At 42.1% G+C, this 997,135-nt stretch overlaps 9 protein-coding genes and 1 long non-coding RNA gene across 25 annotated transcripts; 4 read left to right on the plus strand and 6 right to left on the minus strand.

The window, feature by feature from the left end:
• Positions 1-152,840: 152,840 nt before the first annotated feature.
• Positions 152,841-157,616, minus strand: SMIM38 (small integral membrane protein 38). The gene is made up of 2 exons (XM_028728768.2): positions 156,149-157,616; positions 152,841-154,216 (listed from the first exon to the last, which is right to left on the minus strand). Exon 2 carries the CDS (start codon positions 153,588-153,590, stop codon positions 153,459-153,461), a length of 132 nt encoding a protein of 43 aa, XP_028584601.1. The 5' UTR covers positions 153,591-154,216; positions 156,149-157,616; the 3' UTR covers positions 152,841-153,458.
• Positions 157,617-193,352: 35,736 nt separating this feature from the next.
• TPCN2 (two pore segment channel 2) lies at positions 193,353-223,565 on the minus strand. Its single transcript, XM_077929487.1, has 25 exons — positions 223,353-223,565; positions 218,837-218,898; positions 218,331-218,407; positions 215,009-215,186; positions 214,558-214,674; positions 212,336-212,442; positions 211,257-211,329; positions 209,652-209,751; positions 208,895-208,960; positions 208,059-208,123; positions 207,288-207,385; positions 207,111-207,192; positions 206,922-207,008; positions 204,726-204,845; positions 203,926-203,985; positions 203,709-203,837; positions 203,239-203,288; positions 202,377-202,476; positions 202,187-202,258; positions 200,443-200,516; positions 200,210-200,294; positions 199,978-200,060; positions 198,876-198,957; positions 197,675-197,760; positions 193,353-196,823 (listed from the first exon to the last, which is right to left on the minus strand). Exons 1-25 carry the CDS (start codon positions 223,522-223,524, stop codon positions 196,745-196,747), a joined length of 2,304 nt encoding a protein of 767 aa, XP_077785613.1. The 5' UTR covers positions 223,525-223,565; the 3' UTR covers positions 193,353-196,744.
• A 10,599-nt stretch (positions 223,566-234,164) lies between these two features.
• Positions 234,165-267,232, minus strand: NADSYN1 (NAD synthetase 1). 2 transcript variants are annotated; one of them, XM_028728829.2, is made up of 21 exons: positions 266,990-267,218; positions 264,939-264,999; positions 263,902-264,018; positions 261,491-261,544; positions 261,114-261,203; positions 259,733-259,784; positions 254,449-254,537; positions 252,920-253,037; positions 250,944-251,075; positions 250,413-250,487; positions 250,096-250,220; positions 248,002-248,050; positions 246,186-246,288; positions 244,634-244,802; positions 243,811-243,946; positions 243,008-243,114; positions 242,074-242,205; positions 241,250-241,319; positions 240,238-240,366; positions 239,023-239,199; positions 234,165-235,219 (listed from the first exon to the last, which is right to left on the minus strand). In XM_028728829.2, exons 1-21 carry the CDS (start codon positions 267,072-267,074, stop codon positions 235,166-235,168), a joined length of 2,124 nt encoding a protein of 707 aa, XP_028584662.2. In that variant the 5' UTR covers positions 267,075-267,218; the 3' UTR covers positions 234,165-235,165. The 2 variants fall into 2 exon arrangements, with proteins under 2 accessions (XP_028584662.2, XP_028584668.2); XM_028728835.2 differs by lacking the exon at positions 263,902-264,018 and having other exon boundaries at positions 266,990-267,232.
• Positions 267,233-267,310: 78 nt separating this feature from the next.
• Positions 267,311-289,786, plus strand: DHCR7 (7-dehydrocholesterol reductase). 2 transcript variants are annotated; one of them, XM_028728886.2, is made up of 8 exons: positions 267,311-267,447; positions 281,433-281,536; positions 282,614-282,836; positions 283,527-283,614; positions 285,258-285,471; positions 286,338-286,542; positions 287,162-287,293; positions 287,835-289,786. In XM_028728886.2, the coding sequence occupies exons 2-8, from the start codon at positions 281,439-281,441 to the stop codon at positions 288,297-288,299; spliced, it is 1,425 nt and encodes a 474-aa protein (XP_028584719.2). In that variant the 5' UTR covers positions 267,311-267,447; positions 281,433-281,438; the 3' UTR covers positions 288,300-289,786. The 2 variants fall into 2 exon arrangements, with proteins under 2 accessions (XP_028584719.2, XP_028584710.2); XM_028728877.2 differs by lacking the exon at positions 267,311-267,447 and adding an exon at positions 269,896-270,019.
• Positions 289,787-291,708: 1,922 nt separating this feature from the next.
• Positions 291,709-314,554, plus strand: ZDHHC13 (zDHHC palmitoyltransferase 13). The gene is made up of 17 exons (XM_028728898.2): positions 291,709-291,857; positions 294,717-294,859; positions 295,249-295,371; positions 297,178-297,255; positions 298,793-298,937; positions 299,922-299,986; positions 300,823-300,985; positions 303,308-303,433; positions 304,707-304,840; positions 305,758-305,858; positions 307,293-307,417; positions 308,061-308,123; positions 309,489-309,582; positions 310,120-310,203; positions 310,758-310,915; positions 312,744-312,841; positions 313,917-314,554. Exons 1-17 carry the CDS (start codon positions 291,828-291,830, stop codon positions 314,053-314,055), a joined length of 1,869 nt encoding a protein of 622 aa, XP_028584731.2. The 5' UTR covers positions 291,709-291,827; the 3' UTR covers positions 314,056-314,554.
• A 1,398-nt stretch (positions 314,555-315,952) lies between these two features.
• CSRP3 (cysteine and glycine rich protein 3) lies at positions 315,953-334,599 on the minus strand. Its single transcript, XM_028728919.2, has 6 exons — positions 334,445-334,599; positions 327,420-327,563; positions 321,224-321,392; positions 319,596-319,728; positions 317,235-317,328; positions 315,953-316,406 (listed from the first exon to the last, which is right to left on the minus strand). Exons 2-6 carry the CDS (start codon positions 327,529-327,531, stop codon positions 316,336-316,338), a joined length of 579 nt encoding a protein of 192 aa, XP_028584752.2. The 5' UTR covers positions 327,532-327,563; positions 334,445-334,599; the 3' UTR covers positions 315,953-316,335.
• Positions 334,600-338,434: 3,835 nt separating this feature from the next.
• E2F8 (E2F transcription factor 8) lies at positions 338,435-357,603 on the minus strand. Of its 4 annotated transcripts, none has more exons than XM_077929510.1 (14): positions 357,459-357,603; positions 355,130-355,234; positions 353,734-353,994; positions 353,245-353,401; positions 351,739-352,044; positions 351,238-351,399; positions 349,566-349,703; positions 348,969-349,181; positions 348,295-348,373; positions 347,520-348,036; positions 344,011-344,229; positions 342,728-342,860; positions 341,489-341,877; positions 338,435-339,099 (listed from the first exon to the last, which is right to left on the minus strand). In XM_077929510.1, the coding sequence occupies exons 2-14, from the start codon at positions 355,175-355,177 to the stop codon at positions 338,932-338,934; spliced, it is 2,790 nt and encodes a 929-aa protein (XP_077785636.1). In that variant the 5' UTR covers positions 355,178-355,234; positions 357,459-357,603; the 3' UTR covers positions 338,435-338,931. The 4 variants fall into 4 exon arrangements, with proteins under 4 accessions (XP_077785636.1, XP_077785637.1, XP_077785632.1 ...); XM_077929511.1 differs by lacking the exon at positions 357,459-357,603 and adding an exon at positions 357,125-357,244 and having other exon boundaries at positions 351,238-351,315; XM_077929506.1 differs by lacking the exon at positions 357,459-357,603 and adding an exon at positions 357,125-357,244.
• A 48,254-nt stretch (positions 357,604-405,857) lies between these two features.
• On the plus strand, positions 405,858-931,746 carry NAV2 (neuron navigator 2). Of its 10 annotated transcripts, XM_077929540.1 has the most exons (39): positions 405,858-405,969; positions 412,553-413,175; positions 746,593-746,710; positions 756,192-756,244; positions 772,156-772,228; positions 775,904-776,213; positions 778,130-778,198; positions 783,208-783,362; positions 799,413-800,526; positions 803,494-803,612; positions 806,152-806,260; positions 808,653-809,042; positions 833,770-833,892; positions 867,433-867,571; positions 871,910-872,201; positions 873,889-874,591; positions 875,563-876,027; positions 878,212-878,277; positions 879,669-879,713; positions 882,397-882,557; positions 886,990-887,178; positions 891,260-891,312; positions 891,560-891,583; positions 893,055-893,129; positions 894,429-894,512; positions 895,395-895,506; positions 896,459-896,604; positions 900,282-900,454; positions 903,338-903,491; positions 905,408-905,567; positions 906,681-906,781; positions 908,790-908,885; positions 910,341-910,509; positions 917,137-917,372; positions 918,546-918,700; positions 919,658-919,926; positions 920,377-920,495; positions 924,276-924,479; positions 925,708-931,746. In XM_077929540.1, exons 2-39 carry the CDS (start codon positions 413,101-413,103, stop codon positions 925,831-925,833), a joined length of 7,224 nt encoding a protein of 2,407 aa, XP_077785666.1. In that variant the 5' UTR covers positions 405,858-405,969; positions 412,553-413,100; the 3' UTR covers positions 925,834-931,746. The 10 variants fall into 10 exon arrangements, with proteins under 10 accessions (XP_077785666.1, XP_077785661.1, XP_077785662.1 ...); XM_077929535.1 differs by lacking the exons at positions 405,858-405,969; positions 412,553-413,175 and adding an exon at positions 665,271-666,491; XM_077929543.1 differs by lacking the exons at positions 405,858-405,969; positions 412,553-413,175 and adding an exon at positions 709,992-710,198.
• Positions 931,747-939,171: 7,425 nt separating this feature from the next.
• Positions 939,172-945,598, minus strand: DBX1 (developing brain homeobox 1). The gene is made up of 4 exons (XM_028728969.2): positions 944,915-945,598; positions 944,150-944,251; positions 941,478-941,677; positions 939,172-939,801 (listed from the first exon to the last, which is right to left on the minus strand). Exons 1-4 carry the CDS (start codon positions 945,306-945,308, stop codon positions 939,427-939,429), a joined length of 1,071 nt encoding a protein of 356 aa, XP_028584802.2. The 5' UTR covers positions 945,309-945,598; the 3' UTR covers positions 939,172-939,426.
• Positions 944,402-974,546, plus strand: LOC114597006 (uncharacterized). Of its 2 annotated transcripts, none has more exons than XR_003706667.2 (5): positions 944,402-945,149; positions 957,737-957,889; positions 958,070-959,465; positions 970,196-970,260; positions 971,451-974,546. It is a non-coding gene; the product is annotated as an uncharacterized LOC114597006 (long non-coding RNA). The 2 variants fall into 2 exon arrangements; XR_003706668.2 differs by having other exon boundaries at positions 957,741-957,889.
• Positions 974,547-997,135: the final 22,589 nt, after the last annotated feature.

The following is a 997,135-nucleotide window of genomic DNA, read 5'->3' on the forward strand; positions in this document are numbered from 1 at the left end:
TACAATATTGGGACAGATAAATGTGAATTTCAAAGGCAAGCTGTGTTTTGGTTTGCACATTGTTTTGAAAAGTGTGGATTTTAATGATTCGGTCTTAGCTATACAGTGGTACCTCGGGTTACATATGCTTCAGGTTACATACGCTTCAGGTTACATACTCCACTAAGCCAGAAATAGTACCTGGGGTTAAGAACTTTGCTTCAGGATGAGAAAAGAAATCGTGCTCCAGCGGCGCGGCAGCAGTAGGAGGCCCCATTAGCTAAAGTGGTACCTCAGGTTAATAACAGTTTCAGGTTAAGAACAGACCTCCGGAACAAATTAAGTACTTAACCCGAGGTACCACTGTATACTCAATCAAATTGCTACTTGCTGCCCCGCCCCCCACTGGCAATAGCTACTGTTAAATGCACAGGAGCTAACAGAAAAGGTTGACAATACGAACAGGAACTGTTCTAAGATGCAGATATGATGAAGCAGACATACATAGCATGCTCAAGCTGCTGTGGGTCACAACAACAGTTCTGGTTCCTGCCCCTCTAAGGCAAGAAATACTTCTTTGCATCAAGTTCTGGAATCACTGCTTGCTCAAAAAGCAATCATTTGTGCACCACATCTTGTTAAGGCTGAACCAGAGAGAGGTCAAATTCTCCTTTCTTCCTGCAGTCCCCCACATCACCTTCCATGCTCTTATTAAGGGTCCTCCCAGCTTTCTGGTCCCCCAGATTTGGAGAGCACACAAGGGTCTGAATGGGAAAAGGGGAAATAAATTAAATAGGGAAAGGGAAATCAACAAAAACCACCTTCTTCCCCTTTCCACCAATGAAAGTCTTACTGGACCAAAGAGTCTTCCATCAGTGGAAGGGCACAGTTGAGGACAACCCACAAGTGCTTTAAAAGGGTGAGCACAAAAATAAACGTTATTTTTTTGGACAAGCCACTTAAGAGTATTGAAGGCAGATGTAAAGAGACCTTACAACAACAACAACAACAACAACAACAACAACAACAACAACAACAACAACAACAACAACAACTTGAACAGGGGAGTATCCAGGATCTCACTCAAGGGTTGTCTTTCTTACAAGTGCATTGTCAATGCTGAAATAGCAATAGAAGGTAGACAGGTAAGTGAATTATTCCAGTCAATGAAGACATCAAAGACATTGAAGAATACCATTGTGTATTCACCTTAGTGTGTGTCCATGAAGACACATCAACACTGATCTGTAGTAAATGTAAGTGGAACAGATCAGGGCAGACTTTGGCATGTGGACATGAGTTCATCTGATTGTTTGCCATACCCATAATTTCCATGCAACCATTCAAGCCACTTTTTGGCAGCCAGTGCTACCCTTAATACTGGTGGAGACGCATCCCACCAATTCATCAGGTGCTGAACTCTGAACTTTGGACTCACTCAAGCTGCATTCCTAAAATTGTTGTGCCAGTTGTACATACATGATTCCCCACTGCATATCCACGAAACAAAGTTAAGCTCCTCACTGTGATGTAGGTGTTAATCAAAACAAAAAATATTGTACAAACTGAGGTTCTTCGTGGGTTCATTCTTGTTTAACAGAGTCTGTGAGGGGGTTTCTAGGAGAACAGTAGCAACAGGTGCTTACTTGGACACTCAGAACGGTCTTCTTGAGCAACAAAAGAATCAGGACTAGCAAGTTACAGAACACTAATTATAGCCAAACACTTTTCTTGGAACTTCTGGCAATAGCTTCCTTCATTTCACAGTCTAATCCCATTACTTACAGATGACAGCAGTCCTCTCTCTCTCTCTCTCTCTCTCTCTCTCTCACACACACACACACACACACACACACACAGCAGATGCCAAAACCCTTAACAGCACTTCTCCTCTACTTCCTATACCAAAACGTCTAGCACTTTTCCCTAGGACCCCACACTAGGTAGACTAAATTAATTCCAAGGCAGAGCAAATCAATGCCTCCTCCTTATCAAGCCTCTTTCGGCTGTAGATCGATTTAGTCCACCACCACCATTCATAAGATGGAGTGTGTTTTCCCCCCTGGTGTTTTTAAAGAATCCGCTGATGAAATGTCTCACATCAGTGTAGGGGAAGCAAGTGATGTAATCGGGCGCAGAGCTTAAAAATAGATGTAGGGAAGCAGCAGCTTTGTTCCTCAAAGGGAAGGAAGATCATGTGTTATTGCTGAAATTCACATGACCTATTTGATAAAGCAGCAGTGTGTCCACATTCCTATAGCAGCAGCACTCTCTTACACATGGACGGAGGGGGGAGAGAAAAGGCACCAGACAAAACTGTCAGCCTGCACAAATTCCAGCTGTCGCTTGCACTCACTGCTTCCTCAAAAGGCTTTTGGTTCTTTCCCTCCTAACATAAACCTGTCAGTTTTCCTTCAAACAAGTTACATTTCCTAAAAGATCAATGAAAAATGTCTCTCTTTCTTGTTACAATTTATACTATAGAGGGACCCGATGGCTCCAGACGGGATTGGAATACTCTTTATGTGGGGTTTGCAGCAGGGTGTGTGTGTTACTGAATAATAATAATAATAATAATAATAATAATACATGAACATTTCAGTGCTGCTGCTCCCACCTCTTCCTGAAGTAAAAGTAAAATAGACCTGTAGAAATAAGCTGTTCTTAAACAGCTTTGTGCAGTGCACTTTATGATTATTCCCTAGCTGTTTAATCTTTCAAATCAACACAATAGCCCCTTGACTGAATCCAAATATCTAAGTGTTCAAATTCAAATAGGTGAGGTGCCCATTGCCTTGCTTGGAGAGCTTCTTACCCTTCAGTGTGTACTATTCCCAATCTTTCTGAAAGCTTCCCATATAGGTTTAGGCAAAAAAAGAAGCCACAGTTTAGGCAAAAAAAAGCCAAGAATAATCTCTTCAGCCTGCATACACCCTTTCCTTCAAGAGGGTTAGAATTCGTAGGCAATTTGAATTTTCTCCACTAGTTTCTGCTGCCTATTACACAAGTCACTTTGGAGGTGTTCAGTCATACCTGTATTCCACTCTACAAATGTTACACTCCTGGTGGTGTGGAAGGTCCATTGCAATTTCTCAATGCAGCAAAAGGCAATTACTGATCAGTGCTAGAAGGATCCCATCTGAAGGCACCCTTGGTATTCAAAATGGCACAGGAAAGTAATGGCGGAGTTTATGGAAACAAGACCATGTGGGAGGAATTCACAGCTATGCAATCCAGACTTCTTCTTCCTCCAACAAGAAAGAAACAACTCCCTCATTAATCTCAAGCCCCAAACTAGACAGGGCAGCTCTGTGGCCATCTTCAGAGCTGACTGGGAGACCTATAAATGTTTGGGTTTCTTACTGGGCAAGGTAAAGATGAAGATCAGATTCAGACAGGTCGCCCAAAAAGCAGGATGAAGTAGGGTGCTTCAGAGGGTTTTTCAGCTTGTTCCTGGTTGATGAGGAGGTGTGACTTGAAATAGGGACTTACAAAGCATTTTGTGGTGCACCCACAATCCAGACCTCAAAAAAAGAGTCAAGCATCTGCCAAAAGCAAATAATGTCTCTAAGCTTACTAGAACACCATAAAACCAAGATGGGGTAACGTGCAAAGGGAGAGCAAACACAAGAGTGGGGCGAGTGCAGAGGGAAATCTCTATTATGATGACAGCTCAAGCTTGTGAGAACACAGGATGGGTTTTACCTGGAAAGTTAATCTGCTTTAGCTCTTCCCAGCCTGAAATCAACTTTCAAGATCCTGGACCTATTTGGCTACAATTTGGCAGAGGTTTTTGGTTTTTTTGTTTTTACCCAGGGACACCTCTCTCTGGTCTGTAGTTTTCAGACAAATTGTGCAAAAAATACTAGAGAAGATTGAGTGATTCCCTCCGCCCCCAAAAAACCTACCTGCAGGGATCAATCTTGCCAGAAAATCACTGCAGTTCTCATTCTGATTCATGCCCTTGGGACTTTAAGTGATTCCCTTTTTATCCACCCCAAAACTGCAGCTTTCCTTCTGAAATTTGGTGGATGTATGCCAGGGGTCTGGAAGGACAGATCGTGAAGCTGAGGCTCCAGTACTTTGGCCACCTCATGAGAAGAGAAGACTCCCTGGAGAAGACACTGGTGGTGGGAAAGATGGAGGGCACAAGGAGAAGGGGACGACAGAGGACGAGATGGTTGGATAGTGTTCTCGAAGCTACCAGCATGAGTTTGACCGAACTGCGGGAGGCAGTGGAAGACAGAAGTGCCTGGCGTGCTCTGGTCCATGGGGTCACGAAGAGTCGGACACGACTAAACGACTAAACAACAACAAATGCCAGGGGTAGGCAACCTAAGGCCCGTGGGCCGGATGTGGCCCAATCACCTTCTCAATCTGGCCCACGGACAGTCCAGGAATCAGCATATTTTACATGAGTAGAATGTGTGCTTTTATTTAAAATGCATCTCTGGGTTATTTGTGGGGCATAGGAATTCATTCATCCCCCCCAAAAAAACATATAGTCCAGCCCACCACATGGTCTGAGGGACGGTGGACTGGCCCACGGCTGAGAAAGGTTGCTGACCCCTGACCTATGCCCACAGAAGGGGCATCATCGCCAGCAAATTCACAATTTTGCCCCCTCCCAAATTAAAAGTTATACATAGCTCCTTTTGGGGAGGGATTTATGTTCAACGAAAACAGTTGAAAATAATCCAAAGTTCCTATATCCAATTGTTTTTTACTACAGGTGTGTCCTTTTCTGGAAATCAGATCAATAAGCAACATTGACCAGTGTCAGCATAAGCCTGAGTGGAACTTTCCAGCTGGACTCCCAAGCATCAGTTGAAGGTAACTTCCACACAGAGGGTCTCAGTTTTGTGTGAGCAAATGAGACCAAGAACATAAGTAACCAGAACTGTAATTTATTTCAGACTGTAATTACTTGCATTTCCTTTTGTAATCTCACAAACCTAAGAAGTGTGCAACCCTGTTATTGGAGCAATTGGATAATTATTATAGTACAAACTGTTAAAAGTAAAAATGCCCTTCATTTTTCTTTGATGTCTAAGGAAGAATAATTAATTCAAAGACATGCAAAAATTAGGGGAATTTAAAGTACAAAACAAATGTAGTCTAGTCTTGTCGAGATACAGTGTGCCTTTTATAGGCATTTCCTAGCTTGCCTGACCACAATGGGGCCCCTGCAGCTTTTCAGATTTACTCTACAGGAGAGTCAGTTTATCCTGAAGTACAGCAGCATAATTGAACTACTCCAATTAAAACAGGTCTGACTTTAAAAGGGTTCGTTTCTGCAGACCTGTGCTCTCTCTGTGAACTGTTTCGCTTCCAGAATATGGAGCTTGAATGCAGTTTATAAAGCAGTTCTTGCGGAATAGGCTACAGGGCAATGCCTTGGATTAGCAGACAATTGAATAGTGCAGCCCCTACAAATAGACTCCACCATTTATTTATTGCATTTCTATCTAACCTTCTTCTCCCAAGAGCTCAAGGTGGCATACATGGTTCTCCTCCTTCCTCATTTAATTGCCGCAACAACCCTGTGAGGTAGGATAGGCTGAGTGTGAGTGACTAGACTAAGGTCACCCAGTGAGGTCCAGGGCTGAGTGGATTTGAACTATGGTCTCACAGATCTTAGTCCAACAGTCTAACCACAACACTACACTGGCTTATATCATGTTAAGGCTTCTATCACATGATTTACACACATGCAGATCTTGGGTTATGCTTTGCTATGAGCGAAAGAATAGCTGCATTTTGGTTTGTGAAGGGCAAATTACACAGGTTCACATTAAAATGAGTTTCTCGGCATCCTCACAGTCTTGACAGCAGAAGGAAGCTTCTTAGGTTCTTATGTTCCTGAGACCAACTTAGTTATCCATTCCGTGGGTATTCCAGAGAATTAGAAATGTAGTGTGAGCATCTGAAATTCCAAAGTGTCCTCATTCCACAGCCATATTTCTACACATAAAAAGCGGCTGTTGTTTTGTGGGTGTGGAAATACTCTTGTCTGAAGCCCTTGGTAGCTGCTGCCATTGCAGGCAATCCTGTGCTTGATGGGCCAATGGTCTGATTCAGCATAAGGCAGCTTCTTAAACTCCTGTTGCAGTTGTTTGTAATGAAATGATTCTTGAAATGAATTAAGCCAAATGCTAACAGATTATATCTCTATTGTATGAGTTATGGTGTGCCGTTTGAATTCTGACTGTGATGTTTGGCAAGTCCTTCCAGTTGTTTAGTCTAATGGTTGTTTCCCCTTGGCTCACTTTGGGTAAGAATCAATATACATATATCTCAAGTCTGGGCCCACATTTTGTCACACTCTATAATACACTCTATAACAATAGGTTATATGGCTTTTAGTAGGTTAATCTTGAAGTACTTTCTTACAAGGCTTACTAAGTCGATCCAAAGCAATTCTGCTATAGACTATGAATTTTCCTATCAAAGATTTACTCATGGTTTTAACTGCATGGATTCTTAGGAAAGTTTTCAATTTCACTTACTATGTGATACATAGTATATAAACACACACACACACACACACACACACACATGATGTAATTGGGGGTCTTTTCTTTTCTTTTTTAGGATCAAATAAGACTAAATTTCAAACTCAGCAGATTCACTTCAGCACACCATACATTTGGATATTCTTAAAACCACTAAACAATTATACAATTTATGACCCTTTTGTTTACACAATTTGTTCACACAGTCAGAAAAATAAGGTAAGAGTAGATCTCCCCCTGCCCCTACACACGTTATTCTATAACACGAACAAGTTAAAGCATGCATGTCCATCACTTGATGGCTGCAACATTATGTGGCGACTCATATATCTGAATGATCCACTACAGTTCAAATATCACAAAGTATTCAAGTTGCCTTACATTGCCGTGTGTGTGATGCTTTTCATTAGTCATTTGCACCTTCAGTATTGCATCAGCATGGTGTATGTGTGTTTATAAAATCCCAAAATAAATCCTGCTTTAAAATTGAAAATTTCAAAGCAGCTCACAAACATAACTATGGGTGGGTGAATTTTATGTTGTTGTTGTTTATTAAGAGCAGAATCCCACACACACAGATGTGCAGACACACATAGCAGTGGTGATTGGCAGTGTTGGATGACACATAGATTTCTCCACTGGTAGAGAGGAGTGCTTGTGGTGGTAGCAGGAATTTGTCATGATAGAGACTGAGCTATGGCCATGCAGCCGATAAGCTGTTGCCAGTGTTACAGCAACAACCGTAGAGTGATATTGACTTCAGCTAGAATCCCCTGGATCTATCTGTTAAAAAATGAAGTGTTTTTTTAAAAACAAATTATAACCTTTTAATTTCTGTGTTTGTACGAACTAAAACATGGTTGATATCTGCTAAGAGTAGACCATTTTGCTAGGGCCATGGGAATTGTATTGCACTTTCTTTCCTACTGAACGATAAATCTGTCAAAAATGCCACAATGTTTGAAATCAAAACGCTGCCCTAGTCTGTTAGCTTCACTACCCACTTCCGCCAGTCTGTAATATTTGGGTAAGAATGCTTGCTTGCTCTACAGGGTGCCTAGGATTATTGTAGTAGTGAACACAATTCCATAGGCCTGGAGCACGCAAGGACACTGGGCGCAATGTTGTCACAATTGTCTTTTAATTTCAAATGCTTAGCTTGTGCCAAACAAAAAACAGGTCTGGTAACATTAGCTGGAGGTTGGTGGGTGCTGAAGTAGGCAGAGAGGGAACAGTGTTTAAAGAATACCTGTTGTCTGTGAATGTCAAGAGGTTTGCTGTTGCTGCCCACCATTGTTCAAGTTGGCTGCTGCTCCTGGGAGGATTCCTCTTCTTAATATGAGGAGAGAAATTGCCAGAAGGGGAAGGGCTGAAAAACTCCAGTCATTTTCTAAGCCAACTAAAGGAATACATCCTATGATTTCTCACAAGTTACCATAATATGTGATAACTTGACCATTTGAGTTCAGCTTTTTAGGATCATTCTTTGACATGAAAAGCCTTTTTAAGGCGTTCAGCCTGACTGCACACACAGAGAGATAAAATAATGTGCAGAAAAGGGATAGGCAAATCTGTCAATTTCAGTTTCTCTCATTTTCCAAATCTTACATTCCTTTCTCTGCATTTCTGCATCGGTTCGCAATTTTTTTTAAAAGTCCTCATGAAAATCACCAGAAATTTCTCACAAGAGGTACATTTTCATTATATGACTTTGCCCAATATACACATGTTTGAAAAGCAGTTTCCCCCCTAACCGAATGCATTTTCAGTAATATATGCATTTCATGCACACTTTATATGCAATTCTAGACATAACTTGGCTTTTAGAGTTGAATTGCAGAATTCAGTGAAGTGTGAATTTCAAAGAATGGCTGTGTTTTGGTTTATGCAATGTTTCAGAAAGTGTGAATTAGGTAGAATTGCTTTAAAATGTGAACTGAATCCAATTTCTTCCCCATTCCTAGTGGTAGGCGAGTGTGGGGCTGTGTCTGCTGGTCCTGCCCTATCATCTGCATCGAGCCAGATTTAGGGTGGTGGGGTGGTTCCCCAGCACAGGTTGCCAAGCCGAGGGGGTACAAAATAATTCCTCCTCCTCCTGGTTTTGTAATAAAATGAAGTTTCAGTGAACCTATTGAGAAGATCCATTAAAGAGCGACTGTACCCAAAGGAATTATTGTGAAAAGTAATAAATATTTAGTAGGGAAGCGCCACATTTTGTCCTCACTCAGGGTGTCATATTACCAAAGTCCCCTCCTGTCCACATGTTGGGTGAAATGTCTGTATGCTTCTGTGCATCCATAAACTCTGCCCATGATTAGGAACTTTTGTGTGACTGACATTCCCCATCAAGGGCGGAATGTTCACCTGAGCACAAGGCTCCCCTTTACAGATGTTCTGTCCCATAGGTGAATGTCAATGGATAAGCTGGCAGGAACATGCCTGCTCTCCCCATCAGTGTCATTCCTATTCATGTTGTTAGAACTTCCTGAGCCAGAGGGAAGCAGTGGTTAGAGTGCTGGATTAGGAGACTAAAGTTCAAATACCCACTCGGCCATGAAGCCCATTGGGTGACTTCAGGCCAGTTACTGTCTCTCAACCTAACCTGCCTCACAGGTTTGTTGTGAGGATAACATGAAGAGGTGGAAAAGTTTGTACTCCATCTTGGGCTCCTTAGAGAAAAGTAGAGAAGGAAGGAAGGAAGGAAGGAAGGAAGGAAGGAAGGAAGGGCAAAACTGAGAAGGCAACGGGCTTTTCTATCTCAAAACTGATTATGTGACTCAGATCTGATTCATGCCCAAACTCCTTGCTTTTTGAGATGGCCTCTTTAATTGCTGTTTTAGACTCAATGGGAGTGATGATTTGGCTAAAATTGGAAGGTGTCTGGTGATGAGGCCTCTAAATTTCCTTAAGCGATCCCTCCCTTCATTCAGGCACTGTTGCCCTTGTGTCCAACACTTGGGGCCCCAGAGAACAATTGTTCTCCATCTCTTCTTTCACAACAAAGCAAAGACAATAAACATTCATATAACTCCATGCATACAGAAACAGGTTAGGGATAATATGCAAAATGTAAAGTGACTGTTAAATGTCAGTGTTCAGCTCCTTGAGTTCCACTGAAAGGAAATGGAGTGATGTCACTTAAAACAAAAAGGGAAATGGTATGTTGACATGGCTCTCCTCAAGCTGCTTACTCTGGGGTTAAATGCCCTACAAAAATAAATAAAGCATTCCCCACTGATTTCAATGGGGGCAATCCCAATGCAAGTAATTTGAGGCTTGCAGCTTGAGTATCATTTGAGTTCAACAAAATTTATTGCTGCGTCAAAGGGAACAGGAATGTGCTCCCCTTGGTTTTGTTGCTGCATTGATTTGCAATTAAGTTCTGTTGGCCTCCATAAATGAAACAGCGTGTCTATAATGGGGGTACATATGATGTATATTAGAAATACACAGAGCGCAGCGAATTTTGCTTCATCTGATGGTAACAAGTTGAGCATTTCAGTCATTTCACAGAGGAATTTGTAAGATTCTCTTTGCGGGGCTTTCTCATTTAAATTAAACATCAAATGACAATAAGTAATTTTCTGACGTTTATTGTTCTAGGGAAGCCTTACCCAACCCCTTTCCTCTCCAAATTTTGCTGGACTTCAGCTCCCATCATCCCCAGCTAGCATGGCTAATAGTCAGAGATAATAAGAGCTGCTGTCCAAAACATCTGAAGAGCACCAGGTTGGGTAAGGCTGGTCTACAAGATTGTTTATTGTCTTACTTGTTAGCACTAGAAGTATGCTGAAACCATCACTAGTAATTTTACTACATAAAGTTCTGTCCAGGTAAGCAGGATAATTTGCAGGAAGCTACACAAACTATTTTGCAAACAAGATAAGGCTCAATGGGATAGGAATATTCTCACTTAGACCTTATAGGTAGTTTAGTCAGTATCCTTAGATCATCAATATGTTTCTGCAAAACCTTAGCTTCAGATTAATTTTGTATCTTATTAATAGAATGGAATGGTATGCGGGCTAGAAGGCTCTATGTTGCTTACTATTCATTCATTTATTTAAGATACATGGAGAACTACTGGTCCAGGGTACAGCATTTACACAGAAAACTATCTCCACCTTGCCGGTCTAAATCATGAGCTGCATCCTAAAGCTAAAATGTTCATTGTTGTAATAGAACTCAATGGTGAACATTCCAGCAGCACAAGCCCTACAACTTGCCACACTGAATGATCCTTCCCTTGCACACTGTTCTGTCCCAACTCCCCCCAAGCCAATTTTGAGGGTACCAGGGAGCACTGGGGTAGGAGGGGAGAAGCCCCATTGTACAAGCTCAAGTCCTCATGAAGGACTTGCATTGATCGGACTCATTAGGTGAATCCAGCCCAGTAGGCAAGGTTAAATAGGCTACAATAGCAAAGATAGGTAATGACTTTGTGTGTTAAATAATAATCCTTCCTGTTGTCACATACCTCCGTGTTGGGATGTCCACAACCATCAACATGGACAGCCATCCAGAATGTCCTCCTAGCAAAAGTCAACTCACGCAGAAGATGAACCTGGTAAATTCCCTATTGCTCTTGCAGGGGGAAAAAGTAGGTGTGAGTTGGTTGGGAACCTCAATTAATGCCTCTTGGTAGCAGCATACCTTCACTACCATGGATAGAAGACCCATTTGTATGCTACAATGTAACAGGAGAAGACCTAGGCATTCCCCCAAAGAGGAAGCAGAGGGAGTGCAGTTGCTATTAGCCCATCAAGGGCTGTTGGGATACCAGAGATGGAAATACCTCTTGCCATCAACCAAACCTGTTCTTCCACAGTCTTCAGACTCACAATGACTTGTATTTTTCCCCTTAATTGTCTTGCAATCCTATGACATCCCCTAACTTTGATCTAGTTTTTTAGCTCTTCTCTCAGGGACCACCTTACGTCCCCACAAATACGGTAATATGGCAGAGATTCCATTCAAGGAATCTGTGTTCTATTGTGCTTACAGAGAACATCTGGTTCTGATTCAATCATTTTCATTGAGGAAAAAAATGTAGTCTGCAAGCAGTGCTGCAGCAAGAAATTTGGAGGCCCCCTGTGAGAGAATTTATGGGGCCCTTTTCAAGACATCAAACCAATTGAGCAATTTATTTGCAGTGATGTCTATATTTATAATTTAACAATTGTTATATATTATATAATAAACACACATTTCCCAACAGTATTAACTTATTACTGTCGTACATTATGCGTAACGAAATAGTTTTTGTTTGTTTTTTAAGAGGGCCAAGTGTCCTTAAAGTTGCATTCTCCTGTTGTATTGGCCTTCTGCTCCTTGGTTAATTAGCGATAGGCAAAGCCCATCCCTGTGAGACAGGACTCAGTAAATCTAAGAGATCAGAAAATTAGTTATAAAGGTTTAAACCTCATTATGGACTCTCGATGACATCCTCAGGATTACAATGCAATTTCTTCCCACCACCCTCTTCCCTCAACTAGCCTGGCCTGGTGGCAGCTACAGCAATGATACTGACAATGGAGAAGGAGCTTTGGAAGCCTGAGAGCCCATCACGCTGGTGCCTGGGATACTATCGTTTGAAGGACATGTGGGGAGAAGGTCTCCTCCACCACAGGGAGATCAGAAACTTTCAATTCTTTGCATCCATCTCTTTCATTTATAGAGCTAATTCCAGCTAGTTTCATGTTTGCAATTGCAATTTGGCTAACTACAGTTAGGCTAACCCAAAGACAGCAGACACATTTATAACCATGGTTGTGAGCGGTGGTTTGGCAATAACTATGGGTAGCGAAAGCACAGGTGCAGCCGTAATGCTAACCATTCATTAGCTGGTCAGCTGAAAGGAAGGGAGGGGGTGCCTGCATGGCAGGGGAGAAATGTGCCACCTGAAAGCTTGTTTTCCAAGCACAATTAGTCAAATGGGCAATTTGACCTGGACCCTGAATCTATCCGGAAAGTGGAGAGGAGCAGTTCCCCAACCCTTAGCTATAAAGAAGCCGCTTCAGTATTTATGTCAAGGAGATAGAACAGAAATGAATACAGTGGTACCTCAGGTTACAGACGCTTCAGGTTACAGACTCGGCTAACCCAGAAATAGTACCTCGGGTTAAGAACTTTGCTTCAGGATGAGAACAGAAATCATGCAGCGGCGGTGCAGCGGCAGCAGGAGGTCCCCATTAGCTAAAGTGGTACCTCAGGTTAAGAACAGTTTCCGGTTAAGAACGGACCTCCAGAATGAATTAAGTTCTTAACCCGAGGTACCACTGTATACTTTCTTCCAGCTGACATTGTACCCACAGATCACTTGAAAAGTGTGTAGATGGCAAACACCAAGTATTCCATAATGGCAGTAGTTGGCATCAGTCAAAACAATTGTTGAAGCAGGCACAGTGCTTGCAGGGTGGGACTGTTGCTACAACCATATCTGAAAACTGACAAAAACTACAAAGAAGCCTGATGGTGCAGCCTCTTTATTCCTAAGGTCCAGTCCTTCCACCAAGTTTCAGATTTGGTCCTTCTTGCTTTCTTAAGAAGAGCGAGGGCTGCTGCGTACTGTACTGAGGAAATATGCCTGATCAAAAGCACATTGATATGAGAGGGAGCCATTTAATCATGTTCACTGGGGTTTGGATCAAATTATCAGCAGCTCAGTGTAGACTTTTGAAGAGGCTTTTTGTCTGAACTAGTGAATGCTTGAAGAAACAAAAACTCCCAAATGCAGTATTGATGGAGCACAGTTTAAAATCAGCTATGACTCAAACAGGCAATCTAAGATTCGGTCCGACTTTAGCATGTTTGAATATTTGTGCTACAATGGCTGTACTCAGTCCTTTCACAGAAAGGCAGTTCATGCAGGGTATAGGGCAAAAAATGAAGGCTTGAGGCTCCAAATGGGGAAAGTTAGAGGGGGGGTAGAAAACCCCCAAATAAAAAATAAACCATATGGAATCCACACTCAGATGCCTTTAAAACAACCACAAACATTCTTGCTGCCTCAAGCTGCAAATGTCGTGAAACAATTACTGGGTTGGGGGACTTCAAAGGTTCACTGAGAGCAGCAGATTTATTTTTCAATCAAACACAGGAATGGCCTTTTTTCTCAATGAAACTACAGCCAGGCTTCCTGATTTCAAAAAACCCTGTTCCGCTTCGCTTGACCACTCCATAACCTTAAGAGAAGCTCAGAAACTTCAAAACAAAAACTGTGAGTCATTTGAAGAGAAAAAGAGACATTCATACATTTCATGAAAGTTTAGAAACTGCCGCATTCTCTGTTTGCGGATTTATAGGAAAGGTCTGCAGCTGCTTACTGCATTAAGAGCATTTCTGGTGCAATTCTAAATTTACAATTTTTAATGAATTGATGTGGCAATTCATTGATGAATAGCAGCATAGCTAGCATACTGGAAGAAGTTCTGCTAGAGATACCATTCATCGAAGCACTGTGATGCTCCTAGAGACCTACAATTGTGCTGTTTTATTTTTATTTTAAGGAAAATTGAACTTAGCTCTATTTTGGTACAAACCCAGGAAGGAGCTTTTGAGAATGAGGGGGCTAGCTTCAACCCCAAGCAGAAGTCAGTCTCTCCATGGGGACAGAAATTTGCTTGATGGGGAACCTGTCCTCTTTTAGGGAATCAAGTCTTCTTTCCTACTGATGTTGGTCATGCATCAGTCAGGAAAGCACAAGCTAGGAAGAAGGGATGGTCCACTCATTCCCAAGGGCCCCTTCTCTTCCCTATAATGAATACCTAAAAAGGGCTGCTTATTGTACATGCTGGTCACATTCCAGCTTTTGTTGTGGACAACTTGGTCATGTGCAAACAGCTAATGGTGACAGATATGGATGTGCAGTGAAAGACACATTGAGACACAGTTCACTAAGGCTTGGAAATCACTATGGATGGAGAAGGCTGCAGAGAGAATCATCTGAAGCATTTTGAAGGTTCTAGGTCTCCTTTGCTGGATTGAGGCAACTGTGTTCAGCATTATGGCCTTCAACTATTTCTTTGGAGGTTCTAAGGCAAACTCTTACAGGCTTCTTTTGCTGTATAGCTAAAATGTGGTTATGAATAATTTTCTATTGATGTTGCTGTTATCGTTGTTGTTGTTTGTTATTATTTACATTTTTACAATATCCTGCCCTTGCTCCAAGGAAGCCAGTGCGATGTACATGGTTCGCTAGCTTCACCCCCATTTTATCTTGGCAGCAATGATAGGCGACACCACAAAATAATCACTGGCTCAAGGTCATGCACCAAACTTCATGGAGCCTGAAACTCTAACCACTACACTGATCACTTTGGCTAAGCAAAGGCTTTAGAGAGAAACCGCAGCCTATGACTTTACGTGGGGAATGAAATAGGGTATGAAAATCAGAGCTGAAACCACAAAGAAAATTAATGTATGAAACTGCCATTGTACAGTATAAACAATTGTTAAAAATAAAATGAGATCTAGAATGAGTTCTAGATTTCCAACTTTAGCAGGAGGGAACCACATTTTCAGATCCTAAATTCTAACCTTCCTATTTCAAAAACATGAACGCTCTCAAAATCCGGCGTTCCTGCTAATCGCACACAAATATTCCCTGCAGATCAGACGGAACTCTTGAAAATGCAAGGCCATATTTGACATAGGCTTTGCAGATGCAGCTTTAAATAACTTTTTTTAAAGAAATGCTGCCATTTCTAGAAGACAGGGACTCCACAGCTGGCCATAGCCTTTTCTCTGGCTGGATCCCAAGGGGTTAACATTTGCTTTGACCCCTTTGTATAAAGTCAGGCATACAAGAATCATGCTGGAATAACATGCTTCCCCCTTCCCCTCCCCCCTCCTTTGAAGAGAACTGAGTCAGATTGTTAAAAATGAAACTGACTCATTGTACAAGAAGTGGTCACTGGAAAGGCATCCCCACAACTGCTGTTGTAAGAGAGGAAGCAGTCCGACCGCAACTGCCTTTGTGCTTGTTCTAGCTGTTTAGGTTCTAAAAGCCACAAAACCCCATTTGAAATTCCACCATTTAGCTGCATTTGTGTAATGAGGTTACGATTCATAATAGGATCATTGAAAACTGAAAACAGGAGGCATCAGTATATGTGGGCTGCCTTTCCAAAAGGGATAGCAGCAGCAGCAGCAGCAGCAGCTTGGTGATGATGTCATTTTTAATTAAAAGTCCACCCCTGCCCCATGCGCATTAATAAATAGGATACAAATTAAGGGACATGCACTGGTCACATCTCCTCCGCGGCTGTAGGAAAAACCTGCTGTCGAGCACTCGCCTATGTCCGCTGCCCCTAAGCCACAAGGCATATGGCATGGCTTTAGCGGAACTAATTCACAAGGATTCCACTTGTGTCATGCGTGTCAGAATTCTGTTCCCACGCTGAAAAGAAATTAGTCAGAAAAGAAGCTGAGGGATCATCCGGTGACATCTCCTTGATCATGCCTGGTGCAACAAAAAATGCAGGCCGCAAGAGGAACGAGGGCGGTTGTGCTCTGCAGTTTTCTGGGAGATGCAGTCTGGCACAGTTCCAATAGCTTAAGAGCGATGACACCTATTGAGACCACACACTGGTCTATGTTTGTTTATATGACTAATTAGGCTAATTTGGTTGTCGTTAATTTAACATTTATTTATTAAGAGATTTGCCCTCCCCCCCCCAAAAAATGTTCACAGGTCGGTTTACCCCATCTCCTCCCTCCCGCAAAAGATAATATACAAATCACAATCCAGAATAAATGAAAACATTAAAACAATTATATGCATAAACAGGATAATTAAAAACACCATCTCAAAAACAACTCATCCCACACTCTGAAGCCGTTCTTCTGATCCCTATCAGGCTGTGCCGCTCAACTTGGCAGGAGTGTTGGGGAGAGATGCATCACACTGCAGAGGTCATTCCACAGACATGGGGCCACTACAGAACAAGGTTCTTCCGCTGGCCCCCGTGCTCATCACAGTGACTTGTGGAAACCATTTTGTCAGAGAGAAAATGCAACAAACAAGCAAAAAAAAATTTACATTCTGAAACATAATTACATTGGGCACTTGGTTTTCCCCAATGTCTCTAATTAAAGATTGTCCATTTTCGGAGTTTTTTCTTGGCTCAGAATGTGTGTGTGTTATGAGCACCACGAGCTTAAAGACATTTCTCACCCCCACTACCCTAGAATTATAGTTTGGTTCTACCTTCCTCACCGGTGGTGGACTTGGGGCTCTCAAATTTCACTGGTGCCCTATGCAACGGTAAAATTTGGCATGCACACACGCACACCCTACCTCTCTCGCTCCATTCGACATCACTGGTGTGGCATCCCCTGTGATTTGGCGTCCAGCATGGCCCAACTGGTTGTGCTACTCTAAAACTACCTCTGTCCTCACTGAGAGCTAGCTTGCAAAGAATCACCATCCACAAATCATCCACTGCTCTTGGTTGTTGGGAAGGGGGGGGGATGCAATGTCTCCTTCCCCCATGCCCTTCCCACCCATATCCTTAAGTAGGTGGTTTTGTACCCTAATTAAACTTTAGGCCTGCCTCCACCCCCCCAAACTAATTCGGGACTAGATCTGAGGCAGGGCAGGTGGTCCCCAGCTTGGCCCCAGTTATTGCCAGGCAAAGTAGAAAGCAGTACCACCTGGACTGAGGCAGTTATTTATGTCCATTGGGAACACTGACCTCCAGTCTGGTTCAGATTTTGCATTCCTCTGTTTATCGATTGGGGTGTTCAGTTCTAGCCAACTTCCCTGACCTATAGATACTTGCTCTGCTACAGTGACCACAGTCCATACGGTGGCTTTAGTGGGACCGCTCTGGAACAGAGGCATTCGAGACTGCAATTTTCAGGTATTTGTTGCAGGGCTGGGGGCAATGCAATGAAGGCTTACAGCCTTCAGTGCCATGGGAGAAGAAAAACGAGACAGCAGAAGTGTGTGGTAACACAAAAAGAATGTTATCTTGAAGGAGGGGGAAATATTTTCAAATGTATAATTGCAAACACATACCTTCAGCAGCTAGTCCAAAGCCCTTTCAGATTGCAAAGTTAAGAGTCTGGAAAGCATCCAAAGTATCAGTTTTATACGACAGATCAAAGCACGAAAGAAAAGAGAACAAAATCAAATATGATTGATAAAAATGACTTCTCTGCTCAATTGGCTTCTCTTCTCCCTCTCCCCCCTGACCGCCAGTTCCTCCTTCCCAAGTCCCTAGAAGGAATGTCAGATCTGTGCTATGTCTACTAACACATACTTGGATCTTGAGATGTGCCTGTAGAAGAACACCTGTTTAGTGCACATACCTGCTGAAAGGCATCATAGGTATACAGCTTGCGCTCAGTGCAGGTTCTTGTGATGCAGGTCTCTCAATCCTCTTTGCAACATACCTTTCAGTTATGTTGTGCAATTCATCTTGGCAACTGTCACCTGTAATCACAGGCGAAAATAAGAGCCAGGTGATTTAACACACAACACAGTTTTTATTATTAGAACCCAAAGGCACACTTCCTGATCAGCATCTTATTATCGGGGATTCTAGAAATGGGCCAAGTGATCCTTAGGTAGGCAGTTCGTAAATTGCAGAAGGCATTCTAGGGAGCTGCTGCCACTGTCTCACCACAGCTTTGACTACCTGAAGAAGCCACCTCACTATGCCTAATGGTGGGACCAACTCTTTATAACAGCCTTCTCCAAATTAATGCCCTCCAGATGTTTGGGAGCTTCAGTCCTAGAGAAGCTGACTGAGGCTGATAGGAATGTAGTGCAAAACATCTGTAGGGCACCAGGCTGGCAAAAGCTGCTTTGTAGGATGTTGCCATGAGTGACATTTAATGAATTCCCACTGAAATGAATAAACCTAAACCCATCATGTCCATTAATTTGATGGACCTGCTTGGAGTAGGTCTAGCACTGAATACCACTCAAAGCGATTAACCACTTGGCTTTTAAGCCAATGAAATGCTTCCACTTCCAAGAATGCTTTAGACCAGCATTCCTCTGATCTCCTAATTTTTTGTTGTTTGTTGTTTAGTCATGTCCGACTTTTCATGACCCCATGGACCAGAGCACGCCAGGCACTCCTGTCTTCCACTGCCTCCCATAGTTTGGTCAAACTCATGTTAGTAGCTTCAAGAACACGATCCAACCATCTCGTCATCTGTCATCCCCTTCTCCTTGTGCCCTCAATCTTTCCCAACATCAGGGACTTTTCCAGGGAGTCTTCTCTTCTCATGAGGTGGCCAAAGTATTGGAACCTCAGCTTCAGGATCTGTCCTTCCAGTGAGCACTCAGGGCTGATTTCCTTAAGAATGGATAGGTTTGATCTTCTTGCAGTCCATGAGACTATCAAGAGTCTCCTCCAGCACCATAATTCAAAAGCATCAATTCTTCGGCAATCAGTCTTCTTTATGGTCCAGCTCTCACTTCCATACATCAGTACTGGTAAAACCATAGCTTTAACTATACAGACCTTTGTCGGCAAAGTGATGTCTCTGCTTTTTAAGATGCTGTCTAGGTTTGTCATTGCTTTTCTCCCAAGAAGCAGGCGTCTTTTAATTTCGTGACCGCTGTCACCATCTGCAGTGATCATGGAGCCCAAGAAAGTAAAATCTCTTACTGCCTCCATTTCTCTCCTGATTTTAACCTCATGTTTAATTGCTCTTTTAACTGTTTTAATGGTGTGTGTTTTTAATAGTACATTTTTAATTGTGGGCTTATTTCTAGGTTTTGATGAAATTGTTTTAATGTGTATTTTAATTATGAATTATTTTTATATAATTGGTTTTACGCTTATAAGCTGCTTAAAAGCCACCTTGGGAATTAAGTGGTTAATGATGAGGCTGAGGATGTAAGCACTTAGTCCAGCAGATGTCAAAGCGATAAACAACTACCTGACATTCAGAAGACATCTTAAGGCAGCCCTGTTCAGGGAAGTTTTTAACGTGTGATGTTTTACTGTATTTGTGGTTTTTATGGAAGCCGCCCAGAGTGGCTGGGGAGGCCCAGCCAGATGGGCAGGGTATAAATAAATTATTATTGTTGTTGTTATTATTATTATTATTATTATTATTATTATTATTATTATATATTATTACTACTGCTACAACTACCTGCGTGCCTTTCACCATTAGCTCCCAGGTCAGGTTATGACAATTAAAGATCCAGTATTAAAAACATTTAAAATAAATTACAGTCATAGGAATAGGGTGGGTCCTCCAAACTCATATCACAGGTGTGAGTGGGGTGCATCTTCAGCATTCGCCAAAATGGCACCTCTGCAGGGAGGGAATTCCCCAATGTAGAGGCTGCCATTGATGGTCCCCTCCACTGTTCTTAGCACTTGAGAGGGTCTGTAGGGAAGGAGGCAGTTTTTCAGATATTTGGAACCTAAATCATTCAGGGCTTTAAACACTAGTGTGAGCATCTTAAACTGACCCCAGAAATGAACTGACGTCCAGTTGAGCTGTGGCAATCATTTCCTCATTGGCATATGGAAGATGTTGGAAAGTCTCCGGTGGAGCTTACAGTTTGGCCCACCATGTTGTGTGTAAATGCATACAAAGGAAGATGACCTCTCCTCTTGCTGTTCTTTGCCCCTGATTTTCCCAAATGGAAGCGACTTTCCCTAATCCAAGGCTTTGGGGCTTCAGTTGCACATTTCTTTTAATGTATAGTTGGGCCTTAGAAGCTTATCTACAAATAGCATGTAAAATGTGGCAGGGAAACTCAAACCTGCTGGGATTGGAAGGAATAGACCCTAGACTTGCTCATGTAAGGAAGCAATTATCCAGTGACCTAGCACAAAGGATATTCTGTGATGAAAACCCAACCTAGAGGCAAAAAGAATGAGGAAAAATACTGTCAGGAGCTTAAACACACGGGAGGACACAAGGGCCCAAAGTCAGATGCATTGAAGTTCTGCAACTTGTTAGGTCTCCTGTAGTTGTTAACCGACTTACAGTGATGATGCACTAAGAAAAAGAAGAAGGAATTACAGTACAGTGGTACCTCGGGTTGCATACGCTTCAGGTTACATACGCTTCAGGTTACAGACTCCGCTAACCCAGAAATATTACCTTGGGTTAAGAACTTTGCTTCAGGGTGAGAACAGAAATCGCGCGGCGGTGGCGCGGCAGCAGCAGGAGTCCTCATTAGGTAAAGTGGTGCTTCAGGTTAAGAACAGTTTCAGGTTAAGAACGGACCTCCGGAACGAATTAAGTACTTAACCCGAGGTACCACTGTACTAGTTTATCACCAGAGAGATAAAACAGTAGCACCTGCAGAGCAAATTAATGCCTACTTATAGGATTTACAACATAGTTTAGTCAGAAATTAAATTGTACATTGTGGTAGCAATTGGAATAAGACAGATCAGAACTGTACCTGTAGTCACTGAATAAGAGTTAACACCTTAGTACAATTAGTAATTAATTCCAGGCACATATTCTATCATGTTTCACATAGCAAACTGCTTAAGAAAATGATCGTACGAAAAGATGGTGGCAACATTTTACTTCATTTATTTATTTATTTACATCCCACCTTTTCTCTGAAGAACTCGAGCTGGCATGTAAACTGTTGGAGTACGCCAAGTTGGCAAAAATGACAGAAGAACTGAGAGGTCACACTGATCAAACATTTATTAGGAAATGGGACAAGTACAAAAAATATCTCAAGGATTATTATAATAGCATGACGTCAATGGCAGGCCTTGAATGACTTCTGGGGTATGATAAATAATTATAAGAGAATATAATACTGATGGAAATGAACAAAAGAAAACGATAAATACTGTGCTAGGTAAACTAAGTGGTAGATGCAGGATGGGGTGGCAGGAAGCTGTTAGAAATCCAAGAAGAACACAATGTGATGTGATGTAAGAAACATTTTTATTTTATTTTTTCTTCTTCTGGTTAATCTCTTTGTTATTTCGTTTTAATCTCAATAAAGCTTTTAAAAAATCCCACCTTTTCTCTGAGGAACTCGAGCTGGCATATATACTTCTCTCCTCAGTTTTATCCTCACTGGCCCAAGGTCACTCAGTGGGCTTTATGGCTGAATGGGGATTTGAACCCTGGTCTCCCAAGTCCTAGTCAGACACTCTAATTACTACAGTATACTGGCTCTCTTTTAGAGTTGCACCACAATTCTGAGAGGAGGGGGAAACCTCTTTTGATGTAGTTCTCTCCAATATGGGCACGGATGCAAGCCAAGGAAAGGGTCAGGCTAGAACACAGAGCAGTAACTTAATGGACCTCAGTAACTTTTATGTACTGCCCTCAGATCTACGGCTGGAAGGCAGCATATAAATTACAAATAATATACAAATAATAATAATATTTGTACAACAACAACAACAGCTTGCAGGCTGGTACACTGGAGAGAGAAGCAGAAACTGGATGAGTGTAGTGAAATGGATGGTGACTTCCCAGGCTACTCAGTGGTCATTGGACTGCAGCACATACATGCCAAAGACCAGCCAGAGAGAGGAAAGGAGGCGTCTCCACTGAGCCACACACAGATTCTTCTTCACAGATTCAGGGGTCGAACATGACAAAGGCATCTTGATTTTATCAGTTGTTCAGCTTTGAGGAGCTTCATTGACAGCAGATGCATTCCAAGTGGAACAAGCCTGGGACCCACGTACCTACGGCACCGCCTCTCCTGGTATGCCCCACGGAGGACCTTAAGGTCCACAAATGACAATGCTTTGGAGGTCACAAGGTGGTTAGATTGGTCTCAACTAGGGCCAGGGCCTTTTCAGTACTGGCCCCGACTTGGTGGAATGCTCTGTCACAAGAGACAGGCCCTGCGGGACTTGACATCTTTTCGCAGGACCTGCAAGACAGAGCTGTTCCTCCTGGCCTTTGGTTTGGACTCAGTCTGACCCTTATGTTCCCCTCTCCTTATGGTTTTGATCTATGGGCTACTTTTAAAATGAGGCTGCATTTTAAATTGTATTTTAACCTGTTTTTAAATTGGTACCCCCCCTCCCCATTATGTTTTTATTGTAATTTTACTGGTTTTAGCCGCCCTGAGCCCGGCTCTGGCCGGGTAGGGCGGGGTATAAATAAAATTTATTATTATTTATTATTATTATTACATTGGAGTATTATTATTTAAAATTATTTCTATGCCACTTTTTCACATTAATTTCAAAAACAGTTCACAAGGACTTCCTGCAAAGACCAAATGCAATTTAATGAACTCCCGACCATAGCTGCATTCCCAGCAGTGTTTCTCAGTGCCTAAAGGCAAAAGAAGATCTTCTGAATTCATCTGAACCCTATTGAAGGCAGGAGGGTGGCATTTACAACTTAATCTCCCTCATTTAATGTGCAAATGGGCTGTAATTCTGCTGCCCCTAAAGGCTCCAGGGCTTCCTCTGTGGAGGTGGGGGGTGGGGAGCAAACAGCAGCATGATCTACCTCCCTCCCTCAAAGGAGACAGAAAAGGATTCCCCCCCCCCCCACACACACAATGAAAAACCATGGCAGGGCATATATTTTTAAAAATGTTAAAAATCAGTGGCCACACTACAGACAATGAGTAAGATGCAAGGAGAAAGAAAGAGAGCCTTCTAACATTTGTGCAGGCTCTCTGTTGCAAAATCCTTAGAGCTTGATGGACACTCTTGTCAGAACAATATAGAAATTATGGGCATTGGAGAGGAGACAACAAGGGGACCCCACAATTTCCACTGACTTCCTACATTTACTTCTATGAATTTGATCTTGAAAGGGCTTGTAACCACTGCTACTAACTCACCACCAAGGGAAGGAGGCCACCCTCATGCATTGATTGTAAAAGTCTACCAGTTCCTCACCAACGAAAGCATTCTCAGATGTGCAAGAGAGATGCTGTATGGGTAGAAGCTGGACGGATTGCTTCCCTTGCTATCACTTGCTTCCCTCTTTTCCTTATTGCTGTTTTAAAACCTCCCCTTTCATCCTTAGCTATTATAGGAAGCTGCCTTATACTGAGTCAGACCATTGGTCCATCGAGCTCAGTATTGTCTTCACCAACCGGCAGTGGTTCTCCAGGGTTCCAGGCAGGAGACGTTCCCAGCTGTCTATCTGGATATGCTGTGGATTGAACTTGAGACCTTCTTCATTCAGAGCAGATACTGTACCAAGGCTGTTGTCCATTCACAAAGATCTGACCTTGACAATGTTTAACAGACTGTGCTACTAAAATCTAACAGAATCTTATTTCTTCTGGGATGTGGAGGATGTCATGTGGTTTTCTATTTACCTTGCCTCCACCTCTGGTAATGGAGGCAGTGAGAGATTTTACTTTCTTGGGCTCCATGATCACTGCAGATGGTGACAGCAGCCACGAAATTAAAAGACACCTGCTCCTTGGGAGAAAGGCGATGGCAAACCTAGACAGCATCTTAAAAAGCAGAGACATCACCTTGCCAACAAAGGTCCGTATAGTTAAAGCTATGGTTTTCCCAGTAGTGATGTATGGAAGTGAGAGCTGGACCATAAAGAAGGCTGATTGCCGAAGAATTGATGCTTTTGAATTATGGTGCTGGAGGAGACTCTTGAGAGTCCCGTGGACTGCAAGAAGATCAAATGCATTCATTCTGAAGGAAATCAGCCCTGAGTGCTCACTGGAAGGACAGATCATGAAGCTGAGGCTCCAATACTTTGGCCACCTCATGAGAAGAGAAGACTCCCTGGAAAAGACCCTGATGTTGGGAAAGATTGAGGGCACAAGGAGAAGGGGACAACAGAGGACGAGATGGTTGGACAGTGTCCTCGAAGCTACAAACATGAGTCTGACCAAACTGCGGGAGGCAGTGGAAGACAGGAGTGCCTGGCGTGCTCTGGTTCATGGGGTCATGAACAGTCGGACACGACTAAACAACTAAACAACAACAACCTCTGGTAATGTTTATTATTTATTTGTTTAATAAATGTATATAAAACTGAGCCTTATTGGGCCCAATAGGTGAGGGATAGGGCTTCTCTCCCTATTCCACTCCATCATTACACTATTTTTTCCCCCTGAGAACATTGCTATGTCTACCTCTTTAATTTCCTGGAATGTTAACGGCCTGGGAGGTCCCAATAAACAGAGACAATAGTTATCTAATTAGTGTCGTCCTAATTCAAGAGACCCCTATCCCCAAGACAGACAAAAGACTTGAGTATGTGTTGCCTGGGTAGGCAAGGTTTATGCCTGTGACCATCTAAAAAGCCAAAGGGATAGCTGTCTTAATTCCCCCAGAATTATACTTCGTGAGGAAAGAAGAAAATTAAGGACCCTAAGGTTTCTTACATTATTTTTGTTGACTAGGAAGAGAGGTCTAATATTAGCTATCATAAATATTTATGGTTCCAATATAGACTCCCCATCATACCGTATTTTCATAACAGTTTTGATACCTCCAAAGTGGTTTCAATGTTATGCTAGATCCAGTTTTGGGTCATAACAACTATCCTCCTGAATCAACATCATAGGCTAGGGAATGCAGATCCTTCACACTTTAAAAACTCCTGTAGTGAAACAATAAGTATCTCTCTTCTGTACACTAAAATTACTTTTGGCTAGATTACATTTTCATATTCAAGTTACTTGGAAAATCTGCACTATCACCCTCTATATGTTTCTCTGAACATATAGTTTGGAATGTCTGTTCCTTCTATGCTCAGTTCATCATATTTGAACAGTTAGGGCTTCAGTACCCAAATGTATCCAAAACTGATAAGACTTTTTTTCAAACTAATCAAAGTTGATTAATGAAACCATGATACAGGGTGCTCCTGAGACCTATGTGAAGGGCAAGACTATTCCCTATGCTGCAAATAAAAAGAAGGGATTCAAGAGTGCCAAATGACTCTTAACAGTATGACTATACCCATTATTTAGCTAATAAAAATATTAATTAAATATGCACCATGCAACAGCAGCAAGATTGGCATTAACCTGCATGAAGCAAAGTTACTTGGAGTCTAGTGGAGCAGGGAGTCTAGTAAATTGTTCACCTTCTGCCTTCAACACAGAAAATATAGAAAATTAATCCCAGCAATTAAAACCACATGCAATCAGATTTGTATACCCCTAGAAGCAATTGATGAACTTAAAAACATTATTCCAAATTATATTTAAATGAGAGAGATCAAGCTATTCATTCATTCCTGGCACAAAACAACTTTCTCACAATTAGATCAATCTCAGGCAGACTTGAAGTTGAAAAAAGCAGAACTAGCAATAAAAGATATGAGTAGATGGCAAATCCCCAGGACCAGATGGTTTTCAAGCTGGTACAAGCAACACCTTGACCCACTTGCCTCTAAGCTACTTGAGTTATCTAATGAGGCCCTAGAGACAGGCGCCTTTCTACTGTCACTCAAGGAACTTACATTTCAGTGCTTCATAAAACTAGGAAGGAACCATTTTCATCTGTTAATTATTGGCCTATTTCTTTAATAAATGTAAATTTCAAAATATTGACAGTGAAGCTAGCCAAACAGCTTTATACACAAGTACTAAGGTGCTAAGGAGGATGGCGACCAAGATGATCAAGGGTCTGGAAACCAAGCCTTATAAGGAACAGTTGAAGGAGCAGGGTAAGTTTAGGATAGAAAAGAGGAGAGTGAGAGGAGATATGATAGACACCTGCAAATATCTGAAGGGCTCTCACATGAAAGAGGGAACAAGCTTGTTTTCTCCTGCTCTGGAGGGTAGGAACATGGAAGATGGAACAGACACCCTTTGAAGGCAGTGGACTCTCTTTTGTTGGAGGATTTTAAGCAGAAGTTGGATGTCCGCCTGTCCTTGATTATTTAGTTGAGATTCATGCATTCTAGCGGGTTGCACTAGATGACCCTTCCATCTCTACAATTCTGTGATTTTAAGTATGAAAATATTCATTCTGATGGGCATTTAATCAGAGTGAGTTATTTCCCTTGGGCACTCCCGTCACAGTGATTTGGGAGAGGGTTTAAAAATGTGGGTTGTATCCAGTGTTAGTCAAACTCTGTCTAAAGTTGCTGGCATCCATCTTGTCTCTGGAGAAAATGGAAGAGTGCACCTTTGGGGGTAAAGTCAAACAGCTGAAGAATCACAGCACCTGCTGTAGCCGTAGAGACAGATACGGGAGAGACATGCTTTATTGCAGGTGGGGCAGATGAAGGCATCCCGTTTTACTACTTCAGCTGTTTTTTTCTCTCTGTGCTCCTTCCTGTTCTGGTCACAGCTGTGGATACGCGACCTGTCTGTCTCGAGGCAAAGCAATCATCTGCAGGGTTAATATTGCCAGCCTTCATATCATGTTTGCAGACATCTTTGTGATGCAGAGTTGACCCCCTGAATTGAGTAGAAATAACTATATTAACTATATTAGGCCCATTAATTTCAGTGGGTAGCCTCTGTTGGCTACATCTCTGTTTTTGTTTTTCATGGGGACCTATACCTTCCCCCTATGCAAGCAATGAAGAAATATTCACTGTGCCCCCCAAAATTCAGAAGGAATCTTTTCCAGGATTTTTTCCAGGAGGTGAAATTTTCCCTACTCCTCTTTCCTTGGGACGTATGCTATATTTCCACCATCCCCTTCCTCTGTTGGATCTCTCTCTCCCAGAAAGAAAAGGCTACACCCCCCAAAATTTACCAATGGATCATGTGGCCGCTCTGAACAAATGGTGATTCAGCACTGGAAGGAGAAGTCTATTGCCTTCCATATGACAATGGATTACCAATGTGCGCTTCCTGTCCTTATTTGATCTGGCAATGTATTGACATGAGTACAAATAGAAGAAATTTAAGAACATTGGCAACACAATTATCAAGACATAATAACCTTTCTTTTTCTCTTCTTTTTTCTGTATGTTGCTTTCATTGTATTCTTTAAAAAAATGAAAAATCAGCAAAGAACAGAATAGCAATAATATTCATATAATGGACACAAAAGAAAGCAGCTAATTTTCAAAGGCTACCTGAATTTTTTTTAATTGCTCTTTTTCAGAAAATTAGCAAGGAAGACGTTCCATGACTCATACCATAACACTGGATCTGCTCCAAAGAAAGTCTGGCTTCTAGTAGTGGCTAACCCAGCACTCTCATTGGATAAAATCCGGAGTAACTCCGTTGAGTTTAGAACTACAAGGACTTAAAAGCATACATAAATTCCGAATCTGCATGCTGAAGTTATAATTCAGATGTTCAAATTTCAGATTAGCACTGGATGTCTAAAGATATTTCTCTATCAAACTCAGTGCTCGTGTTCATTTTGGGGGTGAAATGTTAGCTTTTTTGTGAACATCAATTCTCAAATTAAGATTTCACAGCAGTTCCATCTGAAAATAAATATATCCCAAAAGGCATGCCTTTCTTATTCACTCTTGGCCAACGAAACAATTTTCTGTTACTGTGCATTTTATTGGTAATATTGTTTGCTTGCCAGATTTCAAGCGGAGGACATGAGATGTATGAAATCATCAGGTACATACTGCTTTTTCATTCACGTATTAAGGAAAAGTGTAGAAGATATCTGACCAACTTTAACTTTAATAATCTGGCCCACAGTATGCTTGTTCTATAATGGACAGATTAGCCATTTCTTCAGTGGCAACTAGGAATTAATTGGTGGACCATAGAGATAGCCATTTTTAGTGGACGAAGATAGTATAACGGGAGTGTATTGTAGATTGTGATCTGCACACCATTCAAAGTTATTGGAATTTAGCCAGATGGATTGGAGGTGCACAATGAATTAAATGGATTGTGGATCATGGCAACTTCTTTACACGTTTTGAGACAGTAATTTCAAAACATTGTAATGAGTTACATAAATCTAATTGCTGAGGTTTTCAGAGGTTATTGGCAGAACGATTTAAGAAAAATGTACTCACACTATTTGCTGCTGTTAATAAAAGTTCCAGTTTATCAAAAGACTGATCCAAGTTTGCAGATCAAAGTATTCAGGCTTAACTGGTTTGTTCACTAGGGTACTAATAACTTCCAACAGTTTTTCTTCAATGTTCTGTGTCTTAAGTTTAAGTTAATCTTGCCTACACAATTGCAAATGCTAAATAATAATGATACTTGTTTTTAAAGTGTTTTTTGGTAATAATGCTATAATATCTTCCCTGTTAATCAGCATTTCTATGCTGAAGTTTAAGTTTTATGTCATTTTTTCAAAGAAAAATCTTGCTGAGTGCAAATAGGGTTGAATTACCTTGTCCCTCTTTCACTTTTGCTTTCTCAAATCTTTTTGTTTCTTGTTTGTTTACCTCTGTCAATGCCGTCTGTGAAACTACATCGCACTATATCCTGTACACTGATACCTTTATACCCTCAGATATTTCCGAGTCCCTAAGGATAAAAAGATCCACTGAATCCTTCTTCCTCCTTAATAATTATTTCTCCTGGCTGGACTGTTCAAGCTTGCTGTAAAAGACACAATGGCACCACCTAAAGGAAGTACTTTGTACAATTAATGGTACTTTTGTATCTTCCAGTGTTCTGTGGTGTTATAAAGATTTTTTAAAAAATAAATAAATGATGTGAACCTTGCTATATTTAGCAATATGCTTTTAAAAACGAGATCAAGCAGAGAGAACAATAATAATAATAATAATAATAATAATAATAATAATAATAATAATAATAATAATTTATTATTTATACCCCACCAATCTGGCTGGGTTTCCCCATAAAGACAATGAAGACAAATACTCTTATTACCAAGCTGGAAATGAAGACAGACAACTTCTGTGATATAAAAATAATGTGTCACTTAGTGGGGTGAGGGGAAGGGAATTATTAACCAATGAAACTGAACGAAAAGGGGATATTTTCACCATGCAGTCAGGTTGCTAAAACATAAATAAAGAAGAAAAGCTTTCAGCCAATCATGCCAGTTTGTATTTTACACATTTAGGACTCAATTCTAATGGTGCTAATTCAGAACCTTGTGCTGGTTTGTATGTAACTTCCCACTAAGAAAAAAGTCCCAAAGCAATTTACAAGTAAAAATAACACAATGAGAACATATTACTAACAGATTTAACAATACAATTTCATCTCATTTGATGCTGCTCAAGTGCCCAGAAAAAACGAAAAACATTTTGTTTGCTCCTTTAAGGAAAATGTAATCTCATTCAGAACAGGATGCATTCAACTCATCTGGTCAGAGGAACCACCCACTAACAGTGTCTTGGTTTTATCTAGATTGAGCTGAAGTTTGTTGGCTCTTATCCAGTCTGTTAGGCACTGAACCAGCACATTCACCGCCACACCTGCTTGAGCTGTAAAGGAAAAGCTGTACAGGACATGTGGAGTTGTGTGTCATCGGCATATTGATGTGAAAACACACTTCAAAACGCCAGGTGACCTCACACAGCAGTTTCATGTAGATGTTGAGCAATGTGGGGGATAACATCAAAATCTGTAGAACCCCTCATTGAAGCCCCCATGAGGCTGAAGAGCATCTCCCAAGCATCACCTTCTGCAAACCACCATCCAATTGGGAGTGGAAGCACTGAAATACAGTGCTGCTTGGAGAGTCTCCCAAGATGAGTGCCATAGTCAATAGTACTGAAAGCTACTAAAAGGTCAAGAAGGATCAACAGGGGCACACTCCCCCTGTCCGTCTCTGGACATATGACATCATCATACAGCACAACCAAGGTGGTCACAGTGCCAAAACCAGCCCTGAACCCTTGGATCTATAAAATCAGTTTAGCGTGCCTGGAGTTGGTGTTACATGTAAACTGTCAGTGACATTATATACTTATGTATCCTAAATTCATTAGAGCTCGTTCTATTATATGGTGACCATATGTTGTGGTTGGTTCACTTGGTGGAAAACATTCATGTGTTGTTGTTTACCAGGTGGATTGCCATCACCATGTATTCCATACCACAGCAAACAACTTAGAGGAATATGGAGAATAATATATAGCAGGAGAAGGGGATCATATTTTATCACTTGCCTGTAAGTTGTTTATTTTAAAATTATTGTATTGGGTCAGATTGTTATTATTAATGTTTGATATGTTTTTATATGTGTTGGAAACTGCCCACAGTAGCTGGGGCAAACAAGCCAGATGGGTGGGGCACAAATAATAAAATTATCATCATGATGATCATCATCCATCTCTGAAGACCCATTAGTTATGGTGGAAGTTCAAGGTGTGGTGCATTGCAACCTTAAGCTGTGTAAAGGTTCCATTGAATTGTTTGGAACTTGTACAGGAGTAACTGCCACAGGATTGCAGGCTAAATATATACTTGGAAGGAAGAACACACTGCAGAGCTTCCCAGAAATCTCAGCCCTAATAGCTTATCCATTTAGTTAAAAATAATTTTGGCATCGGCACATCCATGGTAAATGTATATTCGTTTGATTTGACCAAATGGTAGACTATCATGGCAAGCACACTATTTATGCTATATCTAATGGTAGATGACATGGAAGTTGCTATGAGTGTTCCACATCTATTAAAATCAATGGGCAGGGATGCCAATGGTGTGGATGAGAGAGGGATTCCATCCTGTGTTTTAGTATTAGAGCATTCATTGGCCTTGGTCATGTGAATCACTGAACGGGTGAATAGACCTATCTCATCTGATACTCTGAAGAAGCAACTGTACCAACTTATGTGCATCAGAAATGAAACAGATATATCTGTTTTAATTTAAGCTTTTTGACACAGCTTGCTCTGGATAAAAAACACATCTAGTATGTGAAGTATAAAGAACTAAGACTCACCACACTATGGAATATCAATGGATTACATTTCACACAAAAGCTGTAAGACTTGTCCAAATTATTAGCCTGTATTAGAGATGCAATAGAAGCCAGGCTTCTTGATGTCTGTCTCTGTGGTTTAACCACAAGAGTGCTAGCAATAGAAGACAATCAAAGAGACAATAATCTTTCTTCATATCAGTCTGAAGTTTTATAATCAAAGCCAGAATGAGAAATTAACATCCTATCTCTTCCTGCCCTGTGACTGAATAACCCTTGGGAATATTTTACAATACTGTTGACTGTTGGTTCCCAAATGCTGGGCTGAGGACAATTAAGAAATGATTGGACATTGACGTGCCCAAAGTTGAAACCAAGTGATTAAGGGTGAAAGTCATTTGGTGGAGATTGGGAATACATAGGGCCATGCATGAAAAACAGCTTGCCCTCCTTCTCAGATGCTAATAAAGACTGGAGAAGAAGACCAGCGTATTCCATAGAAGCATTTTCAACTGGGAACAAAAAGCACTCAGATATCTAGTACTTTGTTCATCAGAAACAAAGCAAGATATATTTGTTGATTTGACTCGAAATGTTCCTTTTCGTTATTCAAGAGGAATCAACTGAAGAAATAAACTTTCTGTCAAGAATGGCCATCATTTCAATTAACAATCTCTAGGCATATATTGTGATCCTATCAGATCTTTGTACAACATGTCATTGGTCAATAGCAAGCACGGTTCAAAGCAAAACTAAAATGATATTTGACTGGACGTGAGAGAAACTCAAGTGCCAGTAGGGCTAGAAAGGTTTATATGCATAGTCCACTTCTGCTAGAACTCAGTGGTGGTGCATTCATGGGTTGCATCCAATGGTGTCTTTGTTCTACTTGAAGATGCTTCCACTTTCCTAAGGGAGGGTGCCAGTTTTCACTGTCTCCACACCTGAAAAAACCACATTACAAGATGCCATGGCACTAGTGAGTGGGGAAGCATTGATGGAAACTGGTGTCTTTCCTTGAACAAGCAGAAGTCACCATTAGACATTGACCATTCTAACTGGAGCTGATGATATCTGGAGTCCAATAAAATCTGGAGGATTCCCTACCCCTGGTTTCTAGCCTAGTCTAGTCTAGTCTATGTTTTGGATGGGGTAGCACTCTGTCCAATGAGCAGTATGCAATTTAGAGTATTCCTTGATCCACAGTTGTCATTGGATTCCAAGAGGGCATTGATGGCAAGGAGTGCCTATTTCCAGCTACGTCTGGTTTGCCAGGTATGGCCCGCGATTGATACCCCTAGACCAGGATAGCCTGCTATTGGTAACCCATGCTCTAGTGACCTTGCATATGTATTATTGCAACATGATCTGCATGGGGCTGCCCTTTGAGAGCAGACCAAAGCTGCAGCTAGTAGAGAATACAGCTGCCAGTTTATTAACTGGGCCAATGAGATGGGATCAAGTAACACCTATCCTAAAAGCTCTGCACTGGCTTCCTGTGTGCTACTGGGCTCCATTTAAGATTATTGATGGTTTTAAAAAAACACCCTCTATATATCCCAAATATCTGCAAAAACAACTTCAATGCCTAAATACTTGATCCTTAAGATCAACCTACTCATACTCCCTGCCAGGGTTCAAGATGAGGACATAAGTAGAGTGGCTTTCTTCATAGCAGGGTCGTAATTCTGGAGGTGTATCTCTCTACCATACTGTTTCCCAATAAAATTGCAGACATCTTTCATTTGCCCAGCCGCGTATAGTTTGATAAATAAGAGATCAGCAATGTCTGTAATTCTGTTTTAATTGATTAGAGATAGAGATAGAGATAGAGATAGAGATAGAGATAGAGATAGATAGATAGAGATAGAGATAGAGATGATAGAGATAGAGATAGAGATAGAGATAGAGATAGAGATAGAGAGATATAGATATAGATGATATAGATATAGATATAGATGATATAGATAGATATAGATGATATAGATATAGATATAGATAATAATAATAATAATAATAATAATAATAATAATAATAATAATAATAATAATAATAATTTATTATTTATACCCCGCCCATCTGGCTGGGCCTCCCCAGCCACTCTGGGCGGCTTCCATAAAAACCAAAAATCCAATAAAATATCACATGTTAAAAACTTCCCTGAACAGGGCTGCCTTAAGATGTCTCTTGAATGTCAGGTAGTTATTTATCACTTTGACATCTGCTGGAAGGGCGTTCCACAGGGTGGGCGCCACTACCGAGAAGGCCCTCTGCCTGGTTCCCTGTAGCTTTGCTTCTCGCAATGAGGGAACCGCCAGAAGGCCCTCGGCGCTGGACCTCAGCATCCGGGCAGAATGATGGGGGTGGAGACGCTCCTTCAGGTATACTGGACCGAGGCCGTTTAGGGCTTTAAAGGTCAGCACCAACACTTTGAATTGTGCTCGGAAACGTACACTATAAAGATATAGTTTAGATAGATATAGATATAGATACAGATATAGATGATATAGATAGATAGAAATGTATTTTTTAAAATAATGTCGTTTTATTGTATTGTGTATATATGCTTGATGTGCAACACCCTGGGCTCTTTCTGAGGAATGGCAATTGGAAAGGAAAGGGAAGGGAAGGGAAAGGAAGGGAAGGGAAGGGAAGGGAAGGGAAGTCCTAACAATAGAAAAATCTTTACTAATCTACCAATAACATTTCGGTACAATGTCTAAAAGAGAAAATGCACTGAGTTTGTAAACATAAAACTGACGCATTCCTAATCATTATCTATATACACCTTCCCAGCAAGGAATGATTGATAGGATGGGAGATTTCAGAACTAATCGACTCCATGTGAATGTAAAACAAAATGGAATGACAGAGAGGCATGAGAATCACATATGAATAAAAGAGAAATATGGGTAGAGTATAAACTTATTCTGATGCTGGAAGGGGTCTTTAAAGCTTTATCTCTCCCCCCTAAAAAAAACCCAACAACCTCAAAACGCCAAGCAGTAAGCTTAGGATCGACTCTAATAAATGCATGGACTTCCTTTATGAGTGTCATGAATCCATTCACCATCAATTTCTGACAGCCAAGATAAGATACATCACAGTTTTGCCCCAGCTTTTTCACCTGCCATGTGCATTTTGAAGACCACTGGAGCAATATGTTCTTAATTCATTTGCTTGTTTGCCTGTACCAGCCTACAATAAGAATCTCAGACATAAATAATTACCTAGCACAGTGATCAACACAATGATCATGAAAGAAAATAGTGGTTTAGAGTTGCATTTCAGAGACGGATAAGGTTTCCTCTTTTGGTTCATTGGGCAAATCACTGTCGGGAAGCTGCTGGCTTCTGTTTCTTTCCTGAAAAGTGTCAATTGGGTCTTGTCCATTTCAAAAACAGTTCCTGCACAGCATCACAATATCAGGGCTAAGTGCTAGCTTGAGAAAACCAATGACACATATACTACATCTCTGAACAATATCAACAGTCTCTGCTTATCTGCCCTTGTTCTTTCTTCTACCACTGAACAAACCATTAAAGCACTCAAAGCACTTGGAAGGATAATAATGGAAAAGTACATGTGTACAACAGGGTATCTGATGCACTCTGTCAGCTGATGGTCAGAAGCCATTGATTAGAGAAGAGTTAACTCTAAGGAATGAGTTGGTTCCAATCCAATTATCAAAGGCACTATGTATTTTATGGGTATGCACTATTTATGTCTGCAGATCATATGTAATCACTGAGATAGTTTTATGCAACCTGTAGCGTATTTATTCATATTTGTCTCTTAGCTAAGGGACCACCTCGCCCTAGCAGCTGCAGTTTTCAGGTGAAGCACTGCTGAGAGTACCAGGTGCCCCAGAGATGTGCATAGTGTTTATTAGAAAAGGAGTTTTTAGTGTAGCAGCTCCAGTTCTCTGAAATTAATTGCCAGCTGAAACTACAGTAGGCAAATGCCTAGTATTCTGATGTTTAGGAACCTACTGAAGATGTTTTTCTTCAATAAGTCTTTCCCTTCTTAACCAGTAATTTATGGATTATTAATTGAAATAGTTCTATTGATTTAGTGTTTTCAGAATTTGTACATTTTGTATTTTATCCCCTTTCTATCTTGTTGTACATCACTTTGATGGACATTTAAGACAATGTAGTCGCTGTTCTACCTTGTGTTAAGCAGATATATACTCTTTTTGCAATGATGCATATTTCACGGATAGAGTGACCTGAATCTTACTGCCACGTCCAACATTTTAGGATCGCACCTTGAAGGTGTGGCACTCTGTTTTGTAGAATCCATACAGGCTAAAGTTTCTGCAGGATTAAAAGAAAAGAGGAAGGATAGGAGTAATAAACAAAGAGAGGGATTTCATTCATTTGCACCAGGGAGATCAGAAGAAAAGGAAGGAAAAATAAGAGCCTTGTACATGGTATATTCTTGTGCCACCATGAGACTGCTGAGATGGTCAGATTATGGTCCCTTCAATTGTCTGGCTTTGGAAAGACTATTGATTCCAAGCAAGGCTGGCTGGCCCACTGGGCTGTACTGCTGGGTAAGGGAAAGTGGAATTAATGGTTCCCACTGGCCCTAGTGAGGCATGGAACTGGAGCTGGAGCTCAAGAAAACTCATTACTACATGATATCAGAGAGCAGACTTTGTCACTCCAGGAGCAAATGACTTCAGTCCAGAAGAATACTACATGGAAAGTCCATAGTTCAATGGCAGAATATATATTTTGTATGCCAGTTCTTGAGAAAGGTTCTTAAGTGACTGCTCAGTCTGCTATCCAAGTGTTAACTGTTGATGGGCAGCTTGAAGGCACCTGCTCTCCCTTAGGGTTCTTTATCTCTGAGTTGGATATTCCTTTGAATGGAAGATTTCCTATGACAGCTCTTCAAATAGAGGTCTGTCCCCTGCAAAATAGGACACATGACCACCCTAGCCCCATTCTTGGACCCCTCTTACCAGTTGCCCGTTTCCTCTTCCCTGCCTCGCTACTCCCCTCCCAATCCTCTCAGGAGTCATACTATAGAGAACAAAAGGGTATTTTATTACAAAGAGGGAGGGGAGAAGAGAGATTAGGGCAAGTTATCAAATGCTTGATTTAACATATACAAAGTCAAAATTCCCACCTCATAATAGACCTGACTGCAGCTCAGGTAGCAAATGGAGATAATCTTTATCCCTTACCTGAGCAGGATGCGGCTGGCAACTTATATCTGGATGCTGTGGGGCACTTACTTCCAAATCTTGGATGGCCAAACAAGTCCACTCCTTTGAAGCTGCTGACCTATCCAGACTTCTCCTCTGAGCATGGAGGTCAGGTCTTAAAGGGGGTTTCTTCCTAATGGGCTCTTTTCCCTCAGCAGTGCTCCCACCTGTTCCCAGGAGTCTTTCTCCCAGATGACCCAACAGATGTCAGCCTTCCTTGGTTTACTATTCCCAAAGGATCATTCCCAGAGAGTCACATTGCCCCCCTTTCCCCCAGGAACTTGTGAGACATTAACCCTATTTGCCCTGTATATGCCACTCTTATCACCACCATCATCATCACCAATTGATTAATCGGCTTCTATACAATTGCCTTGAGATAGATTCAGTTATGAGGGAAGTTCTGTTACAAATAAAATGACCCTGCCCAGCTAATGTGTAATATTGGGATAATCAGGTTTCCTGCTGACATTGAGGGAGTTCTACATGCATACATCTGCACATCTGAGGGGCCACTTCAGATTAACACCGACTGCACATTGACCAGTTTCAGAATCCCCTTCAGTACTAGAATGCATGGTTTTTATACTGGTTATTATGATTATGAGCCAATGTGGTGTGGTGGTTAGAGTGTCGGACTAGGATCTGGGAGGCTGGGGTTCAAATCCCCACTCAGCTATGAAACCCACTGGGTAACCTTAGGTTAGTCACTCACCCTCAGTTGAACCTACTTCACAGGGTTGTTATGAGGATAAAATGGGGAGAAGGAGACCTGTGCATTTCACCTTGAAGTCCTTGGAGGAGAGGTGAGATGTAATGATAAATCAACAACGATTGGTTAATTCCAGTCCCTCATAGACCATTGCTTAGTGGCAGTGCGCAGGCTGTGCACAGAGACGTTCCCAGAAGTTCTATCCCATGGTGTCTCCAGGCAGGTCTGGAAATGATTCATGTGTGAAACCTTGGAGAGCCACTGCAAGTCAAGACAGTACGGGAAGACAATATTGAACTAGGTGGGTAAAGAGAGTTTCCTCTGTTCCTATTTCGTATAACTGGGAGGCCTTCATTGTGCTGACACTGACATCTTGTTTCACATGACAGCATAAATCACAAGCTTGTAATGTCAATTAAAACATATACCACATTCTTTTCACACACACACCCCATAACGTTTAATCCAGGTATGACAGGTTCGTTTCCTTTGAGGTCGGGGGTATCATCCATTCTCCACTTGCCAAGATCTAGCATGTCTGCATGCAACAATTGTGTTTTATGAGTTTAGCATTATAATTACTGAAGTATCTGCGAGGGTGACAATCGGTTTCTTTGTTTACCGATAGGGATGTCTTTTTTAATGATATAACACAGACATTTCAAAAGGATTTTAATAATCTGCTGGGTCTGGTGCTATATAATTTAACAAAACTGCCAATGGCATTATGTCAGCAAACTTACTCATGGTGAATCTATCTTTTTACTCTGACTCAAGCAATAGTTGCAACTCGTATTTTGCAACCCCTGGCTAAAAGAAGCTCAATTACTATTTTTTAATTACAACGTATGAGGGAAACAGTATGTATGTATATACATACAACACAGCCTACGGTACCAAACTGGACACATGGCATAAATTTCCTTAGAGCCCATTTGGTGTATTTTCTTGGTGGATGGAATCTGCTGCAGCACTTCTCAATCCTTCACTGCCTGATCCATGTAGGAAGAGGCCATGATGAGACTCCTTCTCCATCTGATACAATACTGCCACAACTGTAGTATAAGAATGTAGCCTTGCTTACTTATCAGTAGGGATTAATAGATCTGTCAGTTTCAGTTCTCTCTGTTTCTCATTCCCCCCCCCCCCCCAATCTTAAATTCCATTTTTTCTGCAGCAATTTCTGATATATATTTTTTAATCTTCATGAAAATTCATGAAGCATTTTGGTGCAAATGTTTCCTAATGAACACAGTTTCGCCTACTGTGCACTTTTTTTTTTTTGCAAAGCTGCTTCCCCTTATATTGCAGTTTTATGCTATTTTCCACTAATAATATGCCTTTGCATGCCTGTATTTTACCCTATTAATGTATTTTTGTAGACATTCCTTGGTTGGAGAACTTCATTACAAAATTCACAGAAGTCCGAATTGGAAAGAGTGGTTGTGTTTTGGTTTGTTTAAAGGCAAGTTTGCATTTAAATATTAACTGACTCAGATTCCCCCCACCTATACCTGCTTAGCAGCTATGCAGTTTCTTAAAAAGATTGTTTATTTGTTTATTATTTATTTATTTATTTATTTATTTATTTATTTATTTATTTATTTATTATTTCAGTTCTATCCCACCCTTCCTCCCAATGGAGCTCAGGGCAATAGCAAATCCGTCTCACCATTAGGAAGAAGAGCATGGTTTCTCCAATCTCGATAACTCTCCAACAAGCTGCATAGACAACAGGAACTCACCAAGTGGGAGTCTCACAAAGCAAAAAGGTACTAGACAGAATTCAACACAACCTTACCTTTAATGATAAAATGTTACAACATGGTTTGGTAATGTGGAGTCCTTGCATCCACTATGAATTAGAATGAATCACAGAATATAAGCATGTGAAGTCACCTTGTTCTGGGACCTTCTGTGTAGGTCAATATCACCTACTCTGATTGGCAGTGGGGTCTATGAGCTCTGGCAGATATCATTCTCATCCCCATTACCTGTGGTGCTTGGGGAGATAGAGCCTGTGGCTTTCTTCATGCACATCATATATTCTAGGGACATAAGAAGCTGTCTTCTACTATGCCTGTACTCAGATGGGCTCATCACGTTAGTTTTACTGATTTTAATGCTACTGCTTCTGTCTCCATTTCTGCCATTGCTTTTACACTGGTGTACCTTGTTGTGGTATGGATTTGTAGGGATTTTTTTCCACCAATATGCTGCCATGTTGTGCTAAATTTTAAAAGGTATTGTCAGCACTAAACTCCCACAATTTTTTGAGTTGCCATGGGTGCAAACAGATTTCTTCTGGAAACATTCAATGCAGAAATGAGCGCTAAATTTCTGCTGGATTCCACTAGATTTGCAGAAGTGGCCTTTGCATTGTGAGAAATATCACATAAAAAGTAAAAAAAAAAAAAAAAAAAAAAAGAACAAGTATGTAAAAAAAAAAAAGAACAAGTATGTAAGCATCATACATGAAATTAAATGATGTCTGAATACAGCCTGAGTCAGAGTACTAACCTATGTTTTTTAGTGACTCCCCGGGGTTTTAGACAGGGGAAATTTCCAGCCCTACCTAGAGATGCTTAGGTTTGGACTTTATGAGGCTAATGCCCTGCTTGTGAGCTACTGCTCTTTCTCTGTACATCAGGGGAAAAACCAAAGTGATATCAATCTTAATTATATGGTTGCCACCAAATTCTACCTACTGCAAAATTTGGGTAATTGATTATTGGCATTTAACATTCTTGCTGACAGTTTGCTTCCAGAAACCATCCAGAATGAACAAAGAAATAGGTCAAAGCACTCAACACTCCTTCAGCCTCATCCTTTGACATATAAACTGAGACTGAAGCTGCAAGCAATCTGTGTCCATCAAATAGGAAAGTGGCTTTTGGTTGTGCAAAGGTACCTATTAAGCTCCTCATACCTGCCTGTTTCCCTTGCAACGTCTTATCCACCCTTATGCAGAGGGAACATTGGGACCCAAGTTTCAACTGTAATCAAGTAGACAAGGTGGGCAGGGAGAATGCCAGGGCCTCCAAAATAGTGTGTGATACCATCAGCCCCACATCTTCAAAAAAGGAGACGTGTGGTGGGGGGAACTTGGGTGCGACAATAGAACAGCAAAAGAACAAGAACAAGGCTATATCCGACAGTGAGGAAGAACAAGCGGAGGAACCAAAAGGAATATCGCAGATGAATATAGAATTTAAGATACGCCTCTAAGCACCAAAGGAGGAGGAGGTGGAGTCCAATAAAGTAGTTTTCCACTGGAGAGCTCTTAAGAGTCTCTCAGACCTGTCTCTGGCTGCGCAGTCTGGGCGTGGAATGCAGCTGTAGGCGTCAGTCTCAGTCATTCTTTGGCTACAGAACTGCTGCTGGAGGAACACTGTGTGAGGGCAGAAGGCGGTGGCTACTCTCTGTCTCTTCTACTTGCTTCTCCGGGTGGCTCTTCCTACCTCCCCACCCCTCATGTAGCTTTCTCGGTCTCTCTTTCCTCCTTCAACTCTTCCCTTCCAAATGTCTGGGAGTGGGGACCCTCTGAACCTCCTCAGAACTCTTTCCCAGTCTCCTTAGGCAGAACACTTCCAGGTGCTCCTCAAAGAAACTTTTCCATCCCAAAAGTGCCCAAAAGGGCTGTGGTCCAGACATTCCCCAGAGGCTACTCTGCAAGGGGCTGAACTGCATAGAGCTACACCTCTCCTAGAAGGCTTAGAGGGTCACAACCTGATCCGAGGCGAGTTGCAGCAGCAGTACTACCACCATACAAATATTAGAAATAAATCAAGAAACTAGCCCCCAAATACATGTTCAGATTTGAAGTGGGTCCCAGGTCTGAAAAGGTTGAGGATTACTGACATAGAAACATCAGTCAAGAAGCTAGACAAGAACTTTATTGTCTCACTCCAACAGCAACAGAAAACTCCTAACAACACCCAAGTGCATCAAAGTCAGTGCCAAGCAGTGGTCAACTGGTGGGTAAACTACATATCTTTTATTTATTTCATAAAATTTATGCACTGCTTGATGATGATGATGATGATTAAAAAACACCCTTATAGTAAAGAGAGCAGGGCTTAGCAGAGAGCAGAGATGTCCTTCCCCCAGCAGGGGCACACCAAGCCATTGGCAAAGTTGGCTGCGGCCAAGGTGCAGGCCCGGGGGGCCCCACAAAAACCATGCCACTGATAAGTGTGTGAATCCACCCTCTTCCAGGTTCCACCCCAAACCTGGCTACAGATGGGGGCCATAGTCAAAGCTTCACTAGGGATCACTGCTCCCACCAGCACCACACCCCAGACAGCAGGAGGGGGGTGTGCTTATCTCCAGCATGACTGCAATTGCAGTAATAGCAGCTGCTGACACATTCCCCTATCTGTGTGTGTGCATGCGTGTGCGCCATGTAACACGGAGGCAGCTCTACTACATGCATTACGGTATCACCGGTGTGAGGGGAGGAGGAGGAGGAGAAAGACAGAACCTGGGAGGCACTGCTCTCCTCAGGATCTGGGGAACTTGACCCAGAGGGACCCTTGAAATGAGAGGGCATTAGAGCCATGAAGGGGAGGGTGGGGAAACTGGGTTCCTCTTTGCCACTAGCGGGGATGGACAGACTTGACTGGGCCCTCTTCACTGCTTGAAACACCTGGAAAAATTGAGCCTTTCCCTCCAACTGGCAATGTCCTCTTACTCTGTGTGTGTAAAGTAAAGTAAAAAGAAGAGAGACTCATTCATCATTCAGCCCATCTGTGGACGCCCTCTCTAAACAATTAAGTAAATATAGGGAGCTGTCTTAAAATGAGTTAGATCATCTAGCTAGCTAACTAGCTCATCTACACTGTCTGGCAGCAGCTCTCAAGGGTTTTGAGGCAGGCACAAGGAATGGCGGGGGCGGGGCGGCGGACCAATATAGGTCCTTGCCAAGGGCACAAGGGAGCCTCTCCCCCCCCCCCCCATTCTCATTTGTTTGCTTATGTATGAGATTGACACCTCAGTAGGACAACTATCATGTAACTTTTCCATGTACAAATAGACTTCAATATGGGGCACTTTAAAACAAGTATTCTTTCTGATGTCATTGTGAAATGGTTTGATTTCTTGGGACAGGGTACCGCAAGCAAGAATTTGTTTTGCACTCAGGATAATTAGGGGGGTACTAATTTTGAGCCTGGAATCTCCATCTCAGGAAGATTGTGACAGTGAACTAGTTTGTATTTGCAAAACCCTTTGATGTTGCCACCTCTGGGGGAGATTGCTTTCACTCTCATCAAATTTCACCAGAAGGTTTTGCAACAATGAGGAATTAGTGTCAGTACCTGGCAGGTACACACACTTCCCATACTACTTCTGAAGGCATTGAACAAAAAACATCCATCCCACTACTGACATTCAGAACAATAATTCAAAGCTAAAGTACATGAATTGGGGGGGGGTGCCTTTTTACTGCTTATAAAATCAAGTTAGGTTGCAATCCTAGACACACATGCTTTGGAGTAAGTTTCACTGAGTTCATTGGGACTTATTCCAGAGTATACATGTATTGGATTATTCAGTGAAATAGTCCTTGACCAAATATTAAGTTCTTCCCTTATGTCCTTGTTCTTCGGACCCTACTTCCTTCAGTGGCGAGACAATAGTGATCCAAGAAAGGACCTTTTCAATTATGATGCTCTGTATTTAAATACTCTCTGGAGTGACTTGCCTCAGCATCTTTCTCTATGCCTAGGTCTTCTAAGTATTCTTGTTTTAGGCTTCTGATTTTTTTCTTGGTGTGTCTCTGACATTTTCTTAACTTTCTTTTAACATGTTTTATGCTGCCCTGCAATTAATACAACATTTTAGTATGTTTGTTGTTCTCAGTGCTGTTTTTCTAGAAAAAGAGGTGCCAGAACTCACCACAAACACCTCCCTCATTCTCTTATGCAATGGCACCCAACTGAGAGGTTCCGGCACTGAGTTCCAGCAAGTTCTGGCAGGAAAAAAGCCCTGGTTATTCTTATTATTGATAGCTATTTTAGGAATTCCTAGGTTGAAGGGCAGGACACAAAGTTTTCTAAATGGATGGAAGGATGAAGAAGAGTTTGGATTTGATATCCCGCTTTATCACTACCTGAAGGAGTCTCAAAGCAGCTAACATTCTCCTTTCCCTTCCTCCCCCACAACAAACACTCTGTGAGGTGAGTGGGGCTGAGAGACTTCAGAGAAGTGTGACTAGCCCAAGGTCACACAGCAGCTGCATGTGGAGGAGTGGAGACGCGAACCCGGTTCACCAGATTACGAGTCTACCGCTCTTAACCACTACACCACACTGACTCTCGGATGTGCTCATAAAAGAATATAACAGGATCAGGCCAATAGTCCCTCTAGTCCAGCATCCTGTTCTCACAGTGGCCAACCAGTTGCCCACAGGAAGCCCAAAAGCAGGGCCTGGTCACAACAACACACTTCCCACTTGCGTTCCCCAGAAACTGTTATTCAGAGGGATGCTGCAGGCAGAGCCATAGCCATCATGGCTAGTTGAGTTTGTATAAGGAGGTAGGAGTGTTGAAATTTTTTAACAAATAAATTCATCTGGAACAAAAGTAATGTATTTGCTTGGTATTCTTAACCTAAAAAAACCACATTTGCTTATCCACTTGAGCGGAATCCTTGAAGAAACATGGTTATGTGCTTTGAAATTCAAATGTATCCCCAAAATGCATGTTTACCTATATTAATAGATAGTAGCAGCAGCCACAAAGGAGCCTCTCTAATCTACATAGTAATATAGATTCTAGGTATGCATGCCAGCAGGCATCCTGAGTTGCATAAATGCTGTACGCTTTCCAGATGCCAAAGTACATATTCAACACAAAGTATTACGTGGGCTACAAATCATGTACAGACTGAATGGCTTTGGCTTGGTGAAACAGGAGTACATTGGGGTGGGGTGAATATTTGGTTTATGCCATCAACTCCACTGTGAAATAAGCTGGCATTTCAAAAAGCAGATGTAGAATGGCATAGCTACTTATCAAGTACAGTATATACCACTTTACAGTTTTTATTGTATTCATAACAGAGCTTAGCTTAACATGTTTTTAACTGAAGCAATAAAAGGCAACAGGGCAAAAGAAATCAAGCTGTCCCATTATGTCACACACACTGTCTTTCCAGCTTTGACCCAACTCAAACACGTAGAAACTCATCAAGAAAGCTCTGCAATAACATATTCACATCTCTTAAGCTATTTGTGGCAAGGTGAATTTCCTTTAAGTTGCAGAGCATTCAGAGAACAGAAGGTAAACTAAGCTTTTATGGCAGCTTTTCTGCTCCTTGCAGTGTTTATGTTTCATATGGGAACTATTCCTAAGTAGGGTGTGGTCCTTCCTTTAATAAAATATTTGGTTAATCCCCCCCATTGTGCCTCTTGGGCTGCCATGAATCTGTCATTTAAACAACTCATTCTGCTGCAAGAAACTGGTGAGATTTCTATTTAGGATGTAAATTTGGTCAGTATAATGACCCATGTATAGATGCTCTCTATTTCTGTCTGTCGGCATGTAGATTCCTCTTCAAAACCAGTGTGAGAGAGAAAGGTAACAAAGCTGAGAAGATAGAAAGATCTTGGGCTGTGGCTTGGGGGAACTCACACCCTTTCACCTTGGAGACAGAACCAGATATCCCTGCCTCCAGTACCTTCCTCAGCAAGCTTGAGTGCCTTAGGGACATCAGTTGCCAATGTACCAAATCACCTCATTCATCAGTCTCTCCATCAACTGCCATGCAATATTACTGAGCCAGTTTAAACTGTGCATGACAACCACAGGCTCTATACCCAGGTGCTCAAGAACAGGCAATATCTGCTCAATGTAACAGCTCTGAATGACCAATGGTTGCTGTTTGTAACAGGATTGGAAAGTCATAATATGGCCAGTTGATGACTAACAAAACCAAGCCAAATCTGCCTATAAGCAGATGTGCTTATAAGCAGATTTGACAGGCAGGCGTGATGTTGACTTTGAAAAGTTCTTGTTTGCAAAGCTTTCATTTTCCTCTTTTTGTATTCTAACAGATAAGTCGTCTAACATTTGCAATTATGCCAACAACGAAACCACATAAAGGAAAAGAACACAACAAAATAGGACAAACTGAATACAATAAGCAACCTGTTATAATGATAAGCAAGTTATAATATGCTGTCTAACATTCCAATAAAGTGTATCATATTTTCACTCAGTTTCAAACCTATTTGAAGTGCCTACCCTTGGGTGAACCCAAATCGATCATTGTAATTTGTCTCTGAACACTAGAACTTGTGGACATTGGTCCCAGGAAAATGAAATAAAATGCTTCTTCACATAGTACATAGATAAACTGGAATTTGCCATGATGGACACCAACTTGAATGGCTTTAAAAGAGGATTGGTCAAATTCACGGAGGATAAGGCTGTCAGTGGTTACTAGCCATAATGGCTACTAGCGCTGCCTCCGTGGGTGGAAGAAGGAAGTTTCTGACTGCCAGCTGCTGGAAACCACAGGAGGGGAGAGTCACTGTTGTGGTCAGGTTCTGCTTAACGGCTTCCCATGGGCCTATGGGTTTGCTGCTGTGAGAACAAGATGCTGGATTAGATGGGTCCCTGGCCTGATCCAGCAGGGCTCTTCTTATATTCCTATGTATGTTATAGGGAGGCAGGTGGCACTGTGGTCTAAACCACTGAGCCTCTTGGGCTTGCTGATCAGAAAGTCGGAGGTTCGAATCCCCATGACGGGGTGAGCTCCTGTTGCTTGGTCCCTGCTCCTGCCAACCTAGCAGTTCGAAAGCATGCCAGTGCAAGTAGATAAATAGGTACCACTCCGGCGGGAAGGTAAACAGCGTTTCCGTGAGCTGCTTTGGTTTCAGTGTTCCGTTGCACCAAAAGCGGCTTAGTCATGCTGGCCACATGACCCGGAAAAACTGCAGACAAACGCCAGCTCCCTCAGCCTGTAAAGCGAGATGAGCGCCACAACCCCAGAGTCGTTTGCGACTGGACTGTCAGGGGTCCTTTACCTTTACCTTCTTATGATATAGGAATCAGGTCTTTGGTATAGTGCAGGCATAGGCAAACTCTGGCCCTCCAGATGTTTGGGACTACAATTCCCATCATCCCTGACCACTGCTCCTGTTAGCTAGGGATGATAGGAATTGTAGTCCCAAACATCTGGAGGGCCAGAGTTTGCCTATGCCTGGTATAGTGGCACCTACCCTTTGGAATTCCTGCCCAACACATAGGAGACAAGCACTGTCTCTGTTGCCCTTTTTATTGCCTACTGAAGACTTTCTTTCAACAAGTTTTTTAAGTGGAGATCTTTATCCCAGTCTGCATCTGCATCTCTACTGTATTTAACTGTTTGGTTTTGTGTGTGTGTGTGTGTGTGTGTGTGTGTGTGTGTGTGTGTGAGAGAGAGAGAGAGAGAGAGAGAGAGAGAGAGAGAGAGAGAAGTATTGTTTTTATATATGAAATTGTTCTTAAGAGATTTATATATGAACTGTTTTTTTTAATTGCTTTTGCACTTTTCTTGCTTTGTGGTTGAAACTGTTTTATTTGTTTTATACTTGTATAATTTGTTGTAGTAACCAGCCCTGAGACCTTATGGGAAAGGTTCTTAAGTTTTTATCTAATCTAAAGCTTTCATTTCCCATCTACTTCAAGGCTCAAGCTACCCTTTACATGCCATAGCTATAATGGTAAGAAGACAACACCTTTAAATGTTGTCAGCCCAGCGGGAGTGATCAGAAGAGGAGAGGGAGCTGGCAAAGATTATTAATCTTTTCTCCATCTGCAGTTACCTCATCTGGGAGGGTGGTAGCCGATTGGGAGCGATTGGGAGCAGGGAAAAAGCAGGTGCAGAAAGGGTTAAACACCCACTCCTCTGCCCCCTCCCTGATGCTCCCCCCCCCCTACAGAATTGGCTTCTTTTTGTCTGGTGGAGCTGCAGATCTTACTATTATATCTATGTGTGTGTAGTTTGGACCTAAGTTAATGCAACAAAAGACGATAGTGTTATAATGGGGAGGACTCCTTGGAATCCCTTTGAATATGTGTCCAAGTGAAATGACTAATAATAGAGCTAACATCTAATTCCTGAGGGTCAGCAAAGATCAGCATGAATAAACTTTAGCTACTGCAGTATAGGTGGAGCAATGAACGTGAACGTAAGACTGGAAACTATTACATCTAGGTTTCATTTAAACAGCTCCCTGATGGCAAGCAAGAGGCGGTTTCCATATGTGTAGCCTTCATTGGATGTAAGGCGGCTGAACTGACCATTTAATGCTCTCTGCCACTTATGACAAAGTACTTCCTCCTGGATACTGGGGAGAGAGGATGTTTGCCAGCTTGCTGCTGGCCCATAGCAGAATTACAAGCTTGTAGGAGACTCCGCTCCTCCCCAACACTACCATGCAACCAGGAATTCTCAGGCAGACTTAACATAAAACTTTTCATGCTTTCTTGGAAAGAAAATAAACAGGGCTGTGATGTCCACCTTGGGACATGATTGCCTGTATTTATGAGTTCTTTTGTTCGGCTCCCATGTGTCGGAGTTTGGTGGGAGGTAAGAAATGTAATCGCCTGGTACAGCCTTAGTTGTAAGCTTTGATTGACCCGCTTAGTTGTATCATGATATGCTATTTTTGTTAGGATGGTTTTAAATTAGGTCTGAAAACCACTTATATGGTTATAGGGACGAGTCAAAATATATTCATATGGATGGGTTGACAAGATAGTCAGTTGGCCCTTACACTTTCAGGCATATTTCTTTTATTTCACATTTATTTATTATTACATTTACATCTCATCTTTCCTCCAAGGTGGTGTACATAGTTCTCCCCTCTCCATTTTATTCTCAAAGCCCTGTGAGGTAGCTTTGGCTGAAAGACAGTGTCTAGCCCTAGGTCACCTGTGAGCTTCACAGTTAAGTGGGAACTGGAACCCTGGTCTCCCAAGTCCTTCCTCAGCACTCTAACCATCTGAACTGATGTGATTTAATTTGCAGTCACATTGTGCTGGCCCCACTTTTCACCATTATCTGCTAGAGCCAACCCCTTCAAGTCCTTTAACCTCAACCCTGGCCCTACATAGTAACTCCTATGTAGAGCTTCCTATTTTTCATCTTTGCCATGTGGGAGGCAACATTTGGCAACATTAAATGAGAGCATGCACAAATGAAAGTGACCTTCAGATAAACATGAAAAAGTCACCTTGTGGTGAGCTTTCGATAGTTCCATTGAAATTATTTGACCTCGCTAATAAGAAAATGTGTTTCAGAGCATCACACAAGTTTTCTTCATGTAAGGTAGCACATTCCCACCACACCTCTCCATGGAAATGATCTGTTCTTCCTGAAATCATTAATACAGAGACTTTGTGTTTTATGTACCAATACCACACCTTTATTGTATTTGCTGCTAGGACATATTTCTCCCCAGACCAACATTCCTGGTGATAAGGAAGTGCAGCAAGAGTGGCTTTATTATTAGCATGCAGCCTACACCCCATAATAATGCCCATGCCATCCAGAAGGGTTAACACTTGTCTATCCAGTGCTGCTTTGTATCGTTTTCCAGAAACTCACAAGGGATTATCAACAGTGGTTTCAAATGCACAATAACATCAACAACAATTTCAAAAGCACAATAAACAGAGATTGCTTAGTAATGTTCTAACAAGATAATATCTATTGCATATCTATTGCACCCACACAAGCATGCATTATGCTTAACAATATCATCTCCTGAGAAGACGCTTCTGTCCTTTTAAAAATATGCTAATACGGATAAAAACCTAGAAAAATATATATGAGCAACTGTTCCTTTACACCAGTGTATTCCCACCACTGTATTCAGCTGGGAGTAAGCGCCAATGAATTCAGTGGAACTTATTTTAGAATAGACATTTATAGGATTTTGATGTCCATTAGCTAGGTGCTATTCCTGTTCTGCTCAAAATTCTCTCCTTCCCCAGATTTGTTTTTTTATTTAAGAAAATACAGTAGCAGCCAGTGTGGTGGGGCCTTCCCAACACCAGCATAATTACAGGTTACTTGAAGAGGGGTGGAGCAGGGCAATAGCGAGGCAAGGGCACATAAACTGGTGGGACTCCCAGACTGGCTCCACATGTCCCCCCCCCCAATCTTGCCACCCCCCTGCCCCATCAGGGTAAGCTGTAGCGATGCAACTGTTGGGAGAGGAGTTCCACCCATTCTTGAGAAAACACTAGTCATGGCTTTGTTATACACAAAGAGCTTGGCTTGAAATTCCTCAATATGAGTAATGGCTATGATAGATCTTAAATATTCTCCTTTCAGAGAACATCTAGGCTGCCCTCTTTCAAGGAGGTAGTGGTCTACTTTGCAAATATTTTTCCAAATATTTCTTTGTTAGATTGTTACTCAACAGGAAACTTATGGATCCTTGGAATATAATCATAGTTTGTGGTTAGGGATGGGAGAGAAATTTGTTTCAGTTCACATTTAAAGGCAAACTTACGAAATTCTCACTTTCCAAAACAATATCCAGCTACACCTTGAAATTCACACTTCTCTGAATTTTCCAATTTACTTCTCTGGACAAGTACCTTGTACAAAAATTCACATGCTGCAGGAAAGTGCCCATAACAATGCATATATTGGTGAAAATAACATACAGAATAGCATTATATTAGCGGAAATTGATTTGCTAAAATATTTATTTTAAGAGAATTTCAACCTAAAAAGTTGGTGCATTTTGAGAACTTAAAAAAAAAGCGAACTGGAAAAATGAGAAACTGAGAGACACTGAAATTGTCAGATTTGCTATCCCTGTTTGTAGTATATTAATGACATGGATTTTTAGTACATTATGGCTCACATTCCTCAGTGTTTACACTTAAAGGAATAGAAGACACTTTAGAAACTGCAGCTTGCACCAATTGTGGCAACTCATTTTCCACACAGGAGAAAGGTGAAGGAACTATACAAGACCAATTCTTCAAGGAACTGCCAATTGTGGCAGTTCCTTGCCACAATTTAAGATGAGAAGAAGCCCATTCTTTTATTAACTCCTTTTTCTATTAAGACAAAGCCCTGTTCTTGAGTCAATTTCTCCAGGAAGTCTGGACTGTGAAGACATGGAACAGGGCCTTCTCAGCCATTTCATCTCAGCACTGGACCTCCTTTATAAAGAAAGCTCACATTCTCCTCCAGCCAAATTGTGGTGTCTGGTTTTGGAGCTGTTCCCCTGAGAACTACATGCTTGACAGCTCTCAGATTTGGCCTGGTCTTACATTGTTAGGCAAAGTATGATCTATAGAATTTGTAGGGAATTTCCTTTTTCAGGTAGGCAGTGTACCTTTTTTGTTTGTTTTGTTTTTTAATTCCTGTGTGCTGTGTTTTATATTTCTCCTGGCATAGATACTAATGGCAAATTTCTTGCTCAGCCTCCAAGCCATTCAGCAGCTGGCAGTTTTCCTAACCTGTCATGCCCCAACCATCATTGCTCTGAAGGTGCAAGCATTAACATTTACAAAAGGGAACAAGGAACTATTTCCTTAACCTTTGAAAAGCCACGGATATATATCTGCTTCATTGGGAACATGGCTTTGGCCTTCAGCTTAATTATATTGTCAAAAGCCACTGTCTTCAAACAGTGAATAGGCAAGTCCCATTGATTACTGGCTTACAGCAAGGTTGTCACAGTATATTAGAAGCCAAGAAATGTTACTGAAACCATGGTATACTCTCTGTTATCTGTGCTAATCTTGCCACTGGATCACATAATCTAGGTATCCCCAGGTTCGCAGCTGTCCCCCAACACTTTTCTCCATATCAAGCAGGAAGAGGGATGTTTCCAACTTGGCAGGTTCCTCTCTGCCCCCCTCCCCCAAACTTACAAAATAAGAAACCCACAGCATATTTGTGGCACACATGTCATGATACCTTGTAGCTTACAAATGGCTCAGAATGTGCATAGTGTTTATCTCCATGCAGCACCCCAAAGCATCTCCTTTCTGCCCCCACCCCCAATTGACAAAATGTCTAGGGTGAAAGTTGTCCTGAACGGGCTTCACATTTTAGAAAGGGAAAGACTCTCGTTATCACTATCCCATTATTAAGGATGGAACAGTGGCATGGATGAAGGGCATCAAAATAAATTGGTCCAAAGTAATAGCAGAAGGTGCAGAAGGGACGCGGGTGGCGCTGTGGGTAAAAGCCTCAGCGCCTAGGGCTTGCCGATCGAAAGGTCGGCGGTTTGAATCCCCGCGGCGGGGTGCGCTCCCGCAGCTCGGTCCCAGCGCCTGCCAACCTAGCAGTTCAAAAGCACCCCCGGGTGCAAGTAGATAAATAGGGACCGCTTACTGGCGGGAAGGTAAACGGCGTTTCCGTGTGCTGCGCTGGCTCGCCAGGTGCAGCTTTGTCACGCTGGCCACGTGACCCGGAAGTGTCTCCGGACAGCGCTGGCCCCCAGCCTCTTGAGTGAGATGGGCGCACAACCCCAGAGTCTGTCAAGAATGGCCCGTACGGGCAGGGGTACCTTTACCTTTAATAGCAGAAAGTGCTTTAACAGAAGGCTTTAACAGAAGACAAACAAAACCAGGGCCTCGTGCTTCAAGCCCAAAAGGGAAATGTTGGTCAGAGACAGCTGAAGGCAGGATACTTGGTGGAGTATCCCACATTCTGCATCAGCTCTTCATGCCATTTTCAGTGGCTGGTCAAGGGGAGATGAACTGGGGCAAACGTACACATTGGAAGAGAACATCATCTGAAAGAAGCAGCACTAATGGGTGAAGTTCAACTACCATGAAGTGCATGTTCCTGTCATCAGCTTCCGAGGGGATAAAGCTGAGCACATGCTTAATGACACTGAGAAGTGCTGAGATCTGGCTAAATGCACACCAGCCATCAGTTGCAATAAACTTTATGTTCCAACAGCTGAATCAAATGCACAATAACTTCAAAAAAACCTTTGACTTCAACAGAAATGGCTTTCAAGGTTGTGTGGTTAGGACATTGCTCCTTCACAGCCGTGCAACATCCCAATTCCTCTTCTTCCTCTTGTTTCCATTTCATTTCCATTCACTTGATCACAAACCTTAAATCCATTTTTATTTTATTTTAGTGCCTTTGAAATATTAAGAGCTTCAAACGGAATGTCTCCATTGTGAGCCGTCACATTGCGTAGTGGCATTTTTCCCAGCAGTGCGTGACTGTGCAAGTGTAGTCATGCTTCTTATTCTGCAGCCTGGGCAGACATTTTATAATGCATTAACTAAGGTGTGTCCCTGATATCCCATTTAAGGCCCTGCTTGAATCCATGGGGAAATAAAGAACACTGATATAGCAAATAAGGGAGCCAAACAATCGCCTGGATTGTCAAGAAATCAAGTCTCAGTCCACAGAAGAATGCATTAAAATCTCTGGGCTTTTGTATTAAAGAGATAAAGTGACTGCTAACTATTCTCCATAAACAAAGGTTTTGGCAAATGCTAGTCATGTCTTTACACTATGCTTTACATACCTTGCATTTATTGACTGGCTTCCAAAAACGAAGCTTTCCCATGGGAAGACAAAGAAACAATGGCAATTTCTTCTGAATGAAACACTCTTTACAGGTGAAGGGTAAACACACAGTGTGCAGCCTGAGAGTTTGCTTTTAGTTGCTGAAGTGGCCAATTACATAAATATTCAAAATAGCTTTGAAGTGAATTCCACGTGGGAAGGTGGGAGAGGAGAATACATCAAAAAGGGAAAGTGCCAGGTAGGCACATTGGCCCCTGTATAAAGAATCGCCTTTCAAAACTGAAAGTATATGGCACTGGAATCTATATGGATCGGCACATGTTTGCCAAATGTGCACATGAGCAACTTTCCAGCATAGGAAGGTAGTGGTGGTGATTTATACCCCACCTATCTAGCTGGGTTTCCCTAGCCACTCTGGGCGGCATCCAACAAAATATTAAAAATACCATAATGATCGCTCTCCCCATCAACTGGAGGGCACCCTTTGCATGGCCACGCGCAGCACCCCCGATCCTCCAAGGCTCCCGGCAGAATGTTCCTGGTCCACCTTCCCATGTCACATCCCTTGAGGTTCCTGCCAAACCTCAGTTCAGAATGAACCAATCATGACGGGTGGAGGTGGAGCCAGGAGAGTGGACCAAGAAGGGGTGATCTTCACTCCAGCAGTCTGCTTTTCGCATATGTAAGGGGGCAGAGCCTACTTGGGAGCCCAATCGGCTCCAGAGCTTCACCCGCCCTACCCTCTCTTTGTTTATGCTCTATATTGAAGGTTAACCTCTTTACAGGTATGTGGGCATTGCTGCAGTCTTTCAATGGTTGCTGTTAAAGGACCAGGAAGGAATTTTCCCTGTATTGGCAGGTTTCGCCTTCCCCATAGCAAAACGTCACAACTTTGATGGTTCTAGGCCTTGGGCAGAATCCTATAGTCTATCTTCCCTAAATGGGGGGGGGGGGTGAAGCGGTGATACACCCCCCCGTCCGTGATGGTGATCCCAGGGTTCCCGTTAAAGGGGCTATGTTGAAGAGGGTCACTGGCCATACGCTGAAAGGTTGTCAGTGCACTCCCCTGTGTTGTGGTGAAATGGGGTCAGCCTCTCTGCTTAAACATACGCATTCCAGAGCCAGCCCACACCCCAGACAGATCTGTTAACCCTGATGTGCCTCAGATTCCTGGCTGGGGACTGAGAGGGATAAATGCCCAATGCCTAAGCCAAGGTCTTCCTACATCTGAAAGTTTAAATAAAGTTGGGGCCAATTTTAATCCCATAACACACTGTCATGCGTCATTCATTTCACCCGGGTGGCTCCTGGGGTCAGGGGGTCTCCACCTGGCCACGCAAAACATCAGAGATTAAACACTTCTCTAAACAGGGCTGCCTTCAGATGTCTTCTAAAAGTCAGATAGTTGTTTATTTCCTTGTCATCTGATGGGAGGGTGTTCCACAGGGTGGGCGCCAATAGCGAGAAGGCCCTCTGCCTGGTTCCCTGTAACTTCGCTTCTCGCAGTGAGGGAACTGCCAGAAGGTCCTTGGAGCTGGACCTCAGTGTCCAGGCTGAACGATGGGGGTGGAGATGCTCCTTCAGGTATACTGGGCTGAGGCTGTTTAGGGCTTTAATGGTCAGCACCAACACTTTGAATTGTGCTCGGAAACATACTGGGAGCCAATGTAGGTCTTTCAAGACCGGTTTTATGTGATCTCAGCTGTTTGAAGATACTTTCAGTAGAGTCTTCTCTCAATCTGATCAATTGGGAAGTCTTGCAGTGCTTTGGTAGAGCCCTTGAGAACAAAGGGTTAATAATAATAATAATAATAATAATAATAATAATAATAATAAATTTTATTTATATCCCGCCCTCCCCAGCCGAAGCCAGGCTCAGGGCGGCTAACAACAATAAAACAGTACAAAAGTACAGCATAAACAACACTCTAAAATCATTCATTATAAAATTAATTAATTCAAGCCACTGGCAACCATTGGGCCAGAGCTCCGTGAAGATTGCCGAGGGAGGGAGTCAGACTGTGCCCTGGCCAAAGGCCTGGTGGAACAGCTCTGTCTTGCAGGCCCTGCGGAAAGATGTCAAGTCCCGCAGGGCCCTGGTCTCTTGTGACAGAGTGTTCCACCAGATCGGAGCCACAGCCGAAAAAGCCCTGGCTCTAGTTGAGGCCAGCCTAACTTCTCTGTGGCCTGGGACCTTCAAGATGTTTTTATTTGAAGACCGTAAGTTTCTCTGTGGGGCATACCAGGAGAGGCGGTCCCGTAGGTACGAGGGTCCTAAGCCGTATAGGGCTTTAAAGGTTAAAACCAGCACCTTAAACCTGATCCTGTACTCCACCGGGAGCCAGTGCAGCTGGTATAGCACCGGGTGAATGTGATCTCGTAGCGAAGACCTCGTAAGGAGTCTCGCTGCAGCATTCTGCACCCGCTGGAGTTTCTGGGTCAGTCTCAAGGGCAGCCCCACGTAGAGCGAGTTACAATAATCCAGTCTGGAGGTGACCGTCGCGTGGATCACAGTGGCTAGGTCAGGGCGAGAGAGGTAAGGAGCCAACTGTTTAGCTTGGCGGAGATGGGAAAATGCCGCCTTTGTTATAGCTGCAATCTGCGCCTCCATGGAAAGGGAGGTGTCGAAGATTACACCCAAACTCTTAACGGACGGTGCTAGCACTAATTGCGCCCCCGCAAGAGATGGGAGTTGCCCCCCCAATGCCATATCGCCCTGATAGGAAATATTTTAGGCCAGAACTTGGGCAAATGCTAGAGCATAGAAATGGGGCAAAAGAAGATGAACCAGAAGCTAACAGGACACTAAAGCACAACTAATATGTTCCTAATATGTTTCACTGTGCACTTTAAAATAAAGTTTTGAAATTATACAGGAATTTAAAAGAAACTCATTTCCAAGATTTAATATCAGTTGGGATTGAGTTCCATTACCTGTTTTCAAGGACAAAGTTCAGCCTTGGCATATATTAAATACTTGGAAAAGAAATTATTTTAAAATTAACCATTGTTCCTCTGTTGAATATGGCAGGGTGCTCTGTGCCTTTGGCTAAAAACAAGGTACAGTGCCTACTCTAAAGGAGAATCAAATCTCTGTTTAGCATGGAACATGATTGCAAAATGACCAAGACATTCTGGATCTCACTCAGCATAGTCCTCTGGCTCCAAAAGTACCCCGCCCCCCGACACACACACACCAGCCAACATTGGGAAACTCACCAACAAGGCCTCCTGAAGATAGATATCTTCTGTTGTTCTCCACCACAGCCCATTGCTTAATTATGTAGCAAAAGACTCAATACTGACAGTCATAGCTAAGAGCCTGCTTAATGCCTGACATTAAAATCCAGCCTTAACAAAAAAAGTAAAATTTTGCTCTACATCCAGAACATGATCGGGTTCAGGTTTTGGTCAGTTCTGAGTAAAGGAAGTTAATGCCAAGGTTATAGGCACCCTCTCTAGGTGTTTTCATGGTGCAAGGTTGGAACACAAATTTGGTCAATCAAGAAAATGTTCTCAATCTCGAATGCTGCAATGCAAGGTGAGCAGGAGGCAGGGAACAGAAGGTCCAAGAGTTTAGGATTCCCCTCATACATTTGCCTGGAGTGCTTTGTTAGTTTTTCTACAGGTTTAATAGAACAAAATCAATGCTTGAAGAATTGTGCCCATAAAGTGCTGGAATACATCCAAATTGCTAGAACATGGATATAACATGCTCGGTAGGTCATGGCACTATGCACCAGCTAAACTTTCCATATGCTTGGTAGCCTGCACTCATATTCAGTCACAATGGAGTGATTAACATTATCTTGCAAATGTATATTGACTTACAATCTAGCTATCAGGGATGGTGCATTTGAATGGGGCAAATGGCAGTGGTGTCTTCCTGGCAGTGGTGGTATCACCACCAGGACAGGGATGGGATGGGATGAGGAGAAGTGAGCCAGCACGAAGGTCAGGAGAGCTCTGAGTTAGTGGTGGTGTCCCACAGGTGCTCCACCAATGAACTCTTCCATCAACGTTGGCTTTAAAAAGCAATGTGATGAAAATTACACCATCCCTTTCTAGGCATAAGCAGATATCATTCTGACAAAAATAATGGAAGATATTTAAATTAAGCCGGTGTGTTTTCAACCTTGGTTCCACAGCTATTGTTGGACTACAACTCCCATCATCCCCAGCCAGTTTAGCCAATGGTTGTGGATGATGGGAGATGTAGTCTAACAACACTGGGGATCAAAGGTTGAAGAACACTGGAGTAAGCCTTCAGGTCACAGAATGTAGCTTGAAGAAAGGCTTGTTCCACACTTGCTCTCTTTTCGGAAATTAAATAATGATAGATAGACAGACAGACAACAATTATGAAAGGAAACTTTCTAAGGCCTTTTCCATCTTTTTTTCAATGGATAACTTTCATTTCCTTCTGACTTTTGCAAGACCCCTAGAAGTGTTAAAGTATTTCTCAAGGTCTTCCCAATAAAATCAGCTATGACAAGGTCTTTATTATTTCTCCCACATGCCATATATGCAAATCTCTGAACTGTAGGTTAACTACCAGACATTACATATATTAAGATATGCTAATTTCAGGCCCTGGTGGGTTTATTTTTAAAAAAATCTTTTGAGAGATAGATACAGTTGTCAGGCAACTTATAGCTCCAAATATGCAGAAGATCAGAGCTTTTGATAGATATTTGCTCTTTTTAGTAATGAAAGGACTTACTTATAGCATCTTGAAATGAACTGTCCTTGAAGACATCAAATTGAAGGAGGGGAGTGAAGGAAGGAGGAATGGATTAAAAAGCTGCTACACAGAATATACATATTACATCCAAGAACAACTTATAACACCTTATAATTAGGAACAATCATAACAAAATTAGCTTAATACAGGGTTGTTTTGCATACATTACAGAATTAATAAAATAAATACGCTTCAAATGCTCTGTTCAGACCAACAGAGAAAGATCACATATGTGTGAAGCTAAACAATCATAACAAAATTAGCTTAATGCAGGGTTGTTTTGCATACATTACAGGATTAATAAAATAAATACGCTTCAAATGCTCTCTTCAGACCAACAGAGAAAGATCACATATGTGTGAAGCTAAAGAAGTTCTTTGTGTTTTGTTGCTCTAAATCGCAATGGCAAAGAATCAATAACAAATATTCATTAAAATAAAATAAAAACTTCTTCAAATGTTAACTGTTTGGGAAGATTAAGTCACTATCAACTATTCTTAGGTTTTTCTTTTCCAAAAGCACTCTGTTCATATTTATAGACTGGTTGGTTCTTAAGTTCTTAGACACTGGCCAGAAATGGACTTATCCATACAATTACAGAGTGTAACTTCACATTAGTTGAAGTAAAGGACTTCATACAGATTGTCCTTTATACACTACCCTCTCCTTTCTTCTTCTAGCTTCAAAGGACATCGCCCTGACCAGTCCACTGCTCCTGGCACATGAGATGTTCACATGAGACACCCATTGAGGCACTGGGGCAGTTCTCGTGGTCCTGCCTAGCCTCCTTGTGTAGGGAACCTCCAACCAGGGCACCTGAGGTGAAATGTAATGTGCTGCCTCTTGGTGCTGTGGCTGCCCCACCACCACCATGCACAGGCACACCAGTAGCACTAGTGTCAGCAAACCTGCACCACAGCAAAGTGAGTTATGGGGGAAAGGGGTGGAATGGCTGCTCTCTGCAGCAGCTCCAGGCTGTGAAGTGCAAAAGCTCTTCCTTCCTCTTTGCCTTTGTTCCTGGCTTGTTCTGCTTAAGATTTCAGGCGGGGTATCTCATGGCTCTTTGGAAAAAGATCATTGCGTCTACATGGAAAATTAATATATCACTAAAAAGGCTAGACTATAATATTGTCAATGATATCTAGCTTTCTGTGTGCAAAGGAACATATACCCTTGAGGTAAAAGGTAAAGGTACCCCTGCCCGTACGGGCCAGTCTTGACAGACGATGGGGTTGTGCGCCCATCTCACTTAAGAGGCCAGGGGCCAGCGCTGTCCGGAGACACTTCCGGGTCACGTGGCCAGCGTGACAAAGCTGCATCTGGCGAGCCAGCGCAGCACACGGAAACGCCGTTTACCTTCCCGCTGGTAAGCGGTCCCTATTTATCTACTTGCACCCGGGGGTGCTTTCGAACTGCTAGGTTGGCAGGCGCTGGGACCGAGCAGTGAGAGCGCACCCCGCCGCGGGGATTTGAACCGCCGACCTTTCGATCAGCAAGCCCTAGGTGCTGAGGCTTTTACCCACAGCGCCACCCGCGTCCCTACCCTTGAGGTAGTCAATCCTTAAATGTTTGCCACCTCACCTATTTGTGAAAATGAGATGCTTTCAATCCACCCAGCTGTTAAATTGGGACCTATAATGAGTGCAAATGGGACGCGGGTGGCGCTGTGGGTTAAACCACAGAGCCTAGGACTTTTCGATCAGAAGGTCGGCGGTTCGAATCCCCGCGACAGGGTGAGCTCCCGTTGCTCGGTCCCTGCTCCTGCCAACCTAGCAGTTCAAAAGCACGTCAAAGTGCAAGTAGATAAATAGGTACCGCTCCGGCGGGAAGGTAAACGGTGTTTCCGCGTGCTGCTCTGGTTCGCCAGAAGCGGCTTAGTCATGCTGGCCACATGACCCGGAAGCTGTACGCCGGCTCCCTCGGCCAATAAAGCGAGATGAGCGCCGCAACCCCAGAGTCGGCCATGACTGGACCTAATGTTCAGGGGTCCCTTTACCTTTTACCTTTATAATGAGCGCAGGACTATTATCAGTGCTTTTTTTTTTTTAAGAGAAAGGTTTCAGTACTTACCATAAAGTTGTTACAGTAAGTGCCACACTTTTAACATGGGGGGGGGGGAGGTACCAGTACTGTGTACCCTTCAGTACCCCCAGAAAAGAAGCACTGACTATTATTTACATGACTATTGCCATATGTCTATTGACATTTGCGAGGCATTACTCAGGATTGGACAACAAAACAGGTGGTCAATGGGAACGATGCATCTTGTACAAATGCAATTAAGGGGGGGGGGAGCTAAGGAGACACAATGTGAACAACTACTAAAAGGCAAAAGGATAGAACAAGGGCAGGGATGGTTAGGCAAAGGAGACAAAGAGATATACCAGGAAATTTCCCCTGTGTTGGGTATTGTCCCAGTCTGCATTTGTTTGTTGCCACCTGAATAAACAGCTTTATCCCTCAATTCTTTTCGGTTTAGCCTAAAGCAGCCTCTGGATATGGCTATTAAGTACAGATCCTTTATTTGGCTGAGAAGTTCAGCCATGCCTATTCATACTGTGTGTCTCATAACCAAAGATTGTTCTGAGACAGGGTGTTGGGGCAACTTAATTCTTTACCCATCGCCGGCCCTGGACATTTTACCACTGCAAGCAAAATGGAAAATGCCACTCCTGCCAGCCTCCTCTGCTGCACACCTATGCACCCACTGCCAGGGTCACCAAGAGAGGGTTCAGGTCCTGATGAAAGTATTTTTTCCAACGCCCTCTTGTCAGCCCTGGAATTCGATGGTGCGGCCACTTAGCTATGACAGAAAGGCCATGCTTTGGGCAGGTACATGGGACCTCAAGCCCCACTTGCCTGGGTTTTAACAATACTCACTTAGCAGGAAGTGAAGCTCACTGATGAGTAAACATGCATAGGCACTTACACTTCGGAAGGAGGGGTGGATTTCCCCCTATGGATTCAGAATTTCTGTCATTTTGCACATCTACTGAAAAACAGAAATGAGCTATATGCCAAGCAACAGAGCGCAGCATATCATATTAATCATAATTTCCTCTACCTTTACTAACTCTGTGGTTCAAGAGACCCTCACAGACTTTGCCTTCATTATTATACGATAATAATATCATTACCTAAAACCTGTTTTAACCAACATGATATGTAAGTTAATTGTTAACTGATTTTATGTTACACTTTCAGAAAAGAAGGTTGAGAGAGGTTTTATTCCTTTCTGTCATGAACACAAGAGCCTTGCTAGATCTGGCCACAGGTCCATCTAGCCCAGCATCCTGCAGTTTCCAACAGGGGCTACTCATGTGCCTATGAGAAGTTGGATATGAAGTGAAGATGCTTCCCCATCGTTGCTACTCAACAACTGGTACTCCAAACCTCAAGGTCCATATTGCTGCTATCATGACTAGTCATCAGTGGTGTCTATTCGTTTTAGTAATCCTCCTCCAAAGCTATCTACAGTAATATTGTGGCAGCAAATGCTGCAATGTCCTCTGGACACACCTGCCCTTTCTACCTGGTTAAAACTAGCTGAGGTGGGGTGGTCTGGCGGTTCCAAGGCCTTGTGATGGCTTGATGCAGAGGTGCCACCTGCCCTTAAAGAGGTGGTGGGGCACAACCACTCCTTACAAAGCCCACCCTGGGCCAACAGTGTGTAACAGCTACCAGCTAGTTGCCAGTACCCTTTTCTTGGGGAAGACGCTGGAGAAAGTGGTGGCGACGCAACTGCAGGTGTTTTTGGATGGGCACAGGTTATCTGGATCATCTTCAATATGGGTTTGGGCTTGGTTTGGGCACTGAAACTTGAAGGCAACTTCTCTACTTTCTTGGTAACCTCAAGGTTAGATTACTGCAATGCATTATACGTAGGGCTGCCTCTGAAGACAGTTTGGAAACTTCAGCTGGTGCAGAATTCAGTGGCCAGGTAGCTCACCAGAGCAAGTCAGTTTGGACATATTATACCAATCCTGGTCCAACTGCAGTTTCCCAATTCAAAGTGCTGTTTTTTTACCTCAAGGACCGCCTCTTTCCATATGAACTTACCTGAGATCATCTTCTGAGGCCTTTCTTTGTATGCCTCGTCCTCGAGAGGTCCAGAGGGTGACAACACGAGAACGGGCCTTTCTGCAGTGGCTCCCTGTCAGTGGAATGCTCTCCCCAGGGAAGTTTGCCTGACTCCTTCATTATACACCTTTAGGCGCCAGGCAAAAATGTTCCTTTTTAACCAGGCCCAGGTTGATCTGATTGATATCCTATGCCCTTTTAAAATATGGCTCTTTGTGGGGAGGTGTTATTGGGTTGTTGTTTTTATTTTGATTATATATATTGTGGTTTTTAATGTTGATCTTTTCTTTTCTTTGAACCCCCCTGAGACCTCCGGGTATAGGGCGGTATATAAATTCAATAAAAAATAATTATTATAGACCTTTCTCTTTAAATCAGACTCGGATCGCTTTAAAGGAGGAAACATGGCGATTACAATCTAGTTATCTATATGCTTATTCCTATGATTTTCTTATCTAATTACTCCACACATTGGTATTGCCACATGAATAATGCTTGTAATCAAATTCAGTGCCCTTTCTTTTCCACAAAGCATTGTTCACCTTCCAGGTTGACTTACACACCATAATAGATCTACCCTCCCAGGCCTTAAGCCATCCTAACCAGAGTGATAGTGAATTAACAAAACAAGCTGATGAATCTACATGGGCAAATGGAATCTATAAATTACCCATGTGAATTACTGAAGCAAGATAAACAATTAAACATGTCCTCAAGAACTGTGTAATTTATTTTCCCAGTGTGTGCTGCAATCTCATGCAGAATTGGGATGCTTAAATTCCACTGTATGCAGTTGGACTTCAGAAGCCTATACATTGTTTTTATCTTTGAGAATGTTTTCTTCCTTCATTCCATCCTTTTTATCCCTTTGCCCTTTAGATTTTTTGAGCACTGGAGATGCTTGAATAAAGAATACTTTCTTTGCTAAAAGGAAATGTCCAGATGCATAATGCTAATGTTGTCCTTTTGTCGTAGATAATACATTCCAAGCATTTCTTTTTCTTTTAAGAAATGTCAAAATATCCTAGCATGACAGAATGACCAATTCTGTACAATGGTTTCTATGATAGTAATGGACACAGCAGCAAGCAGTAAAATGATAAAAAGAAAAATGCGAACCACAGTATATTCTTTTTCCAGCACTGCTGCTTAGCATCCTCATAACTGCTTTAAAAAGAAGTTGACATTCTTTGGGTTCAGCATATTTTCAGATATTGGTACAACTTTGAATGCACCTTAGGCAAGCTTAATTTTTGCTAGGTTCTGAACCAACAGAAAATAATAGAAAGATACAACAAAGGAAGATCTAACCACCTCACTCAACTGGAAATTAAAGAGTATAGGGAAGGGAAAGTTTTACTATGTGGAAGTTCTCAAATATTGTTATTGCTATGACTGCATGCAGAATCCGAATGCTTTGACTTAAAAAAAAGAGAGAGAGAAAGCAAGAAGACGACATTTCTGACCCTTGTGGGTCACATTGGAAAGCGAATAGCCAAAGACTGGTAAGATATAAACATCAGTGAAACCAGTGCTTTTTTTCTGAGGGGATGCAGGGGTACGTATACCCCTAAACATTTTGTCAATCCAAGTTTGACCTCGTTGAGGGGCAGTATTTCAATATAAGTAGGAAAATGAGAGTACCCCTAAACTTTTTTTTCCAGAAAAAAACACTGATTGTACCCCACCATAGGCTTGTTGTCAAGGAAGGATGGACTAAAAAGTATTCTCAAATAAATAATACTTGTATGAAGTCCTGTGATGTCATCACCTTATTTAATGTCTTCCAAATATCTCAAGTCTTTATCCATCCGCCACTGAGCAATTGTTTTGTATGTTTACTACTATAGTGGCTATATTAAGAAATGCAGAGTTTAAGAGAACAATGCACATTGGGGAATCTGTCCTTGCTGGATCAGACCAAAGCATTCTGTATGGGGAACCTACAAGCAAGGCCAGAGTGTAACCACACTTTCTCCAGTTGTGCTCGCCAGCAACTGGTATTCAGAGACATACCACCTTTGATACTGGACGCAGAACACAGCCATCATAGGTAGTAGCCAGTGAAAGCCATATCTTCCAGGAAAGGGTGTGCAATCACATTTGTAATGAAAGAAACATTTGAATGGGGCCCATTTGTTTCACTCCCTGGTATTAAAAACAACAACAGCATTTTAAGTTATCATTTGTTATGGTAGGGGGCAGAGTGTAAGTCATATAATTGTTCAGAACTGATGCTGAGCGATTTCAGCTGCTGTCTTCCACTAGCCATCAGAATAGGTCAAATGGACATTTTTTTAAAAAAGGTAAAGGACCCCTGGACGGGGTGCGGCACTCATCTTGCTTTCAGCGTTTGTCCACATACAGCTTTCCGGGTCATAATCACTTAATCACTTCTGGCGCAATGGGACACCATGATGGAAGCCAGAGTGCATGGAAACACCGTTTACCTTCCCCGCCACAACAGTACCTATTTATCTACTTGCACTGGCATGCTTTTGAACTGCTAGGTTGGCAGGAGCTGGGACAGAGGAATGGGAGCTCACCCCATCGCAGGGATTTGAACTGCTGACCTTCCGATCGGCAAGCCCAAGAGGCTCAGTGGTTTAGACCGCAGTGCAACCTGTGTCCAAATGGATGTTGCAGAGCAAAGAAAGAGAGTGAGACACTGCGTATTTAAGCCAAGCATGGGCAAACTCCAGATGGTGGGCCAAATTATTTCATTTTCCCCAAGCCATACCCCAATGAAATCTTGCGATGTCATATGTGTAAAGCAGATGCAGAAACAGCTGCAAAAGGAACAAACTTTAAAGTGCACTGCTGGTGGTTTCTTAACATTCAGCGCCTTTTCAATTTGCCTATGAAATCTATGGTAGCTTCCTAGATTAGAATTTAGCTTCAAATACTGAGTTCCTTGATTTATGCTGTGAAGTTCTTCCAGCAACACTGTTTGTGAAGTGCTGCTTGAGCTACCAGAATACAGATGCAAAATCATTTATTGACTGTCATAGCAGGATTTTTCAAGTGCAGCGAGAAGGCAGAAAATCTAGGAAGTCAGTCGGAGAAACCACATATGGATTACACATTGAATCCAGAGAACCATGCCATTTTCTAAATGAAGGCAACACGTAAAACGCCTGGATGTGTTCAAAGTTATCTCAAAATGTAGACCTCAAGGTGTTGGTTCTACAAAACATTGCATATACAGTGGTACCTCGGGTTAAGTACTTAATTCGTTCCGGAGGTCCATACTTAACCTGAAACTGTTCTTAACCTGAAGCACCATTTTAGCTAATGGGGCCTCCCGCTGCTGCCGCGCCGCTGGAGCACGATTTCTGTTCTCATCCTGAAGCAAAGTTCTTAACCTGAAGCACTATTTCTGGCTTAGCAGAGTCTGTAACCTGAAGCGTATGTAACCTGAAGCATATGTAACCCGAGGTACCACTGTACAGTGGAACCTCGGTTCCCGAACACCTCCGTTGCCATACGTTTTGGTTCTCGAACACCGAAACCCCGGAAGTAAATGCTTCCGTTTTCTAACGTTTTTTGGAACCCCAATGTGTGACACGGCTTCTGCTGGGTGCAAGAAGCTCTTGCAACCAATGGGAAGCTGTGCCTTGGTTTTTGAACGTTTTGGAAGCTGAACAGGCTTCCGGAATGGATTTTGTTTGAGAACCGAGGCAGGCTTGAACTGGTATGAGAAAGTGTCTTTTCATGTGTGGCAAGAGGCAAGGAAATCATCTGCTGTTTGGACTCTGCACACAGGCATATTTGCATAAGGAGGTACTAGGAGGATTTCAGTAGCACTGATGCAACCAATGAATACACCCCAGCTAGGTTGACTTTCCTTACATCTTCCTCCCTTTGTGTACCATTGTTGATTTTGTTCCTTGTTTTCTCTGTGTAACTTTGTCAAATGGGGGGAGGGAATGCTTAAAACCAAATTAAAAGTATTACTTTTTTTTAAAAAAAGAAATCTATTAAAAGCTGCAAAGCAATTGTGCTAGAATTGACTTGCTTTTTTAACTGGCGATTTTTTGTTTTATGGTGACTGCTTCAGGACACAGAAAACATCTACCAATGAGAAAGGGGGCTCAAATATCACGAGGCATTAAAACAAAACAAAACAAAAATGCCAGGGGAAAAAACCTTACAAACAAATTGATGTGCACAAGAGCATAGCCATGTTGCAAGGAGATTCTTATACACTTTTATCCAAGGATATTCTAGAAATTCTTTTATATGGCATTAAAAACCCTGGCACAGTCCTTTGTTTGCTTAAAGGCACCAGGTGTATGCATAAGCTGCTAAGAAGCAACATTAAATATTTGTATGTATCTACTGCTTCCTTTTGCTATCTTAATCTGCACACTGGTGACTCATCCATTCATAAACTTTTCTTCTTTGAAAAAGTAGGAGGTAATTGGTGCGTGTGCTACCGCAGAAAACAATGTTAACAGCAGTTTTATGAATTAAATGCCACATCATTTGATAGAGCCACCCAGGTGTTCAGGGTGTTAACTACAACAAACTCATTCACTGGGCCATAAAAGAAGGCAAACTAGTATGCACATAATGGAGGAATATGACTGAAGTCCACTGCTGAATAACCTGCACACGCACAAAAAAAATTAAATATGGATGACTAAACACATTTTTCCACGCAACTTTTAAAGACCAATTTAAATTCAAACAAAACATGGCAGATACTTTGAACTAAAGGAAGCAGATGCCTTTACTGCTGTGACATGCATTTCTACCCAGCAGTTACATGGGCTGAAATCCGGTTATATCGGGTCATTACTGAGACCAAGAGAAGCCAGCAATAATAAGACTTTCACATGGAAGTCACATGTTTCAGCTATTTCATCTTGTATTTCTCTTAAGATGTGCTGCTGAACATTACATTACTATCGGAATGCGTGCAGCCTTTTATTGTTAATTCATAAATACTGTGAATCATCACCATCTTAACATCTTTTCTGTTGAATACCATAGGTTCACACAGCAAAACCCCTAATAACTACCTCCACTGTTGGGATGCAGCATGTTTCTTGGGAATCACAACTGGGGAGAGTTTTGTTGTGTTCAGGTGCTGCCCATGGGCTTACCTTAGGCATCTGCTTGGTCCCTGTGAGAAAAGGATGCTTGATTAGATGGGGCCTTGATCTGATCCATCAGGCTCTTCTTATGTTTGTTTTGTCAGACCTAGATAAATTGCACAGTCAACCATTTCAGCCTGAGCCCCTGCGTCAGTTCCAAAAACCATATTTGTATTATAAGACATTAGCAAGGCCATAGCTCAGTGGCAGAGCATCTCCAGCATCTCTTGCTAGGACTGTGACTTTGTGGCTGTCCCCTGCCTGAAACCCTGGGGAGGAGCTGCCAGTCAGTGTGGGCATACTGAGCTACATGGACCAATGGACAGATTTAGCTTCATATGTTCCTAAGGGGGTTTTCAAAACTAATGTTGAACCCACAGGGATCCTAACAGAAGTTAAAGACATACATTTTTGGATTGTGGCTTAGGATTGTAATCAATGCATAACTATAAATATCTCCGTTCAAAGACCAAGGCTGCAATCCCATGCACATTTTCCTGAGCTCTGTTGAACTCAGTGGCACCTACTTCTGTTTAGGCAGGCACAGGATTGCACTATAAGCATGTACATTTTGTGAGGAAAAGATGGCCAGTATATTGAGGAACAGTTTTAATCATAGGCAAGGGACCTGGGCAAAAGTGACTTTTGTTGTTGTTTAGTCGTTTAGTCGTGTCTGACTTTTCGTGACCCCATGGACCAGAGCACGCCAGGCACCTCTGTCCTCCACTACCTCCCACAGTTTGATCAAACTCATGCTGGTAACCTCGAAAACACTATCCAACCATCTCGTCCTCTGTCGCCCCCTTCTCCTTGTGCCCTCCATCTTTCCCAGCATCAGGGTCTTTTCCAGGGAGTCTTCTCTTCTCATGAGGTGGCCAAAGTACTGGAGCCTCAGCTTCACGATCTGTCCTTCCAGTGAGCACTCAGGGCTGATTTCCTTAAGAATGGATGCATTTGATCTTCTTGCAGTCCATGGGACTCTCAAGAGTCTTCTCCAGCACCATAATTCAAAAGCATCAATTCTTCGGCGATCAGCCTTCTTTATGGTCCAGCTCTCACTTCCATACATCACTACTGGGAAAACCATGGCTTACTTGGCAGCAAAGAGCAGCAGCCCCACTCCTAGTAGAGACAGGATGCAGGGTCTAGCTGATATTTAAATGTTCACAGTGTAATATCATTCATGCCATTGTCACAAATTAAAATGACAATACCTAGTGGTCAGTGGTGGTGCGTGCCAGAATGCTGTGGTCTAGGCAGCTGCTCAAGGATGCTAGGTTTTGAGTAGCCCTGCTATCGCCACTGGTTTGCCAATGTTCACCCACTATTTTATCCACTGCTGTCTAAGGTAGTTGTGCACAATGTGAAACAGGACACGCTACTCATAAAGATGCTTAACTAAGATATGGAATTCACTGCCATGCAATGTGGTGGCGCCCATCAGTTTAGATTAGGCAAATTCCTGGAGGATAGGTCAACCAGCAGCTACAGGTAAAAGGAATTCCTTGAAAAGATGTGACACCATCCTTAAGTCATACAGTAGGTGAGAGACCTGTGGCCCAGCATGTGTTACTGAACGACAACTCCCATCATCCTTGACCACTGGCTGTCCTGGCTGAGACTACTGGGACAGCTGCAAGTCCACCCACCATGATTCAGGGATAGTCAACATGGCACCTTCCGGACATTGTTGGACTACAAGCACCATCATCTCAGACTATTGGCTGTGCTGATAGAGGTTGATGAGATTTGTAGTCCAACAACATTTGGAAGGCACCATCGGCTATGCCTATACTGGATACTAGGGACAAACAAAAGAGGGTTGCCATCTTAATCTCATGGCATGTGAGATCCTCAAGACATCTGACTTGCTACAATTGGAGACACAATGCTGGACATGATGTGATCCAGCAAGGCAATTCTTTTTTTCTTCTGTTTTTAATTGCAATGGCAAATACATTCTCCTGTTCCTTAATCTTGCAATAATCATATCTCACTGTTCTGAGCACTTACATTAGGACTGCAAACTGCAAAGTAAGGTTGGCTTTTGCTCTGTGGTGATATTCAGCAAACAGTAGTCCTTTATTAAGGAAACTTTAAGGGGGAAATGAAAGGCACATTCAATGAAATTTAATGTGATATAGAGAGAAGGGAGATTAAGAACACCACACATTGGAATCCCTTGTTACTTAATTTGCATGTAAGCTCTGGTTTCATAACCAAGGTCTAAAGGAAGGAAAAGCCCACTACATATTTTTATTTTTCTTAAGAACTGGATAGGTCAAGATAGTGAGCTAGGATTAATTAATATTTGCAAAGAGGCCTTAAACCAAAAGCCACAATAAATCAATCTCTCTGGATTTATAAATCTCTCAAATTATTCTGCCTCTATCCAAACATCTTCAGCAAATGGGTCCTCTAAAAGGACCTTTTCAGCCTTTTCTTGACTTTTACAATATACTCAGTGTTGCTGCAATCAATTAGGACTTAATTTATGAGCAAGAAGCCACATTTGTTGCTCCTGTGGATCTATCAAACCGGAAAGATTAAAGTTTATTAATGCAAACGCAGACACACAACAATGTCACAGGGGTTCATGGTCAGGGTTAAGACAACTGTGGGGTTGCCACTAATTCTGAGGCACAGAGCTAGCTGGAGCTAATGCACAAGGGCCTCTAGCCAAAAGGGAACAGAGCACATTAAGACTGAATTTCCATAAACAGGCCTACAGTCTCCTTCCTGAATCAAAATAAGGAAGGCCAACTCCAAGATGGAAAATACGTGGGATGGAGTGCCAAAAGGAGAAACATTTTAAAAATGTAAAACCCACCAGGATTTTGCAGGAGGTATCCATAAGCAGGGATGTAAGAATGCATCGATTTCCATCCCATCCCATCTTCTTGCACACAGCACTGTTTCCCTGCCACTGCAGCTTAGTTTCTGACAAAAACATTATTTGCCTCACTGTTCACAATGGTGAAATTTCACCTTACTAATTATGTTATTCCACATCACTCATCACAAAGCAAAGGAAACTCAACGCAAATTGGGAGGAGTCATCATTTATGTATTCTTACATATTATTTGCAGACTGAAAACAACAAGCTGCCCACTCTAGCAAGGTAGAGTTGGATTGGTCTGCCACTTGAGTAAACTTGTTTAGGGTTGCACAGTTATATACATTATAAAACGTATCCAATGTATCTGTTGCAAAGACTAGAGTTGGTAACAGGCAACTTTATACTGAGAGGAGATTTTTTTTAAAAAGTTTAGACGCTATCAAAGCAAGGACACTTCCACTTAACAATTCAATGAATGCTACTGCCTTACGATGTTTGCATTTTGGATAGAGTGAAGATTTTGAAAATCAAGAATAACAATCCTACCACCGTTCACAAAAATTGAATGTCTGAATTCCCATCTCACCCATCAGTTTTTAAAACTGCTCCTCCTCGCTTCCCTGCCCCCAAAAGTCACCCTGGCAACATATACATTGACCAATAAACATTAACAGCGTCTCATTTCCTATAACTATATTTGCACTCACATTTTAAACACGGAAGGGTGTATGCCTTTTTCCAACCTTATCAGTTAACTATACTGAAGTGAGAACCAGTTGGTAGGTGTATAAAAGAAATGACAAAGTAGTACATAATTGGAAATAGCTCTGCTTTGTTACCTAAAATGACTCCCCCTAAAAAAAAGAAATATGATAAAGAAAACTAAGCATCAATTGAAGATTGTTTTCTACTAATACGAAACAGATTCCACGAATGTGATTTTTACCAATTCAGTGGAGTCTATGCTTACATAATGTGTTGAGGATCAGGACTTCACTTCCGTAACACTGAGTGCAATGCAATCTAAGTAAAATGCACTTAAGTTCTATGAGGATTAATGGGAAACATGCAGGACTTTCGCTTGGCATTTTAAACACAGGCAGTGATCTTGCCCAAGTTCTTGAAGTTCTGTTCATTTCAATGAGAAAGATTTGAGCACATTTTAATTCTCCAAGGGCAGCAAACTCCTTGGAGGCAGAAGAAACATATAGAGCAAAGCACTAATGAGGAGGAACAGGCACGGGTAAAAAGAGAAATCTTGTCTATCCTTGTACAGTGGTACCTCAGGTTACATACGCTTCAGACTCTGCTAACCCAGAAATAGTGCTTCAGGTTAAGAACTTTGCTTCAGGATGAGAACAGAAATCGTGCAGTGGCGGCGCAGCGGCAGCAGGAGGCCCCATTAGCTAAAGTGGTGCTTCAGGTTAAGAACAGTTTCAGCTTAAGAACAGACCTCCGGAACGAATTAAGTACTTAACCCGAGGTACCACTGTACTTAAGGATAACTATGGTTGAGTTCAGAGAAGAGCCAGAGTACATACAGAGGAGCCACACTTCTCTTTAAAAACATTACCAGCATCCAGATGATGAAGGGTGCAGAAAATGCCAGTTATAATCACTAATAGCAGGCTGAGTTGTTTCTCCTTTGCCAGGCTGGCTCCCTTTCCCAACCTCACAATACAGTTGGTGGTGGGGCTTTGCCACCTCTTTTGAATTAGCCAATGAAGGGGGTTCAGTCTCCGCAGGACTATATAAGCCAAATCTGCTTCCTCTCCTACTTTCTGACTATGGACCCGCTATCCTTCCCTTGTAGTCCAGAAGGCTAATGCTGGTCACTGTTAGGGGACTGAGACGGATTCCAATACACACATATATTTTGGATATTAGAGGGGGGCTACTGTACACCGCATAATAATATTAATCGGCTGAAGTTAATTGTAAATGCCTTGGGGCCAGTTGCCCTACTCAGACCTTAAGATCATGTTCAGAGTCCCTCTCCAGTGGTGCAGTGGTGGCTACTAGGAAGAGAGGTTCCTGGCTTTGGAATATTCTCCCCAGTGAGGCTCACCTACCCTGAACTCTGGTATTTTCGGTACCATACAAATACTCCCCCCCCCCCCCACAACTAAGGTTTCTTAGCCTTTTCCGTGTTAACATATTTTATAACAAATTCTGGAAGTTTTTAGATCCACAAGAACTGCAGTGGGGCTGTCAATTTTCATTACATTGACTTGGTTTCCCCTAAAGAATAATGGAAACTGTAATTTGTTTAAAGGTGCCGAGAGTTGTTAAGAGACCCCTCGCAGAGCTGCAATTCCCAGCATCCTTAACAAATTACAGTTCCCAGGATTCTTTGGGGGAGGCCATGACAGTTAAATTGGTATAAGAATGCTATGAATGGATAGTGTGGATGTAACCACAGGCTGCAAAATCTCCCCACCCTGAATTCAGCCAGAAAAGTTGTGGCCCTCTGATTCCCCAATATCTGAGTTTCCTCTCCAAATTCTCCATGCACAATGACCAACATAATATTTGAATGAAGAGAAACAGTTCCAGTTTACTAGGTGTTTGCTTTACTCTGCATGCATTCCCTTCTTCTCTGAAACCAATCGTCTTAGTCTGGTATAAAAAGAGAGGAGCACATTGCATACTGGGAGTTGCCCATGAGTAAAGACGTCTTGAGGAAGAACTTGTATATTATATAACCTCCAGCAATGGAAAAATCCTTGCAGGAGTTTCGTCATGTTGAATGCCAGATATAAAAGAAAAGATATACTCATTAAACAATAGATAAAGTCAGCTCCTTACATCATCACAATTGAGCGGATGCCTTTGAAGCAGCCCTGCTTTGATCCAAACAGGTGATAAATGTATCCCGATTTAAATGGGTCATATACATCATGTTAAACTCCCTGACAGGTTTGAGCCAGTGAGGTCCCAGGGTGACAAACAGCAGTCAAGTGGAAGGTTCAGATTTATTCCATCCTGTGCAAAGGAGAACAAGACTGTCTGGAGATTTCTGTGTTAATAGCTGGAGAGAGAGAGAATGTGCCTAGCAAAGCTGACAGATTAGGCTTTTGAAAAAGCACCGTGAGCCTTCAGTCTTGTTGGGAATGAAATATGCAGTTCTAAAGTAAATATACTGAAGTAAAATCGCTGAAAATATGACCCAAATGTCAAGTTGTAGAAGGAAGTCTGGTATGTGGCAGACTCAAAATAGTCCCTGGAAGAAGGCAAGGGGAGATTTCCTGCATAGTGGATTATTAGAGATGAATGAATCTGTCAATGTTGGTTTCTCCCAAGTTCCTCAATTTTCCAATCTTAAATTCAGTTTACCCCATTTTTTGCAACAGTTTGCAAGAGAAGAAAACACACAAGCATTTTTATGACCATTTCTCCTTTTCACCATTTTTGTATGCAATTTCCCCTAATATTTGCATTTTACATGCTATTTTACTTAATATCATGCATTTTTGTATTCTGTTTTCACTAATATACATCATAATATACTTTCCCCCCCAATATACTATTTCTTTTCTTTTCTTTTCTTTTCTTTTCTTTTCTTTTCTTTTCTTTTCTTTTCTTTTCTTTTCTTTTCTTTTCTTTTCTTTTCTTTTCGGTATGCATCTTTGTTTGGAGAACTATATCACAAAAGGATAGCAGCATTTCAGTTCGTTTATTGGTTCAGAATGTTGAAATTAAGATGGGGGTGCAATAAAATGCGAACTAATCTAATTTCACAAGCCAGCCCTAGTGTTTTTGTGCTGTTATCTGCACTGGTCCTATAACAACATAGGAACAGAAAAAGCCTGTTGCATCTGACAAAAACATTATTTCCAACTAGTACAGAATTCTATTCTCACAGTGGCCAATCAGATGCCTGTGAGAAGCTAGAGTACAAGATCCCCCAGCAACTGGTATTCAGAAGCACATGGCTTTCAACCATCTATGGACCTATCTGTGCTATATATTAAAAGTGGGATTTTACCACTTTAACAGTCATAGCTTCCTAAGCCTGACCAGGGGAGTTTGCCCCATCACTGCTAGCCCCCTGCCTGACTCCCAACAGTGGAGATGCCAACAGCAGGACCTCAGCTGAAGATCTCTAGTTCTGAGTGGAAACTGAACCTGAGCCCCAAACTGTTCCCACAACAATGCAGGACGATCCACAAACCACTTCCCACCATCAACCCCGTCAGCCCTTTTAATTCCAGACAACAGTGTGCTATAGTCAGAGAGCTTGTGCCTTGGAGAAAGGTGCCAGCAAGACAAACGACCCAAGCGAGTTAGCTATGCATTGCAGGGGTGAAAAGGTCGCTCGAAAGGCGATTCATATACATCTTCAGGAAAATAGCATTGTAGTGGCATGACTGTGAGATTACAGTGTAAGTGAGTGAGTCAGTGTTTTTATCGGCCTTTGCAGACCATTGAAGAGTCCGGCTGCTTAACGGGCATGGTATTCTGATTTTGCTTCTCTTTGCAGGGAGAGAGAGTTTTCAGGCATGAAAAAGCAAATGCAAAATGATCGGTCTTTTTACTGTCTTCTTCACCGCAAAGTGGTACGTTGCTGAGAAACCACAATCTACAATCACAAGCTAATCTACTTTCAGTTTTGCGTTACTGCTTTTATATGGCACATTCTGGTCGCTTATGCCCTAGTAAATATGACTCTCCCCCCCCCCCCTCTTTTATCTCCTACACCTACCAATCAAAGGGCCGACTCTGTGAACTGTTTCATAGTGCAAGTACAATCTCAGTAACATTCTCCACACCCTACAAAGGGCAAGTAGGCTGTAAAGGAGTGAGAACGGACATTCCTGAATATGAAAAAGCTTCTTGCAGTTACAGTCTAAAGACACATGGGTGTTCCAAGAAGCATCCAAGAACAAAAGACGGGACATTGATTATTGATAGGCTAATGAACAACGTCATGTGCAGAGAACTATGGGAATGTGAACTTTGGTAATCTGATGCCGAAGTGCATGCCTAGACACTAAGGGTGTGTTCATACAAATGTAAGAAAACAGTATTAGGTATCTTTATTAAGATTTAGTAAGGAAGCAAAGGGAAGATAGTACAGAAGATTAAAGAAATTTGTCATTTAAAGGTAACTTACCAATGCCAGGATACCTGTACTATCAGCAACTGTTTTCTGTGAATGACCACTATTAATATAATTAACTATATTATATTAATATAATTAATTAAAATATAAAATATTCATTAGACATTTGATTTTAATATAATAAAATATAAAGCATTAATTATAACAATATAATTATATATTGATATTAAAATTAATTATAATTATATAAAATTATATATTAGTATTATAATAAATATTAATTATCCTTGCCTTCATTGTTTCTGCAGGTCATTTTCCACTGACCTCGCTGTTTATAATTCCCTTCCCAACCACATGTATATATGCCTGCATTTCAGGATAACACTTTCACATACCTGATGAAGTGAACACCTGGTGAGGTGAGGTGAGCATGCATCTCATGTAATCCAAAAATGTTTGTGCCATATTTTGTCCAGCTTTAACACACTGCAAGACTCTTTTGTTGTTTTTGCTGCAACAGACTAAGATGGCTACATAAGAAGAGCCTGCTGGATCAGGCCACCAGCCCATCTAGTCCCAGCATCTTGTGTTCGCAGGGCCCAACCAGATGCCCATAGGAAACCTGCAAGCAGGATTTGAATACAAGAGCTCTCTTCCCTCCTGCGGTTTCCAGCAATGGTTATTCAGAAGCATTCCTGCATCTGATCATCCAGGCAGAGAATAGCCATCATGGCGATTAACCATTGATAGCCTTATCCTCCATAAAGCTGTTTAATCCTCTTTGAAAGCCTTCCAAGTTCATGGCTCCTGTGGGAGTGAGTTCCACAGTTTAACTGTGTGCAGTGTGAAGAAGTGCTTTCTTTTCTCTGTCCTGAGTCTTCAGCTTCATCGGTTTTCCATGAGTTCTAGTGTTATAAAAGCGGGAGAAAAACTTTGCTCTATCCGTTTTCTCCAGAAATTATTACCTGGGTACTGTTCACCACACTTTTTAAGAACAATGAAACATGTTGTTTTCCTCTTAGGAAAAGCACATTCCCATCATACGCGGGCATCCTGGAATTCTTCTTGGCCTTGATTCCTTTAGCACAAGCAGCCATGCTATCTTTGGGGTACAGAGCTACCCCGAGAAGGCAGCGTGGGTCTTACAGCGCAATCATGCATTGCGTGGCAAGGTCTTGAACCCTCCCCCATTGTAGAATAAAGACACTTGACACCAGAATTTAGGTTAATGGGCTGAAAAAGGCCACAACTTTATTGATTACAGAATGTGAGTGGTATTGGCTTAGGCATTGGAACCAATGACTATATCTGACTTCTGCCCGCCTGCCGGGAGTCTAGTAAGGGTTAATCACCGATAGGGGGAGTCCTGTTGATGCACTTCAACTAGGAATTCCCCCAGGGTCACCGATAGGGGTCGTGCTATGGCCTTGGCCCCTGTCTGGGCTTTGGACACACACCCTAGATTCCTTTAACGGAATACCCTTGAAATAGAAGGGGTAGGTGATGGCTGCCACCTCCTCTCACCTCCAACCAAATACTCCCTATGCCTAACCGCCAAACCTTACAAAGTTGTGATGATTTGCTACGAGGTAGGCAAAAAACCAAGTGGCTGGTGCCAATTTGCCAAGTGGAAAAAAAATCCTACCAGGCCCCCTGGACAACCAAGGTGACCAACCGAAGTCCATAGCAAGGTCAAAGGATAAGGACCTAACGGGAGGGAGGGAGAACTGCGCAAGTGGGAGCGAGGTAAAAGAGGGCGCAAGCCTGGCCATGGCTTGTTTAAATGGGTTAAGCCACACCCCCTTTGGCCAATCAGACTGGCCGATATGAAAAGACACAGCCAGGGACTCCCTGTGACACGGAGCTACCTAAGCTCATGATCTGCCCCCAAGGCCGACTCCCTGTGAGGGAAATTGACTTCCTCAGACATCAACCACACTAAGTTCAGTGGGACTTACTGCATGTACAGGATTGCTTCTATAAGAGGTGCATGAACACATGCTTCAGGAATTAGGATCGTCTTTGAAAAAGGAACCCAGACACCATGAAAATTTAATTTTCTCCAGTGTTGCTTTTCTCAGTGTCTGGGAGTCAAACGGCTTTATAAGTGGAACCTGTTGGAAACTGAAAACCAAATTCAGCTGAAATGACTTGTCTTTTCTTTTCCCACAACAGATAGGCTTGGTAGACTGTGCCTAAACGGATCTATAAATATTACTTCTTATGGCGTTGTATTGCTGGATTGATTTCTTTCCAAGCTCTGAGGAGCTACTAAGAAAGGATAAAATAGAGTTCAATCATATTACAGCCACAGCTGTTCAAGCAAAGATGGTGAATCAAGTGCATCTCTGGGAAATGAGGAGGAAGCTGGAAAAGATTATATATTATATTAGTATGTAGCTATTTGTTGTTACAAACCATGGTCAGCTCTTTGATCTTCGGCAGCCAGAGGAACACAGTAATCACTGCGTGGTTCACGGCTTTAAGCCAATTAATGAAATATTCTCTTCTTGTGTATCCAGAATAGTATGTAAGAGATGAAACACAAAGTGATCTTCTTCCACTGTCATAAGGCATCTGTGTTTTGCTTGCAAGAGCTTTATTCCAAGCCTAAGGCAGCTCATATGGTTTCCTGATCGTATAATGCAATTATGACTACACTTGTAGCACATCTTTGTCCCCCTGCCCTGCACTGTAGTAAAGATGTTCTCCCTGGTCATCACCTGCCTAGCCTCAGAAGGCAGGGACACCTGGGCAAGGGCATCCAAAGAGGATCGTAATGGAGGTTCAGGGTTATACATAACCAATGTTCCTCAATGGGCCACAGGAGCAGTGCAAACTGGGGCTGTTACTGGTCGCCACTTAAAATAGACCCTTGCCTCCCTGTTCGCTGCTACATTGAGACTGCTCAATCCACAGCTAAAGGTAAAGGTAAAGGTACCCCTGCCCGTACAGGCCAGTCTTGACAGACTCTAGGGTTGTGCGCCCATCTCACTTAAGAGGCCGGGGGCCAGCGCTGTCCAGAGACACTTCCGGGTCATGTGGCCAGCGTGACAAGGCTGCATCTGGCAAGCCAGCGCAGCACACAGAAACGCCGCCAGTAAGCAGTCCCTATTTATCTACTTGCACCCGGGGGTGCTTTCGAACTGCTAGGTTGGCAGGCACTGGGACCGAGGAACGGGAGCGCACCCCGCCGCGGGGATTCGAACCGCCGACCTTTCGATCGGCAAGCCCTAGGTGCTGAGGCTTTTACCCACAGCACCACCCGCGTCCCACAATCCACAATCCACAGCTACTTACAGTAAAAAGAGATGCAGCTCACTGTGGTCAGATGAATTCACCTCCACACAAGTGTGCATAGGATTGCAGCAGCAGCCCCTAGTCATTTCTACCCTGCTGCAGTGAAAAAGACAAATGGAATACTAGGAATGATTAAGGAAAAGGATCTCAAATAAAACAGCAAGTGCCATTAGACTGGTCTTTGATGTGTCCACATCGCTGGCATAATGAGCTTAGTTCTATGCAGGCCACTTCAAAACACTGGGGAAGGTAAAAATAGTGGCAATTAAAGGGGTCCAGGGTGTATATCGCTTCAAGTAAAACACTGGACTTTGGTAGGTAGGTGGTATTTTTTTAATACCAAGAGTTGAAGAGATGGTTTTGAGTAGAATTGCACTCCCCTAAAAGAACAGGCTAATTGTTTCTTTAGCCTGTGGAAATCACTGATGATCTAATTTGCTGCTAGATTCTTTCTGAATTTATTTATTTATTTATTTTCTGTTTTATATATTTTGTTGGTTTCGTGATATTTGTGTTGTGGATATTATACTATTTTTATGCCCTGCCTTTGGAAACTTTGGCTCCAAGGGCAGGATACAAATTAATAATAAATAAATGGTTAAAGAACTAAGGCTGCAATCCTTGACACAATCTGGGAGCAAATAGTGAATTCAACAGAACTTACTTCTGAGTAGACATATGCAGGACTGCATTGTAAATTACATTTCAAAATACATCTTCTGAACTAGAATTTAAGAGATGAATGACCTCATGCTGGAGTGGTACCACAAGAGGAGCACTCCTTTCTTAACCCAAATTCAAAGAATACAAGAGGTTTTTTTTTTTTGTTTTTTTAAAAATTACAGTCAACAAAGTGTGTGACTGGACACATGAGAAGCTACTTTGTGAATGTGTTCTTTCAACTAAAAAAGAAGAAGAAGAAGAAGAAGAATGTCAAAAGGAAGAGAGAAAAATCTTGCACCAGCATAGGCTCCTATTTGGGGGTAGAAGTGCCTATGGGCATCCATGCGTATGCATAGAGGAGTGTTGAAGAATTGCAAAGGGAAAGGTATAGAGTGCAGAACAGAGCTAGCCCCCAGCCCAAAACTCAATCAATGAATTTGTGCAATCCATCCAGAATGCCTGAAATGGGCTCTAGTTGCAAAAACAAAGTGGTCAGGGCTGTTAAGGTGCTCCAAACAAGCTCAAAAGAAAGAGGCATTTGGGAACTCTTGAGAAACATGTTACCCCCCTTCCTTTCCCCTCCCAGCCCCTTTTTGTGATAATAATAATAAAAAAGTTTGGCTGAACATGCAGTACAGCCCCAGTTAGTACAAGCCGCTAAACACGTCCATTATTTAACATATAGACAATATAGGCAACAAAGTTTAAATTTTCCGGCTAGGGAAGGTGACAGGTTATACTAACAATTCCCTATTGAAAATAAGCAGAGAGCTTTGCAGAATCTCCTTGAAGACTCTAACCCACGACGGACATTCTTAAATCTTCCTTTCTTGGAAAGGTATTCACTAAAGTAGTTGTAGCGCTAGAATATACGCACTGTGGAGATAAATGAATTGGTTCCTGGGAACTTTGGTTCACATGGTCTCCGAATGGCTTATAGGGAGAAAATGCATCTGAGGCCTCTATATAACTATTTTAGATGACCCTCTGCTTATGCCAGGAACTGGGGACCAAATTCAACTCAGCTGTTGTGCTCGTAGAAGCTAATAGAATGAGTCCACCTAGTGGAATGGGACTTTCCCCCCACTCCCCCTGCGTTCTCTTCAGATCTGCTTGGAAGGGTCAGGAAAGCCCCCGAAACAGCAAGCAAGGGGAGTAGAGGTGAGATGGTTCTGTCTGTCAAAGATACCTGCGCTGATGGAACGATCCCCAGAGTCACGGTGGTTCATGGGTAGAGTACCAAAGAATCCAAAATTCAACACACCTTCAGAACTATCATAGGAACATAGGAAGCTGAGTCAGACCCTTGGTCCATGTCACTCAATATTGTCAACACCAGTGTTTCCCAAACTTGGGTCTCCAGCTGTTTTTGGATTACAGCTCCCACCATCCCTAGTTAGCAAGACCAGTGGTCAGGGATGATGGTAACTGTAGTCCAAAAACACCTGGAGACCCAAGTTTGGGAAACACTGGTCTATATGGTGTGGCAGTGCCTGGTTCTCCGGGGTTTCAGGCAGAAACTCTACCCTGAGATACCAGGGATTAAATGTAGGATCTTCTGCATGCAAGGCATATGCTCTCCTGCTGAAAGGAGCTTATACAAGGCCTCTGCACATCATTACATACTGAATAGCTTGCAGTGGCTCATCGCTATCATCACAAGAGAGGACTTCAACTGCTGGGGACAGGATTTCTATGAATACCTGTGACCTAAATCTGGACTCATTCAGGTTTCTGATGAATTTCTCCCAAGGGTTTCACCTCTGCTTACCTAGAAAGGAATTTAATAAAAACAGCTTTTAGTCACACTTGCAAGCAGTGCTGGAAATGGAGAGTTCTCTAGCATCCATAACCAGCTTCACACTGGGCAAAACCTTGAGCACCTTTAGAGCAGATGCCTGGCAGGGGGGAAAGGGAGCACCTAAGCAAAGTTCACTATCCTCCAACAAAAGACATAAAGGGTTTAGTGAATGCAGGAGCAGGCATGCTGACAAATGCTGCATTTGCTGACCTCAACCAGGACCAGAAGAACTACACAGAATTGTGGCTGCTACAGGCAGAGATTCTTCAATCGATCCAGTTGGTGTGTTTTGTTGATATTTCTGATGACTAGAGATATGGGCAGTGGGCAAATTAATACAAGAATGACACATGGGATCAGATGTAATGATTTCAGTCTGATAAAGCATGCTTTATTGGACTAATAAGGTGCATTGCAAATATATTCTGCTTCTTTCCCTTCTCTCCTGCCTTCCCTCTGTGCCTGAATTAAATTCTTCGGAGGTTTCTGAAACCACAGACTGCAACCCATGGTTCATCAGACCAAGGTCACGATGGCCTAGTTCGTACGTAACACTAAGCCAAGTTATGGTTCAGCATGTTGTCTCAAATCAGGCTCATGGTTTGTATTGCTCCAGACAAACCATGAACTGTAACCAAGGTTTGTTCCATGGTACTCATGGTTTGTCTGGAGGAGACAAACCTCAAGCCTGAATTCAGATGACACACTAAGAGAAACCACTCAGACTAGCTAACAGTGGCAGCTAGTCCAAAGAGGAGCCCAAACATTCACGTCAAGCCATGGTTTAGCATATTGTTACAAGTGAACTGGGCCAATGTTTGAACAATGCTATTGATTTCATTTAGCAAGTTTTACCACTGTGGCATTTAGTAAATTGTGCCTTTTGCAATGCATTTTTGTCAGACTCGCTTCAGAGGAGTGGAGCAAATTGGTTCAAAAATATTAGAAGAGGGGCGATGAGCAGACAGTAACCCACAGAAAATGATGTCAGAATGGGTAAAGATTGGACGGCGTCATTAATAATGGCCTCTCTCGGGAAAGAAGTGGGGAGGGAAAGGTTGTGCCCTCCTGCCTTCTAGCTGTGCTTGTATAACTCCGATATGCTCATTCAGCATGACCAAAGTAGCACTAACCTAGGCAGTTTTTTTTTTTTTTAAAGGAGAAGGAAATCCTGCTGGGCTTTTGAGTTGTGATTAATAGTAGATCTCCAGACACAGGCCAACTCGGCTGCTTGACAGCTTTCCCTTCGAAAACGCTGAAAAGTAATTGGCCATCTCACTTTGTGAAATTTGGGTTTAAACTCTGCAATAATCTCTCTTGCACACATGCTCACTCCCCTCACTTCCTGCCCCCCTCCCATCTCCTCAGGATGCCCTCCTAGTTCAAAACCACCAAGGAGGTTTTGTATGAAGATGCCATTATAGAACCTACATTCTTTTACTGTCTCTAGCAAATATTTGGGCTGCAATTACATAATTTGGACTAGTAAATCTCCTAGGTTTTGTACTGTGCTGACACAGTACACATTCCCCCCCACTACAGTAGCTGCTTGGTATAAATAAGGCAGACATTTGCTTGTTATTTTCCTTTTGGATTCCCCCTTTGCACGATGCTCACTAAATGGATTTACAGCCAACATTTATGTATGCTTACGCAAAAACACTATTCAGTTATTTTCATCCAAGAAAGTGTACATCGAATTAGACCCGTAATGTGTTTAGGTTTTCAGATCTGGCCTTGGAAGATTTGGCACAAATACATGATTCATTTCCGATCTTGAAGATTATGAAAAGATTAACACTTTCCCTATGACTCACACAGCACACAAAACAATAAAACAGAGCCCTTTTCTGAAGACGTTGTTTGACACAGATGAAGAGCCTATTAATAATATATATAGATCTATATTAATGTTGCTCTTTAACAATGTTATTCCTATTATTAGCTACAAAGAGTTGGTGTTTCCATCCTTTCGAAAGGAAATCAGTGACTAATTCAAAGGTTGCTGTTCCAATGAAGCAAACACCAAAAATAACGAGAACACTGTAGACTATATATAGGATGAGGAGCTGGCTCAGAACTATGAGAACATATGTGAATTATATGGCTAAATTGGAGCAGGGGAACAACTGACCCACCTTTTCGACACAAAGCAAGAACAGGCCTGTGGCGACTGTGATCTGTCAAGTCAAATACAATGCACCATCCCTGTATAGCAGACAAGGTTAGGCTGCCTAGTTCAGGGCAGAGATGGGAGAAGCACAGAGTCTCCAAAGATTGTAAGCTAAACCAGGCTAGCCTAAAGGCTCACCATTCTTGAGAAAGGTGCCTAGAAAGCTGAAAGCTGCATAGGGCATGGATTTCTGCATTTTGCTGCTAACATTAAACTCAGAGGTGGGGTAGCCAGAACCATGAGTGCCCTGTACCCTCTACCCTAGTCTGCTGTCCTCAAATGCAGTGAAAGACACTATATTTTCACCAGTGTTGCAGTAAGAATGAACTACCAGTCCAATTGGTTTATGTGCTTTGGGGCAGGACGCCATCTTGCCTTCTCCTCAGGCAGCAAAATGTATTGAGCCAGCCCTGCAAACACATTTGGTTCAGACCATCGATTACATTTTTAGTTATGTATTTAAATCATTGTATCTGTTTATATACAAAGGGATTGGGGCCAGAAATACTGAGTTGGGCCCTAATTTGGCCTTTGGTGGCTATGCCTGGTATGACTAGTATAAGTGAAATTTCATTCACTGAATGGCCAGGAAGGCACCGTTTGAGGTTTCTGATTCAGTGGGAAGCACCTACTGGTGGAATGAAATTTCATGTGCTGAAACTCCAGTTCTACCTTTCTCAAGTGATTCCCTAGCAAACATGATTCTGGTGGTTAACCTGGCAGGTTTTCAACATCAGTGTTTGTCAGTCCTTTGATAAAATGTCACGTGCAATTAAAACAACAACAGATTTTTATTCTGGATATAAAGTGAAAAAATAAATAAAAACAAAGATAGCTGGATTTTCATTTATTATTTACTCTTCTTCCTTTGAAGGTGTTTGTTGAGGCCTTGTCTAGGAATCATAAATTGGCCAGCAGTGGCGGTAGTGATGCTCAGTGGAAAGCTGAAGAACACCCCCCCCCCCTTGAATGCACGCAGGGCACTGAGCAGCCAGCCACCACATGGCATCAGCCGTGGCTGCCTCATACAGTAATGAAAAGATCCACGCCCCATTTATTCGTCCTCTCCAAATAGCCCAGCCTCTCCAAGCTGTTGCTTGTTTTCCAGCTTTTGTCCAGTGTTCAATGAATTTTGCAAGCAGTACATAATAGTGTTTCTCGTGACAGATGAAGGATTCTTAAGTGACTTTACCCAATTTCTGTGAATTGTTTCATAAGCCATCTGTTTTTAAATTGTGCCTATTTTTTTCTTTCTCCCAAGGAGAAAAGAGACTATGAGGCTTTGTCCTTATGCAAATAACGAGCTCAGCAGCCTGTTGGTATTTGCATCGCGGAGCTCGCTTTTCACTTTTATCGGTGTTTCTTAAAACTCAGCACGGAAAATTGAGCTGGTGCTGTCCGGCCAAGTTTTAGCACCCTTCTGTCAGAAAGAGTTGGAAAAGCCGGAAACGCTTCTCAGGGTGGAAATGTGAAGTTTGTTCTTTCTATTTAACATTGAACTTTGGTGCTCATAAAAATAAAAAAAAAGCACACGGCTGATAAGCAGCAGCTGAAGCTGGCCAGGTGTCATGGCAGCAGGTGCTGTTACCCAGGCTTTCCCCAGGCAGCTTTCGCAAGGTGGAAAAGGCAAGGCTTTTGGCATGACTTCGGGTTATCAGGTGCGGGGAAGGAAAGCAATGTAAGCACACTACAATGGCTATGGACACACCTAGGATGAACTCTGGCGAATCCATTTCCATTCATAAAAGAGCTAAAAATTAATGTAGTAATGCAGTTCTCCCTGTTTCCCATTCCATTTGGTCTATACGCTTCTCCTACTGAGCCCCTTCCCCAGCCAGTCCCTATCATGTACACATATGGACACCTTATGTCTTCAGCACCATATCTGTGCAAGAAAGGCAGCCTATATCATCACTCCCCTCTTCCCCCACCCTTTGCTGACTGTTCATGTCACTAGCAAGAAGCTCAGAAGGGACTCAAATGTTGAGTTGAGATTCCTGCATTGCAGGGGGTTGGACTAGTTGACCCCTGGGGTCCCTTCCAGGTCTACAATTCTATGATTCTATTACGGGTTTTGTTTTGTTGTTGTTTTATTGTACCCAGTGCTTTTTTCTGGGGGATGCAGGGATACGCATACCCCTAAACATTTTGTGAATCTAAGTTTGGCCTCATTGAGGGGCAGTATTTCAACATGAGTAGGATAATGAGAGTACCCCTAAACATTTTTTTAGGAAAGAAAAGCACTGATTGTACCGCACCATAGGCTTGTTGTCAAGGAGGGATGGACTAAAAAGTATTCTCAAATAGATAATACTTGCATGAAGTCCTGTGATGTCATCACTTTACTTAATGTCTTCCAAATATCTCAACTCTTTATCCATCCATCACTAAGCAATTGTTTTGTATGTTTACTACTATAGTGGCTATATTAAGAAATGCAGAGTTTAAGAGAACAATGCCCATTGGGGAATCTGTCCATTTTGGTTTCTCTCAGCTTCTCATTTCCTCAAATTTAATATTGTTTCTTCACATCGGTTTGTGATTTAAGTCCCTATGATAATTCACCTGCATTTCAGTGCAAATTTCTCCTTAAAAACACATTTATGAATGCATTTCTTCATATGCACATTTTTGCAAGCAAATTTCCCTATTATAACACATTTTTGTACATTATCAATACATGCATTTCTAATGCTCATTTTAGCCTAGGGACTACAGTTATGTACACATACGTGGCATGATAACTGCACTGCAAAATTCAGGAATCAATGAATTTTGAAGGACGGCTATGTTTCAGTTCACATCTTGTTCCAGGAAGGGCATATGGCATATGCTCACCTTTAAACCCCAAATGAACCAGATTTCTCCCCCAGTCCTACATCAATGGAATCAATGGTTTCACTATTTCCAAAATGAGTTTCTTCAAGATAAATTTACACAAAGGGTTTAAATTCACATCCCTGTGCAATCCTAAACGTTTGCATTTCAGTTTGCCTATCTAACCAGCTCTAGGTCTCCCCTACCATCAGCATGACCCTTGTGTTTCGTTTTTCTCCTGCGGGTTGCCTGACAAACCTGGATGCTGCAGTCACTGGCAACATGCCTCTCTCTGACTTGTTAAATGCGCACACCCTTTCTGGATACTTGAGTAACTAGACCCACATTCTCAATCCTTGCAGCTGGACCTCTTGCCCTCCCTTCCCTTTCTCTGCTCACTTTCTTCCTCATCCATCTTAGAAATCCACAGTTACACCTCTCCTCCCACACAGCTGCCAGGCCTTTGTCCATTTCTTCTGAGAAGCTAATGACTTTCATATGCCATGCTTTTGTTTTCTTTATGCAGACACTTTCCTTCTGGGCTCTTTATAGCTAGATTTACTGGATAGATTACGGGGATAGCCTACTGGACGTCGGTGGGTCCACTGTGGCAATTTTAGTCAGGGTGCTGTAAAGATCTTGGAAACGATCCAGTCAAAAAGTTTACATCTAAGGGTTGCATTCCACTAAATTTTACTCCGGGTAGATGCATTGAAGCTAATGGTCGTGACTAATTTAGGTTCATTAATTTCAGTGGGTCTACTCTGAGTAAGTTGTTGGAATGCAACCCTAAGTTTCACTGAAATCCACTGATTTCACTTGGGGAGATTTTAGCATGGCCTTATCTTTCCGTGGCATTATTTCTTTTGAAACAGTAGTCTAGCATCCTGTTCAAACATGGGCCAACCAGATGCATGTGGGAAGCCCACAAGCAGAATCTGAATGCAGCAGCACTTTCCCCTACTGGTGCTTCCAGCAATCGGCATTTGGAGGCATACTACTTGTGACAGCAGAGTCAGGACACAGCCAACAGGGTTAGAAGCCATTGCTGATCTTTTTTTTAAAGCCATCCAAGTTAGCGGCCATCACTGCCTCTTGAGGGAGCGAATTCCAAAGTTTAATCATCTTCCAACAGGTTTTTAATTGCTCTTGATAGCTAATGGAACACATATGTGTGTTTTAACTACCGTTGTGACTTTTACTGTACCTCATTGGACGAGTGCCTTATCCTTTTCACGTCTGTCTCCTTGTGAGGGCTTTGCTCTAAATGGCAACCTAGAAACAATAAATTAAACTGCTCACCGTCACAGAACCAAAGTGGTAAGCGAACTTGCACCTTGAAGTTTTCATTTAAAACGTAAGAATAAAAAACAACGGGATCATTAACACACAGTGGCTGGCTCCAAGCATGGTCATCCTTAGAGAACATTCGTTGACATCAATAGGAATTAAGGCGGTCATAATACCAAGATCCATTGATGTGAATGGGTCTACTCTAAGCATGATGGAAGTCTGGATCCACTTTCAACATCTGAGTTCTCTGGGCATCTTTGGCCTGCAAATATTTCTTCCCATCCAGAGATACTTTGCAAACAAAGAAAGGTGGAAACCATTCTGAAATGAGTTCCTAATTTGATTGTGTTGTCCAAGTGTGTTTGTTAATGTTCCGCAGTCTCTGCTTCTTGTCAGAGAAAGGGGAGGGGTGAAGAAAAGGAAAGGCAAATTTCCCTTGATTCCTGGATGTCTGTTGTACTTGAAGCAAGAAACAGGATAGCTGTAGCAGTGGAATGCAGGAAATGTTGTGATGTATTTTCACTGCAGCCACTTGAAAGCTGACTCAGTTGATTCAGTGGGGAGGGGGAAATGAGAAGCCAGAAATTCTCGGCCAACAGGGATACTAAGCTGCGTCTGCTCTCAGCACTGATGTAATGTAGAGTTGAGCCACATATTACTCCGAATATAAAGCACAAAAGTTCAATATAAGATAACCCCCTTTTGCTGAAATTTTGGATTGACTCAGTAAAGGGGGAGGCAGCCTCACCACTAGACAGAAGCTGATAGATGAACTACACATTGTTCTGCATGTTCTCAGAAGTGCATCACATTGGCTCAGGGCCTAAGTTCCTGTGGGCAGAAGTCTGCTCATGGGATACTCTCACTGGTGGAAGTGGGAGGAGGTGAACCCCCTGCAGCCCAGCCTTCTGAGAAAATTTTCTCTGGTGAGTTATGAAGGCCTCCAGAACAGTATTAAGTGACATTGGGGTCTGCAGAGTGAATGCGAAACTCTGTTTTCCCTCCTTTTTGACAGACAAAAGCTCCACTGGATCAGAGGAGTCCTTGTTCCTCACATTCACCAAAGAGGGCTACTCAGGATCCAAGCCACTGAGTTCAGTTGTGCTTACTGCCAGGTAACTGTGTATATACCATAGATACAGCCCAAGGACTGGGACCATGGAACCATGTAAATCCACAGGGTTTAGGTGACAAGGAGTCAGTTTTGAGTTCTCTCCATTCCACATTTTTCCAATCTTAAATTCAGATCTGCACAATTCCACATCAGATTTCCTCCTCCCCTAAAAGTCTCAATGAATATTCAACAACATTTTGGTGTGGATTTATCCTAATAGATACTGTTTTGCAAAGCAATTTTTCATAATATAGCACATTGTTGTATGTTATTTCCATACATTTGCAGACACACTTTACCCTAGTACTTCCTTTTTGTACAAATTACTTGGCTGGAGAACTGCAATGAAAAATTCAGAGAAGTGCAAATCTTGAAGGATGGCTTGTGTTTCTGTTCGTGAATTGTTTGGGAAAGGGTAAGTGACATAGGTTTGCCTTTAAATGTAAACTGAATTAAAAGTTTCCCTAATGCCTAGTAACAAAGAATACATCACTTCCCTTGCTGATAAAAAGTTGGTAGCAGGGACCATCTTGTTAGTTCAAGGTGAATATAATCCCTTAGTCCAGCAGTTTGCTTCCAGCTTTGGAAACAGCTCAGTTTACCTGGTCTCCGTTTGTTGCCCTTTCCTCTGTCCCCCCATATCACATTTTAGATTGTGATCTCCACAGGGCAGAGATCTGTTCTCTTGTACTTTGTAAAACACCATGCATGCTGATGGTGCAACATAAATAAATACGGTTACAGCTGTGCCCTGTTGTTTATCCACAGTGTCCAATACTCAGAGGTACACTGTAGTTGACATGGAGGTTCTGTTTAGATATTGTGGCAAAAAGCATAGAACAGGCCTATCTTCCATGTACAGGCTGCTAACGGAGAAGTCACCAATTTGCTGCAAAGATGAAAGGGGAGGACAGTAAAGCAGATTTCTAAAAGCCAAAAAATGTGAATGTGATGATTCCTTAACTTGAATCAGATTTCTATTTTCAAAATGGAAGATATAGCAGAGTGGTCATCTCTGGACCCCGTTTTAACAATTTCCTGGCTTGTTGAGAATGGAAAGAAAATGGTGACAAAGGCAAAGGAACAAAGACTTGTGATTAAATGCAGACTAGCCACACATATAAGAGTGAGGGAGCAGAAGAGTGAGAAACAAGTGAAGAAAGGGAAAAGTGTCTCAAGGCCAGATGGAATCAGTGTGACTTATTGGTATTTCTCCATCTGTAATTTCCATGATTCGATGGAAAACAGAAAAAACATGAATATATAGGGGCAAGCATTAACAGATGTAACTTTAAAATTAGGGAAATTGGGAACACAAAGTGAGTTTAGACAGAGCAGCTTGACACAGAGGATATCCAACATGTGGAGTAAGTTACTAAGAGGAAATACTGCAATAAAGAGTATCCGTGGGCTCAAGAGAAGAGAATATTGTGCATTTCTAATCTAAGAGAGGATCGGGGAGACACCACCCAAAAAAAAAATTAATGAAAACCAAATACCAAGAAGCGAAGGATAATGCTTCCAAGGTCTTACATTTTTCCTAGAGATTCCTGGTGATTCATGTGCTGCATCTGAAAAAGAAAGAAAAAAGGAGGGAGGCACTTTTCATAGTTGTAAATCTCTCTTCATTCCTTCGTCCTGCTGCTACCATTAACTCATATACAGTACTTACCCTCCAGTACAGAATAACGTATCCAAGACTGAAATCCTTCACCATAAGCCTACAGAAGTCCCACTGAAATCAATAGGATTTATGCAAACACAACAATGTGCTGGAATTGCAACCCTGATAATAAGACCTATGAAAAGAGCATGGGGCACTCTGGGCTTCTGCATATGATCAATTGGGCTCCGCTAAATAAATATCATAACTTGCATTCTTTGTTTGCACAACTGGCTAATTAATTGAAATCTCAAAATGGATGGAAGAAAAGAAATGAGTCCCTGAATAAATTGGGATTGTTTACACCTGTGCTTTTTTTCTGCAGGGGACTCAAAGGGACCCCTAAACATTTTGTGAATCTAAGTTTGGCCTCATTAAGGGGCAGTATTTTAATATGAGCAGGAAAATGAGAGTACCCCTAAACATTTCTTTTAGAAAGAAGCACTGGTTTACGCCAATTCTACATTAAATATATCAGTCATCGGTTTGTTGCCAGCCACAGTTTAAAGTGTAGATGTGAAGTCCAAAGTGACCTAGGACAAGGTCACCCAGGACCATTGCCCACATGAACTTGCCTGAGCCTTAAGATCATATCAGTGGCACTGGTTTTCTGCTCGTTGTAATAAAACATTCATAGGGAAGGGAGGGCGGTCCAGGAACATTGCCTTTTCAGTGGTGGCGCAATAGCTGCAGAAAAAGCTGAAAACTTTATCTTCTCTAATTTTTAAGATATGCAAGGAGTAAAAAAATTATTATGGAATCAATTTCTGCTTGTTGCTTGAATAAATTGCTTCTGGGTTGGAGTTGGACTAGATTACCCATTGGGTCCCTTCCAGCTCTACAATCCTATGACTTGATGTTGCTATGTTTTATATTATATATCTGGTAGCAATTTGAAAAGCAAGAACATTAATCTCCTTTTTGTATTTCTCTTGCATTTCTTCTGAAGAGGAAAAGTAGGTCTGGATTATATGGGGGATGTGCAAAGCGGCCCCAGTTTAGTTTGGGCCCCAATTTGGAGATCCTGATTGGGGCCCCATCCAGGCTGGATCACTCTGGACCCCCAACTGAATTGGGGGACTTGCACTGCCCTAGGGTCAGGCAGTAAAGAGAGGGGAAGAAGGAGATGATGCAAGGAAGAGAGTCTTGCCTGCATCATCTCCTTTTCTCTCCTCGCCCATCTCCTTGCCACCTGCATGTTTTAATATCTTCCTTCCTCCATTGACAGCCCCAGATCACTCTGGGTGGTCCTGACTTGAACCAGGGCAGCTTTTCCCAACCTGGTTTCCTCCAGATGTTGCTGGACTCCCGTCTCCCACCAACCTTAGACAGCACAGCCAATGGTCAGGATGATGGAAATTGTAGTCCCAAATACTTGGAGGGCATCAAGTCGGGAAAAGCTGCCAGTCTCTTTCTTCTCTAAGCAACTTTCCTTTAGCAGGAGAATCCCTGTTCATAGAAGCAGCTAGGATGGAAAAAAGTATGTAGGTTTTCCAGGCATTGAAACAAGAACTCCTTCTGGTGAGTATGGCTGATGATCTTAGTAGCATGCGCTCTGTCCTTTTGTAGGGCTTACCTTTGCTAAACTTTCTATAATTTCTATTTCCCATTTCAACAATGTGTAAAAACAATGGGGAAGATTTCAGTGTTTGACCAAAATGTGCTCCACTTTGTCTAGAGCAAACATTGACTCCAAACTTCACTCTGGGCACTGAAAACAGGCCATAATTCTTGAGCTGTCAGGCACAATTAATTCTGGGAATGCTTACGCACAATACCCATACCTGTAACCTTTCCCCAGCTCCTATGTGAATGAAAACCCACCTAATATTCTCCTTCACCTATAGTATTACTCATGGTTCAGGAACCATATTGGATAAGGGGGCAGGAAACCCTACACATTAACACTTTATGTTTCTATAAATGAATACATGTATGCTATATGGCCAGTTCCAGATTGAAATGGCAGAAAGGGAAAGTTGCATACTGTTTGCTAGTTGTTTGACAATGGCAATATTTTATTTGCACACATGCACAGTCTGTTAATTTCTGTTTTCTGTTAGCAGTTGTAGGACAGCCTTTGGACTAAGCAGAGAATTTTCGTTCCTTTCACATGATCATTCTTGAACCTTAAAGATGTAGAACATTGCAGAGAAATAAACTAAATTCTGTCCAACGACATCTATCTCCAAACACCATTTTTAATCAAACCATTTGTAATATAAAAATAAATACAAACTTACACTTTCTATATCCTAAAGACCTTATTTTTCTATTGCCTGCCCATTCCCGGAATCCCACTTTAGTAACCGTAGAAGCAATGTGCTTGCAAGAATCAAGTTTATTGGGGATATCCTTTGAAGCATTTTACAATGCCACCGTGCATATCCTTGAGTTGATTTCTTATCTGTGTGATAAACAGTTTACTGGGACCAAGTTCCGTAACTTCAAAGAAAAGCATGGCAAAAGTTTATGGAAAATCATTTTTTATAACAGTAGATATACATTTAATGGCCGAGATTTCAGAGCAAGGTTCTTCAGTATCTGCTATGGGTGGTTCATAAAAGAACAATCACTTATATACATGGTTAGTTTCTGACTTAAAAGTGGGCTGACTAAATATTGTGTGGGGTCAGGCTCTTCTTTGTTCCTGAAATGGGGTGCAAATTGTACACTCTGCTTTTCACATACCCCAAAATATTAAAAGCATAATTACAGAAGCCTGTAATATGGTGTTGTGAAGAAGCCTGGAGCTCATTCTCCTATGTTTCCAGAGTCTGTAATGGAGGTTAAAACCAAGATGGTGTAGCCTGTTTATGAGGGTCCAGAGCACAAATATAGTCTAGTCAAGAAGCTGCAAAGCTTACCCTGAGATATGTCAGATGCTGTATATCTGCTCAACTTGAGGTATGATGTCCAGGTGTTTGACTTCTATTTTGAATTGAATTTAGCAGGATATGCCCTGATGAATGGACCTAGGGTGTTGTGGCTTGTCCCAGGGATGATGCATGTCAATCTGTTTTCCAGAATGGTTCATCCTAAGTCCAGCTCACAAGAAGTCCTCAGAATGTTGGGCTATCCACAACAATAGGAAAAAATGCACAGCAAAAAAAATCACCTTCCTAATGACCTAACATATGACTGTGTGAATCCAACTTCAAAATAAATCGGACAGGTAGAATTTTCTTGACTCATACGACTATTAAAGCAAAGTTGGCTTATATCTGGAAATTGTACACATATCTGACATGCCGTTTAAAAAATGAGGTGATCTACCAAGAATAAAACAAGTCTGAATTTGTCTTTTTTCTATGTACTCTCTCCCTGTGTAGAGCACACGTGCAGGGATTTGAGGCCACAAACAGTGAGGTAACTGAGCAAAAAGGATACATGAGGGGCAAAGTACAGTAAGGCCACAATCCCCAAAACACTTATGCTGAAGTTGTTATTTGTATTACGTACGAAGAAAGAAGTGTGACTTGTCCATTGGTTATTACATAATTAGAACAAATGATCGTTGTTATGTTGGCACCCAAATCCCAGAAAAAAGAGGCTAGATATGTGTGATGGGTAAACTAAGGTCCACAACTTAAGAGCCTTTTCTGTGATGGCTCCTCCATTTTGGAATGCCCGTCCCCCGGGAGGCCTGCCTATCATTTAGGTGACAGGCAAAAACACTGCTGTTTCCCCAGACTTTTAAGAACTGTTTGATGACTATCTATATACATTGGTTTTCACTGTTTTAGTATACTGTTGTAATGGGTGCACGATTTGAACTCTTGTTGCTTACTACTCTATTTGCCACTCTGGCAACATAAATCTATGTCGAAATTGCAGGATAGAAACTGCAAATAAATACATTTATGTGCAGGCTACTGTGAACACAGGAGTAGCCTTGCTACTCTTTCCTTACCTGTGTCTTAAAGGTAAGCTTAACCCTGTACTGAGCTCAAGCAGGATATGGTCCTGGCCTGCCACCTCTTGGCTAAGGGAAACCCTTCTGACACGCAATTTCCTCAAGCCCCAACACCTTAGGTACATGCTCTGGGTGAGTCCCAGAGGAGATCCAATCCCCCATCCCTGAGCCCCCCATCCCTTTAGCATAAGGTTACCAGACGTCCCCATTTCCCGGGGACAGTCCCCGGATTTACAAATCAGTCCCCAAACAAAATCCATTGAAGTTGAAAAGTGTCCCTGGATTCACTGGAAAAAATCTGGTAACCTTACTTTAGCATAAAATACTAGGAATCCCTCTATCACCATAAAGGTGCTTCCTTTTTTTCTTTCCCCCAAATCAAATCACCGCCATGTGATCAACCTTTTTAACCTGGCTCCCTCTCAATCAAGCTCAGTCAGGCTAACTGGGGGAGGCAGGATTTCTACTCAGCCCCAGAGAGCCAAGGAACACCTACAATGCCTCTTCCAGAATGGGAGCCACAAAGACCTGGCAGAAGTCTGACATGAAGATCTGCCCTAAGACTAGCTGGTGCAGACACACAACTTCAGCCGAGCTCACTTCACTCTGGGAGTGACCCAATGATTCTTCCCCCACCCTCTTCCTTCACTCAGGCTTGGGGAATGGGAGCTCTCATAGTACTAAGCCTATACCAAAGAGATATTGGTGGACATTCCTTATTACCCCTAAACATGAGTGGTATTGGGTAAGTCATTGCGTGCTGGCCTCACTTAGAGTTTGGATTTGGATTTGATATCCCGCTTTATCACTACCCGAAGGAGTCTCAAAGCGGCTAACATTCTCCTTTCCCTTCCTCCCCCACAACAAACACTCTGTGAGGTGAGTGAGGCTGAGAGACTTCAGAGAAGTGTGGCTAGCCCAAGGTCACCCAGGAGCTGCATGTGGAGGAGAGGAGACGCGAACCCGGTTCACCAGATTATGAGTCCACCACTCTTAACCACTACACCACCATTTCACTGACTACAAGATGAGACTATTAGGGGTGTAACTACAGTTGAATCTGATGGTGTGTATGCTTTGTGTACAGAAGATCCCAGGTTCAAACCCTGACATCCTCAGATAGCGCTGGGAAGGATCCTGGTCTGAAACCCTATAGAGCCACTATCACTCAGTGCAGACAATACTGAGGGCTCATCCACACCTCCACATGTCTCGCTGCTTTCCCTCAGGGAGAAAGTGCTCTTTAGTGCTAAATGAGAGCAAACAGCAATTTGGGTTTTCTCCAGATTGCCATTTGCTTCGTTTTAGCACTTAAGGAGTGGGTTTTCTCTGGGAAAGGAATGGGGCAGGAGAAAAATCACTCAGACCTGTGCCAAGGAAGTGTGGGTCAAGCAGGAAACTGCTCAGACCCATGCTTTCTAGGTGCAGAACAAGCTCTGAACTAGATGATCTGACTCACCATAAGACACCATAAGAACAACTCTCCTGGATCAGGCCAGTGGCCCATCTAGTCTCGCGTCCTGTTCTCACCGTGGACAACCAGACGTCCATTGGAAACAGGACCTGGGCACAATAACACTCCTGTCCTGCAACTGTAATTCAGAAGCACATTGCCTTCATCCATGGAAACAGAGCAGAGCCATTGTGGCCAGTAGCTTCCTAATATGAAAAGCTTGGTGTGGTTTTGGACAACCTGCCCCTCTGTCTGCAGTCCTGTCCCATATCCAGCTCCATTCACAAAGACCTTCTGACTCCCATGAGTAAATTTGGAGGGAACATGAAAGGATGAAGGGGAAGAGAAGGAAAGCCCCATTCCATGAAAATGGAAGGAAAGCTGGGGTCCACACCACATTTCAGGGTTTGTTTGCTTGTTTGTTTGTTGTTTATTATTATTATTATTATTATTATTATTATTATTATTATATACCACCCTATACCCACAGGTCTCAGGGAGGTTCACGTGATAAAATTACAATATAAAAACACAAAATTCATAAGCAAATTAAAAACCCAATAACCCCCCCCCCCAATAATCAGAGAGCGGAAATAGAATTTAAAACACACAATATTTGTAATAAAACATTTGAAAATAAGCTCCCATCAGGTATTGTCAAAGAGTAGATTAAAAGGTCAATTTAACTGTCTTTCAAATCAAAACATGTTAGCCATTGGGTCCTGTTCCCCCCTCCTCTCCCCCCCCCCCCCCCCCCGCAATTGCAAACATTCATAGAAGCTCTTTGATCCAGTGGAGGCTTCCATGAAAGGACACTGGGAGGCATTTTTCTATTTATTCCCCCTTCCTTCTGCAGCCCTTGCCCCATCCCCAAATCTGGGGCAGCATCTGTTGGGAGCAAGGGAGGTAACATTGAGGGCTGCACCTTGTGCCCTGCTCTTTCCAGCAGAGGTCTGTGGTTTAATGCTCAGTGTTTGAGCGCTGTTGCTTTTTGCCCTGAGCTTTCCTTGTGGAAACCCGCTCTTTAAAGCTGAATCGGAGAAAACATCCATTTGGGTTTTCCATGGATTTATGTTTCCTCCAATTGAATTTTAAAGAGCGGGTTTTCACAGGAAAAGCTATGGAGCAAAAAAAGGGGGGCACTCAGGCTTGGAGCTATAAATCGGGGACCATGCCTGGATAAGCCCTCAGAGGGGATTTTTGTGAGAACTATTTACTATGATAAAGTTACTGTGTTATTATTGCTATAATATTTGTTAATGTGCAACATGTGCTGTAATGTACACGTTGTATATTAACAAGTATTATAGCAATAATAAGGCTTGATTGCTTTTATACACTTGTTATCTTAAGAGGGTGTAGGGCAATGGACCGTCTTGAGGAAGCCTGAATATAACTTCTACATTTCAGGTCCAGCACTATGCCTGGCTCTCGCATGGATTCTCAAGCCCAAATCTCTATGCAGTTTATGGAGTCCATACTTTTTTCCACTTCCATAAAGCTATTTCACATTAACAATAACAAGAAAATATAAAAATGCAGTTGAAAAAAGTGCTGAAAGGATCTGTCTGATATGTAATTGAAGGGAGTTTCAAAGGGTTGGTGTCACCAAACTAAAAAGTTGTTTCCTATGTCCAAAGAGCAGAGCTCCTGATGTGATAGTATCTGCAGGAGACCCTCTCTTTCAAAGTGCACTGACTGATTGGGTGTTTATTAGGTGAGACAATTCTATGTCAATGGCTGTCAGTGGCTACCAGTCATGGTGACTGTGTTCTGCCTCCACAGTTGGAGGCAGCAATGCTTCTGAATACCAGGTGCTGGAAACCACGGGAGCAGATATTGCTCTGGTGCTCAAATCCTGCTTGTGGGTTTCCCGCAGGCTGGCCACTGTGAGAATAGAATGCTGGACTTGATGGGCCATTGGCCAAATTGAGCAGGCTTTCCTTGTGCTCTTCAGTTTTGTTGCACCTTCATTGTTAGAGGCTATATGCCTTTGGACACCAGTTGCTAGAGATGGCAGGTGAGGAGAAGGCTTCTGCACTTAGGGCCTGCTTAGGAGATTCCTATGGGCATCTGCTTGACCACTGTGAGAACAGAATGCTGGACTAGGTGGCCCTTTGCAGAGATTTTCTTATGTTCTTAGGTATGCTGTCAACAAGCTGTGTAAGGCTTCATACACCTGTGGTTTCATACAAGCTGGTGGTTTACAACCCAGACAGTTACCTCCAAGGAGCTCAAGGCAACGAACTTGCTTCTCCAACCCTGGTGTCCTCACAGCATCCCTGTTGGGCTAAACCCAGGTTAGATGGAGAGTGTGTGTGACTGCCCGTGGTCACCCAGTGATCTTCAATGGTGGGAAGGGATTTCAGCTAGTCTTTCTAGGCCTACTCTGCCGTTCTAGTTGGCTCTGCACTGGTTCTTTCTAAAACCTGCTCTCCTTTCTAGGGGTGTTTTGGAGCTTCCTTAATGAATGTGGTTTAAGTGTGCTGTGAGATCATCTAGTGATCTGCAGAAATCCAAAGTCTGATTATTTTCCCAAAAGGAGTATTCTTAATTAGATGGGTGTGTGTGTGTGGTTCTTTGAATTGAATAACGGGCTGAAGTTTTCTGTGGAACAGATTATCTGTTCCTTGGTTATGAACAATGTGAAGTTAGGCCCCTTTCTTCCCACATTTCAAGTCATTGAATTTTCTTGAAAAGGGGGGGGGGAGGCGGGTTTGAAATCCCTACAATTGTAGGAACTCCCCATTTTGAAGGACCCACAGGCTAGAGAGGAATTTGCATTAAAACTTACTCCAGATGAAAACATACTGCACGAATTCATCAAACAAGAACTCTCCCCCTGAGAATAATGCCATGATTAGAGAATGAATAATGGGAGAGGCAGGCCTATAAGCCTTTCACGACAATGTACGTGACCCTGGAAGCAACTCTCAAACCATCCGCCCAGGGGCTGAAGTGATTATACAGTCATCCATATCTTTCATGAGCTTCACATGTATGGCATGCTCTGCATTTTTCTGAGGAGGCTCTAGGATGGGAGGGGGGGAGGCGGGCAAAGACCCACAAATGGTTTCTTCATTCAAAATTAAAAGCATTTCCTCGCCTACTTTAACAAGAGAGGAACCTCACAGCCCTTGGAAGTTCCATTTGGATAAGACTCTATGAACATCACATCTTCTAAGCAAAGACCACCTGGCTCTGGACAATTAGGATGGAAATCTCATGACAACGGGGAGCTGAGGGAAGGAGGGCATATCCAGGGATTTGCTATTCTAAAACCAGAATAATAAGCTTTTTCAGACTTAAAGTGTTAAATTAATGCTATAGAAACATATGAAAGAAATCAAGTATGTATTCACTTCTGTATTAAAGGAAATTATCAAACCCCAAAGCAGACTGCAGCTCTCCCCCCCCCCCCCAATTTCTTAGGGCTTTTCATATTTGTGTGATTATTGCTTGATTTCTCTATATTTGATTACTCAGCACTTGAGCCTGTGAAGGAAGTAGAAGGGGATTATACTTCCAACGCCATCAAACTGTAAAGGTTTGGAGAATCTTTATACACCCCACACAGCTCCCCAAATGTGTAAAGTCTGACTTGCCAATTTTTCTGCAAAATATACATAAATTCCGCAGCAAGAAAAGCTGAAGTCACGTACATTGGAGGCTATGTTCTTATAGGCAGAATGTAGCATTGTAAGGAGAAATGTAACTTATCACTTGAAATTCTCCTCTCTCTCACACACACAGACATTTGGAGAGATGGAAATTTGTACACTTTTAAAAATGAAAGCTGAGCTTCTCCAGATACTGAGTGCTGTGCCTAGCACCAAGTTTCTCAGCACTAAATCATGAAATCCAGGAACACCTTTGGACAATTTACAGGGCAAGATCAGCCCAGAGACTTGTGAGCAGTGTCATCCAAAATCTAGGGCATGGTCCATTATGACCTGCTGTGACTCCCTCCTGGGCCCCATCAGCCTTAGAAAACCCCACATATAACTGGGGTCAAGATACCGTATGACCCACAGGCCCTGCAGCAGCACCTGACACCACTGTGACCAATGGCAAAGGTCACCATATTGAATGGCCAAAAGCCTAAAGCTCCAGGTTGCTCCATACCTGACATGGAGCATTTGCTAATGGTCCAGCCAATCACATCAGTTCCGCCACTTGTTGCTAATTGCAGAGAGATGGGGCAAACGGAGGGATGGATCAACTGTTTTTGTGTGTAGCAGCAGTGCAGTGGCACCATTTAAGGATCCCACCCTTTGACGTCAGGAACCCACCCAGCCACCCACCCCAAGTATTTCAGAGTACTGACAAAAATGTTTGTGTGTGTGTGAAGAACGAAAATAAAAAAATATGTACATATAACTGAGCGCTTCTGTATAATCTTTCCAAAGGGCAAGTAGAGGGGTGGAGACTGCAATTGTACTCTGAACACCTGTCCCTAAGGATTTCAAAGATCTTTTAGCATATCTTCCATTGGGATTGAACCATAGCCCTCCAGATGGGGCCCAACCAATACCACATTGAGTAATAATATATCTTTCTTTTGGCTGTTATTCTATCCCTCTGCTTATGCCGTTTAAGTTGCTTCTTTGGGGCTTAGCCATTCACTAGACAGAAGGTTTGCAAAGATAAAAGACCCACGAAATGCCTTATACACATAAATATAGATTTACTTCATCACACATCTTTTCCAGTGGCGATGTTGTTTTAAAAAGCTGAGCAAAACTATCTAGGGACGGGGAGTAATACAAAACAAATTGAAGTTCAACAAGTGTGATTTTTTTTTATATCCCTTTAAAAAAAACCTTCCTACTTAAAAATTATGGCCTCAGATTTCAGCACAGCAGCAGAAAATAAGAGGTTTCAGGCTTTCAGCCTATGATATTAAATACCAAGCAATGCAGACGGCTGACAAAGCCTGTAAATGCATCTGTGAATCAGAGCCCTAATGGAAATGCACTAATGAATGATCTGTGTAACACAAGTAATTTGTAGGAAAGGTTGTGTAGGCTTCTGTTTTTTTCAAAGCAGAATATGATTTGCAAAATGAAATAAAAACTTTACCACTGATATACAGTGGTACCTCGGGTTAATTACTTAATTTGTTCCAGAGGTCCATTCTTAACCTGAAACTGTTATTAACCTGAAGCACCACTTTAGCTAATGGGGCCTCCTGCTGCTGCTGCGCCGCCGGAGCACGATTTCTGTTCTCATCCTGAAGCAAAGTTCAGGATTTCTGGGTTAGCAGAGTCTGTACCCTGAAGCGTTTGTAACCCGAGGTACCACTGTATGTTGTGTCTGATACATCAAGCTATTTCAATGGGTGAGAGTTGAATAGACACTTAATTTTCCCATTGGAAATCAATGGGACATCAGTTTGGCAGGATCTTGTCAGTCGTTGGCACTGTATTAAATACACATTTCCAACTTATTTCATTTGAGGGGAAAGTGTAGTATTTTATTTACTTACAGCACATGAACAACAATACCAGCAGAGCAACAAAAAGGATATACCGTATTTTTCGCCCTATAGGACACACCGTCCCATAAAGTGCACCTAGTTTTTGGGGGGGGAAATAAAGGGGGGAATTTATTTTTTTCCCCAGACGCGGGGCTGGGGTGGATGAAGCCTGAGCTTCCCCAGACCCCAGACCCCAGAACAGGCAACTCTCCGCAAGCTGTGGGAGCCCACCGCCTGCTCCCGCTGCCTGCTGAGAGCTGTGCGAAGCCTGGGCGCACTGAGCTCAGCGCACCCAGGCTTCAGCATGCAGGCAACTCTCCGCAAGCCGCGGGAGCCCAGCGCAGGGCTTCCGTGCCTTGCGGAGAACCGCGTGAAGCCTGGAGAGCGAGAGGGGTCGGTGCGCACCGACCCATCTCACTCTCCAGGCTTCAGCGAAAGCCTGCATTCGCCCCATAGGACGCACACACATTTCCCCTTCATTTTTGGAGGGGAAAAAGTGCGTCCTATGGGGCGAAAAATACGGTACATATTATGTTATGTATTGTGGAAAATCTGTTTTGCGTGCATTTCATCAAAACAAATTATCAAAGCTTTCCCCTCCATGATTATTACTGCAGCTACTATTGCTGTTTTCTGTGATCCAAAATGAATACACAGAAACAAAATTGGCAAAAATAAATCGAGGGGTTGTAAGCTTATTAGATTACATCCTAAAACTGAAATATCCTCACAGACATCAGGTTCCGCCATTAGGCTTTGTGAACACAAACTGGAGATTTCTTATTGTAACCACACAAAACGTGGGCTTGGGTTCACCATCATTTGAAAATGTTGGGTGATAACGCCGAGGCCGGTGCCTCCCCACCAACACAGCGTCGCCCGGGATTCATCACTCCAGTCTCCCATCACACTGATGTGACCCATATCCAAGGACATGAGCACACAGCTAGCAGAGTCCAAACAGACGCTTAGCCTTGAGGTGTAACATCCAAGCCTAATTTATTGCGAATTAAATGAAACATAACAGAACAAAGAAAAACATGGCTTCTCTCTCTGTCTTTCTTCCTCAGAGAGAGCACCGCAAAAGCAATAGCTATACAGAGCGGAAACAGCGTATCTCCCTTTCCGCTCACAAGACTCCAACAATCAATGCTGGAATGTAAACAGACATGTGGCATATAACAACCCCACACATCTGCAGCACGGGAGGGATAGAATTCCCAACAAAAAATTGGCCATTTGCACATACAAATTCACATGGACCTACCCTAATATTTGGGGGTTAAGGAGGAATGGAAATGAAATCTGTTTGAGCCACACATCTGACGCTGCACAGCAGCCTAAGATCAAATTGTCATTGTCAGCTTCTTAGTCTAACATCCTTTGAGTACAACTTGGCTCAATTAATTAATCAATTTGAGCCAATCAATTCATTGACAGATCTTTCTCTTTATATGTGTGTGTCTTCCTTTGGCTTTCTAATGCACTGCAATATGAGATGATAAATCAGAATATCTGATAATTATCACTAAATGGAATTCAGAAAGGAGGTGAGCAAACTTGCACCCACCTTCCCTTTCTGCATTTCACTGCTTGAAGGCATTTTCCCTCAGTTGCCTTACTTCCGGGATTGGAACTGGAGTAGAGGGGATGTACCAGTTTTGCCTTCATAACCAACCATGTTCTCCAGTTGGTGGTAACAGCAAAACCCTCCACCTCACCTTATAAACAAGAAATCATAGGATGATGGGAGATGTAGATCAGCAACATCAGGAGAGCTAAAGGTTTCCCACACCTGATGTAAAATAACCAAACACACACACCTGGTTTGGCCATTAGTCAGTCATTTAAGGCAACTTCTAATAATTAGTGCACATAATAAAATTTCCTTTTATTCTAATAATAACTTGTTAATAAAGTTTATATTAATTTGCAAACTTCAAAAGGGTAACTATATTAACAGAGTAATTGGTTGATTTTAAGAGGCAAACGTTTAATCAGCTGAAAATTCTTTTAGCAGTTGGCAAATTTTTACCAAAGTTTAGGTGAAACTATGGCCAAGATTGCCCAGGTTTTAAAGTAAGCTTTTACTCCTGAGACTGAAGAATTTTACCTAAAGTTTGTCATGATACTAAATGTGACCTTGCAATTGTTTCAAAGAAAAGTGAAACCAGCATCACAGGATATGAAGGAGATTAGGATCATATTGTGGTGAATAGAGCACCTTGAAATTCCAGCTATAATTAAGCATTATAAATTGATCACTGCCAGCATATCTCAGAGGGTTTGGGGATAGCTTTCTTATTGGCCGATATATTGCTTCAAGCTAGGCTTTATCCAAGTGATAATGAATGAATGGATATGAAAGTAAAAGTCAATGCTAAAATGCAGCCATATTTAAAAAAAAATAAAATAGAAATGAAGCAAAATGTTTCTGTTAGGATTTATTCTGAAATTAGTAGAAATAATCAGGATGTTTTGAATCTTGTTAACTACAGATTCATTTTGCTCCCAGACTCGGCTGCTACAATTCAACACACATTCCAGCAATCTTAAGCCTGCTGATTTCAATGGCAGCCAAAAATATTCCTCTCATGCACTATACACAGAAATCGTCCATGATTAATTTTTATTAATAGGATAATTTGGTCTTTTTAGATTGCCCGCACCTGCCTGATCCTTTACCTTAACCACCTCACAGCTCTGCTCCCCCTTTAGTGAAACTGACAAGATGACTATGGCGGGGGCATTTCACCATCTTCTTAAAAAAAAAAAATCATTACTTTGTGCTCCAACATTGATGTGCATGTATATTCTTGTGCACGAGAAAGAAAAGAACCTCATGGAGCAGCAGCAACAGTGGGCAGGGGAATGGTACAGACAGCTGCCAGGGCAGGGGGAAGGTAATGGCAAAAAGTGGACCACCTTTCTCCAAACTGGGTCATCGATAGATATCCCCCCCCCAGCACACCCTTCCCTAAAGTCATTCACTGCAGCAACTGTCCCAGCCACCACCTCTTACCCCATGCCACTCAGCAAAGGAGAACATAGAAGTAACTTGTCAAGCAAGCTATAAGAATAGTTAGAGCACTTGAGCATGACCATTCACTCTTTGATATATGGTGGAGAGAAAGACTTAATTCAGGTAAGTAGCCGTGTTGGTCTGACACAGTCTCTCTCTCTCTCTCTCTATATATATATATATACAGTAAAAAAATAAAATAAAATAAAATGTCCAGTAGCACTTTAGAAGCTGTGAAGCTGAGGCTCCAATACTTTGGCCACCTCATGAGAAGAGAAGACTCCCTGGAACAGACCCTGATGTTGGGAAAGATGGAGGGCACAAGGAGAAGGGGATGACAGAGGGGTCCATGGGGTCACGAAGAGTCGGACACGACTAAACGACTAAACAACAACAACAACAAAAAGCACCTTAGAGACCAACTAAGTTAGTTCTTGGTATAAGCTTTCATGTACATGCACAATTCTTCAGATACACTGAAACAGAAGTCACCAGACTCTTATATATAGTGGGAGGGTGGGGTTTTTTCTCAAAAGGGTAGAAGTCTCCCTTGAACCTGCTTTTAAGGCTTCTCTCCTGCCCTTCCATGAAGTGTTGCAGAACCTATAACCAAATGACAAGGAAGGAAGGAAGGAAGGAAGGAAGGAAGGAAGGAAGGAAGGAAGGAAGGAAGGAAGGAACTGCCGTTAAAGGTAAAGGTACCCCTGACCGTTAGGTCCAGTCGTGGACTACTCGGGGGTTGCGGCGCTCATCTCACTCTATAGGCCGAGGGAGCTGGCGTTTGTTCACAGACAGTTTTTCCGGGTCATGTGGCCAGCATGACTAAGCTGCTTCTGGCAAACCAGAGCAGTGCACGGAAACGCTGTTTACCTTCCCGCCGGAGAGGTACCTATTTATCTACTTGCACTTTGATGTGCTTTCAAACTGCTAGGTGCACAGGAGCTGGGACCAAGCAACGGGAGCTCACCCCGTCGCAGAGATTCAAACTGCCAATTTCTAATCGGCAAGCCCTAGGCTCTGTGGTTTAGACCACAGCGCCACCCGTGCCATTAGTATAGCACTAATACAAAGTTATGGAGGCGGGTGGCGCTGTGGTCTAAACCACTGAGCCTAGGGCTTGCCAATTGGAAGGTTGGCGGTTCAAATCCCCACAAAGAGATGAGCTCCCGTGGCTCAGTCCCAGCTCCTGCGAACCTAGCAGTTTGAAAGCATGTCAAAGTGCAAGTAGATAAATAGGTACTGTTCAGGCAGGAAAGTAAACAGCGTTTCTGTGTGCTGCTCTGGTTTCGCCAGAAGCGGCTTGGTCATGCTGGCCACATGACCTGGAAAAACTGTGGACAAACGTTGGCTCCCTCAGCCAGTAAAGCAAGATGAGTGCCACAACCCCAGAGTCGTTCACTTAACTGTCAGGGGTCCTTTACCTTTTTAATACAAAGTTAACCAAAATAATTATTCTTGTTGTTACTGGCTGAAAGCACCACCACCCCTCTCACACACACACCTCTCTCTCCCTCTCTCTCTCTCTCACACACACACACACATACACACACACAGAGAGAGAGAGAGAGAGAGAGAGAGAGAGAGAGAGAGAGAGAGAGAGAGAGAGAGAGTTCTAAAGACCTCCTATTGAAGGAAGGGTGTTCTAGGAACTACACAAATTAATAAATAAATATGCATGATTTTTACTAGTTCGGTTATGTTTGTTTGTTCTCTTGGGATTTGCATTTCCGATCCCACTCTTCCTCCCCGCTGTTTGTTGAAGGGGAACACATTGTAATGTTTTGTCTAAGTAAATAAATCTACATGAACTTTTAGTCCTCTGAATTGTCTTTTTAAAGGGGAGAGGTGGCTGGCTGGGTGCAGCATGCAAAGCTTATGCAAAGTTCTATATCCTTCGAATTCCTCTGTGGAGCATGAGTCATCACAAGGTTGATTGCAGAGAGCCTTTAAGGACTAGTTCATACTGCCATCTAGTTTCCAGTTCTTTGTTTCTAACCACCTAGATGGTGCCGTTTCCCCAACTCCAGGAAGATATATTGCTATAGCTAGGAGAAGCTAATTTTAGCCACATACCATATACATTCTGTAACATGTATAAACAGAACAAGCATGTGCCATCATAAGCCCTTTTAAAGGATAATGCTTGACATAATAAAGCAGCTATAGGACATAGCTAACTTGGGAGCCAACTGGGGGAAGCATAACTGAGTGCAGCTTTTACACAAAAGGGAGGCAAAATGAACATCAGAGATCTGGAAATGTTAACTATTTGGGACAATCCAGATCCAGCTTGTAAACTGGCAGATCTTCAGGACCTTTGCATTCTCATGTTTTGTTTCCACAGGCATGGCTGGTGGTCTGGGAGGCAAGCAGGTACTTCCCAGTAGGTAGCAACATTAGGAAACTGCATAGCTTTAAGCTGATCAGCAGGAAGACTGTGAGCATCTCGGGTCAAGGAGTTGCTCAGAGTCAAGAGCCATGGAGGACCAAGTGGAATATCATTGGCCTGTCCTATGGCTGGACCCCTGCAAAAATAGTGGCAATACCATCCTTTGCAGGGCCCAGTGGCGGTACTTAAACTGATAACATGCCAGCAGCTCCTTCCTCAGGTGAACCCTACAGTGGCTTGGTCATCATCCAAACTGGCTTCCATTACTGCATCTATCGACTTCCCTGTGCATGCTTTTGTAAGAGACGTCATCTGTCTTTCTTACGTGCTACTAACCTCCAAATGCTTCTCTACTGTTTGAGGGCATGAAGGAGCATGTTTTCATGGGGGCAGGAGTCCAAACCGCTTTCAGGATAACTGTGAGAAGGTGCCTTGGATCCCATCCCATCTGCAGGATATGCAGGCACAAGCAAGGGAGTGATGATGTGCCTGACCATGTGGAAGATTGCTGCCATGACTGAAACACCGCTGCTTGGCATTGTATTGGGTATTTTTAAATGCCTGATTGCATGGTTTCTTTCTGAACTGTGAGACACCACGGAAGCATGTAGCATGCTTAAAATGAATTAAGCAAGTTAATTAAATAAAAACGAACAACAAAGAAATCATTGTAGAACCATTAACATCTTCAAAAATAAGTGGGCCAGGTGTTTTGTTTTGTTTTGTTTTGTTTTGTTTTGTTTTGTTTTGTTTTGTAAGAGCTCATACTGTCTTGTAACTGTGATTTCCTAGTCAAGAGAAAGGTTTCCATGCTATACACAAATAAAAAGTCAAAGAGTGTAATAAACGCCATTTTGCAGATAACTTCAGTCTCCGAAGGAAAAGCTCTGAGGAGAATGGCAACAGAAACTCCTGCTGCACTTCGCTCTCTGAAACTGCACAGGTACGGTCCTCCACAATTCCTCACTTCAATGGCTATTACCAATACTGTGCTAAAATCCGCCCTTCAATTTTTCAAAAGGCTGCTTACTCCACCAAAATAGGTTTCCATTTTTCTGCCTCGTTCTGAGGGCACTTTTGAATTTCATTCAGTGTGTGATTCTGAGCTTAACTTTATTGTGAAGCAGCCTAAGGTGGTATGTGTCTTGCTTGTGACTATTTCTCTGCAGCCTGATCTTGGGGACAGGGACAGGGATCATGGGTGGAGTTAGTCACCACATGATATCTTCCTTTGGGCTTTAGCTGAAGCATGGGCTCCTGGGAAGGCTGCAGAGTGGAAGCCACTGTTAAGATGGTTTATAGAATGGAAGAAACAACACTTGCAAACATTCCTCATTCATTTCAAAAGCAAGGTCAAAGCAACAAAGGAATTGCACCCCAATGTAATTTCAGTGAAATTTTCTCTCTACTTTGATCATTTCCAGATGCAATTTCTTTTCTCATCTATTGATGGAGAATAATAATAATAATAATAATAATAATAATAATAATAATAATAATAATTTATTTATTATTTATACCCTGCCCATCTGGCTGGGTTTCCCCAGCAACTCTGGGCTGCTCCCAACAGAATAAAAAAGCATATACACACACTGTGTGTGGGGGGGGTGTGGGTGTGGGTGTAACTTCCCTAAACAGGGCTTCCTTCAGATGTCTTCTAAATGTCAGATAGTTGTTTATTTCTTTGACATCTGATGGGAGGGCGTTCCACAGGGTGGGCGCCACTACCAAGAAAGTCCTTTGCCTGGTTCCCTGTAACCTCACTTCTCGCAGTGAGGGAACTGCCAGAAGGCCCTCGGCGCTGGACCTCAGTGTCCGGGCTGAACTATGGGGGTGGAGACGCTCCTTCAGGTATACTGAGTAGAATGGTTAACACACACACAAGATAACTTTTCTGTCATGACAAGCTATGTGTGCAAAGCTCAGAATTCCTCAAAAGAAGGACGGGAGACAAGTGTTCTGCCTGCCAAAATGAATTGGTGGACAGGCTACAGGACCAAGCACTTGTTTTCAAAACACCTTTAGTAACAAACCTCAAAATGCTGACCAGTTATAATAACTGTTTTTAAAAAATAAAGCAAAATGATGGTGTGAGCTGGTCTTATGACTAGAAGCATGAGAAATGGAAATCAATGGAATTGCCCATCTCTGTTCTGAGCTGCTCAGGTGCTTCATGCAAAAAGTGAAAGCCAACCGCACTGTTGGGGAATTGGGGACAGTATGGCACGAAGGCAACTGGGGCTGATGGGCTTCAACCACCATTGACATCTTCACCAGCAGTCAGTCTACTGAGCAGGATTGCCGTAACCATCCCTGCAGTGTGTGTGTGTGTGTGTGTGTGTGTGTGTGTGTGTGTATGAGCTTTTGGGGAAAATGGGGAGGGAGAGGGGGAAGCTCATGAGCTAAAAAGGTCAATTGGGGCACAATCCAGAAATAAGTGGATAAATTAAACCCAAAATGAAACAGCCCGCATTGTGGCAGGTTGATGGGTCACAGATGGTCTGCAACATTTCTCCTCTCGACCCCCCCCCCCAGCCACCGCTTCCCCCTTGCTTTTGTTTTAATTGTTACTGAAAGACGAGATTCCATTTGAGCTCCAGCGCTAGGCCCCTGAGCTTAAAAAACATATTGTGCGCCCCCCACAGTGCCCAGGTTAAGTTCATTCAAACTGTGCTATGTTGCGACTGTAAGGATCAAAACTTTGCTCCCCCCCCCCCCGCCCCCATCCTCCCCAACAGGTTTGTTTCTGGTCATAAATTCTTAATCAGTGAGCAATCTAGGTTGTACAAGTTAGTAAATGGTGTACTTAAAACATGTTTGAAGCCAGAAGGAAAAAGGGCCTTACAATGGAGCGTTGTCGTTTTTTGCAGCTCTGAAGTGCACCTTCTTTGATTCCCCAACCTTGCTGCACTTTCGTATGAAATTGCCCCTTTTCTGTACACCGGGCCTGCATTTAAAGTGCTTCATTAGCATCTCTTGCAGTATCGGCAGCGATTCGGCAAACCCCAACATTCATTTTAGTCAAGCCACCGTGCTTTTCTCTCTGTGTTTAACATCTAAACCTTCTTGACAAAGTCCTTTCTCAAAATTTACTTCCTTTGTTTCGCCTCGGTTTCTCTAAAAAGCTCTTTAAACTTCGATGTACTCCAGGATGACTCCCGAACAAAAATCATGTCTGGCTCAGCTAGTAAATCTAGTCCCCATTCAATGGGATTAAATAAGTGCTTCACGTCTATTGTAAAAGGCTCTTAAAAGATCCTGCATCTTTAAGAGTTTCCTACAATAAATTAAATGCATCTCACCCATTGTGAAACAAAACAAAAATCTAGCATAGGAGAGCTGGTGTAGGTCTATAGAAGAAGCACTGTGCTTCTAATTCCATAAAGGACTCAATGATAAGGGAGCCTATGTTAATCACAATCAAAGGGCACAGGAATTTAATTCCGTGTGCATTTAATTCATGTCAAGAAAACAGCATTCCGTTCACTAAACCATCCACAAGGATTTGCATATGCTTTGACTGGCACTGATTGCAAGTCAACAGTTGGGTGTAGGTCAGCATTTCCTAATCTGCAATTTTTCCATCTTGAGATTTTTAAAATTTTATGTTTGCTTCCTTGTTTAACTGCTGAATTTAGATCCCATACCTACAGATCCTAGATCACTCAGGATAGAAAACTATATATACATGGTATTTTAACATACTAAAAAAAACCTAACCAAGGGAGAATGTCATCTCAGAAGTAAGTTCTATTAAGTCCAAGGGAGCTTACTCCTAAGTAAGTGTTAATGGGATTGCAGCAGTGCACAGTGCACTGCAATGGTTCGCATGCTTTTTCCAAAAATCAAATCAAATCTGAGGTTACTAAAAGATTCATTGACACTTCAACTAGACCTAAAAGTAGTGTTGAAGAGGGGTGCTTGTATCTCAAAATACAAAGAAAAAGAATAGTACCTTTCATAGTACCTCCTCTGCACACATTCCAGCTTGTCAATATCCCTCTTAAACTGTGGCACCCTGAACTGGATACAGTACTCCAGGCATTGTCTGACCAAGGCAGAACAGAGAAGTACTATTACTTCCCTTGTAAGCCCCTTACGCAGCCACACTGGTTTTCTTTATATGTCTCCCATGTTTTCTTCCTGTTGGAATTGTCTGCATTTGTCACCTTGAGGAGTCTCCCTTCCATCTTGGACTCTCTTCTTTTTAAGTACAGTGGTACCTCGGGTTAAAAACTTAATTCGTTCTGGAGGTTTTAATTCGTTCTGGATTTCTGTTCTCATCCTGAAGCAAAGTTCTTAACCCGAGGTACTATTTTGGGGTTAGCAGAGTCTGTAACCTGAAGCGTCTGTAACCTGAAGCATCTGTAACCTGAGGTACCACTGTATTTCTGACTATGGGATCTCACCCACTAGCTCCTTAAGCTTTCTGAAATCGGCCTTTCTTTAAGTCAAGAGTGCATGTCCAACTACACTCAGCTTTCCCTTGCCTCTGTATGATGAAACCCAAGAGGACATGATCACTTCCTCCCAAGGTCCCCAGTACTTCCTGTTCATCAATCAGTTCTACTTCTTGGTGAGGACCAGGTCTCAGATAGATCATCCCCTAGCTGAACAAATGGGCCTTTTAGCTATGAAATCATTTCAGATTCTTTAAGCCCTCCTCATGTATTGCTCGAGTGTGAAGGGGAAGTGTGTTGAAGGGGGCTTTGGCGCTGGGATTTAGTCCCACCTGCAAAGTCACATTTGGTCCTCCTAACTCTACTGCTGTGGAATAATTTCTGCAGTGGGGAACCTTCTTTATACATGAAGGCTCTCTCTATGATTAAAGCACAGGTTGCCCAGGATTCTAAATGGCTCATTTTGCGCCTCCCTGCATAAAAAGGCTCCCCACTGAATGTGTTATTCTCAGCCCAACAACCACAGTGGGGTCAAGAGGACCAGCACGGCTTTTGGGATAGGGCTAACTTGATTTGCCTCTACAGATCAGTAACATACAAAAAGGATTTGATGAGGTGTACAAGTACTTTTACTCTAGGCTATGACAACTGCAGTGGCAAGATTTTCTATTTCTGTAAATTTAGTAGTTGCTTCCAAGCAACAAACAACCTTTCCAAATTTCCAAATACGTAAGAACTCTAAAACGACAGGAAATAACTAGCCAGATGAGGAAGAATTGTGGAAATCTAAAAACTAAGGAGTGTTTTCCCCCAACACGCTTATTCTTGTTTTTAATCCACAGTGCATCTATGGATTTGAGACACAGCCGAGTACTGCACTTATAGCCTAATATTCTTCAGTGGTGTTTCCACCCTAGTGACTGCTTCCTGAGAGTGCCAAATGTAAATATAAACTCAGTCCCCCAGATACCTTTCGGATTTTCCATGGTGTCATTGTTTTGTTCTGCTCTGTTAAATGCATGGCCCAAAATTAGCAATTTATCATGCTGACCCGGGCGGGGGGGAGTGTTAATGTGACTATACAATGAGAGGGCTCCACTGCTCTTGCCAAATTGTTTATATCTGGAATAATGTTTTCAGTCTATGTATAGGTGTGCGTGTAGAGCTTTGCTGAATCTGAAAGCTACAAGGGAATATCAAAAGCTGATATCCAAATGCTTCTGTTTCTTGCTATGATTTTCACGGCTATTCATAGCTTGCTTTCTTTATTAAAACTATTTCTGTACCGCTAATTCATAAAGAAAATATCAATGCAGTTCACAACAACCATACATAAAATTATACAATTAAAATTTGCTAACTATTATGAAATGATAGGTTCTTAATTGCCTGCATGGGCCTGGTGAAATAGAAAAGTTTTAAGTCGACGTTTGAAAGTTGAAACAGAAGGAGACTGCTGGATCTCTATTGGTAAAGTATTCCACAGGATGAGGCCAATGAAACAAAATACTCAGGACTCAACTACATTCGTAAAGAAAAAGTGCTTTACAGTGGACCCTAGGGTTACATTACCTTTGGGTAACGTAACTTTTGGGTTGCGAATGCAGCAAACCCAGAAGTGTATACTTCCGGGTTTCACCGCACATATGCACAGAAGCGCTCTGTGCGCTGCGCGCATGCGCAGAAGCGCTCTATCACGCTGTGCACGTGTGCAGAAGTGGCACTTCATGTTGCAGACTTTTCAGGGTTCATATGGACCCCCAGAACGAATTAAGTTCGTATCCGGAGGGTCCACTGTGACACCAGATGGCGCTGTGGAGTCCCATCTTTTGCCAACATGATTTCCCTTTATAAAGTTTACAGTGTGTTTTCCTGAAACACTTTTTTGATGTGTCTAGAGCCAGCCTTGGTTTTTTGCTGTTGAGCCCTGCCAACTCGGGGAATGACCAACAACGCTCCTGTAGGTGATCTCAGTGATCGAGTTGTAATATATGGGTTCAGACAGTACCCAGGACCTAATTTGTTCAAAGCTTTGTAAATTAATACAAGGACTTTGAACCTGGCTCAGTGGTAGATGGGCAGCCGGTGCAGCTGCTTTAACAATGGTGTCACATGCCGCGAGCCAGATTCCCCCATCGGCAATCTGGCCACTGCATCTAGCACTTGCTGGAGCTTCTGAACCAGACCCAAGGGCAGCCCCACACAGAGCACATTACAGTAATCCAGCCTTGAGGTTACCAGTGCACAAACTACAGTGGCTTCCTGTTATACTATGTGACCCTCTCCAAGCTGTTTACTGTTAGTTCGGATTTCTGAGCTGGATTCTACCACAAGCGAACTTTCTGTTTTGGAAATTTATTTGTTCAATTATTTTTTCATATAATTTTTATGCTACATTCTCTGATGTGTGCACAGGCAGCACTCAGAGTAGTATACAACATAGTACAGTCGTACCTTGGAAGTTGAACACCTTGTGAGTCAAACATTTTGGCTCCTGAATGCCACAAACGTGGAAGTGAGTGTCCCAGTTTGCGAACGCTCTTTGGAACCTGAACGTCCGACGCGGGTTCCACGGATTCCAGTTGGTTGCAGGAGCTTCCTGAAGCCAATCGGAAGCCACGCCTTGGTTTCCAAACGTTTTGGAAGTCGAATGAACTTCCAGATCAGATTCCATTAAACTTCTGAGGTATGACTGTAGAAGCATAGAACCAACAGCAGAATATGACAAAAGTAGAGTAACTGGTGATCAAGGCGTTTTTGACCTGGGGCAGGGCCAATGCATTTTCCATCCAGTTGGGAACAGAAAGATCATCTCTAAGACTGCATTTTCCTGTTTCCTTACCTGATAATTGTCATGCTTTATGTGATCTTTTACACAACATAAAAAACGCTTTTGGAAATCTAGCAGGATATAGTGGACGTTTGGTGCTTATTTCCATGCTAATTGCTTCCAGGGGAAAAAAATCCATTTGCAACCCCTTTATCCCGTAAAATTATGGGATGAAATTTTGGGTAATGTGGCAGCATACTATTATTTCCCAAAGTTTTCAGGGGGAAATAATGGGAGAAGAGAAGCACACATGCACATGAGGAGTGGAGAGATGTCCGACGACATCTGCTGGTGTGTCACATCATTCCCACTGGTGTGAATGAAATTTAGTGTGACCTGGCAGTATATTGGTCAAAAAGCCACAGTTCCACAGTGCAACTAGTAATGCAGTATAAAAGAACGTTAGAAAGCAGGACAGAAGTATTAGCGTCATTATAGGAAATTATTACAGGAAACTAATGCAATAATCCTCATGTCTAAGTGCACCCTAAGTGTTGCCAGAAGATAACAGAGCACTTGCTCTAACCCACCATTGTGATGCTAAGATCACTCTGTACATAATGGGCTAGAGCAGAACCACTGAAATCAGTGAGCCTTAAGACACTCATGCTTTTCTGTAGGTCTACTCTAAGCACAACTAACTGTGGGTCCACTCCAAGTCTGGACCCAGCCCATCATTTGATGCTACCCAATTCTGTGATCAGTGAAATGTTCCACAGGCAATGTTTCAGGGTTTAGATGAGAAAGCCCCTGAGATGCTTGTTGTGAAGCAACAAGCTTCATCTTGTATCTGTAGTGTTTGAAAGCACCCCAATCTGTGACATTCTGTTCTGCATCATTCTGATTTGATTTGTTATTCAGGTCCAAATCTTTTCTGTTAAATCTGAAGCTCTGTTTTGCTCCTATTGTTTGTAATGGAGAGTTTAAACACTGCTATCATATTTGCCCCTCTTTTCACATAAGTGGATGTGAGGTGCCCCTTCCAGAGTGGACTAAAACTCCCAAAGGGGGGGATATTGTTTCGTTGTCTTGGCTTAATTATTTACTTGTGTTTTATCATGCATTTCATTCCATGAACCACCCTGAGATCTTTTGATGAAATTAAATATATAAATTAAATAAATAAACAAATAAATAAATGTCAGGCAGATTGATCCAATGGTTCAAAGTACATTTATTTGATTGTTTTTTTAAAAGAAAATGTCTCTAACATCTTTGTTTTCTGCCAGAACTGAGTGTAAATTGTGGGCATGGTTGACCCTTTCAGAAAGTAAATGGCCTGTGCTATTTTTCTAGAATAAGAGATGTCAGAACTCACCATGAAGACCTCGCTCATTTTCTTAGAATGGCAATGGCACCCAGCTGAGAGGTGCTAGAACTGAGTTCCAGTGTGTTCCCGCTGAAAAAAGGCCAGGATGGGACTTCCGGGTTAGCGCCATCGGCTAATGGCAGATTCCCTCCGAGCTCCGGAGGGAATCGGCTCCGTAGGATTTGGGTCTTGCCGCTGCGGCAACGCGGGGACCCTTAAAAATCACAGGCGGCGAAGCCTGTGCACCTGGTGACTCGGCGGGCACCATTAGCGCCCCCCGACCTGCGAAGGAGGCTTTTTAAAGGCTACGGAACGGGGGACAGGGTGAGCGGCGCGGTGCTGAGAGTCGACTGCTTCTCCTACGGAGTGAAGCCGCATGCCATGGTCGGAGAGCGCTGACTTCTTCTTGTGAACAATTGGACTCTAAAGCAACAACCTGTGAGTAATACGGAGATTGGACTAGTAAAGAAGAAAAAAAATTTGAATTTGGCACGATCGGGGAAGGCGCAAACAGGAAGTCCGTCTCCCCGTCTTATAAATAATCTAAAGCAAGGACCAACTAACTAAGGTCGAGAGAATTTTTTTCCTACATAATGGGTAAAAGACATTAATTTCACGATTTGGCAGTATAAGAAATCTGACTGGAGGATAAGAGCTAATTTTGGGAGCTGAAGTACCACCCCCCACCCCCCCGGACCCGGGAGTGATCCGTGAGAGAGCCTGTTGAAGAGGTAAGAGTTTGACAGCTGTCAAATTAGCTGTCAAGACGGAAAAGGAGAACTTTGTTTCTGTTGTTTCTGCTGGTTATATTTGCTACAATTTGGTTATATTTTGTTGAAAACAAGGAAGAACTGATACAAACTAACTTGACTTTTGGATTTGAACTGGAAGGAATACTAAGTACCGTATTTTTCGCACCATAGGACGCACTTTTTCCCTCCTAAAAAGCAAGGGAAAATGTGTGTGCGTCCTATGGAGCGAATGCAGGCTTTTACTGAAGCCTGGAGAGTGAGAGGGGTCGGTGCGCACTGACCCCTCTCGCTCTCCAGGCTTCAGGAAGCTATCCGCTAGCCGTGGGAGACCCAGCTCTCCCACGGCTAGCGGAGCGCTGCATTAATCCCGAAGCTTGGGGCGTGCGGAGCTCAGCGCGCCCCAAGCTTCTGGGTGCCGGCAAGGTCTCGCTAGCCCTGGGAGAGCCCCGCGACGTTGCGTGGCTCTCCCAGGGCTAGCAAAGCGCCGCGCTAATCCCGAAGCTTGGGGCGCGCGGAGCTCAGCGCGCCCCAAGCTTCTGGGTGCCGGCAAGGTCTCGCTAGCCCTGGGAGAGCCCCGCGACGTTGCGTGGCTCTCCCAGGGCTAGCAAAGCGCCGCGCTAATCCCGAAGCTTGGGGCGCGCGGAGCTCAGCGCGCCCCAAGCTTCTGGGTGCCGGCAAGGTCTCGCTAGCCCTGGGAGAGCCCCGTGACGTTGCGTGGCTCTCCCAGGGCTAGCAAAGCGCCGCGCTAATCCCAAAGCTTGGGGCGCGCGGAGCTCAGCGCGCCCCAAGCTTCTGGGTGCCGGCAAGGTCTCGCTAGCCCTGGGAGAGCCCCGCGACGTTGCGTGGCTCTCCCAGGGCTAGCGAAGCGCCGCGCTAATCCCGAAGCTTGGGGCACGCCGGCAAGGTCTCGCTAGCCCTGGGAGAGCCCCGCGACGTTGCGTGGCTCTCCCAGGGCTAGCGAAGCGCCGCGCTAATCCCGAAGCTTGGGGCGCGCGGAGCTCAGCGCGCCCCAAGCTTCTGGGTGCCGGCAAGGTCTCGCTAGCCCTGGGAGAGCCCCGCGACGTTGCGTGGCTCTCCCAGGGCTAGCGAAGCGCCGCGCTAATCCCGAAGCTTGGGGCTTCGGGATTAGCGCTCCGCTAGCCGTGTCTAGGCTGCGGATACCAGCCTGCTTCCCGGAGCGCCGGGCGCCCTGAAAGCAGAGCTCCAGGCGCTTCGGGAACACATCCGCAGCGTGGGGAGCCTTGCAGGAATTCCCCACAGGGCTCCCCACGCTGCGGATAGCAGCCTGCTGCCTGGCGGGTGGGGCGCCCTGAAGCAGAGCGCCCCTCGCGCCAGGCATACATCCGCAGAGTGGGGAGCCTTGCAGGAGTTCCCCACAGGGCTCCCCACGCTGCAGATAGCAGCCTGCTGCCTGGCGGGTGGGGCGCCCTGAAGCAGAGCTCCCCGCTCGCCGGACAGACATCGGCCAGCCCCACAAGCTTGGGGGACAGCAGGGAGGCGCAGCACCACTATCCCGCTGTTCCTCGACCTGGTTCGGTTTCCCTGACCTGCTTTTGGGGGGGAAATAAAGGGGAAAAATTTTTCCTTTATTTCCCCCCCAAAAAACTAGGTGCGTCCTATGGTCCGGTGCATCCAATCGTGCGAAAAATACGGTAACCAAAATCCCTCTAGAGGGGATTTTGGGACATTACAAGAATGGCTGAAGGAGGGGAAATTCAAGCTAAAATGGACAGAGTTTTTCTTCTCTTGGGAAAGTTACAAGGCCAAATTGATGTTTTGGCTACCAATGTTGCAACTCTGGACTTAACAGTAAACAAACTCATTGAATTTGATAAGGACTTGATTCAGGAAGTTCATGCAGCTGGACAAGAGGAGAAACTTGAGAGTTTTGAGAGTGTGGAGAAAGAGATATATGTTGTTTCTGAGGAAAAGGAAGGAGGAGATGTAATGTTGCAGATGACAAAAAAGAGCCAGAGGCCTGACATGATGGTTACAAAGGAAAATAAGAACTTGATGATGAAAATTTGGTCTGAATTGGAGACTGAAGAATGGAGAGATCTCCTTATGTGGAGATCTGAAGACCCAAGGATTACAATTTTGATTAAGTTGGAGCTTTTGGGACATTTGGATTTGAAAGGAGTAAGAAACAAGATTTGGGCTCCACTTTTAAGTATGGAGGTCTGGCTGGAAGAAACATGGACCCCATCAGGCCAGAGCTTCTCCGAAATCTGGTGCTTAATACTAAGGACTATCAAAAAAACCGGCAGAGAGGAATTGAGAGAGAATTAAGAGCCTCGGACGTGAGATCTCCAGGCTGATAGTAGACTAAGACTGATGGACACTTGTTGGGGATTGAAACCGGGAAAGGGGTGGGGGGGGAGTTTGGGAATTCAAAGGGTGCATAATTATAATCTGTCTTTTTTTCCCCCTTTTTTTGTATTGTTATTAGTATAAAAATTGGGGAATTCGTGGAAGAGAATTTGGGTCAACTTTAGAAAAAAGGCTTAAGAATGAGTACTGATGTACAAATACTGATGTTTATAAGGTAAAATTGGTTTCTTAAAATGAACTAAATATAAAAAGGTTAAAAATTGGGGACAAGAACTTGTTGAACTAACAATTTGAATTGGAATATAAGAAGGGGAGGTGTGGGGAAGTCAGGGAAATATGTTATAGAAAAATAAGGATTGTAAACTGTATGTGTTTTTAAATTTTTCTTTTTTTTTTTTTTGTTTTCTTTTTCTATTTTTAATGTACTAAAGTGGAAAATCTTAATAAATATCTTTTTAAAAAAAGAAAGAAAGAAAAAAGGCCAGGATGTAGCCAAAATTCAGAAATACAGATGCAGCAGTTCTCCCACAAGGGCAGACATTACTGTCTTCGTGGTGTGATTGAATTTGGTAATGTAAGATAATGACCCAAATCCCCCCTATTTCATAGAATCATTGCATTTTGGTGTTGGAAGGGCCCAACCCTATGCAATGCAGGAATCACAGCTACTTGTCTTGTTAGATGGGGTACACACCAAGCTGCAGGACACCCTTAATATATGCTTCTGTACAAACATACACAGCCTACAGGAAACTAAAGGGCATTCCTATATCACCTAAAAGCAATTTGTGCCACTGCTGAAACATCTGGTGAGCTGTGATGGGGAACAAAACTCTGGATTAGACAAACTTTGGTCTGATCCCACAAGAAAATCCTTCTGGATTGGACCTTAGGTTGCTCCTCCATTCAAATAAGGAGGGAGCAATTTCCTTCCATCTGTGGCCTCCCAAACACATTATATCCCACAATACTCACAAAGATCCCCCAGCCCCCAGGAGCAGCACATTTGGTGGGTGCAAGGCGTTGCAGAGGAAACGAGGAGGCAGGAAAGATGTCCAGAAATGCAAAGTCCATTTTTCTGGTCCTCTGCACATTTCCCTAGTTGCCCTCCACCAGCAGCTCAGTCGAACATTTATTTTAAAGCTTAAGGATAACAAGGTTGAAATAAAGGCTATTGGTCAGTTAAGCAAACGTGCATCAAGTTTGGTCCTTGCCTATTGTGGCTGCAACAAGATTTATTAAAGCCCAGCATGTGTTCACTTCTTCGCATCCAAAAACAGACAGAAAAACAGGTTACATATGTCCCAGCAAGAGAAAGAAAAGTTTGCTCATTTGGCAAACGCCTTTTAAAATCTGTTTCTTCCAAAAGTTTGTTTGCCACTGCCATTTGTTTGCTGTTTTGTTTGTTTGTCCTTTAGCTGTTCCCCAATTTCCCCATCTGTTGATTTCGCTTTATCACCTGATTCTCCATTTACTTTGCCAAAAATAAATAAATGTATACAGCTAGGGGGGTCTGCTCCAATTCATCTGTGACTTACAAAGTTCTCTTGTAATTCAGAAGGCGCTTCTGTTCCATTTGTTCATCCGTGTAGACTTTAAAGTAACTACTGTATTCTGAACTTAAAAATGGAAAACGCAATGCTGGTGGTCAACAAAAGAGGCTTATAGACTCTCTCAAGGCAAATCTTAAAAAATGTAGTATAAACACCAACAACTGGGAAACACTGGCCTGCAAGCGCTCCACTTGGAGAACAGTCTTCACCAAAGGTGTCATGGGTTTGGAAAATGCTCAAACTCAGGATGAAAGGGAGAAATGTGCTAAGAGAAAAGCATGCTTGGCAAACCCTCACCATGATCAACTCCCGCCTGGAAACCTACCGTATTTTTCGCTCTATAAGACGCACTTTTCTCCTCCTAAAAAGTAAGGGGAAATGTGTGTGTGTCTTATGGAGCGAATGCAGGCTCCATGGCTTCACATTGCTTTCGCTAAAGCCAGGAAAGTTAGAGGGGTCAGTGCGCACCGATCCCTCTTGCTCTCCTGGCTTCGCTTCGCTAGAGAGGCGCTTGTGCAGCTTTTCCTCTCTGCGCAGCACCCCTTCAACGAAGCGGGAGGAGAAATGGAAGGGGCTCCGTTTCTCCTGCCCCTTCGCTGAAGGGGGCCTGCGCAGAGAGGGAGAGAATATGATAGAGTAACGTTTTCCTTCTCATCTCAAAGGAAGACACAAGACCCCACAGCTGGCCCCACTGCGCTGAGACACATTTACCAGGACTCCAATGAGTGTACTGCAACCACTGTTGCAATTCCCACAATGCCCTATAGTGATGCTACATTGATCAAGACCACTTGGGCAATTACAATGACATCTGCCTTCTCCTCCCCCTCCTCCATTTGGCCCTGCCCACATACCCTCATGTCTAGTAACAATAAATAAGGGCAGTAGCAGCCAGCATGGCGGGGCAGCGATGCTCGCCTGACCTCAAGTCAGTCAATTGCACTGCTGCAGCTTACCAGAAGGTGGGGAATGAGGCACGGTGCAAACATGAGCAGAGCCAATCCAGTGTTCCCAGTGATGTGTTTGCACCACACTGACCTAGGCACCTCCTTGCCCCATCCATTCTATCTCCCATAAAGGTAAGGTAAAGGTAAATGACCCCTGGGCAGATTAAGTCCAGTCAAAGGTGTGTATGAGGTGCAGTGCTCATCTCGCTTCAGGCCAAGGGAGCCAGCATTTGTCCACAGACAGCTTTCTGGGTCATGTGACCAGCATGCCTAAACCGCTTCTGGCACAATAGAACACCATGATGGAAGCCAGAGCACATGGAAACACCGTTTGCCTTCCCAACACAGCGGTACCTATTTATCTACTTGCACTGGTGTGCTTTCGAATTGCTAAGTTGTCAGAAGCTCGGACAGAGCACTGGGAGCTCACCTTGTTGCATGGATTCGAACTGCCAACCTTCCGATCGGCAAACCCAAGAGGCTCAGTGGTTTAGACCACGGAGCCACCTGCTTCCCTACCTCCCATAAAGCAGCAGCATAACCAAACAAAGGTCAAGTGAGTGTCGCTGCCACGCTGTCATGCTATCTATGCTCTTAGGTAGACAAAACAGCACCACACACACACACACACACACACACACACGTCTGCAGGCTTGAGGTAACACCAAGGATTCTCAGAAGTACAAAATAAAACTTTACGGGGTGGGAATCCCAAGGAGAAAGAAAACCAGAACAGCTCAAGGAGAAATGAGAATACTCATTGGTCACAGAATGCTGATAGACTGAGGGCCAGGCAAGAAAAGATGGGGTGGACAAGAGAATGTTGCAACTGGAAACCTGAATGAGAGCACTCCATGCTGCAACATTTTGTTGCAGATCTCGTGTGTTAAACAAGGATCGGCTATATTATTTGCCCTTGTAAAAGTAGCAACACTGTTTTCAGTATATTAACATTAAATATGCTGGACAGTTACAAGCCCTTCTCCTACCACTGGACGAGAACATCCCTAGACTGTTTATAACCTGTTCTAGAAGTTAAGGATTAGGTTGTGCCAGCCTAATGAATAAATGATAATAAAATAATGGGCTGCCATGAATATAATGAGGTCACTGACGCAATCACCCAGGGTGAACCACCCCACAGGGAAGTTAAGACGCTTCACATTAGTGGCACCCAGAGAGTCGTTAAGGCAGTTGAGTGGATTGATGACCTTTTGTTATTCACTTATAGCTCTGAAACGCTTTTGTGTTGCAAAGATGGAGGAGGACCAAATGACAGGGGTGAACAGGTGGCCGCAGAGGAGTAGTCTTGGACTAGAGAAAAGGCACAAGGACAAAAAAAAAGCTGGCGAAAAGCTGTTCTGTGTTTAGCTGAGCGTTTGGTTTTGCATCAGGTATGATTGTTACAGGGAAGGAGAAAGTGAGGATTATCCAACTGCATTCTAGCCTTTTGGTCATAGCTCCACAGCCCCCAAATAGCATCATAGATACAGATCACATGCAATGGCTGGGGAGATGGGTTTCTTAGAGGTGTGTCAGCTATACAGGTTTTTGTCTCATTTGCGGGGAGTGAGCCGGTGTAGATGGGCTCTCCAGCACTACTGAGGGAAAGGGATTAACTTTCAAAGAAATAAATTAAATACAAACAAAGACAACGTTCATGAGAATGTGATGCACTATGAAAGGTGACAAAGTTTGTCACTATATGAGCATTCTCTCTCATTCTCTCTCTCTCCCTATGTTCATTTTGTTACTCCGTTAATCATTTCATTATTTTTGAAGACTTGTTCATTTCATCGCTCTTTCTTCAATTGCCATCTGTTTAATTCCTCATGTTCCTTTTTTCTTCTTCTTTTCTTTTGTAATGGGGGAATAGGAAAAAGAAAGGGGGGGCGATTAATGGCTTTTCCTCCCCTTGGAATGCCCCCAAACAATGCAATATTCAAGGCGCTATGGAAGAGGGGAGGAAATGAAAGCCACCATATCAGCTTACAAAGATGAATACTAAGAAGACATTCCCTGCCCTCAGGCTCTGAAAGACACAACACAAAAGGAAAAGGGGTTGGGAGGGAGGAGGAAAAGACCAACACAGGGAATAGTTCTTAGCTACCAAGTGTGGAAGCTAAGCAATGAATATAAATGTTGCCTTTGTTCATTCGGTTAGTTTTCAACACACACCCCTCTCTATCCTTCACCCAGGCAAGCAAGAGTCATTATCAGAGTTCAAGGGCCCATTCCAGCCAGGCAAGGACACTCAAGCAGGATGTGAAACAAGGCAACAAGAGATATGGCCCGGGCAAAGAGCATCTGACTGGAGATGGGGTGTGGCTTAGGGAGAGTCCCAAGCATCAGGCAAAAAGGTGTACATGGCAACATTTGGCCCCTAGGACTGACGTTCCCAACCTCTTGTTTTACTGGAAGGAAGGATGGGAGGAAAAAATGTATGCAGTTCTAAGAGGATTTGTCGCAGGTGGCGCTATGGGTTAAACCACAGAGCCTAGGGCTTGCCGATCAGAAGGCCGGCGGTTCGAATCCCCACATGGGGTGAGCTCCCGTTGCTCAGTCCCTGCTCCTGCCAACCTAGCCGTTCGAAAGCACGTCAAAGTCCAAGTAGATAAATAGGTACCTCTCTGGCGGGGAGGTCAACGGCGTTTCCGTGCGCTGCTCTGGTTCGCCAGAAGCAGCTTAATCATGCTGGCCGCATGACCCGGAAGCTGTACACCGGCTTCCTCGGCCAATAAAGCGAGATGAGCGCCGCAACCCCAGAGTCGGTCACGACTGGACCTAATGGTCAGGGGTCCCTTTACCTTTACCTTTACAATAGCAGCTCCAGGTTTGGGAGAGCCCTTAAGAACATAAGGTCCATGCAGCCCAGCACTCTGTTCTCATGCTAGACAACCAGAAACCCATGGGAAATTCACAAAAAGAATATGAGCACAACAGAACTTTCTCTTCCTGTGTTTCCCAGCCACTGCTTCTGACAGTGGAGTCAGCACCTATTTGTTGCTGCAAGCCGCCACGGATAGCCTTATTCTCCATGATTTTGCCTGACCCTCTTTTAAAGTCATCACCCAAGAGGGTGGCCATCGCTGCCTCTTGAGGGAGCCAGTTCCGTAGATCAGCTATGTGCTGTGTGAAGAAGTGCTTTATTTTGTCTGTCCTGAAACTTCCAACATTCAGCTTCATTGGACGTTCCCGAGTTTGTCTGTCATGAGCTCCTATTGTTGATCTGAAAAAAAGTAATTGTTCCCAGCTATTTCAAAAAGACATCAAACATGCTGAAAGCAACATCTGTGTTTTCTGATCTTATTAAATCGTTTTATCGTCGCTGCGCAGAAATCACAAAGGTGCCCGTCCCTTCCCATCAGCATTCATGAGCCTCCCTTTTTATACAAAACCCTCTGAAAGAAAAAATTCCCTTGGGGGAGGGAAAAAAATACTTTCTTCATAGATATTTAGAGAGATATATATATATATATATATAAAAGCAGATTGTGAGACAGATGATTGCATTGTTTCATCCAATTTCCATCTGAAAACTCTTCTCTCCGCTGTAGATTTGGCTCAGCCCCTGAGACACGAGCTCAGAAAGGCACGTGGAAGCCGAGAGCAGAAACCCCTCCATGTTATTATCTCCCCTGAGCTTTGCAATTGGCACATGAAAAAGAAACTGGGGGACAAAAGTACTGGACATAAATTAAGCCCCTGCTTTTTAAAAAGTTCAAACTGAATTTTCTTTATTTTTCTACAGCTGTCAGATCAGCAGAGGGGAGCCACCAATGCATGTTTAATGTGCAAAAACTCATAATGTTCAGTAGTACGACCTCCTTTGGAGATATTAGTTCAGGCCAGTGAACTCGGAGCAAGCCAAGTGTGGAAATGTGGAACTGGGCCAGTGACCCCCACCAGTGCCTGTCATATCTGCTGAAAGCAAACTTGTCAAATATAGATGGGGCAGAAGGAGGACAAGAGTATCCTTAAACTGGGGAGCAGCAACAAAGCAACGATGCCCACCATTTATTCACTTTTGTCTGTTGTTCAGTAATGGTCCCAGTTGTTTCAGGAACAAAAAGTCTGGTTATGGGCAACCTTTTCACCCTGTCCAGTCTGTGGTTCTTCTCGTTTATGAAATCCCTCTCCCATCCCCAAAATTAGCAAGCATCTAGTGTTTCTAAACCCAATTTGAAACTTTGCTTTCTGCATTGTGGATGATAACCTTCTCATATGCTCTTTTCTGTTTTCATTTCATGCCTTTGCACTGTCTAGAATATACTGTGTGTGTGTGTATCCCCAATGTGATAATGCGTCAAGACCAGAGCATTTAAAATATTGAGCATCGCCAGGATTATGTACCATATTTACTAGCCAATACTTAATATTCGTAGGTTTCACTATACTGCTGAAATGAACTGGCATGTTTCATCTGTTGGCAGCATGATCAATCCAGCCAAACCACTTATCAAGCTAGATTTTAGTGCCATTGGCTTCCCAGGCCAACTTCATGCATGCAGCCGCAGGCCACATGGGTGGGCACTGGGCATGGGTTCACAGATGCATCCCTTGATTTCTGCCCAGAGGGAATTTGTAGAAACCCAAAGATAATGTGTTTTAAACGGGCTGTGTGATTTGTTTGTTTCACATTTTGGTCTGGCATTTTGATTCAGAATTGTACCTCAGGAAACTTCTAGTGATGGAACCTCCAGAAGTAGTGAGTGCCCATGCCAAAATATCGATGAAGTCATGCCAAAGTCCCATTTAGATCTGCCATATTGAATTAAAATGGCGGCCAGTGTCCAAACATCAGCAATGACCCCAGCTCAGAAAACTGTATGCCAAGGTTGGTGATGATATCTCGAGAGGAGGCTAAACCTATGGAGAACAGAAAGACAAAATAGACAAACAAACCAACATATATAGTTGATTTTTATTGTACACAAACAGACATTTCAACAGTTTTATAGCTATTAAGCAGCACTAGAAGCCATGGATGCAGTGGGGATTTGAAAATGTTATTGACTGGACTTACAGAAATTGATAAGATGGCTTCTCTGTGCTCCAGATTTCTAAGAATCATCTAGTTTCCAGCATTTGAATAATCCTAAAGTGGAGAAAGTGAAATTCTCAAGATGAGATCCTACTGAAATATAACAATATGTCGAGAAGCTATTTAGATATTTAGCATATCTTTGGGAAATCCCTGTATTTCAGATGAAGAACATTTGCACTGCATGCAGATCTCCAGTCCTAGCTTTAGGTAGGCAAGATCTCTCTGAAACCTTGAAGAGTCACTGCCATTCAGTGTAGACCAGGGGTCAGCAAACTTTTCCAGCAGGGGGCCAATCCACTGTCCCTCAGACCTTGGGGACTATAATGAATGAATTCCTATGCCCCACCAATAACCCAGAGATACATTTTAAATAAAAGGACACATTCTACTCATGTAAAAACACGCTCATTCCTGGACCGTCCACAGGCTGGATTTAGAAGGCAATTGGGCCGGATCCAGCCCCCGGGCCTTAGTTTGCCTACCCATGGTGTAGACAGTGTTGAACTAGATGAATTGATTGTCTGGATCAGTATAAGGCAGCTGTACCTATATTCCGTCCTATGAAAACTATGATAGTACAGAATAAAAGCTACATCACCATTGTCATTTTAAAAAAGTGACTCAAAGTGACTTAAAACAAACAAGCACATACAATAAAACCAGCATAAAGCAAAACAGATAAAAATGTAAAAGACAATAATATTTTTTTAAAGACAAAATTAAAACATCCCACCCACAGATAATTAAAAGTCAATGGCCTGGCGGAAAATAAATGTTTTTAATGCTGCCTAAAGATACAGAAGGGACGCGGGTGGCGCTGTGAGTAAAACCTCAGCGCCTAGGGCTTGCCGATCGAAAGGTTGGCGGTTTGAATCCCCGCGGCAGGGTGCGCTCCCGCTGCTCGGTCCCAGCGCCTGTCAACCTAGCAGTTCGAAAGCACCCTCAGGTGCAAGTAGATAAATAGGGACCGCTTACCAGCGGGAAGGTAAACGGCGTTCCGTGTGCTGCGCTGGCTCGCCAGATGCAGCTTGTCACACTGGCCATGTGACCCGCAAGTGTCTGCGGACAGCACTGGCTCCCGGCCTATAGAGTGAGATGAGCGCACAACCCTAGAGTCTGGCAAGACTGGCCCGTACGGGCAGGGGTACCTTTACCTTTTACCTTTTACCTTTTACCTTTAAAGATACAGAATGACATATACAATTGTGATGTTGCTAATAAGCTAATATATATAGGCCAGGTTGGTCAACTGTCCTCATCATGAACATGTCCAGGAAAGAACTGGCATGGACTATCTAGCCACAGCACTCCCAGAAAGCAGTTACCCTCAACTTTCATTCCCTCAGCTTTCCATCCCAACTTTATTCCCCCTGTTCCTCTTGCCTCTTGATGTTCATCCACACTGGCTTTCAGCATAGGAGGTAATGGATCAATACAGCTTGCCTACCTTCCTTTCCTCCAGTATGTCAGATTCCTAGTGGACCCCATTAATCTGCTGAGAACTGGAACAACCAGATTAGCAGCATTTCATTCCCATATATAAAAAGAAGGTCATGGCTGGAAGTCTGCTCTTTGGATAAGGCCAGATGCCCACAATCACAGATGTTCAGATCCTGTAGCTCACAAAGAACCACCATGGCCTTTGCCTTTGTGGTTCATTTTGGACACTCTGGATGTCTCAGAGCCCTACCAGGTGCTCATAGACTTATTTCTGAAATTGAGCAATCCAAGCATATTTCCATGTGTATGGGATTAAAACAACCCTTAACCATGTACCTTAATTGTCCACTTATTGGGTGAGGGTGATTGCCATTGAATTTCTCTCTATTTTTTGATGTGACAGGTACTAATTACCCAAGTATAAATTATAATTAAATGCATTGGAAACATGGACTTTAAAAAAATCCACCCAAACTCTCTTTACAGTTCATTGGCTATGGCTAATACTTCTGTATCTCCAATTACAGATGATACCATTTTCGGCACTGATGTAAGAGCATTCTCCTATGCAATTATTGTAATTTTGGAGGAAAAGTAGAAGAAGAAGAAGAAAAACCTCCTCGGTTGCATTTGTCAAATCCAGCTGCATTTGGAAGACTTTAATAGTCATTAAACTATAATACCCCTTAATCAGTTTTCAGTCTCTCCTCTTCTTTAATCTTCTTATATGTTTCAGATATTTGGGGATTTTCCTCCCTTTTCTAAAGCCCAGTTCCCTCGATCCCCATAGCTGCAGCAACAGAAAAGTTGGCTTGCGCTATCACAGCTACAGTGGCAATTTATGTCTGCCAAGCAAGACAAAGCCAACTGACTGAACCTCCTGCCAATGCAAATACACACAACCTCCAAAACATTCTATCGGAAAAGCTGGGCACCAAATCACAACTGTTTAACCTGCCTTCGCTGTGCCTGACATGTCCTTCTATGAATGCGGCACAAAGAGACATGGTTGATGCTTCGAGATGTAGCGATGGCCACCGACTTGGATGGCTTTGAAAGAGGATTAGGCAAATTCACGGAGGAGAGAGCTATCAGCCACAACGCTATGTTCTGCCTCCTCCTCTGTCAGATGTGTACGTCTCTGAATAGCAATTGCTGGAAATCACAAGTGGTGGTAATGCTGTTATGTTCAAGTCCCACTTGCAGGCTTCCAGTGGTTGACCAGTTGCAGTGAAAACAGCTATGCATCTGATCCAGCACACAGCTTTAATGCTTTCACAACTCCAAAGACTGGGCCACAAGACTGCAGTTCTCAGCACACTGCAGGGGTCAGGGACTCCGGCACACAAGCAGTTTCCCCATCCACTTCTGCCAGGAGGGTTACATTGGCAGGAACTGTGATGTACGCATGGGAGTATGGCTTGAGCTGTGTCCCTATCATTAAGCTATTATAATCATTACATTGCTGCTGCCATGATAATGATCTGCATTTGGTCCCTGTGGTGCAACGCGTGAGTATGTCTGGCTATTAACCAGAAGGTTGGTGGTTCAGGCCGACCAAGGAATGGCTGTGGGCAGGATTCCTGCATTGCAGGGGGTTAGACCAGATGACCCGTAAGGTCTTTTCCAACTCTACAGTTCTATGATTCTATACTACCAATTTAACCTACTTTGATTAAAATTGTCATGGGTCCTGAACAAAGAATCCTGCAAACTGTTATACTATGATGGGACTAGGGAACCCTAATTTGCATACACACACACACACACACACACACACACACACACACTGCTTCCAACTAGTAATACAGATGTGCTCTAAGACACAACTTTCCTTGGAGAATTACAGTGGTACCTCGGTTTACATACCCTTCAGGTTACAGACGCTTCAGGTTACAGCCTCCACTAACCCAGAAATAGTACCTCAGGTTTAGAACTTTACCTCAGGATGAGAATAGAAATCATATGCTGGCGGCGTGATGGCAGCAGGAGGCCCCATTAGCTAAAGTGGTACCTCAGGTTAAGAACAGTTTCAGGTTAAGAACGGACCTCCCGAACAAATTAAGTTCTTAACCCGAGGTACCGCTGTACAGTTTAAATAGTAATCATCTTTCAATGCTTTTCATTTTCATTGGATTACATTCCCTTTCGTGCTGAAAATGGCCAGTGTCCATATGAAAGCGCAGTTTAAATTCCTCATGGTGTATTGACTGCACAAAACAAAATGATTGTTTACCAAAGAGGATTCTTGGTTTTGTTCAGAGGAAGGCAAGTGTCTACAGAATGAAAAGTGGAACAAAACAATGAGTAAAACAGAAGCAGATGTATTATGGCATGACCTTATTCGCTCCGATAACAGAAGCAGCACTGGGTAAAGCCAGTACATTAACAAATAGTGTTCACTGGGCTTGAATTGTTTTTTCAAACAAAATCTTTCATGTTATTTTGACAATACTGATTTTTATTTTTATTTTTTACAACAAAGGGCTGTAGCAAAACTTGTTGGAGTTGCTGCTTTCAGAAAGAGCTCTCTGTTCAAAAGCAGTAATCCCTAGTGTTGTTGTTTTTTTTAAAAAAAATGTTAGTGAAATTAATTAATAAGCATTCTATCAAGGAACTCAAGTGGGTTTTTGAATGGCATTTTAAAGGCGTAATGTCGGGATCACTGGCGGCTGTCAAGCCCATATTAGCAGAGTAAACATTAAGTTATTATGTTCCCTTCAGAAAGTATAAAAGTTACTTTAGCTTGGAGCCATATGGCTTAGCAGAACATTGACATATCTTAGTAATAGAGGCAGGGGGGTTATGTTACAGAAGAGGCTATGCTGCGGATATCGGAAAGGCTAGGCTGGACACTTGACCAGTGTCACATCACAGAACTTCCATGCAGAAAGAATCTGAATGAAACGACATCAACTCATCTGTGACCACTGTCTATGAGCGGGGGCGGATTTTAACAATGGGAGCACCTGCCAGAGCGCCGTCCTGTTCCTCAGTAAGAGCCACCAACAGCCCTCCCTGTCCTGTCATGTGTCTGGCACAAGGCCCCTATTGTTATGATCCACTCTCACTCCAATAATTTCTCCTCGAAATGACACTGCAACATCACAGGTCAATTCAAGGGGACTGGAAAAGAAAGATTGGTTTTTTGCACCAAAGAGAAGGAGGAGGAGGAGGGAGGAAAGGGGTGGGGTGGGGTGGGGGCTGGCAAAACCCTTGGGTAGCTGGCAAATGGTAACCACAAAACGTCTCTATTGTTTGCGCCTGAACAAACAGGCACCCTGCATGAGAGTTCGTATTGTCTTCAAGGCAATCTGCCACCAGTGCTCCTCTTCGCTCATATGCTACAAAGCAGGTGGAGTGGGGGGGGGGGGGCAGGCAACCTACCACAATGATGATAGTTAGGAAACATTAGTGGGAGTTTAATGACCTGCTACTCACTAATGGATGGCAAGGAGCATATGGCACCGCATGTGCCCTTCACATATCGATTAAAATCACCCGCAATGTAAAGGTAAGTTTGTTTTTTCAAAAGGTCGCTTTCAAAAAGCCTCTTTCTGGACTTGTGGGGGAGAGCCTTTAATTTTAAAAAAAAAATAATAATAATATTTTATTAGAGTTTCAAATGATACAAAAAACAAAAAGAAAAAAAAAGAAAAAAGAAAAAAGAATTCATCCTTTACAATCCCATTTTCAATAACTTTTTTCCGCAACTTCCCCTCACCTCCCCTTCTTGTATTCCATGTCCAAATATTTATCCAACAAGTTCTTATCCCTAAATTTTAACCTTAATTTGTTATTATATTTATTATATTATATTTTTAACCTTAATTTGTTATTATATTTAATTCAATTTATATATCAACTTTTAACTTATATACCTCAATCATTTATATTTGAAATCTTTTTCTAAGGTCGACCCAGTTTCCCTTCCATGAATTCCCCATTCTTATACTAATAACAACACAAAGTTAAAAACAGAGTAGAAAAAATCAAACACCCTTTGGATTTCCAAACCCCACCCTCCCTTCCCCGGTTTCGATCCCGGAACCATTGTCCATTAGTCCATCTACTATCAGCCTGGCAACCTCACATCCGAGGCCCTTAAGTCTCTCTCAATCCCTCTCTGCCGGTTTCTTTGAAAGTCCCTTATATTTAACACCAAGTCTCGGAGGGGCACTCTCTCTATAATATCCATGTTCCTTCCAGCCAGACCTCCATGTTTAAAGGTGGAGCTCAAATCTTGTTTCTTAATCCTTTTAAGTCCAAATGTCCCAAGAGCTCCAGCTTCCACCTTGATCAAATTTATAGTCCATAGATCTTCAGATCCCCACAAAAGAAGATCTTTCCATTCCTCATTTCTAAGTTCAAACCAAGTTTTCCTCTTCCAGTCCTTATTTTCTTTTATATCCATCTTGACAGGCCTCTGGCTTTCATTTACCTTCTGCAGCATTGCAGCCCCTCCTTTCTGCTCCTCCTGTTCAGCGTATATCTCTTCCTCCTCTTCCTCAGTTTTCTCTAGTTTCTTTTCTTGTTCAGCTGCCTGGGTTTTGTACATCAAGTCCTTTTCCAACTCAGTAGATACATTTGCTGTTGACTTCAAATTTGTGGCACTTGTAGACAAAACATGACCTTGCTCATACATCTTTCGCAACTTTCCCATGAGAAAAGCAACCTCGTCCAGGTCAGCCAGTATTTTCCGACCTATTTCCATTCTTGTAATGTCCCTGAACCCCCTCTAGAGGGATTCTGGTTATTTAGTATTCCTTTCACTTCCAATCCAAAAGTCAAGTTAATTTGTTTCAGTCCTTCTTTATTTTCAGCAACTTGTAGCTATATTGTATCTAATATAACCGGCAAAACCATCAGAAGTACTATTTTTTCCGACTTTGACAGCTAATTTGACAGCTGTCAAAATCTTCTGTGTCTCCTCAGCAGGCTCCTCTCGCGGATCACTCCCGGTCCCAGGAGGGGTGGCACTTTAATCAGAAAGTTAGCTCTTATCCTCCAGCACAGTAACTTATACTTTAAATCCGTGGAATTAATAACTTTTATCCAAAAAAAAAAAGACTCTTCTCTCGACCTTAGTTGTCAAATCCTTGCTTTAAAATGTTTACAATGGGGGGGAGACGGACTTCCTCTTTGCACCTCCCCCGCTCGTACCGAATCCAAAAAAGAAAAGTTTTTAGTCCAATTTCTAAATTACTCACGGGTTGTTGTTCTTGGTTTTTAGTCCAAATTTTCAGAAGAAGAAGTCAGCGCTCTCCGACAAATGGCATGCGGCTTCGCTCGGCAGGGGAAGCAGTAGACTCACAGCACCGCGCCACTCCCCGTCCCCCACTCCGTAGCCTTTAAAAAGGCTCCTTCGCGGGTCGGGAGGGCGGAAACGGTGCCCGCCAAGTCACCAGGTCCACGGGCGTCCGCGCCCGTGGTTTTTGAGGGTCCCCGCGTTGCCGGCGCGGCAGAACCCGACCCCTGTCGAGCAGATTCCCTCCGGAGCTCGGAGGGAATCTGCCATTCGGCGATGGCGCCAACCCGGAAGTCACTGGGGAGAGCCTTTAATTTAACACACACACAGGGGGAAAGGGATTCCAAAATCATTCTCATGTTATATTTGTTAGCCCGTGGCATCATTTCAAAATTAATGTATACCAATTTTGAAGCTACTTTCATAACGTGAGAAGTTTTATCTGCTACATGTAATTTTGGGGCACTTCCATATTTTATTTTATTTTTATTTTGATAAAGTAATAATAATAAACAAATAAAAATAAAAATGTGCACCCCACCACTGAGACCATCCCATTGTAACTATCCAACCTCCCAAAATTTCAACACCTCTTGCGATGATTTGACTTTATTATTGTTATTATTAACAACATAATAATAATAAACAAATAAGAATAAAAATGGCTTCCATATTTTAGATCATAACTACTGTAAATAATATTGGTGGCTCAACATCAATGAAACGTACAACAGAATAAGGATTTGCAAAATCATACTTGTATGATCCCAGAGGAACTTGTTCTTGGATCCATCGCCTTGAAAGAAATTCAGAGCAGTTTCCACTCTTTCTGATTTAGGTAAGTTGCTGGAGTGGGTCATGGTGTCACAAACAAAGGGGTTCTTGGATTATAATTATTTAGAGAGTTTTCAGTCTAGCTTCATATCTGGTTTGGGGGTGGAAAATGCTTTACCTGTTCTGGTAGATGACCCGATTCTGTCCTGAGCTGTCAACCAGGGCTACCTTCTAGAATCTAGACCACCTTGAAATTATTGGGTGTTGTTTTGTAGTGGTTCAAATTCACCACAGAGGGCAAATTCTGAAAGGCAGATCACGTTTGCAACCCGAGCGTCCACTGTATTCAACATGGCACTATGCTTATTATGATGAAATTAGTTCCCCTGTTGATTTCTTTTTTTAAAATCCAAATGGTGAAATATGAGCATTTTAATTAATCCATTCATAAGAGAGAAATCCCTTGGAAGGTAGCTGTTCTAGATCTTGATCTCTTTCAATAGTAGGAAAGGAAGATGATCAATTGATAGAGGTCAACGCAAACATGGAAAGCTCCACTGTCATTGCTGACCACTACTCCCCACAGTGTTCTGAGGTTGGTGGGGTCCAAAATGGAGCAATTCAGGGACATGTCAGGGGCAGCTTTATATCTGTCTAATCTAAAACCCTCCTGATTCCTTGGTCATGTTCCCAGAAGATGAAATCAATGGGAGAGGAAATGAAGAAATAGAAAAAGCTACAGGAAGGAAGGAAGGAAGGAAGGAAGGAAGGAAGGAAGGAAGGAAGGAAGGAGGCAGGCCACACACCTTCTGCCCTGATCAGAGCAAGCCCAGAAGGGCTTTGGAAATGGCAACTTCTCTGCCATGTTCTCTCTCTACCCCCACCCCCAAGCCAGGATTTCTCTGCCCAGGAAGCACCTAGTCTCCTCTCAACTTGCCAAAACCATCCCCTATTCTTAATGCATCCACTCTTAGCAGTTCAATTCATATTAGCCATTTGTGCAATTGAGACAATCCTTTTGATGGAATTGCTTTAGCTGAGTATAATTGAGTTATTTGTTTTCTCCTTTTAGCAACAACAAGCAGATCCACTGCAGGGGGCATCGTGGTGGTGGGGGTATAAAACAGCAGAGGCCCCGTGTCTGGGAAGACTTACATAGGCAGTGGCACAAGCCACACAAACCAATCATCGATATGTGATTTCTCCCACCTTCCCCCTGGTTCTTCTTCCTCTGAATGCAAAACTGAAGGGAGTCAAGACCACAATCTGAAAGTCTGGATCGAAAGTGAGATTTGGAATACAAAATGAGATGTGTGCCCTGGAAAGTCAGGAAGCTGGTGAGAGTATGTTGCGGCCTTTGTGGGCAAGACACTTCCCCTTAGAAGTCTCTCTTCTTCTCTAGTTTAGATGGCAAAGTATTTGGCTGTCCTCCAAGAACAGCCTTTCGTACACCAGAAACCAAAAAGAGACAAAGAATCCTGTACACTCAAATTAATGGGTGTGGCTAATTTAGGACTATTAATTCCAATGGTTCTACTCTGAACCATTCTATTTTTTAATTTATTTTTTATTTGTTAAATTTCTTCATCCAAGGATCACAGGGTGGTTTAAGTATAAAAACACAAAAAAATACTTAACATAGTAACAAACAGTTGCATACACCCCAACATTTATCCCATGAAAATAGGAATGTCCTGGTCAATAATAATAATAAATTATATTATTTATACCCAGCACATCTGACTGGGTTACCCCAACCTGGGCGGCTTCCAACATAGTTAAAAACATAATAAAACTATACAGGGCTGCCTTCAGATGTCTTCTAAAGGTTGTATAGTTGCTTATCTCCTTGGCTTGGGGGTCACATAACTCCATACCCTCCAACATTTCTCTGGTGGTAATAAGGATGTCCTAAGGAAAAGTGGGACATTCCAGGATCAAATCAGAAGCTGGGACGGAAAATAGGAACACTTGAGGGTCTGCAGTTGGATGCAACCCTCTACATTTGCATAGTAAGAAAAATCTCCTTGCACCTCTGCAGAATGTATGGGCACGTTCATATGAAGTCTGTGCTCTATAAGGTAAAGGTAAAGGTACCCCTGCCCGTTCGGGCCAGTCTTGCCAGACTTTAGGGTTGTGCGCTCATCTCACTCTATAGGCCGGGAGCCAGCGCTGTCCGCAGACACTTCCGGGTCACGTGGCCAATGTGACAAGCTGCATCTGGCGAGCCAGCGCAGCACACGGAACGCCGTTTACCTTCCCGCCAGTAAGCGGTCCCTATTTATCTACTTGCACCCGGGGGTGCTTTCGAACTGCTAGGTTGGCAGGCGCTGGGACCGAACGACGGGAGCGCACCCCGCCGCGGGGATTCGAACCGCTGACCATGTGATCAGCAAGTCCTAGGCGCTGAGGCTTTTACCCACAGCGCCACCCGCGTCCCACTCTGTGCTCTATACTAAGCCTAATTGCTTTTTCACATGCGTAGAACAATCAGTTCAGGGATATCACACATCAAAATGACGGGTGCTCATGCTTGAGCAATGTCTTTGCTCATAGGTTAGCGTCTCTGCAGCATCCTCTGCGACCCTTGCAACCTCCACTGAAGGCATCTGGGCACCACTTTGGGCCCAGATGGGCCACTTTGCAAAAACTGTGTAAGTCAGGAAAGAGTTACTTTCATCTTTCATCTCCAAAAAAATAAATAAATGTATGTGGACTGAAATCCCATGAATCAAACCTCACATTTGGCCCTTGGCCCTTCTCTGCAACTCTCCTGGGTCAGCCTCATCCCAGGAGAGGCCCAACACAACAATATTCATGGACATAAGGAAGGAAGAAAAAATGAGCAGAGGACAGGCAGTACAATTGAAATGGGCTCTTAGCAAAGCACTGTGTACCAAAAACGACACAAACCAGCCCAGGGATTTCCTGTAATGCAAATATGCCCTTGCTATAACCTCATTGCATCAGTGCATTTTATCTGAGAAAGAATTTCCACAAGAGAAACATTCCTGCAAAAGGCACAACCGCTTGGGAATACTTTGCTGCATTTGACTTCCATCTATCTTTTTCTCGATGCTCCCCTACTTTATTAGGCCTAGTCAGACAAATTAGCCTGGGAACAGAATATGCTTTTCAGAAATTTCCCACAGATGACAAGCAGGTGGCTCTTGCTCTCTCTCGGTCTCTCTCAGTCATTCCCTCGCTGTGGAAAGCTGATTTGTCGAGCTTACCATCATAGCAACCGTGCCAAGCACCATGGGAAATGCAGGCCTAGGCGAATAAATTGCAGCGGTGAATGACACTGTCTCACTGAAGCCTGGCATTCTCCCATTATGACAGGGGCTTTCTCACACAACATGTCATGGAATGTTTCGTTCTTCATGCATTGTGAGGAATAGAGATACCATATATGAAGCTGTAGACTCCAGAGTAGGGAGAGATAACCTCCAGGGGTCCTGATTTTCCAGCGACAGTCTCAGAATTACAAAAGCCATTCTGGCTTCTGATTTGATTCCAGAATGCCCTGTTTCCCCTGCCAGTGCTGCCACCACTGAGCTCGGATAAGAGAATGAGCTAGCATTTGTCCCTAGCAGTGGTGGCAGCAAAGAAGCATCCTGTTGCCTTTCCGGGGCTGCTGCCGCCAGCCTCCTCCCTTGGGCAGCTCTTAGCGGCTGCTGGAGAGTGGGCAATGAGGATCAGAGGCTGCCGCCGCTGAAGTCCAGCCCCACATGACGCACTGGCTCTGAGAAGCATGCAGAGGGCAGGGCCACCCTGGATGGGAAGAACGGGGGAGCAGAGCAGAGTGCAAGGTATCTTGGTTTCAAAAATAATAATACTTTGTGCGTCCACATCTAGTCTTGCCCCTTTCTAAAATTTATTTATTGGTGTGTGCTTTTCTTTTTATAAATCTACCAAAGAATAAAATAACGTCCCTATTTTCATCTGAGATATGTTGGAGGGTATGGGTACGGCATCCTCCCAGCTGCCACCACTAAATGGTACTGCTTTTTGTACTGTACCAGCCAAATGGCCATGAATTCAGACTGGCTTTCTCCCACCCCAGGGGCCAAAATGTATATCATTGTGAATGAGGAGCTTTCAGTGTCTTGCAGGACAGCCCTCGCTTGGCCCAGGGAGAGCTGATCATCTCACACAGCCCTCTGCCATATCTAAACGTTCTTCTTTCAGGGATCCCTTACGGTCATGAAAGGCCTTTTTCATCCTCCGCTTTTATGGGATGTCAAGTGGTGGGCTGTTGACCTGAACTTTGCTATCTCTCCTGGTGATCTGATTAACATATGGACACACTCTGCCTCGCTCAAAACAGGAAATCAATTTGAAAGGCAAGACAAATATTATTTGCTCCCTTCCCATCTGCTGTGATATGGGAACACGCCTGCTTTCAGCAGTGATAGAGCCTTATTGATTGAGGGTATTTATAGAGCAGTCACCACTATCAGCAGAGCTATCAGAGGACCAAAGGAAGCAGCGTTTGACCCTACGGGCTGTTTAAATGTGTCGCTGCTTCCAAAAATGTTGGCTTTTCTCATTCAAGGTGACAGCCGTACTATTTCATGTTGCGCCTAAAGATACATTTCCTGTTTGTCATCTACTTAGGGGCTGATTGCTGCTAAATTAAGTGTAATTCTAAGAGGTCTCTCCTGCCTGCGCAGTGACCCCGGTCTACTTCCGAGCTACTGCTTTGACCTTCCGTGTCCACAGGCAGCTTTTATCAATAACAGGGCCAGATCACAAGAGGGGATATTGCCTCTCTCAAGGCTTCTGCTCATTATGGGATTGTACCGCCTGGCCTTACTTTCTAAAAGCAAAAGGTGCAGGGGCTGAGCCCTTCCACGAGTGTCATGCCCTCTGCCCTGAAAGACTGCCCTCTAAGCAAAGATGTGGAGGGGGGTGAGCGTCACACAGAGAGGGTGAGGGAGCAGCCCTCCCTCGGGAGAGGCATCGATGAGTCACTGAAAGTGAGAAACCATACCATCCTAACAATGCCTACTCAGAAGTAAGTCCTATTGAATTCAGTGTCTTTTGCACCTAAGTATGTGGGCTCCACATTGCAGCCTGGCTCCAACAAATGATTCCCCCCCTCTCCTCCCAAAAATGTTGCTTCGTTCACCCAATTTAATCTTAAATATATCTCAAGGCTGGACTTCTCATTTCTTCCAATGACGCAAAGAGAAAAACTTTGTGCGTTCTTATCCACTCCTTTCCATGATAAGCCTCCCCATCTTCTCAGTAAATAAAATAAACAAGGTTCTCCCACCATTCGACCCTGAAATGGTGCTGCTGTTATCTTAAGGACAAGATGTTAGGGTGAGTCTAGGCAAGAGAGCTTGGAGATGCTCTCTGATAAGGACATAAGAAGAGCCTGCTGACTCCCATCTAGTCCAGCATCCTGTTCTCACAGTGGCCAACCAGATGCCCCAATGGGAAACCAGCAAGCAGGATTCGAGCACAAGACCCCTCTCCCCTCCTGTGGTTTCAGAAGCATTGCTGCCTCCAGCTGTGGAGGCAGAGCACAGCCATCATAGCCAATTGCCATTGATAGCCTTTACCTCCATGAATTTATCTAAACCTCTTTTAAAACCCTCCAAGTTGGTGGCCATCACTGCCCCTTGTGGGAGAAAATTCCATAGATTAACTATGCACTGCATGCAGAAGTACTTTCTTTCATCTGTCCTGACGATCAGGTCTCTGTCGCTATTTTAAAAGGATGACTTCAACCTGCAGGGAACTTTGATTGAGATGAAGGCAGCTGGGGCACCAGGTGAATAAAGTTGTTGTTTTCCCCAAATTCTCATGCACCTTTTAGGAAATGAGTTTTCATGCTTTCTAGACCTGCTGCATTGCTGTTTTCTCTGCCACTGGATTGTATGCTGTTTTACATTGTGCTATTTTGCTGTTTCAGAGTTCATGTGCATTTATTATCTTATAATCTTGGTTGGTTTGTTTTTATCACAACTTCAGTTTCATAGAAATGAAAGAAAAAGTGGTAAATAATTTCCCCGCATGCCAACTTTCCAATTCAAATTTCACACATAAACCCCCAAACAAAAAACACATAACCCACCTTTATGTGTCCCATAGAAAAATATCAATGGAATCTGGGCCAGTCACTGTCTTTCAGCCTAACCTACCTCCCAGTGGTGTTGTGATGATAAAATGGGGAGGGGAGAACCATGTAGATTGACTGGAGGAAAAGGTGATGTGTGTGTGTGTCTGTGTGTGTGTGTGTGTGTGTGTCTGTGTGTAAATAAATAAGTAATGTTGGGCGCACACACAATTTGAAACAGCGGGGCTAAAAGGGATGTGGCAGACTCAAGCAGACAACAGTGTTTGCTGTTGAATTCTTATGGGATGCAGGGGTTAGAGTGTTGGACCAGCATGGATGAGTCCTGGGTTCAGATCCCCAGTCAGTCAGACCAGTCACCAATTCTCTGCATAACTTACCTCAGAGAGTTATTGTGAAAATAAAATGGGGGAAGGACACTGTTAGCCACCGTGATCTCCTCAGAACAAAAGGCAGGATATAAATGTAACATAATAAATAAATTGGCAGGCAGGAGTAAGACACTGACCTCTCCCTTGTCCATAATTTCCTTCCTATAAACTTTTGAGGAAAGGGGGTGAGGGGTGCATAATGGTACCCAAAGGCCAAAAATCACCCTTGCCAAGAGACAAACTGCTTTTTAAGGCTGCTCAGGGTGGGAAAACACAGACCTATGAGTGTGGGAAGTATTATACCCCTCTGCCCTGTCGTGCTTTGCTTTAACTTCCACCCTTGCCCACTCACTTTATAGGCAATCCTGCTGCTGTCCTGTCTAGTTGCACCCTCATAAGACTTTGGATGGGTGCAGAGCAAAAGATCTAGGTGTTTCTTGGCTTCATTTTTAAAAGCATCCAGGGCTATGGGAAGCCTCTCTTTCCTTCCTCCTTCCCCCACATATACAGAGAACAGGAATTAGGCCGTAATTGGAAATCCTAACATCTGGAAGAGTGAGCATCTGGAAATCATCACTCTGGCTGAAATGCTTGCAAGTTGACTAAAGGTCCTTATCAGACTTCCGTTCTCCAGATTCCTTTCAACTGCCTCGTTTTATGACCCCCATCTTTACAAGGTGTGTCCACCTCTACTCTATTTTATACTCCGTAGCAACAGGCATTACAAGTCACTTTTGCCCAGTGAAATTTTACAGTCGTCTTTGGAAACAGTGTTGAAGCGAGCATGACTGACCGGGTTGTTGGTACACAACAGGGCCCTGTATCAGCAAGCTAAACCTGAAATCATAAATATATAAAGCTGGCTTATGCTGAGTCATATCATTGGCCTTTCATCCTGGTAATTGTCTACGTGGTTCCAGGTAACAGTCTGGACGCACATGAGGGCACCAACTTGCTGAAGCTACGCAGGTCTGGCTCTGCCTGGGATATGTATCTGCTTCCTAAAACCATTTTCAAGTTGCTCATAAAGTGATCAGCACTCTGTCACAAGACAGCAAGCAGCAATAATCAATAACCAAGTAAGTCTTCTGCAGGACCATTATTGAACATCTCCAGAGTTGATGAGGCTCATCCGTTACCACCAAAAAGCTGAGCCTTTGGTGTCGTTGGCCCAAGCACCTTCTGTTTTAACCCTTACATGTCCTCTGTAAACTTTTTGATACTGCCAAGTTTATGCAGGCAATTAAGAAAATATCAGTACAGTGGTATCTCAGGTTAAGAACTTAATTCGTTCTGGAGGTCTGTTCTTAACCTGAAACTGTTCTTAACCTGAAGCACCACTTTAGCTAATGGGGCCTCCTGCTGCTGCTGCGCCGCCACTGTACGATTTCTGTTCTCATCCTGAAGCAAAGTTCTTAACCCGAGGTAATATTTCTGGGTTAGCGGAGTCTGTAACCTGAAGCGTATGTAACCTGAAGCGTATGTAACCCGAGGTACCACTGTAATAGTGGATGACTTTAAATCTTATGTGGTTTTTATTGTATAGATGTATGGTTGTAAACCACTTTGATTTATTTATTTTTAGTAGAGGTATCAAAAACAATTAATAAACACATAAGAGTAACTTTTAAAGTCTTTCTCTTTTTGAACATCTCTCCCAGCGAGCGAGTAATTCCTTTCCTTCACTCCATCAAAGTATTTGCCATAGAGATGAGCAAAGGCCGTGGCTCAGTGATAGAGCATTTGCGTTGCATTTGAGAGGTTCCTGGTTCAATCCCCAGCATTTTCAGTTAGGGTTGGGGATGTTCCCAGTCTAAAATTCTGGATTGCTGCTGCCAGTCAGTGTAGAGAATATTAAGCTAGATAGACCAATGGCCTGGTTTGGTATGAGTCAGCTTCCTATATTCTTCTTCACTCTCATACTCTGAGGATTGTAAGCTGAGCAAGTTCAGAGAAAAGAAGGTATGGAATACAGAGGTGAACTGTGCGGGTTTCTTTTAAGCTTTTTGATCCACTGCTGCCAAAAGGATTGTAATAATGATCTCAGTATAATTATACAACATTGATTGGTGCAATCAGCCCTGGACTTGTGACTCTGTAATCCCATGTAATTCTCTCCACAAATTACCTTTTGAGCATCAGAGCCTTGAAGTTCCAAGAAATGCCAGGCATGCTTTCCTTAGCTCAATGTGTGTTCCTTGTTCAGACAGAGAGCATTTCACAGGAGTCAGTGGAACAGAAATATAAACAAACCTCTGTGCCCTGAGTAGGCCTCTGGAATGCCAAATACCTCCCCCTGCTCCCTGTCACTGATACCTGCAGCCCCATGGGCCACCACTGGTGGCTGCAGTTTTGAAAAATTGCACGCTGGGTTTCTCTCCGGTGATTTATCACCCTTTAATAGTTTTTCTGTTGAGGATTCCCAGTTAGCTGCTTAACCTTCCTAGTGAAATGCAGCCCTGGGAGAAAAGCAAAAGGGAAAATTTCAGCCATGTGGAAAGCAAAAAGAGGAATTAATGCCGTCTGAAGAAAAATATCTGTCATTGACAAGAGTTTTTCAGCAAATAATTAGTGGGACCATAAATGTCTGAAGGGATTATTAAAGGGTTGGAAAGTTCAAATATTTGAAGACCGGTCTAATATTCTAAACAGTGAACCCTTTTAGCTATCATTTTCTGCACAGGGCATTAAAAAAAACAACACAGAGTGACTCAGTACATTCTATCTTAAGAGTGCGTCCCACTAAGGTGCCATTTTGAGGGAAGCGTCAAGTTACTTCTGGGCAATGCAATGGATTTTCTTTCCAGTTAGTAGAGAGGAGCTCTTTTTCCAAGGGCAAGTTTGGTCTCCTTAAAACAACATGAAAGAACCCTTTGACAGTGATTTCAGTGGGGCCAGGATTTTACACATGATAAAGCAAACTTACTGAAGACACACACTTTCCTTCACCTTAACATTCTTCAGTAGTAAAAATTGTTATCCCTAATTTTTCCACAGGGAAATGTGGGGAATTATTTGCTTATTGCCACACTCTTAAGTATCAACTGTTGTTTCAGCGTATGTCCTGCAATTGCACCTAAAGCGAACATCAGATTGCTACAAAATGTGCACATTTTTGGACACTGTTTCCCAAGCTGGATGAAAATATGCACAGAGTTAGCCGGGGCTGGAGAATAATTTTTGCACTCACTGAATCCTGTTGTTATAAGTGCCTAGTGGTCAACGATACAGGACCATCCATAGGTGAAATGCTATGAAGGCAGCTCCTGTCCAAAGTGATTCTTGATACTAGGCTAATGTACATTCTACCACGATGAACCATTTGAACAAAAAGCCAACCTGGCTCTGAGCATTTCATTGAATTTTGTTTCCAGTTAGTGAAAAGGAGCTTTCACTTATCTTGCTCCCCACCGCTGTCTGCACAACAGAATAGTGTTTTTACCCAACCAGCTGTCTGCAGTTCATCACCCAACCAGAAAGCTATAATGGTGCCAGGTTTAGAATCAAGAGGCCTTGGCCCACATTTTAATGTTCAGAGCCATTTCTTTACATATATAATGCTTCTGTTTACAAACAACAAAGAGGAGATACATGTTGTGGTGGATGAGGGGTGCTTTTCTTGGCTGCTTTGCATCCTCACCCCACCGCTATCTGCTCAGTTTCTCTTGGCTAAAGAGGGAGAAGAGCTATCAGAATAACAACTAGTACTCAGTTCAAACTGATGCAGAAGACCATTTGTCTAAGTTTGCTTTTGCCTTCTCCATCAAATACTATAAAATCAGAGGTGGTCTTTAGAACAGCTTGCAGACCACATCAGTCCAAAATGTCAGTGGTAGAGATGACTGCATACAGAAAAACCAGGTGAACTATTGCTATCCTATGATGTGTGATAGGTTGTCTATTACGCATTTCTTTCATCTTTGTTAATGCTGAACAGCAGCTAGCAGGCTCAGCAGCAATTCTTGGTGAAGCTACTCTTTTACTAGATATTTTTTTAACTAGAAGAACAGACATGTAAGGCATGACAGATAATAATGATGAAATAATTATAATACTATCTACCCCTTCCTTCCAAAGGAACCCAGGAAGTTGCACCCATCAATGACAAAACAATAGGAGGAAAAATGAAAACATCTTAAAACATGCAATCCTATGCATATTGCTGCTGCTACTGCTACTACTACTACTGAATTTCAGCCAAAAAGAGTTGCAAGACCCAGAATGTATTCGGGAATAAATCCTATACAACTGAATAAGACTTGGACATGGGGTTTATTGCCTTAATGTTACTGTGTATAATGCTAATGCTTCTGTCCTGATTTCTAATCTTCCTTTTAGCCTGCAGTCCTGCTGCATCATGGAATGGTGGCTTTTTGACCGATATACCCGCCATGTCACACTACATTCTAAACAGCAGCAAAGAACTGCACACCAAGACATTACACCAGATTGTGTCAAGCGAGCAGCGGCAGCATGATCATGAAAACCATGTGGAAATCGCAACACAAAACTCCTGCGATTTTCTGAGTTCATGGTGTTGCAAGTGGATTTGTTTTCTGGGGAAATTTAGCATGGAAATGAGAGCTAAACTTCTTCTAGATTTCCAGAAGCAGCTTTTACATCATGTGAAAGATTGCATAAAATGTGGAAATGATCAGGTAAGGAAAAATCAGGAAGATGGAATAAAGTCTGAATGGAGCCTAAAAGTCAATGGGCTATTGTTTTTTTTATAAAAAAAAAGCCAAAGCAAATAAATGAAAATCCTCAACCGAAAGGAGTTGGGCCAATATATGATGGAATCTGTGGGCAAGGGACCCAGAGGGAAGAGAAATGAAGACCAAGTTGCCCATGGAACAGCATGATTCAGCTCTACCCAAAGATGCATGGGAAACCGTTTCAATATGGTATTTAGTCAAAGCTGTAAAGCTTTAACCAAGCCACAATTAGAATGCAGGAATTCTTGGTTCATAGCCTTATGTTCGGTGTTACTATTTCACACATGTAATCAATCAGCAAGTCTCCAAACGTAATAATCATGGCTTAGATGTGCATATATTATCAGCGATATTTCAGGGTTAAGGCCTCACGCAGTAACAGGTGCTGAATGAATGCAGCCTATGCATAAGGGTGCAGCCTGATCCTGACAAAGCAAATGGGCATATTCTTTGCAGATTTACTGCTCTCCCTAGGATGAGATGGAAGTGCTAAAAGCTTAAGCTGATACACAGGAGGCTTGTTTATTGCATTGTACAGACCAGAGAGGAATTTCCTGCACATAGTGCCAAAGACAGAGCGCACAAAAATGCCTCTGAAGTCTGTGGATAGCATTGAACAGGCTCCCTTCTGTATTAGCTTTACTCCTCATATATCTGGGTTTCAAATTTTAACACAGCTGTATAGGAGGGGCAACCCTAATGCCAGTCTACAGCCCGGCCAATTGCGAGCCGGAGTTTGAGAAAGAAGGGAATCGATTGGACAGCAAAATGGCTGGAGCGGGGGGAGCTTGTCTACTGCGGGTCTGTAATGACATCATTCCCTGCGCTGTCTCCATCACAATTTTCTAGAACAGGATTAAAGTGCTGACAGATTCCATTCCAAAACTCCCAGGCAGCTCTTTACATAGCTGTTAGCAGAACAAAAGCATTACACGAGATTTCCTCTCTCCCTCCAACAGCATTTGATGCTCTCTAATCCTCACCTTGGGAAAAAGCACGGGAGAGCCAACTGCACTTGCTGACATCACACAGGATGTGTTGTCTCTCCGCTGGAATAAATGGATTGGGGGAGCCATGGGGGGTGCAGAAAAGGGAGGCTGTGTCTTCCAATCAATCGCTTTGGGTCCAAGGGGGAAGGTCATGTCCACAATCCAAGAGCTAACGTCTGCAGTTAGTAGATTCTGTTTGGCAGACCACACATGCAACTTTTACAGGAGCTCTGCACAGAGCGAATAAAAATAATGGCCACATCATGTGTTTTCCCTCCAACAGCTGGACAAAGTGAAAGGAGCATGCTCATTAAAACAGCACCACTGCAATTAACACCAAATTGGGCATGATATAATTCTCTTTCTTTCCATACTTCCCCACTGCTGTTTCTTCTGCAGGCCGCAAGCCTGACCGTTGACGTTTTGAGTAGGCATCACTGAATGCAAGGGGATATCCTTCCAAGTCATCATGTATAGGATGTGGCATTAGTCCATCCGTGACACATTAAGGCATCTGTGACATGCTGGTGGCATATCTGGACTTGCTAAAAAGGAATCCCTGCATGTAGAAAAATTGTCCTGAAAATGAACAGAATTACACTGATGCTCTTCTCATTATTGAACAATTTAAAGTGTTGGTGCTGACCTTTAAAGCCCTAAACAGCCTCAGCTCTGTATACCTGAAGGAGTGTCTCCACCCCCATTGTTCAGCCTGGACACTGAGGTCCAGCACCGAGGGCCTTCTGGCAGCTCCCTCACTGCGAGATGTGAGGTTACAGCGAACCAGGCAGAGAGCCTACTCGGTAGTGGCGCCTGCCCTGTGGAATGCCCTCCCATCAGATGTCAAACAAATAAACAACTATATGACATTTAGAAGACATCTGAAGGCAGCCCTGGTTAGGCAAGTTTTTAACGACTGATGTTTTAATGAATTTCCAATCTTCTATTGGAAGCCACCCAGAGGTGGCTGGGGAAACCAAGCCAGATGGGCGGGGTACAAATAATAAATTATTATTATTATTATTATTATTATTATTATTATTATTATTATTAAGGATGCAACACTTTGGCATTAAAAAATTAGCCATTTTAAAAATGGCTTTAAAAAATAAATTACAAACTATCTGCCATGAATGATCGCATTCAAAATAAAGCTTTTGTGGACTCTTCCCTTGATGAACATTATGGCAACAAATGAACCTGTGGTTCCATTTCAGGCACCAAGGGAATAATGGACTGGAAGCGGCAAAGAAACAGAGGGAAGAATGGAGAGATCTAATGAATGTTTTCCCCTCTTTGAAAACTGATCTCTGTAGCTGAGATTTAGACTTGCCACACAGCTAATGGCTGTTACAAATGGTTGTAGATAAGATAGATAGCATCAAGATTGATGGTTTGCTGTTGTTGGGCCTAGCACTTTAAGCTGTGCTCTTGCTGGAATGCAGAGTTCCCAGCAACAACCCAATTATAAGAGGATATAAAGAAGAGAAAGAGAGAGAGAGCACTGCGGTATTTGCCTATTTTTCAGACATCCCAGGAAGGGAGGGCTTGCAGTCACATGGCAATTTGTGATCCCCTTACCCCATTTATTTATCGTTTAGATGCACAGTGTCTTGGAAGTAACATGTTTCCTCACCCTGAAGAGGATTCTCCAATACATTGTTTTCCTCTCTCATTGATCCTGTAGAGTTGGGGACTTCATTATTTTCAAGCACTCTACTCCCACTAGGTAGGAGAGAGGAATTCAATGCAGTTCGCATTCAAAGGCTCTCCAAATATGTGTATATGAGGCAAAATGGCATACAAAAGTGTGTACATTAGGAGAAAGTCACAGTAAAATGCTGATGGATTTTCATGAGGGCTTTTTAAAAAAAATTAAAAATGCAAATTATGTGGAAATGTGGAGAACTGAACGTAAAATTGGAAAAATTGTAAATGAGGGAGAAACCAAAACTGACAATGCATTGTACCACTCAAACACACAACAGTTGAATGTACAGGAGAGTTTATCTTCCCCACATAAGATAAACAGGAAGTCCAGCTGGTCTACAGAGGCCCAGCAGAACAATATATCTGCTTCATTACTTAGCTATATATAGAAATTTATATTCTTTAGCCTATTGCATCCTATTAAAACACAGCAAGAGCTGGGAAGGGGTTATTGGATTGTTTTGCTTTTGTTTTATTATGTATTTTGTGTTTTCATTTTGTATTTTTATGTTGTAAACCGCCCTGTGAACTTTGGATGAAGGACAGTATACAAATTTAATTAACAACAACAACAAAAACACCCAAACCTGTTTGTCTGTTACTAAGGTGATGACACTAGTAGTTTAGGATTCTGTGGTTATTGTGCATCCCTGTTTAATAACTTCACCCCTCTGTTGGTACTCCAGTTTCAGAAATTGGGTCTCTTGCATCACTGGAGAAAAAGCCTTCTTTATTAAACGTTTCTTTCATGTCTTTATAAATGAAATCGGGGATCATCCCGACATCCTTACATAAGGAAAACCCATTAGCAAATATAGAAGCAGTACTGAGAACTCTTCACGGTCCGTTGGATTTTACCACATTCCTCTGTAACCCCCTTCATCCATAGCTAGCCAGATGATAAACAGAGAGCTCTCTAAGAAGCTTTTGAGAAAAAATGAGGTTCAGAATGTTACACTAGTCCTAGCGATTCCACAGGTGATTGTTAAAGAAGACAGAGTTCGTGCTTTAAAAATTAAAAATTAAAAAGAGCCCATAGAAGAAGAAGAAAGAATATGTGAATGTAGGGCAGGCTACTAATTTTCAATTATTCAGACATTTTAATGATTATTTTGTGTCATTTTTGTAGTATTTTATGTATTCTTGTACCTGCATGGGAGGTAGAACCTAGTCACTTTGGCTAGTTGCCAGTGATACCCTCATCCTAGCAGTTTGTCTAATCCTCTTTTAATGCTATCGGAACTGGTGGTCACTACTACCTCTTGCGGAAGCAAATGTCATAGTTTATGCACTGTGTGAAGAAGTGCTTCATTTTGTCAGTCCTGAATCTTCCAACATTCGGTTTCATTTGATAACCCTGAGTTCTAGGTTTGCAGGAGAATAAAATATTTTCTCTATTGACTTTTTCCATGTGCAACCTAATGCACATGCTAATATCGTGTCCCTCCTTAGTAAGTCCTTGCTGACCTTTTCCTTCTAAACTAACAGTCTCCTGATGTTGTAACCTTTGCTTGGGGGAGTTGCTCAAGCCCCGTGATCATTTTGGTTACCATATTCTGAAACCTTTTCAGCTCTATCGTATCATTTTCGGAGTGAGGCAGCCAGAACTGGACACAGTGTTCCAAGTGCAGCCGCTCCACTGATTTGTGTAATAGACTTATGGTATTTGAGATTTTATGTTCAATCCTTTCCCTAATGATCCCTTATCTGGAATTCACCTTTTTGACTGCTTCTGCATGTCTTCCAGAGAGTGAGTTCATTCATTTATGTGCTTCCAAAGTTCACAATACGTTTGGTCATAATCCACAGTAATTTTTGTTGTTGTTACTTGCATTATAATTTGAGATTTTACTGGGGAAAGTGGCTACTGTGAACCATAAAACAATTGCCTCAGTCAAAAGCAATTTTGCACATTATGTGTAAGCATTGAAAGGATCGAATTGTTGCATTTACGCTTTTCACACATTACCTGCGATACCTGATTTGTAGTACCTCACCCAATGCTGTTGGACTACATATCCCATCATCCTTGCTAAATTGCCATGCTGACTGGGGCTAATGGGAGATGTAGTCCATCAACATATGGAGGTTACAGTCTTGGCTACATCTGCCTACATAAACCTATTGAAATCAATGCACTTAAGATGGAAAATAGCACTTTTAAATATTTTGAAAAAGAACAAATTGTATTCCCCACTAAGTGCATGTTACTAGATATTTTATCCCATAAGGAACTAATAACAAAGCCGCTTCAGAGAATGTGGATCTAGACTGGCCTCAGAGATGCCATACATCCAAAAAGAACCCAATGCCTTCACAACTGCTGGAGAATTGGAATAAAGTAAGAACACATTCCTTAAAATATAAAGTGTGTGCATGTGTGCGTGAGAGAGAGAGAACAATTTTATGTCTCTATATTAAAAGTATTAGATATAAAAAATATTAAAGAAGAAGAAACATTGCAGACAATGGTCTTTCATTGGTTGGGTAACAGCATCTACTTCTCTGCTCCAAGTTTCTGAGACAATATCCGAATTAAAAGCACTTCTCATATATGTTAGCAGCTCTTGTCAGTTACAGCATTTCCCCTTAAGCTCTCATTTGTGACGGGGAGTTTATTGTATGCAGTTGGCAGACAAGACACTAGGCCCCCAGCTGTTCAGATTCCTTCTATGAGTCAACATAATTGCACCCCCCACTCTAATATCTTCAGCCTCTCTTTGCTGTTGGTTGGCTGTAATGGACATACCTAAAGTAATTGAGCCACCTGTTGCATCGCCAGTTCTGTTTATGGAAGCCCCGCTGAACACTCAGTAACTTGGTTTGACACTAATTGTTTAAGAGCATGCCATTGTAATGGCATTGTAAATAAAGTTGTAGATTTCTTTTAATCAATAATAACAACTTGCTCACTAGAGTATACGTTTATGGCTTTGTTACCCTTTACCTTAGGCGCTTAATGCCAATTTTAAGCCCATTATAAAATCTGTACATTTGAAAATAAGTTTATTTTTACAATAATGTACTCTTCCAGCTCGCATTTTTCAGAGTCTTAGAGCAAATGTCAAAATAGAAATATCTACAATGAAATTCATATTTCTACATGATTTCATTAGGGGGTATATAGCAAGTTAAATGATATCAGCACAATCCTTAGTAGGGAAGAGTAAATGGTGAAGGGATGGGAGGAAACAAAAATTGTGTCTGGGTTCACCACGGCTGTCATTGGGCAGATGCACAATTCCATCTCATCCAGGGAAGGGAATGCTACCAGTTGATGGAAACCACAGGAGGGGGAAGTGCTCTTGTGCTCGAATCCTGCTAGCTGGTTTCTCATAGGCAACTGTTCAGCCATTGTGAGAACAGGATGCTGGACTAGATGGACCATTGGCCTGATCCAGCAGGCTCTTGTTATGCTCTTAAATAGTTATTTAGATTATGGTACGTCTGTACTAACGGCACAGGTAAATGACCTTACACCAACCATAACATACCATGGAAACAATGGTCCTATACTGTTTGCAAACACGCCATTTCCATTATCTTCTAGCCAGCCAGTCCATAAAAGCCCAAGCATCTAGAACTGTCACTGGATTCAAGGCATTCTTCCTAAATCAATGGAAGGGGCTGGTGTCATCTCCCAATGGTAAACTTTTGGAAGTTTTCACAGGACCTTTATTAGGCCTTTAAAGTGTTTGGGAAATGGATATACAGTGGTACCTCGGGTTAAAAACTTAATTCGTTCTGGAGGTCCGTTCTTAACCTGAAACTGTTCTTAATCTGAGGTACCACTTTAGCTAATGGGGCCTCCCGCTGCCGCCACGCCACCGCCACACAATTTCTGTTCTCATCCTGAAGCAAAGTTCTTAACCTGAGGTACTATTTCTGGGTTAGCGGAGTCTGTAACCTGAAGCATCTGTAACCTGAAGCGTCTGTAACCTGAGGTACCACTGTACAGACAAATGTAACTGAAAAGAGGTGGCATAAACTTTGGTTATATAGACTGTATTGGTCAGTTTCAGCATACAGAAGGGAGTGTACATTCAAAGTCACCCACAGGGGACACTGCACAGTGGTGCAACTTTCCCGAATGACATCAGGGACTCTCACCAAATTGCTGGTGCTGATGTAGAGGTAAAGGTACATTCCACCATTTATGGTGGGAATGCCCAAATGTTGGTCTGATGTCCATAAAGAAATATCTAATGTCTGTAACACTGATTGCTGTGTTGTATTTATGGGATGGGCTTGTAGGTACTCCATTCACGAAGGATTTAGTAACATAGATGCTGACTGAAACTCGTATTTCAATTGCATGAAAATGGAAAGACATAAAGGATTAGCAAATCACGCTCTGGCATAAGAATGTGTGGGCAACTGTAATTAAATATATATATATATATATATATATATATATATATATATATATATATACACAAATCATTTAAAAGTTTCCACTGGCACAGACAACCCAGAACACTTTTAACCCATTTGGTGGGACTTCATGCACAAACTGGACCCAGTGCACAAACTCACCTGTCTGCATCGATGGGAGAAATTTGGGTGTCTTAATCAATCTCCGTATCAATACCTTTGGAATATCAAAGGTTGTTATCTGTACTGCTCCTGTAATTGTTAGCTTTGTATATACAGTGTTAGTTTCTTATTAGTGTTAATGTGTCCAACTCAGTTCTGCTCAGAGCGGCTCCATTGAAATTAATGGATCCAAGTTAGTCATATCTATTTCAGTGGGTTTACTCTGGATGGAGCTAGCATTGGATACAATGGGACTTAGTTTAATTTTTATTTTTTTAAAAACCAGTAGATAACTAAATCCTAGGGCCATTTGTCACACAAACCGCATTCCATGAGATTTATGGCATATCAAATATTTGTTTTGCCAATGTGGGAATTTGCTGCCATGGCTCAGGATGAGTCCTGCATGCCTTGCTACTCTGTTATGTAACACCATAGTCTGCGATTAGGAAATTTCATGGAGCTCTATTGTTCATTTTCTTATCTGAATGGTATTTTTTAATGCAAGTACATTTGCTTCTCTGCCAGAAAATCAAGGTCAGACAGAGACAACAGCTACAAATCAGACAGAGTATCTTCTGTGCCAGACATTGGGAAAGGGATTCTAAGCAAGGTTTGGATATCAAACCATTCATGGATGACTATCGAAACCAAAATATGTGACATTATAAGTTTCTCAACCTGAACTGGCTTGCAATTCATTTCTGGGTCCAATTCATGGTCCTGGTCTTGACCTATAAAGTCCTATCTCAGTACCGAATGGTGCCTAACCATACCCCAAGATCATCATCAGAGACTATTCTCCAAGTGCCCCCTAAATCACTGTATTTTCAATGCCAAGCAAATACTTCTTCTTTTTTGTGCCTTTCAATATTTTTAAAATCATTTTAACATCTTTTTTGTCTCTGACAAATTGATGGAGCAAGGAAGATCTGCTGTTGCTGCTCTCTTTAATTGTTTGTTGCTTCTTTTAATTATTATATATAGTATTTTATTTTATTTTTTAAATTTTTTTGGTAGGGAGCCACCCTGAAGATATTTTTTGATGGGCACAACTCACTTGTGAGGCAGATGTGTGGTTGTCTCTTTTTTTTCTGAATCAAGGGGGAAATGATAGAACTCTCTAGGGTAAGTCTAACCTAGAGAAAGAAATGCCCATGGGGAATAAGGGAAGGAGAGTATCAGACAGCTCTGAGTGAGCCCTGAGAAACAAGCTAAGAAGGCAAAAGTAGGAGCCGCCTTGAGTCTCTGTCAGGGAAAAGGCAGAGAATAATAATAATAATAATAATAGTATGGCCAATTCAAAAACTGTAACTGGGGCAGAGAATCTTAGAAGATGAAGAACCATTTATCACAGCAGTTAAATCATCTGCTTTGCATGCAAAAGGTTGCAGGTTCAGTCTCCACCATCTGCAGGTAGGACTAAAATAGACCCTCACCTGAAACTCAGTACAGCCACTGCCAGCTGAGCTAGATGAACCTATGGTGTAACTCAGTATAAGGCAGCTTCCTATCTTTTCCTCTTAGGCCAGGCATGGGCAAACTTGGCCCTCCAGATGTTTTGAGACAATTCCCATCATCCCTAAACACTGGTCCTGTTAGCTAGGGATGATGGGAGTTGTAGTCCCAAAACATCTGGAGGGCCAAGTTTGCCTATGCCTGTCTTAGGCAGTCAATGACCAGAGCCTTATTCATGAGTTACTCATGCCTTGCTATGTTGACAGAGAAACAGGACTGCAATTTTAACACACCCACCCAAATATGTCACTACACCTTTCCGTAAGAAATGCATGTTGCTCTTGGTGGTCTGCAAAGAATATCCAGGAGGCTTTGCATGATGGCGGCATCCATGCAATGGACATTTGTGGATGCATACTGGCAACATCTATCAAATATATCTGTGATAAAGCTCTGCATGCAGAAAATCCCAGATCTTAGCACCGGCATATCAAAGTATATTACAGCACAATCCTAACCATGTCTACTCAGAAAGGAACCTTGTTGAATTCAATGTATTGGGTTTCCAGAGATTGATATTTTAGTTTTCGTTAGCAGAACTGGGCAAGACGTTTGCCCTGAAGACTTGGGGAGCCATTGCAGGTCAGAATAAGCAGTCCTGGGCTGGATGGGCCAATGGTCTAACTCAGACCAAGATCACTTCATTGGTATTGTACCACTTAGTCAACTTCTGAATCCCTGCAAATGAGGAAGGAAAAGAAGTATATACAGCAAGCCAAGCCATTTATTCACAGTCACTATTGAGGTTCATTTTAATTAAACAGTTTTCGAGTGGCATGTCTTCAAAGCCCAGATCCATTTAGAATGTTGAGATCTAAACAATCACTTCCAAACATGTCCATCTTGTTTTTTTTAGAAACAACTATTTACATCAGTGCTTCAGAGGGATGCTGATCTTCCTGATTCAAGTTGATATGGGTGAGTCTTTGCATATAGGCAGCTGTTGTAGACCCAGGCAGCAGGTCAGCAACTTGTGCAACAGGAAAGAAGTCATCTCACTTTGTCAAGACAGTGGAATTGTCCAATTGGCTGCCTGGATTCAATAAGATTGCATTCAGCCTATCCAAATACTTAGGTAGCAAATGGTTACAGGTCTGTTCCAGCAACAACTTCATGAACACCAGTTGACTGGACTACTTTGCAATTCGCTGCTTATTATAATCTAGGCCTATTTAAACAAATGGACCCTAAACTCAGTTGACCCTATGAAGAAAAGAATCATTAACTAGCCCCTTTGAAAAGTTTTTTTTAAAAAAGAGTGTCCTGTTCTATGACATTGTCCAGCAAGGCACCATTTGTTCATTGAAAATGCATATGAGCTCTTTCAAGAGTCCTTCCTCTTTTCAGGAAACCTACGGGACAGTTTGTAATCTAAATAAGCGCTGAAACAGGACCATAAAATGAATCGCGTTAATATAATTACAACCACTAAAATCATCAAAGGGCCTGATCCCATATTTAAGCTACAATAATGAGGTAACGGGGTAGGGGGGGGATACTAATCCTACTACTATCACTACTCTGGGAGATCTAATTATATAATGTCGTATTCAGGGCTGTGTGGCGGATGGAGCCATTCCTGTAACATTCCAATCAAAGTGATCTCACTAGCATGTGAAGGAAGAGTCCAGCTGACAGATTTGGGACATGTACTATTTAGTCAAGAGGCCCCGTGTACTATTCATAAAGAATTAACAACTCTTATATTGACAATGACATTATTGTCAGAAGATCTTTGGAAGGGGAAGAAGGGGGGGGGGACCTCCATAAACTCTCTCTCACACACCCTGTGAAGTTAGACTTTCTCTCTCTCTCTCTCTCTCTCTCTCTGTTTCCAGCCTCTTTTTTCCCAATGCTGATGTAATCTCCAAACATCTCCAACAGCAGCTGCTTAGCGAAACCGGGCACCTTCTCCCTAGTCCTTTTCAGAAGCACACGCGGCACTTTCCAGCCCCCTCAAGACAATTGGGGCCTTTCTTTTGCCAATTAGCTATCACTTCAAGAGCCCCCGCGCTGTCCAACGGGCTCTTAAGAACAGTCTTTGCAGGAAACAACACTGGAGGGGCTTTTTCTTTTCCTTTCCTAGACAAATTAAAAAGGAACAAGAAGGGAGGGAGAAGAAGGGGGAAAGCAAATCAGAGCACAGAAACTTCCCAAAATGCATTGCTCATCAATTAGTCCAGGGCCGCATGCAAAAGCACCCATGAGAGTCAATCTCATAGCGAGGAAGAAGGCGGTCGGTGGTGGTGGTGGTGGGGAGGGAAATGCTCACTTTCTCTTTGGGAGACTGTTTCGGTCAGTATGTTAAGCAGATGTGACAGAAAAGACTGTTTGTTATAGCAAAGCTCAGAGTTACAAAAACGGTACAAGAAAAGGAGTTCTTGGAAGGCTGGTCTTTGCTTCTCTGTGTTAGGGGCATTGTTATTTGTAGCAAAGTGAAATAGGAAAACGAAGCTTTGTGGGGCTTGATTTTGCTAACTATTGGTGGAGATAAATAAGAGGGGGGCTTTACTAAAAGCCTTACTGTAGACCAGTGCAAATGAGACTCGGCTACTGTGCTTTCAAGAAAATAAAACAGGTTGGGTTCATGGGAAACTAGATATTGAGGCAGAGGCAGACTGAACCTTAGTTATTGCCTCAGTTGGTCTGCCATGGTAGGGTATGATACAGCTACGTGGCCCATTGAAGTTTCAATTCCTTGAAAGCAATAGAGCTGAGGGATATGACTTTGGTTTATTGTAGTACTTTACTCCAAACAAGGTGCCTTTTGGTCCCTGTCAGGACCAAAGGTCACTAGTTACTGTTAGCAGACCCACTGTCAGACTGTTTCCTAACTCTGATTTATTATATATATATATATATATGTTGCAGGAGTGCAATTGCTGTCAACTTTGATCATTGGCCATGCTGACTGGAGACTCTGCTCACTGGGACTGATGGAAATCCAATGGCTTACCTTGAGGGATACAGGTTTTTCATCCCTGCATTAAAACATATGGTTGGAGTAAATGTTTTCTTCACATATTGACCAAACTCACAACCAGCTGAGGTCAAGTCAGCTGGGCCTGTTGTTTACACTGTCATTTTGATAGGTTCAGCTATCATCAGCTAAAGACTGAGCATTTTAACTGTAGCCCCAAGCCATGAAACCTCCCAGGCCCGTGTAGAGCTTGTCTGAGGACCAGTACAGGTGTCTTGTTTTAATAAAGTTATAAACACAAACAAAAAAGCAGAGGGTCTCTGATGGGACCCCCTGGCTAGCTTAGCCCTCCAAGGCCTGGGGCAAGTGTGCCCAGCTGCCCATCCCATCCCGTCCCCGCCCCCACCCCACCCCACACAGGCCTGGAGCTTCTCAAGAGGTAAGGAAGATTCATCTCCACTGCTCTTTCACATGGGTTGGAAATCCTCTCAGTTTCATCAAGGTTTCCAAAGAAGTTGTATTCATTTTGGTGTTTCATTTCATATGCAATATGTACTGGTTTCAAATAATGTTTTGGTCTTGGCAATTTTGGGTGGTTGTAACTGCTTTGAGTTTAAGAAGCATGGGATCAAATTATAAATAAATCATATTTATTTACATATACAATTTTATTACTCAGATTTCTACGATAAAGTTTCAGAATGATGTAACATACAAGAAAAAAAGTCAATGCATACTACAATTTTATGGAAGTACAGTAATCCATAGCCACCAGTCGTAGTACTAGTCACACTTTAGCAGTACTTAGAAAACTCATTTATAAAAGGTTCTAGTTAATCCTGTCCCAAAAGGAACTAGTTCAAGTTAAAGCTCGTACTTTTATAAAACAAACTAGTTTGGTTCAAGTTCATCCAAATGAACTTTCTAGTTCATGAAAGACTAATTCTTTGGAGGTGGGAAATCAGCATTTAGAATATGATAAGCTGAAGCATAGAGTCCAAAAGTAAATCAGGGGCTACACACAAGTAATAAGATGTCTAAAAGACAGAATTGTATTTCCCCATAATTCTATTTCTATCTTGGAAAAGGCTTACCTGTTTAATTTCTGCCTGCTACACAGCAGGCACAAGACAGCATTCACTTTGTTATTTTACCTGTACTTTACACTGCAAGCTCCACCTGTTGGAAGAAAATGAATCTCTTCAGCAGAGAAGATACTGGAAATGCCTCATATTCCTTCTTTCTTTGCTTAGCAACAGTGATTTTGGTGACTGAGTGACCATAGCAACAGCAATACCTCCATATCTGCCTAATAAGATACATAATGTTGCCTCCATGTTTTGTTTTCTAACTTTCAACTGACACTGTTAAAAAAAAATATGAAAGCTTCCAGGCCTTCTACTGGAGGCAAGGGGTAGAAAAGGGGAATGAACATGAAGATTAACTAGAAACCATTCAAAGTTCTACCCCAAAATAACCTTAATTCACCTTTAACTCATCCAGCAATAATGGGCAGTATTTTCAGGTGTAGTTCAGAGATTTTTGAACTAGTTCAGTGAACTTCATTAAACCAAACAGGTTTATTCCAACCACTGCACTTTAGTCTATATCTAACCCAGAATGAGGGTACTTAAGCCAACAGAGTTATGCAAACTTAATTCTGGGTTCGATTTAAGCCTCTGTTTTGTGTGGTTAGTGGCCCAGTTGAGGAGAAGGGGATCGCTAGATGCAATAAACACAACAAACACATCGTGCTTAATGGGGATCAGATGAGAATTGTATTAGTTCTCTATTTCTGTGTCAGGATAAATTCTTCTTATAACATATCAGTGTTGACCTCATTATTCACAATTATCCTGGGGGGTGGATTATAACAGGCATTGTTTTACAGTAATGGATCAAGTTACTTTTCTGGGGGGTATATTCTATGGCTTTTGCACCACAATCCCATGCATGTCTACTCAGAAGAAAATCTCATTAAGTACAATTGATTTCCTCCCAAGTGTATAGGGTTGCAACCTTAATGTCCAGCATTGACTTTTGCCTCACACCTCCCTCTTCTGGAATTGAAGATCCTTCCTCTGCTTCACCATAAGAAAGAAATATTCCCAATATACTATGGTAATTTTAGCTCCATGTATGAGATGGGAAATGCACACACTGGGAGATTCATGGGATGGGAAGCCCCATGCTGTACATCTTTGTCCAGATCCAGTAAGGCAGATCCGCGTGCACAGCTGATTTGAATGTGTATCTTCATCTGGATGGACTGTGAACATTATTATGCTTATCCTATCGAACTGGCTGAGTGCATCTTTTGATGCAAATGGGGCTGCATGTCGCCCCCATTCCAGACCACCAGTTGTTATGTATAACTAGATCTCCTTGACTACAATGGGACTGTGGTCAATGTATGTCGTATACACCTCTGTGAAAAATGGTGATATACTCATAACTAATATATTGTCATAGTGTCTCGATTATATGCCTTTTAAAAAAAACAACCAGATTCAGTATTTTTGATCTTCATGTGAATTAAAAACCTCACAATCAGGAGGAAGATACTTGAACAACTAATCAGAAAAATAATAATTACATTTTAGGTGACCTCCAATTTGCAAACAAAAATTACTGACATTCAATATCAACAGTAAACAAGGATTATGTTCTGTATCAACTGCAATGGGTTCTAGTCCATAAAATTGTGTGTGTGTGTGTGTGTGTGTGTGTGTGTGTGTGTTACAAATTTATTTTACTTCTTTGTATTGAAATATTTTCCGCCTCATTTAAATTACTTTCAAGGTGCTTACAGCTCATAAGAAAATGACAATTAAAACATCCTAACCATCACCACAAGCTAACCACTATAGGAAATGAATAACGTATGAAGCTGGTGAACATTATATCTTAACACAAAATTAAAAGAATAAGGAAATAGGATACTTAACTTACTCTTATTAGTCACATATTCAGAGAAGGTGGAAAAGGCAGCGACACAAACCTAGCAAGGGCCTTTTGACTAATACAGAGGTCTCGAAGTTTTCTTTTAAAGATTTTTTAAATTAAAAAAACCCAGAAATCACCAATGCTTATCCCTTAGCATCACAGGTTTCCTACATTTATCAGACTGGAAAGGTAAAGGCATCTCTTTTCAATGTATTTACCTAAGGTCCCACAATTCCCTGTACAATGAAGTGAAAACAATACAGCCTTTTAGAGGAGTCCTGTTAAAAGCCAAATCAAGGAGTTTTATCTTTAAAGGGCAAAATCTGAAATGTTGACAAAGTAAACAACTGTTTCAAGACCTTGTGATTATATGCATGCTCCAAGTTCTTTCAATGTTACATTGTGCCGAGAAGGACACAAACCACATGCCTCTTACTTACTCTTCGGCAACGAAAAATGTCACAAAAGTACTGAGAGAACAGGCAAGCATTGATAGAAACTAGAGGAGAAACTATGCAAGAGTAGCTTCCCCCTCAACCCCAGATTTAAAAAAAGAGTTCATTTTAATATCGTCCTTGCATTTTAATCAAATTTGCATCATATTGTGTGGGAGTGCTGATCAAACCTGTGACATTAATTCTGAGCTGGTGTGGTGGCAAGAACTGTTCAGTTGCTTCAGGAGTGCATCAGCCTTCATTCCATTTATTTCTGTGAGGGAAGGGAATGCTGTCAAGATGGCTGGGATTAAAGTCCCCCAGTGAGGGAGACTGAGGACTGAGAGGTGGCCCCAGGATGTAGCAAAGCTAAGGGACAGGAAACCTAGAATTAAGGAGGTCGAAGGGAGATTACAGAGCAGGCAAAGGATTTAGAGGGACATAAAGGAATAGTAGCTTGCTTGAGAGAAAAGACAGCAGGGATTGGAAATGAAAAATGGGACTAATCAGAGAAGGAGTAACAGCATTCAGTTTCAAAGCATTTAAGGTTGAGGGAGTTATATGCTTTGATGGGAAAAGAAAGGCATACTAGGAAGGCTGGTGAAGATATAGAGTGACTAATTGCTACGTCCAGACTATGCCAAGGGATTCTTCTCATTGTGGGTTGCCCAGTATAACTGTCAAAAAGCAGAGAGGTGGGGGAGGCAAATATAATTTGAACTAATCAGCCAATTATCTCACAGTAGATGTCTAGCACTTACTTGAGTAAGGAATAAAACATTTTAATAGAATGCCTAGGTGCCATGTACTAGAATTCCAAAAACTAATGGAACCACTTCTGAGTTTGAAGAGATATTACTAGGCCTCAGACCCAGAGTTGGTTTTCAACATGACAGGCACCAGAAGGTAGTCCACCTGGCTGTTGGCCCATAAAGGTAAGAGCGGTGACAGAGGAGACCTCAGATGCAGCTCTTTGCCCTCATACCTACAGGGTGAAAAGGGGAGTATTGAAAGGGGGAGGAGGAAGGGGAAACAATTTTGGGAAGAGAGCAATTTGGGAGTCAAAATGGGAAAGGGTTGCATTCTTCAGTAGCTGCAACTTCCAAAATCAATGTAAGGGGACCCCACATAGATCACATTGCAATGAGCCACGTTACAAGGTGACCTGGGCATGGGGCACCGTAGCAAAGTTATCTCTATCCAGCAACAGTCAGAGCTGGCATACCAGCCAAAGCCGATAAAAAACAATCCAGTGGCAATGATAGATGAAGAAATACTCCCAGCCTATATACCTGTTTCTTCAGAGGAGTGCAATCCCATCCAGCGTAGGAGATTATAGTCAAATCCAACAATGCATTTTCTTGCTTTTGAGTATGTTTCGGTGCTAATGACCACAGAGCTGTATTGCTGTTGGCAGAGACTCAGACCATAGAAATGTAATTGATAGAGAGGGTTCTATGTGATGTCATTTCCCCATGTCTCTTGAGTAGGAAGAATCAAAGAAGTATTTCCTGTTCCTTTTCTCTCTCTCTCTCTCTCTCTCCGACCAGAAATGGGGGCAGACATGCCCTCTGCTTGGTCCATCTCAGGCTCATGCCCGAGACTGTTTCGACTGTAAAGTAGATTTCAATTGATCCAAAATACAGCAGACAAATTACTGGCTGGAGTTCCATTTAGATCACATCTAACCCCCGTTTTAAAACAGCTGCGTTGGTTGACAGTTTGTTTCCAAGCCCAGTTCAAGGTATTTAAAGTCCTAAATACATGAAAGACAACCTATTGGGAGTTGAAATCAGTCGTGTTGGTAGTTCCACCACCCTCAGAAGTTTGGGGTGGGGTGGGAGAGGCTGTTCTCTGTGAAAACCCCTAAGTTGTATATTTTCCCTGTATATTTTCAGGACCTACCCTATTTCTTGTAATTGCTTTTTTCTGTAATTGTAAGTTTTTAAAAACTGCTTTTAATGTTGTGGTCTAAATTGTTGTAATCTACCCTGTGTGTGAAGGTTGGGGGTAATAATAATAATAATAATAATAATAATAATAATAATAATATCCTTTAGGGAATTAATGCACCACCTATTTCTGATCTTTTATTTAGTATTAATGATCTATCTAGATTATGTTTACGATCTCTTTGAACATGGAAAGGAGGGCAGAGAGGAAGGAAAGAAAGTCCATTTCAGCAAGCTCCACTGAAAACTGATATGTAACTTTGTTCTGGCTGATCAAGCTGTTAACCAGGAATGCTGTCAGGAAGCAGGAAGCATGTTCTGTTGCGTTTTTTGGAAAAACAGTATACCTGAATGATTTTTCCTCATTCCCTTTGAGAACATACAAAATCAGTCAAGGAGGTGAAAAGTAACTGTATCTTACAGACAAAAGCAACTTTCTGATTGCAGCTATTTCAGATACTTGGCAGTCTAAGGAAAGAAAGAAAGAAAGAAAGAAAGAAAGAAAGAAAGAAAGAAAGAAAGAAAGAAAGAACTCAAACTGCATTCACAGGTTTACATGGTGACAAACACACTTTTGTAAAAATTAAGAAGGCAAGGTTTGTACTAGCCATAGCCTATGAATAAGACTACCTTAAACTGATTAGAAGTCTGAAGAGAAGCGTTTACAGGAGGATGATGTATTTGGATTGTAAAGAGGCCAAAATAAGCATTTTGAAAATAATCTCTGACTATGGGACATTTTATTTTTCATAAGAAGGAAAGAGCTGTTGCTGCAAGAGGAAGAAAAGAATTACTCTTTTATTTAAGCATTTTCTTTTCTTTTTTTAAAAAAGACAATTTTGTAAAGGAAGGAAGTGATCAGGCCACAATCTTAACAAAAAATGCCCGCATGCTGAAACACCATACAAAACAAGGATTCTACAGAGAAAATGAGGAGATGACCTAATGATTCAGAGAGACAGAGAAAACACTGATCAAAGATATAACCAGCTCTCTGCAGTTCCTCCTCACTCTGTTTTAAGTGAGAGAAGTGAAGCAAGATTCAAGAGAAGGTATTATGGGGGGAGGAAAGGATGTGATCACACAGATCCAGTTACAAATACCCCACTCCTCCCTTAATTCAGTCTTTAGTATTGACAAGTTTAATATTATTGTGACAAGCCAATAAATAAATAAAGAAGACAATGCTGAAATTTTAAGTGTGTGTGTGTGTGTGTGTGTGTGTGTGTGTGTGCGCGCGCACACACACACACACACACACACACACACGATACCTGAAGGATATCCATTCTAGAGAAGCACAAAAATTCATCCACTTAACATTCCTCTCTATAGGGTTAAATATATTATGCACATTGCATGAATTTCACACTGCAAAAGAACAAGAGTCTCCTTATATTGCTTTCTATTACATGTCTAATTTTGAAACCAAACAGCCACATTCAACATTTTCTTCCACTTAATTATCAGAGCATTGCCCATAGCCGATTAGGTATTTAGGTCCAACTCTTCTGAAGATTCATTAGGGAAGACTTGCCTGTGGGGAGAATGAAATCATTTCCTTCCCCTTCCTCTGTTATCTCCCTTGTGCATATGTCTAGATTGTAAGCCCCTTGGGGCAGGGAGCAGTCTTTCACTCATGGAAAAGTGCCAGGTCATGTACATGGGGCTATATAAATAATAAATAATGACAATATGAAGGAAGTGAGGCTTGGCTACAACAGCAGTCAGGACTGTCAATGACCAAACCTCTGGATGGCCCAGGAAGTATCCAGCCTGATGTTGTAAGAACAGAGTAACAGAGGTGGCCAAAAATAACAAAGTTACTGCAGCATAGGTAAAGGTAAGCCTTTTTACTATTTACCTTGGAGTAAGAGCCACTGAAATCAATGGGACTTGTTTCTAAGTCAATGTACATAGGGTTGTGTTGTAATATGTCTCCTCGGAAGCAAACCCCATTGTGTTAAATGGGACTTACTCACAGGTAGGCGTGAACAGAATTGCAGCCTAATTGCAAAAACGGGATAGAGCTTTGAGGACTGTAGATGTATCCTGGTGGCCCAGCAGCCCACAACCATGGTGTCTTAGGTAGGTTGTAGCATCACAACTCACTGCTTTCCAGAAACACCTAGTTCTACTTTGAGGGCACTTGCAGCACAATCCTAACCATGTCATAAGTAGAACCTATTGAATCCTGTAGGGCTTATTCACAGAATCATAGAATTGTAGAAGGGACACCAAGGGTCATCTAGTCCAACCCCCTGCAATGCAGGAATCTCAGCTACAGCATGCATGACAGATGACCAAATTCCAGGTAACTGGGGTTGGGATTGCCACCTAATTCTCACTGAGTTCAGTACAGAATGCTCACAACAAATTTTGGTTGAACTAGAAAGAGGGGGGCAGTAATACAGTAATTAAAACTGCTTACAGCCTTAAGCAGGATGCGGGTGGCGCTGTGGGTTAAACCACAGAGCCTAGGGCTTGCCGATCAGAAGGACGGCGGTTGGAATCCCCGCAACGGGGTGAGCTCCTGTTGCTCGGTCCCAGCTCCTGCCAACCTAGCAGTTCAAAAGCATGTCAAAGTGCAAGTAGATAAATAGGTACCACTCCGGCGGGGAGGTAAACAGCGTTTCCGTGCACTGCTCTGGTTCGCCAGAAGCAGCTTGGTCATGCTGGCCACGTGACCCAGAAGCTGTACACCAGCTCCCTCTGCCTGTAAAGCAAGATGAGCGCCACAACCCCAGAGTCGTCCGCGACTGGACCTAATGGTCAGGGGTACCTTTACCTTTACAGCCTTAAGCATGCATATGTTGTAATACCACATGTCTGAACAGTCAGAGAAATGCTCATGAAAGTGACAAACACTATAAAGAAAACACTCTTCATGTCTGAAGCACTATAACACAGTGTGATTCTTGAGAGTTTCCCTCTACCCTGAAAGATAGAGCAAACAGAGTGGCCGAACCTCCAACATCCTAGAAAGAACATAAAGCCACAAATGCAATCAGCACTATATGGAGAAATTAGGTCCTCTGCATGTTTTGAGTTTTGCTCTGCATCAGCAATAAAATAGGCAAGGCTTATTGCATAATTTTCAATGAATTTTTTAAACAGACTTGAGAAATGGGTACTGTATAATTTACATTGTTTCTGTTACTAAATGTGGAGCACTTTCTTTGCATTTGGTCATTTTACAGATTTTACCCAGAATGTATTCCATGGGTTGGGTTTAGTCTAAGTTAGTCACAAGTTAGTCCCATGTGGATCACTGGATCCAGTTAGTAAAGTCGAACTGCAGTCCCATTGCTTTTAATGGAACCCCAATGTGACTAGTCTGGACCCAGCCCCAATGAATGCAATTTGGATTGTTTATGTTTTGCAAGTCTATGATTAGAACCAGAGAAGCAGTGTGATATAGTGGTTAGAGTGTTGGACTAGGAGCTGGGAGACCAGGGTTCAAATCCCTACTTGGCCATGAAGCTCACCCTGGGCCAGTCATGGCCTTTCAGCCCAACCTACCTGATGAGGTTGTTGTGGGGATTAAATAAGGAGGCGGAGAACCACGTACATCTCCTTTTATTCCTCCTGAAGAGCCTGCTGGATCAGGCCAATGGCCCATTTAGTCCAGCATTCTGTTATCCCAGTGGCCAAACAGGTGCCTGTGGGAAACCAGGGAGCAGAATTCAAGCACAATGGCACTCTCCTCTCCTGTCGTTTCCAGCAACTGCTATTCAGAAGCTTGACTGACTTTGACTGTGGAGGTAGCATTGTGGCTAGCAGCCATTGGTAGCCCTCTAAATCCATTCAACCGCCTCCTGTGGATGCAAGTTCCATAGTTTAACTACGTGCTACATGGAGAACTGTCTTTTATCTGTCCTGAATCTTCAAACGTTCAGCTTCATTGGATGTCCATGAATTCTGTGTTATGTGAGAGAGAAACTTTCATGCATCCTAGTAGCCTGTCCTGTGGAACACCCTCCCACCAGATGTCAAAGGAAAAAACAACTACCAGACTTTCAGGAGACATCTGAAGGCAGCGCTGTTTAGGGAAGCTTTTAATATCTGAAGGACTATTGTATTTTAATATTTTGTTGGAAGCTGCTCCAGAGTGGCTGGGGAAACCCAGCCAGATGGGCAGGGTAAAAATAATATACTATTATTATTATTATTATTATTATTATTATTATTATTATTATTTATAGGAGATATGCATATAACTGTGATAAATATATAATGTTACCTTAATTGTTAAGCCTATTCCGAAAGGTGTTCCAGGTTTCAAGCTTTTAAAGTGAGATTTTCGCAGCCTTTTTGAGACATAGGCTGCATCTCTAGACACAACAAAGAAACATTTCAGTTAAACACGTTAAACTTTGTATGAAAAATGGCGTTGGCAAAAATAGAACTCCACTGCGCCATCTGGTGTCACAGTGTTATAATGCATATACAACACATATAAAACACTGTTTCTTTACCAATCTAGCTGAGTCCCTAGTGGTACAACCCGGACAAACTGGGGTTTGAATATGGGAAATCAGGTTCAGCTTCAAATAATTATGCACCTATATGTTTACTGATCTCGGGCAGCCAAACCTACCTCATAGGGTTGTTGTGACAGGAAACTGCCTCTGTTAGCAAAAATGGAAGGAGAAAGGGATGCAGATGGGTGTTTTTGATGCTATGATGTCTATACAGTACACATCAACAATCCCCTTCCATCTTCATGTGGGGATGTGGCCATCACGTGAAAAGGACCACCACATTTTAAAGAGTCAAAAGTGACTGTTGCTGAGTAAAACTTCCTTAAAAATTAACACGCCGACTTCCCTACATCGGATGAAAAGAAATGTGTGAATCAAATACAAGTCACTTAAATTACGAACGATGCAGCCTGTTAATCAACTCGGACATGTGGTCCGATTAATGTTTGCGCCAGTTTCCTGTAGGGATGTCTTGCTGTTAGTTATTGCATCTGTCAGTACAGCTTATCTTCATCCTTGGCCCAAAAACTCCATAAAGTCCAGAGAACAGCAGCCTTCCTTGAGGGAAATGAAAAGACAATCACATAATTAACTTATATGGGTAAAATATGAAATAGGCAGAGGGAATCCTTTAGGAATGTTTATTTCCTTCCCTTGGAAGAGGGAGAAATTTGCTTCTACTACGTGCAAGCTGTGAGGAAGGGGCAGGGAGGTGGGGGGGGGCGGGGAGGGGGATAAAAAAACGAGAGAAGAATTTGGACTTCTCCAAGTTGTGGATCACAGCCCTGAGTTAGCAGCGAGTCTAAACAAGGCCGACGTTAGCATTCAGAGCACACGTTGCCGCAGAGTATGGGAAAAGGACAGAACAGCCCAAAGAGCTGGCGCCACTAACTGACGAGCAGAGCGCAAGTGATCAAGATTTACTGCAAGAGAGGAGGAAACAGTCCGCTGGCCCGATTAGAGCTGTGAATACCGAGTTGTTCAGGGAGGATTTTGCAGCTGACTGATCACAGGCTGGCGGAGCAGGCCTCGGACAACAGCTGCAAGGCTTGCTGGGCTGCGAAAACAAAGAGCGCCTAGCACAGCGCAAAGAAAGAGCTGACAGGTTGTTGTTAGCAGTGGCAAATGTGTGAGGTATGGCGCTGTGTGTGAGACACGGTGGGTTGCTGGGAAGGAAGGAAGGAAGGAAGGAAGGAAGGAAGGAAGGAAGGAAGGAAGGAAGGAAGGAATAGAGAGCAGGCAGACCTCAGGGAACAGGGACAGGAAGCAGAAGAAGGCAGGGAAAGGGAGAGAAGGTCAAACATGCTCCTAAAACCAGGCCAATGTTTATATGGGGGGCAATTGCAAGGCCCATTTGCTGCTGCTGCAGAGATGAATTAGCCCATCATCGTCTCATTGATAAGAAAAAAATCCAGTGGCACCCACTGCACAAGTATCTACTTAGTCATTTAAAGAGACCAATTACAGCCCATTTGAATTAAGGCACAGTTTTTCTCCTTTGGCAAGCAGAACAGTAGGGGCCTAGTTGCAGGCAGCTTTCCCTCTTCATTGCTGAGGGCAGAAGAATGAACTAACCTGTGCAAGTACTGCTCTTGCTGGCTGATTGCATTTAGGGGGTTGTTCTCCAACCTACGCCTGGTCCCACTTCTCCAGCATTAAAAGTGAGCTCTCCTTCCCTCCCTCCCTCTCATTTAGGTGTTTGCACACACACACAGTTTTTCCTGCAGACCAACAGATAATGCGCTAGGAAAAGCTTCATCTGCTTAATTGCTTCATGTAGCTTGCTTTAGTTTTTCTTTTTAAGTTGAACAGTTTAAGTTGAACTCCCTCCACACAGTTACTTACTTTAGCTACTTGAATTGCATCCCACAACAGACAGTCCTAAAGCAATTTGCAAAAACAACATACGACAACGGTAGAAAATATACAGGCATGTTCAAATCAGCATTGTATCCAACCAAGTCTTGTTCATGAAGTTGCACAATGGAACTTCCCCTCTCTATCCACAGACACACAAACCTATTCTGGGGGTTCCTCAACCCTCTGGAGCAGGTGGGGGGCACAAGGAGACAAGAGAGAGGGGGGTGCTATTGCATCCTGGAACAAAGAGGATGACTTCATTAGATACAACCCATAATCAGAGTAAAAACAGCCAAGCATTGGTGCTGCCCAAATGCCCGAGAAAACAAAAAACAGTGTTTGCCTAGTGTCAAAACTTTGACAAAGTTGGCATCAGGTGGCCTTCCCTGGGGAGAGCCTTTCATGGAAAAGGCCTGCTCTCTCTCTCGACCTCCCTCAGAGGTGACATGCAGAGAAGAGTTTCAAATGATGACATCGAGGTCCCTGTTTAGACAAAACACAACCACAGTGTTCTTGAAATGATAGAAACGACACGTTTAAATGAAGGTTGTGGTCCTTGTGCACTGCTCACTCAGTGGCTTTGCATGTTACACCTAAGTAGGAATCGTTTCAGCTAAAGTGTGTCGCCTATCTCTTCTGCTTCCGGCGTAACATCCAGAAAGGGTCCCTGAACATTTGACACCAAGGCGAGAAAACCATGAGCTACCTAAGCCTTTGAAACTGATGCAGAACACTGCGAGAGAGCTATCCTAGGCATGTGAAAAGCTGATGTGTAGAAGTGCACCTCAGTGTTCAGTGTCATGTTGCAATATAGCCAAGCTGAAAAGACATTCTCATGTCTTTCTGACTTCTTTCAACATGTTGTGGTGAGGAGCAGAGATGGAAAAGGGTCAAAGAAGCCTGTGTTAAGATTGCAGAGCAGCGATTTGGGAGGTTAGCAAGGGCTAGGATATGGGGAAGGAGGATGAAGCTAAAGTTCTTCATCACTTGACCATTCCATCTATCTATCTATGAGAATGAATAAGGGCTTGATTGTCTGGACTGCAATATGAAGTTTCCTATTTACTTCTCTATCTGACGATAAAGAAAACAGCTTCTAAAAAGTGACAGCCTCCCGCTGGAATGTAAATAAGAGATATTATGATGCAGTGGAATAACAAAATCCAGCTCTCTTCCATAAGGATTGTTTTAATTCAGAAATATCAGCATTATGCCACGTAAGCAATAAACAGCATTCATTTCATGGGGTATGTAGCTTGCCAAATAATGAAACTAGGTTGATCAACCAGTTCAGCTCAGATAAAAGCTGTACTTTCTTTTTTCCAAGTTGCTGAAGTTTTTTTTTTTTATGAATAATTCTAAAATAAGGGGAGTTTCAGACAAGAAACGTCACGAGGCTTCTAAACACATTGCTGTCTATGTTCTCCCAAAATGTCAAAAATTCCAATGTGCAGATTACTCCATCTAGGGGCAGAAATTTCATCTTCTTCCCCCTTCCCACCCCAAGCCTTGCTTTGAGTTGTGGCACAGTTTCAGGAAGCCAGACGAGACATCTCTAGGCTCACAATTTTCCTTGATATCAGCTAAGTTAAGGCAATATACAGTGTTACATCCCACCCCCAGCACTATGCTTTCTGTGTAAAAACTTGCTCTTCTTGGGTTCACTCGAACACCTAACCATGGATATGTTTCATTCATGTTAATTTTTCCAGAAGTGAATATCCATGCCTGGTACCTATGCTGCATCTTTCTCAGAAATTAACCCAGCTGTTTTTCTTAAAGGATTTTTTTCATCTCCATTTTTATTTCTCCTTTTTTTTATTTGGTCATCTTTACAAAAAATAATAATTCTGTATGGCAATGTTTTTTTTTTTCATTCATTCCATTTGTAAAATGCCCTGGAAACTGTTGTTGAAGAGCAATATAGAACTAAATAAATCTGAAAACTTTTTTTAAAATGATATACTACTTTTGGGGGGGGTGGCGAGAGGTTGGAATCCATGTTGTCATATGCTAAAAGAAAACCAACAATTGCACTTGACTGTCATCCCAAGCTGCTTTCCCAGAGACAACTGAGGGTTGGAGGGAGGGAAAGAGAAATGCAGGAAGACATCCGAAGAAATGATGCCTCTATCATGCCAACTTCAGGTGGCACAGTTCAGGTTGGGAGACGTTCGCAACCTTCGAGCCAACCACAACTTCAGTACCTTGGGCATAATTCCATGACATAATCATCTGCATATAATATTGGCATCTCATACCTATTTGCATTTTCTCCCTTTTGAGGAGGCGAATAGGCCAACGGCATTAAAGCCTCTCTCTCTCTCTCTCGTTATTTTTCTTCTTTTTTTAAAAAAAAGCTTGCCATGTTTGCATTGCTGGACCATGGCAGTGTGGAAGCCAGTTAATTCCTCATGCAAGCAGTAAGATCACAGCTTTCCGGCATACTGTATTTTGGTCCTTTGTCTCTCGCATCTGCCAGCATAGTCAAGTGGATTCAGAAGCGGCATTATAATATTCTGGAAGGCAACCAAATGACTTCTTTTAAAAATGCCCCTCTTCTCCATCCTCCTCCGAGGAGTCGGGCGTCGCGCACAGCTTATTTTCTGCCTACTCTGCCATTTCAACTGCAAAAACTTTTTTTTTTTTTTACACAAAACGCAAAAGGCTCCAGAGACCGTGTTAATTTTTCAAATAGCAATCCAATTACTGAGCAAATTGGCACAGGTGCCTAGTTACATAGTGACTTGGCACTGGCTTCGTTCTCTCTCTCCTGGCAGTGATGAATGAGCTCGCCTTCGCCCTCCTCCTCTGTCTGCTCTTGCCTCGGAGCCAACATCAGTGACCACATAAGGAGAGTGCCTGGCAGCTGCAAGTCCTGGGTGCCAAGAGGCAGATTGTATTCGGTGGCAGCAGGATCAGGCACTGCGACTGGCTTCCTGGCTAGCCTTTTGTCAAGGCCCTTTCTCCCCCGAGCCTCTTTGCTGGCTCCAAAGTATAAAATGCCTGAGCGGGGCCAGTACGGAAGCAGAGGATTTGCTTTCCAAAAATGAGAGGGGTTTTAAGTTGGCACACACACACACACCCTTCAACAACAACTACTGGGCTCAGGGTGCATGACAGCAATACCACCAAACACATCACTGTCCTTTGAGGCTAGAGTTGGGCGATCATTTTTGAGAGACCTGTGCGCTGCCCACAGTGTCCGCACGTGTTTCTTTTGTCCTTTGGGCGCCTCTGGTCCAACAGATTATGTAGGCTTTTGAAACACTACAAAACCCTGCAAAACCTAATTAACCCGTGGTGAAATTGGGCTAAGTGTGCTCACCAAAAGCAGCCAGCGTTCATTCAAACGGCTGTCAGCTCTCTGATTACCTGCCTCCAGCCTTTGCATCAGTCGCTCTCCACACGCTTGGGGGTACATTTCTGGTTCCTGAAGGGTACAGTAGAACTGAGGTGACAGAAAGAGCAGCTGCCCTTCAGTAAGGAATGTGTTAGAGTGGAATTACCTGCATTTCTTTGAGTTGCCTGCATATACAGCATTGCATGTTTGAAGCTGCTCAAGTTGTGCTGAGTACTGGCCTTAGGCATGCAGCTCCCATTGAAGCACAGGAGAAGAGAGCAGGGAAATGGGATTTTAGGATTGTCAAGAAGGGGGGGAAGGGACTTTCCAAGAATAAAACTGTCTGGACCATCATGAGCATAACAAGGATCACACAGGTGACTTCATTTGCCTCTTCATCCATTGATTTATTCATTTACACACCATTTTCTTTAGCTAGAAAAATTCCCAGAGTGACTTGCAAATCAATAAAAATATCACTCTCTCTGCTTCCAGGCTTACATTCTAAAAAGACATGATACCAAGGGATAAGGGGATGGGGGAAGAGGAAAACAAGTAAAATCAGGCCCCAAATGATTAACACTATGAAATTGTTGCTGTTGTTTTTTAAATAACCACCTTGGATGGAAATGATCCACTCACGTTTCACAAAGCAGGACTTGGTAGCTCCTAAAAAATATAGCCGAACAGACATATCTACACAGATATGCACTCTGTGACATCAAAATATATAAGATGTAATGTTAATTTTTAAGTCACTCTCATTTTTGGCTTAGAGATGTCTTTTGAGCCCGGCCTATTAAAAAAAAAAAAAGAGGGATGGACTGGGTCAGTCCTTTTTCAGAAACACGCTCCTGGCATACCTAGAAGCCACTGAAGAGAATCCTAGTCATCTGACTGGCTGCTCTCAGCTGTGGACGTCAATCTTGAAAACATCTGACTGGACTCTGAACTGCACATGCTAGGATATTAATGCACAAGTCACTTGCTTGGACTTTACCTGCAAATCCAGCTGTTACCAGCGGAATTTTGCATAAAGTTCTTGACCGATAAGGAGGTAGCTCACAAACAGGTGGGGGCGGGGGAAATTCTGATTGGAGCCATGGCAGCAGTAAAGGGTTAAAGCATCCCTCCCCACCACAACATTGTCTGAATCAGGCTCAATTCCTCCTTTTGCCAGCTATCTTTTCTTTTCTTTTTTTAATGAACAGTTCACAGTCCTTCCTTTCAGAATTTTTAGATTTTTTTTAGATAGGGTGCAATAGGACCTGTTGAAATCAATGAACTTAAGGCAGACATGACTGGTATCAATGTATTTTGAATAGTGGATGGATCTACTGTATTGCTTAAAGGTAAAGGTAAAGGGACCCCTGACCATTAGGTCCAGTCATGGCCAACTCTGGGGTTGCGGCGCTCATCTCGCTTTATTGGCCGAGGGAGCCAGCATACAGCTTCTGGGTCATGTGGCGAACCAGAGCAGCGCACGGAAACGCCATTTCCCTTCCCGCCGGAGCGGTACCTATTTATTTACTTGCACTTTCGAACTGCTAGGTTGGCAGGAGCAGGGACCGAGCAACGGGAGCTCACCCCGTCGCGGGGATTTGAACTGCCGATCTTCTGATTGGCAAGTCCTAGGCTCTGTGGTTTAACCCACAGTGCCACCCACGTCCCTACTGTATTGCTTAGTTGGATACAATCCTCTTCATTGGTGGTTTTTCTTTTTCTTTCTTTTTTTCTTACTTAAGGTGCATTCTAACTTCTACCCAGCTAAGAGTAATGAGGCCATCACTGCATTCGCAGCCCTACTGCTCACAGCAGCCCTGGTGGAAGAATCACCTGTCCCAATCTGGACCCAATCACTGCATCACCTCCAGGGTGGCGCAGTAATCAAGGCCAGATCGGGCATGGTGCTGTCATGCGATGGTTGTGAGATTGGCTCAGGATCCAGTGGATACTGGGCTGTCTCAGCCTGCTTTCCCTTCACTCTCTCACAGAACTGTAGAGTTGAAAGGGACCCCAAGGGCCATCTAGTGTAACCCCCTGCCAAGCAGGAATCCCAGCTTAAGAATCCCTGACAGGTGGCCATCCAACCTCTGTTTAAAACCTCCACTGAAGGACAGTCCACCACAGTTGTCTATTCCACTGTTGAACATCTCTTACCATCAGAAAGCTCTGTCTCATGTTTAGTCAGAATCTCCTTGCTTGTGATTTGAATCTATTGGTTTGGGTCCTACCCTCTGGAGCATTGGAAAACAAGCTTCCTCCATCATCCAGGTGACAGACCTTCCGATATCTAAACCTCATTTGGGGGAGCTTCCACTGGTTCCCACCAGTAAGAAACCTACTGCCAGCATGGTGTAGTGGTTAAGAGCGGTGGACTCGTAATCTGGTGAACCAGGTTCACTTCCCTGCTCCTCCACATGCAGCTGCTGGGTGACCTTGGGCCAGTCACACTACTCTGAAGTCTCTCAGCCTCACTCACCTCACAGAGTGTTTGTTGTGGGGGAGGAAGGGAAAGGAGAATGTTAGCCACTTTGACACTCCTTAACGGGAGTGAAAGGTGGGATATCAAGTCCAAACTACTACTACTACTACTACTACTACTACTACTACTATTCTTCTTCTTCTTCTTCCAGCTTTCCTCATCCACACCCACCCATTTGAGTGGCAGGAGGACTGCTGCTGAGCCAGGAAAGCTGAGTAGAAGGACACATCCTTTTAATCCAACCCCGACCCCAGCCCAGCTCTGCCCCTCATTTATTTTAAGTGAGCTTTTAAACATCTCTGTAATGCCTATTAAGCATCTCTTTAATTATCATCCATATTTGAGATTTGAAGTTATCTGGTGCTATTGTTGTTTCAGTTGGCAACTATAATTGTTCTGTTTAGGCAATGCAAACTAACTTAGTATGAGCACTGTGGTAGGTGGTATCTATTTCAATGAATTTCATAAGCAATTTGTGTCCTGTTTTAGGCTAAATGGCTATGCTCATTGTCCACTCAACCAAATTAACTCATGCACATGAAATGTTGGATAAAGAATGAAGACTGAAGTGCGTGATATACTGAGCCAAAAGATGGCTGACCTTTTTAAACAATGATGATATGGATTCCTTTTTTATGTAAGGTAACTTTTATTTTTTATGATGTATTGTCCTCTAATTAGCTGGTGCATGCAATATTTTGTCCCTTAGGTTATTTCAATCCTTAATTTTCAAAGCAACTCCATCAATTGACTATATAAAGTTTAATAAAAATCTGGCAGCAGCATTCGTCTTTATCATTAAATCTTGGGCTTGGTACCTTCACATGTTTTCTCTGGGTTTACATGTTCATGCTTAATGATATCTGTCAGAAACAATTTAATCAAGAACTTCTTTTCTCTTTGGGGATTGAATTGTTGCTAACAGGTATAATTGAATTGTTGCTAACAGGTATAATGAACAAACAAGTAACAAACATGAGAGCCTTGTAGAAATGCTTTGGAAGTTCTTGGTAGTCTTTTTCAATCTTGTGACAAACAGAAGAGTAGTAGATTACACAAGTAACTGAATTAGAGTTGACTCAAAATGGTAACAATCATTACAAAACCATTTCACTGACTATGAAATGGGTTATTCTAAATTAATTTTTTCATTGTTGATGGTCAAATGGTGAAATATTTTTTTTAGAACAGGTGTGCTGAACCTCCAGCCCACAGGTCATACTTGGCCTACCTGAGGGTTCAAAGTGGCCCATGAGGCCATTTTACTGGTAGAGGGCAGGGTTCAATTTGCTCTTCAATCATCATTCCACTGCAACTTCTCCTGCTCTCCCATCACACATCAGCATATGAATGCAGAATAAACTACAGGGCCTTTCAAGATTGCAAACAGCTTTCCTAGAGGGGAGAAGCCACAGGAAGGTTTTTGTTTTTTTAAGGCTTGCTGTGATTCTTTGCATTTGCTGAGACAACATCTTCCAAAAGATAGTAGGACCCACTAGGAGCTGCCCAGGGTCCTGATTTGTCTGGTCAACATCCTGGTTTTCATCACAGCCTCTGCTGCAGGTCTCTGCAGAACAGAATAGAGGCTAGGGAATTGCTGAGGGAGCAGGAGGCAGGCAGGCAGGCAGGCTGGTTCTTGCCTGCTCAGTTTCTAACTCACAAACAAATATGGCAATGCCAAAACTCATGAATTGCAATCCAGTTGTCATGGAAGATTTAGAGGCCACACCAGTCAGGAAGTGAGATAAGAACTGTATCCAAAAAGAACAGAACAGAAAACTTCTGACTACGCACAGATTCAACTAGGTCTAGTGATCTTGTAACATCACGAATCACTTGGAACCTCCCAGCCATACAGATAGAACTATCCTAGCACTGGCTTAATTTGAACCAGAGAGGACAGCTTTGGAATCTCTTCTGAGTGCCCCATAATAGGTGAATTCATTAAAGGTTGCATCTGAAAGACCACCTCAGGTGTTAAGATGGCAAAAGGTGTCCTCTTGGTAGTTCAACCACCCTAGGAAGTTTGGGGCAGTGGCCCAGAAGAGGGTAGTGTCTGTGGCAGCCTATAAACCGTGGAATTCCCATCCCACAGAGGTGTGTCTGGCAACTTCATTATGTAGTTTAAGAACATAAGAACAGAGAACATAAGAACTGCTGTAGAGGTAGAACATAGCCACCATCAGAGGCTAGTAGTCATTGATAGCCATATTCTCCATGAATTTGTATAACAACAACAACAACTGCAACAATAACAGCAACAACAACAGTAATAGAATTCCCGGAGTTCCCTGAGAAGAGAGATTTACTATTAAACCATTCTTGCAATCGAACTACAGGGAGCTGGGGAGGGGAATAGGGGTCTCCTAATAACTCTCAGCGCTCTTAAAAAACTACAACTCCCAGAATTCTTTGGAGGAAGCCACGACTGTTTAAAGTAGTATCATGCTTTAAAGGTATGGTGTGCATGTGGACTATATGCCTTCCCCCAAACAGGGCGCAAATTATGAAGGGAATTTTAGGGGACTTTAATAAAATTCACAGCCCCCAACTCTTCACTCTCCCAAATTTTGGCTAAATCATGGTCTTCTTATAGTCTTCTAAAACTAGAAGGGGGGTGGGCAGCACAAAACATAGGGGCCTAGTCCCCTCCCCAGCTCCCTGTAGTTCCAACGTTGGCTGTAAGCTGCGGAGGGGAAAGATTCGTTTGTATTTTTCACTTACAACAGCTTTGGTATAGTGGCATAGATTAGGGAACATCGGAAGCTGCCTTCGTCCATCTAGCTCAGAATTGTCTACACTGACTGGAAGCAGTTGTCCTGGTTTTCAGGAAGCGGTATCTCTCAGCCCTAACCTACTGGTGCCAGGAACTGAACCCAGGATCTTCTGAGCTACAACCCCGCCTCTAGAAAAACAACAAGCAGGTGCGGTTAAAGCCCGCTCCTTCAGCCGTGCTGTTCTGATCACATTCAGTGCTCCCTACAGCCAGGAGAAGAATGAAAGACACCAGGAGACCCAGTCACTGATCGCCTCTGGAAAATGCAGATTGGCCCTCAGGTTTCACAGTGCAGTCATGGGTTTAGCACCTCATCTGCTGTTTGTGAGGCCTAGGCCAGAGGCACATGAGCAGTTTACTGCAGTGGGGTGTCTCTCCCCAGCCCACAGCACAGCCACTGCAAATCCATTGCAAATGCCAACTTGCAAAATGCCTAACTTGGCGTTTTAAATTCCCCATGTAAATCATCATCTTGCTTGAGGAGACGCATTAAGGCAGCACGCTTGTTTTTCCATTCCTGCTAGCGTGTAAAAGCAGCCCTCTGCCAGGCAGCAATCACATGGCTTCGAGGTGCTAAGCTGGCAGAGAGGTTCACCTGGTATTTGGCATCTCACCTTCTTGGCAACCAGCTCTGCAGTTGTGCTGACAGCCTGTGGATCTGTCAGGCAGTCAGATTCCCTGATAGCCTATCAGACGCTGTGTCCTTGGGACACTGTTTTTACTGGAATTATCTTCCAAGGAGGAAAGGAGGAAAGGAAGAAGGTGATTGTTGCAAGAGCAGAATGTCCCACAAATGTTTAAAAAGTCAAAATATGTGTTCCATTCATTAACATGTGTTCCATTCATTAACATTGCATTAGGAGATGGCTTTGGAGAGCAAGCTCCATACCCAACCTTTAAAAGAAGAAAGAAAGAAAGAAAGAAAGAAAGAAAGAAAGAAAGAAAGAAAGAAAGAAAGAAAGAAAGAAAGAAACCACTACAGATTTCATCCATAAATTCAGTCGATTCATCCTGATCTAGGGAAAAGCCAAGGAGAGCAATAATCAGGTGAATTATTAGCTCTAGTCTAAGACATTCTTGTATTCTTGAAGAACATCTCAAGCTGTGTGACTCCCCAAACTAAAGCCAGCATGTTATTAAAGAAGGCAAGCAGTCCTGTCTTTTGCTTGCACAAAGAGCATTCTTTCATTCAGCTGCTTTGGGGAAACTTGCTAAAAATTATATTTCCATGAGATCTTTTGAGTGGGCAAAACTGATAAGCATTTGTGCCTTTCTGGTGTTATGGCATCTCTAGGAGAAATTCAGTGAAATGGTCCTTCCAATTCCTCTGTCTGCAAATAGAGTGGAAAATTTGGAGAAGCCATTTGCACAGAGCCCTAATGTGAGTGATACTGAGCTAGATGGACCAATCAGCATAAGACAGCTTCCCATTTTACATCTGTGCCAAATCATAAAAAGAGAGTTATACTACCAGAGCTTAATTTAAAAATGAGAGAAAATGTATTTAAGAACATATATATTTTTTAAAGCAACTATTTATGCTTTTGAATAGGAGTACTCTTCAACAGATTTAAAAGCCAGAAACTGACTTTTTTAATCCTGTGACATCACACTGCTTAAAACACTGTGTGTGTTTTGTACTGAGCTTAAGACTGAGAAGTTAATAGAGTCCCCAGCATTTTACATTGCCTATTTCAATATTCACACAGAGCAATGACAGGATAAGAGGTTGGGAAAGCTAATAAACATCCCCCATTAATTAGAAGTAAAAATAAATAAATAAACAGCAATTGTGGCATAATGCAGAACTAAAATGATGTTTTGGAAGGCAGCTACCTCTGGCCCATTTATATGTTGATTTATGAACTGCTTCTTCCTACATCAGGTAAGGAGCTGAGGAATGTTCCAAAGGTCTGGATCCAACTCATTATTAACAGATTGGTTAGATCTGCATTAGTACTAGCTACTGGTTTTAACACCATGTGACCTTTACTCCCTGTCATAATATATGTTAAGTTAGAGTCTCCCTTGAAATTTCCCATTCGGGGTTAAGCTACATCAGCTTGAGTAACCCTCAGGGCACTGTGTGTGACTTGGTGCATATGGCCTCCACACATTTTTGCACACTGCATGTGCCAGAAACTGAAATCTCAGGGTTTCAAGAATGTAAGCCATGTGATGTCTGTGACACATCTATTCCTTGATCTGAACCATCAGAATGTTCACATTGCCTTGGGTTAATCTGAGGTTGGTCAATTCCAGTACATATACATTCTTGGATGAACCAGATTATCTATCTGGGACCATTTCAAGCCATCTTCAAACAGATTCTCAGGATTGAGACAGCTTTGGCTTTCTTGGGAAATGATCTCCACAAGGAACTAGACATGGGGGTATGGCCTTGTTGGTTCTGCTGAACCTCTCAGCAATGTTCATTCCCATCAATGTCTGGACATTTTGACAGGAATAGTCTTGAGGGTTGGTTCCAGGAGGTGGTGTTGGAAGATTGACCATTGGTTTGTGGCACTCCACCACATTCAGTGTTGTCCCCCATGGAACTGCTGGGAGAGATCATCTGGGGATTGGGCACACTTTGCCACCAATGTATGGATGACATATATTTATCTTTTTCCATCTAATACCAAGGAAGCTTGGTGTTTTGAATTGGTTTCTGCAGAACACAATGGGTTTGTTGTGGGCTAGCAAATGGAGGCTTAATCCTAAGGAGCTCCTGGATGGGAAGGAGAGGGTCTTTGGAGTGGGGATTTGAGCTGTTGCGGATGGGTGGGTGCTTCCCTTGAAGTATCAGGTTTGCAGGACATGTTCAGTGGGGCCAAGCAATTGCCATTGTCACTTGCCATTGCCACTTTCTAGAGCTATCCATAGAGACTGCAGTGGAGCGGTGTTTCCAACACCCAGTCCTCAAAAGCACTCCTGGGGACACCATGGTCAATGCTATCAAATGCTGCTGAGAGGACAAAGAGAATTAACAGGGTTGCATTCCTCCTATCTCTTTCCCAGCAGAAGTCATCAATCAGGGAGATCAAGGCAGTTTGCATTTCCCAAACTAATACGCAGATGAAAATGCAGTTAGTCTACAGCTTTCACACTTCTATGAATTTTGTACTACAGTTCACAACTAAACAAAAAAATACTAAAATATGTATATAAATGCACATTCTTTGGGCTGGAGGCAAATTCATAAATAATGGAAATTTTCATGACATATAAGAAAGCAGGAAGGAAGGAAGGAAGGAAGGAAGGAAGGAAGGAAGGAAGGAAGGAAGGAAGGAAGGAAGGAAGGAAAGAAAGAAAGAAAGAAAGAAAGAAAGAAAGAAAGAAAGAAAGAAAGAAAGAAATCACACGTTGGTGTGGGAGAAGGACATAACAGACATCACAACAGACTTGTGGACTGAAGCAAAACTGACACAGACCAGAAATCATCCATCCATCCATCCCTATAGACTGGGATATTTATCAATACTCAACTGGGCCCAAAATATAAAGTTTGGTAAAATTAAGAAGGCTTACAACATCATTTACATGAACACATGCGTCTGGAGAAAATACAAACTAATGAAGGCTTACCAGGAAGGGTCTATGTGATGACCTTGGCTAATGATGAAGCAAAGTATGAGCTTTTGGCCTACATGTCGTTTATGGAGAAATGTTTCAGAATCCATATAGCCCCAAATCTAGTTGAAATAATGTAATACTTCTACTAGCTTTTCTCTGCAGGTACTTTTGTTACATGGGGTGTTTCTTGTGGGGATTACGTAATGAAAAGCAGAGGCAAGCATCTCCAAAGCTGTGACAGACACATTCTAGGGAACCCCAACCTTTGCTGTTTCCTGGGTGCATGCCTACTGTCTGTTCCCAAATGTTTATAGAGATACACAAGTGCCCTTTATGAGAAACACTGGTGTAAAGAGAGAGGTAGCAGCGGGTTGTATCTAATGTTAGTCACACTCAGTGTAGACCCATTGAAATTAATGGACATGGCCAGTTTAGATCAATTAATTTAATTGGTCTACTCTTGAGTAAACCTGGGTTGGCTGCAACTCAATGTGCATTACCTTATATTGTGTTGGACAAAGCAGCATTTGGCAGTAAGATCTGGGCAACAGCTAAAATCACAAGCGAGTCAGGAACACGCCTTCCTATGCGTTAGATACTTCAGTCAAATGAATCCTGATAATGATCTATGATGGTAAGTTGGCAGCCAGATGATGGAAAACCTCCAAACATTACCTCCACACTGCAGAAATGAAGAGGATATGTGCAAATGCAATGCTTGGCAAGGAAAGGCATATTGTTTTTAGTGCTGTGGGAAAAAATACTTAATGCTCAAACATTTCCTTAAAATGAGATTATAATGAAACATTAGAGGCAACGTTATTAAAGTTAATCAACTCTGCTGGCTAGATGAAAAAAAAGAACGTCATTCTAAGCCTATGTCCTGTCCTCAGCCTACAAAATAAATCCAGTGTTTCCTACCATAATGTTTTATCTGAATGCTAGACAGGAGACATTTACCTAGAGAATGAGCTCTTGTGTGCCTTGACTCTTGAAATTCAAGCATGTTCCTGAATTACCTGAGGTTTCCAAATGAATGAAGAAGTGATTAGCTAAACCGTGAAAGGGTCTGGCTATGTAACACCAGTAATCTAACCTTACTTTGGCTGAGCAGATCCTGTTTATAAAAATTTCTCCAGAAAATTTGCAGTTATAAACAGAAGAGCCCTGTCACCGCAGCTTCCTCACATGCACATGCACATACACCCCTGGGTTGAGGGCACCCTGTAGCTCAGTACCAGTGGAGTATCATTTCACAGTCCATATTTACTGCTGGCTTTTCAGCATCAATTACTGCAGGCAAGAAGTGAGTACTGAGTCAAGTAAATAGCATGTTGGCCAAATTCTAGGAGCTACCCATCCTTTTGAGGTCCATTATTTCAGCTGACCTGAAGGAGCGTCTCCACCCACATCATTTGGCCTAGACACTGAGGTCCAGCTCTGAGGGCCTTCTGGTGGTTCCCTCCCTGCAAGAAGTGAGGTTACAGGGAACCAGGCAGAAGGCCTTCTTGGTAGTGGCGCCAGCCCTGTGGAACGCCCTCCCAGCAGATGTCAAGGAAATAAACAACTTAGAAGACATCTGAAGGCAACCCTGTTTAGGGAAGTCTTTAATGCTTGGTGTTTTATCGTGTTTTTAATATTCTGTTGGGAGTCGCCCAGAGGGGCTGGGGAAACCCAGTCAGATGGGTGGGGTATAAATAAATAAATTATCATCATCATCATCATTATCATTATTATGTCAAACATCAGAAAATACCAGTCTACTTTAGAACTTTGGGTTATTTCGTGGCTGAAAGAGAGAAATCCATTAAAAAGGCCACTGATCAGTAAATAGTCTGAGCATATGATATTTTGCTCCTTGGGCGTCTGGCCAATTGGAATATGGGGAGAGAAAGATCACAATTTTATGCCATTTTATGCATGGAATAATCTTTCCCCACACACACTGCCAGGCTGTGCCTGAGTTAATACTACCCCTTCAATCAAAGAGCTGCCTAGAAAGAAGAACTTTCACAGATGAAGCTGTGGAAATTTCCGCCAGCTTCCCTTTGCCAAAGCCCAAACCAGGGGCATGCAGTGCCAAATTGCAATAACCAATTTGTTTTTCATAGCTTTCTCTGAGCAAGCAGGTAAGATTTTTAAGTTGCTAGATGGGTTGACACCCTCCTATGTGGCAGAATCAAGCTCTTATTGTTCATAGCATTTTGAATACCTATTTTAATTACAATAGTTGTCAGGGAATAGGCACATACTTGTTTGGGATTACGGCTTAAACATATACAGAAATGAAATAATGCTCATATCCTTCCTTATCTAAACTGTTCCATGTTTAATCTTGCTCTTTTTCATTTGTAAGCTCCTCAGGGCAGGGTTTGCCTGTGTCTCTGCTTGCAAGTAAATGCACAACATTATATAATGTTGAGAAATGGGCCTGTTAATATGCTGTGCTGTGTTTTTAGTCACCTGTAAAATCTTTTTCCTCTGAGAACTCTTCCTGTCCCATCTCTTTTTATGCCATTGGCGAACCTGCTCTGATGTCACAGCAAGCCAAGGCAAACAAAGGATTCGCTTCCTGCCTCTGACTCCTGTTGGATTTGATGTTTTTAATATCACACAAGTCCTGAGTGTACTAAAGCCAAACAGCAGAGACCTTAGAATTTAAATGCTACAGGGTCATGGAAAATTTTGGTAAATTAAAATTGCCCTTTTGCAGCATTTGCAATTGGGAACACCTTGTAGATTTCAATCATTTGAATAGTTTTAAAGCCTCTTGAAAAGCTCAATCAATGCTTGACATTTACAAGTATACAAGTGGTGTCTCATTTGTACACAGAATTGCAGGTGTGGTTTTGGGTTTCTCTGGCTATTCCTTTTATCTGTTGCCTGGCATGCCTGACTGGGAGAATAAGAGTGAGCATTGCCAACCACATTGTTCCTTACTAATCTACTTCAATTTATCCGTTGGCTAATTTATCTGGTGGGAGTCTTGTATGTGACACACAGAAATTCAACAGGCTGGGCAGCCCTGACAGCTACTGGAGGTACAGTAACCTTCTTTGGTGACGGAGGCAGCGACTTTCGGAGATAGAGGACCCTAAACAGTTGGCTAACAGAGGCTTATTATGACAATGTTTGAGAACGGCTCATTCAAAACTCTTTCTGTTGTATGTCAGAGTTTCGAGCCAGCTTAGGAGTTTGGGTCCACAGTCTCCAGCTCGCTGACTGACAGTCGCTGGAACGTCACCATGTGGTACTTGGATGTGCCAGGTGTTTATGTGTCAAATGCTTTGCTGCCATCCAATGGCGTTTCTTGGTATTGCCCCATCTCTGAAGCCTCCCACACACTGGTCAGGTGGAAATCTATCCAGTTTAATTAAAAGATAGCACTCACAGCTGGAAGGACTTTGCATACCTGGCAGTGGCTTGGACTACAGCCTTGCCTCACCTGTATGCAAATACTCTGTTCTTTTCATCCGCTTGCCAAGGGAAGCAGAGCTTTATCTGAATTCCTAAGTCACAAAAACAGCATTGTGCTCTGGCAGTTAATTTTTACCGGTTTACAATGTACTTTCCTTTGCAAAAAGAGATAATGCCAGGTAACCACCACAAACCTTCTCAACACAGCTGTTATTCTTTATAGATGATCAAAGCATTGATTTTTTTTTCACCCCCTTTTCTTTTTTTGCAGGCTGTGTCTATGCCAGACACAGATATTCCCTCAATGCTTTCATTTCAGAATGGTTCTGCTTTCTCACAAAGGCCAACCTGTTTGTGGTACCTCACTGAAGCTGGCAATGGTATATTTAAGTACAAGCAACATCTTGTAGGCTGAAATGACAAAAGGGCATTCCGAAAAGAAAGTGACAACAGGGGAAACAATTCCAGCTCTGAACCCACCAACCACAACAATAAAGTGGATGAGATGTTGCTGCTGGATCTGGTGTCTTGAGCTTCGGGATTTCAGACCCACTGGGGGCCAAAACTACCCATGACTTCAGAGATGTGGGGATGCATCCCCCCCCACTTGGTAGCTGGTGCTTGTGTGTGTGTGTGTTTACACACATGCACACAATTTGCATCATGCTGTGGCACATGAAAAGGAGTGGGCTATCCCTTCCGCAGCACATTGCCAAACTGCACATTGGAAACATACAGGCAGAATAATGTCAACTCCATGAGATGGGTGACATGGGTCACAGATGCAGCATGGGGAGAAAGGATCAACCTTCCATCATGCCACATCCTCAAATTGGAAGGAAGGCTAAAGAATTTGAAAGATGGGGAGCTGCCCTACACCAAATCAGTGCACAGGTCCAAAGTGCTAAGTATTATCCAAACTGGGTAGCACCAGCTGTCCAGAGTTTTAGATAGGAGACTTTCTGAACCCTACCTGGAAATGCTGGAGATTGAACTTGTGACCTTATGTATATAAAGTATGTCCTCTACTACTGCAGCCCTTCCACCAGCGGGAAGCTGTATTTCTACCACCACCTGGACCGGTGTTTTATCACAGGGGTGTTCTGCAACACATTCATGACATAATAATAGTGCATCAGTGGTGTATGGCATAGAATCATAGAATTGTAGAGTTGGAAGGGATATTGAGGATCATCTAGTCCAAACCCCTCCAATGCAGAAATCTCAGCTACAGCATCCATGACAGATGGCTCTGCTTAAAAGCCTCCAAGGATGGAGAGTCCACAACCTCCTGAAGGAGGCCATTCCACTGTCAAACAGCTCTTTCCGTCAGAAAGTTATTCCTGATTTTTAGTCAGAACCTCCTTTCTTGAATCCATTGGTTTGAGTCCTGCACTCCAGAGCAGGAGAAAACAAGCCTGCTCCATTTTCCATGTGACAGCCTTTAGATATTTGAAGATGTCTATCAGATCTCCTCGCACTCTCCTCTCATCCAGGGTAAACATGCCCACCTCCTTCAACTGTTCCTCAGAAGGCTTGGTTTCCAGACCTTTGATCATCTTGGTCGCCCTCCTCAACACACCTTTGAGCTTGTCAATATCCTTCTTAAATTGTGGTGCCCAGAACTGTTGACTCCTGTTAAGCTTGTGGTCTACTAAGACTCCTAGATCCTTTTCACATGTACTACTGGCAAGCCATCTTATATTTATGCAGCTGGTTGTTCCTGCCTAACTGTAGAACCTGGTATTTCTTCCTATTGAAATCCATTCTGTTTATTTGGGCCCACTTCTCCAATCAGTTAAGGCCATCCTGAATCCTAATTCTGTCTTCTGCAACATTAGCTACCCCTCCCAGTTTGGTGTAATCTGCAAATCTGATGAGCATCCCCTCAATTCCTTCGACCAAATCATATATAAAGATGTCAAACAACAATGGGCCCAGGACAGAACCCTGTGGCAGAACCCACACGTCACTTTTTTTCCACTCTTTGGGTTCAGTCAGTCAACCAGCTACAAATCCACCTAACAGTTACCTCATCCAGCCCACATTTCACCAGCTTCTTCACAAGAATATCATAGGGGACTTTGTGAAAAAGCCTTACTGAAATCAAGATGGACTGCATCCACAGCATTCCCCTACTGTTCTGTGATGCTTGCCCAATTCTACCAGATCACTGCTGTCCAGGGAGTCTATAGTGCAACGGACTAAAACAAAGCAGAACCTTACTGGGTTTCAGCAACAAATTTTGAGATGTCCACTGATCAGAAATGAATCCTTTTCTGACATCTGGGAACACCTGTGGCATATCAGTACAATCCATAAGTCCAAGAGAATGTCCAGGCAATTAGCTTTTCCAGGGGCAGTTCTCATGTCTGTACCTGCATGCTATAGTTTCCAACCAGAAGCACAGGTAAGTAACCAAACTGATTTTGCTTTCAGAAATAAGTAGAACATGCACAGAATCAATCAAGTGAGTGCACAATTGCATGATAGAATTTAAACTGCCATGCTTCCAAAATGGATGTGCCAACTCCGTGAAAATGTCCTAGATTAGAGGCCCAAAGGATTGCACCATGGAAAGTTCCAAGAAAACAATTTGTGTCAACAATTTCTAAATTCAAAACACATTTAAAGTCCATGGCATCTTCAACAAACCCTGGGAACTGTAGTTTGTTAAAGACACTGGTAATTGTAAACTGTGATTCCCAGGATTCTGTGGGGGGAGGGCAGGAGTAGTTTTTGCTGCCCATACATTTTCTCAGGGAGTGCAGGCTTGGAAGGTATGGACTCTGGAGGTTCCTATTCAGGGTTCTCTGCATCCAGCATCCCCCCCCCCCATCCCAATCTGCTGATCAACTTCAGATCTGGATCTCATGGTGATAAGTTCTGAGTCAAAGCCCAGACTGCTGCTCAGGTTGGGGGACCCAACAGACACAGGCAATTCCATATCTACACATCTTTGGTTATGCGGCCAGCCAACCCCCAAAATTGGTTTGGCACCAAATACAACTCCACCCTCTTTACTACTCAGTGAGCACTCAGGATAAGTGAAAATGCTTTGATGTAAAGAACAGCACAAGCCCTTCATGGCGGCAATGCAGAAAGCCAATTACATGAATCAAACCCACATTTCTCAATATTCTTTCTGGTAAATGCCCCGTGGGCAGAAATACTTGAGTTGCAAAGGCGTTTTTATTTTGTTGCATGGAAGCACCGCAATTACTTTTTGATTTGCACAGCACTTTAAATGTATTTAAAAGAGATAGTAATTAGGGATCTGTCTGTGCCAACAACATACTGGCATTCCGCAGAATCTTGGCTAAACACAGAACCAACTTTAAGGCAACATCTCCAAACTGCATGTGACCCTTTCACTGCAGTGACACTTTTGGACTACAGGAAGGCAGCACCTGCTGTGTCATATGATTGGCGATAAATAATATGAACTAGGTGACCCTAAGGAAATATTCAGGGTATCTTCTGTAACACGGAGCGCTTTCTGATAATTGTATTTGCACAGTAACATTATGGCAACCATTCAAAACAGAGGGAAAAATAATAACCCCATGCGGCAAAGTACAAAGCAAGTGGCAGGGAAAACTCTGGCTTCCAGAAACCTAACTCAGCAGAGCCTCAGGCCTACAAATCTAGACATATGATGTTCTTCCCTAGATATGAAGTACCTGACCTTAAAACCAGAATAAAGGTGGTAGTTAAGAGAGTGAGGTCTGAGCCAAGATATTCCCTGGTTCAACTGAGTTGAACCAATGGGTGGAGTTAAATAAACCACAGTATTTCCACCTTGCCCTGTTCCTTGCAGTGGCACCACAAGGACCAGTCTGTGAGACCTTGGTCTGGGGCCCTGCAGTCCAGAGGACCCCAAACTACAGGACCCCAATGGCAGCAGTAGCCACAACATCTTTCCTTTATTTTCTTTGTTTTGCTTTTTACAGAGGAAGCGCCTTGCTCCAGGCTGGGGGCCTATACAGTTGTGGCTGCCATCATCATTTTCCCAGAGGCACAGGTGCAACTGGGCCAGCTCATCCACTTCTGTAAAACATAGAAGAAAGAGAAGAAGATGTTCCACAGATTTCTGCCACTGCCCTGGTGGGGTGAGAAGGGATGGGCCAAGGGGCAGGAAGGTGGCAAGAGGGTCTCTTTCTTCAAAACTTTTTACAGAGGATGTCAAGCACACTAGAGTCAGCGCATTCACTGGACATCCTCTGTAAAAAGATTTGGAAAAGGGGACCAGATCCTTCTCTTCCTGCCTGGTATGCAAAAGACGGGAGAGGAAAGGAGCCCTTTTTCTATCTTTTTGAAAAAGGGAACCCTTTGTGTACATCCCCCTTATCAGGCAGTGGGGTGAAACAAATGGGTACTTTTTTCCTGTTGCCTGATAAGTGGGTTGTCACATAAGTGGTGCCCTCCATGCATGCCAGATTCCAGGGTGTGATCTCAAGGCCCATGAGGCCACCACTTTGTGGATGCTAAGCAGTTCTGGGTCTGGTCAGTTCCTCGGATGAGTGAGTGTGCCTAGAAACCACATTCATGCTAATTTGGGTGTGAAATGAATGTCGGAAAGATAAAATAAATGGCATCCAACGTGTGGAGAGGTGAGTGAGTTTCGTGGCGAGTCCCACTTCAAAATGTTTGAAAAACACAGGTCTAGGGCCTTCCTTCCTCCAACACCAATGTAAGCCTGAAGCCTTGCATGCCAGCATTCAGGAGCCTTCTTCATGTAATCCTTATGGCATGCAAGATCAACAAACTGCCCCAGCATCGAAACAAAACAAGGAGCAAAAGGCAGCTACCGTGAGCATGAGCCATCAAGTTGTTGTCCCATTCATGCAAAGACTTGTGCTTGCACAATCAAATTTCTCCTCCTTCTCCTCCCCCAGAATAGATTGGGGGAGTGCATGAGGAGAGGAAGTTCAACTGAACAAGCAGAAGTCCCTGCTCAAACAGGATGACTCTGCAGGATATAAGCATAAAGATTTATTTTTGTGCCTAGAGTTTCAGCAGATTAAAAGCCTCGGCAGATTTATTGTCACATAAGCTTCCATGGACTGAACTCCACTTCATCAGATGCAGGAAGTATTATCTTTGCTTGGCTATATATACACATCAGGGATACAGCAGTGTGTGTGTGTGAGAGAGAGAGGCTGCTGGGGGGGGGGGTACTAAATGGCAATGAAATGGGGGGGGGGGGAATAAGTATGTGAATATATCTATCTGCCAACCGACATAACACTTTATGCATCTAACAAAATGGACTCAAATCTGCTGCAATAAATTTGTTTGCCACAATATGTTTTGTTGTTTTTGCTTCAGCAGACTTACACAACAGTGTGCAAGTACCAGAAGGGTGGAATTGACATTTTATATAAAATAAATAAATATGCTGGTCTGCAAAGGAAGGCAGTTTATCTGTGTGTTCAGGAGACTGGAGAATAGTTAGAAAAGATGGGTGCACAGCTTCTGAGATTTCAGAAAGCATCAGCCATACCTTTAAAAATGCATTTGCATTTGTAAAAGATAGGTACCTGCTTCTTATTTAAAATGAAAACTTACCCATTACCACATTCTGAGTTATTTCTGTACTTCCCCTGCATTGCAGCATATGTATATGGCCTATAGAGGCACTTCCTTCTTGGTGGGACCTATGCTGGGTTAGGGAATAAATGAATAAGTCTCTTTCCAGTTGGATGTGTTCAGTCATTATCGATTCCATCCCTTTAAAAAAAAATTGCAGAAAATTTGCATTTTTATTGTAGTCACTTCCCCTAAACTTGACCAATAATATGCATTCTTGTATAATTTCCTCCTAAACCTATACGTTTCTTTGAGCTGAGAACTACATGACACAATCTGAAGAATAACTGTATTCCAGTCCGCATAATAGATCAGGATGTTTGAATTAGTTGGTTTGCTCTGAATGGGGGATTCCACTTTCCATATTTAGCAATGAGGTAGGAATTGTATCCAATAACTATTGATAAAGAAATGAGTCTGATAAAATATTCAGGCTTTCTCCAGCCAAGCTAAGAACATTTGCCTGGCCTCGAATCGCCCAAACCTCAGTAGCTGTAGTCCAGAAGGTCTTGTAGATAAAGCTGTGGCCTACAGAGCGGCTATAATGCTTGAAATACACTGAATAGGGACAGTGACAATTGCATAAATGACAGACCAACAGAAGCATTTATGGAAGCAAAAAGGATTTCCACCAGCAGTCTTTGTATGAGCCTATCAATGAAGTAAGAATAATGTGGGGGCGGGGCATTGTGTGTGCATTTTAAAATATCTGTTCTGTTTTCTTGCAGGCAGTCCTCAACTATCATTTTGCTGACCCGGGTCAAATGCCTGACAGGATCTGAACCAATAAGGGTAGTATTCGATTGTCAGCTGGGATAGCTCAGTCGATAGAGCATGAGACTCTTAATCGCAACGTCATAGGTTCGAGCCCCATGTTGGGCAAAAGATTCCTGCATTGCAGGGAGTTGGGCTAGATGGCCCTTGTGGTCCCTTCCAACAGTTCTATGATTCTATGAGTTAGGTCAATTAATTTCAATGGGTCTACTAGGAGTAAAATTGAGTTGACCGTCACCCGATGGTTGTGTGAGCATGGTTACAGGCTGTTCCCTCAGGCCCTGATTGTAGGAGGTAGAATCTGGCAACCAGGCCCAAAATAAAATGACACTTGTATTGGAGAATATTCTCCATCCATATGATACATCATGCCCAGAATAATTCCAGTTTGTGAACAGACATTTCAGCCTCCTATTTTCCCCCCATGTGACCAAGTTTATGGCCACACACAAAAAAAAGCCATTATCAACATTTATGGTCTTGTGCTGTTTGACTCTCCTGCAACCGACACAGCTGGAAGGATGAACATCCTTCACAGCATAGTTACAGAACCCAAAACCTGCCTAATATGAACTGGGTTAACAGCACACTTGGGCAACAGGTGTTGTCGCTGCTCCCGCAAGCTGGGGTAGTGGATTAGCCAACCCCCATCAGGCCAGGAGGGTCTGCAGCCCAAAATCTAAAGCAAACAAAGCAGGTGCTCTCCTTGTCGATCCAGCCAGCGGCCCGATTGAATTACCTTTCGAAAGAATGGCTTTGCCTCTTTCATGAAATTCAATTACGAAAAGAGAGAGGTGGCACCTTCTGTGATGTGATGGAGTCGAAAGGACAATCTGCTCTTCTTGTGGCCTCCTTCTGTTGGCTACTTTGATCTGAGTTTTATTGTCTGGGTTTAACACCTTCACCTTTAATTCCAAACAGAGAAGGTCTTTAGAGCCGTTTTTCTATAGCAAGGATTGTTCAGGCCTTTTTAATAGGAACCCTCAATTATCCAGGAAGCCAGAAACTAAATACACATAGGTTTGGTGAAATATAAGATTATTCTCACCAGTATTAAAACAGGTAGGAGAGGCCACATTAAAGACTCGGGTTTTACTTTCTAAGACCATTGCTTAATAAAAAGCGCACTGGCAACAGCTCAGCAGCACATTAGGGCTGGAACCGGTTCAACCCAAAATGCAGAAAGGAGATGTAACTGAGTAAAATAATACAGGTTAGACAGGCTCTCCTGCTCACCTCAATGAGATCTTTATTGTAAAGAGCTACCACCATATTGACATGACCCAAGGCCGTGGCAGTTCAACACTATAGTGTTACAGATTTGCATCACAAATCTCCGTGGAACAAAACCACACTCCTCTGCTGGATAGAAATGCAACCCAAGCTGCCAGGGCCCAATCCTGCACTACAGTTCTCACGTACATTTCAGGACCAGAAAGAGAACGGCCATCTAGCCAAGCTTCCACGCTGACAAAGGAAAAAAGAGGGGGCGATTCCATTTGTTTATTCTTTCACTAGACAAAATATGTCTCTTTTAGGAAGTCAACTTGTCTGTCTTCTAGACTGTAACAATTTAACATATTTCCTTTCTTTCTTATGCCAACTTTCAGCTGACGCTAGCCTCTTAAGGTTTCATGAATAAGATTGTCATCGTCCCCCATATGTTTTCTAGCCGTTTCTGTTTTAGCTGTAAGCAGCCATGAGTTCCTGTCAGGGGGAAAGGCAGGATATAAATAAATAAATAACATTCCTAGGTTCCTTTCTTTGGCCATACCTGATTGCTGGTTCGCTAGTTTCCTATTTTCTAGTAGTTCGGAGTCCAAGATGATGAACGAGAAAATGGAAATTGTGATTAACGGGTCTACCTTTGCAGAATTATAGATATCTGTCTTTTTTTTTTAAATAATATTTATTAGAAGTTTAATAGTTACAAAAAAAAGAAAAAAAGAAAGACAATAAAAAATTACAATACATCAAAAATAAAAAGAAAAACAGAAAACAATACAGCAAAACAATAAGAAAAACAAAAACACTTAAAAAACACATCCAATATTTCCGTATCTTTACCTTTCATTTACTTGTTTCATCGACCTCCTCACACCTCCCTTTTTTGTATTCTAGTTCAATTAGCTATTTCAGCAAATCCTTTCCATCTTTCTCAATTTTTGTTCTATAATTTACCTTAACCCAATCTGACCTTAAATTTTACACTTTGGCCCATTGACAATCTATTTTTACTTAGTTCTTTATAACATTTCTGCTAAAACCATGAAGCTTCATTCCAGCACCTTTCTAACATTCATTAATTTTACTGTATTTCTGTAAATATACTTTGAATTTTTTCCAATCTTCTTCCACCTGGTCTCGGATTCTGCCCAGAATTATAGATATCTGTCTTGCAGTCAATTTCAGATGTGGAGTCATCTTGGGAATTGCATGGATGCCTGCATGACTGCTATGAATTGGGACCTTTGGTATAATAAGAAAAACAGAAAATGCAGAAACACTACACACCACTGACATGTCAACCTGACATACACACCAGTTGGAGGGGTCATCTTTTGCACTAGATTCTATCCCCATGGATGAACTTGTTCTGTTCTACCAGATGACAATGGGGAAGACAGTGAAAAGAGCAATGTTGGTATAAGATGATACCTATGCACATTTACTTTGGAGTCAGCATAACTGAGCTTAATGACCCTTGTTTCTGAGTAGATGAGGAGTCAAATCAAATCAAATCTTTATTACGGTCATAGACCAGCATAAGTAGATGGGGAGATTATGGTAAAAATTGATAATGATTTTCAAGCTTTTTCTACAGGGCATGAGGATGGATCTGTTGGGAGATTCCATTCCACTTTTTGTTGCAGATATGTGGGATTGTTACATGTCACATGTCTGTTTACATTCCAGCACAGACTGCTGGGTCCCATGAGCAGAACTTCCGCTCTGTGTATTGCTTTTGTTTTTAGTCTCTCTCCAAGACAGCAAGGAGAGACGACATATTTCTTTGTTCTGATTTATGTAAAATAAATCCATGGTTTTAGTAGGTATCTACAGCCTCAAGCCTCTTCTGTTGTGCAGTTTACTCTGTTAAGTAAAGTGTGTTCAAGTCAGCAAGCCTGATTTACGCTGATTTACGTCAGAGCCAGAGGTTGATGAATCTCTGCAGCACGAAGGCTGAGAGGGATGCCGATAGAATCATGTTGAATAAACAAGGTGAGAAGTGTCTACGCTGGAGGGGCTCACAACATTAACACCCCAGAAGGCCTTGTTTCTCCCATAGCCACAGCCTTGGATTCAAACAGAAATCAAACATATCTCTCTCTCTCTCTCCGGCTTGCTGCTTTTCTTCATTCGTTTCAATGGGTCTACTTTATGACTACGACTTATAACACCTGCATGCAGATTGCATACAAAACTATTAAAACCATCTTGTTTCCTTAGGCAGCAATATTGTACCCATTACAACAAACCCATTACTTTCAAGTATACATGGCTGACAAAGGCAGGGGGTTCTCTTTGAATATGACATTTTGTTTTGCTATCTGCAAATCTAACATTAACATGAATCTTTTCAAGGCCTTGAACTGTCATTTCTTGTACGGTTCATCAGTTCCCTTCTGGTAAAAGTAACACAACACTTATCCTCGTTGGACTCTGTTGTGTTGAGTAGTTTTCTGTGCATTAGATATACAGTGATCAAACCTGCAACCTTGGCATCATCAGCACCACACTCTAACCAACTGAGCTATCTAGGAGACTGAGTGGTACCTTGGGTTAAGAATTTAATTTGTTCTGGAGGTCCGTTCTTAACCTGAAACTGTTCTTAACCTGAGGTACCACTTTAGCTAATGGGGCCTCCCGCTGCCGCTGCGCAATTTCTGTTCTCATCCTGAAGCAAAGTTCTTAACCTGAGGTACTATTTCTGGGTTAGCAGAGTCTGTAACACGAAGCGTCTGTAACCCAAGGTACCACTGTACACTAAATAACTGCACTGGTGTGACATTATCAGAGTCAATCCCCAATGAGAGCCCATGCGATGTAGACTAGGACACAGGAAGGTGCCTTATACTAAGTCAGCGTATTGGTCCATCTAGCTCAGTACTGTCTGTACTCATTGGCTATGGCTTTCCAGGGTTTCAGGTAGCATGCATTTTCAACTCTGACTAGAGGCATTGAACCTTGAACCTTTCAGATGCAACGCAGGGTCTCAGCCAGTGAGCTATGCCCTTCACCACACTGGGAAAGCTTTGCTTCCATTCCCTGATCAGCAATAAAACTCACTGAGTGACTCTCTCTCAGCCTAACTTACCTCAAAGGGTGTTTTAAGGATATAGTTGATTTGGCAAGCAGGGGAAGAGATGGTACCCTGACTTCCATGGAGGAAACACGGGATAAAAAATGAATGAGCAAATACTACTGTGTTGCCTGCTTGTGTAATCCGACTCATAAGGCAGGAATTTAAGCAAAAATGTGGCAACACCAATTGAGCTAAACAATGCACGAATAAGAGTTGACAGTAACCCACCTCAGACAAAACTGCCCCCAAAAATCTAGATGCTCAAAATGTTCAGAAAACCAGAGGACAGCTTAATATTTCAGACAGCCCAATATCAAACAAGCAGTCACACAAAATAAATGGGAGGATTCCAGTTGTTTCAAAAATATTTTACTATATTAATTAATTACATTCAAATTCTTGTGCTCTCAGCAATGGACTTGCATTGATACACTTAATTTTTAATGCATTTTTAAAAATCACAAAATACACAATCCTAGTGGTTTTTCTATAAAAGATCCCAGAGCATGAATAAAAGGCATGTTGCATTGATATATTGGGCATATTGTACTGGTCAAATGGCACTATTTTATTTTATTGAAAGTTGCATAAGAGGAACTTTTTGGGAGCCCCAACTGGTGTTACGAGTATAGAAAAATGCTCATTTTACTTGTAATTTGAAAAGGCGAAAAGTTACAGAGACATACTGTTCACAACTAAAGGTGAAACTAAATTAAGACATGCCCTAGCCATTATTAGATGGAGGAACATAAAAAAACAGTCCCAAAGTTCCCATGAGTTTATTATAAATGAAGAACCAGGTAAATTAATCTGGCATGTCACAGAGACAGCTATGGTATGTTCGTTATTCCCAATGCGCCAGCCTTGTACACACAGGCATATTTTTATTTTATTTTTGTATGAGGGGAGCATTCAGAACTGCAATCCTTTATGTGCAGTCTGAAGTGGTGCAGTGATGGAAGCAGTGCCAGATTTACGTATAAGCTAAACAAGCTATAGCTTGGGGTCCCACTCTCTTGGGGGCCCCCAAAAAATGTAAAGGGAAAATGTACTGGATGCACTGGAACAAAAACTTTGATAAAATATATTTCTTATGTGCAAATGACTTTAGATACCTATTAGGTCCATAAATTACCATATAGCATGTATTCAACTCAAAAAACAGTGGAAATTTGTTGTTGACAAAGGACAGCTGGACATATAATGGGCCCCATTACCTTCAGTAGCTTAGGGCCTCATCAAACCTAAATCCAGCCCTGGCTGGAAGTATTCTACCATATGACTGTACTGAACGTGTGTGTTGCCCTGAAAGAGCTCTACTGATGCTAAGACAGGAATAATTCCAGGGCTGGTATAATGGAGCATACATGTGAAATTGCTACAAAGGGATCACTACTCATTGCTTCTTTTTTACAATTCTATTTATCTTTGCTCGTCAACTGCAAAGATTGGAACTGTTTTCCTGAGGAATGAACGTGGTGTGCCAGTTTCCCTAATTTGTGCGGCAGGTTACTCAACACATTCTGATGTCCCTGTTCGATTCTCTGTACACTCCCCCCCTCCCCGTTGTCGTTTGGGGGACAAGTGGTACCTCTCAGGGGTCTGGTTACTTGGTTTAGAACTGCTTATGAATCTAGAATCTACTTGCTAGCCGAAGTTCACAAGGAGAATGGGGAAAAGGGGGCAGAGCATGCCTTATGATGAAAATAACAGAAAGGGGCTATTTAATAGCTCTTGCTGACTAAATGAATCACAGGAATGGATATCAGAAGCAATGTGTCACAACACAGAACTCCTTAACCGGCAGGGATAGTCTCCATAACATCTGCTGTCTATATCATGGTGTAATGAACTACTTTTACTTCTAAAACTGTATTTTTAGGACTCTTTCAAGGACTCGCATCCCAAGGTATTGCACACATGCTGTGATGGAACCACAGCTCATTCCTGCACAAGAGAATTTTGACTAAATGCCCAAGACAAATATTTAGACTACTACTACAATTAAAAGCACTGAGATTTTCCTACTGTAATTCTCTTTTTTGTTTTTTAAAATTTGATGGCACAACAGCCTCGAATTCTCATTTTACTAATATAAAATGGATATTGGTTTCACCTTTGTCTAATGGGATTCAACAGCAACGCAATAGTCCAAATACCAAAGGCTGTCTAGAAGTTTTATTTCACACTGCCAATAACTTCAGAGTCTACACTTGAAACATGGCTTTAAGCACCAGTCTTTGTAAGCATGGCAATGTACGGAAGTTACAGCTCCATGCAACCTCAAGATCCCATATGTAACGTTCTAGCAAAATACCAAAGCCCTCAGAAACAAAAGGATGATAATGGGAATAGCCAGAACTATGGCAGGGTAGTACAATTAGGAATGAAACATGTGCTCGACAGTCTAATAATTTTAAGAACGTATACAAGCAAAACCCCTAAGAGCAAAGGGGTGCTCCCTCTCATCTTCTACTTGCCATATAAAAACCATAGTGGTGCTAATCCAGAAGCAGTCATGTTCCACAAGGCATTGCGCATGATCAGATAGCGGCCTAAGATAGCAAATGAGGCTGTGCGTTCTCCTCCACGCTGCAAGAAAGAGGTGGCTCCTCCTAGAAATCTGGTGAACATCAAATTTGCCCACAGGTTTCCCAAACCAAGACATGGCATATGTGCACAGAAGCCTGCTTCAATGCACATGTCTCCCTTATTGCAACAAGGCATATAAATATAAATATCTGTATATCAACAACAACAAGGAGGCACAATCCATCACGCCCAACTATTGTGAAACTGCCAATCCATTTAATAAGGCATGTGTGGGAATTTAAAATAGGGAGAGCAGGTCTGCGGTTCTCAAACTGCTTCAGTGTAAACCCAGCAACAGGAACAACTGAGTGCAATTGCTATGAAGATGCTGTACTGGCACTGCATTATTCTTCATTCTAACCTAGGCTGCATATACACTTTACTGTTAAAGCACATTCAAAGCATATTTTCCTCTCAAAGAATTCTGGGCACTATAGTTCATTCATCGATGATAGGAAATGCAGTTCTCTAAGGGGTAAACTACAGCACCTAGAATTTTGGAGAAGACTGTGTTTTGGATGTGCGTATACAGTCATAGATTTACCACTTTGGAGCAGATGATATTGGAAAAGAATTCCCAGGATAATGGCATCTTGTTTCAATCCTCAAGCTTTTGCATTAAATATTTACTTTTTTAAAAGAAAAAAGATACTATTTTCCAAGAACTTTCCCCGTTATCAAGGCATTGTCCGTGGCACATCACACACACAAAAATAACAGAAAAAGTTTAAGTCCGACTATCTACAGGGTTTATGTTTTCAAATGCTAGCAGCAAGCCAGCATAGTAGTTCTACATCTTCCACAGTTTCCATTCTAAAGTGCAGTGTCATTAATGCATTTCCCTTCTTTAAAAGACTTAATTGCTCTGTCACATTATTTCCCAGATTTTTAAAGTTCTGTATTTTTAATGTGACAGTGCCATAAGCTTATAAAAGTCAACTTAAAATAAAGTCAAATTAGGATTTTTAAAAAAAAATAATGTTTTAAATGAACCGTTTAAAACAAACCTTTAAAGACTATGTACTCCAGGCACCATTCAAAAATAAAATCAAAGATATAGAGTACTTCTTTCAGAAAGATTCCCGATATCTTTCCTTCTGCTACAAAACCTGCATGCAGGCATGACTAGGAGAAACTGCTGCTTCCACCTGTGTCATCTACATAGATGCATGTGTGGGTGCTGGTGAAGTTTTTCAATTAGCTCTTCTTCTGTAGGTTCTTCCAAAACATCCCTAGAAGAACAAAACAGGAGCCATTAGAAGTCAACAGAGCTAATGTCTCAGCGCAGATTTTGCACACCTTTATGTACTCTAGATATGAGGGACGCGGGTGGCACTGTGGTCTAAACCACAGAGCCTAGGGCATGCCGATCAAAAGGTTGGCGGTTCGAATCCCCGCAACGGGGTGAGCTCCTGTTGCTCAGTCCCTGCTCCTGCCAACCTAGCAGTTCGAAAGCACCTCAAAGTGCAAGTAGATAAATAGGTACCACTCCTTTGGGAAGGTAAACGGCATTTCCATGCGCTGCTCTGGTTCGCCAGAAGCGGCTTAGTCATGCTGGCCACATGACCCGGAAGCTGTACGCTGGCTCCCTTGGCCTATAGAGTGAGATGAGCGCCGCAACCCCAGAGTCATCCACGACTGGACCTAACAGTCAGGGGTCCCTTTACCTTTACATACTCTAGATGCAACTTCTACAGTCACTTGAACATTAATAACCTCTGTGGTGGCACACACTTTCTAAGTTGGTCTTCAAGGTACAGTTCACCCACAAAATGTTTTACAGTTATCCCATATGCCCTTGCAGAGAATATAAAAGAATCCAACATCAAAAGGGGATTCACTCTCTTTCAATCAGGGAAAATAATACATCTTTCTAAAATCTGGTACCACACTGTGTCTTGACTATACTGTGTCTATAAGGTTAGTCCCTATTGAATATTCTGATCTTTAACAGTTAAAGAAACAATCACTTGTGCAACACAAACTTCGCAGCCCTTAGGGAAATTCTAGTGTCAACAGCCATTCAACTAGTCCTAAAAACGTGTTTTAAATCAGGAAATAAGATTAAGCACTCCATACTCACCGGAACATGAGTTCCATTGTCATCTGGTATTCAACTTCTGAGAGAGATGGTCGATGGCAGAGACGGTCCCATTTATGGATAAAATTCTGCCAGTCAAGAGAAAGAATGGGAAGAGGGCTATTTCAGGTGGTCTTTCTGAGAGGTTCTCATCTCCACACCCACCAGGCAAGCATGACTCTACTCATGGAAGCAACCATTCATGGAAGCCTAGCTGTATGCCTCATAAAAGTGAGGTGCACCAGGAGCAGTGGAAATCTGCTCTCCCAGATTTCATGGAAGTTGATGGTGAAACTTCCATGACTTACCTGCCCCTAATCACCACAGCAGCCTTTCTGTACTGAGTAAAAGACAGACAGTTTGAACCCACTCTAAGTCTCAGGATGTAAGGTGGCCCAGGCAAGGACAAGGCTTTTGAAATCAGTCTAAATATTGTTTGGGAGAGGTACTGTAGGGCTAGAGAGGTGTGTCTAAATGGCTATCAGAAAAATAAAATAAAAAAGATGTTTTCATTGTATTTGGGTGTCAAGTCATTTAAGGCTTTGTACACTGGTTCTAACACTTTGGGCCTAGTAGTTCATGTGCGGGCAATGCAGTTCCCTGAGGAAGCGGGTGGTATATCTCTTGCCATATCGTACAGCAAGTGGGCAGCAGTGTTCTGCACTAACTGCAGCTTCCGGGCCATCTTCAATAGTAGTCCCATGTAGAGGGAATGGCAGTAATCCATCCAGGAACATGGGTCACTGAGGCCCACTGAGGCCTCTTGGTCTAGGAATAAACACAGCCAGTGAACCAGCTTTATCTGGGTATATGTGACATCCCTTGCCTCCAACAACTGCTTAGAATTGAGGAGCAGCCCCAAGCTACATATCTGCTCTCTCAGGTGATTTGCTACCCTGTCCAGAACAGGCTGACAGCCCTGCGCCTGGACCTGAGCCCTAAGGACCAACAGGGCCTCCTTCTTGTCAGGCTCCAGTTTCAGTTTACTGACCCTCACCCGGTTCAGCAACTGAACAGCCCAGTCTGATTCAGATGGAATGGAGAGAAAGGGCTGGGCATCATCCGCATACTGACAACATTGTGTTCCAAATACTGCCTGTACAATAGCATAGCTTGCCTATTCCATTTATCCATCAGAGGGTTTGCTATTTCAAGAAGAACAAAAAGTGAATTCTCTTGTGATAATTAAGCCCATCGGCATTACCTCCAGAAGCAAAGCAATGAACAGATTGACCCAGATGACAGAGGAAATCAGCCACCAGGAGACAAAGTATAATTTTGACCATCTAGGGAGGGAAACAGATACATATATTTAAAGATAATCAAATAGCACCTATTATTCCAAATGAATGGGTTGGATCCAGACTTAATCATGCTTAGGCTAAGCCCATTGAAATAAATGGGATTTAAGTTAGTCAGGCATGGTCAACTCTAGATTCAACCCAATGTGTGCTGCTCATGCAGGTGGACCGGCAGCCCACACACACTGGCAGAACTTCAGAGGAGGTCATTCAAAAAACACCGCATTGCAAGTTCCACAATCAGGGCATATTCCAATCCCAGCTCTCCCCGGTTATGAAAGATGAAGCACAGAATTCCAATAATTCTTTCTTCCAATATGTATGCCTGTATGAACAGACATGAGCTTCAAAACATACAGACTAGCCCTGGTAAGTGACATAGAGCAGATTCGAGTTCTTTTTTGTCTAGCAGAATGGTCAACTTTAAGACTATCCCATTTCTCTTTATTTATGCTCTGGACTTCACAAGGGATCCATGTGTTCTACTGGGGATAGATCTCCTAGCTTACACATTTTCAAAAAATGAAATCATAAGCATGGTCCCCATAACCCTGGGTGCAGCCTGATCTCCATGAGGGGGTTATCCTACACTGTTTCTTAAAACTGCAGATTTTAGAGCTTTCCTATCATGCCCTGATATGTGCCTCTTTCTCCCACCCCATTCGCCCGCCCACCAAACAGTACAATTTGTCTCATTCTGCTGTTCTTATTGGTTTCATTTATCATCCATAAAAGTATTTATTTTTTAAAGAACAAAATGTTCTAGAGAACTTTAAGAAACCTCACTCACTTGGTTGGTCCTGATAAAGGGACTAACTGCTGGGTTGCTTTGGGGTTATTTCCAAAGGGACTACAAAATGATCTCTCTGTGCTGATTTTCTGAGGCAGCAGCACATGGCACTCTCCATACTGCAGAAGCAGACCAATTCTCTTCCCCCCAAAATGCAAAGATCTTTTCTACTTTGGAGACATCTGCCAAATGTACAGCTTCTGCCCATTACTTACGGAGATGAGTATCTGGAATATGCATCCAAGAAAACCTGCCAGTTGTTCACAACCATCACATCCCACAAAGTCACCAGGGATGCCTGAGGGACAAGAACGAAAAAAATGAGCCGTAATGGAGATTATTCTAATTTGAGATTTAGAAGCAACAGCAAAGAGAGGAAACTGGTAGGTCTCAAACTGGTAGGGTGAATGTTGAAAATGACAAGAAATCCTTAATGAAAACACTCACCGCAAAGTCATCAAAGTTGTTTGGCCAATATTGCAGCTGTTCAAAGGTGCCGCACTGCAAAGTGGCATTTGTTGCATTGACACCGCTATAAACGAAAAATAAGTGTAAAGTTGTTTCATTATTGTGCACAATGCATTGCAGGACCAGATGAGATGCTGCTCTGCAGCTGGCTATGTTTGCACATGGAAATTACAACAAATTCTGCCTTAAAGCCACATTTAAGTGAGACTTACCTGATGCTTCCCGTAGGAGTAATGGCACCCCTAAACAGCTCCATCCCTACTATTGCAAATGCATAGAAAACCACCTGGAGAAGAATGAATTGGGCATCAGTTATTTTCTATTGCTAAGCTACCAGTGCAAAATCACTGGCAAGACGGTAGTCATTTTATAGGTAAGCTCAACGTTTTCCAGAGCACGCTAATCTTTGTTCACTTTTGAATTTTAATATAAGCAGTTTGGAAAAGAAGCGAAGAGAGCAAAACCTCAAAGCACCTGCTCTGTAGTAATCTCACTGAAGCAAAATACAAGCCCTAGGAGCAGATTCATACACGGATGGGTGGCTCGCTCCAGGATCTTGGTGCATGCTCCTTCATGTGCCTTCTGGGCTTATTCATATGACAGCATCATGTGCCCTTTCTGAATGCCTGCCTTCCTTTTCTAATACAGAACAACAAACCCCTGTGTTGCAAACTTAACACAACAAACAACACAAGCAACAAGACCAGTATACTAGATAGCACTGTAGTTCTTATTGCATAATATACATGATTTAGTACAACAAAAACAAAATGTGTACACTTGTAAATTTTCTAATATATTCAAAAACAAATGAACACACGTCTGTCAATCTTTGAAAGTCCATAAAAGTATAATAAGTCTATGGTTGAAACAAAGTTATAGATGCTATCCTGTGGGGTGAGCGGTGTTGTTTATTGCCTTGCTTTTCTGGCTTTGAGGATTGTGGTCAAACTTTCTAAAAGCCCTAATTACACCCACTGGCACATATAGATACAGACACATAAAAAGGAAGCTTGTGCTTGTCTGCAGCACATAGCTTATGGTTCGTGGAACAATCATTGGCCACATTATGATTCTCAGTGTCCTGACACCCACGATTGCTTTGCTCAATTTTAAATAAATAAATAAATAAATCATAGGAACATTTCCAACAGCTATCTATGTTCAGATCAGAGATGACAGGCCCCTTTCTTAAGGGATTTGCCATCTAAAATATAGGCACATTGAAACAAGAGAGGAAGATAGGAAACAGAAGAACAGGCAGTTGGAGGAAAGTGGCTATTTAAAACAAAAACAACAAACTTTTGCTTCTGGCCTTATTGGGATTATCTGTTCCTACGCTTCCGTGATAGAAAACTCCCACTAATTGTCTGACAAGCTATTTGAGGGATTTATCTTCACCTTGCAATTCCTAAATATGTCAACAGATGGCACTTCACCCTTTAGGACAGAGCTTTCTAAACTGTGTGTAGCAACACATTCGTGTGTTGGCCGCAGTGTGTAAGGGCTCCTCCTGGGGCTGGAAAGGGGTTAGTTTAACCTCCGGTTTGCTAGTAAAACTGAATTGCTGTGTCATGAAATGATGCATGTCTAAAAAGTGTGCCACCAAGGTGAAAAGTTTGGGAAGCTCTGCTTTACGACAACTCTTATTTGTAGCCAATTAAGTTTTACTCTGATTACCCAATGGGTTTGATCAGTGGATTTACTATGAGTAAAAATTAGCTGACTACCACCCTTTACTTTTATATAAGCATCTTGTATATTAAAAAAAAAAAAAACCATAAATGATGCCACACATTATTATAGATAATGCTGTGATAATGGTGACCATACTGTTCCCACTAGGGTGGCCAGAGTTTGCTTACATATATTCCATTGCCAAATATTGTTTTATAAATCTATTTCATTAAGATGAAACATAGAAGGAGAAATGAATCTTTCTTGGCTTTCACTTACCACTAAGATCCCTGCGAAAGATCTTATGTTTTTCACAAGGTCCAACAGTGTACTGGCAACTAAGGACATGAACTGGAAAAAGAGATAGAATCATTAGGATTTTTTTAATTTTAAAAATAGTTCTTATACTTATGAGAACAGAGACTATAACCAAAATTCAGATAAAAGCAACACAGTGAAGCAGAAGTACCTTTATGTTAGGGATGATCCGCAGAAATCGGAACACAATCAGCATGTTTGCCAGGCGAACCATGTCCCACAGAGAGAGCAAGCCCAACATTTCAGGCCTCCTAGAATTAAGATACGAACAAAACAAAACAAAAACCTGGGAGAACGAACCAACACTATAAACTACAACTGCTTTTCTAAGCCAACTAAAAGTGTGATCTTACTCAAGCAAGATGTTCATGCCAGTATTGGAAAAAGGAACACAATGCCACACAGTCTTAAAATAACACATTTGCCTTAAGAGTTATAAGCTGATAATGGCACAGTCATTTACCCATCCTCAGATCACAGTGATGTGACTATTTCAAGTGTTAATATGGCAGTGGGGAGGGTGCAGCGAGCGAAATCAAGCCTATTTGCTATCCTTTCCAAGCTACAATGTTCCAACTGGCCTGCAACCCTCTTATCAAACTCCATTTTAAAGGGACTTGAGACTGAAGAGAAATACAACATTTTGGCTATGATCATACAAAGCCCCATGGCTGTAAGCCTGCTCTTTGCTCTAAAAGAATTTTCCACTGTCCACTGCAGATACTTTCAGATCCCCATGTAATACAGATTATAAACCACTATGTCCCTCCTTACAGTGCCACATCATCATAATCATCATCAATATATTCCTACAAATAAAGAGATACCAGAATCAACCACTATCAGACAAAGCAGTTGATTTTAGAGCTGGATGTGAGACAGTTCCTGGTCACAAGTTTCTAGCCCCACTTTCCTCCAGCAAGAATTCTAGCAAGAAGCAAAGTGGATGTTGGTTAAAGCATCAAAAGTTGCTGGTTTCTGGGAAGCTGAAATTGCTTACAAAGAGCACATACCAGCCTCGATGAGGAAATCCATAGACAGCAAATGTCGACACCTCCAAAACCTTTGAGAAGAAGGAACAGAGCAAAGCTATAGCAATTTCAATCGTTATTTAATAACTGGAATTTAAGTAGTATAAAATATCTATTAGAAACAAATGTCCTATTAACATGCTGGGGAGGGATCTTTATTACAAGCAAGGTCCTAAAAGTTTTCTTTCTTTCTTTTCTCTGAATCCAACAAAGTTGTTTTCACCCATGAAGGAAATATAACCAACACAGTCATACTTTTAAACTCTTACAAACAGGAAGTTATTTTCTGATTTGACTGTGCAAAACACACACACACAGCCTAGGTGAAGTCACATGTACATTCTCTTTACCTATCCTATCCTGCAGCCAGCGATTTGTGGTCAGTGGTCATCTTTACAGTAAAAAACAACAACAACAACAACCCAGAATGGAACTTGCGTAGCAATACTCACCATCAGAACTACAGTCAGAAGGCCATCAAATATGTTGCTTGGATAAGATATGTATCTTTTTAATCCCAGTGCTAGAATTTTCAATGACATTTCCAGGAGGTAGTAGAAAATGAAGACACAGTTTATAACCTTGAAAATTTAGAATTGAGATGCACATTAAGAATTGAGCATTTGGAAGAGCAACTCTTACAGAGAAAGACAGAGAAAGTGGCCTTACCCCTAAAAAAAAGTCATCCCGTGCAGCAGGTTGCTTATCTGCATCTAGTACCATGACCACCTTAAGGGGAAGAGAAACGGAAACTGGTCAGTTGGCACCAAACTTTTAAACTACAACATTATGAAGTGTCCAGAGCAAAGTTGTTCTGAACTGGCACCTAGCACATAAAGCAAGATAGAAAAAGGACCAGACTGTAACTATGTTATAAAGACTGCATTCTCGCCCACTGACCATGGCAGCAGTCAAATATTTCGAGAATCTTCAACAGTTAGGACATACCTAACAGTATATCCATGCATCTCTCATTCCCTTCCTGCAATAGATTCAGGCATCCCCCAATAGGAAGACAAGAAATCTCTAGCTGTGCAGTAAAAGCCACTGCACTTCAAGGGCCAGCAAGAATAGCAGCTATCTGAATTGCTTTGTTTTTGCTTTGTGTTGTTGTAATTGGCATGCAGATACTGTTGGACTCCCATCAACCTCAGCCAGCATGGACAATGGTCAAGGCTGCTGGAAGCTGCAGTGTGGCAACATCTGGAGGGCCACTGGTTCCCCACCACAACATTATCAGTTACTGGGGAGAAACAACAGGAAAGGGCTATCACTGTGCTTTCTAAGAATATCTGCCTGGCTGCAAGTGGAATCAGGATGCTTCCTGGAGTCTTGGTCTGATTCAGCAGGGCTTTTCTTATGAGAACAATTGCTTCACAGAAAACGATGAGGGAACTGGGCTACTAAACTGCCCTGCTAAAACTTGCCATAATGTAAAATCACTACTGTTTGACACATGTTATACTTACGCACACAGACAAAACGTTTGCTACAGCAACAGCATTCCCCAAATAGCCAAAGTAACGGTGACCAAAGACAATTTGGATTCTCTGTAGAAAAGGTGACTGATAATCTGGCCTGGGAGGACGCTGAAAGGAAAGGATATGAGTCTTGTCAACATGACCTGTTGTTTCTTCAATAACACATGGCCTTGAGGAGGCATCTCTTTGGCTTAGGATATGTATCCCTGAGGCCTGCTGCAACAGCACTGTGACAGCTCCACACCTGCATGCAGCCCCTCCTTAGAGACCAAGAAGAAAAGGGTGACAGGGAAGCTATCCCTACCCAGAAATCTCTGAGTGCAACAAGATTAATTCCCTGGCACAACACAATGCCCGCAGTTAATCATTTATTTGCTTAAAATGTCAAAAAAACCCAACAACCCAAAAATGGAACAAAAGGTCCAGTTATCAGCACTGATCATCAATCAAAGGGGTACAGTTAGTAGAAGATGATCTCGCTCAAATGACAGACTGTACAAATCTCTTGCATCGGTTGTGGCATATTTACGCCAATCAGTCAACAAAAAACCATTCTTACCACAATGAGCCAGCTCAACATTACTACTAATCAGAATCTTTAGAAGTCCTTCTCTGGGAACCTTATATAACTGGCAGAAAGGTATATTCTGAACAGTTTTCATATGCATAGGGCAGCGTTTCCCAAACATGGGTCTCCAGGTGTTTTTGGACTACACATCCCATCACCCCTGACCACTGATTCTGCTGGTTAGGGATGATGGGAGTTGTAGTCCAAAAGCAGCAGGGGACCCAAGTTTGGAAACCTCTGGCATAGGGGATCTTTGTCTTATATCTTAATTTTTAATTTTCTGCACATTTTTTGGAGCAGTCAGACCCTATTCAGAAAGCAGGGGTTCATATCTCACTGACCAGCTATAATATATTCTGTTCAGCTTTGCTTTCTTTTATTGGTAGGGGAGCAGCAATTTTCCAAATATGCTTTGAGATTTAGGAAACACAGGAGCCCTATGCATTCGTGAGCCATATATAGAACACTCCTGGGTAGCAGCAGGAGTGGGGCCACACATCTATTCCCATCACTGATGTTATGCCCTTGCCGTTAAACTGCCCTCAACCTTCACATATTGAGCACTGAGGTCTGAAAAGGGAATCCACTGCAGAAGAGCAGTCCACACACAGAGGCTCTACACAAACAGGACACCCATGCCATTTGGTGTCCCAGTTGCACAGAGCTTAGATGTGTGAGCAGCTGCTTGCCTGAAGGGCCCATTGAGGTAGAAACAGTGATGCACCATCAAAGGCAGGGCTTGAAGTGCAGCCCCACTCCTACTGAAGTATGGGAGTGCCCTACACTCAAGTAGACACATCATTAGAGCTAAGAGGAAACAGAAATTGAAAGGTTACTGTTCTGCAGAGAAGCAAATGCTCAAAAAACAAACAAATCCCTATTCGCAACTATTCACTTTAACTTTATCCAAGCAATTCTTTATTAGAACAACTCAGTATTAACTGCAGCTCCTTCAAGAGTACTCAGACTCAACAAAGCTAGAAAATGTGAATATGTAAATTCTACATTTTATGCCATAGGGACGCGGGTGGCGCTGTGGGTAAAACCTCAGTGCCTAGGACTTGCCGATCGTATGGTCGGCGGTTCGAATCCCCGCGGCGGGGTGAGCTCCCGTCTTTCGGTCCCAGCTCCTGCCCACCTAGCAGTTTGAAAGCACCCTTAAGTGCAAGTAGATAAATAGGTACCGCTTTATAGCTGGAAGGTAAACGGCGTTTCCGTGTGCTGCGCTGGTGCTGGCTCGCCAGAGCAGCTTCGTCACGCTGGCCACGTGACCCGGAAGTGTCTTCGGACAGCACTGGCCCCCGGCCTCTTAAGTGAGATGGGCGCACAACCCTAGAGTCGGACACGACTGGCCCGTACCGGCAGGGGTACCTTTACCTTTACTTACATTTTATGCCAGGTAAAGGGAGGAAAGTTACATGCATGATTCAGATGCAACTTTCATGACTAACACATAGCACGACTCTCAGTAAACTTGTACACCAGCCCCAAATGTATAATCAGCATTTGCCAGGCTGGTACCCTGCAGATGTTTTGGACCACAGCTCCTATCTGCCTCAGCCACCACACCTGGAGGGAAACTGAAAAGCTGGCATAAATGAAAGCCAGGTCCATACCTCTTTAACTTTGTGTTTGTCCAGTTCATCAAAGAGTAATTGAAACTGAGCAGAGGTCAGACCTCCTGGGGGACACAACTCAAGGTTCTGCATATACAAGAGAAACTGGAAGTTAACACACCAGTGTTGTTGTTCAAGAACATTTTTTGAATAAAATCCAACTTCTTAAGTAAAAAAGGTAATTCCTACCCTAATGATTGCTTCCTTGCAGTCAGGATCCATTTTTACTCTATGAAGAACTTGAGCTAGAGTCTCTGCCTGGACACGCAAGCTACATAAACAAAGTTACAATGTGTGAGAAGGAATCATTAACTTTCTGTTCCTTGTCACTACCCACCCTATGTGTGCTTGACGCCTTTCACTCACATGTTCTTATTGAGAGAAGTCTCCTTCAGAGAACAAAGAACTTCAAAGGCAGCCCGGATTCCTAAGCGCCTTCGGAAAAGTGAAGATTGAACCGATTTCTGAAACGGGAATAAAAAATATATCCGCCAACACATAGGAGAAAGTTACAGGCATGAAGAACACGAAGAACTAGAGAACAGTCGCTCTGTTTTGAAAGTGTCACATGGAGCAGAACACAAATCAAAGGTGCAAGTTCAAGACAAAAGTCACTGGGGGAAAATCCATCATGAGCTCCTGGCCTTCAGAACATCTTCATTGGCTGAACTGATTTTCTCACTCTTGCAGGTGAGGTGGCCAGATAAGCATCTCCTTGGGAAATGTTTGCTCACAATTTTGGTTTATGAAACGTTAAAGAATACGATTCCACCTCCATCACACAAGACAGCTGCAATGTGTACGTAAAAATCACAACCATGTATATGTGGAAGGGAGCGAATCGTGTGGATATTCCTCACTCTGCCATCTCCCTCCTAAGGTGGCAATCCCATGGGAAAGACCCTAACCACCCACTCATGTGCTTGCAGCAGCAGCCACACATACAACACAAGCACATGAGAGCCAACTGTGCCACAGCTGTATTCGTCCATGCCATAGCCAAAATCTTCTACCAAAGACTCCCTAAAGCCCAGATTCCTGAAGGCTGTTGAAATACCCCAACAGCAGGAACTTCCTGCGCAGAAGCCCATGCTAGGTTTCATCATTTCAACAATATGTCATTTAGGCTTTACTCACCAGAAGATAGCCACGAAACTGATTGTATATTATTGCTGTCAGCAAGTTCATCAGAAATAAGTTCCCTTAAGAAAAGAAAAGAAATATTTACTTTAAAAAAATATAGAAGCTGTGCTGTGTTTGTTCAACTGTAAACTGAACAGAGACCCATATGAATGCCCTAAGAATTTGCATCAAAACTGCAAAAATAAGCAGAATTCCCAAGGTAAGCTGGTAAAATGGGAATTTGCTAGAATCATTTTACCACAAGTATGAATGCCACATTTTAAAACCTGTTCGTTCTAGTACACTCTTTCCAAAGAAAGGAAGGAAGAAGGTACCTTGTTTTTTTAAAAGACTGGCTTAGATAACTTTACGATGTATGAAAGTATAATGAATTTTAATCAGGTGTATTTTAAGTGTCAATAGTGTATGGGAGGTAATTTCTTCTGTCCCTAAATGTTATTTTATTTTCCCAGAAAAAGCCACAACTTCGGTAGAATACAGGGGAGGATGGGGAGTATAGTTAGGGCGCTTCCAAACAGAGGCTTAATTTGCAAACTGGTTGGTTGTGTGTGTGTGTGTGTGTGTGTGTGTGTGAGAGAGAGAGAGAGAGAGAGAGAGAGAGAGAGAGAGAGATTCCTTCCCCACCGATCAAAAATGTAAATCTGAGTTAAAATGGGGAGAGGGATATTTTAATGCCAATGATGTCCTTGGATGCTGTGAGGGGAAAATGCATGAATGAGGAATACCAATCTCACAGAAGTCTGGAAACACCCTTATATAGAGACAAATAAAACAAAGGTCACACTGAATGACTTGCATAGGGATCTTATTCAAATGAAGTGGCAGCTTACCTATTACAGTGAAGAATATGAAGAAGATGGAATATGCTCTGTTCTTAGAGTAGGCAGGAATCATCACTGTACAACAATTTTTAAGAAGGTTAGAAAGTAATAATGAATATATAAAATGCTGAAAAAGAGAAGCACACACACTGCTTCTGTTGGGCCAATGAAGAAGTGCGCTCATTAAAACATATGTATACAATTATTTTTCAGATAAAGCTCAGGGTGAACCTCTACTTATGAGGGGGGGTTTTGCTAGAAGCCAGATTTGCACAATACTAAATGGCCAGCCCTTATGCCAGTCACAAAGCCAACTTCTTCTTCTCTCCAAACGATGTTTAAAAAATCAAGGCAAACACCAAGGGACACCTATCAGAGAAACACGCTAGGTGTTTGAAGAGACAAAAGAAGCAGTTAGTCGGCATGAAACATGGGGAAGACAGGCAAACTGAAAAAGGCAATCAGAATTCAATTCATACTGGGGTAGATAAGAGCTTACTCTACAGGTCAAAACCCATTATGAACTCCAATCCGTAAGTAAATAAGTTTAAAGAAAAACTGGAGGGGGGGGTCTTCTGTATTTCTATGGTAGTCAAATCAGGCCTGAGACACAGTGAAACTGAAGTAATTTGCGTTCACACTCCTAGCCATATGTCTCAAAGTTTGCACCACCATGAAAAACATGAATTTGCTCAAATCTTAATTCTCTTAACAGTAGAAAGTAAGAGGGGGGGGGGAGAGAATACATTTAGAAAGTTATGCTTACCATCTGGATTATTTGCAGTTGTCAGCAGTACCAGCAGGGAAGTTAATGAATCTGGCAAGTTGTGAAAATATCCTTGCCATTCCTTGTCCTGCTGGGCATCCTAGTCACAGAGAGCCAAGCAATTAGCAAAGCAATGCCAAGAGTCTGCCACAGCCATTTAAGAAGCATGCACAAATCCTGGGATCACACTGTCTGACCCAAGTGCATGATGTGATGCCACGCGCGCGCACACACACACACACACACACACACAAACACAAACACACACACACACACACACACACACACACACAACTAGCTTATCAGGCAGAATAGGACTGTGGAAGATTGGGGCCACACATCACAATGTTACAATCAAACCAGTTACTTCTGACTTCAGATAGACAGGTGAGTACTTCAGAAAAATATAATGTAAAACATGATATTCGTTAAATTTTCACAAGACATACAACTAGTCTCAGGTGGCACTTTTTCTACTCTACTTGCACATAACAACATCATATATGAGCATCTTCCCAAAGTGGTCTTGTCTGAACTGGTGTATGAATACTAAGATGACTAGAATTAAGCTAGAATCTCCAAAAAAAATAAATATTCTTGATATAATATTGCATTTTAATATCTATATAATTCTTCAACATTTTATCATTTTTGTATCATTATCATAAACTGGCAGATTTGCAAACTATAACCCAAGAAAACCAATGGACTTTTATTTTTCCCAATGTTGTATTTAGAAAGCAAAAACATTTTTAAAAACCTGAGGGAAGGAAGGCAGCTGGGGGGGGGGCACCTAGAATAGAAAATATTCAAGCAGCAAAATGGTTAAGTATCCGCTTCTGCTTGAGAACTGGAGCTGTGTTACAGAGATTTGTTCCTTACAAGCAGTCAGCTTGTAAGTGAATATGCTGGAAGAGAATTGGTACCAAATATATGTTGGTACTATATACATGGGCTTGTGTGTGTTCGCACATACACACACATATACACACAGGAATAAGACTTCTGTATTTAAATGCACAGCAAAGTTCAGCGTGCAAAGATTCAAGAAAGACACAGTGAAATGAAGACATCCGTCTTCTACACAGGCATTTATTTTGGAGTTTGTGGTGGTTTGCATGTGGTAACTATCACCTCAGTTTTTCTTAGAGGGAACAGTTTGTGGGGAAAGCTATCATGCTGGAGCGTTTCATATATGTAATTTCTCTTATATGATTGGTCATGATATGGCAAGGGGGATTACCACTTTCTCCCTTGGAAAGTGCAAAGAGCTGAGGGAGGGAACTCAAAAGGGGAAGCTGGAGGAGTGATACTCTTTCCCACTTTTTTCAGCTCTATCCGCTTTTCAGGCTAATTCTGCTGGATCCAACTTTTACAAAGATCCTCTGGGAAAGCAAAGTGTGTACACACAAGCTTTATTTCCTTCTGATAAAGGAGGGAAATAATCCAGACCTATCATAACACTATGTCTGAAACACAGAAAAGATAGCAGACATTTCAGAAAGGGGCAATACTTTCCCCCCAAAAAACTTATTACATTTGCCAACATTTCTGACAATGCTTTCAAGACAACCAAACCCTACATGAATCGTTCACGTTAGTTACCTTCGTTCGAGCAAACAGCAGCATGCCAAACATGGTAAAGAGAAACAGGTGAACAGCTAATAGCAGCATAACACTATTAGGGAGAAAGCACAAATGCCAAAATTAGTTCTTTCATTAATATATAAGAAGGATGCAAATGGAGAGATGTCAGACTACAACATTCAAATAAACCAGAATACAGCATTTTGGAGGAGGAGGAGGAGGAGGAGGAGGAGGAGGAGAAGAAGAAGAAGAAGAAGAAGAAGAAGAAGAAGAAGAAGAAGAAGAAGAAGAAGAAGAAGAAGTTGCTCTCTATTCAGGAAATAATTTCTTTGGCTGAGGCATTTAAGTTATAGCAAATTTAGTCAAAACCTGGGAAGAATGAGGATAAGAACATAGTACTTTCATACATCTTCCTATGGTAATGTAGAACTTTTCCTTGATAGATCCCTCTCAGCAAGTTTCCACTATACTCCAAAGACCCCAAAATTCACCCTCAACTTGCAAATGTGCCAGAAGATTATCATCAAGATGGTTTTCCTGGCTTCTCCCCACTTCCAACTGATTCCCAACCAGTCATTCCTTCAGGCATTTCCCAATTTCTACCCTTAGTTATGGTAGTGTGGTGACCCAAGTCATACTTTATGGTAAATCATAATTAACAGTTTACTGCCATCCAGATGTTGCATGGCCTATGGCCAAGGATGATGAGAGGTGTAGTCAAACAACATCTGGAGGGCCACAGGCTCCCCACCCCAGGTTTACCATGAACACAATAATCTGGGTTGTTTTCTCACTTCCCACTGGTTCATAGAAGACAAAACCATCTTCTGTCCCTGGCTTAGTGTTATGTCTGAAGTGGGGACCATGGTTTGTTTTGCTCATACAAACCATAATCATCATTCCAAAAACAAATCGAACATGAAACGTGGGTTGTTTTATCCACACACTACGGGCAGCAGCAAAACATCCCAGATTGACATGTCATGGTAAACAACTGTGGTGTGCAAACTGGGCCACTATGGGGAAGTAAAGCCTACAGTATTTCTTGATTTCTTATCTGCAGGCTGGAAGATAGTTGCTCTATTACTCCTTATTACCTTGTAATTTCTGGCAATGTCCTCTTGATGCTTTTTAGTGTCTTTTTCATCATTGAAGAGTTCTGAAGGAGGAAGAAAGGACGGAGGATTCGCCGTATTCTCAGACTCTAAGATTGAAGGGGATAAATTTTGCACTTGTTAATGACAAAAAAGCCAGCATCCAAACCAGAGAATTAATTTGCTTTTTAATGCAATGTCCACATGGGCTGCTCAAGCTGAACAGTAAAATTTAGTTTTGCAAAATATAATGCAAGCACAAAAGGGAATAATTTCTTTATTTTTTTAACTGGAAGGCTGGTAACGAGACAAACAGGCAACATTTGATCACCCACATGATGTAATGACTACCAGTGTATAAATGGATGACAAGAAAGAAAAACAAGGTTTGAACAAATTAACTGGAGGCGGGGAAAACATTAACGATTAACCAAGGTGAATGCTCATTTTGGGGCCATCTCAGTGATTGTGTTCCTTGTGGAATTCCCCCATCAGAGATATCCAACAGGCGGCAACAATGCTATCATTTAAGGGCCATGCAGAAAACTTTTGTGTTCTTTCAGGTGTTTTAATGTATTTCCTTTTTTTAACAGATTGCTGCAGAGAGTGGAATTGGTTTTGGGGTATCTTGGTTTTGGGGGGTTTTATGTAAACTGCCCTGGAAGTTCTGCTGAATTGTGGCTGAATTGTGGCATAAAAATGTTTTCAATAAATAAATAGACACTTTCCAACTTAAGACTTCATATGTTAGCTAAATGCCACTAGAAAACTCTTTGTTGCTGTTGTTGCTAGAACAGGTTAACCTGAGAATTCTTTAGAATGCTTTGAAGTCCGACAGAGGAAGGAAAAGATGGTTTGCTTCAGCTGCACCTGTTTTCACTGATATTGACAGTGGCATACTGAACCCTCACACAGCTAGCCAAGGAGAGAAGGACCTCAGGCCTTCTCCAAGCGATCAGCTCATCAGATGCAAAGTTTATATCTTTTGCAGTCATTGAAATAATAACCTTGGCATAAAATTCTGCAGATGGAGCAAAGCACAAAACTTTTCCTCTTTAGTTCTTCATTTGGTTATCTTCATTTCCAGTGTGGGAGTTATTTCTAGTCAGCATACGTTCCAGGAAGAAAGTACAGGTACCAGAAGGGATGTTTCCAAAATCATTTTAAAAAACCCAGCAAGTAGAAACACCACTGAAACAAACATACTTTCCAAAGAAAGCAAACTTCAAACATTTATACCTGGCTCAGCTGTTATAGAACTGGGTGTCAACCGCATATTAGGGATGCCTTGTTCCAGCCTAGAATCTTCTGCATGCAAAGCAGAAACTCTGTCACTGAGCTATGGCCTCTCCTTGTGGGGTTTACCGGCTAGTAATTCACAGCTTGGTTATAATGGATTATTGTTTACAGTGGTTTGAAGGACATTGTGTTGCTATTATGGGCATTTTGTTGTACTGTATTTATATATTGTGAACTGCTCCAGCATCGTGTCAATGAAAAGTAGTACAGAGGTACCTCGGGTTACATACGCTTCAGGTTACAGACTCCGCTAACCCAGAAATAGTGCTTCAGGTTAAGAACTTTGCTTCAGGATGAGAACAGAAATTGTGCTCCGGTGGCGCAGCAGCAGCAGGAGGCCCCATTAGCTAAAGTGGTGCTTCAGGTTAAGAAAGTTTCAGGTTAAGTACGGACCTCCGGAACGAATTAAGTACTTAACCCAAGGTACCACTGTATAGAGATATTTTAAATATAATAAAATTAAAAAGTTAAACACTACAAGGTTACCCAGTGTGCTGCAGGACTGAATGGAGATTTGAACTTTGAGTTGAGATGTCAATATGGTATGAAGGCTAGAGTGTTAAAATGAAATGAGGGAGACCCAGATTCAAGTTCCCACTTAGATAGGAAGTGCTCTGGGTGACTCTGGGCCTAACCTACCTCACAGGGTTGTCATGAGGATAACATGGTGGAGGAAGAGGTTAGGAGAAGGAAGACAGGATAAAAAGGCCAATGACAACAACTTCACAGCAGAGTGGGACTTTGAGCTGTGCTTGCTCCAAGTTGTAAGTATATAAGCAGAGGATGCTCTCGGATTACAAACTCAAAAGTTTTGCAAAAGTGAAAATGTTTTTGTTGCTTGCTCAACTGTGAAGTGCTACTTGCTCAATCTGACCCTCCTTCCCTGTAGCCCCTGCCTCAGTGACATACACACATATAATCCTTACCTCACCACAGGAAGAGCTCAGCGAAACAGTCCAGTCTGCAAGGGAGACTACTAGCACCACGATATATGCCATCAACCACTTGGTTTTCCGAAACTCTTCCCATCCTATTAAGTAACTCTGATGAAGCAATACAATACATGTTTAAACAGTCGTTAGATCATTGTAACATTTTCTTTTGCAGAAAGATTTACAAAACTAAAGTGCGACTAATTTTGATATACTCTTTCTAAAAACGGCTGGACCAGTCATCGTGAAAATGAAGCCTTCACCGATGGGGAGGCTTTTCAAAAGAACCATTTCCTAATTTTCCCACTTCTGAAGCATAGAGCCCAGAATCATGTTGGAATTCATTGGTTATTCCATATATTCCACATAGGGAAGTGTGGGCAATTCAAATGCACCTCATGAACTGGGAGATTTTCTAAGTGGCATTAAATGTGTCATCGCTCACCTTTACAGAGACATCTGCTATAAAGACAAGGAAGCAAAGCAGTTCAATGCTCTCCGTCAAGCCACAAGGAGGCTCCCAGGGTTTCAAGCGGTATCGTATGTCCGATGTGACAGTAAATGAAGAAGGCGTTTCGATGAAAGCAAGAGCCAGGATTAGTGTAATGGTGGCAATCAAAATCCTTTAAGAGCAAAGGAAGATCAATGTGATTACTGAATGAAAAACATATCCTCCTAAAAGCTACTTGGCCGAAAATAACTGTGCAAGATACAGCCATACAATCGCTTAATATCAGAAGCCTAACTGGACAACTGAAAGCCTTTTTATAGCACGATGATGTGCGATTGTTACCTCCCTGCAAAGTGATAGTACAGCAGAAAGAGATCAAGCCATTCATTCCAATCCATTTGGACCGAAAGCTGGCCAAGCCATTCAGGCATCACCTAGTACATTCAATGACATGCTTTTAGTTCAGAAATCCAAAAACAAATAAAAATAGCTTCAGCTCACAGGATTAGCTCAAACAGGCTTTTGCTCCACATCCAAGTAGTGCTAACTGTTCTCTAAACAAAGACCAGAGGGGCATACGAATGATGAGAGCAAAAAATTCAGCCAGCTGCAGCACCATTTCTTTTCCAGCTATTGCTGCCAGTTATTTCTGCAATTGCTTGGTTCACATGTTACACTGTTAGGCGAATGCATATCTTAGGTTGGTAAGGATAGCTTGCCCTTGGAAGAGGGTGAAAGTTTTGTGTGGACTGATACATGATGAAGTCACTGTATCTACAACAGTGTGAATAGCTGATACAATGACTATTAATAGTAAGACCATTTTTAAAAAATTAGTTTTTATTTGAGGTTTTTTCTGTTACAAAACAAACTAACAGGGGAAAGTACATATAGTGTCTCTACTTTAGAATCTTTTTCACAGCTCATTTACATTCAGTATGAGACACTGTGCGGCTGGGGGAAAGAGGGGAGAGAGGGAGGGAGAGGGTGGGATAATGAACTTTTATTCTATTGCATAGTGTTTGTGCAGGGTTTTTGGGTCAGCATCACCTGAGTAGGTGTTTTATTTATATATGGGTTCATTTTCATTGGCATTGTGAGAGATTGGGAGGGGGATGTTCCAGAACCTGGTTGGTTGTGTTTGGTTGGTTGCAGCATGGTTTGTTTACATGTGTTAGAGGGGCAAGTGTTGGGTCTTATTAGCCATATTGATTTGTATGCTGGGGGGGGGGTTAGGGGGGAGGAGATAGGCAACCACCCTACTAGAAAAGTTAACCAACAAACTTAAACTAGCACAGGGACAATCAAAGGAGGACACCTTCACCCCAGTGTGGCTCCCCTTTATCAAATATACAACGCAACAAGACAATGACCTAATGGTAGTACCATTGTTACTGCTGCAGTGCTCACAGAGAGGCCTTTAAAAATGTGGCTGATAAAACCAAGCCCTTTTTTTGCAATAGCGAACACTGCAGATCAGGCATGGGGAATCTCTGGCCCTCCAAATGTTGCTGAACCACAATTCCCATCAACACCAGCAAGCGCTGCCAATGGCAACAGTTGGTGGAAGTTGTAGTTCAGCAACATCTGGAGGACCAAAGATTTCCCACACCTGCTATAAATACCACACGTATTTCAGTGATATTCCTCACTTTCAAGCCATGAGGATTTAAATTATCACCAACACATTTTGGCATTCCTGCCATTTGCAACTAAGCTTGTGATAGTAAGAATCTGGAAATGTGACATTTTCCTAGCTTAGGAGATGAAGGCTGGCAAAGTCGGGAACTGGTGCTGAACTATGACAGGTTCTTTTCAGTAGCAACCCATGACCTATGGAACGCCCTTGGGGAGGGTGTCATTGGCCTACATTATTAATGTTTAGGCAGGATTTTAAAGCATTCCTGTTCGCTCACACATTTGGTGGCTGAAAAATACATTCTGGCAGCTTTCAAATGATTACTTGTGAGGATATTTGGCTTGTTTCTAAACAAGTAAATTTGTTTTGTTGTTTGGCACTCTGGGGAACTTTGGGAAGAAGGGCAGAAATAAAGGATGATTAATAACATGGAATGTATCACAACTTAAAACAGGGTAGAGGATATCTGCATTTATTTTTGTAATCCTGGGAATTTTTCTTAAGGATTTCTTTTTAAAAATGAATTGACAATATGACAACACTCGCAACCTGTGAACAGAATGCTTACAGATGCAGACTTTGCTTGGATAAATATGATAATATGCAAAATGTAGTAGGCTATTAACATTTACATACTGTAAGTATTAAGGATAATAACACAATATCAATTTATATAAGAATGTATGGAAATATATTTCATTTTTGCATATCTGTCTATCTATCTATTCTTTTCATATGTGTCTTTGTTGTTATTCCCCCCCTTACTTTCCTTTCTTTTTTTCTGTTTCACTTTATTTCTTTTAATTGAAATAACTTCCAAAAAAATATAAATAACCAAAAAAAGAAAAAGGAAGAAATAAGAAATGTAGGTGGTATTCACTTAAACAGGATTAACACCAGCACAATGGGTTTGCCCCCTCTTCCCCACGCTATCCCCAAAGCTACTCTGGAGGGTTGGGGGATCCCCCAGAACAGATGCAGGGGGGCACAGAGGAGGAGCACATTCTACTTAACATTATGTTGAATTCAACCCGTGGGTTGAAATCCTATGTATACTTTCCCAGGAGTAAGTTCTCTTGAACGCAGTGGGTTGTATTTCTGAGTAGACATGCATAGGATTGTGCTGTTGGGTCTTAACTATTCAACCATTTCTGGTTTCCCATACCTCTGCTTTCATCCAGTGGGGTGTTATGCTATCACAAGAGCAGGCAAAAGTGCAAATTCCGTTTCATCTTAAACGGAATTTTAAAATGTGGCTGAAACACTCTAATAAGGCCTCTGACTAAAGGTTGGTGGGGAACAGCCGCTGTGGAGTGCTGCTACACTCACATTCTGCCTGTGAGGTTTTCCACAGGCATCTGGTTGGACAGGGGCAACTTTATATCTGTGATGACCAGCAATATTTGTAGCAATGTCACATTGTTTGGCAAAAGGTCTCTTTCTCCAGCCTACCAACTTGGGAGTGCTGGAGAGAGGCATCTTGGTTATTGCTGCAAAATGAAAGTGGCCAACGTAGCTGCTGACTTGCAGAAGCCAGATAGGAAATCCCAAGAGGGATAGTTAGGAAAATATAAAAATGCCTTGGATTGACAGAGGAACCAAGGATTTGTGGAGTCAGAGAGTGACAGAGGCTCTAAGCATCAGAGATAAGCAAGAGAAAAGAGCCCAGTTTCTCACCATTGGCAAACTTCTGAGTAATACCGCCGATAAAGCCACAAGGAGTAAGAATCCACACGGTGATTTATGGAACGATACTAGAGAGATGAAAGGCAAGATTGATCACTCAGGCATCACAATTGCTCTGTTATTCTAAGTCAAGCCATATCAATTTATACAGGCATGCACTATTCAAGGCAACATCCACTAACCTTTAAACAAGCTGATTTCCCAACACGGAATGGCTCTTACAAGTGTCATGAGCAATAATTATGCAATCCCGGTTGTCCAAAGAGATGAAAACACAAATATGCAGAAATCAAGCTTCCCTAAAATTATTTAGGGCAGTCTCTTACTGCACAGCTGGTAAGACCGGACTGCTGAGCCTAACATTAATTTAACTGTGTGCCACAAACTGGCAGCTCACCAGGAAAACAGAATACTCAAGTCCTATGCAATAGTTTATTTTGCTGGGCACTAATCAGTTATCTCCACTTTGGCCATAGCCTGGCAGATGAGAAATTTACCTGAATTGCATCTTCAATGAACACTACTGCTTGGTTCAAGTAGGGATTTTGGTCATCGGCAACTGCAAAGATACAACAGTCATTTCTGTGATCCCAACAAAGCTAATAGCTAGTTTCATTAATCATGGAGATCCCACACAAACTGTTGGTATTGCTTAATTTAGCCTTTTGGCTGCTGAGGCTGTCAGACTATGTGTCATCACATCTCAAGCATCTTTTCAGTGAATACAATAGGAGAAGGAAGGAGGAAAGGAAGCTGAGAGCCTTTCTACCATCAGGATTAAGACAAGGCTCTGTGTATTAATACAAGCACTGGATTTTAGGTTATCTAAACCAATATCACAGCAGTAATGACGTGAACATTCATGTGTTAGCCTTATACCTATCTCTGCTGTGCTGAGCTTGCATATATTAGGAAGGACGACTGAAGATGCCACCAATGCCAAATTTGTGCTAAAACAAACAAACAAAAATCAATTGAGGAGAAATCTGTAATGTTCCCCTTAAAGCAGAGATGGAGAACCTTCAGCCTTTGGGCAAATCATGGTCCAGCAGGGGTTCCAATATGGCACATGAGACCATTTTTCTTAAACCATGGCCACCTGACAATTTGGTAACATCATCCTAATGGGTGGGTGAAATCGCCTTAATGGCAGGACACCATACTGCTTCGTTAGTTTCCTTTAGAAATGGTCCAGAGTTTATTGCTAATGTGCCCAAAAAGTCCTCTTTTTCTAAAGAGCCAGAATCCTATATAGTCATATTTCAGGAACTTTGGCATCAAGAAAAAAAGTATTTTTGAATTACTGGCTAATCCTCAGCTTTTTTGTGTGGTTGAACCTTCAAAAACTAATGTTGATTGAGTGGTCCGGAAGGAATATGAGGGGCCACTCACAATTACCCCTTTGATCATGATTTCAGTACTTTTGGACAGTTTCCTGGTTAACAGGATGCGACAAGAATGTTCTGGCTCCCACCTATTTCCTTTCTGATTTCCAGCTGCGATCACATCTACATGCTAAAGCATGTCCAGTGAGAAATTTCAAGTGCAGCGCAATGCTCTGCATATTTGCTCTGAAGTAATTCTCACTGTGCTCCTCAGAGCTTCCTCCCTAATATGTCTTCTTAGGCTTGCAACCTAAGACACTCTTGATTTACTTCAAAACTGCCTCATACATGAGGTAATTTTCACATTGTTTACCGCTTCCCTCTTGTTTAAGATGAAAGGGTTTAACTCAAGGAAACAGCAGCAATTGTAAATAGAGGGTTGCAGCAGATTACCCCTCGTTTAGTGCTGTCCTTACTTTCACTCTCCTCCACCAAGGGCATGCAGGCAAGTAAATTAGCAGAGGGAGTACTGACAAATCAGCATGGTGAAAGCAATTACAGGAAAGCAGCAACAAACCATTCCTGTAAAAAGCAAGTCTGAGACTTTTGGATACAAAGTTGCTCCCAAAATAGTCAGTGAGCCAACAAGCAAGATCACATATCAGGCTCTATGGGATAAGAAGCTCTAGAAGCAAACATGCATGTTAAGAGAAAAGCTGTGCTCTTGCATCACTCCCATCCATTGTAATGAAGCTTGTGAAGAAGTTCTTGGTGGACTGGGGTCCAAATCCTAAAAGTGGACACCAGGGAATGCAACAGATGCACTCAAGAGACAAGTGTATATTTATGCATTGCCCTTCTAAAGCCAGAATAGCTCAGGAGAAGGAACCTCCATCCCAGACATAGCCAACATGGTACCCTTCAGATGTTTTGGACTGCAAATTGCATCAATCAATGGTCAATGGTTAGGGATAATGGAAGTTGTGATCCACATCTGCAAGGCGCATTGACTTCCCATGTTCTAGCTCCTTGTCTGCAGGAGATAAAAATTTGGAACATACTGCAAAGCTCACAGCAGGCTGCCCAGCTCAGATACCCAGTGAGCTTCCCTTTCTTCCAGTTTTGCAACTGAAGTGACAGCTGTATATAGCAGGAAACAAATGCCAATGCTGCCATGATGGGTCTTGACCCTATGCTGCTTTGCACAGGCTGCCCAACATTTTAAAAAGCACCATTTGCAAGTTAATCTATTCAATTAATATTTTTTAAAGGAAACGTTTTAAAGTGCAAAATTGCCCTGAAGATGGAAAAAGAGGAAATTGGGGGCTAGACTATGGCCATCAGTCAATCAGTCTTGTGCAAACAAACTTCTGCTGCAAACTTGCAGAACTACTCCCACCACCACACAAAGTTCCACATTAGAAGGAATGGTGCATCTGAACTGAACACAGTGGTGTACCTTCAGTGTCGAAGGTGGTATGCTTCCAGTGTTAGAAACTGGGATAGAAAAGCTAGGAGCCAAATGACTCCTGGGACCTGAGTTGTGGGCGCCAAAACAGAATTTCTAGTCACCGGGGGGGGGGGGGAGTTGGCAACACTTTTTATTTATTACTTTGATAATATGCAATTCACATAAGTGACACATTGTTAATACTAGATTTTTAACATAAATTGTTAATACATGTTTAATTTGGTGTTTAAAATAAAAAAAAAATGGTACCATACTTCTGTTTTCAAAACACTCTACTCTTTATTGTTATACTCCTTAACATATTGTCTATCCTTAACATACACTACGAAGCTTCAAAGAACGTATATTTCAGTAATCCTTGAGTGTCAGCCAGGTGCAAAAAACGGCACCCAGGCTTTTGGAGGTGCTCGTAAATGGAGAATCTTTAGGTGCAAAATGCACCTGGCACCCTGCTAATTTTGAACCCTGTATGCCTCTGAATACTAATCACTGGGGGGTGTATATAGAGAGAGTGCTGCTGCACTCATGCCCTTCTAGCGGATTTCCTGTAGGCATTTCGTTGGCCACTGATGCTAGACTAGATGGACCTTTGGCATGATCCAGCAAGGGCTCTCTGTATGTTCTTAGCCACCCTGTTCTAAAAATGTTGTGCCCTTCTCTTAAGCCAAGTATTCACATTGTCCAGGAAAGTATGAACAAATGATTTCCAAATGTTATTGTGGGTGGAACTTGGGTGTGCCCTAGAGATTATAGGGAGAGTGACTTCTCAACTGAATGACTGAATGACTAATCACCAACACAGATGAATCGTCTGTTAAAAACTTGGATGTAAATGGTGCCAGTCACTACGCTGACATTTATCTTAGCACTGTGCATCTATAGTACTTAAAGAGTTCAAATAATTCAGGGAAAAGGCAGAAAAGTCTGAGCTAGACTTAGCTATGGCAAATGCAAATGACAGATGGGAGTGCATGGAATCCTTGCTGAAACAATATGTAAACATGTTCTATGAAAATTGATTGCTTTCCTACTGTTATGTGAACTGTGGAGTTACTGTTCTGTATTTATTGGGAGGGTATCACTTCACAGCCCAGTATCCCTGGGGATGTGGCACTGGACCTGCAACATTCTAGGCCATGGAATCGTTTGTACGATTTAATATGGATGGATTAGTAAATGGCTCTGTAATCCAGAAATGCAGACAGTCAATTAGCAGATCTGCTGTACCACTTCCATCACAGAAGTTGACACAAGGCACAAGAAGTATGCATCCAATGTTGATGTTTCATTGTACCATTCTAAAGTACAGGCTCTATAGGTATTGTCCTACATGCTGTAAATGTAATTTTCTCTCTCTCTGCTCTTTCTCGCAACTCCAGCCCACCCAGCAATATTTAAGCAGGCAAAGAAGTAAAACAGAAGGAATGCTGCCACACCTACCCAGCAGAGACCGTCATAAACAGGAGGCTAAGGTTACAGCACAGCAAACGGTGGGGCAAAAGCCTGTAACGGCGATTAATTTCTAATCCTGAGAAAGTTGCATTTGCTGCTCTGAAAATGCCTCACGATATCTCTGAGGTGCTGGTAGCGGACCTTGAGTCCTCCTGTCTGCACATGTTCAGGGGCACTTTAGAACCCATGCAGGCCTTATTGACCAAGGGCGCCCATTTTCAGTGCAAGGGCTCCCTGAGCAGGAACAAACTACTCTGTTGTGAAAGCTACGTGATCCCACACCTACTTACCAGGGAGAGGAAACCCTATTGAGAGAAAGCATGCAGAGATGGATGTAATAATGGAATGATGAATGGTTTAGTTTTTGTAAAAGATGCAGGGATTTACGATATGCAAAATGAGCCATGGAAAGAGAAGAAGGAAAGTCACTGGTATTTTAAGGGTGATTAAATGGGTATTTTAAATGGGAAAACAGAAAATTGAATAAAAATGAGAGAGAGAGAGCGCATGCGGAGGCTTGTGCTGCAGGAGCCTCACCCCCCCCCCCCCGTCCAATCAGCCCCCTGCAGGTGAGGATGAAGGGACAGCTCTCGGGCATCCCAGGATGCAACTTCGAGGTTGGCTCAAGCCCGGGCACCTCCAGGGTCAGAACTCGAGCCCTGCAGTGGACGCGCTCTTGCCCCACCAGCCCGGCCCGGCCCGCGTCCCTGGCTTCAGGATCCAGCAGTCGATTCCCCACCGACGTCGACGCCCCCCTGGGCTCACCGTTCCCGCCCGGGGGAGACCGGGAGGCCTCGGAGCCGCCGCCGTCTCCTCCGTCGCCCGGGGCGGCGCTGTCCCCGCCCGAGTAGAGGCGCCGTAGCCCTCGGGGGCCGCCGGGAGCCGCCGTCGGCGCCGCCAGCAGAGGCTCTCTTTCGGGGTTGCCTGCCTCCTCCATGGCGAGCGGAAGCGGCTCCCAAAGCTGGAGGAGGCGGAGGCAGCCGGGCCAGCCGAGGGGGCGGGACTCTGGCGCGGAGCCCGGGGCGCTCTGTCCGCGCCGCGCGGGGGGAGGAGCCGCTCCGGCTGTGGCGCCCAATAGTCAGGGGCGGGGCTTCTCCGCGGGGGGAGGGAGAGAAGGGGCAGTTCGCGCGTTTCGCCCGTTTCGCAGCGCTGCTGAGCCGCGGGCGCTCCTCTTCTGCCGTCGAACTCCCGTGCGATTCTGGTCTTGCTGAGAGGCGGGCTAAAGGGCCAGACCCGCGGGAGCTTCCTTGATCCGAAGAATCTTCGGTCGATAGAGCATGTGGATCTTAATCTCAGGGTTGCGGGTTCAAGCCCCACGTTGGGCAAATAAAGAGCCCTGCATTGCAGGGGGTTGGACTAGATGACCCTCGCGGTCCCTTCAAACTCTATCGTTCTATTCTGCGATTCAAAAAGAGGAGCTCCGGAGCTCAGGCCTGCGTTAAAAAGCGGGTGCAATTTCCCAGATGCTTCCAGGCGGGCTGTGCTGGGAGGTGCTTTCTGTTCATGCTCAGAGGAACTCTCATCGTGTGACCAAAGGCAGAAAGCAGATTCGCTTTGAAGTCCCGCACAGCTGTATACCCCCACCCAGTCAGTGGCGAATTCAACGGGGGGGGGGGTGTTAACCTCCGTATAAGTATCTGCTCCATCCTATAATGCAGGTACCCACCCACTCATCCGCCGCCCGACTTAACTCAATAGGGTAGATATCATTGCCGCAGCGATGTGCTGCCCCAGCCACGCATTAACAGCAGCGCCATCCCAAAACCTGTCTGCAGTAGTAAATCCCACTGTGTTCACTGGGACTTACCCCTTTGTGCATGTGTCTGGGATTGCAGTTCTAGGAGCGCTTTCTTGGGAGTAAGCAAGCCCCATTGAACACTCTGGACTTACTACTCTGAGCAAGCATGCATAGGACTGCGCTGCTAGAGGAGCAACTGTATACTAAATGGGAGTGAATAGGGACGAGTTATGTGCTCATTAGTTGTGTCTCTGAGCAGGTCTACACCATGCATGTCAAGCACATGACGACCCCCCCCCCGAAGACCCCTGAGAACTGGTTGGTTTAGGGGTGTTGGAAATGGTAGCCCTGGGAGGGTTCCTCAGGGGAAGATGCGCTCTAAACACACACTGGATGGAATTCATGTGTGTGTAACTGGAGAAGTTTGCTGCTGATTTATTACTGAAGGTCGTATCAGTTAGTAACTTTTCCATTAATTTAATTTTAGCAACAATGTATTTCATTTTCACACATGTCACCCTTTGTGGGCATTAAATTGTGGTGGTTTCCCAGAAGGAAATTTTACCAAAATCTCTAAGGCTATGGCAGAATGAATTACCGGTAGTTTAAATTCCACACATTATCCCTTTTACTGCTGTTTTCTTGAGAATGCCCAGTATATTTCTGTTGAAATTTCCTGTCAAAGGTATGGGAGCCCTGGCAATCCTTTCTCACTGATCACACTTGTCCTCGCATTCAAAGTGGTTTTGTTCAACATTATTATATAGGATTTTAATTAATTAGAAAGCTTCCTTCTTTCAAAATGGATCATTTTTGGCTGTCAGTGAATCAGTGAGTAGTTTTTCCATGTTCAGCTTTTCAGGTTTGTTCAGCTGCCAGCATTTTCGTTGCCTAAGCTTTTAGGATGATAAAAGCATTCCATTCACGAAGGTGAACTCATCCAAATAAAGATGATCTCATTCAGATTTTTATCCTATGTCCACAGATACAATTCTATATGCCAGCCTTTTTTTGTTGCTGTTGCTTATGCTGGGCAACATTGTAAAGCATTACTATGCAGTTACCTCCTACAAGGGTATCTAGCCAGCATAAGGAGAACAAATTCTCCAAGCCATAGAAGTCAGCAACAAAAAGATAAAAATTCGGTTTAATGCATAGATCAGGCAAAAGGTGTAAAAACACAAATGAAAGGAAAACAACAGCAAAATGTTATATGGCCACAGTAGAAAAAATAGAACAGATTTTTACTTAATTTTTACGTAACCAGCATCATGGTGCCCACAAACAAATGAGCATTAAACCACACAATCTGTCACACATTTCCATGTTTTTAGCACGTTAATAAAGGTGGTCAAACTAACTCAGGCAAAAGGGTCCAACCTGGAGTATCTTGATGATCTGTGTATGTTCCCACTATTGAAACTATATTTTTGAAGTGTCAGGAACCAATGATAATTATAATTTGCAAGCTAATATTTCTGAATGATATATGGCCATACTTTGAGAGCCAGTGTGGTGTAGTGGTTAAGAGCGGTAGTATCGTAATCTGGGGAACCGGGTTCGATTCCCCGCTCCTCCACATGCAGCTGCTGGGTGACCTTGGGCCAGTCACACTTCTTTGAAGTCTCTCAGCCCCACTCACCTCACAGAGTGCTTGTTGTGGGGAAGGAAGGGAAAGGAGAATGTTAGCCGCTTTGAGACTCCTTAAAGGGAGTGAAAGGCGGGATATCAAATCCAAACTCTTCTTCTTCTTCTTCTTTATTTTCAACTGGTTCAAACTCTACTATCCCATTTTTCTTTTCACCATACTGTTTCCCACTGTCTATCAATAAATTACCATGACAGAAAACCTGGCACACCTCTTTGACGCATAACTCAAAGTGAAAATGCTACTATGTCTATATCCATCACCCTTGCATAGAAAATGTTGACTCTGGGTTGTATCCAAATAAGCCCTACTCAGTGCAGACATAATGAAATTGAAATTAAGGGGCCTAATTTAGTCATATCAATTAATTTAATGAGTCGACTCAAAGTAAGGCTATTTGGATACAACCCTCTGTCTTAAACAGTTTATCCCTCATCTAAGTAGAATGCTGATTCCATAAGAAATGGAACTTTGAAAAGAATGGAACTGCAATATTAAATAATTTAAAAGGAATTGGAAAAACAACTTTTGCAATAAGAAAAATGAATAGCTTCATTATAAAATTAGCATTAAGCACCTGGTTGGAGCAGAGTGATGAGCTCTTTGCCTCTTATCCGTCTAGAAAATTGGAAACATTATCCATTTTGCAGGGGTCTTTTGAAAATTAGTGGAACAAATATGGTAAAGCACATGTTACCACAAATTTTAAATAATAATGCTCCCAAGAGGTAGGATTTTAAAAAATAATTGTGAGAGGCTAAACAATCTGGTAATATATCTTAATTCCTATATTGCCAAAGTAAAAAGAAAAAAAAACTTTGCCTTTCAGAACTTCACTGAGATCTTGTGTGGCCTTTAGCTAACAATATTTTAATATCAAACTAGGAAAGCCTCATTTTTCTTTCTAGACATCTGTTATCATTGAGATCCAAATTAGTTTAAGTATCTATAAATGATAAATGATATTTAAATCTGATCTAACAGAAAAGCAAAATGGACCCATTCACCGAAACAAATAAGGACCATTAATTTCAAATGTGTCAGGCTAGTATTTCTTACCACTGTAATAAAATTTGAGTAAGTTTAAGCCTGTACATGGTGAGAAACTCTTAGGTTTTCCTTTCTGGCATTTTAAATTCATTTTTTTCTTATATAATAGCCAAAATCCCATTAGTAATTAGGCCTATAGTGATTTTATTCCATGCAATAATCATAGTTTGGCTATTGGTTTATAAATGATGACATCATTGTTCCCATGATAACTTCCACAATAATTAGGAGTTTTAAAAAAAGTTTACTGCTGGACATGGGTTATATTGTGGGAGTTAGTACTGGAGTTTTCTTCGTTCATTATGAAATAAGTTATAATGAGAAGTTACTGAGGAAGAGTTCAGCTACAGGTCAGATTAGGTAATGATTTTTATTTTTTTTAACCCACACAAGAGTAAAAATACTCTTACACTGGTGGCCTGATAACCAGTCCAGATTTCATCAATGAGAAGTGGTTCTCTTGATAGTTGGGGATCTCTGCCCGGTGTTTAGAATGTAATCTGACTTTGAAAGGTAACAATGTTCAGTTACTGAGAGGGGACAGAGTACGGTTTTGAAGCAATCACAAGAGGTAAAGAGAGCTTGGAGTTTGGTGAAGTCAGAATCTGATGCAAGATTTAGCGGCTGTGCTGTCAGCTGCTAGAGTACCTGTTTGCTTCAAATATGCACAGCTTGTACATTTAAAAATGAATATTACAAAGACACTACCAAGTAGTGTCAACCCTGAAACTCTTGTAACTTTGGGGAACGCAGGTTATTTAATATTTAATTATTTGATATTTTAAGGAACAGCTTTTCTGATGTAAACTAGATCTTGGCTTTTTTTTTACATTTTGGTAACCAGATGATCTACAGGATGTTTGGTGTTTAACTCAAGTACGGCACCATTCTGAAAACACCATTTGTGGGGCTTTTCTCAGACACATTGTAGCCTAGTACCATTGTAGTCTAATGCCACACAACCACCCAATTTGTAACTCAGGAGATGTTATTGCATAGGGAAATGAAAGGAAGGGAGCAAAAGTCTCACTTGAGCTTTGTTTTGCACACACCATTACAGTGGTACCTTGGTTTTAGAACAGCTTAGTTTATGAACAACTTGGAAATAGAAGGCTGCAAACCCAGAAGTACCGTAGGTGTTCTGGTTTGTGAAGTTTGCCTTGGAAGCGGAACATGTTCCACTTCCTGTTGAGTGTGTTCCGTTTGTAAATTGAGTCCCCCACTGCTAATCAGAGGCTTCATGTTGAGTCTGTTGGCTGTTGAGTCCTGAGGACCCACACAACACAGAGGTGATATTTGGAGCTTTCGTTTTTACTATTATATATATATATATATTTTGCATTTCTGTTTGTGCGGCTTTTTCGTTTTTTTGACTGTGACTTGTTCTTCGTTTTATGGGACTGACTTGTGACTGTGGCTTGTGACTCCGTTTTTGTGACTTGTTTTTGTGACAGTGTGGAACCCAGTTCAGCTAATGATTGATTGATTGATTGATTGATTGTGCAACTGCGGAAATGGATAAAAGCTCTCCATCCAAACAATGACTATCATCAGTGCACGTAAGAAAATAAATAAATTTTAATTTCTACCATCTACAATACTGTCTTTTTTATAGTACAGTACATTGATTATTGCTTTAATTTTATGGATGAATGGTCTCATTAGGTAGTAAAATTCATGTTAAATTGCTGTTTCAGGGGTTGTTTTTAAAAGTGTGGAATGGAATAATCTGTTTTGCATTACTTCCTATGGGAAAGTGCGCCTTGGGTTTGGAACGCTTTGGTTTTGGAGCAGACTTCCGGAACGGATTAAGTTTGGGAATCAAGGTACCACTGAATAATTTGTGATGCTTGTATGAGAGCCATTATGTAAATTCAGCTTCTTCGCCTCCACCTTTTTTAAAGTCTACTATCTCAAGAAGAATAAATATATGTGTGTGCTAGAAACAGGCTAATATTAGCCTTGAAAGGAGGAGGAATAAAAGAAATGGGATGAGGCATTATTACATATGCATTTTTAAGTCAACATGGGCTTAAAGAGACCGACATTATAGTTGATAATTTGGCATGTGTAAGGTGACATTAATTTTCAGCAAAGGAAGAAACAGTGAGATTTCTAACACTGCTTGGGTGTGGTTGACAGAAGCAGGTGTTGGGAGGTTTGTGAAAAACCATGTCCTTTAAAAGTGATTGTGCGTCTCTCCCAGCAGGGCAGCCAAATTACGGTAATCTGCTGCAGCAAAGCCAACAAAGTTTTGTGGTATTTTAAAGACTTAACAGCTTTACATGTATCTTTATTGGGCCATCCTCATAAAATACATTTGTTGACTGAAAAAAAGCACCTTTGTTAAACAACTATTGCCTCATCTGAGACCAGGAGAACAGACCAGGTATCGCCTTAGCTGATAGGAAGGATAAACTGCTCTCTAGTACAAAAGCAGTAGCAAGCAACTAATTGGACTGCCCAAAAATAGATTATCAGGAGAACTTTATGTTCCTTCTTTATCTTGAAGACACACAGTGAGGACATTAACAAAACACTAAACTTCTGTCTCTGAATTCTTCTTCTTTGCAAGAGAACAAAAAAGGGAGACACACACAGAGAGAGACTATCTAAGTCAGGTGGGGAACCTGTGGCCCTGTGTTGTTGAACTCCAGTTCCCATCTCCTCCAGCCAGCATGGCCAGGGGTCAGGGATGATGGGAGTTGCAGTTTAGCAACTTCTGGAGGGCCACAGGTTTGCCAGCCCCAAGGCTGGCACAAGACTTCAGGTGGTCCTTGGTATGGCACTTCCCATAAAATGACTGGGCCATACTTCAGGGAAAGCCTTCTTTAGTAGCAGGTAACCTTAAGCCCCATGTTTTTTCACTTTTGCAAGCCTCTAGTTACACGAAGCAGCTCTCAAGCTGCAGGATCATTAAAAAAAAAGAGAGAGATCAGGTTCAGAGGCTGGTTCTTAATTGCTGACCCTTCAAAGGGGATAAGTAAAATCTTATTTACTCATTCCTAATCCTTTGTGTCTGAAAACAATTAGAATTAAAGTAAGAGCCAAGTGCACATAAGGACTCACCACATGGATATTGTTGCCCTCCTGCAGCTCAGCCACTCTTTCCACACAGCAGGCCATTCAGGGGACGGATTAGGCAGGAGATTTTGCCTACACCACCAAAAGAAACTCTCTTTCACTTATGGTCTGGGACAGAATCCTTCCATCAACTCTGCAAACTGCTGCCTGCAAATAGGCTGCTGCTGCTGCAAAGAACCAGACACTAGTGGGAGTGATTTAAAATGTATTGTGTGGCCCATACTGTACACACTTACCAGAGTCAAGTCTATGGCACTTTTGAGGAGAAACGCACAGGATTTCATTGATAGTGGTCATTTTGTGTGACCACTAGATCTGTGGGTAACAGTATCCCAGCTACGCGTACCTGCAAGATATAAATTCCGGTACGCATTGCTCTGGCCCTCATTAGACAATTCCTCACACAGCGCATAAACTATGGAACTCCCTCCCACAGGAGGCACTGGATGGCTTTAGAAGAGGATTATGCAAATTCATGGAGGTCAGGGCTATATAAATGGCTATCACCCATGATGGCTATGCAATGCTTCTGAATACCAGTTGCTGGAAACCACAATCTGGTTTCCCACAGGCATCTGGTCAACCGCTGTGAGGACAGAATGCCATACCCGCCAACATTTCTCTGATGAAAATAGGGACGTCCCATTCCAAAATGATAATTTTACTATATGTACCCGACACATCTTACTGGGTTGCCCCAGCCACTCTAGGCAGCTTCCAACACATATAAAAACATAACAAAACATTAAACATAAAAAAACCCCTTCCCGATACAGGATTGCCTTCAGACAGCTCAGGGGTCGGATAACTCCATACCCTCCAACATTTCTCCAATGAAAATAGGGACATCCTAAGGAAAAGTGGGATATTCCGAGTCAGAATCAGAAACCAGGACGGCTATTCTAAATTAGGGTCGTCCTTGGAAAATAGGGACACTTGGAGGGTCTGGAATGCTAAAATAGATGAGTCATTGGCCTGACCCAGCAAGCTCTTCTTATGTTCTTATCCTTTTCTTCTAGAAGGCATAAGATTATTCTTAAAATGTTTATCACAGAATACATTTTTTAAGCCTCTCAGGATCTCTCACGATTTCTGTTCAGCAACCATATCTCTCAAACACATTGCCCCCGCCCCCAAAAGTGTGGTTTGCCATTTCATGAGGGCTTTGAACTCTTATAATCTAGCACTGCAGGATACACCACCCTAATCTAAAATACGCAAATACTTGCAGTGAGACTGATCAGCTATTACATGAGGATGGAACAGTGCAGTGTTCACACCAGCTAGCACAGGTGCCACATTAAGGGAAAATGTGCTTGTTTCAGTGTTCACTAGCTGATAAATTAAGGCTTAGATCCAGCCTCTCTCCAAGTTCTCTCTCTCACCCTCTGCATAGCTCCTACCTAATCCCATGCCCCCATTATGTACACCAGCCACTTCCTCCTAAGCAGAGACAAAGGCAGAAGGCACTTATATCCTTTCTCCGACCACTACAGCAGCAGATAAAGGCATCTCTTTACCCAAAAGGCTATTTTTCCAGTCAACAAACCTATGAGATGAGCAAACCAAAACAGCCTTCTAAGTTGCCACAAGGCTTATTGTTTTTAGTTCAGCCAAAAACTCTTTTGTTCATGCCAAGACATAAGAAAATGGCAGTGAGGCACTGAAGTAAACGAAGTCAGTGCCTCTGTTTCTGTTCACAATGGGAGGGAAAGAGGGTTAATGAGCTTTTTGCCTATGTCTCAGCTCATACATATGGGCCAACATTGCTGGCTATTCTACCCTTATTCAGCTAAAAAATATAGCCCTCGTTAAAAATTAGCTGGCCTCCAGGCCCCTAAAAAAAATCAAGAGAGACTATTTCATTCCCCTTTTCCTATAATTTTGGCCACACACTTGCAAGACACAGATGACACTGTGAACCTTAGTGCAAGTAAGCTAAAAACAGTGAGGGAGAGCCAAGAGGAGAGACTTATGGAACTTTCAAAAGAATCTAGCTTTATATGAATCTTAAGTGTCTCAGAATGCAACGTATTTTTAAAAAATGTAATGAGGTCAATTCCAGGAAGACAGCATAGCCAAACAATGGTGTCACATGACCACCTTATGACTTACAGTCTGTGTAAGTGACTGTGGAAATATTGGTGGGAACACTTGGTCACAGTCTCCTGAAGCAAACATTTCACACATCTGGGCTATTCTTAAACATAAAAGACCCATTTCATTCCCCCCCCCCTTTCATAGTTCTGGCACATCACCTCTTAAACATTTTTGACAAGTTTTTTATTTGATGAAGAAATAAAGCAAAAAAAGCAAATGAATATGAATGACTGCTTCCATATCCCAGCTCTCTAGGCATTAAATATGGAAGAAGCAGAGACAAAAGTCCTTGCCAGGTATGTGTGCCAATTGCATGAGGTACCTGCAGGTCCCACATAAAAGGGTACCTGGCTGACTGCAGAGGTGTCGGTGTAAACGCAATCAACATGGGGATGTAGACATGTGGAGTAGGTGTGCAGGTGAAAAGCAAGGACCAATTTGAGCATTACAGACTGTGCACAGCGGTTGCTAAAATCTGCGCCTGGCATTTAAAGCCCTGTTACACCTCTGTAACATCAGTCCCCAAGAATTTGAAAATGCCCTTCTCATGTGTTGGCCTAATACACGCATGGACCAATTTCACTCACAACATTACGTATGACCCTGGGGAGAAGCTATTTGGAAGCCATCCCAATAAGGCCTGCAGCATTTCAATGGGCCAACTTATGAGTGTTCATATGTGGAGTTACTTGGGAGGGAGAGTATTATGGGTACAGGAACCGCAAAGCTTTTCAGACATTCCAAACCTGTCTCCTCCTGTCAAAGTAACTCCACTGTCTTTTTTTTTAAAAGTGTGGCAAGTAGGCAAGTATGGAGCGTGATGGTTTAGAAGCCACAGATTAGTTTCTACACAAATCTACAAGGGACAAGAAGACCATTCAGGCCGAGAATGGGCAACCCTGAAAAGACGGAGTTTAGTTTAAATGGGAGCTTTGTTATTCATCATCTCTTTCCTGTTTATGTACATATTATGAACAGACAGACATATTCTATACCATCATCTCTCAGTGGGTTTTGAAATGCTTTTCGAGTCTCCAAGCTCCCCACTCCTACTGTGAGAACTTGGCTCTTTTCTAAATTTTCAGTTGTTCCACACTCTTGCCCCGTTTCCTGTGTGTGGGGAGACTTGCACAACCATATTCTGCCAACACAGAAGTTTACTTAAGCACAAAAACTCTTACCGGATTCCGCCCCTGCCCCAAGCCTATTGGTAAGCAAAACCTACATAAATTCTCTGGAAAAGTCCAGTAACAAATTGTTTTTCTTCAGAATCTGGTTGTCCAGTCTACAGTCCCTGGTGTTCATACACAAATAAGGCCATGAACCGAATTCATACCCACTGTGGAGAGACTTTCCTTTTGTCTCCAAAGCATATGATGTTTTCTTGCACACTATATGGTGTTCTAAAGCCTAGTTCTTACAGAGGTGAGTCTGGGTTGAACCAATTTTTAGTGGAAATGAAAAGCTAAGGGACAGAATAGGGTAGGCAGATGGTTAGAGTAGGTGGGAAAGAGAGATGTGGCTGTGCTGGCAGCCAGAGATGAAGCACCTGGGGGCCAAATCGAGCCACCAGACCTGTCACTAAAAGGCAATAACTTATATGGTAGCCTCTAAGTACTACTTAAAATTCATCAGAGATAAGCACTGTAACATAAAAATGGAGGCAGATGGGAACTACCCTAGGTAGCAATGCAAAAATGCAATGCAAGGGCAAGCTCTCAAGGGTTTTAATGTTTAACTAAATTATTAAATATCAAAAGTGCCAAGCAAAGAACCCAGAAGTCCCTGTTTAGGCCATTCTGACGTCAGCAGGATTATATCCGTGTTTAAAGTTAATCACATACTCCACTACCAGGCTTAATCAGGGCCTCTATTTGCTGTCCTAGCCACCAGACCAGAGCAGTTAAACCTATGTAAATAACAAAAAATATGAAAAATAAAAACAGAGCCAATTAGATTCATTAAAATGTGAATTTATTGCACAGTAAAATGAAAAAAAAATCATTTTTCACGTCCACATGTGCCAGTGACTGTAAAATTTTATGATTTCAGTTCAACAAGTTAAAAGAGAAAAATCATATGCAGACTGTTCATTAGAGGAGCAAATATTTTCCCAAACTAAAGATTGAGTTGCTATGACTGGTGTTGGTCATATTAATTATTTCCATATATTCCAATGGTTTCCAAGTATTGAACATTTTATGTTTCATCCAAAACCTCAGACACAGCTACTACTCGTGTTCTAAAAGTTGCCACCCCAGCCAGAACACTGCAATAAATCCAGGCAACTTAAATGGCCAAATCATATTATATGACCCGTAAGTAACCAAAGTTTTGGAACAGTCATCCAAGATGTTGTTGATCCATCTTAAATCTTTAATGTATACAAAAAGTGCAACTGAATTATTACTTTGTTGGTCTTAATTCTGCACATGTTACTGATTATAGTGAAGAGTCTGACCGACTTTAGAATTCGTAAACTTGGCGCTTCTATAATCTCACAGGTTCATGATAGCAAGAACAATTTCTTAGAAAATAGACTGATTCAATTCAATTCTGCAATTTTATTCTGCGTCCGTGCTTATTCTTCTTTTCTGTTTAAACATTTAGTTTAATTTATTTTTGGTGATTGTTGATTTTTCTAAAAAAAAATAAAAGCTGTTGATTTTAAAAAACAGCTGAGACTGTCTCATGTCAAACTGTGGAGAGGGATGATTCAAAACAAGGACTAAAATGTCCTTCATAAAGAGACAATCAGAAACCAAGAAAACATACTAAACTGTGTAATTGGAACAATTTTATAATCATAATCATACTTTATGTGTTCAGTTTGAATAGTTTACTACTGTTGATATTACAGTAACATAAATCAGTAACATGATCAAAAATAATGATGAAAATAATTCAGGGAACCTGCAGAAATTCTGATCTTCAAGATATGATCAAGAGTGAGAGGAATCAAGCCACATCTTCAAGCTTGGAGTTCACTTCCTTGGATTCTACTTTTGAAACCTGTAAATCAGAAGTTCAAGCAACTATTTAACCTTTCATCAAGATCCAGGCAGGACAAAACTCCAATTAAGAGCTGAACTATACGTTATGCACAAATAACTGCATCAACTCCCCAACCCTTGTGGTCTTTTCTTCCAAGAAAAAGTGGAACAGAATCAGCAGGTGGGGTTCTTAGTCCTTCCAGCCCATGGCTTCTCTACATTGTCTCCTGAAAGCTTGTCACGTAACACACTTTGCTTGGAAGACAAACATACCTCAACCTTCAGTTTAAAGCAGGGAACCTGGAATATCTCCCAACAAACAGATCTGCTTGTGGATAAAATATCACAACAAGTATTCCAAGCAGCAGGGAAACAAATTGAGAAGCACAGAAATGATTTTGTGAGACAATGGACTCAATATGCAGTCTGGGGTGCTTCCTTGTGAGCAGAACTACTGGTAGAGAAGGCAAGCAAGCACCCCAGGCTGTTTGGCATAGCAGGCTGTGGCAATTCCTCTTGCATGAAAATAGCTTAACTCATATCGCACAAGCTCTGCCCTGTCTGTTCTCACCAAGGGACACTAAAAAACTATATAACAGTGGTCCTGAAAGACCTACATTGGCTCCCAGTATGTTTCTGAGCACAATTCAAAGTGTTGGTGCTGACCTTTAAAGCCCTAAACGGCCTTGGCCCTGTATACCTGAAGGAGCATCTCCACACCCATCGTTCAGCCCGGGCATTGAGGTCCAGTGCCGAGGGCCTTCTGGTGGTTCCCTCCCTGCAAGAAGTGAGGTTACAGGGAACCAGGCAGAAGGCCTTCTTGGTAGTGGCGCCCAACCTGTGGAACGCCCTCCCAGCAGATGTCGAGGCAATCTTAAAAGACATCTGAAGGCAGCCCTGTTTAGGGAAGTTTTAATGTTTGATATTTTATGCTGTCTTTAATATTCTATTGGGAGCCGCCCAGAGTGGCTGGGGAAAAGCAGCCAGGTGGACAGGGTATAAATTATTATTATTATTATTATTATTATTATTATTATTATTATTAGAAAACACCTTTCTCCTCTTCAGGTCCCATAATGGTCACTATACATGCCCCTTCGTCATGATGAGCATGTTCCCAATGAGCCACAGTTTCCACACTAAATGGGTACTTGCTTTCAACATTTCATAGGGCTGTAGTGGCGACACATAACTGGTGCTCATACACTAGTGGTAGGAAACGGACTAGCGTTCAGGATCTGAGCAGCTGCAATTGAAATTGCTGTATCAGGGTGTCTCCCTCTCTCCTGCCCAGCAGAGTTACATCCCTTAAAGTCACTCCATAGCTCTGATGGGAAGAGAGCAGAGCAGTCCTTCTACGGCATCCCAAGGACCATGAGAGAGGCCTAGAAATGGTTTGGTGTGAAAGCGTGCACCTCACTCACACCAACAATTCAACTCTGTGCCTGTTGTGGCCTTCAAAGGGACACTGGCAGGGAAGTAGCCGGGAGTGAAAAGGGAAATGCCAAGAGTTGCAGGGGTCTGCAAACGCATGGAAGGTGGCTTTAGCTTCAGCCCCAGAAACTAGCTGAGTGAGTGAGTGGGGCAGGGAATAGGAAGAGGGATCCTGGGCCTGCAACACAAATCATTCTGGTGTTCTGTCATGGATGCTTTAGCTGAGATTTCTGCATTGCGGGGGGCCGGACTAGATGACCCTTGGGATCCCTTCCTACTCTACAATTCTAGCCTCCTGAATACATGAGATATTAGGAATGTCATCCTTCCTGACAATTCAAACTGCTTAAGCTGAGCAATCCGGCTGCCAGCATAACACTTGTGCGCAGTCCAAGCTCCACATAAGGCTGCAAGACCTGGCAATATTGCCTAGGCATCTGGCAAAGGCTAATGACTACACCAATATACCGGGTAATTAGATACTTAAGCCCCGATTAATCATGCCCATAAATTATTACAGGCACAGAACGATTTTAAAAATATGACCCCGCAATAACATCTAAACGAGCTCTCACTGAAGCTAGTAAGGTCCCCCCCCCCCCAACCCTTTTGACTTCAATGAGACTGGGTCAGGTCTACGTTGTGGAAAAAATGATGGAAAAACAATACAAAGCTTAAAAGAAAGAAAGAAAAGAAGCAGGGACCACATGGCATCTTTTATCTTGCGTTTCCAGGAAGTCAGATACTATTACAGCATGTCTGGCATTTCAGGGAGGTGGGAATTAGCATTTTATTGCATGCATAAACATACTATTAAAGGCAACCAAGGTGTAAAAATCTTTGGCAGGGAAAATGTGAAGGTGTTAACATTCCTCTGTCCAGCAAAAGAAAATACATTAAAATAATGTTACGGCTGTGACTGAAGACCACAAGCAAGTCATAATTATGATGCCTGCTTGATCTTTTCCATACCTTCCAGTACCTTGCCTTGGAACAGAACCATATCCAGGTCTAAAACTCCACTGATCAGGCTGAATGCTGCAGCAAAGCAGGACTTCAGCTACGAACCTAATGAACCTTGCTTTGGGCAAGAAAGCCAGTTCAAGCCCCACAAAAGCTTATTATTATTATTATTATTATTATTATTATTATTATTATTATTTAAATCAAGGCCTTGGCTGGGGTAAGCTCACATTTATCCAGGTGTCAGAAATCGTATTGCAAAAGACAGAGGCAAAGACGGAGCATGGCCATGAATGCCCACATTCATTACAGGTAAATTCAGGAGGGAGCCTAAGCTTTGCAACATACATATCTTCTCCCCACTCATGTACCCCAAATTGAAGGCTACATAAAGCTATCCATTCTGCCTGTACTGGAGGGGATGGACAATGGCTCAGAAGCTTCCTCACCCAATGGTCCCCACAAAAGAAAAGCAAGTTAGGAAATGCACTTGGGACCCCTTAAAGGAGGTAGTTTTGACATCCACAGACATCAACCTTTGGTCCGAAAGCTAGATAGTTGTAAACAAATCCCATTACTAGTGTAGGCTTGAACAGTGAGGAATCTGGACTACAGACCCCCCCTTTTTTTTTTAATCCCTGGCCATGCTGTCTGGGGCTGATGGGAGCTAGAGGGCCACAGGTTTTCCACCTCTAGGCTAAACTGTTGTGCATGGACCCAAGAAACCCAGATTCCAATCCCTGCTTGGCTATGAAATTTGATGGTAACGTCTGCCATGCTAACCAACCTCAAGAGAAAAGGTGCCTATAGATGCACAAAAGAATAGCTCATACATTAAATGAACTTCTGCTTGCTTATAAGGGTCTCCATAACACTTAACTACTTCAATATTTTGACATCCATTTCTATAGAATATTTTAGCTCCTTGTAATGGACATTGCTTTCTCTCTACTGGAGATGTACACTACTAACCACACTTCCGTTATACATATAGAGTGGTACCTCAGGTTAAGTACTTAATTCGTTCCGGAGGTCCGTTCTTAACCTGAAACTGTTCTTAACCTGAAGCACCACTTTAGCTAATGGGGCCTCCTGCTGCTGCTGCACCACTGGAGCACGATTTCTGTTCTCATCCTGAAGCAAAGTTCTTAACCTGAGGTACTATTTCTGGGTTAGCGGAGTCTGTAACTTGAAGCGTATTTAACCCAAGGTACCATTGTACTGAGTATATTATGCATCACCATGATGTCAACAACTATGGAAAGCCTTTTGCCCTCCAGATGTTGTTGAGCTACAACTCCCATCTTCCTTAGCTATGGACTAGGCCTAGGGGGCGATGGAAGTTGCAGTTCAGCAACATCTGGAGGGTCAAATGTTCCCTGCACTTGGGCTCTGATGTTAAATAAAGAACAGGCTCCCACTTACCTGTTCATCTATGCACCTGAATTGCCAGGACCAGGCGGTATTATAAAGAAAGGGCCTCAGATCAAAACGGTTGTCATCAGGGCTATAGTCTGCAGCATGGTAGGATGGGGTGAGAATTGTCATTTTGTGTCGATTGATAGAATACATTCGGAAGAAATGCTTAACCTTGGACGCCACCTGGTGTACAACACACAAAATTTCAGAATAAAACAACCTGAAGGTGCTTCACAACCGCAATCAGAATCCCAGATGAGAAAAGGGCTCTTAAATGACAGATCTTTTTAGTATAGCATACTAGATGCAGCAAGAGAATGAGAATATACATCAGAATATGTATCAGAACGTACTGATTCCAAGCTTCCTCAATCCTGAATTATGTCTGAATTATGCCACTGCATCTCTCAGGGTTGAATTGATTTCACCTTATATATTCTTGGTCAAATTTTAACAATCTATAAAGTTCTTAAGCCTCAGTATCTGTGCTGAAGGACCTGCCAATGACATGTGCATAAAAAATGGACTCTGTCCAAAATGGTGGCCAAATTCTGTCTGACACACACAGAAAAAGAGAAAGTCTCCAACTCACTCCCAAATTCCCATAATGCATCAATCTTGGGCCAATTAATTGATAAAATTATCTTCTTCCAAATACTCATCAACCTCCTTTCTTCTGAATATATATAGCACTCAAATAGGGATGGACACATCAGTCTATTTCCAGCCTATGTCAATTTCACATATATATTTATAAATCAGTTCTATTCTGTTTCCATGATAATCTGCTATTTTAAAAATGTTTTACTAAGAATGTATTTAAATATGCAATAAAATGCAACTTTAAATATGTATTTTATCTTAACATACACATTTTAAAATACATTTCATCATAAAATATGCATTTTTAAATGAATTGTGAAAGATAATTATATTCTAATCAATGTATTAGTTTGGGAGGTGAGAATTAGGTCCTGCATTTGCTTAAAATTGCAGACCAAATGGAATTCTCTTCCTCCTCTACACTCAAAAGAAAACATAATGACAACCTCAAGTCCTTCTGCCATTAAGGTTTTTCTGCAGCTGACAATTTCATTGCTGCAGCCTTTGAACACCATGCCCAACATTAGCACCCTGCCTGCAAAATATCATGTCGCTCATCTCCACAGCATTCCAACTCCCAAATCTCACTTCCCAACATGGGACAAGGGTTCTCATTACCTCTCTTGGAGTACAAATATCTTTCCACATTGTGATTAGCTTGCAAAACATAGTGTACGGTCCAGACTTGGCTATTTTCCTTAGTTTGCCATATACAGAGAGTTCAGCATACGTCATCCCCATGTCTTCCTGAAATCACATAGATTAAGATAAAAACTGAATTCCTAAGGAGCCACCATCAACCAAATCAGACCCATGGTACATGTAGCCCAGTTATCATCTGTTCTGAGGCTGTCCGGGGACTTGGAAGAGACTTTTCTTTATATGTGGAAGAATAAAAAGCAATTTGAATGCTCTTTCACGTATAGACCCAACTCTTTTCAATTAAAAAAAACTAGCAAAGCAGAAAGAATGATTCCCATCCAGCCAACATTTGGCTTCACTGGATGTCGATGAGTTTCTGAGGGGGGAAAACATCTTCTTTATCCACTTTCTCCATAGCATGCCTAATTTTCTTATCACGTCACCTCTTGCTCACCTTTTCTCTAACTAAAAATTCCCCAATTCTGCAACTTTCCCTCATAGGGGAGTCGCTCCATCCCTTTGATCATTTTGGTTGCCCTTTTCCGAACCTTTTCCAACCTTACAATATCCTTTTTGAGGTGATGCGACCAGAATTGTACATTGTATTCCTGAAGTTGTGCTGTAAATTTGCATGATGACACTGTGATGTTGGCAGTTTTCTTTTCAACTCCAGAGCATGGAATTTCCCTTTTTCACAAACTAACCCAGAGCTGTCAGACAGACCAAGCCTTCTCGGCTGCGCAGAGGCTTCCCCCACTGACATCATGTCCAATACAAGATATTTTAATTGAGATGCCTTATTGGTTTGCTGGAGAAATAATTGAAGGAAAAGATGTGATGTTTGCACATTTGCATTGATTTGTTTGTGCTGCCTGAGTCACAAAACCAACACATAATGTAGAGTAATCAGGAACATTAAACAAACAAACAAGGAAAAAGCAGCTACACATCAGGCTTCCAAGGGGTTTTTGTAGTTGCTGTCCTTTACCTCATCTAATTGAGTGACCTCTCCTTTTTTCAGGGGCTCCAACTCTGCTGTTGGTGGTGCAGACACAACACTGGAAAAGAAAAAGAATCCAGCCGGATTAGTTTTTGGGTCTCCTTTAAAGAATTAGCTCTTCTTGCAAGGGGGAAGCTTATCTACACCAAGGACTCACTGTGTTCCCTTTTCCCCAGAACAATTATCAAGAGGCAGATATTACTTTCCAAGGACTGGTTTAAGTGTGAAGTTAAGGAAGATCTTAAATCTTCTGTAAAGACTGTTGATTTGAAACAAAGTGCTGTGCCTTTCAAAGGTAACCACTAAGCTATAACCCCCCTTCAAGTGTAAACAAATAAAGTTCTGGTTTTGTTGTAAAGGTGCCTCAATCTTACTTAGGTCCTCTGAGTTACATGAAAATGTCTGCTGTGGGAATACACAGAGGGATTTATCCAATAAAACATATTACCCAGCACCTATTTTAAGTGTGGGTGTCTGTCACATGCAGTTCCCACTATTATCTCCTTTGTGGTTTTGTTTCTACTGAATGGCAAGCATACATAAATTGTCAATCAATGTCAAGATGATGGAATACAGTTGGCCTCAGGAAACTACTTCCCATTGGTCAAGTAAGCTGTCAAATACAATCGTTCTTTAGGGTAAGCAATACTGTTTCTTGCTGGCATTCAAAAACGGATTGCAATTTAGTCAAAAGTCCTAATTGGGGTCAGACTTCAATCATACTAACATGCAACCATCAGAGGAGAGTTTGTGGTGTCAAGAGTGTAGTCCAGTTTAAAGGAAAGCCTAAGCTTCATCACTGCATGTCTTACCCTCTGAGCGACGTTAGGTGAAAATTATTGATGCAATACTGGATAAAGCTGATCAAGTCTGTCTTCCTAATTCCACCAATAGGGTTGATGTCAGCACTGGAACAGTCATACTTTGTGAAATATCCACGGAGGCTGACAGACAGAACACAAGTATTTTTACTCTGCATTTAATCCAGAAAGGAAATGAGAGAAAAAGGTCCAGATTCTTACACATTGTCATGCAACAGTATAAACATTTTAGTGGTTGTGTTCAACTAATGTTTATCCAGAGCAGACCAACTGAAATTCATGACCATGACTGTCTGAACAACTCCTTTCTTTGAAATTTCCACAGAAGGAGAATCTACTATTAGTTGCTTCAGACAAAACATGAGAAACCTTAGTATTCCTGGAATGACCCACTTCCCACTTTCGGTCAGCCCTGAACAGCTGGATGTTGTGCCATCATGGTGAGTAATAGTTGACAGATATTACATAACTGAATTACTGGACTCTACTTGTTCAGTACAGTTTGCCATCCATTTTTAATCAGACATATTAAGCAAACATATTGAGAAAGGAAAAGGTGTGTACTACACACACAACTTTCTCAATCTACTTTCTATATCCAATTAAATGGTTATGTATATGTTTTCAGTAACTGTTTAACCGATGTTAACGAACGTGGAACAAAGGATAATGAGAAAGCAGAAACAAAACCCACAAGCTGATTGTAGAAAACCAAAATGCTGAGCAGGTAAACTAAATGATCGCTGAGGCACCAAACTGGAATACAGAAGAAAACTGGACAAGTTTTTATTGTTGTTTTTTGAGATTAGCACTCTGTTTTGTAACAAAACCCAAACCCATCAATGATATTTTTGTCTCTACCAGCATTTTAGATATCTACTGAAGTTATTTAGAGAGCTTCATTCCTAACCCCTAAGATGCATACCTTTCATCCACATTAGATGTTCCAAGTACTAGCAGTCCACCTGGCATTCCGCGACTCCATAGGCTCAGCTGTGCAAACAGGTAGGCAAGTACCATTCTTATCCTGGCCTAGAAGTCAAATATAGAAAACCAGGTTTTAAGGAAGAAGGAATTCTCAAGTGGCAGGTTGTGGCAGGTCGATCAGTCTCAGCAAGAGGATATTAAGAACAGTATAAATTACATAAAGCCTGCAGGCCACATTTCCTTCTAGGGAACCTTCTGGGGGCCACATGGCTGTGGTGGGCAGAGGCCAAAGTGGGTGGGGCAATGAATATCAGTAGGCTGGTGCTTACGCAGAAATTCATGCTCCCCTTTCTATGCTCTATCCAAGCAAGCAAGAGGCACTATCAGAGTTCAAGGACACATTCCAGCCAGGCAAAAACTCACAAGGACATGCCTAAGAAGGATGTGTGGCCTGGGGAGAGTCTCAAGGGACAGACAGAGAGGCCTGAAAGGCCATATTCAGCTCCCAGGCTTGAGGTTCCTGACATAACAAAGCAAGTGGGAGCAAGGTCAGTTATTGGAAGGTTTAGTAAATTACTCTGTATTGTAAGAAGTGCAAAAGAGCCAACTCCTCTTCCTAAGGACAGTAGGCAATAGATGTTGCTAGCGAAGAAAGAGAACTAAAACTGCAAGAAGGAGAAATTATATGGTGTCGGTCTAAAGCGAGAGAAATCTGACTTCAACAGCTAAGTCTACCATAGTCAGAAGAATCACCAAGTCCCCAGTAAATCAGTAGGAAAAAATAAATATAGATAAAATTACCTGCACATTTTGTAGGGCCATATTTTCCGTGGCACTTCCTCCATGTACTTTATACTGGGGCAATCGTCCTGTTACGGCATTGAAAATGCTCCAAATAGCCTTCACAGCTCCATCTATGTTTATGTTTATATGATAACTGAGAGAAGAAACAAATACTTACCACCAAAGAAAAGCATTCTCTACCTCATCAAGATAAAATTCATAAGTTTGCTTTAACATACTTTACTGTCTAACAAGGATTAAAGGCTTGGAGCCAAATATAAGTTAACCTAAGGAAGTTCATAGAAGGAAAGCTTCCTGTCTCCTCATCTAACCTGCAGAGGCCCCTAAGAATCACAAAAAGCCTGGCAAACAATGTTCTTACTATTTACACTTACTAAGTATCTGAGGCAGTCTAGTAACCAACCTCAAAGTGACTTGAATTTCTAAAATACACCAACAAAATAAAATAAAATACTGAAAAACCAACAATACATAAAAAATACAAGCCAGAAGATGAAAATAAAAGCCAGAAATAATCTAGCAACATCTTTGACTTTACATCAACGATTTGCGGAGGTCTGAAGAAACAAATGCATCTTGACTGATGCCTGGAGACAGCTAACGTAGGAGCAACTATCTCCACGTGGAGAAAATCCCATACCCATACAAGGGCTGGCTCTTCCCTCCTGTGGTTTCCAGCAACTGTTGCATATGCAACATGGCTAGTAGCTACTGCAGATGCGTATCTGAACGTAATGCCCCTGTCTAATGGTACTGCTAGATCTGTATCAAGGTTTTTAATCACAACCTACAGTTTATCAAGCATTTATCATTCATATACCTGCCTATCTCTTCAGCCAAACATTTGGCTCTATTGCATGTTTCCTGAGAGGAGTTTTCACTAGCCATGTAGCAAGTTGTTAAGACACGTCCACAAAGTTCCCGAGGCTCCTTTGGTGTGTAGGCCTCATCATTTACTATTTTGCGCACATCATCCAGCACACTCTGATCTGAAAACAGTAAGAAAGGAGGGAGGCGGGAAATGAGAGATGAACGGAGTGTGTCAGAACTAAAAGCAGCTGCATCATTTCATAAAGTAACATAATTCTGTGTTGGTAAGTATTCTGAATACAGTTTATTGTTGCTGGTAAGCTTACTTTAAACTGAAGGGCAAATATTTAATTTAAAGATGAAAATGCATACTTTGGGGAAAGTTATTTGAAGTAAGCATTTCTCTCTTTTTTGGAAAAGTTTGGACTCTTTACCACTCCTTGGTAGCAGAATAGAACTTCTTAAATGTGATTACATTTGTTCCAAACAATGTAAGTGATATGAAATTAAACCTGAGGGTGACAAGGCTGAAAATCAGGTGGAGGTATTACTGTATATACAGCTAATTAAGATGTACAAAGAACTGTCATGGTATGCTGGGTGGAAAGTCCAAAAGAATTATTGAACAAGAATGTAAAATGATAAGAGCGTATAACTGAAAATCTATGAATAAAATAAAGAAATTAAACCTGAGAAAAATCTGGTAAACAGCCTTGGTTCAATAAAGGAGCTCAATTTGCTTTTGGTTCTAACACACCAACAACACAATCCTATGCATGTTTAGTTGGACATAAATCCCACTGTGTTCAACAAGACCTACTTCCTTAGTTGTGTATGTTTTAAGATTGCAGTCTTAAGCAATTTGGGAGTATGATTCTAAGCTGTGCTGATTACAGCATAACACACTGTGTGACTCAAAAGATCAAAAAGAATTGTTTCCATTATTTTGAACACTATAAAGGGGGCTAGGCCAAATTAAAAGTATTGACTCCCTCTTGTTCCAGAGTCTTGTAATCTAGTTCCCGCTCTGTAAAACAGATCCCACCTTTATCTAAAGCATAGACTCTAAGTGCAAGATATACTTTGAAAGACATTTTCAAAACTGTTTTGCTTAGAACACTGAGGTTTCTTGAAAGCTCCTCAGGAGGATCTCAGCAAGAAGGCCACTAATGCGGGACTACCTTCTCTGAAAGACAACATGCTTAGACTACTGAACTTCCTCTGCAACATACAACTTCAGGGGAATATACTACTACTGACCTAGACAGACGAGTGGTCTGACTCAGTCTAAGTCAGCTTCATACATTCAGCAAACTGATCGGAACTGGAAAGAGTTCCTGGAAAGTTTGAAAACAAATTCTTTGTAAAAACATCCCCAGCATCTACAGCAGGGATGGGGAAGCTGTGGCCCTCCAGATGTTGGTGGACTACAACTCCCATCATCCCTCACTAGCTATGCTGGCTAGGGCTCATGAATGCTGGAGTCTAACAACATCCAGAGGATCACATCTCTGATCTACATAGCTAACCTCCGGTCATCACAGCTATTCATGTGCACTTACTTCCATTCTGTACTGCATAACAAACCTGAAGACACATGGAGTACACAACGCAGGCTGCAGAAGAACTGTCCACGCCACCACTAAGTGGCAAAAGAAATCCTCCCTTAACGAATTGCAACAGAGTGGGGAAAGAAAGAAAGAAAACAGAACAGTGTTGGCAACCATGTATCTGACTATTCAGCCCACCGCTGCACAAACTATATATCCACCCTAATCTTATTCACTTCTGGCCAGCTGTGGTCCCAAGTCTCCCTTCTCACATCAGAATTAAAATGCATACCTTTTCTCATATGATTTTGGAAAGTGCAAGGGGAGAGGTGACAAAACAAGGCCTCTTCCGTCATTTGGCTGAGAACAACTCCCATTTGACTCTACCCTTCTCAGAATTTATTTCTGCTGTGCTCCTTCCGGATAATAATATTGTTACATAATGACTATCATCATCATAATCAATTTATCATTCACCTTCTAAGCAACCACCTCAAGGTGATGTACACAGAAGATAACAAAAATATCCAATACGTTTGTGAACGGCATGAAACAGTTGGTACCGGAATGCCTTCCTCATTCCTTTCCCCTTATGTATCACGTCTCTTATACTGTAAGGCTGCGATCCTAACCCTAATAAAATTTACTTCTAAATAGATATGGGTGGAATAGCACTGTAGGCATTTTGTTTTGTTTCCGGCTGATTTACTTGGAAGCAGCCATATTACCAGAAATGTAGTGAACATGGAGTGTACTGAACATGTGGTTCTGAAGTAGGGGTGGGAAACTGGCACAATGATTTAGCTGAATACCACCCATCGACTCCGTATTCATTATCAGGCAATTCAAGGTGCTAGTGCTTTCCTTTAAAAGGCCATACCGGCCCCAAGTATCAGAAGAGGCACCTCCTCCCACACCAAGTTGTCTATGCACTATGATAGTCCAAGGTGGTCCTTCTCTGCGTTCCATCTTTAGGAAAAGTACATCATTTATATGCAAGAGAGATGGTTTTGTCTATGGTGGCAACACAACTATATAACGCCCTCCTGAGGCAAATATGCATGGCATCAACAATGTATTCTTTCTGGCACTGGATTAAAACCTTTTTACTTACCCAGGCATTAAATTTTTTTATTTTTGTCCAGTTAAGTGGTTTTATTCCTCTTAAATTTTGTTGTTGGTTTGTATTTTTGTAATTGGGTGCTTTTTTAAAAAGTGTGCACTGCCCTGAAGTCCACTTTTTGGACAAAGGGCACTTCATTGATTTTTAAGATAGAGTAATTATATAATAAAGCTGCCTGCATATGAATATAATTTAAAAAAATAAAAGAAGTGTGTCAGCACAGCAAATCCCTATTCATGGCAAGCAAAACTGTGTCCTGCTTCCAAGGCAATTCACCAAGCTTATCTTTACTGATTTCCCCCAACTGTCTCCTTAACTTTAAGACATTAGGGGCTGTGGAATACTATGAACGGGGGGAAATCAAGCAGATCAAATTAAGTCAAAACATCTTTAAAGAGTAAAAAACACTCCATAAACACCAGTTTTGCTACCTATTTCAGAAAGAAACAAGAATGGGCAACCTGCAATTCTAAGCTAAAAGTATCTTCATCTCAAAATCCATGCAGACTCTCCATTAAACTTCTTTAAATAAAAAAATCAGCCTTCCCCAACCCGGTGCCCCCAAGATATTTTGAACTCTGAACTCTGATCAGTTCATGTCAGCACAGCTAATAGTCAGGGATGATGAGTTGTAGTCCAATTTTTTTGAAGGGCATAAGATTGGGGAAGGCTAATTTAGTTGAATGAGGGAGTAGAAGTCTTTACCTGTTTACTGCGCCGTAAATAGTCCCAAAGCCAACATGCAGGGCCAAGGCTGAAAGCAAAAGAGCACCTGTTTCAAAATGACTGAGGAAAGAAGGCATATTCTCACAAAATCATTGGAGCTTCTCCTGGGATTGCACCTTGGCAGCCCCTATATTTTATTATGAATTTCATCGTCTCTATTTACATTGCGCACGCACACGCACGCACACACACACACACACACAAAACTGACAGCACAATCCTGTGCATATTTACTCAGAAATAAGCTCCAATGAAATCAATGTGACTTATTTCAAGGTAGGTGTCACAGGGTTACAGAGCAAGTTACTTAAACTGGTCAATGCTATCGAGAACCATGAAGAGGACTAGGAGAATGAGCACGGTCACACTCCATCAACAAATGTCTTCAACCTGGGTGACCAAGGCAGTTTCAGTGTCGTGACAGGGACATGAACTCAGACTGAAATGGATCCAGGCATTTCATTTCAGTTATGAAGGGCACATTTAGATATAAACCACAGCTTTGCTCTTTCAACAGATATACCAACAGTTAGTGAGATGGGCTGGGGGAACTGTTCCTTTTTCAGAACTGAGCAATGATTGCATCCTATCCATACCCTAGTGCTAAAATCATGGAAAAAGAGGCCTGCAAGATGCTTATTTTATTTTTATTTTATTTGTATCCTACCAAAGGAGCTCAGGGAAACATACATGGTTCTCTCACACACATGTGTACACAAATAAACAATTTTGTCCTCACAGGGTAGATTATGCTGGGCCAAGGTCACCCACTGACCTCCACTGTTGAGTAGGGATTTGAACCTGGGCTTCCCAGTCTTAGTCTGATATTATTATTATTATTATTATTATTATTATTATTATTATTATTATTATTATCCCACCCAACTAGCTGGATTTTCCCAGCCACTCTGGGCAGCTTACAGCATATTAAAAATTGTAAAACATCAGACATTAAAAATTTCCTGATACAGGGATGCCTTCACATGTCTTCTAAAAGTCAGATAGTTGTTTATTTCCTTGACATCTGAAGGGAGGGTGTTCCACAGGGTGGGCGCCACTACTGAGAAGGCCCTATGCCTGGTTCCCTGTAACCTCACTTCTCGCAGTGAGGGAACTGCCAGAAGACCCTCAGAGGAGGACTTTAGTGTTCGGGTTTAATGATGGGGGTGGAGATGCTCCTTCAGGTATACCCGCTATATTCCCAATTATTCAACCAAATCCTTAATCTATCCTACAGAACGACCTTACACTGTTACATGTGCTCTTCAGAACTAGGTTCAGATCACAGTCCTACATATGCTTGCTTAGAATGAGCACAAATGAGCAGAAGCTTCTGGTAGCAAGGGTCTGAAATGTCCAAGCAACGGATACTTCACATGTGGCTTCTATCTGTATTTTATTTCAGGAAGTCAATTCCTCTGAAAAAAATTCCATTTAAATGTGTCTAGTATTGATGTGCCTATCCATTTTAATTTTCAGAACTTTTGAACACAATAGGAAAGGGTGAGGGAAGGCTATATTGTAGTACATAATTTTCACTTTCCATAAGAATACTTAAGGCATTAAAAATAATCATAGAAAAATGGAATTGGAAGGTAGACTGTACAAAAATGAAGGTTGGAAAAAAGTCTGTAAGAAGGATTCTGTCATTGTTCACCACATTTCACTACAATGTCCGCTTAGCAGAAGGCTGAGGCTCAACAGTGTTCAGTTATGGAGAATGGAAATGTTGCTTGCTATTAAGTTCCAAACTGCTCCAAAGCTATCAACCTTGGAGGGAAACTTGCAGAAATATCAGCCTTGAAAATGAGCACACTTTGTAGAACACTTTGTTCAGAAGTTCAATATCTCATTTTTAAATCTCCGATAAGGATAATTAATGATTTCTTTCCCTGCTCTAAAGACACATGGCTGATCTAGTAAAGGGGGTGGGGGAGTCCAGGGGTACAAACTAAGGCTTTTCGGACTGATCATGGAGGGGAAAAGTGGAGTGGTGCGGTCCAACTCTGCTCTGTTTGCATCAGACAGGGAGATGTTATACAAGGAGACAGGCTTCTTCCTAATTTTGCCTACCTGATCTCTTCCTCAGGACTATGATACCTCCACTGGATTGGCTCGCTCACAGGTGTACATACGTCATCAAAACATGACAGGGCAAAATTTACTTTTATTCTATGGTAAGGAGTCACTCTGCTTCCCTGTTCAATTAAAACGGAAAAAGAGAAGGTTCAGAAAACAAGAGGCATTTTACCTGTAGAAAAGCAGGCTGTTTTCTTAAATTCTGGAATACAGTATCTGTCTAGATGCTTTAGTTTTAGCTCAAATTGGCTGTAGTTTCTAACCTAACAAACACCTTGTGAGGAGGGGAATCACATATAAGAAATTCTTACTGCTAAGTTTCGAGAGGATATTTCCGCCCTGTAACTTCTGACATCTTCCAAGTCCAGTGTGGCAGTCAACACTTCCTAAAAAACGACAGCGATATCAACCTGTAATAAGGTACTGAGTTTACAGAACCTATTTTGATGTGTTTTCTCATTTAAACTAAAGGCACAAGAATTTCTAACATACTTTTACTTTGAATGTAGTAAATAAAGCTCCCATTATGCACTCACACTAACACACAGGAGTGTCCTTTTAAGAATATTTTGCAGCACTCTCAAGCACAATTCCTAGAAGTGAGCACCTTCTTCTGTGCCAGCATTTAAACACCAACTGAAAACTTTTGTAGTCCACCAGGCCTATGCAGGCAATTAAGAGTACAGTACGTCTTCCACAACTGATGTTTGTTATTAACTTGTTTCTTTATTATTTTACTGTTCTGTTCTGTTTTGTTTTGTTTTATACTGATGTAAACCACTGTGAGATATTTTTATGATACATTAGTATATTAAAATTTAATGAATAAATAAATGCATTACCACATCATCCAGAGAAAACTGAAGTCCTTGAGCAACAGTGTCTCCATTCATAGAGATCATAGCACAGCCGTCATAATACAGACGATCGCCATCACAGCCTTTCTGGTTAGCCATGACATATATCCCACCATTCTAAAAAAGCATGCACACACATATTATTAAAAAGACAATTCAGCCCATATGTCACTAACTGCCACAATAACATTAACCTTTTAAATAACATAGCAAAAAAATTCTTTCCATTCTACTTTTAGAGAGCTGCTGTGAGTAACTTATGGGAAGCCACATTTTTGTCCATCAACAGAATGCTTCATCAACAAGTGCCCTCAAAGTAAGTCCCATAACAGCAAACAAAGCCATATTATTACAAATTCACAGAACACAATTAAAACATCAACATTAAAGCATCGACAACAGGCATAGGCAAACTCTGGCCCTCCAGATGTTTGGGACTACAATTCTCATCATCCCTGACCACTGGTCCTGTTAGCTAGGGATGATGGGAATTGTAGTCCCAAACATCTGGAGGGCCAGAGTTTGCCTATGCCTGATCAATAACAAAGCCCCCCCCCACACACACCAGTGGTATAATACCAGGCAGATTCAAGGCATGCTCAAAACAATCTAACCACAGCTCCAGAAGCTAGAAAAAACAAGCAAGTCTTCACCAAGTGATGCAATCTCTATCAGTGTTGTGGCCACCTATGCCTCCAGGGCAGGGAGCTCTGCAGCTGGCGCGCCACTACAGAGAACGACCTACTCTAAGGTCCCTGCACAGCAAGCTAAATGTACTGGTGAGACCACAAGCAGGAGTCCCTGTCCCATATCTCGGAGCTTGGGCTGGCTGATATGGGGAGAAGTGCTCTGTCACATACCTAGGCCTGGAGTCATTCAGAACTCTATGCATTAAGAGTTATCACCCTGAACTGGGCCTGGTAACAGAGAGGCAGCCAGCGCATATTGCACAAAGTAGATGTTCTATGAAATTGCACAGAAGTGCCTGTCAGTACTCTGGTGGCTGCATTCTACACTAGCATCTCCAGACTGTCTTTAAGGGTAGTCCTGCCTTGTCTAGTAGTCTAGCTCCAATATGTTTAATAGGAGCATCAGCGTAAAGGCAAGGCAGTTCTCAACAAGTCCTTACAAACAACTGGGGCCGCCCATGCCAACCCAAGTTAACAAGCAGTGGGAAGTTCTTTCACAATACCAGCTCTGCAAATATGAAAGCGAAAAGGCCTAGTATTTTGCTTTCACCCACACAACTCAGCCACTTGCTTCTCCCCACACAATCTGCTCCTGGTTACAGAATTATGTAAAGAAGTCGGGGAGGTTGTGGGAGCCAGACATCAAATACAGATACTTTTCAAAGAACCATAGCTCATTTCCATGATCAAGAGGGAAACTTTGCCAAATTGCTGCGATCAGAAAAATAACTTCTGGCCACTGCAGAGTATCTCAGTTTACAAGAGAATCCATACTGAAGGAAGATATTAAGTAATCAGTTTTTTTGTGGAAATTTATCCTGTGTTTCCTTGTCAGGGTTCCAAAAACTGATCATCTGCTTAAAGCAGGGATGGCCAAACTTGGCCCTCCATCTGTTTTGGGACTACAATTCCCATCATCCCTGACCACTGGTCCTAGGGATGATGGGAGTTGTAGACCCAAAACAGCTGGAGGGCCAAGTTTGGCGATCGCTGGCTTAAAGGTAACTACCATGGCCAGGGTTTCTTTCTTTTCACAAGCACTAAAATCAAGTCCCAGGTTATAAAGGATAATTCAACATGACTACACTTTACAGATTATGATCTGAAGACAGATGATGAAGCAGCCTTGCTGGCCCCAAGGAAGTCTGACTCTGGGAACAGAGACTTTTGGGCAACACTACATTTGCCACCTTGAATTATATTGATTAGATATCAATGTCACACACACCATTTAATAAAAAATCAGGTAAAATGTGGGGATATTTGACCTACCTTAGCTGTTGCAAAATTTACCAATTCCACTCGGGTATTAGCTTTTTGCAATACATGGTGACTCGCTGAAGAATTTGTGAAGATCTCCACTCCATCAATTCCCATTTCAATGTGAGGACTATGAAATTGAGGAACCACAAATTAAGTGAAAAGTTTGCAGCTGTGTGCGATCCAAAATTTGCATTGTGCTACTGGATCAAAATTTAGCGCAGCAACAGCTTGCTGTTTGACTGCATGGAAAATGCAGTTTCGCTGCCACCAAAGTGCTCTTCTAGGGAACAGATGTTCAGGTACAACTAATATACCCATACAGAAAATGCCACTTACGCCATTACTGCATGAGTAGAGTACGCAGCAAGGCGGATGAAGTCTTCATTTGGAAACCCTCATCTATGTGAGTGTTGCCCACTCTTTGGTAAGAGTGCCTCTCATCAAGTCCAATGTATGAGATAGTGCCACCAATCTAAGCGCTGCAGCCAGTGTGCAACGTCCCACATGCCTTGTAGCTTTACACCAGGTTTAGGCAAACTCCGGCCCTCCAGATGTTTGGGACTACAATTCCCATCATCCCTAGCTAACAGGACCAGTGGTCAGCGATGATGAGAATTGTAGTCCCAAACTTCTGGAGGGCAGGAGTTTGCCTATGCCTGCTTTACACTGAATCAAATGTTTATGGATGACTGAGCTCCATATATTGACTTTAGAAAAGTCAATTTACGAATGCCAAGCCCATGCTTACCTTATAAAGTAATTAAGAAAAACTATTGTGCAAATATGAAATGTAAACTGAAGCTCTGGTAAAAACATGGGCATAGTCTATGAGCACCTCAAGCTACATGAATCATAGATACAGTACACTCTGATTTAATGATTTACTGATGCTTGTTATCAGATATATTTTTATGCATACAGAGTTATTGTTACTACCATCATTCTTTCTATTATTATGGTTTAAGTTTGGTATTTATGATCAGTGACTTTGGATATGAACATTTATTTCCTCAAATTAGAAAAGCTCAACCGCCCCCACCCCCACCCCCACATGAAATTACTAAATACAGTGGTACCTTGGTTTAAGAACAGCCCTGTTTACGAACTCCGCAAAACCAGAGGTAGTGTCCCAGTTTGCGAAGTTTACCTCAGTCTAAGAATGGAATCTGAACGATGGAAGGGCACCGGCGGTGGGAGGCCTCATTAGGGAAAGCGTGCCTCGGTTTAAGAACGGTTTCGGTTTAAGAATGGGCTTCTGGAACAGATTAAGTTCGAAAACCGAGGTACCACTGTATTCAGTGTATAAAACAAGCAATAAACAATTTAAGGACATTTGTGGATACAGAAATATCTACAATGAAAGCTTAAGTTCTCCATATTGCCATCTTATTGATTAACCTGACTTGTTCTCTAGAATGTTCCACATAGAGAGAGAGAGGGTGAAGGGGGTCTTCAATGTTAACTGCAAAATTGATTTGGATTTTATTTATTTTAGCAGCTTTGGGAATCCTCTCCAAACCTTAATTCACCTCTCTTACCTGACTGGTGTCCACAGTTCTTCACAGATTTCACTTCCTATGCAGGTATCTAAAGTTGCCAGAACTGCATCACCAAATGGGACACTTTCCTAAGACAAGCAAGGAGTGAGGATGGGCCATTGGAATAGGAAAAAATAATGTGATTGACCAACATACAAAATTATCCATCTAAAGCTGTGATAAAGGCATTTATTGTATGCAATTTGACTCACAATACCCTAATAAAAACACCTCTCAAAAAGGTTATGAAACTAGAGTTTACATCATTTATATTTTTTTAGTTGGAACATACTGTACCATAACACAGGGATGGCCAATTATAATCCAAGTCACAAGATGTAATATTGGGCACAGTAGCTCTCAGCTACAAAACATGTCAGGAAATTAAGCTCTGGAAACTGCGCTTCTGAAAGGCATGTTTCTGATCCCTTAACCAAGATAAAAGGTATCACAAGTGGACTATGGGGTTTCACAATTCCTCCTCACAGGGTCTCCTGCCCTTCTCTCCAATCAGTCTAGCGTTAACTTTTAATGTTAAGCAAGGTTTTAGTTTAAATCAGATAATTTAAACTTGCTTCAAACCCTGGTCTGAAAGTGAATCCAGATGAGCAACAGCTATGGTTAAGGGCTATGCTAACATAACCGTTGTTTTAAGGCTAATGGAATTAAATGAGAGTTGCCAACACGACAACCACAGAGGCCTTCACTATTACCCTCAGGGTCCCCTCTTCCTGCAGAATCTAGCCAGAAGAATAGGATATGGTGTGGCACCCACAACAATTCACCCGATTTGCAAATGTGCCCATGGTCTCCAAAAGCCCCTATGGCTTGTTTTACATGAGCTTTCATTTTAAATTTGTACACTGCAGAAACTGCCTTTTTGGCAAGAGAATACAGTGTAGAAATACTGAGGTAACATTTATTCAGGAAAATTTGAAGTGCAAGGCTATGCATGTCCCATTAACAGAAATGATACATGAGTTTTCAATCAACTTTAGTTTTTGAATTTATTTATATTCCAAATATAAGAACATAGAAAGGAGAACAAAAATCACCAGTTAGCACCTGTAACATCAAACCGCTAGTATCTAAACCTTGGGACTCGGCAACATTTGTAAAGATAAAGCGCTTTATATGCATTATAACACCAGATGGCGCTGTGGAGTCCCATTTTTCGCCACCAGAACTTCCCTGTACAGTGGTACCCCGCAAGACGAACGCCTCGCAAGACGGAAAACCCGCTAGACGAAAGGGTTTTCCGTTTTGGAGGCGCTTCGCAAAACGAATTTCCCTATGGGCTTGCTTCGCAAGACGACAGCCCATAGGGAAATCTCCGGGACAGCGGGGAAGCTTGTCTTCCCCACTGTCCTTGGACCTCCTCCCGTCGCCAGGCTTCGGAAGGCTGCTCCGAAGCCTGGCAGGGGGGCGGAGAGGTTTTTAAAAAACCCCGGGACAGCGGGGGACTTCTCCGCTGTCCGGGGCGATTTTAAAACGCTGCCGTCCCGGGGGAGCAAAGTCTTTCGCCCCCCGCCCGCCTTCAGAAGAGGTCCTGGACCTCTTCTGAAGGCGGGCGGGGGGCGAAAGACTTTGCTCCCGCCTGCCTGCCTTCCCGGGAGAGCGGAGAACGCTCCGCTCTCCCCGACGGCTTTTGAAGGCAGGCGGGGGGAGCAAAGACTTTCGCCCCCCGCCCGCCTTCAGAAGAGGTCCTGGACCTCTTCTGAAGGCGGGCGGGGGGCGAAAGACTTTGCTCCCGCCTGCCTGCCTTCCCGGGAGAGCGGAGAACGCTCCGCTCTCCCCGACGGCTTTTGAAGGCAGGCGGGGGGGGAGCAAAGACTTTCGCCCCCCGCCCGCCTTCAGAAGAGGTCCTGGACCTCTTCTAAAGGCGGGCGGGGGGCGAAAGACTTTGCTCCCGCCTGCCTGCCTTCCCGGGAGAGCGGAGAACGCTCAGCTCTCCCCGACGGCTTTTGAAGGCAGGCGGGGGGGGGGAGCAAAGACTTTTGCCCCCCGCCCGCCTTCAGAAGAGGTCCAGGACCTCTTCTGAAGGCGGGCGGGGGGCAAAAGTCTTTGTCCCCCCTGCCTTCCTTCCCAGGGGGGCGAAAGTCTTTGCTCCCCCGGGACGGCAGCATTTTAAAATCGCCCCGGACAGCGGAGGACTTCTCCGCTGTCCGGGGTGATTTAAAAGCCCCTGGGAAGGCAGACAGGGGGGACAAAGACTTTTGCCCCCCGCCAGCCTTCAGAAGAGGCTCTGCCGCAGACGAGCATAGCATAGTGCTGAAATGCTTCCACCATCATACGACTGATCTTACGTCCTTCTTCAGGCTACCACCCAAAACATTAAATCGAAATGAATATACTTACGGTGCCCCCTGGTATAATTCTCAGTGTAAACAAGCAAGACAGCGCCTCCGTGCTATATATAATGTATATAAGACCTCTGATGCAGTTACTCTGCCAGCTAGTTATGCACAAGCCAAGCTAGTTTACAAACGCACGCAGAAAATTGCCAAACGTGAGTGGCAACACAATCGATGGCAGGCTTTGATTACTGCTGCAAAATCACACAGATCCAGGGAATTCTGGTCTTTGATCAACAGAAGGGCGAGGAAATACCCAAGGGCAGTCATCCCTGCACCGACATGGGAACTGTTCCTGAAGAAATGCTTCTCACAGGCAGATGCTCCCTCCGACCACCTGACGCATCTGTTTACCCACCTACCTATTTGGCCCTCCACTGATCCTGACGAAATAGCCAAGCTAATAGCTCAGCTGAAACCGGGTAAAGCCCCAGGGCCCGATCTGATCCCTGCTGAAGCCATTAAACTACACCCAAAATGGTGGGCTGGCATCTTGGCCAAAACCTTCGATGCAATCAACGCTTCTGGCCTCATCCCCAAAATATGGAAGGAGGCCATTATAGTACCAATTCATAAAAAAGGTTCTCCAATGGAGCCGGAAAACTACCGTAACATCAGCCTCCTTTCGATCATAGGGAAAATTTATGCCAGCTTTTTGCTGACTAAACTACTGCGATGGGTAGATGAGACTAATCAGATTGGCCACGAACAAGCAGGGTTCAGAATTAAACGCTCTACAACCGATCATGCGATAGTTCTTTACCATCTGGCACGAAAGTACTCCTCTCCCCCCCGGGGCTACCTCTGCGCTGCCTTCTTAGACCTAAAGGCAGCCTTTGACAGCGTTCCTAGAAATATTCTATGGGAGAAACTTGCGAAACAGGGCATTGATAGAAGACTCCTATGGCTTATAAGTCAGCTCCACGAAGGTAACCTTGCTAGAGTGAGACTTACTCCTGCGGGCGACCTCACTAATTCGATACCAATAAACAAGGGAGTGCGCCAAGGATGTATATTGGCTCCCTGTCTATTCAACCTATTCATCAGCGACATGCGAGCATCCCTAGTTAACTCATCTCCAAGTACACACGCGCCTAGACTTGCGGACTACCGCTGCCCTCTCCTTTTATATGCGGACGACGCGGTAATTCTATCTTATACACGTGTTGGACTAACCAGAGCTTTGAAGATCTTTGCCACGTATTGTCAACTCAACCAATTAACCATCAACCATGCTAAATCCAAGATCCTGATTTTCTCCAGAAGCCGGAGATTATACGAATGGAAGCTTGGCGGAGCAAAAATTGAGCAAGTCCTAAAATTTCAATACCTAGGAGTTATTTTTCAACACAATTTGGGGTGGAAAGCTCAAATTCAACACCTACTTAACAAGGCTAAAACTCTGTCATATGCGCTCCTCCGATTCTTTTTTTCGGATGGAGCTTTGCATGTTCCCTCGGCCCTAAAGGTGTTCAAGGCAAAAGTGGTTGCCGTGCTGGCCTATGCTGCCCCGCTTTGGGCCGTGATGACAGACCTTGCTCCTCTTGAGACACTGCAAAATCAATTCCTGCGTCGGCTCCTAATGCTCCCCCTGTGCGTAAGTAACGCAGCCATGCGACTAGAACTGAAGATCGCATCCTTAGAAACCTGCCTGTGGAAGCAAGTCTTCAATTATTGGTTATCATTGTGGCATAGATTACCAAACCACTACCTTGTCCAATGCTTATGGCGAGATGAATTCTCTAGCCTTTGGACTAGTAGAATTCATGCCAAACTCCTGAGTTACGGAATCTCTCCTTCAGATTCCCTAAAACTAGACCAAATTACTGCTCAAAGACTGATCCGCCAAAGACTGGATGACATCGATCTACAGCGAAACTATATGCTGGGGGGAGGTGTTTGTTCGCCCCAGAACATTGGTATCACTTTAACTTACTGCGTTCCATCATACCTCTCCTCCCTTTCGACTGTTGCCCATAGACTGGCCTTCACCAAAGCGAGGTTCAACGTTTTTCCCTCCAACGTCCTGAGACATAGATTCTCAAAGGGCCAAGCTCCCGCCACGTGCGAATGCGATAAGGAGACGCCGGAGTCGCTCCAGCACATCATGTTCACTTGCCCCCTGTTCAATGTGCCACGGGCAAATTTGTTGGGATCAATCATACAGAAACTAGAGGGTACCCCACCAAAATTCCACCTTGCCCAAATCTTGCAGGATAAGGATACTCATACGACCCTGAAAGTGGCAAGGTTCCTGGTCGCTGTCCTTACCCAAAAGCGACGCCAAGGAGCACTACAAGCTAACTAAGGCGTAGTATGCCATTCTATTTTATAGTATTTTAGTGTTATTGTGGTGTTTTAGCGGCTGTTTTTTTTTTTTCTTCCCACGTACACAACCTGTTATTTATGTGTTGTTTTTACTTGTATGGGCCTATGGCCGTAATAAATATTATTGTTATTGTTATTGCTGGCGGGGGGCAAAAGTCTTTGTCCCCCCTGCCTGCCTTCCCAGGGGCTTTTTAATCGCCCCGGACAGCGGAGAAGTCCTCCGCTGTCCGGGGCGATTTTAAAATGCTGCCGTGGGGGGGGGGAGCAAAGACTTTCTCCCCCCCCCCAGCCTTCAGAAGAGGTCGGGGGACAGATTGTCCCCGGACCTGGTCTGAAGTCGGTTTCCATAGGAACGCATTAATTGATTTTCAATGCATTCCTATGGGAAACCGTGCATCGCAAGACGAAAAACTCGCAAGAAGAAAAAACTTGCGGAACGAATTAATTTCGTCTTGCGAGGCACCACTGTATTAAGTTTACAATGCGTTTAACTGAATCGCTTCTTTGACGTGACTAGATCCAGCCATGGTCAACAGTCAAAGGTGGTGGATTTTATTATTATTATTATACTGCTATCCCCCATATGTATCAAAGCATTGTACCTGAACTGTTATCTCTTGTATCATCCTGGGAGGAAAATACTCTTCCACATGCCTAAAGGAGGGGTATGGGGGGGAAATTATGCGACAAATAAGCACTTAAACACACTTTTCAATATACTAAATTTTAACACACTGCCAAACCTCTTCAGCTAAAACTCTTTGACCAAAGAGGGGTTTAAAAATAAAAAATAAAAATCAAGTTAAAGCAGAAGCTTTTCATAAACGAGGCCTGCACAACTTGCAACTTACCAAGCCTGAGATCTATGGGTATAGGGTGGTATGCAAATTCAACAAATAATAATAATTTTAAAAGTCAAATGTAACTTTAATAATAATTATATTATATTAATAATAAATTTTTATTTGTATCCCGCCCTCCCCAGCCGAGGCTGAGCTCAGAGTGGCTAACATCATATAAACAACACAATAAGCATAAAAACAGAAATCAATTAATTAAAATCCATCTTAAAATTAATTCAGACAAGTTAAAATCTGGGCAGGTGACAATTATCAGGTTGGAACTGAGAGTGATTAATACTTGCCAGGACCAACTGTTTCCACTGATCTTACAAGGACCTGTGAGTGGGTTGGGGGCCTCCTTCGGGCTTGTTTTATACAAAGGAAAGTAAGTCAAACTGCATCCTGCCCAAAAACCTGGCGGAACAGCTCTGTCTTGCAGGCCCTGTAGAAAGATGTCAAATCCTGCAGGGCCCTGGTCTCTTGTGGGAGAGCATTCCACCAGGCCGGGGCCACAGCCGAAAAGGCCCTGGCTCTAGTCAAGGCCAGTCTAATTTCCCTAGGGCCCAGGATCTTCAAGGTGTTGTTGTTAGCAGACCATAAGGTCCTCCATGGGGCATACCAGAAGAGACGGTCCCATAGGAATGCGGGCCCTAGGCCGTTTAGGGCTTTAAAGGTTAAAACCAGCACCTTAAACCTGATCCTGTACTCCCCTGGGAGCCAGTGCAGCTGGTATAGCACTGGGTGAATGTGATCCCACAGCGGGGACCCCATAAGGAGTCTCGCTGTGGCATTCTGCACCCGCTGGAGTTTCTGGGTCAGTTTCAGGGGCAGCCCCAAGGGCAGCTTTACAGCGTGAGAAGACAACCCTCCTGGCTTTGCAGTCCCATGCAAAGGACAAACACAGCCTTGGCGGGCTGCCATGCATGACTAGCATGCCACATGGTGCTCATGACAAAGTATTATACCAGGATGCAATGTCAGCATGGGTGCAATTCTGGCAATGATTTTAAAAAAAAATGTTTAAGACAAGCCACACAACAAAGCCTCCTGAAAGATCTTCTAACAGAGGTTTGGCATGATATACGTCAAGGAGCAACCCAATTCTCTAGAATGCCTATCACAATGAAGTATAGGAACTTGCCGTGATCTACTCCAAGGAGTGAACCATCGCATCTCCCGGTAGTTTCCTGTATTTGCCAGCGCCATCTTTGGTCGTATCAGAAGTATTTTCCTTGAATAAAACAAATAAAGCTACCATGAGGACATGCAGCGCAACAAAATGCAAACAAGGCCCTTGAGAAATGTTCTTTTACTGCAACCCAGCCAAAGTTAAGGTATTTTGAAATCTGCTTATTTCAACAGAGAACAATCAAACATATACTTAGGTCTAAGCATTAGTTTTTCCACTTTAAAAATGGGGATTAAATCTACACCTAAACACAAGCACACAGAGTATCCCAGAGAGGCACATTCTGAAAAAGAGAGGAAGAGTACTTTGATTGGAAAACAGTCACGTACTTGTTTAAGAAGATCACTCTGCAATTGTAGCGAACATTTCGGTGCATAACAGGCCTGCAGAAATAATAAAAATCAGTGTAATCAAGAGATGACATTCACATATATATGTATATGAGAGGACCTGAACAAAATAATGGAATTTTGAATATCTTTCACACACCTAGACTCTGATGCACTCAAAACGTCTCAGTTCTAGCACACACCAGAAATATTTCTCACTGTTGTCACTCTTCCTATTATCACCCCACCTTGCCAGAAACAGCCAATTCAGTGCTGCAGGCGTCCCCATTGCGTGCCCATCATCTAGGCAAGGCAAAACTAGATTCTAGCCTTCTGCAGATCCCACTTCATTTATATATGACTGAGCTTGTACAAATGTGCTCAGTTCTGGAGAAGAGGAATCTCTGTTAATCATTTCACCTTTTTTTTGAAAAAAAAACCTTTAAAAAACCCCAAATGGCTTCACCTTTCCTAATAGGGGAGTTGCTCCAGCCCCTTCATCATTTTGGCTATCCTGTTCTGCACCTTTTCCAGCTCAACAACATCTCTGCTGAAGTGTAGTGACCAGAAGTGTACACAATGGGCCATATTTAACTAACTGCACTAGGGGAAGCCAGCACAAGGATTCCTACCAACATGGTGGGAATTCCCCCTCATTCCCCCTCTCCATCCCTAAATCCGCTCTGAAGGGTTGGGGGAACCCCTGGAACAGATTTAGATGGTGTGCGACAGGAGGAGAGAAGGTTCAGCCACAAAAGGAAAATCCTTGCACTGACAGAACCATACCCTCAGCACAACATTGAATACAACCCAGTACTTCAAATGAGGGTCATACTGTTATGAAACAAACGTATAAAATAATGGTATGAAATACGGCACAGATGGGTGAACATGTATTTTTTTCCTTTTAACAAGGCTAAAGGGGTTAGAAGTCTAGTACTACCAAAAACTGCTGGAGTTGTCAAAAAACCAGCCGGAACAGGAAGACCAGGAGATAAGAACAGTGTGTACTTTGAAGGAAACAGCTGCAAAAAGAGAATGGAATGTGGAAACAAGGTCATGAAAAATAAAAAGTCGAAAGAGATATGAGAAGCCTGCATCCAGTGAAGAACAGAACCAAGTTAAAGAAGATGAAGTATATTGCCAGGACTCCCCGCTTTTAATCAAGACTAGTCGTGCAAGGGCTGCCCCCTCCATGTGCTTGCAAAAGTATGAATGAAATGAAAATAGCATCATGTACTGCTACGTTGTTAAGAGTTAATAATAACAAGTCAAAATTGTCCTTAGCTTCCTTCTTTACAAGACCCATACACTTTCAAGGCAATGATTTCATCACTCACTGGGATAAAATTGGCCACAATATCATACTTTCATATAAAAGCATAATCAAGTTGCTGGTTTCAGTCCCAATCCCTTTGCTAGTGATGCCTACCACATAATTTGTTTGTTTTTTCCCCCCACAGGGGCAGCAAACCAGGTCAACATTTTCACTGAGCTATCTCCCACAACCCCAATATTTTGCTGCTGCAATGTTACCAACCCGTCAGGGCATGTGTGAAGTCAGAACAATTGAGGGTTGTTGTTCTTTAGCCCCCACGTGCATCCTTTGCTTACAATGAACCACATTTGACATTTTAACACCCATTCACAGAGTTTGGAGAGATCTTTGTACAGCTCCACGCAACCCCTTTTTATTCTACCACCCTAAAGAATCTGGTATTATCAGCAAACCTGGTCACTGCACTGCTCACCCCTAACTCCAGACCAGTTATGAAGAAGTTCTGCTCCCAATACATTATTACTTCCTTTTCTGTTCACAGAACAGCATGGAGGAAATGAGGTCACAGAAAATAATTGAGAGGTTGTGCTGCATAGCAAAACAGGACATGCACGTGGCTAGGAATGCTACACATAGAGTACATATTTGTGACGAGCAGTGCATATGCTCAGCTTTGGCTGGGTCACTAGCTACAGTCATTCCTGGACCAGGGCAGCCTGATCTCAGTTGTCCACGCTCTAGTGTTCTGCTTGGACCACTGTAATGCATTGTATGTGGGGATGTATTTGAAGATGGTGCAGAGGCTGCAACTAGTACAAAATGTTTGGTAATTGAGGCAGCCCAATGGGAACATCTGTCACTGATCCTGAAAGCACTCCACTGGCTGTCAGCGAGCTACCAGGCCCAATTCAAAGGGTTAGTACTAGCATATTGTAACTGTTTTTAGGTATTTTTAACTGAAACTGTTGTTGGAATGTTTTTCCTGTTTTAGAATCCTTTTTTAAAAACAAAATGTGGATGTGTTTGCTACCCTGGGCTCCTTCCGGAGGAAGGATGAGGTATAAAGCCAATAAATAAACAAACCATGGATCTCAAGCTAATGTACGCACATTGTAATTACAAGGTAACTTACATTCCAACATCACAGATTATGTCTTGAGTAACAGGAGATTCCAAAAGTTTGGCCAGAACTTGAAATGAATGTAGAAGTGTATCAGACTCATAGTAATGATCAGAGCAGCCATATCCACTGCATGAAAACAAGAATCATATCGACAAACACATTATTTTCATACCAAGAAGGAAATTATGAGCTTTCGCAAGAGAAATTACCTAAAGCAGAACAACTTCATTATAGGCAATTGTACATTAATTGTACCAATTAACGTGAAGCAACCACTTGAACCAAGAATATATTATTAACTACATTTATATTACTCCAGTGGTAATTGACATTAAAGAAATAAGTATGTAGGATACAGAATTATTTCCTTTTTGTATTAAAATCTCTATTCCATCCTTCTGCTGTCCACGATCAAATCTGCTACTGGTTATGCTATTGGCATGAATGAGATGGCTCTCTTTCCCCTCCAACTACAACCCCCCCCCCTTTGCTCCACAAATGGACAGAAACAAGTTTGCACATTATTCCAGAAGGTAGAAGAGAAGTGTTGAGGACAATTAATCTCTTAAGGATAAATGTTTCAAACATTACATACCCCAACTCAAAAACCAGTAAGCATGGCAGTGTGTGTTAACACTGTCACCTTTAAAAGTGCTGATCACCTGTCTGAAGAGGTGAGCAGATGAAAACTGGCTTTCCCTTCTCCCATCTAAAGGCAGGAACAAGAGGGTGGAGTGTGATTCTGGTGACTAGTCGACTGCTCTGGATGCCACCCCTGCTAAGTTTGCACAGCACTGTATCTGAACAATTTTCAGAAGCAATGCAAAATAATATTTTACTTAAGTATGATTACAATAGCTATAGCTATGTACAGAAACATTTCAGTTACATTTACTTTGACATATTTCTAACATACTTGATATCCTTACTCCCCAAGGTTATGGAGGATTAGGAAAATCATATTTCTCTTTTTAACTGCAAAAGGACTACATGTCTTTTCAGCATGGAGGGTAATAAAAAATATGAAATGGTTAAGCAATTCTCACCAAATTTCAAGTTCTGGTCCAAGCCGGTATCCTGCTCCCTTCTGTTTAGCAATTTCAATACCTAGAATATCAAATTATAATTATTAATCTTTGGCAATCTCATGGAAGGGAAGAATCCTACATCTTCAAGTATAGCGACATGAATGATACGACTCAGTAGAGCACAAAAAATGGCAGCATGTGATGCCTCAATACAGCTTCCTCAGAATCTCGGGTTTTTTAAAGCAAATTCCCAGCTCTTATGGTTGTACAAAAAGTGCTTGAAAATACGTGAGCGCTCCATTTTGAAATCTCAAAAGCCAGAAACTATCAAGGCATTCAATAACTGAGAGGACGTGCTACATGCAAATTGTCATCAGCATCAGTTTTTCTTGGTACAGAATATTTTCTTTTTCCAGTGGGGTACTTACTGCCCTATGTACAACTCAGATTCACAGAACTGTTTTAACTGCAATCAGTGGAGAACACTGGTGCATGAAATGGCTATCACAGAGCAATAACTATGCACTGAGCTCTCTTACAGCTTACACAGAACATACAAGCTTTACAAATTATAAGAAATGTCCTTCTGGATCAGACCGAAGGATTAGCTAGTCCAGCATCCTGTTCCCCAGTCACCAACCAAATGCCTGCAAGAAGCCTACAAACAGAACTTGACCACAACAGCCTTTTCCTGCTGTTGCTTTCCAGCAACATTATCCTTGGAACCAGGGCTTTTTTCAGCCGGAACTCGCTGGAACTCAGTTCCAGTACCTCTCAGGTGGGTGCCATTGCTGTTATAAGAGAACAAGGGAGGCGTCCATGGTGAGTTCCGGCATCTCTTTTTCTGGAAAAATAGAACTGCTTAGAATTGCCACTTGAACCAGTCTGTGCTGGGCTAGCCAGCTGGAGATCACGGTAGTCCTGCCTCTGTGGTCCACCTGTCAGTCACCCTCCACCTTGTGGGGCAACAAACATTAACCAATTCTGCCATAACTGGAGTTTGCAAACAAAAAACAGCAGTGTATCAATTTTAAAAAATCCAGCTGAGCCAATCAAATATGCAGGGCCCAATTCGACAACATGATGAAGAATCATCACTAGGTATCCCATCTCTTTGACATTTAAAGAGACAGGAAATTGAATCACGGATCTTAATCTCAGCTACTGAAGACTCATACCAGCTTCATGCCTTACAGAGCCACTGTAAGAGGTGCAACAAAGAAGCCTGGTAAGTCTTGAGCAGGATTTGAGTTATGAACAACGGAAGTAATTCATTATAATATTGTGATTATGATTTAACAGATAGAAGATAGGGCCCAGCAGAAGGGGAGAAACAACAACTCCATGGAAAACGGGGTGGGAGAAAAGATGAAAATGTGTTTTGATTGTATATACTAAAAATGTTGAAACTTAATAAATATAATTGGAAAAAGAGAAAAGAAACAGAATCCTGGAAGGGGAAAATCTGCATGGCACCCTGAACAAGAGCACCTGTGCCTGAAACATCTCATTGCATAATTTATTATTTCATTGCATTTGTTATTTCATCTCATTGCATAATTTATTATAATTTATTACCACTTGCATAATTGTTGTGCTGCTGTGGGGCACAGGGCAAGCTAACTCCACCACAACCACAGAGTAAAGAGAAGTGCCGGCCTTTCATAGAGTTAGGTATTCATTGCAGAGTTGGAAGGTATTCATTGCAGAGTTACATCTTTGGTAAAGGCTGTTCTCCAATTGGAGCGCTCGCAGGCTAGTGTTTCCCAATTGTTGCTGTTTATACTACATTGTTTAAAATTTGCCTTGAGACAGTCTTTGAACCTCTTTTGTTGACCACCAGCATTACGCTTTCCATTTTTAAGTTTGGAATAGAGTTGCTTTGGAAGACGATAATCAGGCATCCGCACATGACCAGTCCAATGAAGTTGAAGAATCACTACATGCATATATATATATATATATATATATATATATATATATATATATATATGCACACACGCGCGCGCACACACACACGCCCCCCCCCCCGCACCCAAGAAACACCAGCGTTCTTTGCTTTGCCTTACTTCTCAATATCCTTTCCAGGTTGCCGTCAAAATCCAGCGCCCATTGATTCAAGGCGCAGGTGGCCACAGTCACCTTCCTGCCCATGGTGCTTCGGTGCCTGAGGCTTCGCTTCTCCCGGGAGCCCTTGGGCGACAGTAGGTCGGCTGTAAACAACACACAGCAACAGCCCCAGCCCAGAGCAAAAGCGGACCCTTTCGCTTCCGGTGGGGGGCCGGGCGAGAGAATCCACACATAAGCCCCGCGGGGCACTTCCGGGATAAATCATAGAGGTAGGAAGGGAGTCGAAAATGGAACTAAACCTCCCACTCTCGTTATCCCAGCGCCAAGGAGAGGGCTTTCACCACAGAGATGAGAGAGGGTAGCGCGGCGCGGCGCCATTAGTAACGCGTTCGCGCCCCCCCTGGCTTCCTTTGGTATTTCAGTTTTCTCCCGGCACGGCCAGAAATGGTTGAGAACGGTAATGTGGTTCCCGTGTAAATAAATGAACGGAGTCTTTATGTTCAGCTGAACTCGCGTCTGGATCCTGTAGGGCGCTAGATTGGTGGGTCGGGGTGGAGAGAAGGTTTACGGGGTTGGTGGAGGGGGCCACTGAAACCAGATTGGCATTTTTGCTGCGATTTCAGCAAAATTGTTTTGGCTCCCCCCCCCCCGGTCTCTTTCGGCATCTGTACTGTTTTAAGCATGCTTGTGCGAGATTTCGGTTCAATTAAATGCACTTAGAAAAAAGTGTGCTTGAAATATATGCATATCCTATGTAGTTGTTTCAGTAGTGTCTATGTTGCATCATGGTTGGTTGGCGTTCGTCTGTCTTGGTCTCGTAAAACAATTTCACCAATCAAGAGTGAGCAAGTCACAGTTACAAAGCCATTATTATAAAGTTGTAAGGCGTTTAACAACCACAGCCTGTATCTGAAATAAAGAAAACATAATATAACATAGCTGCATTCCCCTGGAGGGCTGTTATTATTCTAAATTACCTGCTCTTCATCCTAAGGTCCCAAGGCAAGTTTACAGCACTAAAACACAATATTAAAACAGTGCAATCCTACTTTTACATTGAAGTAATTACCACTGTGTCCACTGAGGCTTGCTCCCTGTGCAATTTTTTCTCCTGCATGGATGTTCCTTGGTAGTTCTTAAAAGGAGACAAATCTGACTAAAAGCAATGTTCTATAATTTATATGTTTGGGGGCTGCTGTGATAGTGCAAAAATAGTCAGATATGTTCTCCTTTACTAAGAATCCCCCATTTTATGTGGCCTTTTTTTCTTGTAACTGATAGCAGTTTTGGGATGACCATGACTCAAGTTAACCCTAGCCCAAATCCCCCAGACTGCTATGCTCATCTCCCCCATATTTTCTTCTATAGATGTAGAACAGCTGCTTCCAGAGCTGGCGTTATGCCGTCACACTGAAAGACAAGGAAAGAGCAAAAATTAACCTGTTGAATTTGTTTGTGATGTAGAAGTTATAACTATAGAGCCCATGTAAGGGGAAAAGACCCAGTTAACATGCAAGTCAAGACATGAGCTCAGCAGCCCAACTTGTGAATCACAGCAATTATACTGCCTCTCATGGGTGTAGCCAGGATTTTTGTTAGTGGGGTGTAGGCCTTTTGGGGGGAGGAAGAACCTCAGTTAGCTATGTATTTTTATTGACATTTATTGATTTGGGGAGGCAACTGCCCCTCCCTGTCCCCCATGGCTACACCCATGCTGCCTGTCATCTTGGAAGTACAGTGGTACCTCGGGTTACATACGCTTCAGGTTACAGATTCCGCTAACCCAGAAATAGTGCTTCAGGTTAAGAACTTTGCTTCAGGATGAGAACAGAAATCGTGCTTCAGCGGCGCGGCAGCAGCAGGAGGCCCCATTAGCTAAAGTGGTGCTTCAGGATAAGAACAGTTTCAGGTTAAGTACAGACCTCCGGAACGAATTAAGTACTTAACCCGAGGTACCACTGTAATATACAGCCATTGTTCTCCCCATAACTTACTTAGAAAGCCATTCGAGCTGATAGCCACCACATATTGTGGGAGAGAATTCTGAGGTTTAGCTGTGCATTGCATGAAGATGTGCTTTGTCTGGGAAGGAGGTTATTAGGTTGTTGGTGGGGGTGGTATGTACAGTAAGGTTACCAGATGTCCCCGTTTCCTGGGGACTGCCCTTGGATTTACAAATCAGTCCCCACACAAAATCCTATCATTCCTACTGAAGTTGAAAAGTGTCCCCGGATTCATTGAAAAAAATCTGATAACCTTAATGTACAGTAATTTGTGTCCTCATGTTGATCATTTATGTTGTGAACTGCCCTGTGATCTTCAAACAAATAATGCTTTATTTGGTCTTCCCTGAATCGTCCAACATTCAGCTTCATCAGACGTTCTCGTGTCCTAATAGTTTCAAAGAAGCCTGTTCACCTTTCGTGTCCTGTCTTATTTGTTTCCGGCGCCCTACTTTTCTTTCAAGCGCCAGATACTGCAACCTTTTTTTCCTCCTATAGGAATTTCTCCTGTCCCTTGACCATTTCAGCTGCCCCTTTCCTGAAACTTTTCGGGATTGCAAGCCTTTTTCTCATTCCTAGAAAATGCCACACCAAGAAGCATGTTTTTCTTAGTGATTTGCAACACGTGCAAGGAGGCTTCCGTTGGATTTCCCACATTCGTTTTTATGCACACCACCGCCAAGCCGCTTGCTCGCTCGTGCGCGCGCGCGCGCGCGCGCGCTCTTTATCAACAAAGCGTTTCTTCCTCCGCTTCGCAATATTCATCAGGCGGCTGCTGCCATGGTGACTGGCATCGGCTCAGCTGATGGCTTGAGGCAGATGCACCAATCCAGCGGTGAAGCACGGGATGATGCTGAACAAACCCGGCAGGTGATTGGGCGGTGGGTGCAGGGTGCTATTTTAAGGGGGCGTGGCAAAGATAGGAGGGTGAAGGAGGCGGGAGGGGAAGAGTGAGCCTCGAGCCCTCGGCGCTGGAGCGAACAAAAGCGTCCCTTGTTCGCGGGCGGCTGCACAGCAGCGGCGCAGGTAAGTGGGGGAATCGGTTTCTGGAACCCGAAGCGAAATGGGATATTGGAGTGAATCGAGGTCTCGGTAGCGAAGCAAGCAGAAAATAAATAGTTTTGCATGCTATTAATAAAGCGGCGCCCGCCTTGGGTGGTTTTCCGGCGATGAGAAGGTGCACGTCGCTGTTGTTGGGAGTTAAAAAGAGCGGACAACAGGTTTCATATGCTCTAGTTATAGAAAAAAGCGGAAATTGAATATGTTTCCTATAACGTCCCTTCGTTTTAACACTGGCACTAGGCATGAAGGGGGTCATTTTAGGCTCCTGTTAACGGTGGACAGTTTTATCTCTAGGCTGCAATGGCTTGAATTCCATTTTATTTTCTTAACTTTGCATCCTACCAATGTAGTGGGGGGGATTGTAGAGTTGAAGCATTTATGCCGTCTGCTCTTTAAAGAAAAGAAAGACCTTGTGTGTTTGCCAAACCAGAGTACATAACAGATTGGTATAACAGAGCCCCCCTTTTTTTCTACCTTCTTTGGAACGGAGTTCAAAGTGTTCAGCATCTGACTGGTTGACGACCTGTGCACCGAGATAAGCCTGCATATCGTGCAGATTGCTTAACGTCCTTGTGGATGAAACAGACCTCTAACATGTTCACTATTGTAGTCCTGGGAGGGGAGGCAGGGCGGCATTCTGCTTGAGGGGCAGCTTCTGAGGCAGGCGAAAAATGCTATTGTTATACTTGCATCTACATAGCTTTCACCCCCATGCGGTTTAAAATTACAGTATGAACAACTGTGGGGGTGAGGCTTACTCTCAAGCAAGTTTTGGACCATGACCCTGGTTCAAGAATCCACCCTGTACTTAAATTTCACCGAGCATCCTTGGGCTCGTCGTGCTCCTAGAGTTGTTGTACAGATAAAGGTGAATTCGGTAAATGTACTAAACTCTTTGGAAGAAGTGTGGGAATGAAATCCTCCCATTATGCAACAGTAATTCCCTCAAGGTGTATTGAAAGAAAACTAGCTAAATGGAAACTTACTCTCTTCTCCCCTCCCAATAAGTGAACAAGATTTCCTTGAGATAGGTAGAGTGTTTGGGGATATATATATTAGTGGGACTTTTCTCTGCGAGTCCCTGGTCTGCAACTTACTGGATTTGGGGCATGTTTTGAAGTAGAATGTCAGTAGCATTGACTCTTGCCTATTCATTTACATCAGTACCAGTAAATGTTCCCAAAGAGGAAGGTGTCTTTTGAACAGTTGCTCTTTCTTAATCTCGGATGCTCCTTGTGGAGGAGAAGGGGAGAGAATGGGTAATTTTAGGGCAGGGGTAGGCAACCTAAGACCCTGGGGCCGGATGCGGCCCAATCGCCTTCTCAGTCTGGCCTGCGGACGGTCTGGGAATCAGCGTGTTTTTACATGAGTGGAATGTGTGCTTTTATTTAAAATGCATCTCTGGGTTATTTGTGGGGCATGGGAATTTGTTCTTTTTTCTTTTCTTTTCAAAATCTAGTCCTGTCCACCACATGGTCTGAGGGACGGTGGACCGGCCCATGGCTGAAAAAGGTTTCTGACCCCTGTTTTAGGTACCATTTTTGTCTTGAGAGTGACCTAGGAGCATAACAGTAGGAAAGGTCACACTCGTGCTGCTCACTCTAAGGAGAAAGAATTGTAAAAGCCAATAAAAAGTACTTGTGTGTAATAAATGTGTGTCCTTGAGAAGATATCTGTGCTGGAAGCCCTGAGGCTCAGATAAAACTCCAAGGTTGGCATTCTCCACTGTATGTTAAAGATTGGACAAAAAGAAAATGAGATGTTCCTAACAATTGTACATTGGAGGTAGGCAATCTTATAATTTGTTTTTCAATGATGGCAGATCACTGGCCACTGTTCCTATATTATTCTATGTAATAATGCTACCTAGAGCTTAGCAATAAATTACTTTTTTACACTACTGGTGGTATTGTGTACTGTATTCATGCTTGGACAAGATTAGATTTCTTTAAAATATTTTTTGCCATGTGCATTAATACTTCCTCCATTAAGTAACAATACGGTTAAGTAACAGTGCTCCAGTTAAGTAACAATACATTGGTTTATGCAGTAGGGTGTTTCCTTTTCCTTACACTCAGGGCTGGTCTGAGCTCACCTTTTGAACTGTTCAAACCACACAAGTAAAAACATAATCTACGTCTGTAAAAACAACCTACTTTTGATATAGCTGTACTAAGTTGCCAGTTTCTTTCTTCTATGGTACCTGAGCTTTTAGGAATTAAGCAGTAGTCAAGCATTCAGCAGATACTCAGATCTAGAGAAGAAAATATTGTGCCTGTGGATTTTCTGCCTATCATAGACACAAGATTTTCTTGGTTTAATTCTGGTGCAAGTGAATTAGGTCAGATAGCAATATAAAAATCTAGTTTAGTTTTGTCCACACATGGTGTGTGTGCAGGGGCCCAGATGCTTGCTGATACAGCAGATGGAATTGGTTGCTGGACAGAAGTAGAGATGGGACATCAGTTTTCTTTTTTACTATCTATATTAGGATAAAGATGATTTGGGAGAGGAGCAACAGGTAATCTGCCTTATCCAGGGAGATTGCTTGTGTGTTGGATTGTACACTACAAATCAGGAGCATTGGTAGCTGCCACTTAGAAAGGTTTTGCCTCCTCCTGAGGCAAGCATTGGCTTAAGAGAGAGTACAGAAAGATGTTGAAATGGAAGTACGGTACTTCTTGTTGGGATTAGGAAAGCAGGAGGCTATTGATTGCTGCAGTATTGGTGACTCTGGCAACTTGTAGTTGTATCCATCTATCTACAGGTCACTTGGGCTAAGGACTAAGTAGTTCTCAATTTGAAGATTATAAGCCCTAAGCTTATCTTGGCACTTTTGTGCCCAGCTCTCTATCCTTAGTTGCTCTAACCAGCAGAGTTTAGTAAGGGTATGATCCTCGAAGGCATTTAGCCTATGCCAGCATCTCAGATAGGCTAGATCAATTCTGGCTGCTAGTGAGGGAAGGCCCAACTCATTTCTGTGGTGGGTCTCCCGATGTTCTGCCAGGAAGACCCAAAAATCAGCCTCATAAATTTATTTTGTAGGACCTCTATTTCAGATCTAACACCAATTCCCAAAATCTCAGCCCGGTAGAGCATTTGGGCAATGATTTTAGAGACAGTGATCTTAATAGCTAGGTTTATTAACTGGCCACCCTTTGAATGGAAGAACCTATATAGCTGCCCAGTAGTGACCAAATATTAGCTTAATTGCTTCCAGATGGTGTTTCCATTATGACTTTCCATCAATAAGTAATCCTAGATATTTAAATCTGGGTACTTGCTCAAGGGTGCAACAATCTAGAGTCCACCTGGACTTGGTAGTCCTCTTGCCAAATACAATGACCTTGGTTTTATCATAGTTAATTTTTAGATGTTCATTTTTACACAGCTGTCCAATTTAACCAGCACCCTCCTAAGTCCAATTTTATTCTGAGATAACAAAACTAAATCATTGGTGTAGAGCAGAATTGACAATTTACGATTTGCAAGGGTGGGGGCAGAAAAGGAGGAGGATTCCATATCAGGGATTAAATTATTTATATAGTAATTAAATAGGAAGGGTGCCAGTATACATCCTTGCTTGACACCTCTGTTAATTGTGATTCTTCTTCTTTGGCGATCACTTGTAGTTGAGTAAGATTGTCTTCCATAAACACAGTTTTAACAATGAGTCCTTAGGTGACTGTGGAGGCCAATTCTGGATCCACATGTCCTTCCACAGTGGGGACATAGGTTTCTGGGCAGGAGTTGATCATGGTAAGGGTTTGCCAAGTGTGCCTTCCTCTTAGCGCATTTCTCCCTTTCGTTCTGAGTTTGAGCATCTTCAAAGCCCATGACACCTTTGGTAAAGGCTGTTCTTCAATTGGAGCGCTCACAGGCCAGTGTTTCCCAATTGTCGGTGTTTATACTACATTTTTTTATATTTGCCTTGAGAGAGTCTTTAAGCCTCTTTTGTTGACCACCAGCATTATGCTTTCCATTTTTAAGTTTGGAATAGAGTAGTTGCTTTGGAAGACCATAATCAGGCATCTGCACAACATGACCAGTCCAATGAAGCTGATGTTGAAGAATCATTGCTTCGACACTGGTGATCTTTCCAGTACACGGGCATTAGTTTGCCTGTATTCCCAAGTGATATGTAAAAAATTTCAAAGACACCGTTGATGGAATCTTTCAAGGAGTTGGAGATGGCGTTTATAAATGGTCCACATTTCACAAGCATACAGTAAGGTTGGTAGTACAATAGCTTTGTAAAAAAGCATTTTGGTTTCCCTGCGAATGTCCTGGTCCTCAAACACTCTGCACATCGGGAGAAAGCTGCAGTCACAGAGCTCAGGCGATGCTGGATTTTGGCATCAGTGTTGACCCTTATGGAAAGATTACTGCCCAGGCAGGAAAAGTGATCAACATTTTCCAACGTTACACCATTGAGTTGGATTTGTGGTGCTGCAGAGGGGTTGTTTTGTGCTTTTTGGAGCAGCACTTTGGTTTTTTGGATGTTGAGTGATAGGCCAAACTTTTCGTAAGCTTCTGCGAACATATTTAGGATAGTTGGGAGGTCATCTTCTGAGTGTGCACACACTACGTTGTCATCAGCATACTAAAGCTCTAGGATGAAAGGTACAGTAACCTTACTCTTTGCTTTCAGCCTGCTCAGATAAAAGAGCTTTCCATCTGTTTAATATATGTTTTCTACTCCCGAGGGGAGTTTCCCTTTGACAAAGTGTAGGATCATGGCAATGAAAATAATGAATAGAGTTGGGGCAATAATGCAACCCTGTTTAACACCTGATCTCAATATGAATGGTTCATTTTGAGAGCCATTGTTATCTGCGATTGTGGCCATCATATTATCATGGAGGAGCCGAAGCATGTTCACAAATTTATCTGGGCAGCTGATTTTCAGAAGGTCATTCCACAGGGCATTACGATTTACAGTTTCGAAGGTCTTAGTCAGGTTAATAAAAGCCATATAAAAAGGCTGGTTTTGCTCTCTGCATTTTTCTTGAAGCTATTGAGAGGTGAAAATCATGTCCACTGTCCCCCTAGGGTCAAAAACCATTTTGGGATTTAGGAAGGGTCACCTCAGATATTGTTAAGAGATGGTTTGCTAAGATCCTTACAAAAATTTTGTCAGCCGCAGCTAATAAAGAGATGCCTTGACAGTTTGCGCAATCTGGTCTGTCACCTTTTTTTAAGAGATTGATTATTTTGGCGTCCCTTAAGTCTGCTGGGATCTCCTCTCCCAGATTTTTTTCATGAGCTTGTGAAGTTGTGCAAGTTCATTTCCACCCACTTTGAAGACTTCAGGCAGGTATCCCATCAGGTGCGGTGGCTTTGTTGTTTTTCATTTGATTAACAGCTGTACACAACTTACCCAGATTTGGAGATACTGCAAGCTCATCTCTAATTTGTTTTTGCGGAATTTGTGAGAGGACCTCAGCAGCTACGGGGGAGTTGCAGTTAAGGAGATGCTGGTAATGTTCTTTCCAGCACAGTGCAATAGCTTCTTTATCTTTACAGTGGTACCTCGGGTTAAGAACTTAATTCGTTCTGGACGTCCATTCTTAACCTGAAACTGTTCTTAACCTGAAGCACCACTTTAGCTAAGGGGGCCTCCCGCTGCCGCCGCGCCACTGCTGCGCGATTTCTGTTCTCATCCTGAAGCAAAGTTCTTAACCCGAGGTACTATTTCTGGGTTAGTGGAGTCTGTAACCTGAAACGTCTGTAACCTGAAGCATGTGTAACCCGAGGTACCGCTGTATTTATATAGTAATTAAATAGGAAGGGTGCCAGTATACATCCTTGCTTAACACCCTCTATTACAGAAGTACCTTGTTTTCAACCAGGATTCGCTCCGAAGCCCCGGTCTCTGGCAGAAAAAGACACTGGACAAAGCGCCGCGTCTGCGCACGCGTGCCAAACCCGGAAGTAACCCATTCCGGTACTTCTGGGTTTGCCACAGACATTTGATGGAATGGGCACTCGACGAGGCGGATGCTAGACGATTTGGAATTAGCAGGGAGTTCAATCCTGCTGCTTTGCCTTGTGCCCCTGGTGGGAAGATTGCAGGAATATGCGGCCAATGCAGGATTTCACTCCTGCCCACCAATCAGCATCAGGAGTGATGTCAGTGACTGAACATGGTTTGAAGGAAATTGCCTCACACCCAGATTGAACCCCCTCTGCTCTAGAGCATGGACAAGTACCTGTATCTGAAGTGATACAGAATTCAACCAGAATTCTAATACTTTATTCTGTAAAATGTGTAGAATGACTCCAGAGCAAGACTAGAGGAAGCTGACATTGAAAATGTGCGCAAATATTGTTGAAGCAGACCTCAAACTAGTAGCAGTCAGCTGTGAGCCAGAAAGTCCCTGTATTTGCTATAGCAATGAATTATTTGGGGTAGTTTCATGCAAGTCACTCTCTCTTGACTTCAAACACAGCTAAACACTATGTAGAGGCTAAATATTTATTAGTCATAAGTTTTTTATATTTCACAACTTCTTTGCTGACTAATAATTAGTTTGGCAGTTTACAAAACATAACTATCTGGACAGGGTTGTTTCTACTCTGTAAATAATGTACCAAGCGGAAACATGCATTTCCATGTTTGATCTTATATCATTTGTTTTGTAACCTTAAAAATTGGACAAAGAAAGAGGAAGTGAAGAGCATGCACTGTTGCTTATATTTTTAGACTTGTTTAAATGGGTCACACTAGATAGCTCAGTTGCTTAGGGTGTGGTGCTGCTAAACATCAAGGTTGCAGGTTCAGTCCAGCTGCATATTCTGCAATGCAGAAGGTTGGACTAGATGATTCTCAGGGTCCCTTTTAACTCTATGATTCTATGAAATGGAGAACTTTTTGTTTTTACAGTCAAGCAGTGTATAAATTTTATTAAATACATGCATAAGGCACCTGTTGCCCTTGCATTTCAGAACAGCTACTGCAGACAGAAAGAAACAAAGTACAATGGAACCTCCGTTGTCAAACATCTCGGCTGCCAAACATTTCGGAAGCTGAACGCCGAAAACCTGGAAGTGAATGCTTCTGTTTTCGAACACATTTCTCCATTTTCTCCATTCACCTTGCTGACAGCCCTTTGATCTTCAATTTTCGAACATTTCGGAAGTTGGAACGGACTTCCGGAACAGAAAACTGAGGTCCCACTGTACAGTGGTACCTCGGGTTACATACGCTTCAGGTTACATACGCTTCAGGTTACAGACTCCGCTAACCCAGAAATAGTACCTCGGGTTAAGAACTTTGCTTCAGGATGAGAACAGAAATCGTGCTCTGGCGGCGCAGCGGCAGCGGGTGGCCCCATTAGCTAAAGTGGTGCTTTAGGTTAAGAACAGTTTCAGGTTAAGAATGGACGTCCAGAACGAATTAAGTTCTTAACCCGAGGTACCACTGTACTGTACTGGAAACCACAGTAGGAGAGATGGTTCTTGTGCTCCAAACCTGCTTGCTGGTTTCCTATAGGCCACTGTTCAGCCACTGTAAGAACCGGATGCTAGACTAGATGGGATGTTGGCCTTCTCAAACAAAAATGGAGGGGAAATAATGTTAGTTAATTATCACACTGAAGTGTGATAATTAATAATTTCAATAATAATAATTTCAATAATGAAGTGTCCCATCCCTTTCAATAATGAAGTGTCCCATCCCTTTCAATAATGAGATTTTTTTGAGATAATTCATATATTTATTTAAGAATATTAGATTGGTTTTGTATTAAGATACAGTAGGAACCTTGAAAGGTTTCTATAACAGGATGTGTTACATTATATGACATTCTTTGCTGATATTTGTATTATCATTTGGAGTTCATATAGCACATGTAATGTTTATATTAATTGGATAATATATTTAATTAATAAATAAAAACAACCAGACACTTTTTGAGGGTGTTATGGAAGAGGGTCATTTTAAAAATTTTGCCTCACGTCCTTCCCTTGGGCTGGAACTTACATAACCCTGTATATAATATAACCTTATATATTGATCTTATATATCCCATTTATAATGAAGATTCCCTGACACTTTCTGGGGCAGCCCAGTCAGATGGGGAGCATGTAAATAATAAATTATTATTCTATTAGCTCTCACAACTGAAAGTTTTATAGTAGGCATGGGAACCTTTTTTAGCCTGAGGCTTGTGTCAGATGAATCCAGAGATGAAACAGGGCAAGAGCAACAGATGTGTCTCCTACTTTTTACAGTGACTCATTCCAGCCGTACAAAAACTGGCGCGCTTACACATTCACAAACAGGTATTTCTTCATCCAGGCAAGCAAGAGGGATTATTGTTGTTGAAGAGCACATTCTAGTCAGGCAAAATTACTCCGTGTTCCTGAGTAAGGTTTGGGAAGTGCTAGATGGACTTGGAGGTTTCCTACCTGTTGGACAGCTTTCAGAGCCAGGTTTTGACAGACCTTCGTGGGAAGAGCATACTGAATGCCTTGCTGTTCAAAACATGCAACATAGATGATATTAAGAACACACTCAGTTTATGATGGTGCTGGATGTTTCAGAATAAAGGGTGTGGTTTTAGAGGTGTGTTGATTCTTAATTATGAAGAGTTTTGTAGATTAAAACCCAATGCCTTAATCTTCCCTGTAAACAATTGGGAGCCAGTGCAGATTTTGGAGCCCTGGTTTAACACACTGTGTACCATCCCAGCAAGGTAATGTTGTGCCTGTGCTAACTGAAGCTTTGGAACCTGGGAAGACTAGCACCACATCACCTATCCTATATTATTTTAAAAATGACCAGGCTGGGTTCATTTTGCTCGGATCTCAAAACAGTAGTTTAGAGTGAAGCTGATCACCTCAATGACATCGCAAGTAATATATGCACAGGAGTCCAATCAATGAGATCCAATATAATTGTGAAAAGGTGGCCTTTGGGAGAGAAGCTCATTGTTCGCCAGTAAAGGGGGTAATAAAATTACCCTCTTGAAGTTAGCAGTCCTAGATAATTTAAGTTACTAAAGTCTAAACTCTTCATACACGAGGAAAAAAAATGAGAGAAGGTTGAATTCAGTATTTAAAAATTCACCTGAAAACAGTTTGTTATAAGATGGAGGTTTTAAATTGCTTTTTTTCATTTTTATTCACCTTTCAGGAAGCTTTTTTTGTACCACTCGTTATTAACTGCATTCAGTTTTGGCATTAAGACCTTTTTTTGTAAGGATGTTTTTGGTCAGTTGGGTCAACTTTTAATTCATAAGCTGTTGTCTTGCTTTGGCTTAAGAAATACGTAAAGAAAAGAAGAAGTAAAGACAAAGTGTCTACAAACCTGTCTGCACCATTATTTTATTTGAAATTTCCCTTCTTTAACTACTATCAGCTGTAGCCAACAAGCCACAGATAGAGGAAGACTGATTTGAAGATGGAAGACTGTTATGTGTGCATAATTCATTTTGGGTTGTAGCAATTGACCTAGTGGGAAACTGTAGGGTACTTTTATTTCCTTGGAGCTTGCTTGGGTAAATTTATTGTTATTATTTGCATTCTTATCCCATCTTTTTCTCCAAGATAGTCAAGGTGGTGTACATGGTTCCCCGCCCCCCTTTATTCACCACAATCCTGTGAGGCTGAGAGGCGGTGACTTGCTCAATATCACCCAATGTGTGTCTTGACTGAGTGGAGATTCGAACCCTGGTCTCCCAGGCCATATCCAATCACTGTACCACACTGGTGGAAACCTAGTATTTTCACTTTCATATGTGGAAGTCTTTTTTAAGAGCAAAGACTGCAGAATTGTTCATGGTGAGTTCCGGCATCTCTTTTTCTAGAAAAATAGCACTGTTCGGAACTATATTGTGTTGGGCAGGTTAAGGTTTGTTTAGCAATGACAGCCTCAATAAACCATTAAATGTCAGACTTGGAAATATGTAGTATACAATGGTACAGTGTAGTACAAGCTTGGGCTTGTTTATCTGTACTTTAGAGCTTTGTTTTCTGCATTTGTATGCGAGGACCTTTTTGTTAAAAGGTCACTGATTTTGTTAAAGGCAAAGGGAGCCTTGCATTTTGTAGCTGTCAAAACTGTGTGGTGCAGCAGTGAGCCAGAACAATGCAAACATAGTGGCCTAATCCTGAGTATTGTAAAAGCTGTTTGGAATGACAGCAGTGGATGTAGTCGTCTTCTTCTTTGGCGATCACTCGTAGCTGAGTAAGATTGTCTTCCATAAACACGGTTTTAACAATGAATCTGTAAGTGACTGTGGAGACCAATTCTGGATCCACACATTCTTCCCCAGTGGGGACATTGGTTTCCGGACGGGAGTAGATCACAGTGTGGATTTGCCAAGTGTGCCTTCCTCTTAGCACGTTTCTCCCTTGCATCCTGAGTTTGAGTATCTTCAAAACCTATGACATCTTTGGTAAAGGCTGTTCTCCAACTGGAGTAGATATAGCAGGCCTCTGCAAAACAGCTGTGGGCCTAGGCCCAGGGCTTCCAAAACGATTAGTGGCAGAAGTACTTCAGGGACTCTCCAGGCTGCTGCTTGGGTCTGATCCTATCCATTTTGGTTCCACGTTTATGATCTCTAGCACACATACAAATGCAGGAAGCTGTGCCTCGTCTGAGAGATCCGCTGCAGCTTGCTGCTGTGTTCTTCTGGTCTCTTTCATGTTGGCCAAATTTTGCCAATTCCTCTCCCCCACCCTCCACAGCTCTCCACATCCCCTCCTGCACAATGTTTGAGATTTTCAGGGAGTTCTGAGGGCTTCAGTATGTGAGGAAGGCCTGTCGTGCAAGCAGAACTCTACTCAGCCTTCTCTGAATCCTAAACATGGCAGTGTGTGTAGGATATTCTCATAGACGTGTCTCTTAAGAAATTCCATATGGGCATGAGGAGAGCCTAGCCCAGGGGTGCAGAACTTGTTAGGCTCCATGGACCAGATCCTGATCAGGGGGCCCCCCACCTGTCAAAATCCCTTTCACTCTGGAGTGAGATCCGGCTGAAGGGGGAGAGAAGTCTTAAGCCCAAACTTGCTGTGATTTTAAAGAAGGAGCAGGAGACTTGCAAAGGACTTTGCTAGCCTTTGGGAGACCCACCCCACCCCAGCTTTAAGATTGCCAGCACCTAATGTTGTGGGAAGTGCCAGGAAAAGGCCTGCAAAAAAATTCAATGCTTGGGAACTCTGGTGGCTTATTTATGTTGTATTGATATAACATGAAATTCATGCTTTGTAGACAAATGCTAACTATTATTTCCCCCTGCAAATAAGATAACAAACTCTGATTTGCCATAGTCAAGCGTAAGAAGTTGTGCAAGTCACAGAATTTCGGGCAGGGGTGTGTTATTGTATTGCACTAAACTGTTTATGAATTTCCTATCGTCTCTCCCTGTAGGTTCCAATGGCTGCCTGTCGGCAAACACAGTTTTCTGAAGGAGGAAAAAGTAAATCCGTAATGAATGGAGCTGGAACCTCTTATGGACAATGGGGGAGGGCCTGGTAAGAGAATCCTGCCCTAACATAGTTTTATTCTTTCTCCTCGTGCAGAAGGATTGTGGGGAGAGAAGCAGATTCCTCTTTCCAGAGGCCTGAACTCATTGCTTGCAGAGGGCTTTTGGACCTTACACTGAGGGCTGCATGTGGCCTTAGGTTACCTAGGCCCGTGTTAGAGGGGTTATCTATTATATGAGTTGGATCCCGAGCAGGAAGGTGAGGGAGGTGTCTTGTACTAAGTTAGGTTCATTGATTACATGGGTTAATTGTTGGGATGCAGCCAAGGAATTGGGGGCAATTGGCTGGCCCCAGCCCACCAGCCAGTGTGCCAGGCGATCTCCAGTCCTTGGATCAGCATGAAACTGTGACCCTAGCTTCAAAAGCCTTCAGAAGCTGGGCACACACACTCAGCAGAGTAAAACGCTGCACAACAGAAGTGGCATGGAGGCTGTGTTGAGCATATTTACAAGCAGTTTATCCAGCATACATCAGGACGAAAGGAAAACATGTCTTCTCCCCTTCATGTCCAAAGCAAGACAGCAAAACAAAAGCTATACACAAACGGAAGTTCCCAGCAAGCTGTGCTGGATTGTAAACAGACATGTGACACACAACAGTCTCATGCTTGTCCCTTAAGGTGGAACGGAATATTCTAACAGTAATATGCAGATGTTTATGAACAAGAAACAGAAAGGTACCCCTAGTAGGGTTATTTGGAGTCACAGATCTGAGATCAATGCCAAAATAAACATGGTGGCAGCAGGCCCATTTCTAGAAGTAAAGAGAAAATAGATGTGGGATGTTGAACCTTTCCCCAAATATGTCACTTACCTCCTTGAACTTTGTCCCTTGCTATGGCTTTTCAGAGGGTGCAAATGCTGGAAGTAAGCCTAGGTGAAATAAGTTGATATGGCAGGAAGAAGGGTGTGTGTAGGTTGGTTGGTTTTGCAAATTCTACTGTCATCCTTGAGACCCCGAGCATTGCACAATAAACAAATTATTTATCTCTGTGTCTAAATCAGGCCATAATCAAAGCAGCAGCATCTTGCAACTATTCGGTTTCTTGTTTCTCTTACGTTTCAGGAAAGTCGACTGGTTTTCCTTGGCGTGTGTCATCTTTCTACTCCTATTTGCACCCTTCATTGTATATTATTTCATAATGTCATGCGATCAGTACAGTTGTTCGCTAACTAAGCCAGCCATTGACTTGGTCACGGGGAAAGCCAGTCTCTTGGATATCTGGCACAAGACACCACCATTGACTTGGAAAGCTGCAACCCTCTATGCTTCTTGGGTAATCTTCCAGGTATGTGCCTTGAGGCTTCTCTGTTAGAATCCAATAGGGAATAAGTAAGGCAGTCTCAGGTATGTGATCAAAACTGAGCTTTTCTGATTACAAAACAGTTTTTTATTGGTAGAATCAAAGCTCACACATAAAACTAGGGAATATAGACTGTCCATTATTATCCTGTGAATGATATTGGCAACAACCCAAGACTCTGGGATTCAGCATTCTGTCACCACCCGATTTGCATCAGCTGTTAATACTTTCTGGACCCGTGTGTGATAATTCTACTGCTGACCCTTTTTCATTTGTATTGCTGTTTCCAGTACTGTGTCCTCCCACTCATGTTCTACATACATACACACACCAAATACAATGACTGAGTCATTAGAAAGACTGTAGGTACATAAGAATTTACACAGGGAGAAGAAATGTAGATAACGTAGAATAATGCCTGAAACTGCAGGGAGTAGAAATTATGAAGGCGGGATTTGGAAGGGGGGAAAAAACCTGTCAGAATTAAGAGCATTGAGAACACGAGCCAAAATTACCCATCCTTCATAACTACCTGACAGTTCAGAAATCATTTAACGTTTTTATAACAAAGATTCCTGCATTGTAGGGGGGTTGACTAGATGACCCTCAGGGTCCCTTCTGACTCTACAATTCTTTGATTCTAAGATGCTTCTGACAAATTAATTTTTGTTACAGGTATTTTTGTACATGCTTCCTGACCTTTGTCACAAATTTCTTCCTTATTTTCGAGGAGGAGTGCAAGAAGGGGCTGTCACACCCGCTGGTATGCTCATTTTTGCCAATACTTTTTCTTCACAAGGCTTTTTAGCATCACCAAGAAATATGGGTCAGGGAACAATGATGGCATGGGCTACTCTTGTCGTTCCATGTGCAGAGACCTAAAAAGGCAAACTCAACCCACTAAGTGTGTTGCTTTTGTGATGCAGGAGAAAAGACATTGTTTACAACTAAACCCCAAAGGAATTCTTAGAATGTGGGATCTGTGTCTTTCAGCTGCTTAGATTTTGCCCCTCGGAGGGTTGTATGAAGTCAGTATGGGGTAGTGGTTAGAGTTGTTGTGAGGATAAAGGGGGGGGCGGCGGCAAAGAACCATGTCTATCACCTTGAACTCCTTGCAGGAAAGTTGGGAAAGTTGCAATCAATCAATTTCTACAGTGAAGTGTATACATGCTTGGGCATGCTGCATTGTACTATAGAAACCCTTTTGACTCTGCAAAAGTGATTCACATGCAACAGGCCTCCAGCTCAATGCCAACTGATCCCAGAAAGCTTGACAGCAGAAAATCCAAGAAGTGCTAAAGCAGCGGCAGGGAGCCCAAGGTCTACATTACCTCAAGGGTAACCTTCAAAGAGGCCAAATGCCAGTGATGGGTAGGGCCAGAAGCAAAACGTGGGTGGGTTCCTAGGCAAAATGTGGTTGGAGCAATAGGTGTCGCTTACCTTTGTGAGGCAGGCTACATTCCAACCACACAAAAATGTGATGTTGCTACACAAACACACCCTCTGTTCGCATACATCCTACATCCAGCCAAGCAAGAGGCAGTATCATAGTTCAAAGGCATGCTCCAGACAGGAAGGATTGTGGTCTAGGGTGTCCCATGGGCCAGATGCAGAGACCAGAGGACCACATTCGGCCTGTGGGTTTGAGGTCTGTGTCAAAAGCTCAATTACAAGGTCCCCGATAAAAATGCAAGTAGCATTCCACAAAGCTAACAAGACATCCATCACTTGGGAAACGTTTTCTCTTCATCAAGGTCATCCTAATATTGGCTGAATTTCCGAGAGCATCCTAATGTCAAATTAAGGATTGAGAACTAAACCAATGCATATCACAGACAAGGAATGTAACCTAAGAACATCTCTGCTGGATATATCCAATCCAGCATCCTGTTTGCAAAAACAGCCAGGCACGTGCTTCCAGGAAGTTCACAAGCAGGATATGAGAAACACAGGATTCCTGTTTCTTTATGTGTTTGTTAAACATGGAGGTTCCATTTGGCTATCCTGGCTAATAGTAGTTGATACTCAATTTTACAGAAAATAGGTTTTATGGCTGATGCTTTGTTTAGCATTTTATTGTCAAGCGTTCACCATTCTGAGAACTCTTGCGAAAGGGCAGTCTACAAATACATCTGGGTACACAGTTGCCCATGTTGTACTATTGGAACAGGTTGGGATAGTGGGTGATTTTTAAAATGTTCCACTACATTCAAAGCAGATTCATAAAAATAGACTGGGTAGGATGAGCTGGTTCCTCCCCACTCCAAAACTCTATGCTATGAAGACTTGCATCACTTTATGAAAACAGGGTACAGAACTGCAAAGTTCACAACCGCTGGATATCACACTGACTTCTTTGTCAAGTGCCATCACTAAACTGGACCATGCAACTCTCTTCCCTTTCAGGCGCAGTACTCAAATATGAGGTCAATGGACTTCAAGCCTGGCTTATCACGCACATACTCTGGTTTGCAAATGCTTACCACTTCCACTGGTTCTCGCCCACCATCATTTTTGACAACTGGATTCCTCTCTTGTGGTGTGCAAATATCCTGGGCTATGCCGTTTCCATATTTGTAATGATAAAAGCCTACTATTTCCCAACTAATGCAGAAGATCGGTATGTTGGCATTGCATATATTACTACATCTATGGTGTTTGCGCATTTGATGAGCATTTTTCATTCTGATAAATAAAACAAATCAATCCAGTAGCACCCTACTTTTGCTTTCCCACTTGACATCCTAGATGCAGGAATCTAATATTTGTCCGTTATAGCATACAACCATGTAAACTCATTAGACTAGTCAGTAAGTACAGTGGTACCTCGGGTTACATACGCTTCAGGTTACAGACTCCGCTAACCCAGAAATAATACCTCGGGTTAAGAACTTTGCTTCAGGATGAGAACAGAAATCGTGCTCCGGCGGCAGCAGGAGGCCCCATTAGCTAAAGTAGTGCTTCAGGTTAAGAACAGTTTCAGGTTAAGAATGGACCTCCGGAACGATTTAAGTACTTAACGTGAGGTACCACTGTAATTAAGGGACGCAGGTGGCGCTGTGGGTTGAACCACAGAGCCTAGGACTTGCTGATCAGAAGGTCGCAGTTCGAATCCCTGTGATGGGGTGAGCTCCCGTTGCTCGGTCCCTGCTCCTGCCAACCTAGCAGTTCGAAAGCACATCAAAGTGCAAGTGGCGGGAAGGTATACGGCGTTTCCGTGCGCTGCTCTGGTTTGCCAGAAGCTGCTTAGTCATGCTGGCCATATGACTCAGAAGCTGTACGCCGGCTCCCTTGACCAATAAAGCGAGATGAGCGCCGCAACCCCAGAGTCAGTTATGACTGGACCTAATGGTCAGGAGCCCCTTTACCTTTACCTTTTACCACTGTAATTATGTGCCTTTTAAAAGAATTTTCTCTATATCATGTTTTGAAATTGATTTTAGATTAATCTTTTCAATTTTTTGTTTTTGTTTTAAACAATTTTAGCAAATTCACTGGTAACTTTTTCTACGACTTCATGATGGGGATTGAATTTAATCCTCGTTTAGGAAAGTGGTTTGATTTCAAACTGTTCTTCAATGGCCGCCCAGGCATTGTAGCATGGACTCTGATCAACCTCTCTTATGCAGCGAAACAACAAGAATTATACGGACAAGTAACTAACTCAATGATACTTGTCAATGTCCTGCAGGTAAGCCAAGACCTTGTAAAATGCCAAGTGAATGTTAATGCTCTGAATATATAAACTGATGGAATTTAGGATCTAATAGGTGCTCCATATATCTAGCTTCATCCCCTTGCTCCTGCTTACATTTATATCCCAACTTTCTTCCATCATGGTACTCAAGGTAGCGTAAATGTGATTCCCAGTCACTCATCCAGGTGCTGAACAGAACAAGATCTGCTTTACTTCAGCAAAGTGGTGACCTCATGTGCCTTCAGGCTAAAACTTGTAGCCCATAATCAGTATAAGTTAATGAGTTCTGATCTTAGTGTGGTAAAGGATTATGGCTCACATAAGTGTGCATGTGTGTGCCCATCAAGTTTAGGGGCTAGCTATACTTTCAAATATTGGAAGTTTGATTCTCTGAAGTGTAGAGTGCCTAGAACTGCATTTTTGTCAAAAACTTTTATCCCATCTCAAATAAGAGAAAATTTGTAAGATGAGGCTCAGCAGAAGCAATCAAAAGAAGCCTGATGTGACAATACTGCCAAAATCTAGCGATTTAAGCATTTAAATTTTCAAGGAAGGATTTCACAGTTGTCCATCTATGGCTAGCCCTAGTGATCTCTGTTGTGTTCTTTTTCAGGGTATATATGTTTTGGATTTTTTCTGGAATGAAGCCTGGTATTTGAAAACGATGGACATCTGTCACGATCATTTTGGATGGTACCTGGGCTGGGGAGACACTGTTTGGCTTCCTTATCTCTATACACTGCAGGTATTTTCATATGTTCATGATGTGAAATTCATTAATCCCTAGAAACAGTAGTAACAACAGTGGCATTATTAGCTGCTACAGTAAAGGTCCTGTTCACTTTTATTGACTGCTTTGGACACATGCTGTGGCTCCTGACATCCCAAACCAAATACATTTATATCCTGCCCCTTTTTCCACCCTAAGAAGCAGGATACAAGTGGTCTCCTTCCACCCCATTTTATCCTTGCAGCAACCCTGTGAGGAAGATTTTGCTGAGAGGTAGTGATTGATCCAAACTCACCCAGAGAGTTGATGACTGAGTGAAGATTTGAACCCAGATCTCCCCAAGCTGTCTGAACACTACACCATATTGGCTCTCATTATAACAAAGCGAGTGACTGCAGGGTCATCTGTGGCTTATCTATCTGTGTTATAGAGTATTCATCATAAGAGCAGGCCCCCTTGCTTCATTCTCTAGTATGGGCTCCTCTAACGAAAGCAATCGGGTACCAATTCTGTATAAACGTTTGCTTATGGGGTATGTTTCTCTCTCCTTCTTTAGGGATTATACTTGGTCTACCACCCTGTCCATCTGGCTACAAGCAGTGCAATTGGGATTCTACTATTTGGTTTAGTGGGCTACTATATCTTTAGAATGACCAATCATCAGAAAGATCTTTTTCGTCGTACAGATGGCAACTGTAAAATCTGGGGCAGGAAGCCCAAGTACATTGAATGCTCCTATACGTCAACGGATGGGATCAAACACCACAGCAAGTTATTGACATCCGGCTTCTGGGGAGTGGCACGCCATTTTAACTATACAGGCGACTTGATGGGCTCCCTGGCATACTGTCTATGTTGTGGTTTTGAACACATTCTGCCTTACTTCTACATAATTCATATGACCATTCTTCTGGTTCACCGTTGCATCCGGGATGAACACCGATGCTCCAGCAAGTATGGCAACGATTGGAAGAAGTATACTGACGCAGTACCTTACCGGCTAATTCCTGGGCTCTTTTAAATGCTCGATTTCTCGACTTCAAAAGGTTTATGAACAGTTATCTTTTCAGTGCAGCAAGTTTTGAGGATCTAAAAAGCAGCACCTTTTTAGCGCACCTGATGAGACACGATTCTAATATCTGTTAAGGTCATTGTGCCACTAAAATGATCTAACTTTTTTAAAGGTGTGGATTTTGTTATGTTTTTTAAAAGTTCCCTGTCCTTGACCAACAAAGCTTCAGATTAAAAAGTTGAATCTTGAGGTGCATTCAGATTGATACCTTGGACACACAGAGATTCCAAAGTGTGTACAGGGACAGGAATACACACACAAGCCCTGCCACCAGTGTCCTTATGGATCTTTCCCCTGCCTGTCCTACCTGTCCTCATGTTGTGTGAGGAAGGTCTTGCATCTGCTTGAAAGTGCCTAACTAACTGCACATGATGGAAGATGTTTCTTCTCAACTTCACATGTTCAACTTCACAGAAGTAGAAGCCACCTGCAGACTTCCATTGGGCAACACAAGGGAGGTCCAGAATGGGGTGGTGGGCAAGATGCTCATGAGAACTTTGGGGAAAAGGTTTGCTTGTGTGCTGGCCACAAGGATGCTAGGGGGAGGGATTGAATGCACACATGCGTCCATCTACACTTGGAACATTTGTGTGTGAACATGCCTCTGGTTGTAACTGAATCTACAATGTTACTTCACTCTGGGACACAACCCACAGGCAAATGACTGGCCCTTTAAAACTTCTATTCATTCCCCTGTGGTTTGAAGAGTGGTGATTCTTGATAGCTTTAATCGGAGTTTGATTGTTCAGGTCAGCTATAAATGAACAGAGATCCAGTTACAATATCATTTGATATCTGGTCTTCAGATAGGCTTATTGTAACTACATCAGAGATTCTGGAGCAGTAGTTAAGCTCTAAATGCATACTGGATAACAAAGGGACATGATTCTAAAACATGACAGCTGGGTTGGTAGAAGGTCTCTTATCAGTTCTGTTGTGATAAAAATCACATTCTAGAAATGTGTTGGAATACTGCCCTCACTAATTATCATAGATGTTTTCTGCATACAAGTTCACCCTCTTATGGGAATGCATATTTTTTAAGTGGGAATAGCAACACTTCTGCCTACCTTTTTCAAAATTGCATACTAGATGCAGATAGTTTACCACTTTGAGAACTAAGTTCCTGTTTGACAAGGAACCACCTAGCCTAAACTTCATATGCAGTCTTTCCAGTGACACCTCATGCGTATACAGCTTAATGTTAGGGTGAGGAAGACTAGCTGGTGATAGACATCAAGGCTTTACCCTATAGTTAAATGCAAAACTCCCTTGCCTGGCCCTAGATGGCTTTGATGCTTTCTGTTTACTGTGAAAACAGTGCTGGAATAGTGTCTTCACAAAATCAAATTCAAAGGAGAAGAAAGAAGGCAGAGTATTCTTCCCATTCATGCATTAAGTGACATAATGTAAAAATAAAGTGGAGTGTTTTCTTCTGTCCTGTCTTTTTAAATCTGCTCCCACCCAGATATAATGCCACGGAATTAAAGTTGCTTTATTTGCTTGCTTACCACATTTTTCACATGCAAGAATATATTTTTCGTAATTAGGAAAGCATAATTTTCACATATGTACATAGCATAATAACAACAGTGGCTCACCAAGTCCACGGACAGATGGGAAACTATCGGTCTGCTATGTAGAAATCAAGCATGTTTTTAATAAAAGGATCACCTTGATCTTCCAAAATGTTATCTTTTCCAGAACAGAATATCTTTATTGTTATAAATACAATAGACTTCCCTGTGAGTCATGAATAGTCTAAGCCCCAAGCACATTCAACTGATTTGTGTTGGGATATTGGGTTGGATTCCACAAGCATAAGGCCTCTTTCCTGTACGCATGGACTTTTCTGAATTTAGTGCCAGTAAGTTTATGTAAGCACAGAGAATGCAAATCCAATAGTTTGCTTGTATAGGTAGAAGCAAGGCATTGTGCAGTATCTTACACAAGGTCTTACATGGTGAATGATGTGGAAACCAGATTTTTCATGCCACATGCTTTGAAGCACACAAATGTACCATGCGTTATTCACAGTATTGCAGGTGCAGCTGGTGGCACTCACGAGATGTTGTCGTACTACAACACCCATCATCCATAACTGGTAGCTGGGGCTGCTGAGAGTTGTAGTCCATTAATTGGAGGGCATCAGGTTGGCTATTCCTACTATTGGTGGTGGTGCTAAGAAAATATCACCTTAAGAAATTGTAATGGAAAAATTATGGATCACCATAATTACTGGTTTATTTTACTTTTGTTTATCATGTATTTTATGTTTCCATTTGTATTTTTATGTTGTGACCTGCCCTATGATCTTTGGAGGGTGGTATACAAATTTAATAAATAATAATAATAATAATGTGATCAACTTAATTTTCTAAAACTACAATGCTACGAGGTGCATCTTCCCCACCTTTTGAATACTTGCTCTGTTTTATCATGATCTGAACAACATCTGCAAACATCTTTATAGCTCAGTTCCATACATAAAGAAGCCAGAGGGGCTTCAGCCATTAAGACTGTTGAATTTTGATCTGGAAGACCTGGGTTCTAATGCTCATTCAGTTTCTTTCTCAACTCATCAACCTCACCGGATTGTTGTTTAGAGAAAATCACGTATGCTGATCTGACCTTCTTATATACTGTACATGATTACTAAGAAGGCAGGGTATTCCCATTGCGCCCTGCAGGGTTAGGCACAGGATTGCAGCCATAGCAGCTAGGTTTTAAAATTTCCCTTTCAGCTCTACAGCCGAAATGAAAAGGAACAAATTACTGTAGTCAAAACGGAAGCCCCCCATTGCTTTCAGTGGAACTTTCAGACCAACTAGTTGCCTTGTTTTACTCAGGGAGTAAGAGCTGCCCCACGATAAGCTCTTGCTTCTCGGCTAACAGACAGACTCAGGCTGGGGAAACGCAGCCGGATGAGCGAGGTATAAGTAATATATTGTTATTTTCAGGCTGCTCCAGGGGGCTTTCTCCTCCCAAAGACGGCGTGCAGTGTTGCAGCCTTTGAGCTGCGTTAGCCAGGAGCAAATGAGAACAGGAATAAGAGGACATGTCACGGCATGAGCTCTGTCCTCCGTGTCTATATGTGCACACACCGACCCACCCACCCCTGGCCCCCTTACCCACACAACACAACCGTATGCACAGGATGAAGACCCGTGTACCATGGGGCCTCCTCTCAGGTAGGCGCGAGTGTAGGAGCGCAACGTGGCGGCTTTAACTCGCGTGCGATACAACTGGGGAGCGGAGGCAGAGGCGCTTTTTCCCCTCAGGAGCCTTGCAGACTGCCTCCCCGCCGCCAGGGGCCGGGGCAGCCAGGGAGGCCCGCCGCTCTTCCGTCTCCTGCAGCAGCAGCTCCTCCTCCTGGGCCAGAGCGGCGGGGAAGGTGCGCGTCGGTAACCAGGAAGCGGCGCCAAGAAGCGACTCTAGTCAGGCGAGCGGGGCTGGGCCTGGTCTCGGCGGCCTGGCATGGAGGGCGGAGGCTGCGGAGGGCGTGAGGTGAGCACCGGGGTCGCGGAAGGGAGGGGGCGGACAGAAATGGAGGCCGCTAGCGGGGGGGAGAGGCTGGAGGGGTTGCTAAGCGAGGGCCGGGAGGGAGAGGCCTAGAAGCGGAGCAGTAAGGCCGGAAGAAAGCGAGTTGGAGGAGGAGGAGGAGATGGCGTCCCTTGGCCCTACTTACCCCGCCGCCGCCTTGTGCCCTTCCAAAAAAGAAGAAAGGAAAGCACGGGGGTGGGGAGTTGTTTCCCGAGGGGGCGGATCCTGCTCCTTCCCACCGCTCAACGATCAGAAGCAAAACCCCAATGGGAAGGCATGGAGGATACTCCAACTGATCCCATGGCGAGGTTGGTCGGGGGCCAAGGCAGCAGCCGGTATAGGAGAGCCCGCGGCTGCTATCCTTTCACAGTGTGTGAAACTGCAGGTATCATCTAGGCTAGAGGTTATATATATATATATATATACACACACACACACACACACACACACACACACACGTGTGTGTGTAGGCCAGGAGGGTGCAGGTAAGCCCTACCCCACATGATCGATCACAATATGTGGCACTACTTGAATGGCAATGCCCATCAACTTTGGAGGGGCAGCCCCTCAAGTGTTTTATGGGGGGGGGGATGGGGGGGGGCTGGCTGAAAGGATCTTGGCTGGTATGGCAGTATTGGGCTGATGGGAAGAGGATCCCAGTTTCCTCACTCTCCTCCGCTCAACTATGGGCTGACCTGACTCAAGCCTCCTTTTGGTAACAAGAGCTGAAAGCACCCTGCTCGACGAAAGGTGTTGCATTTACAGACATTTTCCCCATCCTCAAATAAAGAGTGTTCAGCTTAACTGATCTCTGTGTGAACAATACAAAACTAGCAGCAGGGCTTACATGGATGTAAGATTCAGACAACAGAGAATGATGGAGAGAACTTGGATGAGGCATATAACCAGAAATGAATGTGAGATGCCATATAAAGGAAGATGATGATCTGTTGTTAAATGATCCTGATCAAAGATTCTTGCTGATATGGGGAGAGGTGCTCTGCTGAGACACACCAGCCCTACTCAGTAGAAAAGCTCATAAGTGGAAAAGGTGCATGAGCGGAGCTGCACCGATTAGCAGCTACCCTGACATCCTACACCCCTTGCAGGGTGCTCGCTTGGCAACTTCAGGGAGGAAGCTTTCACAAATACTGCTATTCTCCTTGGTGTATCCATGTTGTTCTAGGAACCTGTATGGCAATGCTCTAGATTGCTTGGATGTCTTTATGCGTTGACTAATTTTGGGAAAGTTCCCTCCAGCAAGCATCTTACACTGATGTCAATGTACTTTCCTTGGGAAACATCTCCATCTTTTCTGACCTGAATTCTGATTGGCCAGAGACTCTTTGTCATCTGCAAGTTTCTGGAGGGAAATTGTATTGTAATCCTTGCTTTTACTTCCTGTCATTAAATGGCTCATCCATCCATCTCTATCATCAATGAGATCACCCTTTATTTTAGAGCCTACGCCTTCCAGTGACTTTCCTATTACTTTTAAAAGAAGACTTTTAAGTGTGTGTGTACATATACATATAACATTCCTAAATATATTGTAGTGAAAGTACTAATATTTATATGTAATGATTAATATTCACATTCTATGAATCTGTCATTATGGTATGAAGTTAACATTCAAAATACCATCTGAAACTGATTATGATACATTCCTTCATTAATAGTGCAAGATTTCCATAAATATTGATACTAGGGAGCAATGTTTTTTCCAGCCTATCTAAATTCCTTATTGCCTCCTTTCCCCATCTTGGTTTTCAGTCATATTTGTTTCTTCAGCTTAATTAGGAAGCAGAAGCCAGTGCTAATCCAAAAGGAAGCTTTTAAAAAATACTAAGAAGGTGAATACTAAGAGGCTCTCTGCAAAGGCTTGCCTACCTTTGGTCACCCTGCCCCTGTTTTAATTGCTGTCAGAAATTGTTCTCAGCTGTGACTGTACACGTGTGACTGAACTTGTTTCTCTGTTGTCTTCCTTCCTTGGGACACTCATTAATAGTGTTTCATTCATCCAAGACAGAACGGATGCCAACCAACCAATTCCTATTTCATTTCCTTAGGCCCTTTTCAGTTCCTTAGTCCAGTTGTCTCTCACTCCTTGTGTTAGTTCAAACCTCAGTCATTTGCATTCAAGCTCCCCCCCCCCCCGCATTTTAAGCCTGCACTGCTTTCTGCCTGATTCACTAGTGACCACCTTCATTCCATATAAGACAAGCTCTGCTTAGCTCTGTGTAATAGGAAGAGACACAGGATAATAGGATAAGACACAGGTTCATGTGTACTTTTGTATACAGTAGTAGCTCGGGTTACATATGCTTAAGGTTACAGACTCCGCTAACCCAGAAATAGTACCTCGGGTTAAGAACTTTGCTTCAGGATGAGAACAGAAATCGTGCTCTGGCAGTGCAGCGGCACCGGAAGGCCCCATAAGCTAAAGTGGTGCTTCAGGTTAAGAACAATTTCAGGTTAAGAGCAGACCTCCGGAACGAATTAAGTACTTAACACAAGGTACCACTGTAGATGCATAAATTGATATGTTTGACCATGAACTGGGATGTGGGATTATGTGCTCCCTCATTGTTGTTTATTTATTTTTGCCCTAATTCCCATCACGTTCACACATGGGTAGGAATGCAAATTAATCAGAGGCTTGGATTAAATGCTTCCATTACTTTTTTTGTTTTTTTGTATATGGCAGATGGTTTATAACAGGAATACATATTGTAAATTGCAAGTAAGCAACAGCCTCTCTTAAGAATACAATGTTTTCGGGTAAAATATTTCTTATGAAATATGTTAATTGTTCATTAACAGTGTAAAAATCATAGCCACGGTCCCCTTGGCCATCATGGACATAGCTGGTCTAACATGTATGAAGAAAAAGATCTACCAAAAGAACAAGATATGCTTCCTTTTGCAGAGGACTACAGTAATTTTGATATTGTCAAAGCAACTCAGTAAGTTTCTTGAATAATTCACGTGTTATAAAGTAATGCATTGAATTTCAGCTACAGTATGTTGTATAAGTGAGCAAGGTACTAGTAACCAGCATTTAAATATGTAGTGTGTGTGTGTGTGTGTGTGTGTGTGTGTGTGTGTGTGTTAGCCTAGCTATTTCTCTCCTTGTTGCTCAAAAATGATTTGTTTCTCATAGGAAAGTCTTCCCCTCCCCTGCTAGATTGTGTTTTTTATGCTTTCCTGGAATAAAAGTTGCATTCCAGAGACTCTGTGTTGGTGCGTGTAATATATTGTATTGTCCACTCTTACTGTCAGATTTAGACATAATGATGACTTAGAGTAAAGCTATAACTCTTTGCCATTCAAATTTATCTTACTCTGATTTCAGATATGGCCTGTTGGATCGGTGTCAGGAATTGGTAGAAGCAGGGTATGATGTAAGACAGCCAGACAAAGAAAATGTTACTCTTCTTCACTGGGCAGCAATCAATAATCGGCTTGATCTTGTAAAGTAAGTTTTGTCAGTGATTGCATGTGTAAGGACTTTGGACTGTATATAAATGAAACAGATAAAAAAATTGTTTGGTTTTTTTCTTTGTAATGTGTTAAATTATCTAATTGAATATTATATTAGAATGCTAATAAATTCTAATGATTAAGTGGCCTACAAACACCTTAAATAAATAAAATATGTTGCTTAGTTTTAGAAATACCTGTCCATATTGTGCATTAGTTATGCCTGTGAAACTTCATTTTATTACTATTCACATTTGTTAGTGTGACCTTTGTGAGGCTTCTGAGTCTTAAGATCAAATATAATTGATATAATGGTTACAGATAATATAAAAAATGTTAGTTTTCAGTAACAGATAATATAAAAAATGTTAGTTTTCAGTAACTGGAGTTTTGTTATTTGCCTTACTTTGAATTGTGGGTGGAATCCAAATAGCCATTTGCATGAGTCAGATATTTAAGTTGCTAATCTGCACTGCTAGGAGATATTCTGACTGCTAGGAGAAACTTTCATAATCAAGACACTATTTCTTATACTGTAACACAACCCCTGATATAGTTTGACACTGCACTGCAGAAAGCCACCTGTAAACTCTTGTGTAAGGGCTAGTGCATTATTCAGTTATTTTTCTTCCACTGATTATTCTTGGATCAAGCCTATGTGTTCTGCCTTCCACTAAACTACTTCATAGAAAACATGGCTCTTTAAAATTTTCAAAACTTTTTGCAAAATGCTTTGTGATGGAGGTTATCAGTTAGCCTCATTTTGAACGTTCAGAGCAGTCAGGGTAAAGACAACATACTATTATATTTTAAGATCAGCTAACCAGTAAAAGCAGTGCTAAATCTTTTAGCCTGCCTGACTGGTGCTGCTTCTTCCAGATGCCGCCTTTGAGTACGCAGAATGCCAAACAATACCATGATATTTGTCAATTAGCCACGTGTCTTTTTACAAGCGTATGTTTTTGTTTTTATACGTTTGTAGTTTGCTGTGTCATATAATAATGGAAAACTAGGCATAAACTAACTCTAATAACAACCAACCAAAACAGATTAAGGACCAAAGGCTCAAAATACATCGACAAAAGGACCCAGAGGCCTATTGTAATAAAAATGCCTATCTAAAGATGAGCCCATGCTGACCTTTCTTGGGAGGCTATTTCTGACTCTTCCTGCCATTACAGGAAATCTCTCGACCCTTTTCCCTGTCTGCTGCATCCTTAAGGGTCAAAGTACATGGAACAGGGACTCTGATAGCAACTTAGTGTTTGTGCCGGTTCATTTGGGAGAACAACCTTGCAATTACGGCCAGGAAAGGATTTTGTCACTCCTTCCAAGTTTAAGGAGACCAGTGGCTTAATCTAGTCAAGCCTCCTGTTTCCCAGAATGTCCAGCCAGGTGCCTATGGGAAGCCCACAAGCAGGTCTTAAGGGCAATAGCGCTCTCTGCTGTTGTTCCCCAACAACAGCAGAGAGTGCCATTTATGTTAGTATCTCAGATGTGTATTAAAATATTTGCAAGAACTTGTTCCTTCTCAGACCCGAAGTGGTATACTTCTAGCTATTAAAACTGCCATGATAACCACTGAATGGTTATTTTTCAAAATGCATTTTGTGTGACTGAAGAAAAAGTCATCATTTTGACAGTGTTTAAATTTCTGTTTTTTATAAGACTGTATTGCTAAATTTATTAATAAATTTATTTCTAAAATCTACTGTGGGAAGATGTTCAGTGAACGATCCACTTTTAGAACAAGCATTCCGTTTTATTTATGCATTGTTGTTTTGTTTGTTTGTTACCACAGGTTCTTTATTTCCAAAGGTGCAGTGGTGGATCAACTAGGAGGTGATTTAAATTCCACTCCACTTCACTGGGCTGTTAGGTATGGAATTAATGAAGAGAGAATCATGCTTTAGACTTCTTGAGTATATGCATGTTACATGTGATGCAAGAGGGAAACATAGTTTTGATTTTGTGAAAATTATGTTGCTAGAAAGGTGTAGTTTTCACTCTCTTGTTATCTCCCCTGAGCCATACATAACTACTAATTTTATATAACTACTAATTTGTTTCTCTCTCATCTCATTCTTTTCTTTCACCTCAGTTGTTGGCAAAAAGTCAGCTGACCATAAAAATTAAGAAACACAAACAAAAGGCAAAGTTGTTGCCCAGGTTTAATGGTTCATTCAATTTCAGGATTTTAATACAGTTTTCTAAATGAGCACAATATTTATTTATTGCATTATTTATTTATTTTTAATGCCAGTCTTCATCTGAAGACCACAGGGCGGTTCACAACATAAAAATACACAATGAGAACACAAAATCTGTTAGAAGAAAACCACCAATAGCCCCTCCCCTGGAAAAAAAATATTAAAAGGCCATAGAAGGTTAATCACCAAAGGTCTGATTGAAGAGAAACATTTTCACCTGACACCTAAAGATATGTAATGAAGGCGCCAGGGAAGCCTTCCTGGGAAGAGTATTCCACAAACAAGGAGCCACCTCAGAAAAGGTCCGTTCTCATGTTGGCACCCTCTGAATCTCCAAGTTGGTTCATATGGGGAGAGGCAGTCCTTGAGGTATTGTGGTCCCGAGCCATTTAAGGTTTTATTAAGTCAAAAACAGCACTTTTCATAGGGCCTGGAAACTAATTGGCAGCCAGTGCAATTGGGCCCTATTAGGTTAGGATGTGAGCTGGTGACTGGCTCAAGGTAAACTACATGAATAAATGTGATTTTTCACCTGGTTTACTATGTACTAGTCAAACACTTCTACACCACTCTGGCTCCTCAATATATATACACCTAGAAAAAAAGGAAGATGGCCAAGCTCACAGAATTGACATTCTCATTTGAAACCAAATTATTGCTAATATGTCCATTCAAAAATTCCATAAATAAATAAAGTCTGTGGGTAGAATTCAACATAGCACAACCGTTCCATCTGGGAGCTGCAGTGCTTGCCAGATGAAACCATTCCTGCTCTCCTACCCCAGGGGCATGTTGTTCTGGGGACTCCTGACACCTCCAAGCCAGTTTCCGGGGGGCACAGGACAGGGTGAAAAAGTCACATTGTACAAGTGGAAATCCTTTTGCAGGGCTCCTGCTGATGGGGCTGGTTAGGTGAATCCAGCCCAATTTTCCATCTTTGTTTCTTATTCTAATCCGATCAGTGCTTTATCAGTTACTGTACCTCACACAGTCACTTAGCAATAGGATTATCTCTCTTCTTCCATTTGCTAGTGACTAATAGTGTGGCTGCTATCAATAGTTTTTGTGCTAATAATGTAATTCCAAATTACAGTTTTAAAGCCGACAGTTGGCAGTATCAGCGTTTCTCTTTTCCATAAGAAATAATGCATTATATTTTCTATATCAGGTAGTGTTCTAAAACTAAACACTTCTGTCTCTTTCCAGACAAGGGCATTTGTCTATGGTCATACTGTTGTTAAAATGTGGAGCAGACCCAACTCTAATTGATGGTGAAGGATATAGCAGCTTGCATTTAGCTGTGCTTTTTCAGCACATGCCCGTCATAGCTTACCTCATATCAAAGGGTCAGGTATGTTCTTAGTATGATAATATTACACCGGGCACTTCCTTTGTGTGGGTGCTATTATGAGATGAAACCTTACTGATGACTTGGATCCTAATAGTGGTACTGTTATGAAATCCCATTTCATAGCTGCACAAATAAAAGTAAATCACTACATCCTGCCACAGATGTTTACTTCCTTTTGCAACAGCCATTTGGATGAGTCTATTTAATTTTCCAGTTTCGTTTAGAGATCCAACTGCACAAACTGCTGTTATTCTAGCTTGATAACCAGAAGAGTCTGGTACTGCATCTCAACCTCTTAGCCTTTGTTTCAGTGCTCAACATGTCAATTTGAAGATTTCTTTATCTGTCAGCCCAATTCATACAGTCATACTTAGTCGGTTTAAAAAGTGAATTAAAATGCATGTTTTTTTCTCAGATCCCATACATATCAGTTTCTTCCCATTTTCATCACTGATAACATTGCAAAATGCAGCTGCTGAAGTAGGATCTTGAACCACTGATGAATTTGAAAAATCCTCCTAGTAATATTAGTGGTTTTTTTGATGCACCAAACCACTTCTGCCTAGCACATCTTATTTTCATTTAATATAATTTATTATTTAATACTTCATGCTGTAATACTTAATAGTCTAACAAAAAATGACAGTTGAAGGTAAGCCATTCAGATATATCGCCTTTTCCTATTAATGTCTCTGATTTGGTGTGTATATTTATAGAAAAGAAAGTTCCCAGAGTGTGCTGTGCTGCTTTTTAGTGGTACCAGTTCTAGAACTCCCAGTTCATGAGAACAATTGATACATGTCATATATACCAGAGTAAGAAAGGCAGGGCCTGTGGGCCATACAAAAATGTTATTTGGCTGTAAATGTTCAATGAAATAAGTAGCTTAATTTAATTTGATGCAGGATTGTCAATTTATGGCTCTGTTTGTACATCTGGCTTAGGCTTTCATTTCCTGAAATGGTAATATCTTTTCATTTTTAGAGTGTAGATACAACTGATCATAATGGACAAACACCTCTTATGCTGTCAGCACACAAAGTAATTGGGTAAGTAATGATTATAATTAAGGTGCTGTATAATCGTCAAATGTTTATTTTGAAGTGAGTTGCACTGATTTCACTGAGACCTCTCCTGAATAAGTATGCATAGGATTGCAGCATTTAACCTGTATTATTTCAAAACAGCTCAAATATTTCATGAAGAAATGCCAAGTGACATATTCATTACCAAAGCAATTGTTCAGAGTTTATTTTATAATGGAAAATATGATGAGTTCCCATAAGTGTAACTGTCATGAAATCAATACATCCATGTTGAACACTTATTTCTCTACTGCATTTTGACAGATAATATCATAATCCTAAGTATTTCTGTCTCTTCTCCTTTCTGTAGTTTTGCTATTTCTCGTAAGCTGCTTATAACTTTTTCTACCATGTACAAATTCTTCTTTAAATAGGAAAACATGTATATCTATTCACTATGCATCCTGTCCAGCTCAACGATACCCCTTCTCTGCTCTTGAAATGCTTTCCTCTGTCAAAAACACAGAAAAATGATTGCAGTCATGAATCTTCTATGTCCTGCCCTGAATATCTTACTTCAGATGTTTAGATGTCCTTATTCCAAAGTGACTCAAAAAAGAGTCCTGTGGTACTTTAAAGATGAACAGATTGATTATGCCAAATTTATTAAGACTTTTTAAATCTTAAATGTACCACATTCTTCTGTTTGCAGTAACAGGTTAACATGAGTACACCTCTAGAATTTATTCCTAGGTAACAGCATACCAGAGTTACTATTAATAAAATAAATTATTAAAATAGATACATTTTAAAGGTGATGTGTGTTTTCTCTTCGCTGACTTTTATATATTTTCATCTAGGACGGAACCTACTCGTTTTCTGTTAAAGTTTAATCCTTCCCTCAAAGCTGTAGACAACATAGAGAAAAACACTGCATTGCACTGGGCTGTTGTATCAGGAAATGTTAGTGCTGTAGACGTGCTGCTAGAAGCTGGGTCGAGTCTGGACATCAAAAATATCAAGGTATGAGTTTGTTTTCATCAATAAAGAGCCTCCTGGCTATTAAAATCACAATACAGTTTTCAAAGTACAGCTTCAGGGCTACAGTCTTTTTCCATCAAAAGCAAAAATATCTTTATTTCTGTTTCAAGGCAAAGAGCAATGCTAGCCACAAGAGTTTTGCTGTTCTGTTCTGCTCCATTGTGTTTCCTGAAATCACAGATAATATTACTCCCCATGGTGGTCAGAAGTTCTGTATATGTGCATCTAGATGCCTCACCTGTACATAAGCATGGTTAGCACTGTTGTAATAATAATAATAATAATAATAATTTATTTATATCCCACCCATCTGGCTGAGTTTCCCCAGCCACTCTGGGCGGCTTCCAGTCAAATATTAAAAAAAACGTTGTTGCTAACTATTTATATAAGCCATCCAACAACTGGTTACCTGGGCAGCTCACAAGAAATAAAAGAAAAAGAATCATATTGAACTGTTTGTTTGCTATAGTATAGTGGCTTGGAGTGTGAGTCAGGAAGTCCCTGGTTCATCTTAAACTCACAAAATAGCTTTATCTCCCTGCTTCAGTGTCCATCTACAGTATTGGGATAATAAAAACTTTACATTACAGGGTTGTAAAGATTACTGCAATTGTGTGTTGTAAAGTACTTTGTAGTGTTTGGAATGCAGAAGAAATGTTGGGTGAGATCCAAAGGATTCCATGACTGTGCAACCAAGAGGGCTTAGGGCTTGTGTTTCTTGGAACAGTGGCCACACTCTCCATGCCATGTGGATAACCACTTTTGAATCTGTTGGTGCCTTCAAAAGTAGGTTGTGATTTGACATGGCAGTCTGTGATATGGCATGGGAAATGTCATGGTAGTCTGTGATATGGCATGAAAACGTCAATTCCATGGATCATGCCCAAGTCCTTTGGCACATCTCTCTGGGTTGCATTCAACACTACACCAGCAGGATTCCATGGGCACAGTGGGACTTCCATTTCTTTTCCTTCTCCCATGCCCCCCCCCTCCTGCTCCAGAGTGTTCCCCAACCCTTAGGAGCTTATTTTGAGGGCATGTGGGAAACGAGTGGAAAGGAGAGGCAGAGGCAGTTCAGTGGCATGCAGGGAAGTTCCTTGCGTGAGTGGAGCTGCTGTGTTGGATATGGTCCTTTGGATACCAGCTGTTAATATTACAATTATTACTTTAAGAAATACTTGTAGAGGAAAACACCACATTCACCTGTATGGCTGTTCTGTTCGAAAAAATGAAGTAGTATAGCTTCATAATTATTTGTGAGGGAAATCAATTTGAGGAAATTTTTGTAAAGAGGATAAGTGGTCATCTTTTGTGGAGTGCGGGGAGAGAAATAGCTTATTATTAGAACAGGTAGAACACCTGGTCTCTGAAAACACCTGTTTTCTTTATGGCAGCCTTTGGCAACCTGGGGCCCTCCAGATGTTTTTGCACTACAACTCCCATTGCCCTAGCCAGCACAGTTGTATGTGAATTGTGGTTTTAAATAGGGTAGCTGAATAAATACGAGATTTTGACAGTAATTCAACCGTACACATAAACTGAAGTATAATATGGTAGATCTCAAGGCAATTGAGTGTAGCATTACAATACATGATAAGGCATTTAATCTGTGCTCCTGTTGTTTTGCAGAATACTTAAAAGCATTCTCCCATTTGAGTATCCTGGTATATCTCTCAGGATTTTAGCACTACTTAATTTTAACGTCATTTGGAGCTAGGACTGCATGACATATAGAGAGGGCTGCTATTAAAAAACCCATCTATTTGTAGTGCTGATGTTACAATAGTTCATTTATTTCTCATAATTGGATTCATTTGCACAAAGCTAATATATCTGTTAATCTCCTCACACCGTTTAACTTTTAAACATTTCCGTAAGTTTCTCTTCTTACAAGGTAAACTTAAGGGTTTGTTTTGTCAAGCTTCTTTAGAACTAAGGTTGCCAACATGGTGCCCACGAGCTCACATGTGGCCACAGAGGCATTCCCTGACACCTGCAGGGTTGCTGACATTAGGCCTGAAATAAGCATTCTGTTGTGATCAATAGAAGACGTTGTGCTATGTGCTTGCTTGCAGTGTGTGTGTGTGTGTGTGTGTGTGCTGCCCACAACAGTTTCTCCAGTTTGCAAATGGACCATGGGCGCAAAAAGGTTAACAAGCCCTTCTGTAGAATAGCCCCAGTCTAAATAGAACACTTAGGACTGTCAGGTAGTTGGAATTCTAAACTGAAGTAGCTACATAACCTTTTTGATCTTTTCTTCCTCTTACTTGGTTTTTAAAGAACTTTAAAACTTTTTATTTGAAGGGCGAGAGGCCGGTTGACCTTGCTCATCAAACTAAAAATCGCTTACTTGTTCATCTGCTTTGTGAAGAAGAAAAACTGAGAGCCAGAAAAAATTCCAGGTTTCTGAGGATTCTGGGAAAGTATGAGGTATTGTACAGTGATACACATCTTGGCATGCAGCAGTGCACTTTTAAAGAAAACCCATTTGAGTTAGGAATGCTTGCAGATTCCCACTTACTGCTTAGGCTGGAATTGAACCAGGACTTGATAGAATTTGCTGGTTGAGTCAACCTCAAAGAATGAATGGTGGAGGCAAAAAGTTTATGAAAGCAAGGAGAACGTGTAGCTGGGAGAGAAACCTCGTGATGGGTTTAGGAAAAGTAAGATCTTGTGTATTGTTGGTAGAAAGAAAGAGGACAATTAGCAGACTCAAGGAATGCAGGGTTGTTGGTTCAGACCATTGGATGCTTCCTTTAAATTTAAAGGAAGAGAAAATTGCTCCCGATATGCTTTCTCTGTGTTACTCTGTCATGGGGAAAGTCAAATAAGGCAAAGTCTCCCATTCTTTGACAGCCACAAGAGTCCTCTTAGGGTCTGAACCTTGCAACTGTAAGTGAGTATTAAGGTCAAAGAGACAAACAAGGTAGTGGGCGTACAATCACATACAGTGGTACCTCGGGTTACATAAGCTTCAGGTTACACACTCCGCTAACCCAGAAATAGTACCTCGGGTTAAGAACTTTGCTTCAGGATGAGAACAGAAATCGTGCTCTGGCAGTGCAGCGGCACCAGAAGGCCCCATAAGCTAAAGTGGTGCTTCAGGTTAAGAACAGTTTCAGGTTAAGTACAGACCTCCAGAACTAATTAAGTACTTAACCCAAGGTACCACTGTACTTATTTAAACACACCCGCAAATACTTGGCTATGGTTCTCTAATCATAAAGTTGTGGGGTGTTTTTTTTTAAAAAATGCATCTATTGAGCTTCAATATTTTGCACGATTTAAAAAAAACACTGTAAATGATTGTTATCTGGCTGGGGAAGAGGGAAATTGTACTTCTGGGATCTTGCTCCCCACCGACAGAGGCAGAAGTCAAGTGAAGAGATGTACACTGTGCTTTCCCCCCCTAGAAAAATAGGTGCTGGTACTCACCATGAAGTTGTTACAGCAAGTGCCACACTTGCAACAACATACAGAGGTGTTGGTACTGAGTACCCCCTGGGAAGCACTGGGTGTACCTGAGAGATGCCAGATAGGCTCTACTTCCTAGCTGATAAGTTTCTGAGTTGTGAAGATACGATTTTTCTCTCCCCTTCCTATTCTTCAGCATCAGCTTATTCTGATCTGTTTTCCAACTTTCACATGTTGTTCCCTCCATACCATGTTATTATGAAACTGATACTATTTTATTTTATTGTAGTTCTTACTCTTGCTAGTGTCATCGTTGGCGTTGATATGGGCTATAGGATATGTAGCGGACTTAAATTCAGATTCGTGGCTGTTGAAAGGAAGCTTGCTAGTCTTCATATTTGTTATCATGTCCCTGATTGCAAGGTAGGTGCCCCTAGCTTCCTTGTGGTTATTTCTACATTGCAAAGAGTTATGCTTTGTGTTCCTGGAAGATCAACAAGGAACTCGTTTTAAGTTAAAGGGAAAACACATGATTATACATGGCCTGGTTAAGATGATCACCTCGTAAACTGTGAGCTACAGCAAGCGTTGCCCTCTTTCATGAATAAGATGGTAGTCTTTCAATAATATTAATTGTGGCACTTGGAGTATTGGATGGAGAGATGGCATTGAATAGAATCCAAAGGAAAAAAGTTCTGCTGGACACATGATGGCTTTCTTGCACAGAAATTACTTCTATAGTGAAAAATGTGTCATTGATTGGCTACATGCAGCAGTAATTGACACATTGAGCTTCCCACAATGTGTGCACCAGGTGGATGAGCGAGGCATGTCATGTCTGTAGCACTGCTTACAAGTGATTACATATATATTGAAAGTTTCTATTGTATAGAAAAAATAGTACTGTGTGAAACAGCCTTGGAACATTATTCAAATCTACATCAGTGTAAACAGTGTATTTTAAGTCTCTCTCTCTCTCTCTCTCTCTCTCTCTCTCTCTCTCTCTCTCTGTTTGTTTTGGGGTGGGGGATGTAGGAAGGCTCAGTTGAGACATCACAGGAAACCGTGGTTTCCCATCTTGTAGATAAGCCTGCATGAGCTTTGGGACTCCTCTTCCCCTGCCTTCATGGAAGAGGGAAATAATGAAAGTTTCTAATTCATTTTAGAACAAACTGCAGTTCTGTGTTACATATAAACTCAGAACTGTCGTTTGAGTAACCTGAAAAATAAATTCACTGAAGTTTTTTAAATATTATTTTTAATGTTTGAATGTCAGGTGTTATTATGAATGTTTAAATATTGTATGCTTCATGGAAATATTTTTTAAATTTCCTTTTCAGGCAGTTTGTAGGAGTCTACAAACTACAATATTTCCCATTAGCATTCTTGCTTGGTTCTGTCTTCTGGATATCTTGGACCTGTTTCATCTTGTTCCTGCCTGATATCCTTTGTGTTTTATTGCATAGAAGAACACTGATCTTGTTCTTGCAGATCTTAAAATGCTTTCATTCTCTAGAAATCTTAAGAAATTCTGACTTTTAACATTTTATAGGAAGCTGCTATAAGAAATTTGTTGAGGTGGAAACATTAAATACAGTTTTCAGTGTACTGACAGCTTGGGGCAGTTGGTGGGCTTTTTCTTATCAAGGAAGAGTCATGTTTCTGCAACATGTACCACCACCCATCTGTCAGGGCTGTTGGCCTCTGACAACGCTGATGTCTTGCTATGCCGTCAAAGGAAAGGAAAGCAGATACCGCCAATGAATCCAGTAGCTTCCCCTTGTCTTTAACTGGAATACAGTCCGCATCGCCTCCTTCTCAACAGCATCCTTTCCCCCTATATGTAGGGTAGATAAAATACAGGTAATTTATTCCTACTGGGTTTGGGTGAATACTAGCAAAGCATTACCAACACTCAGTGAGAGAATGGTGTAAGCAGCCCGATGTGTTGATATACTGTGCAAAAGATTAGCCATGTTTTGGTAGACAACAGCTAGGTTGCAGCATAACAAACATCTCTGTCTCCACATTGCCTTTAAGTTTGTCCTAGTACAACAGTATGTTCTCGCTCGCAGCTGCTGTATTTCGCATAGAATTGCTAATTCACATGGCTGCATTATGTGAGTGACATGATTCTGATATTCATATATTGTATTTTCAGCCCTCTATTTTGCTTAGCTTCTGCACATGGGACTTTATTTTTTTATGAAAAGGGATAACAGAGATTCGGGAGCAACAATAATTACTGTTTTAAGCCATCTTTAATCTGTTCTAGTACTAGATAGCATTTCAATGCTAATTACTTCATCTCTCAAGTGGTATTTTCTTTTTGCATGGTTTCTAATGAGATCTCATTAATACAATTATCTGGATTAATTCCTGTGAACTGCTTGGGTACGTTCCACCTAAAATGCATGCATATATTTGCTTGGCTTCTAATAAAGATACTTTATAGCAGTGGCGCTACTGCTGCTTCAGTGTTATGATGTTGTGGTTTATTTACAACAATTTTGTAAATGTTGTTATTGTAGCATGCTTTGCAGGCATTAATGCATCCATTCAACTTTGAAGCGTAGCTTGGGCTGGATCTAGGCACATCAAAGAAGCATTTCAGTTTAAAGCGTTGTAAATTTAAATGGAAAACAAGTAGAGAAAAATGGAACTCCATATCACCATCTGGTGGCACAATGTTATATTGCTTATACAACGCATATAAATGGCTTTTTCTTTACCAATCTAGCTGAGTCCTTGGAGAGGGATGCTTAATATGCAGCAATACATGAATTTGGGAAGCATAAAAAGAGCCTTCCTGGCTCATAACAAAGGCTCATCTAATCCAGCACCTTCTTAGACATATTCCTTAACTGGAGCTTACATTTTTCAGGCACGATTTCTCGGCTTCCCTTCTTTCTTGGTATAGTGGGTCTTTTCTATTATTTATACAAAACAATCAGAACTGATCCTGGATTCATTAAGACTACAGAAGAAGAGAATAAAAAGGTATTTTTTGCTTACATCAAATGTATGCCATGATTTCCTATAATACATTGTATTTTTTATACATTTGTCACCTGAGAACAATGCATTTTGGAGATACTTTACTTAGCACTTTCCTCGTAATGTAAATATTCCCCACCAGTGATAGCAACTTGGGGCAAATTGTGAGAGCATAGCAAGGAAACATTTCCGTACTTCAAGAAAATAGGAACTTGTTTGCTTGTGTCAACTATACACGGACAAGTAAAAGGGCTTTCCAGGGCCATAATAATGTTGGGGATACTTCCCAGTTTCAGAAACACTGCTCCAGCATCACACTTCTTTGCCAGCAACATCTTTCCACTCTTTTGTTACACACACACACACAGCACTAAGGTACTGTAAACTTTTAAGGCTCTGGACATTTAAAGCTGAAAGGATCCAGGAAGGGATGGGGAGAAGCTTCTGATAATTAATCAGGCAGTGATAAACTGCTTTAGATTGGGATGTCATGGCTGCCTTGAAAGGAATGAAAATCCCACTCCCAGCACCCAAAATGGGGTTACAGAATTATATAAAGGTGAATGTAGGATCTGTCAGTGATGATGCCATTATGAGGATTCACAAAAACAATAGATAAAATGATTGCAAAATATCTGTCTTTCAGAATATTATTAATCTTGGAGAATCTGGCTCCTTGGATTTCAGAACCTTTTGCACATCGTGTCTTGTAAGTCATGCTTTGTTCTAGTATTGATTTTTTTTTTAATTCCACAGATATATCTTTAATTTGCTATACAGTGGTACCTCGGGTTAAGAATGTAATTCGTTCTGGAGGTCCGTTCTTAACCTGAAACTGTTCTTAACCTGAAGCACCACTTTAGCTAATGGGGCCTCCTGCTGCCACCAGAGCACGATTTCTGTTCTCATCCTGAAGCAAAGTTCTTAACCTGAAGCACTATTTCTGGGTTAGCGGAGTCTGTAACCTGAAGCGTATGTAACCCGAGGTACCACTGTATAAGAAATTGCACACACAGCTGTTTATGTGCTGGGATGAGAAAGGTGTTTCTTCACAGGTGTGCCTTTATGGCTATTCTAGAATGACACCAGAACCATGGGTGCTTCTCCTTCTATTCTTCAGCTGGTCAGCAAGCATCTAGGCACAAGGGCCAAGTGTTAGCAGAGGCCTTCTTGCACAATTCCTTCCAGCTTGCTCTTGAGACTAAAACCAAGGAGCCCAGTCCTGTGGCAGGAGTCCTAAGTGTTCTAAGAGCCCAGATGGATCAAATCAAATGTGCCCAACAGAAGTTTGCAAGCAACAGCACTTGCAGATCAGCAGTTTTGTTTTTGTGGAGTCTGATTTCAGGTTGACCACATCCCAGAGGATGTGTGGAATGTGCATGCATACCCCATTCAATATACAGTGGTACCTCGGGTTAAGTACTTAATTCGTTCCGGAGGTCTGTTCTTAACCTGAAACTGTTTTTAACCTGAAGCACCACTTTAGCTAATGGGGCCTCCTGCCGCCGCCACACCACCGGAGCACAATTTCTGTTCTCATCCTGAAGCAAAGTTCTTAACCCAAGGTACTGTTTCTGGGTTAGTGGAGTCTGTAACCTGAAGCGTCTGTAACCCGAGATTTTTTTTTGCAGCCCAATCCTGCAAGCTGCTCTGCTGTCTTAACAGCTTGTGAATTAGGGGTTACAAGACCTGATAGGAGTGCCAACAAAAGTGGTCCATCAGTGGCAACAAACAGCTCTTGCAGCCTGCTTGTTGGCCTTGGCCTGCATTCATATTTAAAACCCTTTCCCCAAAGGTAATAGGCGTCTTCAGAATGGTATCCTTTATGTTACATGAATGGGAACTTCCTTCCTTCCCGCCTCCCATTCATACGTGGAAGCACTTTGCATGTGCACACAGGCTTCTCTGAATCAAACCAAGCCATGATCTTGGCCGCCTAAAGTGGTGGCTCATATTGTTGGGTTTTGTGTGGTTTTGTAAGTAAACAAGGATGAAGATTTAAAGCTAAGCAGGACATCTGTGAATATATTGTCTGAATCATGAATTAATTACTTTCTCCTGCATTCTTCCCAAGGTGAAAAAACCGTTGAGATCCATGCACTGCCACACTTGCAACTCATGCGTAGCTAGATATGACCAACATTGCATTTGGATTGGACGATGCATAGGTGAGCTTATTTTAGCAGAACTAGAAGTCCGTTGTTAGTGCCAGGAATGTTTCTGGAGACTTCAAAGCAGAGCCCTTAATAGATCATGTAGAGAAACTTTAGTAGTTGAGTGCTATGTGATAGGATGTTGACAAGCTGCACAGGGAATCGCCACCAGTTAGAATGTAAGAGTAATTTCATATGCACATTGCACAGTTTGGGTATTGTTAAAAAGCTTGGCTTGAAGTACTTAAGATACATTTTATGTAGTTTTGGGCTGAAATCCTATACATATAAAAGTCAGCCTTACTGAGCTTTTCAGAGCAAACATGCACATTTATGTTCTGTTAACACTGCCATGATTTGGAGGGGATCTCAAATGGCCAGCTCCTGAATTCTTATAGCAGAAAACATGTAGAACTTTAGTTATTAATTTCCCTGAACTAGTTTTGTTTCCATGAATTACTTGGGTGCATTTTTTGATGACTGGGGTATGGTGTGGAAAAATTGCCTTGTGACTGTGGTATAAACAAATCCTTACCAACTTTTCTAATCTAGGTGTTGGCAACCATTCTTATTTTGTCCTGTTTCTCGCTTTCCTGACAATGGTGAATATCTGGGCACTATACGGAACAATTCTGTGTATGTATTCCCTACACTTATTTCACTAATTAGTTTGCCACAAACTGCTATATATTGATACCTAGCCTTGTATTGAGTAGCACTTTAGAAAATTCCACTATTCCATGTTCCAGCCTAAAAAAATTTTTAAAAAAACTCCGGAGTCCTAATCTGGAATATGGAAAGTTGAGATCAGGAGAAATTACCATGTGAACAATTCTACTTGCAAAATGCATAGCTTCTGGTATACACACACAAAATATTATGTAAATGGCAATGGAACAAATGGAGGTTACCTTTTGTTAGGGAAGCTTGTGCACGTTAAGCAATATCTCTCCGTAAAGCTTTTATTTTCAATTCATAGAGTTCCGCTAGAAATAGATCTTTGACCCTGGCCGCACTGAGAGAACCGCACTCCCTATTTATCTTTACATTCAGATATTCCTGTGGGTTGTTAAATATGTGAACAATACTTTTGTAGTAAATGTACAGATTGGATCTTCTGGGTAGATCACCCATCATCTGTTCTCAAGCAAGCTTTTTTAAAAACTGAAAATAAAAATTCCTTGTCCTAGATTGGTCAGAACACTGCACCACAACATACTGGGAAGATGGAGCATGGACTTCCTTCACGCAGATTGTGTCTTGTTCTCCATGGGTGTTGTACATTTTCACACTCATATCTTTTCACACGTCATGGGCTATGTTGTTGCTAATCCTTCAGCTCTATCAGGTACTGTTTGATTTTATCTAAGGTTTATTCCTAAAGGTTTTTCAGTTGTAATACTTCTTCAGCAACCTACCCTTGCATCCCTATAATTAATATCTCAATACTGAACCTCAGTTTTGTGTGTAGGTCTAACCATATCTCAAGCCAGTAGGTGCCAATCAAGAGTGTTTCTGTGAATCAGTACACCTGCAACAAAATGTTAGTGTGGAGTGCTTCTGTTCTGTTAGTCATCCACACCTCCCTTCATGATATTTCACTCTGGTTTCCCTCCCAAAACAATTCTGTGGCTACTGAAATTCTCATTGGGCTGTTTTGGAGGACTCCATTCCCTGTCCATTTCTTCCCCCAAAAAGACTTTTTGTACTTCTCCAGGCCTTGGAGTTCCTCCAGGCCTCCTGATACCCTTCTTCTTGTGTGTTTTGGCTACATAAAGATCCACACTCACCTCTGAAGTTTGGATATAGATGGAATGATGATCCAGTAATTATGGAAATGCAGCAGCTCAGTGGTTTGAATAGTAGCTTCAGCACTGGCATAAGGGACAAACTGGTGTCCCAGTGCCAGAGATGGGACTGGTTCCAACTCTAATGCCAGCACACCAGCAGCCAATATTGCACAAGTCCTCCACTTAATGTGACTGTACAACAGAGTTGCTCTCATTTTCAGTCTCCCTGGGCAGCTTATGAAAGGGTTGAAGCCTCACATCCCCTGCCCTGGTATGTAGCATGCCCAGTTTGCTCTTAATTGCCCTACTTCCAGATTTGGGATCTTGCTCTAGCTGCAGGATCGCAAATAGCAGCAAGTAAATTAGACCTTTAAAGTTGGGCTGTTAGTTTAAGGTACATGTGCAGCAAATCCTTGTTGAGAATGTTGTGTTCGGATGGAAGGACATGAGAGAAAAATAGTTCTGTTGCCAGTTTCTAAAAATATGGTATGAATAATTGATCCTGCCCAGTGGAGTGGCTAGTGCTGAACTGAAAACTGTCGGGCAGCTCAGCTGTGCATCATTGTTCCATACTAAACCCTTTATGACCTTTGAAGATAGCTGCCTGGGAGCATTAAGTCACCATTTCCTCTTCTTTATTTTTGTGTCATTACAAATCAAGGATGCCAGCTTGGCTGCATAAGTAGCCACTTGTGCGCTCATTTTCAGCCAAGGAACGAGCATGGAAAAGTGTATCAGCAACAAATACGTAAACTGGTAATCTTAGCTCATTTTCTTTAAGCTGTGATCAAGCGGAATGTGCTGAACATCATGAGCACATTCAACCTAAGGAGGAGGGGATTCTGTAGCCCCCCTCCCACTGGCAGTTATTTCTGGCATGAGTCTGAGATCTACCCTTCTCTTTTCCTGATTTTGACTATTTTGAACTGTGCATATGGGGCAATGATTGGAGATGTGTGTCTAGCTGAGCTATTAAAACTGCACAGGGGGGAAAATACATGATCTTAAGGAAGAATGCCTGCTTACAGAATTTAGTTAAGATTGATACTGTTCTTGACTTGGTATCTTGTGCCCAATAATAAGTTGCTGAATAATTAATTGCATTACACAGAAAGTGATTCAAGCACACAGTTCTAACAGCTTGATTGTCAATAGTTTAGGATGGTGAACCCAGCATTAATTGTTAGTGGTACCTCTCTCACAGTTTTTCCACTGTTAATATGCTTTTAACTGAAAGGGGCCCTGTTTTTTATGGCTTCATTAAAACGCAATAAAATACTATCTTTTGGGTACCTCTGACATTTCATGTAGAGCTTCATTTCTTTCCGTTTTCTTCCTGAATTGCATGTAATAGGCAATTTCCATTTTTTGTTTGTTTCTTTCAAGATTACCTTTCTTGGATTGACCTCACATGAGAGGAGTGCCCTCTGGAAGCAGAGTAAGCGTTCAAAGCATCCCGTTTCACTCAGGAAAACTCCATATAAGTAAGTAACTTTTGGCCCCATCATCCCAAGCCAATATGCCTTCAACTTCTAGAGACCACAAGATTAGGGAAGACTTGCTTGGAGCATCTCTGTTTCTTGTCTGCATCACTCGCATGATATAGAGGGGACCTCCACCTAACCTTGGTGCATAAGAACATGTTGCTTTGAAGCATCTGCAGTGACCTTGAGACACAAAGCTGTTATTCATTCCCTCCACCACCACCCCTCATACTGGGATGCTAAAGGATGTACAGCCTTTACCAAAGGTGTCATGGACTTTGAAGACACTAAAACTCAGGACCAAAGGGAGAAATGTGCTAAGAGGAAGGCATGTTTGGCAAACCCTCACCATGATCAACTCCTGCCTGGAAACCTATGTCCCTACTGTGGAAGGAAGTGTGGATCCAGAATTGGCCTCCACAGTCACTTATGGACTCACTGTTAAGACGTGTTTGTGGAAGCCAACATTACTCAGCTACGAGTGATCGCCAAAGAAGAATAAATATCAGTCTTGTGCTGGATCCCTTCATCCATGGCAAGGACTTGCAGACTGAAATAGACCACAAGCTTGCATTCCTTTCCTGGATACAGTTGATAGCTCTTCTAATATCTGTTTTCATAGATACCCACAAGAGTCCAATGCCTTTATTAGAACCAACCAATATGCCCCAAAATTTGTCAGAAACCTTTTACAGATGGGGGGGGCGCTGTTTAGTTTTCATGTTGCTTCTGTGTTGTAAAAGTTTGTCACATATAGCTAAATCTGATCGAGTTCTTTTAGCGTATAAATACATTACTTATGTCCATTTTGAGTACCTTGGAAGTATGTAAAGGCCTGTGTGGAAGTGCCATATATACAAACCAGTATCTCTATATGGGGCATATATGACTATAGCCGCATGTTGAGAAACTAGTTCTCACAAACAGCCCCATCGCAGGAGTGCCGCTCAGCAGTCCCCTTCTCCTCCCAGGACATTTCCCTGGGGCCATCATAAATGTTTCAAACACTTTGTTTATTAGCAAAACAAGGGAAAATATTTCCACTCTCATTGTGTTGTTCTCTTCCCCTTCCTAGCTATGGCTGCCTTCAGAACCTAGCAGACTTCTTCCAGTGTAGATGCTTTGGAATGTTCAAGCCCAACATCATTGACTGGACTAAGCAGTACACACTAACGTTTCATTCATTGAAGGATAGAAATGTTCACGCCGTGTGAAGATAACCTACATCCAGTCCTTGGGATTCAGCTGGAAGCTGAAATAAATATGGATATTTGGTATATATTTTACAGTTTGCAACTTATTTCGGAATTTCCTTTGCTATATTTGTATCGCTGTTATTTTGGGAAAGGTTGTTTTACGTGAACAAACTGCAGCAAAATGGATAATGCAGTGGGACAACTGTAGTTCATATGTGAAATCTTCCAATAGGTTGGAAGTAAGTACAACTGTGAAATGTCACTTATCACATTGTTTATGAAAGGCCTTTTTTATAAAGCAGCCTGGAAATCCTAGCCATTGTTGTTCTTATGTGTCCATTAAAATTTGCACTTGATAATTAAGGGTGGGGAGAGATGCTTTGAATTTCAAAATATTTTAGTATATGAAAACTGATTTGTAACTTGAACTGTCTCTTTGATCTGTAAATCTGTATATAAGGGCTGTTTAGATTTAATATATTCATGCTCACATTTATTAAATTAGAACATTTTTGTATTTACAAGTGTAATTACTGGCTTTTCAACTAATCAAGAGAAAACATTTATAAATGAAATAATAACCGTGGCTAAGGCCCTAATACACTGAATGATGATGAATAATGGCTGAAATACGTCTCTCGGTTGTGCTAATGCATTTAGAAGCAGGTAGCAGCAGCTTCAATACAAGTTCGCAAAATTCTCATGGCATTTGAAGGGCTTGTTTCAGACTACAAGTTTGTGGTTCACCTTTCTTAAAGTTTAAGAGGAGTGTGCAGCTCTTAAATACTACAAATCATACATCTCAGTGGACTCGACACACAGCAAGGGTCCTGTGTATCCTGAGTTTCATACTGTAGTAAAAAAAAGTCACACTGAAGAATAGCAGGTTAAAATTAATAATCAGTGAACATATATTGTTTAAGGTTATAGAATTAGTCCAAGCTTGTTGGTCTTGAAGTATGATTCTTGCTTTGGATATGAGGCTTAGTTCCCATACAAGCACAACATTTGAGGGCTGGGTGAAAAATAAGATATTGTATAGAGTAGCAGTTAAAATGTCAGAACTGATGTGACCTGTATTTACCTCTTACACTCAGTCACAATAGGTGACTTTTGGCCCTTCGCTGTCTCTGTCTTATCTACCTCCAGGGTTGTTGTTGTTGTTGTTAAAAAAAACAACCCTGATTTTTTTATTGAAAGTTTTCAAAACAATACAGTAAAAACCAATCTAATATACCTCCAGTGGTTGTTGAAGTTGAAATAGGGTAGGAAGAACCAGCTACACTTCCTTGAGCTTGGAGGAGAGGCATAATATAAATGTAATAGTAGAAATAATGAAATTACGGTGAGAGACTTGCTTGTACATAGTACAGTAATTGACTTATTTGCGCTAGTACACAATGTATCATTTTAGAAGACACCATGGCATTAAAAGCAGCATGTGGTGTATTACAACTTAAGGAAGCAGCACCATGATTTGATTTTAATACTGTTTTCACTCTTATTCCTGTCACGTTTTTTTCTTGATGAAAGACGGTGGTATCAAACTGGGCTTCTGTTGCTAAAATTACAAGTGCTGTCCATTTTTAGAAGGGTTATAGAGTTCAGAGTCAGGATTGTGGAATTACATTACAGGCTCTGTTAGACACTCAGAAGAATTTGAGAAATGACCAGTTGTAATCCAAGAGGTAAATATAACATACTTTTTTTTCAGCACCTGCACTTGTAAGGCATATTTTTATTTCAGATCAGGCTGCCAATATGCAAGTGGTTCTACATTCAGTGCTGTCCTTGTATTATCTGTTTGGAGATGAGATAATACCATCCCATGTTTTTCCCAAGGCGAGATGGCATGGTTTTGAACTTGCTAGTAACTGGAACAGTGCTTTTTAAAAAACATTATTATTGTGGCTGCTTACAGTCCAATATCTTTATTTCATGACATACCAACAACACATCTTCAAAAGTGCTATTTTGGCACTTACAAGCAACAGAATGTAAAATAGGAATCAGGTTCTGTTTATTTAACATTGATGTAAAAACAGTAATCTTTATAGTGGTATCCTATGTGCTCCTGTTATTTAAAATAGGTAGCAATTCTGAAATTATTTGTGAACAGTCCAGAAATTAAGATATTAAACAGTAGCTGTTAAGAAAGTAAATGTTTTCCTACACTACCTCTCACAACAAGCTTTCTTGCACCATTCTACAAAACTTGTGGATGAAAGGAGAGTACTTCTTCAGATGAAAAAAGTATTCTTAATACATTCTTGTTCATGTGTTACTATTTGGACAAGCCTAAGCCTGTTCAACTTGAGTGAGGCCACCAAATCCAATTCCTTTAGGACCAAAATTCTTTGCATAGCAAACTGGAAAAGAAAGAAAGGCATAATGTTTGAGCTGTTTTCATGTGGCACTCAACACAAAACATATCCCATACTTCCTTCAATGCCATCCCTGAAACTCAGCTTCTCCAAAAGAAGCCTTTGGAACAACCAATAACATACTGTAACTAAGCCAAAGTATGTGTAATTTAAATGGGATTGGGAGGAATTCAGTATAGCACTACAACAACTGTTCCATGAGTGGAAGCTTTTCCACTTGCCAGATGGAATGATCCCCCTTCGCTCTGCCTGTGTACTGTTTTGGGGGTTCTGAGCCTGAAGAGCCAATTGGGGTAGGGGCAAAACCCCATTATACTAACAGATCAATGGCCCTTTGCCTCATTTCACATGCGTGAGAAGGAGAGGAAAGGCACCAGGGGAAGAGGGTATCCTGCATTTCCTTGCCTCAGCATCACTGGTAGGTTGGGGTGGGAAGATTCAGAATAGTGTGGTGTCAAGACACGGGGGTATCTCATACTTGAGGGAGGAGCTCGATATGTTTTCTCAAATGTTTAGTTAGCCCAGCCCTGAGAAAACAATTTGATCCTGTGAAAATTTGCACCTAAAATTCATTCCCATCCTGACCCCCTCCCCTTTGGTTTAATAATATTTCCAGTTTCTGGTAGAAACTCAGTGCTATTGCAGCTCAAATGTGAGCAGTAGAGGCAGCTTCTTTCTTTAAGGACCTTTAAGAAAACCAAGTGGCAGCGGAGTTTCACTCTGAAAACAAGATTTTTTGGTAACTCCACAAGTCTTCAAGGGAGGCACCTTAATTTGTCTGAATTAGGTTTGAGGCACGACAACTACACTTGCCTTTACAGTAAATCTCTCCATCTTTATCTGTGACATTTGTAGACTCTAGACTCTTCCCACATAAAGCACATCGGAAGCATGTCTTGTGCCACGGCTGAAACGGAAAGCAAAAGGGTATTAAGGAAATCATAGACATTGCAGGTTTTCCTTTCCAAGGTGTTTGCATTGGTAAATAAAGAGATTAACTCCCTTTACACAGACACCCACACACCTCTCCCCAGATTTCACATTTTCAACAGCTCAGGTGGAAATCTATTAGCAGACTGACTGGAAGAGATGGAATCGATTATTCTCCTGTAGGGAGGGAATGTGATCCTTGATATGGGTTGTCTCTGCCTATCTCACCACTGGCAGGAAGTTAAAACTTTTGAGGGAGACATCAGGGGCAGGACCACCCCCTAACTCCAGATCTACTCCCTGCCTTTGCCACTTGAGGAAGGCTTCCTGCCCTGCTCTAGGCACAGCAAAAGAAAAAGGTGGGAACGCCATCTTGGAAAGGATTTCAAGAATATAGTGAATTGCTTTGCTATATTATTGGATGTCATCTTTATTTACAAGATGAGGTTGGTGGACACCCAAATAAATAATGCCCCATTCTCTGAAAGGGACTGTTACCTCAGTGCTCTACTGGGTTGCTTTCCTCTCTTGTACATTTGTCATGCAGCCACTTGGCAGTCCCAACACACATTCCAAGATTGACTCATCTTCCTCAGATGATCTGTCCTTTGGAAGGAAGGTTCTCCAGAGGGTAGCCTAGCTGTTTGTCAGACAAAGTCTTCCTGGATTTATATGGACACTGCTTTATTATATTCTACTCAAAAGAATGGCCTCCAACCCCATCTGGTAAAAATGGAAAGTGAATTTCTATTTACAGATAAGAGTTGGAGGACATTCTGCCCACCTCTCCTTCCTCTTGAGACCACCTCTGGTGTGGGCTGGGTTTTAGGGCTTTTGCCTGCATCATGCATATCATGTTTAGTGCTTGTGTTTGTTTTGTTCCATCCAATTGCTGATCTACTTTCTAAGTTTCCATGGTTTATATGGTTCCTGTGCTTTTTTGTTTTGTGGGGGCTGAGGAATAATAGGACTGGGGAGTTGTAAGGATCCCAAGAGACATCTGGTCCAACCCCCTGCAATGCTGGAATCTCAACACGTGAGTTGTTCCTCCTTTGACAGTTTGGACTGGAGGGCAAGGCAATTCCTCTCCCTGGAAGAAGAGGCAAAAGACTTGGAAGGGCCTGCCTATCCTGATTAGAGGGAGACATCATTTGACCCAGAGAATGTCCTCCAGTTCCATCTGTAAATAGAAATTCACACCAAGTACCAATTTCCATTTCCTGATATTGGAGAACACTATAAAGAACATAGAAGGAATTTGACATCACACTTTTACAAACATGCTGTTAGTACAGGCAGTTCTGCTTGCCTGACAGAATGATCTCGCCTCTCCTCCCCCCACTCACCATTCTGGGGGTTCTCGGAGAACCCCACCCCATAGCAAATAGGCATGTGGCAGGTGCAGGGAGACTGGAAAGCCCCATTGCACTGGTGTCCTTCCGTGGGGCAGCAGAGATATTGGAGAGAGGAATAAACATTAAGCTTTCTATTACATAAAGCTAATCGGTATTTGACTGGGAAGTTAGCCTCTTCTGCAATCAAGCCCTCCAGCCTCAGGAAAATACATTTAGAATCCATTTCCGGCAACTGGTAGAAATCTTGAGTTTTAAGGATATAAACTCAATTACCAGCTGAAATTAGACAAGAGCATTCGTGTCATGATGTTTGCATGCCTACTGAAGACATTTCTGTTTAATACGTTTTCCCCTGGGGTTTGACCCAGTCATTTGTGGAATATTAATTGTGTTTTTTAAATAGAATTTGTGAAGATGGCTATAGAGTTTGATGTTTTTAGAGCTGTGTTTTAGTCTATTTTTATCTTGTACCTCCCACCTTCAATGGCTTCAGCTTAGAATGGTTTTTACATTTGTTAAATAATATTTTTTAGTTGCCTTAATAAAAGCAAAGCTGTTGCAGTAAAATTAGTAAAATTATGTTGCATATGATTTTATGTGAAGTCTTAAAACATTTTATCTCTATGTGGAATTTAAATGCAGCTTATTTTGTTTTCTTTTAATCTGGTCTATGGGCTTACCTATTCCAACAGGGAAGTTGATTGTTTGAATTAAATGTAGAACAGAAGCATGCCTTTACAAGTCAACCCTAAATGTGTCTTTTCAGAAGCAACACCAAGCAGTTAGCACTCTCATGCGCTTTCCATTCTCTTTCATTAAAATTTCAATTTTGGCAGCTGCCCCTCTGCTATAATGCAATGGCACTTTACCTGCTTAGCGCGTTTCTTACCTTTCCTCCTCCCATTATCTTCTCTGCAGCATACACTGACTTCCCACAACGAGGGCATTTATCAACATCGCCAAATTTTTTGGCAAACTTTGAAGGGTTGGTAGGAGTGGAAGGACGAGCTGGCTTTGGTGAGCTGATGACAAGAATGTTCAGTGCACATTAAGCTTTCTATCTTGGAGCAGCTAAATTAAGCACTACAAGCAGAAGACGTGTCGTGGCATCCGTAACAAAACAATAATCACTTTTGGTTGAAGAATACAAATACTTTATACAAAAAGAGAGGGCATTCTGTGGAGGCAGAAAGTAGCCGCCATGCCTAAGGTAAAGGTAAAGGGAGCCCTGACCATTAGGTCCAGTCATGACCGACTCTGGGGTTGCAGCGCTCATCTCGCTTTACTGGCCGAGGGAGCCGGCGTACAGCTTCCGGATCATGTGGCCAGCATGACTAAGCCGCTTCTGGCGAACCAGAGCAACGCACGGAAACACCGTTTACCTTCCCGCCAGAGTGGTACCTATTTATCTACTTGCACTTTGACGTGCTTTCGAACTGCTAGGTTGGCAGGAGCAGGGACTGAGCAACGGGAGCTCACCCTGTCGCGGGGTTTCGAACTTCAGACCTTTTGATCGGCAAGTCCTAGGCTCTGTGGTTTAACCCACAGTGCCACCCGCATCCTGCCGCCATTCCTACTACCCTTCAATAACCCTCTCCTCCATGAGATGTAACGTGCAGTGGTACCTCGGTTTTCAAACGTAATCCATTCCCGAAGAGTTCTGAAACATTCGAAAACTGAAAACTCAAAAGCCGATAGCTAGGCCTCAGGATCTTGCACTCAGCGGAAGCTGCATGGCATGTTCGACTTCCGAGGCATGTTCAAAAACCAAAGCATTTACCGGTACTTCCAGGTTTACGGCATTCAAAAACCAAAATGTTCGTCAACCGATACATTAAAAAACCGAGGTACCACTGTACTTGGAAGTAAGTCCTATCAATTTTCAAATAAGTTTCCTTAAGGTTACAGCTTTGGGAAATAATAATAATATTATTCTACAAGTGATGAAAATCTTTATGGAATTAACATATTCATGCCACCACACATCTTGTAATGCTCCTTTTCTTATTCTTACTGTGTTGCAATTGTAACCTTTCATTCCATGTCTTTATGAACATAGAATTCTCCAAATGAAACAGTCCCCGCCCCCCAATATAAAATACCCACAGTCATTTTTCTGCCCGCCTTCCTTAGACAATACAGATTGCATTGTGGCTATTCAAGTATTAATAACATCTCAGTACAATGCAGAAAAATAATTTCATCGTTGTACTAAGAACCCATCCCTTTGATTGTACTGCACTTAATGAGTCAAAATTGCAGTGAATAGTAAAGACTGTGACAATATGTAAAGCAAGGGCTCTTTCTGTAGTGTAATTGCCCACTGGCATAGGAAATCTTTTTCAAGTAATATTCTGCAGGGACAGAACATCATTAAAATGGATAAAAATTATTAGATCTATTGAAGAAAAGTCTGCGCTACAGCTTCCCCTGCGTGTTGTTATGGAAACTAATGAAGTGACTTGATGCAACAGAGGCCATAATTATTATTTGTTAAAAACCGAGGATTCCACTCACTGCTGCAGATCCAGCCCAAGATGCTCTCCAGTGTCTGTGCTGAGGCAGCCTGCACCTTGTCCAAAGCCAATCCCTTTTGGGCCATATTTTCTCCCATAACAAGTTTTGCAGTAGATTTCAGATTCGTGGGCTGCTACTGTCGTACTGTCCAGAGCTTTTCGGCAGGCCACTAGAAAGGAAGCAAATGCACTGAAACATATGCACCTGCAGTTTGCTATAGATTTCAGGGAGTTGGACAGAAGAGGGTTCCTGGATCCAAAGGTCTACTAAAAGCTACTTAATAATCAGTGGCAAAGTATGCTACTCACATCTGGGGTGTTAGTAAAATTACAGGTAAATGGCCTGGAAAAGTTAGGAGAGCAAATACTAAATGGTAGAGGTCTTTGTTTCAAATCTCTCCTCAGCCACAAACTCTTTAAGTTGTTTCGGGCAAACCACATACAGTCCTGCCCTCTCCACAACAGGAGTAACAGGACTGGTCTACCTTACAGGGCTGTTGTAAAGATTACTAAGAAGATCAATGTGAAGTGCTTTGGAGATTCATAAATGCTGCATATATTTTTTAAGGTCTGGTCTTATTAAGCCTTGCTTGTGTCTCATAAATGTGTATTACATCTAAGCTACCATTTTGGGAAGTAATTGCTTTCTGATTCTAAAAGTGATTATTACCTCTACACATATTAACAGAACTTAGTAAAGCCATCACCAGAATTGTAACCTGCTTCAATTCTTATTCATACTTTGCTTCAGTTGTGGAAAATGCCATATTCTCTTCAGACATAAAACACCCTGATACAATGAGTGGTATAAAATGGAAGAAATGCCACTGGAGATATTTAATTTTCTATCACTGGATTTTGGATCCAGTCCTACATAGTGAAGAAATAGGAGAGTAGGGGAAAGAGAGAAACCAAAATTCCTACAGAGTTCAATGGGATTTACTCTTAGATGATGATGATGACGACGACGACGACGACAACAACAACAACAACAACAACAACAACAACAACAACAACAACAACAACAACAACAACAACAATTTATTATTTATACCCCACCCATCTGGCTGAGTTTCCCCAGCCACTCTGGGCAGCTCCCAATCGAGTGTTAAAAACAATACAGCATTAAATATTAAAAACTTCCCTAAACAGGGCTGCTTTCAGGTGTCTTTTAAAAATAGAATAGCTGCTTATTTCCTCAACATCTGACAGGAGGGTGTTCCACAGGGCAGGCACCACTACCAAGAAGGCCCTCTGTCTGGTTCCCTGTAACCCCACTTCTCGGAATGAGGGAACCGCCAGAAGGCCCTTGGCACTGAATCTCAGTGTCCTGGCTGAATGAAGGGGGTGGAGATGCTCCTTCAGGTATACAGGACCGAGGCCATTTAGGGCTTTAAAGGTCAGCACCAACACTTTGAATTGTGCTCAGAAACGTACTGGGAGCCAATGCAGATCTCTCAGGACTGGTGTTATGTGGTCCCGGCAGCCACTCCCAGTCACCAATCTAGCTGCCGCATTCTAGATTAATTGCAGTTTCCGGGTCACTTTCAAAGGTAGCCCCACGTAGAGCGTGTTGCAGTAGTCCAAGCGGGAGATAACTAGAGCATGCACCACTCTGGCGAGACAGTCCACTGACAGGTAGTGTAACAGCCTGCGTACCAGATTGAGCTGGTAGACAGCCGCCTTGGACACAGAATTGACCTGTGCCTACATGGACAGCTGTGAGTCCAGAACGACTCCCAGGCTGCGTACCTGGTCCTTCAGGGGCACAGTTACCCCATTCAGGACCAGGGAGTCCCACCCTACCCCCCCAAAACAGTACTTCTGTCTTGTCAGGATTCAGCTTCAATCTGTTAGCTACCATACATCCTCCAACCACCTCCAGGCACTCACACAGGACATTCACCACCTTCACTGGTTCTGATTTAAAAGAGAGGTAGAGCTGGGTGTCATCCGCATACTGATGAATACCCAGCCCAAACCCCCTGATGATCTCTCCCAGCGGCTTCATATAGATATTAAAAAGCATGGGGGAGAGGACAGAACCCTGAGTCACCCCACAAGTGAGAGCCCAGGAGTCTGAACACTCATCCCCCAACACCACTTTCTGGACACGGCCCAGGAGAAAGGAGCGGAACCACTGTATAACAGTGCCCCCAGCTCCCAGCCCCTCTAGACGGTCCAGTAGGATGTTATGGTTGATGGTGTCAAAGGCCGCTGAGAGATCCAGCAGAACTAGGAAACAGCTCTCACCTTTGTCCCTAGCCCACCGGAGATAATCGACCAGCGCGACCAAGGCAGTTTCAGTCCCATGGTGAGGCCTGAATCCCAATCGGAAGGGATCCAAATGGTCCGCATCCTCCAGGCGTGCTTGGAGTTGTTCAGCAACAACCCGCTCAATCACCTTGCCCAAGAATGGTAGATTTGAGACTGAATCAATAGTTGGCCATATTGGCTGGGTCTAAAGATGTTTTTTTAAGAAACAGTTTAATGATTGCCTCTTTCAGCGGGCCTGGGAAGGTTCCCTCACAGAGGGAAGCATTCACCACCCCACAGAGCCCATCGCCCAGCCCTTCCCAGCTCGCTTTTATTAGCCAGGAGGGGCAAGGATCAAGGAGGCAGGTGGTCAGTTTCACTCGTCCAAGCAGCCTGTCCACATCCTCAGAGGTAACAGATTGGAATTGATCCCATGTAACAGGACTCTAGCACTCTCTTGCCCCGGCCCTGCTCCCATGATGAAGTCTACCTCCTTCTGAATCTGAGCAACTTTATCTGCAAAAAACTTTGCAAAAGCATTGCAGGAGATCTTGGGGTCCCTACTAGGCCCCGGTGATGAAGGTGGTTCCGATAGATTGCGAACCACCTGAAAGAGTCTCCTGCTGCTGTTTTCTGCAGGTGCAATAGAGGCAATGAAGAAGGTCCTCTTCGCTGTCGCCATTGCCACTTGGCAGGCTCGACATTGAGCTCTAACCTGTGTCCGGTCCAATTCAGAGTGAGTTTTCCGCCACCAGCGTTCTAGCCACCTCAACGATTGTTTCATTGCCCTCAGCTCCGGGGATTACATTGTTGTCCTAAAATTAAGACCAGTAAAGCAAGACATTTCTGGCACTATATGAAGCTGATCTGTCCCTTTTCTGCATTCTTCTCTGTGAAAAAATGATTTTGTGTGTCTGTGTGTGTAAGGGGAGTGGTGTAGATAAAGTGCTTCTATTTTTGGCCCCTCTGGGACAGAGTATCTGTTTGCTGCAACAGATGGAGTCAAAGCCCTTGAAGTGCTATTGTTGAAACAGCTCCGAGATATTCGTCAATCTGCTGGCAGAGGCAGCACAGCCGCCATGAATTAGTTTTAGGCTTACAAATTGTGATCATGCCACATGTCCACCACAGATGTGCTGTAAGTAAAAGTCAGCTGGGAAGCAAAGTAAGTAAATAGCAAGCCACACATGAAAGAGTATCTTTCAAGTCAGTCACAGGGCTGCAGATAATAGGTGGGCATTTAATTTTTTTAAAAATGGAGGAAGGGTACTTTTCTGCCTGCATTATACTACAGAAATAGGAAGAGGATGGTGATATTGTGCATTTGATGGCACATTATGAGCTGCTTTTACCTCTCTAGTTTTTGATTATTTTTTTATTTAATCTCTGATTGAATCTTTGCTGTAGCTGATTTTGTTACTTTTATGGACTGGTGTGGTTTTAGTGTTTTACCAGGGGAATCGAGATTCTTGTTGCTTTGCTTTAAGTTATTATTATTGCTATCATAATCTATATATTAATTTATTAATTATGCCCCCGTATTTGAATAATGTAGCCAGCATATTGTACAGCATGAGCGTAAGATCATATACTATATACATATACAGTGGAATCTTGGTTTTCAAATGTAATCCATTCCAGAAGACTGAGAAAATCGAAAAGCAATGGGCGGTCAGCAAGTTCAATGGGGAAAATGGAAAAACATGCCACGGAAACCATTTGACTTCCAAGGCGTGTTCAGTAACAGAAGCAATTACTTCCAGGTTTTTGGCATTCGGGTTCCGAATTGTTCGGCCTCCGAGACGCTCGAAAACCGAGGTTCCTCTGTATATAAAACTAACAAAGTTTCAAAAAGCAATACAAAAGAATGTATAACCTAAACCATACCAACAGCAGCACAGCTAGAAGATATTACACATTCACAATGCAAGTAAAGGCATGTTCACTCAGAAATAAATCCTGCTCACTTCAATGGAACTAATTTCCAAGTAAGCACGTATGGGACTGCAGCCCACAACTGACAGCAATAAACCTAGATTTACATCAAAGTCTTCAAACAAAGGGTATCTGCAATTTCTGGCAATACTCACCTGCTGACTATGCCAGCAGGGCATGAAGCTCAAGATGGACAGAACTGGTGCACTTTATAACAGAAAACTTGTATCCAATAACATAAAAGGTGTATTGACATCTTCAGCCTGATAGAATGTCTTTAATGATAGTAGCATGTGCTTCACAAATGCTCCTGTTCATTCCAATAAATCAGGATTTTGATATCAGTTTATGTGGTTTACTGTTGGTAGAGGACATCTTTGGGCTTCCCCCCCTTTTTTATACTTTCAGGATGAGAAATGCCACCGCCTGCTGAGGCAGAGTGCTGCCTGCCTCCCTAGTAGAGGCAGAAACTATGTATAGAGAAACTGAATTGTGAATAGCCCACTTAAAGTGTGGGTAGACCTGCCCTGCACCATTCACTGTCAGTCTGTCATTCAGAGAGCCAGCAAGAAAAATAATTACTGATCAGGGTTGTAGAGGCAGGAAGTCCTTTCTAAAGTTTAACCAGAACTCAGCTTTCCTATACTTTAAAACCATCACTCTTTATCCTATCTTCAATGGATCTCACTTAAAATTACGGGAAAGTAAATGAGGGTTGAACATTAGAGGAGAATGTCTTACCAATCAGGGACAATCAGTAAGGAAAACAAGCTGCTGTCTGCCAGCCATCAATCCTTCTCGGTCCATGCCTTGCTAAGCAATTCCTTTTTTAAACCTTGTCCTCTCCCCCTTAACTTTATCTGATGCTCGTATTGTTTGATTTGAAACATCTGCTTTTATTGTTTTTTAATATTTTGTTGGGAGTCAGCCAGAGTAGTTGGAGCAGCCCTGTCAGATGTAAAAGGTAAAGGGTAAAGGGACCCCTGACCATTAGGTCCAGTCATGACCGACTCTGGGGTTGCGGCACTCATCTTGCTTTATTGGCCAAGGGAGCCGGCGTACAGCTTCCGGGTCATGTGGCCAGCATGACTAAGCCGCTTCTGGCGAACCAGAACAGCGCACGGAAACGCTGTTTACCTTTCTGCTGGAGCGGTACCTATTTATCTACTTGCACTTTGATGTGCCTTTGAACTGCTAGGTTGGCAGGAGCAGGGACCGAGCAACGGGAGCTCACCCCGTTGCGGAGATTCAAACCGCCGACCTTCTGATCGGCAAGTCCTAGGCTCTGTGGTTTAACCCACAGCACCACCCATATAAATAATAAAGGTGTTGTTGTTGAGTTAAACTGAGTGTAATTTCTTCCCTATTCTTCACTGAAGATCATAACTTGTCGGCATTCCTCTGTCCCAAGAGACAGTGGTGTGTGCCTCTAGTCAAACCACTGTGTTAGCAGCACCAGCATGACCTCCCCAGGGCACAAGCCTGGGCAGTGTGTATGGAGGTTCTGGGCTGCCCAGGCAACAAGACCCCATGCTCAACCTAGCTGATGTGGCCCCAAGGAAACAGAGCAATATGTTGGGCACAGCTTGGCTGCAGGTGTTGCTGGAAGGAAGCATGCAAGGTGTCATCCAACCATCTTTGGGGCTCCACCCTGAATTTGTGCAGCAGAGGGTTAGGATTAGAGTTTTCCTTCTCCTAGATGGGCTACCTTCCCAGGTTGACAACCTCCTCTACCCCTCAGATAATAACTATTCCACCATAAACCTCCATTTCCCACATATTCCTTTCAGTTTAGATGAGTAGGATTAGTGCCACAATCAACTGTAGTATAAGGTTACCAGATGTCCCCATTTCCCAGGGACAGTCCCTGGATTTACAAATCAGTCCCCATACAAAATCCATTGAAGTTGAAAAGTGTTCCCGGATTCATTGAAAAAAAATCTGGTAACCTTACTGTAGTACATTGTGGATTCGCTGGTGAAATAAAATAGCAGAGATCCACTTACTGCAATGGAAGCACGTCTTATGAAAACTACGGCCATTACACTGGATTTCTTCAGCATGGTAGACAGTCTTGTCACACGCACCACATTTGGCTCCACCTCCCCAGTTTGGCATCCTTGAAACTTTCAACTGGTTTGCAATGACACCTTTAAACCAAAATACAAATGAGTCAGAATGAGAACATATTAGTAACCTAGTTTGCTCTCTCATACCTCTCTCTTTAGTAGTGGTCAGCGTTCCGGCAGCCCTTCAGAATGTCCCCTAGAAGGAAGCTACGTCATGATGTGGCATTATTCTAGAGCATTCTGGGGGAAGCAATGGTGGGCTCCTAGAGGGTGACCACTCAGAGGAGCTCCACCGCCTCTAGTGGCAGTGGCAGAAAAGAAAGGCAAGCAGAGGTTGCTACCGCTACTGTGAAACTGATATGCCTTCCTGAGACTTTGGGGACTTCCAGATGGGTGTTTATTCAGTGCTCCTCTTGCATCAAATCTCCGTCTGGCATCAAAAGGCCAGACCATATCCCCCACCCCCCAATCTGAATTTTACCTTTCTATGGGAAAATCTAACAACAACAATCTTCTTCTTCTTTGGCGATCATTTGTAGCCAAGTAAGATTGTTTTCCATAAACATGGTTTTAACAATGAGGCTGTAAGTGACTGTGGAGGCCAATTCTGGATCCACATGTCCTTCCACAGTGGGGACATAGGTTTCTGGGCAGGAGTTGATCATGGTAAGGGTTTGCCAAGTGTGCCTTCCTCTTAGCGCATTTCTCCCTTTCATCCTGAGTTTGAGCATCTTCAAAGCCCATGACACCTTTGGTAAAGACTGTTCTCCAATTAGAGCGCTCACAGGCCAGTGTTCCTCAATTGTTGGTGTTTATACTACATTTTTTTAGATTTGCCTTGAGAGAGTCTTTAAGCCTCTTTTGTTGACCACCAGCATTATGCTTTCCATTTCTAAGTTTGGAATAGAGTAGTTGCTTTGGAAGACAATAATCAGGCATCTGCACAACATGACCGGTCCAATGAAGCTGATGTTGAAGAATCAGTGCTTCAACCCTGGTGATCTTTCCAGTACACGGGCATTAGTTTGCCTGTATTCCCAAGTGATGTGTATTCCCAACTTTTGAAGATACTGTTGATTGAATCTTTCAAGGAGTTGGAGTAGGCATTTATAAATGGCCCACGTTTCACAAGCATACAATAAGGTTGGTCATACAATAGCTTTGTAAACAAGCATTTTGGTTTCCCTGCAAATGTCCCAGTCCTCAAACACACTGCACTTCAATCTGGAGAAAGCTGCACTCGCAGAGGCCAGGTGATGCTGGATTTTGGCAACAATGTCGGCCCTTGAGGAAAATCTAACAACAACAATACCCCACTGCCAACAATCTCAGTGACCATATAGGATAGGGGCTTAATTTGCAAAGCTCCCCAATTTTTCCTGCCAATTTTGCACAGACATTTTAAGCTGAATTTAACTTTCAGCTCTGCCTTTTTAAAAAAGATGCACTCCAAGAAATGTTGCCTTCTGTGCAGCTATTAATGGTACAGAAATCCCCTCCAGTTCTGAACCAGGTACACAGCTGACATCTCTTGCTGCTCCAATTACCGTTTCATCAAAGCCTGTGATGTGTTCACACCTGCCTTCTCAAACTGCAGTTTGTTCTTTCCAAGTATTTCTCTTTTACTCCACTTGCATGCAATTGCCTCAGAGATTAAGGCGCTGCTGAACTTTTTGGATTCATCTCCACATTGAGAATAAAGTAATGGCTCTGCCACATTATTGTGGGAATATGCTGTGCCTACTAAGGCGACAACAAGGATTCTGCCTTTGAAAAGGAAATGTTGCCTAACTACACGTACTCAGCCCAGGAGGAGTGAGAGGAGATAGAGTTGCATTCCTAAAGCATTTGAACTGTCTCTTGCAATGATACATTGGGGGTACTCCTGACCATGTATATTCATCAGGAATAAGGGTATACCTGGCAGTCCAGTCCCTAGTAAACTGCTAGGAGAAATATGCCATGGTAATGGTATAGGATAACTCTATCAATTTAAAACAGGAGTGGGAAAACTTTCAGCCTGGGGGCTAAGTTCTCTTCTGGACCACCATACAGTGGTGGGTGGGGTCAGAGGCAAAAGTGAGTGTAGTAACAAATACAATTTTTATCTTTTCTATCCTCCATCCAGGCAAGCAAGAGGCATTATCAGAGGTCGAGGACAAAGTCCAGCCAGGCAAAAACACTTGGGGTGGGAAGCAAAACCAGTAATTGGTGTGGCCTGGGCCTGACAAAGAGGTCTGGAGAGCTACATTTGGACCCTAGGGTGGTTGTGCGTCATATTTTAAAGAGGACAGACTTCTGTTTGAGGAGTCATTGGAAGAAAGCCCTCTGACTGAAGTCTGTCCAGTCCAAATCTGGTTTAAACGTTAAAAATAAGAGAGTGAAGGGACCTTGAATCTGCCCATCAACAGTACTTGGACGGCAGATTAAGCAGCCACACAGCTCAGCTGGTCAGAGTCTTTCCCACCATGGTGCGATGAATCACATTTCTATTCCATTTTTTCCTCCTAAATTTTCAGTTATACATCAAAACCACCCATCAGTATCCTCTTTTGCCTACCCTATCCAGTAGGCAGCTATATTCTCTTTCACCTTATGTTTCTAGCTGAGCTCCTTTCCTTTCTTTAGCTCAGTCTTCTCACTTATTCCCCCCTGAGCAGATGCTATTTTATCACAGCTTGCTATGTGGTGTTGCTCAGCGACGGAAGTTAAAAGGAATTCTTTCCCGCAGGCATCGTGTCTCTGATATGATACGGTTGGTTATGAAGGCAGACTGCAGAATGAATTCCCACATGCTGGATTTTACAGCACAGCGATGCACACGTCTGCGCAGAGCATTTGAAAGTGTATCGGCTCAAAAAGGATATTGTAGGATTGGAAAAGAAGTAGAAAAGGAAAAGCCCAAATAATCAAGTAGCTTGAGCAAATGCCCTATGAGGAGAGGTTAAAACATTTAGGGGTTTATAGTTTAGGAGGAAAATGAAGAGGAAAGACACATTACAGAGGTTTATTGGATTATGCATGGTGTGGAGAAAATAAACAGAGAAGAGTTGTCCTCTCCTTTGCATAACTCTAGAGCCCAGGGCCAGTCTCACTGCCTGTTCAGTTGTCCTCTCTGAGCAGGTAAGCAGAGAAAAGAGTAAGATAATGGAGCAGTTTCCTTCTGTTGTGTCTCTTTGAGGTTTGATATCTCTTTCAATAGTGAGTTGCCATACATCCGGAATTTCCCGGACACAGCTGGGATTCATCTATCGAAAAGAGTATCCAGGAGGAATGGCAGCCCATATCGGCAGTGCTGAATTTTTTTGGCAAGTCCCCCCCCCCAAAAAAAGGCAAAAATTTCATGGGTGGGGGAGAATTTATTCAAAAAAAGACCAACAACTTTGCCCCCCCCCCAAATGCTCAACAACTTTTGTGCCCAGATTTTCACTTTTTGAAATATGGCAACCCTATTTTAACCTCTTATTCCTGTGCCACAGGAGTGGCTAACCTGTGGCCCTCAAAATTTTATTTGGCTCCACCTCCCATCAGCTCCAGCCAGCATGGCTGATGGTGAAGGGAGAGGAGCCACAGGGTAGCCTGTTGTAATAGTACTGAAATTGTCAGCTCCTTCTTAACCCCCTGGGTAGCTCTCTACTTCCTGGCTTCCTTTTTCTTCTTCTATCTCTTACAGAAAAGTTCCAGTTTCTCTCCTGGAAACTAGTCCTGCAGGAGTATTCATGAATAATTATTCATAAATAAACAGCAACTATACTACATTTCCCCTTTCCCTCTTTTTTTTTTAGATTAAAATGAACAATAATAGATTTGAGTGACACTTCTAACATTAGAAAGCTTACCACAGACTTACACATGCTTTCTAAAATGCATACTTATATAAATGCACTAGACATAAACATGTCTTTAAGTCTGGACGGTCTTTGGATAGCTTGGTCACTCCTAATAGTCTTCTTTTGAGTAGGTTCCACAGCCACTATATCTACCATGGGCATAGCAAAGGGGGGCAGGGGGTACCTGCTCCCCCAAATCAATACAAATCTGAGGTTCTGACCCCCCCCCCCAAAAGCCTGCTTCCCTCTAACAAAAATCATGGCTATGCCCATGATTTCTACTGTTCCATTACTGCTGTTATTACCAGATTTTTCAACATATTGCAGTCATGAGAGGTCTCTGCATCACTGTACTCAAGCTGTGGCAGGACCTTTAACAGATGTTTGACATTCTTAATTACAGTTATCTAATTATCAGTGCTAACAAGCTCAAAATAAGTAGCTGATCTGCTCCAAAGAGTTACATAGCATGCATGCTTATCTATTGGCCGATGCTGATCACCTGTGCTATTGCTAGCAACGCAGGCCAAATCTCCAACTCTGAAGTGTTGTTTCGCAGCACCAGCACATTCAGAACCTAAGAAGGCCTTTGGGCCAGGCAAAAGGTTCAACTAGGCCAGCATCCTGTTCTCACAGTAGCCAGCCTATGAGAAGGCCACAAGCAGGGCATGAGCATATCTGCACTCTCCCCACTTGTGAGGCCCAGGAGCTGGTATTCAAAGGCATGCTGCCTCCCACACTTGTTGTTTCACCTTCTCCTGAAATGGTTGGTGAATGTCTTTGAGGCCCTATCTGCAGTATACATTTAAAGCAGTATGATACCTCTTTAAACAGTCATGACTTCCCGCAAAGAACTATGAGAGCTGCAGTTTGTTAAGTGTGCTGAGAGTCGATTGGAGACCTCGATTCCCCTCACAGAGCTGCAATTCTCAGTGTGGCTTAACGATCAATCCTTGTTTCCCGAGAACTCTGGAAATTGTAGCTCTGTGAGGGAAATACAGGCCTCCTAATAACTCTCGGCTCTTACTAACTGTAGTTCCCAGGATTCTTTGAGAGAAGCCAAATATCTGGATGCTCAAGCTGATGTGATGCTGCTTTAATTGTATGGTGCAACCAAGGCCTAAGAAAAAGATCATTTGCCTCACCTTGGTTGTAGGGCCCAGGCACGAGTTTCACATAGCAAAAGCAATCTAGCAGGTGTCTCTGTTAAAGTTCTGAGCAGAGGAACTTTGCTCAGTAGGAGATTGGTGAAAGTATCTTGTATAGAGAGGCTCCTTGAAACCTGGACCTGGCAATGTGTTTAGTTATGCTAACCTTTGTATTTAAGAAGTCAAAATGAAATTAATCCAGAACCACATATCGTGCTGCATGCTTTTACAGTACCAATCACCTCTTCGGTTTGGTAATGGCTGGAAGAGAGAAAAGGGGTCTAGACCAGGGGTTGTCAACCTGGTCCCTTCTGCCCACTAGGGGGCGTTTCAGGATTCTAGGTGGGCAGTAGGGGGCACAAGCTGAATCCTCCTTCCATTGAGCACTGGTGGATGGTAAGGAAATTTTACCATCAAGAAAGATGCATTAGTGGGTGGTAGGTATAAAAAGGTTGACTACCTGTGGTCTAGATACGTCCTTCATCTTAGGTGACTGGCATTGTCATTAAGCTCAGAGATAAAAGGGGAAATGAATACTTTGGCTATATTCTGTGAGCATGGAGAGGTGATACAATCACAGCTGCTTGGCTGGTGGCAAAAAAGGAAGCACAATGTCCTCTTCATTGACTCATGTTTCAGATGTACCGCAGAATCTAGTAGGTAGATATCTGCTTTGCTCATGGCGCTTTCTTGATGTCTCTGAGTCATATTTTCTTGGATGATCAAATGCTAACTTGACATTAGAACACCACATCAACATTCGACCCAGTCCTTGCCAGGAGAGTTGTTTTCTTACTATAGCAACCTCACCCCCAAAATAAAAGTTGTGCTGAGTTTCTCTCAGTGGTGCTAGACAAAACCACAACTGAGGTATTCTTAACTGAGTCAAAGGATTTTGAATAGTGAAAGATTTATCAAGTTCTATCCTTCCTTCATAAAAATTACCCTCTAAATGTCAAAAAGAATATGGAGCAGATTTTGTGTTGATATATTACAAAAAGGAGTTGCTTTGATTCTTTCTCAGCTTAAAGCATAAAAAACCACCCCAAAATAATCTGAGCTGATATGAGTTATAAAGAAAACATAATACTGGGAAACCTATAGAAGAACAGCTGTGGACTATCAATATTGCCATTTCTAAGAGCATTACACTAAACCTGTTCTCTCACATAAATGTTGAATGCATTTGATGATACTGGATAGTGAAGATTTCAAGTTTAAGGAAATATTGACTTAGGAACACTACTGTCATAGAGTCTTTTAAAGAACAAATAGACTTCAATAAACTTCTATTTTCTTTATGAAGAAAAACACAGAAATATAACTTCACTCTTAAACAATTTCAGCTAGAGCAAAACAACTGAATTACTATTTCTTGTGACATAAGATGGCTAAGATAATTAGATGCCTAGTGCACCCACAGTTCTCTATCAGGAAACTTAAGGCCTGATTCCAGTTTAAAACAACACCATCTAATAATGAAAACTGAAGATCTGGCTGTTGTAAATTATAATTGTTTCCAAATTACTACTAGTGCTAGTATCAGGAGCAGCAAATGTTTCATTCAGTATCGGAGGTTTGACACTGCACAGCACATAATGTTCAACTTTCTAAGAGTATTTTAAAAATCTATAATTCAGAATTTTTGGATATCAAGATGCCAACCGCCACTTCTTAACATAATTTTTGCCAGCATTACATTTTTAGTTGTGCTGTACCTAAATAGATTTTCATTTATTGGAAGAAAAATTCAGAGAACCACAACACATTTGGAAGTAGCCAAAAAAAGATGTTAATAATCAACATGTCGGGAATCTTCACATAAAGCATCATGCCCCTGCAAACTTAAAATACAGAGCACTACCTTGGCTTGTAAATTAAATGAGATATAGGAAAAACATTCTCTCAATGAAAAGGAAAATGCTCAACGTGCTCCTCATTAAACATAATTGGAGCCTTTTGACACTTTATCATCATGACTTACCAGGATGAGTTGTATCCCCTTGTCTTCTGTGTCTTTTTGAAGAGCTTAAGCTGGGATCTGGAAGTCTTTAAATACTTCCAAGTAGTTACAAGCTTTGGCTAGGAAAGGGTGAGGGAAGAAGTGTGTGTGTGTGTGTGTGTGTGTGTGTGTGTGTGTGTGAAGGGGCACAGGAGAAAGGGTACGTGAGCAATGCTACTGCTATCAGGTGGCTTAAAATAACTTGTGACAAAGCCTTGGATTGAGCACCAATTATGAGCAAGTTGCAGAACAATGCAGGGCCCTCCGATTACACCCAGATGCCCTTTCCAAGTGCAGCTGCCTAGATATAAAGAAATTTAATAAATCAATGTGTCACACAGGGCATGTGCTAGGTGAGAGGTCAATAATGATTGAATCTTTAAAAATAAAATTAAAGGCAGAAACACTTCTCAACAATATAGGCAGCAATATGACGGTGTCCACAGCCACGATGCATGGTCATTAGGGAAATACCTTACATGAATACTAATTTGCGTAAAGAAAATAATATGAGAATTGTGTTGCTACAACCTAAAGCCAATAACAGTTGAGCCAGTTGGTCAGGTATCAACCATGGAGCTGGCACTCATTGCTACTTTGTCAAGCCGCAGCTCTTCTGACAAAGCCTTACAGAATGCTCTGTTCACTTTTTGTGAAGAAACAGGGCTTTCAGACATTTTGTTCTGGGTTTTTACTTGGTATCAATGGTCGCTTTTTTGCTTCAAGGGCACCTCCTGCTTAGAAGAGTCCAAAGTTCAGAGAAAGTTGTTCACAGAAGAGTAAGAAATCTAAGAGGTGGTGTTTTCCTTACAACATTTTGCACAGGGAGGGTCAAAGTTTCATTCTAGGCATCTGGAAATTAAGGGAAAATAGAAAATTAACCCAGACTTTCCTTTCCTCCTGTTTGGGTAAAAGGGGGTGGGTAAAAACAACAACTGTATATAGGTCATGTTTAACAATAGATCAACTAGTCAGATGGTTGTGAAGTCAGAAACGTGAAGGCTTGAAACTGCAAGAGAGAAAAAGGGAATGAAACAATTTAAGAGGCCTGGAACCCTGGAAGATGTTGGTGGGCACAGTTAGGCATTGCAAGAGTAAGGAACCAGGAGAGGACTGTGAAGAAGCTTAGAAGTGGAATGAAACCTTCACAATCCTTTAAATCTAGTTCAACATTACAAGAAGAATAAAGTATTACAGTGGCTTGTGCTTACAAGAGTCCAGACTAATTCAAAGAAAATAACAATCATGGGTGACAGACAAGAAGATACTGTAGTAGAGGCAGACATAAAGGGATTGAGCTAGAATGAAGACATTTTGCTCCCGCAGGCATCCAGGGGTTGGAGAAGGCTTGAAGAGAGATGTAGAGTGGCCAAGTGAGTGTTAAACCTGTAATGCTAAACTGTTTGGGAATCTGAACTATTTAGTAATAGGAAAGACATTTCCTGAAGGGTTTTAGCTCTAGTTCAGAGGTAGATTAATGATAGTGCTGGAGAGAAAGGGACATTAATTGCTAGTTAATGCATGTATGGAATGGTTATGAGGGATATCATTGTAGGCTTCCTGCCACAAATAGGCAGGGAGGTCACAAGGGACATTTGGCCAATTAGAATTCAGAGTCAGGTGACCAAAGTGCCCCTCGTGGAGAAATGTGGTGATGTTTCTCCAAAAATACAGATTTAGATTTAGTCCAATTACCAATGGAGGATTCTTTTACTGACCTCAAGGTCAGTAAGAGTATATACTTGATTTAGATATAGCAAAATTGCCAGGGGCTAAGCTTGTAAGCTTGTTTACAGTTTTGCCACTCTAGCACGTGTGTATATACAGCAATAACTCAGGACACGAGCACATGGAAGCTATAATAATTTTTTTAGTCTTCAAAGGAACCACAAGTGTCTCTTTTTGTCCATAGATTCCATTTATTTCAATCTAAGTGTAAATGCAGGTTTGTTTTTCATCAAATGAATCACAGCAGCTGCTTCAATTTTTATTTCAATCGCTATAAGTGCAAGATGCAGTTATTTGGACTGACGGAATATGTGCAGAGTCTACGAACACCTTTCAAATGTTTGAAAGCTGCACATCAAGAACATGAAGTCAGACTCAAGATCAAAGAGAACTTCCCAAGGCAGGCAAGTGAATGAGGTAATCAGGTCATACTGTATTTTAAGTCAGGCTGGCGGAAAAGCACAGCAAGTCTGATAAGCAGATCACTGATGGTATTAAGAGATACAAATAGGAAAGAAATAACAGAAAGGTTGTCATGTTGTAAATGTGAACCAGAGAATCTCCCAGAAATTAAAAAGAAGAAACAAAAGAACAAGTTTTAGAGAAGCTGTTATTATTTCAGAAGCAGAGCCAGGAACCCTTGATCTTGCAGTGGCTCAATGGCAAACAGAAGAGTACTGTATTTTTTCCCTATACAAAACATAAATTGGTGTACAGTAGTTCATTCTTCTAAGTCATTCCTTCATATAAAAATGTATCAAAAGAGAACCTGCAGGAGTTAAGAAGTGAGTAGAGGGCAAGATAAAAATGCAGTTTTCAAATGAATAAAACAATGGAGACTCTGTAGACAAAATATTTGACAGACTAATGATCTATAGGGTGGAAGGCAATAAGGTTAGATGGCTAATTTGGTTGGCATAATTATTGCCTCATCATCATCATCAATTCAATTTCTTACCTACCCTTAAGGTCCCAGGACCTTAGAACTAAGTACAAATCAGAGTAGGCTTGAGATCGCTTTTAGCCTGAGATCTTTCTTTCATTCTGAAAGAATGGTGAGGTTTTTCAATAATCAGCTGCAGAAACTGCAAAAATACAAACTGATAAGCCAATCTTTTATTGGACATTGAGTGTATGGGGTGATAAAATACAGGAAGATTATGATTTTGTCCCAGGCCTTTGTCACCTCAACTCACTATTTTGTTCAGATATTATTCTTTTCAAAACCTAGCTTGTCCCCCCCCCCCCCCCGATTTAATGTTATAAATACTGAAAAATGATAATAAATGTGATTTGATACAAGGCCCGTTGTAGCACTTCCATTCATATTTTTGTAGTGCTTTATATCAACTCTGATGCAATGACCCTAAACAAACTTATTTACAAAGAGCAATACAGCTTCTTTTTCTAGATAACTAACTTTAGGATTGGGGTGTAAGATGCTCACACTATTAATAGTATGCATAAAATTATAGTAAAAAGTACTTAGGTCACAAAGTGATTTCAAACATGACTTCTATACAGAAAAATCTCAGCTGCTGGGGTGAAGAGATTTCAGTCTCTCGCACCTGTGCCATAGATTCCATTTGCTTTTATTAGATGCAATCTATTACTCAATTTATATATTAAGACAGCATTGTTCTGGCTACAACCCAAACAGACAGGTGGCAGCAAGTCTTTGCAGCCATTTTCAAATGACACCCACATACTAGGTTGCAGGGTTTTGAACCTTGGCACGGGTTTAGTCAGATTTAGGGGCACAATCTTAACCTTTTACACACACACACACGCTTTGCTGCATCTACAGCCATGACAGAAATTAGGGGATGAACGATTGGGCTTCATCACTGTGACAACTCCAGGCTAGGGCAGTAATTGAACCCAATGCCATCATACGAAAACTGAGGGCAGTTTGAGATCCAGTGGGTCCTAGCCTGGCTCAGTCGTACCCTCCAAACACCATTTTGGGGTTTTCTGCTGACTCCTGTAAGCATGGATACAACCATGTTGGCGACACTTTTGTCACTCCATTGACAGCACCTGGTGGGAGGCCACCTCAGTTGGAGAGCTTGGAGAAATGGACCCTTTGGTCTAATCCTCACACACTCCAGTCCATTTTAAGGCATTATGCAGCAGTTTATCCTTATCCATACTTTTCCTGATATACATATGGCACGTTCTTCTGCACGCTCTTTCTGTGCATATTCATTTTGTTTCAATGCCAAGAAACAATCCACAAGTATAAAAGGTTAGAAAACTGACACAAAATTTAATTTGAAGAAATTGATTAATCCCTTAAATAAACCTTAAAATTTACACAGACGTGATTAAGATTTTAAAACTTTGCAACAGTATTAAAGAACACACAAAATTAAAATGTTATGTAAACTTAAGTAACAAGAGCCTCCTTAATAATTTTTTTAAAAATACAATATATTACATGTTTGGTACTTGCAATGTGCCAGTACTTATTTAGTATGTTTCTATACAAATAACGAACAAGAGCTTTCTTATTCCACACAACTATGAAGTCAGACATTTAATGGAATTGTTCCAAATTGCTTCTTTAAGTGGTGTTTTTACAGACAATGGTGTGTGTCCTTACATATATATATATTCAAGCATGAAGAAGTCATCATTATGATCAAGTATTATTTCCAGAGTACACATTTATAATACCAGAAATAAGTGTTTCAATCATATCTGTTTGGGGGAAGAGTTCAACAATATTTTATACCAACTCAAAATTTATCTTCTGTTGAAACACCATGTTCTCTTTGTGGAATTGCCAGTGTTGCTTGAGATATTCTATCTGATTCATGAAATGATGAACAAAACTCAGCTGACTCGCATGATGCTTGGAAGTCATGACAATTATCCAGAATGCTGGACGTAACAGGAACAGTGGCCTGAATGGAAGAGAAAATTAAATTATTTGCAAGTGATGAGACTGAAACAACTAAAATGTATTTTGGAACCCTGTTTGGGGCTTTCTAATACTGTAACTAAGCAGAAGAAGCAGGAACAATGGAGAAGGAAACAAGAAGCAGGTGAAAAGGACACTGTTGGTAAGTCTTACTAATTATCCTCTCTTAGCATGCTCTATTAATGCTTTTGGTCCACTGGTCCATTTGTAAATACGGAGAGGTTTGCCAATATAACAGCCAATTTCACAATGTTGTATTAGGCATCCCTTCTGTAATTTTCTAGACCTTTCGCACAATGGTACTGCTCTTTTAACAGAGTCTGCATTTTTAACAGTTTTAACCAAGTAAATTTCTACAAGCACAGATATGCAAAGATAAAACATCATATTATACTGAAATTTTTGTTGCTACTGAAAACCCACTTTTCCGACATCTGTATCCAAAGCTGTTAATGTCTTGCAGATCCTGTTGTTGCTAATAAAGAGTTACCGTATTTTTCGCACGATTGGACGCACCGGACCATAGGACGCACCTAGTTTTTTGGGGGGGAAATAAAGGAAAAATTTTCCCCCTTTATTTCCCCCCCAAAAGCAGGTCAGGGAAACCGAACCAGGTCGAGGAACAGCGGGATAGTGGCGCTGCGCCTCCCTGCTGTCCCCCAAGCTTGTGGGGCTGGCCGATGTCTGTCTGGCGGGCGGGGAGCTCTGCTTCAGGGCGCCCCACCCGCCAGGCAGCAGGCTGCTATCCGCAGCGTGGGGAGCCCTGTGGGGAACTCCTGCAAGGCTCCCCACTCTGCGGATGTATGCCTGGCGCGAGGGGCGCTCTGCTTCAGGGCGCCCCACCCGCCAGGCAGCAGGCTGCTATCCGCAGCGTGGGGAGCCTTGTCGGGAACTCCTGCAAGCCTCCCCACTCTGCGGATGTCTGCCTGGCGCGAGGGGCGCTCTGCTTCAGGGCGCCCCACCCGCCAGGCAGCAGGCTGCTATCCGCAGCGTGGGGAGCCTTGTCGGGAACTCCTGCAAGGCTCCCCACTCTGCGGATGTCTGCCTGGCGTGAGGGGCGCTCTGCTTCAGGGCGCCCCACCCGCCAGGCAGCAGGCTGCTATCCGCAGCGTGGGGAGCCTTGTCGGGAACTCCTGCAAGGCTCCCCACTCTGCGGATGTCTGCCTGGCGTGAGGGGCGCTCTGCTTCAGGGCGCCCCACCCGCCAGGCAGCAGGCTGCTATCCGCAGCGTGGGGAGCCTTGTCGGGAACTCCTGCAAGCCTCCCCACTCTGCGGATGTCTGCCTGGCGCGAGGGGTGCTCTGCTTCAGGGCGCCCCACCCGCCAGGCAGCAGGCTGCTATCCGCAGCGTGGGGAGCCTTGTCGGGAACTCCTGCAAGGCTCCCCACTCTGCGGATGTATGCCTGGCGCGAGGGGCGCTCTGCTTCAGGGCGCCCCACCCGCCAGGCAGCAGGCTGCTATCCGCAGCGTGGGGAGCCCTGTGGGGAATTCCTGCAAGGCTCCCCATGCTGCGGATGTGTTCCCGAAGCGCCTGGAGCTCTGCTTTCAGGGCGCCTGGCGCTCCGGGAAGCAGGCTGAGCGGAGCGCTAATCCCGAAGCCCCAAGCTTCGGGATTAGCGCGGCGCTTCGCTAGCCCTGGGAGAGCCACGCAACGTCGCGGGGCTCTCCCAGGGCTAGCGAGACCTTGCCGGCACCCAGAAGCTTGGGGCGCGCTGAACTCCGCGCGCCCCAAGCTTCGGGATTAGCGCGGCGCTTCGCTAGCCCTGGGAGAGCCACGCGACGTCGCGGGGCTCTCCCAGGGCTAGCGAGACCTTGCCGGCACCCAGAAGCTTGGGGCGCGCTGAGCTCCACGCGCCCCAAGCTTCGGGATTAGCGCGGCGCTTCGCTAGCCCTGGGAGAGCCACGCAACGTCGCGGGGCTCTCCCAGGGCTAGCGAGACCTTGCCGGCACCCAGAAGCTTGGGGCGCGCTGTGCTCCGCACGCCCCAAGCTTCTGGATTAGCGCAGCGGTTCGCTAGCCGTGGGAGAGCTGGGTCTCCCACGGCTAGCGGATAGCTTCCTGAAGCCTGGAGAGCGAGAGGGGTCGGTGCGCACCGACCCCTCTCACTCTCCAGGCTTCAGCGAAAGCCTGCATTCGCTCCATAGGACGCACACACATTTTCCCTTGCTTTTTGGGAGGGAAAAAGTGCGTCCTATGGTGCGAAAAATACGGTAACTCCAAATTGCTGGGTGTGGTTTCCTGCTGGCTTGCTCCTGTTACTAAATCATGTACAATGCCCCATTGCTTATGAGCGACTGTACACTCTGGCAAGAATATGTGTTAATAACCCATCAGTCTTATTTGAAACAGACTATTATTTAAAAGCTCTCTTACCTGCTGTAAAGAAGCTGCTGAAACTGATTTACCATTTAACTCATCACCGTACGGTGGTAAAACATTCTGCATTGCTTTCTCCTGTTTGAAGCCTACACTTTCTGAAACCAAACTAGCATGTTCTGCTCCTTGACAAACTGGGCCAGATCTAAGTACTTGATTTGCAGACATTTGTAGATTGGCTGGAATCAGTCCCAAGTGTTGTAGTGTAAAGTTCATAACTGAAGCGCTTGGGGCTTGGATCGAGTCAGCCTGGTCTGAAGTCACAGCAGTGCCATTCACCACGGGGACAGTAGCTACAGAAGATGCGGGTAGCTTTAGGTTCACAGGTGCTATATGAAAAGCAGGGAAATTAATGGCAGTAAATTCAGACGTCACTGGAATAGCACCTATGAGAAGGAGAAAGAAAGAATAAACCGTCACAAATGACAATACTTCTGAGTCAAGGAGCACAGGCCAATGTTTGGCAGGCGTGGACACCAAGTCCAGCCAAACACCAGGAGCTTGGTCACAGCAGGCTTCAGATGAATGCAATTAAGCCTTGGCATAGAATATTAATGCACAAACTATCACATTATAAGAAACTCTGAAAAGGTCCTGCAACAACAAAATGACTCACCTAGAACATTGGTTTAAATACATTCAGTAACTGAAAAAACAACCACCCCTCAAGATCAGAACATGGAACATATGTAGAATGTGGATGTTTGTTTTAATTGGTTTTTTCCTTTTTTGTTGATTTTATGTTTTGAATGATTTGCTGTGTTGTTTTTATGGATTGTTACTGATTTTATTGTTTTATTCACTTTGTAAACTGCTTTGAGGTTTGTTTTTTTAAAACAAAAAATCCAGCGGCATATCAATTTTATGAAATAAGCAAACAAAAAGAAGTGTTTGAAGGAAATGAGAGCTATAGGAGGCAATAAGAACATTTATTTGATGAATTGTTAAATGGATAACAAAAATGTTAGCTTTTATCTGTAGTTTTGTAAGCCCTCTGTAAATGAGTTCAGAACTGTTAATACATATTGTATTAAATCCATCTTCTTCAGATCACAGAAAGTGGAACCATGTGGGACAAGCCACCATTGCAAAAGCTGAATGAGGAGGGCACAGGCCTCAGGCATGCAATAGCTGTAGTTAAATTTCCCACCTAAAGTCCTTCATCAATAGCTGACAGGAGTCATCAGATATAAACAAGTCTGGAATACTTTAGAGGCACAGTTAATGAATACACACCAGCAATAGGAGAACTATAAGACTTCTGCTCTGCTGCACACATCTCAGCTTTCTCCTTGTTAGAAAAAATGGTCTCATTACCAAGCTTGGTACAGTGAGGAAGAGGTATAAGGTATCCTGAAGGAAACCAAGTCTAAAGAACAAGGGGAAATGTACTGTTTATATTCACAACAATAATCAACACAAATTTCATAGATTTAGCCCAGGTACTGCACTGTTCCTAAACAAGAAAGGGCCAAAATAGATATGACATGGCAGAACAATGACTGGATCTCTTGACGTCTTGTTTAACAATTAAAGCAGCCACTGGGACTGAAGGAAAACAATAAGAGAACTTAGCCATGCCATTTCTAAGATGGAAAACCACCCCTCTCCGCAAAGCAACTGTTACCTATGGGTGGGTTGGGTGGGGTTCTTCAACATTGGATCTCCAAATGATGAGGTTGGACTACCAGACCAATTGCTGGCTAAGATGGGAGTTGTAGCCCAATATTTGGAACCCCAAGTTTGATATTGCACTTGTCCAATACTGCAATAGATAATAATAACTTTGTAGGAGGGAGAAGATCGTAAACAACCACCACACCGATGCAATTTTGGACCACCTCACGCTCAATTCATGGCACACTTCTATGTTTTCCTTCTTCCTCTTTTTCCACGCCACATTAAAATTGAAGACCTTATGTATATGAAGCAAAAGGCATCCATGAATAATGATGAAAATTAAACATATTTGGGGTGGGTTGAGATAAATACAACATTCAACTTTTAAGAAAAATGCAACTATGTGTTTGTGCTCTACAAGCATGCAGAATGCATGATTCTTTTTCATTCCGATCTCTTAAAAAAATTTTTAATAATAAAATATTTTAAAAGACCATTACTTTTCACCCTGGATTCTTATAAAGGATAATTTTAATATGGGCAACTTACTGATATATTATCAGTGTTGCTGGACAGTATGACATGTCCATTATTGCATTCTACAATTCTGCCCACGGATCGCACAAAATATGTGCTTTGTCCAAATAGCGAGGGCGAGGGTCTGTCTGAAATGCAATACAGTAAATTGCAGCAGCAGTCCTTAACTAAAATATAAAAGGAAAGAGGGGGAATTGTCCATGGGCTGAAGCTGCCTATCAGATACTACATTGGTCCTGAATGTGATCTAAATTTCTTTCTTTTTTTGTAAAGATGGAGCATAAAATGCCTACTTTAAGACATTCAGTGCTCCTTTCAGAAGAGCAAAGATATAGGACAAATGTGCTTAAGGGGAAGTATACCTTGTGTGTAGCGATTGCAAATGTTGTGGGCATCTCCTGCATTGTGGTGACGTTGTCGGGTTCCAAAAATTCTCCTTGCCTCTGCTGGTTAGGTTGACCCTCCAAGTGTTGATCTGTTTTTTCAGATTTACTTTGTTTCACAGCTGATGAAGTTAAGGTTTCCTGATCAAGACGCGAAGCTATGGGACATTGGGATTTTTTGCTCTCAACAGATGCTCCCTGGGGTGGGGGGTGGGGGAAATGCAAAATAACCAAAGGCTAATTTAGAGGGGGATACACACACACATATGGATATTATTTATTTATTTCAACAATTTATATACTGTTTAATTACAATAGTCTCTAAGCAGCTTACAAGTAACTCAGTACAGCAACAACAAACCAGTTAAAAGTATAATATCAGAATTCAGTTAAAATGCCTTTTGGAATAAACAAAAAATTCAGTAGGTGATGGAAGTTCAATAAAAGGGCAGTTTGACCTCAACTGGAAGGGAGTCCCATACAATTGGGCCCACAATGCTGAATGTGCGACTCCTGGTAGATACAAACCATGGGAGACCACTAACAAGTGACTCCCCTTCAGACCTCAGTGATTGGGCAGGGATATAATGAACCAGGTGGTCCTTGAGAGCCAAGTTGTTAAGGGCCTTGCAAGTTAAAACAAGAATCTGGAGACTGGCCTTGGAGCATGCAGGTAGCCAGTGCTACTGGAGTTATGTGCTGGTGATAGTCTCTCCCCAACGGCACTACAGTCAGAGCGTTCTGTAACGGGTGAAGCCTCCAGACTAGGCCCAAGTGCAGCCCTACATAAAACACATTGCAATAACTGAGTCTTGAGGCTACTAAGGCATGGTTCAAGACTATTCCTGTCCAAGAATCACTGTCATTGGCATATTGGCTGTACATGGTAATATATACCCCTCCCCAACGAGGCTACCTAAGCTTTCAGTGACAAAGTTGGATCGGGGAGCAGCCCCAAATCTATTCTTTCAGAGTGAGTGAAACCCCATCCAGAATAGGCAGGCAGGCAGGCAGACACAGACACAGACACAGACACAGACACAGACACACACAGAGCGCGAGAGAGAGCGCATATGTCTGAATGAGTAATATTAAAGGTGCCTTCTCCCTTCTTGTTCTCCTTCTTCTCCCGCATTCTGCATGTCAACTCCATCCTCCAACACAATTCCTATTTTTCCCTTTTCCCAAGTTGAGGCTGGACTTTCCTCACCCTCTATTGCACTCCTGGAAAAGCAGCTCTAAGCACAACTGAGAGATATCCAGTTCCCAGAATTCTGTATCTATATCAAACCAGATTCTTTGAAACAAGCAACTGGCTGTCATCACTCAGAAAAACAGGAATACAGTACAGAGTAAAAAATAAATAAATGGAGAAACACAGTGCCTTGAAAACATAACTATAAAAAGCAACTGATTGGGGCTATTGAAATTCCCAGGTCTCTACACACGAGACACTAGTCAGATTCAAGATATTCTTTACCTTAGCAAAGCTGGTGAAATGTGCCTCTACAAAAGGTGTCATCCTTATGTAACCCTTACTAACAGAGGTCTATTTCATCTTTCTTTAGTCATGTTGTCACTTACTTGTTACTAAGGAGTTTTCTACCCCCTCATATTACTTGTCAATCCTGCCTACAGCAACTCCCTGTTCTAGACCTCACCAACACCCCGCCCACAAAATTAGTATAAAAATCCTGGCTACTGCCACCAAGCACCAATAATACAGAAGAATACCAAGCTTAAAATCAGTAAAAGTAACAAGACAGAGGGAAAGTAAAAATAGGTTATGAAATTTAAACAAAAGCAGAAAAGGCAGAACTAGCTTGGTCCAAGAGACTCAAGGAGGAGTGGGAAAAGGAATAGGGAATAGCTGATGAACCTGACTAAAGTGCAAAAGGAAAAGAGAGAAGTACAAACATACTCTAGTACAGTACTTTGCTTTATCATCAAAGTGCACACAGTAAATACATTTGATATTGTTTCCAGAACATTTGATCAGGGCTAGGAAAATAGGAAACAACCCTAATGCAGCAGCTGGTTCTGTGGGCAGATGCCCCAATTTTAAAAAAGGATTTCCTCCGCTCTTAATGCCTTCTGCATTCATTTCAGCTGAGGAATGTGATCTACTTGTGTACTGCTTCGTGCTCACTGATGTTCCATCTCAATGACTGAAGACTTCTGGACACACACCTTTGGATCAACTTCTTATTAAAAAAAAGCAGCTCAATATATGGGTCACAAGAGCTCTGCATTTAGCAAGCCAGTCACTAAGGAGGGCAGTTTTTGCAGCAACAGATAATCTGCAATTACTGATTTGTCAGATAGAAAATAATAGGCTTGTTCCAAAACTTAGTGCACTCTGTAATATGTGTCCCACCATTCTGCAGCACCTAGGGCACAAATTCCCAAAGCATACTTTAGCCTATTTTCTGTAAAGGGTGAAAGAAGTATGAATTACCTCTCCACGCACCCTCCCCCGGCAGGAGAAGATGCTACATCGTGTTAGTGTGTGTGGCAGCAGTTCTGAATATATCTGCCAGCTGGAAGCCAGTGCTCTTTTTCTAGAAAAAGAGGTGCTCACCACAAACGTCTCCCTTGTTCTCTTAGAATGGCAACGGCACCCACCTGAGAGGTACTGGAACTGAGTTCTGGTGAGTTCCTGCTGAAAAGAAGCCCTGCCCAGAGCTGTAACTCATCCAAAAACACAAGACAGCTTCTTCTGAGGCTGGGTAACTGCTGTCCTTCTATATAGGGAGTAACTGGATGCTCCAATACCACAAAAGCAAAGCTACCTGGAAGTTAAAAGGGAGCCTGAGCAGATGGCCTCCTCCATAAGGTTAGGGTTGCCATAGTACAAAAAGTGAAAATCCGGACACAAAAGTTGTTGGGCCAAAGTTGTCGAGTTTTTCCTTAGCTTTGCCAAAGGTTGTTAAGCCTCTCTGGCAAAAGTGCAAAAAAAGTTTTTGAGCTATTTTGAAGGGAAATCGACAAAAACAACACAGGTTGCCATATGTCCAGACACTGCTTCTGACTGCAGTATTCCAGGTATGTCTGGATATATGGCAACCCTACATTAGGTGGGCTTGCAATAGGGATGAATGGGGAGGAGGAAATGAATTTGGCACCTTGGGTGTTGGCAAGAAATTTTTCAGCTGTTGTTGTTTTAAAAAATAAAACTACTGTATTTCTTAAGCTGTTTTCTTTCTCTGCTCCTAAGGCTTTGTGTAGAAAGAGAGTGGAGGTCAGGCGGTCAGAAGGGGAGCTCTACTGATAGTGTGGCTACCTGTGGCACAGCTGAGATTTGAAAAAGCTGCCGCTGCCCCTGCCACTGCTAAAGGTAGACCCTGTGCATGAACCTGACTCACAGGAACCCTTAACTATTGAATTGCTTTTCCACAGCGACCAATTAGAGACCCCTATCCCATGCATTTCATGCCTCAGCCGCCCATTTAGTATTTGGAAAGAGTGTGCACTTTAATACAGCTTACCAGTAGCACATCATGCAGCGCCACTTCTTCACTCGCATATTTTTTCATTGGACTGCCCTCCATTCTACGTCTCTTAAGACGTCTCTCAGGCACCACATCATCCTTTGTACCTTCTTGCTCCTTCGCCAGCCAGAGGTCCTGGCCTTTAGCACAGGAAGCACTTCCTTCTCCATTGCTGCCACTGTCTTCAATAAATATTTGACCGGGGGCTACTTGGGAACTGGGCTCCGTGGGAGACTTACTTCCAGCCACATTAGCACAGTGGACAGGCCGCACCGTGAAACTTGGATTGTATGCTGTCACTAGCTGTGTTTGGGAAGGGTGCAGATATAATGCATAGGGCACATTGGGATGGAGAGGTAGCATTGCTGGAGGTACCGAGTTGTGGATCAGAGGTAGGATCTCAGTCTGAGAAGGTAACAAGAATGGTTTAGGCTTCAAACGAGTTTTGGGTGGCAGACCTAGAGGGGATGGCAAAGTAGAATGCTCCAATTTCATTTTTCTCTTCTTGAAATCCCTAAGAAAAGAAATCCACAGCATTAAAATCCTTGCATCCAAAATGGCTCTGCCAAAGCAATACAGTAGAATTGGCTCCTCTTATTTAGAAAAGAAAGCACTGCCAAACATTAAGTCATGCTCTTCTTACACCATTAATTTTAGTCCTGTTGTTGAGGAGCAGTGTTAGTAAGTGTGATATGCTGCTGGAGGATTCACCTAGCTAGGAAATTTTGCTTTCAATAGGCAGGCTTTGTATGCATCTCTTTTACGAACGTACCTTGACTGTTCATCCAGCTGCTGTTTGCATATTGTTGCAAGTTGAGCCATCTTGCTTGGAAAGCTTGGTGGAATTTGACCTTTGGGAGAAGAGATAAATAAAGAGATTTCACTAAAACCGTACTGTTTGCATAGCTTGAGGATGAGCAATTCATGGCCTTCCAGAGTCCGTCACTGGAAGGACACCACCTTATGGTACTGCTCATAAGGTGTTGTACATGGTTAGTCTTGTGGCCTGGATTTGGCCACACACAGAGCCATTGACACAGTGGGACAAGTCCATAGGATTACATGAAGCTGTCATATTAACAGCATTTTGATCCGACACAGCATCTCCAAGGACTCAAGGTTTTTCAGCGCCTTGCTATTCAAAGTCATCAGCTGGAAATGCCATGGATGGAGCCTACTACACTTCAAAGCTTCAAAATGGAATCTGTGACTGCACCTAACACCATTACCCATTAGTCTTTCCAACCTGAGTATAGCACATAGCTTCCACTTTGTATAAGTCTAGCCAAACTTAGTAAGGCTGCTCAGGAGCAGACAACTCAAGAGATTGCAAGATCTCTTGGGGTTTGTTTGTTTTTCTGCGCTAAGGCATTAAGCAGAACCATTTACCATTTCAATAGCATCTCCGGAATAACACTGAATAGAGTTTACATTTCAACTACGTACTTGCATTTTTCTTGACGGGGCTGCTTGGAGCAGATCTAATTTTCCTCTGATTGCTTTGCGCACCCTTTGCCAATTTCATTAAAGATGGGTGCCGTATGAAGCCTTGCTTGCTTCTTGTAGGGAAGAGGTTCTTGGAACAATGCTCTTTGGAAGACTTCCCTTCCGCAGGATGAGACGAAGCAGTCGCAGTGGGTGTAGATACAGGCTGCGCAGCTATAAATCAATCACGCACAAAATTGTTATTAAGCGTTTGTTTTGGCAGAACTATTGGGAAATGATCACATCTACATATAAGTGAAAAATGCCTTTCACACAAAGCCTTCTTTGGTTGGTAGCAGCAAGGAGCAGTGAATAAGAAAGCTTCACCATTACAATGACAGGTGGCGACCATTTTAGGTGAGTCCAATTGACATGCAACCACTGACATGTAACCACCGACATGCGGATCCTTTTGGACCCCAGAAGAGGGAGGAATAGTGGCATAATGGGGCACACTTACACACATTCTGCCAATGCATGTTTTGACCTGGAACAAAACCCCTGCGGAAACAGGGAATTGCCTGCAATTCTAGAGTACAGAAGTAACAGTCCACCTACCCAGAATCTCTGAAAAAACATCTGGTCCTGTCCATTTAAATGCTGGTTTGCGACCCTTCTCTTCTGTAACGTGAACCTTCCTGATGAGCTCAAGGCTACTGAGAACATTTGCAATATCATACAGCCTTCGAATTTTAGCTGAAATAAGTTAAAAAGAATAATGAAAATGCAGTACTACTACATCACCAATAAGCAGAGGTTCAGTACTATGAAAACATCAGCCTTCTTCTCCTATTCGTCCAAATGGTGCTTTAAACTTACAAAACAAAAGCAACAGGGTCATTTATGTTCCAAGGATCCACAACACAGGAGTACACAAATAGGTTAGTTAAATTTTGGTCCCTTGGTCAAGCCATATGCTCAATATTTTTAAATGAGCTTCTATGTGGATGACAAAAGGGTGGGTTTAGGAAACTGTGGAAAATTAAATTTGGTAGGAGTCCAAAGAACTGTGTCCCCACTGAAGGACATTCTCAACAGACACCTTGCTTTGTTAGATGGAGGCTGGATGAGAAAAGAGTAATCTTTCCCACATCCACAAGCTTTAACTTAGCTGCAGATTGCTATCTCATCTGAACACAGAACTGTAGAGAAGAGGAGTTTGGATTTGATATCCTGCTTTATCACTACCCTAAGGAGTCTCAAAGCGGCTAACATTCTCCTTCCCCTTCCTTCCCCACAACAAACACTCTGTGAGGTGAGTGAGGCTGAGAGACTTCAGAGAAGTGTGACTAGCCCAAGGTCACCCAGCAGCTGCATGTGGAGGAACGGGGAATCGAACCCAGTTCACCAGATTACGAGTCCACCACTCTTAACCACTACACCACACTGGCTCTATGGTAGCTATAGTTAAACCACTGCAGGCCATTGGCTTGTTTCAGACAAGAGATGAGGAACCTGCGGCCCTCCGCTGTTGGACCACTCTTTATCCCTGACCATTTGGCCAATGTTACACATTCCTGTTTCAAACTAACCATAGTTGACATAAGGCACCGCTTATCAGTTTGTATAACACAACAAACTGCAGTTAACTGAGTGGAAGTGAAGGCTTCCAAATTCTTCCTGGCTGTGCAGGAGGATAGGAGCAGGTAGAGGAGGCTGGGCTCATTCATGACTTGCTTAGCCAGTTAAGCAATGACAGCCTGTCCACGAATTATGAGGAGGCCAACATCATATACTGGTCGGGTTCAGGAGTCACTATCTAGGTCCAATCAACCAGTTTACTGAACCGAAAGAAGGTGTGTGCTTGTGCATTCAATCCTACTTTTGTGTGCCTGGCTTGTTAGATACCCTGGTTCTTAAACCACAGCCTCCCAGTATGGACATCATAGGAAACTGTGATTTAAGAAATCATGATACCTTCGAGGGGAGGAGTGAGGAGGGAACATGGGGACACATTATTTGAGTTTATTCTAATAAATCAGTTTCATGGGCCAACACTGGGCCAAACCTAGCCATTAAGAGCTAATGTCTAAACCCACCTGAGAACATTTGTACTAAGGGCATACTAAGTTGCAAAACACCTACATTTTCAGCATGCTATCTTAATTTTTTCATATTTTTAATCTTGTATTGATGGGCTACAAGAAAGTGTTTAAATATGTAAAAATTAAGACACTTCGGCCAAGCACAGTATAGAGAAGATATGTAAATTGCCATTTCTGCCACTTACTTTTAAACTTGCTTTTATCCAAATACTCAACATGGTCTTCGCCAATCAAAATTTTAGCAGCGACTTCAAGATTCACAACTTGGGGGGTTGAAACAAGAAACAGCATCACAAATTTCTGACTCATCACCCGTAAAGACTTGTCTTTACGACTGTTTACTGAAGCTGTACGGAGAGATAACCATGGCAGAATATAATCCAAGTCATGAGAGCTTTGAAATCATTGTTCCTAACTTGCCTAGGCTTCAGGTTCTCCCCCTCCCCCCAATAAATGTTTCCATGCAGATTCCATTTATTTATTTAAAGGATTTATATGCTGTCTTTCTAAAGAAAAAATGATTTGCTGCCCAGTCAGGTTACTATACAAGCCAATCATAAGGGGAGTTAAAAACAAATTAATCCAACTAATTAATTAAACATTGCCCCAGATGCAAGCATTTAGAACCAACCAAATTCAAATCGTAGAAGATACTGGCATGCCAAAACTAGAAAGCAAAGATGTACCTGCTCGAAACTCCATCCCAGGAAGTTCCACAAAGCAGATGTCTGTATGGTCATTTGGCCTAACATGCTTTGCCATCAACTGAATCTTCTGGTCATCCCCTTCAGGCTCTTCTTCATATTGTCTTCTTTTAATCAGCTCAACTTGCTGACTATAGTTGTTCTCCTCAGCCACTTTTTTCAAAATCTGCAGTGTTTTCTTAAGATTATGACGCCCATGCCAAGAATACCTGTTTTTGGCAAGTCGGCTCACCATGTGAAGACTTTCTAGTACATTCATTATGTCGTAGATGCGCCTGCGTTCAACATCTGTAAGAAGGGCAATTTTTAAAAAAATTATTTTCCACCTGCTTTTTAATCCTGTCACATTCTGGAAGGTGGGTAGACCCTCATGATTATATCTTCATTCCCCATGAAAACTGGAAGACTGAAAAACTGAAGACTATGCTCTTTCCACATAGTCTGCCTCGCTATAACATGCCCGTTCCAAATTCCTGGTTGCTGTAAGGAGCTGTAAGGTTGCTGTAAGGACCTGTATGATGACCTCCAGCTGGCAGTCCAGCTGCCTCCATATCTGGGCAGGGATAGCCTAAATTCTGTTTTCTATGCCCTTGTAACCTCTAGGTTAGATAACTGCAATATATGGGGCTGCCTCTGAAGACTGTTTGGAAACTTCAGTCAGTGCAGAATTCAATGGCTAGGTTGCTCACTGGAGCAAGATGGTTTGAGCATGTAACACCAGCTCTGGACTGACTGCCAATTACTTTCCAGGCCCAATTCAAATTGTTGGTTTTGATCTGTAACTTTCCAGGCCCAATTGTTGGTTTTGACCTATAAAGCCTTGAATGGCTCAGGACCGCAATACCTCAAGGACCGCCTTTCTCCATATGAACCAACCCAGACCTTGCACTCATCAGCAGAGGCCCTTCTCCGTCCATGAGAGGTCCAGAGGGAAGCAACACAAGAATGGGCCTTTTCTGCAGTGGCTCCCCAGTTGTGGAATGCTTTCCCCAGGGAGGCTCGCCTGGCACCTTCGTTATATATCTTTAGGCACCAGGCAAAAACATTTTCCTTCTCCCAGGCCTTGGGCTGCTTAAACAATCTGTGGCTTTTAAAATGTGATGGGGGTATTTGGGGTGGGTGGGGAGGGTATCATGTTATGTGTCTTGTCAAAATACATTATAAAATCTGCCCTTTGATCTTTGGATGAAGGACAGTATATAAATTTAGTAAATAAATAAAAATGGTAGTTATTAATGTAATAACCTATTAGTATCAGCTACAGTGAAGGTATAAGGATAATAGCTGTCAACTTTTCCCTTTTCTTGCAAGGAATCCTATTCGGAATAAGGGAATTTCCCTTTAAAAAAGGGAAACGTTTACAGCTATGATAAGGATACTGAACCACATTATAAAGTTGTTTATAAGAATTCACTTATCATTTTGAACAGCGTGAAGTGAGTTTTGCTTTTTCCAGTAATAAACACTGGATCTTAGTCCCAAACTTACTAAGCTCTTCTGCTACTTCATCAAGGCAAATTTCATTGTTCTTAGAGATGTCGGGATAACTAGGATAGCGAGCTAAAAATTTGTGACAAAGCAACCCTAGACTTTTCTCTTTACGGCTGGGTTGAGATTTTTCATATTCGTCTCCTGAGAAATGGTCCTGTGGAAAGAAAACAATGCAGAAACACCAATTGGTAACGCCTTACACGAAAAATATTAAGATTTGACAGATTTAGTAACAGCATTTCTGGCCAATGTGCGATGCCAAGTGCCTTCTTGGTGACAGCTGGTGAGCCTCAAAATAATAGAGTTACCCTGAAGCGTCTGCTATGCACACACTATAATCTCTAAAAATAACTAACACTCCAGATTTGAGGTCTAGCACAAAATACTGAAACAAACCAAAGCTGAGCTACTTTTCAAGTGCATACTTAAGCTTTGAGTACAGCGCTCAATAATATTTATAGCGATAAGAAAAAGAAAAAAAATTACCTCAGGGATTTCATTTCTGCTGTCTGACAATCTTTTTTCCTGTTCTCGATTTCTAATCTCGGGACTAGCTGCGCTGATTAGCATTTTCAGGTTAGCTGTCGGTGTCCATGGGTCTCCAGGAGAGATTTCATTAGGCTTGGGTGGCGTTGTCAGATGGCCAGAAGCAGGAGGCGGCTTCTCTGCCAAAAGCCAGCTGGAGGTCGCTGCCTGTTTCAGAGGAGTTTTCATTGTGCTTTCATGTGGTTCAAAAGACCAATTTTCCTGAGCCAAAAAGAAATGAAACTGTGTGACTCGAGATCAGCAATGCCAGGCATAAAAGCAATATGAAAACAAAGCTGTTTTTAATCAATAAACAAACCAATGTTGAAATCAATCAAGTGCCTGTTGTCAAAACAGTAGTCTGCAATGTTTTCAGACCTGGGACCCACCTTTAGCCCAAACATGTAAAGGACACATTCCTTTAAATTTTGCCATGTATTTTTATGGTGGTAGTTGTGACCCATCTTAGATCAGGCTGCAGTATACCACCAGTTGAAAACCAACGTGTCAAAACTTTCACCTGTTCAGTTCCTAGGGGATTTTATCAGACTTCCTATGTATTTCAGTCAGTCTTGATTGTTTTGCTTTAGGGCAGAAATACATGCTGCAGTAAAAGAAGGCTGCAGCCAAACCCTTATCCCGCATAATGTGTACAACTTACTTGTGTTTTGATATACAACATCATGCATTTCTACATAACTGAATGTTGGGGACAAAAAAATGGATGGCGTCAAAACACAAATTAGTTTTTTTGTCTATTTTATATTTGCTAACAAAGCGAAAAGTGTAAACAAGTTCCTGATAAAGGGAGAAAAAATAGCTGAATAACATAACAGCAGGCCTGTGGATAAAATCAAGCGCCTATCTAAACCAGCATTCTCTTCTCACAGTGGCTTTTTCCAGGAGACTCATTTAACTAGTGAACATGAAAATTATATGAAGAAAACTTAAGTCAGGAATAACATTTTTTGGCCAGCTAATTTCAAAGTCAAAGGAGTGGCCATTTTTAATGCTGATAAAATACAATGAGTTAAATTGATGGGGTTTTGTTTCTACCCATTGCTGGGTCCAGAACTTCCTTTGATAATAGCTTTACTAGTGACTTGTCTCCATACAGATGCAGAGAACAAAATGACTGAATGTTAGCGAAGGTAACTAATCTTCAGGTCCAGTTCTTTATCAAGACTGAAGTAAAACCTGAAGTTAAACCAAACAACAAACAGAAGATGCCAAGCATAGTGATGGCTGCTCATATGTAATTTGCAATTCTTAACTGTTTATTTTAGAGCTGTGTCAGCCACAGCCCATTGAGCAGGAACCTCTTGCTATGCAGTAGATAAAGTGCGAGATAGGTTACCTTGTTTTCAGCATTCATTTTGCCACTGCAAGCTTTTCTCTTATTCATATTCGTTTGAATTAAACAGAATAAGGGCTTTGTTGGTTGGGCAACCTTTACAGCATTCTTTGAGAAGAAGAAAAATGGAAAATTAGTTTATGTATATGCACTTAACAAAACAAAAAACAAAAAACAGAATACCGGTAGATGGAAGTCTGTGATGGTACAGTGACCAGTATTGGACTTAGGATTTAGAAAACAGAGTTCAAGTCCACACTGAGCCAGTTAGCTTTCTAGGTGACCTCAGGACGCTCTCTAAGCCTAGCCTACCTCACAGGTTGTTGTGGCGAAAAAATGGGGAGGGGGCGAGCCATGTATGTCACCTTAATCTCCATGGAGGAAAGGTGGGGTGATGATGACATCATTTTACCAGAGATGCTGAAACAAATCTGATGTGGGAATACTGGTGCAAGACCTCTAGAATGAGAACTCTGGCCATTCATTCAGATGACAAATGTGCCACCCAGCAGTAAGCACCTGTATTCAGAAGGCCAACTGAGTTTAGGTGGACTTTCTCCACAGGCAGCATGCTTAGGATTGCAGGGTTGTAAAAAGATTTCCCAACTCCAATTGTTAAGAATGTGTCTACATGAGTCTTATTCTCACAGATTGCTAAATTTGTCTTCCTATGGTCACATGTCTTTACACGATGGAGACTGGTGCAATTTGGTGAAGTATGTGTCTAGCTTAGCACTAGTTTTGTTTAATCCTGTTTCAGGTTTCTTGCTTCAGTCAAGTTGGTGATTGTGAAGTTGCCAAATCAGCATTATAACATAAAAACAATAAAGAAAAATAATAAAGGCTGATAATCAGAAACTGCGACATGAGATTTCTGTCCAAACTGGTTGTAGGAAGGTCTGTACCAACCTTCACAAATCTGGTGCAGCCAAGATGTGTTGGACTACAACTTCCAGCAGCCCCCGCTGTCATTCAGGCAGGAACAGATAGGCGTTGTAACCCAAAACATCTAGGGTGCACCAGACTGGCAAACACTGGTCAATATCTGTTTAACAAGGTGCAGCAGGCTGTTCCCACCATTTACTGGCAGAATGGATAACCACAGATTACACAACATGGTAGGAAGCACATCACCACCTTCTTGCAGCCACAGCAGATTGACTCCAAGGCTGCCAGTCTGCACATATCTTTAGTGTTTTGATGACTGCAGTGTATGTCATTCAGAATACAACCCACCCCCTAATCCCGTTCAAAGGTGAACATTCCTTCTCTGGAAAACATATCAAGGACTGCCACTTGTTCATCAAGCTGAGTGGCTTTCTTTTCCCTGTCCCAGCAATTCCCAGACATTTTTTTAAAGTACTGTGGAGCAAAGGTACATGTTTTGTGGGGCACCTGTGTTGTGAAATACATAATTATATATATATATTAAACTTGCAGGCCTGTGATATTATGAAATAAAGCACCAGTACTTTAAAAGAAACAGCATTGGATAGTTGTGTCTGTTGAAAGGGAAAACGGCACCATTTCACTTTCTCTGAAATACATTTACATATACATATATATATTTATGCAGCAATGATATTCTCCACAGTGGTACAGCAGCTATCATGGTTGTTGGAGGAACTGAATCTGGCCAGTGTGCCCTGTGCTACCTCCAAGGTCCAATTCATTGCTATTTGTTACAAATCACAGAAGCAGAAGCCAGTTGTAGCAAAAACGAAGCAAAGAGCCCCAAGATACCATAAAAATGTACAAAGCTTATCACACTTTCACAGGATAGAGGCTCCTTAATCAGATACCACCAAAGAATGGTGCATCTGTCAAAGTACAAGGCAATCAGATTTGAGTTTAATATCGTCAAGGTTACTGACTTCAGCAAGCACGGTTTAACCATTACGCAGCACTTTTTAAAATAAATAAATAAAAAGGATCCCGCTGCTACAACCCAAACCTTATTGTCAACACCCCCCAAAACGCCCACCATTTAAAAATCACCTTTTTCCGGGCTACTTTCTCAAGCACGCCCCCCAGGTCTCTTCTGCCTTCTGCTACAGCTCCTTCTCTGCCAGTCACTCACCCCCCCCCTTCCTCCTCCACTTCAACCTTCCCCTCCTTCCAGCCCCGGGATTCCACCCGCGCTCTTTCGTTCGGGATAAGCTCCTCCCACCCTTCGGGCGCATGGCGCCTCTGATTGGCTCTTGATGGGAGCGGGGCGGAGACCTCTGCTGATCCAGTTTAAATCGTTTGGCGCCACCAACCCCGCGAGCTGAAGAATCCCCGCCCCGCCCTCACCTTCCTTTTTTGTGTGTGTGTGAGTTCCCCCCCTCACCTTCCGTCCCCGCTTAGGGGGAATCTCGGGCGCGGCGGGGCGGTCGCCGTTCAGACGAAACGCGCGCCATTCCCTCTATCGCTAGGCTGAAAGCTGCTGGTCCGCCCGTGTCAGCGATTTGAATTTGGCCCGCGGAGGGAGGAGAAGGTGGGCGTGGAAAGGAGCGCGGAGGAGGCGAGCCCCCTCAGCCAATTGGAGCGCGGAGGCTCTTGCGCCCCAGCCAATCGGCGATGTTTCTCGGTTAGGGAAAGCGGGTGGGGTTGGCGCGCGCGGGGGGGGGGGGTGAAGTTGGGCGCTCACTCGGAGGAGTTTGGCGCGAGAAGTTGGGGAACCGGAGGCTGGGGGGCGGGCTTTCTCCGGCTTAGCGCTCAGGGTCCCCTGGAGACCCCTAAATTTAGGGAGGTGAGGGTTCAGTCCTGAGGTCTGTGAATGAATGCCATTGTCTCTGAGCATGTGCAGAGTACCACCTTTCCCCTCGAGCTGGTCTTTCCGCAGCACGGCTCTCGGCATCTTCTTTTCACAGGGTTGGTAGGGTTTGCCTTGGCACGGCCTCTGGGGCGGGAACGCCTCAGTTGCATTTCAGGCAGATGCTCAGCAGGTAAAGCTTTCCCTTTTGTCCTCGCTGTATTTCCAAAGCGGGTAAGCTGCATTTGTTTAATATAAGGTTGGTGTAATTATTCGTGCTGCTTTGGAAGGTACAGGAGCTTTGCAAGTGGAGAGAAACAAGAGATGGCAACCACTGCAGAGAGATCTCTGAACAAAGTATGCAAACTAATCAGCCTTGTGTCCTTTCAGGCCTCTGTTTACACAATAGTTGAGCAGAATGTCTGGATCAGACAATGGACACTTACACTTTGTTTTGAATCCCTAACCTTGGGCTAATCATCACGTTCTATAAACCTATCTCAGCTTTGTTAGGGGGAGAAAATGAGTTAACCATCTTGTACTCTGGCCTCCTCTCTGGAGAATGATATACAGAGGTGGAGAGGAACAGGGTGTATAGTGGGTGGGTGGCTGCCTGCCTATCAACCCAAGCTTTTTCTGGTCCCCCACCTTGCATGGTGGAGTCACTTTGATTTAGAACAAAAACTGTCCATATTGTCTGGGAAATCTTGTAATAAATGCACTGTGTTTATTGGGAAAAAATCAAAACAGCAGCAAAACTTTATGCAGATACTGTAGTAGAAAGAAAACTCATTTCATAACATGAAACCACATAAATATTATTGTTGTTGTTTAGTCGTGTCCGACTCTTCGTGACCCCATGGACCAGAGCACGCCAGGCACTCCTGTCTTCTAAATATTAATACAAAGTGATAAATTTGTATTGTGATGGCTTCATTTCTCTCCAGATGTTTTCAGAAGAGGAGGAAAACAATGAGAAAGGTATTGGAATACAGTGTTCTTTTTTCACAGATTGGAAAAACAAGTTGGGCCACAGTCATAACTTTCAAATTGTTGTGACGCTGACTTCTCTGAGAGTGAAACAGAGAACTACCCTACCCATAAAGTTTTAGCAGCCAGGAATAAACTGCAAAGCTTTAGGAGATTACAGCGTACTACTATCTAGTTCCAGATGTACAACCCAGTCACTCTGGATCCTTGCATATTGCAGATTTCAAGACGTTCTTGAATTTTTAAACCACCACAATCCAAAAATCTTAAATCTGTAGGCCGAACCAGCCTAATACGTTTTGCTGTCTGAGACAGAGGACAAGATGGCACCCCCAGCCATTTTATGTACAGAAACCAGCCGGACTGGTAGCTGCATCTTAGTTCAACACTGCCGATGGGACATCACTTCTCGCTCAGCATTTACTGCCTGAGGCAGCTACCTCACACGGCCCAACAGTACAGCTGACCCAGCTGTCAGGATTTCCTGCTATACCTAATAGGATGAACTGGCCTTCATTATTTTGGAGAAAACGGCATTGACTATAGACATGACATCAATTTAAGTTGTGTTTCTTGGAAATTAATGCTCGCTGTAAGACAATTTGGATTTCTGTGCAGAAGATTCTAGGTTCAATCTCTGATATTCCCACATATAGGACTGGACAAAATTCCTGTCTGGAACCATGAGAAAGACTGCCAGTAAATGTGCATAGAGTTGCAGCCTAACAGCCCCGTTGTGTTCAATAGAGCTTATTACCACGCTGTAGATACAATGACTATGAATAGTTGCAATCTTCAGTTTCTGAAGTATTCCCAGTTTTGGGCAGCTATCTTGGGAATCACAACTGGTCAAACAAATCTTGCAAACACGTTTATTATTTCCACAGAGTTTGCTGCCAAGCTTTGTATCAGCCTTGATATTTGTGTCTCATTCCTAAAGATACATGTAGGTAACAAAATCTTTCCTCCGAAAAGATTTCCTCCCTGAAACAGGTTGGCTTACCCACAGGCAAAACAGTTACTGGAAATTTTCACCAAGAAACCTGTTCATCTTGAATAAACTGATCTGGTTTTTAAGGTGGACTCAGCCAAGATAGACATTTTACCTCTCCCTTGCAAGCTCTCATTGTCCATTGGAAAGTTTTTAGCATTTTACCAACTGGGTTATTTTATCAACAAAGTGTGGCAATAATTCTTTACTTAAAAAATTGTGCTCTTTTTGGAGATAATTATTGTTTTGTGTAGAGATAGATTGATTATGTACAATTAAGAAACTGGACATTTCTGCAATACTTTAAACTTAATAAAACTTCTGTTGTAGTATAAAAATACAACGTACCATGCAATTTGCTGCCCTTGAGTTTAGATTGTGACAATCTGTGTGGTGTGTAGTGTGATCCTGTTAATTGTAGCCTTAAAGACAGAGAGGTGTGGTAGGAGCAGACTTTTAAATTGACAGTTCTAGCTTTTAGAATTTTTGTGTGTGTGTTTAGTGGAAAAGGCCAATATTAAGATTGCCGTTACACCATTAAACAGTACTCAGATATATGAATTATGTACAGGAGTGGACATTTTTTTTAAAAAAAATATATTTTATTAAGGATTTTCTTGTTTTACATTTGACGCATCTGTTTTGATTTGATCTACTGCCAAGGCAGTGGATCAACATTGCTATGCAGGGTTCAGTTTGGATCATGAGCTCGCTTTAATTCCACCCTGTGAACTGAGAAAAGGGCTCCCCTGTTGGTGTTACAGTGTGCGTTATTGTGTGCATCTGTGTTTAATGTATTATGTTTCTGGTGTGTGTCTGTGTGAAGTCTGGCCTCACCTGCTACTGAAATGCAGCCCCCAAGAACTTTCCAATCCAGGTAATCAGGCTCTCAGACTCATAAAAGTTCCCTGCTCCTGCATTATGGGAAGAGAAGGCATGACAGGTGCAGGCTTGGGGAGTGACTCACTATGTGTCAGTTTATAAGATGCTGAGATATCACTGAGTCATCTGGTTTGTTGCAAACCAACACACCTTATGTTTGGTATTAAACAGACTTGTTTGTACCTGGCATGTTGCATTACAGGACAGATCTGTCCTACTCACCTAGCTCAGGATATCTTTTCCCTTTTAGGGCATCTCCCCCTTTAAAAAATTGTCTCCCTTCCCCCTCTCCACAGGTTTTTGTAGAACGAGGTTCAGTGTGTGTCTTAGCGATGGATCTTTTTTTTAATGCTGCTACAGGGCCATCTGAATAATTTTGTATGGGTGACACCATTTTTACAAGGCAGGCATAGGCAAACTCAGCCCTCCAGATGTTTTGGGACTATAACTCCCATCATCCCTAGTTAACAGGACCAGTGGTCAGGGAGATGGGAATGGTAGTCTCAAAACATCTGGAGGGCCGAGTTTGCCTATGCTTGGTCTAAGGCAAAGTTTTTTGTTGGACTACTGTTCCCATTATCCCTGACTATTGGCCAATGGCAATATTGGCAGGAGTTGATGGGAGTTGGAGTTGAACAACATTTGGAGTGTCACAGGTTCCCCATCCCTGAACGATTGTACTTTGTCACTTATTATTATTAAACCAATAAATACATTTCATATGAACTCCTTCTTCAGCTATAAGTTTGACCTCAGTAACTACAGGAATTGTTGCTGCAACCTTCATTTATCTCTGAATGCTTCATGCTTTCCCCAGCACTATATTATCGACACTCATTGTTTCATCTCAGCTCAGATTATAAAGTTTGCGGTTTAGAGAGTCTTGTTTTAGCTCCTTATCCTGGGAAAACAAGTTCTAACATGCTTCAAGGTACTTCAGTAATGATAAGTAAATAGTGATTAATGGCACTGAACATCTCAAAGGGTAGATAAGTACAAAAGCAAACACTGGAGAAACTAGCAGCCGGCAGGCGGCGCTGTATGATGCACAAGGCAACTTACTTCATTCAGTCAAAGGCTGGGGAAGAATCTCATGTTTTATTCACTAGCATGAATAAAATTAAATCAGAAGTATTGTCGAAAGAACAGATTTCAATTTTCTTTTAATTTCATTTATTTGCTTTAATTGTTACATGATCCTGTAAGGGGAGAAAAGAAACCCCAGTCAAATCAATTTGTCTCAGAGCTTTGCTTATGCAAGAAGGGTGGAGGTATAGAGGAGGGAGAGATAGATCCTGGCAATCCTGATTCCAAAACAAATTAACACCTCCAGTGGTTAATAATAGGATTCTTGCTTTGTTTGAGGGAATGCTAATTAAAAGTTAATGCATACAGCTGGAAAGACGCTGAGAGAATGCTAAGAAGGCGGCACAAACAAAAGCGAGAAGATGTGTACTAACAGCCCCTTCCGTACTGCAGTCTGTACCATGTATATTTCCACATTATTTGACTGGACAGGGAAATGGAAGTGACTGAACTGGTCTGACTGGGGTCAGACAATAATAGCTAGAGTTATAGTGTATCTTTTGTCACCAGGGTGCCATGAAATTTAATATTTTCAGTATCTGAAGCTCTATAAGCCCTGAAGATAGAGAGATCATGTTTTCTTATAGTGATCTGAATTATTTCTTTTGTGTTGTTTTGTGCTGCTTATTCCTCGAATTAAAAGGGAAAGAATATTGGAGACTTTGGATTTTGGTTTGTATTGGTTTGTTTACAAATACACAGGCTCAGCTAGTGAGGAGAAAAAGGCACTTAAGCAGTGCTAGCCCTAAAGCAGCATCATTTCTCCAAAAGAAAAGAAAAGAAAAGAAAAGTAAAGTAAAGTAAAACACCTCAAAAAGTAAAAGCAGCTCTCCTGAACTCTGCATGCACAAATGTGAAACATGGTGTTTTGTGCGCTCAGAAAATTCAATATTTCTAAGAACTGAGAGAAAATATGAGCATTGGGCACAGAAAAAATAGAATCAAGTGTACATTTATAGCACAATATACAGAACTGCAAAAAGGTTGTAAGAGTTGTGCTATGGAATTGCTCCCTTTGTTTCTTTAGTTATTTATACCTTGCTTTTCAAGGCAAAATGTCTCCACAAAGAGGCTTCCGATATAGCTGAGCTAGTTCAAATTTTAGCTGTCCCAAATACCGTATCTTCTCTCACTTCTTCACAGCGGCGTAGCGTGGGGGGTGCAGGGGGGGCCGGCCGCACCGGGAGCAACATCTGGGGTTAGGGCAAATCTACGGGTTAGGGGGCGCAAATCCACAGGTTAGGGGGCGCAAATCCACGGGTTAGGGGGGCGCAAATTACTTGCCTTGCCCCGGGTGCTGACAACCCACGCTACGCCGCTGCTTCTTCAGGACTAGTTGTTCCCCATGAAAGTCTGGAGGCACTTTTGTCACCCACATTTGGGTGCCTGGTGGCAAAAAACAAAAAAGGGGGTGCCTTCTCGCCGTTTTGAAAAGAGATGCTAGGGCAGACATGGAGAACCTGCAGCCTGCAGGCCAGATAAAGCCCATCAAGGGTCCTAATGTGGTCCATAGAACCATCATCCCCAAGCAACTCCCACACCTTACCTGGAACACGCAATCCTTTCACAAGTGTGGTCTGCGGTCAGTGTTGATCGGACTGCAAGCTTCGCTTTCTGCAGGAATCTTTCTTTGCAGCCTGGCTTGAATCCAAGCCGGTTAAGAAAGGAAGGAAGAAAAGAATGGATAGTGAGCTTAATAGTGTGCTCCCAATTATTTCCTTTGAAGATGGATTGCTTGATGTCATGGTGACATCAGGTGAGTGGCAGGTGGGCAAAGCTGGCAGCCTTCAAAGTGGCCCATGGTGAAACTAAGGATCCAGCCTGCTGGCAGGATCAGCTCCACCAGAGCATTCTGCCCATTTTTCATTTTTACTCCCCAAAAAGTTTTGCCCGCACTTCAAGTGGTAGGAGAGCTGCAAACGGGCTGTTTGCTTTTCTATTAGACTAAAAGTGAAAGAAGGATTCTATCCTCCCCGCCCCCGCCCCACCATTTTGGTACCATTATATGGCTCCCACACCTTTTCTGGACAATTCAGTTTCTGCTGGCCCAATGCTTATCTCAGTTTCTGCTGGGGGGGGGGGGTGGAGAAAGGTGGCTGCTAGTGCTTGTATGTTCATGGATTTGTACATTCATCTCCTTCAAATGTGCTATGAGGATTACACCCAAAGTAGCAGAATCAGAAAAAAAGAACAATGTCTTTAAGTGGAATCTAATCTGGAAGCTTTTGTGCAGGCTGTCAGGCTGGCCAATAAAGCCTTAAGAATGTGCAATCCTCTTCTTTGCATCTGTAACAGACTCATCCATATTTTAATAACCACTTCTAACACAAGCTACCCTAGACTAATAATTGTGGGAAAAGTCACTGCTGGCATTAGAAGCATGATTACAAAACCTCCATTGTTATAAACGGATTAACAAAACAAGTGCCTAAGAACTGAGGTGAACACGACTGAGGATTTTTAAAAATATCATTATTCTCTGAACTTGGAATTTGTTAGCAATATTAATGGCTGAGGTCCAGATTGGATTCATCCTTCCCTTGATTTATAGTGAATAATGCTGCTTGCTGCCATGCAAATGACCATTTAATCCTTCATGTAACTCATCTGGTGTTTGAGGAATTGCACCATCAAATTATGAACACAGGAAATGCATTTTTCTAGAAGGCATTTCTTATGCCACAAATCTGTACACGTCTACTTCGGTAAGTCCCAATGAGCTCAGCGAGAGTTACCCTATATGCATATAGGATTGCAGCCTCAGTGTGCAATTACAATAGGGTTAAAATACTATCAGATTATTTTCTTCTGGCTTTGCTCTCTCTTACCACTTGTTATTTTTGAAAAGCTGTCTTTTTTTTTTTTTGCTTTGTTCTTGGCATCTCATGCTTTATACATTTTGACCAGATTCTCCTTTTTATCTATTTAACTGTCCTTTCATCTTCTGTATCTGTTCTGTTTCCTCCTCCCCGAGTTCTTTTCTCCCTAATGTCTGACAATTCATTTGTTTCGCACACATTCTTTTAAAGCCTGTTCTCAAAATCCTCTCATGAGTGGCTTCTTTCTTTTTTAGAAGTGCATGCGTAGAATTAGAACAAGACCCTCAGTAATAGGTTCAGGTTTGCAGCCCACTTTGTAAGTAAGAGTAACTGGGGTTGCTGGGTTCATATTCAGGGTCTGTACAAATTGAGTTACTTAGTAAAGACCTGTCATTACATAATGGAGGAAATTGTGTGTTATTTTGTAGGATCTTCCAATGTTAGAAACTGAGATATGAAAACTAGGAGCTGAATGGCACTTTAAACCTAGGTTATGGGTGCAACAACAGAATTTCTAGGTGCACTTTTTAAATAGGAATACATAGCTGAAAATGAATGAACTGCAGATAAAATATTATATTCATTTTTCACATGGTCTAATCCTTCCCCTGCCCACCCTCCTAATATTCTTAAGAGGGTCTCTTCTCCAGTCTTCAGAGAGTAGCTAGAAGTGGGGAGGCAGAAAAGGGCCCTCCTTTCCTTCCTCTGTGCAGTTTTAATCTGAAATCTTAGGCGCAGTGCTGCACCCAGAGCTGAGAAACTGCTTGCGCTAATGAAATTCCCTGTCGCAAAATGCGCCTAGAACAATGGGAGTTTCAAACACTGGGATCTTCCAAATAATTATTGGCAATTGCACTGTCTTCCTGCCAAGGGTGAGAAGAATGTGTGCTGCAACAGACTTCAATTTGGATCTAAATTCATGGCTGGAAGCTCCATTGAGAAAGTTTTGGTTGAGAAATTTGCTATATGATCCTTTGATTATTTTTTACGGTGCCCAATATAAATACACTTCAAACACCTAAAAAAATGCAAGACTTCAGCATAATTACTACTGTTCATCGCTGAGGCATATCCTGGAAAGGGGATAAAATGATAGGCTGCTTTGTAGCTCAAAGGGTGGGATTGTTGTGTGCATGGAACAAAGGCTGCTCATGCCACAGAACCTCCCCCTGCACCCCCTAAATCTGCTCTGGAGAGTTGGGGGAAACCCCAGAACATGTTTGGGGGGCACGTGGGTGAAAGGGGGGGGGGAAGCCATATTGTGTGAACAGACCTCTTTTCCCACGTGCATGCTTCACTTAGTGCTATGTTGAATTCTACCCTATGTCTCAGGAGCATAATCAATAGCTCCATCATACCTTGTGAACTTTGATGTACCACATTGCAGAGAGGCTAGTAAGCTTGCCACCTGGGAACCATGCCTTTGAGAAATATTATTATTATTATTATTATTTTGTACACGACCCATCTGACTGGGTTGCCACACACATAAGAAATTTGTGGGAAATGTCTTGTTCTGGTCCGGCAGAATGGCAGCAAGGCAGGTAGGTTGTCACAGCACCACGGAGAGCTTCAAGTGAGCAACTTGCTCCTAGAAGGGCTGGAAGTGAACTGAGGGTTTTTGAGCCTCTGCCTCTAGTCCAGTGTTTCCCAAACTTTTTTGGGCAACGGCACACCTGTTTACTGAAAAAAAATCTCGCGGCACACCACCATTAAAGCCCCGCCCCGTGACGTCAGCGCGCAGCGTCACGCCGGGAGGGACGCACGAAAGCTATCCTATGTAAATACGGATTTAGCCTCGGTTTGCTCTGGCTTTGAAGCTAAAGGTTAAAGGGGGGGGGCAGAGAGACGTGTAGACCCGTTTGCTTAGAAGTAGGTCCCCAGTGTTTCCCCATGGGGTCCCAAGGAAGAGCGGCGCCACCCGATTGGATTTCCTAAACTCCCGCCCTGAGCGCTGGAGTTCCGCGTAACCCAAATTAAACCCGGTTGCTTACACTCTGTCCAGGAGGACGCACAATCCCCGCTTGACGGATGGGTCTGTTCCAAGGCTGGCTCCGCTGGCAAAGCCGGCTTGCTGGACGCCTCTTGGCAGGGAGAGAAGCGGACGGACGAGTTTTAAGAGGCTCTCCGTCGCTCCAGAAGAAGGCAGGGCGAAGATTTCAAGGGGCATCGCTCCGGCTGCTCCCTCTCCCGGCGCGCAGGAGCGATGCCTCTCTCTGGCTCTCCCTCCGCGCAGGCTGAGGGAGGGAGGGAGGGGCGCGTGTGACCCGTCTCTGCTGGGAGACCAAACCCAGCGAGGCAGAGTCGCGCGGAGGCGCCCAGGCAGCGCTGCCGGCTGCGAGGAGGAGCGCCAGGCAGCAGCAGGAGGCGCGGCCTCTCCTCGCCGCCGCCGCCCCGCCTCTCGCCGCCGACTCGCCCGCCTCCCTCCAGGCATCTCGCGGCACACCCGCCGATGTCTCACGGCACACTCCTGTGCCGCGGAACACCGGTTGGGAAACACTGCTCTAGTCTACCTCTTCAAGGACCCTCAAGGGAGCTTTGGAGAATTAAAATCATTTAAGAGGCCAACCCTGAAGATTGGTACTTCTTCATCCCATGGCCTTCTGCCTGGAGCTTTCCTTGTGCTGTTGGACTGGTTAGGTATTGTGGGAAGCATTTGGTGGCTCAAGAGAAGGTGCCCTTAAAGGTCCTGGCTCTGGTTCTATGGGGCCCAGTGCTTTGGGATGAATGGGTTCCCGATCGGCAGTATTAGGCTTAGATCAGGAAAACCATTTTGGCATCTTATCCAAGGATCTCGGCAAGGTGTCCTGATCACTGCTGAACTTTGGGGTCATGACAGCAAGCCCAGGAGCTGGGGATTATTAAGGGATGCCTCTGACAGATGGAGGAACAAAACACCTGTGCAGAAGGTATCCTTTCCAAACTGCAGACTGTGGTATCAATATGTAGGTTAAAGTGGCTGGTCCTTGAGTGATGGTCTTGGTGGAACAATGTTCAAGTTTGAAGGGTACCACAGTCCCAAGGAAGAAATCTGTGCAGTCTTCATTTCAGCCGTCTTCAGAGTACAGCTTGATCCGCTGGCAGATTTAATTCCATATAGAGATAACACATTTCACTACAGCCCCTCCTCCTTGAGATTGAGAAAGAACCAGAGCTTTTATAATTAAGCTGCTGCAATTCCCAGGGAAGAACGGTTTGCTTATACAAGCCTGCGAGAAGGATGCTACACACTGGGTAGCATCACAGTCCAGGATGTAGCCTTTAACCACTGCCTGCATAATAAGTGGGAATATGTAACAGACTGCAGACATGAACCATGTTATGACGCATGCCATGAGGCATTGATCTTCAAACTCAGTTTATTATTGGAAGCAACAGAGCTAACTTGCAGAGTTAAGAAAGAGCTCTTCTGTTCCCAAGACTGAGTAAACAAGTCTGAAGCCAGCCTACCTTGTAGGAGTCTTAAGCAAAGCCCAGTTGTTAGTTCTGAAGTCCTGCTTTGTTTTCATCTATGTTCCTATGAGCAAGTTTGGCAGTTTCAGTTTACAACATCAAACACCTCCTGACCAAACTACATTCTTACCTCTGCCTCCTACCCATATGTCAGTGCTGCCACCTATTGCCATCTTCAGTCTGTAACTATAGGTTTTGCCAACTCCACCTTACGTCAACCAGTAAAAAGATCAAGCTTGAAATTATGCCTTGTAGCATATCTGCAGTGTAGAATGTGTTGGTTCCAGGAAAAATAATATATAGACGGAGTATTTCCTGCATGCCAAGATCCAGGCTCGGAGCAAGTACTCTTTGGTGAGAGAAACCCAGCACAGATTTTTTTAAAAATAAAATGCAGCAAAGCAAAGCGTGGAAATAAAGGCTGTTAGACCTTTAAAATTTGCTCTTCCAAGTTCCTTCCAAAGTTTCCCTCTTCCCCCAGCACAGAAAAACCCCACGTTTGGCAAGTAAGTTAAAAATGGTTTACTTACAAACTCTTCAAAAGTCATATTCATATGCTTCAGAAAGTTGGACAGGAGGTGAAACTTTGCTAAGTTACAAAGTGCTAAAAGTTCCTAGATTATTGGTATACCATAGACACTCAAGAGAGGCTTGTGATAGCCATGTGGCAACCCCAAGCTATTTAGGGCTTTACAAGTAAGAAATAGAACCTTGATTTTGACCTGAAATTCATTGGGAGGCAGTGCAACTAATAAATATGCCTATATGATCAGGCTGTAGTCAGCAGCCTTAATGCCACATTTTGTACTAATTACAATTCCTGGGCACTCTTCAAGGGTTGCCCCACACAGAATGCTAAAGATAGTGTAGCTATGAAACATTTTTCCAGGAGCCCATTCATGTGGTAGAGGTACCTCTTCCCGTAACGTCCTGCTTTTGAGAGGATGCTTGCATTCGTCTCTGTACTGTAAGAGAACAATGATGATGCTACTCACAGTGATTATATAGGAGCCCATCAAGATGAACTGCTTTGTGTTTATAACTACAGTAGTTTTGCCCAAGAACAATAGATTTCTTGAGGATATTGTCATGCTGCAACACAATAAAAAAGGAGATAAATGTTTCTGTAGTATCTATTTCCTTGCCATCCAAAAGCACCTTTCTTTGTAAAGTCATATTTGCAGAGTAAAAATCTGCATCTACTGAAGATTGTAGTTATATGTCTTGCTTTCAGATATGAATTTATGTCTAGCTCCCAACCTCACGAATCCCTCCCTGTCAGTCAGGTGAACATCATTCGGAAAAGATTGCTGCAGTTCCCCCTAAAGGCACTGACATTTGTTTAGCCACAATAGAGAGTTGTCCATTAAAATGACAGGGGGTGGAGAGGCACGCGGCATACCAGGCTCACAATATGAGGTATAATAGATAGTGCTAACAATCATCCTGGCACCTTTTCAAGGGCCATTTGTTCTGAGAACAGCTCACTGCGTCCTTTCAAGTAAAAAGCAGCTTTTCATTGTGAAGCTAAAAAAACCAGAATGTATCACCTCCATGTATTGCCATATCTAAAGGAAAGGGTTGGGGTGTAAATCTTCAATCACTGTCAGAACGGAGAGTGGTTGAATTTGATATTGGTGTGCCAGTTTAAAGTTGGATTGGGCGGTAATTCATTACGTTTTCCACTATACACACAAGATTAGTTTTGTACTCTGTGGGCTGGTTCACACATGAAGCTCCATCACAGCAGTGACTTACTTATTATTTTCTGGAATGAGGCCACTGTGTGTAGCCAAGGATGCAGTGCTTCCAAATCTCCATACATATTATTGTGCTGATGACTACATGAGTGCTTTCAGACAGGTGCTTATTGTGGAATTGCTGCTCCTCATCCATACAAGTTGTGGGTGGGTTGTTTTTTTTGCAGTATCCACAAGATTTTGGCATTGACATAGCATCAGCCCATAGTCTGCACACACCCATTTAACCATTCCAGGTAAAAACACAACACCCTGTCCCTTGCAACCTGTTTGTAGTATCTCAATGACCCATTTGCAAAGTAAGCCTCCATCTGAAGAACGTAACTATAAAGTGTGCTTTGTTTGTTAGTTTATATTTTTGTCTCACTCACCATCAAAAAAGGGGGAGGGAGAGCGAAAGGCCCTACTTACCAATTCAAAGACAAGGCACACAAGACAAGGGGGTGGAGGAAGATGAGTTTAGCAATGCCAGAACTAAGTGGTGAGGTGTTAACTGGCATTTATATTCAGTTGGAACCAGGCTGATACTCCTTACCTGCTGGTGATCTTTCTGAGATAGAGGTACTGTAAGTGACCCAGCAGCTCTTGTTCCCTGGGCCAATGGCAGATGCAAAACTGACTGGGTAAGGAAAGGAAGGTGTTCTCTGCTGGAAACATGGAGTATAGCTCCCGCAGAGAACACCTTCCTTTCCTTTGACCTCTGCTACATGCTTTTCTACTCTACTAAGGTCCTTGGATTTTTCCTCCTTCCCTTTAACATGGAAATGCACATCAGAGGAAGTGCCATCAGGATAGTAGTGCTACACATTACTAGGAAGTGGGTTGGGAGAGAAATTGACACAGACCAGACATATTTTGCAGTAGCTCTATTTTTTATGTGTAGTTTTGTCCTGAATTAGTTTTGGAGGCCTTCATTTTGTGTTCTTCATTAAATAAGGGAGGAGATAGGGTTTCCAAATTTTAGTCAAGAGTCCTACATTGCTATATCTGCCACTGGTGCTGATTTCTGGGGATAAGTATTGTTAAGTTTAGTTACCTGGGAATATTCTTCCCCAGCCCAGTCCCGGTGTCAATTCTTATACAGTGGTAACTTGGGTTACATACGCTTCAGGTTACAGACTCCGCTAACCCAGAAATATTACCTCGGGTTAAGAACTTTGCTTCAGGATGAGAGCAGAAATCGTGCAACGGAGGCACAGCGGCAGCAGGAGGCCCCATTAGCTAAAGTGGTGCTTCAGGTTAAGAACAGTTTCAGGTTAAAAACAGACCTCCAGAATGAATTAAGTTCTTAACCCGAGGTACCACTGTACAAGAAAAAGTACTGTACAAGTTTAGATTTAAAAAACAGGCCCCATTGGGAAAACAATGGAATTGTTAAGTCTTATTGCCTCAGGTATGGATAAAAGTGGGACGCAGGTGGCTCTGTGGGTTAAACCACAGAGCCTAGGACTTGCCGATCAGAAAGTCAGCGTTTCGAATCCCCGTGACAGGGTGAGCTCCCGTTGCTCGGTCCCTGCTCCTGCCAACCTAGCAGTTTGAAAGCACGTCAAAGTGCAAGTAGATAAATAGGTACCGCTCCGGCGGGCAGGTAAACGGCATTTCCGTGCGCTGCTCTGGTTCTCTAGAAGCGGCTTAGTCATGCTGGCCACATGACCCAGAAGCTGTACGCCAGCTCCCTCTGCCAATAAAGCGAGATGAGTGCCGCAACGCCAGAGTCGGCCACGACTGGACCTAATGGTCAGGGGTCCCTTTACCTTTACCTTTATGAATAAAAGATGCTGGGGGAAAAAACTGGATTAGATACGTTTATATGTTCTGGCTAGCTCTTTTTCAAGAGATAGCCAGATATTAAACGTATCCCTAAAATCCAGATCTGGAATGTAGCAGCTTTTTCTAGCACATATAATATCTGGCCTGGTCTTATCCTTATAAATAACTCATTTGTTTTACAAACCTGCCCAACAGATCTTGTATGAGCATGAAATGACTTCAAACAATATGTTAATCACTGAGCTTCTCACTGTCCCAACCACCCTTGGGAAATTTGAGAGCATGTCCCACTAATATGCTTAGTTGTCATGACTGTCAGTTGCCTACGTCTACTCAAATTATTGTCTTGAACTTGAGAGAAGCAAAACCAGGATGGGTGGTTTTTTATGCCTTGTTAATCAAAATCTAGGCTGATCTGAGAGCTTTTTTCTTTTTGTCACTAGCTTGCTAAAATCAGGGAATGGAAAAGGAGAAAACACAAATCCTTTATGTTTCAAGCTTAACCATTCTTAATAGATAACATTTTACCATGCACTCATTTAACCCAGGACACTATTTTAGCAACTCATTGCAGTCTGACTTCATGCCAGGGTCTTCTGCACAGCTTTCAGAAGCTCTTTGAACAGCAGGACAAGCTTCCAGATCCTGAATACAAGGGGGTCAGACCACATATCACCCAAAGGGAAAAAACAGAAGACAAAAAAGGAAGTTATGCCTTTACATTCTCATCAAGTTTGCTGGCAAGCTTTATGATAGGGTACAATAACTCTATTAAATGCTGGATTGTTGAATCAACATCTGCTTTTCCCTGGGAGCTCTCCCCAGTCCTGAAACTGAGTCTGTCATTTCTTCCATTAGCCAGCTCCAGTTATTAGCCTTTACATATTTCTGAACTTGTTACCTGGAATAGGGAGAGCCCTCTTCCAAGTAACTTTGACATAGCACATCACCTATGCAACTCCCTTCCAGGTGAAACCAGCTTGTTACCCACTCTAGCTATCGCTTTTGCAACTAATAGGAGCTAGAGAAGTGGGAGAGTGATTTGGCTTGGGGTCGTGGCATGGAAGCAAAGGTTTAAAATTCACTTTCTTCTGACACTGTGGTTCCAAACCAAATAGCCCCTGCTGCACAGCTACAGTTTCAGAAAGAAAATGATGTGGGCAGCTCTAAAATGCAGCCCCACATCACAACTAGTTTGACCCTAACATTCAATAGTACATAAGCATTTGCAAGGGAGTACTGACAATCTTAGATATTTTTTTGGTAAATGTCTGACAATTTAGAAATACACTGGTGAATGCTGACAGTCACCTAATTGTGATTGTCAGTACAGTGGTACCTCGGGTTAAGAACCTAATTCGTTCCGGAGGTCTGTTCTTAACCTGAAACTGTTCTTAACCCGAGGTACCACTTTAGCTAATGGGGCCTCCTGCCGCCGCTGCACAATTTCTGTTCTCATCCTGAAGCAAAGTTCTTAACCCAGTATTATTTCTGGGTTAGCAGAGTTTGTAACCTGAAGCGTCTGTAACCCAAGGTACCACTGTATTCACTGAATACTGAGAGGGAAATAAGTGTGTGTGTGTGTGTGTGTGTGTGTGTGTGTGTGTTTATCCACCCATCCACAGCTTCAGGCATTCACAAAATTAATTTAGAATTGTCACTATTCACATATTAATGATCATGGTTTCACCTAATTTCTGGCATCCACTACAATGTGTAAAAAATAGGATTTTGCTTGCCTCTAAATTGAAACTCAAATAACAGGATCGTGCCCATCTTATTGGGAGGGAGGGAGTACTTATTTAAACAGGATAGACCAAAGTGTTGCAATTCATGAATTAATATTAGAAAGTCAATATAGTTAAGAACGAGCAAAGATTTGTGAATATGTTTAAATGAGACAAAGGTGGTTTTCATGAAGATCAGATATGTTTAAAAGGACTTCTGTCCTTTTCTTTCTGCATTATTGAGGCTGCAGACAAAGCTGAGGGGAAGAAATGTGATGATAAATTAAAACTGGGCTGTTTTACTAGATGATTGGCAGCCTATCAGTTAGGAGATAATCACTGCTTGTGCAATGTTTACAGAGAGTCCTCATGCTCTTTCCAAATCATTTAGTCTAGTAATCAGTGAGCCATGGAGCAAGATAAACACTTGTACAGAGTCAATAATAACCCTAATTCTTACTTCTATAATTAAAGAGGAAGAACCACCTGATTTTCTACATGGCATCAGTAATATAATTTCAACAGCAAAAGAAGCAAAGTATAGGGCCACTTTTTCAATTAATTAGAATTTTGTTGCCAAGGAATTAATCTGTTTTCCTGTCTCTTCGAGAGAGAGAAAAAATCCTGCTTTCAAAATGAGTTTCTCAGCAGGATTAATTATAGAAAATGTAGAGTGAATTTCATTGGCCTGGAAATACATTCAGCATTTTGCTTTCCTTTGGATTAAGGTGCATGTGTGTGTGTGAAAGAAAGAGAGAGAGAGAGAGAGAGAGAGAGAGAAGTGGGGGAGGAAATGACTGAATTCTTAGCATAAGCAAACGTAGGTAGACAAAGAATATATAACCTCCTGGCCTGCAATTATGATCCATCCTGGGTGAAATGGAGAAAGCTGTTCTTCCAGATTGTAGGTAACCATGTTTGAGTCAGTAATGGGTGGCTTCAGGTCTGAATTTCTTTGAAATTTTCTGCTGCTGTAATACTGATGGGTTACTGCTGCCAGAGCAGACAGGGCTGCATTTGCTTTTATTATTCCTTTGGCTTGCTCATATTATAAAAATTACTCTGGCTGAATTTACAGATTGAAGAGGTAAAATGGCTTGATAAAACACAACCCAGTGTCTTCTGTGCTGAACAGCCATATGTAGCTTACAAGTGAAGAACCACGAGACGTTGAAGAAATACTGGGGAGAGGGTGTCCCTGGCAAGAGCTAGAGAGCTTCTTGTTGGGGAGTCCAGTGATCCACCCTTGGCTGCATTCTCTTTACTTCTGTCTGACAGTGTCACAGTTCTGTTCCAACTGCTTCTGCTAGGAAACAATGTGAGTTTGGGCAAGGAGGTATGGCACAAATACCAGCCTCATCACTTTCAGGATGGTGGGTGTGTCACACAGATGGTTGGGTTTAAATATAACTGAAGTCACCCTGTCTGCTTTGAGAGCTGCTGAGCATCAAGGGTGGTTCTTTGCTATTCATGGATCATTTCTATACTGTATTATAATTTAGGTAGATAATATCAGGGGGGTTGGGCTGGGTGTTCATCAGTATGCGGATGATACCCAGCTCTACCTCTCTTTCAAATCAGAACCAGTGAAAGTCCTGTGTGAATGTCTGGAGGCGGTTGGAGGATGGATGGCGGTTAACAGATTGAGGTTGGATCCTGACAAGACAGAAGTACTGTTTTGTGGGGAAAGGGTGCGCAGGTGTGGAGGACTCCCTGGTCCTGAATGGGACAACTGTGCCCCTGAAGGAGCAGGTGCGCAGCCTGGGAGTCATTTTGGACTCACAGCTGTCCATGGAGGTGCAGGTCAATTCTGTGTCCAGAGCAGCTGTTTACCAGCTCCATCTGGTACCTGTCCACATATTGTCTTGCCAGAGTGGTGCATGCTCTAGTTATCTCTTGCTTGGACTACTGCAATGTGCTCTATGTGGGGCTACCTTTGAAGGTGACCCAGAAACTACAACTAATCCAGAATGCAGCAGCTAGACTGGTGACTGGGAGTGGCCGCCGAGACCACATAACACCGCTCTTGAAAGACCTACATGGGCTCCCAGTACGTTTCTGAGCACAATTCAAAGTGTTGGTGCTGACCTTTAAAGTCCTAAACTGCCTCGGTCCAGGATACCCGAAGGAGCATCTCCACCCCCATCGTTCTGCCCGGACACTGAGGTCCAGCGCCGAGGGCCTTCTGGCGGTTCCTTCATTGCAAGAAGTGAGGTTACAGGGAACCAGACAGAGGGCCTTCTCGGTAGTGACACCCGCCCTGTGGAACACCCTCCCACCAGATGTCAAAGAGAAAAACAACTACCAGACTTTTAGAAGACATCTGAAGGCATCCCTGTTTAGGGAAGCTTTTAATGTTTAATATACTACTGTATTTTAATATTTTGTTGGAGGCCGCCCAGAGTGGCTGGGGAAACCCAGCCAGATGTGTGGGGTATAAATAATAAATTATTATTATTGTTATTGTTATTATTATATATTATTGTATTCAAAAAACATCTGGAGGACTACAGGTTTATGATCCTTGGCTTAGATGAAGAGTCTTGGGCACTTTATTTATGGCATATGGCTTCTGATGCTATGAAAGCCTTCTCCAAATGATTGGCAAGCACAGCTCTTAGCCGTTTCCCATTTAGTGGGGTTATTTCCCATGCCAGAGTATGGCTTCACTCGGAGATGAAGCTGCAGTTGTGTTCAAGTGTCAATAGGTAATCAGCGCAGAACTAAATGTTGGAATCGGAGGAATGGTACAGCTCATATCTGAAAGTCAACAAGGATGATGAAAGCCAATGACTATTATGGGCTTAGATGACTGAATAAAAGTCTGGTCCACATTTGTGATTACGAATATAAAACCAAAGGTGGTAGTTATTGTTCAGTTTCTGTTTCAGTTTCTGTTAATTGGTTCTCGTGGGAAACTTGCAGATTCTAGCTTCGCACAATTAACTCAGGCTGGTGTCAATTTACTCTTGGCAGAAAGCCCAGGTCTGCTTGACCTAGAAACTACTCACTCTGATTGGTTAACGACCAGCACTCAACTCTGTTATCAAGGGTTTGCTAGCTCAGTTTGAAGTGAGGTGTTGTTAGGAGTAGAAGTGCTGTGTATGGTTTTGAGAGAGAGAAAGAGAGGGTTTATTTTACTTTTACTTGTATGCAGAAACTCTGCTGTTTTATTTTCTCCTTTTAATAAATCCTGTAAATAGTTATTCTGAGTCTAGCTGACTAGTCATTACCGCCGCAACTAGCTTCTTCGCTGTGCAGGAAAACTCTGCTACGTTTGGGCTAAAGCCAGTAGGGCTATGCCTGACACTCCAAAGTTCCATGAGGTTATGGGCATTGTGCTGCCAGCCTGAGTTGCGGTGGTGTCAGCATCAACGGCGTTGGTTCCAGTAGTTCCAGAAGTTGTTGTTCCTGCTGGTGCAGCAGATGGACTCTGGCTGGTTCCTGACCGTGGTGAGCTGGTGACGCAGTGGACACAAGGGCAACAGCTGCAGCGTGTGAGTGCTGGGTGCTGTGGTTCCTGTTCTCTCTCTCGGTGGTCGTGAGTAGCTGGTTCCGGGTTCCAGGGACATCGCTCTCAAGATGGCCTCACAACCAGTTCAGATGGCTTTTGAGCGTCTGAATGACTCCAATTACTTGCTGTGGTCGGAACGCATGCAGGCAGTGCTGCAGAGGGATCGTCTCTGGCAAGTGGTGAGTAAGTTTCCTGCGAAGCCTGATGATGAAGACCTCGATAAAGACCAAAGAGCAAGGGCCACAATTGTCTTGGGGCTGGAAGATTCCCAGTTGCCGTATGTGAGGGGAATCAAGACAGCTAGAGGTGTGTGGCAAGCACTTAAAGAACTCCATGTGCGTGAGACAGCGGTTTCCAAGCTGTTCATTCGCAAGGCATTGTACAAGGCAATGTTACAGCCTGGGGTTACAATGCAGGAACACCTACACAGTTTACAGTTAAAGTTTACTGCGCTACAGGAAAGAGACTGTGCATTAGACCAGCAGGAGAAGGTGGCTATTATTTTGAGTTCTCTCCCGGAAAGCTGGGATAATTTAGTTTTGTCTCTAGAAGGCATGCAGGAGCGTGATTTATCAGTCAGTTACGTTACTGGGCGTTTGATTGAAGAATGGCAGAAGAGGCAAGAAAGGTCGTTGGCTGCAGAGGCTTCTACAGGCGGGCGGTTTGGAAGGAGTTCTCATGCCGTGCCAGAGGTGAAGCAAAAGCAGCGTACCGGTGAGGAGTCAGCGTTTGCTGTTAGGCGTTGTTTCCGATGTGGGTCTTCAGCGCATCTAAAACGACAATGTCCGGAGTTGGTCAAGTCTCAGTTGCCGGTGCAGGAGCAGAGACGAGATCAGCAGCAGCAGCAGCGTAAAAAGAAATTCTTCAAACGAAAACAGTCGGCTCAGCTGGTGACCGGCGAGGTCAAGAGTGCTGATGAGAAACAAGCGGTCTGGGTGGTCGATTCAGGAGCATCTCGCCACATCGTAAATTCAGATGAATTGTTTGTTTCCAAGAACTCAGCACAGCGCAGCCAGGTGGCTCTAGCAGACGGAAGTACTTCCGAAGTGATTTCGGGGGGTGCAGTTTTTGTTCCTTGTCTTCGTGAATGCCTGCAAAATGTACTTTGTGTGCCTTCATTAAGGAGCAATCTGATGTCTGTAGATTGTTTGCTAAAAGCTGGGTTTAAAGTGTATTTTGAAGGAGACAGTTGCATTATTAAGAAGGCTGGTGAGATTTTAGGCACTGCTAAGTCAGAGGGAGGCTTGTTTTGGCTTAAAGCAGGATCTCAAGTTGCAGCAGTAGTCAGTAAATCTCAGCCTGCAGTGAATAACAAAGCTATACATGACAACTGTGTGCACTTATTGCATAGGAAAATGGGGCATGCTTGCTGGAAAAGTGTACTAAAAATGTCTGAATTGGCTGATGGGGGTAATTTAAAGAGTTGTAACAAGTACCTTGATTGTAATGTGTGTAAAAAGGTTAAAACCCACAGAGTCTCTTACCCCAGAAGTGACAGAGTTAGTGAGTCACCGCTACAGCTGGTTCACATGGATGTAATTGGTCCATTTGCTGTAAGCAGGGGTGGATCGCGCTTTTCACTAACAATTGTGGATGACGCCACGCGTTACTCCTGGGTTTTTCCCATGAAGAATAAGGGTGACGTGTTCACTAAGTTTAAAGGCTGGGTGGCATCTGTGGAAAGATTTCTGTCCATTAAACTTAAAAGGATTCAGACGGACAGAGGTGGCGAATTTATGTCAAATGCCTTTAAAGATTGGTTACAAAAGCGTGGCATTGGGCATAGAAAAACGAACGTTTTTTCCCCAGAGGAGAATGGCGTTGCAGAACGAAAAAACAGATCTTTACAAGATATGATGTTTGCCATGCTTGACGATGCTGATTTGCCCATGTCTTATTGGGGGGAGAGCATGCTCACCGCGTGTTATCTCCAAAACAGGCTCTTTCATCAAACAATAGGTACAACCCCATACTTTAAATTGTTTCAGAAAAAACCCAAAATTGACCACTTGCATGTGTTTGGATCAAAAGCCTGGGTATTAATTCCGAAACAAATGAGAAAGAAGGGAGATCCTAAGACCAAACAGTTAGTGTTTGTGGGTTACCAGGAGCTGGGAAAAGGTTTCCGCTTTGCTGAAGGGACAAATGGCATTGTGATCTCCAGGAATGCCAGTTTTTGTGAACATAGTGGCTGGGAGAGACTACATGCCAATACTGAGGTTTGGTTTGAACCTTCCCAGGAGCTTCATGACTCTGAAAGTAGACACAGAGAGTCAGAGTCTGAGGGGGAGGAAAGTTCAGATAAGAGCTCTCAAGAAAGTGGAGTTAGCCAAAGACCAGTTGCTAAGCAACAAAAGAGAGGTCGCAGTTCTGAAGAGGAAAGTGGGTCAGAAGAAAAATTTTCTCCCAGAAGATCTAAAAGACAAAACAAAGGAGTGCCTCCAGTGCGTTTTTCTCCTGATACTGCAAATGTGTTTAGTGTAATTGCAGAACCCAAGAGTTTTCAGGAAGTGTTAAAGTTACCAAAAGAGGAGGCAGAGCTCTGGAAACAGGCAATGGAGGAAGAGATGTCCTCTCTGAATGAGCACAAGGTTTTTACACCAGTAGCAGCGCCTGAGGGGGCAAAGATTGTAGGCTGCAGGTGGGTGTACAAACTTAAACCTCTGGTGACAGGAGAGTACAAATACAAAGCTCGTTTAGTCGCTCAAGGATACTCTCAGAGGCCTGGAAAAGATTATGACGAGACTTTTTCCCCTACTGCTAAGGGAGACAGTGTAAGGCTGATTTTAACACTTGGAGCAAAGAGAAAACTCCTGTTAAACCATTTTGATATCCAAACTGCATATTTACATGCGTCAATATCAGAAGACCTGTATCTTGCCGAACCGCCTGGTTATGAGACAGGTTCCAATAGAGTGTTGAAATTAAACAAAGCTCTATACGGTCTCAAACAGGCTGCAAGATCTTGGAACAAATGTTTCCATGAGGCCTTAGTGTCATTTGGTTTCAAGCAGAGTACAGCTGACAATTGTGTTTATGTACGTGGTACAGGCAGTGATCAAGAGTTTTGTCTGATTTATGTAGATGATGTTTTGTATGCATGCAAAACAGATAAACAAACTAAAAGGTTTGCCAAGCAATTGTCCAGTAAGTTCAAAGTGAAAGACTTAGGCCCGGTTAGGACATATCTAGGGTTGGAAGTGTGCTGGGCCCAAGATGGCAGCTGCTTAATTAGTCAGCAGAACAAAGTTAAACAACTACTGACTACATACAGGATGCAGGATTGCAAAGGGGCAGTGGTGCCTATGGATCCAGGTTTCATAAAAACACTTCATATAGATGAGAGTCCTGAATTTGAACATCCTGATGTATATCACTCTGTAATTGGAAGTTTATTGTATATAGCACAGTGGTCCAGACCTGATATTAGCTATGCAGTAGGCATACTAAGTAGATTGGTCTCAAAACCCACACTAAATGCCTGGAAAGGGGTAAAACAAGTTTTGAGGTATCTCAAACAGACAATTGGCTATATGTTACAATTAAATTCTTCAGAGGATGAAATGTTGAGTTGCTACTGTGATAGTGACTGGGGAAATTTGCCGGATAGAAAATCTGTCACAGGACTTGTCATAATGGTCGGTGGAGCTTTAATCAGCTGGCGGTCACGCAAGCAAGACGTTGTAAGTGTGTCATCAACGGAATCAGAGTATGCCGCATTGAGTGAATTGTGCAACGAGGTGATTTATTTCAAGCATTTGTTAGCAGATTTAAATGTAAATTGTGGAGAACCAGTACAAGTTTACATTGATAATCAAGCTTGTATAACCTTAAGTAAAACAGAGGGTTTCAAATCGCGTTCCAAACATATCTCTGTAAAATACCAAAATGTACGTTGCTGTGTACAAGACAATATAATCACCTGTACTTATGTATCAAGTGAAGAAAATGTAGCAGATGTGTTAACTAAACCATTGGCAAAGATAAAGAACAAGCGAATGTGCAAGGGTTTAGGTTTGCTGGAAAAATGATCTCCTACATAGGTGTATTTGGTGTTAATTGTTCAGCAGAATCTGTGAGGGGGTGTTCAGTTTCTGTTTCAGTTTCTGTTAATTGGTTCTCGTGGGAAACTTGCAGATTCTAGCTTCGCACAATTAACTCAGGCTGGTGTCAATTTACTCTTGGCAGAAAGCCCAGGTCTGCTTGACCTAGAAACTACTCACTCTGATTGGTTAACGACCAGCACTCAACTCTGTTATCAAGGGTTTGCTAGCTCAGTTTGAAGTGAGGTGTTGTTAGGAGTAGAAGTGCTGTGTATGGTTTTGAGAGAGAGAAAGAGAGGGTTTATTTTACTTTTACTTGTATGCAGAAACTCTGCTGTTTTATTTTCTCCTTTTAATAAATCCTGTAAATAGTTATTCTGAGTCTAGCTGACTAGTCATTACCGCCGCAACTAGCTTCTTCGCTGTGCAGGAAAACTCTGCTACGTTTGGGCTAAAGCCAGTAGGGCTATGCCTGACACTCCAAAGTTCCATGAGTTATTCCATGTTAATTAAGCCAGAGTGAAAATTCTATGTAGACTTAAGAAGGGCAAGGGCAATAGTAGTCACAGAGTTCTGTGATCAGAGCTCTCAGAAACTGAAGACAGTGGAGTAAGTACTGAGTAAAGGAATATGGATAGCTGCTCTAATATGAGTACTATAAATGGACTTTAAGAGACACACAATTAACTTGTACATAAAAGTCAGCAGTCTGATGAAAAGTGGAGGCAGAACCAACACTGCATGCAGCTTTATATATTTATGCAGAATTAGAAGTCATGAATTGGGAGGAGCTTTTCAGACAAATAAAACAATTCCTCCCAAGCAGTAATTAATTCCAAACTCATGGTTCTCTCACAATGGGCTGAAGATCTCTTTACAATGCAAATCATTGTCCATAAAGCTACAAGCTTCTCCCTAGTTCCTCCCAGCGCAATGTTTGTGCAGAAACAGGGAGCAGCATGCTAACCATCCCTCCATCTCTATTAGCCAATACAACATGACTGATTATGTGAGTGGTTGTTGCCTTTGTGCTGATTGATGCTACTTTGGGCGAGTGGACTATATTTCTTTTTTCATTAGACTTCCACAAGAATCTTGAATCCTACTAATGCTTTTTTCCTTAATTTGCCTTATGCCAGATAAGGATGGTTGGTTGACTAGATGAGCGATGGAAGCCATGTTGAGTCTTGGCAGACTACTAGGCCAGGCTGGGCTCAATATTCTATCATTTAATAGGGCTTTCCCCATCTACTGGCAAAATAAGGTGGCTGTTTCAGGTGGCTGGCTTTTGGGTGTCATGAAAGGGCAGTGGATAGTTTATTAAATGTATTCACCCATTTTTTTAATCAAGGGAGTGGGAGAGGTGCCAGTGGGATTTTCTGCTTTGGGTGGCAAAATAATTTCTCAGGCATTGGGTACTATGTTGTTTTGTGCATGTGGATGCTCTACTTCAGATAGCAACATGACTTGGGCTGGCCTTGGGTCCAAGGAGCCAAAATGCTGAAGGCTAACTCTGGCGAAAATTACCAGCCACATTGTTTGTTCTGAGAAGACTCAAGGAACTAGGTGTCCTCAAATAGTAAACTTTCTATAACACAGTTTGAGGCAGCCAGATACTAAACTAAAGGAGCTGAAACACAAGCGACCACGACTTTCTCAATAATTGTCATTGTAGGACCTCCATCTAACCTTCCTTTATGGCACTGAAACTGCCATTTCTGATGGGAAAAGGCACTCCTAGTCTATTAGCAAGAGTGTGAAAGTGAGATTTCATTTCACAGTCCATCTCCTTAAAAGGCTGTCAAAGCAGCAATAAATGGAGGATCAGTTGAAATCAGTGACAAAAACTTCCATTGTTTGTTACACTACTACATATCATAAGATGAGCAATTTCCACTCCAGTGAAGATTCTTGCATTACACCTTCCCACCTGACACTTAGCACTTCAATAATAGTCAGAACACAGGAAAAAAAGAAGATTATAGCTTTATGTTAGTGACACTGGAGTTATGTATGAAGAGGCACTTCTGTTCAAATCATCTGTTTCATGCACTTACAGCTATCTGAATATATTAACCTTTGGGTTCATTTTTGTACTTGTTTTTTGTGTTTTATATTTAAAGTTCCATACTCACACACTTTTAAGCTACTGACATTTTGAAGTTATTTGACCATATACAGATTGTTGGAAATGTCCAGATTTTTAAGCACATAGTCTGCATTTGAATTAAAACTTTCTTTAGAAAATGTGCTATTTATTTGATTTGATTTACTGTATATATTTATAAACCACTGACCATTTCACAATACCAGAGTGGTATACAAGGTTAAAGCCATAAAAGAAGATAAACCTTGTAACAACCATTGTTAGCACTAACTCTACATTCTGTAGTACTGTGGGGACGATAGCGTAAACATTGAATACTCAGTGTAGTCATGTAGCAGAAGAGTTTATTTGCCTCTTACTGTAATTTCATGTTGCTCTTCTGCATGTATATGTACCAAAATAAACACTATGCCTTTCCTGAAGCTGGATTCAGCTGCACCTATATAGATAACTCTGTAGGAATTTGGCATAGGTTTCCTACCCAACTGTCCCTTATTTTGGAACTTCCTCATATGTTAAATCTACACATGAGAAGAGAGAGCAGGAATGGGTGCATTGAGCATCATAACCCTACAGTATTGCCCTCCAATTCACAGGGTGAAGTTGGGAATCTGGGAGCCTGCTGTATCCACATAGCTTCCTCATAGAACCCCAATTATGTAGGGTCCTAAATCTCACAGGGAGCCTCCCTGCTTTAGGTCTTCACCCTCCATGAATTCGAAGTCAGTGAGGATGGCAACAGAGCCCGTACCCTGGCTATGCTTTGCTCCTGTGCATGTAAGTTTGATGCACAAGCGGAATGGGGTTGAAATACACCCTGGGGTCCCATTTCACTGCAGAACTGACACTAAAGTAGCCCTTCTAGGATGTAGTCCCTGCACAATTGTTGAAAACAAAGTCCCCAAATTTTCACCCATTTGCTTACAGAACACAAATTGGAAAAGACACCAGGGCAAAACACATCTCATGAAATCTATTGGTTCTTGGTATCTTGCTCCACATATTGGGGTAAAAGAAAGATCCCATGCAGTTTTTCAAGTGGAAGCTGATCCAGAAACGATTAGTGTTCTTGTGACATACCACACATAGCTTTATTTCTGGGATGCATGACCAATCTGACACACGTTTGAGTTTGGCTAGGGGTGGAGAAAAAAACCTCCTCAACCAGTTTATGCCTGTTCCTGAGTTTCTCTTCAAGACTTAAAGTACTGGGGAGGGGGAATGTTCCATATGGTTTTCAAACAACTGCTGATTCCTGGAAGCAGATTAAAGTACTCTTCTCTTGCTTCAGCATGTGTGGCCTTGTCTGAGACATTCTACAACCTGAAGATGAATTGGAAGTCACCTTGAGGTAGAAAACTACTCCATAAAACTGTCTGTGTTCATTTTGGGAAGGGTTGGCGCTGTGGGTTAAACCACAGAACCTAGGACTTGCCGATCAGAAGGTTGGTGGTTCGAATCCCCGCGATGGGGTGAGCTCCCATTGCTCGGTCCCTGCTCCTGCCAACCTAGCAGTTCGAAAGCATGTCAAAGTGCAAGTAGATAAATAGGTACCGCTCTGGCAGGAAGGTAAACGGCATTTCCGTGCGCTGCTCTGGTTCGCCAGAAGTGGCTTAGTCATGCTGGCCACATGACCCGGAGGCTGTATGCCGGCTCCCTCGGCCAATAAAGCGAGATGAGCGCCACAACCCCAGAGTCGGTCACGACTGGACCTAATGGTCAGGGGTCCCTTTACCTTTACCTTTTATACCTTGCCTACATAGCAGGAACAAGTGTTCTTGCTGTATTATGGCAGGCTAAGAATGCTCTGCTCTTAGGTAGGCAAATAGTTCACCTTATAGAGCCTGGGAAGGGTGTGTGTGCATGTGCAACACTCACATATACGAATGCCTTTTTCAGGATAACTGTTTCTTACCAGCAGAAATAGTGTAAAAAGGGATAGATCAGAGGAATTATTAACGTTAGCATTAAAGGAACGCTCTTCCTTGTTTCTTCCTTACCTCCCCTCCACACCTTCCTTTAAACACACACACACACACACACAGAGAGAGAGAGAGAGAGAGAGAGAGACTTAGTCAACAGCGTTTTCTTGCTCTATTGATTTTAAAAAGGATTCTCTGCTCCCTGCTGTTAAGATTATTTCCAGGAGACTGTCTCAGGTCAATAGGCACAATAGTCTTCCTCAGCTAACTCACTCATCGTACTCTTGCACATTGTCTCATACACGACGCAGCAGGCAAAAAGGTGCAGCCTATCAATCTAAGCTAAAGTGAAGGCAATGAATCTCATGCCTTTTGCTTTATTGTACACGTTATACCATTTTAGGTATTAAGTGACTTCTCTGGGGGTTTTCGGCCAGGACTCCCTAGGGCTATGTCCAGGAATCTGTTACAAATGCCAGGGCTCTGTTGCGGTAGATGTAGAATAATAACAGGCTCTCCCTGAACATGTTTGGAGTGCATTTCCCTCACCAATGACTAAACGTATCTGGGATTATAAACTAGAAAGATTTCAGAATAGAAATCGTGATTTCCAGAAAATTGTGGTTTCTGCTTTCCTTATAGCCATGGCTTTGTTATGCTTTGTTTTGGAATAAAATTCACAAGGGAGAGGGGAGGGAAAACAAACTTCAGATTTCAGTTATTTCTAAATCAGAATTTGTAACTCAAGTGCTATGCTGCCTACTTAAGCATATGATTTACTGTTTTTGGAGACAAAAATACATAACGGCCAGATTTCCAATAAAATAATCAAAAGGTTAATTTTCCATCTTTATCAAGCTTTAGTATCAGATCAGTATTCTATGAAGGGCATTATAACCACACAGACCCCTCCTAATATTTTAATATTTTGTGAAGTTAAAATCATTCACAAGATTTTGGGATATAACTGCTTGCTGAGGGCCACATGCAGATGTTTCAAAGTGATAAGAGATACCGTATATTCAAAATGAATATATACTTATTTAAAAATCAACTGCATAGATGATAACAAGATTATTTTAATTATAGGTCTTGTATTAGCAGAAACAAAAATCATTCCGCAGTTCAGCTGATTCATTCTTTCCCAGTGCAAAATCCAGTGTAATTCAATAAACATTGTTTCCATGGACTTGGATAGCAAATTTGCAGGATGTTGCCCTACAGTTGCAACAGCATTCAGGAATGGAAAAGGTCACAGAGGCTAATTTGAAAACAGCGCGGATTGATGGAAGCTATTAGGTGAATACAATGTTTGTCAGGTCATGGTGGCTTGAGTTTTGGGAATAAAATTTTTATTGTGTTTTCCATTTTGAGGTTGCAAACCCAGTCAAAACCCAGTCAAAACATTCTTAAGCATGTTGACTTCAGGTCTCTGGTGCCTTGGCTCCCAAATCACTTACGAGGAAACATTTACTGATGCACATGGGTGAAATTGAGAATCTGAGGGACTGGTCCATTTCAGAGGACCAGAAAACCAGGAGATTTTCCATGCCTGCTCTGTAAAGCTTTTGTTCTTAGACTATACTGTAGTATAAGAATGCAGTTGAGTCAACTGTACTGATGTGCTGCCACATGAGGACATAAGAAGAAACTGTGGCCAACCAGATGCTTGTGGGAAACCCACAAACAGGATTTGTGGTTTCCAGAAACTGGTATTCGGAAGCATTGCTGCTTTCAACTGTGGATGCAGAGCGCAGCCATCATGGCTAGTAGCTACTGATAGCCTTATCCTCCCTGAAATTGTCTAATCCTCTTTTAAAGCCCTCTGTGGGTTCTATAGTTTAACTCTGTGCTGCATGAAGAAGTAGTTTCTTTTGTCTGTCTTGAGTCTTTCAACATTCATATGACCAAATATAATGACTTCAACTCGGTCAAAAGGAGGCAACTTGTGTCCTTGGCCCAGTGTTTTGGGCCGAGCCATCTCTGCCATTATTAGTGCAGTGGCTGTCACAGTTACCCCAGCATTGCAAACCAGAAGCAGAATTTGGTTTTGATATCCCGCTTTATCACTACCCGAAGGAGTCTCAAAGTGGCTAACATTCTCCTTTCCCTTCCTCCCCCACAACAAACACTCTGTGAGGTGAGTGAGGCTGAGAGACTTCAGAGAGAAGTGTGACTAGCCCAAGGTCACCCAGCAGCTGCATGTGGAGGAGCGGGGACGCGAACCCGGTTCACCACATTATGAGCCCACCGCTCTTAACCACTACACCACACTGGCTCTTTTTCATGATGGAAAATAGAGCTGGATAGGAGTGGAAAGGGAGGCAGAACTGCTATCAAAAAGCCACATCTCTTTGGATCAGCTGCATGGGTCCCATTATACCCCTGACTTTTGCTTCTGCAAAGACTGAAGAGGGATTGTGCTGCTGTGATGACTATATATCTATATTTCGCAAGAAGACCAACATACCTTGAGAAAACTTTTTTTTAAACTGTCAGTTGTGGTGAGATAAAAATTCTAAAATGCAGAAATATATATGCTTATGAAATCCATAAGAAATAACAGCATTAAGGATTATCCATTCCATGGATGCATGCACACAACCTTTGTCCAATCACAGGGAGGACAATGGGGGAAGGAACAAAGCAGAAAGGGACTAATTGAATGGTGGGTTCAGATGTTTCTCATCTCTCTGTTTCAGGGCACATGCAGACTGTTGCTATTTTGGGGTGGGATTCAATCACATCCTGGCAAATTCAGGTTGTGCAACAAAGCTAAAAAATAAGACTTTCTGGACTTTCAAGGAAAGTGATGAGCAAATGTACAGGTAAGTGTGGGGTAATGATTCATTTGATGCCACATCATCTAACCGCCCTGCAAACAAATCAGAATAAATGCTAAATAAAGAGGCCAACAGGAAGCCCCCTCAGTCTCAAGAGTTTGTAATTCAGTCAGGGTGGGCAATAATTGATAAACCAAGAAAGAGATGAAATATATCCTAGCCTCCCTCTTAAAGGAACCTCAAACAAGGAGTCTTTAATGTTTCCCATTTCAATTTTATAGACCTGGGTCTTTGAAAAAACTGGATTTTGAGCTTAGCCCTTACTTTATTCTCCTAGATCTAAGTAACCAAAATAGCTCACTTGTTCCAGGCATGATAGACTGCCTTGCATTATCTGAAGTGTCAGAAAAAACATCCATGAATACAAAGCCACGAAGGCCAAAAGCCCTAATAGCAAAATATATGTCAGATACTGGAAGTGTTGACAACAATTTCCTACAGCAGGATACAATATTTGACAATCAATGTATCAGCTAAATGGCAGTATGGCGATAAAGGACCTTGACTATATTTGTGTGTTCAAAACTAAGAGAGACACCATCAAGCCCACAAGCTTAATTTCTTTGAGCCTAATGTGATAAATTGTGCCAATTTAGGGAATTGCACTTTTGAACTTTAAATATCAGTGGAATAACTCACTCCAAGCCTTTTTTTTCAACATGCAAATAATTAAATTATTTTCTGCTTTACTTGAATTCCTGGGCCACATTATCATGGGCTGATCAGTCCTACTCCCTTGTCACAGGTGACATTAGTGGGAGTTGTTGGCTGGCAACAGCTTTCAAGGGAAGTCTACTTTAAGATGGACTGGGGCGGCTAAATTAAACTTTAATTTATCCTTTAGGAAGTTTAAAGCAACTCCTGTTTCTGAGTTGAGTACTTTGTGGATTGTTTTGTATTTCCAGACGCTAACAGAGCAATCCACCCCCTGCTCATGCTAGGCTTGGGTAGAGGTGGATTTAGTGGAGATGTCCTTCCATCTAGCTTTCCTGGCTAAGCTCCCTTCCCTTTGGCCGCTTGGGGGCAATAGGCAGGATTCCCACTGGTGGCACAAGCAGAAAGCTCCAAAATGGGGCATTCCAAGAGTAGGGAGGAGCTGAGCCAGCCCGGGGTGAATGGGTTTCACTGCATTCATGTAATGGCATTGGGCCTGATCTGAACCTGATCACTGAGCCAATCTGCCTGACCCCCACCTTCTGCCCCATCTGCCATGCAGTCACTACATTCAGCCCTTCTGTGTGTGTGTGAGAGAGGAAGAGGGTAGGGTTGAATTGTGCCCTAAATCTACTTCCAAAGCTAGGTTTTGTTGTCATTCCCCCCCCAATATTTGAGGTTATTGCAACATCTAATGTAGTCTTTTAGTTCTCTCTTCCACCCCTCCCCCAGGTCTATTATGTTTTATCTACTATAAGAGGTTTATTCCAACTCAAAATGTATTCTCAAGAATGTTCAGAACTATATTTGTAATAAGAATTAATCTGTTGGTGCAGAAAAGCCAGTTGGTAGTGAATGGTCTTAACTGTGCCTGCCAAGTTATTCTGCAGTGGGCATTTATTTGAATAATAACAATAATCTCAAGCTAACTTGTTGTTATTATTACATTGTGTCTCAGAAGCGAGGCAAGTTGCCTTATATCTGGGCTCAAAAAAATGCAGCAGTAAAACAGGTATGAGCCAAGCTCCTCTTTCTTTTTTCCTTGACGGTTAGCAGCATGAACATTTTCTTTGAAGTTCCATTTGTCACAGATTCACTCTCTCCTCCATGCATGTTTGTACTTCCCTGTGAAATTCAGAACTGAGACAGAAGCTGCTCTTGTATCTCAGATGGGCCATGTACATTGTGCCCATGTAATGAGGCCTCTCTTGAAGTGCAGTTTTTGTTCAATAGCAGAGTCCAAATGCATGTAAAGTGCATGTAATTCCTTTGCTCCGAGGCTTCTGCTGTTCCCCCTTTCCCAAACCAAACTGCAAAATTATATTTTAATCAATTATTCATAGCTTCAACTCAGAGCTAGTGAAACCAGACCCAATGGAATTACAAGTACTAAGCTGTTTCTGAAGTTCCCTCAGGTTGCCCACCAAAGAGCTGCATAGCTATTCCCATCTAAGAATCCAGAGATGCTGTCACCAGGTTGCAAGTTAATTGTTATGTCCAGATCACAAAATAGGAGCACAATTGTTTTCGGTACAAATACAAAAGTCTACAGCAGTGAAGGTGCCTTCCATAATGAAAGCTTGGTGGCATTGTGTTGAGAAAGGAGGAAATGATACTGGGCAGTGGGCTTTTAGCTGCACTTCCTGAGTTCCATCTTGACCCCCATGGTATTTCACATATTGATGAAGCTGCTGCAGGAGGTCAGCTCAGGATTTGGAGTTAGGTGTTACCAGCATCCTGGTGGCAGTCAGCTTTATTTCTCCATGGTGGATTTGTAGAAAATCAGGTGCAGTTGTAGAAAATTTGGAACATTGTCTGAGCTTGATAAAGGGCTGGATGAGGGTCAGTAAACTGAAACAGATGTACTATTGGTGAATGGCTTTCCAGTCTTGGAAGGGGAAAGGAATTCATCCTTTGTGGGATGGGACTGAACCCTGTCTGAAAGATCAGGTTTGCCACCTGGGAATACTTCTTGATCTGGTTTTGTTGATTGAGATTTAGGTGTCCTCAGTGACACAAGGTGCTTTCTACCAGCTTAGACTGGGATTCCAACTGGGACCTCTACTAGACAGGGATAGTTTGGCAACAGTCTGGTGACAGCCCTTTTAGACTACTGCAATGTGCTAGACATTGCACTTCCCTTAAAGACAGTTCAGAAGTTTAAAATACTGCAATTTGCCTGAGGCTGTTTGCTGGTGTCATGTGCTCTAGTCTTGACTCACACTGAAGCACAAAGGAGGACATGAATAGAGTTGAATCAGGAGTTGAGTCATTATTGTCCTCTGCTCCAAGTTCTTCCAGATCCACTTCCACGAAGCAGGAGCCAACTCCTCTAGAGCAAGGCAGTGACCTTTTAAGGGCACAGACCTCAAGAGGGTAAGGCCAATAGTAGGAATAAACTGGATAGCCTTCAGAAGGCTGCCAAGGCCCTGTGCAGCTCACTGATGCAACAACTCTTCTTCCATGTGTGAAAATACTCCAGCCAGCTTTCTTACAATGCTCTGTCCAAGGTCCTGACTACTGATGCCTTGCCCAAGACAGACTCTGCCTTACCTTCCTTGACCTGACCTTACTAGATGTAACTCTGCCTGGCCTGACCCTATTGGAAATGAGTCTGTCTTGCTGTTATGCTGCCTCACCAGTAGATTGTGTTGTTGCAGTCTACTTTGCCTGGAAGCTGAGAGTCTGGCCAGAATAGGACAGATCGGAACACATCATGACAGTTTTGAGACATTTACAATTATTGTTGGTTCATTTGGATGATGGATGGTGGCTAACAGATTGAGGTTGAATCCTGACAAGACAGAAGTACTGTTTGGGGGGGACAGAGGGCGGGTGGGTGGGTGGGACTCCCTGGTTCTGAATGGGACAACTGTGCCCCTGAAGGACCAGGTGCGCAGCCTGGGAGTCATTTTGGACTCACAGCTGTCCATGGAGGCGCAGGTCAATTCTGTGTCTAGGGCAGCTGTCTACCAGCTCCATCTGGTACGCAGGCTGAGACCCTACCTGCCCGCGGACTGTTTTGCGAGAGTGGTACATGCTCTGGTTATCTCTCGCTTGGACTACTGCAATGCGCTCTATGTGGGGCTACCTTTGAAGGTGACCCGGAAACTGCAACTAATCCAGAATGCAGCAGCTAGACTGGTTACTGGGAGCGGCCGCCGAGACCACATAACACCGGTCCTGAAAGACCCACATTGGCTCCCAGTACATTTCCGAGCACAATTCAAAGTGTTGGTGCTGACCTAAATGGCCTCGGTCCAGTATACCTGAAGGAGTGTCTCCACCCCCATCGTTCGGCCCTGACACTGAGATCCTCATGTGCTGAGGGCCTTTTAGCAGTTGCGAGAAGTGAGGTTACAGGGAACCAGGCAGAGTGCTTTCTTGGTAGTGGCACCTGCCCTGTGGAACGCCCTCCCATCAGATAAAGGGAAATAAGGAAATAAACAACTATCCAACTTTTAGAAGACATCTGAAGGCAGCCCTGTTTAGGGAAGTTTTTAATGTTTGAAGTTTTATTCTGTTTTTAATGTTCTGTTGAAAGCTGCCCAGAGTGGCTGGGGAAACCCAGCCAGATGGGCAGGGTAGAAATAATAAATTATTATTATTATATTGAAATTATATCCAAGGCCAATTCAAAGTATTGGTTTGACCTTTAAAGTCATCACACCTTGAGATAGACATACCACAAGGGCTGCCTTCTCCCTACCTAAGCATGAATGCCCTTCTCAGAAGTTCTGCTACCACCACCAGAGAGTTGGTGTATAACAACATAGGAGGGCTTTCTTTTCTATGATGCCCTAGTTGTGCAGTTCCCTCCCTAAGGAGGCTTGCCTGGCATCTGCCTTGCTATCACTAAGGCATCAAGTAAATACATTTTATTATCTCGAGTATTTTTTTAATCAATTTGGTTTTTAAAAAAAGCATAGGGGGGATGCTATATTATAAAACACTGGATTTTTTAAAGTGATGCTGTTTAATATTCAGATTCACATGTGTGTATTGTGCTAGTGATTGTTTTATTACCTCCAATTTATGGATTGTAGGTGTTGCTGCTTTATTTTAAACCACATTGTTAATAAGCCCGAGACATGAAGGCTAGCAACATCAACCCTGCTGTGTGGGAATCTCTTGCAGACGACCGTAGTGCCTGGAGACATACAGGTTGTGCATCCATAGCGGTGACCAGAGGAGGAATGACCATTGGGAGGAGAGCAGAGACAAGAAACGCCATGCTGCACCTGCAGCAGCCCAAGTGGACCCCTTCATCTTCTCTAGCTGCAACAAAACATGTCTCTCCTGTATCGGTCTCCATAGATGCTGTGACTTCGCAACAGTTTGACTTCACCCACAAAGGCACACTCCTCCATTGTCTCCCGAGACAGACAGATGCCAAAAACATATAAGCCCAGGATCAATATTAGGAAGAGTTTTATACAGTTCAGAGCAATCCTACTGGGCAGGGGAGAGAGGCGTAGTGGTGGATAAACGGCAAAATCCTAGGGCTTGCTAGGTCTTTTTTATTATTATTATCACCATCATTGAGAGGGTGCCTCGGGGGCGATGGACTATCTCTCCTCCTCCAAGGGCATGCCAAATGAATTAGGATGGTGGCATTCAGGGTCCATCCATACCCAGTTTGCCCCAGCCACAAACCCCAGAGCACTCTTCTTTGCCCCATGACTGTCCACCTTCACTGTAGAAGCAGCAAGCAGACTTTTCCTCTGCTGCTGCAAAGACGATTCCTTGATCAGACCTTCCTTTCCAAGGGTTGGACTTCCCTCTCCATCAGAAAATAAAGAGTTTCACGCCATACTTTTTAAGGGTAGGATTGCAACTTTAATAACAAAAAAGGGGGGGGGGAATTAGCTGAGCAAGATGCTAAGAGATGAAAGCTTTTTGGATACCATCATTTCTTTTTCTTTCAGCAAGATGAGGCTGGCCAAGCAAAGACTTCCCAGCATTCTTCTAGTGTTGACTGTCTGGAGGGCGCCTTCAGAGTTCTCAAGAATCGGAGCCTGGCTACTTTACAACTTGTAGTCAGGCCTTTAATCAAAGGCCAAGCAATACAAAGAGTGCTAAAGTGCTTTCTAATACACATCTCATATTAGCTGAGCCTGGAAACCATAACCTTTTGATCTAACACAATTTTAGTAGGCATTATGGAAACTCTGCCAAAACGGTCAGAGTCTGGCTAATGCAATAATATATATGTGTCTGTATCCTTGTCACATTTTTTTACTTCATAACGTTTGTACATTGCATGGCCTTAGTAAGAGATCATTCCCCCCAGACATATCTAGGAAACAATGAACCCTCAGATTGACCTGAAAGTCTCTGTAAACCCCTCAGGAAATGCTGGCTTGCAGGATCTGAGGATCAAAGCAGAAAATGTCCAATGTTAAATGATTAACATTCTTTGGATGATGGATTGCATGGGGTTCCTAAATGATTTTTGTTTTCTAATTAAGGCTTTTGTTTAATGCTTGGTCTCATATTAAATAACAACAATACCCTGAACACTAGCCATGCAGTTGCTGCTAACACCACGTTAATTAGATTTTGATTTATATGCTAATTTTATCTACATATATCAGGCTTTACATGCAAACGGTCAGGTTCTGATTTAGTAAGAATGATAGTAGCTCCACCAAACTGTTTGCATGACAAAGAAATCCCTCAACTGTATGTACACAGCCTAGGTAAAACACAGTCTTTTAAGCACCCCCAACTTTCTCTGGTTGTTGTGTAGTGGCAGTTTGGCCGGTGGGAGGGAGAAAATAAAACTTATCATGGTCTATTGGCTTGCTTTGTTTTTATTCTTATGTATTTTGTGCTTTTATATTGTATTTTTATGCTGTGAACTGCCCTGAGATCTTCAGATGAAGGGCGGTATACAAATTTAATGAACAATAATAATTATCATTGCAACAACTTGATAAGAGAGACATCATTAACCCCATTATGGCCAGAGGTGTGTGTGTGTGTGTGTGTGTGGAGAGAGAGAGAGAGAGAGAGAGAGAGAGAGAGAGAGAGAGAGAGACTTGCCTAAGGCCATCCATTTAGCACACTGCAGAAGAAAGATTTGGAACAACAGATTTCCTGGTCCATATCTGTAATTTACAGCCAAATGTGGCTTACTCCAGCATAACAGGGCTATATTCCTAGGTATGCTCACCTGGCAGTAAGCCCCACTGAACACAGCAACTCACTTCCAAGTAAGCATGCACAGGATAGTTCTGTCTGGAACACTATATTAGCATATCTTTTTGATGGAACACTAAACTTGTAGTTTGGTGTTCTACTTTTACAGGCTCTAAAATTTATAGGAGCTAGGAAACTGGAAAAGATTAACAGTAAATCTTACTATGTGTATATCCTATTATGTATATCCTTTATCAGTCAGAACACCTACAAGACAACTCAATGTTGAAATAAAAGGGGAAATCTTCATTTAAACTGAGTGAACAAGTAGTATGGCACTTTCAAACATTATATTATCAAGCGTCACAACTGGCTGAATTATTTAAATTTTCTCAAGGAGCCTGAACAAGCTGATATTCCACTACTATTTTAGTCAAGCAAGTTGATATCTCAATACCGTTATGAGCTCTTGTTTGATTAGGCGAGAGAGATTATACTTCATAAATTAAACCTAATTCAATAATTACTTCAATTCAAGATAATTGGGATTCATTAAAGAATTGATTAAATCCTCCGGGGTCACCATTAATTCCAATTTTCTATAATAAAATGTTCTATCCATGATACAGTCTACAAGTATTGCACTTGCAGCCTAAAGATTCAAGGATTGTATTGTTCTTGGAGATTATGGTAAGAATTATTTAATTTTTACACAAATGTTCTGTGAAAAATGGGTGGGAAGTGTGTTTGGATTTCTATTTTAAACCTTAGGGAGCTGCTGCAATAATGAGCTGGATAAACCAATGGTTTGATTTGCTATAAGGCACCTTCCTGAGTTGCTATGTAGGTAGGTCACATCTGCATCTGCACTTGCACAGAAATGCAAGAAGACAGGAACATCTCCAGTCCTACCTGGAGAGGCCAGGTATTGGAAGCTTTAACATGCAAAATATCCTCTATCACTGAGCTATGATCCTTCTCCAAAGGGCCCATTCAGTATGGCTGGGCATCAGCTTTGAACCTTGGCCTCCCAGGTCCTTGTCCAGCACTCTAACCACTGCACCTATGCTCTGCTTCCTGTTCCTTAACTAGTTACTGATCCATAAAAGGACTTGATTTATCCTATGTCTGCTAAGCTAAATTTGCTGCTTCTTTTTTTTGCTGTGTGTCTTTTTTAAGGAACTGGGGGCAAAATAGGGAATCTTGGAAGTTCTTCTCAGTGCTGATTCATGTCCATTGGCTATAGGAAAACATTGCAAGAAAGGAGAAGGGTCTATCTAAATCCCCAAAATCTCAAATACCCACTTTTGTCCCCCCAAATTTTGAACCCCCTCAATTTGTAGGTCACACACTGCTGAGCTGTATAATAGCAATCAAGAATCATCAAACTTATCTTACTTCTATCTTCTGGGCTCAGTCTAGAGATTGTTTCTTATGCTCTCATTCATTTGAAATTACTAATACATCCGCGACTGGACAAGGGACATGGGTGGCGCTGTGGGTTAAACCATAGAGCCTAGGACTTGCCGATCAGAAGGTTGGCGGTTCAAATCCCCGCGACGGGGTGAGCTCCCGTTGCTCGGTCCCTTCTCCTGCCAACCTAGCAGTTTGAAAGCACACCAGTGCAAGTAGATAAATAGGTACCGCTCTGGCGGGAAGGTAAACGGTGTTTCCGTGCGCTGCTCTGGTTCGCCAGAAGCTGCTTAGTCATGCTGGCCACATGACCCGGAAGCTATACGCCGGCTCCCTCGGCCAATAAAGTGAGATGAGCGCCGCAACCCCAGAGTCGGTCACGACTGGACCTAACGGTCAGGCGTCCCTTTACCTTTAAATATGTACCTAACTCCCATTGTCTCCGATCAGTGTATTTCTAACTTACGTCTGTTTCAAATTCTGCTTGTGTTTGCTGCTAGATACTGTTACGAAATTCGATCTGCAGAGCCTGATCGATGAGCCGTGACCTCTGATTACTTTACGAACGTCAATCAGCAGTTTACAACGGGTCCGGCACACTTCTTCAAAAGCTGCGCCATTGTTGCTCCCTCCAGTTCACGGCTTAGCAGAGTTGGACACAGCGGGAAAACTATCACGTCCTTTGACAAACACACGCAGTCCGGTTTGTCTATTTACAGCTCTTTATTGAAACAGTTCAGCCATCGCTGCTGGCCGCCATTGCAAACATGTCTCTCTCTCAGACACACAGAGAGAAACCTGAACAAACAGGGAATAGTTCCGCCCAGCTTCTGTCTCCGCCCAGCTGTAAGCTGACGTCAGCAGGTGACACACACCAGGGAATTTAACCAGATAAATTCTGAACTATAACACCCCCCCTTGTGTCCCTGCGTGATACCTGTGCAACATCTTCAGTACCTTGTGAGATCAATTCCTTCCCCAATGCTTTGCGCCTTCCCTTGGCAAACCTGTTTGGCATTTGTGGAACCACCTCACAACTTTCAGAATCGCACTGTGCGAAACTTATCCACGCACCTGTGGCCTGATACCTCTCTGGTGGGACACCCTTTGTTGTGCGACTGGACCTCCTAGGCACAAACTCAGGTGTTCCCTCTGACTCACTTTGATCAGCAGGTGTGTCCTCTGCATCATGGGACTCTCCTTCTGACTTAAAGCGTTTTCGAATCCTCTCCATTACACTCACAGGAGAACTAGGCTCGCTTTTGGGTGCTCTCTTAACAACTTGTGGAGATGCCACATCCTGCTCCTGACCCTGGTCAATGACCTGGCCGTCATCAGCAGGCTCAGCCTCTTCTTCCTCTGCCTCATCAGAACTGTCTTCTGGATCAGAGAGACAATCTGAGAGAACATCACGCCTAACAGGAGTCTTTGACTTCACCTCCTCCTCTAAGAACTCAGCGTGTTTACTGATCAGCACCTTACTCTGATCACCTGACGGGTAAGCAAATCGCCATGCACGGGCTTCTGGCTCATACCCACAGAAGATCATTTTCTGGACTTTGGCTCCATCTGGCCCTCGCAAAGCCTCAGGCACAGAGACAAGCGCAGGAGTCCCAAACGTCCGCAGAAAGTGAACCTGGGGTTTTCGGCCATTTAACAAAGAGAACGGTGTGTCACCTACCAACGAGTTGTAGACACGATTCCAGGTGAATGACACAGCCCTCGTAGCCTCCAGCCAAAACTCAGGAGGTAACCTGGCTTCTTTTAGCATCACCTGTGCAGCCCTAATCAGAGCTCCACTTCTCAGCTCTGCCACTCCACCTTGCTGGGGTGAAAGAACTGTGTGTCGTATCCCTTTCTGTTGAAAGAACTTCTGCAAAGCAGAACCAGTGTACTTAGCATTTCTGTCACTGATGATAGCTTGAACCCTGGTGGAGAACCTCTGTTCCACCCCCTCAATCCAGCTCTTGATCAGCTGTGCTGCATCCTCCCTGGATTTGAGACCGTGAGCCCAAGAATTCTGCGAGAAATCATCCAAAAAAGTTAGCAGAAACCTGGCCCCCCCTAGACTTGGTGCCTTGACAGGACCGGACAAATCTATGTGAACCAGCTCAAAAGGTTTCGTGGTTACACGTTCCACCTTTGGGTAACTGCACCCTCTCACCTTTGCCTGCTTGCAAGTGTCACAATTAATGGCACTTTGACAATTTTTAATCTTACAACCTGTAACAACCTCAGGTAACACCTGCAAATCCTCTAAAGGATTGTGAATCGTTCTCTGATGCCATACGCATGCACATGTAACATTATGAGCGGGAATTGTAGCACGCTGGTTGGGAACTGTAGCACGCAACGCTTGTGCTTTCTCAACCTTCCCCTCACCTCCAAGAGACGTTTTAAGAATGAAAAGATCATTCTGTCCCTTCCGCACTTTGGCCAGTAACCTCCCCCCTTTGGAGATTGTGCAGACATCATTTTCAAAACAAACTTTGAACCCCTTACTTAACAAATAAGGCACAGATAACAAACATTGTTGAATCTCTGGAACAATACAAAAAATCCACCGTTTCCTGTAAAACAGAAAGATAGGCATTAGTACACTTGGAAACTCTAGTTTTCTGTCCATTTGCAAACTTAATAGTCTGTCCCTTCGGAACTGCCGTGCAATTCCACCTCTCGACTGCAGGGGTCTCTGGAACCATGTTGCGGTTAGCTGCAGAGTCTATTACAAAGGCCATCTCGGGATTTTCCACTCGGCCCTCCTCAAACACTGCCATACTCGCTGAGACTTGATAAGACTCTTCTCCCTGCTGTTTACCACGGCCACCTGGCTCAGTTCCACGCCTGCCTGTCTTCCCAGGCCTGTTGCCATGGAAACCCGCCTGATTCCCATGGGAAATGTCCTTCACAACATCCTGCCGCGGCTCTCTGCACCGGTGGGGGCAACTGCCACTCAGATGTTGCGCCGAATTGCACACGTAGCATCGACGAACTCCAGTGGAAAAACACTGCCCGGGGCTCTGAGCTGGCTTGGCCCTCCTCCTTCTGGAACGGCGCCTCCCACCAGCCTCGCCCCCCCTGAAGCTGCTCTCCGCTTCAGCACAAAGGGAAAGTTTTTCAAACTTGCCTTTGGAACTCTTCGCCCCCCCGATCTGCTCACTAGCGCTCCTAGAGGCCAATACATCGGGAACAGGGCCTGCCAGTCCAGCCTTTCCAGGACTCAGTCCATCACACAGACGTGTAGAAGCATTACAACAGCTCCCCAACACTGTCCCAGCCCCCATTGGGCTTTCTGGGCATCCTTCTGCCTCTCCAGGGCTTCCTCCAGGGCTCTGGCCTTTCGCTGAAGCCTCACACAAGCCTTTTAGCAAATTCCAGGCGGCCCACGCTGATTTCACACCCTCTAGGTGGGGTCTCAGTGATGCATCAACGCATGCTTTGAGCATCTCCAGCTCTCTTTGCATTTTCTGCTGGCTATCTTCAGGCAACGCAGCCTCACAGCCTGCAACGTCTCCAGCCGCTTTAGCGCTGGGGGTTAGTGGTAGGGGCTCCCTCTGCCATGCTTCGCAAAGCCCATGGACCAGGAACCACCCCTTCACTCTTTTGCTCCAGGTTGCCCAACTCTTTAGAGTGAGCTTTTCCACTGGTATATCCTGGCAGTCTGCCATCTTCTCCCGTTCTCCCAGGGGGCCCAAGCTGTACTTACTGCTTATCCAGCACCCGTCCGGAGAAACGATGATTTCTCAGCTGCTCTTTTTTTTCTTTTAGCTCTGTGTCCCAGCAGCTCTCTTTCAGCAGCTCCTCATGCCTCTCAGAAGCAGGCAATTACTTTCAGCTAGCCGCTTGCCTCAGATTCCGGCCTCCGTCTCCTGCCGTGCTCCGTTGCACGCAACTTCAAAGCTTCCGTGATAGTTTTACAAGCGGTAATTAAGTACCCATGACCTGTTACGAAATTCGATCTGCAGAGCCTGATCGATGAGCCGTGACCTCTGATTACTTTACGAACGTCAATCAGCAGTTTACAACGGGTCCGGCACACTTCTTCAAAAGCTGCGCCATTGTTGCTCCCTCCAGTTCACGGCTTAGCAGAGTTGGACACAGCGGGAAAACTATCACGTCCTTTGACAAACACACGCAGTCCGGTTTGTCTATTTACAGCTCTTTATTGAAACAGTTCAGCCATCGCTGCTGGCCGCCATTGCAAACATGTCTCTCTCTCAGACACACAGAGAGAAACCTGAACAAACAGGGAATAGTTCCGCCCAGCTTCTGTCTCCGCCCAGCTGTAAGCTGACGTCAGCAGGTGACACACACCAGGGAATTTAACCAGATAAATTCTGAACTATAACAGATACTGCCTTTATTAATTAACACTATGCATAGCTTTTGCACATTAAAACCACTAAAGGAATGATTCACAGATCACTTAGGACTGGAGCAGTCCCACAGAAGACAATGGGACTACATCAATGTAAGTGGTCTGTAAATCGCACCGTAAGCATCATTATTGTTTTAACAGATGCTCATACAAATGCCCATGATTGTTCTCATGATTTACATTTACCAATAAAGCACTATAAAAGCCTCTTAAAACAGTGTACTTGAGAAAAGCTAAGTACAGTTGCTTTGCTGGCAGTGGGACTGGCTGCTCAATCCTCAGTGTTGTTTTCTTTTATTTAAGACACTGAGGAATATCTATGAATCTTCAGACATTGCTGCGTGTGTGAGACATGTGCATGGATGCAGCTTGCTTTTGTGCACACGCACCAAAAAGGAATTTTATTTCAGTTGTGTGGGGGATCTGTCTACACATTTCAGGGGAATATATGTACTTGTGAACAATGGCCCACCAGTCCCGCCCCAAGCTACATATCATACATGATCAGGAATGGGGCAGGTAAGGTGCAGCAAAGCCAAAAGTGGGATTTGCAGGCACTGCTGCAAGCACTTTCAAGCTGCACTTATTTAATGGTGTTTGCTTGTGGAATGTTCTTATTTTAGATTACTGTGTGATAGATTGTGATTGTTACATGAACTAAGCAACTGATCATGAAAGAACCTGAACCAGTGTACTACCAGGAACTTTGTGCAAATATTTCCCAAGTGGGAAATTACCGTATTTTTCCATCTATAGGCTGCCCTCAAGTATAAGATGACCCCTATTTTTTGAGCCCAAAATTAAGAAATAAATATTTTAAACATCAAACAGTGAGGCAAGCTGTGTAATGGTGGCTGCTCCTCTCAGCCCACCCTGGGTGCCATCTCTGAGCTCCTTGCAGGGGCGGGGCACACTGCGGGGCCTCCAGAGTCTGCCTGCCCCCTCCCACTCAGCTGCCCTACATCCAGGGGGGGGGCAGCACAGAGCCACAAGGGGCAGAGTGCAGTTTGCTCCCCTGGATGCTTGAGAGTGTAGCAGAAAAAAATCAACTTGACTTATGCCGTTACCAGCCGTCGGGGACACGCTCTCTCTCACGCTCAGCTGTCCGGCTCCGCGCCAGCTCCGCTGCCACTCCAGTTATTTAGCTTTTAGGGAGGGAATTCTAAAAAAGTAAAAAAAGTTTTTGAGCTATTTTTAATGAAATTACACTTCTGACATGGGCTGCCATATGTCCAGATTTTCCCGGACATTTCAGCAATTTCTGCCCTGACCCTGTTTACAAAGGCTGAATACCAGCTATGTCCAGCAAATTCTGGACGTATGGCAACCCTATTACTGGGCATATGTTGTCTTCCTACAGTGAACCCAATTTAGGGCTTCTATTTGCAGAGCCTGGTTCAAGTTTGTATTGTATGATTTTATATATAATAGGATTTGAAATATTTTTCATTGTTATAAGCCACGCTGAGTAAAGTGAATGCATTGCAAGGGTAGGATAGAAATCTTTGAATAAGCATTCCTTCTGCTGCTTATTTCCACTCCATTTTGACACTAAGGCATGAGTTGCACAGTGAGGTTACAGATGAGAAAAGCCTCTCCATTAAGCCTGGTTAGTCTTAAGGTAATAAGAAGATAATTTCTAATTGAAAAATGCTGTCCAACTCAGCCTTACAAGTTTGTAATGTATACTTTTTGTGCATTCTGCAATTTCCAGTCAAGATATAAGACCTGCCCCTGATGAAGATCAGAACAAAAACATTTTTTTTTTCTAAAAATGGCAAAGATAAACCTATTTAATGTTAAGAAATACATCAATTTGCCCATCAAAACCAGGTAACAGTATGTTAATAATAGGGTGGCCATACAGACCCAATCAGATTTGCCCATGGTGCTGTCAGTAAGGGCAAGTGAAGCTTGTTGCCCGTTTTACACACACACACACACACACACACACACACACACACCACCTTTCATCTGTGCACTGCCATTATGATGTGCAGTAATGTGCAGAAATGCCTGCACTGTAAACAAACAAAAAGTTTTGGAACGTATGTTTTGTGTACCACCCCAAAAATTTTATTGAGGCTTTTTCCTAATACTGTACAATAAAAAAACAAACTCATCCAAATGGAAAAAAATGCAAAGTCATCTCTCAAAAGTAGCTCTTAATCCTTGTCTCACACAAACTCGCAACACTCACCTGGGAGCTTCCCTTTCTTTTCCCAGCCTCCCACCTAGGGAGATCTTCCCTTCCCTGCCTCTCTCACAGGGTTGTGCACTTTTTTGAATGCCTCCCACTAACAAAGGCATTTTTTAGCGTGCTCTTCCTCCAAGAAGCTCATTGTACCATATAAGGTGTTGCTACTTCTTTTTTGTCCTTTTAACTATCCTTGGAGATAGGATAGGCTGCAAATTAGACAGTAGCTGATGGCATGGTGAAGTGGCTGTGCCCACTTGATCTCCTGACGGATGAGTTGCTGCTGCTACCTGGGAAGGGAAGGGATAAGGCAGTGGGGAGATGGCTGCCCCTTCCCTTCCCAGTAAGCAGCAGTGACTCAGCTGTTGGGAGGTCAGGTGAGCACTGATGCTCCACCACATAGTTTGCTATTGGGATTAGGAATTGAACCAAGATTGACATATGGCTGATAAGAGTCCCACTTCTAGTCCAGCCACAAAATGGGGGCAGCCCATTTCAAGGAGTACAGAAATGTTTGACACCCCAGTTCAGCACTGCACTAATTTTCAGCTGCTATCAATGCCGCTGCTGTGGCTATTTTGGGATTTTAAATCAAATTTTGCAGGAATTTTAGAAGGCCATTTTAATAGATTTTGCATGAGCCACTTTGTACCTTTGAAATCAGATGGCAATATAGGGATGGCAGGGACAGAGTATAGAGCAGAAATGGAGATAAAGTGAGAAGCTCTACTGCTCTGACAGTGGGAGGAGGGGGGAAGCAGATTCAAAAAAAGTACACACATAGAAGACATGGAAGTGATGCACCTGTTGGAAATTATACAAATTAGGTATGCTAATGTATTGCAACTGATATGTATAATTAGCAGTTTGATTGGCATCATATGCAAATTGTTACTTGGCTTTGGGAGCCTGGAATATGCCAATATTAGCTACTGGAGAATTCAGAGTAAAATTCTTCCAGACTGAGGACCCTGGAGGACTTCCCTCTTCCATCACAGTGGGATCTTTTAAGCACAGGCATATACACTGTGGACCTGTCCCCTGGAGGTGGGAAATGGCTGCATCTCCTTCTCTATGTGGGTAAAAGAAAATAATGTCATTTTTTGGTTGAGCCCCATATCGCATTAACTGTGTTATCATCATCAAGATTATTAAAGTATTACTTGCCCTTCATCAGCAGGTCTCAAGGCAGATGACAACTTAAAATTCAGTATTAAAAACAGTTAAATTACAGTCACAGGAATAGGCTGGGTGCTGAAAGCACATATCTCAGGTGACAATGACCAGGATTAAAGAGGTGTGTCTTCAGCTTTTGCGAAATCTGCAGAGTGTATAGGGCACCTCTGTGATATTTGGGGCCTAAGTTATTTAAACACTAGTGCAAGCACCTTAGACTGGGCCCAGAAGCTAACTGACAACTACTTGGGGTTGTTTCAGTTCTAAAGGCAACCCAAGTCTGGATTCTGACTGCTGCACTTTGGTCCAGTTAAAGTTTCTGAGTCATCTTCAAGGGCAGCCCCACACAGAATGCACAGCAATAAGCCAATCTGGAGTACTGTGGCCAAGTCATCTCTGTCTAAATAGGGCAGTAGCTGGTGGGCCAGCCAGTGCTGGAAGCAGGTACTCCTACTCCTAGCCAATGTGGCTACCTGGGTGTCGAGTAACAATACTGGATCCAGGAGTACCCACAAGCTACAAACCCGCTTCATCCAAGAAAGTACAACCCCATTCAGAATGGGCAATCTTCTCATCTAGAAGACTCAATAACCTGGAAAACACAACAACTCTGTCTTTCCAGGATTCAACTTCAATTTGTTGGACCACATCCAGCCCACCACCGCCTTCAGACACCTATCTAGCACCTCAGCCATGTCTCCTGCTTCAGAAGAAACAGGGAGATAGAGCTGTGTGTCATTTGCATATTGTGGACACTTCACTCCAAGACACCTGGTGACAGCTCCCAAATACTTCATGGAGTTGTTTTACAGCATGCCCCTCACCAAAAAGAACCCTGGAGGACATGAAAGTTTCCATAGCACTGAACCCCTTGCTCCAAAACTACTTTCTGGAAATGACTGGAACCACTGAAGTACAGTGCCCCCAACCTCACCTCCTGAAGCCACTCCAGAAAAATACTGTGTTCAGTGGTATCTGGACAACTACTATCATCCCTGAGCTTTGGCTATGTTGGCTGGGCTGGTGTGAGCTGGAGTCCAACCAATTTGTGCACACCACCCCATCAACAGAACCCTTTCTGATGTCTCTGTCCTTCCATATCAGACTTGTCAGCTCCAGTGATCAAACTATTTGGCTAGGCCTCATACCTACTGAAGAAAACTTAGCAACTCTCCCTCCTGGAAGCATTCATAGGTTCATTCAGTGGGACACAGCTGTATGTATTCAAGCGAAAGGCAGGCAAGCCCAGCCATACAATTACTCCAAGGCCAAGGGCAACAACCAGAAATTAGGAGAGGGAAGCTGTGGTTGCATTGCCCACTTAAGCCCACAGAAGGGCGCTGTAGCCTCGTGTGGCTCGCCATTGGCAAGCAATGATCTTTGATCTGGAGTTGCCACCCAGGTTTCCCCTTAAATTAAAATCAGAATAAGCTTTCTGTCCCTCCCCAGTGTGTGCTGGTTCGAAAGAGTGACTCCTGCCAAGTAAGAGGCTGCCCCGTAGTTCCTTTGATCGGGTGCGTAAAAACTCATTACTTCTTTTCCTTTTACCTCGGATCGGCACACCTTTCCGACGCATACGCGCTGCCCAGTAACAGCTCCTCAGTCCCCAAGCAAAAATAAGCTACCAATAAAATTACAGTAAAAGAAAAATAAATCCTTCTTTAATTTGGTTGCCTCCTCCTTCTCGAGTTCCTTATTCCTGCAGCGCGATCCCCGCGCGTATTTAATGAGGGAAGCAAGTTACACAGAGTTCGGCGGGACTTACTCCTGAGGATACCCGCCTTTAGCTGAGAGTAACTTATTTCCTCCCTTGGAGAAGGCAACTTCTTTCCCTACATGCGCCTTCCCTTCACCCATCGCAGCAGCGCCCTCAACTCCCTTCCACCCTCCGCCAGCGCGCTTGCTTCCCAGATCCTCCTCCTCCGACTTGAAAGTGGCTCTTCAATTACCGGAGTGCGCCCCGCTCCCTCGCCATTGGCCGCCGTGCGCGCACGTGCGCACCCAGAGGGTTGGGCTGGTTGGCTAGCTGGTTGCTAAGGTAACCGGGAAAGAGTAAGGAGCGACCCCCCCCCCGCCCCGCCGGCAGCCTCGGCTCTAAAAGAGCGCCCCCGCTCCCCGCGGAAGGATAGTGGCCCTCGTCACCCCGGGGGTTATGGAGGCTCCAGGGGCGCAGCGGCGGGGCAAAGAGAGGGGGACTGAGGGAACATCTCTGGAGGAACGCGAGCCCGGAGACGCAGGTAAGGCTCGGCTTCTAGTCCCCGGAGAGGCTCTCTTTGCCGGCTCTTGCGGAAGAATGCGAAAGTTTTAAGCCGTGGCTTGAGGGAAAGCGGTGGGTGGGTCGCTTCCCAGCAGGGGCTGCGAGCGAGACGGGCAGCCCTCGCGCGCGGTTTGTTGGCGGTCTCCGGCAAAGCAACCTGCTGTCAGTCCCATCTGCTGCCGGCTGCCCCGCTTCCCAGATGAGAGATACTACTACTACTACTGTTAGTATTATTCCTATTAATAATAAAATAATAAGTACCCCTCCCCGAGCAGCGCAGGGAACTAGGCTCCGGCTGCGCTCGTGAGCTCCTGTGGAAGTGGCGGGGCAGCCTCCCCAAGAGCCCAGAAGCGCCGTCCTCGGCCGCTCCCCGTCAGGCGCGAAGAGGAGGTGGCGGGAAGAAGAGGAGGCGGGGCGCAGGGACAGGCGCCGCTCCTGGCTGCCGGCGTTTCCTCAGCTGGGGCTGCTGCTCCCTGCGTGAAAAGGGCAACAGCAGCCGCCGCCTCGCCGGGGAGAAGGAGCTGAGCGGGGCTTCCGAAGGAGCCAGCCAGGCAGCCAAGCAGTCGTCAGCGCCGGCGAGGTAGATGGTGCGCGCGGTAGCTCGGGAGGCGCCGGGTGCTTGGAGCAGCAGCTCCTCCTCAGCTTGTATCATCTCTATTCCTGCCCGCCGCGGAGCTGGTGGCGCTTCTTTGCCTCGCTCTGCCTGGCTTCGCCTTGCAGGCAAAGGTGAGGGGAGAACTGGTACCCTTTTGCCTTCCTCCCTTGGCACAAGAAGGTAAATGAGGGAAGGCTGGTTCATCGATGTTTCTGAAGCTCTTTTAACCACATCGGTAGCTCCTGTACGCCAGTCCTGGTTTCTTTTACCCAGGTTGGTTATTAGTTTTGTGTATTTGTGAAAAGAGCATCCAGCAAATTAAGCATGGTCTCTGAATCCTATAAGGCGTGTGTTTATTTGTTTTTATGAGGTTAGTCAAGAGAGAAGGCCTGGATATTTTTTTCCTAGATACCTCCTACTAAGTATTGTTTAGCAGGCAAGATTGCTATATCAAGGTTTGGCAGGAGGTGAATTGTGGTGGTCCTTTGGTACACCACGGGGCTATTTCTGCTGGACCAGCCAGTGCCTGCTGGTTGTTGGGATTCTTGTAAAGAATGCTGGACTAATGCAAGAGCACATTCTCAAGTTCACCTAACACAGGTTTGTATAAACATCCTGTCTGAACTCTTGCTTTGCACATAAAGGCATATTACTGAATGATGGGGACCAGGGGTTGGGGTGGAAGGAGGGAGGGAGGGAGAATGCATTGCTCATAGTTGGCTCCTGTTTGAGGCATCTATACAAAAACATGCTCATGTAAAGGAAGATGATTTATCTTGGTTTTTGTCTCTTTGTTGTATTTAATGTTATACTGATTCTTGATTCTACAGCATTTTAAGAAGGTTTACGATAGAAGGGCATACTAGTACATTTCCTCTCTTTTTCTAGTTGCTAATCATCCGAACATTATATTTCTAGGCTGAAATCTCTTGAAAGGTTAAACTAACTTGAAGTAGACAAGGTTATTTTTAATTCTTTTTTGCTTCAGGGGGTAGACTGTATTGTTTGACTGTTAGGATTCTAGGCCAAAGAGAATGAGAGAGAGAGGGAGAGAGCTCACGTGGTCCTCTGTGTACTTGGAAAGTTCATGAATGTACTGGGTAGCCTCTGCCAATGTGGTTGTTGATTCCTGACCCTGTAGCACTCTATTAGTGTATGGCACAACAACTGTCTGTGTTCCTGGAGTGGTATGCTGTCAGCCACAAAGAAATTTGGGAGCCTTCTAAGGGAAACGGCATATGCCTTTTATCCCTGGCAAGCTACAGCTTTCTACCACCTGTATGGAGTCTGCAGTGACCAGTTGCTATGTACTAGCAGGGTTTGAATGACCTGGTATTGATGGCTGGTGGGAATCAGAAGTGTGCTATGATTTGCACCCAACCTCTGAAATGCAGATATATTCTAAGTATAGCATTTAATTGGGAACCAGAAAAGTTCCTACACGGATCAATCTTGCTCAACTTGTAGAGCATCTGGTGCTTCACTTGAACACATTTTCAGGGTTTTATTATCTAGCCTCAATATAATTTTGTGAGATAGCCAATGTTTCAGATTTGGGGCTAATGTGACATAGTGGATAGATTTCTTGACTAGGGAAACCTAAGTTCAGCTAGTTGTTCTTGGGCCAATCAGTTTCTCAGCTTAACATACTGCACAGGGATAAAATGGAGGAAAACTCCTTTGACCATCACAAATGGGAGGCTCTAGTAAGTTGATGACATAAAAATATAGATGTGATGTGACATCAAATTGTTGCTTTTGATGGCGATAGAAAGGCGGTCTTGAAATAGTCAAAATTTTGTTTGAAGTGCCATTAGTTTCTCTTTGATTTTCCTCTTCACCAATCTTTAGCATGCCAAACTAACCTCTTACAGCATTAACAAAACAAGCTTTGTTTCCTGGGAAGATAAAACAAATCACTGTGTATATTGCAAATATTTGGGGTCTTTTAAAAGCATTTAGCTATGGATCTCTCTCCCCAATTGGTAGTAAAAGTTTTTTTAAAAATTTTTTTCAACTCCATAGATTTATTTTTTGTACAAAGGGCTGTGAGCATCACCCTAAGGCTTCCCTGCAAACTCCAATTTCTACTCATGCATGTCCTGAGATTAATCTGAAGGGTGTAGAAGTAATAAAAAAAATTCTGGAAATTTTAATACAAAGGGACATTGAGGGAGAGATTGCACTTTTTCTGCTTCAGAGGATCGTTCACACTGTCCTTACTTGCACTGGTTATGTCATGCTATTGCAGCATGGTATAACGTGATGTGACTGATGCAGTCTCGTGTGCCACATCATGGTGAAATCACTGAAGGGCGAAAAAAAGTTTTTCTCCATTGTTTTAGTAATTTTTCCACAAAGTAAGCTTGTGCCTGTAACGGTGCAGTTAAGCTAAAGCAATACGCTGCCATCTTGCTACATGTATATATTGCTGCCAGAGAACCTTGCTATGGGAAATGTTGATTTTGCACCACCACTTTTTTTTTAAAAGAAAGCATGTAGTGTGCAAATAAAATATGTGTGCATAGATCTGTGTAGACACATCTGGGGAAATGAGGGCAGCCACTCACACATTTATTTCCATGCGTGATGCATTGGCTGTAGTAGACACTGGTGTGGTGCCACTGGCGGAGGAACAGGAGGAGCGCACCACTCCTGGCACCATCGGGGAGGGGGTACCATTGCAGTTGCCCCCCTGGACACACACCATGCACCCCCCACGCGCCAGATGCCAGGCCCCCAGGACGCACACCATGCCCCCATGGGCAACGTGCCACACCCCTGCCTGCTCTCCGCCCCCAGTGCCGGAGCATGCAGCTTCACCATTGTGTGGTGCTGGTATTTCCCACAGCGATCCTAACGTATAGCTCCTTTCCTGATAGTGTGACAAATGGGGTTGGGTCCAATGTTGGCTTTGTACTAGTGGAAAGTCCTTGCAATCTCAGAAGGCAAGATGCCTGATATTCATCAGTCCTCCCTACTTCAGTCTTCCATACCATATTGATACTGTTCCAGAGGGTCATCTAACTTTCAGGGCCTGCTTTCAGTAGCCATGGGGAGGCTGTCATGATTAGGAAGTCATTGGCAAAAATTGGGTGCTCTGCTTTGCATGAGTGGAGGTTCAGAGTCACAACTGGATGAAGCCACTTCCATAACATTTGCTAGTTGTGTAGAAGGGGTTTCATTAGCTTTGGTGAGTGGAGCAAATCCTACCACTCAATCTGATGTGCTGTGGGGCGGGAGCTGAATGAGGATGAGAGGTTTACATCCACTCAGCTCCACCAGGCTCTGACAGTGGGAGGTCTGCCACCATGCAGGTCACCACTATGCTCACCAAAAACACAGGTGGAAGCTACTACCATCAGTTTACTCAGCAGCAGTAACTGCCACAAACCTCTGAAGTGTGGTGTTTCGGGGCTGGCCATAGGTTCTACCAGTGATAGTTCCAATCCAGGCCTTTCCACTGTGCCAGCCTGAAGCTAGTGCAGCCAAAGACCAGCAGTTTCATTGAGCCCCAGTCAGTGTGGTTGATGGGCAGGGTGTGTGGCAGGGCTTCGGATTTATCGGTGCATCTGCTGGTTCATTCAGCCCTGCTGCTCCTGGTCAGCAATAAGCCAGCATGCAATAGTGCTTCTGGGAGCAAAAAGCTGCACATGCCAACATTTGCCATTCTTTTTTTTTTACATTTGAGTTTTAGTGGTTTTTGAAAAACTTTTTTAAAAACTTTCCCATGGAAACCTGTTTTCCCCATGATAACAGACAATCAAAATATGCAAAGTAGCAATTGCACAAGCATGTCACTTATCCTGTAGGTCATGAAAAGAAGAAATAGTTACGATAATTAAAATAAAGAGGAGGTGAAATACACTAACAGTGTATCGGCAGTGTGATATTTAATCATAAATAGAAATTTGTCTCACCAACAGTATGTTGGCACTAGAACTATCTCCGTATTAAATGCTGATTTATATAACATACTCTTACCATTCCAGTGTTTAATAAAAAGGCCCTGTAAATATGTCCCATACTTTCAAACACCAATAATCTGAAGACAGTGGGCTATTTCTAACATAACTTCTAAAGCACGGAAACCTTTAAAAGTTATGTTAGAAGTCAAAAGGGGTTCTATTCCTGTTGCACCTAACCATTGTTGACACATCACAGGGTAAGCTGATTGCACCCAATGGAAGAAGGGGGAAGTATGGGAGCAGCATTCTGTGCATTGAGCCAGCTGTGTGAATAGGCTCAGTGTAAATACAAATGAATTCTCTGTATGCAGGATCAAGGAACCTGAAAAGCAGGGTCCAGATCCACATGGACAAGCCTACAAGCTTGCTGTTTTTGGAAACAAATTTGGTCTGTTTATATGAGCAACAATGTGCATGGGACAGAGTCTTTCTGCCACATTCTCTTTTCAGCTGAGTGTATTCAGTCAGATGGCATGAACAGTGCTGTAGTAGTCTATATATGGTAGTTGCTTGCTAGAACTAGATACATTCAACAAATGACAGCTCTATGGGAAGAACTCATAATGCTTAGGCAAGGTTACCCATGTTGTTCTGTGGCCTTCATTATGTGTTTCGCTAACCCTGCCTCAAATAATTGATTGCCAGTAGTGAGGATGGGGAAACAATGTAAGTGTGACCAGCAATATAGGGATTAGTTGTAGCCCTGTGTTATGTAGATTGAAAAAGAGTGAATGAACTATACAGAATAAATCAGCGACTCATAAAGAGCAGTTCCTTCAGAGTAAATACAGACAACCTGTATGTGTATCCAAGAGCCACGGAGAATTTTACTAGATTACTGCTTCCTTGGAGATTTCTGAAGAGATGCAGAAGACTGGTAAAATTATGACAACCACTTGGTAGAAAAGGAGTGGGAAACTGAATCTGTCTGGGGGGCTGGAGCCTTATTTCCCCTGCAGGCAAAGTTTGACAGGTGGACAGTGACAGGTAGAGTTGAATTGTAATTGTATGGCAAAGAAGGAGACTGTTGTTCTAGTACCTTTGTTGCTCTTTATCTAGACTTCTTTGTAAATAATTCCTTATGGGAGCCATTTTCATTTTTGTGTTTAGATAAAGAACCAATTAGACAACAAGGCACCCCACCTAAATAAATACTGTATTACAATTTGGCCTTTCAAATTTTGCTTTGAGGTGACACATGATTATATACTGCAGGGTCTCAACTAATCATTTTTAAAAATTAGAGTAGGGAATGAGTTGTTTAAAAATACAGTTTTTAGATTATAGTAACTTTGTTTTTCTTTCACTGAGTAACAATAGTTTATTTGGCTTATGGATAATGTGTTTGTGTCTTTCTTGGACTCTTTTGTTGCAGAGGTAGAGCCAGGAACTGCCCAGTCTTGAACATTAACTTACCTGGTGATTATTACACAAAATATGTTATTGCTTTCCATGTGCCTTTCACAGATGGCTATATTTGGCTGAAATAGAGAAAGAAATTTAGATGACAGTGAAAGTATATAGAAAGAATGTTGGAGCACATTAAACTACTCTTGTAAAGCAACATTGATTTCATTTCTGTTAAATTAAATGCCAAAATAAGGAGGACCTACATATTGGGAGACATCCAGTGGTATATGTATGTGAAGAGAATTGACTTTCACTCATGCAGTGGGACTTCCCCTTCCTCTCTTTCCCCCTGCAGTCCCCTATGTACCCCCCCAAAAAAACTGCTTCTGAGAGTTGGGCAGACTTTGGAGCAGATTTTAGAGGGGATTTTAGGGGGAGAGGAGAGGAGAGGAAAGGGATGCCCTGTTGCACAAGTCGGCTCATCTGATACTACATTTTACCCATTATTTTAGCAACAGTGTGTTCTTAACCATGTGCATCAGAAGTGTTATATGTGCAAAGCTCTGATTTTATCACACATTTTAGCTGCTAATGTAATAAAGATCCTTTCATCTGTCAAACAGATAAAATATGTGTTTTCCCCCTTTTAGGCCTTTGCTTGTGTGGAAGAAGACGATGACGACGACACCGTTGCATGGATGATTTTATGTAATTTACACTTGCTAGATTTGCAAAAGGCAATTATCATTGTGAAGTGTTTACACTGATTTATGGGAGGAAGGTGGCCCAGGAGAGGGATGCTGATAATATCAACACAGTGGATTAAATGCACATTTACACCTTTATTGACACATATATTATCCATGCCAAGAATGCTGGTGGAGCAACAAGGAAGATGCTGGTGAAGCAATGATGTGGCACAGACTCTTAAATATGGATTCAGCTCTGCCAACTCCCTATAACGCACATCAATGGATTTCTACATCTGAGCTAAAATAGGGAATAAAGGGCTTACAGTGCTTGTCTGTTAAGATAATTAGCAGAGATGGCAAACCAGAGATCTGAAAGGATTATAAAAAACAAGGAAGAGATTTGAAGGTTCTCTCTATTTTTCGTTTCACATTAATGTTTTCTTATTCATACTGTGGATTTTGAGGAAAAAGCTTCAGGAGACACGCAGGATATTTGTTACTGGGAAATGGAATCTGGATCAGAGTCTAGCCAGCATCAGAAAAGAAAGCCTGTGACACATGGACTGGAAGATCAAAAAAGAGTAAGTGACAAGACTTCACCACTGGCATTTTGTGCTTAAATTGCTGAGCATGATTCAGGGAGTTCAAATGCCACTTACAATTTTTGTATTCAGCGCAGATTTTCAGTGTTGTAGCTGGTGGTGGATGAGCTTTCTTAGGTTGAACATTGAACATTGATCTAGTTTAATTGGCTGGCACTGAGTGGTAAGGGAGCAGCAAAGAACTGGGAAGCATCTAGCTGTTTTTGAAAGAGCAATAGGAAAATAAGCAGGAAAATGATTAGTTATTATAATGAGTCTGCTGTCACGTGGTGACACTAGTGAGGAAGATAAAGCTAACTTACGATTTCATTTGTTGGTGGGTGCTGGGGTTTTTTAAAAAAATAAAAATGCATAAAGGACTGTTTTCTATGTAAGATCTTAAATGAATAGTCATGTAGTGCAATCCTATGCATGTTTACATAGGAGTAAGTTCTTCCGTCTTCAGTAGGATTTACTCCCAGGTAAGTAAGTGTTGGATTGCAACCTTAATGGAATATTTGGTACCCGTGGATTTGCAAGATGGTTTCTATATGTTTCCTGGTGTCTCATGTGTTTGAGAAAAGTGAGAGTATACTTAAATAATTGTATGCTTTTCATTGGCCAGTAAGAGTTTGATGAAAACTATGCCTTGGGTTTTTCATTGACATGTGACTCTATATCCAATATAGTGTTGTCATTCATTATTAGTAATTGAAAGTAGTGAGCAACTGAATTTTAAACTTATTTTACTGGTTCAAATTGTGATGTGTTGTTGCTACATAAGTCCACAGGGATTAGTTGGTGGTACACTAATGTATTCTGGTTCCTCTGGAGATCCCTTTTTTTCATTGTGACTTAAATGCATGGCTTTGAGAAAATGGTTGAAAGATGCCTGAGCTGTAAATTGAGCATCAAGCTTTACTTCTCCTTTTCAGTAATGCCAGCGATACAGTGAAACAAGGAGGATTATGTGTCTTGATTTTCTTTTGCTGAGTCTGTTGAAGAATAAAACTTACTTTCCACTGGAAATAAAATCAGCTTGGATCTCTCTCTCTCTCTCTCTCTCTCTCTCTCTCTCTCTCAACAAGATGAAAATGCAGTTGTTTGCTTAGGGAGCCGTCCCCAAAGAATCTCCCTCCCTCCCTCTCTCCTGTTTGCTATATCAGCTGAAGGCGACAAGGACCCTTCATTCTCCCATTTTCACAACCCCATTCGGAGGTGGAAATAACAATCAATAGACACTGAAAGAAAATTCCTCTTATCGACTTAATTTCTAGAGGCCTTTAATATATTTTAAAGCCCTGCTGTATACAAGGCTTGCGCTCTATGAGACAAACATTTGGTGTTCTTGACACTAAGATACTGTAGAGCTGGTTTACTAATATTAATATGCGGTTTTGACTGAAACTCTGATAAGTATGGAGGCCTACATCTTCCATCTGCTCTTGGCTCTGGGTGTTTGGTGCACATGTAAAATGGGGCCTCTGAAAGTATAATATAACCCCAAGTGAGGCTCGGTGGCAGCTGGGATAACATCAATTGGTCATGCTTAGCTGACATTCATTTTAACTTGAACTCTAGCCGTCATGGAGATTATTAAATTTATAATGATATATGTAAGATCTATTTTAATGACTCTTCACGCTTGGGTGATCTCTCTCTTACTTGTGTTTGCAAAACAACACAGGGAATTGGGTATTATTACATTTCCTTCCTGGCTGAATTTTCCAGGGAGAAGGATGCGGGTCAGAAACTTCAGTGAAACATATTTAGGATTATAGAAAGAAGCACTTTGGACCACAATCCTTGGGCTGAATGTGTGCTACCTGCCTGCCTGCCTCTTTGCGAGATACTCATCCAGAGATGTTGTGTATTTGACGGCTGTCTAACATTAATAATTAATTATTGGAACAGATTTGTTCATTGGAAATAAATTGGTCTCCTACATGAATAAATAAGAAAGAAATGGTGTTAAATTAGCACATGCTCCTGTTTTCCGTCTGTAAGAAAACTGTGCTAGGAGACTGCGAAGGTTTATCCACCTTTTTAGAGGGAAAGAAAATAATGCGCCCATGTTCTTTGTGGTTTCTTTTCTGTAACATACATTGCCTGTGCAAATTGGAATGGAAAGAGGAACACTACCCCATGAATATGTTTGAGGCTCAGCCCTTAATATGCTTTTTTCATAACCACATTTTGTGGGTGTTGAATTTAATTAGTATTCTTAGCCCTGATCTCCAGCTTGATCTCATCTAGCTTTGTTGTTATAGATTGGCCTTCAGAAAGCTATAGAAAATTGGGGTCTGCTCCTGCCCCCACCCCCGAGTTGTAATGGTAGAAGGGAAGCTTTTCACTGATTTATTAGTTTCCAGACAGAATTAAAATGGGATTGACACTAATCATGTTCACAGTTGAACTGGATTTAGCCATACAATTTTTAATGGCTTTGGTGTGAATTACATGCCTAAATCCTGGTTAACTTTCCATTTTAAAGTTAAAAATTAATAACCTAAATAACCATGTGAATAGTTCTGCTGGAATCAGTAGAACTATTCTTATGGGCAAAGAAATAAGTTTTTGCTACTGATAGCATTACATAATTTTGGGGGCTTGTAGGTTACTGATTTCAGGGAGGAGCCATAAATTAACTGTGCATGTTAATCAAAAGTAAGTTCCACTACAAGCAATAGGGGTTTTCTTCCCAGTAAGCATGTTTAGGGTTGCTGCATCATAGTTGTTGTATTTAACTGAGAAAAACTTCCTGGAAGCCACAATAAACCACGTAAAAATTGCTGGAAGAACAAGCAGCGTTGTTTGGTTCAGTAAGAATCTATTTAACCAGTGTAGATGCAAGACGTCAATTTTCTGTGACACAATAGTATTGATTTCTCTTGGATTGATTCCTTTCCTTGTTAAGTTTCTTATTCAGAATTTCATAGACGTGCATTGATTTGAAAACAGTGCCAGGGGGTGGGGTATTGTCAAAATGTTTCTTTTTGTTATTAATAAATGTTACTTGGTTCACATTTTGAGGTGAACTGTTGTTTGTTTTAAACTTAAGCATAAATTTGCCTAGTAGTTTTGATATGCCTGGTTATGCCATTAGGTTCATTGAGTTAGTGCACAATCACTTAAGGCAGAACTGACTTAAGAATGTATTCTTTTAAAAGCAGCTCCAGGCTAGGGATGTCAGAGATGTCTGACTGAAATGCTAGCAGAAATTGCTGGTGTACACTTAATTCATCCCATGTTTGGAGAGGAAATCAATCCAGCGACTGGTACATATGACTGGTCTTCGCTGTTGCTTTCAGTCTGCAAATGATAAATAATTGATGTTCCCTTCCCCCAATTTGCATTGTTTCCTTTGCACTGAAATTAATGGTATTTGTATTGAAATGAATGTAATAATAACTTAATTACATAAAATTCAGCCACAGTGAACAGCAAGCACAATAATGTAGTGTTTGTTAGAAGCTGAACTGCAGCAGAATGGAAACAGTGCTGCATGCAACAAGCATTGGTTGGAGCAGAAATTGATGGCTTCTTACTCCAGATTGTTTTTTTGCAGAATTCCCTTGACCTCTCCACCTTCTTCCTTTCTCATAGCTGTCAACATTTCCCCTTTTTTAAGGGAAATTCCCTTATTCTGAATAGGATTCCTCGCAAGAAAAGGGAAAAGTTGACAGCTATGTCCTTTCTCTACATTTCCACTGAATTTGAACATAAGCGAAACAAACATTTAACTAAACTAATTAAATGTGCATTAAACTAATTAAATGTGCATTAAAATGCATTTTAAAGTTTTTTCATGATTTAATCTAATTGATGCATAGGGACTTTTCTTCTTTCCTAGTAACACCATTGATTTGTGTGATTTTTGGGTACCCCTTCTTTGAGTAGTTATTTCTGTATCATCAAGTAGATTGGAGGTACCTTACCATTTCCTCACCATCAATCAAAGCAAATTTCATAGATTAAGTGGTCCAAGAAGTACTAACTAGAATGTTTAGTTCTCATGTTTCTTAAGGTATGATTAGATTGGCTGAATTAATGTTGTAAGAGTAGCACATGATTAGACACTTAATAAATTATGGGGTTCTTGTCTCATAAGAAAAGCCCTGCTGGATGAGACCAAAGGTCTGTGGAGTCTAGCATTCCTTATTCACAGTGGCCAACCAGGTGTCTATGAGAGGCCCACAAGCATGACATGAGTGCAATAGCACACTGAGTTTTACATATCCGTGCCTATTTTAACAGTGCAACAGAAATATCTTTTCGATTATTTCTCCAATAGCACGAGCTGTTTGCATGTTCCACCAGGTTAAGAGTCTCAAAAGATAATCTGTGTAGTTTGTGTGGCCAGTGAGTTGCTGTGGTCAGTTTGCCTCTTCAATGAATTTGAGATTAAGGACAGTGGCCAGGAACATACTATGTTAGAATAGATAGAGCATAGTTCAGTCTTACTGTCTCCTGCGCAGACTGTGCCCATATTGACTGAGCCATCTCTGCAGCATAGTAATGCAACGCATGACTAGGCTGTGGGACTTAAACACTCTTCTAAATTCAAATCTGCCCCTAACATGCAAAGAATAAGCTAGCAATTATGAAGCATGTATGCTACAGGCCTGCTGTGAGCAGAAAACTCTTGTTGTGAGTCATTCTAATACTCGGCTATCAAACTCTTGTAGTGCTCGAGTGATTTAAATGTGTTGAAATAATGGGTCTTGCTTAAGGCTTGTGTAAATCAACATGACATTGATGAAGCCTTGCAGATTTACTCCTGTTCAAGATCTTGTCCTATTCAGTGTGTGTGTGTGTGTGTGTGTGTGTGTGTGAGAGAGAGAGAGAGAGAGAGAGAGAGAAGAGCTGATCATTGACTGGGTTAAATTCAAATAGAATTCTGACAGTTTAATAGTGCCCTTTTGTAGTAATTACCTATATCATTGGAAGAGCTCAGCTTTTATATTTGAGATTCCTCTTTTTCTTCTTTCCAGGTTTCGGATTTACCATCTTGCTGTAAAATTAATAAGCTGCTTGTACATATTTTAAAGGTTGTTTAAATGTGTTAAGGTGAAAGCTTAATATTCAGGTTTTTATGAGCAAAATGCTTGCGCCTCTCACTGTAAGGAACTCATTATCTTCACATTATTTTCTTTTTCAAGAGCCAACAACCGTACAATGGCTTGTGGATAATAATCAGCATTTTAGCTGCACAATGTGCTTGGAAACTCAAAAAATGAATAGGTTGTTTTCGATTGCTGCTTGGAGTCTTCTATCCTTCTGGTTTCTTGTCTCCCTTATTTCTTTTGTTACAAAATGTTATACTTAATCTCCAAGTTCGCTCCCATTGCTGCCACAGTGTTTCAAGCGTATACTACTTATATTGCTGCAACACTGTGACGAAGAACTTCAGATCACTTGGAATTACGCCTTATGAAGAAGGATTAATTTTGTTAGTCCCTGAGCAGAGTTGTATCGCCAGTGTTCAGTTTGCAAGTTTAGACATACCTCAATGTTTGTTTCTCTGGTCTTTTGCCAGTTTGCCTTTTGAGCTGCATGCTGTTACTTTGGCTGATAATGCATGCCTCAGGATGGATTGTAGTTGTAAGAAACTCAAGAATCTGCTTGGAAAGCAGGGACAACATTCTCCTGTAATCTGTCTTGGGCTTTTTCATTTTTATTGCTATAACCTGCATTGTGCCCTGAAACCCTTGCTTGCAGTTGCTAGAAGAGATGGTGAAAGGGCATACCGTTTCTTAACATTGCAATAAGTTGATCTGTTTGAATGTTGTATAAGTGGGGGTGGGGAAAGAGTTAAATGTGATTTTGCTCATTCCGTTCATACACTCGCTACCTGCAGACCCTTAATTAAGATCCACATTGAGTCTCTCCTGGGAGGCTCCATATGGGGGAGCAGGGAATGGAATGGAGACTAAACAATTTCTACTTATGCCACACTGAAAATAATTTTTAAAAATGAAATCTACTGAATTTTTGCTCAAGCTATAATGAAAACAAATTTTGGAACTGGGACAAATCAAATTTTGCATATGTGGCAACCAAAATAATTTTTATGGGAACTAGCGTTAAAAATAAAAAGCATTTGTCCAAAATGTAACCTTGGGTGTTAATGTGAATGGGCTGGACAACACAATGAAAAGGAGAAGGGTATGAAATGAGTTAAAATGGAAATCCCTTATTGTCTTGCCAGTAACCCATTTGAAAAAGCAATTAGAGTCAAACCCACCAATCAGGATGTCCAAAGGGACTTGGCACTCAGCTGCTGGTAACTCCAAAGCTAGCGGGGTCAGCATCTGGCATGGGTATGGGTTCTCCTCAACTTTGGGAGTGCTCAGTGTGTGTGCATGTCATGCGCATGACATGCACATGTGACGTCACGCGGCAAGAGGAAGCTGCGAGGCCCACCACAACTGCTTCAGCCTTTGCCCACATCATATTAAGTACTTGGGAATACAAAATCTTGGACACAACCTTACAATTTTTGTCAGTAATAAGAATATCAAAACTTGGTGTAAGGCATTTTTGTCATGGATGGATAGAGTTGCATCAGTTAAGAATATGGTACTTCCAAAGTTTTTATTTCTGTTTCAGAATTTACCTATATGTATTTCAGTGGAAACCCTTAAGAAATGGCAAGAAATGGCAAAAATCGCAAAAGCAAAATTAAAGATTTGACAATTTTAGACCCCCAAATTAGCTCTATCTATATCACCATTAATACCTTTGGATAGCACCCTTCCTTCTACATGCCTGACAGAAATAGAATTGGCAAGAAATAGAAAGAAAAAGTCTTATAAATATTGGCTATTTTTTATGAAAACGACAGCTCCCTCACAGCAGAACAAATAGAAAATATGAGAGGATGCAATGTGAATTGGCTACTTATTCATCAAATTGTACATTTTATTTCAAGCTCAACACTTAAGTCTCAAGCCCTTTGGTCATTGGCGCCCTTTGAAAATTTAATTTTGAATACGATTGAACATTCTAAAAAGATCCTGTCAATTTTGTACAAAATATTTAGTGACCTTACTGCTGGACAATGTTCAGCAACGGGGAAATAGACCTAGATATCAGAACAGCAGAGGCTGACTTATGAGCAAAAAACCCTTTAAGACCCATGTCAACCTACATAAGGTAATTCTTTTAAGTTAATTTATAGATGGCATTCAGATACAGTTACATAAACAAAGTATCTTAAGCAATGTATTGGAGAGGATGTAAGGCAGTCGGTATGACATTCCATATGTGGCAGTCATATGAACTTGTGCAGCCATTCTTGGAAAGAGTATTTGTGGAAATAAGCAATGTTACAAATCTTCATGCATAATGTAATCTAACTCTCTGTTGATTAACAATATTTAAAGAAGATCAGCTCAATTTACTTTATAAGGAACTCATCACTTTTTCCTGGTGGCGGCATGACACTATGACCATTTCTCTATGCTGAGCCTTGTCTAAAGGTGACATATGCTCCTCTCTGATACTCTGGTAGTAAAAGTGGGGGAGGGCAGGGAAATACTATGAAAAATTTCAGTCTGGGCTCCTCTGATCATGGAACTGTGATCTTGTTCTTTTTCTTTCCTTTTGGAGATTAACACTGTGTTGATAAGATTTGACAGAGCAGATGAGACCAGTGGTCCATCTGGTTTGGTATCCCGCCTGTGGCAGAGATCAATATCTTATGCTTTAGAGAAAAAAGTGCACATCAACCCCTACATTAATATGCCAAGTCAATCATGCAGTGCTGAATATGGGAAAGGAATAGCTTCCTTCCTTTCTTTGCACCCTGGAGATGAGATGATTATTCTTATTTTAGTTTGCATAGTTCAGTATAATAATGGTCATAACATTATCTGTTCATCAGATTTCACATTAATATATGCTTTTTGTAATACTATGGCCAAAAATTCCACACTCGTGCTGTGTTGTGCAGGGAGTTTTGCTTCTTCTTGGTTGTTCCCATTTGTTGTTCAAAAGTTAACTTCAGCAATAATGCGAAAGGGCTTTGATTAGAATCTGAGGTGTATTGCATTTGCTGCCACTGGTTTCTCTAATTCATTTTTTATTAGGATGCTCACAGACAGAAGGCAAAGACACTGTACAAGAGCTTTGCAATTTTAAAAACATTTTATCAGAATAACAACAAAAAGCAAACATTTACAAACCAGTTCTGTAATTCCACCTGCCTCCATTGTGCAGGTGCAGTTTTTCAGCCCTTGCTAAATTCTGAGACATTTTGTTCCTGTGTTTGCTGAAAGCTCAAAAGCTCAAGAGTATGCTGCTTTGCATAAAAATAGCACCATGGACAGAACTGGCACCTGCAATCAGTAAAACATCTCTTAAATGTCCTTTTCTCCTTGCAGCTATTTAGATTAATTTGGATTACTCAGTGTATTGTGTGAGGACACTATCAATTTAAATGGGTTGTGCTTTAGTGAATCAGATGAGCCTCCGGGTAGGAAGATGATTCAGAAATAGAGAAGCTATGGCTTCCTTTAACAGAGACTCCTTGTTCTGTAAATAGTTAATAAAGTTTATCTTATGGTTATAGACATCCTAGATTCTGCAAGTCATTAATATGAGAACAACACAAATTGCTCCCATATTCTTGTTACAGACCTAAGCAGATTCCTTTACTGGGATCCATAGAGCTTTGTATGTGCCTAAGACATTTCCTTGCATGCATAATTTCTCTTTCCAGATCAATGTTGTGTCACACTGACTACTGCTCCAGAGGCCTCAGTCCTCAGTAATGGTTTAATGGAAGGTGTGTGTTGATGATAGGAACCAACACAGATATCTCTGGCATGGTTTTTTAGTTGCTGTTGATTTTATTTACATGTAAATAAAATCAATAATAATAATAATAATTAATAAATAATATTTATACCCTGTCCATCTGGTTGCTTATTTGATTTTATAAGTTTTAAACATTTTAGTGTTGTGATTTTATTCTGTAGACTGCTTTGGGATCCTTGGCTATAGAAAGCAGTCCATAAATTTTAATAATAGCAACAATAACACAAACAGTATCGCTGTGGTTATGTGGAGCCTCATTTATGACTTGTTTGGATTCTGGTGTTAACATTGGAGATACACTTACAGAAATAATTCTGCTGATTTTCTGCTGTTGCTCTTAAAGTGTGCCTGGGGCAGTTTAGAACAAGACAGTTCCCTGCCATTCACCTCCTATATTCTCCAACATTTGCCGTATTGGAGGGTGGAAGGTGTGAAGTTTTATGAAAGGTTGATGTGTGTAGCACAGGAATCCTAAGGAGAGAGAGCTCACGTTTTAAAATCTGATTTGAAAACTGGGCTTGAAATTTGGGGATGCGTGACTGAATGAATTCTGTGAATAATTTTGGTGCAAATAAATAAATTCTGAGGGGTATGCGAATGAGTCTCTGCCATTAGAGCTGTAATGAGGTGCAGTAAGATAGGGCACTGGACCCAGACTCGGGCAGCTGTTCTCGTTTAAAGTTGTCATCGCTGAGACTAATTTTATGAATAGAGATAGCACTATTGGAGCAAATATGTATGCACTGGCTGTTTTTCTTTTTCTTACTAGCATTTTTATTCTGTCCCCATTTTAGAGTCTGCCTAACTAGGCATCTGATATAAAGATTTCTTTCTTTGTGTAGCCTGGTTGTACTTCTTAGACATCATACAGCAAAATTCACCAGTTTGTTGGCTTCCTGTAGCATTTTCAAGGGCATAGGTCAGTACCATGCAAACAGGTGCTGCATAGCTCTAAGCAAACTTTACATATGGTATAACATAACAGACCACAATATTACATCCTAGGATGTGTATGGCTATAGAGCTCTATAGTAACTGTTCCCTGAAATCTGTGGGAAACTGAAGATGCCCTATACCTGTTTTGATAATCATACTGTGAGGTCAGGGAAAAGTCACTCAGCTGTTAAGACACCCTGTGTGGCTCATCTTCCTTCAGGGCTTTGTTGGAAGTAGGGGACAAAAGAGACTAGTGTGTGGAGGTTATACATGTTTGCTTGATACATATTTAATTTTTTTAGGGTCTTGCCTCTTGGTGATTTCTGAGCTATTCTTATTGCTTAATTCAGGTTGCTGCATTTCTTCTTGTTTTTATTCTTAAGTTCCCTGCTTAAATATTTGGCAGTTTTAGCATGTGGTACATTTTACAGTAATGCACGGTGTCCATTGCTGCTGCTGAGTCAGAAAGCAGCAGAGTTAATAGTAGGCAGAGCCAGGGGGTAATGACTAGCAAATCTAGGACAGGTAGAAATGATTTAGTTCTTAAGGTATCATTTTTATTACCTTAGCTTGTTTTTAGAGCCAGATGCTTAGCTTAGAAAGAAGCATCTGGTATGAATAGTATGGAAGAGACTGGTTCAGCCACAGCACATGAGCAGAATGCAGATCCCACACAAACACAGCTAGGGAGTTTCCTCATGCCTGTATTTGTTGTGTCTAAAGGCTTGTGACTTAACACAAAAAGGCTGCAATCCTATGCACCTGTATAATCACAACATTAATGAAGGGCATTCTTTCATAGTAAAATCCCTATAGAGCTTTCATCTGAAGGGACAGGGAATACAGCCTAAGGCCCTGCTCCTCAAATTCATTATCATTCACTACTACTAGTTTTAGATGGGAAGCTGCTTCTATGCTAATAACAAGAGACATAAGGCTGCAATCCTGTGTGGACTTATCTGGGAGGTACATTCCGCTGAATGCACAGTTATGCGCAGGATTGCACTGTTTGTCCTTTAGACTTTAAATATAGGAGATCTGGCAGATTTTTAGGATTTCCTGTACCAGTCTAGAATTAGATTGTCACAAGGACAATCCTCACTCTGGTAATACAATAGTGCTTTATTCCCCAAGCTGCTTCCTATACATATGAATCTTGGAAAGCATAATCTGGCCCAGACAATAGCCTGAAATGATGACATTAAAATGTCATTGTTCTGGAGCCTAGGGGTTTTTTGTGTGTGTCTTCTTTTGGAGTTGATACCTGAATGTTAACTACTCCTTTGTCGGCTGAGCTTAGGCTGATTGTGATAACTATGTATTATGATTTGTATGGTTTAGAATTTTTTCAGCATTTCCCCGTTAAAGCAAGGACTGAATTCAGAAGGAGAAAGCCTCCTTCTGAAGTATCAGAGAATAATTGATAGCAGAGTGTTTGACATGCCTAAGAAATGTATTCATTGTACATTTTGCATGCAGAGGCACAGCGTGGAAAAAGTGTTGCAAGCATTTACTTTGTTCTGGGTTCATCTGAATATACCCTGTGATGACAATGGGGGCAGTCAGAACTTTAATAAAGGGTGTGCATGCCTTAGGGAAGCAATGCAGTCTCATGTTTCTCACTTGAGAATTTGAATAGAGTTGCTCCCTTTCTCTTCTATTATTATTATTATTAAAAAGCTGTAAGGCTAAAAGCATTTGTGACTTTCCTAGGTTTACACTTTGAGAGGAATGCTCAAACCATCAGGGGAATAGTGATAACTGTTTGCTTTGCTTTGCTTAGCTTTAGCTAAGTATCTGAGTTTTTTTGTTTTTTATTTTATGATCTCAAGGGAAGGATCTAAATACTTACCAGTAACTCTAGGAGCAGTTTCTGATTCCCTAACACTAGTGACACTCCCAATCACTGGCATATTTTAAGATAACTTTTGGTGAAAAATGGGTTAGGTGATTAAAAGTTTTATTTACTGAGTAGGCTTTTGTCTTACCCTGTCCTAAGGATTCACTGTTTTGAAAAGTAAGATATACAGCAGCAGTTCTAGTTAAAAACCAGAAAATTCTGAAAAGATTTAAGATTAACAATACTTAATATTGGCTTGATATTAGGGGCTGAAACTCAGCTGAGTGGCAAGGCCATATCACATGCTTCTCATCAGGCTTTCAGGGACTCTGTCCCATGGAGCATATGAAAAGGAAACTCCTTAATAAGGGCCAGCATGATCAATATCTGCATCTGTGTTCATATTTGGCACACAGTGGGAAGAGGAAGCTCTGGTCTGAATGTAGAGATGGTAGTTTGTTAGGTGAGATGGGCACAAATTTCCTAAGGGCTTCACAATGCAATAGTACCACTTGGAAATGTTCACAGACAAAGCACTAAAGCATGTGCTCCCAGTGGCGGATCTCAGCTAGGAAGCAGGCTACCTTCATCCATAGCAGCTGTGCAGAACTTTAAACTGTGCTTTTACAGTCCACTGTGTGTAACCACATCTTTAGATGCAGCAGGTTAAGTGCTATTTGTTTCAGACCATTAGTTTTCTGAATTCCAAACAAAATGCAAGGCCTCCAAACGCCTGTGGCCTCTGGTGTGATGCTCAGGTTCAATATGTACCCATGACATGTGATGAGGACTGTAGTGGAGAATAGATAGTTAGCCCCCATGCTAACCTGTTTTGTTCTTTTTGTCCTTGAGTGATATTGGGGAAAGCTGCATAGCTGTAGAAAGCCTAGGAGACCCATCTGTGCAATTTCCCACCTCCGTCTTTCTTTCCTAGAAGCGGGTAAGGAGGGATGCATCCATTCGCTTCTCTCTGTATCACTGTTGGTTCAATAAACGTTTTAATTCATTTCAATTTCCCAGAATAATTTATAATACTGTACTAGCAATGCAGAGATGGGTGCTGGCTTTTGGACAAAGCTCTGCCGTTTGGGTCCCATGCAGGCTTCCTTCCCTTGGTGGCAGTGGGACAGCGACAAAGGGAAAAAGTATTTTCTCCCATTTGCCTCCCATACTACTGCCACTGCCACTGCCACCACCAAAAGAAGGAAGTCTGCAAACTCATGCCCTGTCTTGCAGCTTCATGGCTTCCTCTCCCTGTGGGAGTGGGCAAGGATGAGGCAGAACTTTCTATTGCCACCCATCTCTGCTTTTTAAAATAGTGGAAGCCAGCTGGAACATCTAGGAGGAAGAGTAAGGCCCTGATGACAACATGGCATGGGAAAGTTGGGAGAGGCACTGCACAGCTGCAGCATACTTTCAGTGACTCCTTACATTCCAGCTGGGTTGAGCTTCCTACCAGAAGAGATGGGTGGATAACCCCCCACCTCTTCTAATATGTGGAACTTGGCCGGAATGTAAAGAGTCACTGTGTGCTGCAGTGCTCCTATCTCCTACGCTGCCATTTTGCCACTCCCTAACCTGCCTCCTGGGACATGTGCTCTCTTTTGCCCTCCTCAGTCTGGTCCTGTGCTTAGAAACAGAATAATAAAAGAGTGTTGAGGAATGTCATGTTATGCTTGAAGATCACGGACTGTTCTTGAACCTTGGGGGCCACTGCTACTTGATAAAGCTGCTTAAGGGCCAGGCTCTTCTTATATTGTCAGGGAAAAGACACTCAGTTTTCTCAGAATCATCAATAGCAGGCACACAATAATTCTCCTCCACAAACTTTGAAAAATAAGCTGTATCATAGTGCCATTAGCATTCATCTATAGAGTGCCAGGTGTGATAAATTTGTCTAAAGTCCTGGGCTATATGAGAAATCATCAGACAATCTGACACCTTAATAAGATGAAGTTAAAATAATGCTGCAACAATATTTTTATACATTGGTATACGTATGAGCCACACCAATTTTTTTGTTTATTACTTTGAAGTCGCTGTGTTGGGTTTGGAGAACTAAGTTGTAGCAAGGTATTGGCTTTTGTAGTCAATGAACATGGATATGCCTATTTAAAAGAGGCAACACAAAGGCTGCTGCTTAGAGTCCTTGGAGGTTACAACAGGATGCAATTAGATTTCTTTCAAAAAGCTTACATATGAACCCACCCCCTCCCACCGTTTGCAAATCTATCAGAGGCCTGAATGTTCAGGCTATATTCTTCCATGAGTCTGCAATGTCTAATTTTCCTCTGTAAGATTATAGCCCATTTAAATTGCCCATCGCAAATCAATTCCTACAGTGCAATTTAATGAAACCTTTTGCTGGCAATTAAGATTACAAATCTAGAAATGCTTTCTACATAACTGTCACTGTTAAGCTGGGTTACCTTGTTATCTTTAGAGGGGGGAAAAGTGCAATGCATATTCTAATAGTGTGCTTTAAAAAACTTGAATCCAATTTTAATGTTTAATCTAGGAAAATGTTTGCTATAAAGTATTTATTTTGTTTTTTTAAAAAATAATTGAAATACATTTTCCATTATTAATATTGAAATTAACCAGCTTTGAAAACCTTTCATGTAGAAATTCTGAAGGGAAAGGCTCAATTCCAGAGATCCTTTTTATACAAAAGTGAGATGGGTGCTATCCTCAGTGACTATGTGGGTCACATATTTGGGAAGTGAGAGAGTGTCTGAATTAATCCCATCTCCCAGTAGTTAGCATTTAATGAGAGAGATCCTAGAGCACATCTCATTCCGTATGAGGACTTCTTGGTACCTGCCAATTCTACCTTCCCCTCAGCTTTGCCCCAACACACTTTTGTACTTATATGACCTGATCCAGAAGGAAAATTCAGGTTTCTGCCATGCAGATTGTCTCTGTTGGATACAGATAATTTGGGTATTTTCCATTTAAAGCTCATGAAAGCTTTAGCTCATTATCATTAGCACCCCCCCCCACTTCACCAGCAGTTATATGTGCAGTTGTTGGGGCGGGGGGGATATGTGTGTTTCCCCTCTGGATCAGGCCATACATCCTCAGAGTAGATGTTCATGGTGGGACAGTCCAGGGCATTAGAAATATTGGAAACTGCTTTTATTTATTTAGTTTTGTTGTAATCATGTGTATTAGCACACGCATTTCAAAAGCAAAATGATCAGAAGCAGTGACAGAAAACACAGAACGTTCCCTTTTGTCATCTCTGTCCTGTTCTTCCACAAGTTTGATAACTGCTTGCATGCTGGCCTTCTGAGACTTAACAGGCATGAGAAGTTGGACTTATCTCTCCGCCCAGATTTGGTAATTTGTTCAGCCATGGCAATCTGACAGCTCGCATGCCTCGAAGCCAATGACAACTGTTGGGATGTTTCCCACATTGACAGAGTTTCTGAATCATTTCCCATTAGATACTTAGAAGCATCTCTCAGCTAGAGATGTCCTGCGCATTAGGCTTTGACAAACTAAGTGACAGTTTGCTTTTGAAGTGGTGGCTGTTTGTGAGCTCTGACTGAAGTGGCCTCTGGTTCAGATGCCCAGCTGTCCTCTTGGTGCTGGGCACACACTTTTTCCTGAGTGTTGGATTCTTTGTTTTCAGTGGCACTTTGCTGTTGTTGTCTTGCATGTTCCCCATCCCCCTTTTATTTTGGCTCCAGAGGATTGTTTGACCACAAGACAAGAAGCTTCGGTCAAAGGTTGTGATCTCTTTACAGGAGACTCCTCCTCACACAATATGAAAGTCAAAGTAATAGCCTCTATTGGAGGCAGACCTTTTTGTTTATGCACATCTGCACTATGCCCCTCATTAGCATTGATTACTACTATATTGGTAACAGGCCTTTGACTAAATCAATATATAGTTCCTTGAGAGAAGCACCCTAGATTCTGGCAGGGTGAGCCAGCCCAATATCTGGTAGTACGACAAGGAGAGGCATTCTCCACATTATGCTGATGGTCTGTTTTTGGTGCTGGAGATTATGGGTAATCTGTTTAAGAAGATGACTCAGCACCCTCCCCTTTGGCAACTTGCAGAACATTCAGCCTTACAGGGTTCACCATCTTCCACATGGCTTGACCTCCATGCGCAGAAATGCTGCACTTCATAGGAGTCAACTCCTAGGGGTCAAATTCCCTTTAGCCCATGCAATAAAACATTTGAGCCTCTCACTCCCAGTTGATAGGCATTGCCATTCAAGTGATGTGTACACACTGCATCTTGTGATTGATTGGGCAGGGCGGGGCTTACCTGCCTCCCACAATGTTTTATTCAAGTTGGCATCCTTGCTGCACTCCTCGCACACTTTCTCCAGTGTGAAATGGAAATTTAAAATGAAACAGTAACCCAGAGGGAGGAAGTGAGCTCATTCGTGTGACTTGCCAATCCTTCTCCTGATTCCTCCTTTTCCAGGCTCCTCCATATGGCACGCCCAATGACATCTCAGAAAGCTGCCTTTTTGTTGAATCAGTTGATTGGCTCATCCAGTTCGGTATTATCTACCCTGGTTGACAGATGCTCTCCCGGGTTTTATATAGAAATCTTTCTTAGCTCTCTCTGGGAATGCCAATGATCAATCCTGGGACTTCTTGCATGCTTAGAATGTGTCTTGCCACTGAGCGACATCCTTTCCTAGTGGAGCTTCTCTTGACGCCAGCCTCCCAGGAATTTAGTAGTGACACTCAAGAAGGTGTGTTAGGTGCCATACTGGGCTGTCTTGGTTGATCCCTACTCTGAGCAAGCCGGATTTCCCCCTCCTGCTTTGAGATCTCTGACTCCCAGAATTCATCTTCTCCAGTAGATCTCATGGGAAGTCAGAAGTTCTAACCATCAAAGCCTTTTAAGTAAATGAAAGCTTTTATGAAGCAGAAGTAATAGTGTGTCAAATGTTTTCACTGTTGAACTTTGCTAGCCAAGAAACTATTCATAATGTCTGATAATAATTTAATATCCATTGATCCTTTGTTTCTCTTTTGCTGGCTGGCTGCCCAGATTCTGTAACGATGAGTAGCTGTCTATGTGACCTTTTTCATTATTGAATGCATGGTAATGTGCCATGCACGTTCTTCCCATTGCATCAAACACCAATCTTTAGGTAATGGGGAAAAGAATATCTAATTAGGGAAGCACCTTAACTTATTCTACAGCCCTGGAGATTTTAGCTGGGTTTCTTTTGTATGAGGTGTTGAAACTGTGCCTTGATTCTAAACTGTCTTCTTGCTGGGGTGGGGAAGCAATCATTTCTGTTAACGTACAGATGATATCCCATGCATAAATTTTCACATTCAAGAATCACGCAAATGTTTTAAAAACAGAACTTCATGATTGCAAAATTATAGGTGGGTATTATGTGGGTGTAATTTATGCAAAATGATCTGCAATGATAAGTAGCCTTCAGGCTCAGGTAGAACATGTTTATATTTCCCCCCAGGTTTATGTGAAAATAAAGAGACTTCTTGGAGCCATCAGAATTAAAAATTCAGCTGATCAGTTCCCATCAACTGATGAGTTCCCACGACCTAATGTCCGTGCAGGCGCAGGACGGGACATGCCTTATTTGCCATCTGATACACTTTACTACTTTTGAAGGGATGTCTGCAAATACAAACTGAGGTTGGGATCCAAAGATCAGGCACATAGGTATGGAAGAGAAGCTAACCTACAACTGGAGCTTTGTTTGCTGCTATGATTGATTTATTGCATTTCTGTGCCACTTTCCACCCAAGTGAATCCCAACACGGCTTGCAAACAATAAATAACAATAATATCACAAGCACAGGCTTTTGCAACAACAATTGCACTCTTGAAGAGACCTGCAGTTGTTCAGTATGAAAAGCATCGTGTCTCTCTGGCAATGAGAAATCCTGCATCAGTCAATAGCAAACAGATGTTCTGTGCTATGTAGAGACATTGGTGCAGATTTGCTATTTTCATATCCCCCTGCATTTCTGTGTGCCTCTTTTTCCCCCAAAAAAGAAAAAAAAGGATGACAGCTGCATTTACTTTTGCTTCAGTTGCCAAAATGTCCATGGCTACCCCTGGTATTGGGCCAGCTGACAGCCTGTGAGGCACAGAGCAATACTTGAATGGAGACCAGAAATGGAAGATGTTATCCAGCAACTGCCTGCCAGTAGATATTTGATGATAGCTAATCTGTTTCCAGAGACAGATGGACGCGGGTGGCACTGTGGTCTAAACCACTGAGCTTCTTGGGTTTGCCGATCAGAATGTTGGCAGTTCAAATCCCTGCGACGGGGTGAGCTCCCTTTGCTTGGTCCCAGCTCCTGCCAACCTAGCAGTTCGAAAGCATGCCAAAAAGTGCAAGTAGATAAATAGGTTCCGCTCCAGCCGGAAGGTAAACGGCATTTCAGTGCGATGCTCTGGTTTTGCCTGAAGCAGCTTAGTCATGGTGGCCACATGACCCGGAAAAACTGTCTGCAGACAAACGCCAGCTCTCTCAGCCTGTAAAGCGAGGTGAGGGCTGCAACCCCAGAGTTGTCTGCGACTGGACTTAATTGTTGGGGTCCTTTACCTTTACCCTTTAATCTGTTTCCAGAGAACAAGGCAAGGTTGAGTTCTGTAGGACATAGAGAACTCTTGAGTGACAACACCATGGCAAGATTGGACCTTGCTTTGTAGTCAATTGAGAACCTAAATCGCACAGCATTTCTATTGACTGCCAAGCCCCACAGCATGCTACTTGGCACTGGGAACTTAGGAGTTCCTCAGCTTTTCTTCTTTGCTGAGAGCTTACAAGGGTGAATGTGTGGTTTTTTTACTGGTGGAACTGTGGGTTCCTGTTCTTCACTTAAGGAGGCTTATCCCCAAACCTTGTGGCAGAGTAAGGCATTAATACTTTTTGCTGTGGGGGGCATGCAGATTGGCTTTGTCTTGAATTGCCCACCAGGGGGTTTGAAGGAACACGGGCAATCTGTTGCATTGTAATCCATGTATGCTGGCTGTCTAGGGCAGGGTTCAGCAACCTTTTTCAGCCGTGGGCCGGTCCACCGTCCCTCAGACCATGTGGTGGGCCGGACTATATTTTGGAAAAAAAATAATGAACGAATTCCTATGCCCCACAAATAACCCAGAGATGCATTTTTAAATAAAAGCACACATTCTACTCATGTAAAAACACCAGGCAGGCCCCACAAATAACCCAGAGATGCATTTTAAATAAAAGGACACATTCTGCTCATGTAAAAACATGCTGATTCCCGGACCATCCGTGGGCCAGATTGAGAAGGCGATTGGGCCGCATCCGGCTCCCGGGCCTTAGGTTGCCTAGCCCTGGTCTAGGGGATCACTAGTCTTTACTATTCATGCAATCCCAGGGAGCTAGCAGAAAATGGAGGCAGCCAACACTGGACCACCATAAATGGATAATGAGCTGGATTTGGCTTAGGGCACCACAGATTGAGTTTCGGGGGGGGGGGGGGGAGCAGAATCATGCACAAAGTACACAACAGCACATGGAGCCTCTCTTTCTTCTATTGGATCCTTACCCAGAACAAGGATAAGTGTTGTGTGTTTTGTTACCTTTTGATAGATAGCCAAACAAACTAAGGGTGATTTTTCAGAGTCAAATAAGAGATTTTCATTGTTCTTTGTATAAAAAAATGAAAAAGCAGAAGCATTTTTTGTTTTGTGTTCAGATTTTTTTAATTGCAGTATTCTTCTTTTTTAAAAAAGTCATCCCTATTCGTACTGCAGTTGAAACTACCATTTCAATTCCATTTATATACTGTGGACAGATAATAATCAACACAGCATGCTTACAATTACACGCAAATGAATGGAAACTGTGGTTCTTGTTGTGACAGAAATGATATTCTTGCATAATATCTTGTATGATATTCACAGAGGTGAATTGTTTGAAGGAATGCTCATAATTTCAGCATGGAAATAATACTATCATACCCATTTTTTGTGGAGGGGGCTTTCCTTGATAAGTAATCTTCCTCTGTTCTCCTGGGCACTCCTCTGGAATGAAAATAGGCCAAGGATTTTAGAATTCTTATCCACGTATCTTAGTCGAGTTGAATTGTGACCCTCTCTTACTTATGCCTCTTTAGACCTCTGGCTACATTTACTCTTTCCCTGCTGCTTCCTATTAAATAAGTTAAAAACAAATATTCATCAGATTGATTAGCACAGGGTTAAAATATTTTTGTTTCTATATAACCTTACTTATTTGGACTCCCCATGATCTTAGATCTCATGTACTACTGTGAAACCAGGTGTCACCCATCCTTTATTTGTGAATCTGTTTTCCCCAACCTAAAGGCAGAGCCCACCACTAGTGAATGGCTGAGAAATTATATCTTGATCATGCATGCTTTTTTATTATCCCCAAAGGTATTTGTTGCTGCTTCCATTTATTTGTTCAAGTCTTGTATGCAGCTGTTAAACTGTAGTGGGCCCAGGACAGAACCCCATAGCTAAGAAGCTAGGATGTGCAAGGAGGTTCAGAGCTAAGTAGGAATTTGCATCTGAGGTCCCTACACCCAGAGCCAGCAGTGTATGTGTGTCGTTCCAGTGTGGAATAGTATGTGTGAGGCATGCACAGTTGGGGCAAAACCTAGCTCCATATTTTAATTTTAACAGATAACCATCCTAGATGAGTACTGTACTGAGAGATGCTTTGTTTCTTCACTGTTTCTTGATCTGTTTGCCATTTCTTTTGAATGCTGATCATAATTGAAAATGATAGCACAACTTTAGCTAATGGGGCCTGCCCATAGCTGTCAGCTTACAGATTTGAAAATAAGGGACCAGCAGCCTCGAAAATAAGGGATCAGCAGCCAAAATAAGGGATTTTAGTCAACCAGCGGCCAAACGAAGCCTCAAGTGGTGGTTCCCACAGCGTAGCAACCCAGCAAAGGGGATGCAGCAAGGAAACCCACCGTCACCTCTCCGCTGGGAAGCGCTGAGTAAAGGCGAGTCCCTAGGCAACGCAGCCGATTTGATCGGCACAAGGCATGCAAGCTCCACCCCCCAGTCGTTCTTAGACTCCTTATTGGGTGATCAACGTAGCCAGGCAACACAGTTGGAGCCTCCCTCCTCCCTGGCCGGCAGGGAGGGAGGGAGAGGAGCTGCTTCCTTTGAAACCCAGAAAATTTAAGGGACATCATCAATCCGGGACAGCAGCGGGAAACGACGCTGGGAAAAGGGAGTTTCCCAACAAATAATGGATGGTTGACAGCTATGGGCCTGCTGTGCCCCCACCATGCGATTTCTGTTCTTGTCCTGAAACAAAGTTCTTAACCCGAGGTACAGTGGTGCCCCGCAAGACGAATGCCTCGCAAGACGAAAAACTCGCTAGACGAAAGGGTTTTCCGTTTTTTGAGTCGTTCTGCAAGACGAATTTCCCTATGGGCTTGCTTCGCAAGATGAAACATCTTGCGAGTTCTTGTGAGTTTGTTTCCTTTTTCTTAAAGCCGCTAAGCCGTTAATAGCCGCTAAGCCGCTAATAGCCGTGCTTCGCAAGACGAAAAAACCGCAAGACGAAGAGACTTGCGGAACGGATTAATTTCGTCTTGCGAGGCACCACTGTACTATTTCTGGGTTAGTGGAGTCTGTAACCTGAAGTGTATATAACCCGAGGGACCACTGTATGTTGTCAGATCATAACCAGGATAGGCAATGCCAAGGCATGTGAGAAGAATTAAGATGAGCTTCTTGCTACTGATGAGAGTGTGAAGAGGAACAAAACCAATCAGGTTATGATCTGTGGAAAAGATAGAGTTTGCAGCATTTTAATAAGGCTGTAATTGCCCAGAATTCTTAGATTTCACCATGGACGTTTCACTTGCTGACCAACATTTATTTTATAGTTCATCTGTTCTGGGCAATTTGGTTTTCATTTTTAGAATTGCAAAAGTTAACATTTTTGTGTCCCTGAATATGTGGGATGCAACATCAAACTTCTAATGCCTATATCTTAAATTGAAATAAATGAGGCTTACCTTCAGATAATGAGTTTAGGATAAATATGCTGAAGTTGGTCTCAGTCCAGGGCCCATCTTCTCTTTCCTTAAAAGCAACAACTTGATATAGCAGTATTTCATCATTCTTTCTCTATCTTTGAAGGGATTTTTCTGCCTGCTTTGTCAGTTTTGGGGCTGCCTTTCATTTCCCCCATAGTTATTAGTCATGCCACTTTAGATGGCTTAGTAAGCAACTCTTTTAACATAAAATGTTTTAGACTTGTATCAGGATAATGCTACAGAAACTGCTAAATATTCTGTTCCTGTCCAAAAATGTTCCCATGAGTTATTGCCAGTGAAACACGCGGCTCCTACAAAGCAATTGTTTGGTTGTTTTCCTACTTTGTTGCTTGTCAAAATAGGGCTGTATATGTCTTATCAGTTCAGCCACAGACATATGACAACAACAAGGTGTGAAAGCCATGAATTTTTTGATACGCATTGCAAGCACGATGTGTTTGCTAAGGCAATAGAAAATCCAGCGTTTCTATTTGCTGTGATGCTGGCATAGTGATAAGAGAGCTTCATTAAGATTTGATTATTTGCAACAGCAGTGGTATAGCCATCCTCTGCCTTGCTAATCCTCCAAGTTCTACTTGAGGGATCCCTTCATTTGGCATGGATTTTTTTGGGGGGGGGGGCAGGGAACAACCTATGAAATTGGTTTCTGATTTAGAGCCCCATTTATGCCCTTCTCATGATTTTGATTCTGTGATAATTATTTCATTGACTTTGACTGTAAAAATCAAAAGGTTAGTCAGAAACATACATATGTTGTCTCCTAAATTTTCATTGCATGCTTCAAATACTGTTCTTTTGAGCACCAGTGGATTGCTGCTGATAGTGCCAAGTTACGTAAATGTTCCCGCTCTTTTCCAATCACAAATATATATTGGTATATTTTGACAATACTGAATGATAGCAGTGAACCTTTTATTATTTAATGGTTTTTAAATTTTCCTGAACATTTGGCTTAATACATAGGCTTGAATCTTAACTACCTATCCTTGAATGGAAAACCATGCCTCTGTTCATGGAGGAAACTGGGAATTGATGGGGCTTCTGCAGGAGTTCAAGGGTGGGACAACTCTTTGTCCCAATCTCCCCTTCTCCCTGCAGCTGCTTGCTCTGTTTCTCATTCTTCTCTGGAGGATCCCCCATCCCTTTCTCACTTCAGTTGTTGGGAATGTCATGTGTGAGGAACCCCACTGATGTTTCTAACCAGAAACTTAGTTAAGAGCTTAGCACCAGAACTAAAGGTTTCCAATTGCCTCATGAACCATGTCAAAAGCCCTCTGCGTAGGAAAAAAGAAAACTTTCCCGTCTTTCAACTTGAATTTGTCATCAGTTGCTAAATGGATGAAGAACAGGGAGAGATATGAAGGACAACGAAACCCTTTATGCTGTGGACAGCGCTAAAAATTCACCAGGTGCTAGGCACATTTTGCACCTGGTTATTGGCCACTTGTGACCAGTTGAAGGTGCCAGGATGGCACCTGACATCTCCACCATCTGAAGGTGCATGCCTGGGGATCCTTGGGTCTTGCCTGTTTTCACACACTAACATATTTTCACACACTGACACATCCTGTTAAATTCTATCTGTGATATTTTATCTGCACAATCAGAATGAATTTCAGGAACCAAAATTTTTGGGCTGTCTGGCCCAAAAAGGGCAACTAAACATTTCATTTTGGCAACACTAGTTTAATAAGCCATTTGGCATCTAGCTTGAATATCTGAATTTCTAGCACTGGCTGTGGACAATACCTATTTTGTGAGAAATATTAAAATAAGCAAAACATGGAAACAACGAATACTTTCTCATATTGTCAACTCTATTGTACTTTTGGTGTTCATGTTTAGGCAGCATTCATTTAAAAAAAATAATTTTATTTATAGTTTTCATTTGTATGAATTTCAATTTTTTTAAATATTTTTTTTACAACATTTCAAACAATTTGACTACCTGATCACTCTTTTTTAAAAAAATATAATTTTTATTAACAGGCCAATCAAATCACATTAATTAGTTCCAAATTATACAGCCAGATTTTAAAAATTTTGTTGGGGGTACCCATACTTCAAGCTCCGAAAGGGATCCAAACATCACTCTTGCTGCTGCTTTAATTAAACAGTTCTATCCAGTTCTGTCCAGATAGTCTCTTTGTTATATTCCTCATCTTGTTGTTGTTATCATATATTCCTTTCTTTGTGATCTCTAATAATCTTCACAAGCGGGTTGAAAACAAACATCTGATCACTCTTTTTTAAGTTTAAAGGAAGAAAGAGTGAAATGTAACAAGCTTTGCCATATGTAAGCTATATAAAATTGTGGCTGGTAAATGTCTATAGTGCTTCTATATAGTGGACATTTAGTCCTGGAGGCCATCTGGCTGAATATATTTCTACCTCTCAAACCATTCTTAAACCCATGAAAAATCATTGCAATGTCATGTGCTAGATAAGCTGACATATGCTTCTGGCGCTATGCTGGTTTTTAAAGCACAGTGGTCATTCTAAAAGTACCGGTAAGTGCCCAAAGGTTATATGTGTTGATAACAGACAGAACAGAATCTGAGGAGGAGGAGCAGGAAATCTTAATTTTTCCTGATGAATAAAGCCTGAAAAAAACCCTAAGGATGTAGCTTAGTTCACAGTTCATGTCTTTCCCCCTTTACTAGAATCATCATTGAAAGAGAATTAGGGGTGGGTAGAGGCATGTAAGTTGAGATCAATATATAATTTCCCAACCATTCAGTGGGGGGGGGGGTCTGGTGGTCTTGGTGCAACAACAGGCAGTGTGTATCCTAGAGGTCTGATATCAAGTGGTATGTAAATTTACTATGTCTGTTGGACCCGGCTCCTGTAAAGTCAGGGAACCAAAGCAGGAAACAGCAGCAAGCTAAGTCTTTTCATTGCTTGGTGCAAAAGAGCAAATCTGAGTCATTTAGAGTTTATCATACTGCATGTTCTGCCTGGCCCATTGATGATCAAGAGGTGATTTTGCCGTTCCGGTTAGTTATTGTTAGTGATGTTGCTGGAATTTATAATTACTTGGTGTATGAATTTGTGCAGCTCATTCATGCTTAGCTGCCTCATGAATTTGGCATCATTTCCTCCAAGTTCTGCTTTAGCTCAAAATGTAAATAAGATTCTGATCAGGAGACGAGAAAAAGAAAGTCAGCTGGTGCATATAGTATGTATACTGTGTATGTTGAAGTTATTTATTATTAACCCTTTATTCTCAAGGAGAGTGATGTTGATTGTTGTGAAAACACATGAATCAGCATCCTAAATATTCTATATTATATTCTCTAGTTACAGGATCTGCATGTGGATTATATACTTGCAGGGAGAGAGTAAGCGGAGAATGATAAAAAGCTTTCTCTATATTTTAAAAAATGTTTGCCTAAGCTTACCGTTTTGACTTAAGGTTTCTAATATACTATAGAAAATAAATTCTTAGCCCTTGGCAGAGCTTGCCAGGTTATTACTTTTGCCAGCTGTTCCCAGTACCAGGGTAAGCTATCAGGTTTAAAGGCAAGAACTGCAGCTTGCTACTTCCCTTTTATGTGTCAGTAGAGAGTAACAATCTGAAGATTTCCCCCCTCCCCATAGTTATCTGGGCACTTTTTAAAAAAGGGATTTAATTGTAGAAATAATGAAATACATTTATCAGCTCATATCTGCTGAGTTAAATGCAAACACTGCCTTTTGTTTTCTTGGGGGGAAATGCAAATAATGCCACTGATAATTTAAACTTTCCATATAAGCAGCAAGATGGAACTTTTAAACTAAACTAAAACTAAACTAAAACACACCCTTCTCAACAAAATGAATCTGTAGAAAAGCAGTATCAACTGCTTGCCAAGAATTCAACACTCTACAGAAATTTTTATTTATTTATATGTTTATTGAATTTATATACCGCTTTAATACCTGGAGGTCTCAGGGCTGTTCAGAGGTACTGAGGTGCAGCCCTTTGTCATAATTGTATATATGTTCAGTAACTGAGACTTCTAAACACACCAGTTGGACAGAGAAATAAAGGCCCTTATTTCTGGTTTAGTATCAGAGTTTTCCTTCTCCTAAATGCAGTGGCGTAGCGTGGATTGTCAGCACCCGGGGCAAGGCAAGTAATTTGCGCCCCCTAACCCGTGGATTTGCCCTAACCCCAGATGTTGCGCCCGGTGCGGCCGGCCCCCCCTGCACCCCCCACGCTACCCCACTGCCTAAATGGGCGACCTTCGCAGGTTGGTGAGCTCCCATCTTTCCCCTATTGCATGTTGACAGCTTCTAGGAGCCACAGTTGAGAGCTGAGTGCAGGGTGGGAACCAAAGGTGGACAAACTATCCCAGGAGGTGCATGACATATCCCCCAGCAGAGGTACTACCCCTTTCCTAACACCCCATGCACCCCACTAATGTCTTTTACATTTAAAACAAGATTAAAATCAATTTAAAATTGGCCATTACCCATTTACAATTGTGTAAAGGTTGCTTATGGATTTTAATTGCTTGGACTGCAAACTTTGTGATTGATTCAGTTCCATAAGAATGCCACTTACTGTACCACTCTACAGACCTTTGTGGGAAGGGGCAAAGGACAAACCAGCCTGGTTCTTTCATCTCAATACAAGTAGGATCACAGTGCCAAAGCTGGGGTGCAAGAGGAGAGGGGAGAAGAGGGGCAAGAAGAGGAGGGCTTGGCCCTGACACTTTTTCCTAGCTTCATAAACCATAATATTCTGAACCAGGGCAGTCTGTCTTTGTATGTGGGAGATTCCGTTTAGTCTATAATTACTGAACTGCTCCCCTGAATAGATGATATTGTGTTAAATGATGCAAGATTTTGCTTGGATAACAGACACTTTCTCACTTTTCTTTCTTTTTTTATTGGAATGAGGATACTTTTAGTCAGATTTTTTTTTTAAATACTGAAACTTCTCGTCCCAAGTGGATTTCCAAATTGACGTGACAAGGAGTTCAAAACAATGGATCTTTTGTCTTTTATTATAATTGGTACATGAAAATGTTATGGGTGAAGCAATTCATAAAAGAACAGTAGCAGTGATTTTACAAAACTATGTTGTCAACAGCATATTGCAATTTTCTTAAAAAAAAATGTCAGAATATTATAATGAAATGTATTATGAAATATGTAAACATTTCTTTTAGATTCAAGTATTTCTTTCATTTGTCAAAAGTGTCCCTCAGGAGAAGTGTACCTTGAAATGTACAGATGCTGTATCTTTAAACTCTGACAAATTTATAAGGTTGGGGTTTTTATAGCCATTCACTGATTCCCTGCCCCCTTTCTGTAATCTTTCTTAAAGCCATCTCGCCGCCTCACATTCTGAGCATGTTACGATTCTGATTCTGGCACGGCACTTATTAACACACATTCTGCTTGCTGGTTGATGGCCTCACTGCCAGATGCTGAAATCCCTGCGTGAGAGGGACCAGAATTTCACCCTGAAATAGCACATGGCAACCCAAAGGCCCAGAAAACATTCTTTGTTCATGATATACACCCATTTGCAATAATGAAGGCAGTGTTGTATTCCGAGGTACCTAAAACACAAATTGAAGAGGCTTCTTTAGCTCCAGCGTCACAAACAAGCTTAATAGGGTCCCACCCTACAAAGCTGTCAAAAACCAAAATGCCAAGTGTGTAGGGACTTACCCTGTTGCTTAAGGACTGCTGTTCAAATACCGGTACATGTCTGGGAGTAGTGGTGCAGCAGTATCAATGGCTGCTTCTGTATCGGGGCTGGGACTAGAATGAAATGCATGCATCTTTCTGATGTTTCCTCAGATCAGTTGTGTCTTAATTGTTCTTAGCACTCCAAACCATGTTTAGTGGGGCAGGTGAGTACAGCACAAAGGATTTGCCAGCCATTTCGTAAGCTCAACTTTCTCTAGTACTCCTATTCTCCAGGGATGCTTGAGCAGCGGTTCTGGGAAGCTGTTGATCTAGAAGGAAACTTCCCTTGTCCTGGACAAGTGGCTTAAGAAGTACTTGTGCTTGATTGTACGAGGTGGTCTGCTGCCAAGCTCTCAGTGGCCCAGCCCATGAAACTGAAATGTCTGTCTCTTTCTTCAGGGAATGGTGTATTAGGCTAACTGCTTGATCCTGCGTAATCTTTCTCAGAGTTATTCCTTGATAAATATTTCATGAACAAGTTTTTTCAACTTTTTTCAGTTAACAGATACACACAGTACTCTTTTCCAGAGGAATTTCATTTCAATTGAGCTTATTTTAAAACGTTAATGCTCACAGCTGAAGAGTTTTCTGTGGCATATGGAAGTCTTAATATGCATACACCTAAAATATACGTAACCTTTTTTATTGTTAGGTCAGCTTGTCCCTTATTTACTCCAGTTGATGCCAGACTATTTTGTACTGGTTTAATGCTTGCTGTGAGCTCTTCTGGCAGTATTTGTCCAATGATATTTTTCTTTGATGTTTAGAGCTTTTAGCTAAGCATATAATGGAATGGGTAAAAGGGGATTATTCAGTTCTAGAAAGTAGGCTGTGTTTTATATGATGGGTTTTGCTGCCTGCAACTTGTTTTTAAAGTGAAAGTGTTAGATTCAAAATTGCAGACTTGAGGTTTCTAAATTGGAACAAGCTCAGGAAATTAGCATTTACAGGGTATCCTCTGAAACTGCCTGTGTATTTTGGGCATGTTTATTTATAAATATCATTTCACTAATGCAACATATTTGCCACGTAAGTTTATTCAAAAATTTAATTGTCTCCTTCTTTGCTGCACATATTCATCGTTCCTGAACACAGTAGTGATTCAGTTTGTAGGATGCTTGAGAACCCTGTAGAATGCCTCAGAAATTTTTCATACTTGTGAAACTTTGCATAATATGTGTGTATAGGCCTCATCCCCAGCCACCTTGAGTCCTGGGATGCCTGGAGAAGGGAGATTTGAACACAAATCTGGTCCTTCCTCACTTAAGAACCTGCTGCCACCAGATAAAGTGGATTATTTTTTTAAGCTGCCCTTTATCAATCCTCCTAAAATCTTTCCTAGCACCTCCCTGAAGCCTCTTAAAAAGGTAAAGGACCCCTGACAGTTAAGTCCAGTTGCGAATGACTCTGGGGTTGCGGCACTCATCTCGCTTTACTGGCTGAGGGAGCCAACGTTTGCCCGCAGTTTTTCCGGGTCATGTGGCCAGCCGCTTCTGGCGAAACCAGAGCAGCTCACGGAAACGCCATTTACCTTCCTGCCAGAGCGGTACCTATTTATCTACTTGCACTTTTTGGTGTGCTTTTGAACTGCTAGGTTGGCAGGAGCTGGGACCGAGCAACAAGAGCTCACCACATCACAGGGGTTTGAACCGCTGACCTTCCAATTGGCAAGCCCTACGCTCAGTGGTTTGGACCACAGTGCCACACGCATCCCCTTGAAGCCTCTTAATGTAACATAATTTATGGTTTCTATGTTTAGGGGTGTTCTAAACAAGATGAGTCCATCACTGGCTTAGGAAACAAAAAGTTTACTAACACAAAATAAGAGTTTTAGGAAAAGGATATTCGATGGAAAAGATTCAAAAACCAGCATATTCTACAACAAAACAAAAGGTAACACTCTTCCGGGGGTGGGTTGTACTTCATATGTCCTTCATATGTTATCCTTGATGACTCTGAAAAACAGTGGTGTCCAAACTTTTTTCAAAGAGGGCCAGATTTGAAATGAAGGGCTGTGAGGGCCAACCAATGTTGTTGACCTATTATTAAGGATTGAAGTTGTTGAGCTTTTTTTTTAGGATTTTACCCCAGAAAATAAACAGCCACAGGAGCTGACCGGCGGTCCAGATTAGGTCCCTGAAATGGATTTCGGACATGCCTCTGTAAAACCTTTGGTGCCTTCAGAGTCCTGTCTTGAACTGCCTGCCCCAAAGCCAGTCTTCTTAGAAATGGCCTCTTCTTACCAGCCTCTTCCACATCATGAGCTGTGCCCACCAGGTTACAGGCAGCAGGAGGTTTTACTTTGGACAAGAAAAGTGCTGCATCTAACATCTTCAATAAATTCTTCCTGTTTCTCATTAAAATAGAAATATTGGTCCTCTGTTGGTGATTACCACAAAACCAATTGCATTCTGGTTAGGGATGCACAAGTATCTTTATTTGTGTGTGTTCCAAGAGAGCTCTTAAACACACCCATGAGGTTTCCACCATGCCTTCCCTCTTCCACTACCTGAAGGGAATGGTTACAATCTAATAGATGAAGAGAAAGGCAGAGGCAGCGCTGAGTGTTCACAGCCTCCAGCAGAGTGTCTTTCCCACCAAAGATGGAGGCTGGACCTATAAAGAGGAAAGTGAAATTGTATGTGTTCTGTTAAGTTGTGGGTGAACATATCAGACGACACAGCGATTCTTCAGACAGCACTTGTTTATTCACAGGCCGGAACAGAACTGAACTGAAGGGTTCAGCCAGCCTGTTTATATAGAGCTCCACTACAATGCAACAGTAACAACTTTCTGAAACTATCCAATCAGTGAATGTCACTTTCAATTCCTTATTTGCATATGTGGACCTGAGTGAAAACTATTTACAGTATTCCCCTGCTGTCCCAGGGTGAGAACTTCAGTACATAACATGTTCCAACCAGTCTTCAGCTGGAAAAGACCATTTTTTCCTGTGACCTGAGAGCATCTTCACTATGGCCTTTTACAACTATTTTTCTAATGTTCACCTTCAAACAGTGGAAAGGTGGAAACTGGTAGCAGGACTGACCACCAACCTTCCTTGTGAGTGTTTGAAGGCAGGTCTTCAGCTTTATGAGTACCTGTCCTCAAATGCTTGTATTGTCTCTCGTTTTGCTATCTGCAGTGTGCTTAGAACATGTAATGTTGGAAGAAGTGGTGGAAAATGTGGGAAGAACTTGCATATAGGAAATGGCCATAGCAAAGTGAGTGGGTGCCAGAGAATGTTGGAAGCTGCTCAGAGTGGCTGGGGCAACCCAGTCAGATGGGTGGGGGTGAAAATAACAAAATTATTGTTATTGTTATGTCATAGGGAGGGTGTGTTGTTCCAGCAGCCAAGCACATCAAACGAAACTGCCCTTCCAGTTCTATCAAGAAAGAACAACAATGTGTGATTAAGATCCAATTCTTTGTTCTATTGATATGTAAGTGTGACTAAGTAATTCCAAAACATAAAGTAGGTTGCTAGTAACAGAAAACTCATAACTGTAATTAGTGAATATGGGAGCATGCCAACAGTAATCTGGCTTTCGCTCACTTAGTGGCAGAAATGAAATCTTGGTTGGCCACAACAAAACATCTTTAGCAGTTAATATGGATTAGATAGCAGCATGATTATACATGCATCAGGCAAAGGCTATAAAGCAAATTTCATATGTCTGTTGGATTCATGGAGCCAAGGGAATTGGGAGCACAGCTGTCATCATTTGACTTTTTTGCTGCTGATGGTGGTCGCTTCCAACTCGTATGCAATTAATACATATGGCAGCCAACTGGCTATACTGAAGCATCTTTCCAATTTCTTAGACAGCCCTGAGGCTCTATTATCTGTCTATTCCATGGAAGCATTTTTTAAAAAAATAAAAAAAATTGCCTTAAGGATTTTTTTTTGAGCTGCCATTCATTTGCCTCTACTCTAAGGATTATTCAGTGTCTCTTTCCTCTGGGTTTTTGCATTTCCCATTCAGAACCTTGGCATTCTTAGAAATCCATGTGTCCTGCATTGATGGAGAGAAACCCTGTGAGCAATGTGGAAATAGCCCCCTGAAAAAGAGGGCTGGAAATTCTACCTACTCTAGAATTTGAGCAATCAATTCAAAAGATGGCAGTAGAAATGACTCATGTCATTTTTTTATGAACTGTAATCCAGTGGGCATATTGAGCCAGATATCTGTCTGTCTGTCTGCCTGCCTCTATTCCCCAAATGTTTATAAATCACTTGGATTTGCTGCTCTTTATACAGTCTAGCACCAGCTTCCAAAAACGCTGCTGCTCTGAACAGAAGGCTGCCTCCCTACTTGCATTCAGCACAGTGAAATGATTCACTAAACACCTCAAATTTACATCTGTTATTCAATAGAAATTCAAATAGCAAGACAGTCTGGCTGTACTGGAATCTTGCCTTCTCTCCTCCTCCTCCTCCTCCTCCTCAGTATCATAAACGTTCCCTTTGTCCACTTTACCTGGCATGGTGTCCTTTGGTTCAAGAGAAATGCCTGAACCACCATTCCAGTTACATCAACTACTTGTTCATACCACAAATGTGATTCTCTTTGTTCCCTTTCTTTTCATTTCTTTCCAGCTGATTAGTTGGCCCCACAGTTGCCGAGATCCGGCTTCTGATAACATCTATTAAATCTGTCTAAAGAGTTAGCTGCCTGAATTAATAGACCATTTAAGATTGTAATTTTATGGCTTTGTATTATAGCTCTACCTACATCTGATTGGAAAATGCCATGTATTGTGAATACTGCCCTCCCCAACAGTTGCCCTTTCATCAGGTGCAGCAAAATGCCATGTCCTTTCCCGCCTCTGATTGCCTACAAGGAGATGAAATGAAAGACCCTGGTTTGAGCTTAGATGCTTCTACAAATTGAACAGAATTCGAGGAGTTAATTCCTTTGACGGTTTAATGCTGCGGTGAGCATAGAAGGGCCTGCTCCCTCTGCAAGACCTTCACCATCTGGCCTACGGGGAGGGGGCCAGGCCTTCACACTCCCAGCTATAAAGACTCCTGCTGCAGTGAAGGCTGGACCATCAGCTGTGGTGAGGACTGCAGGGCCTGCTCCCTTTGCAAGGCCGTCACCAGCTGGCCTGGGGGGGGGGCGGACTCACTGGAACGAACTCTGGGGCAGTGCTGGGTGGGGTGTTCTGCTATTGTTTCACTGCTCCAAGTGTCTAGTGTTTTTTAAAAAAATTAAGCAGCTTTTAATCTGTGGGGTTTCAAATTTTACCTGTCTTTTATTTTTTTTAATTAGGTTGGGGTTGTTTTCAATGCTTAGATGGGGGTGGCGGTTATTTTAATTGTGTCTGTAGTTGAAAATTGTGTTTTGAGTTTCTTTAAATTTTCTAGTGGTTTACTGGTTTGTTTTGTTGTTGCCTTAAGAGAACTTATTTTTAAGGCAGGGGTCAGCAAACTTTTTCAGCAGGGGGCCGGTCTACTGTCCTTCAGACCTTGTGGGGGACTGGACTATTTTTTTTGGGGGGGGGGATGAACGAATTCCTATGCCCCACAAATAACCCAGAGATGCATTTTAAATAAAAGGACACATTCTACTCATGTAAAAACACGCTGATTCCCGGACCATCTGTGGGCCGGATTTAGAAGGAGATTGGGCTGGATTTGGCCCCCGGGCCTTAGTTTGCCTACCCATGTTTTAAGGGATAGGTTCAGGGCTGCCCTGGGAGTGGGCCTTAGCCAATAGGATGGCTGGGGCAGGTTCCACTGGGGGGATGCATTGGGACACCTGTTCTCAGTGATCATGGGTAGGAGGAGGAGTTATGCTAGGGCCAGACCATGTCATTACCGAGGAGGCAGGTTTAGTCGTTGTTAGAAGACTATCCCTGCCTCCATGTCGGGTCCTGACCGGAAGGATACCAGAATCAACAAGGGTGTCCCCAGTGCTTTTTTTCTTTAAAAAATGTTTAGGGGTACTCTCATTTTGACTCAAGAAAATCACCATTTTATAGTTCAAATTGGGAAAAATAAATACAGTAAATGGACAAAAGTACAAAGATTCACAAAATACATCCCCCCAGAAAAAAGCACTGAGTGTCCCATATGACCTTAAAGTGCTGCTGTGCAATGCCAGGTTCACAAGACCTCTGCCATTCATTAATTAATCGTGGATGGAGGAATTGACCTGGCTTGTGTAATGGAGACTTGCTTGGACGAGGCAGATGGACCTGTTCTTGCCGCTGCTTGTCCACCAGGTTTCTCTTATGCACAGCAACCCAGGTCATGTGGGCGGGAGAGGGGTTTTTAGTGATTCTTACGAAGGCCGAACCTTACATTTGTCCCTATTGAAATTCATTTTATTAAGGTCTTCTGGAATTCTTATTCTGTTTTCAGTGGCATTGACTACCCCTTAGTATCTTCATCCAAGTTATTTATAAAGATGTTGAACGATAATGGGCCCAGGACAGAACCCTGCGGCACACAACTTGCCACTATTTTCCAAGATGACAAGGGACCATTAGTGAGCACTGTTTGGGTTTGGGCTGTCAACCAGCTAGAAATGCAGACATTCCCAGAACATTCATTCCCTAGGCCCCTGCTTCCTGCAGTACGCTTCTGTTATGTATTGGTGCTTATATAACAGCACTTGGAGATAAATGTTAATGGTGCAATCGTTTCTGCTAATTGGAAAACCTGGTTCCAGATATCCAGTTGGTTTATAATTTTTGTAAAATGTCTCTCTTTTATTTTTTCTCATTTAACAACTAACATTCAAACTATCCTAAGCTTTTTAGTGTCACCTTCTACCTCTGTTACCTAAAAAGTGGATTCCAAAACATAGTGATTTTCTCTAAAGAAGGTAGGACCTTCAGGCTATTTTTACCTAGAATCTTTGGCAAATGTAGAATCTCCCGTGTCTGACCTTTCCCATACGGCCTCTTCCAACGTACTGTATTTTCTCTTTTAGTTTTAGAGTTTCAGACTTCCTTCTGTTCTCATCTCAAACATTCTGATGACAGGTTGAATAACTCGGTAGGCTTCTCAGGAGACTGGAGGAAAAAAGAACCTCATTTCTTTGAGCTGCAAAGGTCACTTTCCAGTCCTAACCTGTGGAGGGTTCAGTGCAAGAAAAGTGTCCAGGAAGAACTGAATCTTCACATTTCTGCACAAGGAAGAAAAACGTGATAATGGAAGGGAAAAAAATTGACCCTGCAAAGCAAGGTTTTTTTTGTGGGTTGGGTTGGGACAAAAGTTATAGTCTGAATGTCACAGCATTCAAACCCTTTGAGTTGCTATAAGTGCTTGAAATAGTAAAAGAGCCAGATTTAATGCAGCCAGACAGGGGATTTGGGCATACATTTCCAACTTAACTTCTCTTAAGATACCTTATAATATGCTCTAATTATCCTACATGGGAAATGGGGAAAACAGCACTTCTAAGGTTACTCCTGTCCTTTTAAGTGTTGCACATGCAGTTCCTTCTCTTCCACTCTTTGTTCATCTTAATGACATCATAACCACCTCACAATCTGGACCACACATCCCTAGTGATTATGGCCCATGAATTTGATGGGTGGAGTTGCAGGAGCTCTAGCTGTATCCTTTGCAGGCAGATTCCTTTCCCAGGACTCTTCCGTTTTCCTTTCCTCACACCTGCAATTCTGCTTCTCCCCCCTCATGTCCTGTGAGTGCCTACCGATCCTTTCTTCCTATGCCAAGTCTTTTTCCTTACAGAATTTAAGGCACTGCAAGAGGCAGTGTACAGAGCATCCCTCTTAACAATGCAGTGGTATTTGAAGCAAGAGCAGCAGGTTATTTTTTTGTATCTGTTATGAATATTTAGGTTGAACTATTCATAAAGGTCTTATGAATTGGTGTACTATGGATCATTTTTTTTGAAACTAGATTTATGAATAGAAGTATCTGTTTCAGTCCAGTTCATGGAAGTTGTTATAGTGATCCCCTGTTCTGCCCTCTCAAGCAATTCTGAGTGTGTATTTTGCCACCTACAATAATTAAACAATTTAGATTGAGCAGCCACCTTCAAAAAATGAGACATTTGTGAAACAAACAAATGGATCACATAAGTGGGTTAGTATTTCATTATCAGCTATTAAGACATTGTTTTCATTTTGTTCAACGGTAAAAACAACACACTTCTGGCTTCCTCAGCATTCCAAACCTCAGTTGCACTAAATGAGCACAACAAATGCAATAGAATGAAAGCATTATTACTGTTTGCCTGGCAATTCTCATGTCAGCTTTGGCACATTTCTCTGTAGGTTGCATTTCTCCTCCCTTCTCTTTGCTAGTTTTGTTTCTGGAATGCAGCGCTCATTACAGTTTCTAGTATGACAGGTCTGAAATCCTCTAACAGGCTTCAGCGGTGAAGGCTTTATCATGCTGCTTCCTAAATATTGGCTGTTAAGTGCTCTGTGTGAGTCAGAATGGCTGAACTCTCTTTTTCCAGGACAAGTGTGCTACTTAGATGACAAAAATTGCATTGCCCTGTGCTGGTACTGGCTGAGGCAGGTGGGACTTGAGGTGAGGCCCAAGCAATGGTGTCAGAACAGGAAGCGCACAGTACAAAGATAAGAATATTGATGGGCCCCAGCCACTGTGGCCAATACTTAGGGATGACAGGAGTTATGATGGCCATGGATTCCAAATCCCTGACGTAGCAGGTAACAAAAGCCGTCAATAAGTACCAGGCTGATGTTGGATCTGCAGGACCTAGGATAGCACCCAGGTTATAAAGAGTCAATACCCTACCTCTTGACTGTAAACTAGGAGGTTCTTTAAGGGAACGAGTCCTTGCAATTTGGTTTTGGAGCAATATTTTTTAGCTAGTACATGCATCTGCAGAAAATGACAAAGATATCTCTTCCCACCCCCACCAGTATTCTATCCTCAACTGAACTCTCTTCCCACAAAGTGATTTTTTGCATTTTTGAGACCCTTGCAATGTGATAATTGCAGTTTCCAGTATGCAAGCATTTTGTTGCTTTTGAGTGAATAATGTTATGGCCGCAACTCAAAGTAAAATAAACAAAAGTATTTCATACCACTGATTAAGTGGAAGATGTTTAACTCTTAAGTCTCCCATGGAAATCAATGAGACTTCAAAGTGCTGAATTTTGGTTGGACTGCACCCCATATATATTAAAACCTTTAATTACACTTTCAAAGTCACTGGTGAAATTTAATCTTTCAGACTAACAGATTGTGGTCTTTGACATAGGTTGGGTTCTTTTAGAAGATAAATTATGAGCAAAAGCAGCTATTTTCCCTTGTGCATATATAGATAATTTGTGATAATTCAGGAAAGCTGCACCCCTGCATGAGATCACATAATTTGCTTTGAAGTGCTGAGTTCACTTTTATTTTATTTTTTTAAAAATGATTAAATGGGGTACTCTTTTTCCAAGGTCTTCCTTTTGTGATATTTTTAAAGATCATTGTTAAATGTGTAGCCTCGTAGAATAATAACCAGGTGATCCTTTCCCTGATTTTAGGGTTTTGAAGTGTGTGTCATCAATCACTCTGTAAATGTGTTTGGAACATGTATTGTGTTATGATAAATGATGCTGTTCTAGGGGAACAGAAGATCAAGGAAGGCTTGTAACCTGGTTTCTATTTTGTGAAATTGCAAACAAAAAGGATAGGGTGACTAGGCTTTTCTAGGCTTGCAAGCACACCACTTGCTTTTCTAGGCTTGCAAGCACACCACTTGCTTTTATATTATAGCAGAATCACAAAGTACTTAGTGTGGTGTAGTCCCAAAAATGTGAGTGAAAATACACCAGCGTAAGCAATCTGTGAATCATTTGAATTCCCTTAGTTGATTGGGGTGTAATAATTAAACTGTTTTATTGATTTTCGCTTATGGTGCTTCACGGCCCATCCTATTTACATCTAGCCATAAATAGACCTAACATATACATACATTTTGCCTCATTCCCGCATTGCTTTTTTCCACTCTGCCATAATAATACATTAAGTTAAAAGCAGCAACTTTAATCTTTATTTCTGAAAATGCATTTAAATAGCTCCCAAGAGAAAAATAGCAATCTCTCTATCTTCAAAATGTCTAGGGAATTTACCTCTAAACTTTAGAGCATGATTTGGAGGCTGACTAAAATGAAGTTCTGAAAGTGTTTACTAGGCACCTGAGATGGCTTAGGAGACCAAATCTTCCATGATTTCATGCTACACTTTTCTTTTCCTGTTGGTAGTTTTTTTTCCTTTGTAGGGCAATTTTTGCTAAAGTTATGCGTCTGTTGCACTTACCCGGTATAACAAACCACTAAGAGTTCTTCCAGATATATTTTTTAACAATAATACTGTTATCATCGCATCACCTCAGAAAATATAGCAAGAAGTATCACAGGCAGAGCTTTAGAGCAGGAGTTGTGGGCTGGATCTTTGCTTCCTCCACTCTTCCTATAGGCTAATTTTGACAGGTGGGTGAGGCTGACCACCTGTCAATCACTTGATGTCATTATGAGGTCAGATGATAACTAACCATTTGTATTTGCACAAACTTTTACATTCACAGATGTGGCTGACTGATTAAACTGTTCAGGAGGACTGGGCAATATGCTCATACTCTTGTTTTTCATTTCTGGGTTACTGTGAATGGTATGTTGCACAAGGATTTATAGAACCAGTCATGAAGATCAGGTTGGCTCTATTAGTATTACCACTAATACTAATAATACTACAGGATGATCAGTGAATTACATGCTATATTAATGAATATTCATGTATTACCTTGTAATTTATTGTAGTTTCAGGAGTTTCCACCCCTGATGATAGTTTTCTAACACTTGCCTTGTATTTTCTCACAAACATGGGTACTTTCGGTGTCTTTTGGTACTTTTGATGTCTTTTGGAAGCATAGGGGTGGTTCCTGTTTGATTGGTATTTGCCTTAGTGTTTTCTTGTTCTGCCTGCCCTAGGTTTTTTCAGTCTATATTTGGGCAGGGGAGCAACAAGTGATAAGCCAGGAAGCCTATTTTTGCTGCCTTACTTTATTCTGTTGCCTGAGGTCTAGTAGTCTTAAGTCTTGTACTAGTTTCCCCCTTGTCCCAGGAAAAGGCAACAGTATCAGCCTGTGTTGATAATACTACCTTCCTCTCCCTTGAGCAGGTGGTTTGTGAACCATAGAGTGGAGACTCCTGGGACATGGAAGGCCAAAAAGGGATGAGCATCTCTTCTGTGACTGGCAGCTTATGCCTCTTAATGAACTGGATCCCTTGATTTGCTGTGGCTGGATGGGCGTTAAAGATGTCGAGCAAAGGAGAAAGAAGATTAAAAGATAAAACCAAGGCTCTTTTTTTACATGTGAGCTTCTGTCATGAAAATTGTGATAATTAGATTTTATTATATTGGAACCAACAGCATCCAAAATAACATAAAAATGCTCTTCCTGAGCCCCCCTGCAGACTGTCTCCAGCTATTTTAGATCAACGTAACCTCTAATGGATATAGGAAGTAATCAATACTCTTTTAAAGACATTTAGATTAGAGCACATAAAATATTTATTCCCTGCATTTGTCACTTTAAATATATATATTTTATATTCTTTATGCATTATTGAAAGGTGCTTATCTTATTAAATTAGTTAAAATGTTGATTTTTATATTACTCTGAGATAAAACCTAAAATTAATTTGTCCAAATATTGTTGTGTAATATTGTTGTTGTACTATGAAAGAGGAAATCTGATCCATTAAGTCTGAAGTTCTAGCAAGCTAATGACCTACTGAGTGCTTTATACAGTAACTTATTTTATACAGAACTTCCAGCCAGTTTCAGGAGGGAAGTGCTGTTTATAAGCATGCTTACAAATTAGCCAAGTGTTAGCAGATTTGAAAGTCCATTGCTTGTCTCTAGCATTGAGGATGATCTACCAAAGCGAGTTTGTGGCAAGAGTGACAGTCTGGTATTTTTAAAAAGTCTCTCCCAACCCTCTGCAGTAGACTTTGTGATGGCATCTGGGACGGAAGTTGGGGTGGAGAGGAGGGAGAAGTCATATAGTGTAAGCAAAAGTCTGTTCTGCTAGTGGATGGGCACAACTGGATGGCACTATTCTTCAGTGACACTGGAGGGGGAGCACTCCAAACAAGCTTATGCTTTCTTAAAATCCCCATAGAAGGTGCAGAAGTAGGTAAAGAGGTGTCGTCCAGATGTTGCCGAAATCCGACTTCAGTAAGCCCCAGCAGGCATGGTGCATAGCCAAGGATGATGGGAATTGGAGTCCGATAGCACCTGAAGGATATCATGTTGGCAACCCCTGACACAGGGGATTTAGTTTTCAGTCTCAGGCAAAAAAATTAATTAGATGTGAATCCCTGTGAAATTTAATGTCATCAGCCAGCATTTACCACAGTAGTTACGACAGAGAAATTATTTTCTAACCTCTGTGCCTAGTGGAGATTCTCTATACTAAATGTTGCAAATACAGACATTTGCATGGAAGATGAATAATGATTTGGTTTAAAAATAAAATTCAATATATAAAGGCACACTTCTGTTGAAATTCATGAAGCTTTTCATATTTATTGTGTTATACTGCAGCATGCATTGTTACACTGCAGCAAACATGAAGAGAAAGTGGACAGATTATCTGAACAAAGCAGATATGTAGAATAGTTGATCCAGAATGCAATCAGTTGAGTAAGCATTGCAGTAACACAAAACTGACTTCTAAAACAATTTCACATATTTCAAGAGCTGTTTAAATTTTGCTTCTTACCCCTATTGTCAGGAGAATAATGTTTCGGTGCAATTGTCTGTCCCCCATGCAGAATCTCAGCTATCTGCCTCCAGCTTCTGATACTATTATGCAAGCATTAATGCTACTGGCAAGATAGTGGCACTCATGGAGATTCAGAATCCCATTAAGGGGCTGCATACCATGAACCATGAAATATCAGGACAGAGGTTGAGAAAATCTGTTCACCTTCACTCTTTTTATTTATTTTCTAGCTAAAGATTACCCTGCTGGTTAAATACATGGGGGAAAGTGGCCTTTATGAAGTTCAGGATGAAAATAACTCAAATGCTATAAAATTCCAGGTCTTTTCTAGTCTTTTTCTGTAATTATGATTATTATTTTTGGGGGTGGCGGGGGGGGGGGGAGACTCAGAATCAGAATAGCTTTCATTCTGTGTTAGTGCCGTCTCATCCCAAGCTACGGAGACCTATGCATGCATAATTGGAGCTGGAACTGAAAATATAAATTAGAATGCTATTCCTGCATTGCTTTCAATGGGGTGTGCAATGAAGCACGTGTTTTAACTATGCATCCCCATCCACATTTTGGGATAATTAATAATCATGCTTATATTACCTTTAAAAAGTTAAACTAGAGCTGGATCAAGCATCTGCTTTTATTTTCTCTCTCCACATGTTTTCATTCTCTTAGTCAATTATCTCTGTCATTCCTGATTCAGTTAGCAGATGCTGTTTGCCTTTAGCTGTGATAAGAAACTGCAACAACTTGTAATTGTTGGGAATACTATACAGTGGTACCTCGGGTTAAGAACTTAATTCGTTCTGGAGGTCCATTCTTAACCTGAAACTGTTCTTAACCTGAGGTATCACTTTAGCTAATTGGGTCTCCTGCTGCCACCGTGCGATTTCTGTTCTCATCCTGAGGTAAAGTTCTTAACCCCAGGTACTATTTCTGGGTTAGCAGAGTCTGTAACCTGAAGCATCTGTAACCTGAAGCGTCTGTAACCCGAGGTACCACTATATCTCCATTCAGTGCTTTCTTGGGAGGTTCTGGGGTGCCAGTTCCTCCTAGGAACAGAATTTTGTCTGTTTCCTCTTAAAGTGGTGTGTGCTTTCAAGAGTCATTTTCCTTTTGTTACGACTGAATATATCTTTGCTAAGGAATATCACAGTACTCCTAGGGTTTAGGTTAATTGACCTCTCTATCTTTTGTGAAATTTACTACCAGTTCTCTGCAGTTTGGTATATTTCAGATTCGTTTCTCTTTCCTCGCCTCCTGCCCACCCCAGCTCCCCACCCCACCGTATACTTTTCCTGTGAACATACTCAGCCAGTTGCTTGTCTGTCAGGTTTCTCTCTCATCTACATGAGAAACTGCAGGCAGAATCTTCCTCCAGGATCAATCTCTGCTTTCATGAATAAGCCTTGACGTAAATCTTGTCACAGAGAAAATAATGAAAAAGTGATAGAAGCCTTCAGACTGGTTGCCAGTAAGCCTTAGCATTCCCCCCCCCCCCTAGCCAAGGCAGTAATTTTTCCACATTAGTTTGAATGTAAGGAGAAAACCAGAGTTAAGGATGGATTTGAAAATAAAGAACACAAGTTACCAAGTGCCTTAATGTTAGTATTTCAATAAGAACTTAAGAGGAGCCTTCTGGATCTAGCCAGTGGGCCATCTAGTTCAGTATTCTGTCCTTACAGTGGCCAAACTGTAGGAAGCCTGCAAGTGGGACCTGAGCATAAGCGCTCTCACCCCACCCTGTGATTTCTAGCAACTGGTGTCCAGAAGCATTACTCTCAATTACCCTCCAATTGTGAAGTCAGAGCATGGCTGTCAGGGCCAGTACCCATTGATTGTCTTTTCCTCTGTGAATTTATCCAATCCTATTTTAAAGCCATCCAAATTGGTGGCCATCACTGCCTTCTGTAGGAGCCAGTTCCATAGTTTAATCATGGTACACAGCAGTACATGATGTTGCTAATAAGCTTTCTTATTAGAAAATGTATGTTAAATTACTAGTTGAATTACCATATTATCTTGACTTTCAGAAGACCAGTGAACAACTAAATAATAATATTTTTTAAAAATTATTTATTTATACCCCACCCTAGCCACTCTGGGTGGCTTACAGCATATATAAAACATAGTAAAATATGCTGCAAAAACATGACCTGCCACCCAAAATGGTAGCATGCGTAGTGCTTTTGGTGCTAATGCATGGTCTGTGGGCTCCTTTGCTGGGTTCTGACTCAATTAGTGATAATAGCAGGCAGCATGAACTCTGCCACCTCTTAAAATTTCTCACAGTGCTCCAGTGCAACACTGTTGGTGCATTGTGGGTAGTTAAAATTGCAGCTGGCTGACAGCATTCCTGTGCTGCTTCCAACCACTGCTGGTAATCTTCTCAAGGGGCACTGATGTCAAAAGGGATCTACCTGATGGCATTTTGTCAGGGCCCATTTCACTGTCCTTGTGTTTCCTGATGCTCTGCTCCTTATCACTTGCTGCTGTGGGTGGGGATGCTGAAACAGACCACATAATGACATCTCATTATGTGAGACATCTCATTATGCCCATCCTCAAACCGCACAACTTCAATAAAGCCACAAAACTGCAATAAACAACAGTGATGAAAGTTTATAAAACCACAACACCAAACCAACAAAATCCATGTTCCGAATGCCTGGGCAGACAGCAGTGTATCAAGCCTTTGCTTGGGGATGTCAGCTATGGGGAAGACCAAATGTCACCTAGGTAGGAGTTCCATAGACCAGGGACTGAGAATGCCCTGTCTCATGTCACCATTCTTCTTGCTTCTGATGCGGGTGAGATAATGAGTAGGGCATCTTCTGCCATTTATAATTTCTGGATCATTGGAAGTGGAGAGGACTACTTGTTGAACCCAAGTTGTTTAAGGCAGGGATGTGAAACCAGTAGCCCTCCAGATGAAGTTGGACTCCAACTCCCATCAGTCACATTCAGTATAGTCAGTGGTGACAGATAATGGGAGTTGCAATCCAGCAACTTCTGGTGGGCCAGAGGTTTTCCATCCCTGGTTTAGGACTTTGTGCTAATAGCACCCTCAGTTTCTGTTTAGCCAGTGGGCCAAACTTTTCTTAAAATGCCAATATAGAGTTGGCAACAGAAGCTACTGCTGTTTGGCACTTATACAGATTTCTGATGTATAATGATGTACTTTCTAGCTTTCAGGAAGCATAATTTGAAGCCAACACTTGACAAAAATCTCTGGAGGTACAGCTAACAGACCCCCTTGGAAACAAGACTTCTTGCTTCATTTCCTCTCTGCTACAAATTGAATAGAACACAAGTGCAGCACGCCATTTTTGTCTGTCATGTTGGAGAACATTTCTTCCACTGTCTGATTTTGTTTTTATCCCTCCTGCCTAAAATTGTTTCATGGGAAGGGAAAACAGGTTTCTGCTCTTAAATGTCAAAAGCCACCCTGACAGAAAGGTTAAACTTAGGAATTAGAGAAAGGGAAAGAGACGTGATGTTTCTTTTTTATTACTTCATTGATTTTGATTTGTAGACCCAGACAAAGGCTTAGGGTGCATAACAACATGCTAAAGCCATAAAAGTCATTGCAGTTATTAAGCATTTTCCTCCATTTTCAGACTTCAAACACCATTTAAATTATAATCTCTTAGCTTTGAGGGGATTCTCAGGCACAGATGAAGAAGGCAATTGCTGAGAGCCTATTTTAGTCTTAACACTACACCAAGAGTAGTCTTGAGAGTGTTCCCAGTTGATCATAGAGGTCATGATGGAACTTCAAGGTGGATGCAACTGCTTCTTCTGAGCCTGCTTATTCATAAAGCAATTGTCCACCTCCCCACCTTAATTTTTGGAAGTAGAGGAGGACTGTGTTTGTGTTTTTCCTCCACTTAGTCTGTTGCTTCTACAAGGGAGCTGTTGATTGCTCTATCTCAGGGAGGGGAACCTGCAGCTTTTCAGATGTTGCTGGACTCCAACTCCCATCAGCCCCCAGCCAGCATAGCTAGTAGTAAGGTTAATGGAGCCATAGTTATATACATAGGGACACGGGTGGCGCTGTGGGTAAAAGCCTCAGCGCCTAGGGCTTGCCGATAGAAAGGTCGGCGGTTTGAATCCCCGCGGCGGGGTGCGCTCCCATTGCTCGGTCCCAGCGCCTGCCAACCTAGCAGTTCGAAAGCACCCCCAGGTGCAAGTAGATAAATAGGGACCGCTTACTGGCAGGAAGGTAAACGGCGTTTCCGTGTGCTGCGCTGGCTCGCCAGATGCAGCTTTGTCACGCTGGCCACGTGACCCGGAAGTGTCTCTGGACAGCACTGGCCCCTGGCCTCTTGAGTGAGATGGGCGCACAACCCCAGAGTCTGTCAAGACTGGCCCGTACGGGCAGGGGTACCTTTACCTTTACCTTTAGTTATATACATGGATGACTTTAGGTTCCTCATCTCTGCTCCATCTGCTCAATAGTCTGGATATAGTAGCATTAAAGTAGTATACTGCCCACCTGAACATCACAGGGTGGTTCACAACATAAAAATACAAAATGAGAATACAAAACAGACAATAAAACAAAAACCAATACCATCCCCACTTTCCACAAACACATTTAAAAAGCCATAGAGTCTGCTTATAGGGAAATGTTTTTGCCTGGCACCTAAAGATATGTGATGAATGTGTCAGGTGAGCCTCTGATGATGTGAAGCTCTATTTCTCCATAACATCTGAATCAGGAGATGTTGTGAAAGTTCTGGAACAAGATCTGAATGCAGTGGGTGGAGTGAATGAGGGCTGACTGAATTCTGGGAAGATGGAGATACTTGCAATGGAATGAAAGTAGTTCAATTGCTGAATGTGGGAGGCTGTGGGTCTTACATAGTAAATATTAATTGCTTAAAGGAAAGCACTGGATGTTTTAATGCTTCAAACTCACAAATCTGATCTAAGAAAGTAAAAAAAAAAAAGGGGGGACAGGACAAAATATGTGGTCTAAGGTTTCCATTTTGCTACAGCTAGTGAGAAGCTGAAGGTTTTCTTGGTTTCTCTGCATTCTTTGTGTATTTTAAGGAGTCTATGATCTTGAACTAGAAGAAATATGGTTTTCTAGATTTAAGCTCCACAACATTCAAAAGAGGTGAGAACTTAAAAATTAACCCAGGTTCAGATGACACACTAAGCCAAACCTTGGTTTAGTTCAGTGCAGTATGGGAGCAAAACAGGCTAGGGAGGAGTAAAGTGGCTGCCAGCTGCTCTCTGGAAGACCCCACATTTGTATGGTCCTGGTAAACAATGCTTGGTTTGTCATTTTGTGTGAGCCCAGGGCCATTGTAAACTTTGATTAGTCCTTTAAAAAGTATTATTTCACTGACTTGTACGATTTTTATTTTTATCCAGACACTTTCTTCGGGCATAGAATGAAGTTGTCTTTGCAAGGGATATTTGCAGTCTGTCACTTCTTCATTCTACTTGGCACATAAGCTGAAATGAACACTAGCTGACAGGCAACTGATCTGTGCTAGAAAGTGAAAATGACAAAGGCAGCAATCCTCTGCCCAGTTAGCGCTTCCCTGTTCCTTTTGAAGTCAGTAGGACAGAGCAAATAATGTTGGGTGAACCAATACACTATCCTATTTCAATATATAATATATATGGATTTATTTTTCTCATAGCAGATTTTATCTTGGGAATAATTCGCAGGAATCGTGTTTTAGGTACATTCATTTGCTCTTATTGTGTTGGGAAAGATCCATTTCCTATATCAGTGGTGGAATTAAAACATGTAAGGATTTCAAAGATCATGGCAACATTTTCTAAGAGTCTTGGTGGATGTGGCTCAAGTCTTTTGAGACAGACATTTGGCAAACTGGTGGCTTTCACAACTTAGTAAATCTTCTGTTGATGTCTACTTAATGCAATGTTTTATCACACTTAATTGAACCCTTATACATTTATTTGTAGTAACAACAGCCTCTGTTTTATTGTGGGGGAGGAATTCAGAGGGGGTATGTGTTATGGGTATTACGCCATGGGTATTATCAGTGACACCATAATATTCCAGTATGCATCACACTTTGGGGAGCTAATTTTGGCTTTCCACGGCTACTGTTTGAAGCATTGCAAGGACAGTTTGCCCTGAGACCATCACAGCAGAACAGGAAAAAGTGAAAATGTGTACAATGACAGTACTAATAGACTGCTTCAAGGTCCCTGAGAAGTTAATGTGTGCACACCTCATCTGAAGTCCATTTTGAATTAGCCTTAACTTTGTTCCAGGTTATGCCCACACTTTTTAATGCAAAGGCTATATTAATATAACACTTTAAAAAAATTTAAAATAAAACCCTGAAAAATGTTGAGGCTGCAACTATGTGTCCAGTTCCTTTTTACTTAGGAACATATCACTGGCTGCAGAACTGCAACTTTGGGGTGCAGTTCAATAAGATTCCATCTACATCACAAAATAATGTTAAACCACCTTAAGACCCATGAGCTCCATGATTGAAATCTGGGAATGGCGGAGGTATTGGCAGTTCTGATTGAGACCCTTTTCTACTTTTGCTCTAGAATTGGGGAACCCTTCAGTGTACATTTCTGGGGTTGTGTGGTGGGGGCTTCGGAAATGGAAGCTGAACTATGCAGGTGGAACATTGTATGCAACCCTTCATCTCTGTCTACTCAGTCTGGATAAATCCTAAACTTACGCTTTGTGTTATTTTACCAAGTTAATCCCTGCTATTCCATTAAGTTACAAATGTATGAATAATGCCATTGCTAAAAAGCTTTATGAATTCAGTTTTTCTAGTTCCCCAATAGTTTAGCCTCTATTATGCTATTGAAAGGCCTATCAACTTACGATACCTGTAACAAATTCTCCATCTAGTGCCTTTTCGACTTTGCTAACTTTTCATGTTTAGCATCCAGGCCCAATTCAAAGTGCTGGTTTTGACCTATAAAGCCTTAAAGGGCTCGGAACCACAATACCTCAAGGATTGCCTCCTCCCATACGAACCTACTTGGACCCTGAGATCATCCTGAGAGCCAGTGTGGTGTAGTGGTTAAGAGTGGTAGACTCGTAATCTGGGGAACCGGGTTTGCTTCCCCGCTCCTCCACATGCAGCTGCTGGGTGACCTTGGCCCAGTCACACTTCTTTGAAGTCTCTCAGCCTCACTCACCTCACAGAGTGTTTGTTGTGGGGGAGGAAGGGAAAGGAGAATGTTAGCTGCTTTGAGACTCCTTAAAGGGAGTGAAAGGCGGGATATCAAATCCAAACTTTTCTTCTTCTTCTTCTTCTTCATCCTCTGAGGCAGGCCCTTCTTTGTGTGCCTCCTCCATGAGAACGGGCCTTTTTTTTGCAGTGGCTCACCATTTGTGGAATGCTCTCCCCAGGGATGTTCGCCTGGCACCTTCATTATACAACTTTACCAGGCACCAGGCAAAAATGTTCCTCTTTAACCAGGCCTTTGGTTGACTGACATTCAATGCCCTTTTAAAATGTGTGGGTTTTTTTTTTTGGGGGGGGGGGTGTTACTGGGCTGTTCTTGTTTTGATTATGTATTCTGTGTTTTTATATTGTGATTTTATCTTGTGAACTGCCCTGAGACCTGTGAGTATAGGGCAGCATACTAATATAATATAATATAATATAATATAATATAATATAATATAATATAATATAATCTTTACTACTTACTTATCAAGTCTCCCATGCATGGTGAATCAGACTGTGCCCCTACCCACCTCTCCTCCACTTCCTAGGAAAGCAGCAGCAGCAGGTTCATAATTGGACAATGCATATGTCTATTATGCGTAGTGTGGCCCCTAGGTGGCTTGATCAGCCTCTTAATGCTTCTGCCTTTCAGGGCTACAGCCACAGGGGGTTGTAAGGCTCCTGGCAGGCCACAATTGCATAATGTGTTCCGCTTCATGGCTCACAAGTGGCACAGGCCTGGTCTAGCATTTTCTTAATGATTTCTTTCAGTACTCTCTTAATAGCTTTGCCGTTGACCTCTGGAAAGCCTTCTGTGTTGTATGTGGCTTTTTGGCTTAAGTTTTCCTGCCATCGTAAGAGGGGCGGTCATTTGTGGTTCTGCTGCATGCTAACTGATAGTTTTCGATGAAGAGTGGGCTGAGATCATCAGGGCTGTCTTGTTCCAGGCAGATGTGTCTCTTCATATCCCCCAGGGGATAACAGGCTAATGGTTTGCCCATAAAGCCATGCAGCTTTTAATAGTCCTCTCTAAAAATGAACAGAGCAGCAGTAGAATCATATGCTGCATTGTGATAACATAATGCTCTTACAAAGCTATTCATTATACAAGCCGCTTTGGTGGACAAATTAGACATGCGGAATTTTCAGGTTTTTCCTTATTCAGAGTTTAATTAATTTAGTGTAATAAGCTGTAAGCGCATTAATATCAACAAAATACTTTGTACTGTTATCTGTAATACTCAGATGAAAAGCCATAGGCATTGTTGTTTCTTTTTAAAATAAGAAAGGCTTAGTAGTGTTTATAAATAACGTCTTCTAATTTATTGCAATTTATGCATGGAAGGGAGGAAAATATGTTCTTTTCTGTGGATGGCAAACCAATGTGGCAATGCAAATCTTTACAAGGAAATCTTTATTAGTGTTTTTAAAACACTTATTCATTTGCATGCATAGCTCATCTTGAGATTTGAGAAAGCAACGTTTCTGCTCACATGCATTAAGACATTGTAACTTTTCCAGTTACTACATTTGCAACTGCTTATATCTGACCATACAGAGCAGAATAGTAAGGTGATTCTAACTATGGCTGTTGCAAAATGTGTATTTGCAATGAGAATTATAGTGTTGGAACCCAGACATCAAATGTACATTATTCAAATCATCTACTGCATAGGTAGGCAAACTAAGGCCTGCAGGCCAGATCATGCCCAATTGCCTTCTGGATCCGGCCCGTGGATGGTCTGGGAATCGCTGTGTGGATCCCCAGCGCACACGTTCTTTCCCTCTCCCTCCTCCTTATGGCGGCACAGGCGCCTCCTCCCTCCCGGCTTCTCCCTACCCTGCCTAGAGGAGGAAGGGGGCTAGGCTTTGTTGGTGCCAGCAGCAGCAGCAGCGCTTGAGCAGCTGCCATTTTAAGCAGCCCCTCTCCAGAGCCCTTTCACGCGCCGCTCATCGTCCCTCCGCCGCTACCACCGCCGTCAGCCCCTGCTGCTCGCAAGTCACAAGTAAGCAGCCACTGGGGCTCGTGGTGCTCTTGCATCATTCCCCCCCAAATATAGTCCAGCCCCCCACAATGTCTGAGGGACAGTGGACTGGCCCCCTGCTGAAAACGTTTGCTGACCGTCTGAAGCAGGGACAGCTGCATACCTGATCTCCATGGATAAACTTGGATAATCCAGACCATAGTGATCACAAGCAGAGAGCAGTCAGATTTTAGGCAGCTGTCTATTGCCACGGATGAAGTGTAGGTGGTTGTCAGCGGAAAGTCCAGCACTAGGAGCCAGGAGCAAATTCAAAGCAAATAGCTTCATATAACTCATATAGCACAGTGTTGTTAATTTCTTAACACAAAGGTTGTGTCATCAGAAAACATGACAGTATGGAATGGTGAGGGTTTGGGGTCATCCTAATGGGTTCCCGTGATTTGTAGATAGCTTCCAAGAACCACTTTATTATTTTAGCCATTTTTATGTTATGTCCTAGTTTGCATGAAATACTAAAACAAACCATGACTTAGTCCCGATGAGCAAATATGCAGGTTTCTTGAACAAAGACTGTGGTTGTTGCACTTCTCCCCCAGCCCTGCTACAGTTGGGCTACTTGGGGCTAAGCTATGGTTTAGCTTAGTATTATATCCAAACCTGGACTTGTGGATTGCCTCACTCCAGACAAATCACCATCAGTAACTAAGGTTTTGTTCTTGGTTCAGTCTTGTGGTTTGTCCAGAAGAAACAGCCCATGAACCTGGACATAAAGCTAAGCCCAAAGCATGACCTAGCCCTTGGCAATCCAGCAGCAGAAGGCCATGGGAAGAGTCAAATGGCCATAGTCTTTACCATGTGAAATACTGATTGTGCTAAGCCATGGTTTGGTTTAGTGTTATCTGCAAACTTGGGCAATGAACATATGCATGAGGGGGTGGGAGCAAGATTGCAGCAGTAGGTCTGGTCTCTGAATTACGCACATTCATTTGAAGGTCAGGACATGGCCTCTATTCCTACAATTGCACAGGTTCAGGGATCTCTCCATGCTTTTTCTGTTTTCCATTGTATGGAGAGAGGCCTGTGTTCCAACCTTCAAATGAATTCACGACAAGAGGACAGCATACAATGTGCCAACCCAATCCCATTACCTCTCCCTCTTCCAGATGCATTCATTTGTCATCTGAAAGGGGCTTTGGCCTTTCACCTTTCTCTTTTCTTGTATAGAGAATCTCAGTACAGTTCCTTACGCTTTGCAGAAATTCTGCCTTTCAAGTTGAAATTATGATTCTCTTAATTCTGTCTTACACTTATTGTCCAGGCTGTGGAAAAGACCAATTAGTATGTCATCTCTGGAGAAATGTCTTCAGAATATATAACACCAGGAATGCACTTTCTTTCTAGTGGAGACTTAAATTGCATTGATCCATCAGAATATGTGCGGAATGCAAAGCGGTTTTTATTTATTTTAACTAATTAGCCAGCCGTAAAAGTTCACACTGTGCTCTGAGAGTCAAGCTGGGATCTTTCATCTCACAAAAACCATCCATTCTTACAGTGATTCTTTAGGAAAAACTTCTTAAATGCTCTCCATGCAATCAGATTATCTTCAAATTATATCCAGAGTGACAATATATGACTTGTACAAAGGTCACTGTAAAGGAGTAATTCAAAAACCAGGCAACTTGTGCCCTGTATGTTTTTCTCTTCAGAAAATATATCCAAGTGATGTAGCAACTCTTGCTGAATAGTGACTGGTTTTCAATCTGTGTCAAAGGACAGGCACTCTACTGAATCTATACCAAGGTAGAAATTAACTGCCTTTAGCATCCTTCCACTTAGAATCTTAGATCATATCACTGAAGCAGTGTAATTTGCTTAAGGGCAAGCCTGGCTTGGTTAAAGAAACCCTTTGTCCAGAATGTAAAATTTTTGTGTGTTTTTCCCCTCCCTCGCTCCGTGATGCTCAGCAATCAGTGTAGCTTCACAATATTTATAAACAGATAATTGGAGCACGTTGTTCAGCTCTGCTGCCCTTCAGCTGGGCATTATATGCTGTTAAACCAGGCACGCGACCAATATAATTTTTCATCTCTCCCATTGATCTTGTACAACATAATATATATCTTTGCAAGGTTAATGCAGATCAGCTGTCAAAAACTTAAATAGGCTGGTGTCTAAAGTATACAGAATTGAAAGAGAAAATAGTCCGGCTGCTGTCCCTTCTTTCCATTGTTGATGATCCCTGCAGTTAATAATGGCTTATTGTGAACAGGGTGCTGTTTGTATATATCCTGGGTTATCTTCCCAATCATTTCTGGATATCAGGAATGTTTCATATGATTCTGCACGAATGAATGAAGAGGGGTGTACACCGCAGTAACATATTTCAAACATGCTATCTATTTATCTATTATCTAACATGTTATCTATTTATTTAATTCATGCGGCGTATGGGAGCAATTTACAAAGCTTACTACACGAAAAGAAAAATGAAACAGATAACATGTTGTAATAGTTCTGTCAAAGAGTTCATTAGGAATTCAATTTCTGTGAATTCAAATGTGATCTTATATGATTCTTAAAAACTAATATAAATATCAGAATCAATTATTCTTGTTATTTTGCACATTTTCAGATTTTATGGTAAAGTTCTTGGCTGAAAAAAGAAAGATACGAAAATGCATTAAAAAGGCACATTTTAGGATAGGGTGCACTTACTAGCTTATATGTAGAGATAAAATTTATATTTAAATACATATTTTGTGACAGAATACGTATTTAAATATGAATGTTAGTGTAGATTTTATAAAACCTTCAGATTAATGAAGAAATAGAATGGAACAGGCTAATAAATAAGCACATGTGGAATTGACTTGGGCCCAGTCCATCCCTGGTTGTCTTGGAAGAGACAACTCTCTGGAGCAACTAACAAGACACACACACACCACATCCTTTCCCCTTTATTTCCAGCAGTTTTTAGAGTTCTGACTACATGGACTAATCAAGTAAAAAAATCTAATGTTTACTTTTAACATACACAGTCGTGAAGACAGGAAAACGATCAGACCCCTCACCTTGTATTTTAGAAAATTATTAATAGTGGTCTACATTGTAGGAATATGGTGCACTTTTTACTTTGTCAGCAATGTCTGCAACCTGCAATATGAGGAGAATGGACTATGATAGCATTGCCTGGGTAATTTTTAATTGTCTACTAACGTGGCTACTAGGATCTTTGTGTGGCTGACACAAGTGTTAGTGTGCAGGGGGCATGACTAGCAATGTAATGCTGCTGCCCCATCTTCTGTTCATTATCCACATATACCGGATGTGTGAATAGTTGTGATAATTAGATTCATTAACTTGCACCACCCCATGAACCAGTTACTGAACCTTTATTGTCCTGAATTGGAACTGAACCAGATTACCATCAGACACAACTGAACCCAAACAAAAGCCACAAAACCAGAACATTTAGTATTTTGATTATCTGGATCTAATAAATGTGGCTTTGGGGGGTGGGGTGGGGGAGGATTTGTTTACCATGTTGAGTGAACTTAAGAGATGCCTTTTCTGTGGACCCTAACAGCCATGAAGTCTTACCTGGTTATGCATTTGTTACTTCACTGTTTGCTAGAATGATCTAATGGTGAAAGAACACTTTGTAGCAAAAAGAGTACATATTTGTTCTCTTTGTGGAGTTTTTGAACCTTTCCCCTCTCTTTGCTTGTAGTATGTTGTGCTAATTCAGTTTTGGTTCAGCTGCACCAGTTTTTATAAACACACAATTTGTTTTCTTGTCTTGATGCCAGGCATTGTTTTTCAAGCTTCCAGACCATGACCAGAACTCTGAATACAAAGTACACATTTATTTTTTGCTTGGTTGAAGAGCACTGCCTAGGAGCAGAAGGTGCTTTTGACAGCTATATTAATGGGACAAGATGAACATAAAATGTCTATTTGGTACAAACCCATTGTGTACAGAAAGCGTTTTTTATTAAGCCTTTAAAGTATCGTTGTGTATTTTAGGAAAGATTTTTAAATAAGAATAAAAAACAACCCAACTCTTTTAACAGCTGACTTATTAGTTGAATTGACATGATCTAGAGCAGTCACTAAAGGAATTTCTAAGGGGCGTGTGTGTGTGTGTGTGTGTGTGTGTGTGTGTGAAAAACTCAAGAAAATTCCTATAACTTTTCAAGGCACTTGTATATGCCTTCCTGTTACCACAGTTCCTGGGCTTCTTTTATGCCAAATTATATTGAGCTTCAATGCTGTTGTTGCTATTTATTATTAATATTACCTACCATTCACCAGAAGGTTCCAGGACAAGTTACAGTAATATAAAATATGGTGTAAAGCTAAACTATTAATAATTGAAATGGATATGAACACTTCTGATCCTAACGCAGCAGTGCTAGGAGAGGTGAGGGAAATGCAAGAGTCTGAGACTTGCTGTAGCTCATGCCCATAATGATAAACTGGAGTTCATTGTTATGTCCAAATGGAATCAAAGCCAAGTTGAAGGTGGCTAAGTAATTTTGAATATTATACTGGTAATATTTCTGTTACCAGATACAGTATTCACAACATACAAGATTGCTACATGACTTTCTTTTCATTATTCTCAAATGCTGTGAGAATAAAAATGCTGCCGAACTTTTTTCTTATCTCATCTGTTACACTATTAATGAGTTCTTTTAAATTAATTGTTTTTCCAGTTCTGTGATATGCCAGCGTGCTCTTTTGGTGGTAAAAGTCATGATAATCTTAATATGCTGCAAATCACTTAGTGGATGAAATGAAAATTCTTCATCTACATGGCGCTTGATTTTTCTATTGAAATGCTTTGAAATGCTAAATTGAGAATTACGTTGCTGTGCCCATGTACCTCCCTTGTCTGAAATGAGATTAACAGGAACATAGAGCCGGACTGTTCCTTTGGCACTCACATTTCAGAATACCCATCTCTTGGCAAATCTCTCAATAAATATTTCCGTCTCCCCTTCTTCTCATTTTGTTGCTTTCTACTGCTGTTGCTGTTTACTAGAGCCAGTGTGGTGTAGTGGTTAAGAGCGGTAGTCTCATAATCTGGGGAACCGGGTTCGCGTCTCCGCTCCTCCACATGCAGCTGCTGGGTGACCTTGGGCCAGTCACACTTCTCTGAAGTCTCTCAGCCCTACTCATCTCACAGAGTGTTTGTTGTGGGGGAGGAAGGGAAAGGAGAATGTTAGCCGCTTTGAGACTCCTTAAAGGGAGTGAAAGGCGGGATATCAAATCCAAACTCTTCTTCTTCTTCTTCTTCTTACTAAGCAATCATATTATATATTGTTTGCTTGTTGTTATTGTATTTGGGTCACCTTGAGAGATATCTTGGGATGTTTCTCGTTTTCACAAGAGGAAGGCAAATCATCATGTTGCCAGTGTTCAAATCCAGTGTTCTATAGCCCCTTCCATGCATAGGGCTAATGTGTGGAGACTGGAACACGGCCATACCTGTGGGCCACTCACCCTCCATCTTCTTACACATGAGCAGCTGCTTGTGAATTGGTACTCTGGGTACACACACCTTACTGTTGCTTCTGATCATCCCAAAGCTGATAAGGACTCCACTTCCCACACGGAGGTTAATCCTTGGATTAATAGAATTGCATTTCATATGAGCCCATTCACTAATTGGGGTCAAGACTGTGGGCACCGCTGTCTGTGCCATCTATATGACACATTCAAACAGCTGCAGATAGAGGTCAAGCCTCTCCCCAATAGCCCCCAAACTGTGGAACCTCCTTCCAGAATGAGTCCGGAAAGCTTTGTCACTGGTCTTTGGCAAGGTTTATAAAACTTGTGTATTCCATCAAGCTTTTTGAGTAAAACTATTTTTGTTAGGTGTCTTTAACAATGGTTTAAATATTGTTCAGTTTTTGTTTCAGCTGTACACCACTTCAGTAGCATCAACATATTGTAATAAACTTCATCAATGAAGAAATTGATTTATGGGATTGTTTTATTCATTTAAAGCATTTCTATTCTTCTCTTGTTGTTTTAAGGATTTGCAGAAACTGCAAGGAGGAAGGCCCAGTTAAATCTGCTTCCCACAGTTGTTTTAGAAGGAAGGCTCAGAAATATGCCACATTCTGAATACATCTGACTTTATGCAGAGTTGAAGACTTTGTACATATTATTACATATTGTTCCTTATATGAAGTGCTCAGGGAGCAACACTTGGGATAAATTTTTGGAGAGATGTGGAGATGTCTGACCATGGGGTTGTAATTTATTTACATGGCCAGCAAGATAAGTATTCAACTTCCTAATATATCTTCATCGAACTGTTGATTATGGATCCAATATGTCATTCCTGTCCAGTTATCACCAGTGAAGATCCCATGAGTGTACATGTGAAGTTAAGATTTTTTGCATGGACGTGCATAACTTTTTCATACTGAATTGCAATTGTCAATTTACTGCCTGTTCACTCAGTCTGGAGATATCCTTTTGACACATAAGTTCTGAAAAACAAATTAAATTATGCCGCCTTCTCCAAAATGGTGCCCTCCAGATGTTTTGGACTACAACTCCCATCATCCCCATCCAGCATTGTTAACAATTATGGATGATGGGAGTTGCAGTCCAAAAAGTCTGGAGAGCGAAAGGTTGGGGAAGGCTGTCCTCAGCTCATGATGTGCATTCCTAAACTCGTGTGTACTATTGAGCTCAATAAGTTTTACTTCCTAGTTAAGTATGTTTAGAATTACAGGTTACCTATTTTCACTTCTCTTTTCCTAGCTTCATAGTGTGCAGTATGATCATCTAGCTGAGATCCTACTTTAACTTAATTAAGACTGAATTCCTTTATGAATGAACTGGAAGAACTCTAAGGAATGGATTCCTTGAGGCACATGAGAAAATAGTCTGCTTCAAGAAGGCATGGCAGGATTAGCATTTTTTCAGCTATAGCTTGAGGGGATTAAATAATAGGGGGAAGTATTATTATATTTGTGAGGAAATCTTCTAACTTGGTAGACATTAGCAACCAGTTAAAGCAGTGATGGTTTCATAATGTGCATTTATCTTTGCAGCATGAGATGAATAACTACTAGGCTCCCTGTTTTATAGAATCAAAAGGTATCTTTGTCTCTGAAGCAAGATGAAAATAATTTCAGAAAATTATGGTTGTTTGTGGTTAGAAACATATGGCAGTAAGCTGGGTGGGGTGGGGTGGTTCAAAAACCAAAACATGAAACAGGTGATCAGTTTTAAGCTAACATCTTGAATCCATCCTGGGAATGCGAGGAAAACAATTATTTCAGTTCATTTGTATCTTTTGTGCTTGTCAGAAGTGGAAATTATTTTAGCTGTAATAACTTTGGAATAAGAAATAAAAGAGCATTGCCCCAAATATCTCTTATGAAGAAGCTGACTCTGATCCCAAGGTAGCAGCAGATGTTATCCATGTGTACTGGTGGGGGCTTTTTTTACCACTGTTTCTCTGAACTAAAACAGTTAATAGGCTTGCTTATTCGTTGATCCAAAACAATTAACAAGCCCATACTATATAAGTCAGGAGTGGACAGACTTCTGATTCCTTGGATTCAGCGCGCCCCGGGCTTCGAGCTTTGCACAGCTCTCCGCAAGCCGTGGGAGCCTGGCATGACCTCGTGCCGGGCTCCCACGGCTTGCAGAGAACTGCCTGCATCTGAAGCCTGGGGCGAGCTGAGCTCAGTGCGCCTCGGGCTTCAAGCTTCGTGCACCTCTCCGCAAGCCGCTTGCGGAGAGCTGCCTGTTCTGGGGGCTGGGGTCGGGGGAAGCTCGGGCTTCCCCCGCCCCAGCCCCGCGCCTGGGGAAAAAATAATTCCCCCCCCCTTTATTCCCCCCCCCAAAAAACTAGGTGCGCCCTATGGGCCGGTGCGCCCTATGGGGCGAAAAATACGGTACTTTGTATTTTTTCTAGAATCTCAAGGTCAGAGTTAAGTGCAAAAGATAGTTACAATTCATATAAAATAACAGGGTGGCTCCAAGCACATTCCCTGAACCTCGGGATTTGTTTGCAGTACACATAACTGAATTGAAATCACAGTTGCTTTACATGAAACTTCAATTTTGATTAGCTTTCTTAATTTCAACAGTGTGATTTAGGTTAAAAAATGTTACAGTTGGGAATCAGAAATCCACACCATTGGGAATCTGAAACCAACACCAATCTCCTGCAGATCAGCCATAGATTTACCAGTTGATCCCAATCTGCCTTCTACCTACCTGTGCAATAAGCTGTATAGTAGTCTTGCAAAGGCTGAGAAATGTCAGGTTATCCACAGACTCACTGCATGGCTTCTGGCACTTTTTTAGTAGGATTAACTTCTCCGTACTGCGTGTGAAATTGAATACAAACAAAAGGCAGGTCCATCCCAAAATAGCATAATAATATTAGCTGGTGATGAGAGATGGAGAGTTAACTGGTTAAACTATTCTAAAAGCAATGTTTGATCGGAAGCTGTTCTGTGGTGCCAGAATAATATATTAGGTATTTCACAGAAGATAAATGGCATAAATTACAGCACAAATGTTATGTTGGGACAATCAATATGGTGCTGATGTTCCTGTGGTTGTGTGCTGCTGTGATGTTTATCAGAAATCTTTATAGAAATGGCTTAGCAGAAAGGTATATATTTGTCCTGGCGCAGTGATGATTGTGAAAAAGAGACTGCATACAAGAAATGTCATGGGTCTCTGATGAAATGATAGCGGTCTGCAAGATTAATAGTCTCTTGCAATTCACTTGCCTCCATATGCGGGTAATGCTTAGGGCGTTTGCTGCCACAAGGTGTCCACTGGGTTAGATAACTTTAAAAGAGCTTATGGAAATTCAGAGGTTCTTTGTCCATCAGTGCTTATTTGAGCACTGGTAGTTCCATATTGGGATGCAGTATGTCTCTAGCAATGGATGACTTTGTCAACTTTGGTTTCTCTTAGTTGCTCAATTTTTCTAACCTTAAATTCAGTTCACCCCATTTCCTCATCAGTCGTGGCTTTTGTTTTTTGTGTTTTAAAATGCATGTGAATTCGTAAGCATTTCTGGTGCATTTTCCCCTATGTTCACATGTTTGCGTGCAATTTTACTTAATATACACATTTTTACAAGCAATTTCTTCTTATATAACATGTTTTTCTCTATACTTATTTTCAATAATATGCTGTGCACTTTTTGTTTGCAGTATTCGCTTGGAGAACTACATCACTAAATTCAGTGATATTCAAAGAACAGCTGTGTTTCGGTTTGTGTATTGTTTTGGAAAGTGCAGCTTAGCTGGGCATGTATTAAAATGTGAACCAAACAAATGTCTCACCCATCCCTATATTTGCATATTCGAAACTGTAATCTTAAATCTGTGACTATTTTTTTTTTTTTTTACTGTTGCGGTTAATTTGGTATTATTTACTCTGCTTGCTGACAGCAAGAAATTTCATGCAGCAATTTGTTTTGGGTTATTATATTTTATATAATTGTATTTTAATCTTTTATGTTTTACGGGCTCAAATACATTGCATTTGGCTGGCTTATGTAAATAAAAATAATTAATAATGCTATTAGAAAGCACAAGTGTATACTGCAATAGTGGGTAAAAATCCAGATTCCGCCTTAAACTCTATTTAGAGTAAACCCTCTTTGGGGTTTGGGGGCTAATGAGGGCACTGGAGCAGCAAGTGAGCAGGTCGGAAAGTAAGCTTGCCGAAGGACCCCCTCAGAGTTGACAGTGCCTCTGTGAGGCTTTTGGAATTTATTTTTCTATCACCTCTGCAAACATTGAGAAGCAGGGGGAAAGGAGCATGGCATACAGTGGCAATGCAGCAATGGATTTGGAAGCTTGGTGTCATGTATATGCAGTTTCTGTTCTTGTCCCCATCTAATCCAGCACTCTGCTTTCAACACAGTGCCCAGTCAAAAATGCCTGTGTCTCCTACAGTTAGTACTCAGTGATGTACTGCAACAGTACATAGTATGAGGCCTGGGTGCCCTGTCCTGGCTAATAGGAGTGGTTTCCATGGATGGAACTGGAACGGGGCAGGTGGGAGGAAACTTTGGATGGGTAGAGCTGTGAGAAGTGTCTTGCCCAAATGCCCAGTGCAGAGAGAAATTAAGCTCCTCACTGCAAGGGTTGTTTGTATCCAGTGCTAATCTGATAGCATAGCAGATTTTTGCTTGTGCAACAGAAATTTTGCTTCCTTCTCCTCTCCTCCGTAGCAGCTTGTGCATTCTCAAAATATGCTGCAGAGGGTTGGAGGAGCATTATGAGGACACATGAGGAAAGGAAAGGAAGATCCTACTGCAGTCATTGAAGTCTACAAGCTTAAATGAACAAGTTGGTCATGATGGCACGATTTTATGCAAGGTTTGGGACAGAACTAGGTTACAAGCCAGTCTGCATTTTTTCATAGATGACTAGTAGCCTTTGCTTCTTTATTTTGGAATCTATCAACAGATATCCAAAACAGCTGGGGGGGGGGGACGGGACTTGTTCAGCCTGCAATTTCTATTTTGGAACTGGGTCTAAAAGGTAGCTTTTGTTTTTTCTTCTTCACCGCCCCTCACTTTCCATAGTATCTTGTCTGATGTAGAGTTCCAAAGAACTCAAAAGCTTGTCACACACTTCTAACATCTTAGTTGGTTCCCATAAATGTATTGCCCAACTGTGGATTATTGATTTCAGCGGGATCCAAGTTCAGCTAACTACTGAGTTCAACACACAATCTGTAACAGTCACGTACAAAAATCCTGTCATAGAGCACTAAGCTACATTGAACGATGTTGGGATCAAAGCCTTAGTTTTCATCCTGTTATATAATCCATGTGCTTGAATCCAAGCCAGTTTTCTGATTTCTTTTTTGCTCTTCCATTTAGAAGGAGAGATACCACTCTTTATTGAACCCAAACTTATTTATTGCATCAGCTGTGTTTCTATCATCAGTGAATATTTTTATGATTATATCAAAGCATTGACGTTCGGCATATCTGTGTCTGGAGCTTCAGTAATCACAGGCTTTATTCTGCGTAAGAAACAGAAACCTAGGGAGCTAGTTTGTCTTCTGACCATTTCTCTTATTCATCTGTCAAAGTTGGCTGGATCACAGACCTTCTCTTGGCTGGGATTCATCATCTTGTATAGTCATTTGGAGCTGGGCTAATTGTTTGTTTTGGTTTTTTTTGCTTTTTTTTGGCACTGTCAAATTATTGGTTTAGCACTGTCAAATTATTGTACCCTGTACAAGCAACTTTGAAATTTCTCCATGCCTGTTAACTTGCTCAGGAAGCACTGAATGCCAGGCATCACCTTTTGGATCACGGCTGAACCTTTGATTGCTGCCTTACACGTTTTCAGACAAACAATGGTCATTGTTAAAGTGGTTGTTTTGAGATTTGTTCTTCTGGATGCACATTGTCTTATTCAGGAACATCTGTACAAATGGTGGCCCATCTAGATACAGTGTTGGACAAACCCCCTGCTTTTGCAAGCAGATGGTCTATTGAGCCGCTTGTGGGTTGCCATTCATGGCTGTCAGGCCATGTTCAGCTTGCTGTGTTATAAGTTGTTTAGCCCTTGTTGAAGTAAGTTTCTCTGCCCTCTTTGGATCCAGCATTTTTGTGGGGGTGTCTTTTTCCATATGTTTTAGACTTTTTTGCTTGCCTAGCCAGAGTCTGCCATTCAACACAGACTGGGAATATTGCCATGGTTCTGCCTTGCTCCATGCCCTTTGGGTTGTCTGGCTTTGCTGGCAGCTTTCACACCCATCTTGTGTTTACAAGCAGAAGCACACTCAGCTTGTTCTCACGCCTATTTTCTTTCTGCTGTACCTTTGGAAATTTCCCAAAGTCTGTCCTGATTTGTCTATTTAGAACTAATCTGTATGAAACCTTATTATCTCTTCAAGAGCTGCTTCCTGTGGAGTGCAATTTCAGTTCAGATATATTTTTAATCTCCCCTTATTTCTCCTAATTAATAGTGGAAACAGAATCCCTCTATGTGGCATCAGGTGGGTGAGCACACTTAGTTTCCTTGTGGCTGCAATCCTGTAGTCACTTACCTGAGAGTAAGCATCATGTAAACCAGTGGGATTTACATCAAAGTAGACATGCGTTAGGTTTGCACTGTAAGAATCTTTATTTACAGTGGAATCTTGTGCACGTATGCTTGAAAGGAAGTCCCACAGAATTCAACAAGGCTCTCTCTTTAGAAAGTGGAAATATCCCTGTGTGAATAATGTGCTTAGTTCTTTATCTGACATTTCAAAATAGCCTGGAGTTGGCAGGTTGTTGCCATGGGTCTCTGTACAGCCCTCCCTCTGTAATTGTTTCAGCTGCTGTTTACAATCAAGATGATTTTTTCCCAGATTTAAGGAGTGTTTGATGTTGGAAACAAGTGAAATGAATCTTACAGGATTTTTTCTGTCAGAACAGTTGGCATCTAAAAAACAATGTCCAAAAACATATTTGTAATGAACTCTGTATGTAAAATTTAAAAGGTTAATGTGATTGCATAGGGTTTTTTTTAAGGGTAGTGTAGTGCTGGAGATTTATGAGGCAGTAGACATAGTGGCTGGCTACACATGACTCTCTTAACCTTTGTGTTGCATCAGGAACAGCATTGATACATTTCCTGCCTGGGCTGCTGCAGTTCTTCAGGAGCAGCCTAATGGATTTCTATCACTATGCCTCAGCCAGGGATGCAAAGCACTGAGTATAGTTGCTGGGAAACAGAAATCTTCACTCCAGAAAGTGTGACGATCATGCATGTTGGGGATGGCAGTTAAGTTTGTATTAGTAGTGCCTACTGAATGTGTCAGGGCTTGGTAACCAACAATTGTTTCTAGCAGCCAGCAGGAATATAGTAAAAGCACCCCGAGCCACATACAGAGTGCCTTTCCATTTCCACTGAGCAAGTTTGCAACCTGCTGCTCCTGCAGCTGTGCTATCCTATGAATAATTAGGCACACTCTGCTTGGGACTGGACTTTAAGCCATCACAACACACAGTTTTATTGTATTTTTACCAGGATGAAAAAAAATCCCTGTTGGTGAGTGGCAGCACCCCTGACATTACTGTAGGATCATCACAAGGCCTTCTCCTTGTAGGTCCAGTTTCAAAACATTTTAAATAAATGTTTTCTTTAAAACCATCTTTTTTCATGCAGTATACATCTACAGCTGTGCAAAAAAGGGGAAACGTATCTTCCTCCTTCCCTGAAAGCAAGGTTAGGCTTCCCACATTCTGTTAAAGCAGGGATGGGGAACCCATGACCCTCTTGTTGTTGTCGGACTTCATCTTCCATTCTCCCCAGTCGGTATGGCTGATAGCCAGGGACAGTATGAGTTTGTTTATTTCATAAAGTTTATACACTGCTTGATTGTAAAAAGCCTTAAAAAGAGATTTACAAAAGATAAAGCAGTAATGTCAAGAAACAATCCCAGTCCTACTTCAAGACATAGAAAGGTTAAAAGACTAAAACAGATTACAATTACCTTAGGGTAGGCTTGTCTAAACATGCATTTTTTAAGCAGGTGCCAAAAAGGGTACAGTGAAGTTGCCTCCTTGATCTCAATAAGGCAGAAAGTTCTAGGTGTAGGTGCTGCCACACTAAGCATGTATTATGTGGCACCTGTAGTAGTGCCAATTCCGCCAGTTGAAATGGTCGAGTGGGCATATGCAGGGGCTTTATATACTAATAGTAACACCTTGAACTTGGCCCCGCAGCAAAGTGGCAACTAGTGCAGAACTCTGACCACAGGTGTTATATGCTGACAAGGCCTCACTCCGCTCAGCAATTGTGCTGCAGCATTCTGCACTTACTGAAGCTTCTGGATCAAGAGAAAAGGAAGCTCCACATAGTTGAAGTTTTAGTTTGGATCTAGAGTTGATGTTGGGGAGCAGATGTAGAATAGTGTCCCAGAGTAAAACATTCCTTTAAGCAGATACAATTGCTCAAGATGTAGCAAAGCAGGCATTGGATTTGGGTGCCAGTGGTACCTTGGGTCACATACACTTCAGGTTACATATGCTTCGGGTTATAGACTCCACTAACCCAGAAATATTACCTTGGTTTAAGAACTTTGCAGCGGGAGGCCCCATTAGCTAAAGTGGTCTTCAGGTTAAGAACGGACCTCCGGAACGAATTAAGTACAGAAGTACAGTGGTACCTCGGGTTAAGAACGTAATTCGTTCTGGAGGTCCATTCTTAACCTGAAACTGTTCTTAACCTGAAGCACCACTTTAGCTAATGGGGCCTCGTGCTGCTGGAGCACAATTTCTGTTCTCATCCTAAAGCAAAGTTCTTAACCTGAAGCACTATTTCTGGGTTAGCGGAGTCTGTAACCTGAAGTGTATGTAACCTGAAACGTATGTAACCCGAGGTACCACTGTACCACTGTACATGACATTATTCACTTCAATAGCCTTTGCATTTTTTAAGTTCCCCTCGACATGCACCTTTGTGCCTTTCTTACCAGATAGATAGATAAAAGTCAGTGCCAAATGACATCTAGTTTGACCCTCTCATTACATTTCTTAGCTGTAAAAAGAGTTGAGCATAACTATGAATTGCTCAGAAAAGTTAAGGAGATGATAAAAGGTGGGATAACATAATTTTTTGTTCCACGGCCCACAGGTCTAGATGCAAACATAGCCCAGTAACATAACATGCCAGATGTCCCTCACCCCTGAATTAAAATTTTAAATGTTGGAGGAAATATATTCTCATGTTTGAATATTCCTGAAAATTAAAATGCAGTTTGGAAGCTACCGCAACATGTTACTTACTAGAAATGATGCATTATCTATGTGTGGCATTTGTCTTATAGAAGGTCCACCTGCATGAAGCTCGCCAAATCCATTCTATTGACTTCAGTTTTGCTAGATCTTCTGAATTTTATGTGTTTGATTTTGTGATCTCTCCTATTTAGTCCTTTGCTTTTTATGTCTGCTGTTTATTATAGTTGATTTTCTTTTTTTAAAGCTGTGAGGATGACAAGAACAAAAATTGACATTGTCCAGGTCTTGTGGAACTTGGCCATTAGAAACTACAGCTAGCTATGCTGTCTATGCCACCTCCCATGCTGTTTCAAAGGGTAACCCAACACTCTGGAGCAGATTTGGGGGGATTCCTGTTTTGCTGATCAAATGAGCCTTCCATCTGTGGAGGGATGCCATTTGGAAACAACCCATTATATCTGTGAAACATTTCAATGAGTAAAGTACTGTATATTACACTTCTCCAGTGTTAGAAACTGAGATATGAAAGCTAGGAGCTAAATGGCACCTTAAACCTAGGTTATGGGCGCAACAATGGAATGTCTGGGCATGCTATTTTTATAACAAGAATACAAAACTGAAAATGAATGAACTGCACCTAAAATATTATGTTCATATTTCAAATGGTCTAGTCCTTCCCCTGCCCACCCCCCTAATATTCTTAAGCAGGACTCTTCTCCAGTCTTCAGAGAATAGCTGGAAGTGGGGAGGCAGCAAAAGGTCCTCCTTTCCGTCCACTCTGCAGCTTTAATCTGAAATCTGAGGCGCAGTACTGTGCCCAGAGCTCAGAAACTGCTCGTGCCAATGAAATTCCCTGTCGCAAAATGCACCTAGAATGATAGGAGCTTTGAACACTGCAGTTCTCATCTAAACCAATCAATCAATCAATCAATCTAAAAAACAACACTTGCTCAACTCCACTGTTTTAGCCTCCTGGCTGGATGAGGATTTCAGCTGGAATCTCTCACTCCCAGTTCCCCACTCCAGCTACTGTTTTCCAATGTATTCTTATATTGCAGTTGCCTTAGCCTCATGATTTCAGCCATAAAACTGTGTCTCTAAGAACTGTGCATTTTTCTCTTTGCCTTCCCATGTTGCCCGACAGCTATAGCGGGATCTCCCTTTCAAGATGCGGGAGATGAAATCCTTAATATTTTACAGCACAATATTTGCAATAGAAGTAATACACATCTCAGCATGGGAATGGTTTGGGAGGAAATCTCACTTTAGCAAAGCATTTAATGATACTAAATTGATCCAAGTTGTTATAATTTGTATCTTCCCTTTGGGAACTGTGCAGAGAAGTAGAAACTGTAAATGGATAGATGTGCGAGATTAAATGAAATATCCTCTTTCCTGTAATGGACTTAGATCTACGGAGCCATGACCCATGCTTTCCAGAAGGCAGTGGAAATGTTCACCTAATGCCAGTGGACTCAGGCCCCATCTCATTCACATCAAGGGAGCTCCTCTTACACAGTGATATTCCAGATGATTGCTGTGTATGTATGTGTATGTGTGTGTGTGTGGGGGGGAGGGAATACTGCAGAAATGCAAGTGGGTTTTTACTACATGCCTGGCACTCTTCCAAAGAGTGGCAAAGACTAACATGATCAGCCCAACCAATGTGGCTTTTGGCATTCATGTATACACATCACTCTCTAGAAACACTCTCAGCATCTGGAAGTAGCTCCCATGCTGTTCAGTGTACACTTGAAGGAGGGCTTGGAACAAGCCAGAAAGAGGGTAAACCTGCCCAACATTAAATGAAGTGCAGGCATGAAATGTATTATGCACGACTACTTGGGATTCTTCACTAGCTAATATTCCTCTATAGCGCCAGGGTGATTGGCTTGCTTATCAGAGAGTCCTTTGCAATCAGAACTCAAGAATGCCTCATAGTCAGCGGTTCAGCAGTACCTTCCATACTCTCAATCCTCCTAGCAGAAACCCATCCTTTTCTTTAGATTTTTCTCTTGTTATCTTCCTCTTGCAGGAGAAGTTATTTAATACGAAAGAGCTCTTTAGCTTAGTGGACAATTCTCTAGCGGCTGGAAGTTTGCACTTTGATGAGCTGAAACTGGCAGTAGAGCACATAACATTTCAACAGTGAGGAAAAGTCACCCATCAAGGCTCAATCAATGAAGCTGTCAAGTTTTCTCTGTTACTCAGAACAATTAAATCAGAATTAGTTCCTGGCCTCTTGTTCCATATTAGAAGTTGTGGTTTGTGCTATGCACGAGATCTGACTTGATTCCCTTAAAGTTCCTTTTTAAATTTCAAATAGATTAATCATCAGTTTCCCCAAGCCAGTAGAGAAAAGCTTTTATTACAATAGCTTGCCTTGCATTTCTTTTTTAAAGAAGTTTTTTTAAAATAAAAGTCTCTCTGCAGTAGGGAGGAATAAAACATTTAAGTACAGCACTAACAATTGCATGTATAACATGTTGGTATTATACAGTGATTTGTAGGGATGTGTGACTCACTTTCGGTTTCTCCTTTTTCCACTTGTAAGTTCACATTTCCACATTTCCATATCAGTGGGATACCAGGTCACAATTTATCTTGTTCTTAATTACAAATGGAGCTAGAATTATAGGGTGAAAGTTCCTGACTCATAGTAAAAGCAAGTACTACATGCAGTGAAAAGTCACAATGCAAACCTATAAATGACATCCGCATCACCAAAAACATATCAATTTGAGAATCTAGAAATAGGTTTTGAGTTTCTTAATAGGGGGCTATAGCAACTTTAGTACAGTGGTACCTCTAGTTATGAACTTAATTCATTCCGGAGGTCCGTTCTTAATCTGACACTATTCTTAACTAGAGGCATTCTTTCGCTAATGGGGCCTCTTGCTGCTGCTGTGCTGCCGGCACACGATTTCCGTTCTCATCCTGGGGCAAAGTTCTCAACTCGAGGTAACTCTTCCAGGTTAGCGGAGTTTGTAACCTGAAGCGTTTGTAATGTGAGGCATTTGTAACTCGAGGTACCACTGTACTACAGCCTGAATTCAGCAGAGCCGGTGTTTATGGATTTCATTTACTTTTGGAGTTGAGAAATGATCTATGCTGGGGGTTCCAAACTATAGTCTGCGGACCACCAGTGGTTCATTAGCTTCATTCAAAATATAGCTATGTTAATTTGTTTAATTAGTTTTTGTAACAATTTCTGCTGGCTATTACTGCTTTTAAATAGTTAATGCTGCTGCTTTCATTTTAGATCAGTGCTTCTATGGCTTTCTGATTTGGTGTACCGGCAAATCCTGCCCCCACAACAGGCCAGGGACCTCTGTTAAATGGCCAATGTAGTAATTATGAGAAATGTGATCCATAGGGGGCAGATGATAATGCCCCCTGCAGATTACCTGGAAATCGTCATCACACCCAAAGGAATAATGTAGTGAGTTTCCCCCTCCCCTTTGTTTGAAGAAAATGTTCTATTTACCAGAGATATTTATTTGACTCCTGAATCCTTCTAATATGTGTGTAGGATTATTTTTTGCCCCCCCCCAAGCCCGGGTTAACCTTTCCTGATGCAGAAACACCCCACCTCAATCTATTAGTTTATTCTTTATCCCCTCCGCACCTTCCTCAATCAGGTAACAACGCTGACATTTTCCTAGTATGCACAGCAGCTACCGTAAGCTTTTCCTCTGAATCTCATTATTCAAGTTCACAGAGCAGAAGAGCAACACAGCTCATCCATCTTGCTGGCTCGTTGCCCAGGGCTGGTGTCCAAAGATGGGCTTCATTATTTGAGAACACATGGAACAAGAACACTTTTCCCCTTTAGCCTCACACAGGAGTGCCAGCAGTGTGAGTAACAGCCAGCATCACTGGCAGAGACCAGAGTACCAGTTACAGTCACGGACTGGAATAGTGTCTTGAGATACTAGATCAAGAATACTTTATATCACTATCATCTGCATACGCTGGTCTAATGATTTTCAAGTGGACGAAATGGCAAGAATGCCCCTAGGTGAGAGAGGCTATATTTGCCTTTATCCTTACAGGCATACACGTCGGTTGTGAAAGCGAAAAGCAGAGCCAAGCAACTGTGCCAAAAAATTTCATCTCGGCGGCACTACATGGCCTTATATAGAAATCAGTGGGCTGATCTGTAATGCAAAGAGCAGGAATTTCTTCATGTATTGACTGAGGCAGTGTCTGCCTCTTAATGCCCCTGGCAGTTCAAAAGATCTGGTTCTGGGCCTAGCAGATTCTCTGTTTGCATGTGCAATCTCAGCCAAGTTACTTAGGGTCGGATTCTTCCTAGTCTTTTGTAGCACAGAAGTAACAGGGAGGCTGAGCTCAATACTTCGTGATAATGCTGACACAGCTGCTTCCAGCTGGCACTTAATGATAGGTTTCAAAAGAGGTGGTGGGGGTGAAATAGCATGTTTTTTCTTTCAGATCTCAAACTGTTCGATACAGTCCTTCCAATGTAGATGCTTTTTAAAAAGCCATCCTGCAATTGTTTATTATTGAGGCATATCTTCTCTGGGGAACTATTGTAAAAAATACACATATGAAGCAGATAGTGGTATTTATGCAAAAAATTTTGACCAAGTTGATAGCATTATTCCCCATTTGAAATGTTCAATGAAAGGAACACTTGGATCTGAACCACTTTACCCAGTCATTTGAAAAAGAACAAAACAGTGGGCATGATCCAGTCAAAGGCCTATTTATTAGCTTCGGGAGAAAGGAGTGAAGCTTATGCTTCATTCTTGGGCTGAAATTAATCATAGAATCATGGAATTGCAGACTTGGAATGAGTCATCAGATACTCCAGTTTGGCTGGCCCATGCCCAATGTTTGTAGCCGCTTCTGAAAATGTAAATTGATTATATAAACCAGTGTAATGATGCACACCAAAACCTGCATGTAGCTGATAGCAAAAACTACCCCATTTATTTCTGTCTTCATCAGTGCTGTTTCTCTTTATCCTCATCCTTTTTTTATGCCTGGACACACCCACAGTTGGGCAGTGCATAGTATATAGTGCAATGCTGTATTTCTGTAGTGAGCAAACAGATCATCAACATGAAAGGACTGAATGGTTGTAGAATGGGCATTATAAATATGTTTCCCTAAGGGAACCATTCAAAAGAGGGTCATACATTCCCCATGACAAAATTGGTCTCTCTCTCTCTCTGTCTGTCTGTCTGTCTGTCTCTCTGAAACTTGTGAATTGTGAAAACACTATGTCATACCTTCCAATTGTCAGTATTTAACCATGGCATTTCCAGAAATAAAGAAGCCATTGCGGCTTCTGATTTGTTCCAGGAATGTCTTAGAAATGGAGCAGGCCCAGGCCGCCTGGGTAAAGGTGGGGTCGCAGGGAGGTTCCTAGGGTCCTCCTGTCTAGGGTTGCCATATTTCAAAAAGTGGTTGAGCTTTTTCTGCAAAATCTTTAAAAATAATAATAATGAGTTATTTTTTTTGCCAAAATTTAGACTTCTGACATTGGTTGCCATATGTCTGGATTTTCTAAGACATTTGAGCGATTTCCATCTGGGCACTGTTTCTGATTTCCATATTCTGGCTATGTCTGAGAAATTCTGGTCATATGTCAGCCCTACTCCTCTCTTCTTCCCAAAGCTGGCAAGCACTTAGAGGGCTCTTGGACCCTGCCAGAACACCATGCCTCCTTCCCAAAGCCAGACGAGGGCTTACTGGGCTCTGGGAATGAGGTGGAAGTCTCTACTTTCCCCTATTTTCATCTGCTCCAATTTTCATCTGGCAAATGTTGGATGGTATGCTAATTTTATTTCATTTATTGCTGTTTGATGAAAAATATCTAAATAAATACTATCTCATACTAAAGAATCAAAGCAAGTATAATTTTTCCAAGATTAATTGCAGTGACTTACAACCCTACATAAGGCCTGCCCTCCTGGGTCTTTAGTCGATAATCCAATTTCATTAAAAATTAATAATTTTGAATTTAGGACGGCTTAGGTTTTTAGATTGCTTAATTTCACCTCCAAATTCACATCGAAGCCTTTAGGCAAAATTTGGTGACAACTCTTGCCCTAGCTTTCACCAGCTTTGCCAATAGCATGCAGTGGCCTGGACTCCCAGCAGGACATGCATTGCTGATGGACATCCACGGCATGGCTTGACCAACAGCCTGGCTTCACATCTTGCATGTGCAGGCTTAAAACTCATGGAAGGGCCATAGCTCAGTGGTAAAGCACATGTTCTGCATCCAGCTTCAGTCCTTGGTAAAAAAAATGCCTCTTGAGACTGGGGGAGCTGCTGGCAGTCAACATACACAGTACTGAGCTAGAAAAACCAGCGGTCTGGCTCAGTATAAGGCAGCTTCCTACGTCCCCCTGAGCATTTCCCAGATATTTTATGCAGGCATGACCATCCAAAGCCTTCAGCACTCCCTTCAGTGTTTTCTTTTAACATCAAGCCTCTTATACCTTTTAATACGTGGAAGTTTGGCACATTTTAATCAGAGGCAGGACATGTTGCACAGCATTATCTTGATTTTCAAAATATTATATGGAAGTAAAATGTCAGGACAAAGAAAGGCTGGCAAGTTAATTACTGCACTGTTGATCATCCCACTCTTCCCAAATGATATTGGCTGTGTCAGTTGTCAACTCATGCAGAGAATTAAGAGCTGGTGTTATTAGCTTTTGTATTGTTCTATATGACAGTAATCTGGGTCCCTCAGGATAAACTGCAAGGGTGGATTATTGTCAAAGAAAAACAAACACCAGACGCTACTATTGCTAACTTTGTTTTTCTGCAGGTTATTGAAATTGCCAGTGAAATAATGCCTTGCGCTGGTTGGAGGTAAAGAAGAGCTGAGGGCAAGGATGTGTGCTTGCTTCAACCTTGCTTGCATTAGATAACAGCGACCTCCATAGTTATCCCTTACATATTTAATGTGTTACTCTACCTGAGTAGAGCATTGGCATATGGGTACAATGAAATGAATTAAAGAAATCAACTGTGCTAACTCCTGGAAATCTAAAAGCAAATGAAGATAAAAGGAGCAATGAAGTTAAGGGGAGTGAGGGAATATGCATTTGCCATATTAGTATTTTATCAAGTTTATCAATATTTCTTATTTTTGTTTAATATTTTTAATATTGTTTAATATTTTGTTTAAATATAGATAGGTATTTTGGTTGAGCATGTGCACTTAATTTGTTCTGTTTTTTCCTGCATACATTTTCCCTCCTTGTTAAATTGGTTTATTGTACAGGATAGTTCATTATTTTGTTTGGGTGAAATGTGAAAGCTCACATTAAATAGCAGGGCGTGGTGGGGGGGGCGATGAGAGGACTGTTCCGGCCCATTTTTTTCTAGAAAGAAAACTGCTGACTACAACCCTCGTGAGCAGCAGCCAGCATGACCAATGAGACATTCCTTCCTGCTTCTGACTGGAGTTGATGGGAATTGTAGTCTGCAACATCAGGAGGGCATGAGGTAGGGGCAGGGCTAACCTTGTGATCCATTGGGAAGGTTACCAGAGCTTAGAGCCAACCACTAAACTGTGATGAAGCCAAATTTTGAAGTGAGTTTTGAGGATTCTGCTCTGGTATATTTGGAATTTGGAGAGAGGTTGTAGAAGATTGATGGGGGAATCCCTGTAAAATAGTTTAGAAGATAATTCTATATGTGCTGTACATGACATCTTTAGCCTGAGGCCCGTATTCGGTGAGATATTACTTATGCAGTTTGTCCTAGCATGTCTCATTTAAAAGTAAACAAATAATGAGCAAGCGGTAGTGGTGCTGAGCTGGAATAAGATTATGGCACAGGAATTCATCTCGCCTCAACTGCTATTTGCAAGATGAGGAAAGCTCACATTGATCATTAGTGAACCGTTAGTCTCCAGTTCTGTGATTCTATGAATTTCCAGAGTTCATTACTGCAAAGTGAGTAAATGGAAATGTCTGCTTACATTCTTGAGGAGCACATCCAATATACTGATATTTTCAGCATTCTTTGTATAAAGGTAAAGGGACCCCTGACCATTAGGTCCAGTCATGACTGACTCTGGGGTTGTGGTGCTCATCTCGCTTTATTGGCCGAGGGACAGTGTACAGCTTCTGGGTCATGTGGCCAGCATGACTAAGCCGCTTCTGGCAAACCAGAGCAGCGCACGGAAACGCTGTTTACCTTCCCACCGGAGCAGTACCTATTTATCTACTTGCACTTTGACGTGCTTTTGAACTGCTAGGCTGGCAGGAGCAGGGACCAAGCAATGGGAGCTCACCCCGTCACGGGGATTCGAACCTTCTGATCGGCAAGTCTTAGGCTCTGTGGTTTAACCCACAGCGCAACCCGCGTCCCATTCTTTGTATAGCTTTGTATAAATGGATGTTTCTAAATTGCTGTTGGTAGTTCAACTTCTTTTTAATATAATGTCACTGTTTTATATGGTGCTTTACTGAATAATTTAAGGGGAAAAACAGGTCCTCTGTGTGATTGCTTTTTGAAGAGTCAGATTAGCTTTGTATAATAATAGCTTTACAGGACAACAAAAGTATCCCAAGAACTGTACTTTTAGTACTATGGATTGCTGATAACTGGCTTTTATGCAGTCAATTGGATTAAGACCTCTTACAAAATATGTGAAAAAGTACAGTGTCAGATTCCTGTTACATGGTTCCTTTCCATGGTGATAAAATAGCAAAGCAGTCTGTTGGAACTTAATCTTAAAACAAAGCCCCTTTCTGTGAGTGTGTGTGTGTGTGTGTGTGTGTGTGTGTGTGTGTGTCTTTTAAACCAAATACACAGGTAACGGTTTATGCTGTGATCTCACTGCCAAAAATCCATTCTCTGCTGTGAGTAATCCCTTGTTTCCTCTGTGCCAAATGGCACTGTTGTGCGTGTCAGAAGGCAGCTAATGCCAGTTAAACACACTGAAACAGTGAAGTGCTTTATCACACAGCTATCATTTCAAGCTTAGCAGCTTGCAATGTTATCGGTTTCAAGAGCACAGGGTTGCCATTTTTCCCCCCTTCCAAAAAGGGACTTTTGATAATACAGATATAAAGGTAAGGTTCTGTGGAGGTGCCGTGGCCAGTTTCATGCCAAGAGCAGATGGCCCCTTTCTTGGAGACGGTCCCATAAGATGGATTACTCCTCTGATGCAGAATGATACACCGGAAAATTGCAGATCCACCATGACCACACTTTTAACTTCCTTAATGCTTTTATTCTCCCCCTACTTTTCTTTCCAGCATACACACACACACACACACACACACACACACACACACACACACACTGTTCTTTGTGCTGCTTGGAAAGCCTTTGATAGACAGAGTACAAGCTAGCACAGCAGGACAGATTCATCATTAAACATACAAACACACATACACACTGCAATGTCTCTGAAAGGGAAGGGGGGGCGGAACTCAAGTATCATTTGTTGGGTTAGTACCACAATATGTTTAGTTTTCCATTCAGGAGAAGCCAGTGAAATATTGATTTCTGAGTAAGGGCAAGGATTTCCAAATGTCTGCAATCAGGTGACAGAATGTAATGGAAGGTGTTGGTTTTTTTAAAATTCCTCTGTGGATGGAATTATTTCCTGGAGAGACAACCACAAACTTGGTTGTGTTTTGTCTTGAAAATTCACCCATGGCTCATTTATAAAGCCATAAATTAAATTCTAAGCCTTGTGGGAATGAAACAAGGAAACATAATTATGGGCTTGGAAGGGTAGTGCTGATAGTTTATTTCCTCTTGCCCATCACTTTGACTTGCACCTTCTGTTATCTGTATCCCCTCACCCCAGTATCTCTCTGAGAAGAGTATGTATTCAGCAATTGGTTTCAAACATGCTCCTAGATATAAAGTTCCTTTTGCCAACTGCTTGCAGGTATAAACCAGAGCAATCCAGAGTCATAGTTGGCCCATGGAAATATTGCATTCTGGATGATTTCAGCCTCCACTGCCTCAGGGGAGCCGGGATCCTGACATAAGCCGAGTGCTTTGTGCTGCTAATGAAGCTGTACGGCCAGAGGTGGAAAAGGTGCCTTTCCCCCTGGAACTCCAGACTTTACTGTTATTCTGATTACATCACTGAGGCCACAGACATCTGCTGTTTAAAGGCCCTCTGCGACACGGGTCTGTCATCCAGCCATAGCAAAGGGCAGCAAGGATGGCATGAAAGCAAGCCAGCATCACTGAACTGAAATGTTTGTTTTGTGTCAGAGCTGAAATACCTGCAGGTTAGGCTTTAGACAGATGCAGAATTTGTATTATAGTGTGCAAAGGAGCAAGGGTACTGTTTAAGGCTGATGGACCATTGACTAAAAGGCAGTAGAACAAAGAAAACAGTTGCTGAGCCTTATCCTTGCGGGAGCGGGGTGGGGCGCCATTACTGATGTCAGCATTGTAGTGCCATAGAACTGTAGTTTATCATTGTAGGTATAGCTTTCACTTCAAAGGTCTTTCTGTGATTTCTGAACTGACATGTGGCCACCATATGATCAGGGTAGATTAGAAGTAGGGTTTGTCATGCCTTTTGGGCCAAATAAACAGTTCCCATGGAACTGTTGCTAATGCCACTCCTCCCCACCCTGGCTTTCATTTTTGCCCCAGCTTCTTCTCTATCACATTTTCAAAAGCACATGAAAGATCCAGCTCAAGCTGCCTTGTTACATTGTTCATTGATGATTCTAAACTTTGCTGCTCTTGCTTCCCTTGAGATAGCTGTTCGTTCATTTTATAAATTAGAGCATTTTACCTGTTTAATTCTGACCCACAAGACATGGGGTGTTTCAGCTAGCTCGCAGTGAAGGAAGAGGTCATGTAAGTATTGACACACTCATATATGTTGTATCTACACCTGATTGCAGGTATAAAGCAGAGCAATCCAGAGTCACAGCTGGCCCATGGAACTTTTTCTTCTGGGTGATTTCAGCCTCCACTGCCTCAGGAGAGCAGCTGTATCATTCACATCCCCACAAGTTTTGAATTTTGCTCTGTAATTTTATTACAGAGAAGCATTGACACTAATAAGGTCACAATGACACTTGGTTTCCAACCACCATCCTCAAGGTAAACAGGCTCTTTCCTCAAGGGTCACAAACTGCATGCAGGAGTGCTAGCAAAAACAGCAACTATCTTTGACTTACTCCCATTATTATTTTCCTGTTTTTATGCCACAATATTGCATTATGTAGGAAGTATTTGCCAAGTGCTTTGCGATTGTGACATGATTTGGCCCTTTCTGTGCTCAAATGTCCAGCATTTTCAATTCACAGGCTTGTGTTAAGCATTATCTTGAAAAATAAATACGCAAGTAACAAGGAAGCTTCGGTCAAGAAAATGTAAAACTCAGCAGACCAGAAAGACTATTGAAAGTGTGAAATGTAAATACCAAGATGCCTCAATCTATTTATAAACCAGGCTGCTGAATTAAATTATCATGTTCTGTAACTAAATATAAAGGCTCCGAATTTGCAAGCAAGAGGTTGAGAGATTTTGGGCACCAGAAATAATAACCACAGCAGTATATTTTTGGGATTATAGTCATCTCAAAAATCACATTAGCTCAAACCTTGCAATATTTATCAAGAAACTCCATTGTTTGTAGTACCGTTTGCAAAGGTTTATTTCCCTGGGGAACTATCGAGAGGAAATCAGTAAAGCAAAACCTTCTTTTCTCTCAGCTAGGCAATGCATTGACTGCTTGATATATAAACTGTTCAATGCCTAGCTACATTGACACAAGCTTTGTGCATGTCCTTGGATTTCTTATCTCCCCTTGCTTAAACCCCAAAGATCCCCCCTTTCATGCTAGAGTGAAAGAGCTTGTGAGAGGAGCCACAGCACAGTTTGTAAAGAAAAATGTAATAGGACATAGAATCATAGAATTGTAGAGTTGGATAACCCTCAATCCTTCACATGAGGAATGATTGCCAGTTTCCCTTACGCTCTGGTTGGTACAGATATAATGAGCAATGGCTAACACCTCTTTGTGACTGCAGCTCCTTCACTTCACCATTCGATCTACTTTTGTCAGGTTGAGTGTAGTTTGCCTTGTGGGAGCATTGCTGCCTTCTCTTGCGCAGGGAAGGTAGGGTTGCTGTACGTCCAGAATTTCCTGGACATACCCAGAAGACTGCAGTCAGAAGCAGTGTCCGAGCGGAAATTGGGCAAATGTCCGAGAAACTCTGGGCATATGGCAACCCATGTCAGCAGTGTTGTTTTTGCTGATTTTCAATAAAAATAGCTCAAAAACATCAAGCTTAGTGCGCAGGCCATCCATCTCTCTCCCCCCCCCCCCAACTCCTCTCCCCCTACCATGGCCTCTGCTTCCTCATAGGGCTTCTCCTGCCTGTAGCACAGCTAGCGGCTCTGCTGCTGCTGCCACCAGTGGTGATGGTTCACTCCCCACAGGGGAGTCAACAGCCCAGCCTTCATGCTCAGCAACTGAGAAGGCGTCTCTGAGAGCCAAAAGAGACTGAGGTTTGGTCAGCCGCAGAGGCAGATCCAGGTTTCAGTTTAACAACCACCTCCTCTGTTTGGGGGATGTGAAAGGCTGGATAAGAGGGAGGAAGAGAGGAAGGGAAGAAGGGAAAGGAGGCGCTTGGCGAAAGGGGTGCACAAAGCTCCTCACGATGGCTTCCTGTCTGTACCTGAGGTGCTGCAAGGGAGGGTGGCAGCCTTAAGTAGGCAGGAGGGAGAGAAAAGGTGCTATTTTAAAATGAGGGATTTCAGACTAGGGTTGCCATGTGTCAAACAACAACAACACTAAAAAAAACTTTGTTTCCGGATTTCCCCTTTTTGAAATATGGCAACCTTAAGAGAAGAGCCATGCTGTATCTCTCAGCTACCAACCTATTAAATGTAACATCAGAAAGCACTCTTGGCAGCCACAAATGTTTATTACAGCAGTGTTGTTGCTAGGATTCTGAACTGCTCTGGCATTTACATTAAGCACATTTGTAGTACTACCTGCATAGTTTGTGCCATTTTTTTACTCTGCTACGAACACCACATTGCTCACTATAATCCCTGTGGTGCTGAAAAATTCACTGATTCCTGTGAGGATCTATTTAAGGCTGCTAACAAAGGGCTGATAATGGAAATGTGGGAATCAAATGTTTTAAATGAAGTAAAACATTGCAAAATCTACTGTTAAGCACTAACATGGTAATTGTGCCACCAGGATATTATCTGAGTTAGCCCACAAGTTTGTTTCGGAGTGAATCAAGCAGTAGTGTATGGTAGATAGAATTGCATATGAACAGACATGTGGAAACTTGCTTTATTCTTATATAAAATTTATACGTCACCTTATCGTCCTGGGGGACAGCTTACAATGTGTAATGAAATACAATAAAATACATCAAAACCACAATGAATTATGATACCTAAAAGATTCCTGCACAACACTGGATATCTCTCTAAGAATAGCAGGAGTAGAATAAATGATCTAAAATAAGCAAACATATGCAGTTACTTAATTTGCATATGTAACACAGGTAATAGAATTTAGTTACCCTTGGTACAGATTTTAAGAAGCAAAAAACCATTAAAACACACAGCCCAGGATATGACATGGGTATGGGAAGGAATTCATGTTCCAGAGTTCATGACCCTACTACTACTACTAGTAGTAGTAGTAGTTTATTTCTTACACCCTGCCCATCTGACTGGGTTGCCCCAGCAACTATGGATGGCTTCCAACACTAATACTGCATCGAACATTAAAAGCTTCCTGAAACAAGGCTGCCTTCAGACATCTACGGAAGGTTGCATAACTGTTTATCTCTTTGACATATGACAGAGCGGGCACCACAACTGAGAAGGTCCTCTGTCTGTTTCCCTGTATTTTCACTTCAGTTCAGTGAGGGAACCACCAAAAGGACCTCAGAACTGGACCTCTATGTCTGGGCTGAACAATGGGGTGCAGATGCTCCATCAGGTATACAGGGCCAAAGCCGTGTAGTCCTTATGCACTTATTTGAAAGGAGGCTCCCAGGATCCATGCCACCATAAACACTTGTGTGGATACAGAAAGTTGGTGGACAAAGACAAGAGACAGGCACACACTGCAAATTCTTTGTGCACCATCAACATCAGAGGAATGACGCCTGTGCTAGGATTATTGTTTCATTTATCTAAAACACGTTTACTCCACCCTTCATTAAAAATCCCAAAATGGTTTGCAACATATAAATACCAATCAAAATCCAATATATACAGTACAGTAAATACAACTACTATGGTAGCCAGACAATTCTCAGTGGCTTTGTATCAATGACTGCATTCAGTAAAAGCAGTGAAGAGAGCAGTCATCTTACCCAACACTGCAGTGCCTATACTGCAACTGTAGCATGGTATTATATAACTATGAGTGCCATTCCAACAAGGAGAGAAGTCAATGTTAGAGGGCTCATTCTCAGGACTGCTAGGAAACTTTAGCAAGTTCTGATGCCTAAAACTATTCCAATATGCGTATCTTCACACCTAAGCATCATAGCAGGCACTTGCTCTCTTTCCAGGCACAGCTGCACACAAAATGATTCCCAACAGCTTCCTGGCCCCCAGTCCCTAGAGACAGCATTATCAGCACATTACCAGGCACGAAGGTGAAAACAAGGGAATGGAACTAGTCTGAGGAGGGAAGGGGAAAGGGGGGAAACTAAATGAAAAATACACAGCAGCTGGTCAGTGAGACTTGATTTTCAACTCTAATCTCAGCTTGCACAGTCAATGGGGGAGAAATACCACAATTTGCATGACAAGAGCCAAGTGAATTGAATGGTAGCAAATCAATTCTGCAGGAGGAGATAAAGCCAGAATACAGCTAATGTATTAGCAGAAAGGTAGAAATTCAATTCCCATAATGTCAGATGATATTGATTAAAACTGACACTTTTTTTTATTCTCCTGCCACTTAGGCTCCTGGAACAAGTTAGACTTATAAAGACACAGTTGTCCTACATGTATGTAAATACACTTTGGTGTTACGGAGAATAATGTAAACTCCACCTTTTGAAAAATACAGTACTTGGGGCTTAGAAAGGTTGATTCAACTAATCACTTATAAAAGAAGAAGGGGCAGGAGTTAGGGACAGGATACCATCTATCAGTAAGAGTGTAAAGACAAAAATACAACCTTGGAGGTATGACGGACTTTTATAGTTGCACCCTTCCCAAATCTGCAATCATCACAGGCAAGACAAAGTCCAAATTGTGTTCCTAATCATGCAACAGTCCACTGATTACAACCATAAGCCATTTCACTCCGATCATTAGTAATGCAAAGGGTCATCCATGGTTATATTTTACTGCCTCCTCATAACTACTTTTGACCTCCAGCCTCTGACTATTTAGTATTGTAATGGAATGATGTGTATTTAAAGAACAGCTCTATTCTGTTCTCCATCCATAGATATTCCCTTAAGTTTCTTTATGTTTGGGCTCTGCTTCAATATTGCTTCTGAATTTAATAAGCTCCACCATCAACACTGAATTTAATAAGCCATAAGATATTCTAAAAATGTGCACCTGTTTTCTGTAATTAAAAGCAATCCTTTTCATCTCACTATTCTACCTCCCCCAATTTAATTATCTCATTAAATGGCAAGTCAGGTTTTTCTTAATGGAAGATATTACATCCATATCAGATTTGCTGATTTGACAAAGTAGGCTTGTTCAGGTTTTTTTTAAAAAGCTTCAATTGATAGGGCAGCTTACAAAGAAGGAAGAGAGAAGAAAAAAGACAAACTGGTCATGCCTGCACAATAATGGAAGATTTGCAAAGCTGAGACTTCCAATAAAGATTCTGAAATAAAATTTGTATCTGGAAAATAATCCATTTTGATATTTTAACTATGTAACTATGATGGGCAGGATTCGTGTGTGAAATCCTGAACACTGTGGATTGGTTTGGGGAAGATGCATGTTGGCTCCTTTCATGGGTTGCTAAACTGCTACTTGCTGTTGTGCTCTAGTCCTGCTTGTGGGTTTCTCACAGACACATGATTGGCCACTGTGAGAACACGATGCTGGACAGGATCCAGCAAGGACCTTCTTATGCCCCCACCACAAATACATCACATTTTCCAAAAGTATATGACTACCAGCGGTTCATTTACATAGGGGATACCTTGCTTTTATTTAGGTGTGAGGAGCCTTTGGCCCTCCAGATATTGCCAGACTGCATCTCTCATCACCTCAGGCCATTGGCCTTTCTTGGTAGAGCTGATAGGAACTGTAGTCCTGCAACCTCTGGAGGACCAAAGGATCTCCACACTTGTCTTAATTCCTTCTGTCCTTACTAAGAGGTGAGGATACAACTGTGCCTCCCGGGTCATCATTAGTCTGGAGTCTAAACGTGCCTCTATTGATCCACAAATCTGGAGAAAGAAGCAAGTGTCCCCCCCCCCTCGTCTATTATGGCCTATGTTGCAGGCCATTGTGTCCCAGTGAGAGTCATTGAGAACTGGGCTGACCCTGTTCTCCATTGTGCTGGTGGTTTATCTAAACGTTTATACCTATATTCAGCCTCACCCTCTTGCCACCCCATTCTTGCTTTTATCATCTAAACCTTTCTAACCTATCTGGATGCACATCAGATGTATCTGGACTCAGTTCATATTTTATAAATAAACAGAAAAAAATCAATTCAGCAGGAACATTTGGGAGGCTGGTTTACAGAATCTAGATCTCTGAACAGAATATGTTTGTGTGTGTGTATATATAGTTGGTTCATGTATCTTTTTTTTTTTAAGCACCCTTAAAAGTTATTCTCAGAGGTGTATTTTCTTCATCGGGATAGTTTGGATCTTGGTGCTACTAATATTTTCTTCAGTATTAATCTGCCAATATGGCAGAGATATAAACTGGCTGGCTTGTCATTTATTTTTTTTGTCCTGTAGTTTAACTGCTATAATGAAATTACAGATGTATAATTTACCCACATTTCCAAACATTGTACAATAAGGATACAAGAGAGAATTCAAAAGGGGATACAGCATAAACTCAGTTAAAATTAGCTATAAAAATCAGGAAACCTTGCCTAAAATGCCTACTGAAACGGAAATAAGTTTTCAACAAGCAAAGCCCGGTGTTAATAGTATTTTATTTATGTTAACAAGGCACCCCGAATTTCACTTCTCTGGGTCTCAATGTGGTTTTAAAGTTATATCTGTTACACCACTTGCATTATTCATAGTTTCCTCCCCAAACTTTCTTAATGAGAGAAGTCTAAAAAAACCCAACTTTTTAGCTGTTGCTATTGTTAGAAAACTGACAGTCCAGTCAGAAACCCTTGCAGATCTACTGCAGATCATCCTGAGAGCTACCAGTAGATAAAGGTAAAGGTAAAGGGACCCCTGACCATTAGGTCCAGTCGTGGCCGACTTTGGGGTTGCGGCGCTCATCTCGCTTTATTGGCCGAGGGAGCCGGTGTACAGTTTCCGGGTCATGTGGCCAGCATGACTAAGCCGCTTCTGGAGAAACAGAGCAGCGCACGGAAATGCCGTTTACCTTCCCGCTAGAGCGGTACCTATTTATCTACTTGCACTTTGACGTGCTTTTGAACTGCTAGGTTGGTAGGAGCAGGGACCGAGCAACAGGAGCTCACCCCATCGTGGGGATTCGAACTGCTGACCTTCTGATCGGCAAGTCCTAGGCTCTGTGGTTTAACCCACAGCGCCACCCGTGTCCCGTGTACCTATCTACTATTTGTCCAGCCCTGTGCTATAGCGTTTATATCCTTTGCCTTATTTTTGCTCCTCTCCACAGCTGGACAGTTAGGATGGAGAGCAGTCTCTTCCAAAGGCTATCCTACCAACCTTAATAAGCTGTTTGCATTTGGATCTCCACCATCTGAATTCTTATCACTATCCAACACTGGCAAGGAGAATGCCTCACTGCAGGCTCCTTGTATGGAAGTGAGGCCTTTGATTAGGCAAGATGTCTTCTTTTGCTATAGAAACAAGTCAATCCTTGGTTTAACATTCTGTATTACGGGATCAGAAGGATTTGCATATTTGGCTTTAAATCATGTTGTTGTTGTTTTTGGCCCAGTACCCCTGAGGAAGAGCGAAGACCCTCCTGCAAGTGGCAGAAGGAGAGCAGCTGGCAACAAGCCTGTATCCAAGTTGTGGTTCGGGGTTACTGAATCAACAGGCCTGAAGTTCCATCTTGCGAGATGATAATCAGGTTTCTAGGCAACCAAGCCTATTTTCACTTCCCTCCCATTGAGAGAAATGCCTCTCTGCGCAGTAAGGCAAGAAAGAGTGACAGATTTCGGCAGCGTCTAATTTGAGCTGAAAATAAAACTTAGCCCCTGAAATCTGAGGGCAAGGCAGTGTAAAAATGCAGCACTGGGAGCAATAAGAAGTAAATTGTTCCCACTAATTAAACGAAGCTACATCAGAGCCATGCTGATGGAAGCCTATCTCAGGTGTGTGCAGAAACATGCTCTTCTCCATTGCATCCATCACCCCTGCTGCGTGCTCAGTCATGCCTTACTCCAATTATCAAGGCAACATTTCAAGTGTGGTGTGGGGGGCCGGTTTGCAATTTTTAATGTCCAGAGTTAATTTAGTGCACAATCTATCAAGAGTGTTTCCTATGTAAGGAATAACAAATGTTCAAGAGCGCTGTGCTGTAATGCACACCGCCATTCATTGGTGGGGCCTGTATAATGTAGAAATTATGCTTCTGCTTAAATATATTGTTTCCCCTTTTATTCTTGTTCATTTTGTTTTCCCTTGGTTGCTTTGGGCCCAGCTCTATTCAGGCTCGTGCCTGTCCATTCCTTGTGCTGCTCTTACTAGGCTAAGGTAGGCGAAGTTAGTTTAAGGCAGACTTCCTTAGCTCTGAAAATGTTCTGGCCCTGCTAAACTTTGCTGATCCCTTCTCTGTTCCTCATACAACCACAGCTGTGACAGCTACAACATTTCAGGTGGAAAACAGCAGAGGAAGGGGAATGGTGGTACAGTGGCACTACAAAGCGAAGGGCAAAGGGGGCAGCTCCAGTGGTAGCAGAAGGGCATGGGCAGCAGTGTGGGGAGATGGTATTGCCCAGACCATGCCAATGGTTCCCTGATGTCTAGCACCTAAACATACAGTCCATAGACCATTGGCCCCATTCATTTCATCAAAGTTTTTCCTGTGAAAAACTGATCTCCCCATAAGCTTTTAGTGGTTCAGGAGACCTTTGCAGTACAGGACAGCAGTATAATTGAATGTATTTCCTTTGTTACAATCTGGGCAGAAACATCTTCAGCTTCCTCCTCTCCTCACTGCAGCCTCTCATGTGCTCCCCTCACCTGCTCCAAAAAGTCACCCGACTCTCTGAAACAGATTTTGAGGGTGTGCGGTGGGGCTGAGAGGAAGGTAAAGTCCTGTTGTGCAAGTGGAAGTTCATTCTACTTGTGCATGAACAGCGCTGGATACAACACTTTGTCCTCTGGTCAAAATTTCACTGCGTGTACATTCTTAATAGTGTACATGCCTTATAAATCTCCATTTTTCTTTCTAAAGCAGCTGGGAAATGTCTGGGAACAAATTATTTTAAAGGGGGAAAGTTGTGAATTTTTTTTTTGTGTACATCCTTCACTGATGCTGTGTGCATGGATCTTCCACTTGGATATTGGTGTTTGAGCACAAAATATAGCACAAAAAGCCACTTTGAGATTTAATTCCAAGTTAACAGCAGCTTCTCAGCTTCCACTGGCCATGGTCTTTAACCAAAATATGAGGAGGAAAATCTATTAAGATTCTTGTTATGAAACTTTATTCATTTTTTTCTTCACTGATACTTGTTCCACTTAAGTGTGATTGAGGGAGTTCAGTAGGAAGGAGACATACGGCATGTGAGAAAATTAAAAATTGGTTCAGGCAGACTCTTGTAAATATTAAATAAATAAAGGGAGCTTTAAAAAGCCAGTAGCTGCAAATATTTAGTTAGCACTCTGCATATTTTGTAAATCCTTCTTAACAGGGAATTATATTGTTCATGCCAAGTGGTGTACAATACAGCTGCGGTGATGACAGATATTGGCTTGGTGCTAGCAGACCAATTTTTAAAGAGCAGTGACCTGCCGGGCCACTATATACTGGGAGCAGATGAGCAGGCTGCCGCAGGTGCTTGAGTGTTCTCACTGATTTAACTCTTTACAGGCCGATTTAGCCTGCAAAGGCAATAATTTCCGTTCTTTAGAGTCCCCTTGTATGATCCAAGAAGCAAATCAGCACTATTACTAGGGGAAAGGTTTTGTCATTAAATTTGCCTTTGTGATTATCCTAGTTTATTGACTTATTGGCATTCATTTAATGTCTTATAGGCTCTAAATTGAGGGCAGGAGGTTAAACGTTATCACAGATTGTTACTGTGTTCCAGAATTCATCACCTTACAGGGATTCCCGCACCCCATCCTACTCAAGGGATTTTGTGTTTTTCTTTACTGATAATTCTTTATCCGAATATTTGTTTCTTATTTTATACTTGCTTTCTTTAATTTGTTATCTGAGCAGTTGCCAAATGTTAAGTATTAATTTTCTATAGGCAGGGAACAAAAATTGGCTGCGACTTGTAAAAAAAATGGGCTGTGATTTGTATTGCCACAATTTTATTTTTAATAAAATGTATCTTAGTGAATCTAAGACTGAAAAGTTGCAGCTTCCATCCTCATATGTATCTATAGCTAAATGGCCCAAATCAATCATATATCAAACATTTCCACATTTTCTTATTGACTAGGGTTTTTTTCGGCTGAAATAAGCGAAGCCTTGAGATACCCAACATCTTTCACATCTTTTCTGACTTTAATTGAGGGCTGGCTGACACATTTCCCTTGACACAAGTAAGTTAATTTGATGAAAGTCACCTCCTTTTTGGGAAACTGGCCAGTTGCCTGTTTCTGCTGATGCCTTGCTCATAAATATGAAGCATTAAGAATGCATTACAACAGAAATGCCTATAATACACATGCTTTTGCAAAAGATGATAGCCAGCTAGCTAGACCTGTAGAAAACTCCAGCTGGATTCTCAAACAAGAAAGAAAGGGAAACATCATAATGGGAAGCAGAGTCTATCTTTCAGTAATTATCAGTGAAGTATATATGTTACATATTCTGTAAAACCACAGATGATGTGGAGTCACTTGCATTTTTATGTGTTCTCTATATCCCCAAGTGACAAGAGGTTCTAGGGACAGCACTTACATGGGATTCACTGCAAGCAAAACAGTCATGTGGATCATTCCATTGACCCCTGCAGTTTGTAGCACTAGTGACATTCAGCTTGTGGGGTGGGATACTTTGGTAAATGCACATTGGTAAAAATACAGCCTGTTCTACTGTGATCACATGTGCAAAGCCATTCTAAGACTTAACTATGGTTAAGTGTATGCAAGCCTTCTGTGATGGAATGTAGGACATGCTCTAGTTGCAGGGAAATGTATTGCCTGAACATAATTTATATGGCTTTTTTAAAAAGTATGCACAAATGCCGTGGCAGTGTGCATGAGTTTAGCCACTATTTATGAACTCTGGATTGTTTTGTTTTCAGTTGGCAGGCTGTGTTTGTAATTTGCTTAAAAATTGGAAAATTAATGTGCTGGAACAGTTTCTGAAAGGCTCATAAATAAAGAATTGAGGACCAAAAGCTTGAAATGTATCTGAGGTTCTGTTAATTATGATTAATTGCTACTCCTAAAGGTTTTTTATAGAAGCCTCTTAGCAACCATGAACCATAATTATTGCCCATCAATGAAGGCACAAGAGACTGGCTCCATTCAGCATTTTCTTCCACAGGATGATGATGTTTTCCTTCATCCTTATGCCTTAAACGTATTGGCAATAATACAAATGAAACGTGAAGGTCCAATCTTAGGGAAAAGTGGAGATTATGTTTCCTTTAATACTATTGATGTCTTCTGGCTCAAAAGCTAGCAAAGTTGTTTTAATGTTTCTTCCTTGTCACCAGTTATATGAAGGTCAGTAAGGTGACTGGATTTACATCATGGTTGGCTCCCTGCTTGTGGAATCATCCTCTTGATATTCACATCTCAGGTAGCTTCTGGGGCACCAGAAGTGCAGCATCTTGTTTCAAGATGTTTCATGTAATTTTTCCTCATTATGCAGTTTCAGTCACCAGCCAAGTAAATTAGCCAGAGGCTGAGACTGATAGCATTTTAAAATTGTTCATAATTTAACACTATCAAAAGATTATAATTGTATCATTTTTGCAGACAAGCATACAGACATCGGTTCTGGATTGCTAATACATTTTGAGGTCACTTTATTTGATTTTGTCAGATTGCTGTAATTACAGCTTTTATACCACACAAAATGACTTGAAGGCCTTTTAAACATGACCAGGGATGTACAAAGAAAGCTTTATTGTAACTAAGAATCCAGCCCTAAGCTTTTGTATTTGGACAAACTAAGCTGCAATTCTGGGTTCTGTTCCCTGAACATGTTTCATTTAGTAAAACAAAAGCTGATGCCAGTTATGGCAAACAAGAGATGCTTATTTTGCTGCAACAATTTAAAACCATTTGCACAGTTGAATGAGATTATGCATGAACAGATACTTTCACTTGAGTACTTCCCCCCCTCCCCATTCATGTAAAAATCACTTTTTGATAGCTGCAGAGAATTCGATTTCAAACCAGCAACAACAGATGAGCTCAGAGCATTATCTATGTACAGATCACTTACTCACCTCTCTTTGCTTTAAGCAGCAAAATACTCTAGGAAATATAGGTTTATATGATGGCTGAGAGAGGTAGGGGGAAAATTGCTTAATGCAAATGAAGACAGAAAATGTGACTTCATGAATAAGAAATAAGCAAAATCTGAAACTTCCCATAGGCAGTATTGTGTGCTTTGAAATTAATTGCACAAAGCACTGCAGTACCCATGCTTCTTTCTTAGAAATACCATGCATAAATATACAAATTTTTCCTAGCTCATTTAGCGTAGATGAGAATAAGAAAAAAGTCTCATTTTGGGGGGTAAATGCTACATTTTAAAAAGTAAAAATATGTGTATTTAAATCTCAGCTTTACATGCAAACATTTTGTATTCTTCAGGGTGCAAAGACATAGTATTAAGATTACTGAGTCTGCATACAAAGCTGGAGAAAAATGCAGAAAAATAAAAATAGATTAACAGTAGCAAGGCAATATGGAAATTACAATACAAAGACCATTCACTTATCATATCTAATCTAAGCTATGGAACAGAAGTTGACACCTTTGTACTTCTTGACATTATACAGTAACTTTAAGATGTATGCAAGCACAAGCCATTTACCATCTCCATTCCTCAAATTCTCACCTGGAAATAAATGAATGTATACAGATGACCAGTAGTCAATTGGCAATTTTACACAGTGGACTTGCAACCACTTATCTATTGGTTGTTGCGTTGTCTTACCAATTTTGCAGGAAGTTTTACTGTTTCGCATTTGGTTACATGCACACTGTGGTGAGTTGCCAATGGGCAAATAGTCATGTATTTATCCACTGTTAGCTTGAGCCTTTCTTTGTGCTTACCAGAGAATGAACCTGGTCAATTACTATTGTACAGACCTTACTGAAGCTAGAATCCTAGCACCCTTACTGAAGAGCAGGCCCAACTGAACCCGAACTTACTTACGGTCATTAAACAAATGCTCTGAGTAGGTTAACTGCATTATCATTTTGCTACTGCTTTTGTCAGTTTATTCTGCTTCGCATTCTGATTCATAGAAGCCCAAGATTTTATTGAAAAATATTATATACCTTTCCAGGTGGTGGCAAATGTTTTTTCCCCACTTGCATTTTTCTTCATGCATTGATAAGGTAAATCCAAAATTTTAGCTTGGTTTTTACTCATAATTACTCTTATGAGTTGGTGAGTATTAAAGTTGACACATCTCACAATGAGTACATCATTTCTGGAGGTGTTCTAACTTGTGGGGAATGTGTTGCAAGTGTGGTGTAGTGGTTAGAGTGATGAACTAGACCCTGGGAAACAGGAGTTTGAATTACCATTCTGTCATGCTAAACGGCTCAGGACCCCAATACCTCAAGGACTGCCTCTTTCTATATGAATCTACCCAGACCCTGAGATCATCTTCTGAGGCCCTTCCTTATGTGCCTCCATGCTCTCCCCAGGGAACTTTGCCTGGTGCCTTCATTATACAGTGGAACCTTGGGTTGCAAACGTGATCTGTGCTGGAGGCACGTTCACAACCTGCAGTGTTGCGTTTGCGCACGCGCATGACATGATTTAGCAAGCGCCAAAACCCAGAAGTAACCAGTTCTGGTACTTCCGGGTTCGGTGCAGTCCATAACCGAAAATGTGCAACCTGCAGCGTTCGCAACCTGAGGTATGACTCTACACCTTTAGGCGCCAGGCAAAAATGTTCGTTTTTAACCAGGCCTTTGATTAATTTGATTGACACCCTATACCCTTTTAAAATGGGGGGGGGGCAAGACATTTGGGTTATTGTTTTTATTTTGATTATGTAGTTTGTGGTTTTATATTTTGATTTTATTCTGTGAACCGCCCTGAGACCTCCAGGTATAGGGCGGTATATAAATTCTAATAATGATGATAATAATGTCACAGAGATCACTGGGTAACCTTAGACAGTCACAGTCTCTCAGCCTAGCCTACCTCACAGGGTTGTTGCAAAGATAAAATGGAGAGGAGAACTATGTTTGCCACCTTGAGCTGCTTGGAGGAAAGGTGGGGTATAATTGCAAAGGATATAAAATGGCTCACTTGGCATTCTTGGCTCTTCGTGAATTAATAACTGCACTAGCAGTACTACTATGTGTTTGGCAGTTGTACTGTTACCTGTCCCCAAATGCCTTGTGCCATATTGTCAGAATCTAAAGGGAAAGAAAGTGGGAAGACATATTTTGACAGAAGATGGAGAGAGTGAGAGCAGAATTTCTGTGCTAACAGAATTTCCTTTGCTAACTTATAGCAGATTGCACTGTGCTTCGGTGTACAGAGATTATTTGATTTTTCCATAGCAACATCACTCACTGCACTTCCAGGCTATACTAGGCTTGAAGACATTAGTTTGAACAGAAACAGGAAAGGAGTTGGAAAGATGAGGGGGGCGGGGGAGCAGACAGGAGAAATGGTGGCCTGAATGAAAATCCCTTACACTGTGTTGCAAATCTACTATAAGCAGCTTGTGTGTGTATGTTTCCGTGCTGACCAAATCCAGTGTGGTTACAGAAGTGTTGCTATGGTGACTGTAAGTGACAGCTGTTATGTTGTGCTCCCCAGAGTAATGTATGGTAATGATGGTCAACCTTCTCATGGGAACAGCTGGCATTAAAAGTTTAAAATAAGTGAACAGGTAATGTGTTTTTAGAAAATCATTATCATGTGCAATAATCAACGACATCTCCTGTATTCCAAAATTGAGTTTATTGTAGAAGTACTGTTTAACCAAGTGGATGTATTAACATGGTGGAGAATATACACTTTTATTCCATAGGTCTACGTGAGACATGAAAGCAAGAGTGTTGAGCTGCAACTCTTTGGCTTTACGTGATCAAGCCTTTCTCAGCTTTTAGTAAAATAGCTGAAGAATTTTGTCTGTTTATGTTTTAAATGTAGACGTTATGCTAAATACTTGAGTATGCTACTTACAGATTTGAGTGTATAACATAAACTTTGCTGCTTATATGATCCAAAGCTTCTGGTAAACTTTAAACTAACCAAATCCCTCTTCTCAGGCTCCCATCCACATGCTTAATCAGCGTTCAGAGAGGAGTGGGATTGCAACTACTAGCTGCACCCTTAAATTATGTGCAGCCACTGGCCCCATTGTCTAGCTTCCCTGCATTGGGCAAAACATAAGAACAGGCTCTAAAGGTTTACATGTTCACATGTAAGGTATATGCACATGTTCAGAAAACACAGCTGCACCAGAATTTGTGGCTGGAAATGCAGCCACTATGCATGGAGTATCTGCATGGGGTGAGCATTGTTATGTTACATTCAATCAGTGGAAGTCGGGGGCAGAGCCATCCATCATGATTTCACTTTCCCCACATTAGTTGACTGAACTCTGATCTCTGAGGGGGGTCATGAGCAGTGGGGTTAGAGAAGCATATCTCATTATGAACTCTGAACCATGGAACAGGAGTCAATATAATTTTTCTGATAAGAAGCTTATGACAGACTAAGGACCAAACAAGACATGATGTCATACGTGTAATTAAGAATTGCATGAATGGCTTTTTAAAAAAGTAAATTGCAGGCACAGGGAGGGTGGGGGGCTCCCTACCCCTCATGCTAGAGTCCTGATCTGGCTCTGGATCAAGTTCTCTTGCACTTAACCCTTAAAAAGCCATTCATGCTAACTGTCTGCGTGGCAACTTTTCCAGGTTGGCCCTAACGTGTGTCTTTTTATGAGGTTTTCCTTAGGGATAGGGAACTGGCTATAATGACTCTTATTAAACCCCGCAATCCTGCGGATTGTTCTCTGACTAGTAAAAGGTAAAGGTACCCCTGCCCGTACGGGCCAGTCTTGACAGACTCTAGGGTTGTGCGCCCATCTCACTTAAGAGGCCAGGGGCCAGCGCTGTCCGCAGGCACTTCCGGGTCACGTGGCCAGCGTGACAAAGCTGCATCTGGCGAGCCAGAGCCACACACGGAAACGCCGTTTACCTTCCCGCTAGTAAGCGGTCCCTATTTATCTACTTGCACCCGGGGGTGCTTTCGAACTGCTAGGTTGGCAGGCGCTGGGACTGAACAACGGGAGCGCACCCCGCCGCGGGGATTCGAACCGCCGACCTTTTGATCGGCAAGCCCTAGGCGCTGAGGCTTTTACCCACAGCGCCACCCGCGTCCCATTGTTCTCTGACTAAGGATGGACAAATCTGTCAATTTTAGTTTCTCTCTATTTCTCCCCACCCCCCATCTTGAATTATGCTCTCCACATTTCTGCATCAGTTAGCAATTTTTTAAAGGCATCTTGGAAATTCAACAATGTTTTACTGCAAATCTCTTCCAATATACACATTTGCATATACCAAAACAATTTCCCCTAATACAGTGCATTTTGTATGTTATTTTCTCTTCTGTTTGCATTTGTATGCACACACTTTACCACAGTATATGGTTTTCTGTGTACACATTACTGTACTTTGCTGGAGAACTGCCTTGCAAAATTCAAGGGAAGGGTGAATTTTAAATGACAGCTGTGCTTCGGTTCAGGCATTGTTTTGCATAGTGCAAATTAGATAGGTTCACCTTTAAATGTGCACTGACTTGAATTTCTCAGACATCTGTAGTTCTTACTGAGATGCATGATAAGGTAAAGATTCTGCAGAGGCTTTTGTTGTTGATCACACCTGAAAAGAAGGGGTTTAAGAGCCTTACTGAACATGGTTTTAACTGAGTCCTTTAGAGAATCCATAAACCTATTCACAGACAGGCTGTTCCATCAAAGGACTTTGGTGCCTCCTCTTGGAGTTTCTTTCCTGAAAAGGGCATGCCAGAGCTCAGTTCCATATGCTGTTACTCCATTGGGGTTCAAATGCTGTCCCTCCATCATTGAGACACAAGGTTGGCAATAATTTCAGGACATCTGCTTATAGACTCCTTACTACTCTCTGGCATCTATTTTTCCTTCTGGCCCTTTTGTTCCACATCATGGAGTGCCAATTTCACTGGGTTTGTGATGTGGTTTGGACAGTTATAGAAAATCTCTTAAACACATTCCTTTTCTTCCAGAGGCAAAATTAAATGGAGTGCTATCTTTCTTCAGTTCTCATGAAGTCTGTTGACAGAGTGTTCTTTATTGGGGTAGATTTTTTCCTCAATTTGTTTTTGCGAAAGGAGTGAGAAGAATGGATCATATCAACTGTAGTAGAGAACTTTCATAAATAGTTCCCACATTTGTTCATTGTCTTTTTGTGAACCCTGGGTGTCCAAACATGGAGTTTATAAGCCCTCTTCTCAAGCAGTTTATAGAGGGCATCTGCCTCTCCTACAAGCTCCATGTGTTCTGAAATATCAATGTTTCAGGCATAAAATAAATGCAGCCATCGTACCCCCTTGTGTGTACAAGAGAAGATCATAGCTGATTTGCTCCTCCTTGGACATAAGCTAAACCTTGGTTTGGCTTAGCATGTTATCTGAACCCAAGCCCTTGGCTTACTCTTTCAAAACAAACCATGAGTTGTAACCAAAATCTGTCCTATGGTTTACAACTTGTGGTTTGTCTGGGAGAGGTAAGCCATGACTCTGAGTTTAGATGACATGCTAAGACAAATATTGGCTTAGCACAATCAAAGGACTGGGGAGAAGCAAAGTACCTGCAATCTCCTCTCTGAATTTGCACTAAGCTATTTATTGGGCTTAGCATGATGAGCAAACAAGGGCACTGCCTTCTACTTTACTCTGCAGCTTGCTCCATGTATTCATAATGTACTTAGCAAATTTATGTTACTTTCCTAAGTTCACTGACCTCTGACCTAGTGACATTAAATCCAAGGAAGTCACTCTGTATATTTCTCATTTTTCCATTGTTGGCCACTTTCAGTCTCTCTCTCAACCATATGTACCTTCTTCTATTTTCATGCCAAACAGTTATCATTTTTCATTAGTGGTTACTGAAGCCTGCATTGTGAATTTCCACGTTTTAAGAAACTGCTAGTGATGATTTAATTACCTGGAAAGCATGTTGCCAAGTGCTCTTGGGTATAATTCCAAGCCAAGTGGGAATTACGTAAAGAGGTGCAAAGTGTACAGTAATCATAAGTGACGACAACTAAAGGATATGATTACTGAGAATGGCTGATGACTAGATAATGGTTCAGCTTGACAACAATCAAACTACTACTGTAAACATAAAAAAGACACGAAGGAGCCAGGATATTAACCTAATGGCCTCCATTATTTCAAATCATTGTTTCACCTTCTAGTTTCTGGGAAATTTTCAAGAGCCATTTTAGAGATTCAGATTATCTGATAACCAAAGCCTTAGTAAGGTACTTACATATATGTACTTAGGACAATGGGGAGTGTGATGTTGTGAAGACACTTACCTGACCTCCTGACAGGTGAATCACTGCTGCTTACCAAGACTGAGAGGCAGAGGGGAAAGACAGTAGAGTAGAGTAGAGAAAGAAGAGTGGTACCAATGCCCTGGCAGGAGCTCCAGAATGGGCTGGTATTTGCACCATGCCAGCCTTGTCATTGCCTTGTCCCTCCCCTTCTCAGTAACTAGAGACTCACCCCACCATGTTGTCCATTATTTTGTAGGATCTCAGACCTTCTAAAGAGTTATTTGTCCTATTAAAGAGTGTTCAGATCATAAGTACTTTAATACTGCATCTCCCTATGGCCCTGGTTATGCATTACATCTTTCTTAAATGAATTGGATTGAATACAAAGATTCCATTTCTTTGACAGAAAGAGTCTTCCATCAAATGGATACTTATTCTGTTGAAGGAAGAGAACCTTTGGATACAACCCATTTATTCTCTGTTGTTGTGCCAGAAATTCAGAACTGAAATCTACTAGAGATCAATCAAGCACTAAAATAGATTGATGAACCAATGTGCGGTACACATTCTATGTAATATATATAAACAGCAAATGAAACCCCTCCCATCCTGCAAACACCTATATGCCACACACAACAGTAGCCACAGGACTTCCAAGAGCAGAATCACAGGACAAGGAACAACATTTTGCCATGTTATACTTTAATCAGCTACAGATATATTTAAAGTTTAAAAGAAATTGACCAGTAGAACACAGCAGAAGGCTGAGGGACTGAGGGCACGGAATAATTAATGATCCATATAACTCTAGCAGCCGGGGTGTTGACTGGCTGGAGAATCAAGGCTACTACAGTCTGTCACTACTGTTTCATCACTCATCTGCTAATTGTGGTAAATAGCACTTTTATGGATCCCATGGTGCTCGTTTCTGTGTAGTACCAGCACCACAAGGAAAAATTAAAGTCCCACATCCTCCTTTTGTACTACTGATTGGGTTAAAAAACAAAAAAAGAAAAGAAAAAGGTTTCTGTTGGGATTAATTGGAGGAAAGGAGAGTAAGTAAAAATATATATTTTTCTGTTTCATTAAATGAGGCAAAATACACCCTATGTCCATAAATAAATAAATAAATAACAAAACAAGCGTCTTGCTTTGTGATTGCAGATATTGCCCATGGGCAACACAACAATTAAATAACAGCACAATCCTTTGCATGTTTACTCTTAAGTTAGTCCCATTGTGTTTATGGGGCTTGATCCCAGGTAATTGCATTTTATGTCAGGTTGCAATTCAAAGACCACAAGCCATTTTTAATTTTGTTGCTCTAAATGCAAAGAATAATTTTGGTAGCCTGGAGATGATTGGATTTTTTTAAAGGATCATTTTGATAGCACATTACATATGTTCTGAAAGTGCGAGCACTGCTCTACATCATTCCTTTTCAACAAAAAGAAAACACTGAGAGTTGCTGTGTATCTAACAAAGCATGATGGGCAGAAAGAAAGTGCAACTTCTCCTGGCATAGTGATGGGGAAGACTCCACCTGTTAAATTTCAATCCATTATGCAGCTGTGGGGTGTACGGGGTGTTGCATTCACCTCACACCTGTGGCTCCTAGGGGCTGACAACATGCAATGGCAGACACCCCCTGGGAAATCGCTTCAACTGGCCTGCTAAACCAGGTAAAAGGAGCCAATGGGTCTCAAACTCTTGGTGAATCAGGGACTTCTCCTCCATGTGAAGGCAGGCTCTGGCAGATTGAGTGGATGGGACCAATAGTGGGTCCAATGGTCAAGAATGCAGCTTCTGCATGTGCTGTAGAGGGAAGTGTGGGGCAGATGGAGCTTGTCAACCTGGGAAGGTAGCCCATCTAGGAGAAGGAAAGATTTAATCCTAAATCTCCACTGCCTTGTGGGATATCTTTGGAAGAAGGAAAGGGTAAAGAATAAGTAAACCCTACACAAATCAGGAGTGGAGTCCCTAAGACAGCACCTTGTACGCCTCCTTCTGGTAACTCCTGAAGCCAAACTGGTACCAAACGTATTGCTCTCCTTTCCTTTGGACCATGTCAGCAAAGCTGAGAGTGGGGTCTTGCCGTCTGGGCATCCCAGGAGACAGGACCTTCATACACACTGCCCATGGTTGCATCCTGGTGAGGTCATTTTGGTACTGCTGATGCAGTGGTTTGACTTCACCCCCAAGGGCACACTCCATTGTGTCTTGATACAGACAGATGCCAACAACAACATGTAGCTGTTAAAGGCTACTAGGTTATAGTATTGTGTACAACCTAGCAGTTCGAAAGCATGTCAAAGTGCAAGTAGATAAATAGGTACCACTCCGGCAGGAAGGTAAATGGCTTTTCCGTGCCCTGCTCTGGTTTGCCAGAAGCAGCTTAGTCATGCTGGCCACATGACCTGGAAGCTGTATGCTGGCTCCCTCGCCCAATAAAGCGAGATGAGCGCCGCAACCCCAGAGTTGGCCACGACTGGACCTAATGGTAAGGGGTCCTTTTAACCAAGCATAAGGGGTGAAGGAGACAGTGGGTGGGATTCACCTAATGAACCTTTTCAGAAGAAGTGCTGCGCAGAGGGTTCCACAAACACAACTGGGCTTTCGCTCTGCACCTTACAAAATTGCCCTTGGGTAGTCAGGAGAAACCCCAGAACAGTGCTTGGGGGAGGAAGGGTGATCATTCTATGTGGCAAGCTGATATGCTTGTGAAGCCAAAATGTTTGCCATAGCACAACCTTGAATTCCACCCAGTTTGCCTCTCTTAGCCTGGGGATTCTAAGGCTGCAGTTCCATACCACTTACCTGGGAGTAAGCCCCATTGAACTCAGTGGAACTTGCTTCTGAAATGCATACATAGGATTGGTCTGTTAAGTTTAAATTCCTTACTGGGTGGGCCTGTCAGCCTAACCTCCTTGACAGGCTTGTTGCAAGGCTACAGTGATATTATCCCCCTGTTCTGTTAGCAGATATCCTAGAATTATTAAATAAATAGGAATTATTAAAATAAATTATACAAAATAATATGAATTGAGTTTTGTGTACCCAATACAGATGGCAGAAACTAATATATGCTAGTAATTATCAGCTTCCAGAGAAAATATTTGCATTTGTATCTTGACTGGATAACAGTATGTTTGCATTATATTTTTATTAGAACAATTATAACGAATAAAGACATATGTGAGTTATGCAAAAAAAAAATTATTATTCATAAAATGTTGCCTTTATATTTCTTAATGATTACCAAAAAATACCCTGTCATGGCTAAAATGTTTTAAAATATAATTTTGTTGTCGTCATATAAACTGATCATTTTCCAGGCATTTTACATCTTTGCAATTGTGATAATCTTAAAACCTGCCAAACACTGAGCCATTGGTTACAGTCTAATTAATATCTCAATTTAATGTACCAGCAGTGATTCATTTTAGGGGATATTTTGGCTTCCATTCCATGATTAAATGGATGTATTTGCTTGGTACAGATTGGCTGACAGTTATAATAGGAAACAATTCTAGCAATTAACTGCACATAAAAAAATGCTGCTCACATCATGCTTGAAATTCAAATTCTGTTCAAAATTGTTTGAGATTAATATGGTCATGATGGGAAAGACTATGAAGGGCCATTTTGTTCTCAAAGCACCTTATACCAAGTAATGGGGCAAAGTGGCTGATGATGCATTGCATCAAAAAAAATAAAAGCACATACGTCAAAATTTTGATTGGGGAAAAATTGGGAAAAGGGGATCCTTAACTCTCCCCCTCCCCACTCTGTCTGCATTCTGCCACTCCCAAACATTTTAGGAAAATACATGCAAATATATGAAGCTTCCCTAATATTGAACCAAACTATTGGTCCATCTAGCTTAGTGTTGTCTGTACTGAGTGGCAACAACTCTGAAAGGTTCCAGACAGGGAATATTCCCAGCTCTGGAGATGCCAGTGGAGGTGCAACTGAACCATGGCACAAGCCACTGGTGAAAAGCTACAGGAGCAAATGCATAACAGGCAGGGGGGAAATTAAGTTCTCCATCTCTACAGTAGTTTGCTGCTCAAAGCCTTGACCCAACCATAGGGTTAGTGCTGGAGTGGGTGGTGCCCTTCCATTATAACAGGGACATATAGAGATGAGCATATAGCATGGGTAGGCAAACTAAGGCCCGTTGGCCAGATGTGGCCCAGTCGCCTTCTAAATCCGGCCCACGGATGGTCGGGGAATCAGCATGTTTTTACATGAGTAGAATGTGTGCTTTTATTTACAATGCATCTCTGGGTTATTTGTGGGGCACAGAAATTCATTCATTCCCCCCCAATATAGTCCGTCCCCCCAAGGTCTGAGGGACAGTGGACTGGCCCCCTGCTGAAAAAGTTTGCTGACCCCTGGCATATAGAGTGGGAAACATTGCTGAGTAATAGTACTAGACTGAGGGAGGCAGGGAGAGTGGTCTCAAGGGACAGAAGAAGGGACCAAAGGAAAGAAAGTGTGGGCAAAGCATGCTGGGAAGGGAGGTTGAAGCTTGCGGCAAACTACTCATACAGCTACAGCCACCTTTATGGCCACATGTCCTTACCCATTCCTACCATTTGGTAGACATTTTACTAGTTGTTTATATAGAACTTTGAAATATTCCGGGCACATCACAAAAATGTAACTGAAGTCAATAACTTTCGAGTACTAAAGATACAACAAAAATATCTCCACATAAAATGACTTACAGGTGAAGCGGGCAGGGTGTGAGGAAATAGATCTTTGTCACTAAGACAGCAGAAAAGTACTCTAAAACAGTTAATAAACCTGACCAGAATATAGCAAATAGGTGACAAAACAAACTTGTCAAAATACTTAGCATTAATTTCCAGCGGCTTGGATCCAACAGTGCCCAGTGTGAGTTGAATGGCATTTCCAGTCATGCAATGCTTGGGTCACTGGTTTCTGTCAGTTTTCCCCAGCTTCATCCCCCCCCCCCCAAATCAAGTGCTGTTCTAAAATGCCCCTTGGTGCTCACGACCAGGGCTTTGGAATGGAGGATAGCAGGAAAGCCCTGTTTTAAGATCATATGTCTACTCATGATTTGTATTAGTATTTTTATTTTAGTTTATTTGGTCAGTTTATCTACCACTTATAATTAAACAGGAATCTAAGCAGTTCACAATAATTAATTAAAACATCTGAAATAAACAGCAAATACACACACACTCCATGTAATTTCTGCATTCTATAAGGCACAATTAATAACAAAGTAATACATCTTCTTTAGTATCAAAATGCAAACACCAAACATGAAAGCCAGTCATTTTTCCTCGCCCAGGAATCTCTCTTAGAGGGAGCATTCTGGATAAAGCCGTCAGAAGCAGCTAGCAATTATTATGTATGGCATTTTCCTTGACAAATCCCTGATCCTCATTCAGTGTGTCTCAACAATAAACAATATTTGTCAGAAAAGTAGGATGAAAATATATTAAGGAAATATTTTAAGAAAAGGAACTCATCACTGCCAATAAAATGCTTTAAGAATAATTGATGGTACTATTCAACTACTTTTTTTCCTCAGAACAGGCCCACTGAAATAAATGGACCTAACTTATCGATGTTCTTTACTTTCAAAAGGTCTACTCTTGAGTAAAGCTTAATTAAGAATGGCCACATAGATTTTTCCCCAATGTGAATTTTCTAACTGATTTAACCGCTAGCTATGTCTGCTTCACTATTTCTTGCAGTAAGTTTAATTTCCCAGCATGAAGATAAATAGTAAAACAAATTTCTTAAGGACCCTGTAACAGATTTCAGATACAGAAATAGGAAAATGTGAATTTATGATGTGTTGTATGCAATGTTTTCATTATTTTCACTGTTACATTAGCACTGAAGCCTGATTTGTATTTATTTTTTTGCTAAAGGTACTATATATAAAAATATATAGTACCTTATATATATATATATATAAAACGTACTATATATATATATAAGAATTCTATGTTTAGATGTTATGAAATCACCTTCCATTCTCTCTAAAATAATGCAGAATATGGAATCTATCTTTTTAAATGCAGTTATGCTAATTGAAGGTGAATCCTTCACTAAGCTGGGTCAAGGGTAAGAATTACAGCTCCTCTAGACGTAGGAGCTGGGATTCTTCTTCGGCAAGAATGAAATATTATGAGGTTACAGTGTTGACAGGAAGAGCTGACATGATGCTACAGAGGTTGATTGGATTATAAAGGGATTAAGTAGTAATGGGATAGGAAGATACTCCTGGAGTGAAAAGACACCACAGATGATTGTGAAGGCTAAGTTTCTGGGGTCATTCCAGTTCAATGCTATGGTTGAAGGTTTTCGTTAAATATCAAAAGACGGGACAAAGAGCTGGTGGTGCTCACTAGAGCACTTACAGTGCAAGTCTAGGCATGTTTACTCCGAATCAAGTCTCACTGAGTTCAGTGGGGTTTACTCCCAGGTAAGTGTGTTTAGGATTGCACTCTCTGATATTTTAAATTTATGATAGCTACTCATTAAAATCAACATCAAAATTGTGCCTAGCAGTTTTCCAAATGCTTTTAGTCATCACAGATTATTTTTCCTTTTGATTAAGCAAGAAAGGATCATTTGGAATCTTATCAGCAGCACCTATTTAGCCATTATTATAGGTATTGTGCTGTTGCCTAGGACACCTTGACACCATACAAATGCCAAGCCAAGCCAAAGTGCCTGGCACAAGATGCTTCTAGTTTAACAAACCATGGATTTCCTGTTTGCACACTTTAGATATTGCACACCTTGGGTTAGCTGTCATGTTAGATTTCAGTCCTAGAATTCTGTAATATGACTTAGGCTACAATATTAAGAGATAAGGACTTGGAACCATTTTATCAGTTTATTAGGCTGCCACATAGATGCTCGTCTGTGGAGACTGCCATTCTTTGGGGAGCAGTTGGAGTGCTCCAGATTAGAGTGTGGTTTTGTGGACTTCATTTCTCTTTTCTTTTCTTTTTAAAGAAGGTTTATAAGTATTCAGGCAATCCACATGGGAAGCCAGTGCTCACAAGTGGCTTAAAGACACATTCCTTCCTGTGCCAGCCATATTGTGTGCATGGACTGAAATATAGGTTGAGGTCTGGACACTTCAGGAACAACACCAAGTCCTGCTTTGTCCAGTTGAGACTGAATTTGATTACACCACCCTCAAAAGCGATCAGTGATGTTGTAGTTCAGTATCAACTTAATCCAGGTGTGTATGAATTATTTCTCCAATAATTTTCCCAGTCCACATTTTGCCATTACTCTTGTTGTGACCATGCTTGCAAAGAAATGTGTTTGGGGTTGGTTGTTGTTAGCGGGGTGGAGAAATTCATTTCAGTTTGTTTTTGAATGCTAGCCTACCTGTTTTTCACTTTCGGAAACAATATATGAACTCCGAAACACAATTCACAATTCTCTGAATTTTTGACAGAGTTTTCCAGTCAAACAATGTAACAAGAATGTGCATATTAGTGGAAAGTATGCACTAAAATGCATATATTATATTATATTATATTATATTATATTATATTATATTATATTATATTATATTATTATACAGTCATACCTCTGGTAGCATTCGCTTTATGTTGCGGATTTTCAGGTTGCAAACATGGCAAACCCAGAAATGTATACAGAAGTGATGCCCTACTTATGGACTTTTCGGGGTGCGAATGGCACCCCGAAACAGATTGCATTTGTATGTAGAGGTACCACTGTATTGTTATTATATTATATTATATTATATTATATTATATTAATTATATTATATTATATTACATGTACATTATATTTGGGGAAATTGCTTGCATAAATGTGTATATCATGTAAAACTGTGTACAGAAAAAGATATATTAGTACTGACAATTTTATAAGCCTTTTTAAAACCACAAAGTTGCAAACTAATTATTTAAAACTGAAAAATAGGAAATGGTGGGAAGCCGAAATTGATAATTTGTCCATCCCTAGTTGTGCTGACCACAACTAATGCAAGTGATTCACCCTTCACTTGGATTTCAGGGATATTGATGAATGTGAACTCATACTTCTGGAACCACCACACCCCATAATTTCCTTCCCTTTCTTTTTGTACACTTTCTGTAGCATCTGTTCTTTCCACTCTATCCTCCCTCTATCAGGAACAAAAGAAGCTGGGAAAAATCGCTGGAAACTCTACTGTTTCCAATACCAATAAGATAATTTTACTTTACTTAGCACTGAATGGTGGGAATATACTACTCTATGGGAGGACAGAACAGAGTGTAATGTCTCCAAAAATGACGTACCCTGCAGTGGAGGGCTATATATTTTATCTATGAATGAATATTTGCTGCTGCTTCCTTTTTTTCTTTTGCAAGATTGATGCATGTTTAATGTAACCTTTAAGATGACAGCATGAATGTATAATAAGACTGGATTATTCAAACACCGTTAAATATTGGTTTCATGGTAATGATAACATGCCCTCCTGTACTCATCTTCCAGAGCCTTTTTGCTGTTTTGAACTTTAAAAATGCAACATAAAACCGAGCATATAAAGCAATTTTACACAAAATGAATTATGCATATGTTGTTGCCATTGCTTTCTTGGTGCTTACTCATTTCTTCACAGGAATGTCCCCATCTTTAGAAATATGAGAGCATTGCAGGAAAGTACTTTGCTACTTCAAATAGTACTACCACCTGAGACTGCATAGGTGAAAAATGGATGCTGTGCAGGTGACTTGCTCACTTGCTAAAATTAATTCCCCTCCCCAAAGATAGTTGCTCCTTTCAAAAAAGAAAGACCTGGCGCTGTGCTCTCCTCTGCTACCACCTGGTTCCTGTTCTATTCTACCCCGCACCACTTATTATGCATTTATTTACATAATTTATTTACGTATTCGGTAAGCAATGGAAGACATTTCAAAACATTTCAAAATTATGACATTTCAAGACTTATGAGAGATACAGTTTCCTTTAAGGTTGTGATTTCTGGTTTACCTCATTTGAATATCAGCTGTTCAAAAGGGTGGAAATATGTAACATAGCCAAAATCTTTGAATTTCCCCTCCCAAATTTGCAAAGGACACTAAAGTTAATAATTTTGATATATAAAACAATTGTCATGCATGCAAGAGTAGGGGATAATGAAAAGTACACTTTACCTAAGAAAAAGACCACCATATTGCATACAAAATAGTTTCCTAGGCAGAGCCTTCCTTAATCTGAGCCACAGGCATCCCAGTACGATACATTGCCACTACATAATGACCAAACCATAGTGGTTGAGATCCCTTGGGGAAAAGTTATCTGATCTCTATGTTGAGTCACTACACTCTGGAAAGGAAGGCCCAGGAAGGCTGTGGTAGTAAGATTTGTAACTAGTATGTCAAGGGGTCAAGTGCCCTATGAGTCAAAAGATGGTGGTGGCAGCGGTGGGTCGGGGTGGGGGGTGGCAGCAGGAAGAGAGGCAAGAATGGACTAGAAGTGATGCCACTCAGACTTAGAATAGTGGGTACAAAAGGGAAAAAAGTGGTATTTTGTACATTAGTTGGTTGAAGAGAAGACAAGCCCTCATTTGGAGTAGCATTGGAGGTGTTAGCCCTGACTGATGCTTCTGAGCCAGCAAGATGACACACAAGATAAGTCTTATGAGACATGACACCTGCAGCCACATCCAGCATCTTAAATTCAAAAAGACTACACAAATCCATGAAACAAAACACACCCCTTCATGCAGTAATAACACAAAAGGGCCAACACCTGATTACTAGTCTGCCTCCTGGCATTGGACATATTGCTGCCCCCTCTTCCAGGGAAGTTCTGATTGCTTGGAAGCCAGCCTGTGCATGAGCAACTGCATTTGAGGAGGCTTCCCCTGTGTGGATAGCTCACACCAACATGTGGACATCTGGCAGACATGGCCTGGTTCCACTCCCTGTAATTGTGTGATGCTTCCTTCATGCAATGCACACATGACAGGGGGAATATAAATGGATACAGTATTAGGCAGGACACAGCCTCACATTCCTAAATGCTAATCTCCTCTACCCTAATACTGTTATGCTGTCTTCTAAAGCACCCAAAACTGAACCCTGCCAGGAAATACTGAGATAAACAGGTAATCGGAGCACGGTAATAGGATCATATTCTGAGGTTTCTGTTAACTCATCAGAAAATTAGGCACAATCATTTAAAATTAAATGCTTCAGACTAATGGTGATTAATTTTAAGTATAGAATTGTTCCTTTGGTTGAGGAAGTTCCTCAGTACAGACTAAGACTTGCAGTTGTTGCAGCTGTTAATACTGATCAGTCATTACAGCTGCATACTTGACTTCATTTATAATGAAAACAAACCTGGCCAGATTTTATTCCATATAACAACAACAACAACAACAACAACAACAACAACAACAACAACAACAACAACATTATAAATCAGACCTACAGATATTGCACAGCTAGGAGGATGTCTTTTAAAGCTTTTGCTTAGGTTTCCCATTAACCACAGTTTAACATTTCATATGAACCCTAAACGGCGGCTTTTTAGTTATGTTTTGTCTAAACAAGCCAACTCATAACCAATGATTTGAAGTTGGCATGTTTTAAACACAGTTATGGTTAATCAGATTTTTGTCAGTTCAGACAGTGTGACAAACCACACTTAAGCAAAAATAGAAGTGAAAGATTTCAAACTCCTCCTCCCACGTAGATGAGGAAAAGATGGGGGGGGGGGAGAGAATGCATGAGCTGAGGCTTGCCTAAACTTTTTCATATCACACTTAAACTAAGGATTAGTGCAGGGATTGGGAATTTGTGGCCTGCTGGATGTTATTGGACTACAACTCCCATCATATTTGATTGTTGACCATGCTGGCTGGGGTTGATGGGAACTGGAGTCCAACAATATCTGGAGGGTCGTAGGATCCCAGTGTTTAATGTGAGATATAAGCATAACAATGGCTTATATGGCATTAGTTTCAATAGTGATTGCACTGATATTACACTAAGAATGCTAGATTACTTCTATCTCCATAACAAATGGAAATATGGCCATGTGTCAAAATGTATCTATTTAATAGGTACATATCTGCTTGCTAGACGTGTAGCTGTTTTCATTAGGGATTCACAAATCAGGCTTGTTTTGTCACTTTTGCATATGTTCACTGATATGTCCATTCCATCCAGTTTCCGAATGGATTAAAGTGTTCCAACATCTGCCTATTAGTGTAGGAGGTGTGAATCAGATCAGAGATTACCTACCAGTTTTGATGGCAAAATAATGTTTGCCCTGCAACTATGTTTTTGGTGTGCACTTTATCTTGCATTTTATTATTTTTAGATTGATATGTTTCATACATAAATTGCCGAGAAATGTATAGTTTGCAGTCTTTCACAAATTATTTGGTAAGACTTACCACCAGTCTTCCATGAAGTGATTTATTCATAACTGTTTCCAAATGGCCCTACGAATCTCAGGGTGGTGTGTTTGAGCCCCACATTGGGCAAAAGATTCCTGCATTGCAGGGGGTTGGACTAGATGACCCTAGTGGTCCTTTCCAACTCTGCAGTTCTATGATTCTGTTATTCTACTTTGTTCACATACATATCAGCTAAGTATTCACTATATGTTAATTAACTAAGGGGCAGATCATTTCAGGCACCAAATAAAATAAATTTAAAACTGGGTCATATCTTCTCTGTATTTATTCCAGCGATAGATAATTCTTTACCCGGGGGCCTATTTGCAAAATCAGCCACCCCCAAAATACCCATAATGTATTAATTTAATTCAAAGTGAGATCTGTTTGCATGTTCCAGGAATAAATAAAAACTGTTTTTTTAAAGAAAATGTGAAACACATGCATAACAATACAACAAGATCACTAATTAAGAGAAAAAGGAAACTCACTAGATACAGTCCTTAGTATAACATGGATAGGCTTATGGGACAAATGGAGTAAAACATCCTAAGGTGAATATTGACAGAATTAGGATGTATAAATTGTGTGGTTAAGTTATAGTCTGAAAAAACTAGAATCATAGAACTGTAGAGTTGGAAGGAACCCTGAGGATCATCTAGTCCAACTGCCTGCAATGCAAGAATGTGCTGTTGTCCCATACAGGGATCCAATCTGCGACCTTGGCATTATCAGCACCAAGCTCTAGTCTAACCAACTGAGCTATTGGTTGACCTACCTATCTACTTGAGTTGAATTTGATCAGAAGCTTGTAAAATAGCCCCCACCACAGATATCTTCTGTCAGTCTCTCTGATTTGATTTGAAATGTGTTCTCTGAGCCCCTGACTTCTGCTTGGGGTTCATCACCTTCTCCTCAGTGCTGCAGGAAACTTAAGCTGTCCGTGAGTCGGAGGGGTAGTGAATGTGTTGTAGCTGCTGGGTGCTTCCAGTGCCAGAAACTGTTATCCTTCGAAGGAGTGTGAAGGGAAGCAAAACTGAGCTTCAAACTCTGCCAAGAGATCCTGTCCATCCTTCTCCATGCCTTGGGCTGAGCAATGTATTTCCTCTGCCCGTTCCCTCTGCCTCCTTCCATGGCCCAGCCAGGAGCAAATTTCATTGAGTTGCAGCTCCAAAGTTACAGGGGCCCTTGTGCTACCCCTTCCCTCCCTTGCACGTGCACTCTCTCTCTGTATGTATGCCCTTTCTACTCTGCCCAAAGGGATGGAAGGCAAGAGTGATATGACTGTAGATCTCCTAGGGCTGTTGGCCCGGCTTGCTTTAGCTCTTCCAAGTGAGAGTCAAAGCACAGTCGTCTTCTTAAGCTCTGCACTGTGTTGTTGCCCCCTCTACTTCCTGCTCCTGGTGATAAAGACAAAAACAATAATTAGTATTTTAAAGTGTGTCGAGATTCAGATGTCCTTCCTTTTTTGTTATATGCATATTTGTTGATCACGTGTGGAGATTCCAGCTTCCTGGGATCTGTTTGCTGGTCCTCTTAATTCTTCCATTTTCAAGTGAGATAAACAGAAGTTAAATATTGTCCTGAGCAGCACACCCAGCCCCAATGAAGACAAGCATTTGGAAGTTTAGTTCTTTTTTGCAAAGCATTTACCGTAATTATATCAGCTCCTTACATGAAAGGGATATATGCACCACTCTTGCAAATTCACTAGCTAAGCATCTCCTTCTTCTGACTTTTACTCCAGCTGTCTGGTTCAGAGCACGAGTGCAACCATACCCCTTTCAGCACACTTAAACCCCCTCTTCTGATGTAGTGGGTTCAAGCAGCTGGCGACTTTTCTTGTGCAGCACTTCCAGCTGCTCCTGTTGCTTTAAGCCCCTCCTGGAGACAGCGGTGGAGGGGACAAAGGAGATTCTAAACACCCAACTCTGGGACTGTCATCTCTGTGCCTCCCTTGCACATCTTCCCCTGCCTCGTTTTCTCCTATCTGACTGCTCAGACTCTTCTTCATCCCTCTGCCTTACAGGTGGCACAGAACCCCACAAATCACTGGGCCCTTCCTCTCACTTATCCTCCTGTCCCCCTTCCTTCTCTGCCCACGCCTTGGACTCCTGCCTGCCCATGACAAACATGCTTCATATCTTACAGACTGCAGTCACCCCACATTGCAAATGCACAACAGTCTGATGGGGGGGGGGAGAGTAGGAAATATGAAATTATTGCAACAAATTATTTTGTTATATATATATATATATATGCAGGTTTTGGTGTCCTCGGGTGTCTTCCCGTGTAAAAGTTGGGGTGTCTAGGCGACGTTTCGACGAGGTCTCACTCGTCATCTTCAGGCTGGTGCTTTCGGCTTCTTGTTACTGGAACAGAGCAGGATCTCAGTGTTTGAGTTCCTATAAATACTGTTGAGGAGGTGTGGTGTATAGCCTCCAATGTTCTGGGCAGAGAGGAAGTTCCCAGGCTAGTGTGCCTTTTCTTCTTTTGTTCCTTAATTGCTTGAGGGATATCTTGAGTGATTTCTTGAGTGATATCCTGAGTACCACTTAGGTGGGTCATTAGGTGTGGATTAGTTGCTAAAGCCTTTGTGTCTTGACCTCTTGAACTTTGTGAAGAGTTTTTCTGAGAAGATGGCTGTACTGCACCTAGTTGTGCTCTGGCTTGGCTTCGTGTATAGGGGCGAGCTGTGGTTTTGTGGCCTGTGCCAGCCAGATCTGTGTAGGGATTGCAGGGGGGTGCAGCATCCGGAGGTGCCACCATGGTTTGGCTACTGGATGGTGTCTGTAATTTATCTGTGGGGAGGGTCTGGGTTTGGGTCTGGTGTGGTTGATTGGTGATGGCGTTCTGTGTGCCTCTGGATTTGGTGTCTGTTTTTGTGGGGAGGGCTAATTTCCAGATGTCTGGCAAGCGGGATGTGTCGTCACGCTTGTTCATGTTGTGAGGGTGTTTCTCTATCTCGATGGCTTCCATGATTATTCTCTTGTGGTGATGTTCCATGTTAGAGAGCAATTTGGAATCTGCAAAATTAATTTCGTGTCCTGTTTCTTTCATGTGTTGGAAAAGAGAGGAAGTTTTTTCTTCTTTTTTGACGGCATTCTTGTGTTCTGCGATACGTGCATTTATTCGTCTGTTTGTTTGTCCAATGTACGTGGCTGGGCAGACTTTGCAGGGTATTTCATAGACCCCTTGGTTTTCCAACTGGATTTTATCCTTGGGGTTTCTGAGGATATTGGCTATTTTTTGGTTGGCGCAAAAGGCTGTTTTGATATTGTGTTTATGGAGGATTTTGCTAATTTTATCTGTAGTGCCCTTGATATAAGGAAGGAGGGCCATGCCATTGTTTTCTTCTGTGTCTTGGTTTTTGGGGGGTGTTTCTTTTTGGATTAGCTTCGTAACCCTGTTTTGCTGGTATCCATTGGCAATTAACACATTTGAGAGATTCTGTAACTCAGTTGTCAAGTGGTCTTTGTCAGCCAGGCGTTTGGTTCTGGAGATGAGAGTCTTGGCTACGGAGTTTATTTGTGCAGGGTGGTGGTGTGATTGTGCATGTAAGTAGCGGTTGGTGTGTGTTTTTTTCCGGTAGATAGTGTGTCCTAGGGAGCCATCAGGTTTTTTGTAGATTAGGACGTCAAGGAAGGGAAGTTGGTTGTTGGCTTCTATTTCCATAGTGAATTGTATTTTGGGGTGTAGGCTGTTGAGATGTGTGAGGAAGCTGTCCAGTTTTTCCTTCCCGTGTGGCCAAATTACAAAGGTGTCGTCAACATATCTGAGCCAAAGTTTGGGTTTGTGTTCTGACTTGTCTAAAGCATTGGTTTCAAAGTGTTCCATGTACAGGTTTGCGATGACCGGTGAGAGGGGTGATCCCATAGGTGCTCCTTCTATCTGTTTGTATCTTTGTCCATTGTGGATGAAGTACGTGTTGGTTAGGCAGTGGTTGGTCAGGTCCAAGATGTATTCGGGGGGATTGTATTTGTTTTGAACATGAACAAGCGTGACGACACATCCCGCTTGCCAGACATCTGGAAATTAGCCCTCCCCACAAAAACAGACACCAAATCCAGAGGCACACAGAACGCCATCACCAATCAACCACACCAGACCCAAACCCAGACCCTCCCCACAGATAAATTACAGACACCATCCAGTAGCCAAACCATGGTGGCACCTCCGGATGCTGCACCCCCCTGCAATCCCTACACAGATCTGGCTGGCACAGGCCACAAAACCACAGCTCGCCCCTATACACGAAGCCAAGCCAGAGCACAACTAGGTGCAGTACAGCCATCTTCTCAGAAAAACTCTTCACAAAGTTCAAGAGGTCAAGACACAAAGGCTTTAGCAACTAATCCACACCTAATGACCCACCTAAGTGGTACTCAGGATATCACTCAAGAAATCACTCAAGATATCCCTCAAGCAATTAAGGAACAAAAGAAGAAAAGGCACACTAGCCTGGGAACTTCCTCTCTGCCCAGAACATTGGAGGCTATACACCACACCTCCTCAACAGTATTTATAGGAACTCAAACACTGAGATCCTGCTCTGTTCCAGTAACAAGAAGCCGAAAGCACCAGCCTGAAGATGACGAGTGAGACCTCGTCGAAACGTCGCCTAGACACCCCAACTTTTACACGGGAAGACACCCGAGGACACCAAAACCTGCATTCCTGTACCCGTGAAAATCTACGAAAGCAAATATATATATATATATATATATATATATATATATATATATATATATATATAGATAGATAGAAAGGAAGGAAGATATTTACAATAGATGAAAACATTTTCCAATTAGCTGAGCCTCAATTAGTATTCCTTATGTGTGATCCTGAATTTAACCCCTGCCTTCTGAAATGTCTAATCTGCAATCTGAGCATTGTACTCTTAGCTCTAGCATTTAATACCTGTCTCATAGGGGGCTGGTAAGTCAAGGATGTGGGCGGGTCAGGACTTAAAATGTTAACCATATTCAGGTTGGTTAACATGTATATGTGTTCTTAATTATAATTATAATCATCTGAACATCACTTAAAATTTTACTTTGGGAATTTCTCCAATGCAAATCCCTCTTTATAATTAGTTTATTTGCATTCTCTTTATCCCTTATTAATAAATCACATTTCAGCGGTTGCCGCCACCTCCTTTGATCACAGTGTCTGGTAATTTACAAACTTGGTTTCATTCCCTATTGACATTTAAAATGCAGTGATGCAAGCGAGCAGAGCTTACCATGGTCTGAAGAATTTAGCTGCTTCTTCTTTTTACTTATTGCAAATCAGTAACGAATTCCTTTGTTTTGCTTACATTTGAGTCTCCATACCCACACACGAACCACATTAAGTGAGGTCACTGGTTCATCTGTCCCTTGTGACCTAACCTCAAGAAAGAGCTCTGAGAAAGTGTATATGTGCTCTATAGCTGCTGTCACCATTTATTTCAAACCAAATAAAAGAGACCTAAACCAAGAGCGATATAAACATTTCAGTGGTTTGCCTCTGGCAAGCGTAATGTTAAGCAAACACTTCTCTAATGAGGGTAAGAATAAAGAGAGAAATGGCAGATGATATAGAGGAAGTCTTTAAAGAATCTAATGCAAAGGCGGGGTGTGTGGTGGGATTTGACCACAACAAAAATGATACTGTATTTTTTGTTGTTGCCCAGACAGTCAAAACTTGAGGTGGACCTGGTGTTTAAACCCATACCCTGCTAGTCTAAGGGAGAAGGCAGACATAATATATTAAGCTTGCCGAGCCTTCACTGAAGTCTGATCCTCTCAGACAAGTATATAAGCAAATGGAATGTGGATTATTTCCCATCAATCTTGCACATCTCCTTGCTTGCCCTTCCTGCTGCACTGCTGCTTCCTCTGCTGCCTTCTCCTCTACCAGGTGGGGGAAACCACAGTGTTTTGTTAGCTGCCTTCAGCTGGTGGCAACAAGGGAGGGAGAGGTTGGGAAGGGGCAAGATTTAAAGTTTCACTGTGCTTTTGATTTGCTGGTATGCTCACCTATCAGCTCTGATGCGAAGACAGACTAAGACTACAGCCAAGAATATGACTGGAGCCCTCCTTTTAAATGAGATAAGTCTTCTCCTTTGATGTGACTGGGTTTGGGAACTCAGTTTGGCAAGTGGGCTGGATCCAAAAGTTGGCAGCTTTCCACAGGCCACTTTGACAGGTGGAGTGGGGTGGGGGGCACCCACCTGCCAATCGTGTGGTGTTATATGTCTTCAAGAGATTTAAATTTCAAACAAGGAGCCTGGAGCATACTTCCTTCAAACTTCCAAGGAAAAATTGGCAGCACCTTTCCCTGGGGCACTGGTTTCAAAAGTGATCAGGAGTTCCCAAGTGTATCTGATCACCACCAAAACCATCATGATAGGGTAAGGAGTCAAATTCAGAAGGCAGGTAATTCAGCCTGTGGCTGCAAAGGAAAGTTCCTTTGCACCTGTGGTGTGAATTCAGTGCCATTTGAAGCTGCAGCGTTACCTATCCTGTTTGTGATTTCAGCTGATAGGCAGATGGGCAGAGCTTGTCCTAATAGCCTGGTAGCCTAATGAAGCATACTGCAGGGGGTTTCCCTTTGCTGATCTAGACCTTGTTGACATTTAACATGCTACTAAATTTACCTTCTTTTGATCTCAGTGACAATCCTAATTACATAATTGAAAATGTGGGTTTTACAGAGGTCACGTATATACAGTATAGTTGGTGTAAAACTCCTATTGTTGCTTTCTGCCTGAAACTGCAAAAACAAGGGTGATCACAAGCACCTGATAGCAGTGGCAAGCGGACTGTGCTGAGCTTGGTGAGTCAAAAGTTCTTCCGGGTCTAGAAGGACTCCGAGTGGGAGAATTTTAGCTGCTCATGGGATTCTAGCTCTTATGTTCAATGGCAGGTGAGGTGACTTTCCTTTTTTAAGCTACAGAACCTGCCATACTTATTTCTGTCTTTGGAGTCAGTTTCATATCACCTGCATCAGTCCCGGGTCTCACTGCTAGATGAAGAATTCAAAACTCCTAGCTCAGTTTCAGCCAAGGACTTCAATGCTTAAATCAGAGCAGAGAACATGGTTATGAGGTGCAGCAGGTATGCAAGAGAATTAGATACATGGCTGGGTGCAAGCTAAGGTGTTGATCCAACAAGTGACATGCCCTCTGCACTTTCATTTTGAAGGACGGGGTGGGCACAGCACTTAGTGTGACAATAAAGTGGAGTCCTGGGGCTGTGTGAGCAAGCAGGCACCCCTTTGAGTGGGTTGGGCTTTTGAAGTCCATTAGTGCCAGAGCTGGTGTCTTTGTGTCCTTGGAGAGGGAAGTTGGTGCCAGCAGAAGTTGGGGAAGTTGGTGCTGCCCGTAGCTTTCTTCTCCAGAGGAGGCTCTCCACTGGCAGGAGATTCCAGGGTAGCTCTGCAGCAGGAGGGGTCTGCCTAGGAGTGTCTGGTGGAGCAGACACTCCTCTGACAATCTGCTTGGTCCTTCCCCTTGATTCTGCTCTACATCCTGCTATTGGCCCCTTCCCTGGGCTCTGACACTTATTGGAGTCTCACAGACACTCCCCCACGCCATCTGGTTAGGACCCTACCCTAGGAAATCCAACTGAGCTGCTTTGATTCTTCCTCAGGATCTGACCTCTCCCTCCATGACACCTCTGTGGGACTCAGGGCAGCATCTAGTCTTTCATTACAGATAGATAATTCATGAGAAGAATTGGGTCATATAAGCAAAAAGACCAAGAAGGAGTATTACTCATCATCATATTAATGACAACTCCTTGGAAATCTCCACATGATCTCATCCACCTGCTTTGAATAGAAGAAAGAACAAGATAGAATCCAGACACACCCAGCCTCCTAGCCAGATGCATATACAGTATTTCAGAACTATCAATAATGTTTTAAGGGGGGGGGGGCGGTAGTCATTGAACATTTTACAAAAACAACATGGAAAGTCATATTGAAGTCAGGTTTTTTTACCAACTGAGAATATGATGTGTTTGTGTGTGCAAATCTGTTTCAGCTGAATATTTTTTTATTCAGAATAGGAGTAAAGCTACATTGTGCTCCTAGATATGTTATGCATGATAATCATTAATATTTAAGTGACATGAAACTCCAGGATGGAAGATGCCTGAGAAGTATAAATTATTATTATGATTTGGGCTCTTTGTTTCTTTCTCTTTGCTGTAAGTGCTTGAGTCAAGACCCAAATGTAAAAAAACCAACCAACCACGAGGTTGTATTAAATTTTATTTGGTAAATATTCAGTTCCTTATATCCTGAATCTAAGAGAAGAAAGCTAAATAGTGCTGCATATATTGACTAGCTTGCATTTTCTAGCAAGATTGTATATTTGAACCACAAAATTCTTCAACAGCTCCAGGATGGCCGTGTGTGTGTGAAACACTAAACCATTTATGCTGAGGTTATTCCTGCAATTACATGAGACAATCATGTAATTTGTAGGAATGAAAGTTAATGTAACATGCAACTACTGCATTTTTATTGTATTCACATTTTATTTTAAGTTTCATATCATGTGCAAAGTGACAATAATGGGGAGGAGTTTTTGTCAGGCAAATGACATAGCACATAGTCTCAGATGCTTTCACATTCAGAGCCTTTCCAGATGATTGGAGGTTTATTGCACTATAAATGAGCAGTTGTAATAGTTGTTGCTGAGAATCAAGCTACCTTTTTTTTTGCAAGTAAAACACATTTTCTCTGTAATCACAAAGCAATCTTTTGTCGCTGGTAAAATGCAGATCTCTACCCAGCTAGTGCTCTGCTACAATAGTTTGGAGTTGTGTGGTGCAATCAATGATGTCATTTACAATTTAATGGCTTTGAATTTAATTTAGTTTTTCTGGTGGTGAGGGTTTTGACAGTGAGTGCTCTTCACTGCCCACAAAAGAACAAGAAAAAGCACATTGACAATTTCTGCAGAGTTGCAGTGCTACTCTTCTTGATAGGAAGAGGAACAAAACCAGCCTATATCTTCTACTGCATTAGTGGGTAAGACAAACCTCAGAGGTAGTAACATGGCAAAAAGATGAAGATAGCCATAAAGGTGGAAGACATAGGACTGAAAGGTCAGATTTGAGATAAAACCAACCAATTTCTTCCACCATCTCAAGACTTCTGGCTGGTATACTGTACACCTAGATGCTTGAAGCCTTCCCTGAAACATGTTGGTTTCCTAAGTACAGTATAGAGAGCTTTTGACATGGAAGCCTTTTAAAAACAAGTGATTTCTATGGCCTGAGATGGCACCCACTGTCCTTACACATTTCTGATGGCTCTAAATTTGTTACTTTGAAACATGAAAACATAAACATAGCCTTTGCAAAATTGTGATATGCAACTGACAACTTGAAAGACTCCGCATGAATCTGAGCGTCTTTCAGTTTGCCCTCCTGGTTTTCTTTTCTTTTTAGTCCTTTGGTAATTTTATTATCTTATTCTCTTGGTCATGTCAATGTCTGTCACCCCATGGTATAGATATGTACTTCCTCAGAAACAGCATGCAGCCTACAAATGGTGTTCTGCCCACCTTTCCCCCTTTCCCCATCTATTTCCAATAATTACAAAAGACCAGTAAAGTGTCATATGAAAATAACCTATGGAGCACATAATGTTGCTAGTCAGCTACCGCAAGGGAGTGAAGAGGCTCATCCTATCCATGTGTCATGCGCTTACACATGGGGTTGTGTAGGTGCTTACCTCAGGAAAAAAATCATCCGTTTAATGCACGCCTGAGATGACAGGTCTGTGGCTCTGGAAACAATCAGAAGGGCTTAGAATGCAGAACATGCCAGCAGAAGAGAGATGTCTCTGGGATTTGTACTGCCCATGGGAGCCATTTCTTCCAGTGGGTCATTTTATTTTGTTACAATTGGACACCATTATTGATCTGAGCTGCATACCACCTGGTGTCCTAGCTGCACGCACTGTAGTTGAGCCTGATCTGCACATAATGTTTTAGCTCACAAATGATCTCACAATAGCAAGCAAAATAACATTTGCCATCACTGCATGTATCCCCTGTGCTTAAATGCTGCTGTTTGTTTATAATGCTTCCCCGTTCTAATATGTGCATTTCTATGAAGGCACAATGCATCCTTTCTTCAGGTTTTAAAATATATTCATGTTTTAAAGAGAAAAATGAAACAGCATGTTCCTACTAACCCTACTAATATCAGAAGCCACCGTTCTCCCCTACATGTGTGAATCCTTCCTTTGGATTATGCCCTCACTTTCCTTGTTCTTGCAGCGCATCTCTCCACCTACATTTTCATAGTCTTTTACCCCTTTCCCTCCCATTCCCTCCCATTCCTTCAGTGTGTGTGTGTGTGTACCGTATATATATTTTAGAATGCTTGAAAAGTTATGCACTGTGCTATTTCAAACCCTGTAGAATTGGCCTGTTTCTGTAATTTCCTTTATTTACTTGTTTTTGAGAATGCAGAATGTATGTGCTTTAGTGTTGATTTTGATGTGCCTTTTGGACCATTACCAGGACCAATGAAATGTAACAAAATCCAGATGGATATGAAAAGAAATGTAAACATCAGCTTAATTTAACACATTATATTTAATCCTTAGACCAGAACCTGTGCAGGTCATCTCGAAAGATTTCTTATGGTTGAGCTTACTACTTTTCATTCCTTTCATATCTTCCTTCCCTGCCTGAAACTGCCAGGTTTCTGGCAATTTTTGAATTAATGGTTACATATTAATATTCAAACCTACATATTATTTCTTATTTAATTGAAAATACGAAATGTAATTGAAATGCCAAATCCAGTGCTGCTCCCTGGCTCTACATTCTCTGCCAGTAATTTAAAATGACAATCCATTTGGAGAATCACAAATCAAGAAGGCGGCTCTCTATTCAAAAGCAACTTATCTTACAGTACAGTAAGTATATAGGCAGCAGTCTAAGCAGTAACCACAACCTTTACGCCAAGCCACTGGTAAAGAAAAGATGAAATAGCCACTCCAAATCTGCAGAGAGTGACGTTCTGAAACTTTCATGTTGCACCAGTGATTTGTATGTGTACAGGTGCAAAAGTGAAATTGCAGGTTTAGTATTATTTTTAACAGCCCATAATCTGAAGAGGAAGATATAACAATTAGGAAAGTGCTGTTGATTATTGGAAGTGGATTCACCTGCATGGCGGATGAAGGCCTCTAGTCTCAGCCCTGTTTTACAGAAGAAAACAAAACCAGCCAAGCACACTTTTGTGTAGTTAAATTTCATTCAATTACAGTTACAACAGTTCATGACATTTCCTCAAGATTACTGTGCTGATTAAAAGCATCCTAGATGTAATTGCCATCCATTTAAAGACAACGATGGGGAAGAAATGAACGGCAAAGAGTCGGTTTGTTTTTATTAGGCAATGCCCCTTTTATTGTCTGCTTTTGTGATGGCTGCACTTGACAGGCATGCCTTTCCTTAGGGAGCCACTGACAAACTCTTGCCAGTGTTGAGTATTGACACTGATCAATGTAAGGGTTAAACTAGCCATGTACATGGGAACAGAAACCCAGAGGACAAAAGCAGGGTGGGTGGGAATAGAACTGACACTAAAAATAACTATTAACTATAAACATTAAAATAAATATAAATATTTAAATAATAAAAAGTGAATAGATAGCTTTTACACCAGACTCCACCTCCAGACCTTCCCCTAAGTGCCAGGCTCTAGCTTTGTTTGGCCCCACCAAAACAGCTGGGCTCTAGATCTGCACTCCCCCCCAAAAAACCTAGACTCTGCCTACACTAGCTGTGCTCTGCACAGTATCTCAAAAACCCTTCCCAGATATCAGAAGTCAAGAGCTTATAACCCTAGTTACAGTGCCATGTGGAGAGCTCATTTGCAAATACAATGAAAAGAAGACCTTCTCCACTGCCACCCCTATGAGAACAGCCCTTTCCAAAAGATTTAATAGGGAAGTTAGCTATGGCACAAATCAAATGCCAAATTCCCTCTAGGCAGCCCCCCACCATTTTTTGGTCTTCTGCTTACTTGCACACTTTGAGTGCATTGGTTCACTATTGATTCATCAGACAGAATACCCTTTAGATAATAAGAAGCAATGATGGCACAAATTCTCACTAGATAAAGCAGTCACTCAAATCAAACCCAAGCACCCGAGAGGACTACCAGTTTGGTTCTGCTGGCTACGTTCAAAAGTTTCACTTAAACCTCTAGAGAACAATGTGGGAGTGTGTTTTCCTCCCAGTTTTTGCTCTGTCATCTCTGAAAGCAAACTGCAAGCTAACGTTCTCCAGGCTCATACATGCCTTTTAAAAAATTTAGAAACCAGTAAAAATAGTAATTAGAGAGCACTAATTGCTTTGAAACAGACGTCATGTCAAAACAGCATTGCAATGCAGAAGCCTGTGTGAACATCTCTTACATTTTAAATTCCAGCCATTAAAGGCATTCAGAGCAGTAAATTATATTATAGCAATTTGCTTCACAAAATAGATATTGTAAATCTAGCTTTCACTGACAGCTGTGACAATCTGTGCTCCTAAATATATGTCTGATCCAGGCTTGATTGCTAGGCTGGATTCCCTGATCTATAGCAGCAATTAAACATTTCTTATCTGTCACTAATTTTTTTATTTGATCATTCATTCTGTTTTGCTGGTCTGATTCACCCTGCAGCTTCATTGGATTCATAAATGCTGTATTCTTTCCGCTCTCGCAGCATTAGAAAAATCTTTTTAGTGCCAAGGCAGTCATATTAGGAGACTTTTCTTTGTCTGCAAAAGAAGGAAGAGCGCATGAATGGCACTGGTTCCTGTGGGGTCTTGCCGGGGGTGGGGGAGAGAGATTTGTCTGTTGTATTCAGCTTGTAAATAATTAATGGAAGCTGCTAAATGGAAGCCACATGGTCAGCCAAGGCTGGAGGTGCTGCCTTTAGAAGACACCATGGAGCCTTAGGCAGCGAGTTGATGCACAATGTTAGGTTGGGGGAGGCACTCAGATAAGCAGCTTGCAGATTTGCTGGAGTTATTTTTCTGTCTCAGGTCCTTCCACCAGCAAAAACCTGGATTGCAGAGGAACACTATCATGCTACTCCCCTTCATTTCCATGGTTTGGATGAAACAAATGCTGGGTTCTCGTGCCTGTTATTTGGGGCAATCTTTTTTGCTAGTACTTTTTTCCTAGTTCATAATCATCACCATCACCATCATCACCATCAACGCAATATTTTGAATGCTAGTTTAGTTGAGTTACCATGTAGCAAAAATAGGGGAGAGAAATGACTGCACATTTAATGTTCACACAGTGCTCTGTCAGTTAGGCAATTTATGACGCTGGTGCTTAATGGTCTTTTTAGGATTCATGAGGCAAAGCAGAGATAGGGCTCTTTCTACACACGATATATACCAGGAACCTTTGGCAAAAGCCTCAATTTGCTCATTTGCTGCAAAACCCTTGAGGAAGTTTTTATATCCACTTAAAACAGCTGAAGCAAATTATGACATATTCTGTGTTTTCCTCACTCCCCCTCCCCCTTTTTTGAGAGAGAGAGGAAGAGAGAAGAGAAATAAATGAATATGCTAACCAGATTATTCAGTGCTGAAGATCCTGCTTTTTAAAATTCATACAGGATAATACCTCTTCAGGAAGAAACTAGAATTCACCAACAGTTAGAGGATTTCACTTCTTTCTTTTTAAAAAAGCTTAGTTCCAGCTATAAATTACCAGGATTGTAAAAATGAATATTTAAAACACTTGTTTCTCTTGCAGTTTTCTCTGTGGTAAAAAGTAGTGCTAATTGTAAGTTTATTTGTATGTATAGTACAAAGCTGTCAGGATGAAGTCTCAGTTGTGAAATGTTTTATAGTCTTTAATGCCACAGGATCAAATCCCAGGAGAACCGATGCAGTTCTTGGTCCTCCTGGAAACCAAGTACCTTGCCTTTCTGTTGTGAAGAGTTGTTCTACATTTCATTTGTACTTCAATATTTTGCTGACTTCTTTGATAAAAACATAACAAGAGCCTGCTGGATCAGGCCTAGATCCCATTTAGTCCACCATCTTGTTCTCACAATGGTCAGCCAGATAAAAGCAGATGATTTTATGATCGAGATATATTACCCTCTACAGTCTGAGGAATAATGACCGCTCCCGCTTAAAACGGGGGGCGCCCTTTGCGTGGACGCGTGCAGCCCCTCGATCTGGAGCAGCTCCAACAGCATAGGCTTGGCCTTGCCTTCCCTCAGGTGGGATACCTGGAGGTCTCCGCCTACCTCAGTCAGTTGTCCAATCCCACCTGGGGGAAGCGTTGCCAAGGAGACCAGGCCAGGTAGGGGAGGGATTACCTGCCCACACAATAGAGGGAGGATCTTACCTGGGAATCCTCACTTGGCTCCAGAGCTTCTCCCACCCTACCCACCCTCAGTTAATGTCTTATTTTGCAAGTTAACTTTTCTTTACAGGTTTTGCAGGTTAACTTTTCTTCACAGGTATGCGGGCGCTGCTACGTTAAGGTCGCTGTTAAGGGGCCGGAAAGGAATTTCCCTGCATTGGCAGGTTTCGCCTTTCCCGTAGCAAAACATCACAACTTTGGCGGTATCAGGCCTTGGGCGGAATCCTTTAGTCCATCTTCATCTTTGCGGCGGCGATACCAGGGTTCCCCATTAATGGGGTTTCTGAAGGGAGGCTTTGACCGTACGCCGAAAGGTCGTCATTGCTCTCCCCTGCGGCGGCGTAACGGGGGCGGCTATCTCTGCTTGAACATATGTTCTCCAGAGCCAGCCCATCCCCCCCCCACACTGGATAACCCTGATGCTCCCTAGGTCCCCGGCTGGGGACTGGGGAGGGAGAACGCCCAATGCCTGAGCCAAGGTCTACCCACATTTGAAATTTAATAAAGTTGTGGCCAATTTAATCCCATAGCACGTTGTCTTGAGTCATTATTCCACATGACGGGGGGACCGCGCAGGATCTGGGGACTCCGCCTGTCCACGCAAAGGATACATACAAAAAAAATGCAAATACCCTTTTTGACATGCAGATTCATCTTAATCAAAGATAAGATCATTGAAGCTGCTGACGGTCCCAGTCTCTCAACTGGGTCCACTACTGACTCAAAATGGCAGTTACAGACACCTAGGCCCACCATTTCCTTCAGGGCCAGGTGGCCACCATTTCTCATTTAACCATTCTAGATTCCAGGCAGCTGAAGCCACCGTTTTAATCCCCGCACAATGCCTCATGGTCCTGACTTAGCATCAGTTCCAGTGGTGCTATGGGGAATAAATATTGCAGGCAGCAGCAAAAGCTAGTGCTTGCCATTTAAGCATTTCTTTTTTTTTTATAATATTTTTTATTAGATTTCAATTACAGTCCAATATTGGCCTCATTATAACAATACCATTTTTTAAATAATTATTAATATCAATCGTTCAAATACTGAATTATATAATTTAGTTAAAGTGGTCCCCCGTGTGCTAGACTTGATGATTTTCTTTATTTCTGCGTTCCAAAATATTATTAGTTTCCTTCACATTTCGGTCATCATAATAATCCCTTATACAACAACTGCAATATTAATAACTACTAGTTGTGTTAACACATTAAATGATTTATAAAACTTCAAGTGAGGAACTCTATATCTTTGTTCTTCCTGTGTGTGGCAATTATTCTGTCCATGTTGTTTCTTCCTGTCCTTGTAAGATGATATGTCTTTCTTTCCCCCGATGGTTGCTCTTATCTGTCATGCCTTGGGTGGAGGTGATATCCCATTGCTGTTCCAGAAATTTCTCCATTGCTCCATCCCGTGCTACCTTGTTTGCACCGAAAACTTTAACAACAGCTGCAAAAGTTGCTCTGTCCCTGTAAATAAACTATTGTCACCATTCCCCCCCCCCCCCACAGCCTGGGAAGAAGAGTGGTCTGTCGAACTGCAGATGTCTCAATAAAAAACCTAGTCGGTTCCTTAGCAGCTCACAGACTCTTTTCATCCTTCCTTCCAGCTGAAGATATATGGCCAATTATCCTTCCAATTAAATTAAATTAGATTAAATTTCAAGTCCTCTTAGCGTTATTCAGTTCACTTCATAGATAATAAAGGATTGGGAAGAGTCAGCTCTTAATTTTCCATCATAAACCTTTTGCAAAATAGAGCTTCCCTCCCTTCCCCCCTTTTTTACATTCACACAGTTCTGTTTAATGTTATATTCCATATTTATAATCCAATTTCTTTCATCCTTACTTGTACAAATGTAATTTGAACCACCATTCAGGGGACGGTTGCCGAATTATAAATGTAGAGAAGAAAACTTTAACTAAAGAAACCGTAGGCTCCCCTCCCCCCCACATCTTTTGCACTGAATGAAGTCTTATCTCAAATTCAAACCTTAAAGTCCTTGCAGCTGGTTTGTTCTGCAGTTTGTGATCTCATCTTTTCTAGCATGCAGCTGTACTTTAGTCAAATTAAGCTCTAGTTAACAGGAGAACCTCTGCTTCTTAATAGCGACGTTGGAGAGTTTTCACCAGGTGAGGTGCTTTTGCACTCAGTGCCTTCCTACCCCCCACATTCCATGCCAGGTACTGAGACGAACTGCGAGTGAAGCCCGTTCCCCCTGTCCCTGGGGGGGGGGGGATTTACAAGGATGATTTACCATTAATCACCCTTGTTTTTCCTTAACCTACAGTATCCCGCTGTCATGGGGGCTGCCTCCATTAAGGCAGAGTGGAAACGGAAGCTGCCATTTAAGCATTTCTTAACACTTTGTCCTCATTTTCATAGTGGCAAAAATAATAGCGCTGGACTACACACCATCAGACACCATGACCACAGGAGGGGAAGAATATGTAGTGGTTTCTGCTGAGAGCCCTACTAAACCTGGAGGTGGCCATGCTGAGGAGCTGAACCAAACCAAACTGAGAAAACACATTGTTCCACACACACAAAAATGTAGGTTCCCTGACCTGAGGGAATGTATGCCTGTTTCTTTATTACAGTTTCCAAGCTGGCTTCCAGCCATGGAAGACCTGGGAACTATAGTTGTATTAGAAAAGGCAAGTGGTCTCTAATACAATTTCCAGATGTCCCACAGAATTGTACCACCCAGAGATTTTTTAACCTGTAAGGCATTGCTGACGTTTCACAGATATAGATAAATGCCATAAATTGGCCTATCAAATACATTGCCTCCAGTGAATTTTGTGGCATATGCCAGATAAAACTGCCTTTGTTTGTGGATTGGTTTGTACATTGTTTTGGGTTGAGGAGCTACCGTTCTCTAACTGAATGGCTTTGGAAAGGTATTTGCATACATCATTGGTGAAGTTGTTCTGGCAACCAGATATGATCCAACACAGTTTTATTTTTCTTCAGGTCAGGAAGTCCTTGTCATAAGTCCCCCCACCCCCATAAATTTGGAATAGATCAATTTGTCAGACAGATGCTGCCTGATAAATCTTACACTGTTCCTGGGAATCCACACTGAACTGTATTAAGCTGTATATCAGCAGGATTTACAATAGTAACTTCACTTTACCTAAGATACAAAAGAAATGAAATTGTCTAGCAAATATTTTTAAATAACATTTATTTTATTTATAATATTATTGTTTGTTTGTTTAGCCATTTTATATACTGCCCTTTGCCAATAAAGCCCCAGAAGAGTTTACATAAATAAAAACTCAAAAACAATACAAAAGAGTGCATATCAAGTAAAATAAAAAACAGTCCACAACTCCAACAAACATAAAAAGGCAGCATTTTACTTCCATTCTTAATGTATATCCAACGTCCGGGTATATTTGTATCTGATATCAATGTTGCATGTGTTTCAAGTGCATAACTGAGACTATTTTTTCCCAAAAAGGATTTGTAACTTTGTTATGAAGGCAAAGAACAGGTGTTACCTATTATCTACAGAAATGTTCCCAAGATCTTGTTGGCAAGAATATCTCCATGTTGAATAACAGAACACATTATTGATAAAACAAGGGTAGATACATTTTGTTCATTAATTTCCTCATGTACTGCATATGAGATCATCAAGTGCCCTCTACTGGTTTCTTACAAGAAATGCAAACTTTGGCCAATTGAAAAAATTATCGCAAACTGCAATATGATTTGCAAAACATTTCTGATCATTTGACTGAATCTAAAGGCAACACTCTCCTGAGCTTTTATCTTGAGACTTCCCCCTGTTTACTTATGAAAGTGAGTACTTGCAATGTGCAAGTACAGAGAGTATCAGAAAAAAACATTCAGGAGCACTAGCAAAACCTTTCCCCAGGGGCCCATAGTGTTGGCACGTAGCTGCTGCTACATTTATTAGAGGCTAGCAGGAGAGAGATCTTGAATATTATTATTTAGTTATTTCAGCAATTTGGCTACTGCTTAATTAATCATAGTCATCTCGAGCAATATACAAGATTATACCCAATACAATTACTCTTGTATCACAATGAGTAACCCAAACATGGGGTAAGAAAATAAATACTGGTAAATCTAAAATCTAGATTATAACACAATAGGACTGTTTCCAATAAACATACAATCGACCTTCATTGATCCTTCTGTTTGTCCCAACTCAGTTATGGTCGTTCCCTTTACCTAACTTTTGATAAGAAAATGGACTGTTCTGATTCAAATTGGCCTCATTCTCACACCTAGAATTATTCCTACTTTTTTGCCAGGTGGATGGTGATATGGGTACTTCCAGACAACCTGTTTGTTGAACTTTCATCCTGATTTGCTTGCAGGAATATTAGATGGTGTTTGCTACTTAATGAGGATTGTATTCACATTGATTTGCTTGCAGGGAGGTTAGATGATGTTGCGTCAAAGCAAGTGTTATACTTAATTATACTTGCTTACTTAATTCATAGAAGGTAATGGCTCTAAGCCACCTTGTCTATACCCTACCTCTGTGCTCGAAGGCAGTATCCTTCTGAATACCAGTCACTGGAAACTGCAGGAAGGGAGATTGTTCTTGTGCTCAGGTCCTGCAGCAGGATGCTGAACTAGATGGGTCGTTGACCTGATCCAACATGTTCCTGTTAGGTTCATACTTTCCAGTGCTGTTTCCCATCACTTTCATTGTCACAATATAGTCTGATCTTGAAAGGAAAGCAGGTTTGTTGTGCAAGAGCTCCAAATCTGCCATGTGCTGCCTGAATTCGCCAGTAGGTGATTGAATCCCACAATAAAATAATGATAGTCTGGAAGCACCATATATTTCTTCCACACCTTCCTAAAAGGCACATGAAACCTCAGCAACATTTTTCGCGTTAAAGAACTAAACAGTATTGGGAAATGGACCGTTGTTCAAACCAACCTTGAAAATAGGTTCTTAAAGCTTACCAGTCAATAACAAAAGTATTGCTAAATCTCACACTAGCATTTGCAAATGTTAGCCACTTTTGACAATACTGCATTTTTCATAAAATATTTTTTTAACATGTATTTCTGCAAACGTTAGGGCTCTCACAAGTCTGCTGATACCTCGTGTATGTTGATGGTAGCATTTTGGCTGAATAAGGACTGGCACTGAAAGAACTGAGTTTATTATCACTATTAGTAGATGTGGCAAGCCTATATGAACACCCATCTTTTGATTACATGAATGCTGTGTCAGGCCATTTAGTAAACAAGGTTTCCCCTTATATGGAAAGTGTCTGTGTGATCCCTGATTATGAAAGAATTGTAATTTAAATGCAGACAAATCTATTTTGTTTAGCTTTCTTTCTGCATCTCCTGTGGTTGCAGTTGTAGCCAAAATCCATTTTCTTGTTCAGAAGATACCCTTGGCTTCCCCTCACTTACTTTAACATAATCAGCTTTTTGGGGAGGATTTAAGAAACAGAGACAAGAGTTAGGAGAATGCCAAGCCTCGAAGTATAGTTTAATTGTCCTGAGGCAAAAAGGAATGCTTTCCTGTTGAATCATGCACATATTCATAATCCAATCTCTTTTTTATATTATTTCTTGTGTTACCAGATTTATGTATGATGTGGCCTGCAGGTGGCAGTAAATAACATCCTGCAACCTTAGAGAGTGACCTACTCTTCTATGCTACATGTTCAGTATTGTCTACTGAGCTACAGATGTTTCCTTCGTGTGAGCCCTTTGTTTCCCCCTAGGACTATTATTTCCGGAGACTCAGTGTTTGTAATCGACATTAATTAGATGTCAGGTCTTCCCTAACCCCTCCATTAGCCAGGAGTAGAATAACTTTGACAGCACTACCAGGAGAAAGAAAGACCCACTTTTATTCACTTTGACCTCCCAGGATGAATCAGAGCATAGCAGAATTAACATGCTTGAGTTCTGCAGAATTCCGCTTGTGGTCAGGACCCCTTACATTATAATCAACAAGAGTTACATCTGCTCTGGTTGTCTCTTTTCTCACAGTTGAATTAATCAAGCATATTTTATGAAAGCTTCTTGTTATTTGTCTCTTCTGCATATGCTCATGCAGTCAGTTTAAATGGCAGTTTAGCTGCCTGTTTTATCCGATTAGGGGGAGAGGAGAGATAATGAGTTTGTCAGAAAATAACAATGATTTCTCCTTTACTCATTGGTAGCTTGTTGCAATTTCTCTTGAAACTTTTTGATAAGCTTTAAAAAAAATTTAAAATGATTGGCTTATATATTTAGCAGGGCAGATGGGGCTCATCATGCTGAGAAGGTAGCTCATCTAGGAAAAGGAAAACTCTGATCCTAAACCTTCTTTGTGAGGTCCTTCTTTGTGCACCACCTCAGAGGGAGGTCTGTAGGGTAGTGATAAGAGAATGTGCATTTTCCATGGTATCTCCCTGTCTAGGGAATGCTCTCCCCAAGGACGGCTGCCTGATGCCAACTTTGTCATCATTTCCATGCCAGTCAAAGACCGACACCACTACCATATGTTTTTAGTCTTGTATTTCTAACATGCTTGTTTATTATTATTATTATTATTATTATTATTATTATTATTATTATATTCTTGCTGTAGGACTTTTTTGTGGGGAGCAATTCATTCAGTAAACCTAAACCTAGGAGTTCTTGGTGGACTGTATGTGTCCTGCAGCACATCTGTGATGATGCTGCAGACTGTGAATATTAATGTTCATCCTTCACCAAGTTTAGTCTTAGAGATTAGAATATGGGTAACATATAATGGATTATTCTGGAATATAAGGAGATGGCTGCTTCCTCCTTCTTTTTTGCAAATTCAAATATTATATAGACAGCCAAGTGTTACAAGTTGCTGTTTCTTTCTACTCCTCCAAGTTGGCTGCTCGGGCAGCAACTTCTGTTTATTCAAATGGTGCAACTAAATGAAAGAAGCACTGCCTGGCCTTTCACACTGGAGTGAAAACCTTAGAACAGAGACTGTTTTGTATTAGGACTTCGCATGCTTTATCCTTATGCAGGGGGAGATTTTTAAGGCAACAAATAGATGGACAATCTTCCAAGAAGATTCTGGCAAGACCTTAAGGCTGAACTGCTCTTTACAAAACCTTTTGCTTTCCCCCCAGATGATCTCAGATGATCACTGAATTGGGAGCTGCTTAATGGCTCCATCTGGATGTGGTCCTCTGTATACCATTGCCCACTCTCCTAAGTGCAGTTAATTGATCGTGTCATTTTGAAATTTCACAACCTTGGCAATCTTTTCACCTGTATCTTAAAACATGTCGGCCAGTTGCCTTTGTTGCAAATGGGCTTCTGCATTTCTCTTGTGCACTTTTACATTATTCTTAACCTTTTTCACTTCAAGAGAGGAAAAGCATTTTCTGCATTTGAAGTCTCCTGCTGTGACTCGGCATGAGCAAGACCCTTTGGGCTAAGATATAGCTGAAATAGCCTGCTGCATTCCGTTAAATTCCATATGCCTTTAGAGGAGGTGAGTGGAAGGACCATAGCTCATTAGTAGAGCACATGCTTGCATGCATAAAGTCCCCGTATTGATTCCTGGCATCTCTAGGTGAAATGGTCAGTTCAAATAACAGGTAATGTGAAAGATGAGACCCAGGAGAGCCACAGCCAGAGTAGACAATCTTGAGGTAGATGGACAGATAGAATGGCCTGGTATAAGGCAGCTTTTGATCTGTGGCCTCTCAGACAGTGACCTACCATGGAGCCCTGCAGCACCCAAATCACCTGAGACAAATTTCTGAGAACAAGCTTCTGAAGACTTCTCTATGAACCTGGGACTGATAGTTCAACCAAGTAATCCTCAAATGCAGACTATGCTCTAACTTCATGCAAATGAAGGGTTGTGATATGGCACTACAAATCCTCCTATGGGGGCTGCATGATGACAGCCTTACATATAGGAAGGATTTGTTAAAATTCTTGTAATTGATTTGCAGCTTCCTAGTTATGGTTGATATCTAACTATGTTTGGATATTCAATTGCCGTCTTGACAGTTTCTATATGACTGCATCCTGTGCTCACTTACGTGGGTGTGAACCACTTGAACAAAATGGGAATTATTTCTAAGTAATCATGTATAGGATTGAGCTGCATACTAAGCAAGTCTTGCTCATCCACAACTGCCCAGAGGGGTTCTTTGACAAAAACAATGAATGGTCCCGCACTCTGCAGAGTATCATTGCTTTCAAAAAGCAAGACCTAGTTCTGTGGCTGGGACCACGGGGCTTGCTGTCATTTTCCAGTAGCTTCCTTCTTTCCCTGTGGGCATTTTTTCTCATGACTCCATGGCTGAATTATTGGTGATAACTTCTTTCTGACATTTACATTTTGCTCCCTGCTGAACCTCCTACTTTTGATTTGCTTTTATAATTGCTTTCACATTTTCCCACCCTTAGCCTTTTCAAAACCTTACAGCTCTATTTTAGAGTTGTGCGTAATAAAAGAACACAGGGGGTGGGAGGGGAGAGTCTCTGCTTAATGCAGGTTCATGCAGACGGCACTCGGCATTGAAGCTGCTGGGTGCACACTGCATTGTGCATCCATTCCAGTGGCATGAGTTTGTCTCTAAGTTATATTCCAAATAACAGACCTAATTATTTCCCCCCTCCAGTTGCTACTGGACTACAACTCCCATCACCCCTGACAAATGGTAATGCTGGTTGTGGCTCATGGGAGTTGGAGTCCTCCACACTGGGGAGAGGGCATAAGTCAGCCACCCTTGAAATAGAGCAAACCACAAGAACATACATATAAAGTGTCGGTGAAGGTCTCCAACTGCTTTTCATTATTTCATTCTGTTATAGCCGGTGTAGCTGGCAAATAACAGTAGTTTTGGGAATGAGTGGCAACACATTTTGCAGTGCTGTATTGGCTCTGTTTTGTATCCCAGGAGTGATGTTGGCACAAGGACACTACTGCATCCCACTCTGGGTACTTATTTGCTCGTGCACTGTTGCATGGATTCTGGGAAACTTGTAGTTCTTGAGTCTATTTGTGTAGAAATAAGGATAAGACTGGCATAGAGGTTTTTGAAAAATGAAAAACAAATATCCAATATATGGATAGAATATGGACAAGCATGTTGTTACTGGCCAGCAATATTTTGCTTTATTTTTCTTTCATTCTGCATTTTATTAACTGTTGTGCTTTAGATTAACTTGCACTGTTCAGTTTAAGGTCAACATGTGTTAGAACTGATGATTTTATGTTATTCTCATGCAATTTTTAGAATGGTGCACCGCCTTGTGAGGACTCCTCTACTTTTTAGTAAACAAATACTTTCAATAAAGAGCAAATATTTCTGAAAGTGTTTTTATAAAAGAAGAGAAGAAGCAAAAAAACACCCACAAAAAACAACAACATGTGGTAGCGTAGCATATGAAGTGGATGAAAAAAACTTGAAATGTGCTATTATAGAGCATCCGCTCTATATCTTTTCTGCCTGTTGAGTTCAACAGATGACTCCTGAACAAATTTCATTTCAGCAACTCTTTCATTGGAATCGAGTCTGTGGAGAGCTGTCATTTTAATGGCACGTCAGCTTCCTACATTCTGCCAGACTCCAAAATCTGAAAGGAACCATAGCCCAATGGTAGATTGCATCCTTTGCGTACAAATGTCTCAGCTTCACTAAATACAAAGGAGCCTAGAACAGGTGATCAGTCCATTGAGAGCTGGTGTCACACAGAATAGACAATATTGGACTAGGCAAACAATTGGACCTGAAATGAAGCCTCTTCCTGTGTTTTGTCTATAATGCTCTAAATTCCACCTTGGCTTCATGTCTGACCCTTTCTATTCTCCCTGTTTGAGGTTCAACTCGGGACCTGCTGGATGTTGCTTCAACTCCCCATAACTCATCACTGGTGGGTTTTTGTTTTGTTTTTGAAAAATGTCTCATGGTCTATATTTGCCTAGACCAGTGCAGCAGAAATGTACTAATACCTCAGTCCTTTTCCACTTGGAGAATAGGTGGGAGTAGGGATGGCAGGATTTCTCAAGTTTTAAATTCAGTTCTCCACATTTCTGCAACCATTTGTGATTTATTTATTTTTCATCCTCATGAAAATTCATCGAAATTTTAGTGTGAATTTTGAAAGCCTTGCAAACAATTCTTCCTAATATTTGTGTTTGTTATCTTCACAAATATATTAATTTTATGCACAATTTCCCTTAACAGCTATCAAATATTAAAGAAAAATGAATACTTTAAAGCAGTGCTTTTTTTCTGGGGGTACGCAGGGTTACGCATACCCCTAAACATTTTGTGAATCTTTTTACTTTTGTCCATTTACTGTATTTATTTCCCCCGATTTGAACTATAAAATGGTGATTTTCTTGAGTCAAAATGAGAGTACCCCTAAACATTTTTTTAGAAAAAAGCACTGCTTTAAAGCCACATATGCCTCTGAAACAATGAGCAAGTGATATAATCGGTTCCTGAATCTCTATAACTTAACTTTGCTTACTTTCCATATCAGTATTTATTTTATTTTTATTTAATACAATTTATATACTGATTAACTGCAGATAAAGCCTCCAAGCAGTTTATAAAAAGTATAACAAACACAGAAATTGTCAATAAAAAACTAAGTTGAAAACAGGTAATTCAAAATACGAAAACATAATTAAAATCAACAGTAAGCTTTTCTTTTTTTAAAGAGAGTAAAACACTTGTTGGCTTCTACATATCTGAACAGAAATGTAATTGACAGGTGCTGAGAAGGGTACAGCAAAGGCATGCACCTGCCAATATTTTTTTATTTATTCATGTTGGTAACATTGGCTGTATGCTTCAAAATGTTTGGACATCTTTCATAGCTTAAAGGAAGTAAACCTTATAAGGAAAGCTGTGAAAATATAAAAATAGCATGCTCTTAATTAAGCCCAACTCATTTGCACTTATGCTCTCACTCTGCGTGTGTGTGTGTGTGTGTGTGTGTGTGAGAGAGAGAGAGAGAGAGAGAGAGAGAGAGAGAGAGAGAGAGAGAAGGCTAGTATAGGGAAATGCGATGAGTACAGCAATCCTGTGCTTCCATGGTGATGTGTGGCTGGAGATACGTTGCTGCTACATGGGTGGAACAGCCACTATATCCAATACAAGTTATAGGACGGGAGGGTGAAACACATCAGCAGGAAATATTTAAAAGCTGCCACAAGAATATTCTCCAGGATCACAAAAATATCCCCAGCAATGCCTTTGGTATCCTTGGTAAACCCACTATTGCTCATCAATCTCAGTAGGTAGCAGAGGTTACTCTGTCAGGCAGCCCAGAAGTGGAGGGGGCCAACCCAGACTGGATGCTTGACCAGGACCGTTAGACAAGGACATTACAGCACGCTCAATACATGAGCCGCAATAGCACAGCTACTAAGAGACCCCAGGCATCCTTGCCCAAAGGAGTCTGAGACACCAGAAGCTACACTCTGCACACAACCAGCAAAGTCAATCTCACCAGGTTGGGATGGGTGGATCACTCAATTTAATTTTGCCATTTTTTCCATTCTTATGTTCATTTCTCTGCATTTTCACAGCAGTTCAAGACTTCTTAAAAAAAAACACAAATCTTCATGAAAATCCAGCAGCTTTTTAGTGTAACTTTCTCCTAATAATCACATCTTTGGGTACAATTTTGCCTAACAAATATATATTTTTGCATAGCAATTTCCCCCTTTTATAAGGCACTTTTGGTATGCTATTTTCATGAACATTTGCATTTCTATTATCATGTGCATTTTGTACATATTCCTTGGCTGGAGAACCACATTGCAGATTTTGGAGAAGTTCAAAGGACGGTTGTGTTTCATTTCACATTTTATTACAGAAAGTGTGAATTAGGGAGATTTGCCTATGAATGCATACGGAATCAAATTTCTCCCCATCCCTTACTGATGGCCCATGGTATCAAAACCCACTCAACCCAACTGCTTCCTGTTCACCTGCCACAATCTTATCTCTTGTAGTTCAATTCTAAGAGAGTTGAATTGACTAAAAGGCAATCCATGAAGTGTTAACTAAAACAGTGGCAGTAGCAGAAACAAATTATACTTAGTGAACTCCCACCCCCACCCTGCACGCTTTATTTTCCTGGAAGGCTACACATTCATTATCATTTCTAGTAGCACTTATTACTAGCATCTAAATAAATAATACCAGAACGGATTTGAACAAAGGGATAGATGATAGATAGATGATAGATAGATAGATAGATATAGATAGATAGATAGATAGATAGATAGATGATAGATAGATAGATAGATAGATAGATAGATAGATAGATGGATGATAGATAGATGATAATAGATAGATAGATGATATAGAAAACGCATCACAGTATTTGATATTTATGGAGGCATTTTTTGATCCTGGGTGATGTTCATCTTTATTGTTGATAGAGAATGAATTTCATTTACACCCATACACAACTGCATTTACATCAGAGGCTAATGCAATCAGAGGGTGTTCTTGGTTAGGGACTGACCATGTTTTATAATGAAGGGATGATACATATATTGCATTCAGATGTGCATAATGAAGTGATCTCCTGATATGGGCCATCTTTTGTTTCAAAAGACTTATTGGTATTGATGTCACCGGTTGCCTGATGTTTGCCCATTGCTGCAGGATATAATTTGTAAATTGCTGGCAACAGGGGGCAGGCTGGGTTTAGGTTTTAAAGGGGAAGCCCTCACTGCGGGAGAAGATGCATTGATCTGTTCGTGTGCATTTCCCTTTCTTTTTCTGCATGCAAAATAGAGACCGCATTTTAGCTTCACTCTTTCTTGACTTAAGTGCAGAGATGTAAGTGTGGAGGACTTCAATTGCTATGGCAGATCCCTTTTTCATAAAGCAGATAGATTGCAAGTTTGTATTCATCTTGGTTGACTTAAAATCTTTTTATTAACTGTTTATTTAATTTTAGCCACCCAGTATGGCTCTGGCATGCTCTCAGCATACTTTTGGCTGCCTTGCCTGTCTAAAGAGACTTTTGGCAGAGCCCTTGGTCTGGGATTTGCACGCTTTTTCCATCCTAACAAGCATGCTTGAGGCGCCTAACCATACTTAGAAAATAAAAAAGGAGCAAGCTTCCCTTAACCATGAAAGGAGTAAAAAGGGATTCTGTTGCTTCGATTAATACCTTTTGTGAGCCTCGCTCTGATTTGAATTCTGATACCAAGCAAGAAAAAGAACTGCTGCTCCAAATATACACAACACAGAGCAAAATATAAATCTGACTTTAAAGCCCAGAATATCTGCATTCTCATGCTGCTGGGCTATGAAACGATATAGGCCAGGATTTTCAGAGCTATGGTAGACGCGCAAGACAGTGGCCCATGCATTGATAACGCCGAGTCTGGATTGCTGTAATGCACACTGAGTGGGGCTTCCCTTGAGGTTGGTCAGGAAGCTGCAGGTGGTACAGAATGTGGCTGCTAGCTTGACAACCGAGGCAGCATATAGTGAGCACATTCTGCATCTGGTTAGGGGGCTGCACTGCATGGCAAGGAGCTGTCAGCACAGCATGCTGTTATTGATGATAAAACCTTGGTGCCAAGTTACCTGAGAGAATGGCTTCCCCTCAAAATGCCTGCCTGTCTCTCCACTGAGATCTGCAGGTAAGGGCATTCTGGTTGTTCTGCTGCCTGCACAGGTACATCCAGTAGCAACCTAAGCGACAGCCTTTGTTGCAGTTTGGTTCTTGTTGTTGTTTTGTTACGGTGCCTAGCCTCTGGAATCACAACCGCACCCACAAGGTAAGATAGGTGCCACTGTTCTGGTGTTTGTTAAAGGCTCAACTGATTTTTACTGCCAAATTTTTGGTGATGGCTTTTATTGTGGTGTATTTTTACTATTATATGTATTTTTATTTTGATACATTTTGCACACCACCCTGAGATATACACTCTCTCTCTCTCTCTCTCTCTCTCTCTCTCTCTCTCTCTCTCTCTCTGTGTGTGTGTGTGTGTGTTTGTGTGTTACGTTAAGACTTTTAATGAATATGGGCTAAATTAATAAGGCACACTTACATGATAAAGTCATTGTGGAGCAAGGCTCTTACATCAATATAGCAGCAGCATTAACAAAAATAACCAAGGAGAAAGTCTATTATATTTCTTCATTTACAGCAAGCAGTGTGTGTAATCCATTAATTCAGGCAATCCCTGCTCTGTTTCCAAGTCCTGCAAGTTAACTAGGGTTGCCAACTTGTGATGCTCAGGGCTGCACTGAAATGGAAGCCTGTTTGTAAACTCAGTCTCTGTAGAGAGAGGCGTGTTTTTCAGATGGGGACTTGAAAAGTAGCTGGTATTGTATGCCCATTGTGAAGGGGCGGTCATTGCTCCTATGGGGATGGTTCTCAAGTGGGAGATGAAGTCACAGAACTGTGGCCCAGCAGGTGAGGAAATCACCTGTAAAATCTACCTAAACAAAACTATTGAGAAATGTATCAGTGATAAGTTAGAACCTGACATATGCTCCAAAAGCCACAGAAAGTAGGCTCAGAAACACATTTTGTAATGTGTTACGTGTGATTCATTCTTCAAGCTGTCTTCAAGGGATAGTTTCCCCACAGAGTGCATTACGGTAGTCTAGTTTTGAAAGGTTGAAGGCATGAATGATGATGCCAAGATCTGAATCTGTAAGAAGAGGTTGCCTTTTAAGTCGTTGTTTAGGCTCTGCTTCCAAATATTTCTAATCACAGTTATGGTATATATCGTTGTTTCGTTTTAACTTAAAAGCTAACAGCCTCCAGTATGGTGACATATTCTTTCTGGCTGTAAGGTGAAACTGTCTATAGAATGAGAATGAAAAAATATACACTTTATATGGAAATGTTTATTCATTCTAAACATTGGCTTACTGCTTCCACCGTTCTTCATCACACCAGAAAATAGGCACAGGCTGAACTTCTGTGTTTGCTTATGCACACTTCAGTCCTGCTTGGAAGCATTTCTGTGCAAGGGGAGTATCCCTCCTTTCAATCTCTTTCATGTTTGACTGTTGCTGATGTGGAGTAGAAAGCAGAGGAGAGGTGTCTCCTATCTGAATGAGTGCTTTTGTCATAATAGGTTTTATGGTAAATAAGATAAATAAGACAAAAAAGGAGAAAAATTGTAAGTGTCATGTGCAAATTCTCCCTTGTATGCACTTGTAATTGGGGACAGAATTTTGCCCATATCTACTTAGAAGTAAACCCCAATGATTTCACTGGGATTTCTAAATTAGTGTGCATATGACTGAAGCTAACTGCTACAAACTCAGAAGGAACGTAAGTCATTTTCTCCCACTTTTAGGGTCATCTCTATAGCAGACTCAGCATAAACTGTGATGTTTAGCTCCTATTTATTAAAGCATTGTCATGTCATCCTTGCCAGATGGATAGGTGATCAGCAATAAATCTATAATTTATAGGTTGGACCAGATCAGCTATTGCTCTGCCATTTACAATGAATAATTGTTGTTGTTGTTGCTGCTGCTGCTGCTAACACGCTAAGGTTATCAGTTGCTAATAATGGCCTGGTTCACACATCAGATTAAACCATAGTTTTTAAAAATGTGGTTTATCATGAACTAGAAGAGAGTTCCTGGTGCTGGCCAGAAATTTTTAGAAACCAAAAAATACTATGATTTTTAAATGGATAGTGTGATTTGTGAGTTTAGATCAGTCATAGCAAAATCAGCTGAGGTTATGCTGTCATGAACTGGCAGGACAACAGGGAGGAGGAAGGGGATCCCGGTGAGGGATGTAGCTAGGGCTGGGACACACTGGGACAAGCAGGGGATGGGGGTCAGCACACAGAAACCAGAGCATCAGGACCCATCACCAGAGCCCGAGGAGCCCCTATCTCCATGAACAGGGCAGACTCTGAGTCATAGGGAGCAGAGGGATGGGTGCTCTAGGAGGCTGAGGCAGGCAAAGGCCCATAGCTCAGCTCCTTAGCTGGCCAGGTGGCGCTCACTAGCTCTGGGAGAATGTATGTGATTCCTCAGCTGGAGTAGGCTCAGAACAGAGGAGGGTCACATCAAGCCCAGATGCTGCAATCAGCATGCAAAACACAAAAGGGAAGCAGAGCTGAGGTGCTTTGTCTGCTCAACTGCCCATGTAGATGGCCCTTGACTTGGATGCACCTGGACCTCTAGGGGACTATGTTTCGGGTTTGACTCTGGACTCTATTCTGACTGCTGGACTTCAGACTTGGCTACCTGGATTGACCCTGGACTGTGTTTCCTGGATTTTGGACTCACTTGTGTGGACTGAATTCTGGACGTTGGATTTGGCATACTGCCTTGCTGCCAGTCAGTATGCCAGAGTCACATTGTGGCCCACCCTCTTTATTCAAATTGGTGCCTGGCATCCAAATGTTAATGAAATCCCCCACTTCCACTCATGCTGTGTTTGGCAACAACATCTCAAGAGATGGATGAGCTTATGGGAAAAGGGGGGGGGGGCAAAGTCATGCCAAAATCACACCTGATTCAAAATGTCCCCCAGCATCTAAACAGTAATGAAGACTGCTACCCCTACCTCAGGAATCCTTTCACTAAGTTTGGCAACAACATCTCAAGAGGCACCAAACCTTTGTTGAAAAAGTCGCATTTCAGTATGCCATCTTGATTCAAAATGGTGCCCAGCATTCCAACAGTGAAAGAGTCCACTACCTCCCCCCACCCAGGAATGCTCATGCCGAGGTTGGAGTCAATATCTAGATAGGTGGCTGAAAGGCTATGCCAATAAAGGGCCAAGTCACATCAAAGTCACATTTTGATCCATCATCTTGATTCAAAATGGCAGCTGGCATCCAAACATTGATGAAGAATGCTGCTCACACCTTGGGAACCCTCATGCAATGGGAACCCTTTGGCGATGATCTCACAGGTAAGCCACTTTCCAAAATACATAATACAAAATACATAATAGATGTGCAGCATGGAAGTGCATGCTTGCTCCACCCCCACCCCCCACCCTCCTGCCATGGCTGCACTGCCAGGAAACGTTTGGCTTGTTGTTACATCTCTCCAAACAAGCCATGAATGATAACCAAAGTTTATTCTTGGCATATTGCCCGTGGTACATTTTGGATAACATTCCAAGCAGCCTGGGGAAGGAGTGAAGCGATATTTCTTCAACAGCTTGCAGCAGAACGCCACACCTTACATCAAACCACTGTCTGCTTTTAAGTACGGTTTAATGCGATATGTGAACCAAGCCAGAGAATGACAGCCAGATACTTTTAGGGGGAAGAAACTTGCTAATGGACAGTTAGTATGCCAAGCTCACGCTCTTGAATGTGTAAAATGAAGACACTCGTCTTTGAGGATGAGCAAAGCTATTTCAAGAATGATTCCCCAAGCGAGTTTGTAAACACTTCTAAAAACACCACTGGGATATGCAACATCTGTGGTAAAACATATTTAGCAAGATGCAATGATAATGAAAGTCAGCCTTCATTGTTTTTTGAATGGGGTGTACCGTATTGGAACAAAACACCATTGGCCAAGATTTAAAGCAGCATGCAAATAGGGGCTTTGTATTATGCTTTATTGATCAGCAGCCACCCCATGCCCTGCACAGCAACCTGCTTTTAAAATTGGGTGAGGTTTAAAAGCAAGCTGTGCTGTTACTGCAAACCAAATCCTACAGAGTGCACAAAAGTCCTTGGCTGTTCCTAAATTAGACACTGGTCCATGACTTTACACACTTTTACTGCCTTGAGTTCTCAGTTGTTGGCATCTGTCTGTCTCAAGAGACGATGGAATAGTGCACCGTGGGGGAGAGGAGATAAAGTGAAACTGTTGGAGAGTTACTGTGCCTGCTGTGGCTGTGGAGACCAATATAAGGGACACATGTTTCATTGCAGATGAAGGTGTCAGTTTTCCTGTTATATATGCAGCATGGCATTTCTTCTCTCTGTGCTCCTCCCACCAGGCATTTCTCCTCTGGTCACTAGAAGTAACTTTAAATTATATTCCTTACATTTTGGATCCAATGCTCAATTTTTCTCTGTTGGTAGTGCAACAGCCAAGATCATTCCATGTGTAATGTAAGTGTTAATCCTGTTATTGTTTAAAGTCAACTAGCCAATAGAAGGGCAGAAGGTGAAGATGTTGCTTAGAAACCAAGCAAAGTGGCATGGTCTTCACTGAGGAAACGTGCCCTTAGTGGCTGTGTAGTTTTGAGGGAACGTTTCCTCTGTTTTTTGGTGGTTCTATCTCTGCTATGTATAAGGCCTGACCTAAGAAAGACAAAACATTTTTGTTTCTTGCTCCTCAAATAATACACTGTTTTGTTCAGTTTTCTCAGTAAAGCATGTCAGGACTCTCCTCTTTAGACTCTGTCTGCATTATTTAAGGGGCTTTGCTAATGATCCCCACCTCTTCAGCTGTGTTTCACAAATCAATAACTTCCAAGGATTTTCAGTGATATCGAGTGATAAGAAATGGAATACACTTTATATCATTGTAGAAAATTTCAGAATGAAAACTCCAAGAGTTGCACAGACAGGTTTGAATTTTCTGTTTATATAAAATACCTGAGGGGAGTCTTCTGCACATTGCCTATGGTCCTACTTCCAAGTATAATGGTTTGAGATAAAATCTCCATAGCAACTGCCATCTCTTGACCTTTGGACTCTAAGTATGAAACTCTCATAATCTGATTTAAGTGGCTGTCATTAGACCTGGTAGTAGAGTCCCTAATAGTACCTTTCCCATCCGAATAGGTATGCAGAACACACCCTTAGCAAAGAAAGCAGGGCTACTCATGAAGCCATAGTCTATTCACCAGGAAGGCACCATAAAAAACAAATGGTTGCTAGGCTAGAGCATGCTAATGTGGAGTGGGCCCTATATTTTTAAAACTTCTTAAGCAGTGTGCTCAGTTACATGAAAGAAAGAAAAAAACACAATGGAGCAACTTTATTAATGCAAGCCCAGCAGAGTCTTTGTTTCACTTGAGCAGTGCTTGCTTACATAAGGGAAGGATCAATAGAAAGAGACAGAGACTTGACCTCCGCCCACCTGCTGAGATTTTCTGAATAGCACATTATACTATGAAGTGGGGCCCCTCAATAGCAGTATTCATCCCACTACTGTTATCTGTCACTAAGTGCCAATTATAATAGAGACATATTTTGTAAAACATGATCCATCAAAGCCTCCACTGTGCGGTAATAGAAAATGTCAGGACAGTATTAAGGCATGTGTATTTAACGCATTAATACATTGCAAATTGTGGCATTCCAGTAGCTAAGAAAATATTCAGAAGACAAGGCAGTTAAAAGAAATGCATTTAACTAAGTATTTATCAAGTATCACTTTTGTGGCACTACTCCTCATCATTTTAATAAATAAAAATAAACATAGGATTGGTAGCATATGTGTGAAGCATTTAAACAAAAAGAAATTTAAATTTGGATGGGTTGGCTCCATGTTGAATGTGCTTTCCAATGTTATCTTCCTCTGCTAATATAAAGAGCAGTGTGTATATAGCAGGATACACAGCAGGAGATGCTTAAACTGTGTCCCAGGATCTATCTTCTCACTGGCCTGTCCCTGTTTTTCCCTCTAGTCAAGAGTCAACTGGGCAATCCAGTTTAAGATGCCACATCATCTTGCACCTATGCAAGATCACAATCCTGTGGAGTCTTAACCTGGGAGCAACAATGCATGGCAAGGGTTTTTCCTTATCCAGTTCTAGTCATATCTTACAATGACTAGTTGCGACAGAAGGTGGATTGGGATATGCATTGTGAAGCACATCAAATACATAGCCATTTGATAATAGTGCAATGCAGATGGATAGAATTCAGATCCACACCTAGAAGTGGATGTCATGGGCCTATTCTGCATTTCGTTGCTTTCAGTGGAATATGCACAGGCATCCTCAATCATGTGTATTATTGGATAAGGGCCCGGGAATGTCTCAGCCATGGGGACGCTAGCTGACAAGCTGGAAATATTTCATGAAGGGATGTAAGAAATCACCAAAATCCCTGCTTTACACAGGGAAGCAAAAGCATGACTTTTTTGACATTGTGTGTGTATGTGGGAGTGGGAGTGGGAGAGAGAGAGAGAGAGAGAGAGAGAGAGAGAGAGAGAGAGAGAGAGGAATAAACTACATTAATGTTACTGCTCATTCAGAAAGTCAATAATGGTACATTGCCAGTTCAGCACAAAATAAGAGAAGGTGTCCACTGTTCTGAAGAAGCTGCTTTCTGGGGAACAATATTGCTCCCTGTAATATTGATTCAGGTGGTAAGTGCCAACAAGACTGAAGCCAAAATAGGGCCACTAAGAAGGAAGAGGAAAGCATTTGCCCTGGGGATAACCTGAGGGAGGTTTGCAGACATACAACTGAAAAGAAAACAACAACACCAAAGAGATCAGCTGCTTCCCCTAAAAGAAAAAAGCCCTGAAGTGGACTGAGCATGCTCAGTATCGATGGAATATTAAGCATCAATTGAAAAATAAAAGTCAGAGGTGGTATTGGAATGGAGTGTCCTAGAGGAGTGTGTGGTGACTGTCTGGAAATCTGAAAAGAACACTCCTGAGGATGTGCAACAATGTTTTTGCAAGTCCTGGTTCTTTCGTTTCTAGTACTGTACTGAAATTCTGGGATTCTACATCCCCTCTGAATCCAATTTAAATTAAAAAGCAGAAAGCTTGCCAGCTCATTAACAAGTATTGATCAGGGAGGGGGGAGTCCTTTACCCTTGGGGCCCAAACTCAGAAAGAAATTACATACCTTTAAAAAAAGCAATCAACATTCAGCTTTTGGATTTAAAGCCAGCTGCATGAAATATGCTTAGAAGACACACATTGAACATCTGGTCAGAAAAAGAAAACAGCATAGCAAGTATAAGAAGTGACTGGATGCCCAGAAATTACATTAAAATGTAAAGTTAGAAAGTCACCAGTGTAATAAATCTTGTTCCCTTCTAACTAATAAAACCTAATTTTATGAAAATAATAATAAATAATAATCAGACACCCACCACATGCTTTCAGGCAGAAAAAGTGTGTTACCAATAATACACATTCTTTAAAATCAGCAGTTAGTTGCTAAAGTGTAATTTATTGATCTAATATAAATATCAGGATAGAGGATCGTTGTTATTTTATATACCACTCTTGATAAACAGGACTAGGGAGATCAAGAGGCGATTCTGAATAAACATTGGGAAGAACTTCCTGAAGGTAAAAGCTGTTTGACAGTGGAAAGGTCTCCCTCCGGAAGCGGTGGGCTCTCCTTCCTTGGAGGCTTTTAAGCAGAGGTTGGATGGCCATCTGTCATGGATGCCTTAGTTGAGATTTCTGCATTGCAGGGGATTGGACTAGATGACCCTTGGGGTCCCTTCCAAATGTGATTGTGATTCAGTGCAAGCACTTGCAAGCACTCACATTTAGGGCTCATCTACACATCTGTTTCCCCCGCTGTTTTTCCCCCATCACCAGAAAAATGCCCTCTTTACCCCTGAATGGGAACAAAGAACAATCAGGTTTTCTGCAGATTACCATTTGTTCCAATTCAGCGGTAAGGAGCATGTTTTCCATGGGAAAGCTGTGGAACAAAAGCAAAATGTAGAAAACATGGGACAAGCAGCAGTGTGGACGAGTCCTGAATCTTCTCAAGCACCTGCTGCTACTGTCCACCTCAAGAATTCAGGAACTGGACTTGCTGCCATTTAGGATAGGGGAGGCCAGTGGCTCCCAAAAGCCTAGCTGAGCATCTTTTCCTGCATGTTAGTTTCACTGGGGATTCCAGAGTTTGCAGTTCCAGTCTCTAATGGGAAAAGGTGCTCAGCTGTTTCTGCCTTCCTGAGTCCTGAAAAATATCTGCAGGTCATTAGTTGGCTGGTTACTTATTTATCTTAGATGTAGGGCTGTCTTGAGTATATGTGGCACCGGGGTGCAAAGATCCACCCGGCATCCCCCCCCCCGGTTGCCCAGTCCCTGGCGCGCAGGAGGGCAGAGCTGGCTGGCCGCCTCAGCGTCAGCGTCTCGCTGGCTCGGTCGCCCCCAAACTCGCGGTGCAGAGCCGCCTGCAGCAGAAGAGCCCGCTGCGGTACTCCTACTGACAGACAGGCTCTTCCCCGGACTCAACTTTCGGGCCCCAGACTCTCAGCCTGGCATCCCTGAGAGCCCAGTGCCCGGGTGCCCTGCACCCCTAGCATCTATGGGTAAGACGGCCCTGCTTAGATGCACTTACATACTGCGTTTGGTCACACAGTAAGCACAATATGCACTTTCCAATATACCAAGTAAAAAATATATTGGAATATATGAAACACAATTAAAGCACTGACAATGTAACTCATAGTAAGAATAAAATAATTGCTACTGCAGTATAAAACAATCCCAAAACTCGGCTGCCAGGGTGAAGCATTCAAAAGCTCAGGAGAACAGATAAGTTTTCACCCTGTGATGGAATCGCACCAGTGTTGTGGCCATCAGTTCATCCAAGGGAGGGGATTCCACTTGGTGTTATTGACCCTATCAAGAGTCAAAACAGCTTTGCTGGTTTCTAGTTTGTCTCCAGGCACAATTCAATGTGCTGCTTTTGATCTGTAAAACTCTAAACAGCCCGGGATCTGAATATCTGAAGAACCAGCTCTCACAGCATAATCCTGCCCTGCATTAAGGTCAGCCAAATAAAGTTGTCTCCTGGTTGCAACATTAGATGTGTGGCCACCAGGACAGAGCCTTTCAGTTGTGGAACCCCAGATGTGGAATGCCCTCCCCACACATGCTTAGCACAGTGTTTCCCAACCTTGGGCCTCCAGCTGTTTTTGGACTACAACTCCCATCATCCCTAGCTAGCAAGACCAGTGGTCAGGGATGATGGGAATTGTAGTTCAAAAACAGCTGGAGGCCCAAGGTTGGGAAACACTGGCTTAGCACTTTCTTTAACCATTTACAAATATGCCCCAGGAATCTAGTGTGCATTACTGTGTTTTATGGAGGGGAATGCATATCCAAGTAGTTGATCCTAGTGTAGGTCATTACAGCTGAATATCTATTTATTCATCCATTCCACTTTCTTTAGTAGGTCAGTTCATAACCACAGTTGCTCTCCTGTTCATGCCTTATGCCTCTGCCTTGGTTGCTGCCTCCCTCTCGCCTCTAGTACATAGGTTTGACAAATTACAGCATTTGGATTTTTAATTGCATGGCCATCCATTTCCCCACCCAGGGCTCCCTTCCCCATTCCCTTTCTTCACTACAAGCATTTGGGCAGGGGCCATTCTCCTGATAAAATAATGATGAGAGACCCTTGAGAAAACAAATCTAAAAGCTCATTTTCAAAGTTCCTTTGGGCACCCTGGGAAAGATGACTTTACATCTTGGGTTCTAAAATGCTACTGGTGTGTGTGTGTTGGGGTGGGAGGTGTGCAGAGTGCCCTCCCCCCCCCCCCCCGCTGCAGAAGCTGTTCTCTTGAAGCAGCCACTGCTCTCCCTTCACACACAGCACACAAATGCAGGGCACCTACTGTACCACAATGTGTTTTCCCCATTCTGAACATCAGTATGCTCCAGCAGCAATGCCAGGAAACTATTCACTGGAGGAAATAACTGTGATAAGAGGCTAAAAATAGTTGGGCTGGGGGTGGGGTGGGGAGGAGGATGGAACACATTTTGTTGAAAGGTGTGTTGAAACTAAAGGAAATGAAGCTGTTAAATAGATAGCATGTGAAGCAACAACCACACGTAAAACATACAGAGGAAACATGTTCCCTTGGTTAGAACAGGGCTAAGGATTCTGTGGTCCTCCAGATGCGGCTGGATTGCAACTTCTATCATCCCTGGCAATTGGCCACTGGAGCTGGAATCCAACAACAGTAGAGCCACAGGTTCTGTGGAAGTTGTGGTAAAATCAATCAAGGTTTCCTGTTGAGATTTGCTGCCCTCCCCCTTACTTAGATGAATATTTGGGTTCAAAGCTGATGCAACAACTAAGCATGTTGGCTGAATGACAAAGAGGGGGAAGGTTACTTTTGGGGATTTTTCATTAGAAAATGATGTTGAGACACATAGACAACATGGTACAATTTGTGCCTCAAGGTCACTGCCGTCCTTCCTACTTTCCAGAGATTAGGAGGGGAAATAACTATTTACAGCTAAAAACATTAGATCTAGTGGACTCGTACAGATTGCTTACCTTGATTCAGTTGCTAGTTAAAATAGCCTGATCAGCAATTAAAATAAAGTCTAGATGCTTTTCTCTTAAAATTAACATTTATATTGATGGATAAAAACAAATGATTATATTAATTACACTTACATCCTGCCCTTCCTCCAAGGATATCAGAGCAGTGTACATGGTTTTTCCTTCCTGTCGTATTCTCACAACAAGCCTGTGAAGTAGGTTAAGCTAAGAGATGGTGACCGGGGTACCATTTCACCCTCAGGATTGTGGGTGCCTGCCACCAAAACGCAGATGTGCATTGTTACACGCACACACGCCTGCAGCAGCGATGCCTCTTCCTTGCTATCTCTGTTCTTCTGAGTCGGAGCCCTCACCCTTCACCGGAAAAGCATGCTTCGCTGGCTGGCTGCGAAGGATGGAGCTGAACTACTTCTTTCTCAGAGGCAGCACCACTGCCCCCTGCCAGCTTTTCTCATTGACTTTGTGGGTGTCTGGCTCCCACAATTATACTATTGTGGGTGTCCAAGCACCCAGGGTCCCCTGGAGTTGGCTCCTGTGATGATGACGACTGACTCAAGGTCATCCTTTACGACTGAGTGAGAATTTGAACCTGGGCCTCCAAAATCATAATCTGGCACTCTAACCACAATGGGAAAGCTATTCTGTTGTTGTTGTGTTTAGGAAGGGTATTCTGTTTACCAACTAGAATTTCTTAGTAGGCTGAAACCATTGGCTATAGAGTCCCTGTGAATGTGTGGCTTGTTACCACTTGATGCTGTAGCCTACATATATGTTGCCTACGTGTATGTTAATAACAGATACCACAGGCAGAAGACAAATTGAGAGCCTTGAAGCATCTTCTCCCACTCTAAACTCCTAACAGCCAGTTTCAACATTCATGTTTACCATGCAATAGTGCATTCTCAAACTGTACCATGCACACAAGTTTTTTGAAGGCTTTGCTATGAATTTGAATTGCTGAATAGATCCAGTTCGCAGGATCATCTTTGAATGAAGTATTTTCAGATGTGTTGTGTAGCCACAGGGATTGTTCCCCAAAGCTTCCAGCAAGTAGATGCAAAATATTATCCTGGAACTAGCCCTTGTGCCCAAACAGTTCAGCATAAGTTGAATGGTCATTTGAACCAATACATTTTGGTATCTGAGGCAGATCTCAAAATGGTGCCCCCTCCCGCATGGGGCCTCATAGGTGGATCGGCCCTGATTTGAACAGTCAGTCATACAAACTCCTGCCCATGAGAGCCTTTCAGCACCTTCTACCACTGTGCGCTCCTCCTTCCCATGAATGTGGCTAGACTAGAAAGAGCAGTGATGTGCTAGTTTGATATGGAGAATGCTTTCAAACGAGCAACCCTCCATTTGCCTTCAGAGCCTGGTGCACTCCTATGCAGGACTTTCTCGTTGGCAGCTCTGAATGTTGCATCCATTATCTACAGAAGTCCTCCACGTGCTCTTGAACCTGGGTTGGTTCTAATTGGATTGATCAATAAATGATCTGGGAAAGGTATGTAGCACCAATTGCTGAGACAGCACTATCTGCAGTCAGATTTAGACAGCACTCTTTGGCAATATCTGGCAACATCAGTGCCTTGAACACCTTCTATCATATGTATTTAGAATAAGCACTCTAAATCATTTGTGTGTGTGTGTGTGTGTGTGTGTGTGTGTGTGTGTGTGTGTGTGATGCAAGGCCTTAGTTGTGGCCAGAGGCATGACTTCTCAGAAATTGCTTTTTATCCTGTTAGCTTTTCAATTTCAAAAGAGGTTTCTCCTGCATCATGAGGTTGTTAGCATCTGTCTGTCTCAGGAGACAATGGAGGAGTGCGCCTCCAGTCAAACCACTGGAGAATTACAGCACCTGCTGTGGTTGTAGAGCCGATACGGGAGAGACATGTTATGTTGCAGCAGGGGCAGATGAACGTGTCTAGTTGTGCTGATGCAGATGCACCGTGGCATTTCTTCTCTCTCTGCTCCTCTCAGTGGTCATCATGAGGAGGTCTTCAAGAAATACAAATTCATAGCCCTGTTGGATGCACAGAACTACTTGTGTATCTCATTGGATCCAGGCCAATATCTGGCAATCAAAAAACAACAACAAACCACAGTCACAGATCCTGTTGATCATGACACAATCTTCTTTCCTCAGGGAAACAACAGATTCACCAATCTAAAGAAAACCATATGTATTTGAGTTAAATTGCATTTTTCTGATTTGGGGAAGAAGAAGAACAAATGGAATTTGTTGTCGTTCTTCCTGCTTTATAGAATCTAGAATATGGATGACAAAACTGCACAATCTATTATAATTTTCACTCTAGCTTTGTGTTCTGGTGTGCACTGAATCAGTGCCAAATTCAGTCTTCAGTAAACAATGCTGCTCTGCTAAAGCAGCATCTGCAAAGTAATTTGTGTGTGTGTGTGGCACTGCTGCAAAAAATAACCCAGAGGCAATTAACCTCGGTTGCTTCCAGAAAATCAAATAGAAAACTGACATCACATCAACGTGATGGATCCAGCAAATGTAAGGAAATACACAATGAAGGCTGCTACTCAGTCCATCGTTCAGACACTTATATTTAAAAGATGCATTCTAACCACAGAACTGTCCTGGACGTACATGCACATCACTTGAAAAGGTTGTTTTCTTGACATTCTCTTAAACTGGGAATTTTGTGTCTATTGTAGTTTTCTTATACCAGAGTCCCAATTACAATCATCTAGGTCTTGCAAATGAACATATGGACAGGCTAGCACCAATAATGCCTTTCAGACACTCCATCCTGTATGGAGAGCACAAAGTAGAAGCAAATCTGTTCCTTTGAAACTGCATAGAAAACAGATGCTTTTTTGGCACAGTGTATCAAAAGAGAATATTATAAACTGTAATTGATGTCACTCGTGATACTAGTCCAATATGGAAGGAGATTTAAAAGACCCTACTAGGGCATTTTTGACCAATGTATCTCTCATCTATTCCAAGTGGGTTTCTTACAGTCATGTGTCTTCCCCCATGTGTTCTTTCCCAATATGGAAAGTCGGTGCTAATTCACATTACTTGGCGTTAAAAATGGAATATATACTTCTCCCCCAATATTCTGTAATCAATGAAACTGCCTCATTATTTCTCTTGCAACTGTGTTCCAAGTGCCCATTCATTCTACTTAAAGTATGGTTTAAAATAGTTCAAATTTAGCAATAAAGTTTAATTGGTACAAAATATAATAATAATAATAATAATAATAATAATAATAATAATAATAATGAATAATAATAATTTATTTATATCCCGCCCTCCCCAGCCGAAGCCGGGCTCAGGGCGGTTAACAACAATAAAATAAGATAACATTTTAAAATCATTTCATTAAAAATAATAATAAAATAAAATAAAATACTTCAAATCAAATTGAAAGCAACCACTGGGTAGAGTTCTGAGAAAATTGCCAAAGGAGGGGGTCAGGCTGTGCCCTGGCCAAAGGCTTGGCGGAACAGCTCTGTCTTGCAGGCCCTGCGGAAAGATGTCAAATCTGGCAGGGTCCTAATCTCTTGTGGCAGAGCGTTCCACCAGATCGGAGCCACAGCCGAAAAAGCCCTGGCTCTGGTTGAGGCCAGCCTAACCTCTCTGTGGCCTGGGACCTCCAAGATGTTTTTGTTTGAAGATCGTAAATTCCTCTGTGGGACATTCATTCATTCAGATGTGATGCTTTCTGGGGGACTTTGAGAGAGGGGGTAATAGTCTTTGATTCTCCGTCCTGTAGATTCAAAGGCAAAACCTCCCTTGTTTTGAATAACTGCAGCTTATACCAAAATAATTAGGCATGGAAACATTAATAAACAGGAAGCAACTACTTCGATCATACAGGTGAAATGATGCATCCACAGAATAACTTTCAACACTTTCATGTGCATCAGCCACAGAACCTGAGCAAAAACAATTCAACAATCTAGATTGACATTTGGAGTTTGTTTTAGTTCTCTGCTGCTTAACATCTGGAAACATCCTTTCATGAATGTGTTCTTTAGCAAGCAGGGAGAATTACAGTGGTAGAAGCTTGAAGGGATTTCAGCATAACTGCTCTTACCTGTTAGGAAGCATGGTTGTGCTATTCAAGATCCCAGCAAGGGGACAAAACTACACAACCCTCTGATGTCACGGCATTCAGCTACTTTTGTCTCTATGGCACACCTGCAAAGTGGAGATCCAGTGGGAAAACAGGACAGATTTAAGCATTCAGTATGTAGTCATGTCACCATAAATTAGGCAGCAGCTCATCACTTCCCAAGCTAATGTGACAACACACATTTCAGCCCTACCTGCTGTATGTAAACACAGATGTAGCAGTGCATGCTCTTAGACCAGACAAATGTAATTAGCAGCAAGCAATCTCAAACCATGGGATAATCCATTTTCAGTGTTACTCTGGCTCCATTATGATTTTTTATTTCTTTTATTGGTTCGTGTAAACAGCAATCTGGGTGGTTGCCTAACTCCATGATTCTAGCTCATAACAGTCACAGCTGAGCTGTTGAGAATTATTTTCTCTTAGCAGCAATTTCTGCCTATTAATTAAATGCGTTCTGCCAGTCCATTGGAACAGAGAATGCATAATGAAGAGGAATACATCTAAGAAAAAAGAAGGCAGCTAGCATCTTCCAGCAGTTTTTAATGTGCTCATTCTCAAAAACGGAGCCTTTGGGAGGAAAAGGGAAATTCCCTGCTGTTCAACAAGACAAGCTCTTTGCTTACCTAACATCTCTTTCCCTTTTTCCCTTTGCTGAGCAATTCATCAAGGGCAGACACTGAGCAAGAGCAATTCCACCCTGATAGATCATGACTGGAAAAAAGGCTCTGTTGGGTTGAGAGGAGGCAGGCATTGGCAGGAAAGTGGATCCATGGTTCAAAAGTTCTCTCAGGCAACCTATATCAAACTTCCCCTTTCTTATGTGTTAGTCAATGGGAACATTTGATGCAAATGTGCTCTCATTGACCATAATGTTTTGGGATGGGAACTCTAAAGTAAGATTAGTCGCCTTTGGTCTTCCTCTTCAGAATGCTTAGAATTGTAGTGCCATATTGTTGCTGGGATCTCTTGGCAAGAAATCCCAGGGAGTTTTCCCTGTTTAGTGCACATATGCCCAAGGTACATCCAATCAAGCATGCATTTTACAGGTGCTGGGGGAAATCTCAATTTGCCTTGCCATTCTTATGTTTTCTTTTTCCTTTGTGGGAATCTTCAAGAAACAAGTGTGTCTGTGATCAATTCTTGCAGACAATGGAAATATGTAATATCACAGCTGGAGGCATCAGATAATATTTAGAGTGCTACATTTTGAACTTTTATTTGAACTTTTCAGTGCAATTCCCCAACACTTTCCTAATGCAAACAGTCTGTTGTTGTTATATTTTTTAAAGTGGCTCTGTTGCACTGGAGCAATAGAGTGCTTTAATTCGCTTTAATTGCACAAACTTAATTTCTTAGTATGGAAGTGAGAGCTGGACCATAAAGAAGGCTAATCGCCGAAGAATTGATGCTTTTGAATTATGGTGCTGGAGGAGACTCTTGAGAGTCCCATGGACTGCAAGAAGACCAAACCTATCCATTCTTAAGGAAATCAGCCCTGAGTGCTCACTGGAAGGACAGATCGTGAAGCTGAGGCTCCAATATTTTGGCCACCTCATGAGAAGAGAAGACTCCCTGGGAAAAACCCTGATGTTGGGAAAGATGGAGGGCACAAGGAGAAGCGGATGACAGAGGACGAGATGGTTGGATAGTGTTCTCGAAGCTACCAGCATGAGTCTGACCAAACTGCGGGAGGCAGTGGAAGACAGAAGTGCCTGGCCTGCTCTGGTCCATGGGGTCATGAAGAGTCGGACACGACTAAACAACTAAACAACAATTTCTCAGTATGTACTTGACCCACTCCAGCAAAATATTTTTTTAATTAATTTCCAATATAACAATACAAATTTAAAGCAAGAGAAAATACCCTTCTACAAAATATGGATGGTCTGGAGGCATTCAAAGTTTGCGGTCATTGTGAAGCTTTTGGTCTAATATGGATTCTGGTTTTGTTTGTGTGATTAAATCCAGGTTGACCAGATGCAACAGAAGGCAGGGCTCCTGCCACTTAGCTGTGTAGATATGGGTTTTTTGTCAAGTGTAGCTTATCATGAAAGCTACACCTGCTAAAATTCCTTCTTCTATAGTACTATTCAAAGTGAAGGAGTTCCTGCTCTCTCTCTCTCTCTCTCTCTCTCTCTCTCTCTCTCTCTCTGGCCACCATAATTAAGCAGAGTAAGAACATGCTCCTCCACTTTTAAGGAGCAGATCTTATGGTGCTTTCTGAGGAGGGTGTCAAGACTGGACTCTCAACTTCATCATGTTTAAAAACAATCTTCATCTCCATTGCAAATTAAAAGCCTCTTGTCTAAATAAGGAAATGGAGATTTGCTTTGAACACTTGTAAATCGAGATTGTTTGCGATGGAAGCCTTGGAGATGCATAAAAATAATGTGTGATATTTAGCATAGTGAGCTTTATAGTGCTTAATCTGCGATATTAACGTTTTAAGTATTTCCCCCCTCGGTTTAATTAGCTATTACATTGTAATTAAAAGGCAAACAAGAATTAATTCTGCAAGCTGGCTGTAGAGAAAATAGTGAAGTTAATTAAAAACCAAACTGTATTTTAGAAGGATAAAACTGTTTACGGTGCCCTAAATGTGAGCTAATGGTCCTATATCTGACTCTAATGATCACTTTGCCGACTTTGGAAAACATCTCGTATGAAATGTGATGCTAAGGGTATCTCCAGGATACCATTTCATGCTCACATCTGTCCTTGATTTCCTGTTTACTAGGCCACTCTGGTCTTCACTGGCTCATTCAGGAGGTACAAGCCTTCTTGAGTGTGTGTGTGTGTGTGGGGGGGGTTTGCACCACTTCCCAGGCATTCTCCCAACCATTTATTGGAGGTTCCCCCCTCTCAATGCTTTTAGGGCAAGCTATTCCCTCAATAATGACACCAATAATTTACCATAGGGACCTTACACAATGTCACCAAGAACATAGGAGGAGACCTGCTGGGTGAGACCAAGAGGCCAGACTAGTCCAACATGCTGTATCCTGCAATGACCAAGCAGAGACCTGCAGCAGAAGATACCTATGGGAAGTCCACAAGCATGGCATGAGGGCAAGGGCTCTCTGCAGTAACTGGTCTTCAGGGGGATATTTCCTCTGATCCTGGAGGTATATAGCCATTACTTCTCTCCCCCCTTTTCCCCTTTGTTCTTACTTTGTACAATCTTATCTCATAATTGCACTCTTGTGCAATAGTGGCGCCCGCCCTGTGGAACGCCCTCCCATCAGAAGTCAAGGAAATAAGCAGCTATCCTATTTTTAAAAGAAATCTGAAGGCAGCCCTGTTTGGAGAAGTTTTTAATATTTAATGCTGTATTGTTTTAACACTCGATTGGGAGCCGCCCAGAATGGCTGGGGAAACTCAGCCAGATGAACAGGGTATTAATAATAATAATAATAATAATAATAATAATAATAATAATGATGATGATGATGATGAAGCTCTTAATTTGGTTATTCCTCACATTTATATCCTACTTCTCAACCAAAAAATGAGGTGGCTTACAATGGAAAGTTAGGGATGTGTGTCTTATGCATCTTGAGTGGTGGTGGGGGGGGGTGAGCCACAGTTTAAGTCCAGATTTGTTTACACTGGGTTTCTGGACACACTGCAAAGCAGAGTGCCAGAGAGACCTCGGACACCTGCCCTCTTAACTTGCCCAGAGGCTGCTTTGTGTCATGGACTTCTGTCCCAAGACTTCTAAGTACCTACTGATGCTGCTAGGTTCAGTTCACTTGTCCAGCCCATCACAGGTACTCTGATTGGAAATGGACCAAATATTTCAAGCCCCTATTTAGAAAATTACTCCTAATTTTTGTGAATCCAGACACTTTATGGTCATTTCAGGTTATCTGCAGTGCAAAGGATCCTGCTTTACTGGCAGGCATTCCTGCTTCCAGACTTGAAATGACAGACTTGTCATTTTCCTGCCAAATCAAGGGACTTTTTTTCTCTGCCCATGAAAAAGTAAAAAGCTCCTTGCGCCCAGCAGGAAATGACAGTTCTGAGGATGCTCAGAACCATCGTTTCAAGTTCTGCAGCTGCCCAGCAAGCCTGCTTGTCTGATACTGAGTCAGGCTCTCTCCCGCTGTGGTTATCCTCTTTCACAATGGTAAGGATTTATTTATTTTCCCTTTTGTGAAAGGGGTGGGAGGAGAGCCTAGCAATATGCCATCTCAGGTTTTCATCAGCATTCTTTGCGAGTAGTCACAAAACCCCTTGAGGATTTTTGAGTGCCACAAAGGAGTACTCATAAAAGCCACAATGGTTTGTGATGTCCCCTCAGTCCCTGGGTGCAATAGTACAAATGAAGTCTAGAATTCCTGAAGAGAAAAGCTCATAAATACAAGAAGTTTGTTACATTTAATACTGAGAGAACAAGGGGCAACCTGAAATGACACGAAATATACAAAGGGGGGGGGGATTTACACCCCGTGAGTGTCTGCTGTGCTGTCAATCTTCTTACATTTATTCCATTTCACTTTTGTTTTATGCTCTTCCAGAACCAATCTTTGTATGTTTGCATGTACTCTGTACATACAAAAGAAATCGCAAATGTGGAACAATGGCCAAAAAGAATGGGACTTGGAGATTTCTGTCCAAACATTCACTTTTTTATGTTTTTTTTTTATGTGACAGAAACTGGAATTATCTGGAATGGGACTGATAAAAAGCAACAAAGCCTTACAAATTGTGAAATGTGCTGCAGTCTGCACATATACTTACGATTGTGTAGGAAACTGCTCTTGTGGTGGTATCTGATGTAAATATAAGCGCAAAATTATAAGGTATTGTGCATGTGAGATTTGTCATTCAATGTTCAGTTCTGCTTTGTAATTTGCTTCTTGCCTTCAGTGGTAAGATCAGAAGAAGAGGCTTTATCAATAGCTTGGGTCTCACAAATCAATACACAGTGCAGGAAGGAGGAGTTGTTTTATGTTTCTTTTTTTTAAGCATCCTGTTTTATGTGTCAACAAAATCGCTAGATATCTCATTAGATTCCCCAGTATAGTTTCCTTCTCTAGAAATTAAATCTAGTATAGTTTCCTTCTCTAGAAATTAAATCTAGAAATCTAGAAATTAAAACCCATGTTCCCATTATGTTCACACAATACTTGTCACTACTGATTTTACCAAGCATTTGGTGAAGTAGCATTGTTCCCAAGTTTAGCAATGGAGACAGTCCATAAGAGGATAGTTCTGGGGGGTGATTCCCCCCCCCCCCGTTGTGTTCTACAAGTATAAACTTTCTTTAACAGGGCAATCCTAATTATATTCACTCAGAGGTAAGCCCCATTGAGCTAAATATGACTTACTCTCAGATAAATGGATATAGATTGCAGTCTGAGAGGGGTTCACGTCCCAACACCTAGTAGCAAATGCTTCAACGGTGCTTTCAGGTCTCCAGTGATGTGAAACTGATCAATGCCCATTCTCCCCCCCCCCTCCAAAGCCTTTACCATGAATAAAATGAGTGGCATTCAAGGTTGTGCTGTTACAAACATACCACCTGCACAAGCATATCGGCTCCCCCTCCCCCCATGTCCTGTTCTAGGGGCTCTCCTAGGGAGAATTGCCATTGTTTTGGGGTGCTGGACATAGGGGTCACCAATATGAAGACAATAACTTTGTCAGGGTAGCACTAGATGTTACCAGGAAAGTGTGACTCTATTTTTCCTGCTTCCTAGAACAAATGTAGCAGGACAGGGACATTTGCAGGTAAAATACAGATTGGTGGTAGCCATTGCTGAAACTTCCTCCCATGATTCTCCCCTGCAAATGTGTCCTTTGTCTTTTTCATAAGATATCCCTACCCCACCCATAGCTGTCAAGTGTCCCTTATTTGAAGGGACAGTCCCTTATTCCAGCGCCATGTCCCGCTGCTGTCCCTTATTGATGGATGTCCCTTAAAGGATGTCCCTTAAATTTCAAAGGAAGCAGCTCCTCTCCCTCCATCCCTGCCAGCCAGGGAGGAGGGAGGCTCCAACTGTGTTGCTTGGCTGTGTTGCTCACCCAATAAGAAGTCTAAGAACGACTGGGGGGGTGGAGCTTGCATGCCTTGTCTGTGGCTAGTTAATGCAAGCTGAGGGGGTTTTTGAATGCTGGACACCATTTTGTTGCATGTGCTGCTGCAAACCTTGCAGTGCAAAGCCAGGCCGGGGAGCCATCTTAAGTTGAGGCTGCATAGGCCTTGTGGTGCATGTGATTCAATTCTATTCAGTTGAACCTTTGGTTACAAAGTTGGTTGGACAGTGTTCTCGAAGCTACCAGCATGAGTTTGACCAGACTGCAGGAGGACAGGAAGACTGGAGTGCCTGGAACAGTTGAGGCTACAGTGGCATTGCTGTCCCACTCTCAGGGGCTCCACACTAGCAGATTGCCGAAATCCAGCCTCTGACACTCATTTAATTCTTTCCATATGATTGCAACCTTTCCCAGATGATTTCAATACCAGAGTGGCATTGGGATGGAACCCCAGGCCACCCCACAGCTCCTGTAATATAAGAATTGGACATGCATTCTATTTACATGTCAGATAGACGTTCGTGTAATTTACTACTATATAATTAACCTAATCCAGCTGCATGCAGGACTCTCGTATGCTTCTTATGCACCATCCCATTACATATGTGGGTGTTTTCTGATACTGAAGACCAAGAATCCTGTGCAGATCTCCGTATGCTTATCTCCTGTCACCAGTAGGTCGCAGACAGAGTGCTTAAAACTGGTATGAGATGAAAAGCAAATTAAGGCATCTTCAAACGTTAACTGCAAACAGCAGGAAAATGACTTGTGTGGTACATGAGAATGAGTATGAGCCTTTATAATGAAACGTGGCTTTCTAAGTGCAGTTCTGAAAGCATTTACATCTTAAGTGGCCACAAGTACAAAGCAACCCAGTGTACTATACATGCAACAGTAAACAGTCTGGAGAAATTCACAGTTTATGTGTAAAAGTTTCATCCAATTATGACGGCTTGCACACACTATTGATTTCAGCTGGGCTGCTTCATAGCAAGAGGATTGCGGATTGTGCCTTGGAGCCTGAAGCAGAACTCCCATTGATTCCTTCGAGGGTGGCTGTAATTGTGATTTCATATAGCCAGGATTAATAAACTAAGAACCCCTAAGGAAATAAATGTGAAAAGCTGGCTTCTTCTAAGAGGTGCCCTTTTCATGGTCAATACATGCAGAAAAGTTTATTCTCCTCCAAAGCTCCAGGGAGAACTTTGGTGCATTTGAAAATAATCCCAGAGCTGTCATTTGAGCTGGGCTCCTATCACTGAATAAACCAGTCTCATATGCTTAATTATATGTGTGCTTATGAAGGATTCATCAGAAGCAGACAAGTTTTAAAAAGAGTAAGTTTTCCAATAATGGCAGCTTTAGCCATTTGCTGTTGGAGTTACGATATCAAACCAACTTCATATAGATTTATTTATAGCCGAGAGCACATTTCAATTTATGAAGGATTTTTATGAAGGTATAAACTTAAGAGGAAGAGGGTTTTTTTTAATATTTAAGGCCTCAGAGACTTATATTTTTTTGATATTGGTTTAAAATTTAGTTTCATGTTCCAAGAAAGCAACTTCCATATGTACATGAGTGCCATTGTTCTGAATTTCTGAATAACTATAATATTTAGATGGTTACCTATTTACCCACACAGAAACAAATCCCAAATCCTTTGCAGCTGGAGAGCTTAGAGCAACTGTATGTTGGAAATTACTGCTTTCTATCAAATATAATAACACTTAGCATTTAGAAATCTCTTTTTCACAATGTTTGGCATGAAATATATTAAGTCAGTAAATCCTTACAGCTATGCTGTGACCTTACAGTGGTATAATCAAGTTCCTATTTGCAGTGCTTGTTCTGAGTATGTGAACGCGGGGAGAGCTGGTGTGAATTTATAGTTGTTATTATTATGTGTACTTATTAGTCTTTTTTTAAAAGATAAGGAATCTCAAGGTAACTTTTAATGTAGTACTGATAGTTTCCATCGCAGAGATCTCACGCTGCTGTCTAAAAACTCGACAGCACTCCAAAAATTTTCACAGGAAAGTCCTTGGTAAGAGAAAGCAACATGCAAATGAAGTCACTAGGGCTTAAACAACCAGCTAGATTCTTTTGGGTAGGTTTGGTGACCCCCTGTACTCCAGCCTTGAATCAGTTGTGGATTTAGGATGGATTCAGTTGTATGCTTCCATCCTCTAAACACAAGATAGCATCGAATGCATCAAGCTCTGTATCCCTAGATACAGAGGGATGTATAGCTTTCCACAACCTTGTGTGGTGCCCTTCAGACGTTGCGGAACTACAACTCCCATTAACCTCAGCCAGCATGGCCAAGGAGTGATGATGAATGCTCTCAGTTCTACAACTTGGACTACAACTCCTTTCATCCCTAACTAGCAGGACCAGTGGTCAGGGATGATGGGAATTGTAGTCAAAAACAGATGGAGACCCAAGTTTCAGAAACCCTTTGACTATGACTTAACCTGGGTGATGGGAAACTAATTCTTCTCTAGTCTGCCATACCCCCTTTGTGAGTTCATTTGGACACCATATTGAAGGTGTGAGGAGAGAGGGTTGAAGCAACCCATTGATTTCATGGCTCAATCCATTTTCAACCAGAGTGGGTTTAGCTCAAAGCCCTTGCTTTTGATTACTGCTCTGCTCCAAATGGTGTCTGTGTCTTCCTTTCAATCATGCTTGCAAACACCCTGTGTTGATATGTGATATGCAGGACCTGGTTACATTTGAACCATCTCCTAAGTCCACTTCCAGATGTGGCATGATACTGATACGGTTCCTTGTGTGTATGGACTAGGAAAGAGAGGTTGAGTACATGAAAAGAGGGGCACTTCAGATTTTCTACTTTATGCATGACACTTCTACACCAGAACATGCAGTTCAGAGGAAAGCAGGGAGACTATATCTCCCATTATGTTTTCCTAGTAGCCAGAAATTGATTATGAGAGCAATCCTAAACTGTGATCTGTCAATCACAGCTTGCTTTTAGTAAGTCCAGAACGGGGCAGGGTGTGTGTGTATAGTAACTCAAGATCTGCTACATTCAAATAGAAATTGTAACAGTGGAAAACACTTGTGTGTGGACTCAGCTCTGCAGTTCTATTACAAGAATGTCTTGAATAATGTATGAGTGACTTAAACAGAAATCTCAAATGTGACAAATATCTTTTGGAGAACTATAAAGAAGCCCTGTATAATCTCAGACGTTAGAGCCCTAGATGTAGAATTACAGGCAGTCACTTGCTTACAAGCTAAGGATGAGAACGTTGCCAGCTACATTTTTCACCGCTGCCTGAAGAAAGGTTTCTGTTAACTGTAAGTCTCAATTTGTTTCATATTAGTTCAAAAATAATTGCAGATGCTGGTCTGTAGTATTTAGCTTTCAGTTCTGGATGTTGCAGAGATGCTTGTGGTCATACTTGACATTTTCTGCATTTCAAGTTAGCATGCGACTAAATGTTATTTTTATGGTATTTTGTGTAATATACAGTATTTGCCAGTACTGAATACGATGCCATTCTTTCTTTCTTTTTTCCTTTTTTTTCTTAAAGAAAAATGTTATTTCCATCTGTAATTTTGGAAAAAAATAAACTGGGGCAGAAAAAATACCCTCATCTAAGATCTTCCAAACAAGCAAATAATTCCACCAATTATTCCTGTATTTGGGTTCAGCTATCCAGCTAAAACTTGAGGTTAGAGATCTAACAACTTGTAATTTGTGGCAGGCAATGATGGCTGGCGGCACATTGACCTAATGGTCATCTATTAGAATAGGTTTTCTACCTTAATACAGTTGGTTCTTCTCTGGTCCATTGGAGACCATTCCTAATACTATTCCACCTGATGCTCTAAATTTATTTTTGTCTTTTCTATATTCCTAGTTCTCTTCTGCTTTAAAATCAGTTTTTTAAAGGGGGGCTGGTTTTAAAGTCTAAGAGTTCCTATCAGGGGTCGGCAGTGCAGTATAAAAACTGACAACTGGGAAACACTAGTGCTTGGGAAACAAGCGCTCCAATTGGAGAACAGCCTTTACCAAAAGTGTCATGGGCTTTGAAGACACTCGAACTCAGGATGAAAGGGAGAAACAAGCTAAGAGGAAGGTACGTTTGGCAAACCCTCACCATGATCAACTCCCACCAAGAAACCTATGTCCCCACTGTGGAATGATGTGAGGATCCAGAATTGGCCTCTACAGTCACTTATAGATTTGCTCTTAAAACCATGTTTATGGAAGACAATCTTACTCGGCTACGAGTGATCGCCAAAGAAGAAAGAAGATCATTGTGCATGTGTGTGTGAAATCATTATTGTCACACATAACACCGGTCCTTAAAGACCTACACTGGTTCCCAGTACATTTCCGAGCACAATTCAAAGTGTTGGTGCTGACCTTATAAAGCACTGAACAACCTCGGCCCTGTGTACCTGAAAAAGTGTCTCCACCCCCATCGTTCAGCTTGGACACTGAGATCCAGCACCGAGGGCCTTCTGGTGGTTCCCACACTGCGAGAAGTGAAGCTACAGGGAACCAAGCAGAGGGCCTTCTCAGTAGTGGCACCCTCCCTGTGGAATGCCCTCCCATCAGATGTTAAGGAGATGAGCTATTATATAACATTTAGGAAACATCTGAAGGCAGCCCTGTATAGGGTAGCTTTTTAAGGTTTAATTTTTTAATATTTTTATATATGTTGGTAAGCCACCCAGAGTTGCTAGGGCAACCCAGTCAGATAGGCGGGGTAATACTACTACTACTACTACTACTACTACTACTACCACCACTACTACTAACTACTACTAATTTACTATTAAAATTCTTCTTAAATGTAATACCAAAGTAACTAAGATGCTAATTCATCTTTGGAGAGTAGGAACATGGGTAGCGGTGACTGTCAAGATTCTGAATCTGCTTGGCAGGGCTCATATTTCCCAGTAGCAGACACTTTCAACATGTTGTGTATTTTTAAAGAGAATTCTGCCCATAGGAGCATTTCAATAAGTTCCAAGCATGGGGTTAGGAAAGTTGACACTTTACTCAGTGGGTAGATCCTGGATTGAAAATCCGTTACCATGAGAGAAGAATTAGAGCAATATTGAAGATCATGCTTGATTATATTTAATCAAGATGGGCGGGGTATAAATACTAAATTAATATTATTAAATTATTATTTCTCTGTATCTAAGTCATATAAGATTGTGTGCAAATTGTTGGAGCCAATCAGAAGTATTGTTGGAATAGAACAAGCAACATCGCTGAGACAGAGATATTATACAGGAAATTTTAGAACTTGTAGTCTGAGTGACAGAAAGATTTGTAGGATATGCTCTCTCAAGAACAATATGTCCCAGAGTTCCTTAATTTCTGCAAGCATTTTCTGTGCACAAACTGGGGAGGCCATTGGGACATGCTAGGAGGGTTGGTCAAGCACCATAATACCTACACTATTTGGATGTTAATTAATTGCATCTGCAATTAAATGCAGGGCTTCCACCACTCCCTCTACCTGGAGTATCCTGTGTTGAGGCATGCAGTTGGCTGAATGTAGTCTACCTTGCTACCAGGGTTCTTGATTGCTGGGGTGGGGGAACCTAATGTGCGTACAATCTCCCTTCAAACCTACCTCGCTGCTCAGTGCTAGAAGCTTGGAATGCAAGGGGCAAGGCTGGTGCCCAAAGCCCATCTATGGATACCATTGAGATTTACCAGCCTCAGAATATATTTGAGCAAATGACCTGTACTTCCAGTTTCTAGAGTGCATAGAAGAGCTGATCCTGCATTTCAGGGACAGGGAACCCCATCTAATAGGCATTTCTTACCGAGGATAATTAATATACATACATGCCATTCTCAAATATACAGATCAGGCAGCAAGGAATGTAAGGAGCTCAAACAAACAAGAAAAACTAGAAGACACTCTTTATTTTTTCAAAACAGACTAAGCCTTTCATGGAGTGGCAAGGGGCCCATGTTACAAGTTGGGGGGGGGGGAATCCCAGATGGGCCCAGAGAAATGATACTTGCATTCTGCATTCCAATATCACGTAGTTAATTGAAGGAAGCAGTTCAGAGCCCACTCTCTCAGAATCTGTTCCCACAATTGCTAGCATTGTTGAGATTCACATGCACACTTGAGGCGAGGCTTTAGTGTTCCGGATTCATACACCAATGTGGTTCCTGCCCAAAACATGTTCCTGCATGGTTGGAATTCTGTGCTGATGCATTCTTAGCTCCAACCACATGGAAGTAAATTTTAGAGGGAAACCATGTTGCTTAGTAACACAGACATTAGACTAAAAAGACTGCTAAATAAAGATCCATTAGTCTTAAATACATAAATCAAGAGGGTGGTTAAAGCATGTTAAGAAAGGAACTGTCCACTCTTCTCAGTGTTAAATGTTTGCTTCACATTTTGTGACACCTGTATACAGTGGATGATGAGATCACACCATAGGAGTGACCCAGAAACAGGCCTTATCTCAGCAGGCTAAATAATAAGGCAGGAATTCCATGCAGGAGATGTAGCTTTCTCATCAATCTGACGGAAGTATATGACAGTTAGTTACAAATACCAGCAAATTAAAGTAAATACGATTTCCAGGGTGTTGCAAAGGGATATGCTTTTGCTGTAAAACCATGAAGAGATAAAGCCCTTGGGATTTCTCCTGAATGTTTTCAAGCACTTTCTTTGCTTTTATCATTGCTACATGATAAGAAGATTGGTGTTAGATATTATTTCAGATTTTAATCATTACATGGCTTAGAATTTTTACAGTAGAGAAAAAAATTGAAGCCTGGTTTTTGTGAAGGGTTAACAGACTAATTTCATAGTTGACTTGCTCTATTTCCCCCTGCTATATTTGATAAGTTGATTTCTTCTTTTAGAGAACACACACACACACACACAATCTTATGCTGATGTCAGTGTTTCCAGCACAAGCAATTCAAAGGCCTATTTGAAAAATCAAATTAGGAGGAAACAGACCTGCAGGGAGGCAATGCTCCATTTATCATTATTACTGCCTTGATTTCTCCCCTCCCTCCAAACTATTAAATGTTTGCATTTTCACTACAACTTGCAAATTAAAAAGAAATCATGAAACCAAACCACGGAAATGCTTTACTTAAGAGAGTTTATTTACTCCACTTTTTCAAGAAGAATTTCCAGCCTGTTGATATCTTGCATTGTAATACAGTATGCTCTAAGTCATCCTGCCAACTCACCTTAATGGAGAAGCTGCTTGACTGGTGAATTGAAGCAGGAAGCATACGTAATGCTTGCACATGTTCCCTTGATTGGATTTCTTTGCAATAAATGGTTGGCAGCCATCATGAATGCTCTAAATCTATTAAAGCAGACTGTGCTGATGTAGGCTTATGGTCAAATTAAATTTCACATGGAAACCAAGAAGTGGTCACTTAGTGGCGGGAGGGGGGGAGCAGGTGTTCAACTCTGTAGGTTTAAGCGCTTTGAGCAGGTGTAGAAGTAAATGGATTATATGTTATGGTTATTAGACTCATAAACTCTGACAAGAGTCACACTTCCCAAGCCACCAACCTGGCTGGGGTTAATGGGACTTGTCCCAAACAGCTGGAGGGCACCAGGTTGAGGAAGGCTGCGTTCAATCCCTTTCTCTCTGTATCGACTGGCCCAGAGGACAGTTTTAATTCTTCAGATGTGCTGATAATTCTTGAAAGATGGCCCATCTGCCAGACAAATGTTATCAAGATTCAGTTTATAACACCAAGGAAACAGCATCTCTATTCTTCTGGTTCAGCTTTTTTGCAATTAGTTTATATTCCTGAATATATTTACAGCTTTCATCAAATTATAATATGCAGGAGTTGTTATGATTCTCTCGGGCTCTCTGTACACTCCATTCATCAAATTTCAGGCTGAGTGCCACTAAGAGCAGCTTTCATACTGGTTGGGAGCAGAGAACAGCTTAAAAAAAATATATGCAATAGCATCTGCCAGAAAGGAAGGTCACTTTTCTGGTAGCTGCTTAGTTATGTAAGACTCCATGAATGAGCATTTTAAGTGATATATTTCCTACTATAAAATGATTAACACACCCCAGCCTCTTATGTGGGAGGAGATCCCAAGGGTCCAAGCAGATGTAATGGGATTGGTTTCCTTAGTCCAAAACACAACTGGTTTCTGGGTTTATTGTTCTCTTGTTCTTATTGATTAGTAATAGAACAATAAACCTCCAGCCAGGGAACTGAGGGAGGCTTGCTTACTTTAGGTCATCTGGGAGCATCTCAGGTGTTTAGTTTCTATGGCAATGCACCTGCATGCGGCCAACTCTTTAGTTATGCAAAGAGATGCTTAAAGTAGATTCCATAAGTCTGAAGTCTGCCCACGTTCAACATAGGTTTCATGCCCAGTGGCTGTTTTGTCAGGGTTGTGTGGCTGAAGGCAGGCTAGTGCTCAGCAGACCTTCTGCCAGCTAGGGTGTGGGAAAGCGTGGACAATGTAGCTTTTCTGGTGGGGAATTGACCACTCTGGACCCCTTGCAGTACCTGATTGTAATCAAGTATAACAACCAATAACTTGTGTTCATGATTGGGGCTGCAATCCTAAATAATTGTATTTGGGTAAATTCATTGAACAAGTAAACGTGTTTAGGATTGATCAGTAAGCTGGTAATTTGCATTATATATAATTGTATGTAAACATTTTTTTAAAAAAGCTGCTTCTTAGAATGCTTTCATCTTCTTTGAAGTCTTCAGAATTTTTACAGTCTGTTTCCCTTGCTAAGACAAATGTAACAGCAATGTGTTTTTTCAGAATTCCATTGGTGTTTTCCAATCAAAAGAACATTTTTATTAACTATTCATAATGTTGTTTCTGTTTTGCCAATGGCTATCTTTCACAGCAGAAACCTATTCTAGGTAAAGACAAATATCTCAATTAAGCAATTTCTTATTGCAAGGCACAAGCTATAGGGAGCATTCTCATTTGAACAATGGTTGTTTAATTAACTGTGTTAGCTGCTTGGAGTTTAATGGCACAGAATAAGGGGAGAAATGACATGTGGAATTACTAGATTGCACACTATAAGGAAATGCTACTCTGAGTGAGTTGACATGCCATGCCTGATAGTCACTCCCTTACAATCAACATGTAAGTGCTGTTAGTGACATAATTTTTCTTTTGCAATTGAGTAGAACCCAGACAAACCTGAAGCGTATGTAACCTGAAGCATATGTAACCCGAGGTACCACTGTATTGGTTGCAGATAATCAGTAATAAGCATGCCTGCTTAGTAGTACTTGAACTTCAAGTTAGTTCATGATCATGAATTTAGCAAACAATATTGCTTCTTGTATAAAGGTAAAGGTACCCCTGCCCGTACGGGCCAGTCTTGACAGACTCTAGGGTTGTGCGCTCATCTCACTCTAGAGGCCGGGAGCCAGCGCTGTCCGCAGACACTTCCGGGTCACGTGGCCAGCGTGACAAAGCTGCTCTGGCGAACTGGCACCAGAGCAGCACACGGAACGCCGTTTACCTTCCCGCTATAAAGTGGTACCTATTTATCTACTTGCACTTAAGGGTGCTTTCAAACTGCTGGGTGGGCAGGAGCTGGGACCGAACGACGGGAGCTCACCCCGCCGCGGGGATTCGAACCGCCGACCATGCGATCAGCAACTCCTGGGCGCTGAGGTTTTACCCACAGCGCCACCCGCATCCCCTTGCTTCTTGTATATCAAGTAGCAATTGCATTAAATTGTGGAATGGAAGGTGTGGAAGGAGCTCAAATGCAAGCCTGTGCTCAGGACCGCAATATGTCAAGTACCACCTCTCCCCCATATGAACTAACCTGAACCCTGCAATCATCATCTGAGGCCCTTCTTTGTGTGCCTCCTCCATGAGAGGTCTGGAGGGCAGCAACATGAGAACAGGCATTTTCTGTCGTGGCTCCTCACTTGTGGAAAATGCTGTTCTCAGGGCTAGGGATGGATGGCGGCTAACAGATTGAGGTTGAATCCTGACAAGACAGAAGTACTGTTTTGGAGGGACAGGGGGGTGGGCGGGTATGGAGGACTCCCTGGTCCTGAATGGGGCAACTGTGCCTCTGAAGGAGCAGATGGCAGCCTGGGAGTCATTTTGGACTCACAGCTGTCCATGGAGGTTCACGTCAATTCTGTGTCCAGGGCAGTCTACCAGCTCCATCTGGTACGCAGGCTGAGGCCCTACCTGCCCGCGGACTGTCTCACCAGAGTAGTGCATGCGCTGGTTATCTCCCGCTTAGACTACTGCAATGCGCTCTACATGGGGCTACCTTTGAATGTGACCCGGAAACTACAAGTAATCCAGAATGCGGCAGCTAGACTGGTGACTGGGAGTGGCCGCCGAGATCACATAACACTGGTCCTGAAAGACCTACATTGGCTCCCAGTACGTTTCCAGGCACAATTCAATGTGTTTGTTAAAGGTAAAGGACCCCTGACAGTTAAGTCCATTTGCGAATGACTCTGGGGTTGCAGCGCTCATCTCACTTTACTGGCCGAGGGAGCCAACGTTTGTCCACAGACAGTTTTTCCTGGTCATGTGGCCAGCATGACTAAGCCGCTGCTGGCAAAACCAGAGCAGCACACGGAAACACCGTTTACCTTCCCCCTGGAGTGGTACCTATTTATCTACTTGCACTTTGACATGCTTTCAAGCTGCTAGGTTGGCAGGAGCTGGGACCGAACCCCTCACAGAATTACCAGAGCAGAAGATTCAAGCAGCTCATCTGTTATTTGTGGCATGGCATATATTAAGGGAAATGACACTTTGTCTGGGTGCTTCAGGTTAAGAACAGTTTCAGGTTAAGAACAGACCTCCAGAATGAATTAAGTTCTTAACCTGAGGTACCACTGTATTGGTCTTTTATTTAACATTGTGTGAAGGCTGCAACATTGTAGCCTCTGATCAATTCTTTTGGAAAATGGATACAAACAGTGAAAGCTCCTTCTTGATTATTTTGGCTTTTCTTACTTTTCAAGATACTTCTTTAGTTTTCATTGGTGGGGAGGTTACCATGTTTCATTCCCTGGTTAGTTGTTTAGACCTATGTGTTTCATTGTGGCTTGTTCTAGGGACTGAGTCCTCTGTTAATTAAACAAGTACTGTACACTCTGCATAAAATACCTGTCCTTAGGCTAGCAAGTGTAAAAAGTAAACAAAAAACCAAAAAACCCAATGATTGCATCTAGAAGGGTTTGTATTACAGTGATCCACTGGGCACGATTTATTAATGGGAGCTATAACCTTGTAGGTGAATTCATTGTGCTGTTGCAAACAAAACTGCACAATCACTACTGGAAAACATACCGTAACAGTGCTGAATCTCACTGAGTGTAAGGGATGGAGGGAGAATTTGGTCCACTCTTCACAGCAGGCCTTCCCAATTCAATGTTTCTGAACTTGTCTGTGGATTGGAATGTAACTATTAGTTGGATAATGCACTTCTCCATGTTTTGGCATGTAGTTTTAGTCCCATATGCAAAAATAATTTCATGTACAAACTGCATATTTTAAGGGACCCCTCATCTCTCTATTGGCAAAGGACACCACACAGATTGACCCAGGCAGTTTTTTCCACCATCTCAAAAAAGAAAAAGAAAAAAAAGACGATGAAAGGGAAGGGAAAAGCTTTTCATGCTTGATGAAAGCATCAGCAGATGCATCTTCTCCCTTTCAGCTTAGCCCTACAAATTGCTAAACTGAGCTGTATGTGGACAAGTTAAAAATAGCACAGTAAAGTGCATGCAGTACCGCTGGTATATTGATGGAGAGGTTCCCCCCTCCTTCTTATCACTATTGTTTTCCAAACGCCTTCCTCTTCTAACCCCTAATTATTACTTGGGATGGCTGAAACTTCAATAAGAACACAGTGCATGGCGAACAATAGACTGAAACACACGTTGAAAAGCAACCAGATAGTGTAAAATGATTACAGCCTCCATAATCATAGGTTTTCAGACAAGAAAGGTTTAAATCCATGCTACTTTTTTAAAGTCAGCAAACCATTTGACATTAAAAAAAAAGTTTTAGACTGCTACAAGAATATTATCCTCATACAGCAAGAGTATTTTCTTCAGATTTGAGTCTTGCCCTTCTGAATCCCACTTTAACTGAAATATTTTTGTCGGGTGTCATCCAACACACTTTGGTGCATATGACAGGACTTCCCATTCTCTTTCTCCATCCTGCTGCCCCCCTCCCCAGCAGTATCAAGGGACAAATTTGAGGAAGCAAAAGTGGCTTGCCTAAAGCTGCAACATTGCTCTCCCAGTGACACCACTGCTGCTTACGAAGAGGGGTGAGATGGTGGAGAGGTTGGAGCTGTGCAGGTGCACCAGCAGAATCAGTCCAGTGCTCCTGCCACGGCACCCACACAGCTCTGACCTCACTGCCAGCTGGCCCCTCCCCCGCCCAGTAAACAGCAGTGACACTGCTGCCTGGAAACTAGCATTGTGCTTCCACCCTATTGCTTCCACTTGCTTTTATGAGCAAGTGACAATTCATGAATTTGGGTTTTATTGCACTTGGAAGATTATGATTTAGTCTTTATTTCAGTTCAGCATTGGACGTTACTAAGAATGTACTAAATGCGTCATCTTTCCAGTCCTAAATTCAGCTCACCCCATTTCTACACCAGTTTTGCAAACTGCGACCGGACTTAACTGTCAGAGGTCCTTTACCTTTTTACCTTTTGGTTCTTAAAAAGGGGGGGGGGGAGCTAGCATAAAAATTTGTACACATTTTTGTATGTTGTTTTCCCCAATATGTGTGATTTTGTATATGCTTTTTCATATTGATATGTGCTTTGTTAATACATTTTTTGCGGGTGGAGATATACATCACAAATTCGTAGAAGTGTGAATTTTGAAGGCTAGCTGTGTTTCATTGCATGCATTGGTCTGGGGAAAGCAAATTATGTAGGTTCACATTCAAAGGCCAGTTAAACAGATTTCTTCCCCATCCCTAGAGACAGTGCCTTTTTTCTAGAAAAACTCACCATGAACTTGTTACAGTAAATGTCACACTTTTTAATAACAACAACAACAACAACAACAAAAAGAGTTGCTGGTACTGCATACCCTTAACTACCCCTGGGGGGGGGGCACTGCCTAGAGGTAACACCAAAACTTCCCAGAAAAAGTGCAGATGCATTTGTGTAATGCTTGAGGAAAGGGGCTGGTTCACATGTAAAAGTTTGAGACGGTTGAGTTAAAGCATGTTTATGTCTGTCTACATATGTTGTGGCTGGGAAGGAAAATAAATAAGCCATAAATTTGTTTGGATTTTTCATCTTCCTTTAATACCATTACTAGATAAACTTTGGGCCGTCTATAGTGATGAACAAAGATACCACTGAGAGGTAACTTTGTGCCACACACCAGCTGAGTCCTTCCTGGATTTCTAGGCCTTATACAGATTCCGTTGAGTGGCTAACGACAGTCCTCTGCTTTGTCCAATATTGTTGTAGTTCCTGACCAGCATAAATCCCCCGGTCTCTTTCTCTCTCCATACCACATGCATATATGAAAATAAAACCTATGTTTTATTAATCACGGTAATAAATGTATTATTTTAGTGATTAACTGCACCCTACCAGGATTCACAGCAAATTGTGCTGCATTAAGTTTAAAAAAATCATCTATATGTATTCACGTAGACTCATTTCAATCTGGCTTCAAGACAGGAAACAGCCAGGATACAGAAACTGCCTTGGTCACCCTGGTTGATGACCTTTGCCAGAAGAGGGGCAGTGGGGGTACAACTTGCCCTCTTTGTGGCTTTTGCCCATGATATCCTCCTGGAAGGTTTTGAGGGTTAGGGATTGATGGCACTATGTTCAGGTCCTCCTTCCAAGGCTGATTTCAGAGAGAAGAAATATGGGACTATGGCTCTGCATCTTGGGAGCTAACTTGCAGGCTTTTACAGGAGCTGCTCTTGTCCCCTGTGCTCACTTACATTTGTATTGGGGCAGGCAACCTTTTTGGCTACACAGGTCAGATACGTATCAGGATGTAGCCTTGTGGGCCAAATTTGACAGGTGGGCAGAAAGAGATGCACATGCTCCTTAAAGCCAGCAGTACAGTGCAGTGCATTGGGGAGAGCACAGAGAAGGGAGGTGGCTACTGTATTGTGTCAGTGGAAGTGAGGCTAAATGTCTTCTGGAATAATTTTTTATTCAAGCTGACATGTGGTACCTAGGGATAGCCAAACTTTATGGATGGGACAAACCAGGAGTCCAATACATACATGATAATGAGAGTCTACACATAAATTCTGAGTAGATGCCACAACTGTAATTGGGATTTCAGTGACAGTAGCTTTAAGGCACAGTATCTGTGTAGTTCAGGTGCTTTTAAAAAGTTTTTTTCTTTACCTTTAGGTGTCCATATGCACTTGCCCCAATTGGGTATCACCTTTCATCGCTTCCGATAATTAAATCAAGCCATTTTGTAAATTGGTTTTCGTATATAATCATAAGCAGATGGTTCTGTGGTCCTTACATTTAATGAGTACTTAAAGAAAATAATGTGTAGCAGAGCTCTTGTATAATTTTTGGTTTCAGTGCATCCTGTCAATCTGGTGCTGATTCCAAAATTGTCTTCCTGCAGCATCTATTCAGTTCCATATTGGATGTTCTGTTCAACTTCCTCAAGGAAAGTGATTAATTTTTTTAAAAAGACACTGTGGAGAGAACATCATGGTTTCATAATCCATGGTTCTTTCCCCTCCACTAACATTGTCATCTTTAAGAAACAGATTTTGAACCTTGTGGGCCACCCACACCACCAGTACAGGAGACTTCAAGAAGGAGATGGGAGTGTTTATTTTTCTGGCTTGGAAAATGTAATGCTCCACGAAATGCCTCACATATAAATTGACTGTGTTCATTTAAACTAGGTTCTGGTATTTACTAGCCTTCCCTCTCTTCTCAAATGAGAATTAGATTTGCCAGATGTTGCTGATCATAAAGAATATTCTTTTCTTCCCCCTGTAATGGAAATGTTCCTTGTTATTTCAGAACAGAGAAGCGGCATAGAACTCCACAGACCAAACCACAGCCCCATAATATAACTTTAGCCTTATTTTTGAAATTCAGTGTTAACAGTGCCATGTGGACAACATTTTCTTTTAATGCTGTATTAGCATTCCTGCTTAGGTACATTTTTCTTGATCAAAGGCTTCGTTTTTATTAAAATGCTGACATCTTCTTTTTCATACTCTTGGAAGGGAAGAAGATGTGATACAGCGGGTTTCCATGACTGGAAATTGCAGCTACAGTCATAACACAAGCTTTACAAGTAGGCATCTTTATGCAGCAAGAGAAAGCGTAAACGGATGCATGAAATAGATCCTAATTGCATAACTCGCAATTACAGCCTTGACTGAACATTTAGAAGTGCTATTAATTGTGGTCCAAAACACTTGTTCCTTTCACAGGGATGGGGATGTTTCTTCATCACTGTTTTATCCCTGTCTCCCTCCAAGGGTGGAAATTCTCTTCACAACAATTGTATGAGCTAGGATTGGCAAAGTGGCCATGATCTGCCCAGTGGCTGACCGGACATTTAAATCCAGGTCTTCCTGATCCAAGCCCAGCACACTGTCCATTATATCACATTCCATCTCATGTGGGATGTTAACAGGTTCTGCGCTTCGGTTCACTTTACACTTTGCTCTACTATCAGAAGCCCTACCTGTTAGCTATATTCACATGCTACTGTCAGGGATTGCGGAGGACTAGCTCCAATTTATTTTATGTGCTAAGACATTCATAAACCACCTTTCATATAAAATAACAAGGTGGTTTACAGGATAAAATCAATACAATAAAAGAGGAAATGCTACCAATATCCAATAGAAGTGGTGCTAAAAACAGGGTTTGGGAATGCTGTTGCAAGAAGATTAATCAATGTTTTAATCAATTGGTGGAATATCTTTAGTGGAGATGCCTGATGTATCTATAAGCAGGGAGTAGGCACTGCAGAGGAGTGCCCTTGAGTAGTAACCAGATTATCTCAGTGAACTGGCTGGATTGTGCAAAAGAAGACACTCACTTAGCCTGATCCTAAGCAGTTTAGGACCTTAGAAGACCTTAAATTCACCTTGCTATTCAGTGCAATTCCTTTAGCACAGGTGTCATATGTGCACAGTAAGATGCACCATTGAGCACCCTAGCACATTTTGCACTAACCACAACTTCTGAAGGGCATCTTCACATAAAGCACATTCTCTTTGTTCCTTATCAACACTGCTCTGGCTGTTTGTTGTCTGGCTCCTTGATAAAAAATTGGCCCACTCCATTCCCTGGACAAGAAATCAGTATGCAGACAAGTGGCACCTGTAACAAGATGTTGCAGTTTATCCTCACCTCCTAGAAGTAATGCTTTTGTTTCAGAGTTCCAGCCAATCAGCCAGTGCTGCCCTCCTTGGGATGTTATGTTATAAGATGTAGTGGGTTAACCAGAAGAATGAGATGAAAGAGTTTATTAATTTAGGCACATGGCACAGATAACAGTGGACTAGGGTTAGGGGTGTTATATATTAAGGTACCCCTGCCCGTACGGGCCAGTCTTGACAGACTCTAGGGTTGTGCGCCCATCTCACTTAAGAGGCCAGGGGCCAGCGCTGTCCGGAGACACTTCCGGGTCACGTGGCCAGTGTGACAAAGCTGCATCTGGCAAGCCAGTGCAGCACACGGAACGCCATTTACCTTCCTGCCAGAGCGGTCCCTATTTATCTACTTGCACCCGGGGGTGCTTTCGAACTGCTAGGTTGGCAGGCGCTGGGACCGAACAACGGGAGTGCACCCCGTCGCGGGGATTCGAACCGCCGACCTTTTGATCGGCAAGCCCTAGGCGCTGAGGCTTTTACCCACAGCGCCACCCACGTCCCGTGTTATATATTAAGACCTCACAAAGACCAAAGTTGGGCAGGGGGGTGGTAAGTTGAGGACTCAGATCTTCAGGAGAGTCTCCCCAGCAATGTCATAGCCCTCTCTACAGCTGTTAAAGATTTCAAATATTGGTTTAGCTGAATGTCTTTTTCCCCAGCAGCTGAATGTTATGGCCAGCGTGATGTTGCGCTGGGGCTTTAAAACCCATTTAGTCAAAGAAACAAGACACCAGAGTAGCAGCCAAAACCACCAGAGCTGTCAAAGGCTAAATTCTCTCTCTGTTGTTTTACACCATGTAGCCAGCTCTGATGTGAATTGTGAAGACAGGTGTCATGTCACATTAATTATAGAGCAACTGGGTTGCCTTCTAAAAATACTATTGTAATGCTGAATAGACGTTCGCAGAGATTCAGGGGTGATTGTAGCAAGGGAGAGTGAGGTCTGGGGTCAGTTGCAAGTTCAGTCTTTAAGCAACCCGGGCAGTTTTGTTCAGACCTTGGAGAACTGGCTGTGTGTTTTGTTTTATTTGACATTTCTTTTGCTTATTCATTTGAAAATATTTCTGTGCCACCTTTCCTCCAAAATTTCACACCAATATCCAGTAGCAGCAGCAGCACTAACAGTATGCAGAAGTGATGGGGCCTACTGATCCATCATACTTTTGTTCACCCTGAGGAGAATATAATCATTGAGTCAGATAAGCCTTTCTCTTCCTGCTTGACCCTTTAGGCCAGCTTTCAGATAGCGATCTGGCCCTTAGAGATTGATGTGCAATCTGGTTTTTATGGTTCCTAGCTGTACTACTCTTTTGTTATATCATGCCTTAATTTTCTGTAGCTGTTATTTTCAGCACCATTGAATGCCTAGGATCAATTATCTCACTTTGAAAGAGAGAAAATGAACATAAGTTTTCTATTCTTCTAGCTCTCAGGAACAGAAATTAGATAAGAACTTTACAAAGAACAGGAGTAAAATATTTTATTTTATTTTTTCACCACAAGACTATGATGAAATTTTTCTGGTGCTGTTGAAGTGATTCCTACAGATGCCCATTAATTTACTGTATTAGGAGACTTTCACTGGCCAGCCACATGCCTGAGGGAAGCCTAAAAGCAGGACATGAGCACAATGTAATTCTTCTGCCTTTCCGCAGCTACTTATATTCCGAACCACCTTGCCTTTGATTCGGGAGTGAATCTACTGCCGTCATGACTAATAGCCATGGTTTGCTTTAGCCATCATGAATTTGGTTAAGCCCCTTTTAAAGCCACCTGAGTAAGTAGCCGTCACCACATATCATGGGAAACTAGTCATTTGTCATTGCTTATGCATTGAGGAGAATTTTACCACACATCTACACCAGCGACAACAGGAGTGGTGACATTTGTACCACATGGGATGATACTTCAGATAGATAGCTTCCCAGCTGGTTTATGAGCTCCCTATATCTTTTTATTGCCAAAACATCCTGGACATGTGCTGAATGTACATGACGCAGGCGCTTTGCTGAAGTAAAGCTCGTTTGGGCCCAAATATGGTAAACCTATTTATGTCTGTGTCTTTTGGCCTTTTGACTAATTAAACAATCTATAGCCTTTTAAATTAAGATGGGGTAGGTATTGTTTTTGTTTGTTACTACATTTTTGTGTTTTGATACTGTATTGTAAACTGCCTGTAAGCCTTAGATAAAGGGTGGTATAGAAATAATAATAATAATAATAATAATAATAATAATAATAATAATAGGCAGGAGGAAAGGCAGGATTTAAATGATTTTTGTATTTTTTTAAAAATTAAGACTAAAATAGTTGTTAGTTATTTCACAGAAGAAGACAGGGTCATAATCTGAACAGCCTAAGTTTCTGTTCAGTGAAACAAAGCAGTAATGTTTCCATTTCACAAGAATATCGTTTTGGATGTATACTTTTTTGTTAAGCCATGTGCTCAGATAACAATAAATACAGGTCTCATGGATGTGAGAAATGTGAGTGAAAGGAAGGAGAGCAAAACTTTATTTTAACTGACATCGTGTCTTCAATGATGTCACATGGAATTTCAGGAGGCAACATGTTGTGTTTCCTTGGGGAGCTGTAACAATGAATTGGCAAGGGTAAAGATACCTCCACTGTGGAACAGAAACAGATTACTTTGAATCAAAGCGAAGAGAAATTGATGGATATTCCAGCCACCCAAAAGGTATATCTTACAGGCTTTCTATTTTTATACCATCTGGTAGGGTCATTGCTGCTTGATATTAATGAAGCTTTCTCTCTGTGTTATGACGGTTCAAAGCATATACCTCCTTGTCAATATATATCTTGCATAGCCCTGCAGAGACAGATATCAAATTTATCTGCTTCAGGAGTTTCCACTTCATAAGCAGAAAAGTTGTATGAATAGAAAGCAAACCCACTACTTTTTAAGTTTAAATTGGACTAAGAGCGGTTCAGCATATAAATGAACAGTATTGTAATTTGCCTGTGTTCTGAGATAATATATTGGGATAATAATTGTTTAAATGCAGAAACAAGTGCTTTCTATTTATTTCTTTATTTTACCAAACTTCAAAGTCATATCAAGACACTTCAAAATAAAGTAAATCAGCCTCTAGACATGCTTAATGGAAGTAGAAAGCTGCATATTCATACAGATGAAGTGTATAACACCTTCTCTATCACACGTCTACTCACCCTGTTCATGACACTATACACATGTTCACACATTACTTATATGTCACATTCACCCCAGTCTTCTATACATGCAACATTCATGCTTGGACCTATGCTTTCTAGGCATGAGGCAAGCAGAAGTGTGGATGAGTCCTCAGTCAGAAGCTCCAAAGCATTAAAATATACAGTGGTACCTCAGTTTACAAACGTAATCTGTTCCGGAAGTCCGTTCTTAAACCAAAACCCTTTCTAAACCGAGGCACGCTTTCCCTAATGAGGCCTCCCACCACCGGTGCCCTTCCACCATTCGGATTCCATTCTTAGACCGAGGTAAAGTTCTCAAACCAAGACACTATTTCCAGTTTTGCAGAGTTTGTAAACCAAATCGTTCTTAAACTGGACTGTTCTTAAACCGAGGTACCGCAGTGGTAGCCTGTGTTTACCTCAGCATTTGTTTGTTTTTAATCAGTTTTATTTTTTTAGGAGATGGGGGAATATCAGGTCAGCACAACTGCTACTTTCCTGCAGATCTGTGTTTTAGGTTGATATCTTATTTGTCTCTCTACATACCTGACAAGCGCCCTGAAGGCTAGGTGATATGCATTCCAGTGCATACTCAAGTTGCAAAGAAAGGAGTTCCCATGTGAACTGAAACTGACTTGTTTCAAGATAATGTCTGGATGTGCCTTTTGTCAGTTTCACTGCAATGGGATTGCAGCTTCCAAAGCCTTGAGGCAGAGTCTGAATACTCCTTCCTTGGGATTTGTGCATGTGCTGAAACTGACAAATGGCTTCTCCAGAATTTGTCTCAAGACTATAGCATTCTTCATGCGCTACTATGAATGTACACAGAGGAGGCAGTGGGACTGTGTCCATAATCGTTGCTCCCGAATCATACATGTATATAACATAACTTCTGAAACAGCTATGCATGTTCAAAGTATAAGAACATAAACTATTTGCCTGCAGTTGGGAACCCTGTAATCTGTATGTTCCTAAGATCATTCAGAATTCATATGTAGGATGTGAAAGTAAGGACAACAGATGCAAAACCATGGTTCCCTCAATACACATTTATTGTAATGTAGAAAGAAAGTGTATGTTCACCTGAATGGGCCTGCTGCTCAAATTAAGGCTAAAGGCATTCACCAGCACGATCCTGAATGCCGCAGGCAGATCACTATTCTTTGGCACTTGTGGCAGGTCACCACCAATGATTGACTTTACTGGTGGTAGCTGCCATTTTGCCCCCCTCCTTGAATACCCAGATGTTGCCTCATTTCAGGGAATTATTGGGGCAGCCACCATTGGTGGAACCTCACCCCCCCCCCAATTCCCAGAATGATGCTATTTCTGAGAGAAATGGTGCCACTGATAGATGCTCTGCTGCTCTCACACCAGTGAATCCCTTCCACTTCCTCAATTGCCAACTGTCCCTCACTTCCGTGGTTTGTTTCAGTCTGTATGGTGATCTCTTTCTTGTTTGTGGTATGCCCCCCGCCCCAAGAAGCTCAACTGCTTCCAACTATGATATCTTTTCTGTGCCAGGCAATTCAGCGATGTGTTATATAGCATGTTGGTGGTGTTTGTTATGGCTTGGTGGATTTTATGGATTTGCTGATTTTACTGGTACTTGGCTGTTGCTTTGTGATTAGTATTGATTTTATATGGTGTTTTACTGTATTGCTTTTATTGGACACTGCCCTGGGGGTCTTGGACTGAAGGCTGGCCTGTGCATTTATCAAATAAACAAATGTTTAAATGCAGAGTTTTTGCTTGTTGTTTTTTTAATTTATTTATGCATTTTACATATCTTAGTCATTGTTTATCTTACACTCTACTTTCCATACACATCCGTCTGTGGGGTCTTATTTAAGCTGCATCTCCTTCATTACCACCCCTCTTCTGCTTATTTTTAACTGCTGCTCATATATCTAACCCCACTTGGAAGTTTATCTGATTGTGATATTTCTTTTAATATTTGCCAAAGTATTCCCAATCTTCTTTTATATCCAACTCATCCTGATTTCTTATCTTTGCAGTCCACAGATTCTATTAGCTTCTTCTGCCAGTCTACTTTTGCAGGACCATTTTTGTCCTTCCACCTTTGGGCAGAAATTATTCTGGCCGCTGTTATTGTGTAAAGGAAAAGACTAAGTACTTTATTGGGTATTTTCCCCTTTAATATACTCAATAAGAGCATCTCTTGTTTCTTTAAACCCAAATGGCTGACTAAGTTTTAGGGTGGTGGTGTTTTTTAACTGAATCATTGAGAACATCTTCTTTAGGTTCATTACCAGCTCATGCATCACGCTGAAGAACAGGCTGAGTATTCAGCAAACACATGAGTCTGCTATTGCCCACTTTCCTTGGCTCGGTGTCAGTGATCGCTGTAAGAAAGTTTCATTGGTCCAAAGAATGTGTAAAATGGCTTGGAAAGTTGCCTGCATATATCTTTCCCTCCCTCTTCCTCTCCCCTTCACCCACCCTTCCCCCTTTTGAGGATGGCATTCAAAATTGCAAGCTTTGCTCTCTTTTTCTTAGCTCTGAAAAGCAAGGCCTTATTGCTGAGACCCTGTCTCTCACATTGTGTTCCCCTGTTAATGGTGATTTTATTAGCCCCTCTTCTTTCTTTCCATCTCTGGCAGCACACAAAATGACATAGCATCCAGGGCACCTTTCCAGGCTCTGAAGTTTTACAAGCAATACACAGTGGAAACATTTACAAATCTTTTCCAAAGCACATACACTACATGGGGTGGGGGCTCCGTTATTCAATACTGATAGCTGTTATTTGGATTACCGTAGCTTTTCAGTTTATTGAACTTCTAAGGTGCAGATGACAAATTTGTGAGTCTTCGTGTGTCTTTTTAAGAAACTGAAGTAACCCATAAACGGCAACAATAGTGGAATCCGTGTACTTCAGACTGCTTAATATTAGCAAGTTAAGAGTTTTCTATGTGATCAGATTCCTTCCATTGTTGGTTTGCCCTACCTGATTGCTGAATTGTTAAAATCACTGGATCCCTTGAGTTTATGATGTTGGCTTATATCTCAACTTGCTTAATCTCTTAATCATTTGCACTAGTAAATCGCAACTTTGTTGGGGAGAGCATACCCTTCATATATTCTGTGTTCAGCAAACACAGTATCATTTTCAGACTATACACACCTGAATGGTGCCTGTAAACGGAAGTGCCAGTCTTTACCCATCTTGAAGGACCAAGTATATGTTTCTGCTTTTTACATGTGGTTAACATATATTAATAGCTCAAAAAGATGGTTTTATGGCTTTTTTCAGTATGGTTTTTAAAAACTGTATTTAAACTGTTGACCTGAACTTGGGCTGATCTGATTGTTTTTGTAATAGTTAAGAGTGTGGTCAGAACTATTTTAATGTTCATATATTTTATAGTGGTGTGTTTTATGACACTAATCATAGGGTTTCCATACCTTGGAAAAGGAAAAGAAAATAGAAAGGATTTTTTTTTCTTTTTCTAAATTATGGGTCAAAAAGTTTGCTGAGTCAAAAAGTTTATACCTAGAAATATCTAATCTCTGGTTAGGAAGATTTTTGGCTTGGATATATTTCTTACGTTAATTAATTAGTTCCTGTGTACAAAATCTCTTCTTACCAGAATACTCTTAAAAAATCTGGCGTTTTCGATATCTGCCCAAGTGCCAGTGACCACCATGTTATTTTTCATCCTGAGTATTATAATTAAAGACTCCTTAGAGTTCCATTTATTGAATGGCAATGCACACAGAAGAGCAACGCTCCAAAATAGCAGTCTTTTAAACAACATTTGCCTAGAGCTAATATGCATCCACCGTTAATAAAGCTTCCAATGCAACAGAATTTCAATCACTCTCTCTGTCTCATTGTCAGAATGTAGAAATTCAGATCAATTCAGTCTTTTGCAATAATTCGTCCTCTGCTGCTCTGCTGCTCTGCTGCAAAAGCTGGATTTTATGTCCTCAAGAAAGGAGACTTAACTTATTAGCAATGTGAAGAATCTTTGACATGTATGCCATGTTAGATGTATGAATCTGTGAGGCAAAAAGGTCATGTGTGGCTGTAGTTGAGAGAGAGGGGGTCGCATTCATCCTTTCCCTTTTCCTACCAGAATCGCTAGCCAGTTGACTGTGGGAGATTGTGGCCGTCCTCTTTTGTCTCCCTACTTGATCCCCCTTACTTTCCCCACTGTTCTCATCCACTGCCTGTGATCTATAAAGCCCTATAAATAAAAATAAATAAATACCTGTATGTATAGTTTAGGCCCAGGTTGTCTGAAAGGCTGTATTCTCCCATACAAACCTGCCCAGGCTCTGAGATATTCAGAGAAGGCAGACCCACCACCTTCACCAGCATGTTTGTTAGGGACATGGGAGAGGGCCTTCCTGGTGGCTGCTCTCAGACTTTGGAACCCCCTTTCCAGAGAAACTAAACTGGCTCCCACCTTGTTGTTCTTCAGCTATCAAGTAAAGAGTGTTTTATTCTAACAGGCATCGGGAAACTGACTGTTTTGTAAAGAAACTGCTTTTAATAGTGCTGTGCTATTTTTACTCTCTGTATTTTAACAAATTTGTTTAAATATTATTTTAATTCTGTTACAGTTTAGCTGCTTTTTAACTATAACATTTTATTTGTTTTTAGCTTTCTGTCTGTGTTTTTTTAATTTATGTGAGCTTTCTTGAGTCCCAATCTGGGGGAAAGGCGGGGTATAAATAATGATAATGATAACGCTAACGATAATGATGTAGTAGTAGTAGTAATAGTATTCATGGTACTTTGTTGACATTGCAGTTTGATTCAGGGTCAGGTAAAATAACCCCAAATTAAATCTATTGCCCTGTTATTTGGGACCCAGCACAGGAATCAAATAGGGGACACCCACCACCTGCTCATTCCCTGAAAGTGACAGTTCCATGCATTTTAACATGGAATTGCCCCAGTCTGTAGAAAGAAGGAGGTAGGGTCTGATTTTAACAGCAAAAAAGGTGCCCAAATGAGAGGAGGTGATCCCTTTCCTTTCCAGAAGCTTCTCTGTCCAAATGCTGGGAGAATATAGCTTTAGAAGAGGGGTTAGCTTTGGGAGGAGGGTAGAGGTGCCATCAAGCAGAGTACAGGGCTAGAAGCGTAATGCCCAGAATCTAAAACTGCAGAACTGCACCACTTGAGGAGGGACTGTTCGATACTACATCCACACAAGCCATTTACCTTTGAAATTGGAACCCTACCTCTTTGTTCATGATTGGGGCAGCTCCATGTTTAAGTACAGGGAACTAGTGGCATTGCTTCTGGTTTGACGCATATAAGGACAGTGGTCAAATAGGTGGCACACATCTACAGGATACAGAGAAAGGGGCAGCAGACATTGTATGGAATCCCCTACCCAAATATTGACTATTGATTTGCATATGCATTTGGAGGAGGGGGATATTATGGGTTAGTACAGCTCCAAGGGAGCTGAGCTATGGGAGATCATTTTAAATGCTTATCTGGATCAGTCCACCAAACAACATAATCAAATAGAAGTTCTCTGGTCTCCATTGTTCACGCTAGCCTCTACATTCTGCAGGCAGTCCAAGTGGCATTCACCAAGAAAGTAATTACCCAGTTTGGCACCCATCTGTACATTTTGCTGCAGCAAAACGGCTTTACATGCCAAATATTTAGATGGGAAGGGAAATAAAACATGTTTAATTAAAGCTGCTATTGTATTTTGTATTCTCTGTTGTGCCTGCATTTTGGAATACACCCTTCAGTACAATTACTCAAAAGACCGATTCCCATATGTGCTGAGAGACTTTTAATTAGACAGAGTATTCCAATATGCGGCAGTTTGGCAAAATGTTTCTTATTTCCACTACATCCATCTGCAAATAAGTGCCACAAAAATCACATCTCTTCGTCACTCCGTTGTGCTTGGATTGGAGGGATGGCAGTACCCTCACTTTCTTTTGCAATAAGTGCATGTACCTATTTACAAGGAAAGAGCACAAAGACAGGGAAATAATTGAAACTGATGCTGCTACACAGGAAATATTTAAGCAAGTGCTTTATGAAAGCAGGGAGAGAGAGTCGCTGTTGTTTTGGAAACTCGGAGTCAGATTATGCAGAGAATGAGAGATTCCTAAGACAGTCAGATATTAATCATATTCATACTTCTTCCATTATTACATGGAGCTAGGGATCACACTTTATTCTCAACACAACCCAGTAGGGTAGGCCAAGCTCAGAGACAGTGGTTTGCTCAAGGCTGCAGCTTCACAGCTAAGCAGGAATTTGAACTCTGGTTTTTCCACTGCATAACACCACACCTCATTATTGGGTACCTCATTATTTAGAAACAGGTTCACATAAATTAGCTGGGCAAAAGTAGACCATGCTTTGCTGTTGCGGATAAATATTGTTATGCCTTGGCTGAACACTGTGCCTTTTGAACAAAGGCACTAGGTTTTATCTGCCTAGGCTTTTTCATACAAAGTAATTTTGTTGTTTTGTTACTATTGGTTTTATTGGCCCTGGTTTTTATTGTCTTTACTGCATCTCCTATTGTTTTATTTGTTTTCTGTAGTTTATTGGCTATAATGTTGTTTTTATTGTTTATTTTAATATTATGGTACACCACATTATAAATTTTTAATTGAAAGGCAGGGTAAATGAGTTTAAAAATGAATAAATAAGTGTGTCTGCTTTGTAGATTAGCAAACAACAACAAGGACAACAACAAAAGAATATTGTGAAATCTTAAAGATTGATTTAGTGGGCAAGATTTTATCATTTAACAGATGTAGTTTAGGTAGCATTCGAGTGGAGAGCTCTACAATATATATATTGTATCTGCTGATCATGTGCAAATGGAGAGTTGCCTGTACTACATAATACACTAATGTTTTCACACACTAATCTGGAACTACAAAGGCTATATATTTTTTTCCTAGTTGTAATGCACAGGATCCTTAGGATACATTCCTAGTATCTTCTTCTTCTTCTTCTTCTTCTTCTTCTTCTTCTTCTTCTTCTTCTTCTTCTTCTTCTTCTTCTTCTTCTTCTTCTGTGATCACTTGTAGCCGAGTAAGATTGTCTTCCATGAACACGGTCTTAACAGTGAGTCTTTAAGTGACTGTGGAGGCCAATTCTGGATCCACATGTCCTTCCACAGTGGGGTATAGGTTTCTGGGTGGGAGTTGATCACAGTGAGGGTTTGCCAAATGTGCATTCCTTTTAGCATATTTCTCCCTTTCGTCCTGAGTTTGAGCATCTTCAAAGTCCATGACACCTTTGGAGCGCTCACAGGCCAGTGTTTCCCAATTGTCGGTGTTTATACTACATTTTTTAAGATTTGCCTTGAAAGCGTCTTTAAACCTCTCTTGTTGACTACCAGCATTACGCTTCCCTTTTTTTAGTTTGGAATAGAGTAGTTGTTTTGAAAGACGATAATCAGGCATCTGAACAATATGACCAGTCCAACAAAGTTGATGTTGAAGAATCATTGCTTCGACACTGGTGATTTTTGTTTCTTCCAGTACACTGGCATTAGTTTGCCTGTCTTCCCAAGTGATGTGTAAAAATTTTCAGAGACACCATTGATTGAATCTTTCATGGAGTTGGAGATGGCATTTATAAGTGGTCCATGTTTCACAAGCATACAGTAAGGTTGGTAGTACAATAGCTTTGTAAACAAGCATTTTGGTTTCCCTGCAAATGTCCTGGTCCTCAAACACTCTGTACTACAATTGGGAGAAAGCTGCACTTGCAGAGCTCAGGCGATGCTGGATTTTGGCATCAATGTCAGCCCTTGTGGAACGATAACTGCCCAGGTAAGAGAAGTGATCAACACTTTCCAACATTACTCCATTGAGTTGCATTTGTGGTGCTGCAGAGGTGTTGTTTTGTGCTTGTTGGTGCAGTACTTTGGTTTTTTGGATGTTGAGCAATATTCTTAGCATACACATTTATTTGGGAGCAAGCCGCCTTGAACTCAGTGGAGCTTGCTTCTGAGTAGACATGTATAGGATTGTGCTAGAAGGGTTGTATTTGACAAAGCCTTCTCAGACTCATTGAAATCAATGGACCCTAATTAGTAATGACTAATTTAAGTCTATTGATTTCAATGGGTCTACTCTGAGCATAACTTAGTCAGATGCAGTCCTAATTGTTGTGATTACCACTTCTTTGTTGTCCATCTTGATGATTTGTAAGAACTGTGCCCTTAAAGGCAGCCTATAAGTAAGAATACAAATTGAATTAAAAATGTGTTATATCCTTATATTTTTAAATAGGTTTTTAATATGCAAAACCTGACAATGTACAAAGGCCTTTTTTGGTCTACAATCCCAACCAAGCCGAGAGAGAGAGAGAGAGAGAGAGAGTCCAGTTTAGATTTTGCCCATTAACTTGAAGTCTGCTCTTTACCCTAAACTGCATTCTTGTTGCTGAGGTGACTGGTGACCGGAATTGATGCTAGGGGCTAATTGTCTGGCTTGTTGGATAATTCCTTTCAGGGCAGAGAAAGTAGGTCACAAGTGTTCTGAATTTAGGATTTGGGTAATTCAAGCATTTGTGGAGACTTTCTAACACATTGTGCTGCCAAAAAGCATAAGGTTTCATAGTGAAAATCAACTAAATGTCCAAATCAGCTTGCAAACTTCTTCTTGTTTTTCTTCTTCTTCACTGCCCCATGAAAGTGATGATAATGTATATTCAAACTGCAATGAACCAAAAAGGAACTCTTTTAAAAACTAGCCATAACTGTAATGTAATGACAATATAGTTTCCTGGCACATAATTTGCAGAAGTCCAGTCACTTAAAACCAAGAGAAATGGTACCTTAAGGACTTTAATCAATCTTACTCTGTCACCATGACAGACTTGCACACTTTCCTTAACAAATAATGGGGAGAAAGCCCTGTAGTCGATGCATACCTTTCAAGGTATACCTCATCAAGTGTTAAGTTCACATTAGTTGCTTGATTTTAATGCTGATGATGAATTGACTAGGACAAATTATTTTAAGAATGTAGTATAAGAAAAGCTCTGCTAGATAAGATCAAACCCCATTTCAATTGAGGTTTAGGCCCAGGTTTGGCACAGAAACTGCTTTGGTCATCCTATATTATGACCTGTCGGGAGAGAGAGAGGAAATATGCTCCTGTTAATTCTCCTCGACCTCAGCAACATTTGATACCATCAACACTGGTATCTTTCTGGAGCAAAGGAAGTATGGATGGGTGACACTGCTTTATAGTGGTTCTGGTCCTACTTGGATGGACATTTCCAAAGGGTGATGCTTGGGGAGTGTTTTTCAGCCCTGTGGAGCCTTCAGTTCCTTAGGGTTCAGTTTTATCCTCTGTGCTGTTTAACATCTACATGAAACCACTGAGTGGGGTTATCCAGAGGTTTGGAGTATGTTGTCAGCAATATGCTGATGACACACAGCTCTACTTCTTCTTTACATCTGCAGATGTGGCAGAGAATGTGCTGGACCATTGTCTGTAATGGACTGGATGAGAGCCAACAAACTGAAGCTCAAAGACTGAGGCACTCTTAGTGGGTGGTTTCCTAGACTAGATGGATGGGAGGTGGTCTGCTTATGGTGGGGTTACAGTCACTCCCTCTGAAGGAGCGGGTATGCATTGCTGTTGCTTGAGGCTCAGGTGGTCTGCATGGTGCAGAGTTCCTTCCATTAGCTTTGGATCCTGACCCTGCAATAATCATCTAAGGTCCTTCTTCATGTGCCCCCTCCATGAGAGGTCTGGAGGGTGGTAACATGAGAATGAGCCTTATCTGCAGTGGCTCCCTGTTTGTGGAATGCTCACCTGGCACCTTCTTTACATATCTGTGGCAAGTCACAGTACTCATGTGTCATATCATATTTTCCATGATTATATAGACACAGGTCACCTCAACACAACCCCCCCCCCATCAAGGGTAGAAAAAGTAGTATATTTCCATAGAAATGATCAACAATTGTGCATCTATCCCTACAAATTAACATATGCACATTTTATGCAAATATGTAACTTTTGGTATGCATCTCTTCAGACACTAGGATTACAACACTGGTTGCTTGCAAATGTAATAATTATAATTATAATTATTATACCCCACCCTCCCCAGCCAAGGCCAGGCTCAGGGCGGCTAACAACCAATAATAAAAGCAAGTTGAATGAATACAACTTAAAAAAACAAGATTAAATGCAGCCTCATCACAGGAGGAGAAAGAAAAAAAGAAAGAGGGGGAGGGAATCAAATTGACTCCAAGCCAAAGGCCAGGTGGAACAACTCTGTCTTACAGACCCTGCGGAAAGAAATCAGATCCTTCAGGGCCCTGGTCTCATGAGACAGAGCGTTCCACCAGACCGGAGCCAGTGCTGAAAAGGCCCTGGCTCTGGTTGAGGCTAATCTAACTTCCTTAGGACCCGGGACCTCTAGGGTAGCTGTGCAATGGGAATGAAATGGTTTCCTGGATCCACTATCATCTTTTGGCTGCCACTTTTTTGTTCCGTACATGCTACTCCTTCAGCATCCTAGAAAAAGAACCATGTATGAATTTGTATTGTTAGGAGAAAGAAATTTCAAAAATGTAACCCTGAAAGAAACTTCCCAAAGTCCTCAGTCACTGTTTACTTGTGTGATTGGGAAAGTGATTTAATGCTAGCATTTCTGCCCAAATCAATATTATCTGGAGTTTATCATATATATTTTCTTTAAATACTTCTTTTCCTCCCTCTAACACAATATGATTCTGTAATGGACAAAAATATGATGGAAGAGCAGACTATGTAGACCACTTGGGAACATTTTCTTTCTAAATATTTTTATTTTAAGTTGAAAGAATGCCATCATATAAACAAATCATAGCCATGAACTATCCTAAAATATGCATCAGAGTGGAAGAATAGTTCACATAACATGTCCCCTACACATCTCTGATGTAATGAACTGTTTTGTTTTGTTTCCAAAGCATTGATAATAAATGTTTACCACCCATTAACATACAAAATGATTAATGGGTAGAGCTTGAACTATGGTCACACAAAAGTTCCCCATACCAGACAAAGTCAGGAACAGAGACTTAAACAGGAAAATAAGTGAAGTATAAAGGAGTACTGGAGAGAGCAATATTAGTTTCAAGGCAGAGAGGCACAGGGATAATTTTAAGGGGGGGGACACTGAGAGATATTGGCATAGTCCTGTGCATGTTTACTTGGGAGTAAGTTCCATTGTGTTCAGTGGAACTTACTTCCTTGTAAATGCATTTAGGACTGCAGCCAAAATGTTGTCACACTGAACTACTCCCAAGAGAAATAAATCTACCTGAAATTGAAGGCAGCCTGAGATCAGTGCTTTTCCTATAAGGACCAAAAGCTTTAACAGACAGCAAGCAAGATATATTAAACAACAAATGATTCAAAGGGATAAACTATTTCTATTGAATTTCATTTTCTGAAAACTCACATAACTCTGTGGAATGATAAATGGCATAAAATGCAGATTTGAGAGATCTGTCATCTTGGAAAAAGTGCTCGGTTCAAGCTTTATCTTGTTGCAAGTTGTTGGTTTCTCTTCTTCAATTTTTCATCTGCTATTTGTGGACAACAAGACTGGGTGTCCATTGCAGGGCCATTTTAAGGATTACTAAAAAAATGTATTTGTGAATTGCTTTAGAAACTGGCTTGATTTCTTTAACAGCTTCCCTTGCTAACATTGAAAACATTGGTAGAGGTGTGAAATCTTTTGTTAGGTTAGGGATGGAGAGCTCTCCCCATATTGATGGAACATAGCTCCCATCCTCCTTAACCATTAGTCATGCTGGCTGTACAGTACAAGTGGAGAATAACAGGTTCTCCATCCCTGACTTAGATGCTTTGATACGCAATAGGAGTTATTGGCCAGTAGAAATAAGTTGACTTTGATAGATAGAATCTGCATCTTATGTATCTATGGTCTCAGCTAGATTGGTAAAGAAAAATCCATTTTTTGTGTTGTATATGTGATATAACATTATGCCACTAGATGGCACTGTGGAGTCTCATTTTCCCCTACCGGATTTCCCTGTTTAAATTTGCAATACGTTTAACTGAAACACGTTTTTGATGTGTCTAGATCCAGCCTATGTCAGAGAAACTGGTAATCACTTGGTAAAATCAGAACAATTCATAAAAAACAGCAACCAGCTTATTTTTTTAACTCACAAAACATACAAGCATTGTGCTTTAGGAAAACAACAACTTGTAAGCTTTATAGTCACAGATGCCTTATTACTGCAGTGCTACTACCTCCACTGCTAGCTTTTTTTGGCAGGGAGGGGAGGGAGAAACTCCCCTTTCACAGCAAGCTGCTGCTGCTAAGTACAGAATTCAAAAGTCCTGTCATCAATCTTGATACTCCCCATAAAAAACGCCAGGATGATTTGCTTGTACGAAACCACATGAGATGAAACCTACAGCTTTTCAAATGCATGTGCAAACAAATGATGAGGGATGACATGCCATCATCTCCCCGTGTAGATGTGTGCTGTCATTTGCTTCCTATAGTGGCAACAGCATGACTGTACAAACAAGCAATGGAGTAAAACCTATGGTGAGCTGTGTGCCTACACTGGAAATCACAGGTTTGCTGTGATTATGGTTATCATTGCTAAGAAGGGGGCAAGCCTGGGATGAAGGAAGGTGTGCAGTGTGAGACATATCTGCATCTATTAGAGATTATATGAAGCAAGGAGGTCTTACAAGAGACACTGATTCTAACCTGTAGAATCTAAGCTGGTCAGGGTGAGGTGGTGACATGTGGTTTTCCAGGTGTCGCTGTACAACATTTCCTAACCTTTGGCCATTCTGGTTGGTGTTGATGGGAGTTAAAGTCCAACTACATCTGGAAGGCCACAGGCTTCCCACCACTGATCAAAGCTATTGTCTCTTGCTATTTTTGCACTGCCAGATGTTTGTGCTGCAGCTGTCTTCAGCCACGGCATGTTGTCTCATGGTGACTTCTCAAGATGAAACTTCAAAGTTTCACATTTTACTTCATGTTCCATCAATATAGCTGGCAAAGAAACACACGTACACACAAGGGCAGTAACGAATGGCAACTTGACGGATGTGACCACGTGCTCCTATGGCAAATCTGTTGCAGGACTGTTTCAGGCTGCAAGTGGAGGGCTGCATGTTTAATAACGTCTCGTGTTAAAATCACCTTGCACATTCAAAACTATGTATCAAGAAAACTCTTAGACTAGAACATTTTTACATTACATGTTCATGCAGGGACTTATTTAAAAAAAAATGCGAGGGGCCATTTATTTATTTCATGAAATTAAATACCACTTGATTGTTAAAAAAAAAAAGGCTCAGGCTGACTTGTATTTGATATATGGGACAAGAGTAAGCACATGACTTTCTCATAAATCCCCTTGAAAGGGAATGTAAAGCACATACGGTATTTAGTCTATGTGGATTTGCTCCTACATCTCTTTTTGGCTTGAAGATAAGCATAAGCGCTTTGAGAAAGGGTACAATTTTTTATTATCATTTGCAGTTTGGGTGGTTCAAACATATGAGAAAGCTTGGACACCTCTTTTTAATGAGTTTAATGTCTGATTGGTTTCAATCAGCAGCTCATGGATATATGTTCAGAAGACAGAACTGACTTCCACACAAGAATTTAAGAAATTTTTATTGGATTGTCTTCTCATGATATCGCTGAGGAATTTTGCTTCTACAAATTCCACTCCAGTAAAACCACATATTCTAGCAAAGATAATTTTCTGGTTGCATGATGTAGTAGAAAGGAAAAACTAAGAGAGGGATTTATATTTATAGCAAAAGTCTACCCATGTCTACTTAAAAGTAAGTGCCATGGAGTTCCCTGGGGCCTGCTTCACAACAATGGACATACATATACTTTATTCCCTCTGGTTATAGCTGGACGGTGTGGATAAACCAGCCACAGAAAAACACATAAACATGCCAGGCAACTGAGATCATAATCCAAGGTCATTCTCTGAATGCTCTGCCTTTGGATGGTCGGGAGGTGGCTAATTTGTAGAGGCACTGAGATTATGGAATCCTTTGCCCACTGAAGTTAGTCTGGCACCATCTGTAGTGTGGTTTAGATGGCAGATCAGAACTTGGTTGTTCCAGCAAGTCTTTTCTTGAAAGTGACCCATACTGTATTTCAGTGAAGTTTTCATTCATTCATTGTTTTATTCTTTTTGCAAACCATCTTGAGGTTTCATTAAGCAGTATTTGCGTGTTCAGGCCCAGAGACCTCCCCCCTAAAGAAACTCACACTTGACTCAAATTTTAGTTTTGGTTTTTGGCAGAATTTAGGCCACAACTTTATTGATTACAGAAGGTGAGTGGTTGCATAGGCTCTGATTCGACTAGCTCCCTGCACCCAGGGCACCAGCATAGGTCAGCCAAGGGTGAACACCTGGGTAGGTGAAAAGCTGGGAACAGACTATGTTCACCACACAGATGCCCCCTTGGACTCAGGCACAGGCACAACCCCCTCCTGGGGTTGACCAAACCAATTGAGTCCCTGGATTCCTTTAACAGAATACCCTTCACATAGGGATGGCGAGACTGCTGTCCCATCCCTATCACCTAAACCAGTGCTTATCTGCAACCTTACAAGTTGTGATGATTTGCTACGTGGCAGGTGAAACCCAAATGGCAACAGCCAATCAGCCAAGTGGGGAAATTCCTACCGTGCCCCTGTCCCAATGACAGACACATAACGGCATAGCAAGGTCAATCGCACAAAGCCCTAAAAATAGGGAGAGGTGGGCGGGTGTTCCGAATGCACAAGCCGAAAGAGGAAGTTCTGGGTCTCGTGCATGGGTATATATAGGTCCCTCGATCTGTTTAGACTGCGCCCCATTGGCCAGATTGAACCCAACATTGAGGGACCTACCAATCGGTTGTTGTGGCTAACCAATCCAACCCACTCACAACACAGGAGGTCAGTCTCCAGGTCTCACTGCAACACTTGCCCTCTTTTAGGGAGGACATGATATACATGTTGTGATTTTCTTTTTTCTTTTGCTTTATTTTACAAATGTATAAACCAGTTCACAGCCTGAAGTTATCAAAGTGGTGTGTAAGATTAAAATGAGATAAAATACAATAAGAAGAGAGGAAGAGTTTGGATTTGATATCCCACTTTATCTCTGCCCTAAGGAGTCTCAAAGCGGCTAACAATCTCCTTTCCCTCCCTCCCCCACGACAAACACTCTGTGAGGTGAGTGAGGCTGAGAGATTTCAGAGAAGTGTGACTAGCCCAAGGTCACCCAGCAGTTGCATGTGGAGGAGCGGGGACGCAAACCTGGTTCACCAGATTACAAGTCTACCACTCTTAACCACTACACCACACTGCCTCTCTAAGAACTCTTACAAGCTCTAAGAACAATTAAAATTCTTTCTACAAACCCTAAAAACTGAAACAATTTCTGTGGATATACTCTTAGTATTCCATAAATGAGGAATACTCAGGAAAAGCCTTCTCAAGCAAATGTCTTCATCAGGCTCCTAAAATATAGGAGGCTCCTCACTAGAGAGATTGCCCTCAATGTTGGTGACAGAGCTAAAGGGATGGTCCTACAGTATTTGCTAGTCTGTGTAGGTCTCAGTTGATAGCCTAAAGCACAAACACAGAGGAGAAAGATCTCGTAACATTAAAGTTCGATTTAACATATTTTGAATTCTTCAGAGTCCTGAATGACATGAAATATGCTTGTGTTTTACATAATTTTGTTTTTGTCTTTTATATACGTAACAAGAAGTACTTTTATTAATTGTGCATAAATAATTCTTTTTTAAAAAAACACAAGGCAGAGTTTCTAGACCAATTAAATTATTCTTTGTGAATATAATTCAGTAGAAATGAAAAGCTCCAGTCATAATCCCCCTTCTAAGGAATTTGGGTTCTGATGCATAAATTAATATTCACATATTGAAAACTGTTCAAGTGAACAAAAGCATTTTAGAAGAGCACAAGGCTGCAATCTGTGTTCCATTTGAAAAGGCAGAAGATCAATTATGGAAGGTTTTTCCCTGCAGTTTGACAATGCTCTGTAGTACAGAAAAGGCTAAGGATGACAGAACACCCACATGAGAGTATCAACATCAGCACAAAATAATGGTCTATAGTCCCAAACAACACTGAATTCATCTCTGTTCTCTTGGCTACGGGTTATGAAGCTAACCACAGGCAGCTCCAGGGTCTTGTGGATGAAACTGATTATATTCCTTAGCAATCTGACTTTGGGCCTGGATTTGGAACAGATCCTCATCAGCCTGCTGCATGACTACACTGTGAGGCTATTTATTCTGACAGCCTTCATATCCTTCTGGGTTGCCAAGCTGTGAGGGGAGATGCAAGAAGGTAAAGACACCTTATTTCACTGTAACTGTCGGATAGATCCTAGAGAAGGTCGATGCTGGAGGGCTGCTTCTCTGCCCCATTGAATATGTTCTATGAGATAAAGCACAGTTCCTTCTTGTACACAGTACACCATAATTTTTAACATCTACATGAAGCCATTGGAAGAGGTTGTCTGAAGTACAGTGACAAATGTAGATGATACCCAGCTTTATTGTTCCTTTTTAAGGATTCTGGGAGATATGGTGGAAATTATCAGTGAGTGCTGGGTATGGGGCAGCAATGAACATGAAGACCCTCAGTACAGTCAAGTCTAACTTGTTAATGCTGGGGTGGCTAATTGCTCTGAGCAGTGACTCATGAGGAGAGGGAAGAAGCAGTGGTGTCCTCCCAGCAGTTGCACTGCGCTTGTTGGAAGGGCAAGGTGGTGGTGGCAGGGTCATAGTGGCCCTGCAGGGCTGCATGCACCTATGGGACAACCATCACCAAGCCAAAGCTCCCCCAGTCTGGCCAGAGCCACCTTTCCATGTTCCTTCCCAATCCCAGTGAGAATGGTGCCATCAACAGGAGGATACCATTGCTTCCATCGTCTCTCATGAACCACAACGGCCTTCTCCGGCTGAGATCAGGTTGTCAAGGACAAGGAGTAGTACTGTTAACTGTCTCTTTAGTACTTCCTTCCCAGGGGAAGCACTAGACCAAACCCCTTCTCATCTGCCACATATTAGACTAGACAGTTCAATTTTGTGAGATATTTAGACACTGAAATGGCTCTTATTTTAATCTGACTTTTCCAGGTTGGCAGTTTATGTTTTTGCTGCTTGGTTGTGTTTTATAGCTCAGCTGAGATATTTCTGGTTGATTTTTTGTAATGGGTAAGTTATCTTACTGAAGAATTTAATTAGGGCTGAGATAGTTTATTAAACATTTTAGTTGCTATGGCTTTTATTTAGCTGCCTGAAGGAACTATTTTAAGCAGGTAGCATGGTAAGATGATAGAAATGTGGAAATAAGAGAGCTTTCAATTTCTCTGTAAAATGCAGCGTTTGGTTCTGATATTTATTTGTGCTAATATTTCTATGCTGCCTTTGGTTCCAAAAGGAGCCCCAAAGTTGCAAAATTATAAAAGCATGCAACCATTTTTAAACAAAATAAAAAGTAGTATTAAATCTAACATCAGTTACTGCAAACAGCACAACTTTATGCTAAAAGGAAAGTGTGTTCAGCTCACTGATTTGTCTTTAACACTAGGTCAGAGGGGGGAAACCTGTCGACCTGCAAATATTGTTGGAATTGCAGCTCTCCTCATTCCTACCAATTGGCCATGCTGACTGAGGTTGATGGGAACTGGAAACATAGCAGCATAGAAGGCTGCCTTACACCACGTCAGACTATTGGGGTGACTGTAAATAGGTCTTTGGGCTTCTTCTGTTCCTCGAATAACAGCCCTCCTCCTCTTGTGATGCATAACAAACGTGTGTGTTTTAGTCCACTGTTTGTGGATCCGTCATTGCAACCAAGAGGGAATAAATTCCAGTGGTGTCACAAGCCTTTGAACACACCTCAAAAGTCCTATTGGATCATGCTAAATGTATTTTTTTGAGAACAAAGGGCAATGAAGCAAGCATGCAAAACCACTGGCTTGATTTCCCTACCCCACCCCTTTCATTTAATGTTATCATGACAGGAGAGACCTACCTTTACATTTCCCCCTGCTGTTATCTCACAATAGGCAGAAAACATTAATAACTAGTTTATGGGTACTGATAACACTTTAATGATTTTGCACACTATCTCCTGTCCCAGCACTTCCAATTCTAGCTGCATGCTGCTGTCTCTCCCTTTAAATAACTAATGTAATATACTTGGCAATTCCTTCTGTCATGCCTTGGTTCAGAATATGTAGACACACAGAGAGAAATCCTGCGGGAATGTGAAAATAAAAAAGGAAACAAAGACAATGAAGCAGCCATTAAAATTATTAGTCAGTTTTGTGCTTTTTCTCTCTCCTGTTGCACAGAATTAAGTGGGTCAGAACACAGCTTAAATCCCAGCAGTATGTATGGATTTCACAAATGATCTGCAGGTTTAAGTAATCACAACTCTGTGTTGTGCTTTAGACAATTAAAAGAATGAGAAATTCTCTCAGGTACATTTGCAGCAGCTTTTTATTTCACAGAATTAGGAGCTGCTGAATAATTATAGGCAGGTAGTTTGTAAGAAATTCTCACAGTTCTCAGTTTCTAATGTTTTTAAAATTCATCTAGAGCTTTAACCAGGAGCAACTAGCATGGTGGGACAGGGTCAAGGAGCCACCCTCCCAACATGGGTGTTGCTGCCACTAACTGGGATGGTGTGTAGGATGGGGCTGTTGCAGATGCACCGGTGGGAATACTGGATTAGCTCCTACCATGTGCCTTTGTAGCCCCAACCTCACCACCCTGCCCTGCCCTGCCCTTCCTCCACACTATCCCAGTATGTAACTGAGATAACACAATTGGGAGGGTGGTTCTGTGGCACCACCCCACTGCACCAGCCACTTGTGATCTTAGCAGAATACAGCACTGAGATAGAAGCTGAACATCAGTTTTGTTAGATTTGGCATTTGGCTAAATCTCTTCCCCTTGTTTCCAGTAGGAAACAAGATGGAATAGCAGTTGCTTTAAAGGATTAATATTTTAGGGTCAACATACATGTAATGGTTTCACTTAACTGTAGTGTCCCCACCCCCACCCCCCAAATAACAGTGCAGGGGAAATCGGGATCTAGACAAAATAAAGCCCCCCCCCCTGGTTTGGTTTCACGTGAACAAAATGCAAGAAAAACTAATATTTAACTGCCTGAATAAACACTTGTTGATCTGGAGAATCTACATTCAGGTTTTTGCATTCTTGCGCCATATGTGTGTAGTCCTGGGAGTGTTTTAATTATCTTATAAAGAATTTATGTGAAGTCATATGGCTGAAACATGCACACTTTGCTTCCTCGCAGTAGGTTGTTTGGCCCTGGAAAGTCCTGTGCCTACTGCAAATTTCACTTAAATCAAATCAGGTGTGGGCCCAAGGGAGAGGTTTCAAGGATTACACCTTAAGGCTGTGATAGCAACCCTCTCTCACAGTAATTTGTATCAAGGGTGCAACAGCGGTTTCCCTTATATAGGTACATTAAACACCATATCCTGCTTAGCTAAGGGATTTTAGTACTATTCTTCTTACTATTCACAATACTTACCCAGAGGTGTAGCATTTTTATTGCTTTTAGAGTGTAACGTGTATCACCTGAATATCATTTGTATTTTGCTTGTGAAGACCAGATTTTTGAGGCAAACAGAACGCCTTTGGGATGCTGACGGTAGTGTGTATGTTTCAAATATATCGAAAGAAAGAAAGAAAGAAAGAAAGAAAGAAAGAAAGAAAGAAAGAAAGAAAGAAAGAAATTATGCATACAGCTTCAATTAAAGGATTCAATATAAGATTCCTTCAAGTGACGACTTCAGAGTGCTAACCACCTGGCACCCTGTAAAAGGGACTTTATTCAGTTTCTGCACTGTTCCTAAATGTCATGCAATTAGCAAAAACCTTTCAGCTTAGCATATTGTGTTCAGGGCTTCTCATGTTCCCTTAAGCTCCAAAATGCCACAAAATTGCAGCAATTAAGGATCACACCATTAACAGATGCATTGTTTAGGAAATGTTAATATAGTTAGGTATCCTGTAGTTAGTTCCAGCCCCACTGCTGCCGTAGAGCTGGATAGCCGTCTGCAGCAGAGTAGTGGAGCTAAGTCCCAGATCTGACTGCTCAGGGGGGCAGACGCATGGAATCCATGCAACTGAAAACACCAGTCCTCCTTACAAGTGCCCAGCTGGCAACCAATACCATCCATTGCCTTGGACAGAGCAGGAAGTGGGGGCTTGACTTTTTCTCTCTCCCCCTGCCCCCTTTAGTGCAGTGGGAAGGAATTAATTACATCAGCCCTATTTATGTGGGCATTACATGGAACCATAAGGGGCTTTGTACACGACATGGTAGCCATGCCCACCACACCCCATTTCTCATTACTCCATTAACACAACATCATCAGAGGAATTTCTAAACTGCTGGAGATTTCTGTTACCATGTGGATGCATTTCTGGCAGCCTAAGTCTTGGCCTACCAGTATACAGTGGTACCTCGGGTTACAGACGCTTCAGGTTACAGATTCTGCTAACCCAGAAATAATACCTTGGGTTAAGAACTTTGCTTCAGGATGAGAACAGAAATTGCGTGGCGGTGGTGTGGCAGCAGCGGGAGGCCCCATTAGCTAAAGTGGTACCTCAGGTTAAGAATAGTTTCAGGTTAAGAACGGACCTTCGGAACAAATCAAGTTCTTAACCTGCGGTACCACTGTATCTCCATCTCCGCCAGCAGAATATGACTTATGCCACTTCCTGTTTCCCTTCAACCAGCTTTGCAATGGGACTTGGATTGCACCTTTAGGTTGTTATCCTCTTTCCCCCAAATCAGTCCTTTTGCTTTAACTTGGACTTTAACAATCCTGATATCATGTGTCCTGATAGCCCCAATCCAAGGCATCTCCACAGCACAGTAGCAAATATACCGTAAATGATCGTGATGGAGGCTGTGTCCCAGCACCACCACAGGAGGCTTTAATGCTTCTGAATACCTCCTTGCTGGAAACTGCAGGAGGGAAAGAGTTCTCTTGTGATCAGGTTCTGCTTATAGGTTTTCCACAGGCATCTGGTTGGCCACTTTGAGAACAGTTTGCTGGATTGCATGGGCAACTGGCTTGACCCAGCAGGCTGTTCTTATGATGAGAAAGATCATTGACAAGAAAGAATAGGCAATACTGGCCTAATGCTGGGACAAATAGTTTGGCCTGTTTTTGATGGACTTTTGGGCTAAGAATATTATTTCACAAGCAACACTTGTTTATTGGGTAGCAACCCCTCTCCTATCAGTGCAGCTATCCTCCCGCCCCAAAGGAAATTTCATTTTGATGTCATAGAATCATAGAGTTGGAATAGACCACAAGGGCCATCGAGTCCAACCCCCTGCCAAGCAGGAAACACCATCAGAGCACTCCTGACATATGGTTGTCAAGCCTCTGCTTAAAGACCTCCAAAGAAGGAGACTCCACCACACTCCTTGGCAGCAAATTCCACTGTCGAACAGCTCTTACTGCCAGGAAGTTCTTCCTAATGTTTAGGTGGAATCTTCTTTCTTGTAGTTTGGATCCATTGCTCCGTGTCACACAGTAGAGTATTCAGATAAGCTGGGATTGTCCTCAAGTCTGTTTCTTTGCCCTGGACTATATTGGCTCATTTATTTGAGTCTTCATCATACCATCCACACAGATTTATACTGCCTCAATCCCTCAACAGTTTGCTTTTTAAGTGTTCATTTCATTGATAAAGATATTAAGGAATAACCATGGTCAGTATTTTTCATGTTATTGAATAAGCACGAGATAGATTGCATTTATATCAGTGTGCTGACAGAAGATGGGTTTTCATCCAATAAATTAGCTTTGGTCAGTAAAGACTTCAGGGCTTTTTTGGTAGTGTCAGTGTTAAATGACATATTTACCCCATATATGTCCATCAAAAACAGGACAGAGGGGTGGTAATTGACAGCATTTCAGCTAATCGAAAATCACAGTATGTTAAATGGTTAATTCATATTGAGTGATAGCATCTTATAAAGTTTACATCTGACAAAGAATCTCCATAGCAACATAGGAAATGAACCTATTTTGGTTTAATGTGTCCATAAGAAAAAGCTGACCAAGAAGCAAATAAAAGATGCATTTAGGTGCATTAATATTAACAGTTAACAGTTAACAGTTACCATTTGTAAGTTGAGTCACAGTCTCCTTTTTAGGGGGTCCTAATAACACAGACTTATGTCACTTGCTAATAACCACATGTGAAAATAAATCACTTTTGTTCTCTCTGTGTGGGATAATTATTAATTATCACTTGGTTGCTCCTCAGCCTCATTGAGAGGGCTGCATTTTGATGGAGTGAAGGTTCTGCCTCCCGCCTCCTTTCTGCTGCTTTAAGTGTGCGGCAAACACAACTTGTCTCCTAGCAGCAGGATTTATGTCACCGCTGTCTCTGCAGGGTTGCTTATTCAAAGAGTCATTACAAATTCTCAAATTAAACTGCTTAGCTGTTTGCCGCTTTCCTTGTGTCTCGCTGCTCCTTGGAGTCTCGCTGCTTTTCCACACCAAGGAAATCAACGGCCATCTTACACAAGCTAACAGCTGAACAATAGTCATCAGTTCTGTCCCAGTTCTTAGGCATTTACACGTGCAACATACAAAGATTAAAACCAGAAAAACATTATAGATGAAAACACCATTAAAAACATCAATAAATACTGATGGGTTAAAAATAGAAAATTCATATTGCAAAGGCCTGTCTAAACAATATCATTTTCTAAAGACATCTAGCAGAAGGGAGAGATGGTTCCTGTTGTCCTTCTGCTGAGCAGGGCCTGTTTCACTAAGTGATCTGTTTCTAGTGAAGACCAATCAAACCTCAGGAGTACAGTTGGACCTTGTTCCTTTGGTTTTGGTCAAAGGAAGCCATTCCAGAGCTTCCTCAGTAGATCTCCCCCCCCCCCCCCCAAGGGAACATACAGTGGTACCTCAGGTTAAGAACTTAATTTGTTCCAGAGGTCTGTTTTTAACCTGAAACTGTTTTTAACCTGAGGTACCACATTAACTAATGGGGCTTCCAGCTGCCACCGCGCCGCTGCCATGCGATTTCTGTTCTCATCATGAAGCAAAGTTCTTAACCCGAGGTACTATTTCTTGGTTAGCGGAGTCTGTAACCTGAAGCGTCTGTAACCTGAAGCTTCTGTAACCCAAGGTACCACTATATAGCACTGTTGTTCTGTACTAAGGGAGCTATAGGCACGACCCCTAATGCCAGTGCAAGGCTGTTTATGAATAGTATGAATGAGCTTCATGCGCCTGCACACAGCTGCTTTGCTTCTGCCTTCACATGAGTAGGAAAACAAGCCAAGAAGCTGCAGTGAACTGTGTATTTCCTTTACTCCTGAACCAAGAAACAATAGTCTGGCTAGTTTGGAAGCCAGTATTAAACCATGGCTTCATATTCCTAGTTTAGATATAACAGGAATCTGTGCAGTTTCCTGGCTTGTTCCCTCATTTATGCAAAGAAAGCAGCTAAGCACCTGTGTGTGAGTGCATGAAGCTCATTCACATCTCAGCTTATTAAAGTGAGATTTGATTGTCCTAACATGGCCATAGTTTGGCCTGGCCCCAGATATTTTGCTGCCTGAGGCAAAGGAACGAGATGGTGCCTCACTGAAGACAAGCAGATTCAATGATAGGGGGGGAAATCCTCTGCTGTACCTGAGGGAAGCAGGCTATCTTGGGGGGAGGGGCACATAAACCAGGCCATCCTGCATGCTTACAGCTGTGTCCTCTAGCGCTCCTCCAGTATCCACCAGCACCTGAAGCAGCTGCCTCAGAACCAGCCTGGGCCATTGTCTATGAGCAAAGATGGCCAGGAGGCAGAAACCTTCACTTTGTCAAATGCAGCCTTCTCTAGGGGACTTACCATGTGATAATTGATAATTATAGCATGCAAAGGAAACAGAAGTGATTTATTGTCCACATGCGGCTGTTATTAACAAATGACACAATGCTCTGATTTTTTGTTTGTCTGAGGTATCTTTAACCAATCTCAGAAGTCTGTGAGTGGCACCATTACAAACCACACAGGGCAGACCTTGAAACAAAGAACGGCATGCGAAAGTCCTCTTTTCTCAAAGAGAATCAGAAGCCCTGTAGTTAAATTCCTGCTTCTATGGTAATATCGAATCGGAAGGCTCAGGCAGCTGAGTGCAGGAGGAGCCTGACTGACTGTCAGCTTTAGTTTATCATTCATAGGATATTTCTGCATTTGTGTCATAAAGGTCACAGTGTCTGGAACTCGGGGGCTTACTTTAAATCAGTCTGGGTGTTCATGACAGTTTGTTGAGGTGGGGAGAACCACGGTGGCATTTGTGAGAAGGCTTTTTCTTATCCTGCAAGGTGTGCCAATCAACAAAACGAAATCACACTTAATATACCTCCAAGAAGGCTGCAGAGCCAAACATTGTAGCATCTCTTTGACAGAGAAGGTGGTCCTTGTTTGGCTTTTATTCAAAGATGTGTATTCGTAATATTTGTGACTAAAAGGTCACTGTGTCGCTCCTGAAATAATACATTCTATCTTCCTTCCTTCCTTCCTTCGTTCCTCCCTCCCTCCCTCCCTCCCTCCCTCCCTCCCTCCCTCCCAGAGATGCAGATCCAGCTACTGATTTTTGGGAAGACTAGGCTGGTTACCCACAGCAAGCATACCTTAGTGTCCCATCCCGCTCCTGTTGCCACTTTGGGGCCCTGGTAGTGCACCTGGCAGTCTCCTGCTCCCTATCACACCCTTAGCACAAGCTAAGACATTCACACAAAAAGCAATGCCCACTCACGCCCCTGCACTTTCCTTTTAAAGTACAGGACAAGCACCACTATTTGTAGGGCAAGTGTCCCAAATACCTTTATGTAGGCTGGCCCTGCAGGCCTGTTTGCACAGGTGCTGATGCCATCAAATTATCAGTGGTGGGGGCCTGGGGGATGGAGACAGAGCCAGCTTGACATCAGACCCAATCTCAGCTGTCTCCCTAGAAGAGAGGCAGCTCCACAGCAGGAGGCATCAGGCTGGGGGTCTCCAGATGCCCCTCCAACAGCCTGCTAGGCCCTTCACTGGGATCCAGATCTCCACCTCTCATGCTGCTCCTCAGAATCAGACACATCCAGCGGCCTGGGATCTTCTCCCCCAGCCCACTTGGACCCTCTGCGGGGTCTTCTAACTCCTCAATCTCTCTCCATTCCTTCTCAGCATCCCATCACCCTCTCCATTACATCTCCACAGGACTCAAGACAGCCCCCTCCCCAAATGGCAGTAGGCACTGGGGGGCTGTGGACCCCTCCAAGTGTCCCAGCGTGTTGGGTTCTTACCCCAGGCTTGAGCTTTGGGTGGTATACATGGTTCTCCCCCCCCCCATGTTATCTTTGCAACAAGGCTGAGAGATAATTGACAAACTTTCATGACCTCAGAAGCATCACTTACAGTGCAATTACCGGTATATACATGTCTACTCAAAAGCAAGGCCACTGGGGCTTCCTCCCAGGTAAGTGAGTTGCACTTTTAAGTGGTATCCATTTGTTACACTAGTTAATACTGCATCTCTCGCACACATACACCTACTTTGAAACATAAGAATTGCTTCTGAGCAACGTTTTACTTACAACTGACTATGTTTTGCTACCCTAATCTTCCCGCATGAATACTTGTAGCTCAGATACTTGCAGCTGAAGAGATATGCATTTCACCGTGCAAAATCTGGATCTGAACCATGTAAATTCATGGCTGTCATCTAATACATTTCAGCTCTAGATATGTTCATCTGATTTCTTAGCTGTAATACAGCTTCCTGACACTTAGCTGCAAGCACAGCCTGAGCCAGAAGCTGGAAAACAATATGCAAAGAACACAACTCAGGAGAAAGTTAGATTTGCTTTGCTTCGGTTGAAATAAACAAATAATGTGTGCTTAAACCCTTTGCATTGAAATGGGGCTTAAGCATGTCTGGCCTTCCCTGGAGTATGCCTACAATTTCAAGTAATTATTCCACAACCCCTGGAAGAAACAGCAACTTTTCCAACACTTGTCAGAATCAGTTGAAACAAATTAGTTTAATGAATTAATACACCAACAATTAAATTAAAGGTAGGTCACAGGAATGGCCAGCATAGTTGGAGCTGCCCCACGCCCAGCACCAACATTGCTGCAACTTACCAAGATAGTGCAGGGTCAGAGCATTGAGGTTGGGACTGCACAGCCACATAAGGATGATGTAAGAGCGGCATTGTGTACTGACATTGCTTGATGGCAAGTGACTCCATAAGCACTTGGGTGAACAGGGTGGTTACCACTGGGCCTTGCAGCTCTGTCACCCCGGGTGACCTTACCCCCAGTACACTCCAACCCCAGGATTCTACCCATGTCCCAGAATTTCATTTTTCAGGCGTTAGTCACCAATGCTGATATAATAATGTTGTTATATGATTGGGTGTTTACCTGGATGATATCCATGGGCCCCACCCAAGCCAGTGATTGTAATACAATGGTACCTTAGGTTACATACGCCTCAGGTTACAGACACCACTAACCCAGAAATAGTACCTCGGGTTAAGAACTCTGCTTCAGGATGAGAACAGAAATCGTGGTCCGGCGGCACAGCGGCAGCAGGAGGCCCCATTAGCTAAAGTGGTGCTTCAGGTTAAGAACAGTTTCAGGTTAAGAACGGACCTCTGGAACGAATTAAGTACTTAACCCGAGGTACCACTGTATAGAAAACCTGTTCAACTGATCAAGCCAGTCTCTTTATAAGATAATGGCCCTCGCTGGCCCAGGTAAGTACCCAGCATCTTAAAGAGTGAACCATGTTGCCATAGAGACGACATGGTTGTCCTCCCCACCACTTCCTCGCTGGATGCCACACCATCCTATCAGGAAGCAAGGGAGAAACATGGTAAGAGGAAGGCACGCTTGGCAAATCCATCAACTCCCATCCGGAAACCAATGTCCCCACTGTGGAAGGACATGTGGATCCAGAATTGGCCTCCACAGTCACTTACGGACTCATTGTTAAAACCATGTTTATGGAAGAGAATCTTACTCTGCTACGAGTGATCTCCAAAGAAGAAGGAGGAGGAGGAGGAAGAAAATGGACCAGTAGGGGCTAGTCTCTGTGTGGGTTTAGGCTGGTGGTGGAAGAGACACAAAGACATTACACACTCACAATGTGCTGAATCCAAAGCTATGGCTTGCAGGGTGTGGGGTGGAAATGCATGAAAACCTGATGGGGAGCCAAGATCGGTTAGAGCATTAGTGCTGTGAGCCCTTCCATCCTGTGCTCAGGTTGTATAAAGGTGTAAATGAAACCGTATGACCTAAAGACACCTTCCTTCCAAGGAAAGCAACCCTTGTGTAAGTGCTGGAAACCTTGCAGTCTCTCGCTGCTTGGAGATTGGGTTACACACAATAATATGTAGCAGAGCAGTTTCTGAATGAGGGCAAAACCCCAGGAATCTTGTAGCTCAGGGAGCAGAAACTCTCAGGAAGCTGTCATGTTCTTTGACTACTTCAGTAGAGTGCTTTCTAGCCAATTTGGTTTTTGAAACGAACAGTTATTAGGGCTTGTATTTCTGGAAACAGATACAGATGTTTCTACATATCAGTCGTATGAGTTGTGTCTATTATATGATTATTAGAATCCCAGCGCAGCCATTGCTGTTAGTGATTACTATCCCTCTTGTCCTTGAGGCACATTAAGCACCTCTAGGTTAAGTACCAAGAACACCTAATTATATCTAACCCTTACAGCCTCCTGAAATGATTTATTCTAAAGGCAATGTGCTTTTGGGTTCCCGTGACAATTTGAAAGATGAATTCTATTACCCAAGCTTTTCCTGAGTGCATAAGCCATATGGTATCTTTATTGGAGAATGCAACAGAGATCAAATATGTCAAATTTTGGGCAGAATTGCTCTGCGCTCCACACACACACATCTTAAATTGGTTTTGTTTGCTAAGGAAGCAAATGTAGAAGTTCTATATGGTAATGAAGTAGGAAATTATATAAATATCGGGTATTCCCAGTGATAACCAGTGAACATATTTCAACAGATTAATCCATATTTATTTCCTTGACAGCTAAATGATAACCTGTTTATTTGCTACTAAGAAGTTCTTGACAGGTTGCATTTAACAAATATTCTGCGTAACTTGGTGCTTGAACTGTAATTTAATTCAAACGGTAGTCAGACACATCAATCTGAATGAATCCTTTGGAAAATAAAATGCTATCAGTTTCCCTTACAAAACCAGTCTTCTACTATTGTCTATATTTCATATACTGAAAAATAAAACAGTATATTAATAACCACTGATCATAATGTCAAGGGAGTCAGCTGACATGTGGGCCAGCTTTTCATTATACCCTTGAAAATGTCCCTCAGAACTAATCTCTAGCAACGTCAGATGTGTTGGCATGTTACAATGTCTAGATGCATTAAAAAGATTAAGGGACACTTGATTTCCTAGCCATGGTTAAAAGATTGGGAGTGCCCCACATGCTCCTCCCTCTGCCTACTGCTTGTAAAGCCCCTTTCCTCTTCCCCGTCTCAAAGACAATCATGGTTCAGTGTTGCTGATGCTATTGCTAATGAGATACTGGCAGAGTTTGCAGATAATGAGCTTGTGACACATTTTTCCACTGCTTGTAATATTTGTTTTTGTAATGAGCCTGGCACCCTTCTCCTGAAACACTGTTCATAATGAAGACAAACGGATGTCCCATTTTTGCACCTTGGTGCTCAGCAGTGCTCAGGCCAGACCAGAAGGGTTGATAGCTGCTGTTGGCATAGGCTAAGATCTGGATTAGCCTCTTAGTCTGGTTGACAGCTCATCCACACTTGCCCCATGCCTAAAAATATTGGGTCTGAACGGCTTTCTCCTTTTCCTATGCTTTCTACGCACAAGTCAGAGCAGTTTTGTGTTTGCGCTGCAGCTTTCCCATGGAATCTGAACAAACAGCAAACTGCAGAAAACCCGATTGCCTTTTGTTCCAGTTCAGTTTTAGTATTCCCATTGCTGGGGGAGGAAGAGTGGCCTCCCAATAGTGAAATACCTTTCTCTGGGGCATATGTTCCCTATGACACCTGCATGCTGCACAATAGACTCTGGCAAATATCCTTGCTGCTGGCTGGTAACAGTGCGTAAACTCTCTGTGCCATAGCGGCTGCTCTAAACCCACAATCTAAGCCCACACTTACCTGCAAGAAATCCCTATTGAGCTCAACAGGGCTTACTTCTGAGTAGATAGGTATCAGAGTGCACTCTAAATTTACAGCTACCACCTAGAAACTAGAGATGGGGTTTTCTGAAAATCTCAGTGTTGAGCTTCTCAATCCCCCCCCCCTTTCATGTCTTGCTCCTTTATCTCACCAGTGTGGTGTAGTGGTTAGAGCATTAGACCTAGGAATCATAGAATCATAGAATCATAGAAGACCATAGAAGACCTAGGAGACCAGGATCATGAAGTTCATGGGGTGACCCTGGGGCCAGTCACTGCCTCATAAACTAACCTACCTCACAGTGTTATTGTGGGCATTATATGAGGTGGGGGAGAACCATGTATGCCACCTTGAGCTCCTTGGAGAAAAAGGTGGGATATAAATAGAAGTATTAAAATGTGATTAGTTATTTTTTTCTTTAACTAGTTCCAATAAAAATACAAATAATTATTGCAAATTATGCGTGGTGCTGTGGGTTAAACCACAGAGCCTAGGACTTGCCGATCAGAAGGTCGGCGGTTCGAATCCCCATGACGGGGTGAGCTCCCATTGCTCGGTCCCTGCTCCTGCCAACCTAGCAGTCTGAAAGCACGTCAAAGTGCAAGTAGATAAATAGGTACCGCTCCAGTGGGAAGGTAAATGGCGTTTCCGTGCGCTGCTCTGCTTCGCCAGAAGTGGCTTAGTCATGCTGGCCTCATGACCCGGAAGCTGTACGCCGGCTCCCTCGGCCAATAAAGCGGGATGAGCACCGCAACCCCAAAGTCGGCCACGACTGGACCTAATGGGAAGGGCTCCCTTTACCTTTACCTATAATAAACAGATACATACAAGAATGCATGTAACTCTCTCTCTCTCTCTCTCTCTCTCTCTCTGTGTGTGTGTGTGTGTGCGCGCGCATGCGTACAAACATACATAATGCTTATAAAATTATTCTGCAGAAACATAGTAACACATAATGTATTTTTGACATAATTATGCATATAATTGGTTAGCCTTTTTTTTAAAAAAAAATGAAACAAAACCAGCAATCCACAAGCAACTTGGACATAAGTGGGCACCATCAAGAGGTGGTCCAAGGTAGGCAAAGCTTGATTAGGTTAGAACCAGAAACTTCCATGTATAAACCCATTTTAAATGGATTACTCTTCCATCCCTACCAGAAACTACTGATTTCAGCATAGTGCTTGTAACATACATCCTCATTCACCTGACTAAACTGACTGAAGATGAGCCAGTGTGGTGTAGTGGTTAAGAGCGGTGGACTCGTAATCTGGTGAACTGGGTTCGATTCCCCGCTCCTCCACATGCAGCTGCTGGGTGACCTTGGGCTAGTCACACTTCTCTGAAGTCTCTCAGCCTCATTCACCTCACAGAGTGTTTGTTGTGGGGGAGGAAGGGAAAGGAGAATGTTAGCCGCTTTGAGACTCCTTCGGGTAGTGATAAAGCGGGATATCAAATCCAAACTCTTCTTCTTCTTCTTCTACTGGCTGGCCCTGTGCCATGATGAATAGTATAGTATATGATGGCCTTGGGGAAAAAATTCTTTCTTTCTTTTAAAAATCATGTGTAGGTGGGCTTTTTTCTTTTTTTATTCTAACCTCTTCATCTTAGAAAGATGTTTTTAGAAGATTAGTTGTAAAATTAGATATTGATTTCTCAGAGTTAAGGATGGGGAAGGCAGCATCAATCCAGCTGCATTAACTATGAAACTGATTGTGCTGATAAACACATGATTCTGGTTTCCTGCTTTGCTTTATTATTTGAAGAACTTCTTCTTCACTGATGTCATTAAGAAAATTATAGCCGTATCATGTACATCGCAGGCAAAGCTCCTATTGTTAGCACTCAGCAGGGAACAAACTCCCTGTAACTAGGATAATGCAGCATCCTTAGCAGAACAAGCAATATCCATTGTCTCTCCAATCCTCCAACATTTGCAAGGGCTTTTGCCTTTCTGTCACTTGCTAAACTTGCATTCTATCTGGGAAGGGAAGTTGGACCAAACTTCATTTCTGACTTTGGTTCTCAAAAGCACAGATTAAAGATAGTCATTTTGAACAAAACAGGTATTTGAAAATTGCTGGGTAATTAGCACCATCTGCATAATTAGCTCCATTGAAAAGCTATCTCCATGCATCAGTATTAGAGCTATGTCAAGCAAGTAGAACTAGCTGCTGATTATTTTGACAGCAATTAAAATTCAATTGCTTCTTATATATGTTATGGTGGTATCTCAAGGTGGTATAGATAGAGAAGTACATGGATTAATATGCTAGTGCTGTTGCATTGTTTTGCACCAGGAAATGCTTGACAAGGTCTGTGGTGATGCCAGTTTTGTGTTCTTCTATTTGTAATTAATTGTGCCTTATGGTATGGTATGCTAATTGTGTTGATTGTGATCCGCAGTGAAGAGAGGGATAGACTGCATTATTACATCCATAAATGTTTTAGATAAATAAAATAACCAGGTGTTGCTGACACAGATCAATGGAATGACATGCTTTTCAAGGAGAGGTGCACATATAATTTACATTACTGCAGGTGCCTGCTCTACAACATATGTAGCATGATGGTAGATTGCAATTTCTAACATTAGTAAGATTTAACTCCATGAGTCTGAGAAACAATCATAATTAAAACTTCGCTTGAGGGGGCAAGCCCACCTTGGAATTTATTTGAAATTATCTGAATTCCATGCAGCTCTTAACTCACCCAGCACACATCTGCAGGGTGTCTTAACATACACACCAAATAAACATGCCTGAGGCTTTGCCATGCAGTGCTTCTTCCCCAGCTGTGCAGGACTGATTCAGCCAAGCAGGTAGAATAGATAGTTGCCTGGAGCCATTTAATTAAAGGAATGTTCTTCATACCAGAAGCAGGGTCCCAGCTGAGGTTCCATGCTGCATTTAGCATAGCTGGCTACCCTTGCAAAGTGAGTGTATTCCAGAATGTTGAATGTGATCCCAATTTTTGTGTGGAGGCCCTTGGGTGGTATTGGAGATGGGCAGCCTTTATATCAGGCACTGTGCTGTTTGCATGGAAGTGCTCTAGGGAAGAATCACTTGCCTTTTTCCATCTTTGCCTGGGTAGCTGCCATGGATGCATGCCCTACTCCCATCCTGTTAAAATTTAGTAGTATTGCTATGGGTTAAAGCAGCCGTCTTATTTCTTCAACATCCAAAGATAAAGATCATTCCCTCCTATAGCAAACTTAAGTAGTGAGTGCTAACAGGATCACAACCAAAATGGGGCCATTTGAAAAAACCTCAATGCTTGGGAAGAGCCTGAAGGTTGCAGACAAGCAACAGCAATAATATTTTGTAAAAACTTTAAGAGAGAGACTCCTGCAACAGCTTGATGCAGCGAGCATGTTCAGTAGTCATTGCATGCTGGAAAAAGGAAACTGAAAAAGGAGGAGTTTGGATTTGGTATCCCGCTTTATCACTACCCTAAGGAGTCTCAAAGCGGCTAACAATCTCCTTTCCCTTCTTCCCCCACAACAAACACTCTGTGAGATGAGTGGGGCTGAGAGACTTCAAAGAAGTGTGACTGGCCCGAGGTCACCCAGCAGCTGTATGTGGAGAAGCGGGGAATCGAACTCAGTTCACCAAATTTAGAGTCTACTGTTCTTAACCACTACACCACACTGGCTCTGGAGTGGAATGCCCTGCTTGAGCCCCTGACAACATAACCTGGAGGAGTGCATGGTGGTTGGCTGGAACCCTAAATGGAAGCACTCCTGCTAGTGTTGGAAGCAGTGGGATGCAATTCAGCTTGCACTGAAGACTGGTGTGTCTGTATGGGAAAGAGGAGAAGCTTCAATTTTCATAGACTGTCCTTTCTGACCTAACCTCAACTTCTGCTGAGTAGTTTAATTCCAAATACCAATAGCTAGGAGGTGAGGTTACAGGGTAATATTTGGCTGCAGATCTCTCTTGTACTCATCAATCCATATCTTTATTAAAGAGTGATGAGCTGTTGTAATACTTGGAAATGTACAAGATAGGGAAAAGTAGAGATGTGAGGTGGAAAAGGTGTGGTGTGGACCTAAATTTTTCATCAGAATACCTGCTGAGCCTTCAGAATCCCAAGCACCATTTTAACTTTTGAACATCCTGGATTTAATTTGGAACAGGTCTAGATATGCAGCATCCACAAGTAAGTGAGAGAAGAGGGATGCTGATAACTTTTCTCCAATACAGGAGACTTTGCTGGCCATGTGCAACAGCCCTACTGTACCAGTGAAGTCTCCAGAATGAGGGTGAAATTGCACCATATTCCAGTAGGTTCCCAGCCAGAACCATAGATTTTTTTTCCAAATTCTGCATGTACTGTAGCATCTTTAATCAAAACTCATAGTAGAAGCAGAGCAGTTTGCTGCTTCTTACTGATACCAGATAATGCCTTTTCACTGACAACATTTAGAGTTGTTTATAACTATTTCTTAATAAGCAGTCGCATAAGGCATAACCTAGTTTTCAGTGAGCAATTGCCTTTATTATTTGACAGGTTAATTTTCTGCTGCTGCCTTAAAAGAGCATTCCTTCTATTGCACCACCTTTTGATCTCTGCTGTAGTAAATAGAAGAGGCACATACATAATTGAGTAACAGCAACCAGCACTATTTGGGAGTTTCTGCTTCATCCCTGTGTAATTGTGTGAAGGGGGGAGCTATTAAACTAGAGTCACCTGGTGGTACCTCAGATCCCAGCACCAGGCAACTTTCTTTGGTAGAGCTGCAAGAGCCCTCTTTCCCTGCCCCACCCCTTGTGCCAGATTCTGTGGTGAGTTGTGAAAGCAGATCAGCAACATCCGCAACAGAAAGTACGTGATTTGGGGTGCATGGCCTGTGGCTTTGGGCTACATGTGGCATGCATCCTAATTTCATGTGGCTTTAGGGAGTGGGTGGGAGTGAATATCATACACATACACATACGCGCGCACACACACACACACACACACACACTCAAACACACACTACCCCACACTATTTCTCCCTCTCCCTCTCTTGCATATGGGGTAGCTCTGATCCCTCCCAATGCCAGCATGTGCTCCAGAGAGATTAGTTCCAAGGGACTGCAGCCCTCAATGTGAGAGTGGGGGGAAAAGTTGTCCACCCCTGTGATACAGAGTTTGTGAGAAGTGTTCTGGCTAGTTTTGCTCTGCTTACCAGGAAATCTTTACTGAGATAACATGTGAAAGTCCCTCCTTGTATGTCTTTCTTTCTAGGTTTCATGTCATGCAGAGGAGAATAATAAGCAGAGCATCACTTCATTTATTTTCTTCCTTTTTCCTTTGTATGTTGACATAGACCTAAGAAGACCCTTAACCGGTTCTGAGGATGCCTTCTGTCTGAGCATGTGTGGGATTCAGCAGAGTTTGTGGTTCCTGTCCATTGTATAAATGTCCCAAGATACCTCAGCCAAACATTACAGATGATCATTATTTCAAGCCGGCGGCCTATTTCCATACAGCCCTGCTCCTTTTATAAAACATGAAGTGCGCCGCTCTTGACCTGAGTCAAGAAGGATTCCCAGGGAACAGCTCAGTATACACAAAGCAGTGTTACAGGTTTAAAGTAGCAGTGTGCCAGTGAACAGGCTGAATGGAAGGTTTTCAATTTTTAATAGCCCAAGTTCAAATTATGCCTGCAGCCATAACAACAAGGGGCTTTGTTCTTGTCAGATCTAGCAAGCTGAAGAGAATCAAGTTGGCTTAGTGGGTGAATCAGAAATCTCAAAGAAACATTCAGGTTGCAGAACAAGTGACATGTGTCATTCGATGGGTGCCACTCTTCCCTTTTGAGCCCAGTCAGTGCCACCACACTTGTTCACAGCCAAGGGGTTCCTTCTTGCTAAAGCTGCTGAATGAATGAATGAATGAATGAATGAATGAATAAATAAAGGGTTTGCATTGTTGTTAAATACTTAGTATCATTCCAGAGAACAATTCAGAGCTGCATGCAAATACATGAAAATAAAAACCCAACTGCCACTTCTTGTGCCATAGAGAAAAGCAGGTTTGGGAAGAGACAATTAAAACTGGGAGAGTGACAGGGAAGTGTTAGTGCCTCACCTGTGTTTGCTTGTCCATATCGCTTTCTTCCCCTTTAGGCTTCAGACCCATGACTGCAAGTATAAACACAGATTTCCATGCTCATAGGGAAGTTTGTGTGTGTGTGTGTGTGTGTGTGTGTGTGTGTGTGTGTATGTGTGTGTTCAGCAAAAAAGCAGTGGAGGGAGGGAGGTTGAGCACCATTTCTCTTTACCACTGCTCTGCTTCTAACTGTGCTTCCAGAAATGGCTTTTCCCTTTAAAAACAAAAACAAAAAACAGCTGCTACAGTTTGGTTACATGCATTCATGGGTAGTAGCAACCTAAGAATATCTTGGCTGGACTTCAAAAGTAATAGATGCGCTCTAATATATTTTTATTCTGCCTAACTTCAAATCTCTTTCTGCTTTGATTATTCATTACCCTCCCTATAGGCTTTTGAACAGTTGCATACTCTTATATGCAAGATTTCCCTCCCCCCCAAAAAATGTAGAGTGGTAAATCTGCATTTAAAGTAAAGAAACCCCTATCATCCATCTCATTTATTTCTCCCACCTTTCCACCTACATAGGACCCTCAGAATAGAAAACCTTAAAGAATACCATTACTATGACACCAGGTACTTACTTAACCATCACAATACCAAAGGCTATTTCCTGGGCTATATTTGGATGAAAATAAATTTAAAAATTCATGTAAATATGGTAGAATTTAGATTAGGAGTTCAGCCAGTTTTTTCTAGCACTTTTAAAGAAAGTGGTTCTTGAGCTGGATTTGCAAGAAGAAACCATTCAGCTACTGGACAGAAAGCTTAAATAATATATAAACAGATCCAAGATCTGCATTTATTATACCCCTTCCCCAATCCCAACACACAGTAGATTTTTCTGAAGATGTATGTATTAAGATGAAGAGAAAGGAATCAATTTCTTCCTAAGGCTAAAAAAATCAGGTCAGCAGTAGGCTGACTTGCCATGGCGATCTGTCAAGGTCTTGCTGTTTCCTCACCTATAACCCAAGGCTACAGACAGTGAGTTGTAAGCTTTCTTCTGCTCCAAGACAGATGTCTCACTTGTCCATCAAGCAGATTTCCTGAAAATGTGAATAAAGACAGACTGTCATTAGGATACAGGTCAGTAAATCAGTGAGCAGTTTGCTGGAATAGACAACAGAGGCATGGCAGGAAAGGAGGACTGTCAGGCAAATTTTTGTTAGTCTGCAGTTTATTTGTTCCAAAGCAGGAAAGAGATTAGAACACATTCCCTAGACATTTATTTTCTTTTATTTACAGCTTTTGCCAAATACAGCCTAAGAATGAAACAGCAGAAGTAGACATAATTATACAAATGCTGCACAGTGTTCCCTGAACCTCTGTGAGCGTGTGATTCATAGGGTCTATGTGCAATGGGGGATCAGGGGATAGGTTTTTTGCTTAAATCATTGAGGCTGGGAGTAGGCTGGATCCATGGAACTAGCTGGATTGGAAAAGACCTCTCTACCTGAGACTCTGGGGAACAGCCACTAGGCAGACTAGATAATAATGCTGACCTATAAAGATCAGTGGTCTTATCCAGTGCATGGCAACTTCATATGGAAGTCCCAGTTCCAGGGACTGTCCATCCTACTTTACAGAGGGGAGTCCACATTTGAAGGGCACTCAGGGGAAAGCCCTCTTTTGAAGATCTTCTCTATTTAAAGACTGCCTGGCTTTAGCTTGATTTACAACATAGAAATTGCCATGTTGCACATTTCTTACAGAACTTTGTCCTCAGTTCTGGTGATGTGGTTCCTCTTTTTTTGGCAATGCATAACCAACCACTATAGTCCTAGTTTCAGGACTGAAGTTTTTTATCACATTCAAACGCCAGATGGCCTTTTGTCAGCATTTCAGTGTTTCTCAGATTAGGATGAGCTTCCTGTGGGTGTAAATTTTGGTTACATGGTCTTAATCTGGGCAAGTGATCACAGACTTGTGAGTCACATATGAGCCCCTTTTGACTACTAGGCAACAGTGACACATGAAATATGCTGGTGATAACTGTTCAAATGCCTGAAGTGTTTTTGTAAAACACGGTAGCTTAAGTCAGTCTGCCATTTTTGTGTGAGAAACTGCTGGGTTTTCCAGACTGGATTTCACATGTGGCTCAGACTATACTGAGCTAGTAATAATCTACATACAGTAGTTAGAAGCAAAGGACCCAGCAGCCTATCTTGTCTGAGAGGGACGACAGCAGAGAATCCGCACGGCTGGAGCAGTTATTGGAGTGTGCTATGGTTGTAAATATATACTCTACACCCTGCAGATCTACAGAAGACTAATTTGGGATAGCCACAACTGCCTCTTCCCAGAGGGAAACACGTTGCCATCTATCACTCTGCAAGTCTGTGATTCTGTATGCACTAAGGTCCTTCTAAGTGGGTACTAGTAGATCTAGCTTTGTCACTGGAGACCCAGATAGCCTCTGTGGCCTTACATTAGCTTAGGCTAGTATGCTACCTGCAGCTTGACCTGTTCTTCCTCCACTTTCCTCACAGGTGAATTGTTCCAACCCCTTAATTATTTGGGTTGCCCTTTTCTGATTCTACCGCAGGGGATTGAGCCAATGCTATCTGTAGTACTTTGCTCAATAGACCATGTGCCAATATTACCTATAGAAGAGTGCTCTCCTCAACTCCTTTAGGAGTTGATGGTTTATTAGAACTACGTCAGCTGAAATGTATCCTGATCTGACAGCCATACAGTCCAGGCACTGCTGCAGAAAGGAGAAACAGGCAGCCATCACAAGCCTCCATGTGCATTCTTATTGGGAAAGAATGTTGATACTTTTATTGTAACATTATTGTGTAAGTCTGTTTGAGGAAATGACTCTGGGTTGTTTACTTCTCAGTGACTACTACTCACAGCCAATATCCCTTCCACTTAAAAAAAAGGGGGGGATTCTACAGATTAACTGGAGTTGTTTTCTGATTTGACAACAGAATTTTGGATATGACTACCAAGACTTTACTGAGAATTTATAGGTTTCTGGCTGCTAAATGCATTGAAAGCAATTGTGTTGAAGTATGAGCAAAATCCATTATAAAATATATAGCAAAAAATAAAAATAAAAATGAACTTGTAGCAAAAACTTTCACACACATAATTATACTGTATTTTGTGTTGTTGGCCCTTTGAGACATCTGCTGTCAACACTGGCAGTTAATAGATACAACATTATTGATGTAACCATAATTTCAGCGCATTTTGTTAAGGACTCTATGTAAGTCAGTCATGGGGAACCAGATGTTGTTGGACCACAGCTCCCATCTTTCTTCAATATTGGCCTTGCTGGAAGTAGGGCTGACATCAATTGGTTATACAACAATTCCTCTAGAGCCACAGGTTTCCTGTGCCTGACATATAACAAGCAAGACATAACTTTGCCAGATTATTCAGTAGTGATGTTTTCTTCCTCTGGTCATTTATGTATTTCATTCAGTTTCCCCCCAAATAGCAAGACTAATATGCAGAAGAAAGAAGTATGGTGCATTCCCTCTGAAGGCCTACAGCTCCAGCAGCATATTCCTATAGTGCTCCACTACAGAACATACTCCACTAGCTGAGTTTACTTTCCTCAACTTTCTCATTCAGCTTCCCACCTCAACCCCTCCTCTGAGATCCAGTGTAATATAGCTGTTCGTTGGACATAGACCGGAGAGTCCCAGGTTGAAAACCTCTCAGCCTAAGCCTTGAGGGGCCAGGGGTTAAGGATTGCAGTTATTCCTCATGAATGAGGATTTCCCACTAATTGCTGGTTACGTTTGTATTGCATGGTGCAGCACCTTTATTGGAAGAGATGCTGCAATTGACAGGTACTACATACCTACATACATACACAGCGGGTGGCGCTGTGGTCTAAACTACAGAGCCTAAGGCTTGCCAATCAGAAGGTTGGTGGTTCGAATCCCTGCGATGGGGTGAGCTCCCATTGCTCGGTCCCTGCTCCAACCAACCTAGCAGTTCGAAAGCATGTCAAAGTGCAAGTAGATAAATAGGTACCACTCTGGTGGGAAGGTAAACGGCGTTTCCGTGCGCTGCTCTGGTTTGCCAGAAACAGCTTAGTCATGCTGGCTACATGACCCAGAAGCTGTCTGTGGACAAACACCAGCGCCCTTGGCCACTAAAGCGAGATGAGCACCGCAACCCCAAAGTCGTCTGCGACTGGACTTAACGGTCAGGGGTCCCTTTACCTTTACCTTTACATAAATAAAGACCTAGTTAAAAATATTTATTTATAAATGTATGGCTCACCTCCACAGTGTACAAGAAGACAGCACAATACACCATACCTGCAATACTGAGCATAAACAATGACTGATTTGAGCCACCAAGGTCTGCTTGCTATAGTCCAAAGTTGCTATGTTTCTCTGCCTCTCTCTTTGGAGAGCTGGCCCCTTTTGTCTGACATGGTTAATCCTGAAAAATTGTGTTGATTTAAAGTATGACTGCTGGCAAAATATGCTAAATCACTGCCTGGGCCAACTCTCTCTACTCAAGGGAGTTATAACATCTAACTTTAATAAGGGACATCTTAATAATAGAAAAGTGCACAGTCCTAGAGTCATGATTCACAAGTGAGAACTGGGCATTGCCCAATTGTTTTCGCATGAGGTGACGGAAGGTCTGGTCCCACCATTTCTGGATCCATTTATTAGCTGAGTCACCCACGTCTCTCCATCGCCAAATGTACGTATAATTTATAGCAATGCAGTCTGGAGAAAACTTGTCTGGCTTGTAAAACATCATCACAGATCACTGCAGTGAACAGTAGCAGCTAATGCTGAAGATCAGGGCCTCTTTATTGCCAATGAGGTTTACATATCTGAGATTATTATTATTATTATTATTATTATTATTATTATTATTATTACCCTGCCCATCTGGCTGGGTTTCCCCAGCTACTCTGGGCAGCTTACAGCACATAAAAAATTGTAAAATATTAGTCGATAAAACTTCCCTAAACAGGGCTGCCTTCAGATGTCTTCTAAACATCAGATAGTTGTTTATTTCTTTGACATCTGATGGGAGGGTGTTCCACAGGGTGGCCGCCACTGCCGAGAAGGCCCTCTGCCTGGTTCCCTGTAACTTCGCTTCTTGCAGTGAGGGCTGCCAGAAGGCCCTTGGCGCTGGACCTCATTGTCTGGGTTGAACAATGGGGGTGGAAATGCTCCTTCAGATATACTGGGCCGAGGCCGTTTAGCTATTAGGGCAGCAGAGAATCAACCTGCATCAGTTTGCCTTGAGAGAAGTTATGTTCTCTAGGGTTGTTGTTGTTTTTTGTTTAGTCATTTAGTTGTGTCCAACTCTTCGTGACTCCATGGACCAGAGCAAGCCAGGCACTCCTATCTTCCACTGCCTCCCACAGTTTGGTCAAACTCATGCTGGTAGCTTCGAGAACACTGTCCAAGCATCTCGTCCTCTGTCATCCCCTTCTCCTTGTGCCCTCCATCTTTCCCAACATCAAGGTCTTTTCCAGGGAGTCTTCTCTTCTCATGAGGTGGCCAAAGTATTGGAGCCTCAGCTTCAGGATCTGTCCTTCCAGTGAGCACTCAGGGCTGATTTCCTTCAGAATGGATAGGTTTGATCTTCTTGCAGTCCATGGGACTCTCAAGAGTCTCCTCCAGCACCATAATTCAAAAGCATCAATTTTTCGGCGATCAGCCTTCTTTATGGTCCAGCTCTCACTTCCATACATCACTACTGGGAAAACCATGGCTTTAACTATCCGGACGTTTGTTGGCAAGGTGATGTCTCTGCTTTTTAAGATGCTGTCTAGGTTTGTCATCGCTTTTCTCCCAAGAAACAGGCCATGTTTCTAGGGTGGCCATGGCTAATTTCTGGCCTTCCAGACAAAGACCTGTGTGCTCATCAACAATTAGCACAGGGAATGACTTAGGTTTTGAGCTTTGTTTGGTCATTGTTTTTACTTCTGGATGATACAGCAGGTCATTTCCTTGATTACTGCTGCTTTACCTCTTTCCTGGATTCTACCTAGACTCTTGCTTTCTTTCCTGATCTTGTGACTCCAGTTTTGCACTAACCAATCATTCCAGTCTTAATCTTTGCAGATCCACAACCTAACCTGAAGGACAGATTTCCCTGGTTTTGACACTTTTAGAGCAGAATACATTCCATGTTCTCCTCTTGCCCCCTTTTGCTTGGGCTTAACATATTCTGATTTTCTTGCCCGGACTGTCACTTGGAATTAGTATGTGAACGTGTACATATTGGCTACCATGTATAGTTCCCATCAGCTTCAGGCTGACCACATCCTGATTCTTTGCTATCAGTGGTTAAGAGTGTAAACAGCCATAGCACAGTGATAGCACATGCTTTCTAGGCAGAAGGTTCCGGAGTCAGTCCCTGTCACATTTAGTTAAAGGGTCAGGAGCAGAAGGTCTAGTATAGACCTCAGCCTCAGATCCTGAATAAAGGAATAGGGTTGCCAAGTGTACTGCTTTGTATAGAAGTCAGCCTTCTGTATGAAGAGCTTTCTGTCCAAGGCCAGTTTAAAGATAAGCAAAAATTGGAAGGAAAATGAAAGATCTTGAATTTGGTCATCAGTGGTTAGTACCTGGAAAGCAAGCTGAGCTGGAACACAGGTCCCCTGGTCACAATCTTCCCTACTATGGGAAGATATATTATTTCTGTTTAGAAAGGAGCAGTTTGGGGCAAAGTTGCAGCAATAGCTTATCAGAAAGGGAGTCACTGTGATGTATCAGGAGGAGCAAGGCAGCAGTGAGGTCAGGGCTACATGGGCACACATTTGGAGTCAATCTAGCACTCTCGTTGGTGATCCTGTGCAACCCTAACTTTCCTGCCACCTTGCCTTCCCCTCCTAGTATGCAACAGTGACACCGCTGCCAGGAAGCTGTTACAGCAGTTCTGATTACTTACCGGGTAAGACACATTTATTACGTATAAATTACATATGCAAATTTGACCATACAAATCAGTGCCCTTTTAAAAAAATCTCTTCTTACGTTGATCCATTTCCTCTTTTTAAGCACTGAGTGGCCATGCTATAGAGCAGGGGTGGAGAACTGGATTCAGCTGGTGAGCTGAAACTTTATCTCCCCCTTCCTCTATGGTCCAAGCCCACACACTTGTCGGTCACCTGTCAATTACACCAGGTAACTCATTTTTGCCTGCACAATTTGAAATTAAATTGCATGGGCTTTGAAGCCCTGGCAATCAATTCATTGTTGGTGCTTCTAAGTGCTGGACCACCGGTCCTTGGTGCTTTAATAGAGCATTGCAGGACATTTTAAAGCCCTGACAATTAGCTGATAGTGAGCACAGAGCAAATAATGGTCTGACTCAATATATGGCAGTTTCATTGATACGTTTATATGACCTCCCTTAGCTTCGACTGGTATGTTGACAAAGTTTTATCAGTCTGCAAATGAACATTTCTTCCTACAAATGCTTGCTGCTTATCCTTGTGGATAATTTAGCTCCCTGCATAATGTTTGCATAACTCTTGTCCTCCGACCCACAGAGAAGCTCTGCCTAAGAGGAAGTAGCTAGATGGGCATATGCCACAACGGCTGCTTGGGAAAGCTGGAATCACTTCAGCTGAGACAAGCGGAAAGACGACAAGGTGCTTACTGAAGTGCAGCCTTTCCGGAATCACCACAGCCTAATCTCTTGTGCACCGTCTGCTATCAGTTAATCCTTCCTTACCTTATGCTCTCACTTTATGTTTTCCCCATCTGACATGGGTTGTAAGTGTTCTCGTCAGAATAAGCCATGTCTTCAACATGTTGTAGAGCAGACTTCCCTCACCAGATGTTTGCAACTTACACCATCACTGACTATTGGCCATGCCGGCAGGAGCTGATGGGAATCTTAGTCCAAAACATCTGGAGGTTGATAGGTTGAGGAAAGCTATTGCAGAGCATACAACTGCATGCCTTTGGGTCTACATTAATGGTGTGCTGTTACGGCTATAGTAAGTGCGGCAGATCGCTATAGATCATTGATGTAGAATCTGTAGCATGCATGCTAAAAGTGTCACAAATAGTAGGTGTTGGTGGCAGCACTGCATTAAGACTACACCTATCTGCTTCTCCTACACTGTGCAGCTGCTCAATGAACATAGAGGCAAAACCACACAAAGATACAGAGGGGGAAGTAGATGTACACTCAAGTGACTTTATCTCAGCTGTAAACTTGACTTGTTGCCCATTTTTCATCACTCTGTGCTGAAAGTCAAAGTGGTGCCTTCCTGATGTTGGACTACAACTGTCATCAGCCCTGGTCAGCACAGCCATTGCTTAGGTGTGATGGGAGCTATAGCCCAACCATACCTGGAGAATATCACCATCAGCTACCCCTGTCCTAGACCATTGGCAACCCTGGCTCGTTACAGAGCGTCTTGAATGATTTTTTTTAGTGAATTTGTCAGTGTCACGTTCACACTTCATTTTTTTTTTAAAAAAACACCCCAAGATAGAAATGTAATATGTGAATCATAGAATCAAAGAATTGTAGAGTTGGAAGGGACTCCAAGGATCATCTAGTCAGACCCCCTGCAGTGCAGGAATCTCAATTAAATCATGCAAGCCAGATGGCCATCCAACCTCTGCTTAAAAACATCCAAGGAAGGAGAGTGTAACCACCGCCTCTTGTGGGAGTCTGCTCCACTGCTGAACAGCTCTTACTGTCAGAAAGCTCTTCCTGATGTTTAGTCAGAATCACCTTTCTTGTAACTTGAAGCCACTGGTTCATGTCCCACCCTCTACAGCAGAAGACAACAAGCTTGCTCCATCCTCCAAGTGACAACCCATTAGATATTTGAAGATGGCTATCTTATATCCTTTCGGTCTCCTCTTTACCAGGCTAAACATACCCAATTCCCTCAACTGTTCCTTATAAGGCTTGGTTTCCTGACCCTTGATCATCTTGGTCACCCTGCTCTGCACACCTTCCATCCTGTCAGTATCCTTAAATTGTGGCTCCCAGAACTGGACATCGTACTGGACCACAGGTGTGGTCAGACCAAGGCAGAATAGAGCAGGACACTCTACTTCTGTTGATGCAGCCTAGAATAGGATTAGCTTGCTTTTTTTTTTGCTGCTGCTGCTGCTGCTGCAGCAGCAAATGTACCTGGTGAGCCAGGTGTCCCCCATCTTCTATCTGTGCAGCTTGTTATTCTTGCCTAAGTGTAGAACCTTACATTTGTCCTGATTGAATTTAATTCTGTTTGTTTGGGCCCAGTTCTCCAATTTGTTAAGGTCTTCTTGAATCCTGATTCTGTCTTCAGTAGCATGGCTACCCCTTCCAGTTTGGTTTCATCTGCACATTTGATGAGCATCTCTTCCATAACCTTCATCCATCATTTATAAAGATGCTGAAGAACAACTGGCCCAGGAAAGAACCCTGCAGCCCCGCCCCCACTTGTCACTTTTTTCCTGGATGAGGAAAAAGGGACCCTCAGCTGTCAACTTCCAGAAAGACTTCTGAACGTGCAGCAGGAAACCCTGCATCTGAATAGATACCCTTTCATCATTGGAGCCAGAATTAGATTCTTGGAGGGGTAAAGTCATCACTTTCATGATGATTATTCCATTTCCCAGAATGGGAAGGGTTCTCATTAGCTCAGACTTGGGGACAACCCAGAATTACCCTTGAAGTGTTACTAAATATTACTGTTATTACTGTACTTGTCAGATCTGGCTGCTAGTCACATCAGCCTTAATTCCTTTGAACATCAAACATCGGTTCATTTTCCCTAATGCAGTATTACCAAATTTTTGCATTTCATAAAAGATAAAAATTAAAGAATCCTTTGCCCAGCAGTGCAGTGACTCATCTGAAAGTCAGAGGATTTACAGTTTAAACTGACTAATGTTAAGTGCCTGTTTTCTCAGATGTTTCTGGCATACTTTAGCTTAAGCAGCCTTCCTGGATATTTTGTTTTTATTCAAATTATAGAAATGTCAGAAAATATATTGTAGCCTCCCAAAAGTAATTGAGGGTAGTAGAGTCATTGGGCACCAACCAACCATATGTAATATGATTACACTTTGAAGCCTCTTCTGTGGTCTTATTTTTTCCATGTTATTTATGGCTGTGTAGCATTATTATTAATATTTAATTACTAAGCTCGGTGCTTTAGAAATGTGCTGAACTTGACAGTTCCAGAGACTGAAGGAATAAGTGTAGCTGTGGACATGGTTGTGAAGGTGGAGCAATATTGAGTTCCAAAACCCATGGTGGCTACATAACATAATGTGGGGAATTGTGAAAGATAATTACTTGAGGGAAATGCTTAATTATTCTCCTACTCATCAATTCTCCTGCTGGAATCACCCCACCCAAGGCCCTGAGTAAGGTGAAGGGAAGGCCTGAGGTGAGAACTGTATCCACAGGAAAGGGTTTCCACTCCCACTTGCCAATTCTACTCTGTAAAAATAAAAATAAAAAAATTTACAAAATGAGCAGCTTGGGAAATGTATTCTCAGCCTGCAGTTCTGTCCTGAGCATCCATCTGTCATGTTGTTGCTCTCAGCATTCTTCGGACTTTCCAAACCCAGAAAACACCTTTTAATCCCAACATGTAACAAGAGATTGTTGTTGTTGTTTTATTTATACCCCACCCATCCAGCTGATTTTCCCTAGCCACTCTGGGCTGCTTACAGCACATAAAAAATTGTAAAACATTAGACATTAAAAACTTCCCTAAACAGGGCTGATCACTGCAGATGGTGACAGCAGCCACGAAATTAAAAGACGCCTGCTTCTTGGGAGAAGGGCAATGACAGGCCTAGACAGCATCTTGAGAAGTAGAGACGTCACCTTGCCAACAAAGGTCCGTATAGTTAAAGCCATGGTTTTCCCAGTAGTGATGTATGGAAGTGAGAGCTGGACCATAAAGAAGGCTGATCGCCGAAGAATTGATGCTTTTGAATTATGGTGCTGGAGAAGACTCTTGAGAGTCCCATGGACTGCAAGAAGATCAAACGCATCCATTCTTAAGGAAATCAGCCCTGAGTGCTCACTGGAAGCTGAGGCTCCAGTACTTTGGCCACCTCGTGAGAAGAGAAGACTCCCTGGAGAAGACACTGATGCTGGGAAAGATGGAGGGCACAAGGAGAAGGGGGCGACAGAGGACGAGATGGTTGGATAGTGTTTTTGAGGTTACCAGCATGAGTTTGACCAAACTGCGGGAAGTAGTGGAGGACAGAAGTGCCTGGCATGCTCTGGTCCATGGGGTCACAAAGAGTCGGACACGACTAAACGACTAAACAACAACAACAAAACAGGGCTGCTTTCAGATGTCTTCTTAAAGTCAGATAGTTGTTTATTTCCTTGACATCTGATGGGAGGGCATTCCACAGGGTGGGCGCCACTCTGCCCTCTGCCTGGTTCCCTGTCATCTCACTTATTGCAGTGAGGGAACCGCCCAAAGGCCCTCGGAGCTGGACCTGGATTGTGGTTACATAGTGGAGGAATCACACTTTTTAACCCCACTGCTATGCCACAGATGTTATGTGCGCTCCTAGGATTCAGTCCTCCATCCCTCCATGAATTGAACAAAACTGGGTGGAGAGCTATTGAGGTGCTCAGGCTAGCCACCCCGCTGCAACTGTGCCCAGCAGTGCACTCCCTGCTGTCTGCATAGTAGGAGCAATCAGGATGGACCCAACAGATATAACAATTTCTCTTTTGTATGGAAAAATTCTATGTGCATGTATTGGTATTCATAGAGAGCCTTCTCAAATATGCCAAATGTGCAACCTGTGGGATTTATTCCCCCTAGCTGTGTTGTTGTGGGCAGGGCAAATCCCTACAGCACCGCATCCTGCATTCTTTCATGAAACCAGGAGTGGTGGTGGGATTGTGCCCCAGTGGACCACCCTCCATTGACTATGCAGTGAGGTTCAGGACTTTATTGGGATAGAAGCCTAGTTTTCACAAATAGCAAATAAGATGGTAAATCTGTGCCTGGGCTGTGCCACTTCATAGAGCTCAGTTCCCCTTTTTTAAAAATTACTTCCACATAGGAAATCATAGATGTCAGGAAGATATCTCTTGCCTGGTCTTATCCCTGAGAGTTTTGCACTTTCACATAGATATTCTCCACTCACATACCATTTTATAATTTCATAGTTGTTCCTAATCAAAAATGTTTCCTAATCTTTAACATGAGCTCGTTTGACGTTGGGGGGGCAGGGGCGGAAATTGCAGGCGCTGTGAACTCCACTTCTTAACAGATGTCTTTCTCTCAGTATAATGCCAGATTTCCAACCATCTGCAGCTCTCTATTGAAGGCAGGATGGATTCCAGTTTTCTTGGCCTTTTCTTGTTTGTATCAAATACTAACAATGGGAATGTAGGGAATGCAAATATACTTCCCAACTGGAATAGAAATGTGTTGCTTCTTTTCTTTCCAGAGACCAACATTCATCCTAAAGATACCAAATGTATGCCTTTTTAAGATTCCGCATGTTACACCATACCTTTAGTTTCACATAGTGCATAATATTTAGAATATAGGTGTTTGGATATATGGCATAGAAAAGTATTGCTCCAAAGGTTTACTTTAAGTTTAACAATTCAGGGTGGGATTTCATTGTTCATTGAACTCAGGTTAATAACATTTGCAGAACTGCCAATTAAAGAGAAAGCTTGCTTTTAAATCACCTTTCAGTATAGGTGGCCTATAGTGGTTTGTGCGAAAATAAAAATTTATGGTGAATTGGCACAAGCTATTCTCCTTGGATCTGAGTTTATGGGATTTCTTTTGGCCTCTGTAGATTTTATTTTTTTGCATATGTACATTCTCAGTTTTTTGATCATGGACTGAAAGTCCAGGACCATATTATTAAAGTAGCATTTTTCATCAAATGATATCTGCCCTATTGCATGCATAAGTAAAAAAAGGTAAAAGACCCCTGGATGGTTAAATGCAGTTGAATTTGACTATGGGGTGTGGAGCTCATCTCCGCTTTCAGGCTGAGGGAGCCGGCGTTTGTCCGCAGACAGCTTTCCAGGTCATGTGACCAGCATGATGAAACTGCTTCTGGTACAATGGGAAATTGTGATGGAAGCCAAAGTGCACAGAAACACCATCTACCTTCCTACCTATTTATCTACTTGCACTTGTGTGCTTTTGAAGTGTTAGGTTGGCAGGAGCTGGGACAGAGCAGCAGGAGCTCAGCCCATTGTGTGATTTCGAACTGCCATCCTTGCGATTGGCAAGCCCAAGAGGCTCAGTGGTTTAGGCCACAGCGCCACTTGTGTTCCACATGCATAACATATTTAGCAATAGAGGAGCAAATAAGGTAAAGGTAAAGGGACCCTGACCATTAGGTCCAGTCGTGACCGACTCTGGGGTTGCGGAGCTCATCTCGCTTTATTGGCCAAGGGAGCCGGTGTACAGCTTCCGGGTCATGTGGCCAGCATGACTAAGCTGCTTCTGGTGAACCAGAGCAGTGCACGGAAATACCGTTTACCTTCCCACTGGAGCGGTACCTATTTATCTACTTGCACTTTGACATGCTTTCGAACTGCTAGGTTGGCAGGAGCAGGGACCGAGCAACGGGAGCTCACCCCGTCACAGGGATTCGAACTGCCAACCTTCTGATCGGCAAGTCCTAGGCTCTGTGGTTTAACCCACAGCGCCACCCGTGTCCATAGAGGAGCAAATAAGTAACAACGAATGCTCTTTTCACAATCCAAGAGCAGTGGAGTAATGATAAATTCTGAAGTGCATGGTGGCTCTATAGCTACAGCCACAATGGGTGTCCAGACATACAGACAACTGTGTTTGTTGGCCAATGCATACACACCCCACTCCTCAAAGAGCAGCAGTACACCACATAATGCTCAATTTTAAAGGATTAGCTGGTAGTCATAGAATAATGAGCTGGCAAAGGGTGACAAAGTGCAATCCTATGGATAGTTACCTGACAATAAGCTTCATTGAATTCAGTGGTGCTTACCTTTTGACTACATAAATTCAACTTTTAAAACACATGGAGCTTTAACAAAAGTTCTTCAGCCAGCTGAAATGCAACCTTGAGCTTCTAATTAGATCAGCAAACAATTTTTCATGGAAGCATTTACTCTTTAAAATGCTAGTATGAACTGGGAACCCTACCAAGAGAGGCACTCAGCCTTTGTTTTATTAGTTCACACATTTTTCTACTTTCTGTGTGCTAATCTGTCACAGACATTGGTAAAACCTGAAAGCCTTGTTATCACCCCATTCACTTAGGAGAGTGAAGAGTACAGTAAGACTTTTCTGGTGCTCCTGCTGATCATATCATTGTTCCTGCTCTGCAAAAAGGTCCTGGAGCTGCCCTTCCACCGCATTCTTGCTCCATACACATTGCAATGTTGGAATTACACACATTAAGAAGAAACAAAATTGCACAACTGGCACAGCCCCCAAATGAGCCTGTAATGTTCAACAACAACAATAGCAACAACACATAACATGTCGACAGTGGTACCTCAGGTTAAGTACTTATTTCGTTCCGGAGGTACGTACTTAACCTGAAACTGTTCTTAACTTGAAGCACCACTTTAGCTAATAGGGCCTCCCGCTGCTGCCGCGCAATTTCTGTTCTCATCCTGAAGCAAAGCTCTTAACCTGAAGCACTATTTCTGGGTTAGCGGAGTCTATAACCTGAAGCGTATGTAACCTGAGGTACCACTGTACGTGCATTGCCATACAAGTGTCTCTGGAGCTGAAGTCCTCACCTGTAAAGGCTACTGCTTTAGTATCTCCAGATTCACCAGCACTGCCTTTTGCCATATGATAGAAACTGGTAGAGGGAATCTCTGGACCCATTTTCCCTCAGAAGGGGACTGCCATCATTTCTGTCTTAGGGTTAAAAGTCAATTCTTGGTAGAATGATTTCTTTGGATACAACCATTGTACGAGGTACAATAATCTTATAGCCTTTCCTTTAAAATAGAATGTCCGAGGACGATTTTTCAGTTTTCTTTCTGAAATATTTTGCCTGTGCTTTTTAGGATTTACTGCTATTATCTTCAGGCTCATCCTCTCTTTCCATTATGTATGCAGTATTTTAGCAGTGGTGCTCAATTACGCAGCAGGGTGTATTTAATGGCACAGGCTATTTTAAAGAATTTACAGCTGGACTGGCTGCTGATTGCAAAGCACCGAGGAAGAGTTTAGGCTAATACAAGCTTTAGAGGGAGCCATTTGTGGGCAAATTGCCTAAATAGTTTGAATATAAAACTAAAAATATTTGTTATAGCCCATCCATATGTGATCGTATAAAGCAATTATACAGTTCATAAAAAATCTTTTGGAATTGGTATGACTGTCTTGCCAAAATACTATCTGATAGCAGGTTTTATTTTAAGATAGCCTATTTCATTTTTGCTAACTAATCTTCTGTCAAAACAAAAAAAATTCCTTCCAGTAGCACCTTAAAGACCAACTAAGTTAGTTCTTGGTATGAGCTTTCGTGTGCATGCACACTTCTTCAGATTCTGAAGAAGTGTGCATGCACACGAAAGCTCATACCAAGAACTAACTTAGTTGGTCTTTAAGGTGCTACTGGAAGGAATTTTTTTTGTTTTGACTATGGCAGACCAACACGGCTACCCATCTGTAACTAATCTTCTGTCAGGCAGACTACACTTATCTTTAGCCAGTGTGTTCAGAATGTTGGACTAGGACCTAGGAGACTAGGGTTCAAATCCCTCCTTGGCCATGAAGCTTACCTTGGGCCAGTCACTCCCTTTCAGCCGAACCTGCCTCATAGTATTGCTTTGGGGATTAGATGAGGAAGGGGAAAACCAGGTAGCTTCTGGGAGGAAAGCTGGTATATAAATGTAATCAATCAGCTAGAATTTATAGACTTCTAAAGAAAAGCAGGCACATTCTGAGAAAGAGGTTGAAACACGACAGTTTCTTTCACAGGGGAAGAAAACTTCTGAGCAATTTGAAGGGCAGATTTAATCACAGCACTGCTTAAAAGTGTTTTAACCCAATTACATCAGCCTCCTCTTCCTATGCACCATATTAAGATAAAGACCATTGCAGGCTTAGCAGGTTGGATCCAGACTAACTCAGTAATGCTTTAGTTCCATTGATATCAACAAGTCATGTTAGTCATGACTAACAAGTCCCCTTTATTTAAGTGAGGTTAAATAAATCTACTTCTGATATCAGTTAAGTGGGAATTTTGGGGCAGTGTTAGGATTTTAGTGTTTAATAAAATCCTTCCATCCAGTGGATTGCAGTAAAATTTAGCTCCCGTGCTCACTTGTAGGTTTATGCTTTAATATTTGGACTTTGTTGTGATAGTCTATATGAGGAAATATTACAAAAAGAGTTGTCCATGAAAATGAAGAACATATGTTAGTAAGAGGCGAGATTTAACTTTGTCTTTTTTGTGCTTGGATTGCTTTAATAAAGCTTGAGTGCTTCAAGTCATTATTTCATTTTGAAAATTAATCTAGGGAAAAGAAAGGTGATTTAGAAACCAAATACATATTGTCCTTGCTTTTCATGTTTTCATGGTCCAATTATCACTGCTATTTATATGCCGCTTCTTAGGATAACACCATTTCCCCTTTTTCTTTTATGCATAACCTTGAAAACCAAGGATGCTGCAGGCCAGAACATTATTATCAGCTAATATTAGTGGTTGTTGTTTTAATCAGAAAATATTAGTGGTCCTTGGTGTCCTCAAAGAACAAAAGGTGTGGCTGCTTTCTGTCCAGAGAAGGCATACAGGCAGCAAATGATGTGGGTGAACCATTGCATGTTGACCTGTCGTGGAAAGATCAATGGTTATACATGGATACTCCTTATAATACCAAAACTGTAGGGCAGGAGGGAATAAGATTTCAAGGAGCCATCTTATGATCAATACTCTCAGGTCAGTGAAGTTGGGTTGCCTTGAGGCTTTTATACACCTTCCTATCCTTGTCTCTGATCTCCTGAACCACTGTCAAATCAGAGACAAGAAAGCAAAATAGTAGTGGAAATAAATAGGCCAGTGTTACCATCCCACCCTACAAATTCCTTTATTGACACCTTGTCACCTGCTAGTGCAGCACATTCTCCTCTGTTTAGCTAAATTTGCTTGACAGCAAATCCAGGTGGAGAGAGCTTCAGTTTTAAATCTGATCTCATTACTTTCCTGGAGAAATTAACATGTGAGAGAGACTTGAGACAACATTATTTAAAACTCTTTGTTTTGAATTCATTTTAATGAGGCATTTAAATATACCTTTTGGCCTACAAGCAAAACTACTTACAGTTCTTGATGCATTGCATGACTAGTCATTGCCAAAGAGCTGCTAAGGAGTGGGTTGCATCTTGCAGAAAGATTAGGATGTGTGATGTAACTAATGCATTTTCCACAGATTCTCCTCCGTTGGCGTAGATACATATAATCTGAGCAGATCTGCACTTAAATTGTTTTGGGAAACACTTTGAAATAATGAAAGGGCTGTGGCAGAACATTTAAACCATGCTCTGTGCAAATGTGCATAAATTCTTGGTTGCAGCCAAACTAATCAGGAACAGCAACATTCCTTTCAACAAAGAGAAATAGGTACTTATTTTATGTTAAGGCAGAGGTTGTCTACCCTTCTGGACCAGTGGGCACATTCTGAATTTTGAGAAAGTGCTGTAAGCACCCGTCACAGAATGACGGCTTTAGGGGCATGGCACAACACAAAACTAGACAAAGTACAGTCATTGTCAGCTATGCCCTGCTGGCCCTGATTGTGAAGTTCACACAATATTGATTCTGCTAAAGGTAAAGGTAAAGGTACCCCTGCCCGTACAGGCCAGTCTTGCCAGACTCTAGGGTTGTGCGCTCATCTCACTCTATAGGCCGGGAGCCAGCGCTGTCCGGAGACACTTCCGGGTCACGTGGCCAGCGTGACAAGCTGCATCTGGCGATTCTGCTAGACATACACAAAACTTGATGCTGTTACAACCTAATGACAACAGGGCACATTTTCCAGTACCAGTTAAAATATAAAAGGTGGCTTTGCCGCACACACACTCTCTTGCACTGGCAGCACAAAAACACATTCACCACACACATAGAGGCCACAGACATACATGCATCTCTCCCACTCCCAGATTCTCATATGCATCATGTATACACAGCCACACACACATCTCTTCCTCTCACCCAGACCACACACACACACACACACACACACACACAGAGAGAGAGAGAGAGAGAGAGAGAGACCACACATTCATTCATCCTTTGCCCCTCTGTCTCTCTCAAACACACTACACGTAAATACATGTGTGAATTTTGTACATTAATATGCATTTTGAACACTAAATCCTAAAATGCATAGACTTTCCAAAATGCTTGAAAGTCTAGTGAAGTCTAGTGAAGTCTGATCAGTAACATCCTGCCTGATGAACAGATGTGTACGTTTGGTAAGCTTCAATATAGTTGCACATCTGGTAGTCACTAGCAAACTGCATATCAAGTTAGGAAATACTGTACTGTATACAGCTTTCAAGTTACTGAAGTGCAGCTGCTAGGAAGTGCAAGACAGAGACAGTTCATGAGCTTTCAGTGGTATGGTAGAAATGCCTGTTCTTACACTATGTGAGGTTTCTTACATTCTATGTCTATTGCTGCATTATCTTCAGTGGTTCTTGCATTATATATTAATATATATTAAATATATATTTTTTTAATGGTTTTGACCTTTAAAGCCTTATGCAGCTCAGGATCCCATTACCGCAAGGGCCACCTCTCCCCATATGAATGAACCCAGACCCTGCAGTTGTCATCTGGCCCCCTTCTTTGTGTGCCCCCTCCTCAGGAGATTTGGCAGATAGCAACACAAGAATTGGCCTTATCAGGGGTGGCTCCCTGCTTGTGGAATGCTCTCCCTGGGGAGCCTCACCTGGCACCATCATTGCATAGGTTTTAGGTTTCAGGCAGAAACATTTCTTTTTCGCCAGGCCTTTGGCTTTTAACTTATCTGAGGCATCCTTGAGTGGATGGGATGTTTTGATCCTACCTTTTAAAAACAGGACAGGGTTGCTTTGTTTTCTTTTATGCTGATTTTAAAGTAAGTGTGTGTGTGGTAAAAAAACAACAGCCAATCAATCAATCAATCAATCAATCAATCAATCAACCAACCTATCATATGGTTGCCATTATTATTTAATTACATTTCTATCTCACCTTTCCTCGCAAACAGCAAAACAGCAAAAGGAACTCACACCCAAAAAAAATGTTACTCTTCATAAAAGATGGCCAAGGAAGGGTGGGGATGCTGTCCTCCTACAGTGACATTGCTGCCACTTATCAGGATGGTACCCACACAGCATAGGGTCAGAGTAGCAGTGCAGTTGAGGCTGAGTGGGTGCACCAGTGGAACCAATCTGCCCCTCCCACCAGTGCACCCATGCAGCCCTGACTTAACCCTTTCCAGCACTGTCTTGGTACCATGCAGTAGCAACACCGCTGGCAGAAAAGTGGCAACACAGAACCATCTTACTGCATGAGCTACTCCTGCTCCCCACCCCATCATCATGAATGGGCAGGGCTGCAGCACACAGAATTATTATTATATGCCCATCATGGTCTCACATTTGAAGTATTACTGTAGTGATGTGCAACACAACCATTCCAGAATAGCACCACCCTACTCAAACATTTTAAGATTGGGCCATTTTGGAGCTTGCAACAGAAGAGCAAGCTATAAGGCTGATAAAAATTACAGGTTATGCGCAAGTGTGTGAAATAGTACCAAAACAGGAAATGCCACTTCATGAAATGTGACAAGGACAGAGAAATGAAAGAGGGAGAAGAGAAGGTCCTTACCCTTTCAAAACTATCTTCTTTTGAAGCAGTTCTCTTTATATTTGAGTGTTGCTCTTGTGTTACTATAAAATGTGTTGCATGGAGTTTGACCCTGATGATTATAGAGCGTCTTGTCTCCAAGACTAGGCTCAGGAAGAAATGTGTTTTTGTTAGTGTCTCATGTTTTAGTCAGTAGGTGGCACTGGACTTAGTTATAGCTTAGTTATAGAATTAGGAGTTTCCTCTTTGTGCTTTATTATTGTGCCGAGAAAATAAAATTCTTGCCTGGCTACTTGATTTGTATATTCTTCTTATGGCTGAGTGAGCTACATGAAGCTAGAATAACAATATGAGAAACAGTGCTGTGGATTAGTGATGAATGCTATGGAGAGAGGGACTGTTGGGGAGAAGGTGGTGGAAATGAGCTGCTGTTCTTGGTCATGTCAAGATTTTGTTATATTGCTGCTTCCCCCCCCCCTTTTTTTTTTTGCTCACGAGCATTAGCCATACTTGCTCTCTTTTGGATACCTGAGCTGTGCATTTGATGCGGGAACTTTTATTATCCTTCCTCCAACATAATCTTTGGATGGTATTAAATGGTTGCTTAAGATCTCAAAGAAGATATTCAATTACCCTTGCTTTATTCTGGTGATTGATACAGTAAATGCAGTATTAATTATCTAGTTAAAAGTTCAAGCCAAAGCTCATTAACTAGGAAATAAGTTCCAGTGAACGCATTTGGACTTAGGAGCTGACACACATGTACTTCTGTTTTTCAGTTTAGCCATCAGTTCAATCTTGTGCGTGCAAACAAGAATCATCATTGTTAAGCCATTGTTAAGCCTATTTAAACCACAAGATATCACTAGTATCTGTGTAATTATCCAGATTCATTTCCATATCCTTTGCCACTTCAAAACAGCACTTACTTGCTGCAGAGAGGAATTTGGAATAAGATACTGATGATGTTGGTTGGAGGGAAGAATCTTCAGATTTAATATGTGTACATTTAACTTGCATAAAACTCCACATGTTTTACTGAGACCAATTAGTTCAACTTTATCCATTCTCAAATCCTTGTGATCCCTTTTAAGATACTTATATACACAAGAAGATCTCCCCTGTAGCGTCTTCATCTTCATACTGTATAGTCTTAAGATCATTATTGTGGTTCCCATTAACACAGCAAAGTCCTTCTCCATGCCGGTTCAATCCTGAAGCTCTTCCCATTTCCTCCTCTTAAGCTTGTGCTGCGAAGGTAAGAGCCTCAAAGTGGACTCGAAATGCCAGTTAAGTCCTTCAAGTTGGCTTTTTACCATGACATAATCATTCCTTCCGTCTTGTTCTTAAAATGTAGCTTTGACTGCACTGCTGGAAAGCAGTCGGTTTCTCTTGGCATGGCAGCCATGTGCTCTGAACCCTTTACCTTTGGCAAGAATTCTGGCAAATAAACTCCATCTGCATTGCAGTCAGAGTGCAGGCATTTGAGACCCATAAAAACTGGTTCAGCCCACTTGCAGTGTAAAATCCAGCAGCAATTGCTGCTACATTAGGCTAAGTAAGTAAAAGAGCTGCTTGAATTTTTTTTAAAAAAATAATGTAAGGCTCTGATTGATTGACTGATTTTTGAAAAGACTAGCAGGACTTCAGTAAAAACTCAGTTGGAAGTGTAAGGTTGTACAGTACTCGGAGCATTTTGATATAGTCATGACCTAGTGGCATCAGTTGTACATGCTAAGCTCTATGTCCCTTTCACATTGTGGACTACAGTGAGCCATAACTGTGATATTTGTATATTTAACTCAACAGAGAGGGGAGAGAGAACCCAGATGGGTATATTTTATATTAACTGTTATTCTTCAAAGGTTGGTGAAAGCCATTACTTTGTTGATGCCCCTCCCAGCTTCAGTCCATAGAACTATGCTTTAAAACTATTGTCAGATCATCAACAATAATCTAGTTTCAGCTGGCAAGAGCTTCAAAGGTACTTCATGACACTGAAACTAAACCTTTGGCATCAATAATTCCAGGTATGCATCGTCCTAGCTTTTTCTACTTAGTCAGCTGTTCTACTTATGTCCTGCCTGGCAGCCAGAGTCAGGTCTTTATTTTAAGTTTCTTGCTCCTCTGATGCCCTTCAGTTAGAACAGCTTAAAATTTGGCTCCTACTGGATCTCCACAGTAATGAGATTCATGATTTCCAGGTGACATCTGTTGAGATCTATGAGGTCCATTTCAACACCTTACTTCAAAAGCACTAGGCACTCATGCTTCTGGAAACTATACAAAGGAAGTAATGTATGAACCACCTATAAGTAATCTTAAATGGACAAAGAAGTAAATGTTAACGCGGGATGGAAAAGGCCCTGAAATTCTTCAAAGAGCATCTTCAGGTGTTACATTCCTGTGCAGGAACAGCATGGCAATTTTTCACACTTTCTGTTCCTCCACAACAATGTCACATCTGAAATATAGTCTTGCATATCCCAAGGAAATCTGCAGGCACTCTGCAGCTATGGGAGAAGCAAAGGCTCTGTTGTACTGGAAGAACAGGAAGCATGGGGAACTGTTCAACCAATTTCTATACAGCAGGGACGAGGAAACTGTAGACCTCCAGATGTTGTCCTCCAACTACTCCCACCAATCCCAGACAGCTTAGCCAATAGTCAGGGATGGTAGTAACTATGGATCAAGAACATCTGGAGAACCACAGTTCCCCACCCCTACTATATAGCAAAGTATCATTTGAAGCTACCCTTAGCATTCAGTACTTTAAAAGGGAGCAAGCAAGACACAGAGATCTTTTGGGGTCATCTGTCTGGAAACAACATACACCAGTCTAGAAGACTTTCCCTTAATCCTTGATGAGTGATGACACAGAGTGTGGCAAATGCACTCTGAACATTTTTGGGGCACTTTTATCTATTCTTTATGTATTCTAGAAATAAGTTCCTGGAATTAGATAACTGGAGTTAGCAAGAGCCATGCTGATGTACACTGCTTACATCACACAGACTTTTGTTCCTGCATTCAAAATAAATCATGCTTCCCTATGTGTTGGGTTATTGTGGGGACAAATGCATGTTCACTAGAATGGGTGTGCTTTTAGCAAGCCGCGGGTGGGGTGGGGGTGGAATCAGCCCTTTCCATTCTTATCAACTCTCTTTTTCTTACCCAAATGGTCCCCAAAGTTCCTTCTTTCTCATCTACCTACTGAGTTGCTGCTCCTCCATCTGTGAAGAGGAACAGAGAGCAAATCCTCCCCAGCACCTGCACACCAGTTACTGGAGGAGGGAGAGGCAAAGAGGCCTTCTTGAAAATAGCTTGCAGAAGTATGGGATGAAGTTGGATGTTCATGGATAGGTTGGTGGTAGGGTAGAGTCATCCCATCCACGTTTATTTTTCCCTTGTTTTCTTGGGGAATGTTTGGCCAATGCCCATGTTTGTTCTGGTGATATTCTGAGAAAGCTCTGGAGAACTGTGTGCTTTCTAAGATGATCTGGAGGAGTGCTTGCCTAGCACTGACCCTTTCCATGCTAAAGGTAAGAATGAGAATCAAATACGGTGGATCCTTGTCAAAGCACCTCTCTCTCCTCCCTCAAAACATGACCAGCTGGAAGAATCCAGATATATTTACTGTATTGGCATTACTTTGAAATAGCTGTCTGCCCCAGAACAAAAATCATAGTGCATATAGAAATAATAATTATTAAATGCTAAAGTGGCTGGAACCTTTTAAGGCTTAACTACTACTGCTGCTCAACACGAATATTTGAGGAGGAGTGTTAGGAGTCCTGGGTGGGGTTTCAAGGCACGCTTACTCTGAACCCCAACTCCAACGCTGATGTTTCAGTACATCTCTGACAAAACATATAAATCCTTTGAACTTTTCTCCTTTGTCCCTGTAAAACTGAGGGACTGCTTTGTTTCATACAGTGATGAGAGCTTGGGGTATTTTTTAAAATTACGCTTTGAAGTGAAAGGTCTTTACAATTACACATTCAATCTATATAACACTACACACACCCAGCATTTTGATAATAAAATCCTCTCGTCAACTGAAAATATCCTGTCTGGAGTATAATAACAGTGATTAGGAAATGGCTGGGTTAGAGCCTTTGAATTTTCATTCTTAATTTATAGCACTTACAGCTGATGTGGTAACCCCATGCTCGGCACTCAGCTGTTTCTAGGAACTTACAGATATTATTCTTTCGTTTCTACACTTGTTGTAGGATATTTAAGAGCCAGCCTGAGATGTAAGCATTTAATGGAGACTTAACTTACTGAAGTCCCTTTGCCTCAAAAGTCCATTGTCACTTCTTTTCCAGTTATACATTATCCTCATATGAATTCTGTGCTGTCAGCTTTTCTGATGCTCTCAGGTTGGGGAACTCAATTGTTCATATGCTGGAGTTTGGTTAAATAATTAGAAGAACATTCTGTCAAGAGCTCCTGATTCAATCGGGCAAAATTTGCTCAGAGTTGCTTGCCCTAGGCTATGAAGCAGAACTGTATATAGTTAGATGTACTTGCATATGTAACAATGATGCTGGATATGTGTGGACCAAGTAGGGTGCTGGGCAATCCATATACACATAGAAATGTCCCCAATAATTGAAATAGTTGTCCATACTAGAGCTGTCAAATACTATGCAACATTGCATGTTATCTATTCAATGCTGACAGATACTATATAGACCAGTGCATGTCACTGTGAAACAGTGTTGCATAGAATACCTAGTATCAGACTTGGCCTGGGACACTTCAGTTCAACAATAAGCTAGTTGTGAAATTCACTGGTGACCTTCGGCAGTCACTTTCTCTCAGCCTTACCTACCTCAAAAAGTTGTTGTGAGGATATGATTAAAACACCTGATATTTTATTCATTCAGCCATATTGTAATTGGTTGTAGCCAATAGCAGTTACAAAATACCCAGTATACCCTGAGCTCTTTGAAGTAACAACAGAAGACAAATGTGCCAGATAGAAATCAGACGAACATAGTTGCATGTATTCCATTGAATTAAAACTATTCCATTGCATGATTCTGTGGTTTTGTGAAGTTTTAGGATGCATTATATAATAATAATAATAATTTATTATTTCTCTGGCTGAGTTTTCCCAGCCACTCTGGGCAGCTCCCAATCGAGTGTTAAAAACAATACAGCATTAAATATTAAAAACTTCCCTAAACAGGGCTGCCTTCAGATGTCTTTTAAAATTAGGATAGCTGCTTATTTCCCTGACATCTGGTGGGAGGTCGTTCCATAGGGTGGGCGCCACTACCGAGAAGGCCCTCTGTCTGGTTCCCTGTAACCTCACTTCTGATACACACACCAGAAAGGTGTGCTTAGGTTTTTGTTTTCAATCACTTACTAAATGATCCTGTTTATGTTTACTCAGAAGAAACTCTCACTGTATTCAGTGGCGTTTGCTCCCAGGCACTCTCAGTGCATAGGACTGCAGCCTTAATGCTGTAAAAACTCTTTTGAGATCCATTGATGAAAGGTGTAGTGCAAGAACAAAGTATTATTCCTGCAGTGATCATATTCACTACCGGCTCTGAACTCTTGATGCCCATTTTATCTGTTCATGTATTGACAGGGGAAGCTGACTGGCGTCCTAAATAATTGCCTCTAATCTTCTTTTTGTGTATTTATAGTATACAACACTTTTCCTCAAGTGGTCCCTCTTGCTAGTGTCTCTCTGCCCACAGTGGAATGACTGTTTTGCAGTGGCAACTTTATGAAGCCTGTACTCTTATCACACTTGCTTTGGGAGGTGTTGCCGTCCCTAAACTAGGTTTGTATTAAGTTGCTCATCAGGTTGGGTCTCGGAGCTCTCTTGGTTACATTTTAATCAAATGCTATGGAGTCTTGTTTGTACCCTTGAGAACATAAAGCATCACAAACTATACATCATGTTGGAAATCAAAGCAGAATGCCTCTCTGGGATACTGTGCAATGCTTAATATGGGCCTTCCTGGAGCTGGCTTTCCTGTGCTCATTGTTCTGTTACTTAGCTTCTGCTAGCAGGAAAGATAGCTTTGACGCCTGGTGGAATCCTTGTTTCCCGGGGCCGGTTTTTCACTAATCAGCCATTGCCCTTTGCTGCCACATTTGCCTTCTTGCTCATTATAGTCCCAGATTAATTTTTTTTGTTTCCTTCAGTTATCTGCTCCTGCACACAGCTCTATGACACATGCAGCTTCAGACATCATTTGAAAGGGCTGTCCTCAGTTTGACTGATACCTGTTGGTGTGTTGAGAGAGGAGAAGAGGGAGAGGGAGGGAGAGCATATATTCATTAAACCTTGTTTTGAAGCAGGCGACTGGGTGGATTGCCTGATGACATTTCAAACTTGACCTTTCCTATTGCCCTGTTTTTTGAGGCAGGGACTGAAAATACAAAGGGGTTAAAGGAAAAACAAACAACAATTTCCATTTGTTTTTCGTGGCCTCACAAGTGCTACTTTTATAATGTTTTCTCGTTTTTTTTCATTCCCCCACCCCCACCCCCTGTTTGCCTGTGACTCCTTTAAACACAAAGCACCCCATCAAGGCATATTTCCACATGAAAAGAGGCAGCTGTTAAAGCTGTTTTATATAGCTTTTATACATTTGTTTTTACTTTTTATTGGCTATAGCACCCTCTCAGAAGCTGGGCCATATTTTTTCTCCCTAATGACTTCGGTCTCTTTCCACTTGGCAGGCTTCAGTTCTCCACCCCCTTTTTCCTGCTCTGTGTTTGTGTGGATTAGATATATTAATAGGGTTGTTTGCATAACTGCCACCACCTCGCTTTGCATAGCAGCCTTTGGGGGTATCCAGTTGCCTTTGTTTATACACCAGCTCTGAGGATTTATCAGGAGCAAAGCACAAGCCTCTTTGCTGATACACAGATTTGTGGTGATCATATACAAATATTACTTTATTTGGTTTCAGTATTGTTGTTATTTTTTTACTCCAGAATGCTTTCAAGTGAGAGCACACCATGCAGAATCTGATATGACACAAGCTGCATAGAATATCCCTGGCTTCCCTTAGTATATAGGAAGGGACTGTAGTTTGGTGATAGAGAACATGCTTTTAAAGCAGAAGATCCCAGAAGATCCAGGCAGAGGTTTGGAAAAACTCCTGCCTGAAACCCTGCAGATTTGATGCCAATCTCTGTTGTAGACAACACTAAGTGAGATAGATGAGTGTTCTGACTTGGCATAAGGTGACTGCATTTGAATAATCCGTTGGCAGACCAAAATAGTGCGTAGTCTTCATGACCCATGTGCTATTTGAAAATCAACAGCAATACCTGGGACTCAATTTTGGAGCACAGTAGCTCACTAGGATCGGCTGGCCTTAGATTCTGCCCCCATTTGCATTGTACATTTAAAGGAATATCAAATCACTTTAAACAGTCATAGCTTCCCCCAAAGAATCCTGGGAACTGAAGTTTGATAAAGTTTTGAGAGTTAAGAGCCCTCCCCACAGACCTATAGTTCCCATAGTGGTTTAACAAACAATTGCTCTTCCCAGGGAATTCTGTGAATTGTAGCTTTATGAGGAGAATAGGGGCATCCTTTGTGTTTCTTACTCTGTAGGGAAATGGCCCTCTGAATAGCTGGACCCCTGGATAAATGCACCCCAATTATTGAATTCCCTCCCCCTTGATGCATGGATGGCTACATATTTCATGGGCTTCTATCACCTGCTTAAAACATATATATTCTCCCAGGCTTTTGAGGGATCTGGCTAAGTCTGCTCTGGAGGTCAGGAGTGTTTGTATTCTGCTGCTGCTGTCTATTGATTTTACTTGGATTCTGGTTTTTAAAATTGTTGTGCTGGTTTTATGGTGTTGGAAACCACATTATGGAGAAAAGTAGCTTGCAAATTGTGTAAAGGCATACAATTAATAAAACAAACAAACAAACCTTTTCCCGGACTATGCTATTTAAATGCTGCCCATGTTACAATATGTGTTCATGCTGAAAACTAGCATGAGAGGAAGAAGCGTTTAGCCTAGCCTCAAAGGTCCAAGGCCTGCTGTATATCCCAGCTTTTGTGTGACGAATAAAACAAAATCCGGGTTAAAACTAGAAAATGCTTAGAAAACATAGCTCTTCTTTACAGAAACACACATAATTAATTTTTGAAATGCCACCATTCCTAAAGCTATAGTGGGGTTATTTTTAGGATGCTATACTGAGGATTAGCTCCAGAGCCCTTGAAGCAGCTTGAACAACTTTGTTGTTTGTATCATCGTGAGCTCATGAAGATGAAAATTACTGCACAGGGCATGACCAGAGAAGTGTGACATCCCTCTGACCCTTCCTTGCCTGCCAGACATCCTTAAGTAAGGGGATTCCCTCCTTACTGGCCACGCAGGTCAGCATGGCATGGGGGGATTAGTGTCAGTTTGAAGAAAATGAGCTCAAGCCTTTAACTATGTTGATATTTGTCCCTTAAAAAGAAAAAGAAAAAGCCTTCAGTGATCTGGAACTACATTCTAGGACGTTGATTTGACAGCTGTTAAAAGAAAGGCTTAGTGCTTTTGCTGCTTTGATAAACTGCCTAGCTAGATGAATATCCTTTGTCAACCTGAGATTTTTTGGGAGGGGGAGTGGGGGTGGGGAGGAAACAGGACAAGCAGGTTCTTGTAGGAGGAAACTACCAGTTACTATAAAAGGTAGATGCAGGGCGAGGCATATTTTTCTGTCTTTGTTTGGGCTAATAACAAACGCTAACCCCAGGAAGCGTTTATACTTACTTGCTTTAAGTGCATGATGCTATGGCCCATACACTGAAATGCCCTCATGCTGCTACTTTTTGTTCCATAAGCTAGTTTAGCAACAACTCTCTGGTCAACTCCACTTTCTGTTTCCATACCTGTCTATCTACCTATCCCTGTTCCCCTTTAAAATATATTGAGCATGCCCAGCATTCTTCTACAAGATGTTAACCAAACAATAAATTAGTAAAACAGCTAAAATAGGTTCTTAGCTGTCTTTGAATTTTTAAAACTGAAATGATTTATTGGGAGGGGGGGGGCAAGCTAACCTCAGTTAAATATTTTGTATTGATTTACTTGATTTGTTGGAGGCAGCTGCCCCTCCTTGCCCCCTGGCTATGCCTGTGTGTGTGTGTGTGTGTGTGTGTGTGTGTGTGTGCACCCTGATGGGCTGGTTACTCCCATGCAAGATTGCAAAGAGAAGCAATAGCAGACACATGCTGGAGAGAAAGAAAGGAGGAAATATTCTGTGTTTGCTCAGATGTTTGTATCTCTTGTCCCTGAACAGCCCCCTCCCTGGCCAATATTTAACAGTGAATGCAAGGGAGAAAGGGCTGTGATTCGAATGACGCAGAAGGATCCTTGTCAGTAACATAACCAGAACTCCCATTACAGTACTTAGTACGAGATAAAACCTAGCTATACAATGCAAGGGTTTCAAAAAAAAATGTTTTTGATGGGTTAGGCAAGGGCATATCAGAACAGCTCTTAATCTGGCTTTCCCCAAAACTTCACTTCTTAGTTGTACTTCCCAGGTAGTGGTTGTGCCACCAGGAATCACATGCTGTTGTGTGCTATCTTCCAAGTACAGTACTGCTTCATACTCACTCTCCAAACCCCAAAACATTCTGTGAAGATGATTAGATCTCTAAGCCCTCTCAGATCAGTGAGGAACTTTGAGCTGCAAGGCTTGGTCTACTATACACCCTGTTCCAGTTAATCCAGCTTTTCAAGAAAGATCACCTCTTCATATCTACCGGTAAGCCCCAGATTTCCATGGTCACCCCAGAGTCTGGCTCAGAACAAATGACAACAGAGCTGAGGTAGAGTTCCTTTTCCAGGGATGAAGTACCTTCTTGACCTAACAGGATCTGACTGTTGTTGCATCCATCAAGACGAGATGAACATCTACACATCAGATCAACCCGAAAGGGAACAAAGAAAGTCTGGGCTGGTAGATTTCCCTGAAGTATAAGTATGTTTAGTTAGTGTGGCCAGAAAGTATTTTGCTGGTGCAAAAGTTCCATTGTCAAGCTCCCACATGTCCAATACCCTTGCCTTCAGGATGTGCTTTTCAGGACTCCACCAGAGTTTGCAACATGGTTTTGTAGATGCCACACAAAATTCGCTCCCTCAGTTCCCAATACAATAGAACAGCAAGTGGGCTTAAAGTCCTGTTTTCACATTGATGCAATGCAAGGTTAAAGCTTTGGTATTTGCCAGTGCTCTGATTTTTCTACAGAATGTTAATTACTCTTTTGATTTGGAAAGGCTTGCTCAGCACAGTGAAAGAGAAAGCTGAAGTGACATTGTGATGGCTGTGCCCCATGTGTTGCCTCCAACATTTTCCCCTTTATTGCTGCTCTTGGTTTCTTAGCCATAACTATGTTTTAAAGGGAATACAAATGCGACGAAGGCAAACGTACAGCTCTACACATTTACCATTTCACTCTTAACTGTATAAAACTATGAATAAGAAAACCTGTTTCTTCCTGCGCTGTGTTCGAGATAGGCAGCTTGTCAATCGGAAACATTTTTATCACTCACTTGTGAGAGATAACTTTTCAGTATAAACTAAAGGTGTAGTCAGATGAACTGCTTATCTGCTGATGAGCTTGTGGGGAGAATTAACACAAGAAGATTAAAATGGTCATGTGATAATGTTATAATTGACTACATAGTGAAAAATAAGCATCCATTCTTATATGGATGGAAAGAAGCCAAAACTCCTTCATTATCTTCCAAAAACCCTTTATGTGCAGTCATCTATGTGTGGGGGAGGGACAGACATTACCATTTATGTTGCTCCGTTTCAGCATTAACGGAGCTGAAATTTCTCAGAATGCAATTTTCTGACAATTTCTCCTCTGCTCTTTTGTCCCCAGCTGCCTTCCCCTCTAAGAATATTTGACAAAATACCCTTTCCAATTTCACTTCCTGCATCTAGGGTAGAGGCTTTTGGGAAGCTGTTTTCACTTACCCTAAATCCAGGATAGAGAGTCTCAGGCATGGAGACCAAATGGATCCCACCAGGCCTATCAGGTCCATGGAAGGTGGGAGATGAAAGGTGGGAGTCCTATCTGAATCCTGCATTCACTCTAGTGAGCCCGAGCCCAACTCCCTCCCAAGTTGAGATTAGATAGGCACTCAAGCTGAACTTCAGGGGCATGAACTTGACCATTGCCATCAGGTCTTCTCTGAACCACCAAACCAAGGGAGAAGCTGAGAAAATCCAGAAAAAGAATGATGGAGAATGATGATGCGTATGCCACCGTCTTCCTGAGTAGCATTAGGCAAAGCACTACACTTCAGCCTCAGTCCCCCATCTCAGTGAGATTTCTGGTAGTAGAAGCAGAAGCTACATTTTCACAACTTGAATCTGTCAGAGTTGACCTTATCCTGAGGGTTTCCAGGGCTCAAGCGCTTGGCTCATTAGCATAGTCGCTTGGGGTCTCTGGTGTTTTCTAAATGTTTTCTAAATGTTCCCTGTTAAGGGAAGTTTTCAATGTTTGATGTTTTATCGTGTTTTTAATATTCTGTTGGGAGCCGCCCAGAGTGGCTGGGGAAATATTATTATTATTATTATTATTATTAGGTTTTCCAGAGAATTCAGCAATGGGCAAATTCATGTAAGATGCTAAATACAATGTAAACTAAGCCTGTAAGTGTGGCGCTCGGCAACACTATGGTCCATGATGCGGTTATATTAATGGCTAAGTTTGGTCCCCTTTAGAAATGAATGCTTGCTTAAAAAAAAAAAGAATAGTGAAATGCCACACTGTTTCCCCACCCCACCCCCATGCCACTCTGCAGGGTATACAGTATTCTGTATAGTGGGTAGTCTGGTTTACTGAAGGAACTTTGCAAGCCATTTGGAGTGTCAGTGCCACTGTTTCCTTAAGGACAATTCATCACCAAGGGTTACTAGTATTTTGCTAGTAACCTATTTCATCTCAAGAATACCCTGCTGGATAAGTGGCCAGGTGCTGAGCAATATTTTAGTCTCCTCAACCTTGGAATGTCATTTCTATTTCTCTTTATCCAGGCCATGTGTAGTACAGTGGTACCTCGGGTTAAGTACTTATTCGTTCCGGAGGTCCGTACTTAACCTGAAACTGTTCTTAACCTGAAGCACCACTTTAGCTAATGGGGCCTCCTGCTGCTGCTGCCATGCCGCCGGAGCACGATTTCTGTTCTCATCCTGAAGCAAAGTTCTTAACCTGAAGCACTATTTCTGGATTAGTGGAGCCTGTAACCTGAAGCGTATGTAACCTGAAGCGTATGTAACCCGAGGTACCACTGTATAGGTATCACTGGTTTGGTACAGATGCAATAGGCAGCGGGGTAGAACCTTTTGCAGTCTGAGGGCTGAATTCTGCTCTGAGAGCCACATGCCAGTGGTGGGCAGGAGCAGGGGCAAATGTGAGTAGAGCAAGGAATGTGTTGTACCTTTGTAGAGTAGGCTATTTTCTGTGAATACTCTCATACCCCTCTCTAACCTCCATCCCTGCAAACAAGAAACATTATCAGAGTTCCAGGACATATTCCAGCCAGGCACAAACACTTGGAGTGTAGCCTGGGGGTCGTTCAGAGAACTGGATAGAAAGACCTGGAGGGCCACATTTGGCCCCCAGGCTGAGATTTCTCACCTAAGCTTTAAGAAGTTTTGTGTGACCCCCACATCCTACTTATCATTTCCTGGTTCAATATATTTAAGAAGCCCTTCAAGATTCCCAGTCACAGAGAAGACTGCAGCCACATTCAGACCTTCTCACTCAACCCATGAAGTTCAGGAATGGTACATCCCCTTCACAAGTAGAATTTAATAATACCTGACCTGAATAGGTCCATAGCTTGCCATCACATCCAAACCAGCAAACTAAGCAAAGAAAGCAGGATCAGACGGTTATTTATAGTCCTGGTTTTCAGGACAAACACAGACAAAGTGGCAAACTATCGTTTGCCTCTAATGAGGAAAGCTTGGAGGGAAGAGGAGATATGCAAGCCTCAGGATCCTTGCAGGATGTTTCTCACAGTGCCAGTAGATAGTTGAGGAGACCTTTGCTCAAATAAAATCTTAGCCAGAGTTGCTGAGTGGCATTGTGCCAGGCCCTATCTTTCAGCCTTGGTTTGCCATCTGCTGAAGAAATAGAAATCATTCTGAAATATCTCATTAGAAGCTGTGAGAATGAGAGGGCATCAAGAACCTGGTACACAGTCCTGCATAACTCATTGGCAGCATGATTACAAAACCCCCTCAAAGCAAGAAATGAGTGAAATATCAGAAATTGCCCTCTAGATTTACCTCACTTTACCCACTAGGAGACTATCGCCATATGCTAGTAAAAGGCCTGGAGGTCTGACAGGGATTCTGGACAAGTGCAGATGGGCACCACTCTCAAGCCAGCTGGCAGGACCATTCTGGGTTGGCTTCCAGGAAGACAAGGCAGTGGATCTTTTCCAGATGTAGCAGAATGTAGGTAAAAGGTCAATCTACTCCTAATTGTAAAATGGGGGTGGTGGTTTTCTTTTATATATAAAAAAACACCCTCACATGTCTCCGTACATTGTGTGCTTTTTATTAGTCAGACTTTGATTGTTTTCCCTTCCTTGTGTTTTGAATGGAGCTGAAATCAACACAGCTGTTTCTGTTTAATAACTTCCTATTAAAGAGCATCTTGTGCCTAAAACAAGCTGTCACCAGCCTCACTGATTGCTCTCCACACGGTTCTGGGAATGGCTTGTCTCAGATAACCAGCAGTGCACACAAAACAGAGGTACCAGCAATAACTTCATTATGGTTTCTGCGAATGTTCTGACTCCATTGAGAAAAATGAATGCAGTTTGTGTACAGTTTGGGAAAGGGATGAACCTCAGTGCTTGGGCATCTTCCTTGCCTGCAAAAGGTCCCAGGTTCAATATCTGATGTCTCAAGGTGGGGCTGGGAAAGACCCCTGCCTGAGACCTTGGGGAGCTGCTTCTAGTCTATATTGACAATAACAAGCTGGATAGACCCAACTTGGCATAAGGCAGCTTCCTATTTTGAACATGCTTGGCTTGACCTTTGCAAATCCCACATCCTGTAGTAGTGCTAAGTAAGTGGCTCTTCCACTGCTTGAAAACAGCAGTCATGAGATTGCTTCTGAAAAAAAGCTTGCCTTGGATCATTCCAACTATTGGCCCATTGCAATAGTTATACCCCTTTTTGGCAATCAGCTTAAGCAGCTGGTTGTTATATAGCTCCATATACTCTTGGGTGACACTGTTTAAATCAGGGATAGCCAATACAGTGCTCTGCAGGTGTTGCTGTACTCCATCAGCCCCAGGCACCATGGCTCATGGTCAGGGATTATAGGAGCTGTAGTCCAACAACGGGGACGTGGGTGGCGCTGTGGGTAAAAGCCTCAGCGCCTAGGGCTTGCCGATCGAAAGGTCGGCGGTTCGAATCCCCGCGGCGGGGTGCGCTCCCGCTGCTCGGTCCCAGCGCCTGCCAACCTAGCAGTTCGAAAGCACCCCCGGGTGCAAATAGATAAATAGGGACTGCTTACTAGCGGGAAGGTAAACAGCAATTCCATGTGCGGCTCTGGCTCGCCAGAGCAGCGATGTCACGCTGGCCACGTGACCCGGAAGTGTCTCCGGACAGCGCTGGCCTCTTGAGCGAGATGGGCGCACAACCCTAGAGTCTGTCAAGACTGGCCCGTACGGGCAGGGGTACCTTTACCTTTTTTAGTCCAACAACATCAGGAGGACATAACATTGGTTTCCTCGATATAAATCCATTTCATATTGGTTTTTGACTTGGTTTTGGCACAGGAACTGCTTTGCTTGTACTAGATGGATGGCATATGCCAGGAGAAGGACAGGAGGAATCGCAGAATTATAAAATCATAGAATTGTAGAGTTGGGAGGGACCCCAAGGGCCCTTTAGTCCAACCCCCTGCAATGCAGGAATCGCAGCTAAAGCATCCATGACAGATGGCCATCCAATCTCTGCTTAAAAATCTCCAAAGAAGGAGAGTCCCCAGCCTCCCGAGGGAGACTGTTCCACTGTCGAACAGCTCTTACTGAGTGTCACCCTGCTAATTCTCTCGGAACTCCCACCAGTTTTCAGTGCCATCAGCCATGGTATCCTTTCAGAGTGGCTTTTCAAAGGGAGAACTGCGCGCACTTTGCTCCATTAGTTCTGCTCCTGCTTGGACAGCTGTTTCCAGAAAGTGGTGTTGGAACACAGCTGCCCTGATCCATGGCAGTGCGATCCATGGCAATGCCAATGGGCCCTACTCTGTTCTCCATGCTTCTCAGAACCTATGGCAAACTGCTGAGTGATGTCACTTAGGCTGTAGATTCCGATGACACTCAACTGTCTTTCTCCTTTTCATGTAATTCAGGCAAAGCAAGGGATGTGTTAAACCAGTGTCTGGAGTTGTTAATGGACATGATGAGGACAAATGAAACTAAAACCTGCTAAGTTGAAGATGTGGTTGATAAATGGTCTGTCTGTGCTGGGAGGTGTGTTTCACTTGTCAGGAAAGGATTTTACTTCCCTAAAAGAATCCATTTTGGAGTCTGGGGACTACTAGAATCCATTCTTTTGAGAACGAACCTAGGAACTTTAGCAGCATGAAGCAACTTTCACCAGCCTGGCCACAGTCATTTATGCTCAGGTTACATCCCAGTTGTCTTTCTGCAGTGTACAATATGCCAGGCTTTCTTTGACAAACATTTCAAAAGTGGAGGTAGCACAGAATGCAGCAGCTACATTACTGACAGAGACAGAAATAGGGATACAGCTTCCTGGACATAACAGCACTTTTACTGGATCCTGGTTTATTTCTAGGCTAAATCCAGGGTGCTTGTTTTAAAATTTAATCTATTTAAAATTCAGCCATATCTGAAGATGAGCCAAAATGAGACTCAACATGAACAAGAGTCTAGCATCTATTTGGATTTCTGCTCTAGTTTCAGAGTGAATTGGGAAGACGCCCCCCAAAAAGAATTTCTTCTGCTTTAATTTCACCAAGTCTATCAGTCATAAGGAATCCAGGTTGATTAGTGCTGTGTGCTTTTTTAAAAACAAAAACAAAAACAAAAAATCCTACAGAGAGGTGTGTGTATCATTCCTTTTTGATAAGTGCTACAGCTCAGATTACATATTGCATGCTTATTAATTATGCTATGGCAGAGGCTCTCTGTTCATGCTTAATAGACTCATTTTCATTACTACTTTACATGCTACACAACTGAGTCCTAAAAGAAGTTTGCGTATTCACACCTGGTGAGCCCTGGTAAAGACTTATAACTCATTCCTAGGCATGTCTACCCAAGAGTAAGCCCAGCTGAGTTCAATGGGACTAACATCCAGGTTACATGTGTTCAGGAATATAGCTTTAAGCATCACTGAGGCAATCTAGTGGTGTGGGCAGTGTGAATTGCTTGTGCTTTTGAATGTTTTAGCCATGGCACTTCATTTAATCTTACAGCCCAGATCTAGAACTGCAATGCTTTTTAATTAGGTTTCTGCTTTGTGGTCACAATAGGTGTCCTTTGCATGTATTGTTCCATGCATATTACTTGGAGACTTGACATTGCAATGTGAACTAGACAAGTATACAGTTATGCCTTTATGGCAATGACAAAGTGACTATTTTTAGGCAGCAAGAATTTGCAGGAAAATGGAGCAAGATAGATCAAATATTGATGGCAGCTTAGAAACCAGGGGCAGCCGGGGTGGTGGTGGAGGTGTGTGGGAGGGGGAGCAAAGTAAAGCTACTCTTATATTAACCAAAGTGTTGAAAGCAGATTTGCCATCACAATGTCCTTTCTCCTTGACAAATAGCAGCAGCCACCGACTCTGGTAATAAAATAAAGTAAGCAAAACCACTTAACTTAAAGTAGTTATGTACCACGTCTGCTGTAAGAGGTGAAGCTAATTATTAAAGCTTAAACTACCAGCGAAATGCTATGCTGGATCCTTTTAAAAGGAATTTAATCTTCTCTCATCCTATAAAAAGGAAACACATGGGGAGACAAGGAGAGTGTGCAGACTACAAGTGTCTGGTGAAACTAATTCCCTTTGGGAAGTCTGGGATACAGAGGCACTTGACCATGTTGTCTCTTTGCAAGTACGAAAGCAGAAGGGCAGGGGAGGGGACTAAGGGTATATGGCAGTTTTCTACAGTAACTGAATGGTCAGCAAGAATCGTGGCTTATATTAGCTTCCATTTGGACTCCCAAGACATAGTTTTTCTCTCATTAAGTTCAGAAGAAAAGCAACACATGTTAATGGTCAGACTGCTGCCTTTGGCTGCAAGGAGGTGTGTATCTGTTCTATTCCTGGGGGCTTTCTGGAATTCCTCCTGGGAAACTGTTTCAAAGGATACTATTGCTCTTGATTGCCTTCCTGATATATTCAGCTATAGCTAGCCTGAATTTTTCAGGAGGGCGTATTTTTCTATTTCAAGACTCCTCTGAAGTGTTGGAAAGTTTCAGCCCACCCATCTCTGGAGAATATTCAGCAATATTTCACCACCTACAAATAGGACATAGAATTTCAGACATAACTATGGAGATATATTTTGAAGTCATTACTGAAGGAAGCAACGAGTTCATCCTATACTCCTCTCAGTCTTCCTCTCTAAGTATGCGGCTCCTTCATCAGAGGCACCAGCTTGTGAGGTCGATTGGGGGAGCCACCATCATGTGCATGATGTCCTGATGTTGGGAGGAGCTGGGGGCAGAGCCAAACACAGCTTCAATGGCCAGAGGTTCCTCCTTTTCCTGGCACTGCCACCAGGCAGTGGGAGGAGGTTGCTTCAACCCCTTTGCGGCAGAGGAGGAAGAGCTGGCCACTGGAGCCGCACTGTGCTTCCCCTCCATGCTTTTTGGACATTGGGAAGTCCCAGCCCCCACCCCAAACATATTGGGGCATGGAAAGGGCTCGGTCCCCAGGATCTGGCGCCCTTCACTAACCAGTATCAACAACAAAGTTGTTTCATTTCAGCTACGTATTACTGCCTTAAAACAGAGCAAGGTCGTTTCCTCCCGGTGTGTTTCAAGTCATGTTTGCGTGTTGCTGTGCACACCAGAGAGGGGGCAAGGGACGCTTTCACCTGATGTGTACTGCCTGATTTCCTTCCCTTTGCCTGCAACCCCTGGAGCCCCTATTCAATGAAGCTGTTGTCTGCACATGCACTATCATCTGTGCATAGGCAAGAGCTGTCTCAAATGTACACACCTCATCTTAACTGTGGCTTAAGTTTTCAAATTAGCTGGTCTGAAGGAAAATACATCAAGCAGATATGTGTATGTGGCTTCAAACACCAATGGTAGGGGCGCACTGGGAAATTTTCAGATAATTTTCTTCCCCCAGCAAGAATATTTGATGAAATGATTCTCTTCCAAGTTTTCCACCTGCAAATAGAGTTGAGTATTTTAGGATACTATTTTCACTCAGCCCTAAATTTTTGGCACAACAATGGAAAGCAGAAAGTGGGCCGCTTTCTTGTGTTTTGCCCTCACCATTGTCTAACAATGCTTTCAAGAAATGAGCCTAGGAGGGGGATAATTTTAACTTTTCATGAAATATTGATACATATGGCTTAGGAATCTTGCCCATGGGTTTCCCACAGGCATTTGGTTGGCCACTGTAAGAACAGGATGCTGGACAGGATGGGCCATTGGCTGATCGAAGAGGCTCTTCTGTTCATTATAGGAATTAAATACTAAGCTGACCCAACCAAAAATCGCTGGTGCCATTTTAAGAATCTGATCCACAGTGAAGCAGAAGGACCATGTGTCATAAGTTTTTAGAGGTGCAACTTTAATGCTGTGTTATACTGAATGCAGGGGGGCATTATGACAATTTAAAATAGACCCCTTGGATGGGGTTTGTGTGCGGTGGTCTTCCTGTAACAAACAGACTTTTTCCTAGGGATGAGGGTTCGTAATCTGCCTAATCAGAAGAAAATGCCTACAATATCTCGCTTGTTTCTGAAAGAAGTTACACAGACAAGGCTGCCACATCAGTCTAGTGAAGCCTCTCTGCTAGAGTATAAATATAGAAAGTTTTGAGCTTCATTTTGTATTTAGTAGTGTGTGCCTGTCTTCCATGCACATAGAAAACTAGATATCAGGGAAAAGATTAAACTGGAGCCTTTTGTCCTCCTGACCTACCAGCTTTCTGTGTGGAGAGATTTCATTTTACTGGAGGAGTTTATAGTAATCTAAGCCTAAGGTTCCAACAGCAGTAGTACAACTTAGACACAGGTTTGCAACCCCAATGATAACTATTTTAATGTCATTGGGTGTCCCCCACCCTTTGAGGTAAACTGTAGAGCAGGGGTCAGCAAACTTTTTCAGCAGGGGGCCGGTCCACTGTCCCTCAGACCTTGTGGGGGGCAGACTATATTTTTTTGGGGGGGGGGGAATGAATGAATTCCGAAGCTCCACAAATAACCCAGAGATGCATTTTAAATAAAAGCACACATTCTACTCATGTAAAAACACGCTGATTCTTGGACTGTCCCCCGGGCCTTAGTTTGCCTACCCATGCTGTAGAGGCTCACTTGCATGTGGGAGAGAGCCTTCTCTGTAGTGGTGACAACACTGTGCCCCAGGATTTCCACCTGGTTCCCTCTTCACTCTCTTTTTGCCACTTTATTAAGACCCATTCATCTAGGCAGGCTGATTTTTCTATAATTTTAAACTTGTTTTATTTGCTGTCTTCGTCTCATCCTTAATGCTTGTGCTTTGGTCATGTGATGCTGTCTTAGGTTGTTTGGGCGGTTTTAATTTGTTTGGGTGGCTTTAATTTGTTCTGTATCCCAACCCATTTTCTGATTGTGATCCCACATTGATTTGGAGTTTTCAGGTTGTGCAAGAGGAAGAAAACAATCACTCAGGTTCTTCCATCCCTCCCAAGAGCTATGCTTTCACTCTTAAGCAGCAGAAACTTTGTACTGGCTGTCACGTGGGCAATATGTACTTTAGCTTCAATTCTCACTCATTAGCAACGGTTTCCACTGTTTACATTATCATATCATTACTTTGTCTCCTTTATGTGACGATCACCAAACCATCCTATAATTTCACACTAGAATTAGCACAAATGTCACCAGACACTTATTCCTACAGATACGGAGTCCCTTGAATTCCTGCAAAATTATGTAAACCAAGTGTCAGTAAATTGACAGCTGTGGGATTAAAAACTAGCCTTGCATTGGAATGGTGTATTCTGTAGATCCCTATGGTGTTTTCTTTTTTAAAATCGATGTTTTTAAAAAAGTATCAGAACAAATGGGAATAGTGAAGTAACTCTTAACACATGTCTCGGTTCCCACCACCACCTCTCTTTTCATCTGGCAAAATCTGACACTGGCTTGTCAGGTTTATTAAAGCTTTGAAATCTTTGTTCACAATCATTTTCAGCTCAAAACTGTGCTTCATGCTGTGGCAAAAGAGAAAACATTGGAAGGTTTGCCTGAATGAGATGGAAGAACAGAGATGAGCGCTTTGTAATCTGAGATTAGTGGACAAAGGAGACTAGAGGAAAAACACATTTCCTGTTAAAAAAATTACCCACTTAGCGTTAATGCAAGGCAACCCACTGAGTGAGCATGGAAACTGAGATTAGAAACCAGGGGCATGTCAAATGAACGGAAAGTATAAGTCTTGGCTCTCAAGAACCTTCAGGTGTTTTTCACTGGTTGTCTTGAGATGGACTGTGGAAAGCTGAAAATGGTATGATAGAAGCACTGTTTTCCCTTGTAAACACATTTATTACTTTTGCCCTGCTAAAACATGTTTTGTAGGCTTTTCAGATGAGTATAAAGACCACCAACAATGCTATGACAACCCCTTCATAAAACATACCATAAAATAACACCTGCCATATAAAAAAGCAATGTCCGTATAAAGGGAAAACTATGTAAGTCATTCTGTAACTAAGGACTATTTTCAGAATTTCTACTGCCAGTTGAAAGGTGTACTCTGTGTTGCAGGCCAGGCCTGTCAATCTACTATAGCTCCCTATGGAAATATATAAGATAAGCCGCAAGTTCCCTGATCACAGAGATCATTTATAACCCTTGAGAGATCATGTACAGGTGTTGGCTGAATGTGTGAGGACCCAATGCCTGAAGAGGTATAATATATCATTAAGTGTTATCAGTATGCTCATTAAACCCAGCTCTATTTCTCCATTACATATGAGTCAGGAAAGACTATGTGAGGCCTGGACCAGTGCCTGGATGCAGTGTTGGGCTGGATGTGTGCCAGCAAATTGAGCTGGAATCCTAGAAAGATGGAGGCATGGGTGCATGTCCAGAAGATAGGCCAATTGCCTGTTCTGGATGGGATTGCACTCCCTCTGAAGGAGCAGGTTCATGCCTTGGGGGTACTATTTGATTCATCTTTGTCAGTAGACATCTATTGCCAGTGACATCTATTGCTAGAAATGCCTTCTACCAGCTTCTGCCAGCTGCAACCATTCCTGGACTAGGATAGTCTGACCATGGTGGTCCATGCATAGGTAACCTCTGGACTTCATGTGGGACATCCCTTGTATTTGGTCCAGAAGTTGCTGCTAGTACAGAATGGAGTGGCCAGCCTGCTCACAGAAGCAGGCTTCTGGCAACATGTTACTCTGCTGCTGAAAGAGCTGCACAGGTTCCCAATTTGCTAGGAGGCGTACAAGGTGCCATCCAACCGTCTTGGGGACTTCACTCTGGATTTGTGTAGTGTTTACTCCTTAAATACTCCTTCGGGATACCTCCTGAAGATAACCTGCAAAGCATCAGAGGTTTAGCACCAGAGTTTTCCTTCTCCTAGATGGGCTACCTTTTCAGGTTGACAAGCCCCATCTGCCCCTCACTTTCCTCTACAGCACGTGCAGAAACTGTCTTCCTGACCGTTGGACCCACTGCTCTCGTTTTGAAAAGACTGCCTGCTCCTGCTCTCCTTTTGAAAATATATCTATCCATATTCTGCAAATAAAAAGAAATATTTTGACACGATACTACCCTACACCACACCACACTACACCACACTGAAACGTTTAAATGTTAATTTGATTGTCCTTGAATGTTCCTGCCGCATTTGCCATCCCCTCCTGCCACACCACTGGCTTAGTGTGCGCGCGCGCATGTATATGTGTGTATACACACATATAAAGGTAAAGGTAAAGCTACCCCTGCCCGTACGGGCCAGTCTTGCCAGACTCTAGGGTTGTGCGCTCATCTCACTCTAGAGGCCGGGAGCCAGCGCTGTCCGCAGACACTTCAGGGTCACGTGGCCAGCGTGACAAGCTGCATCTGGCGAGCCAGCGCAGCACACGGAACGCCGTTTACCTTCCCGCTAGTAAGCGGTCCCTATTTATCTAGTTGCACCCGAGGGTGCTTTCGAACTGCTAGGTTGGCAGGCGCTGGGACCGAGCAACGTGAGCGCACCCCGCCGCGGGGATTCAAACCGCCAACCATGCGATATATATATAGCGGTACCTCGGGTTACGTACGCTTCAGGTTACATACGCTTCAGGTTACAGACTCCGCTAACCCAGAAATAGTACCTCAGGTTAAAACTTTGCTTCAGGATGAGAACAGAAATCGTGCTCCGGTGGCCCAGCGGCAGCAGGAGGCCCCATTTGCTAAAGTGGTGCTTCAGGTTGAGAACAGTTTCAGGTTGAGAACAGACCTCCAGAACGAATTAAGTTCTTAACCCGAGGTACCACTGTGTGTGTGTGTGTGTGTGTGTGTGTGTGTGTGTGTAAATTTCTTGTTTCCCATCCTAAGAAGTCTGTTATAGGATAGCCGGTAAATACTGTTAAGTAATACGGAAAGAAACAAATGAATAATTTCCCTGATCTCTATTTCACCCCAGGATAAGTAGGTCACAAAAATAAGAGCAGGGTGACTATGCCTCATGGTGTTCCAAAAATCAACCCATGAGAGCCAACAGGGGAGTGTCATGTGTTTTAAAAACAAACAAACATTGTTATCGCAAAACTAGTCCAGAACATTATTTGGACATTGTCTTTAAGTGACCCCATTGGTTTTCACTCCTTTCTGCAGCTGCCAGGTGACCTTTGGCATTAAAGTCATTTAGGTCACATATTAAGAGGGTCAAAAATGCTTATTGGGTCAGACCAAAGTCCAGCTACGCTAATGTAATGTTTTCAGCAACAATGAGTTTGCATGAGGTTGGCAGCTATCTTCCTTCTGCAGCACCCGACATCCTGCCTTTGTTGCTATATAGCTATTCCTCATCAACTGGTCTAACCCTGCACACATTGCACAGCTGTGTACAGGTGAGCTGTGCCCAATCCTTGCCCCAGAAGATGTAGCAGTAAAGCACATGCAGTTTTGCTGATGTGTTTGTTACATGTGTAATTATTATGCAGCTAAGCACATGTGTGTGGAATGTTAGAGAGCCACACATCAGAAGCGTAATGTGCAAATAAGCTTTTTGCTCACAAGGAACTCTGGGGAGAAGGGGGATGGGGGAGAGAGATAGAACAGGTTAGATGGTCTACAACCACCTGTGCAAAGCTCCTGCTCATTCCCAGCTCCGACTTGATTGGGTTAAATAACTCAGCCTTTATTCACCCACATTTTTGTTGGCATTTTCAGTGGGAGTTTCCCTGAATGAGTAGTCAGTAAAAACGGAATTGTGATTCACCCTCATGTGTTTTTCTTTGAAAGGGCCTTCCATTTTAAAAAAAACACACAAAACAGCAGCATAGATGGTTAGGAATTTTCGCCTCGCCTCGCCCCCCCCCCCCCGCCTTCCTCACTCCTCCCGTATATCCTTTACATTTAGCCCAGAGACCCACCGTGTTGCCGCAGAGCTGCTACAGAATGTGCTTTGTACTAGAGCGGAGGGGAAAGAGTTTCCTGCCAGTCACTTGAGTTGAAGCCACTCCTCTTTTGCAGAGATATTTTGTTTCTGATTTGAGTTGGGAGGACCAATCAGGAGGCTCGCACTGTTTTTACTGTACTGTCAGATTGCAACCTTCTCCCGCTCTCGCTAATCTGGGTAGCCTTCTTTGGCGTAGTCCACAGCAGGCTGCCTTTACTCACACACATCCGCTCTCTCTCGCTCGCTCGCTCTCACTCTTTCACACCATAGCTCAGCCTCTTATTAGCCATTCAGCTCTGAAACCTGTTTCACTGCTGAGGCTTAAAAATGAGGTGGAAGCTGCTTTTCCCGCAGCTTTGACAGGGGAAATTCTCCTTCTAGGCTTGCAGCAGCAGCATTGAGAAATCGCTTTGCCACCAGCCGTCTTATGATTTAAATGTCATCCATGGACGTTTCTCCCTCTGCTCCGGCATCGTTGGTCCTGTTCACAGATATTAAGATTAAAGAGCTTGGATTCTCTAAGGCTGGTATCCAAGGGCATCGGCTGTTAACATACTGAACTACATCTGCTTCTTGGCTAAGACTGAAGAAAGACATCTTAAGCTTGGAAATCCTTCCTGTGCTTGTTCTTTAGCGTGGTCACACACACACACACACACACACACACACACACACACACACACACACGGCAGGCAGCCCAAGAAGCATATGCTGCAGCAGGTTTTTTTCTTTCTTTCTTTAATTCCAAAAGACTGCTTCACTTTCCCATTTCCAGTGAAAAGATAATGAAATAAGAGCCTCTCGTCTCCAAGAAAGAAAATTACAGGAATCAGCTACCGAGGAGGAATCAGCAAGTTAAACAGCAGCAGAAGAGGACAAGGCGGAAAGAGGACACCGGTTGAGAATAAAGATCAACAGAAAAAAGGAAAAGGAGGAAACAGGTGGAAGGCTGAGACACCTGTCAGAGCTAGTTCGGGCTTTAAAGTGGGGAACCCCCCCCCTTTATCCCCCCCACTCTCTGCTCATTTTGTATTTGTGTGTGTGATTCAGCATCACCAGCTTGCAAAATCTGCCTCTAACCTTGTTCCCTGGCTGCTGCTTGTTGCTGGTCCTGTTGCTGTTACTGACAGAAACGTGTTAACAAAGCCGAAAGAGAAAAAATGCCAGCCATCCTGGTAGCCTCCAAAATGAAATCCGGACTACCTAAACCTGTCCACAGTGCTACTCCTATTGTTCATGTTCCAGCAGCAAGGACCATCCCACAACCCTGCTACCTGAAGTTTGGGAGCAAGGTGGAGGTGAACAAGTCATCCTATTCCAGCCAGATCCCTCTCAAGTCACACAATGGTCATGAGAATGCAGGAGATGGCTTCCTACCCAAGAAGAGCAGCTCCATGGAAAATGGCTTTGACACACAGGTCAGCAAAAATGGTGTTAGCGTGGTAACAGCATGGGTGTGTGTACTGTGTTTTATGGAAATCTGTTGAGCAGATTGTGTTGCAATGCTGATGGGATGTATGTGTATTATATTCCTGGTGGTTGCATATATTGGCGAGGAAATCATATTTTTGCAGATATATTATAGTGAAAGGGGGAATTGGATGTTCATTGATATTCTTATAATGTTTCTTAGTTGTGGTGGGTAGCTTCTTACTTGTGGTGTCCTGAATATTTCACTAAAGCAGGGCTGTCAGTAGTGGAGTGTGTGCTTTGTTTGCGATGCCAATATATACGATTCCGGTTTGTTGTGGTACAGGTTGCAGTGGGTGTGTTTGTGCATCATACTGGTAACACAAGGGTTTGCTGCTTGCGGAGGTTTCCTGTTGTGATTGCACTGCTGTGTGTAGCTGAGCATCATTCTGCTTTATGTAGCTGAGCTTGTGGGAGTGGTGTGTGTGTGTGTGTAGCAGTCATGTGTAAAATGATGGTGAAGCATGATCTATATTATGGTATGCATGAAATATACGGATGTTTAAACATACCATGCATTTAGATTCAGTGAGTGTGTGTGAAATATAGTAACATTGTCCATGCCTTGGATGCCTGGGGAAAAAATAGGCTAATTGGAATTTCCTCTCCACTATATATTCCTGTCATCCTGGATATAACCATCTTCAAATGTGGCTTGAACCCATTTTTAGATGCCTCTTTAAATGCTGCTGCTTTATATGGCGAGAGGCTGCAACTGTCTGTGTAATTCTGACTTGCTTTATTTTTGTGAGTGTGTTAGTATTTTCAGGATGGATCAGATTGCTTCTGCATCACCAGTGCCTTAATATGCTCAATAACAGCGTAAGCAGATAGTAAACGCTCACACACTACTGAGTGAGCAAAGCAGATGGTCTGCTGCCACAAATGGGACTAATTAACATTAGCTAGATAGAGATTGCCGTGTGGCCAGATCATGAATTCTCAAAACGGCTTTGCATGCTGCAAGCCTCTTCTGCAGACGTTTGTGCCTGGTAGCAAATGGTGCAGCCATGTTGGGGTGGGAAGTTAGCTGCTTTAGAAAGAATGCTATTGGTTTGTTTCCCCACCACTGGGGAATACTAGGTCACCCCTGCAAATCTAGGTTTTGCAGTCTGTGGCCTCGTAACCTATTCTGCTAAGGAATAGCACGGCTGCTGACAGAGCTTGGCCTCCTGCCCTGCATTTTAGGGGATGCTGCACTCTCTTGTCCTGGCAGGCAGAGTGACATATCCGGCACGACTCATGCAACACTACCAGTTCCTGGGGGCTTGAGAACCAGAAGGGAGACATGATAGTACTGATGTCAGGGTAGTGGCAGCAGACAGACTGACCTTTGCATCACATCACACTCCAGAGAGAGCCACAAATGTTCTTTCGATTTTCTATATTTCATTTTCAAAGCACTGGCAAAACCTCAACTTTTACAGACCCCCCCCCCAAAGAAAAAAGGGGAAAAAAGAGGGGGGATAATCTGGTGCTTGAAAGAGTGATTGATAAGAATATGATATGATATGGGTGATGGAGTGGGTGAGTTGATTTTATAACTCTAAAGGGGGCTTTAGACATCTAGCATGCACCTATCCGTGGCACATTAAATGCTGAGAACTGAATCACTGAATGGTGCATGTGTTAGGAGCTCGAAATTGAATCAATTGGTGCTAATTGGGTTTTGCTTGGGGGATGAATGATAACTCGCACGCCCAATCTATAGCTCAAAGCCCGAGGAAGTGTTTCACATTTACAAATCTCAATAGTTGTAATAGAACACAAGGCTCAGTGAGAGTTCAGCATGTAGCCTCACTAGTCTGAACATAGCCTCAATGGTGGTAATAATGGTCATTTGGTTATAGCATTTATGCCTAATATACTGCTCAGTTTCTGTTTGTTTTCCATTTCTAACCATCTTCAGCAGATTGTTCTCAAGACAATCACAGCCTCACCTGTTTTAGGATGCTTTCAGTTAATCTTTCCTTGTGCTCTTCATCTCAAAATATTTGCTCCTCCATTGTGCTAAATCAAGAGCAAGGCTTCTGGGAAGCTGCTGTCTAACCTATGTGTTCTGTTGGCACCAAATAAATGCTCAAGAGTTCGAGTATTGTCATGGGTCTGGTAATATCCATTGAAACTCATGGGGGGGGGGGAGATTTTGCCTGCCAAAACAGTCACACTGTGCATATAGTTGTGATTTTTCAACCAGTTACTTAATTTACTTTTTGCTGCTAGAAGAGGATCACATTGTGACAGACCAGAATTCTCCATTGTGGTGTCCTCCAGATCCTTCAGCTATAACCAGCATGGCCAGTGGTCAGGGATGATGGGAACTGTAGTCCAATAATATCTGGAGGGCACCAGACTGGAGATGGCTGTGCTAGTTTGACCCTCAAACCATGGCAGTTCTGCACCTGGTATTCTTCTTCTTCTTTGGCAATCACTCGTAGCCAAGTAAGAGTGTCTTCCATAAACATGGTTTTAACAATGAGTCTGTTAGTGAGCAGGAACCCAAAACTATATGACAGCACTGGCCTATCTGGGGTCCTGCAGATGTTGTTGGACTCCCATCGCTGACAATTGACCATGCTGGTTGGGGCTGATGAGAGTTGGAGTCCAATGACATCTGGAGGCTGTCCATGCTTAAAGCTCCCTCTTGTCCTCTGGGGTGTACTTTGAATAATACAGATCCCCAAGTCAGAGTTCAGCTCTGGATTGTAAGAGCTTTGGGAGGGGGTATGAGTGTTAGCCAACAGGCTATGGGGTGATGTTAGGACTCTGCTTAGCCTAGGGAACAAAAGTTTAGGCCAAATGACAAATAAGTTATTGGCAAGGATAATGTTCTTTTGGTGAGTCCCTTGGATACCATAAGAACAGCTTTGAGATCTTCTCCACAGCCACTTCTGAGTGTTCCAATTTAGTTTGCATTGTAGCAACTGAAGTACTTGACCTTGATAAATGGGGTAGAGATGTCCATTCCCACCCCAACATGTCGTTTCCTTTCAAATAATGTATGGCTCTAGCTGCATAGTGTAATGGCTCTTGGGTGAGACAACCTACCTGCTCAGTTCACAGTCCCCACCTAGGCTTTGCTTACCAGGAAATTCCCCGAGATTCGGGTACCTCCACAAAACATGAAACATGAAAAACACCAAACATGAAGAGGTACTAACTTCTGAGGAGTCACATGACACATTATCTCAGCAGCTCCAAGACCTGCACTGAGAGACGGAAAAGGTGACTGAACAAGTGAGACTCTTCCCAGGGTCCCATGAGGAAAGAGAAACTAAAACTGTAGGTGCTCTTAAAAGCCATTTACACATTACAGTTAGGACCAACCCACCCATGGCACAAGGTGAGAAAACCGCCTCAGGAGGCAGGATCCACAGGGGCCGCAGATCCGGCTTCCAAGGAGTGCACGCCTAGGAGGCCAGACCTATTACCTCCTTGGCAGCACCCCCCTCCATGCCACCTCTAGTCTCCTCAAACCCTAGGGAGGAAATGGTGGGAGCTGCCCTCTGGGGTCTCCTGGGGTCTGCACCTGCCCAGAGTGATTCAGAGTGGGTCCCCTCCACCATGACGGCCTTTAATTCCCACATTAACCATTGGGTAAAGCTGTTTAGTTCCTCCCCATGTTCTTGATGTGGATCTTCACTCACCCCTTCTTCCTTGAAGGGAGGCCTGCCTTTTTGTGATTCGCCATAGGTGCCAAAATGTCTTGGGCCAGCCCTGATTGCAGTTATGATGGTGGGGCTGCCTACTTAGCCAGCAGGTCTTTATGTTGTGGGTATGTTTCTAGTGACATTGCTAAAGAGGTCTTACTAGTTCTGGGATTCGTCAATTGCAAGGGGACATAGGAAGTTGTTTTTATACCAGGTCAGATTATTCATCCATCTAGCCCATTATTGTCTCCTCTAACTAACAGTGGTTTCTAGAGTCACCAATGAGGATCCTTTCAATCACCTGCTATCTAACCCTTTTAATAATAATAATAATAATAATAATAATAATTTATTTCTACCCCACCCATCTGGCTGAGTTTCCCCAGCTACTCTAGGCGGCATTCAACAGAACATTAAAAACAGAATAAAACGTCAAACATTAAAAACTTCCCTAAATAGGGCTGCCTTCAGAAATTCTAAAATTCTTCTAAAATTCAGATAGTTGTTTATTTCCTTGACATCTGATGGGAGAGCGTTCCACAGGATGAGCGCCACTACTGAGAAGACCCTCTGCTTGGTTCCCTGTAACCTCACTTCTCACAGTGAGGGAACCGCCAGAAGGCCCTCAGCACTGGACCTCAGTGTCTGGGCTGAATGATGGGGGTGGAGACGCTCCTTCAGGTATACTGAGCTGAGGCCATTTAGCGCTTTAAGGTCAGCACCAACACTTTGAACAAAAGATGTCATGGATTGAATTTGGGGTTTTCTGCATGTGTTAGGAATGGGGTAGTAATTTGTTAAGTTTGCATTTTAATGTGAATGTATCTAAATTTGCCATTTCAGAACAGATAAGAGAACCAAAACACAGTAGCCTTTGAAGGTTGTACTTCTCCACATTTGCACAAACCATGCACGAAAATGTATATATTGGTGAAAATAATGTACAATGCAACACTGCTTTGATTGAAAAATGCACTTTGTTGGCAAAAATGTGTACAGAAATGTGTATATTAGGAAAAATACATGAGAAAATGCATACAATTTTTCATGTAGACTTTTAAAATAAGATAAACCACAAACAGAAATCCTGTGAGCTTAACTTAAGGTTGGGGAAATAAGAAGCAGAAAAACTGAAATTGACAGATTCACCCATCCCAACACTGAGCTTCAGTCCCCCTCATGATCAGTCAGCTCAGTGAGACCCTTAAAACATTACTAAAAGCCCTCCACTAGACTTTCCGTGTGTTTCCCCCTCCTTTATAACAGTAAGCTACATACTGTTATATGTTGAGTTCCACAATGGCCATGTTTGGCCACTGCTATCCTTGTTTTGACAAACCATAAAGGTAATTCTTGCATCATTAGCCATTGTATCTTATTTCATTGGGTGTGGGGCTGTGACAGTGAGGAAACAAAGTAAGGATTTATGTCATGGAGGTCACATTGGTAGTGAAGCTTAGGCTTGAGGATGGTCTGCTGTTGATAAACCTGTCAAGTTCTCATATTCAGCATGGACTTGTAGTCTAGACTTTTGTATTAGCATCAAAACCGGTATTTCCTTTTCAGAATTTTGGCCTTTACTCCTCTCTTACTGTATCTATAAATGGATGTGATAACTGCAGTGTAGTACAGAACTGACACTTTTTAAAGCAATAAATAATCAATGTTTGAAAGCGTTGAGACTGCAGGTTGCCGTCTGCAGGTTGCCGTGTGAATGTGGCATAAAAAAACTGTAAGCTGAGGAAACATAGATGTAACATACCTTTGTTTTAGGAAGTATTTGACTCATCATGCCAACAGTAGAGAGGCAATTTGCAAAGCAATCCTATACTTGTGTACTGTGAAGTAAGACTCGTTAATGAACCTTACTCCTAGGTAAGTGACTATGGGATTACAGCCTTAAATAAGTAGATAAAAATACAGTGCTGAATTCCTGCTGCACCCATACTTACCTCCAAACTGTCCCCCGATCAACTGTCTTAGTAGATTTTCCTTCCAGTCTTTTGTCCCAGTCATATGAAAAGCATCTAGGGGAACAGCTTTCAGAGAAAAGTGCAGGAGACGAAGGATCCTAGCTCTCCCCTCCTCCTCCCTGTACTTCTTCCACATGAAGTTGCCAACCGCTCCATTATATTTGTTCAGTTGTAACCATTATAAAACACAGGCTATTACCCTGTCCAGTTATAGTAACGTGTGCCTGCCTTTCATGACTCACAATAGCTTCCTCCTCGTTAACTGATTTGTTGATGTTTAAATGGTCAGTTTTACAAACATACGGAAATAAATTATACTGTGATATGGACAGAATTGTTTTGGAAATATTTAACTCGTTTCCACAGAAACCTCCATTCAGTAGATTGCAAAGCAAGGATCTGAATACGCAGGTTGGGATTCACTAGTTATTTTTTTGTTAGCTCTTTCACGAATCACTGTTGACTTTGTTCTCCAGGTGTTCCTGGAGCATGGTTAGTAATCAAAAATTGGAAGCAAATAACTCCAAGACTACAATCTGTCACAATGTTATGCTGCTGTGTTAAATAGCAAGATAATGCTTTGGAAGTGAGTTCCACAGGAATGGAAGCTTTAGGGGAGTTTCTGAGTATTGTAAACATCAGTGGCTACTAGATGGCTACATGCTGCCTCCTGTATCAGAGGCAATCTGTCACTGTAGAAGAGGGCCATTGCTCATATGTATGACCTTCATATTGGCTTCTGGTTGGACTAGATGGGCATTGGTCTGGACTAGAAAGATGGATGAATGGGCCTTGGGTTTCATCCAGCAGGGCTCCTCTCATGTTCTCAACTCTTGGAATACATAAATCCAGTATCTGGGCAGAGCCCCAAGGAAAGGACTGTTGATAAAAAGAGTAGAGCTCAGCATTAATCTTATGGCCCCATATGGTATTGTTGGAGCTAGTAAACTTTGGTGTCTAATGGAATATTAAAGGACTTGCAGAGAGACAAAACTGAAAGGTCAGTTGAAAAATACTGAAGTTGTGGCAGGACTAGCAGTGGGAGGTAGACTTGAATTTTAGACTGGTCTCTGGTGGCTAAGTTCCATTGCTGGCCTTAATGAAATTCAGGGACCGGAAGATCCTACTTTTCCATCAGGCCCATGCCTTTCCCTATATCAGCTTCCTATTTGTGGGAATTCCTTGTCTGTGTGACAAGCCTTGACATGCAGCTTATAAAATGCTCTTTATCCTTCATGCACTTACTTACTTTCACTTCTCTTCTTGTCCCTGCCACAGAAGGGCCATAGCTGAGTAGTAGAGCACATGCTTCATAGGTCTTAGGTTCAGCCAAGACTCATGTTAATTATGGGCAACTTTTATACCATTTAGTTTGCAGTACACCTCTATTGCAGGGCCAGCCTTGCCCTGCAGCAGGGTAAAGCAACCTGCTACAGGAGAAGCAACATGTGGGGAGGGATTGGCATCTGATGATGCAGTTTAACCTTTTCGGCCTAGCAAAGGTGTGAGGAGGCAGAACCATTTGGTCTCTGCTTCAGGCAGCAAAAGGTCTTGGACTGGTCCTGGCACTGCCTGGAAGTAGACTGGGAAAAGCCTGGAGGTTAAGCAATAAAATCATGTGTGTGTGTGTGTGCATGTGCGCACACACAGACAGTCTCAGTTCTTAGATTATACAGCATGTTTAAAACGTTGAACCCTGTCAAGTAGCGCTGACCTGAATCTTTTTAATTTCTATTTCTGCAAGCTGAATGTGTTAAGCTACGTTCTGCTTTGTGACCTTTGTCAACCCTGCATCAGTACTGAATAACATCAGTAACGCAGATTTCCCAGGGAAATGCCACTAATTCAGCTCATTCAGTGACATTGATGGAGTTAGTGTCAGCAGCGCTGGGCTGTAAGTAGCCAAGCATGTGGGAGCTGAAATGAAAGACCTGATAGTTTTAGGACCAGAGATGAATGGGAAGATGGGGCAGATGCACAAGGAGGGTCAGTGCAGAGAAAGGAGAGGGAAACAAGCAGGTAGGCACACCCAGAGCAAGCATAGGGAAACACACAAATGAGGCAACAAACCACACCTGACCCAAAGCATTAATGCAAAGGAACCAACATAATCTACATATGCTAGGAACTGAGGCATCAATGTTGTCCCCTTTTTCTCTTCTCTAGACTTTGCCAAATTGGTGCCCTCCTGATGTTTTGGACTACTACTCCCATCAATCCTAGATGACATGGCCATGCTGGCTGAGACTGATGGGAGTTTTACTCCAAGGCATCTGATTGGTGGAGGCTGATCTACTCTGCAGTCTCAAGACACTTACCACTAGAGGAAACACAGCATAGACCAGGAAATTCTCTAATTGAGTCCTGGCTGAATTTTCACTTCTGTATCTCTGTGCAAAACACCGCCTTTCAAATTCCACTCTGTGAGCTGAACCATAGAAGAAACCAGTCTAACTCAGACTTATTTACCTTGCTAAAAATATACCGGTTTCAGTTTTAAAAATAAAAAATTAAAGAAACATTTATATATCAAGCTTATAAATTGCCAGTGTCAGTGTGTATTATTAGCCATGGGCTGTTGGTACATTTTGTAACAGGAAGCTGCTGGTTTTCCATTCACCAAGAACTGGAACATAGTCAAACACTTGTCACTTCACTGGCAAGCTTCTAATATTATCTGGAAATTCATTCCTTCAGAATAAGTTTGTGCACTTTAGATTATTTGGGACAGGAATATCAAACTGAACCTAGGCTCTGTTTTCCTGTATTGTGCAGTTCCCGTTGCCATATCATCGCAGCAGCATTTATTAAGAGTAATTTATTATTGTGAACTATAAGGTCTGTGACTTGTTTTTGAGAAACCAATGCTGGGGCTCAGAAATCACACCATCCTTTTCTAAGTGCTCACAGACCAACCATTTAATTACCTGTTCTAGGACCTTTCCTGGTATTGATGTCAGGCTGAAAGGTTGGTAGTTCCTGGTGCCTTTCTCCTCCCCCCCTTTTGAAGATGAGGACAACATTTGCCCGCCTCCAGTCCACGTTCTCTGAGATTACATCCACAAGCTCCTTTAGTACCCTTGGATGCAGCTCATCAGGCCCTGGAGATTTGAATTCATTTAAAGCTAGGTGTTCCCTTACCACCTCTTTTTGTATCTTGGGCTGCAGCTCCCTCCTTGCACCATTTATTCTGTTATCACCAGGTTGGGCCTTGCTTTTCTTTTGGGTGAAGACAGAAGCAAAGTAGGTGTTAAGCAGTTCTGCCTTCTCACTGACACCCAGGGCCCCAGGGCTAAAGTGATATCTGAACCATATTATTCCTGGATCGGCCAATATCCTACATCTCATTTTAAGACAAGTTACAGTTCTCTAGCAGTATAAAGGTATTGCTATTGTCCTCTATTAGAACGTGCAAGGCTTAATTTCAACAATTTCCATTATGGCATTGTCAAGAAATATGTGATATAGCACGCCTAAGAGAATTTGGTTTTTAGGAAATCAGTCCACATTTAATTCAGTGGAACATAAGTGTCCATATAACTGTGTGAGTATTGAATTTTAGGCTAGAAAAGCAACTTGAGAATTTTAAAACTGATTTAGTACAAACAGTTCTATTAAATTCAGTAATGATCATCTTGTATGCTATTCCTGTACTGAAAGACCAGGGGAGTAATTGTCTCAGAGACTCTGTCTTTCATCACTATAAATTAAAAGTTACTCTTACATGTTTTATTGCTTCTTCTAATTCTCATTAATCATCGTAATGTCTCCAGTTAAGCTGGTGTTGATTTAATATTAATCTACATTGTTTATCACCAGGACCCACTCCAGAGGGTGGCATGGCCTGGGTATTTGCCAGGGCCCCAAGTCTAGCAAAGGGTCCAGTGTATTATTAGTACTAGCATTTCCACATTCCTAGAAGAATGCTCAGTTTACCTGTCCTGCCACTTCCAGGTTAGGGAGCTCCACTGAAGGTGCCATACCATAAAAAGTGAGCCACATTTCCTAATACTGTACCAGCTAAATTTGGGGTTCTTTTAAGACACTCAAGGGCCCATGAAGATTCTCCAGCAGACTCAGGGAACATAGGATGGAGAGAGAGATTATTAATAAACACATACAGTATAAAACAGCATTCCAGATAAATAGAGCACATGCAGGGCTCAGTGAGCTAGATCTGGAGGACCCTGAAGATGGGCCCAGCTGGGGGGGGGGGGGTAGTAGATTCGAAACTCCAGTTGTCTGATCCCAGTGGGCTATAGGGTGAATATCCATGTACTCTCCCCTCCTCAAGGACTCAGACAAACTGGTGCCTCCTCTTACTGCCTATCCTTAACTTCTCTAGCTGAGGAGCCACCTCCAGCACTTCCCCTTGCTACACAGGAGCTCTTCCTTTCAGGGAAGGTGGCTGAGAGTAAATCTGGTACCTAGCTGGCATCCACTTCACCCTTGTTGCCTAGGAATCAGGTGCCAGCACCCACAAACCTCCCCTATCCATCCCTCTAGAAGGAGGTACTAGGACACTGAGAGAAGCTGGTGTTCTGTCAGGTGACCCTGCTTTGCTTCCTGATCATCCTGGGAATGACCTGACTAACGTTACATGATCCATGTGTTTCTTGTTTGTGTTTTCCTCATATTATTGTCAGCAGCACTGCCAGAGGACCATAGCCATCCTAGGCTCTGTGGCACAGCCCTCTGGAGATCCCTTGCCAATCCTCACAGATGAGGAGGAGAAACTCCCAACTCAATATGTGGCTTTTGGGGATGTGTTCTGCAAGAAGGAGGCAGGACAGTTTGCATCTCAATGTTCCTACAATTGTGCCATTGAGCTGATCCCAGGAGCCCCAATCCCCTTTACTCCCTGTCAGAACTGAAGTTGGCTGTGCTGCAGGAATTCATTGACACAAACCTCAAAAGAAGTTTTATTCTGTTTTTAAAGAAGAAATCTGGCAAACAAGATCCTGCACAGCAGTCAGGGTCTTGTTCTTTAGAAATCACAAAAGTACACTAAGGTCCCCCCAAATCCTAGAGCTAGCACTGCATATCCCAGAAGTGAGAAACATTATAAAATCATTTTATCTTTTGATATTTCATCAGACTTTCTACATGTGCTTCGGAAAGCAAGCATAGTCCTAGTAACATTAAACATTAAAAATACTTACCTATGTTATCTGTATCTTTTCCTTTCCTTTCCTGTGTCTGCCTGCATTAACATTAAAGATGTCAGTAGTAAGGAAATCATATCTAATCTAACTCGCTTTGAAAAAAAAGATCCAGGCTGGAGAAGTCATAATAATTCTCATATCCCATCTGTCAAAATTGCAGATTCCTGCAGTGCAGATGATATGGACAAAAGTTATTTTTCCTACAGAAGCTTCATTACTTGTTTAGACTTAAAGATGCCTATCCAGTGTTAAGAAGGCTGGAGACAGGCTTATGAGATTTATTTGTAAATTCAGATGAGTTCCCAGTTCATTACTGAGTGAAAGTAAAATCTGATGATGCTGTAAACTTCTTATTGATGTGATAAACTTCAATTATGAGTTCTGAAACTAAAGGATCCCAAAGTTTTGTTGTTGTTTTTTAAAAAAAACCTTATTAGGCAACATAAAGAATGCAGCATTAACAAACACAAAGATACCTTCATTTTACTCTGCATATCAAGCAATTATTTCTACATATGTTTTCTTCTAAATCTGAATTTCAGTGTTGAGATGATGAGAAATTGACATGGAGGTCCCATTGCGGCCCGTGTGATATGTAGCTCTACCTTTACATTGTCATCCCCATGACCCCATGACCACCACTGGGGTGTTCCAACTTTCCTAGCACTTGATAGACAATTTTTAAAAGCAGCTTCATCTCCAATGTAATATATAGTTCTAACTTGATGCACAATGTGTTGGAAGTTCACATCCCCTTCTCCTTTTAGCACTTTTAGAGCATCTTGCAATCCCAACAGAAAGAAGCACCTATTGACATGACACTCGCAAAGAGCAGAAGAGAGACAAAACATAGCAAAGCAAAACATGAAGAATTTCCGCAGAGGGACACTGGTGCAGACATAACCAAAGCAACCAATGCGGCCATATGCTTCCACTTAGAGCGTCCAGAATTGACTACTATTAGAGGCAAGACACTAGATTGTTGACATGACCCTGTGAAGTTGTTTTTACTAACAATGAACAGGCCTATTTAGATTCAAAGCCAGGAGTCATTTCTTACAGGCCTTACTTTGTCTTGTTAGTTTGGTGCATTTTGACACCCATTCGTAGGTCTGCTCCTTCTGCTAGTACACCTCCCCATGGAGCATTGAGAATAGCTTAGTTTGGAATATAATGGGGAAACCCAGAGGATGCAGGAAACTCAGCATTTTGATCTAGGGTGACCAGGTGCAATAAGGACAGTGCTCCTGTGCCCTTAGTAGCAGTTTACTCACAAGGGGATTTTGATGGGGAGAGCTTATCATTTCTAGGTTGCAGAAATACGCTGAAGTTTCCCTGCACAACTATGAAAGCCAAAGGAAGACTCTCCTGCTGTGAATGGGACACATTCCCACAGAGACACCGCACATATAACACAGGAGTTTTGGTTAACAGGAGGAGTCCAGTTTGTTCCTGTGTAGATAGAAGATCAGGGCATGCTATTCAGATTTTGCCCTTACAGAATGAAGCACCCACTATCTGTAAACCTGGAAAGATTCTAAGGCTTGCTTGCCAAAGATAATGCTTCCACAGCAGCTTTAATTCTGGCTCATGACCAGGAGCACTTGGCAAGCTGCAATGTGCTTAGTCATTTCTTTTTAGGGGAGCCGAGTGGGATGAGATGTGCAAGCAGTTTTACTTTTTAGCACCCTCTGCTGGTCTGTGCATGTGCCTGCGGTACGGCAATTCCAAATCTCTCTTGAGAAAATGTGGTGGGATTTTATATCTTAAAACCACAAGGGGAAAGGTCAGTCTTGTCAACAATTTACATTATGGAAAACCCAATTTACCTGGTGAAGTAGTTCGTGTTGACCTCTGGCATCTTGTTGGTGTTATTGTAAATGCAGACTTAGGAAAAATTGCTTCCCTTATCCTTGAAGACCTGTGTGTTCAGTGAACAGTATTGTACCTTTGGCTCCACGAACATGTTAACATACCATAGGGCTGCCATATGTCTGGGATTCCAAAAGCAGAAGTGACATTCATAGGCGCCGACTCCATGGGGCTTGAGGGGGCCCGAGCCCCCTCAAAAATTCGTTTGGGGGGGCTCCGCCCCCCCAATAATCTCCGGCGCCCCTCCAGCAGAGCGCCATCGCCGCCCCTCCCCCAGCCCAAAATGCACAGGGAGGGGCGGGCTGCATGCCTCCTGCCCTCCCTCCCGAGCAAAAGCTCCACCCAATTTCCTTTGGAGCTGATTAATAGGCGCAGCACGCTCTCCCCTATTCGCTCACGAGGAGGCGGCGCCACTTTATTTGCATATTCATGAGCTTATTTATTGTTCATGAGCTTTCCCGGGCCCCCCCAATATTTTTTATAAGTCCGCGTCCCTGGTGACATTCAGGGGGAAATTTCCAGAAGACGTTTGGGGGGCGATTTTGGGTTTTCCAAAAGAGAGAGAGAGAGAGAGAGAGAGAGAGAAGAAGCGCAACAACTTTGGGGGTGTCCAAACTCCTTAGTTTGACAAGAGCTTTTTGTGTGGGTGAGCAGACTAGCATAATGCTGCTGCCACAGCCATCTGTTGATTAGTACCTGGGAAGGTAACTTGCTACAACTTATTCCCTGCATCAAGGATGTCCCCCTCCCTGTTGAAATGTTGCAGGAATGAAGAGTTAATGGGTCAAAGAATTTGCTTTCTGCCCCAGATAATTAGCACAAACTCCTCAGTGACAGGATAGTGGGAGTATAATCTTTTAATACCTGCCTTCTTATAAACTCACCATATTACAAGAAGGCAGTGCTTCTTGAGGAGACAGCTGTGACCAGTGTGTCATATGGGAAGCCCCACAGAATGTATGTTGGTACTCGTGGGTGCACTGCTGCTTGCCCTGCTCACCAACCCCTCTGCCATTTCCCCCCACATTAACCCCCTAGAACTTCCCCTTCCCACCCCATGCCTTTGTGGTGTAGTGGTTAAGAGCGGTAGTCTCGTAATCTGGTGAACCGGGTTCGCGACCCCGCTCCTCCACATGCAGCTGCTGGGTGACCTTGGGCCAGTCACACTTCTTTGAAGTCTCTCAGCCCCACTCACCTCACAGAGTGTTTGTTGTGGGGGAGGAAGGGAAAGGAGAATGTTAGCCGCTTTGAGACTCCTTAAAGGGAGTGAAAGGTGGGATATCAAATCCAAACTCCTCCTCCTCCTCCTCCTCCTCTTCTTCTTCTTCTTCTTCTTCTTCTTCTTCTTCTTCTTCTTCTTCTTCTTCTTCTTTTCGCCTACCCAGTCCCATTTCTGAAGCCACTTCTTTCTTCTTTGCACCTCCATTTTCACTTTCACCCCTTGTCTGTGCCTCCCCCTCCTTTTGTGCAACCCCCTTTGTACACAAAGCCGCCCCCCATGGTAACCACCTGCATCTTCCTTCTCCTATGCATTGCAACTACTAAGCACCCTTTTCAGCTTATGAGGCCACCACCCACTGCTGTTCTTCAGATCCTTTCATGTCCCTGCTTTCATCTTCAAACCCATTCTGATGCCTTCCACTACCTCCTTTATTGCAACCTCTTTTCACCCCCCACTTCATTCTCTTTCTTCCTTCACCTACCCCTCTAGTGCTCCAATCTGCCTTTTTTTAAAAAGAGAGCAGGATATCTTAACATGGCCCTTTTCACTAATTTGTCCAATGAATAAAGGGCAGTCTGAATCTAACCAGGACATCCAAACTATTGTCATTATTGTGGGAAAGAGTATGTGCAGATTTGTTCATACTTTCACCTTTGGTGGGAGTTCTGGAACATGGCTGTGGATTACTGCCAGGAATTCCTCCACATTAGACTGCAGGTGGCTACTGAATCAGCAGTGGGGAATCTTTGGTTTCCAGATGCTACTGAACTCCCATTAGCCCTAGCAATTGTGGCCAGTGGCCAGGGATGATAGGATTTGTAGTTTAGCAACATCTAAGAAGTCTAATTTGGAACCTCATAATTGCTTCATAATGACCGTCTTAAGCAATTGGCGGAATTGGGTACAACACAATTAGAATCATTGAATCATAGATTTGTAGAGCTGGAAGGGACCACAAAGTCATCTAGACCAACCCCCTGCAATGCAGGAAACCTTCCCCCAATGTGGGGCTCAAATCCATGACCCTGAGATTAAGAGTCTCAGCAGTACTCTGATAAAATTTGGGAAACCCTGATTTTGTATACACTACCTTAGCAAGGGAACAATTCTCTTGTTTCTTATTCTTAAAAATGTTGTTATGGCACCGTGGTTTCTATTTGTCTTCTATGTGAAATGCTTTCCTATCACAACATAAAGTGGTATAGAAATGAAATGAATAAAAATAATAACATTCCAAACAAATACAACCTGCCGTTTCAACCAGTTTTCTGGAACCCTCGGTGGTCCTGATAAAATAATTATTTTTATAGCATGTTTTTAATGCTGAAATTGTACTACCATGTTCCTACTCAATGTGAATTATTTCTTGCAAAGTCTGGCAACTGGGTGCTGATCCTGAGAGTAAAACTTCTAAAGAGATTATGGAGGGGGATTCCCTTGTGAGTGGCACTAAGATAAATTGACCTTCATGGATGAGACAGACTGTCATTTAAATCTTACCTTGCCCATGCATGAATAAATTACCTCGTGGAGTTATTAGTGTTCACCCCCATGGCAGGTCTGCATTTAATGAAACTAATGTCTATTGCCAAATGATTAAATTATTTAGAGTTAAGGGGAAACCAGGTGCAAAATAACTCAATTAAAGTTGTATAGATTTCCTGGTTTGTATCATGTCCTTTCTTATTTGCCTCATTCCAAAGCTGAGTGCCGTATCATACATGGAAGATGAGGACATTGTTAGCTGTGTAGATGACACCTTTATCCTTCAGGCTGCTTCAGTCTGAGGTTGGTACATCTTCTAATGAGAGAGGAAATGGGGGGAGCTTTCCGTTCCATTACCATTTCACACTAACAGTCCATGAGAACAAAATTTGTTGCAAAGTTGCCAATTCTTCTAAAAGGGAAATGCAAAGACTTAAAAAACTCCTCACCTTTACTTGAAGTAATTTATGGATTCTAATCAACCATACCTGGTTTATTTCTGAGTCCAATTGTCAGGGAGGAGGGCTGCACTGAGGAGGAATGGTGGGAGCCACCCCCTCCCCTGCTCCTGATCCAGATCCTGAATCTTCCCAGGAACAGGAGGACAGTATAGATTTGGAACAGTGGTTTGCAGAGGGACAAAGTTCAGAAGGCAGAAGCTGGGAAATACTGGATGGGGAACAGCTAGGAGAAGAAACACTGGGAGAGAGAGGGTTAACAGATTCACAGTCTCTGGAAAGCATTCCTCCGCTCTCCCCAAGGTTAAGAAGAGCTCAGAAGGTGGCAGAACAGAAAGCACACAAATCACAGAGGGTACAAGCTCAGATTACAAGAAATAGAAGTGACGGAGATATAGGGACGTAAGGGGGTGGGATTCTTAATTGGGAGCACCGCCATTTCTAGGAGGTGGGTTCTTTGTTCTCTCACTGTGATTTATTAAACTTTCTAACTGATAAGAAGACTCCTTTTCCTTTGTTCTGCATATCTACTGCCACGGGGATAGGAATCTGATTCCCTGAAGCATGACACCAGTTCAAGGAGCTGCTTATATAAGGAGTGAGACCAGGATAACTGAAGAACCGCCTCCTCCATATGAATCTGCCCATCAGTTGTAGTCATGACTGCAGACATTGTCCATTACCAGGACAGCTGCAATTGAAGGGGGATACATGGGAACATGGGAAGATACTGAGTCAGACCATTGGTCCACCTAGCTCAGTATTGTCTATCCAAACTGCAGGGGCTCTCCAGGGTTTCAGGTAGAGGCCTTTGTGAGAGCCAGTGTGGTGTAGTGGTTAAGAGCAGTAGACGCGTAATCTGGTGAACCGGGTTCGCATCCCCACTCCTCCACATGCAGCTGCTGGGTGACCTAGGGCTAGTCATACTTCCATGAAGTCTCTCAGCCTCACTCACCTCACAGAGTGTTTGTTGTGGGGAAGGAAGGGAAAGGAGAATATTAGCCGCTTTGAGACTCCTTCGGGTAGTGATAAAGCGGGATATCAAATCCAAACTCTTCTTTCCCAGCCCTACCTGGAGATGCCCATGACAAGCAGATGCTTTACTACTGAGCTATGGCCTTTCCCAGGACAAGCAAGGCCTTTATCACACCAACACCCCAATTGTGGAATTCCTTCCTAAGAAAAATTAGGTTTGCCCTTTCATTGGTATCATTGAGGCGGATGATGAAGACTTTTTATTCAACAAAAGTATAGTAATATTGCAGGCTATGAGATTGGTTTTTCTGTTTTTTTTATTCTGGCTTTGATATTATCCCAGGGAGGTGGGTTCTTTGCATTGAGGGGTGTGTGTGTGGGTGTGTTTTGGTGTGAGTATGTAACTGCCATCAGGTTTATTTTCAGGGCTCAATGGCAGGATATAAATGGTTTTTGTAAAAACCTACCTACTTCAAGTCACTTAATCTGCTGAAAGGGAAGGTTTTTGCACACGATTAGAAACAACAAGGCATTGTTATTTTGGTCCCGCTTGCGGAAAAGCAGCACCGCATGCATCTTTTAATTCTAAAAATATTATAAAGCAAAGATAAGAATCAAAATGGCCTGTGCACAGAATCTGAAACAGTAACGAGAAGCTTGTGGGCTGTGGGTTACCATCTGTACTGCACTTTGATGCCATCTGCCCACAAGCAGAATATCACCATAGGGGGAAATAGCAGGATGTCCTGCAATTATCAAGTCACATAACCACCGGTTAGACATGAAGACTTTTCAGGATTTGTAGTGAAATCCAAATCTTTGATACTATCTCTCTGCAAAAAGGGAGGGAGGTGGGAAGCAGCGGGGCATTGGAGGGGGGCGATCTTTGAAATTATTCTGTGGTAGATGAAGGTTAGGTTCCAGAAACTGCCAGATGAATTCCTTGGTTGGCCACATGAAAGGAAGGGAAAGTGCATGTTGCCGACCATTAATTCATACCATATCATGCTGTAAACCGAAAACTGTTAGTGAAGGCTGAAATTATGGTAATTTTATGCAGTTCCCACTGCTGCAAGTGTTTAAAAATAGCTTCCTTCCTAGCAAAGTGGCAGTGCTACCGCACATATCTGTACTCTGCAGGTTGTGTAGCTTTTGAAAATGCTAAACGTAAGTGAGCACTAAGTAAAGCCCCAATTATGTGAGCCTTCTCACATACAGGGCCAACCAGGTAGTGTGGGGCTGCACAGGTTTTTCACTCAAGAGGCTGAAGGAATACGGTGGCCAGGCAGCACACAGGCCTGCTCCTGGTTCCAGAGACCAGTCATGCAGGTTCAAGGAGAACCATTGGCTAGTTAAGAGAGAATAAGGAGAATGGGCTTTTCCTAGGTTCAGATTCAGTTTTATAGCGTTAGAAGAAATTAGAGAATTGTAGAGTTGGAAAGGGACCGTGAGGATCATCTAGACCAGTGTTTCCCAACCTTGGGCCTCCAGCTGTTTTTGGACTACAACTCCCATCATCCCTAGCTAGCAAGACCAGTGGTCAGGGATGATGGGAATTATAGTTCAAAAACAGCTGGAGGCCCAAGGTTGGGAAACACTGATCTAGACCAACCTCCTTGCAATGGAATATGTAGCTGTCCCATATAGGGATAGAACCCGCTACCTTGGTGTTATCAGCACCATGCTCTAACCAACTGAGCTCTCTCATTCCCTTAATGGACATCTGACATATCTTTGGCCATATCGACACAATCATTCTTATAGCTCTGGTTGGAGATATGTAGATGGCAAAGGTTGTAATTCATCAAAATAAATTTTTAGCTTTTTTCTGCTATTTTATAGAATATTTATAAACTGCCAACTAGGTGTGTGTGTGTGTGTGTGTGTGTGTGTGTGTGTGTGTAGTGGTTGTATACTATGAAACCAGGGACATTACTCCTTATTGTAATGAGACATTCACTATGGTCTGAACCAACACAGTCAAACCTCTCTGACTAGTTTTAATCAGTCAGGATGGGCAAGGGTTGAGAGCGCATGTGCATGGATGCATACTAGGAAGCACCTTGCCCACATCCTCTGGCTCCATCAACTGAAACTGACCCCCCCCCAAAAAAAAATTGATTAAATGGAATATTGGGGCCTCATCAGCCCATGCTATAGTAACAGCATCAAGGTCATTGTGAAGTTGAGCCATTTTACCCTCAAAATGTATTGCACGGAAGGCCACGGGCCACATAAAACACCTCAATCCACCTAGAATGATCTGCACACAGAAGTAAACTTCCATGTTTGAAGTAAACTTCCATGCTGTGTCAAAACACAGCAACTATGGGTGTAGTTTATTTTGCTGGACCAGGATGATGTGCTGACCTTTGAACAATAGTGCTCAGCAGGGCAGGAGCAACTTACCTGATCTCCCACAACTGCAGCTATGAGGTCAGTGTGGAGCAAATGTACTGGCAGAAGATAAGATTGGCTCTGCCAGTGCATTTGCACCATGCATGCATCCTTGCCCCTCTTCCCTCTCACTTAGCTGCAGCGACACTGGTGATGGGATGTCAGGTAAGTGCTGTCAACCCACCAACCACTACTAGTGCCAAGAAGACAGTTGCCAAATTTAACCCTGTTTGAGCGACAAACAAGCTAGGTTTCTTTTTTCCTGCTTCAACAGGTGATCAGCACTGTCAAAGCTGACACTGCTGGTTATTCAAGGAGCGTGTTCCTGCATATCTCTGAATCTGGCCATCTCATGAACCTAGACACTGTATTTATGGCACAGGTACAGTTGGAAGTCATACTAAAAAAAAACAATGTGGCAAAGGGTTGTCAATCCTATTGCCCCTTTGCCACAATCCAGTTACATTGGCACAGAACAGGATGTGGATGAACATTCAGAAGTGGGCAAAATCAGGCTGGGATGTGCATCTCACTGGAGGTATAGCTATTAAGATGACTTAATAGCATCTGGATATACAGGATGTATGTCACAATGCATGTGTCACCCATCTGCAGTGCATTACTTTCTCCTTTTTTGTCCTTTTGTTATAATGCATTCTCATCAGAACAGGAAAAGGAAAATAATCTACTACAAAGAAGACGGCTAAAGCTTGTCATTATGTTTCTAATTCTAATCATGAACAAATGAAAACAGTTTTCCATACATCGGTTTGTTGTTGTCCTCTGATAGCTATGCATTATTTTCAATGGGATGCACATCTGAATGGTCATCCTCATTTACATTCTTTCCCAGTTGGTCATGATGTTGTGAAACTAGCTGCTGGGTCTGGGAGCAGTCTTACATCTCTCCCACCCCTCTCTCTTCCATTGACAGCAGCCAGTGGGAGAACAAGAGTTACATGCGAGTGTGGAAAATGTGCAAAAGAGGGTATTTTTCATGTACAGTTTTGCATACACACATGCAGGTCAGCACTTTAGATGAAAACCTCACAAAAATTGAGCGTTGAACACAGAGGGCTGCTTCTTGCAAACCTTTGCTGTAGGATCTCTGCACTAAATCCTCTGGGGCTTTATTAGATGTAAAAGCAAATCTGCCCAGTGTGGCTGCCTGCTTCCGACACTTACCTGATCAGCAGCAAGACAGCAGCAGTCACTGATTTTTAAAAATTATTTATTTATTGCATTTATACCTCACATTTTTCTCCAAGAAGCTCCAGGTGGTGTGCATAGCCCCCCCGCCCCCGCCCCTCATTTAATCCTCACAACAACCCTGTGGAGTAGGTTAGGCTGAGAAGCAGTGAGTGACCCAGGGTCACCCAGTGAGGGGCCAAGTGGGGATTTGAACCCTAGTCTCCCAGGTTCTAGTCCAACACACTAACCCCTACACTGCGCTGAGTGGTGGGCATGCACCTCTCCCCTTCGCTATGCAAACAAAATAGCATGTGCCCCGGGTGCTTCACAATACATGATTTTCCTCCTCCTCTTCAAGAGGGAAGAATTGCTTCTTCATCGTGTGAAGACTGTTGCCTCCATGTAAGTGTCCAAAACTTGTTAAAGTGCCCTGTCGTCCCGTTAACAGCTGAAATACATCCAGATGCTGCACAGTAGCTTGTTGCTGCAGCCAAATAATACTCCTGTGGGGTATGTGGAAGTTCTTGTTACCAACAAGGTCAAGAATACTGATTGGGCTCTAGGCAGGATGTGAAGACATGGATGGGCATTAGAAAGCAAGGCCTAGAATCTGTCCAGATCTCTTGTGCCTAAATACCTTCTAAGAGGATGAGCCTTCCTGAAGGTGGAGTGCAGAACTCAAAGCATTCGGTCAAAATGATGTAGGCCTTAGCTAATCTTCTTTCCAGACTTCCATTCATTCAAGTCTTATCAAGAACTATCATCCTTTGAATAGAGGATAAAATGGGTTCTTATCTGGAGATAAGCTTATTAGTATAGTCTAGCTTTTTTATGCAGTATATAGGCTGGTATGCAAATTGCAGTTTGCATACTTTTTATGAATGTGGTGCTTCATTGAATTTGTCAGCTGCTCTCAGATTACCTCTCTACCGAATCTCTATTTTTCTAGGTATGTAATAAAAAAGTGCCACCTACAGGCACAGAAATATAGGTGGCAGCACACTGTTTTCATATTATGCTCAATAATATACGTTTGCTGTGACAATTCCTGCGGGCAGTTCCTAAATTGCATTCTTATCAAATGTTGTGGTTTCTTTGTAGCACTGTAGAAGCATAATTTTGTTAACTTGTATAATTTCCTAAATTCTTGAGAACCTCAGCTGCCAGAGTAGCTTTATGTTTCTATCCTTCATTAGCAAATGTTCACTGACTGACGGATATAGATATGATTTAAAGTATAGAATTTAATTTTAGAAATCCAATTACTTGATGGGCACGGGAATTTTAAAAAATATTTTTATTTTTATTTTTGCATCTTGGAAACTGGCAGCATTGCTGTTTGGCTGGATTTAGTGCCCCTGCAAATTAGAGCCAAAGTCACACGTGAAAGAAGTCAAATATCATGTTAATGTGCGTGTCAGAAAACAGCCAACACAATTGCCTTTTCTCCCCTTTTAAAAACCCAGGGCACTGAGAGGTGTTCCTAGTCCTGGACCTGGTCCAAGGTACATAATTATTTTTCAAACTGGGCACTGTATTTCAAAGATAATTGCATTCGGAGAGGATGTATTTGCTGTTCCCCGACATCGCTGGAATCCCAAGTGCTGAGAAAACCGCCATATGGTTTCCTTTTTTACACATGATTAGGCTGACAGGGAATTTAACTGCTAGAAAATTAAACTGAGCCTTATCCTGTGTATTTAGGAAGATAAAGGATAAGGATGGGAGTTCCCTGGTTAATTTGGTTGCTACCGCCACCTGGTGGGATTAGGAGGGAAATGAAGGCACTATTCTGCAACGTTTCTTTTCGAGTGGATTTGACACTTCTTGCAAAGATTGTAATGTTTCATTCCTGAGCACACACCTGGTCATCATTATATATTCTAAAATAAATTCTGTCTCTGCATGAAGCCCCGGCCTCTGCTGACATTCCCAAAGCTGTCTGCGATCCATGTGCCTTTGTTGCCTTCTACGTTCTCCTGTAAGACAATAATTTGAATACTTAGCGTGCACTTGCACCCGTTTGTTTTTCATAATGGTGGGTGTTTATTTGTTGTGCAATTTGTACTTATTTGCCATGGGTTTGTTTAGTGAAGTGGCTGGGGAAACCCAGCCAGGTGGGCGGGGTATAAATAAATTATTATTATTATTATTATTATTATTATTATTATTATTATTATTATGGAGGACAAGCAGAACTTTGGAGATTACCTATCAAGGCCAACTTGCATTGCACCACTACAGGATGCAACTGCAGCATCCCTCCGGGAAAAGAGCCCACTGACTTCTGTTCCACTGCCAAACCATTAGGATGCATGAGGAGCTGCATCTCTAAAATGGAGAGAGAGAGAGAGAGAGAGAGAGAGAGAGAGAGAGAGAGAGAGAGAGAGAGATTACAGGGCAGAGGTGGGAGACCTCCAGCCCACAGACCTAATCAGGCCCACCAGGCCTCTTCATTTGGCTCATGAGGCCATTTTCACCAGGCCACACCCACCCCTGCCCTACACCTGACATGTATATGACACCATCTGATCAGCGATGGCTGCAACATGCTGTGCACAGAGCTTTGTATCTATGCCTAAAGATACAGTGGTACCTTGGGTTACATATGCTTCAGGTTACATACGCTTCAGGTCAGGGACGCGGACTTATAAAAAATATTGGGGGGGCCCGGGAAAGCTCATGAATAATAAATAAGCTCATGAATATGCAAATAAAGTGGCGCCGCCTCCTCGTGAGCGAATAGGGGAGAGCGTGCTGCGCCTATTAATCAGCTCCAAAGGAAATTGGGTGGAGCTTTTGCTCGGGAGGGAGGGCAGGAGGCATGCAGCCCGCTCCTCCCTGTGCATTTTGGGCTGGGGGAGGGGCGGCGATGGCGCTCTGCTGGAGGGGCGCCGGAGATTATTGGGGGGGCAGAGCCCCCCCAAACAAATTTTTGAGGGGGCTCGGGCCCCCTCAAGCCCCATGGAGTCGGCGCCTATGCTTCAGGTTACAGACTCTGCTAACCCAGAAATAGTGCTTCAGGTTAAGAACTTTGCTTCAGGATGAGAACAGAAATCGTGCTCCGGCAGCACGGCAGCAGCAAGAGGCCCCATTAGCTAAAGTGGTGCTTCAGGTTAAGAACAGTTTCAGGTTAAGTACGGACCTCTGGAACGAATTAAGTACTTAACCTGAATTACCACTGTATTTACAAAATTCCCAGGAAGGGGATTTGCAATACCGTGTGGTGAAAAAATGTCACCCAATGACATTACGGTGTTAGGTGTTTGACAGGTGCATGGTCCTGCCCACCTGTCAAACCTGGCCCTTGTGCATAGCTGTCAACGTTTCCCTTTTTTAAACGGAAATTCCCTTATTCTGAATAGGATTCCTCGCAAGAAAAGGGGAAAGTTGACAACTATGCCCTTGCAGGGTGGGAGAGATAATGATCTGGCCTGCTGTTGTAGGTAAAGACAGGGAAAATAAGGAGTGAGACTCTAGAAAGGAGCAATATGGGATGGCTAAGGAAAACCCGTGACCTCACTTACTGAAGCTTCCCACCTCAACATCCCCAAGGTTTTTTAATAGAAAGCTCCCATATGTTTAACTTTTTATTATGTCTTTTTTTGAAGATACAGCCCTTGTTATTCAGGGGTAAAGAAAAACACCCTGAAAGGAAGATTTTTTAAAAGAAGATTCCTATAAAGCTTTCAGCTGTTGTGCTATATCAGACCACCCACATTTCTGTTTCCCCCATGTGTATTCAAGACTCACACCTGGAAAACTTTCTGGGTGGGGAGGTTTAAAATCAGAGCAAAAGCGTTGTGGTAGAAAATGCTAGGGAAGGTATAAAAGTTGAATTTCAGTTAAGCGTTAACAAAACAACAACACAGTGGCATTTCAACAATTTTAGTAATGGGGGTGAATACTTGCCTGGACTGGAATTAAGCTCTTCTCTGCCCCTCCATGAACTGGAACTGGCCTCAGTCAAGAGCCTTTATATAATGTTGTGATCAAGTGCTGGATTTGGGCCAAGAAGATCATGATTCATGTCCCCATTAGGGCATGAACTACTGTGTGGCCCTGGAGAAGTCACTGTCTCTCAGCTTAAGTTACCCCTAGGCCTCTGGGAAGGTAAAAAAAGATCTGTTGTATCCAATCAACCAAACTCAAGGGCACAACCCACTTTTGCTAGGTTCCCAAAATGAACCCAAATTTTGATCCTTGCCCAAAGGTTCCCAGTACAGGGAACAGCTATTTTGTGCACAACCAAAACACACACAACTGCCAAGGCACACGCCACTTTTGGCCCTGGAAGGTGGCAGGATGGGGTGGAATGGGCTTACACACAGCAACCGACACCATGGCTGAAAAAGTGCTTTTTTGAGGTGGGGGGCTGTGGCATGTTGACCCCTTGCCTTTCATTGACCAAAGGTATTTGGTGAGCAATTAGATATGACCATACATCCTCAGGAGTCCGTCCGCCCCCCCCCCCGTCTTTGAATTTGGGATCTAGAATAGCACAAAATACTTGCAATTCTCAGTCACCCACACAAATCCTTGTGTTTGATTTGGTTCCATCTTGTTCTGCCAATCATGATTCCCAAAGATAGATCCAGCAGCCTTCATCTTTGCCCCACTGACCTATAGATGGAAGAACTGTAGCTAATGAACCTCTGCCCTCTGGGGCCAGGACAAGAAACACTGACTACTGAAAAACCATTCATTTCATTTCATTTCTCTGCTTGCTGATTGCTTTTGTACTTCTACCACCTTCTTTGCATGGCTGCTCCCCCCCCTTCCCTTTTGATAAACCACGAGAAGCCCCTAAAATATCTCCAAAAGGAGCAACTGCTACTGGATTACCCGTTTCCATGAATATTTTTTTGCTATAAGCCTTCTCTCATTGCCAAAACTAGCAATTGTATTATGGGGTGTTTTCTTTTTTTAACCCAAGAGACTATTTTGACCAGACAGTATATAGTCATTTCAGGCCTTGTGGTTACTAATAGCTTATCGGAACGAAGCGCTTGGTCATACCAGCAGGAAAGAGAGCAGCCAGGTGTGTGCAAGTGCCACTTGAATTAGTAATATTTCCTGAAATGAAAGCCAGCAGTATTTTCTCCTCTCTGACCCTCCTCCCTTCCTTCCAGCTTCACTTTGTTTGTTCACTGCAGCACTCGAAAATTAATGGAACGGCAGTAGTACAAGCCAGTCTCACGTAACAGTGTACATTTTAGAGCGGACCAAAACAAACATGCTGGACTCAATACCCGTTTATCTCAGCAGAAGGCTGTGGTTTGGGATGAATGTTCCCTTCTCTTTTATGGGGCACAGCAAGTTCAGTGCAAGCGACAAGAGGAGTTGGCAAGGGGGCTGAAGGAACTGCAAAAGGTTACGTTTCTCAGAGCCTCGTTCTGTGTACCAATTGTGCAAACTTGCCACGGTCAGAGCAACTCTTCTTGGAGACAAATGGCTACTGTCATGATCAAAGGCTTCTTATGTGAATAAATGTTCACTTGGTAGCAGCCGAAGATGTGAAATGTTGTCACCGTAACAATTGCTCATCTTAAATCCAGGAAACCTAATGAGTGGCCTCATTTAACCCTAAGCCTTCTCTCTCTCTCTCTCTCTCTCTCTCTCTCTCTCTCTCTCTCTCTCTCTCACACACACACACACACACACACACACACACACACACACCCCTACCTCTCTTATTCAGTCCATGTATCCTCCTCCTAGGATATAATAATCGAAAGGTGGAGCTATAGCCATCATGCCACCCCCAGTGGGCAACGAAGCTGCTCCTTAGATGAACCAGATGCCAGCTTAGAACAGTATTGGGGACCACAAGCTATTCAGGAGGGAGAACTGCACAAGTGACATTCTCGTCACTGAGGTTGAAAGCCTGAAATGAAGTACTTAGCTGAGCTATCTGCATGTCACAGGTAAAAGTAGACTTATAAGCATATCTTCTATTCTACCTGCTCCTTGGCTTTCAAGCTGCTGGATGTAATCATCTTAAGAGAACAATGTCTGACCTGAACGTTTCAGATGCAGACTGTGGTTAGCTTGTTGGGAAGCTTGCATCTTAACACTTGCACAGCTTTTTCTGCGTGTTACAAACTTTTAAACAAAGTTATAGACACCATGGAGTTGCTAGTTCTATCCAGTTCTGGGATTAATATAGGATTGGGGACCCTGTGGCCCTTCGGATGTTGTTGGACTCCAACTCTCATCAAACACTGGTAGTGTATCCAGTGGGCAAAGATAATGAGAGTTGTAGTCCAACAACATCTGGAAGGCCAAATGTTCCCCATCCCTTGCTTAAGACATACTTAGTGAATACTTAACATATGAATATGGAAAGCCACATTGCAGTTCTGCACAAAGTCACGTTGTTTCAATCCCACTGAAATCATTAGGAAACTAAGAAGTCTAACTATGCAAGGGATTGCAACTTTAGTCATTTAGAAGAAATTAGCACTGCGTTAAGGTAGCTAAAGCACATTATTCCTTTTCCACCTCCCTCTGCATTAGACCACCCAGGGTTCACTGCCATTATGACCATTTCAAATAACGCCCTCTTGCAGACAAAGACATCATTACTTCTGCTATATAACACTTGAATTGGCAGAGGTCTTTCCACCGCCAGTTTTAGAAGCCTTTGTCCACAATAGAAACAAGTGGTTGAAATACAAGGAAATACCATCAGAACCTGCAAAATCCAGCAGGTATCGACTGAAAATTGAATAGAAACCATTACCCCCCCCCCGAGCTTTTCCTATTGGACCACAATGAGACCATAATTTTAATTTTTGCTGAATAGAAATATATTCCTTTGTAAGGCACAACAAGAGGTGACAGCTGGGGAGGGTCATCACTGCGTGTTGTGATGTTGAGATACCTTTTAGGTGACATTTCGTGCTGAAGGTAACCCTTTTTGTATTAAAGGTGTTGTGCTTCAATACTTTCTGGTATTAATAGATAAGCTTCTAGTGGACCCTCTAGTTACATACTGCTCTGGATACGTAACTTTCGGGTTATGAACGCGGCAAACCCGGAAGTGTATACTTCCAGGTTTCATCTCGCGTGCATGTGCAGAAGCGGTGACTCTGCCTACGGACTTTTTGGGTTGCGGATGGACCCCCAGAACAAATTTAATTTGTATCCAGAGGGTCCACTGTAATGGCAATAAATGGCATAATAACAGAATGCAGGGTTGAGCCCAGTGCTGACTGAGAAAAGTACAAATATTGTTAGAAAACCGGGAGATGGCACTACTGTATTATGCTAACACTGTCAAAGTAATACCTAGATAATAACTGACCTCTTGAATCCTGAGTAGGAATCCTTGTAGGAATGTTTGAATGACTAACTTAAGACTCAGCATAGCTGGGGCAGAAAGGGAACTGCATCTACAAGAAGGGCTTACATCCAGAAAGAATGAAGTTTTCTCTCTCTTTAAGTTTGTAGAGCTAGACAACACACACCTGGTGGTGCTCTAGTGCCCCCCCCCCAATCCTTCAGGTGAGTGCCATATTAGTCCCATATTCATGTTTGAAGTTGTGTTTTATTTTTAACTTGCCTCTTCTTCATAGTTCCAGAAAATATTTATTAACACAATATGTTTGTCTAAACAGCAGATGTTATAGGTAAATCCTTTCTTCAACCTTGATGGAACTCCCAAAATGAATCTAAAACCCTAGCTGTGTGGGTTTTGTGCTGGATTCTACAAAACTGATTTCATTTAATTGATTTGTTTTCTGCCAAGCAGATTTATCTATCTCATATACCTGCAATTCTGTCTTATACATTCAAGATTAGCTGGGCATGGGGGCCTTCGCTTTTCCTCATTGCAATTTAAATTAGAAGTTTATGCCTGCTTTGTAATGGAAAAAAGACACTGCTAATAGGGCAAATTAATCCTTTCCAGCTGGAAAGCTTAGGGAAGGAAAAAAACCAGTGTGTTGCTACAATACATCAGTCAGATACACATTTGTTTTGAAGCTCAGGGCACCAAAATTCATAGGCTTGCTTTAGCAACAAACCACTGTGGCCTTTTGACTTTGATGCTTCGCCAGATTGTTAAACTGACCCATAAGTTAACTAATTTTGAAAAAGATGGTTTTTCCAGTGTAAACCTTTGCAGACATGATTTTAGACACAGGCCAAGCCTATAAGATGATAATTCTAGGGTTTTCATCTTTAAGGTCTTTATTAAAATCCTTAGAAAAAGTTGAAACTATGAAGACAAACTACAGCAAATGCCTAGGTTAATGAAAGCAAGGTCTGAGCCTCTTTACTGATGACTGATTGGCAAATGAGTATTTTAAATAATTTACTGAGATACCAAGAGTTATGCATATACTATATCTGAGATTCGTGTATCTGTTAAAGTGGATCTTTTTAATGAAGTGTTGCTGTCCTTCTGAGCTGCCATCCTAGGGAACAGCCTGTATGTTGCCTGTTGTCCCTTAACTGGATGCATATGAATGTACTAATATACTATGTTTTATCATTACATGAATAAGACTTGGGTATATCAGCTCCCAGCTCCTTTTTCCTCTAGCCCAGCCATGAGCCATTTGATGTTTTTGCTTGTAGGTTTAACTAATTGCAGTTTAGCATTATTATCCAGACCTAGAAAATATGTGGTTAGCCTTAAACCATGGTTTACTGAAACAAACTAGTTTCAAACCATGGCTTATGAAATTGGCTTGTTTCAATAAACCATACCACAGGTTAGGGCAGTGTTGGGAATATGTAGCCCTCAGAATGTTCTTGAATGCCAACTCCCACAAGATGGCACTCCCATTAGCCAGCATGACCAATGTCTAGAGAGATGATGTGAACTGTTGCTCAGCCACACCTGGAGGGCCACAGACTCCCCTTTCCTGGTTTAAAGTTGGTACATAACAACGAACTTACTGTTTTTTAATTCAACAATTTAATTATATTTAAGGCATTTGTAGCTCAGTTCATTAAAAAATAATGAAAAGTGGGTTTTATACTCATTCTGTTTCTCCACCACCTCTGAACCACCGGAGGATCTTTAGAGTGCCAATATATTTCAGAATTTACTGGGTGGGGGCCATCACTATAAGAGTGCAGGCTCCCTTTTTATCACAGGACTCCCCTGGCCTTGTCCTTTAGCCTGCTTTCCTTATATTCCCCAATCTTTTTGTCCCAGACCCTGTCTCCAATATCTCAATTGCTTGTTGCCTTCTTATTTGTTGTGCCCTCCAAATCCCATTTCTCTGTACATCTTTCTTCGGGTGCTGCTTTAAAGGGCTGCACCTCCTCCTGTCAGCTCCCACAAACTGCTGGCTCTGCAAGCGGGATGGAAGAATCCTCTCTCCTTCTGCCCACACCCCTGCTTCACTCTTTCTGATTCCTCATCAAGCTGGTCCCTCCCCTTCAGCACCCCTTTTTGCTTTATCTGCTGGTCCCACCCCTTTTTGTTTTATCTGCACACTGAGAAGAGAGATCTGACCTTCAGCCTAACCCAATTTATTGCTGGAGGTGGGGGCTTCCCACAAATATTTATACAGGCACAGCAAAATATAATAAAAAATAAGCCAGTATATATAAACCAATCATAACATTAAAACTCAGCAGCAAATATAATGAATTGAGAAGTCCAATGAGGAGATGTTGTCCCCCCCTCCACAACCTATTTAACCCATCAGAGTTGATGCCCATCAAATTGGTGAGATGGAGGCATTCCACAGTCAAGAGTGTCACAACTGAGAACACTCTCTGATCTCTCCCTTCTAGCTTCTGATCTCCTTGCAGCCACTTCGAAGGAGGAGATGGGAAGGGAAAGAGCCTGAGCCTGAGGCTCAGGAATAATAAACCAATCGTTCATCATTGCATCCAAATGCAGTCAGTCAACAAGGTTGTGTAGGCATGTGCAATACAAGCCTATGCGTGTTGTTTACTCAGAAGTAAGTCCTGCTGCGTTCAGTGGGGCTTGTTCCCTATCCAAGTGTTCTGGATTGCAGTCTCAAAAGCACTATTATGGATTTATTAAAAAGAACGTTTACTCATTTCTTTTTGCTGAGTTGCTTTTATCACGATCATCAAGGATACAGTCATTTCCTCCCAATTTGTAATTTGGATGAAAAAATGAGTGGTTGCAGGCTCTGCTTTTTTGTGTGACTGAAACAAAAAGAGCTGCATTTGCTTCCAGCCAAACCTTGTAAAAGCCATTTATCTCAATTTTGTATCTTTGTTGAATTTTCTTGTTTTATTAAAAGGAATGCACCACCTTGCAATCTTTTTTTCTCTACCAGGAGGTACCTCCTGGGGCTCTTAAACCATCTTTTGACCTTTTGTGTGCCTTTTCTTTTATATTCCAGGGCAGCCTGAAATAGCCCTTTCCCTTCCTAACAGATGTTTGTGTCTAGTTTATATTTCAACATCCCTTGAGCTTTAAACATTGTGATCCATGGGTCTGGCCACAAGCAAAATCCAGGGTGCACCAGGTTAATGGAGGGGTGGGGAACTTAACAAGATTTTATTTGAGACAGAGAAATTTTAGAGATGGAAAAAGAAGGGGGGAAAGTTCTGTTCATGCATAATTGGAATTAGAACAGTTATTAAAATGTGTTAGGAGTACATTCAATATTATAAGAAACACATCTATAGTAGCAATTGCAAAACAAACATTTGCAGTAGATGTTGCTGACAGATGTTATAGTCAAAGTAATATGGGGATCAAATAGTAGTAGTAGAAGAAGAAGAAGAAGAAGAAGAAGAAGAAGTTTCCCCAGCCACTCAGGGCACCTTACAGCATATATAAAGAATTGTAACACATCAGACTTTAAATATTTACTGATACAGGGCTGCCTTCAGGTCTCTTCTAAAAGTGGTTTACTGTATTTCCTCGACATCTGATGGGAGGGCGTTCCACAGGGGAGGCGCCACTTCCAAGAAGGCCCTCTACCTGGTTCCCTGTAACCTCACTTCTCGCAGTGAGGGAACTGCCAGAAGGCCCTCAGAGCTGGACCACAGTGTGCGGGCTGAGCGATGGGGGTGGAGACTCCCATCAGGCATCTGAATTCATTGACATTCTCAAGTATCAGTGAATAGCTCCCCCACCACCCACACTCAATTAAAGTTCCTAGATCATGACTTGTAGAGTATGGTAGTACATACCTTTAAGAACTGCAGGAAAATTTACCCCACTTTGTCATTTACTACCAGAGTGCTGCTTTGGGAATTTTTGCAAGGAATTTTCTTTTTGGTGCAGTCTTTAGAGCTACACTCTCCCATGCTGGAACTACCTTGTAGAAACTTACCTTAACCAATGGCAGGGATCCAAAGTGTTCTCTTTCTACACCCAGGCAGTTTTGTGTGCACAACAGAGATTACCCAACATCCTAGTCAAAGTGGAGCTACTTCACATAAAGTCCCCTGTAGGTTCCCAACTAACTCTTCATGCAGCAAGGGAATGTTGCAATCAGAAGAGAACCCCCAAAGTCCTGCTGTAATGTATTCCCAGAAAAAAAGGGAATGTTCTTAAAGATCAGTTAGATGAGAAGATGTGCCTGCCAAAATTCTCCACCCTAAGCAAGCATTAAAGGCACATAGGAAATCTAGCCTGCATGTACCAGCTTTATGTAATCCTTTCTTGGGCTACTACTTTAGACTACTAAATATTAAAAGTTAAAATATGTTCAAGACTAGATATACAGACAGTGTACAGTGTGCCCTTTCTATAAAAGATAAGCTATTTCTGTTTTGCTTGCTGTTTTTGGATAGAAACCATGCCATGCTTCAGTCTTCATCCTGCAACTTATGTCTCCAGTGCAATGATCTTTGAGCAGGTCTGTGTTGGCTGCCCTGCTTGACCACACCTCACTTTGCCCGTTGAAAACATTCCTGTCATTTTTCCTGTTAGTTTCATTCTAAATCATTATTTCAGAGATAGGCTTCTATGTGTAAAGTTTCTTCTCGGAAGGTCATGGGCAGCTTATACAGTTTGAAACTGCTTTAACACTGTAACCTAAAACCTCTCCAGTCTTGCCAGGACTTAATTGCTTCACCATGCCAGAATATAATCAAAGTAAAGGAAAATGAAGAGGAGGTGATAATCGGGTAATTGAACAAATTGTTTCAGAAAGGGGAATGTGATATTGCTTTCAAGACTATCTTAACTCAAGGTTGTTGGGTTTTGGGTTTTTTAAAATCAGGCTAATAAGGTTGCAACCAGTTTTTAGAATTAAATGGTCTAACCTGAGCAGAAATGGGAATAAGCAGAGTTCATTGCACCGTCTCTCTCTCCATAGAGGTCTGTCAGTGACACATGGAGACAATTCATGGAAGGCATCTCTGAAAGCTCTGTAGCCAACAAAGTAATATTTCATTTCATCAAATGTAAGCAGGAAGTTGCAATGCTGACTTCTGAAAGAATCCTGATAAAAGTTGTGCATAAATAAAGCGAACCCCGCCCAACAGGTAAATCATAATAATCCTTTCTAAAACTGTCTAGATCATAATAAGAAAAAGAGAGAGAGATGATTTTGCTTAATTACTTTGGCTCGAATTCATCGAGAAACAGGTGAATTCCTGGCCCTGCATCTTCATGTGCCCAAACTGAAAAGCAGCTCCTGGTACTCAGGACACTGTCCAGAATGGTGTGGGAAGTAGCACACAGAGAGGGACTCCCACTAGACAAGAAAATCAGTGGAATCAGTTACTCACCATTATACAAGCAGGAAGTGTTCTCCACTCCTGCAGGAAACTCTTTGGATCAGAGCCATAGAATACAAAACTTTCTTTTTCTTTTAAAGCATTTTTCACTTTGTTAATTATATCAAGGGCTTTTTGCAATAAGGTCCAAATCCAGAGAGAGATAGTTGCACTTAAATCACATTGTAATAAATGAGGCTATAAATCATGAAATAATTGTCAAAAAGATATGAATGATCTGGCCTCCACCCAACATGCATAGTCAGAGACTTTTACTGCTAAATAAGAGAGAGATATTATTTCAGGCAGGTAACCATACAGACTCAGCAGCAGACACAGTGCACAGGAGTCACAGTTCAGAAGTTCAGGAGTAGGGCAAGAAGTTCATAACTGGATAGAGGTAGTGAAGATGTCCCAATGAGTTTCTCCATCCCTCCAATCAAGCTTTTAAAGACAAGGCATGGCATACTCCTTCATAAGACTCGCTCATTTTCTGGGAACATGGGCATAGCCAGGATTTTTGTAAGGGGTTAGTCAAAGGTTTCTGCTAGAGGGACAGAACCTCAGTTATTTAAGTACTTTCAATGCTTTTCAATAATTTTTGTGGATTGGGGGGAGCTGCCCCCCCCCCCAGCTACACCCATGTGTAGGAATATTGAGATTGCAAACATGTTCTTCGTTGGGTTGGGTGGATGCTGTTCTAGGTGACAAGACTGTACCCTCCTGCTCAGTCACTGCCATCTCCTGCTCAGCCTCCTCCTTAGCTGATCAAATCCCTCCCCAGCCTCCATTGAGGTTCTCCTATCTGCAGGAAGATCAAAGGGGATAGCGGGCATCCCTGTTTCCCCTTCCAAATGAAGTTGGGATGGAAAGGGGAGGCCCCACCCTCCTCCAACCCAGGTTCCCACAATTCAGCCCTCTTCTGCTTCTTCTACCTCCTCCTCCATCAGAGCTTGCTGACCCAAACCAGATCCTGACAGTGCCGCAAAGCTGCAAGACAATCAGATGATATGCCACCCGCCCCCCACTCTTCAGTTTGGCACTTAAACTTCTCATGCACCAACTGAAATCTCAGTCCCATTTATATTCTCCATACACCCAAGTATTTTGAGGCAGCTGCTTTATTAGAATGTGCATAGATTAAATCTCTCCAAACCAGAACTTTTTGTGCTCCTCTTGGAGTCTTAGCCTCATTATGATTTGGGATGGGGAAAATATGAAGCTCCATGAAGAGCTGCTCCAAACTATAGAGAAAACTATGTGAATAATACACTGTAATTTAGCAGCTACTCTGAGTAATCTCTCTGAGCATGGGAGGTGGTGGGAGAAGAGCAAGGGAGAAAATCTTTGAAGTGAGTGGAACTGTCCAGCTTTGGGGATGCTGATGTCATCCCAGGGATCATTGAATGATAAGCCTCAGTAAATCTGGTGAGTCACTGCTGCATAATAAGAAGGGCAGGGAAACCCTGAATGCTTTCAAAGATAATGCTGTAATAAACAGCCAAAAATAAATGGATAGGGCTGTAAATCCATCAAAGCAACACAATCTGATGCAGTCATGATGGAACATAAAAGCAAATGTGGAATACTGTTGACTCATTAGAAGTGGTCTTTGGTTTTCAAGGGCTGATGAAGCGGCCACAGAAGCTTTGTCAATATACAAGGGCATCCATTTCCACAGCTGCTTTCTTGTCACTGCTTATGTTCCCTACAACATTTGCACTCAAACTTGCCAAGATTTCAGACAATCTCATCTCTTACTTAGTTATACAAGGGATGTATGTTAGATTCTTGGCCTGTAAAAAAACAAAAAATGAGTTGGACTTTCATTTCATTTTATCCACCCTACTTCTTGCTTCAAAACACCCTGCAAATTAATGTTCATTGTTACTGTTTAAAATGTTGTTCAAATACATTTCCTAATGCTTCTGCAAATGATAAATAATTTGATAAATAATTTATTTGCATTGATCTCAATTTTATTGCATGTAAAATCCATCCTCAGATGTGTTCCTGTGTGTCCCCCTAAAGCAGGTGGCAATACTTACTTGCCCACCCCTCGAAATCAACATGATCAATTATATCTTCTCCAGTCATTGCTTCTGGGCATATTGATCCAGGAAGCACTATTAGGGAAACCAAGAGAGATTTTTCAACTTCCTGAAAAGGATTAGCAAGCACCACTTGTCCTCTTCTGCAAGAGAAATAAAGAATGCATGTCATCAGTTAAGCTTTTTTCTCTGTCATACAGATTTTGTTGGGGGTCATGTGCTGTGTTGTTTTATTTTATTTCTAGACTGCCTTTTCTGCCCTGGGAACTTAGGCTGGTATACAGCACAATCACATAAAATGCAAGCAGTTAACGAAAATCAAAACATGTAAAAATTAAATATCATATATATCAGTCCAAGCCATTTCCATCGTGCAATCTGAGGGTCTTTATCATTTTTATCACCCCAAAACCTGAGTAAACAGGTATGTCTTTAGTTGATGCCAGAAAGTCGTTGGAGGGACCAAGTGTAGGGAGGGAATTTCACCTTCACAATGGGATTTTCCCCCTCCTCACCCTTCATCCCCTGCACTCCCTAAATCTGCTTGGAAGAAGCCCAATTACAGATTTAGGGGGTGAACAGGGTGATGAGATGGAGGAATACCCAGTCACATGAGCAGACCTTGTTCCATGTGTGCATACTCCACTTAGGACTACATTGAATTCTGTCCATTGTTGTTATTGCTGTTAGCTTAAAGAAATACCAAGATGTTTCACAATGAACAAATAGCAACCAACAGAAAAATAACAAGAATAAAATTGGCCCATTGGCTTAATATGCATGTAGTGCATTAAAATACAAATATTAGTGTCTTAAGCACTGCATGTGTAAGAACTCAATGGTTTAGTGTGGTAGCATTGATACTTTGGAACTCCTTGCCTATTGATCTCGGGTGTGCACCCTCACTGTATTCTTTTTGGCGGAGGCTGAAAACCTTATTTAGATAAGTCTACCCAGGTGTTTGTATGAAGTTTAATTTGTTTCAGCTAATTCTGTTGCAGTTTTAACTTTCCTATGTTTTAAATTATGGTTGTAAATTTCATAGTGATCATTTTATTGTTTTATCTTTTTTTTTTTTGTAAACGACTTTGAAGTTTTTCCCTTACAGTCAAGCAACATTAAAAAATATATGAAATAAATAAATAAATAGATTTGTATCTTTTCTCTAAGGGGTATGGATCCATGGGAGGTCCAGAGGGTGGCAACATGTAAAAGGGCCTTTTCTGCGGTGGCTCCCCATTTGTGGAACGCTCTCTCTCCAGGGAGGCTTTCCTGTTGCCATTGTTAAATATCTTCAGCTGCCAGGCAAAAACTTCCCTCTATAACTAGCCTTTGGCCTTTAACTATCTGTGGCCTTTTGGAAGTAGGCAGGAAACTGTGGGAGGCAGTGGAAGATAGGTGTGCCTGGTGTGCTCTGGTCCATGGGGTCACGAAGAGTCGGACACGACTAAACGACAACAACGACAACAACACCCCCTCCCAGGTTCTAATGTGAGGGGTTTTGTCTGTCTGTTTAATTGGTTGTAAGTTGCTTTAGGCTGCCCTGGGCAGGATAAAGCAACTAACAAGTTCTATGAATAGATAAAATAAAAATACAATTCAGCATATACAGTAAATCAGAAATCCTGATGGAAACATCTTTATTTTGAAAAGATTGGGCCATAGATTCTGCTGTAGAGGGAAGAGTTTTATATTTTCAATCGCATCAATAATTGTCACTGTGATCTTATTCATTATTCTCCGGAAAACTTCCATCAGAAAATCCCATGCAAAAACATTTTGCTTTATAGGCAGTAGCTTTCGTAACCTGGCATTTATCTGCATCTGATGACACAGGCTCTTGTCTACAAAGACTCATACCACAATAAAATTGCAGTTACAAGACTCAGAAAACATGTGTGAAGTCACTCCAGAACAAAGTCCAGATGTGTAGCTGTTGCAGTAAAAACAACAAAAAGCCTTATGGCACGTTAAACACTAACAAACTGGGGGGGGGAAGATTACCAGGGCTTATTTCTGCATTGGCTTGGTTAGGCCTGATGTTATAACTCAATAAAACAGCAAGTGTAAATGGCAAAGTGTTCTATTAGTAGGCTTCATGCATTAATTAATGAATAGTTGTAACTGAGTTAGAGAACTCAGAAATAAAAAGCCAAAGTAATTGTAATGAATCTTAAATGCTAGCTAGCCAGTTGTTGTTATGCATAGTTTTCATGGCAACACAATGGGTAAGTAGTTAATGGGTTTTTCTTTCCCTCTAGTAACTGATGTATTGACAATGTTTATGTGTTCTGAATTCATTCATAATTTCCCCAACATCTGTTTCCTCTTGTTTTCCCAACAGTATCCTTTGTGTCCTGGGAGTTAGAATTATATTCATTAGGGGGCTGAATGCAGGACTCATACCTGTTTTCTGTGTCATTGAAGAATCATCAATGAATAACAAGAGCATTATTTTGCACATTAATTGGGATGCTTAAGTGCCCATTAACATCCCATTAGGGCTGCTAACAAGCTTTTTAGTCTGACATGCATTTCATGTACTGGTAAAAAGCTCCTTGGCCACCCCCACCTCCATCCTTCCTTGCTAAATGTCAGTAGTTTCAAGAAAAGGGTTTGTGAAATCCTGATAAATGCTATTTTTTAAAGGGATTGTATGGATGTGCCCTTGCCATCCTACCCTTTTAAATTAAGGCAGAATGTGTGAGCAGCATGTCTCTGTGGAGTCAAACACACAGCACTGGAGGATGAGCTGTCTAAAGGTTGCTTGTGGGAGGAGGGAAAAGGTCATAGCAAGGATTTTGCCAACTCCACTTCCAATCTTATCTCTTCCATTTTGTTCAAGGAGCTCCTTATTAGGGAAGTTCTGCAAGAGGATGAAAGAAACTCCAAAGCCTTACTGCTTTTTTATTTTAAAAAGGAAAGAAACAAGTGTCAATGCTATCAGGATTTCTTCTGGAGGCAAAATACATCTTGAGCTCAAAAAAGCTCAATTAAATGAATGTGTCCAAAATGGGCTGTATTTTAGAAAATGATGGGAACAAAATAGGATTTCTGGTTTATTTTTTTCTAGTAACACTGCATTCTGTTGTGTTTCTAAGCTGATCAAAGTCCCTGTGTTTCCTATCATAGGAAGTTCTAGCATACTTTGTATATCTTGTATGCTTTGTATATTGTACAGCATAATAGTCACAATCTGTTACTGTAGGAGCATTCTTAGAGTTTGCCATGTAGAAGTTATGGGATGGTTCATCCATGCATGAACAGATTACCCAACATTTGGTGACTTGTAGCTGAATTTGTGAATTGAATCTCTGGAAAATCATTGTAGAAAAAGTTCTGCTTTGAAGGAATGGTGAAAATGATTGTGGAAGTGATAAAGCAGTTACCGTAATCTACCATGGGCCCCCAATAACTTTTTGGCCTTTTGCACATTCATTTAATTGTTTACTCCATTTATATCTCACCATGCTTTATGGAGTTCAAAGCAGTGTACATAGTTATCCTTCACCCTCCATTTTATGGTCTCAACAACCCTGCAAGGTAGGTTAGGCTGAGAGATAGTGTCTGGCCCAAGGTCACCCAGCGAAAGTAAAAAAGAAGAAGAAGAAACAGTAAAGGACCCAGTGAACCTCATAGCTGAGTGGGGATTTGAACAGGTTCCAAGAGATTCAAGTTGATATAGCAAACAAAGTCACCAGAAGTAGAAAATGCACCAAAGGTAGTTGGCAAGGATTTTATGTTAGGACTGTCTGAGATTCTGGGGCGGGCTGACATCAGGTCTCCATAACAGGCCTCCATAATAATGTCAAGTGGGTAGACTTCAATAAACTGTAATGCTGTAACACTGTTAAGACAGGCAGGGGCGGCAGCACAATCATTGCAAAGGAAGGAGTGACAGGGGTCAGAGAGGACAGAGGACAAATTTGTGGAGGATAAGGCTGTTGATGACTACAAGCCATGATGGCTACGCTCTGCCTCCACAGCTGGGCACAGTAATGCCTCTGAATACCTGTTGCTGGAAACCACAAGAAGGGAGAGAGTGCTCTTGTGCTCAGGTCCTGCTTGCAGGCTTCTCTTTAGCAGGCATGGCCAAATTTGGCCCTTCAGTTGTTTTGGGACTACAATTCCCATCATCTCTGACCACTGGTCCTGTTAGCTAGGGATGATAGGAGTTGTACTCCCAAAACAGCTGGAGGGCCAAGTTTGCCCAAGCCTGCTTTAGGGCATCTGGTGGGTCACTGTGAGAACGGGATGCTGGACTAGATGGGCCACTAGCCTGGTCCAGCAATCTCTTACTATGTTCCTATGTTCTAAAGGCTATGGAGGGGGAACAGCAGTCGTTGCAGGGGTTTGGGGGAAAAGAGTATTGGGGCTATCAGAAGTAGGGGGCAGTAAGGAAAACAAAATAAGACAGGAGGGAGGTGGGTAAGGAATCATGTGACTGAAAACAAGAGAGCAAGCAAGCTATATGAATGGATGGTGAAATAATTGAGGAAATAAGAGCTGCTTATTGGTTTGTTGTCGATCAGCCAGCTGGGCCCTATTGAATCTTAATTGGCTTCTGTTTAGGAGGCCATTCTAAGTCTTCCCCTCTAAGTCAGAGCAACCCTGGGTCACATCCATTTAGTTCAAGGAGCTGCTGAAAACCCCAGGGAAGCACTGAAAATACAGATATGGCCCAGAGCCTTCTTCCATATCCTTCCCTGAGCTGCACGTTCTGGCCTGAACCTCCTTGAGGCACAGTTGGGAAGCTGGGTGACAACATCCTAAGTGGCAGGCTGTGTAGTGCTTCCACTGGGTCAGCAGCAGCACGGAAGGGACAAATTAAATTCAGTTAAAAGGAAAGCTCTGAAGGGCCTGGCAGTTTGCGTGAGCACTGTGCTTAAGAAGACTTATGTAATTCCCGTAGAAATCCCTTTGGCCTCACATCCAAGGTTCTCTCCCCCTCTCCTCATATTCATTTATCTTTTCATTTGTCATTGGCTCATTGTAGCTGCCTTTGACCCCCCTGCAAATCGTGCATCTAATTTCCAAAGCCCGCCAACAGGCTGCGACCTTCTCCCTCAGATTTCCAACCTCCTGGAGGTGACCTTTCAGCGGGGCACTCACTCCGGCTACTTCAGAAGGTTTTGCAGTGCAAGGTATTTTGCTGCCACAAAAGCAAATGAAGAAGAGTCCTTTATACCTTTGAGAAAGAATTAAAAGCTCATTCTATAATGGCCAAATGAACCTGATGAATTTAAAGGTTGATATAACTGTGCAGGTGTCTGTCCTCATCTGCTTTAAAACTGTAGCTCAGGGAAACCTTTTGACTTCTTTGTTGGTCTCTGAGGCTGGCAAAAGTTTTGCTTGCCAAGCAGATCAGAAAATCCTTTCAAGAGTACAATGGCATGTTATGGGATAAGAAAGAGAATGTGCTTTGCGTGCTCCTGGATTAGTCCTGGGCTAAAGCATAGAAACCTGCTAGCTGGACATATCCTTAATTTCCTTAGATTCCATTGATTGGATATCTGATGTGGTGACCTTAGACTGCATACTGCACTACCACCAGCCCAGAAGAATCTATGTTAAATATAAAAAAGAAACCCACCCCAAACTCCTCAAAACCAAGGGTAGCTGTGTTGGTCCATAAGGGGGAAACCCCCCTCTGAATTCCAAAGTTGGGCAATATCTTTATCTTTATTAGATATAGCAGCTTCCGATCAGACTCTAGTTGTGAGCAGTGGATAGTGGCCCTGAATGGGCACGAATATCCAGACAATTCACCATCAAATGTGTACCTAGTGAATTCAGTGGAGCAGGGGCTCAGTGTTGCAATGACATTGCATATAGATATGTACCTATCAATGGCTGCACATACACAGAAGCCAGTTGCAGATATTGGCAGATGTTTCAACAAGTGAGTGTGGGTGGCTGTACAATACTGATTTCTGTCCTGAACCCAGCTGCCTAATCCACAAGGCAGATCTGCATGTGGAAGGAGGATTCCCTTCCTGCATCTGATGTGGATGTGCATCTTCATCTGCATGGACATGCTTGGTCACAGCTTATTGAACTGGCCAGAAGACTGTTTGACAAGAATGGGGGGGGTGCATCCCCCTGGAGCAGGAGTGACTGACCCATGGGCCATACATGGACCACTGCTTATTTTCAGTGCATATATGGGTGGGGAGGATAACAGAAGGGGAAGGGGGGGGGAGGAATGGGAAAAGCCCTAACTATTGGAGCAGTGGAAGGAGGAAGGAGAAAAGCCCATTGCAAGCAATCAGTTCTGGCAAGAGCAACTTGTCCATACAGCTGTAGCCTGCTGGGTGGGGTGGAAGACAGAGGGAGATGCATGTATCAGAAAGAGAGAAAAAGGTGGTGGAAGGACGGAATAGAGAAATGGGTGTCCCACCCACTGCTGGGCTTGGTTCAACCCACCACTGGCATGCAGCTGCTGGCATTTCCCCAAGGATATGTGGCCCTTAACAGATGAAAGCAGTGCATGCTGCTTGACCATTGGTTGTTGTGTAACTTTAACTGTCTCAGTGGCAGCATCCTTTAGGCTGTCTTACACTGTTTGATGTTCTTGCAGTCAATGGGACTCTCAAGAGTCTCCTCCAGCTTTTGAATTATGGTGCTGGAGGAGACTCTTGAGAGTCCCATAGACTGCAAGAAGATCAAACCTGTCCATTCTTAAGGAAATCAGCCCTGAGTGCTCACTGGAAGGACAGATCCTGAAGCTGAGGCTCCAATACTTTGGCCACCTCATGCGAAGAGAAGACTCCCTGGAAAAGCCCCTGATGTTGCGAAAGATGGAGGGCACAAGGAGAAGGGGACGACAGAGGACGAGATGGTTGGATAGTGTTCTCGAAGCTACCAGCGTGAGTTTGACCAAACTGCGGGAGGCAGTGGAAGACAGAAGTGCCTGGGGTGCTCTGGTCCATGGGGTCAAAAGAGTCAGACACAACTAAATGACTAAACAACAACAACAACACTGTTTGAAGGCAGGTGGGAAGAAACATTGCCTGAAAGAAGGAACAAGATTGGGGGCATGTATATTAAAAAAGAAGCAAATTATCTCAGAATTTCTGTCATTACTGCAAAGTCTGCTTTGCATGTTAAAAAAAAAAAAGCAGAGGGGTTGTGCTATCACTGTCAGAAGAACCAGCAGCAATAGCTCAGTCAGTAGAGCATGAGACTCTTAATTTCATGGTCATAGGTTCGAGCCCCATGTTCCACAAAAGATTTCTGCATTACAGGGGTTGGACTAGATGCCCCTTGTGGTCCCTTTCAACTCTACCATTCTATTCTTCCCACTGCAAGGACACTCCCCTGCCCCCAGCAGTTCCTGGCCAGGAGACACCTATCCTCAGGCCCGTACAGAGCTTGTCTGAGGCCCAGGGTGGGAGTCTTGTTAAAATAAAGAACAAAAAAGCAGCTGGTCCCTGCTTAGCCCTCCGAGAGTTGGGGCAAGTGTACCTGGTCGCCAACCCTACTCTGCCTGCACTCCATCCTAAGAAAAGCTCAGCCATTCCTATGGGTTGGGGTGGGCTGGCAGGATGCTTCACAATGTGTAAGCCTGCTCTGCCGCATTTAAAGGTCCTCTTGATTATCCTGCTGAGAGGGCCCAAACTTCTGCCCCAAACTGCAATCCCTGATGGCCCCCCTAGAAAACCATTGCCAGAGAGAGTATGCTGCATAGATCAATGTCTGATAGCACCCAGTAGCTTCATATGTCCCAAGGATGCTGGAACAACTGATTCCCTGCAGAGGCAGAGGGCTGGACTTCGAGCTTCCTTTCCACCTCTGTGATTTGATTGAGAAAGGATTCCTCTTGCAGTTTTGTAAAAGAGAAAATGTCATCCAGTGCTGCTCCCCCTGGATGTACACCTGTCCAAATTTGAAAGGAAAATAAAAGTCCCATTGCACCAGGTCACCCTAGAGCATGTGCTACCTTTCCAGCTGATGGCTTATGCTATACTAGTTTCTTCTTTTTCTTTAATCAAACAGAAAACTTCCAAAATTTGCTCTTGAAGTCGTCAGCTCCGTTTGCAAAATCGGCTGAAGCAGGGAGCAAGCAATTCTGGGCGTTTTAACTCCCCGCCTGCCCTGCCCTCGCTCCCTCCTCGCATGCGGGGCCCCTTGTTCTGCGCGCTGCTCCCATTCTTCCCCGGTTCACGGATCAAACTCTCGCCCCGAAGGAGTTAAACGGGATTCTCTTCAGAAACGATGAACGGCCCATTGAACCAGGAATGCCCAATCTGCGAAGTGCTTATGGTTGCGGGGGGGGGGGGGGAGCGGGGAGGGAGACTTCCTTGTCCTTCTTTCACTCCTGCAGCCCCAGCTGCCTCCTCCAGCTCATTTGAGGAGTTGTTTGATTTGGCTTGAGAGAGAGAAAGAGAAAGAGAGAGGAGTTGATGCATCATGGTCTCAGCTCAGCTCCGTGCACGACTAGAGAGCTAAGTTTGCAGAGAACACCGTCAAGATGAGAGAGGCTTTCCTTAACCCAACAGAGGGGAAGGAAGCTCTCTGTAGCGGCGGGATGTTAAGGTACTGGAAGCACGCGTGAGATGGACGCGTAGCCTGGCTGGCTGCTGGCTGGGTGCGCTGGCCGAGGAAAATGAGTGTGATGCTATGGCGCTGGGAACAGAACAACATGACCATGAAGTTGGTAAGGATTTCCGATTGCACGCTGGTGATAACTGTGAAGAGGAAGTCTGCTGGAGACCCTCTGGCCATGTGCCTTGGGCATTTCGTGTGGATGGCATTTTTGTGTGTGCTGTTTTCTGGGCATCATTGCTGGAGTTTGGCTCCAAGCGGCGCAGCGTTCAGAATAAAGCTGTTAAGCAAAGCTGGAGTGCAGAAGCAGAGGCCGATCTCCCCACATATCCTCCTCTCTCTCTCTCTCTCTCTCTCTCTCTCTCTCTCTCTCTCTCTCTCGCAACGCCTGGCTGCGCCTGTAGTTTGATCTTTCCTAGCTTAAGCTTCTTTCAAAGCAGAAAAATAGAAATCGATGGTGCTTATACTTTGTTCTTCAGCTACTTCCTCCTCTCCCTCCCTCCCTGCTTCTCTGAATTGCCTCAGTGCCCTTTGCTGTAATAAGGATTCCTCAAGCGCAGGCATTTGGGCGCTGGGTTTGCTGATCGCTTCGTTTTTTAAAAAAAAAACCTCCCCGTTAATTTCCCTAAGAGAGTTAAAAAGAAACCGCAGCTCCTTGTTTGCAAAGAGAAAGTTTGTGGGTTTCCCATTTCCCCCAGCGCAAATGAGATCAGGAAACCCAAACGTCTGCCTGTCTTTTCCAATTACTCCCCGTGCCAAGATTGGAACTGTGGGTTAAAAAACTTAGGGAGTCTGCACATTAGCGGCTTTTGGAAATCTGCTTCCAAACCTGAGCCAGCAACTGCTCTTTTTAAAGAGTGTTATTCTTTATCCATCTATTGGATTATATTAAACAATGGAAATTGCACTCCTGTGCACATTTCACTTTAAATATGTTTCCTATGAAGTTTAGAATTCAATACCAAGGGTTTGTTCCAAGTGTCAAGGGGCCCCAAACCAGTGTATGCCTGGGAAATTGGTACTGTAGTGTAGAAAGTGCCTTAAGAGCATCACTCGCGTGGAGCATTAATTGAAACCCATATCTCTATGGCTGTCATTCAAAATTACTTCCCATCTTTTAAAAAATTATTTACATTTGAAGGACTGTTTGTGCAGTCATAATCAGTTTATGGATGATCTTGCTGGATACAAAAGCCATTCTTGGTTGGGAGATCAGGATGGTTTCTGATTTGGCATGCGTGAGTGCCTCTTAGAAAATTGAATTATTATTGTTTTTGAATTGGCAGGAAAGGGTGCATGTTAAGCACAGGGGTTGCCCAAGCATGGCTTGAGCTGCTGCCAGGCATGTTGAGATGAGAGGTGGCTCCTGTTCCAGCAGCCTGCCTTTTTATGCTCCGGAAATCAGGAAGCTAAGAGAATGGGCTACGCAGGTGTAGCAAAAGCCCTTTCTTTAAACATAAACATCTGAGCCACTTTGGAGTGGGCCTCCCAAACAAAGAGGAGGAACTAAATGCATGGGGAAACTGAGCCAGCTTTAAAAAGTAAAGAGGGGAAAGAAGCTTTAAAAATGCAAGGCGGGGTATGCCAGCAATTTTAGCACTTGATATTTTGCCAAATAGCCGAGAACACTTGGTTCAACAAGCAGATCTGTGAGATCATATCTCATGGGGGTCACAGAGGTAAAATTAAGATACAAAGTCTAGAATAACTGATAGGTTTGTATTTATGATATAAAAAGATCTCAAGCAAATTGAGACAAGCAAGAAAATTCCCTCCCATTTTACCGGATAGATAGACATAAACTACTTCAGGTGATTCAGTGATTATTTTTCCTTTATTGCGGTTGCTGACTTTAAAAAATGGGTTCTGTCAGGACAGACAGCAAGGCACAGTGCTGTGCTTACAAATTACCTATGAATGCTGAGGATATCTGAGAAACACTGACTGTCTCTGGCCTTTATATGGGCTTTTGAGAATCCAGTAGGTACAATGGGCTCCTCTGTGGGCTTTAGTGATAATCAGATACAACTAATGCTGTTTAATATTTATTTAGCTCAATGATGTGCTAAGCTCTGGCAGTGAAAGCTTACAGCCACACATAATAGGCTAAAGGCCCAATGCCCAGAAAGTGCAATGGAGGTAACATGGACCTGGGCAGAGTTCCATATCCCACATCAGCTCATGGTTGTGACATCTGTGCCTTTCAGAGGTCAGACCTTTATTTACCGAGTGCTGCTGCCCACCAGGCTTGTCTCATGTCCACTAGAGGGAGCTTGCTGGACCTACCATACCTTTCTCTTTCCCTTGTTGGTGAGCTGGGATCAGTCTCCTCTCTTCCCTGCCTGTTGGAATTCACTACCTCTTAGCTTTGCAGGTCCATGTCTTGAAAGAGCTTCTGTATGCATTTGCATAGAAAAGATAATTTTACATATTGTGACTTTTTTGTTGTTGTTGTCATTGTGTTAGAATGAAGGGAGAACCTGTATCCGCTAGGATTTCGCCTCAAAAAGTAGGAGCCCTTCATAGGATGGATCTAGTGGCTTTTGTCCTCAAATCCCTGGCACCTCCCTAGCTGCGTTTCTTCTATGGGCTAAGAGATACAGAGGGGCTACATGGAAAGGATTAAGAGCGCTCTTCCCCATCACCATTCCTCTAGTCCCGATGGCAGTCTCTGAAACCTTATTTTCACATTAGGAAAAGGGGGGGGGGGAGGAGAAAGCTACATGCATCTGTGTACAATGTCCCAGTTTGGCTCCAGAATGACAAAGTTTGACGATGTGGCATGACATATCAGCCCAATAAGCATCGGTGACAATCCTGAAGTCAGCTAGTGAGGGCTGGCAGTTCACTTTAGAAAGCAGCAGCAGCATTGTAGTTCTGGTTCATGGATCAAATAGCGCTCAGAAGTTTCTTCTGAGTGGCTTTACAGCCACTCCTGCCTTGTGTAGGCAAATCTGCCTGCTTGTCCCGGTTTTATTGGACTCCGTGAAACCTAATTGCTTCCTTCTCTCCCCTTTCATGGTGGCAGTGCTCTATATATGTTGTAAACACTTTTCTCTTGCTTTATTACAGATAGCACAGAGCGTAGAAGAGCACTGAAATGCTTTCTACACTTTGTTGCACCTGGTGTGCATGTCATGGTGTTCCTCTTGGATGATTTACTATATGTCTTAAATATTTTAGTGGCTGTCCTCAGGGAATTTCTTCTCCCCCGGTATCCATTTTTTGTAGTCATTTTGTCCAGGGAATAAGGCTGAAGCTATGTGGAATGCCTCTGTTTCTGCTGCAACAGATGAGCTGCCTGCTTTATTGAAAACAACAAGTTTGGATGTTATGTCTCAAAGAGGGATGACAAATCAATGGAGGCTGGTCCTTCAGGGGCAAGTGGGATGCTGCCTCACCAACCTTAGTCTTCCTGCTGCTAGCCCCCACCTGCCTGCCTTCTTATTTATAACCAACCCAAGAGGTAGCACTGCCTATCAGCTTTCTCCTCAATCTCAGTATCATCACTGTGCAACTCTGCAGAGGAAGATGGGGGCAAAACTACCTAGGCATGGAACCAACAAAAGGTGGAGCCAGAGTCAATGAGAGGCAGCCAAAGTAAACTATTTCTAGTTTCAACCTCATCTTCCATTCTTGGTTCCACAAGGGCAAAACTGAGATTGAGGAAGCTGGGAGGGCAACCTTGTGGGCTGGGCAGGCAAGAAGGGGCTGGCTGAAGACAGAATGAGATTGGTGAGGCAGCACTCAATTTGACTTAATGGACCAGCCTCCAGTGGAGATGGCCTAGTTCTCCTATAATGCTAAACTATGGTTTAGCAATGCATGTGCAAGCCAGAGTGCATGTGTGTTTCCCCAACCCCTCTCATCCTCTAGCATTGTTATGAGGAACAGGTGAAAAGCTTGTGCTTCCATAAAAGGCTTGATTCTCTTTCATGGCCCATGCTGACCCAGACTGCTATAGAGAGAAAAGCAGAGGTTAACACTTTGTGGATATTCCATTCCGAGCCAAACAGATGCTGAAATTATTTATTGTGCTGAGGGCTGTTGTTAATTGCAAGATTCCAATTAGATGATATTTAGTTGTCGCTTCTTTCTACTCTAAGGGCTGTGAGGACAGGAGTTTTGCAAGGTATATAAATATATGTGTAGATGATTATATCAGTCTTTCAACACCTGGAGATTGCCCATTGCAAGAAAGGTTTCCAGGTGCTAACAAGTACATCATCAACTATGACTTGATCTTTCTAAATGGCTACAGGGCTAAAAATGGAATGAGTTACTGAATCAAAATCAAGACTTGGTCGGGTTCATCACATATTCCTCCCCACTTAGCACTGATGGGGAGATAAAAATCACTGTCTCTACTCTTTCAACAGCAATCTTTGAAGCAAAGAAAGAATAATTTTTCTCTCCATCACATCTATTTCCGATCTTCCTCCTATGTGTATGAATGTGCATGTTTATGCACCCATGTGGGTGGGTGTGCATGCATGTGATGTGTACCTGAATGTATGTCTGTTTTTGTGCAGGTGTGGAGGAGAGAGTGAGTATATATGCGGAGAGTGTGTATGTGTGGTCTGCAAGTGTGACCTGTGTACTTCTGTGTGCACATTCATTTATTTACTTAAAACATTTATAAATGGCTTATTTCAAAAATAAACAATATCATTAAAACAAAAATATGACATAAAACCAGAAAAACAATAGCATAAAAGCATATATAAGTAGGAATTCATGGTGGGCAGAGGGGAGTTTTGTGGTCACAACTGTTTTGGCCATAAGAAGCACTGACTCCTTGAAGGATTGGCCAACCCTGAATGCATCTCTCTGGTCCAAAAGGCTAGCCACCCTGCTCAAAGCAATAGTAAAGGGTTGGAGCATGAGCCCCTCTCACTGTCTTTGCATAGCACGGAAACTCAATACAGAAGTGGTTGTGGGTATTAAAACAAAACCCCAAGAGTCCCCATGTGAGGCTCCATATGGCAAATGGCACTGTTTAGATTGTGTTGTTGACTCTGTTAGGGCACCAGTGCAATGTGCACTTATCCATGCATAGGAAACTGTAACTCAGTTTCTGAAGCATGAGGATGGCCATGTGGAACTATCCTGCCCTCCCCCCCCTTTTTTTACATGTGCTTCTGCACCACTGTTAGATTGGGCTCTAGCAGCTTCCAAAAAAGAGAGCACACCTTTGCACGAGCTGCGATCAGTTACAACTGCATAGCCAGATCTCTCCCAGCATTGCTCCCCAGAAGCTAGTACTCAGGGGCACAATGCCTCTGAATGCAATGCTTGCATATATTGCCATCATGACTAATAGCCATTGATAGGCTTATCCTCTACGATTTTGCCTGCCCCCTTTTAAAGCTTTGTTAGCCTCTCTCTCTCTCTCTCTCTCTCCACCTCCCACTTTCATAACTCTTATTTATTTTACATACGTGCCCTTTCTTTCTCATTCCCAGCTTGTTCTTGTGTATCATGCCTTCTTTTCTGACTCTGGCTGCTATATAAGCTGCTTGCTAGCAGCTTTAGTGATGCTGTTACTATTTCTGCTTCTGAAATATATTGTTACATATTAATATTGTAAATCTTTCTTCTCCCCCCCCTTTTTAAAAAAAGTGCAATTAAGACAAATATAAGACAATTAAAATACAGAAGTGATTAATCCAATTCCTTTATAGAGAAACCATGCTTCCTTTGAAACATGATCAAGGTTTATGTTACCATCTGCTATCAGTTTACATGTAGGAAGATAAGCCTTGCATGGAAAAAATGTTTATGTGAAATTCTAGACAAGGCAAACATAATGATCTTTTTATGCCTTTAAAAGGGGACCTGACCTTTAATCATACTGATAACCTGCTATTTTCCGAGAAAGCACCACATTTATGTTTCTCTCTGAAACGCAATTACTGCTTGCATTTGCTTCCCAACTGCTAATAGCACTGCATGCTCCACAGAGTATGATGGGAATATGTGCAAACCGACCCACTATTTTGCCATTGAAACCTCACTCTGGCAAAGATCAAGGCAGCGGCCGAAGTGAGAGACCCCCACTTTCTGTTTGTTCCCAAGACTCTGCTAGCTGTGAGCTGAAGAAAAAGCACTCTTCTTTTATTGACATGCAAATAAGCACGGCAAGCTTTCCTCTTCATGTCTAGAATCTCTTTATCCAACACTGGCATAAACCCTAGAATTCTATAGGGTTGCTGTTGGGAATTGGGAGGCAGGCAGGAACTGAACAGGTGGCTTACCTCTGAACTGCTTCTGTTGCAGAAGTACCACTTCAGTGTTAACATCCCCCCCTCCATCAGTTGCGTACTCTGTAGCACTTTCGCTGTAGAGTTTTGCCTGCTCCCTTCCCCCTACCCCCTGCAACTGTGGGAATGTTTTGCTGTTTCTCAACAAGGGAATATTTGTTTCTGATTCCAATCCACTACTAATTCCAGCCTAGTAAGGTGCACTTTTGTAGGAATGATCAATGGCTAACAGGGCTGAATGCATCAAAGATTGAATAAAACACTACAGCTCTTACAATAGCAATAATAGCTTTATTTATTAGCAGGTAGGTAGCTGTGTTGGTCTTCCATAGTCAAAACAAAATACACGAAAGTTCATACCAATAACAAACTTAGTTGGTCTCTAAGGTGCTACTGGAAGGAATTTCTAATTTTATTTATTAAGTATATTTTTACCCCACTTTCATCTTACAATGTCAGAGCAGGTTACAATTGAACTGAAATATAAGCAATCCAACAAAGTAACAGAGCAGATGATAACATTCCTGAAAACAACTGCAAGATCAACCACAAAACATCATAACAACACAACGAATATTGGTGTGCATATCACATATTTGTAGGCTATTCCATGGAAATGTTTTCCATTGGTTTCAGTGGGCTTTTGACTTCAGCTTTACTGTTGACAACCACATGGTACACAGGAGTAACAACCTGTAAGCAATTGCATAGATTGAAACACACCCTTATGTTAGAAGATTGTTGAGTGGAATGTTTTTCACATTCTCAGAACCACATACCATGCTCATGGAAGGAGTATGTAATAGTTCCCAGGTAGATCTCAAAGTGACAAATGCCTGGGATCTCTCAGCAAAAAGCACAGCTGGCAAAAGTGTGGTTTGAGCATTGGAAGGTTGGTGGCCATCTGCATCTTGTGCTAATTTAGCATTGTATCTATGTGGCAAGTGAATTAGTACTTTCTTTTGTCTTGAACTTTCCAACATTCTGTTTCCTTGGGTGCCCCTGAGTTCTAGAATTATGATAGAAGGCGGGCGCAGGGAGGAAGCTTTCTTAAAATCCCAACAGGAAAGTCTGTTTTCCAAAAAAGACTTATTTCTGATTTGGAAGCTAAAGTGTAACTGGAGAAAACCCTTTTATGGATTTGTGTGGGCTCAGAATGGGTTGATTTGCATGCAGCATCACTTGCATGTGGTGTCTGTGTCTGAGATCAATGTAACAGAAAGCATCTCTGTGACTCATTCAATATTCAGAAGCCAAGTAGTACCATGGAAAGAACAAAGATCAAAGGCAAGTGAGTGTGTTAACATTAATCAAAATTAGTGGGAAAACAAGCTTGATTTGTATTTATTTATTGCCTGTTTAAAGTTCTTCAGGCTACTGTTTGGAGTGTTAGAACATCTAATGTGATTTGCCCCCATCTCATTCACTTGCAGCTAGGAGAAGAATGAGGGAGGGCAGCACTGATTCAAAACTGTATGTCTGACCTTCCACTAAGAGGCCAGGATATTGTGGGGGGTTTTTGCCACAGGAATGTTCTAAGAAAAAAATGTTTGAAAGGAGAGAGAAAGGGCAGAATGACTCTGAATATACTTGTGCTTGGATGTAGTTATTTTAAGTAGTTCTCTAAGCAACAAGAGAATAATAAGTCCAATAAATAGTATCTAAAGTTTGACATGACTTATGCAATATTCCTCTCCCACCAGCACCGCTGTGCAATCTATGCTAGCAATGAACAGGTTTGCTAGATGAAGGGAAGCTGCTATTTGGCTAGGCATGAGACAAAAAGTAACATGTGGGTTGACTGGTAACTTCTTCTTATGGCAATAGATTTAGGCATTGCATACATTTGCCACAAATTTAGATTGTCACAAGCACTGAGGGGAGACGGGGTCAATTGACTGTGAGGGGAGTGGCTATGAGAATTCTTCCCTCGCCCAGGTACAGCGAGTTCTTAAAAGCAACAGTGCCTGTAGTATTTCAATAAAGGCTGTGATATGGTCTTACTTTGCAGTAAGATCCACTGAACTTAGTGGGACTTTTTCAAAAATACCCAGAGGGGCAAGCCGAAAGCGTTTTAGCACTTTTTATATATTGTTATGGGCTACCCCAATCTCTGCCAAGTGGTGCATGAGATTCCAGGGAGTCTTGGCACGTAACCAGGGTTTGTGTTTCCCTCAGAATTGAGGCACAATGGAGACTGTAGTGTCTTTGTGAAATATGGTTTATTTACACATGTTTACACCTGAGTCTACTGGAGTTCACAGCATTCCTGCAGGAGTGTAGCATTGGATTCAAAGGCATCCTGAGTGCCATCTCCGTGTCTCTCCTTCAACTTGCCAGCCTGCCCAAAGTTCTTCCCCTGCCCTCCATTTCCAAACTTTTTTTTTTAATGCCAATTTTTTTCCTCCAGCCTACATCCCCACCTACTGCCCACCTGGAACTTCCCCTCCCAGCTTATATCATCAAACACTGAAATCCTAAACCTGGCCTCTTATCACCATCCCCTCATGGGAGGAGGGGCTCACACTTCTCTGCTGTTCAGCACATGGTAACCGTTTGTGTCAATCGCCCATGGTTCTTCTCGCCATGCAGTTCCTGGTCAGAAAGCTGATTCAGCCTGCCTTTTTACACTGCTAAGCTGTCTCGCACACAGGTGAAGACTTCAAGCATTTAGTAATCTCCTACATTTACTAAGTCTAGAAATTAGGGAGTTGGGAATCTGGTACCCAGGACTTTCAGGATAATTTGCCTCCCCACAAACTCGTAGTAATATTGTAAGTGCTTTGTGGATCTAGCACAAAAGCAGAATAGAAATTCATTCATTCAAGAAACGTTGCAATTCTAATAGTGGGCATCAGCACAACTATCTGACAGTGACTTAAATGTGACGTGTGCAAACAACCTAAAAGGAAATAGAAGACGAGTGTTGCAACTGTACTTAAAAAAGGATGGTGCAATTTTTCCTGGACCTTTCCTGTTGGTAATGCTCTGCTTGCCACAATAGTCCTCTCTTCTGTGACCACCCTAAGGCTGACATTGTAATTTTTACACTCAGCCACAATGCTGTTGCACAAACAGCCTGCATAATAGATTTCATTGAGATGTAATCTCTTGCTGGAGGATTGCCAGCCCAGGATTGCATTTTCATGCTCCCATTTCCCTCACAATAGCCTGTTTATGCAGGTGTCAGAACACAGAGCTGACCCTAGAATGTGTGCTTGGAAGGCTGTCTTAGCACCATGGTGTAAACTCCCCAGCTCCTTACAGCTATTGAAAGTAATGCCAGCAACCTACATTTTTGACAACCCCAAATCTGACACTTCTCCCCCTCCATCAGAAACTCCACGTAGGCTGCATGTCTCTTAGCAACACCTTCTGTTTTTATCATAACCACAGCAAGGTTACTATGACCTCTTTGCTACCGCCTGCTTTGTATATTTGCAGAGAATGACGTGCCGTTCAGGTGTTGTTGTTTTTAAGGCTCTGAATGCAAGATACTGCCGCAAATAACTTTTGATCTGAATTCTCTTGACACAAGGATTTTAACACTCCATGCGGCCAGCTTAGTACGTGTATGAAACCCGAGATCCACCCTGCTCCTTTTTAGATTAACCTTTTGCCATTACATCAGTAAAAGAATGATGACTAATGTAACTGGATATAATAGGCGTCAGATAACCCTTCCTGCTTTGTTTTTCTAATCTGTTTGAATCTGCCAAGGAAAGGCCAAGTGAAGAAACTGAGAACATTTCAAGAAGGAAGCAGGGCAATCCTCAACACATTTGCATAAGTGTAAGCAGCATTTTCAGTCAGCAACTTCTCTCAGACTCTGGACCTCCTTACGAAAGGACAAAGGTTTATCCCATTTCTGATGGCCTGCAGGCAGGCAAAGACATTTTTTATTTAGAGAGTCCTTTGGCCTATAGGCTGACTTAGACATATGTTGAAAGTGTTTTTTTCTAATTGGTTGTTTCTACTATGTTATTGCTTGATTTGTTCTTAAGTTTATTATTTCAGTTTCTTACTCACCCTTTGCCACAAGGTCTCAGGGCGGGTTATAACAATTTAAAATACAACAGTTTACAATAAATGTAATAAGATGGGTCTATACACGTGTGTGTGTGTGTGTGTGTGTGTGTGTGTGTGAAATAGACAGAGAGAGAATCCAACATAAATAAGGTTGATGTTCAGTATGTGGCAGAAGCTACATAATGAGGGCTCCCTGTGGGGAGGGAGTTTCACAAGTTAGGGCCTGCGACAAAGAATGCCCTCTTCAGGGTCATGACGAATCCAAGCTTTTGAGGGTGGAGAAACTACCCTATACTGATCTTCACACAGGGTTTGTAGGGAAGGAAGCAGTCTTTCAGATACAGTGGTACTTCGGGTTACATATGCTTCAGGTTACATACTCTGCTAATCCAGAAACAGTACCTTGGGTTAAGAATTTTGCTTCAGGATGAGAACAGAAATTGTGCTCTGGTGGTGTGGCGACAGCAGGAGGCCCCATTAGCTAAAGTGGTGCTTCAGGTTAAGAACAGTTTCAGGTTAAGAACGGACCTCCGGAACGAATTAAGTACTTAACCTGAGGTACCACTGTACTTGGAGCTTGAGCTGTTTAGGGCTTTAAACACTAATGTGAGCCCCTTGAATGGGGCCCAGGAATGAACTGGAAACCAACTGCAATTTTCATTATATATTTTTATTGAGTAGATGAGCCCCGTCAGTTGAAGCCTTGCACAATTATATCTGTGTTTTATGGTTATCTAACTTGAGCATCATTTGGTGGAATGACAGTATACAATACAGTGGTGCCTCGCAAGATGAAAAGAATCCATTCCGCGATTCTCTTCATCTAGCGGTTTTTTCGTCTTGCGAAGCAACCCCATTAGCGTCTAAGCAGATTAGCGCTATTAGCGATTTAGCGGCTTAGCGGCTATTAAAGGCTTAGCGGCTAAGCTGTTAAAAGGCTATTAACGGCTTAGCGGATTTGAAAAAGGGGGGGGGGAGCGGAAAAAAAATGGCGAGCCTTGCAAGACGTTTTCGCGTTGCGAAGCAAGCCCATAGGGAAATTCGTCTTGCGAAGCGCCTCCGCAATGGAAAACCCTTTCGTCTTGCGGGTTTTTCGTCTTGCGAGGCATTCGTCTTGCGGGGCACCACTGTAACATAAAGAAATAGAAATCTGGGGCCCACAACAACAACAACAACAACGTGGAAGCAGCTCCTTATGAGTTTGTCTCCTAGAAAGGTCATGGGAAAGGGAGACTGAGACCAAAAATGAGCTAAGGGAGAAGAGAAGGCTCCCTGTGTCTGCTGATGTCCTCTTGCTTCTTCTGGAAAGAGGAGAGTGATAGCTGTCTTTGCCAGGAACACATCAGGCTTCCTTGGGCCCCCACATTTTAGATGGTCCGCCAATAAATATAGTTGCCAACCAACAAGGAAATAATGTGTTTGATGTTGATCTACAGTATATTCTTTTCAAGGAAAGGTTGAAACTTGTTTAGCTGTGAACATTCTTGGCACAAAATTGGATTCTTATCATTGCAGCAAGGATATCCTTGCAAACACGGACATATTTTTAAGAACAGTTGTGAGATGAAAACATTTATGCCCTGGTCATATTTTTCTTTTGGGAATTTCTGTTTGTTTTTGTGGAAGGACTCACTCACTTCTGTCCTGTACAAACAGAATCTCCGAGGCTGTTGACTCACAAGCTGCTGAAATACTAGCAGTAGAGAATTGAACTTTGTCTATCTTTTATTCTTTACCCCACAACTACGTGGCTGGGTGAGGCTGGTGGGAGTTGCAGTCTAGAACATATGGTTGGCCAAGGCTAATTTCGGGACATAAGTGGTTACAATCATGTGTCATTACTCCCCATTCTGTCCCTTGCATGCGTTACATACCCTTGTTACGAGGGACTATGTGGAACGTACAGGTGATGGTTAGCAGCAGGTTCTACTCCCCACCACCCATGTTTAGAAATACACGTCTGCAACATAGGTGTAAAGGCAGGACTCACCACAGTTGAGAACCCTGATAAAGCAAAGCTGCAGATCCTGTGGTTCCCCACAACCATGCATATGCACCAAAGCACACTGCAAATCTACATTGCAGTGCACATATAGCAGCAGGTGGAACCTGCCACTACCACCCCAACTCAGACACTCAGAGATTAACCTTAATAACTGAGCAGGGCCCTTACAGTGCCAGGCAGGCTGGGATGTATGTAGGTGTGAAGCAGAGTTTTGGATGTGAGTGATAACATTTTGCTGGTTGAAGCCAAGTGAGTATAACCTATTTCCCTCCCTCCCTTCCTCTGTAGCAGAATGGGCCATAAAGTAAAAATGCTAGATCTGGACCTAGGAAAACTGGGTTCAAATCTCTACTCATCTACATTTTCACCATGTGGCCTTCTGCACTTTACTGTCTCAGTCTTGTTTACATACAGGGGTGCCAACTCAAATAAAATATTGGGGATGCCAGGTAAGCCCTGCTCCACATAATCAATCACTAGATGTGTGCATGCACACCATTTGAATGGCAATGCCCATCAACTTTGCAACCCCCTCAATTATTTTAATTGGAGTCTAAAGGAACCTCAGCCCCTAGGAGCTGGCTCCTATGTATACCTATCTGTAACGGGAATCCAGATAGATAACTATAGAATGAAACATATCGTTACTTTTGAAGTGATAAAATGCCATTAGACATGACTGGGACATTGTAATGTAGTGATAGCCAATCATTATTTGTGGAGTAACTTTGTGCACTGGAAAATTTATGGACATTGTGGTGTGACCCATAACCCACAGCAATCCCCCCTCTCCCCATGGTTCTTTCTCTCAAAATAAATAAATAAATAAATAATTTTTTAAAAAATTACTGGCACATTAGTGCCAGTAAAAACTTGCCACATCTGTTGTGAGCCTTCCAAACAAAGCTGCATACGTGACTACTGGCAACAGGACCCAGAAAATTCCCTGAAATATTTGGACAATGAGAACCACTCATATAGCATTGACTTCCTGGCCGCAAGGGGGAGACGTGTGAGTCAGGCCAACAGTTTTAGTAGAAATGTAGATGGTGCAACAAGGGCACAGAGTTTCCTTTGCCTAAAAAAAAAGAATAGGAAGCAGATAGTGCAGACTTTACCCTGCTACAGCCAACCTGATGTATTTCAGTTGTAATTTCTACTTGTTCCATGTGACTAATTGGTTCTGATTTATATTCTAGCAAATAGGTGATCTGTATGTCAATTTTCTGGCCTTGTGATTGGGTGTTTAGTACAGTGGTAGCTCTGGTTACGTACTTAATTCATTCCGGAGGTCCGTTCTTAACCTGAAACTGTTCTTAACCTGAAGCACCACTTTAGCTAATGGGGCCTCCTGCTGCCGCCGTGCCGCCGGAGCCCGATTTCTATTCTCCTCCTGAAGCAAAATTCTTAACCCGAGGTACTATTTCTGGGTTAGCAGAGTCTGTAACCTGAAGCGTATATAACCTGAAGCGTATGTAACCCGAGGTACCACTGTAATGTGGTAATGAGAGGTGAGAGGAAGAACTGTTAAAAAAACTGGGTTGCGCAGCTTTCCTATGTGTTTGATTGCAGTATTTATATGCCATCCAACAAGAGAAGTTCTCTTTGTGACTTAGAATTAAAGTTGAAGACAATCAAATACTTGGATAAAACCATAGCACATGAACTCTAAAACAGAATAAAACAAGTAACAGAGCAAATCTCACAGCAGTACCCCTCCCCCTCCAAATCTTGAAACGGGGAGGAAACTAGTAAGCACTAAAATAATGAAAAGTCTGGGGGAAATAATGGGTCCTCTACCACAAACTGTGTGCAGAGAATGACTGGGAAATTAGCTTTGTAAATCCATTATGGGCTTGTTCAGACAGGCATATCCAGTACTCAATCTGCATCATCCAGTGATGACTTCCTTGAAGGAGTGGGCCATTGAGTATATTAACCAGCATTTCCCAACATCACCTTTAGTGTTTTTGGTGGAATCGTGCCATATATTGCTCTGCCAGCCATCAAATGTAGAAAAATCAAGAAAGGTAAGGGCATATATTAAATCAGTCCTGAACTGGTCACGCAATTTTGTACTGAAAAGGATCAGCATTCTTATAGTGGGGTGCAGGTACAGTACATCTCATTTAAGCCTCAGGGCACTTCAACCAAGGCATTTTTGTATTCCCATAATACAAAGTACAGGTGTGATGATGGGTGTGATTCCCATAAAACAAAGTACAGGCCTAAAATCTAATTTTGAGATGTGCTCATGGCCCAACAGTCCAACAGCTATTTGGAAAGAATTAGACCCTCACAAATGTGTATTTCTCAAGAGGCAAGCAGCTGCAAATGTGTGTGTGTGTAGTTCAGATTGAAGCATGCAATGTGTATCTTTTGTACCTAGAAATAACTACCCCCTCCAAAAACTTTCATTTGAACTAACCCTGAATCTCTAGGCTGCCTTTTAGCAGTGAGTTTCGGCTTGTGTTTCAAAAAGTTTTAAGTTTTGCTCATGTAAATTTTGAACTAATTTAGAATGCTCCCTCTGAAGAGTGCAAAAAGGTTTATATCACTGAGGCTCGGATATCTGTTCTACATGATTTCACTTTCTGCTCAAAATATGTCTTTAATGCTCTTATCACTATGTGCCTTCTGGGTTCTTGAGGAGAATTTGCCAAAGACGGAATGCTTATTTAGGGATAGTAATTACATTTGGAAAGACTCTTGCATGCTGAAGTTTAAAACTGCAAGGGAGGAACTGATTCAAGAGGATAAGAGATTATGGAGTTTGGAGAATTAGGATTTGATCAACGAATTTTTCTCCAGCAGAGTCCTCCGCCTGACATACATTTGTTAGCTATTTTAACACCTATTGTATTTCACTCGCACACATATGTGCAAAGTATAGCTGCAATTTTAAGAAATAATATTACAGTCTCAAAAGTTTTTCCTTTTTCTGTATGATAGAACAAAACTATTCATTAGAATAAGATTTTATTAAAACTGTTTCATTAGAATAAGAAGGGCCATAGCTCCTTAGTAGAGCATTCACTTTTCATGAAGAAGGTGTCACGTTCAGGGCTATTTTTCAGCCAGAACTCTCTGGAACTCATTTCTGGCACCTCTCAGGTGGGCATCATTTCCATTCTAAGTGAATGAGTGAGGTGTTCATGGTGAGTTCCGGCACCTCTTTTTCTAGGAAAATAGCACTGGTCAGGTTCAATCCCTGGCACCTCTAGTTTGGGTTGGGAATGTCCCGTCTGAAACCTTGGAGAGCAACTTCCAGTAAATCAGCTAAATGGCACAATGATCTGACTAGGTAGAGTATATAAATGTAATTACGTTTAATAATATGCATGGGAAATGCATATTATTAAACGTAATTACATTTATATTCTACCATTTCTACAAGGAGCTCAGTATGGTGTTCATTGTTCTCTTCCTCCGCTTTTTAAACTCACAGCAACCCTGTGAAGTAGGTTAGGCTGAGGAGATAGTGGTCATCCAGCTAGCTTCATGGTCCAACACTCACAACCCCAAACTGGGGTCAGTCAGTCACAATATGAATCACCAACCTGTTGGGATCCCCATCCTATTGCAATGAGTTTGGGAGATGAAATAATCTGCAGGAAATAACAGAGTTTTTTTCAGTTTTAGTCTCGGGATTCTGGAATGACTGTTCTTAGCAGGGTACAATTTAGGCATTAAGATAAATTAAAGAGAGGTTATTTTATTTTATAGTCTCTTATGAGAGGCAGAGGGTGTCATTACTGGTGTTGCAATAAGGCTTTTGGATGGAATTAAAGGCAGTGCTGAAGCAAAAGTTCCATTAGCACAAGGACAATGGAATATTCCTTGTACAATGGAATGTTTCACCCCCTTTCTCCCCTTCCGTGTCCCCTAAATCTATTTTAGGGGTTCCCCCAATCCTCTGGAACAGATTTGGACACATCACAGGGCACATACAGGGCAAAAGGGAAGTCCCATTTCTCAAGTGGAAATCATTTGACTCATGCAATTGTTTAGTTGAATACCGCCCTTCGTCTTTATTTTATTCTGGTTTTAATATAGTGCAATTGAACTTTTGGAAAGTTCTAGAAATGTTTTCAGTCAATATTAGCTAGTGCTATTACAAGTAGGGAGTTAAATAAATACACTTTGCTGAACTTAGAACAGTTTGTCGGAAAAAGATACATTGCTTGTGTCAAAGAGTTTTCCTCTGAAGATAAATATGCAAGTTTATCTCCTGTAATATGGTTTTGCCTTATTTGTCTGTCATACTTCATGCTCCTAGTCTGATTTGCTCCTATTTTATGACAAATCACTCTTGGCCTGAATTGCAAGAAGATAATTTGCTGTCTTCCTTATTGTGCTACACTAATGTTGCTGCCAATGATAATAACCATAATCACCTTTGTAAATAGCTTTTTTGAGTGATTACTTCAAAACCCAAAGAAAACTGAGCTGATTTTTACAGAGACTTGTGTGGCAGTCTTGATTCTCCTTTACTGCCAAGACAAAATGGGTGCATGTCCTTGAAATATGTACAAGAGAGCAGAAGTGTGGCCAACAACTACAAGCTATTTTGCAAAAACTTTGTTTGCTGCTATGCCATATAATCCTTCTGTTCATTTATTTAAAACATTTGTAGGTCACCTTTGAGAGTAAAACTCGAGATGTCCTCCGTAACTGAACACAGTAAAATACAGTACAATATAATACAATACCACAAAAAATTCCAGACTCCAATAAAACTGGCAATGGTAAAACCAAGCAGCCCCAAACTTAAATAAATACTGTATAACTTTAAGAAGATATATCTATATCTATATCTATATCTATATCATCTAAATCTATATCTATATCTAGTTCCTGGGACTCACGTGTGAAGAGAGCACTCTTGTGCTCAGGTTCTGCTTGTGTGTATCCAATAGGCATCTGGTTGGCCACTGTGAAACACGTGTCTGGGGTAGATGGGCCTGTGCTCTGATCCAGCAGGGCTCTCCTTAAGTTCTTAAGAAAACCCACCAGCAGTAGAAGAACATAGTATAATAACATAATAGAGCACTGTTCAAGAAAAGGTTAATGAAAACAGGCAAGGCTTTGATGCTTTCTTAAACACCCAGGAAAGGATTAAATTAATGAGTTCTGTAAGCAGAAGACTTTGCAAGGCTTTCCACTTGTGCAATGGGACTTTTCCCTCTCTCGCCTCGCCTCCAAATTGGCTTAGGGGTCAGAAGAATCCATGGGACAGGGGCAGGGGCAAGCTGAAATGGAACAATCACCTTAGTGTGCTGTTGAATTCCTCCCCTTGAAACAGGGGTGGACTTTGGTAATCTTTCATAATATGGTGCCCTGTGCAAGGCCAAAATTTTGTGCCTCCAAATGGATCTTCTCAATTATGGATCTTCTGAATGTTGCACGCCTGCACCACCCTAAATGCGGCACTGCTTGAAGTGCTGTGTCTTGGAAAAGGTCAGTTGGTTGCGTGTTTCAGAGCTGCAAAGCCACTACATTACATGCTGTTTTTCTTGTCTCTGCCAACTTAACTGTTCTTGGAAAAGGGCTTCCACCGCTGGTCTTTCAGGTAACTCAGACCCAATTCATTTAAGGCTTTGAAGGTCAAAAAGCACTTTAAATAGGGCTCAGTAATGCACCAGCAACTTCACCAACTCTTTAGACGCCTCATCTGGTTTGTCATGTGGTCCCACAAGGTATTGGGGAGACTGGATCAAGTTCCTGTGCAACAGTGCTGGAGCCTGCAATCAGAATGGCTGGGGAAAAGACACCCAGTCATGCAGCTCCACTGTAGAACAATTCATGCCATAGCAAGCTGCCTTAGTTTAACACTGACCATTGTGCTTCCTGCTCTGTCCTGTGGCTTCAGCTTGACAGTTATTTGAGAGGAAGATCATCCCCTAGAGTGAAAGAATTACCTGATCCTAAGAACTAATTCTGTGTCACTGTATAGTTCCTGCAGCTTACATGCAATGGTAATTATGTGAGGCAGGAGAGATGGGCCATGCCTGCTTGTCCTGCACCACCAGCATCCCTGACAGCCCCTCAAACACAACCCTCATGTCTACAGCAGAGCAGGGACGCGGGTGGCGCTGTGGGTTAAACCACAGAGCCTTGGGCTTGCCGATCAGAAGGTCAGCGGTTCGAATCCCTGCGACGGGGTGAGCTCCCGTTGCTTGGTCCCTGCTCCTGCCAACCTAGCAGTTCGAAAGCACATCAAAGTGCAAGTAGATAAATAGGTACTGCTCCGGTGGGAAGGTAAACGGCGTTTTCTTGCGCTGCTCTGGTTCGCCAGAAGTGGCTTAGTCATGCTGGCCACATGACCCGGAAGCTGTACGCCGGCTCCCTCAGCCAATAAAGCGAGATGAGCACTGCAACCCCAGAGTCGGCCAGGACTGGACCTAATGGTCAGGGGTCCCTTTACCTTTACCTACAGCAGAGCAGTCTGCTGTATATGAGTAGGTTGCTTCTGTGAAGTGGAACCCTGAGCTCTCCAGGTTCCAACTCATGGCGACGGCCTACACATACACTCAGTGGACTGTGCTGCTGGAGATCTGTTTTCAAATGAATGGGCAATACTGTGAATGGACCAACATGGGGAACTACAGTGGAGATGGTGCCTAAAGATACCCCAAATTTAACAGTCTTAATGCCTTTGCTGCTCGTGGTCAGCTAGGAAGAGAGAAACATCAGCATTCATCAATGCACAGACTTGAGGTAAGGTACTTGGGTATTTATACCCTTTACAACAGATCCAAATCCAGCTCCCAATGTTGTGAAAAGTCAGCAATCTGGCCCCTGAGTGAACATCTCTTGGCCCACCAGTTACTAATAATCTAAGGCAAAAGAAGGGAATGGAAAAAGGAAAAGGTGTTGCTGGTTAGCCATTTGGTGTTGGGAGGGAAGAAAGATTGGCAGGGGCACCTCTTATTCCCCAGTCCAAGTGTTGTTCAAAGAACATGAGTGAGGACCAAGGTTTTTTTAAAATGAGGGCAGAGTGTCCTTCCTTGCTTTCAGTACAGATTCTTCTGAGAAAGCAGAACTCTTCCCCCCCCCCCCCCGTGAAACTGTGAATTGCTTAATCAAAGTGGAAGTCACGGCTGCTCCCAGTGTCACTTACTTTCTTTCTGAATTCATGAGCCCTGCCTATTACATTTTTGTTAAATACACACATATAAAATATTTGCATTAATTCTGTAGATATTCTACTTATATTAATAGCCCCTTAAATCCTTATGACAGAATGCCGCCTTTGTAGCTTTAGACCATATAAATAGTTCTAAATACTGGGCTGACTTTCACTTCTTCAGGATAATCTTATGATATCCTTAATACTGAATGGTGGCTGCAGATATTTCCACTAAGCCCTTTTAAGACCTAAATTGGGGTCACTTTGAAGGGGGGGCCACTGTGGGGGCTTGTCTCCTTGCATTTAATAGCAGTGTGAGTGAGACCATGAATTTGTGCCCATTTCTTAAACTTGTTCTTGTTCTTAAATTTGGTTAATATAACATTCACTGGAGGATGTTATGAAAGTCTCTTTCATTGCTGACAAGACATCTTGGGCAATGTGGCTGATTGGAAAATGAGGAATTCTCAAGACGACACCCCAAACAATTAGTGTTTTGTTCACTAAGTGTTAGGAAGAAGAGGCTGGGCCGTTTGCCACTGTGAAATTGGTGGTTGTCAGACAGCTGTCTTACCCATTTAGAAACAACTAATGCTAATTGTGCATAATCCTCTCATAAGGAATCAGTTGGCCCAACTGCCAATAAGCACTGTTTATGAAGCCTGTAAGTCATAGTTGGATGCACAGCAGTAGCAGCTTCCATTAATCTGGTCATTTATTTTCTCTCCGGAGATTGCAGAACTCAATGAAATAATTGGGTCTTTCCAAGTTTCCCGTAACAGAAATGTTTAAAATATAGCCTAGAAAAGAAATATTGTAGCATTTTTACCTAGCTCTTCTCTTGAAAAGCTTCCAGAGTGGCTTTCTGATTAATAAAAACAAGAGAGTCCTGTCATCAGGGTCTCAGTCTACAAGACATAAAAGGAAAAAAAGGAATGAAGAAGGAAGGAAGGGGAGAAAGGCAAATGTGGGTCTTAGTTCTTAAAGATACAGTTCTTAAAATGATAGCCCAGGATGGAAACAGTTCAGCTTTGCTCTCTAAGGGCTATGAAAAAGTCCTGAAAAATCTGTTTCAGACCATGGAGAGAAACAGCCAAGGAAATCAGACAGTACTGGGCCAGAGGAATCAATGATCTGATTAAAATATAGGGCAGATTTTAATCAGGCATAAGCGATGGGGGGATGCGTTGAAAGTGTTGTTTTTTGAAACAGCCTTGTTCAAAAACTCAACTGTTGGGCAGAGGGACAAATCATGGTTTGATGGGGCCTCTAGTGGGCTTCTTTTACATGGAGAGTCCCCAATTAACCCCAGTGGACTTAACTGGCAGTAAGTCAGGACAGACATTTAAATTTCCTGCATCCTGAGAGCAATGCTATATTGGGGGGGGGGGCAGCTTTTGGACACTGTCAGAAATGTAAATAGCATCTCTAAGCTGCCCCACTACTCAGCAGAGCACAGGAAAGGGGTGAGGTTAGTGATGGGCCCTACTGGTGCACTGGGGTCCTGGCAACTGCCCAAGGAGTGCTGAAGCCAGTTCTGGCTGGTTGGCAAAAGATGAAATACCTATTCCAATATGCATGGTGGGTTAGGTTGGAGGATGGTAAAGAGTACTGCAACTCTTGATGTGGCTACCAGATAGTTTGCTAATTTGTATGACTTCTCCAGTTGGATCTTTTATTATGCCTAAATATTTTTCAAAATTTTTCCTGTCCAGACAAACTAGATTTTGTACCCTTTTGAGACATAAATCAATTTATTTGTCTTGTCCCTGTTTTTAATATTAAAGGCTAAATCTTGGTTACCGGCCCTGATCCCTTGGGCATAGACAAGCCTGGAGTCCACATAAATAATAACATCCAAAGTAGGCTTCACAAAACATTTAGTAGAAATATATTTATAGAGCATACAAAAGGTGACTTTGCCAAAGCTTCTGCTTTTGATCTTACTGGTGTAGTCTTATCACTTCCATTTCACACAAGCAAAAAAACTTATCTTTCTTTCTAATGGCTTCTGTTAGCTTTGAAACTGGTTTCAGTTAAATATGTTATCTCAATTTTATGTGAAAATTGACCATTTAATTATATTTTGTTGGAATAATCATGGTTTTGCTGTCGTCATCCCTAACAGATTTTATCTTGGAGAAACCATCTGATATCAATCTAAAAGTTGAAAGGAGAGGTGGTTCAAAACATTTTCAGCTTTGGTCACTGCTGTGTGCCATTCAAAAGCAACTTGCCATACCACAGGCAAGAAGACAAACAAAGCACTTTCAGCTCCTTATGCACAACCAACACATGGTGTTCTACAGCAGAGATTGTTGCAAACCTACTAATTCTCTATATCATTTTCCCAGTTATAAAAACCTCCAGATGTGTCACACATGACTTGATTGATTTCATGTCTCTCTGTTTAATCTGACCAGGTTGCCAGATTACCTATGTCAACCAGGAGAAATTATGAACTATAGCAGTTTGGACTTCAGGACAGTATTATCTTCATTTACCCATTTCTTGTTATTCTGTCATGCTTCCATGTGACAACTAATCGCATCAAAAACCACTGCCTATCAAAAACAATTGCTTGATAGACCTTTTTAAATAAATAAAAAAAACTGGACACTGTGCTGATAAAATTCTTTGAATCAAACTAAAGTGTTAATGCTGCAGGGAATAGTCCTGGTGTATTGACTGGAATCATGCTCTGCTGTGTTGAAGTTCAGCACTGAAGCGTAGGTTAATGTGGCTAACTAGAAATTTACATTTTGTGGGGGGAGAAAACCTAGACTTTATCCAAATAAACTACCTTTTATTGTAAATTTAAAATGTTTTTTTTAAAACTCTCTCTCTCTCTCTCTCTCTCTCTCTCTCTCTCTCTCTCTCTCACACACACACACACACACACACACACACACAGGCTAAGTGATTATTAGTACATTGTTTTTGTAAATGAAAGAGTGTGCCATACAACAACTAGGACTGCATACACACCACACACTAAAAGCATTCTCCCCGCCCCCAGATAATCCTTAGAACTGTCATTCATCCCTCACATAACTATAATTCCCAGCAGCCTTAAACTACAGCTCCCAAGAAACCAATATTTACATATGCTACACTTTTAATGAAATGTATGCAAGGCTTCATTTGAGTTCATGCACCTGTCATCTTATGAATTAAGCAATGGAGACATGTGACACAAATAATGGAATAGGATGGGTTTCTTCATGCTTATGCCAACTGTATTACTCCATGTCTGGCTGCAAGCCATTGTTATATATGCAGTTTACTTATAACCAATGTCAATCTCAAGCATCATTTAATGCACAAAGAGTCCTGTTCATTCAAAGCGAATTACACCTCAGTACAAAGTGCCAGCAAAAAGCCCTTAAGTGTTGTCATCAGTACAGGCTCTTAAATGCTTAATGGGCTGAGTGCTTGTTTTATATACTTGTATGGGTTTCATATTCAAATGGTTCCTTTTAGCTTCTTTTTTAAATCCTGCATAGCATTTTAGTTATGTGCATTTTAATTCTTGGTTCCTTATACTTTAGAACAGGCACGTCCAACAGGTAGATTGAGATCTACTGGTAGATCACTGCTCCCCAGAAGCCTTGCACCCCAAGAAAAGTGGTCTTCCTCTTTCCTAAAAAAACAACTTTGACCTGAACCCAAAAAAGGGGGGTAGATCTCCGCCAGTTTTAACTTTGTGAGTAGATCGCAGTCTCTTGGGAGTTGGCCACCCCTACTTTAGAACAGTTCTTCAACAGCAACATCAGTTTTAATTGCTGGAGCAATCCAAACATCATTTACGGTAGTTGTCATCTTCTGCTTCCATCTGTTTAAGAACATTACGGGTTGTCTGTGGCAATGGGAGTGTCAAACTAATACCTAATTTCTTTAGATGTACCTTCGGAAATCAAGAGACTTAAGTTGACCCAATCGATCATTGGCAGAGCAATTGGCTAACATGAAACCTGCTGGTCTTGCTGCCAAGGTGGATGTGTGTGTATGGTGGGCAACCAGCTGGAAAGAAATGGAGTATGCCATCTCAGGGGCATGTTAGGTAAATGGGAGGACTTTGGATCCAACTCCAGCATGGCCCCTCCTCTCTGCCCCTGGGGTACAGATGACGGCCTCAGCTGAACCGTGAACTCATCAGGTAGCTTTAGTCAAACCACTGTCACTTTCAGCTCCTTTCCCCATGCCTGCAATTTAGGGATAGTAATACTGTGAATAGCATCTTAAAAAGCAGAGATACCACCTTGCTGACAAAGGTCCGTATAGTTAAAGCTATGGTTTTCCCATTAGTGATGCATGGAAGTGAGAGCTGGACCATAAAGTAGGCTGATTGCTGAAGAACTGATACTTTTGAATTATGGTGCTGGAGGAGACTCTTGAGAGTCCCATGGACTGCAAGAAGACCAAACCTATCCATTCTGAAGGAAATCAGCCCTGAGTGCTCACTGGAAGGACAAATCCTGAAGCTGAGGCTCCAATACTTTGGCCACCTCATGAGAAGAGAAGACTCCCTGGAAAACACCCTGTTGCTGGGAAAGATGGAGGGCACAAGGAGAAGGGGACGACAGAGGACGAGATGGTTGGACAGTGTTATAGAACATGAATTTGACTAAACTCTGGGAGGCAGTAGAAAACAGGAGTGCCTGGTGTGCTCTGGTCCATGTGGTCACAAAGAGTCAGACATGACTGAATGACTAAACAACAACAATACTGTAAAATTAATTGTAATGCTCTGAACACCTTTAATCACTAGGGAAGTTTGAAACCTTATTCTTTATCTTCTCCATTCTCTCTCTCTCTCTCTCTCTCTCTCTCTCTCTCTCTCTCTCTCTGCCTTCTAAATAATATGTTGCCTGTATGGGCTAAGCCATTAATGAATGAAATTACTGAATAAAGACAGAAGTAATTACTCTTCAAAAGCTCTTTCCCATTTCCTACTGGGCAAATTTGGAAATCTGGCAAATTTGAAAAACGTGATACCCTCCTCACCTTCCTCATGGCTCTAGTTTTGTTTTTCAGCAACGATCTAGACAGTTTAAAGAGTGTCAATTTGTAATGACAAAATGTATTTTGACCCAGAAACCTCTAAATAGAAGCCAGAGCAACCAAGCTGACAGCAGGTTCACAACAGACAATTAATTTAGAAAGTTATCAGTCAGTAGAAAATTTGCTTTTGTTTACATCTGTGAAACAGATGGCCAAATACAAGATTATTTGATTAGATCTTTTATGCCTGTTTGAAATTAATTCAGCACCGAATTATTTGAAAAAACTTGTGTGATATACTTAACACAATCTAACTAAGGAGATTTATGGCAGCAACATTGTTCTTTGATGTGAAATTGGGAAACTCCCAGAACATATTAAATTATGCATCTGGTGACTGCCAAGTATATGAGGTGTGACAATACACCAATATAAATGCTGCCATCTATTGATGTATGATAGCTACTGTTTTTTCAACCATTATCTTATTTTACTCTAATCTGTCATTACAAAGCACTTGCAACAATTACTTGCTCCTCATTGAAGTACTCTAGACCAAATTCTCCAATATAACCTCTCCGTGTGTTTCTATTTTGAGTTGTTGAGCATCTGACTCTTATTCTGCCAAGATCTACTAGTTACTTTTCTGCTGACCACATAGGACATTTGGCTCATCCTTAAAATGCAGTCCAAAACTGAAAAGTTCTAACTGCACTGCAGTTCATGGGGTAGACCATGCACATTTTCTTATCCCAATTTATGTTTTCCTTTAAACAATCAATTTATGGACTTCTCTATGGGTGCATCAACAGAAAGTCTTGCACAAGCCCATTGGAACACATGAAACTTGCTTAGAAAGAGTTCCTGGCTCCATTTGAAACATGGAGAGAGACTCGGTGGTTTAGACCTCAGAGCCACCCACGTCCCGTTATGGAGAGACACTACCTTCTTGTAACCCAAGCTTGCTTGAATTTCATACCTAAATGATACACACATTGCAACAGTCTCTCCTCTTTGCTTTCCAAACCAAAGGATAGGAGCATGACAGTTTGACTGTTTATTTTATGAAGGAACTCAGTAACGCTTTACAGCTGTTTTAACTGCTTCATGAAAAGTAAATAATTTGATCTGCCCACATGAGTCTGAATTAATTCCCTCTTTAGAAACGTTCTAGAGGCTTTCCCCCAACTTCCTAACTGGGTGAGGAATATGTTACAAAAATATAACGCATTTTGCAGAGGACGCAATGTACTCTGGCTATCAACAACTGAAGTGGCTACTTTCTTTACTCTTAAGTAGCATCGTTTTGCTGTCACTGGGAAATATCTGATTCTAAGCAAGAAAGTTCTGCTGATAGTTACAAGTATTTGAGAGGGCAGAGTAGAGTAAGGTGGTTTATATTTTGGAAAAGAGGACAAAAGCAATCTGATTATATAATATTTACAAAATATATGAACTTCTAGAGCTAGAAGGCCCAACCAGTCCCGTCTTCTGCACTAAAGCAAAATGATTTCTCTACTATATATGCTATTTATACCTTAAGGCTAGACCAGCTCAGTTGAAAGCACTGGCAGCAAATTTCACTAGGATCAGAACCAGATACCAGCTCAGGGGGTTATAAATACTCAACTCCATTTTGAGGAAATCATTAAGGAGACCCTGAATTCTTCTTTGGATTGGATTCAAATCTGAGCTGGAGAAGAATTCCTGATTTACATCCCATCTAGCCTTCCAATCCCAAAATGGAGAATGAGAAGGAAGGAAGTGGGTTGGGGGGGTACAACTTTCTGAAGTTGTATTGACTTGTCTATTTCCAACCTGGTACATTTTCTGAGCAACTGGAACACAAATCCCAGGGGAAGTTTCCCATTTTCCTTTGATACAGATCCCCCAGGACTTGAGTTGACAAATCCTGATGCCACAGGTCAGTGAGTCTCATTGGGGGATGGAGTTGAACCAGACTCCAATCCTTCATGAGCCTCGCTGCCTGCTAAGGCTTTATTGGCTGCAGACTTCTGCTTTAACAGGATAACATGGATTTTGAAATGTTTTTGTGCTCCAAATTCTTTGAAGCTACAGTCTAAACAGGTAGAGACAGATAGCAAGAAATGTGGTGGCTGGTTTTATTGGACGGTCTTGAAGTACAGAGTACTAATTTCAGATTGAAACATTTCTTCAGGTACAACGTTGCCTCCCCCTTTCTTCTTCGAAACATGCATTCCTTGGGGAGCAAGGAGGCTGTGTGAGGGAGTTAGATTGTGCACCAGGCTGTGATTGTTGAGGCAGAAGGGATCTATCCTGATTAAGAGGGAATTTCCTGTCTCTTTTAAGGACAGCTATAAAGGACTTTCCCACTGAGAAGCGGGAGTAAGAGAACTATAGAAGAGAAAAATGAGGATGAAGTATTATAGAAAGGGTGGGTGAAAACAGGTGGGAGGGTAGCCGTATCAACTGACAGTCTGTTGCAATATCAAATCCCTCTTATTTAGCAGCAGGCATTCAGCTGGAAATATTTGATGGCAGTATTAACTTGAGTTGGTGGGATTTCAAATGCAATTCCTCACTGTATTGCAATGTAAGGTAGATAAATGGAGGACTATATACCCAAAACAAAGGACACCTGATTACAAACTGTGTAGTAGAGCAGTGCAAAACTAATATATGTATGCTATTTAATGGAGCTCAAAGCCATACAATCAAACTGTCTAGGGAGAAAATGAAAATTTCTATTATATTTTTAAACATTTACATTATTTAAACACTGAGTTGTAGAAGTTTTGTACCATTACAGGGCCTGTCTTTTGCTTTTCCAAGTACAGAGTAGCATCTGTGAATGGGTATTGTAAACTTTTGAATTTCTTTTCATATCTCAACAGTGCATTCTGTAGAATTCATCTCTATTGAATCTTGTTTCCATCAGTTCAGTCAAACTTGTGTTACACAACATGATAAAATTTCCTCTGATGTGCTCCTATACATTATCTGAGAGACTCTGCAATGAATTGAGCTTCATTAAATTCAGCTACAATAAAATTAGTGGAAGTTGGACAGTGGAAGTTGGACAGTGTCTCTAATAGAACACACTTGTAAAGTGCAAAAAGGGTGGCATCTTATTGTGTCTATGGGCTTTGCTCATACAACAGGGCTTCATCTTCCACTCCTCCCTCCTGTAACCTCCATGTGCCTCCTCAATCTGTGCTCTAGAGTATGGGGGACCTCCAGAACAGATTGGGAAGGAGAGGAAGAAGAAGTTCCATTGCATGAGCAGAAGTTCACCAATGTGATGTTGAATATCATCCAAGATGTTAGAGAACGAGTTACGACTTGAAGATGGCAATATGCCATCTTTTTGGTAATACAACATAGGCACATCCCCAGATCAAAGGTCTATATACAAAGTTCTTTTGTCTGCTCACAGTTAGATGAACATTTCAGAAATAAGGGACTTTTGGTGTTTGGTTTTAATACTTTTGTTGTTGTCATGTTCTGAAAAAATGGCCTACTCTAGTCCATCTTCACATAATTAGTAGGATTTGTAACTCCCACTTGGGTGGGGCTAGTGAGACAGTTGTCTTTAATTGCGCAAAAGCTGAATTATTGCCTTTAAAGACACAGGTACAGTGGTACCTCGGGTTAAGTACTTAATTCGTTCCAGAGTTCCGTTCTTAACCTGAAACTGTTCTTAACCTGAAGCACCACTTTAGCTAATGGGGCCTCCCGCTCCTGCTGCGCTGCCGGAGCACGATTTCTGTTCTTATCCTGAAGCAAAGTTCTTAACCCGAGGTAACATTTCTGGGTTAGTGGAGTCTGTAACCTGAAGGTTATGTAACCTGAAGCATATGTAATCCGAGGTACCACTGTACTTACGTTGTTTAAATGTAAAACAATTGTGAGCTGTGCTAGTTTAATATATCTAATCTGTGTATGCCACCACCCCATTAAAATCAAAGGCAAATAACTGGTCATTGGTGCACTATTGGATATAACAACTTCATGTACTTCTTAATGTAATATCTTGGGGCTGGCATGTGCTGTACTGTTTCACAGCTATGAAATGTTTACTGGCTTGGATATATTCTCCTCAAAACAGTAGGTGTTTCATGTATTGTTTTGGTGCCTGATGAAGACATTCTTATTTAGAAAAGCCTAACCAGATGCTTAGAACATTTGTACAAGTTTTCATTTGTTTAGGTCTAGTCGATTGCAGTTTTAACCTTTTGGATGTTGTAAATTATGGTTGTAATTTTTTTAGTGGAAATTTTTGTTTTAGCTTTTTTGTAAAAAAATCGCTTTGAGATTTTTTCCTACAATCAAGCAGTATATACATGTTATGAAATGATAGAATAATGATATTTTAAAAGGTGCTCAGGATTATGCAGAAGAAGACTGAAAAGAAAAGGAGGCAGTGACAGGGTTATGGGGGCTGAGAGACATGCATGAGCTGTGTCAGGGTGGGTATACTAATGCAGCAAACATTCCTGTGTAAGAATATCTGATCAGGGTGCATTCATGACCTCCACTAAAATTAACTACTGAGGCTTCACATGCCAGCATATATTTCACCCTCCACTGTACATCCTTTGACAAAGAAGAGCAGGCTGCATTGTAAATGGATATTCTACCTTCCTTTTAAATATTATGCCAATAAGTATGAATTTCCGGGTCCCAGCTTGTGAGCGAAGTAAATTTTCCTATGATCACTATAAAAGAGTAAGCAGTTCGTAGCTTGGTTTTGTTCTCATTACTGTGGTGTTACCCTGAGGTTGATGTTGTCTGTTTGAGATTCTGAAATTCAGTTTCCATGTTTATTGTGAATTCCTGTCTGTGACCTTTTTCAGATAAGCTTTTCAGATTTGTTTGTTTGTTTTAAAGGAGTAATACATGAGGACTCTAAAGCTAGCTTAATGCATGCAAGCTGTATTGTAAGAGAATTATGTGAGAAGAGGCTTCCAGGGCCAGCCCTACCATTAGGCAGAGGGAGGCAGCTGCTTCAGGCAGCTGATTTGGAGCCTTGAGAAATGTCACATATTGTTAGTTATTTAATTGGTGTGGTGGTTGTATCTTTACAGCGGGAGTGGCATTTGTGGGATTTTCTGCCTCAGATGTCAAAATAACTTGGCTGGCTTTGATTATTATCATATACCTTGATGTAAAGGGAAGCACTATTTATTTTGCCTCAGGCTGCTAAATGTCTTGGACTGGCTCTGAGGTCAGAAAAAAATCATTTTCTGGAGGCAGAAAAAATCCTTCAGGCAGTTAAAAGTATTGCTGCTACTCACCCAAGGCATGTGTTCCATCTATACAGACAAGTTTCTATTTCTGATACCCTTTAAAAATAAAAATAAAAGATGATTGCGTGCACATATACCTGGAAGTGCTTATTCTGATAGTGAAGGTTGCTACACATGTTTGAATTGCACTTTTTCTATAACAAATACAAGCAGCATATAGCAAGAATATGTACACTGTTAAATATCATAAAGTTTTAAAGGAACTCAAATTCCTGCAGGCAAAAAAGATATAATTTTAAAAAATGAGTAAGATTTAAAAAGGGGTAACTGCTATTTCTTTATACACCCATGCTTCAGAAGCCTGTGCAAGGAAGGCAATTGCAGAGTCAAATAAATCAATGAGGTATATGGAAAGCATAAAGTACCTGGTTTGTGGGGAGAGGAGGATGCCCAGGAGTATTAAGAATAATGGAAATACATACGAGAGTCCTATTTTGTTGAGGACAGAAGTTAAGACCCAAGATGCATTGCAGTAAGGAAGTTCACATTTCTGAACTGTGTTAAAGTGTATGGAATAATTTTTTGTTTCATAAGCACACATCTGCACAGAAGTTTGAAATTAGTTCAGAGGTGAATCTAATACCTTCATATGTATTGGGATTTTTTGCCCAAATACCTAGAAATGTTATGCTGACTTCTGAGAGTGGCTTGGGGGTAACACAACCAGTGCAATTTGATCATAAGATTTTGCCAGTGTTTCTGTATGACAAAAACGGTTAGACTGTAAATTATGCAAGCCTATATCATTTTTTGAAACATGACAATACTGTCACTTGGCTTCTCCCCCCCAAGTTTAATTAAAAGCGTATTAGTTAAGTAAGTTTAAATAAATGTTAAAAATTAAGAACTAATCAAAAAATTGTAGCACAGTTACTTGTTATATTGTTATTCCATCATTCCTCAGCGGTTGTCTTGTTTGCTCAAGTGGGAGAGGACACTTAGCATGGAGAAAGTCTCCTAATGGAATTTCAGAAGAAGGGGCCCATTCCTTCATTCCCCAGATGACTTCTTCTCTTTGTGAAAGGGGAACAAGCTGTGGCAGGGGCTTAAGAGGAATCCTGGATTCAGGAGAAGACAACTTTCCCTCACAGAAGGTGTCCTTCTCTCAAGTAGAACAAACACACTCAAAAGAACAAAATTCCCACCTCTCCCCTTCCTGTTTTTCTTCACAGTAACCCTGTGAAGCAGGTTAGGCTGCAAGGTAGTGATTGGCCCAAGATCACTCAATGAACTTCATCATGCCTGTGTGAGAATTTGATATACCATCCAACACTGGCATACCACGTCCTAATCCAACACTTTAAGCACTACATTACTCAACTAAGAGGCCAGCTGAGAGAACATTGACATTAAAATATGATTCAGCAGCAAGGTATTCAAAAGCAAAAGTACCAGTTGGCAATACTTTAAAATAGGAGTCAAGTAACTGGAAGTTCCTAAGCCAAGTTTAGCCCCTTGAGGATTATTTAGCGCCAACTGAGAGTGAAAGGAGTTGAGACAAGCGTGGCATCTTGTAGATTCATAATTTGATGGCAACAGGGAGTGGGAGTTTAAGGCAGAGGGATCATCTCTCACTCCCAATTTAAAATTGCCCTTTAGGTAAATTAAGTTTTGACCAGGGCTGTGTTTTACACTTTATTTTGCACTTGAGATTGTGACAAGCAGGAAATGTGAATGTTCCTGTGAGGATCACCTCAGAGTGCTGATGCTAAGTTTAAGCATAGTGTGAATCTCAACAGTCCCTTGTGGTTTTAGATAGCACCATGAGAGGCACTGCATTTTAACACATGTTTTTTCTTTTCTTTTGCGGGGCTTTTTTTCTGTGACTAACCTTGTCAGCCATCAAGGAGCGGAGCACACTCTTTAGTCAGTTCTAATTATGGTATTTGCTATCAAAAATACAGTGCTCAGCTGTTACTGTGGTATCTCCTTGAGTCATACTCATGAGTGTCTGATTCACAAACATCTCTTCAAAGGAAAATGTTCAGAGGGACAGCAGAAGAAAATGCATTTCATTGTTAGTAACTGGCAATGAGAAGCAAAGTCAGGAACACAGGCATTTCATTACAGAAAGTAGTTGTGTGTGACAAATAAAAATTTCCAAAGGAGCTTCCAAATGCACTTTTGCTTTGCACTTATGTGTGTATAAACCATTCTTAATTGTTCTTGATTTATTTTTTAATTAAAAATATTTATAACCCAGCCCTCATCTGTATGAACAAAGACAAAAGAATAGCTTGCTGGATGAGACCAAAGGCCCATCTAGTTCAGCATCCTGTTCTCATAGTGGAAAACTAGATGTCTGTGACAAGTTTGCAAGCAGGACCTGAGAACTCTCCCCTCCTGCGCTTTCCAGCAGCAGCTATTCAGGTGCATAATAGCCTGAAAGTGGAGGCAGAGCATAGCCATCATGACTTGTAGCAATTCATAGCTTTATCCTCCATGAGTTTGTCTAATCCTCTTTTAAAGCTACCCACACTGCTGGCCATCATTACCTCTCATAGAAGCAGAATCCATAGTTTAACCATACACTCTGTGAAGAAATACTTTCTTGCGTCTGCTCTGAGTCTTCCAGCGTTTAGCTTCAATGAATGTCCACAAGTTCTAGAAAGATGAAGAAAAGCTTCTGTCTATCCCCTGCCTCCTTACCTGTACTATTTTATACATTTCTGTCATCCTGCCTCTTACTCACCTTTTCTCTAAAATGAAAAGTCCCAGTGACCAGGATCCCAGTGGAGGTTTACTCAAGTGAAACCATGGTTTGGTAGGTTTCTTTCCCCACCCCACCCCTTCTCCCGTCAAGTAAAGCATATTTCCTGAGCGGGCCTCTTGCTCATTTATCATGTCACTCTTTTAAGCTTTTAAGAAATTGAAGTTCAGCTCAGCGCTTGATTAATGAGTTTGTCAGCTTGATGAAACTAAGGGTAAATAAATGTGCTTAGTTTTTAACAAAATTTCCATGGGAACTTTTGTGCACATGATAGAAGAGTCTTTTGTCTACTGAATAAATCCAGTTCACCTGTCATAACCAGTTCATTGTTCTGGGCCCTCCAAAAGTTGTGGGTGTGTGACAGTCAAAGCATTTGACAAGGCCACATGTTTGACAGCCACCCTTACATATTTTCCCCAACTTGTGCCTTTAAGCTTCCGAATTTTAGAATATAGTTGTTTCCTTAGGTCTTACTCTTGTTTTCTTACAGGCAGTGTCCTGTTTATATTGACTTTATGAGGTCATCTGTCAGAACTTTGATTGCTCTGTCTTTAGTCTTTCAGCAGTGAACTGAAAAATGCTGGGTTATATTTGGAAAAACAATATTGACCTGGCACATCCCTAATTCAAACCCAGAGTATGAAAAGGGTGTGCGTGGAACTCTTTTTCACATATAGCTCTTTCATCATATATGTGTTAGAGGCAACTGTTGTGATTTAATAGTAGTTTTTTTTAATCCATGAATACATGTTTTTAGCATCATTTGAAAAAAATCTACAGGGAACAGAAGGTCCATATTGGACGACAGCAATCATGCAGAGGCACAGGGTTCAGTTTTGAACAGCCAGAATTGGAGCATAAGTAAACTATTGTCCTTCCTTGCCAATTATAGCTCCTCTCCCCAAGTACTTCTCCATCCCTGCCCTCCCACCCCCGCCAGCCTAAGCCACTTTCATTATCCGAGGAACAAGGGAAACATTGAAAGGTACCTTTTGCTGAGCCAGACCACTAGTCTACAGAAGGTGCAGGGTACCTTTGGCTATCCATATGTTGTTGAATTACAACTCCCATCATTCCTGGTCATTGGCCATGCTTGTTGGGTGTGATGGGAGTTGTAGTTCAGCAACATCTAGCTCTCCAGGATTTCAGACAGGAGTCTACTCTAGCCTTACCTAGAAATTCCAAGGATTGAATCTGGAAAGCATGGAACAGCAAACACAGATGCGCTATCAATAAGCTACAGCCCTACCTGAAAGCTTGACTGGGATGGAGGAAAGCACTTGAGGTGGTAGACAGAAACTATGGGAAGAGTAAGCTAGAAATGGAAACTGCCACTCTCAAATCTTGCTTGTCCCTTGCTGGCAAGGCACTTGCTTTGCCTTCAGAAAGTCACAATTTTAATTTCTTGCATATCCAGTTAAAAGAATCTCTGGTAGAAGAACTGGAGAAAGTCTGGACTTGAGACTTTGGACTGCACTGCCAGTCATGAGTGGACAGTTCCAGGGTTGATGAAGTCATGGTTTGGTTCATTATAACACTTTTTCAGAACTCTGTGCAATGCTTCAGAGTTTTTGACTAGATTCAGTTACTTAATGTCTTGTTAAAAATTGATACATAGATTGTTGTTGTTGTTGTTGTTGTTGTTGTTGTAAACAGTAATAAGCATAATATTCCCAGTTCTGTCACTGTGTCTATCTATTTGTTGATCTTTTCAGACACTTGAACTTGTTAATTGCAATGCAGATTTTGACTGGTTTATCAATGGACAATGGGGAAATGCTGGGCATCACATGATGCTATCTTCTGCAATAACTGAGCTAGGGCTAGATTGATGAAATTCCTAGGGTCTTGCAAAACTGGAGGAAGCTGCAAACTCAAGCAATCTCTTGCCTGTATTCGGCAATGCTTCCATAATTAGCTTAATGCGTGCAAGAAGACCTTGCAATTCATGTAAAGTAAGGTGTTGCTTAAAATGAGCTGTGTCCTTGGTAATTTAGCATTCATAGAATTGTGCTGTAAAGCAAAAACACAGGCAACATCTCTTCCTTCCACTACAAATAATTCTATTAGATTCAAATATGCATATGGTCGAATAATTTTGTATTCAGCAAATGGATGGTATTAATAACAATTCTCATTTTCAAATGTGTCAAGATGTAGCTTTTCCCCTGTCCTTTTCTAGACTGTATCAGCTCATATCTAAACTATTTTCTTTTTGGCTAATACAGTATGCTGAGCATTCTGTGTCTATCTGAGTTTGTAACTAAATAACAAAGTTGTTCATTGTAATTCTATCAACTCCTTTATTAGTAGCAGTTTTTTTGGTATTGCGTTTAGTTAATCTTTCCAGTGCATTAAAGAACTAGGTTTCCAAGAGTGATGTAAAAGTGATATGACAAGAGGATGGTTTGCATGAAGGGGGCAGGGGCGGCTTTGATTAAAAATATGAAAATCATAGCAGTGACAAAATGAAATGACCTGCTAAACATCATTCATCCTGCCTGCCTAGATCTGATGAATTACTGTTATTTGGACAGCATTTACCAATGAATTCTTCAATGTCATTATAAATGTTCCAAAGCACATTTTACCATTACATGCAGATAGTTGCCAGTGTATCCATGCAACACTGGATTTAGGGTGGTGCTGGTGGTCCGTCCCCGTTCCCCCCCCCCCCAGGGTGCCAAGACAAGGGGGTGCAGAATGGAAGGCGAGAGGAAGGAGGGCATGAAAATAAGAAATATTGGGGGGCACCAAATTTTGCAACACTCAGGGTGCCATACAACCACAGTCTGCCCCCTGCCACATGGTTCTTTCTGGGGTGTGAAGATGGCTGACTTTTTCTTTGAAGAATTGTGTTTAAACACAATATTCTTTCTTGACTAAAAGAGCTTGTTCCCTAAGAGTGTTTTTGCAACATGCAATATAACTCTGCAACGATCAAATATCTCGTCTCTGGTCTATATGTGCTTTTGCATTCTTAAAATTAATGCAAGCAAATGTCTTATATTTTATGTGCAGGATAGAATTACCATACAAAGGTTACTCAGGTTATGTCACCAATTAGCGCAGTACTGTCAGCCATTTAAAAAATGGCTATATCATTCATACATAGGATATTTTTTTAAAAAATGGAATATAACTTGGATATGAATTTTATCAAAGTAGGAACTTTTCCAATTTCTTTCTGAAGTCTTTACATAGAAAAATTGCAAAGTATATTCAGGATTAATATATAAATCCTTTAGAAACAATATTAGGCGTTACCAGTGAAGATATCCATAGATATATGAGGTTATTTTAGGATGAATGGGATATATGTTTCACAAATCTAATTTGGGATACCAGCTTTGGAACTGTGAGCTGGTAATGTGTAAGGAGAATGTTTCACATGTAAAGTGAATAGCAATATCATTTAGGTTTCTTGCTATCTGCATCCAAAAAGACTTTAGCAATTTAAATAAACCTAACTGATTTTAAAATACTGTGGATCATTTACAGAATTTTTTTAATGTAAAAATGTCTAATGTTTGCTGCAAAAAATATGCTTCAGCTTTTTCAGTACTAGGACATTGAATTCTTTAGCATAAATAGAGAAATTCAGCCCAGTCTCTCTTGCAGACTGTTTAGTTCCATGTCTGATAACCCATTCAGGCTTTAGCATGTTTAGAAGCTTTCTTTAGTTTCCTCCAGCTCTGATGTCAAATTTCTCTATACAAGAAAGACCTGCTATAATAAGCTGAATACTTGATTAGCACAATGCCTTGAATTTTAATGTTGCTAACTTTGTTTCAATCAGCTCAGGGAAAAAGAAGAGAAACGTTATAGTCCAGGGATTGCAAACCTTGGTGGTTGGCTTTAGCTAGTTTGCTTGATAAAATTATGGTTTAAAAAGCCAATTAGACACTGTGATTAATACGTATCTTTTAATCCCCTCTCTGCTTTTTACAGATTTATACAGACTGGGCCAATCACTATCTAGCAAAATCTGGTCATAAACGTTTGATAAAAGATCTGCAACAAGATGTGACTGACGGAGTTTTACTGGCTGAAATCATCCAGGTAGTAGGTAAGTAAATTTGCCTTTTGTTATATCACAGCCACAATCGTCTCATCAGGAGCATTTTTTCTGTGAAAAAGCAAGTATGTTTAATGAAATATTTTTCTGCTGCTTTGCAGGGCCAAAACAGCCCTTTAAAGGCAGTGCACACATATATTCAAGGCACAATAGCTTAGAAAGTCAGATATAATGTTCATAATAATAATTATCTGGGGGGAAATCTTTCTAAAATCATATAGATAGTGCTATGGGCATGCATGCTGTAATTATTAGTTGGATTTTTAAAAAAATCATGGGAATGGTTTGTGGTAATTATTTGTTGCTGAAAAGATCTGTCAAAGCAGTATATCATGCACACAACTAAAGCCAAAAAGAAGCTGATGACACACTTTATAATAGTCACATTGGATTTTTAAATAACTGCTACTGAGCATTCCATTTTTTATTATTTCCTCTTTTCTTTTTGATTAATATTGAAATAATTGATGAGTTAGCTAGCTGTCTGCTATAGTTTTGGCTTCAGAAGTGGGTATTAGATGGTAGTGTTTATGCACAGAGTTCTTAACATTTCTATTCTGGATTGTGAAATTGCTTTGAGATGCTTCATAAGAAGCAATTCATAAATTAAATTATTATTATTATATTATTATTATTATTTCAGTTTTTCAAAAAATAAACTTAAATCTGAGAGGTTATATGAATCAAAGCAGAGCTCTAACTGCAAGAACTAGCAGATCCTTGAAAATACTGTAAGTTTCTAATGTTACAATCCTATACAGTTGCCTGGGGATGTCCCATTGAATTCAGTGGCACAACTGAGCAGACATGCATAGGATTGCACTCTTAAGTTCTGGTTCACAAATTCAAGTTCATCACTTGGTAATTACACCTTCAATCACAGAATCAATATAAGATAGAAATTTCATATCACTTCAAATACAAAGTTTTTTCCTCATAGAGTCAGGGCCAAAGTAGCTGTTATACTTGATGCTATGTTTCTTCTTTTTCTTAAATTAATTGCAGCAGTGGTGATTGATTGTTTGTTTGGTTTTGAGATTGCAGCATGCTGTGAGTGGAAGTTTATCCTTTGTCTCCCTTGCTGTCTCCCCCAAAAAGAAATCCCCCCTGTCCAGCTATGAGTTTTAGTAAAAGATGAAGAAGTAGTTCTTATTAACAGTGATGGGAACTAATGGATCACCACAGTGCTCTCTATGTTGGGCTTCCCTTGCATTTGATCCAAAAACTGGTGTTAGTGCAGAATGCTGCAGCACAGCTGTTGACAGGAGTGAGACCTTGTCAGCATATAATTCCTGCACTCAGAAATCTGCACTGTTTGCTGATTGGTCACTAGGTCAAGTTCAAGGTGCTATTGCTAGTATTTCAACTCCTTAACAGTTTGGGACTAGTTTACCTGCAAGATATTTTCAGATTCAACCACTCTGATCTGCAGATCTGGAGTGTTACAGGTACCACATAATACTCATTCTGTATTTGTAAGAAATCAGCCTTTTAGCATGGCAGCACCAAAACTATGGAACTCTCTGCCTGTTGACGCCAGGAAGACACACCAGCTCTTTTCAGTGCCTGCCAACAACATTTTTATTTATGCAAGTCTATGCAGACTTGGGACATGGGTGGCGCTGTGGTGTAAATCACTGAGCCTTGGGCTTGCCGATCAGAAGGTCGGCGGTTTGAATCCCCATGACGGGGTGAGCTCCTGTTGTTCATTCCCAGCTCCTGCCAACCCATCAGTTTGAAAGCACGTCAAAGTGCAAGTAGATAAATAGGTACTGCTCTGGTGGGAAGGTAAACGGTGTTTCCATGCGCTGCTCTGGTTTCGCCAGTAAAGCGAGATGAGCGCTGCAACCCCAGAGTCGTTCACCTTAACTGTCAGGGGTCTGTACCTTTACCTTTTTTATGCAGACATTCAGAATGTTGACATGTTTTAATCAGTTTTTTTGGCTCAATATTGATTGTCAATATTTTTGAAGGTTTAAAATTGTTACTTTTAACAGTTTTTATTGATAATTTCGTTGTTTTATTCTTTCTGCAAACCACTTTGAGGTGTTTTTTTTAAACAATCAAGTGGTATATAATTTTAATGAAATAAATAAAACTTCTTTTTACTATAACCCATAGCTGTCCAGAGTAGATTTTCTTGGGGAACTGGGGGGAGATAAACCTCCTCTCTGTGGATGCTGTGCTCTTGATAAAAAATCAGGGATTCTCTACAGCTGCAATTAATTTAAGAAAAGCAAGACACATACCGGTAACTGTTTGCTATGCACTCAGCATACTGTGTTGTTTTTGAGCCTCAGTTCTTACATGCAGCTTCCAGTCTGCCTATATGAGGAGCACAGTGAGCAACTCTAGAGAAATCAAATGATGTACTTGGTTGCATAAACCAGCCCTCACTTGTTTGTTAAATAGCATGGGCCTCATTAACCTTGAAGATTATTGCAACTGAATAAGCTGGGTATATTTATTTTCTCAGTACTGTAGTGATAAAAGCTCCATATGTTGCTGGCATCATCAGCTCAGGTTGCGATCTGCAGAAACTAGGGATGTACTGCAGCTCACAGGACTGGAGCGTTTCCTGCTCTTCTTCCACTTTTGCCAGTTTGTCAAGTTAATTATTTCCTTTAGTGATCCATCCATATGGTCTTGTCGCCCACATGGATGAAATAGCAGTGAGCTGAACACTCAAGAAGTCCATTAGCACAAATTAGAATGAACAAGAGAAGAACTTTGACATTTGACATTTTCTGCCAAAAGCACTAAAAGAGACATAGTGGGTCTTCACTAGCGAGAGGCTTCAGGGGTGGTCCATCTTTGACCTTATTCACTTCTTTTCTCTCACATTGCCTGGACATGGGTGACATATATGCAATTTCATCAACATCCATTGTGCTTTAGCTAGTCTGTTCCTTTCGCCAACAACTTTTTAATATATTAATATCTGATTAATTTACACATTCCTAAACCAATTTTAAAAGTTAACCCCAAAATTTAAGCACACACAAAAATACAGATACACATTGTCAAAAGAAGACTTTAAAATGAGAATCTCAGCAGCATTTTCTCAGCAGCATTTCAAAAATGGGGTTCTGAGGAACACCAAATGCTCTTGTCATACTAAATGAATGAGCATTAAAATGGCAGCTGTAATTCAATGCAGGCAAGAGTAAAGTGATGCATATTGGAGGGGGGGGGGAATCCTAACTTCACAAATAGGTTATTGGAGTCTAAACTGATGGTGACTGACCAAGAATGAGACATTGGGCTCATAGTGCATAGCTTGATGAAGATGACAACCCAGCTGTGGCAGCTGTGAAAAAGGTGAATCCCAGGTTAGTGATAATTAGGAAAGGAACTGAAAATAAAACTGCTAAGGTCAGCAGTTCGAATCTGTGCAGCAGGGTAAGCTCCCGCCAACCTAGCAGTTTGAAGGCATACCAGCACAGTAGATAAATACAGACTGCTGCGGTGGGAACGTAAATGACATTTCTGTGCACTCTGGCACTCTTCACACTGTTCCGTGCACTGGCCACATGACCCAGAAAAGCTGTCTGCTCCCTCAGCCTGAAAGTGAACCTAATAATCGAATTTGACTGGACTTAACCGTCCAGGGGTCCTTTACCTTTACCTGCTGTTATACAAATCTATGGTGTGACTAAACATTGAACACGGTGTACAATTCTTGTTCCTAACTTCAACAGGAATATTGCACTGCCTGCAGAGGACTCTGTTTCAGCTAATGCATCAGTTCCCGAACTCAACTAGCAGGGCCTACCAGGAGCTGCCCAGGGTCCTGATTTGCTTTGCCTTCCACCAAACCGGACCTGGAATGGAAGGGGCTCTGGTATTCATTACCATGTATCCCCAAGGGCCCTAGTCCCAGCAGAACAGGATAGAATGTAGAAGGAATTTACTACTTACTGTTAAATGAACATAAAGCAAAAGCACAGCCTCACATGGGTTTTCATTCATCATAATTCCATAACCCCTGCACCTATCTTTCTGAAATTTTGGAAGTTACTAACATAGGGTTACATGTGCTATATATGCCATTTTCATAAAAGTGCCCCCAGAATCACATATGGGTTAGGTATGAAAATCCACTTCCCCAAGACTTTTGCATAAAAACCCTTTTGCCTGAAATTTAGCAAGCTTCATCCCTTCAGAAGGGGTTGCTATGTCTGCAAATTCCATCCAATTCTTCCTATAACTTTTCTGTTATAAGTTTCACTTTAAAAACAAAACCTCAAACAGTAAATTTCGACACCAAAAAACCTCCTATACATATTTATATGCAATTTGGCAGCCTCATTAACTCAGAAACTGTTCCTGTTCCTGAAAAGTTCACCTAATTCTGAAAAGAAAGTAAAAAGGTTTCCCCTTGTGCATTTCTTCATGTTAGTCAATGCATATACATCTGAAACCTTTGATTTTCTAAAGCAAGGCTTCAGACCCAAGGCAAAGCAAGTGGTACTCAAAGCTGTCTGAGGTGTTTGTGAACTGACCCATTTTCCAAAACAGAATGCAAACCAAATCTTGCCTTCCGTGCAGACCAATAGTTTTTACCCATGAAAAATATAACAAAGACAGGAAATAAAGTTGTATATTTTCAAGAGTAGGAACACTTGACTTGATTCTTTTTTTCCATTTCTTCTTCTCATTGCTTTAATATGTTTGGGTTCAGTTGTTTAAGAACGCTGAATTGTTAATACGTAAGATTCCACCACCACCCATTTCCATTAAAAAGAAAATTCATCTTTAAGCACACCTGCTCCTATTTTAATCTCTCAATTTGACACTAAAAAATTGTAGTCATTTGTATCCCATATACTAGCTGTAGGCAAAGTGAATATCATTGTCACATCTGAGGTGATGATATGCACCTATAGTGATTGTGATCACAGTTTCAGTATAGCTAATGAAATGGAAGCTACAACATCACAACTCATCCAGAAAGATAACCCCAGAGCTCTAGATATTTTGGTCTGGATTGGAGAGATAGCAGGAGAGAGAGAGCTGGAGAGCAGGGTGAAATAGGCATTTAGAGGCTGCTCCCCTCTTTATGCAATTTCACTTATGCACGTCGGGGCCCAGAACATAACCCCCACCTGTATATATGAACATGACCTAAAATACCATGGGTTACTTGGTGGTGGTGGTGTGTGTGTTTGTGTGTGTTGCCTTTTTTCTTGCTACAAACGTGGTTTGTCTGGAGTTTTCTTGCTACAGACAGACATGGTTTGTCTGGAATTTGTTCAGGAGTCCTGGCGAAGGTACTTCGCAATACTTAATCCATTGTTTTAAGGCAATCTGAAGAGGGAAAATATACTTGTTTGCTGCCAGTTTTGTGATGAATGGAAAGAAGAGTGAACAGCTTACTTCTTGTTCAAGTTTCTTGGGGAGGAGGGGGTGTTATCCTGTCTCTAGTATTGTTATTCTTTTAAAAAAGACAAACAGAACTGTTTTGTTTTTCTTGGACAATTCTACGATGACTAGAGATGTCCAAGGATTAAACTGGCAGGGGCAGCACGAACATAAACTTTCAGTATGTCTTCATATTTTCCAAGATTTTGAGAAGACTGCTATTGACTCACTACTGTATGCTCCATGTTCACCAACATCTTTAGTACTGTTGCACTTCATACCAGTCAAAATCACCACTTAGAACTTTTCCACACATGACCCTAAAGTCATATTTTAGCTCTTCTGTAAATGAATGTTGTTAATAGGCAATGGAAAGACTCAGTCCACAATAAAACCTGGATTGGAACATCTCTAGATTCTGATGTACTAGAGCTTGTGGAAAACTTGAAGTGGATTTTTAATCAGTACAGAAAAGATCCACTTTCATACAGACTGCATATTGGGGGGGAAATAAGAAAAAAACTATAAAGCAAATTTACTTGTAATGTGAATGGAACCTATAATGCAGCTCTTTATGAATGAGGGCACTTTATAAAGAAGCAAAATGACCTCCAGAAGAATATAAGAACTGTGTAGATGGATCAGAACAGCATGACAAATCTCTTGCTCAAGTTATATCTCCCAAGTCAACAGGCAGTTTATACGCGCGCGCACACACACACACACACACACTTCCAGGACTTGCCAGAGTCATAATAATTTTGGAAGAAATTCACTGGAATGAGCATTTTTTAAAAAGACCCTAACACACCCTATTAGTGTGATTATTATTTTGAATTGTGAACACCCAAAAGACAGCTTTCAGCTGCTACCACATCTCAAAGCCATCAGCATGCGTTATCATCAAGCTTTGCTGAGACCAGCAGGGGAGCATTAATCATGGCTCATATGCAGCAGTACCTCTTGTGTGAGTTTCCAGGTCCTACACTGCACAGCTCATGTCCCCCCCCCCCTTTCTTTTTGTGAGAGGAGAGCCATGGTTTTGACTGGCTGGTCTTAGTGCTTTCACTACTCGTACTCCATCCTCTCACTCCTTTGGATTCCACCCCCGACTCCTACATGGGAAAGGAACAGATTGAACACGACATTAGTGTTTGAAAGCCCCTCCTTTCATGGCATATGGATGTATTTTATGATTGAAGGGAAGTGGAGAGCATGGTAGTCTGATAAAACTTTCTGCTAACTATGGATAGACACCCTCCTACATGTACTTATCTAGTTGTGAATATGGTATGATCCATGCAAAAGCAGGACCAAGCAAAGTTCATCCTACCTACAGACAGCCTGCAAAATGCTGCTGGCAGATGTAAGGGATTTTGTTTGCTGGTGACTTTTCATTTCTATATATAAGTTTGGAGAAACCAGCAGCTGCCCAGCAAAGCTATTTCAGGAATACTTCGCTGTCGCTTATAGCATAGAGGAGATGTTGCCATATACATTTAATACTCTGCGTCTCCATGTAGAAGCTAGTAGTCTTGGAATGTGCCTGTCACCAAAGAGTTGAAGAAAAGCACTCTTTTAGGCTGCCTTCCAGTTTTTGATCCGCTCAGTGTATGAGAAGCAAAAGTTAGGCCAATCCACAGTCTGCTTTAATGTGGAGTTAAGCCATTTAATTTGCTCTTTTGACATGAAGAAGAAAGAAGCCATAATTCATCTTCTGAGAATGTATGGAATGAGTACTTAAAAAGACCATTATTTTTGTTAAGGCATGTTTTCACCCAGTTGCCATATTTATGTATGTGTAGCATGTAGTATAGTGGGAGAAAACAGAAATATTGTTTGCGAATGTAGATATTTCTGCCATGCAATTATTTTGTTCTTGTTATGCTAGAGAGCTGATGCACAGAGATCTGTTTAATATCTGTATACTATGCTGCTTAAACTGATAGTTTTTTGCCCTAAAAGTAGGGACTAGTGTGTTCTACTGGATGATATGCTGTACTTGTGTCTGAAAGACTGCAGTTAAAATCCAAACCTATACCTATAGTGTAAATCACTGGTCTTCAACTGGTGGATCATGTACCCTGATGCAAGGTGGGTCACAGAAGGCTACCACAATACAGCTATATGGTAAAAGATTGAGAAATGGGTCCCAAATGCATGTTTGGGTTAAATGTGGGTCCTGGGTCTGAAAAGGTTGAAGATACATGGTTTAGATGAAGTTGTTTGAGCAAGATATATCTCTCGAGCCATCTGGAATATTAAAATAATTGTCTACCACTCTTACTATTTCTTTCTCTGCTTTCTCTCCCACTTTGAAGCCATTGGCTAACCTACTGCCCTCTTTCCTTGTAACAGTAAGCCATGGCTAGAAATAACCTGTGGCTTACCACGAATGAGTGGAGTGCTGGTGCATGGTGCCGAATCATGCTTGCTTTGGTCTACCCTGAACAGAGCCAGAAAACAAATAATACAGTGGTACCTCGGGTTAAGTACTTAATTCGTTCCGGAGGTCCGTACTTAACCTGAAACTGTTCTTAACCTGAAGCACCACTTTAGCTAATGGGGCTTCCTGCTGCTGCCGTGCTGTCGGAGCCCGATTTCTGTTCTCATCCTGAAGCAAAGTTCTTAACCTGAAGCACTATTTCTGGGTTAGCGGAGTCTGTAACCTGAAGCGTATGTAACCTGAAGCGTATGTAACCCGAGGTACCACTGTACAGTGTTTGGCTTACCACTACGTGTGAACCCACACAACACGAAGCCAAGAACAAACTTTGACTTCAAGAGAAACAAGCCTCAAGTGCTGGTTCACACAGAACAGTAAGCCAGCCACTCCACAGTTTGTTTTTGAGCTGTCTCCAGAGAGGAGCAAAGTGGCCACGATTGACCAGCGTGCACATCACACTGTGGTAAACCATAGTTTTTCTTAGACTGCGGCTTACTATGATGTGTGAATGAAGCCAATGTTTTGTCACTAATGGCCTGTGTGAAACTTGTGAGTTGAGTCACTGGATGTCCATGTGAGCGGGAGTGTGCCCACTGGCCACCCCTCCTGATGCCAGCGTGTTCTCTGGGCTCTCAGTGGCTGCACATCTGGCAGTAATGGAAGAGGGCCCTTCTGCATGTACAACGTACTAGGGGTTACAACTTTCTGGTAAACTAGAATGGCTGCACAGGCCAGAGTTATGGAGGAGCCATATGCCACACATATGCAAGGCCACTTTCTCACTAAAATCAGATATGTAGCCACCTGGAGGCATGTTCAGGCATGTTCAGGCATGTTCAGGCATGTTCATCAGCATCTGGGGTGTAGCCAGTGGGAGCATTCCTGATTTATCTTAATATGTTAACTTAACACCCCTTCAGTTACCAGCCCAGAGCCTTTCAATTCCTTATGACAATTCATAGGATCAACTGGGTAGGCCTCAGAGTCTTGGCCTCCCAACTGCCTTTAATTCATATGCTGCCACTGTCCCAACAACTATGATGGCACAAAATACTTTGAAAGAATTGGGAAAGAAAGATGATTGAGTCAAGGAATTGTGGAATCCTGTGAATCAGAATATTGAGTATCATCAACACCTCTGGACTAAATTGCACAGTAGCGGAATATATTTGCACCATGTGCATTTATACTTTGTAGGTTCAGGTTAGTTGCTAGATCTTGGAAATGTGTCATCAACAACAGACTTCACCCACTGCTTGTAAAGTAAATGAGAATTTTTAAAAAATGTAATTTATTTACATCTGACTTGTACATCTGCATGGCTTATTAAGCAAACCAGCCATGCACTCATGCATAAAGAGTGATGTGGCTTCCAGATTTGAAACAATTGGTCTGGCAAAGATTACCCATCACTTTAAGAATTGCTGTCAGCCCAGTTGTCTCTTTTTGAAATGGTGGTGACCTTCTCCAGCTGTCTCTAGAGGAATGGCTCAGAAGAAGAATTTCACCGGATGGCTCTGGGTGTTTCACACATTTGTTTTGATTGGGCAACCATAGCTCTAGGCTGTTTGATTTAGTTGCAACAAGTGCTCTGAGAATAACTGCACCAGGTGTCTTTACAATAGGTTTTGTTTTGAAATAATTCTGTCTGTTCATTTTTAGCAAATGAGAAAATCGAAGACATCAATGGCTGTCCAAAGAATAGATCTCAAATGGTAAGTGAAAAATTAAATGTGTTTTGTCTTCACTGTGTTTTCCTCTAGGCATACTTAAGAGGAAGTGAGTTTCTTTGAGCTCAGTGGGACTTACTTCTGAAGAAACCTGTTTGGGTTTAGCTGCAGACATGATGGCATATTTAACATTTAATCAATCAACCAATATTGCTTTATTGCACAGCCATACAATATATCAAATCAGATCACATGGAAATCATTAAAGTAATTACAATAATTGCATCTTCTGTTTATTAACTTGTTATTCACACATTGTGATTGAATCTTAGCTGCAACCCCTACTGTATAGGCTTGTTTAGCAGCACAGTTTAGAATATTAATGCAAGTGTATTGGACGTAGAGTTTTTAATTCATTTTATAGAATATTTAAAAATGGTATGGGGAAAGTATGCAAACATTTAATATACATCAATGTAATGCATTTATTACATTGATATTTGTTATGTGAACCGTTCGCTTAAAAGTTATACATTTTTCCTATGCTATATGCTTGCACAATGGAGCTTTCCCCCCTCTCCTTCCCCTGTGTGCACCCCCTATTCCCTCTGAAGTGGACTCGGGGGGGGGGGGGAATAACTCAAAAAAACAGCACATGACGGGAGGGAAAGGGGAATCATTCTGTCTGGCAAGCTTATATCCTTATGCAAATGGAATGCTTGTAATACTGTGATGTTGAATTCCATCCAGGGCTGGGAAGTTTTCATTGATGAACTAAAGTCACATTACTATATGACATGGTACAGCTGGCTGAGCCATCAAAAGCATAACATTAATAACCTCCTTTATATTAAAGGCTGATTCAAAAAGTGCTTTATCCCATCCCTTGTATGTTCAATGAAGGCCCTGTCTTTAGTTAATGGCATTAAAGTTAAGTTGTTCTGCACCCAAAGGACATCTGTTATGTGGCAACCAGAGACTAGGATTACTCTGCAATGGCACCCTGATTATGGAATGCCGCCCCCCAGGTATATGACTGGTGCCAATCCTGAGTAGTTTCCGGTGCCATCTCTTGAGTAGTTTCAGGTGACGGTTGAACAGCAACTTATTCCAGTGGGCTTTTATGGTGATAAAATAAATTGACCAGTTTTGTTGTTGTTTGTTAACTTTTCTGCTACTGCCAATCTGGTTATGATTTTGTCTGGTCCCTTTATCTTGGTGCATGCTGATTGTATGTTTGATTTTTAAGTGATTGCACCCCATCCTATTATCATGTATTGATAAAGGCTGGATTAAAACTATTTCAAATAAATGAACTATGTGTTCAATATATGGAGCTAGGACTTTGGGGTTCATGGTTTTTATTATGGTTTTTAAGTTCTGCTAATAAAATGAAAGTGTTTTTTTTTAAATAAAAATAATAATGATTAAGTTTTGAAAAAGATGCAGGTACCATTTCTAAAAGGCTAACACAGCCAGAAAGCATTGGGTGTTATTCTTAACCCTAGGAAAGTGAAGCTGGTTGAGGTGGTCTCAGGCATGATGCTGAAGAACTTCAGGACCATTGTCTTGGGGAACTTCAACATTCACACTGAGACTGCCGTTAATGATCCAGCTCAAGATTTCATGGCCTTCATGACAACCATGGGACTTTGTTGCCTGCCCTTAGTCTTTGAATCATCTGATATGAATGTGATGGTGTGGAGATAGGAGGAGGTGAGATAATCCCATTGTCATAGTCAGACAATTTCCTGGTCAACAATGGCAGTTCCTCCACTAAGTTGTGGCTCCATTAAGATGGTCCACCTCTGGAGACATATGAAATCTGTTGGATTCCTAAATACCCTAGGAATTTCTTTGACAGGAATGGCATTTAAGTGGTAAATAAGTGAATAAATAATCTATTGAGGTTCTAATGTCACCTTGGAATGGTGAAATGTGATAGGCCATTGACACAATTGTTCCCCAGTGCCCCTTCTTGTGCTTAGGACCTGTGCTACTCCTTAGTACTCTGAGGAGTTACAGGTGATAAAACAGGCCGAATGATACCTAGAGTGAAAATGATGTAAAACTTGCTTTTAAAGGTGACAGAACGTTCATTAGAGCACATAGTTTAACACTACAGTACTTCTGTATCAGGCCAGCATGAAGGATGGAGAAAGCAGAACAATTGAACCAAAAGATAGGAAAGAGAGATGTAGCCAGAGGAAAGTGAAAGAAGCTGTGGAACATGCAGCCTTGACAAAGAAACCACAAATTTATCTTATAATAAGAACAGGAAATAACTGTGGTGACTGTGTGGTGCTTGTGGTAAAGTGGTGAATCTAAAGTGTGCAGAGCTGAGCCTAGATGTTCATAGAGAGAGTGGGTGCCTTTGGCTTCTCTGTGGCTGTACATTCTCACCCATCTTTGTTTCATTTAATCTCAATTTGGGATTACTGAAATATCACACCCTAAAGACTTCAAGAGGCAGTTTGAATGAATGTAGCCAGCTGTACTAACTATTACAATGAAACCCTCCCAGGAGAATTTTAAGATTGAGAATAAAATTCATCTTCCTAACACCAAAGGTTTAGTTGGCCTTGAAAACTGTTACAGGGGAATCACAGAGGGGGCAACAAAAAGTTCAAAAGCATTAGAGACATTTTTTTTGCCCCGCAAATTCCAGACAGGAATGTATTTAGAAGCATTAGCAATAGTATAGCTGTAGTAACCAACCGCCCCCTGCCCAGAAAAAAACCATCCTCAGTTAAACTTTCTCATTTACTTCATATATATTTGCAAATGTATATTTATTTATTAATATAAATATTTATATGCTGCCTTTCACCCCAGCATGTCCTCTCAAAGCAGTTTGTAAATATAAGAAAACAATAACAGTAACCTCAGTTTTTAAAATGAGCAACACTGCAGCATCATAAATAAAACTCTGGTTCTCAAACAGCACAAAAAAGTATGACTGAACAAGACTGCTTTGCCAATCTTCTTTACGGCTGGGAGGGGAAGTGCTAAATGAGCCTTCTGAGGAGCGAGATCTAGAGTCTAGGCACCACCACTGAGAAGACCCTGTCCCAATGAATGCACTAAACATATCTCAGATAGGAGAAAGATGAGAGCATAGTCTCCACAGGTGGGAGAGTAATGTGGGAGAAGGTAGTCTTTCAAATATTCCAGACTGAAACTATATAGAATATTAAAAGTAACAGCCATCACTTTGAATTGAGCATACCAAAAGCCAACACAGATTAAATAGCAGTGGAGTCACATACTCCAAATGACTAGCCCCTGCCAAGAGACTGGCAGTAGTATTCTGAACCAAGCAGCTGTTGTAAAATTGCAACCTATGCAAACTTAATTGGAAATAAGCCATATTTAACTCAATGGGACTTACTTTAGGGGCTCTAAGTTTTTAGTATGGTCATAGCATCTTTAGCTACAGTAGGGACGTTAAAATACTCTTCGAAGTACATCTATATACTCTTTGAAAGGAGAAGGGGCATTCTGAATATTACAAGAATATAAGCCACCTGCATTACACCTAGACCTGCTTCAAACACAATTCAGATGACACATTTGCTGCTAAGTGCCTGAAGTCACATTTACATCATATTTTAAAGCACCCTTACACCACTTTCACCTCATGGAGAGTCCAAGAACTGTAGCTTGTTGAGGGTGCTGGGAACCGTAGGTCTGTGATTTAATCCCTGTTTTAAAAGTCTCCATCTGACCTATACATTTAATGCAATATCATACCACTTTAAACTATCATGGTTTAACTACCAAAGAACGCTGGGAAGTGTAGTTTGTTAAGGGTACTGTTCCCCTCACAGAGTTACAATATTCAGCACCAATCCCTCTACCCAGGATCTTGGGAATTGTAGCTCTGCGAGAGAAACAGGGGTCTCCTAGCAACTCCTACAGCCTTAGAGGTGGGATTCCACTAAATTGTGGCATTCATGGAATGCGGTCCACTCACAGAATGAGACCTTCCTCCTCCTGTTCTCTCTGCACCTCTTAAATCTGCTCTGGAGATTTGTGGAACAGCTACAAGGGCATTGGGGAGGGCAGTGAGGGAAGTCCCATTGTGCGAGCAGACCTTGTTCCCCATAGGTATTCCCTGTGGGAATTTGATTCTAGTTCCCATTTACAGAGCTATGCAAAAGGAAGAGACCGGGTAGTTTCACCCTTTAATTAGTTCCCTTTTCCCTCCCTAAAAAATACACAGAAAACTCTCTTTTAAAGTTCAAATAACAAATAACTTTTCCTCAGTGTACTTGCACTTGTCGGTTTAAAGATACAAGACAGGCAGGTGTTACTTATGTTACTAATACATATTACATAGAGTGGTATCTAAGACAAAAACTGTTGCAGACTAACTCTGAAGCAGACAGCAGCACAACAGAACAGACCTACTTCTCAGCTGCTCAAAAAGACCGTTAATAACTGCCATAACTGTACCAACTGCCATAACTGTCTCTGGCAGAAGCTGTATGACATCAGAGTACTCTATTGGAATGCTATAACCCTTCACTTAGCATTTGGGATGCTTTCATCCCACATACCCCACTTAGTGCTATGTTGAATTCCATCCATTGTTTGTGTGGAAAGGAAAGTGTTATCCCTGTACACAGCATTTCCTGAGTAAAAATGTGGAGGCTAGAGCGCTTTGTAATTTAGACGGATCCACAATGCTTATGCTTGCATAGTCCAAAATGCCTTTTTCTAATTCCAAATGTGTGCTCTGGTTTCTGGATTATATTAATAGAACCCTATTATTTCTATAGTCTGTTAAACAATATACAGCGAGGCAGCCTGCAATTCTTTGTGCCACATCAGAATGTAAGGGGGGAACCTTGACAGGGATTTAATTTTATGGCAGAACTCTTTATACAACTGCTTCCACCTAGGCTGCTCTGACTATTTAAATATGCCTCTATTTATAGAGTACCTACTACTGAGGTTTTCACACCTGAAATTGGCATTCTATTGAAGGCAGAAGTAATATCCTTTCTCTATATTTCCAAACTCCTAAAGCCTCTGAATGGAAGGAGTCTTCTTATTCTACTACTACTTTGCAATTTACTTTTAACACTTTTGGCCACAATTTAGTAGCATTGTCCTGTTCTGTTGCTGTGCTGAGAAATAGAGATCTCCTCAACTTTGCAGTAAGGGTCTTCCTGCATTGTTTACTTTACATATTTTTCTAGAATGTTTTGTAAAAAATTTAGAATGGTTCAGAATTTTACATATATCCAAGGCTGCCATCCTATGCAAACTAATGCTCCTTAGAAGACCAGTAATGTACACAAGTGTAGGATTCCTCTGCATGTCACAAACTTTCTGAGCTACATTCTAAATTTGAAATGCTTCACACTTTATTTGGTATTCAAGCTACATCAAGCATTTGGACAAGTCTATCTTAGCTTGCAAAACCAAGATATGCCTAAGCAGTTTCCCGGCCCTTGTGACCCCCTTCACATGAGCTGCAGTAAAACCAGGAAGCTTCTAAATAACCATAGTTCCTCCTTTCATTCAAAACAGGAAACGATGGTTACCAGCTTCAGAACAAACCAGGATATTAAACCACAGTTTGAAGGCCTGTGTTGATATGAACTATGATAGTCTAAACTGGCTCCAAGTGTTACACTAGTGTGTGTTGCAGAAAACACCTGTGATCTGGGAGGGAAATGTGTTTGCAACCCCTTGGGAGGCGTGTGGCTCTCTTGCATGGTTGCACAAATGACAACTCAGTGGCAGGGCACAAGCTTTGTGTGCTCTGTGTCCTGGGCTCAAACCGTTGAAAGGACCAGGCAGTGGGTGATGGGAAAAGACCTGTGCTGAGATCTTGAAGAGCTTCTTCAACTCAGAGTACACAATTATGGACTTGAGGGTCCATGGTCTAACACAGCATAAGGCAGTTTATAGGTTCCTGTCTGTTTTAGCTTCAGACTTTGCTTTCACCTTTCAACCCCATAATTCTATGTGCTATAGCTTGTGAAGGGCTAAAGCAGGGGTCAGCAAACTTTTTCAGCAGGGGGGCCATCCACTGTCCCTCAGACCTTGTGGAAAGCCAGACTATATTTTGAAGGGGGGAAATGAATTCCTATGCCCCACAAAAAACCCAGAGATGCATTTTAAATAAAAGGGCACATTCTACTCATGTAAAAACATGCTGATTCCTGGACTGTCCGTGGGCTGGATTTAGAAGGTGATTGGGCCAGATCCGGCCCCCAGGCCTTAGTTTGCCTACCCATGGGCTAAAGAGTCAAATTTTCCTACTTTCTTGTATAAGCCTGAGTGTGTTTCCATTGTCTTTCTAACACAGCAGGTTTGTCAGTTGTGTGGCCAACAAAATCCTGTGGGGCTGTTTTAGTACAAAATCTTAGAAATGCATAGCAGGGAGTATAAAAATCAAAACCGAGACAGAGACTTCTTCCAAGTTGTAGTGGAATGGACACAGATGGGAATTGGAAGAAAAGCATACATGGGATGCATGTATCCAGCTGAAAGATCTGAGCCCAGTGATTTCAGCACATTCAGCCAGACTTTTCCATTTCCTGTTTGGTATTTTTCATATTCATTTCTAGTGATGATTCTGGTATTGCATATAAATCCAGCTCACATTTTTAAAATGTAAGATGCTGACATTCTCATTTTAAATATACTTTTAAATTGTTTCTCTACCTTTTTAAAGGATACTTTTTATTAAATATTTTCCTCATTTACAAAAGCACACGCACTGTCTCTATTTTCAGGTTATGTTTTCTACAGATCAGATATATTTGTTGTGAGACAATAGTTTCTCTACTTTAAACAGATATGGGAAATGGATCCTGGCAGAGAGCAAAAGGGTGGCCACAAAAGGGAGTGAAGAAATATTGCTTCTTCTCCCCAGGGTGGAGTGTATAAACACAAAATGAACTGGAATAAATCTGGCTGGGATGGATCTCAGTAACTGGTCCACCTTTCTGAGCTTTCTTATTCTTTACTGGTTAGTAAAGAAAACATTTTATAAAGAGGGTAAGGACCTGTGCACAAACCCACTGGAACATGTAAGAGTATAAGATGAGCCTGTTGGATCAGGCCAATGGCCCACCACTTAGTCCAGCATCCAGTTCTCACAGTGGCCAACCAGATGTCTGTGAGAAGCCTGCAAGCTAGACATGGGCACAATAGCATATCTGGGGATAGCCATTCATATGCTGGGAGAAGAAGGCATGATTGTATGCCTACTCTGGCGTGCACAGAGATAGAATTTTAGCTTTGTGTTGTAAGCTAGTCAGAATGCAGGTGCTAAGTTCAACCTGCATATATCAGGTTCCTTCACTGTATAGACCAGAAGCCTCACTGTATGGACTAACAGCAACATGTAAAGGAAAAGGTAAAGGTACCCCTGACCGTTAGGTCTAGTCGTGGACGACTCCGGGGTTGCGGTGCTCATCTATAGGCCGAGGGAGCCGGCGTTTGTCCGCAGACAGCTTCTGGGTCCCACACAGCAACATGTAGGTTAGGGCAATTCTGCTGGCTCACCGAGACTACACCAGGTCTGGGGAACCTGTGGTCTTCCAGATGCTGCTGGCCTTCAACTCGCCTCAGCTGCAGCCACCTGGCCAATTTTCAGAAATAATGGGACTCAGAGGATGAAATTCAATGTTGCACTATGTTGAGCATTCCATCAGCGCAAGCTTTTCAGCTTGTCAGTTGGAAGGATTTCAATAATAATAATAATAATAATAATAATAATAATAATAATAATAATAATAATAATAATATATTATTTATACCCCACCCATCTGGCTGGGTTCCCCATGCATGCTGTTTTGGGGTTTCCTGACCCCCAACTATGCACCTGCATGGGGAGAAGACAAGGGGGAATGTTCAAGTGGAAGACCTTGCACAACAGGATTCATTAGGTGAATCCCTCCCATAGTCTAACAATATCTGGAGTGCTACAGGTTCACCATCTCAGTTCTTACCACATACCAGATTTGCCAGGAAGTATTTCATTTTTGCTATTACAGCCATTATGCTTCTCTAGACAGACATGATGGGTAGAAGGAAAACTGTGGACATTATTCAGCGTCAGCATCATTTATATGCCACCCATCTGACTGGAAACCACCAGGTGCTGTGCAGAAATACCTGCAAAGATTATTCCACATTACAATATGAATGTTAAAGATCATAAGAACTTTCTTTTTTGGCTGGCATTTGGTGTTAGGAGTGATGTAGAGTAGAGCTCAGAGTAGACCAAGTGAAGTCAATGGACAAGCCTCCAGGTCAAATCAGGATATGAGTTCATGCAAATAAATAGCAAAGCTCTTCAAACAATGTTGCAGAGTCTTAAGAAGAAATATAATAGCACCCAGACACCATGTTCTTGCGCGTTATCTTGAGGTATTTTGAACTGTTTACAGATGTTCATCTTCAAAGCAACATGGTTCTGGATGTGCCATTTTTCAATCTGCCCCCCTCCAATTCTCTGGTGCTGATTCTGTCCATGTGTTTAGAAAGGGAGCGTTCCAGTGCTCATCTTTACCTCTTTTTCTTTGCTGTACTATAAAGTGGCCCTCAAAATGAGGAGGAGGTGCAGGACTGTTGAAAATCAGAACTGGCTGCCAGATTTGTTCAAAGAGTAAAAGAAAACACAGAATCTCATTTTGGCAAATCAACAGACTTTGTTGTGTTTGTTTTGGATAGTGTGCAGCCTTGGCCCAGGGCAGAAAACTTAAGAAATGAAAGGTTTAAGTATAGGCCAGGGGTAGGAAACCTAAGGCCAATCGCCTTCTCAATCCGGCCTGCGGACAGTCCGGGAATCAGTAGAATGTGTGCTTTTATTTAAAATGCATCTCTGGGTTATTTGTGGGGCATAGGAATTCATACATTCCCCCCCCCCCCCCCGAAAAAAATATAGTCCGGCCCCCACATGTTCTGAGGGGCGGTAGAGCGGCCCACGGCTGAAAAAGGTTGCTGACCCCTGGTATAGGCCTTCCCAACTGGGAGCTGATTCACACATCACTCCCCACACCCCTGCCCATAGCTGTGTAACTATAGGATTGCTTTCCACATTTGCATTTCTCCAAAAACATACAACACACGAAAATGCACTCCTTTACCATGAAGTTACAAACTGCTGCAATGACATGGCTAAGAGGGTGAGCAAAGAAGCCACTGCTTGAAACTTGCTTGAGCCAGCCAGGAGGTCACTAAGGAGACTCAGAAAACCCTCCATCACATAAGCACTGCCTACACATATAGTGGTACCTCGGGTTAAGTACTTAATTCGTTCCGGAGGTCTGTTCTTAACCTGAAACTGTTCTTAACCTGAAGCACCACTTTAGCTAATGGGGCCTCCTGCTGCCGCCACACCTCCGGGGCACAATTTCTGTTATTATCCTGAAGCAAAGTTCTTAACCTGAAGCACTATTTCTGGGTTAGTGGAGTGTGTAACTTGAAGCGTATGTAACCCGAGGTACCACTGTACAATAAAGCATTTGATGCAGGAGTGACTAGTCCTCTGTTTGGAGGCCTGATTCAACCCCACTAAGCATCCCCCCCCCCCCCGCAGCCACCCCTCCCCTGCCACTGTTTGACAGTGGGAGGAAAATATGTGTTGTTGTTGTTTTACAAAGACATAGTGCTGGGGTGTTGGATTTATTATTTTATTATTATTATTTTTAATTAAATTTATATAGCACCCTTCATCAAAAGATCTCAGGGCAGTTCACAGAATAAAATACAAGATAAAACACAAGTAAATAATTAAAGTCAACAAAACAAGAACACCTCCCCTTCCCACAGATACATTTAAAAGGCTGTGGGTTAAAAGGCCTGGTTGAAGAGGAGTGTTTTCGCCTGGCGCTTAAATATATATATAAAATGATGGCATCAGGCAAACTTCCCTGGGGAGAGCATTCCACAAATGGGGAGCCACTGCAGAAAAAGCCCGTTCTTGTGTTGCCATCCCCCAGACTTCACATGGAGGAGGTACGTGAAGGATGATGAATGCAGAGTCTGGGGCAGTTTATATGGGGAGGGGCGGTCCTTGAGGTATAGCTGTATTGAGTTGTTAAAGGCTTTATAGGTCAAAACCAGCACTTTGATCTAAACTCTCTGCCCAGTTCAGTACCCTGATAGTGATACAAGACCCCTGTCACAGTTTTATCAGACCAATAATTTGATGAGCAGGGAGGGGCAGTAATCCTCCCCACTCTGGTGATCTGCTTACCTATGTGTGTGTGTTGTGTGTGTGTGCATGCGCGAGTACGAGGTGGCCACACCTGCAACTGGCATGCAGCCTGTGGAGTGTTGTAGCAGGGTAAATAATGCAAACCCTTGGTCCAAAAAGTTCATGAATGGTTCCCACACCTGTGCAAGCTGCATCCCTGCAGAGACTTTCTTGCACAGCCAAGCAACTCTTTAAGGCTGCCTAGATGTACATACAATCTTGCATGAGTACAGTTTGGAGAACTGGGCCAAAGCTATCAAAATGAATTTTGATAGGAACAAATGTAAAATTCTACATTTAGGCAGGAATAACCAGCTGCACAAACAGAAGATGGGGAATGACAAGCTTAACATGAATCAACAGTGTGATGCAGCAGCAAAGAAAGCTAATGTTATTCTAGGCTGCATCAATAGAAGTTTAGTGTCCTGATAAAGGAAAGTAATAGTCCCACTCAATTCTGCCTTGATCAGACCACACCTGGAGTACTGTGTCCAATTCTGGGCACCACAATTTAGGAAGGATATTGACAAGCTGGAATGTGTGCAGAGGAGGGCAGCCAAGATGATGAAGGGTCTGGAAACTAAGCCTTATCAGGAATAGGGACCATATAGAACACACATAGGTTGAAAGGTTTGGCTTCACAATCCTGCAAAGTTGTTAGGAACTTCAGTTCTGCTTGAATTCCTTTCACTATGGAGGCCTTTTTTCTGAGTGTCACTGCCATGAAGTTGTGGCAGAGAATTTGGCCTACTCCATAATGGCACCTTCTCTGTAGAATCCAGTCCAAAAGGAGCTTGCCAAACCAGCTTTTACCCAGGTGTAAAACTGCATATTTGTTTCAGCAAATCTGAGTTGTGTTCTTTGTTGTACCTTAAAGTGGCACTCAGGTTTTAAAAAAGCTGTATCAACAATGTTTTAAGAAGTGATCGGTAAAGAACTTGCTAATGGACGATCTGTTTAATGCTTTTTGTTGGTTTTATTGGTAAAAAGTAAAGGTGTCCAAAGAAAACTAATATTCCAGGCACCTACACTTTGGTGCTGCTGTTATGATTTCAAGTCTTTTTATATACTTTGCATTTTCACTGTTGTACCTGAAATGCTGGATGTAGCTTGAGACAATGGTATGGCTCTCTCTCTCTCTCTCCACGTCCTATCCTGCTAGCATGGATAATTTACATGAAGTTGTAGTGTTAAGTATTCCTAGGAAAATGATACCATGACAACTGCCACAACAGATGGTATTTTTCCTGTCTCTAAGATACGGTACAAACATTCAGTGATGTCCTGCCCTTTTGTGATTTGTAAAATATTTTGGGGCTCCACTCAAATGTTATGAATCAAAACAGATTTCCTGGAAGAAACATGCTGGTGGCCGTCAGGAACTAGCATTCAAGTCGTATTAATAAAGGGGCATCAAAATAGAATTATGTAGGAGGACAATGAGTCTTGTGGGCCTTATTTAAAATTCCACTTAACATCAGTAAACTTTTAACCTCAATACTTTTGTTTTTAATAGAAATATCTGCACTGTCAAGATGCTTGCCTTAGTAAATAACCCACCTGAATTTTTAGTGCTTCATTTTGGCTTCCAGCCAAGTTGAATGATGTTTAAAGTTTAGGGTTTTGGTTTTTTTAATGTTAAGATCTTTCATATGTATCATGGGGTAAACTTTTTCACACACATTTTAAAAGTATGATCTCCCCAATTCATCAAAGGCTGCATCTCTCTGGGTTCCTTTATCTCCAGTAGGATATATATTCGGGGTGTTCTTTGTTGTATTCCTGCCAAATATCTACAACTGCAAGCATGTTCCTCTTGTTGGATTGGTGAAACATGCATAGTACTGTATTCAGCAATGGTAGAACCAATCATATATTTGAAGAGGGTAAAAGGGATGGATCCTTCCCTTTCTTCTATGGGTGCTGGCTTATTTTCTGTCTGATCTGACATCAAGTCTTTAATAAATGGCTACTGGCAGGGTTTGTGAACTAGCTCTAATTGCTTTCTGAAATGAGTACAAAAAGTTCTTTTTTAAAAAAACTTTGGGTCAGAGGACCAACTGCACATGATGGTGTCCTGTTGGGTTAGGATCTCTCTCTCTCTCTCACTCACACACACACACACACACACACACCTTTTCTTTGCATGCCGCCTTTCCATAATTCAGATCATGCTTAACATGAAAAAAATCTCATAATTTGCAAATATAACAAAAATAGTCATAAAAAATAAAAACAACGCATCAAAAGGTACACAACCAAATCAACAATTTCCACACTAAATCATAATAAGATCTAAAAATAAAAATACCAAAAAAATATTTTCAATAACAGCAACAACCCTCCTCTCAACAGAAACTCCTTAAATAATACCCCAACCCAAGTGTCTGTTCAATAGCCTCAGTTTTCGTAGCTGAAGTCAGTCAAGGTCCTCGCTGTCTCAGGCCAGGTGGAAAAGGCCTGCAAGGCAGGGAGCCAGGTCTTTCAGGACTCACACCCAAGATGGTCCACAGTGTCCTACATCATTTGTTAAGGGTATGCAACTTACTAGATATCATGCTGGGCACTTGGAAGCCAGAGGATGGGACTTGTATATCAGCTGCATAGGATTCTGACAATGGAGGGGTGCAGGATGCAGGAAGCCACTACAGAACAAACCTTTCTGGTTCCTTCATGCTTCATAGTGGATTTTGGGTCTTAATAACAATTTTGATGCCCTGAAATCAGCTGTGACTGTGCAAGGAAATAGGGCATGCCTAGTTGCATTTCCGGAGTCCCACGTGGATACTTTGTTTAACGCCCATTACTTGAAACATATGCAACCTTCTGCACACTCTCTCTTCCTAGTTTCTTCACTTTTCATATTTGTCAGACTTAGACAATGGTAACTGAGGTGAAAGAATAGATTGAACAATGTATCTTAACTCTAGATGTGCTAACTGATGGCCCAGAAGAGGCTACACAAACCGTTTTTTAAGTCTTCTCTCTGCTGTGATTAGTGACATTTACCAGACATGCTTACTAAGCTAGAAAGATTTTACTACTTATGCTTTTTTCCAGCTCAGATCTTTATTGGCTGCTGTTTAAGCCTACATTATGTGCACTTTGCAGCAAGGCAGGTTTGCTATTAAACGATATGTGACCAAATATAGTTTTAGTTGTAGCTCTCTCTCTCTCTCTCTCTCTCTCTCTCTCTCTCTCTCTCTCTCTCTCTCTCTCTCTCACACACACACACACACACAGTGTTTTTTTCTTAAATAAATGTTTAGGGGTACTCTCATTTTCCTATTCATATTGAAATACTGTCCCTCAGTGAGGCCAAACTTAGATCCACAAAATGTTTAGGGGTATGTGTACCCCTGTGTCCCCCCAGAAAAAAGCACTGTGTGTGTGTACAGTAAAACATCAAGCCCTGTATAGTAAAATTGAAAGTGTGTGTTTTAGTATGAATGTGCAGAATAAATGATGGACTACAGATGTATGGTGTTTGTCATTGAAGATATGGATGAAGACTGTCACATAGCAAGGCAAGGACTGAGTCACATTACAGGCGTAAAATGCCGCTCAAACATTCCATTTCTTAATTTGGATCAAAGCTGGAAAATTCATCAATATGCAGTGTTTCATAAGTAAAAAACAGGATAGATATGGATTGTGGCTAATGCTGCGTGTACACTGCTTCCCAAACCAGCAGTGGTAGCATACAGGATGCAGAGTAAACTGAAGTGTGTACATGGCCAATAACTCTTTTGTGCATTAAACAAGAACATTTACAGGAAACTTCACACTCCACCCAGATATAACTCCAGTACCACCTACTGATTAAACTATATGATACTATCCATATTGTGGTCATATACTAAAATGTTTTATAATATTAGGGTAAACATTTTTTATTGTGTGTGCTATTTTACTATACATAATGAGCTTTTTATATGGAGGATTAGTTTCAAAACCGGTTCCCTTACTTGCAGTTAGAAGTGGCGGAAGTTTCTCCTGCATAATATAGGCCTGGTTTACACACACAGCATAATGAGGTAAGAATAAGGCAGTAGAATTCTCACCTGGTAGAATGGATTATACCAACTGCAGTTAGGCAATCACATTTCTTGTGTTAAGAAAACAAAAACCTCCTGCAAAAAGAAATCCAGCACAATAGGAACAGGCTAGGTTAAAAACATTAATCATAGGGTCTTGGGTTTTGCTCTGGGGGGTTGTTGGTTTCCATGCAGGAGCATTAAAAATGGTGCTCCCCTTCTTCAGCCTGAAGTGGCATAGCTCACTTTTGTCACCTCAGGATTCTACTATTTCCTTCTTCTGCGTGTCTTGACCAGGCCATATAAATTAGAAAACCCAGAGATATTTTTTGCAGGGGGAGAGAAGAGAGGGATAGCTCTTCTTTAGTCTCAAAAGCAATACTTTCAGTTTTTACTTAGATACCTGGTGGTAATTGAACTTGGAGCTGGTGTGCCTTTAAATAAGAGGACAGAGAGAAATAATTTTACATTAGGATTGCTGGGGAAGGGAATGTTACCCCCACAATGATTTTTCTGGCCAAATGAAGTTTATAGTGATAATACTCCCATGCTCTAGTCACATTGAAAGAAATTCTGAATACAGTGGTACCTCAGGTTAAGTACTTAATTCATTCCGGAGGTCCGTACTTAACCTGAAACTGTTCTTAACCTGAAGCACCACTTTAGCTAATGGGGCCTCCTGCTGCTGCTACGCCACCAGAGCACAATTTCTGTTCTCATTCTGAACCAAAGTTCTTAACCTGAAGCAATATTTCTGGGTTAACGGAGTCTGTAACCTGAAGCGTATGTAACCTGAAGCATATGTAACCCGAGGTACCACTGTATCTGCATAGCCCATATTGTAGTTCTCTTTATTTTAAATGAAGAAGAGACTCACCATGAGAAACAGCCGTTGCCTTCAGTAATCAGCTGCTATTCATACCATTTAGAGAATGATGTGAGTAAACATGCTCTGGATTCCAGTTGAGGTTTCTAGTTTCCATTTTTGAATTCTACTGCCTCCATGACTAGAAATTTCTGCCAGCTGTCCCACTTAGGAGTAAATGAGAAACTTTCATCACATCAAACAAATATGGTGCCCCGTGTTTATTTTCAGCAGACAGTGACAAGAAACATTGGAAAAGTTACTCTTGGGACCCATTTGTATATTGGGCTGGTAGCGTGGCACAGCTGGGAACAAACTGGCTCTAAATCAGTTGGCAGGCATATGTGTGTCTGAGAGAGAGATCCTTATTTGGTCGAGGCAATCTTAACCATGTCATAAAAAGGTTCCCCCAAATAAAGATTTTGTTACCTGAACCACCCGAACCACATGTGGAACTGTGTCACACAAACCACTTCCCATGGGGCTTATTCTCCCTGTGGTATCTAATACAAGTTAAGGGCAGGTCTGCATTGTCTTTCTATTATGGGAGTGATAAGAGCATAAGGTATTGTGGTCTGCACAAACATAAGCAATTCACTATGGCCTGCTCAGAAGGTGTCATGTTGGTGTAGCTCCTTGGGAGAAAAGGAGGGTTATAATTGTAATAAATATTCACGTAAAGTATTAAGCAGAGGATTTTGACATGAACTTCTGCCTGACAAGTTGATTTCACATGAATAGTAGAATGAAGTCCAAAGGGTGCAGTAATGCATTTTCATTTATCTCTCATCCCCTATCTCTTTCTCCCTCTTTTTCTCTTTTTAAGATTGAAAATATAGATGCGTGCCTGAGTTTTTTGGCTGCCAAAGGAATAAACATACAGGGACTGTCTGCAGAAGGTGAGTCCGTATTTGTAGTATTTATATAGCAACAAGATTAGTGGAGCTACAGGACAGTCTTATAGGTTACGATGATGACAAAAAATAATAATAACCACCGTCAGTGTGAATAAATATTTTATATAGTAACCTGCATTCAAGTCTATTAGAGTTCAAGATAGCAGTGTATCTGTTTCACCTAATACTAGGTGTAAAGTATAAATAGAAGTTAGCTTGTTTATCATTGTAAGGCTGACACAATTTTGACTTTGACTGATTTGTGTGCACTCAGTTGGCCAAACCAGATTCAGGCAATGAATTGTGCTTTGTGGTTAATTTATCTGTAGAGGTCATATGTCTCAAAGGTGCTGATATAAAATAATCCAATGCTCAGACTGTAATTGTTTAAACTCCTTCATGGCATAATCATTAATTAGGTATGTTTCATGCCTGCTTAATTAAAAACAAGCTGTATGTTGTCTGGCTCTTATCCAAGCTCTGTGGGCTACTCCTGATATTCACTTGGGATAGACACGTTGAGCTGTTCCTGGTGCTATGAGGTCAATAGGGAAACTCTTGTTTGCATCAGAGTCATTGTGCACACAAAAGGTGATCCTTGATTGGGCTGCGTGGCGAAGCTATTTGTATGTTCATCACAGCTCTGAGTTGCTATTTTACTTTCACTTGCATGTTTGCAAGCGGAAGCAGGAGTTAGCCACTTCAATAAATGGCAGTTAAATCTGCCGCTGAACGCTTTCTCTTACCCCTCCTCACTATTCTCAAAATTAGCAGTTGGATTTGCAAATACAGGTGAGCCTGTTTTATTCTTGGTCATTTATGTGAAAGACAGATTGTGTGAGTTTTGTATGCATTTTTACTTGCGAATAAGGTTTACCTTGACAGCAAAAGCTGCCACAATTTCCTTGAGTTCACACTGCTGCTTTGAGAGCACATTTATACATGTCAGCTGCCAGAATGCTTAAATGGAAGATCAACAGATCAACTCTCGGCTGACATGGGAAAGATTCCCTCATTCCCTGGGTAGGAGAATCCCGGTTGCCAGCAAATGGAATCTCCTGGCTCTAAACAAGAACACTGAGCATGGAGGGAATCCCAGCTGCTTATGCCAATGGGATAATTATACTTTTTCTTTCTGTCTTCCACTCTCAGGCTGAATTATATTTATGTTTAAAGTAAGAGCACTAAGTGGCAGACAAGTACTGTACATACAAAATATGACTTTCAAATCCAAAACAAGGGGAGCCCAGAAATTCAACAAGTCGTTTTTTTGTTTTTCCCTGTACAAGGACATTATAGCTTTCGAGTTTTTCCGGAAAGGGTTTCTTCCAGTTAAGGGCTGGTTCACACATGCCTTTACATCATCAAAATTTGTTGAATCGCAGCTGAGTGACTCCATTGAAAAGCATTATGTTGTTGATATGAAATTATATGAAAGTCCTGCCAGGAAAGCACATTTTCACATGCAAGTCTGTTCCTCCATGCTGCTGCTACTTCTTCTCCTCTTCCTCCTCCTCCTCCTCCTCCTCCTTGCTTAGTACTGTGCCTCTTCCGCTAACTTTCTGTGTGGCTTCTTTTGCTCCCAATTGCGATTTGAGTGGTTTGTGTCACAAGGGGAAAAGAAGAAGAGAAATAATATAAAAAACTGAAGTAAATGAGATCAAGGCATCCAAGACAACAGAAACCTCACAGCATGGAAGCTTCCAAACACCAGACTGAAAAAAGAAACCCTCCCTGCCCTAAAAAACCCCAGAACATCTGGCAGTATTTTGTTTTCAGTTTTTTAAAATACCCTTTTTTGTGGCCAAAATGGAAATGACTGGGCTACAGACTCACACCGACAAAACCTATGTGTATATATTTAAACAGACACACAGGACAGAAGGGAGCAACAAGAGGAAGTAATTCAGACTGTACTAGTCGGCAAAAAACAAAGAGTTTGATGTGCCCTCTATGTGCAAAGTCCAGTGGCATAGCGCCAGGTGAATTACCTCAGCCCATCTCCTGAGATAACTTAACAGGAAATGCATCTGTAGCGATTATTTGAAACCTAGTTTATGGCTTACTTTTAAACCAGCACTCTACAAAGTCCAGTAATGTTTTGCTACACCATTCATTGGGCTTGGGCTTAATTTTTAGGGTGTGTTACCTGTATCGCTATCAGAAGATGCATGTTACCGGGACATGAATTGTATTAGAACTTAATTGGCACTCATCTAGTTATTCTGGCCACAATGTCATAGGGTGGGTCCACATGAACTTCCTCACTGAAAGCACACGAGAGGGTTTGTGGAGTCACACCAGCTAGCTAGCCCTGTGCGTGCTAAACCAATAGGATGATCTTGCCTCTCTCACCAGCCAAGTGTTTGGTGGCTATGTGAATTATGCAGTCTTCCCTCATGCAAATTACGAATCCTGATTGACCTGTGGCAACAAAAGGCCACTTCACATGGCCAGTCGCTATATCTACAGCTGCCCTGGGCACTGATAGGTTATCTGCAAGGGGTTCCCACACGGCACGATTAATGTTGTCAGTCTTCATGCCACGTTTGCAGACATCTTTGTAATGCAGAGCTAGCCTGCCAATGGGTCTGGTGCCTAAAGCCAGCTCCCTGTAGAGCACAGCCTTGGGGATCCTGCATCTTCCATTCTGTGGGCATGACGAGGACATTTCTGAGACTCAAGTACAAACATGCTGGGAATGTGGACTTGGGAGAGCACATCTTTGTGTGAGACTCTGTCCTGCCATGGGATGTCCAAATTCTTCATGATGCAGCACATATGAAAGGTATTGAGGCATCAGTCCTGGCAGGTGTAAATTACCCATGACTCTCTTCCATAAAGCAGCATGCTCAACATGCAAGCCTGGTAGACCTTCATCCTTGGTATTGGTTATTAGCATTGCATTCTCCACTCCACTCCATTTCCACTATTGTTCTGGAACAATCATATGAAAGCTCAAATATAATTTGAAAATTAAGAGTTAGCAAAACATCATGAAAATGGAATAAACTGCCATGTGAATGCAGCCTAACAGTATATTCTTCTTGGTTTTTCTTTAACTGAGAAGTGTTTGCCATGATCCTGAAATGTGCTTGCATGGGGATTGACATGTCTTCAGAAGTAGCCAAGGAAAGTGAAATATATATCTTCCCCCTTCCCCTGCAGTAGGTCATATTGTGCTTAGAGGCCTGGGAGTCTTAGAAATAAGAACCTGGACTCAGACTATGCTTGCTAGACTGAGAGGTTTATTTCAGAGTTCTTTTCTTATGGTTACATGCAAACTACAATTCTTCCTTGCATAATTCTCTGAAAGTCCTGGAATGAAGTAGACTATGTTTAGCCCAGAGCATTCTGGAATCCTGGTCTGGATTAAGGAATGGATCTGCCATAGGCATGGCAGGTTCCATTGTGCACTTTAGTGCTGATGGATGCCTAGCTCACTAAATCTTCTCTGCCATAGTACCAAGCTCCCTGTCTGCATTTAGTTTCTGCAGGGGAGAAATAACTAATTTGCTCAGCGGATGATGCCCAGTTTTAATCAATTGTGACAGCAATTAGGTTTGCAGGGAGCTGTCAGTAGTACTATGAATAGTGTTAAGGCTTAAACAAGCAACTCTACTGAATGTATAAAGTGCATTGGATGCTGATATAAATGACTTGTGATTTGTCTTGCAGAAATCAGGAATGGGAATTTAAAGGCTATCTTAGGCCTTTTCTTCAGTCTGTCACGATATAAGCAGCAGCAACAGCAGCCCCCTAAACAATATTCACAGCCCCACCCATCCCAGCAACCTCCCACATCACCCCAGCAAGTAAGGCCTCCATCTCAGTGCCAATTTGGGCTGCAAGAACAGCAAATCCAACAAGAACAGCAGCAGCAGCAACAACCACCACAATCTGTGCCAGCATCACCCCAGTCTCAGTGCCAACAACCCCAGCAAGCACCACACCCTCAGTTAAAAGCACAACCAGAAATGCAGTCCAGGTGGGTGTTCCTTTTCAAAATCTTCTTTTTGTTTTAAAATGTCAAGTGTTTCACGGATGCTAAAATAGCATCTTACTTTGAAATCTTTGCGCCTGGAAATAACTGTAGCTAACATGAAGTAGCTCTATTTCTTTTTCACCTGGGTAATGGATTTGGAATGTCGGTCAATTTTTTAAAATGCATGCATCAGATAGAGGTGGAACAAAAGAAAACATCCTAAAAATAGAAGTTAGAAAGGCCAGTGTACACTGCTGAGTGCTTTGGTGTGGATGTGGGAGCAGGCGTTGCTCAATCGAGTCCCTGCACTCCTCCTCTTAAACAGCTAGCTGTGCAATTCCTGTTTTATTAAAGGAACTGTGTCTGCAGCAGCCCTGTGCGCACAGATTTCCTCATTCCTTGGGATACAGGTGCTGAATCCTTCTTCCAGAACCACATGACCCCCAGCTGGATTGGATTGGCTATGTGTACATTCAGTGTGGTTGCAGGCTAATGATTGATTGGAGAGTTCATATTCTGATTCTTCAGTCTCCATTCAGCTACATGTGCTATACTCCATTTGTGATGCTTAAGGTGTACCAATGTACTTGTAGACCCAAAATACATTTGATGTGGGAGATCCTTTAAAGTGTAAAAGCAGCACAGGGCCAAATTGGCTCAAAGGAGGAGCAATTTAATCTTTCTCCTACATGCCACCTCCTACTTGAAATCCTCCTCCTGCCCTCCCCATTCCTGTTAGCTTTACTATTTAGGAGAAACAAGCACCTGTCTTTTAATAGCAACTCTGGCAAGGTGGATCTTTGAAAAAAAATGATACTGGTCAGATCCTTCCCTTGAGCCAATTCATGCACACACACCCCAAAAAGCTGCTCTTAAATAGATGCCTTCTGCTGTCTCTCTTTTGTTTTTTCTTGTGATCCAGTACAGAGATTGTGGTTAAATCAGATCCAGACCTCAGTTCTTTTGATCGACCCTAATGAATTGGGGAACATAATATTTTCTGGTTTATTTGAAATAGCCTCTCTGCAGAATAACCTTCCATAATACCTTCAAAGCATGTGTTCATATAGAAATCTTAATATATCCATACATGACACACAGTTTGCATATTTTTCAACATAACAGTATATATGATCTCTGTCGAATTTTAAACTGAGCTATAAAACCCTTTTATAGCCCTTACAAATTATTTGCAGACTTAAATTCAACCCAATTATATAGCTGAATCAAAAATCAAAACATTTTGAATACTTACATTTTCATTTTGTAACAAAATTGCTATCACTGAATCTTGGCTGGTTGAATTTTGTTTTCCTCAGAATTAAAACCCAGATGATAAATATTTTATATACATTTTGAATGTGGAGATCATAAATGTTGAACTATAAATGTACCATTTAAGCCTGAGTCTTGCATTACTTTTTGTATCTTTTTCATGGTATTTGAAAATAAATAATTTCATCCCTTTTACAAGGTGAAAGCTTTCATTGGAACACACCCTCATGTGGTGAAATATGGTATTAATCACCACAACAAAAACTAAACTAAAAGGAAAGTCTGCTTGTCCAAAATGTGCTCTTCGACATGGTGAACATCAGATCATACCATGGATATTTTTCAAATTCAGAAATGTGCATATAGACAGCATTTTCTTATGAAAGCTCATTCACATGACCCTGAAGTAAATTTGCTTGCATGCATACTGTTGCCTCTCTTACTATTGCTGCTTTGATAAATCCAAAGGTACTACACCTGAATGTTTTATTTGGCTGAGAGGGATTGTTTTTCCCTTCTGAAACACTTGGATTAATCTCGTTCCAAAAAAACCCCCACGCCTTTGTCAGCTCAGTGGGTTCATGTGCGAATGTATCTTCTTTACTCACTCACATCTTCCGCTTTTTTTCTTTCTTGTTGTGCAGTGCATCACCCAGGGACTCATCTCAAAGCAAAATCATCCGATTCACTCTCGGTCAGAAAAAGGCTTCTAGGTTAGCGTTTCTTCCTCTAATGCAAAGCATGGAAAACCCTCCTTGCAAGAACCCCAGTTTGCATGTCTCAAGGCTCACCTTACCACTGCTTACCTGTTGGTTTCAAACCAAACATTTAAGAAAAAACCAAAGCAAAGAGAGCTATTTTATTCTGTATTATACCCAGGGGTCGGCAACATGCGGCCCAAGGGCCGGATGTGGCCCATGAAGACTGTTTTACCAGCCTATGAGCTGCCCCTGAACCCACTTGGCGAGTCCCCCGTGCGCTGTGCTAAACCGGCGCATCACGGCGCGGGGACTCGCCGAGTGATGCTGGAAATTGCGTCTGCTCATGTCCACAGCGCCGGAAATTGCTTCTGCGCATGTTCAGATGCCAAAAACCACGCCTGTGCAGAAGCGATTTTCGGCACCTGGGCATGTGCAGACACGATTTCCGGCGCCGCGGACATGCACAGACACGGTTTCCAGTGTCACGCTTCACCAGTCCAGCCCATGGACGATCTCCATGGGAGTGATCCAGACCATGGCCGGTAAACCTTGCCGACCCCTGATCATACCCCTCCCTGTCTTTGGGGCTGAGGATGGTGGTTTTTTAAAACAACAATGTCATCAGTATATGTCCTGAAATGACTCACAATTAAAATCTGTACTTCATATTGCTAGTTTGGGGGATAGTAGCATAATAGCCCCCTTCATAGGTGAATCACATGATGAGCGCATCACGTGATCTTCATTCTGTATTGCACAGTGCTGCCCCTGTCCCTGGATGACTGAACTGACAAAGCTTGTGCATGAGCAGCTATTTGTTTGGAGGCTTCCATGTGATCTGAGTGCTGAACACCAGGAAGCTAATGCATGAGCACTGGCAGTTCAGTTGTCCATGCCGTTCATTGACATCTTAGGTTGGGGCAACAATGCAGTGTGTTCCGTAGTTAACTGCATTATATTCCCTTCCGGCAATTCACGTGTGAAGGGGGCTCAATTCCTGTGAATTTTCCATCTTGAAAAAATAAATACATGAATGTGTTTGGACACTCTCCCCTTACCCTTGCTCTAACTTCCTTGTTAATTTCTGTTTATAGATTACGCTTGTAAGGTCCAACTTATTTTCTCATGGGTGAAAAAGAGTAATGAGTATGACTACTATCAGATAATATAACACAGCAGCGTAGATAGGCGTGTTGTCTCTATTCTGGATTCCTCCGTGTCCTGTACTGGGGAACATCTAATCTCTCTGAGAATGAATAGTAGGTGTTTCAGCCCATTTGTCTTGCTCTAAGCCACAGCTTGACATGCATTCTGACTCCTACAAGCTTCTCACTGCAGCACTTCAAAAATGCAACTCTAATCTTTATTAATACCTGTGATATTCATCCTAGGTTTTCTTGAGATGAATGCTACTTTTACCATGCTGTGCTGCATTAGAAATACCCCTAACATCTCTCTCTATATAAGGCACCACAGTTTATCCTGTTTTGTGCGCAAACTATACTATATTATTTTTACTTTGTGATTTAGATTCCTTTATTCTAAATCATTCTTTGTTCCATAATTTTGCCTTGGTACTAGTATAGGATCCCCTCTCCTTCACTGATTTTTAATCTTCCTTCATCTCAATTATTTACCAATTCATACCTTTTCACCTATTTCAGCATTTCAGTCAACAACCTCTTTCACAGTTTTAGAGAGAAACTAGAAAAGACATGAGTCCTTGCAGGAGTAACCTGCTGACTTATTTTAAGACTGAGATAGAGAAGTAGAAGTGATGGGAGCCAAATTTTACTGATGCTGGGCACTTAACTCCTTGTGCAGTCTATTTTTTTTCTGATCAAATTGATCTCTCCAAGCTTTTTTTCTCCTTGCAAAGGAGATATACAGGTTTCTTTTACTGATAATTTTATTTTATTGAGAATTCACAGGGATATATCTGCAACTTCCTATAGTCCCTCCACTTTAAAACATTGAATGATGGGGTACTTAGAGAGATGTCACAAAAAGCGAGATGTCCAAAAAGCAAAACAAAACTATCCTTACCAGGTGAATATTTGAGAATTGTCAACACTTCCTCTCTACTTTGATTGACATCTCAGTTCTCCATCATTGCTGTAGTCAATCTCTTCTTTTGCTTGTAACTCCTACACATTTACCAAGTTTGGCCACATACTTAATGTCCATGTCTGGGTTCTCCTAGTGGGAGAACACTTTATATGTTTTTTTTAGAAAGACAAACAAATATCCTAGAAGCCATGGGGGAAGATAAAGACTAGGAGGAAATGTCCCTTTTGAGTAAAAAGATTATGCTTCAACACTTTTTCTCTATACCTTTCAACCAGCATGAGCTCTGCATGAATGTCATTGCCATGTCAGTGTCAAATCTTACATAAAAGCATGGAAAGTGAAAAAGAACCTTATTTTTCTCTAGCCTTTCACCCTGGGTTCCTCTGTGCCTTCCTCTGTAGCCTTTCTGTGGGCTGTTTCTGTATCCGGGGTTGGTTGGTTGTGTCTTTGTGACGACTGCTATGTGAAACTTTCTAGCGTTCCTCTTGCTTTGGTTTCCTAGGTTTATTTCACATGCACTTGAGAGCAGAAGAGTCTGCCTTTGGGAAAGCAAGGAAGCAAACTTTACACAGTTCTATGTTTTAGTCAGGGGGACGCGGGTGGCGCTGTGGGTTAAAGCCTCAGCGCCTAGGACTTGCCGATCGAAAGGTCGGCGGTTCGAATCCCCGCGGCGGGGTGCGCTCCCGTCGTTCGGTCCCAGCGCCTGCCAACCTAGCAGTTCGAAAGCACCTTCGGGTGCAAGTAGATAAATAGGGACCGCTTACCAGCGGGAAGGTAAATGGCGTTCCGTGTGCTGCGCTGGCTCGCCAGATGCAGCTTGTCACGCTGGCCACGTGACCCGGAAGTGTCTGCGGACAGCGCTGGCTCCCGGCCTATAGAGTGAGATGAGCACACAACCCTAGAGTCTGGCAAGACTGGCCCGTACGGGCAGGGGTACCTTTACCTTTATGTTTTAGTGGTCTGTGGTGATGTGGAACTAAATGGGTTGCGTGCAAACTTGCCAGCTTTAAGCTTTGAAAGCATGTGCATGTATTTGCTGAGACTTATGTGCTTCTTTTCTTCTCCCCATCTATCCTCCTTCTGATCAATCTTATGAATTTGTTGGGAAGAAATCACTAATCCTCTTTTCTTCCCAGCTCTAAAAGTGCCATTCAAGTACCAAAGGTTTGTAATGTTGCTAATCAGATGGGAATTCTGCCTTCAGGAAACTGTATACGAATCAATGCTGCAATTGGTTTTAGCCTATTGGTTTTATGGTTTACTTCAAGCATTTTTTGAGTTCTGTATTGAGCAAGTAAAGGGGAAAAAAGTAAGCTATTGAATAATATTATAATTCATGAAAACAATGGGGTAAATAATTTGCTACTATAAAGCCATTGGCCACTGGGAACTCCTGCACAAGCCACTGTGATAACAACCTGTATGATGAGCTGGTGCAGGGTGGGGGGAAATCTAGGCAGATTGTACCAAAGTGAGCTATTTTTATTTTTTAAGCCTTAGAATAAAAAGGACCACCACACAGTATTATGTTCAAAAAATTCTGCAACATTCCATCTAGTGCACTGTTTGAGTTTTACTGCCCTGTATAGATTTGATCAAATGACCGCTTCAAAAATAAGGCAGAAATTCTAAGCATACTGATTTCTGAATTGAGAGGTTTTGGATTATGTTGCATGGCTACAATCTGGGGCCCTGCATGGAAACTCTGTGCTCTGGACCTTTGGAATGGAATGCATATTGCTAGCTAAAAGAGCCTTGCTAGCTCGTGTTTCATGCACATACTTGTCAATGGGCTTATGCAAGGATTTGATTCTCTGAATTGTAGCCTAGGGCTGTAATCAAGCACATATAGTAGTTATACCTGGTAGAAATCAATGGGTTATATCCAGTGTTGTACAAGCTGGTTTCCCCTTCCTCTCCTTCTCCTGCAGCCTCCACATTTCCCCAGATATGGCCCAGAGGATCTCCTACCCCTCTCAAACAGAATTGGTGGGTGCAGACTCAGAGAGACTTTTGGGGATAGGCTAGGAAGGGACATCTCACTGCATGAGCAAAAGTCTGCTCCACTAGCAATGGGCACAACTGGATATCACCCAATGTGATTTAAGGCAATGCAACCATGTGCAATGTTACAGCCAGTGTATCTAGACCAGTGTTTCCCAACCTTGGGCCTCCAGCTGTTTTTGGACTACAACTCCCATCATCCCTAGCTAGCAAGACCAGTGGTCAGGGATGATGGGAATTGTAGTTCAAAAACAGCTGGAGGCCCAAGGTTGGGAAACACTGATCTAGACCCATACAGGCTAACGGTTTATTTTGACATCTCAGAGTTTGTGAAATTCAGCTAAGAAAAAATGTTTCCCAACTTATGTATCAAGCATTTTCATAAGTAGATGACCTCTGCAACATTCAGTTAGGCACACTATCCAGGTTCCAACTGGGAAACACCAAGTCTAATATGGCGACCTTTTGGGGGCATTAAAATCAACTAGGCAGTGGGCATGAAGATCAACTGGAAATTGACTGGCACCTGAATCCACTAAGATAACTGAATCCACTGAGGCAACCTTATAGCATAACTTTTCAAAAATCATTTGCAGTTAGTCAAGCTTCCAAAATGACATAGATTGGATACCTAGTCATTCTGGGCTACATTTTAGTGGATGCTCCAATACTCAAGAGCTCAAGTTCCATTGACTCAATACTCAAGTTCCATGGACAGATTATTTGCATGCACAGAAGTGCTCTCTCCACTAAAGTAACCAGGAAAGTCCTTTCATTGGAGCTCCATGTACGGTAAACAAAAGGGCACACACGGAGATCTTCACCTGGCAAGTTGTCTTTTACGGGAGGTAAACATTCCTCCAATTTGACTGTGTTTAACTTGAATTCATTCATGTGCTTTAGGGAAACATTTGCTTATTCTTCTTTTTTTTTAACCTCAAAAACAGACTTCCAGGTCCTACGAGAGTTTCAGCTGCAGGCAGCGAAGCAAAAACTCGTAGTTCAGTTAATGCCAACAACCGGCGCAGCCAGAGCTTTAACAACTACGACAAATCCAAACCCACAAGCCCACCATCCCTTCTATCAAATAGCAATGAGAAAGGTATGTGAAGTATATGTTATTCTGATCTGTATTGTACTCTCAAAAGTAGAATATCTATCTAGCTTTTAAAAACAGTTGGAAATACAAGGCGTGATGTATTCAAAAGTAAGCATTTAAAACGTGTGCATTTGTCTTACTGAAATCAAATCAACTTCAAATGCACTTTACTTTGACTGGAGTGTTCTCACAGACTCTCCCATAATACAGTTCGTAGTCTAATGAATCTCCACAGAAATTACCATACATGGAGTTTATTTTAACTTTTGTATGTGTTTCTGGATCTAGCAGAGTTCAGATGGTTTTCTGGTCTCCTTTGTTTCCTGCTTAGAAAATTTGATAAATTTTCATATGTAAGCAAATGACACAAAATAACACTATTCATAACATTTAGGATGTGAGCTTGGATTGAATATTTGACACTGATATTTTTAGATTTGTTGCCATGTGGTGGGAAGGAACAGTTATGGCTCCACAAATACTTGGAGGTCAGGAAAAGAGTGTCTTCAATAAACAGGAAATCTTGACCCCAAAATCAGAGGAAGTTGATGGTTGGATTTGGCTATCTAGTCAAGTTGTTTGTTGTATCAGAGACTGGCATGGAATTTCAGCTAGGTTGTCCTCCCTTCCCCTCTTGAAGCTTGTCATCTATTTTGGGGGCACCTTGAAACAGTGCGCTACGCTTGTGTCTGCTTTCTGCTTGTGATCCATTATAGCACTTCTCCAAATCATTTCTTCCAAGAACTTCCCAACACCACAGCAGATTTCCAAAGGAACATTTGCAGGGATAAATACATGCTTGGGGCCTCAGAAGGAAATGCAGTTCCAGCAGGAATATAGAACAGAAACATGCTAGTTGGGGAAAGCATTAAGCACACCCTCACCCACCCACTGCTGCTTTTCTGTTTCATATTGCCCTTCTGCTATCAGAAAACAGAGCCATTGATGCTTAATCTCTAGTCCTTGTGCTGAAAGGAGGAGGAAGGTCACTTCAATTATTAGAAAGTTCTTTGTAGATGACATTCAAGCACCTGCAAATGAATTTCTCCTACTCTCACTCCTGCTGACTATCTGAACCCTGCTCTGTACCATAGTTCTTAGCTGCTAGAGAAAAAGATAAATTGAATGGTATGTGTATAGCATTTACCATTTGAAACCAGCTGGCGACTGCAGCCGCAAAGTGTATATATTTGTGGTTCAGCATAATTGAAGCAAATCTCCTTATTGTTAAACAACCTTCCTCATCAGCATATATGTACCCGCAAATCCTGCCAATGACTCCTATTGCCCTGTGATTTTTACTTTGGTTTTTTTAAAAGTGGAGGCAAATGGGAAGTAAAAAATAAATATATAGATAGATATATTTGATTAACAGGAATTGAAAAATAACCAGTGGAGACATCCTCAGACTTTTGCTATGACAAATAAGCCTGTTGCCTCCCACCCTCTCCTCTCCTCCACTTTCTACAGCAAGGGTAAAAAGTACCAAATGTACATGATTTAAATTTAATTTCAAGGATCATTGGATACAGGCTAGATAGCTGAAGATGTGCTATAGCTTTATAAATGTTACAGAGAAATGAGGCAGCTCATCATGAATGCCAAATACAGTGTTTTCCTAAGAGAATATGGTTGTCCCCCCCGCCGCAAATGGTTGTTTCACCAAACTTAAATAACTTGATAAGATATTTGGAACCTGAACTGGTGTCTTACAGTACAGCACTAGCCCTCAATCTGGGGGTTTATGAACAGAAAAAGGTATTCCTTTGGCCCTGTGGAGGCTTCCTCTGCTCTTAGTGAAAGCCAGGCAGCCTGGAGCAAGTGCAGTAATAAAGATAAAGTAACCTCCTCCTCCTCCTCCTCCTCCCATCTGCCTGGCTGTTACCTGGTTTCAAATGAATCTCATTCGGCAGTGAATCTGCCCCCCGCCCCATTCCACCCAATGGCTCCTGGCTGGGGCTTTGGATTGCTGCGCCTGGATCTGTAGTATAATAGTATTTTAAAAGTGCACCAAAAGTGTGTGGTTGTATTAATTTGCAATATTCATAGGCCACCAAATAAAAAAAAAATTCTCAGGTCCACTTACACAAAAAGGGCAAAAACAACAACAACAGTAATAGAATAGTATAATAAATGTGATACAGCATAATTAAGCTCCAAACTAAGGTCAGGTAAAACTAAGAATGGAAAATAAAGCAGAAGAGCTAAACATATTTTAAAAAACCTTCAGCAAGAGTTGAAAACTCTGTAAAAACTTGTTTGTTCCACACAAAGCTGGGCTGTCTCTATTCATAACTTCACTCTGCTTGAATGTTATCAGGGCCAGCTTTTCTTTCCCATTTGACAATTACAGTTCTGCAATTATCTGGCTATTTGTATTTGGGATGCTGCTTCTTTGTCTTGTAATCCTTGGAGGAGCTTCTAATCACCAGCAGCACATGAGTACAGTGGTACCTCGGGTTAAGAACTTGATTCGTTCTGGAGGTCTGTTCTTAACCTGAAACTGTTCTTAACCTGAAGCACCACTTTAGTTAATGGGGCCTCCTGCTGCCACCACGCCGCCGGAGCATGATTTCTGTTCTCATCCTGAAGCAAAGTTCTTAACCTGAGGTACTATTTCTGGGTTAGCGGAGTCTGTAACCTGAAGCGTCTGTAACCCAAGGTACCACTGTACCAGTGAGATATGGTGGGCAGAGTATCTGACATACATGGACGTAGCCAAGGGGGGAGGGAGGGGGACATCTGCCCCCCATCAATAAACATCAATAGAAATCAATACAAATCTGAGGTTCTGCCCACTCCTAGCAAAAGCTTGCCTCCCCCACAAAAATCCTGGCTATGCCCATGCTGACATCCTACTGAATTCAGTGGGGCCTACTCACATAGGGTTATAGCATTTGACCAATGCCTGCTCAGCCATGAAACTCCCTTGGTGACTTTGGCCTAATCATGATCTGGAAGCTTAACTTACATTCTAGGCATTTTGTGAGGATAAAAATCCCCATGCGAACTGCCGTAAGCAACTTGGAATACTATGATGTGACTGGCCGGCAGGCAAATGTCTCTTTCATCTCCTCATGTACTTTTTTTAAAAAAAATGGTTAGATAAAGAATTGTTGACTGCTCTTCTGTCACTGGATGCTTAGCAAAAATCAGCTACTGCCTGCATCTGGTGGCCATATGTAGAAAAGATGGTGTAGAAGAAAGTGAGAGAACATACCTGTTTGAAATGTTGCTGCCACCTAGTGAGAGAGACTGATATAACTTCTCCAGGGACTAAAATATAGATTTGATGCTTTAGCTCAGGAATGGGGAAGCCAAGACCCTCCAGACATTTTTTGGACTGTAAGTCCCATCATCCTTGACCATTGGCCATGATGGCTAGGGCTGATGGAAGTTGGAGTTGAACAACACTTGGAGGGCCACAGGTTACCCATCCTTTCGGTATACCAATACTGTGTATGTAACATGGTTGATTTTATTTAAGATACAGCTGCAGTTTTCGTGTACTTGCATATCATAAGTAACTTTTACCATATGGTGTATTTTCTCTCTGTACATCATTGTATTTTCAAAATGTTTACCAGAGCTTGTATTTTCAAGCAACTTCACAGAATGAGGCTGCACATTCACATAAGATCAGCAAAAGCTTGTTAGTCGTACTTGATGAAGTCTATCAATATTTGTGCATTCAAAAATACTGGGAAGCGCATGATTAGATTCTGTCCAGTTTTGTTACCTTTTACCATTCTTTAGCTCATAGCAACATGTGCTTCCTTTTTAAAAAAACTGACTTGTTATTGACTTTTAACAACAAACAGAAAGAGTAAACAAACAGTACATGTCTGCAGTTTTTTGCCTGCAGAAAAAGCAGGTAAGGAGCGATATAGTCCATAACAGGTTAGCACTAGCAGTAATTTATCTCATGAGCGAATCTATCCAGAAATACACCTGAGAGGCTGGGGACCATGGCACATTGCCACTGAAGTGAACATACGCAGTAAACGGAAACCATATTTCAGAAAATGTGTCCTCTTCGCCTCTAGCCATCCTACAGCTCCAAGTTAGGTTCTCTGCCAAAGCCACATGCCATATTCAGTAATGCCTCCTTTACACAGAGAAGCCTTCCTCTTGTTTTCTAGAAGTGGTCAATTTCATATGAGCCCTTACAAACTACTGCAGAACATTTTCAAGATGCTGATAAAAGTGTAACAATCACAAATATAGCTGTGGGAAGTAGCCAACCACAGTCTCCAAGTCTTTCCATTCCCCACCCTCCCCATGTTAGGATTTTTGCTCTGTGCTTGCAGTCATGGGATTGTTTTATGTCACATGACGGTGTATGTTTTCATTCCACATAGTGGGAAGTGATGGAGACAGGATGTTTGTGTTACTGTGTTTCTGTGTTGTGGGACTATTGTCCTTTGTTCTTTCTCTTTGCTGTCTGATGAGAAAGAGGAAGGAGCTAAGTCAGAATGCTCCGAGTGTATTATATGTAAATAAAAGTAGATTAGCCGAACTGCTGTGCTGCTGAGTTTGTTATGCAAACCGCTAATACTCTGCAGGTTCTGTAAGTGTGCTGATGCCCTTTGGTATCAGTCACTGTGATGTTTGGGCTGGAGAAAGCTTTTGAAGCTCCCGAACGACTGACCAGGAGGGAGAGAACATGCCAGTCGGGCATGTGTCTCTGCCAGGGTCCTACACACGAGTAGGACGATCCTGATACACACTCCCAGTAATACTGTATTTCATAAGAAGTAATTCAGTAATGATAAAATAAAAGTTATAAATACTAGGAAGTTGGAGAAGAAATATAGCACAAAGTAAGAACTCCACTACACTCTGAATATATATAAGGTGCATGCAATCAGTGGAAGTTGATCCACCAAGACTATTGGAGCACAGCCCTCCAAAGGAGAATGGCAAGCATAGGTTGAATGATCTATCAGCCCAAGCATTTTTTAAAGGTACAAATGACCTAAAATTGTGCAAGTAAATTGAAGAGACTATACTGTATCTCAAGCCCCTTTACGATACGGACATCTATTTAAACATGGTAGTACCAGTGGCCTTGATAACACTGCATTGCTAACATTTATCAGAAATTGAAATCCACCTAGAAGAAAAGCTCCACTGGTGTCCTGTGTGCTCCACATGTTATTTCATAACTCCTTGTGTTAAAGCACAGACCTCTATGAATAGAAATTGAAAGTGAAAATTCCTTACACAGGATAATTATGCCATAACCTTCCTTAGTTTAATTTTTTCCGTTCATTTTCACTGTGCTCAATAGCATTTTAATTAGCAATCCACAGTTTAGACACTGCATTTTGATGTTGCACTACTTGGCCTGGTGAAGGGTTGGGTTTGTTTATTTTTTAATGGTCAAGCAGCTGAGCAGAGCTGTAATTATAACTTAGGGTTACAAAGAAAGTGATGAAGCATTCAAGGTTGTGATTTCTGATGTCACCCACTCGCTTCTGTGTAATTAAAACCTTGTAATCCACATCTGAATTGTCACTGTCACTTACCCATTGCTTATCCAAATGTATCCCCTGTCTGGTTTGTCTCTTTTACAAGACAGACTGTGAATAAACCACAGCATAAGAAACATATGCCCTCTGGACAAGGTCATTGTTGGATTCTTCTTAATTACTTGAGACATTTCTGTGCAGTCTAAACAAACATGCACTACATGCAAGCCTTTTCATTCATCAGTCTGCGCTTTGTCCCTTGAGGTACATATATTTCTTTGCATTTCATATCCCTATGGATATTTCTCATTATATATTGTCATTTAAATAACAGTACAGTTGTTCCAATCCATGTTCAGTTTCCAGAGGTATATTCCCATTAAAAATGGATGTTTCTTTTATAGTTTGAATTGCAAGAAACAGCTAAGAAAAACAGCAGTGCTCATATGTCTTGTTCATATGGACTAGCAAACTTCAGTGCTATGAGCTTGTTCTGACTGGTCAATGCACTTGCTTAAGTGCATTGTTTGGTTGTCTTGGTTGTGCCCCAACCTTTACTTGACCACAAAGCTATGCTCTGTAAATCTGTCTTAGCACGCCTGTGCAGTGCTCTGTAACAAAAGAACACTATTTTCTTTGAAATGCTTCACTTTGTTATAAAATACTGACTTGAAAATAATCCTGTAGGTGGCAGCAGAAATGCAGATGAAACCAAAAATCATTTTCATTTCAGTGAGAATTAAATGTTAATGTAGGATGTGTGGTATATTTAATAAAAACAGAGGTGACAATTACTCTGTTACATACTAAAAATGTTCTCTCTCTTATGAGTATTCATTAAATGTCAATAAAAAAGTAATTGTTTCTGTGAGGTTCTATTAAAAGTACGTTTGAATATCGGATAGAATACCTGGGTTTCCTGGTATTTGATGATCGCACCCATATACAGATAGAAGTTATTAAAAATAATTTCAGTGACTTGTTCACAACAATGAAACTTCCTACCATGCAGGCTAGCCAAAACTCTGTGGAACACCCTCCCATCAGACATCTAGGAAATAAACAACTATGTGACTTTTAGAAGACGTATGAAGGCAGCCCTGTTTAGGGAAGTTTTTAGTGTTTGATGATTTATTGTATTTTTAATATTTTGTTGGAAGCTGCCCAGAGTGGCTGGGGAAACCCAGCCAGATGGGTGGAGTATTAATAATAATAATAATAATAATAATAATAATAATAATAATAATAATAATTTTGACAATCTTCTGGATGTATTTATTTAAAGTTTCTTTAATCAATAATAACAGTAGACCACCATCAGTTCACACTGGAGATACAGTGCTATTATTAGTACTTTTGTAAATTATTATTATGTTGGGAGGGGCTTCTCATCTGTCTCTTTCTTAATTTTAATTATTTTCTTTTTTTTCCCTTATTAAATTTGTGAATAAAAACTTTGCTTTTATTTGCTTCATCAGTATTTGTTTCATCAATATTTCTTAGCTAATCTATATATTCATTGGAGAAAGTACTATTAACCAGCTTCGTTATCTCCAGAAAGGTTTTTTGGTGTTCTTTACCACTATAAATAAATTTGCATCTGATATATGAAAGAAAAGTATAACTGTGTAAACAGATATCTGTACTGGTCTCTCTTGTGAACTGTACACATTATTGTCATTTGCCAATGAGAACTCTGAGATACTTTAATTGATCTTGAAAAGCCAGTGACCCTTTCTGGACAACTGCCAGATCATCAGTGAAATTGATTTTGGACTGTGCCAAATTCCCTGTAGCATTGAATCCAAGTGTGTTAGCTGGACAAGGGAGGAGGGGTGAGAGGGGAATGATGATAAATTTTCAGAAACTGAACGTTTGCTCAGCTGTCAAAACTAAGTAGAGGTTTTTAGGTAGAGATCGTTTTAGTTGTTGGTGAATGCTGCATTAGTGCATGCAGAGGGAAACTAGCAGCAGCAATTATAGAGTGAAATAGTTTGGCTCAAGCACTCCAAAGCAGTAAGTTAAATATGTTTAGCTTCCTTCATGATAAAAGGATGAATGCTTTACTATTTCATACACTTGGAAAACGGTGGGCGATTTACTTTGATCTTTCTCGGTGTTTACTTCTTAAAGTGCTGTGGTAAGTTTTTCATCTTATTATAAAAATTTCATCATGCTTTCTGTTTTTAATGGGATTCTGCTTCCTAAATGCTTGCTTTTAGTATTAATATTTTTGCATTTTATTTATAAGGGTTTGTAGCCACAGAAACGCATGTTTAGTATCACAAAGCACTAAAAACCCAAGCTGAAAAATAATGCCAGCTAAACTGAAGCTGAAAACCTCTCCTGCATTTTCAGTCAAGAACATGGAGTTTGAAACTATGGTGCAGCATCGAGTCCAGTGCTGGGTTTCTGTCTAGTAAAACTGTGCAGCAGCACCAGTGTGCATATCAGAGTTGCAGGCTTGCTTTTATGTGTCCATGTGCCGAATAACTGTCTAAAGTGCTATATCCCAGTTGGGTGCTAAGCAAGCATTACATTATCATACTTAGAAGTCGATATCACTGCAGCCCAATCACTGCAGAAGCTCCTGCTCTAAAAAAGTGAACACTATAGCAAATACAGCACAGTGAATAGGTCATAGCAATTTATAGAAAAATAGCATAGACAACGTATTTATAAACTAGTGCATTCAGTTCCTCTCCTCATTATGAAGCACATATTGGGATTCTTTTGTGTAATCATTACATTCTCAGTTTCTGTCCCATTAGCCCAACTGAGCATAAAACACAGGCTGCAGAACAATTGCAGTAAGATAAATTCTGTTTGGGAAACTATGATTCTTATAGAATCATAGAATGGTAGAGTTGGAAGGGATCCCAAAGGTCATCTAGCCCAACCCCCCGCTGTGTGGGAATCTCAGCTAGATAATACATGACAGATGACCATCCAACCTCCGCTTAAAAACCTCCGAGGAAGGAGAATCCACCCCCTTTGGAGGGAGCCTGCTCCACGGTTGAACAGCTCTTACCATCAGAAAGTTCTTCCTGATGTTTAGTCGGAATCTTCTTTCTTGTAACCTGAGGCCACTGGTTTGCGTCCTAGCCTCCAGAGTAGGAGAACCCAAGCTTGTTCCATCTTCCATGCCACAGACCTTTAGATATTAGAAGATGGCTGCCTTGTGACTAGTCTTTTGGATGCTGCCCTTCAATAGCTAGTCTCCGTAAGGACACCTAGTGTTTTAGATGGTGTTTAGCTGGGAGGGTGGACAGTTTTTGAAAAACTGTGATGAAGTTGTTGTTCGATGCTTTAGCTGAGATTTCTGCATTGCAGGGGGGTTGGACTAGATGACCCTTTGGGTCCCTTCCAACTCTACAATTCTGTAAAATATTTATTAGATAGGAGCGGCTGGCTAATGTTCTCCTTCCTCCATTATAGTCACTAGAATTAAGCAGTTGAGACAGGAATGTGAATCTTGCCCTTTTTTGTTCAATTGTTTCTATTGATACTTCAGTTTTCTTACAGCCGTTATACTATTATTATTTGATGTGACTTATTAACATTATCTTAAGAATACAACTGGCTTGTCTGAGTCAGTCTTGACAGCTTATTTATATTGGAGATGTGCCATGGGGCACAGTAAATCCAAGGCCCGATGCAGTTAGAGGACAAGATACAAGCAGGCCGTAAATCATGCTGTTTAATCTTATGTCTCTTTTAACAGGCTAAATTTGGCCCTTTTTTGGCATTTTGAAACATACCCAGTTCTTTTACTTAAACATAAAGAGGCTAAAGTTTCAATAGCAGCTGAAATAGTGAAAGCTTTGCCATACTTGGTATAAACTTGTTGAAATATTAGAGTAAAATAAAACTATATTTAAATACACTTCAACGAACTGACAAGAGCCAAGGAATATAGTTGATGCAGGTTTCTTAATTCCCACCCTCTTAAAAAGGCCACAAAACAGATTTAAAACTAAACCTTCATAATGGGACCCCACCTATGGGCCTTTTTAAAGGTCTAAGAACATAAGGAGAATTCTGCTGGATCAGGAGCCCATCTACTCCATTATTCTGTTCTCGAAGTGGCCAACCAGATGCCTGTGGAAACCTCACAAGCAGGACCTAAGTGCAACAGCTCTCTCACCATTTGTGATCCCTGATAGCTAGTATTCAGAAGCTGCTTCTGACATGCTGCTTCAAACAGTCAAGGTAGCATATAGCCATTATGGCTTGTAGGCATTTGCAGCCTCCACAAATTTGTCTAATCTTGTTTAAAGCTATCCAAATTAGTGAAAAGCATGGTGGAATCCATGTAGGAAGCCTTGAAGAGTTCTTTATGGTGGTATCTTTACAGAGGGGCAGGAAATGGCCATCACTTTATTGCTCCCTGGAGTATTTCATCTCTAGTAATCCAATCCTGAAGTGACCAACTGGTGTGGAATAGGGATCTGGTCAGTGTTCTCCTGGAAAGGGCAGCAGAAGGCAACTCAGTCATACTATCACTTCCAGATCAGTAGTGGTCAGGTGACCCAAGGAACTATGAAGCTGCTAACTCTCTATGACTCTATGAAGCAGCAATGGCACTCAAAATTTTATGTCCTACAGTGTGAGATACTTTGGTATTGAGCTATGGAAAAAGGTATGATTGCGTCCACGAGAGCAGAGAGGGATGTGTATAGAAGGAAACAACAGGAAGAAGAAGCTAGCTGAAGAATACTAAAAATAGAGGCTAGCACAGATGAATGTGTATGAAGGGATGTAATAAGGATGTGTGTGGTTGAACACAGCAAAGAATGCAGGTGTAAGAACTGACAGAAAAGCAAAGTGTGGGTATTTGCTGGGTTGGTTATATCTAGGAATAAAAGCTTTGTTAAACCCCTGCTGTTTTTAATATTTCAATGCCATTTGAAGCAAACATTTTGATTACTCTTTTCTCTTTTTGCATCTGGATTATTATAGCATGCTTTCGTTTCCTGGTTATTCTTCGGTGAGAAAAATGTTGTCTAACTTGATGCCCATGACTGACAGGTTTCCATGATTGTTTCAAGTCTTTCTAGTGCCTTATAGATTGTATGCCAGACCTCTCTCTGTGGAGTTTCATTAAAACATTCAGTCAGGGTCCAAGGAGAATCAGCCTTCCAAGGGCTCTTTGGAGGGCTCTGTCATCTCAAACCTGTCAGTGTTTGTTATTACAAATGACTTAAATCCTGAAAGACTACATGGAGGGGCAAGTCTTGTTCAGTTTTTAAAAGCACCTCACATCTTCTATTGTTGCATAATGGGATGATAGGAGTGCCTCTAGCATTTCAAGTACTTATACAGTGTTTAAACAAAGACAATAAGAAATTGTAGTCACTTAAGGCCAGACAAGGAAATAAATATGCCTGTATTGTAGCGTTGTGGGGTTTCCTCCTCACCTTTCAAAGTTAGTTCTCACAGCCAGAAGCCCCTTTCTTCTCTGTGTAATCACAGTTCCATTTTATTTATTGCGTTTATATTCCCCCACCCCACCCCACCCATCCTCTTGGAAGCTCAGGGCTGCATCCTCCCCTCATTTTATTCTGTCAACAGTACTGTGAGGAAGGTTCAGCTATCACTGTGAGGCACTGAGTAGCCCAAGGACCCTGCAGAGCAGGAACTCCCGCGGGCTCCCCAGGCTTGCTGATAGCTTCCTGAAGCCTGGAGAGCGAGAGGGGTCGGTGCGCACCGACCCCTCTCGCTCTCCAAGCTTCAGCGAAAGCCTGTATTCGCCCCATAGGATGCACACAGATTTCCCCTTCATTTTTGGAGGGGAAAAAGTGCGTCCTATAGGGCGAAAAATATGGTAATTTAGCAAACGGTTAAAGTTTGCTTATTTATTAGTCAATTTAAAGAGTTTTTACCCTGCTTTTTAACCAAAAGGATTTCCAAAGTGAATAAAACGAACAAATAAAAACAAGGGAGTCTCTTTTTTTTACAGGCTTGCAGTGGAAAAGAAATCGCAGAGAAGCAAAAAAAAAAAAGGGGGGGGATGAGGAGGAATGAGGGAAACAAGTAGGCCCAAGGACCAATTCTTAACATATTAGTTCTTGATTCTCAGCTGGAATGGAAATGGTTGAGGGACAAAAGGAGCCAAATTAAGCTGGTCTCACAGCAGAGCTGATGGAACAGCCTTGCTTCACATTGTTCCCTGATGGAATGGCGACTATCAAGGGATAGTTAGTTTGGTGTAGTTCTGCTTTAGATCCAAGAGGGAAATGTGCTTCTTTATAGGTATTTTTGACTGACACATTTTGGGTTTCGTTTTCAGAACTGAACTATCAAAATAAATTAGGTCATAGATCCTTGAATAAATGTGTCCATCATTTACTGCCTTTTTAAAGTCTGTTTTGTCATTTAAATCTGTGATTCCGATTGTCATTTTTGCTGTATTTTTGTTTAATTATTGTGCATTGTTTTTGCTTCTTACTGTAAGCCAACCAACCGCCTTGAGCAATAGGACAAAAGCCAGGGTGGAAATGTTGGGTGGCTATCTTTCCATCTACATATCCAAATGTCCTTCAGTAAGTTGGAACCTCATGACTGATCCAGCTGACTGAATATTCCCTTCTGCAGTGGCATTCGAAGTATGACTTTGATGTAGTAGCTACAGGGAGATCCTGAGGGAAGGTGGTGTTCATGCATCTCATTATGGTTCATCTAGGATCTCCATATTAAACTCTGGAGCTAAATCCAGGGGGCCGTGGGTGCCTTGGCACCCACAATACTATACATGTGGGGGCTGCCCCCCAAAAAAAATCAATGGGCAAAGTTGAAGCCCTTCCCCACTGTCCCCATCTCTTCAACGTGAGAGAGGAGGGGCTGCTGTGTCTGGCTCTGGTCAGTGAAGGAAGAAGAGGAGCCGCAACTGCTGGTCGGTGTGTGTGACATCACATGTACTACATGCAGGATGTTTGTGTAACATTACACATCTGCATTATGTTGCAGACACCCACAATCTTCAGTGCAAGATGGCACCTATGTTATTAAATGTTACTGCAGATGTAGCTAATCAGAAGCATGAATCAGTCATGCTTCTATTTCCCCCTGCCTCACCCAGATCTCTGTTGAAATACACTGCTTTTTTCTCTGAATTAGTAACATGACTACTGTATTTACATCTCTGGGTATATTTATTTTTGTAGACTAAAATGTAAAGTTGTTGCTGAAGATTCCCTTTATGTGTTTTAACTAAGACCTGAACTGTGTGATATGGTGTCTGGCTTCACACAATCTGCTGTGTGTGAATGAAATTGGCCCAGGTTACTTTATGTGCACAACCCAGCATGCTCTGAGTGGTGTTTGGCGAATAGACCAGATAGTCATATGCATTAAAGAATTGTTAAACTGATCTAATTTTATTTTCTGCTGTATTTTCTTTAGTTTCTGCTTTCTTGTGTTGATAAATTCCAGACACCATTTAACTATATTTGCTTTATGAAAATCTATTATATTTATGTTTCTTTTTGGGTACTCACTGTGAGTCTGCCTAGAACTATGTTTGGTAATATTTAGAGGCATTTTTGGTTACTTCTAGCAAAGTTACATAGATAGTGAGAGAGCAGCTTGTGTTTGACAAATGATGGGAAATTGCATATATTTTCTGTGGCATTTATTATAGTGCAATCTCTCTAGCATTTCACAGAACAATTCAAACCATATGCATCTTCTCATTGCAAATGGTTAGGCTTGTGTTTGCAGTGAAGACATTACAGGAGCGGATGAAATCCAACCTAGCTGTACTGCAGTGTATATTGGCATTCAAACAAGACCACCATCATCTGTGTAACAGAAACACTTGGAATTAAATAAACTCTAGGCACAGCACTTGTCTATGAAAGAGGCAAAGTGAGTGGTTATTCAGCCTAGCTGTATTTTGAATTTGAAGACATTTCATTTGTTGTTGATAAAAGTCAGCAATGGTTCTGCAAAAAGAATAAAGTTTCACAAAATAAGACAAATGGGATTTTAACTCATCATAAAATCAGTTGAGTGATCAGCAGGACAAAGTCAGAGCTAATTGAAATGTAACTTTTTTTAGGAAGTGAATTTTTTAATGATGTATTGTTGAGATAGGGCCAAAACAATTTACCACACTGAGCAGCAAATTTTTGTAAGTAAAAACTGATCAAGAGATGGAGGCAGGCATGTGGTAAAGTCCTCAGGCAAGTGCATCTTCTTCCAGAAACTCCATATTGGGAGCTGATGATGAGCAAGACAAGTGATACAATCCTCATCATACAGATACAGATATAACAGGATTAAGGATGAGGGCATTGTTTATTTTTAATTGAGAAGGCAATGTGTGATGGCTGCAGTTTATAGTTGTGAGGAAAAGGAAGACTAGAGAGATAAAATAAGAGTGGGAGATGGGAGAAGAGGATAAGAATTGAGAGTAAGTAGTGAGAGAGAAAATGAGGATCAGGGAATGGTACAGGAGACAACAAGTTATGGGTGGGATGGATGAAGAATAGCTTTGCACAGTTCAGGGCTACTTAATAAATTACAAAAAAGTTTCCAAAAACCTCTCCTTTAAACACCACAGCAGCTTTTGCAAATAAATTTTACAAATTTACAAGTGAACAGGAACTTTTACTAGCCTGCTGCTCATTCATTGCTAGATGTTGAGAGGACCGAAAAGCATTTAGCCCTACCTAGATTTGATTCTTTCTTATCAGAGGCAACTACATGAAAAACATAGTAAGAATGCATCTTTTACTGAAACATATCAATAAATCCTTAGTGGCTTAAAGGCTTAATTGACACTTCGGCATTAAGACAGATCTGAGGTCTGTGCACATACTACGTTGGTTTACAGTCAATGGTACCCTTGAGCTCTGCCTTTTTAGGTGCATTTAGCATAACTTGTGAAAGAGCCCATATGGGTTGACGATTCACCAATTTAATGTGTGTGCTAATTAATCCACGAAAGCCTCTTCTCCCTGCATCTGGGTCTGTTAATAAAATTTCTCCTGCGCCATGCCTTTCTGTGGCTCCTGGCATAACGCTTTCTGGGGAGGAAACTGCAGCAGAGACCGTCCAGTTTTAACGGGTTGTGGTTAATAATCCAACACACTGGAAATCTTCCCACATCCTAGCAATGCCTTCTTTCTATAAAACAAGCATACACATCTGCTCTTCTAGTTAGGACGTAACAGTGTGAAATGACCATGGGCTTATTACAAGAGGGTTCTCCTGGAAATTCACATCCCTGCTACGTAAGGAAGATGGGTGTGCTTGGAAATGTGAGGTGGTCTGGTATGGATCATGCGAGGGAGGTTAACAGAGCTTTATCTTCAGTGAGCAGCCAAAAGTGAAGCAAAACAGCCTCTGTGTGGCTGCAGCAGCAGTTAGTGATTCACAGAACAGCATTCACAGTTTCCCCCCCACAAACTGCTGCAAACATTCGCTCTCAGCCGTTGTTTATTTTTAAGTTCAAATTTTTTCTTTTTTTCTTTTTATAAAAAAACCAGCTTGAGAAGCGCTATATGCCGTTTATTGCTAGAGGATCTGGGACGGCAGGTAAAAGCCGTTAATCCCCAGCAAGCTCCTGGGCAGACTAACAGTCAGAGATGACAAAAGTTAATTGGAAACATGAGCAGCATAACAGAAGACATATTTGCAGTAATTGGGATGTAATGTCTCCAGAAGAGAGAGTTTGCAAAGAGTAACTTTAGAAAAGAAGTGGCTCTCAAGAGGTGGGTAAGCAACTGTGGTTCTTATGCTCTCGTATTCATTGAATGAGACGCTTTCAAACAGACAGAATCAATAAGAGATTTGGACTTGCCAAGGAAGCATTTTCAGCTAGCTCTTTTTACTCCAGCTGGTTTCAATTATGAGATAAAGATGTATCGTTTATTGTTGCTGCGTGAATAAGGATATGATGAGTTTCGGTTTTGTGGATTTGGGTTTGATTCAGTGTTTTACTAGACTAGAAACTGAGCTTGCAGTTATCAGAAGGATCTTCTGATAGAGTGTGCATGTGTGTGTTGTGCTGTTTGATCCATGTTTCAGTTGGATTTTTGCCAAGTCGCAAACTTCAGCAGAGCTAATTCTGCTCAGTATAAAGCAGACAGTTTGGGTTATAAAGTTTTAATATTTTTTAATTTTCTAATAGTATGCTGTTAGTGTCTGATCAGGATACTCTGACACACACTGACTATGTGCATTTATTTGAATGTAATTGCTGTTAGGTAACATCTAAAATACATTATTCTCTATTATTTGGTAAGCAACTAAAAGTAGACAAGGTGATTCATAGCAATAAGAAACAGAAGGTCCCTGCCAGAAGGCTTAAAAAAAAAACTTAACAATTTTAATTGTTGATGATTTGATCGTGCTATTATTTTACTGCCCGCCCCCCACGAACAAAACAAAAATAAAACAGATTTTGTTTTGAATGACATAGTGTTGTGTTCAGGTCATATAAAACGTTACCTCAGTATTTCGTAGCTGCTGTTAGATGTCAGCATTTTGTGAAAGCAAGCTGTGTTCACCTGAAGACTTTCCAAAAACCAAGGCATCATGATTTTCTTTTCTTTTTGTTCTCTGTCTCCAGAGCCAGCAGACAATTTAGCCCCTCAGCCCACAGGAATGAATGAAAATGCACCACCTTCAACCCAAAGCAGCAGTAGCAACAACATTGCCGGTTGCAATAACTCCTCAGCCATCCCCCAGCCCAACTCTGCCGTTAAACCCTGGCGCAGCAAGTCACTCAGTGCCAAGCACACAGCTACGTCTTCCATATTATCAGTAAAACAGCAGGTCCAGGAACCTCCGAAATCCTCTCCAGAGATGGTCAAACCAACTCCCAACGGTCAGAAATCCATGCTGGAAAAGCTGAAGCTTTTTAATACAAAAGGAGGCTCCAAAGCAGGAGGGTCATCCCTTGAATGTCCGGGGTCTCGGGACACTAGTTGTGAAAGGCTAGAGGCCCTCCCTAGCTTTGAGGAAAGTGAAGAGATTGAAGCTGCGAATCGGAACGCAAACAACCCCCCATCAAACAGTCCCAAAATTGCACTCAAGGGAATTGCACAAAGAACGTTCAGTCGGGCACTGACCAATAAGAAGAGTTCCCCAAAGGGCAATGAGAAAGAAAAAGAGAAGCAGAAGGATAAAGAAAAGGAAAAGGGCAAAGACGTTGCCAAGAGAATATCCGTAACCGAGAAAGCAGACGTGAAAGAGGAGCCGAAAGAAGAACAGATCCCACCAGCTACAACCGAGATGCCAAAAAAATCCTCCAAGATCGCAAGCTTTATCCCTAAAGGAGGAAAGCTAAACAGTGCCAAGAAGGAGGCACCTGCCCCTTCGCACAGTGGAATACCAAAACCAGGGTTGAAAACCGCCACAGGGAAATCCTCAAGTGCCCCAAGCTGTTCGGCAAAGGATGGCGAGAGAAGCCGCAGTGGGAAGCCGGCCTCAGGCCTCTCTCATCAGAAGCCCCAGCTGGACGGCAGGAATTCCAGTTCCACGTCAAGTTTGGCCTCCTCTGAAGGCAGAGGCATTGGAGGGGTGCCTGCTCTGAGTACTAGTAGCAGTACCCAGGCTGTCAATGGGCCCACAGGCAGTACCACACAGACCACAGGAAGCAATACTGTGAGTGTTCAGCTACCTCATCCACAGCAGCAATATAGCCACCCGAATACTGCCACAGTAGCACCATTCATGTACAGGTAGGAGTAACTTTTTAAGCAGGGTGTGTCAAGTCTGACTCGCTTAGCGTAGTCTGCTTCTTCTGTGGCATGCTTTCTCTAGAAGTAGGAAAAAACCTACAATAACAACTTGAGTTTGGTTTCCACCCCAAACGAGCGTTCCAGATCCTAATAAGCAGCAGACTTGTGGTGTGCGTAGGACAGAGCTTCTTTTTATTTGTGTCTCAAGTTAACAGTGAAAGCGACACAAAAGAAGAAATACAACTGTAATAATAATAATAATAATAATAATAATAATAATAATAATAATAATGGTAAGATTATGGTTTGGTTACATTTTGTGCCAAACCTTAATAACACGGGGCTGTTCAAGGTACAAAATGAAAAATCCCTCGCCACAACTATATAGCGATTATAGAGATGTTTGGAAATTGGCAGAAATGTTTAAAGCAGATTGCTGAATCCAGATAAGACACAGATGCTGTTAGTGGTAGGTTTCTCAGCCTAGATGGGTAAATTACATCCTGTTCTGGATGGAATGACACTGCCCTTGAAGGAGCAGCTGTGTAACTTGATACTCTTGGATCTGGCATTGTCATTGGATGCAAAAGGGGTCTCAGTGGTATGAAGCACCTCCTACTAGCTTTGGCTGGAAGCCCAGCTGGCTTTGGTTGCCTATGTTCTGGTAACCTCCAAGTTAGATTGTACATGGGGCTGCCTTTGAAGTTGGTTTGGAAACTACAATTAGCGCAAAACGATGGCAGCTCAGTTGTTAACTGGGAGAAAAAGGCATTACCTTATAAAGCTAGTTCTAACCCAATTGTGCTGGCTGCTGATTTGTTTCTGGGCCAAATTCAAAGTGCAGGCTTTCACCTTTAATGTCATACACAAAATCAGGACTCCTATGCCTAAAGGACTGCATTTCCCCTTATAAATCTGTCCATAACCTGAGATCATCATGTGAGACCTTTCTCTGTGTGCCACCTTCAGGGGAGGTTTGGAGAGTGACAGTGAAAGAGCAGGCCTTTCCTGTAGGAGCTCCTCATCTATGGAATGCTCTCCCCAGGACAGCCTGGTGTCAACTTGGCATTGTTTTGGTACCAGACAAAGATTTTTTCCCCTGGGCATTTTCTCTTATTATATTTTTAATAGGTTTATATATTTTCTACTGTATTGCTGTGGCAATTCATAAAGTTAATCAACTGACTCTGGCTGAAATGCTTTTTAACATTTAATTCAAGGTTAACAGACTAATCAGTTAATGGCTACATCCCACTATCATGATAAACTGCACATATAGTACCCCCCAGGCTTGTACACTCCCCTGCCCCTCTCCACAGTTGGAGGCAGCAATGCTCCTGAATGCCAGTTGAGGGAAACCATAGGAGGGGGTTGTGCTCTTGGGTTTGGGTCGTGCTTGTGGGTTTCCCACAGGCATCTGGTTGGACACTGTTGTCACAGTGTGCTGGACTAGATGGTCATTGGTCTGATCCAGCAGGTTCTTCCAATGCAACTGTGATGAGGCTCTCAGAAGCTTTCACTGCATCTTATCAGGTTGTCTGAACCCACCAAACTGTGATTTGTTTAAAACAAGCCAATTTCAAACTGTGTTTTATGAAGTTAGCTTGCTTCAACAACCTATAGTTAAGATTAACTACAGTTTTGTGTTTGGACATAAGCTAAACCGTGGTTAGCTGCAGTCAGAAGTGAAAGCTTCCCAACTCCTCCTTGTGGCTTCACTGGAGGAGGAGAGCAGACTAGGGAGTGCACAAGCTTAAAGGAAATTAGCTGGTTGCTGTCATGAGAAAACGTAGTTTCTTGTGATGTCTGGACGTTGCTGATGACTTTAAATTTCTTCTTGCAGTATTGGGAACATCTTTGATTTATTTCTGAGGACTCTGACAAAGTGTGTAATGTACTTAGAGGGTCATGAATGAAGCAATATCTAGACTGGATTTTCTGATACTTTGCGTTCATTTGAGAACATAAGATATATTAAATCCTTCTAAAAATAAGAATAAATAGGAATGCTCATAATAAGAATACTCCTTCCCAGCATATGTCATTCTGTAGTTAATGAGCCCATGGAAACAAGCCATCTGCTTAACTTTGCATCAAAAGGATTCCTATCTGTTTTGGCATCTCTCACATGGCAGTGGGATATGTAAAGAAAGGCACCTTCTGTATAGTTCCAACATGAAAGTCAGCATAGATTGACATGCACTGACTGTTAGTCAAGAGTAAACTATTCACACATTGTGGCTCATACCCAACCCAGCCGAGGAGTTGATTTCTTCTTCTATACCAACCTTGCACAGGCATTAAGAAAATCATCCAAACCACATGCTGAGCCACTTCACACAAAGAGTGAACCATGTTATAGCAGCTGTCATGTGGTCACCATCACAAGTAAACCAGCCCCTAAATTCTAGAATAAAAATTAACAGAGGTTTTTTACAAAAGCACTAGGAAGTTATATGCTGCTTTAATATGATAGATCTAAAACACCATGCCTCTTGGAGGAAAGGTGGTATACAAATGGAACAAATACTTTAAATAAAAAAAAGAAACTGACACAAACATCCTGCATCCCATTGCCTAAAGTAGTCTCTGTTGTCATCAGTGATGGCTGGATCATAAAACAGCAATAAAGGTTGTTGACCAGGCTGAACGCTTAATTTAAAAATGTGAAGGTATTTGTATAGCCAATCTGTGGGCCTGCAAAGCCTGTATTTGACAGTGAATATTTCATATATTTTTTACAGTTGAGTGCTTGTTTCCATTTCTAGGACATAGCTCAACATGGGACTAATGAATTATGTAAAGTCAGTCTGCTAGTATATCCTGGGGAGAGGACACAATGCGAGATGGCAAGTGTACTTGTATTGGTGCTGGAATTCTTTTTTGCCATATGAATGACTACATTTCTCTCTCTCTCTCTCTCTCTCTCTCTCTCTCTCTCTCTCTCTCTCATATTTTGAACTTAAGATCCCAGACAGACAATGAAGGGAATGTAACGGCTGAGCCCAGCACTGGAGGGATGAGCACGAGCATGGATTCTGCTCCTTACACTAAAACTACACAGCCTATTTTAGAAGATCTTTCTGGTAAGACTTACATGTGTTGACTTTGTTAATACAGAGGAAAAAAGGATGGGGCTAAATGACATCATTAGTTACCACTATCTCCCTTCTGTGATGGGAAGGAGATTAGTGTGCATTTTTATTCTGATTCTGGGTGAAAAGGCCCTGCCTAATCTCCCCAGTCCTGTTCTGTGGCAGCAAATGTGGGGACCACTTTTCCAGGATGGGCTGGATAAATCCTTAAAATTTAGGGGCTGGGAGATTCACATTGCATGACCAGTAGAGAACATTCTCTGTCTTCATTAAATTTATTATTTTATTACTCCTTTTTGTCACCATGGCAAACAGTGGGAGTCCTGTTTATTTATTCAATATGTTTGTTAGTTGATGTAAAAATAAATCTCTATATGGTTTACATAAAATATAACCATGAAGGTATCAGTATAAAAGTAGAATAACAATATTTGAATAAGACTTTTTGAAAGCGAAATACAAGCAGAGCAATACTATATACCATATATAAAACTTAGCAGTGCGTAGAGCCCTGGAAAGCTTGAATAGACATACATAACTTAAAGAAGTGATTAAGGCTGGTTACTTTACTCTGCTGCTTGAACTAACTGAAAGGCATTCCAAAGGGTGGATCTATCACCAAGAAAGTCCACTTCTGTGCTGGAACCAAGTGATAGTATGTTGGTTAAGAAATTGCTAGCAGAGCTTCAGCAGAAGATTTCGAGGCTCATCTTGGTCTATGCTGGAGGAGGCAGTCTGCTGTTATTATTTATTAATTTATATACCACTTACTTGCCAATATGGCTTCTAAGCAATTGTTCAGGGTCTTAAATATCAACAACAAAGCATCGAACCTGGCTCTGTAGCCAGGATCTTTCAACACCAGTGCAATTGTGCAAAGCTGGGTGTCCCACTTTGTACTAGATTATGCTGGTGAACTAGGCAGAAGGGTAGCTCCACATACTGCACATTACAGTAATCTAGTGGGTTACAAGTGCATGGCCAACTGTGGCGAGGCTGCTCTTGTCTGGGAGTGATCATAGCTGTTGAACCAACTGAAATGACAATGGGCAAGCCAAGCAACTGTAGCCATCTGGGCCTCTAGTGAGAGATTGGCTACCTAAGGTATATAGAAACACATATCAGCATAACCAGTAAGGAAAGATATGCATTTCCCATGTAGTGGTGCCTCAGGAAATCTTCCAAACCTGAGTTACACATCTACAAAAAGCAAATAATAGCTAACTCGTATTGGTCCTTTGTCATCAAAACTGGAAATGTTTTATTTTAGCACACTGTAACTTTTGATCAAGCACCATGAGAAGTGGGACAACAGTTTCGCAAAGACAGATGGTTAGTGGCATTCAGCAGATAGTCTTATAAATTGTAGGCCGCTAGCAAAATAAATTAGGGTGAGGAAGAAGCAGTATGGAGATAAAGAATGAATGAGCTTCTGAATCTGTATAGTTAATAAAAACCACTTTAGGACAAGCTTTCTCATCTCTTCCTAGGGTACCCTCATCAGATCAAATAAGTTATGTATTAAAAACTCAGGCTTCACTTAGGTTAATGAACACATGAAAATGATTTTTCACTTTGAATCTGTGATTCATTCCATGAATTAACAGAGTTCTCCTTTCCGTTTTGCAAGACAAGTATTTGCTGTACAAAAGATCATTGTTAAAAATACCTCAAATATTATGCAACTTCCACATTTTCCTACAAAATTCAAAATGTGAGGAAAGTATGCCAAGAAGATGTCTACTTTAATTTCTTGCACAAGAAATCATATTATAAAAGAGAATAACAGTTTTGCAAGACTGAGGAGTCCTTGTAGTGTCTTTAACACACACACCCCAAAAAAACCTGGATCACTAAAACTTACAGGATTGCAAAAGCTACTCTGTAGTTCATTTTAAATCAAGACTCATAAAAGTAGATTTTTGGAATATGATCCTTTGTTACAGTCCTCATACTGGTGAGGGTTTAGTTGTTTCCCTTTCAGTCAGTCAGCACGATAACTGATACGATGCAAGGATGTGTTGAGCGAGAAAATTCATAATTTTTCAAGCTAAAGAACTGTTTGGTCAACTAAGTCTGTTCAGGCTCCTATAAGCAGCATTTTTTATTTTATTTTTTAAAAAGGTAAGCATCTTATGTTCAAAAGTGACTGAAGTATTCCAGTTATCAGCGCTTTCAAACTACAGTCTTTATCGTGCCGTACTATATTCTTCTGAAATGCACTGAGTATTTGCTTTAACAATTAAGTGATCAAGAATATGGCTTAGGAAAAAGACCTTGTCAGAAGCAACAATAATATTTTGGTATATTAAGCATTTGATACTGGTCGTTGTGGAAGGGATCCTCCTAATGTCATTAATGTGCTATTGTACATCAACAGTAGGTACCCATTCCATATAAAACTGGTGCGAGTGTGCATTAACTGTAAAAGAAGGAAACTACATTTGGGCTGGAGCCATAAAAAGATGTCAGTTTCTGTTGGTAATAAAATCTAGTTGTTTTCCCCTCTAACAATTATATTTTTTCATAGGGGAAGATCCAGAAGCTCGACGATTGCGAACCGTCAAGAATATCGCTGATCTTCGACAAAACTTGGAGGAGACCATGTCAAGCTTACGAGGGACCCAGGTTTCTCACAGGTGGGAGGAATGAATTGCTTCTCTGTTCAAATAGAAGAAGAACTGTGGGGGCCTGTTTTTCCTGTCCTTGACTCAGTTTTTGCCCCAAGAAACGATTTAAGACTGGTAATGACAAGCATTGACTAAACTAAGCATGTATTGTGCTTTATTCTTTTTTAAAACTAAAAGCCCAGGTTCTAAACTGTCTAAAGATGATGGAGTAAATTTTGCTAATGGAGAAAACCAGACTGTATATAGAAGCCTAACCCTGAATAAATGCTTGTTACATACTTTAGGTGATGTTTGAATAAAAATGTGCAAAGGTTACTACTTAAAATGTTACTTACGAGAGACTTCAATGCATTTTTACCAGATTTACTGTACAATATTGTGTTTAAACAAGCAGCTGAACTTTACGTGACCTGTTTGATAAGGTGCATAACTTGAATTCCTACCTGCTCTTTGGTCAAACAAAGCCTTATAATTTTTTTAAGTGATGTACATGTATATGATTTTTAAGAGAAAAGCAACTTTTAGGACTCTCCAGTAACATTTCAGAGATAAAACAAAATGTCTGTTGTTAAGCCAATACTCAGTTAGATTGCCAACTTGAGTTTTTAACAAAAGGTTTTGGAAGGAATATGACGTGCAAAGACATTCAAGAGGTAGTTTAATTTGACTGTTAAGCGGTTGGATACCTCTTAGCATAAGATCTCAAATGAATTCAACATTTGAAAGTTTGCCTGGAAAATTCAATTAATTTAGTTCCTGCACTTAGGAACTTCCAGCACACCAGTTTTCCTTTTGAAGTTTAAATTAATACAGTGGCTCAGTGTGATTAATGACAATTACTATGGAGTCATTAGACTTGCTCAGAACCCTGTAGAATACTTATTGTTCTGGCAGATAGTCAGAATGGAGGCATTTTGCATGTTTCAGTGCCCGTTCTTATAGTATACGTTATGTAACTAGGAAATAAAATCATCCACAAAAGAAATAATGAAGACCCATATAGTTCAGTGGTAGAGCAAATGCTTTGCATGCAAAATGTGCCTCAGTATCTCTAGGCAGGGCTGGGAAAGACTCCTGCCTGAAATCCTGGACACCTGGCACCATTCAATGACATGGAGTTTGATGGATCAATGGTTTGACAGGGAGAACTCAGATTCCCAAGTTCCTCTTTTCAAGCAGTAACTGTAGAAAATGATTGAAGAATAGTGTACAATGTTTCTTGTTAATCAAAGAAAGGCTGCTCCCAGTACACATCCACAAACAAATATAAAATCTGGAAGAATACTTGGATCTTACTGCAAGAAACCTTAAAACATTGCCTTGGGACCAGAGTGGTCCTTCCATTTTCAAAAGGGCTGGCAATATAGTGAAGGCAATTTCCTCCCATCCTTTCTCTGCATCTTCCAGGATCACCTACCACACAGGTCTGGAGGGTCCTTCAATATTCCAGCGCAGATTTTCAGGGGACATAGGGCACTGCAGATGGGGAAATGAAATCAAACATAAAATTCATTCGCAATATCACTGAATCCAGGCCATTGTATACACTTAATCCAATTTTTTGATGATCAAATTAGCATTTCAGCTAACTGTTAAAGGAAGCTAATAAAACCACAAGAATGTGACATTCTGTGATTTGCAGATGTTAAATCACCCAGCACACTATATTATAACATTAGGAATCCAAGCTCCCTTTTCAACCTCCAAGGAAAAAATGCAATAGCCTAAATTGTATTTTTAAAGTATTTCTTGTCTTGAGAGGTGTAAAGCTCTCACTTAGTCACAGTGATGAAGCATGTGTTGCTCAAATATGTTCCCTGTAGGATTCCTTCAGCAAGGATGAAGATTTTTAATTAAGTGCCTACCTCCATATTCACAGTACAGTACATGCAAATATATTTCTGTCCTTTCAGTGCTGTAGGTCATAGAGGTCTTAACACAAAACAAGGCTGCAGGTTAAAATTGGAATGAGGGAGACCAGAATAGTGAATATTAACTTAACCCTTAGGTTTTTGGTTTTTTTAAGAGTTAGGCTAGAGTTCAATGTATCTAAGCATAATTTCAGCAGAAGAGGTTTGAAATGAATCCAGGATTTTAAAAATACAATTGTATTTCTATTAAATCCCTTTATAACAGGCATGGGAAACCTCCTTCCCAAAGGCCTAATTAGGCCTTCCAAGCAGCCCCATTTGGCCCAAAAGGGGGTTTGCAAGACATTTTGGAGTCCCTAACTATCAGCTGATAGGGTCTTCAAAGTGTAGCACATTGCAAGTACAAACAATCAGCTGTATTTGTAACAATGGGGGGGGGGGCTTGTTATTCACTACAAATGCAATGCATTTTGATTAAAAGTTTCCCAGTTTTAATTTCTTTCATAATTTTGATTTCTTATTCTTTCAAGCACCTTGGAGACCACCTTTGATACCAATGTCACCACTGAAATAAGCGGACGCAGTATTCTCAGTATGACGGGAAGGCCAACACCCTTATCATGGAGACTTGGGCAGTCTAGTCCTCGCCTTCAGGCAGGTGATGCTCCATCAGTGGGCAATGGATATCCTCCAAGAGCCAATGCCAGCCGGTTCATCAATGCAGAATCAGGGCGTTATATGTATTCAGCTCCCTTAAGAAGACAGCTAGCATCACGGGGCAGTAACGTTTGTCATGTGGATATCACCGACAAAGGGGGTGATGAAATAGATCTTGAAGGAATCAACATGGATGCCACGGGTTACATGAGCGATGGAGACGTTCTGGGGAAAAATATAAGGACTGATGATATTACAAGTGGGTGAGTACATTCAAGTTTACTGATATAATAATAATAATAATAATAATAATAATAATAATAATAATAATAATTGTATAATCTTCCTTTGAGCCAGAATTGGCTCACAGAGCATTTTATAACCATTACAATACTTTATGAAAATACGTAGTATTAAAGATACATGGACGTGTGTGCTTATGGTAGCTTCAACTGGTTTCATGAAGCTGATGACCCAAGTCTAGATTTTAGGCTCTTCCCTACAGGAGAAGGGAGGAGCAAGAAGAGCTGCAGGTGGCCATAAAGGCCATGCATCAGGACTAATAAATTATCAGATGTACTTTGTTTGCTTGACACAGGATGCAGATGTTCAAGCACTTCCATAGGAATGTAGATTTTGTTCCTGTTATGCATGCCTGATGCAGACACTTTTATAGTGATATGTCTCTTAAGAACACTACAGTCTATTACAAGGGTCTGTAAAGCAGTTGGTTGAGTTATAGTGGTACCTTGGGTTAAGAACTTAATTCGTTCTGGAAGTCCGTTCTTAACCTGAAACTGTTCTTAACCTGAGGTACCACTTTAGCTAATGGGGCCTGCTGCCACACCGCTGCTGCACGATTTCTATTCTCATCCTGAAGCAAAGTTCTTAACCCGAGGTACTATTTCTGGGTTAGCGGAGTCTGTAACCTGAAGCATATGTAACCTGAAGCGTATGTAACCTGAGGTACCACTGTATTTGGTTTTTTCAGGGTAATGGGACACCCCACAGCAAACACGCCACTCCTCCCTAGTATATTGTGGCATGGTAGGACACTGAAGCAGCGTGTTGAATTATTGACTACTATAAAGTTTCAAATTCTTGGGGGGATATGTTTTCTTGCCACCATTCTTCAGAAAATTTGTACAAATAGTTTGCATTTTAGAAACATTTTAGAATGCTCACAGCCTATAATGGTAGAATTAAATTTAACACCTCTGCCTTAACTATAAAGTCAAACCTCGGTTGTCAAATGTAATCCATTCCGGAAGCCTGTTTGGCTTCCGAAATGTTTGACAACTGAGGCACGGTTCCGATTGGTTGCAAAAGCTTCCTGCACTCAAGCAGATTATAGTGAAGGGGTGTGTTGTGTTTTAGTGGGTGTCTAAAAGAGGGACGCGGGTGGCGCTGTGGGTAAAACCTCAGTGCCCAGGACTTGCCGATCGTATGGTCGGTGGTTCGAATCCCTGCGGCGGGGTGAGCTCCCGTCTTTCGGTCCCAGCTCCTGCCCACCTAGCAGTTCGAAAGCACCCTTAAGTGCAAGTAGATAAATAGGTACCGCTTTATAGCGGGAAGGTAAACGGCGTTTCCGTGCGCTGCTCTGGTGCAGTCTCGCCAGAGCAGCTTCGTCACGCTGGCCACGTGACCCGGAAGTGTCTTCAGACAGCGCTGGCTCCAGGCCTCTTAAGCGAGATGAGCACGCAACCCCAGGGTCGGTCACGACTGGCCCGTACGGGCAGGGTTACCTTTACCTTAAAAGAGAATTGCTGCACCATTCCCTAACACCACAAGGGGGTGCATATTTCTACTCTTAGTTCAACAAGAGCTTTTTCAGAATTATTTTAAAAATCTAGATGCTGGCAAGTTAATACAGGAGATTATCATTACGTGGAAATTATGTTTGTTATGCAACATATACTGCTTGTAGGTGAAGATTTTGAATACACTTGATGGGCCTTCAGTGAAATGATTTATCAAAAAACATTAATAATGTGGAAGTATTCCTACAGAAAAGGAAGGAAGGAAGGAAGGAAACATTGATCAGAAAATGATCACTTTTAGTATTGTATACATGGTATACAAATCCATTTTCTGAAACCAAATAATGTTATTTATTTAAACACACATCTTTATAGGAAAATAATTACTTCAAGAAAACAGAATTAAAAAGGCTGGTGCTTTTTTAAAAGGTGTGTCGGACCAGGAGAACCTCTAAAAAACTTCAGTTACAAAATCTGGGCTCTCCACACATTGAACATTATGGACCCCATCTTATTTGTTTCTCCTTCCTTGCCCCCCTAAATACAGATGAACCTATCACAATCTGATGTCATTAAGTAGAGAGCAGGTGCAAATGAAATGTGTGTTTGATTCAAGAAATGGTTTATAACAGTTTTTATGGATCAAATTAATCGGCCAAGATAAAAAGAAGAAGTAGAGATTCCTTAGGATCTCTTGCCAGATTTAAGGAACATAAAATTCCCACCAAGTACTACCTGTTTGCCAGTTGGCTAGTCTCAGTATATGGTACAAACCACATACACTAGGATCACAGTTTGGCTGGTGCCTTCATGGAAGTGACTTTTGTGTTGAAATTACTGTCTTGTCCATGGGTTTTAGGTGTGTCAGTCTCATATAAATGTAAACTGTTGCAGGTACGCCAAGGTAAAAAGTGGAGGGGAATGGATTTAGTGCCCTGGTCCAGCATTGGCTCCCTGATCAAATCATCCCTCTGACTGTTTTGAACTAAAAACAACTTCAAGTCCATAGGAAATGTAATCATGGATCTCCTGACATCTTGTCTAGTTTGGTCCTTACCTGAAACATCTTGAATTTGAGGCTGCTGATTTTTACTCTGACAGTTTCAAAAGCACATTGTAAAAAAAAAAAAAGGACACACACACAAATAAAAATTCTATCCTGCAAAAGGTTTAGGAAATGATTATCAAAAGAACCCTTTAGCAACCAGTGGTCTAGCAAACACACGGCTTGCCCATCCCATGTTTCTGCAAATAAAGTAGTGCAAGACTTTGCTTTTCAATGTTTCTTGTGCTAATATTTGCAAAGCAAATGACCTTTACCTGAAACTGCATTTGGAATGCATTTTATTTCCAAGAGAGTTTATTTTAAATGATTGTGAATCCTTTCATCAAAGGAATGTCTTCGGTCAATAAAATATATGCATATGCACATTCAATTGAATTGGGGAAAACTATAGGCTTCCTATAGATGGTTGTCTTATTTCTTAGGATACCTTTGCACATGCACTTGCAGAGACAGATGCCTATGCTTTGTACAAGTTTTGGTTTTTTTGTTTGTTTGTAGCTCCATCTAGTGGTGGATGATTTCGTTAATATATTTGCATATGCCTGTGAAACTCAAGTGTTGTACAGCAAACCTGTTACTGTCAGGTAGCATTGCAGTTTCTTATTCTTGAATGTGAAACCCTCAGGAACAAAAATAGATGAAAAATTCAGCATCACTGTTTCTACCACAGACTGGTAGTTTCCTAACTTGTGGCTTGCCTGCAGAGCATAATTATAACTAGTAAATCCAACATAGCAAATGCTGACTGCAATTACTGAACTGTAGCTACTACCACTTAAAATGTTTGCATTTTTCTACTGTTTGTTTCATATATTGTAGTTCTTATTAGCTATTTTAATTGCTGTAAGCTGCTGTGAATGCAGTAACAGGACAGAATATAAATCTCTGAGTAAATAAACAGAAGTATCTAGCGTGAACAGTGTGTTATGCACTTTACTGGACAGAAATAAAACCAACATAGTGTGAAAAAATGGAAAAGCAGTCAGTCGATCTTGGTTTTTCCAAGCAGCGCCCATAAGCATCTGTTTGACACTCTAGCTAATAATACTATTCTATATGTGCATCTTTACTTATGTGACTGAAATAACACATATTATTTCATTGTGTGGGCTTTGTTTTTGTAAACAATTCCAGTGTTAAGTAGACAGTATATGTTTCAGCAATTATCTTGGTGCTCATGAAGGAGTTTCTGGGTTAAACATTAACAGACTCAGAGAAATAATTATACTCCACAATTGCATTGGTTTCCTGGATTGGGCCAAAGGTCTGTATAGTCCAATACTCCTTCTCTACCAGCAGCCAGCCAAGCTAGACTCCCTCTCTCTGGCTCTCTGCCTAATAAAATGACAGATTGATAGTTACTCATATCCATTGGCAAGCCCCTTGGACTGTTAGATTAATGACTGAATATGAGCTTGTTGGTGTTTTGGGGATAAGCAAATGCCATATTTGCTTAGAAGCAATTGAAATCAAGATATTGTAGCGGTGGGGCAGGGAAACTCAATCCCAGCAGTGTTGATTTTGGACTTTTTAATTTGATATATAAGCTCATATTCATGTTTGCCCCAGAGGAAGGCAGCATTCCAGTACTGTGTTGCAATGACGCAATTGGATAACATCTCAAAAACTGTTATGGGACATAAACTCTTCCGCCTCTAGGGGAAGGGTGTTACCTTAGCGAACAATGCAGGCACCTAATACTGCTGGAAGAGGGTTGTCTGCAGTGCAAACAGATGTTTCTGTAGCATCAGTTTCATGAGACATGGCTTTTGGACATCCGCAACACACGACAAGAGAAAACGAGGAAGCCATATTTCTCACTGCGAGAGAAATAATGTCGCTGTGCACATCTGCACAATTAGATGTGCCCCAGGAAACAATCCTGAGTGTTTCACTCAGGTGTATTTTCAACGTACCCATCATGTGGCTTGCAGGGGGAAAGCATGCAATAGCAGCTGGTGTGGTTGGGTAGCACTGCAGAGCATCACTGCAGCTTGGACAGTACTGGGGTGGAACAGGCCTGACAAGATGTCTCGGGAAGTGTGCTGTCTCCCCGGGGCTAAGATCCAAGATGTAACTGAACGACTGCAAGGAATCATAAAACCCACTGACAAATACCCCTTCCTCTTGGTTCATGTGGGAACCAATGACACTGCAAGCAATAGCCTCCAGAAGATCAAAAGAGATTATGAGGCTCTGGGCAGGAAATTGAAGCAATTAAATGCACAAATTGTCATCTCATCTGTCCTCCCAGTTGAACGACGTGGCCCAGGGAGAGAGGGAAAAATAGTGGAAGTGAACAACTGGCTTCGCAAATGGTGTAAACAGGAACGGTTTGGATTCTTAGATCACGGACTGCAGTTTCTTGAAGATGGACTTCTGGCAAGCGATGGGCTGCACCTCACAACGGTTGGGAGGAATGTTTTTGCAAAAAATCTCAGAAACCTCATCAGGAGGGCTTTAAACTGACTAATGTGGGGGAGGGAGACAGTGCTCCTGAAGGTAGGAGTCTATCAATTGATGAAGATGATCATCCAAATGTCATAGACCGAATGGAGCAAAGAGCATGCAGACCTAGTGGTGGGAGGAAAAAATCCTTAAATAAGAGACACGGGGGAATGATTAATGGACTTCAATGTCTGTACACTAATGCGCAAAGCATGGGAAATAAACAAGATGAGCTTGAGCTCCTGGTACAGCAAACTAAATATGACATAATAGGAATCACTGAAACCTGGTGGGATAAATCCCACGATTGGAATGTAATAATGGAGGGATACAATCTATTTCAAAGAAACAGACCAGACAAGAAAGGAGGAGGAGTGGCGTTATATGTCAGGGATGTGTATACCTGTGAAGAGATCCAAGATTTAGAACCTCAAAGCCAAAGTGAGAGCATTTGGGTGAAAATTAAGGGAGAGAAGAATAACAGTGACCTCATTGTGGGAGTTTACTATAGATCCCCAAGCCAAACGGAGGACATAGATGATGCCTTCCTGGAACAGATGGCCAAGCATGCAAAAGGAAGGGAGATAGTAGTAATGGGGGACTTCAATTACCCTGATATTTGTTGGATGTCAAACTCAGCCAAGAGCATAAGGTCAAACAGATTCCTCACTGCCCTTGCAGACAACTTCATTGTCCAGAAAGTGGGAGAAGCAACAAGAGGAACAGCCATTTTAGATCTGGTCCTAACCAATGTTGATGACCTGGTTAGTGGGGTAGAAGTGGAAGGATCATTAGGCGCGAGTGATCATGCTCTTCTGAAGTTTACTATACAGCGGAAAGGAGCAGCCAAGCATACTAGGACTCAATTTCTCGACTTTAAGAAAGCCGACTTCATAAAGCTTAGGGAAGTGCTGGGTGAGATCCCATGGACAGTAATACTAAAAGGAAAGGGAGTTCAAGATGGCTGGGAGTTTGTTAAGAGGGAGATAGTAAAAGCACAACTTCAGGCAATACCAATGAGACGGAAACATGGAAGGTGCCTAAAGAAGCCAGGGTGGCTATCTAAAGAACTTTTAACTGAGTTAAGATTAAAAAAGGATGTGTACAAAAAATGGATAAGGGGGGAAACCACCAAAGAGGAATTCAAACAAATAGCCAGCACGTGTAGACACAAAGTCAGAAAAGCTAAAGCACAAAATGAACTCAGGCTTGCTAGAGAGGTTAAAAGCAACAAAAAAGGCTTTTATGGGTATGTTCGTAGCAAAAGGAAGAACAAAGAAACCGTGGGGTCACTCAGAGGAGAAGATGGTGAAATGCAAACAGGGGACACAGAAAGGGCTGAACTCCTCAATGCTTTCTTTGCCTCAGTCTTCTCCGATAAAGAAAACAATGCCCGACCTGAAGAATTTGGAGCAAATGATTCAGCAGAGGAAACACAACCCAGAATAACTAAGGAGATAGTACAAGAATACTTGGCTAGTCTAGATGTATTCAAGTCTCCAGGGCCAGATGAACTGCATCCAAGAGTATTAAAAGAACTGGCAGATGTGATTTCAGAACCACTGGCAGTCATCTTTGAGAATTCCTGGAGAACAGGCGAAGTCCCCGCAGACTGGAGGAGGGCAAATGTTGTCCCTATTTTCAAAAAGGGGAAAAGAGAGGACCCAAATAATTACCGCCCAGTCAGTCTGACATCAATACCAGGGAAGATTCTGGAGCAGATCATTAAGCAAACAGTCTGTGAGCACCTAGAAAGGAATGCTGTGATCACCAATAGTCAGCATGGATTTCTGAAAAATAAGTCATGTCAGACTAACCTGATCTCGTTTTTTGACAGAATTACAAGCCTGGTAGATGAAGGGAACGCAGTGGATGTAGTCTACCTTGATTTCAGCAAGGCATTTGACAAGGTGCCCCATGATATTCTTGTAAAGAAGCTGGTAAAATGCGGTCTTGACTATGCTACCACTCAGTGGATTTGTAACTGGCTGACTGACCGAACCCAAAGGGTGCTCATCAATGGTTCCTCTTCATCCTGGAGAAGAGTGACTAGTGGGGTGCCACAGGGTTCTGTCTTGGGCCCGGTCTTATTCAACATCTTTATCAACGACTTGGATGATGGACTCAAGGGCATCCTGATCAAATTTGCAGATGACACCAAACTGGGAGGGGTGACTAACACCCCAGAGGACAGGATCACACTTCAAAACGACCTTGACAGATTAGAGAACTGGGCCAAAACAAACAAGATGAATTTTAACAGGGAGAAATGTAAAGTATTGCACTTGGGCAAAAAAAATGAGAGGCACAAATACAAGATGGGGGACACCTGGCTTGAGAGCAGTACATGTGAAAAGGATCTAGGAGTCTTGGTTGACCACAAACTTGACATGAGCCAACAATGTGACGCGGCAGCTAAAAAAGCCAATGCAATTCTGGGCCTCATCAATAGGAGTATAGCATCTAGATCAAGGGAAGTAATAGTGCCACTGTATTCTGCTCTGGTCAGACCTCACCTGGAGTACTGTGTCCAGTTCTGGGCACCACAGTTCAAGAAGGACACTGACAAACTCGAACGTGTCCAGAGGAGGGCAACCAAAATGGTCAAAGGCCTGGAAACGATGCCTTATGAGGAACGGCTAAGGGAGCTGGGCATGTTTAGCCTGGAGAAGAGGAGGTTACGGGGTGATATGATAGCCATGTACAAATATATAAAAGGATGTCACATAGAGGAGGGAGAAAGGCTGTTTTCTGCTGCTCCAGAGAAGCGGACACGGAGCAATGGATCCAAACTACAAGAAAGAAGATTCCACCTAAACATTAGGAAGAACTTCCTGACAGTAAGAGCTGTTCGACAGTGGAATTTGCTGCCAAGGAGTGTGGTGGAGTCTCCTTCTTTGGAGGTCTTTAAGCAGAGGCTTGACAACCATATGTCAGGAGTGCTCTGATGGTGTTTCCTGCTTGGCAGGGGGTTGGACTCGATGGCCCTTGTGGTCTCTTCCAACTCTATGATTCTATGATTCTATGATTCTAGGGTGGCAGCAAGGTCAGGGCTGTAACTGTGTAGATGCACGGACAGGTGGGAGTGCCTCCAGGTTGGTTCTGCTGGCATATCCGCCACCCTACTCCACCCCAGCACTGTCTGGGTAAGCTGCAAGTATACTGGTGTAAAGAGGACAGCTCCATGGCTCTGCCCTATCACACAACCTTTTCCCCATGCCAGGTAGCTTTGGTTTTCATATGTTGAAAACAGCATGTCTCAGAGTACCAGATGATGGGGACAATTTGTTTCATGCCCTCTTTGAGAGTACCCAGAAGAGATGGCTGGCTACTGAGAGAAACGTAGGCCACATTCACATCCTACACTGAAAGCACCACTATACAAATTGAACAGTCATAGCTTCCCCCCAAGAAATCTGGGAGTTGTGGTTTGTTAAGGTTGCTGAGAGTTGTTAGGAGACCCCTATTCCCCTTATAGAACTACAGTTTGCAGAGTGGTTTAACAACCAACCCTTTCCCACAAAGAACTCTGAGGATCGTTGCTCTGCAAGGAAGGGGTCTGCTAACAACTCTCAGCAACTTTAACGAACTACTGTTCCCAGATTTCAGGGGTGGGGGTATGATTGTTTAAAGGGGTATCATAGCACTTTAAATGTATGGTGTGAATGTGGCCATAATGCTAAACTAGGTAGACTTTTGTTTATTGGGCCAGGTATTTTCAATAGTGGTTCCTAAAGCATGTCAGTTGCACATCTCTCATTTGTTTCCAGGTATATACCCCACTTCTGAGCATCGCTTATGGTGTCTATGCTGAAAGTGCCTCTTCTCCACAAAATGTGGAGCAGCACTTCTTTGAAAAAAAGCAATGATGAGGCTTGCCATTAATTCCTTGATACAAATGTTGCAACACCCTCATTCTACTCATGTAACCCCTATAACAGTCTTTTCTTGCTTGGCCGCTGCTCACTTTCTGAAATGGGAGAAAAATTGTGGTTGTCTGTTGCAAGAAATCTTGTGAAACGAGAGGGTGGAGCAAAAACCACTGATATATCAGGCAGACAGAAGGAGTTGCACACTAGTCTTGGTTAATTGGCAGAAGCATGTTGCCCTGATTTAAACTGAGGAGCAAAGAACAGTTGCTTCCAGGATTAATTAAGTAGGTTTCAAAAAAAGGTTTCTTCCTCCCCACAAGGGCACTTAAAAGTGAGAAGAGGTGCTAGTATGAAAACAGCTTGAGAAAAGCAGCAGAACAAATGTGTGCAAATTCTTTGCTGTGTCTTTGTGTACAGATAATAACAGGAGGCTTGGGGGAAAAATACAGTACGAATGCCCTTTTGTCAGCTGGCATGTGCTCCACTGTCATTCTCAGAATGGCAAGTATCTGTGTTTTTACTGGCAACTAGATAGGAAAGAGAGCCAAAATATTTGTTACAGCCAAAACAAACCCAGTGGCCAAGATAAACCATTGCAGCCACATGTTCTCAGATCCCTCGCTGATCTATCTTGGGTCATGGGAAATTTTGTGAGGCCTCACTTACAGGTCTGTCCAAGCAAAGTTCTGGCAGGCAGCAATTTTGGTATCTTGAGGTTAGAAGGAATTGAATTCCTCTTGGTTTGTAAATATCTGAATATATCTATGACCTTGTATGCCTCTGCAAACCTTAGGAGGCCACAGGTGCTTGTTCTGAAACTGATTGACCCACCCAGGGGAGTTGCTTTGCCATAGATACCAGAAATCAACACAGCCAAGCAATGTAGAGAGGGGATATAAACAAGATCCTTGCGTATCTCCATCTTCTCTTTAGAGTATGCCAAATCCAGCCCTACTCATGTGTAACACAAGCTGTAAATGTGCAACTAGTGATGCATTAAAAAAAAGTGGATTGGGATGCATATCAGAAAGCACATCCCATTCGCACAGTGCAGTTCAGACTACATCTTCTCTTGGATGTGCAATGTTTGACTGTAGTTCCTAAGCCCAGCACGTGATAACATGCATGTGAAACCTGCACAGGGTACATACAGGGCACCTGACTTTTCACAGCAGTGCTAATTTCTGTTTTATACAAATGTAATCACATAAATTTTACAACCAGTTCAACTCTGTCTCCACCTAAGTATGCATGTGAACATCTGATGATTCACAGGACATTGGAAAATATGTATGAGCTCCTTAATTACACCCTGGGCCAGAGGGTACAGGTTTCTGAATGTAAACACTAGGAGGTGCTTCCCAATTGCTTGCATTTACAAGAGAACTTTAAAGGAGCAACGTCACGCAGCTATCAGTTGATGTCCCTTCCCCCTTAAAAATTCAAGGATTTGTGAGCAAGGCCAACCGTATAATGAGGTGTGCGTCTTGGCAAATTGCACTTTCCATCTGCTGTCTGTGAAGCTGCCTGTTGTTGTCACCAGCATGGTTGGCTGGCAGCCTACTTTTCTGCCTACTGTGATTAATGTTGCGGTGGCAGCAGTGGTGGCAGCAACTGTGACTCGCCCTCATTCACCCTAGAGTCTTTCTACTGTTAATGGAAAGCAGCTGGCAGTTGTGCTCTTCAGACCATCACAACTGGGGGCCCCTCCTCAGAATAAGGCATTGCAGGTAAGCTGGCCCCAGAGAATGCCTGTGCCACTGCTGCATTGCATCAACGGTGGTAAATGCTATTTCTGTGACTGCTCCTTCCCTTATCCGCACGCCTTATCTCCAGTTTCAGACATCATGATATGCAGTGTTTAGCTGCTGGTATATCATGATGCTGAAAACCAGATATTGCTCAGCCCTAGTCTGTTTTTTAGTATACCTAAAGTCCAATGCTTATTAGAGGCTACCCCACATTTTGTTTTTTAAATAAATGCTTTGCAGAGGTAACTACCATAGAGTTATCAAAAAATTTCAAAAGTAGGGGGTCTGTGACTTTACTTTTGAAAAACAGGGGGTCTTCAGTAATTAGCTAATTGGGAACCACTGATCTAGAGGATGAAAGCCCATACTGAATATATGGTTGTTGAAGTAGGTCATAAGTTGAGTTTGAATATGTTAGATTTGTTTGGGTGGAGATAAGAATGTAGCAGTGCTTGTGAAGCAAGATAGAGCGTGGATTTGCTTGAGTGTTGAGTAACATGAGCAAGATTCCGATGTGTGTCTGGTGCCCCTTGTGATGGATGCTTCATATCAGTCTCATTGTTCATGTCAATATTGTCTGGAAAGCATCAGTTGTACATTTCCACCTGCCACTTTAGATTGAGAGTTTATTTAATCTTTGCTTAGGGTGAATGCCTTTTATATTCAGCTCTATACATTGACTCATCATGCTCTTTCCCTCCTTTCCCCCCTTGTACTCATCATGCTGTAAATGTTGGGTAGCTGAAGCTTAGGGGTTTTTAAAGGGGGAGGAATATAAATAATAATGATACCATACCACCTACCTGTCCATGAATGTGTATGACATTCTATAGAGTTTAGTAAGCCAAAAAAATAAGTGCCTAACCTAATGGTATTTAACAACTACAACCTGATCACATATACCACCACCACCCCTTTCAGGCAAGATACTCAAAAAGCCATGGCAATGCAGCCACAGACATTCCTGAGTGAAAATGATTATATAGGCCCATTCCCCTCTGGGCTCAGGAGTGAATCTGACTTGCTTGCCCTAATGAATGAACTGTTATCAGAAGAGGGATGTGGGGAGTGTGATCCTGTTGCTCTTACGAGACATCTTTTTGGTCTTTGTTACCGTCTACCATGGCTCCAGAAGGTAGCATTGGCTGAGTGTTTCTCAGCCTCCTCCCTCTGAGCTAACCTTGTAATATTGACTTTAAAGGAGGATTAAACAGCTTCATAGAGGAGACAGCTATCAATGGCTATTAACCATGATGACTATGCTTTGCCCCCACATATGGAGGCAGAAATGCTTCTGGATACAGTGCTGGAAACCACAGCAGGGGAGAGCGATCCTGTGCTTGAATACTGCTTGCTGGTTTCCCACAGCGAGAACAGGATGCTGGACTAGATGGGCCATTGGCCTGAGCCAGCAGGCTCTCTTTATCTTCTTACAGGGTGTCACACAGCACTACTGTTTCAAGTGCTATTTAACATCTGCATGGAGCTGTTGTGGGTGGTCATCGGGAGCGAGGTATCATTGGTATGCCAATGATACCCAACTCTATTTCTCTGTAACAGCTGAACTGGGAATGGCAGAGAAGGCTCAGGTCTGGGTGCAGTGGTAGGCTGGATGAGGGCTAATAAGCTGAATTCTGGCAAGATGGAGCCTTTGTGGGTGAGTGGTTTCCGGGTTTAGGAGGTAGTTAACTTGCCTGCCCTGGATGGGGTCACACTCTCACTGAAGGTGCGAGTGTGTTGTTTGGGGGTGCTCCTGGATTCAGATCTGTCATTGGAGGCACAGGTGTCTTGTTCTCAACATCAATTGGGAAGAAAGCTGCAACCAGGATAGTTTGACCACAGTTGCCATGCATTGGTAACCCCAAGATTGGATTACTGCAATGTGTTCTATATGTGGGGCTACCATTGAGGATGATCCAGAGACTGCAGCTGGTGTAGAACAGATTATTTGTAGTGGCAAACTACCACTGGCATAGAACACCTTGCTTGTAGGATTTGCACTGACTGGCAATCTGCTATGGGCCAAATTCAAGGTTTGGCACCAATATATAAGGTCCTATGTCACTGAGGAGCAGGTTACTTGAGAGACTGCCGTATCCCTTATATATCCAGTAGGTCACTGTGGTCTGCAGGAGAGCTTCTCCTGCAAGTTCCAAAGATCTCTGCACTTTCTGTAATCAAGTGAAGATATATTTGTTCTGACGAGCTTTCTGAGCTGGATGAATAGGTCTCTGCCACGGGTGTCTACTAGGTACTGCTTTTACATTTTATCTGCTGTTTTCTGTGGGTTTGTTTTATTGCATTTTGTCTGTTGCCTTGAGACGTGTGTGGAAGATTTTCAGGGTCCAAAACTCTGAAGCAATTGGCTTAGATCCTAATGCTAACAAATCTCACTTGGTGAAGGCTGAACTGCAGTGTAATCAAACTCAAGTGCAATTTGAACTTTGTAACCTTTCCAGCATTTCATACCGGGGCCCCTCAACAGTGTTAAAAATAAATTAGCGCAACTTGGTTAGTTCAAAAGGCACAGTAACATTAAACAGCTTGGCTTAGAGGAACAGGACTTGATCTCGCTGACTAATGAAGAGAGCTGAAAACTCTACTTATATACCGTATATGGCTGTATGATTTCAACGTGATTCATAATAATTACAATGTCATTTACGTTATCTTTTCTGAATGTGGTGTTTGTTTGAATTGCTTTCTGTTGGAGCAGGCTTTCTGCTGATTTTGTTAAATATTGAAGCATTGCAACTAAATACACAGTGGGACAGAAAGGCTGGCTTTGGGGGTTTCTGCTAACTCTTCTCCAGAATGTCAGTGCACATACTTCCCTTTTCACCTCCATACACTCCATTACATTGCGTCAGCTCTGAGGGTTAGGGTTTGAGACAGCTCTCAAGATACTGGTGCTGTTGCAAGATCAGAGTTAGATCCGTATTTGTGATAAGCAGGAGATTGTTCTCAATGCTACGCATAAATAGTCCGGGGGGGGGGGGGCGTGTCTCCTTGTGTAATGAAAAGTGAGATACAGTGGTACTTTGGGTTACATATGCTTCAGGTTACATATGCTTTAGGTTACAGACTCCACTAACCCAGAAATATTACCTTGGGTTAAGAACTTTGCTTCAGGATGAGAACAGAAATCGTGCTCCGGCGGCAGGGCGGCAGCGACAGCAGGAGGCCCCATTAGCTAAAGTGGTGCTTCAGGTTAAGAACAGTTTTAGGTTAAGAACGGACCTCTGGAATGAATTAAGTACTTAACCCGAGGTACCACTGTAAATATATAGGCAATAAATTAATGAGTCCATGCTGCTGCCATTTCAGTGAAAGGCTTGCTGCCTGCTACAATACTGTACATTGGATCTGTCCACTAGAGGGAAATGTGATCAAGAACAGCAAGTCAGTGGAATTCAACGGACTGCATATTTTGTTTGAGATTTTCCATTGTTTGATTCCTCAAGGTAGTAAAACCAATATTGTCTCTTCAGTACTTGTTTTCTGGCTTAAGCCTGAAAAGGGATAACAGAAAAACAGGCCGGTTATTTCATTTTTAGCATACCTGAGCTTTCAATTTTAATTCAAATCTCTCCCCACCATGAGGTCATTGGAAGTTTATTTGCCCCTGGCCATACAGAAAAATGGGTGCGTGCAGTTTCATCTCTGTTCATTTCAAACAAGCTGGGAGATACTAGGCCTGAAAACCAACTCTAGGCAAAAGTCGCTTTGTTCTTAACCTTCCTCAGCTGAATATTATTTTAAAAGCGGGGTGCAGGTGGCAACACATGATAACCTCATTATTATGGAGATAAATTTTGAAGCTCTGTTTCACCTAAGTTATGTCTTATTCAATCCCAGTGGCATCTATCGTTATGCAATCCAGTGAACATATTTTTTAACAAGTACCAGGTTCTTAAAGTTTGTTATGCTTTGATATCCTTTGTATTGAAATTCCTACCTAGAAACCACCAGCCAACATAGCATTAATGGATAATAGGTATCATGTGGTTTTAGGACCCTGGGTTCTATCTTTAATTAGGTTTTTTAGGTATATACATACACAAACACACACATTGTAGAAGTATTATTTTTTACAATAACAGTAATAACTTTTGTATGGCATTAATTTATGGGGGGGGCATGTATACCACCACCTTGAGCCCCTTGGAGAAAAGGTGCAATAGAAATCTAATAAACAAATAAAATGAAAGTGGCATTGTACAGTGGTACCTTGGGTTACATACGCTTCAGGTTACACACTCCGCTAACCCAGAAATAGTGCTTCAGGTTAAGAACTTTGCTTCAGGATGAGAACAGAAATTGTGCTCCTGCGGTGTGGCGCCAGCAGGAGGCCCCATTAGCTAAAGTGGTGCTTCAGGTTAAGAACAGTTTCAGGTTAAGAACAGACCTCTGGAACGAATTAAGTACTTAACCCGAGGTACCACTGTACTTTGTTATGTTTCATACTCACTATCCCATTTCCAATAATAATAATAATAATAATAATAATAAATTTTATTTATATCCCGCCCTCCCCAGCCGAAGCTGGGCTCAGGGCGGCTAACAACAATCAAAATAGTCCAACATTCTAAAAACATTCATTATAAAATTAATTAAATCAAATTAAAATCAAATTCAAGCAAAATTCTATGCAGATTGCCAGAGGAGGGGGTCAGGCTGCGCCCTGACCAAAGGCCTGGTGGAACAGCTCTGTCTTGCAGGCCCTGCGGAAGGATGTCAGGTCCTGCAGGGCCCTAGTCTCTTGTGACAGAGCGTTCCACCAGATTGGAGCTGCGGCCGAAAAAGCCCTGGCTCTAGTTGAGGCCAGCCTAACCTCTCTGTGGCCTGGGATCTTTAGGATGTTTTTATTTCCAGACCGTAAATTTCTCTGTGGGACATACCAGGAGAGGCGGTCCCGTAGGTACGAGGGTCCTAGGCCGTATAGGGCTTTAAAGGTTAAAACCAGCACCTTAAACCTGATCCTGTACTCCACCGGGAGCCAGTGCAGCTGGTATAGTACCGGATGGATATGATCTCGTAGCGAAGACCTCGTAAGGAGTCTCGCTGCGGCATTCTGCACCCGCTGGAGTTTCTGGGTCAGTCTCAAGGGCAGCCCCACGTAGAGAGAGTTACAATAATCCAGTCTGGAGGTGACCGTCGCGTGGATCACAGTGGCTAGGTCAGGGCGAGAGAGATAAGGAGCCAACTGCTTAGCTTGGCGGAGATGAAAAAATGCCGCCTTTGTTATAGCTGTAATCTGCGCCTCCATAGAGAGGGAGGTATCGAAGATTACACCCAAACTCTTAACGGATGATGCTGGCACTAATTGCACCCCCGCAAGAGATGGAAGTTGACCCCTCAATCCCATATCGCTCCGTCCCAGCCAGAGGACCTCTGTCTTCGATGGATTTAACTTCAACCAATGTGAAAGAACATGGGTTCTTTCAGCCCAGTTGTCACCATCGATCTTAGCAGGATGCTGACTGGGTGGGATAAACCCCACCATCATGATTGTTAATATTCACACACTTTCTCCACCTGAGGGGGATCATGTCACAGTGAAACAGCTCCCATACAGCTGGGTGTGCTTGTGAAGCAGAGCTCAAAGAGCAATGGAGGACTGGGACATGAATGTCTCAACGTTCCTCCAAAGAGATATCCTTCATTCATGTTCTAGGCATGTGATGGTGCCTCCTGAAGATTTGTGACTCAGTGATCTTTTCTGTGGGGGCTCTGCCAGGACAAGGGACTGTTGCACATACCTGTCATAATATTCAGTGACCTCTGTTTGTCTCAGTTGTTTTCCTCATAGGTCTTCCCTCCCTATAAGCTTATTTTTCAGACTATGCCACTTACAAAACAATTTCTTATGCAGTTTGAAGCTCATCTAAGATACCACATAGCAAGGCTAGATTGTACTATTAGATTAAAAGCTAATGCTTAGAGTATGTTGAGTGGATATGTACTCAAAGAAGGTCTTTGGAGTTGACTAAACACTGTGGCCTTGTGACAACAAAGCCATGGACAAATTCATGACCAAACTACACTCTGCCTGACTTCATTCATCAGTTCAAGTTTTGTAGACTGAAACTTGAATTGACCCTAGCCATCTGGCTATATATTTCTTAGTTTTCACATTGACAAAACTTGTGGGCAGACTTCACATACTACTCTTTGTCCAGAAAGATCAAGTTGAAAGGAGATGGTGGTCAGTTAAGACTGATGGGTTGACAGACTAAGGGAATAAAATATGGTTTGGCACAGAAATTTAGCCAAGAAAAAAAGAAAGAAAAACAAAACTATTCTGAATTGACGTGTCAGGTTTCCAGTAGTTGAAGAGAAATTATGGGGCTTTGCTCTCTCATTTTTTTGAGCGCTGCTGCCCATCTTTTAACACAGCAATCCTTGTGGGCCAGCATAGGTTCTTACTTTAAAGTTATCACATGGACTTCCAAATCCAGCTCCTGCTGCATTCCAGTTGGGAAGCCAATTGTGATTTAATGGATAACCCACCCAAAACCACAGCATATTAAATAAGCATCCCTGCTTGCAAAGGAACAATTAGGAGCTCACTCTAAGCTCCTAGTTTTTCCTTTGTAGCTGTGTTTGTACCTCACCTCACCTGACAGCAGGTGGGCGTCATCAGGACTTTGGTCTTTCAAATTTCAGTGGCACCCTGTAGGAGGCCAAATATCAAAGGAGAGCATAAGAGAAAGGGGAATCTTTTCTGTACTTTTGTGTGGACTCCCCTGACCTTCTCCAAACTTTGGCCCAAATCAGAGTTTTCCTATTAGGATTTAAAGCCCATACCAGCTTGGGACCAGTATGTCTGAAGGATTGCCTTGCTCCATTGCCTTGCCTACTTGACCACTTCAAGCTGTGGAACTTGCACTTCTACTAGTTCCATATAATGTTCATTCCACAGTTAGAAGTCGTAGCTTTTCATGTGGTGGGCACCCTTGCTATACTGTGTTAGACTCCTGTTTAAGAAAAAAATATTATTTCAGCAATCCTACTCAGACATATAATTTAGTTACATATACTTCTTTTTAAAAATTTGCTGATTTAATCTGTGGTATCATTATTTTATATACGCTGTTTAGCTAGTCTTTAAAAATAAGAGAGAGCAGTATATAAATTCTGCTGAGTAAAAAATCCATGTGACAAATGTCCTAGGTTTGGAGGACCCTCCACAATGAAAGGTAGCACTGCAGAGGGAAGATGAATTCACAGAAAGCCACCTCTCATTTTTTATGCCAACCGACGTCTGTGCTGGATCAAAAGCCATTCTTCAACCAGCATGTCAGCACTGGATTTAACCCAGGCAGACTAGAACAAAGTAAACATGGGTTCAAACATTCAACTTTCTTTGTTCACCTTAATAGGAATTATATTTATAAATAGAAGAAAATAACTTAAAACACAAGTCAAACATAAAACCACCAGAGGAGGAGGGGACAGGAGAGAAGTGATGACAAAATACTTAGGCTGTGTACACATTGCCAGTTATTCCGGCTCCAGCACACTCCCAATGTTGGTGTTTGAAGCTGTGTACACATGACCTTAGCCACAATCTGTACCTATCCTGCAGTTATTTGGAGAAATACTGCTGTTTGATGCACTTTCCCTCAAACTATCTTCCATCCTATCTGAAAGCGTAAGCCATCATTTATATACCTCCCCCAAAAGCCCATCCCAGAATGTTGGCTCCATAACAGAGAAGGTCTAGTCAATTCCTCCAGCTGTTGTCATCTCTTTGTAAAATGTTTTCAACAGGTTTGATTCTGCATTAGATAATGTCAGGTGCTCCTGTAAATTGGCAACTGAAAAATGGGCAAGATTTAGATTGCTAAACTGAAACCTACTGTACTTGATCTCATTCAGTGAATGGAAGTAGGAGTGAAAAGCATTACTTAAGGCATCTTTTTAAAAAACAAAAACAAACAATGACTTGGAATGACTTTGCTGTACCAAACAAAATGTTTGAGGTGCAAGCAGCTGGCAAAAGGAGAGAAAAGTTCAAGAGTTTAAGTTGCCAAGGGAACTCAGAAGCAGTTGGTTTATGCCAGTAAATTAGGAACAGAGGAGGGGGGAAGCATTCCCCCCCCTTTTTGCCTAGAAAAGCATATATATATATATATATGTATGAGGTTGAATTTCCATTTGCGGTAAGTCCTTTTAATGCTCTATTAATAACAGTTGGATAAATAAAGGTTGTACACTGAATGCGACTGTAGAAGATGAATTTTATGACCCATTACTAGTTGTAGAATAGCACTGTCATTGAGAAAAATCCTGAGAAAATCAGGGAAATGAATCAGAGAATTATTTTCGTAGTTTATGCTTAATTCATTAATTAATTTCTGTCATTCCCATCTGCCATTTTTAAGCTATGCTAAACACCCTTTAGATGTTTTGAGAAAGTGCTGAAATTTAATAATTTGCATAGAAATCACAAAAGTTGAAGGGCTTCTCTGAGTTAGCTCCCCAAATGCAATAAAACCAAAATGCCTCAGTGTGTCATTTGCACTTTCCATTATTCAAATGGGTTTAGGCAGTGTGTGTTGAGTTACTTTAGGAACACAAAAGCCATCAGATCAAAGGTCCATCTAGCCCATCATCCTGTTCTTACAGCGGTCAATCAGATGCCTATGGAAACCCTGCAAGCAGGATTTTAGTACAACAGCACTCTTCCCCACTTGTATCTGCCAGCAAATGGTATGCAGAGACATATTGCTTCTGACTCTGGAAGTAGAATATAGCCATCATGCTTTCTCTTCAGAGGAACCCTGTGAGGTAGGTTAGGTGGAGTAGCCTAAATTCACCCAGTGAGCTTGACAGCTGAGCAGGATTTTAATCCATACTTCTCCAGTCCAGTCCTAAAGCTATCAACGTTTCAATCTACATTGGCCTAATTTGCACTTTATGCTAAGGCAAACCATGGCTTAGCCTAAATGAGCACATGGGCTCTGGAAGAGGAGATTGCAGCCACTTTGCACCTCTGCTGTCATTGCTGCTGTACTGTGCTGAAGTAAGCCATGGTTTGGCTTAATGTGCTCTCTGAACCCTGGCTCATGGTTCAGTTCTCTCCAGAGTCTGACCACAAACTGTAACCCGAGATTTGTCCTGTAGAGTTTACAGTTTGGGCTTTGTCTGGAAGAGCTAAGCCATGACCCTGTGCTCAGTGTAGCAGCAAAATGACTGGAAAGGAACAAAGTGAATTGGCTTAGCATGACTGTGGGAACCAAGCCTCTGTAGACATTATTTTAACTGCAGCTTCCTATGTAACCATTCACAAGTGATAATCTTTTTCTACATTTGGTTAAAAGAAGGCACCTATTCTTGCATGCTGCTGCTGTTAAAGACACAGTTACTGAGGCTGACTGAAAAACTGGCGTATTTTGTTCATTATATCACACTGGTTCTCTAAGGTGGTTTTTGATTGATAGTGAAGAAGTTCTGAAACAGAAGCATCTAAGCATCACAGTGCTTAATGACTACTTCTTTCTTGCAGTTGTTTTATGAAATGATAATGTTATGTGTTATAAAAAAATATTGGTGTTTTTGCACTAGAATAGTGAGATTTAAAAAATAAAATCACTAACTAGACTAGATAACCAGGTAAAGGTAAAGGGACCCCTGACCATTAGGTCCAGTCGTGACCGACTCTGGGGTTGCGGTGCTCATCTCACTTTATTGGCCGAGGGAGCTGGCGTACAGCTTCCGGGTCTTGTGGCCAGCATGACTAAGCCACTTCTGGTGAACCAGAGCAGTGCACGGAAACGCTGTTTACCTTCCCGCCGGAGCGGTACCTATTTATCTACTTGCACTCTGACGTGCTTTCGAACTGCTAGGTTGGCAGGAGCAGGGACTGAGCAACGGGAGCTCACCCCGTCGCGGGGATTCGAACCGCCGGCCTTCTGATCGGCAAGTCCTAGGCTCTGTGGTTTAACCCACAGCGCCACCCATGTCCCTTGATAACCAGGTAGCAATCATTAAATATGTCCATAATCTAGTTTTATCTACTGGTGGTTTGTATTCATGATTGTATGAGGATTCCACAGATGAGTTCAATAAATATCCCAGTGGAATACATTTTGGATAACCAATCATTCAAATCTCTGTTTATATCTCCAATACATGTTGCAACTTGTTGTGCTAGAGGGTCACAGACTTTGTCGTAACCTGCCTGCCAAAGTTAAGTAAACTTCCCCCTCAAAAGCTATGCTTCTGTGGAGCAATAATTCAGCAGAGCAAATGGGGGAACTTCTTACAATTCCTCTGGCACACTGGCCCTAACCCCAAATCAATAGTCAAAACAAAAAAAATTCCTTCCAGTAGCACCTTAAAGACCAACTAAGTTAGTTCTTGGTATGAGCTTTCGTGTGCATGCACACTTCTTCAGATACACTTCGTGCATGCACACGAAAGCTCATACCAAGAACTAACTTAGTTGGTCTTTAAGGTGCTACTGGAAGGAATTTTTTTTGTTTTGACTATGGCAGACCAACACGGCTACCCATCTGTAACCCAAATCAATAGCTTCATCATTTATGACAACCTTAAGAAGGAGAGCTTTATTGGGTATGAGAAGTCAATTTGCTCTGTTTTCCCAATAGTTTTGCTAATTGCAAAATCTAAGATACTTACACACAAATACACACAATGTATCTTGGAGAGGGGGGTGTTATTGTTGCAGGAAGTAGAACAGCACATTATTCATAGCTATTCACACTGTTATTTTTAATCAAATATTTGGGTACAAAATATGTCCTGATAGTGAAGAATGGTGGCTGCTGCTGTTTTCGGACAAGCAGAAAGATTAGACCATAAACATGCACACATTTGGAAAGCCACTTTTCTTATTCATGTGCTCTGTCTGCATAGATCTGCCAAAAGAGGCACAAGTGTTTCACTTAAAATAATGTAAACTAAAAAGATGGCTTCTCTCTCTCTCTCTCTCTCTCTCTCTCTCTCTCTCTCTCTCTCTCTCTCTCTGATTTGAACCTCCTTAAGCTACACTCATGAGGTTCTGTTTCCTTTCCTGTTCCAACATGTATGTCAGGAAAGGTGGTGATAAATAGGCACCAACTACCCAAAGGGGGGTTGGGGATGGAATGCCCTGTCATTGTGACATGTGGGGAAGTCAAAGTTCATTCAGTGTTTCGTTTTTTCAATGCAATGTAGTGCTGTAGCAAACGTTGCTGGTGCAGGAAAAGAGGGTTGTGGTTATATTAGTGTTTTTAAATGGTTGTAAGTGAATAGGAACTGGAAGGATAAGATGGAAATGTCTATAAACAAGAAAGGATCTGCCTATTAGGCAGGAGAAGCTAACTCTGTTGAGGGGAGGGGTAAGCAGCAGTTGGAATAACAGAAATGGAGTTCACTCATGCTTTTATTTCTAAAATGTATATTAACTGATTGGACAAAGTCTAGCCTCATAGATTGTTGGCCAAAATCCGATTGATATCAGTGGAGAGATTTCAGCATGTGCTTGCCTGCCCCACTGAAATCATCAGGGTTTCAGTGTTCTCAGATTTGATTGACTTGTCTAGTACACATTTTGTATGTGCACCTGAGATTTTAAAGATTTTAAAACTGTATACATCTAAATACATTAAGTTTGAACGCAACGAAAATGTGTTTTAATGTGCATGGAAAGAAGACACTGGTCAGACCATTAGGATGGCTGCAGTATTCTGTTAAATACTGCCTTGGTGGCAAACCTGTTAGTTACTGTGGAATATATGTGTGTATTTGTTTATATTTGTGCATATGTTCTCTGTGGCACTTATTCCACGTTGGATGAAATGTCCTTAAATACTAGCACTTTTAACTCGGTCTGTTACATAACTGCTGAGTTTTCTTCTTCCACTTTTAAGGTTGATTTTTGTAAGCTCCTGACAAATAAATGAATGGAGGACTAGTGGCAAGCTAGCTTCTATTAGTGCCATTGAAACTGGACTCCTTGTTTATGCAGTTGAGAGAAAGTATTGTGTCTTGTCCCCATGGACAAAGCAGAACTGAGAATAGCCCTGTCCCTAGTTTAACTAGCTTAGCAACCTCTTTGTGAAACCCCAGAGGGGCAATTGTCTATTGTTCTTGAACCCAGTAGAGACTCACAAAGCTAACTTACATCCATTGCACTTTTTTTCTTGCCTTCCTGTTGCATGAGAAGTTTAATAATTGAGTTAGGCAGCACAGTCAGGTTTTGTCTCTTAATGTTGACAGTATAACACTAGGGTTTCAAAAAATGGGTTAGTGCTTCTGTGGACTAAGGGTTGTTTTCTGTTAGTCATTGCAAGATTATCAACTTTAACAGCATTTGGACTGGCCGTGTGATGGGGGAAGGCTTCTTTTTCTCTTTCTCACGGGCAAAGATAAGTCTCTAGAAGAAAAATCAGTGAGTGGCAATGAACTTTGCAAAACTAAAGGACGTCTTCAGCCTCTTCAGATAATTTGGTCACTGTTTCCAGAACTACATTGGAAGGAAATAGCTCTTCAGGTTACAGTTTAGTCAAGTATGTTATGTTATTGAAAGTTTGTTTGTTTTCTTCTTGTTTATTTGATGTACATTTGGATTGTATTGCCAATTTGGAAACAATCTAGAAGAAGGGGAAAGGTGCACATATACCATGCATTTAGAAATTTTTCTCCAGTGTTCATAAGCTTATTTATTCATACTCCTGTTTGCAAAAAACAACAACAATATAAATGCTTCAGGGCATGCATCAATCTCTATTTTATAGCCAAGCATATTTTTCATGTGTATGTGTTTGGATGAATTATTTGCATTTATTTTACTTTTAATATATTCAGCTTAATAGATATATTTTAATTTCAGCTGGACTGGTTTGATATAGATATTTATCCTTTAGGGGTAAAGGATGGTACTTTATCATTTTAAACTTTACTTTATCATTTTAAACCATTTTAAATGATTTTTAACATTGTTTGTCGGAGATGCTTCTTTTATTTCAATGCCAGTGTTTTATTTTATCCTGTCTTTTCCAAAGAGATAAACTACATTCATAACTTGTTTTAAGTTCTTAAGTGTGACAAAATTACACTCTGTTGAACTCCATGAAATGAACATAGTGATGCTATAGCCGGCTAATAGACTGAAGAGTTCATGTGTGAGTGTGATTGCATACTGCAGACATGGAAATAGGTGTTTTAATGACAGAAAATATGCAGTAGTAATTCCAACATTTTCAAACAAGAGCCTCCCAGTTCCAAAATGTTACACAAGCTGTATGACACCCAGTGGCAATAAGAGGTCTATTGCTGATATTAGCAGCCCCTGCTACAACTGGAAGAATTTCCTTTTTACCCTGTATCCTCAATTATATGAAGATACTGGAAGGATAATCCTGCCTGAAAAATAAGTTTTCTTACCTATTTACTTATGAAGATAACCTCACAATATTACCAGTCCATTCCTAGTTGGAAGACATTATTACTCAAGCAATTAATTACATTGATATCCTACCCCTCCTTCCAAAGGAGCCCAGGGCAGCAAACAAGAAGTGTCCATACAATAAAAACAACTTAAAAGCAATTCCCGTACACATGCAAACTTGAGAATGATATGGGAATGTCTATAGTAGGCACCAAAAAGACAGCAGAGATGTCACCTAATATTCAAGGGAAGGGAATTCCGAAGGGTAGATGTTAAAATACTATATGCTTGGTTCCTATATTGTGCAGAACGGACCTCCTGATAAGATGGTATTTGCAAGAGGCCCTCACCTGCAGAGCTCAGTACATTAAGGTAGCAAGACCTTTGCCATGCTTCTAACATGCCACATTCCCCCCTAAAACTGACTTTTAACAGAATTCATGGTAAATGTAACGTGTAAAAAAGCTCTTGTGTTTTATTCCTTGGCAAAATTTAGTTTCAAGTAAATGTGATCCAACTTTACATCTCTCGGTGTTGAATTTAGTGATTATATGATGTGCCTGCATTTTTCTATCATATTGTTACCCTTTGACTTTTTTGGTGAAGGATAATATAAAAATGAATAGCTAGCTAGCTAGGTTGACTGATCTGGTAAACCTGCAACACAAATGTATTTCTGGTGTTTTCAAAGGTACATGACAGATGGTGGATTGGGCCTTTACACTCGAAGGCTAAACAGACTTCCGGATGGGATGGCTGCTGTACGGGAAACTCTGCAACGCAACACCTCGCTGGGCCTGGGCGATGCAGACAGGTAGGCCTGCACCTGCCATTCTTTATTTTTACATTCTGTATTTTTACACTCTTATGAACTGTGTTCCACTGCAAGCACAAAGGAAAACTTGTGCCTTTTGAATAGCCTGCGAATATATTACAAGGAAGTGGAATTTGGCCGTTGTGATTTTGAGTGGGATCTTCTGAGCATACTTGAGTTAAGACATTTAAGTGGAGTGGAAATTAGGCACATTTTCTATGACAGTACATCTGAACTGTTATTTCGATGGTTAATTGGTAATAGAATAAAACTGAGAGACAGTAGCTTGTTGAAGACCACCTGGTGAGTTTGTGGCAGAGGTGAGATTTTATCTAACCTGTTTCCCCTGCACTGTATGACCTTAGAATGCAATAAATAAATAAATGGTGTCTGCAGTGTAGAGACGTTGACTGAAAACAAAGCCATATGGCTGAACCAAGTGAAGAAGGCCATGCAGGTTCTCACCCTGCCCCAGAGTCTTCAGTCAAACTCTGGGAACGCATTTTTCTGACCTCATGCCAGTCCATAAGACCTGGAGACTAAAAAGCAAACTTTTTTCCCAAGCCACACCAAGAGATAACTTGCTTATTATTCAAAGTCAGCTCTATCCTTCCCAATACCCAAAGTCAACCTATGATAGGGTTGCCATGCGGCTGGAATTTCCTGAACATAGCCGGGATTTGGCCATCAGAAAAAGTGCCTGGGCGGAAACAGCTTAAATGTCTGGGAAAATCAGGACGTGTGGCAACCCCTGTCAGAAGTGTAGATTTTGGCTCAACTACTTTTGTGTCTGGATTGATTTTCACTTGCGATGTCAACAGATTTTTAAAGCATAGAAAAAGCACCCCTTACTCTGTCTGCCACCATATTCTCCCCATCTCATCCCCTCTAATGATGATGCTAGTGGTGTTACGCTGGCTTACTCCGTAAGGCATTTGAGAGAAAAATGGTGGCAACTGGCCACATCACAGTAGTGGCAAGTGGCACTTTTGCTAGACTTTCAAACGTAAAGGGTGGAGGGGGGTAGCAGTAGACAGCATATTCAGCATTACTGTTAAAAAGATGAGGGGAGGGAAAAGGAAACAGCACGGCCTGCAAAATAATTTGTAATACTTAATCCCAACTCCGAAAACTGCCAAAATTGCCGTTCCAGTTCACATAATTTTAGAACAAGGCTGGCAAATTTGTTGGAGAGGCATTTCCACTCAGCCCTAGCTATAATTAAAACATTATTAAGTTGCTCTTAAGCATGATTCATGAAAGAATATTCTAGAGACTGGATTTATTTCCCTTTGAAACTGTATAAAGCTGAATGTCCCAAGACTGAGCCAATCCAACAGTGGACTTGAATGTCACAGTAAAATGGCTTATTGCTAAGATATCCTCAGTGGAGCTCTTTCGTTTCCAGCTGCTCAGCTTACTTGGGCTATCTCATTAGTTGTAGATAGAATGAAGATTTCTCCATATTAACTGTATTAGCATCAAACATGGCCCTTACAAGATACATTTCCCCCTGCAGCAGACCAGCAGATCTGGATGTGGAAAATTAATTTAATGCCTGATTGCTAGGTTAATGGGGATTACCTTAATAACAGCTGAGCTTACCAGTTTATTTGTATTTTTGTGTGCACAGGCATACACGCCACTCAAATGAATAGCATCTGAAAGCCCCCTTTAATTTAGATTTGTTTTGTTTATTTTAAAAGGATGTAAAACAGACAAAAATAGTTTCAGCTTTTCTTTATTTACTGTGTTGGGTTTACCCACCTGGTTGTGGGAGTTATTAATTAATTTCAACATCTGTCACGGAATGGTAAAAGAGACTAGACATACCAGGTCCGGCCCTCCTAAGAGGTAGAGTGAACCCGGAAATTGGTGATATTTGGCCAGAAACCAGAGGCAGTGGAGCAGGGCAGTGCTTCCCCCTTTTGCCTCAAGTGGCAAAACGGGCTACATCACCCCTGAGACATAAGTGTAGGTACAGAGTTCTAGGAATTAAAGTCTGTTTTCCAAATCTAGATCCCAAGGCCTTTGTTCATTACAAAAGTGAATGCATAAGAAGGTTAGAAAACTACCAGCTGCCAGATAGATCTGCACATCTCCCAGGTTCCACCCTTTAACAGGGAAAGGTTGTCAGGATAGGAAGAAATTCCGAATCTTCGCTGATTTCTTTCTTATTCTTCTGTCTTCTTCTGGTGGAATTTTCTGCCCACTGAGGATCTCCAGGCTTCATCTCTTTCTTCTTTTAGGAGGCTAGTAAAACATGCTTATTTTAACAGGCCTTTTATCTTTTTGGGGGTTTTTTATAGCTGCATTGTTGTTGTTAAACCTTCTTCAGTAAGAACCCAGCCCCATGCATATATATGGTCACACATATATATGATCATGTGTAAGTAAGTGGGCGGCAGGGGAGATGCCTGTACAAAATTTTGATAAAATACTCTTCTGAAATGTACAGTTGAAATAGGCAAGAGGAAAGGCCTGTAGCCAGTTAGACAGAGGAAGGCATGCAGGACATCATGCACTAGAGCAGGACAAATGAGTTCTGCCTAGCAGCAGCTTTAATTAGTACTTACGGTACATTGCAAAAACATGAGGCCAGGCAGAGGACAATCCACAACCTGATTCCCTGTAGGTGACAACAGGATTCAGACAAAGGAATGGAACATACTGCGTTCAAACTGGTCAGACTAACTGCTTTGCTAGCATTGTTAACTTCTACAGTAGAGTTTCCAATTTTTTGTAAAATGGAAGCTGGCCAGACCTGAGAAACCATGGCAATTATAGGCCTATATCATGACAGGGAGTGTTTATAATTCATTATGCTAACTGTTGGGCTATAATTTAATTTAACCTTTAAAGTTATCCATGCTTTTATAAGCTTAGAGGATACATGGGCAGCTGCTTTCAAAGTCAATGTGTGGGAAAATTTATTTTAGTAGTATATCTTTAACTCTAAATATATGTGTGGCATGTAGGGTCCACCTACACAACTCTCATTCATGCCCCCATGTTTTAATCCACCATCTCTTAACACATGTTTCTGAATATTCTTGTGAAATGTAGTATTTCTTGTAGCTGACAAATCGTGTGATATCTTTTGATATCTTGTAAGTGCACATAAAGAAATCAAGCATTGTTTCCTGCAAAGTACAAACAAGTCAATCAGTTGATGGAGCTAGTGGATATATCTTGCAGAAAAACATCTGCTATATAACTAATAGGACTGTTCTTTATTGTTCCTTCTAGGGCATGATACCCAATCTTTGATAAAAGAGGGGTATACTTTTCTTATATCCCAAACATTCTCATAAAAGACTTCTGGCTCCTTTAAAAGTAACACGAGTTTAGATCTGAGCTAGGGGGAAGATGCAGAAGCAAGTGGAAGGATAAATGTCCTCTTCTTGTTTATAGCTTCTCCACTGCAAATAGCACTTTCCTGGCTTTCATTTCACAAAAGAAGCCACTGTGGTTTCAGTGCCAAACTAGGACCAAATAAGATACGAATTCAACTCTCCGCTCTGTATGAGCCAGCTATTCCATCATTCTTTCAGCCTAACCTACTTCACAGGGATGTTGTGATGATAAAATGAGACCAGAGGAGGACCACGTCCATTGACCTGAGCTATTCTGGTGAAGGGCATTATCAAATGTAATAAAGAACAGTTTTGTTCAGGTGCATGATAATAATAATAATTTATTATTTGTACCCCGCCCATCTGGCTGGGTTTCCCCAGCCACTCTGGGCGGCTTCCATAAAAACCAAAGATACAGTAAAATATCACAGATTAAAAACTTCCCTGAACAGGGCTGCCTTAAGATGTCTTCTGAATGTCAGGTAGTTATTTATCGCTTTGACATCTGATGGGAGGGCGTTCCACAGGGCGGGCGCCACTACCGAGAAGGCCCTCTGCCTGGTTCCCTGTAGCTTTGCTTCTCGCAATGAGGGAACCGCCAGAAGGCCCTCGGCGCTGGACCTCAGCGTCCGGGCAGAACGATGGGGGTGGAGACGCTCCTTCAGGTATACTGGGCCGAGGCCGTTTAGGGCTTTAAAGGTCAACACCAGCACTTTGAATTGTGCTCGGAAACGTACTGGGAGCCAATGTAGGTCTTTCAAGACCGGTGTTATGTGGTCTCGGCGGCCGCCCCCAGTCACCAGTCTAGCTGCCGCATTCTGGATTAATTGTAGTTTCCGAGTCACCTTCAAAGGTAGCCCCACGTAGAGCGCATTGCAGTAGTCCAAGCGGGAGATAACTAGAGCATGCACCACTCTGGCGAGACAGTCTGCGGGCAGGTAGGGTTTCAGCCTGCGTACCAGGTGGAGTTGGTAGACAGCTGCCCTGGATAGAGAATTGACCTGCGCCTCCATGGACAGCTGTGAGTCCAAAATGACTCCCAGGCTGCGCACCTGGTCCTTCAGGGGCACAGTTACCCTATTCAGGACCAGGGAGTCCTCCACACGAGCCCGCCCCCTGTCTCCCAGAAACAGTACTTCTGTCTTGTCAGGATTCAACTTCAATCCATTAGCCGCCATCCATCCTCCAACCGCCTCCAGGCACTCACACAGGACCTTCACTGCCTTCACTGGTTCTGATTTAAAAGAGAGGTAGAGCTGGGTATCATCTGCATATTGATGGACACCCAGTCCAAACCCCCTGATGATCTCTCCCAGCGGCTTCATATAGATGTTAAAAAGCATGGAGGGGGGGGGGAGGACAGAACCCTGAGGCACCCCACAAGAGGCACCAGGGGTCTGAACAATGATCTTAAGGAAAGTGATGCAGTCTCTTGCTAAAGCTAAGTGGGTCATGGTGTGATCAGTGCCTGGATGGGAGACTGCCAGGGAACATTACTTATGCTGCCTTGAGTTTCATGATGAAGGAATACAGGATGTAAATCAGAAATGGGGAACCTGTGCTCCTCCAGATAGTGTTGTACCAAAACACCCATCATCCCTGACCAGGATGGCTGGGGCTGATGGGAATTGAACTCCAACAATACCTGGAAGGACACAGGTGTCCCATCACTGATTCATTACTGATACAAGTATACTGAACACATCAAATAAGCAGCCACAAAGTTAAGCCATAACATGTTGGCATATAAACTTTTAGTGGTGTGTTTATCGCACTGAATTCAGCAAGACTGAAGGATATTGGATTATGTCTGAGCTCAAAAGAACACAAAAGCCAGACAGGTAAAACTAAAGTCGTTTTACTGTGGATCGTAGCCTGTTTCAGCTGCTGCATTATGAGACAGCAAGGCAGAACACTCTTTGTATTTTTGCTGCTACAGACTACAGAGCAGCATCACTACTCTTCTCTGGCTTTCATCTCTGGGTATTTGTTGACACCCTGGCCCTTGGAAGTGATCATGTATCCCAGTTTAGCCACCTAAACTGTAATATATGAATATTTATAGCTGCTGTAACAGAGAAATCAAAGGACCACTTAAACCTTCAACCCAGAAAACCCCACTCCTCGTGTAGCTGTCTGGTTTGGTTTTTATCAGCTGGCTCAAAACAACCCTGCTCTCAAAGTAAAGTTATACTTGAGTGCATGGAGAGATAATCTCCCTCTGCCTTAGAAAGACAACTTTTATCTTGTAAATCAGATGCAAAAAGAAGAACAAAGGGAATTCCCCTCAAGAGTTCTTTTGAACTCTTGCATTCTAGAAAGATGATTGTCTGGTTACAATGACTAGCAATAACAATAGAAAAGGCCTTCATTTTATAGGTGAGATTTTTCGTATGTCTTAACTCAGTATGCCAACCCCAGAGTTACCCTCTGATGAGCATGAAGAACCCCAGCATCCCTCCCAAAGCCAAAACTACAGAAGGGGCAGGGGATCATCCTCACAACTGGACAGTGATTCCCTGACCCCCTTCAACTTCAAGATTTGGAGGAAGAGCTGTTTGGATGCTGTGGTGCTCCAAGCTCCCTGCCAACCTTTTCTGGTTCTAAACTGGTGAAGGGCTAGAATCCTGACAACCACAATGTTTGGATTAGCTGCCAAAATTATAGACCCGTGTTTTCTCCTTTAGAGCCCAATAAGGTGGATAGGATAGCACTATTCTGTCGAGCATAAAGGTTTAAGTGCAGCCTTTTCAACAGCGTTGACCTTAGTGTCAAAAAGTTGAGTTAAAATATATGCACATTTACAAAGACATGGACAGGGCACAATATTCCAATACTATCTTTTTTTGTAAGGAGCATTGAAATTAAAAAGGTAAAGCTACCCCTGCCCGTACGGGCCAGTCTTGACAGACTCTAGGGTTGTGCGCCCATCTCACTCAAGAGGCCGGGGGCCAGCGCTGTCCGGAGACACTTCCGGGTCACGTGGCCAGCGTGACAAAGCTGCATTTGGCGAGCCAGCGCAGCACACGGAAACGCCGTTTAGCTTCCCGCCAGTAAGCGGTCCCTATTTATCTACTTGCACCCGAGGGTGCTTTCGAACTGCTAGGTTGGCAGGCGCTGGGACCGAGCAGCGGGAGCGCACCCCGCTGCGGGGATTCGAACCGCCGACCTTTCGATCGGCAAGCCCTAGGCGCTGAGGCTTTTACCCACAGCGCCACCCGCGTCCCCTATTGAAATTAGGCTTGTACTAAAGACATTCCTAGTACAGCACAACTATATCTGCCTTCCATCCAACTATGGCCATCCTCTTCTATGTTTCCTACTTGAAAACAGGAAAAATAAGCACTGTGATTCCATCTGACTGCCCCACTTAAAATTCTGGCAGTCGCATTCTACACTAATTAAAGCCTATGAATCGTTTTCAAGGACAGCACCTTGTACAATGCATTATAGTAATCTAGTCAGGAAGTTACCAGATCACTGCAAATATTAACATATAGTGGCTTTTCAAACTCAGCAGAGCAAGTGGGCACAGTAGGTTTGCTATCCAAAATTAAGCACAGTAGGCAGGTCCTTTGTGCTTTGCAAGACAAGCTGAAGGATGTAAAAAAATTTTTGACACAGAGCAGAAACTGTTATTTGGCTTTTCACATCTAATGGCAACAACATCAACAAAAGTCTCCAGACAGCTGCTTCAGTAACCTCTGATCCTGGGATTTCCCTGTTGTTGAGGTTATCTGTTCAGCTTCCAAAGTGCAAACACTGTTTTCATACATTTGGAGCTTTCATTCGGACTTGGGTATCTTGTGAGGCAATAAGGTCATATGTAAAGGCAATCAAACAACAAGCAAGTGCACTTTTGAGCATTCAAGCAAATATATGATAAATCACTGGGGAAGGGTGTGCCTAATTTTCAACCCTTATGAACTCTACTTTTGTGGATGAAGGCATGCAATATAATTAGTTGTCAGTGAATTGTGCGCTCTCAAGTAACAGTGATAAGCTAAGGCTGCATAACTACACTTGGCTGGAAGTTAAGGTGCAGTAGATTTAGTGAGAATTATTATGTAGCACCAGTGGGACTTCCAAATAAACATGTATCGGACTAATCTGTACAGTCTCACCCCAAGGACTGTCCTTACGTCAGTTTTTCATGTTGTTTTGACAATATGCATCATTGTTGACCTCGGCGGGTGATGTGCTGAGTTCTTGGATCCACTGATAGAAACTGCAAGAAAAGCAAGTATGGTGATGTTTTTGAAAGGAATATCACTTCTCATGTGACTGATGTACGTGCTTTGGGAACTAAGACCTACTGACCTTCTGGAAATTATCACATTGCTGAAGGCTGCACTGATGTATATCAGGATTTGAACAGTCAATGAATAGCTTGAAATGGTGACAAGTGAGCACTTGAGTCTATCTGAGTAAAGATTTAAGCTTTAAATTATTTTGGTCAACACTTTAAAAATCTCTAATGGATCAGGTGGGGCATTCAGCTCAATGTGTTGTCACCTCACACTGTTGTCTACCTTTTGTTTTCTTAGTCTAACTATTCAAGCATACATCATTTTATTTCCATAGTTCACCAATGCTCAAGCCCACTTGCAACATGAAAAAAATACAACAAAAGTAGTCATAAACAATAAATAAAACTTTAAAAAATGCACAACCAAATGTAACAATTTCCACATAAATCATAGTAAGATCTAAAATAAAGATTAGTATCAATACCAACAGCAACAACCCCAAACAAAAAGTCCTAAACAATACTCCAGCCCAAGAGTCTGTTCGGCAGCCTCAGCTTTTGTAGCTAGCCAGTCATCAGTCAGGGCCTTGACTCCCCAGGCCAGGTGGGGAAAGGCCTCCCCTTAATCCCATAGAGGGAGCAGTGTTGGAAACACAGTTCGTTACAGGAAATGGCAGGCCCAGGAGCACAGGAAAGGTAGGAACCTTATTGGAATAATCCTGGATCTATTACAGAGCAGAACCACAAATTTGAATGATACCAGAATTCCTCTAACATAGGTACAGTGTCATGTATAATGTGATATTTCTAAAGATTCCAATTTTGCAAGAATACCATCCATCAGATACACAAGACTGGCCTGCCTATGATTTCCACTTAAGCAGATAGCTGCTAATAGGGAGCTGCAATAATCTCTCCTCTTTGACTCTATGGTTATTTACCATAATGCTGCCAATAGCAGGGTTATTAGGCTTTTGTAGAAGCACTGCAACTTCCTCACTTGTGTGAAGAATCATGGCCTGCTCATAGCAGACAAGTAAAAGAGTTGGCATAGCTGGAATTCCTGTTGTAGAGGCCTTATTACTACTTTATTCAGTACAAAGGAAGGTGCAGTCAAAACTGCCCCTTTCACACTAAAAACATGTAATCTCCCACTGAACCTCAGAGTTGCCTTACTGAATCATTACTGTATATCAAATAGCTATCTAGCGTTTGAGATGTCTCTAGAATATAACACACAGAGTTATGTTCATGGTTGTTCTTCTACAGTATCTGGTATTCCAAGGTATACTACCTTAGAAGATGGAGTTAATAGTCATTTTTAGGTCTTGATTTAGTTCTATGTTACCTTGTCTGCTTAAATATTTACTGGAGTTTTCATTCCCAGATAGTATCTTGCTTCCAATGACTAAGTTGGTGACACTCATTAAAAGCTTGAGTGAACAATTTTAATGAGGGGTAAGAGGAAGAGTTTCTTACAGACGGACATTTGTCTTATGGCGATCCAAAGTAAATATTTAACTCCGTTTATAAGGTACATAATGGAGACATTTACTTTATAGGCAGCTAAAAGAAAATAGTTTTGCAGATCATTGTCAGATGACATTACATGAATCACGTTAACAAATCTAGATCTCTGATGAGATGCTGGTGAAGTGATCTTGTAAATAAAAAAATAAAAAATGTGAATAAGCAGAACTGTTAAATACACAAAGCCAAAAGTATTAGTGGGGCCAAAACAGTTATAGTTCATTTTACCAACAAACTAGTAGCTTTTCTTCTAACAGTGTTTCTGCCTATAACCATGCACTCTTCAGTAAAGAAAATATCACCACCTTAATACAGTCATGCCTTGGGTTAAAGTAGCTTCGGGTTCAGCGTTTTCAGGTTACGCTCCGTGGCGACCCAGAAGTAATGGAACACGTTACTTCCGGGTTTCGCCGCATGTGCAGACGCTCAAAATGACGTCACGTGCTGAAGCGGCGAAACGCAGTTGCGTGTTACGTTCTACTCAGGATCCCGTTCGCATCCAGAGGTACCACTGTAACTGTATTTGTTGAACCCTTTTCTCCATATCGAGCCAGAGCTGTCAGTCTGATAATAATGACATGAGATGCACTCTTTCTTTTGCCAGGGAGCACTCATGGTAAAGTTTTTCATTTCCTGAAGCAACTCTATATCTGCATTACCACTCAGTGAGATTGGCAGGTAAATCGACCATGATTAAGTTACTTTGCACCACAGAAGTCATCGATGTGCTTGAGTGCAAGAAATTTTACATACAGTACTGAGCTTTGTTACACAGATAGTGTATTGCATTGAGACTGGAAGGCAACTGTCACTGCACATCCAGAATACACTGGAAGCTCCCTGACAAGCTTCTGAATCCATTGTATGAATTTTCTAGTACCAGTGTACCAGCTGAAATCTTACTTAGCGATAAGCCCTCTTCAGTTCAGTAAACACACAAGGAGGCACCAGGGATGAGCTCTCTAGCTCTGCTTGCCATATTTGTAAGAGGGCAGCCATCTGAGGTGGAGGGCTTCCTATACTCCTGGAGATTACATGTATGTTTTATAAACAGAGTTCTAAAATGTACAGGGAGCCTCTAGAAGTTCAAGAGGCTCTCTACTTCAGTGAGCCTATTACTCTGAAAGGTAGAGTTAGTACACTTGTCCCTGCTCCCCCCCCCCTCACATATTTACTAAACACCTTAACATAATACCTGAAGAGTACTGAAGTCACTTGCGGAAAGGCAAATAGCACAAAAAATAGGAATTGAAAAATAGAACCAGTAGGAATTTGATGGTATTGAGTGATACTGTATTTAAAAGTTCTAGAAGGCTGACAATCTCAGAAAATGTTTATGTGTTATATGGAAAATGGGATAATTTGGAAAAATGAAAGCCTTAAGGGTAGCTTTTGCATAATTTACCATTAGGTAGCATTCCCCCAGTTATATGCACAGCAACCATACCAGTTTGGGCGCCAAAAGAGGGCTTGTCAAGAATTGAGAGGAGGCATTAATTCTTGGTGTAAAGCTATCAATAAAGAGCTTACTGACCGTGAAGTGAAAATTTGAGCCATTTGATCCTTGCATTTTTTGTGGGCTGTGGTTTCTTTCCAATAAAACTCATTGAAGCTGATACGCTTAGTCATACCTTGCCTTGTAAGACTGTTAATATTCTCAAATAACAGAAAGGGCTCGACCAGATATTTTATTACACAATAGTTCTCTGTAACAGTTCGTTAATGTGTAAGTGGTCGTGTAAGGCTGAATGGATTTCATTTAGGGCATATTTCAATTCAGCGGCTTGAATTCTTGCGGAATTTTCAAAGCTCTACTTAGTTTAGGAAGCTTAGGAATCTCTTCCTGCTTCATTATAAGGATGTATGTCATCTAGATGGGGACAGGCATGGAATTGTTATATTCGTTAATAAAAACATACAAATAACGTACTGGATCAGAGCAATGGCCTGTCTAGTCCTGTTTCATGTTCTCACAGTGGACAACCTATGGGAAGCCCGTAAGCAGGACCTGAATGCAACAGCACTCTCCCCACTAGTGGTTCTTAGTAGCTGGCATCCAGGGGCATGGAGGAAGAAGAAAGCCTTTGCACCTAGTAGCCACTGATAAGCTTATCCTTCATGAATTTGTTTAATCCTCTTAAAGCCATCCAAGTTGGTGAGCATCACCACCTCTTGTGGAAGTGAATTCCATAGTTTTAACTATGCTCTGTTTGAAGAAGTACGTACTTTCTTTTGTCTCTCCTGAATCTGCTAATGTTCAGATTCATTGGATGTCCCAGAGTTCTTCTTTTTTTTAGCTAAAGCTCCAACAATGACAGTCTGAAAAGGGGTTTCCTTTTCAAGTGTGTTCACTTGTGAGACAACTACCGTTGGGAAGAAATAATGCTTGTCAGATTTCTGATAAGCTATTCTTTCACTGAGAATGAGAGGAAAACATCAAGCTCGTGTACGGGCGTGATGGAATTTTGCAAGACAGAGGAAATGAAGTTATCTGAAGTCTTAAGTAACGTATGTATTGAAGTTCCACTGCATAGAATCATAGAATTGTAGAGTTGGAAGGGACCCTGAGGGCCAACTAGTCTATTGTAGGTATGAAACCTGTTGCATGGAAAGACTTAAAGGGGGAAGAATATACAAACTCCCAAGATAGTTTGAAATCACACCCCTTGCGTGAACAAAAATTCCTGCCTGAGATTTATATGTGAATAGAAAATGATTCCATTGTTAAATATCATGTGTTACAAGAAAGTGTGAGGGGGTTGCAGGATCATGCTCACATGATTTCATGTCATAACAATATGCACTGTCTAGAACTCCCATCAGGTGTTCATTTGGCAGCCATTTGAATGAACTCTGCATGTATACCAATGTCTGCGTTTGTCACCTGTGCGGGCAATGGACGGCACAAACATTGGCAGCGGTGGGCAGGGCTATTATGCAGCCTAACTCCACAATCTCCTTGGTGCTGTGGTCTAAACCACTGAGTCTCTTGGGCTTGCAGATCAGAAGTTTGGCGGTTCGAATCCCTGCGACAGGATGAGCTCCTGTTGCTCTGTCTCAGCTCCTGCCAACATAGCAGTTCGAAGGTACCACTGCGGCGGGAAGGTAAATGGTGTTTCCGTGCACTCTGGTTTCTGTCACTGTGTTCCATTGAGCCAGAAGCGGTTTAGTCATGCTGACCACATGACCCGGAAAGCTGTCTGTGGACAAACGCTGACTCCCTCGGCTTGAAAGCGAGATGAGTGCCGTAACCCCATAGTCGCCTTTGACTGGACTTAACCGTCCAGGGGTCCTTTATTTTTACCGTTTTATAATCTATTATTTGAGCCCATGAAGGGATATAAATCAATAAAAAACACCTTGGAGAGACAGAAAAGAAACCAGGAATCATGTCATGTCCAGGTAGGACCTTTGGCAGATTTAGTAATAAATGGTGCACTGATACTTCATGCATTATGGCTTGAATATTTGAACCCCTGTTAGATCTGTCATTATTTCCTTCTGTCATGCACATGCACATGTATAAGAAAAGCCAGTGGATAGTGTTCATGGCTTGGCTGCTACTTAGGAACATAGAAAGCTGCCTTATACTGAATCAGACCATTGGTCCATCTAGCTCAGTACTGTCTGCATTGACTGACAGCTGGGTTTCAGATAAGAGTCTGTCTCAGCCTAATCTGGAGATATCAGGAATTGATCCTGTAACTGTAGCCACAAGGCCTTTTCCTGTTGTGATTGGATGCACTGAGGACTGTCCAATTCTTAAAAAGAGGACTGTCCAATTCTAAAAGAAAGCCCTGGATAGAAGCACCCATTGACTCCAAGGTGTCTTGTTGAATAGTGTTAGGCTCAGAAATACTTTAGCCAATTTCTTTTGTAATTCAGAGCTTTAATTAACCAGACTGAATCCCAAACACTAACAATCACAATTGTTTACTCAGATTCAGGTGGATTGTTTATTTAAATACTATTCTACATAATCTACCATATTGATCATAGTGCCTCATACTTTTCTACTATTGAAACTAGGGCAGTAGGGAGGGGGAGAGAATTCAGTTGTTTTGATAACCCTTTTTGTAGTCCAGAGGACCTAGTCAAATATTAACAGCTGCAAAAGACAAGGGGGTATTGTAGGATAAGAAAGCAAAGTAATATTCTGGTCTGTTGCATTAACCTAAGAGAATGGAATTTTCTTCCTTAACCAAGGAAATTAATCTGGAAGGTTATCCTTCACAGTTTACATTGTGTAATGCTATAGAAATCGAATTTAGGTTAAAATCAAAGTTAGATGGGAAAATCCATTTTAGGTGGAACAAATTACAATAAAAGACATAATTTGGAAAGAGAGGGCATAATTCTCTCTCAACCTAAGCTTTTTGTAGTTGTTCTGAGGATGAAATGGTGGAAGGGGAAGAACCTTGAGTTCTTTGGAGAAAAGGTGAGATATGAATGTAATAAATGAAAATAAATATTAGGGGTGCAATCTTTTGGATGATATTTATTTATTTAAAGTACTTGCATGCTTCCCTTCAGTGTAAAGCCTCCCCAAGGTGGCTTACACATGGTAACTAAAACAATTATTTTAAAAACCAAATAAACATATTTTAAAAGGTCACCCTGTATGATTACCTATGTGAGGAGAGAGACAGGGGGAACGTGTCCTTGCTAATTCTCCTCAACCTCAGCAGCGTTTGATACCATCAACATTGGTATCATTCTGAAGCAGCTGTCCAAATTAAGGGTTGCTAGCACTGCTTTGCAGTGGTTTCAGACCTACTTGGATGTCGTTTCCATAGGAGTGATGCTTGTGGCATGCTCTTCAGCCTTGTGGAGCTATCAGTGTGGGGTTCTTCAGGGTTCAGTCTTATTCCACATGCTGTTTAACATCTACATGAAACTGCTGGATGGGGTCATCTGGAGTTTTGGAGTATAACGTCAGCAGTACGCTGACACACAGCTCTACTTCTCCTTTACATCTGCAGGTGAGGCAGTGGATGTGCTGGGCCAGTGTTTTGTCTCGGTAATGGACTGGATGAGAGCCAATAAACTGAGGCTCAATCCGGATAAGACAGAGGCACTGTTAGTGGGCGGTTCTCTAGACTGGATGGATGGGAAATGGCCTGCTCTTGATGGGGTTACACTCTCTCTGAAGTAGCGGGTATGCAGCTTGCAGGGACTTCTGGCTTCATTACTGTCACTTGAGGCTCAAATGGCTGTGGCCATGCAGAGTGTCTTCTATCAACTTGGCTGACGCTTGCACAGGGATAGCCTAACTTCAGTCATCAAATGTTCCCCTTCTCCCAAGCCTCTGGCTAATTAAACAATCTATGGCCTTTTAAACTGGGAGTGGGGTTATTGTTTTTGTTAATAACTATTTTATGCATTTTTGTGTTACTGCATTAAACCTCCCTGTGATCCTTGGATGAAGGGTGGTATAGAAGCTTAATAAATAATTTTTTTAAAAAAAATACACAGCTTTTTGAGGTGTTCCTTCACAAAGCCGCATATTTCAAACGGACCACATGTAAGTAAAGGAACCACATGCGAGTAACCACAATAAAATAAAACGAGCCTGAGAACAGCAGCAACTTAATCATGTCCCAGTAAGAAGCCTTCACCTATTACATATTAATAAAAGCTTTAGAGAAGGGACAAGATTTCAAAAGACTTTTTCAAAAAGTGAGAGTTCCGTAAACTACACATGAAGTGATCCAGTAACAAAAGCTAAAAACTAAACTCACTACACTTTTAACAGAATCCAGGCCGAAGCAAATACCGTAAGTTATTGAGGTCCACCCAAAAAACTAAGAAAGATTAAGTTATACGTATTGCTTGGATTATGGGGCCACAACTAAAAAGCTTTTCTTTCGTGCCCATCTGTCTGATGGATCTTGAAAGTATGGCTGGGAGCAGAGACTTGAACTTGAGGGTGCAGGGAGTCCTTGAAATAACCTGGTTCCAAAGAATGATATTCAACTAAGTTTTACTCAGAGTAGACCCATTGAAATAAATGGGCCTAAATTAGTCATGTGCAGCTGGTACTGACTGATATTACATGAACTGGATACTTATTCCCACAAGCATCCTAACAGCTGTATTCTTTACCATGCAAAGTTTCTGAACCCTATTTAAAGGCAGACCCATTTGGAGCTTGTTGCAGTAGTTTATTTTGGATGTAGCCAGGGTGCGATAGGAGGCAAAACCTGCTTTTTCTAGAAAGGGTTGCAAGTGGCAGCAGCAGAGGAAGCCGCTCTGGCACCTGCCAGAGGGGTAGGGTGCACCGCAGGGCCTCTGGAGCCTGCCCGCCTCTTCCACTCAGCTGCCCTACAGCTGGTGGGGAGGCAGCAGGCGGACCATTTGGGCAGCGCGGAGCCTGCACGCGCCCAAGCCACAGTGTCTCTCCCAAGAGAGACATGTAGCTCAGGCGAGCTGCAGGTCCCATGGTGAGAGACATCCAACATTTTGTCAACCCCCTCAGTGGTGACATCGGGGTGGTCCACACCCACCGCACCCCCTTCCAGCAAGTGGTAAATGAGAATGAGCTGGGAAAAGGCATGCCAATCACCTATTTTAAGATGAATTAAGCTGTATATATGGTGCTATGTCTAAAAACACCACATATACTTTTAACTGTTTTCTTAATTTTCTTTATGTGTTTTATAGGGAAAAAACCCAACAAATACATTTTTAAATAAATTTAATGATACTTAGTAGGGTCATGTTCTGAATTAGTCCAAAGGAATGATAAAGTCAAGCTGGATAATTTGAAACAAGTTATGGCAGGAAGTATATATAAGAAATTTAAAATAAATGTGTGTTAAGTCTCTCTCTTGCTCTCTGAGAAACGATTTCCAACTTCATGTGGGTTCAATATGGACACCAAACTTTGCACTTCAAGACAGGAAATAAAAGTATTAAGTTGACTTTTTACATTACTGTGGTAATGTGTCGCTATCCCCTTTCAGTGCAGGCTGGATCCAGTTCCCATTAATTTATAAAGGAGCTGAACACATGCTTAGGCAGGAGGCTTAAACCCTAAACCAGTGATTCTTTGGCTTATTTGTCTGTGGTTTCATTACACTAGGCATGTATGACACAATGCAATGTGTTTTCTAACAGCTGCTCTTTAGGTAAATTAATACCTGGGGCCTCTTTACTTCTATCCACAATTTTAACTACTGGAACAGACCTTTAATGTAAAACTTACTCACCGGATTGCTATTTGGATTTTTTTTTTTTAATTATAATTTTCAAACACACTTGTTATAAACCAAATCCTTATAAACTGAATCACAACTAATCTCACACAGGTTATTAAGTAAAATAAATACATGTTCATTCTCCATTCACTGAATAAATGCAGCAAATTCATCTGACTTCAGAGGAGCTCAAGAAAATTAAAATTCATTGAAGCTCACAAGCTATACTTTTGTCTGGGGACTTCATGGACTGGGACAAATCAGGCAGGGCAGTTATTTTTATTAAGCAAGATGCGGTTTTTCGTTTGCCTTGTCACTGGAAGGAGCCAATGAGTTTCCAGTTGTACAGACTGCACTACATTTAGAACCTGCTATTGTTGGTACTGTGATTCAGTGTATATGGAATATGAGTGGACAGTTTTGACCAGTCTCAACTTTTTTTTTTTTGAATGATAAAAATAAAAAATCAAGATAAAAAAAAACTAGCTCTCAGGGGTTTGAGACTTTTCAGGCAGCATGCGTGTTATAATCCAGGATTTCAAAGTACATTTGTACCTTGGAAGTCGAACAGAATCCGTTCCGGAAGTCCGTTCGACTTCCAAAATGTTCGGAAACCAAAACATGGCTTCTGATTGGCTGCAGGAGCTTCCTGCAGCCCATTGGAAGCTGTGGGAGTCCCATCGGATGTTCAGGTTCCAAAGGACGTTCACAAACTGGAACACTCACTTCTGGTTTTACGGCGTTCGGGAGCCAAAATGTCCAAGTACCAAGGCGTTTGGGATCCAAGGTTCGACTGTACCTCTGTACATAAACTGATTAATATTTTGGAATTTCCTTAATGAAGTCCATCCTCAGTGACTGTGGGGTCAGCTTTGAAGAGGCAGTGAAGAATGGTGGACCAAAGCTCCCCCACCCCCAGCCAGCACTCCTCCTTTCACATATTTCTCTTGCAACTAGTTTGGTAGCTGGACAGAGAGGGGAGCAGATGTCACCCCTCAGCAAGCAGGAATTGGCCCTGGACTTCATTTGCTAGCATGTCACTGCCAAAACATGGTTGTTGTTGTTTTGTTTTCTGTTTTACTTTGCTGCCGGAGGTATACTGATCAGGCAACCAACGTACGCAGTGGCTGCCCAGTTTGTATAATCTAGGGAGAAAAAAATTCTAGTGTCACACTTCAGAGGTTACACCAGACATTATTTTTCTTGCACAGAGAGATCAATCTCCGTGGTAGAAGCTCCCTTGTATGAAGGAGCAGCTATTTCATTCAGTTCACAGTCTGCCTTTGATATCTACTCATCTAGCATCCACCCAGCTAAGACAGTCTCTAGCTCTGTCATTATACAAATATGTGGCGAGAGACTAGAGCGCTCCTGTCTTTTTATATTCATAGCTAATCTAGTTTAATGCGATAATGGTCCAGCTGCAGGAAGGAATTTCATTAACACTCTTTCTTTTCATCCTAAAAACACAATCATCTGGGTTTTTTAAATTAGGCTTTTCTGAACGGCTGTGATTTTTTTTGTTTATTTAAAAATAGCAAATTGTCACATGCAACCTCTAAATAAGCAGTCTTTCATGTTGCCATAGTGACACAATAGCCACTAAACCATAGACTGAGGAAAGAAGAAGCAAGTGCAGGCATATATATTGAATTAGTTTTGCAGTTCTTTGTTTCCTGAAGTCGGTATTTTTATAACTCTTTGGAGAGCATACAGTTTTAACCCATTAAAACAGTGAAAGTCTTTAGGATTCATTAGGTTGTATGTTTTACATCATGGCAAACTACGTAGCCTGGAAACAATTAACCTTTTAGGTGTGATTTAAGTGCATGGCAAACATTACACAGAGGTGAACTTGATAAGTGTATAATCAACTGGAAACGACAACTGCCACCGTGATATTATTATTATTATTATTATTATTATTATTATTATTATTATTATTATATTGCGGGGGTGTATGGGAGCAGCCAGTGCCCCTGGGAATTGCTTTACATCATGATGCAGTGTCATTCCCATTGACACAATCTTTTTTTTAATTAGGAAGGCTACTATCAGCATTGCCAGTGGCAGCAAATTAAGTGTGTGTGTGTGTGTGTGTGTGTGTGTGTAAAAAACAAAAGAAAAAACTCAGGCACCTCATCCACAGTGTCTCTCTAATTATAATAATTCAAATGCAACCTTCCTCCTGAATTATTAGAATGCACCATTATTTGCCCAAAGCTGCCAAATTCCCCTCATCCTTTTTTGCAGGGGATGGGGAATTCTTGCTCCTGTGCTAGCAAGCAAGCTAATGACACTATCGAAACTTGTATTTGGCTCGGAAATATTAAGCTTGCAAGCTTGTACTGCATTCCTCAGATATGAGGTAATCATTACGACCCTCTGCATTATTGTACAGATTTGATTTTAATCTAAATTTCCCCCTTTCAACTTGAACCACCCCACCCCCAAGGCCCTATTGTCTTCCTTACCCCACTTATTTTCGGACAGCAGAAGGAAAGGGAGGGAGATCTGTCCCCCTTTCACACCAGACAATACAGGTACCTGGGGGAAACTACATTTTCCAGAGGCTGTTTGCACCTGTGGTATTAAATAACAGATGCCAGAGGGGGAAGATGGCTTCTTTTCCTCCTGCTTGTTGCTTCTTGCCACTGCAAAGTACGGTAAGTGGAGTCAGAGGAAAGGTGGAAGAAGTTTGGAGAACTGGTAGATGGAGGGGGTAGAAGTGGCGAGGGTGGGCAAAAACACAATTCAGATCACTTGGGGAATAAACCAAGCTATTTCTCAGTCTTCGGAGAAATAGTTTTGAGCCAAGCAAACCTAGGAAAAGAACCAGCCATCACTGCCTAAGTATGGAAATAAAAATTAGAATTGTGAAGTACTTTTCATGACCTGGGTTCTCTATTTTTTCCCCCTAAAGGTTACGGGTTTTGATTTATTCTCCACCAATTTTCACTTGGAAACCAAATGTTACAAAAAAAGGATGCAAAACACTCCAAAATCTGTGTATTAATAAGCTTGGCATACCTCCGGTGTATTCATCTCAGATTCAAGGTGTTGGCTAAGTCAGGCCTTGCAACCTGACAGGCCAAACAAAACTCACCAATTGCATATAGCAGCCACAGTGAGGTTTTCAAGCACCTCAACACCATAATTACAAGTTTGGTCGGCTGCCGTCAGGCTGCTGTGTCACAGGTGATTCAGGCCTGCTTTGGGCTATGTGTAAAAAGGAATTAATGGTAATTCTGATGAACAGCACAGTGTTCAACAATCCACACTTCAAATGCCTTAATTATGATTATGATAAAGAACTTTGTCATGAATGTGCTCACTTTTGCATCCCAGTGTCTCAGTTTTCAAGGAAAATTGTTAAATGTGTTGCAGTCAATAACAGAAGAGTTCAAATCAATCCTCTCATGCAATGGTCACACTTCCTCCACTTGTTGGGTGACCATGAAAGAGATGTGTATTGAGTTCCTTCATGTAAGGAAGGATCCTCTACACCAGTCAGGACAATTCTAGGGAACTTCAATAGATGTACACACACAGGGCCCATTCTTATTGCGGCCATACCTGTGGCTAGCGGGGTCTGTGGCCCACAAAAGAACTGGCAAGCAGAATGTCAAACTAGCAAATTAAACCAGGGACCTCGCTTGCGTGAGCCAATAATAATACGTATTCTGACTCGGATCAAACCAATACTTCAGCCTGATGCTGTACTACCTTGTGGTTTTTCCAGTACGGTTTATATCGCTTACTCAAATTATAGCAATCAAGTATGTATTCTGTGTGCGTTGTGTCCATAAAAGGCCAGATGTATGGTATTGTGCAAGGCAACTGGGCAACATATCAGTTATGTTCTAACAAACGAAAATATTAAAGGAATTTAGTGTATTCAAATGCAAGTGTTTGTACAGTGATTTCAGTGTTTGAGAGGGCCAGTTCTGATTGCATTGTTTGCCCTTCACAGAAGTTCCAAGAAGGCAAGAATCTCTGCTTTTGAGACCTTTTCTTCAAAATCCAAAATAATGTTTCTCTACAGCTTTTTCTCTACGGAGAAAAAAAGAAAGGTTACATTGGGCGCAGCCTGATAAAATCCACTGGAAATGTTGAGAAGTGTATCAGACCTGTTTTAAATCAGACTAGGTTAGGATTATGTGGTCTGGTTTGTTTGTTCTCTGCAGACTGAGGTCTGCTGGCTGTGATCAGATTGTGCTGCCCACATGAGGGTAACGGAGTTACTGTATCTGATCTGAAGGCTTTGCACAACCTTGTCTGCTTCTTGAAAGCCAGGCGTGTCGAAACTCTTCCGCAGCCGACCTAGTCCCGGGAAATGGCTCGGTCTCATTCTCCCCCAGCATTTCAGAGGTTAATTTCACAGAGGGATCAGATTACTTTCTAGGGCCGTTTATAGTATTCACCTTCTAGCTAGCTTGCTTCTTTCCCAGCCTCGTGCGGAGCCGCTGTGTGTGCTGTTGAGAGAAGCAGCCTTGTTTTCTCCTCTGTGTCACCGGGCATCCCAAGATCGTAGACTCTTTTTTTTTACCCCTTCCTGCTGGAGTGTTTTGATGGCAGCCAAATGAAGGTGTCAACCTGTAAAATAAATCTGGCCCCTTTCTCTAGAGTTCTTCATGGGCAGCAAAGTGGAGAAATGCTTTGGCCTAGGGACCTGGCAAGGTAGGAATATTCTTCTTCTTTTTTGCACTTCGAATAAGGATGGTCTTCATGTGGTGGGTAAAGCAAAGGAGGAATTTTGAGGTTTTTATTTGAGTAGGTGACTGAATCTTTGCAGCACTGGCGTAAGAATTCTCCTTGCTGAAATGCCATAAGCTACGGCACCGAATTGAAGTTGGAACAATGAATGAAATCTGACTTTTATTACTTTGATTTTCAATGTAATAACACATTTTAGGAGGTGGATGTGTGCAGTTGACAGATGGAAACCTTGGGGTCCTTAGGAAGAATGGCAGTATATAAATGAAAAAAATAATCTAAATACACAATTAAAATTGCTCTCTGCTGTGGAAGTAGAGAGTCATAATGTTTTTTTAAAAATGCTTTTTCTTGTGCAACTTACTACACTTATATTCACTTATTAGTCAAAACATCTAACAATAAGGATATTCTGAATGTAGTCAGGTTTTTAAAACATCTCTCTCCCTCCCCCCCATATGTATGTGTGTGTAACAACAGAGTTATTGTTCAATGACTGTAAATTGGGACTAGTTTCAAACCCACATTGCTGTGTGGTCTGCAGCAAGTATTGCGTACAAAAACGGGAGCAGTAACTATCTCAGAGGGATTGTTGTGATGGCAAACACAGCAAAGACTTCGCAAGTCAAAGAATAATGTTCCAGCAATTCCAGACTTCTTTTGCTTGATGTTCCAAATGCTTTCCCTTCCCTATCCTGCAGGTGGAGACTTTATTTGAAGTCTCTCTGCCCATGCTCCTGTTCCCTGGGTTAAAAACCTGCGGTCTCCTCTACAGTTTGCTTTGTCTACCTGGCTGAAATCTGCTCAGATTCTCCAGTTTCCCATAGCAAATACAATCACATTGTGTTCCAGTCCAGGTGCTTGAAACTGGACTTGTGATAGTTTTAGACAGCTAGGCAGATCAGTCTTGTATCCATACTGGTATCCTCTATATGAGGACAGGCCACCAGGAAAGCCTCACATTGTAAAATTAGCAATGTACCTTATTCCTGTATGTAAGTCTAGATGGAAATGTGCCCTAGTGGAGACTGGCTATTGTGGCATGTTTGTTTGTTACATTTCTATTCTCCCTTTCCTCCCAAAGAAGCCAGGGAGACAGACCACAAAACATTCTGAAAAGCTTTTAAAATTGTTGTATACTTGGAATCCCCAAGTATGTTTTATTGTTGCTTGCTTTTATTTGCTTGTGAACCACCTTGGCATTCTCAAAATAAAAGGCAGTATCTAAATTCTTTTATTAAAAATGGTGGTAATGATGATGACACCTCACAAAATGGGTATCCTGTTGTTAGGCGGCTTTCTGCTGGACTCTGTGCCTGACTTGTACCCAATCTACAGGTGAAGCACATTGCCTTTTGTTTTGCTTGTTGCTGTTTTGAGTGCAAGAGTCGAGTTACCTTTCAGTGGGAGCAGGTCTGGTAAATTTGATGCAAGAAAGACACCATCCCAACATATGATAGACCAGTTAAACTGCATTGTTTCATTCATAGTAGACTCTTGGCCACATATGCAAACTTGTGCTAAACCAGACTCAGTTGAATATATCAACTAGTATAAGTTTTCAGGTGGTCAGAAAACAACCTACAGGTGCCACATTATACCCATTCCACATTTGTAAGAACTCAATTGTTTACTGCGGCGGCAGCTGCACACTGGAACTCCCTGCCTATTGAGATCAAGCAAGCATCTTCACTGTACTACTTTTGCTAAAATCATTTGTGTTTAGACAAGCCTACCCAGATGTTTAGAAAGTTGAGGTAATTTTAATCCATTTTTGTATTTAAACTTTTGTACATCTTAAAGTATTATTGTGGTTTCCCCACCCCACTTGATTTTCTTCTTTTGCCGCTTTGAGGTTTTTTATAATCAAGTGGTATAGAAATGTTATTAAATGAATAAATAACCTGTGTGGCCCAGCCGGTGGTGGACAACGTGAGCAGCCATGCTACAAAAATCTGGAGCAGTGTCCCCTACCTGTTCGTTCCCTCTCTTATCTTGATGTAACTCTTAACTTGCTTGATGGACAGTCACTGAGTTTCTGCATACTGCTTCAGGGTATACTCAGATAGGCCTGACTGACCAAGACCAATTTGATTGCAATTCCAGAAACTGTCTGCAAATATGTATGGGATTTGAATCCATCTGCTGCCCACTAGCAGCTTCATAATGACTCCTGGCTCTCACTCTGTCACAGCTGCGACACTTCAGTCTTCCATATAAATTATGTGTGTATTTGGTGTTGGTCTCTATGTGGCTGTTAACAAACTGGGTGGTACTGTATAATGCAGGTTCAGTGCATTTTAAAAGAAAACTCTGCAATAAGTGCAGGAGGCAGTGGCAGGCATCTGCTGTGTACTGGCTACACATCTAGGAACAGCTGGGTGGGGGAATTGTGCAGCAGTCCCTTTCCCAAACCAAACATTTGCTTCCAAGCAACCCCAGGAGAATGATTTCAGCTGTGTGTTTGCATTGCTTTGGGTGTGCTTGTTATCATGTAGAGAAATGTGTGAGACAGTCACTACTTTGATATAGCCAGCAAAAAGCTCTGAAATCAGGTGGCAGTTGTTAGTTCTTGTACAGTTGTTTGTTTGGAGATTTTTTTTAAAGAACAACAAGCAACATCAAGACAAAATAAGAAGTAATGTAAAGTAATTATTAACAGATGATGCTGATGCTATGTTTAACATTTTTTCCTCTTCAAAAGTAGGTAGCCATAAACTTAAGATCCATTGGCAACTTGATAGTTTTCTGTATACTTCATCATGATATTGCAGTTTTATAGAATTTAGAATCATAGAGTTGGAAGGGATCCCAAGGGCCATCTAGCCCAGCCCCCTGCAATGAGGAATCTCAGCTAAAGCATCCATGACAGATCCAACCTCTGCTTAAAAACCTCCAAGGAAAGAGAGTCCACCGCCTCTCACAGGAGTCTGTTCCACTGCTGAACAGCTCTAACTGTCATAAAGTTTTTCCAAATGTTTAGTCAGAATCTCCTTTCTTGCAGCTTGAAGCCATTGGAGTCCTACCCTCAAGAGCAGGAGAAAACAAGCTTGCTCCCTCCTCCATGTAAAAGTCCTTAAGATTTTTGAAGATAGCGATCATATCTTTTTTCAGTCTCTCTTTTTCCAGGCTAAACATACCCAGCTCCTTCAAGCGCTCCTCATAAGGCTTAGTTTCCAGACCCTTGATCATCTTGGTGGCCCTCCTGCACACTTTCCAGCTTGTCAACATCTTTCTGAAATTGTGGTGCCCAGATTTGGACACAGTATTCCAAGTGTGGTCTAAGGCAGAATAGAGTGGTACTATTATTTCCCTTGATCTGGACACTATACTTTTATTGATGCAGCCTAGAATAGCATAAGCTTTTTTTTTTTTTTTTTTGGCTGCTGCATCACATTTTTTACTCATGTTCAGCTTGTGGTCCACCAAGACCCCTAGATTCTTTTCACATGTACTGCTAGTAAGCCAGGCGTCTCCCATCTTATATTTGTGCATCTGGTTCTTCCTGACTAAGTGCAGACCTTTACATTTGTCCCTATTGAAGTTCATTTTGTTAGCTTTTGCCCAGTTCTCCAATCTGTTCGTGTCATTTTGAATTCTGCTTGTCTTCTGCAGCATTAGCTACTCCCCCCCCCCCCCCGTTTGATGTCACTTGCAAATTTGATGAGCATCCCCTCAATTCCTTTGTCCAAGTCATTTGTAAAGATGTTAAACAACAGTGGACCAAGGACAGAACCCTGCAGCACCCCACTTGTCACTTTTTCCAGGATGACGAGGAACCATTAATGAGTACTCTTGGGGTTTGGTCAGTCAACCAGCTACAAATCCACCTAACAGTTACCTCGTTCAACCCACATTTTGCCAGCTTCCTCGCCAGAATATCATGGCGGACAAGTTTGTAATTTCATCAAAAAAGAGATTGGTATGGCATGACTTATTTTTGAAAAACTCATGCTAGGTCTTTGTAATCACAGCATCCTTTTCTAAATGCTCACAGACCGACTGTTGAATGATCTATTCTAGGACCTTTCCTGGTATCAATGTCAAACTCACCTGGGTCTTCCTCCCCCCCCCCCCCTTTGAAGATGGGGACAGCATTTGCCCATCTCCAGTCTGTAGGGACTTCACCTGTTCTCTAAGAATTCTCAAAGATAATTATCAAAGGCTCTGAAATAACATGCACAAGCTCCTTTAGTACCCTTGGATGCAGCTCACGAGGCCCTGAAGACTTGAATGCATTTAAAGTAGCTAGGTGTTCCCTTACTACCTCTTTTCCTATCCTGGGCTGATGTAGCCTATTTTACATAATCTGAGGAAAGCCTCTGATAAACGTAGCTGCATATGTCCCGGATCTGTATATGAAGCAAAATCGCTATATATACATCAAATATTTGCTTTTAGATCATGTTGTGATCATGGAAATCACTGCTGGCTATGTCCATGCACCTTCCATCTCATCATTTCTACATATATATATATATATATATATATATATATATATATATATAGTCAATACGGTTCATGAGTGGAGTGTGTGTGAGTATGATCCAACTTTTACTATTCTTTGTTTTATGAGTTATTGCAAACTACTTTGGAAATTTTTGAACTGCAGCATGGTGCAGAAATGACTTCAATAATTAATAGGCTTCTCTTTTGATTTATATTAAACCAGCAGAAATCCAGCCTAGCAAACAACTTGGCAGGGCTTTATTACAGTGAGGGAAGCTCAGGAATTCTTAGGTATTCTGGCATTTTTTCACATTGTAACGTAAGTGCTGATATAGTTCTGCAGTCTTTCTCTTTTCTTCATAAAATGCTCTTTTTGGTGATTTCTTCCATTCCTAACAACTCCCAACAGACCAGGCTCTTGTGTTTTTATCTCTGAAATATTTTCTCTCTGGGATGTTGCTTAGGTTATAGGTAGGCTGGAAGCTTACAGCTGCCTCCCCCACTATTGTTAAGAAGTAATTGTGCACTTGAGCCCAGAGTTATAAATGATGCCTTAAGGCAAATCTGGTACCCTTTCTCTATGTGGGGGTGTGTGGAAAACTGACTATGGAAATAAGATATTAAAGGTCTGCTATGAGGAGAAGCGTCATTGGAGGCTTGGTGGAATGGAAATAGGGCATTGCCTGATAAAACACTTCACTATGCCATTTATTTTAAGCAGACAATTGAGGATGTCATCCTTAGTCTCCTAGGAGGCTGTGGGCCAGTGTATAAATTAATAAGTTTTGTGTGCTCTTTTACTTAGTTCTTTTATTTTAATGTTGGAGTCATCATTCAAGACACATTAGAAGCATAGGGCTGGTTCGAAATGGTCTGTTCCATGGATGGAAAGTCCTCTTCCATTTACACAGAGATCCAGGAGAGGAAGCACATTTGAGAAAGGGAGCGGGAGTCAATCTTTGCCAAGTCCCCTTTCAGCCCGTATGCACTGCCTCTCAGCAACCACCTCAGGGTAGGGTGGGAACTGCAAACATTATGGATATACGTGTCTGTGTGTGTGTGTGTGTGTATACACACCACTTAATTCTAAAAACATAAGCATGTTGCATATCATATGATAAACTAAAATAGCAATAAAACCAGACCTTAAAAACAGTAGACATAATACATCTATCACAATAATTGACAGTACATATATTAACTAAAAAATAAGTGACTAAAAGCCACCACTGCAGTGATTTTGCATGGCAAAAATGAACATGAGACCTGGACCTCATATAAGGGTGAGGGAAGAGAAAATCTAAAAAGGCCAGGCCACTGAAAAGAATGTGCAGTCCCCTGCTGTATATAGTATAAAATGGGAGCAGTCTTGGCAGTAATAAACTGAGCTATTTATGTCCCATACTTCTGTACAACTTTAAAATTGTTCAGTCTGTAGCAGCAAGACTTTCAGTTGTCTGTGATGCTCAGCACTTTCTGCCCGGAGATTTAGGAATAGACCAGATGTACATGGTCTTGAACCAGCTGAATGGTAAGCACATTTAAATCCCAACAGTTTCAGTGAGACCCTTTCGCGGTTTCAGTGAATCCTTGATGTTCATTCTGGTCAGGAGATTCACACAAATATTTCGAATTAAAACATGAATTCAACACAGTTACCCATAATATGTCTGAATGAAATCTTTGCATAGTACTCTGATCTCTTTTCTGCAGGTTAGTGTTAATCCTACCTTTGGGTTTGACACTTTACTACTTCCTGATTTATCTCCTGTCCCTTAAGGCATTTCGGAAAGCTTTGTGTTGAATGATTCCCAGAAAACAAGTTCCACTAGTTACGAATTATTCTCCAAGCATAAGTGCAAGCTGAAGAGAAAAAGCTTATCCTATTACACTGAGTTTTCATTTTCAATTTGAGAAATATCCCAATCTCTCTAAAAATGCACTTCTATTATTCTCTACTGTGATCTTTGGATAGTGGAGTTTATAACTTAAATCAGCTGATAGTAATGTTGGTGGTTAACAGCATAGTGAAGATTGAAAAGAACAGAAGAGAGAGGAGGGGCAGTGTATTTAAGAACCAATAAATGGGCTGTGATAAGGGAGGCAGAGAGCCTGTTTCTCCTCAGCATTTTCAGTTCTTGAGCAATGCCTTCGCCTAAAAAAAATAAAAATCTTATCATTGCCAAATCTTCTTTTAACATGTATTTTAATTTCTTTGAAGTATTCTGTTATGCTGGTAGTTGCTTAGTGAATTCTTAATCAAATCTGTACACTGTTGGTCTTGGAATAATATCAGTAATAGATTTTAGTAGCAAAAAAGTTTACACAATTCAGTACAGAACCCTTAACCCAGCTGAAACTAACCTTAGGCTGATGCTGCATGTGAAAACTCGTGCCACAATCAACTTAAGTATCTTTTTCATCACATGCTTAGGAAGACTGAGAAAGCAGTAGGTATGAAAGTATTTAGACTGAAAACCATATGGATGTTGCAGACTCTGAATGCAACATTCTCTCCCCCTGCCCCTCCCAGTGTGTACCTCTGCATACCTGACAGTGTGTATAGAAGAGGAACTGGTGCAGACTCACATGTCAGCAAGATGAGAATGGGCAGAGCTGTCTGAATGGGCCTGGGACAACTGAAACAGCAGAGCCACTGTATCCACACACACCCCGGCTACTGTCAATCAGGAAAGAAAAGGGTGCATGTGCCCATTTTTGTTGCATCAAATCAAGGGTTGTTGCAGATTAGGAACTGACGATTGGGTCCCTTGGGGGATCCCACTCCAACCCTGCCCCAAAATGACTCACTTTGGGGTTTCTTGCTATATTCTGCCAGTGAGAAGGCTGCTTACAGCTAGCTTGGGGAGAGGTTGTGCCTACACTGCAGCAAATCCCCAACCCCCCTGCCAACTGTGAGAAGCCCCTCACCCTTTTTTGAACACCCTTGTGGAGTGTTCCCTCAGCCCCTCTCTTCTCCCCTCTCCTCGGGAGTGCTCTGGCCATCCACAGCTGCCTCCCCTGGTCTCTGAGCTGCCCCCCTGCCCCAAAGAGAGGTCCCCTCTCCCACTGCCCCACAGCGGCCTGGGAAGCACCCCCTGGTCAGCACCAGAGACACTATTTGCCTGGGGAGCTTGTAGCCAGGGCTGCTGCAACAAACCTTTGGGAGGCAGAGATGCTAGAGGGCATCAGAGGAGGGAGGAAAGGAAAGAAGGACAGAGACCAGTGTTGCCCATTACACCCCTGACCATCATCAGCGTGTAGATAAGAGAAAAAAAATCATGATTACAGTGGTAGCTCAGGTTACATACACTTCAGGTTACATACGCTTCAGGTTACAGATTCTGCTAACCCATAAATAGTACCTCGGGTTAAGAACTTTGCTTCAGGATGAGAACAGAAATCATTCTCTGGCGGCACGGCAGCAGCAGGAGGCCCCATTAGCTAAAGTGGTGCTTCAGGTTAAGAACAGTTTCAGGTTAAGAACAGACCTCTGGAACGAATTAAGTACTTAACCCGAGGTACCACTGTACTGGAGTGGTAAACCATGTACCTGTTACATAGTCAGATTGGGATACAGTTTCCAACAACCTTGAAATAAACCATAATTATTAAACCCTGTCATGTTCATATTTTGCCTTCTATTTATGGACGTTTCCATTTGAGTTGGCTTTGATAATCATATTACTACACACACACACACACACACACACACACACACACACACACACACCAAGCTCTGCCATGAGTGTATGTTTGTGTATTCATTCTGTGCAACTGTTTTGGAGCTGAAATCATGCCATCATTTATTCTTCAGACGGATGATTCAACATTTTGATATAAACCCCATGCAGTCATTGTTATCGTTCCTAGAATTCCTCGTGCCGTGATGTCAGCATCTGATGGGTGTCTCAAAGAAAAACAATGGAAACAGCTATTCTCACTTTGTTTTATAGTACAGTTTAAGACGCTTTGTGGTTTTTCTTTTCTCAGAAGAATTTCTCTTTTAGGCTGTGATGTATTGTATCTGTCATTGAACAAATGAATAGCTAATGTTTTAGGAAGAATCACCAAGTTTCCAGCTGAAATGTTGCATGCCCATGTAGTGTAAAATAGCCTTCTTTTGGTACTAATGGGAGAGTTCCATATTAAACTTGGACTATTAATATCTGACTTGGTTGGTGATAAACGTGTAAATATGTCACACCTTTCTCCAGGTCAGTAAACATCCAAAAAGCACCTGTATATTACTCTTATTCCTCTTGCTTGAAATAGAAGAGACATGGAGGATTTCTGTTTGTGGGAGAATAAATACACCTTCATGTTCCCAGTAGACAAGCCATGCAAACAAACAAACAAACGAAAGGTAGTAATTATGCATCCTGGTAAAATGATGATGGACTGTACCATATTAAAGTTACCTTTTTCAGTTGTGTGTACACATGTGGTTTTGGTATTTGCAGAGCTTTGAATAGTTTGTCTGTTGGGAATCAGGTTTGTTTCTTCCACCAACTAGTATTTAAAAGGATCCGATTTGTTACATTCCTTTTCTGAAGAGGCTGGATTCCTGCGGTTGGCTGCAGTGAGCATTCAAAATCTAGCAAAGTTTGTAAACAGTCAATTTGGCATGGGAGGAATATGATAGTATGAGCAGAATACAGCGGTGCACTTGCCAACACTACACAAGAACCTTTAACTGAGGTCAGATTTTCAGTTGAGCGTTACTTCTGAGCATGTCACAAAAAATATGCAACTTGCATATGGTACTTTTTTATGGCAAATGCGATGGACTTTAACCATTGCGTATGCGGCATTGCCCTGTGTATAGCCAATGAAGAGCTACTCTTTGTTGTAAATTGAAACTTGGGAAAAGTAAAAGCTAATGGCTCAGAGCTTCAGAGAAGCTACCACCTCTACAGATTTAAGTTTTCTGGCTGTAGTGTTTACAGTGTTGAGTTTGACTGGGGAATCCTAGGTTGAAAACCTCACTGACTGGATAGCTTTTGGAAATCACAGTTTTTCAGGTACACCTAACTTACAGGATTTCAGTGAAGATAAATGACTCAACCTACTATTGAAAGAAGCATGGGCTTGAGACTTGATTAATACATAAATGTAAAGAATCAGTTATGATGTTGGAGACCCAAATAATTTTAAGTGTCTTAGAGGTAAGGCAGGCAGAAGACTAACTTGGCTAAAGGCTTCTGGTTAACGATGTACTAGCCAGTGATAGTGCTTTTAACCTTTGATTGCTACACTAATCTGCATGTTTAAACATGTCTTTTATCCTTCTGGTAATGTTCTTTCCATTTTTTGTGGCTGCGTGTTGTGTACTAGGAATCTGGCAGTGAAATGTTTGTTAAGGACCAGTTGAGATTGTTTTTGGGGGGCTCCCAAAGTTCACAGGAAACTAGTATTTTGGCTGAAACAGAACAGATTCTTGGTTAATATTTGAGGTCTTAAAAAGTTTTGGTTAAGATTTGGATATTTAGACAAATCTCCCCTCCCTTCTGGGATTGAGCCCGTGCTATTTGTCAGAATCCTTCATTCTTCACTTGGCACCTGCAATTTTTATTTAATTGTAGGCTGGAGTAGGGAAGATTTGCGTTCTTAAACAAGTTCAGTCCTATATGAGGACTTACCTCAGTCATCTTATGAGGCTTCATTTCTTCTCTTTCAAATTGTAATGTCTTACCTGTCTGATTGAATTTCAGCTTTATTTTCAGTTTTAAAATGGCTTTCCACAACAGGAAGGAAAATGACTTTGTCTCTCAGCACTCACATAATTTTACAGCATTGAAAGTAGATTTCATTTGATTGATCAAGTGACTAAAAGGAAATAAGACAGGGTTATGGCTGAGTGGACTTTTGTTGGCATCAGAAGTTATTGATTGCCCCAGCTAAATTACGAAGATTTTATCATTGTTCACCGAGCATAGAATGCTGTAATTAGGAGGGCTGTTACATTTCCCTTCCTTTCCATTTGCGTTTGAATGCAACCACTGAGAAACTGAAGCATGGGCAAAATTTTAAAACAATATGTGTAATGAAGTGGTATAAAATTGGTATAAAACTACATTCTGGAGTTGGTTTCTACTGAGGAAAAGAGTGCTTGCGTGCATTCTTAGATCTACCAAACATTTTGCTGTCCATAATTTTCATGAGCTTGTTCTTCTATTGGTTAGATTATATACTGTTTACAGTTCATTAGGAAGACTATGTTTGCTGGAAGGAAAGGAATATTAATGGTGTAATAACACAGAAATATTATGAAGCAACTACTGTGTACTATGTTTATACCTTTCTCCAGTTCTGCAGCAGCTAATATGTTAATTGGCTGCTATCTAAGTAAAAAGTAAAGAACACTGCCAGTTCTTTCACCATGATTAAGGGTGTGAACCATGGAAGTAGAGTCCTTTTCCTCCAGTCTTTCCCCCCCTTGCATGCAGAATTCACTGATGGTTTTAACTATGGTTAGTTGTTAATCTCTCTCCCTCTCCAAATTGTGTGTCTGTGTCTGTCTGTTCAGGAGATAGTGATCCTATTATTTATTGCTGACTGACACCGTTTAGCTCAATGCAAGGTTAATAACAAAAATAAACATGGTTGACGCTAATCAGGGGCCCAGTTTTTGCATTCACTGTGAACCAGAACTGAAATAACATGTTGGAAGAGTGGCTAAAGCAAACTGGAAGGTAGGGGGGCATTTTTCTGAGATCAATGAGGAGTCTGCAAGACAGCAGCTCATGCCCCATTTCCAAGCCATGATTTGGAGATAAAAGATACAGTATCAGAACCAGACCTTAGTCTGGCACAACTTCCATTGAAATTGGTGAAACTTAACCCCAGGGCGATGAGTTTAGAGTGTGCCTACCCCAGCTGTCCTTTATGCGATATGTCCCAAAACATATTGCAAACAGCTGGGCCACTGCCTAATAATTCTCTAGGGCCTTCTCTGAAGACTTTTTAAATATTGTATTCCTGTTTACAAATCTCTCCACTAGTAGTTCATATTTAAATCAGTTCATGTGTTATCAGTTACAACTTTTGCATATGTGCTTTTATTCTATGTTGCATTCCATGCTCGGAGGATTTAAAAAAACACACTATTGTCTCTTACTTGAAAAGGCAAGTCATACATAGTAAGTCTTTGTTTTTGCGCATGGTGTAACTTTAGAAACTGAATCCAGCTGGCAGCTCCTGAATGAATTTCTGCTTCATCTCCGCCTCCCCCCCCCCCCGCCAACCCCAACTGAGTTTAGAAGTGATACTGCATATCTAGCTCTTGAGAGGTTGATGAAAGGGCATATCATCCTGTCAGGTACACTTAATAAGAGCACCCTGTGGCTTGCACAGAGAGGCCTTCTGTATGAGATCACATTTGTCTTTGAACCGGTAAAGATTTGCTTCATGTGTTACTCTTTCCAGAAGCTCTTCCTGAGGGCTATAGAGGCCACGTGGCCTCACACAGAGTCAGGCCATTGGTCCACCTCAGTTGTGTGGTCAGGAGCAAGCCCCTAGCTCTTTGCCCCTTCTGTAACTTGTAACTAGTAATCGTCTGCCTCACAGGATTCCCAACAGACAAACCACTGTAAATCACTGTAAATCAAAATGATAAAATAACTGGTAGGTAATAGAAGTAAGTCTATGCCAGAACATTGTAGAGAAATACCAAGCTCCAAGTGGTTCATTTCACTTTAGCAAAAATCCAGAATGAAGTTCATTGCCCACCTTCCTCCAAATTGCCATCTTTTCTCTCACTTTCTGTGTAAAAATCTGCTAGCATGATTTTGTGTTGTGTAAAAGTAAGAAAGCTACAACAGCAATAATGTCAGCGTTCTTTAAAAAAAAGCACTTAGGGAAGTTGCCTGAATTAATATTTGATTCTGTTTGAAACTGTTTCTAGAGGCCTAAATCAATAATTGCTGTGAGACCCTGAGATGTTTTAAAGCTCCCTTGTGTGTCACCTGGCTTCTTGGTGTAGCTGTGGCTATTGTTTGTTTGAGTTATGAAGTTTTTGTGGCTTTTTTCCTCCCCTCAGCTGGGATGACAGCAGTTCTGTCAGCAGTGGGATCAGTGACACCATAGATAACCTCAGCACCGATGACATTAACACAAGCTCCTCCATCAGCTCCTATGCCAACACACCTGCATCCTCTCGTAAGAATATAGATTCCCAGGTAAGGTTTCCTTTCTATATCAGACATGTTTTAATAGTGTTGGAGGTATTCATTACCTTCAGTGCCTCATGAGCCTGTGTATATTGTTGCTTTGCCAAAAGAGAATTAAGGACTTATTTCATTTGAAGCTTCTGGATTTCAAGGCTGCCGTCCTAAAAAGTATACCCCATTCCATACAGTGGGACCTACTTCTAAGAAAACATAGATCAGTTTCCAGATTCTGATGTTTCCTGACTGCTCCTAGAGATCAGAGCAGAGACATGACCAGGCTAGAATAATGAATTGTTGATGCCCCTATATGTTTTGGTGATTGCCATGTGCTTTTTAAAATTGATACAATATTTTATATGTTTGCTTATTTTATATGTTGCCCATGTTGCGCTACAGTAGGTGGCTTTCAGTAATAATTGATATGCCGATTCTTCCTTTCCCTGAATGATCTTACATTGGTCTGGATGAATGAAAGAATTGCCTTAAACTGTGTGGTTAAGAGAGTATTGACTGTTGACCAAACATATTGGGGGGGGGGGGAGTAAGACTAGACCATTCTGCCTACCTCTGCCCCCCAAACCCATGTGTTATCTACACATACACAACTGAACATGCCAAAGGTCCATATTCAAGATTAGAAACTTTTCTTTTCATGGAGACTTCACTCATACATACCAAGTGTGAAATATACACAGACATCCTTTTCTCATGTTGTCACAAACGGAGGTTACATACAAGGCCAACTATATTAAAATAAAAACACACTTCACCTATTGCAGTCTGTCTCAAGGCAGTGTCCCAGCATTGAGAGTTTAAAGACACAGCAACCTTTGTCTGTGCTGAGGATCAGTGGCTTTTCAGCTTCCATAGAAATGTAACAATTAGGTGCTGAACTTGAAAAAAGAGTAAGACCACACACATCTAACAAATAGTTCTTTTTCTTTCTTTGACACTGAAACTGTATAATCTACTATTAATTAAGGAATAGATTTTTAATTTAGTTCAAATAAAAGTGTAAAGATGATTACACTTTCAGCGGAAATGTAAACGTGTCTACTTAATGAAATGCACTATTATTTTCCAAGGTTGCATGTTGTTACTAGCTATCCAGTCTTTTGGCAGCTTTTCACAAGAAATTTATATTTAATGTCTGTAGGTGGCATTCTAGGAGCTTCCAGTGTTCCTAGCCAACAGATCCAAAAACAGTAAAGAATTTTGCATCAGTATGCAATTTGGAAATTTTCTGTCCCCAAGATGAGCTGTAAGAATTTGCATTCTCTTTTGCTTTCCAAAGTGGATACAACCTGATTACATCTAAAACTTCTTTGAAGAATGCAATAATTTAGGGGTTTTCACAAGTCAAAGGCAATTTGTTCATGCTTTCTAACCGTTGCTGTTTCGTAAATATTTCTGTGCTGCTATTATTTCACTTCTTTTCTTTTCTTTTAATTGAAACGTGAAAATATTTTAATAGCAGTTTTTAATATAACAGTGCAGTTGCCATGAAGTGTTACTCTTTGTTCTCTTGCCATGAAGTGCATAGCTGTGGCTGCGTTAAAGAGTTTTGCCTCTAGTTGTGCATCAAGAGTTTTCATGTGTGTTTTAAATTGGTGGTGCCTAGTTGCCCCCACACCCCAGAAGAATTGATACACGGCAAGTTGAGGAAATGTAACAATAAGAAGAGGAGTCCCAGATGCCAATCAGGGGCTCCCCACAAAATTCCTATGCAGTTCCTCTAGAAAAGCAGCTAGCACAAGCCCAGGCTGTGAAAAAGAGGGCAGGAGGCCACGCACCATGAAAATAAAGGAGAGCTAGTTTGGTGTAATGGTTAGAGCATTGAACTATGACCCGGGAGACCAGGATTAGAATCCTCACTCAGCCGTGAAGCTCACTGGACCAGCCACTGCCTCTCAGCTTAACATACCTCACAGGGATTTTTGTGAAGGGAAAAGGGAAGAAGCGGAACCATGTACAGCACCTGGAGCTCCTTAAGTGGCATATAAAGGTTAATTAATTATTTAAGGATGAGCAGGGGGAAGAATGACATTGATGAATCCAGTCAGTCTTGCCCTTCCTAACTGAGCATTCCAGCCCAGGTGAGCTAGCAACCCTTAACCCCAGGAGAAAACAAATCATGTCTCTTCCTAGGTGAGGGGTGGGTGGGCCAAACCCATGCCTGCTAAAGGCAGAAGCACCATTGCCCCCACACCCCAAAAGAGGAAACAAGCCACAGCATGTCAGGGCAAGGTCATGTTTATTAAAATACAACAGTTTGAATAAAAACCAATCCAACGGAGTAAGGGTTGCTGAAGTAAGCTAAGTTTCTGGAGGGAAGCCTCTTGCCTCACCTCAGGGCATGTGCACCTTCACCCAGTTTGCCGAATTTGTATGATTACACTGTGAGGTTTAGCATCAGTGGGACTGTGGGTTGCATCTAGCATTTTCATTATACAGTGGTACCTTGGGTTAAGTACTTAATTCGTTCCGGAGGTCAGTTCTTAACCTGAAACTGTTCTTAACCTGAAGCACCACTTTAGTTAATGGGGCCTCCTGCTGCCACCACGCCGCCGGAGCATGATTTCTGTTCTCATCCTGAAGCAAAGTTCTTAACCCGAGGTACTATTTCTGGGTTAGCGGAGTCTGTAACCTGAAGTGTATCTAACCCGAGGTACCACTGTACAGTGGTGCCTCGCAAGACGAAATTAATCCGTTCCGCGAGTCTCTTCGTCTTGTGGGTTTTTCGTCTTGCGAAGCACGGCTATTAGCGGCTATTAGTGGCTTAGCGGCTATTAATGGCTTAGCAGCTTTAAGAAAAAGGAAACAAACTCTCAAGATGTTTCGTCTTGCGAAGCAAGCACATAGGGAAATTCGTCTTGTGGAATGACTCAAAAAACGGAAAACCCTTTCGTCTAGCGAGTTTTTCATCTTGCGAGGCATTTGTCTTGCGGGGCACCACTGTATTTTCAAGAATTGCACTCAACTGAATGAGTCCTTCTGTGAGTGCAGCTTCTCTTCCTTGAATGGAAATGGCTGCTGTTCCTTGGGCAAAAGAATATTTCCCCTCACCAGTGCACTCAGAACAATTATACACCATGATGTCATGTTTTCAGGTGATACATTACAGGGATGCTCCTCACAGGCTGTTTGGAGGAGTGTAGCTGCTGTGGCAGAATTATTTTTTAAAAATGTTTTATTTAAAAAAGGAAAATAGAAGCCTCTGTCATTCCACCCCTCTGAAAATGTGGCAGTTGCTCTCCTTCCACATCTGAAAATGGCTGAAAATGCTCCCCCACCCATGAAACATGAGCCCAGGTCACCTTTAGTTTGTAAGATCATCCCTCATGTCTGAAGAAAAATGTTGCCTATTTTGCATTTTGAAATGTTTTATTTATGTAAACAGGGCAGGAAATAAAAGGACCCACTTAGCAGGATAAGGAATAAATAGAGTGCCCAAAGACACAGATTCCCCCAGCGCCTGCAATTTTGGGTTCCCATATGTGTAGCAGGTTCACAGCTTTTTCAGCTATTTTGGCATTTGTGGCTGTCAGTCTCCATGTGTGGGATTTGAATTGCAAATCATTTCGGATGGATGGTGAAGCCAGTGCAAGTGAAACAAAAGAGTGCAGATAAAGAATACATCCCAGAAAAGGGTCCCTTCCCTTGGTCATCATATGAAGAAAAAATAATAATATTGTACTTGAAGGGTCCTAGCTTGTAGCATTCATTTGGAGGAAAAGAGGAGAGAATTAATTGTGAGGAATAAATAAACCAGGCTTTTAGGAGATTCTAGGTAATCACAAATTTAAATTTAGCCATCAGATGTGAAGCATTGCCACTTCTGAAAATTTCTCACCTCAGTTGATGATAAAGTTAGAGTGAGGCTGTGGGTGTGCGGGAAGCACACATTTCAGTCTTGCGCAAAGCTGCTTCTTCATACTCCACAGATCACATTGCCAGTAAGGGGATAGGAAAGCAGAACAAAGGAAGAAGCTCACAACACAGATTTGAAGTGGGTTCCTGTCTTGCAGTAAAAGATATTGTGAGGAAGCTCAGGATGAATCAGTTGATTTCTCACCTTTATAAATCTTGTTTTTATGTCTTTTATTTAGTGACTTTTTTGCTTAAGTGCATTAGAAATGAATTTACAGAAAATGTGATTCAGTTTAATTATTGTTTGTATTTAGAATTGATTTTTAAAAATATATATATTGTAAAGGAGAAAAAAATAACTTAAGTAAAAAGTCCTTAGTGAGGTCTTTAAATAATTAGTGAAGTTTTCAAGGGTTAGATTTTTGATGCTGGGGGAAGAAAAAGTTTACAAGTTTATGATTTCCTTTTTCTCTTCAGACTGATGCTGAAAAGCATTCCCAAGTGGAGCGGAATTCCTTGTGGTCTGGTGACGAAATCAAGAAATCCGATGGTGGCTCAGACAGTGGTGTGAAGATGGAGCCTGGGTCTAAATGGAGAAGGAATCCCTCTGATGTGTCTGATGAATCTGATAAAAGCAATTCTGGGAGGAAGAACACAGTCATTTCGCAGACGGGCTCCTGGAGACGGGGCATGTCAGCTCAGGTTGGCATTACCACACCAAGGACAAAAACGGCAGCCACCTCAGGAACTTTGAAGACACCTGGAACAGGTGAGGAATGCACAGCCAACAGACAAGCAATGCAGGCCAAGAATTTGTGCAGTTAGAAGAAAATTTCCTCTGTCAGGATTTCAACTGCATTTTGATCTCTGCTTGTCTTTGATGGAGAACTGTGCAATAAATCTCTGCCCTTGTGTACCAGTGCCAAACTGAAGAGGTCCTGCCAACAATGATGTCGACTCAATAGTGTCTTGTAACTGGGGTGAAATTGAATGGATGATGTATGTGCTAAGCAGTAGAACTCATGTGTTTTCTTGAAAGTGTAAATAAATCTGAAGGCACCTTTGAATGCTTAGTTAAGACCAGCTTGTTCTTTTTTTAAAATAACAATCTACTTAATTAGAAAATGTGTCTAAGTTGCATATGCAACCTATCGCCTTGCAAGCATCATATCCAGCTGTGATAACTAATTGTCCCTGCACGTTTCTTAACACTGCATGCCATTGCAAATGAAATATAGCAAGAGAAACTGAGTGTGTAGGCACCTTTAGCCTGGTTTATAGGTACCCTTAATTTTAAAGTAACTTTGAGGTTCTAAACCAGGGGTCGGCAAACTTTTCCGCCAGCGGGCCGGATCACCCGCGCATGGGAGTGTGCGCACCCGTGCAAATGTGTGTCAGCCCACTGCTCTTTCCCCGCGGGCTTTCGGAGCCATGGCGAGGGAGGAGGTGGCGTCTGCGGCTTCCTATTGGCTGCAGAAGCTTCCTGCAGCCAATAGGAAGCCGTGGCTGCATCCTAGAAGTCAGTTCCCACACAGACCTAAACCAACGCACTGCGCTGGTTTAGCTCCACGCGGGGACTGACTGAGCGGGCGGCAAGGGCAAGGGGCTGGTTTAACGACCCCCACGGGCCATGTCTGGCCCGCGGGTCGTAGTTTGCTGACCCCTGTTCAAAACTAAGTGCAAAAAAGTATTTTCTAACTACCACTGTGAAACAATAGCACCACAGGCCCTCTGTGGCCTACATCACCCAGAATGCCTTGCACTTAGGATGCACCCCCTCTTCAGAGCAAGGGAGAGTGAGAGTACCAGGGCTGCTGGCATGTTAGTATGGACAGAACAACTTTAAACTAAGAGATGAGGGTGAGGAGAGGAGGGGTGTGGCTGGAGGGGACCACTGTGGTTGATGCACTGCCTTGCCTCATTCTTGCACAACCACCTCCTGTTGCCCCAATTTTTCATACCCTAGGGCAGGGCTTTTTTTCACCTGGAACTCAATGATACTCAGTTCTGGCACCTCTCAGGTGGAGGTATTCATGGTTAGTTCCGGCACCTCGTTTTCTAGAAAAATAGCACTGCCCTTGGGTAAGTGTGGGGAATCTTTGGACTACCGTTCCTATCATCCTTGTCCATTGGCTGTACTTGCTGGGGCCAATGGGAGTTGTAGTTCAGCAACACCTGAGAGCCAAAGTTTTGCCACATCTGCCCTAAGGATACCGTGCTCACTTGGTTTGAATCATTGGGCCCATGTGCTCAAATTTCACTTTTAAACAGAGCAGTTATATTATCCTGTCATTCCTGTGCATAGTGCTATTGATTTCTAGAAATTAAGCAAAATTAGAATGCTTCCACATACTCTTGTTTTTCATGCGTTTTAAGCTTTTTCATCACTTCGTTATACTAATGTGCACAGTGTTTGGTACCATCCAATATTTGAACTTACTTTCCTTTTTTCCTAGGAAAAACTGATGATGCCAAGGTATCGGAAAAGGGTAGAATTTCTCCCAAATCCGGACACATTAAACGTTCCCCATCAGATGCAGGACGGAGCAGTGGTGATGAATCAAAGAAACCTTCTGCAAATAACTCTAGAACAGCTGCTGCTAACACAAATGCATTTGGATTTAAAAAACAGAGTGGGTCAGCTGTAGGCATGACCATAATAACAGCTAGTGGGGCAACTATCACTAGTAGATCAGCTACCCTGGGCAAAATCCCCAAGTCATCTGGACTTATGGGAAGGTCTACTGGTCGGAAGACTAGTGTTGATGGCTCACAGAATCAGGACGATGGTTACTTAGCCATTAGTACTCGAAGCAATCTTCAGTACCGGAGTTTACCCAGGCCCAGCAAATCCAGCAGCAGAAGCGGAGCTGGCAATAGATCTAGCACCAGTAGCATAGATTCCAACATAAGTAGCAAGTCAGCAGGCTTGCCTGTTCCTAAAATGAGAGAGCCAGCCAAAGTTGCCCTTGGGAGCTCTCTGCCAGGTTTAGTCAACCAAACGGATAAAGAGAAAGGGATCTCATCGGACAACGAAAGTGTAATCTCTTGTAATTCTGTTAAAATGAACCCAGCATCTCAGCCGGTTTCAAGTGCATCCCAGAGTGCTCACCAGCAAGGAGTCAAGTACCCAGATGTAGCCTCCCCTACCTTGCGCAGGTATGTAGAGCTTGTTCAATTGTGCAGTGCCTGAAAGGAGTTCAGAAGCTTTGGGGGGTTATATTCTGACTTTGACATTCTTTAAACAGAAATGATGATGATGATGATGATGATGATGATGATGATGATGATGATGATAATGTATAGACAGCTTCATGGCATAAAGCCATAAAAGCAGTGTATAAAGTAAAAACAGAGTGAAACACTGAATGAAATATTCTCTGGGAACGACGTTAGCCACAATAAATCCTCTGTTACACTGCCATTCTGGATGAAATCCAAAAGATCACCTCTTCTGAAAATGAAAGTTTCCTTTCCTTTTGTAAGAAGAATACATGTTTTGCATGCCAGATTTGCTAAAACACCGTCATTGCAGACCTGTTCATAGCTAGAAACAGTCATTCTGGTGATCCTAGCCAAGATTGCATATACTTTATAGGTGAGCTTGGTGCCCATTTCCTCCCCCTTGGCCCCCCCCCCCCCAATATTAAGTGGGACAGTGGCTTGCCCAACATGAATCTAGGAGAAAGTACATGATGCACATCCTGAAAAGTATGTTAATATGAATACTTACGTATTTACACAATGGCAGAATAATTAGAGGTGTGCATGGGCAGAGGGAAATCCTGGAATGACCTTATTTGATCCAGCATTTAGTGACAGAGGTGAACATAGAGGAAAGGGGGAAGCTATCACACTTCATTCAGATCCAAGTCAGCATTAGTATGCCTCACACATTGGTGCACTGCCACCAATTTGCCTATTTTGAGTGCAGGTTATACTCTGTGGATGTCCATCTACACACAGTATAGATCAGAACGAAATAATCTCTAATGTATCCCATTAATCTGACAAATAAGGATTTCTCTCAAATGTGTTTGAGCCAAGTAAAATATGAAAGAAAAAAAAGTTTAAACTCAAAGGTTCTTAGTATGTTTCCTGACTTTCTTTCCTTTTCTTCCCTTCTTCAGACTTTTCGGTGGAAAGCCAAGTAAACAAGCTCCCATCACAACTGCAGAAAGCATGAAAAATTCAGTGGTCATCTCCAACCCACATGCAACCATGAACCAACAGGGGAACCTGGATTCTCCTGGCAGTGGCATACTGAGCAGTGGTGGTAGTAGTCCCCTTTATAGCAAGAATGCAGACATGAACCAGTCTCCATTAGCTTCTAGTCCCAGTTCAGCTCATTCGGCTCCTTCCAACAGCTTAACCTGGGGCACTAATGCCAGTAGTTCTTCTGCTGTTAGCAAGGATGGGATTGGATACCAGTCTGTTAGCAGTCTGCACACCAGTTGTGAATCCATAGATATTTCACTCAGCAGTGGAGGCGGCCTGAGCCACAACTCGTCCAGTGGCTTGATTGCAGCTTCTAAAGATGACTCGCTGACTCCCTTTGTTAGAACCAACAGTGTAAAGACAACATTGTCAGAGAGGTGAGATTCCGCCGCCCCCCCCCCCAGAAGACCTTTGTGATACATACTGTGGTTTATGTAATCGGTAGCTTAATCATGACATGTTTCACTGTGAATTATTCCCACTGAGTTCAAGTGTCATTCAGGATAACTTATTTTTGTTCAGTTTGACATTCCTATGAGGTAAATAAGGATTGATGGAGAAGTTGTTGTGCAAGCATGAATTAATCTAGGGTGTTCAACAGATGGCTGTGATCGCTGTGCCTGTCATCCTTTAAAAAATCTCTGTTAACTCTGGGCTCCCAAACATGTATGATGAAAAGTGCCTAGATTTTCAGACGGGTAATAACAAACCACCTCATATATGAACTGGATCGTCACAAGTCAGATTTCACCAGTGAGAACTACAGCCATGAATAAGAGGCTTGGCATACACCTTGACATAGTGTGGCAACCATGAAGAACATGCTTTATTTCCTGTCAAACAATACTTGAAAAGAGCAGCATGCCTTGTCGTGTCCATCCATTTGATGGGCATCCTGTTCTGCCATTTAGATCTCAGCTAGGATCACATCAGTACATTACTTTTCAGTACTGTATTAGGCCAATAAATTAGTGTAGGTTACAATTTCATAGATCAAGGCATAAAAACTCAACATAAAGCATAGTGCCCGAGACATAGGGAGAGATGTGAGTTGGGAAGGATTTAGTTCAAATCTCAGCTCAGCCACAAATTTGCTAGATAATCTTAGGCAAGCCATTATGAATCCACTTTATTCTTCCCTTTTTAACATGTGGACAGTAATACTGGCCTATTGGTAATTACTGAGATAATGAATGTTAAGTACTTTGAAATACTAGGGGCCAAACTACATATGACATTTAATGTGCCATTAAAATAAATGCAGATTGCATTATCTGGTTTAATTAACAATTAATTAACTGGACCAGGACAGACCAGAATATGGAATTTAAGCCTCTGCTGCAGTCCTGAGAAAAATCTTTCCTGTGTTGCTGGTATTTGATGTGGAGGGAACTATTCCATTAATGCCCATGAAGCTTTTCCCCAAAGCAAATACCAACTTCAGAAGAGAGATTTTCTTTAGGATTGCAGAAGATGAAAGACTTAAATTCCCTCTTCATATCTATTCTGTTCCCATTAATTATCAATATGGTGTAATTTGTATTTTTAGAAACCTGGACATTAGCTGCAAAGATGCATTTAATGATGTTCTTAACCTCACGTGTAGTTTGGCCCTAAGATTTAGTATCTGTTGTTCCTTTCTGGACATAGCCATCACAGTTATGATGACTAAGTAATCCAGTTTAATTTTGTCACCCTATATTTATTTTGATTGCAAAAGTGAGCTATTTTCATTGATCTTACTTACTACCACAATTTTGATCTGATGAGTAAGGGCAAGTTAGAAGGTAGGCACCAGGAGCTAAACAAAGACAAATTGGATATGTCACTTTTTCTTGTATAATTGATGATAGTATGAGCTTTTTGTGCTGTACTACTGCTACTGCTGCTGTAGCTATATTACTACATTTACCTTTTCTTGCAAAAGAGATGTGCTGAGCCTTCTACAGAACATAGGAATGATACGATTCCTACCCACCTTGGGCTATGGCAGCTGGGGAGGTTTGTTGTCCTAAATAAAAGCATTTTCACCAGAATGCTCTCACTTGTTCTCTGCCCTCCATATCCACCCCAGAAATAGGCAGACCCATGTATTTAGATCTTTCCCAGATCTATTTCAATGGTTGGTTCACCACTCAAAGCAAAAGTTGGGTTCTAGTATCTGCAGTTCCTCAGATTGTTTTGGCTTGGGAATGGCACCTATCAACTTCGTTTTATGGTCATGGATCTGCAACGGCATGCCAACTTACCCATTTGTTCAAGATCCTTGTCAGTTTGCATTCCTATGGAAAATGGTTCTCATGCAACCATTGTATGGATAAGAAACCACAAAACAAAGAAGTTGGAACTGACGTTAAATGTTTCTCCAGTGAAAACCACAGGAGTTGAAAGAAATTTTGAGGCTGTCTAACCCCGTTGTAGACCATTTTCCCACTTAGAACATTCTAATTTGCTGTGGAATCGTAACATACAAAAACTCTTTCCCTTTCTTCCTTTTGTGCTAATATTCCTCTCTCTTTTTGTTGTTTTTGTTTTTGTCTTGTTGGACTTTATTCTTCTAGCCCTCTCTCTTCCCCTGCTGCTAGTCCCAAATTCTGCAGAAATACTTTACCCAGGAGGCAGGACAGGTAATGCTGTCTCAGGGCAGTAGAATGCACAAACAGCCGAGAAGGTTCATTTTCACACTTGAGAAGCCAAAAGTGTATTGTGCAAGACTGTGCTCAGTGAAGAGTGTGTGTGTTTCACTGGGATGTGTAAACCGTCACTCAAAAGACATGCCAGTGAGAGACCATTTTACAGCACTGTGTCCCAGTTTACTCTGGGGAGAGGCAGTTTTACAAGAACAAAATGAACAATCTCTTTAAAGTTCCATAATTTTATTTGCCAGCGTAAACTCTCACTAGCATTTCGGCATTCTGGTGGCATGCTGCTTTCCCTCACGTTTCAGGCCGTATCACCTTTTTGTCTTGATCCCTCTATCCCCCACCCTCCCACCGTGGCTGAAATATATTTCCTGTTACAAGTTGCTCACCCATTTTAGCTTGTGGGGTGGGAGAGGGAGGGTCGTAGGGGTATGTGTGTGTCCTTGTAAAAATGAATGCAAGGAAGCAAGGTATGTCAGAAGTGCTGTTGCTGTCACCTGTGCTTTGTTCATCTGACACCAGTAACTGATAGAGAATTAATTCTAACGCTTCTATGTCTCCTGCACGGGTACCATTTCAGATTTCAGTAGGTGGGGAAACCTTTTCAGCTAGATTGAAAGTCTTGAGATTGGAGAATCCAAGATTGTTATTATTAGTTTGTTTAAAGCAGTATATTTTAAGAGCATTTGTTGCAACTGCTTTTTAAATGTCTCATACAGTGGCATTATCAACACACACCTGTCACACCTTATTTAAAGCAAATGTATTTGTTGCTATTGGTGGCCCTTGTGAGAATTTATAACAGTAGCCGCTCCTACTGTGTATAGGATGCCAGGAACAATCACATGTGATCTGCACCACAGTAGTACCCTGGTCTCCTGAAAGTGGAAACTCGGATCCCTGTTGGTTGGTCATTTGCCTAGTCGCCATTTTCAGTGGTGTGCATTTGTTAGAGATAGAAAAAAAGATTGTGGCCATCTGTGTCCTAAATGCATTCATCTTAGGCATGTACACTTCATATTAAAAGCTAGCTTCTTCCAGCCACATCCAGAAACAGGAAGGTCACTGTGTGATCCCTATCTTCAAATGACCATAAAAAGTCATATAAAAGTAAAATGGTGCTTACACGGAGTTAAGTGGTTTGAGGGTCCAAAGTCTTCATCTTGCATGGTCCCTTGTGCATGTTCTGTATATAACACAACCCACACATGGTAAGAAGGTTTTTTGCATGTCAGCTTGGCAGGGGCTCTCATTATCTTTTCCAGTACCATGGTGCAGCTGTTTAATAGTAAATTCTCCTCTCTTTCAAGCTGATCTTTAATCCTCCTCTTTTCGTTCTTTTCTTCTGAAGTTCTTTTCTTTTAACTTTTCTACAGCGACCCTCATCTTGATAGGAACACTTTGCCTAAGAAAGGACTCAGGTATTGGTGTTTCCACATAGCATAAGCAGTTTTCCATGTGGTTTTTGGAGCTTTGCTTTGTGTGTCTCTTGTGGCCGTCAGTAGTGCTGGTGGTGGTGGTGGTCTCAGCTTTTGCAGTGCCTGGCTGCAATCTCTTCCTCCTTTCTCCCTCAGCCTCTTTGAAGCAGGTCATTGCCCCCTTTCCTTTACCCTACATGCTTCTTTCCATCTGATAACGTCTCAGCTTGAGCAGGGACTTCAACAGTAGCTGGCTGGTTCTTCGAAAAGTGCATCTCACAAACCATCACTGAGCTTGATTTGCAAGCAATAATTTGCAGCTTTTACAACCAAAGTAGTAACTAGTTGATGATATTCTCACAGTGTAACTTCTGAAATGCGGATCAAGAGGAATTTAGAGGTCATTAAAAATGCACATTTTACAATACAACAGTTGGAGCTGTACTAGTACTTTAAATACAAAAAAGTATCAAACCAATCAGGTGCTCCATAAATGTCTGCTTCCAAAACATATAATACATGTGATTTGACATTAAGAGAAATTACACAGAAGAATATGTTTCTTTTGTAAAGAAAGTTGACTTTAAACATGTTTACTAGGTTTACTAGGTTCATTAACTTGAATACAACAAAATGAAAGTGCTGAATTCACTCAGTGGAAAGTATCTGGCAAAACAGTTCAATTTCAGACTGTATTATAAATACTTTTTTAGATAACAGAAATGATGGCTTTACATTAGAGCTGCAATTTATTCTGCACTACAAAGACATTGTTCTCTGCAGCAGCTTTGATTGTCACACTGAGCTAGGTGCTAAAAGCATTTTGCTAATTTGTGGGGTGAGGGTGGGGAGAGATTGGTCGGTCTGAATTGTTTTCTGTGCCTGTCAAATGTCTCCAGCTAAATAATGAATGACATCTTTTAAGTTTAAAGTATTTGAATGTCAAAGAGGTAGGTATTTATATGTTTGTTCTTTAGCATATTGTGCTAAATTTTGTGTGCCTGTTTATGGCTCCAATCCCTGAAAGATCTATACACATGAATGACTTTTATCGTCAGTATCTGAAACCAATACTCAAAATTCAAGGCTGATGGCAGGAAGACAGTGGTGTTGCCAGTACCCTTTTAAAAGTTGTGCATTGTCATTTACTTCAAAGACTAAAAAATAACTGAGGATGTGATGATGATCACTGTGATCCAGAACCTGCCATGCACAAAATTTATATTTGCATATAAATAGGCTTTACCTGGGTTCCTCCTCCCCATTTTTTTGTTTTTTGTTGCTTTTTGGTTTGTAAGGACCAGTAATCCCAGTCTTGCAAATACCAGTAGACCTCTGTTGTGTGTTTTAAAATTTATTAGCTCTATATCCTTTTCTCCCTGAATGGGGAGGATGTTACCCCACCACCCTCACTCAAGTCCCACATTGCCTATACAACTATCATGTGAGGTTAGCTAGGCTGAGCAATAATGACAGTGGCTTACCACTGACTCTCATGATTAAGTGGGAATTTTAATCTAGTCTCTCTGTTCCTGGTCCTATACTAGGGTTGGCATATTTCAAAAAGTGAAAATCCGGACACAAAAAAAGTTGTTGAGCTTGCTTTCTTTTTTTGCAAAATCTTAAAATCTAGACTTCCGACGTGGGTTGCCATACATCTGGACATTACAGTGATTTCTGCCTAGACACTGCTTCCAACTGCCGTATTCTAGCTATGTCTGAGAAATTCTGGATGTATGGCAACCCTATCCTATACTCTAACCAGCAGCCCGAAAAGCAGGGAAGAGCTAACATCTTTGCCCAGTTGTCTGGAGACAGTTTGTACTTTTATGTGCACCTTATGTAAGTGCCTAGGGATACATCTACACCCCTGATAGGGTTTATGATTAGGTGAAGGTGTCCTTCTGACCAACTCTGCCAGGTTTTGTAGTCAAGGAGGCTTCGCCGCCACAGGAAATGCTGGCTGTTTGGGAGCTGCTGCCAGAAATCTTTCCATCAGCAGAAGCCAACACAAGGCCTTTCAACGAGGTCTTTCAAAGTGAAGCAGAGCAGGGCAGGCTAAAGATCTGCTGGGACCTGAGCCAGCCCATTGGGAGGGAACTGGGCTCCTCTGAGTGGTTTCCTCTGCCACACCAGTCTGAAGCTTTGGATGCAGTTGTGATTTCTACACTCCAATTATCCCTGTGGCTGGGCGGCCCCAGGAAGCGATTGCTTTGTTAATCTCTAGCCATGTGAAAGCTTCCTCTCAATTCACACTATTTCTTTTCATGGATGCTTATATGCATCTCCTTTTGCTTCACTATGTCCTCTTTCTACAGATCCTTCAACCACCTTTCCAACAACATGTTTGTCCTGTGCTGGAAAGTAGCATTTCACATGAGATTGGATACTCAGCCAACATTTGTAAAATGAAATTAAAACATTTTGTCTCGTGAAAAGTGAAATTCTGATCATTTACATGGCTTGAATATAAGAAAAGCCATTTTTAAGACTCCCAAAGTCTCCCCCACCCACCCCATTTAACTTCCTTCTGGCACAATCCAACGTAGAAAAGAAAAGAAAAGGCCTCTGGTAGGCAGGAGACTTCTTTCAGGCTCTCTGCCTGTTTCTCTGTCCACGTGCTTATGGATTTTCGGTAAACGAAACATTTTTTGAGCAAATGCTAAAGCTTATTTTGTCTGCACAGGTATACTCCTTCATCACAACTTCGCAGTCAAGAAGAAGCAAAAGAATGGCTGCGTTCCCACTCTGCAGGAGGACTTCAGGATACAGTTGTCAGTTCTCCATTTTCCTCTGGTTCCAGCATCACATCCCCTTCTGGAACTAGATTTAACTTCTCCCAACTGGGTGAGTGAACTATTTGCTTTTCATAACTGGAACATGTTTAGCATGCTTACCTTTGCAAAGTAGCAGATAGTGCATTGATTTTTTTCCTCGCCACAAACTAAAGTGGGATCTCTGCCTGCACAACTGTATGGTGATAGTACTCAGAATCAAATATTTTCTAAAAATAATTTTATTTAAATTCAGTTGTTCCCCTCCTCCACATCGTTGTGATGTTTTATATATCATTTCATCGCCCAGAATGGAATGCTTAGCAACTCTCTAGGCCTTTCAATATGGCAAGCTACATTATGAGGTATACCGTAATCAGAGGAAAAAGGTCAAGCTAGGAAGTCCGTAGGCAAGTACAGAGAGTTAGGCATGGGAGAAGCCAAACACAAAGATTTTAAAACCCAGGACAGATGTATCTGCAAAGGAGGCCTTAGGAAGGCCAGCAATAACTGGCCTAGCAATCTGAGAGAGGAGAGTGCCAGAGGGAAAATAGGCAGTTTTGTCATGTCCTTAAGGGTATATTAGCATGGGATGTTTCCCGGGGTGGGGAACAAGAGCCAGAGTTCCTTCTGGATAGCCATCTGAGGGCCACACAATGGTGGTCAGTAAGGCAAGTGGCAAAAGTAGGCACTGTAGCACTATCATCTCAAACAAACAGACTATAATTTAACCAAACATGGTGGAAAGGGCCTGAATAGCAATGGCCATTCCAGCTTCAGAGCTTGGGAAGGGAAGTAGCTGCCATCTCTTGTGGGTGATATTCAGTTCACGCCCTTCTCTTCTGCGAGCAGAGGATTCTGCTACACAACAGTCCTAATCACACTTAATTGCAATTTATCCATGGTCCATGACCAAGGAGATCTTCACACTGATGGTACTCCATATATGGCATTAATTGCTCTTGCCTGATGACATCTAATGCTAGCAAAAGATACTACTGCCCTGTTTGTGTAGTCATGTTGCCACAGTGTTATTTGGTCCAGGGACCAAATAACTGAGATGCTAAGAAAATTTGCTGCCAAGGTTGCCAAGTAAATCACTAAAATAAGAGTGAAGTACAAAACCAGTTGTCAGGAAATTCCAGGAGAAGAAAAGTAGGAAGGGTAGTTAAATTAGGCATTTTTTTCCTGTGGATGTGTATGGCATTGCTGCTGATATAAAAAATAGAGGTTATTTAATGCATACATGGGACGCGGGTGGCGCTGTGGGTAAAACCTCAGCGCCTAGGACTTGCCGATCGCATGGTCAGCGGTTCGAATCCCCGCGGTGGGGTGCGCTCCCGTCATTCCGTCCCAGCGCCTACCAACCTAGCAGTTCGAAAGCACCCTTAAGTGCAAGTAGATAAATAGGTACTGCTTTATAGTGGGAAGGTAAACGGCGTTCCGTGTGCTGTGCTGGCTCGCCAGATGCAGCTTGTCACGCTGACCACGTGACCCGGAAGTGTCTGCGGACAGCGCTGGCTCCCGGCCTATAGAGTGAGATGAGCGCACAACCCTAGAGTCTGTCAAGACTGGCCCGTACGGGCAGGGGTACCATTACCTTTACCTTTAATGCATATATAGATACTTAATATTCAACAGTTTATTAAGATTTTTTATGATCTGCCACAATAAGTAACAATAGAAGTGAAGCATTATAAAAAGGAGCATTATAGCTTATCTTAGAACAAAACCTGAAGGTTTCTTTCAAAATAAGTAATCTTGAATGGCCCTCTATGCAGTGGCTGCAAAAAAAGAAGATGGTAAAAATCGCTATAAGTTGTTTTGGAGATTTGGAGGTATAATCTGAAATCAAGCTAGATTTGAGGTTGTTGGTGTCTATGATATCTTCCCTGTCTTTCATCATGGAAGTTGGCTTATTTTGGTGATGTATGTTCTGTATTATTGTATTAGCACTATTTCTATAAGTTTGTCATGACATTTGGTTAGAACAGTAAACTTATGAACTTGAATATTAAAAAAGTGTTATTTGACAAACCAGTAAGGAACCTCCCCTATCAGTGTGTGGCTTAACAGCCATATCATTCGCATTCAGGTTTCTCAAACCCCATACTCTTCCTGTCCTTTAAAGCTCACTTGGACTATAGCCTGACCTCCAGCTATATTAACACAGTCTTCATCCTGGGAACACAGTCCTGTAAATGCCTTACCTCAAGAAGGAAAACTCCATACATATATACCCGTCTTAATTCCAGATACTAATTATGAAATATTGTATGTTTCCATTTTTGATATCTCCCTAAAAACAAACCCTGGAGTACTTTGCTCTTGTTTGACTGTTTAAATACATTCACCAGTTTACAAGAATGACTATAAAGTATATGAAAAAGCTAAGTGTACACCCGTGGGGCGTTGCTTTGTGACTTGCAGAAACCTGTTGCCTATCCTTGTAATTTAATGATTTCTGCATTGATGTAGTTCCATCTTTAAGGAGCTTTTTAAAAAAGTGTATTTCAAGGAATCCTGTTAACAAAGTGTCAAAGTTCTTGATTAAGATTATATATTTACCATATAATTTATTTCTTTGTTAAATTTGTACCTCACCTTTCCATCAACCAGTGCCTAACATAGCTACCAACAGTAATGGCATACAATAAAATGCCAAGACACTGCAATAAAATCTGATTAAAACACATGTTGTAAGAGATGCAAGCCTATATTGCCTGTTCCTGCAGCTTTTACTGCTTGCTTAGAACTTGTGCTTTCTTGAAAGGATAGAAGAAATAAGCCAGACCACACCTGCAGTGAACAACTTGGGATTCATGCCTTTTGCAGGGATTGCTTTTTGTTTCTCTCGTCCCATCAGATTTGCTAGTATGATGGGAAAACTTGAGTCCATTTTATTCTAAGCTAATGCTAACTCTATATGAAATGGGAAGTGGAGCTTTAATTCTTGGAACTAGAATGAATTACAAGCAGCACTCATTCTCTGTACAAATCATCATTTTCGTTACTTTGGGTGATGGATTTTGTCTGATAGAAAATTATTCCACTGATGATTACAGAATTGATGCATATGAGGAGACATTTGTTTGATGTAGCTTACCAATGAAGACCAGTGTAGGTATAATGCCATCCAGTCTTCTAACTGTACTTGAGTGCCCCATGGACCTGCACTCTTTTCTCTGCCCTGCTCTTGCATGTAAAATTCCCTTCTTTAAGGTTTTTGGAGCTAACCATAATTAGTATTATGCTTTCACCAGTATTTTCACTGATCTGGATTAGCTCCAAGCTACAGTGTGCAGCTGTAGGTAGAATAGGGTTTCAGTGGATGGTAGGAAACAGACATGGTGTTAGGAAGTCAAAGAGATGGCAACTATTAATCAGTCAGAATGTGTAGGGACAGCAGTACCATGGACAGCTCCAAACAAGACACCTTGCTCAAACAAGACCCACATATGTCATTAGTAAGGTAAAAGGTAAAGGACCCCTGGATGGTTAAGTTCAGTCAAAGGCAACTATGGGGGTGAGGCACTCATCTCGTTTCAGGCCGAGGGAGCTGGCATTTGATCACAGACAGCTTTCTGGGTCATGCGGCTAGCATGACTAAACCGCTTCTGGCACAACGGAACACTGTGATGGAAACCAGATTGCATAGAAATGGTGTTTACCTTCCCGCCACAGTGGTACTTATTTATCTACTCGCACTGGTATGCTTTCAAACTGCTAGGTTGGCAGGAACTGGGACAGAGCAATGGGAGCTAACCCCGTTGCACAGATTCGAACTGCCGACCTTCTGATTGGCAGACCCAAGAGGCTCAGTGGTTTAGACCACAGCGCCACCCACTCCCGTATGCCATTAGTATCTAAAAATGTTTAAAGCGGCGTCCTTGCACTCTTTTGCTGCTCAGTTATATATGCCCAGGTGCATTACCTTCTTTGCCAGGTGGCAGACTGAAGATAGAAAGGCCCTTAGTGATGACAGTAGTCGTTCTTTTAAATGTGTTCTGACTCAGGAGTGTTTTGACTCAGAAGGACCCATCTCAGGTGAGGTCTGGAGTTGTGTTGGGGCCTGTACCTAGGCATCTGCAATCCTTGTCTCTGCACCCCAGAGTTCTTGGAGACCTTTGCTTGCTTTCCCTCTGCCTTGATCACTGCTCAAAGCTAGTGCTATAGCAACATTTTAACAAATCATAATTAGACTTGATGCTGATGCAGGAGTAACCCAAACCAAGCTAACTCCAAAATTCAAGGGGACATGGGAGTGAGGGGAGGAGGAAACATGAAAGGCTGTGTGGAATATGAATGTCTGTGATTAGAAGATTGCTCAATGAGCTCAATGTCATGTGTTGAAATCAACTGTGTACCATTGTTGGCTTTGTATAGCTTTTCAGTTAATTAGATGTAGACAGAGACTGATACCTTTTTGTAGTGATAGAGTTGCTGCTTTTGGTAGTTGCATGTGCATAGATTTTTGAACTTTCTGTGTCTGCCTTGCTTTCTAGCAAGCCCCACCACAGCAGCGCAGATGAGCTTGTCAAACCCAACCATGCTACGGACGCACAGTCTTTCTAATGCGGATGGCCCTTATGATCCTTACAGTGACACCCGGTTCCGGAACAGCTCAATGTCACTGGATGAAAAGAGCAGGACAATGAGCCGTTCGGGGTCATTCCGGGATGGCTTTGAAGAGGGTAAGTGAGCTGAAAATCTTTTTCAAAAGTTGGATCAAGTTTCCGATTGAAATTTGCTGGGGGATAAACTGAATCAAACATTATTAAAGTTTCTCAAGTGTTTAACCATAATGTTGATTAACATTGACTTGTTTATATTTAAGTAAAATTGCAAATATAAAATCTAGGGTTTTTTTTAAAAAAATTGTTAATTGAGGTAAACAGAGGTGATGGGAATCTTTTACTTGAGTCCTAATGTGATACTAATTTGCCTAAGACCACTAAAACATTTAACCATTGCTTTCAGATGTCAACACATTCTGTCAAATACCTCGTAAAATCCTAATGGTTCTTACTAAATAATATCCTTGCATAAATATTTGTGTCCTTGCATTTTAAGATGCACAACATTTCATAATCAACTGCTTATTGTTTCCCTCTGTATATAAATGTGAATGGTGCCATTTTCTGTACCTTTTAAGAGCCTCTAAAATTCATTTCCTTTACCTTTCAGTTCAAGATGTTCCAAGTAGCAATTTCCCAACTTGAACAGTGTAGATCTTTGTCTTCCATAGTTCAGGCTTCTTTCTCATACTGTCTGTCAGATGTGGATTGTGAGTGCCTGTCGTTGTGGATAATGATTTCATCTGGGAAAGTTCAGTTATGGCACATGCAACATCATATTTTCAGGATTTTCCTTTGAAGTTGCAATGTTGCCTAGAAACCAGCTATTTTTCAAAAGCTGAAGTGCTGGTTTGGATTCATAACCTGTTCACCTAGTTTAAGCATTGTCTTGCTGAGAGAGATCAATCAGTTGGCTATTTCATGCTGCAGTTCTAGGCCCTAATAGGTGGCAGTCGGGTGAAGGTGAACCGTTCAAGGAACTGCTGGTTTCTGGCTCTCAAAGAGCTCTCTAATCATCTTTGCTGCATCAGCCTGGAATTGGTGCAGTGAAAAAATTAAAAATAGTGCCTCCTCCTCCTTACTTGGTCAGCATTAGTCTCAGGGCTTCGAATATGGTGGTGGCTCTACCGCTCCATTTCACACTGCCAAATTTCCCAGCCAAAGTTAGAATTTGCTGTGTCCTTGTATGTATTGCAATACATGTTATAAAATTATTATGAATGCCATGGAAGAAAGCAAAACAAATAGTTGTTTTAAGGGCATGAGTTAAGACAAAAAAATTCCTTTGCTTCTTGACTTTCATGTCAAAGTATTAAATCATTAATAGGCCAATATGATATTCTGATTTGCCCTTTTCCACAAATTATGTGGACAATGCAACAGTGGCAATGAATGTATTTTTAGTTTAATTCATAATAGCATTTAAAACTATTTTCATTCCTTTGGCTATGGCACGCTATGAGAATTATAACCTGTAATAAAGGAGAAATTGGGAGCATACAGAATGAAATATGCAAAATGCTTGGCATGCCAAGATTAATATAAGTCCAAAAGTAGAGTAATTTAATATACAGTTCTGAAGCAAGAGAAAATCACAATCAGTATTCAGATTTTCATATATATTTATACACACACACACACACACACACACACACACACTTAGGTCTACTAAGAAGCTACCAAAATATTAGTTGTATTTGATTAATTTAAAATTAAATTACTTAAGACAGAATCATTTTCTTACTTGGGGATTATGAGCACACCATAGAATTTATTTTCCTGGAAAGGTCCCCTTACAAATAGTTGGAAATGTCTAACACAATCTTATTTCAAATTTACAAGAAAATATTCCAAAGAAGCCAGACATAGCAGAATGGAGCTGCTACTGAAAGTAAGAACTTAATGATATATGGTTATTGGGCTTGTGAAATGTAATATTACTGTAGCCCGAATCAGGTACTCTCTACAGTGGTACCTCGGGTTACAGACGCTTGGGGTTACAGATGCTTCGGGTTACAAACTCTGCTAACCAGGAAGTGGTTGCTCCAGGTTAAGAACTTTGGCCCAGGACAAGAACGGAAATCGCGTGCCAGTGGTGCAGCGGCAGTGGGAGGCCCCATTAATGAAAGCACGCCTCAGGTTAAGAACTGTTTCAGGTTAAGAACAGACCTCTGGAACAAATTCAGTTCTTAACCCGAGGTACCACTATATTGAGAAGGCACAGGCTAGCTGTGCCCCTTTGACACTGAGACATATGCCAGCCACACATCCAGATGACGCGTGGTCAGCATCATTCTGAAGGACAGCAGAGGTATGGATGCACACAGGTGAGGCTCCTTCAGCAAGGACGGCAATTGGGATTTCGATTCCCATCCATGTAGAATGACCATACAACCAAGCCCACTTCAGTTTAAAGTTGATCATGTGTCTGCAGGTAGAGCTAGCCTGCATCTTTTCAATAGTCCCATGGGGACTAAGCTCCTGAACTGGGCTAAATTTGTATCATGCGCATAGAACCACTTCCAGATTTTAGTTTGTGTACTCTAAACTTGTTTTAACCCATGATGTAAATTGCATATTAAACTTCTTTCTTTGTCATTGTGGAAATCATTTTTTTAAAAATACAGATTGGTTCTTGGGGCTTTCCCCCCTTTTGTTTGTTGTTTGTTTATTGGCACTTCCAGATTTTTATTTATTTATTTTCTTTAGTGCAATAAACACGCAGTTGTTAAGTCTTGCCTCAGGGAAGCTCTTTTTGGTTTGCTATTTTACTATTTTGCTTATTAAATTTCTATACTGTCCTTCATCCAAGGATCACAGGGCAGTTCACGATATAAAAAGCACAAAAAATACATAACATAAGTAACAAACAAAAACAATACTTTATGGTTTAAAAGGCCATAAATTGCTTAATTAGCTCAAAGCCTGTGGGTGGGTGGGTGGGTGGGTGTTTTAATGTTCTACTGCAGGGATGGGGAACTTGTGGCCCTCCAGATGGTGTTGGACTGCAACTTCATCATCCTTGAACATTGGTTGTGCTCTTTGGACTGATGTGAGTTCAGCGGTCTCTGAAGTAGCACAGGCTATTAATGTGTTTTATAAGAAAAGCAACATGCTGGGACCTTGGTTTGAAACGTCTTTTCTGGTTCAGAGGCAGGAGGGAGGGAGGTTAAGGGGATCCTGTGTAAAAGAAACAGGATCTTCTGTCTTGTTGCAAGGGTGAGAAGTGGGATGGCCAATAATGAAGCAGCTTGTCTCGTTGCCTCTGTACTAGTTATTGCTGATGGCAGATTTTCAGCCACATATCTAGACATGCTTAAGGCAATTGCATTTTGCATAACACAGCTTTATTGCGTACTCATGGCATTAGAAGAAACTTACTTTTTACAGCAAAATCTGTTTCTAAGCCAGTTGAATTGTTTATTTTGCAATAGCAGATTTTTTGTATTTCCCCCACTTTTATCCCCCTTGAAAAGACTTCCCCAACTTGGTGCCCTCCAGATGTTAATAGACTACTACTGTGTCCCTAGAATCATAGAATTGTAGAGCTGGAAGGGACCCCAAGGGACATCTAGTCCAACCCCCTGCCATGCAGGAATCTCGGCTAAAGCATTATCTGGAAGGCACCAGAATGGGGAAACCCGCACTAGAGAAAATGTCAAAATATATTCATTTTTTCCTCTTTGCTGTCTTAATATGAGTCTTTACCTATATTAACACCTAAATATTCAGCCTTCTTTATTTATAAAACCTTTTAACTCCCTTTTGCTGTTTATGCTTCAGGCCAACCATATGGTGAAACTGGACTGGTCAGTTTAACCTTTACTTTGTCTGCTTCTCATCATCTTCTGTTTCATTTTTCATGCACTATCATAACTTTGTAATGTATGAAACATAAGAGGCAGGCAAATGTTTACATCCCAATAATGATTTTTTTAAATTTAAAAAAAGCTTTATTTTGAGATCATTTTTGGGTATGCTCTGTATAATGCTTCCATTTATTTCAGCTTACTTCTTGACACTTCTGCAAAGATTTTTTTGAGTAAATATGTTTATGACTGGTGATGCAATTTTTTAATAGGCTGCTGATGAAATGTTAAACCTGCTAGCAGCATCCACAGTGAAATATCTGCTGTCATTTACTGTGTTGTACACAAGGAATCAGTTGAGCAATTTGCTTATTTTATGTTTCCTTTAGTGCATGGATCCTCTCTCTCTTTGGTTTCAAGCACATCATCTATTTACTCAACGGTGAGTGTCATAAAACGGAAATGACTATCTTAATGCTCAGAATTGGGCACACAAAATGTTAAACATACTTAAATTGCACCAAAAGAATTTCTGTGCTTAGCAGTGCCCTTACATCCTCTTGCTTTCTATGATACTTAAGCATGTGAAATCATCTAATTTCCTTCCTTTGTTTTTGGACAATATTATTTGGTATCAAATAAATAATCCATATGACTTTAACACAAGCATTTTTAATTCTTTTTTCCAGCCTGAAGAGAAATGTCAGTCAGAGGTAAGGAAGAGTTCCTTTTCTTTCATATTAGTAACCTTTCCACCTTCAGTGGCAGGCACACTTAAAAAATAACATGTCTGGCATTCATGGTGGCAATAGTCTCAGCTTTTGTAAAATCAATGACCCTAAGACAGTGTCTTGCTGTATCCTGCCCTTTTCCATATGTTTTCCCCACATGAGTAAATCTCTTCTTGCCAACTCTGTCAGGCTCCCTCCTATATGCAGAACTGTGCATGTAAGAGGGCTGTATGTACCCAGTGTCATAAATGGTACACAGACTGGCTCATACAAAAAAAAAGGTTCTTGCATATTTGTATTTCTTGGCCTTGAGAGTTACATTAAGTTCATAGGCTAAGAAAAGGCTACTGTACTTATTGATGTCCGCAGTTCATCACTGGTCTTAGATGTTTTCAGACTCAGTTTGGCACCCATTATTTTGTGTCTCCTTTTCCAAGTTTCAGGCTGTTCATTTTCCAGACCAAAACTAGACTAGACACACTGGAATTAAAGGCACTGAACAGCCTGGCCAGGCTACTGTACAGTAATATTACTCCCCATCTTCAAGTGTAAACTTTTGTTTCAGTGACAAGAGCTGGGGGAAGACTAGAAAAATGATGGAGTTCAAACCATCACTTCAGTTCAAGCAATCCTTCAGTCATGGTCAAACAACATACCTTAGGAATCTCTGGCCCTGCCTCAGCAAAGAACTGGGCATGGGATCAATACTTACCAGTTCCTGCTGGAGAGAGAAAACCCACCAGTGTGTATGCTTTGCAGTATTCTTCACACTGTTAAGTGTGTGTTGTTTGAATTTCCTTGTTGGGTTTCTTTTTTAGTGCTTATCTCAGTTTTCTACAGACCTTATCATCTAATTTGCATGGTGTGGGTATAGCTGCTTCCTTTGTGTTTTAAAAAACAGTGTGGAGGCCCAAGTGTTCTTTTGCAGCAGTGGTGTGCCATTTCAGTCTGGCACCAAATTCAAGCCACACTTCTGTCAGGTGGGATTGATTATGCTCAAGAGCTCCCAGTCACACTTCCCAAATGAATCTGTTCCCTGCCAAAATCAGCACAGCTTCCATTTGGCACCAGATTTTAAAAACACCAAATGCAAGGCATGGCTGCAAAAGAACAATCAGAAGCACAGTCTTAAGCCACACAAGCCCAGTTGTTCCTTTGCAACCTCAGCTCACATTAATCGCTGTTTAAATTTGGAGCCAAATGCAAATCCAGCTGCTTTCGTGGAGGGTTGGGCACTATTTGATCCAGCCCTCTGCCAAAAAGTCATTCCCAACCTCTGCCTACTAGTTTATGAATATTGTCATTTCAAGTTTGGTCTGGATATGGATTCCTGTTTACATTTTCCTCTCTCGTCTTTTTCAAAAGCAGGTAGATACGTTTTCTCATTTTTGTGTAACTTAATTTTGAAAATTGTTTCATCAAACAAAATATTCCTTTGAAATATAATACTTAGATTCGCAAGCTAAGGAGGGAGTTGGATGCATCCCAAGAGAAAGTCTCGGCTCTGACAACACAGTTGACTGCCAATGTGAGTACAATACAGACAGACAGACAGACGACAGACAGACAGACAGACAGATAGATAGATAGACAGACAGACAGAAGCAATCTGGTGATAAACAGTGAGCTGGTTTATAAGAATTTCGGATATAGTTTGGTATCAAAAATACATTAACTTTTAAACATAATACATTTTAGACTAACTGTGGGTGGTATCCAAATAATGTGTCCCATTACTGTGAGTATTTACACTTGTGCAGCAGAGTCTCTCCCCCTCCTCTCCCTGTGTCCCCCTAAAACTGTTCTAGGGGCTCCCCAAGCCCTCTAGTAGATCTGGGGAGGGCATAGGGTGGGGTGGTTGTGTTGATCAATTAATTAATACAGTACTGATTAACACCCACTAAGATATTATCCTTGGAACGATTGTCAAATAGCAACATCTTTTGATCCTTTGGGCTGGTTTCACATCAACTATCCAAATCTAACAGAGAGATCACCTTAATCAGCACTCTGGAATGTACTAACTGTTCCCCCTTTAAATGCCTCTTTTCCTACTAATATTTGAATTGAGACTCTTCGCTGGTTCTTTGAATAGTTGGCAGATCTTTTCAAGCGGGAATTACTCGCTCCAGTATTTTTTAAGTAAACATTTTAGCTTCATAACACATGTAGTCAATTCTAAGCTTGTTTTATTTTCTCCCATTTTTTTCTCACTTGTTCAGCCAGGCTTGTTTTTATAGGGGCCAGAGGGAGCAAGAGCCACATATCCCAGTGTTATCATACTCTTCATGGTTGTTTTCACGGTGAATGTGAGAACAGTTAGTTAGGTTAAGGCAACTATGTGCTGATGATGAACAATGCTGGAATGACTGCACAAGGCTTTACTGTACCACATCGATACGGGATAAATATTTGTCATGGCTTTTCCTTAGCTTGGAGGAAGTGGTTATAAAGTTGCCATCCTAAGCTGATTCACCATGTATAAACATACCTGAGGCCAGAAGAGACTTCATAGGTCAGTTTATGACACTTTGCTATGACTGATTGGAACAGTTACCACAGCTCCAAGCCAGGAACTGCAAGCTCATGGCAGGTGACACTTAGACCCAGATGCAGAAGCATCAGTGGTTATTTTGTGGCTACTTAGTTTGATGGTTTTGTCATCTCAGGAATGTTAGGTTTGCCAGGTTTCAATTCTCTGTGCTGTTCTTTCTTGACTAGCTGGTTGTGGATTACATTCTGCATGCCGTAATGTTATCTTCTGCATTATTCTGCAAACAGTCTACAAAGGTACAGTCTTGATTGTGTAATGCAATTCAACTTACAGGCTCACCTTGTGGCAGCATTTGAACAGAGCTTAGGAAATATGACCATTAGACTACAAAGCCTTACCATGACAGCAGAACAGAAGGCAAGTCTGAAGCTCCCTTGTACATTTTTCATGAGCGTAGATTCCATAGTAGAACTTTTAAAATTGGGTTCGCAGTAAAGTGATGTCTTTGGGATTGGGCTGCAGAGTAAAGCAAAACTTCTCAGGCATCTATGTGCTGCTGACGTTCCAGTGACAACTGAGTATAAACTTTCTCTCTGGGGTTAGTGGTGGGGTGAAAATGAGGTATTAGACCATTTGCACTAGCAACTAAACGTTATCTGGTGACACTAGTTCCTATTCCCTGCACTTTCTTGAGTCCGTGTTTTAAACCTGACATTCATCCTGTCTCTCATCGTTTTCACAAAATGAGCATGTCAGTGCCTGTACATTAGAGGGGTCGCAGAGACCAATTATGCAATGACTGGAAGCAATAAATACTTATTTCAGTTGTATCCTGTTTTTCCTCCAAAGAGCCCTAAGCAGCTTCCCTCTGGTTCCCAGGTGGTCTTTCATTCTCAAGAGAGTTTACAGGACCAGACCTGCTTAGTTCCAGCAGTAGAACACCAACTGATGTCTTCAGGCCGTGTTCTGGGCTAATATTACACTCCCTTAGTATTTTGTTACTATTAATTTAGCTTTTTTGCATGTGTTTGTAATATATATGTAAACTACAAATAATGCATTTTCTATGAATTTTATCTAGTACAGTCATACCTCAGGTTACGAATGCTGACCACTGCTCAGGTACTAGATTCAAACTCACCTTAGAGTCCCCATTAAACATCCATCCAGCTTGACTGCATGGTCTCAACTTTTAGTGCTGTACAGGCTGCTTGGCCACTCTTTGGAGAAAATCCAGAGGCAACATTCATTCATTCATTCATTCATTCATTTGTTTGTTTGTTTTTGTGTGTGTTGCAGGATTCAGAACTGAATGAGTTAAGAAAAACTATTGAACTACTGAAAAAACAAAACGCTGCTGCTCAGGCTGCCATAAATGGTGTAATTAACACACCTGAGCTCGCCTGCAAAGGTAAAGGAAAGATTTCAGCCTTCCCTTTCAATAACAGTGTAACGCTCTGAGGGCATTCATCCCCTTGGTAATAGCTGATGCAAAGTTTTGCAGAGTTCTTTTTCCAGAGATAGACTATGTGTTTAATCATCAAACTGAACTTTATTTCTTGCAGTGGTAGGCCTATTGTTACTAATACTGTTTATAGACTTGTAGCTTAGGAATCCCCACGATATTACAGTAGAGTCCCTTGCTGCAACCCACATCTCCCTAGCAGTTTCTTTTCCAGTGCCACAGTCCCCATACCCAGTAGTCAGCATTGCTTTGCCTCTTCCATCTAACATAACCAACACTGCTCTGTTGTTTCAGCAGTCAAGATTCACTTCCTGCTCCATCACCCACATAGTGATGTTATTCTGCCATGCTAGGATAGTCTTCTTTCTTCTTCTTTGGCAATCAATCATGGCCAAGGTTGTCTTCCATGAACACTGTCTTAATGATGTGTCCGTAAGTGACTATGGAGGCCAATTCTGGATCCATGCTAGGATATAGTATGGCAGGAGGAACAGAGATTCAGTGATTAAACTCTCCAGATATTTTGGCTACAACTACCATATTTTTCCATCTATAAGACACCCCCACGTATAAGACGTCCCCTATTTTGGGGGACTCAGATTCAAGAAAGTGGGGGGATGTATCCGTCTATAAGACGCCCCCTAATTTTGACATTATTTTTTAGGGAAAAAACCTAGTCTTATATTAGTCTTATACACGGAAAAATACGGTACCATGTGCCCCAGCCAGTACCAGCACAGGACTATTATAGTTCTCTGGGCTGGCTATGAAGAAGGTGGGGCAGGCAATTTTGATTGCATGTGATAGCAAGGGGCAGCAAGGGAGAATGTCCATGTATAGGAAGAAAAAGGACGATGCCATTTCTGAATGCATTTAACTAGGTTTAATTACCATGTAGGAAGTGGGACTGCGCAAACCACTGATTTGCGGATCCGGAGGCAGCACTCCTCGGACAGTGTCTCTAGCATTAACAGCGCAACCAGCCATTCCAGTGTGGGAAGCAACATAGAATGTGACTCCAAGAAAAAGAAAAGAAAGAACTGGGTATGTATGCTTCAACAGAGCAGATCAAATGAACTGAAGTGTGTGTGTCTTATCAGCATTACAGAAAACACAGTACACGAGCCAAGTAGTCTATGTAAATGCACTGCCTTGAACTAAAATGAGTATGATGGACAGCCAGTGTGGACGAGAGCCAGTGTGGTGTAGTGGTTAAGAGCGATAGACACGTAATCTGGGGAACCGGGTTCGCGTCTCCATTCCTCCACATGGAGCTGCTGGGTGACCTTGGGCCAGTCACACTTCTTTGAAGTCTCTCAGCCCCACTCACCTCACAGAGGGTTTGTTGTGGGGGAGGAAGGGAAAGGAGAATGTTAGCCGCTTTGAGACTCCTTAAAGGGAGTGAAAGGCGGGATATCAAATCCAAACTCCTCTTCTTCTTCTTCTTCTTCTTCTTCTTCTTCTTCTTCTTCTTCGAATAAATATTAACTTATGCCCATTTTTAGGACTTGGCAAAGTTTTGGCTGGAAGTGGTTGACATCCAAACAACATGTTGTACCACAGGAGATCTGTGAATGGATCTCTCAATTCCCCCACTCCCTCCTCCCTGAAATGCATCTACAAGGTTTCTAATTTCAGAGCAGCTGAAGTGGTGGTTTAACCCCTTCCACTGTGCTGTTCAGTGAAGAATGGACTCTGTCTCAGCTTATGGTCACCAAAATTGGTGTATTTTTAATATAATGGGGCCAACAGCAGCCTAGAAGGGGAAACAATTCTGACTGGAAAAATGGTATGCAAGGGAGGAATTAGTTACACACACATACACACACACACTGCTCCTCCAGATGAATTTTTCATGCCATAGGTGTGGAAATGTGAATTTCAGTACAATACTTGTTAAGAATTCACACCAAAAAGTAATCACCAGCCTTTTGGCTAAGATCAAGTATAGCATAAAGTAATTCTATGACTGAGTGTTATGCTGTTCATCTGCACAGGGAGTTGGAAGTGGTGGATTTTACTTTAAATAGAAATCAGTTGCTAAAATCTAGCAGTCAAATAGTAATTAGTATTTGTGCCTGTGATAAATGTGTGTGTAAGCTGTCTGCATAAGGAAAAGATCCACTCTCTTGAGTAGTCTTAGTAAAAGTATTAATTATGTTCATTATACCTTGGGTCCTCTTTTGACTATTGCCTTGGCAAAACAAAAATACACACAGGTCCTGCAACCAGAACATTTGTTATCCAAAATCTCAGTTGTCCAAATGCAAAAATTATACCAAAACCTTGCTATACAATTGGCTGATTCAGATATCCAAACAGCCAGAGTTTGTCCAACCCGTCCTTGTTTTTTTGCTGGTCGGTGGCAACCATTACAGGCAGAGGGGGAGAGTTTGGTACAATCAGGGAGCAGGAGTGATTGGACAAATCAGCTTTTCCTTTGTTTGGCTTTTGCTGATTGGTGGCTGCAATTTCGGGCAAAAAGCACGGCAGGAGAAAGCACTGAATAGAAGTGTTCCCATAGGAAACAACTCGCTATGCAAATCTAATGAATGATTTCCTGGGAATGCATTCTGTTCGGAAAGTGAGACCTACGTGTATCAGTCTTTAAACTTAATTTGTGGTAGAAGCCTTCAAAATAACCATTTTCACTTCCCATTTCTTCATTGCTCGCCGCTTATTGTATGCAAGGTCCCATGTGCTGGAGGAAAGGTATCTGATATCGAATCCCGTTTTTTGTGATACTACCTCTGCCATCGTGACGTTGCTTTTATCGTAGTTTGAACAGATGACCTTAGTTCCTGTAGTCCCTTTGCGTCTTTGGATTTTGTGTGTTGTAAGCAAATAAAGAGATGTTGCCTCCTATCCCTATAAAAAGGGTTAGCTAACATAAGACTTGTAGATCCTATTCAGCCCACTAAGGCTTTTTCCTTGGAAAAGGTTGACTTCCCCACCCCTGCAACAATGAAACTGCAGGTGAGTTGCCAACATTAATATTCTCCAGTATCTGGGTTTCTGCACTTCCTCCCCTTCTGGATCTTGACTTATGCTTGTTTGAAAATGGGACCTCCCTTACCCTCAATAAACTTCTTTCTCTAGTATTTTCATTATCCTTTCAAGAGTTTCACAATGCAAATTCTGTCATGGGACAGAAATAACTTTCTGTCGGTAGTGGAAAAGAGCATGTCAGCCTGAGGCCTGCTCCTGTTTTTGCTGAATATTATGGGTGGCCAGTAATTTACAAGAGTCTAAGCACTGTTCTCACCTCCTGCATTCTTTTAATCAGCATATGGAGAGGAATTGTCTCCCCTTGAGGCTCCCTGATCTCTGCACCTCAGACCAAGAGTGGAAAGGGTATACAGCTTTATACATACAGGCCATGTGTTCAGGATTGGGGATCTGGTTGTGTGCAGGAGGTTCTACAAATGTATAGTTGACAAAACATGTGGTTGAAAAAATGAGAATAGGGTTATTATGGTCAGTAACTTTGATGGATTGTGTACAGGGCTTTTGTGCACAGTGATTTTGAGAGATTATGGTCATGTGTACAGGCCCTACAAATGTATACTTGCCAGAATGTGTGGCAGAGAATATGAGCATAGAGTTTTTGTGTACAGTAATTCTGAGGGATTATGTTCGGGTCCGACAAATGTGCACTTGACCAAATGTATGGTGGAGAAGTTGAGAATGGGGCTTTTGTGCAAAGTCATTTTGAAGGATTATGTGAGATCCTTTGTTGGGCTGATAGGAGATAATTTGGGTGACTTGCAAAATATAATGGGTGGAATTCATCATAATGCTCTTCTAATCATTCTGTCTGCACAAGTGTTGCAGCTTCCCTGACGGAACAATCCCCCCTCTTCTCTGCCACATGCTGTCCTGGGGGTTACCTTCACCCCAGCCAAGCCGATTTCAGGTGGGGCACAGAGAGGCAGAGCCCAATTGTGCAAGCAGAACTCCTTACGCAGGGCTTCTGCTGACAGGACTGGCTAGGTGAATCCCATCCAATGTGAATTTATATTGAACTCTGTACATCATCCTTTCAGCTCTGTGAAATGTCCCAGGCCTATTCTGATCATAAGATGACATGCTTTACAATATTATTTTCCATGGTAAAATGATTTGTTTTGTGTGTGTGTGCTTTTGTGGATGGGTGGGATTCATGTTTGTCTGAGAAATCCAGCGCTTTCCCTGTCACAGGCTTTATCTGTTAAAACTTGTCTTTTTTTCCTTCCCGCTTCCCTTTTTGCTTGTACTTCCTCTGGCAGGTCAACGAGGTAAGAAAGATGTATTTTAAATTTTAAAATGCAAAGCTAACTAATCCATTTACATGATTAACTCTGTCAGCATCAATAACCTCATCTGAGCCATGTCATTTCATAACTGCAACCTGTGATAACACCGTAATAAAATTGTCCTTGAGCCAAATTTTTTTTGCAATGTCTCAGAGTGGAAAGGTGTGCTTCAGAATAGAGCTTCTCAACAGTCAGCACTTTTGCAGTGTCTCGGACAATGTCCTTCTTAAACACAGTGTAAAGATTTCCAGAACAGAAAGGTGGCAATCTGTACTTCCATTGTCAATTTGTACTGCCCAAAATTGACTTTTGTAACCATTTTTTAAAGTGTTGCATGCTAACTATTTTCTCCTGTTCCTTACTTATCGTCATAAGGCAGAGTTTGTTTTATGTATAATCTTTCTTGTTCTGCTCTTTTTCTTTCAGTTGCGTAGTTCCTTCAAACAAGCATTTGGTAAAAAGAAGTCCCCCAAGTCAGCTTCTTCTCATTCAGATATCGAGGAGATGACGGATTGTTCCCTGCCTTCATCGCCAAAACTGCATCACAATGGCTCAGTTCTCTCTACACCATTACTGAGAACGTCCCATTCTAATTCACTGTGAGTTGAGTTTGTATGTTAAAAAAGAGTTCCTGTTGACATGTTGCTGTTGTTTTATGCTGGAATTGGAGTCCGTTTTTCTGTGGACTCTATAAAAGAACAAGACACTAAGGATTAAGTAGATTTTCTTCAGCTGAGGTTTATTTAGTCAGGTACCTGAAGCCAGGGCCAACTATAATGTGGGTATTTGCTTTATCATTTTTCTTGCTTGCTTTTGGCTGTTCATTTATACAGTGATGCTTACTTATCCACAGTATACCTTAAATTGCTAAATCAGACCCAGAAGTCATCAAAGTGATGTTGAGAGGACATTTTTAAACGTCCACTCTAGATTGTAGCTTTGAGGAAGACTCTAAGGCTCAGGAGAAGCTGTCAAAGGTTATTGAAGGGGTTCAGGAAATGGTGAATGTAAACAGTGTTGCAAAGCTTGAATATTCTTCTTCCATGCAACCGCCATGGTTAACATGATTTCCCACTGCCCCTTATAGTCAACTGTGTGTGATGGTAAGATACAGAATTTAGTAGAGATTAGAAAACAGGGAATACTTGACTCTGAGAAAATCCTGAAATTAAAAGCCCTGTAGATTAAGATGTCATAGAATCATATATTTTTATTTTTAAAATTCTCACTTATCTTCAACTATGTTATCTCATTTTCATCACTCTGAAACTAGCCTATCCTATCCCTGTGGTACTGAATGGTGAGCAAAAGCTTAAAGCCATGTAATCCATCATGTTTTTTATGATGGTGCCTGTCATCAGTCAAAGTATGCATGTGATGAGTCTTGACAAGTACCAAGTACCTGAGGAATAAACAGGCCTACAGAATTAAAGAGGAGAAAAGCAGAGCACTAGGCTGCCTAGGGCTTCAGCACTGATTTATTTGGCTTCTGAGTGTACCCTTTATTAGAAAGCAGAAGAGCACTATGAATAGATATATGTAATGTTAATGTTTCCCAGATTCAGCCTACATAATATTTTCAGCCTGACAGTCATGTAAGCAAAGACTGTATTTTATCAAGATGTATTGTATCAATGCTTGAAATCCAAAGTTTCTTTATATAGTTGAATTTCTTGAGTTGGTTGCACTTTGCTGATATCGTTTAGTCCTTGGCACTTTATGTTTCTGTCATCAGTTTTGTCAGTCTTAACAAAACCAAAAGTTTGCAAGTACTCCATTGTGAACACAGAATTCCCAAACTAAGGGATTTTTTAAAATATTCATTGGACTGGAAAGTAGTTAGAAGCAATATTTTCCATAGTGCTCCATGGTCTTACACCTCACTGTTACCCAGAAAGTCTGGGAGACTGAAAGAGAGGGGAGGGAATCATCCTCCTCTTCCCCTCACCAGGCACCATTGCTGCTGCTGCTACTACTGCAGCAGCAGCTTCAAGGCAGGAAAAGGATGGGGGGATATGGTTTGAAGGATGGCAGCAGGCAAGGATGATCTTTGGAGAAGGGGAAGGCTAGCAGAAACAGCCAAGGAGAAGCTTGAACAACTTTGGAACAAAAGAACCTCAAACTTTAAAAAAATCCTTGCATTTGAGGCAGGCCCTCAAAGTTAGTTTCTTAGCCTGAACTGAAAGAACTTTGGAAGCATCCCTAATATGGCCGTATCTAAATAGCACATGGGTCATGGGGCACAGAGGGAGCCCGCTGTGGCACTGGCTTAGGGGCGCACGCGCGCACCCCAGTCCAGGAGAGTGGGTGGCAACATAGCCACCCACTCTCCTCACTCTACTGGAGCTGGCGGCAAGGAAGCAGGAGCTTCCTTGCACACCACAGCATCTCTCTGCCCCCAGGTCAACCTTGACTCAGGGAAGGAGGAGCCTCGGCTGGGCGTGCCATGGCCACTCCCCAGAGTTGCGGCCAGGCACTGCAGCTGCTCTCCACCCCTGGGTCAGGACTGACCCTGGGAAGGGGGAGCTGTGGCTGGGCATGCCAGGCGGGAAAAAGACACACAGAGGGCGATCTTCACCCTCCGTGCTCTCCAGCCCCTGGCGCCGGCAGGGCGCAAGGGGGGTCTCTGCAGGGGGGCACCTGGTTCGCGCCCCCACAGATTGTGCACCCAGCCCATGGCCCCCTCATGCCATGCCACTGCATGGATGGTAAAGCACAATTTTTATTCATAGCTCTCCCCTTGCTTTGTTGTTTCTTGACTGCAGTACCATATAATTGGTTTTTGATACTGCTGAGGACTGGGGAAGCCAAGCTGGGGGAAAAAAAAATTTATTCACAGGATACACGTGATATGAAAATTTGCCAGAAAATGGCAAGGGTGCTGCTTGTCTTTTATGCGTTAGGGAGTAATTTAACTCTGTTCAATTTAAGTATGTGGGAGGGTGGAGAAAGCTGGTGCCAGGAGAATAAAACTACTTCTTTCTTTCTTTTTTTTAAAAAAGCCTGAACAGTTCAGAGTAAGCTGAAAAGGTATAGGATTCCAAAGCCCTCCAGAATCATACAGGGGCGCCCAGCTGTGCACTACACCTGCTGAGTACTAAATCTTTCTTTGAGGCCATCAATCTCCAAATGACTGCTGCTACTATGCCTCCTTAATTTACCTGAGATTTTCAGGCTGAATAGATTTCCCAATGAACAACTGTACGTTTAACAGCAGCTTAACAAACTCTGTATAGGTCACAACCAAAATGGTAGTTTCTCTGCCCTTATTCCGCTGGCTGTCATCATACTTTTTTTCCTTGGGCAGGCTGAGACCATTCCTAATGATAGGGTCCCCTTCATCTCACCATTTTTGCCAAGTCCCCCCGAACAAACAAAAATCTGGTTGAAAGCAGAGCCATGACACTTTTGATTTTTGCTAACGTTCAGAATTTTTGCTTCTCAAGCTCTTCGGTGAACGGCTCGTTATTATCTTTTCCCAGGATTTCAGAATGTATCGATAGTGAAGCAGAAACAGTCATGCAGTTGCGAAATGAGCTGAGAGACAAAGAGATGAAGCTAACCGATATCCGTTTGGAGGCCCTCAGCTCCGCCCACCAACTTGACCAACTTCGGGAAGCTATGAACAGAATGCAGGTAGGAAGGAACTGCAGCAACACACATGCAAACTTTAGAAAAGCCCTGCTGGGCTTGCTTAGCCCAGCATTCTCACAAACAGGGGCAAACAGATGCCTGTGGGAACCCCCCCAAACAGGACCTGAGTGCAACATCACTCTCCCTGCTTGTGATTCTCAGCAGATGGCATTCAGAGGCATACTGACTCCCAAAGCATTATTTTGTCCCTCCTGAACTGTCCTTCATTGCTCTGCTTTTATGAGAGAGGGAGAGAAACATTTCTATATCCACTTTCTCCACACTTTGCATCATGTTACGAACCTCTATCAGGTCTCCCTTTTTTAAAGGTGATATCGGAAGTTTTATTTTCAGTCCCTTTCCTAATAATTCCCTAGCGTGGCATTTGCCTTTTACACAGCAGCAGCACGCTGGGTCATCACCTTCATCGAGCTGTGCGCTACAACCCCAGGGTCTCTTCCTTGGTCAGTCACTGTCAGTTCAGACCCCATGAGCAAATATGTGAAATTTAGTTTTGGGGTCCCCCCCCCGCATCACTCTACACTTGCTTACATTGAAATGCATTTGCCATTTTCCTCTCCACTTACCTAGTTAGGAGAGATCCTTTCCAAGCATCTCACTACCCCCTTTTGTTTTAACTGCCCTGAACAGTTAGGTATCACCAACAAAACTTGGTTACCTCACTGCTCTCTCCTAACTCCATATAATCTGTGGAAAGTTAAAAAGCACAATTCCCAAAACTGAACCTCAGGGAACTACACTTCCTATATATATATCTCCATTGGGAAAACTGTCCGTTTATTTTTACTCTGTGATTCCTATTTTTTATTCAGTTGTTACTGATCCATATCAACACACACATCTACATGCCAAACCTAAAATTAGAGCTTCTCTGTAAAGATTTTACGTAACACTATATTTTTCATTCCAGAGCAAATGCCAAGGCAAGACCCTTGAGCCATGCTCATTAAAGTGGCCACTAATTGTCACCAAAGTGTGTGGATGGGCCATAGGGCGAGGCAAGGTGGTCACTCTTTGGTTACATTCTGCCATCAATATTATACATCCCCACGTGTCTGTCATTTCCGCTTCATAAATCTGGCTCTTCGATCCCACCGTTTTAATTATAATTCATTTATTTTACTTGCAGTTTATGGCTTTGTTATTTATTCAACATGGGTGTTCAAAGTGACATCCAAACATATATTAAAACCTAGAAAATGTTCTGAAAACAATAATACCCAAAAACCATATATGCAGCAGAGTAGAACCACACCCATCGTCAGAAAGCCCATTTAAAGCAAGACTTGAAAAATGTGTTTCTCTGAAGTTAGCTTCTCTTTTGGTGCATCTCTGTTGTGCTTTTGGGCCTTGTTACATGGAAATGTGAGAGCCACTGTGGTGTAGTGGTTAGAGTGCTGGACTAGGACCTGGGAGGCCAGAGTTCAGATCCCCATTCAGCCTTGAAATTCAGTGGCTACTCAAGAGAGAGAGGGCACAACAGCCACCACATCATTCAGAAAGAAAAAACAGTACAGCTACAAAAAGTGCAGAGATCCCTGCAGGTCTCATTACAATTCAAAGAAGATTGCCATGAAAATTTTATCAGCTCTCATGTGTAATTCTGCCTGATTGGGGGAAGATTGACTTTGGGAAGGCCAAGGTGAGGGGATGGATAAAGTGGGGAAGCCTGGTCTACTAGCAAAGCTTGAAAAGGAAACGACTTTGATTGAAAGCTGTTGGGGATAGCGAGAGACAGTTAACCAGGTGGTAAGCTGTATCTCTTGTTTGTTTGTTTGTTTGTTTGTTTGTTTGTTTGTTTTGTGTAAGAGATTTTTATCTCTCTTTGTGTATAAAAAAAGCTGAAAGGGCATGCACCTTCCATTCCCTTTACTGGCTGTTTTCTTGTTCTAATCTAGAGTGAGATCGAGAAACTAAAAGCAGAAAATGACCGGCTGAAGTCGGAAAATCAAGGCAGCTGCAGCAGGGCCCAATCTCAGGTTTCCATTTCATCCTCTCCAAGGCAGTCCATGGGTCTTTCCCAGCACAGCCTGAACCTCACAGAGTCAGCGAGTCTTGGTGAGTAGGGCAGCCAACAGGTTTTATCCTGTAGCCGTAAATAAATAATTGCTGTAAATAATCGCTGGTGGCTAAGGTGTGAAGGTGGAAGGGCTGGGACAAACCCTTCCATTACAATATCATTGGCAGCTCTGTTTCACTTTGAAGCGTAGCATTCCAGCAATGACTTCAGCTGTGCAAAATCATGTTGGGAGTCGGTTTAATTGCACCGATTTGCCAAAGTAAAATTTCTTTCGAGAGAAAACGCTGTTAATTTTTCTGTGGTCTTCCCTCATTTCTTCCATGTCTGTTCCAGATTGTGAGAGGAATGTCTTTCCATTATTTCAGGTCTTACGTACATTCCAAGAAGTGTGCGCTTCACAATTTCGAAAGAACCAAACCTGGCAGTGTTCACAGAATCAAGCAATTAAAAATCTAATTATCCAAAGCAAGAAACTGTTTGAAAGTTTGTGTAACATAAACACTTGCACCTACACTTTTCTTGGTGCATAATTTTCATCTATCTGTAAGGGCTGGAGTAAACACAGCCTTGCATATATTCACAAAAAGAGTAATACTGTAGGGCATTTTTTAATTTTTTTGTAGCAGGGTAAATCAAGACTATGAACCTGCCCTTTAAGTTCACAAATTAATATCTGCTTCAGAAGTCCTGCTATTTGTCTCACCACTAGGAGAGGTTAGGTTGACTTCATCTTTCTTTAGTTGTGGGTGGGTCCTTAAAACTTATTTGGTCCACACACAGCTTTTGAATGTCACTCATTTTACTCTCTCTCTTCAAAGGTGATTCTCGCCCCCACCTTTGTTCTGAATCTGTTTGTCATTGTCTTAGGTTGTATCCAATGCTAGTCCTACTCAGAGAAGACCCACTGAAATTAATAGACATAACTAACTCATGTCTTATTAATTTCAGTGGGTCCACTCTTAGTAGAATTAGATAGGGTTGTATGTTAAAAAAAAAGTTACAAATTAAAAACCTTTAAGTAGCTCGGGGACCCTTTTTGAGCTGAAAGCCAACTCGTAAATTGTTTTATAAATGAAATAAATAACCATATGAACGTATTTTCCCAGCTCACCATTTGTAACTAAAAAAGAATTTGTGTTTCCTGTCCACAGACATGCTGCTGGATGACCCCAGCGATGGTTCTTCTCGAAAAGAAGGTGGCAGGCATGTTAAAATAGTTGTCAGTTTTCAGGATGAAGTTAAATGGAGAGAAGTGAGTTATGTGTGGAGTTTGCTTTTCACCTTTTTCCATTACACGTTATCAGAGACTAGGTCTGTTGGCATGCTACGTAGACTGAAGTTTTTGCGAGGAAACCCACATCGTTCACTATTTTAAGTATTTTTGTCACTTGAAGTCCTATCTGTAGTCTGAAGCAATGCAGTCAAGACTCAGGTTTTGTCACTAGTTTGCTTCTAGGTAAAGGTACCCCTGCCCGTACGGGCCAGTCGTGTCCGACTCTAGGGTTGTGCGCTCATCTCACTCTAGAGGCCGGGAGCCAGCGCTGTCCGCAGACACTTCCGGGTCACGTGGCCAGCGTGACAAAGCTGCTCTGGCGAGCCAGAGCCGCACACGGAAACACCGTTTACCTTCCCGCTAGTAAGCGGTCCCTATTTATCTACTTGCACCCGGGGGTGCTTTCGAACTGCTAGGTTGGCAGGCGCTGGGACCGAGCAGCGGGAGCGCACCCCGCCGCGGGGATTCGAACCGCCGACCATGTGATCGGCAAGTCCTAGGCGCTGAGGTTTTACCCACAGCACCACCCGCGTCCCTAGAAGTTTGCTTCTAGGAAATGACTAATGACCCAATGGCTGATCATAAGAATAATGTTATGCTTAAATGAATGGAAGGTTAAAGAAACTGCTTGAAGCATACAAAAAAGGGTTTAATGCAGGAACAAAAATGAGGATCTGGCCAGTGGGCCAGATCCTGAACTCCTCCAACCCCTGGAGACTAATTTTGGCTGACCACCTGTTACTCACCTGATTTCAGGTAAAACAACTTCAAAGTCATTCCCTTCGGGGCTTTGCTGTAATCCTTTGATCAGCTGCATGAAAAAGTTCCCCTTGTGGGGAGAGCAGAACTACGGAATACTCCTGTGGAAAATCTACAGAAATAAGTTGTATGCAATATTAGTCATACTCTGAGTAATCCCATTGAAATGAATGGACATGATTAACCTAGGTCAATTCATTTCAGTGGGTCTGCTCTGTTGAAACTTTATTTTAGTGGGTTGCATCCAACTATTTCCTTAGTTTTCAAAGACTAAGAAAAAAAGGACTCTCCAACCCCGCCCTCAGAAGTACTTCCATTCTCAAAAGATCAGCTTTGGCCTGGTTCCCACTAGGACCTTTCCTTTATCACGGCTTCTAATGGGATGAATATGCTTGGAGTTCTAGTCTAGACACAGTGCCAGCAGCCATGGATGTTGTGAAGTCCAGACCTGCTAGTACCCTAGGAACTTGGCATGGATAAAAGAGAAATTGAACCAAACATGCTTAGCTTAGAGGAAGTTTTCAAGATCTGTCTTGTATAAGCTGAAACATGCCCTTTCTCCTGTTTACTGGTTTTAAATTAACTTTTAAAATAAACATTACTAGTGACGAGTGATCCAAGACCTAGATCAGGTGCAGGGTAATGAGAGAGGCACCTGTTTATCTGCAGAACTCGCCTGCTAGGTTTAGAAGGCTTGTAATGGGAGCACATTTTTTGACTTCTAAAGGGATCTGTTGTAAGCTTCATGGTAACAATGATTTGCAGAAGTCAGCACAGGTTTGACACAAATGGTTCCTTCCAGACTAATCCTACCTGTGTTTTTAGATTGGATTCCTAAATTAGTGGATTATGGAAATGCTCTGGATATAATTTAATTCTGGTCATAATTCAATAAATCATTTCACAACCCCCCCCCCATATATTCCAGTTAGCAAAGTGGTTAAATTGACTGCCCTAGTGTTTAGGAACTTGGCACATAATTTGACAAGGTGCCAGTGACCATACAGAATTCTTTGTGTCTAGGTTCTGCCCTATTTGCATGAGAAATCCCCAGTGTACATGCTTTCCTAGTCAAAGACTAGATCAGGTCTGCAATGGCACATATGTAGGGGTTATGTCTCAGCCCAGGGATGTACACCAAAGTAGCTTGGATGATGGTGAAATAATTTATATAGTGCTGCAACAGCACCATATTTGCCTTTCTTTTAACATATTTGTATGCCTTCAGGATTCCAGGCCTCGCCTCTTCCTTATCGGCTGCATAGGCGTCAGTGGAAAGACCAAATGGGATGTTCTCGATGGCGTTGTTAGAAGGCTGTTTAAGGTGAACATTGTTATTTTTGTTACTTCTAAGAACTTGGATAGCTTTGAAAGCTATTATTTTTTATTTAGGCAGAAAACTCTTCGGACAGGTTCCTTTGCTTCATCAGTTTAAAGTGAGGCTTCCCCAAGGCCTGATGTACTGCAGCCTGCAAAACATACTAACTGGAGCATCGTATTTCTCTTTATGTTGTATACATTATTATTTTTACACCGTATATAATGTAGGCTTCTGAAAAGTCATTAAGTACTGGCTGCAGTGTGTGCTAAATAATTTTACTTTATTTCAACATTCCTATCTTTAAAACAAAAAAAGTCAAAAGAGAAGACCAAATACACAATGTATATCTGGTCATATGGTACATCCTTCTTGACCACTCCACTGCAGCCTCCCAGCTCCAGAGGTTCAAATAAATGCCAACTGAGGATATTCAAGACCTGTACAGTGGTACCTCGGGTTACATACACTTCAGGTTACATACGCTTCAGGTTACAGACTCTGCTAACCCAGAAATATTACCTCGGGTTAAGAACTTTGCTTCAGGATGAGAACAGAAATCATGCTCCAGTGGTGGGGCAGCAGTGGAAGGCCCCATTAGCTTAAAGTGGTGCTTCAGGTTAAGAACAGTTTCAGGTTAAGAACGGACTTCTGGAACGAATTAAGTACTTAACCCGAGGTACCACTGTACTTCCATTGTAATATGCAGTGTGGCAACTGACACTTTTCCTCTGATACTTGTGATCTCACTGAAGGAAGAGGTTTCATGCATTATGCCATAGCCTGAAATGGAGGACTGTAAGAAATACCTTGCTGGGTGAGGTCAAAATTCCACCTAATTCATTCTTTCCCACCTGTGGGTCCACATATGTTGTTGAACCACTCCTCCCATCATCTCTAAAGCTTTTGCTGGCTGGAGCTGATAGGAGCTGGGAGTCCAAGAACATTCAAGGACTCAACATCCGGGAAACACCTTGTCCAAAAGTAGCCTGCCAGATGCCTCTGAAAGTTCACAACCAGTGTAGGGAGATGACAGCACCCCCTATTGCTGTTGCTGTTGTTTTTGTTCAGCACCTGGCCTCTTTTCATAATGTATACAGGGCTTCATATGTGTCTGCACCTCTTAATTTAAATATACAGTGCATATACAATACATTTCACATAGACAGAAAAGTCCTATATTAACTCTCTTACATGGAAACTGAGTGTGACGGTGCAACAAGTACTGAAATCTCTAGTGAGTCTGCTGATATGCTGTGTGGTTTTTGCATATATCTGTTACCCTTTCCCTCTCTTTACTCTTTGATTAAAGTAGACTTTGGGTTTGCCTTTCTTCATTGCGCAAATTAGTTCATTTTCAAAATGAAAAATGCAGTTGTGAAATTTCAGTATTAGGGAACCAAGACCCTTGAAGATAAGGTTGATGTATTGTTATTATTCTTTTCTACTTCCCTTTCACAGGAATACATCATTCATGTTGATCCTGCGAGTCAGCTAGGGTTGAACTCAGACAGCGTCCTGGGATACAGCATTGGGGAAATCGTTCGCACAAATAGCATGGAGACACCTGAGCTGCTTCCCTGTGGCTATCTGGTTGGTGAAAACAATACCATATCGGTGACTATCAAAGGTAAATTATAGGTGATCCATTTGTTACTGTTCTTTGTAATTACAGGTTTTGCCAGGCGTTGGAGAAACCTCAGAGGAGCAAGAGACATTTTCATGAGTTTCTTTCTTCTTCCTATCCTTTTCATGTCTTTCTTTGAGTGAAAAGTTCCAAATGAAGAAGCATTCATGTTCACTGACGTTAGGGTGGTTGCATAAAAAAAAGGAACAGGGATCTTACACCTTGGAACTGCTGTATAGAAGATGGAATTTCAGCCAGTATTTTTGCTTGTTTGTAATTGTTGACTATCAGGCAAGCTTCGACTGCTGAAGTTTATTTATGTATATTTCAAGTTATTTATTTAGGCATTTCAAGAACTACGCTAATGCTGGATTTTAAGAGTCAGGTTATAGTACATATATTTTTATACGATCAAAGTGCTTTTTAAGTCGTTTCATGGTAACATTTCTACCTTCCAGATATACAGCTGTTCATACAAATGTTTAAGCTTGATAATTTTTAGCAGGTGATAAACATTCCATCCCTATGTATTCTCCCAGCTGAAGTTCCATCTGCGGGATTCTAAGAATTGCTGACCTTTTTCACAGTCGATTCTCCCTGCTGACATAATAATAATAATAATAATAATTTATTATTTATACCCCGCCCATCTGGCTGGGCCTCCCCAGCCACTCTGGGCGGCTTCCATAAAAACCAAAAATACAATAAAATATCACATGTTAAAAACTTCCCTGAACAGGGCTGCCTTAAGATGTCTCTTGAATGTCAGGTAGTTATTTATCACTTTGACATCTGCTGGAAGGGCGTTCCACAGGGTGGGCGCCACTACCGAGAAGGCCCTCTGCCTGGTTCCCTGTAGCTTTGCTTCTCGCAATGAGGGAACCGCCAGAAGGCCCTCGGCGCTGGATCTCAGCGTCCGGGCAGAATGATGGGGGTGGAGACGCTCCTTCAGGTATACTGGACCGAGGCCGTTTAGGGCTTTAAAGGTCAGCACCAACACTTTGAATTGTGCTCGGAAACGTACTGGGAGCCAATGCAAGTCTTTCAAGACCGGTGTTATATGGTCTCGGCGGCCGCTCCCAGTCACCAGTCTAGCTGCCGCATTCTGGATTAGTTGTAGTTTCCGAGTCACCTTCAAAGGTAGCCCCACGTAGAGTGCATTGCAGTAGTCCAAGCGGGAGATAACCAGAGCATGTACCACTCTGGCGAGACAGTCCGCAGGCAGATAGGGTCTCAGCCTACGTACCAGATGGAGCTGGTAAACAGCTGCCCTGGACACGGATTTGACCTGTGCCTCCATGGACAGCTGTGAGTCCAAAATGACTCCCAGGCTGCGCACCTGGTCCTTCAGGGGCACAGTTACCCCATTCAGGACCAAGGAATCCTCCACACCTGCCCGCCTCCTGTCCCCCAAAAACAGTACTTCTGTCTTGTCAGGATTCAACCTCAATCTGTTAGCCGCCATCCATCCTCCAACCGCCTCCAGACACTCACACAGGACCTTCACCGCCTTCACTGGTTCTGATTTAAAAGAGAGGTAGAGCTGGGTATCATCCGCATACTGATGAACACCCAGCCCAAACCTCCTGATGATCTCTCCCAGCGGCTGCATGTAAATGTTGAAAAGCATGGGGGAGAGGACAGAACCCTGAGGCACCCCACAAGTGAGAGCCCAGGGGTCTGAACACTCATCCCCCACCACCACTTTCTGAACACGGCCCAGGAGGAAGGAGCGGAACCACTGTATAACAGTGCCCCCAGCTCCCAGCCCCTCAAGACGGTCCAGAAGGATGCTATGGTCGATGGTATCAAACGCCGCTGAGAGATCCAGCAGAACTAGGAAACAGCTCTCACCTTTGTCCCTAGCCCGCCGGAGATCATCAACCAGTGCGACCAAGGCAGTTTCAGTCCCATGATGAGGCCTGAATCCCGACTGGAAGGGATCCAAATGGTCCGCTTCTTCCAGGCGTGCCTGGAGTTGTTCGGCAACCGCTCGCTCAATCACCTTGCCCAGGAATGGAAGATTTGAGACTGGGCGATAGTTGGCCATCGTGGCCGCATCTAAAGATGGTTTTTTAAGAAGCGGTTTAATAACCGCCTCTTTCAGCGGGTCTGGGAAGGCTCCCTCACGGAGGGAAGCATTCACCACCCCACGAAGCCCATTGCCCAGTCCTTCCCGGCTAGCTTTTATAAGCCAGGATGGGCAAGGATCCAGGAGACAGGTGGTTGGTTTCACTCATCCCAGCAGCCTGTCCACATCCTCGGAGGTAACAGATTGGAATTGATCCCACTCAACTTGACTAGACAGAACTCTAGCACTCTCCCGCCCCGGCCCTGCTCCCACGGTGGAGTCTACTTCTTCCCGAATCTGAGCGATTTTATCTGCAAAAAACTTTGCAAAATCATTGCAGGAGAACATGTGGCCCGTACTGGGCCCCGATGTTGCAGGTGGTTCCGCTAAATTGTGAACCACCTGAAAAAGTCTCCTGCTGCTGTTTTCTGCAGATGCAATAGAGGCGGTGAAGAAATTCTTCTTCGCCGTCGCTATCGCCACTTGGTAGGCTCGACGTTGAGCTCTAACCTGTGTCCGGTCAGATTCGGAATGAGTTCTCCGCCACCGGCGCTCTAGCCGTCTCAACGATTGTTTCATTGCCCTCAGATCCGTGGAAAACCACGGGGCTGTCCGGGCTCCATGCAATCGGAGAGGGCGCTTCGGAGCCAAACAGTCAATAGCCCTGGTTAACTCCACATTCCAGCGGGCCACCAGGGAATCAGCTGAAAGGCCATCAACATGGGATAAAGCATCCCCTACCACTCTCTGGAAACCATTTGGATCCATTAAGTGGCGGGGGCGGACCATCCGAATTGGTCCCACCTCCCTGCAGAGGGGATGGGTCGCAGAGAAGTCCAGTTGCACCAGGAAGTGATCTGACCATGGCACTTCTTTCGTTTCGCTTTTACTTAGTGTCAGATCACCAACATCCATAGAGGTAAACACCAGGTCCAAGGCATGTCCACGGCTATGGGTTGGGCCAGACTTATTCAGGGACAGCCCCATGGAGGCCATGCTTTCCACGAAGTCCCGAGCGGCCCCTTGTAAGGCCGTGTCGGCATGGATGTTAAAATCCCCTAGGACGACCAAGCTAGGTGTCTCCAGGAGAACATCCGCCACGACCTGAAGCAGCTCGGGCAGGGAATCCTTGGTGCAGCGGGGAGGTCGGTACACCAAAAGGAATCCTGTACTGCCCCTATTGCCCAACTTCCAGAACATGCACTCAGAAAACTGGGTCTTCCCAACAGGACGCCTGGTGCAAACTAATGACTTCCTAAAAATCACTGCAACCCCCCCTCCCCGCCCACATGACCTGGGTTGCTGTGCGTAAGAGAAACCTGGTGGACAAGCAGCGGCAAGGACAGGCCCATCTGCTTCATCCAACCAGGTCTCTGTTATACAAGCCAGGTCAAATCCTCCATCCATGATCAAGTCATGGATGGCAGTGGTCTTATGAATCATTGACCTGGCATTGCACAGCAGCACCTTCAGGTCATGTGGGTATCCCTTGCTGATTCTAGTATCCATCCGGTCAGGACCAGACCCGGAGGCAGGGATAGTCCTCAGACAACGACTAAACCTGCCTCCTCTGTAATGATAGGGTCTGGTCTTAGCGTAACTCCTCCTCCTACCCGTGATCACTGAGATCGGTTGTCCCAGTGCATCCCGCCCTGTGGAACATGCCCCAGCCATTTTATGGGCTGGGGCCCACTCCCCGGCAGCCCTGAACCCTCCCCCTAAAAACAAAAACAAAATAACACCTTAAACAAACAACCAAAACCAATAAAACAATACAAGCGAAAAATGTAAAAATTACAAAAACATCAAAATAATAATAAAAAAATAATTCCCCAAGCCCAACCAACATCCATCCCACCCCCACCCCGCACATACAAAAAATCCAAAGAATTAAAAAACAAACAAAAAAAAACACATTTTAAAAACACTCTGTGCCTCTCCGGCAGTAACAACTGTCCTGGTGAGGCCTGTCAGGCCCCGCCCTGGGCCAGATGGTAAGTGGCAGGAAGGAGCAGGGCCCTCAAGCACTCACTCAGGGAGTCTTCCTGGGCAGCAGGCCGCAAGCCGCACGCAGTCCTTATGAGGCCCCAGGCCCCGCCCTGGGCCAGATGGTAAGTGGCAGGAAGGAGCAGGGCCCTCAAGCACTCACTCAGGGAGTCTTCCTGGGCAGCAGGCCGCAAGCCGCACGCAGTCCTTATGAGGCCCCAGGCCCCGCCCCAGGCCAGATGGTAAGTGGCAGGAAGGAGCAGGGCCCTCAAGCACTCACTCAGGGAGTCTTCCTGGGCAGCAGGCCGCAAGCCGCACGCAGTCCTTATGAGGCCCCAGGCCCCGCCCCAGGCCAGATGGTAAGTGGCAGGAAGGAGCAGGGCCCTCAAGCACTCACTCAGGGGGTCTTCCTGGGCAGCAGGCCGCAAGCCGCACGCAGTCCTTATGAGGCCCCAGGCCCCACCCCAGGCCAGATGGTAAGTGGCAGGAAGGAGCAGGGCCCTCAAGCACTCACTCAGGGAGTCTTCCTGGGCAGCAGGCCGCAAGCCGCACGCAGTCCTTATGAGGCCCCAGGCCCCGCCCCAGGCCAGATGGTAAGTGGCAGGAAGGAGCAGGGCCCTCAAGCACTCACTCAGGGAGTCTTCCTGGGCAGCAGGCCGCAAGCCGCACGCAGTCCTTATGAGGCCCCAGGCCCCGCCCCAGGCCAGATGGTAAGTGGCAGGAAGGAGCAGGGCCCTCAAGCACTCACTCAGGGAGTCTTCCTGGGCAGCAGGCCGCAAGCCGCACGCAGTCCTTATGAGGCCCCAGGCCCCGCCCCAGGCCAGATGGTAAGTGGCAGGAAGGAGCAGGGCCCTCAAGCACTCACTCAGGGAGTCTTCCTGGGCAGCCTGGACATTGCTTGTATTCTCTCCCCCCACCCCCCGGTGGAAGTTTTTCTGCCAGAAAACATAACATTCCCTCTAATATTAAACTTTGGCAGCGGGTGCCAACAGCTATGTAGTCAAAACACAGCCACTAAGAAACAGAAGGAAAGTATCAATATGCTCAGAAGAATGCCTTGGTTTACAGAAATATGTGTGCAGATACATTTCTAAACAAAAAAATATGGAGGAAGAAAATATTTTTAAAGCTAAGAGAGAACCACCACCACCCTGGGGTAACCATGAAATATTGAATATCAGTTGGAGGGAGGGGGAACCCACAGAAAAGGGGCAAGGGGCAATGGAACAAATTGTCGTGGCTAATGAGAACCCTGCCATGGCTAGCTGGCTAGTTGGAATTCTGAACAGGAATAATCCACACTGCAATGTTTCATTGTAGTCTCCCTTGTTTATCCCATAATGTACAAAGCAAGATTCAACATATCACTTGGTTTTTCAGAGGAAAGAGAAGTATTTTGAATTCAGAGGAAGTTTTTATGGGGTGGAGGCGGGAATGCTGTTTTAAAGTGAGCAAAGTGTGGCATATTTACATGACAATCATTGTAAATGTGTAGAATCTGGAAGCATGAATCTACCCTCTTGAGCCTTGGCTTCTTAGAGCTAGTCTAAGGGGAGTGACTACTGTGTGGGTCCAGGAAGTGATCAGTGCTTCATTGGAAGTACCATCCACCTTGATGGAGGCACTGGTGTGTTCCCTCCTGTAAACCTAGAAGTACATAACAATTATCTAGAAGCACAGAAATATCGAGTTGGAAGAGACCCCAAGGGTCATCTGGTCCAACCCCCAATGCAGGAATCTCAGCTAAAGCACCCATGACAGATGGCCGTCCAACCTCTGCTTAAAGACTTTCAAAGAAGGAGAGTCCATCAGCTTCCAAGGGAGTTCATTCCATTGTTCAACAGCTCTTACCGTCAGAAAGTTCTTCCTGATGTTTAGTTGGAATCTCCTTTCTTGTAATTTGAAGCCGTTGCTTCGGGTCCTAGCCTTTGGAGCAGGAGAAAACAAGCTTGCTCTATCTTCCATGCGAGAGTCCTTTAGATCAGGCATAGGCAAACTCGGCCCTCCAGATGTTTTGGGACTACAGCTCCCATCATCCCTAGCTGGTCAGGAATGATGGGAATTGTAGTCTCAAAACATCTGGAGGGCCGAGTTTGCCTATGCCTGCTTTAGATATTTGAAGATGGCTATCGGATCCCCTCCCCTCTTAACCAGGCTAAACTCCCTCAACCATTCCTCATAAGCTTGATTTCCAGCCCCTTGATAATCACAGGACTTCAAGTGTGTTCTGGCCATGGTGGAATACATTGAAGCTGAATCCTTATCAGACAGGTGTATTAAGTATCCTCAGTTTGAGAGGTGGGGAGGCAGCTTGTTCTGGACAGAGTTGCACTCCCCTGAAGTGAGCAAGTTTAGGAAAGCCTATCCAGACATGTAGATGCTGAAGTGTTTTAATCTATTTTATGGTTGGTTTTAATTATATTTAAATGGTTTTTCTTATAATTTAAATAGTTGTTGTAAACCACTTAGTGATTGTGCTACAATAAAGTGGTCTATAAATTTTGTTAAATAAAATCTTCTGGAGATAACTTTTAGTTCTTAAGTTTTGAATGCCATGTCTTCTGTTGTTACAGGGATTGCAGAGAATAGTTTGGACTGCCTGGTGTTTGAGTCCCTGATCCCCAAGCCTATTCTGCAGCGCTATGTGTCACTCCTGATGGAGCACAGGAGAATCATCTTATCTGGCCCAAGCGGCACAGGAAAGACCTACCTAGCCAATCGTCTGTCAGAGTACATGGTCCTTAGAGAGGGCAGGGAGCTGGCTGATGGTGCTATTGCAACATTTAATGTGGATCACAAGTCCAGTAAGGTGAGTATTCATATAATTGACTCCCCCCCCCAAGTTTACTATTTACAAATCAAAATAATTTGTTCCTGAGCAGCTGATTGGTGCAATAAAGGCTCTGATGCATTTGCCTGCCTTGCAGCCATGCTGGTGACACTATTCTTGTAGGGTGAGCTGATGTTTCTTCTAGGTGGGATCTGAAGGACTGTAATCTTAGGAGACACCCGTGAACTCCCCAGCATGAAATCAACCAGTCAGTCATTTTGTTTGTATGCTACCTTTCCAACTTTAAGACCATGTTCAAGGCGGTTTACAACGTATAAAAAGTTACATAACTACAAACATAACAAATGGAGCCAGATTTCCACCTAAATCACAAAATCCGAAATAAAGATACAAAAAAATAACAGCAGCAACAACCACACCCCAACAAAAAGCCCTCAACAATACCTCAGCCTAAGATTCTGTTCAGCAGCCTTAGCTTTTGTAGCTGGAACCAGTCAGGGCTCTGCCCTCCCAGGCCATGTGGGAAAAGGCCTGCAAGAGGACCACTTTTTCTGTCTAGTGAAGAATAGTATTCAGTTACTAATTAATGTCCTCCTAGGAGTCCTCCATTTTGTAATTCTGAGCCTGTGTCCTGTGCAATGACATTCTTGGACTTGGTAGCTTTCTGTAGAAGGCTTTGTGCAGAAAACTAGTTGATACCTTGGTGACTTTACCTGGCCAAACCTGGCAGCCCCAATTTTGTTACCCTCATCCTGTCATGCAATGCATGCTTTTCATGGTCCTGGCTCCACCCTGTCCCCAGACACCACCTCTCGTTACATGATCACTTCAAGAGAGATCTGTTAATGCCTACAGAGGCAATCTCAATTCTTTGGGGGTATCAGGGGACATCTGTGAACTGCCCCAGAATGAAAGAGGACCACCTTTTCCTGTCTCGTGTGAAATAGCATTTAGTGGGATCATAGTCAGCTTTTCAATTAAGATTCTAAGCAAGATGTCAAATTTATCTGAGCTATTATACACTCTATTCAAAAGCTTATTTCTCTTGGGAGAATGTTGGCGCTGTGTAGTTTGCTATCACACCCTTAACAGAAGACTGTTCTACCACTGAATCCAGCCACTTTCATTTCTTTCAAGATCTTCAAAAGAAATGTCTGAAAGCCAATTTTCCCTTTTGCATCTGCATCACAGGAACTCCGCCAATACCTCTCCAACCTTGCCGACCAATGCAATAGTGAAAACAATGCTGTGGAGATGCCTCTTGTGATCATCCTGGACAACTTGCACCATGTCAGCTCCCTGGGAGAGATCTTCAATGGGCTCTTGAACTGCAAGTACCACAAATGGTAACAGCATGTTCTGCCTCAAACTTTCATGAAAGGAAAGTGTGTTTGCTCCAGGAGCATTCCTTGAGACTTGACCTGGCTGGATCCAACTCATTAGTTGCTCGTGATACTATTGAAATCAAACGTGAAAAATTAGCCATGGCTTAGTTCCCATTGAAATCAGTGGGATTTAACTGAAGTGACCTTTTTTAGGGCGTAATCCAAACTCCCCAATACCACCAGTAGTGTGGCTTTGCAGAGCAGCAAGGCCACTGTCTCATCCTCCGCCCTATCAGTCATGGCAGCAGAAGGTGCAGGGTTCAGGGTAATTCGAGGCCATGCTGTTTTCAATGACATTAAGATTTGCTTGGGATCCATTGGTTCCTGCGCTTGCTCAGCCTCACCCTTGGAACACCCAGTTCTGAGGCTTTCTGGTGGTTCATGCCAGTGAAGACCCCAGTAATGGGGCTTCCTGACCACCGGCATGTTCAGCAGGAGCCTAGTTGAGCCAGGAAAGCTTGTGGAGAGACATCTCTGCCTAATCCAAACCACCACCCCAGCCTGGCATGGGGGCTAGTTTTTTCTGCCCATCCTGGTCCAACCCAGAATAAATAAAATGTATAAGACCTGCAACCAAAGATTTAGTAGGCTGGTGGGTTAGTTGATATTAAAATGTGGAATTTATCCACCCTGTGCAGTATTCTCCCCCCGCCCCCCATTATTCATTCACAGATTCTGTACCTTCTGTTTCTTAAGCAGATGAAATATTCTGAAATGTTCTGTAAAATCACAGATACTCTCAGCCAATACTGTGTGAGGGATGGAGAGGTCTGATCATTGTTGTTCAGATAGTTTTCCTTCACATGCCAGTGGTAGTAGCAAAAAAGTAGATAATGTGATTACTTAAAGATTTTCTTTTCTTTTTTTTTACATACTGTGTTTTCTAGACGTTAATACTGACTGATCTGTTTCCCACAGTCCCTACATTATTGGAACTATGAACCAGGCAACTTCCTCTACACCAAACCTTCAGCTCCACCACAACTTCAGATGGGTGCTGTGTGCCAACCACACTGAGCCAGTCAAGGGCTTTCTTGGCCGTTTCTTGAGAAGAAAGCTCATTGAAACGGAGATTGGTGGCCGTATGAGAAATGCGGAACTAATTAAAATTATAGACTGGATTCCCAAAGTCTGGCAGCATCTCAACAAGTTCTTAGAGGCCCACAGCTCTTCAGATGTTACTATTGGTGAGAACTCAGAATTATCTGTTAGAGCTCTTGACGCATTTCTAAACACTTGGTCGAGAACATAGATTTCATCTCTACATAAGATAATAGTTTACTTTTTCCTTAGTGTCCCAATTACATTAAAAATGAGAGCTTTATGAGGCATGGAATCAGGTACATTACACTTTTTGTTATAATGTGAACCCTATAAAAATAGGCTGTGCCCAACTATTGAGGGAGCTTGATTTTAAATGCCTGCTCACTAAAGATGCCATAGCAAATGTTCAACTTGTAGATAAATCCTAGTCTATTATTATGGGTTAACTGGCTCCTTTGTTGGTGCAGTGCTTTATCCTAAGTGTACAATTCTTTCTCCTCTCTTGTCATTTTTTGCTTGATGTTGTGGCTGTAATTAAATCCATATTCACCAAAGATGCTTGGCATATGTAACCTTCTCCTTTTTTCTCGCAGGTCCAAGACTCTTTCTCTCCTGCCCTATAGATGTCGACGGTTCTAGGGTTTGGTTTACTGACCTGTGGAACTACTCTATTGTTCCCTATCTTCTTGAGGCTGTCAGAGAAGGGCTACAGGTAAGGAGCTTGCATATGAACTACACCTACTCAAAGAGTGTGGGCATGGGGGAATAACAGATACAGCACAACCTAGGTCTTCACGTCTCATTTATTTGTTTTGTTTTACTCTGTTTATACCCCACCTTTCCTTCAAGGAGCTCAAGGTGGTGTAGATGGTTCTCTTCCTCCCTCTTTTATCCTCACAACAACCCTGGGAGGTAGCTTAGGCTGAGAGGCTATGACCGGCCCAAGATCTGCTCCCCCGCCCCCAGGTGTGCTTTATTTGCTCAGATTTGAACCCTGGTCTCCCAGGTACCAGCCCAACCCTCTAACCACTACACCACACTGTCTCTCCTTCAAGCCAGTCACAGCCCACCAACCATTTAATAGCCTGACAGGAGCTTGGCAAACCCAAGTATGCCTCAGAAGCTTGTGAGGGAACTCTCCCTATGAGAGCATTAATGTTGGGCAAACTCACTCAGCAACAAGTCCCCGACAGGCATTGAAAAGAAGAGTATTTCCTTCCCCCACTTTTGACATTGTTTGGCTTTTGGAGTCACGAGTTATGCAGACTTGCATTAATGCTTTCTTTAGCTTGGAAAGGAATTGCACCAATACCCAGTGGGTTAGACCTAGACTTGCTGGGAACACAACTCTGTTAATGGGACTCATCTACTGGAGGAAAGCGATTTTCACCAATTCCTCCTGCAGCCTCTCTATGCTCTGTTGGGCGACACTCACAGCGTTGGAGCCTCCACTGGATCAGATTCTGCTAACTAAATTAGCTTTTCTTTTCATGCAAGCACATGTCTGGAGCTATCTCACTCCATTTATTACTATCTTTTTAACAACACAGTATTCTTTGCATTGGAGTAAGATGTGGGGAAAGGACACTTCTCTCCGTAATTCAAGTAGTTTTGTTTGTCTTATCATTCAGAAGAACAAAGCAAAAGCAATGTAATTAAACTAGTTGTAACATTTTTGTAGAGGTTTGTTTTTTTAAAAAAAGAAATATATATTAAATTCCTTTATGGTGCTTTAGGAGTCATTAAAGTGATTTAGGAGTCTTTTAGGACTGATTGAACTGATAGTGCTTAGTATCTTATTACAAGTTCTAATTGTTCAGCAGTTTCAATCAGCTCAGACAACACTGCTATTGTTATCTCAGCCAGCATATCTGTGAAACAGACATGATAACTGCTGGTGACTCTGCATCTTAATCTATTTTGTGTTTCATGTTCCCATCCTCAACAAGTCAGTAACCATCTCAGTCTTGTAAGAAAGGACACCATTTACTGCTGATTGTTTCCCATAGGAATGTATGGGGATTCCTGTGGTTTTTCAGTGTCATAACTTGCTGGATGCACGGTGATCTGAAAGCATATTTCAAACACTTAAATGGCCTTGAATAAAGAAGAAAAAAAGGGGAAATAGTGTGATAAGTTTATAACCTTAACTTTAAGATTTAAGATATTATTCCACATTTTTGGGAAAGGAGACTTGAAAGTGGAACTGGAATTTTATAAGCATCCATTTGCCAGGTTGAATCTCTGTCTTTGGAGTAGATATCCTCTTCTCTCCTTGTTCCACCTGGTGTCCTGTGCTTCATGGTGGGTTCTTCTGACATACCATTTGTTTGAGTGAGAGTCCCTGATTTTGGATTATATGGCACCACCTAGCGGACAAATTTGCTCAGTAACCATTTGGCATGCTCTCAGAGTAAAGCGTGAATTCTGTTAATTATTTAAACACACACCCTGCTTTCTGAGAAATCTCTACAAAGCATATTTCACTGTATATAGAATTGTTTTATTTCATACATACTGTAATGTTTGTAGAACAATTCTGGATAGAGGAAGAATATACTTTGCAGCAACACCATGCTATATAGGTTCCTAAATGTTGTCAAATCAGATCTACAGAAGCTTCAAACTGTCAGAATCCAAAGGTAGCAAAATACGTAGACAGAGATTCCGTCTACCTCAAGTGTATGGTTCAGTATTTCCCCCTCTTGTGTTTCTAAATGCCTTGGTCAAGAGAATGTTCACCATAATATATATATATAGAGAGAGAAAGAGAGACTGTAATGGCCAAATGAATAAATGTACCACCCGATTTTTGTTTTAACTAATTGACTGGTTGGAAGGAAGACTGTTGAGAGCTCCCCAGTATTTTCTTTTAAAACTTAAGTTAAAATTTAACACTTAGGTTATGAAAGAGATGAATAGGAATAGGACTTTTTTTTTTTTTGTCATGTAACCCACTGCAGTCATGGGTTGCTCTTGAAATCTTTATGCCTGGAACGCTAATGACATTCTGATGTTCTCATAATGTATCCCCGTGGGGTGGGTCTGCTTAATGTTCCACCATGTAAGCTGTCAGAACAGAGAAGTATAGCAAGTGAAGAACAATCCCCAAAAGGGCAGCCACCTTAAACTCCTGTATTACAAGCATGAAAACATGAGCATTCATTTTCCTCTAGAAACCACTTTCTGTAACTTCAGCTTTCATCTTGCTCAAATGGTTTTGGCTGGCCCAAGACGCTTCGTGTAAATACATTCACAAAAAGCCATGGCTCCACAGAGCAGGGTTTGTGGTGTCTTTTTGCAAGCTACAGTCAAATCAAACCGCCTCTTCAAAGTGGCGAGGGCATGCGTGTTTGAAGACAAAGACTAAAATGTGTGGAATCACCTGTTCCTTGGAAGCTTTTTGGCACCAAAGCTGGGGAAGCTTGCCAAGCACTGAACTGTAGTTCTTTGATGACTTTGAAGCCAAACATTCAAGCAAACAGTTTGGCAAGGGCACTTCTGAAGCTTTAACCACATTTGGTCTAAAAGGACAGGAGATCAGAGAAGCTTCATACCTCTTTTGTTGTTTACAAATTCTCAGAGGAGACGGTTGTCTATCCCTGAGTGCTTCCAGACAACCTGTTTATTGAGCATTCATCTTGATTTGTTTGCAGGGAGATTATTTAAAGACCATTCATTATGAATTGAGGGGTTGTGGGGGGGGGAGGCGCTGATGACATTATGTGAAACCAAGTGTTATCCCGCACTTTCCTGTGCATTCTTCTTTTTCTTGCCTCGTTGCACATGCTCAGTTCTCATGAGCTGGTCAGCCCCATTAGTCCTTACTTTCAATTCACATGTACTAAGAGTTCATCCTAGGTACCTGCAGCACATAAAGATCTCATGGTTGCGTGTGATATATGATATGGTAGGGGCACTTTGGTCCCACCATTCTCCTTGAGGAAACCCGCATAAACGTCTGAGGAATCCCAGGCTTTCTCAGAACACAGAAAACCATTGCTGTGATGGTTGTGACCTATGAGAAATCCAGATGCTCGGACACCTCCAAATGCTTGGGAATCACCATTCCACATCAGTTGCAATGAACAGGCAACCCAGGAACAGTTAGAGCTTGGTGCTTAAAGGAGGAAGCACACAGAGCTCTGGCTGTTCTTGGCCCAGACATTTTTTACACAATGGGAGATTCCTCTTGTGAAATGTCATGACAAACCAAGAGGCTATACCTTAAAGGCCTATATATCCCCACCGCACTCACCATCCTCCACCCCTCCGCCTCTTTTCTTTCCAACTTTATACTGTATGCAGCAGTAATTCTTCGCAACAAAGAAAACTGATCTGTAGAAAACACAACTTAAAAAAGAGACAATGCACATATTTTTGAAAACTAGGAAATCTTTAATAGAAATTTGTTTTTGTTTTTTTAAAAGGACCTGTATATTGAAAAAAATATATATTTTAATGAGGGACGATGTCTTGTTCTTGCTTGCAGTTGTATGGAAGAAGAGCACCATGGGAAGACCCTGCCAAATGGGTAATGGACACTTACCCGTGGGCAGCCACCCCACAACACCATGAATGGCCTCCTTTGCTGCAACTGCGGCCAGAAGATGTTGGATTTGATGGGTACTCCATGCCTCGGGAAGGTTCAACCAGCAAGCAAGTTCCACCTAGTGATGCCGAAGGAGATCCTCTGGTGAGATTTCTCAGCTAGTCAGCAGCACAAATTTTATTGTGTTGAATGTTGTATTATTTGAAAGCATTGAGACTTGGTCCAGAAAGGCACAGGTGGTCTGTATAATGTACACACAGATGACTCCAGTCTAGCACCATGTGTGGTTTGTGGCTCATCCTAGAAGTTTAGAATTGTGTTGCAGATGTGATGGTGTCTACTTGGCTTGCAATGCCTGTGTGATTGTGTATGCTGTCCTGACCTTAAACATGTTCTTTGAGAACAGTGATTACAAACCAGCTTGGAAACTTATCTCAAGGCCATGCCGTCTGCAAATTCTTTCACTGAGCACACTATGGGAATGGTGCCCTTTTCATGTTACAACAGCACCACAGAAGCTGCTTTTTCCATGGATTCATCGGATGGCACTGTTATGTGAGTGGTCTTGCCCATTACAAACAAATGGGCAGGACCAATCATGTGGGACCCAAAATCTCTTATACTCTCAACTGGCTGCAAAAAAAAAACACTACTTCAGCATCAATGACATTACATGTGACTTGCAAAAGGGACTTAGATGAGGGGGGTGGTGGGATCTAATCCCCTGAGACTGCATGCATCCCTAACTTGATGCAAGTCTGAGGAGCCAAGAGAGAGGAGATGGGCAGGGGCAGGGGGATGGACCCAGGAGAACATAAAAATAAAGTGATGGAAGGAGGGTGTTTGCAAGCAGGCAGTTCACACTTCCAGCAAGAGCAATCAAACCCTCCCCTGGCAGCCCACTGAGAAGGGAAAGGAAGGGGTGGACCCTTGACAAACACTGTTTTTCGCCCTGCCCAACATTGGCATGTGAGCCGCAACAGATCCAAGTGTTCCCTGACCCTGCATTGCATGATGTGATGGAGATGGGTAACTTATAACCTCCAGAGAAAGGTTGAAATGTTTGGCATGATCTGCTACTAGGACAGAAGGGTTTTTCTAGCTTATCCAGCAAGCTAGTTCCACTCCACCCAGCCTAACTCCAATTCTGTTTCCACCACATAGCTACTGCCAGTAGTCCATAAACACCAAGGAAGAATTGGTTGCCGGGTCTACCCTGCTTGTATAGGTGCTGGACTTCTTGTGGCATTGAATGCTAATTGTGAGTCTTATGCAGCAAGCAGAGCAAGTGCTTAAACAGGCCAAAAAATAAATGTGGAAATAGAGCCAACATTCAAGTAACACCGCTTGTCCTCTTGTGATATTTCCTCAGATGAACATGCTGATGAGATTGCAGGAGGCAGCTAACTATTCAAGCCCGCAGAGTTACGACAGTGACTCCAACAGCAATAGTCATCACGACGACATCCTCGATTCATCTCTGGAATCAACATTATGATGTGACAATAGCAGAAGTGGGTTATTTCCCATGGTCCATCTCCTGCCTTGCTTAGAAGACATAATCACCAAACCATGAAGATCACTGGTCTTTAGTCCAGCTGGACATCTCAGTATTAGAGCTGCAAGAACAATAGAGACACTATTCCGCCCCTTCTGTTTCTCCCCCAACCACCCCCTTTTCAGTCTCAAATATGGGTGCAGGCAACCCAGTTGATGTTTTTGAATTGTGTTTTTGTTTTCCTTGATAATTAGAACTGCACTACTATGTTTTTGTTCTTTTCGACATTGCTGTGAGCTCACATGCCTAAGACACTGAATACATGTTTTTTTTCCATACCAACAATTACATTAGTCATAGTAATTTGTGGTGGGCGTGGGGGGAAAAGGAACAAAAAATGCTCACCTACAAAGCTATGAAGCAAAAGAGCTTTGTGCCATGTACTGTCCAGAAAGGGAGAAAAGGGAGTGGATCTTGCCTATGCTGCTTCTGACCAAACTCATTCAGTATTCGCTGAACTTAAACATCATCTTTCAGTCTAACCTCATCTACAGATAGTTCTGGTGCTATAAAATATTTGCTTGCCTTGATAATGTTCCACAAAAGGCAAAGAGCTGAGAAACAGGGAAAACACGTACACACACACACACACACACACACACACACACACACACACACTTATGGGTGTTCTCTAGTTAGAGATCTGGCTTTTTATGTTTATGTATTTAGTTTTCTTTATATAGGTGCAGATGTGAGGCTTAATCCACCCCGAACACAGATGTTGCACATCATTTGCTACTTTTCAATGGAGCCATGAACCTTTGAGCCACAGCAGCATGTTGTGGACTACGACCATTTTGGCCAGGATTCAAAGTAATGCGTAGGAAAACAAACATACCCACAACCTGTGTTTTACTTCCACTTTTTGCTTCAGCAGTTGTCACCGCTGAAAAGGCAAGTGGCTTTTAAAACTAGATTGCAGCTTGTCTCTTCAGGAATAGGATCTGCATCAGGGAAGACTGGAAGCAAAACTCCAGTGTGGATTTCATCACCCATGGATGCACATCCGTTCTTTGCATAGCTGCCCATACCTGAAGGGTGAAAACACGCTTAATGAACACTTCCGGTTTTAGTTACACTGTTACTTAACCCAAACATTTACCAAAAGTTTGAGGCAGCAATTGTTTAGCCTTCACGCTGCCCAAGTACAATTTTTTAACACTTCATCCTCATGCCTCAAAATAAACTATTTTTGAAACGCCCTCATTTTCAAAAGCCACTTGTCATGAGGAATGAGAATCCACTGTTTTTCGGTACAAAAACTCTAAAGCCTATTTGGACTCCTGGAACTTTTAAAATCATTTTTATTAAGCCAGGTCTTACATAAAGGAGAACTGTGTCTTTAAATATTTTGTTTGTTTCTTTGAAGGGTCGTGTTTTTGAACCTATCTGGTTCTCAGATTCTCCTTTTCCTCCTTGGCCAAACGCACAAAGTAAAGATTCGTGTTTTTTGAATTATTATTTTTTAAAATCTTGGTGCTTCTGCTGGGGAACAAGAACACCTCACAAAGAATTGCATTCTGGTTTGTGTTTTTCTGTTTGAAATATACAACAACTAGTCAGCTGTCTCAGGCTGTACCACAGCTAGAGCCACAGTCAACACACACACACACATACACACACACGCCTTTTCAGCTATCTTTGGGTGCTGATTTTTTTTAAAGTGATGCCTTACCTACTTTCTACTAATTGTGTTTGAATTCCATTAGTGCTGCATATGATGGGGTTTTTTTATTTAAACAAAACAGGGCTATAGGAGTCATCTCTTGGAGTACAATTATGTGAGTTGCTGTGAATACTGTTTGTAATAAGATAATTGAGATTTCTTCTGTTGTTTTTTAAAAAAATGTGACAATAACTAAGAGAGTGAAAAAAATAAGAGAGGGAGAGGGCTTTTCAGAATGTCCATATCAACTTACAGCTAACAGTTCTTTGGACAGATGTTTATCTAATGGAGGCAAAAACAAATATTCTAGGATGCTGTGCAGCAGCACTGCTAGAATCTTTTGTTTTGTTTTAGAACATGCAGGTTAGATGTTTGTCACCATTTTGAAAAGAAAGTGTGAAATCTTTGTAGGGTTAATATGATGCAACAGACACAAGAGCCCTCTTCAGACATTATAAATGTCAAAGCGTATAAGACAGTCTTTAGCAACCTGGTGCCTTCCAGAAGTTTTAGAGGGCACCAGGCTGGCAAAGGGCAACGTAAGAGCTCTTGCCCCACTTCCAACCTTGTTGTGTTGAGCAGCAAGGTATATAGGGGGCTTGTAAATGGATACCCCTGGGCATATTTACAAGCCTCTCTGCAATCAGGAACCCCAGTTGTGCAGAGGTTTGTCAGCATGTTCAGGTGAGCAAACTTACAATCCCACTTCGATTCTTACCATTCAACACAGCAAAGTCGGGTGGAGGGGAGCAGGAACACTATACAGTGTTCCCTGCCTCCGAAACATCCAGAACCTGGTGGTGCAGCAATGAAACTGCTAGCACATTTGCAAAGCTAAGCACGATCTGCTATGATTTCAAATTGGATGGGAGACCATGTGTTGAGATTCCTGCAATGAAGTGGGTCAGACTAGATGACATTCAGAGTCCCTTCCATCTCTACAATTCTAGGTTTCTAATTATCACCTGTGATTCTAACTTTGTAATGCCTGAAGAGGACTATGGTTATGCTACCATGTCTCATGAAAGAGTAAGGGTTTTTTTATTATACCTCATAACTTTCTGCTTTTGGTGACGTGTGAATTTAATCTGTTGTGTTTTGGAGTTTTTTGTGAACTTGCTCCCATTATGTTTTTCTAGAACTAATGGCCTGTTGAACTGTTGAACCAGAATTGCTTGAGTGTTTCATCATAACAAGATAGAAGGAGGGTACTTAGCTAACCACCTTAATTCTCACCTGGTTGCTGATAATGGGCCACAGTGATCCACAGCCCTAAGCAGATCCGTCTAACATGCTGGAGAGAGCTAGTTTTTTAGCTCCCTGCTTCTTAGGACCTCTTGTGGGACAGATTTGAAAGGTTCTCCCAGGTCAAAAGTTCCCTTCATATGGAAATCATCATCCTAGAAAATGATTCTTTCTTTGCCTTCTCCCTGAAGTGCTATCTTTACCCTTGCAGGTTTTTTTAAAACAAACAAACCAAGAACCAGCATTAAAATAGGAGATCCATGTACATTTTGAATGGTATAGTCCCAGGAAATTTGCACTGCATGCCTTTTATAAATGTTTGAATAGATTCATCATACCCAACACTGAACACAGTCTGGACTTCTTTCAGCATAGCACTTTCCTTCATAGGAATATGTGTTCTCCGTTGAAATAATTTTGAAGGAAAAAGAAGTTTAGAGGAAAACCACTTGCATTGGGAAAGACCCATCTGTGTCCCATTGGAGATTGGTTTCTACATTGCATGTTTTTAAGCAGTTTCTGTTTCACACCCCATGGATGTTGTAGTTGGCGACCCATATACATCTGGAGTCTTGCAGAGTTCCTAAATTCATGATTCAGTAGCAACCACACACCCTACCTGGAACCCAGAGCTTGCCTAGAAGGAGGTGCACGTCTTACGGGCAATATATTTTGTTGTATATGTGAGGCTTTCCCCCAAGTCTGGGATTTACAAACTAGGGGAAGATTCACCTAAGTTGCTGTGTACAATGAATGAGGTCTGCTCATGCAATGGGACCTTCCCCCCTCTGCATCCCATAAATCTGTTCTGGAGGGTTGAGGGAGACCATAGAACAGGTTTGGGGGGTACAGGGGAGAGAAGAAGAAAACTCATTGTGCAAGCAGACCTCGTTCCCTGTGTGTGTACCCCAGTTAGCACAGTGTTGAAGTCCACCCCAAGTGATGATATAGTGCAGGTTGGAGTCAGGCATTGTACCTGTATGGCAAGATCTGCATGGAACTGTGTAGCATGAGTGATTCCCAGCTGCCATGTGTTTAGCATGCAACATGTTAAAGTCTTGCTGAAAGCATCATTGCCACATAGTTAATAGTGCCAAGAAAAGTATGCCCTAGAAGGGTTCCCATCATCTCCTGCCTTTTCTCTGCTAAAAACAGAGGGATCCTGTTTAAAGTAAACCAACCAATGAGGGTTTTTTTTCCCAGCCAGTGGGGACTTTTTTCCTAAGGGAACTGTGGAATCGGGTTCTTGATGTGTGTATGCATAGGCTCATAAGAAACATTCAAGGATTCTGCTCACCCTACCCAATATGGAAACTGGCCTGAGGAATAAATGTATTGTGTATAGATCTGGGTAAACAATGTTTATTACAGTTGTGCCCCAGTGGTTAAATTATACAATTTGATTCCCAACCACCACCACCACCCCTTGTATCTGTTTGGAATTGACATTTAGAGTTTGCTATTTGTCATTTCCAGTCAAGTCACCTCCTCTGCAAAGTGGTTTCTGTGAAGGTACATTAACAACTTTACCCTGTTGCGTAAATCCAGAAACTTTCTTATAAAAGTGCCACAAATTTATCCTGATGCAGTGATTCCATGCATGCTTCTGCTGTCTGGTCCATTTCAAAGGAAAGAGCAACTCTTCATATGTAGAAAGCAAAAACCACGTATGGAGCTGATCTCTCCAGTGAAATGTGTGGAGAAATTTTATTTAGCTGAAGGCTTTGTTGTCCAGCCAGACTGAATTGGGAGCATTGAGATTTCACAAACATCAAGGCACACAAGAATTATTTACAGGAATGATGTGGCTGGGGAAAGCAGTATGTGGGATCTCGACTGACATCAGATATATAGCCTATTTGACTCCTTTTACAAAATCTCTTATGCTGGGTATTCAGGTTTTTTTCCTCTCCTGCATATCCTGTTGCCATGAACAGGAAATGAATTCTATCTTTTTATTACCATACTTTGTGTCACTGAAAAATAATTTACATTGAGCAACTTCATCATTTTGGATGATCAGACAACTTCAGTATCCTTTCTGAAACTTCGGGATTCAGGGTTACCTGTTGTGCACATTTCTTACCTAGCTCTTCTTTTCAACATCGATAAATAAAAATTCCTTCCCTTTTTAGAATGATGAAATAATTCATCTGAGTTGCTTCCAGTTTTGCCTTCCCTCAACCCACCCCACAAATTAGAATTACTTCTTGGTTTTTAGTGCAAGACTCTATGCAACAGTCGTGTTTTGTTATAAATTGGAAGCATGCAAAATATTTCTTTCCTTCATAACTGTCAAGAATTGTACAAGTCATATATTGGATTTCTTTTTTTTTTAGGGTGATGGTGCAGAAACAGGGAGGGGTTGGTTAGTTCCTCCTCCTTTTTGGTATATTTTGGAGAGACAAATAAACCCCTTACAATATTGCATTGGTGATGCTGACATTTTTGATATTCTGTGTCTTGAAACTTGTCTAAATGTGACAATTTTAAGAAAAAGGAGAGAACGAGGGGGGAAAACACATGGAAAAAAATTGTGGAGATTAAATGGAAGGTTGCTGTTTTGATCTAGTTGTTTCCAGTGGAACCATTTATGAGAAAAGTTCTCTTTTAAGATGTACATTTTTTTTCATTGTAACATAGAACTGTAAATATTTGATTACAAGTGCTGCATTTTGATGAATTTTTTCTAGCCATTTTTAAAGAGAAAAACTAGGAATTGAGTATTTTGTGTACAGTATGATGTTTACCTCCGCCCTACCATCCCTATTTAATTTTCTGTTACCATTTAGGATTGGAATCTGCCGTTGGTCTGTTCTGGACCATGCCTCCCTCTGGCCTGCCCTTCTCACCCCTGTCCTGTGTCATGGAGAATAAAGCTAATGATTGTACCAGTCTTAAATTATTCATGATTCAATAAATTTGATGATTATTTATTCAGATTGGTTGGTCTTACTGCCGTTTTTACTGCTGTAAGGGTTGGAGCAAAATTCCCCATAGTTCATATGCCATATAAACTATAATAGCAGCAGTAGTTAGGTGATGTGCCGCATTCACCAGTCCAATTACCGTATCTGTGTGTTTTGGATTCAGATCCTTTCATCTTCTTTATTATTAAAGCCACGTTGCCATACTCCCAGCAACAAGAATCTGCACATGCTGCCGGAGAGAATGTTCAAGGCTCATTTCAAGCCCACAGAACTTTAAGAACAGATACTTTATGAATCAGAGTGTTTTAACTGTGCAGACAGTCACAAGCCAAGGGATGCACACCCTAAACAAGGTTTGTAGTGTCCACTCAGGTGGACAATGCATGGGTCTCCCAGTTGCCCACATGGGATCTGCAAGTATACAAACATTACTAGTGTTCCTGTAAAAAAATTTTAAAGTGCCAAGTGAAAAGGGGACATGTTGTAGGAGTGTGTAAAGTTACGCATGGGATGAAGAAAGTGGGTCGTGAGAAGTGTTTCTCCCTCATAAGAACTAGAACCATTTGTAATCCAATAAAGCTGAAAGGTTTTTTTAAAAAAGAGGTAAAGGACTCCTGGAGGGTTAAGTCCAGTCAAAAGTGACTATGGGGTTGCGGCTCTCACCTTGCTTTCAGGCCGAGGTAGCCGGTGTTTGTCCACAGACAGCTTTCTGGGTCATGTGGCCAGCATGACTAAACCGCTACTGGCACAACAGAACACCATGATGGAAGCCAGAGCAGATGGAAATGCCATTTACCTTCTCACCGCATTGGTATCTATTTATCTACTTGCACTGGCGTGCTTTCGAACTGCTAGGTTGGCAGGAGCTGGGACAGAGCAACGGGAGCTCACCCCATCATGGGGATTCGAACTATCGACCTTCCGATCGTCAAGCCCAAGAGGCCCAGTGGTTTATTATTATTTTTTTAATGATATTTATTGAAAGTTTAAGATTACAGGAAAAAGTGGGGGGGGGGAGAGAGAAAAGAATTCAAACAATACAAGTCAATACATATAAAAAGGGGGGAAACAAAACACACAATACATCAAAACCAAAAATAAAAGCAAAAAAATAAAATAAAAACAGATCCAATATTTCCATATCTTTATCTTTCATTAACTTGTTTCATCGACCTCCTCACATCTCCCTTTTTTGTATTCTAGTTATTAATTATTTCAGCAAATCCTTTCCATCTTTCACTATATTCTGTCATTTAATTGTCTTAATTTATTTTAACCTTATCTTACCATAAAAAACCCTAAAACTTAAAACTTATTTGTACATAACTCCTTATAACATTTCTACTAAAGCCAAACAGTTTCATTCCAACATTTTTCTAACACTCATTAATTTTACAATATTTCTCTAAATAAATTTTTAAACTTTCTTCCAATCTTCATCCACCGTCTCTTCTCCCTGGTCTCGGGTTCTGTCAGTCCTTTCTATCCATTCCATCTAGTCCATCAACCTGGTGATCTTCTGTCCGAGGCTCTTAACTCTTTTCCACGTCCCTTCTGCAGATCTTCTTCATATTTATACCTGCACTTTACTTTGTCTTCTGCTGATCTTGTTCTTAATTTTCTTCCTTTGTCACTGAGGAGTAGATCTCGGGGAGACTCCAACCTAACAATGTCTTTATCCCTTCTCAACAGGTCAGCCCATTCTCCATAGTCAGAACTAAAATCCAAAGGATATTTCAAAGCATGTTTCAAAATCCCTCCAAAGTTAAAGGCCCAGTGGTTTAGACCACAGCACCACCCTAGTTGAATGGTGGGAAACAGTGGATACAAAGAAAAAAGGAAGCACTGTACTTCTTCACATAGCACATAGAGCAAGTTACAAATTTGCTGCCAAAAGAGTCAAATTCATGGAGAAACATGTCTACTAGTCATGGTGTCTACATTACCTCTAGTATCAGGCAGTAGAGTACTGAGTACCAGTTACTGGAAAACACCGTTCTATTGCTGTCATGCTCTGCTTGTGGGCTTCCCATAGACATCTGGTTGACCATTCTGCAGATGCTGGACTAGATGAGTCTTATATCTGAACCAGCAAGGTTCTTATGTTGTTAAGGCAGCCTCTTTGAGTTCAATGGGACTTTTCTTCCTGGTAACTGGGTCCAAGATTGTACCCTAAATGATCAAACATGTTTTTCTGCCATAACTGTCCTCGGGGAAACAACTAATGGAGAAAGGTGAGGTAGAGGCGTTCAAATGTTTGTAGGCAGCATTTTATCAGCAAACCTAGAGATAGCATAGAATCCAGTCATTTACAATGTGAATGAGACGTGTGATCCAGAAAATAAGCTGCCTTAAATCTCATTGGTGTAAGCTATAGTGATTTAAGCATTAATGAATAGGATTATAAAATTGCTTAGCCTTGTCTGGTTTGATCCCAAAATTATTTAGTATTGTTATGTACACCGTCCCTGTCTCTGAGTGGTGAGAGAATCCAGGGGTTCCAGGGTTTGCCCAGGGTTTGGAGTCTTTGGAATGAAGGTTAGTAAGACTGGGATTTTTATAGGATATATGGTTTATTTACACATATATACAACCTGCACATATGATAGAGGGATTCACAGCTTTAACATCCCCAATGATCTTGCTTCTCCATTAATCATAGCTTTGGATCCAGCACAGAGCAAGCATGTCCCTGTGTCTCCAGCTTCCAGTCTGCTTCCAGCTCAACTCAGCCACTCTGACAGCTAGTTTGGGGTGGGGATAAAGCCTATCCATTTGTTCCATGGCACAGAGCAACATCTCCGGTTCTGCTAATTGTTGTGACTTTACTAGCTAGCCCAAATCATTACTTCAACAAAGGAACTGGTTTATTGCAGCCTTGCAATAGCTGAAATGGACTCAGGACAGCAGCCAGACTGACACCCTCCAAAACACACACATTAGGATATGAAGAGCTCTCAGGAAAGTTTTTGTAATGATCTCAATCTGACCACCAGATGGCAGCAAACTCAAGCTAACTGGGCTTTGCTTTGTTGCTTAAGTGACCAAATCTTCATACAAGCTCGCTCTCGCTCGCTCGCTCCCGCCCTCCTTTCTCCCAGTGCAGGTCCCAATGTGGCTCACAACAAGAATGTAAACAAATGCAACTAAAAATACACAAGCAGTGTAAAAAACAAAAACAAGCCTCTATTAAAAACTGCATTGAAAACACTAAAGCATTTAGAAGTGCACAAAAAAAGGAAAATGCACACTCCCAGCACTTGCATTTAAAAGTTTCAAAATAAGAGATTTGGGGGCGCATTTTGTATACCTTTAGAACATGGGAAGATGCCTTACACAGGCTGACCATAATTTATTTTTACATAGTAATATACTGCTCGCCGAAGAATTGATGCTTTTGAATTATGGTGCTGGAGGAGACTCTTGAGAGTCCCATGGACTGCAAGAAGATCAAACCTCTCCATTCTTAAGGAAATCAGCCCTGAGTGCTCATTGGAAGGACAGATACTGAAGCTGGGGCTCCAATACTTTGGCCACCTCATGAGAAGAGAAGACTCTCTGGAAAAGACCCTGATGTTGAGAAAGAAAGGGCACAAGGAGAAGGGGAGGACAGAGGACGAGATGGTTGGACAGTGTTCTCGAAGCTACAAACATGAGTTTGATTAAGCTGCGGGAGGCAGTGGAAGACAGGAGTGCCTGGTGTGCTCTGGTCCATGGGGACACGAAGAGTCGGACACGACTAAACGGCTAAACAACAACAAATATACTGCTTAATACTTGAGGCAGTCTTTCGAAGTAATTTACAAAATAACAAGTACATCATAACAATGAAACTGAGAAACTACAATAAAACTACAGTATGGGCTCCTCTGAGATGAAGGGAAGGATAATAACAATAATAAATGCAATGCACTGCTAAAACGCTGCTCAAGATTGCTTTGGCTACACCTCTGTTGCATGGCTGGAATGAGTTCTAGAAATCACTGAGGCCCTGCCTGCACTACACATTTAAAGCAATATTGCAGCACTTTAAACAGCCATGGCTTCACCCCCAAAATTATGGGAAGGTGTTGAGGGACCCCCACTCCCCATTCCCCTCACAGAGCTACAGCTCCCAGGGAACTTGGTAGCTGTGTAAGGGGAATGGGGGGGGGGTCGCATTGATCCATAATTAAACATATATAGGGTGAGATTTAACTAATGGGCCCCACCCAGCAGAAGCTTATGCAAGTCTTCTGCTAGCACAATGGGGCTTTCATCCCCTCTCCGCTAGCCCACTGCGTGCCCCCCTCCCCAAATTGGCTCTGAGTTAGTGGGGGAAACCCCCAGAACAGCACACAAGCAGAAATGCTTGTGCTAGGAGAGAAATCTGCTTAGTGCTTTGTTGAGTTTGTTGAACCTGCTAAAGTGCAATGTCTGATTTTTTTTCCTTGATGACACATCCTGTTTGATGGTTGTATGGAACATAGTGGCAGGAGTGAAGTAGATGGCATTTGCAACACTGTTACCACACTGCAAACAGCATAGTTTACCATCTCACTCCTTTAATATTTTTGTGGAGAAGCATTCATGTCATTTGGTGGTTGTTAGTTCCCCCACACAGTACAACCCCAGAGTTGGGTGCTTCTTTCTTTCTTTCTTTCTTTCTTTCTTTCTTTCTTTCTTTCTTTCTTTCTTTCTTTCTTTCTTTCTTTCTTTCTTTCTTTCTTTCTCTCTCTCTCTCTCTCTCTCTCTCTCTCTCTCTCTCTCTCTCTCTTTCTTTCTTTCTTGATGGCACTAAATAGCAACTCTGTTCTCACTTCTTACTACCCTGCTTTTCATCAGTCTCTTAGGTCATCAGCTTCTTGGCACTTTCTCAATCACAGGTTGAGTGACAGTAGCAATGAAGACTGAAATGCAGGACCTTATTTTTAGCTGCACGTAATTGTTCTCTCTGATTTATATGCATTATAAAATGAAATTTATTTATCTTTTTACAGATGAGAAGTGTGTGTTATGGCATAATTATACACTTTTAATTGTGCTTATTTTATGTACTCTTTTCTGATTCATTCGCTTTTCAGACCAAATTCATAATTTATCCAGGGACCATTTCCCTCCACATTGGTTGTTAATTCAGTATTACAACATAGTTGGGTAGCAAGGGCTTGTCTGAAGATTTGTTTCTTGCATTGCTTTTTCCATCACAGGATGAATGATAACTAATGTGAGAACTGGTTATGAGTCACACCTGACATTTACCTGCACTTCTGCAGACACACACAAAGTTTACACTAGTGCAAGGTATAATGAGACAAAGTGGCAGAGAGAAAAACCCTCCTGAATTTCGTTTTGTTTTTAATACACCTTGGAATTTTATGTTTTCTATATGTCATGTGGGTATTTAATTACTTCCTTTGTTTGCAAGGAATACTGTAGATCTCACACTTTCCTCCTGAAGATACCTGAAGATTGCAGGCTGCAAGAGCAATATGCATCTGAATACGTAATCCTGCATGCAGGATCTGCATGCTTCCCTTTCAGACTGTGCAATTTTTAATTTTTGTATGGAGCATCATCCCTGGTGGAAATAGAGGGCCGGGAGATTAGCAGGATCAATGCAGGTGAGGCATTTCAAACAAGGGATTGTTGTTATAACTACAAACAACCTTTAAAGCTGATGCAGCTCCCAAGTCAGTGGGAAGCAGCTGTCAGCAAGCCCTGTTAACTTGTCACCCTTACACTCCAAATTCTTCTTGCCTGCACAGACTCCCCCATAGGAAAGGAAGAACTGTTTTCAGTGGTGCTATCAGGACAAGACTTTGAAATAGACACCCAGGGCCCCCAACGGAGCAAGGCTTGGAGGTGGGGGAGGGTTTTTTTGGGGGGGGGGAATCAAGTGATATATAAATGTCCTGAATAAGTAAATGTTGAAGTAAATGAAGTAATATACATGGCCATCCAAAGCAGGGGGAGTGCCTTTCAAGACCATAAAGGCCAGAGCCTAAAATTCCCTACCAGCACTGCTGATCATTCAACATCTTTATCTGCTGTGGAAAGACATTTGTCCATGTGTGCAAAATGCAGCTGCATCCTAGGAATTGCTACAGCCAAGTGAAACTTGCATGTACACCCCTCTTCTTCTGGGACATAATCATGGCTCATCTTCATTTTTCACTGCCTCCAAAGGCTCCATGTCCTGGGCTGTTTCCAGATGGCTTAGCACCACTAATCCAGCTGTTTGCACATGCATAGGAAAGCCACTGAGGCAGCATCGACATGCAGGAGTTCCACCGACAGGAGGCTTTTAAGCACATCTGATATCAACAGAAGTTACTTCTACATAAAGTGTGCTCTGAATCACGATCCACTTCAGCTTAGAATACGCACCACTCTAGCCAGGCTATGGTTGTTAATGCGTGACTAGGAATGCATGAAATGTAATCCCCAAGCTTCAGAAATGATAGGCCTTGCACACCTTTTTTTTTTTTTTTTTTAATTTGGCATTTGCTTCATTTGTTATATATACATATTTAAAATATGTACAAAGTAAAAATACAAAATAGACAATGTTTTTTTTTATAAGTTACACAGTTAGAAGCTAAGCTTCTCTTTGAGTTAACCCCCCCCAAAAAAAAATCACATCAAAAAAAAAAAAAAAAAGACAACCCAGACAAAATATAATATTCTTCCATCTGCATACTTGCAATTGCCTTGGTATAAAATATCCATACAGTGTAAGAGTACAAAATAGTGTACAGATCATAGAAGCTGTGCAAAGACAGCAAAGTTCAGTCAACAATCAAAGAGGCAGGTCCAGTTCCCTGCATCCACAAATTGCACCTGCAGCAGTCACAAAACAAGGAGATGGCCAAAGAGCTGGGGACAAATGTGGAAATGGTATGAAGCAGACAGATGCATAAATTAACACAGAAATGTTCAACACTGGAACCAAGCTAGGGGCCATGGTTCTTGTGGGTGCATGTGAATGATTTCAGGGGCAGCTCCAGTTCCCATGCCCACACTCAGTAAGTGTGCTCTCTGGAATAGCAACCCACCAGCACCACCCCAACCCACACTGGCTGCATTTTAGAGCTCAGCATGCGAGGCTGCTCTCAAATCATTAACAACCACTTGGATTTTGCAGCATCGCAACAGATTAGGGCTTATGGGGAAAAGATTGCTGTTATTTTCAGAGAAATTAACACATCCTGGAATTAGCTAAGCGAATCACAACTGAATTAGGCTAGTTATTCTGCTTCTAAATCAACATGATCTTAATACCAAAGGGGTGTGTATGTTTTAATGGCTTTCTAGTCCAGTGTTTCCCAACCTTGTGCCTCCAGCTGTTTTTGGCCTACAATTCCCATCATCCCTTGCCACTGGTCTTGCTAGTCAGGGATGATGGGAGTTGTAGGCCAAAAACATCTGGAGGCACAAGGTTGGGAAACACTGTCTAGTCTATAGTTTTCAATTGAAAAGTGCAAGGCTGGCTGATTAGTCAGTGATCACAACAGGAGGATATTGAGGCAAGGGGTTCCTAATCAGGGTAGTTCTGGAATATGTCATACAGAAACCCCAAGGTTGCATGATGATCGGTACATTGTCTATTTGAACCATGTGGGTGTGGAAGGACACCACCTCTTCAATTAGATAGCCCTTAGTTTATTTACATCTTTGCAATGTCCCCTTTCATGATAGCAAGAAGGGTCTCTATGAGACCGTGATCTCTTCTTCATCCTCCTCCCCCTCTTCATCCTCTTCCTCAGAGTCTGAGAAGTCTGACGGTTTGCTGGGGCTGCTGGAATGGGTGGGGGAAGGGAGCATGTGGGAGTCCAACCTGTCTCTCAGGCGTGGGTCATCTGTGGACTGGTGATATGTTAAGGAATGCCTGGGGCTGGCTGGGCACCGGGGTGAGGCTGCTTCTTCCTCCTCCTCTCCAGAACCTTTCTTGCCTACGTCACTGAGATCTGGGTGAGGGTTGAACTTGGTGGGTAAAGTCTGCTCCCGGCAGCCGCCAGATGACAGCAGCTCTCTCTCTTTGGAGTTTCTCCACTTCATCCTCCTGTTTTGAAACCAGATCTTCACCTAGAGTTTTCAAGGGTACACAAATAAGGTTTTGCAGCATCAAGGCAACTGCTACATGACTAACACCAACCATCAAGTACACATGCGGAGACACATTTGAAGAGCAGAATCCTTACCTCTCCCCACCCTACACAAGATCCTCAAGGGCCACTCCCTAAGTGAGCTGCACTAAGCATCAAAGATGACTCCACAAAGAAACAGTTGTACAATTTTTTGAAAATTACTTGGGTTGTCCAAAAACAAAATGGGTTATATCCTGTCCTAATGTGGTGGCAGTAGAAGAAGCATGCATTTGCACAATGGGACTTTCCTTCCCTCCTCCCTGCAGCCCCTTGTGCACCCTCAAAATCTGCTCTAAAGTTTGAGGGCCTCCAAAGCAGATTTGGGGGGCATAGTGGAGGGATGCAAGCGGGTGGAGAGAAGGGAAAGTCAAGTTTCATGAGCTAAACTACACTTACCCAATGTTGAATGCAACCCCATGTCTTGCTCTTGCAAGATGGTGGGAGTTTTTGCATCTCTTTTTTTAAGTATGCATAATGGAGACAACCATTCTAAGGTGCTCCAGATCTGCATTCAGGGCAGCAACTCAGGAAAGCTCATATATCTGGTGGCAGCCAGCACTTCCAAATTTTACCAATTTTCAGGTTTTTCCTTGGCGAAGATCTCATCCCCCACCCTTGTGCCAGAAATGCAAGTTAATATGTTGGACTAGCCCAAGGAGACCTCATGAAATTCTCAAAGGGGGCTGTGAAAATAAACCTGAGGGTGATGCGCATTGGGCTGCAATAAGCATTTCTATTCTGTCAAGCTGCTTTGAGACCATTTTCTGATGGAAAGCAACCAAGAAATGCAATAAAGGATAATATAGTGTTTTTTGTTTATTTGTTTTCAGCAACTAATTGTATGACACCTAACAGTCTACTTGCAGAATGACCTTTCATTCACACAATGAGACTTCCCCTTCCTCTCCTCCCCTAGCCCAAGCCAGGGATCAACTTGAGAAATTAGTCACATTGATTTGATTGAGACTAACCTATTCATGCAAAACTCTCCATGGCCCCATTTAAGAAATAATAATACTTAGAGGTAGCAATGCATGCATACTCAAAACTAAGTCCCATTTATTTCAGTGGGGCCTACTTGCAGGTAAACAGTATAGTGCTATGCCAGGCATAAGCAAACTCAGCCCTCCAGATGTTTTGGGACTACAACTCCCATCATCCCTAGCTAACAGGCCCAGTGGTCAAGGATGATGGGAGTTGTAGTCCCAAAACATTTGGAGGGCTGGGTTTGGGGATGCCTGATATAACTATAATAAATTTGTTCATTTTAAAAAGTGCCAGTAATCAAAAGACTGTCATGCTTACATCTCACTGAAATCAGTGGGAGTATAATACCACACTGAGCAACTTTCAGATTGTCAGGTTCAAAGTTCCTCCTACCACAGAGCCAGGGGGTCATGTCTATTGCTCTTAACTGCCGCCAACATTATCTGGATGGAGTCTTTGGCTCCTGTTCAGAAAGTCTCCTTATACTCACACTTCTCTTTGAGGAGGAGTGGTCTTGTTTTTGAGAAGTGAAGGTTAAATGTCTACCGCCACCACCGCCAACCTCTTTCCAACCTGTGGCTTCACATTCTCTGTGATTGTCTAGGGGGAGAAAGAAGAGGAGTTTACCTGGGAGTCCTTCAAGCCCAGCTTGGCTGCCAGTTTCTTCCTGTCTGGTTTGCTGATGTACTTCTGCTTCTGGAACATTTTCTCCAGGGCTTTGCGCTGCACATCTGAGAAGACAGCCCTGCGGAGCATACCTCTGCGTGGTTTCCCCCGGGCAGCCAGAGGCCAAGAGAAAGTGCCAGGAATAGGCACCACAGATGAAGCTGTGAGAAAAGGAAAAAATAAAGCACTGAAACAGGCTGGAACAGCTTTTTTTTAAAAAAAAAAAAAGAAAGACAAGCTTGGTTCCAAAAGTCCTGCTCCAAAAGATAGAATCCCCATCCCACTGAAGTCAAGGAGCAAATCTCCCTTTCATTTGCATGCCCATAGATTTCTCTCTTCTTTCTCTTTCTTGCCATCTCTTTTTTCCTTTCTGTACTCTCAGCTGAATTAAGCAGATCAGCACCTATGAACCTGGTTTTGTGAAAGGGAGTTTACGCTTAACTTAACTGTCCTTTTCAGCCAATGGTAACCAGATTTGATTAGATACACCAAGTGAATGTATCTATAGTTGGCCTGTTTTGTTACCAGATTCAAAGATCTTAACTTTCAAAAGAAAAGGCCAGGAAGATAGAGGTATACTTTTAAAAGGGGGGGGGAGGGAAGGGGGTAAGAACTCTCTCTCTCTCTCTTGTCTGAGTATTTAAATGTTCAGAAGTCCCCCACCCCCACCCCCATTGCAGGAACTTTATTTTACCCCAGATTAAAATAAGGGACTTTTCTTACAGGAACAAAAAAGTCCTTTTAAGTGGCAAGTTTTGATCAATCAGTATTCATCTTTTTAATATATGAATCTTTCCTCCCCTGCCCCCACCTCTTCCTTACAAAACTTGCAGAATTCACTCTGGAGACATGAAAAGTAACAGCTAATTAGCACATTGACTGGTTCCCAATGGAATTGGTATGATAAAAAGGGCAGAGTTTCGCCTTTAAGCGGAAAGAAAAACTCCCAAAGAGAAACAGAGATTCTAATGAAGCGTGAATGGTAATTGTGTAGTAATGAACTAACAGAAAAAGACTGAGGACAAGCAGCTAAAGCCATATATTATTGGAACAAAAGAGATTTACACTTTCAAACTAAACACAACTGCATGCCAAGCTCCTTGGAGAGAATACTGATGACACAGCCTTCTCTTTCCCCAAATCATTTTCATTAAATGGACATGAAAAGCTATATATAAGGCTCAAGTTGTTTTTGTTGGGCCATTCAAATGCTGGAGAAAGGAAGCAAATTCCATTATCAGGAGAGTGAATGAAGGAGCTCTTGGCTTTTGGTACAAAGTATATTAGCAGCTTGTTGGTAGAGTGATATTTTTGAGAGTCGTTCTTCTTAACCGTCACTTTTCTCAGCTTCAAAAGTAAGATTTGAAGTTAACTTGCCTAGGCATTCCTAACTTGAAAATGTTTAAAAGAATATGCTCCAAATCAGTTGAACACCAACAGCGGATTAGAGTAGATCTGTGTGTGATAATTTGGGGCATATTCTTCTAAACATATTTAATTTCAGTTCAACACCAGTAGAGGATTATAGATGTGTAATGTGAGAGGTATCCTCTGTGTAGGATTCTACACACCCCATAGAAAAAGTTGAAAACCCAAACTGGCAGTGGAACATAACTTCAGTATGGAAATGTGGTATCTATAGGTGCTTCTTTTGTGCCTCTCTTTCTTTTGAAAACTTGGGGGAGCTTACCTGGGGAAAGGCTCTATTGATCTCCTTTCCAAACCACCTGCCTAACTGTAGCAATGCTGTAGCACCAGTTGATCCCAGGCTCACACCAGGCGCTATATGTTGAGTTTTAATACTTTGGGTGGCAGAGGTTGCAATGGTCAAGTAACATCATTTAGCAGGAAAGTTGGCAGTCATCAGGGTAGTAGGGTGTGAATTGGTCCTGGCCTCCCAGCCTGATTCTGCAGAGCCTGGGACCCACCTGCTTCTGAGGTCCCTTTGAGATGGAGGTAGGTAATAACTTTCTCAGAGCAAAAGATTTGGAGGTGGGGGTTTGGCTTCGGCCACACCGAATTCCCAAACAAGGGAGCGCTCCATGTGGCCTTGTGAAAACGTTGGCAAAGCGAATGACCTTTAAAGGGAAATTAGCCCATGGCTGGTAAATGTCTATCAGCAGCACGGCGGAGTCAGCGCTTGGTCTGTGTGTGGTTGCCCGGAGGGAGCTGACCAAATTGGTCATGGTGCTGAAACTTTTGTTGCCGATCACCGGCTCTGTGGGAAAACTGCCGCCCTGAAGAGGAGGCCGGACAGCATCTCTGTGTCAGAATTGAACCGCCTCGCATTCGGACCGTGACAATCCCAGCTAATTTGTCGAGCAGGGGAGGGGCGTGGGGGGGGGGGAGAGAGAAGAGAAATTGGGAACGAAAATGTCAAGCAGCCACCGCGCTTGTGCTAAATAGGGCATCAAATTGGCGCGACGGATTCTTGAATGTTGTACCCCGTCCAACCTCTGAACTGGAGGACGAGCAACGGCCTCCCCCCTCCCCCAACCACCACCCATCCACCGCCGCCACCTCCCGGACCCTCCGAAAGATATAATTCGCTTTTGATGCCTGCAACAATGAAGGAGCAGTGGGTGGCGGGGGGGGGGGGCGAGCGCCGAGGAGGAGGAGGACCCCAGACCTACCTGGAAAATAAGAAGACCTGATGAAAGGTTGGAAGGATCCTTCGAAATACGGGAAAGTGAAAGTCTTGGGAGGGACGTTCTGCATCAGCGCGTGGGAGGTTTCTGGGGAGAGCAGAGAAAATGCACATTAGTAAGGACGGGTTGAAGGCAAGGAAGGGCTGCGGCTTAGTGGTTGGAGCGCAGGCACTAAAATGCTAAGGGTTTCCGATTGTTCAGTTCTTGTCATCTCCAGGTAGCAGGATCGAAAGAGACACCTCTCCCCTCCCAAGCCTGAAACCCCGGAGAGACAATGTCACGATGCTGGGACAGTGGTCCTCCTCCACCTAGCTTCCTGTGCAACTAAGGAATCACATTGACAAAGCATTACTAGAACTGACACCTCTCTCTTTTTTGTCACGTCGGTGGTGCTAAAGAAGCAAATGCAGTCTCTCTCCCAACCCAGCCCCCGGGAATCGTGTCTATTGATTTACCTACCACAACTGGGAAGAATACCCAATTACTCCCCCCTTTTAACTCTCCCCACACCTGGTTTGTGACGCGATCCTCCCTACTGCTATACGAGTGTCCGTCCCCCCGCTCCTTTTCTCCTGAATGGGTGCGCAAAGGAGGAAGCTGCTGTCCATTTCGTCAAGTCTCCATCTTACACACACACACAGGCACACCTGGCACCTCCCCGCTCCTCCCATTGGCAAGGCCTCCTTCGCTGAGCCAACCCGAGCGGAGGCTCCCTCCCTCAGCTTCCCCCCGACGGCGCAGCGCGCTCACCTGTCCGGGGCGCCGACGACAGGATTGCGTGCACGCCGAACTTGAGGAAGGGCGCGTCGCTGGCGGGCGAGGCGGAGGCGGAGGCGGGCGCCGAGCAGCCCCGTCGCGCAGCGCCGTCGGAGTTGGCCGGCTCGGCCGACGAGGGTCCTGGCGGGCCCGTCCGGGCGGGGCTGGCGCCCGACAGAGGCGGTGGGGACAGGCTGGCCGGCGGCGGAACGCCGCCGCCGCGAGGCAGGTAAGCGGCGGGCCGGCTGATGCGGATGAGGTCTTCCACCAGGAAGCTGGAGTGGCCGGAGAAGGCGGACTGCAGCGACTGCGGCAGCGTGAGGGTCGGCGTGGGCCGCAGGAGACTCGGGTAGACGGCGGGAGGCGCGATCAGGCTGGGGAACATCATGGCAGGAGACGGGGAGGGAGGCAGAGGAAGCGCCCGCCTGGCCAAGGGTCCAAGCCTCAACTTGGAAGGGCTGGCTGTTGCTTTCCCAAAGTAGTCTTCGCCCCGCTTCCTTTTTCCTCCCCCCTCCCGCTTTTTTATTTTTTAAACAAATGGTCTTGCTCTGTCTCCTTTTCTCTCGAGATCCACCTAAGCGAGACTGGCAGGCTTCTTCTCCTCGGCCTTTCTCTGGCGCAATGGGGTTTTATAGGGGTCCGGGCCGCTCAGGCGCTTCCCGAAGTGACAGCTCCCACAATGGGGTTCTCCCCTTGAGTTTCATTCATCGGGCACTCGGGGCTCCCTGATTGGTCCGGGGGCGCAATTTAGGATTGGATTAGGCTTCATCAGCAAGCCCCACACAATGGGCCCGCCACAAAGAAGGGGCAGGCATCAATTTTGCATATTGACCGCCTCTTGGGGGAAAGGCGTCGCTCCGAGGGCGACCAGCGGGGTTTTGTTCCGATGCAAGGCGCGCACACACGGGACGGATAATTAAATGCGTATTTCTTATTTATTTATATATTTACAAAAAGTTTCCAGGGACATTTTCTCCCCCACACTCCTAAGGGAAAAAAGGGGGGAATTATTTTAAGAAAAGCATTACATTTATTTGCGCGCGCGCGCTCTCTCTGTCCGTCTCTCACCCCCACCCCCGCTGGCTCTCAGGAAATAAAGCAATAAATATTCATATAAACTTATCACGGAGCTTTCTGCAGAATAGAAAATACAAATGAGGCAACGTGAAGTGAAATCTTTGCCGCAGATGAAAAGGTTTTTTTATATATATGATATATGATCCGCTGTGCCTTTTGCGGGGGCTTTGTTGTGGGGGGTGTTAGTTGCTGAACTTAAATTGGGCTGCTCCCCAGAGTGTCTGCGTCTCGGAACAAGTTTCCAGTTGCTAAGGTTTAAACGGGCTCCCGCGATTGCTGCGGTTAAAGACCTAGTCATAAATCAGCGTTCTGGGATGGAGTGTTTTGGTGTGTATGGGGCGTGTGGTTTTTGTTTTGTTTTTTAACTTATCCAAAGCAAAACTATATATAGGTCTGTATATAATGGAAATTAGAACTACATGTTCGTCGTAACCACTTTGTGCCTGGCTTTGAGACATCCTGGAAAGCAAAAATGTAGCTTTCTTTATTAAAAAACAATTTGCTGAAGACAAAATCTTACCCATTTTGGGAAACAGCCTTACATCGCATACGATTACTAATTCATATTATGTACCGATTTTTAAATTTAATGTTTTATTTTGGGCAATAAAATAAAGCATCGCTTTAAAAAAAAAAAAGACTTTAGCCGATTTGCACTGCGATCCTAAATATGTTCCTTGGAAACAAAACCATTTATTTGCTGTTATGGAAGGTAAGTTCCTATTTCAACTCACGTCGAAGTTCCATTGCTTGATTTCAAGCGGATTCGCCTCCACTTGGAGGCGACCAAAATGGGCGTCAGCCGCAAGGGCTGCTGCCATCGTACTGGCTTGTGCATCTCAACGGCGCTTTCTTTTCAAACAGACCCACGCTGCAAGGCACACCAAGGTAAGCCCCAGGCGTATGCCCAGTATGTAATGCGATGGGACTTGGCTTCCGAGGAACAGTGGACAAGACTGCACTGCCACTGTCGCTCCCTGTACAGGCTGATCGCATAACTATTTGCTTGATGTTTCAGCCCTCTAGCCTCTAAGCGGCTTTTTAGCAGACTTTCTGAAAACACCTCTCTGGAGGGGCAGTAGGACTAGGCTCGGAGCGAGACCGAAGAGTCCTGAAGACTGACACATTTATTATGGCAGAAATTCCGCGTGCTGCAGCGCACTTCCTCAAGATGCATCGTTATGCTGAATTGCAGGTGTCTGGGAGAGAGGCAAGACTGCGAACAGGGAAGTCTGGCCTGGCTATCGAATGGGAAATTTAGCACAAAGCCAATTCCAACCTCACTGGGAAAAAAAGCGATATTCTGGTATTCAAGAAAAATCGTTGGTGGGTGAATGCATAAAAGAAAAACCAACCCAAACGTGCTGGGCAGTCGAAAATTGAGGGCAGTTAACACTGCAAAGAGGTCGTTGCAAAGGCTTTCTTTCCCTTTTCTTTTCTTTTCTCTTTTTGAACCTCTCCGTTGCAGAATCTCTAACAGATGTGTTAAATCGTCGTATGTTTTAAAAGCACCCTATTCAGCCTTTTGGTGCTGAACTTTTAGCCGGCAAAAGCGTGCAGCCCCAGGCAGGCAGCCCTGATCCTATTAAGCATGAACTAACTGTCACCTTCAGCTGTTTCAACACCCCTCTTTTTTTTAACTTGGGGACACAAAGCTTTCTCCCTTCCAAAAAAATCTTATTAACCAGCTTTACTTTCTTTCGGTGGTTTTCCTTTGGGGTCCGGGCCTTCGTCTTTTCCTTTCTTTCTTGGGGGTGTGCGTGCGTGCGCTCATGATCTCCATGTCTCCATGCTTTAACCATTCGGAGGGGGGGGGGAGAAAGTGCATCTGTGATTTATATCACATTAGCGAAGAAAGAACGTCTGTTCAACCTCTCCCTCGATTCAAATCAAAAAGTTATTTGAGGGAAGGCGAAGGGGATTAGTCTACGAAATAATATGGTGGTGTTAGAAGCCCCTCCTGCTCCCACCGAGGTCTCCCCACCCACAAATACCCCTACCCAACTGGGAGTAAGTAAGCATTGGCCCGAGCTGACAGCAAATCGAGTGGTTTAAGGCGCGATTTCCACGCATTACTATGTATTTTGGTGAAAACAAAGAAAAAAGCCTAAGATATGGCACAGAGGGACAACGGATATCTCTTCCAAAAAGAGCAGAGTTTGGGCTCTGAATATAAATAATCCTCACTTTCCAATGCTCGCAGTGGGCTGGCTCTCGCTGTGGCTCCGCAGCTCTTTTGTGTTCCTGCGGCAGGAAGTTCCATTGCTCCATCTACTATTCTAACTAGCAGCTTGATCGTAAACTGCAAGGGGGGAGGGAGCAAATGCTCTCCGAAGCTTCAAGCGCAGTGACTTCGAATTAAGTCCCATAGCGCAGATGCCAAGGGGACATATTTGGAAAGCTGCACTGATGGGCGGGGAGAAGTCCCCTTTGAGTGGTGTCCAACGTTGGCCATACTCAGTAAAGACCCACTAAATCAATGGACCTCGGGCCAGTGCTTACTTACTCCCAGTTGGGTAGGGGTATTTGTGGGTGGGGAGACCTAAGTTAGAGGAGACCCATTGAAATTAATCGACAGGACTGAGTATGGCTATTTGATGGGGTGGGGATGGGATGGTGTACAAGTTCATCCCACTGAATCCAGTGGCGCATATTTCCAGGTAGGAACGGACCAGGCTAGCTGCTGGCACCCACTGACTCCGGAGCAGTTCTAAATGAGAAGTCAAAAGCTGCTGCAGAGTTCTTAATAGCATTCGGAATTGTTTCTAGTGTGGTTCCTTTTTTGCAACAATTTTGCAGAGACCGATTCAATGTAAGTAAATGAGAGAGGACACCGAAGACCACTAGAACCATGACTTTTAAAAATAAATAAATCTTGGAAGTCTTTGGAGGTTAGCATTTGGAAGCTGCAGAAGGTTTATTCGATCTTTTGCATCCAGTCGCGCTTCTGGAGACTGGAAAGTTATTCGTGTTTGCGCTGAGGACGTTTGCTTAGTAGTACGTCCTATTAAGTCATGGAAAGGCACAGGCTGCACATAGCAGCTGTTATTCAGGTACAATAACTATATAGCGGCTGTTATTTAGGTGTAATAATTAAGACGGATCTAAAGGATATGAGGTTCTCTTTGCTGGAAGAGAAAGGGCTGCTCAGAATTAGGCTGAACCTAAGGAAATGATCCTTCCTCAAGTTCAGACATGAAGCAACTGACCAGAAACAAATACTCCGGCTTTGTACTTCCTGATACGAATGAGAAATCACCAGGTCATTCATAAGCACAAGAAGGGAGGGGATCCTTACCATCCTTTACGCACGGGTAATGAATAAGACAAAGCTGGTTAAATGTGCTTGAGGAGTCACTAGTGCGCATGGGCGGAGCCATGATTTTTGTTGGGGGGAACAGGACTTTTGTTAGGGGGGGGCAGATGTGATTGGTCAGTTACTTAAGTATTTCTATTGTTTTACTTAATGGGGGCAGCTGCCCCCCTTGGCTACGCCCATGCTGTAGTGCGTAACTACTAGCCCTTTAGGGCATGTTCACTTTCAGGTTGCGCTTATTTTATTTCTAGCACTGGAAAGAAGGAAGAGCATTTGTGGTTCCTCACTCTGGGCTACTAAAGTTTTGCCATTATTTTATTCCATACCTCGAGGAAATGGAGAGGGGGGGGGGGATACGGTTTACGATATTTCTGTTATTTCAACTCATGTCAAGAAATCAAGCCAGTGAGAACAGACGTTCCTGGGATAAAGCTGAATGGGTAGCGACCGCATTTTGAAGCAAATACTCTCTGGGAATTTGCTCGTCAAAAAATGGGTTCGGATTTGGGACGCCAACCCAATAGGCTTCAGTCCGACTTAGGCCCCCGACCTTCTTGAAGTGAGCAGACTTCTAAGCGCAAGAGTTTCAGAAAACAGAAAATGACCTTGGCCATTCATGTTTTGCACACCCTCCAACATTTCTCCGATGAAAAGAAGGACGTCCCATTCCATAATGATAATTTTACTGTTTATACCCCCACACATCTTACTGGGTTGCCCCAGCAAATCTGGGCATAATAATAAACATAATAAACATAATAAAACATTTTTAAAAACCCTCCTATACTGGGTTGCCTTCAGACAGCTCAGGGGTCGGATAACTCCATACCTCCAACATTTCTCCAATGAAAACAGGGCCATCCTAAGGAAAAGTGGGACATTCCGGGATCAAATCAGAAACCGGGATGGCTTCTCTAAATCAGGGATGTCCCTGGAAAATAGGGACATTTGAAGGATCTGGTTGCCGCTAGGAGGATGCAGATTGCCACACCCCATTGTTTCGGGTGGGGAGGTGATTAAAATGGGAAAGTATTTACGCGCTGTTATCCTTAGAAACCTTTCTGTTTATAATTCGCTTTGGTCATAACGCGTGTAAACGCAGCGAGCGAGCAGGCGCCACGTCCCAAGAATCGGAGCGCAATCCACAGTCCCACCGACGCTGGGGTACCTGGAGGCAACAGGTGACGGCCATAACTTTCTGAGACAGGTCTGGCGTGTCTGCCAGCCCCATTCACAACCCCGAAAATATGTGACGTTCGAGGCTGCAGTCCGACGGAAAGACCCGCGGAGCCCCCAGGGAGAAGGACGGGCTTCTGAATCAGCGCAGATCCGGTGACGCGCCACTGCACCTCCAGCGACTTGCTCGGGCTTCAGGGGACCGGAGGCGAAAGGCGGAATTGCGGCCCAGGCAGGTGCATGCCCTTTCGTGGGAGCTGCCATGGCCCCGTCGGGCTGCCGGGAGGCGAACCTGTGCATTGTCTCTCATCTGGGTCCGCCGCCCGCGGTGGCGCCCACGTGGCCCCGGGTCCCGGGCTATGTTTCTGGGGCGCGCAGGAGACTTCTCTTAAGCAGCGCGGCGAAAGGGGCCCGAGGAGCTATTGAGAAGGGAAGGCCGCCGCCCAAGAAGCCCAGAAATCGGAGGGAAAGGATCTTCCTTTTCAGCGATTCCTTTGGAAGTGTCTTTTCAAAGGCGCTGGGGGTGGAAGGGAAGGGACTTCTCCCTCTAAAACCTGTGACGAATGCCGCTTGACCTGGGATCGGCGGCGCGGGGAGAGGGCGGGGTGCTGCGTCCTACCATTCATTTCCATGTCCTGATCTCCCAACTTTCTTCCTTAACTGTCACTCGGCGGCTTTGTTGCCGTTGTCCGCCTCTCCTTCCCCTTTATGGCTAAAAAATAATAATCAAATTGGGGGTGTTGCTGGTGGAACTTGGAGCATGCACAGAGGGATGGAGGGATCCAGGCAGGGCCCGGCCTCAAAAACATATTGTTGCCTGGGACTAAGCATCTTTCACCCCTCCCATTAAGGCTCCAGGTCCCCAAAGCCCACAATCACCTCTTCCCCTTCCAGGCAGTGAACAGCCAGTCACAACAGATTGGTGCCACCGACCAATGCTTCAGTAGCAACATCCCTGCCACTTACCAGGACAGTCTGGTGGGACGCCAGATGGGCTCTGTCGGTGCTCTGCTGCTACCCCAACCTCACCCAGGCTCTGATCCTGCCTGTACCCTCCAGGCAGTAAAGCTGCTGCTTGGAGGCCAGCTGAGAGTTCCTGGACCCAATGTCAGTTATACACAGCATAGACCTGTGGAAATAATGGAGTAGAACAACTTCAAGATTTTCAATTTCAATGGATCTACAGGGCCAGCTGTTATGCAAGGTTGATGGAAACTACTAACCAAAAGGGCACTGTGGGTGATAGCTGTTCCTGACCCAAAATGCCAAGTTAGTTGTCCTAGTCCAGGGACATCCAACTCCCAAGAGACTGTGATCTACTCACAGAATAAAAAACTGGCAGTGATCTACCCCTTTTTTGCGGGGGGGGGGGGTGTTCAGGTCAAAGTTGTTGAGCTTTTTTAAGGGAGGAATTTCCTGGGTTTTTTGGGTTCAGCTAAGGAGGAACTATCTGCATCTTCCGTTCCAGCGATCATGCAAAAATGGAGGACGGGGTGAGGGGGCGGGACCAGATGCTCTTATGCCACCGCAAAGGAAAAGGAGCCAGTGATAAACCAGAACCTCCCAGGGATCGACCAGTCGATCACGATCGACCTGTTGGACATCCCTGGTAGGACGTTTGATAGCATGTACTAGTCAGTTTCTTAGAATTCGCTTAGATCCACGGTTCTTCTGGAACCAGTCTCCTCAGAGTTCTTTATTACCACATTCATTTTCTGAGTTTCACCTCCATTACTACATCCATCTTCAACTTCTCAAAGTTAGCATCACCCTGTGAGGAGGAACTCTTGAACATTACGTGAAAGAGTCCAGCTGATGAGGAAATGCTCCTTTTTTCACAGGTTGCCTAAACAATCTACAACAATAAACCAATTCACGGACCATGTGGTTTATTTTGGATGGGTGCTTAAGGACATAGGCTTGGGTCCTAACTTTCCATTATCAGAGTTCACATCCACAGAATGCCTGCGCCCCCTGCCTCTGTCCTGTTGCTTCCTGTACCTCCTGAAAATCTGCTCCTGGGTCTTGGGGACTATGGTATGGGGTACGTACAGGGCTCTGCAAATGAAATGGGAGAAGTTTGCTGTCAACTTGCACAAAGTCAACGAAGTTCTGTTGCCTAAACTCCACCATCCATGGACGCAAGGGCAAAGCATCAGCTGGCAAAAGAATTGCCAAGTGCAAACAAATATTTAAGAGGAAAACTTCAATGAAGGGTAGAATCCAAACACAACTCAATGAGGAATGAGCATGCTCAGTGTTTGTGGAATAATGAGTGACTTGGTGGTTCCACTTAGCTGATTGCAGCCTCTGGGAGCTTGTGACCAGGACTTGTTAAAAAGGAGTGTTTGTCAGGGATTGGTGAAGGAGAAGGAAGAGAATGAGCTTGTGTCTTTTGGATTAAGGCTGGTTGTTTGAGCTGTTTGGAGGTTTGATTGTAAGTTTGTTTGTGTGTGGCCTCTGCTAGAGCACAGGGTCTAAGAGTAGAGAAGGTACAGCAACTTGAGGCTTGTCTATCCACACTTTGAGCTACTAGGTAAGATGACGAATTACTTGATAGAGCAGAGTGGACTGTCCTTGAACAGTGAGGCAGGTGGGTTGCCCCTAGAGAGAAGGAAGATCATCCACTGCAGGAGATGAAACCCTGGAGGAGCGTGACACATAGAAGCAGAACAATCAGGATCCATGCTGTTTCACTGGTATAGCAAAATATAGGAAGAACTTCTGGGAAGAAATGGGTTACACCTCACAGTAGTTGGCAATAATCTGTTTGCTTAGAGTCTTGTGAACCTGATCAGGAGATTTTTAAACTAAATGCTGAGGGGGGGGGAGGAGACAATATTACAGATTGCAGGGGAACACCTGGTACTGGGTATAATAGCTTCATTGATGCACAGGAAACTGAGGTAGTGCTACAGAAACATGCTAAAGGGCAGGAAACTACAAGAAGGAAGCAACTGGAGGGAATGACTCATGGTTTCAGTTGTCTCTATACTAATGCACAGAGTATGGGAAACAAGCAAGGCAAATTTAAGCTCTTAATGCAGGATGGTAAATATTACCTAATGGGCATTACTGGGATGAGATTCAGGACTGGAATGCAGAAACTGAGGGATATAACCTGTTCAAAAGGAATAGATCAAACAGGAAGTGAGGAGTAGCAGCATTATATATAAAGGATGTATACACTTGTAAAGAGATCCATGAGCATGGAAGACAGCATATGGGTAAAAATGTAGGAGAGGGAAACAACAGAGACATTACTTTGGGTGTCTGCTAAAGACCACCATGCCAGACTGAAGACTTGGATGAAGCCTTCCTACAGCAGAATACCAAACATTAAAAAAGGAGAGATATAGCAGTCATGGGAGACTTCAACTACCCTGATATCTCTTGGAACTCAAACTCTGCCAATAATGTAATATGCAACGAATTTTTCAATTGCTCCGCTGACAATTTCATTTCCCAGAAGGGGAAAGAAGCAACAAGGGGATTATTTATCTTGGACCTGCAGATAAGGTCCCTGAAGATGGACAAATGTTGTCCCCATCTTCAAAAAGGAGGAAAAAGAAAAGCCAGGTAACTATTGACTGGTCAGCTTGATGTCGATACCAGGAAATGTCATAGAACAGATAATTAAATGGTCAGTCTGTGAGCACTTAAAAAATGATACTGTGATTACCTAAGACCCAACATGGTTTTCTTAAAAACAAGTCATGCTAGATGAAATTTTGATAGAGTTACAGGCTTGGTGGATCAGGAGAAAACTGTGGAAATAGTCTATATTGATTTCTGTAAGTTCCCCATGATAATTCTTGCAGAGAAACTGGTAAAATGTGGGCTGGATGAGGTACCTGTTAACTGGATTTGTAGCTATTTGACCTAACCCAAAGAGTGTTCACTAATGGTTCCAAATCCTTGGGGAAAGTGACAAACGGGTGCCACAGACTTCTGTCCTGGGTCCTTTGTTGTTCAACATCTTTATAAACGACTTAGATGAAGTAACTGAGAGGATGACAATGAAATCTGCAGATTTCAAACTGGGAAGAGTAGTTAATGCTGCAGAGGACAGAATCAGGATTCAAGATGACATTAACAGATTGACCAACTGGGTCAAAACTAAAAAAATGAATTTCAATAGGGATGAATGTAAGGTTTTACACTTAGGTAGGAAGAACCAGCTGCACAAATATAAGATGGGAGACACCTGGATTGCCAGCAGTACATGTGAAAAGGATCTTTGGGTCTTGGTGGACCACAAGCTTAGCATGAGTCAACCGTGTGATGCCACAGCAAAAAGAGCAGATAATAATAATAATAATAATAATAATAATAATAATAATAATAAATTAATTAATAATAATAAATTTTATTTATATCCCGCCCTCCCCAGCCGAAGCCGGGCTCAGGGCAGCTAACAACAATAAAACAGTACAAAAGTACAGCATAAACAACACTCTAAAATCATTCAATATAAAATTAATTAATTTAAGCCACTGGCAACCATGCTATTCTAGGCTGCATTGACAGATGTATAGTGTCCTGATCAAGGGAAGTAATAGTACCACTCTATTCTGCCTTTGTCAAACCTCACCTGGAATACAGTTCTGGGCACCACAATTTAAGAGGGATATTGACAAGCTGAAATGTGTACAGAGGAGGTGACTAAGATGGTCAAGGCTCCGGAAACCAAACCTCATGGGGAATAGTTGAAGGAGTTGGGTATGTTTAGCCTGGAGGAGAGGAGATATAATAGCCATCTCCAAATAGCTCAAGGGCTGTCACATGGAAGATGGAGCAGGCTTGTTTTCTCCTGCTCTAGAGGGTAGGACCTGAACCAACAGATTCAAGTTACAAGAAAGGAGATTCTGACTAAACATTTGGAAGAGCTTTCTGATGGTAAGATATGTTTGACAGCAGAACAGACTCCCTCAGAGAGTGGTGGGCTCTCCTTCCTTGGAGGTCTTCAAGCAGAGGTTGGATGCCCATCTATCATGGATGCTTTAGTTGGGTTGGACTTTATCACCTTCAGGGTCCCTTCCAACTCTACAATTCTATGATTCTATGTCCTGTTGGGAGGGGGGGAGAGACTGAGAGGAAGCTTAGTTTGGGCTTTGTAAGCATCTTGGGGTGCTGAGTGTCTCTAGAGCAGGCATGGCCAAACTTGGCCCTCCAGCTGTTTTGGGACTACAACTCCCATCATCCCTGACCACTGGTCCTGCTAGCTAGGGATGATGGGAGCTGTAGTCCCAAAACAGCTGGAGGGCCAAGTTTGGCCATGCCTGCCCTAGAGATCTGATATATGCTGAGCAGTGCTTCTGGCCATCTAGTAAGTGTTCAAGCTGTGTGTCTCCAGGGGGTTGGAGTAGTGATCCTCCGGGTTCCTTCCAATTCTACAGTTCTATTTCTATAATTCTATGATTTATGGTGGGGCAGAAAACTGGAGGCTGGGTAAACGGAATGGAATATGTGCAGGAGGGCATGGCTGGTTGGCTGAAACATTGAAAAGGCTCGCTTGTAAATAATAATTCATCAATGAAAATAGATACGATACATTTACTACTACAGAACTAAGTTTTGGATTGTAGTCTATCATCCTATTGTAAACTGGCATGGAAAGATTTATGCATAATTTTAATGGGAGTACATTCCATTATTTATCTTTCGTTTGCTTACATTATAGAGAGTTCAAATTGAGCCTTACTACATGGACATACAGGCATATGAAGGCTGCTGGAAGTTCCCTTGCAATTGCTGCACATACCTTTTCCTAGGGAGCCAGTGTTGTGCATACACCCCCATCAAAACTGGGTACCTAGAAGCCCTACTGCTAACAATTTGTTTTAAAAGGCACTAAGCAATTGTGGGTTGACAGTGGTGTGACACAAGCCCAGTCCTGTGAATGGTTACACGTGTGCAGGGTCAATCCAAACAATGCCTGGTCCCTCAGCATGCGAGAGCAGTAAAAACATCAACAATTACCCGTCTGCTGTATGACATTCACTATATACAGAAATAGCTGTGAATGGGCTCACCTTGGCAGCTTAGCACAGACCACTATGGGAACTCATTTATGCAGCGATTCCAGTAAGCTGGTGTGTGTCATTTAATTTATGTTTAGGTTGGGCAGGTAAGGGAGCTTAGAACCCAAGTCCAAATCAGGAAGCATCATCCATTTAAATAAGACTGCTCTTGATGGCAACCCTTTTGCAATGTTTAGGGGCAGGGGAAGTTTAGTTTAGGGGCAGGGGAAGAAACAGCTGCTTGGCACATTTTGCTTGTTTTGCCTTCCTGTGATAACTCATATTCCAAACACGTTAGCATCTGATGGAACAAGAGAGGCTAGGAAATCATTTGGGCCTGAATGCCTTTCCTGCTGGTGGCCAAGCTTCTCCACCCGGGCGCCTTTGGCTAATGCCCTTCTCGCTCAATTCTAGGCTATCTAAAACACACAGAGAGATTTCTCTATTTTTGTTTCTTTCTAGAGGGGGGCGGGTAAGGATGAAGGTTCTCTGTGTGGAGTTTTAATACCTTTCTAGGTGCCCTTATTGATGCTCATTGACCTTGCTGAATACCTGAATGGGACATGCTGTATTAAGACACCTAAGACGTTCACCTTTAGAATTCAGCACAAGGAACAGTAACTGTTGGGTCCTTCAAAGCTTTGCTGGTCTTTCCCCCACCTCCTCCTCCTCCCTCCTCCCTCCCTCCCTGTTTTTTCTCTCTTGAAAATCCCTCTATTGTGCCAATCAAGCAGATGGTTTGCAGGAAATATAGCTTGGCCCCAATGACCGAAACTAATTTTAACTAGCTTTCCAAACCTGGCACGTTTGTTTTGCTCTTTCAAACCAGCTCCAAAAACAGCTGGCAAGGGTGAATTAAACCCATTAAAGACACATTTATAAGAAATTATATTCACATAGGTTGTCTGAATCTACCCCCCTCTTCCCTCTATTCCCCCAAAGAGGGGGGGGGGAGATGAGTGCATTGAAATGAAAATGGCTTGCATACACTACCCTCCTTAACATCGCCTGAAAGTCTCAAAACATTTTACTAAATAGATTAACTTGACTATTGTTTTGCATCACATTTATCAGCTTCATTAAGTGAATAGCTGAACAAATATATTACGCATGCATGAAAAGCTCTTTTGGGGGCTGTCTTATTGTGTCCTCAGCCCTGACAGGTGGTTAACTGTGTGGTGTTTCCCCCCCTTTTTCTCTTCTTTTTCTCTCCCTGCCCCAAAGAAAGAAGGGATCTCGGATAAAACAGCAGAGACGAGACTTGGCAAAGGAACCTGGAGGCGAGAGTTACATGCTTCCACCCCTTCCATTCAGACTGGCCAACCCTGAACGACCATGTTCTCAAATACACAGACGAAGGATGTGATCAGGTCAAAAGTAATTCACTGGAGTTTTGTCCCTGTTTCTTTGCCAGGCCAACTGTGAGGCTAGTTAATTTGTCCCTTCTCTTCTTAATGTGTTTCTCTTGTCTACTTTGAATTTTATTTTCCCATTTGTCATGTGTCTGGTTATTGTTGGTATTAATTCGATCTCTATCTCTACATATATTTTCCTCAGCTTTTAAGCCACGCAAAGCAATCAAGCAGAGATTAAGCATCGTCCAAGCCTTCCCCCTGCAAACAGCTGAGCAGTCATGACTGTGGTCCACAAGTAGACGGAGCATAGGGCTTCAAGCTCATCAGCTTCATTGGGAGTCCATCACCTAGTCCTGCTCTTCCAGCTTCAGTTTCTAATGTGTCAGATGAGCACATCAACAGCCTATGCCAGCCTTCCCCAACCTGATGCTCTCTAGATGTTTAGGACTACAGCTCCATCAGCACTGAAGAACTTGATCACACAGTAAGTTACACAGAAGTAAGAAGCAAGATTTAATCCTTCTGTATGATACATACTAACACAAGAACAAGCATAATCTTGAATGCTAAGTTTTAGGAAGCTCTTGCAATCCTTGCTGTGATTTCCTGCACCACATTTACAAGGTCAATCAGTGATTACAGTAACTGAAGTCTGGACTAGAAGAACATAATAAATGCTTGCCAAAGGATCATCTAGTCCAGCACTCAATATCACCCTTACCTTTGTTGCACAGCATTGATACAATTCACTCTAATACCAGTTGAGACCCAGTATATGTCAGGTATATCTACCATCTCTGGATACTGGTTAAATCCTAATGAGAGTGAAGCTGTTCTAGGGTGGACAATCTACACATGGAATTATGTTAATGCTGAGACTGTAAATGCTATTAAAACATTCATAAGCTACTTTGTACTATCTAAGCCATGTTGAGAACATACTGTTGAAAAGTGGTATACAGATATTCTAGAAATATATAAATACATAATTTCTTAAGCTTTTCTTCGTAATAATGGTGCTTCAACCCAGCTGATCACTAATAACCATCTTCAGTTTCCCTTCATTCAATAATATCCTAGACAACCAAACCAGAAGGCCCGTATAGTTAAAGCTATGGTTTTCCCAGTAGTGATGTATGGAAGTGAGAGCTGGACCATAAAGAAGGCTGATTGCTGAAGAATTGATGTTTTTGAATTATGGTCTGGAGGAGACTCTTGAGAGTCCCATGGACTGCAAGAAGATCAAACCTATCCATTCTTAAGGAAATCAGCCCTGAGTGCTCACTGGAAGGACAGATTGTGAAGCTGAGGCTCCAATACTTTGGCCACCTCATGAGAAGAGAAGACTCCCTGGAAAAGACCCTGATGTTGGGAAAGATGGAGGGCACAAGGAGAAGGGGACGACAGAGGACCAGTTGGTTGGACAGTGTTCTCGAAGCTACGAACATGAGTTTGACCAAACTGCGGGAAGCAGTGGAAGACAGGAGTGCCTGGCGTGGTCTGGTCCATGGGGTCACGAAGAGTCGGACACAACTCAATGACTAAACAACAACAACAATGGCCGTGCTGTATATAGACATTATGTAAGCTTTATGCAAGTGAGTAATATTAAAACACTTGGTTTTTTAAATTTTCAATTCCTCAGTTTCACTGAGTTTTCAGCTCTGGTTTATTTCTGGTGGGTTGAAGCCAATTTATACCCCCTTAACATATATGACTGAAAAATGTGAGCAGCATTGAATATAGTGTGAATATATCCTTTTGGAATGATTCACAGTCTGCTTGAAATTTCACAGTCCCAAGTATTTTGGTGCTCACTGCAACCTCGCCTACCTCTTTGCATAGTACCACGCACAAAGATGACCTCTCTTCACCACAAATGGTAGCATGGGGCCAACTTTAAGAGAGCTTTGAATGGCTGTGTTTAACCTTCCCTATGTAATGTGCACCCTAAAGGCTGAACTACAAATCATATGATATGTTTAGAACATGCCTTGTAAAATAATCCCTAGCGACCCATGCTTTTTCAAGTAAATGGAAGTCTTGTTTTCTTTTTCTTCTCCATACTTCCTTCAACTTATTTAAAAACAGGTTTTTAACTGGAGCTTTTGAGAAGCTTAGTTATCAGCTATGCACAATGAACAGTACAGCAGAGAAAATGTTTTGATAAGAGTTTCAAAGCTGGCCTGATAATCTAATTAGAGAGTGTAAGTTCTCTGCCAGAGAGCTGCCTACAGAGGGTGGCGGGGGGAGGCTTTTCTCACACCTGGTGGATTGTTTGGTCAATCTTTTTAAATGCCTGTGGCTTTACAGGGGGAAAACTTTTTTCCTTAAAACATACACCCCCATACAAGCTCCTGTGCAATGCAATTGAAAGAATGTGGTGGTTGTCAACATGAGTTTGGTATAAGGGTGCTGTTTAAATGTGGGTTCACTTTACGTTGACCTTTACTCACAGTTATCAAAAAATGGCATATAAAGGAAGGTGTGGGAAGACTTTAAAAGACCATAATAAATTTGGATAACTGTTAAAATTAAGAGCTGAGCACCCATGCGTATTTTTGGTTGTTAGGACTCAAAATAGTTAGCAGCTGTGAGTGAGAAGTTCTGAATTGTAGCCACACCAACAGAACTTTTTTTATAATTAAAAAAAGCACAAAACACACCCTGTTTAGTCCTTGATTCCTACAAACAAAATAAAGTACCTTGTCGAATAGGGCCCATTGAGCAGGAATTATGGGTTAAGAGAGGGGGTACGAGATGGCAGCGTGGGTGCTTGTTTATCAGGCAGGAGTTGTCAGTTGTTAGCAAAGCCAATGAAAGGAAGGACGCCAGAGTCTGATGGCTGGGATAGCATTGATGTGAGGTAACGGAGTAATCGGATTGAAAGTTAGCCATAGTATTTATGTCAGTTCACGTTTCGTCAAATGAATAATATGGGGTTGCTACCTAGCCCAGGCCTTGGCCTAAGGGTTCAATTATAAAGCGTCTAGGGCTCATTTGATTCAAATATAAATTAATTCTCACTGAAGCATTGGCTGATTAATCTATTTGCATAATAGTACGAGGGGAACTGCACCATGGTTATTTTGCAGGGATTCTGAAAAGCTTTAAATTCATTTAAAAGAATATTGTGTGAGAAGTCAGAGAAGCTGAACTACCTCTATAGGGCTTCTGAAGCCATTTTTAGAAAGAGGCTGGTGGGCTAAATTCTAAGGGTGTCTGAATTTGGTTGCACCAAAAAAGGGCTGCATTTTTGTCTCCTTTATGTCTGTTGTGCGTCCTTTGCTTTCAAAAGTGTGCTCCATTCCCACCATTTTTCTTTCTTTCATGGACCATATACTAAGATAGGCTGAAGGCATATTGGGCCATTTACCACAGCAACGCTTTTGATGCAAGAATACATGTCCAGATAGGTCACCCCTCTTCAGGATGATTGGCATTATAAGCACATGATTAATGGATAAATAAGAATTAGGAATTCTCACTAGTAGTACTAATGCAAGTATACATTAAATAGTGATTCCTACATAAAAATAAGGAATGGGTCATTGTTTTTTTGTTGCTGCAGTTTTTTTGTCGGCCGGTGTAAATGGGTCTTTGTTCTACTCCACACCCACAGATGCTTACAAGACAAGCATCTGATGCAGTAGCTCATTCGAAAATACAGTACAGGAATTATAGAGCAATCCTTTGGGGTAGGAATAGGAGGAATCAAAGGCAGAGGAAGCTTCATATCCAAACCCAAGGTAGCCATAGGTTTCTCTTCTGGGAAATAAATGATGCCATTCCCCAATTCCATGAGTGTTTTGGGGAAACAGGAGAGCTTTGGATCCAGTTTCTCCCAGAATGCCTTATTTTTGCCGTTTCTGGAGTCTAAGATCTGGTGTTGGTAGAGCACCAACTATCTCCAGGGACCTCTTTCTCCATTCTTGGAGAGAGAGAGATGCAAAATAGTCTAACAGCTTCTAGGATGCCCTCTGAGAGACCAGAGGACTGCAACCTTAGACTGTGCACACACTGTACCTCTAAAGGACATCTGAAGCACATTTTGACCCCTCAAATAATTCTGAGCACTGTAGTTTGTTAAGGCTTGCTGGGAATTGTAATTCTGTGAGAGGTAAACTACAATGCCCAGAATTCTTTGAGGGAAAGATTATGGTTTGAATGTGCATTAAAGGTATAGTATGTAAGCAGCCTTGGTTTTTTAGGTGACACTGCTGTTATATTTTACAGACTGGAGACTCATGCTTCTACAGAAGCAGATGTTGCCTCCTGCTACATATGCATGCATTATATTTTACTTTCCCTATAGTCTATGATTTGAATATAGGGATTTGCTTTTATCTTCTGGAATCAACTAGCCTGCATAACATTTGTTGATTTCTGTTTCTGTCACTTATAAAGACTGGAATGTGACCTTCCCCTGTTCCTTAAAATATATAGAATTTACTGCACCTACCATTTGCAAAAAAAATTTAATTTTATTTTTTTTAAAGGATAAGCATTTGCTTTGGTTCTAGTATCCTTTACAGTGACATTATTCTGGAGAGAGAATGCATGAAGGAAGGAAGGAGGGAAGGACAAAATTGCAACTCCAGAGCAATTTAGTATGATTTATCAAACCTGATTGCCTCAGAATAATGTACAGTATAATCTCATTAAGCTAAATGGGCCTGAAGTTATTAAATAGTTGTGGGTCATCAGAAGATTAGCTAAATGGGGTGCTATTTACATTGGATTATACTGCGTACCAGAAAATGAATACGTGCCTAATTTCTTCTCTGCATATTTATTCATTCTTGACTTTTACATGGCTGCTACCAATTTTCATGTGTTGGTTAGACAAGGAAAGGTATTGGTCACTGACAGAAAGGATATACTACACACAAGGACCAATATGGTGAAAAGTTTCTTCTCGCAGCTGGAGAGCTACTATCCTTTAACTCTTACCTTCTGCCCTTGACTCTTACTTACATAGTATTACCTTACAAAAGGGACAATAGGCTGGTTCCTTTAAATTTCCCAAAACAAAATGAAAGCAGACAGTTTCTTTTTCTTGCTGTTTCCCTTGTCAGTTGTAGTATCTGCCTCCATTTACTCCTTTGCTCTATGGCACAAGGAATGCTTGTGTCTGGTGGGAGGGATGGCAGATAGGGAAGGGAGTAAACACAAGGAGCAAGAGCTGCTTTCTCTCCAGATGCAAAAGTCAGTGTGGTGGAGTGGCTAGTCGTTAGTGTGTCTGGGGTTTAAATCCCCACTCAGGCATGAAGCTCACTGGGTGAAGATGGGCGAGTCGCTGCCTCTCAGTCTAATCCTACCCCATAGGATTGTTGTGGCGATTAAATGAGGAGGGGGAGGACCATCTATGCCACCTTGAGCTCCTTGGAGAAAAAGGTGGGATATAAATGCAGTAGGTAGATAGATAGATTCAGAAGATTTAAGGAACTTTGTTAAAGTGGGAATCTTGCATTACCTTCATTATTCTAAAAAAAAAATAATAATAATAACCCAGAAGGAAAAACAACTAATCTCTGAAGGACTGGGGCAGAACTCTGAAGGTGGGTAAATTACTGTGAGCACACCATACAAATGACTTTGCCCAAAGAATCTTGGAAAATGTACTTTACAGACCCATAGTTCCCAGCACTCTTGACAAACTACAGTTCCCAGGATACTTTGAGGGAAGTCATATGCTTTAAATGTGCTTTAAATGTATGGTGTGTACACAGCCATTATATAACCAAAATGTGTTAGGCACCACCAATGTTCTTCATGGTTTGTTCAGCATTTTGGGATTTCCTTCTCTTTTTTGGAGGGGGCTATTAGTGAAGTAACTGAGGGACTTTTGAAGTGAATCTGACATGAGTATGGTGCTTGAATTAGCCTTGAGGGAACTGGTGGTGAGCTCAGATTTTCCTCACAAATTGAAGTTTCTGGTGCGTGTAGGGGGGCGGGGGGAGAGCGATCTCTTCAGGGCAGGACTTGATGACACTTAAGGCTCTGGCTACCAGGTGTGGTCCCTCCAATTCACTGCCTCATAACAGTGCTTATAGAACAGCTGCCTTTTGACTGTATACTTAAAAGTTAGAATGGCATGCCTAATTAATAGAACATTGTCACAGGATAATGGTGGCCCTGCTGATTTGCTGTGGTGTTTGTCATCAGCAAACAATACTGAGGCAAACACTAAGACATCTGCTTCCCAAACAGAAGCCCATCTTCTTCCTGTGAAAACTTTCTAGCCCAATTAGCCAGTTACTTTTATACCAAAAATGATTGATTTTGGCTCGCTTGGTTTTGCCTGGAATTAAAGCAGTCCAGCTTTCACTGATTTAGGAAGGTGACTCAACCATTAGTATTAACCACCAATAAGTATCCTGTAGAAGAAAGAGTTATTGAGGCATAAACTTTTGTGGTCCATATCATCAGATGTACTGTGACTCATGTCCAAGATTCAGCACCCAGGCCAGCTATAAAAGGATCTCAGGAAAGTTGAGACATAGTCTGATACCTTAGAGAACTGCTACCTGCCAAACTAGAAAGTGCTTGACTAGAATGCTCAGTGAACCATTAGTAATAGTTGTTGTTGTTATTATTATTATTACTATGCTTCCATCTTACTCCCATCATCCCCCCCCCCCCCGATCCAGTTTCAGGTCCTGTTCCACGTCTTCCTTCAATTTTCCACTGATTGACAGATAAATCTATTTTCTTAAGTGCTATTAATTGGTGAAGAGAAAAAAAAAACAGCAAAAGAACAATAGTACATTTAGTTCTTTTAGGTGATCATTGAGAGAAATGCTCTTTTACTCAGAGTTGCAGGAAGCTGAATGGCTGGCATAACTAACTAGCCATTCTACAATGGGATATGTTCAGCAATATTTATGTGAGCTTTGTAGGCTAAGATACACTTGGGTGGCAATGAATTGTCAGTTCCTATATCAATCTGCCAAGTATGAATAGGCCTTAGTGAGCCTGAACATTATGTTCAGGAATCCGTAAAGCTGATAGAGATCATGCATGATATCGATATGACCTTAATCTCGGAGGATATAAATTAATCCATTTTAAGCAAGCAAGCCACCTTATTCTGCAAAGTTGCATCTCAGATTTTGCACAGGGCATTTTATAAAGAAGCAAATAGCTAATTAATGTGATAATTGAAGTGGCAGCTATTGTGATATGTTTACCACTGTGCTGGCTTCCATTGGTATCCCCCGAATTAGTGCTATAAAGAAACCTTGTCTGTGATAACTAAATCTGTGCTAAGATATTTAGGATCAACATTTGAGGCCCATCCACTATTCCTCCAGCCACCGTAACATAGATTTCCCTCCCAACTTGTCATAAGGGCCCTGGAGTATTGTTTGATTTCAGGGCTATATATCTACCACCCATGACTTAATCATGAGTAAGGGAACTGACATACTGTGTATTACTGAGATGTGGGTGTGTAAGCTGGGAGAAACTGATTTCTCAGCAGCGGTGTTTGCCTAGGGTCAGCTAAGTTTCCCTATAACACTAATATTTGCATGAGAATTGGTTGGTGAGAGATCATTATAGCCTATAGCAGCCTTCCTTAAACTAGTGTACTCCAAATGTTTTGGACAACAATTCCCATCCACCCCAGCCAGCATGGCCAATAGTCATGGATGATGGGAGTTGTAGGAGAACACCTGGTTGCAGAAGGATTTGTATTTCTTCTCTCTCTCCTCACTGCCCTCAGAATGCCTGTTGAAGTCCTGGTTCCTCTCTGGAATAGCAGTGGTAGTCACCATCACTCCCAAGTGCCTCTCCACTTTGCAGAGCTCAGTCTTCTCCTTGGCTTTCTGAGGAGCTCCAAGTAGCGAAGCTTTCTAAGAGATGAGTACAATATTAATGGTGAAAGTCTCAAAGTGAATTTGACTGAAGCCAGGAAAGAGCTCATTACTGAGCCTACTGAGTGACAGTGATGGTGACAAAGCCATTTTAAGTCCTTTGCTGCTTGAGGCAATGAAAAATATAGTGTCTCGCCCAGTCCATGTATGATGGCTAATAAAGCTAGCAGCTTAATCTTCCTTCAACACTGGTGACCCAATAGCATCTTCCATGGTATCTGAGAGCAGCAGGCTAGCTTAAGGGGCAGAAGACAGACTATGGGGCAGAAATGCCACCTAAGGCAGCTGGCCCTGGATTGCAGTGAAAAAGCATGACTTGTCAAGCCACCATTGCATCCTCAGGGTGCCACCCAGTGGAGCTTTTCCAAGTTGTTCAGGGCCTACTTCAACTTGGGCAAATTGGTGGCATTAGAGAAACTTTGGAGAGTCACTAAGATAAGTTTGCTAACTACTTTGAAAAGAAAGGATTTTGCATTTACCTTGACCTGGACTTGTTCAGAAGTTCAGACAGTGGATGTATCTATGGCACCATTAAGTTATGGGGTTATGGGATGCATTTTTGTTTTTGCAGCTTTGGGCTGTGAAGAAGGGGCTTGAATGAGTGTGGCCTGCTATATGTCTTCTTGACCATTGTCCTTCTTGACTAGCAAAAGTGGGTTGACCAGCTGAATCTAGAAGACAACAAACATCTCTTTATGAAAGGCAAAAAAAATCATTTGTCATTAATAATTTGGTGGTGAGGCAGAGTTTGGAACCATCATGCCAGATTGGGTTATGTGATGCCAAATTGGGCCATGATGTTTTCAGAAGCATCCAAATTGGCATAGTTCAGAACAGTCATCTCTTTGGAATGGTTCAGTCCACCACCTGGAGTCAACAGTATTCAAGTGTAGACCAAAACCCACTCCTCACTCTTCGGAACTGTCACTCCAAATTGGGTGATCATATCTTCTGAAGCATCCAGGCTGGTGCGATTTGGAACCATCACATCAAACTGGGCCATGATATCTACTACTTGCAACCAGAAGTTTCAATAGAAGGCAGAATTAGTTACGGTGCATACAGTAACCTGGAGGAGTACACACAGTTTGCTCTCATGTCAACTGAACCACCTCAACTATTCCATGGAGGCCTGCTTGGTGCAATCTTCCATTTTTCTCCAGTGTCACATGTCATATGGCCCTGGAAAACTGGTCACAGTTCCAACTGGCCACAATCCCCCCTTATTTTCCTATATAGCAATGCCATTTTTCAAAATATGTGAAAATAGCATTATGTATTATATGTCTATCAAATAATTTACCCTTATTAGAAACAAAGAAAGATAGCTTATACCAAATCCAACCTTATAACTCGGTATTGCCTATACCAATTGTGTACCCCCCCACCAAAAAACAAATAATGTTGCAGAGGGCAGCTCCCCATTATCTATGACCACTGGCCATGCTGGCTGGAGCAGATGGGATTTGCAGTCTAAGATATCTAGAGGTCACCGTGTTGGCTACTCCTGGTCTACACTAACTGATGGTGGTTCTCCAGGGTTTCAGACAAGAGTATTTCCCATTCCTGTTTGAAGAAGCCAGGGATTGTACCTGGGACCTTCTGCCTGCAAATCATGTGATCAACCACTGAGCCATGGTCCTTTCCCATAGTGATATTTGAGGCAGAGGTTAGAATGTACATCTGTTGTTTAATTGTGTTTTGCTGCATCCGGAAGTCCATTTCTCTCCAGCATGCATCATAGGCATTATTATTTTAGTAAAAGCAGAGCTGATAGTTCAGACACACAGTTCCGCTATATAGAAATGGTAGAAATATATTCTATGGCATGTGGAAAACTCATTACTACTACTACTACTACTACTACTACTACTACTACTATTTCTTTATTGGTAGAATTATACTAAAAGATGAAGAGTTCATAAAACTACGAACTGGTGGTGACCCAACAATCCAACATATGGAAGAAGCCAAAATAAATCCCATGAAGTTGACAGATGAAAGAGAAGCCAGAGTGCAAACTAGCTTACAAAAATGGTCAAATATTGTCAAGTGATCTGATGGTAGGTTGTCTTATATACTGACTGCATTGTGAAAAGTAAAAAACAAGCAGTATGTCTTGCCAGGAATAACTAGCTTGAAAATGAAAGCGGGGAGACAGGGAGATGAGCAGAAGGAGAGAAAGGATTGTTGTCTTTTTAATGGACTTTTAAGAAGTGAACAGCCACAGTGTTTCTAGGGAATGTGATCCTGGTCAGTAACACACAGACCTCGGGGCAGAGAGGTCCTTAACATTCCGTTAGGACCTTTTGAACTCTGTTCATGCTACAAAAACTTCCTTTGAAAGGAACTGATTCACTGGCCTGTCAGAATTAAGGGGGGAATGATGCTAAATTAATGCCCTCCCCCCGCATCTTGTTTGACTAAGAATCTGGCTGGGGAAGTATTAATTCCAATTGCTGCTGGATTAACAGTAGGCCCTATATTCAAACCCTTATTAGCCTTTTAATATGAAAGAAAAGCCACACATGGCTATTAATTACGTAAACAGCATTACTTTTTCATCGTGCATTAAAAAAGAAAGAAAGGAAAAGACCAGCCATTTCCCCATAATGGTGGGGGACTTCAGGAGTATAATTTAATTACAAACCCAAATGATCGAGGCAGACCAAACACTACAACATTTTCCTTTCCCCCTTTTTTTATTTTAATACAATCATTCTCTCATTAATTGCTCGGATCTGTGAAGGGAAGGCCTCCAAGCCCGGGCTTTGCACAAAACTCATCCAAGAGTGAAGAGGGCAAGCTGAACACTTTAGTCCGTCCAGCTGCCTTTAAGTGAATGGTTTTCTGAAGGGTATGAATGCTTTCTGTCTCTCCTCATACAATGTAGGTGTTACTGCTCTGAGGGAAAGAAACAAAACAATAATCACTTGAAGGGAGCTCAGTCCTGCGGAGGGGAGGGCAGCGTTCTCACTCACTCATAAAATCATGCCTCCTTCATATCAGTAAGAGGGACATGGTACAAAAGGTGACTTCGAATGGTACTTTCAGGGGGTCGGGAGAGCTCTTTGAAAGCACCGAGCTATTCTAAATGAGATTGGAATAGCATCTGCCTTGGTTTTGTGAGTCAATCGGTGGGCATTTTACAGTGAAATAACCCTCAAAAAGACCAAGTAGCACTTCTAAAGATGCACAGAGGAGATGCATTTTAATACAAAGCGCCCTTCCACTACGCCTGCCTGCCTGCGTGGATATCCACCATTAAGATCTCTACAAATGCCTTTTAAAATAACGAATGTGGGCTATGGGATTTCTCTCTCTCTCTCTCTCTCTCTCTCTCTCTCTCTCACACACACACACACACACACACACACACACTTCTCTGCCATAATAATGCAAACACTGGGGTCTTATGATATATAGTGGGTGCTTCTTTTATAACAGGACATGTTGGCACAGATAAATTTTGTTTGCCATAAATGTGGGCAAAGTGGTTCTTGTTAAACATGCGTGACATATATAAGCAGCGGCCTATAGCTAGTTTTTTTTTAAAAAAAAGAGTTAAAATGAGAGTGTGCTGCATGTAGAATGAGGCACATTTCTGCCCTGTCCCCCCAATAATAATGTTATTTATGTGAATCTGAAACTGTTCAAGATCTTTCACATTATTTGTTAATTTTTCATTCCATAGATTAGGCAGAAGAGGTTGTTCTCAATCCTGAATAAGGATTAATAAATGAAGTTGGATGTTTTGGTTAACCCATAATTTTTTAATTATGCTATTTTCTGTATCTAGATGCTGAACTTAAGGGAAATTTTGTTTAAAATAAAAGTCACTCAGTGTCAAAAGGATGCAATGCAAGCTAGGGGCATTTTTGTAAGATGGCTTTTCTTTTTCTTCTCTCTTATATACAGTGGTACCTCGGGTTACATATGCTTCAGGTTACATACGCTTCAGTTTACAGACTCCGCTAACCCAGAAATAGTACCTTGGGTTAAGAACTTTGCTTCAGGATGAGAACAGAAATCGTGCTCCGGCGGCAGCTGGAGGCCCCATTAGCTAAAGTGGTGCTTCAGGTTAAGAACAGTTTCAGGTTAAGAACGGACCTCCGGAATGAATTAAGTACTTAACCAGAGGTACCACTGTAATGTAAACATTATATAGCTAAGATAACTTGCAGTATGTAAAGAAAAGCTAAAATGCAATAAACTTGACTTCTCGTGATGTGGAAAGGTGAAATTAACCATTAGTAAATTTGATATCGGAATGGCTTTGGTCATGCTCTGTGCAGCTCTGATAATAATTAAATTAGGTTTAGTATTTACAGATTTGCCTCTTCTGCAGAGGGGCTGCAGGCTTCAGACTTGCATTCTGTAGAGAGAGATATTGCTGTCCATTTCCCCCCAACTATTTTTTCCATCAAGGTCTCTCTCTCTTTACACAGGCATTCCTACCCAGCACGTTGGCTGCTTATAGATTGATGGGAGAAAGGTGGAAAGGCACAAATAGGTAAGTTTACTGAAATCAGGTGCCTCTTTCTTGGGGTGTGTGTGTTTTTTTAAAAAAAACATTCTGGCCATGTTCAGTCTGCATTTAAGACCTTTTGCGTTAGTTACTTTTGGTCTGAGGAGACCTTTACTCTGATTCCAGCATAAAAGGGTGAGGTGCAGTGCTTTCTATAGCAAAAGCCCTTGCTGGGTCAGAGTAAAAACCTCTCCCCCCACGCACCAAAGCGGACCAACACAAAAGGTTTAAGGAGGAAAATTGTTAAAAGGGAAACCCTTTTCTCTTTGGGATGAATGCATTGGGGAGATTAAAACTTTCATTTGAGATTTTGCTGTATTCATAGTAGTGAGGCTATGAATAGAGCTAAGTCAGAGCCCGCAGTGGTGGTGGTGTGCCCTTTTATACTCTGGCACATCTTCAGACACAGGTTGTTTTGCACTTGAAAGAAGGGGAATGTGGGATTTTGACAGCTGATATTGGCCTCTGAGCTCTTGATGGGGATTTTCTAATTAACCCCAAGAGCCCATCAGGTGGTCAAACTGGAATGATTTCTGTCAGAGAGGGCAAAAAGTTGGGTTTCCCTATTCCTCCTTTCTATCGAGTTCACTGGGGAAGTCTTTTAACATCACCTATTAAATGAAACCAATTTTGCTTCTCTTTAAAGGGGTTTGGAAACTGAAAGGGCGATGTAACCCAGGCAAGCTGGAGGTTTCACAAAGGACTTTTGAACAGGTTAGAAAACTGTGTCGATAGCCAAAATGACAATGCCATTAAAATCTCTTAACGATTACATTGTCAGTGTTTCAGCCCCAGAGATAGATGATAGATGATAGATAGATAGATAGATAGATAGATGATAGATAGATAGATGATAGATAGATAGATGATAGATGATAGATAGATAGATAGATAGATAGATAGATGATAGATAGATAGATAGATAGATAGATAGATAGATGATAGATAGATAGATAGATATTTTGTTTAATTTTTAAAATGTCAAGTTGAATTCTTTTTCAGAGGAACTAGATGAGCATTTGCATTCTTGTGTATATCCTGAACGTGAATGACCATGAAGTGCTCTGAATCTGAAATAACTTTTACTGACTGCATGGATCATTTTCTTATTATGTGGCACCTATCAAGCGCTCACCTTTTGTGAATTGAACTCACTACATATTTCGTTTCCACAGCCCTGGAAAGATTTGTGGCCACCAGGTCTCCTCCTGTGAGCATAAAACACACATTGCAGAATTGTCCTAGCAAAATATGGATGTTTGTTTTTTCAGTTTCCTTGCCATAATTAGTGCAACAGGATATATGTGGATTGGACTCCTTATACTGACTCAGGTATAGGTATGGGAGAGGACCAGCCTGATCTGAAGCATACTGCACATCTGGAAAGCATGCATTTGAATCTGAAGTGATGCAACAGCACTCTCAATCTATGAAGTCAGAGTGATCAGATTTACTAGCAGGGAAGCATACATTTACATCATGTTTAGAAATGTGCACCAAAGCTGAGCTCCATGTCGAACAGCCCTGAAGGCAAAATCTAAATCTAATTCTACAGAAACTGCAACTGCAGAGAAGGAACATTTGTGCTCAACACAGGAGACGAAATCCACCTGTCTATTTCTTGACTGGGTCTTGTAGGTTTAAGCTGCAAGGAGCCACAGATGAAGTTTCAGCATAAGTGATGCTGTCTATATCATGCTTTCTCCGCATAAATCAAACCCATGCATTCACTCCCTGACAAATGGAAGCGGACACCGTAAGGAAGAGGGTGTGAAGCATGTAGGTTTAGAACAGCTAGTAGAAAGACATGATTATTTGTATTATTGCAGCACTGAGAGGCAACAAGCGAGATCATGGGGGCCATTGTGTTAGACATGGCATATATTTATAGAAAAGGACAGCTTTGGTTCCAAAGAGCTTACAACTTACACCGAAAAGAAAGAAAGGGTTGAAAAGGAAATAGAGGCAAAGAAGAAAAGTGACTTGTTCACAATTTCAGCTTTCCCTTCCGTCAGTGTGTGGGAGTGATCTACAGGCTTTGAAGAACAGAAGCAAAAAAGGAGGAGGGATGGAATAAGAATTCCAGTGAGCTTGCATATTGTAAGACTGTTTGCTACATTATAATTGGTTTTGCCTATTGAAAGTTGGCTAAAATATTTGCTTTCCCCCCTCCATGCATCACCAAGACCAAGAGTGTATTCTAAAGCCTCATAAAATGATTCTGCTGTGTTGGGAGATTAGAGATATAAAAGCCTTTTTTATTATCTCTATTTTGCCATGTGCATTTGCAATGAACTGCAACCTCCTACCCCCTAGCGGTATAATTAGTTCAATCAAGGCACATTCAAGGTTGGGTCCGATACTGAAGAGTACACAGACAAGCTTTGACTTGAGTATTATTCCTTGTTACATGGGGGGAGAGAGAGAGAGCAGGAAGGTAAGAACGTTCCATTCCCTGGTCATTACATGGTGGGAAGAACTACGGAAGAACTACACCAATCCTTAAGTGCTACTCATCCAGGCCTGAAAAGCCATGGGCTACTTGGTGTGCATAGGCTGTTTGGTGTCCTTCTTCTGGCCTGTCATATTGAGGTAGAATAACTCAAGCTGGAAGTGTTATTATGCAGAGAATATAATGCTACCATGTAAAATAACATGAGGCAATCACAATATTTTATACACGCTGTCAGTGTGCATAGAGCATAAGAGCATATAGAATACGACAGGCCCCTGCCAGAAGGAGCCTTAAGGTAAAATTCAGCACAGGAAGAACACATAGCTATCAACTTTTCCCTTTTTTTAAAGGAAATTCCCTTATTCCGAATAGGGTTCCTCGCAAGAAAAGGGAAAAGTTGACAGCTATGGAAGAACAGCAGATAAGGGAGGTAAGTGGAGGTAGGGATCAGTAGGATGTTGTCCATGGTCTATTTGTGGCAATAGTGCGATATAACATTTTGTCATTTTCTTTTTGTGTAGCAGTAATTGCATCAATTGCTGGAAAGAAGGAGATTTTCGATGCCCATAAAGGCAAGATTGAACCTAGTTATGCACTTTAAGCCCAACTATTTTCAGAACATGAACCTCCTTTGCACACAGCAACTCCTGGAGGTTCCGGATAGCTTTGAGTAGCTCCACAGAAATACATGCGCACTCTTCACATTGAAGCAGCTGCCGCCCCACCATGCCATTCACCACTAAGTGGTATGCCGTATTTTAATCAGTTTTACAAAATAAGCCACCTACCCTGGGACCATTGGTGAATGGTGGCTTGACTGGGAAAGGTTACTCTTAACTTCAGAAGGACTGCATGGGCTAAATTTGTAACTAAAGCAGATGATAAAATTTCATTCATTCATTCATTTATCATAGCGTATATAATACTTGATTGTAAACAGAACCTCTAAACAATGTACAAAAAACAAACAAACACAAAAAAACACAAAACAAGTAATAATAATGAAAATCTACAAAAAGCTAAAAATAGTTTCAAAACACATGTTGACTTCTGCATGTCTGGATAGGCTTGCCTGAACAGAAATGCTTTTAGGCACCTCCTGCCTGATGTGAATAAGGAAGTGAGTTCTAGAGTGTAGGTAAAAGGTAAAGGTAAAGGTACCCCTGCCCGTACGGGCCAGTCGTGTCCGACTCTAGGGTTGTGCGCCCATCTCACTTAAGAGGCCGGGGGCCAGCGCTGTCCGGAGACACTTCCGGGTCACGTGGCCAGCGTGACAAAGCTGCTCTGGTGAGCCGGCACCAGCGCAGCACACGGAAATGCCGTTTACCTTCCCGCTATAAAGCGGTACCTATTTATCTACTTGCACTTAGGGGTGCTTTCGAACTGCTAGGTGGGCAGGAGCTGGGACTGAAAGACGGGAGCTCACCCCGCCGCGGGGATTTGAACCGCCGACCATGCAATCGGCAAGCCCTAGGCGCTGAGGTTTTACCCACAGCGCCATCCGCGTCCCTTAGAGTGTAGGTGTTGCCATGCTAAATGATTGATTTCTTACAAATGCAGAACATAAGTATTTATGATGACCTCAGATTGCATTTATTTTTATTTTCTTTTACAATCAGTCGCAGCTGATCAGCTTCCAAATATGAATGGCCCTTGGGCATTGTGTGATGTATATCTGGACCAAACGATAAAAATGAACAGGATGAGATTAGTCACAATCAAGGAGAGAGGTGGCTTGATACATATTTTGGCAAACTGCACATTGTCTTAATTGGCAAGATGATAATAAACAAATTTAAATAAATGTATTCCTTCAGTTCTGCTCAGTGCTGCCATATATTATATCAAGTAGCATTAATCTTCCGGTCACAATTTGTCTAAGCTGTTGCTATTACAGATTGTCTCATCGCAGAAGTGCAGCTGAAGCAGGGCTTGATTATCCATTATGTTAAGTATTCCTAAGAGTAAGGCCACAGCCAAGGGGATGTCCCAGACATCGTCTAATTGTTTAGATTCTGCTCTCTGTTCTGAATTTCAGACTGTTGAGTGGAAAGGGGGGATCCAGATCAGAACCATGGCCTGGGGGGGGGGGGGGAGGAAATGTAACCCTTTCCTTCAGCATAGTCCCAGTATTGCTCACCTCCCCCCATGCTATTTGCATAGAAGGGAAAAGACTTGTTGGTGCCAATAGGAACTTTCTTCCCAATGCAAGTAACAGCCATAGGAGTATACAATATTCATAGAAAGATTTGGCTCCCCCCCCAGCTGAAGCTCATTGGAGCTCAGCTCTGACACCTCTCAGGTGGGCACCATTGTCATTCAAAAAAACAAGGGAGAAGTTTATGTTAAGCTCTGGCACTTCTTTTTCTAGAAAAATAGCACTGGAAAGGATTCCACTGCAAAATGCTCCATTTCCCTCTTCCCCCTTTTGTTCTTATAAGATAAAGGTACCCCTGCCTGTACGGGCCAGTCGTGACCGACTCTGGGGTTGCGTGCTCATCTCACTTAAGAGGCCGGGAGCCAGCGCTGTCCAAAGACACTTCCGGGTCACGTGGCCAGCGTGACGAAGCTGCTCTGGCGAGCCAGCACCAGCGCAGCTCACGGAAATGCTGTTTACCATCCCGCTGTAAAGAGGTACCTATTTATCTACTTGCACTTAGGGGTGCTTTCGAACTGCTAGGTGGGCAGGAGCTGGGACCGAACAACGGCAGCTCACCCCACCGCGGGGATTCGAACCGCCGACCTTTCGATCGGCAAGCCCTAGGCGCTGAGGTTTTACCCACAGCGAAATTGGCCACAACTTACTACACTAATCTTTCAACAAGGACAATAAAAATAAAAATAAAATAACCAACAAAAACTCACCTTATTTTCTGGTTGTTTATATACCTGTCCCATGGACATGCCACCAACTTACATTTTTCACTGTTTTATATATTACTGATAATGGCGGTGTGATTCAAGTTACTACCATAGCCAAACTAAAAAGTTGTTCCCACTCTTACCCACAACCAGGGGAAGTAGGCAGCAACTAAGGAAGAGCAGGAGGGTAGGACTTGAACCAATGGCTTCAAGTTACAAGCACTTTCTGACAGTAAGAGCTGATCAACAGTGGAACGGTCTCCCTTGGGAAGTGGTGGACTCTCCTTCCTTGGAGGTTTTTAAGCAGAGGTTGGATGGCCATCTGTCATGGATGCTTTAGCTGAGATTCCTGCATTGCAGGGGGTTGGACTAGATGACTCTTGGGTCCCTTCCAACTCTATGATTCTAAGTAAGATAACCATTGGGAGGAGGGTATAACCATAAATGACAAATTTGCTAGACCCTGGTGTCCCCAAGATACCATACCTCCATCACTTCAGCTATCTGCTTTTCTATTTCTATGTCCATTAGCTTTTCATTTGATGACAGGCATATGCTAAGGGCATGATCTTGGTTCCAAAGGGCATCTCTAAAAGGATATTGTGCAGTTGGCATAGTTTTTATCAATGGGCTGGAACAACTACCCAATGATAAAAGATTACAACATGTGGGGCTATTTCATTTAGAGAAAAAGACAAGGGGTGGGGGACACATGATCTATACAGAGTTCCTATGTAATGTTTTATTTTAGGATGGTAGTGGCTTCCTTGATGCACCTGAAATAGACTGAACTTCATCAAATGTTTAGTCCGGTACAGCTCAATGTGACTGGCAGGGTCAGCCTACAGCAGAATGGATACTGTGTCCTATAATTTCACTCACACCACATATACGGTAGGTCCATGACGGTTTCGCATACTCACATACCACTCAACAACTGTTTTAGCACAGATTGCCCTAACAAAATAGGAGGCGTCATTTTTCAAGCAATAAAATATTGCAGATTGAAGGAAGGGAAACTCTGGTACTTTTACAGCAGAGACTTTGCCCTCAGGAAAAATGGCTGAATCACCTGTAATAAATAATAGCTGTGAATTTGTTTTGGAATAAAGTGATACTGCTGAAACCCCCAGGTATAGTTCAGAGCTATCAATCACAGAAATACTACACTCGGAACTACCCAAATGCAGCCTTCAGCTACTTAATTATTTGTGTGTCTTTCGGTTTGACCTTTGTTCAGCACATTCATAAACCTGTTTAAAGAGTTGCCACCAGGATACTGGCACAAATGGAGAGTTCTTTCTGATTGATGCTTTATTTCCCTGAGAAGACAGAAGTTTCATAGATTTTTTTCCCTGCTTTTGGGTATGAATGCTTGACACTACCATGTCTAGACTAGCAGAAAAACAAACAAAAACACAACAAAAAAATCCAGTGACTTAATTTTTCACTAGAAGAATAAGGAGCACAAAAATCTACCCCAAAGTATGGAGCAGATTTCATATTTCCCTTCTTAATTAGCAAGGGTACCAGATGCAAATCCTGAGCCTTTTTCTTAGCCTTTTTCTTATGCAGGTACAGTGGTACCTGGGGTTACAAATGCTTTGGGTTACAGACTCCGCTAACCTGGAAGTAGTACCTCGGGTTGAGAACTTTGCCCCAGGCTGAGAACGGAAATCACACAGTGGCAGGAGGCCCTATTAGCAAAAGTGCACCTCAGGTTAAGAACGATTTCGAGTTAAGAACGGACCTCCGGAACAAATTAAGTTCATAACCCGAGGTATCACTGTATATGGATATATGTGTTCTGCACATCTAAACTATTCCGCTGACATATGAGTCCATGAGATCATGGCTAGTAGCTATGAAGAGCTGTGGCTCAATGGTTGGGCAGCTGCCTCGCATGCAGATGGTCACAGGTTCAATCCCCAGCATAGGGCTGGGAATGGTTTCCGGCCTGAAATCCTGGAGAGCCACTGCCAGTCAGTGCAGACAATACTGAGTTGGATGGACCAATGGGCCTCATACTGAGTCAGCTTCCTGTGTTCCTGTGTCTGGCTCCCTTTGTATTTGGAGCCATCTGCAGGGCAAAGAAGTGAGCACTGATTATGCTTGCTGCATTTACATGCATCTGCTCCCACCAGACTCTTTTAAGATATGTTTATTATGTTCCTGGAGCCAGAATATGTGTGATTCAAAGGTTAATCATTCTGAATCAATGGTCTTACTTCTTTAGACAAAAAGAGAATCACACTCCTCCCCTGCTTGGTGTCTTGGTTGATGTGCTCTTTCCGCGACATTTAAAGGAGCCTACCTGAGGAAAGGACATTGTTAATTATTCTTGAGGCGAAAACAAAGGCAAAGGAAGAGCAAATGATGGTGCCAAGAGCATCCCTTTTTGTTATCTGTTTGTTTGGTAAGTGGTTATCAGGATATACAATCAAGTCAACAAGAACGTGTCCAGAGGAAGGCAACCAAAATGGTCAAAGGTCTGGAAACGATGCCTTATGAGGAACGGCTAAGGGAGCTGGGCATGTTTAGCCTGGAGAAGAGGAGGTTAAGGGGTGATATGATAGCCATGTTCAAATATATAAAAGGATGTCACATAGAGGAGGGAGAAAGGTTGTTTTCTGCTGCTCCAGAGAAGCGGACACGGAGCAATGGATCCAAACTACAAGAAAGAAGATTCCACCTAAACATTAGGAAGAACTTCCTGACAGTAAGAGCTGTTTGACAGTGGAATTTGCTGCCAAGGAGTGTGGTGGAGTCTCCATCTTTGGAGGTCTTTAAGCAGAGGCTTGACAACCATATGTCAGGAGTGCTCTGATGGTGTTTCCTGCTTGGCAGGGGGTTGGACTCGATGGCCCTTGTGGTCTCTTCCAACTCTATGATTCTATGATCTTGGTATTGCCATCTGGTGACAGAGGCAAGGAGGTTACAGGTCTTGTATTGCTAAATCAAACTAAGGCTGCAATCTTATTTCCACTTACCTGGGAGTAAGCACCACTGAAACCTGTAGAACTTAACCTGTTTTTAATAGCAGTCAACGAAGGCCAGTATGGTCACAAAAAGGGATGTTTCCTGCTGTTGCTCCTCAGAATTTAGTATTCGGTGGCTTGCATTTAGCTAATAGTTGTTGACAGAGCCATATTCCATCAATTTATCCAGTTCCCTAAAGAATACCTTAAACTTATGACTGCACATTTCATATGTATGCTGGAATGATCAATTTCCTGTTATAACTCCTGAACTTACTGGCATTCAGCTTCACATTCAATACACAGGGGCAAGAGTACACAAAAGAAAATTTCCCCGTGTGTATCAGTTCCTTTGAGCAGGGATTCAAACTGAACTTGAGCCTGAGACAAAATAAAAAATGGAACAGAACCTGAATCTGAACTAGAACAAAATACAAAAAAATGCACAAATGCACACACTCATGATCAACTAGTGCAATGGAAGAAACAGTTATCAACTCCAAGTAGAATAAATTAAGAGCATTTAAGACTAATGTGTGGAGAGTGGGATCAAAATAATTAAATGTTTAAGCTCCAGTCCTCTTGACAAACTGAAAAGCAGCAGGAATGAAAAGGCTTAAAAAATTAAGGTTGCAACCTGCTGTAACTAAATATTACACCTGAACAAAACTTGCTATACAAGGGCTTTTATATATTCACACTTGCTTTTTATTTCTTATGAACTATGGTTGGCATTTAGTTGTTTACGAATTAGGCCCATTTATTTACTCTTACTGTACTTTGCAAACCTGTAATGATATTGTCATGCTCATCCCACTGAGGTAAGAGGTTCCAGGATTGCAGCAATAACTCAAGTTTGGTTCTGTTTGGAAGGAAGTTGTTGGAGGCTTATTGCCATTTTGCAATACTGATGTTTCTTTATAGATATACAGGTTGAGCAAAAGTGGAAACACGCAGCTTGAACACTTCACAGATGACCAGAATCACTGCTCAAACATATCAGATCTCTAGGGAAAGTCAGCACCCCAAGATGCTTACAAAGCCCAAACTAAGCTCCCTCTCAATCTCTCCCTCCAACAGCACATACAATCATAGAATTGTAGAGTTGGATGAGACCCTGAAGATCATCTAGCCCCTAGTCGAACCCCCTGTGATGCAGGAATCTCAACTAAAGCATTTGTGACAGATGACTATCCAACCTCTGCTTAAAAACCTCCAAGGAAGGAGAGTCCATCAGCTTCCAAGAGAGTCTGTTCCACTGTCAAACAGATCTTACCGTCAGAAAATTCTTCCTGATGTTTAGTTGGAATCTCCTTGCTTGTAACTTGAATCCACCTAAAAGTAATTAATTAAATATGGTAATGGTGTTAACATTGGTATTAACATTCTCGGTGATCAGAGAGAATTAATAACTCTTCAATAAGTTAGATTGAACTGCTTATCAGCACTGCTATTTTTACCTAACTACTAAATTCTCTCTGTTTCAGAACTCCAAGGAAGCCAGTTAACTTCCTTCTATGTATATAATTCAATGTGTTAAAAAATAATGGTTTAGAAATGCTGTGATCCTTCTGAAAGCCCTACTTACATGCTGAAATTAGCCAACCATTTTTAACATTACACGAGCTCCCTTCTATTACACAATCAATATTGCTGTTAATATCCCTCCTTATGGAAAAAAATAAGCTGGTCACTTCTGAATACCAGTTACCACAAATGCACTTTTCATAACTCAATGCTGCTTGTTGTTATACTCTCAAGGCTGCTGCACTTGCTGGCCCTGATCCAACAGCAGGAAATGTACGCACAAACAGCTATGTGCTCACATTTCCCAGGGATTGGACGTTTGATTGAGGAGTCAGGGTTGCACATGCAGAGCTAGCTCTGATCAGGTTGTATGCAAAAATCACCAATCATCTGCTAGGGAGAAAGAATGGGAATTAGAAGGCAAAATTCAGAGAGCTCGGAGTTAAGTACAGGGTGCCAATTACATTGTAATAATTTAGAAATATTTTATTATTGCCTACTTCTATTTCCCCCCTTATTTGTTTTGCTCTGGACTATTTTTCATGGTTTGATCCTATAACCCAAATAAAGTCAATGCACATATTCATGGCTCTCAAAACTCCTGTTAACAGTTTGCACATCCTGGCTTTTATTTAAAGTTCTTCAGACATTTCTATCTATTTTTGGTACAATCCAAAGATTCTATCAGTCTCTGCGACAGGCATATCTTTTGTAATTATATTTTATGTCACCAGTGTGACACATTAATGAAATGTGTCACTACACCTAGTGTTAGGATACATTTCATTAATGCAAAGCACTTTTGTTCTATGCTTTACATTTGGAAACAGATTTAAGTATTAAGTGGCTAATGTCTGCAGCCAGGGAATCCTTTCCGAATTTGTAACACTGACCAGAACAGACCGCATTACACTCTCCAAATGGTGCATTTTTGCATTTGAATGTCTGAATTATCCTGGTTTCTTAGAGACGACCACAACACCAACATCTTAAATCCCCAAAATATTGTCCGCTTCATTGAATGCTCGTGATCTAAGCATATGTGTAATTATTCTGTAATTCTCCCCAAAATGTGATTCCTTGGAAATGCATACTAGATTTCCCCTATTGTAACTGCAATGACTATTTCTTTGTGTCCGTTTCTTTAAATACGGTCACAAGGAAGTTTGTATGCCTTGGTGCACCGCATGGATAATGATGATTCCCCCCCTCCCAATGTCCATCAGGGAGAAAAAAAATCCTGCTCATTTGTTGGAGGGTACAGACCAAGGTCACAAAAAGACCATTTAAGATAGTATACATACAACAGTGGCCTTTATTATGAGAAACAAACCTAATGTCAGAGCCAATGGAATCGTAACTAGGCATGTATACAAATTAATAATTTGCAATCTAGTATACTCCAGCAGGGAAGCAAGAAAGTTATGTGAGCTCATATATAAAATACTGTTCCAGTGTATTTTGGTGGCAGTTGCTCTGGCTCTCTATAAAAGATAAAATTTAATCCAAGGTTAATAATTACAGTCGGTTTAATATTAATTCTCTGGTTTCAATTTTGTATACATAAAACAGTCTGTGAAAACAGCGCCTTTCAGGTTTCTTTTATTTTATTTTTCAAATTTAAAAGCAAGGTTATTGTATTTGCATGAAGCAAGCATTTTATTTTAGTTGCAAGGTTTGTATCCAAGCATTGTATTGTTAGTAGAACTTAACAGATGTTGAAACATTTGAAAACAAACCCCCGCAAAAGTTCTCCGTTTTAGCATGGAACATTGTTTGTCTTTAATATTCTAAATTTATTAATAATTTTATACTGTACCACTGCTGAATCCCCATCCAGTTTTAACTCATTCAAAATATGTCATATACTTCCAGCTCATTTATGAACAAAAATGGGGTTGGAGAGTATAATAGACTTTGAATGAGCAATAATCCAATTGCTCTTAAAAGCAGGAGAATTAGTTATTTTGTTTTAAAAGAAAAGCTGATTGAAGTAGCGCCAAATAGTACTCAATGCTAAAATCAATTATAAAAAAAGATATTCTGGTTAAATTTAAAAGGGCTATTCAAGGCACAAGTATTTCATGGGTATTAAAAAACCCCACACAGAAATAACTTATAAAGTATGTGTTAATGCTAAGGGAAACCATTTTCTTTTAAAAACATTTCATTTATGGATGGAAATTAGCCTTTCGTTAAATATATGAAGTAACAGGTTTTACAAATCAAAAGAAAATCCAATTTGTCCTAAACAGGGTTTGAAAAGCATGAATTAATAGGAAAGGATGAAACGAAACAAGAAAAAAGTCTCTAGATTTCCCAGGAATGGATCTACCATCTGAGCTGAATAAACTTTAGGCTTTACATGAATATAAAAATAAAAAGAAGATAAAAATTGTAAAATAAACATTATTGGGCTTTAGAATACTTAATACATATGGTGCGATATTCTTACTCTAGAACTATAACCTGTAAATTGTTTGACACACATGAAGAAGGCAATTCATAAATTAAAACAATAAAAAATAAATGATTCTAAATAAAATAAATGAGTGTATATTTTCTATTCTATTCATTTCTATTCAGAAGTCACATTAAATTTTAAAAATTAAATATTTATTGCTAATTTCTTTTTTTAAAAAAATATTTATTAGAGTTTAACAAATACAGAAAAAAGAAAAACAAACAGTAAAAGGTTACAAAACTTCAAAAATAAATAAAAAAGAAAAAATACAGTAAGAAAAAACAACAACAGTACATCAAAACATTAAAAAGCAAAAAAAAAAAAAACCATTTAAAAAGTAAAAACATTTTAAAAAGAAAAGAGAAAAAAACCCAGTATTTTCATGTCCTTATCTTTCATTTGCTTATTTCCTTGACTTCCTCACACCTCCCTTTTTTGTATTCTAGTTCAATTAGTTGTTTCAGCAAGTCCTTTCCCTCTTTCTCAAATTTAGTTCCATAATTTGTCTTAACGCAATTTAGCCTTGAATTTTACACCTTTACCCATTATCAATCTATTCTTACTTAATTCTTAATAACATTTCTGCTAAAGCCATATAACTTCTTTCCAGCATATTTATTGCTAATTTCTAGGTACGAAAGAAACTAAACTCTTTGGGAGCTGAGTTATTATTTTTATATAAGCTTCTCATACACATTTTCTTGGGAATAAGCCCCAGTGAACACAGTGGTACTTACTCCTGAGTAAGCATGCATTAGATTGCAGAGTAAGATATCTCCCTATTTTCTGCACATAGCTTTTGTGGCAGGTTACAAACAGAAATTAAGAACAATAATACAAATACACACCCTCCACGTGTCCTTATTTTCCAGGGAGATCCCTGATTAAGAGATGTCGTCCCGGTTTCTGATTTGATCCCAGAATGTCCCACTTTTCCTTAGGACGTCCTAAGGGTATGCAAATAGAATAAAAAAATAACAATTTAAAATCACTTAACAGCTAAAAATCAAAATTACAGCACCATGGCAATAAAACCCAAAAGATCACAATTAAATATAGCACTGCAAAGGTTGGAAGAATAACAAGACAGTATTTTACATGGCTACTCTTAAATAAGTATGCAGACAGAATAACAGCCCAAAACAGTTTCCACCAGATGCCTAAATGATGATAAAGTAAGCCCACTCCCCATACTACCCACATGAAGGAGCAATATGGATACAAAGCAGGTGCAGGGCCAATTAAGTCCTGCCCCCAAGGTCACATGGCTTTGCCTAGGCCTTCATATGTTTAGAGCTAACTTCTGAAATAAAGTTCTTTTTCACTCTAACATACAGTATGTGTGTGTGAAGAGTGCTTAGGTCACAAGCAACGATTCTGGGGGAAATTCCATGATTGGGTGCCATGACAGATTCTGTCCTTACTCAACCTCTGAGGGTAGGAGTACCAGAGTGAGTCCTCCATGGACAATCTCAAGCACAGATAAGGGCTTTGAAACATCATGCGTGACTGAACAGAGGCCCCCAAACTTCTTCTGTGAAGCCCAGTACTGATTATCTTGAAAATTTAAGACATGCAAAGTATTAATTAGTATTAGCCAGCTAAATCTTTATGACTTGATCCAGTTGATATGATTCGTGCTTTTGAGGAAGCACTGTAGCTCAGTGATGGAGAACATGCTTAGCACCCAGAAGGACCCAGGTTCAATCTTTGGTAGAGTCTCTAGGTGTGGCTGGTAAAGACTCCAGCCTGAAACCTTGGAGAGCCATTGTCAGTCAGAAGTGATGATGCTGAGCCCCATGGACCAATGGTATAAGGCAGCTTCCTATAGTCCCATGATCCATGGGAGTACAGATATCACTTGCTGGGTGAGGAAGCAGGCACACAAATGGCTGCTATATGCTGCTTCTCTCTCCAATTCAGCTACCTGTGCTGTGGATGCTGAAGTGCATTAGAAAATCAATGATCATGCTGATCAGCTCTTTGGGATGGGGAAAAAGGTCTACCCAATTCAATTCTTCTTGCACCAGTCTATTTGGCAAGGCTGGAAAGCAGTTGCTGCATTTCTAACAGGACTCTGCAAGTGCACCCCAGCTGCTGCATACCCAGTTGGACCAGATTCAGGTGCTCTTGGAGGAAACTGATTTTCAAGATCCATTTGAATTGGGGTTTAGGCCCCATTTTGGCTTTCAAGGTGTCCTGGTTTTTACTTTTTGAAATATGGTAACCTTATTTTTAAGATAACAAAGGTAAAGGTACCCCTGACCATTAGGTGCAGTCGTGGACGACTCTCGCTCTATAGGCCGAAGGATCCAGCGTTCATCTGCAGACAGCTTCTGGATCATGTGGCCAGCATGACTAAGCCACTTCTGGCAAACCAGAGCAGCGCACGGAAATGCCGTTTACCTTCCTGCCAGAGCGGTACCTGTTTATCTACTTGCACTTGATGTGCTTTTGAACTGCTAGGTGGACAGGAGCTGGGACCAAACAACGGGAGCTCACCCCGTTGTGGGGATTCGAAATGCCGACCTTCTGATCGGCAAGCCCTAGGCTCTGTGGTATAGACCACAGTGCCACCCGCGTCCCTACTTTAAGATAATACAGTATAACAAAACATGGAAAGAAGCTCTACTATTCCATCCCTAAGCAAACTGTTTTCTGGTAAACGGTTTATGATTATTTCTTAGTTCAACAATAATTCTTCAATAGAGCATTTCTTAAATCTGTGCCTTTCTTTTCTGAAGGCTTCAGTCCTACATGTCTTCTCAGAAGAAATAGGTCTCATTGAGCTCACTGGGGTTTCCTTCGAGGCAAGTGTGTATATAGGCGCTGCATCCCTCATTTCTGTATATAATTTTTGTATGTTTGTTAATTTTGTTAAGATCCTTCTTAACTGAAGACAATGTTCAGCTATGATTTTGATTTTTGGTCTAGTGTTTCTTTGAAGAAAATACACAATACATTTTTTAATTAAAAAAACACACACAGGAAAGGGAAGATCAAATAGAAAACATTTTCCTCCAGTACCTATATTTACATTTCAGTTATATGTTTTTATTGATGCCAGCCAGCAGCTTTCTTTTCTCCCTCCTTCCCTCCCTCCTTAGAACGAGTTGATTGTATACCAGCAAAATGGGTTGCGCTTTGTATGCTCCAACTTGGCAACAGCTTGTTGAGAGTAAATCCTGTCATGGAAGGTTTTGCTAATCTGAATAAATTCAATTTCAAAATCCTTCCTTGATCTAAGCTTGCTTAAGCTCTCGCTGAGGCCTAAAGATCCTGAGGGTCAATTCCAATAACAAAAGATAAGAAAAACCTGCCCTTTCTCATATCTCTTTGCAAGACACTATAAGCTGTTACCTCACTGCAAAAAATAAAAAATAAAAAATTGTTAAGTTTAATAAAGTTGCCTTTTAATACTTCTTAATGGATGAAGTTCAATGTTTCCCACCCTAATGCTCATCTGCTTGGCATGTCACCCAGAAGTGATGTCGTAAGGACCACATAGACATATTTCCTGGGACCAGGGCTGGAAAATTAGAGACTTTAAGGCACTGAAGAGCCTTTGCAGCACAGTAAGATGTTTTACAGCGTAGGCAGCTGATATTCGTTTAGTGTTGTTGCAGTCATGTTCTCAAATAATGAAGAAAGGCAAAATAGAAAAAACTTTTCATAGACTCCATGTCCACTGGTGAGAGCGAGTGCAAATGCTCTCAGACTTGACCAAAAATACTGAGTTAGGGAGGCAGCAAAGCAACAGCTGAAGGAGTGTGAAAAGACTGAATAGGCATTTCTAGTCTTCTGCAAAACAGAAAAATCATCTCGAAATGAAGTTTCAATCGTACTTTTTTTTAACATAGGCCCTGCTAATGTAATGAAGCCGGGGGATGGGGGGTGGGATACAAACACACGTTTTCATTCAGTAGCTCAGTCGACTTGCCTTATGTTTGGCTGTGCTACCTTTTACATTGGTTTTCACATTACAACTGTAGTTGCTGAAAAAGCTGTTAACGGAATTACACATAATGATTTTGAAATAATGGTGTACATTTCTGGTTGCTGTAGAAACATCAATACCCTTTTGGCATTATTATCAGCACGAAATCCTTTCACCTCCATTGAGCATCTTTGCTAATAATATGCAGTTCTTATTATGAAAATTCATTACCCCCTTTCATAAATCATATGATTGTAAGAAAGACAAGACTAGGAGGGCACATGAGCTGCTTTTAGACATGGTTATGAATGCATGGAGGTTGGAATTGCAGTCACTGTTTCCCATTCCAAGATTTATATCATGTGGGAAAGTTGCTATTAAGTGGGTCATCATCTCCATAGTTCCATGAGAAACCTAAATGTTCATTTTCATCTAAATTTAACCATCCAAATGCAATAGATATCACCCAAGCTACTTAGATAAGACAGGTAATAGGTAAATGACCCCTAGATGGTTAAGTCCAGTCACAGACGACTCTGGGGTTTTGGTGCTTATCTTGCTTTCAGGCCAAGGGAGACGCCGTTTGTCCACAGACAGCTTTCCGGGTCATGTGGCCAGCATGACTAAACTGCTTCTGGTGCAATGGAACACCGTGACAGAAGCCAGAGTGTAGTATCTAGTAATATATATGTGAATTAGTGAGGGTAAGCATGCTTATGATCTATTTTAGGATTAAATCCGAGTTAATTTTGGCTTCAATATCGAGACAAATTTTCAGAGAAATATAATGGTACATAATATATCATTTGTTTTAAAATATCTCTTACTTATCCCATGATTTTAGACCAGGTTATACCAATGACCTTGGCAGTGGAAGTTAAACAAAAGGTAATAACTCCTTTCTCCCCTTTAAAATTGGGGTGAGTCAGCGTCTATATTTCCAACTGGGATGCCTTCTGCTTCAGAATTCTATTCTTAACACATAGTCTAATCAATTGACATTTAGGGTAATGTGAATCAGCAAGCCAACCTAAATGACTGTTGGTGTGGATTGCAACTAAATGCACCACTCTATGCAATGGCATGAAAATGACAAATGCTGTTGTTTTGTAAACCTAATTTAAAGCTTTTATACTGAACCTTTCCAATGGGCAGGCCAATTATTTCTCTATTCCATTGAGCATGCACTTTTAATGTCTTCATTTTCATGCCATGAAGCTATTTTATGTCATACACAGACACAAATAAACTGCAGTTATTAGTGTGAAGCTATCAGATTCTAAACCGTGACATTGGTACAGTGATACTTGCTTTCCAGTTCCGGCTTGCAAGGGGACTAATTGGATAGAATATTTCTTTGAGTCTTGCTGTTCAACATCTCACCAAATCAAGACGCTGAATTTTCTTTAACACAAGATATTCCCCATATAAAATTGGTTAAATTATTCAGTGTGTGGATGAATTATCAGGTTAATCAATCCTTTTTCAGTTTTCAAATGATTCATTAGATGATCTGATTTCTGCCCAGAGCAAAGCAATAATCAGTTAATTGGTTTGATTAACTGATTACGACTTGATCACAGATTAAGAAGAAGCAGCCATCTGGGCTACCTCCCGGTCGCTGCCAACTCCTCTTGACATACTCTTGGCATGCCTCTGATTCCATCAGCGACTCAGCGGTTCATGGCCCTCCTAGTGACAAAGTCAAGCAGAGAAGCCAACAAGGAGGCAAACAGTGACAAAGACCAAGGATAAACTGCAATATCAAACCTAACATTTAAGGAGTTGGCCAACAGTCATTAGGCAAAAAGAACTCATTGAAAGTATGCCTGAGTTATGTGTATCAAGCCCTTAACCTCTTAATAGTGTGTGTGAATAACACATGAGTGGTACCCACGCATGTGGGTTCAGACATATACTTTGTAAACAATAGTTGCATAAGTACATGTCTGTTTCAGAGAACCAGAAATCGGTATGGTATTCGAGTTTGAAAGCATTTGTTTACATTTGTTGTAAACGTTTGTTGAAATGTTTGAAAGCATTTGTTTTCATTAAGGCATATTAATAATGACAATAATGATATTAATGGCTAAATAAACAATCTGTGGCCTTTTAAATGTGTTTGTGGGAGGGTGGTTATTTGTAGTAGTTGTTGTTGTGATAGGAATTCTGTTTTTCATTTTGTATTTTATGCTGTAAACTGTCCTCCCACAATAATAATAATAATAACAACAGGCATAAATCACAAATATACAAATACATCAAAATAATGTTGCCTTAGCTAGAGTGCTTTTTAATGTCCTAATTTTTTACTTGTGGCTTGCAGTACATTCAGCTACGATGTTGCTCATTTGGGTGTGAAGTGGTGGGTTAGAGAAGAACTTGTGACCTAGATGAAGATGCTTTTTCATAGCAAATGCAAATCTTCAAAGCTCTCATCTGCTTTGGTAGTTATTAGTGGATCTGAATGGGTGGTCAAATATGGATTTTTTTGCTAGTATGTAGACTTGAATGTTTGGATTTTAAAACATATTTTCATTATCTAAGAAGGTCACTGGAACAGATCATTGGGCGAGAATAGAAGAGCTGGAATGAAATGGGATTGTGGGAAGCAGGTTGATGCTCCCATCTCCTGCCTTCCTGCGCCCCCCTCCCCAAAGACCATATAAACATGATAACTCCATTAGCAGTCCCAGAACAGGGATGCCCAGGAAAATTCATTTCTAAAACTGGAAAAGCATCAATCCAGAATAGTTTGCAGACACTATAAAACCACAGACCTTGATACTACATGATTTTTTTTTAAAAAAAATTGCATTAGAAAAGAGACCTTTGCTACTGAGTGGATTCTTACAATCTAAGAACTCAGAGGATTGTAGCTCTGTGAAGGGAATAGGAGTCCCCTAACAAATCTCAGTAGTGCCCCTTTAACAAACTCCCAGGATTCTTTGGGAAAAACCATGGCTGTTTAAAATGGTAAAACGGTGTTTTAAAAGTATATAGAGCAGATGGCCCCTCAGTATTTCATGGCCAGTGGCCCTGAGCACACTCACTCGTAATTCGGCTATTTTCCAAGTCCCTACAAAACGTTAGTGGGGGGTTTTCTTTTTGGTAAATATTGTTTTGGGTGTTTTTTGGTCCTTCAGAAACCCTTGGTTTCCCCAAACATGTTGGCACCTTCTTCTTGTACATGGATGGTACCATTTTGGCTACATAAGAAATGAAACTCATAGCCTGAATACAGGAAGAGAGTAAATAATTTATTTTAACAGTACAAATGTTTTTTCCCTGTTCCAATGGTTTCTTGGTTTCCTGATGCACAGAAGAGGACTGTGCAGATGTTACTTAGGAATACTTATTTACAAAATATCTAGACCACTCTTAATCACAAATAGTGACCAAGGGTGGTTTCCAACATATTGTAAAACAATATCATATCCCATAAAAACAACAGTAAAATACAGTAATTAAAACTAATCTACAATAAAAGCATAGCAGCACAGATTAAAACATGAGACCTTATACAGCTAAATGACCCAATTTCCACCAAAGGTCCAGGGGAACAGATAAGCTTGAACTTGACAGAAGCATTGCAACAAAATTGTCATCATTCATGCCCTGGTCAGGACACAGCTGCAGAGAAAGCCCTGTCCTGTAGGGTCAGGGCTGGTTGATAAGGGAGGAGTCACTCAGACAAATAACTGGGTCCCAGGTTATTTAGAGCTGTAAAAGTCGACACTAAATACCTTAAATTGGCAGCCAGTGCAGTTCTCACAGAATGGGGAACTGAATGTTGTAAAACTAAGTGCCAATGCATCTGTCAATACAACAGATCTCTGGATCATATCTGAAGGAGGCCAAAAGGAGAGCACATTGCAGTAGTCTAGATGTGAGGTTACAAAAACATGCACCACAATGGCCAGGTTATCCTAATCTAGGAATGGTTGTAGCTGGGGCACCAGACAGAACAGGTAGGTACTTCTCACCCATGAAGTCAACTGGGCCTCAAGTTCCAGCACTGATCCAGGGGTACCGCTGACCCCACCCCAAGACTACAGACATGCTCCTTTAGGGGAAGGGCAGCCCCTTCAAGAACAGGCCCCACACCTAATTTCTGAACAGAGTCCTCATTTCGCCAGAATTCAGCTTCATTTTGTCAGCCCTCATTCAACTCACTACTGCCTCCAGGCACTAGTTCATCATCAACACAGCCTCATTTGGTTCAGGTGAAATGACGGGGGGCGGGGGGCGGGGACCAGGTGTCATCTGCATATTGGTGACGCAGAACTCCAAACCAACCAGAGTGACCCAAGCTATCTTAGTGCTGAAACAGTATTGAAATGTATCAAGAAATTCTGCTTCATCTGCACATGCCGGAAGTTGCCTGGTCAACAACCCTCTCAAGAACTTTCACTATAAAAGGAATATTTGTTATTGGATGGTAGGTGCTACAAAAACCTCGGTGTCCAGAGAGGGAATCACCATCACTTTTAAGGTGGAAGGAACAACACATGCACACTGGAGTGTGACATGCACTACTTCCTAGACCCACATAATCAACCTCTTTGACTACTTTTTAAAAGTCAAGGGTCAAGAGAACAAGTAGTGGGCCAGACTCCATCTAACCTCTTGTCCAAATCCCCAGGCCACAGTAATTGAAACCAATCCCAAACAACCTGAGTTCTGGATGGCTCACCAGAAACTACCAAATGTGACATCAAGATTAGAACAAATACGAGTGCGTTTATTTTTGAAATGCCTTGCAAATGTGTTTACACTTTGAACACACACATACTGTGCTGTCACTATACTGAACACTCATAGCAGAAGGGTGGAGCCAGATTATTGTGTTATAAGTTGAATCTATGCGTAAGCAACACATGCACAGTTCTAAGAAGTTCCAACATGAGATCACTTCCCTACCCCCTTTGGTGGTAAAGAAACTCTATCCAGGCAAGGGTTCCTGCACAATTCTGCCCTCACCCCCATCACTGCAATAAACACAGAAGCCCTTTCATAACTAAGCACTTTATATGTACCTTACAAAAAGTGTACTAAAAGAGAGATTGAATCAAGCTAAGTATTATTTTCTGTTCCTGCATGTTGTTTTTAATCCAGGATATTTCCCTTTCCTGAAAGGGAAGACTTTTTTCTTTAGGATGATAATGATTTTGCTGGCTTGCCCAGACAAAATCAGGAGAGTTGGCTTCCCAACAAATGCCATGACTGGAGAGCAACTCTTAGTGGCCTCTAAGGATTGCAATAAGACATAAGGGAGAAGGCAGTTTCTGAGGTCTGCAACACCCAAGCTGTTTACTGCTTTTATGAAAGCAATGCTTAGACATGTAAATTAGCACTGAGACAAAGCTTTATTGTAAATGCTGAATTAAACAATTTGTTTGCATTCACATAATGCAAATTCAAATGTTCATCAAATGACATGAATATTCAACCTCAAGTCTGTGAATTTGAAACCTGCTCTTCAAAACCATATGATCAGCTTCAGTAAGCTGAAGCAGAAAACTACCTATTGATCTATGATGTAAACTTCTATAATATAAGAGATTAAATAACTATTAAAAACCAGAGCGACACACATTTAAAACGGCAGAAATTTATATCTGTTTACATCTTTTAAAAGTTGCATATGTATCTCAAAATACATCAGTTTTAAGGACTGATAACTAGGAAACTGGTTGAGTCATGAACACAAATAAATAAAAATTGACCCGATATGAAGTGGATTCAAGTGAACAGTTTTTTTCATGAATTCGTAAACTAAATGTTTACATACATACCATAAATGAGACTTTTATGGAGGGAAAAAAAATCCCTTGCATTGCTGACAGCCCAACTTTGCATATGTGTGTTAACAGGAGAATGCGCTATGTTTAGGATGAATGGTAAAGCGGGTCTAAATGACTTTCAGATTAGCTGGAACAGATGGAAGGGTCACAGTTGAACAACTTTACACAGCAACATAAAGGCAATGTTCAAGTGGAGTTCATTGCCTCTGACAGATACTGTCAATCAAGCAGGGGACTTCTCAGTTAACCAGCAGCCTGTCCTTTTAAAGATTAATAATAATAAAAAGGAATTGTGAGGTGATGACTAGAGTTTATCTAGTCTATGTTTGGTATAAGCGCCACCCCAAATGACTAGGTTTTTCCACAAGAAGCACAATAGCTTGCTGAAATTTTCGAGGCAACCTTGCACCAAGTAAAGAGACACTGCTTGTGTGTCATTACCACATATATTCACTATGCCTGTATCCATAGCACTGAAGTGATTATAAGATTTTATTTGTTATGCTTTAATGCTACTACATAGCCTGGGAACACTGCAAATTTAAACAGAGCAGCATGTAGAGCTACTTTAAGAAAACTATGATTTCATTTCAAAGGTACAAAAACCAGTGCAAAATATGGACATTGTATTCAATAAATGCCATTTCGTTAGACTGCTAAACTACATTTCAGGATATTAGCATTTCTGTTTCTGATTGACCATAATCTTTGTGTTATAATGTTCATACATAATACAGAGTTTTCCTAACTGAGTGTATATGTGAAGATTAACTACATTAGAGTTCAGGCATAATGCTAAGCCAAACCATGGCTTAGTTTGGGGTAGTGTGGCAGCAGCAAGACTAGGGAAGAAGCAAAGCAGCTAAGATTTTTGTTCTGAGTACCTGCATGCTGGCTCATTCATGCTTAGACATAGTTTGGCTTAATGCTCTGTGCAAACAAGGTCTACAAGAGCAGTGCCACTTTTTTTGCTTCCATCACTGTGTGACTTTTAGAAAAACAATTTGTGGTCCATAGTAAGGTGTCCGGGTAGGGACAGGTAGCCTCTTTGAGAGTTGAACTAGCCTAGGATACAGAGGATCCTTGGCAGCTGTACCCCTGAAATGTCTTACATTATTTCCACTGTGCTTCCCTTGAGTACAATGAATACATCTGTGGCAATGAATCGCCTACACCAGTGGAGGCCAAAGGAGGGAGGCCTGTAGACGACATCCACTGGATCATAACCCCTTCCAGGAGTGAAGATTGTGGGGAGTTAGTACTGCTTCCTCAAGTGCCATTTAAAAATTATAGTGTGATAGGCATTCTTAAAGAAATGGGAGTGCCTTATCACCTCATCTGTCTCCTGAGAAATCTCTATGTGGGACAAGAAGCTACAGTTAGAACTGGATATGGAACAACTGATTGGTTCAAAATTGGGAAAGGAGTACGACAAGGCTGTATATTGTCCCCCTGCTTATTTAACTTATATGCAGAATTCATCATGCGAAAGGCTGGGCTGGATGAATCCCAAGCCGGAATTAAGATCGCCGGAAGAAATATCAACAACCTCAGATATGCAGATGACACAACCTTGATGGCAGAAAGTGAGGAGGAATTAAAGAACCTTTTAATGAGGGTGAAAGAGGAGAGCGCAAAATATGGTCTGAAGCTCAACATCAAAAAAACGAAGATCATGGCCACTGGTCCCATCACCTCCTGGCAAATAGAAGGGGAAGAAATGGAGGCAGTGAGAGATTTTATTTTCTTGGGCTCCATGATCACTGCAGATGGTGACAGCAGTCACGAAATTAAAAGACGCCTGCTCCTTGGGAGAAAGGCGATGGCAAATCTAGACAACATCTTTAAAAGTAGAGACATCACCTTACCAACAAAGGTCTGTATAGTTAAAGCCATGGTTTTCCCAGTAGTGATGTATGGAAGTGAGAGCTGGACCATAAAGAAGGCTGATCGCCGAAGAATTGATGCTTTTGAATTATGGTGCTGGAGGAGACTCTTGAGAGTCCCATGGACTGCAAGAAGATCAAATGCATCCATTCTTAAGGAAATCAGCCCTGAGTGCTCACTGGAAGGACAGATCGTGAAGTTGAGGCTCCAATACTTTGGCCACCTCATGAGAAGAGAAGACTCCCTGGAAAAGACCCTGATGTTGGGAAAGATGGAGGGCACAAGGAGAAGGGGACGACAGAGGATGAGATGGTTGGATAGTGTTCTTGAAGCTACCAACGTGAGCCTGACCAAACTGCGGGAGGCGGTGGAAGACAGGAGTGCCTGGCGTGCTCTGGTCCATGGGGTCACGAAGAGTCGGACACGACTAAACGACTAAACAACAACAGGCATTCTTCTGTGGGTTCAATGAAGGGCATTCTGGTAATTTTTAAAAACCTGCAGCTCTGGTGAAGTGCTGATTCCAGGGCAAAGGTCTACATGACTAGTCCAACCAAGTGGTTGTAGGCCTTTCTGTAGATGAACCCCATAGAAAAGTGCCTAGTAACAGCAACAATATCATTAACATTTCTATCCAGCCTTTCCTACAAGTTCCTCATGTGCTGTATATTTCAGCATTCCAGCAATCCTGTGTGTTTAGCCTGAGAGAGTGACTGGCCCAGTGTGCCTCATGGCTGAGTGAGATTTGAACCTGGCCCAGTCAAATCTCTGGCCACTATGCCCCACTAGCTGTCTCCGGTTAACAGTACAACAATTAAATGACATCTTATAGCCACCAGCTGCATAGAGGAGGATAAATGCAGAGCCTAATTGGAAGCAGAGAAGGCACATGGAGTGCTTATACATAAATGCTTCCCACCACTACTTCTCCATGTCATTTTCTTTTCTGTGGAGTCAGGTAACTGCCAAGTTGGGGGAAAACAGCTTCAGTTGTTTTGAGGAAGAGCAAACTGTTTTTGCAAGTCCCTGCCTCATAGTACCTGCCTCATGCAGTTCTGTGCACAGTACAAACATGGATAATTGGTTGTTAAAAGCAAGCAAGCAAACAAGCAAGCAAACAAACAAACAAACAAACAAACAAACTTGATGCTTGTCACAGTTTAGCACACTAAACAGATGCCAAAAACCCACAACAAACCCTTCAGAGGAATGAAGCAAAAGTTTGTCCCACCACTCTGCCACTGTACAAGGCAAGCTACTGCCTAGCCAGCATACTGGCTAAAGATAAATAATGCAGCACACAACTTTTGTTCACAAAGAACACAACCCTGTGCAAACAGCTCTAAAAAATTAACCAGAAAAGCTTTACAAGCAAGCCACAATACGTATCATCTATTCGCTTCACTGGGTGGGGTCTGCAAAGGAGCGAACATGTGGAAGTCTCTTTCCACTGAAGTGAAAAGGGAATCCTATTTACATGAGGGCTTTGCAGGAGTATCTGGAGGGGAGAAGCCTGGAGTCCCAGAAATAGTATAATCTGATCTTATTCTTTTTTTTAAAAAAAAGTTGTCTATATATACAACCCAAGGCTAAAATCCTGTGCATGTTTATTTGATTTCAGTAGAAATTACTTCAGAATAAATCTTCATGGGGTCAGGCTCCATACCTTCAGGCTCCTCTCATATCTCTTCAGGATAAAATAAGGCAGAATGAAGAAGCTAGCTCTGCAAGATGAAACAATTATGTAACTATCCTGGAAATCCTTAGCTTCTATAAATCGAAACCCATCTCTAAGAATCTCCCAATATCAAATATTCAGAAAACAAGCAGCATGAGTAGCATATGTTTACTATACATTTATTCTTAGGCTGGTACAATCAATGATATGCCATTAGATCCAAAATATTTCTGTATCACTAGTTTCTGTTATTGACTCAAAACCATCTTTTGCACATTATCCAACAGTTCAGTCAATGCGATACTTTTTGTAAACTGCTTTGAAGGTTGTTGTTGTTGTTGCAGTCAAGCAGTGTATACATTTAATGGAATCAATAAATCACTGAGACTATGCCAGCTATGAACATGCTTTTATTTTTGTACATGTGCTTGAATAGTAACAGTAGTAGTATTGTGGCATGCAACATCTTTTGTACTTTGTATGTTACTTGTAAAACAAGCGCCAAATTCACTGTTTTAAAGCAATGTATATTTCAAAACATACATGCTGGTGCTGCCATGTACCAAGTCAGACCTTTGGTACTTCCATCTCAGTATTGTCTATATTGACCAGGGTTTCAGGCAGGAGTATTTCCCTAGTCCTACCTGCAGATGCCCAGGGATTAAACCCAGGGTTGGCTGCATGCAAAGCATGAACGCTGCCACTGAGCTGCATTCCCTCCTCAAACCTGTGCCGTAACACTGATTCTTTTCACAAATTTCCAAAAGGCCGACTTAAAAGGCTCTGCGGCCTCAAACATCTGCCACCAGGCATCAGATGTGGCACGGATTCTATCAGTCACACCCATGCTACAGCAGCAAAAGTGAACAAGCGAAAGAGACAGGCATTTGTTCCAATGAACACCCACATGCTAGTGTTGTTCATTGCGGTTGATCACCCAAAACACTAGAATTGCAAAGCATCTTTCCATCCAGACACTTCTGGAAGGATACGCTGCAGAAAGTAAATTTGCAAATATTCAAGTGCTGAGCAGAAGAGTGCAAAAACAAAAGTTACAGAGGCTCTGCCTTCACCTGCAGAAGAAAGCAAATTCCTCCAGAAGGATGGCCCCATTTCTTCTCTTGCTTTTATAAAGAGGCTGGGGTTGTCAAACTTTGATTCAGAACAGGAGTGCATTCAGCAGCATCCTCAGGCTTGGCTGGGAGCTGCTCACATCCCCGGAAAATTCAGTGGGAGAAAAAGTTTATGGAAGCGAGTAGGAGTTT

Source organism: Podarcis muralis, chromosome 1 (genome assembly GCF_964188315.1).
Source record: "Podarcis muralis chromosome 1, rPodMur119.hap1.1, whole genome shotgun sequence".
NCBI classification, from domain to species: domain Eukaryota; kingdom Metazoa; phylum Chordata; class Lepidosauria; order Squamata; family Lacertidae; genus Podarcis; species Podarcis muralis.

Coding starts and splice junctions, on each gene's coding strand:
- SMIM38 (XM_028728768.2), bottom strand. CDS start 153,590: ATGGGATCAGGCCCTTTGATGATTTTAGTGGTTGTAATTATATTAACG.
- E2F8 (XM_077929510.1), bottom strand. CDS start 355,177: ATGAATAAGAGAAAAGCTTGCAGTGGCAAAATGAATGCTGAAAACAAG. Junction 353,402..353,733: donor GCAGAAATGAAATCCCTGAG/GTAATTTTTTTT, acceptor TTCTTTCCACAG/GACCATTTCTCAGGAGACGA. Junction 349,182..349,565: donor TGTTTTTTCAGAGATTCTGG/GTAGGTGGACTG, acceptor ATTGATTTATAG/CTGCGCAGCCTGTATCTACA.
- ZDHHC13 (XM_028728898.2), top strand. CDS start 291,828: ATGGAGGGCGGAGGCTGCGGAGGGCGTGAG. Junction 299,987..300,822: donor TCAGCACACAAAGTAATTGG/GTAAGTAATGAT, acceptor ATTTTCATCTAG/GACGGAACCTACTCGTTTTC. Junction 307,418..308,060: donor CAGAAGAAGAGAATAAAAAG/GTATTTTTTGCT, acceptor TCTGTCTTTCAG/AATATTATTAATCTTGGAGA.
- DBX1 (XM_028728969.2), bottom strand. CDS start 945,308: ATGATGTTCCCCAGCCTGATCGCGCCTCCCGCCGTCTACCCGAGTCTC. Junction 941,678..944,149: donor CAGGTCTTCTTATTTTCCAG/GTAGGTCTGGGG, acceptor CTTTTCTCACAG/CTTCATCTGTGGTGCCTATT. Junction 939,802..941,477: donor TGGGCTTGAAGGACTCCCAG/GTAAACTCCTCT, acceptor TGAAAACTCTAG/GTGAAGATCTGGTTTCAAAA.
- TPCN2 (XM_077929487.1), bottom strand. CDS start 223,524: ATGGAGGAGGCAGGCAACCCCGAAAGAGAGCCTCTGCTGGCGGCGCCG. Junction 207,193..207,287: donor ACTTCTCTCAATAAGAACAT/GTGAGTGAAAGG, acceptor TTGTTTATGTAG/CTTGCGTGTCCAGGCAGAGA. Junction 196,824..197,674: donor ACAATGGAACTCATGTTCCG/GTGAGTATGGAG, acceptor TTGTTCTTCTAG/GGATGTTTTGGAAGAACCTA.
- NAV2 (XM_077929535.1), top strand. CDS start 666,234: ATGCCAGCCATCCTGGTAGCCTCCAAAATGAAATCCGGACTACCTAAA. Junction 756,245..772,155: donor CAAAGAATAGATCTCAAATG/GTAAGTGAAAAA, acceptor TCTCTTTTTAAG/ATTGAAAATATAGATGCGTG. Junction 894,513..895,394: donor CCATGACAGCAGAACAGAAG/GCAAGTCTGAAG, acceptor TGTGTGTTGCAG/GATTCAGAACTGAATGAGTT.
- DHCR7 (XM_028728886.2), top strand. CDS start 281,439: ATGGCTGCCTGTCGGCAAACACAGTTTTCTGAAGGAGGAAAAAGTAAA. Junction 281,537..282,613: donor GGACAATGGGGGAGGGCCTG/GTAAGAGAATCC, acceptor CTTACGTTTCAG/GAAAGTCGACTGGTTTTCCT. Junction 287,294..287,834: donor CTTATCTCTATACACTGCAG/GTATTTTCATAT, acceptor CTCCTTCTTTAG/GGATTATACTTGGTCTACCA.
- CSRP3 (XM_028728919.2), bottom strand. CDS start 327,531: ATGCCAAACTGGGGAGGTGGAGCCAAATGTGGTGCGTGTGACAAGACT. Junction 319,729..321,223: donor CTTGGGCTGGATCTGCAGCA/GTGAGTGGAATC, acceptor TCTTGTCATCAG/CTCACCAAAGCCAGCTCGTC. Junction 317,329..319,595: donor AGATAATGGGAGGAGGAAAG/GTAAGAAACGCG, acceptor TTTCCGTTTCAG/CCGTGGCACAAGACATGCTT.
- NADSYN1 (XM_028728829.2), bottom strand. CDS start 267,074: ATGGGCAGGAAGGTGACTGTGGCCACCTGCGCCTTGAATCAATGGGCG. Junction 251,076..252,919: donor TAAATTTTGCAACAGCTAAG/GTAGGTCAAATA, acceptor ATGCTTTTTTAG/AATGGTGGGATATATGTCAT. Junction 239,200..240,237: donor ATATTTGTACTCCAAGAGAG/GTAATGAGAACC, acceptor GTTGTACACCAG/GTGGCGTCCAAGGTTAAGCA.